Genomic DNA, 1,153,433 nt, shown 5'->3' on the forward strand with positions numbered 1-1,153,433 from the left:
AGAGAGCATCCTAGGGCTGTGAGGCAATACAAAGTAGTGTACTATATGAATAATTCATAATATGGAAAAAGGAGGGAAAGAATGAGCAGAAAAAATATTTAAAGAAGTAATAGAAAAAATTTCCAAAATTAATAGCAGATACCATATTATAGACCCAGAATGTAAGGACCACCAAGCTGGTTAAATAACAAAACAGAACAAAAAAATGAGCATATAAAAAATTCAAACTACTGAAACAAAAGTTTTGAAAACATTACCTAATAAAGATTTAGAAATGCATTAGGTATAGTAGAACACAAATAACAAACATAATTCTCTTCAGAAATCATGCACCCAAGAAAAGAAAACCACAAAGCAATGTCATATTTAAGGTACTTAAATGTTTTTTCAACCCCAAATTTAATACAAAATAAAAATAGCTTCAATGATAAAAAAGAATAAGGCTTTCCCAGAAACACAAAATCTTGGAAGATTGGAGGCTAAGAGATTCATTCCAAAAGAAATGTTTAAAGAAGTTTATTAGAAAGAAAAAAAAAAGAAGTTAAAACAAAGAACTTAAAATATCAGTAATAAAATTAATAAAGACAGTTAAATTCAGCTTTTTAAATTAACAGTTAATTAAAGTATAACTTACTATGCAAAGCAGAAAGAGTGTGTACTATAGTCACATATCATACGTGTCTCTCATATACAATAGCACCAAAAATATTCTACAAAATCTATGTAGAAAAAGATGAACAATGCAACATTTTCTTGAAATGGGAAACTCAATCATTAAAATTTCAATTCCCCAAATTTAATTGAGAGATTCAGAACTATTCTAAACCAAATTCCAGCAAGCATTTTTTGTAGATATCAACAATTTGTTTTTAAAATTATACAAAAGTCCATAGGAATTAAAACAGCCAAAGCAATTATGAAAATGAAAAATGTTGGAGGACCCACACTACCTGATTTCAACAGTTTGCTGTTGAGTAAAAGAGCAGAGTGTATTAATATAAAGATATGCACACACATAGATTGTTAGAACAGGAGAAGCCAGAAATATACCTATTCAAAATAGTTGACTGATTCTTTTATAAATATGCAACAAAAATATCATAGAGAAAGGATAGTCTTTTCAGTTCATGGTTCTAGAAAAATTCACTAACCATATGGAAAATTTTGAATCTGGACACATACCTCACATCTTTTAAAAAAATTAATTCCAAATAAATCAGTGATCTAAATGTAAAATACACAGCTACAAAGCCTAGAAGTAAGCATAAATGAAAATCTGTATAACCTTTCCTTTGAACATGTTTTTTAAAAAAATGCCAAATCATTCCTGATAAAGGATTTGTATCAAGAACATATACCCTTAAGTCTAAAAAATGAAAAAAGGAATAACAGCCTTATTAATAATAGCCTAATGATGTGAACAGAAACTTCTCTGAAAAAACATAAATATATAGCACATAAGTATATAAAAGGAGTCATTATGGAAATAGAAAATTAAAGCCACATGTGATACCCGAGAGACCTATTGGAATGGTATCTCCACATGCTATGTCAACCATGTCTATGGTTGCCAGCAATATGGTTGCCATCCCTTGGCTTATAAAAGGATCACTCCAATTCCTACCTCTGTCTTCCCATAGCCTTCACCCTTCTGTGTCAATATCTGTTTTCGAATTTCCCTCTTCTTAAAATAACAATAGTCATACTGGATTTAGAGCCCACAGTCATATAGGATTTAGGCTCATTCTCATACAATATAATTTCATCTTAGCATGATTAGATTTACAAAGACCCTATTTCCAAATAAGTCCATGTTTTCAAGTTATGAGTAAGAAGGAAGAATTATTCAATTCTACAAACATGTGGTCAAGATTAATACCAATGGTAAAAATTCACAAACATCTTGGGCTTGGGATCTGTGGATGGTTTTTCCTAAGTGTGTCATGATTTTCCTGGTTCTTCAGCAGCTAAGTAATTTCCAATTTTTTTAATTAATTAATTTATTTATTTGTTCTAATCTGTTATACATGACAGCAGAATGCATTTCAGTCCATATTACCCAAGTGGAACACAATTTTTCATTTCTCTGGTTGTACACAAAGTAGAGTCACACCATCTGTGTCTTCATACATGTACCTAGGGTAATGATGTCCATCTCATTCCACCATCACTAATTTGCAATTTTATCCTGCACAATTTGATATTATAACAGGAGACTCTCATCATGGTTAAACACTATAGATAATGTTGATGGTTTTGTTTCAAAAGATAATCAATTCCACTGGGTACAATCATCAAGGTCTAACTAGCATTTCATTGACTACGGTTTCAATGGCACTTCAATTTTCAAAGCTTTGCAATGCTGTTTGGATCCATCTATTTCATGTGTCACTTGTTATTCTGGAATTTGAGCCAAGATCTCTCTCTCATTTCAGTTATAAAAGTCATGATATGTTTCTAGGATCACACCCAAGTATGTACATTTCACAGTTGATCTCACAAGTTGATCTCACAAGCTGATCTCACAGGTTCATGACAAATGAAAGTGGATTGCTTTTTCAAGCTCCTTTATCAGATGTCTCTGATACTTCCTGTTCTTTGGGAGTCTTCCAGCCAGTAATCTGAGGTTCTATATTCTTCATTCTGTCATATGCTTCCTGTATCTACAGCACAGTCAAGACAGGATAGAGAGAAATCAAAAGCAATAAGAGTCTTCCTCACCTTCTTTGAACCACTGGTCAAAATAGCCATTTACCCTCTCTATGTTGTAAGCACCAGTGGCTGGAGCTATCCTCTCTGGTGCTACCAGAAGGTCTCTTTTCTGCTCACCCATCAGGGCTTCTTCTGGACTCTCAATGTTTTTGTTAACAACCACTTCAGATTGCCTGAACCCAAGCTAAAAAACAATGGGAAAAAAATGATAAACCAGTACCAGTCTGGAGGTAGCACAAAATCCGGTCATCTCTTTCTTTCCTTTCTCTCTCTCTTTCTGCTGTTGTGGCCATTCATTGTTATTTATTTCTCAGTGTCATCATATGGCTGCTCATGCATTTTGTCCAAGTGTGAGAACTCATTCAGTGTGAGACACAGAGTGGCATGTGCTTACTCCACTTACCTAAAACTGGAACCACCAGGATGAAAATAAAGTAGACATCAATGACAAAAATACATCAGGAACTCTACATACATTTAGCGGCTAAAGAGCACATTCTAAATAAACAGAGTGCCTCAAAGGACACTAAAGTGTATTTAGAACTAAATGAAAATGAAAATACAATATATCAAAATTTGAATAAAGCAGCTAAGTCAGTGGTGAGAGTAAAATTATGGGATAAAATACTCATTTTAGAAAAGAAGATATACACCTGTGAACTAAGTTTCTACTTTCAGAAATTGAATAAATCAAAGATAAATAAACCAAAGATAAATAAACCCAAAGTGCCAAAAGAGAAGGAAATAATAAATATAAGAGCAAAAATGAATAAACAGAAAAGGAAATATTGAGAAAGGCAATACAACCAAATCTTGTTCTTTGAAAGGATAAGTAAGTCAACCTATTTGTTGCTTCAATCAAGATGACAGTTGAGGGCTGGGATTGTAGCTCAGTGGTAGAGCACTTGCCTACCATGTGTGAGGCACTGGATTCGATTCTCAGCACCACTTATAAATAAAACAAAGATACATTGACAACTAAAATTTTTTTAAAAAAAGATTACATTAGAGTAGCCGAGTGTGGTGGCACACACCTATAATCCCAGTGGCTTGGAAGGCAGAGGCAGGAGCATCGTGAGTTCAAAGCCAGTCTCAGCAAAAGCAAGGCTCTAAGCAACTCAGTGAGACCCTGTCTCTAAATAAAATACAAAACAGAGTTAAGGATGTGTCTCAGTGGTCAAGTTCCCCTGAGTTCAATCCCTAGTACCCAAAACAAACAAACAAAAAAGTTTACAGTAGAGTAAACATGGTGAGAATTAGTCAGATTATGGATATATGGTATGGAGCCTCAAGGTTCATTGATATATTATCAAAATACTGTGAAAAGAAGAATCCAAATGTCCTTAAGCATTGGCCTAAAAACTAGAAAAAATATATTTGCCATATACTTATCAGAAGAAGACAGGTTATGCATGTATATCAGTCAGGATACATGTATTTCTTCACATAACAGACAACCATAATATAAGCAACTTTAAGATTTTATCAGCTTCTTTCTATCCCATGTAAAACAAGTTTGGTGAGAGATAATCAAAAATTTCATTGGCATTTCAAGTTCACATAATTCTCCACTCTCTTCATACACATTTCATTCACAGTGTCGCCTGTTGTCTACCTGAAACCTAATCCACAAATTACACTTACTCTCCAGCTAGAAGAAAGACAGTCAGGGGCTGCAAATATAGCTCAGTTGGTAGAGTGCTTGCCTTGCCTGCACAAGGCTCTGGGTTCAATCCCCAGCACCTGGGAGAAAAAAAAAAAAAAAGAAGAAGGAAAGTCAGAGTTGTGATGGGATCCCTTTCAGCTGTGTCAGGTCTCTTCCAACAGCTAAAGAAGAAGTCTTATGTAAGAGTTCCAGTTATATCCCATTGGTTATAATTAGTTGCATGATCACCCTTATTGCAAAGATTCCTGGAAAATGTGTTGCTTTATACTGGTCATTAAAGTATCCAAGTCAAGTCTGAGCTCCAGCTGGTACCTTTTAAAAACTGTTTGTGATGATGAAGAGAAAGAAATGGAGACTGGAGATGAACAAAATCACATAGGAATCAATGAGAAAATCACGGAAATTTTGTTATAGATGTACCCAGATTTAAAAATTCCTAGAGGTAAATGATAACACTGATACAACATATTGAAATATCTGGGACACTATGAAGGCAATACTAAGAGGAAAGTTCATTGCATGGAGTTCATTCCTTAAAAGAAGAAAAAGTCAACAAATAAATGATATCACATCTCAAAGCCCTAGAAAAAGAAAAACAAATTAGCACCAAAAGCAGTAGAATACAGGAAATAATTAAAATCAGAGCTGAAATCAATGGAATTGAAATAAAAGAAACATTTTTTTTTGAAAAAAATACATAAAGTTGATAAAACCTTAGCCATGTTAATGAAGAGGAGAGAGAAAACTCAAATTATTAACATCCATGATGAAAAAGGAAATATCACAAGAGACACTACAGAAATACAGAAGATAATTAGAAATTATTGTGAAAATTTGTACTCAAATAAAATAGAAAACATCGAAGGCATCAACAAATTTCTAGAGTCATATGATTTGCCCAAACTGAATCAGGATGACATACACAAGTTAAACAGATCAATTTCAAGCAATGAAATAGAAGATGCCATCACAAGCCTACCAACAAAGAAAAGCCCAGAACCAGATAGATACATAGCTGAGTTCTACAAGACCTTCAAAGAAGAACTAATACCAATACTCCTCAAATTATTTCATGAAATAGAAAAAGAGAAAACACTTCCAAACTCATTCTATGAGGCCAATATCACCCTGATTTCAAAACCAAAGACACATCAAAGAAAGAAAATTTCAAACCAATATCTCTAATGAGCATAGATTCAAAAATTCTCAATGAAATTCTGTCAAATGAATACAAAAACATATCAAAATATAGTGCACCACAATCAAGTGGGATTCATTCCAGGAATGAAAGGTTGGTTCAACATTAAGGAAATCAATAAATGTAATTCATCACATCAGTAGACTCAAAGATAAGAATCATACGATCATCTCAATAGATGCAGAAAAAACATTTGACAAAATACAACACCCTTTCATGTTCAAAACACTAGAAAAACTAGGGATAACAGGAACATATCTCACTATCATGAAAGCTATCTTTGCTAAATCCCAGGCCAACATCATTCTAAATAGAGAAAAATTGAAGGCATTCCCTCTTAAAACTAAAACAAGACACGGATGCCCTCTTTCACCACTTCTACTTAACTTAGTTCTTGGGATTCTAGCTACAGCAATTAGATGAAAGAAATTAAAAGAATATTAATGGGAAAAGAAGAACTCAAGTTATCTCTATTTGCTGACAATATGATTCTATACCTGGAATATCAAAAAAATTCCAACTAGTAAATTAATTCAGAAAAGTAGCAGAATATAAAATAAACACCCATACATCAAAGGCATTCCTGTACATCAGTGACAAATCCTCTAAAAGAGAAACTAGGAAAACTTCCCCATTTCAATAGCCTCAAAATAAATAAATAAATAAATAAATAAATAAATAAATAAATAAATAAATAAATAAAATACTTAGGAACAAACTTAATGAAAGAGGTGAAAGACCTTTATAATGAAAACTACAGAATACTAAATAAAGAAATTAAAGAAGACCTTTGAAGATGAAAAGATCTACTTTGCTTTGGATAGGCAGAATTAATATTGTCAAAATGACCATACTACCAAAATCACTATACAGATTCAATGCAATTCAAATCAAAACATCAGTGACATTCCTCATAGAAATAGAAAAAAGCAGTCGTGAAATTCATCTGGAAAAATAAGAGACCCAGAATAGCTAAAGCAATCCTTAGCAGGAAGAGTGAAGCAGGTGGTTTCACTATACCAGAGGTTAAACTATACTACAGAGCAATAGTAACAAAAACAGCATGATAATGGCACCAAAATAAACTCATTGACCAATGGTAAAGAATAGAGGACACAGAGAAAAACCCAGACCAATACAGTTATCTCATATTAGACAAAGGTGCCAAAAACAAATATTAGAGAAAGAATAGCTTCTTCAACAAATGATACTGGAAAAACTGGAAATCCATATGCAACAAAATGAAAATAAGCCCCTATCTCTTACCAATCACAAAACTCAACTCAAAATGGATCAGGGACCATTTTCCTAAAAAATGAAAAAGTAGGCTCAAATATTCATCATATCAGATTAGGCCCTGACTTCATTAATAAGACTCCTATAGCACAAGAAATAAAATCAAGAATCAATAAATTGAACAGATTCAAATTAAAAAGCTTTTTCTCAGCAAAAGAAACAATCAGAGAGATGAATAGAGAGCCTATACATGTTGGGAGCAAATTTTTACCACACACACATCAGATATATATATATATATATATATATATATATATATATATATATATATATATATATATATATATATATATATATCTCAGATATATTAAGAACTCAAAAATCTTAACACCAAAAACCAAAAAATCAATAAATGAGCCAAGGAACCCAACAGTCACTTCTCAGAAGATAATATATAATTAATCAACAAATATATAAAAAAAATATTCAACATCTCTAGCAATGAGAGAAATGCAAATCAAAACTCACTCCAGTCAGAATTGCAGTGATTAGGAATACAAACAACAATAAGCTTTGGTAAGGATGTGGGGAGAAAGGCACACTCATACATTGCTGGTGGGACTGCAAATTGGTACAACCAATATGGAAATCAGTATGGAGATTCCTTGGAAAACTTGGAATGGAACTACCATTTGACCCAGCTATTCCACTCATCCCAAAGGACTTAAAAACAGCATACTGCAGGGACACAGCCACATCAATGTTTATAGAAGCTCAATTCACAATAGCTAAATTGTGGAACCAACCTAGATGCCCTACAATAGATGAATGGGTAAAGAAACTGTGGTATATATACACAATGGAATATTACTCAGCATTAAAAGAAAATAAAAGCATGGCATATGTAAGTAAATGGGTGGTACTGGAGAATATAATGCTAACTGAAGTAAGCCAATCCCAAAAAACCAAAGGCCAAATGTTTGCTCTGATATGAGGATGCTGAACTATCATGGGGATTCGGGGTGGGGATCATGAGAGGAATTGAGGAACTTTAGATAGGGTAAAAAGATGGGAAGAGAAAAGAGAGAGTGAGGGGGATAGCAAAGACAGTAGTATGAGATGGACATCATTATTCCAAGTACATGTATGAAGTCATGAATATTGTGACTCTACTTTGTGTACAACCAGACACATGAAAAATTGTCCACTATATGTGTAGCAGGAATTGAAATGCATCCTGCTATCATATATAATAAATTAGAATAAATAATTTTTTTTAAAAAGATACCTAGGAAAAAAAAAACACAGAGATTGTCCCAAACATTTTGAAAGAAAATTCTGTTGGTAGTGAGCAAATATAAATAAGAAAAAGAGGCAAAAAAAATAAAAAAGATTTGAAGTGGTAGATGAGAAGCAGAACCTAGAAAAACTATATGAAGAAAATAGCAAGAAAAATTTGTACAGCATGATTACAGACTGAAGTGTGGTATAGAAGGGAGAGAATCATTTGTACCAAAAAGTTTGGTCATTACTATTGACATTTTGCTGCAAATCTACTTCAGATTATAGAGCAACTACTATCCATGGTTCATAATGTGGATTGGACAGTGTCAAATCAATATGTTGGACAATTGTTTTAGCACAAAAAAACATCAGTACAGTCACTTTCTTATGGGGCCTTGGGTTGGTTCATTTGTTTTGTTTTCAGTCATCAGTATAAAAATGAAAAAATAAACTTTTTTTGGATACTAATTGCTTACATGGAAACATCATTTATATATTAATTTTTGTTAAACAATAACAACTATCAAAAAGCTAAGCTTTTATTAATATATTATAACAAGAAAACATAGAAGAGAGATTGTACACATAAATGGTACTTAAGTGGTTCAATGTAGCTTTGTTTATCACATGTAACAGAAAAAGATTAGCATTTTATTATTTATATCAATAAAGAATAATCTTATTGAAAGCCATCTCATTTATTTCATAATTTACAGCACTGATGAGAAAATGTCTAAGAGGAAATTCACTTGGAAGTTGGGAAATACAGAAGAAAACTATACAATCTTCTTTATGATAACTTTCTTCTGTTTTTTAAATGTACTCATAAAATTGTCCTAAACTTCTCATTCCTTTCTCTTATTTTTTTAAAGACTCTTAACCTATATAAAAAAATTCAAAATATTTTAATTGGGACTGGATAGCTTAGCCAAACATAATAGAAATACCTATTTTCACTAATAGTTTCCTTTGCCTTTCAAACTAAGTAACTTGGGAAATTACTTCTGGTAGGTTTGAAAATGACTGCAAGTATCAACAATTAGCTCAGTAAATACTGCAATGATTGTTTGATTTAAGTCTAAATTATTTTATTGGTTCCAAATTAATTCAGTATGTTAACAGTTTTATAAAAACAGAAACTTCAAAAGATTAGTTTCTTACCTTCCTGGCCTAAAAACTCTCTTGAAGAACCTTCCAACAAAGGTTTTCGATCCCACGGTTATGGGCCCTTTTCTATAAATAAAGAAGTGAGTCTCTGTAATATAAACAAAAGCGAAACATGTAATAAAACTTGAGCAATGTATTAGAAAGGAAACTGCCCTTTAGAGATAATGGATCTATTCTCTACTCCATGCATGAATGCAACTCTCATTAACGCTAATGGAAGTTACGCATGAGCATCAAGAAAATATACCTGGTATAAAGGATTTCCAAAATGGGTAATGGCATCTAATCTATTCCTGGCATAGTTTCATCTTTATGCAGCCAAACAAAAGTACTCTTGAAATTTGGGGCTAAACATAAGCATTTTGATAAAGAATTTTTAAGTACTAAGGAACTCTCAGAACACAGCAATATTTTTGCATTTTTCTTCCCTGTTAAAACATTCCTTCTAGCCACTTGGATATAATTCTTTCTGGCCACTGCAGGGATTTTTAAGAGGCTGATTTCAAAGCAATGAGGTCAACTAATCAATTAAATAAGATAACCTATACTGTACTACCATAATGCCTGACAGAAATTTGGTGTTTAGAAAAGTTTAGCTGCTTTTGCAATCTAATTTGAATTTTCTACAGTGATCAATAAATATCTTTTATTTCCAGAAGTCTTTTTTACCCCTGAATTCAGTCTCTTGATTACATATTATCTATTTGAGGGTATTTTCGCTTAAGATAGTTGCCTAATACATTTTGACTACAATTTTTTTTAAGTGAGATGGTCACACATTCAAGCAATTATAGCTTTTTAATAAGCAAATTTCAGACATAGTTTACCTAATTTATTGAAAATATCCAAGTTATATTAATAGTAATATAAGATTCCAATAAACATTAAAACACATGTTGAAAAACAGGGCAGTGTCATTAACCTTTCAGCTCAATATCTTCAATGATTTCTCTCAGAAACCATGTCAGAGCTCAACACGGGTATTTACATTCAGAAACGATCTAGAACTCTGTCCAGCTTGTCTGTGCTCTACCACACAATTCAGGATAACTAGTTGTTTGAAATATACTACTTCATAGATAATAGTCTTGGTTTTTGGTTAAGTAATTAATTACTCAGTTTATCTAAATGAGTTCTTATCTATTTCTTGTAGTGATATTTTAGGAATTTCTGTGCTCTTTATAATTTCTTTCTTAGTAAAATGAGGTCTTAGAAGACTCCAGTTCATTCTCCTTTTCAATCAATCTCTCCCCTCCCCTCCCCTTCCTTTCTCTTCTCTTCTCTTCTCTTCTCTTCTCTTCTCTTCTCTTCTCTTCTCTTCTCTTCTCTCCTCTTCTCTTCTCTTCTCTTTTCTTCTCTCTCTCTCTCTCTCTCTCTCTCTCTCTCTCTCTCTCTCTCTCTCTCTCTCTCTCTGTAAGAATTTCCTGTTCCCTCTTCCCATCAAACAGAGTGGAACCAAGAATAGTGAAGAATAGTGTGCATAATAAAAACCTTTAAGTGGGCTGACTGTTAACATAAATATCTCCATATTTTCCATAATAATCACACACATGAATATACTGCTGAAATGTTTCTGAGAAAGCTTGAAAACATATCTTTTGAGATTTAAAATTGGATAGAGGGGAGAAAGTAGAGAGAAATTCTGACATAAAATCTGGAAACAACCTAAATCAAACAAGTTATGAAAGAAGTCAGCAAGAATAAAACTAATATGATAGAAAATGTCCTGTATTCTTCACATTTTAAATATTAAGTATTACTATAATTTTTTGAGCATCATTCAGAGACTGAAGTCCAAAAGGACTTAGTAAATTCTCTGAAGTTGTGCATCTAGTAAATTGTGTATAAATACATATTTCATTCCAAAGCTCCCAAAATTTCCACAACTAGACATTCCTACCTCACTAGTGTCATTTAGCCAACATGGTCTGTCCCCTATGTAAGTCACCAAAGCTGTCAAATTAGGAAACTTTTGTTCTTCTATAAAGCTCCAACTGCATGTACTCCAAACCATTGGATCTGCATACTGTAAAATAATCTTTCATTTTCAAGTCTATGGTGATCAAAATTCTTCATATATTGCATCTATTTTGCTCTTAATCCCCAAAGTAATATCTTTAAAGAGTTGTTTTCCTTTCATGTTCAAAATAAATCTACTTGAACTCCAGCATTCTATTATATTTGACTCCTTAGTTCCAACTATTACATCATATAAAATTCTATAAATGTCTATTATTATATTAAAATTAAAATAATTGATTTTATTATTCTTAAAGCAATATGCTTTAGGCAGGTTTTCTATTATTCTCTTTGTATTTTCCTCAATTGTATTTTTAATTTTGCTTTCAAGGAGACAATAAGGCATAGTAGCATAGTAAAACTGAACCCAAATTCCTAAAAATATTTAATAATATTTATAATTTTTATGAAATATTTAAAACTTGATTGTTCTCCAGTCTCCACAGCTGCAAAATTGGGTTTAATATTTACCTCATTGATTTGTTAAGTTGAAAAGGTATTGTACCTGTTACATATTGTGCACAAAATAAAATTTTAGACTTTATTATCATTACTATCAACCGTATTCAATTCAATACAGTTAGGCTAGAAAGAACTGCTTCATCACCCAGCATTTATATGAACAATTTTCTGAAATTTGCTTTTTAGATCGTGAACAATACCTGCTAATGGGTGGGCATTAAGTTAATTAGGGGACACAAAGCACTAATTATAGGCAATGAAATATTCTCCAACAAGTGCCTCACTAAAAACTAGAGAATGACCTTGATATCATCTATGTGGTATATGAGTTCTGTGGGTACAACACTACTCTTTTTTTTCTGCAATCTAAATTTGTATGATAAATTGCCCTTGGAAGCAGAGACTAAGAATTTTTTGTATCTTTTCTCTTTTTCTTTTGGTTTCTTTATTTCCAAAAGTTTAAAATTGATCTGTCATTCCAATAAAATACAACAAGTTACTGAGCTTTCTCCCAACTTATCATTCTTTTCTTCCCCTCCTTTCTTCAAACTCTATTGTTATAGTTCTTTACTTCCAAGAAAGTCTCAAAAACTCATTCACCCAAGAATATAAAAACATAAAGACCAGATTAAAATTACAATACGATTTGTGGGAAGAAGAAAAGTATAGTTTTGTTTAACTTAAAACTACAGTGCTAAGTCATCTAACAAACACTTTCAAGTATAAAAATCCAGGGAAGAGGCCACCTATGAATCAATCAAATCTTTGGGACCAGAGACTCTGTTTATCTCTATAAAGCACTCAAATATTCATTCAATACTTAAGGCAAGAAATACAACTTTTTCAGAATCAAAATATAAATGACAAGTATACAAGAAATCAGTTATACAACTTGTGAAACACACATCATGAGTTTATCCCAAATATCTTGTCAAGGCAGAACTTTGACTACAATAGATAAAAATACCCTAAACACTACCTTGTGGAAGGGTCCACCACAACTATAACCAAGTTACTTTATGCACCCTCTCCAACAAATTTTTGTTGTGGTGGTGGTTGTCACATTATATCTATATCACAAAAAAAACATAAGAACTAGCTAGCTACATATGTTTGGTATTGGAACAGGAAAACATTCATTCCTTCATCTTGGTTCATATAGCCAAAGGATTACACTTTCATCTTTTTTTTTTCCAAACAATATTCCAAACAATGCCTCCACCACATTCTCTCAGATCTTTGACTACTACAATGGAATTCCAAGTATGCCTTACATAAATGCCTTCTGGTCTATTCTAGACTCACCTTTCACTATGTCATGTTTCTTTTCAGGTCTTAATAGCTAAAACATAAATTTGATGGATTAAAGCAATGCTTTTTTCATTTAAAAACACATACTGAGAAAAATAAACCTAAAAAAGAATAAAGATTGACTCTATAAATTGAAACACATAAAGCTGAATATACAAAAAAAGAATAGTTACATTAAAATAAGTATAATTTAAAAGTCAAATTTAAGTATATGAGAAAAGCATATGAAATTGTGTATACTTTAGCCATCAGGAACCAACAATACTATTTGCCACAAAATTCTTAAGTTTCTTTAATGAAATAATATAATGTTTAAAATATGGAAGAAACCACTGTAAAAACTAGATAGTGTTACTATGGTAACAGAAAATCCTTCAACTACTCTTAAGTACTAAGAAAAGAGAAAATCAATTCTTGTTTCATGAGAAATAATACTACAAAAAGATACACAAAATACCTGTTACACTTTTGCGTTAAAAATATTCCAGTAAATATTTAAATTTTTCTGATAGAAAATTGTGTTCCAATTATTCAGAAATAAATTAAAATTTTAAGAAATAATAACTCTATAAGGATATTTAAAATCTGAAGATAGTGTGTGATATCTCCTGGGATAATGTTGATACATCAAAAGAACTGATTTTGTTTTTTGCTTCATTCAACATATATTTATGTTTCTAGCATGTACCAGCACTGTGTTAAAGGTACTCTGCATAAAATAGTGTCCAAAGCAAAACAATCCCTACTATCATGGAGAGAAAAATGAATAAGACCCTAATTATATATCTAATCATATATAACACTAAGATCTTTGCAGGTTATTTATTCCTGCTGTCAGAGGCAATGGGTGGGCAGGGCCATGGGGAAAGAATTTCTGATATAAGTAGAACATATGGTGAATATTAGAAACTGTTAAGAGAGAGAGAGCACACTTGTAAGCCATCAGGGTCCCAAATATACAGGATCCTGTAGAAAAGTTGACTTTTGACTTTAGTCTAAAGGCAATAAAATACTATCGAAATGCTAATCAGAGAAATGAAATGGGCATATTTGCATTTCAAAGAAAACTAAATTTCAGACTATATTGCTCTGTATTATTGTGAAAACAAACATCAAAAGCTTATAAAAGCACAAAAGGCTTACATGCCAATCATTAGTGGTTGGTCAGTTGCCACTCATTTATGCCTGCCAGAATGTAAGTCGCCCCAGGACGTTCCATTTTCAGATCAGGCTGAAAGAGCAGCTCCTATTTGGGACAGAGTCTTCTCATGACATATTAAAAAGAGCAAAAGCACCAAACAACTCAAAATGTTCAAAGGTTCTGGACGAAAGCCAAACAAGGTCTCTTCGTTTCAAATTCCATTGACTCCCAGTAGTCATATGGCCAAAATTGACCACGGAGTCAAAAAGTGTTCTCAACCTAATGGGAAATATGGTAAACCACATGGCAGAGGAATGGGATAAGTGGGAAGTGTATAATGTGTTCTATCAGAGAAACAAGACAATAGTCCAGAATGACAAAACAATCTATCACAGATAATTTTTTAACTTTAAATTCATTTTAGTCACTCTAATAAATAAAAATGCAACATCATATAGCAAGGATATATCATTCTTAAAATCACCTTTTTATTTAGCTCTGAGGCAGATTCATCATGAATGAAGCATTTAGAGAAGGTATTCAAGGATGACTTACCTCAAGCAATAATTGGAAGGTATATTACAACTTCATAAAATATGTACTCTCCAATAAAAAAGAAAAAATTAAAAACCATCTCAGCTGATAGATTTCAAAGCCTGTATTTGTGACTCATACATATTTATTATTTTAGTTTTACCTACATCAAATAATTTAATTTGGAGGATTTCATGATAGGACTATTAAGGTTTATCACTAGGCATTCATGCACATTCATATCAGAAATATATACAGCACTGTCATATACAGCATTAAAACCTAGCCAACCACTTCCCTATAAGATAAATGTAGTTAATTCATAAACATAGCAAGAATACTTTCTAGGCACTTAAAATATAAATCATGTTTCATTTGAAAATCAACCATTGAACATCATCACAGATAGATAACAAAAATTCTTTGTACTGATAAACATAATAACTGCATTTGTATTTTATAATGATGAGGGGATTTCTAAACTCATAAGAAATTACCCTTCACCACTGAAAAATATGCTTAATGATTTGGCCTTCTTGGAATTTCACCAGTCTGTCTAAATACTTGCATACCTCCTGCCTGATCAGTGTCCTCAAGCAAAGGAATTTTAATGTTTCTTTAGAAGCATCATATTTATGCTAATAATTACTAATTTTCATAAGTATGCTTCTACCAACATTTGTTACCATAGTATTCCCATTTAAAAATGACCCAGGCACAGTGTGTTAAGTGTGTTAAACTTTCTATTGCTCTGTAAAAAAAATTACTACAAATTTAGGTATGTTCCACATTTATTATCTCATACTTTCCCTAGGTCAAGAGTTCTAAGTTAGCTGAGTCCTCAGAGTTTCCACCAGGCCAACATGACAAAGGCAACCAGGAAAATGATCTCATCCTAGGTGCAGAATTCTCTTACAAACTTACTGTGATAGCAGATTTTAGTCACTTTTGGCAATAAGAACCAAAATCCCCATTTATTTATTGGCGTTTGTTAGAGTAAGACAGGACTGCTCTCAACTCCTAGAGAAAGCCCTCAGCACCAGACACAGTAGCTAGCTTCTTCAAGGACAGCAAAAAAAAATTATCCCTTTTGACTAATTCAAAATCAAATGATTAGAGATCTTAGTTATGCCCTTTGCCTATGAAGACATCATAATAAGAAGAATAATACCCCCTCATGTTCACAGGATCCTCACACTCTCAAGCAGAGGAGATAGAATCTTCAGGGTCATCTCAGAAGACTGTCCACCAATAGTCAGACACACTCCCACCCCCAACTATTTGTGCTGAGTTAACAATCCAAAACTGTATATCATATATATATATATTATATATATATATATAAATATATATATATATTTAAATTTAAATATATACAACTAATTATGAGTGTAATTTGATATCCCTAGAAGGTCTTTAGGAAAAAAATATAAATGTCACAATTTCATAATATATACCATACTGAGTAACCATCTATAGTTAAAAACTCATATAAATACTATATTGAAAATGTATATAAATACATATCTAATTATTGTTATAAATACTGAGTGAACCAGCAAGGTCCAAAGAAAACTAAGATGGCGTCTTTAATCATACAGATTGCACTAATTCCTCCAATTCAATTGATTCTTCTCACTTATTAGGAAAGAACATTGCCTTCCTCCTTGTGATGATCCTACATGAACACCAACATGACTAATCTCTACTAGCCAACTCAAAAGACATGGAACCAGTAAAACCCATCAGGGCAGCTACAATATACCATTGCACCCTTCAGACTAGCAAAAACATGAGAAATGGGTAGCAAAATACATTGAAATCTCACCATACTAATTTGTTTAATGGAAGAATTTGTCAAAAAGAAAATGTATCTTTCATCTTATTAGAGAAGTTTAGAAAGTAAATAAAATGAAAAGATCCCAACTCTAAATGATCTCTTGCTCTGATCCTTCAAGGAATATATTCTAGAAAGAGTTCAGAGTGTCTCTTCAGTCATCAATAAAATGAACAGCTATTTAAAGTTTCAAGAGTTAATAATTCTTAACTATAAATCATTTAAAATCATTGTACCACTTAAGAGCAAAAATTAGAGCTTAGTACTAAAAATCAAATAATTTTTTTTTCAACTTTGTTGTACTTTATATATTTACTTCAGTAAAGTTGACCTCTTTTGAGTTCAGTTCAAGGCATGGTTCAAGATTCGTGTAATCACCACAATGATCGGGTTCCAGAATAGTTCCATCATTTCCAAAAAACTCCCTAGGGTTACCCTTTACAGTCACAGCATGCCCCAACCTCTGGCAAGCACTGATTCCCACTATATCTTTGTCTTTCCCAGAATGTCACATAAATGGAATTACACACTCTGTAACCTTTCAATGTTGAATGTTATGTGTAAGAACAAACAAGAGTCATCCAAAAATTCTTAATATAATGCTGTAGAGCTCATTAAAGTAACTTTGTGGAAATATAACTTTGACATCTGCCCAGGGGCTTGAAACAGAAGACAAAACTAGTTCTATAATATATGAAGTCAATATGAAAGGACAGAAATGATGACTTCTGTCACCAGTCTAGGACAGAAAAAATGTAAAGCGGTCCCTAAATACACCTCTCAGAAGTATTTTTCTTGTTCACTCTTAGATATGTTCTACAACTTTTGAATTTATTTTAAGCTGGCTATACTTTTCCCCCTTTAGATATGGGGCTATGCTGCATCCCCGGAGCGAGGTCAATTAATTTGTGAAAGAGCTCTGACAGCATTGAGCAAATGCTCCTGTTCATTTATTAAAGCACCAGAGAGCTGCCATATGCTAATTGTGAATGCATTTCCCACTAAGAAAACTTAAACAACAAAAGGCCATTATTTACACAGGATATTAAATTATTGTTTCCTAAAATAAAAATGAAATTTCTATAACAGCGAGGGACGAAATTTTACCTTGATCCTTTATTTGTAATCTCATTTCTTCTTGGCCAGTTTTTGGAGGAAAGAAAGTCAGACAAAAGAATTAAAGGTCTTTCAAATGGTTTTTGATTCATCTTTATAAATGAATTGAAGATCATGTGTATAACAACTCCATAAATGTTAGTTTATGATGGGGAATGCTTAACTTTATATCAATTAAGAAATTGTCTTCTTAGGAAGGCCATTCAAATGACAAATTGATGGAGTAGACCACATGAAATACAATTATGGACCTATGGCTGTCATTATCCAGAAAGAGATAAAGAAAGTCTTTTATTTTCACTTGAATTTATGATAATTTATTGGTTGTTGCCTGGATTGAACTATCACTTTGAAGTCCTTAGTACAACAAGAAAGGTTTAAAAGATTACCAAAATGCATTTTAGAGATAAGAATCGTCATCCATCATGTATTAGTTTTTCAAAATAGAAGAACTGAAGAACAGCAATAAATATTTACTTCAACTTCTGCTTCTTACTTCCTGTCAGTTTGGCTTTCCTAATATAATAACACAGAACTCCAGCATTCATCAGTTCGCCATCCTTGTGTTCAGAACTGAAGATATACTGATTTTGCCTTGAAAAGTATCAAGGTAGTAGCTAGCAATAAAAATTACTTTCATGAATAATAAAACAGCTAATCTTTGTCCTGAAATATTGTGTTTTGATCATCACAGTGTAAAAAGCTTTCCCACAAATTACACAACACTAAAATCTAGGCTACAACCTGCAAGGTCCTGGGAACTATCTGCTTTCCAAACAAATCTCAAGATAATATTTTTTTTGTTTTGTTTTGTGCACCACATACTCATGTTACAACTGCTTCACTTCTCCACTATGAAACAATTAAACAATTCAATCATTTTCTTCTGTTGGCTATTTTATTCCATGAACTACTTAAAAAGTCATTGGCCTTAATAAACAATAAACATTTAGTGAGACTCAACTATGTTTCAGATGTTTTACTACTGATATTTTCAAAATAAGAGAGTCTCCCCAAAGCAAACACACCCAGTTAGACTCCCCACTTCAACCCGTATGTGGACTGTATCTATACAAACACCTGGAGCTTTCATTCACATGAAGCAGCATCTATCCATTCAGTTCAAACTCTTTATGCCTCTGAAAACATGATACAGAAGAGTCAGCATTTACCTGGGGAGCAGCTGAGGATTAGAAATCTGAGTGGGCCATCCAGTAAGAGCTGTGGCTGAGAGCTTTTATACATCAGCAAGTAACACTGGAATGAAATGAGGATACAACAAAGGGTGACTTGTTTTGATCTGGTGGAGAGAAAAGAAAAATCAATCCTATGCAAAAGCATGAAAATTGTGTATCTTCAGTGTCCGCCTCTCTACTTTGCATTCTCTTTGGCTCCATGGAAACAATAATTCCTCTTCACTTACCTCATGTAACTAGTGTTTCTTTATCCACCCACTGAAGAAAATTTGTTCTTGACAAAGGAAAGAGCTCTGTTCACTTTATGATAAGTATGAATCTTTGAATTCTACCCTATCTGTCCAGCACTTGAGAAGAGTCAGCTAAACAATAAAGATCAAAGTAATATGAACAAGCACACTGACCCTGCCACCAAAGCTCTGCCCTTTTCCTTCCTTTAAAGAATAAAAAGGTTGAGGGGCTAGGGTTGTGGCTCAGCCCTAGAGCACTTGCCTTGCACACACATGTGAGGCCCTGGGTTTGGTCCTCAGCACCACATATAAATAAATAAATAAATAAATAAATAAATAAACAAACAAGCAAACAAAATAAAGGTATTGTGTCCATCTAAAACTATATATATGTATATATATATATATATATATATATATATATATATATATATATTTTTTTTTTTTTTTTAAATAAAAGGTTTGAACCTGACTCTGCAGTCCATTCTCCCACATAAGATTTGGATCATAAGAAGATGAAATAAACAAGAACCAACAATTCCAAGAAAAAATAGAAAGGAGCAGAGATTTAGATATTTTATTACTTCTTTACTGATTATTTCAATTTCACCCCTGAAATTCTTGAGAAATGGGAGGACCCTCTTCATTTAACTTTGCATCTAGTCACTATAAGCTCCTACAAACAAACCACAAATGATAACTAAGCATTGATTTCAGATCTGCATGAATCCCTAAGTTCACCCTGGGACCTATCAAAAATCACATTTGCTCCTGGTTCTAAATATTTAATTTCATAGTGTAACTTTATACCCTCCTTCAAATTTCACCCATATTGTTCTTAAAAACTCTTTAACAGTTTGAACGATAAACTCTGATAAACTATAACATTTTGAACTTTGTGATACTTCACTGTTTTCAACTTTATCTATGGACAACAGAGAGCTGACTTAACAGACGAAGTACTATGATTTGGAGATGAGAAGTCCCTAGAAAGTTCATGTGTGAGACAGTGCAGGAATGATTAGATTACAAAATTCATAACCTAATCAGTTCATTAATCCATTTGATGGATTAACAATTTGTACTAATGGGTGGTAATGGTAGGCAGGTAGGTCATGACTGGAGGAAGTAGGTTACTGGGGGCATTCCTTTAGGGATCATATTATCCCCAGCTTCTTGCACTCATGCTCTCTCTGCTTCATTGTTGCTTTCCTCTGCCATGTTCTTCCACCATAATGTTTTGCCTCACCTTAGGCCAAGAGCAAAGGACTCAGCAAATCAAGGGTTCAAACTCTGCATCAGTGAGCCAAAACAAACTTTTCCTCTAATTTGCTCCTTTTTTTTTTTTTTTTTTTTTGGTACTGAGGATTGAATCCAGTGATTCAACTAGGGAGCCACATCCCCAGCCCTCTAAGTTGTTCTTTTGGAGTATATTGATCACAGTGATGCAAAATAGACTAATATGCCTAGCTAAATCAAATTGAATTCTAATGAAAAGACTGTCTTCCACATTGACCATAGGCCAGCTTCTGTTAAATTATATCTGAAACACCCCTAAAAGGGTATGTTGTCAAAAGAAGAACAATGTGAGGAGCAGATGAAAAACAAAAATTCATAACAGAGTCACATCTAAGGCTTTTACAAAAAAAACCCTGTACCTATTGTTTGCTCTTTCTTCTACTAATCTTTGATCTTCACTCAATTTGGTATAAATCTTTTGTCATAAAAGTTTACCCAGTGTGAGGAGGGGATGCTTGAAATCCCAGTGGTTTAGGAGGCTGAGGCAGGAGGATCACATGTTCAAAGTAAGCTTCAGCAATGCAGAGAGGCCTTAAGCAACTTACTGAGACCTTGTCTCAAAAATTAAAAAAAAAAAAAGGGTGGTGGGGGGTGGCACTGGGGATGTGACTCAGTGGTTGAGTTCTCCTGGGTTCAGTCTCCATACCACACACACACACAAAATTTACCTATTCTTCCTCAATGTTCATGCTATTGCTGTTTGGAAGATCTTTCTTCTTCCTCTCCACCTTCCTCTCCATTTTTCAAGATGAATACAACTTTTTCAGAATACTTGTTGTAATTTACCAGTAGAATAAATTGTTTCCTGAATGCTAATTTAGGCACTTAGTTTGCACTTTTAGGATGACATAACAGTCTTAGAGTTCTTTGTCTAGATTTGTGTTCATCAGCATTGGAGAACACATGCACAAATCAGTGTCTTAATTATTTTTATATTCTTTAATTGGAGTGCTGTCATGAATACCTGAGTTTGTTGCCCTCTCCATAATTTTTTCACTGATGCCCATTCCAATTCTATCAGTTTGTAATCTAAATAAAGGCCATGATTACTACACAAAAACAATGTTCTGCAAAAGCTAGTTCTCCAGCCTCACCAAATTATACCAATGTACACATGATTATTTCAAAGTCAATCCTAACATCAGTGCTTTGATCATAATAAACAATAAATATTGAATTGAACTTTATTGATGCAAAAAGCTATTCAGTCTTTCTTTAAACATTCTAATTGGCGAGCAACTAATCATTCCACTAGTTAGATAGCAAGTTGTTGAAATCAAGGCATTTAAGTAACAGCTATTATCACAAGACAAGAGAATGAGATTATGAATGAGTATTGAGGTAGACTTTACTTGTATATATAACATAAAATAGGGTGATTTTATATTGTGTATATAAGTAAATCACAAATCATCAAGTTTTACTCGTGAGTAAATGGATTACAAATCATACACAAAGGAATTACAGAATCCACTTTTTTTGAAACATCACTTTCTTAATCAATCAAATGGGTTCTGTGATGACACTCACTTTTTAGCTTTATAGAACTATGACTACAGGATCACAATCAGATTTGTCTCAGCTATCCAGCATCAGAGTTTATGTTTCTTTTAAATAAATGAAGGGAAGAAGGGGAAGAGACTCTTTTTTGTAGTCATAGGTTAAGACCACCGTGTCATCTGGAAAATTATGAACTTTAACTTTTAAAATAAGTTTGGTTTATGTGGAAATCATTCAGAAAGGATAAATATAAAACCAGTGATAGCATGTTTTCTGGAACATATCAGACTTCAGCCAAAGATCAAAATGTAACTGTAGGGTTACAGAAAAATAATTTATGCCTGCCAACAGATAGTATACAAAACTGTTTTAAAATAATCTCAGTAGATGGTATATATTATACACATACAGACTCCCATAGTATAAATATTCAGTATAAAGCAAAAACTTATCACATCAGAATTTTAAATTTAATGATTTAAATGATCTATTTTTGCTAGTACTTTCATGTGTTTTTTCCAAATGCTGAAATTTATCCTATGTCCTGGTAAGAGACAACATTTTCTGGAAAAGTTTCACTTGACATCTTATTTTTATTTTTTAACTTATAAGTATAATCCCAGAATTGAAAACTTTTTATTGTAACATGTTTGTTCATTTGTTCATTTTTTTAAGTTCACCCCTTTAAAATGAATCAATAAGAATGATGTTTAAGCACGTAGAACAGGGCATTTAAGACTTACTACATCTCCTTGGCTAAATCTTCAACTATTGAAAATAATAGCCAAGATGATTTAGCTCTATTGACCTCCTTACCTTCCTGAGTGTTCCAAGAACAGTATCTTTCCCTCTGTGATAGCATGTATTAGTCTCTGTACCAAGAATCTCATGTACTCTAAGGAAAATCAGCACAAGAGAATGTTTTAGACAGCAAACTTTTAAGTTCAAATAAAAAATCAACCACTTAGTAGTTATTTTACCTTGGCAAGATACTCAGACCTCTTTGTGCCTTCTTTTCCTCATCTATGATTTGGTGATAATAATAGTACTTAGCTGTTATGAGTAGAAAATTAGTTAATCTATGAAAAGTGCTAGACAAATTGTAAGTTCTCAATAACTGCTAATTGTTGTTTTAGTCCCAATTTTGTCACTAAATAATGTGGGATGTCAGAAGAAAAGTCATTTATCCTCATGTCACATGAAGATTATAGCACTTTCTTTAACTAATTACTAGGGTTGTTACAAATGCAAGTTAAAACTTTTGTTTAATTTATGCATTACCTTGAAAGGGTCAATTTTTGTATAAGTGATTTATCTTAAAATAGATAGAGCAAGTGGAATTAAAGATATGCTAAAGGCACATATAATGGTATATAGGGGACCTAGAAAGAGAAAAAAATAAAATGAAGAAAAATAAATAAATGAATACACTATCTAATCTTGACCTGGGAATTCTGTACACACTGAAAAGAATGTGTAATATATACACCCCCAAAATCAACAGTGTTATAAAACACAAATATCTGGAAAACATTATAAACATGATACAGCAACCATTTTAGAAAATGCAACATCAAAAGTACTCAATAAATATTAGGTGATATGAATACATACATCTTCAGAACATTCTTATAATGTATTTTTTATCTTCAATTTACTTATTGCAAAACAAAAGTTCAGAAAAGTAAAATAAATGACCCAAGGCCTATGATACAACTAGAACTATGTAAGAGCTGGAATTCAAACCCAAGTCCTTTGCTGGAAATGAGTGTGTTAAAGATAATTAACTGCCTCTTGGTCCCATGAAATCACATCATGTCAGTGTGCCTGAGGCAATGGCAGAAAACAGCCAGTTCATTTTGCCAAACACTTTAGAAAGATTAGGTTTTGTTTCCATTAAAGAAGTGGAACATATGGTTCAGGTGGCAGACAAGTAAGTGGTAATGGTTTCATCAATATCCTAAAGAAGCTGAATAATTAATGAACAATAGAAAAACATTAACAATGCAAGAGTGAGAAGAGTTGATATAATCATCTGCAGCCTGTATGTAGCCAACTATATACATTATGTTTTATATGTGTAGATTGAATTGTTACAGGGAGTTGCAAGCAGAGTTTTCTCATATGCAATTTTAACCTCTCTCATGGCTTTAGAACCTACATTGTACTTCTCTTCCACTGGTCAGAAGAAAATTTGTTCTATTCTCCTTACATGACATTCTGCTTCTTTTATTTCCTATATTCATGAAGAGAGGTTAAATGCCATACTCCACAAATGTCAAAATTCCAATAGCTTACCCCAGTAGGCATTTATTTCTCATTCAAAAATGCCTTGAATGAGTTTCCCTACTAGATAGTTGGCTCTCCTTTGAGCTGTGACAAGGAACTAGGACCACATCTGTGAATGTCAGCTATCATCTTCATCTAAGATTTATGAATCATGTTCAACAAGAGAAAAAGCAAAAAAAAATCATACATGGGAGGTTTTAAAGGACTGGACTGGAAATCTGCATGTATTATAGCATTCCTAAGGCATATGCATTATATATTATATATTACAATGTATTCACAATAAGATGCTCCCCATCCCAAGATATAATTACACTGTATTAATGCCATCATATATTAAAAATATTCTGAGTCAAAACTTCATTTAATATACCTAACCAACTAGTGTTGCTTATCGCATAACATACTGTAAAGTATCAGTTGTTTCTCCTCATGATCACTTGGTTGACTGGCAGTTGTATTTCACTGCCATTGCCCAGCATCATGAGAGAGTATGGTACCATAAATTGCTAGCCCAGAAAAATATTAAAGCTCAAAATTCAAAGAATGACTTTGCCTGAATGACTATCACTTTCATCCCAATATAAAGCTAAAAAAAAAAAAATCTGAAGTCACACATTTCTTTGAGTAGAAATTAGATGGTCTATCAACAAGTGAGTATAAGAAAGGTTGTCTAGCACACAGGAAGACGATGTGGGACCTAATATTTTTACCTGAACACAACCCCTCATTCTAGAATTCCACAAACACCTCAAGGACCTCCCAAATGGACCTTCTCAAGAAGTTTTCTGGGTTTCCCCAACACAGTTCTTATTTCTGCCATTTGTGATCTAATAAGTATATTTGTAGAGTTTTTTCTGTTTTGTTGCCAAATTGTTCTTAAGGAATGTACCCTAAGGTGAACTGGAGAGGTTAAGAGTATGATACAGAAACCAACATCACAAGTTCAACTGCAAACATGTTTACTTATTAAACTTCATAACCTTAGAAAGATTTAACTTTCCACAACTTAGTTTCCATATGTAGAAACCAATACTTATCTCAAATATGGTTGAAAGCTTAATCTGACATAATCTATATGAAGCTCTCAGAAGAGTGCCTGGAATAGGTAGGTGAGTACTCAATAAATGGTATCCATTATCTTAAATCTGCCATTAATTACCCATTTACTTATCTCATTCCTTTTACCAGGCCGTAAAACCCCTGAGGGCCAAATCATGCCTTATTCATTTTGAAGTCCTATATTTTTCCCTCCACAGTACCTTGAGAATGTTAGCTAACCCAATGATTAATGGATCAAATATTTTCTTATTTCTTTATAAAGAATTTATATACACAATCATTTTATATGATGAAAAAATAATACATATAAAAACAAAATTCAATGTAATGCTTCACACTCAGTTTCAAAATATTAAAATAAGTCATAATTTTCCCCATTACTTCACTCAGTTTAGTATATAAATGTCTTCCTAAATGTATAGGGTTGTATTTATGATTGAGTTTTACCCTGTGTGCCCTTTATATTAATGTAAACTCTTGAACAGTGACCAAAAATCATTACAGTTTGATGTCTGTGCAGTGGCCAGAATGAAATGAATTGGTCTCAGTCCAATTCCTGGTGGACAAGTGTCTAAATCAAAAAACGCCACCACAATTAACACTACTTTAGTTAATAGTTTTAACCACTGGGGTCAAGGATAAGATGAATAATAAAATTTGAACTAACCTTGTGATGCAAGTTTGTAACTCCTTCCAAAGTAGAGGTTGGATTAAGTTAAAAGAGATGTCTACTGACTAGTAAATTCACAGAATAAAAGAAAAAAAAGGACCTTCGTCAAAGCTAAAAAATTATATAATTTCATGAAACCAATTTGCATGTAAAACTCTTTCCTTTTCACAAATAACATCAAAAGTTTTCTTTATAAAAATATTTTTTTCAGGTACACTGATGTACACCTTTAATTCCAGGTACTTAGGAAGCTGAGGTAGAAGGACAGGAAATTCAAGGATAGCCTAGGCAACATAACAAGAGCCTGTCTCAAAATAAAGTTAAGGAAAAAAGGGGTACAGGGATGTAACTCAAAGGTAGAGCACCCCTGGGTTTAATCCCTAGAAATAAAAAAATAAATTTTTAAAAATGCTTACAAGAATTTTCAACCTGCTATTAATTTTGGCAAATCAAGTTGAGAATTTAAATATATATTTTATTTCCAAATCACAGGATTCACTGATGACTTTTGAAAAACCAGGATAAACACAAATATTCCCTAGGGTCTTTACAGAAAGGTAGAAGAAACAAAATCTCTGGGTCCACAGAACTTCATTGAAAGACTTAAACATACAAAAGCTAAAAGCCTTTCTAGTAGAAAATCCATAAAACTTGAATATTTATCCCTTTGCAGAATTATGAGATTGTTTATAGTTTGTATTTTAAAGGGGGCCAGACATTTATTTTTACGTATGAGATAATCAGAGCTTTTATAAATTAAGTTACCCAGAGTTACCTAGTGATCTCCACTCTGCATGGAGAAATTTGTTGTCCATCTTGAAACATCCTACATTAATAATAAATTCTTCTTTATGTATATGTATGAATTAATGTCACTCAAAGCCCTGAGAAACATCAATGAATAAAATAGGCAATACTTTCTGCCCTAACTCTTCCGTCATAAAAATTTACCAATTCCATATAAATTTACCCTGATCATCTCATCACTAATGTGAAAAGTTAGAACATAGGAAAAGGAGTCATAAAAATTAGGTGAAATCCTCAGTTTCCCATTATACAGTTTCATGATCTTGAGTGTGTTGTTTTGTGCCTCTTATCCAGAAAAGGCATGTACTCTGCAATTACTCTGCAATTACTCTATATGATTCTTTGCTTTTTTAAATACCTAATTACCTATTAAAATTCATCCAAAAATACATTTATTCATTTATTACTGTGGACTGGAAACTCTAATAAAATAGGGCACAAAATAGCAAAGGAAGAAATTTGGCAAGTTTTGTGCACTGAGGAATTATTATTATTTGTAATTTTAAAATCCCAATCTATCTTCTGATAACCCTTACTAATCCTAAATTTTGAAGAAAGTCCTCCCATAAAATAGAAGCAAAGAAAGTGAGGACAGAAACTGGAAGTTAGCAGAGAAAAAAGAACTTACTAAATATCATACTTTGATAACTTTTAGACTAAAGACTTGTAGAACATGTACCCTATTCTCATATATGTAAGCAACCTTTAATAAAATTTTACATTAGATGGATTGCAAGGGTAGTTCTAAGACTGGTGAGTAATAAACCAGAACTGTGAAAAAAAATGAAATAAATGTATTTTGTGTATCATAGACTAGTCACACAATAGAACCTTTTCAGTCTTGAAAGATATTTAATCTCCTTTATTTCTCTTTAGGTTTTGAAAATGTTTCACATACAATGATGATTTTATTTTATTTTACCTTTAATTTCAGTCTCCAACCTCAATATTCATACTTTTCAAATGTAAACAATCCGTGAATAGCTACACAATTTAGGGTTATTAATTAGAATAAAGTTGGCAATTTGACTGCAGAGTTCAGCCTGTTTTCTTGTGATTCTTTAATGCAGTTGACTGCCTGCAAACATTTAAATGATTCCCCTGCCACTTGTCTATGTATTTAAGCAAATAGTCTATTACAAGAACAAAGACCTACTTGGTTTTTCTAATTTGACAGAGGATAAAAGAAGGCTTTCACAGCTTTGTTTTATTTCTAAATTCATTTAGCACCAAGTGCATATCCTGTTCAACTTTTTTTTGGAACAGGTTCATTATGAAAATGGTCTAATAATGAATAGTTGGACCTAGAGTTTTTATCCATCCCCAAATGAGCCCAAGCTTGCTTCTCATCATTTCTTTGTTTCATAATTATGTTCTCTTTCAATCCATTCTGTGGTCTCCTCCTGAACATATTCCCTTTGTACTGAGTTTTCTTTCACTGTGAATACCTCATTATATGAAGTAATTTCAATTATAAAATTGTAATATAAATGTAACAACTGATATCTAGGTGTCTAATTTTCTTGAATAATCTGTTGACAATTTATGACACAGGTGCTTGCTAAGCATCTTATTACTTATATTAGGGAAATAGGAAATAAGTCATTACAAATAATATAAAGTTTAGGGCCACGGTTGTGACTCAGCAGTAGAGGGCTTGCCTAGCATGTGGGAGGCACTGGGTTCAATTCTCAGTACAACATAAAAAAAAATAAAATAAAGATATCATGTCCATCTACAGCTAAAAATGTTTAATTAAAAAATAACATAAAGTTCAAATATTTTATAACTCTTGAGAATGACCTACCCCTAAGCCAAAGTCTTGAATGCAGATAGTTTTTAGGACTGGGCAGGGGAACCTAGGAGGAGAGAAAGTAATATAAGATTGTGGAAATTTAAAAACTAAGGCATGCCAGGCATGGTGGCACACATTTGTATTCCCACCAAGTTGGGAGGCTGAGATAGGAGGATTGAGAGTTCAAAGGCAACTAACTGAGGGCCTGAGGAACTTAGGGAGAGCCTGTCTCAAAATAAAATATAAAAAGGGGCTGGAGATGTGGCTTAATAGTTAAGCAACCCAGGGTTCAATCCCTGGTACAAGACATAAACATCTCTACCTCTTTGTAGCTAGGGAATTTTCGGTGATGTCCTACAACCATCTCATATGTGTTCACAAATACTGTTTTGTTTTGTTTTTTCAATTTTCAGGAAGCTTATAAGTTGATTTTTAAATCATTATTGGTTTGAATTAGACACATTGCTAGTATTTACATAATGAAAATTGGCAAATAATACCTATTAGGGCATTTATTTCTTTCACCCTGGAACATCATTCATGAATGCTTTTAACTGCTGTACTTTATAGATCCACAGACTACAGCAATATTTTTGTAAATAAAATGTTTTAGGAACACAATATATCTATTCATTATATATTACCTGTGACTGTTGCTATACTACAAATCAGACTCAAGTAGTTACAAGATAAAGATCATATGACCTGCAAACCCTAAAATATTTACTACAGTGCCATGTGCATATTCCTGTGTTGAATAATGCTGACTGATTTTTCTGACTTGATAATGCAGAACCCTGTAGCAAGAATATTCTGTTTACATGTTTGCTTTTGCTTATCAGTACAATAACAAGGATTACCCTCACTTTTCCTTGAGTAAGGTTCATTCATATCTTTCCTAATTCATATACTTGTCTCCCTCTATAGGAGTACATTTCTTGGTTCGCTAAATTAATCAGCTAGTTTTATGGAGTTTCTGAATAGGAGAAGATTTTAAGTTCCCAGGCCCTTGTATAACCACATCCTGGAAAACTTTTAACATAATCATCCTATTAGTGATGGATTTTGTCCCCCTTTTATACTCTACATCTCTCTATCACTGTGAATCAGTTTCTTATCTACAAAGCCACTGACTTAGCCTATACCTAGATTATGGTCTTCAGTTTTTCAAGAGCCAAGGCCCCTCGACTCCATTTGTTGACTGTCGCAGGTCCATGAAGGGTCCAGGACTTTCCCAAAGAAACAAGTGGCAATTTTGAGTTCCATTCTACTGATCCTGAGCTTTTGATTTTTTACTTCTTTTCTAGTTAAAGAAGGTCTTTGTTGAATTCCATTTACCTCTCCTATTTCTTATGTCCATTATTCTACCAGTAAGATAAAATGTGCATTGTTAATATAGAACTAAAGTGATTATAAAACGTCTTGATTCACAGGTTTTTCCTATCATTATTCTCAAGGAATTTTTCAAAGTGTCCTTTCATTCAATGTTGCATGACTATACTTATTTTTAGGGCATATCTGTTTCATATTTGATTACTTCACTTATTATCTGCTAATCCCAATATGAATCATAATGGTCAATCAGAAGTTAATAAAATTTAAAAGCATGGGAAAAGTCTTAGAGACTTAGACATGATATGTAACACAGGCTCTGATTAAAGTCCTTCATATTTTCTTCAAATTTAATTTGAAATTATCTTGATCCAAAATACAGCCATAGAGACCCAAACTGAAAGTATACTATTTTCATTCTTTTTCTGAGATTCTAAATATCAGTAAAAATGCCACCTTTTTATAATTACCAGAAGAGAAACATAGGTGAGTTTGTTCTACTGCTTTCATTGTTAAATTAGATGTTAGGTGTTATATTTGGCAAGCATCTTGCAAAGAATTAAATACAGTGTAAACTAAATTAAACAAAATGGAAATACGCAAAGCAATGAAAACTGGATATACTTGGCTAGGAGTTTCTCTCTTCCTCTCTCCCTCCGATACTCACAGCTCTCTCTACCATCCCTGTCTCTGCTTCTACTTCTCCTCACTTTATGCTCAGGTAGACTCACTACATGTAGCAAAAAATGGCACCTTATAGCAGCTATAAACCTATATATTAAGTGTGAAGCACCAAAGAGAATAAGAACTTTTACTAATAGCTCAAGAAAATATGCAGCAGAGGGAATTTTGATTATCCCAAACAATAGAAACACATATGTAAATTTAGCAATTAATGAAGGGAAAAAAAAGCTTTAATTGGCCAGGGCTGGATCACATAATCTCTATGGTGGTATTTTGGGGAAGGTCTCACACAAGCATCCATTAATATTGGAATCTGTCAAAACAAAAACACAAACATCAAAAGAAGGGAAAACAGAGTTATTATATCTACCAATGTCTTATATATGGACTAGAAAAACTGCTTGCTTTTAATGTGAAATTTGCAATATAATGAACATATCCGGTGTGAAATACAACCAAAAATCGAGCACAATAGCTCTTCTCTAAAAGTTCTTGCTTCATTTCCGATGAAAGAATAATGAATAACTGGACAAGAGAAAGAGTGAGTGTTCAAGCATAGACACATCTTCTCTGTCCAGGGTAATGCTTACATTCCAATAACTTCAAGGTCAAATTGACCACTTGTCAATTCTTAAAAGAGTTATAATCAATTGGGGGTTGATGTAACCATCTGTCCAGTGTAGATTCACACTGCTGGAAGGCCAAAAGCCAGAAAAGCCAAAAGAGATAGCTTAGGCATATGGAAATGTCAAGGTTTATACTCCATAGCAAAGTTCTCAGGAATGTAAACTTTAAAGTTTTTTCTTCAAATATCCTCTAAAAGCATCTTCTGATGGCTTACCTTTGAATCCTTGGATTTTGTCTCACTTTTCATTTACCTAATACCTTAATCATAACAGACTTCTTAAATTCCAAATTATTAAATTCAATTCACAGAACGTGTAATCATTGATTAATTCATCCCATTTCTTGCAATATGGCTTTGAGCAAGTCACAAATCACCTCTTTTTGAAATACTCTCTATTTTTACTTCCCACACATATCCCTTTACCTTTTACCAATCCTCATAGCCCCTGAATTCCATACTACACATTCCTGACTGACTGAATCTCTGGTTACCACAGACTGAATCTAGTTGCTTGATTTTAGCATTTACTTCATGAACATTTATATCTGTGCATGTATTTTCTCCATTACATGGTAAATATGTTGAGAAGAAAGACTCATTAACAATTATATCTCTAGTCACAAATACAACAGAAGAATAACAAATTTTCAGCAAAATAATTCTGTTTATGTCAAAATTTTAAAATGAAAGTGCCTGTGAGTGACATCTGATATAAAATTATTTGTTTACTTTGGAGCTAATGGAAAGCTATCATAAGGATTCTGGGGGAGGTTTATTGATACTTTCCTGGGGTATAGAGATTATTGTTATGGAAATATCAAATGACAACATCAAATTCAAAATGTTATGTGGATATGGGAGAAAACACTTGTATGAGGAAGAACTCACTTTTTCTTTCTCTAAGACAAAGAGAAACAGTATACCCTGTGGATCAAATGCAGAAGTGTGAGAGTAGAAGAGAGGTAGAAGTGTTCAAATCACCATATGTATACATATTTTATATTTGATAGGTGTTTACACATTATATTTTAGAGTCAGATGCTCTGTGAAATGTTATTTTTACCTAAAAACCAGTAACTGGAAAATTAGAAAGCTAATAGACTTAGTCCATGAATCAAGTTCAGCCTTAGATAAAGAATAGGTTTATAATTACAGTGAAGTTTTCCATTTCCCTTCCTTTACTTATTATAATATTACATTTGACCAGAAACATCACTACTTTTACATTACTTTTTTTCATTCTGAAATATTGATAATACATTACAACCTAATAAAGTCATAGGAATGAGTAAATACACGGAAAGCAGAACTCAACAAAAAGTGGTTGTTTTGCAGCCCTATGGGCAGTTCTCTCTGACTTCTCCATACCTGCTGGCCTCCTTTAAGTAATAATTGTTTGCCTAGAAAATGAAGCACAATAGTGAAAACTAACCATGTTTTCTAGCTTACTGAGAGGTTATGAAGAAAGGCACTAGAAAAGCCCTTGACTATTCATTCTGTAGACCACAAGAAAGGTTACTGGTGGAGAATGGGTTGATTGTCCTGGAGGAAAGGGCTGTTTTCCCTCTCCCTGGTGAAGTAGCCTCAGGGTAGGATGGGGAGGAAGAGAATACAAGAATACTGAATACCCTTTTTCAAGATAGAGACAATTGCAGGGAAAGTGATCCAAAAACTAGCCCCTATACTGGCCAATGGAGAAAAAAAATTTTTTTGCAGCCTCCTAATGTTTTTTTTGTACTTAAATGCTAGTTTGGGGGTGCTAAAATGTTATATTAAAATCCAGGTTGGAAAAAAAATCCCAGTCGCCTCCAGTCTTAAGAATGTTTTAACTTATGATTTTTCTATTCTACAATGATGCAAAAGTTATATGCATTTAAGAGAAAGCATACTTTAAATTTTGAATTTTGATTTTATCCCAGACTAGGAATAATGCAGTACAAAATTTTTGACACAGCTAGGAGGTGGCAGCAAACTCACTGCCAGCCATGACGTCACAAAGTTAAACAACATAGTCAGTAGTGCACCATGTTCCTAAGCTATGCTGTTTGGCAGGCTAGGTGCATTAAATGTGTTTTCACTGTAGGATGTTTTCAACTTACTATGGGCTTATCAGGACATGACCTGCGAAACTGATGTGACTCCATTTTTGAGAAACCAGCCTCTACCTCAGAGCAAAGCCTGCCCAAGGAAGGGGGCATGACCTTTGTCCTTGGAAAGACCCACAGAGCACTCCTAGGCACATACCCACCCTGCAGAGTTATTTATCTACAAATAACAAGAGAGATCTACTACCCAGATGTCCCTGACTCAGTCAGGCTAGGTGGGGGCCCATAACAACCCCCTAGCAACTATCAATCAGCATGAGGCAGGGAAAATACCTGGGATGTCAGATGACCCTCCCAATAGTTTATGGTGGTTGATAACATGTTGGGAAAACCTGTAGTTCAGCATGTACTTCCTTCATGGCTTAAAACAATCAGTTCAAAGGAATCCCCCTCTTGTACTAACCAATCACCCCTACCCAACTTGTTCCCGCCAGTGAATGTGCTAATCATGTTTTAGAGTTGTTTTATGATTTTCCCGAGGTGTGTGATGATTTGCTAAGAGATGCAATGATGTATGTGAAGTCCCTGCCTTCCCCCAAAGAGTGTATAAAACTGCTGCAAACCCTGGGCTTGGGGCCTCTCAGCGTCACCAGTTGCTGTGTGCGTGGAGGACTAGCTCGCAATAAACGCCTCTTTGCTGCTTACATCAATCTTGGTCTCTGGTGGTCTTTTGGGGGTCCCGAATTCGAGCATAACAGTAGAAAGTAAAGGAAATAAGGGGAAGCTGCCTCCCCCAGCCTACAGTTGGAGAGGTGGGACTGTGATAAATCTAGCAAGCCTCTGCTTGGCAGTGTTGCTGGAGCTCTTCAAGATAAATTACACAGCATTTGCCAAGCCCTCCTCCTCTCTTGCCCCCAGTAAAAGTCTGAAAAGAAAAGGGGTCAGTATGTGATAGATTGTCAATAAAAGGATCATCTAAAAGTCCTATTTAAATATTGGATTTGCCTCTGAAGGTATCTATGATAACTGACCAGAGTAAATGTGTTAAAAGGGTGAGATTTTTATCTTATAAATTTCACCTCATTAAATAAGAGAAGGTCCTCTTTCCTTATTTAGTTCCTTCCTACCACTCACACTCTTAAGAAATTCTTTGTAAGAATTTCATGGCGCAAAATTATAGAACAGGCAGATACAGGAACTAAGAAGTGGAAAGATTTTCACAGGACACTAGGATTGACTGTATAATAAAACAGAGATTGGAAAATGAAGACATGGAAAAAATATTTATAGGATTGGGTAATAAGGATAAGGAGGAAATAATATTACTTATTTCCTTATTTTTAACTCAAATGCTTTTGAAGCATTAATCTTAGAGAAAACAGACTCCAAAGCATTATAAGTTAGAACAGAATTTTAAACAGAGAAAATGGGAAGTCTTTCAGGATTTAAAAATAAGAAATATCATACATGCCTAAATGAATTTGACCATAGGGTCTGGAGTTCTGAGATTCACAAAGTTTTACTTTTATCATAGATAGCACATGTTCAATAGATGACTGCTGTGGATCCTTTATTTGAAATTGTGCCTCATTCACAGAAGTGAATCAGATTGACAGCTAAGGCAACTATCTGTAGACATTCACTGCACCCTGGAGATTTTTTATTGGGCTGTTTTTGGCATGCGTCTTTTTTATCCCTTTGCTTTCTACATTAGCGATGACAAATCAGATTATTTCTCTATAACTTTTCCCTCTGATTTGTAAACATGTGACTATGAATTTTTCTTCTTTTGAGGTAACACAATGACCATTCACTTTTCTAGAAGAATAAGTGGTGGGGGGTAGTGCTCAGAAAAGGATGAAAAATACAACCAATACACAGTGAAATGTTTATGTGTACAATTCTGTTTCTAAAGCATTATCAAAATATCTGCTAGCTTCACTTAAATTAATTTTAAAACATTGTGTTTTCCTAATCAGACAAAGTATATAAAGAAAAAATTCTTTAAAATGTAAAGGACTAGGATTTTCAGTTGTCATTTTAATACATCAGTGCAGCCTGACAAAATTACCTCCAATTAGACCTCCCAAAGGTAAGGAAGCGATTAGTACTCAAAGGGTGAACACTATATATATTTTTTTCAACCTGGTAAATACTATTTTTTAAAATCTATTATAGAAATATTTTCATGAATAATGAAAGGTACTATAAGTGAAGAGAAAACATATCAAAGAGAATGACCATTGATAAGTAGCAATTACACCTCCATTGAAGAGAATTATTATTTCCAAGAAACAGTAAGCAGCAAAACTGGATCTATATATTGTAATTCAATGAAACAATTCTTGTTGAGTGTTTTCTATATGAAAAGTAATATACTAGACGTTAGATTGCAAAGATGAGAAAACCACAAATTAATGGAAATAAATGTCAATTTATTCACTATAATAAAAACGTGCTGCAGAGCTCTGTATGGTATTCCACTAGAAAGGGAGGGGAATTATGCTTCTGTCAACTGTGGGATTGAGAATAACTTCATGGCACAAGTGGATTTTAAGTTGAATTTCAAGGATTATAGGTAGATGTGGTTTGGGGAAAATATAGAAAAGTAATTGAGAAAAAGTAGAAAAGTTCACAGTGTACAATGTAGGGCGTGATGACATGAATAAAGCAGAGGAAGTAGTCAAAAGACACTGGAGAGACTGAATTGTTAGAACATAGTATCAATTATATCCCTACTTAAAGCAAGCATATTATGATACACTGTTTAATATTCCACCCTGAAGCAACTGTTTTCAGATTTTCCCTATTTTGGACATCTGCATTTAAAAAAATTCTTTCTTCTTTCTTTCTTTCTTTCTTTCTTTCTTTCTTTCTTTCTTTCTTTCTTTCTTTCTTTCTTTCTTTCTTTCTGTGTTGTGTGTGTGTGTGTGTGTGTTTACCTTACAACTATCTGCACAACTATAAAAGTTGTTCAAAATGTTAGCTTCCAGAAATGAAGGTGAGTCTGCCACCAAAAATGTACTGCTTCTGATCTCAGAGTTATTAAGACTTCAAAAATATCAGCATTCAATCTCAAAACAATATACTAAATTGACTAATTCAAGAAAAGTAGTTAAAACAGCAGTATATAAAATAACAATAGAGGATGCTATGAAAGTGGGACCATTTATAAACATCACCAGAAATTCAGAAACTCATTCTGGTTAACTATTATTTATTATTTCAATGAGATATCTAAAACAATTTGGAAAATAAATCAGTTTTTCTGAGTATTTGTGTTATAACAATATAAGGGTAACTTTCCAGTGAATGAAAAGTAATAAAATAAAATTTGAACTGAAATGTTATTTTCCTAAATTTTCAATTTATTAAAGCTTCCAGTTAAGTAATAATTGATTTGGTTTGCCTTAAGAAACACACCTTAGGCCAGCTGCTTTACTTAGGTGTATTTGAATTTCCAGCCCTTCAAGGTACATGTTACTTTCCTTTTTTTCACGGGTAAGCACAGATAAGAACATGGACTTAATGACCTCCAGCTCTGTCCATGCACTGTACTTCACTACACTGCTCTAAAGAGAGCAAGTGTAATAACCTCTTGACTCCCTGACTTATCAGTATTGTGGAATCCTTACAAGGTAAAAATAATAAAGAGCATAGCCTAAATATAATTATTGCAGTGAAAACACATATTAATTGTGGCTATGAGACCTTTTTTAAATTTTAAATTATTTCAGATTTTTATTATTTTTAATTTATATATGACAGAAGACTGTATTACAATTCTTATTACACATATAGAGCACAATTTTTCATATCTCTTGTTGTGTACACAGTATATCTACACCAATTCATGTCTTCATACCTGTACTTTGGATAATAATGATCATCACATTCCACCATCACTAATAACTCCATGCCCCCTCCTGTCCCCTTCAACCCCTCTGCCCTATCTATAGTTCATCTATTCCTCCCATGCTCCCGCTCTCTATCCCACTATGAATTAGCCTCCTTATATCAGAGAAAACATTCGGCATTTGTTTTTTTGGAATTGGCTAACTTCACTTAGCATTATCTTCTCTAACTCCATTCATTTACCTGCAAATTCCATGATTTTATTCCCTTTTATTGCTGAGTAATACTCCATTGTGTATATACGCCACTTTTTTTTTATCCATTCATCTATTGAAGGGCATCTAGGATTCCACAGTTTAGCTATTGTGAATTGTGCTGCTATTAAACATTGATGTGGCTGTGTTCCTGTAGTATGCTGTTTTTAAGTCCTTTGGGTATAGACCGAGGAGAGGGATAGCTGGATCAAATAGTGGTTCCATTCCAAGAAATCTCCATACTGCTTTCCATATTGGATGAACCAATTTGCAGTCCTACCAGCAGTGTATGAGTGTACCTTTTTCCCCACATCCTCGCCAACACTTATTGTTGTTTATATATATAATAGCTGGCATTCTGACTGGAATGAGATGAAATCTTAGAGTGGTTTTGATTTGCATTTCTCTAATTGTTAGTGATGATGAACATTTTTTTCATGTATTTGTTGATTAATTGTACATCATCTTTGAGAAGTATCTCTTCAGGTCCTTGGCCCATTTATTGATTGGGTTATTTGGTTTTTTGGTGTTTAGCTTTTTGAGTTCTTTATATACCCTAGAGACTAGAGCTGTATCTGATGCGTGAGGGATAAATATTTGTCGTAGATGTAGGCTTTCTATTCACCTCACACATTGTTTCTTTTGCTGAGAAGAAACTTTTTAGTTTGAGTCCATCACATTTATTGATTTTTTATTTTAATTCTTATGCCCAGGAGTCTTATTAAGGAAGTTGGGCCTAATCCCACATGATGGAGATTGGGGCCTAAGGGCCTACTTTTTCTTCTATTAGACTCTGGGTCTCTTGTTATATTCCTAAGTCCTTGATCCATTTTGAGTTGAGATTTGTGCATGGTAAGAGATAGGGGTTTTATGAGACTTTTTACTATTCTTCAAATTTGAATTTGTCTTTGGAATTGTGCGAATATATATATATATATATATATATTCAATATGTGTGTGTGTGTATATATATATGTGTATACATATATATATGCAATAAGCAAGTGAATGTTATGTTTTTCTTGTAACTACAGTCTGTCATTCTAAGCTTTCTTGCCTGTTCTTTTAAAACACATTTACAAATGTGTTATATTTACAAAACACAATATATATGCTTTTTTCTTGAATGCATTTAAAAAACATACTTTGTATTCAGGAGGATTGTTCTTATCACTAAAATTGTATCTTACTAAAAGCAAAGATGGCCTCTCATTAATTCTGTAGAGATTTTTTTTTGGGGGGGGTGCTAGGAATAGAAGATGAAAGATGACAAAATTTAAAGATTTTTATATTACAAAGGCCATTTGCAAAACAAAGATAAAGAACCCCTGTAAAACAAAATCCAAAAGGAATTTTTTTGAGATACAAAGCTCAGAGAATATTGTTTGTCTTAAGAATTCAGTGTCTAAAATACTTAGCAGAGTAATATATGCAGGTAATACTTAATAAATACTATATTAACACCATGATTTGTAATGCATTTAAATGAGACTTGCTGCAGACTATGGAAATTTTCTACATGTGTCTAGTTATAGTATCATCACTTGAATGTGTTACTTAAGGATTTACTAAAATATCTTTTTTAAAAAATAATTTTATACTGCATAAATGTTATTTCTATAGTGTGTTCAAGGGCTAAAAGGATTGAATAATTAATGTATTGATTTTTAAAACTGTCTACCTGCATGTAGGTATTTGGCATATATTTCTATGAATACATAAATGAAAAATAAAAATCAGATACTTAGGTATAATTCAGGTAATTCATATGAGCTAGAAAAGGATCTATTTTTAAAACATCTATCTTTAAAAAAATCTCTCAAATTAATCATATGTATTTTGGGGTAAAATTATGTGTCACCTTGATTAGAAATAACTAACTACATTGAATTTTTGTTGTTTGTTTTTTTGTTTTTACCAGGGATTGAACCCAGGGGCACTTAACCAGTGAGCCATATACTTAGCCCTTTTTGTTTTTTATTTTGAGACAGAGTCTTGCTAAGTTGCTTAGGGCCTCACCAATTGCTGAGACTGGCTATAAACTTCAGATCCTCTTGCCTCAGCCTCCTAAGTCACCAGGATTAGAGACATGAGCCACCGCATATGGCCGACAAATTTTAAAACAAGCCAAAAGGCTTCTAAATTTCTAGTCAGTATATGGTACAGTTGGAGTAAACACTGTTCCCACAAATCTAGAGAAATGAATAATTATTTCAGATTATTGTTTTCTTAGTGTACTATAATTACAAAATTTTGCTTTTTCCTAAAAGTAAATTAATTATCTACCCTTTGTTCAGTAAATTTGCTTTTCCCATTGTGAACTCATCTTTTTTAAAACAGTTGTCTGCTTTATAAATACAATAGATATTTTATTATTAGAAATTTTGATTTTAATTTTGTTGAAGCTGAAAAAATATTAAATCCTACAGTCTCAAGATCTCAAAATCATTTTATGCAAATGTATTTTTCATTAAAATATACATTTAAAAATGTTAGCCTACATAAAAATTAATGAAGTAAAGCCTAACACAACTATAACTAACAAAAACAACATTCTGGGATAATAAGTTTTAAAGAGTAAATTACCAAGCCAAGCAATCAAGAGGTGTTTGCAATATATTTTTCTTTAGTGAACTGTGAGGTTATATATAGAATTAAATCACTGTTTGCTAATACCATTGTAGAAGTGTTCAACTCAAGGATTTTTAAAACTTAATAAGGATGTCTGTATTCAAGTGAGTATTCTAGCATCTTGCAACAGACCAGTGGTCATCTAAAACAACTAGAAAAACTGGACAAAAGTAAAATCTCAGAGAGATGGTTAAGCAATACAAATCAGAATGTTAAGCCTTCAGAGAAATAAGAAGCTTGAAAAGGCAACTTTAGTTCTATAGGCATTTCTACCTTGAAGCATTTGCCAATAACAGGAGGGAGAATTCCAAGACGACTTTCAGTGACCATTCCCTTGTGTAATCTCTCTTTGCATGTGGGAGGGACTAAGAATTCATATTCACATTCAGGAACATTATTCCTGTGGTTAGGTTCTGTTGTACAGCACAGGTCACTTTAAGAAGGGGAAATTAATCTTGATGGGTCTATTCTAACCAGGTGAATCCTAAGAAAGTACTGGAATCTTCCTAGTGAAAGAGATGACAGGCATGAACAGGAATGGCGAAAAACTCTCCATTGCTGGGTTTGAAGATAGAAGGGGCCATGTGACAGGGAACAGCATAGGCTCCTGGCAGCTAAGAGTAACCACTAGCTAACATACAGCAAAAAGTTGAGGACCATTGTCCTAAAGCCACAAAGAACTGGACTCTGCTGACAACTTGAGGGAGCTTAAAAGCTAGTTCTTTCTTAGTCTGACCACAAAATAAGCATACACACAGGTGACTCCTTGATTTCACCTCCTGAAATCTCATTTCAGTCCTGTCAAAAAATCTGACCTACAGAAATATAAGCAAATAGGTGGGTTTTAAGCCACTAACTTTGTGGCATTTTGTTATGCAACTATTCCAAGCAAGGACAGAAGGCTACAGATAAGAGATTCATATTGATAGTCATTGCATGGAGAATCCAGTCTTCGGGAACCTCAAGAATGTGGCCATTTTCTATGCTAAGGAGGATAAAGACTTGAATGAAAAGCCTCCAAAGAGCAAGTTATATTTCTTCAGCAGATGCAAGACAGAGCTAGACTCACTAAGACTCTCACTAGAAAAATCTCAGGAGTGGATGAAAAATGGACTGAGTATTACCAAGGCTACAACTAGTCTCTATTCAGTAAAATCCTGGAAGGATTAAGGGGCCCCCCCCTCTTTGATTAATAGAAAGGGAGCCAGGCCAGTAGCACACACCTGTAATCCCAGCAGCTCTGGAGGCTGAGCCAGGAGGAGCACAAGTTCAAAGCTAGCCTCAGGAAAAGCAAGATCCTAAGCAACTCAGTGAGACCCTGTCTTTAATAAAATACAAACTAGAGCTGGGAATGTGCTCAATGGTTGAGTGTCCCTGAATTCAATCCCCAGGGGAGGAGAGGAACCAGAAAAAGTATGCATAGAATCATCTAGAGACTTTACAATGTGTTATATACAACATCCACGTTCAATTAAACATAACTAGTCATGCCAAAAGTTAGGACCATGTGGCTGAAAGCAACAGAACAACAAATAATAAAAACAGATCCACACATGAGCCAGGTATTCTTTTTTAAAAAGCTTTTTAAAAACTATGATAAAGCCAGGCCCAGTATGGCACACCTGGAATCCCAACAATTTGGGAGGCTGAAGCAGAAAGACTGTAAGTTTGAGGTCAACCTGGGCAACTTAGTGAGACCCTGTCTCAGAATAAAAATAAAAAGGGATGGGAATGCCATTCATTTGTACAGTGCCCCGGCTTCAATCCCCAGAACCAAAAAAAAAAAAAAAAAAAAGTGATCAATATTCTATGTTCTTGAAAATAGTGGAAACATAAGATAAATCAAAATTTTCCAGAGAATTGAACTATGAAAAATATAATTATATTGAAATTCTGAATTGAAAAATAATAAACCTTTTTAAAAGATCTTCTATAATCTATGCAAAGTTAGAGTTCACTTAAATTACTGGAATTCTGGATGCACAAGAATTCACAGATTGGTAAAATTTAGGAAATCTCTTAAAGCTAAGGTTAAATTTCCCTGAGGATATCAGAATGAAAAAAATACTCAAAAGTTATTTTGAAAGACACTCCTAATCACTGCCTTTCAAATTCATTAAGAATTGTCACAAGTCCTACTATGAAATTTCTTTGATCTAATTTGATTTCCCTAAGAAAAATGAGAAACTGAAAAGAAACCAGCCTAAAGATAAATCTTATTTCTTAATCCTTTGTCATAAAGTGGTCATAAAGAAAGTGGGAAAATGCTTACCAATAGATAACAAATCAGCTCCATGCAGACCATAATCTGCTTAATCCAAAGAAACACAGATATTCATTAGCTTATAAGGTATTGAGTCCACTTATATATTTGTTTTTACTTTTTTCTTAAATAGAACATTGAAGTTTCTAACATATTAACTAGTTTAAACATTTTGCACAAGAAATACAACAACTGGCACTTATTTATTAAACTTTTTCATTTCTTCTTCAGAAAATATTTATTATCCCCCAAAATGCTAACTTTCTTTAGAAATATTTATTACAGCAGTTTTATTTGTTTTGTTTTGTGGTGCTGGGATTGAACCCAGGCCTTGTGCATGCAAGGCAAACCACTCTACCAACTGAGCTATCCCTTATTGCAGTATTCTTATGATAGTACATTAATAATGGATATTAATTATTAACATTATTGCAGATATAAAATTATTAGCACTAATATAAAAAGAAAAACATTAATATAAATTTCCCATTCTGCTTAAGGGAAATTTATAGATTTTTAGTAATTACAGGCACATAATTTTATTTTTCTTTAACAACAAAATATTTTGTATGATCCTAATTAACTTTACAACAAAGTATTTTAAAACACTTTGGTATAAAGTGTTTCACATAAAATTAAATATTCAATAATATCACAATAATCAAGTTGAAATCAAATATAAAAATCATTTTGAATATCATAATAATATATTAGCAATATGTGAATTTATACAAAATTATTACTACAAAATATATGAAATAGCTTGATGCCAAATTTGTTCATATGTAAGAATTATAAACCTCTATCCTTAACACAAGCCTGTATTTTCTCATCTTAATCCCAGTATTAAATATTACAGACAAGTCTCCTGAAATTGGATGAAATGAACTCTTTCTGCCAAGCTTCCTTTTTTAGTAGTCATTAAAACGAAACAAACCTGTAAAACATTTAAGATCTGGACTTTAGACATCATTATGAATTACCTTTTTTAAATCTTGGAGCCTTTCAATAATTCAACACTTATATTTATTTCAAGGTTGGTCAGTATAAAATCTCACATTGGTACGTGAATGTTTTTTTATTTCTGGACTAGATCCTAAACTGTACCTTATAGGTATATGCAGAAAATGTCTTAGCAAAGCCAATAATATTAAGGTTTTTAACTTCCCAGGTTCCAATTGCTATATTGAAGAATGGATAACAAACACTAAATAAATTAGACAATACTCTGGAAATATATCGCCATATTAATCATGATTAAATATGGTTAATGGTTTTATTTAACTCTTATGTTTGAGGTGCCTGGGGCTTGCATCTATTTTACTTTACTGTATGTAGTAAAGGTGAAAAAAGAAATGACATTTTGGTTGGCCTAAACCCCTTTTCAACACTTAGGAAAAAAATTATCTTGGAGCCAGCCTTGTTTAAGAAAATGAGCTTTGGAAGCGACAGAACTATATTCTCCTTCTACTTCTGCCCCTTACTAGTTGTTGGACATTAAATAAGTTATTTAATTTGTCTTAACCTAGAATTCTTTATCTATAAAGAACATATACAGAAATAAATATAATTAAAGCTCTTAGCCACTCGTAGTCATTAAATAGATATGCATAGGTGGCCTGTTTTTGTACAGGCACATGTTCTATCCAGCAGTTTAAAATAGTTAATTAACAAAAAACAACATTAACCAGAGGTGAATCTGAGGTGTGTGAAGTGACTAAAAGTGAAACTTGTGGTGTGAACTTTCACCTCTTCGATTCAAATGCCACAATGATCATTTCTCAACTTGCTAATATATGAATGTTAGGGTGAATTTATTAACAGTTGTTTCCACGTTGAGTATCCCAGGTTTTGTCTTGAGTGGGTCTGGCTCAGACACTCAAGATGCTGCCTGGAGCACATCTCAGATTTAGATGAGGGTAGCCTCTCAATTCATTCATGGCATAGCTAGAAATCTTTGTTCTCTCCTCTTAAAGTACTCTTTCTTCATGAAAACCAGGAAATGTAATGATGAGTGTTAATAAGTTTTTTTCATTCCAGCACCTCCTGTCTCATCTTTATCCTCTTTTTTTTGAGGTAAATCATTATTTCCTTCAACATGTTTTTTTTAAGCATACTTTGAGGTGTACACACACACACACACATACACACACACACACACATATATCTTTAATTCTCCCTTGATTTTCACTTACTATTTAGAGTTATCTTCTAGATTAAGGGCCATGCGCCCCACCCCACCCCCACACGCAAATATACAATCCTTGAAATTCTAGGAAACACCATGGATGCACTTATTGGAATTTGTAAGAAAGTTGCTAAATTTCAGATATTGCTAAATCTGACTCAGTCTTAGAGATTCAGTTAAAAGGTCAACCCCTTTGTTAGAGTTTCCCTAATCAGTCCAACTCTCATCTGGATTGCAGTAGCCATTCATAACACTTTTAGTTCTTTTCACACTTGGCTTTATATTGTAGTTTTGTATGTACACGGTCTCATTTTCTTTTTGTAAGTGCTTGGATACATTGTGAAGAAGAAAAAAGAGCATGAACTTTGGATATCATACTGACCCTGGTTGAAATTCCAGCTTAACAGTAACTAACAGGGTTGCCTTGAAATAGGGACCTTAATCCTGGTCCAATCACTATTTTCTTTATAATACTTAATTTCTCTGCACCCCCAGGTCCTTATCTATAAAATGTAAATAATACTGTGTTGCTAATATGCAATTGTTATAATGAATGAATGAGATATTTCATTTAAGTATTTGGAACAATTAGTAAAGTGGGCAAGTTCACAAAAAATTTACTCTACAGGAAATAATTACATTATTAAATTATCATTATTAAATACTAATCCTCCCTTTCTACAACTTTACTGAGATTAAACTTTCTAAAGTTTAATGTCAGAATATGTGTAATCATATTTGATTTTTGATGGCAATGTATGCGTTAGATGTGGTATTTTATTAAAAAAACTAGTATATTTTCTGACATGTTGTATGCATTATAAATATTAGTTTTTATCCTACTCTAAACATTACTTAAAATTTAATTTTCTTCAAAACAAAGAGAATTTTTTATACATTTTTACAACTCCCAAATATTTTTGTACATAATTATATTTTGATAAGAATGTATTGAACTCAACTAAATCAAATGGAACTGTAATTCAAATTGGATTGAATAGCATTTCATCAAATAAATTATTTTCCATGAACCAGCCTTCAGTGGTTTATTTGAAAATTTTCAGATTCTGATAAAGAGTCCTAGCATTTGTTATCCATATATAAATAATTTGGAGATCTCCCCTTTTTCTGATTAGGCATAGCATTTCAATAACTTCTCATTATAGCTTTTGGACATCTGGAGAAAAATTATCTCATTCACAAATCTATAGACATAACCTGTTGAACTTCCAAAAGAATTAAATAAAAAGTATGTTTGAAGCTCAACAGATTCTTTTTGTATACTATACAACAAAATGAAGAGATATCCAAAGTAAAAATATAGTTTGTTTTGCTATCAAGTAAAGAAACTTTAATCTATTCAACAAATAATTGTGGAATGTATATTATGTTTATCTCTGGACTAGGCATTATAGGTAACTCAGACATATAAGAAATGATCAGTTTATATTTTTAATGTATAACAGTATTTTAAGTGAAATAAATCACATAACTGAATGAAAATAACCAGAGGGAACTGTGGATTCTTAAGTTAGAAGTAGAACAGAATGCTCCCTGAGTTCTGAAGGCAAGAATATTTCATGGTGAAAAAATGTGAAAAAACTAAGAGCAAGAAAATGTCTGAACTAATTCTTTTTAAAATTTTTTTTTTACTTGTAAATGGACATGTTACCTTCATTTATTGTTTATTTTTATGTGGTTCTGGAGATCGGACCCAGTAAACCTCACACATGCTAGGCATCACTGAGCCACAATCCCAGCCCCTGAACTAATTCTTAAAAGGAAATACAAATGCATTGATAAATCAACATGGAGAGAAGAATACACTTGGACTCTTTGCAGCAAAGATATTCTAAGGGGGATGAATTATATCTGAAAAAGATACGTTCAAGTCTTAACACCAGGTACCTCTGAATATGACTTTGTTTGGAATAAAAGATTTTGCAGATATAATTAAGTTAAAATGGAACTATACAGGATTAGTATGTGTCCTAACTCTAATGACTGGTATCCTGATAAAGAGATTTTATGCACACACACACACAGAGAGAGAGAGAGAGAGAGAGAGAGAGAGAGAGAGAGAGAGAGAAAGAGAGAGAGAGAGAGAGAGGATTATGTGACAACAAAGGCAAAATATCAGGGATGCAGACACAAGCCAAAGAACATAAAGAATTACCTGGAATCACTAAGCAAACACATAAGGGAAGAACCTTTCCAGGAACCTCCAGAGGAAGCATTCCTGCTGACGCTTTGATTCAGACTTTTAGATTTCAGAAATCTGATACAGCAAATTTATGTTGTTTTAAGTCTCCAAGGTTAGAGAAGTTTAGAGTAAATTGTTATGGCAACCCTAACAAACTAATACAATCATGGGGGGAAAAAAAGATGTTTTCCACAAGTTTGCCACTTTTCATGCAATGGGCTTAGGTGAAAAACTCTTACACTTTGATGTCTTAAGTGAAGACTGCTATTTTTACTAGCAGTGCAGCTTTGGGTAGATTAATTAAGTCTACTACCTTCAACTTCATTATAAAAAGTATTTGATGATATCCTATCTTACAAGTTTTCAATTTTTTTTTTGTGGAGCAATAGCAAATGTTTAATTAGCATTAACAGTGATCCTGTTATTAGTGATGACTTTTATACAGGGTCCAATTGTGATTGCAACTATGAAGAGCACTGATCATGGCATGATTATTAATAAAACCAATAACCTCAGACTTTGAATTATGTCTTTTTAGATTTATTTAAAATATGGAAGATCTGAGACATCATTTTTAAGAATCTTAAAAAGTCAAGATTTTATTCAAAATAAACAAGGTGCTAGATGTGTCTTTTTTTTTTTTTTGCAGAACAAGTGATACACCTGACTCTGAGATCATGTGTGATTGATATAGTAGCCATAATATGATTAAATAGAAAATATATTATTTTAAGACAGATAATCAATATGTTGGCTTTGTATTGAAAGTATTCCATATAGACAGATTTCTTTGTTCTGTTTATAGGAATACAACTCAAGAAATCACAGTCCCTCATTTGCTCATTTTCAATTACTAGAAAATAAAGAGTACCATATACTTTTATCAAGTTGTGTCATGCTTCTTAAAATGAGATTTAGGCACAGCTAGGTGTGCAGTCATTTACCAGTGATACTGGCAACTCAACAGGACAATTAATGTATATATTCCTACAGGCTCATTATTAGGGAGGTTTTTACAGATAAATTAAATGTTTAATATTAAACAAGCAAGCAATGAACAAATAGTTAATAGCACAAGTTCTAAAGCCAGAGAGCCTCAGTTTGTATGCTTGGTTGCCCAATCATTAACTTTGTGAACTTCTTAATCTTTGTGTGCCTCAATTTTCCTCATATATAAAGTGTAGATAATCACCAGTAATAATAACGTTATTAACCGAGCTACTTAAAATAAACCACTTAAAAGAATAGTGCCTGAAACCAGAGCTGAATTTACTATGAAGCTGAGAAACTTGGAAACCTTCCTTTTCATCTCTCATTCCAAGCTTTGAGAGGTGCCCTTGTAATCCTTGCACAGACCCTTATCTTATCACAAATATGCAAAAACAAGACATTTATCCAGAATCAATTAAGGCAGCTGTCTCTTTCCATTATGATTCCCTCCTCAGCAATTTTCATTCATGTCTGGTGAAATGGAGAAGAACAGTCACTTTTCAGATTTAGCTTAAGTTGAGATGGATAGGCATTGACTTAGGTTTAGTGGAATTTTCATGTACAGTGGAGAAATTACTATCCTGGTGAAGGAAAGTATTCCAGAGTTATGCACTGTGTTTATTCACCCAGTGTCATGAAAAGAATGTAAAAGGTAAAAGCTTGTTTTGTAAGACAGATGAACATGTCCTGCAGCACCTGGCACTGGACATGTGTGGATAATACAGGAGAAACAAGTTCTTAAATACATGCAGGCAGAATCTAGCCTCTAGGCAATTCTTCCAAATCTTGTAGCTTTCACATGAATAAAATTGATCAAAATTTTCCCAAATAGTAATGTCATCCATTTAGTTTGCATGATATTATAAACGTGATGCTAAAAAAAGATTTTTCTAATATCAATAATAGTAAAAATTAATTCAGTTAGGCTTAAAGACTAAATTATCTATTTCCTCTATAGAAAATGATAATATATAATACACCTCATTTGAGGAGACAATTAAAGAGCATGAAGATAAAAGGAAAATAGTTCAGAGCTATTATGCATCAACTGACTAAAGATGTTTTATTTTTTTTTTCCCTAGGCATTCTAAGATTTATTTTCTCATCTTAAATGAATATTCACTTATATGTTTAAATTTACATAGAAATTTTAATATTCATTTTGTTAATGAGCCAACAAAATTTTTATAACTTTAAGTATCTATAAAACCTGGGCCTACCTGCCTAATTCATATTAGGTATCAAGTAATAAAATCACAAAGCCAATAAAAATGATATGAATACATAGACATACACACACACACACACACACACACACAAGAGTATACAGGAATGTTATGATGACCAATTTTTTAAATATACCTGAGAGTCCAGAGAAATTTGTAGCTCACAGAGTTAAAGACCAGACTCTACCACCACCATGTATAATTTTGAGATTCTCAGTTTCATGAAACCATTTGGCAAACATTTACTGAGCTCCCTTTAAGTGTTGGCTGGAATGAAAGTTGATCATTTCACTGTCTACATCACAAGGAACAGAGTATCTAGAGAGAAAGAGAGTTGCCATAAAACAAATGAATGACAATGATAAAAAAGAAAATAAATCAGGAAGGCAGCAACATTGCTATTTTATTATGTTTGAGTCCTTTGATTTTTATCATGCCTTCCTATTACTTTCTGAATGATGGTCATTCTCATGGCTTCCCTAAGAGAAATTACTCAATAAAGAGCAAGTGAGAGACATAGAGGCCTACGTAATTACACTGCCAAATATTTCCAGATATTACTAAGTCAAAGAGTATTTTGATAATGATGTACAATGAGTAAAGGAATAAACCAGAAGAAGAAAGTGAATATGAACATTTTCTGATTTTATCTTAAAAATTCTTATCAATAAGCCAACATAATATAGATAAGACTTTTAAAAACAAAGATCTAAGTGATAGAGCATTCACTTAGCATGTACAAGGGCCTGGGTTTGATCCTTTGGCGGGGGTAGGGGCGTGGGAGCTGGAGGTGGAAAGGGTGAGGAAAGGAGAAGGAGAATTTTAATTCTCTTTGTGTGCTTACAGATACTGATGGGTTTTAAAGCACCACATACCGACAGAAAAAAATTATTCATAATAGAATATAGATGTACATTTTAAGAGAGACAAGAGTGTTATAAAGAAAACTCATTTATAAAAGTTGGTTTATGGCTGAAGTTTTCTCCCACTACTTAAAAAGACAAAATGATCTGACAATAAACTAACAATTTATTATCCCTTGCACTCAATAAATGTATGTGTCTGGTAATAATGACTTATGTAAACATGAAGAAAAAATAATCAAGTTATGGAATAAAGATGAGATTCACAAAAGATAAAGCAAATAATGAAAACTATATAAAATATTTGGATTTTACAAAGAATTCTCCAGCCTTTAATTATATGTTTTGAATGTTAGGACTAGGGGATTATTAGTATTGGAACAGAAGAAAATTAAGTAGTAAATTATTTTGTTGGAGTTTCATTTTATAAAGGGATCTAGAGTTAAAAGAAAAAAATATGATAATTTACATAATAAAGTATATTAATATAAATCATTTACCACTTTAAAAGTTTTATTATGTAAATTTTATTTTATATTTTATATCCTGTTATATTTTCAACGATTCTCAAAAGTATATATTTAATAAATCTAATATAGACAGTATATATGTACATACTTGTATATATGCCTAAATGGATAATCTAGAAAGAGCTGGAAAGGTTAAAAATTAATAATTTTTCTTTGATCCTAAGTCAAATCTACCACTGAGAACCAAATAAGCTAATGAATATGCCAAAGGGAATGGCTTAGATGAGTACTGTCACTTTTCATGAGAAGCCTTTGGAAAATAATGTCACTAAAAGAAAGAGAAATTCAAACAAAAAATGTAACCACATAGGTTACCAAAAATTAATCAGGGATGAATTGATCCAGAGCATTGGCCTCTGACCTATCCATTGAATGTGATCTCTTTTCAGCTCTGTAAAAGCTGGTTACAAAACACATGAGAGGAAAATGTAGGGTGAGAATTAACACAGCCTAAACACACCAAAAATTTATGTGACACATTGAGACACATTCCACACTACTAAGAACTAAAAATGAAAAGCATGAGCTGAGGGTATGTCTCAGTGGGATAACATGCATTTAGAATGCATAAGGCCCTGGGTTCAGTCTCTAGCATTAACAAATCATATCAAAAAATAAAAATGGAAAACACTGTACTGGGAAGATATTTAAGCATGTCATCATAGAATACTTGGTGATTTTGAAAAATGGAGAAATCCAGAGAACATGAATCCCACTTACCACTCAAGAAATCTTACCCAACTAAATGGAAGTGGCTCTGCAGCAGTGGTCATAGAACACAACAGTAGCAAATAGAGGTGACAAAATCCATTTAATGATGTGACAATATTTTGCAGAGATAGCAATGTTCTCCAGTTATAGGTGTATATCACAGATGGGGTGGCACACAGCAGTCTCTAGCTCAAGTGTTGGCACTAAACACCATAGTAAAGTGCATTTAGGTTGCTCGGAGAACAGTAGATTTTATTAGTTAATATTATTAAAAGCAAGTGGAGTCAGAGAAGAATATGATAAAAATATTGTTTATTATAATTAATTTGTATGGGATTCAAAATTCCATGAAAAGTTTTGGAAAAATATTTAAGAAAAGGATTTGAAAATATATTACAACAGAGAAATCTGAATTCATTTTTGAAACAAGGTAAAAAATATCTAAGTGAAAAAAGATGGAGCTCAGAATGAAAAAATGGAGGTAACAAAAAAGTAACAAATTGTATAAGTCAAAGAAAAAGCTTTAGTAAATTTACATAAAATGAAGATAAAAAAGATAAAGTTTTAGTGAATTAACTTTAAGTTGAGGTAAGAAAAAGAATAGGAATAAATTGCAGTATCATACTGGATTCCTCATGGATTAATGAGTAAACTAATCTTTGACAAAGACTATACTTTCAGGGATCATTTCTATAGTTTGTTATTAATCTTTGACATATGTTTACTTTCTATTTCCATGGAATTATTGTTTTCCCAGTTGAAAATTATCCTTTAACACTTTTGGAGATGATGTTTCAAGATGCCCATTGGATTCACCTGATGGTCACAAGTACAATGTATCATCAGACAGCTGGAACTAATGGATAGCTTATGCTCCACAACATCTTTTCTTGATCTCCCAGAATTGAGTCACAAATATTAATAGAAATTTTAACTTTTTTGACCTTGTCTAGTAGTTCTTCCTCTCTGCTAATTTTGTGTTTTGTTTTAGTTTTTGGTTTGCACACAACAAATTATTCCCCACTGAGGGCAGCAAAGATTGAGGATTTGGTTTTATGGTTTGACCATTTAGTGATTTCTGAAAATAGATTTATAGAAGAGACTTATTTTCTGTTGGGTTAAAGCTAAAAATCTGCTTAACTTGTCATCTTTGTTTATTTTGAGCTCAAATAATTAAGGATGTCATGTCCACCAGAAAAGCTGATGTTTCTTACATAGCTGGACTTACAATGTACTATGTTCCAGTGTATCCTGTATCTCTTCTCCTGTAAGTCAAACAGTAGATTTTAAGATGTAAACTCTATTATGTGTCTGCCTGCAGTTCAGAAAGTACTTTCTCTTTATATTAGTGTCAGATATTTTTCTAATTCCAGATAATATCAATAATTAGATTACAGGCTACTTAAAGCAGCTCTGTTCTGATTGACATATATAGGAAAATGTATAAATTATTCCTAAAATTTCCAGGAAATAAGGAAATTTTAACATTTTAATGTTCTAGAGTATTAAAATTCTTACAAAAACTAACTCAGGAATGGTTTAAGGATACAAGTTTCTAAACATAAGGTATTCATTCTTGTTAAACTTAGAGCAAATCTGGCAAAGATGATGAGTTTAATAATTTTGGTTTAACAACTATGCCTTCACTCTGATAGAGTTTTCAAGATTTCGCTGTTTTCAGCATAATACCAGCATAGATTTTCTATGTAGACTTGCTTTTCTTAATCAGTTTTTGCTTTCTAATGATCAAATAAGAGAACTTACTCCTACATAATGTTTAAGATTATAAAAATGTAAATTTGTGTTCAATTAATTGAATCATTATTTTGACACTTTTGATTTGAACACTAGTTATCTTTTGTATTATGTCAACTTGAAGATAATTCCAAAAATCTTTTCAGAACCTTGAAATCTTGAATTGATTTAAAGTTAATTTATGGATAATCACTGGATACCTAAATTTCTAAGTGAGATTAAATCTTCAGACAACCATAATTTAATATAAGTATTTTATTTATTTTTCTATGAGTAGAAATGTTACATCTTTGGATGATGTTAATTAATGCTAATTTGCCACTTTAAGAAGGCACAAAAGGAATGTGTGGTTATAAAAAATTATTATGCATTTATTTTCAGTAGCTTTGCTAATTGGTTAAAAAGCTTCCATAAGTTTATAGTTTACTCCCCCCCTTACTCACTTACTTTTGTTAAAACTTATAATTAACATGAATAATTGACAGCATATAATATAATGAGAATCCAGTGGTTTTATACCTCAAGGAAAATATTAATTTGTCTTAAAGCTGGTGATCTAAAACTTTTGATCTTTGGATACCTTCACAGAATCATGAACTAGTGATGACCCCCAAGAGCTTCTATTTAAGTGAGTTGGAGTTATGAATATAGAAATTAAAACCAATAATTTCTGAAAAGGTTTGTTTATTCAAGGATAGCAAGGGTGAATTCATCACACATGAAAATAAATAACATCTCTATATAATTATAAAACTTGTTTAAACCTGGTTGACTGTTTAAGAGCTATCCTAATGTAAAGTGTCAGTTTGTTGTAGAATATAAAATGCTAATAAAGGACAAAACTTTGAACTTTATTTGACTTGGATCCTAATAATTAAGTCTGAAAAGTGTTAGTATTTTAGCAGGATGCTCAATTTTAATTAGTTCATTTCCAGTTTATATTTCACCTACAATATGAAAAGTACTTCTTTACCTTCTATATAATCACCTAGATTATAAAATTATGCTTTTGCCAAAATAACTTTCTGTGCCTTAAGTTAACTCTATTATGTCCTCAATGATTTAAGTGGAGGGGGATTCCCACTTATCAAAAAGGTTCTTCCAAAAGGGTCTTTACAATCCTATTCTCAAAGATTTTTTTAAGGGTGTTATTGCCATTTTAAATCATTAACCAAGCTATTTCTCAGCTACCCACAATCCTACCATAACCAAATATCCAAATCTCTTTTTAAATTTTTTTTTATTTTTCCCTTCCAAAAATCAGATCCTAAACATAGAAATATAACTTTTCAGCATACTTAAATCTGAAGTTTCCCTGAGATTCTCTGAAAAAAATCACAGAGATCTGTTCTTTCACTTCTTAAACTGAGAGGCTACAATTGTCTGGTCAAGTTTGTTTGAGACTTGCTTGGAAAGTATTGTCAAATCAAAAAAGACAGTAAGCCTTTTGTATGTTAACCTTATATTTTTAAAATTTTATTAATATAAATATTTCAGAAATTGTATGCTTTATGCAAAGTATTTGAATATTTATTAATGTCCTTGCTTTCAGTACTATGTTTTAACCTCAGAGGAAAACATTAAAATTCTTATGAAGTAGTTTTCTCAGTTTTTCCTGTATTTATCAGAATTATGAAAAAGCTTTATTTTTTCGTAATTTGAAGTTATAAGTCATAGTTTCAGTTCACTTAAATAAGATAATATTCATTAATTTCTTTAAAAAAGAAAAAGATCAGTCTTCTTCTATAAGGAAGGATGGTCCTCAAAAACTTGAGGAAAAAATCTGCATTAGGTCTTTAAAACTATTAAAACTTTAAAGATTAGGATATTGGTTACACACTATGAGCCATTATATTGCCTAGATCACTTTAGACTATATCACCGACCTACATCAAGATCTCTAGAACTTTTTAGTGAAGAAGCAGATGGGTCCAGGAAATGCTAAGCCTGGATTCAACAGAACAAGAGTTAATTACACAGGATCCAATGAACTGATGAGAAAACTTAAGCTTTCTGAAAGCCAGAGCAATTGAGTAAACTTTTTTTGCAACTGAAATAAAATATATGACATAATATCTGACTCTCATTGATCACCAAATTCATAAACTTACTACTTCTCACTTTTTATGGCAATCCAGTTATCTGCATAGAGTCAATAAGAATGTTTTTCTTTTGATCGGAATATAATAGAACAAAAGGACTGTAAAACTGTGGCTTTATGTGGAGTGTAATACTTGAGAAGAATACTCTTTTACTCAGACAGGACAAGCTGCCTTTGAAAAATAAAATTCTGCTTTATAATGGAGCCAAAGCCTATAAGACTCTCCCAGGAAAACAGTCTTGTAGCTCCTTTGCAAGATCCTAGCCCAGCTGTCCAGACATACAGGAAGGTCACTACCCAGCTAGGTCAGGAGCCTTAGAAAATGTAGTAGTACTTTGAAAAGAGAGAAAACCATCCAAATTTAGAATTACCTGGGTGAATTGTGGAGAGAATAACTAGGGCAGTTTCCTAGCCCCAGAATGTAAACTACAAAAGTATTTCTAGGACAAATCTGAGATTACTCACAAAAATTTCCAGACAGAAGGTAATCTTGTGGTATTTGTAACTATTCAATACTATATGGCTCTTGATTTGCCAAAGAAAAAACAAAAACCTTGAAAAGGCCTATATGGTAAATTAATACTCTAACTGCACTTAATTAAATAATCAAACCAAACCTGGTAAAACCAGTCTTATTTGGTAATCAAAAAGTGAGATTATTATAGTTACAAAGTGGGGAGAGACTTTCCAGAAAAATTATGAAAGATTTTTGCCCTGTACCAAGATTACAAGAAGTCTTCAGGAGAAAATTGTCTAGAGCACACTTTTCGGTTTGTCTGACACTTTGGGTGTTCACACTTTTCCTAGTATTTGGCTATTTTATTACTCTGCAGATGACAGAAAACCAATAATAATATGAATGATTCTGATTATTGTGGAATGAAACTGATTATTGTGGTTATAGACAAGTTTTGCAAGTTTTAGAACTAAGCAATTTTTTAAAAAACATTCATGGTAGGCCCATATAGATGTCTCTGCTATTTGGATTCTCCTGCAAACCGGTTGCAAGGTCTTATATGTTAACCATTATTTAATAAATGTAATGAAATTGTTCACATGTGCCTGTTTAAAAAACAAGAAGTAGATTAGGATAAATAGAAATTATAGGTGCATAAGTGCAAAAAAAAAAAAGTAAATATACTGCTTGCCAGCCTCCAAAACTGAAAAATAAATTTCTTTTAGATGATGCTTTGTTATAGCAAACCAAAATATGACACATGTAATCCCATCCATTAGAGATACTTTTATTGCTTTGTGTAATTTTTATATGCATATGGTAAGTTTTTAATTTTTATTTTAAAATGCATTATACTATGTGTTCTTTAACAGTCATTTTTATTAGACATTTTACAAAAAAAATTCTAGCCTATTTACTATTCTTCTAAAAAACAATTTGGGATGGCTGCATGATACTATATTTAGAAATATACCATACTTTATTTAACCAATATTCTTGTTAATAGGCATTTAAATTGCTTATACTTTCTAAATTCTGTCATGGATATAATTATGGCTACATCTTGGGCATGATTATAATTATTTCTTTCAGATAAATTTCTAATCTAAATATAGTAAGTGAAAGTGAACAAAAAATTTTAGTGCTTTTCACCTGTAAAGTGTTAGGTCTCCAACCCCAATTGAGTCCACCAATCTGCATTATAATTAATATATATTCGTGTGTGTGTATGTGTGTGTGTGTGTGTGTGTGTGTGTGTGTGTGTGTGTGTGTGATTTTGTTACCAGTCCTCTGTTCAGTTTTTGGAAGTATTTAGAATCATAACCACTCTTTTCAAATATTTAACTATATTCAGTCTCAGTCACCTAGCTCTATATCCTTCTTGAGAGAGAAAATAGAACACATTAGAAAATTCTTTTGCTTCCCTTACCTGAAATTATTTTACATACTTACTTTTATTACCAACTATTCTTTTCACCTTCCCTCTGGTTAAAATGAAAATCCTCCTCCTAGGGCTGGGGATATAACTCAGTAGAGTGATTTCCTCTCAAGCACTAAGGCCCTGGGTTCAATCCCTGGCACCATAAAAAAAAAAAAAAAGAAAAGAAAAGAAAAGAAAATTCTCCTCCTAAATATGGGATCCCATCCTTCTATGATTCTCAGAATACCTGTATGTTTTCTCATTTATCTCTTCTTGTCTCAGCATCCTTTTCTACTAATTCTTTCACAACATCCCCTAAATAAAAACCGTTAACCCACAGTCCAACTACCACCTTATTCTTCTCCCTCAAGAGCCAAACTCCTCCCCAGTGTTGCCACTCCTCATTGTCTTCATTTTCTCATCTCGATTCATTGTGCTATCGATCTGACTCATCTTCTTCACATCTACTAGTCTTGTCAAGTCATGAGTTTACCAGTAATTCTGATGGGAACATATCACCTAGTCCTAATTTTATTTGCTTTCTTATTTTCTTTCTTTTTATTTATTACAATTCTTATTACACATATAAAGCACAATTTTTGTATCTCTCTATATAAAGTATGTTCACGTCAATTTATGCCGTTACACATGTACTTTTTTTGCATTACAATTCTTTTTTAATATTTTTTTAGTTGTTGATAGACCTTTATTTTATTCATTCATACATGGTGCTGAAAATCGAACCCAGTGTCTCACACATATCAGGCAAATGCTCTACCACTGAGCCACAATCCCATCCCCTGCATTACAATTCTTAATACACATATATTATTTGCTTTCTTTTGCAACGTTTTACACTTTTGATTACTTTTTCTTTGAAACAACCTTTTTTTTTCAAGTTGATAAAAATATACTATATTCCTCTTAGCTTTTTGACCCCCTGATTGTTCTCAATTAGATGGATTCTCTTATCCATGCTTTAAAATTAGCTGTTTTGCAAGTTCTGCAACTGGCTCTTTTCTCTTGCCTTCTCTTTATTTTATTTTGTTTTGTTTCCCTCTTCCTATACAACATACTCCCTCTAAAAATATCATCCATATGCATGAGCTCTATGATTATCAATCACATCTTTATCCCTGAGCTATAGTCCTACCTATCTAACCTTTTCCAGGTAACCACTATAACTTTCAATTATGTTCTCTCAGCCCTAGTTTTCTTATCTGTGAAATGGAAGTAAAGATCATATCTCTTCCATAAGTCACTGTAAAGTGTCAGTGAGATAATTCAAACATTTTAGTGCAGTTGCTAGCAGAAAAGAAGTACTTAAGTATTATTTATTTCTTATCTCTGGTGTATTTGAAATAATGTGTACAAGACACCACAAAAAAAATCAGATTAATTAGTTGGGAGAAAGCTCTTCATAAATATAAAAATTAATAACACCAAAAGTGGATTGATTTGTACACAGAAGACTGTATCATTTAAGGTGGTACTAGTTGCAATAAGAAAAGAACCTGAAATTTTTAATGGATTAACCCAACAGAATTTTGTTTTTTACACAGGCTTTGCCCCATTCATTTATTCAGGGATCCTGACAGACACAAATTTTGTACCATACAGTTTACCTTCCAGAGTTTTGCAGCTGCCATTTTTCACAAATATTTTGCCACTGCATATCTTCAGTCTCAACTTTCCAGTTTCTGACACAAATTTTCTTGCTACCTATTGACTTTGTAGTAAGCCAGAATATAACTCTTAGAATGTTGTTTTGTTTGTTATTATAGCTCTGCTAAGAACAATTATGTGCTACAGGAACATAGCTGCTTAAAGGATAAGTGCCAAAATTTCAGTTGCTCAAAACAGTGACCATATCAAATCAACTTCAATTTATGTAATATATTCCTTGATTTCTTAATACATTTTAAGTCAGAAGAGTGTATTTTTGTAAGTAAATAGTAACCAGCCACATGACTTCGGTGAAGTCCTTTAATTTTTCCTGTATCCAAAATTTAAATCTGCAAAACAAAGAGAGTCGCTGTGGACTCAGTTCTTTAGAAGATCTCTGTAATTTGATTAACTTAACACCATATCAGGATATTTAGTGCAACTGCACTAAAAGGTTTGAATTATCTCACTGACACTTTACTTTCACTGAAACCAAGAGGATATGAAGAATATGTGTATGTCTAGAAATAATCAATGTGAACACTAATATTTAAGCGTTCGTAAATGAAGAAAGGATGGGCAAGCTACAAAAAAACAAAGCTTAACAAACACCCTTCAGGACTTCTGTGAAAGGCAGTCTTAGGACAACACCACCGGTCTCCTCTGCAGGTACTAAGGGCCTGTGAGTATGAGGCTAGGCTAGTGCACTTCTCCTAACAAACAGAATGTGGTATAAAGGATGAGATGTCACTTCTGAGTTCTGTTACCTTAAAAGACAACAACCTCTCTCTCTCAAGCTGCCATGTTCTAAGTAGCTCCAAGAAGGAGTTCAAATGCCAAGGAACTGATCCCTCCAGTTAGCTTTCAATGAGGACCTGAGATCTGCCCATGGCAGCACAAGTCAGCTCAGAGACAGATCCCAACTCAATCAGGCCTTGAGATGACCTCTGACCTCACTAGGAACATTTCTGAACCCTGCCAGAGAGTCTAAGACTGAGAACTCAACCTACAGAAAGTGTGATACAATGAATATCTGATGCCTTAAGACTCTGTTTGCTGGTAATTTGTTATGCAGCAATAGATAAAGAACACAACAACACAATATCTAATTGGTAGACAACAAGGATATTTTCTTTCAAAAGATGATAGTCATTAAAGAGAGTACCTCACTTCTGGAAGGAAAAGATCAAAAAAGAGCTGCTTAATTATCTTCTCATATTTCCTTTCAGAAAAGAACTGGACTGCTAAATCAAGAATTTTCCTCTCTTGTTTTTGCCTTTTTAGCTTTTAGAATATTTAAATTGTGCCTAGTTGTCCCTTACCCCTTGTCATGATAATACACTAAATACTTCCTAACAGTATCTTTTCCATCAGTTTTTATTTATGTATTTATATATTTTTCTAAATTATTTGTTGTTGCATTACAGTTGTAATTAATGACAGGACTTGTTGTTACACATTTGTACATGCACACAATTATTATAATATAATTTGGCCAAAATCACTCTCCAGCACTTCCCCCTCTCTCCCTCCTTTAGTTTTTAAAAATATGTTTTAATGATATGCTATAAGTAAAATCCATATTGATCATAGAAAGTTTAGGAAATTCAGAAATGTTAGCAAGGAAATAAAACTCCATTAGACTATTAAACTGCTGCTGTATATCCTTCAAGGGGCTATTTTATTATATATTTCGTTAAATACTTCAGTTTTAAACAATTTAGCAATAATAGTACATATATAGTCTTTTCTATATGGTAAATATTTTTCTAAGTACTTCATATATATTAACCTATTAACCCAATCTTCACAAGGACCCTTTATTACTATCCCTGGGATACAGATAAGTAAACTGAGGCCCAGTATATCTACATTCACACACATACACACATTGTTTTTCTTATCAACCACTAGATTGTAACTTTCTAACATGTCACTAAGCATATCTCCTTTCTTCACATTCTAAAAAATGCTGTCAAGCTTTCCCATGTCCATAGGTTTGAATAAATGATGAAAGACCACTAGATGACATATCTTTAATAACTACTTTCAAACACACACATACATACACACACTCGCGCGTGCACACACACATACATCTCTTTCATCTCTACATAAGGCCAGTCCAGAGGTCAGCATTTATCAGAGGATCCCCTGGGGTTCAGTGCTGGAGAAGGGCATAGATCTCTGTTAATGTCCCATTCAGTATGATGAGGATGAAAGGGGCGATTCTGAGGTATCCACTGACTCATTCTTCTAGCACCTTAAGTTACGTCCTCTCACACTTTATGAGGTCTGGAAAACACATGGGCATAATGTCCTTATTAAGTTCAGCGAATAATAGAGGAGCCAGACGGTGATTTAAAGCCCAAGATGTAGAATATTCAGAGATCTGGTATTCATCTCAATCGCCAGACTCAAGAATCAGTGAAATGTCAAATCATGCTACATTTTAAAATAACTGCTACAACTCTGAATTGAATGAAATTTACCAAATACAATGATTATACTGTATTCTATACCTTGTGATAAAACATTAAATATATTTGATATACGCAACTGTTTGTGATTATAATATTTTTGCCATCTTGATTCATGGATAATACAAGAAAAATCCACATTCTTGTATTCTTATAAGCAAACATTGGATTTAATGATCTCTCAAATATTCTATAATAACTTCACAATATATTAATATATTATTCTACATATTTGTGTGGCACTCTGTTAATATAGTTTGACTAGTCTATCTATACATTAAATGTCCCTTCAAATTTAGTGTCTGTGAAATAGAAAATTGTCTGTCTTATAATTACTATATCTCCAATGCCTCAAATAATTTATGCCAGGTACTATATATATATAAAACACATGCATGTGACTACATACACTAAATAAGTAAATGATTTACAGAGAGGTTAAGTAACTTACTTGAATTCATACAACTAGCATCCAGGGGTTTGAATTCAAGATTATTCCTACAACAGTTCCCTACCACTACTGTTAGCAGCAAGTGAGAAGGAAAAGAGGAGAGTGAAACCTAGAGCTCTGGAACTCACAGAGTTGCTCAGGTCTGCATAACAGATGTGCCATCAGGAAACATGTTCAGTCACAGAATTTGGAAAGTGTACTGATGATCCATGTCTTTATCTGCTTATATTTCAGGTGTGTGCGAGTGTGTATATGTGTGTGTGTGTGTGTGTGTGTGTGTTATACCATGGTTGTGACTTTGTGACTTTGTGAAGAATGGATTTCACAGCTCATTCATACTCATTACTTAGGAGCTAAATATAGAGCCTTCAACACAACAGAGATTCACTGAAGCTCTAATTGAATTAGAGAATGGCCGTATGTTAGATGCACAACTAACTTTTAGAAATAATATACTTTTTATTGAACAAAGCAGAATATTAAGATATATCTACAAACATATGTATGTACACATGTACAGGTTGATTTGATCTACCGCTAACAGCACCCAACATCAAACAAACCTAAAAGACTACAAAATGATTATCCTTCCTATTTTTTAATATAGATGAAAGAATTAAAGTCAAACCAGATTATCCAAAATAAAATAAATACCTGAATTGAGGTAAAATTGAGAGTGATGGGCATGAATCTTGAAGTAGGTATAAAAGACAACTTGAAATACAAATAGTAGGGGAAAAGTGAACCAAATTAAATGACATACGGGCCAGGTCACAGGAATAGCTTGGATAAGAAGTTAACATCAGTATAAACCACAACTCATTCTACTGGACTTTCCAGATTCTTAATATGCATGTGAGTGTGTACATACATGCCGCAGTCCGGCTGCAGCAAAATAACGGGGGGGGGGGGGGGTGAGGAGCAACTTGTGTACATTGACACAGCAGGAGTGGGAGCCGTTTATTGTAGCACCGGAGGGGTATATATACATTCCACACAGCTTATCTTAATTAACATAAACTAGATACAGCAGTCAACCAATAAGGAATCTCCACACTTAATGGCTTGCTGACGTTACTTCACAAACCACTCCCTCTGGCAAAATGCCAGGCGCCATCCTGACTTGTTTAGAGACCCTAACACATACATGTTCAGATTCAGGAGTATGTAAGAGACAGGTGAAAAAAAAAAAGGCTTATATTTAGAACTGGGCAAGTTGGCTAGTTTAATAAGATTTCTTTATGTAGCTCTGGCATTCAGAAGGAAAGTTCCAGTCTGAGAAGCTAGAAAACAGTTTATCAAATGAAACTCTCCAGTGCTAAAGGATCAGAGATGTCCAGATATGTTGTCAATTACAAAAGAGCAAAGCAGCCCTCCCAGATACTCCAGGTGGGATGCAGAGAAAGGACTTGTTCCGTGGATCAAGACAGAAGTCATGAGCTTAAATAAGAAAACAGGGCAATGCCAAATTTGAAGCAAACTTGATGAAATCTTTAATTTCCCTACTTCTCTTTCATCCTTTTTTATTCTCTTTCTCATCTTTTTCTCTTTTTATTTCTTACCTTCAATAGGAAAGTGAGGTGTTATATAAATTAAGGTCATACATGACAAAAGTGCAACATCATTTATACAATGACAGCAGAAAAATAATGATGGGAACAATAATCATCCCAGACAACGAAGGCTCAGGAAGCTATTGCTTTGTGCACAAAAGCACATGCTTATCTTTCAGGCATTCAAAGCAAAAGGGAACATAATGGAATACACCACTCTCAATAGCTAATAAGGCAGAAAACCAAATCATCAGGAAATAGATATTTCCCCAGCTCTGAAAACTGAGGAGTAATGTTGCATTGGTCTACTTGGGAATTTTTTGAATCACAATATTGTGATAAGGTCTTTAAGAAAGAAAAGAACCCCAAAGATATAAAGAAACTTTGGATAAATAATGAATTCATAGAAATAAGATAGAAGAAAATCAGCAAATGCAAGACTTACAAAACTAAAGGAGACAGGCAGAAATAAATAATCACAAAAGGTAAGGAAGCACAAAAAATGATAAAAGAGCTAGAATCATTTTCACAATTGACCTGGACATACCAAATATGGATGTAACAATGACATAAAATTCAAAGAACCAATATTAAGATAAATGTCTATATTTTCTCCAGGAATGTATTTGTCATTTCATATAGGTCTCTCAAGCAGGAATAATTATGATTCAGAATTCTTTTTAATGTAGTGGCTTACTTAATTAAAAATGTAAATTATTTTATAGAAATCTATGTTATTCTCCCCCCCTCCAAACCCGCTCCCCATCTTTCTCTCTCAGTAATAAGTTTTGAACACAGCATTGCTATACCACTGAGATGAATCCTCACCCCCTTTTTAAAAAATTTTTTTTTAATTTTATTTTTTAGTTTTTTATTTTTATTGGTTGTTCACAACATTACAAAGCTCTTGACATATCATATTTCATACATTAGATTGAAGTGGGTTATGAACTCCCAATTTTACCCCAAATGCAGATTGCAGAATCACGTCGGTTACACATCCACAATTTTACATAATGCCCAATTAGTAATTGTTGTATTCTGCTAAAATTTTTTATTTTGACAGGGTCTTGCTAAATCTCCCAGTCTGGCCTTGAACCTGTGGTCTTCTTGCCTCAGACTACTGAGAATCTGCAATTGCAGGAATATGACATTGGGCCCTGTTCCTCATGTTATGTTTTAATATAATGTTTAAAAGACTTGCTCCATTATAATGCCATATTGTAATGTACAGTTGATCTTTTGCTTACATGAAGATGTAGAAAAAACATTTTTTTGAAATTAGATTAGATTTTGAAATTAGACTTAAGTTTGAATTGAGCTCTGAAACTTGTTTGCTGTTTGACCTTGAGTAATTTAGCCAGCCACTCGGCTCTTAGACTTTTCTTTACTTATAATGTTGAGTAGTCATAAGCAACATGATGCTTTGTTCAAGGACTGCACATACCGTGGTTGTTACTTAAGATTATATCATATAGTGACATCATAGTCATGATGTTCACACAAAGGTGAACTTGCGTAGTGACATTTCTCTTACAATATATCCCATTTTTATCATTAAGTGACCTATGACAGAAAAATAACTCCTTTTATCTCTGAGTAGTTGTCCACTATTTAGTGTATATAATTTCCCCAATGAGACAATTATTTGATAAATAATGTGATTCTACTCTATTCTGCTCTGATGGAGTTTGGGCACTATATCTTGAATAGATAAATAAAATGTACACATGCCAATTAGTAAAAAAAAGAAACCTTCAGAGTAAAGAAATTCCCAAACATTTGTACAATGAAAACAACATTAAGAACAGAACCCTATGTCTGTAGTTTTTAAATTGTTTCAAATTCAATAGTTCATTGAATAGCTAATCAATATGAAAGGCATTACTCTGCACTGAATTGTAACATACTTCCTCATCAATCTGGAATACAGACATATATATGTTAGTCAAGTTCTAAGGAAAACACAGACTGTTGAAGGTAGAAAATATGAAAAGTTTTATAGTTGTCCAGAAAAGTTAAGGAAATAACCAGAAAAGGCTTCTATTCACTTGTATATTTAAATATTCTGCATAATACTGAATGTATACATAGAACTGTATACATTATTGTATTTTTTTCCTTCCGTGAAACAATATTTCCTCTCAAAAGAAAGTTTCAGTGATCTTTCTATCCTAAGAAATTCATAAGTACCAAGATTCTTCAGTACAAATAAGCAATATTTATACCCTTGCAAGTTTAACTTCAGTTTTCCCAAATCAAATTGAAAATTTGATCTCTCCTTTTCTAATAAATACAAATCAAATTTAGTCATTCTCTTATCCTTGCTCTACCACCTGAGACCCACCAGTTTTCATAGAGTTCTCTTTTTTTTCATTTTCATTAAAACAAATCTCTGTAATATGGCAACCACACTAGTTTAGTTCTATAAAAATATTTTATGTTTTTTCCAGATTTATTTTGTTAAACAGAAGATATTTCAATATTATGGTTTAGCTGCAGCTATCAGCAAATTTTTTTCTTCTAGTTGTTTAAGGAGGTTTTTTTAAAAAAGAAGTTCAAAACACTATGTCTCTTGATATTTGTAATAACTTCCTGACAGACCATGGAACTCTCCAGTGGACCAAGGTGGGCTACAGAAAAATAGCTCCTCCTGTTCAATTGCCAAAAGCTTCTCACAGTTCTGAAAAATGGTGAAAGTTTGGAGTCAGGCAGCTAATTCAAAGATTGTGTGGCCTATTGAAGAAGTATTCTGGATTTGAAGAATCAAGCATTCAAGTGTAAAAAAATAACACATTCTAGGGATGTCACACAAGCCTATTTAACCAAAGCAATGAAAAACTAGTTCTAATGGAAAATAAAAATAATATTTTTAGCCATCCATATGTTCAACAAATCTCTATTGAATATTACTGTATACCAAGCCCTGTTTTACTTGGTAAAGAAACATAAATGACCAAATCAGACAAAAGTTGTCAACCTCAAGGAACTCAAATTCTGATGGGAAGAGACAGTTGTAATCCAGGGCTAACTTATCTATTATGAACAGTGGACACGGAAAGGCCTATGATACCCCAGGCACTCATAAAAAAAATTATTTTTATTTTATTTTGAAACTAGAAGAAAAAAACACAAATATTATGATGATACATCATCCTGGATTATATTTGTCTTTTACCACTGCATCCATAAAGTGTAATCTTAAATTCTATTTTTTATAGCACCAGGCCTATGGAGGTCATATTGTGGACCTGTAAAAAGCACAGTGAATGAGTAAATATATAGTACTTTAGAAAGTGAGAAGTTCTATGGAAGGAAAAAAAAAAACATGTGTGATAAGAGTGTGGGGTAAGGTTGTTTGCAATTTTAAATAGTGTTAGAGAAAGCCTCACTGTGAATGTTTGTTTATAAGGTAGTAAGAGCCAGGTAGATCTCTGGGTGATTGGCTTCCCAGGTACAGATGTGAGCATATGCATGGCCTTGCAATAGGGGTATAACTGGAAAGTGAAAGGAGTAACAAGGAGCCATTACAGCTGCAACCAAGTGGTCTCTGGGGAGAGAAGCTGAAGGTGAGGTCACACAGGTGACAGGAGTCAGATGATACAGGACTTCGGAGTCCACCTGAACTTTATTCTCAGTGAGATAGGGAGCAATTGGAACTTGGCACAGGGCCACTCTAGAGTCTGTAGCCTCCTAAAACTATGTTAATGTCCTAAGTACTGATACCTGTGAATGTGACTTATTTGGAAGTGGGTTCTTTGCAGAGATAATTAAGTTAGGAGGAGGTTAAAAGGATGGGCCCTAATCCAATAGGACTGGCATGTTATAAAGAAACACCATGTAAAGACAGTAGCAACCCCTTAAGGGCTGGTAGACACTACCACACGCCAGCAGCAGGCCAGGAAAAATTCCACCCACAGCACTGGGGGAACTGGGCCCTGATGACACTTTTTTAAATATATATATATGTTAGTGCATTTTAATTATACAGAATCACAGGTTTTATTGTGACATATTTGTACATGAACATTACATACATTGATCATATGCAACCCCCCATTGCCTTCTCTTACCTTCCTTTCCTCTTCTCTAATAATCTTCTTGCTACATTAATGAAATCTTTTTTTTTCACCCTAGTTTCCACACATGGGGAAAAACATGCAATAATGGTCTTCCTCAATCTGCCTTATTTCACTTCAGTTCTATCCATTTTCCTGAAAATGACATGATTTCATTCTTCTTTAGGGTGGAATAATAATCCACTGTGTCCATGTATATTTTCCTTATCCATTCATCTTTTGGTGGCACTTAGGCTGATTCCACAGCTTGGTTATTGTGAATTACGTGAATCACTGTGAATTATGTCAGGATAAACATGGGTCTGCAGGTATACTACAGTATGAAAACTTTAATTCCTTTGGGTGCATACACAGGAGTGGTACAACTTGATTGTATGTCATTTTATTTTTTTTTTGAGGACGTCGATTGCTGATTTCCATAGTGGCTCTACTAATATGCATTCTTTTCCACAGTTTATAAAAGTTCCTTTTCCCCAAAATCCTTGCCAGTATTCATTGTTTTTTTTTTTTTTAATCATAGCCATTCTGATTTGGATGAGATGAACTCTTAGTGTATTTTTGATTTGCAGTTCCCAGGATGGCTAAAGATGTTGAATAATTTTTCCATATACTTATTGGCCATTTGCACTACTTTTTTTTGTGTGTCTGTGTCACTTATTAACTGAGTAATTTTTTTCTCTCTTTCTTCTCCTTCTTCCTTCAACTCCTTCATCTCCTTCTCCTCCTTCTTCATGTTGTTTCCTGAGGCTTTTTTAAAAATACATTCTGGATATTAATCTTCTGCCAGAAAAGTAACTAGCAAAGATTTTCTACCATTCTCTAAGTTCTCTCTTCATTCTGTTGACTGTTTCTTCCCCTGTTCATAAGTGTTTAAATTTAATGTAGTCCCATTTTTTGACTCTTGCTATTATTTCCTGAGTTACTAGAATCCTATTCACAAAGTGATTGCCTGTGACTTACGTCTTGAAGTGTTTCTTCTGTCTTGTTTTTAGCACTTTCAAACTTTGGTTGACATCTTATTTTCAGACTCCTAGCCTCCAGAACTGTGAGAAACAAATTTCTGTCATTTAAATCATCTAGTTTGTGGTAATTGGTTACAGCAACCCTAGGAAACTGTACAGTGACTTTGTCCTAATAAGATCTCTCTGACTGAGTCTTGAGAATTAAGTATAGCAAAAGCCAGAGCAGGAACTGGTAGGCTGGCTTTGGTCAAATGTTGTGGGAAACAGATTCTCAGAAGAAAATCGCAACTAGGACTATTTACCAAGAAATGATCTCAGGAACAATATAGAGTGAGTGTTGGGGGCTGGGGAAAATCACAGACTCAAGATTGGCCAGAGGGAGACATTGAACTACAAAGCAGTTGCAAAAGAACTCTCAGGCACCCCAGTGGGGGAAAGGGACACTGAATCTGAGATAGTCCTTCGGAGTCATCTTGAAGTGAAGAAATGGGCCTACTCTAATTACTCTTGTGAAGAGATCTCTAGGGAAGAGATGAAACCTTGAGCAAGACAGCTCCCTGGAGCGGACAGAAGAAAATACTTGAGGAATTCATCTGTGAGCAACCTGCATTCCTTAAGCTGCAGAAATTAATACTTTTGGACTCAAGGAGAAGAAATATTCCTGCTATTAGCAACATCCTTAAAAAATAATCTTGTACTTATAGTGAAGAGATTTAAACAGCTTGAGAAAACATGGGAATTAGAGTATGTGAAATCTTTGTGCACACATGATGCAGTTGTATATGTGTACAGGGTTATGTGTCCTAGGAAGGATCTTCCATTTGTATGAATTCTAAGTTTACAATATTCTTGTTTGATGCCTAGAAAAAAAAAAGTGGCGATATGTGGAGATCTTTATTTTTCTCAAACATTTTTTATGGTAGGAGGTGACTGCAGTACCTGACTGCTGAGGTGGTTATAGAGTAAGACACAGATGCTGTGGAACGGGTTGAAAACTCATAATAACTAGCAAGAAACTCAGTTGTGTGTGTGTGTCAAAGGGATCTTTGTTGCTACTGAAGTCCTCCCTGAAGCTGTGGCAAGGTCAGTCAAATATTTTGTACTTAATATGGACTGGGCTCTGTCCTCAGTGCACCAGGCAGATTAATTTATCAAATTCTCACAATGCGGTGGAAGGGGTCCTTATTTTCATCTTCAGTTTCCAGTTTCCCAGGCAGCAGGGATCTCATTGCACAGATCCTGCCCTGAGGGCTTGTTCCGGGCTGACTTGGGGCCCAGAAACACAGACCCTGGGCTACTGTGTGATTTCTTCAAAATCTTGACATTGAAAGCATCATAAATATGTTCAAAATTGCACTTTGACTCCTTACCTGGTTTCTTTAGAAATTAGTATGGAATCACCAACACATAGAAGTAGCCATTATGATGGGGATGAGTATTAATAAAAAGAAAAACAAAAAAAATTCTTGTTTTAGTAGCCACAATAACCTTGTGATATAGGTAAGAGCAAATATGTTAATACAATAATTATACAGGTAAATAATATAAAGTTCAGAAATATGAAGTGCCTTAACCACTAAAACATACTTTTGGTAGGAAAGAGACTGAAAATATGGTCTTTTGAATCTCTGTCCTAAACTCTTTGTTCCATGTCATTTGGCCTAAGTGTTACTTCAATATTCTGGTAGTGGTTAAGATGCACATTCCTATGTATTATTCTACCCTTCTTTACTTTTTAATTACCAGGACAGTGTGTGGCAAGAACTGGATATCTGTCAAACTCACATCAATTTCTTCCTGGACTCAAAGGTAGAGGACATTTGCCAGCCTCTTTCACAGTTAGGTAGAGTCACATGACTAAGTTCTTGGAAAGGAATCTAAGCAGAGATGATAAGGATCACATAGGTCCATAAATAAAATGCTAAGAATATGATCCCTCCTTTGTTCCCTATGGGATTTCCAGGGCAGCTTTGATAGCCATGTGTTAAGTTGAAGGAATCTCCATCTATCTGGATCTCTGAATATAAATAAAAATAAAGATCTCTACATATTACCACGTTTTTTCAGTTTAAAATCCTGATTCATGATTATCGTAGACATTATAAAATCAGGAAAAAATGCATATTCCCTAGTGTGTACAGTGGAGATATAGAATTTTATTTTATGGCACTTCATGTAAGTATAAATGATAAATCTAATTAAACCTAATATTTAATGACTAAAGGTAAAATATACAAAGGTGTTGGCACGCATATGTTTAATTTTTTGACTATCCAGTGTGACAAATATTATTTTCCTATTTTGTGAATTGTTAAATTTTCAAGAGATGGCATGGAATAAAATGAATAAATAAATGCTTAATGTTTATAGAATTCTAATTTAAAACATGTCAGAGAAGGAGAGAACATTTCTCTGATATAGCGATGATACATTAAAAAAAAATAATAATCCCAGGAACGATTCCAAATAGCCTGGCTTAAGTCAAGGAATGTCTCTAAACGAATCACTGAGATGGAACTAGTTTACAGTATTTTAAGTGGACTGAATCTTTTGCCTTCCTTTTGTGGGCGGGTATCATCACAGATGTTATGAATACATTGAGTAAAGAGAAAGAGGACATCCAAAGAAAGAGACATGCTACTTTTAAGAAGTGGAGAAAGATGACTAGACAAAGCTCATTAATGACTACTGCAAATTTGTACTTGTTTCATCAAAAGGAAAATGTGCTTTTACTAGGTATGTTTCCTCAAAACCAAGTATAGCCATGTACCTGGGTCTCAGGAAAGAGAGTGATATGTTCCAAGAGTCATTCAACCTCTCCCTGCATATCATCTAGGCTCCTTTCAGTGCATGTTTCAGGCTTCCTTCTGAGGATTGATATTGTCTTCACTTCTGCTGGGTGACTAAAAGTAGATACAACTGATAATGTAATTGTCCACATCTCCAATCAAAAGCAAATCCCCAATATCATGCTGTTTTTGTTACTATATCTCTGTAGTGTAATTTAAGGTCTGGTATTGTGATGCCTCCTGCTTTGCTTTTCTTGCTAAGGATTGCTTTGACTATTCCAGACCTCTTATCTTTCCAAATGAATTCATGACTGGTTTTTTTATATTTCTATAAAGAACATCATTGGAATTTTAATAGAAATTGCATTAACTCTATGTAGTACTTTAGGTAGGATGGCCATTTTGACAATTTTAATTCTGCCTATTCAAGAACATGGAAGATCTCTCCATCTTCTAATGTCTTCTTCAATTTCTTTCTTTAGTGTTCTGTAGTTTTCATTGTAGAGGTCTTTAACCTCTTTTGTTTTTTTTTTTTTTTTGATTCCTAAATAAACCTTAAATTCTACTACAGAGCTAAAGTAACAAAAGCAGCTTGGTACTGGCACCAAAACAGATAGGAAGACCAATGATACAGAACAAAAGATGCAACAATAAACCCACAAAAATACAGTTATCTCCTACTAGACAAAGGCACCATAAACATACATTGGAGAAAATATTGCCTCTTTAACAACTGGTGCTGGGAAAATTAAAAATTCATTCCTGGTAAAATGAAATAAAACCCCTATTCTCACCCTTCACAAAAATCAACTCAAAGTGGATCAAAGACCTAGGCATTACACCAGAGACCCTAAATCCAGTAGGAAAAAAAAAAAAGTAGGCCCAACTCTCCATCATATTGGCTTAGGAACCAAATCCTCAACAATACTCCTAAATCGCAAGAAGTAAAATCAAGAATCAGTAACTGGAATGTTATCAAAAAAGCTTCAGAGCAAAGGAAACAATCAAGAATGTGAAGGGAGGTCTGAGGCTGTAACTCAGTGGTACAGCACTTGCCTTGCATATGTGAGGCACCGGGTTTGATCCTCACCTTGATCCTCAGCTGAATACAGATATTGTATTGATCTACTGTTGAGGGCCACAGACAAGTCAAGATGGCGCCTGGCACGTTGCCAGAGGGAGTTGTTTGTGAAGTAACGCCAGCGAGCCTTTAAGATGATGGAGATTCCTTAATGACTGATTGGTGTAACTGGATGATGCTAAATTGAGTCAAGCTGTGTATTCAGTTATGTATATATACCTCTGCTGTCCTACAATAAAGTGGCCCCCGCTGTTTCAACCTTCACAATTTGCTTGTCACCCCCCCCCCCCCCGGTTATTTTGCCCAGCCAGACTGCGGCAATGTACAATTTAAAAAATAATAAAAAATAATAATGTGAAGAGAGAGCCTACAGAATGGGAGAAAATCTTTGCCACCTCAGGTGCACCTCAGATAGAGCATTGATTTCCAGGATATACAAAGAACTCAAAAAACTTAGCACCAAATAAATGAATAATGATCCAATGTATAAATGGGCAAAGGAACTGAACAGGCACTTCAACAGAAGAAGAAATATGAAAGGTCAACAAATATATTTAAAAAGTTCAACATTTCCAGCAATTAGAGAAATACAAATTAAAACTACACTGAGATTTCATCTCACTTCAGTCAAAATGACAATTATCAAAAATATAAGTAAAAATTAATGTTGATGAGGATGTAGGGAAAAAATTCACTCATATGTTACTGGTGGGTGTGCAAATCGTGTAACCACTCTGGAAAGCAGTATGGAAATTCATCAGAAAACTTGGAATAGAACCACCATTTGACCTAATTATCCCACTCCTCAATTTATACCCAAAGGACTCAAAATTAGCATACTATAGTGAGTGATGTAGCCATGTCATATTTATAGTAGCTCAATTTACAATAGCCAAGCCAACTAGGAACCAACCTAGTTGCCCCTTAGTAGATAAATGGATAAAGAAAATGTGATATGTACACACAATAGACTATTACTCAGTCATAAAGAAGAATGAAATGATAGCATTTGCTGGTAAATGAATGGAGCTGGAGACTTATGCTAAGTGAAATAAGCCATTCTCAATAAACCAAGCGCTAAATGTTCTCTGTGATATGCAGATGCTAATACACAATGTGTGTGTTGGGGAGTAGTTCATTGGATTAGCAAAGAGAAATTAAGGGAAGGGAGGGGGATGTTAATAGAAAAGACAATAGAATGAATTAGATACAACTTTCCTATGTTCATATATGAAGACAGTGTATCTCCACATCATGAACAACCACAAGAACAGAAAGTTATTGTTGAGAGCCACAGCCGAAGGGGCCCCAACAAACTTCCAGGTGCCAGCAAACTTCCAGCTGCCAGCTGATGATTGGCTCACAGTGGCCCCAGCAAACTTCTAGCTGCCAACTGATTGGCTCCTCTGCGGTGATGCTCATTGGGCTGTTTCCCCGCCCTTTCAGACCATGGAACTGCTCACTGGGGGACTTTTTTGGCTCCACCCACGCAACCCAGCCAATCAGCCTCAAGAGCAGGAGGAGTGGGGGAGGTGCAGAGGCTTGTGGGAAGCCGGTGGTGGCAGTTGGGCTCTGAGGGTTTTTCCTAAGGAGCTGTGTGGTGTGGTGTGTGTGTTCTAAAAATAAAGTTTGTTTCTTTTGACAAGTAGCTCCTGAATTGTGCCCAGCCAGACTGTGGCAAATTATACTCCATGTATGTATAATATTTCAAAATACACCCTACTGCCATGTATATCTAAAAATAACAAATACAAATTTTAAAAAACAAAGTAAATCTCCTCTGATTTGTGAGTCAATATGAAAGGGAAAATAAGACCACACTGTAGGTTGGTAGCTCACCCGGCCTTTCAGAGAACTAAATAATGACCCTTTGAACTTCAATTACAATTCTCCTGAGAAGATTTGTTCAGCCTGCTTATTCAAAAGTCTACCTCTTTCCTTTACTCATCTAATAAGGTATAGACAGAAAGGAAGTTTTTCATTATAAAAAATTACTTTTGGGATATCCTGCAATGTGGGCAGAGGTTAGAAAGGCAAACATACCCGAATGGTACCTCTCTTTATTGTTATTAACAAGGTAGGAGTAATAACCTATGTTGGAAGTTTCTTGGGAGGATCAACCACAGCAACGTATGAGAAAAGGCCTAGCACTAGAAGATAAGGCTCCTTTCTTTAGAGAACTATGGTCCAAAAATCAAACTACAGGGTGAGAAATTAGTCATGCTTTATTTATTATGAACACAAAACATTAACCTTTAGCTTAATAACTAATTAAGTTATTACAAATTCTATTCCATTCTTTAACGTTAGTGTCTTTTTCCAGTGGATTCCAAACCATTTTCAACTGCACAATATCAAATTCACTTTAAAAGCATGAGATTTGCTAATACCTTAAGGCTATTCTAATGCATGCCCCCATACACTAAAATGATTTCAAAGGTTCAACTTGTTTAGAGAAATGGCAGCCTTCCTTAGTCAAGGTGACTAATTTGGATTCAATAGTTCTCATTTCGATGTATAAATTCTGTTAACCTATAGTCCTTATAGAATGATACATTAATATTAATCATAGTTTAATAGATATCTTATTAATATATTAAACATCATATAATATTAAACATATTATATAACATTTGTCTTGAATTATTTCACACTCCAAACATTTACTTATTATTATGGGCTTAAGCACTGTGTTTCCAAGAGGGAATAGTCATTATTATTATTATTATTTTACCAGTCTTAGTTTAGTTATTATAAGAAAAGAGGTGGGGTGTATGATTGAAGAAGATGCAAGAAATGAATAATCATCTAACTGGTGGCACTGCAAAAATGATGTGACCAACATTCTCAGAGGAGTAAGGCAATATGCTTTCCATGAGCACAGATTTTAAGGAATTTCAGTATGCAGCCTGAAGGGGAGCCTAATTTCCTAGATATCACCATATCACAGATTGCATGCTCGCAATATAATTACACATTCATACAGAATTTTCCCCTTGTGTATATCTGATTTGGAATTTAAATATAGATGCAAAAGAAGTAGGAATTTCTAGTGAAGGCTAGTAGTATTTATGTTATCCTATTATATCCATCAAAAAATATTGCACCGAGTCATGTTTAGATACCCTCATGTAGCAGACAACAAGGCTATGAATAGTGTCTTAGTCAGTCTGGGCTGCTTTAACAAAGTACCATATCCCAGGTAGCTTATCAATTACAAAAATTTATTGACCACAATTGTGCATACTAGAAGTCTGAGATCAGAGTGCCAGGATGGCCAAGTTCTAAAGAGGTCTCATTTGTGTGCTGCAAACTATTAGCTTCTTATAAACCATCATGGTGGAAAGGGAACAAGAGAGATTTCTGGAGTCCCTTCCATAACAGCATTAATTCCACTCATATCTAATAACCTCTCAAAGGCCCTATCTCCAAATATCATCACTTTGGAGGTTAGAATTAGAACACAGGTTTTTTGAGGGGACACAAATATTCAGTCCATTTCAAAGAGCTCCTGAACCTTCTCCACCATCAATGATACATTCAGGCTTTGTGCATAGTATAGCTGAAAAATTTCTGGGGACAGAGTCTTATTAGTCATGTTTGAGTTAGTTGTTCATGTGTAGACCAGTCATCTATGGCCAAAGGAGAGGCCAAATACTATGCCCAAGGCGACTTCATACAAACAACCCCTTAAGCCAAGTGTGGGAACAATTCTCAGGAAAGGAGGAATAATTTATGAGTCAGACATCTAATATTGGTAGCTGTAAGAGTCCTTAAGAAGTTAGATGGAAAATCAGAAGCCAGAAAAATGGCAGTGTTTTGTGCAGGAACAAAAATTCTACTGCCTTCCTTTCTAGGACATGATAGTTATTAGGACTATCACTGGTTGATTATATACTCCTTAGTAGAGTATATTTGCCCTTATAAGAGGGGAACCTGAAGAAAAGAATGTTGAAGAAATATTTTTATATTTCTAGATTTAGTATTTAGACCATATGATGATGCTTGTAATACTACTATGTTTATATGAGTTCTGACTGTTTCTACAAGGGCAGTATTCTATCACCAACATTGACAGTAAGTGGCTGTAAGCATTCTGGGTTGAACCTAATTTGGCGTTATGAAAGGTAATTTAATTGTGAGATCTAAAACAAGGTAGCTGGAAAAGTCATAGGATGAAAAACAAAAAGACAAAAAACAAAAAACTAAGTTCTTTGCTTTTATAGCCTTCCAGAACCAGAAGGGGCATGAATGTATGCAAACATTTGAGAAATTATGATAAAGAGTTTAAGGAGACTTTTCCATTGGGAAGAAAAAAGAGCATGTGGTAAAAGTTTGCATTTAATCAGGAGAACATGTTCTAAAAATATATAGACCTAGACCTATAGATAGGTTTCCAGGTATTAAGAATGTAGGATACACAGGTTCTCTTTTTGGTGAATTACTCAAAGTAAGGAGAGGATTGGAAGATACCAAATTAGTAGGGCAATATAATTGGGGTAAAATTTTACAGTCTTTTAAAATGGTCCTTTAAAAAATATCCCAGAGTACAGAGAGGGTTACTGCGTACATTTTGGGATCAAGCTATCCCATAGGGCAGTCAACTATTTTCTGATGATAGCATGTGTAATCTGCATTTGAGTCATCATTCTTGTGAACCCCCAAACCCTTTAGAATTCTAATCATGCCATGGCATACTAACAGTCTGAGTGCTATGCTTTGCTGTCTGCTTTGCAGATGTGATTTAACTCTGATTACCTTGATTTGTCAGTATATTTAGGCCTAGTAGCATTTAAGACTGTAACTGTCTGCTGATATTTGATTGGGTATTAGAGTATTGTCCCTGATGGCAAAGCTCACTAATTTGAAATCTTGTAAAATGGCACATTTAGTTGAAGCAGAAGGTCATTCATTTTATGTGAAGGTGGCCATCTCTAGAACCAGAAGGGGCATTCATGTGGCTACTGTAAGATTAATATATGTAAAGCCCCACTGGGGGGTGGTATACTATGATAAATCATAGGATTAGGAAGAGCTAAATGGTGAAAGAATTCTGACTTTCAGTTGGACTCATGACTGCTCATGTTTTATTTGGCCTTTTTGCTGCTATGACCATAAGATCTGACAAGATCAGTTTTAGAGGAGGAAAAGTTTATTTATTTGGGGATTCTGATTTCAGAGTTCTCAGTGCACAGACAGCAGACTCCAATTTTCAGGGCTAGAGGTAAAGCAGGACATCATTGCAGAAGAGTGTGGCAAAGGGAAGTCATGCAAGATAGGGCTCAGGAAGCAGAGAGAGAGAGAGAGACTCCATTTGCCAGATACAAAATATGTACCCAAAAGACATGCCCTCAATGCCCATTACCTCCTGCTACACCCTACTTTCCTTGGTGACCATTCAGTTAAACTCTATCAGGTGATTAATTCATTGATTAGGTTAAGGCTATTGCAACATAATCATTTCCTCTCTAAACCTTCTTGCATTGCTTTTTTACATATGAATTTTGGGGGAGCACCTAATATTTAAACCATAATGGTTTTGGATAGTCTACATTTCCTGGTGAAGAATGGAATGAAAGACTAAAGGATGTGTACAACTGTAGGAAAATGTATCTGGGTTTAAGTATGTTCTTCTCTTCCTCCTCCTTCCTTTTTTTCTTTGTTCCTGCAATTTGTGGACATGACTGGAAGAGATGAAATTGGGGAAAGAGGCCATACGTGGCTGAGCAATAAGACAGAAGATGTCTATTTTGGTCTAGGTTGCTTCTGGTAATTGTGGGGGTGGACTTGCTAGGATCAATTATTGCCAGATTTCCACTTGAAAAAGAAATGAATCTCTGTCTTCTTCAGTTCACTGTGTTTTTGTTTCTGTTGCTTGCATCCAAAATAAATAATACTTAATAAAATGTTTGTATCATTGATTTTTTTTAACTTTCACCTACTTTCACTGACTGAATAATTACTGATTCAATCAGAGGGCTTTTATTCAATACAGGGAGGGATAGGGAGACAAATTACTGTGAATATATATACATTACATAGTCTCCTTTATGTAACAATTATGACTGAGATGCACAACATTATATAAAATCTTTACTCATAATTTTGCTTACTTTTGTAGAAGAGAAATCTGTAAGTAAAAACACCAGATTAATGATACAGATAGCCTAAGAGGCAGTTGATACATATTATGCATTTTCCTTCCAGATTAATTTTGTCAGCACACATCATTAAGGTAGGAATATGCCTGTCTCCATACTTCTGTTAGAGTTTAGTAGTATGGCACCATTGTTATTTAAGCTATTTTCATAAGAAAAAATGTGAAATATGATGGGTTATTTAATTATAAAATTATATTTTTGTGTATTGAGTTTCTATAAGCAGAACATGGTTTCTTACTGGCTATTTATTCCTATTCTATGTAAAAAGTATTCATATTCTCTTCCAAACTTTCATGCTGTTGGCATCTTAGTATATTCTTTACTGATTTGAAAAAGGTCCTTTGGTCTGGTAATTTTAAGTTATGAAAATATTTTAATTTCACCCTGTTTGATTAGATATTCAGATATTTTTTTCATTTGGGGTTCTTTTCCATTTGGTAAAATATTATTTTTTCCATTTTAATTACACTGAAGTCAACAGTAAAATCTTTTTTCCCTAATCTACTTTAGTATATACAGAACTATTTTGAATAATAATATCTGTCTTGCCTCTTAAAAGAAGGTGTTAAATATAAATGTGTAGCAAAAAGGGCACAGGATTTATTTTATTTTTGTGGAAGTTTCACCTTAGAAAACTATTGGCAAGAGTCATGGATTTCCTGGCAATAGAGTGGGATGCTTTATATCCTAAATCAAATATAGAGGACTATGCCCATCAGATTAAGCATGCTTTGGAAGCATGAAGTTCAAGCTTTAAACATAGGTAGCTGCTGTGAAAAATTGCTACCTTGACATCTGATTAAATGGTATAAGCAACCTATTCTCTTCCTGTCATTGATTTTATTTAATGGTCAGTTTTTACTTACTTCTTCCCCCTATCTTTGCCTTTTTTCTTCATTATTATGGTTTTTGTAATTTTCCTTTTTTTGTGAACAAGTCCTCTTGTGAACATTTTCAATTATTCATATAACTGACTACCTCTAATTTTCAGTTAATATGTTCCATATTTGATAAATATATTACCTCTGTTTTTAAATATCATTCTTCCACAACCTTCTAGACAACTCAAACTGTGGGAAGGCTGAGTCTAAAAACTGATCTATAGCCAATAGTAATTTGTATTTCTAAAGCTACCAATAACAATATTTACTTTATATAGAGCACTTTTCATTCCATACATTTAAAAATATTTTATTACTTTTATGAGTATAAAGTATGAGTATAAACATTTGGGAGATGGATTGAGTAATTTCCATTTTGCCTCTTTTACAAATAAGAGCCTCTTGTCACAATTTGCCAGAGTCTATTCTCTCTAAAACTATTTGCTTAAGTTACAAGTGAGTCCAGATGTCAGTTTATATTTTCCTTAAGTACCCATGGGAATTCATGGATGTCCTGTTATTAGGCAAATTCAAGAAGCTAAACTTGAGCCTTTGAACATCTAGTTGGTCAGAATTCAGCAATATCATTGAATCTCTTTCCCACTTGCCATTTTTTTAAAAAAAGAATTACATGTTCAAAGTACTATGGATGCAGTAATCTCTCCTTTTGCAAGAAAATTAAAACTTGGAATTTGCATTCAAATTTTCTGATAATCTCAGAAGACATATGGACAAGCAACCAATTATTTAAAAGAATAAGAGAGACACCAAGGGTAGTGACTCACACCTGTAATCCCACCAATTCTGGAGGCTAAGGCAGGAGGATTGTGGGTTTGAGGCCAGTCTCAGCAATTTAGGAAGACCCTGTCTCAAAATAAAAATAAATAAAAGGACTGAGGATGTAACTCAGTGGTAAAAGTAACCTGAGTTCAATCCCCAGTACCTAAATAAATAATTTAAAAGGACAAGAAAAAGCAGAATGAAATAGGTGGTATTGTAGTGATACTATGAAGGTGCTATGAGAGTTATTTAGATTTACATAATATGACAAAATATCTGAAAAAGTCAACTAAAAACGAAGGCAGGCTCAATTTGTCTCAAAATTTCAGAGGTTTTCAGTCTATGGTTGGTTGGTTGGTTCATCATGGTGTGGATGGGACAAAGCTGCTTATCTCATGATGGCCAGGAAGCAAAGAGGGAGAAAGTGGACAGATTCCCAATATCCCCTTCAAGAGTATCTTGCTCAGTGACCTAACAGCCTTGCATTGGGCACAACCTTTTAAATTTTCCACCACCTCCTGATACTGCCACTGTCTGGGAACCAAATCTTTAGCACACAGCACTTTGGGGGACATTTAAGATTTGAACTCTAAAAGGCAGTATACTGGAAGGGCTGATTTTTTAAAAATTAGAGTTAATGATTAAAAGTTTCTTGAAGAACTTGACACCAGAGTTGTTTGAGCTTTGACGAATGATTGAGATTTTGATAGTTACCCATGTTGGGTATGGTCTATTAATTATGATGAGGTTTTAGGTTCTTCAGATATTCTGGGGTTGATGCTATCTCCTTAAGAACTCCCAGAGGGCATTAGATCTTTCTGACTGTATACAACAAATACAATTTGGAGAATCTGACCATGGCTGTTAATATGCTTATAGGACACATATAATATATCTGTACAACTCGAGTATACAGATACAGAAAAATAACACTTAGCCATTTGAAACTAAAAACATTTAGAGCAGAAAAAAGACTTTTAGAAATGATATACTTAACCCTTTCATTTACGAAGACCTCACCAAGAGGATCAGTTATCAACCAAGGTCACTTAGGTAACTTGAGTAAACTTTCCCTCTATCAGAAGGTATGGCTTTGAAATCTGCACTTTTCTACATCCACCAGTTAATTTATATAGATGTTCTGAAATAAAATCATCAAATCCTCACCCCCACTTATCAGACAAATATACTCTAAACTCTGCAATGAACTTGCATGCATGAGCTAAGTTGAAGGAACATAAAATGGACCAAAGGCAGGAAATGCTTTAGGACTCGGTACCCGCATAATGAAAATACGGAATAATCTGCACTGGAAAAAAGACACTGGTAGGACTCTACCAGATATCTAATTCACCTACAAAGGAGTGAGAAGAGTAAAGGAGGGAGAGAGGAAAGAAAGGGAGGTAGGGGGGAGAGGGAGAGAAAGAGCTGGGGACAGAGAAGGAGGGAGAGAGAGGGAAAGAAGGAGGGAGAGAGAGAGAGGGAGAGAGAGGGAGAGAGAGAGAGAGGGAGAGAGAGAGAGAGAGAGAGAGAGAGAGAGAGAGAGAGAGAGAGAGAGAGAGAGAGAGAGAGAGAGCCTCCCAGCCCTGAGAGAGGTACTCTTTGTCTGACAAACCCTGAAAAAGAAGCCTCTGGTAGCAGCCCTCTCCTTCCCACCTCCAAGCTTCTGCCGAGCTGCTAGGTGGAGCCCGCAGGCACTCCAGATCCGGGTTTTGTCGGCCACCCCCTTCCCCCGGCTCGAGCCCCCCTCCGGGGATCTGGGAGCTCTCGCCGCTCGCTCGCTCGCTCGCTCGCCCGCCTGCGGGTGGCTCATTCTGGCCTCGGCTCGGGCCCCGGCTGTTTTCGCCGCGCGCTAGCTGCACGGCTCCGGCGCTACCCGTTCTCCGACCGGCTTTCCGCACGTCGCCGCTTCGCCTGCCCGCCCAGCCCCTCTGGCTCCAGTTCCCAGGAGCGGGGATGCAGATGCTGCGGCTGGTCCGGGTGGGCGCCTGCACCGCCGCCGCCGCTGTAGGCATTTCCCGGGCTGCTTGTTGCCTCGGCTCCCGCAGCTGCTGCCGCTGCCGCCGCCAGTGACTCGCCCCCTCCCCTTTCTTTCTTCTCTTTTCGCCTCTGTCCTCTTTCTTCGGGTGTGCGCGCGCGCGGGTTGCACGGTTTGCTTTGGCAGAAGCTCGCTCGTGTGTGCGCGTGTGTGAGTGTGCTTGTCTGGAAAGCGCCAGAGCCTCGCTCGCTTTTGGGAGTCGTAGAAGAAAAAGAATCCAAGCAGCGGCGGCGGCGCGGAGCCTGGGCCGCGCGATGAAGCTCCCACATGCCCGCAGCTGCCTGGCCCGACCGGCGAGCTAATCAGCCACCTCCCGGGCTCGGGGCTCGCCAGCCCCCGGGACGCAGCCCTAGGCGGCAGGGCACACGCTCTGCCCGCGCGTCCCCGCCGTGCACCCGAGAAGGAGTTTGCGTGGCTCTCGCTCCGGTTCTCCGCACTGGTTGCGGGCGCGAGATCGGACCCTCGGCTGGGAGAGAACCTTGGGGGGAGGAGGAAGAAGAAGAAGAGGAGGGTTTGGCGGAGAAGCCACCCCTGGCCCTAGCGGCTCCCCCTACCTATTCCATCACTCCCGCTCCGAGGCGGAGAGGGGAGGACGAGGAAGAAGAAGAAAAAGAAAGAGAAGGGGGGTGGGGTGGGAGAACTGGATATAAAGATCGGCTGGGGGGATGGTGGAAGATTTTTGGTCTCCTCAGCAGCGTCTTTTCTTAAGCGGCGGCGGCGGCGGCGGCGGTGGTGGTGGCGGCGGCGGCAGCAGCAGCAGCAGCAGCAAGAAGAGAAGCAGCTCCAGCTATGACTGCCGCATGTTAATAGCTACCGCTTGGGTTCCTGGGCTGCCGCTGGAGACTGAGCCTGACTCCGAAGTTGTGCAACTGTGAACTGGGAGAGACATTTGAACCCTCCTTTCTCTTTGCTCCGCTTTTGCCCCCTTGGGGTGTGTGTGAAGAGAGGAAACGTAAAGGACGACAAGCATTTGGCTTTCCCTCTTTCTCTTTCTCCACGGCTGTGTTGCAGAAGAAAGGGAAGAGAGACTTTTGTTGTTGTTTTCTTGACTGGGGTCTCCACCCTCCTGCTGCCTTCTCTGTGCTTTATCATTTTTTTTTTTTTGGCCGCGTGTGGTGGGGGTGTCTTTGCTGGGGCCAGTCCATCTTTTGCCCCGGGCTCTATGGCTGGATTGTGGAAACTGCACCCCGCTGCAGGTTGTTGAGCGACTGATGGGACGATCTCAGGGACCCGCGGTTGCAGAAGGTAATTTATTCTTCTCACTCTTCATCATAGTGGTCGTCCTGGTCTGGCCCAGGCGGCGGCATCTGCCGGGCGGGCAACTGAGGGGGTGCGGGGTTCACGCACACTCACCCTTCCACTCACACACTCGCCTTCACACACTCGCCCTCTCACACACTCATCCGATCGTGATGCGGGGCGGGAAGGGAGCCTCCTGGCTGGTGGGCGCTCAGGTCTGGCACGGGTTCGAGGTTTTATCAGCCATTGGGCGGTTTGGCGGTTGAGCAGGATGAACTCGAGAGGAGACCGGGCGCATTCGCTGTCGCACACGCTAGGGAATAGAAAAGGTTTCCACCCCGGGAATTTTCCCTCTCCTCTCACCCCAGTGCCTTCCCCTGGTAGGGGCTGAAAGCAACCGAGGGGGCGCCTTTTCTCCACTGGACTGGAGCTCTTGCCACTCGAAGCAGGAGCATGCAGGAGGACGGACAGGGACCGGGTGAGAGGCTGGGCTCTGAGGTGATGGAGAATGCGGGGTGGTGAGCCTTGCGCGGTCTTCTCTTGACGCCTGTCTTGGAGCATTCAAGGTGGCCTCGCTTGCCCAGGTCGCGCCCCTGAGTTGTGGAGCCGCTCTGCCTATCCGCACCCCGCCTGTTGTGTCCCCTTCACGGCAGTTTGGTTTAGACTTGCGTGCCCAGGCTTTGTTAGGCGATTGTGGCTGGAGAAAGCTGTCACTTTTACGGATGGCCGGGGACTGAGGTGTGCTGCTAGTGGGCACTAGGCAGGGGGTGTTGTTAAATGAATCAGGGTGGGCTCGGCTCGGGGGTAGGGTGAGTAGAACACTGGTGGACGCAGGTTACAGGTAGGAGGGCAGGCACCCTGGCGCTTCTCTCTCCGGAGAGGGGAAGTCTGGGCTGCAGCTGAGCTTTGATGCTGCCGAGACCCAGCCTGTGGTCCCACTTCGGAGCTTGCAGACTGAATGTTCCAGGGCCCCAGCAATTTTAGGTGTGTACGTTTGTAGGAGTGGGGAACGACCTCCTCTACCAGGGTTAGTTGGCAGTGGGGTCCGCGTGTGCCTGTCTGGGTGTGCGCGTTCCTGCGCCCGGAGGATGTCAGGGAGATGTGTGCTGGGATGTGCTGATGCTACTTGAGAAGAGCTTGCTTATCAAAATCGCCTGGGATCCGTTTAACTGGAAAATCTGGTTTGGGGAGGCCAAGGGGGCCCTGTAGGATTGCGAGGAAGCCTCACAGTGTGTTCGCTCTTCCCCGGAGAGGCGCAGTTCAGCGAGATGCGTGGGACGCGTGTGAGTCGCTGGTGCAGCGCTCGACGCACCCTAGATTGGCCCTGGTGAGGACCTCATAGAGTAGTCATCTCTCGAACAGATTGAAGTAATCAAGTCAAACCAGCATAACCTCTGGTCCTTAGAATTCTCTGGCTACTTTCCTCGCACGGATAGAAACATGCGCTGCCTTTATTTATGGCTAGCGATGTAGCAGTTGGGTGAACTCGGGCATACGAACCACCTCCAGGGTGTCTCCTCCCTGTGTTCCATGTGATCCTTGCCTGCAGTAGTTAGAGAACATTGTAAACAACAGTGTAAGCATCCACAGTCTCCTTTAGAGCTGAACCTATTGGTGTCTGTTTTGTTTACTTTCCTGGGTGGATTACTCATTAGGAAGTATAAGCCTTTTTGCACGCCTGATTTTACATCCTTTCAGCCAGCTGCTGGGGAAATGAGACGCATAGACTCTGGCAGGAGGAAAAACTACCTTCTGTGTTTGCTCCGAAGTAAATAGGCGGTCTGCTAATTTTAGTGTCACATGGGCTACCATCCTAGTTAAAGAATGTCATCGTAGAATTTGCTAAGAAACACTTCAGTGATTTTTCATTTGGAGATCGTCCTGTATCTCCCTGTGAGATACCAGAGATTAGATTTCCCTAATATATTTTTCAGTCTGTAATGGTACCAAATTCTTTGGAGTTCTGGCACGCAATTTATCTATGTGTGGATTGCTAATAAAATTGCCAGTTCTTTTATAGTATCACCAAAAGAGGATACCAGATAATTTGTGTAGGAGTTAGGAGGATATTTGTGTTCTGTCAGCTTTGTTTCATCTAATCTTTCTTTCTCCTCTTCCTTTTTTCTTTTTTTTTTTGTAACTAAAGAAATGGTAAAGAATGTACAAGGTAAACAATTTGTCAACAGTTGCTTTTGCAATGATAACTACTTTTAAATTTCAGTAATTAAATGACATTAAATTCCTTACTTCTGTATTAGCTCTGACTGCTTTGGTGTTTGTTGCAAATGGCTGTGTCCTATTTGGTTTTAAAAGTACAGCACTGTGTAATGGGTACTTTGATTTTAGGCACACCAATTTTTTGATTTTTTTTTTTAAGATCCTGACTTCTTGAAAAAACTTAGGTTGCCAAAGAAAAATACTGAATCATTAATACCTGATCTTGATTAAGTTGTATTTTTATAAGTGATATTGCTCGTGGTCATCACCCTAATAGAAAATTTAGAGAGTTATGTTTTAACCCATAAGAATCTAGGATCATATATGTGTTTCATTTCTAGGGGGTATGTGTTACAGTTTTTATACTTGTAAATATTTCTAAGGATTAAAGAATACTTTTTTCCTCCCAGTTTGGAAGATCTCATCACAATGATTCTCAGTCCTTCCATTAGAAGATTTGATCAGATCTGTTCTTTGTTTCCTAGCAGCATGTGTTTCCTAGCAGTCATACATTCCACAGGTCCTGATGTCATTAGAACAGTGTCTGTCAGTTTATTGTGCTGTCTTTAGCTGAAGGTGAATGTGTCAGTGTTTGAATGCCATTCCATAACACTTCTAAGTATTCAGTAACCTGCTGCACTGGAGTATATGGTTGACTGAACTATTTCTAAAACTCTGGGTAGGAGAAATGATTAGTACAACGGTTTATGTGAACTACTTAATTTTTCTTAGGTAGATATGTTAGGCTGCATCAGGCATCCCTAGCCAGAGGAGTGATAAGCCAGCATGTGATTTGTCTGATACTTTTGATGTCTCAGTTTAGGTTGCTAGGTGAGATTATCCTTCAGATTCAGGTCCAGCTCAAAAATATGAATGAAACATTTTTCAGAAATGATTTTCTTTATAATGTTCTTCTTATGTTTTACAGATTTAAATATTTCTTTCCACAGGGAAAAATAACAAGTATGGGACTTACTGGCTCCAGCTGCTGTGCCTGCTATTGTTTCTAGTGATTAGGATAGGCAATTTTTTCCTGTGGACTTGATTTACCTTTGATCCCTTTTTGTAAGTTGTAGCCAAGGAAATCATAAATAGTAGATTTAAAAAAGATTAGAAAATCACAAGATTGAAGTTAATTAAATAATATAACACATAATTGCATTGTTTTTTAGAATTTGATTTGGACCATTTTAGCTTTGTTTGAACTCTCTTTGAAAAGGGCTGCCAAGTAGAAGTGATGGTTACTGTTAAAAGTGGGCATTGTGGAACAGAAATTAGCAAAAAACTGAGTTTTTTTGTATTAAGATCAAAAACTGATTCTGAGAAATGCTGTGCTACTTTAATTTGGTATGGTGTGAACTGCGAGAGCAGTCAGAATTTAAAGAGAGAAGATCCTGATACTTCCTTAACTTTTGCAAATGGCTGTTTTGCCTTAAATTATCTTAGATTTGCATTGTATTCAAAATATACATTTGGTCATTTATGGAGGGCCCCTAAAGACTGAGATTATATTGTAACTCTGCATTTGTTTGCCCTCAAGTGTACGTGTATACTTAAACTACTGTTGCATTTATGTATGTTTCTTTCATGTATGTGTTTCTTTAAAATTACCATATTTTGCAATAAAATAAAAAGTAGAATAGTTGAATGTGTGTAGAGGCTTCCTAATGTTTCCTTTGTTTTCTATCTGACTTCACTGTGTGTGTGGGAGGGGTAGGGAGTTGTTTATCAATGCAGAGAAAAATCCAGATTCTTCATTCATTTTAATTTTGATATTGACATTAGATGACATTTGAGAAAGTAGTGTGATCATGCCCCTGGAAGGCATTTATGATTTCTGGAATGTGCAGGTTCCCCCCCCCCAAAAAAAACCATTTAATGTATTACCCTGGTCTGAATATGAATAAAATTAACTTTACGGATACATGAGTAACCAGGTATATGTTTTTTTCCTTTTGGAATTGTGAATGTGCTCATTGGTTTACAAACATAAAAAAGAAAACTAGGGCTCAGTGGTAGAGCACTTGCCCAGCAAGTATGAGGCACTGAGTTCGATCCTTAGCACCACATAAAAATCAATAAAATAAAGGCATTCTGACCATCTACAACTACAAAAGAAAAAAGAAAAAGAAAGCTAATTGTCTTATTCTGAAGTAATTAAATTCTCCATTTATTTTGGGGTGGGTGGGTGAAAAGGTTGAGTTCTTTTCCTACAGAATCTATATAACACACACACACACACATACATATACACACACAGACACACAGACACACACACACACACACACACAGACACTTTTTTTGGAAGAGTGTGGGTTGGTTTTTGTAGTACCAGGTATTGAACCAGTTGCCATTGGCATGCTAGCAAGCTCTCTACTACTGAGCCATACCCCTGGCCCCAAGATCTATAAATCTGATTAAAACCTGCCTTGCCTATGTCTTATGGACACTTTAAAACCTGCATTTAATTATGGAGATGAAGTTAAAATTTTGTCCATAATATTCAAGAATTTAAATGGAATACTGTTCATATTAATCTTGTTATTTGGAAAATTATCTTTGAAGTAGAAAAATAAATAATCCAATTGAGTATTCCTGTCTGGTAGAACTTTGTATGTAGTTATTTTGAGGGGCTGACAATGCTCTTACCTAGTATTTTAAGGAATCATGTGGGTCTCTGAGACCTTTTCACAGGGTATGCAAAAAGAAAAACATTTTCTTTACAATGCTTAGACATTATTTGCCTACCACACTCATTATTCTCCTTCTCCTTCTCCTTCTTGTTTTCTTCTTTTTTTTTTGGCACTGGGGATTGAATCCATGGACACTTAAGTACTGAGCCACATCCCCAGTCTCTTTTTATGTTTTGAGACAGGGTCTCATTAAGTTGCTTAGGATCTCACTTGGTGGCTAAGGCTGGCCTTAACTTATGATCCTCCTATCTCAGCTTCCTGAATCACTAGGATTACAGGACAGGGCCACCATACTTGGTTTACTCTATTGTTTAACAAGTGTACAATGGAATTTTCCAGAAGGCATATGATATGTGTTGACATCATTGCTCTGATAACATATGGCATAGGTGTAGTCTTGTGTTTTAAAATGTTCCCAGTTCATTAATGAATAAATACTATTATAGATAACATAATCAGAAGTCACTTTAGGTGTGGAAAAGAATCCTTATACCCAAACCATTGAGAACTGTACAAATTAACTTCCAAGGTCCTTTTGCTCACATGTGTTACCCATCTGACCATACAAGGAGCCATATAGGATGAGAAAACAAGTAGATGTTCAAGCTTTAAAAAGAACAGACACATTTGATATTTTACTCATTAATTCTTTGGCATTTTCATTATTCTGTTTCCTAAAATTCTAATGTTAAAAAAGTGCTTTTAGGGCTAGAGTCGTGGCTCAGTGGCTGAGCGTTAGCCTCACACATGGGAGGCAGTGGGTTCAATCCTCAGCACCACATAAAACTGAATAAAAATATACATGTGTCCATGTATAACTAAAAAATATTTTTTTAAAAAACCTTGCTTTTAGTTTTTTTGATTTGCCTTTAGTGAAAGATGTAGGTTTTCAGCATGATTTGCTGAGTGGTCCTGGGGTAGCTACAGAGAAGCCAAGGAAAAAATTTGAGATCTAGGCAGCAGTTGTATCCAAAAAGGTAGAATGGTGTATAGGTGAAGAGAAAGGAACTCAGTGTATTTGACTGGGTTTGAGAAGCTATTTGGTTTTGGGCAAGATACTGGATCTTATGTATGACTCAATTTTCTGATGTATTTTAATGGGTTTAACAATTACCAGATTCACAGATTATTGTGAAAGTTCAACGATTAAATATATGCAAAGTGCTTAAAACAGTTCCTGACATATAATAGTAAGATATAATCATTTCTACTGTCATCATTATCATTGTTAGGTCTCATGAGGGTCTTAGGAAACTTTAATCAATTCCCCGTGTGATTCAGATATGCAATTTTATTTCACATCATTGCTTTAGAGTATGCCTTAAAATGTTACTAAATTTAAAAGTTTTATATAAAAATAATCTTGGCTTTATTTTTCTCTTGCAATTTAAAATTTAGGGGAAGTTATTGACTTTTTTTGTAGGAAGAATTAATAAAACACCTTTGTTAGCTTGACCTAAGTTTGAGGTTGGGTACCGAGTATGAATGGCCAATTAAAAGTAGATTTCAAAGACCCTAATTGAATATTTATGTATCTTGGGAATTATTAGGGAGGAAATCACTTTTCTGAAGTGATATCAAGACGGCTCACTACATGCTTAATCTGTTAATCACTATCTAAGCACCACAACAGGCCATTTTCAGTGAAAAGGATCCTTGGGGTAATTATATACTGTAGTTGAGTCTGTTTGTGAATGGTGACATGCTTAACTTGTGAAAGAAGATCCACATACAGAGCACGTTTACTAGATGCTAAAGTTTAACTGGTGAATTGTAATACTACTCAGTCAAGCACTTTAACAGCCATTTGAGAACTTTACATTATAAGTCATCTGTGGTTTTTGCCTGTATCCCATGTCATCTTGTAATTTCTGAATTGTCACTAGAAATTGGTACTATAGAACCTATCACCTTCAGCACTTTGGTTAATGCAATCTGTCCTAGTATTGTAGAAGGTAAATGATACTCCATAGATAAGTGTAGCTGGCAACCGTTCTTAATTATTAATTTTTCAGAAATGACCTTTGGATTGGAGAGACTTGAATATAGTCTCCAATGCACAATTTTCTAGTTCCACCTTCTCTATTAAGAAATAGAGTTAATAACATCCAGATTGCTAGTTTCTAGAGAAGAATAAGTAAATAAAAAATTATCTGGTAGAGTGAGCATTTAATGCATGGTACCTGTTATTATTTATCATACTATTATTAGAAATGCCCTTGAGTACTATCCTTAAGAAAACTTAGCTAAATCAAATATCATTTTCTTAATTGAGGAGTTCTTGATGAGCTATGGAAATCAATAGCATTTTCTTAAGCTGTTTAAAAAGGTTTCTTGTCTCTTATTTGTCTTTCCCTCTCTGCTTCTTTAACCTTTTAGTAACTATTTCTGAGCTCTTCCTCTTAACATATTATGCTCTGCTATTGAATTCCCACCAGAACTCATAATCCTGATAAAAAAATATTTCTGACATCAATCAAACATTGTGCCTGAAGATCGACTTTAAATCAGGTGTAAGATGAAAGTAACAATTTAATTTAAAAAATTTTAAATTAAACAGCTGATGATCTTTTCACACAATGTCAACAGTTCTCTAAGCATTAACGACATCTGTAACCAAATGAAGTCATCATAAACTTCAAGATTTATATTACAGATTTCCATACTTTTAAAAGATTTATAATGCCAAAGTGCAAGTCCTCCTAAGATTGCTATAAATGCAAAGGAATCCTTAAAATTGAGATCCCCAGATTTTTTTAAAGACTAGAAGTTTTGAAAGTCTCATAATTAAGTCCAGATTTTAGAATTAACTCTGTATTTCAGTGACAGCTGCCAATAAGAGAAGTTTTTAAAACTGCGTGATTTTTACCTATATTTATACAGCACATTCATGTGAAAAAGGAAGGGAACAACACAGGTGGTGAAAACAAATGAGAAAATAAACTGTGCATTAGACAACTGACTTGCTAAATTGTACCAGACTTAAATGTTTGAAAGTATGACTCAAGAAAATGAAAAGCCAAGTAAGAAGTGACACCCACTTCTGTTTGATCAGCTTGTGTTGGTGTTTCTGTGTCCTGCAGAGGCAGAGTGTGTTACTATTCAGGACAGCCCCAGTGGCTAACAGTAGCCTGAGCCTGTGAGAATAGGGGAGAGACTCAAGCCCAGTTTTTGATGTTCTGCTTGGGTGGGTTACTTGAATACTAAAATGCATTCCATTGACAGCTGACCCTGTAAGAGGTTTCTCAACAGTCTCCTGTTTTGTTTTGTTTTGGTTTGTTACCCCCTCCCCTCCCCTTCCTTTCCTCAAAGCTCTTCCAAATAAATACTTTTGGATAAGAGGAAATGGTCTTGACTGATGGTCATCTTTTTGTATGAGATTTTCTTTTTGGCAAGAATGGAAGAGCTCCACTGGTTTATATTAGCATTTTTTTTTTTTTTAATTTTCAGTGTCTTGATTTGTCAGTGGCTGATGGTTTTTTGAACCTTGACTCAGAATACTGATCATGAATTCAAGGAGTGGACAAAGAACCTATTGAGAAATAGTTTTGTGTTAACACAAGGCATGTGTATATCTATTGCATTTCTTCTTTATCTCAGCTTTAAATATTCAGTTGAAGTTGTCTAGTGAGTTTTAATCATATTATCAACTGTAGTTGACGTTTGAGGATGTATTGAGGCAGTCATTTTCTTTCTTTTTTTAACCTTTATTTTATTTATTCATTTTTATGTAGTGCTGAGGATTGAACTCAGTATCTCACATGTGCTGGGCAAGAGCTCTACCGCTGAGCTACCACCTCAGCCCAGGCAGTCATTTCTTTTAAAATAACATAGAGTCTTTTTTAAAAGATAATTTTAGTTAAATTTCACTTTCATCTAAGTGATTTTTATGCATTACAGATAAGTATTTTATAGTCATTTTGAAGTGACACATTTTATGATAGTATCTTAGTTGTCATATGTACTAAAATTCAACTTACAAGATTTAGTAGAATGACATATTCATTAGTTTTCTTATTCTCTATATTTATTTATTTACTTTTCTTTATTAAATTATTTATTAATTCTAATTTGTTATACATGATGGCAGAATGCAGTTCATTTCATATTACACATATAGAGCCAATTTTTCAAGTCACTGGTTGTACACAAAGTATTTTCACACCATTTGTGTTTTCATACATGTACTTAGTGTAATGATGTCTAATTCATTCCATAGTCATTCCTACTCCCTTGCCCCCTCCTTTCCCCTCTCTCCCCTTTGCCTTATCTAAAGTTCCTCCATTCCTCCCTTGCTCCCCACCCCCACCGCCATCATTATTATGAGTCAGCATCCTCATATCACAACATTTGGCCTTTGGTTTTCTGGGATTGGCTTACTCCACTTAGCATTATATTCTTCAACTCCATCCATTTTCATGCAAATGCCATGATTTTATTCTCTTTTAATGCTGAGTAGTGTTCCATTTTGTGTGTGTGTGTGGGTGTGTGTGTGTGTGCATCAAAATTTCCCTATCCATTCTTCTACCAAAAGGCATCTGGGTTGGTTCCACAATTGAACTATTTTGAATTGTTCTGCTATAAACATTGATATGGCTGTGTCCCTATAGTATGTTGTTTTTAAGTCCTTTGGGTATAAACCAAGTAGCAGGATAGCTGGGTCAAAAGGTGGTTCCATTCCAAGTTTTCCAAGGAATCTCCATACTACTTTCCTGATTAGCGGCATCAATTTGCAGTCCCACCAGCAATGTATGAGTGTGCCTTTTCAGTGTCTCTTTCTTTCTCTATGGACAATATCCTTCACTTCACTGAGCCATTCCTTTTTTAATGACTGTAGTATTATGATAATACATTTTGAGTATTCCTTACCCAAAATGCTTAGGATCAGAAGTGTTTTGGATTTCAGGATTTTTGGATTTTGGAATATCTGCATATATATATAATGAAACATTTTGGGGATGGGACTCAAGTCCATCTGAGTACTCATTATAGTGATTCTTTGTTAATCAAGACAAATATGGCCTCTGTTGATTTGGCTAGAAAACTTTCAAAATGAGTTTACTTGTTTCCTGTCGGTAGCTAAAATGGTCTTGGAAAATAATTCCCTACTTACCATACCCAGAATAGTCAACAAAAATACAAATAAAGGAATTCATATCATTAGGTTTATTTTAAAAAATAGCTAAGTCACTCATTAAACCTACGAGATCATATAGATTTTGCATATGTGGGAAGTCACCAAGTATCAGAAAGATGTCACTTTACAGAAGCAGTGTGTTTCTTTCTGTCCTGTAATGGTGGAATTGTCCTCATACAATACTGAATAGGGGATCAGGACTCAGGTTTGCTGGCACTAAGAGTGCTGGATTTTTCCAGTATATGCTTAAAAATGCAGAAAATAATGTTGGTCTTCCAAGTTTAAATTTTATCTAGGCATTGAATACATCCAGGTGAATAGAACTTCCGCATCTGATAGTGGGCATGGATGAATAATTAATTACATATGAACTCTGTTAGCACCATTAACATAGTCCTTACTGAAAAAGAACACATTGTGTCTAAACCAGAAGTACAAATTGCACAGAGAAAAAAGTCATCCTAGAAAAAACTGAAGGGAAAAAATTAGAACAATAACAACAAAAATACCTGTGGCATGGGAATAAATGCAACATAAAACAAGTGTAAATACAAGTAAATCAAGGAAAAAAAAACAGGTTTACAGATATGTACTCATCCATCTGTTTGAGACATTATTTTACGTTTTCTAGTGTGTCCATAGTATAATGCTTCTGATGAAAATATATTTTTATTCAAGTAAACTCTTTGTTTAGAGGCAGAATATTCAAGAGTTCGTCAAGTTGGATGTTTCAAATAACGGAGTATGGATAATTTTATAGTTGCCTAATAAATCCCAAGAAACTATATACTTCAGCATGCCAATAGTAATGTTTTTCAATGACAGCCATCTAATGTGGATCCATTATTATAAAATCCAGAGTCTGGGTAGCGGTTAATGCTGAGATTTGACCAGATGAGGTAAAGTGGCGCTTCAGAGGCATTATCTGTAAGTGTAGAATCCTCCTAAATTTATTGCTTTTTACTTTTTCTTTATTCAAATTGGAAAGTTCTGTTGAATTTTCATTTTCTTTTTAAGTACAATTCAATATAAGTAGTAACATATGAAGATAATTTGGGGAATTTTTTAAAGGTTGGAAGAAACCTTAATTAGAAGAGCTTCCATGTACAGTGACCTTCTTTATAGTTGCAGATCCTCAAAGAAGAAAGAGCACTAAAAATTAGTATGCTGTCAACATTGTATTTTTATGATTTGATGTTATTAAGCAAACTTTTCGATTCTTCCTTTCTTTTCTCTCTCTTTCTTTCTTTCTTTTTGGTGCATTTGATTAAATATGTGATCTTATCTTGCTGAAGTAGCCTGCTGGGCTGCAGACAGTAGTGTTCAGAAATGAAATTTGCTTAAAGCCTCTGAGCAGACATTCATTCAATGAGATCTTTCTTGAATAATAGATTATAGTGAGAAAGCAGTGGTGTGCATGTGTGTTTTCTTCCTTGAATTTAGGGAATATTGAGATAGGGCAGCAATAACAACAACAAAAGTCATAGGGTATGAAAGAAAACATTAGGTTTATAAGTGAGAAATTAACCTACTTTATTACAAATGAATGAACAATCTGTATGAGGGACTCAGTGTCAGTGTTGGAGGACAGTGTGCTAGTCCATATGCTTTGTTTTAGTAATCCTGCTGTGTTATTTTTCCCCCTGCTAGTCTCTCTTAGCTTGATAGATGTTATTCTGGAATGAATTCTTTCTACTATCTTAATGTGTATTGTTTATATTCTTTTGATGCTGCTTGATTCCCAGTAATGTCTGGATTCTTATTCCTGTTCATTCTTCCCAGTGTAGCTGATTGTACATTCTGAAGACAATATTTACATTGTATTTCCTGATTATAGTACAGGGTGACATTGAAGCACTGGTGACATGTAGAGATATATAAAGTTAAAACAGATATCATTCAATGTATAGTATTATCTGTATAATGCTCATAGATCATTTTCATAGTTCTATTTTTACCTTGATTGTCCACATGTGTATTGTTTGTGTTTTAATGGAATTGAGACTAAGCTGTCTATATAGTTTATAGAATTCCAATTTCTCAGTGCCATTTAATTTTTTGAAAGCATCATTTTTAATGCTGTAAATATAGTATAGACACATAGGATTTATTTACACATTGACTTATTCATGTGGATCATCTTTTTTTTTTTTTTTTTTTGGTGGTGCTGGGGATCAAATCAGCACCACAGGTGCAAGGCAAGCACTTTACCAATTGAGCCATATACCCTAGGCCCGGGTTATCGTTTTTTACTAGGATAAATGATGTCACAATGAGTATACAAGTGTTGAAAGCCGCAACTTTCTAGCTATTTCTGTAGCACAGATTCCTTGAAATAGGATCACTTAGTCAAAGAATAATACTTCGAATTTTACTTCTTGGTTAAAGTGATCCAGATGCATCATTGCTCTCTGCCTAACTGGTCCTTTGAACTTTTTGAAGATTTTTTGGGATTGCTAATTCTCAATTAAATATAGTTAGTAGTTATTAATTTTTTGTCACGTAAAGTGCTATGCTTATGGTTTTTTTTTTGTAATTTTTAGCTGTGGCTGAGTTATATATGTACCAATGTGTAGATGCTGAGGTCAGTATAATAATCAATAATAAAAAAGGGAAACTTACTGGATGTTAATATTTATACTTTTGAATTTAATATACTAATAAAACAAAACTATATAGTAAAACTGAATTATGAAGAATTAAGTCAGCCTTCCACTTTTTGTCCCCATAAAATCTCTTGTTTTTTTTTTTTTCTCTGTTCTGAATGAACCTCTTTATCTCTTCAGTTCTTCTGAAAGTGTCAAGTTAACAATGCTCTCTTTTACCAAACCCTATGGAACAAGATAATTGATGGTTTGGTTAGTCTTTTAAAATTTAAATATGAGAAGTAGGAGTAAATGATCAATAAACATATTTCAAGAAGTTTATAAAAGAAGAAAGAAGTAAAAAAAGGTAATGAAACAGAACCTTGTGGCTTCATTTAGTAAGTATGAACACAAATTTTGCTAGGTGTAGACTGAATTAGAGAATGAAAACTATAAAATATGAGGGTTTTTTAAATTAGTGCTTGAGTAAAACTGAAGAGAAAAGCAGCAGGTGTATGATGAAAAATTTATTTTTTCAGCAATGCATTATCTTCAGAATTTAATTTTATTAATTCATTCTTTAGTCAGGGGGGACTAAAAGTTCTAGTTTAGATGACATTGTTGTGACTTCTGCTTCCAACTGTAAAGACATATTTTTGGTATACTTCTAGCAGTCACAGTGGCAATTTATTGTACTTTAACTATGTATGTATTTTTTAAATCTGCACCAGAATACATTTTTGTGACCAAGTTTAATGCTTGATAAATAAATGATTGTAAAACTTCTTGAATGTGCTTTATAGACTTACAAGAAACATGAAAGCAGTTTTGAAGTTACTGTTGCAAGATAAATTGAAGTGCCCTTGAAAATTGCCCTGTACATGCATGTGGGATAATAAAAAGCTAGAAAGGATATTAAAAGATATAGTTTTCCACACTCTAATTTCCTTAAAAAGAGAAAATTTAGTTATGAAGGGTTGAAGTGATTTGCCCAAAGTCACATGGCAGGTTTGTAGGTACCTTTTATTAAGGTATTTCTCTACTTGCAGTTAGGAATTATCATTTATGATATCAGGCATGATGTTAGCACTACAGAGCTGTATTACATTACACATACAGCTTCTCAAGGTGTATTTCATGTGTTAATAGGAGGAAGTATGGGGGTGTTCCTTTCTCCCTAAAATATCCAGAATAAAAAAATAAAGTAATTGCAAGTTCCATTTTCAGAAAGCTTTAACTCAATAGGTAGTTGATTTTATAAGAATTTTCACATTTCAACCTTCTTGAACAGCTAAAGCCCAGCATTGCATATGCTAATAGCACATTCTAAAAAGGTAAAATAGGTGAGACATTCTTTTTGTGATGATTTAAAGAGCAACTGACATAATGAAGATATTTTTCATTCTGTGAAGTGTTAAGGACTCTGATAAGATTCTCTCAAATATTTCTCTACACTCTATTATTAAGATAGTTATACTCTTTTCACAGTAAGTCATTTAGCATTTGACATAGTTTCTGATATTCACTTTCTTTCCCTTCTATTTACATGTTAAATGAATTTTGGGCCCACAGAACATTTATATTATATCAAGGAAATTTTAGCATTTCTTCACTTTTAAAAGTATACACATTGAATACTCAGTATTCAGAATACTCAGTGTTTTCCATGTATTCCTTTTGTCCCTCACATGGCTGAATTTATTCACATAAAGATATTATAAAGTATAATCATTAAATTGTATTTAGTTATAGATAAGTCAAATGATCTTTACTGAAAATAAAAATTGTGTAGAGAAATGTAAACTATAATAATAATATCTCTGCGTGAGAATGCAACAGAAAAATTAGAAGGAGCAGAATTTTAGGAGTTGGAAAAGCACAATTTCAAACTTTCCTCTGTTAACACTGAAAAAATTAGTTAACTTCTCCAATCTTTTGTTTCCTCATGTGTTAAAAAAGGGATAAAAATAATACTTATCCTTCTGAGTTATAGTGAGGATTAAATGAGATGATATACACACAACATATAACACACTGTCTACATTTATGGTGTGCCCCCAAAGTGATAATTTTTATTATTTGTGTTAATTTTTTTTTCTTTCTTGTGTTGTTAAAGTTGATACCTTCTCCTAAGTGGGCTTCTAAATTGTTCTGTTGTTTTCTGTAGCTCCCCAAAGACTAGCCTCATTAACTCATTAATTTTACCATTTATTATATATTCGTTCACCAGATGTCTGCAGCATGCTGGGAATGTGGAACATAACATGGCAGAAAGAACCTCTGACTTTAGCAATTGCAAAATCACAGAAATAAAGAGGTATTGAGCAATGTGCCTGACATTCACCGTGGTTAAGGGCTGTGAAGGACAAGTTCAGGGTATTTTGAGAGTTTATTAGCAGAGTCAGATCTCAACTGAGTTGGGGGATTAAGACTGAATTGGGGAAGTTGAAAGAGTCTACAGTTTGTAATGTTTAGGAGCAGTTGGAAATCATTAAAGGTTTTATGCATAGCAATGAGAAAATCTGATTTTTATTTTTAAAAGATCATGTTGGCTGTTCTGTGTAGACAAAATTGGAGGGAAGGCAAAGGGGGGGGGGTGTCATATGGAGAGACCAGTTAGGTGACAGTTCCAGCCTCTGCTCTGTAGCTTTTCAGCTGGGCAGTGTAGGTAGAGCTTACCTCTTTCTGACCTCCACTCATTGTAATAAGAAAGGAGTCTGCAGTAAATAATATCCCTTCTACCTCTAATGTGTTGTAAGTAATAAAGACATAGGGGACCAAGTGAGATGGTGATCATTGGTTAAATGACCTCATCTGAACTTCTTGCTGTCTGTGCAGATCGACCTGTACAATGTAAGGCTGTGACTATACTGCTGTATCCAGTTGTTTCATCAGATTTATTTTTTACCTCAAAAGTTATATCTATTCTCTGGACTCCTGTAATATGACAAAAATTTTAAAATATGAATTTCTTTTAAATGCTGCATAAAATTCACAAAATCAGATGTTGGACATTTAATTTAGTTGAGAGGGTTCAAACCACAAAGATATTTTATTCCAGTCAAAGTGGTTTATTTGCAAATCCTCATTATTGATGTCATTTGAAGAAATTCCTATTCTAATGATACCTGAAAAGACAGTAGTACATTTGTCTCTTGATACCACTGTGGTCTGATATTCTGAGTGACAAATGAAAAAACATGAGTATTGTTTAAGACCTTATATATATATATTAGTTTTTATGCTTTTCATTAATAATTTATATAATTCATTTTTGCCTTGTGTTCTGTTCCCTAATTCTTTGTTGTTCTTTGTTATGTCTTTTTCATGGTGTTTATGAGATTGTCATGGCTTTTGATTAGATGTCTTAAGCTTCTATGGAAATACAAGTCCATTGATGTCTGAGACTGCTTTTAATCTTTTCATAACCTGAAGTACCTGATTATTTAAATGAGCTTTGATTTTTCTTAAAGCTGGAGATGCATAATATGCTAGATAAAACATTGCATGAGAAATATCATGTATAAGTTTAAAATTAATATAGCAGGAACTCTAATAACTTGATGAGGTCACATGACAGAGATTTGAAACATAGGCTTTATGGTCAGATAGGCCTGAGCCTAAGCCTTCAGACAGCCAGGTAACATCTGTATGGCTTTGGGTCATTTCCTAAGCCACAGTTGGCTCCTTAAATGCTAGGGCTGATTATATCTATTACAAAGGACAGTGAGAATTAAATGAGTTGATGTAATACATTGCACTGCTGTGAGATTTGGTCATAATAAATGAATTTAACAGGAAAAATAGTTGCTGTGGAACATAGTGGTTCAAGCCAGCACCTGTTTTTTTTTTTTTCCTTCCAGACTTCTTGCAAGATTGGCATTACATTTCATATCTGTTGCCTTCAGTCTTCATGGCCTTCCATTTGGAATCATTCTGTCAGGTTACTTGATGTACATCATACTATCTTTTTTATCTCTGACTTATTCTGAAAGGAATGATTATCTAGCAATTTCTGAGATATAAATGGAAGCCTGAGTACTTTACTGGCACTGTCAGATAAGAATGCTAGAAATTCCTGTATTACTTATTTCTAATACCTGCATTCTGAAGGAATATATACATAACATATTTGGGCTGTAAAACACAGTTTGTATGCTTAATATTTCAAGGTAGACATAGTCTTCCTCCGTCCCCAAAGCACATTTTCCTGTAAGACAACTATTATCAGGATTTAAAGAAAATTGCTTATTTTAAAAGTGACAGTTTTTCTTTTTTTTTTTTTTTTTTTTTTTTTAAAGAGAGAGTGAGAGAGGAGAGAGAGAGAGAGAGAGAGAGAGAGAGGATTTTTAATATTTATTTTTTAGTTCTCGGCGGACACAACATCTTTGTTGGTATGTGGTGCTGAGGATCGAACCCGGGCCGCACGCACGCCAGGCGAGCGCGCTACCGCTTGAGCCACATCCCCAGCCCAAAAGTGACAGTTTTTAAGAAAATGTATCACTGTTGGAAAGAAATACCATGACAGAGGATGGGGAATGAGCTCAGAGACCTTTATCCTGAATAAGCTTCTCTTCTGTTAAAATATAGTATTATGAATATATAAGAACTTTAGGAGTTATAATGAAGTACTATTTAGTAAATTTTTGGGTATAGTAAGGAAAAAATTACACAATTGACATGCATGATAAAACTATAGTTTTGAAGAACAATTTGGAGCCAGGTATTCTGAAATAAAGTGCAGATGTGTATGAACTGCTGGGAGTCATGCCCCTTTCTTCTTTGCCTGTGAGAACCTGCCCTTCAAAGGTAGATTTGTAATATGATGTCAATATTTGTTTCCTCTTGGAGGACTGCTATTTCAATATAGGATATTCTCTGTTCTCTAATTATAGTGTGTAAAGGAGATACAATTTAAAATCTCTCTTGACAGCTGAAAGGACTTGTTGAAAGATCGTAAAAACCCTCAGGTTCTTGCTCTGAGGAACCAAATACCTGATTTATTTATAATCCTAACTGTTCTAAAAGCAAGTTAGTGATTTTTCTGTTTTCTAGTCTCATTAAAATTTAATACTTCTATAATTAAATTGTTTTATAATTTATTTTTTGAATGCTGTATTAAAAAGAACTGTTAAATGGAGTGACATATTTAAACATATTTAAAAAAACTTATTTTGAATAATTTTGGGTAATTGTTGTAGCAAACCAGATGTTGCTGAGTTCTTATTTAATCAGAGAGAAAAAATATTCACAATATAGTTTTGTCTAGCTGTCAGCTTAGATAAATGAATCCATTTCAATCAGCGTGCTCCTAGTTTAAAAAAAAGGAGGGGATATAATAACATTGTTCTAGCTACATTTGTTGAAAATAAATATTAATCTTATATGTGGTTAAAACCATGCTGTGCTAACTCCATCATAACCGTAATTGCAGTGAAAGCCTTTTAGAATTTTTATTTTTATGACTTTTTACTCTTTTTTTAATCCTTCTGGAGTCATGGAATTAATTCTACTTTTCATTTAGTTTATATGCCCTGGAAGTGTTTCGCTAATCTTATGTAATCTGGAGGCTACTTGTTAGGATGCTGTTGAGTATCACAAGTATGTGATTTGATCAAGGTGTTTTTTTTTTTTTTTTTCCCCAAATGTGAACCTCTATTGTTGTGGTTTGGATGTGTGATGTCTCCCAAAAGCTCATGTGTGAGACAATGCAAGAAGGTCCAGAGGAGAAATGATTGGGTTGTGAGAGTCTTAACCCAATCAGTGAATTAATCCCTGATTGGATTAACTGAGCCGCAACCAAACGCAGGTGGAATGTGGTTGGAGGAAGTGGTTAACTGGGGGTGTGGCTAAGGGGTATACATTTTTGTATCTGGAGCTGGAGTCTTTCTCTCTCTGCTTCCTGATGTGAGCTGCTTCTTTCCGTCACCCTCTCCTACCATGAGGGTCAGCCTCACCTGGAGCCCTGAGGAATGGAGCCAGCCTTCTATGGACTAAGACCTCTGGAACTGTGAGCCCTCAAGTAAATTTTTCCTCCTTACAGTTGTTCTGGTCAGATTCTTTAGTCACAGCAGTGAAGATGCTAGCTTTAAAAAACCTATCTTTCCCTTTTAAAAGACCTTTTGGAATTCATAGGAGAAGTACTATTTTGTTTATTGCTTATTCTTTTTGGTTCTATAGTTTTGGATAATTCAACTCCTTTTTCATCTGAGCTGGTGTGGTCAGGAAATGTAGTCTAATGCAAAACAATGAGGTAAAACAAGTCTAGATTAACAAACTAAGCAAAATAAGGTGTAAGGCAAAAAAAAAAAAAAAAAAAGAAAAAATAGTTAATTTCAAGCTCCATTGGAAATGCCTGTGAGAAGAATGGCAAAGAACTTAGGGACTTATAAGAGCCACAACCAAATTGTTAAGGAATGAAGTCCATTTTCTGATCTTCCTACTGCGTAGTCAAGAAAGGTCTGAGGAAACCCACACAACAGATGAATAGTTTCCTCTGAAGACAATAATGACATTTCTTTCTCAATATAAAGCTTGAAATTTAAATTAACATTGTGTCTTGGGAGTCTCCATTTTTGTCTTTGTTTTGTTTTTGCGGTGCTGGGGATTGAACCCAGGGCCTAAGTGCATGCAAGGCAAGCACTAAACCAACTGAGCTATATCACCAGCCCTCCATGGTTTTATATACATGGAGTTGTGATGAAGAGTTTGATAGTAAGCTTGTAATTGTTGATTTTTGTCAATGTATAGAAAGTTTATAGGGAAAATTGTTAAAATAGTAGAAAACTGTTATGAGCTATAATAATTGAACAAACTGATGTTTCCAGTTCATGTGAATATTCATCTGGACTACTTATCAAGGAAATTAAGAAAATGAAGATTGAAGGTAGAATTTTGTTTGCACTTCCAAGAAAGGATTAATTTTGTGTGTGTGTGTGTGTGTGTGTGTGTGTGTGTGTGTGTGTACCAATGATTGAACCCAGCAGTGCTTAACCACTGAGCCACATCCCCAGCCCTTTTTTTATATTTTGTTTAAAGACAGGGTCTCACTAAGTTGATTAGGGTTTTGCTAAGTTGCTGAATCTGGCTTTGAATTGTCTAGCCTCCTTCCTCAGCCTCCAGAGCCACCGGGATTAAGGCACGTGCAACCATGCCCAGCTAAGAAAGGCTTAGTTGTTAAGGATGAGTCTCAGATATTTTTAAAAGTCAGATTACTTTTCTCATCTTAGCTTTCCTCAAATCTTCCTTACAAAGCACATTTTGAAAGGATTCTTAATTGGTGAATAGAAAATTGGTTGGAAGCACTTCACAACATTCTCTTTGAAGAGACTCGAGAATGCCAAGGGTGGCATGGTCGATGCAGTTGTATTGTGTCCTCTTGCTTTTATTATGGTATTTCGAGGACAGAGTAGAAAGTACATTTAATGGGCTCTCTGCGATGCAGAATAGTCGTTTTATGGATTACTCATTGGCCTTCTTGTTTCGGAGACTTGATGAATGAGAAATACAACAATACTCTTAGCTTCTCCTGTAACACAGTGATTTCGAATGTAGGTGTAGAACCAGATTGGTGAGTGGTGGGGCTGGTCAGATGCCTCCACTTGTGTTTAAGACTTATGTGTCAGCATCGTGGGTGTTGGGCCCACACACTGTGGGGTAACCACCCCTATTGATCTTTATTTTTTTTTTCCTATGGTGTTGATAGTGTGTCTGGGGGTGTGTGATGTTTGTAACTTGTTGATTGTTGGGTGTCTTGACTTGCCTTGTCGTTTGTGCATTGGTTAGTTTCTGCCTGCCTCATGGGGCCTTGTGAAACATAGTGGAAACAGCAATATGGAAAGCAGATGATCTGCTTCCAAGAGCAAGATTCTTACAGATTCCAGACTGTAAACGAATGCAATGATCTGTGGAAGTTTCCAAGCATAATATTCAAACCTAGGAGTTCATAAGTACTAGGTAAGTGTCTTGACATTTAGCCTCTTAAATTTTTGATGCATTGCCTGAGTTAGTATTTTTTTCACTCATAAAAGTTCTGTATTGGTATGTAGGAGTTATTTTAAACTAAATTTTTAAAAAATCACACTTGAATTTTTATTTTCCAAACAAACTTTATGCATACCTGAGTGGCACCTCAAAATCATAGTTGATGAAAATTTCATTTGATAATTACCTTTATCATTACTTCCTTTCAGCTTTCAGGAAACTTTAAATGTGTTCATTTTCCATGGCTATAATTTGTTAAGAGAATTCTTATCTAAAGTATGTTGAAGTATCTTGACTTGGATCTTTGTTACCATTAACTATAAAATACATGTTACCTGAATATGGGAACAACCCTTTAAATCTCTAATATTTATTACAATTTTGGTATATTTGTGGGAAAAACTTTAAATGCATGAGTTAATTTTGATCCTAAAAACAATTTCCAAATCACACATTAACTGCTTTTTATTAAAGCACTTAAGTGCTTGCACTTTTTTATAACTGGAAAGGTCTTCCAGATTCTTTGTGGATAAAGAAAAGTTGCATTGCATTTTTAAAAAAATTATTATTTCTTTACTTTTAAAATCGTAAATATTTATGGGATATAGTGTGATAATTTGATGCAGAAACACATGTGTAATTATCAAACTACATTAAGTACCATTTCCATCTCCTTCAACATTTATCATTTCTATGTGTTAGGAGCCCTTGAGCCCCCATCTTCTAGTTCCTTATAATATAGACAATTAATTGCTGTAAACTGTTGTTACTCTACTGTGTTACAGAACACTAAAATTATTTATTTTAATTATTTATTCCTCTTTATTTAGCTGTATTTTGGTACTCATTATCCAAACTCCCTGTACAACCCTGCATCCCACCATCCCTAGCTTCTCATGACCAGTGTTCTATCTCTGTTTCTGTGAAATCAACTTCTTTAGCTTCCACACATGAGTAAAGGTATGCAGTAATTTCTTTTTATGCCTGGCTTATTTTACTGAACAGAAATTCTTCTACTTCTGTTTATTTTGTGACAAATGACAAGATTTCATTTTCTTCACGGCTGAATAATATTCCACTGCATATACCACATTCTCTTTATTCATTTAGTTGTCAATGGATACCTTGGTTCATTCTACATCTTGGCTATTGAATAGTGCTGTAATAATCGTGGCCGTGCTGATATCTCTTTGTAATACTGATTTCATTTTTTTTGATACATACCCCCAAATGGGATAACTAGATCAAATAATAATTGTTTTTTTTTTTTTTTAGGAACCTTCATAATGGCTGTACTAATTTAAATCTGTAGAAATACTGTGTAAACAAGTTCCCTTTTTCTGTAGCCTATCATTTGTAATTTTTTTTTTTTGTCTTTTATTAGCCATTCTAACTGGGGTGAGATGATATCTCATTGTGTTTTTTTTCTTTTTAATATTTATTTTTTTTAGATATAGGTGGACACAATATTTTTATTTTATTTTTTAATTTTTTTTTAGTTGTAGATGGACACAATACCTTTATTTTATTTATTTATTTTTTTGGTGTGGTGATGAGTATCTAACCCAGTGCCTCACACATGCTAGGCACGCTCTACCACTGAGCCACAATCCCAGCCTTCGTCTTTATTTTATGTGGTGCTAAGGATTGAAATCGTAATTAGCATTTTCCTGATAATCAGTGATATGGAGCACATTGGTTTATACTTGTTAACCATTTGTTTATTTTCTTTTGAGAAATATCTGTTTAAATCATATGTCCATTTTATCACATTTTTTATGTTTCTTACATATTCTAGGTATCAGTCCCTTGTTGGATAAATAATTTGCAGATATTTTCTCTCACTGTGCAAGATGGCTCTTTGATCAGTTGATGGTGTTCTTTGCAGCACAGAAACTTCTTGGTTTCATGTAATCCCGTTTGTCTGTTTTTGCTTTTGTTACTTGTGCTTTGGGGTTCTTATCCAAAACAGTCATTGTCTTTACTGATGTCTTGAAGTGTTTCCCCTGTGTTTTCTTCTAGTAGTTTTATACTTTTAGTCCTTACATTTAGGTTTTGATCTATGTTAAGTTGATTTTTATATACAATAAGAGATGGGAATCTGGTTTCATTATTCTGCATATGAATGTCCCGTTTTCCCACTGACATTTATTGAGACATCTGTCCTTTCTCTAGTGTATGCTTTTGATGCTTTTGTCAAACATCCATTGAGCATAAATGTGTGGATTTATTTCTGGATAGTCTATTCTGTTCCATTGGTTTGTGCATTGGTTTTTATGTCAATATCATGCTCTTTTGGTTACTATAGATTTATATTATGCTTTTAAATCAGGTATTGTGATACCTCCAGCTTTGTTATTTTTACTCAAAAGTGCTTTGACTGTTTTGAGTCTTTTATGGTTATAGATTTTAAGATAAGTTTTTCTCTTTCTCTGAAGAGCACCATTGGTATTTTGAAGGGATTGCTTTGGATAGTTGGATAGTATATACATTTTAACAATATTAATTCTTTCCACTTAGGAAAATTTTTGGTATCTTCAGTTGTTTTTGTCAGTATCTTGTAATTTTTATTATAGTGAACTTTCACTTGCTTGGTTAAACTTATTCCTAGATATATATGTTGTTGTTGTGGTGGTGGTGGTGAATGGGATTCGCTTTCTTGATTCATTTTTCAGCAAGTTTGTTATTGGTGTAGAAAAATGTTACTGATTTATGTAATCTAGGTTCACAGTCATTCAGTTATCCTTGGCAAGGCCTCTGCGTGGGCAACGGTCTCAATTCCACAAGCACCATTGTATAGCTTTCTCTCGCTAGATAGACACATAGTCATTTCTGATGCTGTATGCTAAAGAAGAGGGATCTCTTTTTTATTGAACTTCATTTTCTGACTGTAACTGCAGCCACCCCTGCCTACAAGAACCTGCAGACAGGATGGACAATAGAAGGACAAAGTACCCCCCTAACTCTTGTTTTCCTGTCCCCTCACTTCTAGTCCAGGATCTGCTTTTTATTTTATCTCTTTGAAAAAGAAGGGGAGGCAGGGGAAAGTCAGTAGTGTTATTTCACTCTGAGATTACTACTCATCACTGGAATTTATTAAGTTTTACTCTTGGAGTTTTGGGTATAGCTCCCTGGTACAGTGTAAAGGCAATTCATTGGTGCCAGAGAATTGGAACAGGCACATTCCTTTAGTTATTGTTATGCTGTTTCCTGGATGGTACAGTGACTCTGGTTCTCAACCAACCTTGCCTTCTTAGAGTTGATGGCTTCACATGGCTAAAGGACCACGTGAGACTAGAAATGTTAGAAACACGTTCAGCTTTATGTAGCTCCTACGTTATATGGCCTTCCCATTTCTCCCCCTCCTTGTCTCTATTCTCGTAGGGCCATTATCCTCTTGACTTCTTCAACCTCAGTGTCAGCCTGGGGTATAAACACCATATCATTTAACCTTCAAGTAATCTGATGCATTCTGAAAGGTAATTGAAAATCAGTCCCAATAACCATAGTCAAGATTTTCCTGTGGGGCTGGGGTTGTGGCTCAGTGCTAGATTGCTCATCTAGCACATGTAAGGCTCTTGCTTTGATCCTCAGCACCACATACAACTAAACAAATAAAATAAAGGTATTGTGCCCACCTACGACTAAAACAAATAAATATTAAAAGTAAAAAAAAAAGATTTGGCCTGGGATTGTGGCTCAGTGGTAAAGCACTCACCTAGCACGTGTGAGGTACTGGGTTCGATCTTCAGCACCACATATAAATAAAGGTATTAGGTCTATCTACAACTAAAAAAAAAATATTAGGGGAAAAAAAAGATTTACCTGTGCCGGTAATTACAAATACTACCTTGTTATTCACTTTGGCAATAGTATAGATTAATACATTTTAACAGGAAGCTGTTGAATAGACATCTCTATTTTTACATCCTTCTACGCATTCATTGATATCTTGTTTCATTCCAGAGCTCAGCTTGCCTCAGTCTTAGAGAACCAAGGTCCTTACTTCTGATCCCCCAGACAAAAAACAGTTGTCCTTTCATTGGCATATCCAGGCTCATCAAGTTCTTTGGATTCTGTTTCATATTTGTTTTCTTTCCTGGCCCACAGTCAGAGTAAAAAGATAATGAATGTTTCCTTGTTCTCCCTTAACATCGTTCCCATCACTGCCTGTACCTTCTGGCCTTCTGACCCTTATTACTAAGAGCTTTCAAGGTCTCATTTTTGTGGTGCAGTTCTCCTGTGCTCCTTGTCACTAAGTCCTTGCCTCTTCACAAATTACCATCTAGAACTGTGACTCACCTGAGTTACATGTGAATCACTTTGGCCAAGCATAGATTTAGTTCCATTGTTCATTTCAACTCAAATTCTAGCACAAACCTTAACGTTTCTGATCCCAGAAAAATGATCTTGCTCCCTATCAGACAGCAGCACTACCCTCCCCTGCAGCATCTGGAGGGGTATCTCAGAATGGATAGTTACCAACCTGCCCCAGAGTAATGACTACTTTTTAACGGAAACACTATGGGTTTATTTGAGTTATAAGTAAATGGTGGTTAGGATTTGTAACAGCAAATAGATCATTTCATTTCTAAGTGTGGGAGGTAAGAACAATCTTTTTTAATTATTTGTGAGATGTCCCCACTTTTCCCAGGGTCAGAAATGCCTTTTTTTGTGTGTATGTGTGATTATTTTAATATTAGGTTGTTGGCAGCAGAACTGAGATTTCAATGTGTAGTGAATTGAAGAGAGAGTTCATTTTATGACCTTTTTCAGGCTCTCAGGTGAAATACAAATACCACTACTAAGGCAAATAAGTTCTGAATTATAAAGTAGAATGTATGTGACCTTTTTTATTTGCCTTATTTTATGGGGTGATGTAAGCCATGAAAACCTTAAGAAGTTTCTACTTCTACTTCAGGTGCCCAGCAGACTCTGGAGGGTAGCTCAGCTGGGGATATGGCACAGTGTTATTATTGCATCCTACCTGGAGATGGAAAGGGGCTAATAGGGGTAAAAACCCCATGGACAACAGAAAGTAGAGGCTTTACAAAGTCTCTTTGCTAATATCTTCAGAATAAAGGTATCTGAAAATGAAATCTCATTGTTATAACAAATTGAGATATTTGAACTCTATCTATATTATAAAAACATTCATTTATATTTGTAGGCTATGTATGTAAATGATCACAAAATCCTTTTGTTTGACTGAGTTGAGCCTTGGAATTTCATAATCAGTAAAATACAATGTTTTTCTTCCCAAGTTCAAATGTAGCACTTAGATGCATCCACGAACAAAAAATGAAAAATCTATGTAAAATGATTTTTGCAAAAATCAAAAGTTCATCAGCCCTAATTGTTAAACACAGTCAAGCAGACACTCTAATATGTTTATATTCCAAAGGAGGATCTCAAGTTCAAAGCCAGCCTTAGCAACCTAGTGAGACTATTTCAAAATAATAATAAAAAAAAGGCTAGGGAATGTGACTCAGTGGTTAAGCTCCCCTGGGCTCAATCCCTGCTCCTCCCCCCCACACCTCCCCCCAAAAAGAAAAGATTTGAATATTTGAAATGACCATTTTTGATGTTCTGTAAATCTGGTCTATGAAGCCAGCCACTCTGACAGTTTATATTATGTTCAAAGAACTAGGGGCAGGGCTGGGGTTGTGGCTCAGTGATAGAGCACTTGCCTAGCATGCGCGAGGCCCTGGGTTCGATCCTTAGCACCACATAAAAATAGATAAATAAACTAAAGGTCTTAAAAAAAAGAACTAGGGGTTGTTTTAAATTTCTCACTTTGAATCAGTTGTCAAATTAGAAACATTGCAAAACAGCATAAAGAGTTCTCATATACCCCTTTGATATGCCATAATTAACCATAGTCTAATTTTCAAAGTCTGGATGTTTGGTATTAAACTTGGTAGGTTACTGTTAACCGAATTTCAGATCTTGTTAAAATGTTAGCAGCATTTCCAGTAATGTAATAGGAGTCTTTTAAAAAGTGAAATGTAATAACATACTTAGAATTTAAGGTTGATAATTTTTGCTATTTTTTACTTTTTTCAAAAAGTAATGGTAGGGGCTGGAGTAGATAGATAGACTCAGTGGTAGAGCACTTGCCTAGCACTTGTGAGGCCCTGGGTTCGATTGTTAGCACCACATATAAATAAATAAAATAAAGGCCTATTAACAACTAAAAAAAAAAAGTAATGATACAATTTAAAAAAAATTAGTTGTAGATGGATACAATACCTTTATTTTACTTATTTATTTTTATGTGGTGCTGAGGATCAAACCCAGTGCCTTATATGTGTGAGGCAAGTGCTCTGCCACTGAGCCACAATCCCAGCCCTAATGATACAATTTTGACAAGTCTCTTAATGTCCTAATACTATGAAAATTAAGTTACTTTTTTTTTACTTTAAAGTTCATTTTTAATTGCTTGCATTTGAGAAAAGGAATATCATTTGTTTTAGGAATCATTAAATGTTATTGATGCTAATGTTTTATTTGTATTCCTATTTCATAATCTTTTCTGTACCATTTTCAGTTCCATATTTTCAAAAAGTTGTGAATACAGAATCAAGTTAAATATTTGAATGTTGATGCTTATGTCTGTAATCCTTTGACCATTATATAACTCACCAATGTCATCAGTCATAATAACCAATATTCATATAGTAGAGGATAAGAAATTGTTTAATGTAAATCTTCCAGGTTAAATTATCAAGGATTGAGAGGAATTTAAAGAATACCAAACGATGATAGATGGATATTTGGGTTATTTGTGAAAGTCCTTCCTTAATCCTTAACATGTTTAACAACCCATTATGTAGAGAAATTTGTCTTTACATTTGATTTTGTGCAGTTGCATAAATTAAATCCCTTTTATTTTGTCAACAGCAGTTAATAGATGGTCTGCTCACTGAGGGCAGGTTCACTTCTTATTTATCTTTGCTTCTGTTGAGCATTGCGTCTGGCACATGTACAAATGCAATAAATGTCTGTTTACTTGAGGGAAGGCTATGACATGGAGGAAAGCAAGGGCCGTGGAGGTGAGTGTTGTGATCTGGCATGTAGGCTGGGCTCTGATCATTTTAAGGTGACTTCTATATTCTTCACTTTCAGTCAGTGAAGTTTGCCCAATAAACCAAGCATTTCATATGTTCGTGTTTTTGCTTGAATGCCTAAGCCTTCTATTTCTCTTTGTGAAAAATGAGTTTATAGAACAGCCCATGCCATGTGATTTGTATAAAAAGAAAAGTTTTGAAATAAATGTTTACTTGTTATTAGTAAGTCAGTGAAAATCATTACTCCGGTTGCCCTATCTAGACATAATTAGCTTCATTATATTGTTTTGAGAGAAGTTTCGTTTTGAAGTAACAAAGATGTTTTTAGGTTTAAATTTTAATGTATTACACTTCTTGATCTTCAGATATCACTGGAAGTGTTACACTTTTTACCTAACTCTTTTCAACCCTATGTGTGGTAATTTTAATTCAGCAAATATGTGAAAAGAAGCAGGCTAACATCAAATGACTTTATGAATCAAAAGTCTGCACTGTACTTTTGAAAAAAAAATTTCAGTATCTTATTTTTAAGAGCTTTTAACCATGAAGGCTTAAAAAAATGTATGAGAGACAGAATGACTAAGTTTGTGACTTGACCCTACCAATTCCTAACTAACCTCTTAACATTGGCATGATCCAGAGTTTCTTCAAAATCCAGAATACTTACAGTATTTCTATCAGTGATGTTAAGATTAATGAGATTATATAACTAAAGCACATAGCACAGTGTTCAGTGCATAATAAGGATGCCATCTTATTATTCTTCACAGATGTAGTATTTTAGGATTTTTACATCACTATATAGCACAAGATAATATTTTGAGAGAGTAATAAGGATAAATTAATGGAAATATTCCTGAAAATAAGAATTTACATTATTAAGGTTAATATCACTTAATTTTCATATTTGTTATTTTTGTTTTAGATGAAAAAAATATCTGATTAACTTTTGCATTAATTTAAGGGTTATCATAACATGTGTGCTTTCTGAAAAATATGGGCAAACAGGGCCCTAGGTTGGATACATAGAAAAAATAAATTGCAATCAATGTATAAATCATTTGGGCCTAGGATGTAGCTCAATGTTGAGAGATTACCTAGCAGGAGTAGGCCCTGGGTTCAATCCCTAGCATTGCCAAAGGACAACAGTATGGATGAGATTGTCAGACAATCAGGCAACCATTAATAATGCTAGAAGTCACTAAGGAGAACTGGAGTGAGGGAGTGAATTAGCTATGACACAATAATCAGAAAAGAAGAAATCTCTAAAACAATGTTGAATTTAATAAATTTATTCCTTGCTACTTTAATAGTAAAAATACTACTGTAGGGGCATTTTAATTTTATTAGGTTCCTAGATTAAGAGTATTGCTAATTCCAACAAAGTACAAGTTCAGATAAGGTAATGTATGTAAATGTGTTTAAAGAGACTTAACCACCTACAACTTACTTGCACTTTTTTTCATGTAACAATAAATCTAGAGACGAGTAGTTCAAAATTAGAACATTAAGACCCAAAGCTCCGTTTTCTCTCTGTTCTGTTAACCTTATATCACTCTTGTATCACATATATCCTTATGGTCACACCAAAAAGGCTTAATTTTTAGACCTTCATGTTCCAGATGTTCATATGAGCCATATGAAGGAGGAGGAAAAATTGTTGAAAGAAGATGAAATCAGTTTTGTGAGAGGAAAACTTTCCTAGGAAATACTCAGCTTATGTATCTTTCATTAGCGGTCTGTGACAGGGCTACCTGTAGTCATTAGGGTATCTAGGTAAGAAATGATTTTTAGTTAATGCTTTCCTAAGCAAAATTCATGTTCTGGCACTCAGAAAATGGGGTTCTAGTATGGAGGGATGATTAGTGATCACAGCTCTGCCAGAAACTGGGAGCATAGTTTTTCCAAAAACCATGCCTCATTGCCATTGTTACTGTTGTTGTTACTTTATTACATTTGAGCTCTTTTAGATTATGAAGGTTAGTCCTAGTTTGATTAAAATTAAAAAGTTCTCAGTGGAACTCTCAAGAATTATAAATACTCCAAAAAATAATGCAATGGTCTCTTCTTGTCCACAGTAGGTGTTTCAGGACTCTCCATGGATACCTGAAAATGCAGATAATACTGAACTCTGTCTATGCTGTCTTCTCCTGTACATACATACCAATGGCAAAGCTTAATATATAAATCTGGCACAATAAGAGATTTAAACAACAATAGCTAGCATTAAAATGGATTAGTTATAAACTATAATAAGAGTCACACTAATGTGGTCTCTTTTTCTTAAAACATGGTATTGTGCCGTGCACACCCTTCTTGTGATGATGTAAGATAATACAGCTATTGACCCTGAGCAATTGACACAGATAGCTCCAATGTGGATAAAGGGGGCCTACTGTATTTGGTGCATTTATAATGTGTGGGGTAGTTTCATATATTACCAAGAAATTATAATGAGAGAGATTTTTCTAGTTTACTTAAACTTTTTCATTCCTACTGTGCTTCTTTAATTTTCAGGTTACATTTACAAAAATTGCAAATTACTGTTCATCCCAACTACCCATCGCATATGAGTTTTATTAGTAATGTTAAGTTTACTTAGCCATTCACAAAGTATTTACTGTGCAGTAGTTAGGAGTTGAATCCTGATATGCTAAATAATATCTTGAAGCTGTCAACCCTGCCAATCATTCTCTGAAATTTAAATCTTAGAAGAAAACAACTTCTTGGGGGGAGGTATTGTTACACTAGGCAGCATGGCTAAGGCCCAGGCAGGCCGTTTCTGTCCATTGTGGATATCTAGTCCAGCAGGTGTTCACTGTGTTGGACAAGTAAACTGAGGCAAAAGTCTATTTGCTGGGAGTGAATCAACAAAGGAGGTTGGTAGAAGTCCGGGAGATGGTCACGGCAGTATGCAGGGCTAGCCCCAGGGCGTGCCAAATTACCAGTTTGTGGCAAATAAAACTGAATCTACATGACCTCAGTGAGTGGACTTGGACCTCTGTTCCTCTAGTCTTCACTGGCAATTGGATGGAGTCCAGGCTGAAGTTTGAAAGGCATCCTGTGACGTCGGTTGAGAGGGTGTGCTGAAGGCAGAGACCAACTGCTGACTAGTGATTCACACAGGGAAATAATTTATGAAAGTTGTGGGAGGTGGGGTGAGGGGACAAAAAGAAACAACTTCACAGAGTTAGGCCTTTGTTCTGTTCCTTCTTTGCAATGTCTCTTCCCTCTTCACCTGGCTATTTCAGCCTCACTGTTCAGGGCTCAGATTAGATACTGACTCCCTCAAAACTGGGAAGGTTTTCCTGTGCATTTCTGTAGTGACTTGCCTTCCTTTGCTGCAGTATTTTGGTCAAGATATTTGTAACTGTCTACTTCACTGCATTTCCCCTGAAGAAATAAGACCTGCAGTGACAGTATCAACCTTCATTTTATACTCTGGATCTAACCTATGGCCTGGCACATGACAAACACTAAATATAAATTAATAAAACATACCCATAGCCTCAGCTATACCTGCATTGTAATTTACAGTACCTTGGGAGGAATGTAATTGAACTTGTAATGCTGAGGAAGTAATTATGATCCCACACTATTACAATGCCAAAATGAGACCACTATCTCTGAATACAGACAGAAAGGAAGTACTGTGTGGGGAAAGACTTACTAGACAGATAAATTGGGAAAATTGTAGAGATATAGCCTTCTGCAAGAAATTAACCTTCCAGATCCCATTTCCTAATCTAGAAACAGGGGATGCCTTTCTTCTAAGACTGGTGTCAGGGTCAAATGTGCTGATGTGTATGAAAGACTCAGATTCATGCTTATAACACAATAAGCCGTCATTTCTCAATACATATTGTATTACACTAGATTATATATTCTTATCTGGATTTAAGCAAACTATCAAAATGCTCTTAAGAAATAGAATATCAATTCTCTAGACTATTTGCTTATGTTTGAATTCTAGCTTTACCAGCTACCAGCAACATCACTTTGGAAAAGCAAGTTTATTTGTCTTTAAAGCGGGTTATTAATAGCACCTGGTATTGTTTTTATTACCATAGGACTGTTGCAAGGATTAAATCACATTAGACATGCAGAGTATTTAGAATAGTACCTGTTCTATAGGAAAAGTGCTTTAAGGTAATTATTATGTAGGTAAGGACACTCAAAATAGGTGCTAGAGATAGATCATTAGCTTTTATTAGCACATTTGCCATAGTCCAGCCAAAGGAGAAGGCCATGCAGTACTGTGAAACTGTCAAGGATACTGTACCTAGCATTGTAATCAGACTCATGGTGGTTTCTTGCTCTGTATGAGCTTGAATTTGGATAGGGATGATGTCTTTATGACTCTGTGATATAAGTCTATTGCAGAATTATGCACTTGGGTATTTATACCTAATTTAAAAACAGACTTACTTGTTTTATGATGATTGCTAAAATTCATCTTGGAAAATTCATTATATATTTTATATGATTACATTAATGAAAATATAAAATTTCCCCAATACTAATGCTAATACTCTTTTATATTTAAGGAATTAAAGTTAGATTATATAAGCACACATATACTTTCACTTACATCTATGCCATCTACTTAGGCATTTGAATGATTAAAGTGTGGTGGCTAAATTCCTGCAGTTTTTCTTTTTGTTTAAATTTCATTTTTCTTTATTTTCCTGTGCTTCTGCCTTCTTTCTTTTTAAGATTGTCAATCACACTACTTTTCTACAATTTATAAACTCTTGAATTTTTTCTTCTTTGTGCATTAACAGACTAATATAGAGGTAATAAATGCTGTGGAAAACAGAAGCAGTGGGATAAGACGATTGGGAATGATAAATTGGGGGAATGGAAGGCAGGTTGTCATATTAGATAGAAGATCAGGTTAAACTTCTTTAGAAGGTGAAATGTGAGCAAAATCTCTAAATGTTAGATCTTTCAGCTTCCCAGTTCTCACTTCAAAAATGTGCCTTGTTCATCTTAAATTTGAGCTTTGTAGGTAAGTACTAAATGAAAGTACTGAACTGTATTTTTTAAAAAAAATATTTGGGGCAATTATAAAAGAGTTGAACTAGTTGATTTATAGAGATAATTCCATAAACAGTGAGATGAGCACAGAATGCATAAAGAAGACATGGCAAATTCATATCAAAGGGAATTATCCCTGGGCCAGGAGCTTCTTCCAAGGACTGGCTGCAGTACCACCATATCTGATAAAATAATGTGTCACTTGGAATTAATTGTCTTACATTAACTGCTAACTGTCTTATACTAACTGGTTAATCCTGCACCTATTGGGTTAGAACAGCACTACTGTGAGATAACTTGCCTATCTATGGAAGTCATTAAATATTTGAGTTGGCATGGCTCACTAGATTTCACTCTTATTCTGGTTTCATGTTTGTTTGACTTTGCTGAAGTCAACCATTAGGGGGAAAATGGATTGGTAGATTCTGTCTGGTATCCTGGTCTAAGTTTACATTTCATTTGTGTATGTCAGTCTTTGTGAATTTGGACATAGTGAGTTTGCTCCTGAGAAATCAGTCATCTGATTTCTAAATGTGCTTCCTGTGTGATCAGTTGTGAGGCACCTGCAGTTTTTTTTTTTTTTTTTTTTTTTTTTTTTTTTTTTTTTTTTTTATGGTGCGCACCCGGGCTGCTGTTCTACTGAACTTGTCATGGAGATAATATTGATACCATTCAAGATTCTTCTTTTTTGTTCCTTGGTATTATATGGAAACAATTTTTACTACATATGAATGTTATTCAATAAGACTTTTCAAGGGTTTTTATGTATGAAATAAAATTTTTATGAGCATGTGTCAATATTATGGTAGTGAGTGATCTTTAATGATTTTTTAGTCTTCAGAAGTGGAGGTCACTGTAAGATATATGTCAGCTCATGTTGTCTGCTTTATTAAGTTTAAGGAAAACATGATAAATTCCAGTAATAATTCTTTTGAAATACAATTGTCACATGAAGTTGTTATTCATTTCTTAATGTAATAAAGTGAATTAGAGCTAAGTTTCCCCAGCATGTTATATATCAAAACTGTTTGTCTGCCTGATGAAATCATTATTGTAAATCTGTCTAGGTCTTCCTACCTTTTTAGATAAACAAGTCTATGAATCTGATTTCCTGTTTTGGATATTATTACATTACTATCTTTTGCTCCATTTGTGAATTTATGCATAGTGTTTACGTATTTATTTTTCAAAATGAAAGGAAACTTTATTTACTCATTCACAGTTGTACTTCTAATTTGTATTTTCACATTTTATGTTATTGTTGTTGCAGAAAGAATTCATTTAAGTTTGTTTTCTATATAGTGTTTTCTTTTAATGGATAGATAGTTAGCATTAAGATTCTGACAGGAATTGGTGTGAATATACTTTGTGTACAACCAGAGGTATGAAAAATTGTGCCCTATATGTGTAATAAGAATTGTAATGCATTCTGCTGTCATATATAAATAAAAAAATAATTAAAAAAAGAAGAAGGCAGTAATGGAAAACATAAGAACAGTAAAGATATAACACTTTTTGAAAATAAAACAAAAAAAGAGGCTGAAATGTTGAGACTCTTCGAATTACCCAAATATATATTTATTATGGTTGTAGGAAATTTTATGTAAATAAAATCCTTCAATTTAAGTAATTGAAAGCATTAAGTGAAATGTTTGTTTTTCCATTTCTCAATCCATATTTAGAATTTTTAGGTTTTTGGACAAGAGTTTCTATTGGATGTTTGAGTATTCTTTCAGTTGGAAGCTAGGTTACCCATGTTTTGCTACACAGAGAGAAAATGCCTCTTAAATGTGACAGGAGAGATCGCCACTAAGAAAATGTGAGTTTTTGGTCTGTGACTATAACATGAACAAATCTGGAACAGGCCTGTTTTTCTTTGACTCCGAAGTACAACCCCAGTTTGCATTTTGAATGTTCTGAATATTGATAAGGACCGTAGAACACATAACTATCAGTTAACTTAAAAAAAAGCCAAAACAGCTGTAAAGTATTTTATATAACTGAGCTTTTCTGTAATTATTAGTATTCTGGAAATGACTCACCAAGTTGCATTAGCTATTTGAAAACTCTGCACTATCTATTTTTAAAATCTGGTCCATAATCACATCTCCAGTGCATTAAATGTAGAATGAACCCTCTTTAGGAGCCAGATGATGTTGTGATGTAGTGAAATGGTTAGGGCGAACTACTGAAACACAATAAAATACGTTTTTGAGTAATTTTGGTAATACTGTGAATCTGTGTTGCTGAGAAATGTAAGTTGACATGGTCTTTTGCAGTCCTGGGTTTCTGCTGTTATCAATTCATTGAAGGCTTACAACTTTTTCTTTTCAGCTGATTGATTTTTGAATTTTTCAAACTGATTAATGTTTTCATTTGAATGGTAATGCTGACTTTGCAGAAGATGTGATCTTTTAATTAGCAGATGCTGAGATTAGCATTTGGTCTGAAGAGTAATTAGCATTTGTTCTTATAGTACAAGAGTACAAACTAAGTACTGTAGCAAATACACCTACTGTGTCTTCTCTACATTGTTTCTTTAGATCTTTATGAAAAGATAAAAAATTATTGAAACCTTTAATCACTGTGGTACTTAAAAAATTTTTAACAAGTTGAGGATATTCTCAAGAGAAAAATATTTTCAACTGTTATAGGAACTGTATGTATGTAGGGTTTATGTTCTCAAGTTTTACCTATGTATGGAACTTAAACATTATTTTTGTCAAAGTAAAAGTCCCAGTTTATATTTATGTGTGTGAATGAGCATGTATGTGTACATTTGATAAAAATCAAGTCTTGGTTTTCCAAATTTTGCCTCTGTCACACTATTTCAAGGCTATTTTGGGATCATCCTTAAAATCGATAATCACCAATTTAGAACTGTCAAGTAAAAGTTAAGAATTGCAGTTTATTTTTAGGTAAACTGAGATTCAAATGTTACTATCATACTCTTAAGATGACTTACTTAATGGGTCAATTTTCAGTCCCTTCTGTAAAAGAAAGAGGCGATTAAAATTTTGTGAAGTTTAAAACAGATATCTTATTTATTTTTATTTTAAAGCTGACATTTTATATAAAGCACATAGTCTACACTAAATAATTAGCTTTGTTTTAAAAAAAACCAGCATGTATATTAAGACTCACTTTCATAAGTGGCTTATGTTAAAAATATATGGAAAACTTATTTTGACTTATTTATCAAATACAATAATTATTAAGCACCTGCAGAATGATAAAAACCTCCTCAAAAACAAATACATGATCTTATTTTGGACAGGCAGGCTTTTTTTCTTTTTCTTTTTTTTTGGTGGGGGGTGTGGTGGGGGGTACTAGGGATTGAACTTGGAGGCACTCAACCACTGAGCCACATTCCCAGCCCTATTTTGTATTTTATTTAGGGACAAAGTTTCACTGAGTTGCTTAGTGCCTCACTTTCGCTGAGGCTGGCTTTGAACTCCAGATCCTCTTGCCTCAGCCTCCAGAGCTGCTGAGATCAGGGAGACTTTTTATACCATCTGTATCATACCCACTTTAGTCTTCTCTCCAGAAAGTCATTTGTGTCTGTTTTTCCTAGAATTTTCTTCTTCAAGGAACTTGATGATTAGTTTGTCTTCTCTAAAACTAATAAGAGCAGTCCCTGTATGTTTTGTTTTAAATGGTTTCTATAACAAATTGCAGCAGCTGGGGTGGGATGGGGTGTGTGTTCCAAAGCTGAAGTGATGACATATTCATGTAGAGTCCAGATGTAGCTATATTTGTAGGGCTCTGATGGTAGAGAGAGGGGTGTTTTGTAGATGCTAAACATGTGATTGACTGCTTAATATGTATCAAAGTCAACACAATGAAACTTTAACAATTAGTATTTAAAGAGGAAATTATTGCTGATCCCTTGTGCCTAGGCAGACTTGATCCTATATAGAAATCCCCTCCTTCCACTGATGACCATTAAAATAGCCCTAAAGTAAATGCATTTGCGTTTGTTACTATGGATGCTACTCTCCCAGGAGACAACAAACAGAACACTTAAAACTCTGAGCAGAATGATTGACCATCTAAATCTCTCAATCTCCTAAGCTTGCTGGGCTGCCTACTTAAATGCAAACACAGAAAAAGAATGACAAAAGGAGTCTAAGTAGATATCTAGAAAAAAGTGAGTGGGGGGGGATGTTTAAGGAGCAACAAGAAATATGTTTTATTTCTATGAGACAGTTTAATGCTGTTTGAAAGTAATGAAATTTGAACATGAAAATAGGAATTTCAGGTTATTACTTCCATTCAAAATTGGTAAAACTAAATATGGCATTGGGGTAAGATAACTGTTGCTTTAGAATTAGAGAATAATTAAGAAATGGATTCTTGAGGCAGAGCTGCCTGTTGGGTTCATCAATCAAATTATCTGTTTACTTGAGTGTGCATTATTGGTGACCATTTCAGTTTTCAGACCTACCTAATTGGGGTTGTTTTAGTCCATTTGTGCTGCTATCACAAAATATCTGAGGCTGAGTAATTTATAATTAACATTTATTTCTTACAGTTCTGTAGGCTGGGTGATCCAAGACCAAGGTGCCAGAAGACTTAGTGTCTGGTGAGAGCTGCTCTCTGCTTCACTGACAGAAGACAGAGAACAATGGGCCTCTTACCTTAGACTCCTTTAATAAGGATGCTAATCCGTTCACCAGGGCTTGGCCTTCATGATTTAATTACTTCCTTAAAAAACCCACACTTCATCTTATTACTTTTGTTCTTAGGTTCCAAGGATCAAATTTTCAGAAAACACATACCTTCAAACTATAGCAGGGATGTTTTCCAAATCAATTGAGCATGTTTTCCTTATCTGCCCATCTCTAAGCAGGACTTACTTTTCCAAAACACCTCCTCCCCCGAAAATAAAGTAGAGCTTCATTGAATATATGTCATACAGACATAGGCTTCTATAATCTATAATTCTTTTCTTATTCTTTCAGTGCAAAAAAGAATATAAAATAAATAAAATTTTGTTGAATAGATGTTGGTTTTCTACATTTGCTAATTTCATATTTTGTAAGCAAAATTTTAAGAAAATGCAGTGAATATATATGGCTATATACATACAGCTATTTTAATAAGGGTATATATTTTCATGGTTTACCAGCAGGATCTCCATAAATGCTCATTTCTTTTTTAATACTTTCCACAAAATATAAGTTTTTGCCATTCATTTACTTCAGTTTTATCTCTTCACTAATTTATCTTTTCACTACAATTTGATGTGTAGTGCTAGGGAAATAGTACATGCTTAATAAATATTTGTTAAATGAAATAATTAAAACTAATATGTGGTATGATTTTAGTGGATATTATGTTTAGGTACAGTATTTAACACTGAGAATTTATTGTTTGGTTTTTGTATGCAGCATTTTTTTAACAATAGAAATTCAGCTGTTATCCTCATTTTTAGATGAAATTTATGTATATTTTATATATATATACAGATTATATTGTGTAGATTTATAGTGAGTATAAATCTTCATAATTTGCAGGAAACATGAGAACAATCTGTTAAATGATCTAATGGAGTAGATATATAGCTTATGATGGATCTTAAAGGATTGAAATAACTTACAGATGAGGTAAATAAAGAAATAGGATGGTTCAGTAAGGATGACAGAGATGTTTATGATAGTTTTCATGAATATATAGGGTACAAGTTTTGGAAAAGAATATGTGATTCAACAGAGATTCCAGAAGGTCTTAAATGATAGCTATAGGAATTTTTGACTTAATCAAGAAATTGGACACTTTGTAGATTCTTGATTTAGCATCAATATATTGAAGCTACTTTCATCAATATCCTACTTAGATTAATCTACAAGTGGCTTAGAAATGCTTTTAAAGATTAAACTGATATTGTAAAGAAAATATTTTTTAAATTGTGCTTTTCATACTTGGTTTTTATTAAGTTTGTAAATTACTTAGAAATTCAAAATCCGAAGTCTGAATTGGCAGTGGCCCCCGTTCACTCACATCCCTTTACACCTGAATCTTTCTGAAGTTTCAGTAAACATCACCTTATTTATCACTTGTTGATGGTGTAATGTGAGCGCAAACTTTACCTGTGAGCACAAAAATACATTTAGATACACTACCTTTGCTTAAGATCTGAATTTTATCCTATGTTAACATTATTTTACTCTTTTTGGTAGAGATTTGTTTTAAATTTCAGTTATCTAAGCATTAGCAATTGTAACAGTAATTATGGTACATGTCATGATTTGTCTATTAGAGTATATCTGATAATTCAACTCCTGCTCTATTGCTTTCTTTCCATTGTTCTTAGGATACAATTCTAGAGGGTCCTTGGTCCCATGGCCAGTATCCCTCCTGCGTCCACAGGCATCATTCCTTTCGTGGGCAGCTCTCCTCCAGCCCTCTTGGCCAGTTTCTTTAGTTGTGATTTGTTTCTAACTCAGTCTTCACACAAACTATTATCTTTATCTAGACTAGTCTCTCTCACCCCAACTGCTTTTGCTGGGCAGTTCTTATTCATGATTTTATTTGCTTGATTATCTGTTTAATATCTGACTGCCTGTGCCAAATTGTAACCTCAAGAAGATTGGGGATTGTGTCTATTATGTTGCACTGTTGTACATCCATTGCCCCGCAGAGGACCAGGAATGTAGTTGGTGTTCAGTAAATATGTGTTAAATGAGGTGAATGAATGTCTTTAGACCGATTAAGTTGTGCTCCAGTGTTTTTTAAACACATAAGAGAGTTAATTGCCACAAGGAAGCTTGTTAGCTATTTGAGAGTTTCTATATTTTTTCTTATTCTATTATCTTATATAATGATTTATATTTAAAACAAAGGCCGCTTATGATATTTTAAACATTGAATATCCTGTCCTTAAGTTTAAATTTAGGATTAATGTCTGAACCTCTATTTCCCAGCGAAGGTCTGGTTATATCACAGAGGAGTTTTCCAGTGAAATAGTTTGTATGCATTTTTCATGAACATTAGAACTAGCGGTGCAGAAAATACATAGAAATTCCCAGTGCACGAGTTATCATTGCCTGAAGGCTGTTGGCTAACAGTTTACCCTGAACTGCTTAGGAATGTACTTTATTTGTTGGGTAAATAGAATGTACGTGGAGATTTTATTTTTGTAGACTATCATTCTCTTAATACTTCACAAACACATTCTTTACTGTTAATATTAAAGAATATATAAAATTGAGAATTTAATTTAAAACAATCATTGAAAAGTTCTTCCATGTGAAACAGTATTCATTGGGCATACCAATGATGCACAATTCCTGGCTTTAAGGAAGGAAATAGGACAAGTTCTGTAAATAATCTACGAAGTGGTGGGAACATGGAACAGAAATAGTGTCATCAAGAGATCACAGGAAGTATGAGACATGAATATTCAAAGATGAGTAAGAGTTTAGTAAGTTACTAGTCAGAATGCCTTAACCCCTCTGTGTATTGATGTAAGGGGTTTGAATTTTAAACCAAATGCTAAATAAATATAAGTATTTTGTAGAGAAAGAACTCTCTGTCTTATTACTGCGAGATTTCAGTGACAAACCACCATCTATATTTGCAGTCAAATGGTTTACCAAATACTTCTCCCTTTGAGTCAAATCATCCATATTGGTGGGGCCGGGGGGTGGGGAATCAAGGTCCTGCGCAAAATATGTCATTTTACACTTTTCTCATGCTATGTTGAAAAATCTTGATATCAGGGACAGGCTCTCAAGGAAATACTCTCCCTATAACCTCTACTTCTCCCCTGGGTAGAAGTGACAGAAAGAATGGAGATTGTCTTTTTATTTTCTCTTGGGAGAAGTTTCTACATGAGAGAGGAACTTGGTTCCTCTAACTATAAATTAAAATAAACTAACTTAAGTTTTATATGATATATACTTGTAATAGTTATTAAGACTGTCTTAGTTATAATCTTGGCTTTTCTTTAAAGCCCTCACTTTGTTTTGAAGAAAAACTACTTAATAACCATTTTAGTCTCTTTTGCTTCAAAGCCATTTAAAGGGAAGTCATGTTTGTGTTAGTGAAATCTTTGGCAAATAGTATTAAAAGGCTATTATGTCTTATTTGTGAATGAAACTCAAGGTGGATTTCAATACTGTCATCATAAAATAAGTTAAAGGACATTATTTCACTGTGCAATCTAATAAGTCTAACCACATTGTTAAGATTGTTTTAAATTCAATTTCACTTTACTACTAAAAATATTTTAATGCATAGATTAGAATCGTTTGTTGCTATTAGATCTGCCTAACTTTTCCAAGCTGTCATATATTAATTTTTTCAATTATTATTATTTTTTTATCGTACTGAAGATTAAAGCTGGGGCTTCCTGCATGCTAGGCAAGCATTTTACCATGGAGCTATAGCCCCAGCTCCACCTGTCATATTTTATATCACAAAAATTTGTAGGTATATACTTCATTATGAGGCTTTTAGCTGTGAAAGTTTATTAGGTGACTACAGTTACACAGATTTATGTAGTAGTAAATAGGATGAAAGGGTTGGACTTGTTTTCCACTGGTCAGGGACATGGTAGAATAGGGATCTTTGAATTTGTATTTCAGGTCATGTGCTCTCTGGCCATATTTTCCTTACAAAAATTTTTCAAGAGTATAAATGCCCATTTCATAGAAAACAAATAAATGTCATTTAAACAGTGTTTTAGTAGAATTGCAGAACTTGTTTTTCTTTCTCTATGAGGCTTAAATTACTTTACAAGTAATAAACATAAAACTGTTGTTTCTCTTTCTCGTCTCAAATAGATGTATGTATTAATAAATATATATAATGTATGTTCTCTTATATTATGTGAGTCTAAAAGCATAAGACTGAGAAAATTAAACCAGTATTTAATGTTTTAGGGCTATTGTGCAATGACAAAATAAACTCATAAAATATAGTCAATTAAAACCCATTTTGGGAGGAATGGAGGGGGCACGGGGCTAGAAATCATGGCGGAATGTGATGATCATTATTATCCAAAGTACACGTATGAAGACACAAATTGGTGTGAATATATTTTGTATACAACCAGAGATATGAAAAATTGTGGTCTATGTGTGTAATAAGAATTGTAATGCATTCTGCTGTCATATATAAATAAAAGCAAAGCAAAACAAAACAAAACAAAACAAAAAACATTCTTGGGTTTCTTGCTATAGAGTGACTACATCCTAAATTGGCAATTGGGAACATGCAGATGGAATCAACCCGTATAAAAACAGTGTCTATCTCCGGAGAACTTATGGACTCTGGCAGAGGTGGAGTGGTATTGGAGATATTGAACAGTGGACAAAACAGTAGGCAAACTGATAATCTTCACTTAAACTTTTATACTTAGCAAAGGGATAAGACTTCACTGGATGACTTTTGTCTTTCTGCTTTTCCACTCTTGTTTCTACCACTCATCTTTGCTTGTTACTTAGTGTTTTGTTTTTAATGAATCAGTTTAGAGTGAAGAGTTTATTAAATAGGAAACTCTACACAGTAATTCTCTCTTTTCCCTTATCCTACTATAGATGCTGGTCTGAAGAACCCATCTGAAATCTGGTGAGTGAGTTGTGCTATGGTAAATGAAGAGAAAGCATCTTGTGCATTGTGTCTTTCTTTCCTTTTTGTCTTCTCATTTCTGAAGCACATTCAATTTTGCTGTCTTTACTTGTGCTCTCTTTAGTCAGACTGTCAGGACACCTGAAGAAAAATCAAATAGATTTGTGGATCAGTGCTATTATACATGTAAGGTTTGAGCTTCTGCTGAACCTTGAGTACTGCTCAGCAAATCCTTTTCCATCTTCCAGTTAACTGCTGTTCTTATCTGTCCTGGTCTTTGCATTTGCATGTGTTGTTCTTTTCCTGAAATACCCCTTTAAAAAGTTCTTCAGACAAAGCCTAGTCATCCTTCAAGACAAGGCTGGATGTTACCTCGATTTATGAAGCTTTTTAGTCTGCTCTTTTCTCCAGCATATCTTCCCATGTCTTGACTCCAGCAGAGAAAGTTTCCTTCTCTTGTGCACTTTTAGCAGATCGTAAGTAGCATTGCTGCTATTGTTTATGCCTTTCTTTTCAACATGCAGTTACAAAGTCATGCTCATGCCTATTAATTGTTGTCTGGTCCAGTGCTTGGCATAAGATGACATGAGGTTCGGTGTGCTAAGTAAATCAGTGCCTGTGAATATTTTGTTACTCTCAAACTGCAGTCTGCTGGAGGAGTAAGAGCCATCGTCTTCACATTTGTCACAGATACTTTCCTGTTTATAATTTTCATACTATGTTACTTTATTTTAAGCACACACACTACATAGTAATAGTATTGAGTGGTAAGCGGATGGGAGGGTGAGGAAATAGTTCAAATGATAATCTAGCTTTCTTACTTTCAGATAGGGCAATAAAATGTCTTCAGGCAGATATTTATCTAATGTTTTTTAACAAGATATTCCAGATTATAGGATTCCATACTGCCTATCAGTTGTTCTTGCCACAGTTTGTCAGCAGCAGCTCTGGATGCCAATTACTTCTATTAGCTTTCTTTGTACTTCTTTCTTACCCTTATCACATCTCTTTGCTTCTCTCTGTTGCCTCCTGACTATGCTGTTTTCTATATACAATCTACAACTATTTTCAGATCTCATTTTCACCAGCCACTTGCCAGCTGTTGAGGCAACAGCTGATTTTTGTTATGTAGTGAAAGAAGGGTGGAGCCCTTGAGCTTGGTTCACAGCTGCGAAGCTTCTGATTCTTTTCCCTACTGCCTTGAAACCCAAGTTCCTTATTACATGAAATAGCCCAGCTGCTATCTGTCTTATAACAGGTGATCAGGGAAGAATTTTCTGTAGAATGATTAATAATAGGACTAGTTATGGGTAAACTAGGCGGTCGCCTGGCAATTTATATCAAATACCAGGAGCGAGTTTAATCACTCCTATGTTGCTGCATAGTAAGGACTGTGAAAGGGCTATTTTATGACCAAAAAAAAAATCACAGACCTCTAGGAGCTGATGATTTGTGCTCAAATTTGTTTAGTTTCACCATACTCTCATATATGAATTTAGGTTCAAAGAGAGCAATATTGACTTCGAAGAAATACGAGTCTCATGGCTGTGTGTTTTTTAAAGGGAGAGAAATAAATACTTAATTTTTTTCTATATATTTTAGTTTCAGATATCTTTGCAATGAGTACATTTTCTTTTCAAAAGATAATGAAGAACAGTTTTAAAAGCTAAGTCTTCTAGCCATAAATTTAGCATTTATGTGTTGAGTTCTCATCATATTAGAGACACTGAGTTACATCCTGAAGATAGAGTGGTTGGTACAATACCTAAAGACATTTCATTGTAATCTATTATAGTTCAAGATGCTTTCATTAAAAGAAATATTGCTCATGTACTTTTTCCTGTTGTTTGTGTAAGGTTGATTCTATAAACATATTTAGCAGTTTTCTGAAAGTTCAGGAGCCATTCAGCTTTTTGATAACACAACTTGTAAATCTTTGCTTATGTGCATAAGTTGTAAGTCAGAAATCATTCAAATAGCTTATTTATCACTATACTTCCCATCTATTCCCATAATTTAAAATTTTCCTCTCTCCCATAATGATATTTATATATTGACTCTTTTCAGATCAAATCACAGGAGGGCTGGGTTATATTCTCTCATCCCCTCTGTAATTTGGGAGTACCAGAAATCATGATTTCTTTTTCTTTTTTATTTTCTTTTTAATTTTTTTTTAGTTGTAGATGGACCTTTATTTTATGTATTTATATGTGGTGCTGAGGATCAAACTCAGGGCCTCATACATACTAGGTAAGCACTCCACCACCCAGCCACAACCCCTGTCCACGATTTCTTTTTTTGATATAATAAAATGATACTCAAAGGTATCAGAAATAATGAAGAGCAATCATCAGGAACAATGCCAGGAACTGTACATTATAGCAGTCATGCAAACAGTGCACTATTGACTTCTTTTTACAGTGAAGAAGATTGAATGTTCACACATGGTAAATACCTTCCCTGTTGTCTGAACTACATCAGGATGTCAAGCCAGGTCTGTCTAGAACTTTCTTGGAGTTTCTTTCCAACATACCATTAGGTGTCTCTTAACTTGAATTAAATCAGTCACTTAGCTAGTTATTGTCAGAGATCTATATCATCATTCATTCACTCAAAACATGTATGTGCGATGCCAACTCTTTTCCTGTGCTTATGATTCCTTGCTCATGGTGTCAATAGTTTAAAAAAAATGACAGGAATCTTCAAGTTTTCAGTAATGTTTTCAAGAAATGTAAAACTATTTATAGCAAAATTAGTTTGGTTTGTTTTGGAGCTATTCTGTGTACTCTAGACACCCCTGAACAGGGAGGGTGTAATAACTCAATTTGAAGTCATTTAAAAGTTTCAGGGGCAAAACTGCTAATAAGTTTGAAATGCAATGGTGATGCACTGAAATTGAAACATTTTTATTTACTTGTCTTTGTTTCTTTAGCAGTTATATCAAGTGCTACTGTAGAGTAAATTTTTTTATAGTCCTTCTTATAGATTTTCAGATTATCTGCTAAAGCAGACCCGTGGGGAGTTTTTGTGTGTTTCAATTTAGAGTTACATGTGACTAGGCATGCCCTGAATAAAAAGTTAAATTAAATTACTGCTTATGTAACTATTCTTTCCAAGTATTGAGCTTGATTTCTATTACCAAGCAACTCATCAGTGATTTTATTTCCACTATTTTGGTCAATTTATTGCTTGTCTAAGGTCCTGTAAAAAACAAATTCTACTGCAGTGAGGTAATCAGCTTTACTCAATAGCAAATACTGGGTTAATATTAAAAGAATGATTGCTTTTGATATAATTTGGTCTGCAATAAGACCTCATCTGACATAATTGGTTATAGGTTGATGATAAAAGGGATGAAATGGTTAACAGGTAGAGCATCTAGGCAAAAATCTCAAGTGGTCTTAAAATTAGCTGTCTTACATTTGTCTAAAATACTCTTTATTCTTTGAGACACCAACCAATTTTTCTTTTAAAAGCACATCTAATCAATTTCAAAGTGAAGAAAAATAAAGCCTGAGCCAGTTTTGAACATTATTCCTCCTTGAAATGTTCTGAGGGCTGGAATTTATTTTATAGTTCCAGCTAAGCAGGCTTTGGAACTGAGAAGAAGGGGATGAATAGTGTCTAAATCTGCTTTAGGAGAGAGCTTGTTTATCGAGCTACACCTCATTTTCCTTTATCTGTCACTGTGTAAATAATAGGTAGAATTTCTTGGTTGGTTGTGTTCTACGTGCATAGCATACAGCTTAGAGTCACCTAACTGTAGCAAAATTTTGATTCTACCTTAAGCTTTGCTATTCTTGCTAAGCTTCCTTCCCCATCTCACCTTGTCTGCAGTATGATCCAAAGAGCATTATGTAGTTTAGACAATTAGAGTCCTTATGTCTTTCTTTAATTTTATACATTTTGTCTGGAAATGAAGTATGGCTTTCATGCAGGAGTAAATAGAATTTAAAGTTTGAAGTTGACTATTATGTGTAAATTGTTTTTTTTTTTTGAGCTTTGAATTTTTTGTTTGGCTATGTTTTTCTGTAATGTTAATACATTTATAAGGATTAACTCTGTCTAAAAGCATTTATCAGAAAGTTCAAGATATTAAGGGCTTAACCAGTTGAGAAATTTATTTCTCTCTCTTGGAAAAGGAAGTTTAGTAGTAGGCAGTAGGCTTTTGTGTGTCTTTATAATCCTGAGAGACCAAAGCTCCTGCACCACCTCTTCTTGGACTTTTTGTCTCTGGCTTTCATTCTAAGGCTCATCTCACAAATTGGCCTCTGGAGCAGTAGGTATCTCATCTTCCTTCCCTGTTGCATGTAGGAAGGAAGAAAAGCAGAGATACCAAAAAGGAATGTGGTTTCTACTGGAATCAACATCTTTCCACACATAAATATTTATCTCCACACATAAATATTTATCTCTAACTTAACGTGGCCTCACCCAGCTCAAAACATGGTTGGGAAACATCATCTGAGTAAACTGAGTGCATTGCTCTGTTATGTAATATGAAAAGGGATAAATGGGTATTTTGTGGACTTAGCAGTCATTATTCATAGATGGTATGAGTACTAAGCTGATTTTTAGTTTCCTCATCTTTAAAACAGACAAAGGACTGTCTTCCTCATGGTAGCTTTATGTGGATTGAGCTGGGTACTGAGGTTGATACTGGGCCTAAGAAGCCAGAACATGGTTGCTTTTCAAATTTTTCTTTCCTTTGTCCTTATTATAACATTAGAGCAGTGGGAGGTCTCAAGTCATTATGGACTCATGATGTCCTACATTATCATGTGAATATTTCACATTAGGGAAAAATATGTGCTTTTTAAAATTTTTATTTTAATTGATGTCTTCTTGCCTTGTTTCTCTTTAGTGTTTTACAAGGCAGTATAAGTAATTTCTATCTTATACCCTATATATAACTGAGAACTGGAGATTAGTCAGCTTTTGAAGGGGAAAAGGATTTGACACAGGGGTAATTAATTGATCCTCAAACTTTAGGATCTACAAACCCAGGACCTTGTGCATGCAAGGCAAGCACTCTACCAACTGAGCCATATCCCCAACTTGGAACTACAGATTTAACTGAAACCATCCGTCCACCTGAGGGAGCAGCAGGCTTTCTAGGAAAAATCTAGTGGGAGTCAGAAAAGTGGGGGGTGTTAGGAAAGTCACAGGGCTGTGTTCATGTTAAAGGAGAAGTTGGACTGGCTGCTCTGGGAGGCCTTTCATCTTTGAACATAATGTGGTTGATCTTTTCAGCACTTAGAGCTCTTTGAGCTGTTTCTGCACCTTATGTATGTAGACTGATGGTGAGGGACTGATATGATGGCCTTGAAGGAGCTCTCCTAATTTATGCTTGGAATTTGCTGCCTGAGCTACTGTCTTGTTTTTCTTCTTGAGTACTCAGAATGGCAACTGAGGTTCAAACTGCCTCTAGTAAATACTCTTGAGAGTGAAATAGTTCAGTGAAATTTACATTAATGGTTTTGACATGGACATTTATGAAAGGAATTGCATATTTTTTTTCTCTCAAATAATCAGTGCATTTTGTTAATAATCTGAGAATCCTCAAATAATTCTAAGTAAATCCTAGTTTTAATATTTGCTAGTTTTATATTGTGGGTAGGTCACTTATACTCTCAAAGACTTAATATTCTCATCTCATGAATGGAAATATTTATAATACCTGTTTTATATAAAGGTTATGTGGAGAGACAAAAATTATAAATGTGAAGTGTTAACAGTATATTTGGAACAAAGGATCATTAAAATGGTTATTTTATTACTACTGCAATTACTATTCTGGAAATGAACTTAGGTAATTAACTAAATTAGCTGGAGGAATAGTCCACTTATTTACTGCTGTATAACAAAGTATCCCAAGTCTAAAGACATAAAACAATCCCCATTTTATGATGCTTGTGCATTATGTAGGTAGAATACTAAAGGACATAAAGGTGAGGGTTTGTCTCTGCTCTGCAAGGTCGAAGACCTCAGTGGGGACTATTTCAGAGGCCCAGATGTCAGCGCTCTGGGGCCTGAACTCATCTGGAAGCTCCTCACTCACATTCTGGTTTCTGGGCTGTGGCAACTTGGAGGCTGTTCCACCTGGATTTTTGACTAAAGAACTTACACATGGTCTGCCCCTGTGGCTTGGACTTCTCCCAGTGTGACTGCTGTATTTGGAAGGGGCAGATGTGCAAGGTGACCAAGAGAACACTGTATGGCATTTGAGGAACTCATTTAGAAGTCACATAGTATTGCTTCTGTCACATTCTAAAGTTGAAGATTCAAGGGCCCTCCTAGATTTATGGGGTGAAGACATAGACCTTATCTCTCACTGAGAGGACTGTTAAACAGCTTGAGGACATCTCTAGTGCCTTACTGGTCATTATGGAATCATGAATGGTGATAAGGAATGAACATGATTTAGTTTTGAAAATAATTTTTCTGTAAACTATTCTCAAAAACATAGTGTAACTATAACTTGTCACTATCTAGGTTTTAACTACTTGCCTGTATTTGAAATATACTAGAAATCACTGTAAATTTAATCTAAGTTTTTAAAGTTGTTAACCTTGGACTTTAACACTCTCAGTTCTTGTGTCAATTTTTTTTTTTAAGTTTAAAATTCATTGAGATTCTTAAGCAGGAATACTTTATCTTTATTATCAAAGTTTCTTTCCCTAGTTTTTTTTTTAATGAAGATTAAATGCCTATAGATATTTCTAATTTTCAGTCAAAAGTAGTTAGTTACATGAGAGTCTCTGAAGCTTAACTTCGTAAATCATTCAGGAATCTTGACTGCTTTCTCAAAACATACCTGGGTCTTTAGGCAGGAATCTACAGTCATTTAAGATTAAATTTTTAAAATGCTTGAATAGTTCCAGGTGCTCATTAAATTTTTAAAAAAGCCATATACCTTTATTAAATGATAAGGCATAATAAGAAATAAATAATTCCTTTGCCAATATGGTATTTACTGGTATTGTATCACTAATACCATCCTTACAATATTTGTCAAAAGATTTGAAAAACAAACTTTGACAATTTATTTTACGGTCAAGATTTATTATGAACAAATAAATAAGTGATTCAAATTTTTGAATGACAGTGAACAAATATTCTTAACTTCTTTCTAAGGGCTGTAGTTATAATTCTATTCAGATGTGAATGTCTCATTAAATTTTCAAATTGATCCCTGTTATTTATTTGGAAATGACAGCATATCATCAAACTCTGTTAATAGCTCACTTGTTCAGATCACTGTATTCTGGATCATTTCTGATTTGTATTTCAGTTGTCTCAAATTAAAATTAACTTTTTATTTTTTGGTCCTGTTAGCCTGTTTAAAAATCTGACATAGTACCTGGTAGTTAATGGAACTATTTTAACCTTATTAAAAGAAAAATGGAACTATATTTACATTTAAATGACCATACTTCCTTCTCATCATCAAGACTGCTATTTCATTTTTACTTTTAGTGATCTCATACTAGAAGCACCTTGGAGTCTAAAATTATTTTAATAGCTGGGGTAAATTTGCCTTTTCCTGATGTATTTCCCCTTTGAGTGAAGTAAGGAATTTGAGGGTAAAGTATGTCATACATACTTTTTTAGTTACTAATTTTCAGTCAAAAGTAGTTAAGTTACATGGGAGTCTCTGATGCTTAACTTCGTAAATCATTCAGGAATCTGACTGCTTTTTCAAAACGTACCTGGGTCTTTAGGCAGGAATCTACAGGTGATTGCCCCTGGATGTTTGCCTAAAGATGATTTAGAAAATTGGTTGGAAGCTTTGCTCTTCCTCAGCTATCAAAAATTAACCTGCCAGAAATGTGCAGACACAGCAAAGTTATGTTAATGATTCTGACTCATGCAGAAGACTTTCTTTTTCATAAAACTGGCCATTCCAAATTCCAAAGATTCAGCATTTATTATTTGGTAATTTACTTTTGTATTTGTGCTATGAATAGTACATTCATTATCAGCCTCCTTGACTGTCTCAAACCTCTGGGGTGTTTACTCAGTGTACTCATTGGAGACAGCCAGCCAGTCTTCTCTTACTATAGTGATGATCGTGGTTCTCATTTGCTGGGAAAAAAAGGAAAATCTTTGCACCAAAGACAACTCCAAGAGGGATTGTTGTCTCATTTCCAAACAGGCCAGGGAATATTTTGTGCTGCAGGATCCCCTTGGGTATTCATTAGAGCATCCTGACTGGGTTGCATGGGTAAGAGCCAAGAGAACCAAGAAGGGCCAAGTTTGTGACATGTGCACAACTGTGTTTATATGTTCAGTTCTGCTCCTATGTGCATGTACTTATGATTATATTCACAATCCTTCCAATCAATACCACTTGGCTTTGAAATTATAATGTATTTCTAGAATTATTTTGTAATTTATAATTAAACTGAGCTTCAAATGCTTTAGAATTTTACCTATAAGTTAATACATTCTAACATATGTGAGCATAGAACCAAATGATCTCTAAAGACTTTTGTAGCTGTAAATCCTCTGATTCTTTGATTTGGATTAGTTTTTCAAAATTAATCCTCCGATTCTGCTTTTTTTTTTTAAAAAAAATTTTTTACCTTTGCTTAATTCTAAATATAAACATTGTCAAAATGCAGTACAATTAATTAACATCATTAATGTTAGTGGTTGAGAAAAGAAAAGCTTTCTACTTTTAGCTCTTCCTCTTTCAGCCATTGCTCAATCTCATTATGCATTTCTTCCTTCTAGTTAGGGGTTTATTTGCATTCAGAATCTTTGGGTCCCATCAAAAAGAAGTGTTCACTTGCCATCCCTCATTCACCCCTATCCATAGAAGTGTAGGTTGGTTGTTTGGAAGTTTTGAAACTAGAATCATAAACTCAGAAGCCTCAAGTATGGGTTTTTAATGTGTAAGGCATATATTGTATATGTGGTACCAAATCTTCAGATTAGTTATAAAATATTCTACTGTTTGAAATTATCTTATAATCTTGTATGAGATGGGGAGGAAGGGAGAAAGATATGACTCTATCTTCAGGTCTACTGGCTACTTAATATCCATTCAATACCAGGCATAGTCTTTGCCTCCATGATGATAGATTTTTTGTTGTGACTCATTCCCCCATATGAATGCTACCCCTTGGGGATTTCCACTTACTTCTCACTTTAGTGTTGTACAAGTGTGAACATGCCTGGCAACTATAATTATCCAAGGATTTTGACAAAGTCCCTCAGTAGTTGTTATCATGCTTATTAAGTTTGTGAACAAATTTCTGTCTCCTGAATTAATTTCAGTTTGAGTTGATATCTATCCAGAACCAGTTCCTCTTCCGTTATCTGCCGACTTAGAACTCTTCCTTTTTACCAGTCAGTCATTTTTCTTCCTTGTGAGTCAGCTCAGAAACCCATATATTTTTTTTTCTGATTTATTCTTCATCCTTCAGCATTATCCCTGCTCTTGACCCAGTACAGCCTTCAGCACTGATGGTTTCCTTCATTGTCATCTTTTAATTTCTATCCCTTCTTACTGCACTCTTGTGTTTTGTACATGGTGAAAGAATGGGATGGATAATGTATACAAAGTAACTGAAATTGTAGCATGTAGTTAAAACACATTTGATTAAAAGATGATGCTGTGGACTGTAAGAATGGTATTACCTGACTGCGAAGTCCGTTTGCTGCCGGAAACCACAGTTGATATCCCATTGTACTTGAACATGGACTTGCTTACATCTGTGAAGTTTCTAAAGTGGAAGGTTCTCAAGCAAAGAGCCTCTATTTTGAACCAGCTCTTAAGGTACAGAAGTTATAGTATGCACAGAATAGTGCACTAGAGTTCCTGGAAAGATTTGGCTAGTTCTTTTATAAATTGGTTTTTGTGTTCTTCTTATTAAGCATCTTGTGTTAGCTTTTGGACACTATAATAAAATCTTAAAAATAAAAACTTAAAAAGAGAAAAGGTTTATTTTGGTTCACAATTTTGAAGGTCTCAGCCCATGATTCATTGACCCTGTTTCTTGGGGCTTGTGGCAAGGTAGCACATCTGGCAGTAATTTATGGAGGAACAAACTGTTTACATTATTGCCAAAAAGAACAAAGGAAAGAGAAAAGGGCTTAGGCCACATGATCTTTTTTGAAGCCATACTCCCCAAACTAAACACTATCCATGAGGCCCTGCCTCTTAAAGGTTCCACTATCTCCCCATAGCACCACATGGGGCATGAAGCATTTAACAGGTGGGCCTTTGGGGGACACTTCAGATTCAAAAAAGATTGATAAAGTGCTTGCCTAGCATGTGGGTGGCCCTGGATTCAATCCTCAGTACCCACATCCCCCAAAATTTGAATTAGGGCACATCTGTTGATTTTATCTCCCATTGTATGAGCAAGAGTGTCATAAATGAACTTGCCAATTGCCTTGTTGAAACCAGTTGGACTTTATCTTTCTCAGTTTCCTACTATACATGTCTAATATGCTCAGAAAGTATAGAATTATAGTCAGTGATAACATTTTTTATTATTTTCTCTGAAGGGGATATGAATTATTGTGTTATATTGTCAGGAAGATCTATTAAGCTCATTTATTTTTCACAAAGGTGTTATGAAGAAGGACTGTTGTTACTATTTTACAGATGGAATCTAAGATCCTAGTAGTGGAAATTATATGACTAGATCATATGGATGGGAGATGAGCCCTGGAAGTTTAACTTGGAATTCTCTTAACTATTGCACTTTACTCTTTCTCTTATTACTTCATTTGAGTTAACTTGTAGTTAGTGTATCGAGGACAACACCTAGTAAACAATGAGTCCTTTTTTAGCATCCTACCAATCAATCCCTAATAAGTTGTTATTAAAGCTTTTTAAAGAATTATTTAAGCATCTCTGTTGGTATTTGGAAGAATTCATTGTTCTGTTCTTTTGCAAGCCGAAATGTCTGTGACTTGAGTCAGCCTACAGTCTTATGGTCCTTCCTCAATCTTTTCAGTTCCTTCAAAGATTACTGCAGTTTGGGGATCTACTTTGTTAGTCCTCTAAAAAGAATTTTGTCCTTACTCCAATTGTCCAAGGGATTGAAATACTTTTTCAACAATTGTTTCAAAATACATTTTTAGAATATCTTCAGTTTTTTTCTGATCAGTTTTTCTCCTGTTTTTCCCAGTCTGGTGGTCATTCTCTGTGATAGAGAATTCTGAGACAATGCGATTTCTAATTGTTTGACTGCCTTTTATATTCCTATTCATCCCCTATTGCCTGTCAGTCTCAAAAGACATGCCTCCTATTTCTTTGTTATGTGCTTATTTAAGTATTGTTTTAAACTATAGGTACATTTGTCTTTAAGCTGTTAGAGAATTCAATGGTGAATTACAAGTTACCTTTCCTTGAAGCAGACTAGATTTCCCGAAAACCACAAAAGAATTTTCTTTGGACTGGAATCAATAATTACCAGCATTTTTTTTCCTTTTATATGAGCTAGTAAAAGGACTTGCATTTTCTAGAGCATCTTTTAAATCTTTCAAGACAAATTCCCAAAGGTTAACTTCCTTTATTTATTTGTTTTGTGGCTAGTGTACTGTAAGTTAATGAATACCAAATAAACAGAGAAAGCATAGTTTTACTTGCTTTGCCAATGATTCACTTTATGTTAATCTTTACCTTCCATTAAGCACAGTTTGGAAACAAACTGAGTTTATAAACTCTAAAGATGATTGAGGACACCAGGATAAAAATCACATTTTTAAAATGCAAAGCCAGTTAAATTTGCAGTGCATTTGACTATCTATAGTCTCACATCCTGTCATTTGTATTTATGGAAAAAGAATCTGTGCATTTGAAAAACTAAATTTAATATTTTTTCTATAAAAGTCCTAACACTTTTGTGATTCCATTTTTATTTATTATGTTTAACATTGTCTGTGCATATACTTAACACACATGCATGTCAAATTTTAGCATGAATTGAAACATGGAAATTATAACAGTATTTTTCAGTTGAACACAAAACTATACTGAAAAATCTTAATGTACATTCCATAAAGCTAATGACAAATCTTGCCTACAGTTCCTAAAGGCAGTTTCATTGTAAAATATATTCAGTGCTTTTTTTTCCACCTTCCAATATCTTGAATTCCTTAGAATCGAAATACAGTATTTCTATTAAACCCAAATTCCCAAGTCTATCACTGATAAATTTGCCCTCTTATGAATAATATCATTGTAGTCCATGATAGATCACAATGTCAAGAAACTGATCTTGTTTCAATTTTTAACTCTGTTGGAAGAAATAAAAAATTCCATCTGCTTCTAAGTTTTAGAAGAGAAGACAAATATTTTGACCAATAGCTTTAATATTTATTTATAGTTTATAACTTGTGCTGTTTACCATTGTTATTTTTTAGGCCATCTTTTGGTACCAAGTGTATATCATGTGGGAAATGAACCTATTTAAATTCACAGACCCGGTGTATATTTAAAAATATCAAGATTCTTTGAATTTGGTATTAGACACATTTAATAAGGCAGTTCAGAAACGCTTTAAATGTATGCTGTGATTGACATTTTTAAAGATGAAGAAGCCAGGTGCGGTGGCACATGCCTGTAATCCCAGCGGCTCAGAAGGTGAGATAGGAGGATCATGAGTTCAAAGCCAGCCTCAGCAATGGTGAGGCGCTAAGCAACTCAGTGAGACCCTGTCTCCAAATAAAATACAAAATAGGGTTGGGGATGTGGCTCAGTGGTTGAGTGCCCCTGAGTTAAATCCCCAGTACCCTCCCGCAAATTAAAGTTCATTTCCCCCCAAAAAACCTACCATTGATTAATTTTAGTTAACAGGATTATTAGTGGTCTTGAAGTAAAGATTAAATGAAAGATGATAATGTTAGTATGTTATCATTGGTATTCTATAGTCATTTTATATGAGTTAAAGATTATTTTGTATCAGTTTTGCATCTATTTTGCTTAATCAAAGTACAGGAGTGTATGTATGTGTGTACTCACACTCAGGCACGTGAGCGCCCACTCCCTTTAGATAGGAGGCACAGCATTTTGTGTGGGAAATGTGCATGTGGTTCCAGCTGCCCTTTTTTTCTATGTATATGTGCATAATATAAAGCTCTGTGTCGCCTATTCTGTGCCTTCCTACCAGCCCTACTTTCTCTGAGAACTAAATTCTTTCTTTTTGAACCTTAGCCTGGGTGTTTAGCATTTCTATCCCTCTAAGACTGACTGTAGTTATTACAAGGGATCTTGATTATTAGCACTAAATGGACTCCTGGACCTGGTCCCTTGATAAGGTTTGGTCTAGGTTTTAGTAGCATGGGCCTCCTTTTATTATCACAGTAGCCCAGAGTGAGGATGTGCATTGCTTTACAAGTCACCGTGGGCGAGTGCTAAGGATTGCCTTTCCATCTGCAACATAAGGATCCTGCTAGGAGCTTGTGGGTTGCATATCATGTGGCATATGCTGCATTATCATCATGAGGTGAATCATATGGGTTCTTAGGGTCAGCAGTTCTGATTAAAGTTTTTGTTCTGCCCTTCTGGGATATGTGACCTTAGGGATGTTACCTCCTTGACCTATTTCCTCCTTTGTATAGTAGCCATAAAAATAGTGCCTACCTCCTGATTGCTGTGAGGACTAAAGAGCATAATGCACACAAAGTGCTTGGATCTATCAGGCACATACTAAGTGCTCAGATGTGATGTTGAAAGTGAATATTGAAATCAGTTTATTATCCTTGACACTCCCATGGTTGTCTAGGAAGTGGAAGAGTAAGCCTAGTGTACTGTTCACATTCATTTTTGATAACCACTAGAAATAGAACATCACTCTCTCTGTAAATACTATGTAACTACTTCAGCAATAATCATACTACTCACATGTCATACAAATTAATCAAATTACATTGTCTTAGTAAGTATAATTGCATAATATTAAATATTGCAAGAACCATAAAAATAGTCCTCATTTACTTATTTCCTTAAACCCCATATTCAAGATAAGAAGGTACTAATTAGGCCTTTCCTCTCTGTCTTTCCAAAACTTAAAAGCATTGGAAATTTGCCTCGTTAGGTTTTAATATTACTCTATGCACATTTCCTCATCAGCTGAACTTGTCTGAGTACTAATTCATGCTGTATTCCTCTGACATTTATCACCAGAATCCTCCCATTGTCACCTTATCTAACATTTTTTTAAAAACCAAGTCAGATGAAATGAAATGAAATGAAATGAAAGTTTAATAGAAAGTCATGACAACTGAGAATTGGTCAGGCTTCTTCCTTGTTCTGAGCAACATAAACCTTATGGAACTTATAGATGGCCTTTGTTCTCATCATTGAGATCCTTTGGAAATGTACTCCTTGCTTACATGGTCAGAGTATGGAGAAAAGTGAGAGTGTTCAGGTTTTGTGTCTTTCTCTTTTATCTGTTGTTTTTTCTTCTTTCTGAGCTTGATTGTATTTTAAAATTCTATCTTTCATTTAAAATGTTTGAAGTTCTATTATAAAATGATGCAAATCACTGTGGACTCGAATAGGTTATGAAGGTATAGGCCTGTGGCATATTAGGTTTCCTCTTTGCTACAGTTTCAAAAATCATTACTCTATGATTCAATTTAAGAGACATTTGAATAAATACTTGATATCTAACACCGCAGTAGGAGCTTCAGAGACTCCCAGTGAAGTATAAAAATGGTTTGCACTACGAAGGAACTTCAAATTTTATTGGTGTTTATGAGACACGTATGATTAAATGTCAAAATATATGATAAACATACTAGTTAGAACACCATACATGGTAAGAGTTAGGAGAGAGTAGGATGATTTAGATATTTAAAAATGGTTTTATTGAATAATAAAACTGTAAAGATACAAAATACTTGAGGAGTATCTGGAACCTAATGATGGTTAGAGAATACAGGCTAAAATGAACTGTATACAGTTACCTGTCTCCTATTAAAGCAGTTAACAAAAAGCTGTTTAAATAATCAAAAGTATGTGTTCCTGTCCTTTTTTTCCTTGGGCTTTGCTTGACTCATGTGATGATAAATAATGGAGTTAACAGAGACTCCAGTGTAGTGGAGTTTATGTCAGAGTGTAGTATTAGCTTAAATCAAGGCTTTCTTAATACAGTGTGGTTTTTGAATCTTCTTTTTGGACAATATCATGCCTTTCTGATTTTGGAAAAGTTATTTAATATCATTTAGTCTCATTTTCTCATCCATAATATATATTAGAGTGGTGATATTAATTAAATAAGATATATGAAAAGTGCTTAGCAGAGTGTATGGTATAGAATATCACAGAATATACCCTAACACATAGCAATTTAACTGTGACTTGCACTCAGAGACTGGTTTAGGAGCTTTGTAATTTTATGCAAATGAATACTTTTTCATTTGTATTTAAGACAAAAATATACAAATATATCAATTTGCCAGAGTGTTTTTAAATATCTTATCTATTGGTATTTTGGAACTGTCTGTGGTGTGTCTGGTAGTGGTGGAAGGGGATTTTTGCCATGGAAAATTGGCAAATACTACAAATCAGGAATTTTTGCTTTTTCTAGAGCTGGTTTGCAAACACAGTGCCAAATAAAGAGACCGATGTTTAAACAAAGAATTACAATAAAGTATGATACAATGCACGATATAGCGTTACAGTGTAGTATTTGCAAGGACATCTAAACTTGGAAGGGAGGTGAAGGATAGCATATCCTTTCAAAATATTTAATACCCAGAAGGAGTTATGAAAGACTAGGATTTGCCATGCAAAGAGTGAAGATAAAAATATTTTTGGCAGAAAGGAACATGTGTGAAAGTCCAAAGCTCAAAGATTGTTCTTTCAAATAGCTGAGTTCAGTGAGGTTATAGCTTAGACTTCAAGGGGAGCTGCAGATTTAAGGCAAGGATGAAATTGCATTGGTAAAACAGAGGTCAGAGAATGGCTTACTAAACCATGTTTAGAAGGTCTGACTTTCAACATCATTCCTTCTTAAAGGTGCCTATCATAGAATCAATACCTATGAGGATCATCTTAATATGCAACAGTGATAATGATTATTTTAGTGTCATGGCATGTAGTATGATCATTTAACATTTATGACTGCACAAGTATAATATATTTATCTTATGTGTCACGTACATGTTAATATATATATATATGTGTATATATATATATTTATATTATGTATTACGTACATTGTATGTGTTATGTGAAATTCATTATGTGTCTGAATTCTCCCAGATAATAATGTCCCTTTTGAAATTAGTAAATGGAGTCAGTTTGGGATGATTTTATTAAAAATCACTCTATTTCTGTGTAAATGCTAATCTTATTTTATATCTTTTTTTTAAAGTCCCAAACTCACTATTGCATTATTTCTAGACTTTACTCTTTTTAGGCAAAATTTACTTTTACATTCTCTAAACAGTGTATTAGTGATCACCATTCTCATAGCTTTTACTTAGTTGGACTGCTTCTTTCCTGGGTCAACACCTGAACTTTTCTAGTTATTACCATCATCTTCTTTACTTTGGGCCCTCCTTTTCTAATCATATTTATTTCATCATAGTGTTAAGAGCATTTATCTTTAATAGATGGAATTTGAGGACTTATGTTCCTTCTCAGTATTTTGTAATATTTCCACCTACTCTCCAGAGAATCACAAACCTCTTATCTTTTTTTTTGTTTTATTTTGTGAGTTCATTATTTTTGTCCTTTGAAAAACTACAGCTATGCTTAAAAAACTGCTATAACTCAATCAGAGAAAATTATGCCTTTTAGAATATTTAGAACCATCTACCAATGTCTTGGCTCTCAAGTGGTCCAGCAGGGGGAGTTTTCTAAAATAATGCCCAGATACTTTAGGAACTGTGAGTGTTTAAATAAGTTTAGATTCCAAGACAAACATGAAAATTTCACATTTGTAATTTCTGAAATGTGTTGAATGCATTTTTGATATATTCACTCATTAGGTAGATAATGAGTAATTAAATTAAAAAGTTATGCAAATGTAAAATCATATCAGAAACAAATTCATTCTCAATTTCTTTTCTGCTCTATTATTTCCTAAATATAATACATAATGTTTTGTTAGTATTATTAAATGAAAAACTGAGTTTATGATATGTAAACTATTTAATAGAAATGGAGCATTGTAGTGAAGATAACCCTGATTTTCACAGAGATAAAACTTAAAATAGTGTTTAAATTCACTTTGGTATTAAAAAAAAATTCTACTCCTCCTAATGGAAAGAAGCCTAGAGTTTGGGGATTAATCCTTTTAACATTATTTATAATTGAATATAAATTTTAATAGAGTACATTTGGGGAAAAATATGGAAAAGCATGACTTTGTTGACTTCTTAACATGTAATTCTTGTGCATTTTTCTATAAAATATATAAACACTTCTAAATCTTACCCATCAGGATCGAGTTCTGTCTACCATGAGGTGGCAGAAAAAACCTTGTGATGTACCAGTAGTCATCAGGGTTAGTCAGCTTTTCATGGCTATGCCCAAGTTATCTGAGAAATACAACTTAGAGGAAAAAATTTTATTTTGGCTCACAGTTTCAGAGGTTTCAGTTCATTCATGGTCAGCCTACTCCACTGTTCTGGGCCTGAAGTGAAGCAGAAAATCATGGCAGAAGGGTGAGGTGGGGGGAAGCATCTTAGCTCATGGCAGCTGAGATAGAGAAGGGGGCCAGCTACAAGATATATTCCTCACGCACACAGCCCCTGTGACCTACTTCATATAATCATGCTCCACCTGTCTACATTTTCTCCTGTGTTCCAATAGTCCATTCAGCTATGTAGTAATCCATTGATGAGTTCAGAGCCTTCATGATCCAATTGCTTCCCATAGTCCACTTCTGGAAATTGGCGAGTTGATGAACAAGACTTCAATAAGTTCATCTTTCGGAGGTACTTCTATAATTTCATCTAATAAGGCATTCTGTGCAATGTGGTTGTGACTCGTGTTACTTGGTCAGTTCAGTTTCTGTCTATTAAAAATGTTGACACTTTCTTCTCAAATGAATGGAGGAGGTTTCCAGGACCAAGAAGACATCATTCTGTTGAAATAGTGAGCAACACATTTGTCATAAAGCAGAAGTGCCTGGATAACAGCAAATACAACTTCATTGCTGTACATAAAATAGGCTGCTTACCCATTTATTGGAGATTTTTTTTCCATTTGTTCCAGATTAATTTGGTTAATATATATATATATATATTTAATAGATAGAAACCATTCTGAGATAGGCTGGTTGGTAACCTTGAATATCTGTGTGGTGTCTACATGACAAAAGAAACAAGTAGATTTTTAGGAACTTTTCACAGTAGTAACAGATGCAGTCAGACTGGCCAATATTGAGAATTACTTACTGCTCCATAAATAATTGTGGTTGGTTTCTAACTTTGGTTTTATTCAGTCTAATAACAAGTATTGCGCTATAGATAATTGTTGACGGTTGCAGACTCTGGTTTCATTCAATTAAGCTGGTAACCTTTTAAAGAAACTGCTTGGGTGAAAGCCAAGAAATCCAGTCAACTGATTTTTAGGGGAACTGAATTGAAATTGTCTTAGCCTAGAAAATGTTCCATGTAGGCCACAGCTGTGTTAATTAACCTTTTTCTTAAACTATCCTCTCTACAGTTAGAATCCCAAATGGGCAAACATAGCAAAGAACCATGTTATCTAGATTTAGATTTTGCTCAGAGTGATTATAATCTTGGAAAAACATTACAAAACAGGTTTAAGATACCTAATTAGATTATAAAGGATGCTCTTTCTGAAATACATCAAAATTCAGATTCTCTCTCCTTTTCTTCCTTCTAAAAATTATCCACAAGTGAATCCAATAAAAACAACAACAACAACAAAATGCATTACACAAAGCTTTGTTTTCTTTATGTCAAGTTATAAACCTATAATGACAGCTATTGTGCTTGGAAGACACATTAGGAAACTTGGTCAGACATATTTTTTTCCAAATGAAATGGGGAATCATCACTTAGAGCAGTGTACTTTACTTATGACAAACAGTGCAAGGACTGGGATTTTGTTTATCTTCTATGTTCTCTAGAATGTGGGTGGAAAAAAAGATAAATTGTGTTGAAAGTATACATTGTGTGGTGGTGATCATAGGCAGTTCCTTAAATAAAGCCTTATGGAGTAAGTACAAGAATAAGCTGGAAAGGTCAAGGTCATAGGTCCCAGTGACCATGTGTGTTGATAAAAAGCATCTTAGGTTTCTTGGCTACAGTGTCATCTTTAAAATTGTACTATTGGTCACTCCAGTAAGAGACAAGGGAATATTGGTGAAATTTCAAAACCATCTACATATATCTGGGAAAGAAAGGAAGAGAAAATTATAAACTTTTTAAAACTTGCTTCTTTGCATGTTGGGGATATAGCTCAGTGGCAGAGCATTTGGCTACCTTCTAAAGCTAGGATTAACCCACAGCAACACAACACACAACAAAATGTGCTTGAATAAGGATATAGCTCAGTTGGTAGAGTGGCTACCTTGAATGTATAAGGCCTTGAGTTCAATCCCCAGTACCATAAACAAAACAAAAAACCCAAAACTTGCTGATTTAATGATCAGCAGAAGTAGGTGTTATCTATGTAAAAAGTATTTGAGCTATTTTTTAATTAATTGCATCAACTAATAATTCTATATTTCTGGGCAATTAAGTTCTACCAAAGAACAACTGGCTAAAAATTATTAATGAATATTTGGTTTTATTAAGTGCTGCTTTGTTATCTGTTGATGATTTTTATTGATCACATTTCACAATTGAAGGATTACTTTTAGTGTGGTTTTGACTTACTGACTTTTCTCCATGCTTCATGATGGGGTTGGCGCATGCCTTATGATTCTAGGCTGTATCTTCTACATTTTGTCTCCATACATTGATAGCACCAGTTATTGTCTTTTATTGGACCAAACTAAAAGGAGAAGAATAATTGAATACAGTGGCTTTGAAATGCTCCAGAAAAATGTAGTGGGTATATTTCATGTTGTAAAAACCCCTCTAATCTCTGTGGACAAAAGTTTATTATGTAATAAAAGTATAACATTGTGAATTTGGGTAGGTGAGAAAACAGTGAGATAATTGAATTAAACATTCAAGATTTGAAATTTTCTAATTTTGAAAAAGTAAAAGTGAATAACAAAAAGGGCCGAGTCAAACTGGCATTTGAATAAGAGCAATATAACATACTGTGGAGGTCAGTCATTTCTAGCAAGTGGGAGATCATGGTAAATACAGTAAGATGATGTACCAAATTAGCTCCAATCTATGGTTGTTAACTTTTAGTGCAATTTAAATAAATAAAAAAAAGATCTTCAAAATTTGCATTTTGGAATTTATCTTTTTATTAATCCATGCAAAATCACCTATCAATAGATGTTGATATTCTGGGAAAATTACCAATGGTGGCGTAAATTTAACATGCAATCCTGATATATTAAAATCTGAATTTTTCTTAAGTCTTTATGTATTTTCAGAACTTTTATTCAGACAGTTTTGATAACAAACTCAACTGTAATTTCCATTTCAGGTAGTCTACTTTATTTTGCCTTGCAGTGATTTTGTCTGTGACTCCATTTCCACACACTCTAGCCATCCTGCTCAGTTAAATCCTGTACTTATCTTTAGGGTCTTTCTGACCTTGGACTTGGTTCTTTGTATCATCATTGCTTTGGCTTTGGGATTAATTCCGATAGAGAGCTTTGTTTTCCAGGCTTTTTCTATTTGCTGTACTAATATATTCTTACAGATCAAACTTTTTTTTATATATATGTAAGGGAAATCTGATCCTTCTCCAAATTTTTTATGCTTGACCCAAAGTGTTATTGTTCTAAGTCAGTAATTAAAGTTAAGTGATTAAAGTAACCATGGAAAAAATATTTTTATTACATTCTTTAACAGTAAGATAGCAGGAACACCACTTCAATAAAGCAGTGGAGAGTTAAGTGTTCAAAATGGTGACACTGATGACACGTATTTAGTAACAAAAATATGCTGGAGTATTGCTAATGGATAAATTTTAATTTTGTTTTGAACATTATTTTTTGACTATTCTTAATTTTGATCTACATATTAGACTTTGTCTAAGTATTATAATATTGAGTATAAAAATAGCTTTGATGTACTGAATGACATATTTTAAAAAACTTTTAAAAAACATTTAAAAGATGTAGGCTTACTCAAACAGTTTGTATAAATGAAGGAAGTTATAGTCTTAACTGGAAAATTAAACTTGCAACTGTATTTGAGTATATTTATAATAACCTTTTTAAACAAAATAAACATCTAATATAATAAATTGCTTGTATGTGACATATATATGAGTTGCCAATCAGCATTTTCTTATTTTTTAGGAAGATCACTGCTGTAGCTTAACTGAATAAAAGTCTCTTGACCTTCCTTTCCCCATAATTTATATGGGTTGGATAAGTTATACGGCGAGTACTTATAGTACCACTGTACCATCATTGATTTCAGAGGCTGGCCAACTTGCAGGCATTCTCCCATTTTCCACTAGTGTATGATCCTTGGAGATTGAGGAGGCTCTTATTTCATCCATTTGCATCTAGTCAGTTTTCTCATCTGTCTTTTGATTTTAGCTTACTTAAAAGCTACCTTCAACACTTTAGTACAGGCTTGAAAACACATTTAAAATGAATTGATATTGCATGCTTAATCAGTAAAAATGCTTTACCTCTCCTAGTACCATGATCCAGTAATAAGAAAACAATAGTGCCCCCTGCCCCCCAACAAAGGTAACTCCTTCTCCTCCTTCTCCTCCCCTTTCTCTTCCTCCTCCCTCTGATGTCTTGGCTTACAAAACCTGTGAGCCTATTAAAAGGCAAGCTATGCATGGACTGAAGGTCTATTTGTTTCAGAGATTCCGAGACAGCCTCATCTCTCTCATACTGAAGTAAGTTATGGAATATATTAGTTATCTTTACTTTTTACACACATACACACACACCAAATCAAATAAGTTTTATGGAGTAGATAAGGATGCTCCTAGTATAAAATCGTGGCAGGGAAAAATTTGATAACTGCCCTTAAAATTACCAATATGCATTGTTGTGAGACTGGTCATAGTGTAATTTTTTATGATTCCATATAAATATGTGACTGGTTTTTTTTTTTGCAATTATTTTTTTATTGTTGGTTGTTCAAAACATTACATAGTTCTTGATATATCATATTTCACATTTTGATTCAAGTGGGTTATGAACTCCCATTTTACCCCGTATACAGCTTGCAGAATCACATCAGTTACACTTCCATTGATTTACATATTGATATACTCATGTCTGTTGTATTCTGCTGCCTTTCCTATCCTCTACTATCCCCCCTCCCCTCCCCTTCCTTCCCCTCTTCTCTCTCTACCCCCACTACTGTAATTCATTCCTCCCCCTTGTATTATTTTTCCCTTTCCCCTCACTTCCTCTTGTATGTAATTTTGTATAACCCTGAAGGGAAATTGCATGGAAATGAAAGGAGACCCTCAGGGTTATGTGACTGTTTTTCTAAAACATGGATTCACATTTTATAGAGTTTATAAGATTTATTTTCCTTTGGTATTAATTTATTCATTAAACAAAATGAACAGTAGTATAGGTAATTTTTTGGGGGGGATGTCTCAGTTAATTCTGCTTCAGTTCTTTTGAAAGTGTTTTATATTTGAGTGGGCAAGGTTAAATTTTTGAAATATAAGTCACAGGCTAAATATTCCAACTTAAAATAATTGCAGCTTTCCTCCCTTGATTTATTTTTCCCTCTGTGTTGATGCAAAATACAAAACTTTATTTCCAGAGGAATTTTTATCTCTTTTATTTGCTGATTAATGTAGCCAAATATACATTATCTTATTATGTTTTGTTTTAGCCTAGGGCCTAATAAAGTGTAAGAATTTCTTCATACTCTGCTGTTTATTTGAAGTAAATACAATGGTTTGAGGAAGATAATGTATCTTAATTTCCTCTGGAAATGCTGTATGAAATATTGAACATCTAGTTGCTAGCATAACCATTTTACTGCTAATAACCAAATCTGAAGAGAAAAAAAATGGCCTCCATCTTTTTCATTGTATTTCAGTTGTGTGTGACATATTAAAATACGACAGATATTTGGAAAAAGGCATTATAGAAAATTAAATGTTAAACCTGCAATACATCATTTTATTAATTGAGCAAGATTATTTCTTGAGAAATAGTGCTACTAGACTATGGAAAATATATAGTTGGGCTTTTCAAAAGATAACAACTATATTCTTGAAGACTAAGAACATGTATTTTCAGAGTACTGTTGTGAAAATTGGAAATTTCATTAACTTTCTCATTATTTACCCTTACAGTTTTAAGAAGAGGATGGGAAGTGATAGTGTGTCCACTTTTTCTCGAGCCTTCAGACAGTAACTTGTTCAATTAAAAATTCTTGTTAGGTCAGACATAATGGATTCTTGTTGTTACTTTAGTATTTATTCAATGAAAGAGATCAATATTTGGGGCCCCAAGGGAGCTGCACTGATAAGAGACTCAGCAGTAAGTCTCTCTGTTCATTATAAACTTTTGGCTGGCAGGTGAAGTATCTGCTGTATGACTAATTTTAATTTGAATATTGAGGTAGGATGAAAATTCAGGCATTCTCCCTTTATTATTTTCTCCCTCTATTATGGTACAAACTCCTTGTCTATAGCATTCGACACTCCCTTTCCTGTCTTTGTATGTGCTCTTTTTAGAAGGAATTTTTAAAAGAGAATTTGAGAAAAATGTCTGATTTCGAGAAATTTAGCCATCATGTACTTGAACCCATTTGTTTCAAGTTTGAATAGATTAAATTTTATCAGAGTAGTATGCAGACTGGTTATACCAGATAGGTAGAGAAATAATCATTCTTTATTATCATAGTCATCTTGCCAAGTTTTAAATGTGTCTGTGTTTAAATTTAATGAAACTGATTTGAAATTTTTCTAAAGCATGGCACTAAATGAAGCCATAATAAAATCTACTGTGCTTTGCTACTTCAGATACTTTCCAAATATGGCCTAATGCTCTATTCAAGTAATAATGTCATTTGCAGAACAAGCTGTCAGATTCAACTAGCTCTAGATTTGGCTGGAGCTATTATTTTGAAATTAAACCAAGATGAAGGTTTCTGCCTTCCCTTCAACAGAACCTTCCTCAGACCATCATGTTTAATCTCATAGATGATTTATTAACTCATGATTTTAATTCATCCGAACACAAGATTTAAATCAGATCATAGATTTGAAAGCTGGCAGAAACCTTCACAAATCATTTTATTTTGCTGCCTTATTTTACAGATGAAAAAACAGACCCAGAGAAATTAAATAGCTTGCTCAAAGTTTGATATATATAAAATTGCTTTGAAAATTAGATCTTTTTTCTGTTTTCTTTTCAAAATATTATGAAAAGAGATTTTAAAATGCATACAAGAAACAATAACTGTTTTAAGTTAATTTGTATAAGCTTATTTATTTTCAGATCACAATTTATTTAAAGGTATTATAATACAAATAATTTAGACCACTGGAGTTTGCAGAAATAATAATACTTAAAGATCAGAAAATGTAAAGGTTAAGTATTAGAGGTTCAGAAATAAGAGTTGTAGCTTTTAACCCCAAATTTAAAATTGTAGGCTCTTATATGCTGGGAATTTGTCAAGTTATCATAAAAGAAAAATTTAAAGCTTCAAGTACTCACAGAATGTTCTTGCTGTACTGATTAAATTAAATAGAAGATGAAAATTTTGGATATTTACATGTGGTTAACACCAATGTTTCCTACATTGGAATGGCTTTATTTTTAATTTTTAAAAGTAATACTTTTTTGTTAATAATCTTATATGAAATATATCTCAATTTGAAATTAGAAATTATTAAAAGCATACATCCGTGTAATCATAAAGGGTCTAAATATATCAGAAGAGTGGCAACTATTCTCTGGAGGACAATAGTGTATTAAAGAGATATAAGATGCACAGTAGTTGGAGGGGTTGTCAGGAAATTGGCACTATCAGAAGCATGTTTATATTATTGCTGCCAGTAGGCAGACTGAATGTAAGAATGATCAAGAAATGTAAAATATCCTGATAGCTGCCATCCACAGAACCCAATGAAGTAAGCAAGCCAGCACTTAAAAATTTTTTTTTGTAGTTGTAGAGAGACAGTATACCTTTATTTTATTTATTTATTTTTATGTGGTGCTGAGGTTCAAACCCAGTGCCTCACATATGCAAGGCAAGCTCTCTGCCACTGAGGTATAGCCCCAGCCCAGCAAGCCAGCATTTTCATAAACATGGAGTTCAGTGCTTGCAAAAAAAAATACCTGATTTTCTTTTAATGACTTTGCTGGTCAGTTCCTCTGTTGCCCATTTTCACGTCAAGACTCAGTTTTGGAAAACCTGATCCTGTGGTTTTCAGGTTTTTTTCAAATCATGCATATAGAAAATGAAATTCATATGACATGCATTTCTTAGTGCATCGACTCATTATTATAAAACAAAAAGACTTGTGGTTATAGGAAAGAATAGTAAGCAATAGCAATTACTGAGTCCTTTTATGTGAAAAAGAAATATATGACAGCTTTTCTTAAAATAAAAAACCAAACACTTAAAAATAGATACTTTTTTTCATATATATATATATATATATATATATATATATATATATATATTTCCATTTAATACTTAGAGAAATCCAGCTTCAGAGTCCAAGTCAGGACACTGCAAACTCAAATAACTTTAGGGACTAAAAAGGTAAAATGAAGTTGTGAAATTTCTACATGCTGTAAATCTTTGCTCCTCACTGTTGTATGGCATTGAATGTCTAAGGCCTTGCTCTTCACGATTTGACAGAAAGGAATGTTACCTTGTTTTTCAAATATACCGTCTCATAAGAGGCTTTCGTGTGGCATTAAGAACTATAATTACTCTAAAGATTTCTGTAGCTCAGAATAAGACAATAGTTAAAATTTCTTAGTATTTTAGACCTTAAGATAAATGGAAAAAATTGGCAGAATACAATCTAATGATTCATAGTACTTTATATACATATCAATGTGAAGTTCTTCGTTATGAGACTGATTTTGTGGCATTTAATAAAGTAAATTACTAAAGGAAACAGAAAAACCTGCCTCCTTTTTGGAACTCTATGCTGAAGGCAGCTCGTCCCAGAGCCAATTAATTAATGGCAGCATACTCACTGCTTTTGAGCTGTTAAACAGTATTCATGACCAGCCCAGAATTATTGTGTAAGGGGACCTTTCTCAACTTGGATGGAAGAAGATATCCCTTATCACTGGAAAAGGTGGATTTTTAGATATCAGAAACCCCTCTAGACTTCTCTTTGAGCTAAATGGTGAAAGGGTGTCTTTTTTCCTAAATGCATTCTCATCAGAGAATGAATAGATGATATGTAGTTTCATCTAATTCCAGATGCTTGCTGTGCATTTGTATAATGTTTAAGGCAAAGCAAGAAGACTGAAAATAATGTATCCTGTTTAAAAAAGAACCCCTCTGTGTACATTAAATTTATTAATACAGGTGAAAATACATTTTAAGTGTTTGATATTTGTGAGGTGTTCATGTAATGGGATGAATTCACAGTCAGTTCTATATAATTTGATTATTTGGGAATCATTTAGAACACTTGATTTCTTTAAGTTATATTGTCCTGCAGAACACTTAAAACATTTTACTTTCCCATACACATTAATTGCTATGTTAAAGCAGTGCTTCTACAGAGATTTTTTTTAAAGATATGGTTTTATGATTCTGAGTTTAAAATTTTTGTGTATCCATGTTTTAGATTTTAATGAAAAACCAAAAATTTTAATGACTTAAATCAGTATGTTCAGAAGTTATAAGTCCTATGTTTTAAAAATAAAAGAAAGTGAATCTAAAAAAGGGGGAGATCGACTAATATCTTAAACTTCTCAAATGGCATAAAGATAGTTTATTGGTAAGATTAATATTGCATTCAATTCTTACATAAAAGTAATCTCTGTGTTTGCCCTGAATTCCATATAATGAGGCTTTAGGATAGATTTCACTTTTTAAGCACCTTCTTAAGAAAAAAAAAAAAAGCAGTTGTGAGTTTCATTATGATAAATACCGTGTTCTAACATTTCTACTTACATCATGGGATATACTGTTATGTCCTCTTCAAGGACACTACAGTTTGATGCTAAGCCAAGCTCACACTAATTTTGCTTTTTTGTTGATATACATGTATTTGGAATTGAAAACTAGGTTTTGAATGACCTTACTTATCAATATTATTGACTTTATTTTGAAATTTTTGAGAAAAGAATCTTCATTGAAAATAAAATTTCCTTAGTGTGTAACCAAATTTCTGCTAAGTGTTCAGATTGCTGTACAAAGCATAATCTACTTAGATGATAGTTGAAGATAAGTGAGATCTGCTTTACCATTAGGTGATGTTCCAGAGTACTATAGTGTGTAATAATGTAGATTTCAGACCCAGGGCCTGACTTCCTTCTGCCTTGCTAGCTCTGTGACTCTGGGGAACTTATTTACACTCTGTACATCTCAGTATCCACATTGGTAAATGGGATGATGTTAAAGCTTACTTAAGATTATTTAGTGGATGGAATGAGAAGTTTTATGTAAACACTAAAATAATTTCTGGCTTAAATGTTAGTCCTTACTATTTTCACCATTACTTGTTTTTCACAGAGAATAAAGACACATGTTGACCCACTCAAGACCAGATTTTAGTTTACTGTTGTTGAATTTAAGTGTTTTGCAATGGAAAATAAATATTTAAGTAAGGCCACCGTCATTACTCAGAAGCTCTCTTTTCCCAAGAACGGTTTAAAGGAAACTGTGCAATATAGTTTCCTTCCCCATCTGGCAGAGGCGAGTCCCTGCTAAGACATGCTGTCCTGAATATTGACAAAACTGGACGTAGTCTAAGTGACAGCGTCATGCTCCACTCTGGTCTAAATATGCCAATGCGCCCAGTCTTTTCTGCAGGGATTTCCCACTTGCTGAAAAATATATTTTCATGTAGAGGCCATGTGGAATGTTTTGTGGCATTGAATTGCTACCATCTGTTTCTTAGCCAGTGTTAAAGACAAAGGACAAAAAGCGACAATAGAAAAATATAAGTGTAGTTTTACAAAAGCTGTTGTTTACCCCGCTTCCCCCATCCTCTAACTTGGGGTGGATAAGGCGAAAATGGCTTTGGACACCAGTTCAGATTCACCATAGCTATGTACAATAAAAACATTTAGAGTTCGTAACTGATGCTTTTACTGTGAACTAATATTTTCCCTCCTCACATGGAATTTGTGGAACAATCTTTAATTGAACTTCACAATATTTACCTAATGTATATTTTAATGTGTATTTCAAGGATATTTCTTCCCATAAAAATTTCTATTCTTAGGGAAAAAACAGTGCCATTTTTTAAAGAGAAATGTGCATAAAGGTTTGAAGACTGTAGAAATTCTCTTTCAATGAATAATCTATTTCCAGCTTTCTAGTTATAATAAAGGGTGCTAAGGTGACCTGTATCTTTTTATTAAAAGGCAAAGCTATATGCAGTATAAAAAAATGAGCAAAGAATTAAGAAACCTTAAAGTGCATCTGTAACCATATTAGAGAAAGAAGGTACAGCAATTTGAATGGCTTTGGCAAGAAAAAGTTAGCTAAAGTGTGGAAGTCTGAGAAAAATTTGATGACAGAGTCCTGGCATGAATAATTTTTCCTACCTTTCATCATGAGGAATCTCTAACAGTTTAATGAGCACATATAAAAATGATAAATGTTAACATTATTACATAAACCATGGGGAGACTGCCATCTGCATATGAAGTCCTGAAGTTAGTTCCAAATGGTATCCCATTAGTGGAAGACAAAAGAAAAGAATATATTATGAGCTTTAAATGGTGTTGGCACCATGTTGAAAACTTAAGATTGCCTGGGACACTGAATTTCCATGCAGCCTGAGCTATTTATTCTGTGTACAGTAACTCAGACCCTCAGTAGTAAGCCTAAAACGCCTCAGTAAATGTATTGGGTGATTATTGAGAATGGACAATTTAAAAATAAATTGTATAGGTTTCATAATGTATCTTCTCTATATGTTTCTTTGATTTTTTTTTCTTTCTTTCTTTCTTTTTTTTTTTGGTACCAGGGATTCAACTCAGGGACACTTAACCACTGAACTACATCCCCAACCCATTTTTTTTTTGTATTTTATTTAGAGACAGGATCTCACTGAGTTGCTTAGTGCCTAGCTTTTGCTGAGGCAGGCTTTGAACTCAGGATCTTCCTGCCTCAGCCTACCAAGCTGCTGGGATTAGAGGAGTCACCCACCTTTGCCCAGCTATGTTCCTTTGGTTTTCAGTGATACTTAGAAATTTGCTTCCAGCTTTGCCACTCAATAGTTTGTAACCTTGAACAAGTTACTTTGTTTTCTGGAGTTTACTATTCTTTCTGGAAAATAGTGGTCTAGAATTGCAACTGAGGGCAGCTTTAGGTCTCAGGACTACCCGTTGCCCATATAACTGGAGCGAGGTGATTTTTCTTTGCCAAGGATGTTACCTGTTGTACTGTTCAAGTGTGCATTTCACTCCCTTGCATTATCAGAGTCACTATCTGCAATGTGAGTTTGTCTAAGGGTGGGAATCTTGCTTTATGAACTTGAATGGTGATATCAAAGTACTTTTAAAATACCTAACAAATGCTTTCTTCAATAACAACAAAAAGCTACTCTCAGTAATAATTAAGTTTCCAAAAACATTCTACAAGTGTGGTGGCTTAAACAGTATATGCTTTTATTTTAATAAGATGAGCATATCTGGGTTCATGTTGATAAGGTGTATACTATCTTGTCAACATGGAATTCACAGATAAGCATTGGGCCTCTGGTTTTTCTGTTTGCTCCACAAATATACGATCTATCTGGTTTGCAAGATTTCTATCACAACGTTCTTTAAAATTCAAAGTGGATTGCTTTAGCAGGAGCATGCATTTTTAGTTTACCATAGACATCACTACTTCCCATTACTTCTTCCCTGCCCACTTGACTCATTTATATAACCTGCCTGATCTCTGTAGGCTCCTGAGTGTGAACCATGTCTAGACAGATCAGGACTGGGCATTTGGTTACTTACTTATCTGAAACAAAAATGATGTCTTTTGGCCTTAGGGGAGACCCTGTTGAATCTATTTATTTTCTTAAAAAATAAAAGTAGAAAATGAAATAAGGATTAAAGAAGTAGACATTTGTGACTCGAGTTTAATTAATTTTTTTCCCAAGCATTAGATCTAAGACTGTGTACCACAGGCCAAAGACAGATGGTAGGGAAAAGACAGTAAATGGGCATCAGCATTCATGAGACAATTGTGCAGATCAAAGAAATATGGCAGGGTTGCTCTGGTGAAATGAGGACTAGAGCCCTGTGGCAAAGACTGTTACACAGAGGAAGTTGATTATCCTATTCTGAAAATCAGTTCATTTAAATAAAGGTCAAGCTGCTAGGGAGGAAGGAATATATTTTGCTTTCAACATTATCTGCAATAGGTTGCCATCCTAAACAAAAAAGGCTTTTCCTGCATCATCTCTAGAGCTTCCTTGACAAACTCCATTACAGGTATGTCATCCATAAGTCTAGACATTGTTAATCCTGTTAGATTTCACTCTGTCTAACTTCTTGTGTTGGTACATGTAATTCTTGTGATATAGAGAATCTATCTTTTCATTTGTTATACATTTATTTTCTTTATACTTTAAAAGAATAGCACTTGGTTCTGCTGTATATGGATTTATTGGATTCTCAATAGTCAAGATTTTATAGATTTTGATAATATTTATACTTTTTTTTTTACTCTCTGGGCTATAAGTTACTTTGGTCTTTAGTGGGATTGCCACAGATATGTTTAAGAAATCATTTTGTATTATGGATTTTAAAATCCCTGCTGTTCATGTCTACTTCATTTGGTAATATATAACTGAGCTTCATTTTATTTTTCTCACACAGTTTCTTCAGGTTTTGCAAGCTGAAACATAGGGAGAAAACAACTAAAATTTAGAAAAAGCCTTCATTTTAATTATTTCTTCCATAAAAAGTTAATTTTTAACTTTGAAAATTTTTAATCATTGAAAGTTAACCATAAAATTGTAGACATATGGTTTTTCTCTTTTGCATTCTAGTGTATTTTCTATAAAGTAATATAAAACACAAAATAAATAATAGATACCAGTGTGAGAATTAAACACTTCATGATGGTGAAAGAAATTAGAAACTTTGAAGTTCTACACAAATTTAACTTTTTATTTTCTTCTATAGCTATTAAAAATAATAGCTATAGAAGTATAGCTTCTATAATAATAATCTATAAAAAATAATAAAAAAATCTCCCTGACTTGAGATTTAAAAAAATAATATTTATTTAAAAATAATATTTGGACTTTTAACAAGTACATTTGGATAGTTTCTGGCCATGTATGTTGGAGTTGATAATATGTACACAACATTTGTCAAAACTACTAGTGACCTGATACCTGAGTTCATTTTCTGACTTTGCCACAGAGTGGAAGTATAATTTTTGGCAAATAAGTCATTTAACTTCTTGATCCTTAGGTTCTACACTTTGTGAATGATAATATAAGCCTGACTGAGTTCTAAAGGCTAGTCTTGCCTGTGAACTTCAGGCTCATGCATGGATTAAAGCACATTAGAGAGTGTTTAACAATGGTCTGACTTATTGAATGACATGTAAAGTTCCTAGCATTGGTTGTCATTCAGTCAGATACACAAATACTAGTTCTATTTTTTCTTTCTCATTAAATTTATTCAGTTATTTTATTCATGGTACATTTCTTTACTTTAAACACTGATTTTCTGGTCAAAGTTTAAATAATTTCAGTTACTAGAGTTAACATCTTGGCATAGAATGGATTAGAATCCAGAATCTAAAATCACAGAAATATAGTGCTGTGAGTACTTGAATAGAGGTCTCACAATTCTAATTCCAGTCATAGAGCCACACCCTGCCTGCTGTTCTGTTTAGAGCAATCTAGCTAATCTTCTTTGAAATCCATTATCCTCATTTGTAAAGATGGGATACTGGTATCTATCCTTGTACCAAAAATACTATGGTGAGGATCAAATAAATTGTTACTTGTCAAAATGTATTCTAAGCTATTGAGCTTACAATAAATTACCAAAATAAATGATGCTATTATTTATGTTAGGTTAAGCAGTGTAAATATTAGGAGTAGACACTTCAGGAGAATATAGGTAGATCCTTAGACCTGTAGAACAAATAGTCATGGCCTAAATCCCCAGGGTGAAGCCAGCCAAGAACTTTTACCAGCTGGGTGAGTTCTCAAGTTGTAAGTCTTTGGAACTCTGAGTACACAACAATTTCCAAAGGACTGGTGAGGAAATTAAGACAATAGATTAAAGTAAAATCGGGTAAAGTTTTTCCTTGATCTTTATTCAGTATTTGAAATTTTTTGCCTGAGACACAGCTGATCATTTTTAAAGACTATTATAGCTGGGTTTGGCTGCCTATAGTTACAGCATGAATCATGTTTATATTCTGAAAAGAGGATTTCTTTCATCTACCCTTTTTCTTACTCCCTGACATGCAGCTGAGATCCAAAAGTATTTTTTTTTTCCCCTCAAGGGGAATGATCCCCTCAGATCAAAACCCTGGAATTGTGAGGAAAGGTAATTAGTGAGCTAGTAACAAACTGAATTTTAGCTTTTCCAAGATTATTAGAACATTTCTTATAGTGTTTCTTGTAGTCTTCAGGATTGCAAATAAGGAACATGACATTTAATTGAAAAATATCTTGGGAAGCATTGGAGTGGTTTCTCAAAGGGAAAATGAAACACTTCAGTAGCAAAAAGTGGTTTTGAGTACATATGCCAAAAGGGACAGATAGGAGCACAGTACAGTATCAAATCCTAATTTATAGCATAGGTATTACATGTTTTGCATATGAGCATGCCAACTCTTAATTCATACTGAATGAATTTAGTAGAAAAATCCTTGTGTGACTATAATTTAGAGCTTTTGTTCATGATCATACAAGGAAAACATTTCAGACTCCAGCAGATTGTGTCTGTCTAGACTAGATTCAAAAAGAAAGTTGTATTGTATGATAATATAAGTAGTAATATTTCAGCTTTGGGGAAGATACTTTAAAAATATACATCTGTTTGGACCAAGTTTTGAAGCCAAAAAGATATCTCAACCAACATTTGGTTTTCTTGTATGTCACTAAATTGCCATATTGAAACTAGGTATCCATTAACCTTTCTGAGTGATATTTTGTTTTATGTCCATTAGGTGAAAATGCTAGAGTAACTGTACCCTTCCTGTCATCCAGTGTTCTTTCCACTTACCTATTCAAAATACGTTCATTATTGAATAATATAAAGGAAAGATTCATTTTTGAGAGTGTGGTCAAGGAAAGCATCTTTAAATAGATGACATTTAAGCTCATGCCTAAAACATTAGAGCCAGTCCTTCATCTATAAAATAAGGTTGGACTTTATGATATCTAAGGCCTTGTCTAGGATTCTGTATATATATGAATAATATAATCTGCTTTGGCTTGCATATTTGTCATGGATTTAATTTTTAGTTTGAGGACTTACTATGTTTCTGTGGCATATTTTTGTCCTCCTTGTCCATCTATTATTTGCTGTATTTAAAATTTTTCTCCAATCTCCCATATTCCTATCCCTGGTCTGTAGTCCATGAAAAAAGCACTTGGATTTAGGAGATTGGTGTGAAGTGTGTGGTTTTTATACTAATTCTTTCAGTAAATACGTGTTTATGACCAAATGACCTCACTTCCTTGGGCCAAAGTTTTCTCATCTGTAAGATGGGAATAAATATGTATTGTAGCTCATAGTTGCAGGAGGTGATTAATGTTTCAGTAGCAGATGTACTAGGCCATATTAATGGATTATGAGAAGTACAAAATATGTTGGGAACACAATGTGTAGGACACTAGTAAAGACATATAAACTTAGTTGGTTTATTTCTCACTCCAGTCATTTTAAAGCATTTTAGATTTAAGAAAAAAGGAGAAGTGAATGGAAATAAAAGAGGTTTCTGTAAGATATATTGTTTCCCATTCATAATACTATAAATGTAATAGATTGCTTTAGGGAGACATTAATAGGGACTAAACCTTAGATAGTGTTGATTTAAAAATCTCCCTCCCCAAGTAATAGCTTTTTGTTATTGGAGATTATTTTTCCTGAGAAATTATTTCAGAGTAGATTGGCTTTCTAAATTGTAAGGTGGTGGTTGTTCAGTGATTCATAAAGTATCCTATACCAGTTTTTTTAAAGGAAATAAACAATTAACCCCAGAAATACACATAAAGGTATATATTTTAGTAGAATGATATTATAATCAACCTATATATCTAATAAAAAGAGATAAATATAATATATTGTTATAGATTGACTTTGTGGAATGCTTTGTAGTGTTTAGAACTATTGATGCAAAATTTTACTTATGTTGATGTAGAAAATAGCTGTAATATTTTATGGAATAAAAAAGCTGTGTTACCTAATATGACCTAATTTTTTTCAAAGGAAACATACTGGTAGATATGTGTAATAATACATCAAAATGCTACTTGCAATTAAGGCTTCTGGTAATTTCTCCATATATATATATATATATATATGTATAGATATATAGATATTTATATATCTATATATAGAGATAGATATACACATATATATGATATATATATGATCTGCATATACAAATTACAGTATATTAAAAGTTAATAATTATTGCCTTATTATAAGGCAAAATAACAAAATTATTTTCTCCTTCTTTAAAAGGTAGTGTTTTTTGAATTATATTACCTCAAAGGGGTGCCACATTAAAGAACAATACCATAATGAAAAGTTTTAAAATTTTTAAATCAACGATTTTTAGCAATATCCATTGATTCTATTTTTTAAAGCTCTTTACTTTTTTAAGCTTTCATTTGTTATGAGTCTGTCAATATATCTGTGATCTCTTGCACAAAAAACCTCTTGCACATAAAATTTCCTTCTCTAATGAGGAACTAAGTATTTTAAGAGGACTTCCCTAGTCCTGGTAGTTCTGTGTTTTTTGTGGTAGCAATTGTTGACCATTAAGAATGGCTATGGATGGCTACAGAGACTCAGTTCCTGGATGAAACATAAAGTTATTATCAGGTGTGGAAAAGAAGGCAGGATTTAGATTTCTGAATCTTCAAACTTAAGTGTCCCATTCCTTTGATTTCTTCTAGGTGCCTTAGGCCACTGAAGCAGATGTAGGAGAGAATAGGATGAAGTCAATGTGTAGAATTTTATTTATAAATCCAGGGATGTTAGTTGACCTTGACTGCACATTGGTTGCTTGTCTTGTCATGGTGTTGTACAATATTCTGTTTCTTTTATTAGAGCCATAATGTTGACTCATGAAAAAATATCTTTTAAAATTGGAAGTATTAGAAAAGTTGGCTTCTTCTTCTTTTTTTTAAGTCTTTTCAGTTTATATAGTCAACTTCATCTTTCCTGATTCATCATTGTGAGTGTATCCTCCAAACGATCCACTTTATTTCTCTGTAGTGATCAGGAACTTGCCTCTCAGTCTCTAGTTCTGTAAACTATATTCAAATTATTTTTCATTTTGCCATCAAGACTCTAAATAGAATGATGATTGCTTTTGCATACCTGCCTTATGAAGAGAATTATAATAAAATAGAAAACCTAAGTCTCCTCTAAACATGCATTGAAGTTGGAGAATACTAATAAGCATATATTGAAGGTTTAAGGAGAAGTTTGTGAAGAATACCATTTACTTTCTTTTTCTGAAGTGCTAGCAGGGATAATAGAATTTTCAGTTCAAAAAGATTTAAAAAGCAAGACTCATAATTTTAAAGACCATGTTTAATAGCTACTTTCACAAGATCAAATTCAGGACTCTATAATGAGGTTTTATTGTTTGTTTGTTTATTTATGCATTGAAGATGCTGGGGCCTGAACCCAGAGCACATTTGCTTATTAAATTGATTTATAATCATTTTAACATTCATATGAGATAATTTTGCACTATGCAGTATAATTAAAATTGGTTTCTATAGTCAGTACGTTAGGTTCATAGTTCTGTGAATAGCTCCTTGACAGATTATATCATTTTGTAAATTTTAAGTCCCTTTTTTTGGTGATCTGTAGCTTTGTTAAAGAGATACCAATAGTTTTTGTACTTAACAGAATAAGTTTTTTTTTTACTTCTTATACTTCTGTATATTTTCATCTTACATTGACTAGAACTGTCTATTGAGGGTGGATATTGGTAAAAAAAAAAATAAAATGAATAGCATTGATACAAATCAAAATCTAAAATTTCACAATAATTGAGATTTAATATTGACCTTTAAAGTCACAGTTTAAATAAAATACATTTGAAGAGTTGAAACCTATTCCTGGAGTTGTATTTTACTAACTATTACTTGATAGACCCAGAGTTTGGCTAAGGGAAAATTTCCAACATGAGGAACTTCCTCTTAATGTGAAACATAAAATTCTTAAACTGATGATGACATATCTTTAGTTTAACGATGGCCAAGTATTTATTTCTAATTTCCATAGTCTTTCCTTTGAAATATGTTCTTAAGGCAAACAAAACATCCAGGGTCGGTCTGATTTAGTAAGTAGTAGACCACATTTTGTAAGTGACATCTATAGGACCATGAATTTTATGTCACATAGTGCCTATTATAAGTTGGAAAAATAGAAGTACTCCTATATTTTTCCTTTGTATTCATTTTTTTCTAAACTAAGCAACAAATGTTTCCCTTGAATATATCTGAATTTATTATAGTCTTCTAGCTTATGATACCTGTAATAACCAATGACTTGATGGGTTACCTCATATGCTGATTATTGTAACAAGATTTGCCCTCAGCTCCTCTGATTACAAGTATTGTCATCTCTGTAGCCTTAGGAAATGAAGGACACTTCTTTCCCCTTTTGCAACTAAGTTTCAGAAATGGTTCAAATTGTTTTCCTCAATTCTCCGGAGTTCAACAGAGATCAGATTGTAATGGCTCAGACTTACTGAAAGTTCAAGGATAAATGAAAGAAAAATATAGTAATTTACAAATTACTGTGTTATTAAAGAAATCTTATATCTCAGAGCATTAATTGGTCCTCAGGGTCTTCTAGCTTGTTACTTGTTTCCACATAGCTGGATTGGTTTATTCTCTACCAAGTGGCATACTTGGATCATCTCATTGCCTCTGCATTTTTGGCCCAAATTTGAAAGGGCTATGCCCAGAGTTCTTAATCTCTTTATATTATAATGATTCATAGTATTAGATCCAGAGCATTCCCCTCCATCTAATCTTGTAACTGTTTAAACTTACTTGCTTGCATATACAATCACAAGATTTTGGCCCCGTCCTGTGACCTTAGTATGTAACTGAACCCTGTACATTCTGGATTGTTTATCCTTGACAAAATAACTTGCCAGTCCAATTTCTTTCAGTAACCTTAATGGATGGGAAGTTATGCTTACGGTCTTAACTCCAGGTCTGTTGTGCACATCTCTCAAACATGCAACAACTTGCAGTCATAGTAACAACTTCCCATCACAGTACAATACATTTATAGGATGTTAGCTCAATTAAAACACAGAACCAACTTCATTAGCAATTGAAAGTACTAACTTTCCTTCTGATATATCTGTATCATATTGCTTCACCACTTTTAGGTTTTTGACAAAAGAACTATGGACAGTTACTTGTTTTATATTTACCTAATTTAACTAGTGATGACCGCATCCCAGGTACAGAACATTATGAGACTAATTTAAATAAAAGCATAACATTTACTTTTTCTTAAGGCTTCTCCCTACATTTCTTAGTAAGCTACACGAGAATGATGAATCCAGAAATATATTTTTCTGTGTAAAAGTCTGCAGTGATTTTTTAATTAGTGTTTTTGACTTCTAAATAAATTTTGGACTAATAATTTAAAAAATATATTTTGATTTAGTAGTTTTTAAAATTTTTAAATTTGTTTTAATTAGTTATACATGACAGTAGAATGTATTTATGCACTTTGATATACATAATGGGATATAATTTCTCATTTTTCTGATTGTACATGTTGCAGAATTATATTGGTCATGTAGTAATAGTCACATATGTACATATCGTAATAATGTCTGTTTCATTCTACTATCTTTGCCATCCCCACAGCCCCTCCTCTCCCATCACTTCCCTCTACCTAATCTAAGATAATTCTATTCTTCCCTAGTACCCACTCCCATGCCTTATTGTGAATTAGCATCCATATATTAGAGAAAACATTCAGCCTTTGGTTTTATGGAATTGGCTTATTTTGCTTAGCATGGTATTCTCCAACTCCAACCATTTACTGGCAAATGCCATAGTTTTGTTCTTCTTTAAAGCTAATATTCCTTTGAGTATATATATATTACATTTTCTTTATCCATTCATCTATTTCAGGGACACTTTTATGGAAATTAGAAGCTGTATTGATGTTTACTACTTTTATGTATCTAGGTATAAAAGTAGTCATGGGAACTTATGCAAAATTTTAGCATTGCTGCATTCATTTATCATTATTGAGGAATTGTGTACTCTCCTTGAAATACTAAAAAAGGGGTATACTTGCAATTGAAAAAATATCAGTTTATGTGACTTGTGAAAGTCATGCTTGTTTCCCTTACTTTTTCCCCTCCTTTTCTTTCTTCTCTCATTTAAGTTATTTCACCTCTTAATTCCCTTTATCTATTTTTTTTTCTCCCTAATGTGCTGGGGATCAAACCTAGGCTTTACACATGGTAGACAAGTGCTGTACCACTCAACCACACCCCAACATTGTCTTTATATTTTCATGTGTTTTACCAATGGCTTTGTTTAATCTTTCTGTAATAATTTACTTAATAATATTAATATCTAATATATTTGTAAGATGTTTGGCCATGGATTGTTGGATATATTTACAGGAAGTGAAATCCAAGGTACTTAATTATTAAGGACAGAATGAAATATAACCCTGGCTTTATTTAGTATAATGATTTAACCAACTGCTGTTTCACACATAAAAAGACTGAATCTCCAGGTGCTAATTACAACAGAAGTTTTTGCCACATGGACAAATTAAATCAACCTTTTTTACCAAAAAAAAAAAAAAAAATTCAGGTTTATCTGAACTGAGTAAATATACAAAATCTTTATTGACCAAATGGCAGAACAGATGTACAGGGTTTTGGTTTTCATCTCTGGGAATCTGCTTTAGAGTTTTAAGTTATACACTTACAAGGGGATAGATTTGTATATTTGTAATAATTTGTGGGTGACTAGAAACACTGCAGTAATTTTCTTGATCTTAAACCTAAGGAAATATGATTTGTAAAATGTTTCAGTACCTTTCTTTCAATTTCTTGCCTATAGACTCAGATTAAGGAAGAATATGTTGAATTGACCTGCTTGTATTTAAATTTTCATTGAGGAGTATTGTCCTATAGTTGCACTTTGCAAATTCCAATGCCACTGGGTTGTTCAGCACAATTGTGTGGTGCTTGGTAAACTCTGTGTCCCAGGGGTGGTGAATCAGGACAGTCAGAACAAAGGGAAACTTGAATTTTCTAAATTCACTGTTATTCTATTCTTGCTTCAGTTAAGAGGTTTAAATGAACCCAGTTTTGAGACAATCTTTATATTAGAAATTGTCAGTTCTGTGAAATGCTTTGTCCTTTGGGGGCTCTCCTTACGTCACTGTGAATTGGAATTTATTTAATAAAGCACCAAGTAGTAATGGAGAGGAGGCTAGTGTGTCCAAGGAAATTAGGAAAAATGTTAGCTTGATGACTTTTACTTAGGCTTCTGCTTTATCTTCTCTGTCTTTCCTTTTTTCCCCCTCCATCAACTTATACATAGAACAACTACAGAACAATGTTAAATTCACTCAGAATGTTTTAAAAATAAAACTAGAAGTTAAAGATTTTGATTTATTCTGCTGTAAAATTAATCCTTTTTGTGGTGAACTGTTTCACAGTATCTTGGCATGAGAATACAGTGTATTTCAAAAATATAAAAAAAATTAAAACTTGATTTATTTTTTGGCTCAATTATTTGAGTCCATGAAATATTTCATATGGGTTACAATGCCAAATTCATGTCATACTCAGAAAACAATGGCATTTGTTTTTTGATTTTTATGAGTATAGAGCTACCTGTTTAGTATATTTTCTTCAGCAATTAGGATTTTTACCCTGTCATGAAAGCTTGCTGCCATTAACAATGAAAATTTTAAAATAACTTTTTTACAGTCATTTATATTTCTTTTTGAGTAAATTTTATTATTTTTCTAAATATTTTAGAGCATTTTGAGATAGTGACAGAAATCATTACATGACAAGATAAATTCAGTCTGACTTTAATGGTATTTATGTAATTAATGGAAATTGGTGAATTCTATATAATTATCCTATGATTAGGATACTATGTTAACATAATAATTCAGTTTGATTTTATTTCTTTCCTCATTTGTATATGCAGATGTGGATGTGGATGATTGTAAATTCACATACAAATTCACTACATTTATTTTAGTTTTAAAGCAATAATTCTCTTTAGAAGCCATAAGTTGATGACATAAGGGGGAAAAAAAACCAGTACACTCTCCATACATGTAATTTCTAGACAGCACTTCTATGTATTTTGATAATTATAAAGGTCAAAGATCTTTCTTATTTCATAAAAAATGTGTCCATCTTTTACTGATTTTATGCTTAATGATGTAACATCACTAACTAATAAGGGATTCCCTATTGTAGGAATTTTCAGTATATAGAAGAGATGATAGTCTCTGTTTTTGAGTAGACAGCACAGAATATTGAGTTATTGTAGTCACATCATAATGTGCACTATAGTTTAGAAGTTGCACTTTAAATACCACTTGATCTCTTGAACACATTAGTATTTCAGTAGTAAACAGCTACTAATGTAAACTCTTTCATTCTTGCCTCCAAGAGCATAGATACATTTGATGTTGTGGGTGACAAACTCTGATTAATCAAATGGACATTTCCATGTTAATGTACTATTTCTGTCTGATGAGGATTACCTTAACACAGTGTGAAAATATCTTCCCTTTAAAGGATGAGAGGCAATTGAACTGTCTTTCTGTATCATTGAAAACTATCTAAATAAATATTACTATTTTATATACATTAACTAAACTGTACTTGAATACTTTTAAGTATCTTCCTGTGTGGCAATCAGAGGCACAGAAATTTAAAATCTTTAAAATTCTGGTAAGAGTTGGGGTAAAACTTGGTTGGCAGAGTGACCCTCTCGCATGTGTGAGGCCTGGGTTTTATCCTCAGCGCAACACACACACACACACACACACACACACACAATCTTAAAGCAAGGAGAAAAGTTGGCTTCTACCTTTTAAAAAAAAAAAAAAATTCCCAGGATCAGTGCCAATGGCTATTGGCTTGATTTTTGAGTGGAGGGGGTGTACCTATCCTAAAACATCTGTACTAACAGGACATATAGTAAATGGAGTAAGTTGGACATAACTGTCTCATGAATGTGTATGAGACATTTTCCCTTGCGAGTAAATTTAGGGTAATTTAGGAAAATATAATGAATGCAGGGGCAGAGAGTTATGAACATTCAGGGAGTTCATGGACACCAAGACCATTCATGGGTTGAGAAGGCCTTAGGATAAATTTCTCTGCTTTTGGAAAAGGATATTCACACTCTTCCGTTTACTATGGTAATATTGTGGTAATATTCATAGTGCTCCACTCATCCACTCTATGGGAAAAAGTGGAGTAGAACACTGTAACTAGAGCAGAATTGATTCTTTAGGGCTACCCTCTGACCTAGTGCCCTTTGCAGAAGGGCGTTCTGTCGTTCTGTACTATCCATAGCATGAAAAGGGTCTGCTGGGAGAAACCTTGCTCTTTGCTTTCTACTTGTAATATCCCTCCACTCAACAAATAAGATCTATTACTCTCTTCTTTGTTTATTTCACCAGATGAATACTCTGATTGAATTATGTAGAACACTGTTGACTGAGTACAACAGAAGACCAACCTAGCAGTGGTTTCGATTAAAAGACACTTGTTTACATAATGGGTCTTCCAGAAGAGTTTGTTTCTTGTTCTGGTTTGACCTGGCAACTGAGTTATTAGGTCTCATTCTTGAGCCTGGCATGGTGATGCATGCCTTTAATCCCAGTGATTTAGGAGGTTGAGGCATGAGGATCACAAGTTTGAGAGTGGTCTCAGCAATTTTGTGAAAACTTGAATAACTTAGCAAGATCCTCTTTCAAAATGAAACTGAGGATGTAGCTCAATGGTAATAACAACCCCCCCCCCCGCACCCATTCAATCCTTTTTTTTTAAAAATTTTTCTTTTTAATATTTTTGGCAAGTAGATTTTAAAAATCCATAAGTAGCAAGATGGCTTTCAGATACCTTTGCATCAAGTCCTGATATAATACAATTGAAAAGCTGGACTGTAGTGAATTGAACTTTATGTTTTTGAAGTTATCCAGCAAACTCCCCTTAGGTATCATTAGCTAGAACTAGATCACACCAAAACATCTAACCAAAACATCTAACTATATGTATATGTATTTCTAGGCTGGTAAATACATAGCAGGTCTATTCAGTCCCTAGGGTAGAGAGAAGATGCATCAGCTACAATATTTTGAGAATAGTAGTGTGGCCAAAGTCTTCCACAACATAAGAAATAACCCCTATTGTTTTGTATAAAGGTCTAAGGAAGAAGTTTGTCTCATATTGAAAACTTGCCCTGAGATTTGCTTTTCCTAGTGTAATTTTTTAAATACTTTTTTAGTTGTTGATGGGCCTTTTATTTATTTATTTATATTTGGTGCTGAGGATCAAACCCAGTGCCTCATACATGCTAGGTAAGTGTTCTACTGTTGAGCCAAAACCCCACCCCTGATGCAATTCTTGTGTTTTTCTAGCAGCTTTATTTATTTATTTATTTATTTATTTTTTAGCGCGGTGCTGTTTTTTTTAAATACCTTTTTAGTTGTAGATGAACACAATAACTTCTATTTATTTATTTATTTATTTATTTATTTATTTATTTATTTATTTATATGTTGTGCTGAGGATCGAACCCAGTGCCTCATATGTGCGAGGCAAGCACTCTGCCACTGAGCCACAATCCCAGCCCTGCATAGTGCTGCTTTAATCAGATATTTCATAAAACAGAACTGGTTGCTAAACTTATCCTGGCTGCTTCTTCAGCCAGGCCACTGGTAAAACCAGGAAAGGTGAAAAGATAATGCCAAAAATTAAAGCCAAATTATATACATACACATGTACACATTCATACATAGGACATTAGACATCTAGATCTATGTACATTAGACACCTAGGTCTAATGCAATGTGGAGATGTACATTTTTATAATGTAGAACAACTTAGGGATTCTAGGAATTTACAACAGTTATATCCTGTTTTTCTTGTATTTAACGGTTTGAATAGGTACCACTGATTATCTTTCTGTTTAAATTATATTTCTATTCTGTGTAGTAGGCTATTCATAAGAAATACCTCAGATATATTTTCACATATAACATCTCCTCTGAGAAAACTTAGCTTATGATGTTTTGCACCATCTTTCTCTTTTTCTTGCTTTATTTCTGATTAATAAGTACTTATAATTGTACCAGACTTAAATAATAATGACATAAATAATTTTATTTCATTGATCACTTCCAACAAAAGAAGACTTACACACTGGCTAGTAGATTATAGGAATATACATTATGGTAATAATTATCTTTAGGGCATAGTCATAATATGTAGTATAGTCAAGCAACCATTTAGATTTAAGTTCTGACAGTGTTTTTTTTTTTTTTCCTCATGCTATCGGAATTAGAAATTCTGAATCAGTGTTTTTCAGACTCTTAACTAGGTAAATCTTGGAATATTAACATGCTAGTGATTTTGTACATGATTGTGTTAACTTTTTGTGTTGGGCTAAGCAAATTGTCCATGTGATAGTGAGATTATCCAGGCAAACACTTAGTACAGGGCTTAAAATGTGGTAAGCACTTAAAAGCTGTTATCACTTGTTGTCATTTGGTTTGTAATCCTTGTGAAAGAGATACTTAAAAATACGTTTTAAAAATAAGAAACAGAACAATACCTCCCCTCTGAAAGAAGTACTATGGATCTTAATATATCTATTAAATATTACATCATATTATAAAAGAGTTTGAGCACCTTTTTGGCTCCATAATTACATTTAGATCATTAAATTTCATTGATTAGTATCACATTTCTTGAATGTGTGTCAGTGAGCCACAAGTTCTGTAATCTTTCTGAAATTTAGCTGAGATAGTTTGATTGGTGACAGACCTAGCTAGCATTCATATATTATCAAAACATCCTCTTTAATGGATTAGTAAAAATTAAAATTGTTAATTGTAAAATTTAGCTGTCTAGGCATATGACATAATATAATTAAAAATTTTAATATGTTGACTTATATTTTTCGTCTTTTTTCCTATTTATATTTGAACATACCCATGCACTGGTAAGGCAATTAAGAAATTAGATGAGGATATTTTAGTTCGCCTTTATGGTTTTGTTTATATAAAGAGTCAGGCCTTGATCAAGTTGACTATTAACTAACTTCATGTTTCTCCATCCTTAAATCTGTGGCACATTAATATTTTTTAGTTCCTCATGTTTTATTTCAAAATACAATGATAGAATATATAATAAAATGCACAATGTTGTTTTCTGCCTGTGTCCCTTCAGGCTGTGGAAATGGGTTCTCCTTGGTTCTCTTATTGCTGGTTGAGAAATAAAAGCTAAGAAAAATAGAATGGCAAAAACCCCCACAGAACACAAAAAGTAGTTTCAAAAGCCGAGGCAAGACAGGAAAGTGGATCAGACAGTCCAGCTTCTATACTAGTGGCAAAATGGAGCCCGGGCCTGCTTTATTTATGTTGAGGAACATAAATAAAGCATAGAATGTTCTTCACCAAAATTTTAAAGGTGGGTTGTCCAGTTTCCACAGGGTTACACCCATCTCCAGAGCTACTATGAAGGATCTTCCTAGCAGAGCCTAGATAATAACCTGTATTGAGCAATATGTTGCTGAGGGAGAGTCATGGATAGTTCCTAATGCCAAACCTAAATCTCCCTACCATATGGAGAGAAGATCCTCATGTAATTCACGAAGGGCTTCCCACAGTTGTAAATGAGTGAACTTAACAAAATGTGATTGCTTGATTTTTAAGAAGTGGGTTGTTATCTTTAAAGTAACTGTAGTCAAATACTGATCTTAGCTGAAAGAAGTTAGAAATTGGTGAAAGAAGCATTATTATCCACACCATTATATGTCCTTATGCTATATTCATTTTAAATTTCAAGAACCTATGATTTTATCTGAGACAGTATACATCTGGACACACACACACACACACACACTCTTGAATGAATGAATGGTTTAATTGTAGAGGCTATTCAGTATTTAGTTATTCAATAACTTCTCATGGAAAGATGTTTCTTTGCTCTTATGTCATTTTTGGTTTATAAAGAAATGCTCTTGAGACAGGAATATTAAATGTAGATGTTCTATATAATAAGAATGGTATAATAACCATCTTCAAATTTAGGATGTTTTGTTTCTGTTACATATCATCTGCATTGTTAGGCAAGATGTTTACATTTGAGATTATAATTTTTGTTGGTGTATTCTTTGTCCAAGGTTATCATTTTAAAGCAATTATTTAAAAAGGTCAAAGTATATTGAATCACATTGAAAGGAAGGAGCAAATATTGCACATGTTGGAGAAGAACAAAAAAAATAGAAATGGTAATTTCCAGTGTTCATTGGCTGGTATAAAGTTTGTAGGTCATGAACACCAAAGTCAGTAGAAACCTCAGCAAATAAAGCAGGTGCAACTTACAGAGGGCCTAAAATCACTACACAATTAAAACTACCTTAAGCTTTATTGAAACATAGTCATTTTTCATTAAGACTGAAGTATAAAATACCCTGGGAAAGAAAGTAAATTTAATCTTGTTTGTTTACTTCAATGAGAAAGTATTCTAAATTTGATGACAAAAAGAAATATAATAACACAAAACAAACTCTGGGAGTTTTGAGGCTATAGTTGTGAGGCTAGTAACATTAATTACAGCTTATATGAAAGATTCTGATAGTGTCTGGGAATCAGAGTCTATTATTCATCTAGACAGCTTGCTTGTACATGTATGTCATTATCTTTTGTTTACCTAGAAACGTGTGTGTGTGTGTGTGTGTGTGTGTGTGTGTGTGTGTGTGTGTGTGTGTATAACTGTACCCATCATTTGGACCTTTCTTCTTTAACTGCCAGATTTGTGACTGCCTGCAGCATTGTCCATTCATGACTCTGCTATGCAACCAGTGCATGGTTTTATTGGAGTGAATAATGCAAATGGCAGAGAGAATGCCTGGGGCCTTTTCTTTGTCAATATAAAAGTTAGAGACCTGGAGTCAAAGAGAGAAACTCTTGAAAGCTATGAGGCAGCTGGAAGGCAGAAGATAATCTAGTTTACCAAGGTGGAGATCTGAGATACTTTGTGTGTTCTCTTTCATGCCTATTTTCAAAATGCTCCCTTTTCTTCGGATTGCCCCATTGAGAAGGCAAATAGATCCTTCTTGACCAACAAACCAAGAATCATTTTGACAAAATGTGTACTTGAGTGGCTTGACTTTACCTTCTGACCTGTAATTTCCTCAGCTCGCCTGTCCAATTTGAGTCCCCCAAGCAGCAGTAAAGATGGATTTCACAGATTGTACAGGTTAATCGTCATCTCTGCTTTCTCTGTTTCAGTCCCACCTACACATAGTTATCAAACACTGAACACTTGCCTCGGCAGAGCAGGGCTGAGCAGAAAACAGTGTTGGTGAATTGCTGAGACACATTGTGTAGCAGCTGGAGGTTTTGTGAAGTGGAAGAAACCAAAGTCAAGCTCAAGTACTGGTTATATTGAGAGGAAAAAAGCCATGAAGCTGATGCACCAGAAAGAAGAGTGTAGGTACCAGAGAGTGGCCAATATAATTGCATTCTCCTTTGTCCTTTTTACTTTAAATTGTTATTCCATAGCATGTTGATAAGGATCTGTATAAAACATTATTTGTAGTAGGTTTGCATTAAATATGATTGATAGATAAAGCTTTTTATGTTTCATCTGCATACCCTCATATTTCAGAGAAGTTCCTCAGATAATTCTAAAATGGATTTATTTTTATGCCCTCACAATGACATTAAAACTGGGCCTTTTCCCAGAAATGAAAATACATGTATAAAAAGCAGAGGTACTCAGAATTCAGGGTTTTTGATTCATTTCAGTTATTACGATATATACAGTTGTGCTGAATATAGCATTAGCAAATGCCTTACCTGTGTGTTCCACATTACAATTGTGTTAATCATAAATTAATAGATTCAGATGGGAATGTTCCGATTTAATGATGCATTTCTTGATAACACAGAAGAAAGTGAAGAGAGGAGCATATGTCCAAATATTTATGAATACACTTTTTAATAAATTCAGCTAATACCAAATTTGTTAATAAGAATTTAGATTTAAAACAAATATAAGATTGAAGAAGGACCAGCCAATGTAGAACTAATTCCAAATCCTAACTCTGACCTTCCCAATTATGTTACCCAGAACAAGTAACTAAATGTCTCTCTTCCACTTTTTTCATTTTGTAGATGTGAATAGCTGTCTTGTAGTTTTCAAGGATAAAATACCCAATGAATCTAAGAGCTCTTGCACTGTCAATGGCACACACTGTAATTTATCCATTTGAAGACCTGTGCTATTTTCATTTTATCATGTCTGAAAATGGGTGGTGCATCATGATAATCTATTGTGTATTCTTTTAATTGTCAATGTGTTATTTTCCCTAATGGTACATAAAATAATATACTGTGTTCTAATCAGAGGCATCATATATTCGTTGAAATATAATTCATAAAATGGCACATAAAATAATTCTGTCCTTTAATTAGAAGTTTCTTAATTTTTGCTCACTACAGGAGTATGTGCTGTCTGTTCATTCTTTTTCCTTTTCTGTGGAACTATTATATGGCTTTGTTGGCTTTTTTAATACTAATGGCTGAATAGTTGTAAGCACTGGACCTAGCAAATGCAAAACAAATATAAAAGTAAGGAATGTTTTGTAAATTTTAAAAATTGCAATGGTTTAGTTAATGCTATTTTTTAACCTCTCTAAACTTCCTATAATGGATTTCTGTATAATTCAAAGGGATTTTTAAAAAGTAAGTCTACTAGTATAGCATTCATAACTCAGTCTTTTTGTTTATATTTTTAAGAATTTAAATTCCTGCAGCATCTCATCTCAAGTGGGTGGATTTTGGTGACTTTATATTATGGAAATGTGTAACTTATACGTACAATTAAAAAAAGATTGTGAAATAGATGTTTTAAATTTTTCTAATAAGAAACAAAAGCAAAGCTAGCTTAATGGTACTATTTTTTTTTCTTGTTGCTGTGGTAAATTATATGATGAGGGAGAAACTCATGTCAGAGTGCAGTGATGAAAATCAGAACCAGAACATGACAGGTTGAGAGTCACAGGAAATGAAACAGAAGGTGGAGTGACTCTTTACTCAGAACAAATCTCCTAGGTTAACTGAAAGTCTGGGGCTCAGAACAAAGACAAATTCATTGGCCTCTCATGGTGAGTGCCTGTAAACCCAGGCATGAGGTAGCCTTTGATACTCTGTTGTGTCTGCCTTTCAGCAGATTTGTAAATTTGGTAGATGTGTGAAATATAAATCAGCAGTTGGGAGTTGATGCCTTGCCTTATTATTTTGATAGATAAATTGCTTAAGGATTTAAGATGCATCCGTAGTAAGGAAGATAGATACTGGATTAGAATTAAGGGATTTATTTGGTTTTCTTTTCCCAGAAAACCAAGATTACTTCACACCTAAGGCAATATCTTAAGAAAATGTAAATAGCAAAAGGCTTTACAAGAACCTTCATTTGGAAATAAACACTCATATTTCCAAAGTATATTCTTATTGTAAGACATGTTTTTGTGTACCTTTGTTTTTGAAATTAAGCAGCTTTATATAGGGCCAAGCATGTTAAATTATGTTTATAAAATATTGCTTTATGAAAATAGCAAATATATAAATTTTGTTTCTATTTTTACCCATTGTTTTATAAAGTTACATTAGTTATATCCACATAATTAAAATTTATATTACTATGATATATATACTTGACATATATGACATACTGTTTAAAAACTCTTTCACTGTGGTATCGCCAAAGGATAAGATCATTTTTATATTAATCTGCATTTCCCCTACTTTCCATAAGACACAATAAACAGCATTAAAACGAGTCAATGCACAGCACATTAATTTATAAATAAACATTACTCAAATTATCATTTTTTCCTAATAAGCAATGAACGTATTTTTAAGTTGGATATTATCTGTTGTACTTTTGATGGTATAGTTCATTCTGTTTCCTGGGATGTGTAATTCTTGTCTCTCTCTTTCTACATTGAAAGTCATCATTGAATAGATTTAAAAAATGTTCTGGGGAAGAAATTCCTTAATTCCTTAATTTTTTTTTTTTTTGTGTGTGTTCAATCAATTGCATTGAATAGATAGCCACCCAATCAGCTTATAAGCTGGCCATATGCCTCATATAATGTATGCAAAATTGCAGATTTCAATCTTTATCAGTGGAGTAGAGATGTATACAATAATATCTCCTAAACCCTAGTTTCACTTTTGCTTTAATTACTGGTAGTCAACCATGGTCTGAAAATATTAAATGGAAAATTCTAGAAATGATTAATACATTTTAAAACACACAATATTCTGAGTTGCATGTAGAAATCTCATTCTGTCCTGCTTCATCTCACTCAGGACATGATCATTTCTTTGTCCAGCGTGTTCAAACTGTATATGCTATCTGCCAGTTAGTTACCTAGTAGCCATTTAGGTTATCACACTGGTATCACAGTGCTTGTGTTGGAGTTCATTTTACTTAACAACGGTCTGAAAATGCAGGAGTGGTGATGCTGATGGTTTTGTGAAAGTGAAGCCATAAATCATTTTCTTCAAGGGAAATGGTGGAAATTAGAAAAGAAAAAATAATTTTATATTAAGGTTTACAAGATTTATGGTAAGAGTGAATTTTCTCTACATGAAATTGTGAAGAAAGAAAAACAAATTTATGCTAGTTTTCTTCTCTTACCTCTAACTTCAGAAGCTTATTTAAGTGGAAAAGGCATTAAATTTGTGGGTGTAGACTTGAACAGAAGATGTGTTCTTATTGATGGCAATGAATTGTGCCAGAGAACACTGAGCTTGTGTGAGGACTTTAGCAAGGGATCCCCTGAAATGAGAGACACCACTCCAGTCACTGTAAGAAAAGATTGGTTGCACAGATTAAGGAACAGGTTTGGATTGGAAAATATAAAAATTACTGTTGAGATTGAGCCTATTGATGAAGAACCTGATAATGTCTTTTGGATAGAAATGAAGAATTATATTGAGGAAGAAACATACCATCTAAAGCAAGTACCAGCTGCAATGAAACAGCTTTTCTGAAAGAAGATGCCCAATAATGTATATCATGAAAAGGCAAAGGAGGCACTAGGGCATAAAACAGAAGTAATGTTTAGGTCAGGTGGAACATGGCAGCAATGATTCAGGCAGGTGGAGTGTATCTACTAACTCTCAAGCACATAAATAATTATTTACTCATGTTCTGGACACAGAATCATAGAGCGTGATAGCAGCAGTCAACTCGTTTACATAATGGTTCTGCTAATGCTTCACCCAAAAAGTTGAAAATATTTGGAAAAGAAAGAGTTGGAATTTAAATTTCTCTTAAAAATAGAAAAGTTATCCCAAGTTTTTGCTATGAAAATGAAAAAATGGAGGGTATATTTCTACCTTCAAATACAATCACTTTGTTTCAGCCCCTTGATCAGGGAGGGCATTCTTAAGTTTGTCACTGCCACCTATACTCACCTGGTATTTGACCACATTTAACTAGCAATTGATATAGACCCCATCTGGACATAACGTAGCACTGGAAAACATTCACTATTGCTGACACAATAATATTCAACAAAACAGCAGTGGATAAATTAAAACCAGAAACTGTACATTCCTGGTGGAAGAACTTATGAAATTATGAATGATTTTAAAGGCCTCCTGGGGATCCATGGAGAAGTTAGGACAATCATTCATGCAGCAAGACAAGTGGATGGCAAAAGATTTTTTTTTTTTTTTTTTTGGTGAAGAAGGAGAATGGTATATTAAAGGGTATTAAGAAGGGTTAAATGAGAAATAGGAAGGATTTACTTGAGCAATCTATAAAGGAAGAAGAACATGAAGAAGTAGAAGCTGAAGTGAAGCCATTTTGAACATTACTGAAATGAGCTGAAGTGTTTTGAATTGTAGAGACATTAAAGGACACAGTTGTGGGAGTGCAGCATTAAAGTTACCTGTAGGATCATGGAAAGATTGTTGCAGATAAGGCTCACCTGGAGAACCTAAGTGATTGTGTGGAGGAGTGGTGTGTGTGTTTGTGTGTGTGTGTGTGTGTGTGTGTGTGTGTGTCTGCAATATGTCCTGTTCTTGTCATTTTGCAGGAAGGATTTCAAGTAGAAGTCAGAGAGTAACACACAGGTGTTTATTAGACAAAGTGATTTATTTGCAAGATAAGCACAAGTACAGACACTGTATGGTCCCTCTGTGGAGAGAATGGTGGAGCTCTTATAAAACAGGTTTTTGAAGGGCTTTGAGTACTCTTGTTCTTGTATTAGTTTCTCTTACCCTTTAAGTGGTTTATTATCCTTTGAATAGCCCTCAACACATTATGTTCATGAGGGTCTGGTCACAAGGGATGGCTATGACTTGGCTTCCTTGATGACCAGGTCATAGGAAAGGGCTATGATGATTGTGCATAAGATATAGGCATGACATGGTCTTGAAACAATAGTTCCCTCAGGGGTTTATGGCTGGGACAGTTTGAAAATAATAATTCCTATTTTACTAATGCTTGTCTCCTTTAATAAAGTTCATTCATTGTTTATTTTGTTATCCCTAGTCCATGTGACTTATGGACTGTCTTTCATGTTTAGTTACTTCACTTTATTGCTCTCTCCCTGCCCACCTGCTCATGGCTGTCTATCTACCTAACAGAATGACAGCCTCTTTATCTACATTTGGAGGAAGCAAAAGGGCACTTCTGATTATAGTCCTCTTCCAAAAGCTTTTGGCAAAAATCTTTGAGAATCCCCAACATTGATGGTTTCCAACCATTGACGTTCTGTGCATCTTATATTAGTCTTCTACATCTTCATGCATTTCTGACCCAGGTGGCTCAGCATCCTATCTTTTCTTGTGGTTGTGTCAATAGTAGCCCAACTGCTCACAATGCCCATGTGTTCCCCCGACTTCCTATCACCACATAGGCATTCTCTCTTCCCACATTATCACAGAAAGAAAGAGATGAGACTGCTTTTTCATAACTTTTATTATAACAGATTATTATAATTATTCTATTTTATTCTTAGTTGTTAATCTCTTACTATGCCAATTTGATAAAACTTTTTCATGAATGTATGGGAAAAATCATAGTGCATATGGAGTGTTTGGTATTATCTGCAGTTTCAGGAGGCGTTCATTCAGAAGTTTGGAATGTATCTCCCTCAAATAAGGGTGCACTACTGGACATACTTTGAAAATCTGTAGGGAAAATAAAAATGCTAAAAAATTATTTTCTAATTTACTAATGGTGATGTTATGGTTTGGATGTGAGGTGTCCTCCAAAGCTCATGTGTGAGACAATCCAAGAAGGGTCAGAGGTGAAGTGATTGGGTTGTAAGAGTCTTAAGGCAACCAGTGATTTAATCCCCTAATAGGGATTAACTGAGTGATGACTGAAGTGGTAGGGTGTGGCTGGCGGAGGTGGGAATTGGGGCGTGGCTTTAAGTATATATTTGTATTTGGGAGGGGAGTCTCTCTGTCTCCTGGTCACTGTAATGCCAGCTTCTTTCCTCTGACACTCTCTTCTGCCATGATGTGCAACCTAGCCTCCAGCCCTGAGGAATGGAGCCAGAGGTCTAAGACCTCTGAAACCTTGAGCCCTCAAATAAACTTTTCCTCCTCTACAATTGTTCTGGTGAGATCTTTTAGTCACAGCAAAAAAAAAAAAAAAAAAAAAAAATTACTGATGAAAACAGGTAATGATACATTTTGCCTCATTTTAAGTTTTTATCTTGAATTTCTGTTGTTCTTATCCTATACAGAGGGTCCCCGCCTACTTCTCTCCCTCCCCCATCAAACTCAGGGGCACTCAACCACTGAGCTACGTCCCCAGCCCTACATTGTATTTTATTTATAGACAGGGTCTCACAAGTTGCTTGGCGCCTTGCTTTTGCTGAGGCTGGCTTTGAACTCTGGATCCTCTTGCCTCAGCCTCCTGAGCTGCTGGTATTAAGGCATGCTTCACACTGCACCTGGCTGAGTTTTGTTTTTTAATTGAGTGTGGCCCTTTAATTGAAGGTATAATGTGTGTGTGTGTGTGTGTGTGTGGTGGGGGGGAGTGGGTGTTGGGGACAGGAGGCTTTTTTTTTTTTTAGACAGAACTCCTTAAATTCCCACTTTTTGTTTACCATAGTCATATTCTCTCTCTCTCATTCCTAATGTGAAATTTGATTAAGGTTTCCTTTGGAAGGGTTATTAGTACTTCTACTACTGTTATTACCACTGACCTGTGTTAGAGAAACTTGTATTTCCCTGCCTTCTGTGGTGTGTTTCACATGCAGATTCTTATGAAATCCTCTAAATAGCCCTCTCATGCATAAGGAAACTGGGGTATCAGAAGAACCACTTCCTCAACATTACACAAGTAGTTTATGTTACAGCCAGGTAGTTTAGTTACTTTCATTTTTTAAAATGCTTTGTGATAAGGTTTTTTTTTTTTTTTTTGCAAATTTGAGTATATGCTTTAATTATTGAATATTTAAAAAGTAACCACTAACCTGCCCTTGCAGGAGTTATTTAAAATGTTCTTTTGATATGCATGTTTTATGAAAGTGAATGAAGATATTACTGTCATGAGAATATCATTGTAATATTAAGGGGAATAGAATCAGATTAATTCCATTTATACCATGTTAACCAGCCTGCATTTGTGATCCTCCTACTTGGGCACACAAGCTGCTTGCTCAATTGTGCTTGTAGAGATAACCCTTAATTCCTCTGTATCCTGTTTTTGAATCATTTCATTAAACAAAAGCCTTTGAGTCTTCTTTTGTTGCTGAGAACAAATGGTTAGATTTTAGAAACTGTAGCTACTTTTGTTATTCACAAATTCCAGAGCCTTTCAAAATTTATCATTCACATTCTCTGCTCTGCACACAATCAGTCATTATGTCAGCAGCTGCCCAGGGAGCCTCACTTCAATTCATTCAGCCAAATAATAACCATCAGGACAACCATTTCTACATTAAAAATAATAATAAAAATTAGATCCTTAAATAGCTCTGTTTTTTACTTCTGTAGTTAAAAATTAATTACTTATATTCAGTTGAAGTCCCATTGTACATTTTGACAGGTAGGGAAAAGCAGTATCTTTGTTGAAAATTAAATTGATTAGATTGATATGTTTTAATAACAGTGAAGGTCATAAAGGGTTCCACTTCAAATAAACAACTTTCAAGTGATTTATTAGAGGTTCCCACAAACTTAATCAAATATTGGCTTTTAGTTTTTCAGTTTAGGACTGAGAAATCAAAACCTGTAACCATTTGAATAATTAGAAATTTTGATACAATTTTAGTACACACAGGTATCACAATTCTACTGTTATACATTCAAGGTAATAAGCACAGAATCAAATATTTAACTAGCTTTTAAACTGTGAAATATATGTGATTAAATTAGAGAATAATTATCTTAATTTTTTACTTGTCTTCTCCATTTTTTTGCCCAAGGCTGTTCTCCCTGTCTTTCCCATTTTGCTGTGATGTATCAATTTTGTCAGACAATCGAATGTCACTCTTCAGAACATTGAAGTAGTGTTTCATATATTATAGTAAAAGCATAGACATAGATATAATATATACAGCATTTTAGTGAGGCTGTACCAGATCTGCTTTTATAAAATTCTTATGTATAATCCCAGGTTCTCATTTTACATTCTTGATCATGTTATTCTTTACTAATATCTTAATTGAAGGCCCCTGTTTTTTTGTCAGTGTCCTCACTTAATTTCCTTCTTATTCTAAAAGAGAAGGAAATGAAATGTGCTGACTCAGATGATCAGTTTGTTGGCAATTTGCTTTTAAGTCACATATGGAATTAGCCACATCTGTCTATGCACAACACTGTTGCCACCTTCTGAGCACTACATCTTTGAAAAGATCTGTTTTACTTTTAGAGTCAGTATCAACTTGAGTCAATAAGGAATTTTATATGAATTAAAATTCAGTTCTCATTATTTAAAAAACAAAAAAAATACTTATGTCAGATGAGATGACAACTTAAAAAAATGCATTAGAGGGCTGGTGGTAAGGATCTAAGTAACTCTTCTTAAAGACCAATGCTGTAAGGTTTTTCAACTATTGGAAAAAGCTTAATAACAGTTCACAGTTAATTGGCAAACTCAAAAAGTGGAGATGCATTCTTAAAAGATTACCAAGAAGGGGCTGGGGATGTGGCTCAAGTGGTAGCACGATCTCCTGGCCATGGGCGAGGCAATGGGTTCGATCCTCAGCACCACATAAAAATAAAAATAAAGATATTGTGTCCACCTAAAACTAAGAAAATAAATATTTTTTAAAAAAAGATTACCAAGAGGGCTGAGGTTGTGGCTCAGCAGTTGAGCGCTTACCTAGCATGTGCGAGGCCCTGTATTCAATCTTCAGCACCACATAAAAAATAAATAAAGGTATTGTGTCCAACTACAACTGAAAATTACATATATATATATATATATATATATATATATAAATTTGGTAATCATTGATTACCAAGAAAACTTTTTATAGTAGAATGACTATTCTTCTATAATAGAAGTCACTGTATGACTTCTTTTTTAGAACTACTAAAATGTTTTTATAGAAGAATGTGGGTGAATCAACCATTATTATTATTGGTGTTATTACCTTTCAAGTTTTCCCTTATGATCTTACTTATCATCAAGTATAAGAGTCCAGTTTAGTTTTTTTGTTTGTTTGTTTTTTTTTGGACAGGCAATAGTAGCATACTGAAGAGAGGATATTTTATAGTTTTATGAATATATTCAACTTAGAATTATTGTCAATGGATTATTACCAGTTTTCTGATATTTTATTAAAATAAAGAACTTCATTGAAATTTAAACAACTTCCTAACATTCACATCCATTGAGTTACCTACATGTTGCCAGTGTTCTCTCTTCACATAATCCCAGGTTACTGGTGTCATGGCCTTTATCCAGTATTTCAATACAAATGTATTTAAAGGGTTACTTGGATTTTGCAAATACTTTAAAATCCTCTGAACAACTATACATACTCCAAATGCATAAATCTTCCAAACAAATCTGATACAGGATTAATATGAAATTGGAATGGGCCAGCCTAATGAATGCCAGGCTTAATGTACAATCTATTTTTTTGAATAAATCATATGGGAAAATTGCAGACTTTGTAAATTACATAGCCATCATAAATCAATGTCCTTTAGGTAGCTCTGCCTTAGATACAGGGTAGCATTGCCGAGGCCAGGACATACTTGAAAGTGAATGAGAGGAAAGCCGTTAAAGTAGGAGAGGAACACCCATCAAAGAAATGAAATGCTCAGAAAATTATTATAAAAGTTGAGTACACAAATTGCATCTCCCTGGGCCATGGTTATTTTACAGAGTGCATGGATGGAAGAGAAATCTCATGCTGGTATTTGAGCTACTCCTACAGATTTGCCCTAATGCTTGTGAATGAGTTCTCATAATTAAAGTGATTTCTTAAAAAAGATTTTGAACTCATTGATAAAGCTCCAGATCACTGTCTGCATCCTAATCTCAGTTTTGTGTGAAGTGAAAAAAAAATTAGCTTTCTGATCATTTACTGGTCACCTCTTAAAAATATTTCACTTCATGAACCACCATTTATTTTTTCATTAAAATTATATAAAATGACTTTGTAACACATTTTCCATTTGTTTTGGCTAACTGAAGAAAAACTATTAGCCAGCAATAAGAAGATTATGAGTTTAAAATATTGCCTTTGAAAACATTGTCTACACTGGCAAAACAAGTTTTTCGAAGGGAGATGAGCACTTTTTAAAAAGCTTTTTCACAGGATCATATTAACTGCCAGGAAGTTTTGCCAAACAGATTTTAAGGGGAAAATCAGGCTATCCTAACTGTCCAAATGTTTTCTCACGTTTCAAACAAGCAGCTGCTGGGAGTTCCTGCCAGTAGTAAACCTTTCAGGCAGAATGTGAGCAGCTGCCAATCTTGTGTCAATATTTTAAATACACTTATAACCATCTTAACTGGTGTAAAAAAATTTATCTTCCCCCCCAAAAGGGCCAGCAGATATCTCTTTTTGGCGCTTTGGCTCTTTTTATTCCCCTAGTGGTGAAGTACCCAAATAAGCAATTTTGATAACAAAGATTTCTTTGAATATTAGGAGGCAGAACAACTCTCCACTTGTCTGGTGATGAGAACAAATCTGAAAAAAAAAAGTTAACAGTAAAAGCAATTTAAATTTCAAAAACAATTAAAATGTAAAATTAAAAAATTTAAAATATATGAATATATTAGTACATATTTGTGTGATCAATTTATTTAGTGCTTGTTGCTAAAAGCATTTTTTCTTCAAAAATGAATCAACACCCAAAATTTGACCTTCAGAAATTTACAGATTAGAATTGACAAAGGCAATAAATAAATCCCTAGAAGTTAGCTTGAAGGTATCTATTAAACTTAAATACTGCGAATAATTGGCTACTTGACTCCTAGGTTATAGTGTCAAGATAATATCATAATCCCCGGTCTTAAGTTTTTCCTAAGATAGATGAGAATCAGAAGTACATGTTATTAAATGTGAAATGAGAGGGAAAAGTTGGTTTAAGATTGTGCTTGAGGCCTGATTGGATCAATCTTTATTTCTCAGAGCAGATGAGCTGGGATTTTATTAACAGAGGGATGGAGGACATGATAGAGAGTGTGATGAACAGGGACAGACTAGGGATGGGTACAATAAAGAATACGTCATTGACCATAAATTTGGAGAGGGAAAATTTGAACAAAGCCAGTGGTGGAGAAGTAAAGGCTTCTGGTGGTGACTTGAAATGAATGTTTGAAAATCCATCAAGTCTTCATATTTGAATCTGAAAACTAGGTATTGGGAATTTTTTACTAAAGTTGATCCATTTGTGGAACTGAGCATCTTCTCCTTTAAAACCTTTCAGTTTTCTCTTTCCATTTCTTTAGATTTTCTCCTTAGACTGGGTTTTTGTATAGTTTTGACTAATTCAGGTTCTACAATTGCCAACATATATTATTTTACATATTAATAATGTTTAAAAACACCCACAAATCAAAATTCTGACTGGTTATTCATTTTAGATTGAGATATACCTATAGAACAATGGGATCTTACAAACCAAACTACAAAGTTATTGCAGTTAATCCAAATAAGAACATCTTTTAAAAGTCCTCATAGTGGAAAACTTTACACTTGTTCCAATGATGAGGATGTTACTGAAACATTCCAAAACTTCTCACTGGAATTGTCTTTATAATCAGTAATGGGTAAGCAATTAAGTCTTAATTATTTTTCCAAAAACTGTATGGACTGTGCCATTTCAGAAATCAAAGTTGGTTGAAAAATGTATATTGACTCTTCAAGAAATGAAACCTAATCCTACAAGATAATAGTATACTATTAAATAAACAACTCATTGGCATCCCCAAAACATTAGTGAATTGATTCATATGTCAACCAGTGTGGCTATCCCTACTTTGAGCTCTTGTTCATGGAATTAATATAGCACATTTATTCCTTGTAAGAGCAACTTGAGTTCTAAATGAATAGTGTTTACACTTTCAAAGCATAGGAGATATTGCCCACTTTGAAAGCCTAGTGTCTGTGTGTTCTTGGCAGAGGGGAAGATTGCTTTATCTTCTGACACAGTTTTCTCATCTGTAAATTGGAATAGTAATAGTATTTTCCTTCTACTGTTGTAAATATCAATAATGGTTCATGTCAAGTGTTTAGAATGGTGCCCTATGCAATGAAAATGTTATGTGTTGACAAGTTTTAAATTGATACTGATAAACATGGTTTACTCAATCTGTTTTTCCTTTTTATTAGCAAATTTAATGTTAAATAGTCTTTCTGTGATTTCTATCTCAAAGTAGAGGAGACAGAAACTATTAATGGAAAATATATATTATATTATTATAATCATTTTCTTTGAGTAATTGTTCAGAGTCTTACAATTCTATACTAAACATTAATTTGTAGATATTTATACATTTTACATTTGGGGTGGCATCATTATGTATTTGAAAGGTAGGCTTTTTTTGATTTAAGTACAACTTTTTCCAGGTTTTAAAGAGATTGTGCTCTTAAAAACTTTAGGAATTATTCTGCAGACATATATAGTTGGATTCTTTCATTTTAATAGAACATGGATTTGATAGGAAAATGAAGATATACTAAATCTTGCACAAATCACAATTTAAAGACATCCATTTGCATACAACCCCACATTTCTGCACCTTTTACAAAGCACCGTGTTTGATATTGGGAGACTTAATATACACCTTAAATTTTCGAGAGTGTGAACATGTTCATTGTCTGATTTGGGTAGCAGCTGTAACTGCTGTGCACAGATGTGATAGACTCCCCAGGTAAACGAGTGATACAATGTTGTTTGTGTAGCTGCTGCTGATAATTGTAAAATGTTTGTGCAGCAGCCCTCCTACTTTGCTCTTCTGCTCCATTCATATAGGTAAAGACTTCACTGTGTTGATTGGATTTCCCTTCAGGTAATTGATTGAATCTTTGTTTCACATTTTATAGTGAAATAGTATTTGATTTTAATCCAATAGTTGTGCAGTTCTCATGGGAATACCCACTGTACTGTTTCAGACGAAATTCTCTCCATGTGCTTCAGATCATGAGGCTTCCAGCTTGTTTGTTTATATTATTGAGTAAATGGTTCTATACTCTATTTTCCCAGGACCCCACCTTTGGGTTATGCTATTGACAAACAAGCTCTTGAATTGCAACCAGTAATGAGGAAACCCTTAAAAATGAGGGTTTTGTACTTTGTGCATTGTCACACTTCAACAGTGGGTGCGTGGTTTTCAGATTTTGCATGCTGATCATTTTTTTTTCTGTACTTATGTTTGCTATAATTTTCATTTTAGGAGAAACTGTGAGTGTGTGTGTGCACACGTGTGCACGTTGTATGTGTTTGTGCATACCAACATACAGTTGTGGTTTCCTTGTAATAACATATATCCTTGGTTCTGATTTCATCTGTTTTAACAAGCTCCTAAGGGCTTTGATGGGTAAAACTTCTGCCGGATGTCCTCTCATTGATTTAAATCTCATAAATGAGTGTGACTAATATAGTGAATGCTTACTAAAGTCCCAGAGCATCATGGACCTTTGATAAGAAAGTTCATTCCATCTTAAGATAAGAATCACTTGAAGTGATTCTGACAGTCCTGAAAGTGAATCAATTTAGACAGTGCAGTGCTGGTGCTGCTTTAAAATTCTTTGTCTTTAGATACTACTCTTTGAGACAGGCAGAAAGGGTGGAGTCCTAGGTCATGTTTATGACTTCAAATTGGCAGACAAGATTGCATTACTCTTAAAAAAAAGGGATAGTATTACTCAAAATCAAACAACTAATATTTTGTTGTCCATCACAAGCTTCCTGATTTGTGTAAATCTTTTTTTTTTTTTCTGGAATAATTTGAAGCACTTAATTCTATGAAACAGCAGATTTGGCTGATATTTTAAAAAAATATGTTTTGATAATAATTAAATTGTGAATGTCTATCCTGAAAAAGAAACTTTTAGACGAGATCTAGGTTTCAAAGTAGTAGGACACAAATATTAGAATACGGTATTGTATCTTTGCAGAACAAATGTGACTTCTTGTGCTCTTCCAAAAGGAGTTCATATTTAAAGTATGAAACCTATTGTATCACATATGGTGTTGCAGAATGGATTGTAAAATCAGTGAGGCTTGTGTTTTACATAAAGTAGGCATAGTTGATGTGAGAAACCCTAGAGTTGGTCAGATGTGGGGTAATCTCTCTTTTTTCTCTCTCTATTTTGCTACCAGAGATTGAATCAAGAGGTGCTTTACTCTTGAGCTAGATCCCCATTCCTTTATTTTAAAAATTTAGATATGTTCTCACTATGTTACTGAAATTCTCACTAAGTTGCTGAGACTGACCTCCAACTTGGGATCTTCCTGCCTCAACCTCCTTAGCCTCCAGAGTCTCTTGAATTGAGGACATGAGCCAGTGCACTTAGCTTTTGGGGCAATCTCTTTTTAAAGGGCTTGCTTTCATTCAGCTTCAGTGATTGTTGCCTCAAGAAAATGTAGGTTTACGGTTTCTAGATATTTTGAGTTTTAAAATGAACTAGGGCATCTGTATTTCCATGTGAACTCTCTGAGTTTTATAAAATTGGTAATTAATTCAAATTATTATTTTTTTCTATAATTAATAAAAATGGTTCATAGAAAAAGATGTGTGATTTCTTTCTGGAAAGCCTTTGATTTTGTAAGTCTAGTATTAGGACTCATTTTTTTAAAAAATTGAGATACTATTAATAAAAACTAATATTCACCAATAATAAAGTGTTCTCTTAATTAGTTCTTGACAATTACAACTGTGTAACCAATACACAAATCAGATGTAAAACATTTTCTCATCGTCAAAAATTCAGATTCCCCCTTTCAGTCATTTTCTCTGCTCATCACTTGTACAACTACTTTCTAGAACTTTGTTTTATAAGGCAAATAAATTTTGTCTTTATAGCATTTGAATCCCAAGGGCTATCACTACCATTGGCAATATCTTGCTCTAAGGCCAAATATAATGTACTTATTCCTTTGCTCAGGGGAGGGAATGGAGGGGAAAAATGTTTGTTGACTGCTTACTCTGTGCATATCACTTTGTATCTATTATTGAATCCCTGTGTGCAAAAATTCTGTGGGATTTTAGTGTAATATTTTCTAGATGCTAGAACTGATGTCCATAATCAATAGGTGATTTGCCCAATATAAAATAATTAATGGCCACTATGAGAATTAAAGACCATTTAAAGACCACAATTTTACAGATTATTTTTCTACTAGTATAAGCCCTGTGATATACCTTTGAAAGTCACTATAAAAATTAAAATGGTTACTGCCTGATTATAACATCTAAAATATCTTTATTCATTTGTTAGTTGCCTTGACCATTGTAAAACACTATTCCACACTGAAATTTTAATGTACTTTTATCATTATTGTACAGAATGGAAAAGTAGGGATTAGTGATTCTATGTACTCTGACAAAGTCACATATCAAATGAATCATACAGATAGAATTTAAACCAAAGGTCTTTAAAGATTGCTTTTCATAAAATTATTTGTTATTTATGATCTTTTGTTATTGTAAAGTTATTTGTTTTTATTTTAAAAGAAAATTATTCTTACTATGTTATTCCATGACAAGTATGTTCATGAATTGCAAATATCAATTAATGAACATGAACTAGGTAGGAAAGTATGCAAATAGTATGGATGTTTCTAAAAGTATGAAAACCATATGGATAAAAAGAGACATATGCTGTGTACAAATGCAGTGTATTTGTAAGAGGGGAAAAAAATAAAACAATTTAAAGTGTGATAAAAGTATGTAGCACACTGCACAAATAGTGATTCCCATAGTCTAACAATTTTAGTTTTTGTCCCATTGGTTGGAGATTCTATAGTGTATAATAAACCTACCTTTTTTCCCTTCTCATTTCTGAACCAACTGGGAAATTAAGATCAAACTGTCATTTTTAGAATTGTCAGGACTCATTTAGAAAATGTAGGTTAGCCAAAAAAGTGGAATTTTCAACCACATAGCCCAGAAATATTTTATCTCACCCACAGAAGAAGAAACTGGAGAATCAGATCTGCCAGAGAACAAGAGAAAAAGTTGTTCTAGTGATTTGATTCTTAGGAAGAAAAAGTTGTGTATGGGCAACTGAGACCCTGAGAAGGTCCCAGAGGAGAGTTCCCCACTGGAACAGTGACTTTCACAAATGAATTGCACCCAGTTTTGCCATGACTCAATGAAAGCTCACTTCTTAGTAATTTGTCCTCTCTTTCGGGGGGAACAGTTACCTGGGAAGATGAGAAGAGTTTCTTACCCGAAAACTGCTCTTAAAGCAGACATATTAATGAAATTATGTCAGAACTTTCCTGGAAGGGTGGCAGTGAGAAAAGAGGGAGCTACTAAAGTGCTCCCCAGGTTAACTGTAGGTTATTGTTTTTATACCCCATTAGATTTCAGTTGAAATGACAGGAAAGTTTTGTATCCATATTTTAGTGTGCTGAAGATCTCCTAGGGAACATTTAACTGTGCTTATCTATTTGTTCACTCCAGTCTGCTGCTAGTGTGTTGATTCAACCTGGCACTATGGCTGCATCAGAAATTCATAATAAAATAAAAAAAATTAGTGAGGCATAAATCAATTATAAAAATAAATTTGCAAAGCTAGTATTTTAATTAAAAGTGGGGGCTATTAAAATGAGAAATTAAATGAGTCATAAAGTAGAAGAATTAAAATGCACATATAAAACCAAGTAGAATAATAGTTCTGAAGATGTACCTCGTCTTACATGGATCTCTGAAATCTTCTGCTTATCATTAGGTTGCCATTCAGAAGGCTCTGAAGTCAGAAAAAAAGAGCAACATGCACAATCAACTTGATTGTATTTGTTTTAGGGTATGCATTTCACAGTCTTTTTAAAAAGTTAATACCACATAATATATAGCATTTTGCTATTTAATTTTATTCTTTTATTTATACTTTGGTGTAATATACACTTATTTGCCAAATTCACCAATTACAATTTTACTGAAAGAGTAGTAATTCAAAGTATATGACTCCAAAGTAAATTTCAAAAGGTAACCATTCAAACATTTTTCCCCAAATAATCAATTTTTATTGAAAATATTTTATAATCTTGCAGTGCTATCTATTTATTTTTATTTTTTTATTAGTTGCTCAAAACTTTACAATGATCTTGACATACATTTGATTCAAATGGGGTATGAATTCTTATTTTTCCATGTGTACAGATTGCAGGATCACATTGGTTATACAGCCACGTTTATACATACAACCATACTAGTGTCTGTTCAAACATATTTTTTTAACTTTTAAAAAATTTATTCTCTTTAATTAAACGTGACAGTAGAATGTATTTTGACATCACACATACATGGAGTATAACTTCCCATTCTTGTGGTTATACATGATGTGGAGTAACACTGGTCATGTATTCATATACGAACGTAAGAAAGTTATGTCCGATTTATTCTATTGTCTTTCCCCTTCCCATCTCCCCTCTCTTCCCCCTATTTCTCCCTGTCCAGTTTGGTCAGGAGAATATAAAGTTTTAAAGGTTGCTAGTTTCTAATTGATATTTTTTTTTCCCCAAAGGGAGAGAATGGTAGGGAAGAATGAAAGTCACATCTGCCAGTTACTTTTTTAGTGAATCTGTTTGAATTCAGTAAATTAAGAGATGGCTTAGTCTACTATATGGTTCAATATCTGGCGTCAGGACATCTGGTGCCCTGATTTGGCTCTGCCACTGTTGTACAACAGGGATTTGGGTCAAGTCCTTTAAACACCTTTTCTTTCTGCTACTCCCACCCCAGTCTTCCATTAAGCCTTTATAAATTAAAATGCAACAGAGTAACCTTTGGCGTGTTACTGGCATCCCATCTACTCAATGTGTTTGTGTAAAAATCAGCAAGGCAATTACTGCTGCCATTATACTTCCCAGTTGCTATTTAGCAATAATCATTTGATCATACTAAGGAAAAATCTCTTCCTTACATCAGCAATTTTCTTGATAAATCATGTATAGTCATCTTTTCAGATAAGAACCTCATGCTTTAAAGAGGTTGAATATAAAGGGAAGGTAAATTGCTGATAATTGTTTAGAGTATTGGTTTTCACATATTTTTACCAATGGGCTTAGAGTAGATAGATGTCCTCTACAAAAATCTGACTACCACTGCCTTTCATCCCAAAAAATGAAAGATAGGATTTCGTTGTCCCATAAATCATCTTTCCAAGAAAACGAACTGTTCTTGTAATAGGATGGCAGATGGAGCAGCTTTTTACCAGTGGGGGGTTTTGTGCTTTGCTGCCAAGGATATTGAGGAAAGAAAGAATTATGCTAATTTATCTGTTTTCCCCCATGCAAGCAATTTTATATATATAATATATGTATAATTTTATATATATATTATATATGTATAACTATATATATATGAAAGTTACATATATATTATATAGGTATATATTGCTCATTTTTATATAAATATGTTGATGGAAAACACCTACAAATATAAATAATAACATCCCATTTTGGGATATAAGTTATTATTTTTTGACACTTGGCACATAGCACAAATGTTGTGCAGAATGTACATGCACTGTTTAACCTTCCAACATTATATGTAAATGCAGTAAACTATAAAAGGCTCTTCTGCTAGTTGAATTTCAAAAAAATCAAGGGATTATTAAAGCCTAGAAAACATTCCAGATAGTCTTTCTTGCTACTCACTTTTGGAGATCATGTGCAGAAAGTGAGTTTGTAGAAAAGTAGACACTTTATTTCTCCTGGCTAAAAGTTAATAAATAAAAAATATATAAAATAAACTAACTCATGATTAATGATGAAAAATTATTTGTTTAATGATGACATTTACAGATGAATACAGTGATTAGGCTGTTGGAAGATCATACCCACAGATTTAACTTAACTTCTGACTATACAGATAGTTTTGCATAAGGGGTGCTTAAAAGCAGAGCCTGTTTTCTCTGTGTGAAGAATAATACTGATTTTCCATGTTTTGCCAAGGGCATGGGCTATTCCAGGGTATAGTCAAGTGATCAATCCTTTGGGACACACAATTATATCCTGCTCTTCAAAGAGAATATTTTATGAGAATTATTAGTTTTCTCAGGCAGTCACACGTGTAATGAAATTGAAGATCAAATCCAAAATCCTTTGAGATTTTTTGAAATAAAGAGAGCATCTGAAAATGATGAGCATCTTTATTACCATTACTACTTTCTAAGAATCCCTTTCCATGTCCTCTAAGTTGGTGTTTCATTTTTTAAAGTTTATTTTTTATTTTATTTTCATCTATTCCTGATGAGTTGGCCCACTTTGGGATAAAAGGATTGAATTACCTCACTGCCAATGCTGTGGACCCCATAAATGTATTGCCTCTAAAGTATGGATGCTTAAAAGAAGTGAGAAAGTGTGGAATAGGTATATTTTGTCCAGGTTCTGATTTCAGATGAGTAGTTAATATCTGAGGTATGTAGTATTCCTTTGATAAGGAATTAAAAAAAAAAAACATATGCAGATCTTAGGCCAGGATACTTCACTTTGTGCCACATTTCCATTTTAGGAAAACAAAGTCTTCAGTTTTCCAAGTTTCCCTTCCTGGCTTCTGAATGTTTCTGACCAAAACTAGATCCACATTCATATTTGTAGTGTATTCAAGACAATTCATACTGTGTTGCAGTGACAAAAAAGGTTTTAACACTATAAAGTTTTGCATCTTTTTTATGTCTAGTCTTGGGCATTTCTTTTCCAAATTGTGATTTGTAGAACTAGGATGTTTCCATTTTGTTGTTATTCTTCATGGTATATATGACTTGTAAACTTACTGCAGAGAGTTGGAAGACCAGGAGCTATATTTGGAGAGCCAGGTCTTCTCATTTTTTTATAATCTAGAGCTTAGTTGCTTGACTGGAACCTCATTCTTTGCAAGAGACCTGGGGGAAAGTAATCTTTCTGTATTTGCAGGAAGAAATGATATGGTGAACATGCTGCATTGTTTCTGCCATGGTTAGTGCATCTGTAAATTCACATAATGCATTATGGGTTTTTACCCTTATTGGCACTTCCAAATCATGTTACTCACACTGAGAAACCTTACATAACTTAGTGTTCATAAAACATTAGAAGAGTTGCTCATGATGGTACATGCCTGTAATTGCAGCTTCTTGGGAAAATGAGGCAGAAGAATGGCAAGTTCAAGGTTAGCCTGGGGAAATTAGTAGAAGACCCTGTCTCAAAATAGAAAGTAGAGCTGGGGCTATAGCTAAGGGGTAGAGTGCTTACCTTGTATGCGCAAGGATCTGGGTTCAATCCCTCAAAAATACCAAAGTAAAAATTTAAAAGAAGAATGAATTCGGAAGATCATCATTACCTGACTTCAGTATAACTATAAATCTATGGTAGTCAAGATGATGTGGTAGGTGAAAGTTTGAATTCTTTTTGTTAAAAGATCAGTGGCTAGGGCAGTGAAAATATTCTGGATGATACTATAATGGCAGATACATTCTTATACATTATTTCAAACCCACAGAATGTACACTACCAAGAGTGAAGCCTAATGTAAACTACAGAGTTTGGGTGATAACCATGTGTCTGTCAATGTAGTTTCATCAGCTGTGGCAAATGCACCACTCGGGCAGAAGGTGTTGATGATGGGGGAAGCTATACATGTGTAGGGTCAGTTGGTATGTAAAATATCTCTGTATCTGTCTTTAAGTTTTTCAGTGAACCTAAATTTGCTGTAAAAAAACTTAAAAAAAATTCCCCCCCCTCCAAAAAAAATAGACAGCCAGAAAAAGCCCAGCAAAGACAGTTTAATGGAGAAAAGAGAGTCCTTCAAATGAATGGTGATACAACTGGATATCTACATGGGGGAAAAATATAGAATCTAGACACTGACCTAACAGCTTATACAAAAATTAACTCAAACATGGATCAAGACCTTCATATAAAATACAAAACAGCACAGATCCTATAAGATAAAAGAAGAGAAAGTCTAGGTGACCTTGGGTTTTGTGAAGACTTTTATACACACAATTAAAACATAGTACAGAAAAAAAATGATAAGCTGGATTTCATTAAAATGGAAAACTGATATGAAAAGAAAGGTCACATCTAGGGTGAACATCTTTACAAAACATATCTGATGAAAGGCTTGTATCTAAAACATACAGTCAGGCATGGTGCCATAAGCCTGTAATCCCAGTGGCTTGAGAGACTTCGAGTTCAAAGCTAGCCTCAACAATTTCATGAGGCCACAAGCAACTCAATGAGTCCCTGTCTCTAAATTATATATAAAAAATATATTATTATTATTATTATTATTACTATTATTTTAAGGACTCGGATGTGGCTCAGTTTTTGAGTGTCCCTGAGTTTAATTCCCAGTATCAAGTAACGGAAACAATTCCAGATCCTATTAATTACAATTAGAATACTCTGCACTTTGAATATATACAATGACTTGGGATGAGGCTAAGAAAGTCTGCATTAAGAAATAAAAATTAGTAATGAAACTCCAATGATAAGAGAGAGGAAAACTCTTCCACTAGGATGATCTAGAGGAACAAGTTCAAGGGGCCTGAAACAAAAACCAACCAACCAACCAACCAACAAAAGACCATTTGGCTTATTTCAGGATTGGCCAGATGGGGTGGCCTTTAGTATGGCAGGCCATGTAGAGTAAAAGATAATGGTAGAAAGATAGGCAGAGTCTAAATTATATAGGTTCCTAAAATGCCAGGGTAAGAAATTTGGATTTTCTACTTGTAAATCCTTTTAGAGATTTAGAAGAAGTAAGAATGATATATGTGGTTTATACTGTAAAAATCTTATTCTGGTTGCTAGATAATTGAATAATGAACTGGAGATGAGTTGGGGAAAGAATAGAAGGAAGAAGATGGATTATGAGGTCATGTCCCTTTCTAGGTGAGAGAAAATAAGTTGCTAGAATTGGAGCAGAGAAGTATAAAATGAACTGGATTCATTCAGGAAATAATTTTGAATTTTTCTACCCAATCCTATGTCACTTTCATGCTTTTAAAATGTTTACCTTGGGATCCTTTTAAAATTTTGAGCACAGTTTTTTTGGGGTCAACATACTAAAAATTATATGTACTTATATGTTCTCTTCCCATTTTCCTTTTATATTCCTGGGAACTATGTGAAAGGAACTATAGAATTTTAAGTCATTTTCCTTCAATGCAATAGAAAATTGGACAGCTTTTGTAAATTGATTTCTTTTAAGGATTTTTTTTTTAGGCTTTCAAAGTTTTAAGTTTCTACCCATTCTTCCCTTTGGAGGATATTTATCTTATTGTCTAGAAAAATAAAACAGAGAAGTAAACCCTGAAACATGTAGAAATGAAAGCACTGTGGATTCCAAAATTCCCTGTCTCTCTGAAGACTTTGGTTATTCTGTTTGTTCTGTTCTGATATGTGAGAGTGGATCACTTGTTCCTCTAACAGGAGGAGCTAAGTCCTAGAGGCAACAGAGTAGCCAGATATCCTTGTTACATGTTCTAATAAAGAAGTAGCAAATATTTTAACATTTAAACGATAAAGCAGATTTTCTTTTTGGTGATATCATCTGTAAATATCCCAGTAGATTATAGGGTATATTGACCTAAAGATTCATAGGATTCCTACATTTCCTACATAGCTTTTTACCATGTCATGATTCAAAGAGTGGTTGGAGTACATTCAGAATATGTTGCCAGAATCCTTGAGAGGCTTATAGGAGGGCTGGAAAGGGATTTCTTTACATCAAACACTATTAACTTGTTTATTTTCTTCTCGAGTAAGGTGTATATTAGTTGGTTTTTGAGTATTGATTTTTGTACAATTTTGAAGGGCACAGGAAGAATGAATTATGAAATGTGAAAGCAAATTAGTGAGAAGAATCTTGTTTCCTAGTTATAGCCTTTGATTACGGAATGAAAGACAAAGGTTAAAAATTGTAGCTTCTCTATTGGGTAGAATAGCCAGGGTCTATATCAGCCTTCCAATCTGCCAGAGTAGCAATTTTAATACTGAACTCATGGACCAAAGGTATAAAGTTTGGCTCTGGTTTTGCCAGTGGGCCAAACATTTACCTTCTCAAGACTCTGGTTACTTCATCAACAAAAGGGCCACAATATTTGCCTTGCCTGTATCTTCATAGTATTTTGAAGACTGAATGAAGCAATGGTTGGAAAAGCTTGTGAATCATGAAGCAGTGTGATGTTATAGCTCTCAGAGTTTGAGTCATCACTGCTTTTCAGTAGAATGAACTATGCACACATTCAGCTAAAGTCTTGTCAATCTGTGCTGTGGAATTAGCCCAGGTTCATATACAGCATGACAAAGGCCCTGTAAACATGGTCTTTAGATAGTGTCATCAAAGTCCTTCATCAGAAAAAAGGGTCTGCTTTACTCAGTGCACTATAACTTTAATTATATTGCACACCACAACTTTGCCCAGTTACAAACTGTATGATATTGTACAAATGAAAACTCCTTTAGTTAAATTTTCTGTTAATTTTTTGTTTGGCATATTTAAATATTCCAGGGAATTTGAATATTTTAAGTAATAGAATCTATAAATTGACAGTTGTAATGCTAACTAAATTGCATATTTATGTAGCAATTATGTGTCATATTTGGCAAGTTATATAAATTCATTCTTCAGTCCTTATCGCAGTCCTGTAATATGCCCATTTTAGTGAGAAAGGAAGCAAGTAGTTTACCCAGGATAATGACTGGTGAATGGTATAATTAGGAACAGGCCAACCAACTTATACTTCTCTTATTCTGGGGGAAGAAAATTCCAATCTTCCCAAAAACCAGTTGGAATAAATTAATAAGTAGTTTTATAAATATCTTTACATTAGTGTTACATTTCTGCCCCATATGCCCAAGATCTTTAAAGCTTTTTTTTTTTTATCTCTTGTTAAGAATCCTGAGCATATTTACATGATTATGGTTACATCAAAGATAAGGATGGGAACGTCTGGCTAATTCCTAAAAATTGACTTTAACATATTGTGTTAGTCTTGAGTCCTTCCTTCTTCCCCCATGTGTTCCATTTGATGAGCAGATCTGAATATGCAAGGTCTGTACCGTTTATAATTAATGTATGTAGGTCCGAGTCTCAGCTCACTACTTGCAGACTAATGAACTGAGATTCAGTATATCTCACTAAATTGGAATTTGATCATACCCAAAATGAGAATGATTGTGTTATGTAACCTGTTTGCTATACAAATAATTTAGTCAATTATGTAATAAATGACCAATTCATTGTAATTGAGTAAGGTAAGGTGTTTGTGTCTTTCTTGTAAATTTTAAATATAAAAGTTTAAATTTAAAAGCTACTAAAATTTGTGCCTTGAAGAGTGTTACCCCTCTGCTAGGAATGACAGTGCATGTCCCATTCAGTTTGTCAAGAATTCATTAGAGATTCAGTCCTAATCCCTGATGAAGCATATTTGGAGACAGGAACTGTGAGAAGGTGTTAAAGGATACATGAGATCACTGATGTAAGGCCCTAATCCAGTATGATTAGTGCTCTGATAAGAAGAGGAAATGCAGTGTTCTCTCTTGTCCATATGAAGATAATAGGGAGAAGATCACAAACTACAAGCTAGGAATAGGACTTTCACCTGGAATTGACTGGCACCTTGATCTTGGACTTCCTAGCCTGCAGAACTGTTTGTCACCTAGCTTTTCTTTAGTTTGTATGAAACCCAGGATAACCCACTGTTTTAAGTTACCGTGCAATCTGGAAACAACAGGGACATTTTGTATGTATACCTAGGTGCCTATTACATCAGAGATACTTCAGATTTTGGAAATGTATTACTGAAAATGGAAACTAAGCATCACCAGAAAGGTTAGTGAGCATAGTAATATAAGAGTGAATGAACAACAATTGAATTGAACTGACTTCCTCCTTATTTGAAAGAAAAGGCAGGACTTTGAAAGATTGGCTTGGTTATTTCTAAGAATATATTGCTCTATAATTAATATAAAATTTTTAGACTTGAAAATCAAAAGGAAAAGCAGATTATATTACAATATGAGTGCTAACATAGATTCACGTTTGTAATTTTTATTGTTGGAAATGAGAAATAATTTGCCCAAAATATAATAATATAAATAATTTACCCTTAGAAGGAATTATCTTCTCAACAAGCTAATGTGAAAGTAGCAAAGATGAAATTTTTTATGATATTATTTTTGAAAATATTTGCAGAACATTTTGTGCATTTTAAATTTGTTTTTATATTAAATTTATTTTAACTGATATATGAAAATTTAATTGTATATCTGTATAGGGTGCCATATGATATTCCATACATTTGTGTAATGTTTAAGCAAGATTAAACATATCTCCCGAAACATTCATCATTTCTGTATGTGAAAACATGAAAAATCCTTTCTTCTAACTTTTGAAATACATCCTACATTATCCTTATATATAGTCACCCTGCTGTTCAGTAGCATACTAGAACTTCTTACTCCTAACTATAACCTGGTACTCAGCGATCAACTTCTTCTCACCACTCCTTACTCATTTCTCTCCCTAGTCTCTGTTAAACACCATTTCCCTCTCAACTTCTACAAAATCAATAGTTTTAGATTGCACATATGTGTGAGATCATGTGGTACATGTCTTCTGGTGCCTGGCCTATTTAACTTATAATGGTATCTTGTTTTATTCATATTGCTACAACTCAGAGAATTTCACCCTTTTCTGGATCCATTTTTTAGATTTAAGATTTTTAATAGCAGTGGCTGTATATTAAACTTTGAATTTATCTGTCTTGGCTCTCACTATTCCTGTTTATGACAATAATGAATTTAGTATTTATATTGGCATACCTAGGGAGGAACTAAATTTTAATAAATCGACTTGGAAGTATAATCCTTCAAAATATATTTTAAATAAAAATTTTAAATTCTGAAAATCCCAAGTGTTTTTATTGCCTTAGTTATTATACAGTTCTGTTAAAATGTGCAGAGCTCTCACTTCATAGATCGTATTGCTTAAATATAGCATATAGACAATTTGTAACAGATTTTGTACTGTTATTTTATTTGTGTTGTACTGTAATATTGGAATACTAACCTTATGTTTATATAATAAGGCAGTAGTGCTTTTGAAATGTGAGCAGATAGAACTTTCTCAGCAGTCAATTAAAAACTATCACATGAAAATTGGGTGTGACTTTTCATTGGTTCAACAGGCTTTTTCTTTCTTTCTTTCTTTTTCTCCCTCATTCCTTCCTTCTCTCTCTCTTTTTTCATTTAACAAATATTTGTTGAGCATGTTCTATTAATAATTCTAGATGTTGAGTGACAGATAAACACAATAGAAGAACTGATGCTCTTTTACAGTTAGCAGCCTGGTCCTTGAAATATAGCTAATTTACTAATCCTTTATTTTCTTTTTTGCCAGTTTTGTGGTAGTATTCTTTTGTTACTGAATATATACCATAAATTAGAGGAGAAAAGTATATTTAATATAATAAACGTTTGTGAAAGGTGAATTTTGAAGTAATAGAATTAAATTTTTTTCCTATGAATAAACAAAAAGTTATTGATTACTTTATATTGTAGATAATATGACCCTTAAGAATATTAGAAAGTAACATGGGAAGCTAAAACTTTGAGATAGAAAATTATGAGATACAGTGACAGAGAATCTGGCACCTGGAGAGTTGTTATTTTCTCATATTGAACAGGTGGGAAATCAGGGCTCTTGGCTGAGCCTGCAAACCAGGTGTGTTTGATTTTAACATCCAGACTTTTAATGCAAAAATCAGACATCTTGGATTTTATGTTAATCATTCCCGTGGGTGGGATGTTTTCAGTATCTATGTGCTGTTAATATAATGAGTGTTAGGATGCATTTGAAGTCTCTTTTGGCCACATTGTAGTATGTATTATCACAGAGAAACAGTCCTTTGACTTCAGAATCTTTATAATTATTGGAATCCTCATACAGGAGGCAAAATAGACTCATTTTTGTGTATCTTAGTTGGAATTCCAAGAACTATGATCTGTAAATAGGTTTTATATAATCACTTATATATTTTAAAATGTTGGGGTATAAGCATTTTTATTAAATTGTTGAAAAAATATTCTCCATAAATTTTTTTGAGTCAAGAATTTAATATTTTAATTTCTGTAATGATAACATCCCATCTGTAGTTAAAGTTTACTTGTACCCTTTTCCTTAATTTCCACATACTTTGAAAAAAATTATCATTATTAGAAAAAGTTTATTTTTAAATTATTTTATTTTATTTTTGTAGGACTGGGGATTGAACCCAGGGCCTATTGTTTACTAGGTAAGTATCCTGCCATTGAGCCACATCTCTAGCTGTTTTATAAATATTTTTTAAATTTTGAGACAGGGTCTCATTATGTTGCCCAGGCTGGCCTTAAACTTGTGTTCCTCTTGTCTCAGGCTCCTGAATAGCTGGGATTACAAATGTATACCACCATACCTAGCTAAAAGTTTATTTTTTAAATCTAAAGTATTTCATAGCAAACAATATATTTCAGGTCCCATTTCTTGAATAATTACTATTTGAGAGGTACTGGATGAAAGAGGGTGAATTATTCACTTTCTTTCTTCGAGGAACTAAATACTTAACCATATGTTCACATAATTTAAATGTTGTATGAGACACAGAAGGAGATTCCTGATAATTTTCTATGTTTTAGTAAATTTTTTCAATATAGAAGTATTTAGTCATGACAAATGTTCATTTAATTTATTTTTTTCAACCATGCAACATATGAAAATAAAGAAAAATTTAGAAGCAATCTAATATTGCCTCTTGTGGAAGCTACGATTACTTGTCTAATATGGTAAAATTCGTGATCTTTTATTTGATAGATTGCATTTAGAGTAATTTAATTTTAATAATGAATTGTTTTGTAGTATTTCTTATCTTCAGCTGAGTAATTATGCCAAGTTAAAAAATTAGAAAAGAATTCTAAGTTTGAGAACTTGAATATATTAATCAAAAATTATCTAAGGCTTAATATTGTCTAAGAATATTTTTCCATACTATTTTTCTATTTTATAAAAGAATCTCTAATATCCAAACTTTAATTTAAATTTACATATGCCAAAACTTTGAAAAAATATATGAAAAATAAAGATATACAATGCAAAAACATGTTATATATATATTTAACTGAAGGTCATTTGCAGTCAAGAGAAAGCAATATGGTTATATAATGGCATAATGAATCCAATTTGGGTAAGCACAATGCTATTAAACCATACAACAGAAAATTTTTTCAGTTGATTGTCCATTAAAAATATTTGGAAGATTTTTGTCTATGAAGTTAATGTTAATGATGATCAGAGTCATCATTATTAAAACTAAAATTTTCAGCTAAAATAAATAAATTTTGCTTTCAAGTTGAAACAACTGATGATAAGGAATAAAGGATATCAATTTATGTTATGAGCTTAAGAATGGTGGACAGATAATTATCTCCAAAGAGCTAGATTTATGTTGGAAAACTTAAATTTTGGGGGAAGCTATATCTCAGAGGCATTGGGGTAATTTTTTATTTTGGGGAGCTATTGCTCAGATGCTTTGGGATAATTTTTCAATGCAGTGTGTGTTAAGATTGAACCATGCAAATCTTATTGACATTAATAGGAATCTCTGAGCTAAATCTGCTCATGCTGTGCTGAAAATGTACCTCCTAATGTTTGAGTAGTTTTCAGCCATCATAGATGCTAAAGTAGAATTATTATGGTCTACAGTATAAATATATATTTAGACAGTTTAAAAATATCTGATATAGGGTTATGTGAACTGTTATATAGAGCTCAAACCTAACACTCTACCCCTTAATGCTGAAAATGGTGAAGTTCATTAAATAAAAAAGTATGCATTTTACTTCAAGCAACACAAAGATACCATATTTCACTTTGAGTTCATTTTCCTCCTTGTTGTGATTCTGAAAAGAAGCCATGATGGCTCAGAGTGAGAGTACCCACTAGATTCTCTAGTACAAAGCCATATGTTAGAAGTATTTTTAGAGCTTCCTTTTTTCTCTCCATTGTCTTAGTTTTATTCTACATATAAGTTCTACAAGCATCTTATGTAATATAAGCCACACATGGAGTTTTCCTTTTTGTTTTGCTGGTTGGGTGCATAAATACTTCCTTTGAAATGTGCTTCAGTTTCCTCTTTCCATTTTAGTCTTGGTAGATATTTTGTCATTAAAATGCTTTGAAATTATATCTTTTGCTCACTGAGGAGAAATTAATACACTCTGTTCAGAGAAATTATCACTTATTTGTCAGGCATTGACCATATTGTACATTAATTTTACATACTATTATTTAGTTATATGGAACCTTGTGACTTAGTAGCAAAAAATTAGATTTTCAGCTGGGCGCCTTGTTACATGCCAACTACTCAGGATGCTGAGGCAGGAAGCTCTTAAATTAGACGCCAGCCTGGGAAGATTAGAAAGACTCTGTCTCAAAATGAAATAGAAAAAGGGTTGGGATATATGCAGCTCATTGGTAGAGTGCTTACTGCACAAGGCACTGGATTCAATCCTCAATATTTCAAATAAATAAATAAATACTAGATTAACGTATCTCAATCACTGAAGAATAATGATAGAGCATTTCTTATCTATTATTTGCCTATTAGAAAGTTGCAGGTAAGAAGAATTATAATTTTTGCTTTTTGATTATTGTTCTGTATTTGCTTTTAATAAACTGTGATAGAGGAAATTTCTGAAGAAATACAAGAAAGATAATATACTCTGAAAATAAACTATTAAATGAAATAGAATATATTAGCTGTATAGGATCTCTAAATTAACGGAAAGGAAATAAATACTATTGGAGGTACTTTTGACTGCCGTAGAATGACAGAGTGATTCTACAATAGGCCTAATTTACAAAGTTTAGGTTTCTCCATTTCAAGGTCACTTTCATTCACATCACCTGTGTCATAGGATTTTACTTTACAGGGCTAAAACACCAATAGATGATGTCCCTAAATTCCCAAAATAGAAAGATGAATAAAATACTTGGAGAGATATTAAGAATAATGAAGGCAAGTCTAGATTTTTTGTTTTTATTTTCATTTTTTTTTTTTTTTTTGGAAATAGCACTTGTCGTATTGCCCAAGGATGTAAAATTTGTAAACTCCAGAAGTGAGTTTACTGTCTCAGCCTTCCCATTAGCTGGGACATAAGGTGTGCAACACCAGACATGATGAAGGTGGTCTAGTAGGGAATGCCCCTAGCTGCCATAAAGAATAAAATGAGAAGTCTTCCACTTGGGAGAGTAGTCAGTTCAAGGGAATGATTTTGGAATTATAAGCAGAAGTTGATAGTTTGAACTCTATGTTTAATGTCGATTATTAAAGAAAAGCAAGTAGAGTAAGAGGTGTAAAGTTTGGAGAAATAATATGAATAAAGTGAAGAACAAAGAATTTGAAGAGTTAGGAAGAGATTGAGGAAATTATAGACAATGAAGAAACAATTTAAGAAAGATTGCTTGATCAAATATCCATTATGCCATTGTATTACAGGCTTATAGACTGAGAAGCAGCAATTTAATTATTGCTTAATTATTGCAGGAATGTTCAAAGTTTTAAAGAGAGAACTTCAACTATAAAATGCTGAATTGTGAATGGGAAATAAAGAAGTACAAGTAATGGTAGTTTGAGATGAACCATTAGAGGGAGGAGTTTTTGTTTTTGTTTATTTTGGATTAGCAAAATTTGCATATAGGTATATTTAGAAAGATCTTCCAACCTGTAGTCCAAATTGGATTACTTCTGCCAGTGAAAGAGGACTATTGGCATGCACTTTACACTGGGTCTGGTAAACTAGGTCATATCGATACCTAATTCACCATTTAGAGGCTAAGGGCATTATGTTTAGTATATTTAAATTCTGATTTGTTGGGTGGACAAGCTGAGGTAGCATAAAAAGTTTTTAGGGTTCTGGATAATGCAGAGAGCAGAAACACTGTGACATTTGTTCCTGAGATAACTGAATGCAGTGACCTTTCTTGATGTTTGGTCATATGTACAGGTAAACTTTGGAAAGTCTATACCAATAGTTTCATTATATATGAAAGGTATCTTTACTGGAATGAAAGGAAAAGGCAGAAGCATAGAATTTGACCTAAATAATTTCTGCAGGGCATCTACCTCTGGCATATAAAAGAATATGAAAAAGAGGCCATTGCCCATTATGAGAGAAAATAGCCAGCACCACAGGCTTTCAAAAGTAGTTTTTTGTTTGTTTCTTTGTTCAGTCTAACATTTGTTTGCAGTGTTTTAATAGGGCCATATAAGATTTAAATGAAGCTCTATGTGCATATATTAAGCTAGTTCCCTTTTAACACAGTATATTTTCTTGATAATACATCATTAATATTAGGTGATATGATTGGCCTCTTTGAACTATGAGGGTCACAATTGGTTCTGTTGCTTAAACTATTGAATTTTCCTACTCCTGTTCCTGCCTTATGTAGTCCCTCAGGCTGAAAATTGATCTAAGTCAATAGTGTGCAGTGATTGGACCAGCTCTGTAACTAGTCCTGCTCTGTGAATGGAATTCATCATGGAAGATTTGATTACTATCTCTGTTAGGACTGACCTGCTTGAAAGGGATGTCAAGCTGCCTGAAATTTGGATGCTTCAGAAAGTTGCCACAAGAAATTCTTTGTTGACCAAAAGGGCTAAACTGAGCAGAAATGAAGAACTGGTTTTTATTGATTTTTTTTCCTCCCTACCTTGTGCATGGCCACAGTAAAAGACACATATTTAAAAAGTGTGCCATTAGTATTAGAGCTAAATACTCCTCTAATTTTGCAAAGCTCCCTGATATAATTTCAAATAACTTCAGAAAGTAAAGAAAGTTTTATAATTGAAAGAAGAGAGACATCTTTCAATGGCTAATAGAAACTCAAAGAAATCTTCAGCTGTATTTCATCATTACTGTACTTGCTCTTGAAACCTGATAGTAGTGTCAAATAGTTTTCTTCCTGTAGAGATCAAACCATCCTTTGTTTGAAATAAAAAGTCAGTGTTTTCATGGTTCACCGAAACTTTTTTCTTTTTTTTAAGTTTCTATTCAGGTTTATTTTAAAACAAATTTGATAATGTCCTGAATTATAAAAAGTGATAGATGTGCAATTAAAAATGACAGTATGGAAAATTATAAAATGAAGAATAAATTACCTCGCATCCACATAAAAATAAATTTTAAAAATTTTGGTCTATATACTCCCAAGAATTTCTCTTTGCCCCTATATTGAATTGATAAAAAAGAAAACAAAAAGGAGTTTTCAATGTAACTCAGCAGGATGTCATGAACATTTTCAAAGATGATAAAGATAGTTATGGGTTCTCTTTTTCTTATTATATAGGATGAAGATATTTAACTAATTTTATAATGGTGGACATGTGGAATATTCAAATATCATAAACAGGGCAGAGGATAAATGTCTAATTCCGAAGATTTATGACTTATCCTATATTTATATCTTATCCTATTGATGATAGGAGAGAGCTATTCAAGATATATGAGCAAATACGAATGTGTTATCAGGCATAAGTATGCACAGGAATACTTCAGATTCTCCGGAAGGCCCACTTCCTTAAGTAAATACACTTGGGTCTGTGTTAGTCATCTTTCCTCTTTGCTCATACATCTTGAAATAAACATTTCCTCCTAAGTTGATCTTGTCAGATATTTTGGTCTCAGTGACAAAAAGCTAACACACCATCCAATTTGTTGAGGCCCCAAATGGAACAAAAAGATGAAGGAAGGGTGAATTCTCTTTCCATCAGTCGAGACAATGTCTTCTAACTTGGCCACTGGAGCTGATGGTTCTTGGACTTTTATATTAGGCCAGGATTTATACCATCTGCTTTTCTTATTCTCATATATTTGGTTTTGGACTAGAAGTATATCATCAGATTTCCTGGTTCTTCAGCTTGCAAATGGAAAATTGTGGAATATTTCAGCCTCCACAATCATGTCAGTTTTGTATGGTTTAGTGAAATTTATTTGAAAATGTAGCTAAAAATACTTTACATATTTTCCCCAGAGTTTCCTCCTTTTACTTTTTCCTTACAACAAATATTATTTTTTCAATTTTTAGGGTGATTTTCTTGACACTATGATTATTAATGTTTTATTATTGATTATGAATTACTTTTTCACTCAGACCTTCAACTTTGTTTATGATAATTTTGCCATACATACATTCAGTGTTTTTATTTAGTCAATTCTTAAATATTGTTGAATTTTGCATGTGAGGAATATACATTTTAAATAAAACTGAATTTATAAATAATAATCCTCTCTTGTTACTAGATATAAATTTCTACTACATATATAAGGGATTATATGATTTCTTGCAGAGCTTACTAATTTTTATAGTGTGAATGCATGCATTCAATTCAAATAAATCTTTTCTTTGTTGATTTGGGTAATAGCACCATGACTTTTAGAGTTTTTTCCTGGTTGTGATGAAAAAGGTGAGTACATGTTCTGTACTCTAGAGGTACCGTGGCTTAATAGGGCTTTTGTTAAAATTTACTGTCTTCAAAGGCTTCATTCCAAAGCATTTTAAGTCACTTGCTTAAAGTAATAAATTTAATCAAACATAGAAGGTAATCATCAGACTTTGCAAGAAAAGTAGGAACAAGAATTAATACCCATAATAAGAGAGAATATTTGAAGATACTTAGTGACTTCTATTTCTATTTTGCATCACCATTATAAATTGACTTGGAAAGGAACTCTATCCTGATGAAAACCTAAAAAGAAAGCTTTTAGTAGGACTGACCACTATTATGCAAACTGCCGCAGTGGAGGGTGACGAACAACTTGTGTACATTGATGCAGCAGGAGTCGAAGCCGTTTATTGTAGGACAGGAGGGGTATTTATACATTCCACACAGCTTATCTTAATTAGCATAAACTAGATACATCAGTCAGCCAATAAGGAATCTCCACACTTAATGGCTCGCTGGCATTACTTCACAAACCACTCCCTCTGGAATTTTTCCAGGCGCCATCCTGACTTGTTTACAGACTCTAACACAAACTTTTTATTTAAATGTGTAAGAAGTTACTGATAAAGTGGATTCTTGGAGAGTCAGATATTCTGATTGAAAGGAAATAGAAGTATTAATTAGTTGCCTCAGTTTTTTTTTTTACAAATACTTTAAAAATGTTTCAGCACATTAATTTGTAATTAGGGTGTAATAAAAATGACATAATCTCTCCAGGCACAGTAGCTTGTGCTTGTAATCCTAGTGGTTGGTGAGGCTGATGCAGGAGGTTCAGCAATGATTAATGCCAGATGAAGCAAATGCAAGGCACTAAGCAACTCAGTGAGACCCTATCTCTAAATAAAATACAAAATAGGGTTGGGGATTGTGGCTTGGTGGTCAAGTGCCCCTGAGTTCAATTCCAGATACCCTCCTCCCACCAAAAAACAAAAACAAAACCAAAAACAACTAGATACCATAAAGATAGTTATTTGGAATTTTGTTGATAATTAAAGTTTTAATATGTTTCTGAAATATAAGCACATTGACTGCTTGATGCCAATGACCAGAGTAAACTAGGGAAACGTTAGTTCAAATAAGTGATTATAGGTTGACAGAAAAAATAAAAATATTAGTTAAATTAGGGAAGTACCCTTTCCTATTAATGTATGTGTTTGATTTTGCTTTTAAATATAAATAATTATGCATACTTATATATAGTAGTGAGGAAAATTAACCTAATGCACAATTCCATTAAAATAGCATGTTTTATATTCTTTTTAGGTAACATATTAGTTGAAAAAATATGTATAGACTTAAGCTGAATGAAAATAAAGCTGTCACCTCTAGCTCTCTAGCTTTGCAAATTCTGTCTTGAAAAAGCACACTTATATGTTAGATCAAGGTTAAAGAATTTACTGTCTTTGAAGGCTCTGATGATTGGGTTGCTGGCATGGGGAAAGAATCTGTATTCCATTAATGGGTGAACTTCTCACCCATGTGATAAATAGTATACTTTACAGAGAAGTAGAATGATAAGATTTATTTCCTCTGCTTCGGGGAAATGAGGCAAGGTGCATATGGCTGTCTTGAGTTGAAAAGCTGCCTTCTTACCAGTACACCACACATAAAAATGACTTTTTTGAGTCCAAGATTAAGGACATAAAAATTCTTACTAAAACAATTTTCTGTGGACTCTTGTGAATGTAAAAGAATATATTGCAGTATTTCAACTGTACCTACAACATTAGTATTGGTGATATGACTGATATTTTCAGTATCAACTAGGTGTTATGTAAGTCTTTATCACAGAGTCATAATGACAGACATAATTTGTGCTCTGAACCCTTTTCATCATAAACTAATGGGATTTTGCTTTATTTGGTGTTCTATTGTTCGGGATACAGGTGAACCTTCACAATATATGGAATATCCTATCCCAGGAATGTATTAAATGAGAAGCCAGTATAATTTTATTGAGGACTATCATTTACATGGTGGTGTGTTTATTCTGGACAGGTTCTATTCTTAGTTAATTTTTAGTTTTGTTGAGCTTTCTGATCATAGTACCAAAGATCTTTCATAATATAACTTTATTTGCTAAAATACATTAAAAATACTTTTCTTAATATAATTTATTAGTCTGTCTCCGAATTTGCATAGCTATTTTCCACGTCATTTGGTGAGAAGAAGAGGGTCTATGTTTCTAAACTTTTATAAATTCTTCCCCTCCCTTTGGTGTTAACAGGGAGAAAACTCCAAAACAGATATTGGGTGGTAAAGAGATATTAATGTATTCCTTTCAGTGAGGCTTAAGAGGTATATTTAGCATCAAATGAAAATGAAAGGAAGAATTTTAAATTAGAAGGAGTGAGCTAGAGTAATCAGGATCAAAAGAGCCCATCACTGAAATGGTCTGGGGCAACCTTCCTTTTCCTATTTGCACTGTGAACTCTTCTACAGGCTCAGAAAATGTGCCTTCAAAGTAAGGTTCTTTGTAGACATATTTCAGGTTGCAAGGGAGAAGTTTGGCAGATATATCTCCAGTTGGCTTTTATTCTGTTTAATTTTTTTTTTTAGAAACAATACGAGTGAAAAAAGTTATAAAAAAATCTTCAAAATTTTTTTTCTTAGGCAAGGTTATAAATGTATCTTTTTTCAAAGTTAGTTGAGTTATATGTTAGAAACCTTTGGTAGAATTTTTCTTCTGATCAAATTGGATTTAGAAAGAAATATGTCATCTTAATTGATTATATGGGAACAAAATCTACTCTTAGGTTGTAACCTACCTAATACCACGGTATTGAGTAAAATTTTCCTAAATTCATATCAGAGTAGAATATTTGTTTACTTATTAAAGAAAATTATGTCTTTGAATATCCAAATGAATTGAATTTACAACTTCCTTTTAAAAATACATTCATGAACAAATTTTAAATTGAAAAAAAAGAGTAAAATGATTTCTGCTACTCCTTGGAAGAGGTTGGTTAAAGTAACAGAATTGTTCTAGTAGAAATAAAACTGGCTTATTAAAACGTTGGGTTAATAGCAAGTTATCAATTTTGTGGTTGTTTGTTTGAAGCAAAGGCATTTAAACACAACTTATGTTTTTGTGGAGAATTTTCCCCTGAAGTTATGAGTGCAGACTTGTCTCACTTGGGAGAGGGATGACTAGAAAAGCAGGGTTTAATGCATAGATTCCTTTTCATTTCTGTTTTACTCTTAGGATTGTTCAGTTTTTAAAAGAAATATCATTAGTGTTTAAGATTATCCCTGTAATGAGAAAACGCAGCATGCATCTTGAAAAATGGTTCCACTTCATCTTTTCTCATTCATCTGCTCATGCAATTATAAATGCATGAGTGAGGTGCATGGCTATTCAGGTCAAATTCTCTTTCAGGACTGATGTTCCTGTTATACAGCTTATCCATCTATTAACATCCTGAAATGTCAAAAGCTTCATTTTTTAGAAGTAGAATGTCAGCGTCTTTTTTACTTAGAGCAATTTATCCAGTACAAAAAGGAAGAGATTTGACAGTTGTAGCTGTCAGGGCAAAGACTGGCTGTTGATTTGGAAAATAAGAGTAAATCTTCAAATATATATCAGGTGCCCATAGTTTATATGTTTCTAGAACAATGCAGTAGGTAAAATAGAAAGATCAGAAATGTTGGTGCGTGTATATGAAAACAGTTGTGTCTAATTTCTAAATTTCAGGTTTTGAGAAGTATTTCTTCATTCTCATAGTCTTACCTTGACACCTTCGGATGACTTTTGCATTGCAACACAGTGTACTATTATTTTTTAAATGGACCCACACTTATCAAGTGTTGTATTTTTTTTTTTAATTTTACATTTGTTTTTTAAAATTATACAAGATAGAATGTATTTTGCAGATCATATATACATGGAATATAACTTTCCATTTTGGTGGTTGTATGATTGTGTGAGTCAAGTTTTCACTTTATTTTTGTTTACACTTGCATATTTGAAACTTTGATCTCATAATTAAAAAAAGATTTTAACTGCTGATTAGAATTTCATTTATTATAAACATATTCACAATGAGGAAACCAAGGATATTACATATATGTGGAAAAGATGCTGACAGAGAACAAAAATGTATATTACTTAGTTATATTTCAAATGCACAATATAAAATCTTGAAGTTTTTTTTTTAAGTACTGTAATCATCAGATCAGTGAGAGAATATAGAAACTGCAGGTATCCTAGTTTTCAAGCTGGCAGTCAAATCTAAACAGCTTCCCCTGGAATCTCTCCTTTTGTAGGAGAATGAATTGGGGTGGCTGTTTTCCTTTTCCATTTCAAATGTGAGTTTGGCCTGAGGAATGATTTGGTTGTTTTGCATGCTCCATATGGATTCAAAGTACCCCCCACAAGCAGTGTTGTGGGCGTCCAGGCAGCTCTGGAAGGTCTGTGAGGCTGAGCTTCTGCTACCTTTTAAAACTCTTCCTTCTCTGAGTCTTACTGTGCATCTTGAGAAGTCTTTCTGTTTAAGTTTTCCTCCCTAATAAGCAGAGCTCAGAGCATGGAAAGCACAGGTTATTTTGGTGGCTTGTTTTCCTCAGTGTAAAAGGGTGGGAGGGGTGAGGGTGAAAGTCTTGCTCATTATGTCTTTCAGTTTATTCGTTTGTTGGTCCCCCTGTCAACCTGCCAGCCCTCTCTGTGGGACAACTGCCCTTTGTAAAATAATCTGCCAACATTCATGGTGGTTGCATTCACTGTACCCATTCTACTGTGGAACTCCATTACAACTGGGTTTTGAATGCAAAGCTTCATGATATCGGGGTATAAACAGTGTGCCCAGCAACAAAGACATCCTTTGTATTTCTTAATCTTCTTATACTCCCATTTTTTTTCAATGGCTTTGAAGAGGGGATTTTCTGAAAATAGGAAGGAATATACATGTAGTCCCCACTCTGTTCTATACTTCCATAAAGTGGTGTTTGGGTGGAGCTATGGTTCTTCTCATTTTAAAACCCGATTTGTCCCTTAGACGAAATTGGGATAAATTTGAGTCTCATTTTCTACCTGTGGAGGTGTGGGTGAATTGGTCTTTGTTGTTTTGGGTTACCTTGCCTGGCAGGGGGCCACGTTGATTTCTCTTGGCATGTGCTTTAGCATTGCCTCTGGATCCTTGTAAGCTCTTGCTTTGTCCTCAGCAGTCTTGTTGAAATCTTAACCCTGCACTTTCTTCTCCAGGAAGAGGAGTCTCTGGCCTCTTCATAGTCACCTCTCTTGAGTCTGTGTTTTTTTTTTTTTTTTTAATTCTCCGTTGGCAGTGGGGGTTTGAGGTGGTTTTGAATATAAAGTTCAATGACAGAATGTTCAGAGGCAGACAGGTGACAATTACCAATTAAGCAGAGAAGGCTTGTTTTCCTTCCCTTCACACCCTTCCCAGTACTTAGAGGGGGAATTAAAGCTCTGTGTGAAGAAGAAAAGTAACACCCATAGCACATTTAGAGAAATGCCAGGCCTGTGGTTTTCTGTCATCCCCTCCCCTTCTCAAGTCTGCAGAGGTTGTGAAGGTCAAGGTTCATACTCTTTTTCTTTTCCTGTTTTATTTTTGTTGAAATATTTTACTCAGGCAGAGATGATATATATGTGTGTGTATTCTTTTTGTAAAAATTCAGTGTAAACTGATATTGAGATGATCACATTACAATTTATTGAGCTCTTGTTGTGTACTATGACCCATGTGGATTTTCTCATTTAACTGATGAACTTACATATAGCTGTGTAAGTCAGTGCTCCCTTTGAAGAGTCTTGGATTTGTCAGGCATGTAAGTCTATTCACATTCATGTATCCTGATTGTTTGAATAGATCATTGACCTGTATACATTCTTATGTATACTCAGACATGTGAATAGACTCACATACATTCTAAGCATTACAATGTCTGCTAATAAGTGCAGGTGAATGAATACAAGGCAAATCTTAGATCTTTTAGCTACCATAACTAAAGGAGGAACATTCTTGTTGTATCAGCATAGAACTAAGGATGCATCTGTCCTGCATAGTTTTAGTTGAGTCTCAAAATTTATATACATACTGGTTGTGTTATGTGTGTGTGTGTGTGTGTGTGTGTGTGTGTGTGTGTGTGAGAGAGAGAGAGAGAGAGAGAGAGAGAGAGAGAGAGAGAGAGAGAGAGAGAAAGGGAGGGAAATAGATATTAACTTGATTTGGCAGGCATTGTGGTGTCACGTGATCTCACTGACAAAATTGATATAACTATGCATTACTTTTTCTCAATTGAATGGTCAGGAAAACTTTATAATCTCTATATACCTTCATCATTTTTTAAAATTTATAAGTATAGATGCTCCTTGACCTATGATTGTGTCTCAATACACTCTTAATAATTTAGGAATATCATAAATCAAAAAATGCACTCAATATATCTAACCTCCTGACTGTCAGAGCTTAGCCTAGCCTACCTTAATAACATGCTCAGAACACTTACTCCACCCAACAGTTGAGCAAAATCATCTAGCACAAAGCATATTTTCTAAGAAGGTGTTGAATATCTTGCATAATTTATTGAATACTATACTGAAGTGAAAACATAGTGTTTGTATGGTATGTTTTCTTGCCATAGGAGTAAAAAAAATCCCAAGTCGAACCATATTAAAGTTCTATATTTAAGTATTGTGCAGGTAGCAGCACACGTTTTTCCATTCGCCACCAAAACACTATTGAATAAATAAATATTAAGTGAAAGTGAGCATGTTAATCAGAATGAACAGTGTAAATGAATGTTCATCATTGTGGTCTCCTGGCAAATTTTAGGTAAACTAAGAACATATAACAGAATTATGAATATATATTACATTAGATGGAGCTCCTAAGGTAATGACATACCATGTGTCAGCAAACTTAACCCATGATCATTCCATGTTTCACATATGGAAAGTAATTCCTAGTCTATGCCACAGCTATTATTTATGAGGACTGATGATAGTTTGAGTAAGATTTATAAAATTCTCCTTGTATTTGCAGGCCCACTGATAGAGTAATTAAGTGCTTTAGAGATAGGTTGGTCTGTGAGTGATGGATCCAAGCCAGTGTTTTCTCGGCTTTGATCAGGATACTTATGTTCCCAGCATTTCCAATTATAAGAATTGCCTAACTCATAGGTTTATTAAGAATTGCTGATAGGTTTCTCTTCAGTCTGATAAAAGCATAGATATCCAAGTCCTTAGCACAATGCTTCATACACACAAACTCTTCCATATATGATTAATTGGGTTGTCAGGCAAATACATATAGTCTAGCTTGGTTTTCTTTTATTTAGATGTTGGTTGGTTGAATTAAAAAATGCAGTTAGATTGATTTTTTTGCTAAAAGAGATTTAGAAATTTTTTTTTCAAAAATCTATGCTTGCCACCTTCATTTTAAGAAACTTAGGTAAATATGTATAGAACAATGTATGAACTAGCATTGGATTGGTTTGCTTTATCTGAGAGTAGAAAAGACATCTAGCATCGTTGAACTTTTGGATACTAAATTATGAGTGTATTAACTCACAGAGGTTGAGTTCATTGCTATCAAATACTACCATTTAATATATTGTTCACACTATGTAAGAGATTTGCTATGTATTTTCAGTATTAGTAGGAATTTAAACTATTTTTTATACTTGATTTTTAAAATACTTTTTCTTTTGAATTTGTTCTTGTAACAGCATATAGCTACATAGATATTTCAACAGCCTTGTAACTAAAATTGTTCTGCCTTTTGTATATTAATATAAATTGGCAAGGATAGTTCTATAGTTTGGCAGCAGTTCTGCATGATGATGTAGCCCAAGGGGACAATCTTAGGTCTCTTGGTCCTTGGGTTTGTGAAGCTCAGGTGTTCTGGAGCTAGTCTGCTGCCAACTGACTCATTCTCAGAGGAGAAACTTTGGCACTAACTCTTCAGGCATAGAGAAGCAGTCAGTTTGGTCAAAATCACTGACAAACAGCACTGTTGGAATCTGTGTTTAGGGTAAATCCTTTTTAACTGGCTCTGGCTGCCAAAGGAGTGCAGAGCTGGGTAGGGTCTCTAAAGGATGCTTATTCTGCACTTCTTCATAAGTACTCCATCTGAGGATGCAGTGCTTTATTTTGGCAGATGTGATGTGGTGATTAGGTTTGTATTTTTGACAGGATGTGTATCAGAATCATCATCCCTCAGATTCAAACTAAATTGGATATTCTATGTTGGGATAATTGTGAATTAACCTCATCTGCTTGCTGTGTACCAGAGGGTGGCTCTAATTCCTCTGATACCCTTATGTTCAAGTCCAGTCTAAAATATCACCTCCTTGGTGATTCCTTTCTCTCTTTCCTTCCCGCCACCATATCTGTCATGTTTTTCTCTATTACAGCAATTAGAAGCCTATGATTTATCTCACCTTTGGAGGTCAGGGACAGTGAAATAGACATTCTCATACTCCTTTTTTCTGTACCTCCTAACTTTTTCAAGTGCTCCCACCCCAAATGCTAAGCACACATAAATGCATAAAAAAGTAGAAAAAAATATGAATGTGCCATTTGGTTACCTCTTTATAAGGTAAATGGTAATTTCTTCCCACTGGTCCTGAATGAACAATGTTGCTATTGCTCTGCTTAACCAAATGTGACTTACACCAGTTCTCTTAAGCAATTTTTCCTGCTTTTGAATACTACTGCTCATCTGGGAGATTTCTGCTCAATTTATTCTTTGAAGATCTATTTCTTAAGCTGTTTTTCACTAGTATTTAGCAACAACAATTATGATGATATGGATAACACCAAGAGCTGATGGATTTTTCAAGGTTTGTGTTTGCTTTATTGTAGTCCTCTTTCTTTGAATAGTGTGTGTTTGGACGACAGTGATACTAGTTATGTCAGTTTGTGAAACGTTGTGACCCATGTGAAGGAGAGATTGAATAACAATTCTTTTAAGATAGTCCACTTTAAATGCATTCCCATAGATGGAAGCAATTATGAGAATATAACATTGAGGTTTTAAAATATTTTTAGAAAGTTTTCCTTTTGTGTGTGTGTTCACAATGAGTTTGTTGGTTTGTTTTTTTAATTATAAAACCATTTAATTAAATGTACTTATCAAAATCAATATAGTTTTGAGAAAATTTTATATTTAATATTTTCAAAACTTAGTTGTTGGCGTAGTTGACAAAATTTGAATATAGGTTGATGTTTTCCTTTGGTTAAATTTTGTTTGAATTCATTATTACAAAATTAATTTATGAATTCTTATAAAAATATTAGAGTACAGAAGTATATCAAGTAAAAATATAAACCCCAAACGCTAATCCCAGTGCATATAAGCAAATGCTTATAAATCATTTAGTAATTTCTTAATATATACATAGCCATACATAGCCTAATGTATTTATGTATGCATATGTGCATATGAATATATATGCTGTGTACATATAATGCATAAAAGCTATGCATCCATTTAAAAATAGAAATATAGTTATTATATAAAATGTTGTCTCAGGTGGTTCTGTCACTTCAAAGCTTATCTTGGAAATCCTTTTATGTTAATATATAGAGATTTATTTACATCAGTTCAAGAGAAGTCTTTTATGTACAGGGTCTACAATTTAGTTATTCAAACACTTTTCCTTTGACATTTGCATTGTTTTCAAGTTTTTATTTTGGATATAGCTGCAGCAGTCATCATAGGCATACTTATTGCTGCCTTGGTACATGTGTTTGGGTTAATATATTTATAAAAGTGAAATTAAAGGGGAAATTATGAAATATATAATGTTTTGTTTAAATTGTGAAAATACTTTTGGAAATGTATGCATTTAAAATCTAGAATCTTGATATTTTAGGGTGAGCTTTTTATTCCCAATTTGATAAAATAATGCATATTCACTGCAGAAATTTTAGAATTATAGAAATATGAAGTAATAAAAAAGAAACACCTTATATGACTCCTACCAGTCTGAAGTAAGCTGTCTTGGTATTTCGATCCTCTAACATTTTTCTGCACTAAATTGTTGTATTGTTCACATCTCATATTTTTTATGTTCTGAATTTCTTATTTAGTAATACAGCATAAGCATTTAAACCTGCATTATTGGAGACCTTGAAACACCAATATACTGATCACCTGATAGTCTATTTTACTAACACAGTTATTTTATTTATTTTATTTCAATATTTAATGTGCTTCGATTTTGACAAATAAGGTAATAAATATCTTTTACGTATTTTTTTCTCTCTTTCATAGTAAGTTGTATAAATACTGGGTTAAATAGTAGTAATATTGTTGTGGATTTTTATGTCCTTTGCTTAATTAATTCCCAGAAAGTTTGTATCAATTATAGTTCTGCCTGTAGACTGAAGTATGCCTGCTTTAGCATGCCCTTGTTGCTACCAAAGAGGTTTTATGATAATGTGGAGCACTAAAATCCATTTAACTTCTTCAAATTCCAGAGTATTATTCCTTTTTGTAACATGTACTTCTTTATAGTTTTGGTTAAAGTTACAACGTTGGATAAACCTCTTGAGTGTGCCAGTTGGCTAAGATTATATTAGACAGTTAATGAACAGGTATTTGTTGTGCAGTTTTACTGGCATTGTGGGGGGCAATTAATAATAAGCTATCAATATAAATATTTAATAATGATAATGAACACTCCAAGCACTCTCTCTGGAGAGATGTCATATACATAACATTTCCTTTATTGTAACAGGTGATCCCCAAGGAGGCCCTATCTTCTACACTCATTCTTCATACCTATGTCTTTAATATTTATCCTCTTTTTGTGATTAGCTATGTTCTTTGAGCCTCTTTCCACCTGGATTTACTGGCTTCCAGCCCTTTTATTGCTAACATGACTGATGTCATCATTTTCTTGATTTGGACATGTTCTACTACCAATCTTACGGCTTTCTCCTAAGCACAACCCTAACCTTGTTTTCAGTGACTTCAGATATCTGTGGTTTTCATACATCTCAATCTTTGGCTTAATCATCTCTAGTCTTCCATTATTATCCTAAGTCTTATCATCTCGAGATATTTCAATTTTCAAATCACAGAACTCAGACCTACCTCTGACTGCAGTCTCTTCTGACTTAGTTTTTCTGATAACCTGTTAAGATTAATATGTGAATTTTCCTCATTTTTGTTAAGTTCGTGGACCATTTTTTTTTTAAATAATCTTGCAAGAACATAGTCTCCAGTGTTTGTGCAGACACATTTCAGGAAACCCAATGAATGTCTGAAAACACAGATTCTAATGATCCCTGTGCATAAATTAGGTATACTTGGAGATTAACAACAATAACTAACAATAAAATAGAACAATGATAATAATATACTATAATAAAAGTCGTGGGAATATGATCTCTCTCTCAAAATATTTTTCACTGTGGTTACCCTTCTTTAAGTGACAATATAAAATGATGCAATAACAGCATTTGATGAGATGAAGTAAAGTGAATGGTGTAGGTGGTGTGATTTAGTGTTAAGCTACTGTGTAAAGGTTTCTTGAAGACATCTGGTCACAAGCATTGCTATATAGCAGTGGTTGGTCTGATTGCTAAGATGGCTACTAAGGAAAGAGTAGCAGATACAGAGTAAATATCACGCACAAAGAATTGATTCATATCTTGGCAGAACTGAACTGGGAAACTTGAGATTTCATCATGCTACTCAGAAAATACAATTTTTTTCTTAGTTGTAGATGTACACAATATTTTGATTTTATTTATTTTTATGTGGTACTGAGGATTGAACCCAGTGCCTCACACGTACTAAGCAAGTGCTCTACCACTGAGCCACAATCCCAGCCCATAAAACGCAATTTAAGACTTACAAATTATTTCTGGAATTTTCCATTTATTGTTTCTAAACTATGAATGACTGTAGGTAAGCGAAACCATAGAAAGTCAATCTGTGGAGAAGGGAGGGTTACTGTGTTGTGAAAAGCCTTGTTCCTTTTCCTTAAATCACATCAGCCTGGCAAGATGCCTTACCCAGAGTCCAAAGTGTAGTGTTGGAAAGACGATGGCTCTAGTCTTTGTTTTTGTGCTGACTAGCAATAATTGTGGCAATTGACTCCACTAATCTAAGCTGTATAAATGATGATATTCGAACTAGGTCATCATTTTCTAAAATATAATAGATGCTAGACCCAGATGTTACATGAAAATGGGGGAAAAAAAGAGTTTCACAGTTGAATGAGTTTCCCAAACACAGCATATTATTTCCTTTACAAATTCACAGTGCATAATAATATCTTAAAGGCTCTGAGAATTCCTACTGGGGAAAATTGATTTAACATAGTTTCTATCCTTGCATTTTTCACCTATTCGGCTATGGAGTCTTGCACACAATTCATTTCTGCAGAACTTCAGGTAAATATACTTAGCGTAATGCTGGGCCAACTTATTTTCAGCATTACTTATTTTTGAGTCTGCCAGTTTTGATTCTATAACTTCACTTTATGTATTTGTTTAGTCACTCATAACAACTAGGATAGGTACGTTTCAGCATCCTCATAATTCAGTGAGATGGATTTATGCTGCATATCATCTACAATTAAAATAATAAAATACTACAGTGACAGTGGTCCTTCTTCAAGAAGTATTCTTTTGAGATCAGGAGTGTTTTATATGCTACATGAGAGAGGTAGGCATAAAAGTCCCCATATGCACATAGTAGTTGTGATTTGTATATTATATTGTGGCAAGTAATTCCTTATTCCATAGTTATTACTTAGTGAAAATGAAGGTTTCTTTAAGACAAAAAAGTCACTTGAGTGAAAAGAAGATACTTTTTTTTTTTCAAATGCATATATATGTAAGAATTGCCAACAGTTGCTTTGCATAATTTAGTGATTCTGATAGGTTGCCTGAGTAAGTACAAGTTAAACAGATGCATGCAAGTACAGGATTGTAAAGTTCAAAGGAAATGCAAACTTGATTAACAAAAGTCACTGTCAGAGACTAATTGTAATTCTAGAGCATATGAATCCTTGAATAATGTCCCCTGAAAGGTCAGCCAAAAGTCCTGCTTCTGTCTACTATTCCCCTGAAGAGGGTTTTTAAATTTAGGTATTTCCTGGCATCATGAAAGTCAGAAAAGTGATAAGGTTTTCTTTTCTTTTCAAGTTTCTTACACAAGTTAAAACACTGCAATATTGTTGAAAATAATAGTGGAGCTTATAATAACCCTAATGAAGGGATTTAACACTGAATGAAGTTCACTGAATGTAGTACATGTGAATCAGTGCTATATAGTTTTATAATTTTTGGTTGTTTCTTTGCTTGTTTCATTGTCTCAAATTTATGTTTTGAGGACAGATTTTTTAAATTTTATTTTTCCCACATACTGTTAGCATATTAAAGATTCATACCAATGTTATTAGTTATGCATTTTTAAATAATGGTGTTGATTTAATCATAAATATGGGATGTAATTTCCCAAGACCATAGCAGAAATAATGAATTAGTACTTAGACATTTTTCTAGCTCTAATGATTAAATGATTTCTTCAGTAGTGTAATTTTTCAACTCTACATAATTAATGACTCTGAATAAGCAATTAAATTATGTTTAATTTTGATAACTGTTATGATTAAATAATTACATATTTTGTTATTTCTAAAAATTAATTGTTTTATTGGCTGTGATGTTGACTGAGTTCTCATTTTATTGACTTTTTTTGTCATATGAAATGCTTTCTAATTCAACCCTAAAGTCCCTACTTACTTACTAGAAAAAACTCTGTGATTATTATATGAGACAAAATAACACTTATGGTCCAAGTAGAAGAAGAGTTGTCTGTCTAAAATATGGTCATCAGAGAAAGTTTCTAAAGGTAGTTTTCTGTGCCTTACTACAGTTCTCTATTTTATTTGTTTTCTGGTAAAATGTTCAACATTTTATTAATGACTTGAAGAAACACATCAAAGGGATTTTCTCCATATTTGCAAAGGAAACTTTTTTTTTTTTTTAAGGAAAGTGTTACATTTCAGAAATAAATCCAAAAATTGGTCTCTACAGTCTATAAAATTTATATGAGTTGTGGACCAAGAGGTTTATGGCATCTTTTTTTTTTATAGTTCAAGAAACCATCTGAGGGATTAGTCTGTTGGGGCAAAGTGGTTGAGGAGCAACTCATGGATACAACTGAGGGATTTTTATCCATTAGTGGAAGCTGGTTGAGGACTTACTGCATCCAAGGCCCACTACTCCTGTATTCAAGCAATGTATAGACACTGTAGAAAGAGATACAAATATATTAGTGCAATACAACATAGACTCTGTCAGACTTAGAGTTTCTGTGGAACAAAATTAATTTAACCTTGAACATCAAATTTGGAGTTTGTGGTTTTAGTAATCTTAAACAACAAAAACAAGATTAAGATCATTCTTTTGAGGCCTTAATTATGAAAAATTTTAATTATGAAGAAGTTTGAAACTATGTCATATAAAGAAATATTAACCTGAAGGAGAGAGCACTTAGGAGGCATGATAGTATTGTGTAGCTGTGACAGATGCCATAGCCCATTCCCTTAACCCATCTGTGGCTTCCTGTTCAATATTTTTAGTGCCCTAAAATTATACACAGTGAGCTTATTAAGAACTTTAAGCATTTACATTGGTATGTGAAACTTCCCCTGGATCGTGCCTTTCATTATACAAAAATAAAAATTTCCAGCTTTAGAAATTAAAAAAAAAAGAGAAATACAAGGCTGGGGTTATAGCTCAGCCATAGAGTGCTTGCCTAGCATGTGTGAGGCACTGGGTTTGATTCTCAGCAGCACATAAAAATAAATAAATAAAAAATGAAATTTTTATGTCCAACTATTTTTTCCCTAGTCCAAGTATGGAGGTATAATACGTTTTGATTCCCTCCTCCAGTGACAAAGTCACTTCTAGAGGCAAAGGAAGATGCTTTGGATCTTTCAGGGCAGCAGGTATCATTTAATGTGTTGTTGAAACAAAGTCCATTATATTATGAACCCACCATTCTGATTTTCATAATATAATTCACAACTACTTGGAAGAATGTTTCAGCTTACAGTTCTACAGCATGATGCCTAAATTTACTGAACTGATAATGGAATATGATGTATACCCATGCTTTATACCTTAGATTCACATTTAAAGTCTCAGAGAAAGAAGTGACTCAATTATTACAATCCTTTGCATATTAAGTTGAATACTAGCAAATCTTGCATATTGAATTAGGAAAAAATTTGAAATTTTCTACTGTTCCCAAAGCCAAAATCAAAAGAGATAGATTAACCACTTTGATCCAAGGTATCTTTATTGTCTTTTTATCTATTTATCTAAATAGGCTATATTCAGATTTTTCTTTCTTCTCATTCATCAACACAGCCTCTGTTAGTAACTTATTGTACCTCTACTGAGTGATTTTTTTATCTATCATTTATTAAAGTCAGGTAAGTTTATTTGTTCATCTTTCTTCATCCTCTAAAAGTGGAGAGCAGTCTTGGATAATTTTAGCATTTTTCATAAACTTGTAATATAATCAAATAGTACTGAAAACATTATAAAAACATATAACAAAAAAAGAAGAAACCACATAAAATCAAAAACACAAGGACAGACACCTTTTATTTCTGTGTGTACATATGAATGTTGTAATCAAAATGATCACAATATTATTTTTTCATATGTAGTTGGTGCTTTATTTTGCATATGAATGTGTATTGAAACGTTTTTATTTTTTTTTTAATTTAAGGAAAAGTTATTGTGCTTTTCTAACATTCTGAAATCATTATTCCCAGAGTACTTTAATAAGATCATGTAATGATATTCTTTATTATTTCAAAGCAGAGTTGTGGAAAAAACATGGCAGATTCAAATGAGTATCCTGATAGTATTGCCAGAATAAATGTATATTCTTAAAATACATTAATAAAACTCACATTCTTTGAGACATGGAAGTGTAATCCTCAAATTACATTTTACAAGACAAAATTAAGGTTATTTAATGGGTGAAAATAAATTTTTATAATAGAGAAATCCAGAATATGAGAAAAGGACTAGTCAAAGGTGTAAATTATGGTAGATATATGGTAGATATAACAATGAATATAAAAACGTAAGTAAATCATGAAAATAATGTTTGAGACATTGTTTCATAAACTGGAAGACTTGGAAATCTGATAAATCTGCCTTTTAATATTTAGTAGTTAATTTTTAAAATAAATTATTTCTGTGTCTTTTACTGCACTAGTTAGCTAAATCCATCTTAGGGAATGGAGCACTCTGCAGCTAATGCTAAAGTTATAATACAAATGTAAGTTAAGAAAAATTCTGGACATAAAATGTTAGCACTATTATTTTATCCCTGTTCTTTGCACCTTTTCAGAAGAGAATTTGAGTTTGGAGGTTAAGGTGTTGGAAAGATAGTTAAAGTTAAGATATACACATTTATTATGGTTGATAAGTATTATGATAAGTTACTAGTTACAGTGTGTAAAATTAGCAACACTAAATTAAATATAACATTTTGAATATATCACAATTTGGTAATAAATAGACTTCTATTTGGTTAGAAATGTGTATCAATATGCACTATGTAGATTCCTCCCTTTTTTCCATGGAGTTTCATACTTAAAGTGTGTGTGTGTGTGTGTGTGTGTGTGTTTTGGAATAGCAGACAATTTTAAAATATTTTTATTGTACTGTAAACCATTATGTTGGACATCTTTTTTTTAAAAAAAAACTTTAATGGTAATTAGGCATTGGGATTATTTTTATTATAGAAAATATTACACAGCAATAGAAACCCATGATTATTTTATCAATGATTTTTTTCCTCCCAGAGTACTATACTATGGAATCCCTATTTGAGGTTCACCCATAGTGTTCATCATAGTGGCCCTTTACAATCTTCAATCACTTAGACTCCTGGTGGCTGTATCACTTATATACCTATGGCAGCTTAGTTGTTTGCCTTTTGCCAAATGGCACAATATTAATCCTTATCTTTTAGAGTATAGTGAGGACTGAATGACATATGGCTAACCTTTGTATAAAGCACTTTAAAAAATGTGATTTCATTATTGTGTTCTATATGGTGATATCCATAGGGTTTTGTTCTCTGTAATATCCCTAAAAATGTGACTTGTCCAGAGTATTTGTTAAATGAATCAGTAAATGAATGATGTTCACAGATAACATTTTCATTCTATGCCTTGCTCCTATTCATTTTTGAGTTAACCATGAAAGCAATATCTTGTCTTAATTCTTTGATTTATTCTACAAATCTTTATTGGGTAATCACACAGGACTAGGACAGTGGCTAAGGTTTTTCAGCCAGCCAGTGATGTATTGACTTATTTTAAAAGCTCATGGACTGGAGATATAGCTTAGTCTATAGAGTACTTGCCTTGCATGTACAAGGCCCTGGGGTTCAATCCCCAGCACCACAAAAAACAAACTAAACCTCATTAAGTTCACAAATATATATTAAATACTAACTATGGGCTAGGTGATAGACAGTGTTACAGACTGGAAGCTAGGAAACAAGTTTAAACATGTTGCTAATATCAGTTGGATAAAATAATTGGAGATCTTAACATCCTTGGAGCATGAACCCTTATGTGTAACATTTTAAGTTAAGTTTATTCAGCCATTATTATCCATTTTGGAATTTGAATCTGTACAGAAGAGTAATTATGAAGTAGGGAGAGTAATTTTTTGAAAAGGTGTGTGTCTCCCAGAATATTCTGATGGAATATTTTCTTTCTGTCTAGGCAAATCTATACCTTCATAATAGCTGTCTTGGCAGAAGTCTAAAATGAAGAGCAGTGAAGCGGTGCTTTCTCTGTTACTCCTAATTACTACTTTAGTACACTCAGGCATCTAATGATTTAAGTGAAAAGTTATGAATTGAAATATCCAAAGCCTTTTAGTATCCAGACTTGTCTAGCTCAACATGCCTAAAAAGGAACTTACTCTTTCCATCTGTTTGGCCCCAGGTAAAAAATCTCAAGAGAGGATCTTTGATGGCTTAGCTATTCCACTTTAGGGAGTCTGGCCACAGCATTTTCCAGGAGGTACTTGTTGTTCCTCTGGAGAGTCTACCAGGTGGTCTGAGTTGGTATTTGTTTATGTGCCATTTTGAATAAGTAAATAAATAAAAGTCTGCATATATATATATATACACACACTCACATAAATATGTGTATGCACATGCATACATGTGAGGTCTCTCATATATATGTGCTTTGTGTATATGTATGTAATCAATGTTCCATTTTACACAGCATTTCTATTTTTAAGGCATTTTAAATTCATGTTATGAGTTGTTTCAATGAAAAACAAATTGTGCAAAATGCCCATTTAGTTACTTAGACTTGTATGATGCAGATATTTTTAAAAAATATGCAAAAGGACCATTAGTATCTGTTTCCTCTCAAGAACTTGTCTTAATAGATAGGTTTGTTTTCCAAACCATTTTTACACAATGCCTATGTTATTTACCTATGCATTTTTTTTAAAAGAGAGAGGGAGAGAGGAGGGGGGGGGAGAGAGAGAGAGAGAGAGAGAGAGAGAGAGAGAGAGAGAGAGAGAGAGAGAGAGAATTTTTTAATATTTTTCAATTTTCAGTGGACATAACTTCTTTATTTTATTTTTATGTGGTGCTGAGGATCGAACCCAGCACCTTGTGCATGCCAGGCAGCAGGCTACTTCTTGAGCCATATCCCCAGCCCCACCTATGCATTTTTCAATCAACTATTTTCCATGTTAAGTACTTAGCAACTTTCGGATAGTAGGGAATCACCTCTTAATTTTCCCCCATGCATTCCTTGTCAAATTTAAATTTTGATTTCAAATCTGTTAAAGACCATAGCAAGCATAAAAGGAATTACATATGAACATTACTGAGTACAGTTTAGTGTGAAATTGGAAAAATTTTAATTGTAGTTAGAACTGTCAGATTTTGTGATACTAATTTATAGAGTTTGTGATTTTTTTTCTGTAGTCTTATTGAAGAAATAGAGCCTCTTGGAAATTTTTGAAAAGTGTGATTAAATCTAGAGGAAAGTTTGCACAGAAATTGTGTATAGTTGAGAAATGCTAATAGGAAGCTGTGATATATTAATCAAATAGTTGCCATTATGTATCATTATGGCAAAATAGATTGTTACATATTTGTACAAATTTAAATATATAAAAGCCGTATTTCAGTATTGTATGTGAACTTCACTTTGGTCCTTTTTGAAAAAAATCAGAAGTTATACACAATGTAAAGGCCTTTTGGTAAATATAAAAATAAATTGGATGCTGAGTGATAGTAAATAATGCTAATTAAATCATGTATAAAATAAATTAATAATTAAATAGAAAATATTTTAGTTAAACTATTTACAAAGAAAATTAATTCTAAGTGTAACTTGTTTTAAAATATTTATTTCTCACTTTCACCTCAAAAGAGAAGCAAACAGCAAAAATTTTAGCAATTTTTGTAGGCAGATGATGGATACATATGTGAGCTTTATATTTTTCTATTTTTAAATTTGAATTTAAATTTTAAAGTAATGATATTTAATAGCATAGTTACCACTTTTCTAAGACCACAAATTGGTTTAGTATTTCCATTTTAATTTTTCTCTGTATAACCTATACCTATGCATACTTTCTGCATAGTTTTTTCTTTTATCTCAAAAACTGTAATAGAAAAATAAAATTCTAACACTAAATATCTACTAATTTTTTAAGTGCCAGTTATAATCTAAGTGATTATCTTGTATCAATATTTTTCTGGGGGGGTGTACCAGGGATTGAACTTGGGGGCACTTGATCACTGAGGCACATTTGCAGCCCTATTTTGTATTTTATTTAGAGACAGAGTCTCACAGTGTTGTTTAGCACCTTGCTTTTACTGAGGCTGGCTCTGAATTCATGATCCTCCTGAGTAAGCCTCCTGAGTTACTAGGATTACAGGCAGGTGCCACCTCGCCTGGCAACTCTTTTAATCTTTACAACTACCCAATTATATAGGTACTGGTATAATTCTATTTTAGAGAGGAATAGTCTCAGGTACAGAGAAATTGACAGGCTTGTCCTCATTCTCATCACTGATCAGGGTTGGGATTCTTTGTGGTCTAGCTCTTCTCTAAAGTCCTTTACTTTGAATATGTTGAAGTTTTGTATATGCAACAGTACATTTCAAAGTGGATTACAGCATACATAATTGTTTAAAATTATTAAAATTATTTTAAGGGAAATACAATATTTTCAGAAATGAAGTAAGGATTAATTTGAGGAGAGACGTTAATGCTAAGGTTATTTATTTTGGACATCTAGTGTGAGAGCAAAACAGCATATATTTTATACTTCACATAAGTCCTTTTTTTTGTCCTTCATCATATTAAGATTGTGTGTGTGCTCACATACTGTGTGCTTTAGTGACCCAACTAGAATACAGACTTTGAACTCTGACTCAATAAGCAATTGTAGGATATATAAAATTTTCAAAATTATTAATCAGGTATGTGAATAATCTCCCTATTACCTTTGGGTTCAGCAAGGCCAGGACAGTGGGTTCTGAAGAAATTAGCATGATTTATTAGTAGTTCCAAGTCATATCCTTTTCAATTTATCAGCATGACCTTGTTGAGACTCTTCAAAAGCTCACAGAGTTCACCTTGACACTGTCCTGCATTGGTTTAAACAGTTGTGTAGTTTTGTGCCTCTTTTTTTCTCTCTTCAGTTTATACTTGATAGAGAGCTTGTTGGTCTCTGGTTTCAACTTTTTCTTCAGTCACAGCCTGGCTGATCAGAATATTGTAGGATAATAAAGCAGAATAATTTGTACTTGGTTCTTTATTGTTGTCCCTAAAGGTGATAATATAAAGACTAGTTCCATTTCTTGAAAATAGGAGTGTGGAAACCTCTTTTTTCACACCAGTTCTTTAACTAGCTGATAACGTTCCACAAGATATTTAACTTAAAAGTTCAATGTTGTCATCTTAAAATTTGGCAAAATGAAATCTATTTGCCATGTAGAATTGTGGGTCAAGTAATATAAAATATTTTTATCAACTATAAACAGATCCCTCACACGTGTGCATTGCATTATTTATGGTTTAAATTTGTTAACATTTTTATAAATTTTAATACTCTTCTATAACAATTTCTTCATGGAGACATGCATTTTACTCTCAGAATATATGCATGTGTTTGTAGTTCATCTTTTATAATTTCTCATTCCTTAATAGTAATCCACAGTAATACACAATATATAATCCAATTATATAATGTGTATAAGCATATTATTGTATTATGTAGGAAAGCATTTTTTAAGTTATTTTTTTATGGTAAATATCAGAATATGGAAGACTGTACTTTGTCTTTCTAGGAGTGGCCATTCAAAAATTAAATTAAATAGTTCTAATCTGTTGAAGACATGCAAGTGACTTCTTTGTGTCCATAGTATTAGAACAAAATATGCCTTGGCAGTCAAAGTAAGTATTGACCCACTCTCTTTTAAAAACGTGTAGACAGTGTTTAATTGTGGGACATTTCACCTCTCAGCACAGCTATGCTAATCTTCCTAAGGAAATTGTGCATCTATCAGAGAATTTAAAAAATGGCAGTTTTTCAATAGATATTGGTTGAATGTTTTAATGATTATCTTTTAACTTCACAGAATAATTCCCAAGTTTAAAAGTGTAATCCTGAAGATTCTAATTATTATGTTAATTTCATTCCATTTATTAATTTATATTTGTTAATAATAATTTAGTATTTTAAATTACTTGACCTGCAAAAATGCATATGGGGAAGCTATTTGTATAGAAATTGGACATTAGGTGCTTAGATATAGAATACAGTGTTTATGACTAGTGGAAGAGATCAGACAAATTAGTCCATAAATTTGTGTTATCTGTAATAAATTCCTTTTTACTCATTCTCTTTCTTCCAAAAATGGAAGAACATAAAAATCTTTTACTACTATTTACTCAAAGTACTCATCAATTAATATTCTCATTGTCTAGGTAAGGTTTATAGATTTCAACATTAAAAAGCAATGCTTTTGGAAAAGAATACAGTTAAGCCCCAAAAGATATGTTACATGGAGTTGATTTATTCTTTTCTTCAATACACTTAAAGCCTGCTGTGTACTGTGTACTGGTATTGTTTCAGTAAAATTGAACACTGTTAATGCAGTGAAAATGATTTCACATATTAAGAAGAAAATCCAAGATTATTTTGCCTCAAATAGGAAAAAAAAATCAGTTATATAACTAATGGTCCGATACCACAGCTTTTTTCATTTCCATAATACTAATTGAAGTTTTTATTTCATTTTTGTAAGCATTTTGTAATACTGAAGTGAAGCTAACACAAGTCATTCCTTAGACTATTTGACAAGGTCTTTGCGTTAAATAGCTTCCTTAGTTTTTGTTTCTTAATTTTCTTTGCTTGGTTTCATTTTAAATTAAAAACAAACATTGAAGTTTTCCTTGTGGTTTCTTTTCATAAACAAAATGGCTTACAAATGCATTTTATCATTCATCATCAGCAGGAAAAAAGTTAAGGGTAAATAAAACAATAGCAACAACAAAAACAAAGAAAAACATGACTGAAAAGTTCTTTCCTTAAAGGTTCTAAGTTTCTTACTCTTTGACACAGCTTGTCAAAATATCAGGTACTTTTTCTTCCCTAATTTTTTTCTGGCTGTATCTCAACTTACTCATGGTGTTGGGCAACTTGCCACTGTAATTTACTGACAAAATATAGTGCTTTATATTTTTTTCAACAAAATGTTGGTCAGATTCTATGTGTAAAAATGACTGATCTAGTCAATTAAAGTAGCATTAATTTTAAATCCTGTCACATATTTCAGTTCATTATGCATTAGGGAATTTTGAGGTTTATTTTTTTTTATTGGTCTGCAAAGAGTAATGACCCATTGTCTTGCTTTTGTCAAATAAATTGCATTTTCTGATTTTACATCAAGGTTCTCCTAAACTAATTGCTTATTAATGATTAATACATTTTTACTTTATATAAATTACTAGTTAAAAAGGAATGAGAAATATTTTCCCCATAAGGGCTTTAAGTCTAATAATATTCTAATTAAATAGTAGATTTGTTTTAGTTATATTGAATGATTATCATACACATGTGGTTATTTTTCCATTGTCATTTTAATGCATGTCTAATAAGGAACACATATGGAAAGAAGAAAATAACAATTTTTATTCAGGTTTGCCAAACATTTCACATATTTATAATACATTATTTTCTCTACTACATAGGTATTTTAAACCACATTTATACTATTATATATATCTACCTTTGCATCTTGCTTTCTTACTACACATTTTATTTAAAGTATTTTTATGGACCTGGGGAGTGTAGGTCAGTGTTAGAGTGCTTTGTCTATCATCTATGAAGCCCTGGGTTAAATCTTGCAGTACTGTAGAGAGGGAAAAATATTTTCTAAAACCATTTTAAATTTCTTATATTGAGAGGAATTTTATTTAGTTACAAAGAGCCACAATTTGGGAGTTGCAATTTGGCATTAATAATGCGAACATTCGATCTCTTGATAAAAAGTCACATATACCTCTTTTGGAAACAAATGAAAGTTGTCTAAAACTAATTAATGCTTTGATCTGTTTGAGAAGAAAATGCAAATAAGACTAAGATAATTTTTAGTATATAAAAACTGGAGCATTTCTGTGAGAAAAAAAAAACATGCTAAATCAGCAGCCATTCACTTATATATGAAAGGTGATGGAAATTCCAAGGTGTAAAGAAATCATGAAGTCCGGTGGCTAAGGTATAGACTGAGCTAGAACAATTAATTTGGGGCTGTTTACCTTGCCTGTTCTTGTATGGAGTTATGAATGGTTATGAAGGTAAAAGGTAGGAATAGTCTTTTGTTTGTCATCTTTAAACCCATCCATTCCTATTAGACTTTAATCCTCACCATTATAACAAAATTTTTCATTTCAATGTTCAAGTTGTTAAATCTGGTATTTAATGCCCAGATCCTATTTCACTTGATCTCTCAGCAACATGTGATGCAGATAATCTTCTTGGAAAATGTTTTCAGGTGTCTTGCCACGCCATCCTATTTTCTTAGTTTTTCTTCTATATTTTGACATTTTTCTTAATTTGCACTGGTGTCCCATAATCCTTTTAATCTATAAATTTTGGAGATTCCCAAAGCTCAGTCTTTGATATTATTCTTTTTCCTTTCTATAATTCACCTCCTTGTTGACATTTATAATTTTACATTAATATGGTCTAAGTGCTTGTTATATACCAATTTTTATCCATATCCTGAACATTCATGTATGTAACTACTTTCTCAAACATTTCCATCAGAATTTTTAACATATAACCCCGACTAACATGTCCCAAATTAAACTTTACCTCTCCACGCCCCTAGAATAACGTTTTCTAAAGCTTTTACAGTTTCAGAAATGGCAAATGCTTTCTTTCATTTGCAGAGGTCAAAAACATTGACTTCTTTTTCTCTTACCCCACATAGGTAATTCAGGAGGAAATCCTATTGGTTGTACCTTATATGCAGTTGGGAAATCCAACTGCTTCTCCCTGCTTATGGTACAAGCATCTTGCACCAAGCCATCATCATCAGTCCTCCAGATTATTGTAAATTCTTTGTGACTAGTTCATCTGGCCCCTCTATGATCTCTTCTCAATAAAGCAGCTTGAAGGATCATTTAAAAATATAAGTCATGTCATGTCACTCTGCTCAGTCTTCCAGTGGCTTTCTACTCAAGTAATAAAAGTTAAAACATGAATAATGGCTTACACACTTCTGCATAATTAGGATTTAGCCCCTTGTTAGCTGTTTGATCCCTCCTGCAATACTTTGCTCCCTGTCTCTGCTGCAGTCCATTAGCCTCCTTGCTGCTTGCTGTTCAAGCAGCCTTTTCAGCTCTTGCCTTAGGGTCTTTGCACTTGATCCCTCTGCCCTGGAACACTCTTTCTGTAGATACCTCCTAGCTTGTTTCCCCTTCCTTCAGGTTTTTACTCAAATATTACTTTCTTAGTGCAGGATTCTTTGGTCATATTATTCAAAACTGTAAAGTCCCTCTGGCCTTATATCACTGTGCACTAGGAAACAAACTTAATGCATTTTACTTATTTATCATGTTTCTACTATCTGTCTACACTCTACAAAATTATGGGTGCTTGTTTTGTTCATTGCTTTACCCCCAGTACCTAGGAAAAAAATGCCAAGCACATAAAAGAAGCTCAATACATTTGTTGAATTAATTAATTAAATATTCATTGAATGAATGAATTTTAAATCACTCAGTACATATTCAGTTCATTGTAAGCACCATTATTATTGTGTTGCTGTTTTCAGTATTATGTATAGTTCTCACTAGTCTTTATTTGTAGTATTGGATTTTCAGCAGATGAAATATCTCAATGGCTTTTCTATGGTAGAAAATGTTTCCTAAATCACCTACTTTCACCACCCTGTCAGTGGAGAGAGGCATGGCAGTAAGATTATTTTTTTCTCTCAACAACATATGCAAGAAGTAGGACATAACAGAGATAACTGAGAGTGAACTCATAAGAATGTAGTCTATGTTTGACATAAACATGGGAGCTAGATAATTTCATGTTGTGTTTATAATTTCAAACCAATGTGAAAGGAACAGCTTGTTATAGATAGGAATCTAAAAGTGATCAAAATCATTGCTGAATATGATATATAAAAAATGTCTATAGAAATGGAGATTATTTGGCTTTAAGAAGAGAAAAGGCAAAATGACAAGATAAATGGCTTTAAGCATTTGATAGAGAGTGTTGGCTAAATAGTTTTTATAGCTACTAAAAATATTTCCAGAAAGATTATGTTATTGTCAGTTTGTCCCAAACTGAAAATTTCTTACAAGTTAGATTTGCCACAACTAAGGATAAGTTAGTAATAAAATCTTTATTTTTATCTCTCATGGTAGTGTTATTTTATTTTAGTTTAATTGTACACAATGCCTTTATTTTTATTTATTTATTTTTATGTGGTGCTAAGGTTAGAACCCAGGGCCTTGCATGTGCCAGGCAAACGCTCTACCACTCTACCACTGAGCCACAAACTCAGCCCCTCTCATGGTAGGGTTTTAAAGAAGACTTCTTTCAGAACTTCTAGGAAGGATTTGGGTCTTAGATGTATAAACATAGCTGCAGGATGCAACAGATTTAGTGAACTTTTCCATAATAATTGGTAAGGGCTAACATGCTTCAGATATTTATTGATCATTTATTTGTCCTATACTAAATACAAGAGATACAAGATCTTTTTAAAAATATTTATTTAGTTGTAGACGGACACAACATCTTTATTAATTCATTTTTATGTGATGCTGAGGATCAAACCCAGTACCTCACATGTGCAAGGCAGGTGCTCTACCACTGAGCTACAGCCCCAGCCAGAGAAACAAGAGTTTTGAGAACAGAGTGTACTATCAAGTTGCTCTCCACAAAAGGCTGACAGTTTCCTATAAATGGCAATAATAGCAACTAAAATTTTATGTATCAGATACTTTAAGTAAGCATATGTCTATATTATTTCATTTAGTTTTCAAAATAATACTGAGAAGTGGACACTTTATTTGTTTATTTATTTATTTATTTATTTCTGGGGATTGAACCAGGGGATCTTAACCACTGAGCCACATCCCCAGTCGTTTTTATTTTTTATTTTCAAATAGGACCTTGCTAAATTGCTGAGGCTGGCTTTGAACTTGTGACCCTTCTGCTTCAGCCTTGTGAGTCTCTGGGATTACAGGTATGAGCCATCATGTCCTGTAGGTAGACACTTTTTATATTCACAATGCTAGTAAAGATATTGAGTCTAGGAGGTAATGAATCCACCAAAGGATTTGAATCTAGTAGATGAGGAGACCTGTTTGGGAGTATTGCTGGCTCACTCCAAATCCTATCTTCCTAACCTCTGTACACAGTTCTTTGATGGCCCATCTTGGTGGCACACACCTACAATCCCAGTGACTCCAAAGACTGGGGCAGGATGATTGCAGAATGGAGGTCAGCCTGTGCAATTTAGTGGGACCTTGCCTCAAAATTGGAAATGAAAAGTACCAGGGTTGGGCTCCATAGTTTAATCCTCCATACCAGAAAACAAACCAAAACAAACAAAAAACCCCCAAACCCAAAACAAAACACTTTGTGATATGCATGCCAAGAGGAGCACAGCTGTGTGTATTTGAATCTTTGACCAGCCCCAAGGCTCCCAAAATATTCATCATCTTCATTTCTCAAGTGGGTGTAATAATAATGATTCTGTCACATGTGTGGTGATTCATGCGTAGCATCAATGCCTAACATGTAGCTGATATTTATTAAATGTAAACTATCAGAGAGGAATAGCAATATTTTATGAGATGAGAGGGAAGCTTCATTTTAAGATTACATGATTACAAAAAGCCTCATTAAAATATCTTCTTTGAATTAAAACTTACAGCACAAGTAATATTGGTCAACTAATGTCAAAAGTAAAAGGAAGTAGTTAAAAACATAGGCTTTGGGGTAGATGGTCTTGATTTCTACTCCAGGACCTATCCATTATTAATTAACTTTTAGGCCTACATTGCTGCATCTTAAATCAGGAAGGATATGAATCCTCATAATGGTCTGAAAAATATGTGAGTCACTGGATCAGAAAGACTTGGAGTAGTTTTTAGCACACAATAAAGTTTGCATTTTTATTATGGATTGACCTGTATTTTTTTAATTGGTGTGTATTTCAGAGCAATTACTTTGGGAACAATAATTTGAAGTAGTAGAGAGTAAACATGAGATACTGAAGATAGCAATATACTTTTGCCAATTAAAATAGAGAAAAGTATTTAAAATGCTAAGAATACCACAGAGCTTAGTGTTTTTTTAATAAGCATAAGTTATGATATACATGTTCAATCATAAAACTGAAGAAGAATGTCTAGACACAAAGGCGTTAGGAAATTAACTGTGAGCTACAGGATAAAGTCTCTCTGAGGATGAATTTTTTCTGATACAAGCATATATTTGAAAATTATATTTGTAAGAAAATTATTACTCTTCATCATTTGGCTCATATATCTCCACCTTTGTGCTTACTGCATCTTTTCCCAAGCTTTGTTCAGCAATTTACCAATGAAAAGCTTCCCTCTTTGTATTTAACTCTGAGAATAGTATACTGACATCAATGTCACATGTCTGCCCTTACCTACCTGATGTCTGGGTTTAAATTCTGCATTATTGACACAAGTGTCAAGCTTGAAGAATTTGAAATATTTCTTTCGGTAGTATATACTGAGTGACTTGTGATACTAATTTGGCAGCTTCTGTAGGCAATTTATTGGTCCGTGTAGCATTTGTCTCATCATTAGTTCTAGGGAAGGTAATTGAAATATCAGCATGTAAGCTCAGTCGTGCTTTGAGAGATGTACCTTCCTCCACCTATGAGTAGAATAACTTGGTTTTCACTTTAATTTTTTAATTTTTTAAATTTTTTTAAATGGGTTAGAACCCATTGATTTAAAATTCAGTAATATTTGGCTTTTTAATGTTTGAAAACTTTTCCTCTATGTCTTCTCTTTCATATTTTTTATCTGGAAGTGATGCTCACTTGACTTTTTTGAAATGACTAGAATTGTAAATATGTAAGTTATGATGCCCAAGATAGCTTAAGCACATCATTTATATCTGTCTTTTTTGGAATATTATAGTTACACATTGACCTGTGGCTCTGCTATTTAGTAATTTTTACATGTTTAGAAAGTCTCAACTTCCTTCTACTATGGATTCAACATATTTAAATAGGGATAATGTTACTCACTGTGTAAGATTGTATTTTTAAAAAACAATGCATATAAAAATCAGTTGTGGCATTTAGCACCTTACTAGCTAAGAGTATTTTGTGTCTATCATGTGATAGGGGTAGTCCTGGATGTTTTACACATTTTACCTCTCTTAATCTCCTTAATAACCTTTAAAATACTTCCTAGTCCCAATTTTACAAATGAGTAAACCGAGGCCTAAAGATTTTTTAAAAATTATTATCAGGATGCTGTATAAGACTTAAAATTTGAAATGAAGCATCTTGACTCCGGAGTGCACACTTTAAGTGTTGTTTACTATTATTACATATTCGTTGACGTGTTATATGTATAATCTATGATAAATAATTAGAGAGTGTGATCAACACAATAAATCATATATCCTGTCCTCTGGGTTTGTTGTCTAGTAGATGATATATGAAACATGAAATATTAATGTACAAATCATGTCATGATTTATAAAAATTATGGGCATTATAATAGGATTTTGACTTGTCTTGCTTAAAAATACACAGTACTTCATTACTGCTTTTGGTTCTTCTTTGGTTTTAAACACAGCATTTATCGTATGCTTTTTGAAATTTTTTTATATAACTGTTTCATCCACTGGGCATTAAACTTCTTAGAACACAAAGTTCTGGTGTTATATATGTTTGTATAACATAAGCAAAAATTGTATTTGTGTATGCAGTTTTATAGCATTATATATATATATATATATATATATATATATATATATATATATATATATATATATACTATTGTAGAGTGAATGGCTTGATAAGTAAAAGAAGCCATTAACACAAGTGAGGAATCAGAAGTACATTCACAATGTAGATCACTGTTTATGTACAAATAAGCTGGGTTCAGGGAGGAGGATAGAGCTTTTGAAAGACAATACTATCACCCCAGTTTAGTATTATAGCAATGGTTATTACTAAGTGGCTTTTCTTGGTACTTTTTCTTCAATAGTAGCAACATCTTAATGTTATCATTCTCTTGAGTGGCTGTGTTGTCTATGGTATTGTCACAGGTGTAATACAGAATAATCTTGCACTCATGTTCCCATGTGATATTTGTCATACTTATTGAATTTTTAGAGGGAAAATTATACACTTAGGATACTTCTTAAATGACAGAAAAAAATTATCTGTCAAAGGGAAAGAAAGATGAGATGGGTATTATAAGCTGCTCTCACTATACCCATGACATAAAGCAATGTTTATGACATTATGATTGTCATGCAGATGTATATGGCCTACACATCCTCCTAGTCAGAGTTGATTCTCTAAATTACAAAGGAGAAAATTGTGAAATTTTCAAATTTTCATGACTTGAAATGACAGTGGTTAAAACAGTTTCAATATGGTGAATCACTCAGCAATTTAACTGTTCTAAACTGTACATCTTGTTGATTTTTGCTCAACTGAGACTGCTGAAGGGATCGATACTTTACGAAATGGGAAAAGTTTAGAAGACACCTCACAAACACAGGTAACATGATGTTCAAGATCATTTGGTGCAACGTGTTTCAGAGAGAATGTCATCATCCATGTATTGGAGGCAAGGAAAATGTGTTCTCTATGCTGCATTTACTTTACTCTTCAAGTGGTCCAGGCATAGTTTGCATGGTGCTTCTGGATATCAGTAAGCCTCTGCTTTGGATCTGCTGAGGCTTTGGGGGGATGCACCATTGTGGCAATCTAAAGTTGTTGGTGCTTCAGAATTAAAAGCAATTCCTAGGACTCCTGAAACTCTGAAGGAGAATATTTTCCAGTCTTAAATGTATAGCAGTGTAGAACACCACTAATATCCTTAAAGACTGCAAATCTTAACAAAAAAAAAATGAATTTTCCTTATCTTATCTCAAATAGCAGAAAAAATATGAGCATTTGTTTGTAATGTTAAAATCTTGTACAATGGGGCTGGGGCTGTGGCTCAGCTGTAGAGTGCTCACCTAGCATGTGCGAGGCCCTGGGTTCCATCCTCAGCACCACATAAAAATAAATAAATAAAGTAAAGGTATTGTGTCCAACTAAAACTTAAGAAAAAAAACCCACAAAACTTGTACAATATCTATAATATTTTTAACAGAATAATAAATAAATTGATAAGAATAATAATGAAAAGAGGAAAGATGATAGAGTTGAGAAAAATTATAATCTTAATTCTGTTGTAAAACTCATTCACTATTTTCAATAAATTGATTACCTATTAAATAACTGATCTGAACTAAGAATTTATATTTTATCCAAAATTCAGCTTAGCAAACATAGATGTTTAGGTATTTGATGATATGCTTCCCTGAAAAAAGTTTAGTAGCAATCATTAAAATAGTCAAAGACTTTTTTTTTTTTTTAAGAGATTATGGTACTCAGTTGCCATATTTTAAAAGAACTTTTTTTTAACAATATGTATGTGGTCAATAGAAATGCTGAAGTGGTTCTAGATTTCTTTATAGACATGATTTAGTGAGATGTTTAAGTGGTACTCCTTTGGTTAACTTCGCCCTCAGCCACATGAACATCAGTGTCTATTGATACATTATAAAGACACAAGTGGAATGCAGCCTGGCACGCTGGTGCCTGTGCGGAGGTTTAATAGTGCATCTGTATCATTTTTTTCCCAGTGGGAAATAACAGGATGTTGCCTTGTAATTTTTTACTACTATGTAATAAAATACATCCATAATAAAAAACATCTAAGCAAATAAAGCTGGTTTGGACTGAATCCTTTTTGCCTTCATCACTTAGTATATGGCTCAGGGTTTTAAATTTGTGTATCCTAAAGGCTTAGGATTGGCTTAATCGAATCAACTTTCTTGTGACTGTCTTTGTCTACAATGAAGTAGAAACGTATTTTATTTGCTGTTTAATATTTAGGTGATGTTTTCAGTAAATTTGCTTTTGTTCTCCATTGTACTTGTTAACAGATTCTTCAGATAGGGTGTACATTTTTCTATGATTAAGTTAGATAGACTCCTTCAACTTATTACTGTTATTTTGTTATTTTTAATATTATTCATATCAGCAGGGCTGATCACGGAAGAGTTCAAAACTAAGACTCTTCTGCATTGTTAAGAACTTGCACAATTGAAAGGAAGCTTCCCAAGAGTAGGAATAATTGCAGCATTGCTTCCAATAGCTAGCCCAACTTCAAGAGTATTGTGGCTCTATGTTTATTGAATTGATTATTGAATAAAAATGACTATAAACACTTTTATATGGCAGCCAACATATAAATAGGTTAATTTTTTTATATTTAAATTTTTCATTCATTTTAATAAAATACAGGTTAAAGTGGAGTTGAAATGCTGTCGAATTTAAAAAGCTTTTGCCTATTAGTGGAAATTTTGCTAGTTATTGAAAGGAAAAAAAACAGATTTCTGGATTGAAAAATGATTTCAACCAAAATTTTGACAGTTCTTTGTTGCTGTCCTAGAAATATGTAGTTCATCTTTGATCTTGACTTTTTACTATAATAGCCATGACATGCTATTTTTACAGTTGTTATAAGCATGTAATGATCATGTAAGAAAAGATAAATTCATGACTGTTTTCTATAAAGCATGACTATTTAATTTCAAACACTATTTTGTAGGAATAGGAGACATGCAACACTTTATCATTTATAGGTAAAATTGTATGTTCCCATATTTAATCTCATTTAAATTTGAGAGGTCAACTGTTAAGGGAAGAAAATAGAAGAAACAATTAAAAAAATTAGGTCTTATTTTTTTTTATATTTCCTGAATACAGTTCTAAAATAAATTGATTTTATTTAGTGACATGGTAAACTAGGTTCACTACCAAGTAAAAAACCAACATTTTAATTCAGACAAGTCATTTCCCTGATTCATTATTCTTTTTTTTTTTTTTGGTCATTCTGAAAAATACAGTTTCAGTCTCACAGACATTTTTTAGTTTAAACTTAAAGAGTTGTGTGGATATCTGATAGGTACTTTAATTATTCTTACCAAAGTTTTGTGGATACATATGTTTTTACCTCCAAAGCCAACTCATTAAAAAATTCTATTAGATATTGTTTAGAAGTACTGATATGAATATTCCCTCTCCTGGATATACAATGTTCTCAGATATAGACTTAGTATATAGAAGTAAAACAGAAATACTTAAATATATAGTATTTTTAAAATATATAATATTTTTAGAGTAGTCTTTCTTTTCTACAACTTTAGTTACCCATGGTCAACTGTGGTCTCAAAATATTAGATAGGAAATTCCAGAAATAAATATTTTGTTAGTTTTAAATTGTATGCCACCAAATAGTGTAGTGAAATATTGCATTGTTCTACTCTTTCCCACATGAGGTGTGATTTATTCCTTTGTTCAGTCTATCAACACTATATGTATTACCTGCCCATTAGTCACTTGGAAGCCATTTTGGTTGTTAGATCCACTGTCATGGTATGGCAGGCAGTGCATGTGTTCCAGTAGCACTTAATCATGGCCTCAAAGAAGAAGAGTTTATGTGCTGGCAATTCAAACATTTGAAGAGAAGACATGAAGTACTTCCTTTAAGGGAAAATGCAAAGTAAAAAGGTATTTTGATGGAGAGAAAGAGACCATTCATGTAACTTTTATTATAGTATATTTTTATAATTGTTTTGTTTTATTCTTGGTTACTATTGTAAATATCTTAATGTGCCTAATCTGTATTCTAAACTTTATCATATGTGTGTATGAATAGGAAAAAAACAGTATCAGTATGGTTTGCTGCTATTCATGGTTTCAGGCATTCACTGGGATCCTGGAACATAATAAGTGTAGGGCTACCTATAATGCAGTCAAAAGGAAAGACTAAAACACACACACACACATACACACTCACACTCACACACACACACACACCCTTTAAAACTTAGCAAGCATGTTAAAAAAAGTGAAGGCAAATATCACGCCCAAACTCCAGAAGTTTTCCAGTTTTCCAGTTTGAATAATTAAACTATTTCCAGTGTTGTTTTAGGTTGTTTTTGTTTTCCTTAGTTCTTCATATGTTTGTGGTGGTGGTTAGCCTGTCAGTAAGCTGCTTCTTGATCTCTTGAGGTCTACTTGTTAGAACTATGTATAGGAAATAAAGCATAACTAAGTCTTGATTTGAGGGCCTCTCCAATGCTTTAGCTCATTGAATTTTGGCTCAGTGTGACCTTTTAAAAATAGCATGTCTTATAATTCAGGATTTGAAATCACATTGGTCTGATTGCCAGATGTTGCTGTCTCTATTGACTATGGAGCATAAAGCACACCATTTTAAAGAATTGGTATTGAAGATTTTCTGCTTGAAATCTTAGTCTGAGTGAGAAACAAAGCTTTATGCGATGAACTGTAGGCAGTGTGGGAATAGAACAAAAAGAAAAATGGAAAGCCCAGTAGCAATGCAAGGACGTCTGGTATTTGACATGTAAGCTAATCACTTTTAGACCTCCAGCCAGATTTTTTTTTTTCTCTTGTGCAGAAGCATTTCTTTATTTCATTCTTTCTGCTTTTTGATCCCACATCCAACCCCCTACACAGTTGGAACATTCCCAAGATTCCCAAGGAGCCTGATGGAGGTCACTTCTCAGAAGACATTTAAACTTCAGTTAGAATTTATTTATTGATTTTTTTTTTTTTTTTAATGACCAGAGGACAGGATTTTTGGAAAAAGTACATTTGAGATTCAGTGTCTGGTCTGGTAATCCAACTGTTTTAAACACCAAAAAATACTTCATTAGATGCCAGATTTTCATCTATAGTAAAATAACCAAGATTCTACCATACTCTCTTGGGGTTGATATTACCTGGCAATTTAACCTCTTAGGAGAAATAAAATAATTTTCTGGAAGTGAAAATCAGAAGCTATATAAATACAAAAAATTCAATGACTTTTTAAAAATTCAATCATGAGTCTATAGAAAATGTTTGATAGTATGCATTATAACACAATAACTTTTTCTTAGGTTATTTTTCCTTATAAAGTATGTAATAGTGGGAGAATAACCTAATTATCTAAATTTACCATGAAGGGCAAATACACTTTTCTGAATTAAAGGCTGATAATTAAAGACAGGGTAATAAATATTTGAAGAAAATGATCTTTTCGTATTATAGCCTTTTTGCTTTAATGTACTTTTAAATTTCTTATTCAAATTTTAGACATAAAACAGGAATGAACTTTTTACATCCATAACTTTGAGATAGCTCTGATATGAATCAAAAAGCATACTCCCTAAATTACTCTTGATTTATGGTGTTCTAGCACCGTGTTTCAGGGTAAGTCCTATATGCCTGTTGGATTGGTGTTAAAGGAAAGGGGATGGAATGACTAAAGACACTTCAAGCAACATGAATGGAAAACTGGTTATTATTCACTGCATTTTAAAATGATTTAGTATAGAGATTATTTAAATAGTGAATATCTCCAATCCACTTAATGTGAATTAATTCATATGCAACCTTTCAAAAACCTATCTGTAATCAAGAACAAGGTGATTGCATATTTTTTCTTCATATAGTCATCGTATAAAAAAGAAAACTGACATGAACTTTAACATATATATTTAAATAAAAAGAAGCAATCACTATTACTAGGTGGCTGGTATATTCTGAAAATTCATTCTATATACTTTATGATTTATAGTCCCCTATTTTTTTTGAGAGAGAGAGAGAGAGAAGTTTTAAATATTTTTTAGTTTTCGGCGGACACAACATCTTTATTTTATTTGTATGTGGTGTTGAGGATTGAACCCAGTGCCCCGCGCATGCCAGGCGAGCGTGCTATGGCTTGAGCTACATCCCCAGCCCTATAGTCCTCTATTTTGACAGGAATTCTGAGAATAACTTTTTCCTTTCTTGACTTGACTCTTGTATTTTGAAAAAAACATTTATTTTTAAAATTAATTTTATTTTTCTGAATTTGAAACAAATGAACATTGATGTCTATTATTTCCTTCTTACTAAAACTTCTTAAGTACTAAATTATTGTTATAATTTTATTACTTACAAAGCAAATTGTTACAATTGTTTGGAACTTATTTGCCATAGAATTTTAAATGTATGCTTTGTTGCATAATTATTATTTCATGATGTAAATAATAGGATAGATTACAGTTTGTCCTAGTAGAAAATGATCACTTAAAAGTATAGAGGGCAGGCACACTTTATTATACAGAAGCTTGATAATTCCCATTATTAAAGAAGTTGGAAACCATGATTAGCTGGCAAATATGTCATGTGTAATTATAGTCATAAATAGCCATCTTGAGGGGCAAAAACACAGGGCAAGTTAAGTGACTGTTTTCAGATTGATAATTTGAAAACTATTTTTCAAATAGTAAAAGGAAGAACAGACATGCCTGAGGAAATAGTCTTCTTGGATGTTCACCAAGTTCTCTTAAGGTTAGACACATGGCTGCTGACTCCTTGTAACATGGAATGTTAGAAGGAGAAGGGGTGGCTCTTCTGCCCCACCCCTCAATTCATGATGCCAGTAGGGAGTTTCCACTGTGAACTGATTCCTTTTCTAGGTGTTTGTTTTCACCTTCATCATTACTTTTGCTGCATATTTTACCATCTTTTCTTGCGTTACAGGAAGCATTTCAGCTCCTGTGTGGAATAGAATGCTTGAACTCCTTCTGAGGCTGTAATATTCACAGCAGGTTTTCTCCCTTATTATACCAAAGGACAATTGAAGTGAAAGCATCTGTGAGTCAGTCCTTTGCCAAACTCAAAGAAGGAGGTGCTTGAGGCTGTGAGGGCTTGGGGAGGCTTTGAGTACTCCTCGCTTTTTAGTATCTTCCTCATGGCTGCAAGAATATAACCAAAATAGACCCATGAAGGTACAAAGCCAGAGCCAGGTACCTGGCAGAATTAGTTTTGCTCTCTTATTCAGCATTCTCTAACTTATAATGGTTCAATTTAGATTTTTTGACATGACAGTGGTGCAAAAACAATAAACATTCAGTAAAAATTACTTTAAGTTTGAATTTCGACCTTTTTTCAGGCTAGTTTTATGAGAATACATGGATAGCTGCAGTGGGCCACAGCCATGAGATACTGAGTAATCAACTGATAGTCTACAGGGGACTGTGTTATTATAGATTAGGTATAATAAGTGCATTTTCAACATCATATTTTAAATTTATGGTGGATTTACTGGTACCCAGCCCCATCGTAAGTGGAGCAGTTTATGTGTATTTGGGGACTTCTGATTCATTCGTCATTTCTATGAGTGCAGAAAAATTCTCAGTGTAATTGGTTGCAAGCTAAAGGAAATAAAGTAAAAGGCTAGTCCTTTTGATTTTAATAGAATCTATACTCTATGGGAGAAGGAAGTGTGTCTGTCTGCACTACCCTTTTCCTAGCTATTACTGCAATGGCTGAGTGTGTAGCACACACCTGAGATACGTTCTTCCTTCCCTTCCCCTTGCCTTCTTTATCCTATCTGATGCTATCCTAGCAATGTATATACATGGCAAACTATTACCACAATAAACATATTCCCTTTCTTGTATTAATTATAACTTGTTTTGCATCATTTTTAAGTAAAATGTAAGAATTGTAGCCATGTACAATTAAAATGTTAGGGAATAAATTGATTAAACTTTGAAGATCATTTCTATATTTTGCATTTGATGTCCTTTTTCTCTAATAATAATCTATGAGTTGTCTGTGCATTTTAAATATATGCTATAAAAATTGTTTGGGCTATTAAAGAAAATTAATAATGGTATTTTTTTTCTAGTGTGGAATAAGTTTCTAAATAATTTTATCGAATTGTCACATTACAATAAATAAGGCATTTTTAAACATTAATCATTGGTGAGATTTTAAAAACAATTAATGGGATTTTTAAATAATTAGTAATTTTTTAAACATTTTCTTCTGATAAACTTGATATCTTTTTTTCCTTTAGTGTTTCCTCCACCCCCCCACCTCTCCACCTCTCTCTCTCTTAACTCTCTATTTATTTTTCTCTTCTATTTGCTTAAGGCAAGAAGCTCTGGGTACTGATCTGAAATCATTCTTTTTTTCTATTGTAGGTTTTTATAGTTATAAATTTGCCTAAAAATACAGCTTTCACTGAATCATAGCAATTTTGATATGTTATGCTTTAGTTTTTATTCAGTTTGAAATACTTTCTAATTCCTTATTATTTCCCAATATTTTCAAATATATGGGGTTTCCCAAATACTTAGAAGTTTCCAATTAGGGGAAGATGTTAAATTTCCACTTAATTATGTTTTGGTTACACAGTATGCTTTCTATGATTTCAATCATTTTAAATTTATTGAGATTTGTTTTATGTTCTGACACTGATTCTTAAATGGGCATGAAGGATTGATGGAGAAAATTTCAAGCATAGAGCTATAAAAACCCATGTTCTTGCCAAAAATTCAGTAGTTTCTTTTTTTAATAAATAGTTCCTAATTTGTTATATGACTGGTTAATTTGCATTGCTCTGAAAGAGATATTTTTGGCAACGTGGTCCATTTTTTTTTTCATTGCTATTGGGGAAAAGATTTCTAAGCTACTCAACTATTTTCAAAGTTCCACTCCTTTGTACTTTCCTTCATACAATGGATTATTGTTTCATGGGCTCTATGAGCTAGCTCATGTGGAAAATATGGGTGCATTTAGTACTAAACTTTGTCCTATCCATTTAAAAATACACCAAAAGTTTTAAGATCAGTTTGTGGAAAGCTACTTAATTAAGGCTTGTGGGGATGAGACTTAGCATAGTAGCAAAGATTGGAATGAGTGTATAGAGTGCACCAAGCATTCTTGGCACAGGGGATTTCATTCACAACTACTCTGTACAGAAGAGTCTTGCCTGAGGAGCTGATCAGAACCCAAGCTAAATGATGTATAAATTCTATTTGGTAGAGTGCTTTACAAAAGGAGTTTCTAATATAAAAGAATATATTCATCCTTTAGAAGGTTTTTACATATTTCTATGGAAAGCAATATGGTGCTTTTATAGGTTACTGAGAGGAAAGCCATCATGAAATAAACCATCATTAGTTTGTAGATAATTCTGGTAATTGTTTTCAGGGTAGATTTGAGAGGGCTTAGAATGATCCTCTAGGAATTCTAAAGTGCTTTGAGGTGTTTAGATTAGTGGTGACACTATATAGTGGCTAGTAGTTGAATTAAGCATAAATTATCTTGAATTCTTGCCTTAACAGTATTATTTAGTAACCATGATAATCTTTATTAATTACAGTTTTATATTCTATTAAAATATTTTCTGTGCACACTTCACATAGTAGTGAGGATTATGATAATGGAAATAGAGAAAAATCTGATCAGTACAGAGAAAATAATTTGGTGTCATGTGATAATGGTTAACAATAAGGAATAAAAGTAGAAAGTATTTGAAGATAATCCACAGATTGGTAGATTGAAAACTGAAGGGGGAGTTGGAATAAAGATTTGAACACTGAGTCTAATAGACATAATATTTGAAGGCCTACCTAAAGATGGAATGTGATAAATGCAGTTAATATGTCTATTATGAGATTATTGTCTCACATTTTCCTATATAACTTACAAACAATGTGAAATGATATATATGAAGAATATATATTTCTTCTTACATATAATAAAAGTATAGCATCTAATATTTAACTATTTGCCTAGTTTTTTGAAAATGATTTAAAGATTAACTCTTATGGACAAAAAGTATTGCCATTTTTTTTTTTTTTTTAAAGCTCAATTGTGGCACTGTCGTGGTTGGGAATGTAGCTCAGTGGTACAGCATGTGCTTAGCATGCACAAGGCCCTATCTCTCTTTTAACTGACAATAGAATGATCTTTTTTAAAAAAATCTTTGTTTATGTCTCTTCTTCATTGCTTCATGAACCTTTACTGAAAGTTCAGTAGGTGATTCTGACATGACTCCCAGGGTGCTGAGCACATAGCCAGTCTACTAGTCCCAGTTGAGTAGCAGCAATGGAGCGGTGGATTGGTGGCCTGGCTGGGCTGGAGTGTGTTCTTTGAGCATAGACCATGGCCCAGTGGAGCTCACCCGACTATTACAGGCCTCAGGCCCAGAAAGCCAATGCCTAGGCAAACTAGGGAGGCTTATCTGTTACTCTGCAGTGGGCCCACACTGCCTGGTGTGAAAGCCTGCTTCACATTAGCAGCACAGCCTGAACCCCCAAACATCCACTATCTGCTGACTTTAACCTCCTGGGATGCTGGGATTGCAGGCCCTTGGGAGGAAATAGAAGTGGGGCAGACATAAAGGCAAGTTCCAACTGAAGGGTTGACCAATAGCCTTAATACTTTTCCAAACATCCATTAGCATAATTTTGGACTAATAGCATTATTATTTTTCCAGATCCAGATAAACATAAATTTGGACCAGTAGAATTGACCCATGTGCTATATGGACCCCTAGACTAACACACTCAAGTGGCAACCCCTATGGAGTCTGCTCTTGTTTTGTGAGAGCTCCCTTTTCTTCCCACGTGAATAAATCCTACTCTATTGCACTCACTCCTCTTTGTCTGTGGATTTCATTCTTCAAATTCATGAGACAAGTGCTCAGAAAGAAGAAATTGGTGGTGAGTGTCTGCTGTCTGCTGCAACACTGGAGGGCACAGCCAACCATTAAGAGCTGCAGCACATTTCTTGGCGGCAGAGGCTTGCAGTATAAACAGATCCAACCTGCCTGCAGAAGCAGAGATTCTCTGCTTTCAGTGCTACATACTTCTGTATTTAATACCACTTGAAATAAGAGAAAAATGAATTTTATTTTCTTATTTCCAGACTAATTTTTATTGGGTTTTCCTGAAACCTTATTTAAGTATCAGAAGGTGATGGTATCCTCTAACAGTGATTAACATTATAAAATTCTGAGGTGAATGTTTTCTAAAACATTGATTTAAGGAAGCTAATTTTCTATTAGATTATATATATATCCCTTGAAACCATGAGTAGTAAAAATCAGTATACTATTGGAGAGGCTTGAGAGTATAAACACTGATTTTGAACTTCTTACAGTCAAATCTGTCTTGGCCACTCAGTGCCTTAGTATATTTACATGTACAGATGATAATAATATCCATACAAACCTCAAAAGATTTTTTAAAAATATGTTAAGTGAAAACAAAAATAAATAATTTAAAACAATATGTGCTGCATGTTAAGAATTTAGTACATAAATGAAAAATCTATCTACATCACATATTGCATATAATTCAAAATATGCAAAATGTTTATATGTGTATTCAGATGCATATTGTCTCTCTCGTTTCCCTTTCTCCCTCTGTCTGCTCTCCAATGGAAATGTACTTGCAAGTTCCGTGAGTGCTGTTTTTATTTCTTTACTCTTAAATCCATACCACTTAGAGTAGTGCCTGGCAGATTAAATATTTTCTTAGTAAGATTTTTCTACTTTTAGAATTTGCTATCGTAGAATTGTAAAATTTTCCTTGGACATTCATGCTTATCATTTCTTATTTAAATTGGTGAATTGAACCTTATTTATATTTTATTTTACACTTTTGATTTCTTTTAATGTGTGATTGCTTTATAAAGTTTGATGCAAAGCATAGGATAATCTAACTTTTAAATTTTAATTAAAGCAATTTAGTACTTAGACCCATTTCACAAGCCCTCTAGTGAATAGCAATAATTTCTAGTACATTGCTTTTATGTTGCTTTTGAACTATGTATAAATATAAATTAAAGAATATATAGATTTTTGAATACATTAACTAAAACACACCAAATTTTTAGGTCCTCCTTAAGTGCTTTCCCTCTAGTCACATGCTCAAACATATTTATTTATTTATTCATTTATTTATTTTTTGTTATTGCTTTTTTTTTTTAAAAAAATATTTGATATACATGACAGCAGAATCCATTTCAATTCATAGTAGACATATAAATCACAATTTTTCATGTTTCTTGTTGTACACAAAGTAGAGTCACACCATTCATGTCTTAATACATATACTTAGGATAATGATGTCCATCTCTTTCCACCATCTTTCCTACCCCGATACCCCTTCCCTTCCCCTTCCTCTCCTTTGCCCTATCTAAAGTTCCTCCATTCCTCTCATACTACCTCCCCAGACACTCATTATGGATGAGCATCCACATATCAGAGAAAACATTTGGCCTTTGTGTTTTTGGGATTGGTTACTTCACTGAGCATGATATTCTCCAACTCCATTCATTTACCTGCAAATGCCATGATTTTATTCTCTTTTAATGCTGAGTAATATTCCATTGTGTAAATATATCACAGTTTCTTTATCCATTTGTCTATTGAAGGGCATCTTGGTTGGTTCCACAATTTAGCTATTGTGAATTGAGTTGCTATAAACATTGATGTGACTGTATTACTATAGTATGCTGTTTTTAAGTCCTTTGGGTATAAACCGAGGTGTGAGATAGCTGGGTCAAATGGTGGTCCCATTCCAGCTTTTCCAAGGTATCTCCATACAACTTTCCAGATTATTTGCACCAATTTGCAGTCCCACCAGCAATGTATGAGTGTGCTTTTCTCCCTACATTCTCGCCAACACTTATTATTATATGTATTCTTAATAGCTGCCATTCTGACTGGAGTGAGATGAAATCTTAGTTTCTTATCATGTTGGATTAGGCCACAACTTCCTTAACAAGACTCCTATAGCACAAGTAATAAAATCATGAGTCAATAAATGGGATGGATGCAAACTGAAAAGCTTCTTCTCAGCAAAAGAAATGATCAGTGAAGTGAAGAGAGAGCCCACAGAATAGGAGCAAATTTTTACCAGATGCACATCAGGTAGAGCACTAATCTCCAGGACATATAAAGAACTCAAAAATCTTAACACCAAAAACATCCAAATACCCAATCAATATAGGAAATGAACAGACACTTCTCAGACGATAATATATAACCAATCAAGAAATATATGAAAAAATGTTCAACATCTCTAGCATTTAGAGAAATGCAAATCAAACATTTATAATACTTAGTTTTTAAAAATCTCTTTTAGTTCAAGTTATGAAGTATAGGCAAAATTTAGCCCTATTACTTTATACTGATAGAACAGTATCATCTGTTAAGATGCTATTATCTTTTCTTAGTTTTTTTTTTTTCCATTCCCTTCATCTTTCCTTTCCTCTGCTGGGCCTCATACCTGCCAGTCTCATCAGGGGGCTAAGTGGCTCTATGTAAGCTTGTCCTTGGTCTGAGATGTATGCCCACTCTTAAGTGCCCAAAGTGGCTATAATGGAGTGAAGTCATGCAACGTTGAAAACCATATTGTAAATTAAAGAATCTCTGTTCTTATGTATAAAAAGACAAAGAAAGAAACCTATAGAGATAGCTGTGAAAACTAAAGACACATATAATGCTACAGTTTTGATTTTGTATTACTGTATTACAGTTTCCAAGAAACATTTTTAAAAAAAATATTTATAAAAAATGCAACTATTTTGTTTATTTTGTAAGCATTTTTGAGGCCCTTATTATGTGCCTGTCGGGAGAGGTGATACAGAAGAAGGCAGAGTTCCTTTTCTTTAGCAGTTCTTAAAACAGTGTACAGTTCAGCAAAAATAAAGAACAAAACAAAGAGGTATGGGAGCATTAGAAGACATGCATAGATCTACCTGTGGTGACGTGGGTGTGGTGTGTCAAAGAGCACTTGGGAAGTATTGGTCCTGCTTGGATGTCAGAAAGTATTTCCTGCATGGGAGGAAAAAGCCCTAAAGACTGATGATATTTGTAGGTAAGCCTGTGCTGTTAGTACCCATGCTTGTTCAGGATATGTAAAACATTTTCAAAATGGGATATGACCATTCTTCAAAAACTAAGGGGGTGTATGTGTAACCCATGTAGATAGTCAGTAGTTCTTGAAAAAACATTCTTCATTTTTTGAGAGAGTGGGTGTTAAAAATTAAATCCAAGCAGTTGGTTTGAAAATTGCTTTTATTTGCCTGTCCACGTAACCAAATATGCCATTCACTGTGGGTTTTGGTTACAGTTTTGGTATAAAACCTTACTAATTGGCCAAATATGAGTAGACACTCACTAGAAAAAATACAGTGGGTTCCATTGTTTAATATTTTTAAATCTGCAAACAAAATAAAATACTTTCATTAGCAAATAATTTCAACAAATTTGTTTTTATATTAGGTTATAGTATTCCTAATTTCAAATAAAGTGATTTTACTAAGAACTCAATTTTAATTTTATCCTATTGACTTTTTGCTCTATCTCTAATTTCTTATCCATTTGGTGACACAATGCTTGAATAGATGATGGCTTTTGTCACTGTTTTGACATATGTGTAGCTCCTTGAATTTCTACTAAGAGCAAAGTGCTACTATGAAAATACTGTAATACATTTAAATATCAGAATAAATAATGAAATGGATGACTGTTTAAAGCTCTTAAATAGATTCACTAGAAATTTTAAAATTTAGTGTGACCATTGTCTTATTACTAGTGAACATTAAAATGTAAGGAAGATGCTTTGTAGGAAAATACTCTTTTTTTTTTTTTGGAAAAGAATCTGGCATATTAAATTTTAATTTAATAACACAATAAATGGAAAAAATCATGATATCTTAAAGAAAATGAAGACAAATAAAATCCTAAATATCAAAGATTGAAGTAAATTTGTTTTGTGTATTTTTCTAATTTTTTTAAAAAAACTTTGAATCTATCTTGATTTTTATATTCATAGTCTGTATGAATATTTAAGTGTATGGAGAATGTTGCATTCATGTTTGGGGGCACATATGATTATGTACTAAAATATATTAAGGTGTTTCTCAATTATTTTCCACAGCAGTTTTCTAAAGGTACAAGTGATAAGATATATATCAACATTTTAGTGCTTCTTGTTAAGAAACTAGGCTAGTTCTTGGAAATCTTAGAATTTGTTTTAAAACTTGTATGTTCTTTTAATTAGGAAAATATTTAAATGTTGTACCTACCAGATTCATTCACATGTCCAGTGAACATGTTTCAGATGTATCCTGAATTGCCTCTTTTTATCATAGTCTGTTGCTATGAAACACTAAGCATTGTGAATAAAAAATAGACTTGTCAAGTAACAGGAATTACTCAAACAGTTCTATATAACCAAAAAATAAAATATTTTTTCCAGGTGTTTAATTGAATCTTTTCTTTCTTTTTTTACAGGAATGTTTAATTTGTTAAGTTGGAGGAAAAAACATGGATTTTTAGTAATTGAAGAACAAACTAAGGTAATTGATAGATTATTGTTTCCAGTCATATTTATTAGTAATTTAAAAACTATGTTTACTGTATTTATATTCAAGTTAGCATAATGCTTTTATGAGTTTTTGTCATATCAAAAATGCAGCACATGTTAAAATGGAATTTTGTGTATTTTGGGGAAATAAATTGACATTTATTAATATAGACTAGGAAAATAAATCGATATTTTCTGAAAAAATTACAACTAATAGAGTTAAGCATCCTTTATTTTGAGGAAATATGCTTTAGCTATCTGAAAAACAAATGGGCTAAAAAATGAATAGATTTATTTGCTCTGTTGAAAAGGTGCGTATGATGTGTTACTTATTTAACTAATGAGAAATAAAGATGCTGATTTGTTTTTCAGTTGGTACATGGACAACATATGAATGTCATTTTTAATTCATTTGATTTGCTCTCATTTTCATTTAATTGTGAATGAGTATTAGGAGATAAAATACATTCATTTGATAGCAGCAAGATGTTTAATATAAAGCAAGTTATTCTCAAAAGTGATGATTACGTTTATCACAAATTTATTTAAGATAATCCTAGTGACTTGAGAAGCTCAGACAGGAGAATCACAAGTTCCAGGTGAGCTTCAGCAACTTGGTGAGAGCCCATCTCAAAATAAAAATTTAAAAAAAGGGCTGGGAATGTAGCTTGATGGTAAAGTCTTTGGGTTCAATTCCTTGTATATAAACCAAATCAAACCAAATCAAATCAAACCAAGCAAACAAACAAACATTTACAGAGTACAACCTGAACAATTTCAGAGTATAACCTTAGGTCAGCGCATATATTTTTCCCAGCAAATCATAGAAGGCAGAAAGAATCTTTATATTAAGCAATCAACATTAATATTGGAATTTCCTTTGGACTTGAAGTTACTGAAATTAAATTCTGTAAAGAACTTTGTAAATGTCTAAAATATGAGTTGTTATTAATATATATCTGAAAGTTAGAAATATCAACTTTTTCATTGTTAATATTACAGTAATTTCTGTTCATTCAATTTTGGATTACTGATATAATTGGTATATATTAAAACTACTATCAATCTGTTTTCATAGATTCTCTATTTTCTTGTAGCCTTAAAAGTGCTGAGTGAGTTAGCACTATGAAAACAGTGCACTTGCCTTTGTAGGTGGTGAAATTTTTGGACTGATATTTCATCCTTTAAATATTTTTGCCTTGATTTCTCCATCACTGCATTAATTTCCCATGTATTATTTTCATTTTTTAGAATAGATATGATTGAATCTTTCATTTGTATTTATTGGCTTATTACATTTGCATCTAAATTTTGCAGACATTGTTCTTCTAAACTGAAAATGAAATGGTTTATTTGGTACTTAATGTCCGTGAAAAAAATTAATTCAGTTTACCAAAAAAACAGGTCCATTCATCCATTTCTTTTTGCTAAATAAATAAATAAATAAAAATTAATCCAAACAAGACTTAAATGCACTTCTTCAGGAGACATTAAAAGCTAAAGGTAAAGATGAAGCTTTAGATACTCTTGTACATATTTTCAATGAGTTATTGACAAACTCTTAGAAGAGAAAGGTGGAAGCAGTTCAGTTTTCTTGGTGGGTCTTGAAACCATCATAGAAGCTGTGAAGTTCACTGGAGTGAAGGCGAGGCATTCCCAGCTCGCAGACTGATTTGTGAAGGAGCAAGGAATGGCCACTAGAAGGACAACTATTTTCAGTGTTACTGGAAGAGTACAGATGTGGTGAGAAAATGTAGCAAGATGAACTGGGAGAAGATTTAGAACAACTCATGGATACTATGTCTGCCATAAAAAAAATGACTTTTTTAACTTGACTGTTCCTAGCATACTCAAGAATAATGGAAATAATGTTTCAGAACAATAATGGAAATCATATTTCAGAATTTTCCTCATATTTATTTTCATTAAAAAATATAAGAAGAAATTAAGACAATATTTACTGTAATGACTATGACAGCCTCCAAATATGAAGTATTTGAAGGAATCAGGGATTTTACAATGTTGAATGGTTGGCAGTGTATGTTTCCTTATTCTTTAGTTAAGATATTATTTATATATAATAAATTCACCCTTTTAAAATATATTAGTATTTGTTATATTCATAAGTCAGTCAGCTATCACATTACATACCATTTTAAGCATTCTAAAAGGAAACCTTGTATCTTTTAACAGTTTATATACATTCATCCCTCAGTTCCTCTCTTGGCAACCAGTAACATGGTTTCTCTCTTTGTGGAATTGCCTTATAAATGAAATCATATGTGAGAGCTTTTATATCTGTCCTTTCACTTAGCATATTTTCAAGTTTAACCCTATTGTAGGATGCTCATGACTATCTTTCTTTTCATGGGAGAATAATATTCCTTTATACAACACATTTTATTCATTCTTTCTTCAGTTAAGGGACATTGGAAGTATTTTTTTACACTTCTTTTTGGTATTTATCTCTTATATCCTAAGAATATTTGGTTTTGGAGTGTACATGGTAATGATAGTACACAGCAATGTGAATATCAGAATTTATAATAACTTTATACCTGGAATATAAAATTAAAATCTCTTTTTTATCAGTATTTAAAGTCATGCTTTATCTAGTAATTTACAGCTTTTTACTAAACTTCATGAAAAATCTATTGAAGTATTGTTTGAGATTTCCTGTAGGGAAGGAACAAATTCACTGGGGGAAACCCTCTCTCTTCCCACTGTGGAAAACTGGCTGTAATTACACATGAAAAATTGTATGGCAACAAATAAAATATATTACTTCATCATAAAATACTGTTGGAAGATGATGCAGAAAGTATTGCTTTAATTAGGGAAAAAACCCCAAGTATTAGACTAATACATGAACTATGAGAAAATGTAGAACTCTTATGTAGTACTCTTCATTTGGGATGTATGTGTAGGCATATTTTGTGTGTGTGTGTGTGTGTGTGTGTGTGTGAGTGTGTGTGTGTGTGGCATATTTCCAGCTTGTATCAATTAATAGTATTTGCTAGATTGTATTATTTAAAGTCTGGTTTATTAGTGTGTATTTCCAATAGAATGAGCTCATTCTTTAAAATGTACCATTCTGCTTTAACAAGCAGATAAAGTTACGTGTCACCAAAATCAAGGTATAGAACATATAAATCACCCTAGAAATTCCTTCATTTCTCTCACTAGTCTACCTCTTCCTGTACCCTCAACACTGAGAAACTCTAGATTCTACTCTGATAATAAAATACGAAGTGAGGGTGGAGAAAGAGGAAGCTCACACTTTGAAGATAGACTCAGTGTATGAATTTGTTGTGCTTCCTCTGGGCTTCACTTTCCTTGTGTGTAACATGGAGTGCTTAAAATATACTGCCATACAGTAGAGGTAGACATACCTTAAGCACAATGTAAAATAAAGTGCCATTTTGTTTTGAACTTCAATAATGGTGTGCTGTAGAAGGGGTATTTTCCATTGTAAATGACTCACCCTTTTTTTTTTTTTTTTTTTTGAGGTGCTGGGACTTGAAGCTAGGGACTCAGACATCCTAGGTTCTACCACTGAGCTACACTCCCAGCCCAGTAAATGATCTCTTTAAATATATTTAAGGAAACCTCAAATCAAATTTTTCCCCAAAAAAAGCCTATTTAGTAACACCATTCTCACCAGAGTTCTAGGCACAAATCCTTGAAGTAATGCTTACATTCCCTTTCTGACATGTTGCATATTTATCAGCATCTTCTGACTTCTCCTGAGTATCTCCTAGGTTACTACCCTGATCCACATCAGAGGTCCCTCCTGTCTGGATACCTAACACCCACCTGACTGTTTTCACTGTAAGCCTTCCATCTTCAGCCTCCTCTGACCTCTATCTGCCCTGGCTTCTTTGCCGGTGAAGAGTACACCAGGCTGCTCCATCTAAGATCTCTAGCCTTCTTGGTTTCTCTTCCAATTAGTTTCCCAGTTATTCATGTGGCTTATTTCCTAAACTGCAAACATCCCCCTCACGACAGCCTTCCCAACACATGCTATTTAATATTGAAACTGAGAGTATGCTCTGCCCCCATCTGCTTTATTCTTCTCCAGAATATGTATCGCCATAATATTACACAAAGTTTGATTTAATGCCTCTTTTCTTTAGTTCACACATTCTAACTATCTTATCTTTATAGCATGCTTTTAGTTTCTCTTTTTATGTGTCTATAAGTGTACCACCGGCCTTGCGCATGAATTTCTGTATTAGGCAATTCTGGAAGTTGTGTGGGTGACTACATGACTACAGGTATTTTGATTATCTGAAGATGTCTGCAGTAACTCAGTTGATATGATGATGATCCACGTTAAGTGAATAACAGTGGGGATTAAGGGATAGCAGCATATTTGATAATATTTACAAATCAAAATTGATAGATCTTATTGGCTGATTACACTGAGTGCTGAGAGAGAAGTTGAAATTAGGGATGAATCTCAGGTTTGAAACTGAAAACCATGTTGAAAATAGTGTATTTACTTGAGCTGAATATCCTGGATGAGTTCTCTTTTTCTTTAAATTTATGTGTGTGTGTGTGTGTGTGTGTGTGTATTTTACTTTACAGAAGTAATGATGTAATGTTTTACAGAAATAATATTGTTTTACAGAAGTAATGTTGTTTTATAGAAATAATGTTCAGAACTAGGTATTAATTTTCATCTTGATAGGAGTGACCTCTAAAAATATAAGACATTAAACAGAGGTCATGAGTTGTCTTACTGTTTTACACTTTTGTTTGTAGAATTTTTACTTAAAGTTTTGATTTGGTATGGAATTACATTTTCTAATTAATTTCAAAACCACAGTCATAAAGTGCAGGATGTAAAAACTGGCCATCGGCAGAGTAAAAGCACATTAATTATTCAGACAGTCATTCCTGCTTATTCCATTCTTGGAGATATAGTGGCTGTCACAATCTGTCAGCTGTATAGTTAGTGTCCTTCAGGATTTGCATGCATAAATGGTAATCTTTGGAAATCTGCATAAAGATAAGTCTGACATTCGAATGATAGCTGCCAGTCAGTTGAGTAGTGCAAAAATTGTTAGCTGCTACTGATACCATGAACAGGCCATGAAGCTGTGAGGAGGAAATAGAGTAAAAACAAAACAACAAAAATACTTTTCATTCACAAAACAAAAATAAAATCCATTTCCAATAGAAGTTTTTTTTTTTTTTTTTAACAAAGATTAGTGAAGTCAGAACCAATTACTGAGTGTGCTGGCATTTGTATTTTTGGCATGTACTGCTTTTTTTCAGTTAACTTTTCTTCTAAAACTAGATAGAAAATGACTGTACTTACTCATTTTAAAATAAATGCTTATATTAGATTTTCATGTTATAAGATCAGTACATACTATAAAATCATTACATACTCCATACTCATTATGATGTGCATTTTCCATTATTTATGGGTTTTGTGGGTAAACCTGAACTAGCAAAAGTCTTGTCAAAACCTCATATTCTGATTCTTGTTCTGGGCTAGACCTTCTTTATAAAACTTTTAAAAACTGTCCAATGTTGCCTGTAAGCCATGGGATAGAAGAAAACTATATGATGATTCCGAAAACTCCCTGTTTCTGCCTGAATGGGGCGTGGTATCTAAATAGAATTAGGTCTGTTGCAAGCTACAAATATTTATAGGTTTATCATTTGTGTTATAGCTAGAAATAGTGCATCATTGGCTAACTTTTTTGTTTACTTTTAAGAGGGAAGTTTGTTCAAGATTTTTGCATCAATACATTTAAATTTTATTAAGCACATACTGAATTTTGACAAATGTATATGCCCGAGAAACTACAACTATTTTTCAACTATACTTATAATTTTTATATGTTTTCTTTCCTTTATAAGTCTATGAAATCTGTTATTTTTATCTTATTTCACCAGTTAGGTTATTGGTTTTATCACCTAAAAATTCCTTCTTGCTGCTCCTTTGCTATGACTCCCTGTGCCTATTTCTATCTTATGACAGCGGCAGAACTATTCTCTATTCCTGTGCTTTAAATTTTTCAGTCTCATATAAAAACATCATAGAGTTGTAGCATTTTGAGACAGACGGCCTTTACTCAGCGTGATATCTTTAAAAGTTTCCCTTGTTGAATGTCTCAGTAACTCCTCCCTTCTTTATTGCTGAGTAGTATGCCACTGTTAATGAATGTATCATAGCTAATTTATGAAGCCACCTATTGAAGAACATTTAGTTTTTTTGTCTAATTTTTAGTAATATAAAATAAAGTTGTGAACAAACCATTTCTTGGGGGGGGGGAAGATTAAAAAGAAAATATTCACTTGTAGTATGGGTTTGTATGCAGGAGCCTGCATGTGCCTAAGTTCTCATCTTTGTAGGGTCAATACCTGAGAGTGACATTGCTGGAGCCTGTGGGAAGTGTACACATTGACTTTTTTATTATTTACCTGTTTTGTTGCTATGACATATTTTTGTTTCTGTTTTGTTTCTACTTATAGTTCCATTGTTATTATAAAATTCGGTGCTGTGAAGAAAAATTCATCTTGTTTAAAGGCTAGGTTTTGTTCATTTTTAATAGTATACTGACTATGGCAAGATTTGCTTTTATTGGTTTCTGAATCTAGGTAGAAAAATTACATCATCTGCTGGAAAAGTGCTACTTTTATGATTTTTTTTCTTCCACAGCATTTTTTTTCTTTTTCCTTTTGTAAGTATCTTATTTCCTGTAGTAAATTAGCCACAGGAACGGTACCTTCACTATTGTTTTGTGCTGGATGCCACATTGCATGTTTTATTTAAACTAATGCTTATGACTAAACTAATGCTCATTTCAAGTGATTTTAAAATAGAATCACCCTCATTGAGAAAAAAAAATTTACTGTATGTTCTAACAAATTTAGTCATAGAAAACTCCATAAATTGCCATGCTTGTTGGTACACATCTGTAACCCCAAGCGATTCTGATTCTGGAGGCTGATGCAGGAGAATACCAAATTTGAGGCCAGCCTTGGTAATTTAGCCAGAACCGTCTCAAAAGCCAGACAAAAAACCAAAAACAAGACAACACATATCTAAATCATTAATTTGGGAAAGAAAAATACCAAAAAATCAAAGATATTTTACATTGGATATTAAGAACAGGGAACAAATAAACACTAAGTTATAAAAATCTTAGTAAATATTATCATGTTCTGTCCATTGAATGTCACAGTAAAGTTTCTTTGTGGATCCAAGAGTCTGAGACATCTGCAATATGGGTCCTGTTGGGAAGAAGTGGAGATCACGCTGTCTTCACTCTAGGCCTGGTCTTCCTATTAACTTGCTGTGAGACCCAGGGCACGTTACATAATCTCTCTGGATTGTAGTATTCTCATTTGTCCAATTAGTGAGGGAAGCATTAGATTATCCATAAAGGACCTTCTTACTCTAAAAAAATATGATGGTGCAATTTTGTGATGATCTTGTGTCACTGAGAGGAAAAAGTTTGCATGTATGTGTGTGTGTGTGTGTGTGTGTGTGTGTGTTCTGTTAGGAGTAAAACATACATACATGTTATATGATTTTTAAAAATACTAATAATTTTTAAAAACAGTTTGGTGCTCAAATAGAATTTCAAAATATTTGAGAAAACTTAAACATTATGAAATCATTAATGTTTTTCAAAGTTCAGTATTAAGAAAAATTATAGATGTAAATTGATTAAATGCATGAGAAAATGAAAACTCCTATTTCCATTATTTATTATATTAGGCTTTATTGAAAATTGTGATTTAAACATTTTTTCAGAATTTTGAATATTATTTCTTTAATTAGTGCCTCCCTTTAATTATGAAACATAGACTTCATAATAAATTCTTTTTTTTCAGAATGAAAATACATTTTTATATGAACTTTATATACTTACAAGAGAAAGAGACTGATTAAAAATATCATTTGATTATACTCGAATAATACAGAAAAACTACTGCTTCATTAAGACAGTAAGAAATCTTATGTCTTCAAAGTAAAGAATAAAACATTAATTTTCATATATGGTAATTATTTGGTTCATATTATATTATTGTCTGATATGCATAATATATCCACTGTATTCTGGAATAACTATCTTGATTTGGAGGAAACTGAAAGACTCTCTAGAGGTACAGAAACATGTACAACTTGTTGTATTATAATTTGTTAGCTACTTAATAGAAGCTTGAGGAAAAGTGGGTAATTCTTCGTGAAAAGCCTCAGGTATTGTTTTCATGTGAAAAGGATTTTACTATCAGATAAAGAGAATAGACATTCTGAGAAAATGGTCATGGAAAGAGCAAACCATTCATTATTCAATATAGAATAATGACTGATCAGTTTGGGAGGGAATAGTATTTTCCTGAATGATAGAGTATTGGGTCTAGAAACTGAAGAGGACCTTAGGGACATATTAAGAGGACACTTTTTTATATTAAAGAAAGTACCTGGGGCTGGAGTTGTGGCTCAGTGGTACAGCGTTCACCTAGCCCATGTGAGGCCCTGGGTTCAATCCTCAGCACCACATAAAAATAAAATAAAGGCATTGTGTCCAACTAAAACAAAATATTAAAAAAAAGAAGGTACCTAATTAGACAAATATGATTGTGGTATTAATGAGAAGATATCTTAGAAGTATGAGAGATGTATTATAGATAGGATAAAATGGTCAGATTAAAAATAAAATACCTGAAATGGATGGCCAGACAGTTGGCTATAGTATTCCATGGGCTATTTGCAAATACCAGTGCCCTTAGCACTGATGGAAGTTCAAGTGGTGGACTCCTTTTACTACTCCTTCACATAAACCTTGAATATATATACCTGTAGAATTTATTTGTCCCAGGAGAAAGCCCAGTCTTTTTCTTCTTTTGAACATTATAGATTATTACCTGAATATTTTTTCACCTTTCTTATTTTTTCAATATCAAAAATATGCATTTTCTTGATTCCTAATGTGTTAGTGAAAGAGACTTTAATTGCTTAAAAGAAAGAAATAAAGAAATTGAATTTCTTGATTTGGCCTACTGCTGCCTTCAATGTTCTGACAACAATAATGCAATTTGCTAAAATGTTTATCTACAAAATTTAATTCCTAGGGAGTATCCTCTCAAATTGCCTCTTACTGGAATTTAATGGAAGCAAGCAGTTGTTTGTTGGCTTTGTTGCCAAAATTGCGAATGGCTAGATTTTCATAAAACTTGGTGGTAATGCATATATAATCATGTAAACTTACCATTGTAAAATTCAATGAAGAAATTACATTTTGTAAGCAAATACTTCTTGTTAAATTGTATCCCGGTGTTATTAGCCACAAGTGAAGAAAGCTTCTATGTTATTGACTGCACAAATGAAGTTTATAGGTTATTTTTTGTTTCAATTTAATGTTTTTAACACTGTAATACACTGAAGTAGCAATACTTTTAGATAATTCAATGGTAGGTAGTTGAAAATGAGAGTTTGATATTTACTCTCTATATAGTATAAAGCTCTAAAGAAAATGAATGCTTTTGATCATTCTGCCAGTATCAGAAAATATATTATTCCTAATTTCTAAAAAATTACCTTTGAAAAAATTTCTTGTAGATTCAGAATACAGAAAATATAAAATCTTTGTGGTATATATATCTTCTGAAAAGTATCTCTGAACAAAGTTTATACAGATCATTTCTAATAACTTTGCTTTACTCGGTTAAATATGTTATTTGAGGGGCTTTCTCTTCTTAAATCTTTCCTACATGCACTCAAAACCCTGTTATGTTGTTAATCCTAGATTATAAATATAATAAAATATTGAAGGACCTAGTAGGTTATTAGATCCATTTGGCAAAATATCATAATAAATTAAAGCTTTCATTAAAACAACAGCCAATTCCTTAGGAACTTAGGCTATAAGCAACTTAGTGAGATCTTTTCTCAAAATGAACAAAAGGGCTGGGGATATGGCTCAGTGATAAAGTGTACCTGGGTTCAATTCCCAATATAAAAGAAAAGAAAAAAAAAAGACCAATTGTACCACATTTGAAATTGATCAGAGAAGATATCTGTAAACATTGTAACTGGAATGACATTCAATAGTCTCTTGAGGAACAAATTTAATACACAACAATTTGGAAAACATTGATATGGAAGGGAATAGCTCAACTGTTACAGTAGAAAATATGATACTGATATATTTATTATCCTGTCTTCTGAGAGAGTACATTGTGATAATGCTGCTAGACAAACAAGAAATAATGAACTAATGGATTCTTGACCAAACTAACCAGGACATATTACAGTTATGAAACTTTGTGAAAAACTACATCTGAATTGAAATCATTTTCAAATTGCATTTACTATAGTGTCCTTTAACCAAGAATGGAAAGAATTGATTTGTGAAGTGCTGTCTGCAGTGTGCCTTGAACTCAAGTGCTTGACATATTTCTTTTTTTAAAAAAAAATATTTATTTTTTGTTGGACACAATACTAACTTTATTTTATTTTATTAAATTTATTTTCATGTGGTGAGAGTATCGAACTCAGGGCCTTGCTTGTGCTAGGCGAGTGCTCTACTGCTGAGCCATAAACCCAGCTGGACATATTTCTTATATATGCATACCATCCAGTCACAGAATTCTTTTAGCTTTAGCTAAAGCACAAATTAAACTTTTGACAAGGTTTAAAATTAATGAAAAAAGTTAGATTTTTCCCTTTAGTATATTCAGTTTAATTATATGTAGAATGCAGACTAGTTATAATCTTGGCCCTGTTCTGCCATTAGGGAGGATAAAGATTTTCTTTTAAGGAAAAAAAGAATTACTGATAGATATTGATAGAACCTTAAATTATGGAAAAATGAAGAATTTACCAAACAAAAACAAACAAACAAACAAAACCTTTTATGGGAATATGTGTGCTGGGTTACATAATAACACATTTTTTTTATTTTCTGTTAATCTGAAAGTGGATATTCTTGTTATGATTTACATTGGATGAAATATAGCAGTGCTTTGATCTCCTACTTTTTGTGGACTGTAGGTAAAAATGAGAGGACATGTCTTCCTGAGGTCCTGCATTGTTTCAGATTCTTTCAGAGCCTACCTTCTTAACCAGAGAATGATGAATTGAAGATCTCTTTCTAGCTCTAGTTTCTAAGGAGCCCTGTTGTTTCCTCACCCTCATGTATCTCTAGCTGCACACCCAGCTTCTGAAGGTGCAGGTTGAGATCAATTGTGTTTAGTTCCTCTTTTTCTACCTTCTACATGTGAATATCTCCTTTGGGAAAAAAAAAATGTGAATGAGCCCCAGAAGTCCCTAATCTCCCCTCAAACATTTGAGAACATAAACTTTTTGAGGCTCCTCAGGGCTATGTTGAGTCTCTTATCACTAAGAATCATTTCTTCAAATAAAGGTTTTAAAGTTTAAATAAAAATTGCTACTTCTCTATAGTTTACTCCCAAGATCCTTTTGTCAAAAATATAATGGATGAGTAGAAAAATGGTCACTGGAGAACCATGCCATGCTATATTTTGTTCAGGTAAGTAAATCTGGACTTTGTAAGCAAGCGCTCTGTTGACATTTCTGGAAGGACCATTCTTCATATTATTTTAGAAGTCATTATCATACCCAGCAGGCTAGACTTCAAATGTTGAAATAATAAAATGATGTTGATTTTGACACATTTTACTTTACCTGGAGAACAAGAACATTGAACAATATTTTACTGAAACTGCAGTACTGAAATTTTGTCAGTGTTCTTTCTTATATGTCCAAGCATTAAGAATAAGAAATAGTTCGGGGCTGGGGATGTGGCTCAAGCGGTAGCGCGCTCGTCTGGCATGCATGCAGCCTGGGTTCGATCCTCAGCACCACATACAAACAATTTTTTCCACCGAAAACTAAAAAATAAATATTAAAATTCTCTCTCTTTCTCTCTCTCTCTCAAAAAAAAAAAAATAGTTCGAATGAGTGTGATAATTAGCAGTTTAGTAGGCAGCAGACTTTGAAATTCTAAAAAAAAAAAGATATTCTATTTGAATTTTAATTTATTAATAAATTAATTTTAGTAAACTTGTCATTAAGTGGCACGGAGTGAGTCTTTGTAGATATATTGGCAATAAATTGTACCACAGTCTAACCTGAAGAATATGTTACTCTTTTATTCACTGAGATGAATACTTTTATCTTTTTTTTCTGCCTTTGTCTCGTAACTTTTAAAACATGGCAAAGTTTTTCACATTTCGAGTCTTCAGCCAGACTTAGTGACTTTAATCCATGATGACCATACATAGCAAACATCGGAAGATGCAGTGTTAGTTTGCGTTTCTTGACTTCTCTAGGTTTTGCTGACTTTTCTACCTTCATGACTCCTTCTGTTCTTTTCTCCTCTGTGTTAGGGAGTCTCTGTTATAGGACGTCTTTCTTTCTGTTATTCTTACCTTTTAAACAACATATTTAGCTCTGTTGGTATAATCCTGAAATAGGAAGTACTATAAGCCAGAGATCTTTCAAAGTATACTACTTATTTTAGCAACCATATTAGATCTGATACAGAGAATGTATAAATAAAGAAATCTTCCTGTTTTATTCTCCTCTTCCCCTTCTCTTTTGCAGATGTTTTATCTCTTTCCACACCTGTGTCTCCCTTCTGTCCCCACCCTGTCCCCATCCTACACTTAACCCCAGTGCCTTTCCGTCTTTCCTTCTTTCTAACTGCAAAGGAAACAATAACTTACTCTAAGGTTACTTGAATTTATTCACATATTCTAATTAGAAATAAAGAAGTCCTGAATGGACCATTTATACAGGACAATCCTGTACTTGTATGTAGAATGTATACAGAAATGGGAATTGTCCATGTATTTGGCGATCACTAAAATTTTTATTTATTTAAATGTCAAATGGTATGTAAAGTAAATTTTCAGTAAGAGTTTTAGTTAAAGATGTGGACCAGTTAAATGAACAGTGTAAAGCTCTCAGGAATATAGAAAATTTAGAAAACAATTTTACAGTAGGAATTAACATTAATTAATAAAGGGCACTGTTGACTAGTTTAGCTCTGACTCTAAAATTTGTATTATTGCTAAAGATATCATCTTTAAGAGAAAATATTTTAAGTGTAAAATTTTTAAATGATAGAAATCATACATCAGATAATGACCTATAATTATATAAATTAATCTCTTTTATATTTTAACTTGATTCCATTAATTTTCAAGACTAGTTGTGCAAGTGCTATATATTTTATATATTCAAATTATTTAGGTTTGTAAATAAAAGTAGAAAAAAATGCCAGTAAATAGTAAGAGAAATATTACTCTTTTGTAGTAAATTATTAAAAAATACTAAGTGAACATCTGAAACTACTATTAGTGGTTCTAATACTCAAGTATTGAAGATATCATGTGAGGTCCATGGGCCTCAGTTTCTCCCTCAAAAATAGAGAATGTTAAACTTAATTATCTGACTCTAAATGTTTAATATTTTACATCTTCGCTCCTGCTTGATGAACTTAAAATAATTTTTGAGGGATAGTTCTCCAAAGGTGGGAAGGACTTTCATTTCTGTTTACTCATATATGATAAGTCAAATAAGAAGCTATTGGCATGACAGTATAATTTCTAAATTTAAGATATTGTGTTGAATAATGCAATGAATTTATACTGAGTTATAAGTAAAGGTAGTGAGCACCCAAGCACAAGATCAGGGAAAGAATGCCCCTGAGTTAATAAATTCTTGACAAATCAAAATAATTAGCAAGCAAGCAGATATTTCTTTAATGTAGTACTGAGAATCTATCGGCTCCTACTAGAGTGTTTAAAAAAAAAAAGTAGATGAAAGGAAAAAGATACAGTTGAATTTTTAAACTTAAATTAAAAAGGTTTGGCATATGTCATATCTTCATGATTAATAAATACAGAAGAGTTAATTCCACATTGAAAAGATCATTTTAATAATTATAGAAATGAATATAATTATTATAACTGGATTTGAAAAATTAAAATGTTGTTATGTACATTTATTACCTTAGTATGTCAGACCATTGTGAAAAGCTTTTGCTCCAAACACAGACATGTGACAAAAATACAGAAAAAGAAAAAAAAGAAAAAAGTCCTGTAGTATATTTTAAAAAAAGAAAATGTATGCTTTATTTTCTGGAGGTTAGGAGAAAGTCAACTAGAAATAATCCCTCTGTTTAAACTAGGCATTTTGTAAAAGAGAACCATCACTATATATTGTTCTTTAGATTCCCTGTGAATAACTGGCAATGTGAAGCTATGGTAGTCACAGCTCTTTATTCCTTCCAAACCAGTTATTGTGCTGCTAATTAGAATTGGATATTGGTAGTAGTGGAAATGGGAGAGACTATCAATGTTACTTTGTGTTAAATTTTAATCACACAAGTTAGGACATTCAGAATTATGGTTTCCATGGGAACCACAACACTAAGCCCTGTGTGAAGGCATACAGTGGGGGTCTTTGATTAAAGGAAAGTAAACCAGAAGTGAAACAAAATGCTCCATATGTGCAGCTAAAGTTACCCCCCCCAAAGAAAGAAAGAAAGAAAAAAGTACAGCTCCCTTGTCCTTAATTATATTTGCCCAGTGGTATGTCACGTGGTAGTGCAATACACTGAATGGTCTGTTGTAATTCTCTTGTGGATGTTCTGTTTTATTGGGGTTTTAAATGATTTTTTTCTAGCACTCTGCATTTTTTGAATTTATCCAAATTATTAGTATTATTATTTTATTTTATTAATAGCTGCTGACCCTGGCTTTTGGGGCTTTGTGACAATTGAGTGGGAGGAAGATTTTTTCCCCACTGAATTAATTTGTTTTTAATGTGCTACATAGAATTATAATAGTAGGATTTTTTTTGTTTATGGTCTTTCATTGTGATAGCTTTCATTTTAATTAAGTGAGTTTTTATCATCAACATGGAAATAATCCTAAGAAAGAAATGAGAATGCTTAAATCAGGGTGTGTAGAATGTTAAATCTATAAAAAGGTTGTTTTAGTAAAAATAGTTGGAGTGTCCAATTACTGTAGACAAAATGTGTTTAGAGAATATTTACTTCTGAAGAATCTATTTTAGTCAAGAGGGGGGATAATAATCATTAAACAATTATGTTATATTTCTGTCTCATTTGAGATAAAACTGAAATATTTAGCATATACTGGAAAACATTAATGTGTCATATAATTAAATACATATGCCAGCATGACTGAGAAAGGTTTGTGCTACAAAATAGAAGAGGGCTGCTCAGTAAGGAATTTTTCCTGTGTTGCAATAGTGCTTTATTGAGGAACTAGTATGATTTTATATTGCTGTATGTCACCAGCTTTACTTTCTAAAGAGATCTAGTGATATTTCCGTTGAAAAAAAATACATATAATATATTCCTTTATTTTCTATATAAATTGCACCTTTAGCTCTAAATATAGAAAATGCTAATCAGACAAATATTTCTCATAAGATAGTTAAAAACTTGATAACATATATTCATATCAGGCAATCCTCATTGTGTCCAGATTTTTTTCAGTGCTAATATATGAATACTTGGGCATGGATGAGTGCAAGTGTTGTCAGAGTGTCCCGCTGCCCAGAGATTGGATAAGAATAGGAATGGCAGGGTATGTCATGTTCCCTAAACTTAAATCACTTTCCTTCCTTCCAGCAGAGTAAATGAAGTTTGTCAATGCCATGAAGTTAAATGTCTGTTCTTTCTCATTAAAAAAAAATGAATTCAGAGCAAAGGGAGTCCTTTCCATCCTTTGCATTAATCTTTTTGGCTTCCATAACAAAATGTAATTGTTTAGGTGGCTTAAGCAACAGAAATTTTCTTTCTCATAGTTCTGGAGCGTAGGAGTCCCATAACAAGATATGAGCCCATTCAGTTTCTAGTGAGGACATTCCTCCTGCCTTGTATGTGGCTGCCTTCTTATACTGTCCTGACCTGGTTTTTTTCTTGGTGTGTGTACAGAGGTTGAGAGAGCTTTCTGGTGTCTCTTATGAGAACACTAATCCTATAAGTGCTTCACCCTTGTGACACAATAAGATGTGGTCTCTGCCCCAGTTTCCTGACATACAGCTCCTAAAACCCTTGGAATCGCTGAAGTAATAACCAGCTTTCTCCTGACAAACAGCTTCTACAACTCCTGGAATCTCTGAAATGATTGATATGTGTGCAACTTTCTGTTTGAGATTACTGGTGGCTGGGGGCTTCTGGATAGCCTCAGGATCTGCGCTGCTTGCCATGTGATTACAGGGTAGAAATATTCACTCTCACCTCCTAGCCTTCAAGGATGGGAGAGAGCCTGGAGATTTACTTAATCACCAATGGTCAATGATTTACTCAATTATGCCTATATAATAAAGGCTCCATAAATATCAAAACGACAGTGTTTAGAGAGCTTCTGGTTTGATGGACATATGGAGGTACTGTGAGGACATTCTGCCTGGAGAGGACATTAATGTTCTTTGCTTCTTGTCCCATATGTGGTATAATATATCTCTTTTATCTGGTTGTTTATAAATTGTCTTCTCTTATAGCATTGTTTTTTTCTAGTAAGTAAAGTATTTTTTTAAGTTTTGTCCACCAGTTTAACAAATTTTTGAACTCAAGGAAGAGGTCGTGAGAACCTCTGATTTATGTAGCTGGTTAGTCAGAAGCACTGGTAACAACCTGGGCTTGCCACTGGTGTCTGTAGTTGGGGATAGGGCAATCTTGTGGGAGTGAGTCCTTAACCTGTGGGGTCTGTGCTCACCTCCCACCCCACCCCCAACCCTGTAGATTGGGTCAGAATTGATATGAACTATGGGATACTTGTTTGGTATCTGGAGCATTGGAGAATCCCATGGTTTGAAAAAGATCCTCACATGTTTGGTGATTAGAAGTATTGAAATCAGTAGTATGGATAGGAAATCAGTAGTATGGATAGAAATGAGGGAGAATTTTCTTTGCAAACTTTATGACTTCATTGATTCTTAAATTATTCCTTAGAGGCTTCTTCTGAAAATGCAGTTAGGTTGGGGATAGGGTTTCAACATAAGAATTTTGAGGGGATTCAATTCAGTCTAGGATCTGTGCTAGTACTGGATATATAATAGTTACCAAGTTTTTGATACTGAGGAGTTTATAGTCCATTGAGAGACAGACATTACCCAAATAATGTGTAATTTGCCAACCAAAATATATCCTTTGAAGGAAAGGAATAATAATTTGGGGAACATTATGATAATAATGATTCTGTATATAATATGTAATAAATAATCTAACAGCCTCATGGGCTTAGTTAGATAAGACCTCCATGGGAACTAGTGAGGTGTGTTCTAGACAAAGAAGTCAGCTTGTGGAAAAAAAAAACCTTGTCACTGTAGGGGGTCTGTTTCTGTAACTTTTCCTATTTATTTACTACAAAGAAAAATGTTTCTTTGCCTTTTTTTCTTATTGCAGCTTACCTTTTGGTCTGCCAAAATACAAGAATAAATCCATGGTCTGTAGAAAGTTATTGAATTGATCTTAAAGCAGTTTACCTGAAAAATTATATGATCAAATCATTTGACACTTTTATTTACCGACTTTAAAAAAAATATTTATTTTTTTTTAGTTGTAGTTGGACACAGTACCATTATTGAATTGATCCCAGGGCCTTCCAAGTGCTAGGCAAGCACTTTACTGCTGAGCCCCAACCCCAGCTCCTATTTACTGACTTTAATTATTTATCATAAAGGTTGTCGCAGCTAAATATTACTGCTAAGAACTGAGAACAGTTTTTTTTAATACTTCATTTTTTTAAATCACAACTCTGAATAACAAGTAGTTTATGTAGTAAGTAGTATAGTCTAAATCAATACCATGTTTATTTATGTCCTTTGCAAAAGGTGTCTGGTTCTATCAATCAAAAGGGAAAATTTCATTCATGTTTTCCGTAATCAAGTCAGAACGTACCACAGTAATGATTAAATAATGGCTTAAATAGAAAACTTTTATCCTTTTAGAATTCTAGTATGCTATTATTGTCCTCATATTACGAAAGAATTTACACTTTTATATATGTACACTTGAGGATATCATTAAAAATGAATTGACTGTGTAGGGAATTGCGATGTAGATAAACGTGAAGAATATCCTTGTGTTGGATGCCACTTGATAAGAATGTGCTTTGCTAACTATTTTCATAGACTTGATCTTGGAAGGTTTTATAGCATCTACTTGCTTCTATGTAGAATTGGGATTCATTGAGGAGGGGATTTTATGTGAGTTCTTGATGTCAAGAACCTTTAGAAATCACTGTTGCTACCTCATTATGAAGAATAAAAACAATCATGACTTTGCAGGGAATAACTGTTTCCAGTAAGAAAGGAAACATGAAATTTTATAGGCACTGTTATAATTTTCTATATGTGTCAGGAACTCAGTAATTGTAATTTGGATTATAGAAACTAAGGATATTTCGACTATATTGAAGGAGCATGGTTCTGTAAGAAATATTATTTGTAAACTCAGCACTGAATCTTGATAAATTAGTTATGATCTATCTAGTTCAGACATATATCTATAAAAATACCCAAAGGCATTCTTAAATTGAAGATTTATGATAACAGTAAAAATTTTTGTGAAGAGTTAGTGAAGCTTTTCTATGTCATGAAAACAGTCCATTAAGCCAAATGGAATACCAAGTTGTATTCAAGAACACATTATTTATTTTTGGTTGATTGGAATTCTGCATAAGCCTAAGATAAAAATGTAAAATTATATGCTAAATGTGAATAATATGAGATACATATTTTTTAAAAAAAATAGCAACATGATGTGCAAATTAGAATCACAAATTCTAACTTTGTTAAATTCTTATGTTGAGACACTTCTTTGTATTAAATGCAAAACATGTTTTTCACATTGCCAAATGCTAAGCTTTGTAAGTAATTAACATTACTCAGTCTATTGGTCAACCACAAGCAGAAAAAGAATGTACATCTGGTTATCACTAGAATACTAAGCCCACCATATATATATTTTTTTATTTTTGCCAGATGTGACTTATGGTTACATTACATTTTATTTATTTCAACCAAAAGTATTTGAAAAGAAGTCAAAGCTATTTCCAGGGATAAGCAAATCTATATTAAGCAGTTTATACTGTTATTCATGGGAATGGTAAAAGCATTCATACTGAGAATTGTGAGCACCTCTGAAAAAGCTCTGAACACCTGCTATTTGCATATATATTATCTTAATTTTTATAGACATCAACTTTGTAAGAACATATTCTCTTTGTTCCTTTCTTTGCAATAAATTTGGGGAAAAAATGAGGATACAAAATTGTGAAAAGTCAGAAAATTCTGGAAAGCCAAGAGACCCAGCATGAGATTAAAGCACTATCCAATATACCCTCCATCTGTTGGCTGTAATTATCAGTGAAACTTCTGATGCTGCCTGTGAGGATAACTGGTACATTTAAATTGCATAGGTCAAATATCTAATTTTTTAATATGGACTACAAGTTCGTCTTACTACTAACATACATAATTTGAAGATTTTTTTAAGAGAGCTAAGTAAGATTATTTCATCAGTATTTCTTTCCTTTGTAAACTTGCACATTTTTTTTAAATGCTGTTTCCAAGGGCTTTTTTTTCTTCACGCCGTGTTGATAGGTAATGCACTTTTATTAAAAATTAAGTGGTGTTATGTCATTTGTAAAGTTAAATTCTTTTAAATTGAATGTTTTTCCTTTTCTCATTTGTTAAAATACAATGGGGTAGATAATGTAGTTAATAAAACATTGGTGTTATTAAATGTTTGATATATCATGCATTTATATTTGGAGAGGAAAAAAGTGGTTCAAATATTTTAAATATAGTTTTTTTTTCAAAAAAAATATCCTGCACAACTTACAACATGCCAGGCTAGTAAAAATTAAAATAAAATAAAACAGTGTAAGTATTGTTCTTTACTAGGTGAGCTTATCTCCTATAATGGCTAAATGATGTCATTGGTATTTCCTTTTGTTAATAACAGTGTGCTGTGTGCCACAAATCATTCCATGAACCTGACTGTCATTAAACAGAACATAAGGTTTTAGATTTCAACTCGGGTTAAAAATAACAAACTAAAGTATTATGGTTATGATTACCTTAGTCTGATTTGTATGGACATTATTGCATTCTTCTAGTATTCTAAGTCTGGCAAATAATTATACAAATAACTCAGGAGGACTTCTGTTACTTTGGTTTCAGTGATATAGTTTATATTTAATACCTAATTCTCATACAATGAAACCTTATGAGAGTTTATTATAATTTTGTAGGTTTAGAAATAGACAATATTTAAGGTGCTTTTTTCCCAAACTGAAAGGCAAGCTTAGAGCCACATGAAAAAAGAAGCATTAAAGAATTATATGAAAGTAGCGTACTTTAGAAAATAACTTGTTTTGAAGCTGCAGAAGTAAATATGTCTTAGTCTTCATATTCATTTTCTCTTTTCTTGATATCTATAATGAGAAAATCGTGTCTATATGTAATATTTGAACAGTCTCAAAATACAGTATATTAAATATAATATGTAATTCCTTAATTTGTTTTCTTTTAAATTTTATGAAACTTGAAGCTTCAAGGTCTGAAGTTTTCACAATTTTTCTTTATGCATGACCTTTTGGTGGTGACCACAAGAAACAGAAAAAAACAACTGTTTAAACCAATTTTTAATTTATGTTGCATCTTGTTTTACTTTCCAAAGCTTTATAACAATAGTTTGTCTGTCATCATTATAGAGCAACTTGAAGGATTAGAAAAAGGAAGTAGAAATACAAATCCCAAGAGATGGTGAATGCTGGATTAGCTCATACGTAATGCAAATACTTAACCATTAATTTTATAAAGGCAAGCATTTAAAACCATAAAAATGCATTTGGCTTGCATTCTCAAGTATAAATACATGTACTCCATAAATGAGTGAATGAATTCACTAGAGAATGAATGAATAAATGACTGAAGAAGTATCTGAAAGGATACTTTGTAAATCACGAACACAAAATTATAAATTAGTTTTCTACAACAAACATTCTGTAGACTGTATTTATGAGAAATGTATCTTGAGAATAACCATCTAAATACATACTGTGGTGGTCTTACATTACATCATTTCTGGAATAGGAACATGAGGCTAGTGGTGATAGAAGGAAAAGGAAAAGAAGATAGAAAAACATGCTATAATGAAAGAACCTATTTTTACTTATAAGATAAATCTAAGGATCTCAGAGAAATTTCAACAAAATGTAACATCTTGCAATTTAAAAAAATAATTAAATTAGCCATTATACTTTTCTGTAGGCTTTTTTTTTGTAGAACTTTTTCCTCTTGTGTTTCTCCAATGAACTCCACATTCAGTGAGCTTATTAGCTTGAAACTCATTTCTCTTGCTGGACCCCAGTTGGCCAAAGGGGAGGCTGTTTTTAACTGCTAATCCTGCACCTGGATGTTTGCAGCCCATGGTGGCATTAGTTGCTGTCCAGTTTTTCTCTTGTTCATATGCATAAAAAGACTTTCCTTATTTCTGACTGCACAGAGATTTATTTGATCATTTCCTGCATGAGAATAGGTTACCAGAAACTCTATCTTTTACTGTTATAGAGGACTGACTTTGTACTGCAACTTTGTTTTCTGTCTTAAGCCTTATGAAAATGTTCCTTATTTTCCATTATTTAAATTGGAAATGGGATTTTTAGCCTAGATTATTTATTTAAATAAAGCACAGATGAATCAGTAATGATGCATTTTGAAATTCTTGAAACTAACATGTATGGTTTTAGACTGAGATTCAAATCTACATTGAGTGATAGCTTGATTACCCCCATACCCATTGGAAGTTCAATGAGAAAACATTGGTTTTGTATGATGTCTAAGTATCTTTATTGCCTCCCCTAAGTTAACATGCTATTAAGCTAATTTATAAGAGTGTTAGAATTATTCTTATAGATTGATTTCAAATAAACATTAGTAATGCAGAAAGTTGTTGATTCTTCATCCTAAAGATATTAGCTTAAAAGTCAACATAATAAAATTTCCTTATTAATTTTCTCATCTTGACTCTTAACATGTCATTAAAAATAATCATTATGGCTGAGGAATTATGATATTGGAATATTCTGCCTCAAGACTTTGTCTGCCTGGTTCATTAGTTTGCTTTTCAGTTACATTCTAAATTAAAGTGAAGATATGTTTTGAGAGAAGAGAGGTCACTAAAAACAAATCCTGTCTTGGTGGACAATTTTTGATCTACATCCATTCATCTTATTCTAAGTTTCTGCTTTTTGTATTTACCTAGTAGGATATATATCATTCATTTTCTTTCCTGATTTGTTAAAATTAGCTTTGTGATAACTTTAATTAATTCCCAGTCCAAAAATGCTATCTCACCTGCATTCAACAAAGAATATTCATCTAGAAAAGCTACCTGTGTAGAGTTCAAAACATTTTAAGCCAGGTACAGTGGAGCACGCCTGTAATCCCAGCTGCTTTGGAGGCTGAGACAGGAGAGTTACGAGTTCAAAGACAGCCTCAGCAACTGTGAGGCACTAAGCAACTCAGTGAGACCCTGTCTCTAAATAAACTACAAAATAGGGCTGGGGATGTAGCTCAGGGGTGTAGTGCCCTGTAGTTCAATTCCTGGTACCAAAAAACAAACAACAAAAAAATATTTTATTTACAGGCTAAGTTATCTCATTTCATTTTCCACTCTTTTTAGCAAAATAATAATAATAATAATAATATTAATAACAACAATAATAATACATAAACCTAGTTAAAATAAACAAAAAATTCATCATTTTTATTAAAATAAAATTGACAATGATATGATCTATAGTTGTTTTTTTTAGAGAGAATTTTTAATATTTATTTTTTTAGTTTTCAGTGGACACAACATTTTTATTTTTTATTTTGTGTGGTGCTGAGGATTGAAACTAGCGCCCTGCACATGCCAGGCGAGCACATTACCACTTGAGCCACTCCCCCAGCCTATATCTATAAGTTTAATCTAAGCAAAGAATGTGTTTTGCTATGATTTTCTTACTTTTAAAGAAGTACGTTACATCTTTTTTTAACATATGTTTACATTTTTGTAAAACTAAAAGTTAGTCTGGTAGTTAATTAAGGGATAATAATATGGAAGTTAAGATTTAGAACATTTTATAGTTACATTTATCTCTATGAAGGTGGATATACTCGATTTTCACAATAAATAGTCTGACTTCTTGCATGTGTGTTTTTTTAATGGTCTTTAAATTAAAAATGAAACAAAAATTGCTTAAATCAGCATTTTGGCAAATATGAGGGCAAAAGAAAAATTCTCGAAATGTTGTTTGTATTTCCAGTTATTCATTAGTTTAAGAGAATTGATTTGGGGAATTTTAAATAACTTATATTTTTTAATGATAAAATGGTGGACGATTTTTGATCCATGTAGGCAAAACTGTGATCAAAATTAGGATATAATAGGGATATAATGCTATTATCGAATACAAAATCAGGACTAGCTACTTAAAAACAGACCTAGTGCCAATTGAAATGTGAGCCTTGACTTGGGGAGTCAGTCTTCTTTTCTTATGGAACCACCATCCATCCTTACCCAAGGAAGGGCAGATAACCTCAAAGTATTGCAGCTTTTCATTTAATTATGTTCCTAGGTTTCTGGATTGGAGTTGGGTTAGAAACTCTTGCTGAGTGTCTACAGAATATAATATGGTACCATTAGGGAGTCACATTCTTGCCATGCTCTGAAACACCAAAAAGTTTCTTTCCAGCCTTGATCCTCTTTGCCTCTACATCCAGGTGTTACTCTGGGAACAATTGCTTATGCAATTGTAGGGCAGAGTGAGATGTCAGGTGGGAGCATAAATTCCAAAGAGCCAGAATCAAGCCAGTAAGACCCTGATGCATAGGTAGTAGGATGTTGGCCATCCGTGAATCAGAGCCCCTACACTTGCTTTGCCATTCCATTACGTTTTACTAGCAGTATACAAATTCATGTACAGTTGTTAAAACTTTTAAATTGATTACTGAGAGCATTTAATCTCCATACCTTGATCTTTTTGAATATAAAGCTGACTATGACTGTACTTGTTGCATGCCCACAAAGCCAGCCTTGTGTATAAACTTTATTCAGATTTTTTGTCTGTTGTCCAATAATATCAATTACTGTGAAAAAAAAAAAAGGTTCACTATCATGCATTACATTCAACGATTCTGCCTCTTTAGTCTCTTTTGTCCTGGAATAGTTTGTTAGTCTTTGTGTTTCATGATATTGCTAATTACAAAGATTATGGGATATTTGTTTTATAGAATATCCCTAAATTTGTCTTGTTTTTCCCTAAGTTTTTTTTTAATAATAAGGTTCATGTTACATATTTTGGGGGGACAGAAATACCATAGAAATGATGTGGTGTTCTTCTCAGCACATCATATCAGGAGACTAGTGAAGTTAGTAGAAATAATTTGCCAGTCTATAGAAATTCTTTTAACAGAGCAAGCTGGGGTTTTTCCTAAATATCTTGTGAAATGTTCGCCTAACATGTGGAATATTGGTTATTTCCAGTATAAAAATACCTGTGTTTGTACTTAAGAGCGATATTAAACTTCTAGGTTTGAATCATTAATGACACTTTTGTGACTTTTCAAATACCTGTTCGGCTAAAAGCTTTTTTTCTTTTTTTTCTTTTACCCAGAAAAATATCAGTTCTCTTTATTTTACCATTAAATTCTATTTTCTCCACATTCATGTCCTGTCAGAAATTTTATGCACATCTTAAGCTGAGCTATGGGAAGGACCTTTTCTACTTTATTTATTTCATGTCAGGAAGTACTTTGGATATTTCAGAGATTTCCCAAACACTTTCAGAAGTGATATTACCGAGAAAATCACTTAAAATTTCAGGCAATAAAGTCACAAGCCCATTTAAAGATGAGAATCCATTAAGTCTTTAGGACTTTCCTTATTTAGGTTACAAATTAAGAATGTGTTAACTCTTATTCATTCTTGTTAATAAATATGAATCAAGTTCTGAGTATTGCATCACTTCCCAATCCTCCACATCAGTAGACTAGGTGCTTTCTCTGTGTCAGAAAACTTCCAGTTTGGACAGGGATATTGTAAGCCTCCAGTTTCAGGTTAGTGGCATAGGTGCCATCAAAGTGGCAGGCCCTGGGAGTGTGGGAGGGCTGGTGGATTATCGGGTGGATGAAGTATCATTGTTCTGCCTACCATAGCAGAGATAATAGTAGATCTTTTGTTTATATTTCTGAGGTTCTCTCCTTCTCCTTCTTCCCCTTACTCTCCCACCCTCCTCCCTACTCCTAATTCTCCTCCTCCTCCTCCTCCTCCTCTTCCCACTTCTTCCTACTCTTTGTTACCTGGCTGCTTACCCCATTCCTGTTCCTTCTTGTCTTATTTTCCCTTCATGTTCAGGTTGGGCAATTCTAAAATAGACTGATTATTTTGTCTGTTCTTTCTATTTGACTATAAAGCTCATGCATTTCATTGAATATAGGCTATTGTACTTTGCATACTCTGATTTTTCCACTGAGATCTTCTTCAGTTGTGTTTTTCTGATGAGGCTCTCTAGGCTTTGCTAAGACTATGTTTCATGTATTTTAAATTGCTCTTCAGAATGCTTTTAAGATGGTTACATTAAAGTCTCTATCAGGTAGTTTTTATGTCTCTGTCATCTTGATATTGACATTTATTGATTTGTCTTTTTACCCTAAATTTTTTTCAATATAAGCACAGTGTAACACAGAAGCCAAACAGGAGCCAAATGTTGACTTGGTAATTTTTGAATCTGATTGGTTTGTGATCAGTTTTGTAGTAAAAACATGCTTTTTTCAAGAAATTTCTGCATATTTGGCAGATGTTTGTACTATTCTATGGTCATTATGAATGCTTAATAGTTCTATTTCTGTTAGTAAGTTAAATCACACAGTACTGACTTGAATTCCTCCATTCTGTGGAGAATGAGACTGGTCAGAGAATTATCTCAGAAGTAACTGATGGTCTGCCAGAATTAATAACACTGTTATTCAAAGAGAAAAATTTTATTTATCTGCAACTTTTATTCTCATCTTGCAAAGAGGTAAGAGTTGCTTCATGATCCAAATAAGTATTTTCAACACTTGGATGATTATTCCGGTTATTTTGCATAACTCTGCATGATTATTGATCAGTGAGTGCTTTTGCAGTTAGTTTAAGGGAAAAAGGAGGAGAAGAGAAAGAAAAAAAATAGAAGAATTGGTTTATTTGATTTTCAATAATATTAAATCAAAGAGTTATATATACTTCTTATTTTTCTTCTACAGTATCCTTAGTTGCTATAGGAATTGATGTTTGGCATATATTATAAAAACTTTCTTATTTAAAGTGGTTCTTCATTTAGTTTTTTCATAAAATATACAATTTGGTTTTCTAGTCTTAGTCATCAGAATAATCATAGTGGTAATTTAATTTTTTTGCAGTGTAAAGGTGGAGCCTAGTAATTTTGATGTTTATATTATTATCTCAGCTTAAAATTTCCTACTTTTTATGAAGAGCATAAGTAAGAACATTATTTTACTTCATTTTTATAATGACTTTCTGGTTGCTCAAAAAATAATTGGAAATTTGCAAACTGAATTGTCTCAATGAAGAGCTTTTATTTACAATTCTCTTATTTTTCCTTTCACATTAGAAAATATTTTTAAGTATTCTTTAACAGAAAATCTTGATAAAAAGACAAGAACCGGGCTGGGGATGTGGCTTAAGCGGTAGCGTGCTTGCCTGGCATGCACAGGGCGCTGTGTTCGATCCTCAGCACCACATAAAAATAAAATAAAGATATTGTGTCCACCGAAAACTGAAAAAAATAAATATTAAAAATTCTCCCTCTCTCTCTCTCAAAAAAAAGACAACAACCTTTAGAAATAGGAATATTTAAATATTTTAGTTCATAAATAATAAGTTTTAAAATATTTTAGTTCATGAATAATAAGTTTTAGCATATTGCTATTGTAGTGCAAAAGCCTTACTTATGATACTAGCATTTTTTACAATTTTTTTAAATTGTTGATAGACCTTTATTTTATTTATGTATTTTAATATGTGATGCTGAGAATCAAACCCTGTGCTTCACACATGCCAGGCAAGTGCACTACTGCTGAGCCCCAGCCCCAGCCCTAAGATACTAGCATTTTAAAAACAACAGATCTATTTATTAAAAGCCACATGCCAATAAATTCACAGTGCTATTAGTTTGCTTTAATAAATTGGTAATTATTAAAAAATATTATGGAAATTATTGCCTTATCTCCTTGAAACATTTTTTTATTGTAGAATTTTTTAAATGAAGGAATAAAGTGAAAATGAGAAAAGATGAAATTTTGCCCATATACTGTAATCAAAACTATTTCTGCAGAATATTAACTTTGAATGTCTTGGGAATTCCTGAGGTAAAAAATTATATTCTGAATGCAAAACAATATTAAGTTTAATCTACTACACCATTGTTTGTCAAGGTTGAAATGCTATTTATTTTTTTAAAAAAATCATCCATTAAGTTATGTCAACTAATACATATAATATCATTATAACATTTATGCCATTTTTTAATTCTTTGTTTACACTTTCCTCTTAACCATATCTTCTGCCTCTCCTTGTTTTTTGATATATCATACATCTTCCCCTCTTCAGATAATCACCAAATAGAGGCAGGAACACACATTTCAATAAACTACCAATAACTTTTCTCAAAGAAGGACTCTATATGAAAATATTTATTCTAATGCTAAGATACTATTTTTGCCTTTGAGCTTTTCGTCTAATAAAGCATTACAGAGCTTACTAGTTGTTTGTGCTCGCTCGCTCTCTCTCTCTCTCTCTCTCTCTCTCTCTCTCTCTCTCTCTCTCTCTCCCCTCTCTCTCTGTGTATGAGTGTGTGTGGTTTATTTATTTTGAGATAGGATCTTGTTAAATTGCTGAGGTTGGCCTTGAACTTGTAATCCTCCTGCCATAGCTCATGAGTCTCTGCTATTATGACATGGACCACTGCACCCAGCTTTTAACTATCCCCAATGATGTCTTCTATGGCTTAATGAAGGTAATTTACCTTGGTTCCTCAATTTCCAAAGTTAAGCGGCTCAAATTATTTTGGAACACAATGTTCAGAATACTTAACAAAAATCATTCTCAGTTCTATTCATTTTCATATTTCTAGATTTGGTAAAAATTTACTAAATGACATCGTTAATTTCAAATTATGATGTCTGTCTCATTTTTTTTCTAAAAGCATATATTGAAAATCACAGAAAATAGTAGGTTTTTAAAATATATTTTTTTATTTTCTAATATTTGTTATATATGACAACAGAAATATATTGCATAGTTTTTTTAAGACAAAACTGTCTTTATATTAAAAATCTTAACCTTTAAACTTTTCTTGGAAAGCAACTAAATATTTCCCTTAAAAAATTAAGAGATTATGATATAAAATTCCTTGTCCAAAATTATCTTTTATTTATTCCAGTTTCAGTTTGTGGCAAATAAAGAAAAAAGGATGATTGAGCACTAAATCATGTCAGCATATGTACGAATAATATTTGCAAAAATGTTTTTGCTTTAATATTTGAATTCCAGTATAAATGGGCTTAATCCAGGACCTTGAGCATGTTAGGCAAGCATTCTGGCACTGAACTACATTCCCAGCCGCCCTTCATGCTAATTATTTAGAAAAGTGATAACAGAGTATGGGCTATGGATCAATACCAATGTGCTAACTGGTCGTTTCCAGTTTACCACAAGACAAGTTAAAGTGGAAAATTAGCTTTTGCGAATTTTTATAGCAATTTGAAATTGGTTGTAACACCTAGGCATCTGATCATTGGGCTCTCTTTGTTAAGGAGATTATATTTTCTGAAAGGCTTGGAGTTTGAGAGGCTCATTAAAAAATAAACAAAGCAAAACACCACCTTACTCCCAAAGTCCTTGAACTGCTGATAGTCTGCGAAATATACACTTAGAAAAAATTAAATACTCTGATGATATAATTGTTTTGAGTAAGGTTATCTTTGAATTAATTTAGATAAAACTTCCTTAATGTTAAATAAAGCAGTTCCAGATATTTTAAATTACTTTAAGCCAAATTGCATTTTTTTCACTTTGGTGAAGGTATGCATGAGTATGATAGGGAATCCCATCTTATACTTAAATTGGGCTTGTTCCTTACATGTGACATATAGAATATGGAATTTGGTGAGGGAGATAATTTTGGTTAAAAAAATAAATAAAACAAGAACACCAAAAACAAACAAATACCCTCTCTAAGAAAATAACAGATTACAGGGTATCAGATGGATTATGTATTAGTAGAATAGTGAGTACTTTCTGTAAACATTCATTGAATTTTGTTTTAAAGAATGTAAGATTAAAAAAAGGGAGAGAATTGAACAACAGCAGAGGAGGTAGAGAGGGAAGATGGGAAGGGAGGGAAGGGGAGGGGGGGATAGTAGGGGATAGGAAAGGTAGCAGAATACAACAGTCACCAGTATGCCATTATGTAAAAATGTGAGTATGTAACAGATGTGATTCTGCAATCTGTATTTGGGGTAGAAATGGGAGTTCAAAACCCAATTGAGTCAAATGTATGAAAGATGATATATCATGAGCTCTGTAATGTTTTGAACAATCAATAAAAAAAAAAGTCAATGTTTTCATCAACTCAAAATAAAATAAAGGCCACAGGTGCTGAATCCTGATGAGATCTACCATCAAAAAAAAAAAATTAGGCATATATTTTAGTTGGGAATAGATGTTGTTCCAGTTTGCTTAAACATGGGATTTTTTAAAAAATTATCCTATGATAGACAAAGGGAGTAGATCCTCCTCATTTCTGCAAAGGACTTGGCTTTCCTTCTGTCCTTCCATGTGAACTTTATTTTCATGCTTGTAAATGGAGGTTGGTGTTCCTTGCAGTCACTCTGTTCTGCTTGGAAGCAGAGAAAAGCAAGAAGCAAAAGGAATATTTCATCTAAGACTGCCACTCACTTTGGAGATTTTCCAAATATTGTGCTCAAAAACTTTCTTTTGTGCTTCGTTTGACAAAATGTCATGTGTTCTCCCATATCTGAAAGAGGGGAAATGCAATTTCTTTTTAGTTTAAGAACAGGGTTGCTGCCAAGAGAATTGGAGTTCTATTAGTAAGGGGGAAGTAGAAAGCGGATATTGGATAATCATCTACCTGTCTCTGCCATATCAATTGTCTGATATTCCACAATGGAGCATATTTTCAGCACTGCACATCTGACATGCTTTTGTCTTCAAAATGTCAGCAAATTTAGCAAAAATTCTGTTTGGAGTTATCATGTATGCATTTCTTCTAATGTGTCTTGAGCTTGGTCTGTTTCTTTGTCTTCTTGCAGTACTTTATTCTTCCTAGATTTTTTTTTTTTTTTTGGATCTCAGAACCAGTTCTTTGACAAGATAATATAGATTGATAAATTCTGCAAACACACACACACACACACACACACACACACACACACACACACTTCTTTTAATTAAAACAGACTATTAGAATAGAGAAAAAGCATTCTGTTTAAACATTTTTCAGTAGGGCCAAATATTTATTTTGTCCACTTTCTAGTACAATGTTCTGTTTATTCACATTAATATGTGTTAATGAAATTAACAAAGTTTACTACTTCACTTAATTTACTGTGTTTTGAAAACTGATCCTTCTTTGAGGAAGATTAAGAAGAGGTTCTTAATTGGATATACAGGTAGCACATTGCAAAATTTACAACCTATAATATATAAAGAGAAAAGAAGTAAAAATTTATTTCAGATATTTATTTATACTTCAGTGGCTATAAATAGAAATCATTTTTATGCCATGCATTTCAATAGTTTCCTTGATTTACAATGTTGTAATGCAGTTGCAGTGGTGCTATATTACTATTGTTCTTGAAAATCAAAATTTAGATGGTAATTAATTGTATTAAGAATGTAAATAGGGCTGGGGATGTGGCTCAAGCGGTAGCGCGCTCGCCTGGCATGCGTACGGCCCGGGTTCGATCCTCAGCACCACATACCAACAAAGATGTTGTGTCCACCAAAAACTAAAAAATAACTATTAAAAAATTCTCTCTATAAAAAAAAGAATGTAAATATATTGCATGTATTGTATATTCAGTAGATTTTCCCCAGCATTATGATTGTACTTATTTTGGTTGTTATTTCTGGGTTTTTATTTGTATGTGTTTAGATGATCTATGTTTTTATAACCTTACATCTAATTCAGTATGACTGACTACATTGTAACTCATTTTAAGGCACACTTGTTTTACCATATCTTATGTCAGAGAGCATTGTTAATTGGACCAAAAAGATTGATCATATAATTGTGCAATCAGTGATTTTAAAACATTTTGTTTATCATAAAATATCCACTAGTTAGTGTTTCTCTATATATTTTTATGATATTGCGCCCTGGAGTAATAAAACATTTGCATAGTACAGAAGTTTAGTGATTAGTTCAGAGTCTCACTTGTATAGAAGAAACTAATAGTGTATTAAGAAGTGTAATGCAAAAATAAATAAATATTTTTTTTTAAAAAAAGAACTGATCAATGGGGAAAATGTGTGAGTTCTAATGAGTGGGCTTGTGTGAGCCATGCTCCCTGTTATTTACCCATTTAATGCTAATCAATGTATGTCTTTAAACAATATAAATGGAACCAATAGAAAGCAAATGTGTACAATGTAAGAATAAAATAATGAATAATTTCATTTTAAAAAAAGAAACTAACACATAAAAGAAGTAAGGCCATGCCCAAGTTTTTGAAAAATCTACTTACTTGCAGAGGTGAATAAGAACATCATTATCCAATGGAAATAGGAAAGACAGTAGAATGAATCAAATATAACTTTCCTATGTTCATATATGAATATATGACCAGTGTAACTCCATATTATATACAATCTCAAGAATGGGAGCTTATACTCCATATGTCAAAATACACTCTACGGTCATGTATATCTAAAAAGAACAAATAAAAAATTTAAAAAGAGCATCATAATTCAAATCTTTCTTTTCTGTCACCCATTTAAATATAGATATGCACACCAGATGAAAAAATCCCACTCTAGATATTTTAGAGCAGTAGTGGAAGAACTACATTCCAATTTTAGCTCTGGTTTTCTTTAATATCTGTGTTACTTGGGGTAAAATGCTTGTCTGTTATCAGTTTTCTTAAAACTGGCAAATGCCATCTTACTAACAAATTCACACAGTTGCTGTGAGGATCAAATGATATGCATGTGAAAAGCACTATCACTCTAATTAATAGTATCATCACAAAATAATTTGTATGTTTATGGCACTTTTAGAAAGTACTGTTTATTATTGCTCCAGTGCCTTATTTATTTGAATTGATTCTTTTTCTTTTTCTTTTCTTTTTTTTTACAGAGAAAACAAGAAAAGTATTTCTAAATGTTGCAATGTGATGATATAAAAGTAGGAAATTATCTCATGATTTCAACATGGTTAGGTTAATTAATGTATTCATTTTACAAAGTAATTAAAGTTAATTAATCTCTATAAATATTGTGGTTGTTATTATCAAACAAAATTATAAGGGACATTACTAAAGTCATGTAATGATGGATAGGTCCATGAGTATGATTGGTGCTCATGAAAAAAAATGCCTTAATAATGCAGATTTTAATAATTGTCTTCAACAAAATAATGTTCAGTGTTTATAACTAAACATGGATTTTTCATTCATCACTACTTTATTCCATCACCCTTTTTTGGTTTTGGAAGTATCTATTTCTGCTTCAGGGTTCCCACTAAATACTATCACGTTTATGAATCTTTTTCTGATGTGTTTTTACTTATATAACACTGTATAAAGGATGTGCTAAAAAAAATTGTCCCATTAAAAAACACCCAACAAAGTGAGTTATTGTTTTGTATTTTCATGTCTTTCTGTGTCTGAAAGAGATCAATCATCAGAATTCAATGTCTGTAATGAGGAGTGGGGAGTCTTGAGAATTTAAAGTTAACTATAGAGCCATAGAAATCAAATGGTCATGTAATGTTTTTAATACAAGTATTAACTTTGTATATAGAAATATGTACAAATATTTTCATGTAGAAATATAACTAACTAGAATATCTTATTTAAAACATTCTTATTTGTTTTTTTTCTTTTCCTTTCTTTCCTTTTATTAGGCAATCACCCTACCACTGTGCTTTATCCCTAGTGTTTTTATTTATTTTTCTCTTAGAAATAAGCAGTTTCTTTTTTAAGAAATAAGTACAGTTTTAAGGTTTCATCACATATTTTCAGCGAAAATTTTGACAAACATGTATTGCTATTATGGTTCTGAATACACATTAACATATTCATAGACATTTTATGGTTATGTAAGCATATAGATACCAAAAAGAAATATAATAGAGTATTTTATTCTTCCTTATTTTCTGAACTTGATAAAGCCGAACTTCTCTGTACACTTGATTAAAATAAATTGGTCCAATATATTTTTCTCTATAAAATATTAAAATACTAGCTGTTAATATGGATGTTTGCTAGTTTATAGATATAAAATACCTAGTTTATAGATATGAAAGTACCTAGTTCATAGATATGAAAAAGGTTAATAAGCCCAGGTTAAGAGAATAACTATCCTATTAATTAACAGGAATATGCCTACCAGTTTCAATTATGTATAATATTTATGTATGTGATTTTATTTTCTTGAATAGTTTTCAGAATTTATATATTTTTAATAAGTGTGTACATAATGTACATGAAAAAGAACATATATACTTAAGAATATTTTTAGTTAAGAATATGTATGTATGTTAAGAATATATATAAATCATTAGTTGTTGGCTTGGCAAGAAAAAAAAAGTAGATTACAGGAAAAAAATAGAATTTCATAGTGAAATTTTGGTGGACATAAAGAAAAATATTAATTACTAGCCTTAGAATTATAAAGAGATTGAGTTGAGTGATCTAAGGGTGCCTGTACTTAGTTTTTTGGGGGTTTTGACTAAGATTTTAAATTAAGATTCTTGATAGGTAGAGAAGAATGGTTAGGAATAGCACTCAGGGAAGTCATGGACAAAACAAAGGACCATGAATGTCCATATTTCATTGAGCATTGGATTCATTGTGGATGGGATTAGGAGACGATAAGCTGGGAAGTTGTATTGCAGTTGAATTTCAGAATTTAGACTTTGTCTTGTATCAATGTGGCATTACCTGAGATTTCAGAGTATATTTTTTCAGATAGAGCTGTCTGGCAGAGAGCAATATGGGATGAATAGTAGGAATTGTCTAGGTAGAGGCCAATGAATTAGGCCAGTAATACCATTTGAATAGATTGTACATCTTAGTCATCCTAATATTTCAATCAGTAGGAGAGGGGAAAGATTGTAGGGCATTTGGGACTTGTAAGGCCTTTACATATTCTGGTTGTATTCTTCATTATGCAGTTGGGAATGTATTATTTTGGAATTTAGAATCTAGACCAGGGTTGACAAAAGAAGAGTTGGATGTGATGTGTATGGAATAGCCATATATCATGGAAGATTATAGAGTAAGAGTATGTTTAATGATGAGCCTGTGAAGAACACCTCCATTTGAAGAAGTCCAGAATTAGGAGTTGCTACAGGAGGCTGACAAGGGCTAATGTCAATGCAATTTATAAGGAAATAGGAGAGGAGGGAAATATCACAGTAAATAGTATGCAAGAGAATTTTAAGGAAAACAACCCACAGTTTCAAAGTTTACTTTGAAAAATGTATCTGAGAAAATTCTAGTGTCAGAAAATATAGTTCATGTTTGGATACTGAAAAGATAATCTATGTATAATGTATTGTGCTCCATGCCTCTGTCATAAGCAGCTGCATGAGTTGGTAGTAGTGCCATGTCTAGTCTTAATTTTCTCACTTGTAAACTGGAATAATAATAATGGTCACCTCCTGAGTACATTATGGTAATTAAATGAACTAAGATTGTGAAATGCTTATCCAGTACCTGCAATGTAAGTTTATTGAATCTGTCTATCTAGTTTTTAGGTATACATATCATATATGATATGTATATATAGTATGTTCTTTATCTTTCTCTTCCTGTGTTATGTTCTAGTGTTATGTTACATATATGCATATTTATGAGCATGTGTGACTATGGGCTAATGACTGTTATATGTATGTATATATATACATATATATGAAACTATGTGTTAATGAAAGGAAGCATTTTTCAGTGAAATAATCTATTTTATAAAGGTATTTTTGACCTGGTTTCAGTTCTAGGTTTTACTGAACCCCAAAGGTTGTATTTTTTTTCCTCCAGGAAGACATAGTCCAATGGTTGCTTATAGTTTCTTCACCACAGGTAGCAATTGTACTACTGTTAGAGACATAAACCAGTTCAGATTGAGAAATCGAAGACATCGGTAGATAATTGAAAGTTGACAGTTGTAAACTGTGGCTTGGTAAAGGAAACAGTTTTGCCTGTATTGACAATAAATGACTAAGTAAATATTTTCATCTGTATCTAAAGAAACACCATCCAAGATTTTTTTCCATTGAGCCATATTGTCTTTATAGAAAAGAAGGAGTAGGTAGAAAGCAAAATGTTGAACTTTTCCAAAAAGTTGAAGATGAAAAATCGAGCATGTCTGAAATGAAAGGAAACACTTTAGACTTCATTCTTCACCAGTATTTGGCTTCCTGTGTCATGTATCTTTTATATTTCAGGGTACTCCATTTTGCAGTAGATGTAATTGAGTTGGATTTTACCCCTGCAGCTATAGCTTAGAGTTGAAGAAAATCGATTCTGAGTTTTGTCAGAGTATTCCTTTTCTCTTTGAACATAAGGAAGTGCTATTTATTTTCACGTACATATTTGCAAAAGACCAGTATATGGTTATGTTTTTCTATTTTTTAGGCCTTTTGACTTAAGAAATTAGGGCAATAGCTTGCCTAAGCTTGGATATTCAGAGGTTTTCAAGTTATTATAAATTGCAGTTCAGAAATATGGATGGGAAATAGTCATTTTAATTAGGAAGATACACTTGGAAATGAAGTAATTTTTTAAGGTAATTTCCTTGGTGAGTGTTTAACTGATAGCTTGAATTTATTTACCACACAGTTGTCATAATAAAATAGGTATTTATGGGATAGTTTTTAATTAGAAATAATGACTTGTAGAGTTGAAGTGATGAATTATTTTTTCCCTATATTGGCTTAAGTGGCCCTAATGAAAGATGATCCCATCGACAGCTTTGCACTATCCTAACTACATGTTTGTCTTCTAAAACAACAAAATTTGTCCAGTAGTGCAGTTTATATTCAAAAGCACTACATCAACAATGAGATATAAAGATAATCAAAATATTAACCTGTGCTTTGGAAACAAACAGGTTATTTGCCTTTCATCATAACTGAAGCATTTTATAAATTAATAGAAAAATATCGTGTGTGGCTACATATTTCTAAATGTAAATGGGATTGGAAGGGAATCAACCAACCTTGTCAAATTTATGAGCCTGAGTGCAGTCATCTAGCTGATGAGATGGCTTTGCAGGTATGAAGGATATGTCATTCAGAAGGACACATTGATTCGAGTTAGTTCTTTTCTGTTTGTTTGCATTTAATTATGTCCTAAAAGGATTGGTATAGAGAATAAAATATACATGAACTAGCACTTCTGATTTATAAAAGTACATCAATGACATTTCAATTTAGAGTACAACCTCTATAGGAAAAATAAGACTGTGTACATGCAACTTGCATTAACAATATTGAATTCAAATGAAAATTTATTTTTATATTTCATTCTTCTTTTAGCCAAGGTATTTTATTCCTACTGAAATGTACATTTTAGTATTGCTTGTACTTAAAACTCACAATCAATAAAACAGATACAAATATCAATAAATAAGACTTGTTCAAATATAAGGTACCTAATTTCTCTCTCTGTTCATCTTCACATGGGGTGGGCATATTTCTTAATGCCCCTTAGATAACATGGAGTTAAGAAATTGAATCTACCACTAACCAAGTAAATTTACAGATTTTCCTTTGAGTGTACCACATAACTGATATGCTGATATAACAATATAGGCTGCTGAGTAAAACCTCAAGGTGGTACTTAAAAGAGTAATCCGTCCTAAATAATAGTCTCATGTCAGTGTCTTTGATATTCAAATAGGCATTGATTGCTACTAATATCTATTTTCCTTCCCTATGCCTTGGCCTTTTCCCTAAAGTGTGAGCCTGAGCCATAGACAGTTTAAGGTCATAGTTGCTCTCTTTTCCGTGTTCTTGTAACCATTCTCATTATTTGTGACCAAAGAAGAGTTGGATTATGGAAACCATCTCTGTATAGATTTTATCATTTTAGTTGAAGCAATCTGCCTTGTGAGGAATCTGAGGTAAATGGCATTGGTCAGGAATAGAATCTTTAAGGTGCTTCAACAATCCCTGTATAAAACACCACCCCTAGAGGTGAGGGCCATCTGGCAGCAGCAGCTGCCACCCCCAGGAAGGTTCTCCTTGGATGGCAGGTGTCTGTCTTGTCCTTTGTCAGGGGAAGCTAGGTCTCCTAGAGGATGAAGGCGCCACACAGGATGAGCTGCTGAGAGAGAGGGCAGCTCTTCTTGGAGGAGTGCTGTCTCAAATAACCAAACCTGCTTGCTTCCTCCTCCAGCCAGTTCTGTTGAGATTAAACTGTTCTAAATTTTGTTGTTGATAGAATTTAGTCATTTATGGTAAAAAGTGCTGCAGAGAGGAAAGTAAATATCAGTGAAATGAACTGGAATATAACAAGTTTGATTTTGAAACCATTGTATCAGAAATGATGGGATTGAATGAAAATAAAACCTTTTCAAAAAGCATATTAATATTAACTTCTTTGGAAATAAAGATATGTTGTCATTTTTTGATGTCAATAACAGTTCATGAAGTATTTGTCTAATAAAGTCTTATAACACATTTCAAAAATAATTTAAGCTGTTAAATACCACATAGTAGTAATAGCAGTACTACTTTTTGTTTAAAGACTATGGATAAGTTAATGAATTTATTTCTGCTTTAGTTTCCTTTTCAATAAAATAGGAATAATTATAGTTACTTTCATAGTTTACTGAGGGTTATGGAATGAGTATATATTCTGTTCATAAGGGTCTAGCACAGAATCAGTTACTATTATTTTATTATTAATAATAAACTGGACTCACTGGGCTTTCCTTTAACTATTACAGAATTACTTGCTTCATTTGGTATATGTAAAACAATTGACTTTTATCCTGAACTAAGCTCAGTTTCTTAATACTGACTTATTTCAAGATAAGCTGAAATGATACTGCCACTTTTGTGATTCTGTGAATGTCATAAGTTTTTGTTGGTAATAATTATGAAGACAAAATGTTGGCTCTTTAAATCAAATTATTATATCATTTTAGCTAGTTATGAGTGTGCTTTCATGACTTACATATTCCATAGTCAATAATTATTAGTTCATTCCACATCTACCCATCTACAGGTATTAAGATTAAAATAAAAGGAAGGCTTTCACTGTGTGTGTGTGTGTTGTGTTATGACATCATTCCACTATTATATAGGCTTATAATGTACTTATTCTGGGTTGAGTTATCAGCCCTTAATAGGTTGCATGTTACTTAACACAAATTTAATAAAAAAAATATTAACTTTCATTTACCATTAAATATTTAGTGTATAATAGTTTGGCTATTGTATTGAGTGGTGAAATGTTTACAAAAGAATGGCTTCTGATGTCAGATAATTTTTAGTTTTAGGAATGTAAAGTTGTTTGTGTGTTTCTTTCTTTCTTTTTTTAAAATCTATTAGTCTATGTTGCCATCTTTGAGATAATATCCAATTTTGTCTTACATAATCAGTAGTATTCAACGAATTCAATAACCTTTTTTTTTCTGTGAAGCCTTTTTAATTTATTAGGTATATGAGAATTTTCTTTTTACTTTTAGGAAATATATTTGCTTTTCTTCCCTTACCTGTTCTGTAAGTGTTGAAGTTGTACATGGCTTATTGTGTCAATTTTGGATTTTAGTTGATCTCTCATTTTTGTATTTTGTAAATACAGAATCTCTGTCATTGACTTCCAAATTTATGTGTTGATAGACTTTTCTTCTGTACTCTATACCAAGATAGTAGGTTGCTTACTTGTCATTTCAATTCGATATCTCATAGGCTTCTTAAATACACTATTAAAAATCAGCTTTCTGTTTTTCCAAACTATTTTCTGTGTACACGTCTTCCTCATATCAGTAACAATTCCTTTATGCCAAACATGTTAGAAACATTTTGTTGCCTCTGTATTGCTCACTCTAGAAGCTTGTCCTTCATTAGATGATATTAATTGGACCCTCTAAAATATCTCATAAGAATCTAATTTTTATTATATTCCTGTCATCTATTTCATGCAAGCCCTCTGATTTTCTGATGTAGCCTCCTTCTTAGAATATAATCTTCCCAAGGGTAGGAATTAGATCTGTTTCCCATATTGATATTTTTCAAGTGTTTATATGAAGGCTGGCTCACACTGAGTATTAAAAGACATTTGTGGAATGAATGGCTTGATTGGAGCTACTGAAGGATCCTCTTTTATAATCTCTGAAACATGATAGTATATAATGAGGTTTGCAGTTGTCACTGTGGGAAGACTGCTGGCAAATCCTTCATGGATTGACCCTGTTATTATTTGAGGTGAATTCAGTTGACCTCTTTGATTAACTCTTTCTGGAACTTTGACTCTGTAATAGGTTTGACATAGTGGCTCATGGTATAGATTGAAGCAGTATTGCAAATGCTATGTGCCATTCAACCCCTCTCCCTCTTTACTGGCAATGGAACTCAGTGCCTTACCACTGAACTACACTCCCAGCACTTTTAATTTTCAATTTTGAGACAGGTCTTACTAAGTTGCTGAGGTTGGCCTCAAATTTGTGATCCAACTGCCTCAGTCTCCTGAATAGCTAGGATTACAGGCATCTACTACTATGTCCATTTGTACATGCATCTTTAACTGAAATTATAAGGCATCTGACTATGAAATTCTATGTGATATAATAGTGATGAAAATGAAATTATATCCTGTTGTTAATCCTCTGATTTTGTAGCCCGATAATAGACACAGAATGGTTTTCTTCTTTATTATCAATGTGTGTTTAATAATGACTGTGAATAATGCTATTTTAAAACTGTTCTCAAATTTGAAGTATAATAATTTTGAATCAAGCAGAGTTCTTTGTACAACTATATTTAGTAGAGTTTTAGCTTTTTATTCATTGAATGATTTTAACATCAACTGAGGTTCTTCAGATGTGTAATATTTTTGAGTCTTTGATTAGAGCTGATTTTAAAGCATTCTCACAGTTTCGTTTAACTTGATATAACTTATCAAAATTAAGACTTGTAAAATTGAAGATATGCATGTCATTACTCTCATTTTGAAACAAAAATGGACTTTGAAATGTTTTAATTTACATTTATAAAACAAAACTGATTGATATGCCAGCATGGCCACTGAGAAGTAAACATATCAAGTTTTTTGAGAGGAAATTTTCACACATTAAATTGAGAACACAGAATTCATAATTCCATTTTTGGTAGATAATATTGAAGTAAAAATAAAATAATCCACATTTTAAAATTTTGCTATGTTAAATATTTTTGCTATATTAAATACATTGAAAATAATTTATTAATAGTATATAATATCTATCATACACAATTATGATATTTTGATGAGTTTTTATGTGATATCACCATTTAAATTTGATATCCTTTATGCAGATAGAACTGTTTTATTTTGTAGAAGATATAGTTCCTAAAATTAATAATGAATCATTGACATTGACATTAATTTTGATGTTTTTTAAACATTATAGAGACATCACTTTCCAAATGAGTTAATGATCATTAGTATAAATGAATTAAGAATAAAAAACAGAATAGCAAATTTACGAAATAAAAAGTTTTAAAGAATTGTTTTCTAATTCTCTGCTTTAATTTCAAAACCCACCAGATACTTATGGATTCATTATAAATGTGTTAAACTGCCTACATTAGTGCATTTCTTGATGAACTTATATCTTTATTATCAATATGTAAATAGGTTGGTTTAGTTCAAACTTGTATAGGCTTAGCAAGACTGTTTGCATTATATTTTCTATATTTTATCCAATTTCCTAAAATATGTCTTAAATGTGATTACTTCTTACTATCTTCTAAATGCATGGTTTAGTGTGTTATACTTCACCTGGACAATTGCATCAGCTTCCTGCTTGGTCCATTGCTTCCTTTCCTGTCCCCTGGAAATCCATTCTCCATAAAACTGCCAATGAAATCATCCCAGAGGCCAAACCAAATCTCATTATCTCTTTGCATAAAAATTCCCAGACAGACTTATTTAGTTATTGTGTAAAGTTTGAATTGAAATTATCAATGGGAAGTTGATCTTTATTGTGTCAGTTTTACTTTTAGTCAGTAGTTCCACTGAAAATATATTAGTGACCACTTTTGTAATGGTCGTAGTATAAAATTCTTAAAATATCAATATATTCATTTTAATACTAGGCTACGTTAAATACTTTTAAATATATTTCGGATTCCAAATTAAACACCCTTTAACACTGGGCCATTTAATACTCCTTTCCATGTTTACACAACAAATGATAAAAGTTCAGTGTGCTTCCATACCACTGCAGACATCTGTCAGCCGGCCTTCTTATGGCTAAATTGTAGTCATGTGCATATATGTTAGCAGTATGTGTATTATAAAGTGTTAACAGTTTATTATGGCTGGGTGCAGTGGCACACACATGTATTCCCAGTGGCTTGGGAGCCTGAGGCAGGAGGATAACAAGTTCGAAACCAGCCTCAGCAAAGGCGAGGCGCTAAGCAACTCAATTTACACCATCTATAAATAAAATACAAAATAGGTTTTATGCCCTTGGGTTCAATCCTGGTACCAAAACCAAACCAAACCAAAACCAAACCAAACCAAACCAAAACAAAACAAAACAAGTCTATTACTAGGCAGTTTATATCTAAAGAGGTTATAAAACATTGATGTTCATATAGACTTAAGGAGTATCTTTGCTGGATCAGAAAAATTCAGTGTTAGGCAAATACTACAGAGTAAACTGCTGAAGATTTATTTCACAGCCTTCTTACTTATTTAAGTTGATTATGGTACTGGGGATTGAACCTGGGAACTTCTACATGCTACACTAGGTAAGCACTTGAACACTGAACTATACCCTTAGACCTTACTTACATTTTTCACACTCACACTTACACATTAAAAAATGTACACTATGTCAGCTAAAAGGGATATGAAATTAAAACAGCTTAATAGTAATTATTCTTTGTGAATGCCTTGGTTTTAATGTGAGCATAAGGACACTGTATATAGCTTGCATATGTGTGCATGTGTAATTTTGTTCTTGTGCATCTCTTCGTAATAAATGTACAAATTTATATTTTTGGATTTTTCATGTGTGATGATGTCTGTACATAATATTTTTTATTGGATATTGACGGTAAGTGAGTTAAGGGAGAGTTACTTATTTTTTAAGAGATAAATGATAAGTATTACATGTCAAATGGAGACAAAATAAGGAAATGTGTTTCATTTTATTATTTTTATGTTTTCTGATTATAATGTTTCTTATTCCCTACATCATCATCTTTCTTTACTTCTTTCTCCTCGTGAAAGTTAAATTTATTCTTTATTTAAGACAAGAAACAAAAAAGCAACATCTCAATTTCATATAGTCCACCATATTTAAAACTGTGTATAAAATTAAAAGTAATTCCTAATATAAAATATACAAATATAAAATATATATAATTGAAGGAATGAGGGAGAGAGAGGAGGGATTAAAAAAGGGAGGAATGGTGGAATGAATCCAACCAATCTTTCCTATGTACATCTATGAATATCTCAGAAAATTTCATCTTTATGTACACTTGCAATGTATTTATTAAAAAATACATAAATAGAAAAAATATTACTACAGTAGAGGAAAGGGAATGGGAGAGAGAGGAGAGGAGAAAAAGGGGAAATACTGGGTACTGAATTGGATCAAATTATATTCCTTGCTTATATAATTATGTCAAAATGAATCCCAGTATTATGTGTAACTACAATGAAATTAAGAAAGACTAACAGCATGTATAAACCAATATGCTTTTTTAAAAAGAAGTTTATCCTTCATTTCTGATTTTTTAAACAAATATTTTCTCAGCCCTATATGGGAGGATTCAGAACCGTATTTTTTTGCCTTAATTCTTTATTTTGAATTTGTCCTCCATCCTGCCTCACAGTATCAAAGGATTATCACATTTCAAAGTGCTGTGTTAACAAGCATGACAAAGTAATATCTAGTCCATGTTGAGGCAATTTCATTTCATGATAAATATGTAAAAACATGATGTTTAAGTATAAACATACTTTTAAACCTAAAACAAATGCTGATTAACGTAATTTAAGTGTTCTTGCCATTAAAAAGATCCACATCTACAGCACACATAAATCAGAGATTTTTTTTAAGATTCAGTCACATTACTTTTGAAAATGAAAATGTTAGTTCCTTTAATAAAGTGAATGTCATAGCAAAACATTCCTAATGTGAAATATTAACATTTCCTCCATATTTAAATGAAGATTTGCTCATAAAATTTATTTAGCACACAAGTTTAAGGAAATGCCTGTTTTTAAAAAGAAAGTAATTTGTGGCCCAAATGTCATTAAATAAAAATATTTATTAGCACCAAAAAAAAAAGAAAGAAAAAAGAGAAAAGAAATAACAACAACAAAAACCCCCCAATTTCTTAATTTCACATGATCCATCATATTTAAAATGTGTATGAAAGTTAAAAGTAGTTTCTAATACAAAATATACCTAATTTAAAACTTGCATATTTTAGATTCTTCTTATAAATTCAAGATTCTGTAAGTTAAAAGTGATAGTAAATGCTTGCAGAATAAGATAAAAAACCTGTATATTTTATATTTAATCAAAAACAAAAGATGATGAGTATAGAAAATGCTTATGAATCAAAATGTAAGCAGCTCTTTTACTAGGAGTACTTTTCCTGAACTTATTAGTCTATCATGTGATTAGCATATATGCCTATTTAAACATTTTTTAAGAAAATATAAATGATAACTGTAATTCATTTTAGCTTCTCTTTGTATTTTAAAATATTTTAAATATTCTGATTCTATTTTTGTAAAAATGTTCATTGATATGTAATTTGATCCATACTGTATCTTCAAAGGCCATGGTCAGCAGTTTATGGCTTCTGTGGACAACCTCATTTGCTTCTTACGTACCCATTCTCTGATTCAGTCCCTGGGCCGTTACTGTCAATTTGTTTCCTATATTAGCACTGGTGATACAAATCTGACTGTACAGATTTCTGCTTTCAAGGAGCTCTAATACAGTAGGGAGAGTTCATATTAGACTCTTATAAACAAGTAGTTGCAGTTCTTCAAGTTATATGTGTACAAAGAACATTGTTAAAATTTAGGAGAGCAATGAAATCTACAAGAATTCACAGAGGAAAGAAGTTTTTGATACATAGCATCAGAGACTCCTCTTTCCAGGGATAAGTTCAGAGGCACAGAGGGGAGAAAGATCACAGGGACCTGTAAAGTGAAGTAAATGTAGCAGTAAGAACAGTCTCCTCTAACTGTTGAAGCCAGTTTCCTGAAAGCCATAATAGTAAGTTATATAGGGTAGAAGACCTTTAGAACAATGCTGTATTTACTTGACCTAGAAGAGGGAAATCTAGTATGCAGATAAACATTTGTGAGTGATTAGCACATAAAAATACAGAAAATGTGGAATTTCTTAAAATTTACAGGAACCCCAGAAATAATAGACCTTTAGCATATAGTAGCTTCTGTTCAGTGCATATATATCTGAACTTTAAAATGAATACTGAGTGAAATAGTGTTGATAGGAAACAAAAAATTGAAAATAGAAAATTGTAGGAAAAAATGTTACATTTGAATTTAGAAAAATCAAGTTTGAAATTAAAATAATAATCAGTATACCACTGATCCAAAACCAAAAACACAGTGTTATAATTAAATTTAATTCAGAGATTTGAAAAGTTGAGTAAACTTTCACTTAAAACACACCTAACATAAAATATTTTCAAATCTTTAGGCTAGCTGAATGCCTTGGGGCATGCCTGTAATCCTAGTGACTTGAGAGACTGAGACAGGAAGATTGCAATTTTGAGGCCAGCCTCAAAAACTTGGCAAGACCCTTTCTCATAATAAAAAATGAAAAGGACAGGAGATGTAACTCAATTTTAAATAGTTTCTGGATTCAATCCCTAATACCAAAAAAAAAACCAACAAAAACAAAAACAAAACAAAACAAAAAAAAACATTAGGCTGTTAAAAATTTGAAAAAATACTAAAATTATGCTTTGTATTTTTGTGATTCCTAAGTATATTCAACAGGAGTCTTTTATTTACCATAATGTCACTGAGAATAAGGCAGACACTACATTGTTTTCTTGGCAACCATAATAAATTTGGTACTTCCCTTTTTTCTTTTCTTCTGACACAAATCACTCACATTATCTTGCCTATTTGATCTTTTTCTCTGTGTGTTTTCTAACTGCTACTGCTTTTTAAGTTTATTTTAAAGTTGTAACCTTTTAACTTACATAAATTTTCTCTTTCTTCCACTTTCAAATGAAATACTGGACTCAGGATCTTCTTTTGTAAAATATCACCTTTATCATGCCATGCTCCTTCAAAATATTAAACTATTTCCATCTCCGTAATGTATGCAGATCAAAATCCCTGGGCAGGGTTCTGCTCAAGCATACTATCAGTTCAAGCTTCTCCCTTATGGGCTCCACCTTGGACAAGCTTGCTCCCCACTCAGCTCCTGCCTGGACTTCTCATTGTCCTTCTCACCTCCTACCTCCCTCCTGACATTTTCAAGTTACTGCCCAGAGCCAAGTCCTCTACTGGATATCAATGATGTGTTTTCCCGATTTATTACGACATACATCCATCTTTGGAACTTAATCCAAAGCTAATTGTGAGCTTCCTTAATAGGGTTTTATTATGGCCGTCCTCAGACTTACCTGCCTTGTTTTCACTGACTATTTGGAAAAACTTGTCAGGGTTTGGTAACTAATTCTGTACTTCTCAGGATCCCTTATACCCAACATTGTATTACTTATCATCTGGTCTGTATGTAAACATTTTTCTGATGAAGTGGTAAGGTAAATGTACATTCAGTGAGGTGATAAATGAGAATGGGGTGGGAAGGAAGAAGGTGTGAGTATTAAGTTTGATTTTTAGTAATTTGCATGCCACAATGCATATGTGTAAAATTAGGTAGTTGAATCACTCTGACTTTAACATTTCCTTCATAACACTATGTATAATGGGAAATAAACTGCTTTTTTAAAAAAATCAATTTAATTTCCATAATCTAGGCTCTACAAGAGACTTGCCCATCTTTGCCTCTGTGTCCCCAGTATCAGGATTGTGCCTGGAACCTAATAAAAATTAAATATTAATTGAATGCGTGAATAAATGAATGCAGTTAGCAAAATAATGCTTGTGCAGACCATAAGATGGGACCTAAAAATGATATGTTACTCTTATCCAATAAGTATTAAATTGAAAGAAATTGCAACCTGGAGAAAATATTGAGCTAAATAAATTATACAGCAAAATCAAGACATATGAAAACAGCATTCATTACATTGTAGTATTCTTTTTAAACTAAATCTTAATTTGGGCTACGTCTAATAAAGGAAATTTCTCTGTGAATCTAGCTGAGTGAAATGTATTAACTCTGAGGTCACTGTACTTACAAATTATTAAAAATAAAATAGACCACAGGGGTTTGAATGACAGCATTTGATAGAAGCAGCTAACTCTCAGCTTATTCTGTCAGGATCTGGTCTCAAGTAATGTTTGAGAGTGATCCTTTTATAAATCAGAGGTGACATTTTTCTTGCTAAGGAAACAGATATAAATATCATGTTGGCTGAATTTTAAAACAGCTTTCCTGTTTATTTTAAGAAGATGACCCTTGGATGTATAAATTTCAGGAAAATATATTTTTTCACTCTCCTCCTACATTCACCCCATATCACCATTCTTTTTCCTCCCATTTTATTCTTTTACACATGCACACAGGGATACACCTACATATTCAACTAAATTTCATTTGTGTACACAAGTCATATGCAGTAAACTTATTGCAGTTTCAGTTATTCTCATCAGTAATGCATCTGTCCTATATTTCTCATAATATACACTTTATGACTTGCATTTAGAATATTTTTGCTCCACAACTCATTTTGGAAACTGACAAAGTTTATGAGAAGGACTCAGTAATTGGGCAGCTCAAGCCTTGTAACAGGTGATTCACAGCCTATTTTTAAAACACCATCTGTTGCCTCAAGAAACTTCTCAGACTTATCAGCCATGCCAATAGATTCCTTATAGCTTTCCCCTAAGAGGCTAGCATCTGCAGATAATCATAGTTGAGTTGCTATTTGAAAAATTTAAAATCAGAATAGATCTTATGTATCAAAGTTTGATGACCATGATTTTCTACTCAAATTTCCCTTATTATTATTTGTATTGGGATACAATTTCCCAACTTTTCATATCTCTGAACTTTTTCTCTTCTTATTCTAGTACTGGGCTAAAAAACAATGAAAATTATAATGGCCAGTACCAACACTACAGTAATGATTCAGTTTCAATTAATTAACACATAGTTAAGTCATGTGCTTTTTCTTTCTTTTTTTTTTTTTTAAATCTTCTTAGTTTTTATTTAATTCAATTTTGGTGAACTATAATGGATGAATAGATCCTACATAGAGGATTACATTTTTTCTTTTTTTTAATTTTTTTATTTTTTTATTTTTTTTATTGATTGTTCAAAACATTACAGAGCTCAAGACATATCATCTTTCATACATTCGACTCAATTGGGTTTTGAACTCCCCAAATACATAATACAGACTCACTTCTGTTACATACTCACATTTTTACATAATGGCATATTAGTGACTGTTGTATTCTGCTACCTTTCCTATCCCCTACTATCCCCCCTCCCCTCCCCTCCCCTCCCATCTTCCCTCTCTACCTCCTCTGCTGTTGTTCAATTCTCTCCCCTTTTTTTCCCCGTCATGTGCTTTTTCATTTAAACATTATGCCATTTGATGTCCACATTATTCAAGGACTTATGTTAAATTACTTGTCCAACATTGTGTAAATAGTGGCAGAACTAATAGCTAAATTCATTTCTTTTTGAGAACATATAAACCAATTTCCTAAAATTCTTTTTTACTCTTCATACTTTTTTCCCTTCTCTAACTAATCAGTTATTTCTCTTTTGATTTTAATATCTTTCAAGGTAATTCTTAAATTTGTGTCTATAATCCTTTGCCTTCTGACCTCGAATCCATGTCTCTAAATGCTTGACCAGGCTTCTGGCTGGAAATAGTGTAAGAAGTTCACTGGCTAAATAGCAATATTTTCTACATATTTTTTTCCTTGGTTAATGTTAGAAATATCCTCTTTCTTATTCAGATACATAGCATACTCTTTGTCTATACTCTCTTTAAATTGCTATCCATAAATGAGAGGCACATGTTGATTTTTATCTGTATCCTTGATGTACTTCATTGTTCTCTATCTACAGTATTCTTCATATGCTCAAAGTTCTTCTAACTATCATTGCTATCCAGCATGTTCTACATCCCCAAAATAGCTCTGTAAGTTTCTTTTAAGTGTGGCTGTTCAATAACCTTTCCACAACTATTGTAAAGATTCTCTTTATATTCCAACAAGCAGTCTTTATTATCTTCACATTTTATAAGAATTATAGAAACTACTTCTGTCTTGTTGACATTCACTATCCCCCATGTTGCATGCCAACAGACATTAGCTAAATCCAAAAATTTCCTCCACAAGTTATAAACGTCAGTCAAGATAAACAGCCTTTCATTTCTTATTTCCGTATCATTTCTTCATTTTTGTAGATGGCTCTTAACACTTTCCTGGAACTCTACCTCACACCTCTTGTTAAGTTCTTTTCTAAATTCTACTTGTCCTTCATGTAAGTTAGGTAACTCTTATGAGTGGGAAGTGATCTTTTCCTGGGGTACATGGGGCATGCCTGAGTCTGTATTCTCCTTTCCAAAATTGTGGAAGTTTTGTTTGTTGAATAGAATCAATCATTGACCATATTCTAAAATATGTCTATTCTAAAAATTGGCTATTCAAATATAGGTAACTTTAGAGCCCTTAGTTTATATAAAGTACCATCTTTCTACCTGGAATAATCTTGAATCTGATTATAAGCTTTATTGTTGAATATGCTTACTTACCTTTGGGAATCACCACATTGATTAGATAGTATGATTCAAGATGATGTTCATAATATTCTTGTCTAAAAATCAGTGTATTTAAATGCTACCCAGTGAAAATGATGAATAATAGTTTAAGCTAATGGAATATTTGGAATTCCAGGGAATCATTTTCTTCAACAAAATTAGTAAATTTTTATTTTATTTCTTGTAACATATTACTCAACTCATTACAACATATTAATTCACATATTTTAAGTTTGGGAAATGTTTATTGAACCTAGTATGCACATTGTTGTGAAAGGTGAATGCTACTCTATCTCTTTGCTGAGAATAGAATGCCAGATTTCAGCAAACACTTTGTTGACAACAATAATGTTAATTCAAATAAAGCATTTGGAAAGTATATAGGGAAATTTGTTATGCAGTTGGGAGGGTTATATCTGCATTGACCATTGAGGGAGAAATCTGAATATAGGAAAGACATGACCAGTTAAGAGGGTAGTGATAGTAGATTTTAGAAGAATAATTATATATGATATTATAAGAAAAGTGAGTAGAGCTAATGTGTCTAGATTTTCTAAATGTATGGGAGAGAATGGCTATAGGTATGTCTTAATAGTAGGCTAGGACATGTGAAGGAAAGCCATTGGATCATTTTAAGTAGCATGCTTACATGATTGTACTGTGACACAGTGTAAATACTAGATTGGAAAGGGTAACAACCATGTCACTGAGGTCATTTAGGAATTCTGATTTTCTAGGAGAGAAGATCATTCTTGGACAGGAATGAGAATAAGTATGAAGGGAGGCACTTGTGAAAAGTAGAGAAAGAAACAGTATTTGTTGGGTGTGGGTTTCAAGGTGACTTTGATGCCACTAAGAGAGGTAACTTATACTTTAAAAACCTATGCAACAACACATGCACGCGCGCGCACACACACACACACACATTAATTAGTGCCCCCCCCAAAAAAAGACAAGAAATGTAAAAATCTCTTGTTCAAAAAACTCACTGCTTTGGAGCATTTTTCAATTTGACTTCATTATTATTCTAAATTATGTTTAATAGAATGTATCTTGGAAACAGTGCATATTGAATAATGTTTTGAAGAGAAGTTAAAAGTCTTAGACGCAAAACCATTTGGTTCTAAATCTAGTGCACTGTTTCTGACTCTTTTCTTGCAAGGTTCAGTCAGTTTTAGATCAATGACATCATGTAGTTTTCTCTACTAACAGCCGCTTAGTCTTTGTTTTATGAAATATAGTGTGTTTACCAGAAACTGAAGGAATTTTCTGAATCTCATTGTACATACACAGCTACATTCTTTGCAAACACAGTACTCTATTTATTTAAAAATGTTAAATGATAATTACAGGAACTTATGCTCTAAAGAATATTTCAGTGCTTGTTATTTAATCAAAATTTATGTCATTTTTATATTTTAAACAAATTAGAACATGTTGTTTTATCATTTATAGAGATAATATTTGATAATAAATAATATCACTGTGTGCTAAGGTCTTTATGGTTATTATCTAAGGAGACCTTTAAAATGTTCAAATACGTGAACACATACAACAGCCAGCATTAAGTTCTGCTTTCCAATGTTTATTTAAAATTGTGTATGATATTACTAATTATATGTTACGTGTGTTTCATACTTAGATGCTAGTATGACGGAAATCTATAGCATTTTCTCTCTCAATACTTACTTTATTCATCATTTAAAAAACACCTGTCATTTTTTTGCAAAAACAAACAAAAAGCAGAGTGTAAATAAACTATAACTAATTTGAAATCCCAAATTCTTTTAATTGTTATTCAATGACAGTGTTGGTGGGTATAAGGAAAAATTTCATTATAAATTATGTGATATTTCTATAAAAATCTCATTAATTCACTAAGAGTGGATTTAGATGTCTCATTTTCAATGGTAGTCATTTTAAATGCATTGTAAATATGTTTGATTCTGATGTGGGAATCAGTACATGCTATTAGAGGAAAATCAATGACATAGATTTGGTTTATATTTTATGGTACAAAAAAGGAATATATTTGCTGGAATAAAAAGTGCTCCTTGTTCACAACATTCCAATCCATTCTAGGCATTTAATATTATAATATATAGGCATGTAATGCCATTCCATTTAGGAAGACATGTTTGTATGGCTCCTCACTTGATATGTTTGTTAGTATAATTTTATTAATTCCTTTGATGAACAACTTTTAGGAATACTGAAGTTTTTGTCTGTTTCTAGAGGAGTTTGATGCTGTTTTTCCCAGCCTGTCAATTTGTTAATCCTAAGTCTTGTCACTGTGCCAAACTTTGGATTTGCTTGTGGACACTGACTGTACCTTTATCCACACCACTGGATTCAATGAATAGCTTTTGTCTTGTATTGGGAACCAGCCTCTGACCTGAGCTCACTTTCCCTTTTTTTTTTTTTTTGGTGTAGGGGTACTGGGGATAGAATCCAGTGCACCTAACCACTGAGCTTCATCCTCATCCTTTTTTTAAATATATAATTTTGAGACAGGGGCTTGCTAAGTTGCTGAGGCTGGCTTTGAACTTGTGATTCTCCTGCCTCAGCCTCCCAAGCAACTGGGATTACAGGTGTGCACCTTGAGCTCACTTTGTGTCAACCCTAATTTTTGTTCTTGGTTTAGACTTCCCTTTTCAGAATTAGATCCTGGACTACCTTCCTAAGTATCTTTTCCAAACTCATTTTTGATGAACCCAAATAGTTTTTGGTCGACTTGGTAATTTCTAACCAACTTTTTTTAGGATACCATTTTCTTCCACAAGCTCTCATACTCTCTAATTCTGACACTCTGTTCTGTCTTTGGATTTTTTTTTTTATTTTTAGAGAGCTGAAATGTTGGTGGAATTATTTTTTGTTGTAAGGTATTTTTGTCAGTAGGAACACTATTTTATGTTAAATATAATTACATTTTTTTCCATTGAAAATGCTTATGCTACAGAAGTTAATTTGATAATTAATTGAATCCCTAGAATACTCTAAGTACTACTCCAGACACTCTCTGTATGTTATCTAATACAATTCTAAGAAAGATCATATGAGATTGGATTTCTCAACTTCATTTACAGATGAAGAAATTTACAGAGGATGAAAGATCTGCAAAAAATTATAGAAGTTAATATAATTCCATATTTGATATCAGGTTTTCTGATCCCAAAGGAAGCTCAAGATCTTTCTGCTATCTCAACCTAAGAACAGGCTAAGATTTTGGGGTGGTAAAGGTCAACAGAGCATTATATGTACAAAATGCGAACTTAGATTAATTCATAGTCAGAAAAAAGTACATAATTTAAAAAATAGGACCTGTACACTTGGAAAATGAGAAATTATACCCCATTTGATTCAGATGTATGATGTCAAGATCATTGTATTGTCATGAGCAACTAATTAAAAAAAAAGAAAGAAAATAGGAAGATATAGGGAAGCTTTGTTACTATTTAATCTAGGTTCCAAAGTACAAAGGGAAATAAAAAGAATTTGTAGTAGGATTGTCATGAGCTTTGAGAGAGAGAGTCTTGGAGATAACTGAGTAGTGTTAATGGGCTCATGGAGAAGGTTGTTGAGCAAGGCCCTAAACAACTCAGTAAGATCCTGTCTCTAAATAAACTACATGAAAATGGTAGGAGACCTTCAGTGATACACAAAATTATAAGAGGTTATGAGGGGCAAGGGGGAGGGGGAAAAAGGGAGAGAATTGAACAACAGCAGAGGAGGTAGAGAGGGAAGATGGGAGGGGAGGGGAGGGGAGGGGGGATAGTAGGGGATAGGAAAGGTAGCAGAATACAACAGTCACTAATATGCCATTATGTAAAAATGTGAGTATGTAACAGAAGTGAGTCTGCAATATGTATTTGGAGAGTTCAAAACCCAATTGAGTCAAATGTATGAAAGATGATATATCATGAGCTCTGTGATTTATTTATTTATTTTCATTTTTTTAATCAATTAAAAAAATGAAAATAAATAAATAAATAAATAAATAAATAAATAAATAAATAAATAAATAAACTATATGAAAGGGCTGGGGATGTGGCTCAGTGGTTAAGTGCCCCCAGGTTCAATCTCTGAAAAATAAATGTGATACCAGTCTTTTGAAGGCGGCATCTTTGTTAGAGAGGGAAGACACTCCCTTAATTTTCACATAGTAAACTTTTATCCCATCTACCTAATTCCTAAAATAGCACCTAAAGTGGTGGACTATCTCTCTGGTGCCATACTGCCTTGATCATCCACTTTTAATTGAATAAATGATTATTTGTTTGTTGATCATCATCTTAAGAGAAAAGTCCTCACAGTGTATAAATATGGAGCTCCGAGTCCAATTTAGCGGTGTGAACACATAATGTGAAAAAGGAGAGGCAGGTCCACTAGATACTAATGAATATTCACATATCAGCCTCATACCTAGTACTGTTCAAAAATGTTTGTTTTTGAAATCTTTCCCATTTTGGCTGCTTTTCCTACTTACTATAGAAGAGTGAGAATTAGATAGTAATAAAAGGCATATGTCAAGTTAGTGTAGTTGTCTTCTTGGGCAGTTTCCCTAGGATTCCTAAGTAGTTATCTAACCCCCTACTTGTAGGTATATCCCAAGACCCCCAAAATTCTATTATCAGAAATCAAATAGAATTTGTTCATGTCATGTGGGTTCTAGAGGAAAATCTTTCTCAGTATCCTCTTCCAGTTTCTTCATGACTGGGTCTCTAATGCTTTCAGCTGCTTGGACCCATGATAATTACCTGTTTCCTAATCTATATTAGGGGCCTTGGTGTTGGCAGTGATTCTTTTTAGTGGTTCCTGCAGTTTGTATATCATTTACTTTTGTAATTTGATTTTTAACATACACATTTGTTATTCAGTCATTGTTTCTCAGTTTTCTTATTCTACACTCCAGTGTTGCTTTCAGTGGGCTGTATCCTATATTGCCACCAGTATAAGTATTGTAATATTTTCTGCCCCTTAGTAATCCCTAGATCCTCAGAACAAACATTTTAGATTAGGTTTCTTGAGCCTGGAAGATTGAATTGGCGGCTGACAATTATTAAGCTATTTATGAATTTTCTTGAATGATTTTGGTTTGAGAACTGAAGTATGATACTCGGGCCTAGGTCAATGCTGGCATGCTGTCCATAGAAAAAGATAAATTCTGTATAGCCTGTCTGGCACATTTGAGGAAATATTGATGAGTATACTGAAAGAGAAGATTTACAGAAAGGCAAGGATGTTGTTTTTGTTAAATCCACAGAATTTAGCTCAGTGGTGTGCACAGAACAATAATGCATACTGATTAATATGACTAATAGTACACTGATTAAATCTTCCCCAGCTTCTCTCTGTTGTAAACAGTCAGCTGTGTATTTATTTAACTTCTTATAGGCCTAGACTTGAACAGAAATATGTTTGCTAGCAAAATACCTGCTGTAACAAATCAGAGAAGGTAACCAGAAGTGGACACAGGGTCAATAATAAGAGATAAAGGAGTTGGGGAATAATTATAAATAGCCCTGTGGTGAAGAACAAGCCTGTCTTGCCTTGCAGCCTTGTTTTTGGCTTAGAATCTGTATGACTTTTGGACAAGTTACATGACCACTCTTTGTCCCAGTTTTCATCTTTATATCTAGAATGAGGATGATAAAAGTTCTTACTTGTGACATTTAAATAACAAAATCTGTATAAATTGCCTACAACACTTCCCAGCATATGTACCATTTGATTAGTGTTATTCTTCTGGGCTTCAATTGATTAAGTTGAAATTTGATTCAAATGTATATCATTAGGAACCCTCTAGGGCAAAAACAGTAATGGAGAGTATGTGTAGGGAAGTTGAAATGGGCAGTGTAGTCCTTTTGCCAACCACTGAGGGTAGCAGAGGTTTATGGTTAATTGACCATAGAATAGATTGAAGTGTTCACTTGACTTATGTTTTTTGATTAGAACTAGATCCTTAGCTCATCTTGATAATTATTTAATAAGAATCCTTGATATAATCACTTTCAGAAATTGGAGCAATTTATAAAAATGTGTCAAACAAGAGATTCATGTAGAGAGAAAACAGAATACTATTTCCCCAGACTTTTGGAGTCTGTTACAATATTTTATAGTCTGAATAGTGTAGATATTTCATAGTACATAGAGTGTATACTTGACTAAGAATAATGAAATATGGATTGATAAACTTTCCTTAAAATTAAACAGAAGGGTTTGCAAGCATACAGAATAATACTTTTAGTTTGTTTTTTCTTTCTGGTTGATGTTCTATTTGGTTTTTCTTTTATTCATACAATATGAACACCTGTAAACAAAACATTTCATCACATAGTGTTTTTGAGCAACTTTTCCATGTTCATTGCTAATAGTTGAGGAGTTGTTGAATATGGATGTGCAACTTGTGTACCATATGCTCAAGGAAATTGAAAGAAACCTAAAACCCAGACTTGCTTTCACTCCTGAAGCCCCATGCTCTAGAATCACTGAGTGTGCCCAGAATGAGCACTATTTCTTCACAAATGTGTGAATACTATTTTCTTAAAAACAAATCACTCACTGCTTCATATCAGACTTCCCTTAACACTCTACTAGAACTCTCACCTATTTGTTTGAATACCTTAGCAATTTAAATCCATAAGAGAAACATGCTGCTCTTAACTTCCAATTCCAGGTTTGTATTGCATTATTGAATTCTATTCAGGATTAAACATTGCACAGTCCACTTGCATTCATTTGTGATAATAAAAGGAGAATGAAGAGTGAAATATTTAGGAGAAATTTTTCCTGATGAATTTAAATTTGATTGTTAGGGTATGCTGTATTCTCTTTTAACTATCTCTGTGGTATAATACCAACTACTATTGAATAATTCTAAGGCAACAGTAAATCTATGATAGAAAATCAAATTATATTATCTAATGATTAGTGTCCCCTGTATAGAGATAAATGTCAGAACCAAACATTCAGAGCTGCTGTTAACCCACAGGTCTTCCTTTGTCTTTAAATTCTGAGTGCTCTAAATAAATCATATAATTTCTTCAGTGTCTTATTTAAAAAGGCAGCAAGCATATTTTCACATGAACGTAATTTCCTCCTAAAACACCCAATAAGCCACTGTATTGGTTTTTTCTACTAGTCTTCCTTCTTTTTCTTCTTCCCCACCTTCTTCCCTCCCTCCCTTTATCCTTCACCATTTTTCCTTTTTAACCCCAGGCTCCTTCTCCCCTCTCTTTCTTCTTTCAAAAATGCATATAAATGCACATTGGAAAGTTCATACCTTATATTTTACAATATATATATTTTTTATTCTTTTATATTAAATTCCTCATGTCCTTTATATGAATGTGTTTCTTATTATACACCAGACCTTTAAGGAACTATATGGTTTGGTCTTAAGCTTTTTTCAGGCTTGACATATTGAGTTCTTCTAAATTAATTATTGACATATTTTGGTTTAAAACCTTTACAGATTCCATACAATTTACCATGTTTGCTTTGATTTTTTTCTGCTTGTTTGTTTTAGTGTACTTGAACTCTATCTTTGATAATGCAGTGTGAAGAAAAAGATACCAGAGATGACAGTTTTCTTGTCGATAGCCAAAAGAACTTAGAAATTTTGCTCTAAAATATTTGTAATAATAGCCATAAACATTTCAAATACCTGCAAATAACTCTCATAAGATCCATTTAAGAAACACATGAGGTCCATGATAAAAATATCAAATGATACCAAAGATAAGTCTTTACCAAATGAAGAGACATACCATATTGCCATTGAAGAGTGGATATGAAAACATACTTTGGTCATTAATCAATTTATAAATACAAAGTTATACATTATTATTATTAGAAATTGACAAGATTATTCTAGCTATAATTTCTGTGGGTTTAGATTAAAAACAAGTTTGTAACCATATAGTGATTGTTTATCATTTTCTAACCATTACATTCCCTAATTTAATGAAGTATATGTGTATACATACACATTTTTCCTCCAGTACTGGAGCACTTAACCACTGAGCCACACCCCTGGCCTTATATTTTATCTAGAGAAAGGAACTCACTAAATTGCTTAGGGCCTCACATTAAATTGCTTGAGGTTGTTTTGAACTTGTGGTACTCCTGCCTCAGGCTCCTGAGTCACTGGGATTACATGTGTGCTCCATTGCACCCAGCCAATAATATATTTTTAAAATAGGAAATTTGGTATAAGAGTCAGACGAATCATTGGATTAGAAGACATATTCTAGAAACAGACTCTAATTTAAATAAAAGGCCCAATAAAAAGTGATAAAATAGATGACTCAATCATGTAGAAAAGATGCTGGAATGTTTAAGAGCTGTTCTTGTGATAATTTGTTGGATATTTCTATAAAGATCTGTGACCCTCATTAAATTATAGATGGTTTAAAGCCCTAAGTGTAAAATATGTAGCATTTTAAAGGAAAAATATAACTTATCCTGGAATGGTAAAGGATTTTATAAGTTTGAGTAATAAACAGTATCACTGAGCCTGTAAAATGGAATGTTGAATATTAATAGATTCAATAATTTCCAGGTTGATGAATAGGATGGCCCAGATATCAGCAAGGTAAATAAAAGAGTTTACCTAATTAATAATATGTACAAAAAAATCTCAGCTCAGTCAGGATACATGGCACAGAGATGAGCAATAATTTTTTAGTATAAGTGGAGGTGCAAACTTTGAGATCAAGCGTCTTGCCAAAGGACCCAGAGCTGCAGAAAATCTTTTCTGACTGAGGATTTCATTGTGCCTTGTGCAAGTCCAACTATAATCCAGACTCGGCTCTCTTTCCACATAAATATGGTTATGTGTTTGGAGTACTACAACACATCACCTGGTCTAGATACATTCTGAACACCAGTGTGACTGAAAAGCAGTCCTCCTTAATCATTTGTGATTTTAGTGGCATAAAAACAGAGGGCAATTTCCTAGAATTAATACAGGCCAGCTGAAGGGCTTTTGCTTATATAGACTAAGGCTATTGGTCACTGAATTTTGATTTTACATCATTTTATTTTCAAACCCTTGTCTTCTATTGAAATAAAGTAAATAGATAGTTGTAATGAATGTTGTATGTTTTGTTCGGATTACCCTCTTTAGACTTTTCCTCAATTTCCTGGAATGTAGCTGCCTTGGACTCACAGCTGAATTTCTCTGCAGGGATTTCCCTGAGCCTAGGAGTTGCCTAGCCAGAGGTTATGCCGCTGCCCCAGGGTAGTCTTCTTCCAATGAGTGACCAGTTCTGGTGTCCTTTCTCCTCTTTGGATATTGTTTCCAGTGACCTTCTTGCAAAAAATATCTGCAGCTCAGAGGCTGATTTTCAGAGAATTTGACCTATGAAGCTAGTCACACTCAAGATAACATTCCAGATCTTGCAGATATTATCTCAGTTTCTGTTGAATTCTCAAAAAGGAAGGCAAACTGTTGTTCTTTGTTGAACTGGTGGTGGTAAAGTGTGAGAATGTTTTAAATCTTTCTTGTGTAGTGTTTAAAATCATTCTTAGCATCTTGTCAACCATTAATAGGATTTCAAGGCATAAAACATGAAGTCTAATCCTGTTTTCTCTTCATTCTCCCTAAAGTTGTTGGCATAGCTATGATGAATATGATATGTCCACAATCTGTTATGAAGTTGGGAGCATTTGTGACATGTGAAATCTCTTGATATACTTTCTTTAGATACTGGAATAGGCAAGTGAGCAGGCTCTTATTTCACAAAAATGCTTGAAACAAAAAACATTAGCATATCAAATGGCTTGGTAATTTATGGAAAATATTATTTTCATGAGTTTTTTTTTCTTTTATACAGACTATTTAAGAAATACCCACCATCACTTCCATGCTAATTTTCCAGTTACTGAGGGAGATACATTGTCAATATCATTAGAAATCATATCTCACATTAAGATTAAGTGATAAAGAAGAAAAGTGGTACAATAGTTCTGAGGTACCATACTGTAATTGGAAAGGATTCATATATAAGCAGAAGAGATCAGCCATGAAGGGTTTGGAAACAATCGTGGTAAGGGAAAGGAGATCTCAAATGTCTAAAGGACAATGAACTTTATTTTAGGGAGTGTAAAGTGTTAAGGGATTGATGGCATAGGTAACATAAAGAATTATAGATATAACACTGATACATGAGTTGAACCTAGTAAAGGATGAGAACAATGGAATGATTCCATTTAGGCACTAATCTCAATAATATATAAACGGGTATTGTTTATGATATTACCAATTCTGTTACTCAAAACATCAAGTACATTTTTATATTTAATATCTCTTCATTCCTGGATATAACTCTTGATGGACATTATCTCAAATTATTATATTATTAGCAAATCCCCTTTAGAAAATAGAAGTTGACATATTTAGTTCTCCAATTATCACCTTTTTTTAATGCATCTTATATGACTCAAAACCAAAACAGTCATTGAAGTTGACAAATTAAGTATATTGCTTTCTCTCAAATCTACATTGCCTCTTAACTTTATCATAGTACAGAATTGAATTGGTTTGGAAGTATTTATACTTTACAAAGCCACATTTATTTCTTCTTAATATGACTGCTTATGCAAGTAAATGAAAATTGATTAGAACTCACAACTCTACATCAATCTCTAATTGTAATTGTTGTCTCTTTTTTTATACAAAACACACAGTTTAACCTCTCTATTGAGAGACTTGCTAGCTTCCAACAACTTCCTTTTTCATTTTACAATATCAGTAGGTAGTGGAAATATAATAATATTATATAAGAGTTGCACATATATCTCTATATAACCATTTACATGAATATAAATTAATATTTTTGAAAGAAACCCTGAAATTTCTTGAGATATTAGAAGTTATATTTTTATCCATAATACATGTGATATAAAATCCTAATAAATGATTTTGAATCATCTGCTGGCCAAATATATCACATGTATTTTACTGTGAATCATAAATTTTTATGTTTAGTTTTTCTTCTTTTCTTCTCTATTTGTGAGGCAGAAGCGTTCAACATAAAGAAAATGTTCATGATTAAAATATTATTGTTATTTGTTTTGGAATTTTTCTCTACTCTTAGTAAGGTTTATTGTGTAAGGTGATACAAGGGAAATGGTAAGAGAAAAATTCTAAAATATCTTAAATTTAATTACAGATCCAGAGAATGGAATGGTAGGATGAATAGGAGAGATTAATCAGTTAACAAATTACATGCTGAAAAAAACTACACTTTTTACCTTCCTAAATATATGTTAAACCCTTAACTCAAATGCCATCAAAATGCCCAGCACCATCCATCAGTGTGCCACCTCAACCAGCAGTAATTACTTCTTAACCTCTTGTCCTAAAGCTTCCCTACCTTCACATAGTCCCTACTGCTCTTGCCCATAGCCAATGTAATATAGGCTTAATATAAACAGTTTATGCCTTCCTTCTCCATATTTTCAATGTAGAGAAATGCCCTTAGCTTTGGTCCATCACACATTTCCCAATGGCTCCCTAGCCTTTCTGCTTTTTTGGACCTGGTCCTTTTTATGGCTAGCATTTGTAACAGCTCAAAAAACCCTTTTATTTCAGGGATCCCTCATTCTCTAGAGTCTTGAAAAAGGCTAGATTTAGGCATAGGCTCTTTTCTTTCTCTGAATGACTCCTTTTAAAATGTATACAATTTTTTAAAAATTATTGGTATATTATAATTCTACATAATATTTGGATTCATTATGCCATCTTCTTAATGCACATAATTGATCATTTTAATACAATAGTAAACATAGATGGCATTTAGGTGTTTTAAAAGTGATGATCTAAAACAGATAAACTGACCAGGTTTCATGTTGTCATAGGTGAGAATCATGTATATGTGTTTTTTTCCTACCCAGGCCCTCCATACCTCCCATCTGGTCCTGAGTGCAGAGCCTCCATAGTGTTGTGGGGATAGCGACCACTCTCAGGCTTGCCATGACTTTCTGATGGCTTGATATGTTCAGTACATTCACTTAAAATTTAGCATACAAGTTTATGGTTTATTTTTTTTCTGAAATGACACTTATCTTTGGCTTTATGTGTACAACACCATGCTAGCTGTTATTTTGATTAGGAATCCAAAGTTATTAATTCTCAGAATTTTAATAGAGTATTTTAATCAACAGTTCTATGATTTGACATTAGTATAGAGTTCTTGGGAAAATTACTTCCAGTATTTAAAATTGCTCTTAAAGACAGCAGTATCTTTCTACTTGTAATTTATAGATTATTTTAAAATGGCAGTTGATATGTAGACCTTAAAATGTTTTGAAGACATATAGTCGTGAAAATACATTTTTGCACAGAAGAAATTAATTGGCTTTAGAAAGACCTAAAATTCTTTGCCTAGATATATCAATTTCAATTGCCAATTTACTGTGAAGACAGGATAAATGTGACATTTTTGTAAAGGAGATGAAGATGCTAGACAATGTAATGTTTAAACAAATGTATAATTTTAAAAACTATAAATAATAGGGAACTAAAAGCTGGTGGTGAAGAAAATGGATTTGGATCAGGTCAGTTTCAAATCCTGGCTCTGGCAGCTGTGTGGTGAGTGGCCTTGCATTGCCACTGCCACTAACTGTAACTCAGCCTCTTTAACTCACAGGTTAGGAATAGGGAGTCTTCTCTTGTAAGCTTGTTTTCAATAAAGTAACATTTACAAAGTGCCTAGAACAAAGTAAAGCCTCACCTATCATAATTGTTCACCCGTGAACTGTAGCTTCTCCTATAATCAGAATAGCATGAGTTTAAAACATGTATGATTGGGGTTCGCCTTAACTTAGTGGACTTGGAAAATAAGAAAATCTGTTCTACTTTCTGCATGAAGATTTCAATGAGAGAAAAAATATGTCTTTAAGGAAATAGAGTGCTTTTGACATTCATTCACTGTTTTTCTTTCTTTCTTTTTCTTTTTTTGCCTGAGTTATTTTTCTTTTCTCCCTTTCTTTTAAAATAATATTCACATAATTTATAACATGCCATAAATATTTTGCATTTCAAATTTGCTTCAAAATAAAGACTTATTTTAAAACAAACAATGGGAATATATGCTAATAAGACTTTTTTTGGTGTGAACTATGATGTATTATTAGAGTGTACCAGAGTGTGAAGCGCTTGATTTATAACCGTATGTAGTTAATATGAATAAATCATAAATTACAATAGTGAGCTTCTTCTGAGTTTTAAAATATCAGATTTTGCACATAGTCTGTATGAATTTGGCTGAAAAAATGGTAGCTTTTTGTTTATGTGTGGGTATGTATATAAATATACATGTGCTCTCTGTCCTCTACACATACACACATCCATATACACACACACACACACACTTTTATATATTAGCATATGTCTAGTCACGAATCATATTCAAACACTTTCTTATTGCACAAACTAGAAGCTAAAAATATGTGACTCCACGGAGTAGAATGTCCTTTTATTCCTTCATTACAAAAGAAAGGAATGTATGTTTTTGGAATGCAATACTAGGGATTGAATTTAGGTGAGCTTTACCACTGTCCCTAGTCCTTTTTCTTTTTCTTTTTCTTTCTTTCTTTCTTTCTTTCTTTCTTTCTTTCTTTCTTTCTTTCTTTCTTTCTTTCTTTCTTTCTTTCTTTCTTTCTTTCTTTCTTTCTTTCTCTCTCTCTCTCTCTCTCTCTCTCTCTCTCTCTCTCTCTCTCTCTCTCTTTCTTTCTTTCTTTCTTTCATTTGAGACAAAATCTTGCTAAATTGTTCACGCTAGCCTCAGACTTGCAATCCTTCTGCTTCTGCCTCCTAAGTTTCAGGGACTACAGGCTTGAGCCACCAAGCCAAGTATGTCTTTGGAATTCTTTTGCTCAGAGATTATTTTATCAGGTAGTTATGAATGATACATTGAACTTTCATTTTTAAAATCCTCCTCAGTGACAATGGTATTAGAGATTAAGGCTGTGGAATTTGCTACGTAGCCTGTAGTATATTTTCACTATAAGTTAAACCAACAACAACAAGAAAAAGCCCAGATAATTTTATAATCTTGAACAAAATTCATAGTACTTTTTTTCTTTTTGTGTACCTAAATTTAATCACCCAAAAAAGATGGTGATGAGATAGGATGGGGAAGATGTTTTCTATAGTTGAAACACTTCAGAGAGGTGATTTTTTTAACTAATCATGACTTTGGAAGCAGAAAGAATATCACATAGAGGATGTCGGAGTGAACCAGTTAGTGGGAATAGCATCAAAGTGGTATTATGAAAAATGAAAAAAGGAGAGTTATTCATACTTTGGAATATTTGCAAAGTTGAAATGTTTTTCTATGACAAGGGTTGTAGATGAGGACATTTGCAACTATAAAAAGTAAAACTATGATGAAAGCTTAGCCATGTCTTGAGACTAGATTCAGAGACACGAGATTCTGAATAATTCATCCATATATTCAACATATTTACTGATAACTAATTGTATGCTAGGCCCTGAGATGGTAGGAAAGAACAAAACAGACAGAAAGCACCATATTCATGGAATTTATATTCTTATTGGAGAATATAGAAAAATGAATATTTATAATAAATACTATCAATATATTTATTCTACTGCTGCTCAGTTTTGCCATTCTGTTGTATTTTTTACTTGATTATGAATTAAGAAGAAATATTTACACAGAATAGTCCTACATTGCCTAAAGAAATACATTATGTTTAAATTATTGAATTACAGTTTGAATTTAATAAGGATTGTGTCTTAATATAAATCACCTATGATCAATAAAAAAGTGAGATATATGTTTAATTATTTATTTTTTTAATATTTATTTTTTAGTTGTAGTTGTACTCAATATCTTTCTTTATTTTTATGTGGTGCTGAGGATTGAACCCAGGGCCTCATATGTGCTAAGTGAGCACTCTACCTCTGAGCCAAAACGTCAGCCCAATTATGTATTTAAATAGAAGTTTTCCCATAAGCATTATCACTAATAATAATAACTTCATCTCCTTTAAATTCTCACTAATTCTACTACATTTAATAAATACAATGCATACATCAAATATAGATATAATGAGTGCCAAGTTAGTGACTTATTATCATAAGTCATAGGAAAAAATAAGCCTTTATATGATACCTAATGTTTTGCTATGTCATTTACATAGATCAAATATGAATTAAACATAACCAATGGAGTTTGGTAAATAAATAACTAGAAATATAATGATAGGTGGCTCAAATAAAATTATATATGAACACATTTGGGTGAATAAAAGATACACAATGAAATGTTTTGAGTTTGGTTTCAAACTGAGTAAAAAGTGATCATAAAGGAGAAGATGAGAAAGATTTTTCATTTATCAGTTAAAGTTTAGTCATAATTTTGTACGATGTGGTGAAAATTATATAATTCGATTTCTCTTCTAAATTCCTTTTTGGTTTTTGAAAATAGCACTTCCTTACTTCTGTACAATCAAGCTGTTTATTCTACTGGTGGATATCATTTTCTGGTTTGCTATAATTTTTTTGAGCTTTTAAAAATTGTATACCTACTTTTTTTCTGAAGTATACATAATAATACATATGTAGTGTGTGCCTTTTCTTTGATTTACTATAAAGTCTGTTTGCTTTTAAATGTTTTCCAGAATGATTCACTACCTGTTTCCATGGTGTTTTTAAAAAATGGTCTCTCTTTATTGAACAGTGATTTGAAATTTATAATTCCCCAACTTAACAATTTTTTCCAGATGTAAAATAGTTATTTACTATTTATAAAAGTTATTTCATAAGGCTTTATTGTAGTCATTCTCAAATATTTAGGGCAGACACCTGGGAGTCATAGTGTGTAACGTAGAAAATTATGGGAGATTGATTATTAAGAAAAGTAATAAAAACAATGTTTTTATTAAATCACTTATATTATTATGAATTAAGAAAAATGGAGAGAAATTTAAAATTGAAAAATGTGTACCCATTAGCTTGTTTTTTTCCTATGACTGCAGTTTCACTAGCAGAACTCTCAGCTTAAATCATGTAACAGTTATGTTCTGCCATGGTTTAGTTTGAAAACCTCTGTTAAAATGCAAATTACATACTGTTGAATAATGGGAATTTAATCAAATTAATGGGCCTTTAATTTACATTTTTAATCCCATTTGACTTGTTTCTTGTTCTTGGTGACTGATTAGATTCAGAATATTCTTCTAGAATGAAACCTGAACAGGCAATTAAGATTTCTGCTTTCTCTTTTCAGGTCGGGCCACATATGCTTGAAATTTAGGAAAGTTATTTTACATCTCCTATTTTACTACTTGTAAAATGATTAGTTTGGATCAAGTTGGAGTTTTGTCTTCAGTTATTCCTGATTGGCTTCAATGTCTGTAACATTTGAGTGTGTGTGTGTGTGTGTGTGTGTGTGTGTGTGTGTGTACCCATGTGTATGTGCACGCCTGTGTGCATTTGTGTGGGTTGGGGGGTGGATGTGCATACTGCTTTTCAGTCAGGGGTCTAACCTTTGATTTTTAAAATCTTTTCTAAATCCAGAACTCAGTGTTTTTGGAATTCTCCTATACAGTGAAATGCCTTTTTGCCACCGAATCACCTGAATACTTCGTCAGTGAGTTACAGTTTGTAGATAAGCAATGACTATGTAAAAGTAGTTTGCATTTGATAAAACCCATTTTTTTGTCCTAATAGGGTATTGTACAATGCAATTTTAGACCACTTTTATTTGATTTATATCTATTGCTTAGGAAGTTGGAATAATATGACACATCTGTATGTATAAATGATTTGTAGATATAAAACAACATTTTATTAATTTACAAATAAATATGATTTAAAATTTTTTAAAAAATTATTTTGCCAAATATTCAAATTTTCCATTTAAAAAAAATCTGAGCTTAATAAGTTTTCTTTCATGTTGATTCTTAGTTTTTCAAAATTTCTAATGAAATAATAGTATCTAATAAAACCTAACAAACTAATAAAAGATTTATTTATAATTAAAATATAAATTTATAATTATTTATAAATTATAAAAACAAATACCACCTCTAATGATGGTTCTTTATATACTCAACACATACTAATAAGATGTGTTACTTTAAAATCAATTTTAACTAAAAGTTTTTTATTGGATTTGAAATAATGATTAGAAAATAATAGGAGTTTAATAATAATCATTATAATAATGATAATAATAAAATAATAAGATTTTTAAATTTTGGAAAATAATCAGAATAGAATGGCAAATTCTTTACATTTGGGTCTCAGATTACTATTTATTCTAGTTTTTAAATAAAAAATATAATAATTTTTGATCAACAAACTGAACTTACTTCCTCAAATTAATTCCCACAAATTTTTAAGTTTGACTAATATTTCTGACTGAGATTAATTTTAAATTTTATTGGAAATTACTTTATATCAGGAGGTATCTCTTTTTTGGAAACTTGCTTACTCTAAATATATATATTTTTTTCAGATATTGAAATTACAATATCGTCAGCATTAACTCCACAATATCAGAATTTCAATTCCATTTATTTTTCTAACTTGTTTTTACTATATTCTCTGTTAAAGGATTTAATACTCTCAATACACTTAAAATATCATCAATAAGCCATTTATTAAAAAATATGTTAATATTTTCTTACACATAAGTGGTGATATTTACTAAGGAGTTCTATTAAATGTTCAACAGGACACCAAAATTTAAAGACTAGATTCTTTTCTTCACACTCTGGTAAATAGAAAAAAAACAAACATATACTCAAGTTTTTAAAAGTGTGGTTGTAGTGAAAAATATTTTTAATGCAAAGATTGTTTTTTTAAATTATTCTTGTATTCCCACTAATTTAGTATTTTGTTGACAAATGAGAAATCCTATTCAGTAAAATAAGATGAAGAGTCTTGTTTTAAGGTTATTAATAAAATGTGCATCTACTAACTGAATAGAAGAGTTCTTATCGTAGTCAAAATAAATTTTAGTTTTTCTTATTGCTTTATATTATATGTGAACTGATACCAGTTTATGTTATGAATATGAACTCAGTTGCATATTCATTAGCTTTATAAATTTGTCACATTAAATATTAGTGACAATTTTAACTTTTAATGTTTTCAATCACATGTTAAATTTTTTGACAACTGTCTTAAGAATCAGAATGTTTTTTAAAAATCATTAAAAATTGAACTTTTCCATCTTTGTATGTCAAGAGCACAAAAATTAATAGCCACCATATTGAGTTGATCTATATAAACATTGCCATATACCAATAAAACCTAGTCTGGATCATTCAGTTACTCCTGCATTATATGCAGTTTCAATCCCTTGCCTCCTAGCTGGAGTGAGTCACCTCAGAAGTGTGTCCTTCTTTTTTGTAATTTATTCACTCAGAGAGGTTGCCTTTTTCTAATTAAATCAGGGTAATTAAAAAAATGAAGATTCAAAGCATAGCAATGCTAGTACCTTTTATTATTAGCCATACAAGAGATATAATAAAATATAGTATTTACATAGTAATTAAATAACTTCTTGTTATAAAATTTAAACTTGGCGTTTTATTAAATAGCCCTTTTTGAAAGCTGGTTATTTCTGTTGAATGCTTAAATGGAGATAGGAAGCCCTTAAATCTACAAATCTCTTTGCTGGAGTGTGCAACCAAATTGGCAATAAAATCAATTCTTGGTATTTATTTGTTTGTTTGTTTGTTTGTTTGTTTATAATAAATCAAAGGCTTTTCTGTATATCAGTGACAAATCCTCTGAAAGGGAAATGAGGAAAACTACCCCATTTACAATAGCCTCAAAAAACAAACAAACAACAACAAAAAAACTTGGTAATCAACCTAACAAAGGAGATGAAAGACCTCTATAATGAAAACTACAGAATGCTAAAGAAAGAAATTAAAGAAGCCTTAGAAGATGGAAAGATATCCCTTGTTCTTGGATAGGCAGAATGGTGCTGGGAAAACTAGAAATCCATATGCAACAAAATGAAATTAAGCCCCTATCTCTCCCCATGCACAAAACTCAACTCAAAGTTGGTGCAAGAACCTAGAAATTAAACCAGAGACCCTATTTCTAATAGAAGAAAAGTAGGACCAAATCTCCATTATATAGGATTAGATCCCTACTTCCTTAATAAGGCTCCTCTAGCATAAGAATTAAAATCAAGAATTAATAAATTGGATGGATTCAAATTAAAAAGCTTCGTTCGTCTTAGCAAAAGTTCTTGGCTTTGATTGTTCCTGGCAAGGATAACAACTTGAACCACAGTGAACTTTATTCTTTAGTGAATGAATTTATCTGGTTGTGTCCTAAGTATGGCAGGTAAAGAGTAAGAACTTGAGAAAAAGGGACTTGGGAAGGGAAAAGGAAGTACTTGATTAGATCCATAATAGGGGACAATGATTGGTGGATCCTATTCACAGGAATCAGTAGAAAAATATGTTCTCTACTAAAGCATAACAAGAAGAGTGTATGATGATCTGTTAGTGTTATTGTCCCTTAAATCACTATTCCTCAAGTGTTATTTAACAGTAAGAGGTTATAAAATATTTTAGGGAAATCAAAATGCTACAACGTTACATTGAGTCTTCCTCTTTAAACTTGGCAGAGCATCTTAGGTCATTCATCCTGGCTAGGTGTTGAAGTGTTACTCAGGATAAATAGCTACTGTTTTATGAATATAATGGTTGTACAGTGCCTGATTCTTGGCAAAAGGTAGAGAGTCACAGCTAAATAGCACAATCCCTGCACCAAAGAGATTAAAGATTAGTCTTGTTTGGACATAGAGCTGTTTTAGCAGTTCACCTGCTTAGATCTTTGCTTTTTTTCCAATTCCGGGTCTTTGCAGGAGAAACAAAAGCCCTATTACAAAGCTGATAGTCTTCTAAAAGTAAAATAGGAGAAAAGTCAATTCAATATAGAAAGGAAGTGATAAAAGGAGCAGACATAGCCTCTCATTTTCTAAATTCCTGGGTATGGGGAGAGGAATATGGTTAAAGGAGTGTGTGGTGACCTCCAATACATGGACATACTTATCCTAAGAATATGTTTTTTGTTAATCTGAAATTCTTATTTCATGGTGTAGCCTGTAATTTGTACTTGCTAAATTTGGCAATCCTATTTTTGTGAAACAACACTTACAAATTTTGTCCAGTGATGCATTAAAAAGAAAAAGAAGATAGCAAATTCAATAAATACACTGCTTTTCCTTATAAAGGACCTGAAATGTGTGTCAGCTTGTGAATTACTGGGATGAAGAGGTAGGTTTGAGGGGTATGTGAAATTAGATGGGTTGTAACACCAGATATAGATGAGCATGGCTCATAACAAACAAAGTGATCTGGAATAGGTAATAGACATTTGAAAGCGTGTTTGTGTATTTTCTGTGTTCCTCTGCAACTTGGTTCAATTGGGTGCAGGTTTTTTTGTTCACGTAGAAGAAGGTTAGCAAGCATTTTTTTTTTTTTTAAGAACCAGAGATGATCTTGTTATAACTATTCAGCTTTGTCTTTGAGTCATGAAAATAGCCAGATGATGTATACAAGAACAAGCATGACTATCTTCCTGTAAAGACACATTCATAAGAACAGGCCACCAGACAGTTATGCTTAGGTTTGTAGACCTGTACTTCATTTCATGCCATAAGCAAATGCAAAAGTAGCATTATGCTTATACAGTTCCTTAATGCATCAGTAGCATTGGAATAGATTGGCTTTTTCAAGCCAAGTGTTATGTCTGAACTGATTGTAGCTCATTCTGAAATTTGACATGTCAGGATAAGATATACACAGGCATATTACAGGAGGGTAAGACTTCAACAAATAAGATCATTAATGCCTGTCCTCAGAATATAAATGTTCAAAGTTGTTAGCTGGGGCATGGTAAAGCAGGTTCACTCCGTTTTTGTGTGTGTGGTGCTGGAGATTGACCCCAGTGCTTTCTGTGCATGAGATAAACTTTCTACCAACTGAGCTATATCTCCAGCTCAAATTCACTCTTTTGGCCAGGATTTTGTTTTGTTTTATTTCTTAAATTTAACCTTTGGTTTGTGCTATTTTTGCATATTGTGTTTGAAAGTATTAATTTACTACATAAAACTCTGACATTTAACCTATACTTATGGAAAACATTTTAGTTAAAATTCTGAAATCAGAGCACTTAAAACATATACGTATTAGTTTCAAATAACACGTAATTAAAAAAGAAAAAGAAGATAACAAATTCAATAAGTACACTGCTTTTCCTTATAAAGGACCTGAAATGTGTGTCAGCTTTTGAGTATAATTCAAGTAGTCTATGTAACATAATACACATTTTAATAATAGGCCTAGGAATGTGTATTACATGTAATTGATAGGGATGATTCTCATTTTTGACCACTTCACTTAATTGCTTAATATTTTAGATAGAGTATTTGTCAAGTGTATGTTCCCCATAAAATTTATCAAAGAGGAAGCACTTAAGTTTATTCTTCACTATACTACCCTCTCTAATTCAGGCAACAGGTTGCATTTACAGAATTATGAAATTGGTGAATGTTTCAGGCAGTTCAATAGGTATGATATTCAATAGAGTATTGCACCTGTTTCCTCTGATACCCATGTCTTCAGAATCTGAAACTGCACCAAAAGGCTTTTGGGTCTTCATAAATGGTCATTATAAATTGTTTTGTTTAACTGATGCTCATCACTGGGATACTGATATCAGAATAGGTTTTAGGAAAATAAATTATGTATATTTAAAATATTGTCATTAATTTAGAATACTCATACAGACTACAAAAACCCAATGCTATAGTTTATTTTATATAGTGGAAAATTCTGTAAATATATTTATTTTATAAAGATATATACATGCTAATATTAAAAAATAGGAAACTGCCAAGACTTTAAATAGATGTTCTTTAATGTTAAATATTTGGGAACTCTTAATTAATTAATTAATTAATTATTGATACCAGGGATTGAACCCAGGGGTACTTAACCAGTGAGCCACATCCTCAGTGTTTTTAAAATATTTTATTTAGATACAGGGTCTGCCTGAGTTGCTTATGGCCTTGCTAAGTTGCTGAGGCTGGTTTTGAACTTGTGATCCTCCTGCCTCAGTTGGCTGAATCTCTAGAATTACAGGCATGTGGCAGTGCATCCGGGTCTCTTTGCCCTTCTAAGTTGCTGAGCCTGACCTTGAATTTGAGATCTGATTTCAGGTATATGCCACCATATCTGGCTATATTTTGCCATTGTGAAGTTAGTGTAGCATGTCCAGAGGAAGACAGGGAAAAGATTTTAATGAAATATGTGTGAGAGAATTTTAAATAGTCTGTGTGCTGTCTACAGGTAACCACATTCTTATTATAAACTGGTTATTGAACTCCAACATAATACATAAAGCTATGGTTAATTCTATGGAGCACAACTGCAATGGTATAAACCCTGATTCTATAAATAATCTTGATGAGTTTGTATATTTTGTCTTAGATTTTTTTCCACTGGCTCATGGATTGTAAAATAAAAAACATGAATCATACATGGTGTGTGTATTATTGGTATGTAATCACAGTAAAAATAAGTTAACTTATTTTTTACTATGAAAATTTCAGAGAATTTTAAAGCTGATAGTAACATTTAAAATAATTTCCACTACCTGTCCCCTTTCAGTCTTATTTCTTCTCACACATTAAACATTATCAGAAAACAAAGCTTTGGATAATTTATCATTTCTAAAATAACTATAACATGGATTTCAACTTATATTATTTTATTATTTGAAAAAAAATAGTATTTATAAAGTCCTACATACTTTATTTAATTAATTTTGTATATGGATACTAAGACTAAAATGTGCATTTTATAATTCCATTATAGATGTTAGATTTGTCTGATTTAGTGAAGGAGGGGAGTTTAGAGAATCTAATTATGCAGAAGAGTTTTACATTACCTTATTCATGACTTTAAATTGTCAAAGAGTGAATCCAGTACTCTTCAGAAAATTGAACATCCCCAGGAGATTGCAAGTTGTAGGAGGTCAGAGCTGTTTTCTGTTTTGTTGTTGCTCTGTCTCCAGACTTAGAAATGTCTGTGCAAAGTAGACACTAAATAAATATTTATTGAATGAATGAATAGTGTCTTTCTGTGCATATTGAAATAATAATAGGTTGGGAAATTTTACTGTATACCAATTAAGCAAATGATTTTAAAATCAAATAGATTCCAGTTTAATATCATCTTTGGTGATTTTAAACCAGCTCCTTGATGTTTTCTAATCCCTAGTGGACATGTTAATAAAATGTGAATGATGATACTTAAATTGTAAAACTATTATACTGATTGAGTGAAAAAAATGTGTTTAAGGTAATTAACAAAATGCACAAAACATAGCAACTACACATTTAAAGATTAACTATTAAAATAACTTACTATGAATTCATGTATTTTTCAACATTCTGTGATTACTTGCTGCACTGAGCTCTGTTGAATATCCAGGGGAATTCAGAAATGAACAAAAACATAACCTTGAGGAGCTCAGAGTCTAGAAGGAGGAGCAATTATATAAACAACCAATTACAACACCTATTTTAAATGCCTTAATAAATGTATGCGCATTAAAGTGTTGCATTGGGCATGCATTTTATTTTAGATATGTTTTGTTCCAACCTCTGTGAACATCAGTGTCAAAACTTGATGAGCTGCATTATAGTACTTGAGAATATTACTACTGGTATTCTTTCTACTGTTAATAGGCTTCCTATTCTATTCTTTACATTATTTTATGTTAAAGGTCATATATTTAAAACATTCTCATGATTAATATAATATCTGTTGTGCTTTATCTATTTAATGGTGAATGAACAAATGAACAAATTAATGAGAACTTTGATTGTATATCAGGTGGAAGATAAATAAGAAATAAATGAAAATTAGATAAATATATTTGGAGAATAATGTTTTCTAAAAATGTGTCAATTTAAAGTACTATCATTTAATGTAGAAATAGTGTGGAGTAGATATAATCTTTTCCTTGCCACAGTTTATGTGAATGTATCTATATCACCTACTAATCAGTAGACATCTTATTATCTTTGTTGTAAAATTTGCAGATATTTCTTTTCTTCAATATTTTTTCCTTCGTTCCAATTTTCAGTATCTGTGCTACTGAAGCAAGCATGATAATTTCTTTTACTTGAAAAAATCTTTGATTCATTTTCATATATTCTTCTATCTAAAGAGTTTTCTCCTCCTCCTCCTCCTCTTCCTCCTCCTCCTCCTCCTCCTCCTCCTCCTCCTCCTCCTCCTCCTCCTCCTCCTCCTCCTCCTTCTCCTTCTCCTTCTTCTTCATGCATGCTGAGGATTGAACCCAGGGTCATTAACCACTTAGCCATAGCCTTAGTCCTTTCTTTTAAGACAAGATCTTCCTAGGTTGCTAAGGGTGTTCTTGAACTTGTATTCCTCTTGCCTCATTCTCCATACTAGCTGGGATCATAGGAATGAATGAGCACTCATGCTGGACTACAAATCTTTTTTTTTTTAATTAGTACCAAAGTTGAAATAATTACCCTTAAAATTTTCAGGATGAAAATGTTTAATATTTATTGTTATGCATTTATTTATTTATTGGATGCAACATTTAATCAAATTTATTTCTAAAGCTACTTTTATTTTGTGGCATGAAAGGCAATTCTACCTATCAACTTCCTTTTTTGTTTTTGAAATACCAAAAATATTTGTAAATACCCACATATATTCTCACATGTATGGCTGCATGTCTGTATCATCTCATTCACTGAATTGATAAGAACACCGGGGAAATAGTATAATGATTGAGAAATTAGTGTTCTTATTATTGAATTATATTTGTCACATAGTTGGTATCTATTTAAGAATGTACAGAATAATTCTTGATTGAGGCAAATATGCCTTGTGGTCAGGTAATAGGTAGAAGATGTGGAGAACACCAGTGTCTCTTCTTTATGTGTGTCAGAAGAGTTGCACTGGTGAAAGGAGACTTTGCTACCTTGGATATGATTTACCAAGGATGAATTTGTGAGTCTCTGTGAAGGAGAAGAAAAGTTTAAATTTCAAACTCAAAAAATCAATATTCCACTTTAATAAACTTGCTAAATGTAGTGTAGAAACTAAAGGGAAAGCTGACTCATCTGATAGAGCAAACTGTAAGTTTTGTAATAATCATTATAAGTACAATGTCAAGAAGAATATGTGTGATATGACCTAGAATATTCATTGTTAATCTTGCAAATCTCTTGTTTCGTCAAACAAATATTCTCTGAGTATCTTTGAATCTGGGGAAAATTACATTTCTCTGAACGGGTCATTTTCCTAAGTAAAACTTAATGAACTACATTTTCCTACATTCCCAGAAATCTCTTCTATTTATTTTCTTTTTATAGGGTAGTTGGCATGTGTATTCAGAAGATAAAATTTCACATAATTCTTAACAAAGAGTTTTTGGTTGGGGATTAAGCAATAGACCTTCCTAGGGAATAAGATTACTCAAAATAGGAACTTGGCATCAAACTTTGAAAACTTGCATTTAAAAGCAGTCTGTCTTATTCATCTATTTACCTATCCTTTCATTTTTTGAAATATCTAACATCAATAGCCATGAAAATATTTATGTAAGGGTGATTGATATGTTTAGTTGTATCTCAAAAATTGTGACTCTGCGGGGAAAGTTGTTTATAAGGTGAATATATTATGACTTAAATACAGTTATATGATCTTATGTAAATGTTTATTTGCTTGAGAATATTTGCTCAACTTCTTAGCTGAAGTGATACCACAGGAGCTATTTCTTCATTAATTTTTTCTGGCACTTTATTACTATGTGTTATTGAACACTTGATCTGTAATTCTTTTGACTAGTTTCCAATCCTTGGTGCAACTGTGTTTATATAAATAAATCAGTCTCTTCTCTGTATTTCTGAGAATTTGCTGTAGTCTCTCATGGAAATATCTCTTTATAAGACATTTGACTTCCTATTTAAGAAATCTGTATAACCAACAAAGAAAATAAAATAGCATTAAAATCTTATTGTTGAAGAACTTAACCATTTTCAATTTGATACATTATTAAATATTAAGTGAGATGGAAACGTTTTCTAAGTATAGCTAGTTATTCTTTGACTAGAGCCCAGATAGGGGTTCTAGTTGAATCTAAGTTTTTTCTTGGTAAATTAATTTAATGATAATCACATAGATTTTTCTCCTCACTAATGATGTTTTCTATTATATTTCCTATTTGTCTTCTAAATATTTTGACAGGTTCATTATAATTGAGAATATTTCCAGATTTTAAAATGACAGAATATTCACATAAAAGGCCTTCTATATCAAATCATTTGTCTTTTTTTCTTTGAACATCTATTTCCATCCTGAAGAAAGTTTGCTTTTTAAGAGTCGTCATATTAATGGTCTTATGCTACATACAATATATAGTAATTTAGCATTAAGTGACTTAACATATGTGAACTTATGTTATAGAACATTTATAAACATACTGCTTTCTTTCACTGTCTGCTAGGGTAGCAATAAATAGTGATCCTGTAATTGGCATTAGTTAAGAGGTATAAAAATCTCTGTAGACTAATAACTCTTTAAATTGTTGCAGCATATATTGCAACAGGTGCTGCAAAGCAATTAGACATCAAAGGACATAAAGCAAAACCCCATTGCTGAAAAACAGTTAACACTGGCATAATTTCTTTCATTCCTTCTCCTTAATCCATTCCCATATACTTGCCACAGTCTCTTAACCAACATCTTGGCAAATTTTTATGAAACCATATCTGCCTTTTAGTGCCTATCATATAAATACCAGTTAGCTCAGCATCAGCTGTTGTTTCCTGACTTTGTGGTTTGGAGGAATCATTTTCAGATGCAGCTGAAAATCAGGTACTCGAAGGTTTGACACTTTCCAAATGGTCTACTTTATAAAATGTCCTCGAAGTGGATCATTTTTCTCTAAAAAATCTTTTTCAGAGTATCCTAAATAATTTTTAATATACAGGATGATTAGAGTTTAGATAATGTTGAGATTTCTGAGTTAAAAATTTGTCTCTTTGACCAAAATAATTATGTCTCACAGATCTGCATGTTGAAAAGGGTAGAGAGAGAACATTACCTCTTCAGGTAGAGGCTGTACATAAGATAGGGTAATGGTTAACAATTGTTAGACACTGTTTCTTCTATAATAGACTATACAGAAGACTCTCTTGCAGTAACCAGTGTACAATAAATGTTATTTATCAGAGTCTGCCCTGGAGACTCAACCAGGGAGAAAAAGATAATTTTTCTTTAGTCATGCCAATACAACCACCCCCTTTTTAAATGAGAAAGCTAATTGTTTTCAAGTAATATGTAAAATGACAGATAAAATAGGTTAATAAAAATATATAAAAAAAACTATAGTTAAACTCTTTCTTTTGTGTCTCCTGAACTAGACACTCAGGTTTTTGGGCTTTGTGTTTTACTTGTCTTTTCCTTAGTCTCATAACTGTGTCCTAAATCAGGAATCTTTACAGTACTGCGATTTACTGTGACCTTAATGGAAGGCTCAGCTACTAAACACTGAATAGACTCCTACTTAGCCCTCAGGTCTAAGGAGGGCAGTATTGGCTTGTTTAGAATACAGGCTCTGGAACCTGCCTTCCTAGTTTGAATCATTTTTTGCCACTCTGATGAGTTTGTGACAGTGAGGCCTACTTGGGAAATTCCTTATTGCTCCATGCCTCAGTTCTGTCATTTGTAATACAGATGATGATCATACTGTGTAATGTGAAAAAGTTAGTGTGAGTACTAAATGAATTCACCTTTGCTAAGGAATGAGAACAGGAATGAGTACACAGTAGTTGTTCGGTAACTGTAAGCCTTTCCTGGCAAGAAAAGACATGTTTATAAAGTCTCAAGACTCATGACTTTCTGCTTGCACACTTCAGTCAGGGTTACAGTACTTTGTGTGTGTGTGTGTGTGTGTGTGTGTGTGTATGTGTGTGTGTGTGTGTGTGTGTGTGTGTGAGAGAGAGAGAGAGAGAGAGAGAGAGAGAGAGAGAGAGAGAGAGGTTGGTTGCCTATGTTCTCTCGTACATTTCAAATCTTATAAGAAAACTTGGTTTTACACCATTCTATTAACATTTTTTTATTCATTGTTGTAAATATTTTTAATTACTCTTTTAAGATTGACTTGGGTATAAAAAGAGATAAGTAGATTTCATCATGTGAATCTTTCACGTTTTTAGTGTTCCCCATATTCAAGGCCATTTAGAGTTTACGGCATAAGAATATTGCACAAAATGCATATGCCAAGGGAATATGTAATATAGGAATTTATTTAGTGTATAAGTTGTGGTTGATTTATTTCAGAACTAAAGATAGTTAAGTCCCTAACTCTATGCACCACGAATGGCAAAGAAGACAGTACATTTGCATCAATGAATGAACCTCAAAGAGAATCAATTTCATGTGTCTTATTTGTCTTGAAAATAAAAAGAAACCCTCTAAAATGTTAGGTATGCTTTCTACCAGCTGGATGTTTTATTTTTCATTACTGATTTTTATACACTGAATTGGATAAGCTAAATTGAAATCAGTTTTCAGCCTCTTAATTTTTTTTTAGATTAGCTGGGTATTATAAATCATATTCAAAAAGAAATATGTTAAACATTGATGTAATTATAACATAAAGATTTTATTTTTAAGTTTTAATGCCATCCAGAACATTCCAAATCTTCATGAAAGATTCTGAAGTCCAATGAAGCACTTCCATAAATCAGTCAGAAAACTGATTTTAAGATAAAAAGCATTGAGGGAAGGATGTTTACTCTTTTGTGCTTCTCACCCACTTGAGGTAATGTTTTGTGTTTAAGTGCTGCAGGATCTAGAAGTAGCCTAATGGTCTGAAGGAAGTCAGCTTTTTCTCTATGTGTTATCACACTGAGTATAGAGCAGCTTTTGTTGTTGTTTTTAGTGGAATTGTGTAACACAATTAAGTCCTTATATCATTTGAAATAATACCTGAAATTTTCTAAAAATCTGAGTTCCTGTAATGATTTTTAGTTCTTTTGCTTCTTTGTTTATGGATAAGCATTCTTCATTCTTAATTTTTTAATTATGATTTAAAGTATAAATATATGCTGAATGAATTAATCAAACCTTTGATTTGAAAGGTAATGTTCCTCTTTGGGGGAAATTACCAATATAAACTAAGCAAATATTGATTTAGCAACTATAAACAAAGTTCCAGCACAATTAATAACAACTTTATAGACACAGTTCCTTTTCATGAAGTTTAAAATGAAGTTGAGAAGAGGAATACATGACAAGTTTTTCAAAAAATAATAAGACAGTGGTTTTGAAGGATGTTTTTCATGTACAATCTGAGAAAAAATGGAAATTTGATGTATTCATTTAATATTTTAAGGAAATATTTAGTTTAAAATTTTTAAGTTACGTAGAGTATATTTTTGGAACATGCAAAATGATGTTCACTTTCACTCTTTTAAGGTGTTTCAATTAATGAGGCATAATTATACTATATATTTGATATTCATCATTTTTAATTTAAAAACATCCCCTAACAAGGTTGCTTTGAACAAATAGCTATTCAACTTTATTCCTTTCACTCATTGACAGAATTCTTTTTCTTTTAATATTTTTTAGTTGTTGATGATAGACCTTTTTTTAAAATTTATTTATATGTGGTGCTGAGAATCTAACCCAGTGTCTCACACATGCTAGGGAAGTGCTCTACCACAGAGCTACAACTCCAGCCCCCCTCTTTTTATTTTCTTTTAAAACAAAGATTTTACTAAGTTTCCAGTGTTTTTTTTTCCACCTTTAGGTTTTCTTTCTTTTTTATAATTTTTTTTATTTGTTCTTTTTAATTATACATGACAGTAGATATATTTTGGCATATATTCATACATGGAGGATAATTTCCCATTCATGTGGTTGTATATGATGTGGAATTACATTGGTCATATACTGATATATGGACATAGGAAAGTAATGTCCATTCACTCTCACCAGTATTTACCTGGTTACCCCATTAAACTTCTCTTTGCATGTGCTTGTACTCAAAAATATATGCTTTCCATGAAATGATAAGGCTTCCAGTGTTTTTAAAAATATCTCCTCTGTATAGAATTATCTTTATAGTTGCTACTAGTGTGTAGTTGTTAAAGCAACCTATAACTTATATGTTTTGATAAGTAATTAGTAATCACAAAAGTAACATTGTACTCATACTACATTTTCTAGTAATATAAATGAAAGTGGTATTTATATCATCCAGATGAAAGAAACTCTTTAATTGTTAGTTTCTTTGGTTTTCATGCTTTTGGGAAGTATATTGTAATAAGAGTCTAGAAAGCTGTGAGAAATATTTTTCATATATTGGGAAACACTGAGTTTGGAAGGGGCTGTAGAGCGAAATTTTGATTTTAAAGTGTCATCTGATGACAATTCATTTATAAAAGAAACTTATGTCTTAAGATCTGGAGTTTAATTGTCTTACAATTATCTGAGGATCCATATACTTTATGGGGCATTTCTGTTATGAGAGACTGATAACTTGAGTTTAAAGACCATGGTATTAAAACACTTACTCCTTGACTTGTATTTCCTTATAGAGTTCTTCACAGAATCCTTTCTTTTTTAAAATATTTTTTTAAGTTGTCAATGAATCTTTATTTTATAGTTGACCTATATAATAGGGTAGTGCTTTACTGATTGGCAAACAACATTATAGTTACATGGATTTCTTGGAATTGCAGAAGTAGTCACTGAAAGTATTCGTGGACTTTTTTTTTTTTTTTTTTTTTTGGCTAATCGTGAATATTGTCAGGCCTGTGCCAAGAGCTCCAAATGTCCTGGTTGGAAATAGTAGAGGGAAACTGCTACATGAACTTGGGAAACCCCAAGCAGTTACAACAATGTGGAAGATTGTCTACTTTAAGTACTAGATAGAGTACTTTTTAACATACTATTGCTCTTCCTTGTGCTAAAGACTTCTCTTATAAAATAATAAGAGAAAAAGAAGGTTGATGTTATGATATGGAAACAAAGAATTCTTTGGGGCAGAGAGACAAACTATTATACTATTTTCAGGATACAAAATTGTTTTTCATACTGCATTTAAAATTACTTGATAAACTAGCGCTTTATATATGCTATCATATTTTCTGTAGGTCATGAATATCAGGGTTACTTAGTTGAGTGCCTATGGCTCAATATCTTTTATGAGGCTACAGTTAAACTGTTGGCTGGGCTGCAGCCTCATCAAAAGGCACAACTAGTGGAGAATCCACTTCAAACATTCCTTTGTGCTTCTTCACAGGACTGCATCAAGACAGCTGGCTTTCCTAAGGGCAGACTAGACAAAATAAGAGTGTCTAAGAGAGATGCCACAATCTTTATATTATCTAAATATTATTTATATTATCTATATTATCTTGAAAGCAACCTGTCATCACTTCTGCCATATACTCTTTGTTAGAAATGACTCAAAGTCCTGCCCAGCCTCAACAGCAATGTATTATTTAAGGGTGTGGAAATCCCCCAGGCAAGAATTACTGGGGTTCATCTTGAAATTAGCCATACATGTTAATACTTGAGATTTGAAAGAAGTATTAAAAAAATATATTTATTTTGAGGAAAGTCTTGATAGATGGACCTGACTTTTAACCATGAATCTGTGACTAATGCAAGAGATTTTTCTCTTTAGTACATCAGAATTATTCTTTTTAGAACACAGTTTTCTCATTTGTGAAGTGTCTTTGCTGTTTGGTGTCATTTTCTTCTATTTCTCGTGACTGAATTTTGGGAGATAAGGAATCTGATTGGGTGTAAGAGACAGTAGTAATACAAATCAGTTAAATATATTGAAAACTAGAAATAATACATTGGATTTATAATTATAAGGCTACTGACGATCACTTTGAATGAATTCTCAGTTAACAAAAGAGTCAACCTGGACTAGAAGAAATTAGAGATTGAAGTGGCTATAAAGTAATGTAGCCAACGTTTATTGGTTACTAACATAAAAATTTTGAAGAGAAGGAGCATCTATTTGTACATGTATAAGTGTATATGTAAGTGTCCATGTGTGCTTTAAAAGAAGGTGAAATTACAAAAAAGTTTTCAGGGAGAAAGACATCATTGTGCCCTGTGTACCTTGCACAGTGACTGGATCACAGGAAGCACAGGCAAGGGTCTGGTAACGGAAGGATGCAATTTTTTCTTCTATTATTTGAATTATGCACATGTGATTAAGAGTAGGTATTGGGGACTGCATGGAGAGAATCATTTCTTAGTTTAACAAGAGCACTTCTTAGTTTAACAAGTTGTGTTTGAACAAGTTCCTTTAAGTTTTTGTGACTCACATTTTTCTTAAGTAAAATGAGTGTAGTTTCAGTCTGTACAATAAATAAATGAGGAAGGAAAACAACCCTCAAACATGTATAGTGTTTATAACAGGACTTAAGCCCAAAGACTAATAATTATTAACCATTATTATTGTCTATTTTGTCTACAAAATAAAAGATTTTCACCTTTAAATTAGATAGCTCTTTCTGTCAGATTCTTAATCATTGGTATGTTTTATTGACATTTAGTGATTGCAGACATTTACTGTCCATCTATTAAATGCCAACCCTTGTGTTAGTTGATGACCTCACAGAGATGAATAAAACAAGAACTTGTCTTTGGGCCTTATTAACCAGAGAGGGTTATAACACAAAGGATGGTAATAAAGTATACTGAGCTCTGTGATACAACTGTTAATAGATATTGTCAGGTAACATCAGAGAAACCTTGCAGATAAAAATAGCCACAATCATTACAGAAGTAGGGATTATTTGGTGATGAAAAGAAAGATGGTAAGGATACGTTCTTGAGCTCTATTTTCAGAATACAGCCAGAAGACAGAACACTTTAGAAGAGTGTGTTTAAAGTGCAATATGAATGTAAGGTGGCTAAAGGAAAATTCTATTGGAAGATTCAGTATATAGTCTTGATATTAACATGAAAGTGTCTTTTTATTGAATAATTTGTAAATAGGGAAAAGAAAAGAATGTGGGATCCCATCCAAGTTTGTGAATGAAAGTGAAATAAACAAATTTGAGTATTTTCTGCCAAAGGCTTTCTTTTACCTCCCTATCAGGTGAGGCTCTAGAAATGACAAACAAGCAATAGCAGAGTTTCCCTGTGTTTTATAGTCAAAGACAATTTTAGGACACTGCAATATTTTTTGATTTACTCATGGGTTTGATGAGTAACAGGTAGTTGGATGCTAAGTTTATAGAACCAAAGTAGGATTATTCAGTAAGTTATACAGTAGTTGGATGCTAAGTTTATAGAACCAAAGTAGGATTATTCTTGCCATAAAAATGTTTTTAATGTTAAAAATTTAAGGTTAAAATTTTCTTTTGTCTATCACTTTAATAACAAAAAGAAAAAATCTGACAAGCGTTCTCATTTTCTTCTTATAATTTGTTTTCCTTAAACAGAAATGAATATACCAACTTAATCAGCATCGCGATTGATTTCACTAATTGTAGTAGACATACATATCTCAAAACTTTAAGGAGTTAGTAGTTCTTTAGTATATAAAGCATACACTTGACTTGAGAACTATTTTATTTCACCTATTTATCCAAAGGTAGTGTATGTCCTCCAAAGATAAATCAGTTTTACCCACCAAGATTTTGAAGTTGCTAGTTTTAAATTAGTACAAATTACTATCCTGCTCTCATTAAATCACTACAGCCCAACTGCAGAGTTACATTTCTAATTTAAAATGATTAATCTCTCACCAACGAAGGTATGCACCTCATAACAATCAATTAAATTATTTTAGGCTAATCTAACAAACTATTATAGAACACTCAGGGAGAAGGTGAAGTAAGTGCCTTCTATAGGGCTTGAATTGAACATTGTGAACAGTTTTCACGAGCTAGAAAAATTGTCTAATGCTTCTTTGCTTATCATCAATTTGCTCTGTAGTAAAATTTATTGATTGTCACATTTCATAAGGGCTCTTAATTCCCTGTGTAAAAATGATAGTATTTGTTTGAATCATGAAATTAAAAAAATATTTTACTAAAACCAGCAGGTGATAAAAACAAGTTAGGATATCATTAACAAAATTACTCTGTTAAACCAGCCTAGAGAGAAGGGAATTATTTCATTCTGTTTCGATTTAGGGCTCATCCTTGAAAGTCTGGCAAAGATTTGTGGTTTCTTTTCTGTGAGTCCCACACTGTCCCCATGGAACTACACCTGTCTCAGAGTATGTAGAAACTGTGTTAATGGTGAGATACTTTCTATAAAGGCACATTTTTAAAAAATTTATTATTTTTAGGTATACATGACAGTTACGTGTATTTTGACATATAACACATATATGGGATATAACTTACTCTGATTAGGATTACATTCTTGTGGTTGTATGTACTGTGGAGTTTCACTGTGGTGTATTCATATATAAACATAGGAAAGTTATGTCCAATTCATTCAAGTGTCTTTCCTGTTGCCATCCCCTCTCCATCACTTCATTCCCCTTTATGTAATCCACTGACCTGCTATTCTTCCCACCACTCCTTTATTGTTAGCATTCACATATCACAGAAAATATTCAGTCTTTGGTTTTGGGGAGTGAAAAATTTCACTTAGCATGATATTCTCTAGTTCCATTCATTTACTGGCAAATGTCATAATTTCATTCTTCTTTATGGCTCAGTAATATTCTACTGTGTGTATGTATGTATTTATGTATCTATTTATATATCTACGCAGACATATATATCCACATATATAACACACACACACACACACACACACACACACACACACACACACACACACACATATATATATGATATTGATTAATACAAACCACATTTTGTCTACTCATCTCTTGAAGGGTACCTAGGTTGGTTCCTTAGCTTAGCTATTGTGAATGGAGCTTCTATAAACATTGATTTGGCTGTGTCACTGAAGTATGCTGATTTTAAGTCATTTGGGTATCGATTGAAGAGTGAGATACTGGGTCAAATGGTGGTTCCATTCCAGGTTTTCTGAGGAATCTGCATATTGCTTTCCAGAGTGGTTGCATCAATTTGCAGTCCTGCTAGCAATGCTCTTGTATACCCTTTTCCCACAATTTTGCCAATTTTTACTGTTACTTATATTCTTGATAATTGTCATTCTGACCAGAGTGACATGGGATCTCACTGTAGTTGTAATTTCCATTTTTTTTTCTAATTACTAGAGAGATTCAACATTTTTTCATTTATTTGTTGACCATTTGTATTTCTTCTTCTGTGAAATAGCTTTGCTCATTTATTGATTGAGTTATTTGTTTTTTTGGTGTTAAGTTTTATGACTTCTTTATATACCCTAAAGATTAATACTCTGATGCACTGGTGGCAAAGATTTTATTACACTCTGTAGATTGTTTCCTTTGCTGTGAAGATCTCTAGTGTCACACGATCCCTTTTACTGATTTTTTATTTTACTTGTTGCACTGTAGGACTTTTGTTGAGAAAGTCATTTCCTAAGCTGACATGATGGAAGGTTGAGTGAACATTTTCTTCTAGTAGGTGCAAGGTTTCTGGTGTAAATGCCTAGGTCCTTGATCCACTTTACTTGAGTTTTGTGCAGGGTGAGAAGTAGGGTTAAATTTCAGTCTGCTACATATAGATTTCTAATTTTCACAGCACCATTTGTTGAAGAAGCTATCTTTTCCCCAATGTATGTTTATGTTTAGACTTTTTCTAGGTTGAGATAACTGTATTTATGTGGGTTTGTCTCTGTGTTTTTTATTTTGTTTCATTGGTCTTTGTGTCTGTTTTGTTGTCAATACTGTTTTTGTTACGATAGCTGTCAACTATAAATTTATGGTCTGGTATTGTAGTGCCTCCTGCATCACTTTTCTCACTAAGGATTGCTTTGGCTATTCTGGACTTCTTATTTTTTCCAAATGAATTTCATGACTGCTTTTTCTATTTCTATGAAGAAAATCATTGGAATTTTAATAGGAATTGCATTAAGTGTGTATAGTGCTTTTAGTAGTATGGCCATTTTGACAATATTAATTCTGCCTGTCTAAGAACATGGGTAAACTTTATATCTTTTAAGGTCTTCTTTAATTTCTTTCTTTAGTATTCTGTAGATTTCATTGTAGAGGTCTTATACCTGTTTTGTTAGATCTATTCCAAGTATTTTATTTTTTGAGGCTTCTGTGAATGGGACAGTTTCCTGATTTCTGTTTTAGCTGATTCAGCATTTGTGTATAGGAACACAATTTAATTATGAGTATTTATTTTACATCCTGCTACTTTGCTGAACTAACTTATGAGTTCTAGAAAGTTTCTAGAGGAATTTTACAGTTCTTTTAAATACAGAATCATATCCTTGGCAAACTGGGATAGTTTGAGCTATTCTTTTCCTATTAGTATCCCTTTAATTTTGTTTTTTTTCCTAATTTCTCTGCCTAGAGTTTCAGTGACTGTGTTGACTAGGAAAGGATTGTGAAAGAGGGGTTCTTACCTTGCTCCAGAGGGAAGGCATTCAGTTTTTCTCTGTTTAGAATGATGTTGATCTAGGGTTTAACATATATAGCATGTTCTTACTATCTCTAGTTTTTATAGTGTTTTTGAATATGACTTGATGATGTATTTTGTCATTTTTTTTCTGAATCTATTGAGATAATCATGTGGTTCTTGTCTTTAAGTCTGTTGTTGTGGTGAATTACATTTACTGATTTCTGTATGTCAAACCACTTTGCATTCCTCGGATGAATCCCACTTGCTCGTAGTGCACTATCTTTTTAATATGTTTTTGTATGTGATTTGTTAGTATTTTATTAAGAATTTTTTTGCAACTAGTATCATCATGGATATTGGTTTGAAGTTTTTTTTCCTTGATGTGTCTTTGTCTGTTTTTAGTATCAGGGTGATACTAGCTTCATAGAATGAACTTAGAAGCGTTCCCTCTTTCTCTATTTCATGGAATAATTTGAAGAGGATTGGTGTTAGTTTTTGTTTGAAGGTTTGATAGAGCTGTGCTGAGAATCTATAAGCTTCTGGGCTTTTCTTTCTTGATAGGGCTTTGTTGTATCTTCAATTTCATTGCTTGAAATAGATCTATAATTTTAAAATTTCAAATAAATCTTGTATGTCCTCCTGTTTCAACTTGGGTAGGTCCTATATCTCTAGAAATTTGTTGATGCCTTCAAGATTTCTATTTTATTGGAATTTAAATATTCACATAGTTTCTTATTATTATATTTTAGTAGTGTTTGTGGTGATACTTCATTTATTCATCACAAATTTTCTAGTTTATGAAATCCAATGTGAATGACATCTTTTTTCATATCCTTTTACATTTAATTTAGATGTAATTGCCTCTGAGATGAGTCTCTTTGAGAGAATATATTAGTGGGTCTTGTTTTTTTAATTCAATCTGCCAGTCTGTGTCTTTTGATTGATGAATTTAGGCCATTTATAGTCAATGTTATTATTGAGAAATCATTTTATTTGCTATCATATTGATTTAGTTTTGGTTTTTAATTGGAATTAGTTTTTGCTTTGATTGATTACACTTGTAGTGTAATTTCTCCCTTTTCTCATTATCAGTTCTATTTTTCAATTTTTCTTAATGAAATATTTATTAAGTACATATTGTAGTGCAGACTTTTGAGATGTGAATTCTCTTAACTTTTGTTTATCATTGAATATTTTATTTCATCATCAATTCTAAGGCTTAATTTTTCTGGGTATAGTATTCTTGGCTTGCATTCATTTTCTTTCAGAGCTTGATATATTTTATTCCAAGACCTCTTAGCACTGTAGGTCTGCATTGAGAAATCAGCTGTGATCCAAACTGGTTTCTCTCAAAATGTGACCTGTAGTTTTCTTTGGCAGGCTTATGAATGTAAATTTCTAAGGTAGATTTGGGGGAATGTTAGCAAAACTCACTGAATTTTTGAAGCAATGATGAATTATTACTACCAAGTATTAGGTATTGATTAATATTCATAAAATATCTTTCATTTTCTTTGTTTTGTCAAAATACCTGCCAAAACTTTTTGTTAACTATTGTAACTATTGAGATTCCTTAGAAGCGATAATAATATTTTAAGGATTTAAGTTCAAGTCAATTATATTAAATCAGTGATAAATGAAACTTATAAATTCTATTACCTTGATGGATTTATAGACTATGCATTTTTAATGTTGAATTCTGTAAGGATTATCTTATTCATCATGAACAAAATCTGTACTTCATGTACTAATGAAAAAATAACAATAGCCTTTAATTTTGAGAAGTCCTTATTCTTAGTAAGCATTTGAGTTAAGAATTTATACTTTACTCTGAAAAGATAAGTCAGCTTCTCAACAAATATGGGTAGATTACCAACATTGTTATCTGTCTTGTGAAACTTTTGGTCTGTGCTGGGTTTTGGTCATGTGATTCATCATTGTTACCATAGTATTTATGAGTCAGATTTTCTGTTGCACAATAATCATACTCTTGATTTGTAACTTATTCATTTCTAAATTATGTGCTTTTTGGACTGTCTAGTACTGTGATTAATTACTCGATGAACATTCCTGTGTAGAAATAATTTATAAGAAGGTGGTTTTTGTTAGGGCTTTTCTCTCCCTTTTTTCCTTTCCTTTCCTCCCACTCTCAAAGGGTTGAATTTGGTTTATGTGAAATAGCTGAAAAATTACAGAGAAATGAATGAAAAGATTTTATATCAAATTGTCTTTTGTCAAATTTGAAAAAAAACCATCATTTGGAAATACACTTAATACATATTTTTAGGACTATATTCACAACTTTTCATTAGTTTTTAGCTTATTACATATCATCTTAATTTCAACAGAGTTTGGTACACCATACAAATAGTATAAATTCAAAAAATCACCAGAAGAAATTAAATTTTTTCATTATTTTGTCAGAATCTTCATAGCTTAATTTTCATCTGATTATATGGACAAACTTTGGTCTGGTAGCTTTTTCTCTATCTCATTATTATTAAGCTATTTTAGCATTGCTTTTTAAACATAGTGTCATTTTACATAAATAGCGTGATACAAAAGCTTTACCCTCAATTTGAAGAGATAAAAACTCAGGCTTTCTTTTGTAAAGACATGAATATACCAAAACTGAGTAAATTCTCAGGAATTTACTTGAGAACTTGGTACAAAAAATGTTATAGGACCAAGAATTTGAACTGTAAACCTTTTCAATTATTATTACCAGAAGTTTCTTTCCAATTGTGTTTTACAGTTTGTGCTGTCTATGATTAAGAGTGTATCTTGCAGTGTATGTTGGTGTTAGAGTAAGTACATCTACCATAATATTTTGATGCTTCTTTATATTTTTTATTTTCTAAATCTTTAAATATGCACACATGCACACACATATATATTTCTACTAGATAATTCATTTATAAAAAAGCCAATTTTTAATGTTTTATGTATTTCATTTCTTCACTTCAAATAAGGCTTTAAGTAGATGATTTCAAGAATTTTCATTAGTTCTGACACACCATCATTATCCAAATATGGATTTTGTACTTTTTACATATATTAAGCTATTTTAGTTAATTTCTCCATAAAATGTCTTAAGAGTCACATGTTTCATTTTTATTTCCTTATAAATTTGCTTTGAGAATAGAACATAAAATAATAATTACTTTCATTTGGAACAGAATCTCGCAGAGCCAATAAAAAGTTGATGAATGTCAGAGTAATTTTTATGGGCATCTAGAATTAACTCTATACTAAAAGGATTAGAGCTACATTTCTTTTCCTGGTAAATTTGGATCTTTGATTATATTTTAAGATTCATAAACTTAGACTGAGATATGTGCTTATGTAAAAGTATATCCAGTGACTTCAGGGTGATTCTTGTAATAATGTTAGTGAGCCTTTACTTTTTTGGGCTGGATGACTATGAATCAACAAAGGAAAAAAAAAAAAGAAAGGGAAAAAGAGAGACCATGGAGGGGTCATGTCTGAGAGTAGTTAATGGATACTTTGCCTTTAATGACCTCTGAAATGCATTTTTTAATGCTCCTTAGAATTCAAAGAAACTTCTTCATTAGGTTGTCTGGAAATACTGATGTTCTCCAGACTGCCAGTCACATTTCTTTTTGGCCTCTGCTTATATATTCTTACATATAAATCTGTCAAAAATAGTTCCATACTGGGAAATCCAGTGTGGAACTATTTGACTCTATTTGGATAATGAGTAGAAAAATTTATCTGGATAATGAAAATATTTTGCAGTTTGTTGTTTAATGAAAGGATTCAGTAAATTTGCCTTTAATTATTGATTTGTAATAATATACTCCTTTCTGTATGAAATTTTTACAGGTATATGTTTGTGTACACATGTGTATGTTTTGTATATATTCATATGTATGTAGAGTATAAAATTTTATTTCATATGATGTCATGTTTCTATGATAAAGAAAAATATATAAGTATACCCTAGAAAGCTTATAAGAGATTTTCTTTTCATCATTTGAATTAGATGGGAAATACTCAAAACAGATTATTTTTGTTCTAATGGTAGGCATTTGAATATGCATTTCAGCTAAACTGACCAGTGAACTGTCAAAATATTCCTTTTTCTTTTTCCTCTATTTCCCTCTTATATATTAGTTATTAGAAGGTCTGCTTTGTAAAGGAGATATCTTTTTGAAATCTTGACTCAAATATTTTTTTTAATGCCTGGCTTATACCAGATGAGAAATTTTCCTTTTGATTAGAAATAAATTCACATTAATAAACTACTAGTCCCTCTCAGTATAGATCAACTCTCTGAGCTAGAGAATATTTTTAAAAATAACTTTTAAGGAGATATTTAAACATAAACTTTATACATGTGAAACACACATACTCCTAAAGCAAGGACATATTCTTGGAATAAAAACGAACAAAGAAACAACAAATGATTAAACTACCTTGGTGATGTTACCTAGCTACTTTCCTACAGAGTACTTTGGTGCAAAACATAGTCAGGCCATAAGCATTCCTGGTATCTGTGAAACTATGCAGTATGATTTCCCTGTGCACCAATAGAAATGATGCTTCCTCCATGAAATGGAGCTATTATTTAGAAACCTTTAAAAATAATATTTTAAAGAAGTTTAGGAGTCTAAAGAAGATTTAAATCAGAAAGTGTTTACTGAGCCCAGCAAGAGAGAAAATACCATGGTGCTTTGTCTAGATTAAGGTAACTAGGTAATATGAGGGGTAAAAATACAGGACTTAGGAAATTCCAGGGTTGAATTCACTGGAAACATGTACCTTAGAAACAAAATGATAATAACAGTCTTCACATGATATTGAAAACATTCATGTTCATATTAATATTGTTCCTAAAAATAATTTCCCCTTTCATTACAAAATGAACATACTTGTCATATCCAAATATGGAGAATTATTTTTTATTTTATTTAAAAATGTTTTTCTACTTTATTGAGGTATGTTTTAGTATGTTTTGATTCATCAGATCAAAAGACCTGACAAGAACAATTTGCAAAGAGGACAAATTTATTAGGGATACATGGTTGGTTCTTTTCATGATCAGCTGACTCCATAACTCTGGGCTCAAAGAGAGACAGAATATCATAGTAGGAGGACATGCCATAGGAAAGCAGTTTCGAACCAGGAAAAAATAAGGAGGAGAGAGCTCTGCTCACCAAGGACAAAATGTAAACCCCCAAAACACATCCCAAGTTACTTACCTCCTCCAGCTACCACCTACTTGCCTACAGTTACCACTCAGTTAATCCATATAAGTAAATTAATACACTGATAAGTAAAGGTTCTCATATAATCATTTCACCTCTAAATGTTTTTGCCTTGTCTCACACATGAGCTTTTTGAGAATACTTCATACTAAAACCATATCAAGGGTGTAATTTATAAAGAGGGTGACATGTATTTAAGGTGTATAACTTGATATTTTGATGAATGTGTGAATCATGAAATGATTACCATAAGCATCCTAAGTAGCATATCCATCACTCCACAAAATTACCATATTCTATTCTTTTGTTCCTTCTCCTCCTTCTTGTCTTAATACTTAAAAAATTTCAAGGGTACAATAGCATTATATCCCACATTATATATCAGATCTCCAGCTTTCATTTATCTTGTATAACTGAAACTTAGTACCTTCAGCCAACATTTCCCCATCTCCTGCTTCACCGTTGCTGCCAGCAACCACTCTGTTCTATGAAGTTCACCTGTTTAGATTTCACATGTAATTGAGGTAAATGAGAACATTCAATATTTGCCATTCTGTGTCCAGCTGAGTTCACTTAGCAGTGTACTCCAAGTTCATCAGTGTTGTTTTAGGTAGTAAGATTTCCTTCTTTCTTAAGGTGAAATAACATGCTTTGCCTATATATGTCATATTTTCCTAATCAGGTCATTCATATTCAAAATATATAAGGAGTTCAAGCAACTCAGTTGTAAAACAAACAGAAACAACCCAATTTAAAAACTGAGTAAAAGACTTGCATATACATTTCTCAAAAGATAACAGAGATAGCCAAAAGGGATTTGAAAATGTGCTCAATGTTAGAGAAATGCAAGTGGATTTCAAAATTCTTAAAAATACACACACACACACACACACACTCACACACACAAGCACATACACACACACACACACACACACACACACACACACACACCAGGGATTGGAATAGGGATTCTTAACCACTGAACCACATTCCCAGCCTTTTTATTTTTTATTTGAGACAGGGGTCTCACTTAGTTGCTTAGGGACTTGCTAAGTTGCTGAAACTGGCTTTGAACTTTACGTCCTCCTGCCTTAGCCTCTCAATCCTCTGGAATTACCAGAATTCTTAATATTAAATTACAGGGAATCATTCTGAGACATTGATTTATTTGCTAAGCAATTTATATTGATCAATATTGATGCCTCAGGTATAATTATTAAATTAAAATGTATCTAACAACACCTCTAGTAATACTCTGGCTCTAGTCATGAACATTCATTTATTTCAGGCACCTAGAGTCTGAGACTGTAAAACTGTCAATGACCTAATTAAATACAATGACCTAATTAAGCTCACTGATAGGATTTATTTAAATTAAAGCATTCCATGCATTTTCTTCATTCTGACTAGAATTAATGTAGTAATTGCAAAATCTTATTCATACACTAAACATAGAGAAGAATAAGGAGTTACAAATCATAGAAGTGCTTTGCACTTCCTGAGTGATGACTAAGGATGTCAGTATTGTTGTCTTAGTTATTTTACCTCCTCACATGCAAATGACAGAGCTGGAGGAAAATTAACCTCAAAATTATCTAACACTGAAAAGCCAACAAGAGCCACTAGAAAGGTACATGTTCTTCATGTGGGCAAAATCCTGAAGTTTGTTGCAATAAAAGAACTTTCCTAATAAGATGATTAAAGGCTATTAAAGTTAGTCTGTATACACATTTATGTTAATAAGAGGTTTGAGATATTTTCTTTGATTTATTTTCTTAAAACTATGTATTGGAATATGCATTTTCAATAATGGTAAAAGATATTATAAAGGGATTCTTTTTCAAAGGCCACTTTTATATTTAGTTCAATTTACTTAGTTAACAGTCTCCTTATTCTTCCACCGGAGAAAAGTAATTATCTTTCATTTATCTTACTATTTTTAGGCCAAAAAAAAAAAAGAAGTAAAGTGTCTAACTTTTGTGATTAGACTCTCATGCTGCTTGCATGTCATTTAAAAAAATCATTGGTAAATTTTCATAAAAATATGTTTTCTTTCTGCATCTCATTGTCTTGAGGTATTTTAGTAAATATCTTATTGTAAAATATCACTGAAAATAAATTGGTGTTATAAATTAGAAAGAGAAATTAATCTTTGAATCATCTTCAAACATAAGTCATGCTCATTAATTTCAGTCATGCTGGAAAAACCAAACCTTGAAAATCATTTATTCTAAAATTGATAAGTGTTAGATTTTCAATTGTTTTAACTCACCATATTTTTAACTATCAAAACATTAGCATAGATTTTGTTATTGAATTTAAAATATTGTAACCTAAAAATCTTTCAACATTTTCTGTGGTAAGAAATTGTTTACTTTGGTCTTCATCCATTATCCCTGTGAGAAAAACTTCAAGAATATTATATTTCATAATAATATTGGGCTAAAATTACCCAGATTTTCATATTTCTAAAAATATGCCAGCTTGGTTATAACTGATGGATTTTCCATCATAGTCCATGTGTGTTCCTTTACTTTATTTTTAGCTGGAGGCAAGCAAGGGTTAAACTATGACACTATACATCTTTCTGTACAATATCCCAATTGGTGTTACTTTGGAAGCTGGGTGCTTCTGTATTGTCCTTGTGAATAACCACTGCTGAGAAGACTGAACATAGAAATTATTTATTTACTTAAAGATCACTTTTTTTTAACTCCAGAACTCAAACATATTTTTACTAAAGGGGGGGGGGGCTTTTTCGGGCATGGAAACACTGATGTCTTTCGATACATAAGAGCCATTAACTCATTTATAGAATGGATCTCAATTATTGAGACCACAACATTGCATGAAAAAATTTCTTGTGAACCTGTCTTAAAAAATAGTCTGTCATAATATTTTGGACAGCCACTTTTATGCATTTTGGAAGTGTTCTTTCTTCATTTCAGTTTCATGATCTCCGTTTAGATTAGGTTGGCCTAAATTAAATAAAATTTAACTTGAAGATAATTACATAGTATATCTTGTAACCTAATGGGGAATTTAAAAAAATGTCACCTTACAGAATACCATCTGTCTCATATCAGTGAAAAGAGTTCATGAAAATTTCTAGTTTTTGTGTATTTTGAGTAGTATAGATACTCAAAGTATGTGTTGCAAAGTTCTCTAGATAAGGTCCTGTGTTATGTTTAGGTTTCATGTACTTCCTCTTTTCTTAATGAGGCTGTCTTTTTGTTTTCATATTTTGTTTTTGCCACTAACCAAAATCTCTTTTGGGTCTTACTTATTGTCTTAAGTAAAGGTACTATTTTGGGATGATTACCTTATCTCTCAATATCAGAAAATTTGTAGTATTAATTTTTTGACTTTTTTTAGGAGTAAGTCAGTGTACCTTTGTAAATGTCATGATTGGCACCATATGAATTGAGATGTTATTTATTTATTATTATAAATATATCAACATATACATAGTAATTGAATAGACATGGCATTAGATTATGAACTCATATTCTTTTGTTGTTGTATTTCCCCAAATTTTGCCAACTTATTACTAAACTGTGCTGCTCTGTTGTTCTCCTGATGCTGGTCTAGGTCAGTTTTTACCCTAATAGAACCAACTGAAGCAGGATGAATTAAAAAAAAAAAAAAGGATGGTTTCATTCTGAAAATTTTTTTAACCTCCCAAGTAACCTCTTTAATGCTGAGGAGATATTTTTGATAACAAAATGGAATTCCTTATTTGGGAAACTGGAATATTAGTATTTCGAACTTAGACATTCTTTGTATTGTGATGGTTGAATGAAATAAAATAAAGCATGGGGAATTCTTTATTGATCATATTTCTACTAAGTTGTATGTATTTGCTAAATGTTTCTACAAATGCATGCCCAGTAATTATTTGCAATATTTGAAGAACTTAAAAAAGATTACATTTACTTTCCATACTAATTTCTTTTTCATGAAGATTGTACTTGTGATTTAATCAGCTATCTTAAAAGTTATCTTTTGTAAAATGACCCATTCATAATGGACTAGTCATTTATAAATGCTAATTATCAATTACAATAAAATGTGTTGATGGGCTCCTGTTTTCAAACTGTGTCTTAGTAACCTTACTGAGTTAACTATTGATTTTAAAACCATAAATACATATTTAAATGAATTTCTAGTCAGGCTAAAGTTATAGCAGAAATATTGCATCATATGCCACAGCCTTAGAAACTTTCCCTTGGTAGTAATGGTCCCTGACTCCCTGTGGGTATTTTAAGCACTGATACTCCATAATGGGCCCCATTACGGAAGGTGTTTAATTTGAGACCTATCCAGGTACACCCTACTGAGATGAGATAATTTCAAAACACATGTGTTTTCTCTCCTGCCTGGTTGTCCTACTGATACACTAACTGTAGGGAATTAAATATAGGAAAGCAATATTATAATATTTTGGGAATCATAAAAGATATGATTCCTTCATAATCTGAAAAAATATTTCAAGCTCGGTGTACACATATTCTTTTTATAGAAGGAGATGCTAAAGCATTGGCTTAAGTTCACTTTGCATTTTAAAAATTTGTAACATTTTAAAGTAATATCTTACTAATACCAAAATTCCTTTTGAAAAATCACATTGATTTTTTTTTTACATTGTAAATGTACATGATTTAAAACCAAATAATATGAAAGAGGTGTTTGGCTTGACCACACATGGTAATTAAACCAAAAGGAAACTATGATATACTACTCTAACTTGTGAGCTATATATTCTCCTACAGCCTTCTTTGTTTTGAGAAGTCTTCAAACAAAGTATAAGTACGTATGTATTTTTTTCCTTACCATGTAGAAAAAGCTGGAATACAATGAATTTAACATTAATTACTGCCTTATATACTTTAACCTGCACTATTCTAACTTTATTGTTAGGTCAATTATTTAGGGCCTATCATTGTTTGCAGAGGAAACTAGTGTTAAAAAATGGCACATTGTTCCTACTTTAGTCCCCCAAATCCACACTGTAGTTTTATGTGATTCTGGTGATCTAATTTGACACTTCAAAATCATTGACCCAGCAATGGGAATAACTCATTGCCAATCTTGAGTATAGTATCAGTTACATTGATAATATTATTTAGAACTTCTCAGGAGAAAATATTATTATATTGGTTTTAAATTAAATCCTGGAATTGCACTTATAAAACACATGGTCTCTAGATATAATGCCACAGTTGTCAATCGTGAACTACTCAAGTAATTTTTACAAAATTGCCTAAAATATAATTTAACATAAGACAACGCTAGGCTATCCTACTCATAAGGGCTCCCTAGATAGTAAGAATCTAATAAGTATTAGAAACATTTAAAGTTATCTTGGCCTGTCATTTAAAATAAGAATGGGAAAGTCAAGAATAATTCTATTTTGAAATATCTTTCCATATTCTCAGTAATATTCAAAATGATCTCGGTTCCCTTATCAGGAAAATCATATTACTAACAGAATAACTTTCTCATGATCATTGAAAATAATAGTGCTAGATTTTGAAACCATTTTAAATATTTATTCCGTAAGTGCCTTCGTATTCTTTTTCAGATTTTAAAAAACATGTTCTGTTATTTAAGATAAAACACTTTCTTGGCTCTGGAGAACCTCCAAGATCATTGTTACTATGTTGTTTTCCAAATGAAACTAGTGGTCTTTCCCCTCACTTGCCAAGATTATGCCTGGATAAATACTGGTCTTCAGTATTTATTTAAATATGCCAAAGACATATATGATGCACATGGGACTCATTCAGAAGTGAAAAAACATTGTGTGCATTCTGTTTATGACACAGTCTTCATAAGGTGAAGTTTGAATATTTCAGTGTATAGCTGTATCCTAGCACTTTATCATACTTTATTCAATATGCAAGTTAAACTAATCATAACTAACTAAAAATCCTTACTTTTTCAAAGGTGTGTTGCATAATCAGTATTCAAGAGCAAGATGAGAGACAGTGGAATCTAATGATTGTAAGCAAAAACCTTAGGTCTAGACTCAAGTGCAAATCTAACTCAGTCTAAATAAATCTTGGCTCAGTTATTTTTAGCTATGTGACCTCAGCAATATTTTAACCTGTATCCCTCAGTTTCCTCACTTGCTAATTAGGAATAAAATAGCCCCTTCTTCATGGGGTTGTTATATTAATATAACATTATTAATATAACACAATCAATTAATTGTGTTATATTAATATTCACAATCAATTAAGTGAGTTAGTACATGAGAAGCTTTAAGAATAGTGCCTGTCAGGCTTGGTGGTGGTGCAACCTGTCATCCAAGCAAACTCAGGAGGCTGAAGTAGGAGGATCAAAAGTTTGAGGTTATCCTGGGATGCTAATAGAAACCCTGTCTCAAAAGAAAAAAAAAAAAAGAGTGGTGATAGAGCACCTATAGCACCTATTGTGGGCATGAATCAGCGACAGACATATTAAAGATATTAAATACTTAATAAAGTTAACTGTTGCTATAGGAGAACTATCATTTTGTTTGGTTTCATGTAGATTTTGGAATAGAGTCCATGTTCCTCTTCAAATGGATTTATGTGGTTTTTAGTAGATACCTGATATATTTTGAATGTTTTAACTATAGCTTGCTTGTCCTTCTTAACTTTTATCTCTCTTTAAAACACGAAATAATTAATCTTTAATTATTATCATAAATGACATTTTAAAGGAATCAGCACCTTTTGAATATGCATTGAAATAATAGCTGTTCTCATTTAGAATGATTTTTTTTCACAAAATTTTTGATAAAACCTTGAAATTTTATAAGTACTTAAATTAATTATTTGTGGTGTGTTGGTGGAAACCAGGGCTATGTGGCTTTTCATGTGCAAAGCAGGTGAGCTAACACTGAACTGTATCCCCAGCTCAGTATTTTCCTTTTAAAGAGCAAGGTATATGATTTATTTACAAATTGTACGTATGGAAAGAACATGAGATCCACTTTTTTAGTTCTAATTATGTAATTGTCAAGCAATTGCAATGTCTCCCATACTAGTTGCACTAACAGTTATTTATACTTACCTTTTGTTAACACTTATTGATTTCGTCTTCAGTTAAGCATATCAAATGGAGGTAAATATTACTTTACTCAAAGCCTATTGGAAATAAGCTCCAATCAGATGCTTTTTAAGATCTAAGGAAAGAGGTTAAGTCAAGGGTACTTCACAAGAAAATGATCCAGTGTAAAACATCAATCTGTTTCTTGGATAAAAGATGTACTGCTCTAAAGCCAAAAATAGCATTGTTCATTAAATCCAAATATGTTCCTAAACATTAAGACACTCATTAGATCATAATATTATCTGAAAGATAATTAAATGAGTCTTTCATTCTAAAAGGGTTTATTAAAATTACCTTCCTAAATGGCTTGTTTTCTAATTTATCCTCAAATTATAATTATTTACAATACAGTTACAAGGGGATGTGTATTTTATTTATGGAACAACAAAAACTGTTAGTGTTCTTAAAACATATTTAAGTAACTTTAAAATTAATGCTAACTTAAAATTAATTGAATAGAAATAAAATTCAAATTAACCTTATGATTAATTGAATAGAAACCTGTCTTTCTTGCGGTAATCTTCTGGAGCCCATGGAGGAGACAGTGGGATGGGACTGAGGGAAGGATGGAATCAAAGTTCTTAGATGATGGGTTGCTTTATTCCTGAGCTTGTCTCCTCACTCCCAGTGCGAATCTTCTTACTGTATCCTCTATATCCATTCTATATTTTTCGATGCTGATTTGTTTTTCCTTTCACACAAATCATAGAACAGAAATATTTCTAAAATTCATTGTCTTGACTTTCTCCAAATTATCTGTATTTTAAATCAAAACACTGTGTACTCCCACCAAACTAACTCTGGCAAATATTGTTGATGACACTGCTTACCTAAGGTATTTTTCTTCTCTCCCCATTTTCCTTCTATATGCTATGACCAATTTAATCTTCTAAAAGCATGGTGTTTACAATGTAGCTTCTGATTCTATCCACTTTTCCACTCAACCTCTCACAAACTCCTATCAAATGTTTTTCTACCCAACTTACTACCAAATGTAATCTCATTTACCATTTATAACCCCACTTTTGAAAATAAATCCCATCATTAAATGGGAACAAGAACTTTTCTCATTTATTGAATTTATACTCTTGCCAGGAATCTTTATAGGTTCTTTATATGTATTACCTTTCTTTAAGCCTTAAAACACCTGGTAAAAAAAATGTGTGAAATTCAGATTTACACATTAGGATACAACAATTTTTGATAATTTACTGTGGTCAGACAGCTAACAATGCAAATAGGATTTAAAACTAGGTACTTCTCACTCTGTTTATGCTGTTGCTCCTGCCTCAGAGGTGTGTATGTGTGTGTGTGTGTGTGTGTGTGTGTGTGTGTGTGTGAGAGAGAGAGAGAGAGAGAGAGAGAGAGAGAGAGAGAGAGAGATATGGTGCTGAGAATTGAACCCCACCCAGGCCTTGTGTTTTCAAGGCACTCTACCAACTAAGCTACATCCCCAGCTCCTGGCTTAGACTTTATGATGGTAGCCTAGATTTTTATTTTTTATGGAAGTAAGGACATTTTGCAGACATAAAGAACTAAGAAATTATTATCACATTCAGATATAGGTTAAGGCCAACACATATTTACTGTATTTGTAAATTTCTTCCAGTTTGTATTTAACTTGTGTACATTATAAAATATACATCTGTGCAGATAAATGGTCACTGCCAAATGTATAACAAATATCTAAAAGTGTTGGTAATTCTCTGAAATCAATATTTGATCTGAAATAGCATAATGGCTGCTAAGCAGTGTTATGCAAATTTGGAACTCTGACTATGGTGTCTTATTATGTAAATGCAAAGCCTGCATTATTTTTCATGTAGTGACATATTAGATATAATAAATAATAGTTGGTTTATTAATTTAATGACTCATTTAGTAATCCAATTTCTGGTATTTATTCAATTTAATCAAGCTCCTTATCTCAAACCAACTATCAGGTATACTAAAGAATTTTTTAAAAATAGTGTTTGCATGTTTAGTATCAATATAGAAGAACTACAAAATTCCTTGGAATATATTCAATGTAAATATTTTTCCTTCTTAAGACAGAGGTTATGCTGATCTATATGTATGGATGTTTCATGCAATTTTATGTTTCAAATCGCCCGATTTGTACTCAAATCAAGTTGAATTCACATTTCTTTGTACTGTATTCGATTCATTTCTGTTCTATCTGAATGAATCCTTAGTATTACATTCTGTGGTTCTTACTTAATCCTGACAAACTAGATAACTTTTTGCCTTTACTATAACAATCCTTAATCCAGAGTGTTCTTTGTCCATCTACAGTTCAGGGGAGTCTCATCCATTATTCAAATTCTAGCACAATTTCTCCTCTCTTCTTGCAAGTTTTCTGGATCAACCACACAGTGTTATCATGTGTATTGTTTATAACACTTTGTTTCTTTTTTAAAAATTCGATTTACAGATCATAAATTATGATTTATATTTTAATCTTTGCCTATCCTGCATTATCTCTTGTCCTTTTCTTCCTCCCTGTCCTCATTGTTTCCTCTTTCTCCTCCTCCTTTTTCCCCCATTTCAATTCGAGAATCATGCCTTTTATATATCACAAACCCCAGTAACCAAATGCAGCAAACACTTGAATCAAATTGACAAAAATATACGTGAGTGAATTTGTTGAATTCAATGAATCTGTCCTTTATGAATGTTCAAAATGAGATAGAACTGTTCAAGATTGCATTCATTATTAGAACACTCAACTCATTATTACAACTAACCAGTCTCAATGGTTAAGTGTTTTATTAGTAATTATTTCATATAATGTTCTTTGGTCTCATAAATATTAGAATATAGGAAAGATCCTTGAACCTTACTGTGATTCTTTAGTTTTCAGGGTCAAATTGTTAGAAGAACCTGTTTAATGTATAAAAACTTCTATGAGAAATAGTAGGACCCAAACTCATCATGCTTTACAATTCCATCATATAGCTTCACACACTCTCCCAATTGAGAACTAATAAATATACTTATTTAACAAATAAGAAAACTTTAAAGGAAAAACATATTTATACGTTCTCAGAATTGAAAACTTTAACTAGCATTTTGAGCTCATTATATATTTTACTCAGTCTAAACTCCTTTGTGTTTCTGCCTCATTCTTTTTTTTTTAAAATGAAAAATGATATGGTATTTCTTATTAACTTCTCATATTTGTTCAGACAATTTCAGGTGTGATGTGTCTTATCTCATATGAAACATATTAACACTTTGATAGTGATGGGAGAAGACGAGTTATAGTCATTTAACTTTTCATCTTGCTGCCCTGCTCCTTTTCTTGATGAATTAATGTATCATAGAGATTTTATTTCATATTGGAAGGAATGTTCCATGTAAAATGGCTTTTTAGGAAGGAAGTTTTTTAACGTAATTTTGTTTTTAGACTTTATTTTTTTATTGATTTTAAAAAATGACAACAGAATACAGTACAATTCTTATTACACATATATACTACAATTTTTCATATCTCTGTATATAAAGTATGTGGACACCCAATTCGTGTCTTCATACATATACTTTGGATAATGATGTCTATCATATTCTACCATCTTTGCTAATCCCCTGCCCCCTCCATTTCCCTCCCACCCCTTTTCCCTAACTAGAATTCATCTATTCCTCCCATGCTCCCCCTCCTTCCTTCACTATGAGTCAGCCTCCTTATATCAGAGAAAACATTCAGCATTTGTTTTTTTGGGATTGGCTAACTTCGATTAGCATTATCTTCTCCAACGCCATCCATTTACCTGCAAATGCCATGATTTTATTATCTTTTATTGCTGAGTAAAATTAGGAAGGCATTTTTGGGATCAATGTCCAACATCACCTTGTAGGGCAAGATTATGAAGCATTAATATATGTTTATGACTATGCAATATTTATTAATAAATCATGGATACATTGGATGCTGTCTTATGTGACTTAGTGCAGCCCTAATATCTTTGCTTGTTTTTTTTGTATATTAAGAACTTTGCTTTAGAAATGACTTAATTAAATTGTCCCTGTTATATAAAAATTGATTGGTTTAGTAAAGTTATTGACAAGATATAAATTGGAAGAAGTCATCCTAAAAAGTTTACTTTTCTAAAAAAAAGTATTTATGAATAGTGGTATACTTTCTTGTAGGTTATGAGAAATCTGTTCATTCTCATAATTTATATAATATAATTATCACAGTTAAATATTAAATTAAATTAATCATATAATATTTAGTCCATGACAACATTGCTCTGGATAAAACACATTTTAATGTATAATATATAATATAAAATTACCAGTTTCAACTCACTTAATGTTTGTATAACCCTATAAATTACATAACATTACTTCCACCTTTATACAAACAGGGAAACTGAGGCACCAAGTCATTAAGTGATTACTGGAGGTCACAGTTCTAGAACAGTAATTGAGATCAGGTAGTTAAGAATTTGTGTTCTTACTACTGGGATTTAAGTGAACAAAAAAAAATAGTTTGATAAACTTGTAATTTTGATATGATAAAGGTTAAGTTGCTGAGGCTGGCTTTGAAATTGAGATCCTCTTGCCTCAGTCTCCTGAGACGTTTGGGATTACAGGTATGCACCACTGCACCTGGCTAGAAGCACATTTTAATAAAATTTTTAAAATTGTAATTTAGGTTATATCATGCATTAAATTTCAGTATTGAGATTTTAGACAATCAAACATAAAAGTAGCATCTTTTATAAACCTGTAATCACAATTGTTATAAAATGCTTAGAAAAGTAATGTAGTTAACATGTAGGAAAATTTCTGAAAGAATATAAGCGCCTAAAATGAAAGTAACTTAACTTTCCCTTTCAAACTTATAGTAATAGTGAAGAATGAAAATATTTTACTATTTTAACGTTAGTAAAAATTATATTTGGTGAATGATGATATTTTACTATTCTGTAAGTAAAATTATATATGTATGGAAAATACTTACGAAAAGCAGTCCTCAAGTCTCCTTATACATATTAAAATTAGTATATTTAAATTAATTTGTCCAGTAGAGATGGTTTGAGTTTGAGGTATAAAAACTATGGTAATACATGCATAAAAATTTTTTTAGATTATTTACCCATTTTAGGTTGATGTTTAGGCTCTTCAGTTGAAAAAATGTTGAATGCAGTGGTACATGCTTGTAATCCCAGAGACTAGGCAGGCTGAAGCAGGAGAATCTCAAGTTTGTGGCCAGCCTTGGCAATTTAGCAAGATCCTGTCTCAAAATCAAAATAAAAAGTAAAAAGGTCCTGGGATGCAGTTCTGTGGTAGAGTGCCCTGGGTTCAATCCCCAGTACACAGAAAAGATGGGAACAGAAAACAGGTGTTTAAAGAGGAAATAAAGCAATTCTTCAGGGAATTAAAATAAGAATACCTTCTAATTGATAACCACCACACCCCCTTTTTTCTTCTTTTTTTGCAGGTTTCATATTTGGAATATTGGTGTTTCAATTTTTGAGGAATTTTTCTTTTACTTTTTGATTTTGTTTTAATTTTTAATTATCAATCTTGGAGTACAGAAGAGGAACCACAAACACAGTGACTTTGTTTCACGTTTGAAACATACATTCTTGAGGAATTCTCACGCCCAAGCCCACAGCCATGTGGCCATCACAGCTACTAACCTTCATGATGCTCTTAGCACCAATAGTTCATGGTAAGATCTTTAACTAGATTTTTATGTAATGCTTAATGTTATTTCACTTATTCATGTTAGACCTTTTCTCCAGAAACCTTGCTCTGATAATTTCTAGTTTTTTAAAAATCATATATTAAAATGAGTAAGTACCATATGTGTAATTTTAGCTATGGTAAATACAACTTTTCAATTAAATTTCTTAAAGTGCCCATGAAATCTTTGCAAAACCAAACAGTTTTACTATTTTTATTTTTAATTTTTAAAAACTGCATTTTTTTGTTGTTTTATCACACTTATGGAAAATCAGCTGTATTATATCATTGTGAATTTTGGGGCTTACATGTTTTTGTGCTTAAAAAATTTGAATGTAAAAGGTATAAACATTTAGAAAAATGATGAAAGAAACTCTGCTTTCCCAGACTAAGTAATAATTTTTTAGAGTTACTATTTCATACAATCTTTAATACCCAAAGTATAAACTCTAACCTCTCATTAGAGTGAAATTGTTTTTGTCATATACTTTTCATTGCAAAAACAAAATGCAAAACAAAACAAAAACCCTACAAGAGAATAGTATGAATATATCCCTTTAAAAGAGAAAGGTAATTTTGCAGAAACATGCTAATATGCTCCATAATGAACTTATAAACTCATTTTATTCAATAAACTTGATATTTCTTACACAAATATGATAGTATAGAAGTCATGTGCCTTTGCAAATTTTATAAAATTCATAATCATTCAGTATGGAAGGATGACTGACATATTTTGTACATCTTAATGTATTCGCTGAATCTTTCCAAAACAGGTAAATTTAAGTCTATATATATGTTCATATATAATTTAAATTTTTTTATAATTTAAAGTTTTGTGCTAATTATCATTGGGTTTGCACTAAGATGAAAATGATTTAGTACGATCTCATACATTGATAATACTTATAGGAAAGAAAAAGAGGCACAGCTGTATTTGCCAGTTTTTAGGATGTTTCAGAATTTTACATTTGTAGCAAGCAGCTGAAATGCATTTTTAGCCTCTTTAGTTCACTTTTAGTTTTTAACAGTCTTCAGAAACCCATTGTTCACCAATGATGCAATTGCTTATTTCCATTTGAATTGCATTCTACTGTCATGATGAAAAATAAAAACTGGATAAAATAACTTCTTTCCTTTTTGAAGTTTTCCTCTAAATTTCCTCAGATTTAATATATCTAGTTCTAACATGTTATAAGGTACGTAGATTTTTAAACATGAGAACAAATCCTATTTATACCTTGTTTTAAATAAAGTAAATTGTCAAAAATTTCAAAATGTTTTCTTAATTCATATACTGATGGTTCACTTACCTTCACATACATGAGTACACCAAACATTTTGTTATATGGAGCAATAAGAATCATATCACTCAAATGAATGCATTTCTAATTATATATACATCTAAAGGTGATTAAAATTAATTTTTAATTTAAAAAAAGCAAAATAAAACTAGCTACTTGAGATTACTTTGAGGATTAAATAAATATCCTATGTAAAAAATCAGGCTCAGTGAATGAAAATTTTGTCTGCAAACATGTTAATTTTCTTTATCATAATACTGTGTCCATCCAGATTATTTTTATTTTAGTGAATTAAAACAACCAGGAATTAGCAGGCCAGAGAACTATTTCATTTGATATTCACACTAAGAATTACACACATACATGATTTTTGTTCAAATGGTCACTTTAAAATTACCCTTGTTTGAGGAAAGTATTTAAAAATAGCAAAAGTAGACATTGTGGGAAAGATTATCTTTTTCCAGAGCTGAATTTCTTGGTTGTAAAAATTGACATCTTGGATTGTGAGCATGGTGTGTGTATTAAACACACAGAAACATACACAAACACACCCAGAATATCTCTAGATAAGTCTGAGAAGTATGTAAATTCATTTAAAACTTCTGATATATTCATAGAACACATAGAATATTTCCCTGGTAAACTACTTGAGGGTTAACAACCAAAGTAATCCTTTCTGTTTTATTTGGACTACTTAAAATTATCTTGAATTTTAACCAAAGTAGACTAAATAATATTCAGGATTTTTATTTATAAACTTTATTCTTATTACCTTCTATGGTATTTTAAAAGTTAGCACCAGAGAAATGCATATTGTTTTTTTCCCTTTTATTGAATGTCTTCTCCTTATTCTTTGTGCTGCCACTTTTGACTTTTGACTGAAGTACTCTATGAACAACCCTTTGGAATCCTGCTTGCTTAAAAGTAGAAGAACATACCTTTAATGAAGTGGTAAATTGTAACAGGCAGGCTAGGGCGTTTTAGAGTATCCATTAAAGAAATACTGTATGATTGAAAATACTCAGATGAATGAATTAAAATGTCTGATAGTTTTCAAAGTACTTTTGTTTCTAAAACATTCTCTGATGGCATCTACATGTATACTATTGAGATGTCCAGCTTTGTTTGCCCTCCTGAACCCTGGATATTAGCTTTTCTGAATAATAACTTTTATGACTATCCCTTCTTCCAAAGTAAATAATAATCTTGACTCTTTATTTTATGGCCATAAACTACAGTTATTGGTTTAATTAATCCTTAATACAATCACATGGGTTTATTATTATTTGTGATTACCGTTACTGTTATCTTTACACAGAAAAATATATTGAGATATTGAATGGTAAAGCAACTTGCCTGAGGTAGTGTAGCTGCTAAATGACATTGAGAGAAATTAAATTCAAGGACCTTCTGTTAATTTGGAGTACGTGAGGCAGAAACACTGGTTACCTGCCTCTTTCATGTTCTTTTGACACACAGACTGGGTTTTGAAACCTGAAAGACTCGAGATAAAATTCTAACTGTTCCACCAACTAGCTCAGAAACCCTATTTCTTTGTAAGCTAGTTAATTTATGTCATTTATCACTAGTAAACTTAGCCAGAACACTGTGCTTGATACTAAAGATATAACACTGAACAAAAGACTTGCATTTCTTTCCTCAAGGAGCTTATAGTACATTAAAAAGTTTAAGCCTGTTTGTTATCTGTAAGGTACAAATTCTTGTAGGGTATTTTAAGTAATGGATGGAATAATATATATATAAAACTTCTAACATAGTAGTTGGTATTTGATAAGTCTTCCATTTTTTTCCTACACCTTATTTACTTTGAAGTGGTTAAACATTAGATAAGCAAAAAATGCAACTATCCTTAGTCTCAACCTGAGACTTGAAGACAATCTTCTCTTTACTTCAACCTTAGTATTCAAGTTTTACAAGAAGTTTCTAAATACTAGTATCTAAACAAAAAAATTATTATTAACATTATTATTGTTTAATCTAAATTATTTCCAAAATGTAGGAATACTTAAATCACTCTTTAGTTGGCAATCTATAATTGTCGAGGGTTAGCTTTGCCAGGTCTCTCTATATTGATAAAATTAGAAACTAAGCTAAAAAAACTAATTCTAATATGTTTATGTTAATTGAATAATCATATTGCTCCAGAATAATCAGAATAATATCAGAATAATCAGAATAAAATAATCAGAACATCAACATTAAATACATATATAACTTTTAAAATTAAGAAATGTCTCTGGTTCTATGTTTATCTGTTCATATTTTATGTCTCTGTGTACCTCTGTATTTCGTTTTCCATGGCTGTATCCCCTTCCTGTAGAGCACAGAACCCCTACTATAATGCAGTGAGAACTGGCAGAAAAGAAAGAGAAGGAAGTAAAGCAGTGGCCAATCTTTGCTAGTGCTATCATAGTGTTGCATGAAGATAAAGTGTACTTTTTTTTTTTGTCATTTTACTGATGTGGTTAAGAGCAAGGAAAAACAGCAAAATTTCAGAACAATAACCATAATAATGTAGGTCCCTGGAGCTCATTCCCATTGGCAGTAAAGGAATATCTGGGTCCATTGTGGGTCACTGGGCTAGGAGATCTCATCCTAGGATGTAACTTCACCCAAGCACCAAAGTTTTGGGAGTCCTGAAGGTGACTTGTCTTGTGCTCATATATTTTAACTACATCTCAGCTTAAATAAAGTTTCTTTTTAAACAGAGTCACAACTGAAGAGGTGGAAAACAAAATCAATGGCACTTAAAATGAGAAACAGAAAAAAAAATTGTATAGCATTTTCACAGAAAAACATAGGAATTAATTATTCTTCTAGAAAGATGTTATGCATGCTTTTTTCTGAAAGTCTATTTATTGTTAAAGTCACATATGTATTTTTATATTCATGGACTTTACAAGCTAATCTGCTTTATGTTATGTTCACGTTATTATACTAAATAGTTCTTAGGTCCAGACAAAGATCAGATGCATATTTATTTAGTACTTACCTGTTTTTACATAATTTTCTTTTTATTATTAATGTATTTTATAGTTGTAAATTATTTTATGTCAGTGATTTTTAAAAAATTCTATATGCTTTTTATAATTGCTAACAAGATATAAGACTTAGAAAGTCCAAAATACAAAATGACATTTTACTACCTAATATTTTCCCATACAATTCTTTCTCTGAAGACATGTTTTTCTTTTAGTTGTGGAAATCTCAAGTTCGACTTCTAAGCTCTGCTTAACTTTGTTATTTTTAGAAATTAATCATTCTTGAAATGTTTATAATGTTTGCCAGCCCAGGTAATTTGTAATATCTGCAGTAATATAACTATTTTTATAGTAAAATACCTTATACAACTGTGTTTTATCTGTGTCATGATAATGATATATGAGGTTATTGCCAACATATCCAGCATCATCCACATTAGCCAGTTTATACTGTGTTTTAAAAATATATATTTTGTAAGTTACTGCACCTCTAACATCATGGTATAACTACAGACATGAGGGCTAATAGCAAATACTTTGTAAGAATTTGTTTAAAAGCCTTCAAAGCAACCAGCATGCATGTTAGCAAATGGAAAAGAGTTTTCTTTTGTCTTTGTATTTGCAAACATGTTATATGTGGATTTTGTTAGAGGTAGTCTATGAGAACATGTCTAACTATTGTAAGTAAAATATATCTTTCTTATATTCAGATTTCATTAAGTATTTGAGGTGTTAGAATATATCTTAAATTTTACATTTCTTGATTTGGGGTGGTCTGTGACTAGAATAGTTTGGTTGTACTTATAATGTCTATTTATTTTAAAAATATTTGAATATTTAGGATACACTCATCCTGTCGCTTTTCTCAAGATTACTACTTCCTTTCATTACAATGTAAGAATGAGGATTTCACACTTATATTTTTATACTGGTAGCCATAGTATATTTTTAATGCATTTGTTTTCATTCTGATTAGCAAATGATTCCTGAATAGCCTCCAAATCAACATGTAGTAGCAAACAGTGTCACTAGTTTGCCATGTAGATAACTTGTAGTTTATCGTTTATTACCATTGATTGAAGATATTTGTTTTCTTATAATATAGTTCTTTTAATTTCTCCAGTTTTATCTAGGGATAATGGCAAAATTCATATATTATTGTCTGTTTTAATTTGATAGTTTATACTGTCACTACTGAAAAATAGCATTAATTTGTTCTTTTTTTCAGGTTTAAATTGATACATTGAGAGGAAACTTTTAATCTAATTAATAATTATACTTTTGGGTTTTTCTGAATACACAATTTCTATAAATTTTGTCATGGTAGCAAAAGTATAGATGATTCTCTTCACATCAAAGAAAACATCATATAAGAATTTGATCAAGCAAGCTAGTCTCTTTACGGATTTGCAAGAGAAATACACTGGTTGTGTTTCAAAATAAATCTTTTGAAAGATTCAAATTTTTGCATAAAATAGGTACTCACCATGGCATTTGATAAACTCTCTGTGTTTATTTCACACACGCACACACACACACACATTATACTTTGTGTTGTTCTGAAGTCAAAGTTTTAAATTGCTGGTAAAGCATAAGAACAATTTTATTTGTTTGTTAGTCATTACTAGAATACCTTACCTTTATTGTCAAAGTTATTCTCATGCAAATTTAAATCAGAAAGCATAAACCTTGTAGTTACATGAACCATTGATAACATTGCTTAGATTTTTTTTTAAGAGAGAGAGAGGAGAAAGAGAGAATTTTTTAATATTTATTTTTCAGTTTTCGGTGGACACAACATCTTTTATTTTATTTTTATGTGGTGCTGAGGATCGAACCCAGCGCCCCCCACATGCTTGAGCCACATCCACAGCCCTCGCTTAGATTTTTATTGCAATCATGTATAATTTGATATATTTTTACAAAATTAGAATAATATTAGATATAATATTTCTCTTATATTTTAAATTAACATTAAATTTTACACTTGTTCTCATAAAAATTTTTTTCAAATTATTTTATTATGTATCTCTTCCAATTACCTATTAGCACTATGAAGAACACAATTGTATAAAATTTTGCCATATTGCTAGATAAAATAAGAGAAATTAAAAGAAATATTCTTTTATAAGTTAGTGAATATTTTAAATGAATGGTAGTTAATGATAACATACGACTTTGCTTTTTTCTATCACTACAATTTGTCTAAAACAATTCCCCAAGTTTGACTACAATAATAATGAACACAACACGAACAAGAATATGTATTTAAATATTAAGATATTCTTTGCACTGCTGTAATAATTTATTCAAAATATTAGGAATTATTTTTTCTCATTTATCACTGAGAGCCCTTTTTGTTCAGATATATGATTTGCACATATGCACATATGCATCTTTAGTCAAAACAGTTAAGAAATGCATTTGTTCCTTAAAAAATATCATGACTAAAAACATGGAACCAATGGAAAGAAAACTCTTTAAGGTCACTGGGGGTTATAAAAGTTGCTATGTAGTGTATCATATTGTTGCAGGAAAAGACTGATTATTGTAAAATTATAAAATATTTCCAAATTTATCTTTGTGGATTTTGTACAGTTGCATTCAAAATTTCAGTTTTGAATTGGAGGATTTCTGTGTTGAAACTCAACAAAATTATTCTAAAATATATATTGTATATTAAAAAGGGAAAAATTAATAAAAATGAAACTAATAAGAAGGTATATGCCCAATTGAATATAAAGATCTATATTATTAAATGCAGAAATTAAAAATAAAATCCCAAAATTTGGCAAATTTATCAGATATGAAAGTGAGGTACCTAAAACTGCATTGTAGATTATTTTTGATTTGTAAAGAGATAGAAATGACTTCTTAGAAAATCAAATGTCTAGCAAAGAAGTAGTCAAGAAGTCATTTGTGTGTGCATGAATGTTTTTTAAAATATAAATCATAAAATTTGTAAAAGAAGATTTGAGTTATCTAGATCTCCATTTTTAACAATTTGTTAGCTAGGTAAACTAGGCCATTGTCATATAGTTTCCAAATTTAATAGTGCTTTTTAAGAGAATAATTTCTCCAAGATATCATGTATTTTCCTTTGTGTGTGTATGGTATAGACCAGGTTAACTGCTCACAGCAATTCAAGAGACCCCAGGCTACAGCACAGATCTTCCAAAGTCATCTCATGGGTTGTTGCCATTGTAGTTCCTAGGAAGTGGGGGGGAATGTCATGGAAATCTCAATGGAAAGTTTTTTTGGGTAACCCATGTCATAGTTACAAGTGGGACTGAAAAGATGTAGTTCTTTCATTATATATTATGAAAGATAATGTAGTTTTAAAAAGCTAGATAGATCTAAATTAATATCTATTTTTTAAATGGAAGGGTTTTTTTGGTTTTTTTTTTTTTTAAGAGAGAGTGAGAGAGAGAGAGAGGGAGAGAGAGAGAGAGAGAGAGAGAGAGAGAGAGAGAGAATTTTAATATTTATTTTTTAGTTTTTGGTGGACACAACATCTTTGTTGGTATGTGATGCTGAGGATCGAACCCGGGCCCCACGCATGTCAGGCGAGCGCGCTACCGCTTGAGCCACATCCCCAGCCCATGGAAGGGTTTTTTTGTACAGCTTGCTTAAGATGTATATATTTACATACTGTAAAACATACCCCTTTAGAGTATAGAGTTCAGTGCATTTAAATATATGCACAATAATGCAAACATTACCACAATCAACTTTAGAATATTATCAGTAGCCCAAAAAGAAACCTCGTGTTCCATACCTTTAGTAGTCACATCCTATCCTCATACCCTCCAGCCACAGGTAGCCAGTAGTCTACTTTCTATGTCTATGGATTTGTCTATTCTGGACATTACACGGAAGTGGAATTATATGATCCATGATTTTTATGACTAGTTTCTTTCTGTTAGGATAATAATTGTAAAAGCTATTGATGTCCTTGAATGCTTCTCTACTTACTTATTTGTTATTACAGAATTGCTCCATTGTATGCATATCTTCTGTTATATTTATCAGTTGATGAACATTTAGATTATTCTCACTCTGGCTATTATGAATAAGGCTGCCATGAAAATTCACACACAGGTTTTGGTGTGAATATGTTTACACTTTCTTGGCTATACACCTAGGAATACAAAAGCTAATTCATGTGATGGCTATCTGTATGCAGCATTGGGGAACTGATAAACTGTTTTCAAAAGTGGCTGATGAGTTTTACATTACAGACTATGTGAGGGTTTCCCTATCTCCACATCCTCCCCAACGTTTGTTACTTGTCTTACTTTATGTTATTCACCTTATTGGAGATAAAATAATAACTTACTGGGGTTTTGATTTGCATGTCTCTGATGTTTGTGATATTGAGCTTCTTTTCATGTGCTGATTATCCATTTGCATATTTTACTTGGAGCAGTACTATTGAATGCTTTCTTCATTTTTAATTGGGTTATTTTTTTATTATTATTATTGTTTTAGAGAGATCTTTAAAGGAAAGCCAGAAGATATTATCGTTAAAGGACATTTCAATTTTAGGGTTCCTTAAACTGCATTTCTTATGTGAGACTTTTTGCCAGGATTCACCCACTTTTTTCACCTATTTTATTGTAAATCCTATATCATTTGTCTACCCTCATCACCTCACCTGCCCATTTACTTACATATTTAACTCCTGAAAGTTCTGTATTAATTCAATCTTTATTATGAAGATAAAAAATAGTAATTGCCAATTAATGAAATTTTTTTCTTATTGAAGAACTTATCTAGGTGAAGAATATACCAAACAATAAGATAATTTATTGGATTTTATTTTAGTTTTCATTTACTCTTCCTTAAGAAAATGATGAAAAACACTGAACATTAATTATGGTGGTCAAAAAGTTTCTAATTTTGGTACAGAACTAAACTCTTACAGATTTTGTGTTTTAGTCATTAATGTAATTATTAATTTGTTCAAATTGCATCTTACAGGTGTTTAGTGGTTTATTTTCTTTCCATAGGCTATTTTTCTCTGTGTTCTGTAAACTGCTGAATGCCTCTTTTTATTCACGTTAAGAAAGTTTCGTAATTCTATAGCTTTAGGTCTTTATCAGATTCACATATTGTATAATAATGTCTCTGGATTTACTCACGTCATTTCTTTTTACATTACAAACAAATAAATAAAGATGGAAATTGGCAGAAAACCCGAGGTTTTTTTTGTGTGTGTGTCAAAGATTTTAGCAGACATACTATTCTTATCGATTAGGTTCAGCTGGTATGAAAATATTACTACTTTGGAAGAAAGAATTAGAAGAAAGCTAAAGATAATGAATGAGTTTTAACTATGGACACTGAATAGCTTCTGCAGTTGTAAGGAACTGTAGAGGGTGATATTAACATATCTAGAATTTAATGCTTACATGAAGCCCAGAAACTGAAGTTTATAATATTATCTAATCTAATTTGGTTTAGAATACTAACTTGTAAAGCCCTATTGAATGGAATAGAAAGATCTCTAGCCTTAGAGTCTAATTCCATTTCCATTACCTCCAAAATGCATTACCTTAAACCATTTAAATCACAGTGTGCTTATTCATAAAAGGGATAATTAATTCAACTTTGTTATAATTAAAGATTAAGTAAAATGACGTATAGAAAATCCCTAATGCAAAACTTTATGTGTTTACTTCTACAAGAATGAAGTCATTAAAACATACCTTTAGGAATTAGAACTGAAAAACAAATAATTTGGATAGTAAGCAAAATTTAAAGTAAAACACCATGTAAGGGTCACTTACTTTTCACAGAGTTTTTCAAAGACTGCATTGTATTATCCTTAATCCCCAAATGTGACAGTTTCTCTAATTATGAGGCTACACATTTATACTCACATTGATTCCATCATTATATTCAGGACTCACCCACTGGACTGTAACTAAGTCTTTAATGAGTTACTAATGAACATCTTAAGCTTAGATCAGCATTCAAAAAAATGCTAAAGGGTGTTGAAAAGCTATTCTGATTGCAAGTCTGTCACTTTTAATTAGATTGTAAGCCCAGTAACATTTTCTGTCCTCACCATTCCTTCTAAGTTGGTAGAAACTGAATAATGAATGACAGATATACTCTCACTTTGATATTAGTCACTCCTGAAGTTAAAAGAGGTAATTCATTGAGCTAAATTAGACAAATTATTGTTCTGATTAAATACAAAGATAGAAATAATATTAAAAATTAAAATAGCATTTTACAACATTTAATTCTTTTTCTTGGACTCAGATGACTTTAAAACAGATTGATTTTCTTTTTGCATTAGAGAATAACAGATGACATGAGTAGAATAGATCCAGATACGATTAGATCCTGTAGGTGGAAAAAAAAACTTCCTTATTTATAAAAAGAACAAACAGTCTGCTTTCACATGTTACTAACTCTCTCCAGGCCATTAGAATCCCTCAAAACTAGTTATCTTAAACATTACCTGAATTAGATTAGGCCTATTCTTTACTATAGCTCCCCATACAAATCAACAATGACTGTGATTATTTATGAGTGGTCCTTTTTTCTTGTTTTCCTCTCTTTTGATAGTGGAATTGGTGAAAGCATGTGAACCTTAAGGGTACATGATTTAATAATGAAGGCAGATAATACATACATTTTAAATCAACAGGCTGGTATGATGCACTGCCTCCAGGGAACAGGACTCAACAATGACTTATAAGGAAGACTTTTAGATTAGTCACCAAGCTGAATAGTTGGAATAGCTGTAATAGCCCAGATGTATTTTAGGTTACAGACCTTTGGCAGGTTTATGTTACAGCTCTGCAGACAGAGCAAAACCACCATGTGGATCTTTAAAGGTAGGTAGGTGTCCAATAATAATCACACTATGTGTATAGAACCAACATAACATAATTGATCATTTTGACATTTCATCCTGTTAACATTTCTGCTGTTGTTAACAAGCATTTAAGCAATTCCTTTTGTGTCTATGTTGAGAAAGGGGGTGGGAGGCAGGTGGTAAGTATCTCTTACTACTATAAAAAAATAGGAAAAAAAAGTTCTCATTCTTCTTAACTAGAGATGCCAATTATGTTTAACTCAGGATAGGAAGACAGAACTCACTAATGTGAGAGATCTCTGTCAAAATGTGTATCATTTTCTTCTAATTTTGCCCACACATGAAGTATAATTGGCAATGTGATTAAGGAAGAATGCCCCATGACTGTAAAGATTTCTAAAGAAGGAATTTACAGTATTATGAAAGCACAGTTTTCATAACATGAAAACCTTAATATCCCTAAAAAGTGGAGCAGAGGAAAGAAAAGCCAGTGTTATGTGAATAATAAATTCCAAAGTTGTATTTTGTTACCATGAATTTGAATCTGTTTTTATTGTTTTGAGGTAGGTGTTTTTAGTTGGAAAAGAAAAATTTACAATTAGTTGTCATTCCTCTGATGAGTAAGCTATGAAATATTTTGTTTAATTTGAATGAAAATAAATCAGTTTTTTGGTCATAAGCCAAGTTTCTAAAAAATTATTTCATTAACAGAAATTCTCTGCTTACTCACTTTCACAAGTGTTTGAAATATTTACATTGCAGCGTTACAATTTAGGCAACCATCACAATGAATAGATCACAATGTTTTTCTTTAATTTATAGTATGCATAAAATGCCAGAGTTGAAAACCAATTAAAATGTGATTCTTTGATATTTTAATACTACAAACCCTTCAGCTTCACTCACAATTGAGCATTTTGCCTCTTTTACTAGTCTCAGTGTGTCTTTTAAAGGTTTTGTAACTTGTTTGAACAGTCTTTTGGCAAAAAATTTTATATTATTTTGTTTTTTCATTATTTTGCTATAACAAGCTATGTAGTATAGAAAAAGTGAGGAACCAATTTTGAAGGGGAAACTGCTCAACCACATAGGGCATACCAACACTGCATGAAATAGTTCAGATTAGAGAAGAAATCTATTGAGTTCAATGAAACAATATCCAAGTATTCCATGAAAGTTGCTTCACCATGCACAGGAGGGCAATTTATCACTACTGAGCTATTTTATTGTAAGACTAAGAATTGAAACAGATTTTTCTGCTAGAATTTCCATGTTGTAATTGCTACCCAGTAGCATCCACACTCAGGTGCTTGAATTGGAACTTTTGTGACTTTTGTTGGAGATTACTACTCAACCTCTAAAAAAATTATGCAGCCATCTCACATGCCTCAGGGACAAATCAGGAATAGTCTTTTATATGTTCAATTTGAAGGTCACAGGGAGGACATGTTCCTTTATTTTTAAAGGATAATTGGGAATATTTCTTTATTTATGAGGAAATGAAAGGAATAGTTCCTCCTTTCCTCTATATATGTTCCAATGAATTTGAGCTGGACGTTCAACTATCAATCATTTGCTGTTATAATTGTTTCAATGTAATATCCAGTATTTAAATTGCACTTTCCAGTTTGCTGAACAGTTGTACTCAAATAGTTTAGTGAATATTCCTAATAATCCAGTAAATCATAGATATGTGTATCAGCAATTTTAATATGAAAAATTGGACTCAAAGCCATCAATCTAATGATGCCCTAACTCTTTTCAAATATAAATTTAAATCAAAATCTCCCAATCATCCCGTAGGGATTTCTTCCATAAGCATTTTTATAATCCACCAAGCACTTGCCTTATTTTGTGTACCTATAATTTAAACTAAAAAGGAACCAATCAAAACAGCATACTCAGATTAAACTAGAATATAATAAAATCAAGGAAAGAAATTTTAAAATTTGAAAAAAATCATCCTTTAAGGAAGAAAGGAATATTGTTTTTGCTTAAATCCTGGAAATCAAAACATGAGAAGATAAGTAAATTTTAGTTGAAAGTGGAAGGGAAATATTGTGAAATTGGGGGTGGGGTTGTATATATATATATATTTATGTAGGTGTTGAGGGGAGAGAGAAAGAGAACATTTTGGTAACATTATGGGCAAGAATGTTACTGGAAAGAAGTGAGAATTGGAAAGCCTGAGCAGTAGGGAAAAGAATTTTCTATTAAGAAGGATAATCTGAATATAGTGTTAGTTAGGTATGTAATAGAAGGATAAGCATTTTGTATCCAAGAAGTAATATTGAAGGCAAAGTTGAATACATATACTAGAATCGTAGCTATATTAGCATATATTTAAAACTCTGTCAGGCTTGCGATTAGCTAACTAATAGACATAGTAGCTGAGCAGGATGGCATATGCCTGCAATCCCAACTACAAAAGTTTAAGGCCATCCTTGGCAACAAAGGGAGACCCTGTCTCAAAATTTAAAAAAAGAGCTGGGAATGTTGTTCAGTGGTAGAGTAACCATCATTTCATTCCCTAGTGCTGGACAGGGGAGGAGGGGGACATGATAAAATATTACCTAGAAACACAAAAATAAGTGATTTATAGGAAAAATTCTTGGTTTATGAAATTTAAATCACTTGTAACTCTGAGAAACATGATATGGTGTTGTCTTGTTTGCATTTCTTGTAAGTATTTTAGTATTGCACCCCAGTATTTTACAGATACTTCATGTTCACTGTTATGATCAGTATCTGTTTGAAGGAAGATGTTGAATAATTGGATTATATGAGTCCTCATCTAAGGAGAATAACAAAACAGAAACAGCAGAAATTGTTTAGAAACAGTGCTTATTTAAAATTATTATTACTTATAAATCAATGTATGTCTCTGAAAGCATATACCACTGAGTTGTGATATTTTTGTTATTTGTTTTGATTATATGTTTTACAGATAATATGATCACTATGGTACTACCATGAAAAATACTTTTATGTCTTAAAACACTTATTGTTTTTCCTTTTTGCTTCTTGTTCACATATAATCAACATTCTGAAACTGATACTCTGATGGCTTTTGATGTTTGCAAAACTATACATAAACACAGGTATTTTGTTTATTTAGATCATTTCAGTTATTAAATAATTATTAAATAATACTTTTCATATTTCATGCACTTGCCCATTAGGAAAGCAAAATGAAGTTGTTTTAACTATAAAAATTTCTCAGTACGAATTGATTGTGTGGAAGATATGGATATAACAATAATTCATATTACCTATAATGAGAACTGAACATTCTCTGTGATTAAGGCAATTCCAATTTTAAAAAGCACATTCCCCAATCTATTCAAATGAAATCTTTATTAGATATTCAATTCTTATAACAGGAATGAAGTTTCTCTATGAAGAAGGGCACAAAGAAACAACCAGACACATTGGCCTTATTATCACTTCCTGTTCCAGAACCAAAATTACCTTGAACACATTTAAAAAACTCTGTACAAAGGGTTTGAAACTGGTCTCACATGGAGATGGGAGCGAGAAAATGACAGGAAGCATTGCTTCCAAATTACAGTAAATGCCACATGCTGGGTATGTTTTTCATTGTTTGAAAAAAAAAAAAAAACTTTTCTTTCAAGGTCTGGAGAAGAAAGATACCTAGTATGTAAAGTCTTTCTTCAGATACCTGAAGAAAAGTACCCTCCAGGAGAAGTGTGATTTGTTTTTGTAGGCCATATACAGAATTTAGACAAGTGGGTGGGGAATGCTAGAAAATAGATATCACTTTTCTTTTCTTTTTTTTTTCCTTCATAACCTCGTGGCTTTATTTTTTTGTTAGGGTTGACACAAACTTCACTTTGATTTTGACATTTTTCACAACACACACATAAGATTCATTTATAGAATGAAACAGAAAATTAAAACAGATCCTATTCCTGAGTCTTTTTTTTTTTTGGTAATAGAATTATCAGAGAATCTGAAGATTGGGGTCTTCCCCCTAGAAGACCTCTGTACCAACAAAACAGTTTTGCATATAATATTAAAAGCTGTTACTGATCCTCAGGAATTAAACCATAATCCCAGTAATTGTCAGTAACTTTCACAGGTAAATTCTGACTTAGGCAAAGGGGAAAAGCATGCATGAGTGGAACTCTAGGGCCCCCTAAAATTTAGAATTAATAGGAACCTTGGTCAGCAGGTGGTTGTCAGGTACCTGAGAACCCAGGAAGCAACAAGCATATGTAAATTAGGTGACAAGTGACATTCAGTGGGGCAAATATATTAACAATCACCACCGTAATGGTGACAAAGAACTTGGCACACATGGATATCACCTTTCTTGAACTGAGGAAATATGCTGCTTCAAATGAAGTCATAGCCAAAGGATCTATCATTCTGCTCACAGCCTCTTCACAAGAAGTTCGGGTATCTTTTTTAACAGGAATTTTTAGGGGTTATCGTCTAGTATGGGAGCCAGGAGAATCTTTCCAGCTCTGAAATTACATATTTCTCATGGAATACCATATTTTTAAATGTGATATTTATCTTGAAGAGTTTTGTTGAAGCTATTTTTATAATAGTTCCAGAAAAGACAAAATAAATGTTTCCCCAGGAGTCACACAATATCTTAACAGAAGCATATGCAAGAATTTTTTAAATGGAAGTTAAGATTTGAGGCTCTAACAGCCCTAGTCCCTGTAGACAGTCCTTCCTGTTCTGGCAGTCACAAACCAGTGCCTCTGGGTTTCTTTCATATTATTGGTGAATTTAAGTGCATAAAATCTGTAGACACAAACAATGTTTTAGAGCACTTTTCATAGAACTTGTCAGAGTCCAATTTATAAGTTTACTCAACTTCCTGGTATTTTGTGTGCTTCCGTCTCCCTCCATGAAATTATTTTACTCCATGATATAAACATTCTTCCTGGAGCTTGCTTTCTAGTTCTGTTTAGAGCATGCTCTTATTTCTTCTGGATGCTAAGTTTCCTTCATTTAAATACAGACATGGTTGTATTTGCCAGCTGATGCTTAATTCTATTGTAGATGCATTTTAACTCTATTGTCATTGTCTGCTTATTCTAAAAATTGACCTTTCCTGGAAATAGTTTATCTCTAGTTCAATGGAAATTATTATTCCTTTTTATGTCTTTCCCTATCATGTACTCCCTACGCTTTCTTCCTTAGAATTTATTAAGTGTCAAAACAAATGTTTTAAACACTAAATTCTTGAGTCTGCCTTATAGATCAAATAATCTGGTGTTGCTTGCTCCAACCTTATTTCAGACTATTCTCTTTAACCACTATGCCTCTCCACATTGTTCTTTGTACTATTTCTTGAACAGACCTGTATATTTCCATCTTGGAGACCTTTGCATAGCCTGCAGTGCTCTTTTGATTTTTGTTTGGCTAGAAATTTTGAATTTCACTGAAATCTCAGCTTTAATTTTATTTATTTATTTTTTTAAAGAGAGAGTGAGAGAGGAGAGAGAGAGAGAGAGAGAGAGAGAGAGAGAGAGAGAGAGAGAGAGAGAGAATTTTTAATGTTTTATTTTTTTGTTCTCGGCAGACACAACATCTTTGTTGGTATGTGGTGCTGAGGATTGAACCCGGGCCGCACGCATGCCAGGCGAGCGCGCTACTGCTTGAGCCACATCCCCAGCCCCTCAGCTTTAATTTTAACCCCATAGATTAAGTCTTCCTTAAAAACTCAACTATAGTAGCCTTTTTTCCTGATGTTTTCTGAAGATTACCATCGTATCTATATGGTATTTTTATTATTTATCTGTATTTATTCATTCTCTATCTCCCCCACCAGATGTGTAATTCATTAAGGTAGGTATGTTGTTTATTTTGTTTACCAAACTCTTCAGCAGCTAGAAGAGGACCTATCACAATGGAATTTAGTAAATATTTATTGAATGAATAAACACATAAGCACATGCTCCATCACTCCAAATGTGCATGTAAGGTAACTTGGCTGAGAGTTAATTCTTTCAACGAAATTGTAACTGAAACTTGTGCAGTAATATTCTAATTCACTTTCACTTATCACTTTCTATAAAGAACTTAAAATTTTAGGGGAAACCTTCCTGTAAGTATTCATGTAAAAATAGTTTTAAAATGCTGCAGGGTCTTTTTGGGCAGTTAGGAAAGGGATACTCTAGAAGTTAAAAAAAATTTAGAAAAGATACCATTGAAGGAAACATGAAAGAAAATACTAGAATGAAATGTCAAAGATAGGTATTACTTAGAGATTTCAATTTTCATAACTTTTTTGGTCTTGAAACTTGGTTTTCTTTGATTCCTTTTCTTTCACATAGGCTGTCAAACTGTCATTCAGATTGCCAATGCAATGGATATATTAGTAACCGTACCATGAATTTAAATTTATAAAGTTGTTTCAGGGCAGTATCTCAGACTTACATTATAAAATTTTCCATCATAAATATGTTGTGTAACAAAATTCTTAATACTTTTTTTCTATAAAGCTGTGTCATTTCATGTGATTTGAAGGGATATGTTTTTATTCTTAATTTGTAAATATAAATATCAAGACATTATAGAATCACTGCATGAACTTGTGTTAGAACAATGATCTTACATTATTGATTTTCTTAGTTTCTCTTCTGACTGTTAAATGTTAGTGATGTAGCTTTATTAATGTGTTTTTAAATATACATGTTAAAATATCTTAGAAATATTTGCATAGAATAAAATAATTTTCTTTGTAAAATTCTTTATCTTCCATTGGTAGGTACATTTTAATTATCATTACTACTTACTAAATTAATTACAAATAGTGTAGAGAAATGTATATTTTGTATATCAATTTGCCAGAAAGAAACCCTGTACTTAAATAGTTTCAGTTTTCATAGCATTAAATATATGACTGCTTGTGAATTATTTATAAAAATCATGTGTAAAATTTTATTTTCTCATTATTGTCATGGTCTTCCATATTTATTCATTTATGTAATATGTACCATTTGTCAGTAAAAATCATTGTGTATATAACTGGTAAATATGTATGTATATCTTTTTTTACTTTAATGTCCTTCATACCTCTTAAAATAATATATTTCAAAAATTTTAGTTAAGTGACCTGAAAAACATAATAAATAAATATAAAACAATCCATTTAAGTGTAACCATACACAAACAAAACCAAATAAACAAAAAAGCACATTTTGAAACATTTTTGCCCCTTATCAAGCTTTCCTCTGAGTGTGTAAAAATTGAGTTCAGTTACTAATAATTTTACTTACACATACATAGATATTAGTGCTCATAATTTATATCAAAATGCTTTGAATCTATAAAAATATAAATAACATTTATATTTCAGGTAGTGTATTCTGCTTTTAATCTTTATGTTCAATTTTCTATCTTTGTTAGAGATTAATATGAGAATTTTTGTCTTAATTAAAATAGTGTTTAACTAGAAGAGTATTACCCTAGAGGCCATGATGTGATTGCCTTAGCTCCAGGGCTGTCAGAGAGGGGCCTTGGGTGGCTGGAGTCCTGGCAGGAGCCTGCAGCTGAGAGCTGCCTTGGGGATAGCCACTACCAGGGCTCCTCTAAGGCTGGCCTGAGCTGAGCCAGGTCTGATGGTGCGCCCTGCGGTCCCCGCAGGTGGCAAGCACAGTGAGAGACATCCAGCCCTTGCTGCTGCACTTCGACATGCTGAGCGCAGCCCAGGAGGCGCTCTACCACCCAGACATCTCCTTCAGCAGCCTTCTGCGGAGCGTGCTACTGCTCATCGTGGACAAGGGCCTCGTGGAGCTGCCAGAGGAGTTCGTGGTCCAGGTGCCCAAGGAGCACAGATTGCAGCCCAAGGTGCGGCCAGCGGTGGGGAGAGAGGGCTGGGGGTGGCTGGGCAGTGGCTCCTGGAAGGCTTAGTTCGCCCCAGGCTGTGACCTAAATGTGTGGTCTTATGTATTTACCATCTGCATTCATTCATGGCTGATGTTGCCCATTCTTGGTATCCTAGCCAGCTATTTTAACAGTGCATGCCTGTTGTACATTAGAGCCTCATTCTTATTTTGAAATATTGCCATTTTTATTGGATTTAAAATATTTTTTCATTATCACAAGAAGTTTAGTGACAATTTCAACTATTGTAAAATTTGAAAGGCTGTAAAAGATAAGCTCTAACATTTCTGATCATGGGCTTGTTTGAAAAAAATCTCATCAAAGGAAACTAACAAGACATTGAAAGGATTATGATGAAAACATCTTGGTTAGAAATTATGTATAATAATTTAAAGCATAGCTAACTTAATAGAAAAGTGGTTATTATAGAAGCAACCTAAAATTCTTATTAAAATGTAGGAAAGTATTTAATATTGCTTCTGCAGCTGTTGAGTACATTGAATGACATCCAGACTTTGAAATTCTAATGAGGAGTGTTTTGCACATAATACTTACTCTTTCCCCCCAATAATTTACATTTCATTTTACATAATATTTAGAAATTACAATTTTTCTTTTTTCTTCCACAAAACTACTTGCAGGCACTCATATCCATGTAATTTCTCACAGGGAATATAAACTTTATCATTTTATTTGTGTGCCACAGCATGAAAAACACTGGGAAGCATTTGTCTGGGAACAGTGAATATCAAGTCTTATCACCAAACACAATCACCTTTTCTATCCAGTGATTTGCTGAAGGGGATGGCATACAAGAAATAATGGCAGGGACTGGGGATGTGGCTCAAGCAGTAGTGTGCTCGATTGGCACGCGTACGGCCTGGGTTCAATCCTCAGCACCACATACAAAGATGTTGTGTCTGCTGATAACTAAAAAATAAAATATTAAAAAAATTTAAAAAAAAAAGAAATAATGGCAAAGGAACATGAAGTATCACTGTGATGCCTGAGTTCATCTTCTAAACTTCCTTATGGAATTAGAATACTTTGTTTCAGTTCAGGGACTGTGGGAGGTGGACCATGAAACCACTTCAGATTTTAGTGACCTGTGAGAAGGAAACACAACTCTTCAATTACAACAGCACATTGAAAGGAGTAAGTAGGCTGGTAAATTGGCACTCAACAGTTTCATGCCTTCACTTACTGTTCTATCCATGATCTAGACTCTTTTTAGATTAGAAATTCTTCCTTGGTGGTGATGGTTGAGGAGTGGTAGGGTGACATGCAACCAAGTACAACACAATTGCATTAACTTGCATAGAAACACATGGAAGGACCCAACACATTTTGAAAATTCAAAGACTTTGTGTAATAAATATTTCTTAAAAATTCCACTTCTGCTTTCTGCTTTGCTTTATATTGCCTTTTCAAACCTGACAATTTCTAAATTGAAAACAGCTATATTTTTTTTTCTCAGAATGTGGTTCAATAGTCACCAAGTTTTCATCATAATCTTGTATTTTGATTTATATTATAAAATATTAATATTAGTAATTATATTTAACTGACTCCAATGAATATATATTAACAAGAAATTCTTTTTTCACAAATGAAGAAGAAACCCAGAAGTGATGTTTACTTTTTATAAATAGATCTTATATATGTTTAAATCGGCTACTAGTGTGTGTATATGCATGCGTGCGCACATATATATACACACACACACAACTGCTAGCAATTCTATTTCTAAAAAAAATTAGAATATCAGTCAGTTAGAATACCAGTTAGAACTCTTATTGAGAAGTTGACTGAATTTAAATATTCTCTAATTTTTAAATTTCAATATTAATTATTTTTAAAGCTCCAGGAATTTAAATGAGGGCCTTATTCATGCTGGGCAAGCATTCTACCACTGACTTAAGCTCCAGTCTCCCATTCCCCAATTTAGTAAGATTTTTCTACACACCTAATCTTTGGTCTTGGCCGTGATTATATGTGGCCAGTTACATATAATGGGGAGATTAAATCATGTTTTTTAAATTTACTATCAAATAGGCAACTTGAATTATATTCTGCTTAAGATGTATGAAAGTGAGGGTGCAAGGCAGATTTCATGGGATATCATAAATGAAGACTAAGCTAAATGTTATGTGCTATATAAAAGGAGCTTACGGAATCATGTCTGTTATGATGAGGTGATGCTTTCAGAAAGTTGCTGTTGTGCAAAAGTAATTTTATCAGTGAAAGAAATTGACTGAAGGTCAGTTGAGAGGGCTCCCCATAGAAAGAATAAAGAAGAATAAGTATATATAACTGGGGCATGATATTTTCAGACTTGGAGGATGGTACACAGAGCTAGAGTGCTTGGACAAGTATTCAAAATGTAATAGAAGTATGAGATTCACATTATCTTGAGCTATTTAAGTTGAGAAGACACAGAAGAATTCAAATGAAAAATGTCATCTCAAATTTCCTCCCTTCCTTCCTTACCTTCTCAACATTTATTACAACAAAAACAACAGTCTGCTCTTAGAACAAAGATACTGTAAGAATTGAAACATAAAATAAGTACAAATAGCAAAGGGTGATATTAATGTAATCAATCTGTGATTTAAAAGTGACTTTGCCTTCGAATATTAACCTGGGTTTTTGTATAGATGGCCAAACAATCACATTATAGATCCAACAAAAATAGCCATAAGAATAAAAGAAAACCTCTTTTATTGCTTTGGAATTACACTATGAATTTTTTAAAAATTCATTTGACCCTTGAGAGCTAACATTACTTGAGAGTAAATGAGTGTTTGGATTCATAGGAATTAGAACTTCATGGTACAGCAGCCAAGCATAAAGAATTAAAAAAAAAAAAATGATTCTCCAAGGTTGGGTTTCTCTGGAGTATATTAAAGTAGAAGGAAGTCTGAGGGCAGATTGCCCAGATAAAGACTAGATATGGAGCTTCCCAACAAGTTAAAGAATGTTAATGTACTTTTATTCATTGTATTCTTTGCTGTGTTTGTGATTTTCATGTAGGTGCTTAGAAAGTTCATTGAGAGGATCTACAAACAATCCTCCTGCAAGCCACACATGCAATATGCCATATTCCTTCATGTTTTCTCCTAAAAAGCAGACAAAGCATTTCTGGCCTGACAGGATGTCTTAGTAACTCTGCCTGGGCTCATTTTAAAGTTCACTTTTTGCTGGAACCAAAATGTTTTTATAGGAGGCTTGTGTATTCTATCAGTCGTTTTGAAGAATTACATCAACTCTACCTTACTGACCCTGTCCCCCACACTCTTAGGTTTTCATCTTAATAGGTGGGACAGCTTCTATTATGATGGTAAAGAAGGAGTAAGTGCTATTTAATTTTTAAGTTGACTTTGAACAAAATCATCCTTTAAAAGTAGAACATATTACTGAATATTGGAGGTTACTCATTCACTTTTCTACTCATTTATTTTTCCAACACTTGTTTGAGTACAAATGCATGCTGGGTATTACAGTAAGTCCCAGGGAGACAAAGATGAAGAACTACCCAACTTTGATCTCTCAGTGAGTCTCCTGGAACAGACAAAAGGAGAGTGCAAGTGTGTTGAATGCATGCGAGAGGATACCTCCTATCTGCACCAGACAAGAGCAGTTCTTCATCACAGAAAAGAAATTAAGACAGACTTTGTGTGTGTGTGTGTGTGTGTGTGTGTGTGTGTGTATGTTTGAAAGGGTGCCAAATATAAGAATAATGTTTTGAGGATACATATTCTTACAGAAATGTCAGGACTCAAGTACTTAGACTTTAGTGATCAAGAAATAACTTAAGGGGAGTTTTCCTCCCCTCCTAAGGTACTAGTTCTTCTGTTCTTTCCAAAAGCTTTTTTTGCTCACTGTAATTATAAGTGATTTTAACCTCCAATTGTACACCATTTCTCTAAGTCACAAAACCAACCATCAAATGGCACTTGCATTCTTGCGTCTTAGCTCAGATTTCCAAGGAAGAGAATTTAATTCCCATTGGGCGAAAGTCAATTTTCCTTATCTAATTACTGTGCTCCAGACATTCTGTGGCCAAGGGCCCACACAATTCTCCTTGTGCATAAAACAGTGTACTGTGGAGCACATGGAGGTATTATCTACCTAAACTGATTGGATCAGAGAAGTTGATCTGAAGATAAAGTGGCGTCTGTGCTGCAACCCCACAGATGAGTATTAATTAGCCAAACAGATAGATGGAAGAAGAAAGGTACTACTATAAGGAGAGGAAGCAGTAACACAAAGGCTTAGTTCAGTATGCAATTGGAGCATAACAGTCCTAAGGATAATTTTTAGTCATCAGTCTAGAACTAATCTATCTGCAGAGGTGGTGAAGGATCTAATCAGAAATATGAGAAGTTCAGCATTTTCCTGATGTCACTGAAGAAGAAACTAAAGTTAATTTTAGAGAAATTAAGCAAGGAGTGGCACATTTGAAAAACAAACTAGAAGATTCGAGATGAGATGGAGATTTTGTTATATCAATTCAGATAAGAAATCTGAGTTGGTTGCATTGGTGGTTTTGACTCAATGAGTGGATTGTCAATAGTGATGTTGAGGGGGCTGTTAGGGAAGATCAGTACTAGAGCGTATGCTTACGCATGAGGTCCTATATCAATCCCTAGCACTAATCCTCCCCCTAGTAGTGGTGATGAGTGACAATTGGCATTTAGATTTATTGTGTTTCTGAGTAAGACAGAGAATAACATAAAGGGAAAGCTACCAAGCCTCATGCTTGAGAGATTGTATGATGAATGACTGTCCCATTCACTGAGATAAGAGTGACAGTGGAGATGAGAATGCTGGTAAGGAGTGGTATGTTGTCAACTGAACATTTATCCATTGAATAAAAACACAATATCCCAACTGCGTGGGGTTGCACATGCCTGTACTCCCACCCACTTGAAAGGCTGAAACAGGAGGATCACAATTTCAATGCAAGCCTGGGAAACTTAGTGAGACCCTGTCTCAAAATAAAATAAAGGGCTGTGGTGTAGCCCAATAATAGAGCACTTGCTTAGTATGTACAAGGCCCTGGGTTCAGTCCTCAGTAATTAACACACACATATGCACACAAACACACACACGAAAACAACAACAACAAACACAGTTTGATGCAGTGGCAAGTGCCTATAATCCCAACTACTTGGGAAAGTGAGACAAATTTAAGGCCAACTTGGGCAACTTAGTGAGACACTGCATCAAAACAAAACAAAAGGTGGTGAAGCATCCCTGGGTTCAATCCCCTACATATATATATATCCCCTACATATGTATATGTATATATATCTCATATATATGTATATCTATACACACAAAAACATGTATATAACTGTATTATTTGCATAATCCAATATAAAAATCTGAAAAAAATAGTTAAAAGTGCTATTTTTTAGCATAACTTATTTTCATTACAAACAAAAGTTCGTGCTATTCTTTATATTAGCAATTCTATTTTGACCTAGATATAAGATATCCTGAAAAATGAGAACATTTGCCAGGATTTTCATTCAATCCTTCCTTACCCTCCAGTAATACCTAACAAGGATATAGTGGAGCCAAGATTAGGTCTAAATTTTGAACTTGTCTGTCTTCTCAGACCCAGATATATTTAGTCGTTGTTCAGTTCCTGTACAGGGTTTCATGTCAGAATCTGGAAAGAAGCAGGAAACTACTAAGGTCACATTTGTACTCATTAACAATGTAACATAGAATATACTTCAATAAAACAATAACAAAAGTAATCCATGTGTCTTTTGAGAATGCCTCAGAAATGAACCTGGATTAATCCCTTGCCTAATTAAAACTAATTATTAAAACAGCATATCCCTTGATGACAGCCTAAAGTGATGTTTTATCTTGAGAAAATGGCTAACATTCTTATTGGCTAAAGATTTAGTCTCTAAAATAAAAGCTGCAATCAAAAAAGTTCTTTCCAAGTTGTAGGTTCAAGGCCACAGTTGCAAACCTCACATAATTTTACATATGATGGTGGTATAGAAAACTGGTATAGGCAGGATAAGGGTGCAGAAGCACATTTGTTGGGTTATATATTACAGCGTGATTTGGGAATTGAGTCAGTTCTTTTGTATACTATAAGGTCCAAGTTATAGACTTTGGAATAAATGAAGGTTAGGGAGGCTACTACAGATTGCTTTAAAACCTATAAGACAGAATACCTCCATCTGGTAATTAAGGTTGTAGGGAGCACATTTTCTCTTGCCTCATATGATATCCTCATACATGTCTTATCCTTCAGCCACAGGAATGACTAGTCTTGGGTCAGAGAAGGTGCTTGTGCAGGCGAAGTGGCATTTGTGCTGCAACCAGACACAGACAATGGTAATTAGTGGAGCATAGACACAGAGAGATTTTATAGATTTACTGGACAAATGTTTCCCTCCATACCTTCGGCACATATTACCTTTGCTGGTAGGAACGTTCTATACTACTTAACTCCTCTAAGGTCAGCAAAGAATGTTATTTATGGTTGAAACTGAGATGATTTTCCTCCTCTTTCATCTTTAGTTCTGTTTCTCCCCCCCCCCAATACTCACCATACTTGAGATTGAATATAGTGGTGCTTTACCACTGAGCTAAATTCCTAGCTACTTTTATTGTTTTATTTTGACACAGAACTTTGCTAAATTGCCCAGGCTGGTCCTGAACTTGTGTCCTCTATCTTCAGCCTCTTGAATAGCTGGGATTACAGGCACCCGTGCCTGGTTTTGGCTTTATTATTGGCAAAACATTTCCTATTCTTCTGGTTTTAAATTAGAAGGGTCTGAAAGTTGTGCATGTGTGCATACACATCTGTGGAGTTTTGTTTCTCTTTATTTCCTTCTGGCTTTTATCTTTTTATTTGGTATAACTTATAATCACTGGAAAATCTGAGCATTTGTTACTCTTAATATGTTTTATTAGTGTTATGTATATTGACAGTGATGAGTTATCCTTCTGGCATGTTCTCATATTCTTATTGCTCATACTCCTCTAAGTTTTTGGAAAAGCTGGTTCTAATTTTATTATTATATTACTGTCTGAAGTGTGTAGGTGAAATCTAGGAATTCATGAGAGGTAAAGAGATGAAAGAAATTGTAAGAGAAGAACAGAAATTAATGTTGCTACAGCAACAGAAAACCTTCTATTTTACAAGCTCAGCCTTTTGGATGTAACTCTTACTGCAGGAGAATAATATAATGTGGCCTTCAAACTGCTGTGTTAGCTTTCTTGTTTTATATGACACTATAATATTATTTCAGATAAAAGCCCCTGCTCACATTTATTTGCCTCTTTCAGTGAAGTTTGCTAGTTTAGACAAGACTTCTGGTCTAATTGGTATGCAAAATACATCCTTTGCACATCACTCTCTAGAATTCTTATGTGCATCTAGGGTCATATTATGTTTTTATGTGGGAAGAAAATTAAAAGGCCTCTAGGGAAACAGGTCAGGTATTAAAGTCTTAAAATATGCGTTGTTGCCCTAAACATAATTTCAAAGAATTTCTTTAAGGACCACGTTTCCTTTAAAAGTGGTATAAATTCTTGAATGATATATCTAATTGAAAATAAAGGTATTAGTGAATTTGGCCTTCAAGTATTTCCAGGAAAATATGATAAACCATCTTTCATTTCTGTTGCATAAATTATACTTTATTTTTCCTCTCCAACTAAAAAGTGTGAGAGTAACTCTTCTAAATTCTCACAGAAATGATATTTTGACCATTAAAATTGCATGTCAGAAAAACTATGAATAATGGGAAATGGATGCTAAATTTTGACATTTAGGCCCCCAAATATTTTTTTCTGGAATATTATTAGGACAACATTTTATATTATTCCATTAATTCATTGAGTATCTGCCATGTTTTGAGAATTTTATGTATGTTCCAAAGAAGCAAATCTTATACTACTATGAGAGATACTTTTCAGAATAAGTAAGTTACTTAAAAGTCTCTTCTTTTTTGCTCAGTTTCCTCCGATGGAACCTATGTGTGGTAATAAATGACATATGAAATGTATCTCAGATACAGAGAGGAAACTGCCTGGTATTTATAGAAGCATTGACTCAAAATTGAAATGGAAAAGAAGGGCAAGGCAGGCAATGTTGTGCATGTAATATTTTCATGGATTGCTTTACGTTTTTAGATTCTACAGTTTCTACTTATACAGGTCTTTAGTACACAAATGTAGAAATTTGACCAGGTGTTCTAGTTTATTTATTCATATATACAGTAAATTAAATTTGCTGTTTTTCCAGCTCTTAGTTCTCAAGAGAACTAAGAGCTGTTTCTTTTTCTTGGTTATTTTTTTTTATTTATTTAATTCTTCAATCTTTTGGTTTTACTGTATGAAATTGCAAATAATACTTGGGTTTTTGGTTCAGAGAGATCTGTGCTCAGATTCATCTTTACAGTGAATTAGCCATATTAAAATTGGTGTTATTATGTCTGTATAGTTGATGTTCTAGTTCTGTGAATGGCACCACCCAGTCACCTAGGTATCATACATTGTTGCTGTTAAATTAAGTATAATACATAAATATATTCAATATGATAAAACATAGAATTCTTAAAACCTAGTGTTTTCTACCACTTTTTGCCCTCCTTTCAGCTTTCTGTTTTATAGTAATTATACCAGATCTCTCTCTCTCTCTCTCTCTCTCATATATGTGTGTGTGTGTGTGTGTGTGTGTGTGTGTGTGTGTACGTATATAGATCATTCATACATACATGCATACATACATATATATGAAAATTCATGAATAATTTCAATGAATTCATTTATTTATTTGTTAATATTTCCTTTTAGATTGGGGAAGAGACAAAATAGTGTTCTAAAATACCAGTTTTACATTTTGGGCACATTCATGGATGTGATCATCACTTGAGTTCATTGAGTATAAATGTTTGGAAGAGAATAATTTAACTATTTGTTGTCTATTTAATATTTAGAGTAACCTCCTTGAGGCTATTTATTTTCTCATTGATTTCATAGTTGTTGGTGAGGGAGAATAAGCAAACCAGATGTGCAACTGAATCTGTGCTTTGGTGGAATATTGTGTCAATGAAATGAAGAGGAAAAAATGGCATACCTTGTATGAGATGGGGATATGGGAGAAAAGGGATAGACGGACCATTCTTATATGAAGTGCAGTTTTAACTAACTCTAGAAAAATCCCCAGGGTAATTTGCAAGCATAGATGGAGATGGGAAAGGAAGGTATTCCAGAGAATTGAATTACATGAACAAAGCTGCAGTTGGAAAAAAATTACAGTTGGCTAAATTTAGGACAGTTTCATGAAACAGAGGATAGTGAGTATAACTGACAACAAGCACATGAGGAAAGAAGGGATAGGTAGTTGAAAAATAAGTTATAGTCATCTTGTAGGGGGTCTTAAATGCCAGGGTGAGACTTTGTATATAATTTTTTCTGTAGTGGGTATTCTTTTGGAGCTTCTAATTAAATTTGCAGGTTAGAACCTGCTAGATTATGTGGAGAAAGTTAGGATACAGAGGGACTTAAAAGTATAGAGATTAGTTAGGTTGTTGCAGTAGGGCAGAAAGTAATGAGTGTTTGAGCTGGGGAGATAGCAGTGGTCATGGAAAGAAGGGAGTGATGTGAGAGATGCACAGAGTTTGAATCTGCAGTCCTTAGCTACTAATTGGGTGTAGGAGGTAAGGTTGAGGAAAGAATCAAAGATACCTAGGTGACTGGGTGGTGCCATTCACAGAACTAGAACATCAAGAGGATGCTTTGGCTTTTTAGAAATAAATGGTGAATATGGCCTTAGAAATATTGAGTTAGAGGAGCAAATATGAAGCAGACTCTAAATATATGACTCTTGATCCGAAGAGAAAGTTATTGCTAGTGATAAAATTTGAGAATTTTTGATGTAGATGTGATAAAGCCATTGGAGTTGATGAGATTTCCAAAGCAGAGAATAGTCAAGGAGAGATCCTTGGGACACACATTTAGAGAGAGGGGAAATAGCCATTGAAGGCAGTCAAATCGTGGTTAATATTACTGATTAATTGAAGTGACATCCCAAACTTTTCTTATGCTCTCCACCTCTGAGAGTACCTGCTAATGTCAATCCAGAAGATGTTCATACATATGTAATAGGATGATGACAGAGCAGGAGCTAAATGGATGAGGAGAGCGGTTTTGATTCTCACCAATAAATTACTGACTCAATGACCTTTCACAAATGTCCTACATATAAGAAGAGCAAATAATAGAGGATTAGATTTGTGAATATATGTGATAGAAGTGAGGATATTTGACTAAGTTTAGGTATTTTCTTCCATTTTGGAATTATAATTCTTTCTTCCTTTTTTAGTTTTGATCACTAATTAGTTGTAAATCATCCGTCAAAATGTAATACTTGAGTGAACACATATTAAAGAATATAATTAAATTTCAAAATTGTTATTCTGGGAAAATTTAATGCTGAAATAATAAAATAGACACTGGGACATTTTTAATCAAACGTGGAAGTTAACAATTAAATCACATGTTATATAATGTAATAATTTGTGACTAATGAATTTAAAAATATTTAATATATACTATAGCCCAAAAAAGGAAGAATTTATTTATTTAAAAATTTTAAGATTTAAGAATTATACTATAGCAAAAGTATTTGAAATTAATGATCCATTTATCGAAACTGAATTAGAAATATGAAAAGGTGAATTATCATTATTTGTAACATCTTCTGAAACACATAATTATACATAACTACCATTATATCTATGTTAATAAGTAAACACAACAATACTTTTATTCTTTTAAAAAATCTCAGGAATATAGTAGTGCTAGGGTTGTAGCTCAGTAGTAGGGTGCTTGCCTACTATGTATGAGACCCTGGATTCTACCTCAGGTAGATAAATAAATAACTAAATAAGTAAATAAATTTCAGGAATTAAAAAATAAGTTGATTACTCAATGTTACTGTAAACTGTGGTCTTATAAATGTAATTTATTCCCACAGTTTCACTTCAAAAAGAAAAACATTGTATCATTTGGCTCTTCTAATATTTAAAATTTTAACTTTATTTTTATTAAATAATATGATTACTTTAATGATGATATGTTCCAGCATAATAACTTGAGTGGCTTATGAAGATACATATTTTGTTGGTTTACTTTTTAACCTGTTTTTTCTAATGTTTTACAAAACAGTTTATCATCTTAAAAAAAATAACTATGACAACATAGTAATGCTGAGTAGGTACTTGTGTAATAACTACTATTTCATCTTTAATTGATATGCACAGACATATAAGTACAAGTCTATAGGTTTACATATAATTATTGCATGCCTGAAATTTAAACAAGTTGGAAATGGATAGAACATAAAGATAGATTTCATTTAAATTTCTATGGTAGTTAGTTCAGAGAATCCTCTGTATGGAAGTTTTTATAAGATTTTTAATTGATTTTTTTAAAAAAAATGAAAGCAAAATTCATTACAATTCTTATTACATGTATACAGCACAATTTTTCATATCTCTGGTTGTATATATAAAGTATGTTGACACCAATTTGTGTCTTCATACATGTACTTTGGATAATAATGTCTATCACATTCCACCATCATTTCTAACCCGATGCCCCCTCCCTTCCTATCTGCCCAATCTAGAGTTCATCTATTCCTCCCATACTCCCCATCCCTGTCCTACTGAGTCAGCCTCCTTACATCAGAGAAAACATTCAGCATTTGTTTTTTTTAGAGATTGGTTAAATTCACTTAGCATTATCTTCTTCAATGCCATTTATTTACCTGTAAATGCCATGATTTTGTTCTCTTTTATTGCTGAGTAAAATTCCATTGTTTATATATGCCACATTTTTTTTATCCATTCATCCTCTGAAAGGCATCTTGGTTGACTCCACAGTTTAGTTATTGTGAATTGTGCTCCTATGAACATTGATGTGGCTATGTCCCTGTAGTATGCTGTTTTTAAGTCTTTTGGGTATAAACCGGAACAATAAGTGTTGGTGAGGATGTGGGGGAAAAGGTACACTTATACATTGCTGATGGGACTGCAAACTGGTGCAGCCAATATGGAAAGGAGTATGGAGATTCTTTGGAAGACTGTGAATGCAATCACCAGTTTTGTAAGATTTTGATGTAAACTAAAAGAATATTATAAACTGAATGTTTCAAGGTTCTTTTCTTTTCTCTCCTTCTCCTTCTCCTTCTCCTTCTCCTTCTCCTTCTTTTGCATGCTACAAAATGTATTCTCCTCCTGAGAAGATTATGGTACAAACTGAGTTAGGGCCTATATAACAAGGTTTGCAGTTAGGGTCAGAGCTTTGTAAACTAAGCAGAACTTGAAACACTCTCATTGTCAGAGCCTTCCTATATAAGCATCTTTATCTGTCAAAAGTCTTCATCATCACAAATCCTGCACAGTATTAGAACTCCATTTGCCATAGTTTTTATTCTCTCATCACCAGGCCCTTCTTTCTTATATTTGCCTTTCTAACTCTCAGTCATCTTTTAGTTTTTGGAAGTTGGGGTCTGGAGCAGTTTAATTTAGAGATTAAGTGGATAGTTTTTTGGTCCAAAATGTCTGGTGTATCCAATTGTGACTCAATTAGGTTCTCTTATTTTTCACATAAGAATAACAGCAGTAAAAACTCAGAGGGTTGTTGTATTAAATGAGTTAAACCACATCAGTTCCTTAGAATATCCTGTAGCATGCAGTAAGCAATAAGTGTTAACCATTAAATTCTTCTGTGCTTCTCTGTATGTTTTTTTCTCTATTGTTACTTCCTCTGGGAAGCCTTACTTGATCCCTGGAGGTTAGGCTATGACAACACTATCATATCTTATCTGTTTACTCATTTTCTTTCTTCTTTGCACTGTATTTAAGAGCAAAGGCTATATCTTTCAGCTTTCTATCCCAAGCATCCAGAATTGAGCATGCTATGTAGAAACAACACATTTTTTTTTTAAGAGAGAGTGAGAGAGGAGAGAGGGAGAGAGAGAGAGAGAGATTTTTTTAATATTTATTTTTTAGTTCTCGGCGGACACAACATCTTTGTTGGTATGTGGTGCTGAGGATCGAACCCGGGCTGCACGCATGCCAGACGAGCGCGCTACCGCTTGAGCCACATCCCCAGCCCACAACACATTTTTTAATGAATATTGAATTAATGGAATTTTAGAGAAATATGCCACCATGTGCAAATTTATATCAACAGAATAATAGCTTACAAAACTGATTAAGCTTTAACAAAGTTTATAGAACTAAAAGGTTCACAGCCCCAAGTGCCATGATTTTGGAATCATGTGGTCTATTTCTTCTCTAATGGGAAGCAAGAACAAAGCTAGAGTTAGGTTTACATAATTATTATAGAATTCCATGAAGTGGAAGGACCACACTTTCTTAATTTTATTCTGAGTGCAATGTTGCAATATTCTGACTAGCTTTCTGCCTCATCAGCTATTTCTGCTGATGATATATGTACAAAGACCAGATGATCAGGGGCTCAGTGCCTAGAGGTAATGCAGTTTTACTCTGTTGGAGAGATTTAGAGACTCAAACCCCTGACCAGCTGTGGCTCACTTATTAATCTGTGAAGCTACTAAGGCAACCTATATTTGAAACAGAGAATACATTATGTTTGGCAAAGGAATGTGTGCCACTAAGGGAGGCAGATTTAGGTTTGATGAATTACTGTCAGTCTGGGGGTGATATGATCTAGGCATTTATGAATATTTAATGTATATGATTTTCCTATCCTTTTCAAAGTAACACACTTATTTGTTCCATTCTTGCTGCTGATGTTCAGCAGACCTGTTTCTTTATTATATAAAATGAACAGGTTGCTAACTTTTTCTTTCTTTTTCATGGTGCTAGAGATCAAACCCAGTGCCTTATTAATGCTCAGAAAGTTTTCTACCACTGAGCCAATCTATTACTTTCTATTCTTAGTACATCTTATGATCTTATGAATTTTGCCTGTATCTCTACCTACTTGCCTATGCAGCTTGTACTTTAGTGCATAAGTTTTATCATTTCCTTTTGTTTCTTCTATAGAACATGAGATATCCTCAATTAAAAGAGCAAACACACATTGTATATATTACAGTTAGGCTAATCGTAGGTTCTAATGTGGTCAGAGAGACAGTTTATACCTGTTCTGTGGTAATCTTTAATAGTGCCCTGTTTCACAGCCAAGAGTATTCTGATTTGTATGATTTATGTGGTTGCCTTAGTCATAATCCATTGTCTGCTACTTATAAAACTACATAAATTGAGGTAAATTATATGCTATCTCATCTATAACATTACTGGATTGGCTAGACTGTGAAGCCCTTGACCAATCTATAATTATGGGGAAAAAATAAAGCTTTTTCCTTCCTTGGTGCTGTTCATAAGACTTCTACCCTGAAGACAAGTGAGATTTTTAATAAAAATGGATCTAAATATAAGTTTTATATAAATGTATGCATTAACTACATTGAAATGTAGAAAATTACAGTTTTAATTTATATTTGGGGCAAAATATGTGATACATTATAACCATAGACTTTAAATTTGAAATACTAAAAGCACTTTTATTAATATCTTTGAAAGCTGAAGTATATTAAATAAAAAGCTTTGAATTCATTATAAGTAGTTTTAAAAATATTTTATGGCTTAGAATCCAACCTATGCTTATATTTCTTACCTGTACATTGAACTCAACAGTTGACAAAGAATACTAATTTCTGAGAAAATTATAACATTAGTTTTTAGTGTGATACATTTCCAGGTGTTTATGAGCCAGTGCTATAGGAATTTTGAAGATAATGAAAATTAAGTCAGATTTTTAGCCACAAATTTGCATGCATGTAATTTAAGCAAGTAAACAATTTAAACATGCATGCAATTCAAATAAGTTTGGATATGATCTGCACAAGAAAAAATGCACAAAAGCATGAATTGTTCTCAAATTGTCAGTACAGGTGTAGAAAGATAGCAAAGAAAATGTGGATAGCATTTTTTACTATCTCTGTTATTCATTTGTTCCCTGCATCTTTCAAGATTTATAACTAAAAATCTTACTATAGGTCTGCAGTCATATTTCAATGATGGGGCATATGCTTGGAATGCACAGGGCCATGAGTTTGATCTCCAGTTATTTTATCATATAGTAATATGTTTTCTCTCCCCTCAAAAATATTGTCCTAGAATATGTGGATATTTGAACTGCCTCTTTAATTTAAAAAATTGTTTATTTTCAGCTGGTATCATGTGTACAAATTTCCATGGCTCAGACTGAGTTTGGTGATCATAGATTTCAGGAGACATAGTTTTGCCTTTTGTTGTTATTGTAGTTCTAAAGGGTTAGAGATAATATATTAATTCATCATTCAAGTCTACCTGTACTACTGATTAGATGAATTCTACTGAAAATGTGGTACTGTTAGCTTTCTGTGGTGCCAAATTAATTTTGAAAATATAAAGAGATTTGATTGGTGATTACATAAGAGACTTTAATTTTTTTTTCATTTTTTTTAGGTGTATGGAAAAGCAAGAGTGGTGCAAACATCTATGTTTTATTGACAGTGAATGGGAGTTAGTATAAATATAAATGACAGAATTTGGCATTTAAATGTATGAACCATTTTTTCTTAGTTGATCATAAAATCCTTGTTGTATAAAACTATGCTTTTTCCCCCCTCATATGTTTGCTAGAGTTCACAATATTATTCATAGCTTATGGTACTAAGTCAATAATAATTTCTTTATTAATTAAAATACAAGTAAAACAATGTTTGTGTTCTAGAGACCACCACCTATGAAAGCATGACTTTACTGATAAAATGTTGGCATGATTATACTGGCATATTACATATAAGTGCAGTTAGAGAGCAGAGGATAGAAGTTGTGTGTGTGTGTGTGTGTGTGTGTGTGTGTGTGTGTGTATGTATGTATTCTTTCATAGACTGGAATATTGGTAAAAATGATTAGATGCCTGGCTCCTACCTGCTCCTCACTGGCACTGGCAACAAGTTTTCCTCTCAGTGTCACTTACGTTAGACTAACAGGCTGCAGTTGTGATTTCAGTTGTTTGCTTCTGGGCTTTGTGAAACCTGTGCACTAACTCTCCTGGGGTTGGTGGGCAGGGGAGTGCCTTGCATCATTCTGTAGCAGCCTTGGGGTTTCATAGTAGAGCCTTAGTGGCTTGCTGCCGTGAGCACTGTGAACAGCCTTCCAGTTGGAACACCATTATAATCAAAACATTTCATATTTTTCCTCCAGCAAGCATTTATTATGAAATCTATATGATGTGTAAGTAAATGACAAGGTTTCGATCCATGATAGGAATCTAACAATTTAACTCCTACTTGGAAAGAAATTGCAAACAGATAAAATCAAAAGAAACAGAAGAGCAGAACTGGCTTATGTGATCATTGAGGGCATAAGGGTACTTGCTGTAAGAGACCTCAAGGTGTGATATGTGCTCTAATTTTCTAATAGTATTCCTTGCTTTTCCTCACATCTGCATTATTTTGCCTTTAGTAATTCTTGAGAAAAGCATGGATTTCTTTTTATCATTCTCTGTAATTTTAGTTAGCCTGTGGAAATATTGTTTTTAACCTCCCATAACCCAACTTTAGAATATGTAATGTTAGTATCTGTGTTTCAAATGAAGGTATTGTGTTCTCACACATGCGTATAAAATAAAGGATCCTTTGGCTCTGAGTAAATGATTTATTCGATTTCATTCAATCTGTTTTATAATAATAAGCAGTTAATAAGCTAAAACAAAATATTTGGCAGAGATGATGATCTCTTCCCTTAGGAGTAATCTTGGAATCAGAAGGCATACCTCAATTTATATGAAGGTCACCAGTTTATAACTGTGTGTGTGAGGAAGGGAGGCAGTTGGCTATGCCTGACTGCATCTAGACAGGAAAAGTCTTGCATTTATAGGCAAAGAAGCTCTGTACTTTATCTTCAAAGTTAGAATAAAACTTTGTATGGCTTGGTTGGAGTTGGGGGGGGTTACTTTATCAGCAAGATCATTAATAACTTGGGACTCAGCTTTTCAAGTTACAATTAGCTGCTCAACAGCTGTGACCTTCAACAGCTACTCATTATTGTTGGTTCTGATTGTTCATTCCCACTGTAGAGCTCTTTTCAGAAATAGTTTCTCTGACATCATTGACCCCAGGGGTCAGAGTGAGAAATGCGTCTTCAAGCACTCATTTGTAAGTCTTGTTTCTGCAGGATGTCCTGTGTGTGTGTGTGTGTGTGTGTGTGTGTGTGTGTGTGTGTGTGTGTGTGTATTTCAGCCAATAGTTAATGCCTCCTTGTAAATCCAGCTGTGTGGTCAGATCCCAATTAAGATGATGCCTGCTAGATGAAGGGGCACCCTGGGAGCAGCAAGACCATTTAGTGGCCTCACATACAGAGTACTGAGGATAACACAGGCTGTTTTATTTCCTTTTTTTTTTTTTTTTTAAGGTCTCAATGCACATGCTTACCATACTCTGTCATGCACTGTGTAGCATCTCAATGGATCAGCAGGGATTTTAAACCTGCTGTGTGTTTGGCATACACTGCAACCCAAAGAGAAAGTGGGGATTAGAGAAACTGTAGTGAAGTATGAAATGAAAGCTCAGCTGGAAAAGGAGGACTGGATTATTTTCAACTTCTTTGCTTGAGTTCTTTCAGATATTAAGAACACAGGACTCTTAAGAAAAAAAGGATTTACCCTCTCAAGACAAGGTGTAGTGGATGATCTCTATATTTTGAACAGAGACTTAATTAGGGGAAGAGCTAGCTATCATAGAACAAAAGAATAAGCACTTCAGCAGGAAGGCTTAGCGAATTTGTTTGCTATTGATAAGAACTTTGCTGGCCAATTAAGACCTAGAGTTAAATTTGTATTCTTGGGGAGACTTGTCAGTGAAATGTGTATGTGATGAATGTTTTGAATATACACTCTTGGCAATTTCAACCTAAGATCTCAAATATATGAAATCGTGACATTGCAAATGGAATTTGTGGAAAGGAAGAGGTAGACTCTCTGTTCTTGCTGAGATTCTCCTCCAAATCACTAGAACCAGGATAGTGATTCTGGCCTCTGTGTCTCTGAGTTCGAATTTAGAAAAATAAGGAACTAAGTTAGACTTGATGGTATGTAAAGTTCCTGGAAAACTGCCTCAAATTCTCTCTCTTCTCTCTTTACTACTTTTACTATTACTAAGCTAAATGACTAGAAGTTGGAACCGCTGTATAAAACCTAAACAACTTATGGGGGTCCTGTCCTTTGCTGTCTGACCTTAGCTTCTCTACCATAGCAATAATATTTGTTTCCAATAACTAATGTCAAATGGTTATCCATTTTCCATTTTTTGAAGTGTCCATATTCATGAATTTTCTAATATTACTATTTCAAAGCATAGCTGCGCATTCAAATATCTGATAAGGTTCCCCTACAAAAATAACTCTTTCCAGAGAAAATAAACACCATCATTGATAATAGAAAGAAATATAAATTATCTATGATGTAGATACCATTATATCCCCTTTGCAAAAAAAAAATGAAATTGAGGTATAAAGAAATTAAATTGCTTGTTCACAATCATAACAAAATTAGGATTTGGACCCAAGTAACTGCTTCTTAAAGTTTGAAATCTTTGCTACTATTCCACATATTAAAGCAAAAATAAATGCAATGAATTTTCTTTAGGGGATCTAGGATTCCATTGTTGTAGACTTTAGAATTATTAAGCATTTTTATAAAACTGGATTAAATATAGAAAAATTTTCAGGAAGGTGATTTGGGGATAGAGCACAATTTTAATTTCAATTCATTGTGCATAAAGATTAACCTATACTTAATGCCTAGGTTGATGTCTTAAAGGAACACTTTTAAAAATATGAAATCATTGCACATTGAAGATTTACTGTTTATTAAAACTGATTAGGAACAGAAAGAGGCATCTGTATGTTTAAAAAAGAAGTTACAATATACAACATTAATCTCACTAGAAGTTTGGTGCAGGAAATCTTCCCCAAAAGAAAAATAGCTATCCAGTTTTAGTCCCAATGTAATTATGAGCAGCTGTACTGAGCTGGGATGGCGATGACCCAGAGGCTTGGTAATCAGGAACCACCAGGAGATTATTATCATAGGAGGTAGAGTAAGATGGCATTCCTAAGTTCACAGAAACTCTAGCATTTAGGAGAGTTGCAGGAAATGAAAGATCTAGGGCAAGATGGGTAGAAGGAGTTCGTGGCCCTAGCAGCCGAAAAGTACTGAAGCAGCTTGATTTCTCAGTCTTGGCTGTCTTTATTTGTTTCACCCCTGCTGAGAGTTCATCCTGAGAGGACCTGGCTAGCAGGTGAGAATAACTGAAAACAGCTGGCTGTTAGTAAGGACAGGGATGAGCAGATGCTGTTTTCCAGTGGAGTGTTTTTGCTGACAGCTGGGCAGGTCCCATCTAGTTGAATCTTCTACCCAGACATTGTTAAGGGTCCTTCCTATAATCCTATGCCTACAAGGGTGCCATTTTTATGTAACTGAAGACTGATAATGTCTAAGACATTTAATAATAGAAAGGGTTAGAAATGAAGTATTGAAATAACTTCAGTAAAGGTGATTTGCTCCCATCTCAGCTGAACTCCAGAGTTCTCCCAAGAAAGCCAGCTGAAAATAAATCTGAGTTGCATTCAGATGGATTACTGGAGCAGTTCCTCTCTATATTTCCAGAGGGAGCTCTCTGCTAAAGGAGAACTAGCCGATTATCCTAAATGTGACCTTCCTTTTTCCCTTATCAGAGCAAACACTCTCCTAAGGAAGGCAACCAACTAGGCAAGGGAATATATTGGGTCCTAGACATAAAGAGAATTCTGTACTAGTATTTTAGTAGCAGAGCCAGCTGAGTTTTTCAAACCACTTTAAATTGTTTTACTGTGTATGTGCCTGTGACCATATTTAGTGAAATTATGATGTGGAGTTGTGACAGATTCATTTGAACATTTATAAACTGCAAATACTCTAAGTAGTTTCAAACATTTTATTTTTTTCTGATAATTTTTAATCTAAGATAATCATTTAGATTTTTATTAAGTAAAGATATCTATGTGGAAGAACATAACTTGAATATGAATATCCTCTGAAGGTGATTAAACTTGCAGGAATATTTGTGATTATATCTCACACCCAGCAGAAATTGTGGCCAGAAGATTTAAGTAACTTCTCCACAGTTAATATACTAAACTCCAATTAATGGATCCAGTTTCATTTCCATTAAAATATTACAGTTTCTTTATGAACACATATACATTTTACATGAACTACTTAACATTTTGATTTTAGTTGTAAAAAACATGGTTGAGGCATCCCCCATGTCTAAATAACTTACTAAAAATTAAAAACTAATTTGTTATCATAATTTAAAAATTGGGAAAATATAGAAAATATAAAAGACCAAATTATCACATATATCTGCCAAAGACAGGCACTATGAAGATTTTCATTTTTTATTTTTATCTATTTATATATTTCTTTTAGTGCAGTTGTAATAGTATTATATAAGTCATTTTTATCCGGCTGATTTTTTCAACTAAGAATTTGAAAAAATAGGCTCCGAAAGTGTTTACAACAGTTGCATTTGCGTGATATTCCATTAAGGATTTGCAATGCTTTAATATGGTTTTTATGTTGAAGCATTTCATTTTGGTTAGTAGGAGATTTTTGCATATCATGGATACATATTGTGGGAGTGATTTTATGCTTTCTCATTCCCTCACTTCATATCCTCTCCTCAATCCACTTCAATACTATATTACAACTGCTTTTATTAAGGTCACCAAGTACTCCTGTTTTGCCAAATCTAATCTTTGTTTCCTCTGTCCTTATCTTAATTAACTTCTGAGCATTATTTGATACTGTTGACAACAACCCAATCCCATCATTTCTTTTTCTCTATTTGTACCATTTTTGGCCTCAGCACACAGAACTGTGTTCATTTTGTTTTTCCTTTGGTGGCACAGTATTTTCACGCTAAGTGATTTGGTCTTTATTTCATTTACTGATTTTTGCCTTGCCTTCTGGTAACCAACCTAATTCTCCCATCTCTCCTCGAATATTGATATTTGAACCTCTAAAACCTGAGAATATGTTATTTACATGGCAAAAAGGAAATGATAGGTGTGATTAAGCCAAGAACCTTGAGGTAGAAATATCATCTTGGATTATCTGGATAAATCCAATGTAATCCCAAGGGTCCTTCAAAGAGGAAACAGGAGGCAAGGAAACTCAGTTTGTGAGATGCAATATTTGCTGTATATCAGGTCTTAGAAGCTAAAATTCACTGCTAGCAGCACAGAAAGGAACACTAACTTGCTGGCTGGTTGATTTTAGCCCAGTGAGAACCATGCCAGATTTTTGACATATATAACTGAGGTAATAAAATTTGTAGGAAAGTAAGCCACTTAGTTCGTGATAAGTTGTAACTGCAGCAGTACAAAACCAATGCACTCTTCATTCTCTTTTCCCAGTCTCATTCCCTTCCCCTAGTCTAATGTGTTTATTCTATATTCTTCCTGGCATACTTTCAGATTTACTTTAATAAACCTATATCCTTAAGAACATAGAAGATGCTTTGGTTTTTGCTCTGCATGAAGACATAGATGGTATTGTGATATTCATCTTAATCATTACTCTTCACAAATGCTATTTTTGAACTCTATCCATGTTGCTAAAAAGTCTGTTCAGTAATTCTAACTACATCATAGTCTATTATTTGCATATTCCATTGCTGTATCATACTTCACCCTGTGCGTATAACTAACACATTTTACATCCAGTCTCTAGTGATTCTATCTGCGCATCTTGGTCAATCATACATATTGTTCCCCTTTTACTTGTTCATTTAGAACCGTTCCAGCTGGTCATGATCTAAAACAGTGTGCCAGGCATTTTCCTGGATGTCTTTTTGTGGATCAGTTTGAGGGTTTCCTTGGAAATATATTTAGAAGTTGACGACTCACATAGGAAGCTTCACCAAGTATCAACAGATTGCTCTTCAGGATGGCTGCATCAGTACGCACTTGCACCCACAGTTCAGAAGAGCTCCCCTTTCAACATAGGTTCCCCAAAGCTCCATGTGTTCAGCTTTCTGGTCTTTGTATAGAGAACAATATTAAGTTGTATCTTATTGTTTTATTTTTCATTTCTGACTGAGTCAGATTGAACATTTTTTCGATACCAGTTAGCCATCTGGACAGCTTCTGTAAAATGACTCCTTATACTTTTTACCTGTTTTACATTTTGCTTATTTTTCTCCCTAGCTTGTAAGAACTTTTGATAGCAAGGCTTTGCCATTTTCACTATGCAGATAACTTCTACTTTGTCTCCTTCTAGGGGAGTTCAGGTAGAAATCTTTCAGTGAGATAGTTTCTACATTCTATGTTCTGCCCTTTGGTTTGTACTTTGCAAGTATTATTTCAGAAACCATTCTCACCCAATATCACAAATATTTTACCTTTAATATTTATAAGCATATTGAATTAATAAGTTAACTTGAAGTTTTTTAAAAATATATTTTAGTTGTCAATGGGTTTTTTCTGTCTGTCAATCAATCAATCTATTTTTTTAAATGTGGAGCTGATCAAACCCAGTTCCTCATACATGGTAGGCAATTGCTCTACCACTGCACTACAACACCAGCCCAACTTGAAGTTTTTATGAATTAAAGATAAAGCATTTTCCCATGTAGTTAGTCATTTTAACATACTTTACCAAAAATGCAAGCTGTCTCCAGCAATTTATATGTTACTTGTTTATAGTAAGTTCCCATTTGTTTAGAGACTGTTTATTCTCTTTCACTGGTTTATTAACCTGTATCTATTCAAGAACTACTATGACTTTGTGATAGTGCTTAATAGCTATGGAAATTTTTTTCCTGTTTATTATTATTTTTAAAAATAAACTCAAAACTTTACACTAGATTGTCAAGTTTCTCCTAGAAATTATTACTGGATATCTATTGGGTTTAGACTGATTTACAAGAACTTGAAAAGTAAATCATACTAATACCCAGGCAAAAATCAAGAAGTTGTGCTGGATTTTTCTCTTTTATCATTTCATATTACCCTTAATATTTGTGTGGCTTAGAACAGGAGTTTAAATGGAAACTAATATTTTAAGCCATAGTTAAAAATCATTACCTAACCCTGCAACTGTGGGTTTCCTCATCTGCTTGTCAGGAAAAGAGGACCCAGATCAGTTCCCTGCAACCTTGTCTCTTTCCTTCCATTTTCTTGATTTTTGAGCTTTCAGAAAACTTTCTTATGACCTAAAAAAGATAGGGAAAAAAGTTTGCTGTTGTAACTGTGATACAGGGACCTCTTGGTCTGAGCTGAGGGCTGGCTGCCCCCACTTCAGTGCATCAGTGAGCCCTGTCAGTCCTCCTGCATCATCGTCCCTACCAGCAGATGGTTTCTAAGCCTTCATTATCTTTCACCTATACTATTTACAGTAGCTTCTGGCTGGTCTCACTGCCTGTGTTTTTACCTTCTTGAAATCAATTCTCTGAAGCACTGAGAGGGAACATTTTTAAGCACAAATTGAGTCATATCTCTCTCTGGATTTCAACCCTCTAGTGGTTTTTCTTTATTCTTTGAATGAACTAAAAACTCTCTGCATTGGTTTTCAAAGCCCTGACTAGATATGTCCCTGTTTACATCTGAAGCTTCATTTATATCACTTTATGTCCACATTAAGCCTGAGTGCTAGAACTGGCTTCCATTCTCCTGTGTGAACCAATCATTAAGTTTTCAGAAGTTTTGCAAGCCAGTTGATAAAACCAACTATTACAAATATAATTAATCTTACAATTAAATAAATTGTATTACAAGTAAATGCAATAACTACTCAAAGCTCATTCTTTTCCTAATTATTTCCCTACATTTTACTATTATCTATTCTTTTATGGGTTTTTAAAAACGTATGTTGTATGTGCACTGTGGGAATATTATATAATTATGTGCCACTAGATATCTCTTCCCAACTTCATGTTCAATGAAGTCATGTTGATAATTTTAATTCAACCCGGGAAAGGGAGTTTACATTATCAAAACTGGCCTATATTACAAAACAGGGTTTGATTTAATGTTTTATTGCTTGTCTAGACATAAGAAAGTGTTGCAGAAAATTTTAATAATTTAGACTAAACTTTAAGCTGTGTTGTGTCTGTAGCTGTTAGATTATGAATGGTATGAATTTCAGTACATATTCCAATATTTGAAAATTCTTATGCAACACAGGAAAGAAGTCTCTCACATTACTGGTGAATGAGGGAAAATCCAGCCTGTGTCTTTGTTGTTTTATTTTCATTCTGTTCATTAAAATAAAAAAATAAAAGGCCTACAGCAGTCAATATTTATTTCAGAACTCTACTCTTTATTAATTACAGCCATAGTTTGGATACCAATCCAAGGATTTAGCAAAAGTCAGTGGAAGCATTCTAAGAGAATCAATCAACTACATAGAGTTTACAGTACAGAATATTGAGTATTTCATCAGTATTTCAAGTTGTGTGCTACACACCTTTTTCTTATCAGTGCATTTGTAATAAGCCTATTGTGTATTTCTGTAGATGTACATGCATTTTTCTAGAGAGCTAGTTGTGCACTTTTCTCCAGCATGCCACCATTCTCCACTTCACTTTTAGACTTCAGCAGCACAGGTTTTCTTTCTGTTTTCAGCAAACCTTGATTTCACTTGGTGCAATTTTGAGTGTTATTCCTTGTGCCTAGATTGTTTGTCCTCTTCATTTTTGTATGGGTATTTCCTTTTTCATCTTCTGCTTAATTACCACCTTTATAAAGACACCATCTCTTACAAAAATATTTGCTGTCACTTTATAACATCATTCTATTCCTATATTTAGTGGAAGACTAGCTGCTATTTTTCATGTTTGTTTAAGTTATTTTTTACTTGCTTCCCAAAATACAGCAAAATCAAGTGTCAAAACTAATATCAGGGGCTGGGGATGTGGCTCAAGCGGTAGCGCGCTCGCCTGGCATGCGTGCGGCCTGGGTTCGATCCTCAGCACCACATACCAACAAAGATGTTGTGTCCACCAAAAACTAAAAAATAAATATTAAAATTCTCTCTCTCTCTCTCTCTCTCTCTCTCTCTCTCTCTCTCTCTCTCTCTCTCTTTCTCCCTCTCTCTCTCTCACTCTATCTTTAAAAAAAAACTAATATCATTTTTAGAGTAATTACTTATAGAATACAATTTTGAATAAGATTATTATTTTCTATTTATTTATATAGAACCATTACAAAATATACCATTTAAGGTTTAGTCAGCCTTGATTTTCAGAAAATATATGGTATATTTTTTCTGACAGAAATCCATTGTAAATACATAAAATTTCTTTATTCTTTTTATTCATACAGTATATTCATCTTTGCATAAATATTTTGTGACCCATTTAATTTTTCTTTAAGATTCAGTTGCAGTTAAGATGATAAATGGATTCATGGAGCTTTTCATTAAATTTTTTTTCTTTCTATTTGTTTATGTGTTTACTCTTTTTTTTTTGGGGGGGGGTTCTAGGATGACTTGGCTACCCTGGAGGGTATTTTAAAAGGTGGTACTCTTAATAATGAAAGAGTCAACATGGATAATGTAATTCATTTCATTTTGGAAAGAAAAATTTGAACTTGTGTGCTAACTCAAAAAGTTCACTGTTTTCTTTTGCAGTAGTTTAGATGTGTATGCAAGCATATATATGTTTTAATTGGACATGACAATAAAATATTATGCATATACAGATTGTTTCAGTGTCTTATGATGGTTGTTTATTCATTTTGAGGAGCAACAGAGAATGCGTTTTGATATTTTGGAATGTGGTAACTCAGTGATGTTGACAGACAGTACAGGGGTAACAAAGGAAAGAATATAAATACCATTCCCGAAATTTTCTTCCTTGTGAGGCCAATTGATTTTGAGTGGTTAGATAAAGCCTCATTGTAAACCTGTGATACATTTATTAATTTATGGATCATTAATCAAGGGAGCTGGCCAACTAAGTAGTTACCCTGGTAAATAATTGCTCTATAAATTCAAGTAATTCCTAAATATCTCACAGTTTTCAATATAACTTGATTTAGTCACACAGCCTTCCTGATATACTGTCAGAGTGTGTTCCTCTGTGTGTGTGAGAGTGTGTGTGTGTGTGTGTATGTGTATGGGTGATTAAACATTTGTATATTTTTCTACTGAAGATACTAATCACATTATCACTACATTATTTTGTCGAATATCAGCTTATAGTTTAATAGACTGTTGGTAAACTCCTGATCTAAGGGTGACTATTCCTGTTCCTGTTAGATTAAATTAAGGATTCTGAGGCATTTCACCAGCATCAGGCAATAAGACAAGTGTAACTATTTGTAATTATGCAGTAATTCCTTAGACTTCTAAAACTTAATTATTTATAAGCTTGCCTATCAAGCATTACCAAATACATAGTGATTTTTATGTAATTATAAAATCAGTTATGTGATCAGTGAAAAATAACATCACAAAGGTCATAATCAGAATTCATCATTTTCTCTAGAGTTGAAACTATTTATTTTTTTAAAAAAATCATGAATAACTGAGGAATACTACATTTTATTCACATAGGTTACGGTTGGCATTTATATAAGCTTTGATTATATTTATGCAAAACTCATCAAGAATTGGATGTGATTCTTTTGCTTAGATAAACAAGATCTTCTCTCACCCCTTATATTGATAAATCTCAGAGTTTGGTGTAATATATATAGAATATATATATATAGAGAGAGAGAATATATATTACTTTTAATTAGCTTCTTGCTATGTCCAAAATACCTGATGAGAGGATTTAGAAGCTGAATGGGGTGGGGGTGTTACACATCTGTAATTCCAAAGACTTTGGAGGCCAAGACAAGAGGGTCACAAGTCCAGTGTCAGCATGGGCAACTTAAAAAAACCTAACACAAAATAAGAAATAGGAAGAACTGGGGATTTAAGTCAGTGGTAAAGTGCCAGTGGATTTCATCTCCCCAGGATCCCCCCTTCTCTCAACAACAGCAACAACAAGAACAACAACAACAACAGAGCAACTTAGAGGAATGAAAATTTATTTCTTCATTTTGTGCTCAGGATTTCAAAGGCTTAATCCATGGTTGGCCTGATCTGGCTTGAAGTTGAGGTGGAACGTGATGTTTGAAAGAGAGGGAGAAAAGAGCCAAAATAAAATCCACTAGAATACCTAGTGATATACTCTTTCCAGTCAAGCCTCATATACCTACAGTTAACACCCACCCAACAGTCAATTCAAATGTTTAATCCATCAGATGAATTAATCAAGTGATTCATTTGCAGTTCTAATGATCTTATCATTTTTAACTCTGGACATTCTGAACATCCTTCTATTTTCCAACATGAGCTTTGTGTGAGACATCTTATATCCAAACCATATATTCTGCCCCAGCACATAAAAGCTCATTCCCATCTCATAGTACAAAATGCATTTAGTCCATCTCCAAGCATTTCCAGTCTTATCAGTTTCAGCATTGCCCCAAATTTCGAATCCAGTGTCTCTTCTGAGTCTTAAGGCACACTCTTGGCTGTGAGCCCCTTAAAAGCCAAAAGCAAGTTACACAATATACAATGGCAAAGAGTAAACATTCCTATTTCAAAAAGGAGGAATTGGGGCCTAAAAGGATGGAATTGGACCAAAGCAAGACTGAATCCTAGCTGGGCAAAAACGTCCTGTAGTTCCATGTCCAGTATATGGGGCACAGGACATTGTGGTGTTAGCTCCAAAGGGCTTATGCATTCCCACCCCTTTGACCTTGCTGGTTGCAGCCCACGTGGCCTTTCTCTTAGGTTGGCTCTGTCAGTAGCCTGAAGCTTTTCTAGGCAAAAGTACTGCCATCTCTTAATCTTGGGGGTATTTATTCCACTTGTGGTTTTACCCTCTCACTTTCACACATTGCCCTTTCAGGTGTTGTCAGCAGGAATTGTGATCCTGCTACACTTTTCCTGACCTCTCAGAATTTCCTTCGAATTCTGAGTGGAAGCCAGCCTGAACCCTTAACTCCAGCATCCTGTAGTACTTCAGAACCAGCACAATGTGGATGATGCCAAGATCTGCTGGAAGCTTAAGCAGTATATGAACTCCCTGTATTATGGCTTCTGTGGCTTGTGAGCATCTGGTTGGCTGAGCACAGTGAGATAAATCCTGTGGAAACAATTTCCTCTTCAGCCCTGTACAACCAGGTGCCCCCAAGGTCTCTGAAATGAGTTTTCACTTTTTTACTCATGAGTCTGCCATATGTATAGTCTTGGAGATTATTGAAATGCCTTCAAGGCTTCTTTCCTGTTGTCTCTGTGCAAGGTACATAGAGGTTGTTTTTTAGTTGTGGTAATCTCTTCAAGAGTCACATGGTCTTTGGCTCCAGTTTCACATCGTCTTTGGTTCCAGTTTTACATGTACTTTTCTGACCAAACTACAATTCTTTTTTTTTTTTACCATTTAATAATCAAAATAATATTGTAGAAATTCTCTCGGTAACACAGACTCTGTGGCTTCTTTTGAGTTGCAGAACTACTTTTTTAATTTTATTTTTTATTCTAATTGTTATATAAGACAGCAGAATGCATTACAATTCATATTATACATACAGAGCACAATTTTTCGTATATCTAGTTTTATACAAACTATGTTCACTCCATTTGTGTCTTCAAACATGTACTTAAGGTAGTGATGTCCATCTCATTTTTTTTTAAAGAGAGAGTGAGAGAGAGAGAGGGAGAGAGAGAGAGAGAATTTTAATATTTATTTTTTAGTGTTCGGCAGACACAACATCTTTGTTTGTATGTGATGCTGAGGATTGAACCCGGGCCGCACGCGCGCTACTGCTTGAGACACATCCCCAGCCCTGTCCATCTCATTTTAAAAATCCTTTTGCTCTACTTTTTGCTCCTGATTATCATAGTAAATTTGGTTGAAAATCTTACAGCAATACCCATGCTACTGCCTGAATGCTGTGCTGTCTTGAAACTTTTGCCAGATTAAGTAGTTGATCACTTTTAAATTCAGCTTTACAGAAATAAACTCTGGACATGGGGAAAATATAGATAAATTCTTTGCCAGGATATAACCAAATGGCCTGTAATGCATTTCTCAATAGAGTACTTATTCCCATCTAAAAATCTCATGAGCTAATTTTTACTGTCTACATTCTTATCTGCATTCTGGTCTTCTGAGTTCCCACTAGAATCATCTTTAAGCTCTACTTATCATATTCTCTATCACTTCTCTGGCCTACAATCACTAAATTTTCCAACTTCCTTCCACAATTCCAGAGGCTTCTGAACCACATGCTCAGGCATGGTAACAGCAAGCACCCAAAATCTCAGTACTCACTTTTGTGTTAGCTTTTCATCACTGTGACCAAAATATACAAGAAGAACAACTTAGGAGGAAATGTTTATTTCCTCGTGGTTTCAGGGATTCAGTCCCTGGGTAGACTGTTCCATTGCTCTAAAATGAAAGTAAGGAAAAGCATCATGTTGTGGAGCATGGTGGAGGAAAGTTGATCAGCTCATAGCAGCCAGTAAGTGAAGAGAAAGGGAGGAACCAGGAACAAACTATATCCCCAAGTACATGCCACAAGTGACCTACTTTCTCCAGCCAAGCCCCATGGGTCTATAGTTTTCACCTAATAAGTCATTCAAATTTTTAATTCATCTAATGGGTTAGTCTACTGATTAAGTTACAATTTTCTTAAACTAATTGTTTCACCTCTGAACATTCTGAAACTCCCTACATTGTCTAACATCAGCCTTTTAGGAACACTACAAAACCAAAATCATGGGGCTGGGGTTGTGGCTCAGTATTACATGTGTGAGGCACTGGGTTTGATTCTCAGTACCGCATATAAAAAATAAGTAAGTAAATAAATAAATATCCACCAATAACTCATAAAAATATTTTTTAAAACCCCATAACAATTGCATTCATTTATCTCCAAAAAATGTAGTCATGCCTGAGTTACTGCAAGAAATCACAGGGACAGTACTGAGAAATAAATACACCTTCAGTACATACATTTTAAAAAATTTTTCTGGCTGTCAATATTTAGTAATACTTTGAAAAATCTGAATTCACAGGATTTTTAAATGTAATCACATATTATATGTATAAACATGTATGTATATCCACATGTGTACATATATGCATGCATACAGGATCCTAACTTATGATGATTTGGCTTATGATTCTTCACCTCGACTCTCATTCGAAAATGATATGCATTGAGTAAAAATCATTCTTTCAATTTTGATATTTCCAACTGTCCACTGATATGCAGGTCTATGCCCTCTTTCTGTGCTGGTTAAAGATAATAAGTATAAACAAATTATCAAGGAACTGCAGCTCCCAGTCAGCCCATCAGTCATGTATAATAAGTAACTTATATATTGTGTTGCCTAGTTAAGCTATGTTTGGTAGGGTCAGATGTATTAGATGAATCTTTGACTTATAATATTTTCAAATCAGAATATTTTGTGGAGAAGTAACCCTAATGTAAATTGGGAAGCATCTGAGTATTTATTATTGATATGTACATATATGACTCTAAAATTAATATTAATTAGATTATTATAAATTTCCTCAAAATGTAGATATTTCTGCTGTTCTGAAGGAGAAATAATACTACAATGTTTTGGTAAATTAATTACATTATTTTAACAATACTGATTGGGGGACTAATGGTTATACATATTTAAATATATATCAAGGGAGGCTAAAGATATACCCCAGTGGTAGAGTATGATCCCCAGCAATGTAAAAAAAATGAATGAATGAATGAATGAATAAATAAATAAATGAATAAATAACTAAACATGTATATGGATTTCTTGTATGGAATAAGTGATTGTCTAGGAAATAGGTCCAATAAATAAAAAAGCAATAGCTTCATGATAGTAAATGGCTCATATATGTCACTAATTTATTCAATTAACTTTTTGGGTATTTACTATAGCAACAAGAGCTGTTTCATGAGAAAATCTGCTTCCTAAAGGTTTTTGTAATTGATTTCTTTACTTTATATTCATAGTTCAACTATTTACCTTTTTTTTTCTTTTGCAGTGCTGGGATTAAACCCAGGGCCTTCTGCTTTCTAGGAAAACTCTACACCACTGAGCTATATCCCCAGCCATGGTTATAGATTTTTTATTCAGAAATTTCAATTGAAAATTTGTCCTTATTATAGTTAGTTTACACAGATTACCAAACTTTGTCACTGGGCTAAAAACACCTAACTTAATAATAATAATTTTTTTTTTATGTATGGAAGACGTTATAAAACTTGTCTTTTTTACATTAAGGCCAAGACATTAGTATTAGAACTTATTATCTAAAGGTATAAAAAATTATCTCTTTAATTTCTTTACCTATTTTCTTCTTTGGGTTTCATAATCTGCCATACATTCAACTCTTTATCCTTTACTAATCTATTTCCATTAATGTTTATGAAAACTCAACAATATTTCAGATCAAAATAAGGCCTGATAAACAAAGATATATACTATGAATTCTTATATTGTAGGATGAAGCAGCACATGTAAAGGGCTGAGTTTTTTTTGTGCATGTTAAACATCTTTGATTTAGTGTGCTTGAGCCATTTAACATATAAGCTGTCTTTAGTAATTTTTAGAAATGAGTATAGGTCATATATGCATGTTTCACATTTAGATAAGGTACTAAATTGTCTAGCTATATCTCTCTTAATCAAATTTTATGTATGTTGTATGACAGGTGAAATGGGTGTTTTTCTTATATTTTTGCTCTCCTTTCCAAAGCTAAAAAAATCTGATTTTTAACACAAGCATCTCTATATCTAATACATAAAAATGAGGTAAAGATAATAAGTATAAACAAAATTTCAAAGTTCTAAACAAAAAGGAAAAATAAAATTTTATGTCCAGGAGCAAGGGAAAGATATTCTTGAACTGGATTAAATAGGACAACTATTAATTTTTCTCCCACAAGTATACAATACTTTCCAGAATATACTAAATAAACAAAGCTGTTAGTTTAAGTGATTTTTGCATTAAAATGGAGCCAGCCTCCCACATTGATTGCACAACTGGCTAGATATGTAGTTATGAATTATTCTTTAACTTTCCTTTTCCTATATGGACTTATTGATTCTTGGCTAACCTTGAAGCAATAATGGGGATAATTATTGTTTATGTGTTAACAAAAAAAAATGTAGGCATAAAAGAAAATTTCAATAATTCTAATTCACTGTGCATTTTTGTTTCAAGTGTTTATCCTGTTTTTCTAAATTTCTTGCCCAGTGGAAGTGTTTGGTTAATCAGTGGCTAGGCAACAGGATGTTTTGTAGACTTGGCCCAAATTCTCTAAACTTCTCAATTAACTTCTACAATTGACATCTTTGGGTTTTCACATTCTTAAACACAGAACAGAGTTAACAGCCCATTTTTAAATTAGCTTATGCAAATGAAGAGTATTTGAGCTGAAGCAATCAAAATTTACATATCAATGTTATGTGGAATTCTCTTTAAATTAGTCCTTAAGCAATGTCTCTACAAAGTGGAGGTGAAAGGAGAAAGTTTTTGAGTGAAAGCTAAGGGGAAAACTTCATTGTCTATTCTGTCTATCTTTGTTTTACAAATACACTCTAATTCACATTAATTCATAAGATATTAAATACTTTTAGCTTTATTCAGTTTGAAATGGAAAGTCTTTAATAAGAATCTTAAAGTTAAATCAGCTATAGATTTTACTATAAATTACATTAGAATATTTTTCTTTCTATACATATTAAATATTTGTTTTCATTTACTTATATGAATTTTCTCTCCTAATTTAGGTATTTTCTTCTTGGTTTTATTTATACTTTCTTCCACCTGTTTCCTCACCACCGTCTGGTTGTTTTCTTTTGTGTGAGAGAGAAAGAAGAGAGAGAGAGAGAGGGAGAAAATTTGCTGAGGGTAAATTGACTATGAAATGTATAATAAATAAGGAATGCTTAGTAAGATTTGCTTCTTATGTGATCAAGAATTGTTTCCCTTCTGGTAGAGGAAAGGAGGTAACATTAAATAATAACATAAATTTACTGCACAAAAGGGAATCTTATACACTATTAGGCAGAAAGGGAGGAGTTAATAAGCTCGAGTTCAGGACCCCCAAAAGACCACCAGAGACCAAGATTGATGTAAGCAGCAAAGAGGTGTTTATTGCGAGCTAGCTGGGTCCTCTGTGCACACAGCAACTGGTGAAGCTGAGAGGTCCCAAGCCCAGGGTTTGCAGCAGTTTTATACACTCTTTGGGGGAAGGCAAGGTCTTTACATACATCATAGCATCTCTTAGCAAATCATCACACACCACACACCACATCAAACAACAACTCTTAACATTGATTAGCACATTCACTGGTGGGAACAAGTTGGGTAAGGGTGATTGGTTAGTACAAGAGGGGGATTCATTTGAACTGATTGGTTTAAGCCATGAGGAGTGTAGGAACTAAACTACATGGTTTCCCAACATGTTATCAACCACCATAAACTAATGGGGGGTCATCTTGCATCCAGGGTATTTTCACTGTTTCATTCTGATTGTTAGTTGCTAGGGAGTTGCTGTGGGTCCTCACCTAGCCTAACTGAATCAGGGACACCTGGCCCTTCAGATCTCTGCTGTTATTTACAGACAAACAACTCAGCAGGGTGGCTATCTGCCTAGAAGTGCTCTGTGGATTTTTCCAGGGACAAGGGTCATGCCCCCTTCCTTGGACAGGCTTTGTTCTGAGGTAGAAGCTGGTTTCTCAAAAATGGTGTTACATCAGTTTATGAAGGTCTGTTCTTTCTTAAGTGCCTTCTGCTCAAAATAATACTCTTGCCAAAGTGGCATGTTTTGAGGTATCATATTCTGATCTCTTTCATCTACTTTAGAATACCATTTTAAATGTCCATTAAGAGACATTTGCATAGACTTTTTAATGTATCATGTATTTAAGCTGTTTCCCACCTAAATGTTGAAGAAATCTGTCCTTGTGAATGCAAATGACACATGAAGCTACTCACAAAATAAATTGAGTGCCTTCTATGTTTTAGATATTGAAAACACAACAGTGTGATGAAGATGAGCAGCAGACGAAATACACTGTCCTTAACACCTTCTATTAGGAGCAGAGAGAGAAAAGAAGTATGAAAATTTGGTTTAAAATATATCTGCAATGGAGAAAAATAAAGCAGGGAAGGGGGAGTGGGATTGACAGTATATTTAAAATTTGCAAACACAAAAACTATAGCCAGAGAAGATATTAATGACAGGTTACTCCTGAGCAATTGTATATCTGAGAAAAACCGCATTGCAGGCAGAAGGAATAAGGACAAAAGTCTGTGAGGCAGCAGTGTATTTGAGGAACAATAAGGAGAACCATTGTGACCAAAGCAGAATGAGCAAGGAGAAGAGTAATGGGAAATGAGCAGAGTTATAAAGCTGGGAGATATGGGGAGTGGGTTTTTGGTGGGTAGAGTAAGAACTTTGAGTCCCAGGAAAATTAGAGAATTTTGAACAAAGCAATATTATGATCTGACTCACTGTTTCAAAGGATAACTTTTGATACTGGAATTAAAAGGTCCTGGCTGCTAGTTGCTTGAAGGTCAGTATTCAGGAGATAAGAATTGGTAGGAAGGAATTAAGGGCCAGTAATCTTGAGAAGATAGGGGCTATTGCCTCAAAACTTCATCTTAGGGCTCATGGGTGTAAAGGGTTTATATAGGAAGGAAAAGAGAAGCAGGAAGGATATGTTGAGTGGGGTCTTCATCACCCAAAGTGAATGTCTCCTAGTATTTTTACTTTGGAACCTCAGTGGACCTTGACCTCCTGCAGTTAGCCCTAGTATTTCTTTTTAGACATATCTAAAGACGCTCTAGAGGAAGTCTATTACAAAAGTCCTGGGTTCTGTGAAAACATTTTAACCATATAGTTGGGACTTTTCTCTTCAGCAAAAGGGCCTGGGAATTTGAGAAGGGCAGAGGAGCAAGATGTAAGGACAGCCCCCAAAGGAGCGGTATATTCTTCCTGTGATACTGACATCACTTGCAGGGGCGGAGTCCTCTTTACTTTGAAATTGAAGGTATTACTAAGCAACTAAAATTGGGTGTAGCACTCTCATGTATTTACTGGGCTAGCAGATAATGTGAAAGACTAAAGCTAAATGATCAAGGCATTAACTAGCTGTAAGATAACAAAACACAATGGTGATGAGGATTCTGAGAGTGGCTGACTGACTGACTATAAGACAAATCAAGTTATGAGTGTCCAATTTGGAGAGGCAGGCATTACTCACCTTCTGTTTTTACAGTATGGTAACATGGGCTCAAGTGTTTCTAGGTCTTCAAATGTTTTGAGAGGAACCAAAAGTGGGAATTTCTATGTTGTCTCCAGATTCTTAGAAATATGGATAGTAATTCATACATAAAACATATCTTCAGTCCAAGGATATCTGAGTCTACATTACAGCATGTCTAAGGATGGGATTTACCAGAAAACCTTTTTCTGTTTGCATTCTCTGGTCTTCCTTATGATAAAGCAGATGATTTCAATGCTGGTAAATAAATACCAGGTTAGATTAAAAATGATGGCAGAGAGATCAGTCTCTAAGTCTAGGTCTTTTCAAGTGAACGACTTTTCAAAATTTTCCTCTAAAAATATCCAGTGATCCAATTATGATTATGAATTAAAGTATTGTTTGCCTTAAAGATGTTTAGTCTTCTATCAGTTTAAAATTATTTTTAACACAGGCACACATTAGAATACTTCATCCTTAAATGGCAGAAACACTCATATACACATAATCCAAAACAAATTTCCATTATGAATTTTTAATGGATTCATGGTTCAGTTATTTTTATTACAAATAAGTCATTGATGCACAGACCTCAGGCACCAGGAGAAGCTAGAGTCCATAGATTCACTATGTAGTTTCAGTAAAAATAAGGCCATGAAAGTCGATAACCCATTTATTATCAATGTGTACACCCTCTATGGCATTGGGCATTGTGATGATGGCATTGGCTGATCCAGTGGATAAAGCTGCCTTCCAGTGGCATTTATAAGTCATTACTAATGTAAAATTATCCAGCAAGCTGACTGCCTGTCTTTCACTTTTTAATGCTAAAGTGCTTTAATTCTCCAGAGTTGCAATTAATAAGAGCACTCAAACACTAACCTTAGGAATCTCTCACAGTGTATGGTTTCTTTAGGATGAAAATATATACTTTTGCTGGTGTTTTTAAAAATGTTTTTTAGATAGTAATGGATCTTTATTTTATTCACTTATTTATATGTGGTGCTGAGAATCAAACCCAGTGCCTCATATATGCTTGGCAAGCACACTACCACTGAGCTACAATCCCAACCCCTACTTTTGCTGTAAATCATCTCCTGGGTTTTAGTGTTCTGTGTTTGTTTGTTTGTTCTACAGAGCATATCAGAGGCTTATGATGAGTCTAGCAATTTTTGTTAAAAGGGAATATAGGTTGCTTCAATAAGATTATTTACAAAACAATTGAGGGAATGTGGATTTTAACTTTAAAACCCAGTGTGGAATTTACAGATTGAAAACAGCCACTTTGAACTTGTTAATTATGGTTTCAAAAGTGTCTCAAGTTTCGAGAATGTCAGGATGTCTAACTTTCATTTAAGTAACTTCAAGGAATTAGTTCAAACTTGAGATTATATTTGTCTTTGAAATCCTTGTGTGCATATATTGACTTATACTTTATCATATCACAATATCTAGAATTTCCTAGCCACAAAATCTGATAATATTCTACTTGAGGGGAAGTTTGTACACAATTATAATTTTAAATGTTTTTTTTTTTTTCCTTATGTGTCCTTGTTCCATCTCCTCCATGTACTTTTCTAATTTGTACCTAATCTAGATAGCACTTTGAAATTTGTTGAGAGCCACAATTTAGTGCAATGACGCCTGGCATTTTTGCCAGAGGGAATGATTGAAAGGTGACCCACCCAGGAATAGGGCGCTCCAGGATTAGGGCGAATCCTGCTGCCTCAGGCGCCCGCTACTTTGGAGTTCCCATTGAGTTCTAGCGTGTTCTAGGAGAATTGGCACACGGAGCCCAGTGGAGGGAGTGTATTCCTGGGAAGTGTGTGTAAAGTGCCGGTGAGAGTTCCCGAATAAAGAGTTGCTGTTTGGATCTACAAGGCTGTGTGGCGGCTTGGTTATTTTGTGCCCAGCCAGACTGTGGCAGAAATTGATAGTTAACTATTAGTAAACCTCTAATCCATTTCAGTTGTTTTTTTTTTTTTTTTTTTTTTACCAAACAGAGATAAGATATACTTATTATTATTATTTTAGATATCTATCAATCTACCCCTTTCTCTATCTCTCTCAATCATCTATCTAGATTCATTGCCTATAAAATGCTGGAAGAACATCATAGCTATTATTCAGTTGTTTTTCTCAAAATCTCTTAATATTCCTACAATGGGCCTATTTTATTTTAAAGAGGAATCTTATTAAGCTTCTGGCAGAAATGAGCACCCTTTTCTAGGCCACCAAGAACATATCTGACATAGTCAAGTTCCTTCTAAAGTTTCTCAGTGCCATTGAACATTGGCCAGATGGCTTGAACTTTCCAAGTTTTTTTTTTTTTTTTCTCATTGGTAAATGGGGGATTATACTTCTTCAATTATGATAAGAACTAAAGGAGAACATTGTGTGTGAAGTTATTTTAATGAGGATTAATGAGAATAATGCTTAGCTGAGGTACTGGTGCAGAATGAGAGCTTAGTCATATTTCAGGATTATGATTTTCACCACATGTTGTTCTATGTGAGGAATAAATGAGACATTTTATGTAGTACACCAAGCACTGTGTTTGGCCTTGATTAAGCACTCTGCAGTGTTACTTGATGATTATCACCATCATCATCACCTCCATGCCTAACCATTGACACCCTCTTACCACATACCATTGTAACCTTCATTCTCTGAATAATAAGTGAAATAACTCATTTGTGGAGAAATGACTAAGTAGTTATGAATTGTATTTCCATTCAAGTTAATTTTTGCATGGTGACTTAAATATCTTCTGTCGGTTGCCCTTCCTTTGCCAGTATAAGCTGCTTTTGTTTATGGCCTTGTTGGATACTTAAATAAAAATTAGAAAATGAAAAAAAGTCTAAAAATAAAAGCTTGAATTGTACCCACTGTGGCATTTAGTATGATTAGGCTACATTTGGCTCCTTCTTGTGCGCTAATAAGCGCTGAGTCTGACACATTGGCAATAGGCTTTTCCAGCACAAATGTTCATGCTTTGTAATGTTTTGTACTTAATGTGTGGACATATTTGTTATGTGTTATTTTTTTAATTTTTTTTTGTCAGTGCCATAAGGGGATGAATGTGTGATTCAAAATATAGGAAACAAGAAAAGCATGAGTGAAATAGTTCTATCTTTGTTCCCTATTGGTTTCATCCAGTTAGTGTGTATATCTTACTAACCTGAGGAAATATTAGTGCATTTACATATAATTATGTTTTTTTAGCCTAGTGTTCTATATGCTTTATCAAACAAAGTGTTAATATTATAGAATTGGACACTCTGTGTATTGTCGCTCACGGAACCTGCCTTTCTCCTATATGAGGCATTTTTTTTCCTTTGATCCTTTACTGTCTTCTAGGGATTCACATGATAAACTTTGCTAATTATCCTTCAAGATTCAACTCAAGACTCTTTCCTTCATAAGGCAGCCCACCCTGCCCTATAACTCCTTGCTTGGCTAGACAGCCTTAGAGATAGCACCCTCTGTGGCCCATGGCCCTCCTAGTTCTATTATGGAACTAGTCTACTGAATTAATTGTTTGACTGGAAGCCTAGTTGAAATCAACTGAGGGGGACGGCTGGATGTGTCTTTGGCTGTTTTTGTAAACCCATATTGACTGTCTTGTGATTAGCAGTAAGTTTTTGTTGCATGACTACAATAGGTTATAAACTATGCTTCATGTACTCAGAAGTCACCTAGAGTACATCCATTATTACCTCCAAAGGTCAAAGTCGAAATTATAAAAATTAATAGTGATCTAACTGTATTTTATTCCAAATCTCAGAAGTATGCATTGATATGTCCTGATTTTTCTTGCCATGGTTGGGGAAATGGTGGGATAATCTGAGCACTTGTAGTAATCCTGTCTTCAATAGTCGGTAAGTATGTAGGGACAATCTACTATCTCTGTCCAATAGTCTAGATCCCACAGAGTTTGCTAGTTTTGGTTTTTGTTGTTATTATTTTTGATTATTTGTTTTACCTTAGCTTAAAGAAATAGAGGATAATCTAACCCCCTTTGTAACAACTTAAAGTGGTCATTTCCATCCTATAGGCCTCACCATATGCCCTCCCGTACTGTGTAGGGTCTCCGCTATATACATCTTCCTTTCTGGCAATAAGTCAGTGGGAAGAGATAAGCCTATTTGTTCTCCAGGCCTGTTTGTTTTCATTATATAACTTATTTAAAATTATAGCTTTTTTTTTTAGCTAGACTGTGGAGCCAACCTAGATGCCCTTCAATGGATGAATGGATAAAAAAAAAAAAATGTGGCATTTATACACCATGGAATATTACTCAGCAATAAAAAATAATAAGATCATGGCATTTGAGGGAAATGGATGGCATTAGAGCAGATTATGCTAAGTGAAGTTAGCCAATCCCAAAAAAACAAATGCAGAATGTGTTCTCTGATATAAGGGGGGTGACTCAAAATGGGGTAGGAGGGAAGAGCATGAGAAGAAGATTACCACTAGATAGGGAAGAGAGGTGGGAGGGAAAGGAAGGGAGAAAGGGAATTGCATGGAACATGAAAGGAGACCCTCATGGTTATACAAAATACATGTATGAAGATGTGAGAAACAAACAAATAAAAAAAGAATTGCATCACCTTATTAGATTGGGTAGAAAGAAGTGATGGGAGGGGAAGGGAGGAGAGGGGGGAAGGAAGGACAGTAGAATAAAATAGACATTATTATTTCTGTGTGTATATATGTGACTGCATGACCAACGTGATTCTGCAACCTGTACACTCAGAATAATGAAAAATTTTATCCCATCTGATTCAAATATATGACATGTCAAGGTCATTGTATTGTCATGTGTAAATAATTAAAACAAATTTTAAAAAATAAAAAAATAAAATTATAGCTATTTTCTTTTAGTTTAGGGTCATGGAACTAGGAATGCTGATAATCTGAAAAAAAAATATATAGACATTGAATAAAGATATCATACAGGAAAATAAACATAATTTTTATTTTAACTTTTTCTCAAGTACTTAAGGAATATGGCTATACTTTTTTGAAAAAAATATTTCTTTTAGTTCTAGATGGGCACAATATCTTTATTTTTATTTGTTTATTTTTATGTGGTGCTGAGAATCGAACCCAGGGCCTCACACATGCTTGGAAAGCAGTCTACTACTGAGCTACAACCCCAGCCCTATGGCTAAACTATATTAGTAATTTTGATGAGTAATTATACTGCAAATTCTTTTTTTTTAAGAGAGAGAGAAAGGAGGAGGGAGAGAGAATTTTTTTAATATTTATTTTTTAGTTTTTGGTAGACACAACATCTTTCTTTTCTTTGTATGTGGTGCTGAGGATCGAACCCAGCACCCCGCACATGCCAGGCCAGCGCGATACCGCTTGAGCCACATCCCCAGCCCACTGCAAATTCTCATATCAAATTTGTTTACCATCCAAGAAAAATAAATTCTTCTTTTCAAGACTCATTGCTTACAGATTGTGATCCTTCTCGTTGAATCCCTTATTTGGTACTACATAGAAAAGGATATAATTCTACCTATATTATTATAAAACATTATTTTAAAATACTTTTTGAAGAATGGATTTCATCCCTATAATCTCTGCTGTAGGGAAAAAAATAAGTAATTTACTGCTTTTTAAAACCAAATGATTAAGGGGACTAGGAAGGAAGGAGATAAAAAAAGTCTTTTTAGGATACTTGACCTATTTTAAGTGAAATTTTAGAATGCATGACATTCTATAGCCTTATGCTAAGTAAATATTGGTCAAGTCCTTGTAGACAAATATTCTCTGCATGTGCTGCTCTCTTTTATGAATTACACTAACAGTTGTTCCATTTTTACCTCTCATGGTTTACATATGAGGTGTTCCATGTTAATATAAGAATATTCAGAGGTGAAATTTCTGGATTGTGAGAGCCATAACCTAATCATCCCATCCTAGTTTATTTATTTATTTATGTATTTTTTAGAGAGAGAGAATTTTAATATTTTATTTTTCTAATTTTCAGCAGACACAACATCTTTGTTGGTATGTGGTGCTGAGGATTGAACCCGGGCCTCACGCATGCCAGGCGTGCATGCTACCGCTTGAGCCACATACCCAGCCCCCATCCTAGTTTAAATACACTGTCTGGGTGGTAACTATAGGCAGGTGGAGCATGCCTGGAGGAGGGAGGCCAGTGGGGAGTGCCCAGGAAGGGTGCATCTGCCCTCTAGAACCTTCTGCACTTCCTCTTTGCTTTCTGGCTGTCTTCATGTGAGTAACTTTCCTTTACCACTGCCCTTCTGCCCTGATGTTCTGGCTCATCTTAGGCTCATAATAATAGTCAGCCAACCATGGACTGAATCTTTGAAACCCTGAGCTCAAAACAAATTTTCCTCCTCTAAGCTGTTCTTGGCAGGTATTTGGTCACCGTGATGAGAAGCTAACACCCCATCTTGTGGAATCTTGTAAATTACAACCAATAAATCTCATTTATATCATATATGTGAATTTTTATTATTTTTTTAATACTCTCTGAGGTTAACTTTGGAAATTATTTTCAGCTGGAGGACAAAGTTTAGGATTGATAACACACATATACTTTCACTTTGTATTTCTTCTTACTTTGCTGTACCATCTACTTGATAGTTTGCTAATTCTAAAAAAACTCAGGTTTGCCATTTAAGAATTTATATATAATTAACAGGATGGCTCCAAGTCTTTATTATTATTTTAAAGTAGGTTTAATTTTTTTTTTTTACTGACATATTATTTTGGCACTATAGATGATGATAGAGGATAATAAATTTTGTTGAACTGTCAAAAATTGTAACTTAGATTGTCCAAATTAATGTACTTGATGTATCAGTTTATGCATATAATATCAATCAATTAATATAGATTAGCCATGTTACTACTAAACTAATTATTTTCTTCTGAATTTGCTTGAGTTCCCATGGTTGTCTAAAGTATATTTCTTGGACTTGTGATTTCCATTTCAAAATTGTAAAAGTCTAAAAATATTTTGATTCTAGGAAAGGGATATGAAGGGATTTTTTTCAGGAACATTGAACTAGTTTTCTTGGGCTGCTGTCGCAAAGAACCACAATCTGGGCAGCTTAGACATAGGAATTTACTTTTTCTCAGTTCTGGCACCTGGAAGTTTGAGATGAAGGTTTTTGTAAAGTTGCTTCCTGCTCAGGAATTTGAGGAAAGGTCCTGTCACAGGGTTTTCTCCTTGGCTTGTGGATGCCTTTCTTCCATGTATTTGTGTCTCTGCGTTCAAATTCTCCCTTCCTATAATATCAGTCATATTAGATTAGGGCTCACCCTACTGACTTCATTTTAACTTGATTACCTCTGCAAAGACCTGATTATCAATAAGGTTTCATTCTGAGGTAATGGGGATTAGGGATCAAAGTAGAAATTTGTGTAGTAGCGCAATTCAACACATAACGGTAAAGAAAGGTTGAATTTTAAATAAAGATGAGCAATATTCTGAGTATTCATTTCCTCTTTCCATAGCAGGAGTGTACTTGTTTATGTTTCTTTTCTTTTATTTTTAATGAACCATTTTATTTTATTTTTTAATTCCTCTTTTTCTTTCCATCCTGGGGATAGAACCTGGTGCCTTTTACAAGTTAAACTGTGTTCTACCACTGAACTATATCCCTAGTTTATGTTTTTATGTTTTTTAGCATAAAACTGTTTTGGTATCTGTGGTATATATTATAGGAATCTATAAAGATAAGTTTTAGCATAGACTCAATAGTTTAACTGTATATGATGAAGATAAAACAAATATAATTAAAATTGTGAAGTTAAATATAACACCATTTTGACAGTAAATGCAAAGGAAGTTTGTCGTTACTTAAAGAATTTTTCTGAATAATAGATGTAGTATAGAATTTCTGCCACATTTCTTATTATTAGCAATATATGTGTGCCCATTTTATTGTTCTCTTTGTTATCATTTAGAAAAGGGAGAATTCCCTTTTTTAAAAAAAAATAAATCTGATCTATTTGCTCAACAAAATTATAACATCTTAACTTATGTAACATGTAATTGCCCATATTGTATCATCAATCACCCATTCAGCTTGGACTCTGAGCTTTAAGAACATTATTAATCATTTAGTTCACTTCCCATGTTTTACTATAAGGAAATAGATGTCTAAAGTAGGGAGAGACTTGCCAAATGCTATGTAATTAGCAGCAAATGCAGGGCAAGAACCCAAACGTTCTAGAATAAAAATTCCCCAAAGTTTACAACTCTAAAAGACCTTTGAGTTCATCAGCTTTGTAATTTTCCAGATGAAGGAACAAAGACTCTGAGAGGTCAGATAATTTGTCAATGTCGTACAGTTATTTCAGCGGTAGAGTGGTACAAGTGTAACTGGAGAAAGCACTTCTAAAACAAGTCCATCAAGGCCAATGCCAATGGATGTTTTAGAGGATGCTGTGGACCCAGCATGTACCTCCAAATTTAACCTGTTGAAACTTAATCATTAATCCTGTGATGTTAGGATGTGGGGCCTTTATAGGTGATTAGGTCATGAAGGTAGACCCCGCATGCTTGGCAGTCACAGAAAAATCCTGGGAAAGCTTCTGGGCCCTTCCAACAAACAAGGAGACAGCAAGAAGGCACAGTCAATGAGAGAGGGATTCCCAGTAGGCACCAAGTCTGCCAGTGCTTTGATCTTGAACTCCCCCACCTCCAGAACTGTGAGTAATACCTATTGGTTGTTTCTGAGTATTTTGCAATAGCAGGGCAGATGGAATAAGGAAGGGTCCTTAAGAAACCTGTGTTGATCTCCACCTTCCCTTCCTCCACACAATTCTAGATTTAATTACTAAAATAGTTAGCAAGTATAGACATAAATACTAAAGTAGAGTATGTTATCTGGAATCTTCAGACTGTTAAAGCCACACCTCAGTTTGCACTACTTTCCAAATAGTTGACCAACCATCAGGAAGAAAAAGACAGTGAGTTTAAATGAACCCTTCTGTCTTCCCCACAATCTAAATATCCTGTCACATTGCTATTTCTTAGCCTTTCTGGAGCCTGCAACATATTCAGTGGTCATTTCTTTACATCATTCTTGTCAAGGTAGGAAGTAATTGAAGCTAATTTTTAATTTGTTTTTGATGTTGTCTTTCCATTTTTTATAATGCCTTATATTTTCTCATTCAATTTTCATTTATCTTTTAACCTAACAATTGTGTGATTATTGTATTATCTGACTTTGTTTAAAATCTTCTGTCTCCCTAATCATATCTCTTTTCATTTTTAATCTTTTTTGCATGACCTTAGGCCAGATATCTATGAACATTTTTAAGGCTTTTTCAGCAAAACATGCTTGTGAACAAACAAGCAAACAAAACAAAATAATAATGATGGTGATTTCTAAATGTCATTATTCCATGTTACCCTTTAACCTGCTCTCTTCTGACTGTTTTACTTCATACAATGCAAATACTTTGAAACTAAGTTTAAACTTTATAATTAGTGGATCCAAACTCCTGTTATTCCTTTTTTTCTTATGCGAATTCAAAGTCTCCCTGCCCCTACTATATTACAGAAACAACCATTCATAAATGGAAGCACAAAGCAAGGCTTTGTGAGGTGATTGTTTATATTTATATATGAGATGTTGAAAGTTTTAGAAATTTTGAATGCTTATGCAGTTAAAAAGTGGTGAAGTTGCAATTACATAACAGAGTTTCTTCGTAGTCTCTGTTAGCCTCACTCTAATAAACTAAAGCAAAGGCATTAACTAAAAGCAATGGTCCTGTTCAATCTTCATCCTTATTGAAATTTTCATTGAAAATATCTAATGTAGTTATTTTCTTTGCTATCCTTTTTTCCTCCATTTGCCTCTATAAAGTATAGTCAGGAGTCTTCTCTTTCTTCTTTAATTAATTTTTCCTTCATGATTTCTTCTTCTTTTTTGTCCTTTACTCAGATTCAACCTAATCTTTGGGATAATTCTTTACTTTGCTAGAGCAGTGGTTGTTTTTGTGCTATAGATCATGACTAACAAATGAAGTATGACATCATTTAATAGATTAAGACCAGAATTACTCTAATAAACTGGACTAAAACATATAGTCATATAGTCAAACACTGTATTATTTGGAGGGACTTTTTTCATTATATATTTATGGATTTTGAAATGTGTTCAGATAAAAATGTATGTCTTAACTGTAGTGTCATGGTGAAGAGTGTCAGAAGAAACTATTTGTCTAGATTGTCTTGCTTGGAAACCTTCCTTAGTGTTTTTCTTTCTTTCTTTCTTTCTTTTTAACCTTATAGTTATATTTAGAAATAACTCACATGCTGTAATAGTCATCCTCTTAAAGTAAAAATTCAGTGGTTGTCATTATACTTCAAGAACCAAGAATTGCACAACCCTAATTATGGAACCCTAATCTAGTTTTTGTCTCTATGTGTATCTCCTCTGGATATTTTACATAAATATAATACTACAGTATGTTGCATTTTATGACTCACTTGGGTGCAATATTTTCACGTTTCTTATAAATTGTGGGATATATTCACACTTCAATCCCTGTTTTAATTTTACTTTTTCTATTGACGCCAAAATCACAAAGAATAAAATCAGCCAACACACGCTTATATTCCACAATATTCTTGTCATCCACTTCATTCTATTTTATTTCTGAATGATATTTCCTTGTATAAATATCACATATTATTTATTCATTCATCAGTGGTAGACATTTGGGTTGTTTCTATTTTTTGGCTGCTATGACTAATTCTTCTGTGAACATTTTTTTTTACAAGATTTTGTTGCCAATCTTTTTTTACTCCTGGACTTTAAGTATCATTTTGAACTCAGGTAATCATTATTCTTTTGCACATAACAAATTGTATATATGAGCTCTAGATTTAGGAGGTAAATAGTTCTTGAGCTTTGATGGTGGTGGTAGTTGTTGTGGTAAGAATTGAACCCAGAGCCAAATGCATACTTAGCATGTACTCAACCACTGAGCTACACCTCCAGCCCTATCGAAAATTGGTGAATGTGAAAGTTAGCCTCAAAAGGACCTCACATTTGACTCTCTCCCCACAAAATCGGTCAACCCAGAGTTTCCTTTTCTGCTAGTAATTCAGGTGTTTCTGTCAAATTTGATTCCATTCTAATCATTTTCACACATCCTAAAAGCAAAATCTGGACTGATTTCCTCAAGGCTTTTAATATTGTACTGTCTAGTTTTACTAACATTGTGTAACCCCAGCACTAATTTCCTCTTATCAGGATGATTACAATTAAAGTCTTGTTATTCTTTATAACATTGTCTCTTCCTAAATTCTCTTCAATCCCTATTGCTCATCTCAGGCATATTATTCTTCCTAATGTGCAGTTATAACCAAATCAAGACTATACTCAAAGATATCAGTTCCTCATCTCTGAAACACCTCCCTAACCTTTGTAGTGTATTATATCAGTTCACCATAACACTTAACCACTAATGGATACAATATGAATTTAGGACTTACTTTCTGTCTCCCCCAATCAAAAATTAAACTCCATGAGGGAAGTTTTTTTTTTTTTCTTTTATTTAATTTCTGCTGTGCCCAGTGTTTTGGACTGTGTCTAGGAACTCAATGATTATTTGGTGAATGAAATAAGAACCAAACCCAGATCACCAGCACAGAATACATTGGCAGATATCAAGTTTACCAGCAGGCATAGACCTGAGGCACGTGAGAATGTGGGCAGCAGCACAAGGACAGGTAGTTGTTTTATAGGCTGCCTTCGTGTACTGAGGGCCCTCTGATGGCTCTGTGTGCCTTTGTTGTAGCATTCATTCCCCCATGGATGATTTTCTACATATCATTTATATTCTCTTACTGTAGGGACAAGCAGTACGAAAACTTAACCAGACAAGTAGTGTTGATTAGCCATTTACTATGTGCAAGGCACTATGCTCGATGATTGATTTAACACAGAGAAGGAAGGTTTGAATTATTATCCTAATTTAATATGAAAGAAAACTTCTTAAAAAAAATGGAGGGATGGGAAGTGCTAAGTGGTATATTGCTTGCCTTGCATGCACAAGGCCCTGAGTTTGATTCTAAGCACTGCAAAATAAATAAATAAATAGATAAATAGATTATAAATAAATAAATAAATAAATAAATAAATAAATAAATGAAATAAGTGAAGAAAGTTGCTTGTGAATTAATAGATTTTGGACAGGAACCATAGCATTCATATTCATTACATTCATATTCATCTCCCGGAAAATAAAGCTCATTTCTTGGCATATAATAAAACTCAACAGCTGTTTGTTGAATGAATGGTTGACTAGATAGATAAATAAATTGTATTAACTTATAAATAATAAGAGGCTCACATCAGACAATTTTCCCCAAATGAACTGTTTGTGTTTATGAAGATTTTTAATAATATTTGTTAGAGAGTTTTTGAAAATTCTGTTGGCTTCTTTCAAATCCTTTTTCTTGGCAAAACTTGTCTTAATAGATTTAGTGTTGTGGTAAACAAGCCTATAAACCATATCAAACACTATAATCATGTAATTTTGTCACTTCTTTAAAATTGCAAATATTATTCCCTTAGGTTTATAGTTCTTTTACAGAAACTTATCAGGGTATCCTAAGTGCCGAAGAAACTAATTTTCAGTAAATTCTGCTGTGCAGTTATTCTTCCTTACACTATTCTCTGCTTTAGGGGAAACCACAATTCACTCAGTTTCTCATAGTCTTCTGTTTTCTTCTGTGAACCACTTTTATAGTACAGTATATTATTAGACTTAGAATCAAAGACTCTTAGGGTACCCAGATGTTGTAGTGTGAGAAATGAAACATAATATTATAAGCATATAAATTTTAAAAGAGTAATTTATGAGGCCATATGAATTATCTAAGAGACTGTAGTTGAGTGTGTATTGAAAAATACATTTTCCAAGCTTTAATAAATTTAAACCATGTCTTCTGTGATTAGTGGTGTGTATGGCAATAGAGTATCTCAAAATACTATAAATTATATACCAGCAAATTATGATTAATATAAGCCTCACTTAGTTATGTTGCAATTTGGTTGCCTCAAAAATAATGCTGCATTAATTTGTGTGATGTGAAATTAAAATCTGCAGAAAGTTAGAATTATTTCAGTGTAAAAATTCCATGTGTTTTCAAGGCTTTATTGTGTCTTATGACCTCGTCTTTGAGACCACCCAAATAAAGAACTGCTCTACACACTTTGAATTCCCAAAGATTTGTATGTAAATGATGATATTTTGCCAAAAATTCTCATTTTTTATAACTGATTTTTAGAGCACTTCTGAAATAGGATTTATGGGTCACATCCGCTAAATCTTAGGATCAAAATAGCAGTTACTTATGCAGAAACCCAGAGATACAAAGACATTTATTCAATCAAAATTCAGCACAAATAGTGTGCTAAGCATAGGGTGAGTTAAGAAACCACATAACCTTTTTTGTCCTATTTGAAAGAATAACCCCACAAAATATGTATGATGTATTTATTACTTGCATTGGCTCTGATATTTGAAATCTGGAATATTCCGGAAAGGTTTATATTTTCTCTCAGGACATTTTTTTTCAAATAAAATCTATGGAGTTGTCAAATTGGAAATCATAGGCACAGATTTATTAACATAGCTGATTTTTGTCTTTGCCATAGGTCCTGGAGAGAAAAGTATTTTTTAATTTCCAATTCTCCAAGTGCTGAAACATATTTTATATGTGGTGAAAAGACACAATGTATATAGAATGAGTGGCTGACTGAGTGAACATATAGTTGGTTTCCAGTTCTTCATATTTCTCCATTCTTCCCTTCAGGAGATTTCCATAGTTTGATGCAATAGTTTCTTTCTAAATTTGATTGTCCTGTAGCATTACCTTAATTTTCTGTGAAATAGAAATCTATTAATTTGTATTTTCAATCTATCTGTGAACTACAAACTCCTATTTGGAGAGTTTTTTAACAAGTAGTCTGTTCAATTAAAATTGATGTAGTTAAGGAGTAAAACAAAAGTACTTTTATGTCCTACTTTTCAACCAGTATCTATTTAAAAAAAAAAAAGTCCACTAGTTGTATTCACAGCCCTATAGATTTGAATGGGTATAAAAGATAACCAGAGAAAATACGTTAACTGTGAAATACTGGATATAATTCCCATTCTGTTGTAGAATGTTACTTGTTAACAACCACATATCTCTCATTCCTAAAAGCTCAAAACAATGCAAAAATTTGGCTGAAAAAATGTGTGCAAAAAGAAAATTGAAAAACATTGAAAAATATATTCATATTTGTTTTTAAAATTTGTTTAAATGAAATACTTGGGCTGGGATGTAGCTTAATGGTAGTGCACCAGCATAGCATGTGGGACACCCTTAGTTGGAATCTTTAGCATCCCCCCACAAAAATAATGATAAATAAATAAAATAAAATATTTTCTTAAACAAACTAAGTGGACTCTGTCACTCATCCTGTTTACTACCAGCGCATTTATACCTACTCAGCCACTGAGTATGTTTGAAGTCAAATCAATAAAGTGTGGTGCCACTAAAGTAAACCATCAGCAATATCACAAAATAACTATAAAAGGACATTTTATCATAAAACTGCCATGTGTGCATCTCTGTGTACATGTGTGTATGTATATATGACTTTTGACATTAAATGTTTTAATAGTTAGCATAAGTAAAAGGAATTATTACAGTAACATATAACCATTACTCATAAATTCTTGTCAGTTTGTTCCTACAGAATTCAATAACTAAAATGAAATATTCATTTTTAAATAATAAAATGTTGGCAAAATGCTTTCTGAGCTTATTGTTTCAATTCGTTGAACAAGTAATTTTTTTAAAAAAATTTCCATTCAAATAATAAGAACTGAATCCTATTTAAAGTATAGGGAAATATATCAACAATAATCAACATCAGATGCGGATCCTTGAAATACATATGGTTAGTAAATGTGGAAATAGATGATCAGAGGGATATAAGTAAAGTTAAGTTTAATGAATTCAATGTGGTTTGGAAGGAAGATCCATCAACAGGAAATAATTTTGAACTAATGAATTTCTAATGATGAATCTATCTCCAAGATTTGGGATTCATTTCTAGACATTAATATGTATCATTCATTTAAAACAACTTTCATTTCACTCTGTACTCCTGAAATTATGATTTGGAGACTTGATTAAAAATTCAAGATGTCTTTGCTCACATAAACTCTTTTACTAGTAAAGATCTGAAAATTTGTATTAGAATATCTCAGTATCTTATTATAATATTACTGTTATTATTAGAAGCTCCATTATATTATTATTAAAAGGCAAGGTATCTTTTAACAGCTGCTTTCTCAGGAATATTTATCACATTTTGCACCACACTTAAATCAAAGATCTGACACTGTTCTCTACAGATGTGAGTTGATTTTTTTTTTAACAGATCTGTTTGCATATTCTTGTAACATGATCTGTTAGGATTGAAGTGTGAGAAGGAATGCTGTTTATCCCTCCTTTGTCCTTTTTTGGAATGCATCACAGAAAGCCATTGTAAATTTAATCATCCTTTTGCTCTCCCCTTCAACAACTTATTGATTCAGGTAAATGCCTGGTTTATAACTATGTGTTCCCAGCTTCCTATGCCACAAGTTTTAGCAAGGCTTAGAGAGATATTTCATATTGGGTAACAGAGAAAAGAAGCTGTATGAAATTTTCAAATTGTTTTTTAGTAATTGTCTAAATATCTTGTTTAAAATCATTTTGAACATTCCTACTTTCTTGGGTAAAACTGAAGCAGATATGGAGTTTAAGTTAACTGTTGGTGAAACTGTGATATTTTTTCTCACAGTCTCATATTTTGATTAGGTTTCATAATTCTCACAAAAGGTTTTAGTTGATTTTTATACTCATGTATTTTTAATCTTTATTCTCTGTTGCATCCATATTGTAATTCCACAAGGTGCTGATATTCCCCATGAAATACCTACAACTTCAAACCCTGTCTGCCACTTAACTAGTATTCAATTTTTATTTGTTCACTGAATAGATTAATCACTGAGGTGAAGGGTTGATATTGATCATTCAGGAATGTTTGAATTTGCATTTCTTAGCCACTGCTTTAAAACTTTCTTTCATAATTCATTTTATATTCAGTTATTTATTTAATGAATTGAGGAAATATTGGAGGACATATTTGAAACTTTTTTTGTTTTTGTTTTTGTTTTGGTGTTGGAGATTGAACCCCAGACCTCATGCAGGATAAGTCGGTGCTTTAGTACTGAACTACATGCCTAGTCCATGGAAATTTATTTAAATTTTTTACAAAAACTTACTCTTTGGCCCTGAAAATGTATTACGTAAAGAGTTTTTGCTATTTTTTGTATAGATGGCAAATTTGCCTTTTATTCCATGGCATATTTTGTTTTTGAGCTGAACAAATGCTGGGTACCAATTCATAGCTTTATCCCACATATACAAATAATCCCTGATATAGCTTTTATCATTTGTTTTCTATGATTTTTAATGTGGTTTTTAATAGTCAGTTCATAAGACCTTAGAAAATGAGAGCTGTTTCTGTGCTTTTCAGAAGATTTTTGTTGTTTTTACTGCTGTTAGAATAAAAATATCTATTCATTCAGAATCATTCTGACAGCTTTGCTGCAAAGCTTTGGAAAGACAAGAGTTCCTTTCTGAAATAGCCAATCATATTTTATTTTCACTGAAAAGCTTTTCACTAGTGTCCAGAATCAGCCACTGTGTGTTGTGGGGTTTTGTTGTTTTATGTTTCTTTTAAGTTATTATTTCATTTTTGTTGGAATTGATGGTTGAGTTTTAAAAGAGTTTCTCTTCTCCCATTCTGATTTTTTTTTTCTTTCCCTGCTTTAGAGAGAATTGTCATCACTATTAACAAAAAGCTATCTGGACGTATTTCTAGAAATGGAATAATTTAGGTTTTCATGGTTTGAACGATTTGGTTGGTTAATATATTACTCATTTACCAATTTCAGTAAGTGGAGATTCACTGTCCTTAAAGCCAGGCTTTGTGTGAAATATGAAATGCCTGGTGAACTACTTGATAGTATTTATTTGAAAATATTGACAATTAAGTTTCACTGGGGATAAAATAATGAATAAGCACTTGATTTCACAAGTAACTTAGTACATTTACAATCTTCTTCCTAACAGATATGTTCTAGTAGAATGGATGTCAATGGTGTAATTCCCATTCCTGTCTTCCCAGGCCACAGGAAACTTCAATTAGAAAACAATGTGTGAAAATATAATACAGATTTAGTCAGGGTCTTTATGGCTGGGCTTACTGTGAGTCATACTGACAGGAAGAGTTCAGCACTGATTGACTGATTAAAGAGGCCTGATCTCCACGATAAAGCCATGGTAAAACTATGGATAAAGGATTTATAAACCCCATTGTATGTGTTTTTCAATGTTGAAAGAATCACCAAAGAGGTTAGGATAAGGCCTCTATTGCTGAATGTGTGTGTTGCTGAACTATAAAGAAAGGCCTTATCATTACCTTCATGAAGGATACAACTAGCCAGTGAAAACTCTTTATCCAATGGATAGCGTGTATGTGCATGTGTGCACACGAGTTAAGGAAGAAAAAGAGGGAGGGAGGGAAAAGAAGAAAAGGATGGAGGGGAAGAATGTGACTAGATGCTACTTGTGATTTTCTGAATAGCATGTGCAGTGCAGTAATACTGCATTTTCTATCTTAATTCCTTTCCTGCAGAACTAAAAATTTGTTTAATTTTATCTGTGACCATTATTTATTTACAATTATGTTTATCCTTCAGTACATTTTCTATATGTCTTTTTTTTGTTGAATATTCACGATTACCGATTTCATTGATTCCAGCATAGGAATAAGATCAACTCTAAATTCGTTGGTCTGCTGTAAAGATAATTATATATTTAGATGTTGTTTAATGACTGCATTTGAGAATAAATGTTACATTTAAAAATTAAATGCAGTGCTTTTTATCTTACTGAAATAGATATTATTTTATTTTAAAAAATAAGCATTTGCTTATTTTCTTTATTTTTCTGTTTTATTGGAGAGTGAACCCAGGGGCCTATTGTGTTTGATCTACAACCATAGCCATTGTATTTTGAAAGAGGCTGTTAAAAAGTTTCTGAGGCCAGTTTGTGATCCCCCTATCTCAGCCTCCAGGATAGCTGCAATGATAAGCCCAAGCCACTGCATCCAGCTGCTGCTGTACATTTTTAAACAAAGAAAAGCTTCAAATTAATTGTATAACATAAAGTGTTAGGAAAAATTATTGTAATTCTGAAAGTTGTATTAGTACTCTGTTTTCAGAAGCCCCTGCCAGACATAGTAAATGGAATGGTTAATTTGCATTTCATATTCAGCAGTTAAACTTGACTTTACTAAAGGAATCAAAGTCCATAACCTGTTTAAAGCACTGATCATTCACATGATGTCTTTGTGTGGCCTAATGCGTTTTATGAAAGTTCCCTTCCACTGTTTCTGTCCATGGCACTGGAGGGGCATCATGGCACCTTTACTCCATGCTTAACCATAACACTAACATTCCTAGCCACCTTCCTCTAAGAATTTCCTAGTGTGAGAAACAGAGATGATAATATCATCCAACTTTCATTGTTGTGTATTTGAAATAAGTGTTGCTTTTAAATCACCAGCACATGAAGACCACTTAATAAATGTTAGCAATTGTTTTAGTCAACTTTGTTCGCTACTGTGACAAAAGGACCCAACCAGCATAATTACAGAGGAGGAAAGTTTATCTGAGTGCTCATGGTTTCCAAGGTCTTTGTCCATTGACAGCTGGCTCCATTTCTCCTGGCATGAAATGAGGCTGAATATCATGGTGGACTGTGTGGCAGAGGGAAGCAGTTCACATCATGGTGATCAAGAAACAAGGAGAGACTTCACTCTCCAGATTCAAAATATATACCTCATAGCCATGTCCCTAATTAACCACTTTCTCCCGTCACACCCTGCCTGCCTCCAGTTACCACTTAGTTAATCGTATCAGGGATTAATTCACTGATTGGGTTAAGACTCTCACAGTTCAATTGTTTCTCCTCTGAACTTCTTGCATTGTCTCACACATGAGCTTTTGGTGGATACCTCACATCCAAACCTTAATAGCAATGATCATTGTCATCCCACCTTACATCACCTCTTCCAATATCTTCCTCATTTCCCAGACTCTCTTATTTTTCATTCTATTATTTTTAAAGAATCAAATAGCAAATGATTTTAAGACTGATATTATTAACATTCTTACTATAATGTTGTAAATACCAAATCTTAAATAAAATTTGGACTATATTCTGAATCTGATTTTAAGAGTATCTCCATTTGACTATTGTCTTTTCTCCTTCTGGTTGGAACATGTCCTATATCCATACATGTTGATTTGTCTTTATGGGCCAATGAAAGTTAGCTTTATTCAAGAAATCTTATTTCAAAGCCCTAATATATGTTGATTATTTCATTTCCTTGAAATTCTTCAGCTACTTTTATCCTGTTCATGATTCATTGTGATTTATGATGTCTTAATCCTGCATAGTCATATGTGCATTCTTTTTCCAACCATAAGCTTCTTGAGTCCCACAGGACCAGGGAGAGCCTCAGGACCTTCCTTGCAGGACATCTGCCCAGCTCCTCACCTCTGTTTTGAACTTTGTCTCATGTGGTCTTGTTGTTATCCTATAACTTTTAGATTTTAATAATCAGGAATACTATCTCCTCTCTTTTGAGACTCTACCACACTCAGATGAATTTTTGACACTTCCTTGATTTCAACAGATACTGAGCTTTTTTGGCAGACCCTTGGAACTCCATCCAGTACAGGACCGCCCAAGCCTGAAATAATAACTGACACTGAGGGGGACTTTAGACAACACCCACATACTATGTTTAGTAACTTTCAGCAGCCACATTTGTAGATGCTAAGTATGTATTAGGAAATAAATCAGCACCTTTTTAACAGTGTCTTTTGAATTGCTTTTTACTAGATTCTTGTTTATTATGAATTTGTAATGCTTATTTTTAAGAACATGTTGAACAGCCAGTTTGAAGTTTCTGACATTTAAAAGACTGGGAAAATTATAATATGTGAAATTTGACACAGTTTTGAAATTTTTTCCTCATGAATATAATTGGATGACAATGTGAAATATAATTTTATTAAATGTTGAAAAGTTATGGCAACTAGTTATGAATTCATTTATTGAAATATTTGCCACATTTTTAGCAGTCTTTGGGGGAGGTCACAGTTTTGTGTGTATGTAGTCTCAAGAAATGAGATTAATGTTACCCTTATGTTGTGCTCCATAAGTCAAAGAATAGCTGAACATTAATTATTTTATGATGCTCCACTCATTAGAATGTTTTTATATTAAACCACCTAAATTTCATGCTTTGCTTTTTGACCTTAGCACATAATTGCCTTTGGTTACTCTTTCAAGTTGTCAGTTTTAATTGTTGCTGTGTTACACTTAACTACAAACTGAAATATCATTTAAATTACATGTCTTCTTTTTTAAAAAATACCCTTGTTAGAATTCAGTGTATTAAAAGCCTACTGGTAGCAGATGTACTTTTTAAGAAAGTGGATGATGGGTTGATATTTCATTGGGTTTTCAATGCTACTTTCATTGCCAAGTATTTGGAATAGATTTTTTAGAGCACATTTTTAAAACTGAAATGAATGTGTTGGCATGTAAAATGGCACAGAGAAAATACACATACTTAAGAAAATTATGTCAAAGGCTCTGCTGAAAGTGAATTGGTAATATTTGCTTTATGGCAGAAATTTAATAATGAAGATTTTCCTAAAGTCATTGCCAATAGAGTGCAAACCTGTCCAGTTTCAGATATAAAAGTGCTCCCATCTATAATTAAGAAACTTCTTTAAAATCATTACCCTTAACTTATTAATAGTTGAATTAACTTTTTCTTTGGAAAGCCAGTCTATTTCATTGTCGTTGTTTAGTTTTCAAAAGAGATTTTTCTTTCTTTTCATAATCCCTGGGATGTAGGGAAGAAAGGCCATTTGTCCACACCTATTCATAATTCAGTACTTCTTCTGTATATATTATCCTAGTACTCCAAATGTTGTTTAAACAAATGGATGATAATGTTGTACTATCAGCATGGGTCATTCATGACATCTTTCTTTCAGATTTAATAATTCTTCAGTATCTGTTCAACAGTTTCAAATCTACTTTTTAAATCCCTTCAGGTTAGTTTCTGGGTTTTGCTGTATAGCCCAATAAAGCAATAAATATTTATTGTCTTATGCACTTCTGTAGTTTAGGAATCCAGGGGTAGTTCAATTAGTTCATTATGGTTCCAGGTCTCTCATGCATTTGCAGTTATCCAAAGACAGCTTTTCTGGTGACTGAGGAGCAGCTTCCAAGATACCTCCCTCATTTGTACTGCAAGTTCCTGCAGCCTGTCAGCAGGATACCTAAGGTTCTTGCCCCCTAACCCCCCCATGGGGCTGCTTGAGTGCTCTCAAGATATGATGGCCAGCTTTGCACAATGTTAAGTGATCCAAAAGAGAGGCTGAACACACCATGTCGTTTTAATGAACTGCCCTGGGAAATTGCACTGTCATTTCTACCATATTGTGTCCATCAGAAGTGAGTCCCTGAGTACAGCTCATATTCAGAGTCAAGAGAAGAGGGAAGAAGAATGGAAGTGTCAAAGAATCATAAGTAGACTAAAACTGTCACATATTCCTCTTTTAAAACCCCCATTCCTTTCCTAGGTTACCTGATCTATTAGATTTTAAATGCTACTCTAGAACTCTGAACTTCATATAGATCTCTCTTATACAGTCATAGACCTGTATTTTCAAGTTCCTATCAGGTGTTTTGCTTTTCTTTTTGTTTTTACTTTTTGTCTATTGCAGTACAAGCTAAATATTTGTTGATGCCAGAAACCTGGTAGCCATCCTTGTCACATGATATTTTGCCCCTCCCATTCAATTATCAAATCAGGTAATTTCTTGATCCTAAATATAGATTAAATATGTTCTCTCTCACTACCCAAGTAAAGTGACTCTTCTCTCATCTTTCCTGCTACACATAGCCTAATTTGCATTTCATCTCCATTCTTTTCTTTTTTAAATTCTCTAACAGAATTATTGTTTTTCAAATATATAGGATTTGGACTAAAGTGTGAAGTGCAGGAATTGGAAAATAAATATAAATGTAGGCTGTTTTGTTGATATTTTTATAAGCACAACAAACAAATAGGACAGGATGCAGATTTTAGTTCTGCTATATGTAGATTAGTCTGCAGCTGTTATTTTTTTTTGACTGAATCACTGAGTATATTTAAGAGAATAAAGTGTTTCCTTCGTCTGTCCCATAACTAACTTACTTATCCTTAACTTGGTGATAGTACACTCAAATCTTTGTTTTGGTTATATTTCTCTAGTGATGATGTAGCATGTTCCTCCCAGCCTTCAGTGACCACTGATATTCTCACTTCTGTGTTTATTCTTCTTCTGTTACTTTATGGTTTACTACCTGAACTACTTACATGTTCCTATGACTTTAGCCTGAGTACTCTTGCTGAGTTCTAGATTCATGAATCTAGCCGACTTTTGCACATATCCAGGTACTATTCTGACACCTAAAGTTCAATGTGTATAAAACTGAATTACTTGTGCTTTGCCTTCAACCAATTAATTTTCCCTTTGCACCTTAGTCTTTGATCTTTTACTTATTCTTATTGATAGTATCTTTCCTATAATCCTATATTTTATATAGAAATCCCTCCTTTGTAAGGCTCTCTCTAGTATGCTAGAATTATTTTGGAAAATTTCTGAACTCTGTCTTTGGGGTCTAGGAAAAACCATCTGACTTTTGTTTGGACACCAGGTTTTACCTCCCTGATTCCATATCTGCAAAAGTCCTTCAAGGATTTACAGCATATAGAGTCAGACATCATGGAGCAGGAGAGAGAACCCAAGAAGGGGGATCCAGGAAAAGAAGAGGTTTTAACAACAGAATGACTGAAGGTTCAAAAAAGGGGAAAATAATGGGAGTGATTTCTGACAAAAGAAGTGAGCAAGAGCAGGGAGCTATTTCTCATATTATTTAATATTTCTTTTTACTTAGTTTCCTTATGGTTATTCCCTTGTCAGAAGCACATTTTTTAGGAATATGATTGATATGGAGTTTGGGGACTTCCACAGGTTCTGACCATATTCAGCAGAGATGTTTAGTTAGTTCACATGCTCCTAATCAGGTTCATGGTCAGGGAGTAGTGTAATGCAAAACACCCTAAAGGATCATTACCAGATTTCATATCTAACACTTTTCCAACTTATTCAGCAATTATCTATTACATGTCTAACAGAGGGCATTGTGTTTCTTGTTATAACCAATTTATCTCATGGCTAAATGTAGGAAGGAGCTCAAGAAGTTATGTTTATTCCTTCTTGGCTCCAAATTAATTTGCCATGATCCACTTCGCCTAATAAGTGCTACCATGACACAACATGCAACAGACTATGTGAAAATAAAACAATAAAGGATATGATATGGAGAACAAGAGACTGATTTGCCACACCACATTTGGATTGTTGGCATATTCAGTCTTGGCCATTTCTTGTGTAAACAAAACCTTTCCGTTGGTAGCATGACAACTGAATGATAGAAAACCTTATTTTTAACTTAAACCTTCCCACCCCCCCCTTTGGACTTGGGTTGCTGATGAAAATATTCAGCAAACTAATTAAAGGTAATTTAAATAGCTAATTAGATAATGTTAGAAAGTAGTTTCCTGTAATACATTCCTTGAAACAAAGCATCCATCATCTGCAGAGTACAGTTTGTCACTAACTGAAACAAAAGCAATTACATGTTAAATGGAAGAAAGTTTTGACAAATTAACTCTGATCTTTGTAAAAATTGCCATATACATAACACTTGTATTACTCTTACATAAAAAAATACATGGGAAATTTGGATTTCCACATTTCAGTTGACTTTGCATCTGTCTAGTGTCTGGTTCTAAATGATATTTTTGACAGTGAAGACCCAGATTAAAGCTATGTCAGTGTTTTGACAAAATTGACTGATGAGTTTAATCATCTGAATTGTCCACTTAGTCAAACAAATGCTTTGACAGTGTGATTTACTTATATGTTGTTTCTTTGTTCAATTAGCTTGTGTTTTTAATTTAATGGACTGGTTAAATCAACATAATAAGTCTATATGAATGCAATGTTTGGAAGCTATTTCAAAGTGATTTTATTTAAATAGTCATATCAAAGTTAAGAAATAATCTTCTTCAACAAATGTACAGAACACAGTATAAAGCATCTGAAAACTGTGATTTTAAGGACTTTGAGGGGAAAACAAAAACACCTCTATGACTCTGAACTAAATAAATCATGGAAACTGGATTCCTTAACTGAAATATTTTTATTATTCAAAGATTCCACTATGTAAGAACTTTAAATGAAAATGTCTTCATCCATGAAAATAGAATCTTTGTATTAAAAAAGATTTTAATCTCTAATTTTTGAATGAAAAAATATTGATTTGTTTTTTCTAAATATTATTTTAAAATTGAGAATGATTTGAATATATATCACAAAACAAATCAATATTTTCTGTTTCAAATGAAAACATTTACAGTTATAAAATATCTTTCTCATCCGTCCCTTTTTTGCCTCTCTTCTTTTTCCTCTCTTGTCCTTCTTTTGCATCTCATACTTAGTAAAAAACAAAACAAACAAAAAAGAACAACACATGAAAACTTGCATATATTTATTTAAATGCGTATTTTATGTATGTGTGCATTACTGAGTTAATTTACAACTATCAATGCAAATTTAATCTATCACACATGTTTCTCCATAATTGATTCTCTTATATGGAGATCAACTTTTGACAGTTGGTAAATTCTTCACTTAGTTTCAGTTATATGCTTTGAAAGAAGTCTTCTTGAATTTTTACAACATTTAAATATTTTGTTTTGTTCCATTAATGTGATGGCATTGTTCAGTCTTAGAATGGGAGTCTTCAACTGACATGAAAAGATAGAATTTTCTTTATAAAAATTAGCTATATATGTTTATTAAACATTCTAAAATGAAGCAACAAGCTAGGAAAAAAAAAAAAAAAGAAGAAGTTGCCACAAATGGAGAGGACAGATGTTTAGCTTCCTTGTTATACAAAGAAGTTTTGCAAAGCAAATCTTAAATGTAAGTCAGCAATTCAGATGAAAGAAAAATAAAGGTTAAAAACATGAAAATATACTCTGTTGTACAATAAAGCTGTAAGTTTAAAATAGATATTACACTTTTGTTCTTTATCCAAAAGACAAAATTCAAAGGCATTGATAATGTTTAATACAAAATGAAAACTATTACTGGTGAAAGTAGACATTTTTATTTTTATTTTTTCAAATTAGTTGATAATTTCCAAATTTGAAATGTGTTTTACTCTGACATATTGATTTTTTTTCAGAAATATGCCACAAATACTTAAATCATTATATTTTTTCCAAAATATTTCAGCTAAGATACATTAATCCTTATTTATAATATTAAAAAACAAATTACTGAGTTCTTCATAAATGCTGATAAGTATAGGATAGGCTAATGTGTAGATATTCTAAGGTACCATTAAAATGGAGAAAATAACATCCAGAAGTCAAAATATTCCACCCTATATAATTAGCCTTACAAATAAAATAATACATTACAAATAATAATCAAATAATATGTTTATAATGTCTAAATTTACCTGAGTAAAACACAATATCAAAAGAGGTGGGAAGAAACATACAATTTCAGTTTTTGTTTGGACAATTAATTTTATCTTCACCACAACTAATTTCTGCCAAGGGCCAATGTCTCGGCTTGGCACCAGAATCACGAGCCATCACACACCTTTGTAGGTTCAAACAGCAATTCTTTATTCCAGCTCTCACACCGCCTCCACACAGGTCCAGGGACAATCACGTTCTGCCGTCTCCCGCACAATTCACCTACTCCACGAGGCTCTCTCCAAATCCCATTTTAATCTCACGAGAACTCAACGGGAACAAGCAGCAGGAACACCCTAATCCCAGCAATAATCTTCAACTTCCAACTTCCCTAAAACCCATTATCTTAAACTGGCAACGCCTTAAACTCAAGGAGCCGGTTACTTCCTCAAACCTGATCAGCTCTAAACCCGGATCCGCCTTGGTCCTAGAGCAAGGTCACCTTATTAAAGCATGCATGCAATGTCCCATCGAATGTCCTCTAAGCAGCATGGGGTACGCTTGGCAAGGAAATTTCGATGCATCATTCCTACTTGGTAATGGCCCTCAGCAAATTTCCTCTTGACAGATGGAGAAAGAGTGTGGAGAGCGAGATATAGGAAAACATAACTTTTCTCAACAAAAATTTCTACTTTCTTAATGGAAGAGCATGTATTATTTATAAATTAATTCATAAAATTTATCAATTATGTGAATTATCAAGCAATGGAATTTTTTTAAAAAAACATGTTTTAATTGTAAATGATCCTTTATTTTATTTTATATATGGTGCTAAGAATCAAACCCAGTGCCTCACACATGCTAGGCAGGTGTTCAATACGTGAGCCACAACCCCATTCTCAAACAATGGAACTTTAAAAAATTGATATATAGAGTACTTAAATATCTATTTTTAAAGTCAGGAGCAGTGCAATTTTGGGTTGATTTTTTTTTTTTTAAGAAAGGAACACCATAAGAGTGAAAGAGAAAAAGAAAATAAAGACCTCTTAATTTTATCTGAATATCTTACTCTTCAAACTGTATTAATATTTCTACATAGTCCACTTCGCACACAAGCAAAGTTTTAGTAGGAAATTCAGAATGACTTTTTTCTCACTTATTAAAAAGAAATGCAATAAACTTTTAAGAAATAAATGTAAGATTTTTCAAAATCTTTCTTTCAGTTAATGAAAGGGGAAATATTCTATTTTTACTAAAATTATGAATCCTCTCTGTGGTGTTTCTTGTGTTAGTTGACCCCAAGTCTTGGGAAGGCAGCAGGTGCTTGGCGCCCTTCACTACTAACCGTGTGCTTTCTTCCTCCTCCACTATAGCTTTCAGCAGAGCCCCAATCCCAATGGCAGTGGTCCGCAGAGAGCTCTCCTGTGAGAGCTACCCCATCGAGCTCCGCTGTCCAGGAACAGATGTCATCATGATCGAAAGTGCCAACTATGGGAGGACTGACGACAAAATCTGTGACTCCGACCCTGCTCAGATGGAGAATATCCGATGTTATCTGCCAGATGCCTATAAGATTATGTCTCAAAGGTATGGTATCTTTAATATTCTGTTCTTGGCACGTGTAACATAAACCTTTAAGGGGCACCAGTGTGACTGTGAAACCTGGGTAAAGACATCAGCAGTGTTGTATGTTTCATGATAATCTGAGACAGTATGTAAGTAAAATTTATTACCTTGTTCATTACGTTTCTTGCTCTAATCTGCATATTATTTTGATAGAGTTCTCTACAACTTGGTTATTATACCAGTGATGAAAGATTTTTTTTTACAATTTCAACCACAGTTTTCTCCAAAGAGTGCAGAAATATTCTTTGTTAATAATTATTTTCTAATCATGTAAAAAAGCGGAATAAAAATTAAATTAATACGTCATTTTTGTAATTAGTGAATATATAAAAAATATTGATGAATGATTTTTCACCCTAAGTAAATTGTTTTTATTTGTTTCAATCAGATAATCAAATATAGAAATCTGTAGAATCCCTTGGGGTGGGGTTTAAGGAGGAGGTTCTACATTTCTGTGATTAGGTTTTCATTTAAATGTAGCAGAATTTTAACTTCATTAGCTATTTGATCTCTATAAGATTCTCACGGAAATTGTGTTAATTATTTTGCTGATACTGTTAAGGCCATCCAAAATAAGTCCTTAATCTTAATCTTGTAATTATTGGGGGGTGGGGAGAGAAGACAGACTCAGTTTTGGTGGATCCTCTGGACTTGCTGAACTGTACAGGATACATACCTGAAATGATGAATCTGGAGAGTAAAAATACTTTCAATACCCTCAGTAAATCCCTTGAGTAAGCCCTCCCAGTGTTTTTAAAGTTAGAGTTAGTAGCTAACTTAAAAACTATTTAATTCTACATCAAAGCAAGTTCCTTGCTTGTTCTTGATCTATTCATGTTCTACATTTTCACTTTTTTAAAATATGTGTTTTTGACTCTCGGGAAAAAGAAATTGGCTCCACATTGTGGAATGGCCAAAGTTACCTAAGTTGCTTTATAATGAACTTAGTTTTAAATATTTATGTCAACCACAGCATGTTAGATAATGTTAATTATTACTATGATACATATAAGCCATAATAATAGTAGTTTGGACAGTTTAATTAGATTAATGCTTTAAAATTGAAACCATAGAAAGCAAATTTTCTAAACAATATTTTTGATTAATGTGATTATTTTAATTTAAAATTCTAGAAAGAGACTATCAGGATCTACATATATTTAAGCATGAAGGATTATAACTAAATACAAAAAGTGATTAATATTAATATACTCTGATATAATCTTGATAAAAATGTTTTATAACTTTAGTCTCATACATTAGATAGTGACAGGTAATGCAGATGTTTTAATATACATTGAAAATGTACTTAGACTGCATACTAATGTGTAAACTAAGAATGAAAAATTTGGAATTGGGATTAATAGGTTATAGCACTGGATGCCAATACTTGCCTGCAATAGAACTATCCAATCTGATATCTGTTCAAGATGATCCATGTCACCACTGAATTTAAGATTGCATTATTGTGGGGCTTCAAGTGTAACTTAGTAGTAGAGCATGTGCTTAGCATGCACAAGGACCTGGATTCAATCCTCAGCATAAACACTCTCCTTATTACATTGAAACATAATGAAACCTACATTATCAACCAGTTATCCTTTGTTTAAAGTAGATTGTAGGCTTCTACAAAACAGATCTTCTGTTAGAGTTACCTAAAACCATCTTTGAATGTATAAATGAAAAACTATGCTCTTATTCATTTTCATATCTATAAAAAGCTTTCTTGATTCTGCTGAAGGTTTCTGTTTATTTTTTATGTTTTACTTTAATATATTTCTGAGATAATTTTTAAAAATATTACATATAGCTTTATAACCTAAATGTGAAACTGACTTAGCAACTCAATAACTTTAGAAACTTTACATTTGGAATTCATCTTAGGTTTCATATTATGTTCAGCCTATTCATGGAAGTATTTCGATTATTAACTCAGCTGACACCAGAAAGTGCCCGGCATGCAGTTCATTATGACACTTTACTTGGGTTTGATAGATAAATAAGACACACATGGTTTCTGCCTACAACTACTCTTTGATGGATTAAAAGCAACCAATTGTATCATTTTCAGAACAATTTATTTTGATCTCATTTATATTATTGAGGCAATCAAAGGAAGAATTTCTTTCAGCAATATTATATTAGGGAATATTTTGTTGGACAGGAAATATTAGAGTTGGTCCTTGAAGGACACAGCATTAGTAGAACAAGAAGAGAACAAATGATCCTACATATGTAAGTTAAGAAACACTAATGAGGAACACAAGGGAACAGTTTCCTTCCTGTATCCTTTGACCTATGTTTTCCTGACACAGCTCCACAGGTTCACTGATGTCTTCTGTGAATGTACTACCACTTAATCTCCCGAAATTCTCTTCCAAATTTGCCACAGGTTGGGCTCAAGACCCTTTTCCCCCCAAAACCCTCTCTTTAGGTCAGAAAACTTGGTATTGCTGGATGATACACTAGTTTGATGAATTTCCTTGTTCAAACAAAAAAAATCTTCCATTGGCATCTGTATTATAAATTAAACTTAAGTAATGTCTAAATATAGGAAATTTGAATATTCTATATGGTGACCTTCTCATATTTTTTATGACACATGTAAAATACATGGCCCATTTAACTTACATATAATTGATTATATGTTTCAAATTGATAAAACATTTGTACACACACTTGTGTGTTATGTCTATATATAATTTTGTATTAAGACATATATACATAACACTATCAGGTATCATATGTGTACTCCTCAATGAATTTTCACAAATAAGGTTCATCATGTAACTAGCAACCAGATGAAGACAGAACATTAATGGGCTCTCAGAAGTGCTTTGATCAGTCATACCCCTACCCCAAGATTGCCAGGTTCTAATTTTGTACAACCTAAATTAGTTCTGCCCATTTTTATTTTAATTGAGTGGTTTCATATAGCATATGTTTTTGTGTCTGGCTTCTCTCACTCAATTCATTCATGAGGCATTGACATAAATATGTCCCTTACCTTTTAAATTCTCTTAGAATCAAAGATCATGAATTTAAACATTTATAAAATTCTTCCTTTATTTTTATTTTTAATTTTTAAGTAGAGATGTAAATTTATAAAGTAGAATTTATTTTCTATTGTTTTCTATGTGGATGCTAGAACTAATAGTTTTCTTTTGGTTTTAGCAATATTTTAGTAATATTATATTTCATATATGGTAGTCACATCAGGAATAGGCAATGAAAGAGAGATATTTGTTTCTTACCCTTTTGAAAAGTTGTATTTCAATTTGTATCAGTAGCATTGCAGGGGATTTTACAACTTGCTTACAAAAGATTTGGGTTTCTATTGTATTTATTCCTGATAAAAATAGGTACTCTTCAAACAATAGTAGAAGTAGTGCCCATAGTAGTTTTGTGGCAGAACTAAGTGTTCTGCAACATCTGCATGAGTTTTTCCATTCAAGTATTCTCCTTTGCTCTTTGACAGATCCATTGCATTATGTGTTGTGTTTCTCTTAAAGATTATAACACATTGTAAAATCCTCATGTTAATAATTTGTCTTCTGAGTCCATATAGCCATTAATAAGTGGCTATATGGACTCAGAATAAATAAAATAAATTTAACAAATAAATTTAACAAAATAAAACTAAAAAGAACTACTTTGATAGATTCACCTTGAAGTTAGTCATATTTCATATTTGATTTTGAAAACATGAAATTAAAGTTTATTCATTTATAGTAAATGCTCACTGCTATTGTTTTCTACCTTCAGCTTTTTAGATAATTTTATACCCTCCAGTCAGTATCTAGAAAGTTGAGATGCAGAAAATATTTATAAGAAATCAACTAGAAAGAAAAAGAAGTTTCTCAATGTTAGAGGATATAAGATGAAAACACTAAATTAATTCCTTGAGAATATAATGTGATTTTAATTTGGTTTATCCCTCAAGGGTCTGTAAATTGGGAGCTTGGTCCCCACTGTGGCAGTATAGATGCAAGGTCTTCAGGTCTTTGAGGCCTTGTCCACTGAAGAGGTTAAGGATGCTCTCCAAAGGTGGTTATAAAAGCCCAAGCTTGAGTCTGGTCTGTTTGTGCATGCCCATAATCCCAGCAGCTCTGAGGCAGGAGGATCACAAGTTCAAAGCCAGCCTGGGCAAAAAGTGAGGCACTATGCAATTTGGTGAGGTCCTGTCTCTAAACAAAATACAAAATAGAGCTGAGGAGGATGTGGCTCTGTGGTTGAGTGCCCCTGAGTTCAAACCCTGGTGAACTTCTACCAAAAGAAAGCCCAAGTTTGATCCTTCAGCTTACCGTCTTCCTGTGTTTTTTGAAATTGAAATCTGATTATCTATTTCTGCATGTGTTCCCACCTTTGCCATCCACAAAGAGATGATAGAGCTGAAAGGGCCCTTGCTGGATAAACAAATCTATTTTTTTTAATAAATAGGCTTCTACAGGTATTTTGTTGTAGTAAAAAAACAAAAACAAAAACAAAAACTGACACATACAAGTTAACTTATCCAAATGAAACAAATCTAAGCATATTATGAACATGAAATCCATTACTTATTAATTGGGTAGCATTGGACTTTGGTGAAAAAGAAGTTATAGTGAGATTTAGCAGACTTGGTAAGTAAATAGCTGGCCTTTTGCCTGAGTTTCTCTCTAATTAAAATAATTTTAAAGATAGCTTGGGGGTATGGGGAGGATTGGATATCAAAGAATTCTGACTCCTTTTCATTTTTTAGGCCTAATGTTTATTGTTTATATTAAATTATTTAATCCACACAGACAAATATTATTGTATGCAATTCATTGATGAGGAGATGGAGTTGTATAGTGTTTAAGAAATTTTCTTGAAATTATTATTTCGACTGAATCTTTTTTTTTTATTGTTGGTCATTCAAAACATTACATCTTTCTTGATATATCATATTTCACAGTTTGATTCAAAAGGGTTATGAACTCCCATTTTTACCCCGTATACAGATTGCTGAATCACATCAGTTACATCAATTACATTTCCATTGATTTACATATTGCCATTCTAGTGTCTGATGAATTCTGCTCTCTATCCTATCCTCTACTATCCCCCCTCCCCTCCCCTCCCCTCTTCTCTCTCAACCCCTCTATTGTAAAACATTTCTTCCACTTGTATTATTCTTCCCTTACTCCTCACTTCCTCTTGTATGTAATTTCGTATAACCCTGAGTATCACCTTCCCTTTCCATGCAATTTCCCTTCTCTCTCCCTTTCCCTCCCGCCTCTCTTCCCTATTTAATGTTAATCTTCTTCTCCTGCTCTTCATCCCTACTCTGTTCTTAGTTACTCCCCTTATATCAAAGAAGTCATTTGGCATTTGTTTTTTAAGGATTGGCTAGCTTCACTTAGCATAATCTGCTCTAATGCCATCCATTTCCCTCCAAATTCTATGATTTTTCGACTGAGTCTTTACTTATTGTGGCAATGATGTCAAACTAACAGTTTTAAAATGCCGAAAAAAAAACTTTTCTTCTGATTATGACCTTGATGGTAAGAAATTTATTTACTCTTATTAAAAAAACCAAATAAGTATTCAGATTTTATTATATTTAAATACCGTCATACACGTATTTTTGTTATTGAATTTTTTGATAGAAGTATTTTTTATTATTGTGAATTTGAAAGTGGCCTCAGAACTATTTTTGTTTGAATTAATTAATAAGTGTTTTGTATAATGTAATACTTCTTAGAAACATAGGCATTGATAGAACAGAGCTAATTTTATTACCAAATATTTCCAGCTATAACTATATGTAATCAGTATTTAATGAGAATTTTGAGTTTGTATGAATTCAACTCGTTTTATTCTTCCCTCACTCCTGTGAAATAGTTAACATTGTTATTTTTTCTATAGGAATGAGGGAACTAAAGCAGAGAGTTTTTAACATCCTAAAGTTACATAATACATAGTAAATCTGCACTTTTAACCCTGGTAGCAAGCTAAAAAATCCATGCTATTAAAATATGTTACCTTATAAACTTTGTCTGAAATGTGTACTGTTTTAATAAAAGTGACTAAATCAAGAAGTAAATATGAACCAGTCACTAACACTGAAAAATTACACATGTGCACACTATTAGAAGTGGATCATATTTTTCACATATGATGGTGGGAACATGTCAGGAAGCTTCTTAAATTATGTGCATTTATTTTTTTGCATTAGAATTCCAGTAGGTGAAAAAAAACACACAAGAACTTTTGTGATTAATCTTTTACTTTAAATAATAACTGATGAAATGAGATTTTCTTATTGTTTTAACAGTTGGCATTTGATGTGGACATAATTATCTACATGAACATTTCAGTAAAAGTAAATTTACTGGTGATAATGAGCAGTAATTTAATTGTATGGCACATATAAATTAAGAAAACAGATGTAATTTAGTGTGCAAACTTAGGAACAGAGAGGGTTCATGAGTTAGAAACTATGTTTTATAACTAGTTTCAACTGCTTGCAAATAAGATGATCATACTGACTTTCTTCATAAAACTTGAATATAAGTAACTGAGATCTATGTAATTACTAATGTTTCATATAAAGAGATTTTAGATGGAACAGTTCTTCATCATTAAAACTTATGCTAATAAATTATAAAAATGAAAGTGCATTTTAGGTGTATCACACTGTATTCAATTTATTATTCAGTTAAGTTTGTTCTTGTTTGGTATTCTATTTCTGTTATTTTGCCCTATCAGAGCTCAGAGTATGCTGAAAACCTATTAAATTTGTCTCCATGGTCATTGTATCTCTCTACCATCCACAACTTTGAATTGATTCATTGTTCTTCATTATTAAGAATATTACTAAAAAAGTATGTCTAATAATTCATTACATATAATATTATTATAATATATAATATACTATTTAAATATTCCCAAGTTATATTAATGTGATTAGTTTAAGAGCAATGCTATTTCCCACTGTATTAGAGAAACAATTACCCTAATGTTTGCTAATATGTAAAAAAAGCATAAATTGCGAATGGTGTCTGTTAAGTTAGATATTTATCATTTGTGTAGCAGGAATTTAAGAGAATCATACTCCTATGTAATTAAGATTAGCAAATAGTAAAGCAAAACATGTTCTATGCATATGTGCTTATTTCAATATATAAATATATAAATGTATTTTTGTTTTAGTTCAATAGATGTGTGGTCTATCCAAAAATTTCAATTGCTCTAATCATTAATACTACCAATTTCTGAAAATAAAACTTTAGGGCTGTTTCTTGGACTTGTTAGTGTATTGAGGAAGTAATGCTTGACGAAGGATACAAGTCTACAGGAATATTGCATTACAAAAGAAGGAAATATATTTCAAAAGTAATAAAAGGACAACAAGAAGAGATAGTTATTTTATAAATAGAGACTGATAGCTGTTGGTTCAAAGGTGAATAGCCGGCAATTGTACTGAAGAGAACCTTTTTGCCTAATATTATTGATGTCTTTGAATTATTTAGCAGCATTTTTGATCCTAAGCTTTTAGCACTGATCATCTAAACAACTCTGTATATTTCACTATTATATATTAATGTACTCCTGGATGTTTGAATTCATTTACTGCGTATCAATATTGTAAGAAAGATTTATGATATTCTTTTACCAATACAAACATGTTATTAAAGATGCTATTCTAATATTAATTGTTGATTTGATAATATTGAAGTTTCTATTTGTTTCTTGGTAATAAAATTATTAATTTTAAAATTATAGGCCGTTAGGCCCCAAAACCTGGGTACCTGCTACATTCTTGGGAGTTTCTCCCATTATCTGATATATGTTGAATTTGTATTTCTGATATATGGACACATTTATGGCTTTTGGAAGATAATTGTTTCTTGCCTTCTTTCTCCAAATCACAAATATTTATCTTTTTATTATGATGTAGTATTAAAAATACTTATGACTAAATTTATGGGTTAAAACATGCTGCACAATTGTAGCAAGAATTATTTTTCTGTGGGTGCTTTAGAAATTAAGGTCACATACATGCACTCCTTTGCACAAATTAGTCTCTGAAAAATTTGTCATAATAAAAGGCCTTTCACCTTTCCAATGAATTCAAGTAGATCATCCTTGCCTGAGGAGATCAGATTCTAAATTACTTTTCATGTTAGGTTCTGAGGAAAATGGAGAGTCCTTCAAATGACTTTACACTCAACTGTTCCTCCACTAGCATTCTCCTGCTATGACATTAAATAAAGTGGTTGCTATGATGACCAAAGATAAATTAGTTATAACTAAAACAAGAAACATTGTATGCAGTGTGATTTTTCAATGAATGTCATAAGAGTGGAAAAGCATAAATTAACATAAGCAGCCCAAACCCACATGATTATTGGGGAGGAATATGAGCCTCCTTTCAACTAAGAAACATTTCTGCCTTCATGTAATTTTTGAAGTATGTAGCATATATTAAGATGTTATACATTAGTGCATTTAAAAGCACATTCTCATGGGGTGTTGTCATATATATTATGCGTAGTAATATGCATATTAATTCATTAGCACAAATAACAAAAGAAAATGGCAACATCAATCCTGTCTCTTAGATTCTTTTAGTCTGTTATACCATGATTATTTTTGAGAAAGAACTGAAGAACATTTTGTTTTTCTGTCTGTAACGTGATCTCAAACTATTCTTAGAATGGCAGCTGAAAATAGTATGCCAGTAATGTTGGCATATATGCGAACACACACACATTTATATGCATATAAATAAGTGAGAACATAGCTGCTGCTATTGCTGCAGCTTCTTTTTTAAAGAACATAACTTCAGAGACATAGGTATACAGAGTATTTATGATATATGTTCTTGGATGCAGATTAATTTTATGAAAGAATAATGTTATCTAATGATTCAGGATCACAGAAAGCTTTTTATTTATTAAGAAGCAGATGAACATACTTTATCTACTTAGATTTAAAAGAATTTTTATTTTATCAGAATAATAGACGTAGTCATAATTGTTTTACTTTACAAATGCTGTAACTGATGCGTGGACAGTTAAAATGATTAACCCAAGGGTAATGATGATCCTCGATCTTTATTCCAAGTTTAACTACATATGTATATATCTTAACTATGTTAGTTAGGAACCAGAATGGCTGCTAGTTTTTATTATAAAAGAAAAGTATATCATCTATTTATTGGTAAGTTAAAAAAAAACTTTATTGAAACATTTTTCCAACTAAAGGAAGAACAAATTGAAAATGGGATTTTCAAGAGCTATATGAATGTTTTATCTCTTGGAGCTCAAAAAATATATTAATTTTAGGAAGGTATTAATTTTAGGAAGGTACCTCCATTATCTAATGCTTAGATATTTATTTTTTATTTTGTTCATTCAGAGAATGTGTTTTGAAATTTTCACAACAGGTTTAGGTTTGAGGTCCAAGCCACTTGTCCTGGTACACATTGCCTCTTTGTGCACTTTGGAGGTAATTTATTTGCGTTCAGGGTTCTTTCTACAGAAGAAAAATATCTATGTTTTTCTTCAACTATTTAGCATCACTGTGCTAAAGTGGTTGCTAAGATGACCAGAGATAAATGTTTTTACATCATTGTCTATTGTTGAATAATATGTCATTTAATAGTGTTGGTTTTCCCATATAGGTCAGAACAGAAGATTTTAAAGACCTCCTGCTCCAGAAATGATCTCTGTCTGTTATAAGTTTAGCAATATATCTATAGGCTTTGTATTCTAAAAAAGTGTTTTATTTTATCTGCAAATGTTTTCCTGTTATACTTTAACAATTATTTTATTTTAAGCCTTTTGGGTGATGAGTTCAGGATCTGGGAAATTCTTAAAACAAATGAGGTTTAACTTTGAAACCCAGAAGCCTTTTTTGGGGGCTTTCACTTCTTTAAGTTCTGGGACCTCTGAACCAATGTTGATAGTATATATAATCTCAGTTTCATAGTGCATTCCTTGCTTTATGTTTCTATGTAGCAAAGCTACCACTTTCTTACTTTAAAACTATGTCTGTGATTTCTAATTTTTAGAGTTATCTTTCATCAAGTGTGTCCAAATATAGGAGTGCATTGCCAAGAATGATACTTTCTGCTTCTCTTCAAATTATACAAAGCAAACCTTTTGCCTTGCTTATCTACTTTAATAAGTCCTGACAAAACTGTACTCTTTAATTTTGTTCTACCATTCTATCATTTTTGAAGCCTATAGAACGTGATATTATTTCTATTAATCACAAAAAATACAAGATATTTCTTGCCCTAATCAATTTATGAATACTAAATGCATTTTGAAAAATATAAATGAGTACTGTGTCTATGAACTCAAACTGTTAATTTCAAAATAGTAATACACTTCAACCCTAATTTGGGGAATAAGACTTGCATATATTTGATATTAATAATCATGATTAGAAACAAATTTTCATTCTTCCTGCACTTTTCAGAACCTAAATGATATTAACACTTACTTATATGTTAAGATATATAAATATTTCAAAATTAATTTTCTGTACTACAGTTCATGATAGTACGAACTAGTTTGCCATTGTTCCATTATAGCCATTCATCTGTGGAAAGCAAAAGAATTATTCTTGGAAAATTGTTTAGCAATGCATGTAGATATAAAAGCAAATTTGTATCATTCTTAGCAGATGTGTAGAAACAATATAATTTTCAAATCCTAGGATTTTTTTTTTACCTAGGGATTTCCATCAGCTTTTTGTCTTACCATGATTTAAGTTTTTGAAATATAAATTGTTTAGTTTTCTTTCCTCAGTATAATGGACAATATACGCTGTTAGATCATAAAATTCAACTAATTCAAAATAAGTAAGTAAAAAAATAAATGGGAGTATATTGCTTTGTTAACTGCATAATCCTTGGGAAAATAGGCCATATGAATTATTAGATCAATTCTAAAGTGACTTTCTTATCTCATTGTCTGCTAATTCTGAGGTTGGTTGCTTCCTTATATTTCCAAAGAATAGTATCCTCCAACCCCCAATAACCTAGGCTGTCTCTTCTAGTCTAGAGCAATTGAGTGACCTGATCAGCTAAATAAAAAATACCTTTATCCATGTATTTCCAACAGAACTGTTTATCCTCAGTGGATCAGCTTGTCAGCAAATCTCTGTAGTAATCACTTTGTCAGAAGATGGGATGCCTAGATGGCCTTAAACCAGTAGTCCTTATCAGGAGATGATTTTGCCTTCAATGGGACATTTTGCAATTTTTGAAAGTACCTTTGATTGTTACAACTAGAAGGGTGATAATTACGTCTAGTGTGAAGAGGCCAAGCTTCAAAAAATCCTACCATGACAGCACCCGAGGACATAAAAGTTATCAAGCCCAGGATGTCTGTAGTAACCATTTTAAGAAGCCTCACCTTGAGCCACTTAGGACGTACCTCTGGAGCTGAGAATGTTTCTATATTTAGGTGAAACCCACAATAGAAAATGAGGAAAAAGTGACTACTCCAGGTTAAAAAAAAAAAAAAATCTGTACATTCTTGACAGAAAGTGAGAGAAGTAGATGCTGGAGGGGGGGGAAAAAAAACAACTATATATTTCTACTCCAAAGGCAAAGGCAATATAGTATTCCATGTGGAATAATTACAAAATGGTTTACTTTTTGTCATTAGAAATGGTGTCAGGTGATATACTGTATAATATATTACAAATATAACTAAGAATAATAATGTTACTTCAAAGTTTCCCATGTAGGACCTCATATACTTACTTAAAACAGATTTAATTTTGAGCTATGAAAATGTCACTGTTTTGATAAGAAATATGGCTTGTTATATCTCCCCAAATTGTTCCTTAGGCTTGACATTAAATAATCAGTTTTGTAGATTTTCTCTGTACTGTTGAAGTAAAATATTTCAAACAAATCTTTGTCGGTTTTTAGAGAAGGAGGTTTTAGCCTTGGGAATTTTGTTCCCTACCATTTCAGTCTATCAGTATTGCTGAAAACTTCTTGATAGACCACATAAGGAACAGTCACTCACACACTGCCTTCTTTCGTAATTAGCAGAGATAGAATTTTAGGAGGGGATATAGGTAATATCATCATTCCAATACTTTTCATCTACATGAAATAATCAGGAAGTGTTGCGGCGAGGTCTGTTTTTAAATTTAAGGCTAAATTGTGAGATAGAAATGATCAAAGTCCAAGGTAAGGATTTAAATATGAACTTTGCTACTAGTGAAAATAATGAGAGGTACTCTTTTAAGGAAACAACACCTCTTGGACAATCTAAGCTAAGAGTTTAGAAAGCTTTAGAGCTCTTTCCAAATGTATATTGCTGTAAGTTTTTTATACAGCTAGTCTTTCGTAGGCAAAAAGACCACAGTGTAAATGGGATTAGAATTCATCATTATTTATGAACACCCTCTTCTATCAGATTGGAACCACAATTATTAAAGTAAGCTCTTTCAGATACACTGAAAAGTTTAGGAATAAAATACTCTTGGCATTCAAAAAGAAAAATTAAACAAGGAATAAAATACTCTTGGCATTCAAAAAGAAAAACTAAACTTACCAACTACCATTCCCCTTAGGTTTTGCTTTGTTTTGTTGGCTTCTGGAATTCAGTTTAATGGGACCATTCACCCCATAACAGTGATTTTGAAACTCAGAATCTCTGGCATCTCTGCAACAGCACCACCTCATGCATAAAAATAAAACAAACAAACAAACAGAAACAGGAATCAAGGAAGATTAAACATCATTCCCTCGTGGTGCTTCTTCAATTTTGAATAAACAAACAGACAAACAAACAAATAAACTAATTCCTTAGTATTAATCTTGAAGCATTCAAGCATTGGCTGTCCTATGATCTGATGGGAAATATTGCACAAAAGAGACACTTGCACTAATTAAGTTTGAATTCACATTTTAGTTTTGTCACAAATTTTGCATCTGAGGCCTTTGTGAACTTTCCCTCTCTTATCATCATTAGTTTGGAGAATTACACTAAAGCCTAAGGCAGTATAAATTCCCTCCTGTGAGCTTATACTGGTGCTTCTGACCTGTGACTTGGACTTTTCCTTCATGTAAATGCCTGCGCTTCCCTCCAGGTTGCTGAGGTCAGTGTCATTAAAGGAATTGGTTGAAGGAACATGGACCAAGCTTAGTACTAAACACAAGTTAATTTTTTTAAATTGGTGGTATTTTTTTAATGTCCATGAATGGAAAAAAGAGAAACACCACCACATTCTTTCTTGGAATGAAATAATTAGTGCATTGCATTTTGAAATTTTTATAATGTTTAAATTTCTATCATATAACTTGGCCAAAATAAAAGTCCTAATAAAAACTCAAATGATACATTCTTTTCACTTATTTAGATTACACTATAAAATACACTTAAGACAATTCTATACTTTCCAGTATAAAAGTATTTGCTGTAATACTTACAGAGTTCTAACATCTCTTGCCTGTTCACACATATATTAAATGAGGCATTTTTAGATACCATATAGTGTGTGAGATTTGTTTGTAACAGTAAAAAACAAGAACAACAAAAAAGTCCCAAAATACTGTTTTTAGCACTAATCAACTATTTCAAAATTATTTTCTAGTTCATTGAATAAAAGGTAAATAATAAGTACATTATAAATACATGAAATCCATTAATCTACAAAAAATAGAAAAAAAATGATTATAAGAAGAAACTACCTTGAATCAAAACAGAAATCAAAAGTAAATTATTCTCATTTCTTGGAATCCTTTAAATTTATCTAACAGTGATTTTTATTTTCACAGAAAATATGGAGTAATTTTAACAGAATTTCAATCTTCAAAACATATACTTTTTTTTACTTCTTCTGTATTTGCATGGAATAGATAAGATTTTCAATTTTGTCTTCTGAGAAATTGATATTGTCAAAGAAATGCCAATGCAAATGTGTGTCCACAACAGTACGAAATAGATAATTTGGTGGTCCTTCTTGAAATCATCTGGCAACTCAAGTCCATCAAAATAAACACAAGAGCAAACAGTCTCATTAATGATTTCAGATTCTTCGTAAACATGGGCATGTCCAAATAGATCTACTCATAGTGTAGAGGTAGGAATGAATTATAAATCATAATTTAAAATTGTTGATTTCAAACTAAAGGCATAAAAAGCAACAAGCTGTTTTGTTTTGGCAATAAAATTACTTTGATAAAAAATGTGCAAGTTTTTACTTTTCAAGCATTCAACACATATTCAAGGTTTCTCTATTACAGGAGACCTTTACTAAAAGTGATATGCATGAAATGAATATTGAAGGCTGATGTGCTGAGCAAGTTCAGTCCCTTGTATCATGAACAGACTCAACCATAGAAATAAGCTCCTCGGATGTTCTTCCACACATTAGTCTGCCAGAATCCTAATAAGAGCTGAGAAGTTAAACATGACTAAAATAGATCCTAACTTAAAGGAGATTTAATTGAGGACATGTCAGTTATATTGCAGTAAATCTTAGAAGATGCATTGAAAGCCACATAGGACTTAACCTAGCAGAGGTAGCTGGGAAACATCCTAGAAAAGGTAAAACCTTAGCTGAATCTTCAAGGGGAGACTGAGAAAGGCGTCAGAAGTGCACTTTAGGCTAAATGTTGAACATGGAGTACAGGATATGCACGGCCTCACATATGTGTAAAGGGAGCTAATAACCTTGGTGACACTGGATGTTAGAGTGTACACCAGAGAGAGGTAAACGATGAGGTATATAAAGGTAAGGTAATAGCTTCTATAATGAATTTATTGTATTGCCAGGAGTGCCAGAACAAAATTCTGGAGAAATGATGGTTTAAACAATATATATATATATATATTTTTTTTTTTCTGGAGTGTAGAAATCCCAAATCAAGTTATTGACAAGGTTGGTTTCTTCCGAGTGAGGTTTCTCTCCATGGTTTGCCAATGTCCACTCCCTCGAAGTGTCTTCTTGTGACCTTTCCTCTGTTCTTTATATCCTGTGTCTCTCTTTTTATCAGGACGCAAGCCATGTGGATTAGGGTCCCATCTTTATGGCTTCACTTAATATTAATGACCTCTTTACAGACCTTGACTTCAATACAGTCACATTGGAGTTTATAGTTTAATATGTGAATTTGGGGGTAAAATGTAGTCCATATCATTGGCCCCTGAGCAGTTTTATGTCAAGAAGCAAATTTTTTTTTTTTTGCTATAGAAAAAAAAATTCATGCATAATGAGGGTAGATTAGAAAGGAGAAGGAGTGGAGGTCTGAGGAACAGGCTGAAGGATGGCAAGTTCAGATGTGACAGGCTTACTCTATGGTCTCTTTGTTATGAATGGAGAAGACACACCTGGCCAGAGAGAAAACTTTCAGAAACGTGCTAATGGGACCCAAAGGATTAGAGAAAGAAAAAGTAGAAGATAACTCCTCAGGGTCTGTATTAGGTGATGGCCCTGCCTTTAGAGGAGAGGTATACCTGATCTGGGAATAAATATTTGCAAAGCCTGCAAAACTGGAGAGTCTGCCTTTGTTGTGTGCTGCCAACCACCCACGTTTGCCCACACAGCTTTGCCTCTTTGATCTTATTTCTTTATGCTCTCAATCTTGCTTCTTCTGATCCACCAGGATGGTAATCCTGAGCATGATGGATGCAAAGTACCTAACAATGCTATTAGTTCTTCCCCTTGATCAAGTTAAAAGCACGACATTGTCCCAATTAACTTTCTGTGAAATACTGAAGACTCTTTCCAAAGGACATGCAAAAAATAGAAGAATCTCTAAGAAATACAGTTGGCATTATAAATACATGCAGGGTGGGGGAAGTGACGCCCAGAGCAAAATTACAGAACAAAAACTGAGGCAGATATTAGGAATGCAAAAGGAAAATTAGTATTCTTTCAAACTCACTCATTTGTGTTTTTCAACTTCTCTGTTTATGGAGATGTAAAGCTAAACCCTCATGGCTTCAGGTGATAATATGTGTTCTTTCTGGAGGGTTGTGCTGTTTGGGGGGCTAAACATATGCAGTTAGTTCTTTTTATTAAAGAGAAGCCATAAAGTGGATTTTAATGAAAATCTCCCAAATTCTAAAATTTGAGTCACTTAAAAATATATTGTGTGAGTCAGATTTTATCTGGGGAGATTTAGTTTATTTTTGTTGATGTCCACTAGAACCTGGGGATATAAATGAGAATACCATGAGTGTCAATTATGTCAAGAAGTCAATAAATAGGGTTCTGTTTCATCTTTTACTTAAACTGTGTTTTATGAATTTATCTATTTCAGTCACTGGTGGATCTCCATAAACACTCTTTCAAGTTCACAAAATAGATGACAAGATCAAAGTGGTTCAGTTTGCTTTCAAAATCGTATTGCACGTACTATGTTCCAGTGAGGAGTGAGGAATTAAAAACCAGTAGGTTTGAACTTTTCAGCTCTTACTAGAGGTAAACTAAAGCCAGATCTCCATAATTCCATTTGATTAACCAGACAGTAAAATATTTTTACTATAAGATTATTAGATATTGTCTCAGTTAGATATGTCATTATAAGTTGTATACCTGACTCTTATTTGAAATTCGAGCTGATATGGCATAAGTTAATCAGATGAAGCAGGGCAAGTTACCCTTGATTTTCACAGTGGAGAAATATGAAAAATAAGAGTTTGTTAATTTATGAATACAGCTCAGTCCTGGGTCAAACACCTTAGATTTGTTACTTAGCTATTCTGGTATTTATTTGGCTCTTTTTTTTTTTTTTTGGTCTTTTTTGCATATTTACTATCTGTGTACAATCAGATAATAAGACTGAGGAAGTAAAAATTTTATCCATGACTTTATGGTTTGAAGTCTTGAATGAGGGGCACTATAATATCATAATTACATGGGATTTACTATTATTTATTTCCACTATTAACAGAATAATTGAAGTCATTAATATATATTGCAGCATAAAGATATGACTTATATCAGACAGATAGTTGGCAGTGTTGCTAGAGGCAAACAATCAGCTAGCTCAACCATGTGTCTGTGTTCTTAGAACAAAGTTATTATCTTTTTTGGAAAATTAATATTTCACTGACTACGTATGAACCTATATGAAATTGTTTGCTTAAGGTGAAATAAATAAGTAGTTTTTTCATCTTATAATTTTTTTTATAGTTTAGCATTCTGTTAGAAATGGAGATAATTTGTTAGTGTTTATGTAGATAAGCCTTATCAACTGTGAAGCTATTAACTATAAAAAAGAAAGTCACAGCAGGGATAAGTAAGGGAAATTGTTGCTAACAATATTCTTATTGCCTTGTCTTTTTGCCAATATTACATGGAAAAAAAACCCCAATATTATATATATATATATATATATATATATATATATATACACACACACACACACACACACACACACACACACACACACATATGTATATGAACTTCAAATTGATTAATGTTGATATCAATTAAAATTTACTCATCAGTGTTCTCAGAGAAATCTACACTCGTGTGTAATTTTCCACCTTCAGAAATAATAAATTATAATGGTACACATATAAAAATACATAATCAATAAGCAAGTATGCTGTATATAGTATTTTGAACCACATCTTAAGGACTATTTGAAAATACTTAAGAAATATTATAAAGTCATTTATGAGTAAGAATGTGCCTCACAATTTTCATGGCTATTAATATTTAATATTTAATAGTTTAGCTCTTACAATTAAAGAAGTAAACATGTTACAATGGGAAAACACCCCGAATATTTAGAATTCACTTTTAAATTGCTTCATACTTTAAATTATATTATTTAGCTCACTTTTTTGGAGTATTTGAGTGTTTTAGTATTTATATTTATATTATATTCTCAATATTTATATTGAGTATTTGAGTTTTTGAGAATTCTTTCTTCTGAATTTCCTTTCCTGTATTTATGTGTGCAAACCTGATTATGCAACCCAGCTTCACCTAATATTGTTATGTCTTAATCCTTCTTTCCCTTGGGCATGCCCTGTGTTATTTTCAAATGTGTAATATTGTGATAACAAATATATTAAATTAGGACCCTCCAGCTTCTGATCTGAATTTTAAAAATGTCCTGTGAGCAGTCGTTTTTTAATATACCAAATAAAATGGGCATAAATTATCCATGCCTACTTTAGCTACCTTTAATAAACTTTCTCCACCCATAGAAATTGAAGTTAAATAAGTTAATAATATGTTAAAATGTTTTTTTGTATGTGTGTGTGTATATATATATATATTTTTTTCATTTAAATAGAAGCACATTTAAAAGTAAAATTGGGCAGAGTTAATAGTTATTTCAAGTTTGTGTGGGTATACCTAGAGAGTCATATACTATATACTAACTGGGATATTTATATTCAGTCTAGTTATAAGAGCTAATTATATTTTATGATAATTTTATATTAAAATAAGCAATGTGATACATACACTGCTTACAAGAGGACCTTCTTTCATTTTCTAATGCAAGGGAATATATCATACAAATATTTACTAGGTATTTTTTAAATCTCTACTATTTTTTTGAGTTAGTGTCACATTCTTGGAATTCATTCTGAATTTTTAATTTATGTGAGTAATGCATTGTTTCTTCATTGCTATTGAGACCTACTTCCAAACACTGCCTGGAATAGGTCAGCCAATGACAGTTTATGAGTGAGTAATTTTAACTTTAGACCTGATAAGCATCTTCTTTTATCAGGACTGATCTGCCAAGGGTATGGTGGACAGAGGAAAATTATTTCCAACATGAGAAATAGAACTTAATGTTTCAGTAATATAAATTATGTGGCAGATTGAAAGAATAACCTTAGTCTGAGAATTTGTTGAAAAGAGTTCCTCAAGAAATAATTTCATAGAGATGGCGAGATGGTCAATGACTGGGGAATAGCATTTTCAAGTGAATTTTTAATAAGAATATAAACAAATATTTAAATGTTCAGTCAATTCTTCTAACACGTTATCTGCTTCTCAGTGGAAAGATTAAAGAAGGGTGGCTTAACCATGCAGAATAGAAAGTTACATTAATGCGTTCAAAGAGGAAGTATTTTATTTCTGTTAAATTAGAATTCATTTCCTAGAGGTCAAAAAATAAATCCTAAAAACATAGGTGAAAAAGGTTTGTATATAATCAGCATAATAGTAATTAAAAAGTGGCAACTACTTACCAAAATCTTTTAATCTTAGTCTATAGAGAGAATATTTTTTCTTATTCCCCGACAAGTCCATTTGACAAAATGTCAGCCTATACAGTATGATTCTGTAGTAAGCAGATATTAGATACTCTAATAAATAGACGCTAAATTTCAGTGGCTTTACACACAAAGCTGTATTTGACATAAGTGTTCAAAAATAATGTTGATCATGTGGGGCTTATTATTCCCATAGAGGTAGGAGATGGACAGGATATAAACTGACCCTAAAACATGTGGCCTAGAAAGGTTATGATCACCTCCAATTACAACCACTGGCAAGTACTAGTCACGTGGTCACATGAGGGTATTTTTTTGCTTGTTCTATGTAGTTTACAGTGGGCAACCATTTCTCATATTCAAGAACAATGAACATGAGTCTTCTTTATTTTTTTACATATTTTGCTAAAAATCTATTGGTTTCTAATATAATATCTATGTAAATGTAATGTGATAGTACAAGTTCATTCAAAATATGAGTATTTATAAGGTATTAGATGGCAGCTCAAGAGAGGAAAGCAGGGTCTCTGAGACAGCAAATGTTAGTGAAAAACACCTTTGGTGAGCATCACATTTCCATCCTGCAGTACTATCATGTGTACGAATTAACTATTTAAACATAAATTATAATTTATGTAAAAATTCAATTGAAAGGAATCTTAATCATTAGTAATTCATTTGCCCTAATGTTTAGATTAAAAAATATGGACTTCCTGTCAGCTTTGTAAAAATGGGAAATTTAGTCATTTAAAAACAATAAAGTTCCAAATGTAAAATAGCGTTTGTATAATTTTCCTATAATTAACATTCCCATTAATTCCCATGGTTTAAACAAAAAGAACCTTTATTCTAGTCAGTCTGGAATGTAGCCAATTTAAACTTAGTAATAAATTCTTTAGAAAGGAAAATAGCTGGACTCAATGGCATGTACTATAATCCCAGCTTCTCAGGAGGCTGAGACAAGAGGATCTGAAGTTTGAGACCCACCTATCTCAAAATAAAAATTTAAAAAAATGAAAATGATAAAAAAAGACTGAGAGTGGAACTTGTGGTAGAGCACCTCTGGGTTCAATCTCTAGTTCTGCAAAACAAACAAAATGAATGAAGATATAATACAGTCCCTGGCATGATGTGGATGCCATTCTGTCTTTCTGTCATGAGAATACTGTGGATTTTATCAAATGAACTGGTGATAAGGCTGCTCTCTCCACCTTTGGTAGATTTCCAGGTGATATAGAATGCTAAAAGACTCATTAAAAACCAAAATTATAGTCAAAGGCTATAATTTTCAAAGACTAGATTGTGGAAAGAATGATAGGTGTTTCTGTGCTTTGTCTTAAAAGTATGCATATTTTATGTATTCATTGAATCAATCAATAATATAAAAAATCTTTAATTTCTAAAGATTTCACATTTTAGCAATGACAATTTCTTTACTTTTATAGTTTTTTTTTTCTTTTTTTTTTTTTACCTTTAGGAGATAAAAAAAAAAAATGAACCTTGATAGAGGATTAAAATGAGGTAGGAACTTAATAAAAATCCTTAAGGGATAAAATTTGTCTCCTAATGACAATAGTCATTATTAAAATTGATTTTATCGCTGTGCATGGTGGCACATGCCTGAAATCCCAGCAGCTCAGGAGGCTGAGGCAGGAGGATCTCAAGTTTGAGGCTAACCTTAACAACATAATGAGGCCCTAAGCAACTTAGTGAGATCCTATCTCAAAATAAAATATAAAAGGGATGGGGATGTGGCTCAGTGGTAAGCCCTTTAGGTTCAATCCTGCCCACTCCTTCCCTTGCAAAAATAAAAAATAAATAAAGAGAGAGAAAAAGAGAAAGATATGGATTTTGTTGCTAAAACTTAACTGGATTTCGGCGTTTACAACCTAGTATATGGAAAAAATAAAGGGCCCTTTGTAGATTTCACTATTCTGGAAGCTGCAAAACTATTTATTGTTATACATAGAACATCTGAAATGTTGTGTTCTTTAGTTTATTCTAGCTGATTTGAACATAAGATTGGTAGTCTCTTATTAGATTTTAATATGTGTAACCTGTGCTCTCCAGGACACTTCTGGGAACTATTGTCTATATAAAGGGAGGCAGGAAAAGAATTCCAATGCTTCTTTAAATCCCAACCAGTTGTATAGTCCCCCCTCCCCCATCACTCTTACTCACCAAAGCTGTTAAGTAGATTAGCTCTGAAAATCATATCTTGTGCCTTACCATGGCTCTCCAGGCTCAGAATGATGTGAATTCTCCAATTCCTGTCCTCTCCAACTCTCTTCCCCTTTGTTTCCCAATTACATCTGTGTTTTGCTTGTTATTTTGGACATGTTCTTGTTATGTTTTCTTTAGATTGGTTTGCTGAAACTTTCAAGTAGACTTAAATAAGAGTGCAATTTTAAATTTTCTCTTCAAATTCTCTTGTTTTGATTTTTATATTACAAAGAGTGATCAGCTCCAAAGTTTTGCATGATATATATAAGACCTTGTTATAAAATTCTGTATTCTTTCAAAATTTTTCACTGACATCTTCAAAGGTTATCATGTATTTTGGAAATTGGTCAAGAGTGAGTCCTGTTGACATGTTGCAATAGTAGATTAAATAGTAATAAAATTAGTAGTGTTGAATAAAGTAAATAAGCAGAGATGCAAATGTGGGAATGTATCATCTCCAAAAATGAGTAAATGCAGTAGTAATGTTGCACCTTGATAGAACTGAGTGTGAGACTCTCAACTGTAAAGAAGCAGACAGGTATAAAATTCCCAAATGTTATGCATCAAAATCATTATTGTGAATTTATCCAGGATATATTGACAGGGATGCTCAATGAATAATGTATTTCCCACATCTTTTGTCTTGTCTTTTCTTCTATTTTCTTAGGTCCTGGAGATTGAACCCAGTGGTGCTTTACCACTGAGCTACATCCCCAGCCTTTTTTTTTTTTTTTTTTTTTTTTTTTTTGAGACAGAGTCTTGCTAAATTGCTTAGGGCCTTGTTAAATTGCTGAGGCTGGCCTTGAATTTGCCATGCTACTACTGCCTTAGCCTCCCTAGTCTCAGACATTACAGGCATGAGTCACCACACCCATCCCATATATTTAATTTTTAAAAAGATTAGAAAAATAGCACTTTTATGAAGGATATAAAATATCTAGATCTCAAGAAAATATAACAAAGTAAAAAGGTATTTCTGCTAACTATACTTGCAGTAGTCACGGTCATCAGCTAGCTTGGAAGTGAAAATTCTCTATATATTACAATATTCAAAGGCTTCCAGGCCACCACTCAATACAGTATTCTCACTGATAGCATTATGCATCTGTGCAATGAGAATCATTTGAAATAAATTTTTGAATTCATCCCAAGTGGCAAACTTCAGAAGGATCTCTTTCCAAACTTTGTAGCATGCAGTTCAGAGAGTAATTGATCTTATTAAGCAATTGCTGTTGTCTGCTATGAGGCAGCTAATGTTTAATGTTATTCTGTGTGCCGTTCATCCCTCCTGCAAATACTTTCACTGCAGGATGTGAGCAATCAATTGGGAACCTGATGACTAAAATATAAAGACTCAGTTTTGATCGTTTCCAGGAGCCACACTAGATTTAAAGCAACTTTTAGCTAAGTAATCTCCCTATTGCTCAAGGAATAAAGGTAAATTTACTGAGTCTAGTGGGGAAAGAAAATCCAGGGTGTCAAGGAAGGACATCCTGCCATGTGTAATTAAACTTCCTTTAATTCAGTCTCTTCTTAAAAGTTATCTCAGGGGAGGCTTTCCTGACCTCCCTGGCCAAAGCCCTTCCCTGATGTCCATAACACACCTTATTCTGTGCCCTTCCTTTGCTTTATTTTATTAGGTAAAAGTACCAGTCATTAAAATCTGTTTTAAATTGTATGTTTGTTTGTTTTTTTTTTTGGTCTGATTCAGCTAGACTACCAGCTTTAAAAGGTAGAGACTTTTGTCTATATGGTGAATCTAAAATAGTGCCTGGGACACAAAAAGACATTTAAAAACAACCAATGTGTAAATTGTTGCAAGAAAGAAATATATTGTTCTTGTTTCTCACTAGAATTTTGTTTCTCTTTCTCACTAGAACTAAGGAATTTTATGTAAGCAATCTCAGAATATAGACAGAACTTTACAAAGAACCTTTTAAAGAAGGTTATATATTTATAGCAGAGTGGCAAGGAAATATCAGTAAGATTTTAAAGTAAATATAATGTAACATTAGTTTGAAGTATGCCTAAGGATGAAGATTTTAAGACATCTATCCTTGTATTTAAATATGACTCATAGGTTTCATAATTATTATATTATCTTTCATGGACCTGATGTTTTGCTAGGCATTAGACATGGAAGGACTAATAGACCATCTATACGGTTCTTCAGCATCAGAAAGAGAGAAGAGCTACTAAAAATATTGAAATTATTAATGTTCTTCCTAAAACAGAAGCCAGTACAAAGATCTGTGGGGACAAGGAGGGAAAGCCTTCAAAAAGGGGTGCCATTTAAATGGAATTTTCCAAGATGAATATGGATTTGTTGGCTGGTTAGACAAAAGGAGAAAATGAAACAGAGATGTGCACATCTATAGACTGTTTAGAGGGGTGTGTGTGTCTTGTGTCACAGAATATAGCAGGAGACTAATGGAGAAAGAAAGAACAGATTGTGCTTCTGAAGACTAGGGAATATGCTTTTATCTTATTCTATAAGTGATATGAAACTGCCAAGGAATTTAAATCAAAGAAATGTAACTTCAACAGGATTGTGTGAATGTGTGTTTGTGTGTGTGTGTGATGATGATGTCTATAGCTAGAAGGTAGTTAATACATTGGAGGGAGATTACATAGCAAGGAAGATGACTGACATCACACTTGTCCTAATTCCCCAAATCTGTTTCATGGACAGGCTTTTGACGACATCCATTAAAAGTGTATAAGATAGGATTACAAGATCAATTACCTTTTGAAAATATAAACAAAGAAAAAATGGTTTATTACTTGTAGTTGTTGTCAATAATATCTCATTAGTGTTGTTATAAAACAGTGCACATCCAATATATTTATGTATATCATGAATCTCTAAGGGAGGGTCATTTTATATCATATTTTCCAATCTTTTTCTTTTTTCCCTCCTTCCTACAACTGTCATGTACCATATATTAATATATATATATATATATATATATATATATATATATATATATATATATATAAAATTTTTGAGGTTCTGGGGACTGAACCTAGGGCCTTCTCCATGCTAGGCAAACACTCTGCCTCTGATCTTCATCCCCATACCCACTTTGATCATACGTAACAATCTTTTGAATATTCTCTAGACCTAATATCTAAGCAGACTCTCAGCTTGGGTTCTGTTGGAGAATTAAGCCCTACAGAAAACTTCTTGAGTCTTTTTTGGCAAATGTCCCAATCATGGTCCATAGTGAATACCATTCCAGATATATAAGAGAGAAGTTTAATTCATTACATGAAATGAATGCCCTTCACTATATGGACATTAGGGAATAATTCTTTAATTGCTCTCCAATTGAGAGGAACATACTTTGGGAAATGCTAGTAGAGAAATTATGAAGCCTTGAGCTGAGGCATTAGCAATGTTAGTGAAGAGAGTTCCTGGTATAATTTAGTGAGTCATTTTGTTGCTTTTTGGGAATGTGTGACTTACATTGAAAATGATTATAACTTTTCTTGATTTAAGATGCATAAACATTAGACTAAAAAGAATTCTGAATGTGTGTACATTTGAATTTATCAGTCATGATACATGAAATCATGATTACACAAAATCAAAGTAGAGTTCTATTCAAACTCCTCCAGAAATATCTTGGCATATGGAACAAACGTGTTCTATTAAAAATGGGTAGGGGAAATTTGCATGTTACTAAATCTGGAAACATATATTTCAATAGGAACATCTTGTTACATAGAAGGAAAGTCAGTGAAAATACATTAAAGATTAGATTGAAAATTATGAGGAAATTAAACACTGAGAAAAGTGGCCCAAAAGATATTTATCTTTAAAGGTTAAGAACAAATAATAGGAAAAGAAAACATTGATAAATTATTTGATTAAAATTATTAGTATTTACATAATTTCTATTACTTAGGGGTATGTTTTACACTAAAATATCATTAGAATTAAAAGTTTCAAAAAACATTGTCTTACTGAAAATATAAATATATGCAGGATGGATGCCTGAACTCACATAATTAACATTTTAATGTGTAATTTAAGGCCATTTGTATTTTTATTTTGAGATTGAAAGCTATTGAGTAGCTCAGTGGGCAAAACAATTTCATCACTGCTGGAGATTAATTTTCATTTCAATAATCAGAGAAAGGAATTTGAATTTTGCTGTTCTTAACATACCCTGTAGAATTTTAAGCAACACAAGGGCCACAAGGGGAAACTTGTCTTTCACAAACAGCTAGATTTGTGGATTGTTTTTCTTTTCTTTTCTTTTTTCTTGAACAGTGCTATCCTGCCAGTTGGATAGTTAGTTTCTGTCCCACTTTAAGTTATAACCACCCAAGTTGACCGAAATGTTATTTTTAATTTTAATTAATACTTATAATAAAAAGGCAGAATTTCTAATACAAATGATTAACTTTCAGTTGTTTTCCATACTGTACAAATATCATCAATATGATTTTTTAAAAAGCTTTCATTTTGTAAGTATGCTATGTAATTTCTTATTTTAATATCTAAATCAGAGATATTATTAATTTGAGTGAATTCTTTATTTCTACATGATCCTGTAATTTCATATTTCTTCTTAGAATAGAATTTTATATTTATATGGGTAACCTTGCTTTTATTTACACATTTTATGAAAACCTGGACTAAAAGTACAGTGGTACTTTCATAAATATGGAATTGATTAATTTTAATTCCTAAGGGAACTGATGACACAATACATGGTCTACATTTTTCAGTAATATAATATTTTATCCATGTTAAATATATGAATGTGTAATCGTACATATAAACAGCTCAGCACATCATGTGTTTAACATCTTTTTTTAAAAGTCAATTTTGATGTATATGCTATTCAAAATAAATGTTAGTTTTTAGAATTTGGGGTGATTGATGCAGTATGTTCATATTTTCCTTCTTTTCTTCTCTCTCCTTTTAAACTATTCTCTCCATTACACATTTTTTGCACCTTTTCTTAGGCTGAGAAACCCAAAAGCACTTGCTTTCTCTAAACCATCTCATGAACTCATTCTTACTAATTCTCTCATTTGTCACCTTATTCTGGATTCTCACTTTTTTCCCTAAAATGACAGTAACAACTTTGGTCAGGCCATCTGCTCAGTCAGGAAAAACTATTTCCTTCAAAGTGGCTACACATGTGCAGAACAGGATCCAATAGAGGCAGCAAAAATGTAAGCAAGGCACTTTTATGTTTTCCTGTGCAGTGACTCTATCTGTTGCTTCTTAAACTCTTATTAGCATAACTCAAATTCTGAAGACATGCTCATTCTTCCTTTCTTAAGCAAAAAAAAAAAAACTCTACCTCTTCTCTTAACATTTGTTGTACATCCTACTTGAATGTACCTGCTTTGAGCATCTATCTAGTATCTCACTGAATGCTCTGTATGGATGACAAAGCATTGGGTCTGTCATGACAGGACTGTATCTTAGGCTTCTATGGCATTCAGACATCTCCTTCACTTTGAGTAACTTAAGGTCTAGTGGGGAATAAATTCAAAACAATAGCTAATTTCAGCCTAATAGTGTGAGCTCTGGAATTGAGCTGTGATCAAGTTTTTATTGGAATTCAGGAGAGATTCTTGACCTGATTTGAAATGAAGAAATAGTTTTCTGAAAATCATGTTGTCTCAAAAAATAAGCACAGTAAGTAGTAGGTGATACCAAAAGTCCAGAGATAATATAATGAATGTGAAAAAAAACTATTTATTTTATATTTTCATGTAATAAAACCTATTGTATTTTAAATATTATTTTCAAAATTTTATCATCCTTGTGAATTTTAATCAGATAAAGTAAGGTAATACATAATTACTGTATCCCAGGTAAGCTATTTCTATTTAGCAAATCAGCCCCAAACTTGGAGTCCTTTAGTGATAAGCGTTTATCATATTCACAGTTAAGTTGGTCATCTGTGTGGTTCTTTTATCTGACCTGGGCCCAGTAGGTTGGGGCTAGGTGGACCAAGTGATGACAACCACAGTTGCAGAGGTGGGCAAGGATTCCTTTCCTTGGGGAAGGAGGTAAGCTCTGATGGGACTGTTAGCTGAGCTTTTCTTGATCTCATATTCTCCAAAATGACAGTCTGGATAGTTTTAAGGTTTCAAGGAATAGCAAGAAAGAACAAGGCCCAATGTGTAGTTTGAGTCACGTTTTTAAAGACCATTAGCCAAAGTGAGTCCCACTTAAAGCTTATGCAAAAACCAAGTGACAGAGATAATTCACAGACAAAGAAACTTCCTCTTTGTGGCTTGAGTGAAGTGGGTACTGGGGATTGAACCCAGGAGTGCTCTGTCACTAAGCTACATCCCTAGCCCTTTTTATTTTTTATTTTGAGATGGAAGTCACTAAATTGCAGAGGTTGTCCTCCTACTTGCCATCCTGGCTCATCCTTTCCAGTTGCCAGGGAAACACTACCTTTTGAAAGAAGTAATTCAATGTAGTTCTAAACAATATGCAAGAGTAAGAATAATCTGTGGCTGTTCTTACAATGTACAAGTTAGTCATTCTGTAGATTCTTTAAAGTTTTATCGTTATTTCATTCCTCTTTTTTTTTCCTTTCTACATTGTATTGTTTTCATGTTGTAAAGCACATTCTAATTTACCAGGTGCCCAATATTAGTTGCTTTTTACAGCAAGAAGAGCCAATCTATTTCTTATTTGCGCACTCTTTTTACTACTAATTGTTTACATTAGCATCTTACTGATTTCCTTTTGTCTTTCTACTTCATCTTTTTATTGTAATCTCCCATGAACAACTTCTTTCCAATATTTTTTTCTCCTAGTTTTAACTGTTAACTGTTTGGAAGTCAAAGGAAAGAAAATATTTTCTTTGGAAAGAAATATTGATATTATCTTTAAAAGAAATTTCCCATGTTCTGCAACATCCCCAATTGAAATAGTCTTTTTGTTGTTGTTATTGGTGTTGTTAGTTTTTTTGCTAGACCTTTGCAGAATATGTTATAGAGACAACAGATGCTCCTTAACTTACAATGAGGTTATGTCCCCATAAACCCATTGTAAATTAAAAATATCCCATGTCCATAATGCATTTAATTTCCCTAACTTATCGAACATCATAACTGAGCAACACAGTGTAGAAAGTCCAGGTGTTTAACATTGTGATCATGTGGCTGACTGGGAACTTCAACTTATGGCTTGCTGCCCAGAATCACACGAAAGTACATACTACATATCACTAGCCTAAGAAAATTCAAAATTAAGAGTATGACTTCTACTAAAACATATCACTATCACATAGTTATAAATCTTAAAATCATTATTGAACCATCATTAATCAGAGACCGTGTGTGTGTGTGTGTGTGTGTGTGTGTATTTATGCAATGTTTATGATAGCCAGTTTTTCGTTGCTGTTTGAAATACTTCTAGGTAGGACTTAAAAATTACCTGGTGAGTCATTGATGCTTTCTGGCAACCAGGGTACATTCTGAGCAGAGCCACTGGAGCCATTGGGGCTCACTGTACAATGTTCTAGGGACTGAATCTTTTTTTTTTTTCTTACTTCAAACTACACCAGCTGTTAAAAATGAAGCATATTCTAGCAAAGGACTTTACATTCTGGAGAAAGCACTTCTAATTTTTGTAGGTTCCTATTGACCAAGCAAAAATGTGCAACTATTCATCATTGTAAGAGCAAAAAGGCATCTGGTAGGATTTGTACCATTAGAGAGAAAGAGAAAAGAAAAGTATTCACAAACAAAATATCTAAAGTTAGTCTTTTTCCATGTTTTTATAAATAGATATGTATATATTATAGGCTGGCTTTGTTCTTCTTTGTTTTAAAATGAAAGGGGAAGAGGGGAAGGGTTGCCTTAATAATACAGAAAAGTAGAAACAAGAATGTTTCCCAGCAAATATAATAGATTTAACTCATAAAACTAATTTATGAACCTTCTAAAATCCTTACTGAAATGACAATAAAGAGATTTTTAAGTCATACATTCTAGATCTTTGAGAAGAATAAGAAAGGAGATAATAGCAAGACAACTTTGGAAACTAGAAAGTGGCTGGTTGAGTGATAAATAATTAAGCATAAGAAATTTCAATACTGAACTGACATTCAGGAAAGCCTAAAATTGACCCCTTCTAAAGACATAAAGAAATCATGGTAACAGCTTCTTCTGGAAGTGGAAGGACTTAGAGCTATTAAATAATCAGACTCCAGAGAAATCCAGACATCTGAATCTGCATCAGTATCGTTGATTGCCTGTTTTTCTCTTTTCTTCTCTTAGTGCAGAAATAGATAAAGAAACAGTGTATAGCTCTCTATACTTGTAAGTAGTGTATATGTATGTGTACATATATATGTATGTATACACATATGATATATATGCATATATAAACGTGTGTATATACTTTTGTGTGTGTGTGTGTGCTGCTGGAACTTGAACGTGGGGTCTTGCGTATGCTCTGCAAGCACTCTATCACTAACCAAATCCCCAGCCCCATATGTAGTGTATTTGTATAAATAATAACTTCCTTTAGGATAGTTCATTTTTGTATTATGAACTGATATTATGATTACAACTTTGTTGGATTTTGTCTCCTCCTCCCCCTCCTCCTCCTCCTCCTTCTTCTTTTGTTTTCTTTTAGTTAATAAAATCTCCTTAAGACTCTTTAGAGGACTTAACCACATTCAAGAATGTGCCTATAATGAACAGTCTTGTGGGATCATTTAATTTTCATTTGTGCTTTTTTATCTTTTAAAAAACTTTTCTTCTTGCTTCCTTTTTTCCCTGCTTCTTGGCCTGTACCCCTTCTCAGATATACTGCAAACAGATGGTTGTTAAGGGCATGAAGCATACAATGAAATTATCACAGACAAAATTCTTGTTTAGCGATTTAAATAGTAACCATGATGACAAACACATATTAGCAACTGCTAATTTGTAATAAAGACATTGCTTCATTTCTTCTTCCCACCCCCAACCTCAAGATAAAGAAACCTTACTGGAAGTTTCTGAAGTGTTTGTATTTGTTAGAGTACTTTTCTTATAAATTGGTATCGTTTGAATGGAAAAGGAAACTTTTTTTTTCATTAAAAAACAAAATTTAGCATTGGAATCATCATATGTCAACATTTTAATACTCTTGCTCACCTTTCTTTAATATTTTCTTTTTTTAGTTTTAGTTGGACACAATAACTTTGTTTCATTTATTTATTTTTATGTGGTGCTGAGGATTGAACCCAGGGCCTCTCATGCACTAGGCAAACGCTCTACCACTGAGCCACAACCCCAGCCCCTCTTTGCTCACCTTTTTACGAATATGCTCTTAATATTAATAAAAATATTTATATTAATTGTTCTCAGTCCAGCCAGCATAACTTTTTTACCCTCAATGGTAATTAGTTAATTCTTTTAAACAACTAATTTTCCTTTTACTTAATTGTCATTAGGATAGCAGAACTAATTAATCTGAGTAAAATGAGGCAAGTTTTATTTTTTTCTTCCCTATGTGATTTTAATTTTTACTGTGAAATTTTAAATTAAAGAAGAAAAAATAGCTATACCTCTCCTTTCCTAACTTAAAGGGAGAAAAAAGCCAATTAATCTCTACCTCCAGATTTTGCTTCTGGAAAGACTAAGGGTAAAAGAAATTGCTATTTTCATTTAAGTCTGCACTTTTAAGCAAATTTTTCTCAGACAATTAGACCATGGTAATTATTCATCAAGAGGCTGTGCATGTCTGTGGCTATGTTGGTAAACTAATGTCAAACCGGTACTACTTTCAGTGTTTTCTGAGAATTATAAAACCAAATTTGGGGCATATGTATAAGACAAAAGAAAAAAAAAAGAGAAAACTTTGCCTTTATTGTTGTTGTTTTAGTACTGGGGATAAAATTCAGGGCTTTTTCATTTGAGACAGATGCTCTACCACTGAGTGATATCCCCAAATCCCCAGGATCTCATTAAATTGCTCTGTTGCCTTGAACTTGCAGTCAGTCCTCCTACCTCAGCTTCCTGAGTACATGGGATTGCAGGAATGCAGTACCACACCTGGCTGGGATTGAATTTCTTCCAAACATTTTTTTGAGTTACACAACATCTTTTGTTTGTATGTGGTGCTGAGGATCGAACCTGGGCTGCATGCATGCCAGGCAAGCGTGCTACCACTTGAGCCACATAAATTTTTTTTAGATGTTGATGGATTTTATTTTATTTATTCATATTTTTTGCTAAGAATCAAACCCAGTGTTTTTCACACATGCTAGACAAGTGCTCTGCCACTGAGTCACAACCCCTTTCATTTTTTAAACTATTTTATAAACCTTCTTTACTTAGAGTAAAATCCTCTAAATTAGATTATTGTTTTAATATAAGAGAATGTTAGTTCAAATGAAAATGGATACTATCCCTGTTGGATTGAACAAAATGTCCTCATAGTCTCACTGTTAACAAAGGACACATAACCACCAATCAGAGGATGACTCAGAAAAAAGTTATCTAACATTTTCATGATTGTCTTCCACTTCTCCAGAGCTTTTCCTGCTAATTCAATAAGATCCATTAAGATATCATTTTATACATGTGATACGATAAAAATAATGAACATAACATTAATAACAAGAAGTAGAAGAAAATGACAACAGATGAAAAAGAAAAAGAATGTTTACCATTAACTACTTTTATTCTGGAGTGTGCTTTATGTGGTCTATTTCACATATTTAATATTCACAGCAACTGAGTAGATAAAAATTTTGTTCCCATTTAAAAAATAATGAGACTCAATCTGAGAGAATTTAAGTGTTTTTCTGAATTCACATAGAGAGTGTGGGACTCAGATTGAAGTCTAAGCTGTCATCCTCCAGAACTTTCTCTAATGTCTGCTTCCTTCTCCTTGTTAACAAGTTTAGTCATATCATAAAGTAACTACTGCAATGCCATTCTTTCCAGGAATAATGAAATAAAAAGTGAAAAAACCACTGGTCCATCCTTCAGTCTTTGTATCTCAGAATGAAAACAGATTGGAGAAACACACAAACCAGGGGTCATATTAGTAGGCTGCTAAACAGAAATGATTTTGAAAGCTATCTGGTTTGAAATCATCTACATAGATTATTAATTTTTCCCATGGTGGACTTCAAGAACATGTCTGCAGTTTGAGAAAGTCCCACCCAGTCCATTTACTTCAAACCTTATTCTGTGCCTTAGTCCCTCTTCTATTTCATCTTCGCTGTATTGCTTTGCCCTTTTCTTGAAGTGGCCTCCTGCTCTTTTCTGCCTCACTTTTTACTTCACAGCTTTTGATAAAACCAATTATTTTTCAATAATATCTTGATTTTCTAAGAGGTTATCTTAACCAAAGGCAAACAAAAGGTGATTTCAAAAGCAAACAAAACAAAACTTTTTAAAGAGCATTCTATTCCAGTAGAGTTTATAACCACACCCCTATGCTGTAATTTTAAGAAGATTTTGAAATTCATGAGTTGGCAAAGCAAAATAATACCACCATTACTCATGAAGTTTGGATTACAGTGTAAGATTTTTTCACAAATACTTGGATTTCTCCAAAGTTAAAACACATTGACTTTTCAGGAACTGGTTCATTTTCTTCCATCATTGTCTGTACTTGACAGTAACTTAATTCAGTTTGTTCCTGATCTTAATTCTTTTCCATGAATATCTACTATGTTGCTAATATGTGTTTGGCATTATTCTAGGTGATAGGGAGTATATGATCTTTGTTATGAAGACAGACATATGCTATTAAATGAAAATTGGTTTCAAAAGATACAAGGAGGAGATTAAAAATTCTTAGAGGTAAATGAGAACATTGATACAACATATCGAAATCTTTGGGACACTAGAAGGCAGTTCTATGAAGAAAGCTCATTGCGTGAAGTTCATTCCTTCAAAGAAGAAAAAGTCAACAAATAAATGACCTAGCATTACATTTCAAAGCCCTAGAAAAAGAACAGATCAACCCCCAAAGCAGTAGAAGACAGGAAATAATGGAAATCAGAGCTGAAATCAATGAAATTGAAAAAATGACAAAACAAAAAGATGGTTCTTTGAAAAAAATAAATAAAATTGATAAACCATTAGCCATGCTAACAAAGAGGAGGAGAGAGAAAACTCAATTTACTAACATCCATGATGAAAAAAGAAATATCATGACAGACACTACAGAAATACAGAAGATAATTAGAAATGATTTTGAAAATTTGTACTCCAATAAAATAGAAAATATCGAAGCCACCGACAAATTACTAGAGGCATATGATATGCCCAATCTAAATTAGGATGATATATACATTTAAGCAGATCAATTTCAATCAAGGAATTAGAAGATGCCATCAGAAGTTCAAGACTGAGGAGTTCTACAAGACCTTTAAAGAAGAACTAACTTCAATACTCCTCAAACTATTTCATGAAATAGAAAAAAAGGGAATACTTCTAAACACATTCTGTGAGGCCTGAGAAGAATATTATTAGTCTTTTCCAAGTTCTCTGAAGTATAGGAAAGTTGTTATTTAAGTGTGTTGATTTATTCCCAGAGGAGTATGGCAGTATTATATCCTGGAGAAGTACCCTAAAACTGACACAGGAGAAGGATCAGGAGGTGCATGGAGGTTTGATGTTCCTAGTGTTCCCTGAAGAAGAAACAGTATGACCGATGGTGCCATACTTAACTCCATTTCTAGTGTGTGACTGCTACTTACAGTGCAATATCATCAGTGAGTACATAGTGAAGCCAGAGGAACAGGAATATCCCAGATCATACAAAGCCTCACTGGATGAATTACAGCATTTTGGCTTAAACCTAAAAATATCTATTGATCTAATGTAATGGCACAAAGTAATCTTTTAGAATTGCATTTTGAAAAGATATGACTTCAAAGTGGAGTCTGATGGTACAAAATGGAGATCTATATTAGAGTTAGCAAGCAGCTCTAGTAGTACAAAATGAAACAAAATGGAAATCTATATTGGAGTTAGCTAGTAGCTCTAGTAGGAATTGAAATGTTAATTCCTTCAGAGAGCCCTTCTTCCAGCCCTACTTCCACCCAAGTAGCTCTAGTAGGTTGTGAAGCCAGAATTAGACAAGCAGATAGGCAAGGGCCAGAGAATGGAGGAACTGAAATGTTAATTCCTTCAGAGCCCTTCTTCCACCCTATCAAGATAATCTGCCAGTGCTCAACCTATTGCTAAGGTAACCTGTCCCAGGAATAGTCATTCCCTACATTGAGTTGTAAAGGTTGTTAGTTAATGTGTCCAGGCCTGCTCCTTCCTGCCCTTCCCCCTTCAGCTCACCTGTTTTCCACCTTTTTGGTCATCCTACCAAGCATTTCCAGGGCATAGTCAAGTAGGCAGGAAGGAGAAAGGTAAGGGGAAGAGAGCAGGAGAACAAAGGAAGCCTAAAACACATTAAAAAGGCAGAACCTAGCCTAGCTTCTTGGGATATCAGGATACCAGCTATTGCTGCCTTCTCCCTCCTGGAAGAAATGTATGTTACCCCTTTTTAAATAAACCCTGCTTCATATGCTTTCTTCAGCATGCTTCTCTAATATTATACTTCAAAATGTGAGGGAGCAGAACTCATCACTGATAACTGGCAATGTCAGTTGTTAAAGGCTAAAATACTTCTGACTGCTTTTAGACAGTAGTAATGAATGGGATATAGGACCTGGAGTCATGAGATAGATCCAGAATTTCTTGGTTTTCTGGGGGGAGGGGGCAGGGGATGGGCGAGGGCAGCAGCAGCACTTGTATTTCTAGATAGATAATATTGAGGAAGGAAAAATTACAAGTTGATCATTTTTGGGCAGAAGATTCATTCAACAAAACTTACTAATTATTTACTGAAGCTCTTCCCGGCCTTGGTTCCTTGAAAGAATTCAGGCCAAAGTGCCTTTTCAGGCATTCTGTGTATGTTAAAAATTACTTCTTTAGTGTGTAGTCTTATAATCCTTGGAAGAATTGAGAAAATAATCAAGTCATTGTATGTGGGTTTTATCTTGCAAAACTCTGACTGAAAAAGTTTGGCTTACTTCATGTTCCATATTGCTTCACTTATGCCTTGAATCTAGTGAATATGAAATGTCTGAAGCAATTTGAAATGAAGAAAGGTCATTGTCACAAGATTTACCATAGTAACATGATTTTATTTCATGAAACACAATAAGAAGCTTATTGTCATGTATAAAGAAATACATTTTTAAGTTTATAAAACATATCTTTAGAAGTTATTCTATCAGAGTAGGTGTGTGCAATTAATGTAACATTTCTCAGAAACTTAACAGATAATATTTTACCTTATTTAAAAATGGCAAATACTGCATATTTGCAATTATTTTTGAAGTATACTTCAAATTTCTTCCAAACAAGAAATTATTCTGAAAACTTGCCTGGATGGTGATATTAGCCCAAATAGTGCAATAAGCATACAAAATGAAATACATAAAATAAAACATGCCATATGCTTTGAACCTTAGATGCACTTATATTAAGATAGGGTGTTGTTTTTCACCCAGTTATGTCATTCAGCAGTTATTTATTTAGTGCTTGATAACATGGCACACAGTGTTCTTGGTTCTGGGATAAAACAATGAACAAATCAGATAAAGTTTATATGTCTGGGAATTGGGGAAGTCAGGTAAAGCCAGTCATGAACCCAATTGATACTATTTGCTGCAAAAGTATTTGGATTTAGTTTATAAACAATGCATAATTTATTCTAAATTTTTACTCTTATTGGACAATAATTTTAAGTCTTAGAATAAAGCATATGTGTGTATCTATGTATATACCTACATGCACACACATGTTCCAACATTCATGGTGTTTGTATATGAGTATTTGTATAAAAGCTCATATATTCATCACAACATTTATTTCATATTAATATTGGAAGAGAGAGATGGTAACCCTAATTACATATTCTCTACTTATTAGTTTGATTTTTTGAATATAATTGTAGACTATTTGTCCTTTTACAAACCTTGTGATCCTAAAGAGAGGTTGCAAAAATAAATGCATAATACAAAGCCATGAGCTTGGATGGATTGACTCAGGGTGACCTTTACAATGGTAAAGCTCCTGTAGAGAGGACGACATCTCAGCTTCCTGAAGTAGGGGTAAATCCTAAAGGAGGTTTGGGTATGGGAATTCTAGGCATATCATTAAAACTGATATTAAACAATTTTAATAAGGGGAAACTCATTCATTGACAGTTCTTTTCTCTAATTGTAAGTTTCTGTATATTATAAAACAAAGATCAAGTATAAAATTCTAAGTAGAAGTCTAAGTACATAAAAAATAGATTACATTTTATCAAAGTATGTTCTCAGACTTTTGCAGTTTAGAAGGCATTTACATAGTTTTCTATTTGACTTTTACATCAAATGAGAAAACTATGGATAAAAATATTAAGAATTTGCAACTTTAAAATCTATAGGAATCAAAAACTGACTTTTTTTTTCATGACTTAGTGATTTTGTTTTAAAAGTACCACTGTGGTAGTGATTAAATGAATGTTCTATGCAGAATGACTTTTGTCAGTGTGTGTCTTCAGCTCCATTTCTCTTTCTCTAAAGCTCCATTTATTTGGATTAAACTACTTATCATCAAGGAGTCATATTTTCATACAACTCAGAGCTCAACCTGTTTCTTAAAACACAAAAGCTAAGTGAGAGCCAAGTTGGAGTCATTGATTGTATACTTATATTCTCCTCAAACATTTTAAAATCTGATATTTATTTATTTATTTTTTTGATTTCTGATTTATTATTCTGTTGGTAATATCTCCTCTCTGCAAAGTTTGAAGTAGTGAAATTCCTTCTTTAAAAAAAGATCAAGAACTGGAGCTGGGGTTGTGGCTCAGTGGTAGAGCTCTTTCCCAGCAAGTGTAAGGCTCTGGAATCAAGGCTGAGGAGCACCAAATAAAAATAAATAAATACAGATATTGTGTCCATCTACAACTAAAAATATTTTTTAGGAAAAAGATTAATAACTACAACAAAATAATTCTTAATTAAAATTTTAATTTCAAAGCCAAGGATGTATTTCCTAATTCATGGTCATAAATTCTTTACTTTCTAATATTCTTTGTTCCTATACCTTTATGAATGAAAACTCTGCAAGTAGCTTGATGCTGATAAAAGGACATAGACTATGAAGTGATTAAGACCTAAATTGAATAAAAATTTTTTATTTATCACTGAAATTAGCTTTACAAAATCTTCCTGATTTTCACTGTTGTAATCTCTTTAAGGAAATCATATCAAAATATAGCTTTTAAGTGAAAACCAAATAACATGTCAATGTTAATGTCAATACTATTCAGTTACTATAATGTGTCTGACATAAAAGTAATAAACAATTGTAATTTCTTTTCAGTTTTCATCATTTTAAATTAGACATCCTTATATTTGATCACCTAAAACAATAGTGTTTCATCAGTCCATGATTTCAATCTGGATTTGTTCTTTTTCAAAGAAAGTAAAATTACTCTCTACCTTTGTTGCTTCTGGTTAACTTTATTCATTATGAGTTATCAATTTCTCGTGTGTCCAGGGACATTGTGTTTCTACTCTTATGTAGAAATTTGAATTTACTTGACCTCATATTCATTTTTCCTTATTTAATTTAATCTTGCCTTCTTTTCTACTTTTGGCTTATAATGCATCCAGAATATTCAGATTTTTCCCCCAGAATGGATACAGTGATAATTATTGATAGCAAATGCTGCCTTTCTATATGTTGCAATTACAATAATAAACTGCATTAACAAGAGTAGAATTAGTGGCATCAAAGGGGATAATACCCTTCTCAGCCCACCCTGATTGTTTAAATTGCCTTAATTTTCCAATAATTTAAATTTGTTTCATCTAAAATCTGAACATATTGCTTTGTGTAGGATAGAGGATTGAGGAGAGGAAATGAGACACAGAAACAAGGCTTTATAGGTAGGGAGCACACCTGTGTGACAAGGATTCTGACCAGATTGGTATATGTTACTGGGTAGATCTTTTTCAAGTTAATCTGATCACATTGTAGGAAGAGGTATATAATATAATGATAATTACTATACTAATGGTAACAGCTAATGAGTACATAGTATGGCTATGTGCAAGGCTTGCTCTCAATTTACTTCATTCTATAACGATCCTTAATTTAAGCCCAGTTATTATATTATATTATGAGCAAACTGGCACAGAGAGGTTAAATAACTTGGCCAATAATCACACAGCTACTATTTGATAAAACCTGGGGATAAATCTAAGTACCCGATCTCACCTCAGGGTCTCTCTGCTCTTAATTCTTACTCTGCACTGCCAATTTGATAAAAAATGCTGACTCTACCTGTTACTGACTACTGCAGTGACTAAGTGATCGGTGTGACAAATAGCCCATATTTTAGATTCTTTGAGAAAGTATTCACTTTAAAACAAAGAAGTTCTGGGAGAATAATGAGTATTTATAATGTGGTTTACCCATGACTGAGTTCATTAAGCAATTTCATTTAGCATTATTCATCTTACTGATAAGTTTAATTTAATTTAAAAAATGAAGGGTACAAGTCTAAATCACAGTTTGACATCTTAACCTCCCTACTGAGAAAGTTCTGGTATGGTTTGCGGGCATGAAAATAGTTGGTTCTTTTCTCCCACTGATTATTCTTTCCATGTTTTGTACTTGTTCAAGTTTGGAGTGCATATTCATTTCTCAAAGAGATGACTGTGAAGACATGAGGAACTGCTTTGCCAAAAGTCAACTTTTTGTATTTCAAAATATAGTTGAAGCAAATTCCTGTTTGAGAATCTTAGCATTAAAAACAATAGCGTGTACTTTGTAATTTTTGATAGCGTATAAACCTCCAGAGAGTAAGTGCAACCACAGCATGGTAGTGATACTTTTTGTTTACATAGCACTTATTTCTACAAAGCAAATACAGCTTTGCTTGCCTGAGAGCCTGGAAGTCTCCAAATGTGAGATCTTGTTACAGCACCAGGCTCACAAATCAATGCTGAGAAGAAGTGAGACTTTGGTGAGAATGATATGCTTTGCAGATCAGCCAGGTGAGAATTAGTGAAATTTACCATACACACTTGGAGATTCTTTGGGAAACTCTTTGGTTTGACAGTGCTATGCAGATAGAACAGGTTCATTTCTATTTCTGAAGGAATAATTTGTTAACATGAGCAAATAATTGATGCTGACAATATTAAAAATTACTAGGGAAAATGTTTATGTTCATGAAGATATACTGGGATTAGTTATTCATATTCCATTAGTACTTATTTTGTGGACCAGTATTTGTAGTTTGGTGACATAAACCTTTAATGTTGCTTGTTCAGAACAATCAACTTGTTGGTACATGAAGTTAAACTATCCACCCCCCCACAATTTTTAAAGAGGAGTCCATATAAATTAGATTCATCCAAAAAATCATAATGCAGATTGCCAGAATCAGAGTCATTTGCATTGAACATGTGTGCTAATTGTATCCATGTGCTGGCATGATATTCTGTAGAAACTAATTCCAATCAATTCTGTCTAAACATTCTGGATTTCTCATCAATTACCATAGTAAGTCACTACAGAATTCCTGCCAATCTTAGGGAACATGCTTCCGAATACTGCCATTTTTAACACCCCAGAGTAAGAGCAGTATGACAGATGCCTTCATCTGTGTATTTTGCATAGCCACCTTGTCTAAATGTAAAAAGACTACTATGAAATCAGAACTTGAAGGTTATTACATTTTACATGGATTTTAATGTTCTGTCTAGAGTGAAATAGTATATTATACCAGTTTTCTAAACTGAACTGGCCATTAAATCCTTATAGTGTTTATACACATGTAATAGAAAGGCATACTTGAGCCTTTCTAACTAATGTAATGTTTCTTAAAAGGTGAATTGATTTTTCAAGTTCAACATTATATGATTTTTATATATGTATTTATTCATGATATTTCTGTTTTAATCATATCTTTACTGCAAGTGATAAGGACTCAGTAAAGAATATCTTAATTAAAAAAGAAAAATTTTGGAATAACGTTGTGTTATCATTTAACTTCAATTTGCATTGGTACAAAGAACTGAAGACATATCAGGTCCTCAGAAAGCGACTTGTTTGCCTCTATTTCCTCTCTTTTTCCCCCCTTACCCTTTTTACAATTCTCCCTCCCTCTCTTTCTCTCTCTCTCTCACTTTTTCCTTTGTGTTTTTTCAATATTAATTATTTCTCATTGCTCAAGTATGCAGATGTCCAAAAAAGTCTCCTAGAATTCATACTTGCAGGTCTGCAGTTTAAGGAAGCAGCCATCAGTAGCTGGTCAAAACCCCAGGAAAGAATATTTGAGTGAGGTTGGAGATCTAGTTGCAAAGTAGACACATGAATGTGTGCAAAGTGCCTATAGAGCTGCTTTAGATCAGGGAGAGTTCTCAAAAGAAGTGAACAGATGCTTGAAAAACGTTTACTTATATTGTCCCTTAGAGGGTATTGTAGTTTGGTCCTTAAGCTATTTCGTTGAAACAGGGTCATTGTTTTTTCCCTTCCTAGCCACCTTTCTAATCTAAATAATTCTGAATACTTGATACTTATTGCATGATTAAATGAATGAAGTAATGGAAAGCAGGGTTACCTTGCCAGTATTTCAACGTGTGTTAGTAATTTCAGTATTTTCTTGTCTCACAGGCTAAATGCTATGAAAACAGTCATTGGGTCTTCTCTTTCATACTCTTTTACTGTATTTTCAGAATTCTCTTTTTGTTATTGTTCTTCATCATGCTTTATGAATTTGCACCTTTCTCTTTACTTCCTCATGGATAGCCTCATGATCCTGATTTCATCAAGATCAGAACTTTCTAAATTCAGTTTTGAGGAATAGTCAAATCCAATGAGATATTATTGGATATTCTAGAAAAATATAATAAAATATTTCTAAGGTCAAATAAATTTTGGAAGGCATCATCCTCTGTCACCCTTTGGGGAATCACAGTGCACATTACTGCTTTCAAATGTTCCACAGTAAAGAAACCTACTTAATGTTGATTAACTCAGCATTTCTTTAAAACATTGACTGATGAGTCTTTTTATCATGGAATACTTTTTGAATCTCATATAACTGAGGTTGTATAGATAAGTGATTGGGAAATGTTAAAGTAAAATAGTAGAAGAGCCTTCTAATATTTCTCTTTGCTTATTATTTCATGATTCTTTCCATCCTATATATTGTTGTTGAAATTATTATGAAATAGCACCATGAATGGTCATATAGAAGGTAGCTACTAGGTTGCCAGACATGGTGTCACATGTCTATAATCCCAGTGGCTAAGAAGGCTGAGGCAAGAGGATTGCAAGTTCAATACCAGCATCAACACTTCAGCAAGACCCCACACAGCATTGTGAGACCCTATCTCTAAATAAAAGATCAAATGGACTGGGGAAGTGATTCAGTGGTTAAGCACTCCTGGGTTCAACCCTCAGTAAAAAAAGTAATTATGAGTAGACTTTTGTTAATTAAATTAACTACCCAAATGAGGAAGAAAGGGAGTATAATTGAAATTTTAAATTAATAAATATTACTAAAATGTAACATTTCTCAGTTACCCAAAGGACACCTTAATCAAAGGCTCCTTGCTGCTTGTTCAAAGACTCCTTGCTGCTTGTTCAAAGACTCCTTGTTGCTTGTTGTGGCACACACCTGTAATTCCAGCAACTAGGGAAGCAGAGGGAGAAAGATTGCTAGTTTGAGGCTAACCTCAGCAATTTAGGGAGACTGGAGATGTAGCTCAGTGGTAAAGAGTTCCTGGGTTCAATCCCCATAAAAACAAATACAGTTAAAAAAACAACCACTAACTCTTATTTATATACTTAGATACATAGAAGAGAATGAAAAAACAGACTGTTTAAATAGCTTCTTACACACACTCACTTAAAGGTAATTATTGCTAATATGACAAATCAAATTAATTTTGATTGTAACATTCTTCATTTTTATTTCCTTTTTCTAGATTATTATTTTATTTTAAATGATGTATGCTGGAAAATATATTTTGCATTTTTTAATTCCTGTCTCAAAAATTTATTTTGCATACTAGAAAATATAATTTTTCTGTTAAATAAAATGCCTACATAAATTGTGAAAGTCACATTCAAAAATGGAAAAAAATAACTTCTTTAAATCTCCATGAGTATTAGCTTATTTTTTTATTATTCTTTAAAGTTAATGAAAGGAAGCAATAGTCATTATCAAAGCATATACTGTTTAAAAATCAATGAGGGAATCACCCTCTGTGTTGCTCTTTCCACTTTATTTTTTTTTATCCTACCTAAAAGCTTAGGGAGAGACATTGTTCAGTCTTTAGATGTATAGTCTGGTGTCATGCCTGTTAAATCCACGATAAAATTGAACTAGTGTCATAATCTAACCTAGATACTAGTCCTTGATGCTTTATACCAGGAAGCTAATTATTGTCTCCCTTTCAGAGCCTCATTATGCCCAAACAACTTTTCTACTTACTTAGTTTATTCCTTTTGCTAAAGATAATTACACATAATTCTTGTTGCTTTTCTTATAAGGTATAAATATAAATTATCAGTCTGTTATAATTATCAGCTGACATAAATGACCTTCCTTGGTTTCTGGAGTATTTTTTTACCTTATTTGATCTATCATATGTGGATAGCATTAATGTATTTTATAATAGTCTAAATTTTTGACATTAAAAAGTTCACTTTTTTCTTTTTTTAGAAAATGATATCGATAAATTTTAAAGCTTAGAGATTCTCATTAATAATGGTGATGATCATATCTTATATTTGAAAAGTATTTTGTAGGTTTTCAAATGTGCCTTCATATATTATCTTATTTTTCTTCACAGCAACTCTGTGAATACTGTAGATATTATTCTATTTAATGAAGGATTAAACTGCATATTAAAGTGAGTGATTGAATTATGTCCTCAATCACATAGTAAGTGTTGGGGATAGGACTCTAGTACCAGTTTGTCTTACTACATTGATTCTAAAGATATACCTTGATAAAACTGGGCCCATACTGCAGTTCTTTTTATTTTTAAATGTTTTGGCAAACACACTTAAGCGTAACATAAATTTCATGTATAGTCCTAAGTCTATCTGATCTTTTTGTGTGCCCGGTTTATAAAGGAGAAATAAAGTTGACAGAATCCCAGGATTAATGCTCATTGCAAATCATCTCTGAATTTTAGCACACTATAGGCAAATTATATCACATTTTTGGTGGGACCAGAAAATAAACAAAGGATTGTTTTTAATGGGAAATAAAAATTATATACCAGCTAAGAGCTTTTTCAAGAAAAGTCAGACCACTTGGGTTATGTTCACCAGTTACAAGCTGAATAACCTTGCCCAAGTTACTTGAGACAGATTTTTCTTACATGTAAAGCAAGCTGTGTTCATCCTGTAGAGATGTTTAAAAATGAAATGGCATAAGATGTGTAATGTCCTTAACATAGTATGTTTATTGTTAACACTTGATACTTGTTAGCTATGAAAGAAATGGAATGAAAAATTCAAACTAAGCAGAGGACCCTAGAATGTGAAAACAGAGAATGAAGAAAAGAGCACAGAAGCAAGAGAAACTTGGACTTAAGACAAGGTAGCTAATAAAATAAAATAAAATAAAATTTGCTGAGCTGCTGCTTCTATTTAGGATTTTGAAAGTTTGAGGGAATGTCCTTCCCAGCCTGATTAAAATTAAGAGGAATAACCTACAATGTCTGTTATTGTAGCCTATCAAAGAGGAAGGCTCAAAGAGTATGTAGCTGAATAAATTAAAATACAAACGTGACTCCTCTTAGCATATGCAGGGTCCATAATTTCTATCATTTTGAAATAAAACTTTTATATAGACTCTTTAAGAGGATCACATACAAGGGACACCTTTTCTCATTTCCCTGTCTCTTTTCCTTTGATCTTCAGGGAGAGTTTATGAGAAAGACTGTGCTGAGTACAAGGAAATTAAGAGATGCACCCAATGAAGAGCAGGCACAGCATGTTACTCTGGGAAAAAAATAAAATTAGGAAAGAGAAACGTTTACTTACTGTGGCATAAAAGTCTTTTTTGAAATATTGGAGTATATCTATCCTTAGTGATCTGTGTGTGCCATGTTTTAATCTATTATTCTACTACAACTACAAATACTTAGTGTTAATGTCTGTACTTTGAGTATCAGTTTACAAAATACTCTGCACACGAACAGTATTATTTAGGCTTCAAAATTATTTTTAAGTGAAACACAGCAGGCATGATTATCTCTACTTTATAGAGAGGATAATGTGGCTCATGAGTTCATCCAGAATTGATGAAGTGATCAATGGCCAAAGCAATCCGTGTGTGTGTGTGTGTGTGTGTGTGTGTGTGTGTGTGTGTGTGTGTGTGATCCAACCAGGCCTCACTGTACTAGGCAAGTGCTCCACCCCTGTGCTACCCCTTTCCCCAAAGCAAATTTGAAATGACAATATTTTTACTCTGACTCACTTCTGTTATTTATTTTTCCACTCAAGGTTCAATTATACATAAATTTATAGTTTCTTCCACTTTTCTCTTACATTGCTTGCTTTTGTGTCTTATTTATATGATCAAGTTGGTGGTTTGTTGAATTGATCACATGTCCTAAGCCAATCATATTATACTCCCAATCATATTGTACACTCCAAGTAAATCTGGTTACTTAAAACAGCTGGAATATCAGTGACAATATTGAGATTATTTCATATATATATAGTCTTTTTAAGAGCATCACATATAAGGGGCACCTTTTCTCACTTCCCTGTCTCTTTTTCTTTGATCATCATATGAGTACAAAAGACTTAGAAGTAGAAGAAATGACAGTTTGAAGTGTTGGTACTCTCAAGTTGAACCCCCCCCCCCTTTTTTTCAATCCTATTTATCTGCAAGTACTCTCTGTCCCAGCTATTCCAAGGATACTAGGAGTATGGCCATGATTATTAAAAGATCTTAGTTGGTTAGGCCTTTAGTTTTCACAACATTCTTAGGCGAATGATATGACTTCAAAGTGAAGTTTAACATAGTATAATTGTAGTAAATAATGTAATAGATTAATAAACAAAATGATCATATACAAAGTTTGAAAAATATTGGAAAATATCTAAAAATAGAATTGAACATTGCTACTGTTTTCTGAAATTATTAAAGCTTGTATACATATAAGCTCTCAAACACATTTCAAGTATTATGTAGCACACAGAGATAGGAAAGTCATAATGGGAAAGAATGAATACAAATTAAAACGTTCTCTGGAAAACACGATTATCATCCAAAATGATATGGATTCATTAGGGCGATTTTATTTTACTCCATTAATAAAATATACTCCTCTGCTGAAGACTTTACAGAAGCAACTATAAACTGAAACAGCAGAGAGGTTGTAAAATCTCGCAATAAAGGAATTTAAAATTTTAGTCTGAGTAATGGGTTAAATTAAATAGAATGAATCCACATTTTTCTCATTTAGTATTATGTGTTTATAATCATAATTTAAAATTTTATTCATGTATTCCATACTGAATTCTAATTAATAATGACCATCTTTTCTAATGATTCTGGTGTCTATTTCTACTTAGTTTTCATGTTAGTAGTTACATAGTAAAACAATCGAGACTGTTTCCACTTCAGAGGCTATCTGGTATTTACCCTCATTAAAGGAGAATGGAATTGCCTGAATAATTACTTCTGACTTTTCTGCTGACAGCTGGAACCTGGGGAGCAGTTCAGAGTATAATATCCTTACCTCCCTAAGCAAGAAATGAGCAAAATAGTTAACACCCATTTGTCCTTCTGCAGTCTAACTCCTTGGAGTACTTTAAACTGCTGTGATCAGATGATCAGATTAGATCATGCTGCTTCCACCAACCTGAGCTCTTCACATGTAGAATATGACAAGAGGAGATACTTGATATTTTCATTTTGAATAGGAAAAAAGGCAAGCAGGAGTAATTAGATAAAGTACTGGATTTTAACAGGTATTTGTCTTATGGAAATAAATTCCATATCAGATTTTTTCACTTCTGTCCAGATTCTTTGAAGACTGTGTCACTTCTGTGATGTTAAGTAAATCGGATCAGGATACCTCACAGAAAGTCTCTGTTTACATATCCAGTTTCAATTGACTTTTCTTAGGACCTCAGTTCCATCTTTGTTTTTTTTTAATTTGGTTAGCAATACTTTGATTACTTTATTCTCCTACTGTATTATCTTGGAATTATGATACATTATCATAGCCTTTAGGTTTTGAATGTCCACATCCATCTCTTCTCTGAATAATAACTCTGTGAGGGTGAAAATTATATTTTATTAGCTTATTTATTTATTAATATTGTATGTATTTACGTAATTTATTATCCCAGAGTCAGTATTTGACACATATTAGATATATCTTGGGGCTTTTGATTTGTTTCTAGTTGCTATTTGGTTTTGCAGTATATGTATTGAACCCAGGGGCGCTCTACCGCTGAGTTACATCCCTAGCCCTTCTTGTTTTTTTATTTGGAATATGGTCTTATTAAGTGGCCTAGTCTGTCTGGAATTGGGATTCTCCTGCCTCAGATTACCAAGTAGCTGGAGTTGCAGGCATGCTTCACTGACCATGGCTGGTATTTTAAGTTTGTATGAAACAATTTTATTAAGGAAATTGAGATGATTTTCTACCTTTATTCTTCTCTTGCTTAGAGAATAAGATGGTTTATATTTCTTTGTTTAATATTTAATTGATTTTATTTTTAAATACATGACAGTGGAATGCATTACAATTCTTATTACATATATAGAGCACAATATTTCATATCTCTGTTTGTATATAAAGTATGTTCACACCAATTCATGTCCACTATCATTGCTAATCCCCTGCCCTCTCCCTTTCCCTCCCACCCCTCTGCCCTATCTAGAGTTTGTCTATTTCTCCCCCTCCCTACCCCATTATAGGTCAGTCACCTTATATCAGAGAAAACATTTGGCTTTTGTTTTTTTGGAATTGGCTAACTTCACTTAGCATTATCTTCTCCAAAGCCATCCATTTACCTGCAAGTGCCATGATTGTATTCTCTTTTATTGTTGAGTAAAATTCCATTGTGTATATATGCCACATTTTTTTAAATCCATTCATCCACTGAAGGGCATCTAGGTTGATTCCACAGTTTAGCTATTGTCAATTGTGCTGCTATAAACATTGATGTGGCTGTAGTATGCTGTTTTTAAGACCTTTGGGTATAAACTGAGGAGGGGGATAGCTGTGTCAAATGGTGGTTCCATTCCCAGTTTTCCAAGGAATCTCCATACTGCTTTCCATATTGGCTGTACCAACTTGCAATCCCACCAGCAATGTTGAGTATGCCTTTTCCCCCACATCCTTGCCAACACTTATTGTTGTTTGTCTTCATAATAGCTGCCATTCTGAATAGAGTGAGATGATAGATTAGCTTTGATTTGTATTTCTCTAATTGTGAGAGATGCTGAACACTTTTTCATATATTTGATCTTGTATTAGACATTGGCACCAAAAACATGCATTGGAGAAAAGATAGCCTCTTCAACAATTGGTGCTGGGAAAACGGGAAATCCATATGCAACATAATGTAATTAAACCCATATCTCTCACCATGCACAAAACTCAACTCAAAGTGGATCAAGGACTTAGGAATTAAACCAGAGACTCTCCTTCTAATAAAAGAAAAAGTAGGCTCTAATCTTCATCATGTGGGATTAGGTCACAACTTCCTAAATAAGACTCCTATAGCACAAGAATTAAAACCAAGAATCAATAAATGGGATGGAATCAAACTAAAAAGTTTCTTCTCAGCAAAAGAAACAATTTGTGAGATGAATGGAGAGCGTACATTTTGGGAGAAAATTTTTACCCCTCACACATCAGATAGAGCACTAATCTCTAGGATACGTATAAAAGGAGCCCCAAAAGCTAAGCACCAAAAACCCAAATAACCCAATCAATAAATGGGCCAAGGACATGAGCAGACACTTCTCAGAAGAGGATATACAATCGATTCACAAATATATATTTCTTTTAAAATATTAGTGAGGGGTCTGGGGATGTGGCTCAGTGGTAGACTGCTTACCTAGCATTTGTAAGGCCCTGGGTTCTATCCCCCAGCACTGCAAATTAAAGACAGAGGAAAAGGAGAGAGAGAGAGAGAGAGAGAGAGAGAGAGAGAGAGAGAGAGAGAGAGAGAGAGAGAGAGAGAGAGAAGAGAAAGAGAGAGAGAGAGAGAGAGAGAGAGAGAGAGAGAAGAAAAAGGAAAAAATATTAGATGGCAGTTCTTATTGTTATAACAATGTTATTCTCGAGTTCTTCTTGGAGAGATTTTGTTTGTCTTTTTAATCAAAATAATTAATATATTTTTCTAGGAGAAGTAAAATTTTCTTTTGTGAATTAATTAGAGCTTGAGAGAAAAGAGTTCTTTTTAACTTACTTCTTGTATACAGTGTTTTAGGTTGTTTTCAAATGGGTTCCCTATGTTGTCCAGGTGCCAATCAAACTGCTAGATTCTAGTGATCCTCCCTGCTCAGCTTTCAGAGTAGCTGGGACTACAGAGGCACATGCCTGCACCTAGTTCTTTAAACATTTTTTTATTGCTATACATTATTTATATTTAAACTTTCTAATTTTTGCAAATAATATCAAGAGTAAGTATTGAGTCATTCCCAATTTCAAAGTCAGATAAACTTGGCTTTTTAAATCCCTGGTAATGTTAATTCACCCATTTCCTTATTTTGAAAATGGGGATAAGAGTCATGGCTGTTTTTATACCATTTTATGTATTTTTTTATTTAATTGATTTTATTTTTTTAAATACATGACAGTGGAATGCATTACCATTCTTATTACACATATAGAGCACCATTTTTCATATTTTTATATATAAAGTATGTTCATGCCAATTCATGTCTTTATACATGTACTTTTTTGCATTACAATTCTTATTACACATATATACCACAATTTTTATATCTCTGTTTCTATATAAAGTAGACTGACACCCAATTCATGTCTTCATATGTGTACTTTGGATAATGTTGTCCATCACATTCCATCATCCTTGCAAATCCCCTGCCTCCTCCTTTTCTCTCCCACCCCCTTCCTTATCTAGAATTAATCTATTTCTCCCATGCTCCCTCTCCTTACCCTACTATGAGTCAGCTTCCTTATATCAAAGAAAACATTAGGCATTTTTTGGGGGGGGAGGGATTGACTAATTTCACTTAACACTATCTTCTCCAACGCCATCCATTTACCTGTGAATGCCATGATTTTATGCTCTTTTTTTGCTGAGTAAAATTTCATTGTGTATATATGCCACATTTTTTTTTTATCCATTCATCTACTGAAGAGCATATAAGTTGATTCCACAGTTTAGTTATTGTGAATTGTGCTGCTGTAAACATTGATGTGGCTGTGTCCCTGTAGTATGTTGTTTTTAAGACCTTTGGGTATAGACTGAGGAGAGGAATAGCTGTATCAAATGGTGGTTCCATTCCCAGTTTTCCAAGGAATCTCCATACTGCTTTCCATATTGGCTGTACCAATTTGCAGTCCCCCACCAGCAATGTTGAGTGTGCCTTTTCCCCCACATCCTTGCCAACACTTATTGTTGTTTGTCTTCATAATAGCTACCATTCTGACTGAAGTGAGATGATACCTTAGAGTAGTTTTGATTTGCATTTCTCTGATTGCTAGAGATGATGAGCATTTTTTCATATATCTGTTTATTGATTGTATATCCTCTTCTGAGAAGTCTCTGTTCAGGTCCTTGGCCCATTTGTTGATTGAGTTATTTGTTTTTTCAGTGCTTAGTTTTTTGAGTTCTTTATATACCCTAGAGATTAATGCTGTATCTGATATGTGAGGGGTAAAACTTTGCTTCCAAGATGTGGGCTCTCTGTTTACCTCACAAATTGTTTCTTTTGCTGATAAGAAAATTTTAGTTTGATTCCATCCCATTTATTGATTCTTGGTTTTAATTTTTGTGCTATAGCATTCTTATTAAGGAAGTTGGGCCTAATCCCACCTGATGAAGATTAGAGCCTACTTTTTCTTTTATTAGACGGAGAGTCTATGGTTTAATTCCTAGGTCTTTGATCCACGTTGAGTTGAGTTTTTTGCATGGTGAGAGATACGGATTTAATTTCATTTTGTTGCATATGGATTTCCAGTTTTTCCAGCACTATTTTTATACCTTTTTAATGACTAGATTTTAATGATTATATATTGTGATGCCTAAAAAATATTTGGCATAAAGCTTGTTACACAGTAGAATAAAAATGAGTTGTATTCTTTATTAAAATTATATTAATTTTCTTTAAATACTAAAGTGAGTATTATTTGACAAAAGCTATTTGTATTGCTACAGTATGTCCCTTAATGGATTCCCTGTTATTATTAAATATTTCAATTTATGATATATTTACCTTGTTTTTTTACAGTGTTTTCTTGATGAACTGATAAGGGGTGTTTCTATTATCAAATCTCATTTTATTAAAATTATTTATTGCTTTTCACACATATATGGATGTGTACATACACAATTTATAACACCTCTCTTATGATTTCTTGGAATAAGAAATTACCTCTTATTCAAAGTTTCCTTATTCTATATAATCACTGTGCAAGCTATCATTTAATTTTTAAAATTGCTTTAAGTTTGGTTTTATTACTATCAATTTTCAAAACAAAAACCAAAATTGATATATGTTTCTTATCTTGAAATGATGTAGAACCAGAATTTGTGCCTATTTATCTTTCTTTTAACACACCAATGGACTATAGACAGTGAAATAAAATAAAAAGTGTATTTTACATTGAAGTATAATTAATGTATTTATAAGGAAAAAAGTATTTCATTTTGACACTTGTCTTCTATATGGCAGGTGTGTCATTAGGATCTTTTGAAGATTATTAAAACATTAGAATAAAGTAAAATTCTGTAAAGAGCTGGTATAAATTTCTTTATTCACATTAAGATGTTCTGTTGGTACAGTAATTTTACTGTGTTGAATTTATCAATAAGAATGCAAAAGAGTCACAGAATTTTCATGCTGGAATTAAATTTTTTTACATTAGCAAAAATTATATAAAAAGTTTTATTATAATGTATGATATGCTTATCATGTATTCATAGGTAGCATTTCACTTTTTTCTACCAGTTCTTCACTGTATGTTCTTGTTCTTCTGGCCTCACAAATATTGGAAATTACTATATATATATTTTTAAAAAAGGTACTAAACTTTCTCCAAAGAAAAATGTCTTTCCTATGCATCTTTTTTTTTTTTTTTTTTTTTTTTTTTTTTTTTGCGTGGAAGCAGAGGTGGGGATTTAACTCATGATCTCAGGACATGCTAGGTAGGAGCTCTATCACTGAACTTCTTCCCATTTCTGCAAAATCTTCCTCTTCATTTCACTTTTTATGATCTACAACTGTCCTATACTGTGTAAAGGCAGTTTATCCATAATTTCACGCACACACATACACACACACACACACATACACACACACACATACACACACACACACACACACACACACCACATCCTTATACAATATATGTGTATCATTTCCTTTATTTCTCACAATCATTCTTTTGGGGAGATCCTATTGAAATAACATACGATTAAATAACAGTTCATATTATTCAGAGTTTATATGAGGTCATCAGGTGTGATGAGGCCAGTTGAGAGAGTGGGAGACACTGTCCAAACCTGTGTCCTCTTTTAACATTCTATTTGACCTGAATATTCCAGATATTGTACTACATTTAAAATAGAATAGAAGTAAAATATATAAAGGAAGACATCTTTTGTATTTAATCCAGGCCCCTAGTGACTAGCTTTTCAGAGTTATGGAATCAAATCTACATTTATATTTCTTTTTTTAAGTTGAAGAAAAGCCTTAATGAGTGCTTTTCTTTTCCAGTAAATTGGAATGAGACACATTCCTTTTTAGGTCACTAAGTTAATCAAGTCAGGGATTCATCTCCATTGTCATTCTTATCAGTCCCTGATATAATTTGCATTAAGAAGTTTGTTTTGTTTTGTTTTAAATGTTCTTTTCTGTGCTGACTAATCCTCTTTCAAGTCTGTGAAGCTAAATGTTTAATAAGCTGTATTTTTACTCTCTAACTAGGAAAAAAGAACAGTCTACAGTCTGAACCATCATTGTCTTTCACAGTGAACAAGGGAGGAAAATGAGGAAACTGGCATTCATTTAATAGCTGCTCCATTCCCGACTCTATTGAGCACCGTACATATATCACTTCAATTACTTCTCTAAGCTAGTCATCCAGACATTGTTCCGCTTTTATTGATGAGAGAAGTAAGGCCTAGTGGATGTGGTAACTTTTTTGTATAGTTTTATACCTTGAAAAATGATAAGAACAGTTTCTGTGACTTCAAAGTTATCCCTTTCCATTATTCTTTACATTGACTTTTTCCATTTGTCTTTAAATATGTTCTGCAATATATTTAAACATCCCCAAACCCTAATTATTAGAGGTAACCCAGTTTTAACAGTTTTAGAGCAATTTAATGAGCTTCTATTTACTAAATATAAGAAAATAGATCTTATACTATCTACTGCTTGCAATTAAATACTTGCAGTTACATATATTTTAGAAATGCATGCTAGGAGGCTGGAGTTGTAGCTCAGTGGTAGAGCGCATGCCTAGTACATGTGAGGCACTCTATTCCACTCCCAGCACCATATATAAATAAGCAAATAAAATAAAGATCCATCAACAACTAAAATAATATTTTTAAAAAAGAAATGTATGCTACTAAATATAGTGTATCTCATTTTTTTTCACTGTTATTTGTTAATGACAAGTCAAGTTCATACATTTTTAAGGTAATTTCATAGCCACATATGTATAACTGTAGAATTTAGTATTGTATTAATAAGATGTAGCTGTATAATTAATTCATCCTTAACACAAACAACATCTAAATTTGCCAAATTAAAAGTTTAAGTCTGAATCTTTTTTAAATTCCCAGATCTTGCTTTTCTTTTTCTGGAAAGCCATCAGTCCCCAGGATTTTATTCTGAAGGTTCATTATTTCTCTTGCTAGATTTTGTATTTATCTATGTACTTTGTAAAAAGATTTAGCCTTTTGTTATTCCCTCCATTTTAATGATCTGTACTTTTGACTTTTTTCTGTACTTAAGGATTGATTATCTTATCATTTTGCATTTTTTGTGTGTTTTAAAAAAATTTAGAGAGTTCAATCTCTTTTTCATTTGTGAGAAATTAAATGTGTCTATCCTAAAATTCTTCAGCTAGTCAGGATCAAAATGAAGATCAGTACCAAGCCCCAATGGTCTGTATCCTATACTTCTACAGGAATATTGATTGGTATGCTGGTGCGGTGTGTGTTGTGGATGTGAGTCCACACCTTACTTTGCTTTCTTGTAAAGGATACAAAGTGATACTTTACATTTTATGAGAGAACTGCATTTCTTGTTCCAGCGGAGGTGAGAAAGATTTACGGACCAAGTCTTGTCTGGGCTTCACTGTGACCTTTTCCAACATGAGCAGTTGGAGTTAGAACTGCAGTCCATTTTCTGATATCTTTCTTGCCCTTTTAGAAGAATATTACAACTAGCTCACAGTGTGAAAGTGGAAGAAGGCTACCTAGTCTACCAGGAGAAATATGGCATTTAATCTTGAATAATAGCAAGTGTTTTCGTATATAAGGGTATGTAATGCAGATTCATTAAATTCAGTTTAATTATTAAATCTCTTTTTATTTTTTATTCATTTGTTTTTTTTACTGTCCTGGGGATTAAACCTAGGGCCTCATTCATGATAGGCAAGTACTCTACCTCTGTGTTACAAGCACTAGCTACTACATTTCTTTTTTAAATAGTGTATTGTAAAAGTAATGTATACTCAGAAACATTTTTTTAAAAGTGTAGTTAGTGAAAGTGTTATGCTCGAATTTGGGACCCCCAAAAGACCACCAGAGACCAAGATCAATGTAAGCAGCAAAGATGTGTTTATTGTGAGCTAGCTCAGTCCTCTGCGCACACAACAGCAACTGGTGACACTGAGAGGTTTTGCAGCAATTTTATACACTCTTTGGGGGAAGGCAGAGACTTCACATACATCATAGCATCTCTTAGCAAATCATCACACACCGCGGGAAAATCATAAAACAACTCTAAAACATGATTAGCATATTCACTGGCGGGAACAAGTTGGGTAATGGTGATTGATTAGTACAATAGGGGGATTCAGTTTGAACTGATTGGTTTAAACCACAAGCAATGTACGTGCTGAACCACATATTTTCCCAACATGTTATCAACCACCATAAACTACCAAGAGGGTCATCTGGAATCCCAGGTATTTTCCCTGTCTCATGCTGATTGATGGTTGCTAGGGGGTTGATATGGGTCCTCACCTAGCCTGAGTCAGGGACACCTGGCACCCCAGATCTCTCCTGTTATTTGTAGACAAACAACTCAGCAGGGTGGGTATGTGCCTAGGAGTGCTCTGTGGGTTTTTCCAAGTCAAGGGTCACACCCTCTTCCTTGGACAGGCTTTGCTCTGAGGTAGAGGCTGGTTTCTCAAAAATGGAGTCACATCAGTTTCTCAAAAGTAAAGATTTTATATGTTTTAATATATAAATATATTATCTTGACTGATTTTTCCATTGTAAATTTTGTAATGATATATTATTAAAATTTAAATGGTAAATGTCACTTTTACTCACAGTATTAACCAGAGATTAATGCTAGTTTTTGTTTTATATGTTTTTTTTTTCTTTTCCTCATATTTTCTGGTTATGCTTTTCTTTTATTGACGGGGGTGTTTTGATGGAAATCTGTCATAAAAATGACTACAGAGTAAACCAAATAAGTACTAGTAATGTAACCTGAATCCTTGTAAATTGAAGAGGACAGGCTGAAAATGAAGTGAGAATATGTGTATCTTGGGCAATGACTTTTTAGTAATTTTAGAAAGGATATCTTTTGAATATCTTTTTTGTTAAATTAAACAGCAATAATGGAAAAACATAATGAATCAATGAAAAGACAAAGAGTTTTAAATAAATTTGTTAAACTTCAATAACAAAAAATCTTGAGAAAATGAATTTTTTTCCCTGGTAGTTTGAAAATGTGAGATGAGAGGTTCAAGCTTATGGAGGAACTTTGCATAGAAAAAAAGACAGAAATCTTAGCAAATCATTAATTGTCCATTAGAATGCAGAAATGACTTTTTTAGATCATATTACAAGGATAAGTGCAATTCCCAAACAGCACAAATGGACCAATAAAAGCTGATAAATGTGCATTACGAGTATAAATCCTTTGTATTTCTTCTGTTTCCTGAATCACTAAAATAACTCTATTTTTATACTAGCTTCTAAGCAAAAACAATACAAAACAAAAATGAAACTAAATCCCTAAAATTTCTGTGCCATTAATTGCTATGGGACTATTTTCAATTCTAACCAGCAGCTTTAGGTTTGAAAATATATTCCAAGTGATAATGCTTTTCATATTTGAAGTAAAAAATCTACTCATAGGAAAACCAAAGGTGGGGGGGGGGGCTTGAACTACTTATTGAATAATATTTTTATAATGTTATATTTTAAGGCCACTTCAATAATGTTTAAAGCTAAAAACTTTATTAGATAATCTTTTATTAAGCCAAAGACAAAGAAGTAGCTGGATTAAGTATTATTCTTAAGTAATTTTTTTATAGAATTTACATTTCATATTGAAGAATTTCTGTAATTCCTCTAACTGAACTGGAAAACATGTGAGAAAACATTACTTACCCTCTGTTTTGTCAGAACTGTAAGATATAGCCCATAGTGTAGATTGTTTCATCAGAATATTGGACTTTTTTTAAGGTATCAAAATAACTCACAAAACAAAACTATATAATTAAAATAAGGAGAAAATTTTGCATCAATTTAGAATGTGGAATTTTAATAATTATTTTTTATTTTATTTTCTACCCAGCCTGAAAGTTAAAGATATCATGGCTGAAGTTAGATATTATTACTGAAATCAAATAGAATGATATTTGGCTTAATTTATGAAATAAATCAGAGGTCACCAAGTAATGGCTATCATTGCAGATTCTGTTTGAGCACACCTTTACTTGTTTACTTACTACCAACGACTGCTTTCTTATTCCAGTGGCTCAGCTAAGTGATTATGGCAGGGCCCATTTGTTCCACAGTGCCTAAAATATTATTTTCAACCTTTTAAAGACAACTCATGCTGGCCTCTGAAATAAATACACACAAAAAAAATATAATTACAACAAATATAAATGTTGTAATCCAGGGAAACATAATGGACTCAACATTAGAACAAATTATCAGTTCGGTGTCCAAACATTTTTCAGGAAAACAATTTTTTAAATGTGCATTATAATATGGCTGATGATGTGTATTTTTTTTTCTGGCAAGAACTGGTTTCATATAACTATCAGTAGAATGAAGAATTAATGCATTAATCAATTACAGAGCACTTGCTTTGGGCAGAAAATTGTATTAAGTACTAATGATATAAAAATGAATGATGTTGTTCACTATCCAGTGGGAGGGTTGTGGATAATGCCAATCAATCTATGCTGCTATGTGTTGAATAGTGTATGCTTCAGCACCTGGTTTCTTACTGTGAAACACTAAGCCCTCATGTAACTGAAGACAGAACTTTAAGGAGGCAATTAAGTCATAAGGGTGCAGTCATAAGTAGGGAAAATGGCTTTGTAAAATGAGAGATAGAATTATCTCTTTCTCTCCCTTCACACAAAGAAAAGGTTACCAGAGGACACACCTCCACCTGAGACTTTTAATCTGTAGAACTGTGAGAAATAACAATGTGAACTGGCTGGTGTATAGTATTATTTTGTGATAGCCAGAACTAACTAAATCACTTTGTGTATGCCCAAGACAAAATGGAGACAGGCTGACAGAAAACTCAGCTTCTCAGAACTCTCAACTGCAAGGATCTCAACCCTGACTTAAATTGCTTAAGAGGGCAAGAAGTCACTCTTTGAACTGAAAATTCCCAGGTTTAATTGACTTTGTTATCTTTTTATTCAGGTGCTCAAGTGATGCAGTCAGGAATCTGTCTTTCTGCACTTTTCTTGTCTTTTTTTGTTGGGCTTCATTTTTAAGTAATATAGTGTCCCTGGGCACCACCAGATTTATTGATCACTAAGCAGATTATTACCAGCAAAATTTTTCACAGGGTTTTCAGCAAAAATTCCAGAGGTGGGTATTGTGTTGCATGCCCATTGCTAAACCACTCAGGGTCCCTAGGGAGAAGAAAGAGGCAAGTGTGGCTCCCGTGCCCATTGCAGACTGAGAATATGAACAAATGATTCTCCAAAGCAAAGTCCAGGTGTTTTGGGAAGGGTGGGTGTTAGTTGGGACTATAGATGGCAGCTACATGCAGTTCAGTTAAAAAGTTCTTCTAAAGGACCTTTCGGAAATACACAAATTATGAATACTTGGTATTTTCTGCACTATTTCTTTGAAATGTTTGGTGCTATAAAGAATTTCACTTTTGTTTTTGATAATACACATCAAAAAGTATATTTTGGTAAAATTTTGGTAATATTTTGGTAAAATGTTGAAGTGCTTATATTATGTACCTTCTGATAATAAGATAGTTTAGAAATTTGAAACAAAATTTTTAGGTTTATATATTCCTCATAAAGAAAATGCTGTTTATTTTATTGACTGTGTTTTTTTTTTCACTTAAAAGAATTGTGTTTGAATTTTTTTGTCACCAAAAATTTTGGAGAAATCTTTGTAAAAGTTAGGTATGAATATAAATATAACACGATTTTTATATTATTTGATTCTCTCCTTTATCTATGGGATTAATTTCATTTATTTCCATATAATTATATGAAATTTTTGATATGTTGTAAGATATGTACTGTATTGAATATTAAATATTATAAAGATATTAGTATTTTTGTTTCTTAGAATTCTATTCCATCTTATTTTATTATTTTCTGAAATAAAAATAACTGCAAATTTTCATCATATAGTTATATGACCTCAGTCTACTATAAAGAAAAATAAAATTCTTTAATGTTTTGTGTCTAAGTATTTAAGAGAGATAGGAAGGAAGTAGTTATTTGGGAAATTAATTCTGTAAGCAATTTCTAAATGAGTCAAATGAGTTGTCTCCTCCTCATCATCCTCCTCCTCCTCCTCCTCTTCTTTATGGTGTGGCTATTAATATCAGTAAGCAGTTTTAATTTAGAAGAGCTTGGTGCCTTCTCAGTGACAGGAATATACTCATGAATATCATATGATGTCTCTCTTTTAATTCATACAACATCTATAAAATATGGAAATAATTATTATCTCTAGTATGTAGATGATCTCTGTCAATCTTAGGTCTAAGTAACTTGTGTAAGCCATAATAGGTGGTACTTACGGAATAGAGATTTATCCTTAAGTTTGCCTAATTTCTTAGCTACTTTTTAACTTATTCTTATTCTCTGAAACTATATACTTTGTATTGTTCAGCTTTACATAACTACAAAATGACCTGAGACAACAGGTTTAATTATTAAGAATTATTTATTTAGCTCATAATTTAAAGATTCAAGTTCATGTCTGGGCAGCCCTTTTGGTTAGGGCTCTGGTGAAGAAGCCAGGTGGTAATGATGGGAACACAGGTCAGTGAGAGGACATATATTAATCCAGGAAGCTAGGAGAGACTGAGAGACTGGTGTCCCACAATCCCCTTTGAAGGGCGCCTCCCATGACTGAGGACTTCCCAGTAGTCCTCATATCATAAAGATACATGGCACTTCACAATACTGCCACGACTCTGAGGACCAGGTCTTTATAAATGGACCTTTGAGGGGCACTCAAATCAAACCCAAACCATAGCACAGTGAAATTTAATTCAAATTAAACCAATATGCTTTCATAGTTTTGAGTAAAAATATTTTTTTTCTTTGGATTACTGAAATTCTAGATAGTTTTGGAATATGTTTTACTCACTGATAAGAAAAAGAAAAAGACCTTCTTCATTGTCAGTGTGGAATTCTGGATTGGTGGTTGGCTAAGCCTCATCTGTTTGTTTTTCTCTAATCACTTTTGATACATGTTTGGTTTTGTTTTTATTTTTGTACTAGGGATTTAACCCAGGGTAACTTTACTCTTGAGCTACATCCTAAGCCCTTTTTATTTTTTTATTTTGAGATAAGGTGTTACTAAGTTACTTAGCTCCTTGCTAAATTGCTCAGGCTGGCTTTGAACTTGGATCCTCCTGCCTCAGTCTCCTGAGTTTCTGGGATTACCTGTGTTTTTGTCACCATGCCCAGCTTGATATATGTCTTTGATGTTGGAAATAAAGCATTTCATGTTTATTGCCACAAGGACATTAATTGTTCTAGTGTTGCATACTTTTTCATTGTATCTGTAGACAGTGATACAAATTTTGTAAATGTTTCTTAATGCTCCCTTTTGCTGTTCTTATGTATATAATTGTAACATAGCCTCTTAAATGTCCTTAAAATATTAGTATGGCTCATTGGTTTATTATTCCCATATGAAGTTAAATATATGTGAATACTTTCTGAGTGAATAGAAAATTTTTAATAAAGGAATATCCTTTGACTGAAATATACTAAAGTAACATTCCCTGACACCTTTTTCATTGTTCCATGAAGTAGGTATAAGAAGTTTTTGAATATTAGGGTAAATATTTATTAGAACACATATCTTTTAGTTTTGGAGAATAAATTTTATAAAACCACATGTTAAAAGTGACTATAGAAATTAGTTATTTGGTTGTTAGGTAAGATGGACGTCCAAAAGAAGGCTTTTTATATTTGTCTCTTACCATTTTATAAATTCTGGCTAGTTGAGATAGTTTTGTTTGTTTGTTTTTTTAATGTCATATTCCTAAACTAGGTCTGCGTTACATCAAGAAAAGTCATTGCATGATTTAGAGAGTTGAAATAATGAATTTCCTAACGTCATCTAGGAGGTTGACTACTTACTTGTGTCCATTTAAATGTTTCAGATGCTCCTTCCAACATTTCAACTGGCTAATTTTTATCCCCTGCTATTTTCTCTTTGTTAAACTTCTGCATTTCTAGTTGGCATGCTATTAATGGCAGTCTCCCAGTATTCTTTCCCCTCTGTAAAAACAGCAAACACATCTCTCAGTTTGCACACACTTGCCAAATGTCTATCCGTTTTAGACTTTTTATTTGTAATGTGTTTATTTATCAAACGGATTATGATAACAATGAAAAGCATATGTGTTTTTCCCCTCTGCCCTTGTCCATTTTTGTACTTCCCTTTTAGAGTTCTCCAGTTTTTCCATCATTTTTATGTAACTTGCTTCCAGCTAAAAACTCATGATAGTGGCTTTCCCTCAAGCTGACGCAGATATCGCTCTATAATTAGACTATAGGAAATGTTGCAGAAGGAAGCAGTAGACTTCTTTCCTGCTTCAAGGGACTGTCTGTATTCTTTGCAACACACTCAGATTTAATATCCCTCAAAAGCTATAATCTACAGATTATATGAGTGTGTGTGTGCATACACATACATGCTATATATAAACATGCCACATACATGCATTAGATAAATACATATTTATTTATAATTGCATATATTTGAAATATATTAGCCATCAATGATAACTCAAAACGATATCTAGCAGTATAGGTGTTTCGTTCACGTATGTATGGTTCTGTCTGGAGATTAAATCCTTTAAAATGTGGTGGAAAATTTTTAGTTTGATTCCATCCCATTTATTGATTCTTGGTTTTAATATGTTGATGTGTACATAATGGGAAAAAGTAGGCTCTAATCTTCATCATGTGGGATTAGGCCACAACTTCCTTAATAAGAATCCTATAGCACAAGAATTAAAACCAAGAATCAATATTGTTAATAACCACCTATCTTAGCTTTGTTTAATATATGCATTTCTGAGAAATTTGAATCTTTCTTATTAATTTTGAAAATTCATTCTTTGGAACAAAAACAAACTACAACAAATTCTAATTATCTAAATGTGTATGGATTTAAAAAGACACATTGGAGAGAGCTAAATATTGCAAACATATCTATTACAGAACCAAAGGATGACTATCCAAGTTATTTCTTTTAACATCTGAGATTCTCTTTGGGGATAACGGTGAATATTCAAGAGAAGAGACAATAATCAGCAGAGTGCTGCTGTCTGCCACCAAGGTCCATTACAGCACAGTATTGGGCCCACTGAAGAATCCTGGAGGTTTGCTAGCAACCATTCAGAATTCCCGTTATGTACACATCAACATATTTTTCATCTTCCTTATATGGCGCCACTATAACTTATGCCGCCTTTTGATTATCTGTTGTGGTAGATTGTAGCACCAGCCATTCATTTTCCAAAGCAAGAGTGCACCTTGATTTCTTTGTTCTTTTAATTCCTGACACTTTCAACTAATTATAAAGACCTAACATTCTCCACTTTAAATATTTATTGATTTCACTTATTTTCTGAATCTCCATTATGCCAGCCCCATGCCTGTAAGCCTGTGCTTCATAGATGTATTTCCTTTAAAGATGATAAATTCACCTGTTTTAAGCAATGAGATTATATTGTTCTTTGTATCTTATGATTCTACTTGATCAACCCTATCAGTTCAGACTAATATAATGTTAACCTGGTAAATTATATATAAATAATGTAATTTCTTAAAACAGTGGTTTCCTTCATTTGTACATCATATTGGATTAAGGTCCCACCCTAATATGAACTCATCTTAAAGGTTAACAACTACAACAAGTCTTTTTCTAAGTATTAAGGTTGCATTTTGAGGTTCTGGGTTAGGGGTGTTGGCACTTAAATATACCTTTTTGAGGAATGAAATTCAACCCAAACAGTGACCATTCTATGTGTTTTCATGTCACCCATGCATATACACACATCTCATTATACTTAATCCATTTTTGTTTTGTTTTGTTTTGTCTGTGATGCTGGGGTTCAAAACCAGGGCCTTACACAGGCGAGGCAAGCACTATACCACAGGCCTTTCATTATAATCAACACTCTATTCATGTGTCTCTTTTCTCTAAGAGATTCTGAACTCTTTATAGCATGTGGAGTATCTAATCTATCTTTGTCTTCCTAGTGTTGGACACGTTGTAGGCTTTTAATGCATGTTGATTAAAGGCATAAATCTTTGTTCACTGGTTATAAAAATAGGTCTTATGATAACAAAGATTACAAGGATTGATAATGTCATATAATATCTAATAATCTGCTTTTTATTTTCTCATTACTACAGAGAAAAGATGTAGGAATACCTTCAATCAGGAACAAAGGGAATATAGTTCTTTCCCAGAGTCCTCATTGTTTCACAGCCTTGGGGAAATTTTACTTAATTTCTGTGTGCTTATCTATAAAATATAAATGAAAGAAATTATGGCTTACAGATTCACTTTCAGGTATTTCTATTTTGCATTTCCCATTCTAGAACCACCAGAGACTCAATGTAATCATAAAATCGAGGCTCTGTAGAGAAAACCTGGTATGTCATGCTAAGGAATTATTCACTCTGGAGAAAATGGACAGGAAACTCAAGAAAGGATAATAAATAAAAGCTGTAGTGAGGCTGGTTAAGAAGGGGTACACTACAGATGCAGAGGAGTACACACTGAATATACAATTGATTGGATTTTGCCAAGAAGAAGGGAGAAAGAGATTCAACTCTTCAATTAGTCAGTTGAGTTCCTTAAAAGATGCCAGATGTGATCCTATAGATGCTGGAATCTGAAATTTCAGGCCTCAGTAGAATGTAATTTATGATAAATTCCTGAATGTCTATATCATTCTCTGTGTATATATGTACTTCATTGAGACCACTATTGAAGTTATGATATCTTGTAATTATAAATTATGTACATTTCTGCCAAAATATATTTCATACTATCTTGATATAGGTAGGCAATGTTCTATTACAATATGCATTATTTTACATATGAATATAATAAAATTCAAAAAGATAGTTTGTTTGCATAATTATTACTTCAAAAATATATTTTGATTCAGAATCTTCTTAATATAAAGTATGTATTTAATTTTAGTTTAATTAAAATTACACCCACATATATTCCATTCCTTCAATTCCTAAAAATGTACAGATGTATCTTAATCTGTAGTGAGGTCTCCTATAAAGCCCAAAATGTGGCCTATGTTTGTAGAGGGAGATGGTTTTGAAATGTAGCACCATTCTCCACAACTAAATAGTTTCTAGTCTTTATTTCTGTTACAAAAATTATTTTAATTAACCTGTTCATAAATGAAATCTAATGTTATGCTCATATAAAGACTATGATATATTCATAATTTTAGTAGGTTGATCCAGTGATAAGAAAAAATAAGTTTTATAATACTAAGTGACTGCATTCTGCTGAGGAACATTTTTACATTGAACCCAAGTGACCAAAACTTCTTTATATTTTGTGAGGTTTAGTTGTAGAATGCTTTACTTTTTGCCTGTGAAGTTGATTCATTTTAGAATTTCAAATTAAAGACTTAAAGAGACCTGTTGATTTGTAAATCATTCATTTTTCTTCCACCTTTTCAAATTTTTCTTACTGCTTAAAAGTAATTATCAAGGCTGGGGATGTGGCTCAAGCGGTAGCACGCTCATCTGGCATGCCTGCGGCTTGGGTTCGATCCTCAGCACCACATACAAACAAAGATGTTGTGTCCGCCGAAAACTAAAAAAGAAATATTAAAATTCTCTCTTTCTCTCTCTCTAAAAAAAAGTAATTATCATACATCTTAGAGTCAGTAAGCCATCATTTGTAGAGTACCTGTATCCTTCTGGGTTGCATGTTGTGTAGTCCCATGTTATTGTTTTTTAATCATCAAAAATCACATTTTAGGGCTGGGGATGTGGCTCAAGTGGTAGCCCGCTCGCCTGGCATGTGTGCGGCCCAGGTTCGATCCTCAGCACCACATACCAACAAAGATGTTGTGTCCGCCAAGAACTTAAAAAATATATATATTAAAATTCTCTCTCTCTCTCTCTCTCTCTCTCTCACACACACACACACACACACACACACACACACACTCACACACTCACTCTCTCTCTCTCTCTCTCTTTAAAAAAATCACATTTTAATTACAAATCAACAAAAAGAAGGTCTTGAGGGGCTTCATGTATTATTCTGTTTCTCATAAAACAGGGGTCCAAATATAAACTTCTGATTTCAACTCTAGATCATTTCTTTATCAATAATGAAATCCAAGTTCTTAGCCATGAATTTTTTTTTGTCTCAGAGAATTATTTTACATTTTAAGAATTATCAGTAATTAAGTACTTGTATATTTTATATATTGTGCATATTTTTCAAATATATATGTATATATATGATTTTTTGTACATAATATAGTGTAAATCCATTAAAGACAGTAAAAATAAAAAACCCTAAAAATCTGGGAAATACAAAAAAAATCTTTTTCAGACTTAGAGTCATTTATCTTACTTTTAAAATACATAGTATAGGGCATTATAGTATAGAGTCTGATCAAATATATTTAAAAATAATCCCTATTGTATGATGCTAGACATCCATTAAAAAATGAAGTAATTCTTCCTTTATCAGGCTGAAAAATCCCATATTGAAATGAAAAAAAAAAGATTAAAAAACATTTGTGAAGCTCTACAGATACATAAATATAGAGATCAGCATTGCAAGATTCACAGTAACTGTAATTATCACTCAGCTATATAATAATTTGGAGTTTTCAGTTTCTTAACACTTTATATTTTTAAAACAAAGTGAACAGTTATTACTACATGATCAGTCCAAATTATATTTAAATTTAAGGAGGACAATATTTTTTCAGTATCATCTAATAACTACTTTATAATCTGATAACATTTAAAGCTTTTAAAAATTTTATGTAATAGAATTTATACAAGGCAAATTTTATTGGAATTATTTTTCTGTAATCCTCCCCAAATTCTATCCTGTATTTATTGTATATCTCTTTGTCTACTAAACATTATATTTATATTCAGTATTGAGTCCCTTTCTAAAGATAATGTACAGGTCACCCAGGACGTGTGACAAAACGGGAATCTAACTTTCTACATGTCCAGACAGTCCATATATATCACTTATAGATTGATAACATCTCCTATACAGTGTGTCATGTGGGTCTTTATTGGAGATGTGGTCCTTATTCCACCCCTGAGAGCTGTGGATCTAGAATATTTCACCCAAGATAATGCATAACTGGGGACATGTGCTCTATAATTTGGTGTCATTTAGCATATAATCAACATTCTAATATTTAGGTGAGAGAGAAATGAAATATGGTATTGAAAACTGCTTTTTAATAATACTTGGAAAAGTGAACACAAGTTATTTCTTTCTTATTTCCATTTTCAGTAATAGGCAATTGGTGACTCTGCATTGAAAGCAGATAAATAAATCAATACTTCATGAATATTCTATACAATTCATGAAGGAACTTTCTATTATTGAACCTAAATAAGATTAACTATTTTTTTAGAGTTTGCTTTATAATTATGAAGTTATAAACACTTATATCAAATATACTCTTCTAGAGAAATTTTTAAAGAAAGAATCATGTACAATCATTATTTGAGAGAGAAAACATCACTATCCATATTAATTATTATTGCACTATTATTTTTAAGGATGGAGATTTCATACATTTTACTGATAACTAATTTTTTCATCATATAAAAATCTAAATATCTGTACACTTACCTACTGTGTAGTACCTTCATTATTCATATTCCTTTCATCATTTAAATACAATTCTATAGAACAATAGCTACAGGTTTATTATTTTCTGATTGAAAAAAGTAATAACGGCGATAGCTGGGTCAAATGGTGGATCCATTCCCAGCTTTCCCAGGAATCTCCATACTGCTTTCCAAATTGGCCACACCAATTTGCAGTCCCACCAGCAGTGTACAAATGTACCCTTTTCCCCACATCCTCGCCAATACTTATTGTTGTTTGACTTTATAATGGCTGCCAATCTTACTGGAGTGAGATGGTATCTTAGGGTGGTTTTGATTTGCATTTCTCTGACTTCTAGAGATGGTGAGCATTTTTTCATGTACTTGTTGATTGATTGTATGTCCTCATCTGTGAAGTGTCTGTTCAGGTCCTTGGCCCATTTGTTGATTGGGTTATTTGTTATCTTATTGTTTAATTTTTTGAGTTCTTTGTATATTCTGGATATTAGCAATTGAGTCAAAAGTATGAAAGATGATATATCATGAGCTTTGTAATGTTTTGAACAACCAATAAAAAACAAAAAAAGAAAAAAGTAATAATGGAAAGTGGCTCACTTCCCCTTATGAGTTTCATTTCTAATCTCTTTTTTATTTTTATTTTTTGTAACTGTGATACAAACTTTCTATGTTAAATATGAAGTTCTTAGGGCTGGGGATATAGCTCAGTTGTTAGAGTGCTTGCCTCGCATGCACAAGGCCTCGCATGTTCAATCCCCAGCACCGCAAAAAAAAAAAAAAAAAGTTCTTTATTAGTTTGTTTTGCATTACTGCAATGAAATATCTGAAGCAGGTAGTTTGTAAAAATAAAAGGTTAAGTTAGCTTACAGTTTTGGAGGTTCAAAGTTCAGAATTGGTTGACTACATTGGTTTGTCCTCTGTACAGGGTGACAAATCATGGTAGGAACATGTGTAAAAGCAGTCATGTTTCAAACTAGAGCAGAGAGAAAAACTGAGACTGGGGTTCTACAATCCCCTTTGAGGGCATGATCTCAGAATTCCCTCCAGACCCCTCCTCTTAAAGACCCACAGCTCATCCCAGTTCTACCACCTTAGGAAGCAAGTGTTTTCTTATGGAACCTTGGGGGATGTAACTAAATCACATAAAAGCTGAACTGGAAACTTGAGAGAATGATATATCAGATGGTGTTTTATGCCTTCCATTAATGCATCCACCCCACTTCCTCCTGATCTGTTCACTCCCCTGTAAGGGTCAGATCTTTTAAGAGGAGGTGAGGTACCTCTCTGACCCAAAGGTGATGAACCTTCAGTTGGCAACACCAGTTTGTGGATGTCAATCATTGGTGTGATTATTTTACAAAGAGTTATGTTGGTATGGCCTAGGAATTGGCTCATTTGGGCCTCTCTTTTTCCAAGTGTAGTCTGCTGAGTGAGTTATGTATGAAACATTCTTATTGTCAAAAAAAAAAAAAAAGACTCAGAACCCCCTGCTTTGGTTCCTGTGTATTATCATTTCAAGTAATCTTGAACATATAGTAATCTTCCAAGGACCATAAGAGAAAATCAAAGAGATTTTCATGAATTTAAGCCACAGGAATGACTTTTTGTTAAATCACTGAATTATTCAACTTGGAACCAACCCACTTTCTAATTTTTAACATATGATTTGAAACCCTTATTTTAGCATATGATACCATTATTTTAAACCAATTTTATTTTATTGTTATTTTTGCTGCCCTAAGCATTCAAATACAAACAGGAATGACATCAGATTTCTGTTAAAATTGTTGCTTCATGGTGATACCATAAATTGAGGCAGTTGGGATATAGGATTGAGATGTAACTCTACATGAGGTCATCATTGGAATTCATAGAGTAGTCAGCCTAACTAGTCCCAGTACCAGAGATTAGAAATGAAACCCATAAGGGGAAGTGAGCCTTTGAGAAGAAGTGGTCTCAGTCACTGGCATTTCTGAGCTTTATTTCGTGTTTTATTATGCTGAGCCATGCCTGTTACATTATACTTATAAAGTCTGAAGACAACTGAAATAATTTTTATGTAATATAAATAACTCCCTACTGCACTCAAAAACCCATGCCTGAGTGCATCAGTGAGTTTTTTTTAATCTCACATAAACATAACTTATTCTATCTTCATATTTTATAAAGTAACAGATATATCTGACTCAGGAGGCTTAGGCAGGAGGAGACCAGTGTTGCTAACACAGTAAGACATATCTCAAAATAAAATTTAAAATTGTGTGTGTGTGGGGGGGTGTGCTTGATATGTACCTCAGAGGTAGAATATTTCTTGGTTCAGTTCTCAGTACTGAAAAAACAAAAATATACGTTTGAGGATAGAGTTAGAGACTATAGAATATAATGCAATATTCATTTGTGTCTGCATTATACTCCTGCTTTGTAAATATTTTCTACTTTATTTTATTTTTATTTTTTGAGAAGGAGTCTTGCTGGGTTGTTCAGTCTGCTCTTGAACTTCTGGGCTTAAATGATTCTCAGCCTCCTGTGTAGCTGGGACTATATGTGTGCCAAGGCACCTGGCTTGGAAATAAAGACCAAGTGTATGCAAATGCATTTCATGCACTCATTTAGAATTACTTGTTTGCCTCTTTTTTAGCACTTTATTAAAAGTGATAAAAATCAAAGGCATTTTTTAGTTCATCTTGTGACTTAGCTTTTATAAGCTTTAATGTCAACTGATTTCAACATAGAATTTTGTAAAATTCCCTTTTCTTTACAGTCCTCTTTCTCAATGCTTCATTCTGTTTCTTCTTGTTTTTCTCTTGTATAGTTTAGTTTGGAAATATAACGTATTGACTTTAAAAAAAAGTCTTAGCTAAATGATTCAGTATGACATCCTTTCAATTCATTTGTTTGACCATATATACAGGTAAAAAATATAAAGCTCTCAAATGTTGCCACAGGTAGATGGTAAGGAACTAATACAGATGCAATTCCATTTATTGTTCAATGAATTTTTTCAAAATTGTATCTAGCTATTGTTATAGAATTCAACTTGTGAAAGATTTATTTTCAAAATCACTGTTACAGAACCAGTACTGAAATATTTTTCCTAGCAATACATATGAGTTTGTTAATATTAAAACACATTTTCATTTATTTTGGAAACCTACTTCTATGACTGATGCGCATGTATCTAAAACAATTAATCATTTTATTTTTTGGAATAGGCCTCAAAAAATTATATGAATGTTGACTGATGATTATGATAATTTGCTTTATCAAACATTGCCAGGAATGTGTGGAATATTTGGAAATTGGATTTTCTTGTGAGATCACTATTGTAAGGTCAGGCACTGGTGACAAAAGGAGGCAGATTAAAAGCTGCTGTACAAGGCTTTATTGAGATTCACTCCAGGGCCAGATCCTCCCCCAGTCCAAAAGAGTGGGTCCAGAGGAGACATGCCCAGGCTCAGCTGGACTGGAATTTTATTGGGGTTTAGGGCAGGAAGGGAGAGCGTGGGACAGGAAGGGAGAGTTTTAGGGTTCCTTGTCCTCCTGGGGTTGGTTGGGGGATCTTGCTGAGCTCCAGGTCCTTCTAGGGTCAGGAAATCCCACTGATTGAGGGGTGTTTATCACTGTTTGTCTGTTGGTATCTGATTGGTTATTGCTCGGTGCTTTGTTCCCTTAGCCACCTCAAACCGACCTGACAACTGTACTTTCAGAGTTTGGTTATAACTCCTGAGCTCAAGGCACTTTCACTGCTGTGACTAAAAGACCTGACCAGAATAACTGTAGAGGAGAAAAATTATATTGGGGGCTTATGGTTTCATAGGTCTCAAATAAAAACACCAGATTACATTCCTTGGGGATCAAGTGAGGCAGAACATCTTGACAGAAAAGTATGGTAGAGGGAAGTGGCTCACATTATCATCAGGCAGTTGAGAGAGAGAGACTGAACTCAGCTTACCAATTATATACCCCAGACGCATGCCCCCAGTGACCCACTTCTTCCAGTCATACCTACCCACCTTCAGTTATCATTCAGTTAATCCCATCATGGAATTAATTTACTGATTGTGTAAGGCTTTCATAACCCACACACTTTCATAACCCACTTTCATAACCCACATTTTACCTCTGAATACTCTTGCATTGTTTCACACATGAGCTTTTGGGGATACCTCAGATCCAAACCATAACACACTGGGTTTGATCATCAGCACTGAAAAAAAAAAAATTCAATCTCTATTTTCAAATTTTTTTCTTTATTTACAGAATATTATTGATTCAGTTTCATAAGTCCTTAAAGTTGACACACAGAAACATTTGTGTATGTATGTATATGTGTATACATATGCGTGAAGAGATTTATGGTTTTTAATTTTCCACCAAAATATTTTAGAATATAGAGAAATAGTATCATGCACTGTAGTAAAATTTTGTCTTTAAATTGTGTTTTGTCAAAATAAAACTATTTTAGTTCATAAATATCAAATAGCCATTAACAATAAAATATACATTTGATTTAATATGAATCAACAAATTTTTATTAATTTTTCAATGTATATCACATTTTGAGATTTTATGTGAGATTAAATTGAAAATACATCAAGTTTCAAAACACATCAGTACACTGATTTTTATAAGGTACTTTATAAGTTTGCCTTTATTGGTCTGCTAAATCTTGCACATTTTTCCATATCTATAAGAATAAATTTTGTGCATTTGGGGATTCTATTGCAATCATAGCAAATTAAACTCAAAACCTTTATTCTGGAACACACACACACACACACACACACACACACACACACACACACAGGGAACTGACAGAAGCAGAGAGTGGAGTGGAGGTTACCAAGATATGAGGGAGTGGAGTAGGAGAAATGGTGAGATGTTGATCAGAGTGTAAAGTTTCAGTAATGCTTGAAGAACATACTCTGGAGACTTAACTTATAGAATGGTAGCCACAGTTAATAATGACTAGTGCATACCTGAAGTTTATTAAGAGAATAAATCTTAAATTTTCTCATCACAATAAATGATAACTGTGAAATGATGGTTATGTCAGTTATTATGTCAGTGTGACTATGGTTATCATTCACAATGTATACTTATACCAAAATATCAAATTCTATACCTTAATTATGTAAGATTTTATTAGTCAATAAAGATGTAAAAATAAAATAAATTTCAAATAGAATGTAAGTGAACATGCCAAGTTTAAAGTATTATCAGATATGGGTTATTTTTCTAATAAAACTTGGGTTATTCAAACTAAGTTTTCATAAAGAACTTGTGTTGTAGTTGGGTTTTTTAAATTTGCTTTTTGTTTTAAAGTGGATTGTTTTCTGTTTCTGTTCTCAATTCACAGAATTTGTGTTTTTTTTCCTCTATCACTACTCCTTTGTTTTACATTTATCTCAAATGAACTCATACTATCTGTAATGAATTGTTATTAACCCAACTTGAAACAAATGACAAATGATGATAATGGTTAACAGTAGCAAAAACTGTACCCTATGAGGAAATTAAACAACAACAACAACAGCAGCAAAAACTGGCCTAATGTTTTTGTGAAACCTGAATTTCCAAGAGTTTTTTTTTTTTTTAAAGAATTCTCTATGATATTTACTACTGTCATCTTCTGGTGACACAAATGTTGGTTTGAAGATTGTTTTCACAGAAAGTTTCCAATGAAAATAATTCTGAATTTTTATCACTGTAAATAATGATTCAATTACTTTTATACATTTTTGATGTTTTCTCTGTATTGCTGGATTAGGATGTATTTGAACATATTATTGCATTCTTTTATCATCCTTTATTGTGGTTCTAAAAATACATTTAATATTAGGTATGAAGAATATTTGTCTTAAGAAAAATTTGTCTTAAGAAAAATAATATTATAGGGATTGAATATGCCCTTTCCCTTAATTTTAAGAGCATTTGATACAGAAATAGTAATAAAATTCTAGATTATTTTTGCAAATGAATTTTGTAAAGCAGTGTTGTTTTGTATACAACAATGATGAAGACTATAAATATATTGCTGTCATAGTAATTTTTGGTTTATTTGCCTCTTCACATATTCTCATTGATTGAAGGCTTCCTTGATGTATCTTTAATTAACATTAAGATTCTTGCAGCTCACAATGGTGACTAATATTTACAACAAATGAGTGCTTATCAAATTTTCTTACGTATAGATAAGTTATCTGTATGTAAGTTATCTATATGTAATTTATAATGTAATGTGAAAATTGTTTTGGTATAATTGCAAAAACTACATCACTTAATTTGAGATACCTTTTTCAAATGAATCATCTTTGTAATAAGAATGTACCACTCTTTTTAAGAAGCATGAGTACACCAAAATATCAAGTTGTAAGTTTGGCATACATGTAAGAGGATGGTCACATTTACACTAATGTCATCACACAGTTGCTTAATCATCTGCTCAGACACTGCATCCACACAGGGGAACTTTAGAACTCATTCACCCTCAGAATCCACTGTTAGTCTGAACTGCCCAATGAGTATATCGGCTTTTATTTATCTTTCACTGATAGCATAGAATATATTTTCAGCTTAAGATATCACTGATGAATCAATTTTAATTTAGGGACTAAGTAAAATTCTCATTAAGCCTGACAAATGGTAACCTTGAGTAAACATTTTAAATCAAGATACCTCATGTGTTATGAAATATGGACTGCATCAGGGATGAAGTGTTTCTTTGAGAAAGTAATGGAAAACATTTAGCCCTGAGGTTATATTACACTTCTGAATAAACACTTCTGAAGTGAATAAACACAAACATACACCAGGAATAACTAATGGGTTCATCCTATACATTCTGTGCCAGTATTACGGGTAGGATAAACCATTGTTTTTCTACAGAAAAATTTACTTATGGAAAGAAGAATTGAATACAGAAAGATTTTTAAGTAAAAATTGTAGCAGTGAGGTCCCTGTGAACTTGAGTGTCTTTTTCAGTATTTTTTCCACATTATTTTATTACATGTATTTTTTTCTGAAAAATAAATTAAGTCCAGGTCTATTAGTCTAATTATCATAGAAGTGCCCAAGTTATATCTCTCTTTACAATAATCATATTTATTATCTTCTTTATAATAAGAGAATATACTAATTATATAATAAGATATAATTTTAAATTATATAGATAGGATATTGACGTTTGGCATCTATAATCTGTGAACTTAGTGTCATTATTTGAACAGAAGGGAAAATGGGAATGAATCATTTTTATTATTTTTTTATATTATATATATCATTAGGATACATTTTGATATAAGCATAAAAGTATGGAATAGAATTTACTATAATTTAGTCCCCAGCACTTCCCATCCCTTACGCTGTTCCTGTACTCTACTGATCTTTGGGCAATTTATTCATTTATTCAATTTATTCATAATCTTTGGGCAATTCATTCATTTTTTCATGTGGATAGACTTGATATTGGAATTCACTGTGCCATATGCCTGTGTGTACATACTAATTCTTAAAATGGTTTTATTTATGTAGTAAGGAGTATATGTAAAATAAATTAAAATATAAATTTTTAATATATGAATATTAACTTTTTACTGATTTTTTTAAAGGCTTGGGTAATATTTGTCACTTTTCACTGTCTTTAAAATGTATATCATCACAATCAGTGAATTTATTTTATAACTGATGAAACTCTGATTATGTTTTCTTCAGGACATTTTTTTTGAAATGGGGGTGGATCTTTCCTGTTGAACAATGTTCCTTACCCATCTTCACATTGGCAATATTCTATCGACCAGTTTGTGTTGCTTCAGCAGAACTTAACTTTTGCCTCAAAATTATGATGTATTCAACCAAACATTAGTTAATATAAGAAAACTGAATATATTGATTTTTATGTCTAGTTTTTAAAAGAATACTATAGATAATGATTCCCTTAATCACTCTACAGCCCTAAGTCCATCAAAATCTTACTTAAATAGGTAACTAGAACTAAATTAAAGTTAGTGTTGATGTTGATAATGATTTAACTTAACACAAACTTACTGTTTCTTCTTTTTTTATTATTTCAGATGCAATAACAGAACCCAATGTGCAGTGGTGGCAGGCCCTGATGTTTTTCCGGACCCATGTCCAGGAACCTATAAATACCTTGAAGTGCAGTATGAATGTGTCCCTTACAGTATGTATATTCCTGTCTTTTCTTGTAAGAAAAAATATTTATCTTTGTTTTACATGAATTTATAAAACATTATCTGTGAAAAAATTTAAGTAATCATACAAATGAAAAAAAGGGGCTGATTTTAGCTTTTGAGGATCATAGACCTTCCCCCACCACTGGAAGAATTAAATATTTCCTGCATATTTCTGCAGTGTTTATTTTTAATATTTCCATACAACAAATCTATTTTGACACTCTTTTCTTGATACAATAATATAAAGTATTTAAGAAAAGGTTGAAGAAGAACCATGCCAATCCTGCATTGTCCAGGTCTGAGCAAATGGGAAAATAGCTAAATAATGTACATATAGTGGTACAGAAATTGATTACTTTTGAATTTCATAGAAGCAATTATAACTAGACTTCACATGCTGTCAATACTTGGTGACTTAGAAATATATTCCAGGGGAAATAGACTATAACAGGTACAAGGATTTTATGAGTTAAGGCATTCTTCACAGTATACTTTTTTAAAGCTTCAGAAGGATATCTTTGCAACCTTTATGTCAGATATATGATATGGGCCAGGAATATATATATTTTTTTCTTTAGGAATAATGAAGTATCAAACAATCTGAAGTGGAACATTTTCTGAATTTTTTACCCAAAGGAAGACTTACCATTGCAAAACCTTTTTTGAAGTGACTAGTTAATTATTCATGGGATTTTTTTTTTTTTTTTAGTGAAAATCACTCAGGAAATCCTGTAGTCTCATTTTAGATATTCAGCTCATCCCAAAGATAGAAAACACCTGGGATCATAAACAAATCCCAGGTTCCAGCTTCCTTTGATGTCTCAGAAGGAGCAAAATATCTGGGGATCAGCTGGTTTACTGAGCCAAGAGATAGTTCTAAACTTGCCTGTTTTGCACTTATTTAAAGTAGCAACACTTTACTCAGGAGTTAGAAATGAACATGCTTCAAAAATAGAAATTTGACCACCAAGAAATAAATTGAAAATTAAAAATCGTAATGAAAGAGATCAAGAGACAGTTTCAACTTTTGTTATTTGTAGTGTGGTTGATTAGAGAAAGTTAAACCTAGTAAAGTTTGATATATTGATCTTTCTTGTTATGAAAAAGCATTAAGCATTTTGTTGAAATCTCAATTATACTATGTTTCTTAAATTATTATGTCTATAGGCCCTTCTATGAAAAATATAAAACTCCTACTGAACATTTATTGTTCAAGAGTGAATTTTTAAAGAAATGAAATTCAAAGGCCATCTTGGAAGTGGGATAGTTATACCTGGGTTGCATAATAAGATCCTATTAAATACATAGAAATAAGGTAGAATCTTATTCTAGGAAGGCATTTTATTATAATATACAATAAGGTGAACCTCTTTTTTTTAAAAAAAACTTACATTTATATTTTTCATTTTCATACTTTGAAACATGAAAGCAGAAGTAAAATGTCAGTTTGTAGATTTCATCTTCATTTTTTAATAGTAACAAACTTCACAGCTGTCTCTTTGGTTTCTTGTATTTCAATAGAATTTCTTTGAGATCTCTACTCCAATATTCTATGCCAACTCTTGGTAAAATATCATCTACTTTATCACTTCAATATAAATAAGAACTTCTCATGCACTTTAAAAGGATCATGGTTTACCACAAGGTTTCTTTTCTCTCATAAATATTTAGGAATGGGCAATTCAATTCCTTACCTTAATATTCCTGTATTGGAGAGTTCTGATAATCCTGAAACTTTAGTGACTGCTTTATGAATATGTTGCTTATTAAAATATTTATCTGATTCTTCCACTAAATAAGAATTATAAACTTAGGTGTTCCTACTAGCTACTATATATGTTGGTTTAATTTATACCATATAGCATGGTCATGTTTGTTTAAATTATTTTCATTATGTTTCAGTTAAAAATGTAATGCAGGATTGGAATTCATTTACTAAATTCAACATGATTTTAAAAGAAAATAATGTAAAGGAATGTATAAACTCTAAAGTAAACTGTTGTGGCTCATTGGAGAGGTGGATTGATTCAATACAAAAATCAGGCACTCTGGGTTTAGAAAATGGTCTGACTTTTTAACAAAAAGGCTGGGTTCTTTTGCATGAGTAAGCCATTAAATGTTCAGTATCTTACCCTTAGACCTTCCCTGGTTGATTAATCCTAATATAGATCAACATGCAACTGTTTTCTTTTCTTAAGCATAAAGTGCATTTTTTCAATGCTGAAAAAATTCATTACTTTAAAATTCTTGCCATTTATTGATACTTGCTACATGTCATTTACTACATAGATTAAATGGTTACATACATTATTTTATTGAATCCCCACAAGACCCTCCCTGGCAGATATGAGTGTTGTCATTTTACTGAAGAGTAATCAGGCTACATATGTGTTCATGTAAAATGTAGACTTTTGAGAGAATGGCAGAACCAGGACAAGCTATATTTCTTCTCCCCTTAGATATTTCCCTTTATACTTTTTTGAGTTATTTAATCTTCTTTAATATTTAGTTCTTATAATTTTTAGCAATATGGTAATGGCCTATGTTGAACACAGATGCTTCAAGGGCTTAGATCCTTTTTCTTAGTCTCTCAGCTATTTATTATTAAGAAGCTTCTGCTCCATTATTTAGAGCAATTGAATTTCCCTATGCCTTTTCCCAAAACATTTCATGGAGTTTTGGGGCATTAACTACTTTGTGCCATTAAAAATACTACCTAGAATTTAGAATGTGCCTCTTTTCTAAAGAGTAATTGAGGAAGATGTTTTAAATGATTTTTATTATTGAGGAAATGCTATACTTAATATCTTCATGATTCTTTTTTTAGTTTTATTGATTTTATTTTTTTAAATACATGACAACGGAATGCATTACAGATCTTATTACACATATAGAATATGTTCACCCCAATTCATGCTTTTATACATGTACTTTGTTTTGTTTTTTGGCATTACAATTCTTATTATACATATATACCACAACTTTTCATATCTGTTTATATATAAAGTATGTTAACACCCCATTCAAGTCTTCATACATGTACTTTGGAAAATGATGTCCAACACATTCTAAAGACCTTTATTGCATTAGTATAAGGCAAACTTCAGATTTAGGATTTAATATTTGACAGTTTTCTTATTAAATACCTAATAAACAAACCCAGTAAAGTTCTATTCTGTTATATGATTCAGTAATATCTATTTCCATTTTTGGATTTAGGACCACAAACTGTTAAACATGTCAGAACATTCGTGTGACACAGAACATTGTAGTGATTGGCAGAACACTTATAATGGCAATCCCATGAAATTATAATGGAACTGAAGGATTCCTGTAACCTGGGACTTTTACTGCACCTTTTCTATTTTAGATATGCTTAGATGCACAAATATGTTTGGTTTGTTTTAGTTGCCGGCAGCATTCAGTACAGTAATGTGTTACAGGTTTGTAGCAATCAGCTGCACAGCCCAGGTGTAAGATAGGTCATATCAGATACTTCTGTGTAAATATACTCTAAGTTGTTTACACAATGGCAAAAATCACCTAATGATTCATTTCTAAGAATGCATCACTATTGAGTGACACACACTAAAATACATTTAGTATTTATGAATGTTTTCTTAATATTGCTATGTGAAAAATATTATTATTATCAATATTGTCTTTCTTTATATACATTGTATGTGTTTCTACAGCAACTTTGATTTTTTTAGGTGAGATTATTATCATGAGAAATTTAGGAAAACAAGTTTTTAGGAAAATTTGTCAATACTAATGAAGCATATTAGAGTTAATGCAGACAAAAATTCAACAAAGATGAGTGTATTACATAAGAAAAGCAAATCTCCCAAGAAGCTTAGAACAATTTGTGTGTGTGCATGTGTGTATATAATGGGATATTGAACCCAGGGCCTCACCCATGTGAAGGCAATATTACTCTACCATCAAACTACATCCCCAGCCCAACTTACAATAATTCTTGCACGGAATTTTAGAAGTCAATAAATAGGTACATAATGGAATACTGATGACTTTAGGGGAATATTCTGAGTGAATCAAATGATGTGGCTTATATCAATCTTTTTCAGAATTCCTGATGGTTTATTTAGTCTTTATTAAGTCTTAACTACTTTCTTCTGTTGTGTATTTTCTTATCTGTGTTTACAGATACCCTGTTTCTAACAAAATCTGTAACAGATGAATCAATACTTTTCTCTGTTCCTGTCACACCTTAGTTCCAGTGTCTTTTGTAGCCTCTGTATTTTCTTTTGAGGTTTGATTTTCCTTCTTAGTGGATGTTTTTCTCCCAGGAAATGACCCAAGTATTTAAGATATTAAACCTCACTATTTCCTAAGCCCCCTTTTTGTTCTTCCTTCTACTTCTCACCCCATCCCCATCCCTTTTGACCTGATTTGAGATTGAAAATGTGGTATTTTCAAGTAGAGCTGCCTTCATTGAGGCAGGTTCCAAGAATGATTTGTGTTAGAGAGAATGCAGTTAAACAACTAACCACCTATTTAGAATATTCTCAGCACAGAATCTTTACTTTATAGCCTGCTGACAAATGGTGTTTTTTCCAACAATACAATTTTATGCATATTATACTCCAAAAGAGCTCCTCTTCCCTGACAATCCAGCTTGTCTCTGTTTCTCTTTTTCAGAATAATAAAGCACATAGTTCTTATTCCTTTTATGGTTGATTTTCTTAAATTGAAGGGAAAGTACACAATTTGGAGAGTTACTAGAAATGTGTTTGATTAAACTAATCTTATAGCTCCTAAGGCTTTCTTAGTGTTAGAAGGCTTAGTTAGAAGGCTTTCTTAGAGTTAGAAGCTATCTGAATAGTCATGTGTGTGATTGTCTTTATTAAAAGTCATAAAAAATTAGTATTATTGGAAAATTAAAATTTATAAGTAAACAAGCTTTGACTAAACCCAGATATTTAAATAGTTAATCATAATTAATTAAGTACATTTTTGCAATTCATTTTCAAATCTGTGCTTATTTTAATACACACATATTTTGGTTACTAGTATGTAAATAAGCAATTACATTTTTAACTCACTTTACTACAATTTACTGACATTTTTACGTTTAGAAAGAGAAAATAAGTGTTAAGGTACATTTTAATTTTCAATACCTCATTTTCTATTCCCATTTTTAGACATACAGGAGCCATTCAATGAATGGGTAATGATTAAAATAAAAAGGAAATGACTCCTCCAAAATTACTATGTCCATTTCAAGAATGATAAACAGAAGAATGTCTTATATGCAAACAAGACCTTATTAATTCAAAGATCAATTATAAAAATAAAAATGTAAATTTTAGTTGCTTCAATTTGTTTAATTATACTTGTTTTCTGCAGGAATGTTACTAGCAACCAAAAGTTTTTTTCGTATTATTCTTCTGTATATCTCCTTAAAATTTAACAAAAATTATCTCTTATTTAAACATTACTCCCTCTGCAAGTGTCAGTTATATAAATTCTATCTTTTTAGAATGGTATTTCTGAGAGTCATAAAATTCATCCTTTCTCTTCTCCTGTTCTTTTTCTTCTTCACAAGAGCTTCTTTCTCCCCCATATACTTTCTTTCTCCTTCACACTATCTTGTACCTAACAAATAAAAGATTTTGCAAATGAATTAATTATTCATACTTAATCAAAACCTTTGTGTTCCAAAAAAAGTAAATATTCATAGAAATTGTTGTAATCTGTTTAAAAAACAGAAGTATAGATGGAGATGTTCTGATCTCAAACTCTTACTTTTGTCCAGCTGCTTCTTATGTGCATGGAAATTATTGTCAATTCGATTTTGCCATTTGATTGGGTTACCACCCTTTTTTACCTTCTTTCCATCAATCAACTACTCTTGAGTACCTACTGCATACCAGGCATTAAGAAAAACACTTGGAATAGAAAATTAGTAAAGATTTTAGCCTCAAGTTCAGCAAGGTCCCCAAAGTTACGATTGTTAGTCCAGCAACACAATTAAGCCTTTCATATTAGCAATGTACTGAGAAGACACTGATCCAAAGTGACTGATGACTGACTGGGGTGGGGTGAATATCTTCAGGATAGTTTTTGAAGAGAAAATGACCCTATGAGTTACATCAGAATGGATGAATGGACTTTTGAGGGAAAAGGGCACTAATTTTGAGTAGAGGGTCAAAGTAAGGTAATAATTATATGGTAAATGTAAAACCAGAACATTTTGCTATTTGCAACCTATCCAAATGCCCCAGAGATGGACACAGTAGGAATTCTGGACTTCCCTGTTTACTGTGATTTCTCTGGAATATAATACTCTTTACAATGCCAAACATGAAAAAGACAATGAAGTGTTTCCAAATGTAAATATCTAAAGACTATGGTTGCAGCTTAGTGGTAGAGCATTTGCCTAGCATGCTCATGGCTCTAGATTCAATCCTCAGAATTCGAAAAAAGAATAATTATCTGATACATGAATAAGAAATATATATATTTATTTGCACTTCTGCCAAGAACAACTTTGGCTAACTTAAACTTTAAAAAGGGAAGCAGTTAATGGGGAAATTATGAAGTATTACTTCCACAATGAAATGAAAAACCAGGCCTCCAAAAATATAAGATCCATTAATCTAGAGAGCAAGACCTAGTGGACCTATACCAAGTTATGAGGACTTTGTTCAGATAAATCAGTTCTAAAAATGTTCTGTCTGACCTAATTCCTATAATAATTGAGGCTGAGACATCAAGACAGCATGAAATCCACTACTGGAGTATCTTTTACAGGGAGGGCAGCAGGGTTGGCAAATCACCAACATGTGAGCAGGTAGGATCATATCCCTGTGTGAACTTTAAAGCAAAAAGTTCAGGTTTGTGGCTATGGACCAGGTTCAGGCTATATTTGGCCTCCTCAGGCTCCAGAACACCTTCAAGTCAGATTCAGCCTGTCTGGAGCAAACCTGGGTCTGCACTCCTTATGGGGACAGTGGTCTTGAAATGAGTGATCTGGCCCTTACATGGGATCCATGCCTTTCTACTTTCTGTCTTCCAGCACTCATAATCATTTTCAATGTTTCCTGGCTCCTGAAGATATTTAAATTAGCAACTATTGTTCTAGAGTTTGGTGCTCATAGATGTAAAGGGACGATAATTCTACCAGTTGATTCATGCCAACTGTCAGTCACTGTGCTAATTGCCTTTGAATAGTGAACATATGAACCAGTGTATGAAATAAAGCTCATGATAAACTGCAAATGGAAAGCAAGCATGATTCAAGGATAGAAAAGAATGAAAAACCAGGATTAATCAAGGGCTTCTCTAAAGGGAGAATTCATTAGATCTGAAGAACAAGAAAAAAATGGGCAAAGGCCAAAGGAATGAGGTTCAAAGCAGAGGGCATATAGCTCCCCAGGCCTTGAGCAGGGGAAGAATTCTACTTTTTTTGGTACAAGGGTAAGGTGACTGTGTTCCTGCCAAAGAATAAGAGAACCTCTTGGAGCTGCTAACCACCTCTCGATAACTTCCACCATCAATAATGAGCAGTAATGTCTTTTAAATTTCTGTGATTTATTGAGAATCAAAATATATTTGCAAAAATAAATTTTTCTTTAAAATATACATTGCAGGCCTGGGGTGTGGCTCAGTAGTAAAATGCTTGCCTAGCATATGTGAGGCACTGGATTCGATTCTCAGCACCACATATAAACAAATAAAATAAAAGTCCATCAACACCACAGAAAAAATTAAAAATATATATACATTGTAGAAAATACTGTATTATATTAGTGTAACACAAAGCAAACTTAATCCAATAAACCAACTCTCGCACGATGTCAACACTTAGATAGTATATCATATACCTATAGAAGATTAGTCATATGTAAATGTACACTTATGTGCTAATTATTGAGGAAGCAAGATAATTTGAGAATATTAAAAAATGAATTTGATTTGCCAGAGGTAGGAAAATATTTGTTTTAGGAAGTAAATCTTCATTATAGAATAACTAAAAGTTTGAAGAGTTAGCTTAACTGTGCTCATTTTGCTCTATTTGAAATAGTAAAATTATAGTGTTTCCATACATAAATTTAATTCAAAGAAAATTTTATAGGACAATCAAATTGTCTAATGTAAACATGCAAACACATGAGGTTAAATTGTCTTGTTTATAAATTATAGAACATTGGGGAAGAAAAGTATTGAAAACATGTAAAGGTGAGCTTTTCCCCAAAAGTACTTTGTGTTGAAAATCTTATAAAGATGTAATATTTCTAACATAAAAATCTGAAATTTTAAATGCTTTAAAAACTGAAATGTTTTGGATACTGATAAAATTGGAAAATCTTGTCCAAACACAGTTGCAGCCTGGTGTGATGGGCATACCCATAATCCCAGTGGCTCAGGATTGTGATTTCAAAGCCAGCTTCAACAACTTAGTGAGGCCCTAAGCAATTCAATGAGAACCTGTCTCTAAATAAAATATATGAAATGTCTGGGAATGTGCTGGGATGTGGTTCAGTGATTAAGTGCCCCTGGGTTAAATCCCTGGTACCAAAAAACAAAAACCCAAAAACAACATAGTTGCTCTAAAATTATTAAAAACTATTACTATTAGACCATCTGTATATGGTGCATATGAAACATAATCAGTTTTGCATTTAGACTTGAGTCCTGTCCCCAAGACATCTGATTATGTATATATAATTTCAAAAATCTGAAATACTTCCACTCCCAAGTATTTTAGATAAGGTATACCCAGTCTGTAGTAGACTTTATTTTGTGTGAGATTTATGGAGTTAACTATTCTGATAAAATATATCTAAATAAGTATGAAATCAATTAAAACAGTGAATTAGCATTGTTAATTTTCTTCTGTTCCAATTATTACTTTTATAAAATTAGAAAAAATTAACTTAGAATTTACTTTGTTCATCTATTTAAATTTAACATGCTACCTTATTAAAATGAGAAGTTAGGAAGGTGGGAAATCACATTTTTTTTCTATGTGGAGGAATTTTTCTGATGGTAAATGACCATAATTTCTGTGAATATTGTAAACATTTTACATTGCCTAAAATTTCTTTAATACCCTTCCATAAATTCCAAAGTTCTAAAGTTAAATAATTAAATATCTATATGTTAGGCTCAATCATGGTCCCATAAAGCCTGTGTCCTAATCTTCAAAACCTGTGATATGTTACCAGAAGGCAAAGAAGCCTTTGAAGTGTGATTAAATTAATAATGCTGAGATGAGATTTTCCTGGTTATCCAAGTGGGCCTGATTTGATAACCATTGGGTCAGTGTTGGAGAGAGAAGATATGACAATATAAACAGAAGTTGTAACAATGCAAATTGAAAAATGGAGGAATGAATATAGGCACCCTTTATTATTTGGAAATTATAAGGAAATCAGTTTCCCCTAGAGAACCCAGAGTAAACAACTGTGATGAAATCTTTTGATTTGATCCCTTAAGACCCATTTTGGAGCTGGGCATAGTGGCACATGCCTGTAATCCCAGCAGCTCAGGAGGCTGATGCAGCAGGATCACAAGTTCAAAGCCAACCAATTCCATGACACACTTCTCTAAATTAAATACAAACTAGGGCTGGGGATGTGACTCAAGTACCCCTGAATTCAATCCTTGGTAAGACCCACACACACACACCCACACAAAAAAAAAACCCAAACAATTCACATTTTGGATTCTGACAATGTGTGCTGTTTGGAGCCACTAAGTGTGTGATAGTATATTAGAACATCAATAAGAAACTAATGCAGCCTATTATAGTATTGTATTTTCATCAAAAATGATGAGTACAAAGGAAAAAATAATATTTTTAATTAGTATATGGACTAATAAACACAGCATTGCTTTCTAAATAAAGATTATCATCTACTTCTGACATACTGTTTTTAAAATATGAAAAATATATATATATACACATACATATACCTTCTCTCATGGAGTAACTACATGTAAGATGTAAAATAGGTCATTGTGGATAAGTCATTTTATTTTCTTTATGAATATGTTTAACCCAAGTTAAATTAGTATTTATTAAAGTCAATTTCACTACTTTGCACTTATATTCTCTACATAAGGCAGCAAAATTGATGAATAGGTCAAAGGAGTTTGCTGTGCATATATTAGCTACATTAATGAAGGGAATAAATGTAGGGAGTTTTCATTTAAATTTTCTTTTACGTTTCAACAGACAGGAATTTATCCTAATATTATGGTACTTGAATTAAATTCATATTTATGGACTTCCAATCCTGTTCTGTGTGCGTTAATTTAGCTAGACCAATCCTTGAAACTCAGTCACTTGAAAACATTGTCCAAAGTCCAACTACTCCCAATTATGTAAACATCACTGGTTCCTAACTTCCAAGAACCCTTAATCTACTCATCATAATCTCATCCACTAAACAGTCATACCAATATAGAACCAAAAGATGGGAAGAAAATCCAATGCCATCTAGTTCTTAACACAGTATATCATGAATATATTATATTCTGTATGAATTGCTTTCCTGAATCAACTAGTACAGAAACATAATAGAAGAATAAGTTATATCGGAAAAAAGAAGTAGCTGTTCTAAGTAAATCTCTAAGGCAAATGTGTATTTCTAATTTTAACATTGACTGTGCCAGAGTCTACTGAATTTTCTCCATCTTTACCTTACTAAATTTTCTTAAGCATAAGAGGTTCTACCTTAGTGATTAAGTCTGAGAGCCTTAAAATCAAATAGAGTTGAATTTACGTTCTGGCTTTGCAAGATACTATCTATGCTCTAGTGCTCTGTGAATCATTCTCTTCACATAGGAAATAGGAATGTAATCAATTTAAAGAATTTCTGTCAAAATGAAGTATATGAAAATTCCTTTTATAAAGGCAGCCACATTGGAAATACTCCATACATCACATTGTAACCAGTCAACTTAATATGCCTGTCGCATCCCACTCATTTTCCTTGTCTCTGACAATCAGGGCCATAATGCCCTGAGGCTTGGAATTATGTAGTGCTGTCAATTTATCCCAAGGATTTGGGAAACTCCAGTCATTGTCAGGTTATGTTATTCTCTAGTTCCCTGGACGTCCAGTATAGTTTCACAGACCTTCTGCCTTAATTCCCCTATTTTTTTTTTTTAACTTTCAGATCACCTCTAGACTTTGAGGTATGCTCTGAACCACACAGAACTAGTTACAAGAACATCTTCCATATGCCGTTGCCCTTAGCCCAGTTCTTTGTTATGGGGTTGCTCTTTAACCTCAAATTTCAATTTGAATCCTTAATTAGATATTAAATACCTATATGTTAGGCTCAATCAAAATTTTCATAATCAAATTTTTCAAATCCACAGTCAGGCCTCCAGGTTTCTGTGGTTTCTTTTATCACCTAAATTTCCTTCTTTGCTTTTGCCTTGGACTAGACCTAGTGGTACTAGCAATTGCATGAATCAAACCCAAGGTAACTAGTAACATTAGTGATGTCGGCCATTTCCCATACTTTCCTCCACTGGTGTTAACAATTGATACTAAGATATTTACTTTTGGCCCCATTTCTTCCCACACATAATAAAGGAAGTGCCAGTGTCCCAAAAACATCTCCAGGTGAAACTCAGCCTGTTCCTTTAGTCCATTCAAATACTAACTGAGCACCTATTATATGGGGCTAGACAGACATTGTTTAATTTTTAACCATAGAATTTAATTATAAAAAATTTAAGCCCATCTTTTATTTTTTTTCTTTTGTAGATGAAAAATCCAAGACTGATAGGGAGATAGCTGGTGATTATACATTTAGAACTCATTGACTCTTAATTGCTAGTTGAGTTCTCGTTTCCTTCAAGCTACTCTGGTTCTTTAAATTTCCAAAATAGTTTCTGTACAGACTAAAGATGAAAGAGTGCCTAAGACTTACTCTCAAATAAAAATATTAAAATATATTATTTTAATTGAAATTTGGCATTGTATCTAGTATCTCACTTTAATTCATATTCTTCTAGAGAAATTTCAAAATTCAAAGTGGTCTTAATATGACAACATAGACTTCTGTCCTTTGTTTGCCTTCAGTGTAGCCAATAATTAAGATGATTAATGATAAATTGTGATACCAAAAATCCAACTTTCTCAATATTACAAAGGAACAATCTTTATACAAGTGATTAGATCTCAAACATTATAGCCTTTCTCATAAATTTATTTCAAAATTGCCTGGAAAAGTCAGTAAATGAACATTTTTAAGGAAGGTGTTTGTGTATTTTTCTTTTCTATGCTTTATACAGTAAATCACTGCATACTATTCAATTTTCTTTTTGCACCCAAATTATGCATCCAAATTTCTGAAGCAGCTTTTTTCTGGTCTCAGTTTTTAGAGCAGCTTCAGATGGATTCAGTGCTCTATTACATAGATAATTAAAAGTTGCCAAAGTTGTCTGTAGTTTAAAAATAAGCACACAAAATTATGGAATTGTGGTCAGAAGGGAAGAGTGAATCTCTCCAAAAGCAGAACTTAACTGTTTTCCTCAATTTTATATGACCTTCCTTGACGGCTCTCTTTTCTATTCTCCTTACATTTAGACAACACATTTGATGCTGTTTTTCAAGATAAGAGGAAATTTTCAGAAGTGAGAGCATATTCAAATTGTTGAAAATGAAATACATTTGTTGCTTACTTTTTTCCTCTAGGTTTCATTCTGATTGCTAAAAACCAATACACTTACTAGCTGGTTAATCATTTGTATCAGAATCTAATAGTAAATTGTTATGGCAGAATTTCATCTTGTCCAGATCTATTGCTTTCCAACAGTTATGCACCCAAACTCATCAAGCTGAGTATCAAGAAATGTCTCTTCCTAGCAGAAGATTATTGTTCGAGGTATATTATCATGACAACCTCTTAAAACCATTACATTTTAAAAGGCACTGACTAATGCCCATATTAAGTGGGCTCAAATACCAATGGTGAAACTCACTAATTATGTATTATTGCTAGACAACAGATGGTGTGTACTGCCCTTTTTTAAAGAATCAATGATAAGTGTAGGGAAATATATGTTATTATATGTCTTTAGTTTTCTTACCCCTTCAGCCATTTATCAGTATTGGTCTACATTTTTTATTTGTATTGATTATAATACACAATTCAAGTTTGTGGTGTATTATGTTACTTGGTCTGATCTTGCCAGTTGCTACTCCTTGGGGATATCAGATGATATTTTCCAAAGTTGAAATGCCTTATCTCTATCTTCAGGCAGTAGCTTGAACACCAGTGGGAGTGCTTCAGTAAAAATTCCATTTATCATTAGTTCAAAAAGTTTTGAAGATCCACAGCAAATAGGGTCCAACTATAAGAGCTATGGTGACCTTTTCCTTTCCTTTTTTCTTCCTTTTTTCTTTCACCTAACTTGTGGGAATCAAGATCTTTTTTTCCTCTTTGATGAATATTAGGGATGAAGAGTCTCATTGTTAACTAGATATATAAAAGTGAATTTGATGATTTAGAGAAATAATTTATTTCTTCAGTGATAGCACCTTCCTCAAAGTTATATTGAGGATTCAAATAAGTAATATGTGTAATATAATTAAAATGGCTTCCGTTACATAATTTGTGTTACTGAAAATCTATTTGGGGGTTTGTGGAAATGATCATAATATGTTATATTACAAATGAAACCCACTATTCTGTTTAATTACCATGCACTAATAAAATCTTTAATTATTTTAAGATCTTCCATACATTGTAGGTACTCACTCACACTTGAAAAAAATCTGAATTATTAAATTCTGAATACCACGTTTCTGAATAACTAAAGACTATTGTGCAGTCCTGATTTAAGATCTTGACATATTCTATCTGGGGGTGTTTTTAAGAGTTAAAATTCTGAAAATAACTATTCTTCATCTATCTTCAAACCTTTTAAGTAGATTGTAGACTTTCACAAAAACTCAGATCTAATTTTATATTAGTAGTGGTTGCTAGGTAACTATTTGATGCAAATTAATCATTAAATAGTGAACCGTTCATTCTCTGATTGGAGTGGAAGCTGGAATGACTTAGAAGCTGACAGCTCAGCAAACAACTGATTGAGAAATAGTATTCAGAGTGTTTAATAAAAATAGATATGACTCCTCTACTTGATTTTCAAAATCAAAAAAGGAAGATGAGAAATGGCTAGGGAAAATTAAAACCTTTTTTCCTGACAGCAGATCTTATTTACTGAGCAAGTATCATAAACCAGAAGTGCATTGAAATACTTATTTCTGGTATCATTGTGTTCTTATGGCAATCTGTTTAGTTATGTCATATGACTTCTGTTTTATAATTAAAGAAAATAGGAATATAAGTCAAGTAGTTCATCCAAGTGCCTTTGACTCTTGTTTTTCTCTTGGCTAACCAGCTATTTATTGCAAAATAGTCAACTGCTATGTAGCTTGTTGCTTAAAAGAAATGGGACCAGGTCAAAGTTAGATTAATTTGAAAAGCATTTTTATCAGGATGTAGGTAGGAATCATTGTTAGGAACCTATTGTTATAACAAGAATGGAGACAAAGTACAGTTGGCAGTGGGGTGATCACTGCTGATTGTTCCTTAACTTTTGCCCTGAACTGCATCTTATTGTGAGGTCTTGTTGCCATTAATAATTGTTAAGCTTTTGCATTAGTTTCCTGTTGCTATGATGTTAGATTGCCAACCACTAACTTGGTGACTTAAATCAACACAGGTTTCATCTGTCGGAATTAGAAAAGTCAGAAGTCTAAATTAGAGTGTTGGCAGGGCAACAATCCTTTTGTAGTCTTTAGGGAGTAAAAAATCTGCTTCCTGATTGGTTGTTTGTTTGCATCTCCTAGAAGCCACCTGCCACCTCTTCTTCCTCTTTCAAAGTACATCACTCTCATAGTCTATTCTTCCACTTTCACATCTTTTCTCTGCCATTGATCTTCTTCCCCTCCACCCCTACCCCCTTAATAAAAACCCTTATGATTAAACTGAGGCACCTGTATAATTCTGGATCATCTCCTCATTTCAAAATCCTTAATTCAGTCTTACTGGAAAATTCCTTTTCCCTGAATGGTAAAATATTAATTAGTCCTAAAGATTAGGGTGTAGGCATCTTTGTGAGAGTTGGGGGGCATTATTCAGCCTACCACGGGTTTGTTTTAACTAACTACAAATTTGTATTTATATAAGAGTACATTCAGTACCAAATGCATTAAAACTTCCTTGGTAAAGACCAAGAATACCTGATTATCAAGTATGGATTGCAATATTTTTGTGTAGTGCCTAATAGGAATAGGTTGCATGACATGTTTCAGGCTGATGGATTAAATTGAATCCAAGACACTTATTTAAAAAAATATTTTTTAGTTGTACATAGACTCAATGCCATTATTTGTTTTATGTAATGCTAGAATCGAACCCAGTGCCTCACACTTGCAAAGTAAGTGCTCTACCACTGAGCTGCAACTCCATCCCTCACTTTTTCTTCTTTAAAATAAACTTTTTTTTCTGTTTACATAAAGAATAAACAAATAATGAAAATACTACTAAAATACATATGAAAATGAAAGTTTGCTTGAGTTTCTATTACTGATATAAATCCCACTGCCAATAAAGTGAACATCATTTTATATATTACTTTACAAATATAATACATAATGATTTTACAAGGATAAAATTATATTTTACACACATATGCATAACAGTATATATTCCTCACAGTTTCCTCTGTGTTCATGTTTCCTTTGGAGAATTGTGCATATATTTAATTTTTACATAAAAACTGGAATCATATTATATAGACTTTTTTTCACTGAAAAAACTATTGTTAAAATTCCCCCCTGAGTCAGCCAGTATAAATTTATTTGATTGTTTATAAGGGCTTTATAATACATCATAGTTTGATGTGTGATGTTTTCAGTCATTCTGTATTGGTGAAAATTAGTTTTATTTTGCTTCCTATTTGATAAGTTGAATTTTATTTAAATCTTCATTGGTAAGATTATATCTCTTGATTTATTAAGAGTTACTTTCTTTGCTTTATTTTTCAAATAGCAGGGAGGCACTCATCCACTTGACACAAGATAATCTGTTTGCTGAAGGCAGAAAATGGGTCCTGCTGTAGGGTAAAGCCAAATAGGATTGAACCTGTGACCTTTCGTTCTCTAGCGAAGTGAAGGGGACCCCATAGCATTGCTGACATTAGCCTTAGCTGACATTTGAGGCATGAGTTTCACATATTGTGCAGTGATTTGATTTGGAGTTCTCCTGAAATAAACTTTGGAGTATCTCATAACATACATCAGTAGTAGGGAGCTTACTCAATCAAAATACAATCGAAGAAGAAAGGTGGCTTTGCACTGACTAAAAAATGAGGCATTCCTATATATACGAATTCATGTCTATAATGGCAACAAGGCTGGAAGATATGTATTTATGAATTACTTTAATGATATACTAGTTTAAGCATTTAGTAGCTATCTTTCTTCAGTATTGGACCTTCTATCAATTTGCTAATTATATTTATCAGAAATCACCAAAAAATTATTTTGAGTCAAATTCTATTTTCTCCAAATTCATTCTTCAATTTCTGAAGCGGTTGTGTCATCTCTTCTTTTATTAAGCTCTTCCTTCAACTTACGTGAAACTTTTCTTTTCTAAAGAATACCTTATTACTTCTCACAGACCTCTTTTTTAAAAATCTATTTGGCAATCTTTCCTCCCCTTTCCTCTGCACTTCTTTTCATTACATTTTTCTCAAACTCTATGTAAAGTATTGTACCATCAAAATATTGGTTATTTGAGTTTTTTCCTGCCTCTTAACTGACAATAAGTCATTTTATCTTTCTTTCTCCTTGATTGTGTCAATACTTCTCTATATTTTGAAGATACTCTCCCAAATTAAATCTGATGTTATAATCTTTATTTTGCTTTATAGAATTTCTTATCCATTGAGGAATTCAATTATCATAATTCTTCAAAAAATGTATGAAACTTCTGTGTTCTTGACAGGTTATGGAAAAATATGAATGCTTATCTTGAAAATCATTATAGATCAATAATTTTACTCTTTACAAACTCCCTCAATGGCCATAAATAATTGTTATTTCTTTCATTATGATGCTTTCCGAAGTGAAGATAATTTAAAATTTGGGGAAAATGCCAAAATCAATGAAAGTACTTAAAGTTAATGACAGCTTTTTTTCTCTTTTATTCTAGTTTTGTAAGCTTTAATGCTCTTCAATTTTGTGAAAAGAAGAAACAATAATTGCAATAAAAACAAAGTATCTCCTTTATTTTATGTTGTTCTCTTATTATGCTTTAACTTAGTATGACTCATTTTTTTATAAAAACTAATAAAATTAACCTTTTAACTGTTTTGTTCACATTTCTGTAGCTTGAGAAGAAATGGTGAGCTCTATATGCACCAAAAATAATTATTTATTTTATTTGTGTGTGTGTGCGTGTGTGTGTGTGTATGTGTGTGTGTGTTAGGAAACCAACATATGACAAGCCAGAATTCTAACTGTCATGCCTAAATCTTATAATGTTAGATTCCATTAAATCACCAAGAAGTTTCAAAGTGAAATCTTTTAGAATAAAGATTATGTTAAGTCTAAGATTAAGCTGTCACATCAGAGTAATTTGATTTTAAGTCTGGCTCTGCCACCTCCATTAGTAATCACATCCTTGACAGAGACAAAGTTCATCCAATTTGAGTTCTCTTTGCAGAGAGGTATTGATGTTTTCATGTTACTTTGGTCAGTCAATAAGGTTAAAAGGATAAAGTTTATTTAGTTTTCAACATTGCCTTCTTGAAGTCAAATGTCTATTTAATTAAATTTTCCAATATTTGGAAAGAAAGGAATGGTAGTGTCAGCTTTCTTCTGATATTAAATAGCATCTTGCAAAGTTTGGTAAAGGCCGTCTTCAGTAATATGAAACATATATACTGTGATTCCACTTATGAGAGGAGTAGGAAGTCCAAATTCTTTGTTGAGACAGTTAATAATTTCTAAGAGCTCCCTAATGCTTACAGTATGAATTATTTCTTCAAGTCTTAACATCGAATATTCATCATATCACTATTGTATGATGATCTTTAAAATACTGCTCCTTTATATATTGAGCAACACACACACACACACACACACACACACACACACACACACACACACACACCCCTACTGGACAATTCTCAAAAGTACTTCTGAATCAAAGCAGGTGCTAATGGCTTCAAACAATATATATGCCTCAACATCTGGTGGCTGAAGCAAGTGGATTCCAAGTTTAAGGACAATCTCAGCATCTTACTGAGACCCTCAGCAACCTTGTGAGACACTGTCTCAAAATAAAAATATAAAAAGGACACAAGATGTAGCTCAGTGGTATAGCATCTCTGGGTTCAGTCCTATATGTGAATCCTCACACAACAACCACGACAACAAAATAACAGTATATATCTTGTAAATGTATCATTAATCTTGTTCTAGACTTCTATAATATAGTCATCATTTTTCTGCTCTGCATATTTAAAAATTTAGTCATTTTTAAAATGTATCAAATATATGTATAATGAAAAGAGGAGTATCATTTTACTTTATGGATAACTTGGCCACACCAAAGATTAAGAACTTTTAATTTACTTAACAGTATCTATTAGTTGATTTTTTCATGCAATTAATATAGGTACCCTGTAAAGTACTTGGCATGGAACAATGAACATGATACGTAAGAATAAATTGAATAAGAAATAACATTCTCCTCCTCATACTGTTCTCTTTCTAGTATAGCAAATAGACATTAAATACAAATAGTTCCTAAAGAAACTTATGATTTCTACCAATACATATGAGTCTGGGAGTAAATTTTTAGAACAGGATTTCATGACCAAATATGTCATTCCTGAATCTACATCTGGCTTAAAATCACAAAATTATAGAATATTCTGTTTCTATAAGTAGTATTCCCAGGATAGGGATTTTCTTTCCCAGGTATTTTAGCAGTTTTCTGAGGTGATGTTAAATCATTTAATTATAATTGCTACAGATATTGTATTTTTAAAATACACCTACCACAAAAAAGTTCCCTTATTGTCATTGTAAGTATTTACTGAATGCCTTTCATATGAATGATAGTTGATATAGTCCCCACGTTCTATGTGATCAGAAACTATACCTTTCTTATGTTCATTTCCCCTCATCCATCACCATTATTCAATACAGTAGATATTTAGTAGTGTTGATAAATGATCAGGTGAAGACCGAGTACAAAGATAACCTTAATATCCCTTAAAAGCTTATCATTCCACCAGTAGCTATTTAGAATGATGAATGGGTAAAAAATGAGAATATCATGTAGCCATGATCTATAGAAGTATTATTCAGAAAGGGAAATTAGTGAAGATTCCAAGGAAGATGTAATATTCATGATGAAATAGATTTAAAAATAGGCTTCACTAAAGTTTTCACTAAACATATTTTGTGGTATAGGGACACTAATAAAATTGGTGGAAACAGAAAATATTCCCTGAAACATTGGAGGGCTCCTTCAAGAGGTGTTAATGGCTGAGATTTCCACAACTATCACTTGGATTTCTGTTCTAAATTTTGAAGGAACTGATCTGATAGTTATAGCATAATTTTTTTTAGAGAGAGAGAATTTTAATATTCATTTTTTAGTTATCGGCAGACACAACATCTTTGTATGCTGAGGATCGAACCTGGGCCGCACGCATGCCAGGCGAGCGCGCTACCACTTGAGCCACATCCCCAGCCCCTAATTGGATCATGTTTAGTTAGGGTCATTGCTCTCTTTGAACTTGAGCCAGTACCCTCCTTGGGCATATTCACAGGGTTCAAATTTACAAGGTAGGTCCAAAATCTTATCTACCTGTTATTTTTCAGGTAGTCTACATTATTAGCATAGAACCTCACTTAATGTGAAATGGCATATTATGTAAATATAACATTATTTTACCATTTAACCACTTTGTTACTCAGCTTTCCATATTTATAAAAATACCTGAGATAATTAACTTATAAGAGAGAAAGTTCATTTTGGCTCATAGTTTGGAGATTTCAATTGAGTTTTCAACCCATGTTCAGTCAACCTCATTGCTTTGGGGACTCTGGTGGGGGCAGCAAATCATTGTGGGAGAACAAATGTTCACCTCATGGTGGGAACAAAATGTCTAGAGGAACAAAATGTCTAGAGGAAGAAACTGGGTCCCACAATAGCTTGTACCCAATGACCTAAAGACCTCCCACTAAGTCACCTCTTCAGGTTTCCACCATCTCCCAAAAGTCCCACTCTAAGGAGCAAGTCTTTACCATATGGATCTTTAGTGGCATTTAAGATCCAAATTATTCTGCTCCTGTCCACCAAAGGCTACGTTGCAAAACATATTCTGTTCATCTTCCGGACTCCCCAAAGTCAATAGTTACACCATTGTTCAAAAGTCTATAAGTCCAAAGTCTCCTAGAAGACTCAAGGCAAACTCAACTCTGAGCCCCTGTTTAAAAAAAAAAAAAAGTAGTTACATATTTCCAAGTTACAGTGGTGTGACAGTGTGACAGGCACTGGTATATATTCTCATCCCCAAAGGGAAGAAGAAAAAGAAAGGATTGGACCAAAACAAGACTGAAACCCAGCGAGGCTAGCATGAAATTATGCAGCTGCTTGTCTAGCACACAGGGCACAGTCCAGAAGGACCTAGGATCCCAAGGCTTGGGGGCAGCCCCACCCCTCTGGCTTTACTGCTTGCAGTCCACATGATTACTCTCTTGAGATGACTTTGCATGCTTTCTGCAGTGCTCCATTGTTACTTCTTGTATCATGAATTCTATTCTTCCCGCCTGGGGTCTCCAATACAGCTTCAGCTTCACTCTCACAGCTCCACAAACTCCTGGTCAGGGGATGCTTATAGATAATCTGACCCTACAACACATGGCTTTGCCTCCCAAACTTTCCTTTCAAACTTCTTTGGAAGTCTTTATGATCCTTTCACTTGTGTATTTTGTATACATACAAAAAACCAGAATCACATGAAAGATACCAAGGTCTGCAGCCAGCATGAGCTGTACCCAGGTCCACTTGAAGCATGGCTGAAATGGCTTAGTAGTTTGTGGGGAAGGAGTCCATGGGACATCCCCTGTGGGATAGCATCTGTCTTTTTGATTTTTACAGGGGCTCAGAGTTTGCCTTGAGTCCTAGAGGAGACTTTGAATTTGGTCTTTTGAACAATGCTGAAACAGTTGACTTCAGCAACATTTTATGGTTTGAAGATGAGATGTTCCCCCAAAGTTCAAGTGTGATATAATGCAGGAATGTTCAGAAGTGAAATGATTAGATTATGAGAGCTATAACCTGATCAGTGGGTTAATCCATTGAATAGATTCATAATTTGAATGGATTAATGGGAGGTAACTACAGACAGGTAAGGTGTGGCTGGAGGAAGCAGATCATTGGGGGTATGCATTTGGGGAGTACATGATCCCTGGCTCCTTGCACTTAATCTCTGCCTCTGCTACCTGACTATCATGAACCGCGTAGTTTTCATTCACCACTCCCTTCCATCTCAGGTCTAGTCTATGGAGTTCGCTGTTCACAGACTGAACCTTTGACTGAACCTCTGAAACCATAAGCTTAAAATAAAGTTTTTCTTCCTCTTAATTGTTTTGGTTGGATGTATTGGTCACAGTGACACAAAGCTATCTGGCACAGGACTCCTAAAGATGGAATGAGTGCATTTTGCCTTGTGAGGTACAGTGGGGTATAGCGCTCTTCTCCCTGGAAAGTCTCTGAAGCAAATTTGCATTTCTACATCTTGGAACCTTTTGATGGCTGTACCTTTGGATTCCTGAAAAACATCTTTCTTATTGCCCTGTTGCAATAAAAATCTTATTTTTATGCTCCTTTTCTGGCCAAATGCAAGTGTTTTAGGTCTTTCTACTCTATCCTTTTTTTGTTCTCAACTCTCACTGTAAATTTTGCTAAAAGCAGCCAGTAATGCCCCTACAACTACCTGACTGTTTTGCTTCCTTAAGTTTTTATTGTTGGATAAACTAGTCCATCACCTTTAAACTTATCCTTCTGCAGTCTCAGGGTGTGGACAAAATATGTCCAGATTCTTTGCTACAGTGTAATAATTGTAACCTGTAGTTCAATTTCTGCAATCCTTGTTTCCATCTGAAACCTCATCACAATCTCCCTTACTGTCTACATTTCTGTTAGTAGTCTGGTCTTCTCAGCCTTCACCAGAATCACTGAGTAAGCTCTGCTTAAAGTATTCTAGGCTTTCTTCACCTAACTTTTGAAATTTTTCTGAATCCCTCCAATAAGCTATTTCCAAAGGTTTTTCCATAACTTCACATGACTCTACTTTTTAGTATCACTCTTCTGTTAGCTTTCTGTTACTATAACAAATACCTAAGAAAAATCAGCTTATAAAAGGAAAAAAAGGTCTATTTTGGTCCACAGTTTTAGAGGTTTCTGTCTACATTTGGTTGTCTCTTTTGCTTTTAGGCCTGTGGAGAGATAGCACAAGAAAGTGGAAGTACAAAAAGGCTCACTCACCTCATTGCTAGGACACACATTTAAAAAACAAAAAATCAAAACAACAACAACAACAAAAAGGAAGAACAAAGGACTTTGGTTTTAGTGTCCCCTTTGAGAGCATGTGTCCAGTAACCTAAACCTTTTATTAGACCCCACCTTTTAAAGTTTCTACCACTTGCCTAAGCATGACCCTGGGAATTAAGCCTTTAACCCAGGACTTTAGAAACATTCACAGCCCAACTGCAGCAAACATAAAGAAATTTCTACCACATTGAAACCCAGAAATGATTATTAACCATAGCAGATCATCCAGATCCATACCCTTATCTCTTATGTAGGGAACATGTGCAGAATCAGGAAATACTGTTTAAGGAATTTCCCACTAGTAAGAATTGGGTGTCATACAAAAGAATATGACTAATTCTTTCAAGAGCTTTTTTTTTTTTTTTGCTTTCTTGGAGGCACTAAGACCAAAACTTACTTAGCCATATGAAATTATACATTATTAAAGATTGTGAACTTTTTGATTCATTCAGAAACATTACTGGTCTATGCTAGGCATTAAGTAAAAAACCAAAAGGCCAAATGTGACCTTGCAAAGTAGAAGTAGTGGGGATGTAGCTCACTGGTGGAGCATTTGCCTACCATGAAAAGGGACCTGGGTTCAATCAAAAAAAAAGAAAAGAAGGAAGGAAGAAAGAAAGAAAGAAAAAGAGGTTATACTCATTTCAATTCTTGTGATATTCTGAACTAATTATTTTATATATCCTATTAATGATATATTAAGTAAATTACAGAAATGTTAGTAGTTTGTGAATATTTCTTTAAAAAAGTGTGTGATAAGTATTACAGAGAGTAATTTTGGTGAGCAGGTTCTTCATCATTCATGATGTGTCGCAGTGTTTGATTCCAGCCCCTGCTTATGAGCTGAGATAATTACATATTATATAGACTTCCTGAAAATCCACTTTAAAATCACATCTTATGTAAATGGAAGACTGTTCTTACGCAATGGGTGGCGTTATTCAATCCAGTTAAAATTATTTTCTTTTTAACTCTAGAGCTTTGACTCAAATTAGTTTATCTTGAGGCCTTAGCATCTCACTTAAACCATTAGTGTGCTTCTTCCTCTAGGGACTTTCATTTATGCTTTCCCATTCAAAATTTAATCCTATCAGAAATGGTAATAATACTTTGTGCTTGGTAACATCTATCATCCAAAGAATTCTTGAGCATTTTAAAATATGAACTTGATAATGCTCATATCCCTGAGACATAGCAAGGCAGCTGAAAAGAATTCCTTTAGGTCGACAGCAGGAGAAATGAGGTATAGCAGAAAAGCAGTGTTCTCCAAGAGTGATTTTAAGAGGCCACTTGAGCTGCATGTAATGAATATTTGTAAGTGATTTAAAAACTGACAGATGGGGTAAACTAAATATCCGAAGCGTTCCAAGGCAATGTAAGATTTAAATGAAATAAAAATTTCCCACCAATTATAATATGTAATTTTCTTCTTTTTTTTTCCTTCAGGAATTAGGTATTAATTGCTATCTTGTGTCCTCTGTATTAAGCATTGAACACATCAGTGAAAAAAAGTAGTTGAGGTTAGAGAGGAAAACATGGAACTCTGCTATAATGGCCTTGTAGGTCATGTAGAATATTATGGACTTTGTCCAAGTTTGTTGAAGCACTTAAGCAGGTTTTTTTTTTTTAAAGGAGGTTTCTTGAGGTCAACAGACCTGTGAGTGTTTTTATTGATAATATTGTATGTCAGTCATTTTTTAGTCTTGTCTCTTAACCACATATATATTAAGTGATTTGTAAACACATACTAACTTCCAAAAACATATGCAGTTATATAGGAATAGTGTTGAAGCCTTCTAATTTTGTAATAAAATGTGGTTTTTCATTTATTCAAAAACTACTTGAAAATTGCTTAACCTGAAGGAAAGTACATGGGTAAACCACTTAAAAGAGTTACATTCTGGTAGGAAAATTCAGATCTATGGTAAAATGATACGGATATTTATAAAAAGAGAGAGACAAATTTGAATATGTGTGAGAGGGAGAAGAGAGAGAGAGAAAGAGAGAGAGAGAGAGAGAGAGAGAGAGAGAGAGAGAGAGAGAGAGAGAGAGAAAGAAAAGAAGCCATTTCTTGAGGAAGAGTGACCAAAGAGGGGGAAAGAGGTTGTATATGAGGCAATTCATGAAAACATATACAAATAAATTCAATAAATAGATTTGTTTCTAAAGTTTATGCAATGTGATGGAGAGGTTATAAATGTGAGTATGATGTTATCTCTCTCAGAGTTCTTGTAACCCACTCAAAAATACAAATATTCGTGTTAAAAATTCCAATAGGGTATCATAAAGAACCAATCAAATATGAATTACTAGATGAGTAAAAGGAATTTTCATAGAGAAGAGAGAGGAGAATAATGGAGATAGGAAGGAGGACTGAAGAGAAAAGGAGGGGATCTGAACTGAAACTGATTTCCATGCATGTATGAGTTTTGTCGGGATAAACCCAACTACTATGTGTAGCTATAAACCTTTAATAAATAAAAATTTTAGTGCAATGTACATTGTGTGAGTACCACAAAGTGGAAGTACGGAAGAAGAAATTTAATACAACTAAGAACCCAAGTAGGTTTTGCATTATTCAATAGTAGAAATAAAATAGTAAGTTTTGATTAAAGAGAGAACAGAGTTTCCCTTACATTTCAGTCTAAAGACAAACATATTACCCAAACATTTTAGCAAATATTATGGCAGTTGCATTCAAAGAGTCTGTGTTTCAGGATAGAACATGTGGGTAAATGAATTAGCTATGTGAATACCATAGTCTGGGGCCTCACAATTCTAAATGAATTAAGATGCTACTGATGGCAAGAGAATGAAATTGGATTGGTGTGAAGTGATGAAGAAAATTTGAAAGAAATTCTTAAATTTGTGAATACTGTATAAGGCAATTAGTGAATTTGGAGCCACAGTGATTGTATATGCCCGATGCCATTGGAATTCCTAACATCATTTATCATTTGAGACGTCAAGAATTGTTGATGTATAGGTTCTAGTCATTTGGGGATAGAAATAAATCTTAAATATGTTGACTTTAAGGTGCTCATGAAATATACAGTGCTCAAAAGTAAAGATAGCATGGAAGTCAGAAAGAACTTGGGGTAGGAAAGAATAATAATGGCTAATAGTAAATGTTTGAAGTATTTTACCTGAAGACCTAATTTAATTCTCAGAACATGCTGAGAAAATGCTACTAAAACCCAAGTTCATAAGTCTAGACAGGTTTGGTGTCCTTCAGTGTCACTGCAGAGTAGCATACCATGAAGGAACCAAACATTTCAGCTTAATTTGTGTAGAGATACAGTTGAAATTTGGAGAGTGTCAGGAAAATCTGAAAATAACTAGAGGAGGTAGAGAATAAAAATTTGGAAAATTTAGGGGACTAGTGTTAGAGGACATATTAAAGATAATTTTGGAGAAAGTGTGTCGAAGTTGAAAGCATCTAATTCAGAATCTAACAAAAACCTAATGTCATAAAAACAGGAGAGAGAAATGTTAGAAAGGGAGGGGAGAGCATACAGAATTCTGTAAAGCGGTGTATCTCAGAGTTTGTTCTGTGTAATATCAGTCACATGACAAATTTGATTGGGGTGGGTTCTAATTAAGTCTGTAAGGCACAAATAACAACCTATCATTACCTACCTTTCCCTAATCTTCTGGAAACACATTGATAACACATGGACTTAATTAAAGGATGGTGATAACTCAGTGACAGTTTAGAAGGCAATCTCTTTGCATAATGTTTCCCTTAGAAAATACAAATTCAGGTACTTTTTTTTGTTGTTAGTGGTGGTGGGGTGTCTACCAGGGATTGAACTAAGGAGCACTTGACCACTGAGCAACAACCCCATCCCTATTTCTGTATTTTATTTAGAAGACAGGGTCTCACTGAGTTGGTAGAGCCTTGCTTTTGCTGAGACTGGCTTTGAACTTATGATCCTCCTGCCTCAGCCTCCCAAGCCACTGGGATCACAGGCTTATGCCACCATGCCCCGCCTCAGGTATAACTTTCACCAAATAATCATATTAGAGGAAATGATGAATATAGAAGAGGAGCATCTTGAGTTACAGGGGTGGTGCTGACATAAAAGCACAGTTAAGTCTGGACATGGGCACTGTGGATAAAAAAATGATGAAAAATCATAAAACAATCATGAAATTGTAGAGTTAGAATGAAAGATTGGGTCACTAGGTTAGGACCATCTGTCATGATTGCTCTGGAGCCTGCTCAGATATAGTGCTGATCTCAGACTTACTAAAGGGTGATAAAAATACTGGGTCCTTCGAGCTAAGTTCTGTTCTTGCTAAATGCTCTAGTTATTTTTTTTTTCTTGCTTTGTAGATCACACTCTTTTCCACTCAGATCTCTAGACTAGTTGATGACATTGGACTCAAAATAAACTGCTTAGAACTGAAAATACTTCATTTGCCTTTCCCAGGCAATGTGCATTTTCACCTTTTGATGACATGATCAGAGGGATTATCCTTTTATATTTTAGTCAATTTTATTCAACCTTCATGAGTTTTTAAAAAATTTTATCAGTAACTGTACAACCTTTGTACATGAATAAAACAGCTTTTCTAGGATATTTGATAACATAATTTGCATTTACATTCTATTTATATCAGCCCTTTATTTCTACTTGGAACTTAAAGAATTTTCTCAAATATTCAATCTGACATACATTTTATTAGAGCCCCTAGTTTTTTTGTGAATTGCAAATTTTAATTCTATTTTTCTGCCTCTGATTTTGCCAACAGAATAATTAAGGTCAAAGTGATCAAGTTTGTTGAAAGCCACTAAAAATTATTGTCCGCCATTTACCAACATACCATTATTCCTGTGACTGGCCATTGGATACAAATCAGAGGACTTTTAAAAGAATGATCTCTATTGCTTTTATTCTTTGTCATTTTTAGGTTCCCTGTTTCATTTTTCTGTCTCCTTTTTAGGTTTTCAAGAACCATCCATCTCTTTAGTCATTCTAGAATCTTGTTTGAACTTTAAATCTGTATCTTTAATATGCTTTTCAACATGTATTTCCCTCTTTGACAAAAGGCATTTTTGCTCCTCTTTTTTCTCTATAATTTTACCTTGTATTTTATGATCTTGGAAAGCAATTTTATCATTATGAATTTAGATGCTTGGTAGGCATATTTCATAATAAAGACTTTGTTCATCCATCTAACATTAAAATAAATTTCTGAATTTTCAGTTATTATACCAAGTATCAGCTGATGGAATCTGATTTTGGGGAAAATGGATCAGTCTATAAAAGAAACAGACATCAAGACTGTTATTTCTATTGTTAGGGATAGCAAATTAGGACGGTCTTGCTGGGCAGTGACTCAGGTAGGTGAAAGAGAAAATGTGTACTAAAAAAAGACCAGACGCTGTCATCACAACACCTAGGTTCCCTTCCTGCACCAGGATATATGATATGTTTCTTCTATTGTTTAATATTTTAAAAATTATTATTTTCTCTTACATTGAATAAAGAGTTGTTCCAAGCCCAGATAAGAATAATAACTGCATCTGAGATAGTGGTTAGTTGTCCTCAAAGAATTGGAGCCATTTTCTTAGAGAACTGTGTAGTAGAGCATCACTGGCTTCAATACCCAGTACCACCAAAAAGGAAAAAAAAGAAAGAAGGAAAAAATGTTGTCATGGTGACACTTTCTTTGGTTGAAGTGCCTATATTCTTTGGTAGGCCTAATGGGTAACATTTTTAAAATCTAGCTGGCACAGTGGCACACACCTCTATGCCCAGGGGCTCAGGAGGCTGAGGGAGGTAGAGCTCAAGTTAGCCAGCCTTAGCAACTTAGTGAGGCCCTAAGGAGACCCTCTCTCAAAATAAGAAATAAAAAGTGCTGAGGACCTGGCATGGTGATTAAACATCCTTGGGTTCAATCCCTGGTACCAAAATTAAAATATATATATATATATATATATATATATATATATATATATATATATATATTTACACAGACACACACACACACACACACACACACACACACACACACACCCCACACACATATACACATTAACAGTGCTTCATAGAAAACCACTCTTACTTACTGAAGGATTTTAATGGAAACGTAAAACTTATAATTGCTAAAGAAAAAAGTTTGCCCAGTCTTTGTTATTTGATATCACAGAAAGTCGAAGATTGGCTGGAAAAAAAAAAAGTATGTTTTCCCAATTACCAGTAAGCAAACATTTCCATCTAAAGTGCCCCTTTGTGAGTATCCGTACTACCAAAGAAGTTAAAATACAATGAGAGCATTGAATAAAACAAGAAACCCTAATTTGTTGATTTTCTTTTTCATCTCCCTAATGAGTTAATATTATCCTCTCAACTGAATGAAAAGATATTTATTTGACCTTGATTTTCATAAAGGTATGTTAACCTAACTTTGTTCAGGCACATGATCATTTTTATCTAATTAAGTCCTAGAAATATTTTCAGCACTTACAAGTGTACTGAGACTTCTATTAAGTGAATGAAGAATTAATGAAAATGAATGGAATGAATTTCTTGTGCTTATCCCTCTTTATATATATATCCCAGCCTGTACTCTGTTGCATGTAGGTCAACCCCTTCTGACACCCCTGGTGATGGACCCATATGTGCTCTCATACCTGCTTTGAGTTTAACAGTTCCTATTATGGACATTGTGGAGGGCTTACCTCACCATGTCACTGCTTATATTAATTTAATTCAAACTCAGTGTGGGTCACCTCTCTTGCTTTTATTCATTCTGCTCTTGTGTGGGTATAATGTATAATTTAACTAAATTTTCTTTGGAATGCTACATTCACCTTACCCAGATTTCAGATGTCCTCTTCTGAAATTCAGGTTTCATGGGTCATTTGGCACAGCTTTGTTGGCTCATTTCCAGACTGGCTTTCTCCCTTTTGTTTAGTATTGCTGACATTTTCATGTTTATTCATGAAAAATATCATGTGAATTTACACTGGCGCTGGGAGAAATTGGCTCTCGTGCCAAAAATACGTGTCATTTGGAATGTGGAGGAACTTAAGGCCATTAGAAACTGTCTCATTCTAAACACCATGCTAGAGTCATAAATCTGACCTTTCCAATGCCCTTTTTGATTATAGTTGCTGGATTTTTTTTATATTTACTAGGTTACCAGAAAAAAAAAACATTGATTATTCTTATTAAATATTTTTACACTTTACAACACTTTTAATGGTGCTTTATTGCTTAGTTACTCATTAAAGCCTTAAGGTCTCTGATTATTTTTACTCAAAAATTTGAAGTTGAAAATTCAAAATTCCTTATATGGACATTTCCCTTAAAAGTAGGGATATGTAAACAACTTTAAAAATACCAACATGGTGTTATCTAAGAGTTTGTTTTCAAAAATTGGTCAAAATGAAAGATTTCCTATCCTATTCTTTTCCATTCTCAAGTTTAAGTTTAAGCACCTCTTATACATTGAACATTTCCTACTTAATCATAATGCTTTTATTACACTCTGCTGAACATTTACACCACACTCTATTTGCTTGTTAAACTACCCATTATTTTATCCCATTTTGTTTAAGCTCAATTTCTATATAATTTGGTGTTTTGTTGAATATTTTATTGCTACCCTAACTGGCCCATGCACTTAATTTTCTAATTATTAAGTGAGTGTATAAGTAATATCCTTTACAAAATTATAAAATCCACAACAGCAAAAGATGTTTTTTCTTGTTTTGTATTTACCATGGATCCTTCAGCATTGTCAGTCATTTTGTAAATAATAATAATTATACCTAGTAGTTGCCAAACATTTAGTCTGTGCCTCTTCATATTTAAGATTCATAAATAAGCCAAAGAAGCAGAGAATCTTATTATGCTTTTTTAACAAGAAGGAAACTGAAGCAAAGAAAGACTGTGTAATTCACTCAATGTTACATAACTAAGCAGTGACAGAACCAGGATTGAACCTATTTGAAAAATATGTGATTCAAAAAAACCCTCCTCTCAACCACTACAATGTTCTGTTCAATTTTTTAAAAATCCAATATATTTGTTGAATCAATTATTTTTAAATACACAAATATGAATTCTGCCAGTAGTGGTTAGTATGAACGTTATTAATGGCTGAAGAACTTCTGGTGTATCCAGGGGAGCTAATATTTCAGCATAGAGAATTACTCAGCATGGTAATATGAAATGTTAGTAGAAAAAGTGTATTTTACTTCCTTGAGTGGCTTGTGAGGTCCATTGACCTTTATCATGGTATGGACACATTATCGCCTAAACAACTTTAAGGAAGCACACTGTTTTATTATAGTCAACTTGATTTTTCTGTGGCTAAAGCTTTGAAATATTTGACCTAGAAAACATACTTATTATTTATAAAGGTGAATGCTTTAATGGAAGCTCCCTTTATTGATGTTTAAAAGTTAGGGATCATTCAAATCCCTAAACCATGGCATTAAAGGCAGTTCTAGGGGCTTGGGGCAAATATCAGTGGTAGAGTATGACCTTAGCTCCTTAGTATGCATGAAGTCCTGTGGTCACCTGCCTCTTGCCCTCATTAAAAAACAAAATCTGAAGTCAATGGTAGATTCCTCCCTGGTTTTGGAATCATGGCCTTTGAGAAACCCTGTCTATATTGTACAATAAAGGTTTTTCATGATAACGTTTTCAGAAACAATAGGCGATGTTTACAGAAATAAATGAGTCTTACTTAGGGAATGACTGTGGATTCAGTCTTGAATTTTAAATTATCATTAAATTGTCACAAGGGGAAGTGCTAGCCTTCTAGGCCTTACTTCACCATATCCCTTTGCTCTTTGGAGATCCCTACCATCAGGATTCCGTGTGCCTGCCCCAGGACACATTGCCTTTAACCTGGATGGTGATTCTGCTGCCTAGTTGGCAGGCCACCCAGCTATGGAAATTTCTCCAATTTCTGAATTTTCAAGGAACCTTTTGAATATTGTTTATGGAGTAAATATATTGTAGATTGCACAAAAGAGTATAGATAAGTGATGCTAAATTTGGGTCTGTCTGTATTTAGACATTTGGACATGTATGTATTTAAAACATATCTAAATACCTGAATCTTACTACCTCTCTTGAATATATTAAATTTCTTTCACTTATATGGTACTACATATTTAGTTAAAACTGTTGCCTCTCAATACAACTGGTTTGACTACATTCTTATATGCTCATGAAGCTAAGCTCATATATCTCAAATAAGAATTACTAATTTTGTTTTTTGTTGTTATTGTTTATTTTTGCATTGGCTATGCTCTCAGAAGCTGTTTCATACAAGCTACCCACCATAAGCCTACACTCAACAGTTTTAACATTTCATTCAGTAGACTTTAAGCTTTCCAATTTTATTACTAATTTTAAATGTTGATGTAAATTTGACAGTTCACCTCTGAAGGATTTGTGGTGCACTGTAAATAATACAGATTTATTTTTTGGCTTTCTGAAATTATTCAGATTTATTGGTTAGCTGCCAAAGTGTTGCTTTCACAGGGGAAGAGAAAAATTAAGAGTTATTGGATACATTTTTAAAATTTATTTATTTATTTATTTATTTATTTATTGCATTACAATTCTTAATACACTATTATACAATAATTTATCATATCTCTGAATATAATACAGATTTTTGAGATATAGCTTTGCAGATGCCATCAGGTAGACATGATGTCCAGGGGATGACCAATCCCCAAATCTCCTTGACCTAATTAGAAACATAATTTTGGAACACAACTTCTTAAGTCAGGAATTTCTTTTCTCATCAAAACTTTACTGTAGCATCACTGTCAACGTTCACAAACAATGTGACCAAATGTTATTAGGCTGTTATTATTTTAGTACAAGAAGTATTTCACTGTACTAATTATAAATGATACTTAGTGTGCAATGAGGAGTTCCACCACAAAGGGTATGCTGAAATGGCTAGGGTTACTTTTTGTTCTGTTACCAAAGTTAGGATCCAAGTGGCAATAGGGAGTTCTACAAACCCACGGTGCTTCCTTGAAACAAATGCTTCAGAGCTTTTGCTATAACAGTGTGATTATAGATCCAATAAAATCCACTACTACAGTAAAAATTACATAGAATATCTGTGGTGCTAGATACTATCAGAAAAAAAAACAGTTTTAAAAGTTTTAAGAATCATTGCAAAAGAAAATTATATTTCACATTTGCAATTCATTCTGTAATTTCTTTTTAAAAAATATTTTTAGTTGTAGATGGACACAATACCTTTATTTATTTATTTATTTATTTATTTATTTATTTATTTATTTATTTTATGTGGTGCTAAGGATTGAACCCAGTGTCTCAGATGTGCCAGGCAAGCACTCTGTCACTGCGCTACAGCCCCAGCCCCTCATTCTGTACTTTGCAGTTCACAAATAGCAGTATAGCACTTGGGATAGAAATTAGTTTTAGAATCTTACACATCTTACTTGAACCTTTCACTTGTGACCTGTGTCCTCAGATCATTAAGTTCACTGAGTATCAGGCCCCTTATCTAAAGCAGGAAGATGATTATAAGATGAGAACTTATTTGTTAAGAGCATAATGCTAAATGCACAGTAATCACTCAATGAAATATAATTTAAAAAATGAATTATGTAATTTGCTTTCTACTTGGAGTCTGTTATGGTTTGAATATGAGGTATCCCCACAGTAGCTTTCATTAACTTAGGAATGTGGGGAGTGTAATGATTGGATTGTGAGAACTTGACCTAATCAGTCCATCTTAATTTAAATGAACTGACTGGTTGGTAACTATAGGCAGATGGGGATGGCTGGAGGAGTTGGGTCCCTGGTGCATGACCTGGGAGGGTTCACTTCTCCTGTAGCCCCTTCCCACCATTGCTTCCTGCTTGCCATGAGGAGTGTAACTTCCTTCCTACACACCCTTTTTCCATGATGTTCTGCATCACCTTGGTCCCAGAGCAGTGGAATTCACCCACCATGGACTAAACCTCTGAAACCATCAGTCAATTTTTTTTTCTCTTTTTAGTTGTTCTTGTCATGTATATTGGTCACAATGATGGAAAACTAACACAGGGTCTATACAGTTGAATAGCTGATACCACTATGGGAACTTTTTTTTTAACTTATTTAAATTCAAGAGATGGCTGCCAATTGCATGAAAGCAAGTGGTGTCCTATTCATCCCTGTGGGTTTTGTTGCTTGTTTGTTTTTGTTTCTAGATGTAGTTCTCTGTATGTACATTTAGGTTGTTTCTGAATCAAGCATTATTGTTTTTAAATTTAAAATTTCCTTCTAGTCAGAAATTGCTGTCATAGGCTTTTCAGATAGTATGTCAATTAAACCTCAGTATCTGAGTTGTGTATTATGCAAATACCAGGAAAATAATGAATGATATAATAGATGCTGTGACATGACATATCCTATGCATTAGAAAAATAATTACATAGACATATAATGATAAAATTAGTAACGACCATTTTTAAGTATGTAAGTATGAATACGTATTACTTTATCACTAATTTGACTCTGCAGTCTACTTGTGCAGTATGTTAATAAACATACTGCTTTTTATATTAATTAAACGAGTAGCTAATGATCTCTTGTGCTCATTTCCTCCAATGGGAAAACATTTTGGGGCCAATTATCCTCTGCATAATTGAGCACTCAGTGCACCCACTTTTTTCTATGTATTCTTCTTCCATCTAGAAATTAGTCCTTATTAACTCATCATTATGTTCACTAAATCAATCAATCAGCAAGTATTTATTGTATGCACTGCGTTCATCAAAGTGTACATTCTGTTGCCTTTAAATTGCTTATAAATATTTCAACTTACTTGCTAATTTAGTGGGATAGATTAATTTACCTTGATCAAGTTTATGCCTAAAGTAGATTCTCTTGAATCTTAAAAGTTACTCATTTTTCTAGATAGTGAAAATACTTAAATTGAAAATCACAGTACTCCCAAGTAATAATTCATACTCCTAATTCAGGAATTCTGGACTCTTTTACATTCAACTTAACTGAAAGAGATTTCTCACAGTAGTGTGAGAAATATTTTAAAAACCCAAACCAGGTTTGTTTGCCTGTGCCAACAGCTCGGGAGGTTGAGGCAGGAAGATCATGAATTCAAAGCCAGCCTCAGCAATTTAGTGAGGTACTTAGCAACTCAGTGAGACCCTGTCTTCAAATAAAATATTTTAAAAGAGCTGAGGATGTGGCTCAGTGGTTAAGTGTCCTTGGGTTCAATCACTGGTAGCAAAAACAAAAACAAACCGAAAAACCTAAGGAATAAGTGTCAATAAAATGAGCAATGGTTTTTACAACACAGTGTTTTATGAACTTGTTTCTAATGATAAGCCTATCAAAATACATTTTCTTCTATCAAAATAGGAAGGGCTATCCAAGGGCTAAATTTAAATAAATATTATCATATAAAGTGAACCAGTGGAGAAGAATTATGACTTATGCAAAGCCCCAGTCATCAGCTGTATCTTAGCTATTTGTGAACTCAGGACAGAGGATCTAGGTGATTTATCTTTTTCTTTTTCCATTCCCAGGATTGACAAGAAGATAGATAGGATCAGCCACAACAAGTCTTATTTTTCTTCTTTCTTTGCCTGCAGCAGTAGCTCTGTGGAATGTGTAAATGTTAGTTACTTTTCCAAATATTCTACTCTCAAATGTATAACTAGAAAGGATGTTATAAAAATAAGCTAGTAATATTGCAGCAGAGTTAAATATTTTCTGTTTGTTTATTTGTGGAGAATGAGTGAAGAAAAGCTGCCAGATTTTTTTTAAAATAAAGATTAACAATATCCAAAGATTAAGGTCATATTACTGTTGCATTCATGTGTATACATGTGTGCGCAAGTACACACACATAGATGTAGCAGATGCCTCTACACACATATTATATCCTCCTGGCCCAACTGAGAAGAACTATTTTGTGAGCTGTCATGCCAACCTTAGTTACCCCAGTCCCACCTCAAATTTCTTTTGAGTTGTCTTTTAACATTTTTTCCTAAGAACCTCCCTAAGGTCAGTAGCCTGCCTGGCCATTCCTCCAGCCATCTGCTAGTGTATAGGGGAGTTCATATTGTAAAGGATCCTTAACCTTTAGGGAGAAGGAATCCATGTACAGTTGTTCCAGCTTCCGTCATTTTCATTAAAATTCTGGGAAATAGTCGCTACATGTCTTAGATACATGAGTAGAAATTGTTCCTCAGTGCTAACAGCAGCAACTTTACTTGTGTCCCATAGTTTGGATTTTCATCTTTTTCTGCATCTTTCTCCTTGTTTTTTCATACCTGTTTCCTGGGATCACCCCCACCCAATATTAGCTACCTGCATCAAAGTCCTTGTGTTGGGCTATACTCCAAACCAGGACACTGTCTGCCTCACATGCATGGGCTCTTTCTCATCCAGTGATGAGGTCCACAGAGCAGGGTAGAGAAGAGTGTGGCTGCGGAGTTGCTATTCAAGACCTCCGGAGACCAAGCAGAAAGCAGGTCTGATTTTATCACACAGTCACCATGTAAATATACTCAGGCAGTAGCTAAGCAGATTATAGGCAGCCACCAATGTAATGTCTGCTAACTGTCCTTGCAGGGACCAATCGAGGAGTGGGACATGGAACAAACATAGGGACTGCAACACATGGCCTCTCTCCCAGGGTGAACGGCCTGCTGCTTACAAGCCTTGCACGAGGGGAGTGGTCTGTCACTCAGATGCCCTTAATGTATGCCATGTATGCAGTACTCCATGCACTTGTCCCCACACATATAAAAATATTTGGCTATATTATATTTTAGGAGCCCGAAACATGTAGATATCATCAGTCAGTAGCTACAACTATTATTTATTGTCATTAAAATGTTATGGGCATTTATAAATCTAATTTGATAAAACATTTATCATCTTAACCACTTCTTTGAACATTAAGCATATTCCTGACCTTGTAAGAGAATAACTAAAATCTTGTTGTTCAAGTAAGATTGACAGTTTGAACCAGTTTTCTAATATCACAGAATATCTACTAATTATTAAACCTCTTATTAAGATAGTAACTGAAATGATATCTTACTCTGGATCTCCAAAGTGATAAATTTCTAATAAAACTTTTTCCTATGATTGATCCTTCAAAAGCAGGCTTTCCTGAAAGCTGTGTTCCACATAGGAAACTACTGAGGACTTCATGCAAGAGGTGATATTTCATGCAATGTGAGATGAATGAATAGGGTATTGATAAAGACAGCATTAATTGATAGATTATATATGCAAGGACACATAGGAAAATCGTATGCTTCATTCCAAGAATTGATTATTCAAAGAGTAGCCATGTAACCAACTTGCTTTTTCTTGTATGAAAGTATAACTTTATGTGTAAGAAAATAGTATATAAATTTGAAAACAAGGCTTTCATTCACATACAACTTTTCAGAAATAAAATGAAATATGTCATAATAAAAATTCTGGTATATATCCAATAAGAAATATTTTGCACTTGTGTTGGGTGTATAAAACATGTACTATCACTATTTTATAACTATGAGCATGATCTTATTTGATAAACATTATTTTTCTCCTTAAACATTATTTTGGTTGTATTATCTATGAGCATCTATTCTAACTTGGATGCTTGGCCAATTGGTCAGAATAGCTGTACAAGGACAGTTATATAAGCTATATCCATAATCATCTTCAGTGCGAGAAAAGGAGCTAGAATAGGAAGGGTTGAAGGAAGTTTTCCTTCAAAGTAAAAAAGCTTTTCCTCTGCAATAGGACTGTCAAGAGGTTGATTAACTATTCCTCCCATTTTGTTTATCCCTCAACTATCAGATTAAAAATATAGGACTATGGTTTTATGTCTCAAGGGTATTGTTCTTGCTTAGCATGCACAAGGCCATGGGTAAAATCCCCAGTACCATAAAAGTTAGATAAAATAAAAAATAAAAAAGTTTTTTATAAAGTAGAACTAAACTAAACTTACTTCTATTTTATTTAATTTTTTTCCAAATCGAAGTAAACGAGGTTTTCTGATCATTTATGTTTTCAATGGTAAATTTAAGTACCATGTCAAGCTAACATCACAAAATCCCATCAATTAACTTTAGCTATCTAGCCCTCTTTTATATTGAAAGGATTGTATGGCTTTTCTACAAAAAGTCTTAATATACCCCTCATTGACCCTTTTCTAAATATTCTCAAGTACATATATCAGAAATATATTTCTGGTCCTATTAAGCTGCTGTTTATTAAAACATTAACAAGGTAGTATTGCTGCCAGGGGGAGAAATTTATAAAAAAATTAACCTCTCTTATCTACGTTCTTGAGGTTTGCAAGATAAATATGCACTGATTTTAAATGAAAGTAAACATCAGTAAACTGGACAGATTTATTGAGTTAGCTTTGTAGCAAAATGAGTTTGCTCCATTTTCACATACTTTTTCTAGTGGTAAATGTTTTAATCTATTGATGTCATGGAGAAATGCTACATTAGCTATAAAACAGAAAGAGGGCACTGTTCAGAGACAGGACCAATAATCTGTACAGTGTAATAAACACTTTGTAAGAGTTTAATAGCCCTGAATTCAAATAGATAATATATAATTTACTAAGCTGAGAGAGAAGATTCATAAAAGAATGCCAATTCTTCCAAATGCATAAACATAATTTACAGATGATATTGAGACATCAATTTTACAAGGTTAGATAAAACTGTGCTTGAGTTAAAGAAGACAAAGCCATTCTCAATACACTCAGTACACACTCAATACACAGCAAGCCAACATTTTATATTCTGTTCTGTCTTCCATTATGTATGAGTTTGATTTTAATTTTAATTTCTGAGGAGTTAATATTTTCTGTCACAAACCTCTCTTCTCCAAAATTGATAGACTCTGTCAAATATGGACTCAACCATGATCCTAAGAATCTATGCTATATGCCTAGTGGGAGAATTGATATTAAGGAAGGACTCATGGGTTCAGATGCCATTGTTGGTGGTTAACAAATACCACCCTGATAGATCTAAGAAGCCTAAAATCTCCCTCCATACTCTGTTTCAAAACATATGAAACATATGTCATTTATTTAGTTAGAAGTAGATGCCAGATTCTGCAGTCACATAATTTTAATATAAGTGGCAAATCAGCCAAAATTTACAAGTCGAGATTTCATTCAAAATATCATATATTTGATATATTTTTAATCCATTGACTTTTGAAAAGGAGCAGTATATACAAAGGCAAGTTGCATTTTAAATCTTTTTGTTCTTTAAATTTCTTTTACATGATCATTTTATGTAGTAGGTACAACATTTGTAAAGTACTTATAGTTACATATATAAACATGAAATTAAAATTTTAGTATCAACTGTAGTCAGTTCACTAGATATCAAAATACTTTTTATTATAAGGAAGTGTATTTCATTTCATTAAAAAGTGAGAACAATTACACCTAATGATGTTATATTGTTGCTAGTTCCTTCCTGCATGCTCCCACTAGTAAATTTGTTTTTATGACCCTTCTACAGATGGCTTTTAAGGAAAAAAAAAATCGGGGCTAGTTAGTTTAAATAGACTATAAAGTATGTTGCCAGTGGTCCAGTAGATCAAAGAATAATGTGGTCATTGGTTTCATTATCTAAAACTTGCTTTCTCTAACTTGACACATTTCACTAAAACATTCAAAAAGTGAATTTGGTGAATTGCCTAGCAGATGTGGGCAGTGTATTATAGAGGGAAAACATACTTCATGTTGTTTTTCTGTTGGTTTTAATTTTTAATTTCAACTTGTCACTTTGGTTACTGAATCACATTATATATGTTTGGATGGACGCTTGCTTATTTTCTTTCTTAAATTTGACCTAGCTAATTTATGACCAAATTTTAAGGAATATTTGTTCATTCTACCAGTCTCTCTCACAGGGAGAACATAAGTTCATATGAAATGCAGGGAAGACTATGCTACCATTCTTAGAAGCATGTGATACTTGTGTCACATATTACAATATTGTAGAACTAAACCTCTTTAAGAATGCTTTGAGCTAAGAAAGTATTTTCAATCTTTGAGCTAAGAAGCAGAAACTATTCACTATCCAATTATCCATATTTGGCTAGGCCAATGGAATCAGGCCACTGAATTTTCACCAACACATTGTGATAATCACTGAAGGATAAAGAAGAAATGGAGAAACTGTAAGTAAATAGAAAGATCAGTAGAGTAGAGAGAAGGGAAGCAACAGGGGGAGGGAAGAGGGAAGGATATGGGGAAGTGCTGGAGACTGATTTAGAGCAAATTATATTTCATGCTTTTATAATCATGTCAAAATGAATCCTAATGTTACATATAACTAAAAATAACCAATAAAAATAAATTTTCCGGATTTTTGCAAACTGATTATTAAACATTTACCACAAAAGTTTAATTATATAAACTTAGAGTTAAAGAAATTATATTTAAAAAACAAAGTATAAATGGAATTATATATAAAAAATGAAAACAAATACAATAAATATATAAGGAAAATTGGGAGGATCCACCTGACATAACTGCTACTTCTACAAGTTTATCCTAAGACATGCATTTTTCTTTTGAATCAGAAAAAAAAATGTACCAAGTATCAAGTTCATGGGTGTCACTTTTTTTGGCATATTTAATTCTAGTCCTGCCTGCCTTGCACTTCTGTCAGACATAATTGATTTACATCAAATGCTGGCTTCTTGCTTTATAAATGATAAGCATGTGCCTCAAGAGAATATGGAACATGATACTGTTCTAAATGTTTCCTATCTGAAAAAAAATCTTGTGTAGATGACTATTAACAGAGATTATTTAACAAAACTGAGTATGATTCTTTAAGAATAAGCTATCGATATTTATTAATATTAACCTTAAAAAGTGTCTGTGTGTGTGTGTGTGTGTGTGTGTGTGTGTGTGTGTGTGTGTGTAAATCACAATCACATATTTGCAGTGAGACCAGAGCATCAAATAATTTTCTTGACCTGGTGAATATAATTTAGCCAATAAAACCCTAGTAGCAATCGAAAAATAATAGGAATAACTGCAACATATTTCATCCCTCAATTAATGGGTTTTTTCAACAATCCTTGCTTGCATCTGAAAGATAGTGGTTTAGAACTTGGGCTTTTGTGTCAGAAGCCTGGCACTTTATCTTGGGTCTAGCACTCATGTTTGTTTAACTTTTCTGTACCATAGTATTCTCCTTTGTAATATTGAAGGTAAAATCCTGTATACTTTAGTGCAGCAATGTGACTATTAAGTGGATAATACATGAAAGGCATTTAAACCCTTAAATTAAATGATAAGTAGCGGGATTACTTACTCAGTCCCCCAATCTATATAATAGTGACAAGAATTGCAGCAGAGTTAATGTGACTTCTCCTGGGAAAACTACATTGAACGTATTTAGTTATTAAATACGGACTATGATAAGTGAAAAAGTGTTTCTGAAGGAATGGAAATATGAGGTAGGACCTAACAATAGAGTGTGGCTTCATCAGGAGGTAAGAGGTGATGCATTCTGAACAAAGGTGGCAAAATGAGCAAATATTAGGAAATACATATTCTTATAGATTACACAAAATAAAAATATTCCATTGTGAAGAATAGGGTTAATGTTCAGAATTAATTAGATGTAAGATATGAAAAACATATAAAAATCATATTTTGGAAAACTAGAGTAATGAATCTAAAGACTTGGTGTTATTTCTATATGAATTGGCTTCCTGACCTCATCAAATACCAAAAAAATCAAATGAGTAAAGATCTTAAATCTACCTCCCAAGAGATTTGGTTGACATATATAGAATACGTTTTACATATATTTTCTTCTAAAATTTCTAAAATAAATTTTGTTCACTTTTGTTTTAGTTCTAGAAATTACATTTGTATTCTTAATATTTTCATCTTTAAATATGTTACTAATTAATACAAAATATTTTCTGTTCTTTAACTAACTATCCAATCCCAAATTGGCTGAGATATTTGGAAGGCTCTTCAAAATTCCAGAGTGTGTTGTAGCTTCTGTTTTGTTTGTTCTTTACTGAGGATTTCTCTGGGTTTTGTTGTTTCATATTTTTGCATGAAGTGAAGATAGAAACTTTAAATTCCAAGATTAATTCACAATGCTCATGTAAAGCCAGAAAGACAATATTTAATTCAATTCAATCCAATCAGAAATACAGTAACTTTGCTTCTTAACAACTTTTGTTTTTTCTCATCAATAAAATTAGGATAGCAATTTCTGTTTTCATAATACCCTGGGTTTGACTCTAGCACTGGGAAAAAAATAAAAATAAAAAACCTATTAAGTGAATCAAAAATTATTATATTACTTGTTAATTTGTTTTGATACTATGGATTGAAAAATAAATTGTAATTTGGGGTTAATATCTTAATATTCTCATTTTATTTTCTTCATTTCAAAATATTAACTGATGGGCTGGGGATGTGGCTCAAGTGGTAGCGCGCTCGCCTGGTATGCGCGGGGGCGCTGGATTCGATCCTCAGCAACACATAAAAATAAAGATATTGTGTCCACCGAAAAACTAAAAAAATAAATATTTAAAAATTCTCATTCTCTCTCTCTCTCTCAAAAAAATAAATAAATAAAAAATAAAAATTTTTTAAAAATATTAACTGAGACTAAATTATATCTAGCAAAATTTCAGCCCCAGATCCTAGAAATACTAATATAAAGTATTTACCAAATTTCTGAGATTTAGATCTAGATTCATTTTAATACCATAATTGTTATACATGAAGTAGGACACATAGAACCTTAGTAGTAAGAATTGGTCAAAAATATGTCTTACGAATAAACTGGTGACATCTTACAAATAAACTAGTGATTTTAATAAAACTATTTTGCCTCTTCTTACTTCAGCTTCTTTTGATAAGATCCCTTTCTCTGCTGTTTACTTCTATTCCTGTTTTTAATATCAGTAGACAGGTTTCCTTGAATACATTCAATAATAGCTTGTTATCGGTAAATAAATTTCCTGAAAATCCCCAGTCATTAGACTGTGTTTCCCTAAAGTAGAGATCAATTTATCCTCCATAACCTGTTTATTCTACCAAATTCACAAGTTTCTGTAGGGATAGTACCATGTGATGGCTACCCATGTGAAATCTGTTTAGTAACTCTTAGGTATTATGGTTACTTTTCTCTGTATTTGTAGCTCTAAAGGCCTTACACAAAACAGGAACTCAGTAGATATATTCAGTGGTTCTTATATATCACTATACATATGTGGTCTTATGTATAATGCAAGGTGATTCTGTGTTTGGTTTTTGTTGTGGTAGTTTAGCAACTGAAAATGCCATATACTTATTACATAGTAGTGACAAATCATTATAACAAGGGTGCATCCTTGATGAACCAAATGTAGTATTGATTTTAAGTGTCGTCCATAATAACTTTGAAAAATTATTATTTTTATTAGAGCTATTACAAATAGATTCTAAAAAGAGTCTACTAATAGCACCATTTTCTTTTAAAAGGCTAAATTAACAGTTTGAAAGGTTTAACAGATCCATCAATGGAATATAACGTTAACACAAAATAAAAGGCTTTCTCAGTTTCTGCAGCATCTATAGATATTGTATTTAAGTGTTTAAATTAGAATGTGCCTAGTGAAAGTATTTTATGAATTATTGACATTTTCAATCTACACACTCCAGGAGGAAATTCATTAGGAGGTGTTCATTTTTGAAACACATTATATGAAGCCATTGTAATACAAGGTGCTTGAGCAGCACTCTTATTCAATGATGCATGGGTGTTATTTGAAAAGCATAATTTAGAAGCTGAGCTGCAGAGATTACTCCTGTCTCTCATTAAATAAAGGCTTAGCACTTTATTTACTGAAAAAGACAGACATCTGTCAGAATTTTTGATGTGCAGTATACCAAAAAATTTAATGCACTTACAAATCTTACTGCTATTTACTGAGGAACTTCTATTTGTTTCTTGGTGAATGTAAAATGGAAGAAGAGAAAGTGTTTTCAGTTTCAGAATAATAAAAATTAGTAAGACATGAGGTGTTGAACCACAGGTTTGCTTTCACTGATAACAGAAATCATGTTTTCTTTGACCAAATATGGAACCCATTTTTTCCTTCTATTATTTTAATCCTGTGAGAGATGATTTGCATTTCTAGACTCAAGGGATGATAGTGCTAACAAGTATGTGATCTAATTCCTTTCTTTGAAAATACTGTATTTCTATTTTTTGCAAAGAAGAAACAAATATTAATTGAGATCTATGTGTTGGGTGTAGAGATAAATAAGATTATCCTTCATTTCACTGAAGATCATTAATGAGTAAGATCAAAACTTGGATTTGAATCCCAGTTCTAATACATATTATCCATATAGCCATGGTTTTTTGTGTCTCAGTTTCCTCCATTGAAAATTGAAGATAATGATAATGTCCACTTCATAAGAGTTTTGTGATGTTTAAATAGCATCAGTCTTGTATACAACACTTCAGTTCTTAATTAGTGCATATGATGACAGATATTGTGCCTACCCTCAGGGAGATTCTGCTTATATTGTGTGGTCTCCTCTTAAGTATGCTCCTTCATGGATTTAGTGATAGAATGGAAATGAAGAGCAAGAGTACAAAAATAAAAATGTGTTCTTTGAATTTACTTGTTGGTAGAATCAGCATGGAACCTTTACACACATGACAGGTCTGTGATACCTCTTAGTATTGACCTTGATCAAATCTTTTAAGCTTTTTTGAGTTGTTGTCAATTTTTATCAGATGGAAAAAATAAATGCCACATTAAATTTTTGTATGAAAAATTAAATCTGGTGAAATTTTTATGCAAGACTCATTTTTTTATAACTTATGTAGTTTGCCTTTCTACACTTCCTTAATTCGTCAGCAAGTTTCTGATAAGGGTACCCAAATGTATTTTAATAATCTAAGCCAAAAGTAACCCCAAGAATAATTCTTTTTAAAATATCATTTCAATGAAAAATCTTTTTTCTTATAAATTATTTAATATTTTATAACTATATTATGTTCTTCATAGGTGTATGTTTATATATTGCAGAAATAGAGAAGCATTATTGGATTATAAATTTCTACCTATTAGGAGCATGGATGTTGTAGATAGAAAATGTGATCTATGATTTACTGTATAGAAAAGGAAATTAAAAAGACATTTAGATGCCATTTCATGGTTCTTAGTTATGGCACTAACAATTTTCAGCATGCAAAAAGTTTATTTCTTTGCAGTTTGCAATGCAGCTTGAAAAAACTTGGCAATGAATATACATGCTCTCTGTTCCATACCTTTTTTAATTAAAGGATGCAATTCTAAAGTTTTACATGTGGTACCAAAAAAACTGGTTAGAACTGATAACATTTTAGTTTACTGAGCAATAACATAATTGGATGTTATATCTATTTTATGAACACTGAAGATTGAAGGGAAACTTTACTAGACTCTTTTTTTCTACTTTCCTCCTTTTATACAGAATAAAATTATCTTTAGTGTGAATTTGCCATTCCCTCTAACCACAGGATATAGCATATGACATTAAGTTTGACAAAGGATAACAAGGAAATCACTTTAAGGAAATATATAAACGTATTTATAGAGACTGAATGGACAACAAAAGTAGTTGCAGCAAAGAGAGAAAAGAAAACAGACTTGTTCCAAAGAGGTTTGGAAATGAACAATGACACTTATAATGTTCAGAATTCAGAATATCAGTCAAGCTATGGGATAGGAGATCCTGAAGAAGGCCCTGCCCCAGTTGTCATCATATAATTCATTAATTTGTGATCTCATTTCAGAAAGGAGAACAACAAGTATGTTAGGCCTGTATTTTTAGATCTTTGCAGGCTGTTTTATGGCAACAAATTGTTCTTGCCAGTATAATTCGCAGGACTATCTATATAATTTTTCTCCAGTTTTATGTTTAATGAGTTAGATAAATTTCTTATAAATTTCACTTTCCTTTCCATCTATTACAATATTGAAAGGCATTATGCAGATAATTCATTGCATTTTGATTTCACATGGTACAACCAGATAGTTTCACCATGTTTTACAACATTTTTCAAACATCAAGAAGCAATAATATTCACCATTATTTGTGTTATATATTTAATTCAGCCGTTATTGATTAGGGATATATTATTTGTTCGGCAGTTTTAGTTAGCTTTTTTGTCACTGTGACCAAAGACCTGATAAGAAAAACATAGAAAAGGAAGAGTCTATTTTGTCTCATGGTATCTGAAGTTCAGCTTCTTCGGGGGTGACTCCACAGTTTTAGGCACAAGTAAGACAGAACATTGTGGTGGAAGAGCACTGCAGAGAAAAGCAACTCAGGACACTGCAGTTAAGAAGCTGAAGAACTGGGCTCACCAGTGACAAATATGAACCAAAAGGCACACTTCTAATGACCTACTTCCTCCAGCCATATCCTACCTGTCTACAGTTACTTCTCAGTGAATCCAAATCAGTGAATTAATCTACTGATTAGGTTATACTTCTCATATTCACATTGTTTTACCTTGAACCTTCTTTTTCTCACACATAAACTTTTGGGGGATACCTCATATCTAAATCACAATAGGCATTACAAAGGAAATGGTGATATGCTGTTTCAAAAATCACTTTAATTTGTTGTCTCAGGGATAAGGAACATTCTAGAATCAGAATTGGATGATAGGCAATGACTGGCCAATTCTAAATGTTACTAAGCTTTTCAACGACAAATTATGTTGTCTTGCCAGTTTTTGTTATGGGAATATGATTTGTGTGCACTTGTTTCAACTTAAATTATAGGTCTGTTTTACTTCAGTCTTGAAAATAGCAAATAAAAGATAAATGAGCTACAGCCAGTCATGACATGGGCAAGACCATAATAATTTTCTCCAAAGCAGAACTGCCTAATAAATCTTAATTTTGAGTAACCAGCAAGTAACAGAGGCAAGCTCTATTTACAATAGAGCTTATGCCAATTTCTTGGAAATTAGAGTAAGGACTGAGTATTAAAAGCAAAATTCTTCCAAAAGACTGCTGAAATGATAGATGAAAGTTCTTTGAATCAAAATTTCTATTAAAATGTAAGATAATCTTTACAAAATATAATAGAAACATTATCACTACTTTTTTGTTACAAATCCTATCTTCCTCATTTTGAAGGGACAAATGTCACTCAAGAAAGTAGGATATTTGTAAATAAAAATGTCTTTAAGTTTAATGTGAAAGTAGACTAACATTCTTTGAGGGAGGGTACATTTCATGTTTTAGAGTATAAATAGCTCCGTATTTAATTTTAAAAAACATGTATCTGGAGCTACTTGAAGGAAACAAATTAATCAAACATTTTTTGTAGGTTAGTGATTGAAAAATGTGAACTGTAGGATGACTTCCCATTTCTAATCTCCACCCTCACTGTAATAGATTTGAAGTCCAAATTTTTGAGACTGTTGATTAAGTAATTTTTAAATGTGCAGGATCTTCTAGTTGTAAGTTTGAACACAGGTTAGTATTCTAGTGAAAGCATGGCATACATCTCTTAGATAACGTCTTTAACTGGTCTCTATTTAGTCAGTACAGTCACGTTTACCATGTAGTTAGTTATTCAATAAAGTATAACTGAGAATAGACTATGGCAATATAATATTTAAGTAATTTTAGAAATAGTGTTAAAAATAAGGCTTGTAAATTAGTGCGCTACAACTTTCTAGCCTAACTTTTTGTATATACAGTTTTTTTTTCTTAAAATGTGTGATATTGAGGTTTCAAAAGTCAATGACTAGAAATAAGTATGTATTGACAGTAATTGAAAACATGAGTTTAGGTCAAAGAACAAAAATCTCACCCAAATGTAATTAACCAAAACAGCATCTCTTGATTGTCTTTGAAATTTTCCTGGAGTTTTCAATATGTTTACTGTGCATAATTTATCAGTTCATCCCTTCCAGTAAAATTGCCTTAGTTTTACAATATTTATAATCTGTAATTTTCAAAGTTTTTAAAAAACCATTCTTCCTGACACTTGGACCATTTTCTTGTTGGTAACTTGTTTGTTTGTTTTTCCTCATTAGGATGCAGGCAAATTGTGTTTAAAGAGACAAATGTTTATAAGTTCAAAAAGGTGCCACTTAATGGACATTGATGAATATGTCATAATTTCTCAAAACTTTCACTGACTTATACTGATCAGTAACTTAAAAACAATAATGAAAATTAATTTTAGAAATTATAAACACTATGTGTTTGAGGACCTCACTACATTTTCATGACTTGTATATTGACTCAGTTAAGAATGTCAAAAAGGCAGAGGCAGATTTGTAAGAATTATAAGAAAAAGAATTATAAAATTGTAAGAATCTTCTGCTAATAGATATTTCTGAATGACAGTAGTTTTCCATGATAATATCAAATATTGATAAATGTGAGATAAATTTATTTAAGAAGGGTTATAAGTTCATTTATTCAGGGAAAGAGCTTCCCGGTTAATGTGTAACATTATAGAGGACATTTCACACAAGACAGATAAGCTATGAGGAGTCATAGGTTCTAGAAAACAATTGACAGAGTAGTTTCTTTTGAAGATGTCAGTTCTTCCAAAGAAACATTTTTTATTAAGATAAAAAAAGAAGACTATTATCTTAAATAATGGTACAGACTTAGTATTTATAAGTAAAAACAAACAAAATTATTTGAAAGCTTTTTGTATATATAATTGCTGACCTGCCCTTTAAAATAAAAAATATCGGTGTAATTATAAATATTGCATTTCATGTCTATCATTTGGAGTAGTATGCTTATTCAATCAGATTGATTAATTTTTGCCTATTTTTCCAAGTTTATACTGTATTTTAAAGTTTACATGATTTTTTTTAAAACTGCATTAGACAAATGGATTTTTAAACAATAAACATAATGTTTGATGAAGGAAGTATGAGTGAAATGAATTATTTACTTTCAGTTTGGAAGAGGTGAATAAAAACTGCTTGGCCAATACCGTACCATTAATCTATTCTCTTTTCTCCTTTCTCTCTTTACTTCTCTCTCTCCAATAGAAGTGGAACAAAAAGGTAATTAAATACCTTTCATAAATTATATGCTATTTATAGGCTAAGTTATTTAACAGTTTAACATTGAGCTAAAATAATTTTGTTATTAATTCTTATCTATTTTATGAAAGTTTATTTACTACTTCTGCTGCTCAACTTCACTTTAATCTGTTTTACTGACCAATGCTGGTTTGATCCTTTTATCCTAACACAGTTTAATATTATAAAATTTTCAACATTATATTATATTCCTCTTTATTTTTAAGTAAGTAGTTAGAAATCCAATAGATGTGATGAACAGTGATTGCTTTATATTTGTTTTTATTTATGTGCTAAATGATTTCTCTTAGCTCTGGTCTAGTAGGTTCCCCTGTTTCACTCATTTGTGTCTACTAGGGGGAAAGGGAGATAATTTTCTAAAATATTTTAAATTGCTTTAGCAACCAAGGGCTTATTATTAACTTTAGCATAAAGGTGATGGACAATTTTTACAGCAAAGAGTTACTTTTCCTTACAACTAAAGCAATCATTTAAACAACTGAGAAATTTTTATAATTATCAATATTATTATGGTTTCTAAATTGGCAATGCTCTTCTATTCTTGCTATGGAATATTTTGATAGCCAGTTCCCCTGACATCTTATTATTTCTTCAAAATTTAAACTTGGGAGATTTTGGTAATTTACTGTCCTTTTCAATAATCTCCAAAAATGTAGCTGAGTTTCATCTTGTTTTCCATTAAATCTGTGTTTATAATCGCTATTAGAAAGCTAATCACTAATGCCGAAAGAATAATAAATCATTAAAAGTGGGTCAGCATCTAAATTCCTTGTGATTTCCTAATTTTTCCACCCCGTATATTTCTAATCACTTCAAACATAACAGTGGACTGCATGATTATTTTTCAGTGTGTTTGCTTTGCAAATATATTAGAGCAGTGTTTCCCACAGCAGGTTCAGCAGAAGACTGCAATCCAAAGAGGCTCTGTGGAAAAATTCCAAGATCAAATTAGTTTGTGAAAATTCCTCACCCTTACAGCTTCTGCCGGGGAGATTCTCTAATTTACCTGTGCTATTAGAATCTCTACCACAATAGTATCTGATGTAACATTTCTTAGATAAATGTGGCTAAGGATCCTTTTTTTTTTCTTTTGTTGTAATACCTAGCTTTACTACTTGAAACCAGTGCTTCAAGGACCGCCCTATGGGAAACATTGCTTTATTGCCCCTTCATGTCAGATGAATCAGACAAGCTTTCTTATAACCACTGTCACAATATGTTACTGAATCATACTAAAATGAAGGTGAATCAGATGATTCTTGCCTGTTTTCATTCTGAAGTATGAGCAGCAAAATATAGCAAGTAATCTTGTTTTTTAATGCTTTTTTCATGTAACAGTAAAAGGTACATGTTTTAAGTTCCAATACTACTGTATTTAACAGGACATTTTTAACTGATTAAAATCTAGATCTTGGGTTCTTTTCTGTAACTTTTCACCCTTTCTTCTTTCCTTATTCCTTCTTTCCTTTCTTTTTCTTCCTTTCTCTTTTTCCTTCCAGTATCCATCCATCACTCATTTTTAATTGTGTGGACTGCATGCTCTGTGCGTGTTGTAGCAGTTTCAAGAGCTTTTTTTGCTAGAGGATTCACTGGCCTGTAACATACAAGATTTTTCATTTATTTAAACAAAAATTACTGTGGGATATTCCTATGTTTATTAATGACAACTGTTCAACAGCTAATTTTTTTGAGAGTGGAAACAGTATACTTTCATTTCCAAATAAGATATGTTCTTCAGTGAACTCATAAACACATTGTGTATAGACTTTTGTATTAGTTATATGTCTATAGAATACATAGACATATGTTGCATTTGATACATATCTTCAAAAATGTTATCATACACTTTAACAAAGGCAAAAACCAAGGAAAGCACAGCTACTGATTTAAAAAGTCTAAATTTTTAAGCAAATGAAATCAAAGTGATTTTTTTAAAAAGTCAAAATTAATATGAAAAAATACTTTGTGTTCTCAAAAAATGCACCAAAATAAGTGGTGGTGGGTATCTCTGGTTACAGTTGCATTCTTGCTGAAAAATAAGAATATATGAGAATATAATTAATTAATACAATTTTTGTCTTAACTCTTTCCCTTCCAACAGTTTTTCTTTGTCCTGGACTACTAAAAGGAGTATACCAGAGTGAACATTTGTTTGAGTCTGACCACCAGTCTGGGGCATGGTGCAAAGACCCTCTTCAGGCTTCTGACAAGATTTATTATATGCCCTGGACCCCCTACAGAACTGATACCTTGACTGAATATTCATCCAAAGATGACTTCATTGCTGGAAGGCCAACTACTACCTACAAGCTCCCTCATAGGGTGGATGGCACAGGATTTGTTGTGTATGATGGAGCTTTGTTCTTCAATAAAGAGCGCACCAGGAACATAGTAAAGTTTGATTTGCGGACTAGGATAAAGAGTGGAGAGGCTATCATAGCAAATGCCAATTACCATGATACCTCCCCTTACCGATGGGGAGGCAAATCTGACATAGACCTGGCAGTGGATGAAAATGGGCTCTGGGTCATCTATGCAACAGAACAAAACAATGGTAAAATCGTCATTAGTCAGTTGAACCCTTATACCCTGCGGATTGAAGGGACATGGGATACTGCATATGATAAAAGGTCAGCTTCCAATGCATTTATGATCTGTGGGATTCTGTATGTGGTCAAATCTGTATATGAGGATGATGACAATGAGGCCACCGGGAATAAGATTGACTACATTTACAATACCGACCAAAGCAAGGATAGTCTGGTGGATGTTCCTTTTCCCAATTCATATCAATACATAGCAGCTGTGGATTACAACCCCAGGGACAACCTACTCTATGTGTGGAATAACTATCATGTAGTGAAATATTCCTTGGACTTTGGACCTCTGGATAGTAGATCAGGTAAGTTTGAATTTTGATGGTATTCTGTGGGTGGATACTTCTCATGAGTTTGTTCTCATGATTTTAATTAGATTAACTGTGATGTCTCTCTCTTCTGGCCTGTGTACCTAAAACTATTCTTTTTCTTATCTTTTTAGAGAAATCAATGATACCACTTTCAGTCCTAACAATTTATAACTATGAAAACCTGATTATTTATCCTTTGTACAGCTTTTCTCCAGATTTTAGCTCTTCTTTTCTATGGGTATGTGTCATTAGCTGCTGGTAAGATCTTTGCATACTGAAATACACAAAACCTTTGCTAAGATAGGATGCTATCCTTTCTAATTAATTGTGAAATACCTACAAAAATGCTCTTTGCTTGGTTTAGGATGGGTTTAGGATGATACAATGCTGCAGGAACTGTTAACCAATATATTCACCTCACAGATCATTTTATGTGACCACTTCATGGGACATATTGTCAGTTTGAGTGTGCCTTTGTCTGAGTAAACTTATTTGATATAGAGAATAATGTACATAACTGGTAAGTACAAAAAATCAATTTTTATAAGAAATGACAATGGAGAACAGTTTTGAATATATTTGAGATCGAATCTTTCCTTTCAGTTCTTTAAAAGTATCCCTTATCTCTCTGGAACATACTATTTCCTTTTAATGTTGTTTAAAGATAACTATAAATAGCTTTAGTTTTTCTATTTCTTTTTTTACTTTTATTTACACAAGAGAACAGAATTATCTTAATTTAAAAGTTAAGTTTTGAAGCAAGCCATAATAATGTTCTCTAAGATTAAATGTAGTGGAAAATTAAAATAGAGGTGTCTGAATTTTGATAGTAGTATGCCCATTGAAGTATTTCTATCTTTTAGATTTTCCTGTTAATATCCTTATTTTCTGCACTTTTAAAAAAATATTTTTTAAGTACTGGAACTTCATCTAGTTGCATTCTACCATGGGATTATACACCAGCCCAGCTATACGTGTGTGTGTGTGTGTGTGTGTGTGTGTGTGTGTTGTGTGTATTCCTCCTGTCTCAGCCTCCTGAATAGTGGTATCACAGGCACATGTCTTCATGCGCATCCATTTTTGTTTTTACCATGCTTTCACTAGCATGCCATTCTTCTAAATGGTCCAGTATATACACATTTTCTTACAGAAACAGATTCTAAGTTTCCTATGACCAATTACCTTACCTTATACTGTTTTTTAAAAATATGTATTATTTTTTAGTTGTAGGTGGACACAATATTTTTATTTTATTTATTTGTATATGGTGCTATGGATCAAACCCAGGGCCTCACACATGCTAGGCAAGCACTCTACCTCTGAGCCACAACCTTAACACTATATATCCTCTTTTTAAAATATATCTATCTGATCATTATCTTTTAAAAATATATATATCGGACATTAGTGTAATATAATGCATTCTTTTAAGTCAGGTTCAATAGCTCTTTGTTGAATGAATGAATGAATGAATGACTTTCCACCACTTCTTTAGATAGAATGACAAATTAGGTGGCTTTTTTGTCTAACCTCTAAAAGGCTTCAGTAAAAGAGACAGTGCTTCTTTTCCTAATCATTAATGTTGATATTGTGTTGAATTGGCTTTTATGGAAGGGAAAGCCAAATTTGCAACAACAACAAAAGCACGTTATTATTAGGTCTTCAAAAAATCTTCTAAACCAACTGCATTATCTGTTTAAATGAGGTACAGGTAAGATTTTTAAATACAATATACTGTGCAATTGAGAACCTGAGCAAAAATCAATCATTGGGTTGTATCCTAGGATACAACCTGTTCTTCTATAGCTATGATATTCTTAAATCAAAATAAATAATTTGTTACTGAAAACTGTTTATTAATGGTTCTTAACCTTTTTTATTATTCATTTTGATCACAAAGTAATTTCAAATGGCCTCAAAAGAAATTATAATCATATTTTGTAATTAGAGCAAAAAGCAATAATAATATAGTTTCACTTTTGTTTATTAAAAGATTATATGTTATTTGATATCTCTATGTAGGTAGAAAGAGGAGAATTGTTATTAATTGTGGTCATGAAGAAGGTTGTACCAGTCAATTAATTTTATTTATCTGTTTGTTTATTTATGGGAGCAGGGTCATTTTAACCCACATCTATTAGTGCTCATGTTTGTGAAAAATATGTTTTTGAAGTGACAAACTTTAAGAAATGATAATTTTCAGCTTTTAATTGAATTCCTAAGCCAGGAGATTCAGTTTTCACTCCTTTTGAACAACCACAATTAAGACTTTGTTTTGCAAGTAGTGGGATTTCACCTGTATTAAATTTGTAGATATAATTGCCAGAAAAAGTATCAATTTGCACACACAGCTGCTCACATTAAAAAGCTAGTACTTTGGCATGGACTTACTGTAGTTTAGAGGTGGAAAGAATAAGTGTAGAAGTAAATTTTATGCATGCTATATGTGGATACGAGAATTTCAATTAGCATTAATAGAGGCTGTTCATCTTCATTCCACAGTTTTAGGTGGGTGCTTTTCTGTAGTAAATTACATTGACATTTTTCAAAGCAATTGCCTTCAAGGAATTCTTATTGTCAGTGTATTATGGGTCTTTTTATTCAACCATATATGAAAACTCTCAATTTACAAATATGTTATGGTCAAAAACTTACCTAAGTATGTAGACCAAAAATGTATTTGTTGTTGCCATTTGTTGGTAGCAGTCCAAGTCTTCTTGTTCTTATTTTAACTATGTTCTGTAACAAAAAGTAATTAATGATTTTTGTATACGGTTACCTATGTTTTACTTCTACTGTATATAACTGTTTGGTACACCAAAAAACCTAGCACTGGAGATAAACGCAAATGTGCTTCTCATAGATATAGAAAGCTCTCCAGTGATGCTTACACATGGGTAGCATCTGTTTCTAAATATGAACTAAGGGGTCTTGTAGGACCTGGGTTTAAATTCTACCACTGTCAGTTGCTCAGTTGTGGGAAGTTTGCTCAGCCTTTTGTTCTTGGTTTCCTCAAGTATGAAGTGGAAAAAATGATACCCACCTCAGAATATTTTTGTTGAATTTTAATGAGGTAATGCACAGAATAGGCATAGTAGAGTCACCAACTGCGTAAGTAAGCTACACACCAGGGAGCCTCAAGCACCATTATTATCCACATTTTCCCAATGAGGGCCCCCCAAAGCATTGTGGATTATGTAACTTACTCAGAACTTTCTGCTACTAGTGCTAAGCATTTTCTAGGTAAACTACAATTTGTAATTCATACTCTGAGAAAATTACCATGAATTCATACTCTAAAAATTGTTATCTACTTTTCAAGAAAGAAATCAGATGTTTTATTTTGTTTTGTTTTTACAAGGGTCATTTTTAAATTCTAGAATAGAAAACTTTGTGGAAGTATGTGAAGAAAAGTTTATCTCCTCAGAAACATTCTAAGCAGTGATCGTAAAAGTCATTTATTTCTAGTCCCTTACTTTACCCAACACCTACCTCCCTACTGCTAAATTGTCTTCTCTTAGTTTGGCTCATTACATGACATACATGTTTTCTTTCTTTTTCAAAGGAAAACATTGTAAGGGATGATACAATCTGTGAAATGGATTGTTTTCTACCATATCAAGAAATTAATTTTAATTAAATCCTTTAAATTTGTACTGCAAATATTTATTGTTATACTGTAGAATATAACTAAAGTTTCTCATTGAAAAGATCTTTAAGGTTCCATTCTTCTGTGTACAGTATATAAGAAGTTTAAAATTTCTAATTTATCTAAAAATATTTTCAGGACATTGTATTACCATCACTTATTCTGCATTATATCAATTACGAATTGCCAATATTCTTATGGTTTTCCAAAATAAATTGATGTAAAAATAAGAACTTATTTTTATACTACTGCTTCATATCCATGTAACTATATATATTTGCAAACAATTTCTTTTAAAAATGTTAATAAGTTACTTGTATTTCACTTATTTGAGAATACACAGTGCAGAGAGTCTCTAATTTATAAAATGCTTTTTTATTACTACTTAGACTTGAATTAACACTGGAATAATCTCATTGATATTGTTTTGGTCATTTTTGTCTACAGTCTTATTGAGTGCCTGATAAATGTAGGTGTTCTGTAAAGGTTTGTTAAATGATTTAAACAAACAAATGAAAGAAGATAACTTACAGTGTTCTGATTTTTTAGGATATTGAGAGTAGAAGTGTTATTTCTAAATTTGTTTTATAAACCATATAATTTTAGTATGCTCCTCTGCTAGTCATCTTCATTGTTTGCTTCGAACTTCTAAGTTCAGAAGTTTTAACTCATTCCAGCCATTGTCCCCAGGTTCCTTACCCTACAGTTAGGTCCAATTGCCCTTTCACCCAGCCTGTCCTGGGCCTTGGTAAAAGGGCAATTGATCAGAGAATTTTATAGTAAGAATACAGTCTCAAAATGTTCAGTTAGAAAATTACTGATTTCTTCATGGTAGAGAAAATGGAAAGTGTATTATATTCAGTAAGGCATAGTAACTGTGAGGTTTTGTTTATTTATTTATTTATTTGTTTGTTTGTTTGTTTGTTTATTTTTGTAGTACTATATATTGTACCATTGAGCCACATCCACATTCCTTTTCATTTTTTATTTCAATACATGGTCTCACTAAGTTGCACAAGGCCTCATTAAGTTGCCAAGGCTGGCCTTGAACTTGTGATCATCCTGTCTTTGGCCTCTTGAGGCACTTGGATTACAGGCATGTACTACTATTCCCAGATAATTGTGTTCTATTGAATCAACATTATGCTGGACCCAGTTATTCCTTAGCTGTTTCACAGGTTATATGAATGCCTCTGGTTTGCTTCATAATTCTCAAACTGTGTGTCCAGGCATATCTGGTGTGAGGTAATCATCTGTATCATTTGCCTACTCCCAGCAGCTTGGGAGGCTGAAGCAGGAGGATCACAAGTTCAAAGCCAGCCTCAGCAACTGAACCAGACCCTAAGCTATTTAGCAGGTAGACCCTGTCTCAGAATAAAAAATAAAAAGGTCTGGGTGTGTGGCTCAATAGAAACCCTGGGTTCAATCTCTGGTGGGTGGGTGGAAGGAAGGAAGGAAGGAAGGAAGGAAGGAAGGAAGGAAGGAAGGAAGGAAGGAAAGGGAAGGGAAGGGAAGGGAAGGAAAGAAAAGCATTGTGTTGGAAGAACTGATGATTCAACTTTGGACACTGTATCAAAAATGTTTATTAGCATTTAGCATTTTAGTGTAAAATGAAAGTGAAAGTGCTACTATTTTCTGAACAGAGCCCTACATCTAAAACTATTCAATCTAGAATGTTCTTCAAATGAACATTTAACTGAGTCAATTTCTTATCATATAAAATATGATATAAAGTATATATTCATCATTGCTTTCCATTGATCCTTTTTTGTGACTTGTAATGTCCAAATACTCATTAGCTATTTCACAGGTTATTTGAATGCCTCTGGTTTGCTTCATAATTCTCAAACTCTCTGTGTGTCCAGGCATATCTGGTGTGAGGTAATCAGTTGTATCACTTGCCTTTATCCATTAATAGTGATTGGTGTTGACTGGCCGTCAGTCTTAACTGTTCTTTCTCCCAAATCACCTTGTGCCTAATTCATTATTCATTAATGAAAAACGATGAGATGTGAGTCATTTTCTTTGACTCTTATAGTTAGTTTGTCTCCAAACTGTCTGTGGAAAAATCTAGATTTTCCTTTGCAAATATGCAAATACTTATCAGTATTTTCTTCTAAAGGAGGAAGAACTAGGCTCAAGTTGATAATTAGAACAAGCAGATAAACCTACTTCCAATATTTTCTGAAAGATACAGTGTCCACTGGTTGATATTTAATGCAGACCACATGAGGCAATGAATACTAACAACAGAAAGGATGGACATAACCACTGCCTTCTACCAGCTCTTCTGCTTCCCAAACAGTCCACATTTTCTTGAAAGCCATTTGAGATTATGTAAATGAACCATTCCTCTATGTGCTGAAGGTAGTAGAATCTAAACCAACAACAGAAAGCCTACACATAACAGTTTGACAATGCAGATAAGGTGAACCTTCTGTCCTTATAATATGCTAATTAAGCGAATTTGTGTCTCCAGTAAAAGCTGTGGCTATGTGGTGATGAATAAGAACTTTAAACACACATGACACCTCGTTAAAATGTAATTTTCACATCATATATCTGAGCCCTTTACTTTGACAGCTGAGTAATGTGAATGCTGGGCAGAGAATCCTGAACATTTTGAATCTGTCACGTGTTTAATAGGTAGTCGAATCTGCTTCCTGAACAGTTTAGTTAAATATGATGCACCCTCAACAGAAAATAGAGCCTGAAACTATGGAATCTTAAATCAGACTTGTCTACAGCCTATGGGATATGATTGCTCCATGGTTCCACTTGAGATGCCACATTGTCTCTAAAGTTTAATTTACCTCTGTCTTAGTAGCTGAGTGCACTTTACAAAGAGAAAAATTGTCAGCAACTTGTTGCTAATTTCAACCCTCACTTTATTTTTATGCATCAGCTGTTTCCCTGTGTGAAAAGGGGCCCCCTCTTTTTCTTCCCAATGCTTTTCCATGGCCTGTAAGTGACAGCTGTTACCTGAAGGACATTGCTTCCCAGCCAACTTGCAAAACTTGGAAGAACTGTCCAGTTGCCACTCAACATCAACTGAATACTTTCTCAAGTTTTTTTTTTTTTTTAAACCTTTGCTGTATTTTTTATTTCTTCATAATTGAGGGTTTAAATTTCCTTGAATGACACCTTCCACTTCTCAAGATTAGTGTAAAACACACAGTCCTGTACAAAAGAAAGCTGAACCTCACTTTATCCAACGGAACCCAGTATTAGCCATTAATCTGGCACGTAGGTGACTTGTTTTAGCCTTTTTGCTGCTATGACAAGACCTGACAAGAAAAATTAGTGGAGGAAAAGTTTAACTGCGGCTCACAGTTTTAGATTTCTCACTCCATACATAGCTGACTCTGTTGCTTTGGGCTGGAGGTAAGGCAGAGAATTGGGGTGGAAGTGTGTGCTGGAGGAAAGGCTCTGGGAACATGGCATAGAAAGCAGAGATCTCCAGGGACAAAAGACATTTACCCCAAAGCCACACCCTCAGAAACCCACCTCCTCTAGCCACACTGTCCCTGCCTACAGTTTCTTCGCAGTTGATCCTTATCAGGCAGTTAATGCACTGATTATGTTGGGGCTTTAATAACCCAGTCATTTCACCTCTAAACTGTCTTACATCGTCTCACACATGAGCTTTTGGATGACACCTAATATGTAAACCTTAACTTTGGCAGTCCCAATAATGGAGACTGGAGTCAAGGGGTCAAAGGATTCAAAAATGTTACAATGTAAATTTTTCCATGTAGGGTGTTGTCCCTGCTAAATGAACAATTATTAGAAAAGTGATCAGATTGTTTTTATGTGGAAGTCACAGTCATAAAAAGACAACTTATTTATGATTAAGCTTCTGATTCACACCAGCTGTCCTTTCTGGACCCATTTCACTTGCAGGTGGAACTGAAACAGTCCTGCAGCGGATTATCAGCACATCTTAAAAGGGTCAGTAGCAGTGACAAAAAATGAGATTTCTGGTTATCTAGGGGTTCCACCTTAGAAACCTGCCCTTAGATCCATATTAGTATAGGTAAATGAGAACTGGTTTCATTATCTTATTGCTGTTAAAATACCCAAGAATATGTTTCTCAATTGTTTAAATAATGTTCAAGTAGCTTGGATTAGGTTTGACAATTGACAGTTTGTGTTTTTAAGAATAATAGTATTTCTCCCTTAATGACTGCTTTTCCTCTAGAAAGCTAAATTCTCTGATAATATTAATTAATGACCAAATAATTCAAGACACATACATGACAGGTAAAAATTTATGGTACTCTGTAATTTTACAAAACAAGACATGTTGCCAGATTTCTTCACAAACAAATGGAGAATACTTATTTTTATCTGCATAAAGAAATTTGCCTATTGCTTGTCAGCAGTACAAATTTATGGCCAAACCTTTCGCATCTACTAACTCCACTGAAGGCATAAATCAGAATGATCTAGTGCTTTCTATGTAAAGTATTTTGTGATTAAAATATTTTAGCCTTAAAACTTGAATTTATTTTTAAATATTGTTAAAAAGAACGATTCTACCTATAATAGACAAATGTAAGTGAAAAGACAGGTATTTGTTGATATCAAGATTTTCTAAATTAGTATCTATAATATTAGGGTTTTTTTTAAATATGGAAATGACTTTAAAGAAATTTTTGCTTTTGAAAACAAGAAAACAGTTTTTCTACCAACAAACTATTCATTAAAATATAGACTATGGTTATTAAAACATAGCTTCCTTTTAAAATCTATGTTATATTTGCTATTAGCATGAGTATTAATGTACTAGAAAAAAGGTTAGACGTATATTTTATAGAGAAGCCCATCAAGAGATATGAATGGTAATGGTTTGTGGAGGGAAGCCTTGAAAGTGAAACTGCAAGAATTAAGAAAAGCCAAAAAGGAAAAATGGAATTCATGCACAAATTAATATTTGCAATGTGAAACAGAAGAAGGAAGTAAGGGCTAAGTTAAGTCAAAAGCCACGTGATTAAATGATGGATTTTTTTTTTCCTTTGAGTTGGGAAAACCATCTTCAAGTGTAGTAAAGGCTAAACAGCTCCCTACTATACAGTTACAATAGTGAGGGAGGCAGTAGTCTAGCAAAAACAAATTAGGAGAAAAAACAAAGAGAAATTATTTTTAAAAAAACTATTAGTATTATCTACTGTTTATTAGGTATTTTACATCCATTTATAGAGATTATCAAATTCAGTCCTAACAGTAATTATGCAATGGAAGCTTCATGTTTATTTCCAGATGAAGAAATTGATGATCAGAGTGATTAAGTAGCTCAAATGTCAAATATATCGTCCAGAGCTTCATTTAGAAGCCTGGTCTGACTTACTTTTTATTGTCATGTTACCACCACAGGTGATCAAAAAGAATACAGGTGCCATAACTTAGATGCATGGCTAGAGCGGGGAGAATAGTGTACATATGCTAGGACTGAAGTCAAAGAAAGGTATCAAGTTATATCCATCCTCAAGCAGAGGGAGGGCAAGCAAACAGAAATGTGTTGTAGAGCACTCATCTTCCCCTCCAAAGTCTATTAGTGTTCACATGCTGACTTTAACCCTTAAAGACAAACATGACTGGGCACCAAGGAGAAAGAGAAAGTAATCTGCCCAGAGAAACTCAATTCATAAATGTGAATTTGGACTTCAAAGGACCTCATCTGTGTAAGCTGTTATATTTTATATTTACAATAGAAAAGATATATAACACACATAAGCCTAGAAGAGAATGTGATATAGTGTTTTGTGGGTTGTAGGATGTGTTGTGTTTGTGTGCGTGTGTGGGTGTTAACTTCTCAGAAATACTTGAAGAAACAAAGATTTAATTATTGAAGGATTAGAAGGATTAGTTGGAAACTTTGCTGAGATTCTGAGCAATTTGAAGGACTTTAGAGATTTGAGGACTGGATCTTTATTAGATTTAAATCTACTTAGCATAAATTATTTCCATTTCTGAATACAGATGGATTGCTAACGATATTCTCATGCTTATTAACTATGAGCAAAACTGGCAAAATGATGAAAAGTAGAAGAAGAAAGAAAAGAAAGGAAGAGAGACACAAAAATGAAATATATTTTTCTTTAAAAATAAATGAACAAGAGTGATGAGTTCCCTTTTTTCAAAAAGAAAATGATTAAAGTACACTTATTTTTCATTTGTAAAGAGCTATTTTCCAAAGATTTAATTAACCTCAAGTAGCTAAAATATGGTTAAGGACAAATTGAGAAATGCATGTACTGGCAGATTGGGGTGTTAATTGTTAAAACATTATTAGAGAGCAAGTAGACAATACATAGGTAAGAGAAGAAAAAAAATATACACACACACATATATGACAGGTGTATTATATATTATATATAATATGCATGTATAATATATTATATATATATATATATATTTTTTCCCCTACTTGTCTAGTTTCTCAGCTAGGGCTCTGTAACTAAAAACAGATTAACAAGAGAAAAGAGCACAAACTTTTGCTTTTAACTTATTAATTGTAGATTGTTCATGACACAATTGTCATGCACAATTGTCAGCCTTCAAAAGGAAATGACCCCTCCCATCTCCAAAAAAAAGTTAAACCTGAGTGTTTTTATACTAAGCTTGATGAAGAATAGAAAGTCGTGGAAAAAAAATGATGTGACAAAGGAGTAAGAGTTAAGAGTAGTAAACTAAGGAAATTTGGCAAATCTACTCTTTTTGGTTCCTCTGGGTCTCCCTCCATCTTTGGGTTTTTGGAGGGCAAAAGGTGACTGTCCTGTGACCTGCTTCAGTAGATGGAAAAGGATAAGGTGAGGTTTTCAAGAAAAAGCTCAAAAGAAAAAGCACAGTTTGCCTGCATTGTCCAGGTGGAAAATATGGAGAGGAAAAGAAGGCCTGAGTCTGACCTTCTTTAGGTGTTGCCAAATATTTTAAAAGACCTGGTCGTCATGGACTGTGTGAAAAGTATTATGTGACATCCCTTAGAAACAAAAGCACTGTGTTAAGTGTTGTTAACTATAAAATAATTAACAAAAATAGGTGTTATGCTAGAATTTCCCCTTTTTCTAGCACAAGTCAAGTATTCTTTATTCAAAGTGCTTAGGGGTCATAATTACTTTGAATTTTGGAATTTTGGGCATGGGGATTTTGGAATACTCGCATATATAGAATGGTTATCTTGGGAATAGGATCCAAGCATAGATGTCAAATTCATTTATGTTTCATATATACCTTATACACAAAGCCTAGAGGTGATTTAATACATTATTTATAAATACTTTTATGCCTTTTTACTGTGACCCTTCACATGAGATTAGCTGTGGGATTTTCCACGTTTCTTGTCATATTGGCTCTCAGAAAGTTTTGGATTTTGGAGCAGTTTGAATTTTCAGATTAGGGATGCTCAATATAATATAGTCCCATTTAGCTTTGTCTCTACCTCTTCTCCATTGTTTTCAGTTCAAAATCATCAGTGTGCTAAAGTGGCATATTTGGGGATGCCATATTCTGTCAACTACCATTACTTTCACCAAACTTCCCATGAATATGAATATCTTAATCTGTCAGATAGTCCAGATTTCTCTGACAGCTTTTGGCGTAACTATGATTTTCAAGGTTTGGAACATGGCAGAGTACTACTTCTGTGTATAAACAGGACTACTCACTTAATTGACCAAAGAATTAAAAGTAACCATGGCAAAGGTTCAAAGGCCCAGTTTTGCATGCAAGGAAACATTTAAATGTTCTAAATCTGTCAGGCTATTAGATGTAAATGAGGGTGGGGACTTTTAGATATCTGATTTTCTACTAAAATAAGATTACCTAGTCAGAAGAAATTAGTGTCATAAAAGTATAAAACTTTTGGATAGGATTCACAATAGGAATTGAACATCAAAAGTAATTATTTAATGGAATTAAATTATATGTCAGCACTGTGCGAGGTGGCACATGCCTATAGTCCCAGTGGCTCAAGAGGCTGAGACAGAAGAATGACGAATTCAAAGCCAGCTTCAGTCAATTCAGTGAGACCCTGTCTCTAAATAAAATACAAAATACAGCTAGGGATGTGGCTCAGTGGCTGAGTACCCCTGAGTTCAATTCCCAGTACCCCTTCCCCCAAATTATATATGTCAGGTTATGGTTTGAAGTCAAGTGGTAAAAATAAAAGTTAGGTATAAGAAAAATTATTTTTGAAACTCCTTTAATAGTTTGTAAAAACTTCGTTTTTAGAAATCATTTCCCTCTGGAGTATAAAGATAATAATGTATTATCGAAAAATACAAAGAGTACAAAATCAGATTTTTTGTACCTTTACACTTTTTACCTTTACAAAGTATAATTTATAGTATTCTAATTACATTAAAAACTCCTTGAATTCAGGTAAATTAAATGTATCTAGATTAAAACTCCTCTGTATTAAGAAAGAGAAAAATTTGGTTGTTATAATTGTGTAGGTAAATCCTTTTTATGAGAATTTTTTTCTAAAATAATATATCAACAGAAGTATCTTCTTGAAAATTTTGAGGCATGCTTTTCCCATTAACTTTGTATGCAATTATTAGATCACATACTAAATGTCTCAGCAGTAAAACTATTAAAGTTATACATAGAAGAATATTTAATAATGAGATCTGTTCATTACGTGTTGCTAAATTTTTAAAAGGTATGTTAAAATGATTTGTAATTTAGATCATTATACATTTTCTCTAGTTTTATTTGTACTAGAAAAGTCCTTTAAAATTTTTTCTTTGAATGTTTTTAAAAAATACTGTATGTTTCATAAGTCCATTTTTATTCTATGTCTTTGTTAGCAAGTAGAGGACTCAAAAGTCTAATGTTTATATTAGGTATAAATTTTAATATTTGTATACAGTATCTGAAGGATTCTGTTTTGAGTCTCTTCTGAGTTTTACCAGATTTCTTTAGTAAATACATTGTCTTTAAAATTTAGAAATAGATTTTTCCAAATTAACCTAATAATCTACAGTAATAAAGGACCAATGATGAATTTAGAATTCTATGAAACGATGTAAAAAGGCCTTATAATTGTTTTCAATTTGCATCAAAGATACAATTAGCACCCTCTTGTGATCTGAAGGAGCAAATGAAAAATACCTAATATTTCAAAAACAAAAGTGCAAGAAAAGTCTTTATTCTCTTTGTGTGTTTTATTTTGTTTGTCTAAGGATGAAAAAATCATACAGAACTTTATCCATGGGGATGCACTCCAAGACTCTGGGTGGATAATGAAACACAGCACAAATTCTTTATACCCTTTATATGTTTTTCTTTCTGTGCATTCACACCTATAGTGAAGTTTAATTTCTAACTTAGATACAATATAATATTAATAATACTAAAGATAAAATAGGATACACTGATATACTGTAATAAAAGGTTGTGCTTTGGTGCCATATTAATTAAAGTAATGTTACTTGAATGCAAGCACTGTGATACCATAACAGTTGATCTGATAACTGAGGGGGTTGATAGGTAACAAATAGATGGGTAGTATATGCAGCATAGAGATGCTGAAGAAAGGGAAGATGCAGGCAGGGCAGAGTGGGAAAGATATGATTTCATCATGATACTCAAAGTATAATTTAAAATGGATGAGTTGTTTACTTCTGGAATTTTTCATTTGATAATTTTAGACCTTAGTTAACCATAAGTAACTGAAACCATGAAAAGCCAACTATGGGTAATGGATCTATAGAAGTTCTTAAAAGTATTGGGCATTTCTAGAGACTGTTTCTAGCCCTTGGTTATAGACTACTGAAAGATACATATCATATTACGGAGTCTACTCTCTTATGGAAACTGAATAAGACAATGGATTGAGCTCTTTGCCTGAGACCTAAGAAATAATACTTATGCTCCATCCTAGTGTTTGGTTTAGTGATACACTAAAATCAACTTTGACATTGAAAGAGTTCAAATCATCAGCTTTTTGAAGTTGAAAGAGGGAAAAACATAAAAAGAAAATCACAAGTGTGTACTAACATTGCATCTGAATGAAAAGAGTCAACTATTGTAATCACAGTTGAAACTTTAAAAAATATACTTTCAGCTTTGACAGTGAAACAAATAAAATTGCCCACCTGAAGAATTCATCTTTAACAAAAAGTTATCCAACTATGACCTTTATATAATTATACTTACATTTCCTAAGAGTAGGTGTGCTAATTGAATATTGACTATTAGCTATTAAAACAAGGCAAGGAATGCATTTGATGAGAAAAGCAGTACTTGATGGTCATGATGATAGAGTAATCTTATTAAAGGCCATTTGTAAAGGAAGTATTCAAATATTTTTACTATGATATCATTTAATTATTTTTGGAGGTAAATAATTTTATTTTAGTGATCAGTGCTTTTACATGTTTTGATGATTCAAAACCTGTTTTCATATACCTTTGTATGGCATAAGGTAAGTAACTCTTACTCAATCATATAGAGTAAGAGTCAATGAAAGTGATTCCCAAGAGATAAAGGCATATGGGTCTCAAAGTGTGATCCAATAGGAATAAGAAGTTCAAATTGTCAGGTCTCACCTCAGATGAATCAACAAGCTGTTAAAATTTTAGAATTACTCTATAGGCTATAACCCCCACTAGGTCAGTAATAAAGGGTGTAATAAAATTATTACACTGTTTTTAAAAAATATTTCTGTGATTATTTTTGTTGCTGGATTTTAAATAGGTGTTTGTCAATCTCTTATCTAACCACTCACTGCAAAAAGACTATATAAATCACTACAGGAGCCTGTTAAAAATGTGAATTTTCTGCCTCTTTCCCATACTCCATCATATTAGAGCCCTAAGATGTTGATCCAGTATTTAAAGTGAAGCCCTGAAATAATATTTTTTTAAGGGCTTTAATTCTCGGTTTGAAAAAGAATTACTGCTTTAGATTCCTAAGATTTAAATAGATTTTATATCTTAGCATGAATAATTGTCTTAATACATTCAGAATCAGTTGAGCAATATATACTACCCCTTCTGTCTTCCTGGGCTGCTCTCGCAGGGAAGAGCATCACTTTGTTTCATTAAATGTCGTTGTTTTGTGTCCTCACAGAATTCCTGTCTGTATGGCTGTCAGGGAAGAACAGCAGCCTGATCCAGGATGGACGTGTCTCTTCATGAGCTTGTCCTGGCAGAGCAGGGTGCCATTTATCCTCACCTTGAATGGCTGGAATAAATTAGCACACTGGGAAGAGATATGAGACTCTGGGCAAGCCAGACATCCTTTGCAAATGCTCCTGGTCTGCTCACATGTTGAGGGGAAAAGGGTGAGAAGTGGGCATGAAGACAAATCAGTCCTGTAAAGGAATTTGGTAAGCAGTAGAGTTCCAACCACACCACAGGCAATATCCCAGATCTCTATATTTTAACTTAAGGCAAAGATATCTTTTATACTAAAAATGAGATTAGGCAAAACTTAAATTTTTCATTTATGTTCATAATTTCTCCAAGTGTACTAATGCAGAGTATATAACACATGATGGATGCCTTCTGTCATATCCATTCCCACTGTTTTCCCTAAACGTGGACAGATGAAGAGCTGTTTTGAAATGCTATGTGACTGCTTCAAGACTAATCACTCTTTCAACTGTATTAATTTTTCTGGTCATTCAAAGGCAGCATGAATTGGACTTAGCTATACCAGCTAAGGTCTAAGTCAATGTAGAGAATAAGAAAACCTGCCCACCCTGAATCAGGCTCACGTGTAAATTTTTTTTCCACCCCCCTACTACTTTTACTTTTCTCTCTGAAAATAGAAACTCTGCTGACTTCCCCAAGTGAGACTACACAATTCTATAGCATGCCTCAATGTGAATCTGTTGAATTACTATTCTGTTATTAAAAGGGACTCTAGCAACTTCTATCTTTTGCATTGTTAAAATTTGCCATAAAAGTCCTATCTTAATGAAGTTTACTTAGGAGAGCATTTCTATATGTCACTTTCTCCCTACATCTTTAAAAAAAAAAAAAAGTATGTATCAGAGTTTACCTCTAGAAATATTTGGCTTAGTCATTTGTTATTATTTGAATATGAGGTGTTCCTCAATAGCCCCTGTGATAATTCAGGAATATTCAGAGGTGAAATAATTATATTATGAGAGCTTTACCTTAACAGTTCATCCTAGTTTCAGTGCACTGACTGGGTGGTAACTATAAGCAGGTGAAGCATAGTTGGAGGAGGTTGGTAATCAGGAAGGTTCATCTTTCCTGTGGCTCCTTCCTCCTTTTCTGTCTATGCTTCCTGGCTACCGTGAATGGAGCAACACTTATCCACCATGTCCTTCCACCATGATGTTCTGCTTCACTATGGGCCTAGAGCAATGGACTTAGCCAACCACAGACTAAACCTCTGGAACCATGGGCCAAAATAAACTCGCCCTGCTCTAAGTTGTTCTTGTCAGGTATTTTGGTCACAGAGATACCAAGCTAATACAAGACTAGAGCAAGGAGTATTTGGTTGTTCTAATTTTTTTTCTTTCCATTTTATAGCAATTTGAATTATCACTGTAGGCATTGACTCTAGTTGCATGAAGTTTGATTTATTTTTTCATACTTTACCCTATTCTGTTTGGGATGTAAAATGATTCTGATGTTATGCCTATTTTAAGCATTATGAAATAGTAAAACCAATAAAATAATATAAAGGTTCATATGATCATTGAGAGTTTTAAGCATTTGTAAACTGTAGGAAAAAGGAAAGCCTACAAGATACATGAGTTTCATTAGTACTGTCGTGACTACCTATCTTTACATTCAAGGTATTTTCTCTTCACGATAATTGAGGGGCATTTAAGTGTTCCTTAATTATTTTACATAATTAGGTTTCATATTTTTTCATAATTCACTGAATATACAAATAATTATGGATTTTTAAAATTTGGACCAAGACCTTAAATGAATTAGATTGAATATGTGATAGAATTGATTTCTTTAAATTCCAAAGAATTTTTTTTTTTTGAGAATTAAAGTTGATCTATGACTCTATTACTTGAAATGGGATGAGGAGGACATAATTATCATTTAGCAGAGTATTCGTGAGTATTATGGGACGAGATACAGTACTGCCTGCATCCTAAATATATGAACTCCTTGTTATTTACATGTGCACAGTGTATACTAGATTTCTTTCTTTTCTCATTAATGAGAAGAAATAATATTCACTGATTCTGTCTGTAGCACTTGGCCATTATTTGTGTAGCTGTATAAACAATGAGCAGCTGTATCATTGTTTATATTACATGATTTTGTTTATTCATTTTAAAAATTTTGTGACAGTAGCGTGGCTTAGCAGCATGCTTATGGTAATGAAGAAGTTAATTAGCAATATTGAAAAAGAACTTCAAGACATGAGTTTTAATAAGTAGTGCTAAAAATATTACAGCAGTCATCCACAGATAAACATAATAAGCCTCAGACAAATGGGGAAAATGCTTAGATTATAAGAAAAATCATTTTAGAACTCTTTGGCTTTCCTGTTTAAAAAATATATATTATATATAAATACACACTCATGCACATACCAAGGACACTGACTGCAATTTCTCTGGGGCTTTTTCTTCCTCTGACATAAAACTCCTACATGGTAGAATATAGATGCTTACTTTAACAATAGCAACAAAAAAGCAAATATCTTTTTATAATAAATTCACTATAGTAGAAAAAAGAAGACTGCCAGTAAAGGAGTCAGACAGTTCACCAAGAATCCTGGAATCACATGAGCTTTCCAGCTCTCAAGTATTGATAGACATAGTCTGAGTGTGTTCGTCTGCTTCATTTTAGAGCCAAAGAAATCTTCATTCAAGCACTAGGAAATCCATAATTGGAAAGAATCCCATAGTCACTGCTGATATTTTCCTCTAATTATAAGTGAGTTTGTTGTGTCATAAGCCCACTTAGGAATGGAAGATTTTGGTAATGAAAGTATTCCCAGGCTGCTCTGACTTGACCTGGTGTTACCAGAAATTTGCTTATGTTGTCTAAGCGTGAGTGTGGCAAGTAGTATTTGATATAGTGATATGAAAACATGAATATCAGAGTTTTAAAGTATGGCTTCAGTTTTGCCTGAGGGCCAAAAATCTGAATGTGCAGTCTTTAATTTTTTTCTGTTTTGATGCCACTATCAGCAGTGTCCCTATATCTTCACCAACCAACTGGGTGGTTAAGTGTCTCTTCAATTCCAATGACGGAAAGTGGTTGTTTTTAATAAGGAAAATAGGTTCTTATCCTTTTTTTATAAATGTCAGAAATATGAATCTCATATGAATGGGATGTGCCAAAAGTTACTAAAGCCAAGAAAATTTAGATATGGGATATTTTGCAAAATTTGTTCCAGAATATTATATATAAAGATTTTCAATGAAAGTTTCTTGATGGATGAATTATGAACACACTTAGAATATTTAGTTTTATTTATTCAACATTGAGTGTTTATCATGGGCAAAACACTATTTAGTGCTGTGCAAAGCAGTATTTAGTGCTGTAGGAGGTAATTTAAGAACCTTAGCTCCATAGATAAGAAACATACTAAGTTTAGTTGTGGAAACAATACAACATGCTTGAAACTCAAGTCATGCCAAGTGACTAAATTTATTACTTTTATAAAAATTATGAAATTAATAATTTATCAAATTAATAAAGCTTAAATAATAAATTTTTTAAATGTCATGTTTGACATGCATTTATTTTTATTTAATTGCGATATTTACCAAAATCTCATCTGACACTCTTAGAAGATGAAGAAATGTGAACTGGATTCAGTTAGGTTGTAAGTACATGAAATTGCAGATATTTCTAAGTTTTAATGTAAAAAAGCATACAAATTTCATATGACTTGGCCCATGATCATGGAACATTGCAAGTGGCTAACTTAAAATAGTAAGTCAATATGTTAATTCACCAGAGTTGGCGTAGCGACGTCACCTGGGCACTTTCACAAGCTTTGTCCTTGGCCCCTTCATGCTCAGTGCTTTTCATCACTAACTTTAATGAAGATTTAGAAGACACCACAATTTGTATTGCTAGGTGACAAGTTATGGAGAAGGAATACTCTAATAGACCACATGACAAAATCAGGAATCAAACAAGTTTGAACAGACCCTATCAATGACCATAAATAAAAAGATGTAATCTAACACAAAAAATGTAAAGTCCTCTGTTTAGATTTGTTTATGTCTCTTTTTGCTATACAATTCAAAATGTCTAAGACTGATTGACAGTTATTCATGTACATACACAAAAAAAATTGATTCATTTTCATTCAGCAAATACACATTAAAAAATAACTTGCTTTTCACCTATTCTTGTGTAATATACTGGAAAATCAATGACCCAAACATAGGCCCTACCTTGAAAAGTTTATAAGATTTGGGGGACCACGAGCTCAATTTGTTGCAATGGTTTGGGATAGGGGGTGGGAATGCAGTCTTCAATTACAGTAACTTCAATTAATAGTAGGAATAATAAATAATATTTAATAATAAATAATGAAGGCAAACACTTTCATGTTGTCTCCATTAGTTTAGACTATTTTCTGAGAATTGGGATCAATACCTCTGATCAAGGACTGGGGTTGTACCTCAGAGTGCTTCCTAACCACATGAGAGTGAGGTACTGGGTTTGATCTCGAACACAACATAAAAATAAATACATAAACAAATAAAGATATTGTATCCATCTACAACTAAAAATAAAGATTTTTTTAAAAATCCTTCTGGGTACCAGCTTTTAGGAAGAATGTCAAAGTGTGAAAGTTCGTTCATAGGAAAATGCTTAATTAGGTGTGTTTTTTAAGAATTATGACCTATTTGATGAAATGTTGAAGGATATTTATCTAACAGGTAAAGCACTGATTCTCTGGATTCAGCAATGGCTCCAACACTGACCAGCTGACTTTGCACAACTTACTGGGCATCTCTGAGCCTCATTATCCTCACCCATAATATAGAAATTATATTAGATCCTGCATCTCAGGTTTGTCAAGTTAATATTTGTAAAGACCTTAGAACAATGCATGACACACACATGTCATGTAAGTTGCCAAATAAAAATGAATGGATGGATGGAAAAATATATAATAAATAATGGAGTTTAAGAAGAAGTTCAACAGGCAGACAAAGCAGCTGTCTTCAAATATGTGAAGAGATATCTGTGGAAGAGAAAGCATTCAGACTTCCTTCTTCCTAAAAGAAGCACAAGCATGTGGCTAGAAACCATATGTGAAGACAAATGTTCTGTGACAAATTATAATTTAAGTATTTTTTAAGCCATTTTTAATTCTACTGTCTTATTCTAATTCCTAAATTTTGGTCATTTTCAAAGTTATACAAAATTTGCAAAATTAGCTTTAACAACTTTACCTCTTGACAGTTTTCATGTGAAATAGATATTTTTAAGTTATAAATAAATTCCAGAAATATTGTTACCTTCTAACATGGAAATGAAGAGTATTTTGGTAACAGTGAGGAACCTAGCTGAATATATATCATGTTTGACTATGGCTGCCCACAGACTGACAATTGGACTTGCAGGGGCAAACAGAGATCTTGGAGCCTGTTTCAGGAATTCTCCTGCCAAAGATGGTCTGAATGAACTTGTATAATTTTCTTAGTCATTCTCTTCTTTAACGAAATAAAATATCATCAACACAGTGCTATTTCTAACAATATCAGAGATTCCTCATAGGAACTAGCAGTGACTCCAACCTTTATATAGTGCTTCATTATTCTAATGTTTATTGAAAAATTTTTTGCTACCTTTAATTTAATGTAACATTTTCAGATTAAACATTGCTTTGGAAGAAATAGTGGAGTTTTTGAAATAGTAATTTTAAAAATTATTTCCTTAAAAGGGAATTGCTTTTTTCTTTTATGCTCAACCTGCAATATTTTTAGCCTCCCTGAAAATAATCCAGAAAAATAACCATGTTAGCCTTTCTGTTTATATTGTGTCTCAGTGATATTAGCAGTGTTCTTTTACTCAGTTCCAGATAGAAATTACAGAGACAAGCAATGCCAACCTAACAAGGCATAATTGGGGTTCATGTTCAAGCACAAGGGAGAAAACACAGGGGGTGGGGTTCCTGACTCACTCAGGCTTTAGGCAAAACCACCATAGTCCTGATACTGCCTCACACAGGCACACATGAGGACTGTTTTACGTACTTTACGGTTTCTGCACATATTGTGTCTTTTGCTTTGGGTACCAAGGTTTGTACTTGGCACAACGATTTGCTCAAGCACATTGTTACGTCTGCTCTCAGCTCATAGGACACAGTGAGGTGCTCACTACCTGCCACCCCAGAAAGGTCATATAGAGCCAGGCTCAAGCATTCTGTGCACGCAGTAGGTGAGGGAAAAATCTTAGACAAGAAAAAGAGAGAACTCTGTAATTAGGATAAAAAGGTCCCTAGCTGTCAGTGGAGAAGAAGGGTGATATTTTTAGGTCTCTCCTCGATGATGTAGCCTCTTGTCCTGGGAGGTATTGTTACTGATACTGTGTCTCAAGGGTATTAGCAGAGTGGGGTTATATAATTGAAAAACAGGGTTTGTTTTTCCTTAAAAGCTTAAAAGGTACACACATAAGATAGATATGTTTAATAGCTGGATAACATAGCTGCAGTTCATCTGCAGAATATTTTTGTTTCTACTGATGTATACTTGTATTAATACTAATAGAAAACCATCTATTGTTGGTTTGTTGTTTGCAAACAGGCGAATTTCATATTAGAAATGTATAAGGTTTGGTATATGATTGGTGAGAAATTATTAGCATTTAGTCAGTACTTCTCTTTGTCTTCTTCCTTCAGTTTAAACTTCCAATCATTCATTCTGCTTAACTGAGATTATTTGCCAGACACTATATGTGGATTTAATATAAGTACACTGCCAAAAAATGAATACCACTCAGTTGGGAACACAGATGTTAAATAAATAAATCAGGTGGAGAAAGGATAAGAGAGCATACCTAAAACAATGAAATAGTACTCAAAAAAGCAATAGTATAGGAAACCATGGGAAAAAGCATTTCCAAGATATTTACTAAATCACCTTATCTTAGTTGCTAGTGCCATTATCCATCTAAGTATTATATTTTCTGTAGGTTTCTTTTTCTATTTTTATTTCCTAACTAATAATCTATATGTATAGAACATAATATTGAATAGCATAAACATTGAATTTCAATATTATAGCTCTAGTCCATCACTCAGATGAGATTATTATAGTTAATGAGATTTTACCCTAAACGAGTTTCTGGTCTAAAAATGATTCTACTTTTTGTCCATTATTCTTTTACATATTTATTGTAAAATAATTTATCAGTTGACATATAGATTTGATTCTGAAAACATCTTCATTTTCTAGAAAATTGAATGGAATTCACCATATAGTAGCCAAAATATCCTTTTATTATGTCTATAGGGAAAATAAACCAAGCATCTGAGATGTTGACAAATTAAATATTTTATATTTTATATTTTAGAGCTCTCATAAAAATAGGTTTTTATGAAATCTTACCCTGTTTATATAAAAGATTCTTCAGTATTATAAAAGAAAATAACTTGCTAATACTGATGGTATTCTTCAGTACTCAAAAGATAAAGAAACATGTGGAACATAAATTAATGAATTAAAATGTACTTGTTAAATATCTCTTAATTTCATGAATGAGGAATGCTTTGGGAAGTTGTTAGCAGGAAGGGGAAAGGTAGAGGGATTCCTCTTATATTCTATCATTGACAAAATTTGCAAATTACTCAATAACATCTCAACTTTAGGTACTGTTTCTCTTTAATTCAGACGTCACATTACATAAATTGCTCTTTTCCACTAGTTGCATATGCTCTTCAGGCATTACTGGAGCTCCAGAAATTCTGTAAAGATTTGCAGTTATCATTATGATGATGATGATGATGATGATGATGATGATGATGTTGATGGTGGTGCTAGGAATTGAACCCAGGGCTTTGTGCATGCATGGCAAGCACTCTATTAACTGAGCTACATCCTCAGCCCAAAGAATTAAATCTTTTTTTGTTGTTGTTATGCTGGGGCCTCGTGCATGCGAGGCAAGCACTTTACCAACTGAGCTATATTCTCAACCCCCTCATCATCTTTTAAATACACCAGTGTTTAGTAAATATGAAGAGTAAATTCATGGTTAAGAAAGCATAGTCAAATACAGTATTCTTTAATGCAAACTCATCATCTGTGATTTGATAATACTTTGCTGCATCAAGTACTTTGGAAATCTTATTGCATGTTCTTTATAGAATTATACAGTAACACCATAAAGAGTGTTCCATTAGTTTATACTGTGAAGGAAGGAAAAAAATTCAATGGGTGGTAATACCCCAAACAAACCCATTCCAAAGAATTTATTTTTCTTGTAATTTGGCAGTATTTGAAACCTTATTAAAATTACTTGAAATATACATTATTTCCTTTATTTGTTAATACACAATCTTATTTTAAAAGTGATTTTTCCATTGTTAAATATTGAAGTTATATTTATTTAGAGTTAAATGCACCTTTTCTACTTCAGGGTTCAGCAAATTTTGACAGATTCATACGGTCATAAAAGCACCAAAACAGTCAAGATAGAACAGTTCCATCACTTCAAAAAAACCCAGAACAGGTTTAAACTGGCTTACACTGATACATTAAAGTAAAACTGAGGAAGCCTAAGAAAAACAATGGAGCAAATAAATTGAAGAAAGTAATGAGCTTAAAAGTTCATCCACATAACTTGATATCCTACCATAATTTTAATAGCAATAATCTATTTATATAAACAATTATGTGATATATATTTGTGTATATATGCTATTATATATATGCTATAGAGTTACTAAATATTAAAGTTGATAGAATAAGTAAATGTTATTTATCCATCCCCTTTCCCTATGAAGAAATAAATGCCATAATATCTGTATAGATGGCTATCCTTCCTATTTGATTTGATACATGTTCCTTTTTGAGAAGTTGTTTCACTCTTGAGAATTGATTCGATTGTTTGTAAGTTCTTTTTTTACAACAAAATAATATATCTTACTGTGAATTTTGAGTGATTTAAAAAAATTTCCCTTACTTCACTTTGAAACAGGATCTAATAATTCTACTTTCCTTTAAATATAGTTGTCCATTACAAATTTAACTATGCCCTCTAGTCATCTTTTCTTCTCCATTCTGAACATCATTAATTTCCAGCCATGTATCTTGATGATACAGTTCTCAGATTCTTTATTTCCTTTTCTCTTTTCATTCTCAGAATTGGATCTAACAGAGACATACTTTGATCAGTGGAAAAGTGATTTGACTATCAACATCAGTCCCCAAAATTTGAGGGCCTTTCCCCAGTGAGCTACTAGGTTTTATTTTGCCCATTTTATAGATAAGGAAACTGGAAGCCTAAAAGGTTAAACTGTATCTCTCTTATCACATATTGGTAAACTTAAGTTTCAAGATTTTAACCTATATCTGATTTATTCAAAATACAAGGCTATTTTAATGTAGATGAAGAAAATATTAAAGTGTAAGCACGTATATTTTTTCATTGATTCATCAGCTTATCATTAAAAAAACTAACTAAAATTTTCTAAAATATGACTTATTTGTGTGAAACATCAATCCATGTTTCCTCTCCTATCTATATGTATACATATACATCTGTGTATAAACATATATATATTAAAATTAAATCCAATTATAGATCTTAATTCTCTATTCTTCAGTTTTAAAATTTAAGTAAAAAAATAAGTTCTTGTGTTCTGTACTAAATTAGGGTGATAAAATACTGTATATTTCAAAAAAGCTAAAAAAATAATTTTCAATGTTTTCATCAAAAATAAATCATAAATGTTTAAGGAGATAGATATGTTTACCCCGATTTAGACATTTTACAATGCTCTGTGAAACATCATATGGTACCCCATAAATATGTACAGTTTTTGTGTGCCAGTTAAAGAATTAAAAAAGAGATTAATACTTGAAAAATAAATAAATAGAAACAGTACAGAAAAGTAAAATCATTCTGGGAACTGAGGGAACAAAAGCTGATGATTAAGTTTGGATTGGGTTTGACTTTGAAATGTCAGTGTATTTCCAGGAGAATATGTCCACTGAGTAACTGAAATTGTGACCCCTGGGAGAACTCTGTGCTGTCAATCAAGTTCCAACAATTCTGTTTTCCCAGATGGTACTGATGCTCATTTTTTGTTTGGTTTATTAAGTATGTGGGCAGTTGTATTCGAGAGATTTATTCACTTTAAACTTTGTTTTGTTTTCTTCAGAACTGAAAATGTACTACCCTCTATTTAGATTTTCTAATAATGCATCAGAGATTATATGCAAAGTAATAGCATAGGAAACTTTCTTTTAATTGGCAAGTTTGAACTTTAAGTATTTAATTGGTGCTTTATAATAAAATGACTGATGGTCTCATGGTTGACTTTCAGAGAATTCTCTAAGGAAAGAAATAAATCTTCATTACTAGCAAAATGTAATTAATTTTTAATTATTTTCACTTTCACCAAAATACATTAATATACTAGAACATACATTATGTAACTCCAATATTAAAAGTTCCAAAGAAGACACTGGAAAAGTGTTGCATAATCAAAACTGGAATGTAAAATATAAAGTACAAATGCAGAAATGAACCTGCCCTTTTCTCAGCACCTGTTATTAAAAATAGAATAAAACTTTCCCTATTTGACTCGCTTAGATAATGAGTCATTCTGAATAGCTGAATTTCCTACCTAAATGAGAATGTTTAAGCACTTAAAACATTTAAAACACATTTTATTCTTTTCAGAGAAATCACTTCTATAACTTTCATACCTTACTTTTGAATATGGCAAAGTTAACTTTAACTTTTCCTTGGTAACTCCACATTATTCCCATGCCTGTGGTTTTTGACTCATCCCACATTTCATGTTTAAATTGCTGGTTTCAAAATATGTAGGTTATTTTTTCCTATGACTTTGTAAAATGGAATTATTTGTCAATAATTTAAAAACATATTTTCATTATGAACAAAGTTCCAAACTATATTTTGGAAATATCACTCAGCTCCTATCAAGTATTGGGCTGTACATGTTTTATGCAGTTCTAAACTATTTGGCTTACACTGGTATAAGCATTTGTCTTTTTCTTCAAAATAAGCAAGAAAAGAGGTTTGAGCAATGCCAATACTCTGAAATACTTCATTTAGTTCCATTCTCTTTAATCTCTTGGATATTAGATTGGTGATGAAAGGAAGGAAGAAGGGATGGGAAAAGAAATGTATGGAATTCTCCCTGTTCACCCTACTGTCATTGTTTTAGTTTAGTCCATTGATTTCTCTCTAGGTTCTAGGGAGGTGGGGAGTTAGGGTATTATTATGACGCCAACATATCTTCAGATTCTGAAATCTCCTCATCCTGAAGAGCATCACCTGTTGAGAATGACTGCTGTGTGACTCAGTGTTTCTGGTGGAAGTGTGTCTCTCCTTTACTCATTTGAAGACTGGAAACCAGGAGTAGTAGTCTGGTTGAACTACCAAGATTATTACCTGTCTGTTCTTTTGAAACAACTAATTGCCTCCAGCCTCAGCATACTACTCCTCTGCCGTTCTCATTCCTACTCTCCCTCCATGTAATCTCCACCAGATATTTCCAAAACTGAGACAGTGAATTCAATTCTACAATTTAATTTCTTAACTTCCTATTGCTTTTATGATTAGCTCCATGAAAACTATTATAAGAAATATGATCTCCACATATGGTCTGAATCGTAAACAAATGTGTAGTCATTATTTTATATCAGTCTGTACTATGAATTAGTATGCATTCTGCATAGTTAATTCCAGAAATGAAGAATGTTAAAGCCAAGAAAATAAATAAATTTTAAATACAAGTAATTTCTGAAGAAGATAGAATAAGTCTCTAGCATATAGTGAATAGCTCATTGAGTCATGGGAAACTTATGTTATGAAAAGGATTCTAGGTAACATCTCGATGATTTCAGGACTAACTTTATGTAGACATTATCCTATTTGATAAGGTTACATTGCCTTTTAGAGAACCAGGTATATCACATTTATTTTTATTGCTGAAAGAGGCTTAAACATGTCACCTAGTTTAGTTGACAATACTCAAATAAATGTATTTTGTCATTTCCTCTACTTATAAATTCATTTACCAGTGGGGAGAAAAAAAAATCATTGTCATCTGGACATTAGCCAGAGGGTCATTTTGTCCTTACAAGGTAAGGACATAAGTGGATGAATTATTACAGCACATTGTCTTCAGTATTTCTTCATCTGTAGGAGTTCATACTTTTGTGATGTCCTTACTAACATATCTAAAAGAGAAAGGAAATTTTTGCTTGTAATACTTTCTAAAAAGACCAAATTGGTTCATTTTTAACACAATTAATCTAAAAAAGAGAACATCTGTCTTTTCTTAAGTAATGAATGTGATGTTTTCCCATGAATTCATTTCTGTACAGCCATGATTCATTTCTATTTGTCGGTTTCTTCCAATTTGAAACAAATAAACGCTTCCTGTTATTGAGGCTCCTGGAAAGTCAAGGCAAGTGATTGTTCACTTGCCTGTGGTGATATTCTTACTGAAGAGGAACTCAAATGCACTTGGCGATGATTGACTTGCTTAAAGAATAGGGTAGCAGTGTTGTTAAGAGAGGCACTTGCTCATTTGTAACTCATGGAGTCTAAATGAGGTAAACCATTAGATGATGGCTTCTTCAGTCTTCTGTCATGTTTGCTTGTGAACTAATGACCATTTGGAGCATAGATATTAACTGCACATTATTCTAAAGAAAGTCACTTATTGCTCTTGCTTTCACAATTATTTTCACATGAATAACTTCTTATCTATTAACTTCTTTTCATGCCTAGCAACTCAGAAAATTCCTATGAAGTACATGTATTTTACATAAATTGTTTTATCTACAACTTCAGAGGAAAAATTGAGCTATGCCTAGGATCTTTTTGTATATCAAATAGAAAATGACATTTATTTTCTAAAAATTAAAAACATCAGTTTTGTGCTTAAAAGATTTAAAAAGAACATTTTGAGAATGACTAGAGACAAACTACCAATTAGAATTCTTGTTTTGTTCTTTCATTCAGACATGACCTTGAGTGAATCATTTGAACTCAACTCCATTTAAGTGTGGCTAAAGTGTATGTGTGTGTGCACGCATGTGTGTGCATGCACACGTGCTTCCATGTGCAAAATGCAAATGCAAAATGCAGATGACTATTTTACAGTTTTTCACTGCTTATTTGGTAGAAGTGTTCCTATTTCACTGAGAAGTCCAGTAGAACTATTACTCTTCTTAAAAGGGACATTTTGAATTTTACTCTTCCAAACAGATTATTCTGCAATCTGTTAGAAAATTCAAGAATAGTTAGATCCTGCTTATATCACTTGTTTTTAATCCAGCTCCTCAAACCTGGTTGTTTCAACACAATGAACCTCTTGTGTCCCCTTTACAATATGGGAGGACCCTCTGCATGTGCTACAAGCTCTGCTGCCTTGGTTGGAACAGAATCTTTTAGGGAAGATTCTGTATCATAATTTTGAATCCTCATATTCTTCCAAGTAAACTTTGTGTGTGTTTGTGTGTGTGTGTGTGTGTCTGTGTGTGTGTTTGTTTGTTTTACCTGTGCCTTATTATCATGGTGAGTCTTGATGGAAAGACTGTGTCTACCTGGAAGGAGATTAAGGGGTCAAATCAGAAACTAAGAGCAAGCTCTTACGGAATTAGTTCCCTGAAGGTTGACTCTGGGGTGATGGGGCTAGAAAATCACTAATTTATCATATTATGTGGATTCAGTATCTATTTGTTGATGTCAGATCTGTTAGGACTTGGAAAAGACTTAACCTGATTCCTCAGTTCTTTTCATGCTAATATGAAGATCCTCCCATAATCAATTTAATTTTTGATTTTTTTATCATAGTTTTTATACAGTGTTTTTAAATAGTATTGTAAATTACTTATCAACATTATTTAGAATTTTCTTTAGAATAGTTTAAGCATTGATGGATTTAATTTTATGAGAATAGACGCAGATACCACAAGGAGAAAAAAAAAACAGTAAAAGAAGAAAAGGAAGGAAAGAAGGTCAGGAACACAGAGGCAGGCTGCTTCCACTATGTCCCTTGTCTATTTGGATTTTTATAATCAAGCAAGGTGATCTTAGACACAGTGGATTTCCTCCTGCCTGTATGTTTACTGCCTTCTCTTATCTCTTTTCAGGTTGGCTCTGTCCTTGCCTCTCAAACACATTACCACTCTGCTTCCCCAAAGAACAAATGGGTTTCTTGCTCTTGGCTTTTTCCCCTTAGATGAGCAATTGAAAGAAGCCAGATGGTGCTTTCCTTCTTTCAGTTTTTCAAACATTTGCCCCTCCAGAAAATCTAGGCAAGGTCAATTTATTATATAAGATAATTCAAATTTTGGTTAGAAATCTGGTGCCCAAGAAAGATATCATAGATTTTTCTGGCCCTTGATGACTAATACTTTAAAATATTTAATTTAAAATAAATAAGGAAGTTAATTACTATATGAAAGTTTACTACTATATAAGGATATTTCTAAAAACTAGTTCTTGTTACTAACTTTGGGGTCAAATTTTCTCTATTATCACAACTTTGAAGCAGATTATAGGGAAAAAAATAACACAATTTATACTTAGACTTAGTTTCCTCATTGATAAAGTAGGAACAAGTATAGCAACTGCCTCATTGATTTTACACCATGAATTATTTTGAGGATTAAAATGAGATTATAAAATGCTAATAGAGTTTAGCACAGAGTTAAACATTCAAGAATTAATCAGCTTTTTTGTTATCCTCATTTTCATTTTGTTTTTTATAACAGTTTACTTTTACACAAAAAATGGAAAACAAAAAAAATCTATGTTTATTCGAAATATTTATGTTTGAGAAAAAAACCCACCAACATATATTCTTTTCTAGATTAAATGTGGCTTTCATGTATATACCAGCAGCCATATCATTATTAATATTAAATTATTAATGTGTTATTATTAGCTGATGGATTTTCAGTGAGCTTGCTTTGTGACTTTGGTAGAATCACTGGATCCCTTCCGTCTATTAATATGGGAAGGCATGGCCCTCTAGTGCATTTGGCAAGGGAGGATGAAGGTAACTAAATGATTTGTAGAAAATATGCCTTCCTCTTTATTCACTTTCTACTTCATTTCCACCTTTGGACAAAATCAGTAGCATGCTTTTTCTGAAGTACCTTTTACTAACCCCCAACATTCTCTTGTTGTTCTAATTAGTAATAAAATAGCAGGGGTTGACAACCTATGATTACTAGCTTTAATGATCCAGAGATAAAATCATACCAAATCACAATGGACATTCATTCTCTGAGTCTCATAGTCTATGACGACTGTTGCTCACGATAAAACTGAGCAAATGATAGGTACAAACACAGCAACACCAATAATACTCTTCTCCATGAGTGTGTGTATATTTCTGAAATGGACATCTTTGATGCATTACTGTCTCCAGCTACGTGAAACAAAATGATATAAACTATTTTTCCCAAATAATTTCTTCCAAAGATATTATTTATCTTCCTCCTCTGTCACATTTAGTCTATTTCTTTAAGTATAGAAAGGAAAACTCTTTGGAAGGTTCTTTCTCACAAATTTGGGAAATCATATACTTACACATCATCACTTAAAGACAGCACAAAAATTCTTCAATGGACTTTGGGTATTATAATCCTCACACAAAATTTTAGAAGGTGAGTAGACAGAAGTACCATTATGCCATGTCCTCTGCTTAATACAGTTTGTTTGCTCTTTCAATATTCAAAATACTTCTGTAGTTTTGTTTTTGAGGATTATATATGATCTCCAACACATCTACTCTATAATGTCAGTGCTTATCTTCCATTCCTCCACTACATCCTCCTCTTTTTCCTTTTTCTTTTTGTATTGCTGCTTTATTTTTCTTTTTCTTCTAAACCTTTGAAATAGAGAAACTATTCTGATATCTGTAACAGGCCATGTGAAATCAATCTGAGGTGATTTTGTCCATACACCATGATTTGCTGCTTCTGGCCCTATGGAATGTTCATCAATATCCCTGTTTTGAACAGGGACCCGGAAGCTGACAGAGGCTAACCATTTTGCTCCAGGTTCCTTAAACAAAGACAGTGCATTGATCCTCAGCCAAGAATATCTGCCATCTCCTAATCACCAAGCTAAAATATCATATGTCTCAGAGGGATTTAATTAACTTTGCTGGTATTGTCTCATTGTCTCAGAGGCAACCACAGTGAGATAGTGAAGCAATGATGATAGCAGTAATTCAACATTTGTATGCTTACATAAGGGGCCCTCTGGATATTAGATTATTTTAAAACCTCACCAAGTTCTATGAGAAGGGATTATTATTATTTACTGTAATAGATGAAGAAACTAAAGCTAATATATTAATGTATGCAAGCTACAGTGTCCTTAAGTTATATCATGGGAGTTAATATAGGGTCATGGGTCTCTTACACATTGTTATGTGTCGAAACCATGGCTCACAAGGCCTCCCAGTTAACTCATGTTTTCTGGGAAACATGACTTTTTTTTTTTTCGAGTTACTAAAACATATTTTGGCTTATCCTTGTAAAGTCTAGCAAAGACTGTCTTAGCAATGTAGTAATAGTGAACCAGGGAATAAAACAGAAACAGGAATACAAATATCTATGTGTATTGTTTATATATGAGATATACACATATCTGTCTAAAGATGTCTATAAATGTCTGGATATTTGCTTTTCTTAAAGTGTTCTCTGATGACTATAGTTGAGGTGGGACCTGAGCTATCAGCATAGGATTCAGTAGGAATGCCTGCTCTTGGAAACTTGAGTGACATTTTGAACACTAAAAAAAACCTGGCAAAACCTGTTAGATAATTATTTTAATAGCTGTGGCTTTCAGGTCCATTATTATCTGCTTCATCATTTTAACCCAATTTCTTGATAAAAAGAAGAGTGGCCTTTACATAGGTATACTTTCCATGAAGTCTCCAGCCACAACAGAGAAAAACGCGGGTGTTATGTGAAAAATGTCTGATAACTGGTGTATTGAAAATAACTGGTGTAGGTGGCAGAGGTTATAGATAGAATTAATTAGGAATCTTCAGAGTCATTTTGATAAGGAACCTTCTGAAATAAAAAAAATCCTCTTGATATTTTCCTAGGAAATAACTAACAATGCTTGGTTAGACATTTTTATCCTTTGCTAAAAATGAAGTTTCTCTTAATGGTTTGTCATAAAAGGTGAGATTTTATGATAATCTCCTGTAGAGATTCTCAGTATCAGATCTAATAGTAAGCCATCAAACATAAAATTAGGGAGATTTTTCACAAAACCTTCCCTCACTGTGTATAATGTCAAGACAGTGAACCTGTTCTCACAATTTATTATTTTTTTTCTTTTAAAAGTGCACTTAATGAAACATAGATCAAAATGCTGTTTTCATGACAGGCTATACTTCCTTGGACACTTTCAGTACTGATCTCCTTTATACTGGTTTATAAAGACACCTCTCCTGTGTCACTCAATGAACTGCGAAATGTGATCAGGTTGAAAAGAAGTTCCAATAGCCTTGAATCTCCCTTAGTGTTCCCTTAGTTTCACTGACAGGTGGTGCAAAGCCATAGTAGTATACATCACTTTTCTGGTTTTCACCTGTAGGTAAACTTCATGGTTATTTTGCACAATCTACTTGAGAAAACTTTTAGTTTCACAAATGAGGTTAGCAATTAGAATTTGATAAAGCCCTCTTGATAAAGCCATTGCTAAAATGGAAGCTATGGGTAATAGCTTATTTATTTATTAATTTATTTATTAGTTATAATATGATGGAAGACCTTTATTTTATTTATTCATTTTTTTATGTAGTGCTGAGGATCAAACCCAGTGCCTCACACATGCAAGGCAAGCGCCTACCACTGAACTACAACCCCAGCCCATAGGTAATAGCTTTTGGTAGGTTAATATAATTATTCTTCTTGAGATAACATTTATCTTGAGATAGCATTTAGAACATCAGGTCTATTTGAGGACAGTTTCAGTACCTGACATAAAATATTGATGATAGAGACAATTATTGATGTGCATCATAACATGAAACAGATTTTTAATTAAACTGAGTGACTTAACTCTTCATGTTCATCTTTTCTTTAAATAGAATTTTACATATCTCAAGGAAGTAAGATATCAAGCAGTAAAATAAAATGCAAAAAGCAGCATCCCTTCATTGAAACCATAGCTTCTCATGGGTGGAACTTTGAACCATGGTATTCTACGTCACTGTAGCAGTGAAATCCAAAAGTAGAGGTAGACATTTTATGAAACCTTGTTGTTTAAGGCATCATTGTTACTCTGTGCGGATGAAGGATGCAACAAGAAACCCAGCATTACTGTACATAACAGGATTCGTTAAAGGTCTTCACTGCCTGATGTCTCTAAAATGCTTTAGACTTAACAGTACTCAATATTTTTAACATAATTAATTTTCCAGAAATGGAATTAATTTCATGTTCTCTGAATATATGTAAAATAACATATGTAAGTATTTCTTTCACTTCATGTAAAGTGATATACCAAATTTCTTTATTCTTTATTTGCAGATATTTCTGTCAGGAATTTCTATGTAATCTCTCCCTTACTGCTGATTAATGACAATTTTAGAAACATTGATAATATATAATTTTAAAAGGATCATATGTTAGCCCACCAAATATTTACATAAAATGATATTAAGTGGGTATGGTAGCACACTCCATAATACCAGCAACTAAGGATATGGCGGCAGGAGGAGCACAAGTTCAAGGCCAGCCTGGGCAACTAGTGTGACCCTGTCTCAAAATAAAATAGAAAGGTCTGGGGATATATCTGAGAATTGGAGTACTGCTGGGTTCAATCCTCAGTACTGAAACAAATAAAGCAAACAAAAAAAACAATGTGTTAAAATGCATTATTTTAGTTATATGTAACTGAATTAGTTGAATTGAAACCATGTCAGTAAACTTTTGAATAGCTAAGGAAAAGCACTGAAATTATTTATTTCCTTTGATAGTGTGCAATTGTTAAAGGAAAAATATATACGTCCACTTCCCAGACACACATGCGTGTTTGCATACACATTATTAGTTGAGTTGCTTTTGTTTTAACATAAGAAAAGCTCGATTCAAATTATCAAGAGCTACCAGAAATGGTGGCAAAGGCCTGTAATGTTCGTAGCTAGGGAGGCTGAAAAAGAGGATGGTGAGTTCAAAGCCAGCCTCAGCAACTTAGAGAGGCCCTAAGCAATTCAGTTAGACCCTGTCTCTAAATAAAAGTAGAAAAAAGAGTATATTGGTACAACCAATCTGGAAAGCAGTATGGAGATTTTTTAGAAAATTTGGAATGGAACCACCATTTGACCCAGATATTCCACTCCTCCTCAGTCTATACCCAAAGGACTTAAATCAGCATACTGTAGTAATGCAGGACATCAATGTTCATAGTAGCTCAATTCACAATAGCTGAACTGTGGAAGCAACCTAGATGCCCTTCAATAGATGAATGAATGAAGAAACTATGGTATATATACACAATGGAATATTACTCAGCATTAAAAGAGAATAAAATTATGGCATTTGCAGGTAAATGAATGGAGTTGGAGAATATCATGCTAAGTAAAGTAAGGCAATCCCCAAAATCCTAACACCGAATGTTCTCTCTGATAAGTGAATGCTGATACATAATGGGGGTTGAGGAATGGAGGAATTTTATTGGGCAAAGGGGAGGAAGGGTTTGGGGAGGGTGCATGGGGCAGGAAAAATGGTAGAATGAAGTGGACATCATTACCCTCGGTATATGTAAGACTGCACATATGGTGCAACGCTACATTGTGTACAACCAGAGAAATGAAAAGTTGTGCTGCAATTGTGTACAATGTATCAAAATGCATTTTTTATGCATTTTTCTGTCATATATACCTAATTAAAATAAATTAATTAATTGACAAAGGGGGTGCTGGGAATGTGGCTCAGTGGTTAAGTGCCCTTGAGTTCAATCCCTGGTACCAAAAACAAAAACAAACAAAAAATTAGTTAAAATGAAGATTTTAGCTAATTGGGCTTCCAAAGAGTGGGAGTAGCTTCAGAACTAACATGTTCACATTCTGTTATTAAGGCTCTGTCTCAATCTATCCTTGAACTCTGCTTCTTCTCATTGACTTCTTTTTTCAGTTGGACATGTGAATGGCATTTTCAATTTTCTATTCTCATCAAACTCACATTCTGATAGAAGAGTGTTCCTTCTGTCTGTATACAGTGGCAAGTTCCAGAGAACAATGTGATATTTCTAATATGTGACAACTCTCAGAGTTGTGATGTGTGTGATGGAGTCTGCTTTCAGATTTTAGGAAATATTGGAGATTAAGCCCTCCCAAACTTTTTTTTTTCAGTGTTGGGATCAAACTCAGGACCTTAAGAATGGTGGGCAAGTGCTCTACTAATGACCTATGCCTTTGCCTCCTTTTAAATTTTTTAAATATTTATTTATGTTCATTTATATATTTGCTTATTGAGGTGGGGATCAAATCCAGACCTCATGTATGCTAAGCAAGTGCTCTACCACTGAGCTGCAAGATTCATAGTAATGAAGAGTATATGGATCTTGAAGCAAAGGAATGCTTTAGACTTATACTTCTTCTACACAATTTTTAAAAACCTAAACTTATATTTGTTAGAGATTTTTGTGTTTATATAAAGATATCCTTCAATTCATTTTTATTTCTTCTTTGCTTGAGTACCCACATATGAATCTTAAGAGATAAATCCCATTTTTAATAACACTGATGCAAGCTAAAATATCTATTGCATACGATTTACTTGAAGTCTGCAGCAAAGAATAAGATTATGATATGCAGAATATTCTCATTTACATTCCTATTTGTAACATTTTTTGTGTCAATGAGCATCTTTAAAACATTAAAATGAAACAAAAACAATGAAAATTCCTCAGTGATAATACTTGTCAAAACTTTTATCTCATAGATGAATTGTTAAAGCATGCAATAAATGATTTTAAATTAATTATATTTGATATTTCATGCAGAAGTCATTCGAAAAAATCATTCAAACTTAGAATAATGGAAAAAGAAAAGGCATTCTTTAAGATTCATCTTGAAATTCCAAACTATGAATTTCATTCTATTGTCTCAACTTCTACTTACTCCTATGTTAGATATTCACTAGAATTTTAATGAACATCATTTGGTCCATGTTATTAGATAGGTATTTCTCAATACTTATCTAAGCTCCATCGATCTGTTCTTTTACTGTAATATCTCATTCATCCACTCACTCTCCTTTTTTATTTTAGTAATTACTTTGAAATGTAGTGATGGGTATATGACTCAGTTATAGAGCACTGTCCTTTGTATGTGGGTTTGAAGCTGGTCTTGGAAAAAAAAAAAAGAACCAGAATAGAGATAAAGCCAAGTGATTAATTTAATTTTATGTTTAATTATAATAATTCAATATTATATCCTTTTGACAAATATGAAAATAGCTGTGTCTAAATAGAGCTATATTTCGATTAAAATATCATGTATAGTATCTTCAAATCAATGAAATTATATAGTATTATTTTATAAATATTTTCACTTCTATGACAATTTTCACTTTTATAGATAACTATAATATGAATACCTAGTACCTCCAAATTATGCGTACAGTGCTTCCTGTTCTTTGAGTGTAAAGCTAAGTTCATTTTCTGAAATCCTTTGATTAAGACCACAAACATAAAAGTAGGATAAATCTGTCAAAAAAGAGCAATTTGCACAAAAGAGTTCAGATTTTTCAGCTGACAGCATTTTAGCACGCAGAGGGGAGTTGTCAAAATTTCACTACAGGCAGTTTCATTCCATACAATGATATATTTTAAAGTATCGTGAAAAGAATAAGGTGGTAAAATTGACTACCATCATCCAGGGAACATATTCATATTCTTTTATAACTCTATGTACCTATTTGGTCTTATGCTTTGGTCATTCAAATCCCATTTCTGTAAGTTCCTGCAATATCTTTGCATGGAAATTTCTGTATACAAGTCATTGGGGGTATATATTGACTTCAGTCAACTAACATGCTGGCAAATTCTGTGGAACTTGCTTCCTGGCATTTCACAGACCACATTGATTTTGACCCAATTGTAGGTAAAATAAGCATCCCAAGTTACTTTGTTTTTTAAAACAACAGTTAATTTCACATACAAATCTTTATACACACACACACACACATATATATTATATATGTATTTTTTTCTTGTCAAAACCTCTTATTTTGACCCTACGACTATGTCATTATACATGTACATGTACAGAATTTTTTCCACATTTTTTATTAATGCATTATACATTTTTATATCATGGTGGGCATTATCACTTATTCATATATGCACACAATATAACAATATAATTTGTCCAATATAACTCCTCAGCACTCTCCCCTCCCTCCCCTCCTCGCATTCATTCCCTTGTCCCTTTCCTCTATTCTACTGATCTCCCTTTAAATTTTCATAGAATCACCACCACCACCACCTTTCTTTTCCTTTTCCTTCTGAAGCTTCCACATATGAGAGAAAACATGTGGCCCTTAATCTTTGGAATTTGGCTTATTTTGTTTAACACCATGTTTTCAAGTTCCATCTATTTTCCTGCAAATGACATAATTTTATTTCCTTTATGTTTTAATAAAATTCCATTGTGTAGATATACCACATTTTTTTTATCCATTCATCCACAGATGGTTCCACAGTTTGGCTATGCTGAATTGTGCCACTATAGACATGAGTATACATGTACCATTATAGTATGATGACTTTAATTCTTCAGGATAAATACCAAGGAATGGTATACCTAGGTCTTATGTTGGTTCCATGCCTAGGCTTTTGAGGAAATTTTATACTGATTTTCAGCATGGCTGTACTAATGTACAACCCTACCAACAGTGTAAAAGTATACCTTTTTCCCTGCGTCTACTGCAACATTTATAATCCTTCATATTCTTGATGAATGCTATTCTGAATGGTGCAAAATGAAATCTCATATATTTTTCCTTTGCATTTCCCTAATTGTTAATGATGTTGAACATTTCTTCATATATTTATTGTTCATTCTTATTCCTTCTTTTGAGAAGTATCTAATTCATTTTCTCATTTATTTGGGGGGTTATTTTGTTTTTATTTTTAGTGCTGACTTCTTTATATATTGTAGATATTAATCTTCTGGTATAAGAATATCTACCATAGATTTTTTTCTAATTCTGTATGTTCTGTCTTCACATTCCTAATTATTTCCTTTGTTGTGCAGAAGCTGTTAATTTGATGGCATCTCATTTACCAATTCTTGTCTTTATTTCCTGGGCTTTAAGAGGTCCTATTGAGAAAGTTGTTGCCTGTGCCTACATGCTAAAGTGTTGACCCTACATTTTCTTCTAAGAGTTGCATAGTTTCTGGTCTAATTCCTGGGACTTTCATCAATTCTGAGTTCATTTTTGTGCAGGGTGAAAGATAAGGGTCTAAGTCTCTTTCTTCCACATATAGATATACATTTTCCCCAGCACCATTTGTTGAAAAGGGTGTCTTTTCTCTAATGTGTTTTTTGGTACAGTTAAGGATTGGATGACTTAGGCTTGTCTCTGTGCCTTCCATTCTATACCATTTGCCTATGTATCTGGGTTTTTTTGCTAGTACCATGCAGTTTTTGTTACTAAAATCCTACGGTATAATTTGAAGTCAGGTATTGTGATGCCTTAAACATTGCTTGTTTTTGCTTAGAAATGCTTTGGCAACTCTGGGTCTTTTTTCCTTCCAAATTGATTTTAGTATTTTTTTTCCTAGTTCAGTGAAGAATGCCATTGGTATTTTGATGAATGCCATTGGTATTTTGAATCTATATACTACTTTTGGTAGTATGACCATTTTAACAATATTAATTTTGACTATCCATGAACATGGGTGGTCTTTTCAACTTCTGAGGTCTTTAGTTTCTTTCTTCAGTGTTCTGTAGATTTTACTGTTGAGTTAAAAAAAATACACAAGAGAAGTATGAGAGTGAATTTTACAAATAAATTTGACTTACAGATTGACAGTATTCACTCATGTTCATTACTCTTTCAGCATTTCCTGAGTAAACCAAGAGTCTTTACTTCTCAGTTATGACAGTTATTTTTTGCTTTTTTATAGACAAGTAATAACAATGATAAACATTTTTGAACACCTACTCTGAGTCACGCATGTATTTATTGTGCCCTCTTTACAAATGCATTTCCAAGTTAAAGTTCATAGTTTTATTTCTCTGATTATAAGTTCCTAAAGTTAAGAGTTCACTAATGTATCTCCAATACTTGGTATCAATCATACAGGAGCGTTCATTAAATATTGTCCAGATGAATGATTGAGAAAGCATAGGGACTAATGATAACTCATTCATGGTTTTTTTCTTTGCCATTTTTTGTGTTGAATTATTCTTCTGCTCAGTCTTTATAAGATACAGGATAAAATATGATGAGATGATTTACAAATAATTTACAATTTGTGAGTGGCTTATTCTTGAACAGACCTATATCATCAAGAAGATAAAAAATACTTCAATCTCACAGGCCTATGTTGAATGTTATGTCATTCTTAAAACACTATGAAATATCTGAATATCATCTAGAAACAAAAATGTTACATTTCAGAAAATTTGAATTATCAGCTAATCATGCCTAGATTTTAATATCTCATTATACAAATTCTGTATGTCAGAAGAACATAACAACATTCAAGATTCCACAGCATGATGACACATACCTGTAAATATTAGCTACTCAAGACCCTGAGGAAGGAGGGTCAGAAGATCAAGGCCAACCTAAGCAAATTAGTTGGCCCTAGTCTCAAAATAAAATTTAAAAATGGGTATGGGAATGGCTAGTGTTAGAATACTTGCCTAGCATGGGCAAGGCGCTGAGATCAATTCCTGGTACAAACAAGAAAGGAAGATTGATTAGAACTTAATCCAAAAATTTTTTTTCTCAATTGTGTTCCTCTATAAATTAATTATTAAAAAAACTTTAGGTGCGGGGGTTGTGGCTTAGTGGCAGAGCAGTTGCCTATCATGTATGAGGCATTGGGTTTTATTCTCAGGACCACATACAAATAAGTAAATAAGGTCCATTAACAACAACAAAAATTAAATTATTTAAATTTTTTAAACTTACATTGCTTATTTTTCCTTTTTGTTTGTTTACTGAAATTTTCACTAATGGTAAGTTGTCAAAATGCACAAAAACAGCATTGCAACAACCCAAAAGGAAATATTTGATAAAGGGACAGCAAGGGTAAAGAAACACACATTTATTTAATCTTCCGTGCTAGATGCTGGTACTCCTGTGTTCACTATTAGTTCCAATCTCGTAGTAAGTCTGTGAATAGATTATTTCAAAACAGGTACATTGACTCTAAATATTTCTTTCATAAAAAACCTTAATTCACATATTGTAACATTTTAAAAATTGATTAGTCAATCAATTTTCTAAACTTTATATAAATATTTGTTATCATAAAAAGAAAAAGAGGAATGTAGAAGAATGAGCACATAAACAAAAGTCATAAGACTAGTAACATAATTTTCTTCCTTTCACTAGAGGGTGAACTTAGGGTTTCTCATCACTTGCCTAGGCCTGTTTCCTTTTCTATAAACTAAAGTTGTTTGTACAAATGAATTCTCAAGAGACTATTCCATCTCTTTCATTTTTTTGCTTTGTCTAATTAAGCATCTCATTATATATCATTGTATTTTATATTTATAATTTTGTTGCAGTCATCATTATAAAATGTTCCCTAATTTTAATTAAAAGAGTGTCAAGTTAACTGGGCCACTGGTGACAATTTGGGTCATGATACATTCCTAATAATGTAATGCAGGGATCTGTATTATAGTGGTTAAATAGTTGAAGTTCTACAATTAACATTTAAAGCAGGCTTGACACAATGCAGAATATCAGTTAAGTTCTAATATGGCAACAATTGAAATAAGTGTGTGTGTGTGTGTGTGTGTGTGTGTGTGTGTGTGTGTGATGAGGGCATAAAATAACTCCAGAAAGATTTTAATGATACTAGTAAAAGAAATGGCCTGGTGGGAGGAGAAATATGATGTTGGTGAGATGCTTTCATTTTGTCCCAGTTCAATATGTCCCATATACCTGTTATAACTATTTAAATAATTTAATAATAGGCTTTTATAGATTCAAAACAATCAGTTATTAAGTTATATATTATTTTTTATCACTAATTACATATTACTCTTAGAGGCTTAAATAATACAAATTTATTATTATTATTATCTTACAATTCTCCAAGACATATGCTTGACAATGGTCTCATTAGGCTAAAAATCAAATTTTTCTGTAAATTCTGGGGTGTACGTATTTCCTTGTCTTTTTCAATTTCTAGAAGCAGCCACCTTTCCTTGGTTCTGGCTTCCTTTCTCCATCTTCAAAGCCAGCAGTGGCTTTCATGTCCCTGGCCTACTGTTCTGCCTCCCACTTCTACTGTAAAGGTCTCATGTGATTTCATAGCACAATCTCCTGCTCTTAATCTTACTCACATCAGCAAAAATGCCTTCTGTTATATAATGTAATAGATGTGTAAATTCCAGGGGTTATAAAAGACTTCTTTGGAAAACCGTTATTCTGCCTAGCATAAGGTATAAGCAAAATATGTAAGGTAGCTTTAATTCTTAAATCAGAATTACTCTATTTTTAAAACAAAATGTGGGAATGGCCTTTTGTATTTCTGTATTATTTGGAAAAAAAAAATGGAATCATTGACCCTCATCTCCATGCTCACAGCATAGTTCTATTGATTAATTTTTTCCTGTAACCTAAATTTTGGCATTTTTTTTTGTCACAGCTTCCTATACTAAACACTAGTGCCCACAATGCAAAAGGCCCGAATATTGACCTCTTCCATAGTAAAATGTTTTTTTTCTCACTCATCTGTATACAAATTATGAACTAAGTGACTTATTGATAAGAAATGGAATTGTTGTGGGAGTGTGGGTTATGGATGGAGTCATTTTAAAGGTCCTTTTTCCAGTTTTTAAAAATCACAGTGGTTCTTTATTAGCAAACCCTAAAGTTTAAGCCCTCCTTCAAAAATTTTAAAAACAATGCCAAGAGATGGCTAATATATCTGTCCTCTTGTAAGTAGAATATGATGTTCTGCTCATTGTCTGGGAAAAAGTTACATTTAGAATTCCATGGGTTCTATAATTTAGTCTTTTAAGTAATGTAAACCCTTAATTTTAGGCAGCCTGGAAATGAGAACTGAATTTTTTTTAATGTTTCAGAAATTATAGCATATTTGCCTCTTCTGGGTATTTTATTTTTTATTTTCTTTGATGCTGAGAATTGATCCCAGGTAAGTAATATGCCACTGAACCATATTCCCAGCCCCAAAAGTGAGTATTTGTATAAAATGTGGAGCAATGGGGTTGTAAAGTAAGCACATGGTCCCTGGATTTGCAATCTGATTTCCTTATACACTATTGTATAACTTTTGACAATGTTCTCAACCTTTAGGAGCTTTAGTTGTTTTGTTTTGTTGTTAATGGGAAATAATATTTATTTTATATAGTGCTTCTTAGTATTAGGCTTTTAGAAAAATAATCATTTTCATTAAATGACTCGCAGTTTTCTAATGTGTTCGTTCCTGTTTATAAGAATTACAAAGTGAAAACCAGATTTTCAGGGAAGTATTCTGATTTCTTTGCCAGTTTGCAATTCTATTTCCAGTTTTTTGTTGTAATATTTGCTACAATTGGTTTTTGAGACTTCATGAAATATTTTTTAAAGGGTGCTACTAAAATTCAACATTCAACCACTTAGTCCATTTTTCATGCTCATGAAAGAAAGAAAAGTGTTTGTGTGGTTTTATAAAATAGATTCTCCTCTATATCTTTGAGCACCTGAAATTCATCATAATTAAAAAAAAATATTCTTTATTCCACTGCAATTTCAACACGAGGACCAATGTGATGTTTTGCAAACTGGGCGACTTCTGTGTCTTTCAGATTTGTTGATTTTTTTTCCCCCAACAATTACTTCATTGAATTTCACATTGGATACAATTTTCATAATGTATCTTCTTAATTTTTAGATATCGTAAGGCTATTATGGTCATTCTTAAACCTTTATGTTATGTGATAGATACATACTTGAATAATTTTTAGATGACATTATATGATGTTTATTTGGTTCAAAATATTCTGGTGTGGGGGCATGGGAGGAAAGAAATGAAACCATATAGGCCCTTAATTAACCATTGCTGAAGCTGGATGAGAGGAACACATTCTTAATTTGGTCCTTTTTAGTACATGACTAAAATAGTTTGCAATTCTGTAATCATCTCCTTTCTAAGCTCCATTCACCCCTAATGTTCCTTCTGCCTCACCGCGCCCTGCCATGGTTTCCACTAGACCCCCACTTGCCCTTCCTGCAGACCTCCGCTTTGCTCTCATTCCCTCACATCATTTAGGTGCCCTCCTTGTGCTCTTCTCCCCCGCCTCTAATAAGGTACGCATATTGTACTATGCTATGATTGCTTGGTCCTGCATCTAGACCCAAGTCTGTCAGTGGACAAATGATGTTTATCTTGTTCTCATGGAATCCTTAATACTGGCCGCAGAGTAGGACTGTGCAGTGGAGAAATATTTGCTGAATGATATGCACACATACACACACTTATCACAAGTTATCATTTGTTTTCTGTGTGGAAAGAGATACAGAGATACCCAGCAAGGAGAAGTCCATCAGTGCCCTTTGCCCCTCCATCAATGACTTATTTCCTGGATAAGTCAAGCATGTAGTTGTTTCTGTGGTACCTTGTGTTTTTCTAGATTCACTAAAAATATGTGATTAATATGATGAAGTGGATGGGAAAAAAAATCAAACTGGCAACTTTACAAGTCTTTTCTTTGATGATTACTTTTGATATTGTCACCTGAAAAGCTGACTTTATAAATGCCAGATGGTTATAGTTAGAGTGGGATTTGATGACAAAAAAATAAGCAGTTATAATGCTAGGCATGCTTGATTTTCCACAAGCCCAAACAACACATTGACCTCTGGTATTTTGTTTTATCAGCAGCAGAGATGATCTTCAACAATAAAGTAAACTTTTTTTCAGGAGGTTTAGCTACTTTCAGGAAAATTCCATATGCCATTCTTAAATACACCTTAGAATAAATTCCCTTATTCCCACCTGGTATCATTATGGTAGTAGAACACAGAGAAATAATGTACTATCATCCTAAAGTTTGTAAAAACAAAATGATAACATTACTAAAAACCCCAGGAGCAAAAATGTGGCATTTCCTTTATTGTCTTTAAAGGGGGAAAGTGTCATATGTGTACAGCAAAATAATCAAGATCAGCAGTTGGAAAATTTAAAGCAAACAAACAACAACAACCAAAAAAAAAAAAAAAAAAGAGGCATGAATGTATCTGGAGGGCTGTAAACCATTAAACTTGTTTATAACACTATATTGAAATGAAGAAAAATTTAGTTGAAAATGGCGCAACTGAAGAAGCCAATGGAGATTTTATGATACTAAATGTATTTTTATTTTAATAAGGAAGTTATGTTCATTTTCCCAATTGTATATACTTGTATTTTATCGTGTCTTTTTAACCAATGGTCAGTGTTGATGTTATTAATATTCTGATGGATAGGAATAGAATTTGAAATAAATTAAATGGATAGGGAAAAAGTATATAAAACCAGTATATTTAACCCTTTGTCTTCATTATCAAGTTTAGATTTGAGGGCTGGAGGTATTATTCAATAGTAGAGCACGAGGCCAATATTATGGTTTGGATCTGAAACATCCCCCAAAGGCCCATATACTAAAGGCCTGGTCACTACTCTGTAGGGATATTAAGTGGCAGTGGAGCACATAGGAGGTAGGACTTAATGGAAGGCATTTATACCATTTGGGACATGCGTTTGAGGGGAGTCTTTGGATGCTGGCCCCTCTCTCTCTCCCTCACTTCCTGACTGTCCCTTGCTCCTAGTTATAATGTACTGCCTTGCCACAAGCCAAAAGCAAGAGGGCCATGTGACCGTAGAATGAAACCTCTGAAACTGTGAGCAAAAATAAACCTTTCCTCCTTATAAATTGATTTTTCACAGGTATCTATCCCAGTGATAAAAAGCTGAATTACCCACCTACCATACATAAGGTCCTGGGTTTGATCCCCAGCAGCACAAAATAAATAGAAAACTAAAACTAGGTGATTAAAATAAAATTAGATTTGAGCCCTTATTTTTCTTTTTATCTTTTTAGAGTTTCTTATCCAAGTCAGATACTATCTCTTGTCATCTGGTGAACTCTCCAAGTACTGTTCATGGAAATTAAACTAGGCCTTTCCTGAGCACACTGTGAAAAAATGGCAACCTGCCCATTCCACTCCAGGTCCCCTCTAATTCACTCTAAGTTCTTTCCATTGCCCTTAGTATCTCAAACACATAATGTAGTTGGTGTAATTTTGTGTATTGTTCTTTTTCTGTCTCCCTCTACAAAAGGATATGGTTTATCACTTTTATTTTGGTTTGTGGTGAGTGCAAACCACTGAGAAAGGCACCTGTGGCAGATTAAGTAATTAATGGAAGAATGAATCTGTAATTAAAACAGATAAAAATTACCAAGTACTATGCACCAAACACTGTTCTAATTACTCCATATGTACATATTAATCCACTTAATGCTTGTGCCAATCCTATGAAGTCAGTGCTTTTATAATTCCATGATACAAATGAGGAAATTGCGGCACATAGAAGTTGAAGAACTTGATACTTACTTTGCTGGGTTAAATGGCTAATGTCAGGATCTGCATACCAGCATAGGAAGTCCTGCTTCCAGCTCATGATCTTACCTGCAGGTTAAATTGCCTTTACTTTGTAGACATGGCTTTATAAAGAAAACAAATACTTATTTTCCCAAATAAATAGCTCCCAACATTTTTATTGTCTCAACACACCTGAAAGATCACAGCTTATATACCTAGAAAATAATGTCTTTTCCTGAGAGGCTTCAGAGGGAGGCGGCTGCAGGCTGGCTATAAAGCATCCTCTTTCTCACTGTCTCTGACATCACTCTTAACAACCACCACCTTGACTTGACTTTCAAAAAAAAGTCTTCAGCTTCTCAAAATGTCAGCCTCCTCTTTTTAAAATGTGGGTTTCGGACTACAAGCTATCAAATGTCTTTCTCCTTCCAAATTCTGTGGTTCTATAAATGTATTTCTGTGCTCAGATGTGCAGGTGAAGTATTGACAGTAGAAAGAGAGAAAAGCCTTTTCCTCTACCGAATGCTGGTCAAATCCTTTCTATATTTGAACTTTAGTAGAAATTGCACAGGGTTCTTCAATGAAATAGAAATTAAATGAAAGTTGAAAAAGAGATTGAAGATAGAAGAATAATGGCTTTTTTGGAATCCATAATAGCCTTTGGATTTTGCTACTAGGCTCTGTTGACCAGACCCTTGCAATTTCTACCTCTTTGGCATACCTGGCACTGAATAGTTCACATTTTCATTTCAGAACACGAGTTGCTCTTTTTTTTTTCCTTCTATTTGCTAGATTATTCTCTGCGTTTACCCTCTCACTATAGTTGAACTATACAACCCCAGGCCACATTATCTGCTTTATATTTCTATAGTTGGGGAGATAGTTTCTTTTCCAGATATCAGTCAACTTAATATTAATTATTTCAATATCTGATCAACCAAGACTTTAGTATTCTACCATCTTAGGTCAAAAAGAAAGAATCTGAAAAGCATCTCCATAATAATCAAGACTTTACCCATTGATGTGAAAAGTAAAATGGTACAGCTTCTTTTGAAATCAACCTGATAGATCCTCTAAAGTATACACATGTAGCCAGGGTCAATAGGTACTGCATGACTGTAATCCCAGTGATGCAAGAGGCTGAGGAGGAGGATCGCAAGTTCAAAGCTAGCCTCAGTAAATTAGCAAGGCCCTAAGAAACTTAGTGAGACCCTGTCTCAAAATAAAAAATAAAAAAGGGCTGTGGATGTGACTCAGTGATTAAGTGCCTCCAGTTCAAAACCCAGTACCAAAAAAAAAAAAAGTATACACATGCAATTACTATATGATGCAGTAATTCCATTTTGGGGTATACATCCAAGAGAAATGCATACTAAAACGTGAACGTGAAAGGTCTTAGTCGTGTTGCTATAATAGCCCAAAAGTGAAAATTATGCCAAATGCTCATCAGTTGTTAACTGGATGAATAAAACATGAGCTGTTTATATAATGGAATATCATTTGGCAACAAAAAGAAAGATTTATCCTTCAAAAATGGATAAGTTTTGAACAAATACATTGAATAAAAAGTCCTGATCATAAAAGATGACATACTATATAATTTCATATGAAATGTTCAGAATAGGCAAATCTATAGAGACAGGAAGTAGATGAGCAGTTGCCTAGAACATTGATAGAGTGAAAAGAAACAGGGAGTGACAGCTAATGGACTTGGTATTTCTTTTTGTAGTGATTAATATACTCTAAAATTAATTGTGCTATTTTATTTCACCACTATGAATATACTAAAAATCACTGAATTGTATACATTAATGACTGAATTTTAAGGTATATAAATTATATATTAATGTAGATACATGTAAATGTATGTGTATAAATATACATATATATGTATATTCATGCAAATGTGTCCTTTTTCCTAGAGTAAATATGAACAAAGTCTAACTCAGAAGTTAACTGATATTTTTTTTTCTATTGCCACTGATTTTGTGTTTTCTAGAGAAACCTCTTCCCCTACTCTCTCAGCGTAAGTGTTTGGAGGTTTGAGAATTAAACCAACAAAAAGACAGATTAACAAGATAAAAGTCACGCAATTTTTATCAACATTTATACACATGGAAGTTCACAGAAAGAAGTGAAATTCAAATAAGTGGTTACGTTCAGCAATTTATATGTTTTTTAACAAAGCAAAGAGAATTTTGGCTTTGAGGAACAATAAATCTTAAGGAATTGACTAGAACATAGATGGAACTAATGGAAGATAAGGATGATTTTTATATAAAATCATCTTGCTTCTGGCTCCCATCTTCAAAACGGGTCATTCTTCTTTTCAGGTACTAGGGTGTCTGGGGAGGGACACTTCCTCAAAGGGAAATTCATATCTTGATTTTAGACAGCTGAGCAGAGGGCAGAGAACTCTTCTGAAAAATGTTCATTCTCAGTTGCCTTCAGCTCAATGTAATCCTTATCCCAAAGTGGCACATAATATCCTGGTCCCCTTCATCTTCTAGGTTCCTCAACTATGAGAATGAAGCTTTTATTTCTTTTTCTTTTCCTTTTTAATTATTTGATGAAACTTGTCATTAATGATGTTTGTTTTTTTTATGTACTTCATAGGAACTAAAATTAAAATGGCAGCTGAATCAGCAGCACCAGGAAAACTCAGTCTTCTAAATTGCATAACCATTGAAGTTAACCTTTAAAATTGAAATTCTGCAGCACAAAAGATTTAAATGCTAAAAGATTCATAAGATGGATCTTAATTTGGAAGTATATCTGTGCAAGAAACAAAAAGACGATAGAAAACGATTAAAATATTATTTTCAGTGCATTCTCAGCTGGCTTCAGAAGAGCTAGGAAGGTCAGAGTGAATAACTAATAATTTTAGCAAAAACTATCAATAATTTTTAATGAATGGACCCACCCACTATGAACCAAAGAAATGACAAACTCCAGGACTTCTCACAAAGTATTTTTTTTTCATGAAAGTTATCAAGAAAGTTTTAAAATTTTATTCATAAAGAGGGACATTCAAATACTTAAAATTAATAAAAATATTTCTATATTCTACATATAGAAAGCTTCAAAACTAATTTCTGTTTGCTAAAAATAATTTACACAGTAATATTTTTTTTAAATATCAAGGTCATAAATTTTTAATGTTATTTTCCAAATTAATTTATAAAGTTAATGTGAGTTTTGTATTGTTTTTGTGGCGGTGGGGATTGAACTCATGATCTCATACATGCCACATAAGTATTCTACCACTGAGCTATATATTCCCAGCCCTAGAATCAATGTAATTCTAAGCAAAATCTCAATATGATTCATTGTTGTTTTTAAAAATCAGGAAAAAATGGAATAAATTCTAGAGGAAAATGGACAGAAAATGTACTTTTAATATTTGAACAGTAAGAGCAATAACAGATGTAGCATATCACATGTTTGAATATATAAAGCTACGAATACAAGTACTGGGCAAGCTACTATGACAACAGGGTCAGGAGGAGAAAATGATGAACAAGAGTAAATATGTCCTCTATGTGAGAGTATTCTAGTGAAATCTTTTAAAACAGTATGCTTGTCATTCTTTTTACCTCCTGAAGTTCCTTTTGCACTGATTGCTATTTTTTTTTTTTAACATTTCATTGCTGTGGGTTGAACCCAAGGCCTCATTCATGCTAGGCAATCATTCTGTCACTGAGCTGCATCCCCAGTCCTGATCACATTTTTAGTTTAAATTTTTCACCATTACATCCCCAGTCCTGATCACATTTTTAGTTTAAATTATTCACCATCACATCTAAGACAAATGCTTGTGGAATTTATTTATGATTTTGTCATAATTACTAGTTTGTTCACAGTAATTCTTAAGGAGTCAAATGGAGCTTGCAGAGGGAATGGAGACTTCTCACGATACACAGCCCTCTCCCCATGTTCTGATGTGTACCTCCTGATGAAGAGTGACTGCTTCTCTAGGAAGCATTTCCTTAGTTAGCCACAGATGAGAATAGGCTCTATTAATAATTAAGTATTTTTGTGGATAAAAAAACTGAGTGCCCCTGACATAAAGTAAAATGAAAATCTTTAATAGCTTTTATTCTGTGGATCAGAACTCTCTTATCCACAAATTTAAAACTATTGCCGTCTTTCTGGCCTTCCTCTAATCCTTAAGTCTCTGTCCATTCCAACCACTTTGGCTTTCCTTGACACACCGCATCTTGCGGTCAGCTGGATTTCTCCTTGAAAAGAGAATAAAGATTTTAGAAAACTGGCTTCAGGTCTTGACTATCCATAACCTCATTCCCTTGCCTGTTTGCTCTCCCTCTCGCCCATCTGGGAAATATATAAATATACGTATCTGTGTGATTGTGTGCTACCTGCAGTATCTGTGTTGAGCACCCTTGAAGCTCTTTGCTCATCCCCAGAAGAGAAGCAAATGTGGCATTTAACTGAACTGCTTACTTCAGCCTGAGTAAGGGAGATAGTTCAAAAAGCTCTTACTTGACAGAGTTTTATCACTAAATTCTGTATATATGATTTTCCCAAGGTTTAGTACGATGAGATTTCCTTTGAGAAAAGTATTATGATATGAATTAAAACACCAGATTTGTAGACAAAACATTGTGGACTTGCGTTTTATTGGTTGCATGTGCCTGAGCAAGACACTTAAATCTTCTCTGCTTTTTTTTAAAATTTAAAATTATGTATATATTAGCAAAGTACATGATCCTCATAGTGAAAGTGGTTGAATAAAAGAGATGTTTTGTAATTATTGTCATATTTTGAAGGCTCTATTCCTGTAGACATGAAATTAATATTATTTTGTATGTGAGGCTGTTTCAAGCCAATATAAAGTAAAAGATATATGTTATTTCTGTTTATAAGGAACCACAGAGTTTCAAATCAATTCATATGTAATGATTCAGGACCTTAAAAATAGCAATGTCTTTGCAGCCAAGTGTGTAGTCTAGCTAAACAGGTGGTTTTATAATAAAGATCATCTGAAGTTTTTAATAAGCGGTATTAAACATAGACTGCTAACAGTGCACAATTGGTAACTTGTTCCTTTTATAATAGTGCTTTAGTATTCCACTGAAACATGGTTAGTGGATGTGCAATATTCTTTGTTACCATTATGAGGGACTGTGTATATTACAGCTTCTCTACTGTCTCTGCTGTTAGCTGGGAAAATGTTGGGAGCAACAGCAGCTACTATCAACAGGGAGCCATATTAATTATTTGAAATGTGCCTCATAAGAGGAATCAGCAGAGTTTATTACAAGTCGAATATTACTTGAAACGGGAAGGTTACTCTAACTGTTATCATAATCTATGTATCATTAACTTTCCTTGTTTAGGAAAAGAGATTAACAACCCTGTAAATTGCTATAGTAAATGTGAGAAATATAACTGCATATTCCCATGTAGAAATGAAGTGGTGGATTCTTCACTTCTACCCAAACCTTTTTTTACATAAAGCAGCTTTAGAAAATGAACTGACTCTGTAATTATGCTTCCTTGCCTCAAAATCCTGTTTGCTGCATCATCAATATAAACTATAGTTACTATGAGTATTAGAAAAAAAATTGTATTTAAGCTAGCTTTTTTTTCCCTAAGACAGGGCCTCACTGTGTTGTCCAGAGTGGTCTTGAAAATGCTAACAGTTTTTTAAAATCACCATTTTGACTTCCAAATCAACTAGCACCTAAACTCATAAGACAAAAAGCATATTACACTTAAGTATGTGAGCAGATAGAATGCTTTATTAGAAATAGAGAATGAATCCAGCTATTTGCTGTTTAAATTATGACTCCTTTTTGTTTTTCCATCAAATACAATAAGCAGGTAGGAATGTTTTATCTATTCAAATAATGGAAGAAAATCCTCAAGGTAAAATATAAGTTAATCAGTGCTGTCAAGTGGTCTAAATAAATGTTACTCAAAGTGTCATCTGTATGTTGAGTGCCAGTTTGCAAATTGTTTATTACTTCTCTGCAATAAAATGAGTACAAATATTGAAAGCAGGTTGACAGAGCACTTAATATCTGTTTAATCTAGCAATAAAAAATGGGAACTTGAATTTTTTATGTCTTTGAAGTTTTTCCATTTCATTTTTCTTATAACTCGTTTTTAAAGTATCACTGCATAATACATTTATAATTTAAATAAAAGGAGAGGAAGACTTGTTGAAGCAACAATTTATTTGGGTGATGTTTGGATGATTTATTCTATATTTATGTTTGGGAATATTTGTCTAAACTCTGAAGTGAATATTAATTCAATGTAGAGCTAGAAAATATGCTGGTGGGACTGCAAATTGGTGCAGCCAATTTGGAAAGCAGTATGGAGATTCCTGGGAAAGCTGGGAATGGAACCACCATTTGACCCAGCTATTGCCCTTCTCGGACTATTCCCTGAAGACCTTAAAAGAGCGTACTACAGGGATACTGCCACATCGATGTTCATAGCAGCACAAGTCACAATAGCTAGACTGTGGAACCAACCCAGATGCCCTTCAATAGATAAATGGATAAAAAAAAATGTGGCATTTATACACAATGGAGTATTACGCAGCACTAAAAAAATGACAAAATCATGGAATTTGCAGGGAAATGGATGGCATTAGAGCAGATTATGCTAAGTGAAGCTAGCCAATCCCTAAAAAACAAATGCCAAATGTCTTCTTTGATATAATGAGAGCAACTAAGAACAGAGCAGGGAGGAAGAGCAAGAGGAAAAGATTAACATTAAACAGAGACATGAGGTGGGAGGGAAAGGGAGAGAAAAGGGAAATTGCATGGAAATGGAAGGAGACCCTCATTGTTATACAAAATTACATACAAGAGGTTGTGAGGGGAAGGGGGAAAAAAAACAAGGGAGAGAATTAAATTACAGCAGATGGGGTAGAGAGAGAAGATAGGAGGAGAGGGGAGGGGAGGGGGGATAGTAGAGGATAGGAAAGATATCAGAATACAATAGTTACTAATATGGCATTATGTAAAAATGTGGATGTGTAACCAATGTGATTCTGCAATCTGTATTTGGGGTAAAAATGGGAGTTCATAACCCACTTGAATCTAAAGTATGAAATATGATATGTCAAGAGCTATGTAATGTTTTGAACAACCAACAATAAAAAGAAAATATGACATCATAAGAACAAAAGGCGTAATAAGACAGAGCTTCTATGTCTTAACATTTCTTTTTGTGTCCACAGGACAAGCACATCATGGACAGGTTTCCTATATCTCTCCACCAATTCACCTTGACTCTGAGCTGGAAAGACCCCCTATTAGAGGTGAGTTCTTCCCTATTAAAAAAAAAAAGAAACAATAGTTTCATCAATGATCAACATTCTTTGATGAGGTTCAGTAATTAAAGACAGTTAGTTGTAAATATGTATTTTGTACTGCAGTGATTGTTTAAAAAGCAGGGATTAAAAAAATAAAGTGTGTGAGTAGTCTGGGAACAGAGAGTCTTTCTTATATTTGAAAGTGTGAGCTATTGTTCTGGGGAATACTTGTAAGTCAAAATATAACCAGAATACAGCAGCTTTATAAAACAGGGATCTATAGTTATTCAACTAATGGTGGACAAGTTGAGATCACTAGATAATATTACTTTTTTACAAGAATTTTTTCTTTTTTTCCATTATCCTATCTTTCACATTATAATATCTTGATCAAAAGCATAATGACACATTTATTTTTAGAAATTGTCATTTTATTGTGATTCCATTTAAAAGTTATTTTATTATTACTAAAATCACTTAGTTTTAAAATTAAATTATGTATTTTCAAATTGGTGCCACTTGATGTTTTAGTTAAAGCTTTGTTGAATAGTCATACAAAATGAAAGTCCAAAGGTTAAAATTAAATGATTCAAAATACAAGTAGAGATGCTTGGCATGGTGGTGCATGCCTGTAATCCCAGCAACCTGGAAGGGTGAGGAAAGAGAGCCACAAGTTCAAAGCCAGCTTCAGCAATTTAACAATGCCATGTCTCAAAAAATGAAAAGGTCTGGAGATGTGGCTCATTGGTTAAGTGCCCCTGGCTTCAATCCCCAGTACCAAAGAAAAGCACAATTCGAGAATTATTTTTTGTGCTTTTATATAAGCACTTATCCTGCTGGGCACAGCATCATATACTTGTAATCCCAGAGGCTCGGGAGGCTGAGGATGAGGGTCACAAATTCAAAGCTAGCCTCAGCAACTTAATAAGCCCTATTCACTTAGTGAGACTGTCTCAAAATAACAACTAAAAGTGGGCTGGAGATGTGGCTCAATGGTTAAGTGTCCTGGGTTCAATCCCTGATAAAATAAAGAAAGAAAGAAAAAAAGAAAGAATGAAGCACTTATCTATGGTTTTCAGAATGTTTCATAAAAAAAATGTTTCATAAAAAGAGATCAATGCAGATTTTGTTTGTTTGTTTTCAGCAGTACTGGTATGGAACCCAAGAACACTCTACCTCTGAGCTATGCTCTCAGCCCTTTTATTTTTTTGAGACAGGGTCTTACTAAACTGCCCAAGCTGGTCTCCATCTTGAAAATTCTCCTGCTCTGCCTTCAAAACAGCTGGGATTACAGGTGTGTGCCGCTGTGCCTGGCTCAAAAAAACTAATGTTTTTTAAACATGTCCTCAAATTTTATAAATACCAGTTATCCCAAGGTCACTTTTTGGTTTTAGCTAATGCAGCACTTTTTTTTTTTTAAGTATCACCTGATTTAAAAAAAGAAAATTAGATCTGATTATTTTTTAGCATGTTTTATGTCCAGGCTTTTTACCTCTTGTCTAATAAATTTCTGCCAGCTTGTCAAGGCACTACTGTATTATCAGTTCCTCAGAAGGGAGGAGCTCTATGCCTCTGTCTGTGCTTCCTTCCATTATAACTAAGGCATTGTATTTGATAGAGCAGCATGCATGTTTCCCTCTCTTATCTGTATGCTCCTGGAGGGCAGAGGGTACCATGATTATTATTTCTCTCCAGCCATTGGTCTATGCTTGACACATATTGGCAACTCATCCAGTGATTTCTGTCCAAATGACTAACAGTCTAGATTTTGAAAAATGCATTTATGTTTTTTAAGAGAAAAAGGAGGCAGGGATGAAAAAAGAATCCCACAGAAAGGAAACAGAATGAACCACAACATGGAACATGGGAGCAATTCTACAGAGAAAAAAAAATGGAATAATGTAATTAAGACTGTGAAGGTTTCTGTATTCTTTACTAAGGAGTTTGGAGAAAAGAACCATGAAGTACTTTTGGGTGTTTCCCCCCAAGTCAATGATGTGTTACATCATAACATTTCAGTTCTTCATATAAAGAAAACATCTCTGATGTTCCTATAGATAGTGATCTGATAAGTGAAGAAATTAGCAGAGGAAGCTTATCCAGCAGTTCAGACAGACGATGATGGGGCAATTAGGAATGTGTTTCTGACCATGAAGTAATTATTGGTAAACATGGAATTGTGTTTTAAAACTATTTTGAGTTTGGCACAGTGGTGCATCCTTTTAGTCTCAGCTACTCAGGAGGCTGAAGCAGGAGGATTGCAAGTTCAAGGAGAATCTCTGCAAATGAGGCAAGATTGTGTCTCAAAAATAAAAAGGTCTGGGGATGTAGCTCAGTGATAGAGTACCCCTGAGTTCAGTTCCCAGTACCACAAAATAAAGCAACAACAACAACTCTATTTTGAAAATGAATGATGTGTGTGTATATACATGCACACTAACACAACATTATCTTCTTTCTTTTCATGTTCTGTAATCCATGAATCATTTTGGGTTTATTCTGTATGTCACCATCCTACCTTTTCTCATTTTCACTGTAACTTTTTATGGAAATGTATTATATGATAGTGCTGCATTTATTTATCATAATGTATTTCTTTTTGACATATGTCCAGTAATGTCTTACTAACCATAAGGAAAACGTAGTAGCAACTTACACAATACCTTTAAATAAAATGTATTCTCTACAATTGCAAAGTAGCTGTTGTATATAAATTCAGTGGCACTTATCCACTAATGAGTAAATTTGAGAGATTCTGTTCTTTAAATCTAATGTGATCATACATGGTATTTGGTCACATAATTTATGCTTGTGATAACTTTATGTGCATTCTTCAATTTACAGATTTTATTACTGAATAGAGGTGTAAATTCCAATAGTTTACTAGTGCATTAATGTCACAATACATTACAAGGTAATTAACCAGAGCTGCCACTATAAATAGAAAAATAGTCACAGCCTTCACTATAAACTACTTAATAAAAATAAGGTCCTGAATCAGCATTCACCATTATAGTAATTTTTCTTGACATATGTCCCATTAATCAGGACTTTAAAAAAAACAGCTTCATCTGGAAGTAGTGTTATTTTTTAGCCATTCATTATTAAAACAGGTTTGTTACAATTTTGTACTTATTTTAATGGGATTGGTTGTATATTTCACTATGAAAATAAATTCTACATGTCTTTGAGACACATTTCCCACTTTATACAAGTGGAAATGAAAGAAATACTATTTTGGTTATTTTGTGGCATATTGGTAAATAATTGCATTGTAATTCTTAATAGGGCTCATTAAGTATTGGAGTTCTCCAAGTCATGTGTCCCTCCAATTTTTCTTTCTTGCATCCTTTATTTTGCCTCCTAACTATTCATATGCAAAATATCCTTCTCTAAAATTCTGTCTATATTACAGGCAGAACCACTCAAAAAAAGTGATTGTGTGGGACTTGGTGTAGAAGCTGAATTAGAGTCCCGAGCAGAGGCATACATTGTTGGGGATTCAGACATAAGCCATCATACTCCCTCCGGTTGAATGTGCCGTTTTTGCTTTTTCATTTGCTTGTGTCATTGTTTTCCTATACAACTTGGAGATGGCCTTGGCTGTCAATCATGGAACCCAACCTAGGAGTTCTTCACATCGCTAGCAAGTAAAGTTGGATAAATTCATGTGAATTACAAAAAAAAGATATTAACTTCTAAAATGTCCTCCATTTATATTACTAAAGATGATATTTTGAATGTTTCACTATATTGCATTTATTTTGTATAGTCTTTCTTTAGGTAGCATCTCAATAAGAAGTCTAATATTGAAATGTACTAGTTTGTACATTTGCTAATTTTGACAGTTACAATCTATACTCTGAGAAAAGAGCTCAAATATTGGCTCACATTTGAGAAAATTGCATCTATTTTTTTCCAGTTTTTTCTATAATAGACTGAGTAATATAAACATGGTTCAATTGGCACATAATCAATGAACTAGAATAATGCCAAGCATTAAGTTTCATGTGCGAATTGAATTACATTCAGCAAATCCACACACTGAAAATATTTTTTAAAGTTCAAAATAAGCAGATGGTCCTGCCTGGTGCATCTACATTAAAAATAGACTGTAGCCAAGATTTAGCATCACAAATTAGAGATGTTAACACACAGTATCAGCTAAGTGAAACGTAAAAACATTTCAAACTGATTAAAGTAAAATAGGAATGTGACATCTGGCATTGTTATTCCAGAGTTTCTAAGCCCATTCTCTAATATTCTACAACGGGTGCTTTTCTAACTAATCTGGTTAGTATACACTATCTGGCAGAACATAAATCTCCTAGCTTTACCTATGCTTATCCCAAGAAAATGAAAATGCTCTGGTCATGGTACTTCAACACGCTTATCCTACACTTGTGAATGCCTAACAATTATTTTTTGATAGGAGGGTATCATGTAAAGTATGCTGTGCATATCTCTGAGATACAGAGAGTACAGCTTGCTATTTTAATGACAAACACAGCTTTATTTATTATGTACCTTTTATCTAACCCTGTAAAAAACAAAAGTTACTGCATACTGTCTCATGTAGTCCCAGAAGGATCTTATTTATTTAAACTTAGTGATCAATCATGATCATATTTCTAGCATCCATCATAGTATCATAATACTATATAAACACTGATTGAATTTGGGTTGAATTTAATTGAAATTAAATTCTAAACATAATATTAAAATATACTCATCATTCAATATTGTCAGGCCTAACGTTGAAGGTTTTGTAAACCTATAACATACTTTCCGAATGTAAGTTGTTTAAAAATTAACATTAAGAATTTGAAACAAGTTATAGCACTCTTGTTGGCCCCTTGTGGAATATAATTTATATGCTGAGAATAATTATCCCAGAATGTAAAATGATCTGGTAGTTTTTCACGTTAGGATCAGATGACTTGTCCTTGTCAACTCTAAATGAGCCCCAGTAAGAAGAGGAGAAGAACTGGTTCAAAACCTCTTTCCACATTGGTTGATGCAATGGTATTTCTAGAACTCAGAGGACATTAAATAAAGACTTGATACTGTCATGAGAACATCTCTTTCAGGTTCCATATGACTCATGTTACCTCCAGGAATAATGGTCCTTGACTTAAATATGATTTTTCCCTGATGGAGTTATTGCTTATGGAAAGGGGAAGTCACCAGGATTAAGATGTCACTAGGTATCTATGATCTGATGCAGATTTCTGAGCTTAGCCTTTCCCCACATGGTACCCTCTGACTCCCTGTGCCTTTTCTCCTAAGTTTACTCTCTAGCTCAGCTCTTCTAAGACTGCTAGTAAGATTCCAGGACTTCTTTTCTTACTTTGCTTTTAGTTTCATTCAGAAAAGGAAGAGTATAGTTGCTTAATCTTGTTCTGAGATAAAATATTTAGCATTTTCTAAATATCATGAGTTTTTACAGAGAAGTATTGCTAATCAATAGAAATAATAACATTTATTATATAAATTAACTTTTTTTTTCTTTTATCATGGTACTGGGATCAAATCTAGGGCTTCATGCATGCTTAGATGTGCATTTGCTGTACCTCTGAGCTACATTTCTAGCCTCTATATAGACTAGGTGTAAATAGTATGTTCATAATAAAACAAGTTCAGTTATCCTTTCACTTAACACTTCCCAAAGACAGCCAGTCATATTATTCTCTAGGCTTTTTACAGACACCACCTTCTTGAAAAACCTTTTGGGAATACTGGTCAGTTGTTCCCAGCTCTAGTCCAAGAATTTCACATGAATTATTGTTTCATTGATTTCCCAAATTCCAAGAAGCAGGTCATGTTATGATTATTATCATTATTATTTGTGTGACTGAGAAAGTAGACAGGTTCTTTAAATTCATAAGGGTAAGAAACATTGGGCCAGGATTCAAACCTAGGCACCTGTAAGAATCTGTTATACAGTGTGTCATCTTTCCAAAGGAACTGCAACTTCACTTTCAGTATTATACACTGAAACAAGTAGTTCTTAATGAGATATATTACTAGCAGAGTTTGAGGAAGTCTCCAGTATAGTTTTGTTGTTGTTGTTGTTGTTGTTGTTTTATTGTTTGTTTTCTGAGAAATACCTTTCATATTCTCCATTATACCTTAAGATATTACACAAGTATCTTAACACTCATTTATTATTTACTACCCACAACAACTAACTTTTGTGTGCCTATTGTCTTCATGTACACAACAGAGTATCTTTTTTTCTACTGCTATCCTGTTAACCTTTTACTGTTTTCATAAAAAGTTGTATTGTTTCTCTGAAAATGGCATAAAATCATACTGCAAAAACAAGGTTAATCATTGATAATGTAAATTGTATGAGATAATACTAAATATTATTATCTTTTATTTGTGATAAAATATCCTATTTCAAAATATTCAAAGTTCTCTCCCCACAATGGCTAATGTTTATGTAATCACCCTAAATTAATTTCATACCTATGAAGTAAAAACAAATTACCTTCCTGCCTGAAGCAGACAGCTGGCTGGGAGTTGTGTTGGCTGCTACCTGCAAAGCCTGAGAGAATGAAGAAGGCCTGCTTTGACTCCCCAGATGTAACCGCCACTCTCATTTCCACCTGCTGAACACTCACAGCTGCAAAGTTCCAAATTAGTTGGCATATTCGTGCAATTCGTGCATGTATGAGTACACACACACCCCACCACCACCACCACCACCACCACCACCACCACTTGTGAAGAGAAGAATCTTTTTGACTATAACAATAACGTCTTGACAATAGAGCTAGAAGATAGGGATGGAAAAAATTTGTTCATTAAATTCTTAAATATGAAGTTCTTTTCACTCTCAGAGTCAATTATCTGATATTAAGCTTCATCTTTTATACCTAGTGAGTATGGGAGAGAATATTACAGGTCCAACGTCCACCTACATATCACATTTAGGAGAATGAGGATCTTTTCTTCACAGTTGCTAAAGAGTGGATGTCCTTGTTTGGAAGACACTGACATTAGATAATATTTTTTTTTTCACTTTCATGCCCCAGGCAGCATTTCCTATACACTTAGAGGCATTTGGTTTCTTTGCTAGTTCTGCCTCTGGGTCCATCAGTTATTTCAAATTCTTGAGAGTCCAACAAAAAGCAGTATCCCTTGCTGTTAATTTTAGCATTAGGGTTCCTTGGATGGAGTCAAATGGAAGTACACAGCATGAATACCCATGCTTACAATTAATCCTGATACTATAATTTGCTAACTGTGTGACCATGGACAAATCCCAAAGCCACAGTAGTTCATATTCTCTAAAAGCTCTCTTTCCCAAGCTTAAGTATTAATTATCAAATATAACAGTGCCTTGTGACTTGTAGAATGCTATATAAACATTAGTTAATATAATTTAGCAGCAATACTCTTGTTCTTCTCTGAAATTTGTTATATCTCATCAATAGAAAGATCAAGAACAGTACCCAACAGAGTTTTCAATGTTTTTATCTTCCTTAAATTCTAGCAGCTTAATTAGGATACAATTTCAATCCTATTTTTTAATTATTTTCCTTGTGAATGGTTGTAAACTAAAAGTCCCAACAATGTATCAGCTTATTATAGTCTAAAACAAAACTGTACATCAACTTTTCTCTGAGCTATCCTGAAAGATTTCAACTTATATTCATAATTCAACAAGCAATTTTTAAATACAGTTATGTATTACACACTGGTTAGAATCTTATATTAGTAGGTAAGGACTCCTATAAAAAGTCTCTTACGGGTTGGGACTATGGCTTACTGGTAGAATGCTTACCTCAAAGGTGTGAGGCCCTGGGTTTGACCCTCAGCAATCCATAAAATATGGTGGATATAACAGTGAGTTGTTACTGAATATTAGAAAATGTGAATATAAAAATATCTCAAATCTTTCTTGGTTATGGAGATAATTGTGTGATAGGACCTGGGGGAATACAGACAGAACTGAGGAACCATATTACTCTTTCTCCAGTCTATCTGAGCCATATGCTTATTAAATAATCAAATGGAATCTTCCAACAAACTCTTTTCAAAGGTGTGCAGTTTAATTAGATCAAATTAATTTTTGATAGGACTGCATTATAATAAATACCTACTATATGCAGTATATTCTTCTGAGCAGAGCCAGTAAAGTACAAGAAAAGAGAGATTTTGCCCTTGTTGACTTTACCTTGTAGCAGGGAAGTGAATAATAAATAAGTTGTTGATTAAAAAATCAAGATTTCAGATAGATTATCGTCATATTTATAAAAGAGATATAAGGTGGGTGGATGTTATGAATGAGCTATGCCATTAACTTAAACCAGATACCTTTGTGTCTTTCCACAGTCTCAGAATTTATTGGATGACAATAAATTCACAGGTATTATGTTTTCATCTTTTGGAACTCAGTACTTGTAGGTCACTGAGTAGTCATAACTGGCAATCATAGATTCTTTTATTCCAGTCTCAATTACTTATATCTCTGACACTCAAGTTAGACATAACACTTTACACAGTGATGTAGATAGGTTACAGAAAGGCTAAGAACAAGTTAAGGTGGCCAGAATTTTAGAAGGCTGCACTGAGAGCAAAGGCAGAAAGCAGATACAAATCCAAGAGTCATTGAGGTAGTCAGATCAGAAGAGGAACCAGTAGAAGAACTTGTTCAGGGTGCAGTACTCTTATAGCCATGAACTTATTTAGGCCTGGGTCTAAAAGGCAGGCAGTTTTGAAGTGGGCCAACTCAAGCAGGGAGATCCAGCTGATCTAAGGCTGGACAGAGACTGGGAGGTTTGTGGCCTGTTTACCCTGTTCATCCTCTCCCTTTTGATGGGTTCAGGAGAGAGGATTACAGGTGGTCTGTTTGTCAGTGAGCTTCTGATTTAATTCAGTAAGTTCATAGGTGGTCATTCTTTATTAGCACAATTATTTATTTATCATTTTATGTCTTAGAATTATGCTGTGCAGCTGGGAATTATTATTCCTTTCAATAATGCTATGTCTCCCAAATCTGGTGGTTATCTATGTGCCCAGACAAGTCACTAAGTCTTTCTGCCTTAAGCCCTGGAACGCAAAATGGAATAGCTCAGGGTAAACTGTGTTTTATAAAATGGAATAGCTCAAGGCTAGGCACAGCCTAAAAGCTGTTGTTTCATTCATCACAGAGTAACTCAGAGTTGGGCACAGTCTATTTCCCAAAACTGTCAAGTCACTGTGGAGAGATGACTACTGAACTGAAATAAGAAAGTGAATCGGCCATAATTAAACTTGAAGGATAGCATGTACAAGGGCCCTGAAGTACAAATCCATGCTGTGTTAATTCATTTGTTCACAAAGCAAATAGTAGTGAGGGCCTCATATTTTCCTGGATTGAGCAGTTTACAAGTCTATCAAGGCTTTATTATCATGGAGCATATACTCTAGACAGAGCAGGGAAAGTATAAATTTTTTTAAAAAAAGGCACCAAATAAATGGATAAAATAATGTCTAGAACATGGTAAGAATAGAGATCTGAATCGTTTGCTGATCCTGAAGAGCCTTCCAGGACAGGAAAGGAGTTGGGGTTTTATTTTAAGAGCTGTGAGTATCCCTGAAGGGTTTTTACACAGAGTACTACATAATCTGATTTCGATTTTTAAAAGATGACTCCAGCTACAGGGTGGAAAATGGCCTAGAGGGAAGCAAATCCAATCATATCGGCGTGGCCTTTCCTTAAAATTTCATTTACAGAATTCCCTCCTGCCACTTCAGTTCTCTGAAGATTCTCTTTCCTTCTTTCTCCTCCATTTTCCACATTAGTAACTGGCCTCTGGGTAATGTGTGACTTCTTTTCTCTGGTCCAGTTGTAGCAGAAGAGTTTGGAAACTGGCAAATTCAAATTCAAATTGCTGAGCTCTTTAGAAGCAGTGCCTGGGGAAACACATGGCTGGATTCCAGTAAATGTCCTAGGGTTACAGTTTCTGCAGAGAATAACAGCATTGTTTAACCAATAAAAACACTGCATTTTCTGACCCCACAAGGGTCAGGTTCTCATGCGAGGTAAGAATATGGAATATTGATCCTGTAAAAGCAAGAATGATGATAGATTCAAGGATGATGGATTTTGAGGCTCTGAGTACGTTTTGTTTGTTTGGTTTTGTTTTTTTGTTTTATTTTGTTTTGTTTTTTTGTGCAGGTTAGCCTGCATTGCCTCGAAACTAGGTGAGGAGACAGTTTGAACAATTAATGGAATGTGAACCAGAAAGAAACAGGAAAGAATTATAACCCCAGTTATTCTAGTTCCTTGTGTACTAAGCAATTCTAATATCCTGTACATATTAGGAAATCACAAAGAATCACACACACAGAAAGTCTTGATGCAACTATTTTGCATAGAAAATGTTGACTCCAATGCTAAGTGGGGGCAGATTGGGAGCCCAGAGAATTACTAGGTTGTTTCATGAAAGGCTATTGAGAGTACAAACTGAATCACAGAAGCAATGAAACAGAGAAGAGTTGGTAGATTCATAGACACTGTAACTTAGGCATAACAGGACTGGCGATTGATTAGATATGTTGACAGATAAATATAATTCCTTGACTTCTGACTTTAGATAATTTGGGTGGATATTGCCACTGTTCTGGAAGACTGGCAATTCGTGTGCAGATGATTCCGTCATTATGAATTCTTTAAAAGTACATGTAACATGTAACGTGACATATGACTGGAAATTATTTCCTATCAGTCTGTTGGAGATGTAAAAAATAATTTCAGGAGTGTCTGAGACCTTTAGCCTTTTCTAAGTAATTGAATTGGCCCTTTGGTCATCAGATGGTTAGTTATCCCAAGATGTAATTTATTTAGAAATGTATGACTACTGGATTTATGTGATACTGGATCTGATGAAGATCTTCCCTACAACCTGAAAGGCATGCCTGCCAGGCTTTATTTAGGTTTTAATGAATGAATAAATGAAAACAAAGCAATAGAGTAAGAACCACCTCTGGTCACCAAATGGTTCATGTCTTTTCTCTGTTTCAGTATTGTGAACAATTGTACTTCTTTATTTCAAATCTGTTTGTTCATTTGAGAGAAGCACCTCCGGGCATACTTGTTTGTTTGTTTGTTAGATAAAACTATTCTTGAAGAGAGAACACAGAGCACACAGACTGCACTACAAGCATATAAAAGCTCGGATACCAGATGGAAAATGTCTTAGCCTTGTACTTCTGATTTCCTAAACTTAAAAAAAAAAAAAAAATTGAGCAAACATTCAAGTTTTGCTTCTGTTGTATTCCTTTATTATATAACAACCTGATGTTAGTATCTTAGAGAAAATTAGTTTTTAAAATCGAATCCTCAGAGTTTTTAAATTACCCCACCCCAACAGAATCTGTGGTATTATTTTTCTTTATAAAATCTACCCCATTAAAATATTTTCCAATGAGTTTAAATGCATATGAACTACTGCTCTAGAGGATTTCTTAATTGAGTACCTCATTTTGCACTTTATTGAAATGTGTACTTTGAAAACATTGGTGAAATTTGCCATTTCCCACCTGGCACCCGCAGCAGCTGCACCCTGGGCCATTTACGATGGCCTACACTCAGGCAGCACTAATCTAAAGCAAATGCCATATTAAAAGCTACCTCGCTGCCCCTTTTTCTGGTAAACGTATCTAAGGTAAAAGTAAGGGCATAATATTTTATTTACACTCAGCTATTTTTCTTTATCCTTTCTTCCCTTACCATTCCTATCACTCTGAAAACCATTACTAGTGGTCATGCTCTTAACTGAAATATTTATAGGAAAAAGATTTGTTTTCAATGAGCAGATGGGCCAGTCCTAAGACAAGCTGCTATATTAATAAACATGTGTGGTGCTTTATCAGCACAGGAGCCTATTTTGACATTTCTTCTGGATGATTTGTACAGCCTATCACTATCACACCTGGTGCAGGGACAATAAATGGGCACTTAATAGTCAAGCAGTGTGTGAACACCTTCCATTATAACTTCATTATGTCAGATGTAATCATCTATTACTGAATGTCAGGCACTTAATTTATGATCAGTTGCCCTATGGAATTAGTGGCCATACAAATGAATAGTCCATTCATGTCAGTTTCACTGTAAATTTCCTTCTTCTAATACCAGCCCCCTTTTAAACACGTGGAATTAATTTGATATCCTTTGGGATATTAAAATATAAGATGTTTTGTTTTATATTTGTAAAATTTGAGAAAAGGGCAAAATGTGAATAACCTATGACATGAAAGTCCACACTCAATTATGCTGATATACATGTCTATATACATAAAAAGTAAAATTCTCTATTTTTCATTGCTAAAGAACTTCAGCTTGGGTTTGATAAAGTTGCAGGGTTTGGGGGTAAACCAAAACAAACCAAAACGTCTCCCTAGGGATACCATACACTTAAAACTTAGGGGTACATTTCATGTTGTGTTTTTAACACCTCTTTAAACAAAGGACTTCTCAATTGGACAACACAAACAAGTATAGTTAACAATGGCATTATCAAATGATATGTACAAAAAAGATACTGAGGAGCTGGGGCTGTAGCTCAGTGTTAGAGCACCTGCCTTGCACATGCGAGGCACTGGGTTCGGTCCTCCGCACCACATAAAAATAGATAAAGAAAGATATTGTGTCCACCTACAACTAAAAAAATAAAAATAAAAAGAAGATATTGAAAGGAGAAGCGTGGGTTTGTGAGAGAGGAACTGAGGGGAATCAGAAGAGAGCCAGAGGATGAGTACTTTGTAGGCTTTAAGAATTAGCACTCCTTGCTGGCATCTGCAAAACCTTCTGTCTCTTTTCTTTAAACTTAAGAACACACATTCAGAACCTCTCCATGTGTATTTTTAAGATCACATTTACAGTGATCTCTTCAGCCCTTATGAAGACTCCTGATCGAAGTCCCTGTCCATAAAAACGATCTTTTTAAAAATGTCTGAACTGCTCTCCAGTGAGACCTTAGTTCTGGGATAATAAAACCAATGACATGGGAGGAAAAAAAAAATCTCAAAGGCTACCTAGCAATCAATAAAATTATTGGACAATGCAGATGAGGAAGAAACTCATTACAAAACAGGGAAATAGTAACAAGCTGATGATGCAGATCAATGGTATGAGAGTGAATTTACATTAGATACCAGGACTACACTAAAGTTTTCTAATGCTATTCAAAAGGCAAGAGCTACCAAAAAGGGAATTCTATCTCATAATATTTCTGACCTGGCTATCTTTCACCCAGTTCTAGCTTTAATTGTAATAAATGGTGGCACTTGCACCAGAAGCAAGGTGGCAAAAGATCATGAAGTTTTATGTTATTGTTGTTGTTGTTTTTGTAGGAGCTTTAGAAAAGAACTCATTCCTTTTGTAGAGTGTATCTTTATTTAGCTAAATAATGACACCAAGCTGGTATAAGGAAAAGATGCTAAGTAGGAGATAAGTAAAACTCTAGTACTATAAAAGAAAGTAATTACATAGTCTAGCTATTCTGATACAATTGTAATTGGCATGGACATAGCTGTCTCTCAATCCATCTCTCTATAGACACTAATAGTCAAGAGATACACTTGTCTCCACAATACTCTAGTGACATGAATGCTCATTAAGGAATCCAGGGTATAGAAGATCTTTTCATAACCAATTCAAATAATAAGGTTTAGAAACTCATGCTGAGATGAGTTAGGGTGACTCTGGCTTAGGCTCCTTAGGAGTGCAAGGTTCCCAAAATAACTGATAAAGACAACTGTCACAGATCAGAATCCTTGCAAATATTACCAGAGGAAGGAGAACCTGGTAGCAGGGCTCTCAGCTAGCTGGCAAAAATATTTCTAAATCTTATAGAGCAAGCATCATATAGGCGAACTCTGAGCCAGTTCTAGCACTGGACAGCTGAGTACCTACTCTGTATCACCAGAGTTGTACTTGGCAGGGACCTCTGATAATTGATTCTATTTCCTTCATTGTTTTGAATGTGTTTTTTCTCACTGCTTCATTGGATCTTCCACATCAAAACTTGTACTTGATCAACTGGAACCTTGTTATATAACCTGTTATATAATCACTTGACTGGTCCAAAATAGTTTTTCTTGGCTTTTTGACCATCAGGTTCACATAGAATCATTTATAATCCCTAAAGTGTCTATAAGCAAAGAACTAAAGGGGTTTTGTGCGCAAAATAAAACCAACCATCTAGAAATTAAAAGGAAAAAATATGTTTTTATTTCTTTATACTCAAATATATTTTATTTTTTCTGGTCATACCAAAAGCAAATTACAAATAATGGCATATAACATGCTTTTTAAGTGGTAGGAAAAATACGGGCTACAGTAAAATTTTATATAAAAATAAATAGCTCAATTCTTATAAGGGCATTCAGTTCATTTTGCATTAAAAATAAATGTGAAAAAGTGAGAGCCTTTGCCTTTTTGTTTCCAACTACATTTATAGTCTTTAAAAGCCATATTAGAAAGTAGCCTCTAGTAATCGTACATGGAAATTGAATTTACCACTTCTTGAGGGACAAAGCAAATTCCAGAGTATATATTCAAAAGCATTTTTAATTTTAAAATAAAAGAATATATTAATAAAAGAAAAATTTAAAAATGTATTCTTAAAAAAATAACACATTAGAAAAAGCATAATAACGATTTGTAATAGAAACATGAAAGAAAGCTATGGTCTAATTATAATTTATTCAGAACTGTACTCTCACAATAAAAATACTACAAATAATGGTATTTACAAATCTTACCATGAATAGTAATTGTTCAATAAATGTTTGTTGAATTTAGAAGAAAACTGAAATGCATCATTGTTTTAGGCTATTTTTTATATAAAAATAAATAATATAAATTATGTATTAATAAATAATGTAAATTCTTTTCAGTTCTCCTAAGAAATAGAATAATTCCAAAATGAAAGCAGCTCTATTTTCATTGTAGGATATAACTATAGTCATTATCTAATCAGATCCTTTAAGCTAGTTGGAATTTGAGAGTAATAATTAGGATTATTTGTAGAAATTTGAGAAATATTTAAAGAAAAATGATATAACTTTTTAGAATTCACACTAATTTTAGTCTTATGTTTCAGATTAATTAATTGAATTAATCTCTTAATTTTCTCACTTAGGAAAACTATTCATTACATTGAGATTCCAAAATTCTATGATCTCAAAGAAAAACATCATATAACTAAATTCATTTAAAACTGTATAAACCTATCATTTTTACTGTCGAATATTTGCAATGAAAATCATCAAAGTCTTGGAATCATAAAAGTTTTAAAAAACAAGTGGAAATTTATTTTTTAAAATTTTTTAAAGAGAGAGAAGAGAGAGAAAGAGAGAATTTTTTAATATTTATTTTTCAGTTTTCAGTGGACCCAACATCTTTATTTTATGTGGTGCTGAGGATCAAACCCAGCGCCCTGCGCACGCCAGGCAAGCAAGTTACCGCTTGAGCCACATCCCCAGCCCCAAGTGGAAATTTAAACATAGTGTTTCCTTTATAAAATCCACTGGAGTTTGCTTTTGTTTTTTTCCCCCTGTGATTCAAGAGTACCATATTAAATTATTGGTATTAGATTTTATAGTCTCATTCAATTTTACCATTAAAATTTGAATGCATTATGTTTAGGACATTATTATGCATTTCTAAACTCTATGAATCTGAAGTACCTACAATTTTAAATCAAGAGACATGTAAAACCCAAATGTCTTCCTTAATGCTAATATTTTTTCTTAAATAACAATGGCATTCATGAATACTCCTTATACTGCTTATTAACATTTTATTCTTAAATGGCTGTATTTACCATGAAACAAATTTACTTACATGGAACTTTTTATATGTTCTTGATTAGGAAAAATTGATAAGTGATTTCTATTTATTTTGTTATGTAAAATCTTTGCCTTTGTAGACATATAATTTAAAATATGACTTTTACAGCTTTTACATAACTGTAAGAGTAATTCTGGATAATAGAAGAGAAATTGAAATCCAAGACTTAAAAAAAAAATGTTGTTTGACTCTATTAGAAATAGAATGGGAATGGTCACCACTGTCTTGCAATTCGAAGCCTGGTACACTATTTGGCATTTGTTATGGGCTATTTCTCATTCTTAGGAAAACTGCAAAGTAGATATTTTCATCCTCAATACAGAAATAAGATGCTGAGGTTTGGAGAGATGAAATAGTTATCAGTTGTTAAGTAGTAGAGCCAGGACTAGAGAAAATATTCTAAATAGTAACCATATTTTTTATACTTAGTAAAAGACATGAGAGAGGTATCAAAATACTAGTGTTGTGCGTTAGGGGTGCTTTTTCCAACACTTATGTGCAACTACTGGAGGCCTGCAAATGACACTGACAAAAGACAGATTAACAGGAGAAAAAGCTTATTTACAATCATAATGCATTCCAGGCATGCTTAGGGAAAAGTACTTTGAGGGGCTAGTTAGAATTCAGTGCCTAACTTGGTAGGGGAAAGGGAGAGTAGAGAAAGCTTCTGTGGTTTCTTTAGGAAAGACAAATAGGTTTTTAAGAGAACAAGTGGGAGATAAGAAAAGTTTGTGATGTTTGTCTATACAGGTATGATTGGTGTTTATGATTTCTTCAGGACCATAAAACTGTTCAGAGACAAAATTTGTGGTAGGTTTATTCTTTCTCCTTTCCTTGGAAGTGGTCCCACCTGAAAGGGGGAAGATTTATGGCAGCCTCATTTCCCAGAAGTTGCTGGTTTAAGGGAAGCTTCGAGAAGGCTTCTCTCTGCATCTACTGGATCTCAAAATATTCAGCTTCAAAGAGTCTTAACACCTACTCTGGGGTTCTGACTCCCCCACCCCTGCCAAACCGCAATCCTGTAGGAAACAACTCAAGGATAACAATCATGATATTCTTCTAAGAAGGAAAGATCTCATGCTGTGGTCAGTAAAGAGGCCTTCTTCTGGAAGAGGGTGTGGGGGTGCCATTGTGTTTTCATTGTAAAATCAAATGCAGTGAGAGATCTACTGACAGCAAGCTGGGGTGGAGAGTTCTACTGTGGTGATGTATTTTATGCCACCCAGGAGTAAGTTTTAGGAGTGTCTCCTACATTGTTGTTGACAAAAATCCTTTCTCATCAAATTCTTATTACCAAGAATCACATTACCCCAACTCCAAATGGTGACTGAATGAAAAGCACATCACAATGATGCTTAGTAATAATTATATTTTCTGGATCTATCACAGGGGACAAGAAAAAGAAATGTTCATGATCCACTCTGACCATCTCATTATATATAAAGATACTTTAAAATAAAGAAACCTCACAATTTCTGAAAACACAGAGCTATTTTGACCGTGCTTATTGTGGTTTAAAATTACTTATCATGCCCAATGTGAAACTAGCTTTATAAAAAGGAAACAGAAATAAACAGGAAATGTTTATAAAATTTCTCATGATAGTAGTTAATGAGTGGTCTTATTTACTATTTTCTTTAGCGTAACATTATCAAGCAATCAAACTCATGCTCATTCTTGTATTTGTTAGAGCTTCACATTTTGTTTATATGAAATAAATATATCTAATACATGAACACAATGTCTAGCATTTTCCAATAGAAAAATTTAGTCACCAACTCTGTTTTATCAATGAATTATATTTTATCTCACATACATACACACAGACACACACACACACAAAAAAAAACCCTGAAACTTCTTTTGTTTGAAAGCTATAATCCTATAATCCCAGCTACTTTGGAGGCTGGGGCAGGAAAATTGCAGTTTCATGCTAGCCTAGGCAATTTAGTGAGGTCCTGTCTTAAAAAATATATATTACTGGGGCTGGGGATACAGCTGAAAGATACAGTGCCCCTGGGTTCAATCCTAAGTACCCTTCCACAAGAAGGAGAAGGAGGAAGAAACTTAATCCAAGTATAATGCTTGAAGGGGAAGTTTTGGGGGAGAATAATTAGCATAGATAAGGTGATTGGAAGGAGCAGAGACCCCAGAATTGAATTTTATGGCTTTATAAGAAGAAGTAGAGACACCAGAAGTGACAGACAGACAAACATGTATGCAGACAGACATGTTTCCAGTCTCTTGCCATAAGGACTTTGTCAGCAGGAAGGTCAACCCCAAAAGTAGAAGAACCTCCAGAATCCTGAGCCTAAATAAACTCCTTTCCATTATAAAGTTGACTCTGACAGGTATTTTATTAGACTTATGGAAAAACTGATTAAAACACTCTCTTTTCTATTCCAAGTCTAACAAATTTCCTCTAATCTTTAAATTCCAGATGTGCTTTATCATTGTAAACTAAAAATTTATACTGGATAGGTTTTTAAAAGAACCCACTCCAGATTCCCACAAAGGGCAATCCAAACCCCCCCAAAATTTCTTTCTTCATTTCTTGCTTTTCTTTTTGTCCTCTCCTTTTCTTCTCTTCCATTTTGCTTCTATATAAGTAACCATAAGAACAATGAGAATCCTAGTTCAATCTTAAACACTGGAAAACTCAAAAGTATGACTATCCTTAGGAATAACTAAAAATTATGGATCTCTACCATGTCATTCCAATAAGCTTGAGGTTCAGTTGTGTTTTCCCATATATATTATATAGTTTTTAAAATCTGTACATATATCCTTACACAAATATTCACAAGTGATTTTCAGTCATAATCACAGTAACCTCTATCCTGAGGGAAGTTCTTTCTTTAATTTTCTATTCTCTACACTTTTCATCTTCTACTCATTTTAATTGACCCAAAATATGATAGAAGCACTATATTACTGATAAAACTTCTGAGAATGAAATATGAGCAAAAGTGATTAAAAAGGGAAAAAGATGCACACAGCTGTAATCGCAGTGATTTGGGAGGCTGAGGCAGGATAGTGAGGCCCTAATCAAGTTACTGAGACCTTGTCCCTAAATAAAACATAAAAGAGGCTGAGGATGTGGCTCAGTGGTTAAGTACCCCTGATTTCAATCCCTGGTACCAAAAAGAAAAACAAAAAGATATGTTTTAAAGAAAATATCACACTTAAGAACAAACTAAGAAAATGAAGGAATGAAATAATTTGTGAGATAATTTAAGCATGGAGATAATTTCAAATCTGTAGGATAGAAGAATGGAAAATGATATTTTCCTTTTTTCTTCCTCTTTTTTTCCCTGTTTCTTTGTGTGTGTGTGTGTGTGTGTGTGTGTGTGTGTGTTCATGAAGTGCCTCATGCATACTAAGCAAGTACTCCACCACTGAGCTGAATTACCACCCTCATTAAAAATATATTAATATTAGATAAAGTTATATAAAACCTATATGAACACTGAAATCCTTTGTACATGTGTACTGTTTTCTTGAAGGCTTTGTGTTTCTTGCTGCCTGGCTTTTACTCCTATATTGGCACACATCGTTATTGTAATGCATACCTGTCCTGGGGGTAGGATGGGGGCATGGGAAGAGGCCAACACTGATGGAGATAGATGACTAAAATTGGCTTTAGTCATCCTTAGTAGGAGCCAGAAGGGTTGACACTGAGGGTATTTTGCAATCATTTGTTTAATTAGCTGAAACTCCTCAGGGAAAATTTTATGAAATGGCAAACTCTCACAGCCTAGCTTCAATTGTTTTTCTATGTGTGACAGAATTTCATAATACAGAGACATTAAAAAGTCCAGTGAATAAATTCCCATATAGTCAAACCTTTTTAATACCAAAAGCAATAAATTACAGAAAAATGTGAAAATAAATTATATATCTTAAACTACTATCAATGAGAAAACTGAGATACATATTTGCATTTGTGTAAGAAAATCACATTTGGGGCAGGAAGATTTTTTTTTTCCATAATACACTCTCTATACACTCCCCTTTCTTTTTACCCGTGGAATTTTTCTTCATAGGTAAATGTAAAATCAAGATAACACTCGCTCTTGTCTAATACATTTTTTAATCTAAAAGATATTTAATTGCTTTTAGGGCAATTAAAGAGAATTCTCTAAGAGCTTTAAGTTCTTCATCATTCTGCTTTGGTGCTTTTAGAATTTAGATTCAGGGAGCTGGCTGATTAAAGACAGCTATGGACCTTGAGTCATCCTCTCCTGGGGAAAAACATCTGGCAAAAGAGCCATCCTTTTAGATGATTTTACTTTTTAAAACAAATCAGTGATTTTATTTATAAAATCAGAATCATATTAATGTATTGATTCCAGATGAATAAAGTCCACCAGGTTTGTGATAATCCTAAGTCTAGAAGATGAATTACTTGAAAGCAGTTTTTTTTTTTTTAAATGAAACTGCATCATTTGCTGTTTTTAGTTGTTGATGACTTTAGTATAATGCTATTGAGAAAATTAGCTAAATGGAGGCTTCTAGTCATGAATGCATATAGTATACACCAAAGATGGTAGTTTATATATTGGAAATTGAAAGCAGGCGTTCCAGCCCTGGTTCTTTAAGGGCTGTTACAAATGGCTTTCAATACCAGGCTATGAGGAAACAAACACAGTTCAGAGAAGAAAAAGAGCTACTTAAAGCTATTGCAATTATTTCCTCATCTTCATACTAGTGTAGAAAAACTCAAATGGAAAAGGAGAATAAAGAGCACCATGGGATTAAATCTTTCAAATATGGGTCTAGGTCAGAAAGGCATGATAAGACAGAGGCGCACAGACACAGACTCATTTTTAATGCTGTACAACTTGCTTAATTTCCTTTACTGTCAGAAATTGAGTGAGGTTGATGTCATTTCTAAGTTTAGACACAAACTTATATACATGTGTAGGAGAGAATGTTAGATGTCCTCTCTTCAGCCATATTTGCATCTCGTATATTGAACTGGACATTTAGCTACTGAGAATAAAGACATTTCCACATTTTTATTACAACTAGGTGTGTCTTGGCCAATAGTATTACAGGTAAAGTTTGCACGTACAACTTCTAGAAAGTGTTCAGGAGGCAAAGTGCCATCACTTTTCTCTTTTTTTAATCCTCCCTACTGGCTGGTACCATTGGCTATAAGAACCACCGTAGATCCCAAAGCAGATTCTGTGAAGGCAAAACAATATGATAAAAAAACACCTGCTTCCCTACCAGCTCTGGAAATCTGTTTTTCAATGAGAGAGAAATAAAATATTGCATTGAATAGCCATTTTTATTTTGGATTTTCTGCCACTAGCAGCCAAACCTAACCTTATTATAATCTACATAAGAGCCAAGAAAAATTGCTCTGGTAGACTAGTCCTTTATCACATTTACAAAGGCCTCTCCAGCTCAAAAATGCATAAACATTTTAGAAATTATATTTTTATGTGTTTTATGTTTTATCTTATATCTTCTTTGATTTTTTTTCTTGATAGTTTATTCAGACCACAGCACTTACTAACAATAATAGTAGCAGTTGGAAAAAAAACACTTCAGAAAATTTTTACTTATACAAAGTGTATTTATTTACTTTATTTTCCTATGAGAAGTGTGAAAAGACAGACTAAAAGTGAATGATAGCAAAGGGCTCATTTTTTCAAAGTTTAGACACCACTGATCCTCTTTAATAAGGGGTCAGTCCATCCCAGCAGTCCTTGCCCTCAGACCTTCATCTCTTGCCTGTGTTGTCCAGTAGGCTCAAATTATTATTATTATTGTTATTTTGCCTTGCTCTGCTTTTCTTTTTTCTCTTATGAGCTGTCTCACTCCCTTTTTGTATCATGTAGTTATGTTTCTTTAACACTTAACCACACACACTGCAATTACTCTTTACAAATTAGTCAGGTTTGTAATGCCTGAAGCAATTAACTTTATAAACAGAAAGGGTTTATTTTGAAGACTCAAAGTCCAAGATTGGATGGTGGGGTGGGGTTGGCATTTGTTTCACCTCTGCTAAGGGCAGTGAAATCTCTTTTATGGAAAAGTATTCAAGTCTCCTATCAAAATTTTTCTTTTCTTCTTAATTAATAACTGTTATTCTCTATTGTATTCTATTTAATAGTTCAGAATTTGATTAGTTTTATTATTAACACTTAGTAATAACAATAAATGTCTTTAGTGGGAGGCATGTAATTTAGGGAAAATCAGAAGAGAGTAGAAGTAGAGTAACACATTGAAACTGAGACAACGTAGATGTTTACATCACTTAATAAACCAGCTATTGTTAACACCAGTATTATTCTTACAGTGCATGGTGTTCATTATATTTTATAGCACTTATTGGAATAATATTCAATTATCAGAAATTCTTTCAATCATTGATTGCAAAATTCAATATTTACATAATTTAAAGTCTTTATATTAGAAAGTTGCACATGTTTTTGTAAAATATATGAATAATAAAGAAGAATGAAATTTTGAAAAGTACCCATTTACTTCTTCCCAGAGGTTTTGAATATTATCATCTTAGATTATAGCCATGTAACCTTCTATTCTGTTTGTACAGAAAATCCTATTGGTATGCAGTATTTTTATTAATTTCAAAAAAGTTCATGAAGAAAAGCTTTCCACATCAATAAATACATATTCTATAATATTATTAACGTTTATGTACTATTTCATTATTAAAAGTATCAGGTAATATATGCAGCTAATCTCATGAAATATTTAGCCCAATTCTAATTAGTTCATTGTATCAATAACATTTAAGTATATATAACCCCAACACCTTATAAATAATGTAATTTAAAAAATATTTTTCCACACTTCTAGGGCATTATAGTTGTTCATACTGATGGGATTTGTTATGTATTTGTACATACACACAACATAACACTATGATTTGGCCAATGTCTCTCCACAAAACAAACCCCTTTCCTTCCTGCCTATCCCTAGATCCCTTCCCTCTACTGATCTCCCTTTGATTTCCAGGAGATTCGCCTCCACCTTTCTTTTCCTTTTTCCTTTCTACCTTCCATATATAAGAAAAAACATATAACCTTTGACCTTCTAATTTTGGCTTATTTTTAACATAAGGTTCTCTTATTACATCCATTTTCCTGCAGATTACATAATTTTATTTTTATTTATGTCTCTAAAACTTCATTGTGCTATATACCATGTTTTCTTCATCTGTTCATCCATTGATGGACACCTAGGTTGGTTTCATATTCTGGTTATTGTGAATTGTGCTGCTATAAACAAGGGTATAAATGTATCACTGTAGCATGAAGAATTTAATTCTTTAGGGTAAATACTGAGGTGTGGTATAGTTGAGTCATATGGTGTTTATTTTTGTGCATATTCATAACTGTGTTTTTAAGACTAAATTCCTAGATAATGAAATTTCTAAAGTATAAATTCTAACGTAAAAAATATTCATTGACAGTTTATCTGCATAAGAAATATTATACCAAATTACAAATGAATTATCAGTGTATCAGGGAGGTGTTAGTCAGCTTTTCATTACTGTGAACAAATTACCCACAGGAAGAACTGAGAAGAGGAGATGTTCCTTTTGTGCTCACAGTTTCAGAGGCTCAGTTCATGGTTGGATGGCCCCATCACTCTGGGCCCATAGTCAGGCAGAGCATCATGGCAGAAGGGTATGTAGGAGGAAAGTTACATATCCTTCTGCTGCATTATGGCAACCAGAAGGAGACAGAGGAAGAGGAAGGGGCTAAAGGGAAGTGAAACTTCCCAGCACATACCTCCAATGAACTACCTCCTATAGACATGCCCCACTTGCCTATAGTTACCACTCAGCTACTTTATTCAAATTATTAATCCATCAAATGGATTAATCCACTGATTAAGTTACAACTCACATAATCTAATTGTTTCACCTCCTGCATTAACACAGGAGCTTTTTGGGGACACCTCATATCCAAACCATAATAGAAGGCTATCCTCAAAATCTCACCAATTCTCTAAGGCCATTTAAAAAGAAAAAATGCCCATTTAAGAGGAGGGAGGTTTATATGCACATAAAGGTACATAGACTTTTTCTATGAAGAAATGTATTTTTTACATTTGTTACAGAGCCTACTGCTTAGAAGTTCCAAATGGGAAATTATATTAAGTGAAATGTAGTATTAGGGGAACAGAATTTTAAAAATATTTTACATTTTTAAAAACTTGTATTTATTTATTTATTCATTTATTTTTGTAGTGCTAGAAATTGAACCCAGGGCCAGGCCCATGCTAGGCAAGTGCAGTACCACTGAATTACACCAAAATGTCTTTTAAATCATGTATCTAGCATTAAACCAGTTTTATTTTTGGTGTATAGACTTAATAGTTGTAATTCTATAGCCACCTATATTATTTTCCCTAGGCTACTATAACATATTACTATAAAATTATATGGCTTAAAACAACAAAAATTTATTCTATCACTATTGTGGAGGCTGAAAGTACAGAAACAAGGTGTTGGTTTGACCATGCTTTAAGCTGTCCAGTCAGTAAAAGCCTGTAGAAGAGGATCTTTTCCTTGCCTCTTCCAGAATCTGATAGCCAGAGGATTTCCCTTCTTGTGGAAGCTTAACTCTAGTCATTGTCTCTGTTTTCTCTTGTTACACCTTCCTCTTTGTGTCTGTTTTTCCATGTCTATTCTCTTCTTACAAGAATATCAATCACATTGGATTAAAGGTTTACCCTACTCCATTGTGACCTCAGGTTAATTTGGTTACATTTGAAAAGACCTTATTTTCAGATGCAGTCACACAGGTAACAGGGTCAGGACTTCAAACTGTTCTTTTGCGGGGACAAAATTCAACCCATATCACCATATTTTAAAAATTTTATCCAATAGACTATTATTTGGCTTTGGTAAGAGAGTAATTCTTAATAATAATTAATAAATTTATATTTTTATCAAATTAAGGAGAAATTGTCAACTTTCTACAGATTATTTGTAACATCTTACGACTACTATCTGTTCTAAAGATCCTACCATATACAACTAATATCATAATTAAAATACACTGAGACTGGGGCTGGGGTTGTGGCTCAGAGGTAGAGTGCTTGACTAGCATGTGCGAGACCCTGGGTTCGATCCTCAGCACCATATAAAAATAAATTAAAATAGAGGTATTGTGTCCAACTACAACTAAAAAATATTTTTAAAAAAACACTGAGTCTTCTCTGAGACATGCTACTGATGTCATGGGTGTCTAGGTCATTGCAAAGACTATGGAGAAAGCTTCCCCCATTTGGCACTCAGTCCATGCCACCATTCATTCAAGTACTTTATGAAACTGCCTAAATCATTCCTAACTGAACGAAATAAAGAAGTATATCCATTTTAACTAGTTAAAAGTTATATATAGTAGTATGATAGTAGTAACTAATTTTCTTTTAATGAAATTGTCTCAGCACCTGTTGTGAGAGAATTGTTCTCTTTAAACTGGTCTGAATATCTCTTTCTCTCTCCCCACTCCCCCCACCCTCTCTCTCTTTCTCTCTCCCTCCCTCCCTGCTTTGTCTAAGTTCTATTGATCTTTTTCTCTATTTGAAATTGTTCTTTTCTCATAATAGCTTCTCTGCAATGTCACTTTCTTTTATTAGGACTCTTATTACTATTTGTAAAGTCCCAGTCTGCAATAGAGATGCTCAAGTTTCACTTTAAATCCAGTGATTTTTAGCAGTGCATTACCAATGAAGTATTGTTCCCTTAGGGCACAAACTTCTAAATGCTGTCTGCTTTCCTTACCATCCAGCTTCATTTAGCACCAAAGCTCTCTATAAGGATGGACTACAATATGTGTTTTTTGCTTATCTTTGAAGAAAGTAATATTTTATATAGTTTTTTTTGTGTGTGTGGAAATTGGTTAAAAAATTGGATCTCATTTTTCCCAATGGCAGAAGCAGGCATACTTTGACTTTCCTAAGAAACACCATTAAACATTCCCTTGAAGCACTTTTGGAGGATATTTTTATTAATTTTATATAAAAGCAATGTGTATCATTTAGAAACAGTTCTACATCTTAGGTTTCTAGTGTCTGCTTTTAATTGTCTTAAGGTTAAACTCCCAGCTCTTTCTTATAAATATTATACTCATTTAATAACTAAATGCCAGCTGTGTCTTCATTTCTTACAAACAAAGAAAAAATACAATCAGCATAACCAAACACATGCAGTTTATTCCTAATTTGAGGACTTCTTAAAATATATTTATATTCTAGTAAACATAGTTGTAGGTATTTTAGGTATAAACACATTACATGTAAACAGAATGCTTTTGCAAAACAGATTGACATGAACAACGGCTCACTTGAATTATAACCTTAATATAGACTACTTGGTGAGTTTTTTTTTTTTTTTTTTTTTTTTTTTAGTACTGGAATTCAAACCCAGGGACTCACACATTCTGGGCAAGCACCTCAACTGGCAGCAGAGCTACACCCCCAGACCTTTTTATGTTATTTTAAGGCAGGTCTCATTTAAGTTGCTCAAATTGGCTTTGAAATTGGAATCTTCCTACCTCACCCTCCCAAATCATTGGGATTACAGGCCTTTGCAATCAAGCTAGGCTGAGTTTTGCATCATCAAGACAATAATTAAGACATTACTAAGACAATTTTGTTAAGAATGCTATGTTCGTAGTTCTGCACACTATGGACAGCACAATCTTCACTCCTATATAGATATGCAGTGTCCCTGATATAGACCTTGAGGTCAACAATTACCAGAGGGAATTCTTTCATTCAGAATGTTGTGATTTTTAATCTATATTCTTTCTGTGCTAAAAATCTTCTGCTTTTCACTTCACAATAGTTCTGGGTTATTCTTACTTTTCACTTTAAAGGTACAAATGCTGAATCTTAGAGAAATTAACCAATCAAGTTCCTTGTTCTATTTTAAAATGCTATTATTCAATTTACCAAATGCTATCAGTGAATTATAAAGAGTAGAATAGGTTCTGATATACTCCATCTCAAATTCTTAGTGAAATGATAAATTTAACTTCAATAGTTATGATCCATTTTAAATCCTTTGTCTAATTTTGTCCTAGGCCAAAGAGTTCAAAACTATGCAGGAAGATTTCATTGTTAATGACAGATAAAATGACAGCCTAAAGACATTAGTCCTCTGGGATCTATCTAGACAGCATTTTCTTGGCAACATTTAAACTTTAAATAGATTCTCTATTTGGGAACAGCAATTACTTCTTTACAACACCTTTAAATATCTCCCTTGTTATATAAGGATGGGAGTTAAGTGAAAATTTAAATATAAAGAGAAAACCTAAGATTTTGTCTTTAGACTCTTTGAGTAGGATAACTTGGCAGATCAGCAAAAAGAAAGAGATAAAAAAAATGTCTTTAGTAGAATTAATTATAAATCATTATCAATATAATATTGCTGTTGAAAATCCATATCCCAAATGGCATTAGCTTCCCAGTGGTATTACCTTATTGAAATAAAAAGCATACTACTTTTTAATGAAAATGAATGAAAAAGTGAAGCAAATGGCATTTTTAATCATTCAGCTGCTGGAATTGGAATTAAGTGCCTCATAGCTATTATTTTTAAACAGGGGTAATTTTTATCTCCTTCATCTACAATTTCTTATCACATACCTTCATATCCATGTCTTTTATCTATTTTTTAACATAGCAATTTATCTGAATAGTAGAGAAATTATGAAAATCGTTAGTAGTATCTTATTTGTACAAAAAAGTGCAGCTCAAAAAGAGAAATAATCATTTCAAGAGCATTTATTATGTACTTATTACATTAATAACAAATTAAAGTTCTTGATTCATATATCTGATTGTCATATTTAAGAACAATTACTATGGAGCAATTTCAGTAGATATTTTATGTGTCCTAAATTTGCATTTTTAAAAAAATTTTTAAATAGTAGGTAGAATAAACATCTCGATTGCCATGTGAAATTGTGGATCTGTTGTTGGCATTATGTAAGGAATGCTGAGGGTTTACTCTCTTAAATCTTGAAAGGAACTGCCAACAGGCAATAATAAAGACTTTTTTTGCCACACACCTAGAAAAAAATTGGCATGGTTTTTAGTTTGTCCGGAATTGATTATGTAGTTATGTTTGTGTTTATGGAGGAAAAAGTACCATAACTAAAAATGTATGTGGTTAGTGTTAGAGTTTTTCCAAAGCAATTTGAAATTATAGCTCAAAGTTTTTAGGTTGGGAGTCCTCCAGGATGGAAAACAACAAACAGTGTGTGGCTGTTATTGTTTTTGTTAAATAGTTAGAAATTAAATGTGTATGTGTATGTGTGTGTGTGTATGTGTGTGTATATATATACACACACATATATATATATATGTATATATACATATATATATATATGTAAAATTTGTGGATATATGTGTGTGTGTATATAAATTTGTTTTAGTTTCTCTAAACTCTGATTTGTTAACATTGATATCACATTAGTGCATTTATCTATTTAGTACTATTAAAAGGAATTTTTAGAGTATGGATGCCACTACCAATTTCTTTAGTCTGTCTAGTACATTTAGGTAGAATTGATAAAACTAAATATGAAAAAAATATTTATTAATCAAGTCTCAAATACCAAGTAAGTATTTTTGCCCATAAAATAATCCTGATATCAATGTTTTTCTTCCTCCTCCTCTTCTTCTTTTAATTCTTCTTCCTCTTCTCTTCTTCCTTTATTTTTTTAGCTTTGCTGAGGTTAAACCCAGGGCCTATAGCATGCTGGGCAAGTTTCTGTCACTGAGCTACATCCCTAGCCCTTTATACAAATTTTTATTTTGAGCCAGGCTCTCCCTGAGTTGCCCAGGCTGGCCTGATATTGGAGATCCTTCTGCTTCATAATCCTATGTGCGACAGTGATTACAAGCAAGCAACACCACACCTTCTTACTTTTTAAAAATACATTTAACTTCCCTCTTTTGATACCACCAATGAATGGCTAGAAAATTATGGACATTTTGTGTTACAGACATCCCATTCAGAAAACCATTTTTTCTTTGAATGTCTATCCATAAACAGCACAAAATCTGCAGTCCTGACTCCTACAGACAAGATTTAACAGTCTAACCTTCATGGTCTACCTTAAACAATCAAAAATTCTTTTAAAAAAGTAAATGTAGACATATATGTAAACCAGTATCTATTACAGACTGCCGAGTGGCTTTCCTTGTGGTTGTCATGTTTAAATATGTATAAGAATTAGCCATGATGTAGTATCCAGGCCCTCTCCGAGATGCTAGTACATTAGGTTTATGATGGTAAAACACTTTGCATTGTTAGCGAGCATTTTAGGAAATTTTGATAATCATGGCCCACTTATTTCTCTGAACCTGACCCTAACACTACTATTTTTACTGATATGACTATTATTAATATTTATTAAGCACTTAACATGCCAGACAGCATTGTGTACACTTTTTACTCTATTTTTACATCCTTGTAATTTTATTCCATAGACACTACTTCTCTCCATTTTACAAATGTGATAACCAAAGCCCAGAAAATGTGATAACTCTCCCCAGATTACAAAACTACCTAGTGAATTTGTGGAAATTTCTAGTGTTGAAGTTCATAAGGCTTACTTACCAATTTGTAATGCTCCAGGGGTTCCCACAAAATGAGCGATGTAAACAACAGCAATAAACCAGACTGGAGTAATACACATTATACCCATGTGGTCTAATATCTATTAAATAATGGACTAATTTCTCTCATGAAAATGATACTAGGCTTTAATACTATTAAAATGATTAATTGATGATATTTCCTTGTTCTTTTAACTTCAAAAAATGGGATGAAAGTATTACTTTCCAATGGTAGATAATGCCTGATATTTTTTTATCCTGCTTTAGGCTATAGGTCTTATTACCTAATGTGATAATATCCTTGGACACGGTCATGACAATTCAATTTGCATATCCCAAAGTACATTTTAGTACTAGTAAAACGTCACACACACACACAAAATCTTTACCACATACACACATCCATAAGGTGTGAGAATCACGGATTTGCAAGCTTTTTCTCTTTCCTTCTTTCTTTTCATTTTTCTATTCTATTTTTTGGCATATTTTTAAACTTCTTTTTTTTTTTTAATTTTCTTGTGCTGGGGATTGAACTCAGGACTTAGGCATGTTCAGTGTATGTTTTATTGTATTTTTGATTTACATGATTTTGTTTTTTGCTAAGATGTTAATTATGTATGTGTTTTTAAAATTATTGTTTAATAAAAAGAAGAATATTTTAAATTCTTCCAATGGGAATATTTTAGTTCTTCTTCTAGGTCATAATTTCAGAATAAAAGGCATTATCACTCTGAGAAACTAGAACTGATTGGTACATGTTCCTGGGCATGAATTTAGGAATCACGGTGTTAAGCAACTCTCTGTCCCTTTCTGTTTCTTTAGATCCTTAATGACCTTTCTCTGTTTTTATACTAATCATGTAATAACTCCTGTTGCGTTTTTGAAGAATTGGAGAGAATGAACTATTTTAACATTCTATTTAAATTTTAGAATTTCATGCATCATAGCCGTGTCATTTCCTTTCTAATTGTTGAGCAATCTGTAGCCTACACAGTGTTTTCTTTTTAATTTCTGTAAAAATGTCTTCCTTATGTTTCTTTCTCAGTTTGCTATTTCCTTTTGCAACTAAATATATTGAGAATGATATAGCTTAGTGCCTAATAGTTTCTTTTAAAAAGCAGAGTTTCTCAATTGCCATTTCAAAATAGGTGCAATCTCTTGTTGTTGTTATTATTGTTGCTATCATTTATTTGTTTTTCCTACTACATGGAAGATCATGCTTTAGTCAGCTTTAGTATTGCTGTGACCAAAATACTTGACAAGACCATCTTAGAGGAGGAAAAGCTTACTTGGGGCTCATGGTTTCTTAAGTCTCAGTCCATAGAAAGCCAACGCCATGATTCTGGACACAGTGTGAGGCAGAGCATCATGGTGGAAGGACCCAGCAAATGAAAGATGGGATCCAGAAGCAAAAAAAAGGACAAGGGGCTACAGGGCAGATACACCCTTCCAGGGCATGTTCCCAGTAACCCCCCTCCACTAGCCATGCCCCACTTGCCTACAGTTACCATCCAGTTAATTTATTCAAACTAGGATGGACTGACTGAATTATAGCTCTCAAAATCTTGTCATTTTACCTCTGAAAATTGCTGTATTAACGCAGGAGCTTTTGAGGGGAAACCTCAAATGCAAACCATAACAGATGCTAAGAAAAGAAAGTTTGGAATTTAGGACGATTTAGGAACTGAATATATGTCTTGGGTATGTATCACCCTTTCTTTTAGGTATGGTTCCATATTGTTTGTATGTGTGCCATTTTCTAATACGACTTAGGACACCAAATGCATTGTTTTTCCTGACATCAATTCTCAACCAGCAGAGTGTCCTATAAAATTTATTTAATACTGACTTTAAGTCCCAGACAATGCAAAAACCAGAAGTGAATCGCTTGGCCCTCCTTCAGAAACCCAGCACAAATGGAGTGTCCAGGCTTCTTGCACTTCTCTCAGTAGGCCATAAATTTAGGTGTTCTGTAACCCAACTTCTCAGTTCAGTCATTTGCTCAAATGACTAGCAGAACTCAGGAAAGTGCTTCTTTTACTATCACTGGTTTATGGTAAAGAATATAACTCAGGAAGGGTCAAATAGAAAAGATTTGTAGGGTAAGGCATTGGGGTAGGGAGTATAGAGAGCTTCGAGAACATTGTGAGCTTACCACTCTTGAGCACCCCCATGTATTTGCCAAATAAAGAACATTGCAAATGAAGAAATTTTGTCCCAGTCTTTAGTTCCCCTTAATCCCTTCCAGAAGATTGGTAGTTGAACTATAAATTTTTACCTTCTAATCCTGTTTTTGATCTTTCTGGTGACCCATCCCTATTCTGAAACTCTCTGGGGCCCTACCTTGAGTCACCTCATTAACATAAGCACCTGGTGGTTGAAAGGGAATTCTGATGCACAAAAGACACTCCTACCTCTCAGGAAATCCCAAGGACTTTACAAGTTCTGTGCCAGGAACCAGAGGTAAACCAACTGTGTTTTTTAGTATACTACAGATTGATTTCTGAGGAATGAATTATTTTTACTCAGATTTTCCTCCCCCAAACGCTTTTGCAGTGTGTTTGCTATCCCATTATTTGCAAGTTGTTTTGTGTTCTACTACTTAATTTAATTTTTGGCTGCAGAAGTTTAGTATAATGATTATGAAAACATTTTTAAAAAGTAAAGAAATACTTTTTGTCTAAAAAGCATTATTGTCACTTGAATTACAGTGGAGAGCCTTCTTTTCCCAGAGTCATTGCATATATATATGTCTTTATCCTCTTTCTCTTGCCTGAAAACCACTTGTAAAGCAATTTCTTTTTTGATTAAATACATTTGGGTTGATGCTTTCATATGTTTTTTGGTTTGTTTAGTTGGTTGGTTGGTTTTTTTTTTGTGTGTGTATGTGTGTGTGTGGTAAAGGGAATTGAACCCATGGGTGGTCTACCACTGAGCTATATCCCCAGGCTGACCTCAAACTTGGTGTCCTCCTGCCTCAGCCCCCCAAGTAGCCAGGATGAGAGTCATGCACCCCACACCTGCCTTTGCATATGACAGTCAGTATTAGGAGTCTTTTACTTGACATTGAAATAATATCTGTCTTTTGGAGTAGCTATGGTTGTTGATACTCTACCATTGTCATTTGCATATTGGGTATAGTTTATTTGCTGATAAATCTTCCTTTTTTGTGTATTTAAAAGCCCAAACTCTGGAAGTTTATCGCATCTTTATAAGAAGGAGGAAATTTATGTTAAAACATGCTTCAATTCATGTTCTTTGGAAGAAATGATGAAATTATAATGGGAGACATCCAGAGATTCTGCTGGACAATACTTTCTAGACAAGATTAAGCCAAAATAAAAGAAATCATTTAGCACCTGTGTTGGGTTCTAATGTAGCCAATAAATAAATATAACCAATAAAATTAACTAAGTTCCTTGGAGAAATGGCTGATTTTATGGCTTCAGCAAGGAATATACAAAATGAATTTGGAGAATCTTTTACCTATGGAAAGTAAAGAAAGTGCTGAAAAAATAAAATGATAAGGTTGTGTCAAAGGAAGAAAAAAACAGCCAGCCCAAAAGAGGTCTTATTGCCAATGCCAAAGCAATTTGTGACAAGATACCTAATGTAATAATGGATGATAACTAGAATAAAGAATATCCATGATCCTATAATAATACAAATAAATGATATATAAACAAATAAACAAGGACAGAACAAATCTATAGAAAAAGAATTTATTGTGTAGATACTCCCTTCTCAATGAGGTAGAGTATTTTTTCTACCCTTCAGTGTGCACTGCACTATTCAAAGAATACAGTATGGAGGGCAGGGTTAAGGTTTGGGTAAGTGGGTAACAAACCTTACCTCTTTGAGATAATTCATATTAACATCATCGTGTAATAGCATATATCATAAGATCAAAGAGGGCCTTCACTTCTGTGATCATGCTTCTGAAAGCCCGCAATCTTGTAATCATGAGAAAAGGAAAACAAACACAAATTTAGGAATATTCTACAAAATAGCCAGCACTTCTTAAAATTGTAGTAAAAGTTATTTTTAAAAAGTTAAGTATAAGAAAATGTCATAGACTAGAGGGATCTAAGGAGATCCAACTATTAAACATCATATAATACCTAGATGAGATCCTTGAATTTAAAAAAAATTAGGTAAAACTAATGAAATCCAAATAACTGTGGAGCTCAATCAATAATAATTTAATCCTGGTTTGTTGGTTGTGAAGCGTATACAATAGTAATGTAAGGTGTTAAAAGTAGGGACACTGGGTGTTGGGTTTATGGGAGCACTCTGTATTTCCTGGTTTTGACTGTTCCTAGAAAATATTCTTAAATACAAAACTAATTCAATTCTAAGAATATGAGAATTTTGGTTTTATTATTTTCTTTTTAATTAGTTTTTTATATTATAATTTAAAAATCATGTCCACTAGTTCATTACACAAAAGAACTAAGATGATGCAATTATTTTAATAGGTATATTTAAAGAATAATGAGATTGGCTTACCTATCAGAATATCTTAGGGTTTTTTAACTTCCTGCCAACCAACCATGCCAATTTCCTCTACTATGATGCCTCATGATCCAAAGATTATAGGTAGCAACATACCAGAGATGTGATGGGTAGGAATGTTGAGAAAAGCTTTGGAGGGGTGTAGGAAAGGTGTTGGACAGCTCTTTTAATAGTCCCTGTGACGAGTCTGCAGTGAGTTTTAGTAATAATAATAATAATAAGGACAAGGACAGATGTTAGAAACTTTGAGGAGGCAGAATTATTTGGATTTGTTAAGTGTTAAGTGGTAAGAATAATGAGGAGGTTAATGATAACTTTTCATAATTAAAAGGAAATGTTGTTGGTTTGGGAGAAAAGTTAATGAGTTAAGTTGGGGTACATTAGTTTGAGATACCTATGGGATGAAGAGGTAGCATGCCCAGAAGGGAGTGAATAAAATGATGTGGAGCGGAACATGGCAAACTTTTACTATGAAGGACCAGACAGTAAATATTTCAGTCTTTTCAGGCTAAGGTCTCTATCACTACTCAGTTCTGTGGTTTTGCAGCATGGAAACAACCATAGACATAATATAAACAAATAGGCATGACTATGTTCCAATAAAACTTTATGAACAATAAAATTTGAATTCCAAAGCATTTTCACATGCTATGAAGTGTTATTTTATTTTGTTTTATTTTTCCAACTATTACAAAATGGCAAAAAATGAGCCACACTTGTGGTTGTACAGGTACAGATGGTGAGTTGGATTTGGCCAATGGCCCCCAATCTGCTGACCTCTTGATTTAGAAAGAAGCCTGGCCTGCAGATAGGAATGTTTTTTATTATAATGCACATTGAGATGTCTAAAATTATAGCTATGAATACAATCACTCCTTTGGATTGACGAAGAAAAATGTATGTCTAAGATTTGACAAGGGAGATAATGGCTAGGCGTCAACAAGAATTTAAGGAACATGAGTCAATAAAAGAAATTTGGGAGGTAAAACAGATTCTATTTGGTGATAAATAACCCTTTATCATTATTTTATGCATTTATTAACTGTGAAATACATGTATATACTGCACTATGAACACTTCTGGGTTTCATATTACCTTATATAATTTTTAGTGTTTACTGCACCTCTTGAAATGGAGCCGAAATATGAAAAGTCTTTCTACAACATAAATGGTAGCAAAATTTTAAAATATTCTTACTTAGAGGTGTTTGATTTAGCATCTGAAGTTGTTGGCTATTGTGTGGTCTCTGTTTTAATTTAGATAAGCAGAAAAGAAACAAAATGAAATACGTAGAATCTTTGAAGTAATTTTCAAGTCAGATAAAAATAAAAATATTAGTAGTGTTAATATGTCAAATGGGTAGATGAGTCCAGTGTGCTGGCACATCACTCATGATGGTTTTGCTTGTTTTTGTTTTTCTAATTCCTGATGTTGTACAGTAATTAGTTGAGATACACATTCATTAATGACACTCCTAATCATTAGATAGGTTTTAGTGAAATAAACTCTACATTTCCCTAATATTACTTTTCTCTTACCAATTTCTAAATTATCAAAAAAACATGGCATAGAAATAATAATCTCATACTGTTCTGTAAGAAGAAAAAAATCAAGTATCAGTAAATTTGAAACATTATCAGAACATATTTGTAACTTAGTTCTGATTAAATGCTGGGAAATAACAGCTAATATGGATCTACAATAATGATCTCTTTCTCAGTAGATTGTATTAAAGTGTCATTATTCTTTCTAAAAAGGAAGCCACTAAACAGAGCCAGTTAACTCATCAGCGAAACCAGTTTTAAGGGAGCAAGTCAGTGGCTGATTATTATTTTTAAAAAAAGTAAACAACATTGTCTTTTTCTGATGCTTAACTGAGGTTAAACACACACACACACACACACACACACATGGTTTTAACTGCTTTTAGGTTAATAAAATAACACTATACTAAAGGCTAATGGATATTTTTCAAAATACAAATTCTGTGTATTTACCTGAAAAAAAAAATGAAAAGAAAAGAAATAAAGGAGTATATCTGTGTTCACTGTTTTGGGACAATGCTTCTAATTACATGGTACACTTCAAAATTATTTATGGAGGGTTTTTATTCAGCAGATTTGGGCTGGTTGGGGATTCTTAAAAGCTCCCAGGTGCTTTCTAGTATGCATTTTATAATTAAGAAACACAGTAGTGTTGTGTGTACATTTTTTTTGTTTTATCCTTCCTTGCAACTGGCTTAGGATCCTGAACTTGAAGAACATCATAACCTACCCACACACTTTTTACGTCTTTTTTTCTTAACAATATAGAAGTAAACATAGGCCCTTTAGTTACGTGCATTGTCTAAAGTTGAATTATCAGAGTTGGAGTGAAATGTGGAATTATTTTTATTTCTGATTGCAAAATGAACAAATGTGCCCACAAGCAGAGATAGGGTAGCAACACCTGCCAATAATCCTTTTATCTCTCTGGATCTGGGTGGAGTATCAGACTTTTATGATGCTGGCATCAATAAAGTATGCAAATGCCAATATCTGGGCCCCTTTGTCATTGCCAGCATCATACAGTTCTTCTCATTGACTCTACTCCATCTGTGGTACTTCCCCTGAGTGTTAGAGCTAGGAGTTGACACTGAGATGTTCCATTCCAGCATGCAGTCATCTCTTAGTGCTCCTTCATATTATGAATAGCTTCCAAGAGAGTGCCTGTCATGTAGCAGTTATTCTTCTGGGTATTTATATCTTCTTGTTTAATGAACAGCCTAAAAATATGAGATAGCGATTATTATTATTACCATCAACCTTCTGTAACAAATAAGAAAACTGAGTCTCAAGTAACTATGAAGTAACCTAGCCAGCAATAGAAAGGGATAGAACCAAGATAGTAATTTAGATCTAATCCTTGTCTTTGCTTTCCTTCCCACCCTGCCCCACCCAGACTGTCAGATAAAATTGTGTTAAGTTGCCCATCATTTTGAGTCAATCTAGAGAGTATTTCTAGGATATAAGGTGTGACTTTGTGTCAGAAGAAAAGATTTTGAAAGAGGATAATTGTAGCAGGGCCATTTTATTCTCCTCTTTTAAAAAACATAGTTCTAAGAAGATTCAAGATTAATCAGGTAAGGACCAGGGAAAGGTGTGAACAGGAGATAAGTATTGAATATGTACAAAATTTTTCTTGTCCTAATTCACTAACCAATAGAGAATAGCAAATATTGTCATAGCAATTTGCATTGTATTAGGTTTTATAAGTAATCTAGAAATGATTTAAAGTATAGAAAAGGCTATGTGTAGATATGTGTAAATACTAGGTTATCTGCAGGGGAAAGGGTTCATATAACCATTTTCCTATAGATACTGAGGGGGGATTTTGTATCATCATTATTAAAAGCAAGGACTTTGGAATCAAATATGTATTTGTATTTAGAATCAAATGCTTAAAAAGATGTAAACTTGAACATCTGGGAAATGGAGACAGTAGTTTCACGAGATGATGAGAAGATTAAATAAAATAATAGAGACTATAGATTTTGGCTAAGGTCTGATCATTGTTAGTGCTAATAAGTGTTTGATTAGAATTCTGAAAGACTGGAGAGTTTCATTAAATCAAGGAATCAAAGGCTTGGGAGATTAAAGTCAGCAGAGAAGCAGCTTGACTGAGTAATAGTCTTAACAGAGACAAGTCAAAATTGAAACAAAGGTATACCTGATGGATTAGATGGACAAGTGATTGTATATCTGTTGGTGTATAATTACCCCCCAACTTAATAAAACAAACTACCATTTTATTCTGCTTGTGAATTCTGGGTTCAGTAAACCATCCAGGGCATAGTGGGATGGATTTTATTTTTGCCTTACCATGTCTGTGGCTCCAGGAGAGGAGTATGAAAGCCAGGAGGTGACTTGAGTAAATGGGTGGAAGCATCTGGAAGCTCCTTCACATACATGTTTACAACTGGGACTTGATCACTTGAAGGGTAGCCCTACTGGAACTGACAACTGGCACACCTTAATGTGGCTTTCCCACATAGAACCGACTTTTCTCAGCATGGTTCCTATATTCTGAAAAGAGATATCCCAAGCAAAAGCCTCTGGGCAGCAGATGTTCCCAGGAGCAGTACAAGCAGAACAGCTGTTTCTGATTTAGTTGTGCAGGTCATGTAGCTTCACTTTGGCACATTGGACCTGGACAAGGCAATCACTAAGATCAGCCAGGATTAAAGGAGAGGGGAACTAGACTCTTCCTTGTGATGGGAAATAGCAAGGTAGCGTGACCAAACTACTTGGTTTCCCTAGGATTAGGGGATTACTGTGACATGGGTTTTTCAGCTTTGAAATGAGAAAAGTTACAGAACAACTAGATCAAGATGATTTAACAATGACAAGATTATGTTCTAAGCAGCACTGTGAAGAAGATAATATTGGCTCAAAATATAGTCTGCACCACAGATGGAAACTGTGGAGCAGAGGTGTAATCTTGACCAGCCAGAGTCTAGATCCGCTAAAGCACCAACTTTGGAAATGAGGTATCGGCTGGCCTGACCCACTTCTAAAAGTTTTTTGATGCTGGCGATGAAATTCAGGGACTTGAACATGCTAAACCTGTGTTGTATACCTCTCCCTAACCCCTTATGCACTATTTATAACTAGATTTGTTTGTTGGCATTGCCAAATGTGAATTAGGAGATAGGCCTGTAAGAGGATATAGAGTTGTCTGACATACACAGGTTACTTAGTATTGTGTGCACCACTAATAGGAATCAGGATTCCTCTGTGCCAAGTCTCTGCCTCTGCTGGTGACCTTGTTCTCCATGGCACTGTAGTTGAGAGTGTGGTCAATGGACCAGCAGCATTCACTCCCTCTGGGGCTCATCAGAAGTACATATTCTTCCCAGTCAGGACAATGTAGTGAGACCCTGTCTTAAAATAAAATTGAAAGGGCTAGTAACTTGACTCAGTTGTAAAGTGTCCCTGGGTTTCATCCCTCGGACTATCCCCCTCACCCCGTGCGCATCCCTGGGTTTGCACACACACACACAAAAAAACAAATCCACGGACCCTTGGATAACCAATTTCATTGTCTTTGGGAGCTGACCCAGGAATCTGTTGAAATAAGATCTCCAGGTGATTTTGAAGTTTGGGAAGCATTGTTCAACCCAACTACTCAGTGAATAATTTTCATCCTGACAGTACATCTAAATTAAAATGTTTTCAATTTAGAGTTTGGCTTGTTGGTGGTTTGGGTTTGGGTTTGGGTTTGGATGGTTTTGATTTAGTTTTCTTCCTAAACATTAAATTAGACTAAATTTAGCTTTTTAGGTATCATCATTAAAATGATTATGATTTCCTGGGTTGGAGCAACAGTGGTATGGATGAGAGAACAGGACCTGGATTTCAGAAATCAGGTTGGCAGTCCAGCTTCACTGCTTAAGTACTGTGTGGTTCCTCTGAGAGGTGATAGGTGAGCCCAATGAACACTATGGTCCTTTTCCATTCTGATATTCTTTCTGTAATGTACATGATACGCTGAGCTCACAAACATAAATCAAAACATTATTGACAGGGAAACATTCTTCTGCATATTGTGCTGGACATCATTCATTCTCAGTAACTACATTCCACATGTTTTAGAGAAGTGTGGATAAGAGGATATTTTTCTTGGTAGCCATAATGCACAAACACACATGCATACATGTGCAAATAGTTTTCTTCCTAAACATTATTTAACAAAAGTCTTACAAATGTATCATGTTAGTCCCAAGAGGAACTTAGGTATTTTGTAACTTCAGGGCAGTGATTTATTATTGGCAACAAAAGGCACAGAAGCTTACTGCCAGCATGAAGGCACAGTTTGAAGAGATTGGAATCATACAAGCATCGCTTCATAAACATCGATTTTTGTCTGGCATAGTTGTAGAAAAGACTGATATTTTTTTAAAAAAATATATTGTAATTATGCTACAACAGGTGTTTGGAATGAAATCCTGTATTGTAATTCTCCCCATGTTGTTTTTGTCAGCATTGATTATTCTGAACATCTAGTCTTACAAGAGAGTAAAAGGAAAAGGGTCTCAGACAAACATTTATAGACTTTATTTTATATGACCAGTAATTGGGTTGTCATCAAAACCTTGAAAATGAGGCTGGGGATACAGCTCAGTGGTAGTATGCTTGACAGCATGTGAGAGGCCTTGGATCCTAGTCTCAGCACTACAAAAAAAAAAAAAAAAAAAAAAAAAAAGAACCTAGACACAATTCACTGGAAGATGGTGTATATGTGGACACCCTGATGCTATAGGAGCAAACTGAATTAGGCAGCTCATCCTTAGAAATTCAATTACTTAGTGAAAGTCTTTACTTTTTAAAACTGGTAATAATCCATTATAGCTTTTAAAATATCAGTGTAATCATTAATGATTGCCCTATCTTACTTATTATTTTATCAGTGAATTGGCATGAAATATTTATAATTGATCTATAATGATAACGTCTCTAAGTCAGTAACAGTTTCCCCAGGAAATTCAAATTCCAGATGAGAACAAGGAGGTGAACCTGCTGGTTCTCCAGGCCAAAGGCCTTTCATGAGCCTCAGGAGGTATCTATGTCAAATGTAAACCCTGCCTCTTCCTGGTTTGTATGTGACTTGGAACATTTCAGTGCCCCTGAGTATCAGATACTTAGGTTAAATCGAGCCCACCAGAAATCTAAGCTTTTAGATGTCATTGTGACAGTCACTGCCAAAAACATGTGCAAAAGCAATAACAGTTCTGGCTTCAGAAGGCAGACTTTGATCTACGATTCCCTTTATTTGTGGTTAGAATAATTTCATACTACAGACGCAACAAATAAAACCGAGGTCACGAACAGAAATTGGAGCAAATAATGGAATTTTCAGTCAAGATTCTTTTGAATCTGGGGCTGAACCAAGTGAGGGGAATTAATGTCTCATTTGCTGAACTGAGAGAGTTCTCTGAATATAGCCCTGACAACATGTAGAAGGAAGTTTGGGAAAACTGTTAAAATTGTGGAGCTGTGGAACTAAAATGTAATCTGCAGCAACAGAGTATGTAGTATTTAATTTAATTTTATTTGTTATTGTTCTGTTTAGGGGACATAAACTATAACATGTTTGTTGATTTGACCCAAAATGGCCCAAATATTTAAATAGAACCTAGTGATTTTTAGCTCATTAGGATAAAATATAAATGTTATTATTTATGTTTGACTATTTATAATTTCCAAAGTGCTTTATTTGTCTCTTTTTTAATTAGACTGGTTTAAATTATAAAATAAAATTAATATTTTCATAGTTTTGTTTGGACAAATGAAATATCTGAGGTATGTTTGTTTTATTAATAAGTATCTTTAGCAGTTCACTATTGCCACCTCCAAATCTATATAAATCCACTTTAAAAAATTATTTAAATGTCAGTAGTTTTGAAAAAAAATTAGGATTTTATCTTTTAACCAGTGCAAAACCTGTGGGAAAGTAACCAGGACAGGATTTCTATTAAAAAAAAATCATAACTATCTGAAGCTGTGCTTCAACATTTCAGTCTAAATAATCAGCAATGTTGTAAATAAACATATTAAATAAGGAGGACTCTGAATGCCAATCATAAAACAGCTTTATTTCAGCCATACCACAGTCATTTCTTGTCCTGATACCTCTACCCTACCCCATCTGTCCTATGAACATCACTTTTAGTCCTAAAAATATTCCAATTTGAAATTCAATGTACAGTTCCATATGACAGTAAAAATTCTGAATTCTTGAAATTCTTTTAATGTAAAATTTCTTCAAAAGTTGTTCCTCCTTCTGATATTGTGGGTGACAGTCTTGCTGTGGAAAATAAGTTCTTATTGGGTTTCCTCACAACCCCACCCCCATGGGGTGGGAAGAGAAGACGCAGGACAGGAAAGGTCTTAGGATATGGGCTTTGGTGGAATCAAGTCTTAGTTTCCTCTTAAGAAGCTGCATACAGAGTTGGCTTGGGCAGATTTTTGAAAACTGATTGGTATTTAAATTAATTTCATGGATTTTTGTGTAATCCCATTGAAGAATATTTGTGCTTTCTGTGAAAAATGAATGATGCCTGTTCTTCCAGCTTTATGACCATTTTCATTTCCTCTTCAGACCCCTGGGAATCCAGTTGTCCATCTTACCTGTGGGTGTCATATAAACCTCCAAAAAGTTGCTTTGGGTTCCAGTCTAGTACCATCCCCTGGCCCTGGGAATGTTAGCAGCCCTTCCTTTCACTTTCAGAGTGGAATTGGGTTTTGGTCTATGTTTCTCTGCTTTGTCCCCAGACTCTCGGTTAAACATACTAAGCTCCCAAGAACTCCTTTTCACTAGGCTTAAATGAGAGGGAGACATCAATTCAACTTCCATTCCTCATTTTAGTCAAAGGCTCAATAACCATCTTTAGCAGTTCACTCTTGCCCCCCACCAACATCTATATAAAACAACTTTTAAAAAATCATTTAAATCTCAGTAGCTTTGAAAAAAAACTTAGGATTTTTGTCTTTACAACTGTTATTTCAGAAGCATCCCTGCCCTATGCCCACAGGAAATGAAGGCCACACAGGGATACCAAGATGAATCCGAACAAACAGGCCTTGCTGAATCCCTGGGGTTCATTACATTGGGCCATCCACCTTGGGTCCAGGCTTGCTTCTATATAAGTATCCACTTCTTCATCAGACTTAGCACAAAGTACATGTTTTCTGGCGAGAAGAAAAGAAACGCCACAGTCCTTCACTAATGTACACAGGCTTGCTGGTGGCAAGAGGTACTGCACCCATTGGAGAATGTTCCTCAGGGTCACTTCATTTGAACAAGTTTTCAGGACAGGAGAAGTACAGACAACTTCCTCAGGTTGATCTGCAGTATTTAATGGCATCGGATCTATCTGCTCTGTAAGCTGGTCAGCTTGTCCTCAGCACATGTATTCTCTGTATTGGGAAACTCTCATGCTGTTCTGAGGAGCCTCAAGCTACTTTATTCTCTTCTTCCTGTCTACTGCTAGGCTAGAAAACGCTCGATTTCAAAATGCCTCTAAGCTTTCCAACATGCCTTCTTGAAACCTCGTAATTGAGGAACTCCTCGTGCAGTTAGTGTTTTCTCTGAAGGCTCCTTTTACTTCCTACCATGAACTAAAATGCATCTCTCCCCTGAGTATACCCCCAAGCCCTCTTTGAGGAAAGGTTATTTTCTCATGTCTGTTGTAATTCTATTTTAGGGATTAAAGGTAGTGTCACATCGATCAACCTTCCACATTCTTGTTGAGTAACAAAATTAAACAAGACAAAAGAAAAGCCCTTCTGCACCTAGGAAGCTCATGGCATTCAACTGCACCTTTTGAGTACCAACTCTAAGCATAGTGCAGATATGCATAGGCTATAACAGGATTATACTAACTTCCTTGCAAATTTCCTTTCTTTGCATCATGGAAAATTCTTTTGTACTTGGCCTTCATATTGTGTTTCTTAGATTAAAAGAAAAACTGAAAAGGGACTATGAAATTACTCATATCTATTTTAAAAGTGGATATGCTAAGATATATTTGTATATTAAAGGTTAGACAACGAAACCAAACAGAAATTTACATCTAAATGTAAATGATTTTTTTTAAGATTATAGGGGAAAAAATTTTCTCTGCTGTCACAGGCTCATGACTAACATCCTTCTAATAAAAGGCAGATGAACAAGAGAAAAGCATACAAATTTATGTAATATAAGTTGTGACACAGTGGCTTTCAGAAATGAAGACACAGAGAGAGGGAAAAAAAATAGAGAAAACATGAACTTTGTGCTAAGTCTGATGAAGAAGTGGATACTTATATAGAAGCAAGCCTGGACCAAAGGTGGATGGCCCAATGTAATGAATCCCAGGGATTCAGCAAGGCCTGTAGGTTCAGATTCATCTTGGTGTTCCTGTGTGACCTTCGTTTCCTGTGGGCATAGGGCAGGGATGCTACTGAAATAACAGTTGTAAAACCTATTTTCCAGGGAAAGGTCAGCCAAGTTTTATGGACCACTTCAGGGGAAAAGAGGTAAGAAAAATTGTTTCCAGTTTCTATGCCCTGCTTCTGCTGTTTCCTCAAATGCTAATAAGCTATATTTGGCGGCAGTATGTCATGAACCCATCAGATTATCACATGAGCACTCAAAAGAGTGTTAAATAATTCAAATGAAAAGTTAAAGTTGAGGAAGACCACGTATGAGGGGAAGGAAAAGCCTATGAGAAAGTCCTCAGGCAGATGAAGTTAAGGGTAGGAATTTTAAAAGACAGTAAAGAATGAAGCAAAACTAAATTTCACCTAGTTAAGTAGGGAAGATCCAGCTCAGGAGCCAGATGATGTTTTGATTTCCTGTACTACCTCTAAGTGGTTATTTTTTAATAGTTACTAGCATTTTCCTTCTAAAATGTTGCAGTAAATATTTTTCTCAAAGCAATTACCAAGCAAATGGATTTATGTGAGGTTGATCTTAAGGAATTTCTAGTGAAGACTACGATTAAATTGTTTGCCCTTTAAAGTAGGAGTATACAATGCAGCTTGATTTTTATGCTAATGGTGTGCAGAGTCATTTAAGTAGAACATTAAACTGGTAAACTTATCCAGTGTTTATGATAGAATGTGAGCAAAGAGCTTTTGTTTAGCTCTTTGAAGCTGGTCCAGGGAGGAGGCAATAGTATAATTGTTTATTTTTTTAAAGCTCCTTGAATAGCCCTTATCTTACAGTTTACCAAATACATTTGGAGTACTTGATAAGAAATAATGGATTTTTGCTTTCATGATAAAGGTGAATTTATCTTTTTTTCCTTATGGATATGTCACTTAATCAAAATGTTGCTGTTGTATTTTTGATGACAGTACTTTTAGGAACATGTGTTGTGTTCCAACAAAGGAATATAATTGAACTTACTTTCTAAGATGTTGCATCTTTCACATACTAATAAGCCATAATATTTTTATTCAAATAAAAAATCAATACTTGAGACTGATTTTTAACAGTTTTTGACTTAATATATAGGATAATAAAGGTCACACATTGTATGATTCTGTTTATATTAAATGCCCAAAATAAGCAAATCTATAGGGACAGAAGATTAATTGTTTTCCAGAACTTGGTGGTTGGGTAACCGTACTCCAGAAAACAACTAGAATGACTTCTAGTAAGGGGGTTCTTCCTCAAGGGATAAATGTTCTAAAGTGTCTCATGGTTTTGGCCTGGGGTGAAGCTCAATGGTAGAGCGATTGCCTAGCATGCAGAAGGCCCTGAGTTTAATTCCAGCGGCTCAAAAATAAATAAATAAAATGTACTGTGTTTTGTTAGAGGCACAATTCTGTGAGTATACTAATAATGATTGAATTATACACTTTAAATAGGTGGATTATTTGGTGTGAAGATTATACTTAAATAAAGTTTTTATTTTGGGGGTACCAGAGATTGAACCCAGGGTCACTCAGTTACTGAGCCATATCAGCGGCCCTTTAAAAAAAAAAAAAAAGAATCATTTAGAACTAGGGTCTTGCTAAGTTGCTTAGGGCTTCAATAAGTTTCAGAGACTGGGTTTGAACTCAGAATCCTCCTTTCTCAGCTTCCAGAGCTGTTGGGATTATGGGCATGTGACGCCACACCCCACTTAAGTTGTTATTCATAAGAAACTAAGGAAAACAGGCAACAAAGAAGCATGTTCTTTTCTCTTGCTGCTATGTCTGCCCAGAATGATCTTCCCTACTCTGCATGGTTCACTGCCTTCAAATGTTACCTGCCTTGATCACCAATCTAAACTTCAAAAAATTCTCCTTTGCACTCACCACTACAGATATTTTGCTTATGCACTATCTGTCTCCCTTTAAAGGCAGGAGTTTATGCCTGTTTGATTCAATGCAGTCTTGCCAGCCTCTAGAAAATTCCTGGGATATTGGATAATCAGTAAATATTTGCTCAATGAATGAAAAGTATCATATAAAAGAGAAAAGGTCTCAGAGAGTCTGGATTGTTTGGACACTACAGATAATTATTAATGGGATCAAAAGATAGCCAGTGGGTTGTGATTGTAGTAAGTCTGGAGGAAGAGAGAAGTCCTATTATTGAAAGTCTGATACAGCCCCACACAGAGAATGAAAGAAAGGAGGCAAACAGACTGCTATAAACATTGTTAGTTGTATTACCTTTTTTAAAATATAGGTATTCCAGATTTTAAAAAAAAATTTTTTTTGATTGTCAATAGAATTTGTTTATTTATGTGCAGTGTTGAGAGTTGAACCCAGTGCCTCACATATGCTAGGCAAGCATTCTACCAATGAGCCACAACCCCACCCCTTGTATTACCTACCTCTTTAATGTAAAATGCCTGTCTTTCTTTCCTTCCTTCCTTCCAGAAAGGATCAATGCATTTCTTTTCTTTTGCTTTCTCATCCTTTCCACAGTAGTTTATACCATTAAGTACTTAGAAGGACTGATAGCACTAAGGATATATAATTTGTAGGATTGGTTTACATCTGTTTATTTCTTATTTTTTCCCCTGTGGTTTAAATCAGACATTCATTTACCCAGTCTCAAGTTCGTTTTTCGATCTCAGTGTTAACCTTGTTTTAAGAAATTAGTAGAAATGCAGAGGAGATAAAATATTTTGCTTTACAGGTGAAAATGTATATAATTTTTTCCATTTATCTTGGTAAAAGCAGCATTTAAATTTTCACACCAAAATCAGGATAAAAAGCAATACTTGTGGGCATGATGAGAAAAGTAGTAAATATTTTTGTTTAATTTTGAAATTACTTAAGCCAAAAAGAGTGAACATGAAGCACCTAGAGTTTATTTTGCCCTCTTAAGGGAAAATCTGTTTATCAACCAATAAGGAAATTACAAGCCCTGCTTTCAGTTCTTTGTTTAAAATGCACTGTAGTGCAGTATGATTTGCATGTTAATGATGTGAATCCAACTGTATAATAAATGGGAAGGAGAAAATGTAAACTTGTTTCAGAGAGCAGGTTTGTTTGTTTTCCCTGATTTCTTCCTTGAATGTCTAACTTGAGAACACATCTATGAGGTTTGCTTATGTGAAAGCTAATAATTTGTGATCATTGAATGGAGTGGCAATGAAGCAAGAAGTTTCATTCTCAGATTTCTCACTCAGAAAGCAACTGGACACTAGAGGCATGTGAACATCTTTAGAAGGCAGATATAATGTAGTAAACAAGAGGCTGGCAGAATTCATTCTGTGTAGTGTAATCTCTGAAATCAGAAAGCATGAAGCTGCCAAAATTTCTTTCTCTCATCAGCTCCCTCCCATCGACCCCAAACCAATTCAGCCATGCAATTGGGATTCTTTGTGTTTTGTGCTTTTCATTAATTTCCTGATATATTGTTATGCATGTTCTCCTTAAGTAATAGAGTGAAATAAAACAAAATTTAAATATTAATGTGTGATTAGTGTGTCTTAGAAGCATTGGATCACTAGATATTGAAAAACTATAATCTGTGTTTTTAAAACCCATCCAATTACTTCTTATTGACAACCTTTGAGGCATTTCACAAATTGAAAAGCAACAATCAGCTATTTCATGTTTTTATTTTTACATATTTAAAAGGTCCTAACACCATTAACAGCATTCAGGAACTTTTGGAATGAACAAATACAGACTAGAAGTAAATGAAGAAATCTTATCAATCAGTGTTTTTTGAACAGAAGTGATTTTAGCCCCCAAAAGATATTTGGCATTTTCTAGAGATATTTTTGGATGGTGAGTGCTTCTGGTATCTAGTAGGTAGAGTTTTAGGATGTTACTATCATTCTACAATCCCCAGGACAAGCCTTCACACCCATGCAACAAAGAATTATGTACCTATAATGTCAGTTGATATCAAGGTTGAGAATTACTGCTCAGAATAAGGGTATGAAGGCAAGTCATATCTTAAAATTTTAAGTTATGATTCTTAAATTTTCACTACTGAGACGAGTTATGGCTTGTCTTATTCATTGGTTTATAACAATGCTAACACATACTCAGTGGCTTAAAATGATGTAGATTTATTATCTCAGTCTGTGCTCAGGAGTCTAGGAGCAGCTTCTCTGGGTCCTCTAGAATGTTTTTATCATAATACACCCTAGGCACAGTTCTTATCTGATACCTTGACTGAAGACCCTTTTCCCAAGCGAATGTTGTTGGTAGCATCCATTTTTTGGCAGTCTGTCCAAGTGAGGGCTTCTGTATCTTGCTTGCTCTTGGTCCCAGCTCATTGTTCCATTGTAGTCTCTGTCAAGAAACTTGCTTCTTCAAAGCAATAATGGAAAGTCTTACTTCAAGATGGATTTCTAATCTTTTTTTAATGTATTTATTTATTCTAATTTGTTATATATGACAGCAGAATGCATTTTAATTCATAGTACACATATAGAACAAAATTTTTCATGTCTCTGGTTGTACACAAAGTAGAGTCTCACCTATTCGTGTCTTCATACATATACTTGGGGTAATGATGTCCATCTCATTCCACTGTCTTTCCTATCCCCCCACCCACTCCCTTCCCTTTAATCCCCTTTGCCCTATCTAAAGTTCCTCCATTTCTCCCATGCTCCCCACACCCTCCCCATTTTGGATCAGCATCCTCATATCAGAGAAAACATTTGGCATTTAGTTTTTTTGGGATTGGCTTACTTCACTTAGCATAATATTCAAGATGGATTTTTAATCTTTATGTAATGTAATCATATGTACATCCTACCACCTTTGCCATATCCTGTAAGGTATGAGTGAATATAGCTCTCACCCACAGTGCACAAAAGTTTAAATATCAGGAGGGAGGATTATGGGAGCCACCTAAGGGTCCGTTTCCCATAGGGAAAATGTCTTTCTTCTCTATAGTTTTTTTTTTTTTTTGCATTTAAAGAATGTTGCTATTCATTAAAAATTAAGAGACTAGATGTAAAAATTATGTTGGTAAAATATACATATTTCAGAAATTTAAGAGAAGGGCAGAATGCAGACCGTCACCACCCCTTTTTCATTATGTGGAATATTTACAGTGACATCAAACCACTCTTTCATAGTCAGCCTGCATAACTGTCTTGGGTTACTTGTGCCCTTTTTTCCTGCAGATTTGTACTTTGTAGTTGTTTGCTGGCCTAGTCTTTCTGTTTCATTTTTTTTCCTGTGTATTAAAGAATTTTCACATTATTTAAAGGATTGAGTAATGGAAAGTACATCTTGAATTCTTGTTTATTTCCAGTGATAAGTGCAGATTCTTCTTTATTTAGAATATACGAATTTACTTTTCTTTCTTTGTGGAAAAAGATGTTGGAAATGCAATGTTACCTAAGAAGAAAGAATTACTACTATAAATACATTATAGCCATGCAGCAAAAAGCAAATAGGAGGCTTTATATTTAAAGGCTTTATACTGTAAGTTACCAGGGATGCTTTTGAATGGTGTTACAATGGACAATTTTTATTTATTGCATGTTTCAATTATATAAACATAAGCCAAACTCAAGTAATCATAGGCAACAATTGTTATTAAAATGAATGTTAGAACATAAACAATAATAAAATAAAATGAAGTTATGAGTTTTTGTTTGAAAAAAAGAATACATAAATGCAGGCCTAGGGATATAGCTCAGTGGTAGTGCATTTGCACAGCATGTGCAAGGCCCTGGATTTAATTCCCAGCAACACACACACACACACACACACACATCACAAATAGGGAAAATTCCTACAGTCAAGCCAGTTTAATGTGTACAATGTGTTGGAAAGTAATTTCAAAGGTGAGAAGGTGATACTAAAAAAATAATACTAGGGAAATTCATTTTGATGCAAGATGCTGTAAATACTGCTGAATATGTTTTATGATTACATTGAATCTTTTATCCATTTGTGATCCTTTGAGAACTATGAATAATTGGATTTCTTTTCAGATATTATTTAATCTGTTAGGTTTGTTCTATAAAAGGTATTTTGTGTTATTTCATATATATATGATGCTTGATAATACTATATCATGTCAGATTTCTCTTCTGAATATTTCTTTGATTTAAGTTGCTCCCATAATTCATGATTTTGTGGGATAGGGAAATTATACAGTCAAATGGGTTTTCCCCTTTAAATAACTTCCCTGTATGTTTGCACTATTTTCATTTCTTATATGAATATTCAAAATGTGTAAAATAATTATTAAGGATCTATTGTGTATCAGCAACTGTGTTGTATGGAAAATACTACCCCATCATTTATAAGTCTATTTGTTCATTTTTAAGGGAACAATACAGACATTACTTGGGGTAATGATGTCCATCTCATTCCACTGTCTTTCCTCTCCCTCCACCCACTCCCTTCCCTTTAATCCCTATTTGGGATTGGCCTGTTTAAGGACTTGCCTAAATTTTCACAGCTAGAATGTATAGGACATAGTACTCACGCAGATGTGTTTTTTACCTTTTACCTGGCTATGCCTGGCTAGTAGTGCAATGTATGATCCTGTTCCAGCAAGAAGGAAATTTTGAATTTTTTTTCCTGAATCAATATCCTAAAAATAACCATATACTGTGTTCAAGTATGAGTGATTCAAAATGACAGTTTCATTCTTTTCTCCTCCATTTTCTGCTTATAATCACTACAAATCACAGATATCCATAGGATTTGTGACTTAGCTAAGCAAAGGAAAGTGGGTCTGGAGGGGAAGAACAGTTCAGAATGAACATTTGAGAAAGAAACATTTACATGGTGGAAGATGAGAAGGGACCTTTTGGGAATAGGAAATAAATCCATGGTGATTAGAAGGGAGAGAGCAAAGGTGAGGAGGCTCAAATGGAGGCTGAAGACATTGGCAAGACATGAGTTGGACTTTTTAAAAACATGTTTAAGGATTTTGAATTGATAAGATCATTTGGGAGCTTTTAAAGAGCAGTTTTCCAAGATCACTCCAGCTGCAAGATGAAAGATAGATTATAGGTATTCATGCAGTGATGCAAAGAGGTGGTTTAACTATTGATGTATGCAGCAGCTTGAGTGGACTTAAGAAATTAAGCTTAGAGGAAAAAGTCAGTCTCAAAAAGGTTTCATGCTGTATGGTTCCATTTATGTAACATTCCTGAGACAATGAATCTTCAGATGAAAAATAGATCAGCGGTTGCCTGGAAATAGAATGGAAGTGAGGGGGAATGAATACAAAGAGGTAGCACAAGGCAGTTTTTTAGAGTAGTGAAGGAACAATTCTGAGTCTTGAATGTGGGGGTGGTTGTGAAAATCTATACATGAGATAACATTGCAGAAAATTGTGTGTGTGCGCACACACGAAGATGAATGCAATTTTTTTAAAAAAAGTTGATGTATCACTTTATTAAGGCTGTCATAATGAAATACCAGAAACTGACTGGCTTAAACAACAGAAAATTTATTTTTTCACTGTTCTGGAGGCTAAAAGTCCAAGATAAAGGTCTGTAGGTTTGGTTTCTTCAGACATCTCACTCCTTAGCTTACAGATGTCCTCCTTCTTACTTTGTCCTCTCATGGTCATCCCTTAATCAGTGTTGTCTGTGTCCTAATGAACTCTGCTACTGTACTCATCTTTTCCATCTCCTCTCCTCCTTCTTCTTCTCCTTCACCTTCTCCTTCTACTCTTCCTTATTTTTTGCATTGTTGTGGACTTAACCCAGGTCTGTGCATATGCTAAGCAAGTGCTCACCATTAATCTATTATAGTGTGAGCCCCTAACCTACTCTTCATATAAGAACAAGAGTCATTTTGGATTAGGGCCTAATTTTACTTAGCCTTTCTTAAAAGTCCCATCTTCAAATAGAGTCATACTCTGAGGTACTGAGGTTAAGATTTCAACATGTAAAGGGGATGCGCTCATAACAGGTGATTCTGAATGACGCTTGTACTCCAGTTAAAAATTATCCACCAATATCTGTTTCCTGGCTTTGATGTCATCCTATTGCTATATAAGGCATCACCACTTGAGAAAAGCTGGATTAAGGGACTCTTTGTACTATTTTTGCAACTTCCTATAAGTCTATAATTCTTTCAAAATAAAAAAGGTTTTTAAATAGAACAGGGTTTTAAAATTTAAAAAAGGGTTTTAAATTTTCTGTTGTTGGAGTAGGAATAGTGGTGAAGAAGAAATAGGGTGGTGATCTTTGGATGCATCAGTGATCAAATTTTTGAGTCTCAGTATTAATATTTTGAAGTTAAAGTGCATTTATTCAACAACTAGTAACTGAGCTCTGGGTCTCATTCTGTTGAACACATTGAAGATTTGCTGCAAAGCAGTACAGCAGCCTCTCTCTACAGAGAATCTCATGCACACATTTGACATTTCTCTATGTGAAGATCAGGCTGTGCTTCTGGGAGGTTAAGTTGTGGGTAGATTTTCATTATCACTTGTTGACTCCTAAATTATGTGGGCCTTCTATAATTTTGATTCCACAATACATGATCTTTGTGTTATATATTTCAATATTGATTTAACATGTCCCCCTTCCCCACCTCACTTTTTCACTTTCAAAACTAATATTATTTTTAAAAGAAATTGTTATGTTTTTTATTCCCAAATATACTTCCATTCGAAATTCTGAAATATCATAAAGTATGCAAGTGATTTTGAGCAATTATGTTTCTGTTTCCCTCCTTCCCTCCCTCCCTCCCTCCCACCCTCCCTCTCTCCCTTTTTTCCTCCCTCCTTTCCTACTGAAGATCAAACCCAGGCCTCATATATGCTCTGCACATGCTCTTCCACTGATCTACTTTCCTAGCCCAATTCATCTTTCTTGAGGAAAAAAAAATCAATTCATACTGCAGTACAAATAACAGTAACATACCTTTTCTGCAGTTGGTTTGAATAAATTGGTGATCAAGTCCTCTTGGGATCTTCAGAGACTGAGATGAAAAAGACAAACTGGATGATTTTACTTTAGGTTGGCCTATCTTCAGTTCTTATACAAATGAAGCAGATCCTTCCCCTAAGTAAGATGATTACAAATCTTCTGAAACAGTTGACAATGTATTAGGATACTCTGAATGGATTAGTAATATTAGTATTACTAAATATTTATTGTGTATCAGAAGTACTGAAATAATATAAGAATTCTTATCGTTTCTAAGTAGAAATGTACCTGTGACCACACTAGTGCTACTTGTGGAATGCACATCTCCTTCCTCTTAAACAGAAAGCAGGCCAGAGAAAGCAAGAAGAGGAGAGTTTTCTTACTGTGAATGTGAAAGGTGGTAGATAGGCAAGGTTGGCTATCCTAGTAGGAAAAAAAGCAGCATTTAAGTGAGTGAGGGGAAGCTGCCTAGTTCTCAACTTGTGAACCATTTGAAAGCATTTGCCTTAGAGATAAACATCCAGAATTCTGTTCCCTGATCTCCATTAGAAAATACCTAGACTTGATCACTCAAAATTGGACTTTCTGTTTACTACCATAGAAGAAAGTAATTATGAATTATGAAAGTAATTATTTATATAAATATTTAAAGTTTCTTGAGCTTCTGGGTCTCTAATTTCTGGTATTACTTGTATGGCAATTTGCCTGACTAGCATAGCTGTTAATTCAGAAACCAGAGGAGGGGTGATGGGGGATAAAGAAAAGATAAACAGATACACAGAGGAAAAGGTGAAGCCAGGTAGGCAGGCAAACTCTGAATTTCACTGACCCAGAGCTAACTCAGCACGTTTTTGATAAAGGTTTCATTATCAAAAGATTATTTCGGAGACAGTTTCAGCAAAGCAGGCAATCTGAAGGATGCAGGACTGGGGAGACATTAGGCTCATCTTGTTATCCTTTTCTATCCCGGGGAGTTGGTGCTTGAATTCAAGTTTCCTACTGATAGCTGCTGCACACCTTTTCATGTAGCCCTTCCCCCTCCTCCCCCCTGACCCTGCATCACCTTAGTAACTGGGCCATCTTGACCTGCACTTTAGACAGTTCCTAGCACAAAAGCAGCCATGAGAGGGTCAGACTAAGCTTCAGATCACTGCTCTCAACAGTGATTAAATTGTATAAGTAAAATTTTAATATATATATATATATATATATATATATATATATATAAAATCTTATTACAAAATGTATACTAGAGTGGGTGATCAAATTTCTTAATCCAATTTTATGAAAATAACATCATAATTAAGATACTGTAGTATATACAAATCTACTGAAAATACTTTTTTAAATAAAAGACAGATATTTATCACTTAACCATCATGCGTTTATTGAGTACCTACTATACTCCAGATAGAATATTTGCCTAAGAAATAAAGTGGAATGTCAAGTTTTCTTGCACTCAGAGTCACATAGTTTGAATGTGATTGTGCAGAATGACTTTATTATCTTATCAAGTATTTACCCTGTGGAATAATTATCAAATATTTTAGAAATAATTTTAATATGTTAGTAGTTTTACTTGAATTTAAGTTATATAGCATTTATGCAGCTCTCTTCCTATATTAAAGAAGATTCAATGATTAAAGAAGATTCAGCAATTCTCCTCATGCATTAGGCACATGGAAGGACCAAGCTCTGACTTTAAAACCAATGTAAAATTAGCCTACCTAGCATATAAATCCTTGATGAAAGGGACTCTATTATTCATCCTTATATTCCCACTGTAACACCTAGCTGGATTTCCTGTTTGTTTCATCCTTTTGTCTATTTGATGAAAAATTAATGCTGAAGTTATTTTTTAAGGTTTTCATATACTTGAAAAGTAACATAATAATATTCTCCTTCTTTCCAGATTCTAAATATAACAAAAGCAAATAACCAAGAACAGTAGCCACCCTGAAATAGGGTCTTACATTTTATCATTTTCTTCGAAACTGGTGCATATATAACAAAGACAAGGGCATATATATTCTTCAAGCATCTGCAATCGATCAAAGTTACTAAAATTGCATTCTTAAAAATAAAAATCTTGGAGCTTAAATTATGGGCTCTTTGTCATTGTTCATTTTGAATTTTTCATTTCCAAACATGGAGGATAATTTTATTTCTCTTGAATTTATTTTAACTCCATACTACTTATAACTAAATCATATACAACACATATTCAAGTATCTTTAGAGGTAAATTATAATTCACAAGTTCATAATAAAACACATGTCATTGCAAATATGAGGCAATAATTTCAGTAACTAGACAACAATGATGTCAAAACTGGGGAAATAAAATGCAATCTTGAGGCTAGAAGTAAGAAATAATTCTAAATCCTACACCAGTTCAAAATACTCATGCTCTTGAATGGTTCTTCATTTTGTTGAGAAATTAGTAAGCTTGAATTTCATTTAACTGAATCTCATTTTGTTTATTTGCATATTTCTGTAACCACCAAATTTATTTGACATTTCCATTAAATAAAACTTTTAGAAATTTTGCAGCAATAGGAACATGAGCACAACTGTTTAAATACTCAGGGACATTTCTATTCTCATGGAATTAAAATACATTTTCGATGTTTCATCTATAAACAAGTAATAATTAAAATGCAGTTGATAGAAAAAAATTCTATAAGAATGGCTATTAAAAGAAAGAGGCAAACATCAGTTCAACCAGTTATCAAAGGCCTGCTATGAGCAGTGAGGATCTTGGTATCCATGCTCACAAGCATGGCCTTCTCAAACCCCCATGCTCCTGTGTATGTCTGTATGCCTCTCACAGTATTCTAACCATTATCATCGCCATCATCATGGACACTTGTTCCCTTACATCCACTCTTCAATTCAGTTACACTTCAGCAAACCCAAGTGAATTAAATGGAAGTTAGATCACATCATTTTCCTTCTGAAGACCTTACAGAGGTCCCCCGCACCAGCCAGAGTAAGTGACATACACTCAGTGTGGCCTGGGAAGTCCCATGTTCTGTAGCCTGCCATCACTCTTCTGATGTCATTTTAAAATGCTATTCCTTACATATGCTGATCCGTCTACATCAGCCACTACATTTGGGCCTTTGTGGATGCTGTTCCCTTTGCCCAGAAAACCCCTCAGTTGCTCCAATCCCTTCCCCCCTCTTACATGCAACCTATAGTGTCCTCTTATCTGGTAAACCATGGCTGACACCCTATGAAAAATTATAGCTCCCATCCCCTAATATTGCCTATGACTTTCCTCTGTTTTATTTTTTCTTCTTATCTTTAGCACTTCTTAATAGCTAATATCTTGTATATTTCTTATATCCTTTTTTATTGTCTATCTTTCCTATTAATATAAGCTATCTGAGGGCAAAATTTTTTATTTATTGTTTCCTTCTGTATCCCCAATATTTAGAATAATATTTAGTATATAATAATCATAAGTTAGGATGTGCCTAAAAATTAAAGAATTATATCTATTAAATAAATGGTGTGGGTATTTCTTCTCTTGCTACTATCCTTCTTCTTCAGTAGCTTTTTCCCTAAAGCTTTCTAGAGAAGGCTTCATAAGGACAAGGAACGTGATAATTATGCTCAACATTTTCTTTCCAATATACTGTCTTTCATATGACAGTTGGTTAATAAATTGTATGGAATGAATTAGTGTTGTAATTCCTAGTGGAGCTCTTTTATAGGCATCTGACATATGCCATATTTTGATTCTTAAAAAAAGGAATTTACTTCAAACCCTCATCAATTCATCCTTGCCCCCTCTATGAGGCCCTAAGGGATCTTTCTTTAGTAACTGACCTTGGATTCAGAAGAATACTTGCAGAGTGAGGAGAAGGAAGTGCTTCTGTAGTCAGCCAAAATTGTGCCTGTTGGAAAGAAATGGACACAAAGGAAGACTCATAATGGGAAACCTTGAAGAGAGGTACATATCTTAGGCAGGAAAGGAAACAGTGGAGAAAACATGAAGAAGATAATCCATGCACTTTATGAGTGGCAGTAAACATGTCTATGAAGTTTATGTTGAGACTGCAGTTTTTATATTGTGTCTTAAGTATTACATTAAAAAAGACATCCATCCCAAATAATAAATGTTGAGTAATCAAGTCTTCAGCCTCTTCTTAAAGGGTTATGGAAATTCATAATTGTGAGATGCACAAAGTAACTCAGAATGTTAGTTTTAATATCAGAGTATTAAAAACTTGGCATATGGAATGGTATACTAATTTACTTATTATTTGTATTCTTATGATTTACTTACTATTTAAGCATATGGTTTCTCATTTTAAAAATTAGGATTTCACAGTAATAATTACTCTATAAGGTTTTGGTCAGAATTAAATGAAATAATAGAAATAAGTAAAAATAATACAAAATGTTAAGCACTATACAACTCTTATTTTCTCTGTTTTCTGTTAGTTTATTTTGCAAACTATAGCCTATAATAATATTTAAAATAATATTTGCACTTTACAAGAGAGGCTGAGGAAAAAAATTAAACATTATAAATAAAATCATAAGAATGAAATAAACTAAAGGGACAGAAGAATTAAGGTTTTACAATTGTTTTTGTTGTTTGGAATAAGGTAGTGAGGTCCCCCACATCAGCCAGAGTAAGCGCCATATACTCAGTGTGACCTAGGAAGTCCTACATTCTGAGGAGAATTCTTAATATGGAGTTCTGTTTAACTGTTTTTATGGAATTATTAATTTTTTGAGTTCAGTAACAAAAGCAAGATAATAAGAAAATTACAGAAGTTTGATAAAATATTATGTGTAACTAGTCACTCAAAGTTATTTTCTTTCATACAGTACTTTTTCCCAGATACACTACCACATAAGCCACTTATCACATAGTTTTATTAAGCTACCTCTCTTTGTCTTCAGGTAAGATTCAGTAACAATATATACACTGAAAAAATGTCATATCACTTCCCTCTTGTTGGAAGATAAGAGACAAACTCTTACAACCTATGATATGGGTTGAAACTTTGCCAATCAATGACTCTTCTGTGAATCTAGACCATTTTTTTCTCAGAATCTAGCAATAAGACAAGTTATATCTTGGACTCTGGTGACAGCATGTAGATCACTAGTACTTATTCTGCCAAAACCTGGTATTGAGCAGAGCCCCTGGGAGTCCTACATAGCAATAAATGGGAGGGAGGAGAAGGGAGATCAAGGACAGCTTTTAAAATTGACTTTTATTCTACTTAAAGTCACACAGAATGGTATGACCCTGCTTGTAGACATCTCTCTGCGGCACAGTTCCAAGGAAATAAGTTCTATATTGATCCTTAGCATTAGTATGGCTGTATTAAACGGAGTCCCTCCAATGTATTTCATAACAAATTGAACTTAAAAAAAAGGTCTCATTTTATCTGTATTACTGCTTCATAAGAGCACATTCACTTTAATATGATTGTCTTGAGACAGGGTCATTTAGGAGGAAAGGGTGTTTTATACTCTTCCTGATTATTTCCTCTTTGATATGTCTAGTGGTTTTCTTAATGATAGCATAAGATACATTTATGATAAATTTTCTAGAATATTCATTCTCAGGACTCTTAGGTACAGTATTTTCTATTTTCTTCTACTTATTTTCTCCCTTCTTTTGTGATACTGTACATTCTACTGCTTCCTTTTTCTTTTTTTTTTTTTGTTGTTTGTTTTTGTTGTTGTTGTTGTTTTAGCAGTTTTGGGAATTGAACCCAGGGCCTTGTGCATGCTAGGCAAGCATCCCACCTCTGAGCTACATCAACAGCCCATCTCCTGCTTCTTTGACCTATTCCTGATATTCATTTCTCTTAGCTTAGAACTTACTCTTAGGCACCACACTAAAAGAAATGATCTTAAGTAATGCATGCTACTACATAACCCAGACTTAGTATATTTGGGTTAGTAGCTTTGGAAAGGCTCCTTGATGGTGTTGGCTTCTAAGCTAAGCCCAAAGTATAAATAGGAATTAACCCAGCGAAGGCAGGATAAGAATTCTGCAGCATGTACAAAGGTCTTGATGCAGGGAAAAGAAGCTACAGTTGGGGAACTACTGGCAATATTTTATGGTTTAAAAGTAGAGTGAAAAGATGAGGAAACATGGTAAATGAGCTGTAGAGATGAACTAAGGGCTCTGAACATGAAGAAAAAAAAAGTTCTTCTTTTGTTTGAAAGAAAGACAGAGACCAATTAAGGATTTTAATCAAGAGAATAACATATTTTAATTTATACACTAAGAAGTCTCTGGAAAAAAAAGGTACCAAATGGTTTGAATATGGTAATTTTAGAAATAAAAAGCACTAATTTCCATTTACATGTTGCCATTGTTAAATTTATTTTGGTGTGATACTGTAGTCTTCAAAAATCTGAAATGTGGGTCATTTAAGTAGAGTATAATGATACATGTATTAAAATCTATGCTAAAAGATGAATCTATTCAAAATTGGTATGTCTCGAGTCACTGCAAGCTAAAATCTTGTAGTAGTGAGCCATTTGTCCTTGTTAAGACAATAGGCTAGAGAAGCTCTTACCACATTTGCAACTATGTAGTTTTTTCATAGTAAAAATTATTGTTGAACAAATCCTTTTTCCTGTCAGTTATATTCTAATTAAAGTATCTAGTTGAAGAAAGGCACATTCATTTTGAAAGCATCTTTCAATACCTACATAATTCTCGAGAAAGAACACAGTTGATAAAAGTTTCTATTTTAAAAGTATTTTTCACAGTAGCTCACAGACTTTCCTGAACAAGTTAATTTGAGCATGAGATTATTGAGCTAATAGCAGATAACTGCTATGAATCTCCACTTTTATGGGATCAAACTAAAAAAGAGAAAGAAAAGGACTAGTAATGCTTTCTTTAAAACAAAAACTACAGCTCATTATCAATGAAAAGATTATAGTCCCTGTCAAAAAATTAAGTTACTCAAAATGGTCCCTTCAAAAATGATAACGAAAACTGGCATTACTTAAAGTAAAGGAGGCTGAGAAAAACACTTGGATTTCACTTTTAACTAGTGCATTACTCCTCCCGCAAATAGTATAAAATCAAAAAGAATTTTTCTGTCACCTTGAAAAATTGGCCTCAAATGTCCTTATATCTCAGTAGTGACACCATTCAGATTTATTTTTTAAAGCTAATTACTTGATAGTGTCAAATATTTCATTTTCAAATCATTAAATATTCATACTTTTACATCATGTCTTGGGAACATTTCATTGATTTTATATTCAAATAATATATTGCATGAATTTCATTGCTTATCACCTTAAGAATCAATTTCACTTAATATTTTACAAAAAATGTTAAATTTTCTATTTGAATTGTATCAAATGCTTGAATCATTTTATTTTATGAATCCTGAGCTTTTATTTTGCAAAAACATTGAAATAAGAGTATTATCACTTTTCTCCAGTATTGCTTTCATCAGCAAAATAGTTAATAGGCTCCTGCATTCCTTTAGTGATGGTGGTGGGCCATTGTAGACAATGGTGATGGAGAGAGAGGGAGAGAGAACATTCAAGCAGAGGAATGAGTCACAGACAACAAGCCTTGGCAATGTGGGGTATTTAGTATATGTGGAAGAAGAGGGAAAAAAGATACTCTGCCTTCTTTATGAACTTGGAGCAGATAAATAAGGTTGTGCACATTACCATTCACACACACACACAAAAAAAATGAATGTAGAGAAAAAGGAAAGTTGAGAGTGGAGGAAGAAAAGACAGAGCAGCAAGAAGACAAAAAAAAATCTTTAAGAAATGCTATAATTTAATAATTAAACGTCCAGAAATTGATATGTTCTCCCCCTGCTGTGTCTATCTTGCTTCTTAGAAATTTTAGATACCCCAAAGGCATTGAGATGATACTGTGACCTCCTCTGGGGCAGCAGAATATTGAAGACCTTTAACACATGTGCACTTGTCTTTTTCTAAGCAGACAATGAATGACAAACAGCTGGAGGCTCATCACAGGGCTCCCCACAGCTCCTTAAACCTAAGTTATCTAGAGTCTGGCTAGAGCCAGTGCCCCTGAAGTTTATTGCCAACATGTGATGTTAAGAGTAATTTTGAATCTAATAGTAAGGAATTCAGCGTATGTATATGGAAAGACTAATGTTCTCATACATTCTCAAAATTAGAATATGAATATATCTTTCCCAAATGATGATTCTTTAAAGTGAACATTCTCTTAGTATTGTTAGGAGATCCCTAAAATCTGAGCAGGGAACCTAACTACTTTTATCTGTAAATTGAAATATGCTTTCCCATTAAAAAGAAAAAGAAAATTTATTAAAAAGTAATTTAAGGACATAACTACCTGGGAGCTAGTTATACTTTACATTAGTAAATGTCAAGTTTTAAAACTTTGTTAAGGTGAGTCAGTGCTGAGAGTATCAAGGTAGATCACTAAGCTACTCTAATGTGTGTTAAGGAAATTGTACTGAAATTGCTCTGTATTTTTTAGCTTGTGACCATGTGTCTGTCCCCTCCTTTTTTTTTTTTTGCTTCTCTCTTATTTGCTGCATATTTAGAAATTCATGTTATACCTAATATGAATAGAGTATTTTATAGAACTATTTTTTTAATACCAAGTTTGAAAAACTTAACAAGAGGGCTTAAATTTTTAATCCCCTAATTGTCACTAAGGCTGAGAGCGTAAGAAGCTTAATACTGCAATTTTGTTTTCTGTGATTAGAACTGAGAAGACCCACAAAAAGGCCTTTTTGGCAGTGGTCAAATAGCTGTGTTGCCAGTCAAGTGACACTCTGATACTTTGGTATTCGCTTATTTTTTCCATGTTTATTTTTTTTTTCAATTCAGTTTTTGTGCTATGATAGAGTATGCATAACCATTTTAAGTGGACAGTTTAGTGGCGTTAAGTACATTCATATTAGTCTGCAACCATCAACACCATCTCTCTCCACTTTTTTATCTTTCACAACTGAAATTGTGTACACATTAAACACTCTATCTCCCACCCTCAAGCGCCCTAACTCCAGTTTGCAGCAACTACAGTCTACTCTCTGTATCTACGAATATGTGTCCTCTTATGGCTGGCTTATTTCACTTGGCGTGATGTTATGAAGTTTCATCTGTATAGAAGCATGTGCCAGCATTTCCATCCTTTCTTTTTAAACAATCCAGAATTTTAATTTATAAAAAATAACTGGTCAATTAATACTCATGGAAATTCAAATCAAGACCACATTGAGATACTGTTTGATACTATTCAATTGGGAATAATTAGAAATGCTGATGGAATTTGATCATTATATATTATATACATGTATTGAAATGCCATACTGTATGTTATAAATATATACAGTTCTTATATGATAAAAGTATGTACATATATAAGATTGAACCAAGTGCGGGAATGGATATAAATACAATCTTTATATACTTATAGGGGTAGGAGGTCGTGTAAAACGGTACAATCACTTGGGAATTTTTTTTTTTTGCCATGTTTAAAGTGAAAATAAAGTTGAGGGTTTCTAGAGCCTTTAAACTCTGTACTGTCAAATAAAAATGGTTTCTGAAGTATGAAGACTATTTGAGGTCCTACTATGAACAAGCAATATAGATGTTACCTTTCAAATTTATTTCAGGAATCTCTACTACAGGACCTCTGGGCATTGGAAGCACCACCACAAGTACCACCCTTCGGACTACAACTTGGAGCCCAGGAAAGAGTACCACCCCATCAGTGTCAGGAAGAAGGAACCGGAGCACCAGCACCCCATCTCCAGCTGTGGAGGTTCTTGATGACATAACCACACACATACCATCAGCATCCTCCCAGGTCCCAGCTTTGGAAGAGAGCTGTGAGGCTGTGGAAGCTCGAGAAATCATGTGGTTTAAGACCCGTCAAGGACAAATAGCAAAGCAGCCATGCCCTGCAGGAACTATAGGTAGGTCTATCCTAGAGAACCAAAAGTTAACAGTATTTTTGTACTTTAACTTGAATTCCTAGAGTTCTTTTATATTCTCACCCCCGCCCCTCTGTCTTTGGTTACTACATATTTTGTTACTTCATATTCGGTTGAATTCTGAACTCAGTTAAATTACAATTTAAAGCAATGTATTGTCAAGAGTTTGAAAATGCACTCTGCAAAATTCACAGGTGAGAATTGGGTAGGAATACTTGTTAGATCAGTAGTGTTCAGTGTGGGTCTTGGGGTCAAATTACAGTTAAGCTGCAGATGTTCCTGCTACTCCAGGGAGGTATCTTTTCTGTGCAGGGCTGAAGAGGGAATCCCTAATGGCTGGGTTTCCACATGGCATGCTTGTCTCCAGTGGTGAAATACTGGTTGCAGAAAATGAAGTCCAGGACATCTATATTAGAAGATCAGTGAACTGACATAGCATTTAACAAAAGAAATTTTCACCTGTTATTATAGTTGTCCCCTAGTGGTCAAAGGCTCTTAAGATTGTCAGGAACCATGCTGGCAGGAGCCACCTCCCACTAACCCACATTCCTGAGAGGGCAATCCCACACTGTGGTCTCTAGGCAACAGTGAAGAACTAAATAGCTCTTTACCTGTTTTATTCCTGACATATTTATCATATCTCCAAACTGTAATTCTGTTATTATTTACTATATTTAAGAAAGAAATATGCTGATTTTTTATTGTTAAATACGTTTTGGATCTTTATAAATTGCTACTTGACACATTTTTAAAAATTTGCATTATTTCCTAAAATATACAAATATTTACACAACAGATTTTGCAAACCTACCCTTCTTAGAGACTGTGTTTGGTATCGGATTTGGTTTCTTTAAGGAAGAAGCTTTTTCTTAGAAAGTTCCAACATGATATATCATTCCAAATTCCATGGTATATGAAGTGGTGGGAAAAACCAATGAGTATCTTGGTTTTTATAGAAGTGCACGTATATTTTTAACAAAGCACTTAATTATTCAATAATCTTTTTTTTCTTTTATGAAAAGGAGGGTGTATATTTATTTCTAAAGTTTCCTGTATATTAAAATCAGTAAGCCATTCAAACCCTCCTTCTTTCTCAGTTGTCAGCCTCAGTTCCTTCATCACTAAAAGAGAAATAACAACAGCCTCCATACTTGAGATATTTGTCCTGAAGATTAGTGAAACAACTTTATTTGGAAGCACTTTGCAGTACAGAAATATGCCATTATTGTTCTGTGAAAATTAGAGAAGAGGTTTAAAGAAAATCTTCTGAAGGCAGTGCAGAAATAAAGGTTACTGTCAGTGAACATCTAACTTAGTATATGCTCCTCCGTCCACTCTGTAATTCCTTGTTCTAGGCCCTCACAGCTTCTCACTTGAATTACACCAATAGTTTTCTCACAACATCCCCATCACTTCCTCAAATTCATCCTCCATTCTGATGCCAGATTTATCTCTGTAACACCGACATCTGTTCATTTCTCTCCTCTCCTTAGTGGTCTTCTTTGATTTTCAGCACCCACACATGATAGACAAGGGACTTTGCGATCTGACTTTGCCTCCCTTTCCAGCTCCATTTGTCCAGTAGACTCCAGTTCCAAAAACTTGGAGTCTCCAAAAGACAGCGTATATTTCCTCCACTTGGAATCTCCTTTCCCACCTGTTTTTCTGAAAGACCTGTGCACGGATTCCTTTGAGACTCTTCTATCCTGACTCAAGCAAGAAGGTCCACGTTACAGAAGTACCACATCGATTGAATTCAGGAAATTCTTCCCAAACCTTGCACAGTTGCAGCAAGTTTTTAAAAATAACAAAATGTTTTTGTTTGTTGTACAGTATTTTTCCAATGCCAACTCTTTGCCAGGCACCGTATCTGGAGTTTAATAGACATATCTCGATTTAATTATCTTACTTTTACCTTCATTTATGTTTAAGCATAGCAAGGATGTGGAGTCATTCTAAGAAAAATGGTTTAAGTATTCGAAACAGACATATTTCTCTCATTATTATAGGTGTGTCAACTTACCTATGCCTTGCTCCTGATGGAATTTGGGACCCCCAAGGACCAGATCTCAGCAACTGTTCTTCTCCTTGGGTCAATCATATAACACAGAAGGTAAATAGTGTGACTAATAAGGAAGGCTTTGCTAAATCTATATCCTCTGTTGCTGATTGTTAACTGTTGAAAACAAAACAGTCAGGAGTTTTGTTTTGTTTTGTTTTAAATCAATGTAGGAAAACTCTCTGTTTGCAAATGTAAAGCCAAAAGGTCAAAGACGACATATTGATTATAAAATAAATAAAAATAATAACAGAAATGAAAAAGAAACACTCTCTATTTTTTAATTTCAGATTTAAAGACAACCCCCATTATACTAATGGCTAAATTTTATAATTTGATGTTTTTAAAGTGCGAATCCATGGATTTCCTCTAAGCCTGATGGTATTGCTTATAATAATTTTATTATTAATAAAATTTCTATGGTATTGTGAACTACAGATGTAAAAGTCTAAGAGACATTAGGCCTCAAAGAAACAAAAGCTTCTAGCATATATGCATTTGGATTTTTCCTGTGGAAATCATAATTAAGATAAAAAAAGTTTACCTTTGGAATTTAAGCCATTTGATAAATGTTCTCTAACTAATCATTTATCAGTGCTAAAAGTATACACATGTGTGACAGAATCTTGCAGACTCAAATTTGCAGGGCCTATTTGGTTGCAATATGTTGAACATTTTTATTATTAATGCACTGTGGGGCTTTGAATTGATTTCATTACAAACAGAGACCAGATGTGCATTTATGCCAAAAGGGCTGTGAGATGGATCCTTATTATAGCAATTTATGTGGATTTATGCACTCCTAAAATGGAGAGTCCTTCTATAGCACATTAGCTATGCTGAGGAATTTCTGAAAGAGATTTTTCCTGAGAAATATTACAAATGATGGCCTTACTAAAAGCATGCCTGTGCCATTTGCTCTTTTCTCTATTTGTTTTTAACCAGGCTTATCCTCAATAATATACTGTATAATAATCCATAAATATCTACCCAGTAGATCATTTAGCAGATGAACCATAACTATCTATTTACCCTAAATCATGGAAGAACAGTGGCTATATTGACTCTAGTTACCCTCTTACATATGCATCTCCATACTTGTTGCTATTCATAATGATGCTTCTCCAATTTCAGCACTATTCCTGCCACAGTTTTTATGTCCTTTGATTTCATTACAATGTAGCTCAGACCTCAGGGCAAATAACTCTTGCTGGATATATCAGATTAAGAGATCAGTAGCATATCTTTTTACATTAGCAACTTTTAAAAAATACTCCCTAGCTCCTTAGCCCAGGGGTTAATATAAATTCAATAATAATTCACCTACAAAGCTAAGTGTTTTCATGATAATTTCTGAATGTGGTTGGACTATTTCATTGCAGAAATTACTGGATGACTTGAACTGATAATGATATTTAATTCCTTTCTTTCCTCTGCAGCCCTGCTAATCTTAGGACAAAAGAGATAATTCCTTTCAAAGACCAGACAGCTGTTGGCCATTTGATTTATGGATGAGATGTTTTTGTTTTGTTACATGGCCTGTACTTTCAGAGCATTTCTTTTTAATTCTAATGAATCTATAAGATTGTATTATATTGTATTGTAATTATATTAAAATCAAATAATGTAAGGAGCTGAAATTTATAATAATTCCTTAAATGTGTAAACTCTAAGAGGAGGCTTTTGAGTGCTCTGAATTAGCGTTTAACTCACCCAGGGTCCGCCCAAGTATATCTGAGGTTTTAGCTGGTTCTGCTTCCTCTTGACTTCACACCCTTCACCACAGTGGTTAAACTGTACAGAGATTACGATGGCCTTCACATCACCATGTTCACTTACCTAGGTAGTCTCACCTCACTCTGTCCACCCTTACCTAGTTGTGTCTCTCATGCCTCCAGATATTTCCGAGACTCACTGAACTTAAATGATGGTTGAACAGATTTCTTAACCACAAAACAACAGCACTTTTAAATATTCGCATTGTAAACCTCCAAGAAAGGATAATCCATGAATGTTGTCCATCGAGTTATTCATTAGCTTTTTCCTCCCAAAACATCCTCCACATAAATCATTCCGTTCCTCATCTCTTTGCACATCTCAACACCAAGGTCCCAACAATAAACAGATGGACCTTTCCATGAGGGTGTGTTTACAGTGGCACTTAGGCAGTGAAGACAGACTGCAAGGGACTGAGCTGGAACCCAGAGCTAGTAATAGAGCAAGAGCAGTTCCCAACCTTAGAGCCTTGTAGATAAATAGATTAGAAATTGGAAGCAGAATGCCTTTGAGAAGTTCACACTCTCTTTCCATTCAACCACCCCACTGGCCAGAACCACTGGAAGCCACAACTGAGGGGCTTGCTTAATGAATTCTGTTTAAGTCCACCTCCTAGGGTAGAGAGCAGGCTGGAAGAGGGTGGAACAGGACCCTGAACTGGCAGAGGAAAGTTGCTGCCCAACACAGTGCTGAGCTTTTCTCTACTCCCTTCTTTAACTTTCTTCCTATATTAGTCAGCTTTTTTGCTGCTGTGACTAAAAGAACCTGACAAGAACAATTTTGGAGGAGGAAAAGTTTATTTACGGGCATATGATTTCAGAGGTCTCAGTCCATAGATGGTTAACTCCATTGCTTGGGGCTTGAGCTGAAGCTGTACATCAGAAGAATATGGTGGAGGGAGCAGCTCACATGATGTCCAGAAGGCAGAGAAAGACTCTACTCTTCAGACAAAATACATACTCCAAAGGCATGCATCCAGGGACCCACCTCCTCCAACCACACCTTACCCGCCTTCAGCCATTACTGAGTTAATCCCATCAAGGAGATAATTCACTGATTGGGTTAAAGCTTTCATAACTTAATCATTTCTCCTCTAAACCTTCTTGCATTGTCTCACACATGAGCTTTTGAGGGACACCTGACATCCAGACCTTAACACTTCCTTTCTTACTCTTTCTTCTCTCTCCTTCCTTTCTGTTTTTCTAACTCCTCTCCTCTGCTCTGAATTCCTACTTCTCTTTTTATGATTTTTTTCTGCCATATTTGAAAATTATAATTTTCTCACCAGTAAATATAATTTTCTCCCCAGCATCTAGAATACTTTCTTGATGAGAACTAATAAAAGACAGAATTTTTACAGAAAGGGAAATTTCTCCCAATGATGATATGTGAGGGAGGTCTTTAAATAGAAGAGTGGAAGGCTGGATGGATCTAGGTGAGTGAATGGATGGATAGATGGAAAAGTAGATCAAAAGGCAAATGGATAGATAGATAGTGAATACATATACCCTCAAATGAATGTTTAAAAGTGTTTTCTGGTTTCTATTGAAGGCAACAATTAGCTCTGAGCCTTGGATCCTGAAATATATGTGACAAAATATCATATTTCCTTACCTTCTTCAAAATCATAATCTCTGATTCTGCTTGATCTCTAGCTTATATTCAATTCTTCAAAAAGGAGTTTGCATTTCTACCTTGTGTACTTTTAAAGAATTAATTTCATTTTTTAATTTTACCAGACTTTTTTTCATTTAAAATTCTATCTTGAGAGCTGGGGATGTGGTTCAGTGCTACAGTGCTCTCCTAGCATGCACCAGGCCATAGGTTTGATCTGCAGCACCTGAGACTAGATCTATGACATTACAGTTTTGAATTGCTTCCTTATTGTTTACATGCAAAATGAGGTGTGGCCTGGTTCAACTATTATGTGAAAAAGAATTATCTTGAGTTGTCACAGGCAATAGTCTCATTTTTTTATTTCTAAAAAATGGGTGTTCCTTTCTTTTATCTGTACACAAGTTATGGGCAGATTTTGAGAATGTGAGTTTCTTCCTACGTTTTCTAAACAGAAGTGTGAAGATCTAGGATTGATATTGCTATTTTATGATTTAAAAAAAAGCCAACTTTTTGTCCTAGGGGATTAGATTATAATCTGTCTTCTATATCTTAATTATCCCATTTTAACTTCCTAAGAATGAAATGTAATTAAATTGTTTACTAATTCTACCAGAGGTAGGTGGGTGTTCTTAGTCGGCTTTGTCACCTCTGTGACCAAAAGACCTGAAAGGAAGGAATCATTTTACAGGAGGAAAATTTGACTTGACGTGCAGGGTTTCAGAGAACTCAGTCCACAGACAGAAGGCTCCATTCCTTGGGGCCTGAGGTGAGGCAGAACATCATGGTGGAAGAGTGTAGTAGAGGAAGGCAGCTCAGGTCATGGTACCAGGAAGCAGAAAGACAGACACTGCAGAAGAGGACAAAAATATCTATTCTGAAGGCACACCCCTAACAAAGTACCTCCTTCAGCCACAACCTACCTGTCTACAGTTACCACCCAGTTAGTTCACGGATGAGATTAAGGCTATCCTAAGCCAATCATTTCACCTCTACACTGTTGCATTGTCTCACATATGAGCTTAGGGAAGACACCCAACATCTAAACCATAGTAGGGATTCCAAGACGTTAGACTTTTTAAACCTATCTTTACTTATAAGATAGAAACATTTTGTTTATATATTCAACTCTGATTTATATTCAAATAGGTAGATCTTTCAAATAAGTGGTAGTTACATAGCCATGTACTTAATATTATGAGTAATATTTTCAGAAATCATTTTTGCTTCTGATGAATGATTATTATAAGTTTCATAAAATCTCAAAGCTAATTTTAAAAGAAATTGTTTTTATTTATAGCAAAATTTAAAATGTGCTTAGTATCTGTTTCTGTCATTATTTATTGTCCTTAACTAAAGCTGCAGGGTTTCCCTTTCTGTTCAACTCCTAGATATAATAGCATAGCAGTAGAGGTTATTAACTTACTAATCCACAGAAAATTCGTAAGTTTCTCAGTAGGTGTTCTTATTCTGAATAAATCATTTTAGTAAAATTTAATGGATGATAATATTGAAGATAGATATTTTAATGAAGTCTGTAAGTTAGAAATGACGATATTTTAATCCTGCCCCTGGACATAGAAGACTTGAGGCAGATTGAAGATACATGGATATATTTTTGTTAGGAAATAAGATCATTGTAGTAGATGATAACTAGAAGGAGAGAAATAAATAGGGTGATCAGAAAGAGAGGCTTCAGATGTCACTGGAGACAGTGTGGGTGGTGAGGGGTATTTAGGAGAGATAGTCATGAACTGTCCTCGAACTATAGCAGCTGAGGGAGAACTCCATAAAGGCGGCCATCAAGTATACAGACTCTGAGGACAGTGCTGAGTGTCTCCTTTTGCTTTCTCTTCTCCCGCAACATCCAACAGACGGGAGGCCTATCATGTGTCTCTTTCCTGAGTCAGGCCCCTTCCAGGTTTTTGTTTGTTTGTTTGTTTGTTTTTGGTACTGGGTATTGAATGAAGGACTCATCTACATTGCTGAGGCTGGCCTTGGACTGGCAATCCTCCTATCTCAGCCTGGAGTAAATGGAGTGACAGGGGCATGCCACCCCACCCGACTGGCCACTGCTTTTCACTATGCTAATAGCAACTTCTACTCACTTCAGATTTCCTTTCATTCACTCCTGAGTGCTTGAATTCAAACTAAATAGACAATTTCGTTTTAAACTCTTTAGTACCTTCTGGTTGTTCTTAGCACAATTCCTGATGTCTTCACATGACTTCCAAATGGTGTCTACTTACAGATAATCTACTCCCTAAAAGTGCCTCTCTCTACCTGGAAAATTCTACCAACTTGCCAACCCACTGCCTTCTTTTCTATTCTCTTTCAAATTGAAAATTCTTCCTCAGATAAGCCTTTCCTAACTAATTGTCTAACTTTATATGTCAGGTTAAAGTGCCTGTAAAATGTTCTATCACACTGGGATTCTGTATTGGACTCAACAAATTAACATTAAATAATTGTACAGTTAAATTTTTGTATAGTAATTCCATTACTGGCATGAAAGGTCTGTTTTCTTTTGTGTGTGTGTTTTTTGGGGGTACTGGGGATTGAACCTAAGAGAACTCTACCATTGAGGTACATCTCCAGCCCTTCTCTTATTATTTTAAGACAGGGTCTCACTGAGTTGGTGATGCTGGCCTTGAACTTGCAATTCTCCTACCTAAGCCGCCAGGGTCTCTAGGATTGTCTGCATGCACCATTGCTCCTGGAAGGTCCTTTTATTAAAAACTGTTATATTCACCTCACCAAGGTGCCCTCAGACTTTAGCGCAGACCTATGGAAATTAGAATGTTGGTTATATAACAAGTGAACATATAGACTAAATGAGCAGTTGTTGAAATTATAGAAAGACATAAACACAGATATATATATATATATATATATATATACATATATATATATATGCTATTTTTTTAGAAAACTAGTTGTAACAAGTATTTAGTACATAACACACAAGTTTATGCTATGCAGGTATCAATGTTGGAGTCTGATAATAGAAAAAATGCTTCTTTTTTTCTTTGTGTATTTGCGCTGACTTCCCAGTCCATGGCTATTTCTAGGCTTGACTTTGCTCACCATCTTCTTGGCTTAGAATGCCCTGTCTCCCCAAGAGCCACACCAGTGCCCCATGTCACTTAGTGACCCTCAATTATCATTTAAGGCTTCACTTAATTGTCTCTTGTGGTCCTCCCTCTGCTTTCCAAGGATGTCTTTCCCCTGTACTGTGTTCTTATAATACCTCATAATGTTTATGTCATTGCTGCTGCACTGTTGAATTAATATTATTTTCTTCTATGTAACCACCTTTCCTATCCCAGTTGGTGGAATGTAAGCTTCCTGAGGGCCAGGGAAGTATACTCATCTTCACTTCCTCAGGAAATAATAAGTGTTCAAGTAATTATTAAAAGAATGAAAACATTTTATTATCATTTCTCTAATTTTAAAGTGAAGAAAAAGTAAAAAAAGAATTTCTATTTTACTTTAAAAATTTACTTTTCATGGTTTTTTATACATATTTTTGTAATGTATTTATACTTCAGTTTTCTTCTCACAACTTTCTTGGTGTTGAACATTGAGTTTCAGACTATTTAAAAGCTAAATTGTTATTGACACATAGACAAGGAGACAAACAAATAAAATTGTTTTGTTGGGAGCAATTATATTTTGACTTAGTCATTCATCTACATTTTCAATTTTTCAATATTGTAGGTAGAAAAAGTTTAAGTTTTATGTAAGAGAATACCATAGGCCTTCTTTCCAACTTATTATTTCCCACACCTTTATTATAATAATGTTGAAGAGTATGCTTGTAAAACTATTAGGAAAAAAAGCAATGGAATTATGAAAATATCAATGCTCTTTATCTCTTATTTATCCTTTGATAAATCATCGCGCTTTTCATAATGATCACTGATAGATGTAATGAAAGTCAATACAAGCATCCTTAGATCTGAAGATATTATGTTAATAAATAAAATACCTTGTCTAGTTTACTAGATTTCAAACTTTTTTCATTATTATACAATTATTTGAATCAAAAGATCTCATAGTTCGTCTCTCCTGATGTTTCCCTGATATAAAAGGTTTCATTGATAACAAAGAAATGGAGGGGAAAATGTAAAATAACAAAAACATAAGTATACAATGACAAAATAAAAGAGTAGTAATTCTGTAAATATACTCCTTATTATAAGAGTAGAATCTGTAGTAAACTACACCAAATGTAAGACTGTGAATGGTGCATTAATTACAAGAATGTCTCTTTGGAAAATTATAATAATTTCAACTATCTTGATAAAAAAAAAACAGTAGTAGTTTTGCAAAGTTACCCACTGGTTGAATCAAGTATTCACACTATTGACAGAATACTGAATTTAAATATTTAGAATGTACCAGTTTATCAAGCATGAGCTCTACCACTGAGCTGCATCCCCAACATATTGAACTTTAGAATTTGTTTATGGACTCTTCAGATTACCAGTAATCCTAAATTTTATGTAAAAATTTAAATACATGTATAATAATCACATTTATGTCCCTTCGTGAGCCCCTAAAATACTTTCATGAGGGTGTCATCAAGTGCTACTTTGATCTACACTAAATTTGTGTCATACTTATGCTTGAACCCTATAATGTTGTCTATTTGGTCTTAGTAGGTACTTTAGCTAAGAAGATTCTAAAGAATCTTACAAATTGCTTTAACTCAGTGAAGTCATTTTTAAAGATTTCTACAACATACTGATTAAGTATATAATAACACTTTAATATATTCTTACATCATATATTTTGATGACATTTAAATAGTCATATAGAATTTCTCGTTTCTCACATTTTAGGTACCATTCTATACATGTTAAATTATTTTATATATTTCTTATTGGGCATAAGTAGCACGTTGCAATAAAACTTCTTAAATAATGAAGATTGATATTAACAGTATCGATGATTTCCTTCATACTTTTAAACTATTGCATGAGGTATATACACCTGAGCAGATTTATATAATCACAAGCCATTCACACAAACTAACATTTTTTTTGTACAATTATAGGATTCTTTTTGCTTTAATTGCTCTATCCTTTTTTTTCTCATATTTTTTATTGGTGCATTACAGCTGGTCATAATGATGGGATTTGTTGATACATTTTTGTACATGCACACAATATAATAATGTAACATGGCCAATATCACTCCCCAGTGCTGTGCCCTTCTTTTCTCACCTCGTACCCCTTGAACCCTTTCCTCTACTTTTCTATGATTTATTATGAGATCTGTCCTGTCTGGTTTTTAAGGAATATTGAAGATTGGATGCAGAGCCTTATACAGCTAAGCACACACTTTTCCCCTGAACTATATCCCCAGTCCTCTCTGGGATCATTTCTTATGTCTGATAAGAAAGAGAAATTTGAGAGTTATAGAGTGTTCACATGTCAAAATTTCAGACACTGGTATTCAATATATAATCTCAGTGGTAGTAGTTTATAGGGTGATAATCATTTTTATAGCCTTGCTATTAAACATCACTTTTCCATTAGGTATTTTCAATATGTTCAAGATGTGATTGTACATAATTTATATAACTAATTTATCTACTTATTCATTTGTAACATGCACTCCTGATATAAATACTAACTAACCTGGAGGTTTTCACTTAGCGAAGGGAAAACATACTTGGCTAAGAGTTTTAGTTGTGCTTTGAGCTCTCCATTCCATTGACTCTTTTTTTTTTTTTTCTGAGGGGGTGGGTACCAGGGATTGAACTAAGGGGCACTCATTGAGCCACATCCCCAGCCTTATTTTGTATTTCATTCAGAGACAAGGTCTCACTGAGTTACTTAGTGCCTCACTTTTGCTGAGGCTGGCTTTGAACTCATAATCCTCCTGCCTCGGACTCCAGAACCACTGGGATAGGTGTGCACCACCATGCTGGGCTCCATGTACTCTTAAGAGGGAGTTTACAAAGTGAAGATATTCCTATTTGTGATCATATGCTTTATACTGATTTACCTTACAAAAAAAAAGAAAAAAGAAAAAAGAAAACCAATTCTTAAATAATAATACTATTATTTATTTGAAAATAATGAGGCAGGTTAAAGTTTGGGTGGACATCTATAGAACGTCTCTGAAAAGTGAGCCTGTATACAAACAGTCATTATTTTTACATTGAGCACTTGCATATCTAATGTGCAAATAAGTTACAATCCTGTTTTAGCTTGTTAATTTTAAAAGTTAAAGATTGAGCTAGGTTTGTGGCTCAGTGGTAGAGTGGTTGCCTAGCATGCTTGAGGCACTGGGTTCTATCCTCAGCTCCACATAAAAATTTAGAAAAATAAAGGTGTTATGTCCACCTACAACTAATAAATATATATTAAAAAATTATAAAGATTATAACCTGGGGACTGGGGATATAGCTCAGTTGGTAGAGTGCTTGGCATACATACACAAGGTCCTGGGTTCAATCCCTAGCTCCAGAAAAGAAAAAAGAAAAAAAAAAGATTAAAACCTGGAAAGTTATGCCTATTTGTCTTTTAAAAATATTTCCCAAACCTTTCTTACAAATTGGTGTATATTCCTATCTTCTTATTACCTGGGGCTATCAAATTTGTCCAAATGATCATGGGGCATTAGTCTTTATACCTTTTAACATCTTCAAAGTATTAACAATTTGATACATTCTTATACAATATATTTGGAAAATCAGCATGTACTTTCAGAAAAGGAAAACACTAGAAACTAAAGAGTAATTTGCTATTCTGTGAATGGAGAGGAAAAATTTTTATCTTATATTTAGTGGGAAGATGAAGATAACTTTGAGGGCTGGGGTTTTGACTCAGTGGTAGAGTGCTCCCCTAGCACAGGCAAGGCCCTGGGTTCTATCCTCAACACCACATAAAAACAAACAAACAAACAAACAAATAAATAAAAAATATTGTGTCCAACTGCAACTAAAAAGTAAATATTTTTTAAAAATCACTTTGAAAGAAGGAGTTGTATTTGGGATAAAATTTTTATAAAGCTTTAGCAACTTTAAATATTCACTTAGTTCACTTTGAATTCACTAATATTTAGTAAATTTATTTACTAGTCGCTTAGTTTACTAAGTGCTAAACTAGGCACTTGCCTATGAGAACTTAGAGTATGATTTCAGACTCATAATAAACACTCTTCAAATTTCTATTTAGAAACTTACAGAAAAAAATAATAGGGCAAATCTTAGACTTAACCAGTCAAATGAATCAGTAGATCAGAAGGGTGACAATTTTTACACGTATATTTCCTTAGAGATACTTCTTAGGGTCATGATTAAACTTAAGTGAAGTTCTGAAGAAAAGGATGAATTAGTAGGAAAAATTGGGGAGTTGCAATCAGGTGCAGATGGAGTATATTAATTGCTTCTTGCCTCAGTGATTCAAACTTACAAGCAAATACATCTGTCAGAAGAGACCACTATAAATGTTTATGTAAGACCTCTTTCCTTTTTACTGTGTTTCAAAATTACAGTTGAAATCTGGAGAGACAGCTGCCAATATAGCTAGAGAGCTAGCTGAACAGACCAGGAATCACCTGAATGCTGGGGACATCACCTACTCAGTCCGGGCCATGGACCAGCTGGTAGGCCTCCTTGATGTCCAGCTCAGGAACTTGACGCCAGGTGGAAAGGACAGTGCTGCCCGCAGTTTGAACAAGGTAAGGATATCAGCTATTCAACTTTTTAAATTGTAGTAAAATCAGTAAGACTTCCTTTCTTAACTTTTCTTTCTTCTGTAGAGCCAGATAATGCTAAAGAGAATCAATAACTATATTCAAATGACTTCACTATTTTAATAATGACACTTTTTGGGTTTTAATTTAAAGAAACAATAAATGATAATCCCTCTGCATATATTTTGAATTTACTTTTTCCATAGTAATTGCTCTGCTTTGCACACTAAATTCTGGCAAGATTACTATGGATAAATGCAATTTATTTCTTCTCTTTTTGTCTTCAAACTTTCATATTAAAAATTGACAATAAAATAAGTGTCTAATCAATAAGTAGAAATTTAGAAAATAACAATGAGAGCATACTGATAATCCATATAGCTGTTTTAAAATGAGGTAATTTTACCTAGTTAATATTAATTTTAAAAATAGGTGACAAATAATTACGTGGTAATTTTTACTTTATTTTGATTTTCATATTACTTGGATTGTGCATCACTGTCATTAAAAATTTTAAAGTACATTTCAGCAAATTTGTTTGAATTGTAATTAATGAAAAATAATTACATCTTAAATTTAAGGAAAATATACTTTATAAATTTTATTAGTATTTATATAAACCATTTTGTTTATGATATCAAGAATATTATTGATTTACATAACAAAATATCACATGGTAAAATAACTTCCTAATGAAAAAAATATTAGAATTGCCACCATCAGATGACAATGTTTCTTGAATGGCATTTGTGTAGTAGAGATTCTTAATGATTGAATTTAGGGCCTTGAGTATTAAGATATTTTCTTTCTACTTAAAGGTAAGAATTGGACTGTAAGAGACTAATTTTTCTCTGTGATATTCACTACAAGGACATTCCCCTTTAGATTGAAAAATGATTTTGTAGAGTTGTATTTTAATGCATTTTAGTTCTTTTCATTATTTTAGTCTTACTGGGTTAAGACTGTTACTCAAGAAGATGGAAGAACTTTTTAGAATAATGATTGTTCAACATAGAAAAGCCAGACATTTTACCTGGGAAATGGTTTGTCCTGCATTTTTATCTTCAGAAAACGGTGCAATTTTATCTATTAGATATAAATTATTTAAGTTTTTTTTCACAAAGGAGTCATTTTTTTCTCACATATATCCTGATGGAATCACAACCAGATCCCTGATAGAATAATCCACAGCTGCCTATATAATCTGAGCATGCTGTGTTTTAACGTGTTATTACCCAGGCTGACTGATGCTATTAATGAATATTGCTGCCAGCTATTGTTATCATAATGCACTGGAAGTAGTGATTTCTATTAATGTTACTGGTCCATAACATGACTTGTTATAGTGATACTTTGTATCTTTATTTAAAAATGGTGTTGGTGTCTGAGGATATCACCTACAGCTGGCAATTAATGTCACATTCTAACTGGCTACAGCTAATCAGCTTGCCTCTTCTGAATATCAAATAACTACATAATGGGCAAATTTCCATTTGTGAGGCTTTTTAATGCTCTCTTTGTTTCCCATTTGGCTCTTTTCAATTGTTTATATAATGTGGTTTGTCATATGTTAATTTGCATGAAGGGGTAAGGAGATGGGAGGGCAAAGGTTATTCACGTGCTTGCTGGCTTGCTCTCATTTCCTGTGGTTCCCACTTTCCCTGAAGCAGTTATAACCCATCAGTTTTGCAAAGTCAACTTGGTACAAATCAATTGTGCTCCACATTGAAATTCTGGAGGGTCCAGAGTCCTGCAAAACCGTGATTCGAGTCAGTGATCCAGATGACAGCATTGGCAATTTACTTGCACTTATTCCTCATTAAATCTTTAGAGGAGCAAGTTCCATGCTCCTTGAAGAATGCATGAATTAGAGTGGGGAAAGTATTAGCTACACAAAAAGCCATCACAGTAACTGCTTCTTAAACCTGGGTCATTTCCTTTTTCAATAATCAAGGATACTGAAGAGGGAAGAGAAACAGTAGGAAAGATGGGGAAAACCCACAGTCTAATTTAATAAAATTCTGGGTCAATTATAAACAGGGTGAATAAATCATTATTGATTATTCATTTTAGCACCAGGAAAAAAAATGCTTGGGACTGATACAAGTTACTGTCAACTTTTGCCCGGAAAAACATAATTTTGTATTCAAACCAACAAAAGCAAACAACAGGGTTCTTTTCCCACCAAAGTTTCTAAAGTGTATAACTTTTTGGTCAAAATTGTCAAAAGACATTCTTCAAGAAATAAAAGAAGTGACTAGTCAAAAGATTAATTATATTCTTTTTATCAAAAGTTATTTATCTCTTGGTATTTGTCCCTTAGAATTGAATAGTCATAATGAATAGGCATTTATATTTTGCCAGTAAACAGAATTTTTTGTATGTATAAATGAACATCTAATAAGTTGTACATATTAACCATCTATTTTCTGAAAACCACAAATAATCTGCTATCTTTTTAAAAAAAAGGGGGGGATTCCAAACTTTTGACATAATTTACTTCACTTCTTATGTCTTAATTTGTGGCCCATGAACTAATAACTAACCCGATGTGAAATGGATCATTTCAAATAAATAAAGTATGTTATATTGGTTTTACTAATTTCTACTAAACATATTCAGAAGTTTTCTTTCTATCATTAACAGCTTTATACCATCCACTTCTCACTGGGGTTATTCTGAAAGGGTATTGGCTACTGTATTTCAAGCCGCTGGTTACATTTTGTTACTGCTTAGCTTTCATTGTCTTCTAGAAAGTAGTGGGGGAAAAAAATAAGGTGTTTTGTGTAGATGTGTTCTTTTATTTTTCTTGTTTTCTTCTGTCACTAACTTGTTTTTTCTATTCTGTGTTTAATCTGCTGTCTTAATGGATTCAGCTTCAGAAAAGAGAGCGCTCTTGCAGAGCCTATGTCCAGGTACTTTCTGCGTTTTTATAAATGTGTTAAGTTGTTGAATTGTCTCTGTTGGTGATGGCATGTATTGACATCTAATAGAAAAATAATAGCCTACCATATTGAACTAAAGGAATTTCAGGGAGGGTGTGAAGGGTGGGAATGGAAAGACATAAGAAAGCATATGTGTTAAAAAAGAAATCAGCAGTGCCAATGTTCTGTCAAACAAGAGGAACACAGACTAAGAAGGAGGTTGCAACTTGAGGTGTGAACATACTGATCATCACTAAGAGGTGAGTTGGGTGCAATATACAGATCTCTAGTTTTGCATAGAGGTAGGTATGAAAACATTTCATTCATACATTGAGTACCAAGTCACTCAAAAATGATGCTGAAAGGCATATAAGACAAAAAAGAGTCCTACTTGAAATATTATACTTCTGTTCCAAAATGGAACTATTTATTGACTCAAGGCATGCTTGTGACTGTCTTACCCTATCATTACAAACATGTGAATTCCAATGAAAATGTAATTTTTATCCAGCTAATGTGTTTTAATTTGCTTCCGAGAAAACATTCCAATTATTTGTAGGTTTTATGTAAAAGAGAACAATTCCAAGAGCAAGCTTCCAGGTTTTTTGTTTTTGTTTTTGTTTTTTTAAATAAGGAAATAGGATAGGAAGTACTGAAGTATGGAACTGTGCAACTGTTAACTTGATTCTCTATGTACTTATCAACAATGTGCTTATATAAAGAATAGCCCTGAATGGTTAATAGTTGTAAGATTGACAGATTAAAGCTAAACCTTATCAAGTTTATTGACAACTGAATATAATATAGGGGTATTGACTTTGTTAAAGCAAAACTCTGAAGAGATTAGGTTGATGTAGATACTAAATTTCAATTTTTTTCATTTGTATATTTCCAATGATCTAAATAGATCTATATACTATCTTTTGGGGTAGTATAGAACTAATAATTGAATTTGTATTTAGGAAGTCAATTATTGATCATAAAACCATAGCAAAAAGAACTGGATGGCATTGGGGGAAATTTTAGTTTGTAAAAAGCATAGTACCATAAACACTTTAATGAATGGAGCTATCTCTGTGTACTATCATTATTTACTTAATTCCGGTTGGCAAATTCTTTTTTTTTTTTTTTTAAGAGAGAGGAGAGAGAGAGAGAGAGAGAGAGAGAGAATTTTTTTTTTTTTACTATTTATTTCTTTTAGTTATTGGCGGACACAACATCTTTGTTTGTATGTGGTGCTGAGGATCGAACCCTGGCCGCACGCATGCCAGGCGAGCACGCTACCGCTTGAGCCACATCCCCAGCCCGCAAATTCTTTTCCTTACAGCTGTACCAGTTTTAAATTTAATACATGAAATCCATCATTTCTTCAAAAGTATTAGTGAACAAGACCAAAACAGTCCCTTTCCTAGGCTGTAACTCTCCAGTAGAACATACTGGTTGATCAATGTTAGTGCATTAGCACTTCAGATTGCATGAAGTATTGTTGAGTAGATTAGACTTTCTTTAGTTATATTTTAGTACTGATCACTTGGATTGGATTTGTTTTCCATGTCTCCTCAGCAACACAAGAACCCATGACAAATGCACCCTATAAGTCATTTAATTTGTAGAGGTGCAAACTCTTACAGCATCATTTGATTATATAGGGGAGGAAAGTTGATTTTTTTAAAAAAAATATTTTATAGTTGTACTTGGACTCAATACCTTTATTTTATTTATTTATTTTTATGTGGTGCTGAGGATGGAACCCAGGGCCTCACATGTGCTAGGCAAGCACTCTACCACTGAGGCACAATCCCAGCCCAGATTTTTTGTTGTTGTTGTTTTTCTTTACCCATTCATTCCTAGTCTCATTGCTAGGGCCTCTCTAACAAAAGATAGATTAACAAGGAAACATACAAATTTATAATTTTTACCTGACACAGGGGCCTTTGGTAGTGAAGACCTAAATAAGCAGGGAAACCTGTGGGGCTTTATTTTGTTATTTGTTGTTGTTTTTTGTTTGTTTGTTTTGAAGTGCTGGGAATCCAGCACCCAGGGCCTCACATATTCTAGGCAAATAAGTGCTCTAGTGCCCTGCTGTTTCACCCAGCCCTCCTGTGCATTTTTGTTTTGTTTTGTTTTGGTTTTGGTTTTGGTTTTAATGCTATGTTTGCTGGAGAGTAGACAGTCCTGGAGATGTCTGATTGGACTAAGGGAGTGTGAGCTAATGTCATTAAATTGAAGGGAACTCAGGCAAAGACCCTTTCTGCAGATTCTTCTGGCATCTCTGTTTTGAGCTCTTTTCTTGGGATATAGTGAGGGCAGCTCCCAAATGAAGATATTATGACCTGCTTCAGAGAAAGGTCAGAAAATTCTTTCTTAGTTTTATGAGGTGCTTCAGGGAAGAAGGACAGGGGGAAGGTGAAAGTAACCTTTCTACCTCTGCTCTCTTCTCAAATGCCAGGGTGCATTTGGGGGTAGCATATTCCTGAACCTCAATCAATTCTTACTACTTTTACTCTCAGGATTTTTTTTTTTTTCTTTTTAAGCAGAATGAGCAATTAAAAAACAAACAAAACAACAACAACAACAAAATACACAGATTAAAAAAATAATAGTACTTTGTGTCTGTGGGTGAGTTTTACTCTGAATTTAAAGTCATTTAGAACAACAAGGACATTTTGTAAAAGTCCTTTACAAAATAATTTGAACATCAAAGAGACTGAGAAGATGAAATTTTAAAATTGTGATTTATATTTTACTTTATAAAATAATGAATCTTTGTTTATAAGAAGTTGTTAAGATTTGTTTTTCTAAGGATTTAGAAAAGAAAATGCTTTAGGAGATGTGTAAGTGTGTGCGCATGCAAGTATGTGTATGTGTGTGTGTGTGTGTGCTCAGTGTGAACAATAGGTAAAGAAATTATTCTTCGGAACTAGAAGCTGAATATCATTTTCGAACAATATTAGGATTGTTTTTTATTGCAATCCATGCTATCCATTTAATGGGGCCTCTGGGATAATTAGCCTTTCGGTATTTAAATCTATGAAATGCATGGTCATTCAAACATGAATCTCTGATGGAAAATTAATAGCACAGTTTATTCAGTGGCTGATTTCCTGGAGTTATAATTGACTGGCTGTGAATAAATGTTTCAGCGATTGACTAAATATCTGATAAGACCAAATACAAACACAATATTGGTGAACGGGAAACGCTGTGCTCAGTAACACACCAAACTATTTCTGATCTTTTTTATGTAGTTATCACTCCATGAAAATTTCACAGTGAAAAATACTTTAAACACTAATCTATCTGAATGGTAAAGACTAGTTTTATGTTTCCTGTTTTTATTTTCAGAGCGCATTTAGAGCTCTCTGTGAAACAAGTATTGGATACATCTGAAGGGCTTCAGGCATTAAATTTAAAATTATTAATCATCATGTGTTTCTTTAAAAAAAGTGGCCTTTCCAGTGCATAATCAGTGATTCATCTGGGATCAACTTTAACCATCTGTATCCATTTGGTTTTCAAGGATATAGTGGTTCAGTGTCTATTTTTATGAATCATCTACATTCATGTTTAGATCTTTTTTTTTTTTTTGCTTTCTACTTTTTGTTTGTTTCATATTCAAATAAAACCATAGTAAATTCTGAACTATCTACTACCAATTATGATAACTGATCTGTAGGTGAACAACTAAAAAGTGGTTGGTACGATTTTTAAAATTATATGGAATCAGTTAAGACTATCAAATTTCCATTCCCAGAGTTTCAATTTAAAAAAAAAAAAAAACTTTTCTTCATTTATTTGTAATTTATATCACATTGGATTCCTTGTTGAGTACTGAAACTTGGAAATCATTGTATCATAGTAAAGCATACCATCACTGGATCTTGGTCAAAATGCATGTATTTTAGAAGTTGTAAGTTTTATGCCAGAGACAAAGAGGGCTGTGTCAGCCATGAATATTGAACAACTACTATGATGGAGTGTTGCCAGAAAGGACCTTTTTAGGGATGAAGATGAGTTGGCTGAGACTTGGAGAGGAGGAAATAACTGGCCCAAGAACCCATGACTGGCTCTGATGACATTGTCAATGCTGCCCTGAATGCATTCCCAACTTCCTCAACACCAGGATTAAGAATAAATATGATTTGTTATTACAAATAAGTGTATTTACTGAGCACTAATTATTTGGCCATCACTGTGCAGATCCATTGGAGAATGTTCTTATTTAATACTTATAACAACATTCTGGTATACATATTGCAATTCTTAACTTACAGAAGTGAAAATGGTGGCCCAGGGAGAACTGAATAACTTTCATAAGATCGTACAATAATAGTTGAGGTGCCCTGCATTCAAAATAGTCCTGATTCCATAGCTGATGCTCTCAACCACTGTGATACTTCTACAGCAGGGCTGGCCTCATTATTTGATAATAGGAGGCAAGATATATCATTTGTTTTATAAATTGATAGGGTTTTTTTTGGTGCTATATTTTAGAGATGACACAAAGAAAAACAATTATTTTTGTCTGCTTGAGACTAAGTGCCAATGGCTGTGTATAATTACTCTGTTCTGTTAAATTAAGGTCATATGCAAACATGATTTGCTTTCAGATTCTTTTAGAGGAGACTCTGATGAAAAAGTTATCATCTTGAGAATGAGAAGCAAATAGAAGGTATAATAACTCAGTGTCAAAGAAGGAATTATCAAATTGTTTCCTAAAGTGGCTGTAACATTTTACATTTCCACTAACAATGATATGCCTGTTCCAGTTTCTCTACATCCTCACCAACACCTATGTTTTCTGTCTTTTTTAATACAACCATGCTAGTACATGGGAACTGTAAAAGTTCTTAATTATGCTAATGGGTTGGTCATGGGTTGCAGGCTGGGGAAGATTTGAGAGTGTAAATGAACCAGTATAAAACCATAGGGTTCCAAAGAGACATCTGTGGTTTCAGTGAGAATCCAGGAGTAGAGTTAAACCTCAAACAGCTTAAGAACAACTGCTATCATGTTGTATAAATGTACAGGACTTTACCGTTTTTTCTTCCCAACTTTAAATAGAATTGCCATCCTTTAATTAGCGATGTTTTATTAATAATGTTCACAAAGAACTATTAAAAATTACTGGTATTCATGTTTTATTGTTTCAAAATCAGGATTTTTTTTTTTTTTAGTTAAGAAACATAGTTTTATTTTTTTCAGTAGTTTTGTTTTTCTTATGTCTTGTAAGTCTCAGAGGCAGAGTGTATCCCCTAGAGAGTCATGCTTGCTTAATGGGAAATAAAAATAATCTTGGTATTGATGTGAATCCTTTGAATAATTTTTTGGAATTTGCTAGGAACTGATGGGAAAAAAATAGTACACAGTTGGGAATTAAAATAAATATTTGGTTTTCTTTCATTCTTCTTTATTTTTGATAGACAAATGATATTTGTGCCTTTTAGAGCTTATAAAGTACTATAAACAGCCCTGTTATTTTTTTTTATTGATTGTTCAAAACATTACAGAGCTCATGATAAATCATCTTTCATACATTACTGTTACTTCAATTTAAAACTATAATTTGATTTTGTTATTTTACTCATTTATTTTATTTGTTTAACCTTAATAATCTACTAGAAATTTCTATACCAGGTACTAGCAGTGCAAAACCAATCTCCATTTTGGAACATAAAACCACCACACAGTAATCACCAACAAAAACATTCAGAATTATTAGTTGAACATTGTACCTAACAGGCAATAATCCCAGCTTTCTCATTTATGGTGAAATTCTGGTGATGGAATATAACAGTGTGCTAACTATGTGAAATATATGGTATGTCACATGATGATAAACACTAAGGTGAAAAAGAAAGCAAGAAAACAAAAAATTAATTACTGAGGCAGTATTTAACCAAAACTATGGGAAGTAAAGGAATTAACCATGCAGATAACCATAGAGAGCATAGTAGAGAGAAAAGAAAGTTCCTGGAGTGGAAAGATGCCTCTTGGAGATTAAGGAGGTCTTTCAGAGTGAAAGAAAGGAGGGTAATAGGAAATAATGCTGCTGTGTAGCAAGGCCCAGATTCTGAGAGCTATTGTAAGGACTTCAGCTTTTATCCCAGGAGACCCAGTAAATCATTGCTGGTTACTGAGCATAGGGATGGCATGACCTGATGTGTTTGAAAAAGTACAATATATTCTATAGCAGCACAGATAAGACTGAAGCTGGGTGACCAATAGGGCAATGAGGCCACTATTTAGCATATTTGTGTTTCATGCTGAGATAACAATTCAGATTCAAGATTTTTTTTTTAAGTGAAACAAAGAGGATTTGGTAAGAGATTATATGTGAGATATCAGAGAAAAAGAGCTAAAATAAAATAAAACTTTTAGTCCTTCCAGTTGGAAGGATGATGTTATTATTTATTGAGATGACTATTCATGACCAATGTGAGAGGGATGAGAAAAGAACTTCAGTTGGGGACGGTGGCACATGCCTGTAATCTTTTCTACTGCAGAGATTGAGGCAGGAGGCTTGCCAATTGGAGGCAGCCTGGGCAATTTAGCAAGACCCTGTCTCACTTGAAAAAACAAACAAACAAACAAACAAAAAACTATGGCTCTAGGTCAGTGGTAGAGTGCCCCTAGGTTCATACACACAGAAAGAAAGAGAGAGAGAGAGAGAGAGAGAGAGAGAGGGAGGGAGGGAGGGAGGGAGGGAAGAACTTCACTATGGGAATTGTTAAGTTTGGGATGCATATAGATGTTCATTTAGATATTACAGTTAAATACACAAGCTTGAAGTTCAGTTGATATGTCAGCCTATAAATAATCCTTTGGTACTGTTGAGCTTAGAGTGACATTTAAAGCCACTGTGCTAGGGAATGAGTGTAGAAAGAGAAAATGATTGAGTTCTGAGCACCAGCATAATGTACTATTAAGAGGTCTGGGAGAGAAGAAAAGAAGCCAGCAAGAGAGACTGAAGAGCATTCTTCAAGGAAGGGAAGGAGCAGCAGGTTATGGGATCCTGGTGTCTCCTGAAGTTCCTATTTTAAGAAGGAAGTGCTGCTAAGTGCTGCTAAATTTACTCTGAAATGCTGATGTAGCTTTTCAAAGATGAAGGAAATGTCAACTTTTTGTTAATATTTAAAAATCTACTATATTATCATACATAATATCTAAACATTTTTGCTCATACCTTTCATTTTTTGTGTGTCATTGGTGCAGACTTTCTGTGAACTAACTTTGCTACTTACACCTTTGACAAAGTGCAAATTGAATTATGCCAGTTTTACTTGTGTGCCTTTGGTGCCCAAGACAAGAAGGATTCTAAGCTCCGTTTATACTGCTAGGAAGAAATTAATGAGTATTTTCAAGTTCCTTGTTTGGTCACTTAATTGGCTGTGTGACAAAGCACTCCATGGTGCATGTCAAACAACTTTGGTAGTCCTCTAATGATTTGTGCTTTGCTTGACTTGTGATACAATTCTGTGTGGCCTGTCAGGCTGGAGATCCTTGTTAAAGTGGCTAGAATAAATTGGCTAGCAGTGTGCATACAATGTAGTATATTAACTACAGCAACAGGGAGTACTTTTAGCAGCTCTTTCAAGAGATTTCGATGTTTGCCCATAAGCATCAAAGCCAACCAAAACTTTCATTTAATATAATTAAAAGGACATCTGAAAGTAGTTTGAATCACAGTGGGTTCTTGTGGTTTGGTAACCCTTTGTTAAAACCCTGTGAACTTAATATATTTCACAGCTTGATAAATCTGTACTTGATTTGTGTCAGTAAGAGAGAAAATGTAAATCTGCACCCTGCATGTTTCTGGGGACCTTAACCTATTGTTAAAAGACACTGAGATCAAAGAAAGTAACTTCCATCTACAAAACTAGAGTAGATTTCTTTATATAAAGAGTGGTTATAAGTATCTCTTCCTATAAGTTGTGGTCATTAACTTCTGCTAAAAAGCAATTGTTGAATCAAAAGACAGTAAAATTATATGTAATGAGAGAAGAATAAAGCATTACAGTTACTATTTAAAAGCTTGAAGAGGTCAATTCATAAATCCAAAAGACCTCCAAAGGACAATGACAGGTGACAGGTGATGGAAACCCTGCTCTGACGTAGAAAGAACATCATCCTGGGAATCTCTGAAAATTCCCCTGGTGAATGTGTCAGGTCAGGCAGAGATGGCTACTTTACTCATTTCTGCCTCTTCCATTTCACATATTTTTCTATAAATAAGCAAAAGATCCAGCTGCTTTTTGTATAGACATGGTTTATGAATGCCTCATAAAGTAATTCTGATCGTGATGAGGGGAGCACTATTTTGTTTCTAAATAAAATATTTCCATCTAAAACAAAAACATGTTCGCTCTTTTCAACAACTCATGTTCTCTTTCCTCATTTATATTTCCAGATCACAACTCAAGTCCTTACTTAAATGTAAGGCCGTTTATTTAAAGTCCATTCTATGCATCATTGCTTTCTGAACATATAGTTTACCTTCAGAAGAACTTAAATGCATAAAATATAACTAGATATGATTTCTGTGCAAATGTAAGAGAATATGCATCAATTTACTTTACCATTTCTTTAATAGCTTTATGATCACACAGCTAACCAGAAGGAAAAAGATTAAAAGATAGCATTACAGATTTAAGATCCTACTTTCTGAAACTATCATTAGCTTTTCTGGTGCAGGTCAGAAAAGAAATGGAAGTTTTAAATTGTAATTTGCAAGAAAATAGTTGCACGATGGCTTGGAACCAAACAAATGATTTTTTAGAATTGCTCTCAATAGTTAGAATTTTTATATTTCCCTTTATCTAATGTGTAAATTTTGTTCAGAAAGGAGCAACAGAAATTTAACGATGGTTTTCAAACAAACTGGAGACAGTTTTCACAAATTTTTAAAAAAATGCAGATGAAGCAATCCAGTATTTGCTTGAAAACTATGAAATTATTAGAGTCAAGGCTTCCACTGTGTTATGCTCCATTATCGTTAGCACATGGGCTTCAGGTCTCTGGTGAGAAGATGGCTACTTAGGTTCCAGTCATCATATCAGGTTAATCCTTCAATTGGAAGATGGAAAAAGACAAGTAACTAAAGGATTTGGTCACAGTTTTTGTTTGTTTGTTTGTTTGTTTTTGTTTTGTTTCGTTTTGTTGTTTTTTAGTACTGGGAAAATTGAACCCAGGGATGCATTGCCACCAAGCTACATCTGAAGCCTTTTTTATTTTTCATTTTGAGATAGATTCTTGCTAACTTGCTGAGATTGGCCTTGAACTTTAAAATCTCCTGCCTCAGGCTCCCAAATTCCTGAGATTACAGGCATGTGTCACTGCATCTGGCTTTTAAGTAATTTTCAAATAGCTGATATTTTAAGCACATGATTTAAAATTCAAAAGATAGAATAATAAATATGTCTTCCTCCCAAAAGAACCTCTGCATTGTCAACTCCAAGGCACACCACCAGCATTGTTGTGAAAGTGCTGATCCCTTGGAGTTGTTTAGTTCAACCCTGTCTCTCTCCTTCAGTCATTCAACTCCTCAGTTAATCAACTCTCTTTTGACAAAGCAAAAAAAGTGTCAGCCTTTTAAATATCCTACCAGAGAAGAATATTTTCCTTACCTCAATGGTTTATATGGGTTTCTTATATATCTTCTTGTACAATTAGAAAACAGAGTGGTTTGCTTTGCCTGGATTAAAAACTTTGGGGGGTAACTGTGAAAGACCCAAAGATCTGGGTAGCAGTCCTCCATGGAAAACAATAGGTGCATTGAAATGATCACAAGGTAGATTTAGGTTGTGGTTTATACTGCAAGACAAATTAATGCTGATGAAACTGATAAATAAACTACCGAAACAAATAATATGGTACTCTTGAGCCACATAAAGTGTCAGGTAGATCTTGTATTAACTTAGAAATATGGCTAGAATATATATACTTTCAACTAAAAGTAAAAAAGCAAACAAATCAGATAAAAGCATTATTATAGCTGTCACATTTACTAGTGTATATGTATACATATTTAAAAGTCTGGAGGGATTCATTAAGTAGTCAAAACTGATTCTTTTTGTTTGGGGTTGTGGTGTTCTGTAGATAGATTTTTTAAAGTTTTAATTTATATACTTTTGTGTTTTTAAGTGTTTGCAAGCATGTCCTTTGTTGAAAAGTAATATACATTAAAAAAAAAAAAAAACAGTTTAAGCTTTGTAGAAAGATTGAGAGTGTGAATGATGTTGCTCAGTGGTAGAGTGCTTGTCTGGAATGCAGGAGGCTCTGGTTTCAACCCCCAAAAAGACAAAGGGAACAAAATAAGAAAAATTGATCAGGTAGTACAGAGACTTCCATATAACTCCCCACACATATGCACATATAGTTTCTTCTGTTCTTAACATCCAGCATTAGTATAGTACATTGTTTATAGTTAGTGAACCAACATTGCTATATTAACATATAAATCTCATAGTTCTATCAAATTTTCATAATTTTTACCTATGTCTAAATCTGGCTATTATATTACATTTAGGGCTGTAACAATCAGACTTTTCTATCATGAGTTCTTTTAAACCTGGAGAAAAATCCATTTTCTTTAAAAGATAATAAGCAAATAAAGTTTAAGAAAAACTTAGATTTCTTCCTGCACTTTATCAGGCAATATCTTCTGAGCTCCTATCTTTTAGGTAATGATTCAGTGGAGGGATCCAGGAGTAAAAATAAGATTTCTGCTATTAGGGCAATTCCTTTCCTTATTCAGCAGGCTCATTCATGATTGGAAAAGAAAATAATCAACCAGGCAATGGAAGTAATAAAAATAAAATGGCAGAGATACCGTGCAAAGAATTTTTTTTTAAGTCGTGATTAGAAGTAACTCTTAATTTACATAGTGTGGATCAGAGAAGACAGTGAAACTAAGTCCTAGCCCTCTGGGCTCAGCCTTGCTCTACCTAGACAAAGAGTATTCCAGATCACCCTGGGAAAAGGTGTTTGAGGGAACAGTTGTTGGAGAGTCTGGGAATAAAAGAAGATCAACATGTCTAAAGCAACGGGTTGAAGGAGAACATAGTAGTAGGAAGGCTAAGGAAAAGACATAAGATTCTGAATGCCATTGAAATACTTTAAACAGGTCATACAGCAGTGTTTTTGTAAGATGAGTTCGGATGTTAACTTAATTTTCTTCTGACATCCATTCTTACAGTTTCAGCTAGTACCTTTAGTCAATTCTCAAAAAAAATAGTTAATCAATTATTTTATACACTTGCAGATTATTTCATTAATCCATTCCATCCATATTTTAAAAAGGCAAATCTGACCATTACTGTTCACTACTCAAAGACTATCTGTTTTGCCTTTTCAGAAAAAAAAAAAAAAGTCCATGTTTTGCACTATAGTGTTGAGTGCCTGACTTCTCTGGCTAATCCCTCACACCTTTAACAGTAAATCCTGTCCTTCATCCTTGGATCCTACACTATCAAACCACAGGGGCACTTGCAGATCAGGCCTCTGTGTCTTTGTAGTCACAGTACTTTTTTGCTTGGGTTAATTCTACATTCCCTTTTCTTTCTCCTTCCCTTCATTGCAGTAACCTTGTCTTATCTGTCAACACCCACTTCACATGTCAATTACTCTAAGGAAGCATTCTTTGTCCCACTCTGTCTGGTTGAATGCCCTCTTATGTGAACTTATAACACTCTCAGTTTCCTTCTGTGGCAGCAATTATCGAGCTGCATTTTAATGTCTCTTTCTTCTTCTATCACTGAGCTCCTTGGAAGGAAATATTGCCACTTTTATTTGTGTGTCCTCAGGACCTTTTAAATTGTACTTAGCGTACATGAAATGATCTTACCAGGTCAGTTGAAGCTCTTTCCCATTTTTGCAGTCCACACTGCAGCAGAAATCTTGACACCCGACATTATCTCTCCTTTCATTCTCCCTTAAATTCACCTTATTGGGCCTTTACCCTCACCACTGAAAGGATACTTGTTGAGATTATTAATGATTTGAAACTGCTAAACCAATAGTCAGTGTTCAAATTATGTTACTGGACCAATCAGAAACACTGAACACAGCTGATCACTTCTTCTTCCTTGGTAGACTCTCCTGAACATAACTCACTTGATTTTTCCTCTCAGGGAATCAGCACTTATTTCAAGTCTCCCGTGCAGGTTACTCCTTTTCTCTCCAAACCATTAAGCTTGCAGGGTCGCCTAGCACAAAGTTTAGTCCACTACTCTGTACTATCATTACTTGGGTGATCTCCTTGATTTAAATAAGTACCTCCTGTATGCCTGTGGTTCACAAATGTTGTCTCCTGCAAGACCACTCTCTTGAAGCCTAAAATTAATTTTTCAGCCAACTTCTCGACATTTTGTCATTTAACAGACACCTCAAATTTTCCGTGTCTGTACTGAATTCTTGATCTTCACCGTCTCAGTGGATGTGGCTAAGCCCTACTTCTACTTTTTTTCTTTTACCTTATTCCCAAAACATATGCCTTTTGAAGGTTTGTGTGTTCCCCCTTGAGGACTTTCATTCACCTTATTCCTTCTGTTTGGAATGGTTTTCCTCCAGATATCTACAAGGATAATTCACTCAACTCCTTTGTCTGTTGAATTGTTACCTTTTCAGTGAGGTAGATCATACTGTTGAAAATCACTAACCACCCTCTACCCCAATATGCCCCTGATTCTAGATCCCCTCATCCAGTCTGTTTTCATTTTAATTTACATGACATTTTGCATCTTCTAACCTTATGTACCTTATTTGTTTCCCTTGCCAATTCTGTTCTAGGATGCTTTTTTCCCCTTCTCTGGATTACTTAGGATATATCCCAAGCATATAGAAGAATGTGATCACCTATTAAATGCTCCAGAAATGTTTGTTGAATGGATAAATGTCCTGCTTTTAGTAAATGATACATGAAATGGAATGGTTTGTTCCTCTGAACAGTCTTTCTTTGGTTTTTCTTTTTATTTTACATTATTCTACCTTTAGGAAGGGTTGAGGTGAGGAGGGAAACTTAAGGTATTATGAGTTCAAGAAGTAGAACTTTGTGGATGCTTTTATGATTGTTATTATTTTATTATTGTTATTATTATTTGTTCTGTATGCTGAACCCAGGGCCTGGCATATGCTGAGCACATACTCTTTTAGTGAGCTGTACTCCAATCCCTAATTTTAAAACAGATGGAAAACTTTTCTTTGTCTTCTATTTTACCATGTTAACTAGTGAAACCCTTTCATCGCATTGTTCAATGTTCTTTCTTCACTTTTATCTCAGTTCTTAGTGGTTCTATGCCGTCAATTATTTTCCACCTATTAAATTTTTATGGATAATGTTAGATATACCAAGGATTTCTATAAGCCTATTTTAATTTATGATGCCTACACCATGTCAAGAACAGACCTCTTGTGCAAGCTTCTGGCCTATCTCTACCTTTCTAATTGATGTCATTGAGATTCTTTGCATTCAAAATAAAGTGAACGTGAGTTCCACATGTTCTGTCGGTCTTCTCCTAATACATACACATACACTAGCATTTTAAGAATAAAAAATTGTTCCTTTTCCTTTATGCCCATTTTAAATGAGTACTTCATCTTTGCCCACCAAACTTTCTGTACATTGCAACAATCTTTATTTTTCTCACCAACTTTAATTAATCAGCAAATCATTTAAAATGTATTTGAAATTTTTGTTTTTCTTTATTGCTAGAGCCAGAATGCATGGATTTGAAACCTGATTCTACACCATGTTAACTAATTAGCTTTTTGCAACTTTTATAATGTATATTACTTCTCACTTTAAATTTTTCAGGGACATCTTGTTGCCTTTTTTAATTCCTTCAGATTCCCTATTCCCTTTTACCTCTATGATTATAAGTACATACTATACCTCTTGACTCTGATCAGAATTGAATTTCAACTTGAACTTTGTATATTTAGGGATTCTTTCTCATACAGAACTTGTCCCTGGCTTTATTATTATAACCATGGTCATGTTGGGTTTACTTAATTACTTAATTATCTGGCCTCACTATATTACCACATTGAGGGAAGGGAGAACATCTCTGTCTACCTGCATTGAACCTGACTAGCACATTGAAGGTGTTCAATTAATATTTGTTGAATGAATATTAAGTTATCAAGAAGGTAGAGTTAAGTTTATAGCTCTATGTAGTTCCTGTGATACGGTACAGATTTCAATGACAGCTTTCAAACTACATTTTAAAAGCAATAGTTTGATAAAAGCAATACTTTTTAAATAATAAGGGATCTCAGAGGTTGAGTCTTTTCTAAGGAATTTTAGTTTCATCTTGTTCTTCTGTTAAAGGTCCTTATTACTATATTAAGGTCAGTTGTGTTATATGATCTAATTTTAATTAAGACTTGAAAATGCCAATACTTCACTGTAATATAAAAGGGAGTTCAGAGATTAGTAGTTTTTATATGCTTAATAATATTAAATGACAGTGCTTATAAAATGAACCTTAGGTTTATTGATCAGATGTGTAAATATCAGTCACTCAACCTGACTTCTAATAAAACACCTACAAGTTATAAACTGTTTTGAAGACTTTTTGAACATTCGACCTTTAAGTTTTTGATTTGAATCAATATCTAAATCCAGATTGGAGTACAAAATGCCCTATTTGATAATGATTTAAAGCTTTTGCTCTGTTTTATTTTATTCTCAACTAATAAACTTTATAGCAAAGAATACTTGAAGAAAACTTCTGTTATTCTTTTTAAATTATTAATTAATGTAAGCCATATTTATGCATTTGTGTTTGTGTGTATGTGTGTGTTTTGAAAACTGCATCCTTAGCTGATTTCCTCCCTGTGTGAACATTGTAGAGTGTACTTATACAAACTAGGAGGACTCAGATACTACTTGGTGATATAATCTTAAGGAACCACATGGTATATGTGATCTGTTGTTGACCCAAATGCTGCTGTGTGGCACATGACCACATATATGGTCAGAAAGCAGGAGGTAAAAGCAAAGAAGACCTGAAGATATATTCCTCTTCCTCAACATATCCTGAGACATGAAGAAAAATTTTAAAACATAACTATAAACTTACTAGAGCAAAACCTGTTGTCCAGTATGATTATGTGTATTGATAAAAATGTTACATTTATCTGGGCATGGTGGTGCATACCTGTAATCAGCGGCTCAGGAGGCTGAGGCAGAAGAATTACAAATTCATGACCAGCCTTAGCAACATAGGGAAGCCCTAAGCACTCATTGAGATCTTGTGTCAAAATGTTAAAAAATAAAATAAAGGGCTGGCTCAGTGGTAAAGCCCCTGGGTTAAATCTCTAATACCAAAATGGGTGAGGGGGGTGAGATGTTGCATTCAGGAGGACATATGGAAAAACAAGGATGTTGAAGTAAAGAGTAAAATATAATTTATATTACTAGGCAGTTTTTCAAAAGTATGCCAGCAATTTATTAGTTTGATCTTTTTATACATATGATATAATTGCTCCTAACTTGCCTATTATGTCTCTTAGCTTCCAATTTCCTCTTCAGGTTTAGGGAAAGTATATTCACCCTTTAGTGCTCAACTCAAAAGCAAATGCCATTCATTGACCTCCCTAGGAAGAATCCATTCCCTTAGGTACCACATGATGTGGGTTTGTACTTCTACTTTGGGTTTACCTCCTTCCTTGGAGCACAGGAAAATTAAAGATAAAAACTCCATTTTTGTTTTCTTTTCATTTCTAACCTCATCTTACAGTGCCTTCCTTAGTCCTTCTCACACCATACGCATTTAGTAAAATTTTATTGAATTATGGTGAAAATTAACTGTTATATTCTGGTACATACAGTTTTTTTTTTAATATGTTGTTAGGCATAGTGGTTTATGTTCCTTGCAGTAACTGGTTCAAATTTTCCTCATTGCAGCTCCTATTCTCTTCATTCCTTCTATTCCAGTCTTCCTACTTTCCCTCCATGGTGACATCTGAACATTTTATTCTCCCACTTTTGGGAGACATGGCAAAATGTTATAGAAATCAAAGAGATGTTTTCTGTTTTCTTATTGTATATAAGGTCATTAAGAATTTTATAATAAAAGTAAGTTGTGCTTTGATAGTGAGAATTAATGAGTTCTGCAAATGTACCGAGACATTTACTGTGGGAAAACACAAATGAACACTCTCTCTCCCCAAGCACATCAAGTCTAGTGAAAACACCCAGACACAAAATATGGATCATTCTATTAAAGATAAATAATCACTAAAATGGGAGCCTACTATGGTCTGGGTGTCTCCCTATTATTCATATGTTCAAGTTTACTACCAAGTGTGGTGGTGTTGGGAGGTGGAACATCGGGCACTGACCTGGTCACAAGGGCAGAATCTTCATGAATGGGACTTACGAAGATGCCTGAGACAGCGTGTTTCTCTTACATCTTGTGAGGCAACAAAGAGTGAGATCTCCCTAAACTCTGAATCTGCTGGTGCCTTGACCTTGTACTTCATAGTCCCAAGAATTATGAAAAATCAACATACATTGTTTGTGAATTAGCCAGGCTGAGGTATTTTTTTATTGCAGCCCAAACAAACTGACACAGAGACTTTTGTGTTCTTAAATCTCCAAACTGAGAACAAGTCAGGAAATATGGCTAGTTAATAGGTTTTATTTTTTGTAGTTCCTTTCTGCTCTTATAAAACCAACCTCTTCAGATATTTATTTTTCCTGCTGGTATGAAATTGGAAAAATTTGAACTTAACTATGAATTTTCATTGAATGGCAAATTATTCAACAAAAAGTCATTAACAATGTTTTTGGTCCTTGTAAATGAGGCAGAATCCCCACCCTCATAAAGATTGCCTTCAATCCAGAGAGGGTTATAAAAAGGTCAAAAACATATGAGATACCTTTAGAGAGTAATATATGTTGCAAAGAAAATAAAACAGGTAAGAGATTTCAGGGTAGGGAGGTTTCTCTAATAATGGATGCTGTCTCATCCATTTAGGTCTAAAACCTGAATGAAGTCATGATTAAAAAGCTTATCTTCAGAAAAATGCTGTGGTGCTTGTATTATTTCACAGCTCATTACTTGTATTGAGTTATTTATTGTTGTGGCTTTCAAGTGAGGAAGAAGGGCAACTAAATTCCTCAGGCGATTCTTCTGCCTTTCCTCCAGTTGGAGATTTACTGCTCACTTGGGTAAGAAGTGTCATTGATGTGCTTCTCAGCAATGATTCTTTGTGGTACTCTTTCTAAGGAATTTTAGTCTGTTGCACAAACTTATCCTCTTGGAATAATTACAAAAGTTGCCATTGCAAGAATATGTAGCCATTTTCCTCCCAAAGCTTTTCATAGTAATTACAACAAATGAGTGAATTTTCCCTTCTAAAATAAACAAAACCTGATCCAGACTTGGTGGCGCATAGCTATAATCCTATGGACTTGGGAGGCAGAGGCAGTAGGATTGCAAATTCCAGGTCAATCTCCACAACGTGAGACCTTTTACAAAAAAATATAAAATGGTCATGGATGTGTCTCAGCAGGGGACCACCCTTGGGTTAAATGCCCAGTACCTCAAAATAAATACAATTCATAAAGTGTGATTATAAAATGTTCTTAACAAACACACCACAGTTATACCAAATGAATTAAACAATTCAAATGACTTTGCCTAAGGTCTGCATTTAATGATAAGCATTCTAACACTGTTGTATAATGTTAATACGTGTTTAGAAGGATATGCTTCGTCCATGATCCCCATGTGCCCTCTAAATGATTTCTGAATCTTTCTGATTTATACGTGATTTTTTTTTTTTTGAGATAGCTTAATGTACTTAAAGGCTAGAAGGCAAACTATGTAATGAGCTGGGGAATATCTATCACTATCCACTCTGAATTTAAAATATGATAAGCCTTTATTTCTCGAATGGTTCACATATTGTTGAAAACATAATTTATCATAAAGCACATAAATTTATCATAAATTTACTGGCAGAAGTAGAATGTAAATTTCCAGTGTTCATATCTTATTTAGTTTCAAGTGCTCTAAAAAGGATAAACAACTTAGTTAATATTTAGTTTCTGATAAGGATAGTGCTGATTAAATTTACTTCAAAAAATTTTAGATTATTTTAATATGTACAAGTTAAAATCATCAGGTGATTTTTTTTTCCCTCCTGGATTGAGGCATTGTGATGGCAATATAAAGTTCCATAAGATAAATACAGGACCAGCCTTATTTTCTTCCATCTTATAACAAAATTTTAGATCAGAAAAAAATTTAAGGCAGAAAACAGAAATGAGTTAAAACTGTTGGGCCTTAAAGTGATCTTCTCATATCTGCTCTAAATTTAATAAAATTAATTGCACCTTTATCATTTAACTTAAGGTTGCAATACATTTAAGCTTTTATTTGTATAACCAAATAAAATGGAAATCAACCTCGTTTTAAAGACAAAAAAAAAAATGTGACCAGATGTCATCATTTATAATAAAATAACAAATACATAAATGTTCAAGAAAATCAAATCTGGTTATTATTTATCATTGAGGAGCTGTGAGTATTAATTAAAGTCAATTAGACTTTCATTTAGTGGGCAACAGAGACACACGAGCCACTTTTAGAAAGCTTAAGGTATTTGCATTCATTAGAGAATTAAGATGGACCCTAAGTTAGTTCAAGCCTCTATTCTTCTGTTCTCAAAACTTCAGCTATGTAATCGCTTTGGTAATTAAGTTGTGTCAGGGGTCAAATTTGAAGACTGCTTTGTACAAGAGTAGTTCTTTACAAATATCATTGTTCGATTATCAGATATGATTTGTGCTTATTTAGTGATGACACCTGTGAAGATGCCGCACACTGGACTATGATGTCAAGTGAAAGTAAAGACTGCATCTTGAGCACTTATATAAGCCAGGCACCCTTTTACATTGATTGTATTATCACTGTATTATAGATGAAGTACAGAGAAATTAAGTAACTTGTCCAATATCACATAGCTGGACAAGAAGCAGAGTCCAGGTACAACTTCCATGGATGCATTTCTAAATCCCACACTCTGATTGTAGCTATTGATCTTTGTGCTAACACATCCTTGCAATTATATTTAAACAATCATGGCTAGGTGTTTTTTAAGAAGGCTAAATGAATTTTCAAGTTATCTCAAAACCCATTAAATCTTAGATGTTAGACCACATTTTAATGTTGTGTCTTTAACAAATTTGGAAATTATTTAACCTTTAATATAAATTTCATTGAAAGCTTTTTTACAATCAGTGCTCTATTGGGGAGGACATAATAGTTGAGAATGTATTCAGATTTTTTTTTTAACTATGAACCTTATACTTTTTCAGCTGCAAACCTAAGATAAGTAATAGCTTTGTGAAACTTAGATACCTTAATAAGTTGGTGCATTTGATTCATTGGTATCAGTTGACAGGCACAATTTTTTTGTTTTTGTTTTTTCAAGATAAAGCAGCTTGTTGTTAACAGGTTCCTGAGTTTGCTTATCAGTTCTTACAGGTTGTACTTTATTTTTGTTGTTTGTCTTTTTTTTTTTTTTTTTAATGGAAGCTTTTGGGTTTCTCATATAGAGATCATGTCATCTACAAACAGAGATGATTTCACTTCCTCACTTCCAATTTGGAGAGCTCTTATTTCCTATTTGTTGACCGACCCAATACCTCAAGTACCATGTTACCTGGAAGTGGTAAAAGTGGGCATGCCATGCTTACCTGGTTCCTGATCTTAAAGGAAAAGCTCTCACATTTTCATGGTTGACAATGATGTTCGCTAAGGGCTTTTCATATATGGCTTTTACTATATTTAAGTAGGTTTCTTTTATTCCTTGTTTGTTGTTTTCCTCATGAAAAAGTGCCAAATTTTGTCAGAATTTTTTTACTCATCTTTTGAAACAATTGTGTGATATATTCTATTCTGCTAACACAGCATATCACATTTATTGATTTTAAATATTGAATTATATCATTTTATGTTAACTATATCATTTTAAATGTTAAACTCTATCATTTAATCCCAGAGATAATCATGTGTGCTAATAATTGTATGATCCTTTCAATACACTGTTAGGTTTGATTTGCTGGTATTTCATTGAGGAATTATGCATCTGTATTTTTCATATGGCCTGTAGTTTTCTTTTTGGAGGTGTCTTTGTATCAAGGTAGTAATGCTATCCTCATAAAATGTATTTAGAAGTGTTTCCTCGTCTTCAAGTTTTCAGGCGAGTTTGAGAAGAATTGGTGATAATTCTCCTTTAAATGTTTTCTGTAATTCGCCAGTGAAGCCATCAGTTCCTGGGCTTTTTGAGAAGTTTTTGATTTCTGGTTCAGTCTCCATTCTAGTCCATTAAGACTTTCTTTGTTTCATCATTTCATCTTGGAACAAATTATTTAGAACATTGTTGGAGAACACTGTTGAAGTTGACCATATTTTTTATTTTCCTCTTTTATCATTTCACCATTTATAAACTAAATAAAAACAAGAAAGGGCAGAACAGAAATGCTTATCCTCAATGAAATTCCCTGATTTAAAATTTCAATTAATAAATGGAAGAATATTTAATAATCACAAAGATTATTAGCCGGGCGCAGTGGCACATGCCTGTAATCCCAGTGACTCTGGAGGCTGAGGCAAGAGGATCAGGAGTTCAAAGCCACCCTCAGCAAAAAGCAAGGCACTAAGCAACTCAGTGAGACCCTGTCTCTAAATAAAAACAAAATAGCGCTGGGGATGTGGCTCAGTTGTCGAGTGCCCCTGAGTTCAATCCTCAGTTTTTTAAAAAAAAGATTATTAGCAGCTAAAATAGCTTTCCATTTTAAAAAAAAAAGAGAGATAATTCTTGTTGCATGGAGCCCCGGGGCGGGGGGGGGGGGGTTCAGAGCATTGCTAATGAATTCAGAGAATCATTTGATGACATAAGAAAATACTTCTTTGCACTCAAGAGGGTGATGGCTTTAGAAAGCATCTAAATTGTGTGTGTGTGTGTGTGTGTGTGTGTGTGTGTGTGTGTGTGTGTGTGTGTGTGTGTAGAGAGATTTTTCTATCTGGCATCTCTTTTTTGACATAGCCTGTTTGGCCCTACCCCTACGAGAACTTCCTGGAAAGCAGATAGTTTTGCTTTGATTCAGAAATACTTTTGTTTGATTACTAGGTCATGCTTTAAACCCAGAACAAATGACAGAGCTAAGCACACTATGTGAAAGTGTTCAGTCTTTGAATAAATGGCGGATGTTTTTGGTTTGTTAGTGTGATGCAAAGTCTTCAAGTTGTGATTCAGACTCTTTGACTCAAAAGTCCAATAATGTTGATTTTGGGCCAGAACTTGGAGTAGCTGGGAAAATATCAAGAAAAACAACTTTTATCAAAAGGCAAATTAGTTTTTAAAGCGGGTGTTAATTGGCAGCCTAGGTGTTTCATTATGAAGCTGAATTTTTAACAGTTGTTACTTGGTTACTATGAAAACAGCAGCCAGAGGAAAACTCTGCAGTGTAAAGGATATGTCTCCATCTCGCCCAATCCCTCTGCCAAGGTGTCAATAACGTGAGTCCCGTTTTAAAACACTTACATGCAGCCTAGAAACTATGTCTGTGTTGGCTGTTTATTTAACTTTATTTCTGGATTAGAGGCATATTTTATAGTGAATAGGTTCAGAGATGATCACTTTCAAACTGCAGGTGTTATATTTTTCTATTTTGCAAATCTCTGGGTTTGAATGAGATTCAAGACCTTATTGGGAGAACTGTGTTTTCTTTTTAACCTACAGCATAAAGCAAACCACAGGAGATATGTAAGTTTTAACTATAGAGATGATTCTTTGGGATGAAGCAAGGAGAAATGTGGTGCTTCTCTTTCCATATGGATGAACCCACTGCTGATTAGAACAAAAAACAAAAAACACTTGAGATCCATTGGTATAGTGAAATCAGACTGTTTATTCCCCTCCCTAATAGTAAACAGCCTGAAGAAGATTTCTCTCCATACATCCATAACCCTGGTATTATGTATGTTTTGATATTTACTCCATTCTGACATTTTACTAGCTGACTAATAAAAAAGAAAGAAAGAAAGAAAGAAAGAAAGAAAGAAAGAAAGAAAGAAAGAAAGAAAGAAAGAAAGAAAGAAAGAAAGAAAGAAGAAAAGAAAGGTGTTTGTTCTGTGAGTCTTTAACCTCTAGGAAGGAATTCCTATACTGTCATGTCTATAGTCATCCTTTCCATCTTGGTTGTGGTCAGTCTCCACTTTTACGGTGATCTTTAGGGGAAAAAAAAACCTATCTGTTTGAATTACTTGTAAACAGTTCCCCCAGCCAGATCATTTAATTATGTGATCACAGTGTTATTGAAACCTGTGATGTTGATTTTGTGGAGCAAGTATGACTCTATTTGTTGTCCTTCAAAGCAAGAAACAGGTTTTTCTCTTGTCTTGCAAAGTCTCAGAGAGGGTTTTACAGAAAAAAAAAAATAATGAATGCTTCTGCTGCAGCATGTCACAGGGGAGGCTGGGACAATAGTGAGCTCATTCGCACCGCTGATCCTTGCTTGCTGGGCAGCATGTTCACCTGGATTTCTGACAGCTATGTGGGTTCACTAGAGACCTCTGTCATTCTGTCCCTCCTCTCATAGGCAATGGTCGAGACAGTTAACAACCTCCTTCAGCCACAAGCTTTGAATGCTTGGAGAGACCTGACTACAAGTGATCAACTACGTGCAGCCACCATGCTGCTTGACACCGTGGAGGAGAGTGCCTTTGTGCTGGCTGATAACCTTTTGAAGACTGACATTGTCAGGGAGAACACAGACAATATTCGTAAGTGGCCTTTGTTATACAGAATGTCCAGAGACCCTTGTATAACAGGAAAGGGAAGAGAAAAAATTATACCAGGCACCCCAGATATAAATGACACTTTATTTCAATAGAGATAAGTTGTTCTTTCACTCAGATGAAAAGAGTGTCAACCTTTCAGGTTAATCAGGTTGAAAGTCCTGTATGTTAAACTCTTAGGACATTCTGATATGGGATATATGGGATATATCATTCTAGGATGGCTTACAGTGAGGTCTGTTCATTTTCAGAATTTTTACATATGTATTTATCTATGCATGCTTTGTAATATTTAGTATTTTTTCTCCTAATGCACAAGTATAGGTCATTTCTACATGTGAATTAGATGCTCTAAAAAGTCATGTGATTAAAGATGATAAACTGATAATTATATTATCTGGCTTATAAAGAGTATACATCTGTTTTTATTGTGGTTTAAAACATAACTGATGATTTTATATCAGGACATTTAATAAATCTGTTTTATATTTATTAATTTTAAAGAGAGATCAATAATGATTTGACATGACAGTTCCAATATGAGGATTTTTATTTAATTCATAAAACAAAGATAGTATTTTGAAAATTAATCAAAGGCCAATGACAAAGTAATAAGATTTAGGTTTGAATTTTAAAATTTAGACTAATATATTATGGATACATTTGTAGTATTTACATGATTTTTCAAGTTTTTATTTGCTTTATGTTGAAAAAAATGAAATCACTGATAATATATTTTCTTAAAGATTGAACTTCTTTAACATGAAAAATAGAACAAGAACTCAGTGTTCTGATTATAGAAATATTCTTGTAACTTTGTCATGTTTCTCAATGTATGTGTTGGATATCTCTTTGTTATTAATAGAACTAGAAGTTGCAAGGCTGAGCACAGAAGGAAACTTAGAAGACCTAAAATTTCCAGAAAATATGGCCCATGGAAGCACTATCCAGCTTTCTGCAAATACTTTAAAGCAGAATGGCCGCAATGGTAAATTAGAGGTTTTTTTTTTTTTTTTTTATGCTTAATAGTATTGAACTTGCATCAATTCATTGCTTCTTGGCTTGGAATATAAGATCCACTAACTGAGACATCTCTCTCTCTCTCTCCTTATATCTTTTTCATTCTCCTGCTTTTCTTCTCCTTCTTATCTACTGTACCATCAATATGACAATACTATTTATTCTGCAGAATTCTATTGTCAGATTTGGAAATTCTTCCATTGCTTTTCAGTTGTGAGAAACTTGGATATGAGGAAAATTATGAACCCCCAAACCCAGATGATCTGATTATTCTTCCACAGATTTATCTTTGTAATATTTTCCATTTAATTTTACTTGTAATTTTTAAAGTACATATATTTTTTTTCATTCAATATCTTTTTGAGAATTTCTGTACTTTTTCTTTGCAAAGCATCAGAAAATTTAAATGTAAAGAGATACTTAGGAGCAATGGAACTGGTATATATAGGTCAGCCTAGCTTACTGCTAGATTGAATTCAGTGAAAAAAAACTAAAATTCAATAAATAAGTAATTTTATAGAGAAAGTACATCCCAATTTTTACCAATCTTAAAATTTTAAAATCATGTTTTTGCTAAGACAGGGAGATCTTTTAACCTGTGATATAACAGGGGGTGGGGAGAAGGGTGACTTCAGGCCATAGCAACATATTGCGGGTGAATGGTTTTTAAAAAATAGATCATGTTAAACATTATCAAGAAAAATTATATTTGTTGTCATCAGAATCAAATGCTTTATTAGTGCTAGAAGTCTTAGAAGACCGAACTAATATATTACTATTATGTTGCTCATTGGACTAAAGAGATTTTTTGAAGCGACAATAAGATTGTATACAATCAAGTTTAATTCCTGAGTAATTCCTGAGTTATCCTGTAACTGTTTTCTCTGCTTTTGCTCCTGTCCTCAATAATCATTTTCTGTTGAGAAGGGGTCCTTCCAGAAACAGAAATCTGACCAGTTCGTCTTGGGTAACACTTAGAATGAAATCACATGACTTTACTGGACCCACCACAAGCTTCTTGGTCCACTTCTTCCCTACCTCATTTGTCCCAGTTCATGCCTATCTTAGCATACCCTCTGTGATCCAAGTAAACCCAGTCTTATTTCTGTTTCTCACACATACTGCTCAGGATCCTACATCAGGTTTTTGTGCGGGTTCTTTTCTTTCTTCTTAAAATGTAATTTTTTGTGTGATAGCAGCCTCTCCATCATTCACTTCTTAAAAAAATCTTACCTCTTTAGGGAAAATCCTCCTCATGTCCTCTAAGGTAGATCACTCTTTCTCAATCACTCTTTTCCCATTAGCCATGTTTATGCCAATGCTTCTCCATAGCATTTGTTCTTTTGCCATTATAAGAAATGATGTTAGTATTAATATTATTTTTTTACTGCCTGCTTAATGTCTGACTCTCCCTCTAGGCAGTAAACTCCATGAGAACAGGGACTTCATTTATTCTTATTACTGATATAATCCTACTACTTTAAACCATGCCTGGCACTTCAGTGTGCTCACCAAGGACACATTGAGTAAATGTGTGAACCTTCAGACACAAAGCAAATGAGGACTGAAATATGTCGCAGTAGTCATAATTAGATGCGATGGTAACTGGACATCAAACCATAAGTGAAAATTGGGATGAATTATCAATTGATCATAAGACAATTAAAATAAAAATTTATAATATTAAGCTTTTGCCTTTCAAAAATCGGCACTTATAAAATCTAAAGGGAAAGAGCTAAAATTATTCTGTTGTAAGAGACAGCAAATTCTTAGTGAATTACTAGTATTTATATAGTACTATGTTGACATATAAAGATTAAATAAGATCTCCTTCCTTGTGTAGCTCTCATTATAATCTCTTTGCTGGGTTATTGAAAGGAAAAAGAGTCCCATGATATATGTCTCAGAAAACAGGCTGACAACAGCCTGTACCACAGCACAGAATCTACTATGAGATGTCTCTGCTGCCACATTTGGGGAACAGTAACAGAACTGCTGCTGCTGCTGTTGCTGCTATTTCTGCTCTTCCTCCTGCTTTTTGTATCACTAGCTCTTCATCTACAGAATGAGAATACAGCATCTGTTTAGATGCAGCTAGCTGAGAGGTGCCCAGAACAACCTCTTTGCAAGGCAAGACAGGAAGGCAAATATATGTAAATTTTGCATCTATAAATCCCTAAGCATAACACATTTCTCAAACATGGGAGTACAGATTGGATGTTAGACAGCCACCCCTCTTTATATTATAGAGGTTTTTTTTTTTTTTTTTTTTTTTGGTCTGTCATTCCATTCAACTGAATTCTCTCTTTCTCTACTTAACTGGAAGATTCAGAAATGGGGACTGTGATTTCCTCATCTCTGTAGCCACAGTGGTTGGACAGTGCCTGTCTCTTGGTGAACTGATATGCCTGTATACTGGATTAAGTAACACACAGGACTTGAGTCCCTGCCCCTTTTCCCCACCCAAGGAAATGATACCTAAAAGTATAGGTAAAGTTTTGGTATCCTTAAAAAAAATTGCAATTGAGATGTAGATAGCAAATTAGCATGTAATAAAATACACAAACTTTTAGTGTTTAGCTTAAGGAATTTGACCATCGTATATAACTCTGTAAAGTCACATAAAATAAAAAATAAATTTCTTTCTATTACCCAAAATATTCCCTGGTGTTTCTTACCACTCTTTTTATTTTCTGTGCCTACCTAATGAACCTTTCTTCTCATTATTATTTTACAGACACAATTGTCCTATTCTTAGATTTCATATAATCACATATTTTATACATATGTACTTTTTTCTCTCTGGATTCTGTAACTCAATAAGATATTTTTGACATTTTTGTCATTATGTCCTATAGTTTGTTCTTTTTGTCGGGGGTAGTACTGGGGATTGAACTCAGGAGCACTCAACCACTGAGCCACATCCCCAGCCCGGTTGTGTATTTTATTTAGAGGCAGGGTCTCACTGAATTGCTTAGCGCCTTGCTTTTTGCTGAGACTGGCTTTGAACCCAAGATCCTTTGCCTCTGCCTCCCAAGCTGCTAGGATTACAGGCAATGTGCTACCGCGTTCATTATTGATGCATAGTAGATTCTATTATCATATGGGGCTTTTATGAATAAGAATTCTGTATTAAAGTTTCCTTATACAAATTTTCTTCTTTATGAATATATGCTTTCACTTACTAGGAAGAGAATATATATGTTGACCTTTAAAAGAAATTGCCATTTTTCTTTGTAATCAAACATTTTAACACACCCAGCAGCAATGTACAAGATTTCCAATTGCTCCACATCCTTACTAACATTATTGTGGTGAATCTCTATTAAAAATTCTAGTTGGAAAGAAATGCTACCTCAAAATTTTAATTTCTATTTCCCTAATTACCAATGACACAGATCATTTTTCATATGTATCCTGGTCTTTCACTTATTTTTAAGAATTTATTTATGACTTTTTTCCATTTTAAAATGTTCTTTATTATTTAATTGTTGACTAGCAGAAATGCTTTATATTTACATGAGTCCTATCTTTTTCCTTCATTTGTGCTTTGCTTTTCATTTTCTTGATATGTTTTGATAGATTCAAATTTTAAAATTTGATACAGTTCTGTTTACCATTTTGTGATTTTTGTCATTTTTAATCTAATCTAAGTCATTTTCCCTTTCTCAAAGTTAAAATGTATCATCCTATATTTTGTTTTAGAGGCTTTATGGTCATGCTTTTATGCTTAGGTCTATAATCCATCTAAAATTCAGTTTTGAATATGGAGTAAAATAGAATTGAGTTCATTTTTTAAAAATACTGATATGTAGTTATTTGTGTAGAATTTGACTTTCCTTTTCTCGTGAATGATTTGAAATTTTGGTGCCAAGCAAATAAATGCTTGATTTTTTAAATTGTTTGTAAAGATTTGATTGGTGTCTAATTAGAATTAATTTAACTACAATGTACAAACTCATCAGTGTTTTTTTCCCAACATGTACACATTTCCATTTACTTCAGGAGAGATCAGAGTGGCCTTTGTCCTTTATAACAACTTGGGTCCTTATTTGTCCACGGAGAATGCCAGTATGAAGTTGGGCACAGAAGCTATGTCTACAAATCATTCCGTTATTGTCAATTCACCTGTTATTACAGCAGCAATAAACAAAGAGTTCAGTAATAAGGTTTATTTGGCTGATCCTGTGGTGTTTACTGTTAAACATATCAAGGTAAGAACGTTAAGATTAATTATCCACATTTTCCATGTTCAATATAACTTGAATATTAAATTCATTTTCTATTAATATCTTTCTATTATATAACATAATACAATTCATTATCAGCAAGATATGGTAGTGCTGTTTTTTTGTTGGAGGAGAATAAGTAGATCATAGCTACTCTTTCGAGAAAAACAGAAAATAATGTTTGTGTAAGATGATGGATATGTTTTGTCTTCTCTACAATAGTAATCTTTTTACTATTATATGAATTCAATAACATCATATTGTATACCTTAAATGTACAACATAAGATTTTTTTAAAATGAGCTAGCCATACATTAAAAGAAACCGTAGAGCCATATGATGTTGTAAGTAATTATGTCTTTGTGTGAAGATAGTTTTGCGTATATAAAAAAAATTGTAAAAAAAAAGTTGTAAATTCAACAAATATTTCTAAAGAGCATCCTTTTAGAAGTTTATTGTTCCTAGCAATTTACTTCTTTACTATGAAATTGACATTAATTGATATGATTCAGAAATATTGATATTAATATTATTAATAATAATCATTTAAAGAACATTTAACCTCTAATAAGATAGAATAAATCACAGACATTCAATTTTTCTTAGAACTGATGAGTCCCACTTCATATGAAAACATTGGTTGATATCACTACAAGAATTGGAACGGAGTATGAGACTGTGTAATATATGAATAAAATGCTTACCTAATTTATATGATCATCAAGTAGTTATTAACTTTTTTGACTTTTTTTTTTTTTTTGCCATAGCAGTCGGAGGAAAATTTCAACCCTAACTGTTCATTTTGGAGCTACTCCAAGCGCACAATGACAGGTTATTGGTCAACTCAAGGCTGTCGGCTTCTGACAACAAACAAGACACATACTACTTGCTCTTGTAACCACCTAACCAATTTTGCAGTACTTATGGCACATGTGGAAGTTAAGGTAAGATATATGTCTTGCAACACAAATCCTTTAGCATGCAATAAGTTTTCTAACTATAAAAAAATCCTAAGTATATGAGCCAGTCTCACTTCAGTATCTCTCCACTTTTATCGTAATTCTGTCCATAAACTCTTTTTCTTTTTAATTTTTTTAAATTCAATTGTGAGAATTGAACCCAGGGCTCCCACATGCTAGGCAAACACTCTGCTTACTGAGCTACATTCTCAATTTATCCAGAAACTCTGGCATTCAGGTCATATCCTATTAGATGTTTCAAAGAACTGGTTCTCTTTTCCTATTACTAATATAATTCATAAAATTGAAATGTGCTTAATAAATGTTCTCTAGTCTCCTGATTTTCATTTTGTGTAATAAAACAAAGAAGCATAGGTTCACAAACAGGTCAAGATAAGACCCGAGGTCCAGAGATTAACAGAGTTGTTTTAGGAAGCTGGGATTGGATAGGTTGTAGAGTAAAAGGCTATGCATAGGATTTAGTTCTGTTAAAGTGCCTCCTGGGAAAGCAACTAATGAGCATAATATATACAGAGCATGGTAATACAGAAGGATTGACAAATTCTAACAGTGAAATGGGTTATGCTTATTCAAGATGATGCTAACCTTAGGAAAAATCTAGATGACAAGGTAGTTTCCACAGTCAGACACGTGGTTAAGGGCTATATCAATTTCTTCCTCATATGAGTGGTTTTCATATATGGAGACCGATCAGAGATGGAGACTGTAAGCTTGTAAGGAAAAGAATGGCTAAAAGGGTTTGAGGGTATCAAACCAAACAGGAGAACTGTAAAGGGAAGAGATGTAGTACAAAAAGCACAAAACAGTTCAATGACTCAGTGGTAGGTAAAATTACTTTTGAAACATTCAGCTTACGGAAATTTACATTGTTGGAAACTTCTGTTTTTGTTCTAAGCAAGATACTTCAAGAGTAATCGAGAATGCTAATACCTTGCTTCCGTCATTAGAATAGTTTAGGAACTAGGGTTGACTTGGATCCCAGTATAAGTGCAACCAATAATTAGAGCTGAAAAAAAGCTAGATTATATAAATTGTGTGACATAATAAATGGATGATTTTCTAGGGTTTCAAATAAGATGGCCATTGAGAAGCATACTTTTTTTTTTCTGAAACATTTAAAGAATCATAGACTAAACAATTACACTTAAAATCTGAAAATGTAGCTTACTTTATTTTCTAAAAAAAATTTTAATGAATTAAATACAGTTTAAAATATATCAGTTATGATTTTTTAAAATTATTAGTCTTATGTAAATTATAAAAGGTGGCCATTAGAACTGCCATTGATATTTTTTGGGGGGTAGGGTAAAATAAAGCATGAGAATTTTATGCAAAATTTAAAGCTTCAATTTTTATAGCATCTTACAGTATACTATCATTGTCCTAATTATTTGATATACATTGCATTATAGAAGGAAAATGACTTCTTAAAACCTTGGATTGGCTTTGGCAAAGATGACAGTCTTTTATGCAATTAACAAAATTTTCATTATATAAGTTAAGGTTACTTAGCTGTTCAACTGTAGTAAATGATATTTTCAAGGCATTTGTCAATATAGATTGAATGAAATATGAAATAACATGCATTTTTAATCATACTTGTCGGGTTAGCATGTATTTGTTTAGAATGTATTTCTTAGAGTATAATAATTTGGAAAACAAGATAAATGTTGCCTTCAAGAGGTTGACAGGGTTGTTTTTGTTTTGTTTTGTTATGAGACATAAGCAAATAGCTACATCATAATAAGGTAACCATAAGAATGAAGTTTGTACAATCTACTGTGAGGAAATTGAGTATGTAAAGTCAGGAATTTTTTTTAGATTGTGGGTGATGATTTACAAAATGTGTAATAAGAGATTAATGAATTAGCCAGAAAAGTTGTGAAGGCTATTTCAATCAGAGACAACAGTATGAATGGAAACTGAAGATGTTACATGTCATGGTGTGGAGAGCATGGTACAAAGACTTTAGGGTTAATGTACCATAGGTACAGTGTGGATGGCTAGCAGTTGGTGATGAACTGAAGAGTTGGGCAGGACTATGGCATGAAAGGCCTCAAATAGAAACCCAAATGGGCCCGACATCTGTAAATTCAGAGTAGGAGTCTGAATTGATGCTCACATATCACATGTATGGTATGTCTAAACATTATAAGTAATAAATAAAGCTCTAAAAGACGAAATATATCCTGACCTAACACAACATAACTTTATATTGACTGAAGACACAATCTGAATTTAGAATTCTCAGAATCTCCCAAGTTCTGCTTCTGAGCATGGCCATGTATGGCAAGCCTCTGGCTCCCACTCAATGGTTCTCCCTGCCTCCTCAAAAGTATGATGCCCCAGCAAGGGCTGTCTTTCCAGGGTCTCAGAGTGTACTGGTGGTGTGAGTCTTTGCTGTTACTTTATAGGCAATTAAGAAACAATATTTAGCTAGATGTGGTGGCACAGAGCTGGCAAACAGTAAGAGGCTGAGGCAGGAGAAATGCAAATTTGAGGCCAACCTCCATAATTTAATGAGACTGTTTCAAAATAAAAATGATTGGTGATGTGCTCAGTGGCAGTGCACCATGGGGTTCAATCTTTGTTGTCACAAAGGCAAAAAATAAGGAAGGAAGGAAGGAAGGAAGGAAGGAAGGAAGGAAGGAAGGAAGGAAAGGAGGGAGGAAGACAGAGAGGGAGGGAGGGAACAATTAGTAGATTTCTAAACAAAAATAGCACTGACTTACTTTGTACTTTCCATAGATTATACCCAATACTCTGTGGATGATGGATGTGAAAACTATTAGATTGCCTCTGTTGTGACAGTTATTTCACTAGTCTTGGTAAAGGAAGTCCTAAACTAAGGTTGTCATGGTAGCCATGAAGAGGATTTATATTTAAAAGATAGGTAGGACATAAAAATACAAAATCTATATAATCCTTGATTTATAGAGTGTGATAGATGAGCTAGCAACAAGAAGCTACATACTTGTGAATTCCCATCACCCTGATATCAATGAAAAGAGAGGAAATATTAATGTTCAACATACTTTAAAAATTGAAAACTGTGACAAAGTTGTTATTTACCTTATGTCACTGACACAAATCAGTTCATCCAAAAATTTTTTTTTGTTGTTGTCTAGAATTTAGAAAGAGAGGGTGTGGGCACCCCAGAGGGAAACCACATACACATCCAGTTAGCAACATAAAAGCAAAATGATCTCAGCTGTGTCAGCAGAGTTCAAATGATATTCTTCAAAGGGGTATAAACCTCCTTTTGTCAAAACATCACAAATTGATCTAGTTTAGCAAGATTGACTATACTGACAAATGATGGACTTAAATTTGGAATGTGTTCATCTGGTTCTAGAATTCTATATTTCAACTTACAGAATAAACTCAGAAAAAAAAATGGATCAAATTTGAGGCAACTAATACCTTTTTTCTTTTTTTTGGTAAAGCTCATTGCATATTAACTGCTCCCCCAACCCATTATAGAAGAATCATGACCTTGACCACTATTGTGTGTCAACAAGACATAAAACAAATGGAAATCAATATTTTCCTATATCGGTCAATCGCACAGTATAAAATGAGTCTTAAATTTCTTATATCACAATCTCTTTTGATTGCCTGAGTCAGTCCCATTTTGTTGTCCCCATAACTTAGTTTTTTCACTTTAATGATCAAAAACAGAAAACAGGAAATAAGGAGACTGATCATCACTAGAAATCTAAAATGAAACACACCAACCAAATTTACATTAGACTAATGTCTACAATAGACATTTAATTTATTCACACATAATGAGAAATACAGCAGCCAGTTGGAACAGATACTTATATCTACTAGTTGTCACTTTCTAAATCCACAGGAGAATCTGTAAAGGAAACAAAATGATATTGGAGAATTTTGCTTGATGAATTTAGAAAGAAGTAGCTGAATAATTTTGACAATGATTGACATGAAACTGTGGTGCCCTATTGCATTCATCTTCCTACAGGGCTTTACCTGTGTCTGAATTGCCCTTATCCATCTATCTATCATGTGTGCTATTGCTACTCTTCAATCAGCCCTTCCTTCATTCTTTTAGCCACATTTTTGAGCACTAAGATAACCATCATAAAGAATATTGACTTATTGCCTAATATGCAGCAGGATCTCAATAAATCTAACTTCCTCCTTCCTGTTTGTGTGATATATTATTAGATTCCAGCAATTCTGTTGGAAACTTCTGGCCCTCAAGGACTCACATTTTTGAGCAGGAGTAGGGCTGGGAAGAAGAGCAGAGAAACGAAGATGCAGCTGCAGACATAATTTTGATAATTATTGAGGCCTACGCTGTGATTTAGGGATGTAATAGAGGATGATCTTTCTGAGGCAGGAGTGCTTAGAAAGGGTTTATCACAAAAGTGTCCTGTTCTGAAGGATGAGTGGGATAGACTGAGTAAGGCAATGTGTGGAGAATGTGAGTGGGCCACATTTTTGCAGCACTTTCTTCCCTTGTCTTGGTACACTACTTTTTCTTGTTTCTTTCCTTCCTTGTTAATGAGTCTTCCATAGTTTCCTTTGCTGGTCTCCTGTTCCATGACATCTTGTGTCTCTCTAGCCTAAGGTATAATTCTAAATATCTCTTTTTTCTCCCTAGGTGATCTTCTTTAGTCGTATGGCTCTAAATATACTTTTATGGTTCACAGATTTCTATCTCCATTTCTTAACTCTAGACTCACAGATTTAACTATAATTGGATATGACTACAGGTGTTCTAGACTTAGGTTGTAATTATATACCAATAAAGCCATCATAAATTAATATATCATAAGTCAAAAGTGCATTTAGTGCACCTAACCAACCCATCAGCATAACTCCTCCTTGCCTACCTCAGATATGATCAGAATATTTATGTTATCCTATATCTGGGCAAAATTGCACAACACAAAGCCCATTTTGTAATAAAATATCAACTATCTTATGCAATTTATTGAATACTATTGTGAAAGTGAAAAGCAGATTGGATGTATGTATTCAGGAGACAGAGATGGGTGTTTTGTAGATATGATGACAGAAGAAAGCAAAGCACAATATCCAAAAGACACTGGTAATACAATAAATTGGTACGATATTGGTTTTTTACTCTCATGATCACATGACTGAAAGCTGCAGCTCCATGCAATCCCTGGCATAGAGAGTTGATATCATACCACAGGTTGCTACATATGATTCAAAATTTGCAGTACAGTTTCTACCAATTATATCTTGCTTTTGCTCCATCATCATAAAACTGTTGTAAGCTGCACCATGGTACACTGGGGACCAGCTGTACTTAGACGTCTGTAATAAGTTTTAGCACTTTAGGACCACACCTTGGTATTTTCCCATTGGAGTCTTCTTCATCTTAGTGAATGGCTGCTTTGTCCTTCCAGTGCTCCAGTCCTGTACCATAGAGTACCTTTGATTCGTCTCTTCTCACTAATATTGCACACTCAGTCCCATTTGCATATACTGTCAGATCCAGAATCTGACCTCTTCTCAGCATCTTCATCTCTGTCAGCTACTTTCCAGACCCTATCATCTCCCCTTTACTTTGTTGCTTTAGCCTCTTAATGGGTTCTCTGCTTCCCTCCATCTCCCTCTTAAGTCTATTCTCGGAATGGTTGCCAAAGAGATACTTTTAAAAATGTGAGTTGGATCTCATTAGTTCTCTGACTTATTCTCAAAAATCACATTGTGTAAATGCTTTAAGATGCAAGACTGATATTTTATATCTTTGAATCAGTCTCCTTTGACTTCTTATCTCAGCAGGAGCAAAATCTCAAACCCTGGCCCAGATCCCTTGACCTCCTCTCCTACTACTGTTCCCCTTGATCACCCAGCCCCAGCCTGTGCATGGACACACCAGGTGTGCTCTGAGTAAACCTGGAGTCTCCCTTCTCCCAACCCCTACAGATACTCACATGGCAAACTTCCTGGCCTCCTTCAAGTTTAGCACAGTCACCTTCCTGATGAGAATATCCCTGCCCTCCTGTTTTAAATTTCAGATTATCCTGTCTGCACAAAAATAGGGAGTGAAGCAAACCAGGTCCTTTGCTTTAGTGAGTTTGTATTTTATCAAGGGAGAGATGTGTTAAGACATACTGTTGAATGGGATGCTGAGAGATTTTAGTTAGGTTAGTTCAGGAATGTAAGAAAAGGAAGGGGATACTTCCACCCATTGATTCAAGTTTGTTATGAGAATTACGTATTAATACTGAAGTGTTCTTAGTTTTCTATTTTTTTTTCTACAAGGAGGGGAGTAGATTTTTATGGATTTTGTTTTATTTTCTAAATTTGAAAGTTTTGTCATTATTTGTTCAAAATCTTTGATTTAGCATCAGACATCTAAATAAGATAATATTAACATTTTTTTTCAGTGAATTAGAACTCTCAAACTATATGGTAGACCAATGTAAATGTTTTAAATTAAATACATTGTTTACCTGTTCCTAAATATGTGCTTCAAACTAAATTAAAATGTAAACAGATTAAAACACATATAGAATGAATGCTTAATTTCTTAAAATGCATGTATTTTAATTTATTATGGATATTCCATATCAAAGATCAAGTATATTTTGAAGATTTTTTTTAAAAAGTGCATGACAATTAACTGCCAAAAATTAGATTTGAACTATTTAATGATGTTTTTCATTGGCAATATTTTTTCAATAAACCACCTAATTATTAGAATTGGATATGTGAAAGCTGTTACATAAAATATCAGTTGGTCATTTCATGGTACTTAAATAAGCATTGAAGGTTTTTCATATTCTATCAATAATGAGTAATCTTCCTATATAAAAGAGGATTAATTATTGTTTTAATTTTTTTCTATCTCTTGGTTATGTTTACATAGCAGTTTATAATTTGGAATTAGGAAAGAACTTAGGAAAAACTGAATTTTTTTTGGATAATGGACATTTCTGTTGATATAAGGAAAAACTAATCAAAGCTTCATTTCAATTATGTCTAAAATATTAAAATTTATGAAACTATAGCTAATTTCCATTTGAAAAACAGTGAAGCTTTTTATCAAAGTCAAGTATAAAATCATCTTATAATCTTCTATTATTTCATTTGTTTTCTTTTATCCATTCATACATTCCATAGATTAACCATACTTTCTGCCTCTTGCTTTATATGTGGGAAATATTATTCTTAATATTTCTAAATGTTATCATTTTCCAGTCTATATTTTCAGAAATCTCTACAATTGTTCAAAGTTAAACATTTGGGAATGTTCTTGACACATAATCAGTAAACAGTTAAAGGCAGTTTTCTTTTCATTTGCTTTTAAATCACTTGGTATGCTTCTCTTATAAGTTACATTATATAATCATATACTGCAACAAATTTACCTTCTCCATACCATGAGTTCTCTTCTTAAGGACAGTCTTTTATTCTAATTTGCATCTCCAATGCTTTACACATGTAAAAAATAAGAAGTCTTGAGTGAGTGAAAAGAATCTATTATGAAAAAAAACAGGGTAGATGGTTTGTGACCTTTTAAATGTCTAAGAGTTATCTTGTCTTGCTTTTTCTTCATTCTTGTTTTTAAATGTTTGTAAGATTAATAAGGTTGATGTTATAAGTATTTTTTTGTTTGATCAGAAACTACAAAACGAACTGCTGTGAGTAGTTCTCTCTAAATATTCAATTATGCTAGAATCCAAAGGATTTGTCTTTATCTATTTGTAACTTTTGAAAATTTCTCCATAAACCCCAAGGTTGGGAAGCAGCTGGTTGAGTGCTTTTGAGTTCTCTTCACTTTTGTGTGAGGAAACAGTTTATTGTCTTCTCTTTTAGACACAAACGTAAATATTACAAAAACTTAGGTAATGTGACTTTATAATAAAAACTATTATAGTATTTGTGGTATTTAAAACATCCATTAAACTAAAAAAAAAGTTGGTAAGAATATAGAATAGTGATTATTAGAGGTTGGAAGGGTTTAAACTAAATCCAGTTTCAAACTAATTGAATTAACATTTGAACTGTGGTTTCGTAGAGCACTGTAAAAATACTTAAGAAAGGGTCTTGTAGTTTGCGTTACTAGCTCTTCCCTACACTAAAATTTTAGTTCTTTAGGAAATTAAAAAAAAAAAAAAGTATGCCTACTGTCTCCTGTCAGTTCAACTTGACATTGATTTTAATTTTCTTTAAAAGATTTTACTTAGTTTGGTGACTTTTTTTTCTTCTTCTTTTTTAAAGTTTAGTATATCCTCTCATGCCATATCCAGACTTCTCCCTAGTCCAAATAGAGGCATTGATTTAAACCAGTGCATTTTTAAAAATATAGTATTTATTTTAAGCAGTCAAAGTTTGGAAATTTTAGATTTATACCATAGATTTTCTGTGTTGATTACTTTAAGGTTAGAGTTCTCCTTGGCTAAAAGAATACACAGTTTGTTTTATGTTGTATGCCCCTAGAATTGTATATTAAATACTTGATTTTTAAAAGGATATTTTTATGTTTTAAAATCTAAAAAGGAGTTTCTTTAGTAGTTTAGCAAATGGGTTGCATTAGTGAAAAAGAAAGTATTTAATATACGATGCTAAAGGTTACTTACTTCTACTCTCATATTTTTGTGCTCATATTGCATTTTATTATTTATAATATGGTAGGATTAAGGTAGAGTTAGAGATTAAGAATTATAATTTAGGGGCTGGGTTGTGCCTCAGTGGTAGAGTGCTCACCTGGTGCATTCAGGGTGCTGGGTTCAATCCTCAGCACCACATAAAAAATAAAATAAGGATATCATGTCCAACTACAACTAAAAAAAATTTGAAAAAAATTATAATTTATATGGAACACTTCACTGGTATATTTACTAAATAATTTGCAGCTTAAATACTTACCAAATATGAAAAATTTTATGAAAAAAAGTGGTTTCAAAACTACAATTTTGGATTATATCTTTAATATTAACTTTATTAAAAAATCAATAGTCTTCTAGAACCAAGAATTACTTTTAGATTTTCCATTGAACAATGTATTAAATGTTTCCTTCACACAATTGGGCCTTACCAATTTATGAATTTCCAGCACTGGTTAAATTTTTGTACAGGTTACCAAGAAATGACACACCCCTTGTATTTTATAAGAAGAGTAACAACTACCACTTTCACCTTCCTAGCCTACCCACTCCCCCTCCCCCATACAAAATGCTCACATTTCCCAGGTCATAGAGAGTACTTAGAATTTAATTCACTTGCAAGCAATGGGTTTTTCAAAATACAAATAAGTGTAATGGGAGAATTGTCTTCCTACCACCAGGGCTCCTGGAAAGTGAGCCTCAACTCAAAGGTTCCTTTGAGCATTTTGTGTTACTTAACAGGAAATGAAGAATTCTGCTTCATATTATCTCTTCTCATCTACAGTGGACCACTAATTGTCTAGATCCTCTTGTGTTTCATTTCTAAAGAAGTTACTATGAGCAGGAGACATTATTGAGGGGAGAAAAAGAAAATTCTATAGATTCTCTCTTCTTATTTCTAGGTGGGGCAGGAAGAAAGAGAGAATTGGTAACCTACTCAGAGAACTAGTACTCATATGACTTTCCAATACTTCAAAATGTGGTCACACAGACATTGCGAGCCCTCCCAATACACAACTTCTGAATTTCAGTACAATCATAAATTAATGTTAATACTAAATATCTTTCCATCGATTTAGTTTATTCCTTATTAGTGAGATTATTTTACCATTGTACAACTGAAGACTTTTTTTAAAAAAAATTAAACAATGGTTCTACTCACCTGATTTACCTATGCTTATGAAGGTATAACCAACCAACCTAACAAAAGAAACAAACAAAAACCTTTGTACCTCATGTCTAAACACATTCTCAATTGCTTGTACTGTTCTTTTTGAGAATCAGTTGAGGTGTATTCTGTTTGTTCCAGATCACATTTTACTTTATTTAACATGGAGACAGTTCAGTGATTCTTTTCCTTTTCTCCTGGTCTATTTCATTTCATTGTGTCTAATAAAGTGATAAAGCGAGAGAACTCCCGGACTCTAGAGAAATTAGGCTAGAGTTTCCAGAATAGTTACTTATATAACGTTTTAAGTTAGGCAGTTTGGAAAACTTGTATAAATAAGAGTTTAAAACCATTTGAACAAAAAATGCTGCACTAAACCACTTTGAATGCCTTGTTACATACAATTAAAGGGGACTGCTGGTTTACTCTGTGTATCATTATGAGGTGAACATTATTATTCAAGGATCTATAGTGGGTTACTGGTTGATGGAAAAAACCAATTCATGGAATTTTTAAGATGTAATTTTTTTAAAATTTACTATTATCTCAAGTAATTATCTCTAAGCCTATGGGATAATTATCCTCAGGATTAATATCTGGAAGACCTCTATTCTGCATAAAATTTAATGAATTTATACATGAGACTGGAAAAAAAGAAAGCCTAATGAAGATTCCTTTTATTTTTCCCTGAAGTTGCTTAGAGCTATGAAAATGGAATAAAGGAAGGAAAAAAGAACTTGTGTGTGCATGTGCAAGTGTATGTGTTCATAATTTCATTCATATTGCTTTATTTAGTAGCTGACCCTCACAAATGTTCTGATAATGAATCTACCAATATTTACTGAATAGTTTTTAACTGAGTGTATTCTCCGTTGTGTGGCTTTTATAGTCGATGTATGAACAATTACTTTTAACTTAATTCAATGTGTCTCTAATTTAAAATTAGTCTTTCTCACTATGATAAATTTATCTTTCTTATGTGCCAAAGGGAATGACTGTGAGAATCCTGATAAAATGGTAAAGAAAAAGATCTAGTTTACTCAAGTCTAGTATTTCAGTGCTGTCCTTTCCCTAAACTTCATATTTTCTCCCCCATCCCTACCACCCAAACCCTTTAAAAAGTATATTCTAAACCAGTGTGCCTATGCTTAAAGCAAGTAAACTTAGAAGTTAGCCATTTTCTCTGAGAAAATTGGGAAGTTTGCTAAGAAAACATTGTTTTAATAAAACCTCTGGGTTTAATAATTACAACAAAAAGATAGGACATTTGCATTCACAAAATCCAGCTTCTTTTAATTCTAAGGGACTTTGTAAAATTGATTCACAAAAGGAAATATAGGCAATCACTTGTGATTTGGCTACTACTTAGGGTGACTAACTTTAGAGAGCCAGTGGGAAATAGCCCTGCAAAACCAAAATTATTCTTGATACAAAATAAATAATTTGTGTCCTTACTATTTAACAGTGGCAATTAATAATATTTAGTGGTAGTTAAGAGTAGGACTATTAGCATGAAAATATTTTTATTATGTTTCTGTCATAAACAGCAATTTATTTTAATGTTTTTGTCTTCTTTTGATATTAAAACTCAGAATATATTGGGTATTTTTAAGATACATAAATATAAGACTTTTTTCAAAGTCTTTACTAAACAAGATAGTAATTAAATAGATATTATCTATTTTTAAATAAAATAATTGACATGTTTCTTTTTGTCTTTTCCCTTCTTTTCTTTTTTATAGAGATAAAACACAGTATAATAAAAAGTAAGATTCACTTTGACTTGCAATTCTGCTTATAGAACTCATATTCATTCCTTATGTCATTTCAGTATGATAATATCAAACTAATTGTCTTCTCCGCTAAAATCTTTGAACATGGAATACTTATGGTTACTTAATAGCTTTACTTAGTCACTTTTTAGACTTGCAGAAATTAGTTGCCAGCTCTCAAACAATGCCCATCTACTATGTATCTGCAAGCTTGTTTTGGTACACCACCAATATGTTCTTGAGATCCTTTGCATCTGTGAAATCACATATTAGATTGACCATGTCTAAAATGTCCACCGTTTTTGAATGCTTTCAAGCACATTAAATGTCAACATGTTAAAATACATCAAGAATAATAGTTTAAAAGCACATGATTTTACCTTCTGAAATTGAGATCACATTCTAAATATGTTAGTAAAGACACAAGAAAGTTTTGTTTAACTAGGCTGTCCTTTTCTGGTGACATTTTTGGGAAAAGGTCTTAAATTCCCAAAATGAATCACATTTCTTACTGCATGAGTTATTATACTAACCAACACATAACCTCAAACAACATCATATAAATGTCTTTTGTAGTGTATAATCTTTTTCTCCATTCTCATCTGTTATGTATTTTAAAATTAGAGATATGATTTTTCCTTACACTTTGAAAATATAATTTTATAGAAAGCCGGTATTTTAACTTCTTGTCTATGGCCAGTCATCTTGATGGCCATCTTGTAAAAAAAAAAAAAAAAAAAAAAATGCCAGGAGACTACCCCCTTCCATTTCTAGAATGTCAAAAAGCTCATTAAGTGCTTCTTCACATTCTGAGAAAATAGAAGTGACCAAAAAATTTTCATTGTGAAGCTTCAATATCACATGTATGCAAATCACATCACTTTGTATGATTATTGTGTAAAGTTGTGCAGGATATTCAGTGAATAAGAACTATTTATTTTCTTCTGTAAAAAAAAAATCATAGGCTGAATAATATTTTCCAAATTTACATTTTACATGGTTAGATATGGAGATAGAGTAGTAAAATCTTTAGATTAGTAAAAGCTTCATATTTGTAGAAGATGCTAATTCTTTTGTAGCTTCAAAAGTGCCTAAGAACTAGAGGAAACACATTTTTTTTTCCATGATTCAAAACATCATTTGATATACTGTAGAAAGGATAAGAGCTGACACAATCAGCTCTATACATTGGTTATCATATTCCCCACTTTTTTTTAAGCCTCAGGGCATTTTGGTTGCAACCAAATCAGGAAAAGCAGCTATATTCAGGGGCATAGAACAATCAAGGGACCTAGACAATAATGCATGCTATTCTTATGGTAAATCCAGCTATTTCAAAGACCACTATTTTCAACAGAGAATTGGTGTCTTCTGCAGGGAGGTAATTTTTTAAAAACAAACATACAAAAACTTACCTGTCATACCAGACTTGAGAGATTCAGTTTCCATATGTACGTTCATATCATCTATCCCAAACCTCCTCCAAAATTCATTGTGCATATTTTCCAGTATGCTCAGATTTCTTCTGTGTTTCAGATTTGGGTTTCTGTCTTTTCTAGTTTCTTGTGTCTATATCTTTTTATCAGTGTGTTTTAATTTTACATAATGGTGGCACTGCAGTTGTTTAGTACTTCTTTTTTTAGTATTGTCCTGTGAGCTTTAATAACATCATCACTCATTTTCATCATTGAATTATTAGGAAACACAGTCACAATAGTCATAATATAAAACTAAAATAATCCAATTTTGATACAAAATCCAACAGTTTATTCACAGGAAAAGTCAAAGAGGAGCTCCTTATCACAATACATTTAATTTGCATATTTATTTCACCAAAAATAATGTAACAATGCATGATCCAGTACATTATGAACCACAAATCATGCAAACCAACACAGCATCCATTCACTAAAAATGGTGTTCAGATGATTTTTTAGACTGTTGTATGGATTTTGTATTTTTCATCCTTCTGTACTTCTCTTTGATATCAAGGGCATTTCTTGATTTGAAGAAGGTTTTATCAGAATGCAAAAATTTAGTGTTGCAAGTAGGACTGTTACTGAGCAAACCCAGTTGGTTGGCTATTCCACATTAATCATAACTCCACTGCATAATAAGTGAATGATGTTGGTAAATTATTTATTCTCTGTGATTCAGTTTTAATAGCTTCTGATAAAATCTGACATTTTAAAAGTTATATGTTAACTATTATTAATAATTTTATTCAACTCAGAAATGCGAAGAATGAAATTTTCCATCTTCCTACCTTTATTTAATGTTTTTATCATACCCTAGATATTTCTAAAATCTTTTCCACTATTGCTTGATAGTTTTATTTTCTTTAAAAATTTCCACTTGATCTCCAATTATTCATATATAATCATATTTAATCCTTTTTTTACTTGTACCTGAATTTAATTTTGAGCTACTGTGAAATACTTAATTCTCATGTTTTTATTATTTCCTTTTCTGTTTCTATTGTTTTAAAAGTTGTGGATACAGTTCACCAATGTGGTGAAAAGCATTTTCTTTCTAATTCACAGAAAAAAAAATCACAAATACATTAGAGTGGGCTATATTATACCTCTGTAACTAAAGAGATTTTGCTGAGTAAGTTCTATTGAATCCAAAGGACAGTTGGGGAGTAGGAAACTTTTGAGTTCTTACTTGCTACTATTCTTTTTTTTAGTAATGATTAATTGTTTTAATTAATTAACTATTTAAAAAATGAAAAACAGAATTGTATTGTCCTTCTTAATGTGTTTCTCAACTGAGACTTTTCGTCTTGTTCTGCAAAGGAAATTTTAATTTCTTCACACCATTGATACCTTTACTTTCCCAGGAGCTTGTGAGATGACCTTTTTGTCTGGCAATCTCCTTCCCAATATTTAGAAAAATGGCAGGAATTTATTTCACAGAGTTCATGCCACATTTATTAGAAAATAGGCTTTACGGAATCCTCCTGGCTTCAGTGAAACAGTTCAAATCAATGTTTTATGCTTATGTGATACATTAGTAATAAAGCAAATGTTCACGTTTGCATAAAAATCCTCATATTGGCTGTACTAAAAATAATCAGTTCACGATACACTTAAAGAGGTGGTTTAAAAGTCATATTTTTTGTGCTTTAACAAACAATATTCAAGTAATGCATTATCATACAGAAAGTTATGCAGAAAGTAAAACAGCTTCTTAATAATTAATTACTGGCCTATAGTTCATAATTATTATGATTGCCTAAGCAGTATTTGGAAAATGCAATTCTCTTAAAATTGTTTTTTATAAAAGAAAAACAATTATCTTAGAGGGATTCAAAGTTAATGAGTAGAGTTCATGTCTTATGTAGAAACACTTAACGTGAAAAGGAAAAGAAAAAGCTATTTCTCTATCCTATTTGCCAACTCATTTTTTTTGATGAAGTTAGAAATTTCATAATTCCCTCATGCAGTCTTTCTGTACTTAGATTGAGTTATATAAATCATGAAAAGTCACAATTACCTATTTTATGAACTTGGCCTTAGTTTCCTTAAATATGTGTATGTACTGGCGTATTTGAATTTTGCACGGATGGAGTGGCTTTTATGAGGGATGATTATTTAAACCATCTTTCCCCATCTCTCTTCTTTTTGTGGTATTTGAGTACCCCATGAGCAATCCTCAGTGACAAGACAAAACAGATTGGTTGAGATAAAAATAAAAGAAAAATCAAAAACTTCCTGTAGATCTTACAAAACATTTGGCATTTCAAATAGGAACAGAAACTTCATAAAAATCTGAAAAGTAAATATCATTTCATGCAAGTTTCATTTTGAGAGGGTAGAAGCATTGAAATTCTAAAACCCTTTGGATGAATTATTCTACCATTTTCCTCCAAGGTTTTCTGTCAAAACTCCCCATCTTCTCTTAGGAAGCTTATTTTTCATGACTTTATTTTTTTGTTGTTGTTGTTTACTTATTTTTATTTATTGTGTTTCCTAAGCATTTTTTGCAATAAGTTGTACTGGTTTAAGGTAAAATCCTAGAAAATAAATTTTAAATGAAAGTCTTTGTTACTTATCTTTTTTTATTTATAAGTTAAGGATGCATGTATATTAGCTGTACTAAAGTGTGTCCCTTCCTACATTATTATTTAAAAGTCATAAACAGTAATGAAAGGGAAATTCAAATTCTAAACTTAAAATATGTCATCTGCAGATTCTGTGGGCATTTTGTGGCCTTAATATATCAGATGCACAAATATTAATAATATAAACTACTTTTGAATGATGTTTGGTGTCCTTAGTTAAAATATTACTAACATTATGATTATAGAATTTTGATTATGTAAATGAAATTTGGTTTTGAATATAAAAATACAGACTGTATTCTAATTAGAAATAGAAATACTAGCTTTCTTACTTTAACACAACAAGCTGAAGTTAACCTGAAGTTAACACAACAACCTAAGTGGTTGAGGCTTCTGATACTCAAAAAGTAAATGATAGACAGTGCAGAATTTATGATTATGGCTCTATTTAATGATTTTTTTCAACTTTAAGATGGTGCAAAAGCAGTGCTTATTCACTGGAAATTGTCCTATGAATTTTGAATTTTGATCACTTCCCAGGCTAGTAATATGTGGTATGATTAATTTTCATAATGTTGGGTGGTGGCAGGAAGCCACAGTTCCCAGGGAGCCACATCACCACTAGGGTGAACAACCCACACTCTACAGAGTACTGTGTCACTAAACTATGATGTTCTGTAAATGCATTTCAGTTTACGATGTTTTCCATTGAAGATAGGCCTCTGGGATGTAATCCTACCATAAGTTGAGGAGCTTCTCTATAGTATGTTCAAGGTAGTAATTACTCAATGCGGGGGACAAGGTAAAATCCCCCAAGAGTTACTCTGATATTCTCTTATTTACAATTATACTTTTACCTCTATTTTTATAATGATTTGATGGCTTCACATTTCAGTATATCTTATGACATTAAAATGCAACCAACGTATCATTCTCCAGCTCTAATTTTCTTCATCTTTTATTCAAACATTTATTTTATTTTATTTTACATACATATACGTGTGTGTGTGTGTGTGTGTGTGTTTCCCCCTTTGAGACTGAGTCTTGCTGTGTTGCTCAGGCTGGCCTTGAACAACTGTGCTAAAGTAATCCTCCTGCCTCAGCCTCCCAAGTAGGTGCCACAAGACACTCAAAATTTTAGTACAAGTGATTGGGGAACCAAAGAGTTCCAAAGTTTGTACAATGGGCAGTACGATACAACTTACAATTTGTAATCTAAATCCATTGTAGAATAGAAAAATAATTATCCTGGGCACAGTGGTACATGCCTGTAATCCCAGCAACTTGGGAGGATCACAAGTTCAAGGCCAGCCTCAGCAATTTAGCAAAGCCCTAAGCAACTTAATGAAATCTTGTTTCACAACAAGAGATAAAAAGGACTCAGGATGTAGATCAGTGGTAAAGTGCCTCTGGCTTTGCCTAGTTCAAAGGGGGCAGGGGGAAGAGAAGAAGGAGGAGGAGGAGGAAGAGGAAGGAGGAGAATTAAAGAAAGACTCAAGATTCACATCCTCAATCAACCCATTAATTGTGAATCTAGCATCTGGTTTTCTAACAGCTGGTTGATCGGTGATAAAAAAAAAATTATTTGGAGCTTACTTCCTAGCAGGGGAGCAGGAAACAGAAAGTTAAAAAAGAAAAATTAATAAAATATAGAGTTCAGGTAGGTGCTGAGCAGAAAATATTGCAAGGAAAGCAATAAAGAGAGAATGGGGGAAAGGTGTTTATAATTTTAGATAGAGCAACTCAAAGCCCTCTGTGACAAGGTGGCATTTGTGAAGGAAAGGAGAGCAAATATGGCTTACTGGGAGACTACTCCAGCCAAGGCCACATCAAATGCAAAGATTCTGGGCTGCAATGTCTATGAAGGATAGAGCAAGACAACAATGCTAGAAGGGTAGAAATCTCATAGGACTGCCTGGGTCTTTGTAAAGACTTCCAGTGGTTGGTTGGTTGGTTGGTTGGTTGGTTGGTTGGTATTCTCATTGAGGTGGGAGACACTGAAGGCTTTGTGATGTTGTTGAACATTTATTTGAAAAGAATGTCTCTGCTCTGCTGAATGTACTGGATAACAATGACAATAGAAATTAATTAATTAGGAAGCTATAAAAATATCAGGTGGTTTCAATGAAGTTGGTACAGTTTATGTTATGAGCAACTGTCAGATTTAGAAGGTAGAATCTAATCTATAAGATCTCTCAACCAATTAAAAGGTTTTTCTGTGTGTGAAAGAAATACAGAAATCAATAAGACTCCTAAGTTTTTGTCCAGAATACTTCAAACAATGAAGTTTCTGTTTCCTGACATGGGGGGATCAGAGGGAAAAGCAGATTAGAGGGTTGTAGGAGAAAAGAGGACAGGATAAGGTCAGTTTTTGACATACAATATTTAATAACATTAAATATCTAAGTGGAGATTCGATGGATGTTGAAGCTATACCAAGAGTTCAACCCTCAGGAATTTGTTCTGAAAGGAGTAGGGTATATAATTAGTTAAAAGAAAATATTTACAAAGCATATGTCTGTGTCATGCATATTTCTAGAAGATGAATATGATCCTTGTTCTGTAGGTGCATGAGAGTGTGTATAAACCATTTTACAGGAATTGAATTACATAGTTCTCACAAGCAGGGAACTTCAGAAATAGGAATACTCGTTCCATTAACACATTGTTACAACTTTTCCTAAGAGTTTTACTTAATTGGGCAATCTCTTGAAGGGAGTTTTGTTGTTGTTGTTTTTGTTTGTTTGCTTGCTTTCAAGCACTAGCCTCCTGGAAGTTAATGATTATAAATAGACGGCTACTATAAACAAGGCTCTTTAAACTTTCATCTCTTATTAACAGTTAATGTCCATTGTTCTTTTCCTTTCATCTTACTGATAAAATTTACATTTTGAGTTATATCAGATCCCATTATTCATCACCTTTCTTCTGTGTTTGAATGTTTTTTTACTTTTGTTTGTGACATTTTGAGATCTGGTATTCTTCTCTCAATAACTTTGCATGGGGTTTCTGAAGGACCTACTAAGACACCAAGTAACACATTTTAGTACTGCAACTGCTGAAAGCTTTTGAGAGCTTTTATTTATTTTATTTTTTTCTGTTTCATCCTCTCTCTTACACTACACCTGCCCCCCTTCCTTTTCCCTTTCCTTTGGTATTTAAAGTCTTTAGGATACATTTGAGAAGGTATTAAACCTGCTATATATATTTTTTCCATTATTGGAGACTGCTGTGCTGCATATTGGTGCTTGATCCTCAATTGCAGCGTCTTTTCTTTGAATCAAACAAGAAAGCAAATAGCTGTCTGTTCAGAGAACCCAGTAGCAATAACCACTCTCCGTTCTCAAATAGTAAAAGTAATTTTAAGCTGTCAGAGACCCAGCCCTACTCTAGAAGTATCTCCTGGAGAACAAAGCAGTTAACACAGTTTCATGTGGTTTTCTTTCATGATTTGTGTTTCTTTGGAGATTTACACTCTAGAGTTATACAGAAATATTTCAGAACTGTTTCACTGACAGTTCTAGAAGTTTTCATCCAATAACTACTGTTAAGTCATATCCAGCAGCATAAGAAGTATTAAGATTCAGATTGCAGCCTGAATTTCACTTCTGATAATTTCTACATTCCAAATAATCTTTGACGTTTGAAGTGAAAGACAATAAACAGAAGGCTTAGATATTTATGTAATTTTAACAGGAGTACTCACCTCGGTTGGTGTGGACAATAATTAATTGGTCACTTCCATCCTAAATCAATGTGTATCTACACAGTTGAAAAAATGTATCCATTAGGAACATATCTATTGTTATCCACTCAGAGTTTTTTCTAAGTACATGTTTATACTTTTGCATATGTTCATAAAAAATTAATGTCATCGATTTGTATCTTTTTAAGTTTTTTAAATAAATGATCTCATCCTGTTTAGATTCTTTTGCTGGTTGCTATTTTTTAAAAGTAAACCTTATATTAGTTTTTTGAGAAGTATCCATGTTTGTAACAATAAGTCTAATATACTAATTTTCTACTTAAGAATTACACATTTTAACTTTATTTACTTATCTAGTACTCTACTGATAGAAGTTAGGTATTTAGGGCTTTGCAGGAAACCTAGGAAGATAAAAGTAATGGACTGTAATAGAGAGTTTCTCAACTCTGCTCTACCACCTTGGCACATGGCTATGGTGGGAGACCCTGAATTCTAAAACCTTGAGGAATGGGTTTTTAGTTTGCATGGGGGCAAAATAAAACAGAATGGACAGAGACTTTTGAATCTTAAGATAAATAAAAAAATGTAATAATGGACAGACCAAGGAATGAGGCAGTCCATGACCTTCTTATCATAGCCCAAAATGGCAGTGTCATGAAGCACAGAAGTGTATTTGTGAACTTTTTCTTGTTTCTTAGCTCTATTATCTGCTTTATTCTGTTATTAGGCATAGTGATTCAGAATACTTACTTTCCATCTACATATAACAGGTTTCATTCATTTAAACCCCTTCAAGGATCAAATTTCCTGATCTCCTTAAGCCATTCAATATGAATATAAATCCAATGAATATCCTCCTTCTTTTAGATCTTCCCACTAAATAAATGGTACACATATGTGACTATTCATGAGAATTAACTGGGGATTTTTATAAAAATGCATACTTTTATGAACTCAACTTGTAAATTCTGATAAAGAATTTATAGAACATAAGAATTATATATTTCACATACAAAAACAATCCTGAAGTGATTCAAAATTGAATTGAGACACCATTTCCTTAAGTGTGTAGCTTGTTTTTTTTAAATAGAGTATTCCCCAGAGGGAGCTGTATGAAAATTAATTTTAAAAGTAATATAAGTTAGAAAACCAAAGTTTTTCCTTGAAATATTTGGCCAAATTAAACGGATATGAGTCAGCTATTACTATCCTGAAATGCATTTGCTAAGAAAGCAGCAAATGCTATTGACATTGGTGAAGATGCAAGTGATTCACACTTCAGAGGAAAGATGAAATGCTCTATTTGTGAAAGAGAAATTTTTATTTATTGATAAAGGATATTTTGTGGGTTATTAAGATCATGTTTCCTGAATCCAGGCACATATGAAACTTTATAATTGGTTATGATGATTACAACTTTTTTTTTTCCTATTGTGTTTTCAGCACAGTGATGCAGTCCATGACCTTCTTTTGGATGTGATTACATGGGTTGGAATTTTGCTGTCTCTTGTTTGTCTCCTGATCTGCATCTTCACATTTTGCTTTTTCCGCGGGCTCCAGAGTGACCGTAACACAATCCACAAGAACCTCTGCATCAGCCTTTTTGTAGCAGAGCTGCTCTTCCTCATTGGAATCAACCGAACTGACCAACCAGTAAGCCACCTCCATTGACATTAGTAAAGAATTATTTGACTTCCAGTTTTCCATATTGCCAATACTGAAAATAATTAAGATTGAAAGTATATTTTCTTTCATTTAATAGATAGTACTTTTCAGATGTTACTCAAGTTTTTCACTTTTCATGTTCCACTGTCATAAAATACTAGTAAATATTGTGAATGAGATGCACATCTTTTATTTTTTATTTTTTTGCTTATTTTTTATTAGAGCAGGTTTTGATTTTTCAGTAAAACAGAGATTTTCCAATGATCATTTGCTTTCACATATGCATAGTCTCCTCCTTTATCAATATCCTCCACCCAAATGATACATTTGTGACAGTTCACCAACCCATATTGACATATTATTATTATTATTATTGAAAGTCCATAGTTCATAATTTGTTAGAAGTCACTGTAGGTGTTTATATATTTTATGAGTTTGGACAAACGCATAGATCTGTTTATTTACCCTTAAAATATCATACTAAATATTTCCATTGACTTGAAAATTCTCTGTACTTTCTGTGGTTATTCCTCCCTCCCTTTGAAGCCATGGCAACCACTAATTATTTGTATTGTCTCCATAGTTTTGCCTTTGCTGAAATATTATCCAGTTGGAATCATGTAGTTTGTAGCTTTTTCAGATTTTTTTTTTTCACTTAGTAATATACATTGAAGTTTTCTCCATGTCTTTTGGAGACAAGATAGCTCATTTCTTCATAGTACTAAATAGCAGTCCAAAATATCTAATGTACCACTTTATTTATCCATTTACCTATTGACAGACATCTTGGTTGCTTCCATGTTTGGATAATTATGAATAAAGATACTATAAACATCTCATATGCAGGTTTTTGAACAACCATATTTCCAACTACTTTAGGTAAATATCGAGGAGTGTAATTACTGGATCATATCATAAGAATATGTTTAGTTCTGGGAGAAATTAATAAACTATCTTCAGAAATGGCCATACTATTCTGAATAAGATTTACATTACTTCCAAATTTTTCTTTCCTTTCTCATTAACATCTTTCTGAAGAACTACATATCTTCATTATCTTTTTCTTAATTTTTAAAATTGTAGTGCTGAATCTTGGAGAATGTTTAATAAGGTCATTTGGAGAATGGAGAAATATCTTTTCAAACAGAATTGTTATTTTTTCAGCTTTATAATCTTGAAAAGATAGCTAATATTATCTTACATTTTGCATCTCAAAAATAGTTTTTCTAATTGACACATTTTGGCAAAGAGTACAAACTATAGGTTATTTTTAGAATATATATGCTTTTCCCAAATTTTGTTTGGTACTTTTTATTTCGATGGATACAGTTCACCTCTTTAAATGCCAGCTTCATTCTTGAATATTTCCTACATTTAGTCATTACTAAGGAAAGAAGGAAGAAACAAAGAAAGAAAAAAACAAATGGAACTAGCCAACTGTTTTTGGTAAAACCAAACAAAATGTATAAACAATAGACAACATCTTACATTACATAGATTTTGTGCCCACTTAAAATTTTTTGAGGCCTTTTCTGTTTAAGATTGATAATTATGGTACTAGTTTGTTTTCATGATTAAAACTGCAATGGAAAAGAAAGACTTTTGAGTATAATAAATAATTCATTCACTTAATACTGTTCTTTAGTATGTGCCTTATGCATGGTGTACTTTATAGGACAAATGCAGCTGGATCCATATCTGTGATTACACATTCATGATTAATGACTGAAAAGGTACAATTATGGTGAATATATTTGTAATTGGTTATCATATACTTATGTGGCAATTTTGTCCCTAAATGTATATATATGAATAAGCAATCAAAGTATACATTCCTTTCCCCAAAAAGTAAAGCCCTACAATAACAAAAATTAATAGCTGAAGTTCTAACTCTAAAAGGCAATAAATGAAAAATTGTGTTATTTTTCAAGAAGAGATTATGTTATTCTTTTGTTAACCTGCAATTTAAATACTATTTGATTTCTTTTCATTTAGAAATATTATTTTTATTTTTGCTTCCTGACATTACATATGGTATGATGAGCTTCACTAAATATTGTCTACTGCACAAATGTGGTTTTTCATGAGTCACATAAAGAATAGTGATTGAGGGGCTGGGATTGTGTCTCAGAGGTAGAGTGCATGCCTAGCACGTGTGAGGCCCTGGGTTGGATCCTCAGCACCATATAAAAAATGAAATAAAATAAAGATATGTGTCCACCTATAAGTAAAAAATAAGCATTAAAAAATAATGATTGATATGAAAAAACCTGGATATAGTGAAGCTCAACCAAACTTATCTTTCCTTTTATTGCTGATTAGGTATCCTCTTCTACATCTATCTAAAGCTTGAGACCTGATTTCTCTCTCTTTCACATGTCCTTCATGTCATCTTTCTATCCCAGTGACAGTGACCTACCCTTTGTCACATTTTTCTATCCCCATCCCTGGTTTTTTTGTTTGTTTGTTTGTTTTGGTACTGGGGATTAACCAAGGGGCACAAAACCACTGATCATATCTCCAGTCCTTTTTATGTTTTATTTTGAAATGGAGTCTCTCTAATTGCCCAGGCTGGCCTTGATCATGTGATCCTCCTACTTCAGCCTCTAAGTCACTGGGATTAATTAAAGGTGTATACCACCATGCCTGCTTGTCACATTTCTTTAGGACCAGACTTATCAATAAATTAATCTTATTCTTAAAAATTTCTATAAGGTGCTGATGTTTGCTAATAGGAGTTATAGAATTTAGTCAACACTTTATGTAAAAAGCAAGAACTCAAAGCAGTGAGAATTTCAGGAGCTGAAATGAGAACAGAAAATTAATAGATGGTCAGCAGAAATTTACAGTACCTTATATATAAATGCCAGATGAAGTAACACATGGCTCTAATCCCAGCTACTCAAGAGGCTAAAGCAGGAAGATCACAAGTTCAAAGTCAACCCAGGCAACTTACTGAGACCCTGTCTCAAGAATTAAAAAAATAAGAAAAAGACTGATGATGTAGCTTAATAGTAGAACAACCCTTGCTTCAATCCCTGGTACCAATAAATAAATAAATATTTTAAAAATAGCTTCCAGGATTATTTTTTTTCTCCTGGTCCTAGTCATGTGTGTGCTAATATAAATAAATAAATAGAAAGATAAACAAACAAATAAATAAATAAATAAATAAGAACTGTTGCTTCATTTGACTAATCTTGTTTAGAGTGATACATAGTACATTGACAAAATTAAATACCAGGAAAGAAACAAGGCAGGGAATCAATAAAGAAGCAATTACTAATAATTAGTAATCTCATCATAAAAGATTATCATTAATTATATTGTTTAATTTTAATAAAATTTATTCCCCTTGGTTTTAATGTTTCTCCCTTCTTTACAATTAAATAACGTAGAGCTGGGGATCTAGCTCAATGGTAGAGCTCTTGCCTTGCACACGTGAGGCCCTGGGTTAAATTGCTAGCCTCAAAGGACAACAACAAAGAAACAATTTACTATATTAGTTCACACATGACTAACCAGGAAAAAAAAAACTCCTGAAATCTATTTAAAATCTTTAGACTAAGCTTAGTGGTAATTATCCAGAGGCTCTTACTAGAATTTTTTCCTAAATGTTGTAATTTGTCCTTATTCTGATGCTATGTTGCCATCCCTAAGCCATAATTGGTATTAAGTACAGATTTCAAAGATTAAACCATATTTAATTCGGGTTTTACACTTGTATTTTAAAGATCTTCTCTGGATGACTTCTGCAGGTCTACCTTACTATGGCAATGTTGATAAACACTCACCTCAGTTTTTCGCCATTGACCCACACTCACGTGGCAGATATTTGACTGACTCTGCTCATCTTCCCAGATCGCCTGTGCCGTTTTCGCTGCCCTCTTACATTTCTTCTTCCTGGCTGCCTTCACCTGGATGTTCTTGGAGGGCGTGCAGCTCTACATCATGCTGGTGGAGGTTTTCGAGAGTGAGCATTCACGGAGGAAGTACTTCTACTTGGTGGGCTACGGGATGCCCGCGCTCATTGTGGCTGTGTCTGCGGCTGTGGATTACAGGAGTTATGGGACAGACAAAGTGTGAGTGGATGGCTTTCTCTCTCTCTTTTCTCCTTCTCTTTAAATCTACTTGAAATGAGCTTTCATTGTATTCTCTCGGTCTTTGTATTAACTCACAGAATTAAAGGAAGGATCTGGAAAAGCGAACAGATATAATTCAATGTATGATTACATTTTTGTTGTGAGGTGGGAAAAATGGCTTGAGACTAATTTTGATGCTGTTTTAAAACAGCATCTGTTTTCTAGATCATAACCTCAGGTAAGAATGATAATTTTGTTGTTTTTCAGAGACTTGAGATATTTGTACAATAAAGAGCTAAGTATATGAAAAGCTGTGGGTTTTCAGAGGACAGAGCAGTTCCTGACACAAGTGACATTTTTTTCCCTGTCATGTGACTCCTGATCACTAGAAAACTTTTTATATCATTAATGGAAGAATTCTAAGAGATAGAACAGGTTGCGTTCCCCCTCCCCCTCTTTTTTTCTTCCTCTTATGTGGGTTTTGGAGTGTAGTGATGAATTTTAATTTCAATATAACTTTAGGTTAGTGAGACCAACAAATAGAGATGTCCAGCTACTGAAAGAGTTCAGTTAAAAAGTTTTTGTATTCCACATAAACTATTAAGATCCAAGGATGAGTGAGGCTTTAAGTAGAAGAAAAATAAAGATCAAAAGAGATCACTGATGGATATCCATGTTTGGGACATAGACCAGGAAAGGAACAGAAAAGTAAAGAAAGAGAGGAGAAAAGCAGCACCCCAGAAATAGAACCGGACTTTGAGGGTCAAGGAAAGTGAAAACAAAGTTTCAAGATGGTGGTTCAAAACCAGTGATGATTTATGTCAGGGATAGTTCGAGTAGGATGAGCATCAAAAAAAAAAAAATCATTTGACCTTTGCAACAGCTGTTTTGAGAAAGTGCCAGAAACAGAAGCCAAATTGAAGGTATAAAAAGATACGTTAGTCATAAGAAAGCAAAGTCTTCAAGTATTATCCATATCCTGCAGTAATTTGATTGAAAAGTAGTGAAACCGTTAGCTTGTGCAATTACAATAATGAAGAAGGATTTTAGAAGATGAAGTCTTAAGCATGTTTAAGGTGAGAAGAATCAAATTGATAGGAGATTAACAGAGAAAAAAATGCCTTGTGCCTTATTTGTATTCAGTATGTATAGGCTGAATGAAAGGGAAAGGTCTTGGGGGAAGTACAAAATACTAAGCACAAGATTAGAAAGACTTTTATTTAATATTGAACGTGGCTTTAAAATTCACCAAGTAGGAGGGTTTGGTGCTGCATGTCTATAGTCCCAGCACCTGGAAGGCTGAGGCAGGAGGGTCACTCTTTCAAGGTCAGTCTCAGCAATTTAACAAGACCCTTTCTTAACAAAGGGCTGGGATGTAGTTCAGTGATAAGAGTGCTTGCCTAGCATGTGCAATGCCTTGAGTCAAATCTCCAGCACTGCCAAAAAAAATTCAAAAACAAATGAATAAAACTCACCAAGTACATGGTATTAATTTTACAGATTAGAAAATCAAGGACCTCATAAATTAATTGCCTTGCCATGGTTACACAGCTAAGATAGTTTCAGACAAGTGATAATGAAAGACAGGTTTATTTCAAATGAAGTACTCCCTACAAATGATAAGGTGAATTTTGAAGCAGAGAAAAGTTTCCATCAAGTAGACAGTGAGGATTTTTATTGAGTGAATAGGTGAGGTCACATTGAAAAGACAGATTTGAAAAGCTGTAAAGTGAGCACTATGGAAAAATGTGTTCAGGAGTCAATTAGACTTTAATAAAAAGATTTCCAAGCAGCATTGAAGGCTCAGATGAGGTTAGATAACATCAATTTGTACAGAAGTTAAGCCAAATTTCATGTCTTTCTACCAATATTCAGCAGCCTGAACATGATGGCAATAAAGCAGCTTACTTCCCAGAAATGAGGATCCATAAAGAGGAAGCACCAAGGAGAGGATGCCAGAATTTGGGGGAACATAATAAAAATACCATATGTGTTGGTGTATAGACACTGATACAATTAAAAGAAGACCATCTAAATTTTGTTGAGGTCTTTTTTTCCCCCCTGAGTACAGCAACAGGCTATATAACACCATTTGTCTGAATGCAATTAATAACAAGTATTTTTTAATCTGGCTTTGTGAATTTTAGTTAAAACTCAGTTTATTCTGTGGATCTCAGAAATAGTTGTGAAAATAAACTAAGATATGAAAAAATCTGAGGTTGTCTCTAAAGATATCATAGGTGACAGCCATTAGACTCATCATAGATTAAAACAAAGAATTTGTTTATTGACATAATTCACATACTGTAAAACTTCTTTAATGCATATACTTTGATTGTTTTTGTTATGTACCTATTGTTGTGTATTCATCACCATTAATTTTATATTTCTATTAACCTGATAACAAACCCACATAAGCAGTTATTCTTCCTGGACCTCAGGATTTTACATTTTGATTAATGAATTCTCCCTCTAAGAAATTCACATTATATTATTTCAAATATTTGTTTTAAACAGTTCAATTTCGTTCTCTTGAAGGTCCTGATTTGCTTTTGTTTTTGTTTAGTATTGATTTTATTTTCTTTTTAGTTATTTGCATATATTCCTGTTACTGAGCTGATTCAACTTGTTTGCCTGGGTGTTTTTAATCATTCATTTTGAGACAGATGTCATATTTCTGGATAGTAGAAATCTGTCTTTCTTGGAATCAATAATATACAGTCTCTTGTGACTTTGTTAAAGCTTTAGCCATCATGGCTTTAATTTCCTGCACCATAACTGGAAGGTCTCACTTACTGGATATTATTATTTTGTGGGAATAGAAGCTAATTTATTTCCCAGTCACTGATTTAAGCAAGCCCTAATAGTTCAGTTTTACAATTATCATTATTTCCAACCCCTCCACAAAGCAAAACAGATATTGAGAAAAGGGAAAAATAGATGAAAGCAAGAAGAGAATAGGGGAATTTTCATTAAAATTCTATCACAGGCAGACATGAAGTGTTTTAATACCTCAGTTGTACATTTTAAATAAATTGTCTACGGAAAGGCATTTAAAATACATGGAAAAATGTTTACCTCTAGTTTTTGTAGTTTATGCAACCCAACATCTACACAGTGATATTTTGCTCATTGAAGAAGCAGGGATTCAGAGAACCGTTATTTAGTCCATGGTGTTTACCTGAGAAGTTGAAATGAATTTAACCTATTCCCCTCATGGCTTAATCACATATTCTTAAAAAAGTAAATAAATAAGCAATGAATTTTTACACAACATGCAGCATTTTTGCATATCAAAATATATATCTTGCTTTTTATTATCATATCTGTCTTTGATATTCTACTTTCTGTTACTGCTATTTATTGCTATCATTTTAACATGTATGGTCTCTCCCAGGTCCTACTCACCACATGACTCCTCATTCACATTAACTGCTGTTTCAAGTTTGTTTGAGTTTATTTGCTAGTGCTACCTTTCTCATGCTTTATTGAATTTTTAAAAAAATCTAGTATAAACTGACATGAGCCAGACATTAGAGAAATATTATTAGCTATTTTCCATAAATTTTTATAAAGTTCAATATAGTAAATTTTTTGTCTTGGAAGTCTTTTACACTAATTTTTGAGATTAGCATGATTCTTAAATTTTTACTGCTTGATCTCACCCACTTAGAGTACTTCTATAATAAAACCATTTAATAAATATTATAATCATCCACATAATAGACATTTCTCCTTTTTCTCCCCTGTGTTTAATTCTTTTATTATACTGACACTGAAGTTTCATGTGTCTGAAATCTTTAACAAGGATAATAATTGCTTGCATTTCTAAAAAGTAGATAATAATATCAATGGAAGGAGATACAGTTAGAGATAAAATGTTTTTTGGAGGTTAAATAAATGCTATTTTGATAAAGATAGAGGTAACTTATATTTTGTTCATGATGAGTTTTTCTATGAAATGTTATTAGGGCTATTGAATTTATTATTATATACAAAACACATACTCACACACAAAGTATTTGAGATTTTGTTTATTTGGCCATCAATTTGCAATGCTTGTAAAGAATCATTATTTTCTGATGTTTGTTTAATGAAATCTTTTTATCTGACTGACATATATTCACAAAGATCTACTTAGAATAATATTTGGACACAATAATCTAACATTTTAAAAAATCCATTTGAAGAACTAAATATTTTTTTTAAAATAGTACTCTGCTAAATCTAAATTGCACTGTTAATAATGGGCATTTATTTTCATTTTTCTCTGTTTCCATTTATTCTCTTGATCTCTCATACTTTTATTCATTGGAATATTCAGTGAAGCCATTCAATAGGATACTATCAGAAGATAATTATAGCAAAGATTGGCATTGACATAACAATATTTCAAACTGGATTGTTTTAGAAATTTGGTGCTAAATACTTTGGTATTATCATCTTAAACTAATCAGTTCATTTAAATTTTAGTTATTTCAATATTACCAAAAATGCAAATACTTTGAACAGTAATTTTTTACTTAAAGAGTAAAATCATATCAAGATTTTATAGCACCTTCCTCCCAATCTCGTGTATGCAATTGAAAAAGCAGTAGATGAGTGGTTTGGAAGAAAGGATAAGGAATTAATATAAGCAAGAAGAGTATTGAAATAATATGAGCAAGGAGAGTATTTTCTCTCTCAGCCCCAGAAAATTGGCTGAAAGAGAAAATCTGAAGTAGAAAATTGGTGAGATGGTTCTAAAAGTGTAGAATAAGTTAAAAAATTATAATCAACCAAAAAATTTTTAGTAGTAAAAGAATAGCCAAACTCTTAAAAAGAACTTAAATCAGATTGTATGATCTGAAATTGTTGTAAATCATCTACTATATCTTGCATGTGGCTCCCAACTTATTAGCTAAGAGAAGTTCTAAAAGAGGTAGTTTTTATTAGTTATAAGTCTCAGATATCTTTATTTTCACTTCTTCATCTTACCACTGTAAGTATTTGAGTAGAAAAATTATTTTTGATTTAAAAAATACTTATTCAAGATAGGGAGTAGACAAGAAACATTAAACTTAATAGTATCTACAAGATATATGCACAGATTTATTTTATACACTTGTTCACAATATATAGCCACTTAACCCTACTCAAAAGTAATACTTTGGAGTATTTTTCTAAGCAACTATTGTTTAATATTGTAAAACATTCGTATATATTTGACATGAACCTTTCTGTATGATATTTACTTACTGGATATATTATCACTATGTGTGTTTGATTATAGTTTGGCCAGTAAGAAATAATACAGATAATGAAAATGAATTTTTCAAAGACATAATAAGTTAATCATCTAATATGTATATGGACAGCACATATGTGTAATTATAAATTATTTTATTAAAACCCAAGAGCATGTTTTCTGTTTATGTATACTATAAAGTGGATTTATTTAGGTCATCATTTTATCACCCAGGAATCCTATCAATGGTCATAAAATTATCACCATATGTAAGAATTCTGGGAGTTGAATATAAGTTTTTCTATAAAGGAATTATCCATACTAGAATTGTATTAGACATCAACAGGACTACTTTTCTGTTATTTTTAAAGTACAACGAAATGTTGTATCTAAAGTCAAATGTTGGTCGTCAGTTCTTATTAGAACCAAAGAAGTATCAAAACTTCCACAGCTTACATTACATACCCAACGATAACTTTATAATATATAATGACTTTATCCTCTAGTATGGCTATATTAAAAAATATTAACAAATAATGAGGATGTGAAGGAATCATAACTGTCACATTGTTTGTGGCAATATTAAATGGTCACCTTGCTACTGGAGAATGAATGTAGTTTTATAGATTTTCAGAATGTTATGTTTAACAGCAGCCATTTAGCCCAGCAATTCCACTCCATAAATATTTACCCAATAAAAATTAATATATATGTCCACATTTCAATACCTACCAGTGCTCAAAGCGATTTTATTTATGTTAGCCCAAAAGTAGAAACACCCAATATCCATCAATTGATGACAAGATAAATGAAAAGGGACATATCTATACAATGGAATATTATTTGACAATAAAAGTAAAGTAGTAATACATGGTAAAAATGGATAAACTTTAAAAATATTATGTTAAATGAAAAAAGTCAATCACAACAGACAACATATTGAGGGTTCCCATTTATATTAAATGTTCAGAATAAGCAAATCTTTAAATACAGGGAATGCACTCTTAGCTATATAGTGGGAAAAGGATTGGGATGCTGTGCCTGGCAAGAGCTATGTAGACGAAGGGAATGACTTGATATTTTCAGAGTTTCACAGGTGCAATAAAAATGTAAAATAAGTTTATTCTGATAGCTTTCCAACTCAAATATATTAAAAATAATTACATTGTATACTTCAAATGAGTGATTTATGTATATAAATTATATTACAGTAAAGATGTTTAATAATATTAAATTTTCACTACCAAAATGGGAAATGTTTTTATTAATCTATATTTACATTTAGAAAAATTTTTGGATATTTTTGTTAAGACATATTTCAATAACCTGTGCATTATGCAAAGCACATTAATTTCTCATGAATTCATTGGGAATTTATTTTTATCATTAAAACTATAGCTTTGGGCTAGGGTCATAGCTCAGTTGGTAGAGAGATTGTCTCACATATACAAGATTGTGGGTTCAATCCCCAGCATCACATAAAAAAACAAAACAACCACAACAAAAAAACTACAGCTTTATTTGGCTTTTTATTTTCTTAGAGAAACATCCAGTTGCCATTAGGATTTTGGAATCAGATAGGCTAAAATAAAATTCAGGCTCAAGTACATATATCTCCATTTAAGTCACCTTAGTTTCCCCGAGTTTAAGTTTCCTAATCTGTAAATAGGGGGTTATTATAATTACCTTACAAGAAAATTGTAATGTTTAACAGTGTAGGTGTGAGTATATAAATCTTTGTATCCACATATACTTATGTATTTGTATGTGCATGTGTGTGTGTGTGTGTGTGTGTGTGTGTATGGAAGTATGTATGTAAGTAAAGTATCTAGCTTATAAAACCATATATTAAATTGCAGTTATTATTATCACTGATTCTATTATTTTTAAAAAATGAAGAAGTATAAATTTATGATTGGCAACATTATTTTTAATTATAAAATAAGTTATATTTAAAAGCATCCACTTTTTGAACAATAATTGCAATTTTTATAACACTTTCTATTAACTTATGCAAGAGGGTTCATTGGAAATACACTAACATTTAATATTAACAGAGTATATCAAATAGTAGTGTTGTTCTTACCTTTGCAGTCCCTCATAAGAATGTAAGATGTGTTTTGTTGGAGAAATACAGAAACTCCCTTTAAAAATATAATATGTTGAGAATATAAAGAAAATACAACCTATATTTGATATGTGAGAGCTAGTTTTTAGTTTGAAGATCTAAAAGTTATGGCTGAATTTAAATCCTAGCCTTGACTAACACTGACCAAATTTCATTTCTGTATGTCCTCAACATTTTTTTTAAATTCATGCAATGTGTATGGTCACAAATTATTTTGCAATTAAATGCATAAGAGTACTGTGATAAAAATTATATTAAAAAATTCTTAAGGCACTATTCACTAAGGTTAGAAATAGATTCATTATTCTTGAAGTATGTATATATCAATCTGTTTTCCCCTTCTTTCTTTCTCACCTTGTTTCTCTTTCCTCCTTCCTTTACTCTCCCAAACTTGTCAGGTAGACAGATAGAGATAAAGCACAAATATCTGCACATGTTACAGGGAAAAGGAGATTATATAGCTTACAAACTCTCATAAACAGCTTGATATAATTAGGCCTTGTAAATTTCATGGTCTAATAGCAGCCAAAGATTGTTTATTAGTTATATTTAAGACTCACCATGGATAGTTTAATCTGTGGTTTATCATCATGTAGAAAGTAAAGCAAACACCACTGTTAATTTACATTATTTCAGAAAACTTTGGTTGATAGTCAGACATCTGCTTTGACCAGAATGAATTAAACTAACAACAAAACACAGTGTCCCAAAGCATCTTAATGGCACTACATTTCTGACTTTGAATAAGAACCTACACTCTGGTAGTATTATTGGTATCCAAAAAACATTGTAAAACATATGTTTTAGGTGACACTTGTATATGTCAGGTAGTTGGCCTTATAATTTTTTAAATACAGAATCATGCCTTTTAAAATGACTAATGCAAATAAAATGATGACTGGGTTAGGAGATAGAAGAGAATAAACTTTAGAAGTATTTTTTTCTGTTGTCCTATTCTAAGAAGATAGTTTATCCTGTTTTGAGAAATTATCTTAATTTGTTTGTCTCTTTCTGAGTAATCAATGAAGAGGTATTTATTGGATATGTAATTGACTTTTTAAATGGGAGAATGATATTGGTAACACATTTATGATTAACTTATTGATGCTTCTTACATTTGGGAATAGAACAATTGCAGAAAAGAATAGCAATCTGCCCTTATGGCTTAGCACTACTTCTTTAGGCTGTTGAGATCAAGAAACTTATTGATTCAGTAAGTCTGCATTTTACAAATAACATTATGTTGCTTTTAGTATTTGAAAAAAAATACTGTAGAAATAATTTAAATGACATATATGTGAATTGTATGAATGAAACAAAAGACAAGTCAAGGTCTGTGTTATATGACAAGTTCTCCTTTGAATTCTAATATATACTTGACATTGAAAAGATTTTAGTATTCAAATAAAGATGTTGTGTGGTCAGAATGCATTTAGTTTTTCAACCCTAGGGCATATCTTTTGTTATAACACTTTTAAAAAAAATAAGATGTATAGATCCCATGTATTCTGATTAGATTTTATGTTTAAAAGAGAAATTGAGGTATATTTTAAAAATCAAACAAGAGTGACCTATCAAAATTACTAACTTCACAAGTTCAATGTTATTTGGAAGATGTTTCAGATAAACCACATTATTTTTCAATAACAGGAATACTTGGTCATTTGTAAGCTGATTTACTTTTTTTTTAGTGTGATAAAATGTTTCTCTAGTTTTGTCTAATAATCTGACATGGTCTTCTCTTAACCAGTAACCACATGTTGAATTGTGTTCAAATGATACTTAGTGGCCAGATTGATAGAATATTATGAGATGGAATTGTTTCAATATTGCACAATGAACTGGGGCAGGAATCATGCAAATTATTAAGGTAGGTAAATGGGAAAGAGAGAAAATAGACAAAGCTTTGAGGAAGCTAGCATGGAGCCAAAAACAACAGCAGGTGTGGCCATATGGCAATCAAATTAGAAAATGCATTCTTGCCACACAGTCTTCCAGGAGATAGTAAAGCCCAGACAGCCCTCATGGAGGGCTGATTTACTTAGTATATTTTAAGTATTTCATATTGCCTCTCTCACTATTCAATTCTGAAGGGAATTTAAATGTATTATACCAAATAGATATTGAAGAATTTTCTTAAAGAATAAAATAATTTCTAATTTCACTTTCACATTTAGGGGATATCATTATGCTGAAAACACATTTTCAAATAGAGCATTTGCTAAGCTGAGGTTGTTTTCAAACAAAGATTTGTATGGCCACAATTTAATGATATTATTTTATATAAACATAATTTGGATAATTTTGAAATTTTTGAATTCTGAAGTCACTAATATTTTAATTAAAGTTATTTGTATAAGTCCTTAACCTGTGAAATAACACTTTTCAGATCTTGAAACATATTTTTCTATAGAAAGAATTTACTAAAAATATGCTTCATTTCTCATGTTTCCTTTCCAAAACTTGTTTGACTAACAGACAAGGGCTAGCCTATTAGCATTTATTCTTAAGTGTATTATTAGTATTGTATCATGTTGCTATAATTTCAGCAACATTGTTGTGCTGTGTGTGTATGTGTGGGTATGTGTATGTAGTCTAATTTGAGAAAATGTCCCTACTTTTTTTTTTGAGAACCCAGAGACATCCATGAAGTTCTGCCTATTCTCCATTAGAGATATTATATCACTCAAACACATACACATACCCTTTTGATAGAGTGGTATAATGTAATATATCCTTAGTAGTATATGGTAGAATGAAGATAATGATCATATTTCCACTTTAAGTCATCCAATTTGTTTCTGCCTGTAGGCAGCACCACACTTCTGTTTTCTATGACCAACTTTTTTGGACGCTACCACAATAAAAGGATACTGATTCTTTAAACAAATGAATGCTTAATAACTCATGTATTTATTGCTTCACTAAATGCATTTTCTTAAGCACAATTATTATGTTTATTTAGAATGAAACAAATTATTCATGTAAAACCTATGAATTGGTAGTCTCTTATTGGAATGCCAATTTTACATCTCTTGAAATTAGTTTACATGTATTTAACTTAATAGAGGAAGGCAAGATGTTGTTTTGAAATTGACTTTTCATGAGTCCCCTCCCCTTCCTTATTTTGGCTTAAAACCTGGCTTTTAATTTTTTCTATAAAAATTTAAGAGTTATAGAAAAGTGAAAAACATATAACTGGAATAAAGACCACTGACCCCATAATTCAGATTTTAAAATGTTTGTTTGGCATATATACTTACAATTAGCAGTAGAGTAATCCCTATGATAATGCCAATTTGATCTACTTCTAATCCTTTCTACTCTCATTAAGCAATGACAACTAACATGACTTTGATTTTTTTTCTTTCCAATAAACTATTGCAACGTATGTATCTATCAAAATTATAAAATATTAGTGGGTAGTATTCATATGTATAGTGTGTATGTATGATATGGTCTATATATGCACATATATACGTGTGTGTTTATCTGTGTATTTAATATGTATATGGTATAGATTCTTCACCTTACCTTTTTTTTTCACTCAACTTTTTTTTTTCTTTTTTTGATGTTGTTAAGGATTGAACCCAGATCCTAGCACATGCTAAACAAGCATTCTACCACTGAGCTACATCCTCAACTGCTTACTCAACTTTTAAAATTCACTGTGTTGACATGTAGATCACTTCTTTTTTAAAACTGTTTTATAACATTTCATCATAAATAGATAACAGCTTATCAATTAATTTATGAATAGGTATTTATAGATTCCTCTCTTAATACCTTTTCTGGTATTCTATTATTGCTTAGGTTTGAGTAACATTTATATAATCACAGGAATATTGAAGTCCTTAGGATTTGAAGGTTTAGACCACATAGCAAAACACTCTTGAATATGTATTACTGGAGATGTTTTCTTTTTAATTATTCCTCAATATAGCAAAATGGCAAATAATTTAAGATATTATTTTTAACATCAAATGTAATTTGTTCAAATTTTACATTAATCTTTCTTATAACTAGTCACTTCCACTTTGTCTTCCTGTCATCCTGAAGAATGAAATGTAATTTCCCAGAGGCTTTAAGAATTGGAGGAGTATTAAATGTGGCTGAAATTAAGTGATTAATAATTTACTTTTAGACCATGAATCAACTTCATGGGATGCTAAGGATCATTTGCAACCCCAGAAGTATGGGCAGTAACAATGCGCTTTTTAAGACTAGAGAACTTTCAAAGGTTGACTGCCCAACCTAATTAAACTTCAATCTTCTGAAACCAAATTTATTTCTTTTTTGTACTGAATTTCCTCAGATCTTCTTGACAGGAAAATGTCACTTTGCCTGACAGCTGATAGACAGGTTATGTAGCTCCGTAATTGGAGAGAAAAGGATAGTTTAAAGCTACTTGTCTTAATGGCTATATGTATGGCTTTTTCTTTCCTTTTTTTCTTTTCTTTTTTTCTTCCTTTTTTTTTTTTTTTTTGAGGTTTCTATGACAGACACAAAAGGCCTTAGCAAAAAGGCCCACTGCCATTTTTTTCTGCTTCCTCCAGGAGTAATTATCTTACTCCATCAATAGTGCTGTCAGAAATTGGGCACATAATTCAGCATTTAAATGAACAAGCAATGTAATATTTCCTGTCTCCCAGTGGAATGCTTTGCAGCTCACATTCTTCTCTGTCACTTATTCTCTCTTGATGTATGTCCCATGCCCAGTCCTTGAATGCCTCTCTCCCTTGTGTTTCATTGCAGATGTTGGCTCCGACTTGACACCTACTTCATTTGGAGTTTTATAGGACCAGCGACCTTGATAATTATGGTGAGAACTCCTAATTAACTATGTGTTTCCCAGGTCAAGAAATAAAACTTTCACTATCCCTATACTAACTATGTTTAATTTACATAGGTTAATTTGGGGGAAAGCATGTACTTATTTGACCCTATATAACTCAAGCAATTAGACAGTCATTATAGTCTGCTTGTATATTATAAAATAGTTCATCAGAATCAGTAGGAAAAGAAAACAAGCATTTGCAAGAGTTTATATCATGTATTGCTACTCAGAAGTCCAATTCATCATAATCCCTTCGATTTTTATAGATAAAGAGTGATGGCTACAAAGGTGACCACAGATTTTTTTGTATTCTTTTTCTTTAAGATAATTTGATAATTTGAATTAAGAATGGGCAAGAATTGGAAAAGTAGGATAATACCAGACAATTCCTTCCAGTTTTGTTTTTATATAAACTTTTAAATCTTTAAAATTCAGAAGGATTTTATTTAAAAATGGTACAACTTAATTAGAAATGCATCCTAGAATAATTCTTTCTTTTTATTTTTAGTTTCATGATATCATGATATCTTGATTTCTAATATTTATATTACTTTAGATAAAATTATCGGTATCATTGTTTACAAAAATACAAAGTTACTCAATTTTGGAAGTAAAATATTAGCCCTACAACTGAATAAAATATAGTTCTACAATTTTTTTTATCTGAAACCTTTAAGTCCAGATGTATTTTGGAATTTAAAATGTTTCAGACTTTGGAAAGGCAATATGGTACATATAGTGCATATTACATGACATCTCCAGTGGACATTATGCAGTTGCCCCAAATTAAACACATTGACCATTACTCATAGTTCTGGCTAGGTAGTACTCTGTAATCAAAGAGCAAAATTTTAACAGGAAAAAAAAATAAAATGCAAGAAAAGTAAGAGCAAGTAGAGTAATGACTATGGACAACCTTATGTCAATACAGATCAGGTTTTTCTACCAGGTGGAGTCAGTTCAAACTTTTCATCATCTAATGAATTTTTTTTTAACTTTCACTTTTGATAGTTTTTTTAATTTAGGGATGATTGGTTTAAAAAATATGATGCTGTATTATAGAATTTCAGTGGGATTTTTAATTGGACTTTCCTAGTCCCTACCAGTCCCAAGTTGTGGAAAATATAAACCAATCAAGCAGTAAAGGACAATTCAATACGTGATTTTCTGTAGAGTATTCATGTAGGTAATATAGGTAATTTATACTGGGGTGTTTTGTTCTAACTCATATATTTTCTCTAGTTTCAGTTATATAACAATATCTTGAGGATTCCCTCTATTTAATATTTGTTTGTTACAGCATCAGCAATTAATCAGTATTTTCTAATTTTTTGGCATAATCTATTCAAATATGATCCCTGTTGATCTTAGTATTTGTATTTTTATAATATTACATTTGAAAATGTATCCCTAAATAATAAATTTGGAGATATGCTTCAAGTACAGAAATAGTGTTCTTAGAATAATTATTGCTTTTTGTTTGTTTAGTTGGTTGGTTTTTTAAAAAACGTACACTAGACTTTGAGTTATTTCAGAATTTCCACAGCTTCTTCCTAATGGCTACTGATTTTATATTTATGTGTATTTGGCATAGTAGTGCTGTGTAACTCCGTGGTATCCCAATTCCCCAAACTGGCTTCTTGCCTTTGCTAAAATACTAAGCAGTCATCTGTGATCCAATTCCTTTAAAAGTGTACTGAGAGCAAATTTCCCAGAACAATTCATTTGTTACAGAGAATAGACTTGCTTTTTTTTTCTACCATGGTTATGCTGCATAACATTACCTTTTGCATTCCAGCTTAATGTAATCTTCCTTGGGATTGCTTTATATAAAATGTTTCATCATACTGCTATACTGAAACCAGAATCAGGCTGTCTTGATAACATCAAGTAAGTGATTTAATTTTTGTTTTCTACAGATGACCTTACATTTGTACTATTATACTATCCTGCTTTTTCTTGCATTGAAATAATATGGCAAAATGATACTGAAGATCAATGTACTGTCTTTCCAGTATTTGACCATTTGTTTATTATTGGAGTGAACTGATATACCTGAAAATAAGTATAATGAAGTTATCTCTTCAAAAAGACACTTCTTCCCTCTAAACCCTAATTTAAAGTAGTATACATTTTTAATACCTATATTCACTTTGTCCTGAAAACAAGCAGAAAGCTTCTAGAACAGGGCAGACTGTGATTTTGTAGAGCAATAGTGCATTGTTTACCCTGGACTCCACATTCCCCATTAGGGCAAAGTGTCCAAGTCTAGATGGTGGTTCCTACAGGTATCAGAAGGGGAAACTTTACACCACGGGAGAAAACCCCTGAAATTATGAATCTGCTGTTTAAATAGGAGCGGTTATTTAGTTGTACCCCACTGAGGGAGGGAGAGAAGCCTCCCAAATGTAAACAAGTGAGATTGAGGACCCTATCTGAAATGTTTGGGAACAGATATGTTTCTTTCAGATTTTGAAGTTTCTCAAATTTTGGAATATTTTCATAGACTTCACTAGTTGAAAGTCCCTCATCTGAGTCAAAAACCTAAAGTACTCCAAAATCTGAAAATTTTTGAGCATCATGTTTGAATTTTGTAGCATTCAGATTTTGGATTTTCAAATAGGGATGCCCAACCTTTTCTTTGAAATATAAAGATCTGGCTTAGTGCTTTATCCTCTTTGAAATATTAATGCAACCTCCTAGAAGGTAACTCTCTCCAGAAGTTTCGTTCTGTTCAATCATCTTTTCATTTTCAAACTTTGTCCTTTACACTGAATTCCATTTTCTATGCTCAGAAAGTCCTAACCATGTAGAGATATGAAAATGTTTACCTTACTTTTTAACACTACTGAGAATTTGATTTACACAAAAAGTAGCTGGTTTACATTTTCTAAGAAAAAATAGTCGAATTCCTAGTATAGCAAAAAAATTCATCTTTGCTTAGAGTTCCCAACATTTGAGAAAGATAGTAATTTTGAGATGTGCATTAGCCATTTATCCTTGATATCATAAGTTCAAATTGCATTTCATATAATTTGCCTATATTGTGTATTAATTTAGATAAACATTTTCATTAAATGAATATCCTTTGAGAAGTTTTGTGAGATCAACTGTGACTTTTGTATACTATTGACATTATCCTTAAACAACTTCAGACAGCAGATATGTCACCCATTTTCCATCTTTCTACATTCACTTTCTGACATAGTTTCTGATCCGTAAAGCAGTTCCTCAATGAGTGTTTATAGAAAAGCATAATACACTAAATGTGTCAGTGACAAATTTATTGATATTAAGTGGAAAAATAAAAAATCATGGCATAAACTAGTATTTATCTACTATGATTAGTAACCTTTGTAATTCCTAATTTTGGTTTGTTGAGATAATCATCATAATATTATTGAATTATGTGCAATTAAACTTTCTTTCTAAAATACAGTGTTAGTACCATACACTCACTGTTTCTACTGAATTTAGATAAGTTAAATAGCCACATAAAATATATTTTCTTTATTATGTCATACTTTTCTCAAATTGGTATAAATTACATTTTAAAAACAATAATTATCATTTGTTATTTTTTAAAGTACCATCAGAAAGAGGTTAATGAACTTTGATATTTATGTAACATATTCTGTCAGGTTAAAAATTAGAAAATTGGCTCATTTTTGACCTATTCTTCAAGTATTCTTTTTAGGAATTTCTTAACTTTTTGTCCAGTTTTGGAAAGGTAAAGACCTTAACTTACCCTGAACTTTAGAACTTGTGCTCTGTACGGACAAACATTTTAAAGGATTAATTTGTTCATCATTTATATGCATTTATTTGGGTAATGTGGGTTGATATTAATGTTTAAAAGAGCAGTCAAATACACAAAAGTCAATAATTACATTTAATGGTATTGGTGGCATCAAGCTTTATATTATACAGCAAAATAAAACCTTAAATGAGAATATCTTGATTTGAATTCTAAATTATTTGCTTTTTTATAGCATCTGGAAAGTGTTTAACTTTGCTGAGTCTTCTTTTCATCTTCACAGTGGTACAATAATGAAAGTGAACTGATTATCAAATGAACAGAGGACTATAAAGAGGTTCTAATGATGCTTCTCAAAAATTTGACAAGGAGAGAAATCGGATAGTTGTTGGAGTATAGAGAATGGTTTTAGATGGAAGAAACATGAATAAGGGTATACTGATGAGAAAGAACCATTGAGGAAGGTTAAGAATATAAGCAAGGAAGTAATGGAATCACTGTAGTTATGACTTGAATTAATGTAGGGTATGCATCTAGAACCATGAAAGAGCATTTCTACTATAGCTGTGTTCTAGGAAGAACACTTCCACCAAACTAGGAGAGACTTCTTCCACTGAGAATGGACGAAATAAATAAAAATAGAAGTGGTACTGTGATAGAAAAGTGTAGGACTGTGAGTAACTTAAGGGATTTCTACCTACTTTCATCAAAAAAGTAAGAAAGATGGTCTTCTGCAGGTTAAGGGAAATTACTGAAGAGAGATTTGAAAGGCATGTCAAGAAAATATTCCTTAATATTTTCCAAACTCTGAAGGATAATTCATTTTCTTAAATACTTTTAATTAACGATTTAAGAATTGGTTGGAAAGAAATCAAAAGGATACAACCAAGAAGAAAATTAGTATTTAAGAATAAAAATAATTTTAAATATTAGCCAAAACATAAAATCTATACTTTTTTTAACAAGAAAAATTATCTATATAAAATGTGTTTGGACATGATATGAGTGCTGTGTGAGTGTTTTAAAGATAAAGTTTTATTTTATCTGTAAATCTTTACTTTTTTATCATTTAGTAAACATGAAAGGGCATAAAAGTTTGTTTTCGTTATTTTTGGTTTTTATTTTTAGTTTTTTAAATGTATTTTTGTAAAGTGATGAACAACATGGACCACATGTTCAGTATATTGAAGAAAAATCTTCAAATATAAGGCCTTTGGGAAGTCTTTCTAAAATAATTCATTCATCAAATCTTTATTGCTCTTGATAGTTTCTATCTCTCTCTCCTCTCTCTCTCTCTCTCTCTCTCTCTCTCTCTCTCTCTCTCTCTCTCTCTCTCCCTCTCTCTCTCTCTTTCTCACACACACACACACACACACACACACACACACACACCTCCTTTATCTAAAATATTCTTGTTTCTCCTTATTTTTCTTGTTAGCATTTGCTTTAAGCTACTCTCTTCTTTGGCAACATCATGGCAATGGTCTAATTTCTCTACTCAGATTCTTGCTCCTGTTCTCACTAGCTAGAGAGATCTCTTGAAAACATTAAATCTAATCATGCAAGTATTTGGGGTAAATCTCCTCAAAGAGTCCCATTACTCTTAAAGTCCACAGTCCCAACGCAGCTTATTGAGCCTTCCTGATCTGGTACCCCTTTCTTCTCTACCTTCATTTTGTGCCATGGACCTTTGGCTGCTCTAGGTGTGCTCTCTTTTGCCCAAGTCTGATCTCTGCTGTTTCTCTATTGATGTTTTCTTCCCTGACACTGTGCATGACTGACTCCTGTTTAGCCAAAGTAATTTAAATATTATTTCATTATTTTCAAAAATAACATAATTATTCTTTTATTCTAAACTAACTTCAGGGACATCATAATAAATCCCTTTCATGTTAACAGAGAACATTTGTTTTGCTGACTCATTGCTATATTAATGATATACTCTCAAATAAAATAAACAATAGAGTGAAGTATGATAGTAACATGATTACAAAGGAAATAAAGTATACCAAATCTCAGGTTTATCTAAAAAAGTAATTAAATTGAATAACACATGTCCATTTGCTGACTGCTTACTTGTCATTTGTCTCTCTTCATCAGAATAAGTAATTATACTTAGGGGAAAGAGGTAATTCATTTGAATTTTTTAGTTGAGTTTCTCAAAGATTGAAATTGGAACTTTCAGTGGTTATAGCTGAAATCTAACCTAATTAAAAATAATGTATGTAAATATGAACAAAACAATTAATGAATTGTTGCCAGATGGAATTATAGTATGATGACATGTAAACCTTGAATTTATAAGAAGCTTCTAGAATACTTGATATTTACTTTTAAAAGTAGTTACTGTAATTACCCACATTTATTGTTAAAAATATTTAAAACATTTTTTCTTAACGGTACTGGGGTTTAATTCCACATCCTTATGCATGCCAGGGATGTGCACTACCACTGAGCTATATCCCTAGCCCTTTTATTTTATTTTGAAATAGGATCTTAAGCATCTGACTCACCTGGGTTTGAATTTCTTTTCCATCCTATGATGGTTGTATGACCTTGGCAAATTCTATCACACCCTCAGTCAGTTTCTACTCTGAATTGGGAATAAGTATATCCATTTTGTAGAGTTTTGTGACATTAAATGTCACACATAGGTAAAGCATTAATTTGGTACACATATAGGATGGTTTGCTTATTTTTAACCATTCCATTTGGAAATACTCTGCTCCCTTTATTTCTTTGTATTTTTCACAGTGAAGCTTTACTCACGCTCCCTTCAAAATCCCATTAGAATATGACTAGCTTTGTTTACCATATGGTGTCATTAAAAATTATGCATGATATGATGCCTTATCTTTTTAAGACAAACTTATCCTATTATGAAAGAATTGGCTCCAGGGGTGAAATGCTCATTTGATTAATAAATAGCAGGTTCTGTAGGCAGTTCTGAAAGGAAGCGGGGAAAAGCTTCCTCTGTGAGCTTGGACACCTGCCACACGTAAATAAATCTAAGAGGGCTTTTGAATAGCTTCAGGGACAAATAGAGAAATTTTAAGCCTTAACAATACCCATAACTTACTCTATTTATTAAGAAGGTAACCTTTACTTTGAGGACTGTGTTTCTAAATGTTGGTAGAAACAATTAAGTAGAAATAATTCAGCTCGATATATATTTTATTAATATATTACGGAGTTAAGGTGTTTTGGATCTAAAGAAATGAAGGCAAAAAAGCAAATAAACATAATCTTGAAAAATACAACATTCTTATGAGAGTATTTTAATGCTTATATTTTTCATTCATATTAATATATCAAGATTTCCTTCATTAGATTAATGGATAAAAAACTGTGATATATATATATATATATATATATATATATATATATATATACACACACACACACACACAATGGAATATTACTCAGCTTTAAAAGAGAATGAAATTATGGCATTTGCAGGTAAATGGATGAAGTTGGAGAATATCATGCTAAGTGAAGTAAGCCAATTCCAAAAAACCAAAAGCTGAATGTTCTCTCTAATAAGTGGATACTGATCCATAATGGGGGAGAGGGGAGGCATGGGAAAAATGGAAGAACTTTGATTGGGCAAAAGGGAGGCGGGTAGGGAGGGTGCATGGGGGCAAGAAAGATGGTGGAATGAGATGGACATCATTACCCTAGGTATGTTTATGATTGCTCATATGATGTGATGCTACATCGTGTAGAAACATAGAAATGTAAAGTTGTGCTGCAATTGTGAACAATGAATCAAAATGCATTCTGCTGTTATACATACCTAATTAAAATAAACAATCTTTTTAAAAAGATATAGGTAGCCTTTGTGTAAATATATAAGTAGGCTACATTCAAATTTGTCTTTAAACTGTACTGAGAGTAATAACTTAAAAAAAAAGTTTCAACTCTTTTGAAAACAGTAAATCTAGTTTGGAGTTGGAATTAATAAAAAAGTTTATCTTCACAGTTTTCCAGATGAATTTTGAGAAAAAAAATACGGCATTCTTATTAAACTATTAGCTACTGAAAAAAAACTTTGAAATATTGATTTTTTTTTAAATGGAGCTCAAAATAGTCCATGCAAACTTTTAAAAAATTTTTAACTTCTCTATATAATTGATTTTATTTATAGGTCATTTCACCCTCACAAGTACAAATTAAAATTAAAATTTCACAGACTTCTAATTATTTTAAATATTTAGAAATGCTGTTTAAAAATTGTTATGGCTCCTAAAAAAATTAGGTGAACATGATACACCAAAAATGTGTTTACCTGATTTTAATCAAATATTCTTCTCAATACTGATATATTCTATGAATTCCTTAGTGCTCAGAGCCAAAAGTCAAACCAATTGTAGTTTACCTTATTCATTATTATAAGATAAAATAGACTTTAAGAGGATTCTGAAAGGGAATACAATGTTTGTTACCACATTTTTCCTGATGTTCTTTCATTTTCTTGCTGGGTGGCTGCACATAACTGGAAATGTGCCTTAATATTATCAAAAATATCAGGCATATTTGAAGAGTGATACAATCCAAACAACACTGTAATTCTTTGGATTGTTATAACATCACTAAGTTGCTTCAAACAAGTTGAGACCTTTCTAAGATAGCTAGTTCTTTGGTGATTACCTTAAATTCAGCCTTTACAAGCATTTAACCATCACTACTTTGGGGTGGGGGATACAATTTCAACCACTGATTCACAAGAATGTGTATTCAGCAGGTATTTTGCCAGTCTCTCATTGCAGTGTGCACTTTTTGGTGTTTTTGTTGTGTTTTCAGTATCCTAAAGTATAAAAAAAATACTGGTCTGGTTTTTTTAGGGTTTTTGTTAAGATGCATTAAAATTCCTATATTATCTTTTTAGGAATCAGTATTTTATGCATCGCTCTATTCATAAACTGAAAGCTGACATTTGAGAAAAATAGTTTGAAGGATAACTGCCATAGGTACACTGGAACTGTTATGCACCACAACTTGATACTCAACTATTGTTTAAGTTTTCTCAAAAATAATTAGGTTGATATCAGATATAGGAGAATAATTGCTGTCTAAGGATGAGAAAAACTGAAAGAATACCTAAAGGGAAAATGTCTTGTAAATAATACTACTATAAAAATGAGCAGCCCCTTTGTTCTTTTAATAGGGCTTGTACTCAGATTACTTTTATATTCCACCAGGAATATACAAACTAAGAAAACTTGAAAATCAGAATTAGTCTGAATTACCAATTCATAAGACTGTAGTTTTTCTCCTGAAAATAGTTAAGCATGAGTTTTCAGAAGAGTGGAAGAAGTCTGAGAATAGTTGTAATTAAGTAATATTTGTGTTCCTTATTATTCATATATTTTACTTAATTTTTAATGTAGGAATGTGGGTTTGAATTTTATATTTAATTGTTCATTCATTTATTTCATAAGTCAGAAGTGTTCCTTTTGGGGGGATAGTGGTGTCCTGGTCAAATTGAACCCAGGTCCCCTCACATGCTGAGCATGTCATCTGCCACTGAGCTAAACTCTTAGCTCCTAAAAGTACTAAAATTATGAAGATAGAACTTATAAATTTCATTCATTGATTTTATATAATCCCTAAGAGAAAAAAAAATTGAGTGGACTTCAATGGTTTTAGCCTGGGAAACTAATTAAGTTATTGCTGATATGAAGAAAATCATGATGGAAATGCATTTACAGATGGAACAGATTTTTTTTTTAAATCAAGCAACTTACTAGATATCTTAGTGCAAATGTTGAGTAGGCAGTAGAAGTGATGAAAGCTGGAGATACAACTTGGAGTCCTCAGTGTATAAATTTTAACTTTTTGCACTTAGAGTTGCTATGTTTTACTTATTTTCAACAATGACTTCATTTTATACATCTTTATTACTTTCTAAATTGGAAAATTATTCTGTATTTTTATTTATGGCAGTTATATATTTACTTTTAAAACATTAAAATAAGAAAAGAGAGATGGTTTCAAAAACATAAAATAGTGAAAATGATATACATATATGGTAAAAAGTTTGCAATGATTTTCCAGCTCAATGAGTTCCTCTTACTAGTCACTAGAAAGTATGTATCTGTTGAGATGGTTATTTCTGAAAATATAAATACCTAAATCATAAGGATGGTCATGATTTATGGAACATGAAATCCAAGAAGAGGTTGTTCTAAAGTTGACTCCAAAGCTCAATAATGGCAGCAAGAACCTATGCCCTTACAGGCTTTGATCATCTTCAGCATGTTGGCTTTGCCGTTTATTGTGTCATCCTGTGGTCCAAAGATGACTCTTTGAGCTCCAAGTAACATATCATTCAGCAGCTGTTTTCAAAGACAGAAAAAAAAGAAAACAAGTTCTTATGTTCTTTTCTCACTGATGTATGGTCAAGGTAGAATCTTCTTCCAAACACCCTTACCTGCATCACAAGTCTGAATCACATGACTCCCTACTGTAAGGGAGTCTAGGAAGACAAAGATCTGGCAAAGGAGACTAGTTCAGTGCCTCTGGGTGGGATAGGGACATCATCGTTAATTATGGAGCTTAGGAAACTAAATAACAAAATAATAATTAAAACAAGTATTAACCTCCCTTTTTGACAGACCTTTAAAAACTATTAAGACAGTTAGGAGTGAATTTAGAATCCTTCAACTTTTTGGGCTTCAATGCCAAGATGTAACTCCTGGCCCATTGCTTATTTTCCTTCTCTCCCTACTCTCAGCTGGATTCTATACTGTGGGGGGCCTCACATAAAGACATGTGTATGCTCTAGTCCACACATCCAAATTCTCCCTAATTCTCCAAATCCTCTCTTTGTCCATTCCTCAAATCCATGAAGAATCTGCTACTGCCTACAACCTTGGAAGAATGGGATAGAGTAGACTTTATTTTAAAATGCCGAGGCTAGTTAAGGTAATGGGATTGAGAGTAGACTCAGAATATAAGAGGACCATAGAGCGTAACACTTTGGCACTTCAATTTATGGAGATCTTAGAGATGCCAAACCTGCATAGTGGATTCAGAAGTAGCAGCAGTTGATATAGAGGAAGAAAACAAGAAATCCTGGAAGGTAAGTGAATCAAGTTTTCAAATTAGATGAGAATTTAGTCTTGACCACTGAATTTGGTAACATGGAGGTCTTTGGTGAACTTGACGAAGGCTGTTTTGGTAAAGCTTGTGAAGCCTTATATGAGTGAATTCAAGGGGAAAAGGGAGGAGAAGAGTTAAAAAACACATATAAAGGCAACTTTTTTTCAAGCCTTTATAAATAAGAGCTCAGAAATGTAATAGCTGGAGAAAATGTCAGGTGCAGGAAGGTGTTTTGTTTGTTTATTGGTTAGGTTTTAAGCATGAGATGTATTATAGCTTATTCCTTTATTTGATAAGAATAGAATATTTGTTGATCATGAAGAGTGAAGAAAAGTTGCATGATATCTAAATTTAATTAATTTTAAATTTAAGTAGGCAAGGGAATATGGGATAAAGTGTATAGTGGAGGCTGTTCTTCAATAATGAGCACAGGCAGAACACTTCATCTATTTTGTGATGATATTATGACTGAGTACTGCTAACTTATTAACTAGCAGGTGTTTCATTTTACAATAATGCAATAAATTATCATGACTCATAAATAATAAGTTCTCAGTATGTTCATAAACATTTATCTGCCTAGAAAACAAAGTTAGGTAGGCTTGAAAATATAATTATTACAATATTGTTTTTATTTCTTTATCTTTTGCTTTCAATTTCTATGTTAATATATATGTAAAGATTATAAAATTAATGTTCTGATTATAAAATCTACTTATATCAGTATTATATATGTATGAATACATGTACATATTTACATGTGTATATTTATATTATATATTCTATATGGAAGATGCAAAAGTCCAAAGACATTGTTAGCAAATACAAATCTGTTACACGCAAGCATGTTTAGTAACTTTTTTGTATAATTTTATGAATTTAAGAAATAAAATTAATAAATTATTAGTTTGCAAAAAATCACCAAAAAAAATTACTAAGCTGGGGCTGAGGCTCAGCAGCAGATCACTCACTTGGCATGTGCGAGGCTATAGGTTCTATCCTCAGCACCACAAAAAAATAAATAAATAAAATAAAGGTATTGTGTCCAACTACAACTGGAAAAAAATATTTAAAAATTTTAAAAAAATTCTAAGCCACAAAATTCCTTTTCCTTCAAGTAATGATCAGATAAATATTGATACCTTAAAATAATTTAGCTCTCTTCCAAAATATAAAATAAAAAGCAATATTTTATAAAATTGTATTAAGCATAATTTATAAGATGGATGTGAGCTAATATAATTTTTAGATATAAGTGAATGTTTTTGTTTCAAAGAAATAGTTATATATGTGGAAAATAGACTAAATATAATTGTACTAAAAAGTTGGTAATAACTTAGTGTCATCATAATATGCCATTTCATATGCTCATTTTTATGTATTTGCATGATATTTCCCATCACCACTTAAGGTACCAAATACATGTCATTTTTCCACACAGCAACCCATGCACCAGTACCAACTAGATGTCCAAGGGTTCAGTTCAGTTCTGACACTAACTCTCACAGAGTTAGCACAGAATCCACAGTTAAGGGCTCAGCTTCACAGACTGCCCTCACTTCCGACACCTATTGCAAATGAGGTGCCCAGTATACCCACACTTTTGGTTATAATTTATAAATTAGGAGTCCCCATCAACACTCTTCATGTTCAATAATTCACTAGAACAACTCACAGAACATGCTGTCCTTAAGAGTACAGTTTTATTATTTAAAAAAAAATGAAACTCAGGAACTGTCAAATGGAAAAAGTGTATACAGCACTGTATGGCAGAAGAGGGCCAACTTGCATGCCCTCTCTTTCCCAGGCTTATGGATATGTTTATCAATCCAGAAGCTCCTCAAATCCCATCCTTTGGCATTTTTTTTTTTTAAAGAGAGATTGAGAGAGAGGAGAGAGGAGAGAGAGAGAGAGAGAGAGAAAGAGAGAATTTTTAATATTTATTTTTTAGTTCTCGGCGGACACAACATCTTTGTTTGAATGTGGTACTGAGGATCGAACCTGGGCCTCACGCATGCCAGGCGAGCGCGCTACCGCTTGAGCCACATGCCCAGCCCCCCTTTGGCATTTTTATAGGAATTTTTTTTTAATTTTAGTCATGAGAGATTAAACTATTGGCCATAGATTATTGTATACTATCTCCAGCTCCCCTCTCTTGCCTGGTGATGGAGTGGGAATTTAAGGGAGACATGGGGGACTGGATATAGGCAGCAAGTTCTAACCCTTCAATGGTGGCTTGGACTGAGACTAGTACTTAGCAGTCCACCTCACCCACAAACACACCTTGAGTTATCTCATTAGCATTCAAAAGACACTTGAGATTCCCAAGGTTTTAGGAGCTCTTTACCAGGCAACAGAGACAAAGACTAAATGTTCATTTTTATGAGCGCATTGCCCTTTTTTAGTTTTCAGAATTTAGTATAATGAGCATATACTACTTGTATGTTTCATTAAAAATAAGTAGCCCTACATTATGTTAATAAAAAATTAGTTGAGCCAGGCATGGTGGTGCAAACCTGTAATCCCAGCAGCCCAGGAGGCTGAGACAAGAGGATGGAGAATTCAAAGCCATTCATAAACTCAGCAGTTTAGAGAGGCCCTAAGCAACTCAACAAGACCCTTTACTGGGTTCAATCCCTGGAACAAAAAAAAAAAAAAAAAATGAGTATTGTTTTTCTGAAAGAATTATCATTCTAATTTCTAATCTCTGAAAAAGTTTTTTTAAAAATTGAGTCTAATTTTCTATTGTTAATACACTACTGTGGATATATCTACAAAATGAAAATTTAATGAAGTCTTATGAAAATTGAAACATTTAATTATTATAATTCATCTGTCCCCAAATTATTTGTGAGGTAAAATTCTGTTTGTAATTGCTCTTATTGACATCATTTAAATAATTAGTTTTAAAAAAATCTAATTATGATTTGGAGATAATGTCTTAAAAACTTGTGCTTTTATCTTTTTGCTGCTATTAATTTTTAAGGTAATTGCTATTTATTTTCCTTGTATTTTAAGCTTTTCAAAATAAAGGTTCAAATGGATACATATACTTAGGAGCATACTGCTTAGTTTCAACTTATAAAATTGAATCTCATGCACTCTACATGAAGCAAAAAGTTACTGTCCCCAAAAAATTTCATAAACTTTTAACATGTTTATTTTTATATAGATCCACCTTATGAGAAGTTATATGGAATAATATTTGTTACCGTAAACTCCAAATTCTAAATGTAAATGAAAATCTGAATTTGTAGGGGAAAAAGATTTCTTACCTACTGCTAGATTCATGGTGAGACCCTCATAACAAAATACAGGTTAGGCAGAGAGAAGCATACAGGTTTATATAATACAAATTTTACATGACATGGAAACCTTCAGAAATAGAGAACCAACAAAACAGGAAAACTTGTGCATTTTTTAAAAAACAAAGTTTCATGAAGTGAATTATTTTCGTCAGTTACTTGTTGCTGTGACCAAATACCCCACAAGAATAACTTATAAAAAGCATGTTGATTTGGGGCCCTTGGCCTCAGAAGTCTCAGTCCATATGTTACGGGACTGGAGTCTTCTTGGAAACTGAGGAAGTATAAATGTCCCCCTTCAGACTCCAATTTTTGCAATCAAGTCAGAAAGATTTCAGAGCTCTCTCAGAGTAACAGGCATGAATTTATTAGAAGGGTTAGGAAAGGGAGAAAGGGATAAGTGAGTCAGTGGATCCTCTCAGAAGGACAGTGAACCTCTGCCGCAGTCTTGGCTGGGCACAAGAATCAGGAGCCACCACACACCTTGTAGATTCAAACAGCAATTCTTTATTCCCGAACTCACACCGGCCTCTACACACGTTCTGGGGAAATTCAAGTTCTGCTGCTCAATTCACATCCCAAATGCTTTCTCCATTCCAAGAGAACTCAACAGGAACTCAGGCAGCAGGAACGCCCTATTCCCAGCAGCAATCACCTTAAACCTGGAACTTCCCTAAACCCAGATTGTCTTAAACTGGGAATGCCTTAAACTTGTCTTAAACCAGGAATGCCCTAAACCCAAGGCGTGGGATACTTCCTCACACCTGCAGGATACACCTTAAACCTGGATCCACCCTGGTCTTTGAGCAGGGTCACCTTTCTCAAAGACACATGCAATGTCATAGCAAATTTCCAAGGCAAGTCCATTTAACATGGGGTACACTGGCAAGGAAATTTCGATGTGTCATTCCTACTTGGCAATGGCCCTCAGCAAACCTCTCCTGCCCTCCACTTTTATTGGGGGTTCCCAGGCAAGTTTCCAAAGAGTTCCACACAGGTCCACCTTTTGACTTTTGAATGACAGCTGAATGATATCAGACTTTTGAGTTCCTACTACCATGACAACTCTAAGTGGCTTTGGCTGATTAGCTCTAATTGGAACCTGCTCTTACAGATTTATTCCCTTAATCTCATGTTCCCACCTCTCACATCTATCTGTCCCTGATCACATAAATGATTGATACCGTCACTCTGGGCCAAGGGGAAGTGTCACATCATGGGAGAAGAGAATGATGGAGGAAGACTGCTCAGTTCATGATGGGTCATGAGAGGGGGCCAAAGGATGGGAGAAGAGGCCACAGGGAAGATGTATCCTTCTAAAGCACACCCCCAGTGACCCATCTCCTCCAGCCATGACCCACCTGTCTACAGTAACCACCCTGTCCATTCAAATTAGGATGGGCTGAATAGATCTCATAATCCAATTATTTTATCTCTAAATATTTCTGCATTAACAGGAGCTTTTAGGGGATACCTCATATCCAAACCATAGCATAACAGATGTAGAAAAATATGATTGGAGGACAAAAGAGCATTTCATAGTGGTAATAAGCCAAGAGGAATTTATCAAGCCTGTTTGTTCAAATTTTTCTTGGCATCCTTGTGTCTTTGAGGATTAGGATGTTCTATTCCTAATGTGTTACTCTGTGTACAGGGAGTATATGTCAGGAATAAGGGTCTTATTATGCAGTTAAGAGAGGAAGGCCAGATAATTTATGGTGTGCTTCAGGAGAAAAGGGTCAGAAGGTCAGAAAGACCTTCCTATTCTGCTGATTTCCCAAATGCCAAGCTTGGTACCAAATTTGGGGGGTTGTCTGCCCTGAACCACATTAAATCACTTTCTAATTATTTCTGAGCCATATTTTTAATGCAGAAGTCAATTTTTGTTTAGTATATTACTTATTACTACAGTTCTTCAAATTCTTATGTGGAAAATTTTATTTCTTCCTAAGGCTGAATTAAGTAAACAAGAAATCTCATTGAGATTTAATCATAATATCCTAGGCTTTCAAGAGTTTTCCCTGGTTACTATAACCAGAATCAACTAGGAGAAAGTTTGTTTATCCTAATATATATTTCTTTAAAATAACATTAAATTGAAATTTTTATTTACTACAATGATTTTAGGTATACAAATTTGACAGTTGAGATTTATTGATTTTTTTGAGAGAGAGAGAGAGAGATAATTTTTTAATATTTATTTTTTAGTTTTCGGTGGACACAACATCTTTATTTTATTTGTATGTGGTGCTGAGGATTGAACCCAGCGCCCTGTGTATGCGCTACCATTTGAGCCACATCCCCAGCCCCTACAAAAATAAAGGACAAGTATTCTATGGTTCTACCCTCAAATCAGGTATAATTGCTATATTTGATAAAACATCAATTAAAGTTTTTAAATATCTATTTGAAATAATGTATTTAATAAGAATACTTAAAGTATTGAAGTTTTACTATGTAGTAGGCTCTAGTCTAAGTTCTTTACATATGTTAATTTATTTAATCTGCAATAATCCTTTGAGATTTTTGAGAGGCTAACTCACCTCAAGACCACAGTTTGGTAGCATCTGTGAATATTTTAAATATTTATATTTATGAATATAAAATCTGATTAGCACAATGTAGTTATCAGGAGTCTTAATGTCTCAGCATTATTGTCAGTATTAGAGACAGAGATTTTAGAGTTACTAGTATTTACTGTGAATTACTGGCTGAAATCACCTAAGAATTATGTCGTTCTGCTAAAGACATCTCAGAAAAGAGGCAGGTAATATAAAAACATGATGTCATAGGAGCAAAGTGTGGAAGGCAGCAGTAGCCAGGGGATAAATTCAGGAACTGTACAAGGACTTGATATGTCTGGCACCAAAGTGTCTGCAACTGTTAGATTATTTCTGTTTTTTCTTTTCTTTACTTTTTTAAGGAAATAGGATGCAATATTCAGCTGTAGGAGTTGGAATGAAAAAGAGGTTTAGGTGGAAGGAAGATGAGAAATATTCTTTATGAAGAATGGGAAAGCATTTGTACTGGGGAAGTATAATTGGTTGGTTAGACATTGTTAAGTGCCATTAGACTTTTGTATTTATGTATTTAGTTTATCTTTAGTAATTGTGGTTGTGTGCAATATTCAGCTATATCCAGCAATATTCAGCTACTCAAGTGTGATTTTATTTGTGTGTGTGTGTGTGTGTGTGTGTGTGTGTGTGTGTGTGTGTGTTTTAAATCATTAAGGAGGAGAGAGAAAGTAAGAGATCATAAGATCTAGGTTTGTTAAAGCATGGACATGAAACAGGTGACATGTAGTGAAAAGATAGACAAAAGAGATCTGCGGAAATTAGTAAGAAGGAATACAGGTTGTATATTAGTCTGTTTTCTGTTGCTATAGTCCAATACCTGAGGCTGAGTAGTTGAAAAGAAAAAACGATTTATTTAGCTCATTGTTGGAGATAGAAAGTTCAACAGAGATGGCAATGGTTCTTTCAGTGGCTTCCTTTTCACATCATTTCACAGCAATTGGCAGCATGGCAGGAATGCATACAGAAGGGATCAAATGGCAAGTCAGGAATCCAAATCAAGGGAAGAGATTAGGCTTGCTCTTTTTTTTTAACAACCTTCTTTTTTTTTTTTAGTAAGAACTTCCTTTAAAAAAAAAACCCTCTTTTTAAAACAACCTTGAGAAGTAACTCAAGTTTGAGTTAAGTACAAGAACTACTACTTGAATCCCTTCCAAGGTGAAGCTTTCTATAGCCTAATTCCCTCCCACTAGTTTTTACTTCTGAAAGATCCGCAACCTGTTTACATTGCCATATTGAAAACCAAGCTTCCTTGAAACTTTTAAGGACACACTGAAATCATATACAAACCTAACAAGGTGGTAGTAAGTATCTGAATGCAACAACCTCAAGGGAGCTGAGGTTTTTAGAGAAAATGTTTTTTGGTGGTTTCACTTCCCTACCTTTGGGATGTAAGACAATCAATACCTTGAGTCTTTGTAGATGTTTAATTTTACCCAATTCACAGAAGAAGACTGTAAAATGACCTGTGACTGAAGGTGACAAAGATAATCACTGATTGTCAAATCAATCAACAAAATGGATTTCTGAACTAAGCACATTCCCTGGGTACAGATCAGATTCTTTTAATTCCAAGTGAATATCTCCCTTTAACAAACACAACAATATGGCTTTCAGCCCTCTCACTGTTCTACTTTTCAGTAGTGGTTTGCAATTAGGAGTGTTATTTGTTTTAAAATCATATTTTTTTCTTTACCTCATTTAGAAGTGCTGAAAGTATAAGTCTTAGTTACCTAAAACAAAAGACTGTGTATTAAATCATTGGATTTGTAATTAAAATGTGCAGACAGTATATAGTAGTGTTAAGCATCTTGAGCTGCTCAGTCTACACTAGAAAATTTCCTAATCTGTATTTCTCTTGGCTAAGTCCCAATTGCTGGGATTTTACTACATATAATTATATATTTTTAAAAGGTCTGTCATCCGAGCCCCTGGCACCTTTGTAAATGTGCTATATGAATTTGCGTCCTGGAATACTGAGGACTGTTGGGTGTGGAGGAAGTTGATTTAATGCCAGATACTTCAAAGTGCTGACAAAAGTCCTCTCTGTTCCAGAATTGAGAATGATGGTCTAAGATTAAAATTAAAACCTTTTAATTATTGGCTTGGAAAGAAAAACCCTGAGCATAAAAGGTAATAAGTGATTAGCTGATATATTGACATTATTGGATATTAACATGTTACACATACCAGGATGTGGCTCAGAAGCTGACCCATTTAATGAGCTATTGCATTTCTCTGGTTTTTCTGCCTTCCTTGAATTTGCTGCATTTTGCTTGATTAGATGTAGGAAGGATTCCCAAAAATATGATACATCTTGCTTAGTACTCAAAGGAACTGCATTAGAATTATCATGCTTCTTTGTTTCTACTAGATTTCCTCTCTCCTTTAAGAGGTATTCTATTTTTCATTTTTCCTGTCAGCTTTATGCTTCTGACAGGGTAAGTATTTTCTTCCAGTTTGTCACTTCTCTGTTAATGTTTCCTTTGCTACAATATACACAGAGAGACATAAATTATAATATATGAATTTAAACCATAAGCTTTTTCCTATATCGTATATACTTTCAATGTCTTTCAACAGAAATTCTCTTAAGCGAGGAATCAATTTTTTTCCTTTATTTCTATTTATTTTTCTACATTCTCTTTTATTTGTCTTTGAGTTTCCCAATACACATTAAATTTTTAATCTCTTTGAGTAACATTTTGTGTTCTTTATATAATGAACCCAACTTCCCCACAACATTTACTAAACATTCCATCCTTTACATAAAGCTTTGTGCTGTCCTTAAATTCTCAAGTTCTTTCAAAATAATTCTTTTTATTTTAGTCATAATTTCATTAATTGTATGGCAAGTCAGGACAGCCACTGTATTTATGAAGTTAAGTCATATTAGCTAGCTAGATAGATAGATAGATAGACAGACAGACAGACAGACAGACAGATAGATAGATAGATAGATAGATAGATAGATATAGATATGTCTTCATTTATGGAGGTCTTACATTAGATCCTTATATAGGTTTTTTTAGAGTTCTTCCATTAAGGCCCAATCATTCTTTGCAAGATAAATTTCTAAAGAACTTTTGTTTTGTTGCTGTAATGCATGATTTCTAGTTTCTCTTTGATTATCCACTTTAATAGAATAATATTGATCTTTGCATCTTTATTTCTATATAACATGAAATTTTATTGATAGTTTTAACAATTTCATATACTTCTTCACATTTTTGATGGAAATTATCATGATATCTTCAAAAAATAATTAAATATTAGATTCACAATTCTAATAATACCAGTTAATTTTTTCTTCTTCTCTTATATTATGTGTCAAGACAACAAGTATTATATTGAGCAGTTCCAAGGATAGCCTGCATCCTTGTTTTTGTGTGGAAATTAAAATGTGCATGCCTATGTTTCTCTCTCTCTCTCTCTCTCTCTTTCTTTCTCTCTCTCTCTCTCTCTCTCTCTCTCTCTCTCTCTCTCTCACTCTCTCTCTCTCTCTCTCTCATATCTTGGAAGTAATGGAGAAACTACAAAGTGTGTGTAGGTGCATATATATATGTACATATATGGAATGGAGAAACTGTAAAGTAGGTGGAGAAACATTACATTAGATGTTAGCTGTGGATTTTTTTAAATAGATAATTTTATTAAGTTAAGGGAAATACTATATAATCTTAGCATTTTAAGTTATTTTGTATTTCCATGAAAAATATTAACCTCACCAAATAGTTTCTTCATTTACATGGAAGCTTTCTCTCTTTCTTTCTTTCTTTTTCTTTAGGCTATTCATGTAATAAGTGGCATGATTAATAGAACTTTTCTATTTGGGAATGAATTTTAACTGATTATGTTGTGTATGCACCACTAGATTTTGTTATTTAATAACTTATTTTGGACTTTTAACTAAATTCTTACATAAAATGTTCTCAAATTTTTTATCTCTTAAAATATCCTTATCTGGAAAGCTATGGTTAAATCATAAAAGTTTTTCTTCTGTTCTATTTAGACTTAACATACATAAGAAAAGGATTATTTGTTAATTGCGTATTAAGTAGAACTTATTTGTAAAAAGTGGAACTTGGAGGCTCTTCTGGAAGTAAATGCATTATTATTGATAGTCATATATTTATATTTATAGGCATGTACACATTTTATTAGTTTATATCTAATTTAATTACATTGTCATTAGAGAATATGCTCTCATTGGTACTGGTTCTTAACACTTTACTGAAGCTGTTCTTTCCAATAAAATGTACTCTATTAAAATTTGTTATTTTGACCAGGCACAGTGGTGCCTGCTGGTACTCTCAGTTGCTCAGGATGCTAAGGCACAAGGCTTGCAAGTTCAAAGCCATCCTTAGCAACATAGCAAGGACCTATACAACTTGGCAAGACCCAAAATACAAACTAAAAGAAGCTGAAGATGTAGCTTAGTGGTTAAGCACACTGGGTTTAATTACCAGTACCAAAATACAAAACAGAACAAAACAAAATTTTTTATTTTGTACTTTAGAGCTTTTTCTGTATTTACAAAATTGGATTTATTCATTATATTACTTATTTTTGTAGTATTACTTATTTTCTTTTCTCATTTAATATCGGTTTAGAAAGCCTGTGTCAAAATTCCTAGTAACAATTTTAACTAGTAACAACTACATCTCACTGGGCTTCTATATTAAATATAAAATTGAAAGAGACTGTGAATAATTAATTAGGGCTGTTCACTGACCAAGTAATGGCAGCTACTATTGCTACACTAGCTGTTCAGTATGATTTTTTTTCCAAAAGTTTTACCAGAAAAACCATAATGGATTTTCATTTTTCCATTTGAGGGACATATTCAAAAATTCAATGTGGGCTTCAGAAGTTCTAATTGATATTCTTCAAAGGGCCATAGACTACTCTATCCTTGGGTCCCTTCAACTTTACAGTTCCCAGTTACATTATTTTATTAACTTAACTTGAGGCTTGTAAAACTTCACGTTTTATAACCTGTCATTTTCAACACAGAGGTCACAATATACTTATGAATTAAGCTTAGCTTTCTCATGTACACTGCAGTACTCCGGGTTTCTATTTCACATTCATGGGAAATCTGCATGTATATACCCATTTTTAGTTAAAAATATGAAAGTTCGTAGCATTTATCAACAGTCTTATAAAGAATAAGTTACTTATCCAACTTTAAATAAAACTTCTCTGATTCCTACTGTGCTGCAGTGCCCCCCTGGATGCCATTTAAGGAATCTTTAGTAAGAACAGAGGTATTTTAAATACTTGCTTGTGCTTTTTTTGTGTTTTAGCTGTACTTACAAGCAATTTGTAATAAGTTGTTTATTCACAGAAGAGGTATGATGCATGTTTCTCTTGCAGTTAGTGAAGAAAGAGGTGATGATGCCATATGGCCTGAGAGAGAGTATAGCAGAATTTCAACTTGTCAAAACACATTTGGCAACACAACAAAACATTATTAATTTCCTGAGTTTATTTAAAAAGTTTTTGTACATCCTCTAGGTTGAAAAAAGAACTCCAGAAGATACGGCCTCTAATATATTCCTTAAACTACTGCTTCTCTTTACATTCCAGTGACCATATTCAATCAACCCTTGGTCTAATGTTCCCAGGATTAGTGAAGTTTGAGGCATAATTTAGATCTAAAAGCCTTTGGGCCTCTGGTAGTGAACAAGGAAGCATTGTAAATTTGAGTGAAGAATATCAATAAATGAAAACTAATCAACTTGCTGACAATATTTTGTGGTTGTTAAAATGTTACTGACTAAAGCAACAGTTTTTTAATGAGTATAACGCAAAGCTATCAGAAAGAAATATAATCTTCTTCCTATATAGATATCTGATCATTTAAAAATTATCTTTTCTATTCAAAGTTTCAAATTTTCACAGTCATAAGAAAAAAATAATGAGTCCAATTCCAGAACTTATTTTTCTTAACAAATTTTTCATGAACATTTCACATGTGATTTCATCACCTTTATTCCTTACTTTATGGTCAAATGATTACTTTAGTGAATAATACAGTTACTAGTGGATTTTTCAATGCTGAGGATATAACATATTTATGAACTTCACTATTTCTGTGACTATCACAATCTTAAAATGGCCTTGTCATGACCCTTTGTGGTTTCAAACATGGGGAACAGGGGTTGCCAGTGGGTTAACACAGTGTCTCTTGGATCATTGTAGATAAGCCCACAGGAAGTGCAGCAGCTGAGGTTGCTCTGGCCACTTTTTGAGCCTGAGTACCTGACTCCCCTTAGTTCTCACAGTGGGAGTGTTGTTGACTGAGTGGAAAAGGGAATAACCCTTTACTATACAAGTGCATTTGAATTACCTTTTCTCACTTATATGAAGAATGAAGAATAATTTTATCTTGAGAAACCCACCAAATTACCTTTCTAATTATTGTAATAACTCCAACCAAATTTAAGGGGGGAGTCTATATATCTTTCATAAAATTAGTTTTATATCAAGGAAAGTGAATCAAGTTGCATATTGAAACTGGAAATGTTGGAAGACAAATCAGAATAGCTATCTATGTACATCACGATACTGCTCCTGTTAGCTGTTAAACAGACACTTCACTCACCAATCCAAATTAGCTAATCCTCCAACAATTCCAGAGTAACCCAGACAGTATTAATCTTGAAGCTGATGGGATTAACAGTTCTGCCAAAATCATTCCTTTTCTATTATTTACTGTGAATTATCAGTGACTAGATCTTTTGCTTAGGACTAAACTCTCAGACATACTTTCCATCACACAGAGGTTTACCCATCCTATTATTAAAAAATATTCTGGACTATCTAAGTAAATAAAAATCCACAAAAAGGAGAATGAATTTTTTTAAAACTAATTAAAATTTTTATCTCTTTTATATTTTCAATTTTAGATATTTCCTTCAAAACTATGCCTAAGATAAGTTTTGTGTGTGTGTGTGTTTAATGATTCCTGAAGTCAGAGAAAGAAGTTTGTGTAACTAACTTGATTCATTTATGTAATTTCAGGGTAGAGATATTGGGATTGAACCCAGTGCTTCTCTATCACTAAGCTCCATCCCCAGACCTTTTCCTTTTTATTTTTATTTATTTTTTAAATTTTGCGGCAAGGTCTTTATACCTTGTCCAATCTGACGTCAAACTTGAGGTCCTCTTGCCTCAGCCTCGCTAACTGCTGGGATTGTAGGTGTGTGCCTTCACACCCAGCTTTGTTCATGTTATTTCTGCCAATTTATCATCTGTCTAGATTGATATTATATCTTTACATCATAGCATGAATAGGTTAATATTTTGGTTAAGAAATCTATCCTTTTAAAAATTAGATTGAGCTAAGCTTCTGTGGAACTAGACATTAATAGATTTTTTTTGTGTGTAAGCTTTGGAATTTTCTATAAAATTAATGTTAATGTGTGCCTAATTATCATCAGTCTATGCAGAGGCTCCTGAAAATTCTGATCTTTATTCTAATATTGAATTTTAAGGTCAATTGTATGACAGTATCTAAATAAAACTTTAGATGTTAGTTAGAATAATATATTTTACCAAAGAAAATATGATTTTGAAATAAAAAGTCTTATTGTCTTGAAAGTTACATATACATGATATTTTGTTTGATCTTCAATAAATCAACATTCATAAATTATAAGATCACCTGTAAATTCCTGTTAGTATCTACCAAGAATATTTTAAGACTTTTGTTTCTGTATTTTGATAAAAACTTAAAATATTGCAGTGAAACATTTCAGTTATTCAACCAAGAAGGATATTTGTTTGACTGGATATTCATTGGTAAACCAAAGTGAAAATTATTCAGCTTTACAACCTAGTTCTGTAGATCTGCTATGTAAAATATAAATAAATTGATCAAAGGTACATGGCTTTGCCATTCCCAATGTTAGCATCAGTTTAACTTGGATTTGATGGAGATAAATTGTAAAACCAAATTCTTTAAGCTAATAAAATATCTGACAAAAAATGATAGAACTCTCTGACCTAGGTAATTTCTATTGATATTCTCTTTTAAACCACTTTCTGTTATCTTATTTTTACCGGAGGTAAAAGTAATGAATACATATTTTTGTCCAGTAGCATGAATTTCTATACAAATATGTAATTGAAATCCTTACAGCTAATAAAACAAATTAAATACTTTATTAATTAGTGCACAGATTAAATCATTGGGAAAATGTTTTTAAACTTAAATTCTAATATAGTATATTAAACTCTGGTATACCAGAATCTTACAAGTAAGTGGTCTAAATCTAAAACACTCATTTCATATCAATAAGCAGCTTCCATTTCAGTATATGAGGCTATACTACCACTTTTTTCTAATGAAAAGGAAGGCAAAAATGGTAAGGGGGAGCCCAATTCCAGTCCTATAATCGACAAAACCTAGAAATGTCACAATTCACTTTTGCTCCCATTCCAGTGAAGATTATTTCTACTACAACACACGGCTGCAGCTTATTCTAAGGGAATCTCAAATTAGCAGTATTTGTAATTGGGTGGAGCAACTGACTGCACCCCACAATTGTCTACAGAAATTACTGAGATGCACCCTGATCTCTCTTATTTTCATATATCCCATTAAAGGTAAAACATGACACATCAGCAGTGAGTGTTCAGCTTTTGAAATCTTTTAAAACATCTATACCTAATTGTATTCCAATGTTAACCTCTGTACTTGTCTTTACTTAACACTGTACTATGTGATTTGATGTTGAAAGAATTATTCCATAACAGATGGACTATATTGATGCAGTTGGAACACATATACTAAAATAAATATTGTGTTGTTTTATAACTTTTAGCTATTGAAATGTAGATATTTACTACAAGCATTTCTACATTGGTACTTTTTGTAAGTGTTAATTATAATCACTTCTCAGAAATTCTTCTCTGTCTTTTGCATATCCGTGGCATTCTTTAAATGCCTGTTTTGAGTACATTTCTTGAATTAAAACTCTCTTTTGAGTGTTGTAGTTCAGCATTATCCAATAGAACTTCCTGTGATGATGGAAACGTTCTAGAACTGAACCATCCAGTATCGTACCTACTAGCTATGTGAAGGTTTTGAGCACCTATTATGTGACTGATGTGGGAGAAGAACTAAATTTTAAACTTTATTACTTTTAAATGAATTTGAAGTTTAAATAGCCATTTGTTGGCTAGTAATTACCATATTGGATCTACAGTTCTAGTTACTCCCTGCTCCATCTACAAATTTATTTCAGCCACATCTCTTTACCACATCATATTACTCCTGAAACATCCTCAAATGAACTTAAGAACTCAATTTGTATAGCCCTGATGTTTTATTCTTTGGGTGAATAATTTTATATTTTCAGTCTGTCTACTAGCTTTAACAGCCTAGTAATAATAACTATATAATATTTATTTTTTGGATGCATTATGTATTAGGCACTGTTCTGAGCACTTAATAAATCATTTCTTTGTCCCGAGAAATTTACATTGTAATAAAAATAACTTAGATTATGCTTAGAGTATAATTACTACCATTCTATAGATATATACTCAGGCACAAACACAGGTTAATTATTATTATTTTTTTTAAGATCTAAATAGCTAGTAAGTGACTGAACAAGGATGTAAAGCCCAGGCAAACTGACTTCAAATTCCAAATTCTCACTTCATTCTTTACTGTTTCATCAGGAGAGTGAGTTTTTATCAGTGGTTCTCTTTATTCAAAATACATCACAGACAGGGCCCCTGTGAGAGCATTTTTTTTCTTTACGCATAATACAGGAAAATACATTGCCTCTGGCAAGAGGGAAGAAAAAAGTACAGATGGTTTCTCTTCCTTTTTTGTTCTATCAATTTTCTGAGAGAAATTTTGTTTGTGAAAAGATGATCCAAAATGTTCCCTAATTTATCTTAACTCATTGAGCACTAGGGTTTTATTTTATCAGAATGAGATTAAAAAATTAGTAAGTATAAGTGACAAAAAACAGGTGCTGCACGTTTGCCTCTATTACTATAAAAGACTATTCAGTTTCTTTTCTCAGTAAACTCTAAGAATTTTAAAGTAATCAAGATTGATTATTTTCAAAGAGCTATAACATTCAGTTTTAACTCAGGTTAATCATCTGTAAGTTAAAATTACTTAGAAGCATAGTGTCCATAATTAAGTAATCTTACCTTCTAATATTGCAGAATAAGGATACCTCTAGGTGACATGAAATCTGTCATTTTAAGCATGCCCCCCAGCCTTTTCCAGATTGCTCATAAAATTTCTCATTCTCTAGAGAAATGTGATCTCTAAGAAATAAATGTCTCTGTCAAGTCACAAGTAATATGAGCACATGATGAAAAAAATGAAATTTTTGAGTCTCATAAGGGATATTGCAGTATTGTAAAATTGATTTTATTCCTTGTTATTTAAGTTCTCATGGTCATTTTAGGATTTACCTCTGGATATAAAGGGAAGGTTATAATACCTGCTAGGGAGGTGGGGAACAGAGGCCTTTGGGGAGAAGGAGAATATTTTTTTCATATGAAATTCTTTGTCATAAAATGCTAATGTTGGTGTTCTTGTCTTTATGTCTATGCATTCTTTAGCTATGAGGATAACAGACCCTTCATCAAGTAAGAATGACCTGAATGGCTGATAAATTCCATTTATCAGTGTGGTCCCATGAACCAGCTGTCAGATCAGTACTGAAAAATCACTAGAGCTTCTGTCATTCACATTGAGGCAGAAGAGCAAACTGTGCAGGAAAATACTCTGGCATACAACTTATGTGCAGAATAAGTACCCTGCAGGTGTATTGCCAAAAAAATAAATAAATAATTGCTCCACCTCTGTTAATTGGATATCACTTGAATTCAGTACCACAGTAATAGCATTTCCTGTGGGACAGACTTGTTTCACTTTGAATAGCTTTCTCTTACATTATGATATGTTCCTCTGTGCTGCATATGTCTGCATTTCCGTTGTCTGTTTGGGCATCGTTCACATGAAATTACTTTTTTATAGTATATCTTCAAAATGATCTTATGGGTATGAAATTACCCATTGACTATTGCTTTTAATGATTTGCTATATTAAATTTTCAAAAAGGAAAAAAAAATGTCTCCCACAAAAGTTAAATTTTACATATCCAAAATTATCCCTTTCAAATTTGACACCTGTCACTTGATTATTAATCTCATTGTTTATGAATATATTTAAGTTTCTGAAACACAGCTACAAGTCTGTAGTGGTCTATTAAATATAGGTATATATGTTAATTTGGGGACATTTTTCATATATGTTTTAAAATGACATGTCCTGCAAGAATAAACTACGATTTGGCAATCTATGGGCAACCTTGCTATAGACTTTCAGTTTGTTCTTCTGGTGAAGAGTCCTTTGTTTTCATTTTTCCCAATGCCATTTCACTTAATTCTTCATGCTTTTGCTTATTTTTTGCTTTTGAAGTTGGAGATCATTGCAGTTTTATATCATATAACCCTTGGCCCCATCACACTTTTTCTAGTGGATAATAGCTGACTTGAGTATTTTTTCCTATCATCTTATTTCTAAATCTGAATAGCAACTTTGCCTTGATTTAATGGCAGTTCTTTCCATTTTTCCTTTTTCCCATGTCTGTAGAAAGCTGACAGCTTTTCCTTCAATGTTCCCGTATTTGTGAAGTCAGTTGTAGAGTAAAATATTAACATCTAAGATGTTTCCTATTTAATGTAAGAAAATAGACCACATGTAATAAAAAACTTCCTATAGGGATTCTTAATTAAAAAGTGTTAATGTCTAACATTAAATATGTTCAGTTTAAAGGGCTCTTAAATCTGAAATAGAGTGACTGATTGATGTGGGAGAAAAATAGTAAATACTTACTATCCTTTTTTAATATGACTTTGGGACCATGTAACTCTCACTAAAAACAAAACTTGGAACTCAAAATTATGGTAAAAGATATGCAGATTTTCCACTTCTCTTTGCAAAGTTCCCATCCTCATAAATATTTCTTCCTTAGACAATGTCAATGGAGGATTATAATCTGCTGAAAAGAAACTTTAGTTTGCTCTGTTTAAGGAAGGCATGCTGGGAAAGAAAATGATGGGTTTATAAGTGCATAGCAATCTTGATTCCTTTGGTCCTGTTCTCCCATATGCTTAGAAGTTGAGAAGGATTCCATTTCCAGTTACTGGAGTCCCATCTATTAGAATAATTCATTTTATGTTAATAATAAATATATAGCCTACCACAAGTACATGAACTTATTCACCCACTTATTACTATTATAAATGGCAGCTTGGAAGAAACTAAGAGAATGGAATGAGAGTGAGAATTTGTCTTCCATGATCTACGACTCTTTTCATGCCACTCCATCCCCATTCTCAGCTTCATCCTCTCCCTTGAGTTTAAAGACACTTCCAAAAATGAAGATTCCCTGAGCCTTTAAGCTTCTTTTCAACAAAACTGCAAAATATCTTACTGAAAAAAATTTAGTCCAATATAACCTAGAAGATAGTAATCCAAAGACTCAATGAAAGTAAAGCTAGGGTGATTCCAGTAGAGTGGAACTGTTTTATTCCCATCCACTATATTGCACACTTATTCTGCAAAGGTATAGAATTAAAAAAAGAAAGAAAAGGTCTTTTTCAGTTCATATGTGTACTCTGAAAACTGGCTCCTTCTAATATGAGTTATGTTTTTGTCAGTCAACATAAAGTTTTTATGGAAAAAGAGGAAATTTGGAAAAATAGGGTAAAATTATTTCAGATGAAGCAATAACAGAGGGAGTTCAATCAAACAAATGTTATGCCAATGAGACCAGTGGAGACTAATATAACTTTACAGAATTCTCCCCCTTGCCATTCACCATAATTACATCTCCATACCATTTGCATATGTGCTGCAAATACATGAATAATTTATGGAACAAATCTGCTTTTGCTTAAATGAATTTCTGTGTTCATAACATTTTCATTCACATATATTTCCTCAATCTTGATAACTTGTAGCCCCATTAAAATCTCAAAGTACTTATACCACCTGTCTTACATTTTCTGTCAATAAAACTTACCATAACATTTTTTTCAGTGTCAGTATTTTTGATATGATGTGGTTGTGTTAAAGATCAATTATTTGTTAATTCTAAATTTTCCTTTCTCTTTGCAGGTCATGGGTTATAGGTGCAATAGCTCTTCTCTGCCTGTTAGGATTGACCTGGGCCTTTGGACTCATGTATATTAATGAAAGCACAGTCATCATGGCGTATCTCTTCACCATTTTCAATTCTCTACAGGGAATGTTTATATTCATTTTCCATTGTGTCCTACAGAAGAAGGTAAGCTAGAATTCTTTTTTAATTTAAACAATAAATGACATACATTAAATGATAGCAAAGCAACCCTAACATAATCTAATATATTATTCTTGATATGTCTGTCTGTAGTAAGTAAACATATTGCTTCATCTTTTATATTAGTAAAAAATAAAACAAATACAACATAAAACCATGATAGAGTTGGTGAGAGTGTTCAAGTAAAAAAAAAAAATTGTTGGGCTGGGGATGTGGCTCAAGCAGTAGCGCGCTCGCCTGGCATGCGTGCGGCCCGAGTTCGATCCTCAGCACCACATACCAACAAAGATGTTGTGTCTGCCGAGAACTAAAAAATAAATATTAAAAAATTAAAAAAAAATTGTGATTTGACCAATGCCCAAAGTTATTTTCTTATAGACTTACTTTTAGTCTTTAATCCATTGGCAATCAGATAGAATTTATACATTAGGAAGTAAATGTTTTCTAAAATGAGGGTAGGGTATCATAGGAAAAAAAGTGTACATATGTGTATAATTCCATATTTTTAAAATCTAGTTTACACTCAAAAATAAGATGTCTAGACATTTTATGTAAAATACTATATTTTTATATCTTTTGAATAAATAGTGGTATACTTAGTAATATTTCATACTTTTCTTTAAATGTGCCTTTTATAAAAATAAGGAGTCAAATGACTAAAATTCAATTTTAAATTTTTATATTGATCTAATTTGTAATTTTTCATATTGTCAGGGGCATAAAATATTCACTTTCAAATCTTATTTAAGCAACTAAATATATTTGTTGAATATTTTAAATTGCAAGGTTGATTTTTGATTCTTTATTAAAAAATTGTGATTCTATATCTGAAAATGTAAACCCCTCAGCCAGATTGCCTGGGTTTTAATTTTACTTCCTCCAATTAAAAGGATATATGATTTGGATCAAGTTAATTAACCTCCCCATATCCAGGTTTCCTTATGGGAGTCATGGAGGTGATAAAAATAATTATGTAATATTGAAAGAGTTGGCTCTGAAAATAAAGTGGCAAAATGTTAACAAAAATTACCAGAAAGAAATAACAAGGCCCATAGTTTTGCTTTGGGAAATAAAAAGTAAAATAAAGATACCTATCTCTAGAATTCTTGACTTGGGACCAAAATCCAAAATGGGACCCAAAGCAAGTTGTAAAGGGTGTACACTAATCAAGATGGAAAAAAAATAAAACAAAATGTTATTATATTTCAATGTTAGGTGAAGATTTGGATGTAAAATTAGTTGACCTGGTCACTAATACATGATAGAAAAATACTAATATATCAGGTCCCAAGTAGAGACTACAAAAAGAAAAGAATATTGTATTAGAAGGCATAAATTTTAACGTTATGAATTTGAATTCACCCTAGAAAGCAGGTTATATTACATTGGGTGACCTCCACCAAATGATGATTTACCACCACCACTACCGCTTTCCCCCTGCGCCAAATTACAGTATCTCAACTCATTGAATTTTTATTTTTTATTTATTGCCCAATTAACGGAGTACCAGCCTCAATATATGATTTTGTAGTCTTCATGGTTGTTGACATCCAGAAGGCAATCTCTGAAAGAGAGAGCATCTTACAGAGACCATCTGGTAGTGGCTCATACTACTTCTACTTCCTTTGCATCAGATAGGATTCCACCAATGGCACCCACTAAGTTGCAAGGCAGATGGGAAACACAGTTTAGCTTTTTTACCCAAAAAGAAGAGAGGTTGGGTGTGGTCAAAAGCTAACAATCTTCTATAGTTGGTGAGTTTAAAGAGCAGGAGGCATATAGATGGTGAGTAAGAATACAGATGGAAAGAAAGAGGTTTCAGAGGAGAATAATAAGTAGCAAGATACCACAGTGATTTAAAGACAGGAGAAAAAGTAAAGAAATAGTGGTTAGCATTGTAAAAGTTATTAGGGAAGTCAGAGACTAAGTATTTGGGAAAGTTACCTAGATTCAGATTGTAGAACCCTTAACTGAAAATGGAAAGTGAAATCAGGGAATTAAGGGGAAAGTTGACTTTTGTGCATAAAAATATGGGAATGATGAAACATGGTAACTGGTCATGCCATGTAGAAGTATAGTGAATTATATTTACTGTCATCTTTATTTTATAGATTAGCAGGAAATTTGACCTAACAAATTTTAAATTTTAAAGTTAACATAGAAATTGCTATGAAACAGAAAAATCTTTTTATATGTATATCTAAATTAATTTTATTTGTATTAGTTAATACTTATTGTAGTTTTTTCTAATTATTGCTTCTCTCTTTCTTATCTAAAGTCCTCACTAGTTATTAATTAGAATTGCACTTGACATTCAGGTAGAATTTTGTATCTAAGGATCAGAAACAAACCTAGAGTTTTTAGTATATTTAAAGTATTTTACACAAGTCTAATTTTAAATATATATGTATATAATCATCAAGTTCAATTCTTTTATTCATTAGAGCAGAATTCAGGGAATTATGCTCCATGGGCCAAATTCATGCAACTTCCTTTTATATTTTTAGTTAGTAAACCAAGAACTGTCATTGCATTTTTAAATATTTTTATTTACATTTTAAAATAGGTACATTCAAAATATCATTAGTTTTATCTCTTGCCTCACAAAACCTGAAATAGACCATCTTAGTCCATTTTCTGTTGCTATAACTGAGTACCACAGAACAAGCACTTCTTTTACCATATGATTCTAGAGTCTGGGAACTAGTTTTCAACAAATTAATTTGGTGGAGGAGTTGGGGACAGTAAACCATAGTATTGACTACCTGTTCTTTCATGAATTTGCTGGGCTCTGCTTAAGAAATTTTATTATCTATAATAACAAGTAAGAAATATATTGTTTTATCTATCCTATATTTTGAATTTTTACATTTTCTGTTATTTTTATTGGTTTCAAAAAGATGGCCCAATATCAGAAAAGAAAAAAAAAACATGAAATTATTGTTTGCTTCATACCCTACTAAAAAAAAAAAAAATCAAGTACTGTTCTTTGTAGATACAGAAATAGTCTTAGGGGGTTTTCTTTCTTTCTTTCTTTTTTTTTATTAGTTACACATGACAGTACAATGGTCTTGACATATCATACATTTGAATCAAATGGGATATAATTTCTCATCACTCTGAGTGTAAAGGTTGCAGAATCACATTGGTCATACAGTCACTTATATACATACAGCAATACTAGTGTCTATTTTATTCTGCTGCCTTTCCCTTTCCCCCTTCTTCTCGCCTCTCCTCCCATCACTTCTCTCTACCCAATTTAATGTGACACACTTCTTTTTTTTTTAAATCATCTGATTGAATTTCACTAATATGCCCTTGTTAATATAGTTGCTCATATATTTGGAGTTGGGAAAAAAAAGGAAATATTCTATTTTTGAGCTTTTTGGTATTATGGAGTTATTTGTCAGTCTTTTCCTCAGCATGCCTGGTTGTGTCACCTTGATTTCCATGTATTCCATTAAAAGTAGTCACTTTTGCTTTTGTGATGGTCTCAGATATTTGATATTCTCTCAGAGCTTCCAAGATTATTTTGTTTCTGATTTGAGTATGGAAGAAATATTCCAATCATAAAGTACATTTTCCTTTCCTGTCTTCTGTATTCTAGAACAACATCACATTGAAAGAAGATATCATTATCTGATTGGAGTAATTAAGATGCAGTATCATGTGATATAGATTAGAGTATGCAAATGATTGCACAATCAAAGAGGGTTTTTTTATTATAATCTAAAGAAAAACGTTTCATGGACACAGTCCATGTTATGTTTCTTTCTTTTTTTTTTTCAAGACATATGCTTCCCATTTCAAATCACAGCACAGCAAAATGAAGTCAGTATAATGATTCAGTTAGTAATGTAGCCAATATGGGACTTGGCATCACCAGATCTCCTGATTTGCTGATTGTTTATAAAATCAGTTGAGAACATTCAGCCTTTGTTGGAAAATGCAAGTAGACCATGATGAATTTCATGGCTTATCCATTATTACTTTTTTTAGAGGAAAAGGAATGGTTAGTTCTCCTGTCTTTCCCCCCACAGCCCCCTTTTGTTTCTTTGTAGTATCTGTTTAGGTTTAAATCACTTCGCTAAAAAACATTCATCTAGAAAGAAAAATAACATTTTCTGAATACATTAGGAAAAACAAGTTGGAATGAGAGGCAAAAAAATTTGATCGGTGGTCAGATTCTTCGAGATGCTTCATAACTTCAGTACAAAATCACCCGACTGTAGTCAATAATGCTTAAGTTTGTTGAGAGATTACACTAAGCCTTCCCAAGTTCTAATTGAGAAAGTTATCTTTATCATTCTTTTCTGATAGAGAGAAAGAGGTAATTTAGTAGATTTATGATAATAATATGTAATGCCCATTTTGGTCATATACTAATGTTAGAAATGTGGCATCTTAGAACTTTCTGATCATGAGCACCTAAGATTCGGACCTTTTCACAGGTAGAATATCACTTAAGCTTTGCAATTTCATTGCTTAACCATTCCAGTGTCTTTCTCTGTAAAATGGGAGTAGTAATTATTTCCAGAGTCATTTTTGAGGAAAATATTTTGCATTATTGCATGCAAAAAAATATTAAAAATCAGAAGTTTCTTCATTCCATCCTTCCAACATACATGTCTTATAAACACACATGAATAGGTTCACACTCACTTATTTTTTTAATAAAATATGGATTAACTTGTAAATCCTAAGTAAAATTATCTGTATTTCTAATTATTGATAACTGTAACATCAAAGAAGTTTGGTTGCAAAACAGATCATTAGAATATTAAATATGTTATGAAATGTAATTTTAAAATTCCAGAGTGGAGAAAAGCTGGGACCTCATAACTCTGTTTCATTTGCAGTGTTCTCTCCATCCAGAGTACTGTTTTCTCCCCTCTCTTACCCCTTTTTTTTTTATCAACTTCACCATCTAAATAGGCTAATCCCAACCTATCTGAAGATTTTCTCATTAATCTTCTCTACTAAGAAGCCATCCTTTGCTTCTGCCCCCAGCAGCCAACAGCCAATCCACATGATGCATGCTTTGATTCACCTCTCATGTCTCCATTCTTCTTCTTTTTTTTTTTTTGTTTTTGGCACCAAGGATTCAACTCAGGGGCACTCGAACACAGTGGCACATCCTCAGCCCTATTTTGTATTTTATTTAGAGACAGGATCTCACTGAATTGCTTAGCGCCTCACTGTTGCTGAGGCTGGCTTTGAACTTGCCATTCTCCTTTCTCAGCATCCTGAGCCACTGGGATTACAGGAGTGCACAATCTGCCCGGCTCCATCATTATTCTTAAAAGTAATAACATTTGGTAAATGTGAATTTTTGAGACAAATCTGAATGATCTGTCTTTGGTTCTGCTATATCTTTGACAGAGTGAACTTTGCAAACATTCAATAAGAATCATTTGAATGGAGGTGTTAACATACCATTCACACCCTATTTTTGCTTTGTGAAGTATGAATGTGTATAACCAACAGGATAAGATGTCCCTTTTTTGTTGTTATTGATAACAGAGGTATGATTTAGGAAAATTCCTGTTTATTTTTGTATATTTTGTCCAATTAAATAAGAACTAATACAAATTTTAAACATGACAATGAAAGTTTCCCCCAAATTATTGATTTATTCTCTGCTTGAAAATGTTAGTTAAAAATATTCATCTCTTATTTTCTTATTTTATATCACAACGTATATTAAGAATTTAATCTGCAGTACTATAAAGAAAAACAGCTGTATTTCTCAGTAATTTTCAAGTATAACTATTTTGTGGACATAAATTTAAAATATTTGCCATTTTTTATTCTGACTTTGAAAATTTGACCTGTTTTAAGATTTTAAAAAGTCAAAGAATATAGATTTAAAACAAATGCTTAGCCTGACGCATTCCCTTTTTCTGTCTTTAAATAATCTCTCTTATCTTTCTCTCTCTCTCTGATTCTCCTCATTCCTTCATCCCACTCTTTCTCAGTCGATTTCTGCCTAAAGAACACTAGCTGCAATACTTCTTCACAATAGGCTACCTTACATCAAATTTATAAGCTCAAAATAATGTCTTTGAACTAAGATATACTACCACTAAGGTATGATTGGAAATGATTGTGTATTTGCAAAGTCACCGGTTATGCCAAATTCCAAGTTCAACAGTGTGAACATAATTATTTTATGTTACAAAATATGTGCTGGACAGTTTATCCTGTATTTGTAGGAAAAGGAAATAATTGTTATCAAAAACCAAAACTCACATATGTTTTATATCCTACTTCCCATTTGCAATCAATAACTTGCTAATAGAAGTTGATATTTAATTGGCTAGGTACGAAAAGAGTATGGGAAATGCCTGCGAACACACTGCTGTAGTGGCAAAAGTACAGAGAGTTCCATTGGCTCAGGGAAAACTTCTGGTTCTAGAACTCCTGGACGCTACTCTACAGGCTCACAGGTAAATGATGTTTGTCCTCTGAAATTTAATATTCCTTATGTGTAGTCTGTTATCGCCGTTCTTTTCTATCCCAAGCCTTGATCGCATGAAAATGAAATTGACAGAAACTGAAGGAAGCAAAATTGTAATAAAATTGAAATTCAAGGTCTAAGGTTATGTAATAAATAATTTCCTCAGATTTTTTTCTAGTTGAATGAGTGTCATAGGTGAAGAAAGGAATTTCCTATTTGATCCATAACTCAAAATATTCTCTATGTGTGTGTGCATATGAGTATAGATGTCATTTGTGAACTTATTATTAGTTCTCTAGCAGGTAAAATAATTCTTTATCACATACTGAAAAAATTTACATATAAAATTATATGTTTAAGCAAAAAAAAACCTATTATAATCATCATCAAAATAACTGGTCTGCTTCCATCAGCTCAGCCCTGAATATAACTACATAGAGTCCCTTATCAGGGAAATTGTAAACCCTTAGGTAAACTGTTGACCATTTTTACCAGGCTACAATGTCATCCCAAAGATAGTTACATAGAAATTTCAGCATCTTGGATGCTAAAATGAGCCAGTTATAAAAGACAGGATTGTGTGGATATGAGCAAGTTTGAATTCAGATAATCAGACTAATCGTTTTGTGACTGCTTGTCTCAGTAGGGAAAAAACCTACTGTTTTTTCAGTGTCATCAGTTGAACTCTGAGTAAGGCTTGATTAAGTTGATAAAGTTATAAATCTCAGATTGATTTTTCTTGACTCTTACCTCAACCTATAAATCTAATTATTTTTCAAAGTGATTAGCCCTGGAACAACTCTCATAATTCAATGATAGTAAACATTGTTTCCATAAACACTTTTCTGAAATTTAATGAAGTTCTCCTTTATCTATAAATAAAGTCACGTGTCTAATGTCAATATAATACACTTCCAACTAAAGTTTTAGTAACTCATATTTAACTGTCAAACATATAAGATTATTTTAAATAACTTATCAACCACCAATAATGAAAATTATTCCTAAATATAACAAATAGGTATTAAAAATCTGTCTCTGGTTTATCACTTCTATATTTTACTGAGGTTGCACAGTTACATATTAGGGGAATCAGATATACTCTTCAGGTGGGCAGAGTTTTCTAAGCCTAAAACTTCTTAATTTGCCTAAGAATGGTGGTAACTCCAAAGGATGCTTCCAGCAAAAGCTCCTTTGTATAATCAAGGCCTTTATTTCAAACTTGTCATCCCTCTCCCCACCTCTCCTTTTTGTGATAATATTTTGACAACTTTTAAATTGAAATTACTGAGATTTTGCATATTGTCCACCTGATTAGATGAACAGGCAAAAGCATTCGTTGAACTCACTTGCTGTAGTCATTTTGTAGACAAAAGTCATTACTGAAAGAATATTTTGCAGTTTCAGTTATTAAGTTACAACAGAGTTATACAATATTTAGTAATAGTTCTAGTTTAGGAGATAAAGCAGTGAAGCTTAATAAAATATTGATAAACTTTACAGGTGGGTTCACCTTTGTTTGAATCCTAGCCTTCCCATGTGCCAGCTATGACAGAAGAAGTTTTAATCTCATTGACTGAAAGTTTTTCATTTGTAAAGTAATGATAACAATACTAATTTCTTCAGTTAAAATGATTCAGTTAATGTATACAGAATGCTTAGTTGTAGGTGCTCAATATATGGTAGCTGCTACCATTCATTAGTGCAATTACAGAATATAACATCATATATATTAATATATTATATATATATTTATATTCATAAACTATATACATTTTAAAATTATATCATTTACTTCTTCACCATTATAGTTTGTAACATCATAATTATATTCCTGGGGGAAAAACTCACATTATTTTCTTATACTTAGGATACAGATTCTGGTCAATATGCCACTATAGGCCTCTATAAAATGATAGTCACTTAGATTCTGTCATTGAGTGAGATAAAACTAATAAAATATGTTTCACATTAATTGTGATTTTCCATAAGCAAAGGCTAATGTATTCACTGACATTAAGGCAAAAATTTGGGGAGCATGGATGCTTTTTTTATATCACAGAACTTCTAAAACAAAAATCTATATGCATTTCACATTTTTATTTAGAAATATTGAGAACTTCCTATATAATACCAGCTAGTCTTTTGGGGGGATAACCTCCCTATAATCACAAGCTTTGATTGTAGTAGTAGGAGAATTTATCAGATTGTGAAAACTGGTATAGAAGCAACATACTGTGATGGAAAGTATTCAGGGGACTACTTGGGTTTTCAAATACTGTCTTTGGATGTAATAATTATGAAAGTGCTGAATGACAATATTCTAAATGAGAGGAAGAAAGGAAGTTCAGGTGAAAGCAGTTTCAGGTGAGAAAACAGCTATTGCAAAGCCTTTAAGACAGGGGAAACTTAAAAATTCAGGAACAGAAGGAATCCTATTAGGCAAAGTAAAGACATTCTTTAAGAGAAGAATATAGTCACATTAGAGACAATTGCAGAAGTCAGAGGAAAAGGCAGGAGATAGATCCCTATGGTATTTCTAGGTGTAAATGGATTTAGATTTTGTTTGGATTGCTTTGGAAAGTCAATGGGATGATTTAGAGAAGGAAGAAACAGGATACTATGCACAGGTAATCAAGATCATGTGATAGCTATCTAGATACTAGAATGACATGATTGGCAAAACTAAGGAGTTGAAAATTGTCTCCATATGTTGGTGCTCTATCCTTCCTTCCTTCCTGGTACTAATCACTTATAAATGATGATCATTTCCAAAAGAATGCAAATGTAAGTGCACAGAAATAAGTACAGATTTTTTTTAAACTGTGGACTGAAAGATATTTTTCTTCCCTCTTTTGTATACCTCTAATTGTTCTGTCATTTATCCTTCATTTATTTTATTGACTTTTTAGGTGTATTTACTTTTACATAATATTTTTTTAAAAAAAATAATGTATTTAACGTGTGAAATTGTGAAGCATATTAAGATAATGAAGAACTGTGAACTCAATATCAAATTTAAGGAACAGAATTTTTTTTCTTTATTTAACCTCTTCATAACTGATCTGTATTATATCCCTACAGAAGCTTCCTAAATTTTGTTCTATAGTTTTCTTGACTTATAGTAGTAGTTTTTCCCCCGCCAAAAAATATTTTTTTAGTATTCCTTTGTTAATATTTCTGGTAAAATGATATTGTCCATATCTTTAGGGATTTCTTTCACTGAAGAAATCTTTTAAGATTTGTCATTTTTTAATGAGTTTTGGTATATTTTGTTTTGTGTGTCTGTGTGTATGTGTGTGTCATCAATGACACAGTGGAAATGTGATTAGATATTCAATGGTATTTCTAAATACTTCTGAATACATTTCAAGATTTATAAAAACAACTGTATAATATTCTAAGATTAACTACTGTTACTGTTTATGAAGTTAAAACATGGAACATAACCCATTTCTGAGTTGATTTCAACTTTATTTGTAGCAATGTTTCTTACAAACTATTTCATTCTTGGAAAAACCTTCTGAAATATTTTGTTTCTTCCTCCAAATTTTTTGACCCCTAATTCAATAAGATGACAAAACAGAAAAAAAATTTTCTTCAAAATGTAATATTACAATACTTTCAGAAATTATCTGACATGTAAATTTGAATTTGAGATAATAATGATGGAAATAATTAAATAATGATGGAAAAAAATTAGTTATCTATAAAACTTCCTACTCTGAAGCATTGAATAGGGATGAATTGATACCTATTATCTCCTTCAAAAGCAAAGGCAGGATAGTATGTAATCTCTAAAATTGCATAGGTTTTCTTGTAGTAGTTATGGAAAATGTAAACTCAATAGAATTTTAATAATATTTTGTTCTTACCAGTGTCATTCTTGCCAGACTGAATTTTTAAACTAAACTTTTGTTAATAATCTGACAACTTAATACATATTTAAACATTCATATCCCAGTGAAAGTTATATTGAGCCCAATGTGGTAGCACATACCTGTAATTCCAGTGAATTGGGAGGTTGAGGCAGGAGGAAAGTTCAAGGCCTGTTTCAATTTAGCAAGGCCCTAAATAACTTAGTGAGACCCTGTCTCAAAATAAAAAAAATCGAAAGTGCTGGGAATGTGGCTCAGTGGGTAAGTTCTTCTGGGTTCAATCCCTGATTTAAAAAAAAAAAAAAAAAAGGTTGAGATGAAAATAATTTGTTCTACTTTGGAAACTAAAATTTTAAATTTTCTAATTCTGTGTACAGTATTCTGTATAACCTAAAATATATGAATTGGTATAGTGCTTTACATTTATTCCTTTTTCACAGCCGGGTAGTGTCATTAATTTTATTTGTGATATTCTCATGTGACTATGCTATAAGCAGGTAGACATCATTTATTTTCTAGATGCTAGAAACAAAGGTCTCATATAACTGTGAGAGAATGATTTATGTGAAAACTCACAGCCTCATGAGTTTGTTTCTTTTCTTCCTTTTCTCCATTCAGAGCCGAATTCGTAGAATGTGGAATGATACGGTCCGAAAACAGTCAGAGTCCTCATTTATTACTGGAGATATAAACAGTTCGGCATCACTCAACAGAGGTAATTAGAAATGATTTTTTATATTTATTACTCCTCGGATTACTTTAAAAAGTTTTCAAATGCATTGCTTTATTTGCAAGTTCTAAACCTCATTCCCTTTGATAGGAATAGTGTAAACCTGGTTGATTGTAGCAGTGTGTTCCATTATTCATATGCCTGTTTTTTAAATCCTGAATTTTCAGGAAATTTTTTTCCAAATGGAAGTTAGATAACGAGAAACTGCTTTTTCCAGTCATCTGCCACTGTTATAAACTGGTGAGCTGTCAGGCCTCATTGAAAGCAGTTGAAATGGGCAATTATGTGGTATATAGTCTGCTAAGCATCATAGAATTCCACATTGTCCCAGGTATAAAGCAATTTCATAGTCTTTGTGGAAGTAAAAATATACTGTCTAATACATACTTAAGGAAACCTGTGTACTTGTGAGGAGAAAATCACATGTAATCCTAATACCTAAAAGACTTATTCAGATAATATTGAACATTTTAAGGTCTAGAAAAGCTACTTTTATGTAAATCATGATTTTTTTATGTGTGTTTATGTACTTCTGGTTAAAATGCTCTCTGGATATCAACATCATTTATATTTTTGAAATGAAGTTCTCTTGATGTACTATTTTATTTGTGGTGGGTTCTCTTTCTTTCTCTTTTTCACACTGAGTGACAGAAATATTAGAAATAATTTCACTGAAATAAGAATGGCCAGATACAACATTTGTGCAATCAGTGCTGGAAACTATTAAGAATATAGTTTTTTGGTAGAATGTGGTATTTGTATGAACTTATTATTTTTAAGATCAACATTGTTATTTTTTCTTACCCCTAAACTAGAATTATTAATCTGTTTTTAACCTGTTTCTGCCTGCTTTTTGTTACACAAATAATGAAATAATTATTGCTTATGATTAAGAAAGATTTAGATGCCAGTACTCTTGATTTCTTTTACTCAAGTAATTTGCATCTTATTTATAGACAGACATTAGAACAAGTAGTGTGCAAACTGAATTTGATATAGGGATTCACACTTTAATATATCTCATTGAGTTTCATATGCTATTGAGCGCAAGGTTGTAGTAACTATAATCTAGTTGTGATTTTAAATTGTCTACATTAAGTTAAGTAAGAATAGTGAGAGGGAAAATTCCTTCAAATATGAGAAAAATATATTAAAACAGCTACCTTTTTTTTCAAAACAACTATCTTCTTTTCTTTGTTGGAATTTACTGGATGATATACATTTAGACAATCTCGCTCAAGTTTTTTTATATAGATAATCTTCTCTTTTTGATTTAGTTTTATTCTATAGTTTGTGAAATTTATCAAAATGTGAGTACTCTATTTTTTTTTTACTTTACTTTTCAAATCACAGTTAGTTTTCCTAGAAAGAAAATTATCCTTATCAATAGTATTTGTCATAAGGTATATTTTGAATCTGTTAATCACAGCATCCATGGAATAGTTGCTATTGTTTAAAGAAGGGATGAGATGACTGTAACAATATACTGTTTCTTATTGTGAGGATGGATATAATATGTAAAATTATTATTTTGTCCAGTATTATTACTAAAATGTATATAAAGTTAGTTAAAACCTTTTTTAAGTGGACCATTTTTATGAACTTCAAACTCAAACACATTTTGTAATGTTATTGATTAACTCCTTACTTCAATTTCTTCTTAATAATGTCACCTACTGGGAATATAACAATATGTGTATGACTGAGTCAATTTGAAATGAATTGAAAGAAAATAATAACACTTCTTATTGACTGATAATATGTCTAGTTCTGTAAACTAAGGTCAGTAATTTTAAAAGATAGTTCTTAAAGCTACTGAATGCAGGATGTAAAATTTCTGTGACTTTGAAGAAGTTATGTTAATGAAGACTTTGGGGAGGAGGTTAAATTGAATGCATGATTTGAAGTGTGTCCAAGCAGTGATCTTTTTCATCATGATATGTACTCTTCCTTTCACTTAGTGACTTTATTGGTGCCAGAGATCACAGTGATCTTCCTTCCCTGAATTAATTTCCTAGCCCCCCTCCAGGTCAGAAACTCCTGGTTATATTCTCATCTCAATTTTTATCTTAGTTGATTAAAGTACTTTAAAATTTTATTTCTTCATATTATGTCTCTGAAGATAGCCTTTAACCTCCTTCTTTAATCTTGTCTTATTCCCCAGGGTCCTATCTTCCCTGCATTCAGGCGTGTGTATCATATTTAGGTACGTGGCATCCAAGATTCATCTTTCCAGATAAACACTTCAGTCACCTCAGCAACATAATTATTCACTTGTGTTTATTCAAAAGATTATATTCTCTATTATTTAAAAAAGATCTTAGATACCTCATCTTTGCATCCTCATATATTCTAACTTCCCATTCATTCTTAGTTACAGTTAGCAATTTTTTAAAAAAATAAAACTCCATTTTTGTTCTTTCTAAGTTAGAAATATAAAATCTCTTATTTTTTTTCTTTAAAATAGTGCTGACTCTTGAAAATTACAGCTGTTGCCTAACATTGTTTTCCTTATTTTTAATTTAGGTTTTCTTACTTATTTATACCATTGGCCAATACGTTAAAAGAGTATTATTTTAAATTTTGTATGTCTTCTCATCTGTTCTTCCAAGTAAGAATCAGCAGCTACCATCTTTAGGATCCATTAAGAGCAAAGAATCTACCATTCAATGTAGAACAACTTCTGTTTTTTTAATTTTTAAACTATCCTTTATACTCTGTTCTTGAAATGCATCATTCCATCATATATATCAGATTACCTTTCTAGATTCCCAATATAATAAAAATGATTACTATTGGGGTTTTATTTATTAGAATCACGTGAAACCTTGGAGGATTTATTGATAATTTTCAATGAGTGTACTAATTCTTTTATATTCTTTTGAGAATTCATTGTTTGGTCACACTCATCTTTTTAAAACCTTCTACTCAATCTGTACTGAATATCTGTTATTATGAGGATGTTTCCCCAACTGTTTCCTAAACCTTTTAAAATATTTTGTCTCTGCAATTGTTTGGTATGATGTTATACACTCAGGCAAATGCAGAATTCCTTGAAGCCAGTGCTATAACAATTAAACATCACTCACGTTACTTATGCAGTAGAAAGGACTTTAGAAGAGCTATAAGGTCATGGTTGAATACAGAGTCTCAGGGTTAATTTTAAGCTATACCAAGTTTTTACAAGCTTGTAGGTGTAAAGGAGGTTTTATTCATTCATTTATTTAAGTATTTATTATGTTATACATGCCTTGAAGATTTAGTCAATATTTAACCCCCAACTCCTCCAGGGCTATTAAAAATCTAATTAAAATCTCTACTAGCTCCAACATCCTGGTAGTGGTGAGAAGGACTTATAGTACTCTTTCTACCCGCCTCTCCTGATCATAATCTCTGCTACACAAACCTCATCTTAAACAGTTTAGATTCACAATGCCTCTTCTAAAAAGTTGAGTTTGATCCAAAAATTAAGCTTTGCTGAGAAATTTCTCTAGCAGTACAACAAACATCTTCATTTCTGCCTCCCTTAGATCTATATAAATATCAGAATATCTTCTGAAATTAGATGTTATTGGACATCACAAATATTATAATGGCATTTACCATTTTCTTTTTATTTAATTATTGAGATTGAGAGCAGAAATTTTTTCCAATCAAGTTTAAGAAACTCCTGCCAATGGGGTATCTTTATGTGAGTTATCAAAAGTTACTTTAACGCTCATCCCAGTTATGAGTTACTGCAAAGTTGTGTTCCTTCTAAGTGATATAATTAGTGAAAAAGTCACTTCTTCTGGAATAAAGGTTTGCCTAGAATCATGGGGTTTTATTTTCCTCTAAACTTCCAACCTCTATTTTGTCAACCTTCCACATGAATTAATGTGATATAAATTTTTAGGAATGGAGAGTTGGACCAGTAAGACGATATTTATTTAAGCCATATTTAAGTGTTATGGTTCAGAAGACTGATCTATAGATATTTAGCACTTATTTATAAATGTAGATGATTTTCTTTTAAGTGTTCAGATTTGTATTAATCTGCACAACATTTTCACTGAATTTGTAGTCAGTAAAATTATGATGACCTCTGATGATGCATATATTTTCATAGATTTTTTTTAAAGGGTAAATTTTGGCTCTCATTTAGTTTGTATCAGAACTACCAATTGAAAGGTGACCTTATTGGCTTGGGGCATTGTTTTAACAAAGCGGGAAATCTCTGCCATCAAATATACATTTGCAAGTAGCTGACTTACTCATTATAGTTTCACCTAGTAGTTTTATAAACAAACATTGAGTTCTAATCCAGTGACAGTTTCCAAATTGCTTAACTTCTCAGGGCTTATGCAATAGCGATATAAATGGTTCCCACTTCAGAAGGTCCTTGAGAGGAATATATAAGTTAATATATGTAAATTGTTTACAATGGCATCAAGAACATAATAAGCACTATTATTATTACTACTTTATTCAGAGATTACAATGGCATCAAGAACATAATAAGCACTATTATTATTACTACTTTATTCAGAGATATCATATTATTATATTTTCTAATAAATGAAAACTTTTCCTTGCCAGGGCTCTCAAATAATCAGATATTAAAATTCATCATTCACTACTAAAAGTTTCCTTTCCTTTTTATTTTCTAGCAATAGGTAGGAGGAATGAGGAGGTTACCTTAGTGCCAAGTAAAACAAATAATAATTCACCTAAGATGGTGCTACCCTTGAGGCTAACAAAGAAGAAAGCTAATAAAACTGAATTGTCTCTTTTCAATTAGAAATTAAATGCAAATTACATCTGCCTATTTGTACTTTCCTCTTTTGATTTGCAACCCTACTCTAGTGTCAAAGAAATCAAGATAAAATATTTCTTTTTTTATTCCTTAGATGATGACTTAACAAACCCCGTCTTCTCTTTTATTTCAAACACTATCCTACCCTTCTAAAACTTAGATAACACCAGTTCAATTCAGACAGTCCTGCTAAATAACAAGTTATGTAGCAGAACTGGGATATGACTAGACCTGTTTTTAACTCATGCCTTCTCTGAGCCTGTATTGTCTTTTCTTGGTCACTGAAGCAGAAGATATTTCACAATAAATCACCTGCTACTCATTAATATTCAAGCTTCTAAACCTAATTTGCTTTTATATTTTTAAAGAGAAATGAAAATGAAAAACTGTAAGTGGTGTTTGAGAACTTAACAGTTTATATAAATTAAAGCTACTAGGGCAAAACACTGATAATCATTCACTATACTTTATTTATGTCAATAAATATAATTGGCTTAAAAGCATAAACATACTATACTGCCCCAGAACCTTGCTGTTTTAAAGGATTATAAAATCACTAGTTGTAAATATTAACCAGCTATCAAATAATCTGACATCTATTTGTGAAATTTGAAAAACTAGTCAATAATGTATCAATAGTACTTGCAGAGTCTAACAAATCAAAGGATCTCATATGACAAACTACTTTTTCTTATCAACAAACATTATAATGTTAACACAATATAGGTAACCTATAGCATAAATAAATTTTTCTTTTGAGACTCACCATTATATCTATGTCTGAAATTTTTTGTTCTTTGCATTTCTGGATATGTACAGGAATGCTATGTTAATTTCTTTGAACAAACATGTCATCAATAAAAATATAGTCAGAAAAGGTTCAATATGATAAACAATTTGTGTTAGGAAAACCAGGTTAATAACCAAATGCAACATAGGTACCGATTTTAAAAGTGAGATGCTGAATTAAATAGATAATTAAATAATACTATTAAATTCTGATTCCTAACCCAATGAGACCAAATAATGTTCAGAATGAACTCTCCATTTAAGTGGCAAAATAATCATATCAGATATTGATTGCTAGTGAATCAGAAACAAAGGTCCTTGCTATTAATTGTTGTCAGTCACTTACAAAGTAAAAAACCTTTAAACACTTAACTTACCAGGTTCTTCTTATGCTTTGCTTTCTACTTTGTCTCTTTGAAATGACTCCTTCAAATAATCTTGTTTCTACATAGTAATTAGGCTGGTTTGTATTTGTTATAGTTGTTATAGTATTTATTAAAGCTTTCTTAGATCCCTTCACAAAGAGAGTTCTTTATCTATGTAGAATCCTCATTTTAAAATATTCATTTGCTTGTTGTCTTATATGTATATTTTTAGCTCTATTTTATGTATTTTTAAAATGTTTTTCTTTAGGGTTAGATGGACACAATGACTTTATTTATTTAGTTATTTTTATGTGGTGCTGAGGATTGAACCCAGTGCCTCACACACATGCTAGGTGAGCACTCTACCATTGAGCTACAATCCCTGCCCTCTTAGCTCTATTTTAAATCAAACAAGCTTTGATAAATTCTAAATATATGTGCTGTAAAACATTTCCAATTAGCTTTGAAATAGTACTATTTATAATATAATTAGTGAGAAATTGTTTTTCAAATAATTATTTTTCTTAAGAGTTAAATGTGAAGACTGCAACATAGAAATTGCTTTGTGCTTTTCCGTAAAGAACACAATATGCCTCTTGGTAGTTCCAAATAAATTCAGAATTCCTCATTTATTCCATATAACTAGAATTTATATATTAAGCATGGTTCTGTATTCATTATCTTTTATCTTGCATCCATGAAATAACTGGATTTATTGGTAGGTAAATTAACTAACTTGCTCAAGATCAAGTTAGCTCGTAAGGCAGAAATCTAGATTAGAAGCAAGGTCTTTCTGACCACAAAGTCATAATCACAATAACAATATATCATTCTTTTCATATGATGGCAGTTTTTCATGAAGTTGCTAAATATCATACTAAAGACTTTTTTCAAGGTTGTGTTTCAACCTTGAAAATTTTGTCAGCTACTTTGGAAAATAGGTATACTTAACAGTGAGATTGTCATATTTTTATTTTTAAAGTTTTTTCATGTATTATTCATTGATATTATATTTTGTTACAATACCATTCTTTATATAGTAGATTCTCCCTACCCGTGCAGTAAAAGAAAAGCTTGTAACATTATGTTACACTATGAAGTATTGGATATTGAATATGTTGAATTACTCTTATTAGACCCAATTTTAGGACTTAGGTCATAAAAATAATTTTATAATTACTCTTTTTTTCTGGAAGCTTTAAAAATATTTTATTGGTAGAATTCTTTTTTTCTTAAATATTTAATTATTTTTGTTTTAGTAGAAGAGTCTACATTTTGGTCAGGTCAAAATATTGTGCTAAAATTCAGGAAAATAGTTTCTGCCTATAAACTACTTAGTAACAGAAACAAAGATAAAACTTTTCCTAAATCCTTGGGTTTTGTTTGTTTTGTAGTTGTAGATGGACAGCATGCCTTTATTTTATTTGTTTATTTTTATGTGATGCTGAGGATCAAACCCACTGTGTCACTCATGCTAAGCAAGTGCTCTGCCACTGAGCTACAGTCCCAGCCCTAGATCTTTATATTTTTGAATTTAACAGTTTTTGAAGATATGTCATTCTCTATCAGCACAATACAGTAATGTCTAAAATAAGTAGAAAATTTGAGTAGTAATGTTAGTGATCATGTTATCAATTAAAACTTATTTCTTTCATTTTCATTCTGGTTTTAACAAAATCTATGATATATAATTCAAATTTAAAAACAAAACCTGAAATATTTCTCTCATCTGGAAAAATGTTCCTACTAGAAGATAAACATAACGCTTGTGATGGCATAAACGTACTATAATTATATTCAACAACGAACAGTCATTGTTTATTTTTCATAAGAAATGTCATATTAAATTTATCAACTATTTTTCAATTACATAGGACTTAATTCAATTACATGAAAATTTTAAAATGTGAAAAGAGGAGGCATATGTTTGGCCAAATACATATAAAGGATACCTTAATTGTCATTATCAATATTTCTCCTATATTCAATTAAAATGGCTCTTGTTAAATTGTGTAAGAAGGCTTAACTTTATGTAACTTGGCCGTGTGTGTGTGTGTGTGTGTGTGTGTGTGTGTGTGTGTAAAATGCTATTTAACAGAAAGCATTTATGTGATAGAGTCTCTTCTGAGCTTCAAAATAAGCTTCCATAATTTATCATTATAAGGAATGTGGATGCTTCACAACAAGTTACACATACATTTGGAGAAGGTAGTTCACAGCCCCAGGAAAGTATTGGCAGATTAAGAAATGTTTGAAGGGATACAGAGATTGAAAAAAGAGAGTCAGTCTTGATTTAGAAAAATAGAAACAATATGCTTCCTGAATCAGCTTGAGTCTAAGCAGAACAGAGCTGATAATTATCATATGATAAAAGAAGCCTTCTCTGAATAACATTTAAAAATCTCTTTTTCATGGATACCTTGTTTTAATTCATGTCTGTTTCTTCAGACATGCTTTTTTATTTATAGATTCCATTTTATAGTTCTGATTTTAGTCAGGACAGGCCTTCTGAATGCAAGCTTATATAATTTGCATAATAAAAAAGCATACCTATATTGGACAGTGAGTATTACTAAAAAACAGATTTTTTTTTTACTTTGGTAATAGATCTTATATTATTATACAGTTACACTTGTAATTTTTTTCTGAAGTTAGTTTTATTTGGCAAAAGTGCAGGAGCAATGTATGATCTGCAAACAAATATAACTGGAATTGACTGCATACCATTAGCAGATTATCAAGAATCTGATTTTGGAGAAAATGAATTGAGTAGCGACTGTGAGAATTACAAAGATAAATATTTTTTGCTATATATCTTTTATTACTAAAAAGAACTGTGGTTAACCACTACTCTGTCTAGAGCTATAAGAAATTAGACTGTTATCTTCAGACTCAGTGTTCTTTGTATTGAGTATTATGCTAAAAAGTTTTTAATATATAAGTTATTAGAACACAGAAATTCATGCTTTGACCACAAAGGATGAGATTTAGAAATGAATTACTAATTAATTCAGGATTATCATTTCTGTAGAGCAACCACTTCCTCTGTTGTAAAGCAGTTTCACCAGGATTTCTGAGTTATAATACTACCACTCTGGCTTAACGAGTCAGAAAATCTACCATATCTAAGCAACATTTTTTTCTGCTGATGATAAGAAAAACATCTCTGAATATCCTGGAACCAGTTGCTTTGTTTGCAAAATGGATTGTGTTGCATGTCATGGGGTGGGAGGTATCTAATGCAAAAAAGAGAAAAACACTTAAAAATCTTTAGAAGCAAATATAGTTTAGAGAAGAAGTTTTTTTAACAAAATAATTAATATCACAAACTATGAGGAAAAGACAAATAGGATTGTCTCAAACCATATATCCATAACAGATAACACAAAGGAAGAAGATATAAACAATGTATTTAACAAACAAGATGTTAGTCCCTGGATAATATAAAGAATGTCTAAAAATTGAATCATAAAATTCAAAATCCCAGCATAAATGTGGGTAAAAGAACAGGCAACTCACAAAAAAAGAAACCCTACGGGACAATGAACACATGAAAAATTACCCCATTGCTCTAGTAATGGGAAATGCAACTTATAGCAGTGATGAGAGATACCATTTTATACTCTATCTGATTGGCAAAAAATGTCAGTTTGACAAAACTAACTCCCAGAAAGAATTTGAGAAATATATGCCGCTTGAGGGAATGTGAATTGATGTGAATGTACAAACACATTTGACAGCATTTTAGTAAAATGTTTTAAATTGAAAATGTGCACAATGTATGACCCAGCAGTTCAATTTCTAAGTATTAATTGTAGAAAAAGTTATGTGTCCTAATGTGAAGATATATGTAAAACTATTTAGTACAAAATAGGAGGAATGGGATAGGTAGTTTCTAGGGCTCCCATCTCAAAAGGTCTGAATTTATATATTACAATAGATGCAAGTTCTCTGCATTCAGAATATTTCATTTTGTACTGAACTAACAATAACTCAGTCTGTACTTTGGAGAAAATTTGTCATTGAAATCTATATTAATAAATTCCCAGTGAATGAATTAGCTATTAAAAGAAACTGAAGTATCTCCAAACCATTTCAATGAAATTTAATAGGCAGGTTGATTAAAATTTAATAGCAAACTTGTTGGCTATTAAAAGAGTACAGTGAGATAAATCAAGATGTCAGCTCTTCAATTTATGATTTGAGAAAAAATGATGAAAGGGATCTTGACTTTCAACAAACTGTTTCTTCTTGGGCACTTTGTAATTTCATTAACTGTTTGAATTAAAATGTGAAATTATATTTTGAAAGTTATTTTATACAACTTTTAAGGATATCATGCAGATTCCCTTTGTGTTAGTATTTTTAAAAAGTAAATGACTTACTCTTGATTTCTATGGCTCTATTTCATAAAATAGCCCCTACAAAGTGGAATCAATCATTGCTCAAACTGTGTTTGTGGCAGGAAAGTGGGTCTTATTTGATTACATAGAAAAACAAAAAAAATAGGAAACAAAATATTAGTTTCTTTTTTATCTACCTACTTTTACTTTTATTTGTTTGCTTATTTATGTAAATTAATCTATGATCAAAGTAAAATAATTATTACTGAAAAGTACATGGGGAAATTTCATGCACTTCTACAAGAAATAATTAAATAATAAAATAAATAATATTAAATAAAGCTACCAGAGTCATGTGTGACTTTGCATAAATTAAAAGTATTTCTGGGCTTTGTTCCTTTATGTATAAGATGATAAGTACAGGTAAGATGATGTTAAAATCTTTATTCAGTTCTGAGTTATAACCTTTTTGCATAATGCTTTATTGTAGCTGATGAGGTGTCATGCATATACATAATATAAACTTGGGGTACTTCTAATTAACTCTTTCCAGTTTTCTTGTTTATATTACATTTCACTAGTTAAGGGACGAGACTAACCTCATTATTTTCTTTAAAACCATTTTCTTAACTCATTGAAAAAGAAAAAAAGAAAACATGGGACCCTTACACCAGAAAGAAATATAAGCCAGGTGTGTGTGTGCATAATCAGCATGCAAACATACACCTAAAGCTTTTTACAGGCAAATTTGAGAATTTCACAACTTCATAGATACCATATCTATGTAAAAGGTCTCTTGACTTGTACTTAAGTTAGTATTCTAATTCTGTAGAAAATACTATCATCAGAGATACTATTTTTCACATGCACAAATTAAAGTCTCCTTGATGGACCAAATTTAAGGACTGATGATAAAAACATAAAGGTATCACTTAGTAGTGATACTCTACTTTGTATGTAACTTTGATTTATATGTATTTATCAGAAATGGCTTCATTAAAAAATGTTATATCAAACATAAGGGAGAGAGAGCCTTGGGGGAATGGATGCAGGATCCTGTATGTTAAAGAAGAAAGAACCATCACAGTAAATCTATTTTATATGGAAAAACAACCAGACATTTGCTATTCTATATATTATAAATAACCAGAAGTTGAAAATTAAGGCATATTGCTTTGTGACTATAGAAAAATACTGGTTCTTAATTAGATCATTAATATCTTAAAAGACAAAACTTTGGTCATCCAGTATGATCAAATAAGAACTTAGTCTGAGGGGCAGTGTCGAGTAGCAATTCAAGTTATTTTAAGAGCTTTTCACTGTAGTTTTGTTAGCCTCCTTTCAAGAAACAACATTGTTTGAATTATGTTTCTGAATGATCTAGATTCAAGTGAGATCCAGCTTTCATCCTTGTTCAGATCTGTTTTTCACTTCACAATTTCAAAGCACACTGATCTGCCTTAGATTTCCAGTCCCCAGTTACAAGCATCACACTGAACTAGCCCAGACAATGCTGTCATTCAAGGCCTCCCAATGTCAAAACACCCACTCTATTGTCACAAAGAAAGGAATGTCACAGTTTTGTGGTAAGAGTGTGCTCATTATTATTCCATTCAAAATTCACTCATTCAAAAACTATTGTACTACTCTCAATCTTCAGGTATAAATAAAGAAAAAAAGAACCCTTCTTAAAATGACTAGTCTTTTTCAGGGGCTTTAGGCTCTGACTTTATGAATAATTGTCAGAAAAGCTTCCCTGAGTTTTCCAATATGGAATAATAACCATCCTATTTGCCTTGTATCACTCTTTCACCAGAAATAAAAAAGATGTTGTGCCTGACCCTCTGTTGAGAGCCATGTTGACGATTCATATATTTTGAAATTCAATCTTAATTCCCTTTCTATATTAGAGAGCTCTCCTTTGTTTCTGATAGTAAATAAGCAGGGATGACTACACTATAGCTAGGATTCAGCTTGTTTGATGATTGGATGAGATAGCTACTTTTACATAGATACTTTACTTTTTGTTTATTTGGTTAGTTTTTAGTTTTGTTTTGTTTTAGCCATTATTGTTACTATCTGCAGTTAGTATTTAGGTAACATTATATAATTCCAAGTAATTATATAATTGCTTATTTCTGCTTTAAAAATTTCAATTAGTATAGTACCTGGTATTGTGTTAGAAGCAAATAAGGAAATCTCATCAGGAATTAGACAACTGGCACTATTAAAAGTTTTTCCTCAAGATTATTATTACTACTCAGAAATGATAAAAATGATTTGGTTTTACATTTTCAAGATGGTGTCAAGTTCACATAAACTTTTCATTAAGTAAGCAGTTTTTTTTTTATTAAGCTCTAGAAACTGCTCTAGACACTTTGTAGAGCAGTAAAAAAAAAAAAAACTCCTATGTATTTAGTCTTTCTAGAGCTTACATCCCAGTGTTAAATAATTAGCATGTAAACATTTGTGTGTGTGTGTGTGTGTATGTGTGTGTGTGTGTGTGTGTTGCTGTAACTGTCTCCTTCCCCCACCAAACACCAACTTATTTGTGTCTTGCAACTGACTAACCAGTACACTTAACTTTCCAGCTAAAAAACAGTGACAGATGGTCTATAAACACTGAACTTCTTGGAAGTCTTGAGCAATTTCACAGCTGTTAGAAGGGAAGTTTACAAATCAGAAGTTAGTTGTAGGAAGAGGAAGAGACAGGGTAGACAGAATCCTGGAAGCTAGTATCGGAATTCAAAGTGACCTAAGTCAATTGAGGAAACAGCCAGAAGCAAACAGAATAGACTTCTGCAAAAATGAGTGAAATGCAGTGCAGCAACAGCAAAAAGACAAAAGCACCTTCACATGTGGAAGATGGAGGAAGACAGCTTCTGTCCAAGTTTTTAGTTAAAGGATCCAAGCACTGGCAGCAAGCTGTTGTTTATGTTTGTTTTTTTTCTGCACAGTCAGTGCCACCATTCAGATGTATTATGGAATTGCTTAGTGAGTGTTGACTGTAGGAGCCATATGAAAATAACTCCTCAGAAAATCAAACTTATTTGCCATGATAGGAAGAAGGACCTCTTGAGGTCAGTGTCCTTTGAAAAAATTCACCTTATTTTAGGTGAATCAAATGAGGGATAATAATTTGATTCTCAAAATATATTTCTTATTCTTTTGTACTAGCAAATCTCTAGAGTTTATCTGTATCTTTATATACTTTTTGTAACACATTATCATCACATTGAACTTCCTACTGCCATCCTTATTGATGAAGCCTTTCCTTTAATTATAAACTCTGTAAAATTAAAGCTGGTTTCAAATGGTACAGGAGGTATAAAAATGAGGGACAGACAATAAAAACAGCCACTGATTTTTAACTAGTGATTCTTCATTGTTTTTGTTTTTTGTTTTTTTGTTTATTTTTCTTTTGTCAGAAGAAAAGTTCGTAATACCAGAGATGAAGAGGAACGTGCATTTTGTTTAAAAGTTTTGAATTATTTCTGTGTCTGTATGGCTTTAGAAAGAACAGTAGGTGAATAGCTGATGAAGGCTACATGTCTTTCATTAAGGCTACAGATCCATAACTGATTCTGCATTTCATTGAGATTTGAGGAAGGGACCAAGCCTAGAACCCAAGTGTCAGAGACTGAAGATTGGCCTGTATTGTCTATGTTGTATGGTAATGCCTACCTGCTAACCAGTAGCACTTCTGATGTGTGGTCAGACTTTAAAGCTTAGCAAGCATTGAATAAAAATAAAATCAGCTTTCACCCAATTTCTTTCAAATAAAATAAAATCCTTTCATCTTAAATTATTAGTTTCACTAATCGAAGCACTTTAAACTACATTCAAAAATTAGAAAAATGCTTAGGACTGAAAAGAACTTTATACTGGGAAAGATATAATCAAATGGATTATCTATAAAAAACTTAAATACCTTCATTAGAATTCGGCTATGAGGGCTGCGGTTTTGGTAGAGTGCTCACCCAGCACGCGTGAGGTTCTGGGTTCCATCTTCAGAACCACATAAAAATAAATAAATAAATAAGGCATTTAAAAAAAAGAATTCCGTTATGAAACAATTCCTTTTTTGGTTATTAACCATTTTTTCCTTATATACTTGGCTTTTTATAAACTGAATGATAAAGTTATCAAGTTATCTGCTTCTTGCTTATACTTCTTTACACCTAAAGTGTTTATTTTTAAGCACAAATAGCTTCTTTTACATCAGTACAGAAATGCTATTCATTTTTCTACATAAATAAGAAAAAGAAATATGTTGAATTTTAAGCTGTATGTAGCAAAGCAAAAAAAATGGTATGAGATCTTTTTATTGTATTGTTCAATTTCTAATTATTTCAAATTAAATAGTGTATAAATATAGAGAAATGCAGACACAAGCTTTAGCCATGAAGATCTTCATTTTTGATCTTTGAGGGTGTATATTTGAGTGATTTTCTATTTTCAAGTTTTCATGTGAGTTTATTTTGAATTATACTTTTTGTTTTCTACTTAAATACTTATTTAAAATAATTTCAGAAAGGAATTATTTGTATTACAAAACTAACTTTTCTTTTGTTTGAAAAGAGCTAGAAATGTAAATATTAGGTAGCAAATACAATTTATTTTGTGCAAACCAAATGCTGCCTCAAACAATTAAATTTGTATAACAATCACAATATAAATCTTGAAGATCTACAATTTTCCATTTTTTTATCGGAAAGGCATTGTAATAAACTTTAAAATTTTTTTCTTATTAATATCCCATATTTGTAATTTATCAAGGGAAAGTAATACCCTGAAAGACCTATTACATGACAGATAGAAGATCTGCCATTGCACTACATAAGAACACTTAACTAAGTGTATTTTACAACTTCAGCAAACAACTATTAAACATTTAGTAAGTGAAATATTTTGTGCTACTTCCATGCTAATTCTTTGCAGGATATACAGGATATGAACACATGCATGGCTTATTTCTTGAAAAACAAAACTGATATTTTACGACTAACAATTTGACAAGATGTATTGTCCTTTTAATCAGGAGGTATTCACTTTCCCAGTTTTTGAGATTAAAATAATTTTTAGTTGACCGGTAATGTACCATGACAAAGAATTACAATTTAGGAATGATAAACATTACTGTTGCCAAATAGTCCCTTCTCATTTTTTGACATTTTCTATGAATGAATAAATTTTGTATTTTACTCACACAATACCAGCCACTTTTTATTTTGAGATATTTGTATTTGGATACAGCTGTACAGAATAATATTGAGAGATTATTTGCCCTTTACTTTGTTCCTTCAATATCTTATGAAACTCTACTATAATATCACAACCAAGATGCTGATCTTGATATAATCCACCAATCTCATCCAGGTTTATTCAGCTTTATTTGTAGTTAGTTGTGATAGTATTGAGTCTTATGAAATTTTATTCATGAAATAGGTTGCCATGGGCACCATCATAAGATACAGAATAATTTCATATTTCTGTCACTACAAGGATGTCACACATTACCATTTTATGAAGACTTACTTCCCTTCTCCATCTTTAACCTTTGTGAACCACTAATCTCTCTTGTTTCTGTAACTCTGTCATTTCAAGATTATATATCTATAAAAGGAATTATATAGTATGTTATCACTTGGGATTAGCTCTTTCTTCTTAGTATAAATCTTTGGAGATTCATCTAGCTTTTTAAGTATATAGTAATGTACACCTTTTGATTGCTAAGTAGTTTTTCATTATATGCACCTGCTACATATTGTTCAGCCATTCATCAGTGGAAAGAAATTTGGGCTCTTTCCATTTGTGGGCTATTTCAAGTAGAGCTGCCATGAACATTCATGTGCAAGGTTTTCTGTAAAGATAAATTTCTATTTCTCTGGGATAAATGTCCAAGAGTACAGTTATAAGGTAATATGATAATTACATGTTTAGTTTTACGAGCAACTCCCCAAACTGTTTTCCTCAATGCTGTATTGTTATATTACCATCAGCAAAGTAGGAGTGATCCGGTTTCTCTGCATCCTTGTCAACATTTAATATTGTCACTATTTTTATCTTAGATGTGTTGTTAGTTATTGTAGTTTCATCTTCATTTCCCTCATGGCTAATAGCAGTTCTTTTCATGAGCTTACTTGCCATCCATATATCCTTTTTTACTTGAAGTGTCTCTTTATACCTTTGGACCAGTTTTGAATTGAATTTTATTAGTTCTTAGTGGTGACTTTTGAGAGTTCTTTCTATAGTCCAAATAATAGTTCTTTGTTAGATCACAAAGATTTGTAAGTTTGTTGTCAAGATAGCTTATATTTTCATTCTCTCACATAAGTATAACAAAGATCAACATTTTTGTACCTGCTTATGTTAACTGGTTATCCCCACAGAATTTTCTTTTCCTTTCTTCAGTCACATTTTATTTATTCATCACCTAACATAAATATGCCGTTCTACCTATCGTATTTATAAATGCATGGTTATATGTAATAAAACTCTTCCTCAGATCTTTTGATCTTTTGTCTCTTGATTAAATGACTTTGAAGGATGGAGGGTTGTAACTCATACTGATGGTGTGCTGGAAACTAAGAATATCTGTTCACAAAAGGATTAAAGAGTTTAATTTTGTTACTTTCCTATGCCAAAGTTTGAACAACAGTTGGAAAATGGAAAATGGAATTATATATGTGTGTGTATATATATTGCTTGATAGAATAATCTTTTATCTGAAATAGTTTAAAATAAAGTCTATATGACTTTTTACCAGGCTAATTACATCACTCAATTAGTATGTTTACTGTGGTGTACTAATAAGAGTGATTATATTTTATTTCAATTTCAGTTATTCTGTATAGAATTTCTAAGAAATGTAAAATTTTTCTGTTGTGTCAACAACTGCTCTCCAAATGAGTGTTTGATCTTAAATGTTTCCTTTTATTGTTTTTTACTTTCATTGAAAACAACTCAGTGGTGGCTGAGAATAAGGAAATGTGTTGTTTCTTTTTGCATTTTAGCTTTTATACTTTTTTTTTTGCTTTTGTGTTTTGTTCGTATGAATGACTGGATTTGCTTTTTTATTTTTATTTATTTATAGCAAGCATGGGAATATATTCTTGCATACACCTGGGGAAAGAGAGTACCATAAATGTGGCCTAAGCAACACTGTAAATCATTTTTTTTCTTTCCCATTGACTCAAATATGTGTACATTGTTGGAAATGTGTGCTGCTCTAGTGACATATTTTTTCAGTTTAATTAGCTGCCTGCCTGTAATCAGGGCTATATCAACTGTTGTCATTCTAAATGTTTCCTTTCTTTTTTTCAAACACATTTGCCTGATTGACCTTTTTTTTTTTTTTCTCTGTCTTTCTATGGGGCTGCTCCAGGAGCCATGGCTAATCATCTTATAAGCAATGCTCTGCTTCGTCCGCATGGTACTAACAATCCCTATAATACATTGCTTGGGGAACCGGCGGTCTGTAACAACCCTTCTGTCAGCATGTACAACGCACAAGGTGTGCTGGAGTTTATCTTAATTTTTTCAAGTGAGAGTCCCATTTTATGTAGCTTTTATGAGCACTTTCTAGTTTCCTTTCTCCTGCCTTTTCTTTGTTTTGGAAGCTGACACACAGACTCCTTTACATTCCACCCCTCTTGGTGCTTTTATTTTCCATTTTCCTTAGGCTTTCCTTAGTAAGAAATGGATGCCTTCTGATAAACACATGCCTTATTCATTCATATGTGTTTGTTTCTCTGTACTGTTACAAAATGTATTGTGGTTTGTCAGTACTTTTCTTGTTGTTCATTTATTTCTATATTAAATACCTATGTATTTATTTTGAGAAATGAGATACGTGTCTAAGGTAAGTAAGATAAAAGAAGACTTGATTCAGTAGTCTTACTGTTATAAGATGGAGAAAATAAATCTTACTTTGTTAAATCATGAAGTACACTCTGGGCACAAAGCATTAGTATTGATGAAAGCATTAGATTAACTCCAGGGAAAATTACATTGAACTAAGCAGTGGAGGAAAGAGCAGTGAACTTGACAGTAGCAGCTCAGGTTCTGTCTTAGCTTTGTCATCGCCTACACGAGCTGGAGCAAGCAAGTCACAAAATTATTTCTACTGTAGGCTACAACTCACTTGAAACAAGGATTTTGAAGATGGCTCCTCTGTATGCCCCATCTTGAAAACAATACAGAAACTTCATTGTGTTTCAAACTAATAAGCATAGGTCTTTTAAAACACAGCTTACACTCTAATTATGTGGACATGGTTTTACTTTTTCTAAGTATACACACACACACACACACACATACAACATACATATGTAAACTCTTATGAACTCCATTGTTGATTATTGCTATTAAGATTATTAATTTGTTATATTAAGATTATCAAGATTATAAAGATGTATTGTCTATATATAAATTATCATATATGTATATATGTGTATATGTATACATGTAAATAGACCATAAATCATTGAAATAGAAGTTTCATTAAAGAAACGTCTTACTTAAAATTATATTTGAAAGAAAATTCACTGTAATAGGTATGTCCATGGTTCTTCCAGTTGAAGGCAGTAATTGAGCAATATTAAATTACCCAGGAAATTTGGAATAAAATTTCTATTATCCTTTGTAAGCATCTCTGTTTTTTTTTTTTTTTTCTCCTCTTTCTTTCTTGGTCAGAGGTAAAAGATTAGTGGTGTGACTGTAAAACTTGGTGTGAATGGGCCATTTCAGAAAAACATGTTTGTTGCAGCCTGCCACTGGGCATCTCACATCACCTGAGCTGTCCTATAGGGTTCCTTGTCAGATACAAAGGATGATTTTAAATTATTTCAAAAATACTAGAGTAATTTATTAACAAATGACTTCAGGAGTATGTTCAAGATATTTGTTTATATGATGAAATAATTCAGTAAACTTTCAATTTCATCGTTTCTTAAGACTCCATGTTTAAGAAGCATAGACTTTGAGAACCAGAGATAGAGTTCATGAAATGCTGTTTATATGATTAATGACACCCTGTAAGCCCCAGCTTGAAGTATCTATTCTAACAGGGCTTTTCCCACCTCAAGATCTCATATATTCTATCATTGAAATGCTCTGCTTATTTTTTACCCATTTATATATATAGAGATATCTAGATATATTCCTCTTACTATAATGCTTATGTTTGCCTTCTTCTGTTGCTTCTTGAAAATCCTTGAAATACTTGAAAGCAGCAAACCTATTTTCCTTTGGTTTTCCATATCCCTACTACAATAGAATCATCAATATGAGAGTTTCTGGGTGCATCTTCATGGTTACTCTCTCTATATTCTCTCATTTGTCAAGGTCCGTATTCCACTGTAATACTCTACGGATGGTACAATACACAGTGCACCAGATGTGGTTAGGCAGAACAATTTAGTAGACCTTCTAAGGGTTTATCTTGTCTTTATTATCCTTAGGTTAAGTGAGAGGTAAATGGGTCACTATAAATATTTCGAAGTATCCTGTTAAGTAGTAATTTTGAATGATGTTAAATGAAGATTTAAAATATTTGCAAGTTAAATGTACTCTACCTTATTCGCCTTACACAGAAAAGTTGTTGGTAATTACTTTAAAATAATTAACAAATGTGGATTGCATTTTATTTTGCTTTTTTTTGGTTTTCAGAGATAATGTGTCATTTCTTATATAATGAAAAAGTAACAATTATTAATTTTTCTGTTTCCCTTATTTCGCTATCTGCCTTCACATCTTTATTTTTACTGGTATAACCAAAACAAGGGAAGGATATTTTTAAGGGTGAACACATACCTATCTAAATTATTGAATTAAAATTTTAACAGACAAAAAAAATTAAAATACCATATAAATACAAAGCTTTATTCCTATGGAATCCTTTATTGGTTATTACTCACAATGAATTTGTCTGAATGGATTTTTCCTAAATTCCAGTTTAAAAAATTCTATTGACTCCTTAAAAATAAAAAGTAAATAATTTTATTAATGTTTTTCAGAGCCAGAAGTGGAACTGTTCAACTATTATGTTTTAATAATTATCAAAATGTTAAGAAACCATGATAGTGCTTAAAATAATTCTATTACCACTGACCAAAAAATAAATCTTGATGATTGTCATATTGCTGCTAATCTTATGCTTTCAGATGAGTGCACTTATATTCTTACTGGCAAGGTGAAATCTTACATGAAATATAGTTGACCTGGTATGTACTGGAGAGGTTTCTGGAGTGGTTTATGTTAAATTACCACTTGCTTCTGTTCTGTGGGTTCTCTACTTCAGTTGTACCAGTGCTATCCAGGCATAGAAATGTTCAAATTTAAAGCATCCAATCTTGTTTGTAATGCCTTTATTTATGTAAAGATGTGTATATAGTGTTACTACTGAAACATATAAAAATAAAAGTGAATAATATACTTTTATTATGTTGAATTCAGCTTCCAACTGTGGAAATGTTTAAAACTTTTTGCATAGAATTTCTGGACCATTGTGTATTTGTCAGTATTAGAAATTCAATTTTTGTAGAGATAAATCTCATTATAGAAAAACCTGTCAACACAATGTAAGAGAGGAAGTCGTGATTTTACTAAAATAAATTTACATCTTAAGGTAATTTAATTTAGTTCTAAAACTTTAAAGAAAGACATATCTCTAGAATGGGATATAGTGAAGAATAAAAGTAAGAATGCAAGGTATTCCTTCATGGTTTTCAAAGCCTACAGCAGATTTGAAGAGAAAATTGCAGCAGAGTTGGAAGAAGTCTAGAGACCCCTTTCATAAGGCCCGGCCTCTGTGCACTGTGGTTTCTTCATCTCTGAAAAATGGAAATTGAACCTCAGCGATCTCTTTTTTTTGCTTCTAGTTCTAGGATCCCTGTATTTTAGGAGTGAACCATAATGAGCCTACAGGTATTTACCTCTGTTGATAAACAGCTTGTCTTTCAAATTGTTTTACTAAAGCTGTTTTGAAATTTGAAAAAAATATTTCTTCTGCTTTTTAAAATGCTGTAGGTCTTGTTTTGCCAAGGGGAAAAAAAAAAAAAAACTGTCTCCTTTAACCAATGGTTAAATTATAACAAGTTAGAATCCCTCAAAATGATCTAGCCCAGAGAATTCACTGGTCTTTGTTTTGTGATATTTTAACCATCGTGTAAACAAAATCAGTAAGAGTAATTCTTCTGACTTGCTTAAAATGTGAGTTTTTTTCTAAAAAGTAATTTCACCAGGATTGTTTTCAAAGGATCCACTCCCAAAATATTTGATTGCATATGATTGTGCAGCAATCCAGAAGAAAACCTGATATAAGTGGTGATTTATTCCCCACACATTTTCTTGATACAGAATAAATGGATTTAGCCTTTTTTTTCTTTACTTACTCCACTTCTGGTTAGGGGCTCCAGCAATGACAGTACTGATCAGTTTTTGATTACAAATGATAAGCAAAATTTTTGTAGACACAATGAGGAAAAATAATGTTTGTGCAGAGAAAGAGAAGATATATAGGGGGAAAAAAGAACAAGATTATGAAAATCTTCAACTAGTATTTTTCTGTATCCAAAATTTCCTTAATAATTTCATTTAATAAATTATAAAATTATATGGCATTCCTTATGAGCAGGTGCATTCTAACATCATACATGTGACAGTATTGAAATCTAGAGGTGGAAATAGTTCCTGGCTCACCTTCTTTTTATTCTCTGGTTTGTGTGATAATCTTAATTGTAATATAAGTGTGTATTTTGTTGGAAAATTACAAACTGTATAATGCTTATTAAAGACTCATTATATTGGCATGTGTTAAGGGGGACTGCTTATTTTCTGACTAACATATCAGTATTTTTTATTATGATAAACCATGTAACACAGACCCATGAATTTTGGGGCAGTGGAAATTATTTCCTTTGACTCTTTTTTCTGCATATCATCAATTTGCTTTTTACTCATGTTTCCTCTACTGTCGCTGTAAGCTTACTTGTTGTTTTTTCTTTCCTTTTCTTCATGCTGTCGTTTAGAGCCCTACAGAGAGACAAGTATGGGAGTAAAGCTAAACATTGCATATCAAATGTAATTTTTTTTAGTTCACTTTTATTGCATCACATATAGATGATGTAGTTATTAAAAACAGTTCATCTCACAATTTAAAAACTAAAGAGCCTATAAATCAACTTATATAAATATATGCTAATAGAGATTAGACGCTTTTGTTGTCTGATTCTTTTATTCTGTCACATAATCAACATGGTTGTTAAGTCTCATGTAATGTTCGTGTGAGTTAAATTGTTTTTAAATTAAGCATTTATTTTTGCTAAGTAATCCATAAACTTTTAATTTTTATTAGTACATTCCATCATAAAAGTGTGTCATATGCAGCATCCTCACTTTATTTTACAATGGCTGTTTTTAGTCTCTGCCTAATGCATTGACAACAGAAATACAAAAGCACATGTTTCAATGCATCAGCCACGCAACCCTAACCATCTAGCATCCCATTGCAGCCTCTGCAGCCGCAGTCACCCATCACATACAGCCCTTTAAAAGGCGTTTACTTTTTTTTCTTAACATTGTGGATTTGTGTACAAGATATAACATGAAAATAAATCGCTTCAACCTATGTCTGTGATAGCTGCTTTTTAATGCATTTTATGCATTGCTATTTTTTAAAAATGGTGTTTCTTGAATACAGAGCATGCATCAGAAGTTCGTATAAAAATTGACATATTCGACTGTTCATTTAAACTAGTATTGAACTAGTCAAGTTTTGATAAATGTAACTGCATCACAGATATAGAATGACTGCTATATTTTCACAAGTTAGCAGCATATTGAGAAGTTTAATAGAATTCTTTGACTAATTTTTCATAAAAGGAAATACCCTTCCTAATTTACCAGAATTGGTTAAGTGTTTGTGTGTGTTTTTTCTTTTGTGGTTGCATTTGAATTGATTTAAGAAACTATTATAGATTATTGAATTTTCTGTTCATTCAAGGGAATGCTAAAACCTTGAAGAAGTATGTGGTCAAATTTAATTCACTGCAGCTGTTTCTACCAGAATAAAATGTTTATCCTCTTTCAAACCCAAAATTTAATATGCCCCAAAGTCTTCACTCATTATAAAATAGTAAAAGTAGTATTGACGACATAATTTTGGGAATCAAATCCCTATTTTTACACTTTCTCATACAGTATTAAGTAATGACCCTGGATAATCACTAACGGCCTAATATGAAATAATAACCAAAGTGCTTAGAGCAGAAAAAAATAGAAAATAAATCCAAATACTTTTGAAAGTTCCTAGTGTGTAAATTATTTTGGTGTGCCATTTATTTGACTCAGCATTATTTAATGACTATATCGTTCTGACAAATTTAACATAATCCTTTTGTGGTTTTATGTATAGGGATTATTTAATTAATATATTTATTTATCACATTCATTTATTTATTTGATAGTAAGGATTGAACCCAGGGGCGCTTTATCAGAGAGCAAAATTCCCAGCCTTTTTTAAAGTTTTTTTTTGAGACAGGGTTTCGCTGAATTGCTGAGGCTAGCTTCTCTTGCGATACTCTGGAGTTACTGGGATTACAGGCATGCGCCACCACACCTGGTTTGGGATTATTTTTAATTTCACAAAATTATATATTAAATTATGAAAAACTATTTCTTTTACTTTTTACTAGCATATTGAATGGACCACACATGAATTATGTTAATATTGTAGCTACTTCAGTAATAAGAGAGCATGTAAAATTAAAGGTAACAAATTATTTAATTGACCTTGATGGCTATAAATTGAAAGCTATGAATGACTACACCAAAATTTTGTGTTATTTTGCCCATGTTATAACCAAACATGCTTCAAATAATGTCAGACAGTGTGTGAAAATTGCCAATTTATAATTCATAGGTTTTTTTTTTTTAAAAAATTCTTTTGAGATTTATTTTAAATACTTCTTTTCCAAGATTTTGATCAATTGTCCAATTATACACATATATTTGGTTATATACAGCTAAATTTAATGTTTTTGTTCCTGGACATTTTAGATTCAGTTAAATGCTAGCGCTTTATACATATTTCATAGTCGATAAATGTTTTGCTTTTGTGTTTGTGTGTGTGTTCTATGGCCTATTGGATATGAATGTCATAGTGTCTTGTAATCTTTTTCAGAGGGGCTTCTGAACAATGCCAGGGATACAAGTGTCATGGATACTCTACCACTGAATGGTAACCATGGCAATAGTTACAGCATTGCCAGCGGCGAGTACCTGAGCAACTGTGTGCAAATTATAGACCGCGGCTATAACCATAATGAGACCGCCCTAGAGAAAAAGATTCTGAAGGAACTCACTTCCAATTACATCCCTTCTTACCTGAACAACCACGAGCGTTCCAGCGAGCAGAACAGGAATCTGATGAACAAGCTGGTGAATAACCTCGGCAGTGCAAGTGAAGATGATGCCATTGTCCTCGATGATGCCACATCCTTCAATCATGAGGAGAGTCTGGGCCTGGAACTCATTCATGAAGAATCGGATGCTCCTTTGCTGCCCCCAAGGGTTTACTCCACCGAGAACCACCAGCCACACCACTACAGCAGAAGGCGGATCCCCCAAGACCACAGTGAGAGCTTTTTCCCTTTGCTAACCAACGAGCACACAGAAGATCTCCAGTCACCCCACAGGGACTCCCTCTATACCAGTATGCCAGCACTGGCTGGTGTGCCCGCCGCAGAGAGCGTTACCACCAGCACCCAGACCGAACCCCCAGCAGCCAAATGTGGTGATGCCGAAGATGTTTACTACAAAAGCATGCCAAACCTAGGCTCCAGAAACCACGTCCATCAGCTGCACACTTACTACCAGCTAGGGCGCGGCAGCAGTGATGGATTCATAGTTCCTCCAAACAAAGATGGGACCTCTCCGGAGGGAAGTTCAAAAGGACCTGCTCATTTGGTCACTAGTCTATAGAAGATGACACAGAAATTTAAACCAACAAAACTGCTAACACCTTGTTGACTGTTCTGAGTTGAAATAAGCAGTGGTAATAATGTGTGTACTCCTAAATCTTTATGCTGTTCTCAAAAGACAAACAAAAACTCTTGACTTTTTCTTTTTCTTTCTTTTTTTTTTTTTTTTAAGTGGGATTTTTAGGTCAGCCCAGGGGAGAAAGATAACTGCTGAAATCCCCCTGTGCCCTTTCCTTTCTTGTCCTTCCCCCCCCTCAGATGGAGACTTCATTATGTTAATGAACGAGATATGAAGAAAATGGCGCTCATTGTGGCCTTGTTGAATTATGTTGTGTTTGTTTTAACATCTCTGATGCTCTGTTACTATACTTACAAGGACCTGATTTTTGAAAGGCCAGAACAATTGTTTGCAATTAGTAACAATGCTGCATCTAGATTGGAGTGCTGCACAAACAAACATAAAAGAGAAGCAAAACTGTTATCACATAGTGGTTTATGGTCACTCACCACCTGTTCACCACAGCAGGAATAGCTGTGGAAAACAAAACAACAAAATTAATAATGAAATGGAGGGGAATTCTAGAATTATATGCTAAATGCATATTTTATGATTTGCTGTATTAACTGATGATAAAACTAATGGCAGAAAAAAATTGAACAATTTCTATGTAATGTACAGATACTAGCATTGCACATATAGTCTGCTTTCTGTTCCTCCAGAATTTGAGTCCTGTTAATGTAGTGGGAAAAAAAAAAAAAGAAATTTTCTTTTTCTTTTGTGCTAGTCTTGCAAGTTTGTCTACCAGTAAAAAAAAAGAAAAAAAGAAAAAAAAAAGAAAAAAAAGCAAAGTTTCCTCCTTTTTTTTTCTTCCTTTCTTCATTTTCTTTTTCTTTGCCTCCCCGCCCCCCACTTGTTTACTTTAAAACTTCACCTGGGAAATAAATAAATAAATAAATAAATAAAACTATCACTTTATAAGAATCATTTTCTAGTAATGCAAACAAATTATTTTTTACAAAAAAGAAAAGAAAAGAAAGAAACTTAGATTTCCTTCCCTGACTATATATCTTTATCCAGCTAGAAGATTTCCAACAGCATTTTTGCAAATTAGAGCAGGACGAACTTTCATGTTTACAGGGCACATCTGTTGTAATGCAAAGCATATTTGGCAAGCAGTTCATCACCAAGACAGTAGCTATGATTCTAGAAGTCAAGAGGTGTCTATAGGACTAGTGGGGCTTCTGCATGTGAAAAAAACGGTATTTCATAGACGATAAAGTGCTGAATGCTCAGTCTGGCCCCCAAGCGGGCACCTGCACTACCAAGTTTTAGAGGAAATTCATTCCCTGGTAGTAAGAATTAAAAGGTCAAATAATTTTGAAGTGATTTTTTTTAAGTCTTCTGTTTATTAACAGGAAAATTTATTTATTTGACAGGATTTTAAGTAATGTAGGATACAAGAGGTAAATTAGCAGCACATATAATTTTTTTTTTAAATTTCTGATCCATTTTGTATGGTCTCAAAGTTGGATGACCTCATTACTAATATTTGTTGTAAAAGTGAAACTTGTTTGCCAACCAATAAACAACTGATTGAGATTTAGAAGATATTGTATTGATGTATGTACTATATTATTAATTTTCCTTTGCATTTTTTCTCGCCTTTCTTTCCCTCTATTTTCAGTATATAAACTTTGCTAACCCTCTGTGACCTACGTAAGCCATGAAAAAGAAATCAATCTGACTCAACAAATAACCTAAGCACAAAATGATAATCAGTTTTGCAGACAAAGTCAACCAGAAAATGGGATGGACATCTTTATGTTGTCTAAAACAAGATGCATTACTTACACTCAAGCAGGTTAACATATAGGTTACTGTATGCCTATTTATAAACCCACTGTAGTTACTATGCTTATTTTAATAAACAGATGCAATCAGAGATTCAAATATCAAATTACAATGGAATCATTTTTCCTCTTTCATAAGCTCCATTTTGATATAGAAATTTAAATTTATTCCATTGGCTAAAAGCTGCAAGAATCATGGCAAAGAAAACATTTTTAAAGGGCACTATAAACCATTTTTTTGTGCCATTTTTTCTTGTTATAAAGGAGGAAAGAGGAGGGGAAATATAAATTCTTTCAAAGAAACTTTCTTGATTTTCGATTACTCCAGATCCTTTTCCAGCAGTATTCAACCATGGAGTTCTTTCTAAGCAAAACTACAATGAACTTGCCAATTCATAATTTCTCTTGTTCTATGCCTTGGGATTTTATTTTTCAAAAATCTACATGATTGTCTTAAAATGATAAAAAATAGTGTAGACAATGGCCAGTAATCCATACATAGTTATAAAATATATGACAAAAAAAAGTTGTACTGGTCAGAGTACATCTTAACTGTTTCATCACCTTAAAATATCTTATGTCTCATTTCTTTTTAGTCAATTGATATAAATGTTTCCTTAAATTGGAGGAGTACCACAGGCTTCAGCAGTAATGAGGTTTCCCTAACACCACCCAGTGGCCGTATTAGCACCTGAAAGGTGTTTAACTCACTTGATGCCTAGATTATATGTGGCCAGAAAAGAACCCTTCTTTAACATGTAAAACATAACTCCAGAAACACACATGTTGACTGTGGATTGCCAGTGCTTAAGCTTGGTGTGACAAACAGTAATCTGTATGGAAGCATTTCTAAGTAAGAAGCTAGATTCACAGAACAATGGGGAAACTACCTCAATTCAGCTTGCTGATTTTCTGATATTGCTACCTCCTTGCTTGTGATCTTTTTGTGTTTTATTATATGGAAATTTGAAGCAGGTAACCTGCCCAGCTCTGCATAGACCAAGTGGAAGAAAGATCACTTGGAACACCTTAACTGGTACAGAAGTCTATGCAATATAATAGGTTAATACCAAGCTCTTGCATCAAGATGAAAGTGTGAGATTTTTTTTTTTAACCTCTCCTCCATCATAATTGGTGTGCTTTCAGAGAGAATTAAGTTCCCAAAGATTTTGACAGGAAGAGATTGTTCCTCCGAATTTGATGTGACTATTAATGAAAACAGTGGATAAAGTAGTTAATTGCACATGTATTTCAATAGAAATTTGCATAAAATATGTATTCATTTAGTCCTATGTACACTAGCAAGGGTTGAATTCCTGAACTTCAATTTTCCCCTCAAATGCCTTTTTCAAGCAAAGTTACTGATGAACTAATAATTTTTTAAATTTTTTTCTATCACCTTTATTGACTCCGTTTTTCCAATATTTTATGAAATTCATGATTTACTTATCTGAATATTTTCAATGTACTTGGTTTTCCATTAAGAAGTAAATTTCCATTCAACATACATAATGTATGTGCATAGCACATTATTTAGCCAGATGAAAGTAAAAGCTAAGTATTGCTTCCTAGTAAAATAATATTTTGTAATGTTTTATTTGAATTTTATTTTTTCTTTGAAATCTAAGTCATATGATGGTTTTATCAGGACACTAGCTAATGGTCCTCATGTTTAATTGATTTTGAAACTAATGGACTGTTCTACAGCATATTCCTAACTGATAATATTTATGATGAAACCCAAATTTTGGGAAGAAGAAATAGATTAAAATTTCAGTTAAAGTTTATGAGCATCCCTCCTTGTTTCCATTCTATTAAAATTTAACTACTAGATTTGAATGATAAAAAAATATGCTAAAATTATCATAATGACAAAACAAATGGCATGAGAACAATTTTCATAAAAGGAAAATTAATAAGGAAACTATATTAACCAAAAGCAAATAATAGAAATTCCCTTAACTTCCTGTAAAAAATTCACAATGACTCTAAATTGAAAGTTTATGATCTGTATTTTTAAGATTCCCAATATGAAAATATTGACATTGAAATGATCTTTAAATTTAGATATTTAAATTTTAATATTAGCTTAGTTGATGTGATAAAATTTTTCATAATAATGCAGCATATAAAGGAATTGGTAACATTTATAAAGATCCATATAATTAATTTTAGGCAATATCTTCAGCTATATGTGTTCAATTCACTGACTAGTTTCAAGATCAATATTAAAAACTTTTATGACTGACTTTCTGCATTACTGTATAGACCAAAAGAAAAGAGGAAAAACAATGTCTTGAGTTGTCTAAAGATCAATTCTGAACTAAACTATTGTCATCATCTATTAATGAAAGAATATTTTTTAAGTTGTTCATTAGTACTGTATCAAAGTGCTACTATTTAGAATGTTTTTGAAAACAAAATAAAACACTGTTGAACTACAAATGCATGTCAATTCAACCTCAGCGAATGAAAAACTAAAACAAAATTTTAATCTGGTTTTGAGCAAATACAAGGATACTGGTATGAATGGCCTTTCTTTAACAAACATACTGAGATAAAGTAGCCCAAGGTATTAAGATATAATTAGTTTATTTTTAGCAATTCATAAAACTCATCATGTCATTGTTAGGCATTCCTAAATAATACTTTACATCTCATATTAGATTTCTGCGCATTGAAATGTTTGAAAGGTGGCGGCCCAGATGCAAAGCAGCATAAGAATAGCTTATGGAAGTGTTTCTGTGCAAATTAATTCCACATAAGACTCTTCTTTGAGCTCATAAAATAGATTCAAGAGAATACAAGAGTATGTTCAATTTTGTAATAAGAAAATAGGTCTATATCAAACCATCTGAAAAATATTATTAGACATTTAACCATATATATCCTAGAAATGAAAATGTTGATAGTTGTTTCTTTCTTGTTCAGCCATAAGACAAAATTCTATTTACTACTTTACTACTTTATTTACTCCTCTTTGCTTTAAAAGGAAAACCAGTCTTTAACGTTCACCTGTACACATACTTACAAATCATAATTCCTTTTATTTAACTTTCAGAGAAAATGAATCACAATTATTGCAAACTTTGTGATTTTATAAGACAGGTGGTTAATATAGTTTTACATATTCTCATTTGATATATTTATTTTTATTCTTTTAAAAAAATTGTTTAAAGTCAGCACTTCTTTAACATCTAGCATCTTTAAGTTAAATGTCTTGATATCAACTATTTGGATATTTCTTTCTCTTAATAGTGTCATCTGCAATTTTTTCATTGATAACTTGTGCCTCTTTAGAGTATGTCAAAAGTAAACCGCAAACCATTATTCATGTAAAGAAGCAGGAGACTGCATATAAAAATGACCTCTGTTGTGATAAACAACACTTTTCAACTACAATATGACAGATGAATAGAACCAAGTTGCCAAGACCTAATTTAGATGATAAGACCTAAATGAGAATTATACAGGAAATGCTTTAGAAAAAATAACAAAATCATATATCTTGATAAAAATGTTATATACTATACCAAATGCTGATTTGTTCAGAAAACATTAAATTGGAGTTTACCATATTATAATTTCATCCTGCTAATTCCACAGAAAACACTACATACTTCTAGCACTATTTAGATAGTTTGTGTCTAGCTAAACCTAAAAAAATATATAAATGTTTAAAAAATATAAGTATTTTGCCTCAATTCACATTCATTTTCTAATCTGCTGACTCAATCGTACAGAAACACAGTTAGTGCTACTAGTAGCTTTGTACCTTTTAGAGCTTTATTATGAATCTAATAAGCATTAAATTAATATTGAAATTATGTATGTTGTACAAAGTAACTCATAATCAAGCAATATTCATATTAAAGGATAATTCATTATACATATGAATATTACATTAAGGCTGAAAAAATAAATATACTACTAAAAATTTTACTCTCAAATCCTCTCTTCAATTACTGCAGTCAATTGACACAATTCTGCAGGCAGTTGTGCACATGGTGGATTATTAAAATACCACATAATCCAAATGCATCTAAGTGTATTCAATGTTCCTTTCATTCTAAATGCTAAAGGAAAAACTTGAAAGAAGAGGAAAATAGACTTCTAAGGATCTAATTTAAACATTGTTATTCAGATTGAATAATTTTAAAATGAGAATGCTACACTATTTGATCTGAGGCAGAGGTTACAAAAAATTTACTTAGGCAAAAATCAGGATTTTACATTTAGAGGAATTCAGATGGTCTCAATTGCCTAAGATTGCTAAAATTCACACTCCATTGGAAAGGAACTATCTTTAAAATCTAAGCCTAAATATCACTTTTTAAAATGTAAAAATTCCTCTGATTCTTCTGACAGAGGAAAATGATCCTGAACCCAAAACGAAATACATTGATTGATTAACCTCAAAAGGTATTTGGCAAAATTAGTGTATCAACTATAATAGCAGGTAGAGATTTTTGGAATTGAAACTCAGTATGCAGTGAGGAAGATGGTGTCCTCATGTGCTAACAACTGCCTGATCCTCTAGAGTGTATATTTAATGCCTTGCATTTCAAGTTGTCCCAATGGCTTAAGCTTTGACATTTTGAATCATTTAAAAGTTATTTGATAATAAAAATTTCCTCTATCATTCTAGTAATAAAAAGTGGTATGTTTTGAAACAGCTGTAGATAATCAGATGTGTGCATTTATAAATAAATCTCATTTGTTTGTATATTCTAACACTGACCTTTGCCTGTGAACTACAAAATCAAGATCTGTAGAGTCAGGTTGATTTCCCTTCATTTGGCTTCTGTGAATGCATTGGAAGTGGACAGATAATTTGGAAGATTTTTCATACTGTTTTCCCTCTCACCAAACATTTAATCTAATTCAAGATATATCTTTTAAAAAACAATAGTATACTTAAAAAAAACTAACAACTAATTGAGCTATTCTTCACTGATAAGAAAAAAATCACTTTTCAAAACAAAAATCTAGCTAATACAGCTTTGGTCTTTTAGGATTCTCATATATTTCCACACGGAATTATTCTTATCATATACACCTACCAGATTTCAAGCTACTGGATTTTTTTCTCTTGTACAACCTTTTCATCCTTAAAAAAAAAAATGCTCTGTACAATCACATGTAAAACCATGAGCTACAAACCTCAATAAAAAAAATATCAGTAAACAATAAGTGATGTAGTTACTGTTATTGTATGGGATCACCAAAACTTTGGTTTTTGGATAATGTTCAAACAACAGGATAATTAATACCTGAAATATGGACTCTGAATATCTTTCCTGTATCCATAATCTTCATGCCCTGCCACCTACCCCTTCATACAATGAAAATAAAATGTAAGGACTTTTTTTTTTAACCTTTTCTTTTCTGTTACACCTGAAAAGTTTATAAGGGTATTTGTCCTTTATGAGAACATAGGAAATGAAATTAAGAATTTACTGTTTGACCTTTAAATTTGCAATTAATAAGACATAATCAAATTTAATCTTGTATCTCCTGACTCATCTTATTATCCTTATCTCACATTGGGGAGTAGTACAGACATCCTCTGGTCCAAAAGAGAATTTGGAGCTCTATGCTGTGAGATGACATTTTTCTCTTGAATAAAGGTTACGAAAAATTCTAGAAAATATTTTTAATCAGAAGATAGATATTACATACAAGCAACACTCTGTGGTGTTAGGGATTCTGATTATTTTATTTATTAACTTTGTGCATTGGCACAATGAGTACAATATAAGCTGGGTAAATTTAACTCAGATACTTCCTCCATAATATTGAAAATACACTTTCTACAAAGGAAGTAGAAGGGAATCAGCAACTCCTGAGAGCCAAGTATGTGTCTGGCATTTTACATGGCCCCATTTATTCTTTGGTAATATAGCAAAAATAGATTTATTATACTGTTTGGGAGGAAAAAAAACTCAGAACCCACAGTCACAGAGCTAGTGAGTTTTGAAACAAAAAACCTCTCAGTTTAACGTTCATTTTGTTTATTATTAATCATACTGCATCAATAAAATGATTAGCTAAAAAGAAATTAACCCATTGCTTTTCATTTAAGTATGAGATTGAAAATAGACATTTCAAACCAATGCTGAAAACCATGAATCTCAAAAGTTTATGCAGACCTATTTTACTAGGTAGTAAGATGTAAACATAAAGCTGGGTTCCTGGGAAAAATCCCCACAGATATGAAAGGATAAAGGGGGATAGACATAGAGAAATATCTTTTAATCTGTTATTTATCATCTATCATTTATCTATCGTCTATATCTACCAATTAAAAAATTCAGAGAACTGATTTTGGAATTCTGCTTCTGTCATCAGTTATATATCTTCCAAAAAGTTATTTAAGTTTTCTAAGAATAGGGTTCCACATATCTAAATATTGAAATACAGTTTATTAAATGTGATATATAATGTATTAGGCACACATAAATATTTATACCTAAAATTCTAGAAGTTTAGAATCTAGAATTCTAGAATCTGTATTCTGAGTTTACACTAAATAGTCTCTGTTTGTGTCTTGTTGATTCTATTAGTTCCTCACTCCCAATAATGGTTAAATCATAGTAATATTATTCTAAATTAAAATTTTAAAAGTTCTACTCATATATATGTATATACATATATATTATATGCATATACATAAATATTTATGCATATCTCCAGCTCATTTTATTGTCAGAGTGCTTATAATAATGTAATACTGTTTCTGTAATATATATGTATAATATTGTAATACTGTTTCTTAGTCCTTATGAACCCAGTTCTTCACAATTCAATAGTTTTACAAACTGTACTTCCAGTGCTCTGATGCAACATTCTATAATCTTTATTCAGCAGGTAGTATCTGATGGTAAAAGACGGGTTTAAGCTTAAATATATTTGGGAGATATAAGACAAACACATTTTTTAACTGTAATATTTCAGAGAATGCATCACAAAACTTTAAGAGCAGTATATATTGTACTGCCTCCTAAAACTATTTGTCCCTGAAATCCTTGAGGAACCGGAACAGTAATACATTGAAAATTTAACGATTCATGAAACTCAGTTGGTGAATTCTTACACAAAACATTTTTGCTACCACTGAGATTTTTTTATTTTTATTTACTTATTTACAGTATAATGCTGGGCATGTGATTCTTTCAATATTAATTGTCTTTGTAAGCATGACAAAATGTTATAAAAGTACTTCCACTAAATGTCTGCTCCAAACTTTAGGTGAAGAAAGAAAAATTCAGATGAATGCTTCTATAATTTAGATGAATTCTGCCCTAACCATAAAACCTCTTTATTTTAATATAGCTTTCTGTCTTCTAGTATCAAATATCTCTTTGTTTGTAGCAACTTTTATGAACACAGGTCTTTTACACAACACCTGTGGTTCTCATGTATAAAGTGCATAGGAATTACATGGGAATTTTATTAAAATGCAAAGTTTGATGTGTGTTCATCTGGGGTGGGTTTGAGGTTCTGTATTGCAATCAAATGACATGAATGTATCTGTTCTAGCTACTTTTAAATCAGCTTTTTCCCCCGGCTTTTAGATTCCAGGCAATATGTTACAGGAAAGAGAAGCAGAATATCTAGATGCTGTTCAATTTTATCAAAAGGCAGATCTATTACTATTTTTGAAAATAAATAGAGTAGATTCTCAAAGTTGGTAATGATAACAATTGTATGGAAGCTAAAGCCATTGCTCTTTTACTGTTTATTTTTTTAAATATATGATTTAGTTGTAGATGGGAATGATACCTTTATTTTATTTTTTATGTGGTGCAGAGGATCAAACCCAGTGCCTCACACATGTTAGGCAAGCATTCTACCACTGAGCTACAACCCCAGCCCCTCTTTTACTCTTCATTTTAGGTAAAAAATGACATGGGAAATGGGGAATATATATATATATATATATGTGATCTATATTGTATATATACATACAATACATATATTGTTCATAAACATACAATGTGCTAAAGTATATGCCCTTTGATTTTGCTTTTTATTTCTTAAACTTAACATCTCAACTCACATTCTCAGGGAGTGTTTAGCATAATGTTAATTTCCATTATTCTATTGTAACTAATTAAAACAGGTTTCATTTATTTCTGTTGATGCAGAAAAGATGAGAAGGAAAAGACTAGAATTAAAGATTTAAACACAAACTGTTTTTAAGCTTAGTGTTTGGTTTAAATTTTAAAGTAGTTTTTATGCTGTTTCTCTTTCCATTTGATAAACTTTACAGTATTTTACAGCTGTATATAATAATATTTATCATTATAAACAACAATAACCAATGACATTATTTGGTTTTAAAAATTCAAACTGGAATAATATTCAAGAATGAGGAATCAAGATTAATTCTTGATCCTATGAAAAACACAATAATATGGTGCTATATTTTACTCACTTGTTTTGAAAAGAGGATGATTAAATTTATCTCCCTATTTTTAGGTGTTATTGTGATGGTCAGTAATTCTTAGCCCTTGCTTTATCCCCTCTGGCATATCAGAAAGAAGTCAAGGCTTTACCCTAAAGGGGGTAGCATCTAGATACAAGTAAAATTTAAAGGCTCACAAGTGATTTAACATGCAGTTTGAGTTAAGAACTACAGACTTAACAACTTAATAAATATTGGTTAAGTATTTGCATCAATTAGTTTAAATAGTCTCAAAATAGTTTAAAACTTTACTTTAGGAAATACATGTAAAAAAATCAAAATGCAGAATTTCTTTTCTCAGATGAGGTTGCTTGATTTTCTAAATATGGTTCACTTTCTAATTTTAAAAATGATTAGTTTAATTTTCAAACAAAAATTAATTTACTAGCTCATCTTTTTCCATTATTTAACTCATAGAATAAAAATTCTTGTTCAAATTATGTTTCTATTACCATGGGGGGAATCAATGAATATTAACATAGTAGAAATGATTGTTATTAATTTTAAATCAAGTAGAATTCACAAATACCTATCAGGAATTATTTTCATGGAACAAAAGCATCTTTAAGCTTTCCCTGGAAGTCTGACTTATCAGACAGTATATATCTTCGCAGTATTCAGCCAAAAATTCACTCTTTGTAAAAGTGAATCACCTATAATTCCAAACAGTGAAACTATAAATCAAATGGTCTTCATTTCGTATTATTCCAGATGCATAATATATAATGATAATTCTAGGGTTTTTTAATTCATTTGTTTTGGTAGTCCCAAGGACTAATCTCTTTCTCTGAGATACATCCTCAGTCCTTTTCATATTTTATTTGAAGTCAAATTCTCACTAAACTGGGCAGACTGGCCTGTAAACTCATGATCTTCCTGCCTCAGCCATCAGAGTCACTGGGATTAGACATAAGCCAACATGCTTTAACATGACTAGTTTCTTTAACATGACTCTCAGTTTCGTATTTAGCTTCTGTAGGCCGATCAATTACATTCTTCTTTTTAAGTGTTAATAAGCTCAAAATTTTAAAAAGAATTGGTTTCTAAGAGTTGCTTTAAAGAAAAATGTTTATGGAGGACTCATGGAAAGTTAGAGTAAAATCAACAAAAATCATTTGATAGAATAACCACTTCTGTTGGAGTCTCATACCTGCTAGCCTTCTTCAATTTTTAGCAATGACACACAGAAGTAATGCATCTGAATTCCTTAAGCTACTTAACACATAACTTTGAAGGATAATGCAGTTGAATGGAAAATAGTTTTTCACTCCAGTGATGACTCCTGATCAAACAGCAGTGTCTGCTTAGAGCATTGGCTTCAGAAGATTTCATTCAGAATTAGTAAAAAAATAATGTCTAGAAGGGTTATATATGTTTGCCATGGTAGAGGAAAACAACCACATTGGGAAATAATCAATAAATATGCAATTTATATGCTATCCTAAATATGAAAGTTATTAATGCAAATATCCATCACCCATAGTTTAGAAAAACATAGAGTCCCACCCCTGTCTTTTTAGCCATCATCATCATCAAATTTTCTATCAGTTGTGCAATGGTAGCAAGTATTTTTAAATGGAAACAAAAACTTATTTACATAATTCATCCTATTTTTTTCCATATAATTGCTTTATATTACTTTCTGAGTTATTAGAGCTATTTTATACATCTAAGCTCTTCTCTTTGATCTCCTCATCACCTCTATCTGAACACATCCCTGACCAGTCTTTCAGGTTCAGTCTAAACTCTATCCAACTGCATCAGAACATAGGATCTGGTTTCTCTTTCCCTGTCTGTAGATCTCATTCTCTATCTTCATTCTATATTAATCTTAGCCTAACTCCTTTTCCCTGCTTAAACGTAAGCTAAACAAATTTTAAAAACAACAACAATAAGTACTTTGAAATTAGCAGAATTTATTTATCACTTAAACTAGGAGGGAAAGGGTGAGTCTCCAGCTAACTGGGAACCAGGACAATGCACACAGTAAAGGTGACCTCTGTGTCTTACTCTGTGTAATACCTTGACTTTTTTGTACCGAGATGCGATATTTTACAGCAATGAGTATCCAGATTTTGAATCTACACTACATGACTTAAAAGCCAGATTTTCCCCATCTTCCAGTCTCATGAATTTGAGCAAATTCCTGTCAACATCTTAGTTTCTGAATCTGTAAATGGGGAGGATAATAAAATTTACTGAATAGTTACTGGAGTAATAGAGTTATATTATTATATATTATATTATATTATATTATATTCTAATCAGTTGCCAAAGTGATTAGAACAGTGCCTGATAAATAATAAATGCTCAAGAATTAACAATCTATTCTTATTGTTGAAACAGTACATTCTCTTTTTTTGTGGACAGAGTAATAGTGGATATAGATTTGGACTTCCAAATAGCTCCACAAGAATATGAAAGAATTCTTTCCTACAACCTTTGGTTAGACAAATTTTAAGGACGCATTCAGTTTTACCATGCTTGATTCCTTTAAACCTTCCCTAGTTCAGTTTTGCCCAGGGGATAGTGTACCATAATTGACTCATCCCAAGTCACTGATAATCTCTCCAACTGGATCAGCAAAGTCTTATCAGAAGCTGGCATGAGGGGAAAACTGTACAAACACACCTGTAGTAGTATCAGTTCCTATGATGCTACAGCTTGCTAGTCTCCCTGAGCCACAAGTCTTACAAACTTCACCCTTTCAGATCTACAACACACTTCACATTTGAGTTCAACTCTGTTCGTGTTACTCCATTTCTGTTTCACCTGTGTGATGTTAAGCAAAAGCAGCAAATAAGTCACATTTCAGTTAGTATTACAAAGCTATACATTTCTATAGGTTATAATTAACTTCTATCTCTTTTTAATAGGACTTAATTGTAAACAGTATAAAATCAGGATTAGTGTTTGATTCTTCTGGTCATTCTTCTCTCATTCTGAAGTACTGAAATTTCACTCTGTAATGTTGAAATTTTCAAATGCAGAACATCTACTCTTATGAGTCCTTGAAAAGATAATTAAATTGGCTTTGACGAAAACTCTTGTTCTCAAAAAAAAAAAAAAAGTAGAAATGAAAATACTGTTAGGTTTAATCCAGGATTAGCAAGAGTTATCCAGAAAAGCTCTTATTCTCACCAGGCCTGAAGGCTTGTAGCTAAGGGATGCACACTACCACAATATATACATCCAAAGAGCAGAGCAGTGACAGAAGCTTCCAGCTAGAAATAATCCTTCACATGAAATTGGGGAGACTTTCCCAAAGGCATACTTTACTTTGCACTTAAGTATTGTATTATTTTATTTGAACGTGGATTACTGATCTAATCTTCCAACACACAGACACACACACACACACACACACACACACACACACACACATACCACACATACATACACACCCACCCACACACACATACATACACAAACAAAGCCATTACTATCATAAACAATTGGAATGAAAATATGAAAAAAAATATATTTTTTCAGGATTCTCCACAGTCTTGGGTCAAGGGAACCATTATATTATAATATCACAGGATTCCAACTACCAAAGAATGCCAGAAAAGGGAACAAAGACAAGCCTACCTCTTCACTGCACAAAGATCCATATGTACTACAGCTGTGCTTGGTTTATGAGAATCTTCAATTTTATTCTGACTGGGAGTAGTTATCGAGATTTTATGAATAAACAATCTAGAGAGAGTGACTAAATTTTGATTTTTCTTTTGAAGCATTTCCAAAAGTACTAAATTCTAGACAGAAATAAAAACTTCTTGAGTGGTCTTATTTGAAAAATTTTATTTAAAGAGCCCAAATCTGAGACTCAGAGATTCAGACATATATTAGAAGAAATTGCTTAATTCCCAGTTGAGTTAATTTAAAACAAGCTACAGGGGAGACCATCATAAGGAAATGATATCAATCTTTAATTAGAATAATTAAAAGCTAATTGCGATTTAATTACAGATAAGATTAAAGTTTGCCAAGTTGAAAAAATTCAATTGAACGATAGTGCTTTATTGAATTTTTGCTAGATTTAAAAGTATAATTTCAGAACTGTGGAACTTGATATTAAAGAGAGAACCATATCTTTATCTATGCATATAGGCTGTGCTTTAAAACACTTGCACAATTTTGGTACACTCAAGCTTTGAAGGTAATAGAATGAGCAGCCATTTTCATCACCCTTCATATCAGACAAATGCTAACAGTGTACAAAATCAATGTATACTTAAACTTTTCTCAGAAGAATCTCAGCTTTGAGAACCCCAAATACTGAGGATTAAATCACACTTGGGGCTTATATAGTCGCATGCCCAGAGTGTTTGAAAATGCTTTCAAGTTAAGGGAGTGCTTAAAGGGATTATAACTCTCAAGACTATTGTAACAAAGCACATTGTGCTACAAATAAATTCTGATGTGTCTGTTACAGAAAATAGGTGCTGTAAAATCTATCCTTTAGAGGGAAAATGTAGACCATCTATGCATATAATAAAACCTTTTTGGTTACATGAACAGCAGCTCTGAAGTCTCCAGAGTTTTAGAATGCTAGTCAGCAACTATGTCCCTGTTGAGATTTAATTATCTCATTAGATATTTATTTACTACTACCTATTAAGTTGCAGTACTCCATTAGAGTGGGTATACTAATAAATATATAACTATTGCTAGATAAAACTGGCTTAGCCAAATAATTATTTACAATTATTTTGCCAACATTTAATTATTTTGCCCAATACAATGCTTTTCTTATTGCAGGTATCCAACAAATAGTTTTTGAAATGACAAGAGGGATAATCTGGCCTGCATTTTACTTGGTAGCTATTGTCAGAGGTCCTTTGTAATAAACCTTGTGGGGAGTCCACTTAGAAATTCAACTCAATCCTCAAACTACAGTATGTTTGGGAAAGGAAAGTAACAGAGAAAAAAAGAAGATGCAGAGAGTCACTTCCAAGTGCCACACATCCTGAAATGGTGATTCTCTCTGCCAAAAGCTATCATAGCTTAGCAAGAAAAGGTTTATTACATTAGAATTTGAGTTACAAAGAACTATAGATAAAGCCTTTGGATTACTGTTTCCATTTTGTAGTTCTTCCCTGACAAAAAAACAAACAAACAAAAAACAATGTACGAATTTTAAAGTAAGCTTAATGGTTCCCCAGTAAAGTGGAGTTTATACATTTTCATCGTGTTTCTTACTCAGGGTTTAGAAAAAGTTATTATACCTTCAAAATCATCTCTATCATGATAGCATTTCTACAGCAATACAACATAAAGAAGCTACATTAAGAGTCAGGTCAATATTTCCTAAACTATTCCAATAATCTTTTGTTGTTTCAAATTGTGTATGTGTGTGCGCCTGTGTGGTGGGAGTGATTTCTGTGGGTCAAGTAAATTTGGGAGATGATTAAATAAGTTTAAAAACATTTCTTAATAATGGGATTACCAGTACCGTTTACATGCTAAAATGTATTATATGTTTCCTCCAACAAAGTATAAACCAAATGTTTATTAGATAAGATATAAAAAAAAGAAAATCAAACTCAAAACCAACTTAGAGATCCATTTCTAAGGACATGATCCACTGATTTCTAAACCTTGTCTGAGTCAGCACATTCTGTTTGTTCTCTTTTATAGCCAAGATGCTGAGGAGGAGTAACTGAGTAGACTCACTCTTCAGTGAATGAACAGCATGTTACCTCCCTGGCCATCGGTTTTCCTTTTACAGAGGTTGATGGTATTTGCTGAGGTCAGCAAAACTCAGCCTGCAGGCTGTTACTGGAACCCAGCCATGACCATGCATTTAGTGTCGTCTTTGGATGCTTTTGAGTTTCAATGGTAGAATAATTGTACAGAGACCTTATGACCCAAAAATGTGAAATATTTATTATCTGGCGCTTTCCAAAAAAAAAAAAAAAATCTTGCTAGCTTTTGGGTTAATGATTAGGAGTACACACTGTGAAACCTGAAGGGAAAGTTTCAAAGTTTGGCTTATTTTTGAACCTATACAACTTATACCTAAGTTTCCTCATCTACATACCAAGAATAAGAATTGTACCTGCCTTATAGAGTTACGAGAGTAATTAGTCTATCAAAAGCACTTAAGAACTTATTATATACATGTGCCTGATACACATAAGGAATATACGTATAAGTAAACTCTGATTATTCTTACTAAATAAAGAGTGATATCTACTCAAACTGCAATTTTCCCAAGTAAAGTCTTTGTTACCATCTTTTCTTGCAAATGTAGTGGCAAATGAAATGTAAGCAGAAATTATTTTGATAGTAGTTCCCGCTTATCTGTGGATATATACATATTCCAACACCCTTCCCAACTAAGCCTGAAGACCCTATACATATACTATTTTTTGTTATATATACATATCTATTGAAAAGGTTAATGGACAAATTAGACATAGTAAGAGATTAACAACAATAACAATATACTGTAATTAAAGTTATGTGAATGTGACACCTCTTTTTCTTAAAATGTAGAATTGAACTTACTCTTCTTGTGATGCTGTGAATAATATACTGTCTGTGTAATGAGATAAAGTGAAGTGCCCGATGTAGGCATTGTAATGTTAATGATAGGGTTCTACTGACCTTCTGATAAAAAATCAAACGAAGCACCATCTGATATGGGTGCTCTTTGACCATCATACCATGACTGTCAGTGGCTGGATGTCAGGAGCAGACAGAGATGATATTTAGCAATCTGCTGTCATTAAAAGTTTTTTACTGAACCCATTTGGAATAATGCAGTTATTGGAAGATATTATTTCCTCTTTTTCACTTTTATATATACCTTGTATTGATCATTTTCTTCTGGAAGTGTCAGGTTTCATCAAATTCAAATATTTACCTTGGATGTTATGCTATCTCTTTAATCAATTTTTTCAATTTTGACATAAATATAGCAGTAACATCTTCATCAGTACATATAGGCTAACTAGTAATATTTATATTTTTCATCTAAACCAATTCCTGAATCTGTGTAATCATCCCTTACTTTCAATAAATATCATTATCATTTGTTCCCAGGGATCCCTTGCTGAAATCTTTACATAGACCCAAAGCAACAAGGTACCTTCAGTCAGTACACATTTTATGTGCATGGTTCCACCCACAAATCTCATGCTTTTTCCATCTTATTTAAGTACTTGAGTACTGTGGCCTTAACTTTTGCAATTTGAGATAAGACAGCAAAACAAGCAAGAGTTTCATATTTCCTTCTTCACAAATTCATATATAGAAGATTCATTTTACCACATTTCCCATCTGAACATATGTATTTTTTCTCTCCTTATTTAATTGAGCTTTTACCTTTTCATTTAAAAGAAGCAGTTCAAGGGTTCTCTTTGGCATATCTGAATGCCAATGTTATTACTCTAGTGCTATAGGGCCATTAATAAGTGAAATAAGGGATAATTGAACACAAGTACTGAAATACTGGGACACCCAAGATGGTTAATAAGTAACTAATGGCAGAAACCATATACAGCGTGGATATGCTGGACAAAGTCATTATGCGTATCTGTGCTGTAGGAGCAGAATGTCATGAGATTCCATTACGTTAATCAGAACAACGCAAAATTAAAATTTTATAAATTCTTTACTTCTAGATTTTTCATTTAATAATATTTTTTTCTGGAGTTGAATGTGCATATTTGAAATTGCAAGAAAGTAAAATAGCAAATGGCAGGGGTAGAGGAGTAACCTCCTGTATTGCTTCTGAAAGCCTCCTTCAAAGGGGCTGCCTCAGCTAGTAGTGAGTCTTTTACACTCCGTCCATTCCTTTTTAATCTTGTTGGAATGGGACTATGATAGCTAGAACACTAGCAGCCATCTTGGACCAACCTTGTGAAGAAAGCCAGATGCTAAAGAGGGACTAGAGAAGCAGAAGCCCTTGGTGACTGCACAGCTTTTGTACAACACTCACTGGACCAGCTTCTTTAACCTGAGAGCAAATAAACCTCAGTGTTGTTTTAGTCATTGTTATTTATATATTTTTGTTATGATAACTAAGCATAAATCTTAATGGACCAAGCAGGGAATCAGTCAGAAAATTGTTTTCTTGTTTAGGCCAGAATGAGAAATGGTAATAACAATTAATTTCTTCAAACTTAAGGAGAGAATGACAGGGCTTTACCTGACAACATTAAACTAAAGATTTGCAACAAGTTCTCCATATAAAGTGCATAGTACAGGACAATTCTATTTAATTCTAATCTCTTCTGGATTACATTTCATTGTGGAGGAAATCTCAGCTGTCCTTTAGCTTCAACACAGCATGATTTCTCATTACCATCCTGCAGTTATGAGAAGCGCTTCCTCTCAAGTTTGTAATCATTATGAAAATGGGGATGAAGTACTTAGTCAAAAGATAGTAAAGTATGCTTCAATTAAAACCTAATGGCAATGCAAATATTTCTTTTCTTTTTTGAGTCATGTATAAAAGCTATCTATACCAACACTTCACTTCACAGTTTGAAACCAAATACTATAATATATATATGCACTTATTTATCAATTAAAAATGAATAATATCAAAAGAAATAGAATAGAAACTATTCAGATCAAGAAGGAGGAGGAAGAGGAGGAGAAGAGAGAAAGGAATGTAATGTTGAAATGTACAGAAAGCAATAAAAGAAAAAGAAAGCAAAGAAAAAAAAAACATCACTAGATAAGGTTTAGCAAGGACCATAATGGCAAACATACCATGAGGTGCCACTTAATACATGCTGTACTATGTATTAGGGTGGGGAAGTGGTCACATATATGATGTTATTTTTGAAGATTCAGTATTCTCGGTGAAATCATGCCATTCCATGAAAAATTTTCAATATAGATATAAATCCCTGCTCAGATAACATACAAGGCACATGACTAGCATGATCCAATCATTTATAGGTTTCAAGTAACTAATTGGTAAAAACACTTGTTGGTAAAATGCTGCTTAGGTGAACATTCCTAGATGTATCTCTGTATCTTCATCTTTTGCTTACCCACAGGAATCATGAGGAGCAATCAGAAAGAGTACAATTTGTTGCAGAGACACATGAAGGGATGTGTTTTAGTCAATGGTTACACATGAGTATTCAAAATTGATTCAAAGTTTGGCTTCATGGGTTAACAAACAGATTATTTACAAGGAGCAGTTAATGTTTTAATTTTTTCAAAATGGCAAGACTTTAAAATTAAATGTAGATAAATACAGATGTCTTTTCATATGAAAAGCAGCAAACTTTTTATAAATTACAACAAAACGACTACAGAAGAACAGTCTCCAAAATCAATATAGCATCAGATAGAGATATCTGATGGTCTCTCCCTTCACAGAAGGTGTAATATATGAAGTCATACAGGAGCCCAACTGATTGAGCACCCAGTTTCCTGTCTGAATTCATCCTGTCCTATTCTTCTTATTCTCTCTCTCAGCCACACCATTCTCCAAGCTATTTCTCAGATTTAGAAGGTGTTTTCCTGCTAAAAGAATTTGTGCTTCTGAACTCCTCCCTAGGAATCCTGACTATTATTTCTTGCACTTACTTCATTTCTTCACTAAAAAATCACCATCTCAATATGAATTCCTGGTTATCTGATCTCAAATTACAGCAATCTTCCTTCCTTCTAATTTTCTTCATTGTTTTTTATTTTTCATGACATATCATAATTCGTATTTATCAGTCATATTACTTGTCTCTCAAGATGGTATTTCCACAAATAAAGTAATTTATCTTAATAGTATTAATTAGTATAGTTCCTGTACCTAGTTCAGGGCACATAGTAGGCACTAAATTAAAAAAAAAAGTGTCAAATGATTGGATAAGAGATAATGAAAACAGGGGCTGGGGATGTGGCTCAAGCGGTAGCGCGCTCGCCTGTCATGCGTGCGGCCCGGGTTCGATCCTCAGCACCACATACCAACAAAGATGTTGTGTCCACCGAGAACTAAAAAAAATAAATATTAAAATTCTCTCTCTCTATCTCTCTCTCTCCTCTCTCACTCTCTCTTTTAAAAAAAAGAGATAATGAAAACAACAAGAGCATCTCATAAAATTTGTCACATAAACCAGTTTGGTGCATATTATTTCAAAAACTTTCTAGGGAGATGCCAGTATATATGGGTGCCCATTTGGGAATGCCCACACATGTATATGTATATGCATATGTTTACATACTTATATAATTACATAGTTTTCACTGATCTGAATTTCTATATAGAGATTTAATACATTGCTTAGGAGAAATAACTTTCAGCAACCTGCTTTTTCTTTTTTTACATTGTAAATAGTCTCAGAGAGCTTACTATGTAATGTATATGTGTATTTTTATCATTTTTGAATCTATGATTATTGGCACATATTAATTTTACAAAATAAAGGGTTTCTGTGTGACATTTTTATACACACATATAAATGCACTTTGATTGTATACACCCTCCCTTTTATCCTCTCTTATCCCCCTGCAGCACATAATAGTCATATGTCTTTAATTAGGTCCAACCTCCCATTTATTTAGTTCTAAATCTTTCTGTGTTCTTTTTTAGAATTCTTATGTTGCTGTATTTGTAGATTAACTCTTAAAAATAAAATTACCAGGTTACCAGGTAAAAGGTATGTACATTTTTTATTTAATATGAAAATGTTTAAACATATATCAAAATAGAATACCACACATACTTATGTGCTTATCATCCTCCTTCAACCATTATCAACAGATGGCAAGGGTTGTTTAATCTATATTCCTAGCCATTTTTACCCTTCCCATTTTGTTTTGATGGATATCATTTTTATATAGCATTGCTTCTTATGAAAGAATATAAATATTTTAGCCATATATATTTTAATATATCTCTTCAAAGTATAACAACAGTTTAAATTTATATGTAACTTTTATTCTGCTTATACACAAATAATGAAAATTAAAATAATTTTAAGATACTCAAACATCTATTCAGTGTTCATATTTTCAGCTCTTAATTATTTCATATTTGCTTGAATTAGGAGTCATATGTAATGTTTCCTACTCATCTGGCTATCTCCTTACTCCCCCTTAATTTGTTGTTGCTGAAGAAACCATGTTACTTGCTGTGTGTAGTTTACAACAGTCTGGATTTTGCCTGATGTATCACTTTGGTGATTTTTGTTTAGTTTTACAAGGTTTCAATTTCAGCAACAGTATTCTGGTGCAAATTCTGAGAGAATTTTAGGGTTCTCCTCATTTCCTTTCATTCAAATGCTCAATTACTTCATTCTGATCCCTCTTATAATTCTTTATAACAGTATTATTGATATTGATGGTTTGTTCCCATTTACTTGTATTTTGGAGGGCATAGAGATACTTTGCTATTCATTTTTTGTTGTAGTTGCTAACTGTAAAGTTTTGGTTTTGTTATCCTAGTTTATCTATTTTTATGATGTTATTTTTGAAGATCCAAAATGTTGGTACTACAACCATCTTCTCAGAATTCTCTAGAAGAGTAGGTGTGTGCATTATTAATTTTGGTAGTGGTAAATTTCCATCAATAAAGGCCTATTCATGTACCATCTCAGTTCATAAGAATTTGTTTCCCCATGCCATATGCTAATATTAGATACTATTATTACTTTTCATCCTTGATAGCCTAACAAATAAGCAATTATATATCACTTATGTTGACTTTTATGAACATAACATATAAAGGAAGAGGTAATTGGAAGATATTTTCATGGCTATAATGAGCATTCTTGTAAGTTTTTCTATGAAGTAATACATTTTATCTTTTGAATGTATTTTTTTATTGGTTCTGTTTGGTTACACATTATAGCAGAATCCACTTAGACTTAATTATAAAACCATGAAATATATCTTGTTCTAATTCAATCCTTAGTACCTTTCCTTCCCCATCTTTCTCCTTACCTCTATTGATCTTTCTGCTATTCACTCATGGTTATTTTTTTAAATTAATTTTGTGTGGATGTACACAATGATGAGATTCACTGTGGTATACTCATATATATACACATAGGAAAGGTATGTCAGATTTTTCCACTGTTTTTTTTTCTTTTTTGGAACATATTTATAACAGGTCTGTGGTTTGTTTATTGATTTATGATTTTAATATATTTAGAAATTATTCAGATTACTTAGAGAATATGAATGTAGTAATTCATATGTGTCATATATATTCTACATCTTTTGTTTTTGTAAACATCCTTTTATTGAAATATTTTGTTATCCTAATATTCTGTTTTCATAGATGAATTAAAATCTCACTTTTAGCCAGTTGCAGGGGTGCAAGCCTGTAATTCCAGTGGCTTGGGAGGCTGATGGAGGAGAATCATAAATTCAAAGCCAGCCTCAGCAAAAGCAAGGTGCTAAGCAACTATATAACATACTATTTATAAATAAAATACAAAAAAATAAGCTGTAGATGTACCTTAGTGGTTGACTGTCCCTGAGTTCAATTCTTGAAATTTAAAAAAAAAAAAAAACTCACTTTTACCATTTAGATTACCAAACTATGCTTGCATTGACAAACAGACATTTGATTTTGATTAACTAATCTGCCTATGCTTCGTCACTAAAATTCATTTAAAATTGCTATCTTTATGATATTATGTTTCATATATATATGAATATATAAAACAAACACATTCTCACATATGTACACACTATGTTCCTTTCAGCCTATTTTTTGATAAGTGTTTTCTTTCTTCAAAATGAAATCTAGCTGTAATTTTCATTTTCTAAGGAAATAAGTAGCTTGCCTGGGGTGACAGTGGTGGGGCAGAAACTATGTTAAAAATAAAATCTGCCTGGCTCCAAAATTTGTGTTGTATTTACATAGATTTTTTTAAAAAGTTTACTTATTTTCATTTGGCAAGAAAAATGAATCCTTGGTGTGTTCCATGTGCCGGATTCTGTGCTAAGTTGATAAGACTACAAAGATAAATTGCTTTGATTCTGGACTTGAGAACTTATTGCCTATTATCCTATTGTTATCCCCTTTATTGCCTATTTCCTTCCAAAAAAATCATATATAAATCTTTATAAAGCCTTTTAAACCCATAAAATAGTCATTTTTTATATCATAAATCCATCATTTGGTACAAAGGCAATTTCTAAAATAATTACTGTTTGGATTCATTTTCATGGGAGAAGAATGTTTAAGAGATAGAAACAAGTCCTATATTTTTAAAAATAACAAAATATGATCTCTTCTATGAAATTTTTGCATTTGGAATTTGCTCATAAATGTCTTACAAACTGATGTACCCTAATTCCTCTTTAAAGATTATTCAGTTCATAGGAAAATATGTCCCAGGTTTTAAGTCTTTGCTTTTTATGTTATTTATTGCTACTTAACAAATAACACGAAAATTCAGTGGCTTAAAACAATAGCATTTAGTGTACAGTTTCAGTAGGTCAAGAGTCCAAGTGAGGCTAGGCTGAGTGTTCAGGTGTCATCGGTAATGGCCCTCAGCAATCAAGAACTGTAGTCACAGAAAGACTCCATTGGGTTTCCTTTCCAAACTCACTCACATCATTGTAGACAAGATTTAGTTGCTCATGGTTACTGGGGCCAAAGATGTAAGTTTCTCTGAGCATCTCAGTTCTTCACTTACTGCTGATCAAAAGTTGCCCTCAATTTCCTGCCTCTCTCTGTAGCAACTTGCAATGTGACAGCTTGCTTTATCAGAGAAACAAGCCAGAGGACAAGACAGGAGGTACTGCTAACAAGATGGTGTTCAGATGGTCATCTAGACTTGGTTTTGCTAACCCATTACATTCATTAGGGACATCCCACGTGCATGTGGAAGGGATCAGGAAAGGAAGGTGAAAAACATGAAGCAATAGGAAAAATAGGAAGTAAGAGTATATGCCATCTTTTAAGTCTGCCTATCTACAACTTTCCTTTCCATACTGATTCTGCATCCCTGATTTATCTGTATAACAGAGGTTATAAAAGAAAACATGTTTATAAATTACAATCATAAAATTAAATCTAGATATGCATTGAATCAAATTCTTTCAACATTTTCTTGATTTTTGCAATTACTGATGATAGCTAACATTATGATAGACTTTCTATATGCCTAATGTTAAGCTAAGTGATCTTTAAGTATGATTGCTGTTAGTTTTCACATACATTGCTAGTATAATTTTATAGTTAGGTAAGAAAATTTCCCTTTGGTATATTTGAGGAATCTGGGGCACAGAGAATATCTCTAATCCCATGATTGACCTCACTATAGTGTCTGAAAAAAGTAATGTTAAAAAAACACACGAGTTTATGTCCACACAAATATCATGGTGTTAAGTTTAGAAATTTTAGAAGCCTGCACAGTTATTACTGTGAACTATAAGAAACAAACTTTTGCAGGTGATTATACTGACATTCCTACTTCATGACTTCTAAGAAAATTGAATTTGTGGTGTTCATGCCAGGGTACATGAGTACTACCTTCACCAGGAAGACAAGTCAGGTGTCTTTATTCTCCGTTGAATAGAAAGCTTTTGGCTGGAGGTCATTTTGTGAAGGTCACATTCACTTAACTAAGGGTCTAGCTCAGATTAAAATAAAAGTTTTAAAAATGGTTTCAGATGGTCTTTTCCATATAACATTGCTACAAGTGAAAAAGAGTAAATGACATAAAGTGGTTATATAATGCAACTCTGTGTGCAAATTTGGTATTAATTTCAATATATACCAAGCTTCTATTAGATACTAATTCTTATAAACTCAGAGGAGGAATAAAACATAAGGAAATTAGATGAAAGGTGATATATATATTCACTTTCTTTTTCTAATTTATTATTTAATGTCTTTGGGATCTGAAACCTTTTGTGTCAAAAATATCTTCTCTCATCTTGCAGCTGTGTTTTATTTAACTAATAATGGCATGATATTCAGAATTTTTGTATTTTAATATACTCACAGCAACTCATGTTGGTGCAGGAATGCCTTCCAGAAGTCCTGCCGTGCATTGTGCTGACCCGCCTGGCATCATGACACAGAACCTGTGGAACTAAGACTTAACTGCCATATGGACTTGTCCTTCAATATCTGGCACCACAATATGCATGAATGGAAAATAAGTGAGTTTTGAAATGTATGAAATGTATCTGTTGGAAATGCTTTCAATTAAAGAAGTTTAAAATTGTAAACAGATGATTTTGTTCTTTTCCGCTTAGTCGAAAGAGAAGTATATACTCTTGTCATATACTCAGTGATTCACAAATATAAGTATAAATACATGACTTTTAAAAGTATCTCACTTTTAAATAGAATAGAATCTATCAAAATACCTTCGTGCTGTAGGGCATAAACCTGTGGATATTCTACAAAAAAGTACATCAGTGTCTTCAAGGTTCCTGCTTTAAAATGCATCTCAGCATATGGGACTACATCTTAGTATATTTGATGTATCTTCTAAAGTCATTGCTCATTCAGAACATATATTTGTGTACATATATATATATATATATACATGAAGTATATATATTTTTTCTTGCTAATGTGACTTCACATACTAACGTTTATGAATATAACATATGATACATTACACAATGAGGCAATCAATAATAATCTACTTAATAATTGCATAATTCTTTAATAGTACTCCTGCAGAAAAAAAATTTAAATTTTCTTAAAATTTTAAAGCAGTTTTCTGAAATTTGACAAAAATATTTTTTAAAACTGCATAATACTAATAATACTAAGTCACAAAACTGATGCTTTTCTATACTACCGCTTATTGAAAACAAATTTGAATCATGCTGAAACAAATTTGGAATTATCTTTCTATTCCATTTTCCTACAATTTTTATTCTATGAAAAGCAATAAAAAGTATGCAGCCAATCTATTTAGAGAAATATTGTGCTAGCATGTGTTAAAAATAAATTATTAATTTTTTCTTTTTTGCCTTATAGAAATTGTGATGGTATCAGCTTTTTAAACCATATAATTTTTGTGATTTTTCTCATTCTAAATAAAAATTAAATTTTGCAACTTTTTTTGTTATTTTTTTTCCTAAAGAAAGTTTCTCAAACCAACATCTGGTCCCTTATAAAACTGAAATTTATACCTATCTCTGCTCCTTGGAATGGTCATTCATTTTAATTTTTGTTATTAAGTGCATATAAAATAACATTTCACTGTGTTAACATTTTACAGTTTGGGGATCTCTACTCCTATTTTTATTGGCTATATGGTTTTTCTCTTCAGTGAAAAGTGTCTTTACGTCTTTTAACCTTGTTTTTGTTTATTTGTTTATTTTCATCTTTTAAGACTTTCATATTGATTTGAGGAAATTTTGTTAAAATAACATCTCAATATTGTGTTGGTTATGTGTATTTTAATTATTTTCTCACGTTTCATAATTTTTTTCACTCACTTTAAGATATGTTTTAATTAATAACAATTCTTAATTTTTTGCAGTAAAATCTGTAAGTCTAATTTAGAGTTAACTCTTTTTAAAATGTATTTTTAAAAGTTTTCAAAATATAGAATCAATCTGATTATTAAATGTTATTTTTTTAGGTGTGTTTTTTCCATGCTTCTAAACCCAAACATTTTTCAAATATGCTTTTCAATTGGTCTCTAAAACAATTCTTTTCTGACATTTGTCTTTCATTTCTCTGCAGTTTACCTTTTCTATAGTGTCAAGTGGTTTCAGTTTTATCTTCTCTCCATGTAGATAGATAGACATCTTTTCCCTTAACAATCATTCCTTTCCATACTGATGTGGAATGTCACTTCTCTTGCATGTCAACCTGGGTGAATATGCTTTTCAGTTTTCTATTTTATTTCAGATATCACTTTGTTTATTTCTGTAGTGTTTTTTTATTTTAGTTCTATGGTGTCTTATTTACTATAACTTTATAATCATTTTCTACATCTGGTTGAGCAATTTCTTTGCCCCTCTTCTTTCTTACTATTATTTTTTATTATGATAAATTTTAAGTAAGCTCATCACAAATTATGAGTAATCTTATTTTACAAAAAAAAATTGTACTCGATATGATCATTATCAGGAAATATGCTATTTTCAAATTCTAAGTCATCATAGCCACATATGTAGTATACCACTCTATATATTTAAATAATCTTTAAAATAATTTACTAAAGCTTCCAAAACTTTCCCTATAGTAGCCTTGAATACTTTATATTCTCTGTTAAAATTCCAAATTATGATACCTTTGTAATTGTGTTTTCAGGGTTTTGTTATTGATAAGTAGAGATGCAACTGATAAATTTTGTATTACTATTTAATTAAATAATAATTATACATACAACTAACTTACTGAATTATTTATCCAGTAAATTAAATTTAGTATATCATTTTTTTTCATCTTATTGCACTTACTGAGGCTTTTATTATGATGTTACAAAAAAGTGCTTGTATTGTGTGTTTTTGCCTACGTCTTGGTTTTAAAAGGCCATCTTCTAATCTTTCTCCTTTCAGGATGACATTTGCCCTAATTAGATCTTCTTTATGAAGTTTAATGTTGTATCCTATTCTTTATTTACTAATAATATTCATCACAAATGAATGTTAGATTTTATTAAACACTTCAAAAAATTAAATGATCATATGTTTTCTTTTTTTAAAATTTTGTTAATGTGTTAAATTAAATGTATGGGCAAACTTTTCAACTACTCTAACTGGGATATCATTTGGGCCAAGGTCTATTATTTGAAAAACACATTTGGATTCAATTTGCAAATATTTTCTCTAAGATATTGCATCTGCACTCATGAGTGAAATGTATCTGCATTTTTCCTTTCTTATAATGTATTTTTCTGGCTTTAATAAAAGATATATCCCAAACTGGTAAAATGAATTTGGAGGACTTCCTCTTTTTTCTTGTCTATAAGACTTAGCATGTTTTCTCTAGGAATTGGCTTACATATTCATTGCACAGAAGTTAGCTGTCCATCTTTCAATATTTTGAACATAATCTGTCATTTTATTTTTCATTTTAGTATTTCATCTTTTCATTTGATGTTGGGCAGTTTCATTCAGATGTCTCCATATGTTGATTTATTTTGTTTTATTCTAAAATTGATACCTTGGAATTCCCAAATCTTTCATTTGACATATTTCATTACTCATAAAATATTAGCAGCCATTATCCTTTTACTAATTCATTCCCTTCTTTCCATCTGGGCCTCTAATTAGAACTATTTAATTTTATTGTTTGTTAAAATGCTTTGCATAGTTTTTTCATCATTTCAAAGTTTTAAAATGTTTTTCTCCATGGCTATATTCTGTATAATTTATTTTTTATCTTTTTTGGTAATTCTAAATTTCTATTGTATTTAATTTGGTATTATATCTATACACTCATTTCACTTTTTAAAATTGTAGTTTTTGTAAGTTGTTTCTTTTTAAAAATGGCTTCATTTTTAACTTTTAAAAATTTATATATGACAGCAGAATGCATTACGATTCTTATTACATATATAGAGCACAATTTTTCACATCTCTGGTTGTATACATAGTATATTCATACCAATTCATGTCATCATACATGTCCTTTGGATAGTAATGACCATCACATTCCACCATCATTAATAACCCTATGTCCCTTCCCTTCCCCTCCAACTCCTCTGCCCTTTTTAGAGTTTGTCTATTTCTCTCATTCTCCTTCTCCCTATCCCACTATGAATCAGCCTCCTTATATCAAAGAAAACATTTGGCATTTGTTTTTTGGGGGGGATTGGCTAACTTCACTTAGCATTATCTTCTCTAACTCCATCAATTTACCTGCAAATGCCATGATTTTATTCTCTTTTATTGCTGAGTAAAATTCCATTGGGTATATATGCCACAATTTTTAAAAAATTCATTCATCCACTGAAGGGCATCTAGGTTGGCTCCACCCTTTAGCTATTGTGAATTGTACGGCTATGAACATTGATGTGGGCTATGTATGTAGTATGCTGTTTTCAAGTCCTTTGGATATAGTCTGAGGAGAGGGACAGCTGGGTCAAATGGTGGTTCCATTCCCAATTTTCCAAGAAATCTCCAGATTGCTTTCCATATTGACTGCACCATTTTGCAGTCCCACCAGCAGTTTATGAGTGAACCTTTTCCCTCCACATCCTCACCAGCGCTTGTTATTGTTTGTATGCATAATAACTGCCATTTTGACTGGAGTAAGATGAAATCTTAGAGTGGTTTTAGTTTGCATTTCTCTAATTGCTGGTGATGATGAACATTTTTTCAGGTATTTGTTGATTGAGTGTCCATCATCTTCTAAGAAGTGTCTCTTCAGGTCCTTGGCCCATTTATTGATTGGATTATTTGTTTTTTTGGTGTCTGTTTTTTTGAGTTTTTTATATACCCTAGAGATTAGTGCTCTATCTGATGTGTGAGGAGTAAAAATTTGCTCCCAAGATGTAGGTTCTCTGTTTACCTCACAAATTATTTCTTTTGCTGACAAGAAGCTTTTTAGTTTGAGTCCATCCCATTTATTGATTCTTGATTTTAATTATTGTGCTACAGAAGTCTTATTAAGTACTTTGGGGCCCTATCCCACATGATGGAGATTAGGGCCTACTGAAGACAGGTTCAACCTCGTGTTGTCTCTTTGATTCCTTATGCATGCTTACTTCTTATTTAAAAATATGAATACATATACATGTGTTTATATATGTATATATACACACTTTATATATGTGTATATATATATATATAATATATAAATATATATTTACTTATATTTATGGTCTTTTTCTGAGGTCCATTTTTTCTTGCTTTGTCATCCACACTACCTCCCCACCCTGGTTTGTTCTAACACATAATACCTTATTTCCCTTATTTTCTCTAGTAGTATTATTTTAAAAAACATTTTTTAAGAGCTAATAGTGTTCGGAGAGGAAATTGTTCCTGGGCATTTTTTGTATTCTAGGATGAACGTTTACTTTTCAAAAAAATATTTTCATTTGCTTTCCCCAGATCCATGGAAGTACTAATAATCTCCAACAATATACTGGAAAGTTATGGCTATATTTTTCTGTGTTAATGGTCTAAGTTCACCAGAACCAGCCTAGAGTTATTACTTCTTAAAACAAATTGCCATTTATACACTTGAATCTGAAATTTAATATTGAGATTCTATTTAAATAATGCAATTGGTTGTATTTTAAGATAAACAAATACATTTTCTACTTTTGTTGTAGTCTAAATACTTAAGGTAGATGAAGTTTGATATTTTCTTAAAATTGTAGTTTCTATGACAGGTGTATAACACCTTTGTTGACGAAATTATCTGATTGCTCCAAACAAATGGATTCAGGATTTAAGGTTAGATGGACTTTTTAACTATGTAATTATAGAATTTATCATTAAACATTTGCAGGAAGCTGATTTGGCTAGACCCCAAGAGAAGAAGATGTTTTTGAGGCACTGTTTATATGTAAACATGATGCTTAATCAGGCTAAACTTCTAAGTAGTTAAAAATGAATAGATACTGTGAATAATAATTTAGGTATCAAAGTAATTTTTAAAGGAGAATGCCATTCTGGTGCCTTTCTTAATAATCAACATGTATTTAATGTAAGTTTTTCATCCTTATTATCTACTGAGCTTCTGAAAGATAAAATGACAGTCTAAAATACAATATTCTTCTATCATGTCACTGAAAATCGATTTTCTGTCATTAAATATCTGTAAATTTAATGCTGTCTTTATTTAGAATGAATTATAAATTTCCAGATTACTGAAATGATACATTTGATGCAAAAAATTCCTTAAAACAATGTGAACATATATATATTATTGCATAAATGCTTGTGCCCACTTAATACCTATTCTTAGCACTTCACATAAATAAGACTGTGATTATGGATCCCAATCTCATGTGCTTTTAGCTGCACAGAGATAAAGTACATTACACTTTAGAATATAAAGTTAGTACATCTTAGGTTATGTGAAATAGAAATCCACTCAGCTTGAGCAAAAGGGTAATTTATTAGGGCAGCAGTATTCTTAGGCCTTGGGAATAGAATTAGAATGGCAACACATCAAAGAATCCATTAAGTCCCTCTCTTGGTGCCTCTTATGCCTACGTCTCTCTATATGTCATCCTTTATTTTTCTCCTGCTCTACAGAATGGTTTTTCTTTTTCTCAGTCTCATAGGTGGAAAATTACCAACACTTGCTCTCGTGTTGATGTGAAGTCACTAGGTAATTGAGAAATACTAAATTGGCTCTGTAGGTCTCAGTTCTCAATATTTGACAAAGGAACTTATTGGTAGAGTTCAGGGCTCTATTATTTAAAAATGTGAATACATATACTTGTATATATATATGTATATGTACATATATGTATACACATGTATACATATACATATATATATATATATACACACACAAGTATATGTGTATATATATATGGGAGTATAAATGATAATGAACTGTGAACATGTGGCATGGTTGCTACATCGCCAGTGTTCGTGGAGGAAGGAGAACAATTTCAAAAAAGAAATGCTGGAAGCCAATTTAGTCAGTGTGAACTATATATGGCCAGAGGCTGAATGCTCTAACACCTTGCTAGTCAAAGCATGTGTCATGGAACAAGACTGGTATTACCAAAAAGTAGTTTAGAAATTTAGAATCTCAAACTCACTCTATTCCTTATAAACCAGAACTTGCATCCATCCAGATTCTCAGGTTATTTGAATGTACATTAAAAATTAAAACATGGTTCCAGTCTGTTAAAAAGTCAAGTGCTGAGAGCCATTACCAAGTAGGAATGATGCATCGTAATCCTTGCCAGCGTACCCCATGTTAAATGGACTTGTCTTGGAAATTTGCTGTGACTTTGCTTGTGTGTTTGAGAAAGGTGACCCTGCTCAATGACCAGGGTGGATCCAGGATTAGGGTGTACCCTGCAGGAAGTATCCCCATCCTTGGGTTTACGGCGTGACAATAGGAGTTTTAGGGAAGTTGGAGGTTGAAGATTATTTCTGCTGGGAGTAGGGCAGTAGGGCGTGCCTGCTGCCTGAGTTCCCGCTGAGTTCTCATGGAGAGAAAGTATTTAGGACGTGAATTGTGCAGGAGTGGGGGGGATTGCCCCTGTACCTGCGGTGTTAAAGAATTGCTGTTTGAACCTACAAAGCTGTGTGGTGGCTCGTGATCTTGTGCCAAGCCGGGACATTGGCATTTGGCAGTCAAGATCATGTATACATGAAAAATTGATAATAACATTTTACTCTTATTCCATAATTAACTTCTTAACTTCCCAACTTAATCCTTTATATCCTGACAAAATCTTATCAATTGACTTATAAATATATTTTAAAAATTGTAAAGGGAATCTTGAAAAGTGAGTGTGTAGATCATAGAAAATTCATTCTCTGTAATGGAAAATTGAAAAAATTAAGACATAGGATCAAAGAGAAGGAAAAGGGCAGGGAAAGTAGAGGTAATGATCAATGAAACTGATCATATGTATGAATACATAACAATGTATTACATTAATATGTATACTCATAATGCACCAATAAAAATTTTTTAAAGAAGTAACTGTAATAATAGCAAAATAAAACAAAAACAAAAATTTTAAGGCGTAAGTCCTAATAACTTGGGTTAACAGTTTCAATTTTATGAGCATGTTTACATTAATTACCAAAAATAATATAGCTAATTGGATAACTCAGATGTGATCTTGGTAAACTTGGTGAAAATATTTAAAATAGTGGAAGTTCTTAGCTCTTAGGCAAGTGTACTTTATGGAGTAAAATATTATTAGCTAAGTTTTATTAATAATTATTACATCCCAAACACTTTTCCAAATAATTTATACAGATTTTCTGATTTATGTTTGGTCTTATTCAGATTGTGACTCACCATAACTGGACTTCTGAAAATATAAAGGTTTTCAGCTAGGTTTGCTTTTTTTATTTGCTTGCTTTTATCATTGTATCACACATTTCATCTAAGGGCTTGGGATGTGAAGTGGGATCAATCTGGATTTGAATTCTGGTAAAACCTCTTCCTAGTTGCATAAACTTGGGCTATTTATTCCCTAAGACTCAGTTCCCTGTCTGTAATAGGGAAATATAATTATACTTCCTATATACAGTTGGGAAGATTAAGAAAGCCTGCTTTTAACTAAGGCAGATGTGGTTGTTTGGGCTAGATACTTATCGCCGTTATGTTTCCTTTTCAAATAATATCTTGCAAAGAGTACATGTTGCCTGCATTTGAGTATAAAAGCCATTTGGAATTTTTTACTTGATCTTTTGTTTGGATTGACTTCATGCAATTGTACACCATTGTATATATGCAATGTCAGAAATAAGTAAGCAGAGAGAAAAATCAAAATGGAAAGCATTGTTTGGTAACATTTGTATATATTTTTCCTGAGCTTCCTTCCATAAATAGAGTTCTAGCTTCCAGAATTCCTGATTTAATATGAGATTTGCCACAGATAATCCATGCAACAATTTAGAGGTAAGATACTCCAGCTTAGAAAGTTTTGTGGTAAATGTATGACTTCCTATAACCACAAAGACAATTCCTGATCTCATAAACATTGATTTTAAAGAACTTTGCAAATGTTTTTTAATATCTCTGTATGACATAAGGTTAGGCAGAATATTATTCTGATTTAATATTTTGTTTTTATTATCTATATCATGTATTTCTTAAAATGAAAAATTCAGATAGAATATATCTCATATAAAAATGCATTGGATTCCTTACTTTAAAGTTTTGTCATCATACATAATATTACTCTTCTTTTCTGAAAAAAAGAAAAGTTTGGAATCAATTGAAAACTGAATTAGAGATTAAAGAGCAAAATGGTGTGATTACTTCATTCATGATTAACTGGAAAAGGCAAATTTAGATGTAAAACTAGGTTGGCTCGTTAATAGCTTATTTCTACGCTAGACCAACTCAGTCCATTAGTGGGAAAATTGCATCATTTCTGAGGACACGGCAAGCAGACCAGGCCTCTTCTCCAGCCTTTTACCAGCCACATGGAGACAGCCCAGAGTCTTGCTGCTACAGAAAATAGAAGCACAGCGGTTGCCAAGAGACTTACCATCAGTTTTTTCTCTCAGCAGCACCTTCAGGACAATTCTTCTTTTCCAAAGTAATTTGAACTTCCTCCTATCTCCACCCACTCAAGGTAATTTGGTGAGATAACACCTGATTTTGATATTACTATGAAATTGAAGACATTTAAAGACACATAGTATGCAAATGATCTGGAGGATAATTTTTAGAATCTAAAGATAGATTGTTCAGCTAAATATACCAAATAACATTTAATATTTTATATAAGAATAAGGATTCACAGCATCTCCCAGCCAGCCTAATATTTTGAAATATGAATTAAACTTATTTTAACTTTGAATGTGTAATTAAAATACTATTTGATTCTTCTTTACCATTGACAATTTTAAAAATACACTTTCGTTACTAAATCTCTTCTAACTTCTCGTACTTTTTTTAACATTCCACATTCCTTTTAGTATTTTAATAATTTTAGGGTGACAGGAAGCTCATTGGGAAGGTTGTAGGGCAAACCATTAACTGTAATGCAATTACATAGATAAAAATCTCAAGTATCAAGTTTAGAATGTATTTTTACTTTTCTTCTTCATTGGATCAACTGAATTTTCTTTGATTCCTCCAGCTCCAACTTCAATTAGACTCATTACATCATCCTAAGAAACTAATCTCTTCCCAGGACCTGGTGTATGCGGAGTGTATAAGAAAGCCATGGAGACAAGATTTATTTGTTCAAATGTTAAGCTCTTTGTTCATGAGTGGACAAAGAAGATTACATTCTACTTTTCTTTTTGTTGCTCTGTTTTCGACTTTTTATTTTATTATTCTTCAAACTTTTTCAGCAGTTTTTTTTTATTTATAGACATAATAAAAGTATTATAAACCGATCTGTAGTATAGTAACAAAATATAATTAATTTTTACAATGGCACAAATTTTAATTGTCAGACTTTGTAGTATGGAGACCAAATCACTAGCTAGGATAAATAATATCTTACGTCTTATTTTGTAGTTTTTAAGATTGTTATTTGTTTGGTTTTTTTTTTTTCTTTGTTTTAATTCAACTTTTACCACTTACTTTGAATAAAACATGTCAGAAACAGAATTTGGGATATCAGCTTCTAGAATATAATTGCCCATTTAAAAATACACATGTTGGATATTAGTGACATTCTTAAAGATGATTAAACTATTCTCTCTGGACAGTTTAACAGCATTCTTCCTGCATACATGCTCAACCATCTGGTTTACCTAAAGAGAGTTTAAAGAATGATGTCACCAGCATTCCTCATCTACATTGAAAATACTGCACTGCGTACACAAGTGTTATTAGAAACATATGTTTAGTTTGAAATGCCTGCCATTTTATTCATTGTGAGCCAGATTCTATTAGTGACAGAAATACCTCAGGAAGTTAGTTGGCACTTTTGAATTTATTAAATTACTGCTGAAAGGCACAAAATCTTAAAAGTAGCCTCATATATATCTGTTACACCCATCATAATGCTTAATTTACTTTTAAGGAGAAAGTTTCCACATGAGAAAATCTGTGTATTATTGTTGAGACATACCGCAAAAATTGCAACAATCAGCTAGCATTTATATTCTTTGGTTTAAAGAACAAAAAGTCAACATTTAATCTCATAGCAAAAATATGGACACTTTAACACAGAGTTAAAATATTAAATTTGTTGTTTTTAGATAAATATGACAGTAGAATATATTTGACATATAATATATGCATGGATTATAACCCATTCCAATTAGAATGCCATTCTTGTGGTTGTATATAATGTGGAGCTACTGGCTGTGTATTCATTTATGAGCAAAGGAAATTTAAGTAGATACATTCTACTGTCATTCCCATATTCCATGCCCCCTCATTTTCCCTTCATTCTCCTTTCTGTAATCCATTGAACTTCTATTCTTTCCCTCCCTAGTTAGCATCCATATATCAAAAAGAATATTTGGCCTTTGTTTTTTGGGGACTGGCTTATTTCACTTAGCATGATATTCTCCAGTTCTATCCATTTACCGGCAAATGTCATAGTTTAATTCTTCTTTATGGCTGACTAATAGTCCATTGTATATATATATACAACATTTTTTTTTATCCATTCATCTGTTGAAGGACACCTAGATTGGCTATTGTGAATTGAGCTGCTATAAACATGGATGTGGCTGTGTCACTATAATATGTTGATTTTAAGTCCTTTGGGTATATGCTGAGGAGTGGGATAATTGAGTCAAAAGGTGGTTCCAGTCCCAGTTTTCTTAGGAATTTTCCACACTGCTTTCCAGAGTGGTTGCACCAGTATGCAGTCCTACCAGCATTGTACTAGTGAGCATTTTTCCCCACATCCTCGCTAACATTTATTGTTACTTGTATTCTTGATAATTGCCATTCTGACTGGAGTGAAATGAATTTCAATGTGGTTTTAATTTGCATTTTTCTAATTGCTAGAGATATTGAACATTTTTTAAAGTACTTGTTGACCATTCATATATTTTTTTTTTCTGTGAAGTGCCTGTTCAGCTTCTTAACTCAATTATTGATTTTGTGTGTGTGTGTGTTTTTCAGTTAAGTTTTTTGAGTTATTTCTATATCCTGAAGATTAATGCTCTATCTGCTGTGTAGGTGTCAAAGATATTTCTCCCGTTCTGTAGGCCTTCTCTTCATGTTTTTGATTGTTTCCTTTGTAGTGAAGAAGCTTTTTAGTTTGATACCATCCCATTTATTGATTCTTGATTTTACTAATGTGCTTTGGAGTCTTATTGAAGAAGTCATTTCCTAAGCTGAGATGATGGATAGTTGGGTCTAATTTTTCCTTTAGTGGGCACGGGATCTCTGGTCTAACGCCTATGTCCTTGATCCATTGTGAATTGAATTTTGTGCATGGTAAGAGATAGGGGTTCAATTTCAATCTACTATATATGGATTTCCATTTTTCCCAGCACCATTTGTTAAAAAGGCTATCTTTCCTCTGATGTATGTTTATGGCACCTTTGTCTAGTAGGAGATGACTGTATTTATGTGGATATGGCTCTATGTCTTCTATTCTGTTCCATTGGTCCATGTCTGTTTTGGTGGGAAAACCATGTCATTTTTGTTACTATAGCTCTGTAGTAAATCTAAGTTCTGGTATTGTGATGTGTCAGGCATCACTTTTCTTGTTAAGGATTGCTTTTGCTACTCTGGGCCTTTTACTTTTCCAAATGAGTTCCATGACTGTTTTCTCTATTTCTATGAAGAATGTCATTGGAATTTTAATAGGAATTGTATGAGATCTCTATAATGCTTTTAGTATTTTGGGCAATTTTGACAATGTTAATTTTGCTTATTGAAGAACATGACAGCTCTTTCCAAATTGAAGTCTTCTTCAATTTCTTTATTTAGTGTGCTGTAGTTTTCATTGTAGAGATCTTTCACTTCTTTTACAGAAGAAATTAGGTTGATTCTCAAGGTTTTTTTTTTTTTTATTGTTGGTGGTGTTGTTTGTTTGTTTTGTTTCTTGAGGTTATTGTGAATGGTTAATGTGAATTTTTCTGATTTCTCTTTCAGCAGATTCACCATGAATGTATAAGATTACAATTGATTTATGGTATTAATTTTATATCCTGTTTCTTGCTGAATTCATTTATGCATTCAAGAAGCGTTCTAGTGAAGTTTCTTGTGCCTTTTCAATATACAATCATGTCCTTGGCAAATAGAAATAGATTGAGCTCTTTTTTCCTATTTATATTCCTTTAATTTCTTTCTTTTGTCTATTTGCTCTGGTTAGGGTTTCAAGAGTGGTAAAAGAGGGCATCTCTGTTTTGTTCCAGTTGTTAGAATGCTTTTGATTTTTTTCTCCATTTAGAATGATGTTTGCCTTAGGTCTTTGGGTTACACATATATAGCTTTTACAATGTTGAAGTATGTTCCTACTATCCCTAGTTATTCTAATTTTTTGAGCATAAATGGATAATGAATTTTGTCAAATGTTTTTTCTGCATCTATTGAGATAATCATGAGATAAAACAAAATAATCTTGTCTTTAAGTCTGTTGATGTGATGAACTACATTTATTAATTTCTGTATGTTGAAACAGCCTTGCACTCCTGGAATGAACCTTGCTTGATCATGGTGCATTATTTTTTTGATATGTTGTTGTGTGCAATTTGCCAGTATTTTATTAAGAATTTTTGATTAAGGGATATTGGTCTGGAGTTTTCTTTCTTGATATGTCTTTGGTTTTGGCATCAGGGTAATTCTAGCTTTGTAGAATGAGTTTGTAAGCGTTCCATTCTCTTCTCTATTCTTTTTAAGAAAGTGTTCAGTGCCATGAACTTTCCTATTATCACTGCCTTCATAGTGTCTCAGAGATTTTGATCTGTTGTGTGGCTATTTGCATTTACCTCTATGTATTTTTTTTTTATATTCTACTATCTATTGGTGATTTAGTAGTCTATAATTTAGTCTCCAGGTGTTACAGTAGCTTCTATTTTTAATTTTATCATTGATTTCTAATTTCATTCCATTTTGATCTGATAGAATGAAAGATATTATTTCTACTTTTTTGTATTTGCTAAGAGTGGTTTTGTGGCTTACAATATGTTCTAATTCAGAGAAGGATATGTGGGCTGCTAAGAAAAAAATGTTTTTAGTCTTTGATGGGTGAAATATTATGTATATGTTTGTTAAGTTTATATTATTAAATGTATTTTTTAGTTCTGTCACTTCTTTATTTAGTTTTTGTTTGGAGGATCTATTCAGTGATGAGAGAAACATGTTAAAGTTACCCAGTATTATTGTGTTGTGGTCTATTTGAGTTAAAAATTCTTGAAAAATTGTCTGATGTTAGACAGAAAATGCAAATTATATATGAGAATTTAAAAGATGTAATCAGAAAAAAAAAGTATTCTTTTAGGTTTATTTAGTGTTTCAGTGACTTTAATTTTAAAAGAATGAGGTTTACAATAAGTTGCCCTAAGGTATGGGGAAAATGATAACAGGTCTGAACAATGAAAGAATTGAAAGATTGAATTGGGGAAGTATCTTAGTGATAGAGCACTTGCCTAGCCTATGCAAGATACTGAGTTTGATCCCAGCAATACCAAAAAAAAAAAAAAAAAAAAAAAGACAGAAAGAAAGAAAGAAAGAAAAGGATATGAAATAAAATTTAAGTACTTTTTGTAGCAATAATTGAGATTAGAATGTGACTATTATAGGATATAAATTTTTCTACACAGTAAATTTTAAGTTTTTCTTTTTTTTTTTGGTGCTGGGGATTGAACTCAGGGCCTTCTGCATGCGAAGCAAGCACTCTACCAACTTTAAGTTTTTCTTTAAAATATTACTCAAAAAGTTCCTCTTCTCAATTTTCATATAATCTTCCTCAGTCTCTATAGGGTAGTTGTCAGGACTTTACCCAACTAGTACCTACTAAAATGGTGTCAGCTTTGCATATGTGCATATCTTCCTGTCATATCTAGATTACTTATATTATGTAATACAACATAATCGTTATATAAATGCTTGCTACACTGTATTGTTTAAAGAACAGAGACAAGGAAAATCATCTGGATGTGCTGAATGTGTTCAATATACAGGCAATTTTTAAACATTCAACTTATAGTTGTTTAAATCCATAGATGCAGAACCCATCTATATGGAGGTTTGGCTATAATTTCTCTTAAAAATTTCTTTTCCTGAAGGACAAAACTTTTAAATTAGCAAAATTAATTTTCATTGTTTCTAGAAGTAGTCTGTCCTGAGCATGAAAAGGGGATGGCAAATTTTAAACAGAATCAATTTTATGTAAGAAAGTGTAAATATAGAATGTTTTGGGAAAAGCGTTCTTTCAAATGTGCTTCAAAGAACTAATTTGAAATCAAGTTTGATGTAATCAAATAATTTAAAGTACTTGAAGTATAATGTTATTCTATTGCTAGATTAATTTATATTTTGTACTTTTGTGAAAGTTCAAGTCTCCCAAATTAAAAACAAAAGCAGATATGCTGATGTAACATGGTAACCTCCCAAATGTCGATGTAAACTGATAGAGTAACATTTAAAAATTACTACAAGATATAAATTATGTAGAAATAATGTGGTGTATCAAAAGCATAATAAATTCTTTGTGTTTTATTGTATCTACTATATATAGAAAGCAGTCTTAGATTAATCAGACATCTAAAATAGATTTTCTCATTTTTTTCAATAGACAGGTCTGCATCAATGCAGTTAAAAATTCAACAGTTTCCAAATTGAGATTCTTCAAGGAAACAATGCAGTCAGTGTATACTTAAAATGTGGCATAGGTTTTGGAAATAAAAACCGAACTTGTATTTTAATTCAAATCCCATTATATACTAATTATGTGGTCCATGTTAAGTTACATAATCTCTTTGAGCCTGTTCTGCAAAATAAGATGATTTTAAGGGACCATGTCCATGATGCATATTGACTGAAGTTATTTAGACCACCCAACAAATTATCCCAAAACCTATAGGTATAAACAACCATGCTCATTAATTCTATGAATTCAGAATTCAGACAGGACACAGTGGGTACTATATGAATCTACTCTGCACTGCACTTGACCTCAGTTGGAAGACTTGAAGATGAAGCTGGAATTATCTTAAGAAAACATGAACTCTGTCTAGAGTTGATGACAGCAGTCATGTGTGGGCCTAAGTCTCACTTCACACGAGCACTACATATGAAGGCTGGTTTAGGTTATCTAGCAGCAAGCTCAGTTGCTGGAGCAAGTGTCCTCAGAGAACATCTGGTGGAAACAAAAGCTAAAGCAACTCTTTAGCATACCAGGGTGTATGTGACCAAGACTTGGAAGTCACATGTCATCATACTGCTGTGCTCAGTTGGCTAAGGCAAACATGTCTAAGCCCAAAGGAGGGAGAAGAAACACAGAACCCCACCTCTTGATAGGAAAATGTTTAGTCACATTGCAAAAATACATGGAATGGGGCCATATATATTGTGTGACAAACTTTAGAAAATAAAGTAATCAATAGACAGAAGCTATTCTTACTTTTATATGATATAGTATTGAATTGTAGAAAAAGCAAGGATTTAGGAGTTGAGACATATTAACCTTTTTACTTCAAATTTTCTATAAAACAATAGTTAGTGTCTCTTACATAATTTAATCTATTAAATTAGAAGGGTGCACTTATTTTGGAGTGTTACTGTGAGGACTAAAGAAATCATAAACCAATGAACCTGACAGACACTGAAAGCTCAATAAATGTTCCTGTATGCCTTCACCATGTTTTAGCTCTACTGGTAATAACACTAGAAATGCCTTCCTACTAATAAATCAGAGTTACCAATAGGCCAAAGCAGATGTTATGGGTCAAAGGGATAGATATCTGTTTGGAAACAAAATGAGCAACAGGCAAAAGGTAAGACAGGCAAAATTTAACTTTTTATATGAAAAAGTTTAACGTGTTCACAAATTAGAGGAACAAATTTATTAAAAACAAAACAAACAAACAAAAACATAGGATCCTGGAAAAGGGAGAAAATCCCTAGTTACTAGATAATGGAATCAAAAGAAGTCAAATTGCTTGTTTGGAGTTATCTCAAAGGAGCAAATCTGTGGCTAAAATTCATGTCTGATAGCTTGTTAAGTTCAAATCTCTTAAAACCTAACTAAGCACATTAAGAATTTGCCTTAAAGCTTTTTAAAATTTCCTTAAACAGAAGCATGCATTAATTATAATTGAGTATATTATTTGTGTGAATACAGTAATATTGTGATTATAACTAAAGAATTAATGTCTTATAATAGTTTTTCAAAATCTTTAATATGATAAAAGCTATTATTCCTCATTATAGAAAATAATCAGGAAATTGAAGTAAAAATAAATGAAATCATTTTCAAACAAATTTCTCAAAAATGTACATTTCAGTTATGGAATTCTAACCAAACATGCAACCATAAGTGGTTGGATGGAACATTTAAGTATATACTTCACAAGTCAATCAATTTTCTTATCTCTGAATAGTTTGGTGGTTAAGGATGGGATGATGCATGTAAGTACTTTACACCTTTGTTGGTTCAAAGTAAATGCTCAATTAAGTGCTAAATTTAATTTTATTGTGATATTAGTCAACTTATACTTATTCACATAGCCTTTGCTAACTGCCTTCAAAACCACATATTTATTTACTTACTTATTATTTTTTTATTTATATATGAGAGAGAAATGCATTCCAATTCTTGTTACATATACAGAGCACAAATTTTCATCTCTGATTGTATACAAAGTATTTCACACCAATTCGTGTCTTTGTGTTTTTATATTTAAGGTTATTTATTTATTTTTTAAAATTATATATGACAGCAGAATGCATTACAATTCTTATTACACATATAGAGCACAATTGTTCATATCTTTGGTTGTATATACAATATATCCATACCAATTCGTGTCTTCATACCTATATGGATAATAATGATCATCACATTCCACTATCATTAATAACCCCATGCCCCCTCCTTTACCCTCCAACCCTTCTGCCCTATCTAGAGTTTGTCTATTCCTCCTATGCTCCTGCTTCCTATCCCACTATGAATCAGCCCCCTTATATCAAATAAAACATTTGGCATTTGTTTTGGGGGGATTGGCTAACTTGACTTAGCATTATCTTCTCTAACTCCATCCATTTACCTGCAAATGCCATGGTTTTATTCTCTTTTATTACTGAGTAATATTCCATTTTGTATATATGCCACATTTTTTTTTATCCATTCAACTCTTGAAGGGCATCTAGTTTGGTTCAACAGTTTAACTATTGTAAACTGTGCTACTATAAACATTGATGTAGCTATGTCCCTATAGTATGCTGTTTTTAAGTCCTTTGGATATAGACCGAGGAGAGGGACAGCTGGGTCAAATGGTGGTTCCATTCCCAATTGTCCAAGAAATCTCCATATTGCTTTCCATATTGGCTGCACCACTTTGCAGTCCCACCAGCAGTTTATGAGTGAACCTTTTCCCTCACATTCTCCCCAATGCTTATTGTTGTTTGTCTTCATAATAGCTGCCATTCTGACTCAAGTGAGATAAAATCTTAGAGTGGTTTTGATTTGCATTTCTCTAATTGCTAGTGATGATGAATATTTTTTCATGTATTTGTTGATTGATTGTACATCATCTTCTGGGAAGTGTCTCTTCAGGTCCTTGGCCTCTTTATTGATTGGGTTATTTGTTTTTTTGGTGTTTAGCTTTTTGAGTTCTTTATATACTCTAGAGATTAGTGCATTTATCTGATGTGTGAGGGGTAAAAATTTGCACCCAAGCTGTAAGCTCTCTATGCATCTTACAGATTATTTCTTTTGCTGAGAAGAAACTTTTTAGTTTGAGTCCATCCCATTTATTAATTCTTGATTTTAATTCTTGTGCCACAGGAGTCTTATTAAAGACATTGGGGCCTAATCCCACATGATGAAGATTAAGGCCTACTTTTTCTTCTATTAGACTCAGGGTCTCTGGTTGTAGTCCTAAGCCCTTGAGTTGAGTTTTGTGCATGGTGAGAGGTAGGGGTTTAATTTCATTTTGTTGCATATGGATTTCCAGTTTTCCCAGCACCATTTGTTGAAGAGACTCTTTTCTCCAATGCATGTTTTTGGCAACTTTGTCTAATATAAGATAATTGTAATTTTGGGGGTTAGTCTCTATGTCCTCGATTCTGTACCATTGATCTATCAGTCTGCTTTGGTGCTAATACCATGCTGTTTTTGTTACTATTGCTCTGTAGTATAGTTTAAGGTCTAATATAGTGATGCCACTTGATTCACTCTTCTTGCTAAGGATTGCTTTAGCTATTTTGGGTCTCTTATTTTTCCATATAAATTTTATGATTGTCTTTTCTATTTTTATGAGGAATGTCATTGGAATTTTGATTGTAATTGCATTAAATCAGTATAGTTCTTTTGGAAGTATGGTCATTTTGATAATATTAATTATGCCTATCCAAGAGCAAGGTAGATCTTTCCATCTTCTAAGGTCTTCTTTGATTTTTTTCTTTAAGGTTCTGTGATTTTCATTATATAGATCTTTCACCTCTTTCATTGATTATCAAGTATTTTATTTTATTTTATTTTTTGAGGCTACTGAAAATGGGGTAGTTTTCCTCATTTCCCTTTCTGAGGATTTGTCACTGATATAAAGAAATGCCTTTAATTTATGGGTGTTGATTTTATATCCTGATACTTTACTGAATTCATTTACTGGTTCTAGAAGTTTTCTGGTGGGACTTTTAGGATCTTCCAGGTATAGAATCATATCATCAGCAAATAGTGCCAATTTGAGTTCTTCCTATGTGTATCCCTTTAATTTCTTTTGTCTGTCTAATTGCTCTGGACAGTGATTCAGAACTATGTTAAATAGACGTTGTGAAAGAGGGCATCCCTGTCTTCTTCCAGTTTTCAAGGGGAATGCTTCAATTTTTCTCCATTTAGAATGATGTTGGCATAGGGCTTAGCATAGATAGCCTTTATGATGTTGAGATATGTTCCTGATATCCCTAGTTTTTCAGTGTTTTGAACCTAAAGGGGTGCTGGATTCTATTAAATGCTCTTTTTGTGTCTTTTGAGATGATCATATGATTTTTATCTTTAAGTCTACTGATGTGATGAATTACATTTATTGATTTCCATATGTTGAACCAACCTTGCAACCCTGGGATGAATTCCACTTGATTAAGGTGCAAGATCTTTTTGATGTGTTTTTGTATTCAATTTTATTGAACTTTTGCATTTATGTTCATTAGAGATATTGGTCTAAAGTTTTCTTTTTTTGATGTGTCTTTGCCTGATTTTGAAATCAAAGTGATATTGGCCTCATAAAATGAGTTTGGAAGTGCTGCCTCTTTTTCTATTTCCTGAAATAAATTGGAGAGTATTGGTAAAAAACACATATTCGTATGATATGTTATTGAAAGAATGTGCGTTACAAAAGCAATTCTCACCAGTCGAATCACTGTGATTTTAAATGAGCCCCAAATCCCTTTCTTTCATATGATTTTTTTGAAGGCATTTCTGTATTTATTGTTGCTTTTGAGTCTTTCTTCCCACCTCCTTCCCGATTTATAGTCTTCATTCCTTGATTCCAAAACAAAGCCCACTATGCCATTATTGAAATACTGTGGCTCTTCTGTTGATGTATCCAGCTCTGTCTTTGATTACTGGGTTTGTTCTCTTACCATGAAGACTCAACCATGTTTGCTAAAATGCCCCATTTCTTTCTTCTTTCCTGACTCTGATGATTTGTTCCAGATTTTAAGCCCTCCTCCTGGCCAAGATTGCTATTTTTTTATAAGCTCTATTACTGTACACTCAATTATTAATTGACATTTTTCATTGCTTATAGTCTTCTCTCACTACCCACTTAAAACAGATTTCCTTAGGGCTAAATTGGAGAACATTACCTTCAATTGCCTCATTGACAGAAGATGTTCAAGATGAAAATCTTTTAACAAACACAAGGTGAGTTCTCCATTGAGGTAGGACATGAAAAATGATGAGAAGGGTCACGTTATCTATTATACATCAGGCCCGTGCTGATGAACATGAAAACCACAGTCTCTGTCTAAGGAATTTATAATTAAGTGTGAGAGATTTTTGTTTTAAAAGATAACTATCATCTAGGGTGTTAGGCTAAAGATCCAGGGTACTATGGAGAATGCACAAGAAAGTCAACTAACTGGTTTGGCAAGTCAGAGAAGGCTTCCTAGAGAAAGTGATCTGTAGATGAATGAAATACAAGAGAAGACAGGATTTATGGCTTCAGGGAGAATATAGTTTTCAAAGAGGAGTGTTACATGTATACATTCTCTTGTTAATTTTAGGATGGCCCATGTAATGTTGATCAGAAGTGCATGGAGAAAGAGGAGCTTGGAGAGGTTAACCAGATCCTGAGGAGTTTGAGAGTCATTTTAAAAAATTTAGATTTTATGTAAAGAGCATCCCATGAAGTGAAATGTTATCATTTAGGAAGATTGTTATTTTACTCAGATTACAAAGAAAAAAAGTGAAAGGTGAAAAATTAGAGATTGATTGGATGGGACAGCTTGGAGACTACTGTCCTATTATAGTTGAGACATAATGGTGGCTTCATCCTGAAAATGATGAAGAAAAAATAGACAAATTTAAGGACTATTAGGAGGTAGATTCCACTTATTTGATTCTTATTTAAATGTGGTTGCTGTGGTGAAATGTGAGACAAAGAAAGGTGTGTCTAGTGTACTCCATATATAGATTCTTGATTGATTCTGGGGTTAACTCTCAGACATTGGCACAGTTTTCCTAAGGAGACACTTTATTTTTGCATTATAAGAACTAATAATCTAAATTCACAGTGTATTTATATATTTGGCCTTTTATCAGTTTTTTGTTTTTGTTGTTGTTGCACATTTCTCACAACCATTTTTATGGTTTAATCACTGTATGGATTTAGTTCTACAAGTCTGCCGTGGAATTAGATGGTACTGATTTTCACCAATCCCCTAAGGAAAATATGGCTACACACTAGGCAAAACTATTATTATTTAGGAGACAGGCATTTTAGTGAAGCCCCTGGGAATCTTTTAGTTGAGAGGTGTTTGGCTGCTTCCTTCAGCTGTTTAAGAAGAGTCAGAGGCAGTTGTCTTTTTAGAGACATCGAGACATAATTTTCCTACTCAGTTTCTCCTTATCTGATTTCAGGTTGTTTCCTTGTGTAATACTGTAATGTTATATGTAATGATGAGTACGTTTAAGTAACAAAAAGGTAAATGCTCTTATAACAAGAAAATAAAATCATTATCCAATGATTCAACTGTCAAATCATATCAAACATGAGCACAATACACACTACACAGTCATTAGGAATGCATTCTCTATTATTAAAGGAATTGGTTAAGTCCGAGATTGCAAATCTCCATGGATGCGTACAGTCTTTGTAAACAATGGAAGGTAGGATAACTTTTGGGTGTCTAGAATATGTCAAAATTCCTTAATTTTTTTACTAAGTAATATGAAAGTATATGTAGTTGTCTGCAATTTTCAAACAATTAGGAAAAACAGAAACTTTAAATTTTGCAAAGATGTGAAATTGAAAGCCATTGTGTTTTTACAGTACCAATGCGTCTATATTTTATGTAAGGACCATAAAGAGGTGTGAAATTACTGTTTAAAAACAACAGTAAAGCAAAAAAAAAAAAAGGATAAGTGAAACCATCAAATAAAAATAGAGTAATAAAATGAGTGATTAATTTTTCTTGTATTATTTGATGTATTTTTCAAAGTATAAAACAAATGAGAGAAATCATAAGAGATGGATCATGTATGTCCTTTAGAAAAACTTCCACACATTAAAAAGAATGTAGTTAAATAAGCATGAAAAACTGGGATGAAATTATATCATTAAGAAATATGACAACTAGGCACAGTTGTACACACCTGGAATCCCAGTGACTGAGGCAGGAACATTGCATATTTGAGGCTAGCCTCATCAACTTTTCAAGACCCTGTCTCAAATAAAAATATAAAAAGATGAAAAGAACAAGGTAGATTAGCTCAGTTGTGGAGCACCCTGGGTTTAATCTCCAGTACTGAAAAAAAAAAGAAAGAAATATGATAAATATCTTTTTAATAAAATTAATATCTTCATTTCTTTATAAAATAAGTCTTCAAAATATACTTCAATACTTTGGGGGCAAAGTTTGGAAATAAATGACTCAGAGAAATACCAATAGCTTACGGGTACTTTGTGATGAATATTTATTTTTGCTTTGGCTCTCCAGCAGTTATTTCTCCATCTTCTGACACTAAAGTCATATTGGCCTTCATTCTGACACTAAAGTCATATGGACTTCATTCCATACCCCAGCAGTGAAGTATATAATCTAGACTCAACCCTCAACCCAATCAGGGATGGGCATGTGCCCAGGAAAATATATTCAGCTCTTCCAAGATCTTTCTGGGATCTACTGGTAAAGAGGTTTACCCACTAGACTTCAACATGAAAATACATGATGGTGGAGCTACTGCAACCATCTTGTCACCATGCAGAGTCTGAAAATAAAGCTTATAAATCTAAAAAAGAACTGCAAATGTGAACAAACAAAAAAAGTCTAGGAACTGATGACTTTGTTTGGATCTAGAATTCCATCTGTTCCTGGAAAGTGTTTATAACCTTTTGGTAAACAATATGTTAGTAGTAATTTTATTCCATGAAACCCAGAATACACAAATTAATCAACTAAAATATTCACATATTTATCTTGTGTGTGTCTAGTGATATGATTGTTTGTAATTTTATTTTTATATTCTATTTTATCCTCAAATAAAATTGAATCTAAGTGGCATGCATTGCTGTTATTTTTAAGTTTCTGTCTTGCTTTATTAGTTTCAAAAATCATGAAAAATACATTAATGTGTTAATGAGCTCAATCATATGAAAAACATGACTTGATGTGAATCAACTGAACTTAAAAAATATTAATTCTTACAGATACAATGAAATGTTTCCCAGAATTAGACAAATTGTGAGGTTTGTGAAAGCAATTTTCTAAAACTTTCCAAAGGAAATTTAAGTTCAGGGGATTGTCCCACCAAAGCCTCATCACTAAATACCATTGCATTGGGAGTTAGAGTTTCAATATATTCATGTTTTAGAAGGGGCACAAATATTCAGCCTGCAACACCAGGAAAACCAATATATGTTGACTCAAAACCCCCACCAAGATCATGAGGTAGGTCCTTCTGGCATGGCAGCTTCAGTGTGGCAAGCTACCAACTTAAGCAAAAACATTACTCTCAGGTATGACACATTAACACCCTGATAGGGATTAACTGATGGTAACTATAGGTAGGTAGGAGGTAGGTCATTGGGGTGTGACTTTGGGGTATATATTTTGTCCCTGGTGAGCTACAATTTTTTCTCTTCTTGGTGTCTACGACCTGACCTGCCTTCCTTTATCTCACTCTTATGCCATGATGTCCTGCCTCACCTTGAGCCCAGAGCAATGAACCAGCTATCTATGGACTGAGACCTTTGAAACCATGAACCCCTGAAACTTTTCCTCCTCTAATATTGTTCTTATCAGGTCCTTTGGTCACAACAGTAAAAATGCTGACTAATACAACTCCTAAAGTCGAATAATGATACAACAGAAAAATGGAGCAAATATTTTATTAATAATCTGACTACCAATACACTCTACAAGAGTGACAGCAACTAGATGGTAGAATAGGAGGTTCCAGCCCTTGTAATCTCATGGAAACACTGATTTACACATTCATGGTTGAAGATATCTTCACGTGAGCTGTGGAAGCCAGAGAAGAACTGGATTGAGTACAGAGATGTAAAAAATATATATATATAAAAACTACAGCAAATAAAAAGAAAAGGTAGAACACAACCAAAACCAATCACTATTTGTACACTGAAGAGGACACAAAGAACAATTTCACACGACTCATGTTATCCTCCCCCGAAAGTCAGGGAGACTTTGGGGAGCAGCATGAAAAAAGTAGCTTGTTATATAAGACTATTAGTGAATTTCTCAGAAGAAACATTGCAGGGTTAGAAGAATGGGAGGATACATTTAAAGTAAAGAAATAAAAAGAGAAAGAATGATCAAGTGTGTCACAAATGGCAGAACTTCCTTTTAAAAATAAACTTCTCAATAAAATTTTCTATTTCTCTAGAAACAATTTAAGACCCCTAAACTGACAAGAGTTTGTCTCCACGAACCCATCATACAAGAAGCGCCAAACAGATTTTCAGTTGAAATAAAGTCTGTTAAATGGCAATGCAAAAGCATATGAAAGTACAAATCTCACTGAGAAACGTAAATTTACAGAAAAGTACAGATCAATATACTATGATAAAGTTTCATAAATTCCTTTTAGCCCACGATATAAAAGTTAAAATATTTTTTAAATGAAGAAACATGATAACAAGATAATTGATTATTAGATATATAATATAATTGGTTGTAAAATAGGAAACTGGTTAAGGGATGTATTATATAAAATATTTAAATTCTGACATCAATAAAAATAGGTGTGTGTAAGAGTAAAAATGTAGAATCTTTTTTTAGTAATTGAATTTTAATTGTTATCAGCTCAAAATAGACTATTAAAACTATAGAAATTTTATGCAAACGTCATGTTAATTCAATGAATGAATACACCACCAGTGAAACTCTACATCATGTACAATTACAAGAATGGAATCCTAATTAGAATAAGTTATGTTCCATGTATGTATAATATGTCAAAACACACTGTCATGTATATTTAAAAAGAACAAAGAAAAAAGGAAAACAAGAGGAACAAAAGAACTACAACAGAGACAGTACAATTAACAGAATTCAGTAACTAGTCCTTACTTATCAAAAATTATCTTAAATGGACACTAAATAAGCTCACTAATTGAAAGATATAGAGTTAGTATGTGGATTAAGGGAAAAAATGATATAATTATGTACTATCTATGAGATATTTTAAATTTATGAACATAGGCTGAGAGTGAAGGGATGGACAATATATTCTAAGCAAGTTGAAACTAAAAGAGAGCAGACAGAAGATCAATAAGGAATTTTCAGATTTGAACAACATTTTAGAACAAATAGTCTAAATAAACATATACAAAACAGTACACCCAAAAATAGCAGAATGCATGTTCTTTTCAAAAGCACACAGAACAAATTCTCTATGACAGATTACATGCTAGAACACAAAACAAGTCTTCAAAAATTTAAGAGAATTTAAGTTATTGCTATTTGGGGGTAGAATGTTTTGTATATGTTTACTAAAACTATTTGTCTAAAATGTGGTTCAAATCTTCAAGTTCCTTATTGATGTTGATAATAAAATGAAAATAATAAAGTGGAAAAAGTGAAAAAATATATGGACATTAAAAAGCATACTCTTGAGCAACCATTGAGTCAGTGAAGATTTTAAAAGGGGAATGAATGATAGAATAGAATGAATAATATCCAAAGGCAAAGAAAATTAATATACAACATACTAAAACATGTGGCATATATACACAGTGGAATTTTACTCAGCAATAAAAGAAAATAAAATCATGAATTTGCAAGTAAATGGATGGTGTTGGAGAAGATAATGCTAAGTGAAGTCAGCCAATCCCCAAAAAAACAAATGCCAAATGTTTTCTCTGATATAAGGAGGCTGACTCAAAGTTGGGTAGGGATGGGGAGCATGGGAGGAATAGATGAATTCTAGATAGGGCAGAGGGATGGGAAGGAAAGGGATGGGGAAGGGGATTAACAAGGATGGTGGGATGTGATAGACATCATTATCCAAAGTACATGTATTAAGACACGAATTGGTGTCAACATACTTATATACAACCAGAGATATGAAAAATTGTGCTGTATATGTGTAATAAGCATTGTATTGCATTCTTCTGTCATTTATTTTTTTAAAAAATCAATAAAAAAATCTTAATGTATGGAGTAAAAATGATACTAGTTGGGAAGTTTGTAACAAAACACTGAAGAAACTAGGGATAGAAGGAACTTACATCAACATCATAAATGCTATATATGACAAGCCCAAAGTCAATATCATAGTGAATATGTAAGACCCAAAACTATTTCCTCCAATATCTGGAATAAGACAAGAATGTCCACTCTTACCACCCTCATTTAAAAGAGTACTTGTAATTTTAGCCAGAGTAATTAGGTAAGAGAAGAGAATAAAAGGAATTAGGAAATAATAAATAGAAAATAAGTCAACATATCACTGCTTGCTGATATATGATCTTATACTTAGAAGACTCTAGCTCTATCAGAAGACTACTAGAGCTAATTAACAAATTTAGTGAAATATCAGGATATAATATCAACACACTAAAATCAATATTTGTAAAGTATTATTTGTAAAGTCTCTTCTTTCATTTATGTTTTTACTTGAGCTCTCATTTTTTTTTTACTTTGTCTAGCTAAAAGTTAATATTGCTTAGATTTTCAAAAATCAACACTTGCGCTGGGGCTGTAGCTCAGTGGTACAGTGCTTGTCTTGCATGTGTGAGGCATTACATTCAATCCTCAGCACCACATAAAAATAAATAAATAAATAAAGATATGTGTCCATGTACAATTAAAAAATATTTTTAAAAAACCCAACACACATTCTTTAAACTTCTTTTCCATTTTAAACTATCTTCTATTTCATTGATATCTTCTTGAATTTATTATTTTCTCCCTTCTTTTAGATTTAGTTGTATATATTTAAAAATGTATTCATGTGACCAAGAAATGGATACATTTCTAGTAACATATAATTTTATCAAGACTGAATAAAAAAGAAATAGAAAGCTTGAATAGAACAACAGCAAATAAGGAGATTGAATCAGTAATCAAAAACCTTTCAACATAGAAAATCCTAGTACTGGAAGCTTCACAGCAGAATTCTGTCATATGTTTAAAGAAAAAATAAGACAAATCCATATTAAATACTTTTGAAAAATAGACGAAGAGAGAATACTTTCAAATTCATCTTTTGAGGCCAGAAAATGACACTACAATGAAACAAATTCACATGTCAATATACCTGATGAACATGGATGCTAAAATTTTCAATGATTAACAAACTAAAATCAACAGCTCATTAAATGTATTGTTGTTCACGACCAAGTGGGATTTATTTCTGTGATGTAAGAAGGATTCAACATACACAGATCAATTAACACGAAATACCACATTAACATAATGAACGATAAAAAACATTTAATATTATCAAAAGAAGCAGAAAAAAGTGTTTGACAATATTTAACTCTCATGACAAAATACTTTGAAAAAATTTGGTATTGAAAGAATCTATGTCAATACAATAAAGTCCAAAGTGTAAAATTATCCTAATATCACATTCAATGTTGAAATAAAAATGACAGCTTCCCCCCCCTAAGGTCTGCAATAAAGCAAGGATGACTATTCTCACCATTTCTATTCAACATGATACTCAAAGTCCAAAACAGTATGAGTAGGTAAGAAAAATAAATAAAAGATATCCATATTTGAAGAGAAGAAGCAAAATTATCCTCATGTGTCATTTATATGATCTTAGTTTTAGATAACCCTATAAAGACTCCATAAAAACGGTGTTAGAACAAATAAATAAATTTGGCAACATTGCAGGATACAAATCGACACTCAAAACTCAGTTGTCAGTCTACACACTAACAAAGAATTAACTGAAAATAGAATGAAGGAAACAATTTCATTCATAATAATATCAAGAAGAATAAAATACTGAGAAACAGACCTAACCAAGAAAGTAAAAGTTAGTTACGTTGGAAACTACATAACCCTGATGAAATAAATTAAAACAGACAAGAATAAATAGAAACACATTTTGTGTTCATAGGCTACAAAAATTAATATTGTTCAATGTCCATACCACACAAAGTGATTTGCAGATTCAACACAATCTCTACCCAAATCCCAATGGCATTTTTTCAAGAAATTTAAAAAGATATGTTATTAAAATTCACGTGAAACCACAGAAGACCTCAAAATAGCCAAAATAATTTTGAACAGAAGGACAAAGCTAGAGGCATCACACTTCTTAGCTTAGATATATTTTACAAAGCTATAGTAATCAGAATATGTGGTATTGGCATACAAACAGACATACAGTCCAGTGGAACAGAACAGAAATACAGAAACAAATCAACACATAATGTTGTCAACTAATCTTGCACAGGGTGCCAAGAATTCACAATGAGGAAAGGATAGTCTCTTGAATAGATAGTATTGAGAAAATTGGATATCCATTTGCAAAAATATAAAACTGGATTCCTATCTTACACGATACACAAAAATCAACTAAAAATGAACTGAGGACTTAAAAGACCTGAAACTATAATAATTGCTGAAGAGAAAATTAGTGAAAAACTTTTTGACAGTGGCCTCATCGATGATTATTGCATATACCATAAAAACATAAATAACAAAAGCAAAAATAACTACATGAGTTCAAACTACAAAACTTTCCCACAGCTAAGTAAATAATCAATGAAATGGGAGGGCTACCTAAGGAATGGGAGAAATATATTTGAAAACCATATATTTAATAATGATTTAATATAAAAACATGTAAGAATGTCTATAACTCAGTAGCCAAAAAAAACCCCACAAATAATCTCATTATAAATTAGAAAAAAATATCTAAACAAAATTTTATCTAAGAAAACACACAGATGGACAGCAGATACACGAGAAGGTTCTCAACATCAGAAAGCATCAGGAAAATGTAAATTAAAACTATAATGACATATCACCTCAATCCTTTTAGGATAACTATCATCAAAACGACACAAAACATAAGTATTAGCAAGGATGGGCAGGAAAGGGTAACTTTTTATATTGTTGATGGGAATATATATTGATGTAACTACTACAGAAAATGGTTTCCTCAAAAAAAAGTTTTTTAAAGCACTATCATGTAAACTAGCTATCCATTTTGGATATTTAGCAAAAGGAAATCAAGATCTTGAAGTAGTACCTGTATTTCCAAGTTTATGTAGCACTATTCAACATAGTCAAAAAGTGGAAGCAACCTAAACATGTTTGTCTCAGATGAATGGACAAAGAAAATCCATGTATACGTAATGGAATACAATTTATCCATTATAAAGGAGGAAAGCTTGCCATTTTTGAGAACATGGATGAACCCAAAGGGCATGCTAAGTGAAATAAACTAGGCGTAAAGACAAAAATTTACTGCATGAAATCACCTACATGATGCATCTAAAATAGTCAAACTCTACAAACAAAAAATGGATTGATGGTTCCTAGGACATGGGGAGAAAGAAATGGGAAGATATTAGTCAAAAGAAATAATATATAGTTATACAGGATGGATAATTCCTAGTGTTCTACTTTATAGCACAATCTTATGGTTAAACATATTATATTGTAGTTTTGAAAAACTTGTGAAAAGAGTAGATCTTATACATTCTTGTCACAAAACAATATTAAAAAGAAGGCAGAGAAAAATTGTAAAGGTGATAGGATTATGTTCTAAATTACTGATGATCATTACATGTGTTTATAAATATCCAATCTATCCAATTGTATACATTAAATATGTACAATTTTTTTGTATGCCAGTCATACTTCAATAAAATTGTGCTCTTCCTTAATCTCATCATTTAATGTTACCAAGGCTCAAATTCTATCCTCTGAATTCTAGCTTTTCTCTTTACATATACTCTCAAATCCTGGAAACTAATCTCAGTTTTTCCCAAGAATTTCCCCATGGCTTATAGTTTTAAAAGATTTTAATTTTATCTAGCATCACACTCCAATAAAGGAGATGCTAGATAAAATTCCTCTTTTAGATAATCCTCCTCACTGTGGATGATTCCTTTGGGAACCTCTCCTGAGTTGGTAGTGATGGGGACAATAGAGAGACAAACCGTCTCCATGGAAGCAGGAAGGTAACAGTGATGGATTCTCTACCCTGGTGTATTTCCTTTAAGTAATTCACTCAATGCATTCATCTTTTAACATACTGGATGTGGGTGATGGTAGATGATATTGAAAGATCAATCTTAACACGTTCGTAAGCTGCGGAAATATGTTTTTAGTTTTCGTTGAATGTGGGAGTGATATATCACCTACTATCTGTAGCTTTGGGGATTTATCCAACATGTTCAAGTGAATAGGAAATGTCCTATTCAACATCTTATAACATATGGCATATATATAAAAAAATGGGCATATTGAACTAAGACTAAGAGAAAGATGTTATTTGTGATTCATACACCATAATTTAATCTGATGCTGATTTACAGATGTGTTACTCCAAGCAGGATCCTCAGACTACTAGTGTTATGGTTTAGAGGTGAAATATTCCCCAAAAGCTCATGGGTGAGACAATACAAGGAAGTTTAGAGGTGAAATGATTAGGTTATAAAAGCCTTAACCCAATGAGTGCAGTAACCCCCAGATAGGGATTAACTGAGTGGTGACTATGGGCAGTAGGATGGAGCTTGAGGAAGTGAGTCCCTGGGCAAATGCCTTTGGGGTATATTTCTTGTCCTGGTTGAGCAGAGCTCTTTCTCTGCTTCCTGGGGCAGTGTTCTGAGCCACTTCTTCCACCACACTCGGATGTCCTGCCTCCTTCCCCTTCTTCCCCAAGTAACGCGACCTCTAAAGTCATGAGCTCCCAAATAAACTTTTCCTCCTCTAATAATTCTTGTCAGGATTTTTGATCACAGTAATGAAAAAGCTGACAAAAACACCTAGCGTATTAAATATTCTGAGAAATCTCAGCAACAGTCTAGGTCAAAACCCCTCAAATTTTTGTGTATTAAAACAATACTAATTTATTCTTGTATATCAACAGGGTTTTGGCTGATTTCATTTAGACTTATGCTACTTGGTAGCCAGCGGTGGCTGGGGTCCTTCTTCTATGGTAAGGATTGAAGGCAGGGTGGATGGCCCTGCTTCAGCATGTCATCTTTCTGGTGTCACACTGCCAGAGATGTTTCTCCCTATTATGTTGTCAAGATAATAGGCACAAGCATGTGCATCCTCTAAAGTTCAGGATTGGTGCTGGCATACTCTCACTCCTAGCTATAGAACTTTGGTCACATAAAGTCATTTTAAAAAGCCAAAAGTCAAGGATTAGAGAAATGCACCGGCGATGAGGCCATGGCAATGATGTGATTGTTGGAAAGAGACACGATTTACAGCAATAGTTAAATCTAAAGCATTGTTGTCCAATAAAGTTTTTACTAACTTTCTTTAAACGATATATGAACTTAATATAATAGCTAATACACTCCTAGACACTTTTGGAAATGTTATTCTAACCATTCTTAAAAAAAAAAAAAAAAAGAGGACAATGGCTATCAGAGGATGTCAATAGAAAATCCCAGTCATCCTCTCCTGCCAAAGAAAAACACCTGGACAGCTATCCACAAACAAAAATAACTCCAGATAAGCTCAGAAGTTCATTTAAGAAGCTATAATTATATGTGGGGAGGGAGGAATCCAAGAAAAACTGCACAAAATATGTAGGAAGAATGGAAGAACAGTTTCTTTAGTGTGCAGTATTCCACCACACCTGAGAAAACTGCTTAGCATGGTGAGGAAACACCTGGGTTCATAAGTTCCTCTTGAAAAATAGAGTGGATAAATAACCAGATTCCGCAGTCTTTTGATATATGACCCAAATAGCTTTATATGAACCCATACAGATCAGTTCGAAGAACAAAATAGCTGAGATGTAAGGAGATGATTGAGAACAAAGAAGAAGAATTTGTTCTATCATTGTAGGCCATATAGAAGGAAGCAGTCAGGTCCCAGTGTCCTGCTATACACAAGACCCCAGCAATTCTCTCCACTGAGAATCTCAACAGCCCTTATGGCTATTGCACATCTTTGCAGATTTTACTGAAGACTGAAACTCCAGCAGCTTTCATTTCTCAGGATATCAATAAGCCAGCACAGCCTCACTGGAGACCCTTTTGCCTCTGAAAGTTCCAATGTTTTGCATTTACAGTCAGCCTCCAGATACTTTCCTCTCCCCATTCTTGGAACTGCTGTTGCCACAGGTTCTTCAGCCCAGCTACTGCACATTTGCTTAAATGAGGCTGGGATCCCATCACAGACCCTGACCCTGGTCACACTACACCATCCCCACCAATGGCTGATCCCTACAGTCATGCTTTTACAAACCACTAGCCCTCATCACCACAATTGCATGTGCATAGGCAGCTGGTCTCAATTCTTATTTCTGACCCCTACCACCATTCTCGAAAACATAGCAACTGAGCCCACATAAGCAGCCACCTAACACACCAACATGTGACCCCTGGAATTGCAGATGTGCTCCTCGTAAGCCCTCATGTCATTGAGGTAGCTGCACATATGAAGTTGGCCTGATCCCTGTCATCAGCTAACAGGTGAACCATGCAACCACTAAAGTACATGCTGACAATGCTGACTCCTCCAGCCATGTTTGAACATGCCCCTGGTTCCTACCACCATACATGCAACTACAGTCAACCATGGCCTCTTCCCTTGTCACTGTGTTTGCCTGCAACCACCCTTTGCAGCTAAGCAAACAGACATCATTGGTCCCAGTCCACACTGCTGCCTGCCCTGATCTCTTCCCATTAGATACAGCTGAGGACCAACAACCCTCATAACCATGTGGAACTCTGCAGCTCTTGCTACCAAGAACCATGCATTTGCTGGTGTCATACAGTCCAGTTGCCTGAACTAAGACCTTCTGCCAACACCACCAGCTGGAGCTTAGGCATAGGTACCACTAGACCTGGTGGTGACACAGTGAACTCCAGAATGTCTACTGATTCTTCATGTAAATGTCTTTTCTTAATGAAAGAATATCAAAATGTTTGAAATAGGAGACTACTTCTTTATACTTTCAGAGATTGTGCAAGGCTATGAGGATCCTGAAAACAAGAGAAACAGGATACCACCTGTGGAGTAGTAATTGACCCCAAGGAATTAGTGATATACTAATAATCTGATAAAGAATTCAAATAATTTTTCTAGAGAAAACTAGTAAGTTAATAACAGAAAGATAAATATTTTAATAGAACAAGGAAAACAATATAAGAACAAAATGAAAAATTCAACAAAGAGAAAATGCAAAAATGAACTGAAATTCTGGAGCTAAGAATCACAATGACTGAGTGAAAAACATAATAGAGAATTTCATAGCAGACTAGATAAAGCTAAAAACTAAACAAGTAAATGCAAAAACACAATTAGAAACAGTCAAATCAATGGAAAAAATGATGAAAAGTGATGAGAAAATCTTTTAGGATCTAATATTCAGAGCACTCTTGAGCAAAAAGAACAAATCTGGAGGTATCATACTACCTGATCTCAAAATATACTATGAAAGGTTAATATAAGAACAGTATGAACACTCACATAAAGATCAATGGAACAGATTAGACAGCCAAGAAATAAACCAATACATTATGGTCATGTATTATGGAATATTACATCAGAATATCATTTATCTTGTAACAGAAGGATAAGCTACCATTTGCAGTAACATGGAGGAAACTGGAGGATATTATGCTAAATGAAATAAGACAGTTGGGGAAAGAAAAATACTATATTATCTCTCTTTTATGTGAAATCTGAAAAAGTCCAACTCAGAGAGCACAGATGATTTGATCATTGACAAAATTGTCAAGGATACAATGAAAAAAGGACAATCTTTTTAATAAATGTTTTAGAAGAAAAACTGGATAGCCACATGAAGAGAATAAAATTAGATACTAGTTTCAAATCACATATAAGATTCAACCAAAAAAGGGATTAAAGATTTAAACATAATGCCTGAAACTATAAAACTTCTAGAATAAAACATTGGGGAAAACTTTGGCATTGCTATTAATGATGATTTTTGGATATGACATCAAAATACAGATAATGAAAGAAAAAAAACCAGACAAATGGAATTTTTAAAAACTTTCTGCATAACAAAGGGAACAATCAACAGAGTGAAAAGACAACCCACAAAATAGAAGAAAATATTTGCAAACCATATAATATGGCATTGATATCTAAAAAATAAAGAACTAAAACAACTCAACAGGAAGAAAACAAATAATCTAACTAACAAATGAGCAAAGAACCTGAATGATAATTCTCATAAGAAGCCATACAAATGGCCAACAGGTCTATGAAAAAAAAAGTAATCAACATTGCAAATCAGGGATATGCAAATTAAAACTGTAATAAGATATAACCTTACAGCAGCTAGCATAGCTGTTATCAGAAAGACAAAAAGAAATTGTTAATAACAATGTGGATAAAAGGAAAGATTTGTAGAAAATTGGTGAGAATGGTAATTAGTGTACTTATTATGGAAATGGTATGGGAGTTTTAAAAAAAATAAAAATAAAAATATTACATGATTTATCAATCCTTTTTCTGGGTATATTTCCAAAGTAAATGTAATCAGTATGTGAAAAAGATATCTACATCCTCATGATTATTGAAGCATTATGTAAAGCAGTTAAGATATGGAATTAACCTGTGTCCATAAATGGACAGACAGATAAAGAATATCACATCAGAATGTCATTTATCTTGTAACAGAAGGATATCCTGCCAGTAGGGGAAAGAAAAATACTATATAATCTCACTTTTATGTGAAATCTGAAAAAGTCCAACTCAGAGAACACAGATGGTGGTCATCAGGGAATTTGGAGGGGATGAAACATGGAGATATATTTGTCCAAAGGTACAATTTTTTCATCAGACTAAATGTGTAATTTCTCTATATCTATTGCACAGGATGAGGACTAGAGTTAAAAACAACATTGTGAACTTGAGATTGTTAAGAGAGCAGATCTTAAATGTTATCACCACATTAAAAAAAGTAAATGAGTTAATAGACATATGGGATTTTTAAAAACTTTCTGCACAACAAAGGGAAGAATCAACAGAGTGAAAAGACAACCCACAAAATAGAAGAAAATATTTTCAAACCATTTAATATGGGGTTTATATCTAAAAAAATAAAGAACGAAAACAACTCAACAGGAAGAAAACAAATAATCTGACTAAATTGATTAAAACATTTCACAACATATACATCTATCAAAATATCATATTCATTATAAATATATATGTAATTTTTGTTGGTTGATTACATCTTAATGAAGCTGGAAAAGTATTTAAAAAGAGGACAATAACCTACCATTGTGTGCACTATTATTTGGATAAGTGTTGCACAAAGGCCCATGTGTTAAAGCTTAGTTCCCAGCCTGCAGTGCTATAGGGAGTTAGTGGAATCTTGAAAACGTGGAGCCCTGTGAGTGGTGTTTCATCATTAGAGATGTGTCTTTGATGGGTTATTGGGACCCTGAATTCCTTCTCTGTCTTTTGTATCCCAGCCATGACATGTTTATTACTTCCATGCATTGGTACTATATAATGTCCTTCCTCAACAAAGCCAAAAGTCATATTACTATTTAAAGTTTATTATTTCAGGTATTTTGTTGCAGCAATGGAAAAATATCTACAATAAGTTGGAGGTAAATGCTAAAATCTTCCAATTTGCAATCTTTCCTGACTTGGATACCATCAATACTCATCTAACTTGCATCCTCTCGTCTCCTTTACCTTACTATCAAGTGAAGTATTTTCCTCAATGTGCTAATGTTGTACTTTAAGTAGAAATCTAATTGTGATTATTAACATGCACACATGCACACACACACATGTATTATTCTTATAAAGGGCAAACTGTTTAACAAGGGATGCAAGATGCATACTCTTGCCTATAATTTGTTTCCTATCTTTATACTTCTTCTGCAAAAATCTTACCTTCAGTCTTTCTATAACCAAATAGATCTTTCATTTTCTCAATACTTCCATGGTCTCTCCTGTCCATGTCTTTTCAAACCATTCTCCTTTTTCTAGGAGTACACTCTCCCTTTCACCAATTAACTTTCCTCTACTTCAAGTCTCAGCCAATCACAGCTTCTATGGCTAAACCTTCCTGCACTTCCCACCTTGGTCAGTTTGCCACTGGGTGGGTAACAGGAGAAGAACTTTATTTAAACCTTCCAGGGTCTTGACCACATAGTACAAAAGAATTTAAGAATACCTCAGGTATGAGTAACAGAGAGGAGAGTTTATAACAAATTGAAAATACACATTCTTTGAGCAGAATGTGGGCAATCTCAAGAGCTGGATACACTGACAAGACTTGAGGCCAAGCAATATAGGGTACACAATTGGGTGGAACATGAATGATCCAAACGGACTATATTTCCCATGGGATTAGGAAATATTGAGGAAGATCATTTTTTTCTCATTAGGGGAACTGGACTGGTATGTAGTAGGTTTCAGTTTGCATCAACTTCTCTGGCAGTTGGGTTTTCGAATGGGTGATCAGGCCAGAGGGATCACAGTCCAGCCAAAAGTTAGCCCCTAGCTCCACAAGGTTAATGGTCTCTTTCTATTGAGATTTTCTTGTTGTTTTGCTATATTCCAGAAAACTTAGAAATAATTGGAATGTTACAAAGTAATTCATGCGCTATTCAATGTATCCTTAAATTTTGGCCTTTTTCTGACCCTTGGGCTCCTTTGGCTCACAAGTTGTTTATAAGTTTTTATTTGTTTGTTTGTTTGTTTTATACAGGGATATGTTTCCTTTAGAGACTCAGTATCCTTAAATTATGTATCCCTGTTTCTTTGTCCAGTTAGTACATTATAAATTGTTAAAATCATTGGGTGCCTTTTAGACATTACTTAATGCCATGGCAACCCTGTATTTCCTTGGATGATCATTTGATGAATACCTCTCTTACTAAATGATCTATGGGTTCCAAGAAGAAGGGAAACATACTATATACAGTCACCATGATATTATTAGCACATTGCAAAGGGGCTCCTGTGTTCAAGAAACACACTTACTGGATTAATTTGAAAAATATTTTCTATAGTATAAAGACATAAATAGTTTAAATATCTAAGATTATATTATGGCAATGCAAGCAAAAAGGTGCCGCAACCCGGCTGGGCACAGAATCACAAGCCGCTCGAGCAGAAACAAAGTTTTATTTTAAAAAGGCCGCCAGTGATCCATGTGCGCCCCGCTAGCAAGCCGGTCCACACACATGTCTCCGTCCACCGGAACCGGACATACCTCCCCCACCCCCCCCACCCCCCCCACCCCACCCCACCTCCGCCAGAAATTCCCTCCTACTATCCTTCCCCAACCAATGGGAACTCTCCGGGAGTCCCGTAACATGAGTCCCGTAACATGAGTCCCGTGGCCGAGGTGAACAGCAGGAATCCAATTTCCATATGAATGTAAATCTTAACATAATCATATCATCTCAATGGCTAGCTGGCAGTCACCTAAAACAAAGGTGCCATGTATAATAATACTTTTGCTGTGGCTCCTAGCAAAAAGGAAACATTTTGTATAGATACTTATTTCTTATACAATAATTCCAATTTTATTCTTAGAGTATGATTGTATTTTTATATCATGTTTTCCCTTAAATTATGCTTTTCAATAAGGCCTACTTTTGCTTATAACCTCTTTTTCTACTTCTTTCCCATCACCGCTGTTCTATTATCTTCAAAAGATCTTTTTTAATACTGAACCCTAAACTGATGTAAATCCATACCAAGAAAGCCTGAATTTTGGCAATTCCCAATGGCTTCTCCATCAAGTTAAAGGAAACACCAATGTACATGAATAGATAAAGGCTTTACTATCTCAAATTCCTGTTATAATTTGTTTCAGAAGAACAGATTCATGTTTTGTCTATTTTTATTCCTTTCCTCATCTGTGACAGGGGAATGAGTCATTAGAATTTTAATGTCTGCATTAAATGCCAGCAGTGGTCTGTTGTTATGCTTTAACTACTTAAATATTCTGAATTCAGAATGGCTAATCCATTCTACGTTTTATTGTAAGAGACTAGGAATGGGCTGCTAATCAAACAAGAGAGCATTGAAAAGGTCAAATGAGTGCAAAATCTTCTATCATTAAATGGTGACAGAATTAGAAGGCCCGTTTTTTGAGACTGAGATTGAAATTGGAACACAGAATGTCACCACATGAGTCTTCTAGGTTGACAGTTAATATGGTTGGAGCAGGAATGGTGAAGCATTTACTATTTTTAAACAATTTTTTTGCATATAAAAATTCTATAAAAGCATGTTCTTTAGCCACAGGGAAGGGCTCTAATAATAATAGTGTCAAAGGAGAAGGAGTGTCTCCAAAGAAGGGTCTAAGGAGTACTCGTAGACAAAGGAGAACTCAGCTTAGGGCTAGTGGGATTCTTGGTATATGTGACAGAAAATAATTTCAGCATATGCCTGCCAAAGGCATAGGCAGAGGTTTATTTAGTATAGTAATTATATATTCATGGGAGAATGGATGGGAGCAATTTCAAGAGCAAGAGACACACTTTTGGGGTTCCTGGCTCTTTTTTTTTTTTCAAAGGAAACTCGGTGAAGGAAGAATATGGGAATTTATGTAGAAATGATACCAGCCCAGTGGTTTAAAAATGGATTCTGATTGTCTGATTAATGTCTGATCCTTAGACTGATATGGTCGTCATTATCTGATCATTAGGTAGCACTGGAATGTCCCCTAAATGATAGATTCTTCACAATATCATATCTCTCTTTGCTTAATCTATTTATTGGGGTTAATTAACAGTGCACAAGTAGAATTGTAGATTTCCTAGGAATTTGGGAGCAAGAAGTTTGAAAGAGAGATAGGCTTAGAGGGTAATAGACGTGAAAAAATATGTAGAATTTCTGAATTAAAATATCTTTTCCTTGTATCCCATCTACCTATTTCTTATTTCTACTATCTGACCTCAACAGTTGTTCAAATAATATGGGTTACAGATAGGTCACTGTTAAAACTCTTCTGAAAGCAAAGCTTTTGGGCGAAACAATTAAAAAAAGAAGTCAAGTTCTTTTCTTGAAGTAATTCATAAATGTTATTACTAAATTTATCCTTTCAATTTAATCTTGCCTTTATATAATTTAATTCAAAATATATTTTTTGTTTATAAATTATAAGGTACTCTTATTAAAAGAGAATTTATCTCTACTTTATTTATTGTTTGGCTATGTGTTAATCTCCATGCTAAATTCTTTTTATCCCCAGAAAGTTTGTCAAATTAAACTACTTTAGATTTCTAAATTATCATTAGAAACTTTAAAATAAATCATTCCTTTGTTATGGATCAGGTCAAATTTTTCTTTTAATTATTTTCTTGTTGTTTTAAAAAAATTCAGAATGGATCTATGCTATTTTGTCAGGAATGAACAGTATATCCTAGCTATCAACTGAGATATTTACAAAGACACTCGCTCTTCTTATTCCTAGATTGTTTGGAATGATTGTTTTGTCTTCTGCAATCTCCAGATTTTCTCCATCTAATGCACTATTTTTCAAAAAAAGAAGAGATGAAACTCTAAGTATGAGGTTCAAGGCAATGACTAAATGAAATTTATGGTATTATCTGTATGGCTCAGTTGCCTTTCCCCCTTTTGTCTTCCCAAGTATGGATCTTTGGCAATTAAATTTATGTATTCTTTACCAGGTGTTGAAGCTGTCACAAGGTCATATAAAAAGTTCTTGGTTTTCTATAGGTAATAACCCTAAAGTACTTAACCATTTTTTGTAAGTTAGGTTATTTGAACTAGCAATTGCTTTGTTAGCTAGCAGGCTGAGAGAAAAATTTTAGGAATCACTGGTGAAGTATAGTCATTTATTACAGTAATATAAATCTTGGAAGTTCAGAAACAACAGTATACAGAAGCATAAAATTATTGTTCCTTTCATTACAAAAGACAAAAGGTAAATCAGCTGATCCAGAAGAATGTTGTAATATCATGCTTAAGGATATAATTTTGTGTCTCGTGGAAGTAGAAAAGTAGAAAACTATCTTATATGCAAGCTAACAGAAAAATAGAGAAGGCCCAGAAAATAGAAGTCACTATTAAAGCACAGGATTTATAGGTCTGCCAGAGGGAACTCTAAAAGTCCCGACTTCAGTGAAATTATTTGAAAAATCTATTTAGAGATGTGCAATATAGAGGGCAAAGGAAAAGGGGAATAAAATGGACAAGAATCCTTTACCTTCACATGTTCAACACATAACTTAAAGGTTTGGTAAAAGTACAGTTGGCATAATTTAGTTTCATTATATATGAGGAAGCTGTGTCATTGTCCTGCACTGTCATTAAAACAGACCAAAACAGCTAGATTAGGCAAGTTCAGTTTGTTCAGTATTTATGTATATTGATTATAACATTTTTTTTTGTCATTGCAAGAGGGAAACACAGCCAAATATATAAAAGGACTGAGACATAGAATTTTATGTTTATAAAATCAATTATCTTCTCTTGTCCTTTATACATTATTTTGAACTTGAACTAAAAGATAAATGGCTCAAATGAGGGAATGTATTGTGGGTATGTGGATAAAAAAGTTAGCAAGCCAGAAAGAAAACAGGATCACAAAAATATAATGAACCATGAATAATATATGCGATGTGGAGTGAGAATGAGAACTTAATATACAGGTCCTATAGATGACATCATACATATCTGCTTTGTATGTGTGCCGCAGTCTGGCTGGGCACAAATCACGAGCCACTGAAGCAGGAACAAACTTTATTTCTGAACTCCACCAGCACACTCCACAAACGCTACCCGGGTTTTCTCTCTCGCAAAACATGCACGCAGCGTTCTCTGGGGACACACTATACCAACAGGAAATCCCTCCTCCGGAATTCCCTCCTACCACACTTCCCCAACTAATGGAAACTCTCCCGGGAGTCCAGTGAGAGCTGCAAAGTAGCAGGCCCAGGCAGACAGCAGGGGTCTAATCTCCAATTGAATGCACATCTTAACATAATCATTCTTATCTCAATGGCTTGCTGGGGTCACCTTTCAACCAAAAATGCTATGCATCATTCCTACTTGGCTATGGCTCTCAGCATATGTGGTCTTTGTTTATTTCTACTTTGAAGTATGTGGTCTAAGTTTATTTCTACTGTTTGGATATTAAATGTCCCAAATGTCCATGTGAGTTTGCTTTTCAAATTGGTGCAGTTGGGAAGTGATGGAGACTTTAAAAGCAGTTCATCTCAAGATCATTGGTAGCTTGCTCTTGAAGGGAATTATGAGGCCACAGTGTCCTTCTCCCTCTCTCTTTTGCTTCTTAGCCATGGGTGAGTGGTTTTGCTCTATCATGTGCTCCTGCCATGATATACTGCCTCAGTATAACCCTAAACAAAATCCAACCAATCATGCATTGAGACGTCTGTGAACCAAATAAACCTTTTCTCTTTATAAGTTGATTTTTATCAGATATTTATTACAGTGACAGAAAGCTAATACACATATCTTCAATAGTTTTAGCTCTTCAAAAATAAATTCATTAGTTCACTAAGAGTGATGAAAAATAATAAGTAATCACAAAAATATAAGGTTTCTATCATCTTTGAACATTTAAAGGGCTCTTAGGGATTGCGGAAGAAACAATCTGCTTAAAGAATTGAGAACTATTTTCAAAGCACTATGCCAGTTGTGACAGATCATCTGGCTTGAGCAATAAAATCTGAAGCAATAAAAAGGAGTAATTCAATACTATAAGATGCAGCCTAAGTCTAACAGTTCCTAGAGTATATTTGATCATCATTAAATACTGAGTAGAATTTTTGTTCATTAATCTACTATAAAAGTGATGATAGCCACTGAAATAGTTCCATTTATACAGGCCTCCTTTCTTCAGCTTTCTTTAAAACCACTACACCTTCCTAAATTTTGGCATGTGGGAAATAATAATTGGAGGAAGGTTGGTGAACACGACCTTTTGATAATTTTTCTTTGACTCAATTGCACTTAATATATTGTGTATATTAATGAAGAATAAAAATAATAAAAAGGAAGTAAAGGAAAGCATGACAGACAGAAAATTTAAAGTGAGAATGTAAAATGAATATAGGACATTGGCTAATAAATTAGCTTATCCATACATTGTATTGTAAGGGTCCCGCGAAACGTGGGAGGAAGAGACCACAAAAGACCAGCTTCATGCAATGAGCAGGAGGGAGTTTATTGAAGAGGATCCTAATTCAGCGCGCTGAGGCCCAAGGCTCACTCAGGAAGGGAGAGTGGCCCAGAGCCCAGAGCTGAGGTCAAGCAGAGCTTAAGTACACTTTTTGGGAGGGGGGGGGCTTTGCATACATCAGAACAAATCATCATGAGGCACGGGGAAAATTGAACAACAACTCTGAGACATGATTAGCACATTCATTGGCGGGAACAGGTCGGGTGGGGGTGATTGGTCACTCCTAAGCGGGGTACACATTCAAACTGATTGGTTTGGGCCCTGTGACAAACTGCACAGGGCCGTAGGCTAAATGGCCTGTAGGGCATTGTCTTAACTATCTCAGGAATTTCAGGTTCTGGGTGTAGCAGAGGAACTTTGTGATGCCCCGTCTTTTACATTTTAATTCAGGCTTTGTAGCTTAGAAACTTTACCCTTTCATTATTATCACATTAATTCATTTTATTTTGTGTTTCCTTTTATATTTGTTGTGAAAACCATGGGGAAATCAACAGTATTCATTACTAGTATGTCCAAGAAAAGTGCATAGAGAACTTCTATACTTCTATACCCTGTTTTGCCAGAGAATCAGATTTATCGTGAAATCAATAGAAGTCTAATTTCTAAGTATTTTTCGTACATTTACACCTTCTCAGTCTTTCAAAGGAATTCTAATTCAATGTTTACAAAGTCATGTGTTTTGTAAAATTTGTAAATCTAAGACATTTTAACTGTTTGATTTAGTTAGTTGTATCTCTTGTGCTCATTTCCCCTATTACACTTCCCCAAATATTTGGTGGCATTGGAAAGCTTAGGGAATTTGGGGGATCCAGGTTGTTAAATGTTAGAGTCTGTAAACAAGTCAAGATGGTGCCTGGCATTTTGCAGAGGGAGTGATTTGTGAAGTAACGCCAGCGAGCCATTAAGTGTGGAGATTCCTTATTGGTTGACTGCTGTATCTAGTTTATGTTAATTAAGATAAGCTGTGTGGAATGTATATATACCCCTCCCGTCCTACAATAACCGGCTCCCACTCCTTCTGTATCAATGGACACAAGTTGTTCGTCACCCCCCTCACCCCCCACTCCTTCCCTGGTTAGTTTGCTACAGTTGGACTGCGGCACCAGGTGACATGAAGTTGAGTTTTATTCTAATGAAATATGTCTATATGAGTGACATCACTTGTAGGTTTAGTGTGTCTATTGCTAGTTCTTCATGTATATGAATGACTTCTATGAATCTTCCTAGGGGCCCCTGTGCTGTCTTATTTTCGTTGGAGGCCCTAAGTGTAGGGTCAGAGTTTGGATCTTATATGTACATATCCTGTATCCTAAGACGGCCTGCACCAGAATTATATGCTGTTGGAGGAGAAGCAAAGTTTGAAATGCAGAGTCAAATGCTGATCTTGTAATTGTTTCCCAATCCTCCTATTCATCAGTAGAAGTTTTAGTTCATATCAAGCCTGGTCAGTATGGAACTTCTCTCTTGTTTATGATTTTCCCCTTACTACACATTCACTTGTACAAATGTATAAACTCACCATTGTTTTTCTCTTGGTGATTCAGATTGTGTTTATAGGTCACTAATCCTGAGTAGTAATACAAATAGAATAGCTGGATGTGAGGTTACATATTTTATACGTATCAACATATAAATCTATGTTGTAGCATTAACTGGTGTATCCTGCCTTGAGGAAACATGTCAGTTCCTATTAAAACATCTTGAAAAATTGTCACCAATGCTGCAAAATACCCCCAGAGAAACAAGTGGTTCAGTGCAAATTTTCTATTCATATTTGTTATGTCTGTATATGCAATGTAAGAATAATTTCACTATACATTCATGTAGGTCAGTAGAAATTAGAAGAATAAAATGTAAGTTTTACTAGTCCCCCAAGTTATATGAGTTTCAGACCCCTGACTAAACTTCTCATTTGTCTCTGATAAATATTCAGCAAAAATATTATTAAAAATCCAGTTGGTTAAATAAGCATCAACTTCCACTAATTTAGGTAGGAACAGGTTATAATTATATTTTTGGTATAGTTTTCTGTAAAGCTTCTAATAATGAGCCTATAAGGATTAACTGGCTTTCAAATGACAAAAGAGATCACAATGTAACAGAAAAGTTGGTTCCCAGGACTCTAGATGAATAGAAAAAAAATCCATAAAAATGACAGTGTTATGAATATTATATGGGTAATAAGAATTCATATAAAACTTGTCACAAATTGAATGAAAAATCTTAGTATAGGAAAAATATGTTGAGATCTATAATGATATAATTATTTGAACTCTTTTACTCATTATGTTATTTGAAAAAATTGACTTTCGTATTTTTTCTTTATGATGGTTCATCAATATTCAAAGGTCAGTGCTTTTGAAATAGCTCCAGAGATTTGCTAATGAAATCTTTCACATACTCATAACACTTTTCCAATAAAATGTTTCAGAAATGAAAAATTCCTGGAGGATTAGTCAATAATCATTTTTCTGTAGGTAGTGCATAGTAGCTTTATGTTTATTTTAATATATTAATATACATGCAAGATTTTAAAATGAAGATAATATAAAGTCAATACATTTATCTTAATCATTTACATTTAAAATACTGAAATATTTGCTTTATGTAATGTTTGGAACAATGAATCTACATGTACAAATGTGTTTCTCTTACCTGATAAATGCTTTGCTCTGATATTCCTTCTGATGTTTAAATTCTGTTTCTTTAAAGAAAACCTCTTAGCTGATCCTCTTTAATGCTGTGTCCACTGAAGTTTTAGATTACTTATTGCTTTACAAATATTCTTCACAAATAATTCCACTGGAATGTAAATTCTTTACTTTTCCAACTCTTTTCTCTCTAGTTAGCATTTAATCTCTATCAGAACAGGATCTTGAATCTTTTGACTTTTTAGTAGTGCTCATAGTAATACATGAGTAATTAAGATTTAATGAAATAGAATTGAGTTTAATTTGATGTAGATTTCAATGTTTTTTCAATTATATGTATGAGATTTTTACCCATTAAAATATCTAATTATACTAATAATTTTTACTTATCTAAAAGAGTAAGTTTTGTTACATTTTACAATCTTGAGAAACATTTTATATGTTCTTTAGGTAATCACTTTTCTATTTATTTTCAATTTTAAGCTACAAAATGTAACCTGTAATTGTTTGAGCTCAGATTTATTTTAAAAACACTTTTCTATAAGATATCAAGCATTCATATATTTTTTTTAAAAAAAGGAGTTTAGAAGAAAGGACACACATAAACTTTTAAAGCAGTCATTCAAGAAATTTTAATGTATAAGGCCAAATTTCAGTGAGAAGCATAAGTTGTTTTGTATCAATTAATATTAGTTTTTGATGATATACTATATATGACTATACTTGGAGAAACAAGATTCTAATAAATTCCAATAATATGTCACACCTGCATTAAACTTTGCAGTTAATGAGGCACTTTTCATTCTCACTTTATTCTCTTTTTTTTTTCTGAAACTACATCAATTACAAAGCTGAACAGACATTACCATCATGTTGCAAGTGGAAATTGAATTCAAAAGAATTAAAGCTCTTTTTCATGATTTTAAAGCTAATAATTATTAATAATTGCTAGAGTTAGGATTAGCATGCCAGAATTTTACTCCTATCTATATAACCTTGAGAAAAATCTCTTAAATAAATTAACAACAGCTTCCCTGACTTGTTGCATGATACTACTATAGACTAGGTGGCTTAAAAGCAACAAATATTTATTTAACAGAGTTGGAGAGGTTGGAAGACCAAGATCAGGATTCCAGCATTGTTGAATTCTGGTGAAAGCCTTCTTGAAAGTAGTAGACTACTGACATTTTGCTATATACTCACAAATTAGAAAAGAAAGTGAGATAGCTCTCCATCTGTGGTAGCTAGCTTTTTCTCATGGTGATCAAAACACTTGACAAGAACAACTTAGAGGAGGAAAGATTTATTTTGGCTCATGGTTTCAGAGGTTCAATTTATGTTCATTCTATGACTGAAACATTGCAGAGCATAGGAAGGGTGGGGGTTGGGGAGAGAGAGAGAAAGGAAGATAAAACCTTCCATGCATATCCCCAGTGACCTACTTCTCCAACTAGGTCCCACCTTCCAGTAATTCATTTAGCTATCATTGGATTAATTCACTTATGATATCAGAGCCTCATGATCCAATTACCACCTAAAAACCCTACCCCTGAACCTTGAAGAATTGAGGACTGTGCTTTCAGACATAAGTTTTGGAGGGAATATTCCAGTTCCAAACTATAATACAATCCTTCTATAAAGGCACTAACCCTACTCATGAGGGTTCCCCTTTTATGATTAAATTATCCACCCAGAAATTCTATCTCCAAATACCAGCATATGGGGGATTAGATTTTAACATATTAAATCTGAGAGGAGCAATGTGGACTCAAACTTAGTTTGCTTAATACATAATAAGATTGTCTAAATAAATAATCTAGCACGTTCACATGAACATTATATCTATGTACTTTTCCTGAACCTTTTCTACTACAATGGCAATATAGTTTGTAAATGGAATCGTTCCACGTTATGAGAAGAAAATATGTCTCTTCAAACAAATGTAGCCATCAACAGTGGTGGGGAAGCACAACACACAAAAAGCAAAATAGCAAAAATTTATAAGACTGTAGGAGTCTTTGAATATTTCTAGGCCAAAAGGACCTTTTAAAAGACTTCTGGCTTTATTTTTGGATGTTCATGAGACTACACAGCATGTACCATGGCAAAGGTTCTACTAATTTTCTCTTTATATCAAAAAAAGCAATAAGAACAAGGTAAAATTATCAAAGGATTTTTTAAAATTAAAGCCAACTCTGGAAAGAGACTTCATATATTTCACCCATACAAGTGACTTTGTTAACTGTTTTTCACTGTGACAAAATGTTTGAGAAATCAACTTAAAGGAAGAAAGATTTATTTTGTCTCCTGGTTTCACAGGTTTCAGCCCAAGCACTTGGCCCCGTCACTTTAGACTTTGAAAATACAGAAGGACATGGTGGAGCACAAATGGTACAGTAGAGCTGTTCTCCTCATGGCAACTGGGAAGGAAACAGATAGATATGGAAGGACATAATCCCAATGATCTACTTCTTCCAACTGGGCTCAACTACTTCCAATAGTGCATTTGATTACTAACCTATCAGTGGATTAATCCATTGATGAGATCAGAGCTCTCATGATACAATCACTTCCCCAAAGTCCTACCATTGAATATTGTTGCATTGGGGACCACATCTTCAACCCATGAGACTTTGGGGGAGATTCCAGATCCAAACTATAACAAACATGTTTCAATCAGCTTTTACATTGCTGTGACCAAATAACCTCACAAGAACAATTTTAGAGGAGGAAAAGTTTTATTTGGAGCTCATGGTTTTAGAGGTCTCCCTCCATAGATGGACTTATTCCATAACTTTAGGCCTGAGGTGAGGCAGAAAACCATGGTGGAAGGATGTGGAGGAGGGAGGCAGCTCAGGGTATGGCAATTGGGAAGCTGACAGTGCTCTGCTTACCAGGAACAAAAGGCAGGTCCCTAGTGACCTATCTCCTTCAGCCACACCCTACCTGCCTGCAGTTACTGCCAGTTAATCCTTATCACTGGATTAGGTTAAGGCTTTCATAACCCAATCATTTTACCTCTGAACTTTCTGCATTGTCTCACACATGAGCTCTGAAGGACACTTAATATCTAATCCATAACAAAACACTATCATAAAAGTACCCACCTCTGGCTTCTTATCATTTTTTTTAATGAGCTACAGAGCTGAATGTCTTTGTAAACAAATTAGAAAATGCTAATGCCAAGAGACTTGAAAGCCATGCAAATTCAGTATCTCATGTACGTTTGCAAAAATATGAAGACAAAAGTGAGTAGTGAGTAAATCAATTCTACAAATGGAAACTTGAGTGTATGTACATGCACAAAAGTGCTTTCACCCAGGGATAAATCCTATTTGTAGTTTTAGCACTTTTTAAATTTAAATTACATAATATATAAGGTTTGTTTTGTGTAAAGCATCTTGTTTAACTGTCTAAATTCAATTGCCTGAAAGTATAAAGGAGTTTTATTTTTCTTTCATTGCCTTCTGCTATGCTATAATGAATCTCTATTTCTGGTCCTTTAAACAATATTGAGAGTGATTCCTTTTTGCCACCCACTGTCATTAACACCAGTCCAGTAAGAAAGTTGGACCCCAGGTTACTTTTAAATCTCATCACCTTTATTCTACTCAGAGCAAGTTAGAATGCTGTCTTTGAAGACCAGAGGGAACACTAAGGGGTATAATCTGGAATACATCCTCTACTTCCCTCTCCATCTAAGGATTTTCTCTCTCAGGAATAGGGGCATAGCTCAGAGAGCAAGACAAGTGAATTCATTTAATTGGAAAGTGGTGAAATCTTTCTTACTGACCATAGAACAACTCAGGACAGATGGTGACTCATGACCTCCAAAATACACATGCAGAGCTTAAAGCCTGGTATCCGTGAATGTGATCCTATTTAGAAATAGTGTTATGGGCCAGTGTTATACAGGCAATGACTAAACAGACTCCATTGTACCCTAAGACTCCATATCATGTAAGAAATGCTTCTCCCGTGGAAAAGCCCCACCTCTGTACCCACAAATAATTACCTAGCATAACATACTTCGCAACACAAAATAGCAATTCTTATACAATGTAAAACTGTTCTCTTTGCTTTCCATTTTTCTTGGGCAGTGTACCTTGTCAGAGATTGATTGCCTAGACATCAGTAAACATTCTCTAAGGTGTACTCAACTAGGGTAATTTTGACCCACTTCCCTTCTGCTTGCTTGCTGCTATGCCCATCTGGAAAGTCCTGTGGGAAATACCAATGTACCCATTGCATTGTCTTCCTAACTACCCAGTCCAGCTTCTGTACCAGCTTTCTTACAGTTACATCAACCCAGATGTAGTTTTTGCCTTTAAATATCCTAAAATGCTCAGACTTGGGGCTGTTCCTTGCAGAGACAGTTATGGGTCCTGCAGAGGGCAGTCACCAGCTGGCCAGCTAAATAAAGACTCTTTAATTTGGAGAAAACTGGCACTTGGTGTGTTTTATGAGCAACCTGCCCCACAACAATAGGGTCATTACAGATGTAAAGTTAGAAATCTTGATGCAACTCATTCTGCACTTAGGATGAGCTAAAAAAATCCAATGATGAGTGTACTTAGAAATGATAAAAAAAAAAAAAGGAGAATACTCAAACGTACACAGAAAGGAAGTGCAGGTAAAGATGGAGATACATTGGAGATTTTCATCTATGAGCAAGGAAAAAGCAAGAATTACTGGCAAAGACAGAGCAACATGGAGAGAGACATAGAATAAATTCTCATCAGAGCTTCCAAAGCATATAAAGTAATATTTTGGAGACCTTTATGTTGAACTTCTGGACTCCAAAACTGTGAAGAAATAAAAATTTCTGTTGGTTTGCACCATTTAATTTGTTATGGCAGACGCCACATTAGGAAACTAGTACCTCCCCCCACACTTGATGACTCTGTGTGAAAGAGACCCAAATATTTGCTCTGTGGGTTGAATGTGTGAGCTATTAATAGAATCACAGAGGGCCTCCACACTGCATTTCCCCAACCTAGAAGGTGAGTTTTAAGTTTAGATTTACCTCCTTAGCAGGCAGCTATCCAAAAGCTGCTTCTGTCATCTTCTTACCTTGAGGCCAGTCCTTACATACAGTGTCCTAGAAAGAAAGCATAGGCCTTTTGTGGTATTCCTTTGATTGCTGAGGAACCCGTATGTTCTTAACCTGACAGATAAGGAGGACATGGTACTTTATTCCTTTTATTTCCACATTTCTCTCCAATTATTTAGACTCGCTCTGAGTAGCCTACTGCCTAACAGATAACTAACTAGGAAAATGGTATGCCAGGCTGCTTTTCTTGGAAGAAATCCATTTCTAAGAGTGTCATATAGTATCAGATGTTTGGAGTAGCAGCATTCCCTTTCCTGTGGGAAAAGGAATTAATTTTTCTTCAAGAGCTTACAATTTCCACAAGTAGAACAAACTGACGTCATCTTCTTATATTCCACATTGACTTTTTCCCTTAGATGGCAAAGGAAAAGAAAATAGTGACTGGTTTTCCAATCCTGAAATAAGCATGGCTTTGTTTAGAATGAGGAGTAGCTAACTCTCCTTTGTCTTCAACTTTTGGGCCATGGTTACTGATGGTAACAATGGGCATTGGATTCCATTTCACTTATAACTCTGGTTTATATAGAGATTAAGTAGGTATGTAAATAGATAAACCTACAAGATATTTTTTCATACTTTCAGTAAATATAATTGTGGTGTATATGGAGCATTATTGCATTTTATTTTGTTCAGTGTTATACCCAGCATTATCTAGTGTCACCTGAAATGAAAAACCATTTTAGCAACAGCAAGTTTCCCATCAGATTTGTGTCACGAGTGATTCACACCTGAGCCAGGAAGCATTTGTAGTTTTGCTTTCATGTATAAACACAGAGACCAGCATCTGCCTATATCCTGCAAACTTCTTTTCATGTGTTTGTGCCTGCTTATGTGTTCAATATATACTGAAATTCAGATATTTTTTTCCTGACTCACTTCTTATTTATATGTTCATTGAAGACAAAGCATTATATAAACTTAAATAAAGTGATAGATCTACATATCTATTATCTTTATTTTTTATCATAAAACATGCATTATAAAGTATTTGCTATAAAAAAAGAAAGTGGGTTTCAGAGCACTACACTGGGTTCACTGTTAGCATTCTGTAACATCCCAAAGACTACTTGGTGTGGTCGTGCACATCTGTAATCCCAGGTGCTCCAGAGGTTGAGGAAGGAGGATTGCAATGTGAGGCCAGACTAGGAAATTTAGTGAAACTCTGCCTCAAAAATGAATAAATAAATAAGAAGGTCTGAGAACGTAGCTCACTGGTAGAGCACTTGTTTCGCATGTGCTAGACCCTCTGTTCAACAATTCCCAGCCCTGTCTGCTTCCTACAAATTCTAAAGTTCAATACTATTCTAAAGAACATATATATTTACATATATGGATTTTTGCCTATCTTCTGACCTTTAACACATCTCTGTCTCCGAGTTATGACATTCTTTTCTGAGTTACCAGTGTTGTTAGTAATCTGGTTTTACTTGTAGCATAGTAAAAACTCCAACCTGAGACCAACTGTCAGAGAACTTACACACATTTTATGATTGCCTGAATAGGTACAGTTTTCAATTCTAAATTTCATCTGAGATGAGAATAGCCCCTTGAATATTGCCTTTAAGTATTTCTACATCTATACACAAAATCATTGTTTTTACTTATAAGACTGAGGAGATTAAAATTCAACTAAAAAATTCAATAAACTCAATGTTAATTAACAAAACATTTTCAACATTTTAAAGAGAATAGCATCATTTAATTTTTCAGATGTTTTATTTTTCTAATCAAATTTCTATTTAGTGAGTATATGCTGATAAAAATATGAATGCGATATTCACAAATGTTTCACAGAATGATGTAAAAAAACATAACACATGCATAAGTGTGTGTTTGATATAGCCTTGTGTCTATATGTATTTGTGTATATATGGGCATATATTTTTATAAATACAAAAATACATATTTTTGTGCATATGTTATAGAGAAAATTCTCATTATATAAGATAATTACATGTCACTTCTCATAAAAATTTCCCAAAGAAGTTACAAGTGGCATGAAATCATAAAATTGCAGGAAGACAATTTTCTGACCTCTCCCTTTTCAATAGACAATACTCCCTTTTGTCTATAAATACAGCTTCTTATTTGTTCATTTTAAAAATTCATTTAATTCCAACTGAAAAGCAAGAGAGTGAGACAGTAATATCTGCTAAAATTTCCATGTTCAATCTGCAACCATATGGCAAGCAGTAGATGTATTCAAATATGATATATGATATATGATAGTAGATGTTGTGTGGGATAGGGAATGTAAGACAGGATTTAAACCCATTATTTCCCCCTATTATTCTGCATTTTATAAACAGTTTAATTATATATAGATATAGATATAGATATAGATATAGATATATAGATATATATAATTTACATAGTTTTTTACTTTGCTACATTTATTGAGATGAGCAACAAAAAATGTTAGAGCAGGCATTTCTGTATCTTCTTTCTCTTTATATTTTACATTCATTATTTTTATATTGGTTTTATTTTTATAAAGTTTTACATATCTATGATATAATGTCTAGATTTGGAGATTAAAATTAAGACAAGGTGGGCACCATATATGAACAGTATTACAATTCAGAGAGAATATCTTTATAGTGCTAGTCACAAACACTACCCTTTTGGACTATAATTATTAAAGGACTCCACTAGAAAAGATTGTCAGAGGATATAACCACAAATTGAACAACACATGAATTGCTTCTCATGGTAGCAGTCACCCTGAAAGAACTTATGGAAATGGAAGGTGATCCTCAGGGTTATACAAAATTACATATAAGAGGAAAGGAGGTATAAGACAAGATAATACAAGTGGAAGAAATGATTTACAGTAGAGGGGATAGAGAGAGAAAAGGGGAGGGGAGGGGGGATAGTAGAGAATAGGATAGACAGCAGAATACATCAGTCACTAGAACGGCAATATGTAAATCAATGGAAGGGTAACTGATGTGATACAGCAATCTGTATACGGGGTAAAATTGGGAGTTCATAACCCACTTGAATCAAACTGTGAAATATGATATATTAAGAACTATGTAATGTTTTGAAAGACCAACAATAAAAAAAAAAAAAGAACTTATGACTTTTATGTCCTTAAGCAGTGACTGGAATTTGAAGCTTCAGGGTACCTTTAAAATATTAAAATAACATGCAATAATTTAAGTGAGTGAGTGTGTGTGTGTGTGTGTGTGTGTGTGTGTGTGTGTGTCTGTGTGTGTGCATGCATGCTCATGTGCATACACATGTGTGCAAATGTTCTGGGGAATTGGCCTATTGGTATTATCACATTTGAAAGTCTAATGGTCCATGACTGTCTTATTCAGCTTTTTGGCTGCTGTGACTAAAGGACATGACCAGAATAACGTAAAGGAGGAAAGGTTTATTTGAGGGCTCACAGTTTCAGAGGTCTTAGTCCATAGAAGGCTGGCTCCATTGGCTTGGACTTGAGGTGAGGCTGAAAATCATGGTGGGAAAAGGTGGTAGAGGGAAGCAGCTCACATCATAGTGATCATGAAGAAGAGAGAGAATCCACTCACCAGACACAAATATATACTCCAAAGCTATGCTCCAATTCCTACCTCTTCCAATCATAGCTTACCACTTCAGTTACCACTCAATTAATCCCTATTAGGGAATTAAATCCCTGATTGGTTTAAGACTCTCATAACCCAATCATTTCTCCTCCAAACCTTCTTGCATTGTCACACACGTGAGCTTTTGGGAGATAACAATAACCATCAAAAGTTTAAGATTTCTAGAAATTTTGCTTTTATCCTCTACATAATTGTACAGAAAAAAAATAATTTATCTTATTTTAAGTGTTTCATGGCATATATTAACCTGCCCTTTAATTTAACTCATAGAAGCTACATATTATTTTGATCATTAAAATCCAGAAAAACTACAGACTTTAGCAGACTCTGTTCAAATAAAGACTAGTTTTACTTTATTTACAAGTCATTCTACTCTATCTAAATTCCATTCCTGAAAGCTATACATTTAATTTGTGTATTCTGATGATTTAATTTAGAAATCTTACTAAGTTTATCTCTAATACAAGATAACATGACATTAATAACTCTAGGGTATGTAAAATGATGGGTCCCCAGGAATTCTTCCTGTTTCTGTTTCAAACTAGACTCCATGTTGTTGCTCTCAGTTACCCAGTTGAGCTTGAGACTTTATCTTCCATGCCCAATCTTCAACAAGATAGGTGTTGAGAGCCACAGTTTAGTCGGAATGTCGCCTGGCATTTTGCTAGAGGGAATGGTTAAAAGGTGACCCTGCTCTGGGATTAGGGCGGATCCTGCTGCCTCAGGCGCCCTGCTACTTTGGAGTTCCCATTGAGTTCTCTCAGGGTTCTGAGAGAATTGGCCCATGGAGCCCGGTGGAGGGAGTGGGTTCCCTGGAAGTGTGTGTAGAGTGCCAGTAAGAGTTTGGGAATAAAGCTTGCTGTTTGAACCTACAAGGCTTTGTGGCAGCTTGGTTGTTTTGTGCCCAGCCAGACTGCGGCAGTAGGCTTCTGGGCTCCTGTATTAATCAAGGTTCTCTAGAGGAACAGAATCAATAGGAAGTAGAATTATAAAAAGGGGACTTATTAGGTTGGCTTAGGTGACCAGAAACTAAATAGTACACAATGGCCCTCTGCAGGCTGGAGAGCTGGAAGAACCAGTAGCTGTGCAGTCCATGAGGCTGAGAGATCAACAACCCTACCCTAGTCCAAGACCAAAGGCTTCTAGAGAATCACTGACAGTTGGCTACCCAACTTATGGGGTTAGCCACAAGAATGACAGCTACAATTGTTCTCCATTTACATTATATCCAGCCCAGTAAAGGCCACCATCTTCTTTCTTGAATAACTATATAGCCTAAAGCTGGTTGGAGACCAGCTTGAGCAACATAGTAAGATCCCGTCTCAAACAAAACAAAACAAACAAACAAAAACAACAACAAAAAAGTCCTTGGGACCTACTTGAGTTTCCATGGAGGGCTGATCTAGGGCTTTAAGGTAGAAAGACAATCTCTTTTTTCCTTTCTGGTGGAAGAGGAAAAGAAGGTTGTGTTTCATTTGTCTCTCAAGTCCTGCTTATTTGTCAGATCAGTCATACTCCTTAAACCCAATTCAGGTAATTAGTTATACTTATTGATAATTGATTCTTTTTTATGCAACATACTTTTTTTCTTACATTGTCATGGATGAATAGATGAATGGACTCAATAGTACTTAGCTTTCAGCAGAAACATTTTAGTCTCCATCACTTCCACCATTAAGAAGGCTAAATCATGCATGTTTCCTGCTTCCTGTGTGTGCCACACTATTTCAGGTTATAAAATTTCAGTTACATTTTGAAACAGTGGTTTCTAGAAGGATTTGGGTACCAAGAGTTGGTAATCCAGGGTCAATACTTACCACTCCAGAGTGCCAGGTCTTCACATCTCTCATTGGAGATGAAGAAACTGACTTTTAAAGACAGACAGTTTGGAAGTCACAATGTGAAATTGCCTTCTAAATCAATTCAGCTAAATCACATTTAATATCAAATGTTAGTGATTTCTTCATGACTGTTTATCAGCCCTCTCAACTCCCAAATGACTCTTTAATTAATTGTTCCTCCTTCAGTGGCTCATTTTCTGTCAGGTCACTTTCCTTAGAGTATTGTTTTACCTCTGTATGGCAGAAAGGCTGTCTGAGATTTTGCTATTATTAAATGTAGTCTGGTATAATTTAAGCATGTTACCTTGATGATGGTAACGTCACTCAGGTACTTGGCCTACAAGGAACTAGCACAATTTCACTTATTTCATTTTAATGGGTCCCCTTGGCTTTGGGGTTATAAACTAAAATACCACTGCAGTCTCCTCTAGCAATCTCAAACTTAATTATTCCACTCCAGGAAGCTGTCTGATGGCCCTGCAGAGACCTGCTTTTGCACTAAAATGCAATTCCTTATTGTGTGACAAAATTACCTTTGTTTCATTTTTTAAATTATTTACAAACAGCATGGAAAAGCACTTCTCAGTACAACTTGATAGGTGATTACTATGTATTTGATTGCAAAATATAGGATGGATATTTTTAGGGTTTTTTTTATTCTTTCTTGTGTAATCTTGATAACTTCTTAAATACTATTCCAAGTATTGGGCATTGTGGGTAATGTGGTATAAATTGGCAGGATAGCTGACTCAAATCCTTTCCCCTACTGAGTTTTGATATTATTTATTAAGTTTCACAGCTTGGATGACACATCCTATATGCCCATCTCTACCAATATCTTTTTTACTGCATTGAGAAAACTTAGTTTTCTAAACTAAATTTTGCAGAAAGCAAAAGAGAAAGACATATTGCAAGAGAAAGAGACAGAGAGATAAGAGATACAGTCGTCTATGGAAATGATCAGAAGCATATTTGATGAGTGGTTAAAATTTGTCTTTTGCAATCTCAGAATATTTTCACAATTTAAAAATTACCAAAATTATTCAGTTCTGTTCCTAGTTTAAAAAAAAAGTTAGAACTGAAAGCCAGAACCTTTAAAATTTTACAAGGGACTTTATTGGGGTTCTATTCATTACTGGGCATTACAGGGACTAATAGTATAACTAACTTCTTGCTTCTGTGTCACATTCTTTGAAAATGCAAGGGCAGTTCATACATGTGCTATGTTTCCTATTCATTCACATTTTCTTTCTGTTCCTACTATCTTAGTAAAAAATGGTAGTGTGAGAGAGAAAAGAGTGTGAGGTACTGGCATTATTAGACTTTATTTGTGCAGGATATTATTAATTTCGTTCTTTTCAGCCTAATGCTTTCATTTATGCAAGAAATTAAATGCAGGAGAATTAATATGCTCAAGTCAATAGGTGAAGCAATAAAATATAACAGAAAAGAAAGAGCTACCAACATGCAGAAGCTTTATAGACATTTAATTCCCTGTATGGATGAAATGTTTGCTTATTTGGACTAGAGCTTCACACAAAACAAGAATTAGATTTTCTTCATTTTGAGCTTGCAAGTCATTTAACAACTATGGAATGGCAAAAGAAAACAGATATGGGGACAGACAATATTTGGAAAAAGCGCTAGAATAAAGCTGAATTCTGCTTGTTTATTTTGGGTTTGGGAGAATTTGGAGAGAAAGAGATTGAATTTACACACAGAAAAACCACAAACATTTTTTTTTCTAAAACTCATTTTAGTTTATCCTCCCTGAACAAACTAAACAATATTTAGTGAAGCTCTGTCTTGGTCCCAGTGACCACTTTTAAATTACAGAATGGTCAGGGGAGGACTGGTGAGTACCTAAGTGATTGACAAGTCACTGCATACAGAGCAGACCAATGCAGGTTTCACATAATCTTTTGTCTCAAAATGAAAACAGCTCAATAAAATGAGTAACTATATTTTTGCGGGGACATTAACAAACATACAGGTTTTCATAAGTTACTTTTAGAGATTATGAAAAAGCTAATATTAAAATTACATAAAGAAATGTCAATTTAAACATTCTTTTGGAGATCCAATGTCAACGATTTTATATTGAAGTCTAATATACCAAAACATAAAGCCTATATATTATTACCACATGACTGAAACATATTGTTTCTTATTCAATAGAAGGTAACATTCTAAAATGAGATAACAGACCTGTAAGAAATTTGAAAATGTTTAGGGAGTTAAATGAATGAACAGTATTGATTTTCACTTTGATCATGATTAATTTTATTCTTTTACCATCTAAAGGTAGTACTTTCAATACCCATCAAAATAACATTTATATATTTAAAAATGTTTCTATTATTGGAGCTGATTTATTCAACAAATACTAATTAATGGTACTCTATATCAACAACATGGAGGACTTTTAGGCAGCATACACAGATTTTGTGATGCTAAAGTTTAGAAAACTTTGAAAGTTCTTTTTAAGAAGTACAATATAAAATTACAACCATTATTGGGATCCTTCCCAGAACCTTGAAAGGGACTTAGGTTAGTTCAGGCCTGAAATTTAACCTTTGTTAGCATAATAGATAATCTTTTCCTGGTCTCATGTAATCTCATGAAAAGCATTACTCTATCTTCTGAGTTAGACACAAACAGCACTAGTCTTAAAAACAAGGAGAAGAGAATGCCCTCTACTTTGCTTTTCAATGCAATATTGAATAAGATGTTCATCAAGTTCTGAGAATTAAATGGTAATCAATATGCCTGCCTCCACCTCCTTAGTAGTTTTATTACAGGGATAGTATTTGAGGACCAATTGATCTATATGACAGGCAACAGAAAATTAATCTGATCACATCAGGAAGTGTATTATGGAGATGTGGCTGAATGAGTTAAGATCTTGTAACTAGAAATACTAAGAAATAATTTGGAGGGGCTGGGGTTGTGTTCAGTGGTAGAGGGCTTGCCTTGCATTCATGAGTCACTGGGTTTGATCCTCAGCACCACATAAAAATAAATAAGATAAAAATGGATATCAAAAAAGAAAGAATCTGGAGCCTCGCTGTATAAAAACCAGGTGTGAACCAAAAATTTCAGACAGGGATTTAGGACAAGACAACTGAGACCCTCGGCAACTATCCATATTCTAAATAAGGGTTTGTTGTAGGACCTTTATGTACATTTATTAAGGAACTTACTGGGCATGCACTGCACTGGACCCTAAAGATAGATTGATCCATCCATTAATCTATCGATCTATCTAAAATATTGTTGCAAGAGATGTGGCCTCTTTAACAGATGGCAATGAAATGGCTGTTTTTGAATTCAAAGTAGCCTATATAAATTATGAAAAGTAACTTGAGTGATTATGATTATAATCCAGAAATCACTCTATGCCTCTACTCTATCATCATCTCTTGCTCAGACTTTTGCAACACCCTCATAATTGGTATTTCTAGCATATTCCTTGTCTCACTTCAGTTTGGTTTCATAGTAGCCAGGGAATTCTTTTTGACATACTAGATCATGTCAGTCCCCTACCAACTCTCTGGTGGCTACCCATCTGCACAAGACTTACATCCAAGTATTTCTCCAAGCCTAATGACCTGGTTTCCTTGGTATTTTATGATCCTGTCTTTTATATTGTCCCTTGTTCAATTGGTACCAGATAGGCTGGCCACTCCCCAGTTTTTTTTTGAAAATGCAAAACATGTTCTTATCTCAGGACATTTTTTGCTCTTGATGTTTGCTTTATGCCCTTCAGCAAGGTATTTATGTAGTTTGTTTCTCAATGAATTCTCAACTGTCACAACCTCAGAGAGGAGAAAATATCTACTACCTGAAACTCTATGTTCATTTGGCTGTGCTTAGTTTCATTCATATAAACTATTATCATTTAACATGACATTTTAACATGTCTTCATTGTCAATCTTTCCTTGTTGTATTGTAAACTTTATTTAGAGATTTTGCTTTTTTTTTTTTTAGTGTTCTCTTATATACACTGGGGCTTCACATAAAATTTATACTTAGTGATATTTATTGAATAGATAATATCATCCACTGAGAAGATTTGACTAATTCTTTGCTACTACCCAACTGATACCAACAGGAAAGAAGAGTTGCTCATGGTTCCACACAACAGAGATTAATTCCCACTAAACATCAGGAGTAAATTCTTGAACCCTGCTCATGCTGGGTACCATCAGAACCAAAGTCCTCTAGATTATCAACCTTGGCCTTCCTCCACTCACTTCACTGCATTCCCACTAACCTTGCCCAGTTTCTTTCTCATCAATTCTTATTTGTCATGCTTCTCTGTGGGAACTTAAATCTATCATCAGCAAACACCCCTGTATTCTGAACCTCTGTCATTAATCTGGCTGTCATACTTTCATCCTAACCCAAATTTTCTGGCTGTCATTAATATGGCTTCCCTGCTTGCTTGAGGGAAATTATTATTATTTTCTCTGACATTTCCATATAGCACAGTACTGGAGGTGGGAGAGGTATGTTTCTTGCTCCCTACTTGATGGTTTCCAAGGTATTTCATCTCTATGCATACAACTTTCCTAGTCTCTTTAAAGTCATCATTAGGCTTTATGTCTACAATAACTCTTTGCAACCATTATCTAAAAACCTCCATTCACATCATTGCCTTTTTCAGAATGGCTTTGTTATGCTCGAATTCGGGACCCCTAAAAGACCACCAGAGACCAAGATCAATGTAAACAGCTAAGAGGTGTTTATTGCGAGCTAGCTCTGTCCTCCGCGCGCCCACACAGCAACTGGCCCCGAGCCCAGGGTTTGCAGCAGTTTTATACACTCTTTGGAGAAGGCAGGGACCCCCACATACATCATAGCATCTCTTAGCAAATCATCACACACCCCGGGAAAATCAAATAACAACTCTAAAACATGATTAGCACATTCACTGGTGGGAACAAGTTGGGTAGGGGTGATTGGTTACTACAAGAGGGGGAGTCATTTGAACTGATTGGTTTAAGCCAAGAGGGGTGTCCGTTCTGAACTCCGTGGTTTCCCAACACCATAAACTACTGGGAGGGTCATCTGGCATCCCAGGTTTTTCCCTGTCTCATGCTGATTGGTGGCTGCTAGGGGATTGGTATGGGTTCCCACCTAGCCTGACTGAGTCAGGGTCACCTGGCGCAGCAGATCTCTCCTGTTATTTGTAGATAAACCACTTAGCAGGGTGGGAATGTGCCTAGGAGTGCTCTGTGGGTCTTTCCAAGGACATAGGTCATGCCCCTTCCTTGGACAGGCTTTGCTCTGAGGTAGAGGCTGGTTTTTCATAAGCAGTTGCTGAAGGTGGCTATGGTGTGCCTGGAGGAGGTGGGTTATTGGGGTCGTACCTTTGGGGTATATATTTTATCTGGTCAATGAAATCTCTCTCTACTTTCTGATCATCATATGAGCTGCTTCCCTGCACTATACCCTACCACCACTATATTCCTCCTCAGCTGGAGCCCAGCTATCTATGGACTGAGACCATGAAACTGTGAGGCCCCAGATTAAACTTTCTTCCTCTACAGTTGTTCTGGTCAGGTCTTTTAGTCATACCAGCGAAAAGTTGACTAAAACATTCACTAAATTTGGGAAGAAAGAGTATGTTCACTTCATCAGAAACTACAAGTTTCTCTAAAAACCACCAGAATCCTTCTTTTTCCCCATTGACTAGAATTGTGGGACACAGCTACTCCTGGTCATAAGACTATCAGGGAAATGGTGTTCAGTTTTTCTAGAATTCATTTGGAATGATGATAAGAGAAAGGGGATTAAGGTTACTTATGTGGTTAACCACAAGAATGTAGCTACAATTGTTCTCCATTTACATTACATTCATCCCAGTAAAGGCCACCATCTTCTCTTTTTTGAATATAGCCTGAAGCTAGTCTCTATTCTTGATCCATTATAATTCATATTCCAAAAGCCATGGTGACCTTTGTTATTCTTAAATAAAATTTACAGAAAGATCCTACTTGCAGTCATCAATACTAGAGTTTCATATAACCAAACTAAAGCTAAAGCTGTTTCTCTGACCTTCAGAGAAATCAGGATTAGGGGGATAACAGCCACATTTCCCCCAAGAGCCAGTTTAATTGGCATGATAATGAAGATCCTGCTGCTCTGATCCTTACACAAGAAAGGTAATTTGAAATAACCTCATATAAACTAATCAGCTATTTTTCTCTTGTTTGGTTTATCTATGTTCCTTTTATAAGCAAAGTAATTTGGAAATGAACAATCTTTTTTTGTTGTTGTTATTTTTGCCTTTTTAAGATCTTTTCCATTTATAAAGCTAACCTCTTCTTGTGTTTAGCCCATTGGAATACTTGTTATGTTTCATGGAATCAAATGTTGCCTGGTTTTAAAGTAAAAAAATAAAGCCAACTGAGATTGTTAAACTAAATTTTAATTTTGCCCTTTTACATAATACATATATCCAATTTGTCTGTCTCTTGCTACCTCTAATGGTACCAATTACGTGTTGGATAAAGACCTTATTCTGTATCCTGGCTTACAAAGTGCTTGTCTGTTTTCTGACTTTTGTTTATCTTTTCCATCTGAGGTAAGATAGAAGATTTAAGAAGCAGGAAATGAAAGGATAAAGGAATTGAAATTGAAATATAAAGGACCAGGTTTTGTAAAGTTTCTAAGCTGCACTCAGAACCTGAAATTCCTGTGGCAGTTAAGACAATTCCCGGAACTGCCCATTATATGTGTGGAAATCTCCCCTGACCACCTAGTTGCTTAACAACGCAGACACCGCAGACACCGTGGAGTCCAGCACATATACACCTCAGGGCTTAAACCAATCAGTTTGAATTTATACCCCTTCTTAGTACTGACCAATCACCCTCACCCGACCTGTTCCCACCAGTGAATGTGCTAATCATGTTTTAGAGTTGTTATTTGATTTTCCTGCGGTATGTGATGATTTGCTAAGGGATGCTATGATGTATGTAAAGTCCCTGCCCTCTCCAAAGAATGTATATAAACTCTGCTTAAGTTGTTCTTGGGGCTCTTTGTTCTCTGCTCCTCTGAAGTGAGCTCTGAGCCCCAGCATGCTGGACCCCCAATAAACCCTTTGCTGTTGCATGAGACAGTCTCTTGGTGGTCTTTTCTTCAGACGTTCGCCCGACCTTTTCAGAAAAAAAAAAAATAAAAGAAGGACAAGGAGATGAAATTTCAATTCAGAAATTCCACATACTTTTTCAAGCCTGTCACTCCCTGAGCTAATCTTTTTCCCAGACCCATTACTCCAAAATTCCAGGGAAATCTACAAAGCTACCTGTGCACTAGAGATTCACCAGACCACCAGGAACTGTCTTGAGGTCACCACACTGGTATCATTCCAGCACATTTTCCCATATCCACCCCTTACTAAGTTTCCTTTAAAAGAGGAGCCAGGAACCCCTAATGTGCTTCTCTCACTCTTGAGATGACCTGCATATTCTTTTGAAAATATATTTACTTTTCTAAATAAATCTCTATCTATGCCTCTTAATAAAATTTGCTGATATTCTTTACTATCATGGAAGCCAATGATTCCACTTGTTCTGAGTGAGTTCCCCAGTAGCTCAGTGGTAAAACACTTGCCCAGCATGTATGAGGCCCTGGACTTTATCTCTAATATCATAAAGTAATAAAAAAAACCACAACCTTATAGAATATGTATTTTTTAATTTTCCAGATAAGAACATTGAAGAGTGAAGATAAACTAGGAATGTCCAAAGTTATACTACCATGGTTCTCTAGGATTCATAATTAGATCATTTGATTTAAACAATAAATAATTTTTCCCTACAGAATTTCCTGGATACTTATATAAAAAAAAAAACAGAATTTACATGTTTTCATCTGTTTTGGGGGCCTACTTCTTCTTCTTCTTTTTTCTTTCTATTTTTATGCCCATAACATGCTATTTTCGTAAGTTTTGAAATCAGGCACTTATAAAATACTCTAATTAGTTCTTCTTTAGGGTAGTTTTAGCTATTCTGTGTCCTTTTCCTACTGTTTAAATTTTAGCTTGCCAATTTCTTTGAAAACAACAAGAAGTCTGTTCAACATTACGCATATTATCAATATAGTTCATTCATCAATTACAAAGGTGATGGAAATAAGTGGCCTATAAGAGGAAGAAAAAACTCTATTCCACACTTACACTTTAATAACTCAGTTATCTACATCTGGTCCAGAAGGAAACTTGAGATGTCTTAAGAAACTAAAAGCAAAACACCAGCATTGTAGTCATTTCTCCATCTTCTCAATTCCTAATTTATAATAGTGAAAAGATATTTTGAAACCAGGTATTTTGAAACCAAGAAGCATAGGGCCATGGATAAAATGTCGTATACCAACATTACAGGTAACAGTAGAAAAATGAGGGCAGAGATATCTCTGAATTAGTCCAGAATAGAGTTTAGGAAACCAAAGCCCTATTAGTGTTAGTAAAAAATATGTCATTCATTCTCCAAGTGTAAAATATCTGAAGTAATCTCATGATAAAGGTAAGACACAGTTAAAAACTATTAAGAGGAAGGGAAAAAGCAATAAGTATAAATTTCTATAATGGCATTTTCTTTCTCTAAATTTTATTTTCACTATTGCATAGGCATAAGTTTTGATGGTAATTTAGTAGTTAACACTATTACTTTCAGGAATTGATTTTTTATTTTTAAAGAAAAAAAATACTACTATTTCTATGAAAATAGAGATACTATACTCACCAACCTAATGTCAGTTTTCCCTATGTAGAAGTTAATAGTGCCAAAGTGCCTTTGAGATTCAATGCTGTGTTTGAGATCATAACTACACAATAAAAAATTATTGCTGTTTTGAGATCTCTAAATGTACTTGTATCAAAGAATTTTATTCCACTTCACACTGACGGCATACTTTGCTATTATGCATCATATCTTACAGAAAATTTGCCACATTTGTGAGAAAAGAACCAAGAACTTTAATTAAATGGTAGCTAGAATATAAATGCATATAAAGTAGTAGGTGATAACACAGGGAATATATGCTATTACTTATCTCTCTTTTCAACAAAATTGCTCATTAACAGATGATTGAAAAGATTTAGGAAAAGTTAATCAAGTATCCCACCACATAAATTGTGTAAGTTGGCTTTCTGTCACTGTGACCAAAACACCCGACAAGAACACCTTGAAGGAAAATTATGGCTCCTGGTTTCAGAAGTTCAGTCCATAGTCAGCTGACTCCTTGCTTTGGGCCTGTAGTAAGGCAGAACATTATGCTGGAAAGGTATGGTTGAGAAAGGCTGCCCAGCTCATGGCAATTGTGAAGCAGAGGGAGAGAGAGGGAAAGAAGAACAAAATATAGTCCAAGGACACAACTTCCAGTGACTTTTTTCCTCCAGCCATATCCCAAACTGCCTGTAGTTACCTCCCAGTAGTATATTCAAATAATAATCCATCAAATGGATTAATCCACGGTTGGGTTGTAGCTATCATAATCTAATCATTTCACATCTGAACATTCCTACATTGTCTAACATGTGAGCTTTTAAAAGATCTAAATAATATAGGTGTTAGAATTTGAACATGCTTCTAGGAAAAGTCTTCTTTAAAGTTCTCAAAGGAAAAAGGACTGATATGGATAGTATAGATGACAAGATGCAGAATATCTTCTTGGTCAACTTATTTTTCTGTTTTCTACTGTGTGTATGGAAGAGGAACAACGCTGATTTGGTTGGTCACTGTGTTATTGTTAATATATTTCCTTTTTAACTTTAACAGTTTTCATTTGAATAAATCACATCCTTTCATATTTCTGTGATGCCCTGGTGTGCTCATTGGGCTTAAAAATACCCAGGGATGTGGTGGTAATAAGCTGCCAAGACACTTGGTACCCATGAGGTTCTTTTTGGTCTGTACTGGCTATGCTTCTCAGGTAGAGCCAGTTACTGCTCTTCCTAAAATTTGACAGTTGCATTTCCAGTAAGTGAGGAGTGTATCTTATTTCTTTCAAGGATGGGCTTAATCTGGTAGTAACAAAAGTCTTATTTTCTTCCCTTGGGCCTTCAACAACACTTAAACATGGGGGACAAAGTTCTTTTTTAAGAAGTGAGAGAAATTGCAAGTATCTAAACAAATTTGGGATAATACAATCTGTGAAAACAGTTTTATTCTTCAACACTTCTTCAATGTGAAAATGAAATAAACAAAACAGAACCAAATTTCCATGGGACTAAATAGTTTGTAAAAGGATGTAAGAATTAACCAGAAACCTGCATTTTTGGGTGGCTTGGGATACTTAACAGGGAGACAATAGGGAAAAGGGAATAAGCAAAAGTCTTCATGTCTATATGCCAGGAAAATAAGCCTACAAAGAGTGGATGGTATGTGATTATGCTTTATGAGCATAAAATATTTCTGCAGAAAAAATGGCAACTCTAAAGTCCAGAAATATTGTAGAAAAGTAAAAATTCTTAAAAGGTCTTTCTAAATTAATGGGAAACAAGGGAAAAACCAGCATCAAGATTCCCAATTCTTGTCATGTTGTAAATTTCTCTGGCCTGGTCTCCATGACCAAATATAATACAGCTAAAAGCTGCCACTAAGTTCACAACCATGCCTTTGTACTCACATCCTAAGATCATCCTTCATTATTCCAGACAGCAGAGTTCAGTTGACTGAAACTACGTCAGGTTTCTATATCCTTACTTCCAGGAGTACTAAAAGATAGTATCTGATGCCCTTCTGCTCACACTGCAACCAATACTTGAATAATTCCATCAAGAAGAAGATACTTTGCATAAAAAGAAATTAAAAACAGATACCCTACAAAATTGGTATTCCATTGTGTGTGTGTGTGTGTTTGTGTGTGTGTGTGTGTGTGAGTGGTAAGTTGCCATTATTTGCTGTAGTTATATTCTATAGTCACAGAAACACTAAATTAGCAAATTATAAACAATTGTCCTTAAGGAAAATATAGTGTCATGTTTCTGTGATGATTTTGCCACAATATTTTCATCAACCAACATATAACCTTGTTTAATGTAGACTTCTGCTTAATGGTGCCTTATTAAACACATATTATTGATTCACTAACATTGAATTCATGGCCAACAGCACTGTCATTCATGCCTGAACAAAGCTGATTTAAAACATGTCTTTGCTCTTTGAAGTACATCACATCCTTGCTCTTAGGAAAACCAGACACAGTACTTCAACACCATAGTTGGGGGTAATTTAGATAGTGAAATCTCCAACAAAGCATACCAAACTGCAAAAATCGTGGCGATAAATAGACCACAAAATGGCACTGTTCCCTGTATTAGAGCTGAATCAATATAGTAGAACATTATCTGCTCAAACTTTGATGGGAATATGGGCATTGGGCAGCTCAAATTGTTGCCACTCTGTCCATACACATGTCTGTGAATGGTAGCAAAAGTGCCACTAGTATTAATTTGGTGTTAAAATAAATTTTAGTGAGAATGAAAACTCAAACAAAATCTGTGAACAATAAGAACATACAGTGCATGCATATATGTATAGATACATAAAATTAACAAATTCTACTGTGATTTTTTTCACCCTGAAATATGTACACATGCATATAAAAGCTGGGATCAGCATTAAGTAAGTCAGTGATCCAGTATGTCCTCCAAAAATTTTATATTGGCATTGACATCATGGAATCTTGAAAATTCTTAGTATCTTTCTATTCTGTATAAGTGTGGTAATATGGGAAATTATGTATTTGTCTTCTATTTGATTGTCCAAGTTAATTGCTAATATTTTGAAAAGCTTCTTGTATCTGTGAATTGGCTAATAATTTGTGGGTTTTACTTGAATACGTCAAAATCTTTCAGCCATTATTCAAATATCCCTTACAAAAATCTAATGGCCAAGACCTGTAGGGTATGTTCAGTTTCCAAACACATTCAAAGGTAATTAGGTAACTAATTAATCATTTTCCTTTTTTTTTTTCAAGGAGACAAATCTTTATTCAAAGATTAAAGTAATTTTTCTTTTATTTATACATTTGATGAGTTGGAAAGACATCATCAGTCAAATAACTTCTCAGGGTATTTGGCACCATAAAGACATTATAACACAAATATGCCTAACTCCTATCAACATTTCCATCTGTGGTTTCTTTCTGGACAATAGCGGAAAGTTGGTGTGGTTTAGTGTTTTCAGTACTTCAATGTTTGCAATCTTGTACAGCTCTCTCTCTTGGCTCACTGACTTTTGGACATTTGGTTTCTGTCAACAGAGATGATAATATGAAATATATCTTATGAGGAAATGAGGAGGAAGAACTATCAAATCCAAAATGATGTCCCTGATGGAAAATCTTGCCAGCCCTGTAGTAATATGTTGGCTTTGTTGATACCTCTGGCAAAGGTGGATCAGAAGAGGAGTCTTAGGCCAGGTTTGAGTCAAAGATTTGGATAAAAAATACAATAGGCTTTTTCATCAACATAAAGTTGATTAGGGGAGACAGAACCAAAATTACCCCAATGTGTAGGAGTAGTTGGTCAGACACCTCAGTTGTAGACTCTGAGAGGAGTCAACTGCAATATATAAAAGGAACGATTCAATATATTAGAAGTCAGGGAATGAGTATGATTGATTCTAGAAACTTCAGGCTGCTTGGCCTATGTTCCATTTTATGGTATTTGCTAACGTGGGTAAAATCTCAGGTTTTGAGATTTCATATTAAGCCAAAAGGAGGTCAGAAGTTTTGAAGGATAAGGTCAGACATGTTAAAATAATCTTTGGAAATAATATGTCTATGATAAAATTAGGTATGAGAGTATGAATTTCTTAAGAAAAGTGAATTCAGTTCTTAGAAAGTAATAGAGAGAAATAGCAGAGACTCTAAGACCTATTATTTTATATATTCATTTATTTGAAGTAAAGCAATTTCTCATGTCTAAAATAAAAAGGAATACCACAATTCATTGATTCTAAGATGCACTTTTTCCTTTTTAATATCTACGAAACCTGGAGGCATTTCACTATCAATGGCATCCCAAATTAATATTAGGTGATATTTTTTATTTATGAAACATAAACAAAAATAATGGAGCATCTTACAATTGAGGGTGGTTTATATTTTATAAAATTAGAAATATATCTTAAAACTTGAAGTATTCATTAATCTTAAAATAAAAAAAAATTCTTGGGAGGCCTTAGGCTGAGATAGTGTCTGTGCTTTGGGTCCCTGTGTCAGATAGCTGCAGTGCAACTCAATCTATACAGAAAAGTGAAACCTAACCTCAGCCAAACAGAAACCATCAACTTAATCGGTGACTAGGGAATTTCCACCTTAACTGATCAAAATATGTAATTTTTATCTTGCTTCCATGAATATTTTTTTAAAAATCTCTGGGGCTGCAGATGTGGCTCAGTGGTAGAGTGCTTACCTAGAATGCATGAGGCCCTGAGTTCAATCCCCAGCACCTCAAATAAATAACCAGATAGTTAGGACTGGAGAAGTAGCTCAGTGGCAAAACCCCTGGTTTCAATTCCTAGGGGGAAAAAAATATATATATATATATATATATATATATCCGTGTATGCATGTGCGCGCACACACACACACACACACACACACACACACACACACAAATCTCTATATTTATATATCTATATATAGATACAGATCTCCCTTGCCCTAGGTCAGTGGAGCCCAACTGCTCATGGTCTGGCATTTCCAAATTAATAAGTTGCAATTTGCTCAAGTAAACTTTACATTTTTATATGTATAAATTTGTTTTAATATTATCAAATATATAATTAGTAAACTATACAAAATATACATTTAATAATGATTTTTATATAACATTTTGCTATCTTAATCTAGAGATCCTTAAAACCCCCTTTAGGGATCAACTTCTTATTATTTTATATAAAATTTTTCTTGTATATATATTTTTCTCCATAAAGAGTCTATAGTTTCCTTCATAAAAAACCTGTAATTTTGGGATAAAAGGACAAAGAAGCAGAGCAACCTGTGGCAGCAATTGGTTTAACAAGTAATCAAAAAACTGAACCAGGAACAGGGATTTAAGGAAAAGCTGTAGAAAGTGTAAATATCTCTTTGCACATCCTCATTATTTCGCATGTCAGGAAGGCTCAGAAATAGGAATGAAATCTGTTTAAGTTTCATAGAATGGAGTCTTGAGTTGACTTTATTAAGAGATTTACAAAGGTAACTTTATAATTGGAAACCTGGAAAGCTGTATGTGTTTGGGAGATTCTGATTCTATATGTAACACAGAAGGTGAAACTTCCCAGTAATCTCACTCCTTGGAAATACATTGTAATTTGATACACAAACCATACTTTAAAAAAATATTTTAACGATATTACTTTACTTTCAAATGACAAAAAAAGATGTCCAATAATCCTCTTTATTTTCATGCATTCACCAGCATGAAAAAACCCTTAGTTTTCATTGCTATCAAGCAAACATGTTACCTTGAAAATCAAGAGAAAGAGGATCCAGTCTCCTGGCCTTCCCTTGTGTTATATACTCTGAAAATTGTTTTATATTTCAAGGAATTGGTTTCAATGTATTTGAAATGAAAGTATTTAGCTAAATCATTCTTAAAATTATTTTATAACTAAAATTTGTAATTTAAAGTGTTCAACAGCAACTTTGGTTTTTGAATTATAATGAAAGTGCTTTTAATAATTCAAATTAAGTATTTTTTATTTTTTTAATAAATTATTTTATAGGCTACAATAAACTATATCTAGGTTTCTCTAAACAAGGTACACATCTAAACATTTCTGGGTCACTGAGAAGGTGATTCTTAATATTTTTTTCCCTTTATGTTTCACAGTTTTACATTTAGAGTATATTTATTTGCAAGCTTTTTTATTTGTTTAATTGTAAAATATTTGATGAGAATATGAGTTATTAATTCAATAACTATATTTTATTCGAAGGTGTTCAAGGCAACCTTAGTAGGCAGAGGACCATTTGATAGAGGTAGACTGACTGTTCTACCTATAAAGGGACCTTGAATCAGAACAATCAATCCATAGGATCTGGAGTCATAATCAGTGTTGACATGGACAAAGAAACAGAAAGATCTATAACATGACCTAAAGAAAAAAAAAGGGAAAGATAATGTTCGCTAGAAATATAATAATAATAATAATCTGAGACTCTGCATTGAGAAATAATACACTAAATAAGGCATTCATTACTAAACCTTGTTTTTCTGACCTCTTGAGGACCTTGTCCTAAGAGATTGTATGACTACCCAATCGGTAGTTGTTAAATCACCTGATGTAAATACATAGATGTTCTTTAAAATGAGAAGCATAAACATACATTATTTGTTTAACTATTGGGATTTTTCAGAATTGCTTCTGGCAAAAGACTAGGAAACTGAGTCAATCTGGAGGAATATTGTGAGGAAATAGAGTTGGGAAGGCCCATGGTAAATAGATAACTGAGGGGGAGTTAAAGACACTGTAGCAGGATTGGTATGAAGAGGACAGTGCATGAATAGGAAACTAATAGACAAGTCCTCTGCAAAGTTCCTTTGAGTTTTCTATTTCTCCAAATGCTGGCCCCCAATCAAAGGGCCTAAGGAAACTTTGTTAATTAAAAATGTAGATGCTCTAGCTTGAGATGCTTTGAATTTATTTGTTCAGCTCTAGGCATTTGCTCTCTCTATATGTTATTTTAGGATTATGATGCCAGATGTTTCTTGTGCAGGATGCTGGCAGTGGAATTCTTCACATATTTACCTTTTGATTCCTATCTGGGAGGCTTTGACTGAATGCCACATGACTAGAATTAAAATAAATACGCAATACATCTCTCAAGTTAAGATTTGTTCACTTTTCCCACATAGATATACTTAAAAAGTTAATATCATACATATTAGGCAGTTTCTTCAATTTTTGTTGATTTTATCTTATCTACAATTGTACTGTGAAATAAAATTTAAAAATATATATAATTGCAGTCCTATTGGTAGAATGTTGACTATTTTGAATTAAAAAGCACTCTGCTGGCAGCAGAAGCACAGTGGCAGCAGTCTAATTTCCTCTAATCCACTAGGTGCCTGCTTAATTACAACCTTCCATTTACTAGCTCCCTGGCTGTATTCCATCTTTGCTTGTATATTTTTTCATTCATTTTATTGTCCATTTCTATTTCATTGAGCAACATATAATACAGACTGTGCCTATTTTTCTCCTTGGCTTGCACACACTTTCAGCTGAGCCATTCTATATTTTGTCATAGAAATGATTAGAATTTTTTTTAATCATAGAAGAAAGACATGCATAATAATTGAGATTTTAAAAGGGTTTTGGAAATTTTTTTACATGTCAGAATATTATGAGAAATAGCAGAATAGTACAAAAATCATTTCAACTGTCAAATTGATGAGAAAGGTGGCAGATACAGAAAAGAAAATGAAGAGATTTTGGAGGAAGAGTTTTGCTTCCATACAATGTATTCATTGTTTTTAGTGAAAGAGAAAAACCTCTTAGAGCTAATTTTCAAAACTGTTTTTGTATGTAACCATGAAATATTGAATGAGATCAATGAATAGAAAATAAAAAATTATTCATTTAATTATACAATTATGCTATACATTTAATTGTATTCATGTAAAATATATGAGGTCACTGTATAGTTGAAAGTTTTGTCATTTTTTTTTTTTTGGTGTTAAAAATTACACAAGACACATTAGGTTTCTTTTCCCCAATGCTGGGGATTGAATCCAGGGCCTCTCCTAATGGTACACTTCAGCCCCTAACATTAACAGAATCAATTATACTAGTTATGATTTATCTTAAATTTACTCAACTCAGATTCTAATCCTCATGAGGGCAGAGAAATTGTCTAATTTTTTTAGCACTGTATTCTGAGACTATTACAAGTTCTACATAATATTAGATATATAAGGATATGAACATTTAAGTGAACTTTTCCTATGACAGGCATGAAGAGACACACACAGATTAACAATAATACACAGATATTTTATATATATATATATCTTAATATATGAAATTTGGCCAAATGTGGAATAAATTTAACCTTGTAAAGGTTGTCAGCTATTATGAGAGTATTATTCCGGAAGTTTATAAGGAAGTTGAGAAAAAAGATTCAATCTAGAACTTTAGAATATTGATGTTGGCATTTTTCATGTTTAAAATAAAAAGCTACAAACACAAATATCTATTCTAAATATTTATAGAATAGAGAAAAATGTCTCAAAGTCAGGGGAGTAATCAAATGGAAAATCGAACAAATGATTGTTTTAAAGCAATGAAAATGATGCATATCTATAGTATGTCTATGTATGTTTGCCAAAACTCAGAACTATACAATGAAAGTGAGTACTTTTTACTATTTGTAATATGTTTGATTTTAAAAAATTTCTCAAGCAACCAAAATAAATAAATAAAAATAAAGGTGAGGGTTGATATTGTACTTTTTGATAAGCTTTAGGCAGAAAAATGTTTTATAACATGACTAGAAGCCTGACCTGGAATCAATTTGTCAACTTTCAATTTGTTGACTAGAAAATCAATGACTACTTTTCTTATTTTATTTTATTATCTTTTTCTAGTTATTAAACACTACAATAGCCAAGCATAGAATATATTAGAAGGCAGAATGAATTGGGAATCTTAAGCCCTTTGGCTGCTCTAGAAGGAACAGAAATTAAGGTTGTTCAATATAACTCTTTGCAATTATATAAGACAGCAAAATTCTGGTTTTTTTACATACTGATGCTCCTCAACTTACAAAGTTTATGTCCTGAAAAATCCATCATAAAGTAAGAATAATGTAATTTGACATGCCTTTAATACACTTCACCCCCCAAATCCCAGCTTAGTAATATAGTTAGTCCACTTTATCCCTTGTGGTTGCAATACTGACTGGGAGCTGTGGCCACCTTGCATTGTGAGAGAATTATAGCATATACAGATAGCCCAAGAAAAAAACAAAGTTCAAGACTTCAAGTATGGCTTTTACTTAATATTGATCATGTTTGTAACACAGTAAATGCAAATCACCATAAGTTGTGAACCATATGTATAGGTTTTTCTTCCTAAGTTTTTTGTTTTTCCTCACTTTTATTCATTCTGCAACAGTCCTGTCTTCATTTGCTCAAAGTAAATGAAGTGTTTGATTTGCTTTGAGAGTTCTTGTCAGAAAGCCCTGTCTTGACTTAAAATTATATAATTCTTTAAGTTCCCCCACTAGAATACGAACTCAATGTTATGACCTTAGTGCTTAGTAATGAAGTCACCATGTAATATGCTGTAAAAACAAAAAACAAAACAAACAAAAAACCTTAAGGATAAATGAATTATTCTGTTCTTTGGATTTTCAGAACTTCCTTTGAGAGGGTAATCCAGATTAGATTATTTTGGTTTTGTTTTGATTTGTTTATCACTATCTTATACCAAAAAAAAAGTTTGTAATATGTTCTCACTTGATTCATAGCCTCCAATATATTAAATTAGAATGCCAGTTCCGTTTGCATCAGAGAAGTATGAATAGATTCCAATGATCATTTTTCATACCTAGTGGCTGTCTACTAAGTTTTGAATGCTCCTGCCAATGTTTGGGGGACTTTTTTCCTTGTCTTGAAAGATGGCAGGAAATTGCTTTCCTAGCTTTTTTTCTTTTTAACAACTTACTCTATAAATATATAAGCTAGGCCCTGTCACATAGAAGCACTAGTTCAAGAGTATGATTTCAAAGAAGAGATACCATCATGGAATCGTTAGTACTTGATGTGTCAAGCTATACTTTTGAATGTGTCAGTAACTTTGCCATCACATGAGTTTATCCATCCATTAATTCATACCTATACTTTCAGATAAAGTACTCATTTGACTAACAGAGGAAAAACAAAGAAAAGAGCTTTGTTTTGTTTTATACACAATTTTGTATGGTGTACCAAATACATGAACCTATGCAATGTTGCAGTGGTACTTAGAAAACTTCCTAAAAGATTGTGTGAAACAATAATTACCCTAATGGGAAGCATTGCTCAAATGCTTCTCATTATTCATTTGTCTTGGAAGGTAAAAAGACTTGAGATAATGTTTTGCACTCATTCATGGATGTTAATTACTAGTTTGGATGAATGGCATGAATTAATTTGGAAAAAAGAATGGAGCATTTCTTCTGGGTTTCATGTAATCCCAGTAGCTAGGGAGGCTGGGGCAGGAGGTTCAAGAGTTCAAAGCTAGCCTAGGCAAAAGCGAGGCGCTAAGCAAGTCAGTGAGACCCACTAGAATACAAATTAAATAAAATTAAATAAAAAATAGGACTGGGGATGTGGCTCAGTGGTTGAGTGCCCCTTACTTCAATCCCCAGTACTCCCTCCACTCTGCCCCCCAGAAAAAAAAAAAATAAAAGAATGGAGCATTTCTGACAAGGCACTTTGGGGAAGAGGTATTTAGGTAGATGAAAAAATGCAACTAGAGTGTGAGACTGCCTTGTGAATTATCAACAGAATTCTCTCACCATAAATGAGATTGATTATCAATAGTCTGATAGTGTAATCCAGCTAATAAATGACAGTAACATTCCAATACTGAAGGGGCTCTTTCAAATCATAACTGGATTAGCATATCCTTTCTTTAATATGATCTGACCAGTTACTAGACTATATTAGATATCCAGTTTACTAGTAATAGGAGCTTTGAAAGGCAAAACACTTAACCGTTGATATTGAAACCATGTGTGGGAAGTGTTGGATGGGGACTATGGCAGTGGGTATGAGCTGGCCAAGAAACAATAGATAGTTTACGTGGTGGTAGGATGATTACACTTAACCAATTTTGCCATAAATTACACAGTGATTTGGCATCACTGGAATAAATTACTATTTTAGATTTGGATATTTGGATTTGCTTTCTGTCTTTTCTAGGAATAGTATCCATGAACTTATTAAATGTCTTATCTATTATTATGGTATTCCATGTACTCATGCTTCCAGTCATGGAACTGAATTTACAGGGAGAGAAGACAGGCCTAGACACACATTCATTGGATTTAGATGTTTAGCTATGTACTCTGCCACTCCAAGACCCCTGGTCTTGATAAATGTGATGAGGTTTTTGAAAATGTATTATGACAAATCTTGTAGATTATAGCATATTTTTCTTCCAAATAAAAGAGAAATGAGAGATTAAAAGTCAGGATATCACATCCCATTTTTGCATCTTATGATCCAATAATAAAACCTATAGTTCAAGTTCTATGCCCCTTGGATTTGTTGATTTGGAAGTTTTAATATCCAACTGAAGGATGCTTTCATCATGACACTCAGCTATGTTTTCATAGAGCCTGGAGCTTTGACTGCTACATGACCATTTAAATTTTATTGTATCACTAGATGTTTAGAGTAAAAATGTTACTAAGATGATTGACTCTGAGTTTCAAGAGAATAAGGGTCTACACAATGGTACAGGAATAAATCATGGAAATACAGGGTATAATCTATGCTGTGTGTGTGTGTGTGTGTGTGTGTGTGTGTGTAAAGTGAATGAAAGACAACTGTAGATGGGTGAAAACAAAAGAGACCAAAAAGGCTTCTGAATCTATGGCACGAAGTCTGGATTGGGAATAGTGGTACATGCTTGTCATCCCAGCTATTCAGGAGGCTGAGGCAGGAGTATTGCAAATTTGAGGCCAGTCTGGGCAATTCAGGAAAACCATATCTCAAAATAAAGATAAAAATGTCTATGAATATAGCTCAGTGGCAGGTTTCTTGCCTAAGCATCTGTGATGTTCTGAAGTTTGATTCCCAGTATCATAAAACAAAAACAGAAACAAAAATCTTTTTCAGTTTACAATGTCAGGTAAGAACCCTGAACATTTGAGAAAGTAATTGAAGAAAAAAGAACGCTGAAATACATATTAGATAAAGTATTTCATAATGTGAAATACTGAGTAGTTTTAGAAATGAGGAATGTGTTATGTACTCATATCCCAAACAATATCTTATACATATTTATACATTTAGAGATATTTTTCTCTCTCCCTTTCCCTATTAATTTATATGTCTATATTCTTATTTCACAATTCAGCCCATAGACTATGAGTATAAAGTTGACAATATGGTGTACTTAGAAGAGTCATGCTTATCACCTTGTTATCTTAGATATAGAACAGGATGCAGAAGCCTGTGAGGTTTTACATTTGACACTTTTTTAGAAGAAGAGCACACGTGTTTTTATATTTATGAAGAATAGTTACATTGTGTTAGGTTGGGACATTTTCTTGTTTTTTGAAGTTTAAATATGGAAGAAAAATACCTGGGGATGTTGAAAGGTCAGTAAGTAGAGAGTAGTAAATATTTGTCATCTGTTGTGGCCATCACCATGTTTTAAACTCTTATATATATTTGTGAATTTTTAATATTATGAACCCCATTTCCCCAAGGCAAAAGTTTCTCATTTACGCTTTCCCTACAACTGTTCCCTTATATATTTATATTATATATGTTTATAATATGTGTGTGTGTGTGTGTGTGTGTGTGTGTGATCTAAGCTGTGCTTACCAAGCACATTGTTCAAAAACTCTGGGAGGGAGTGCCATGCAGAGGGGGGCATTCATAGGTCCCTTCTGCCAATTGAGGCATAGCCTGGTAGAGATGTTTCAGCTCTGTGGAGCATACATAGCATAAACCTTAGTGGAGCATAAGTAGCATAAACCTAAGTGGCTGTGTCCAGAATCAGCCTCTAGTCTCAGCCTGAGAACTGTCCCTTTCTCTTTTGCCTTTGAACATGTTATTGAACCAAGTAATAATTTTTAATAGTTTGAAACTACTATTTAGTTTTTGCTCAGTAACCTGAAAAATTCTAGTTACACTTACTATTTTTGTCTTTCAGTCTTATGTATATACTTTATGAAAGTATTTTTATGCTTTAAAAAGTTATCTAAATATTTCTTATGAGTTGTTCTCATTGCCAGTCAAGCTCAAGTTATTCAACAACTGAATCAAAAGTTAAGGAGAGGGCTGGGGATGTGGCTTAAGCGGTAGTGCGCTCGCCTGGTATGCATGCGGCCCGGGTTCGATCCTCAGCACCACATACCAACAAAGATGTTGTGTCCGCCGAGAACTAAAAAAAAAAAAAAAAAAAAAAAAAAGTTAAGGAGAAGCACCTAAAACATTTTTTAAAACTATTTAAGTACCTTATGTTACAGATGACCTTTTTAATGTGGTCAGTCTACTCAAATTAATAAATTTACCATTTTTCAGCAAGGTACTTATCTCTGAATAGTCAAGGTCTCATTCAGGATGGATATTTAAGCTTTATTTGCTTCTCACACCTGAGTTAGGAATCTGAGAGACATAAAGTTTGTGCAGGTAGATAAGCTTAAGTTACTATTGTATTTCTCTTGCCATTTAGGGGGAATCCACTAATAGTTAAAGGAATAGAAAAATAGAGAAGATTTCTAAAAAGTACACCCTTCAGTTCTCTTGCCATTCAAAAATTTCTTCTGGGCTTTCTGCCTTGATTTCCTCTAGTTTCTAGTGTTTCTTTTCACTTAAGCATTTGAAGGGGGAATACTTAAAAAAGACTAAAGGAAGCATGCTCTGTGTGGTATAGATCCAAGAGTTCAGTTCCTTTGTCTTCAGGGCACACAGAACCAAACAACTGAGTCTTCAAGGGAGTGAGCAGGTGTAAGGAGTCTGGAAACAATGCAGTTATTCTCACCAGAGTTTATGTAGACTCATGTCATCTGCAGAGATTACAGAGGGAAGAAAGAAATTCCCACTGCTCACTGGCTGCTCAGAAGGCCAAGTACTAAATCTCCTAGTCCCTTCTTCTTTTGGATTTTAATTGATGGGGCTGGTACACAAAATAAAGCCATTTGGGCACAAATGATCCATGTTGGCATGTAAACAAGAATGGCAATTTAAATTTTATCTTCATTTAAAATTAATAAGGAAAAATGGGAAAAAACTTTGTTGTTAAACAACAACAACAAAAATCTTTTAAAAACTGGTTACAGAAATAAAAGAAAAAATAATTAAAACAAAACTTGTCCTGTTAAAGTGGTTAGTTAAAAAGCTTTGGCTCACTGTCCAATCTGAAATTTCCCTAGACTACCATAGTTATGACAGAGGCTGGATTTTATAGTGGCATTTTATGGGCCTGGTCTACATTTTTCAGCCCAGTTCTGTTGTTTAGGACTAGGAATGGACACAATTTAATTTTGTTTATTATAGAAATCAAGTGCATTTGGAAAGAGATTGTGAGCAGCTGTTTAATATTGTCTTTCTGTTAATATAGAGGTTTATTTCTCAGGCCCTCTGAGGAAAAAGCAGTTCATGAGATTTCTAGAGGGTCTCCTTTACAAAACTACAGATCTGCTGCCAGATTTAGCAGAAAAAAAAAAAAGATTTGTTGTTAATTGGTGGGGTTGGCTGTATCTGACAGGTGTCAATTTAAGACCTGTACTCCAGTCGAATTTCTAGGGATTCTAAAAAAAACAACAACTCCTAAACATCAGTAATCAAAATAGAAAGGGAAGCATCCTTTTTGTTACCTGATTTTTCCCAGCTATTTTTTTAATCTTGCAGAGCTAGATTCAATGCGAAAGAAGTCTTTGAAATAAGAATGGGCAAGGACTCTTTTTGCCTTCCTCAAAGGACTGTGTTTAATAGTTAAAGAAATTAGAGTTTTCTTTTGAACACAAATTAGTTAAAACAATAAGCAAAACTTAAGGTGAGATGATGGTTTGAATAACTGTGTTTACAATGGTAAGCAAACAAAATTCCCAGTCCCTTGAAGTAGGGTCTTGAATATGTCATTCAATGCTTCCCACAGTGGTATAAAAGAAAGTGTTCTTTTGTGGAAAAGCAAAAGGTTATTTCTTTATGTTTGACATGTTGACATGAGTAAAAATGCACCTCAAGGACCAGACATTCTATGCTTTCTTTAGGGCCAGTTCTGAGAGTATAGCCACTGACGCCAGTCCTTTTGTTAATGCTAAAAAAGCAACCGTCAGAATTACAGTAATACTATTATAGGATCATAATTCCCAGAAAATTTTCTTAATCTCAAATGAAATTCATGAGAATAAACTATAGAGAACTCATGGAACAGATGAAATAACATGGAGAAATTATTAAGTAGAGTAGAATTTTTGTTTCAATTAAAATTTGGGCCAAATATTTACTTAAAATATGCCTTAAGGCACATACACCAGTGGATTTCCAAAAGCATTTGGTGGTCTTGCAGGCAGGGTGTGCTTTCTGCAATATGATTATATAGTTATTATACCAGTTTGTTGGTGTTGGTGATAGTGCTGTTGTCATGATTTTTGGAGAAAATATTTTGGATATCTTCATTCATTGATTTATCTTGCTGTTTAAAAAAAGCACAAATTTTAAAATTTCTCGCAGAAAATCCACATTTTTAACTAAGTTATATAAAATGATGTAGAATCAAAATATTCAGAATAGGACCATATTTTCCACTAGTCTGCCTATGAAACTAAAGTATGAGTCCAGATTATGTTTCTTACTTTTGGTAGTACTTTGTGAATTTGCATTTGGGAGTGACCTTTTAGTTTCCATCTCAAATAAATTATTCTGAAAGTAGATGGTAGTCAAAATGCGTGGACGGCACAATGGAAACTTCATGTGCCAAGAAAGGTGTTTGAAATAAAAGATAATATTTAGATATGTGCTCACATTCTTGCATAGAAAAGAAAATCATTAATTTGAAATTTTAGTTTCTGAAACTTTTTTGATACCAAGTAAGCATGCAGACTCAAGATGGCAGAAGAAAGGATGTTGAGCAATTAGCAGAGGAAACTAGGGGACTATGATGGCTACAGTGCTGCTATCTCCACCTTGGATGTCAGAATTATAGTTCTTTTGTTTAAACCTGACAAGCCTATTTGTTTTGCTAAATACAGTTAAATTTAACATTAACTCATACATTTTTCCAAGCCATGAATTCCTCCCTCTCATTCTCTTTTCCTGACACATAAATAAGTCAGAAGTATGCATACAACAGAATATACTTTGAATAAAAGTTTGACTTGAAGTTCAGATTCTTTATTCACATTTGTTTTCTCTACTGCACAGATATTTTAATAGTATTTATCATTTATGTGCACGGTTCTCCAGTCCTTGTTTTATCAAAGACTAAACTGATGCTGAATGAAATAATATGGGAAAATAAAACTTGACATAGAGTGACAGTCCAAAAATGGTATTTGCTTCATTTTATTTCCTCTGGGGAATGAGGTAATGGTGTAGTTCATATTGGGGTTGGGAGTACTTTCAGAGTTTGAAGGTTCTGTTGTATATGCTTTAAAATAATTATGCTTTTGGAAAGGAAAGGAATTAAATTTATATCCTACAGCTACAAGTATGTAGTCCTCACTTGAATGGAGATAAAAATCAAATTAGCTGATGTCTTTTTAAATGCAATGCAATTTGTGTCCTCAGGAATTTTACAATCTTTGTCCAAGAAGATCTTTAGATCTTTATCAGATTTCAAAAAGACTAGTCTTCCTGTATTTTTCATGTAGAATGACAATTCTTATTTTACTATATATGAAGGAATTGGTGGCCTAATTGCTTAGCTGTATTTATCTGCTTTCATAATTTAGTGTAGGAGAAAGCCATCACCTGACTCATTTACTTTTTTACCCCCTGAACTGGCATGTGGGTATGCATTTTAAAACAGATGGAATGTTATACATGCATATGATCCAAACTTAGTCCTGTTCTCTTATTTTTTAAAAATGTAATTTTCATAAATTACTTTTACACATGCCTCTGACCCTCTGCTATAGCTATCATAAGAGGTAAAATGCAAGGAAACAGCCCCAGACAGTGATCCTGTTTTAATAAACTTTTCAGTCTAATTATATGTGCTTTAACGTTTCAAATAACATTTGGGTCAAAAGCCACATTTTTTGGATGCTTAGTTGAACTGAACTTCTGAACTTCCAAGTTTGCTTTTCAGTGGTTTAAAGACTGTTCTAAAGAAAGTGATTCCCTTGGCCTGGTCAAGAATTATTTAAAATTTTTATTTTATAGTCTAACCTGCTATATTTGACCCTTTTGTCCCTTTCCTAACAACTCCCTGTGAAATTTCTTATTAATCTCATTTTACAGGAAATGAAAAGTCTTAGAGGTTTAAGAACTGGATGAGCATTTAAGTTAGTTCTTGAACTAAGATCTTTTGATTTTGACTTTATTATTTATTATGTGCCATAACCTTATGATTAGCCTTTTTCAAGAGTCAGGAAAATACAATGAGTAATATGAAAGCAGATTTTAATCTGTGTGGTATCAATGGCAAGTTTAATGAAAGGTGGGGCCTGAAGTAGCTGAATCACATATAAACTGGAATTAGGTGTAGAAAATTCATAGGAGAGAGCTGAGCATGTTGGCATAGGCCTGTATGCCAGTATGAAGGAAAAAAGCAACTTTGTGGCCAGCTGGCAAGACCCTGTCTCAGAATAAATAAAAACTGGGGATGTAACTCAGTGGTAGAGTACTTGCTAGCCTGTGAAAGGCCTGAGGTTCAATCCCTCCAGTAAGGGTCGGAGTCTGGCGGGTGGATCTGTAAGAGAGGAAGAATCTCCTGATACTCTGTGTTTCTGTTTCAAGCCCTAGCTCATCTGAACCATCAGGTTCCTCCCTCCATTTTTTTTTTTTAATAAAAAGAACAAAAATGTATAAACTGGGGACAGAGCTCAGTGGTGGAGTGATTGCCTAGCATGCACAAGGCCCTGGATTTGACCCTCAGCACTACAATAAAGAAAAACAACATAAAAGCCATAAGAGACAGATTAAAAAGCCATTTTAAATATTGCTCTAATTCTTAAAAGATGGAAAAGTTGTCTATTTTGCTCTGATATTTTTGCTCAAAAATTTTTAAAAATTAAATAATTTTAAATATTTTTAAAAATCTTAAGTATTAAAACATTTAAATTATTTAAGCTGATTCTAAAAAAATAACCATTATCATTTTGTAACAGATCCAGTTAATACATTATTATTAATTACTATTTATTGTTATTTGAAAAAAGATCTGTCCAGTTGAATTTAACCACGTAAGAGTCTCTGAATATTAAGCTCACAGATTTACTTCCTCTCCTCTGAGAATTCTCCTGAAATTACAGATGAATTTTAATGAGAACAACAAAGAAGCAACATTGTCATTAGAAAATAAAGATTTCTCCAGAACAAAAAGTTAAAGAAATTCCTAGAGTAGGGAAATCTAAGGCTAAAGGAGAAAGAAAAGTGAAAACTGTGGCCCTGGGCATTAGACACAAGAAGGCATAGATCTTCTCTAGAAATCCAAGGTCAGTTTCAACACCTAGGAGAAATGAGAGTGGGCTGGGGAGTAATCAGTACAGTGATTCATAGAACAACTCTCTTGCAACAGCCACTTTCTTTTGTAAATGAATAGGCTGACGCAACATTCACCTCTAGGCTCAAGTCTTTGTAGTAGTCTAAAAAGAGTTCCCTTTTGACCTCAGCGGTGAGGGAGGGCATTTGTTTCTGAAAGAGAAGCACTTGGAGGGAATTTAAGATAAACGGATTTGCATAGTGGATGTAAGGAGAAAAAAAAAAAACTGCCCCCAGGTCCCCTCACATCTGAATCCATCTGTGTCTATGTACTTGCCTTAATTTGTCGTTGGCTGTTTTGAGTATGGAGGTCTCCAGTTGGCAGCCCAGTACTTCTTTATCTATATATCCTATTCACAAAACTGACCAATTATCTGAAATCACCACTCAGAGATGTGGTCTGTTAGGAGGAACAATCTGTATCTATATGTAATTATATCTTTATCTGCACCTGCATCTGTATCTTTATCAGATGAAACCCATGAAGCAAAATTAATACTAATTAACCTAATATTCCCTTCAAATTAGTAATTTACTCCGTGTGTAGTAAACAAGGGAATATCATGAGCATAATAAGAAAATCATTTTTGTCTTCTTCATCTCCTTTATATCCCACTGCTTAGGTGAAATTGACCTTTTTTTTTAAGTATTTATTTTTTAGTTATAGGTGGACACAATGTCTTTATTTTACTTCATGTGGTTCTGAGGATCCAACCCAGTGCCTCATGCATGCCAGGAGCATGCTCTACCTCTGAGCCATAACCCCAGCCCAAATTGACCTTCTTTAATGAAAACATAAGCAAGACTTCTAACTTTTTAATTCTGTTTTTGGTCATTGTAAATAGCAAAACATATTTTAATTGATGTCATTAAAGTCTCTGGTTCATTCTATTAATGAACACTTTGATATTCATTCAAAGATGAGACTTCTCTTGGTTTCCCTGGCTTCCTTGGGTGTGCTGCCTTCTCTTAGGAAAGGGTATGTAAATTGGATTCTTTTCTCTTTCTCACCTCTTTCCCTACTGACACACTTCTCTTTCTGATCTTGAAAGGTTTGAGAGGAAAAATAATGGGAAAATATTACTTATTTCATAAGGTTTTTGTGAGAGCTAAATTACTATACTACATTTTATGGAATTTATGAAAATGATTGCATATCACTGATATTAAGTACCAAGAAAGATTAAAAAAAAAACTGTAAGCAAAGTAAATGCATTAATAGAATCCTAAATCTTCTTCACACTCAGCCTAATATATCCACATCCCTTTTTGACTTAGTGTTATTGATGTCTGTGTTTTTCCAGGTAATGTCTATGTTTTTCCATGTAACTTTCTGTTCCGTGCCATGAAGAATACTTGTGATATGACATTTCTTTAAAAGGAATATTTCATTTGGGTATTTTCTTCCAAGTAGCTGACACCCTTCCTGGAAGTTTCCATGTAGGTAATTTCTTGATCTTTTCAGAAGGAAGACAACAATCAGAACTCACAGTCCTTCCTCAAAAGACCTTTAAATGGTTTATTTGTTGAACTGTTTAGAGGGGGAGTTGCATAGTCATGCTATAAGAGCAATAATCAAATAAAGGAATGCACAGAACAACTGTGCCATCAATGGCCAATGGTGAACTATAAAACTCCACTGATTGCAAGATGCATCATATTTCAGAGGAATTATAATGTAAGAATGTGGACACATTAATACTGATGAACCCCAATATATGCATGTATGTATGAATATGTGGATGTGAACAGTGTCTGCCAAATATTAAGCCTCTTATATTTGTCTTAGCTATAGTTACTATGACTAATATTCTAATGTTAGTGATATTCTAGATAGATGATTCTGTGTTCTCTGTAACTGGCATGTTTTCTAAAATGGGAAATCTTGAAAGTATTTTAAAGTTTCCTTTCCAATGAAAATTTGATTGTATATCAATGATATTGTTGGGTTTTGTTGTTTTGTTTTTTTTTTTAGTTGCCAACTATCTGTTTTTATTTATTTTCTCTTTATTTCTTTTTTGATACTGTGGATTGGACACATGGGGCACCTTACCACTAAATTGCATTTCTAGCCCTTTATATTTTAAATTTTGAGACAAGGTCTCCCTAAGTTGCTGAGGCTGGCTTCAAAGTTAAAATCTTCCTGCCTTAACCTCGCCAGTCAATGAGATTGCAGGCACCTGGCTCTACCTTTTTCTTCAATCTATTTTACATTAATTCTTTTTGCAGGTTTATTGACTCTCTCTAGTAGTCCTCTTGGGTGGGATTTAAAAGATTTCTATTCTGCATAGCACTATTTGGTCCCTGAAAATGCTCAGAAATCTTGTGTTCAATCTGGTTTAGAGGCAGACCAATCCTAAGAAAGAATCTGAAGTCTTCTCTTTTTTCCTCATTCTGAAGCAGCTAATCATCTTGATGCTTCTCTCCATATTTTCAGGTTAGAACTCATACCTAGTCCACATTTTCCCAAACTCGTCTCTCCTCCCTTCAGTCCCAGCCTTAGAAACATCCTGTCACAAAGCTTGAAAGGCTCCATTGGAATTATAGTAATGTAATTTTTATGAAATTTGACAGAAAATTTGCTGACAATGATAGTTTGTGGATGGGGACCCAAGATACATACAGAGAATGCAGGCAGACTTTGATATAGTATTTTAAACTTTTTCTGTACAAGTAGGAAAAATAATGCCTGATGGAAAAACTGACTTAAAAAAGTAAAATTTTATATATGAACATATTTCTGTGTTTCGTTTCATTTCTTGTTACTATCTTGGTAAAGGATACAATTGCTTAGTTTCTTTCAGATGTGTTCTGATCTGTGCTGTGCAAGATGCAACCTCCCCTTGTTCATTCTTACCATAACCCTTGTTCTCCCCCATTTCATGGCTTCACATATGTTGTCCATTCTGGAAAAGACATATTGTCTCCACTTCATGTCCCAGTAGATGTCTATTCCTTCATCATCAATAAATTACTGCACTGGGAATCAGGTGCGGTGGCAAATGCCTGTAATTCCAGCCACTCATAAGGCTGAGGCAGGAGGATTGCAAGTTTGAGGCAAGGCCCTAAGCAACTTAGCAAGATTTTATCTTGAAATTAAAAATAAAAAGAGCTGGGAATGTAGCTTGGTGGTAAAGTACCCCTGGATTCAATCCCCATTACACCCCCCCATCCCCACCCCACCCCCAGAAAAAGCACTACTTGCTCTAGAAATTTCTTCTTTCATCTTGTGTTTTCCCTTTGTCTACCTTATTATGGCTTTAAACCAAGAGATACCAATTCCATGTAAAAGAATTGTAATAATAATTATACCTAGTTTTCAGGTAGTTTAGTTATCTTAAGTTTAGGAGCCAGAACTGTTATTATTCATTTTTCCAATTTCAACTCCAAATCTCAGCCTTGACGAAAATTAAGTGTACAATATATATTAAGAATACTTAAGTGGATATAATCTTGTTAAAAATCACTTCATAATTCATAATTTTTCAGTAGGTGAATGCTGAGGACCATTGCCAAGTAGGAATGAATGGGCTTGCCTTTGGACCCAGGTCATTTGCAGTGACATTGCATGTATGCTTGAGTAAGGTGACCTTGCTCAAGGACCATGGCGGATCCAGGTTTAGGGTGTAACCTGCTGGGATTAGAGAGTATCGTGAGATTCAGAAAATATTTTGGGATTCAGAGCCTGGTGGAATACGTGGATTTGGCCCAGAACATGGATTTCCCCAGAACGTGTGTAGAGTGCTGGTGTGAGTTCGGGAATAAAGAATTGCTGTTTGAATCTACAAGGCTGTGAGTGGCTCGTGATTTTGTGCCCAGCCAGACTGCGGCAGGTGAAAAAGCATACAAAGGTATCTCTTTATTATTCATTTGATTAGGCCTGCCTTATAAATTAAGCCTAAATTTATAGAACTCTATGATCTAACCACCAAAAACCTGGAAGCCAATTTTAACTCTAATATACTCGCAGTGAAAGTTCAACTATTCTGCAGATAGTTCTACGTATCTGCTATGATATGACTTTGCATACCATTAGGATTTTGAATCAGAATGTGTCTCTTTTTTTTCCTGTAGTTTTTTTCTGAAACAACTTTTAACATCAGACCTGTAAGACAAAGTCCAGTTAGGTCCATTTACATTAACAATAATTTTCCGAATAGAATGCAGAATAGATCCTACATATTTAAGTAATTCTCTTTAGAGTATCATGTGTGTTTAGCTATCCCATGGGGACTGAAGTTTTTCTGGGGGAGTGGAAACAGGGGGACAGAGGGAAGGGTTGCTGGTGATGGAACCAAGAACCTTCCTCATGTTAGGCAAGTGTTGTACAGCTGAGCTACTAGCAGGCCTAAGTTATTATTTTATTTTTGTATTATATAGTCATTTTTTAAGGAATTATTTATATAAACATATTTTGAGATTTTGAAGCTCTTTCAGAATTGTTTAAGCTGCAATCAACTGGACAATTCTCATCTTTATACTAAATTGATAAATTTAGTAAAAAACGAAAAAATGGATAGCATTGATGTTAGGATAAGAATTTACCTGTGCAAAAATAATAAATTCTGTATTATTGATCTGGTTTAAGCCCCCTTCAAATTGCTTCTACTCTTTCTGAAATGTTCTTCCCTTACTTCTTCAATTGAATAAATACTATGTGGGTTTTTATTCCTTTTTGTTTCTTCTGCCAAGAAGCCTTTGTCACCTGCAGATAATAAGGCTTCCCATTATGTAAATTCTATTTTTGCTCTCCCTGTATTTTTTCTCTTTATCTTTTCTTCATAGTTTACATCAAAATTGGCATGTATGCTTTTACTCAACTCATCAGAAAAATTATTTGATATTTCTCGAGGAATGTCCCAAGCCTATTTTCATTTAAAAACACATCTTATTATCTTTTCATTTTCACGTTAAGAAGACACGTAGAAACTTTTTTGACACATTAGCTGTTTCAAGCAAATGAGCAAGGAAGTGCAGTGTGTTACATGAGAGTGTTTACAAGCATGACTAATGACTTGAACCTTTCCATATTCAAATACATCCTGACCCTGACAAGTCATTCCCCAAATGCCATAACCTTTTTTAAAAAGACTGGAAGTTATTTGTTAACTCCTGTGGTCTTTTTTTTTTTTTTTACTTATAATTTAAAAAATTATTTTAACAGATATGAATGATTAATCAAAGGTGAGTAATTCTTAGACATGGAAATGTTGTAAATACTTTATAAATTTGGAAAACTTTCTGTTTCTTTCTACTTTGCTGGTATAAAGAACAAGAATTCTCCTGCAATAAAAACCTGCAGCTTCTGTGAGTCAAGTAGTAGGAGGCTATATCCAGAACAAACCAAATCCCAACAATCAAAAAATCTTCCGTTTGTTTTGAAAAATGAAATCTCCCAACTTCCAAATTTCAGTCATGTAAGGCACTGTCAATCTAGACAAGGAACAGAGCAGCAGATAAAACAGATGAGTCCCTGCTCTCATGGACCTTAGGATCTTGAGGGACTTGAACTTCAGGTAATTAGTGGTATGTATTGTATGCCTTTCTGTAAGATTTTTTTCCTTGGTGTTGACCCAGGGTTTATGTGAGTCCAAGGTGGAGAAAGGTGATATCACCCTGTCCTTCAGCCAACAGATACATAGTAAATAAGTTGGTTTTCAAATTGGGGTCACATCAGGTCACTCTTGGAAACAAGAATGTTGAATGAGCTCAGAACCTAGTAGCTACCACTAATACCACATTTGGGAGATTTTGCTGCGGCAGCTGAATCAACAGCTGGGATTCTAAAATCCCTAACTTGCACATAGGATTTAGCTTTCTCACCCACAAAATTATGGTCCTATATTTACCATCTGTGTGTCACTTTTTATTTATGAAATTATAAAAAAAACGTTTATTGGGAGAGTAAAGAAATGTTTTTGAAAATAATTTTAAAGCACAAATTGGTGGCACAGAAATGCAGTTCTTCATAAGATATGATCCATTACGCAGTACTCTAGTTCATAAACAAAGAATGGATATTAGCTAATAACTTTTGAAAGGGGTAATTATTAATTTAAAAAATACATTAGCTTTTAGAAACACTATGCTCTTTATCAATGATAGCAGAAAGCCTTCTAAATTGCTACAGAGTTCATGCAATTTTTTATTTTCCCTAACCATATCAATTTTCTTATGCAATGGAAAGAAAAATGAAAGTTAACCTTGTGGCACCTTTGAATGTCTTTTATTTTTTGCCTTGTATTCAAAGGGCACTGACTTTTGCTGGAGGGTTTCTATTGAAGGAAAGTCTGCCAAAATCTAGGTCACTTTGTCAGGTATAGGACAGTTTGAGGAACATGGAAACCTGATTCTACTATGCAAATATACACAGGTGAGATGCAAATCTCCAGCTAACTGTTCCCCTTGGTGTCATTAGCCCTTCTCTCCATAAATAAATGCCTTTCTGGAAAAGTGCTTCTTTGTATTATGCTGCTACTTCTGAACCATATCAGGCTGCAAAAGAGAAAAGAGTAATCAAAGACAAAGTGTTCTCCAAATGGCTTGTAGCTACAGACTGAGGAATTGCACTTATCTGGGTAAAAAAGACTTGACCTTCATGTACATCTGTAGTGTAGCATGTTGGCTTTTGTATATACTCCTCCCATGGTAAGGAATCACAGATTATTTTTATGACTCTGCTGTATGGTCCCTAACTTCACTGTTTGTAGTATTTTATAGTGAGAAGTGGCTTTGAAATGAAGCTCTTACAGATGAGAAACATTTTCACATTTGTCTTTTTTTTTTTCTGGAATCACATACTTATTTTTCTTATTGCAGATGATCAAGTTCAAGTGTGAGTAGAGGATTTCTTTTCTTTTTTCTTTTTTTTTTTTTTTTAAATTTGACTGTGGCAACCACAGATTCCAGTGTGCCACTTAGGTTGGGGAAGAGAGAAATCATGTAGAATCCTGCTCAAAATGGTTAGTTATTCTTTTCTCCAGATTTTGAAAATGTCTTAACAGTGACTTTTATAAAGGCATATTTTCTTTCAAAATAACTTTAGGTTATTAATCTGATATTATCTCAAGTTTGATAATAAGAGTTGATTTTTGTTTGTTTTTCATAAAAAGATTTCCAGTGTCAGTAATCCCATAAATGTATGGTCTTAATTTAAAATAATTGTTCTGAAATAAAAATAAGCAATTCTGTCACCACAGGGTTTTAAAAGGAAGGGCAGTCTTCCAAGCCAATTATAAACAAATTGACCCTCTTAAGATTTTCCTCCTTAGTGAAAACTCTCTTTGCTAGTAAGCCTTATGACGTTTTTGTGGCTAAGAAAGCCTAGTTCTTAATGGATCATTATCCTTAGCCTTCCTGATCAGAACAAGTAAATGCAAGTCCATGCCTCATGAAGAATGATTGATTTAGTTACTTGGGCATAATTATTCTATTAGGAAAAGTCAGTTCGTTAAAGTTTAGGGAAATGAGTAAGTTAGAGGTGAGACTGCTTAGACCTGAAGACAATCAACTGCAGAGAAATCAATTGGCATCTATTTAATACTCTATGGTGTGTAAAAGCTATTCCAAGAAATTTAGCTACTTTCTCCTTTTTTCTTTCAAATACGAGAAATCAAGTACTTTTAGTTAAAGTCTACTTTTCACTTATGAATAAAGATAAATGTGATTTCAAGGTATATGAAGCTTTTTTAGAAACAGAATTTCACTTTCATACGTATTTAATAAATACTGGCAACATGGATTCTTTTTTGTAGGTAAGACTGATAAATTCATGTGTTCTAAAGGACCGAGGAACGTCTATTTATTTTATTCTGTAGGCAATATGATATGCCACTGATAATGCCATAGGGTCTTAGGAATTTAATAATAATAAATAACAACAACAACAATAATAATACGACATTGAATTGTTTTGACTCTTCTGCAGTTTGTACAGGAATTTGATTTTTTTTTCATATAGACACTGTGAATCAGCCACTTCTGTTTAATCCTCATTACTCATGTGAAAACAGCCTCAAAGTCATCCTGTGGGGACCAAACCTGGACTTGATTCTATACCCTGATAAAAGAAAAATTCTGAGATGTCCTAAATTTAATTACAAATGTGGGAGAGTAGAGGAGGAAGAGATAAGAGAAGTTAATTACTTAACAGCTGTGGGCCAAACCAAGGAAAGGCTGTTCCACATTCCTGAATATAGTTAATAATTTGACTTAAAAGCCCTGGCAGCTGTTCTCCAGACCCCAGCACCTCCTGAACCTTCTGAAACACTAACTCCAATCAGTCCAGCCACAAACACTCTTTATGGATGGTCTCCCATCCTGAAACTTTGAGTACTTTGTATTACCCTGCCCCACAATCTGTAATCCATGCAAGTGAGATGTAAACAGTTAATGTTTTTCTTCCCCATATTTTCATTATGAATATACTCATAGTTCTTAAGTGTGAAACAGTTTTTTCAATTGCTCTTACAGGCTGGCTGCTGGCAGCTGCAGAGCTCGTCACAGTACCAGGTCCTTCTCTCACTAGCATCTGGAATGATTCAATAAATCCTTTTAATTCAGAGAAACTTTGCTCTCAAGAGTTTTGAGTTAGCATTCTTTTGGATTTTGAGAATATTCTAGATAATCTCACTGACTTTGTATATAATGAAATTAAAAGTTTGAGTAACTTATTTTCTCAAGATTATAACTTCAATCTATTCACTAGAAGAAGCTGTTATTGAATTATATATAAGAATTCAAAAATTGGTACTGACAAAGGCTTGACCCTGAAGTATCTCACAAACCCATTCTAGCCAGGGCCCAGTGGTGCATGCCTGTAATCGCAGCAGCTCAGGATTCTGAGAAAAGAATTGCTAAAGCCAGCTTCAGCAACAACGAGGAGCAAAGCAACTAAGTGAGACCCTGTCTCTAAATAAAATACAAAATAGGACTGGGAGTATGGCTCAGTGGTTTAGTGCCCCTGAGTTCAATCCCTGGTACTATCAATCAATCAATCAATCAATCAATCAATAACTGGCTAATTCTAGCTACTTGCCCCCAAAAGGCCAAAAGGAAAAATGCATGGTGGAGTAGGAAAGTAATTTATTCAGTATGGCTATACAGGAAAGGAACAAAGCAACGTGTGATCTCTATCCTATCTTCTAGGTGTTGAAATAGTTACAAGATTATATAGAGGAAGAACAAAAGTGGGAAGAGGTGGAAGGAGGCATGCATATTGTCAAGCAGTCTTGGTCAAATTGTGGTCTGTTGATCATTATCTCAGGTGTGTTCATTTTGTGAAAGTTACTGTTGCCTAATGACTGTGAAAAGATGTCTACCAATCAGGCCTGTTTGGCTTGGAATCCAAGTGACTGCAGAAAGAAGGGCTCAGAGAAGAACAAGTAAGAAAGGTAAGATGGAGTCAGGGCAATGATTGTCTGTGCCTTCAGGTTCTTGCAATGACTGGAGATTTTTAGTCATCATTCTGGTGTTATGGAATAGGATATTGTAAAAGCCTGTGGTTAAAAAGTGAAAAATGTGCTGATTGTGATGTCAGACTTGAAAGGGAAGGATTACTTGTTAGGCAAATAATCCTTAAATTGTTAACATTGAAAAATACAAAGAAATATGTATTGCAGATTTGAGCAGGAATCTGACTTAAAGTTTAAGGTACAAAGGAGATGGATGCAAAGCATTTATTTTGCTTTTACTTATACAGTGGACATTTGCAAGCCCAAGAGGCAGTGCTTTTTAACAAGAGCAGCCTGTTATGTCCCTGTTACAAGTTCATTTTATTATAATGACCTAAACCCAGGTAGAGCCAAAGGTAAAGCCTTCTCTTTTCCTTACTCACCGTGGCCTTTTTGTCTGATTATTTATATAAGAAGAATGATAAAATAAAGGGGAATTTTCAACTTTTTGGGTAATTTTTCAACTGTAACTTTTTCGAACAATAACATATGCAGAGACTCATATGTATAATAGCTATCATATTCTTTTAAATTACCATATTCCTTTAAATAAGTTTGTGCTCAATAGAGAAAACTCGTAATTAATATAAGCATTTATATATTTTTATAGGCATTTATATTGTCACTAATTTATCTGTAAAGAAATGTATAGCTTGAACATAATATTTTTGTAAATATATGAGAATATTTTTAAAGAGTGAACACCTAAAGGGCATAACCATTTGAAAATTGCCTTTCACTAAAGTTCTGCAAATGTTTTCTCAACAAATCGAACAACTTATTTTATTAAATATATATTTTAAAGTTTTCTGTGCAATGCAACAAGAATATCTATTTTTTTAATATCAATGTGTGCCTGAGCAAATTTTCTCTTTTTAGTGGTGATTTTATTCTTTTCTCTGTGAAATATGTATATATAAACTAGTCCATTTTTTCTATTCGATTATTTGTATTTTCTTTTAATTTTAGGAATAGTTCATATATTATCAATCAAGCATTTTTATTTATATCAAAAATATTTTTCTTTTGACTTTTTATTGGACTTTTAACTTTATAATGATGCTATTTATATTTCAGAAATTTTACATTTTTATGTAACTCAGTAAGTCAATCTTTTCCTTTGTGGTTTTTGAGGTTTGTGTCATGCTTAAAAAGAATTGATTACCTTCAAACTAATAATGCATCATATCAACAAATTTTTCATTTTTCAACCATATTTAGCTTTTTAACATACTAGAATTTTTGTTAGGTGTAATACAGATTTCTTTGTACTTTTCAAATATTCTAAATAATTATATCTAATCTACTTGTTAACTATACTGTGCATTCCTTCTAATTTTGTAGCCCAACCTAACTACTAAGTTCTTATTTATCCATAATACCAATCTTTTTCTGGAATCTCTCTTCTGTTCCATGGCTCTCCTTTGTCTACATCTGTTCCAAATGCTTCATTTTTTAACTCTACTTTCTAGAGGCTTTTACTAGATTACACTGCTGCACAGTGTTCCCCCCTCCACCCAATAGGCTATTTTTGTGCATTTTTTCCATTTCTGTAAAGATCTTTGAAAGCTTTGAAAATCCATAAGAAGTTGGAATTTCAATAGGAATTTTTTTTCATTTATAAATTAAGTTGGAAATAATTGATATTTTTATGCTATTGTCTCTTTGCATCTGGGAACACATTATGTATGTATATATGTTTTGTCATTGCTTTGAGAGAGAAAGACAGAGAGTGTTTGTGTGTCTTTCTACATATCACTGTAGTATATATCCCATTAGATAGAAATAATCAATTTAGTTCTTTAATAAGCTCTTGAAAATAAATTATTTTTCCCAATATAGTTATTTTGACAAGCTTCTTACAATTTATGTCCATTTATAACTTACATTCTTTTAAAATTTCATGATTTCTTGTAAAAATTAAAAACTACACTATTCTATCAATTCTTTTTTCTTTGTTATGTTTCTTTGTATTGGATTTATTTCTCTATTTTAAATAATACAAACATATATGTATTTTCCACTTTCCAAGATTTATGGTAGTCTTGTACACGTATTTTTTTTCATTTTAGAGCAAAAATTATTTTGACTATTTTGTGAATTTTCAACTCAGTATCTTTCTTTATTCTATGCAATTAAACCAAACAAATATTGAACACTTAAACTGCAAAGCATAATACTTTAGTTTGTGTTTGAAGAAAAAATGAAATAATTTTGCCCTTACGATATTTTTACAGATGTTTTTTGATATTAAGATTTTTTTTACAGATTATTTTGATATTTTCAAATACTTCTTGTGATTTTCAGATAAGATTGGTTATTGACTATAGATTAGGTGAAATTAAAGTCAAGAATAATATTCTAACATGTTAATATTATTGAAAAATAAAGCAGATATATCTCTCAGAAATTTTGTTTTTTATAATTTTGTTATCAATCATATATACAATGCTTCATCAATAAAGCATTTTTAAAGATGGATAATATCTGTGTGTGTGTGTGTGTGTGTGTATGTGTGAAAGAAAGAAAAGAGAACATAGATGCAAGAATATGTCTCACCTTTGCTTATTAAGTTAATTAATTTTTCCCATTATTTTGGTATATAGCAAAGTGAAATTTCTTATTAATATATTATATAATTTAATTGTTGCCATTGGATTTATGGAAACATTCCAAGATAACCTCAATGTAAAGATTTATAATTATAACTAGAAGTCTAATTTGACTATTAATATGCTAAGGTTTAAAATTAACATAACTTTTTTCATACATGTTCTGTAGCATAGTTTGCTTTTCAAAGTCTACATGGACTTTACCAAATATGCATAAATAATTGTGAATAAGGTCTTGGTTCACATTCTCAAATGTACATATATTTTTGACAAACATGAGAACATTTGGAAATGTTTTTATTAAAATATTGAAATTTAGCAACAGGTTCAATGTAACTTAATATCCACTTTTAACTGTGAATAAAAAGGTTATTAATTATATATAATAACAACCCTATATTTATTTTTCAGTATCAACTTAACAAAGCCCTAATTTTTGAGTAACAGTTTCTTAATTTCACCAGCTTTGGTAACTACCGATTATCCTTACTACCTGGAATTTAATCTCTTGTGTTGTTTATTCCCACATTGGATCCAGCTGGATTCACTAAACTTTTCTTTTTCCATGGATTATATCACTTTTATAGTATTTACATAAACTGTAAAATCTATGATACATTTTTTTTTTAAAAAAAGACTTTAAGTTTGAGGATTCTAGGCAAACAGTTCATTTCAAGAAATGCAATAGTGGACGATGGATGACACTTGACCAGTGACTAGTCCTGGTTGGAAATGTGATGTAGTTACAGATGAACAGTGTAGTTATGTAGTAGTGCTGGACAAAGTGGAAATAAACAGATTCATAATATCTCTGAAGATACATGATGATCTAAAGAGAGTTTTATTAAATTCTTACCAGTTTGTCTGCACAGCCGTGTGATATCCATGTGTCACATTTTTCTGAAAGCCTATAGTCAAAATCTTTTCACTTGTATGAAGAATTGAACTCATATTCTTTGTGGTGAATCTTGGGTGTTACAGCTGCAGCATGCCTGTGCTATTTTACACTGATAGGACCTGGTGTTTCATTGCTCTTCTTCCTGGAATTCATCGGCCTCTTCTTAGCCATAGTCCAAATCTGCTATTATGACTAAATGTATCAATGTATGGCATATCCCTCAATTTATGGCTCAGGACAGAATCAAGAAAGTCATCCTTAACATTTGTGATTCCCTTAATTTTCATAGTAATTCACTGGATTACCAAGATTATTCCTGATACATCTTTCAAATTTTCCTTCTCTGATCACAACTTCTCTGATATTGCTGTAAATTAGAAACACGACATCTGTGCTCTGAAATACTAAAATAGCTTTTTGACTCTTATTTTTTCCAGAATCTGCCTGGCTCTTCTCTATTCTCTCCACTTCCATTAATTTTCTTGACAAAACACAGATATGATACTACCAGATTTTATATAGAATGCCTCAAATGACACTGACTTATCTACTGTTAAATGTCCACATACTTCAGAATAGTATGCAAGATTCACCACTTTGACCTAAGTTGCCTTTGAACAATATGTTACCACACAAAAGTACACCTAAAAAGTACCTATGTTTGAAGCTCTTAGCATTGTTTGGTTGGATCAAGGGTGGGACAATGGACAACAGTAAGAGCAATCCAAAACACCACTCCTGTATTTTGCAGGGGAGTAGATTTGGAGTTGAGATAGAGAAACTGAGCCAGAGAAAACTGGAGGTTGAAATTTTATCTGTGTGTGTGGCTGGAATTCTTCTCAAGAGAATTTAAGGGGGCATTGGTATTCATTTTTCTCTTCATGTGTGAACAAAGTGGCAGAAATAGCAGGTATGTTGAATAAAGCTATTTAATCCTATGATCAGAAGAAATAGATATGAAAGATGGAAGAATATACTCCTCAGGTCCCCTGGTTTTCCAATTGCTGATTTCCTGATATGTCAGCATACGCTTGTCTAAGAAAAAAAAAAATCCAAAGCTAATGAATATAATTATACTGGTGAAAAACCAAAGTTGTAATAATTTTACTAAGGAGGATTTTGAGTTCAAAGCCAGACCCAGCAATTTAGTGAGACCCTAAGCAATTCAGTGAGACCCTTTCACTAAAAAAAAAAAAAAAAAAAAAAAAAGAGGCTGGGATGAAGCTCAGTGGTTAAACCCCCTGGGTTCAATCCCCAGTACCCACCCCATCCCCGCCAAAAAGAAGAATTGACATAGTTTTTGAAGTTTGATCTACACAAAAAGGTAGTTAGATATTTTTGCAGTACTGAATATTAAAATTAGGTAAGTAAATGATGATAAGGATAGTAACAAAATAATTTATTATTTGTATAAATTCTTTTGAACTTTAAATCTTGGCCATCAGTTTAGGAAAGAAAAAATCACTACAAATGATACTTAAGTATAATTGGAATGTGATGTCTTTTTGAAGCCAGATGTGAAGTAAGGAAAATGACACCCTGTATCCCACTCTTATCACTCCTACTTGTGATTGCAGATTAGTTTTTTATCAAAGAAACTAAAGAAAGGCTAGAGTTCTTGCCTAGCATGTGTGATGGCCTGGGATTGATCCCTAGTGCTACAAAAAAAAAAAAAAAAAAAAAAGGAAGAAAGAAAAGTAATTTGTAAAAGTAATAAGGGCTCTGAAGAAAATAAAAACTGTGGTGAAGTAGAATGTCACATGGAGCAGGGACTTTCTTGGATAAGGTGGTCAGCAAAGTACTCTTTGAAAAGGTGGCAGGCTGAGATCTGAACGATAAGGATTCAGCTACCCGAATGTTCATAGGAGGTGCATAACATCTAAAGAAAAGATAAATATGAAGACTGGGAAGTACAAATGTGTCTGAGATGTAGACAAAGAGAAAGAAGGTCAATGGGCATTGAGAGGCATGGAACAGAACAGTATGATTTATGGCTTTGAATGAATTTGTAAGGATAAGCCTAGGGCTGGGGCTGTAGCTCAGGGGCAGAGTGTTTGCCTAGCATGCAATGAACCACTGGGTTTGATCCTCATCACTACATTAAAAATAAATAAATAATAAATAAAATAAAGGAATTCTGTCCATCTACAACTACAAAAATAAATAAATAAACCTAAATATAGCAATACAAATTGTTTTTACCATTTTAGTTTTTCAATATTCAATAATAAAAATATCTTAATTTTATATATAGAATTTACTATATTTAAATTATTATAATGAATTTTAAAAACTATGAATGATCCTTAGATAATCATTGCAAGATGAAATCAAACATCCTAAATATAGAACAAGGCAATGTTTTCATGAGAAATATTTTCAGTTACAAGGATGAATACCCAGAAATGTTATATATATAAAGTTCTATCAGCACCACTGGGCAAGGAATTCTAGTTACTACCATTCACATAGTTTTATTTAAATACAAGAGAAAATATCTTTGTGTGTGGATGTGTGTGAAACTGTTGATTGAGCCCAGATGTGCTCTACCACTTAACTCCATCCTCATACCCTTCTTTTTCTTATTTTGGGGCAGAATCTCACTAACTTGCTGGGATTAGTCTCAAACTTGCAATCTTTCTGCCTCAGCCTCCCAAGTTTCTGGCATAACAGGTGGGTATTGTGGCACCCCATGGAGGGGGAAAAAATCTACTCTTCTTGTCAACTTTCTTAGGCTGAGCAGATTGAACTTGCTCACCTAATGTGACTTTATCAGTCAGGATATTTTGGAGGTCAGATCATGAGCCTTTTGGTTTCTTTACCTACAGAAACTGGCAAGCACATACCATTAGACTTATTGTAAAACTTTCAATGTCATCACTATTAGCAGATCTTAACTTTGAAATGTGAAGAAGACTATCAGTAACTAATGGAGTGCCATGGTGATTTAATCAATCAGTGACTTTCAGGACATTATTGTAAGTCAATATATGAGGTTCATCAGTGCAGGGTGTAAAGCAGCAGAAATTGACTTTCAGGCATAGGTGTGCTTCAGTGTTGTAGGTATTCACTCCATTTGTCAATATGGAGAAATGAAAGCTAAGAAAGATTAATTGGGTTTGCCAAGGTTACAGAACACTGGGTGACAGAACCAGAAAAAAGGCCTACATTGCCTGACACCCAAATCCCATCACGGAGTCCTATATAGTATTGCCTCCAGCTAAATGCTACCCGTTTGGTGAATAGCAGGCTCAATTCAATGCTTTTTATTGTGACATATCGATAATTAATGACTGGGAATGCCTTCTCTGTTCTTTCTAAGATGTTAAACTGTTTCTCAGTGAGTTCACAGTCATGAATCTCTGTTCTCTACTTGCCTATATTTCTCACCCCATTGACTTCACAGAGAGATGGAATACCAGGAAGATGTAAAGCCTCTGCCCTTTTTTCCATTAGTGACAATATTTTTCCAGTTCAGTTACAGGTTTAAGCATAGGCTCTTTGTTAGCCAATTCATCTAACAGCACTCATGCAGCGCCCAAAACATACAAATGCCTCCTAAATCTTTATGTTCCTGTTCTATTAATTTCAGAGACAAAATAATATGATATTTCCCCCTGCTTTTACTGTACATCTTTTTATCATGAAATACATAGAAGTTTTCAGTAACTTACTGATATGATGGGTTACCAAGGATTATGGATTGAATCCTATTCATTTGTAAGCAACTTTTAAACCCCATTTCTCATGGGGATTATCTATCATAAATCAACTTGTTTTATGATATGTAGCAATATTTTGAAAAATGCAAATAATGACAATGAAGTTTTCCAGTCAATACTATGAAATAATAAATTTAATTAATTTTCCTGTCTTGTCCCAAAGGCAATTGGAAATTGAAAATGTGTATATTGATTAAAAAAGAAGTATAACACCGTGACAAGGTACAAAGGGAAGAAAATGAAGTCAAAGGTCTTGTTACTCTGAAAACAAGTGTTCTTAGATAATACTTGCCAAACCACTGAGATTTCACCACAGATAACTGAGTAAGACAGCAATAACACTAAAATTGGGGAGAACCTGTCCAAAACTGTATTCCTAGTGTGTGTTTAATCTTTAAAATATTTGTGTAATTCACTTATCATACTAGTTCCTTCTTTTAAATACATGCATTGTGAATCAAATCACATTCTAAAAATTAAACCAGTCAAGACATATTAATTTTCAAATGTTTCCTACTGTTTCTCACAGCACTTAAACAATATGTTTAAGTGCATATTGTTTAAGTGCATCATTGTTAAGATGCATCTTTTCTATAGTTTCATTGTATATATATATATATATATATATATATATATATATATATATATATATATATATAATTTAGTAGAATTTCGACAAAATGAATGAAACTAATTATGAAATTATGCCCTGATGGTTATTAATATTCCTGGTCTTTTCTTGTATGGAGGATACTTGGCATAACAATATGCATCTGTTAAAAGAAGTGCATGTAATCTCAGGACTTTTCCCTCTGATTGAGGGACAATTTTTGAAGAATGCAGTTTGTCAAGAAGCTTTTCCCTTTTCCTTGCTGAAACCCTTGTTTCAAACCAGTGCAAGCAATTTCCTGTCTGTGATGGCATTCAGGACATGAGATATCCTTGTCTTTGACAGCAAAGGACATTTGTTTTGTTTGAACTGCACTCTTATCATTGGCAACAATGAAATTGTCAAGTGTGTTATTTGAGACATCAGATTCAATAAGAATCTTTTTTGTAAGTAAGTGACATTGGATATAAAAATATTTCCGTTCTTAACCAATGGAGCCAACAGCTGGAATTTTAGATATTTGAGTATTGAATGGTAAAATATGATATCTTCACAAAATAAAGTAATTTATTATAAGGAATCAGGAGGATATTTTTATTGAGTGAGGTAGTAGAATGTAAACTATTTGGGAAATTATACATTAGGAATCAATGAGACTATAATAATAAGTAGTAGAAAAACAAAAATAAACTGTAGTTCTCAATGAAGGTTTAAGGTTAAGTACCTGAGTTAGAAATAAAAAGAAAGAAAAAAAAATAATATCAAAAATTAGGTTTCTATATCTGTTTATTTAGAAAAATGCACTGTCAGTTGGAAAGAACATTTATTTATTCAATTATTCATTCATTTGCCATATTGGTTGAATTCAATTTCTTCTGACCCCATTTTAGAATTATATTTCTAAAGGATATAATCTTTGTGAGTGAAAGGAAATCTGCCTCACCACCTAGAAAATAAATTTAAAGATTAAATTCACAACTTTAAAGCTGTACAAGTAATGCTAATGCTGACAAAAAAAAATTACAATTACATTGAATGTTAGAACAAAGCTCAGAATAAAATTCCGAATTCTAGGAAGATGTAGCTATAGTCTATTATTTTAAAACAGTGGTGAATCTGTTACAATATAATAGCATAGATATAGCAAAATAGCTATGGGATTATTAAAACAGTCACCAGCATTTTTACTTTTCAGCAACTCTCATATCAATAATTATAATTAGATCATATTTTATAAGCATAAAATATATCTTATGATATATTGATTTCTTTCTTTGCAAGATTCCTGAAATGTAAATTCAGAAGATGTGCCTTGAAACATAAAATTAATAACTATGCATATGATAGGGATAAAGCTATATTACAACATTTTCTTATCTTAAATATACTGCATTTTTTTGAACACACTATATAGCCAAAGGAATAAAAAATATTGAGGCCCTTACCAATAAAATATAGGTGAGAAATTTCATATTGTTTTCTCTCAAGTATACAAAAAGAATAATTTCTGTCCAGTTCCTTTTGGTGTAACTTGTAGGGTACATGGGTAAAAGAAGACATTATTTCCTTTTTTTTTTAACCCTTATTTTATCTATAATTACATGGTGTTGAGGATTGAACCCAGGGCCTCATACATGCTAGGTGAGTGCTCTACAGCTGAGCCACAACCCCAGCCCCAAGACATGATTTCCTCTTAAGAGATGGCAGCTATAATGATAAGTGGTTTCCTGTATGCTTGTACACATGTAGGATAGTCTATTAATGCCGAAAATCACTCAGAGCAGCACTGGTGTTAAAAATGAATGAAGAGGGCTGGGGATGTGCCTCAAATGGTAGTGCGCCTGTCTGGCATGTGTGAGGCACTGGGTTCGATCCTCAACACCATATAAAAATAAAATAAAGATATCATGTCCACCTAAAACTAAAAAATAAATATTAAAAAAATGAATGAAGAGGAGAGGAAGCCTATTCTACCAGCACTACATTGTTTCCTCCTCTTCATTTTGTTTTCTCTTTTCTGCTTGTCTCCTCTACCTCACTCAGTAACAGTGAACAGTGTTGGTTCACTCATAGTCCAAGAGTGGTGATCAGATTCACTTTCAGATTTGCTATTGAATTGAATCCGTTTCCTTGCCATTGAGTAGGCAAAATACCAGAGACTATTTGGGAAATAAGGGTTAACCTTTTTAAAGATTTTCCCGAGAAAAAGTGTTAGCTGAAAATTAGAGGACCCTAGACGTTAAGTAGGTGAATAGATAAAAATACTTAATTTCAGAGATTTTTATAAACCAGGAAATGTTAAATTGGTAAAATGCATCAAATTGAAGATATTTTGGACCTATTTTTTACTTTCTGAAAAAAATATGCATATTCCCAGTATGTATAGTTATAGATATGGTTAGCAATCTAATGATAACATTAGCCAAATATCCCAGCACTCAATACACATGTTATGTGACCGACCATTTCTTTTAATGCATAGTACAGAGCTAAATTCTACCTGACTACATTATGCTCATTCAGGCTTTTACCTGATTACCCTACTTTAAGGCTTATGGCAGTCTCCTAGGCAATACGTATGCATCTGTTCTTGTCACTGTCTACCATAGCCAACAAGCCCCTGGCTCTAGAATCCTGCTGTCCACTGGGCTCATGGTTTACCATGTGGTCTGTGCCTTTTCATATCATCTTCTTCCTTAAATCTAACTTCTTTCTGGTTGTGGGTCTGAACTGCCTCATTCTAACTTTGGGCAGACAGCTGGCTTTTTAGTTCCCCACAGGAATCACTGAGAACAGGTTGTAATGGTGAACAAGATTTTACTGAGGCTTGGGAACAACAGAAGAGAAATATAACATGAAGACATTGGAAAAGGCTGTTCCACAGAGCCACTCTCAGACTTGAGCCAGCACCAACATAGTTCTTCGTGCACCTAGTGCAGAGTCTAGTATGGAGAAGTGCTAAGTAAGTATTTGTGGAATTAACTAATGGAAATAAACTTTTGTAGAATCGACCCACTCGGGTGTATTCACAGAGTTTTTGACTGGAAGCCAATATGCATAGGGTTTTGGTTCATCTACCCTGAGAACGAGTGCTTTTGAGAATGCCCCATGAAGTCCTAAGACTTGTCTCTAAATTTAATAGAAACTAAGACATTTTCTCCTCTTTGTCCAAATCTGAGGACTTAGTTCTAGCACGATGACGGTTTTCACACTTTCATTATTCTAGTATCTGCTATAATACTACAAAGAAAAATTTGGGAAATAAGGGTTTAACTTTTAAAGATTGTCCTGAGAAAAAGTGTTATTTTCGTCATTGTGTTATCACTCAGAAACTCCATACTCTTCTTGATTTTCTTTCTGTCCTCTTTTCTTTTGACTTCTCCCACTTTGAATTAGTGCTCTTCCTGTAAGCCCATCAGTCTCACATTTCCTCTCAGGTCCTGCAAATCTCTTTTCATCAATTTCATTTCTCCATGACCCCCTCCTATCTGCCAATCCCTCAATTTTTCAGGTTCCTTTCATCTGAGGAAAGGGAAAAGTTAATTCTAAAGAATGGACATTCTGGAGTCAACTCATGTAAAAACTGTTCTCAAGAAATTTCTTTGAGCTGGGCGTGGAGGCACATGCCTGTAATTCCAGTGGCTGGGGAAGCTGAGGCAGGAGGATCACCAGTTCAAAGTCAGCCTCAGCAAAAAGTGAGATGGTAAGCAATTTAGTGAGACCCTGTCTCTAAATAAAATACAAAACAGGACTGGGAATGTGACTAAGTGGTTGAGTGCTCCTGAGTTCAATTCCCCATTATCCCCCACAGAAAAGAAATTTCTTGGGAACTTCTTTCTGGGTGATTAAGTAAGTCAAGAAATTCTGGAAACGAATGAGTCCAGCACCTGCAGAGTTCGGCGCTCCCATTCAAAGTCTGCCTTGGGTGTACTGCACTAAAGTCAAAGATCAGCTGAGCCTGGAGCAGCAAGTAACTTAAATGGGCATGATAGTAATCAAGACACAAGTACATAGATGCATTTGTACTTTACCTGATGTTCTGCTTTAATGCTAAATTGTTTTTCCATTATTTCTTGCACAGTATTCATATACAGTAAAGTTTTAGCAATTTTTTTAGTTAACTATTTCTTTTAGAAGCTTAGACTTACACACAAGATTTTATTCATTAAAGTTTTATCTTTCATATAATTATGTAACATAAAGAAGATTAGCTAATTTCAACATATATCCTTAATAATATATCTTGATTTGTTGGATTGTGAAGTCATTGAAATAGCATATCACTTACATATGTGGATTAACAAAGGAGTGATGTTTAGGTACCCCAAAGGGAGTAGCACACTGATCATGGTTAGAGGTAGAAGAGAATTTTAGGGACAGCAAGGTAAAATACCCTGACCAAGGCAGTGTTGGATATTAGAGAGTAATGGGAAGTGTCTGGATTGATGAGGAAAATTTCCATTTTCAAGTCAATCAAAGAAATTTTGCATTGAAGGAAGAAGGGAGAAGTGAATTCAAAGTATTTTTACTTTGCTAAAGAAAACAAAAACATTATGGCTTTTTGATTTAGTGTATTAATCCTATAGCTGACTGTATTAATAAGACATAGTTTTATTTTCTGATATCATAAAAAAGGAATAAAATATATGCTTTTATCCATTCCAGAATTGCAACTGTAGTGGCACATCCAATTACTTATAGAAAATTCAGTGATTCTAACTTGAAAAAAAAAAAGCAACTTTAGAAGAAAATATTCAAATCTCTAAATTTAAATCAAAGTGGCAACTGTTTAGGAATTAAATTCCAAATAAAGAAACGTTTCTATGAAAATGATGTTCCTCATTATTTTGAAACATTTGATAGAAGCTGTGAATCTTTGATAAAAATCAAATTAAATGGTGAAAGCAATTGAAATTTAGCCTCTATTTAGGAAAACAAACCGTTTCCTTCATATGTATGGTGTGAGTGTGTGTGTGTGTGTGTGTGTGTGGAGAGAGAGAGAGAGAGAGAGAGAGTGTAACTATGTCATGTATTTATATTATTATTAATGTAGGAAGCATCTTAAACAGAAGCATTCTAGTGCAAGCTAGAGACACACACTGGGAGCATATTGCTGTTTAAACTTGGTGACAAATAATATTGCAGGTGCCAGGAAAGGTGCAAAATTTTCAAATTATCACCTGGTTTGTTTGCAAGGAGGAAAAAGTCATGCTGCTTAGAGGAAATGTTGTGGCATTGTGATCCTAACACCTACTCTCTGTGTAAGACAACCCTTAAACTCTTGCATCTGTGATGTTGTGACATTTCATTGAGAAAAATATATACCAATCATACAGCTATGTGATTGTAGACAAATTTAAAGGTAATCTGTAGATCAAGAATTAAAATCTATTTAAAAAAAAAATCTTAAAGAACTATGCATATATTTAAGCTTCTTTAAGGTTATTTTGGTGAATTTCTAACTACCAAAAAGTGAATTACTGAAGAACTCATAGTCATACCCCCAGTCCTAAATTGAACACACATACAAGAGTAAAACAAGGAAATTACCATGTCAGTTTTGTAAAACAAATGCATTCTGCTTATTTATCCTAAATAATAAAGTAATGGATAATCAGTTATTCCAAGTAGTATTTTACAGTGCTATCTGTTCATGTTTAAATTATTTGTTGCATTTACTTGTTGGCATTATTCCTGTGAGCAAGGAAAGAAAGAAAGAAAGAAAGAAAGAAGAAAAGAAATAAAGTCAGTGTATGTCATTAGAAAATCCTATGCATTATATAATATTCAATTATATCAGTTCAAGTGGATATTGCCAAGGGGGCTAGGCATACTGGTTGTTCCAATAGCATGTTATATTATTAGAAACAAAACTGCAAATTAATTTCACATCTAGTAAAAGTCTTCTGTGACTTGCTACATGAAATAGTCTCTGGGTTAAAATGATATCATATTTACTACAGAAAATATCTGTCCAAATTGCTGGGAGCAGGAGGATGTGGTATTTGAAAATCCATATAATCTGTATGGGAGTTGGCCTACAATCATGCAGTCTCTTGAGACCTCTAACCTTGATTTTACTTTCTATCTCCTGACCCCAAGTAATACTTCCTCACACATCCCTCAATAGTGACTAGCTCAAAGGTCAATAGAGTTTCCTTTCTCTCTCACAAAAACTCCTTCATATTTTATGAGACTTAATTCTTAAAACATCAGGTAGAGTACTAATCACCAAGATATATAAAGACCTCAAAAAACTTAATACCAAACAAACAAACAAACAACAATGTAATCAATAAATGCACTGAAGAACTGAACAGGTACTTCTAAAAAGAAGAGATATAAGCGATCAATAAATATATGAAAAAGTATTCAACATCTTTGGTAATTAAAGGAATGCAAATCAAAACTAGTCTAAGATTTCATCTAACTCCAGTCAGAATGGCAGTTATCAAGAATACAAGCAACAATAAATGCTGTCGAGGATGTGGGGGATGGGGGTGGGAAGGTACACTCATACATTTCTGGTGGAACTGCAAATTTGGAAAGCAGTGTGGAGATTCCTCAGAAAACTTGGAATGGAACCATCATTTGATGGAGCTATTCCACTCCTAAGTTTATACTCAAAGGACTTAAAATCAGCATACTATAGTAACATAGACACACCAATGTTTATAGCGGCTGAATTCACAATAGCTAAACTGTGGAACCAACCTAGATGCCCATCAATAAATGAATGGACAAAGTTAAAGTTTTATTGGCATGTTGCTTATATTATGGTTTGCATATTAAATAACTATAAATTCTATTTTTGAAGATATTGTCCATATACCTGCACATTAGCAGCAAAATACTTTTTTGTGTCTTTATCTTTTCTTTCTTTATTTATCTTTTGTGGTGCTCTGGATTGAAACTAGAGCTTAGCACATGTCAGAAAGTGCTCTACCAATGATCTATATCATAAGCCCACTAGTGCTCTGAGTTACACCTCTAGCCCCCTTTATATTCTTTCAGTCTTTTGACAATTTCCATTTCCAGTATCATTGTGCATGTGCCCACACACAGGAACAAACCCTACATTATTCAATGGATTAGAAATGGAAAAGGATCCTGTACAATTCAGTGTAGAAGAGAACAGAAATTCTAACCATTACTCCAAACAGTAATTTAGAGCTCTGAATTTATCTTCTATGAGCCTCTTGAACCAATACTTTGGAAAAAGACAATACTATGTTATTCCAGCAGTTCTCAACTATTTTTGCTGTAGACTTGTTGCATATTATTACATTTTTAGTTGCATTGGTTTTATAAATTGATCCCTATGGCAATGTGCCATTTTTTTCCTAGCCTGGACTGATGCCACTGAATTTGATCTTTGATATTAATAATTAAAAAAGAATAAAAGCTCTTTATGGATTCTTACTTCAATGTAATTTCAGCTTAGTTTCTTTGTCAGTAATAGCCATCTGATGAGATTTACATCGGTGATGAAGGCCATGGGGGTGTGTGTTTCATTTTTGAACTGATGAATAATGCTGAGTATGTTTCCATAGTCTTTCTGGAATCATCAGGGCTTACTATAGAAAATGTTTTGATTTTCAGTGATTATTTATGTGCTAGTATATTTGGCTGCATTCAGTCTTAAAATATATTGTGCATGAACCATTTTGAATGACACCATTTAGTAATCAAAACAAATAACATAAGGGTGTGTGTGTGTGTGTGTGTGTGTGTGTGTGTGTGTGCATGCACACTAGGGGTTGAACCCAGTGCCTTGCACATACTAATCTTTTGCTCTGCCATTGAGCTACCCAATAAGGCAATTTTTTAAAAAGTTTCTATAGTATATTCAGAAATACAGGATAAGTGAAATAACTATTTAAATTAAATGCAGAAAATATTCTAAGAATGGTAAGATATAGTTTACAATTATAGAAAGGTTAGGTTTTTTTTCATTGTTTGGTATTTAATTTTCACATAATAATGATAGACAACCCTAAAATAATTGATAATTTATTTGAGAGGCATGCTTTTCAAATTTTGCTCAGTAAAAACATGCTTATTTTCAAAAACTGTTAAGAAATAAATTCAATACTTCTGATTTGAGAGAGTATGATTGTTACTTTTGCTTTGTTTTGGCAAATAATGAAAAAATGTAGAAAATTCTACAGTGTATAGATCTTTAAAAGAGAATATTCTACTACATGAACTTTAATGTAATATATTATTATGAATTTGTGACAGAATTCACTGATGTAAATTATTTTAGTCCACTGAAAAATTCTGTGATGAATATTGATAAAATATTGAGCCATTTAATTAGTTTCAGAAACTTAAGAGTATAAAACTGCTACAGCTAGCAATAAACTATGAAAAGTTAAAAAAACTTGCAGGAGACACATAATGGTATGAGAAGTTTTATAAAACAGGATTTTTAGGTAAAGTAGTATGGCTGAATGTTGAGTCAATGGACTTGTGACTGAGTTTATTTAGGACCTCCATTATTTTTTCCTAGAATATAGGTGTATTGGTGTAGTGGTAGTTAACAGAAATGATGGTACACTCTCCTTAATCCAACTCATGCCTTTACCACTGCATGAGATCATTGCATTGAACTAGTTTATTTTGTAAATAACCTAATTTCTTTTGTGTTTTTTAAAAATATTTATTTTTTTGTTGTAGTTGGACTCAATATATTTATTTATTTATTTTTATGTGGTGCAGAGGCTTAAACCCAGGGCCTTGCATGTGCTAGGCGAGCACTCTACCACCGAGCCACAACCCAGCCCTAAATAACCTAATTTCTTATAATTCATTTCTTGGGACATTTCCCATTAAATTAAAAAATGCTGAAATTACATAACAATGGCATTAACTGAGAAATATTATGTTATAAAATAGTATAGCTATCCCTTGGTATCCATGTGCAATTGATTCCAGGACCCCAGTGTAGTTACTAAAATCTATAAATGCTCAAGTATCTTTTATAAAATGGCATAGAATTGCATGTACCTTCTGTATATTCTCCTGTTTACTTTAGGTCATCTCTAGATTACTTATCTTCCTCAATGCAATATAAATTCTATGTAAATAGTTGTCATATTACATAGTTTAGGGAGTAATATGAAGAAATATATCTGTACATGTTTAGTACAGATGCAATTAAAAAATTATTTTCTATCAACACTTGATTGAACTCATAGATGCATAATCCATGGATATATAGTAGGGATCTCAGCAGAACTCAACAGAACATCTGTATTTTCTATTCATATTAAAAAATGTTTTTTTTATTATTTATTTAGTCACCCAGAACTTAACATTATCTCTGATTAATATGATTTATTTCCTATATGCTTATGGTAAATTTACTGTTTAGATAAATTCAAGTTTGGGGACTCTATTACTTTGCTAGAACTACCATGACAAAATGCCAGAGACTGTGTGGTTTAAATAACAGATTCATTTCCTCATAGTTCTGGAGGCTAGAAGTTCAAGATCAAGGTGCCAGCAGGATTGGTTTTGGCTGAGGCTTTTCTTCTTGGCCTGCAGATGACTATCACTTTGATATATTCTCACATGGCCTTTTGTCTCTGTTCTTGTACACACAGGACATCTCTGTATGTTCTAATCTTCAGGACACCAGTCATATTCAATTGGAACAAAAATTTATTAACTCGTAAACCTTAATGACCTTTCTAAAGGCCTTGTCTCTAAATATAAACACATTGAAAGTTAGACATATGGGGTTCTTAGGAAAAATTCAGCTCCAAATGAGGAAATATGGGGGATTTAGATTTGCCAAACAATTAGAAACTCTAAAAAAATATCCTAAATAACCAGGGGAATAGCACACATTATTAAAAGAGTCTCAATCTGATAGTCCTGTCTGCTTATGTTACCATAGTAGGGCTCTCAGCAGCTTCTTGAGTTGAAAATCTGGGAGTCATCTTAACTCTTCACTCTTCTAATATATCATACTTGAGTTATCTGGAAGAATAAGATTTGTCCTCTCTCCTAAACACCTCAAATCCATCAACTTCCTCCAGCTTTGGTATGAATATTTTAGCTTTTCACTTGGTTAGATTATTATGGAAACTTCAATTAGTATTTCTGCTCTTCTCCTGATTTTAACTCCTTCCAATTTATCAAAATTCAATATTCATAGTGATTTTGCATAAATGGTTCAGCATCTTCCTACTGACTATGGGGTTGAGTCAAATTTCCTACATGACTTCATGAGACTTTTCAATTTCTGTACTGTGTCTTCTCTACTCTCTGCCCTTGCCTTTTCTCACTCACCCCTAACTCTCTCTGCTTTAGACAGGTTAAGCTTGCATTTTCTGAGTTAGGTCTTGTTTTTTCTCAGCCCTGGTAGATTGCATGTGGTGAGATTTTAGCCTCGATTCCTTTCTGCAAAGAATCTCATTCTTATTTAAGGTCTTAGCTTAACTATAACTTTCGTCAGGAAGCCTTTATTGACCCCAAAGCTGAGGAGCTGCTCTTTTAAAGACACCACAGAAAACCATTTTTTTTGTAGTTAGTTAATCCATATTTCTCCCATGATAACATTTCTCTCATTACATTGGAATTAGGTTTTTGCTAGTATATGTCTACTGCTAAAATGTAAGCTCCTTAAGAAACAGGAATCTGTCTTGCTCCAAGTTTAATCTCAGTACACTAATGTTAAGCTTGGCACAGGGTAGACATTCAACAGAAATGAGTGAGTGAGTGAATAACTAGATTACACAATCTCTTCTCATATACATCAATTTTTATTAGGTCAGAGATAAATGGCGAGGTAATTATTTCCAAATTACAAGTTTTTCTTTCTGATATTTCTTTTGCTGGCTTCCAGTATTTTCACATTCTGCTTCTGCACTTTTTCTGTACTTGAGAGTTTCTGTGTTTTGATCCCAAGAATCAGGTCACCACTTGTATATTTTTTTTTTCACCTTGCTTGACACAAAGAGAAGTTGAAAGATGCTGATGTGTTGTATAAACTGACTACTGGGATGAATTGAAAACTGAAGCACAGTGACCAAATTAACAGAGAGGAAGAGAGGAAAGGGCAGAGCCTGGACACAGTGCATGCTTTAGGGCAGCCGAGGCTGTGGCCGTCACATTTCTGACAGGTAACAGAGCTGGTAGCTATCATCGCTAGGTTGTTTTTCAAAGATGTTTGGCTCCACAGTGGTGTGTTTATATGTGCACTTTAAAAGAAGAAATGCTCACCAAAACATCAATGCTGTAAATTATATGTGCCAATGAATTAGAGTTTTATTCTACAAACAATGATACTGAAATGTGATTGAAAATGAGTGAAGCATGAAAAAAGGAACTCACATAAAATATACTCCCAGAAGAATACCCGTGTAAGAGCTACACTAAAAAATGTATTATTTCTAAATATATGCTATCAGTTTCACTATGGATTAGGTCCAAGTTTGAAAAAATTAAGTCAAGTAATAAATTTCAAGATAACATTACCCTTTTATTTAGATGGGGGTTTTGACTATGATTAGTGTGAGAAATTTTCATAGTCTTTGTTGTGTTTTGCATGTGCTCAGTTCTTTAGAAATCTTTAAATATTCCACTATTGCATACTTTTAAATAAAGGACATATTGTATGCATAAACTTTTCAGGACTCAGAAAATCACATTTATAAATCATGCTGTGTCAGTAAAGATAAGGAAAATACCTTGGGCCCCACTGAGGAAACTTCACCTGTATAATTATAGGTAGAGGTAATGCCTGAATTCGAATTTTACTCTTAGAAATGGAAGTTGTTGGTAAACACAAAACAGATAACTGCAGAATATTTTTGCTTAGTTAGAAGTATTAGACCAATAATCTACATATTTTCAGAAAGAACTAGAATATTACCAGAAATAGATTTAAAGTTTCTTTCTACTGTTTTCGTTAATCAGTAAGTATGCCCACTTTTACTGAGCAGTTATCATGATTTCTAGGGGTGTGTTGGGTAATGGAGATAAAAAAACAAAGGTTCTAGATTTTATTTTTGCCTCAAACAAGTTTATAGCTGCTTGGAGTGATCCTATTTTTTTATAGTGTCATTTTTATTTATTTTTTCTTTTTTGGTATGGGGCATTGAACCCAGGGCACTCTATCACTGAGCTATATCCCCAGACCTTTTATTTTTTATTTTGAGGCAGGGTTTTATTAAATTTCCCAGGCTTGCCTTGAACTTGTGATCCTCCTGCATTAATCTCCTAGTCACTAGGATTATAAGCATATGCAACCGAACCTGGCTCTAATGTCATCTTTTGAAAGCTTAAATGTTAGTATGGCACTTCTTTGCTTAGAAGCTTCAATGTTTTCCCTTTATTCCTGGAATAAACCAAAACTAGAAAACATGTTTCACACTATTCCAACTGACCTGTTCTAAGTTTCTGGTCTCTTCCATTATTGTCCTCTTCCTCACCTGTCCTAAAGATCTTTCAGGTCTTTGCATGATTTGTTCTGTGTTCACATGTCCTCAGCAGTGCTCTCCTTGACCATAGTATTTAAAATCTCTCTCCACCCACAACCCTTGAGTCAGTCTCCATTCCTCGCTCAGCTTAATATCTTCTATGTATTCAACATTTTGAGACATTGTTCATTTTAGGAATATCCAAATACATATATTTTCATGGGGAAAAGGCTGTTTTTATTGACTGCTATATTTATATCACTTCAAAAAAATGTCTGGACTATAGTGGCATGGGTGAGTATGTTATGTGAGTGAATGAAGCTCTTAAAAGGCCTTAACCATTCAGCTTATGAGGTCACTGACTCCATGAAGTAGTACTTTCTGCACAACTCAAATGATGTCAAAGGTTTGGGTCAACAAAATGTGTTTGTAAAATGTTTATTTGTCTTCCGTTAAACTTATAATATATGATGTGACACTTACATACAATAAAGGATGCAAAATTTTTCCTCATCTGAGACCTCAAAACTGAAAGACCTGTGTAACATGGTAGCTTTTCCATGCACATACAGGTTAAAGGTAATTCTTAATATTCTTTTTTTGAAAATGAATATATGCTTAAAATATTGGTTATAAAATTAATTTTTCTTTAAAAAATCATTAACATGAAAAAGTAGAAAACTTTGGTAAATATATCTTACACTAAATATTGTTTTAAATAAAAATATATGGACATTTAGAAAGCTGTGCTTTTATGAAAAGATTTCTTAAAATAGTATGTGTCTGTAATAGGTATATGTGTGGTGAGATAAAAATAGCACTTCTGATTATCTTAAAACATGGCTGGGTTTCAAACTTCAGAAAGCTTGACTACAGTGTGCCAAGAAAGCCAATTTCAAAAACTAGTTTGAACTAAATGTATACACATGTTAGGCACTGTATCATACACTGTTTAAACTGCATCTGCTTTATTTTAAGCAATGCACTTGCAAATACTAAGGGTGCATCAAGAATGTTTATTATCTACAATTTCCTTTTTAGTTTGAGAGACAGTGCTCAATATGATAAATTACCTTCCTGGTAGAAAATCCATTTTAGAAAACCCAGCTGAAGTGAATACTTGTTAAACTAGAAGATCTTTAAAATGAATACATTTTATAATGAGAAAAAGAAATTGAAAGGTGAAGCACCCAAACAAAATGTCTAATGCTTGTAGAAAAAAACTAAATCTGGCAATATGTAAAATGGTAAAATTTATCTATTTAGCCATATGGTCTCATTAGAAGAAAATATAGAGTTAACATGAAATAGCAAAAGTCATGCTCAGCATATATTTTTGCTGTAGGTAATTACCTGATTAAACTCTAGTGTTGTAGATCATTTTTGTGATAGCTTTAAAAATCTGATTTCATAAACTGAGATTAGGGAAGGACTTGATTCCTTGGTGAGATGTGTTAAATTGTGCCACTGAGTAATGTTTTAGATTGAACAGTTCTATTTCCTATCTGCCCTTGGAGTTCCTTGGAGACAGTGTGCTGAAGAACAAGCCTCAGTGACATTTCCTCATAATATGAACTCTTCTGAGTGAAAAGATGCATTTGACCTGTAACATGTAAACTTCTCCACTTCCCTCCTTCCCCCATCCCCATCCCCATCCCCGTCTTTCTTCTCCGAGGGAAACTTTCTCTTGACCAGTCATCTTTGCAGTGACTCAAAGTCTATTTTCTCTTTCATCTCAAGTCCTATGCAATGGAGTTTGTCAGGAGGAGGGTGCTCCTGAGCTGCTATAATAAGAGATCCTCCCCTAAGTCGAAGTTGGCAACATAAAAGCTCTCTAGGAAGGACAAGATGGTATCTGGAGCAGCACTTCAGGCACTGGAAGCAATAGAGCAGCTGTTGGTGGACAGCATTCCTCTTATAGATGTCCATGTGAATTTCTTACCTAGGGATACATCTGCGAGGCATTATGGTTCTGCCAGAAGATTAAAAATTTCATTTACGCTTATCAAAATGTCTGAGAGAACTGTTTGAAGTGTGATAGTCCTTTGTAGCTTTTAGGAGAGGCCTTTTGGAAGCAAGAAAAGTCATGTATTGGAATGAACAGCTTGAAATTTAAACTAAAAAAAATGTTCTGTTTTTAGAACCAGAATAGCAGAATTAATTTTTACAAGTTGGAAAAATTAGGAATGATTTATGAGCTGATAAAATGGTAATAGAAAATTATTAGTAAGTAATTTATTTTCATATTTCAACTCATATTTATATATTTCCTCTATCTATCTATATGCATGCACATATATGCACAGACATATATTCTAAAATACACCCCTGAGATATTCTATACAAAAGAACATAATTATATCAATGATGGTTACATAGGAATTTTATGTGTTCCAAAAATTATATTTAAAGTAATATATGGCAAATATTTCTGCTTTTACAGATTGGGAAAACTGAGGTTTAGACAATTTGTCTATTTTTCTCCAATTTGCCATAGCAGTTGAACACAATGCTTCTAGTTCTAAGCCAACAAACACAATACCTAGTACAATGCCTAACACATAGTTGTTCTTTTTTACACCAAAGAGAATTATTTCAAATGTTAAAATTTTCAAATAGCATTTTGAATCAAAAATTGTAACATGAAGAGTATAATTTAGTAACATTATGTTGCATTAGTGAAACATAAAATCACTTGCAAAATATTTCAGATGGCATATGGCTTTTGATTAGATGTAAAGTTATCTGTCAAGTTGGGGCAAAAGAGATAAGCAACCATAGATTATTGCTTAAAAGCAGAAGTGGTGGTACCATTCCTCAGTGGAAACTCATGGTCTTCTATTGAAGTTTTCTACAAGAGCCAATTATTAGACCTCATTCTCAGAATTCAGGGACTAAAGAGTAGTGGTCTCCTGACCTCATTTTCAATATGACCAGTGGCCATCTACTTGGTAACTATACCTGGGGAAAAGGGATATTAGAGGTCTAGAGAACTCTTGGATTCTGAATTTGAGTTCACGTTAATATTTGGGGTCATAAAGCATAGTTATGGTCTCCTTGTTAGAGTAGGGATCTATATGATCAAACAATACACAGAGCTGCTCAGGTCCATCTAAAAGTGGGTCCACTGAATCCACTTTGCAGTTGGAGTAATTCTCACTCTTTTTTTCTTAACTTGTAGTATAAGAGCTAGAAAGAGAGTGAGATGTAAGTTATTGGAATTATACTTTTTCAAAATAGTAAATCCAAAAACTCTGGCCAGTCACTAGCTGGCAGAGATATGGGGTCAAGTTTATGGCAATTTATACCCCTCATTTTCCATGGGTTTAGATTGAAGCTAGTCTCAGGTGAGATCACATTCTTATTTTACTTTTTTTCCCCCCTCTGCTCTATTTACTTTCACTTCTCCCTTTTGCCTGAGACTATTTCCCGATATATCACTGGAACAGACAGGCTTGGTGCTGAGGAACCCAGACCTACGGCATTTGAATCTGTACCCTCCACTCTACCTTTTTTTCATTCTCTATCTTCATACCCATTTTATTTCTTTTCCTTAGCTTGAAACTATTTTCCATTGTATTTTTAAACAGATCACCTAACCCAAAATAGATTGTAAATTATGCTAAATTTAGGTACTTTGTATTTTCACCATGCTAACCCCCCAAAATAGTATGTAAGTAATAATCAACTTTAAAAAGAAAAGTCTAACAAGTGAACATACAAGTGAATAAATAAAGGAATTTAATATGGTAAATATCCATTTATCTTTTAGTTTAATTTTGTTGTTCCTTACTAGTTTGCTGTTTTTCTAATCAATTGCTCATTTTAGCAACATATATATACACACAATTTATACTATATATATTGTATATAGAGTATAGATAGAAATATTATATAGTATATATAATATATATATAGTATACTATATCTATTTATCTATATATAGTATAAATTGTACTGTTGTATAAATTGATTCAAATAGAATCAAGCAAATATTTTGAATTAAACTCAAAAGTGAGAATTTGAGGGTTTATGTGAATGCAAATTTAGACAGTTTTATATCTTATATTTACAATATAAGTTCTTTTTTGTTTATATAGATAACCTATGTCTTGAGCCTTCTGTTTTTATGTGCTACAATTTACCTCTTCTTTAAATGTTCTGAATTACTCCCTACAGGTTAGCAGTCATTTTATAAATGGAACTATATAATCTTTAACTATCCCAAGATGCAATCAATCTAAAGAATTTTAGTCTTTTTCACATGTAAGCTTTTTAAACTCAGTATAAGGAGGTGGGCATATTTTATAATGCTCAGTAAATCATAAAACCCTTATAATTTTTGAAATTGAATAGATTTTTAAATTATTATGGTTTTTATAGCAATACCATTTAAAAATCTCCCTTTTTTACTTAAACTAATTGATTGAATTATTTCACCACATATTTTATGGTAGCTTTAAAATATAGTGAGATTACTTTAAAATATAGTACATTAAATCAAGCAGTTGACATATACTGAAAGAAAGCAGGCATTGAGTTTATCTCAAGCTGTCATGCATATTGTGAAGCTTAAAGATTTAAAAACTTAAAGAAAGACAATTTAGTGGTGAGGGTTCTGGGCATACCCTCCCACCCTGCTTGCTACAATGAGTTTGTCTCTATTCCTATATATTCCAAGCATTTTAATTGATTAAAAAAAATAAAAACCAGTATTATTGGATAGGAGTTTGAAGACAAGACTAAGAAAAGAGCAATACAATTTAGTGTTTGTAAAGATACCATTAAACAATGAATCCAATAGAGGAGGCATTAGGAGAACTGATTAGTCACCCCAACCTTACTGTTTTTCTTGCTATTCAGTCTTGGCTGTAAATAATGTCATCTATAAAAGGATTTGTTTTGGTCATGTTATATGAATGACAGTATAAATTACTAGTGTGTTTTAATCACCTTCCTTTTTCCTATAATGTGCATCGATATGTGCTCATTTGAGCAACAGTCATGGTTACCAAACCAGTGGATGGAAGCTGTATGTACCTGACTGTTGAATACCACATGAAAAGGCAAAATTAAGAGTTCTTCCCACATGAATTGCTTCCATAACTAGAAGAGATTTAATCTTCAGGCTGAAGAAATTCCATGCTCTGACTCTTCAACTCCTAAGTGTTAGTATCTGGATTTAAGGTAATAAAACCTAGAGTAAATTTGAGTCTCTGAGAGTACAATGGAGCCCATCCTCTCCAAAAATGCCTGTCAAACCTGAACAACTACAATCTGTAGATGCTTCCTGTGCTGCTCTGGTGTAGAAGCAAGAGAAGAAAGATGGTATCAGAGCTGGATATAGGACAATAACTTAGTCTACTTTGCCTAGGACTGTCTTAATTTATATATATACTTTTTTGGTATTTTTAACTTTTTACATGCTCCAGCTTTGTAGGATAGATTAGATGATTGCCTGAATGTGGTTTGTCCCTGCCAAAACTTATGTTGAGGATTAATGCCTGATGTAATGTTATTGAGGTGGCGTGGCATTTATGGGAGATTATTAAGCCATGGGGGCAACCATTCTTACAAGGGAAGGGAATTTTGTTAATCCCAATGGTGGAATTAGTTCCCACTAGAGCAGGTTGCTATAAAAGAGAAAGACTGTCCCATCTTACTCCATTACTCCCTCTTTTGCCATGTGAACTTCTCTACATACACTATTTATTACTCTTAAAAAAATACTTTTTTAGTTGTTGATGCACCTTTAATTTTTTTATTGTAGATGGAGACAACACCTTTATTTCATTTTATTATTTATATGTGGTGCTAAGAATTAAACTCAATGCCTCACAATGTTAGGCAAGTGCTCTATCACTGAGCTACAACCCCAGCCCTATTTATAACTCTTGGACATGCTTCTTCCATACTGCAATCAGTCCTGCCCAGTATCATGATGTTTGGAAGTTTCAGCCACCAGAATCATGAGCCAAATAAACTTCTTTTCTTTACACATTACTTAGCATCAGGTATTCTGTTACAGCACCACAAAACAGACTCAGACATAGCGTTTGAAGTAGCCTCATGTCCAAAATCATTATCATTTCTTAGTTGTATGGTTGCAAATAGCCTTCCAAGTGGTCCTTTTGTCCATTCTTGTTACCTTATAATTTATTCTCAACGAGGAAACCTGATTAATGCTTTCAATAAGACAAGTGAAACAGGCTACTTCTGTTCTCATGACTCTTAATTGCCTCCCATCACTTGGGCCTACACCACTTGATTTGATACCTCACATCAAGGCCCTGTATGAGCCGTCACCCTCTGCCTACTCTCTCTGGTATCAAGCCTTTCCAGTCTTCTTTTGTTCTCTCTGCTTTGTCTGTCCTCTGGGCATCTTTGCTGTTTGTATAAACTTTCTAATTATACTTTCATTTCAGGCTCTGCCATTTCCTAATCCCTATGATAAGCCCACCCCTTTCCTAGTTTCGTACTCAAAAACAGGTTTAAAAGCCATAAAACAGCCACAAAACCAAATGATTTTAAGATCATTGTTAAAATTTAACTTCTGTAAGAAATTATTTAATTAAAATAACTTCAATTGAATGAGATTCTTTCTTTTTTAATATTTATTTTTTAGTTGTAGTTGGACATAATACCTTTATTTTACTTATTTTTATGCGGACCTCGGGATTGAACTCAGGGCTGTGCATGGGATAGGTGAGCACTCTACCTCTGATCCATAATTGGATCAAAGAAGGTGCTTTCTTAAAACACTATCAAGCTAACGGACTCTGTTGTGGTACTATAGAGTCATCCTCCAAAATGTCAGTTTTGTCTTTTGAGAGGGAAAATTTTGATCTTTTGATGTCAATTACCAAAAAGGTTACAAATAGCACACACTCAGCTTCCAGTATTTACAGGACAAAGATATTATTGTTATACCATGTAGCAAAGATTTTTAAAATGTCATTGTTAAAATTTATAAACTTATAATTTGCTCCATAATAACTTCAAAAAATCCTATTTGTGTTTATTATGCCAAATCATTCTCCATGCTCTACTTATTTAGGTGCTGCTTATAACAATTTTTAAACTATATCAAAAGATTACTGTCCAAAAAAAAATTAGTAAGGTGTAAGTTATTCTTAGAAATAGATGTCTGAATATAAACTTGTCAAGAGACCTGTGTTCTCATGATCAAATCAGTTTTCTGACTGAATTGATTCACTTTCTCCATGTGGTAGGCAGTCACTAAGAAGGCCCCAATGACCCTCATTCCCTGACATTGTGTAATCCTGTCCCCTTGAGAGAAGGAATTAAATTGACTTATTTCTGATGAATAGAATGTAAGGAGGTGTGCTGTATAATCAGTACTGACATTGGTCATAGTCATTTTTAAACTCTATGTCTTCTGCCTTGAGTGTTCTCCCTCACTCTTTATAATATTGCTTCTTTTGTTAGAAGTTAGATTTTGTATCCTGAAGGCAGCCCATGGAGTGTCCTATTTGACTGAGCTCTGAAGCAGATCTAAACCTTGCTCACTTGTGTTGTGATTTGGAATACAAATCTGAGAACCAAAAGACATATGTGTGGATGTATAAATGGTACTCTTTCAGTTAACTCTTGAAATGACAGCAACTGTCTTAGTCTCTTTGCAATAATAAAATACCATAAACTTAATAGTAATCAAACAATGGAAATTTATTTCTCAGTGTTCTAGAGGCTGGAAGTTCAACACAAAACAGCACGGAGGCATACTGGTAGGGATCCTCTTCCAGGTTGCAGACTGCCTACTTCTTAATGAATGTATCCTCACAGGGAGGAGAGTAGAGAAGAGAAGCAGGCTCTCTCTGACTCTTCTGTCTATTATAAGAGCACTAATCCCAGACATGAGGGCTATATCTAACAATCTCATGAAATCCTCATTACCTCCCAAATGCCTTACTTCCTTAAGTCATCACACTGGGAATAGGGTTTCAAAACAAAAATATTTGGGGCATATAAACTTTCAGCTCAGAACAACACTCCTGGAGGCCATGTTGATTGCAGCCTCATGAGAGACACTGAGGCATAAACACCCAGCTAAGACATATTTGGATCTCTAACTCTCAGACACTATGAGATAGTAAACATTCATTGTTGTATCTGTGGATAGCTTCCAGGTGTATGTTACCCAAAGCTAACACTATTGATTACAATAAAGTTCTTTCCTCTGTCCCTTAAATCTCTCCTTGCTTTTTAAACTATAATCAGACTTGACTAAAGGAATTGCTATTTTTTCCAGTCAGAGAGAAAAATAATAGCGAAATTGAAAAGAAATGTGACTTTACACTGTGATAAATCTGCTAAATAGCCAATTTAACATATAAAATATGTTTAATATATGCTAATTTTGTCCTAAAATGTCTAGTCTTTTAAAAAGTTAGTTTCCTAAATCATATGCTCAACTTTAGACTGAAGTGATAAAATTAAGATGGCCAACCCAGAGTGACCACTTTAGCCTTCTTACATAAAGGTCATTTAGAGGATACTTAGTAAACTCAGATGGAGGCTGTCTCAAAAGGACAGCAGTAGACTGGCTGGTCAGAGGCAGCTAGTTTGATCTTTGTGACTGCTGTTCTTACATTCCCAGCTTATACTCATGTCCTTTGAAATAGCATATTTTGATCTGTCTGGTCCATCCATAAAGCTCCAGTTTTAATTGGTCAAAGTCCATTGATATTAATCCTCACTCATGGACCTTGCTATATTATAGCTCTGCTACCAGGAAGCTCTAGCATCACTGATCTTTGTGTTTGTATAAAAGGAGAAATCTTTCAACATTATTTATATAACTAGCACCTCCATGACTCAAAGCAGCAGCCTGCAGCCTCAGCCTTCCTCCAATCTTTTACAGCCTTTATGTGAGCACAGGAGTTTCACTATTTTCATCTCTACCACTTTCTCATGATAAACTTCAAGGTGAATTTTTATATAGATCTATGCAGAAATATATATATATTCACATATATTTATGCTCATATACACATATATACAAATATAAGAATTTTCTTCTGTTTTCTAGCTGTAAACTATGTAACAGTTAATATAATAACAAAATAGAAATTCTAATAGTTTTATCCATGTTAGTGAGTATATAGGAAAGACCTTAATAGTAGACTAAATTTAATTCTAATTTTTATTTCTCTGAACATCAGTATTGAAAGCATATATATGTACACACTTTTCTCCTTAGAGAACATTTAGCAACAACATTTTTCTATTTGTTCAGATATTTTTATGAGCAAATCACTTTTAGATTTCTTTAGTACCAATCACCAAAATGTGCTTCTTGGATTATTGTTTTGTTAGGAGTTAATGTATCATATATTAGTAATTTTCAGGTCATGAATATTTGCTAAATGCTAGGTTAAATGAAGTGAGATAAATTTTGTCATCTCAGGAAACATTACATTTTACTATGTGTATATTAAATGAATGTGTGTCTGTTGAAATAAAAGCAATTATATTAAAATTAAAGTATGAATATGCAATAGGAACTATAGGACACAGAATTACCCTCTCAAAACCAATAAAGAAACTCTTTTATTTCAGATAATGACTCATTTGACAAAAGAGAAAGAAGGAAGGAAGAAATTTAAAAAATTGAGAGGTCATTTATTATTTTTCCAGTAGTTTGAAAATAAAAGTTTGATTCCTTGATTGGATTCACATAGCTTTTGTGCTTTTACAAGTCTTATACCTATCATATTATATAAACACAGCTATTAATGGGAGGGAGATAGATGCTGATTGGGTGAAGTCTACAGGAGAACTAGACAGCCAATTTATAAGAGAAATTTAGGGTCACAGTAGATAGTTGGTGATTTATATCATTTAAGTATTAAACAGGAAGAGGTCATATTTGAGTGAAGTACTTTAATGAGCTATTCTTTATCAGTAGCCTTAAGATAGAGCAGGTTTTACTAAGATTGATTGATTGACTGATTTTTTTTTTGTAGTGTTGGGAATTGAATCTAGGACAGTTTTACCATTTTATCCCCAAGTCCTTTTAACATTTTTAGTTTGAAACAGTCTTGCTACTTTCCCATGCTGTTCTTGAACTTGCGATCTTCCTGCCTTAGCTTCCAGAGTCACAGGGATTACAGTTGTGTGTCATTCCTCCAGGCTGCTAAGACACATTTAAACAGCAAGATGACATCTACATGTTACAGAAATGAGATATTGGACTACTAGAATACTTCTTTCATAACAAAATGTCTAAGATTACTCGATGTAACTTTTTTTGAAGAATTGGTTCTTGCAGGTGAATATTTTATACAAGGTGATGAGCAAATAGTAGCTTAATAAAAATGACCAGAATCCTGAGAATGTTCTTGTAATTCTTTCTCTGTTGGTACTCTCTCTTTAATATTTATTTAGTCTTTGCATCATCTCCATCGACCAAGTTTATATCTTTACTTATTTCCCTCCTTCTTCGTGTCTTTTTATTTCTAACCTAGGCTATGATCTCTAACTCAGTTTCTTCTAATGTAGCTTTATCCTCTATATTCCATTTTGGAATTTATCACCAACTTTTTATTTTTTTTCTAACATTAAAGCCTGATTGTGTTGTTTCAATCTTATTTGCAGTGAATGTGTTCACACAGGGTAAGGTGTAAGTGTTTATGATAAGTGTACATATTTTTATACTTCAGCTACCTCACAACTTTATGCTGTTACACTGGCTCTTCCCTTACCTAAAACACTCTGCCCTTCTGTCCTCTCGACTGTGTCCTAAAGCCACTTAAAAAATAAGTTTCCTAGAAACATATGGAGGAAAAACTCTTTTAAGTTTTATATTTAATCTTTTTTAATACACTTGTTTTTAATGCAAACTCATTTAAATTCTTAGGGATATTTTCATGTTCTTTCATGTTCATTGAAAAAATGTTTTAAATATTCTCAATAAATTTAGATTATAAATAGTCCTCTTATTTCTAGGAAATAAAATGAAAATATTATTAACGATTTCTCCCTCCTAAAAGACACGGGAGAATTAGAAAACAGCAAGTACTTGAAGTGCTTAATGAAGATTATGAAATGTGAAAGACCAAGTTAAGTGGTTCTTAATAATAATTATGACTAACACAGTACGTTTGCAATTGATATTTTATTGTGCTATAAATCTTGCAACCACTTGCCTGCATAAATATTTAAGCATGCCTTTAAACCCTTTCCTGAAAGGGCTTACATTTGAACTATTTTCTGAGAAAGGTTTACATGTTTGAGGTTACACAAGGCAGTAACCTAATCAATTGGTGGGGGGAGACAAAAAGCAAAAACCAATCAAATGGGAAACAATGATTTCTACAGTGACAGCAACTCCTCCTGACACTTCATTTTCCCATTCAGTTACCAGAGCAAAGATCTATTTTTTTTTTCCTGAATTGATTAAAATATGTGTACACAGTTTTCTTGAGTGAACTAATCAGGAGTGGTAGTGGCACAGAAAGAGACATTATTTGGGACTGTAAGAATGACAGTTACCTGTAGGCACTGCAGAGACTCCATGCTGAATAAATGGATGATAATCCTTACTTCCATCCAACATGATAACCCCAGCAATGGCCACTGTCATGATTTCCTTGTGAAGGCAAGGTTTGGGAGCTCTGTCTTTAGTTCAGATGTTTGTTGGGCCCTTCTTCTCTAAAACAAAGCATCCTTCAGAGCTATATTTTCCATACACTGCCCCCTGAAAACTACAATGAAAGAGTGGGTGCTGTTCTATTTTGTATTACAAAATTTGAGCTCCTTCTGATGGAACTGACATCTTCTAGTAATTCAGCAAAATGATTAGCACAAAGGAAACAAGGAAAGGTACCTACCATACATACTCTAGGTGTTCTGGAAAACCCAGAATTGTTCCTTTGGCTACATATGTGTGACTCTGAAAGAAAATTAGCATTATAGATATCAAGAGAATGGCATGGCTCAAACAGAAATTCCCCACAAAATGTACCATAACAAAACTGGCTGTCCACAGTGTCACCTAGCATGCTATTAGCAATGCTGTAAAACACCTAAAACATGAGTTTCTTGCCATGAGAATTAATATAGGTATTGAACATATTAAGCACTCAGAGAGAAGATAGTTTCCTAAATATGTATAAAGGAAAATATCAGAGAAAGAAGGAAGCCCAAGAGTAAAACACCTAGGTTTGCTGCTGAGAGCCATTGCCAAGTAGGAATGACGCATTGAAAATTTCTTGTCAGCCTACCCCATGTTGCTTAGAGGAAAGACTCTCCATTGTGGAAATGGGCTTGTCTTAGACTCAGGTCATTTGCAGTGACATTGCATGTAAGGTGACCTTGCTCAAGGACCAGGGTGGATCCAGGTTTAGTGTGTATCCTGCTGGGATTAGGGAGTATCCCACTCCTTAGGTTTAGGGCGGTTCCAGGTTTAAGGTGTACCCTGCTGGGAATAGGGCGTATCCTGCTGCCTCAGGCGCCTTGAGTTCCCTTTGAGTTCTGGATTCAGAGACTATTTGGAATTCAGAGCCTGGTGGAGTACGTGGATTTTGCCCAGAACGTGGATTTCTCCAGAACGTGTGTAGAGTGCCGGTGTGAGTTCGGGAATAAAGAATTGCTGTTTGAATCTACAAGGCTGTGAGTGGCTCGTGATTTTGTGCCCAGCCAGACTGCGGCAGTTTGCCTGAAGCCTCAGCCTGCTCCATCCAGAGAAGCACACTTTGTGAGACCAACAAAAAGAAGCCTGAGCTGCTGGATCCTATTCTCTATTAATTCATGGCATAAGAGGCATATAAAAATATAAAAACTTCTGGATTATAAAAATGAATCTTTTGATTTTTCCCTGAATTGAAATGTGGTGGCCAGTTCCTCAAAAGAGTGTTTAAAGTAAACTTTATGTGTGTCTTAATTCATTGGGAGACTTTAGCATTAAAATTTAGTGTTTTTCTTGCTGGAAAAAATAGTATTGGCAAATCCCTGGGCCGCATGGAACAGTACAATCCAAATGTTCAGCTCCATTTCTGTTCAACAGACCAGGATGAAAAAAAAAAAAAAAAGTGTGTCGAATGAGGCAGATAAAATTTTCTTCAAATCATTTTGCTCTTTCATATTCATAGGTAACTTTCTTTGATCTGTTTATTTCTCTTTCTCATTTTTTCATTAATTTTAAATTAATGTCTGTTTTCTTTACTAATCGCCATTATTTTTAAGAGCAACTTAACTCTTATATTATTTACCTAGTCTTGGAGTTAAGGAGAAGGGAGCGATACAGGAGCATAATTACAGAGATTAAAAAGATCAACCGGAGAGCAAGGGACAGGGCCAAAAAGGCAAAAGGTATAATGGAGACAAAATTGTAGAGATAAAGCTAAATGGTTTTTTCCCTGAAGGAAACAAAATCCAATTCACCATTTAATAACTTATTGTCCTATCTGCTTGACACACACTTCTGGATGGATGCCTGGTTAGCTCTTTCTCATAAATTAGGCCTCAGCCCATATGTTACTCCCTTCCAGAGATTTTTTTCTTAGTCTGCTCTCCTCATCGTCACTGAAACCACTTCAACATATCATTTCTGCAGGCAACCTATGATGATCAGAATGCATTTTATCTCATTACTGCTTGGTTTTCTGTCTCCTTCCAGTGAAAAGTAACCTCCACGTGGACAAGGGTTGTGTTTTCCTTTGATCTATGATCTCTGTATATTCCTAGCACCTGACACAAAGACTCATTAAAAATAGTTCTATAAAGGTACTTCTTTCTCTACAGAGAAAGTTATAATTTGGTCAGTGAGTGGAATAACTAGAAAATGACTGAAGAGTAAAACGTATCCTGTGGACCATAATCATAAACTAGTACCTAATCAATGTGCTAGTTCAGGAAAGAGGAATATCAAGATGGCTAAAAACACTTAGAGGAAGACTCTATAGAGAATGTGAGCTTATTAAAATTGTCTCTAAAGAACAGGGAAAGAGGAGAAAAGTTATTTGCGTGGACAGAAATGGACAAAAGGAGCATGGATGAGTACGCAGATATAAGAATTAGCCTCAAGTGCTTTAGTTTACATCACCCACCTCTAATTTCTTTCATACAACAATGTCATTTGAAATTACCCTTTGAATTTTTGTTTGTTTGTTTGTTTTGTGTTTTGTTTGATAAACATGGATCCAGACATTAACTCCACTGCTTCCTGCAGGAGCTGGACTTGAAGGCATCACTGGTCTTTGTGCTGAACTGTAGCACTCAATAAGCCTGTGTTCAATGAAGGGCTGTCCTTCTAACATGACAGATGAAGGAGCTACACTATGAGCAGCACTTGCAGCCTCTGCAGGCTGAGGTTTTCTCAGCAGGGATTGGCAGGCTGGGCTGAATTTCATTTTAGAAACCTTAAGCACACTTTCCAGAGGATGTCTACATGGCCTGGCATAAATGTTCCTTAGTATTGCTGTAGGCCAGCATATGTGCATTGCCTTGTCTCACCTTTGATTTAGAGGCTAACTGTCAATTCATCACTGTCTCCATCTGATAAAAATTCTGCCTAAAAATCATTTTACTCCACCGAGTAGATAGTGACAGGGAAGCAGCTAGGCATTAAATTTTAATCTTGGGAAAGGGGAAGTGGCACAACATTTTTCCTGTTAACTACTTTGACATTGTCTTGAGTGTTTGAGACTGTGTGTGCATTTGTGTGTGTGATCTTTCTCTTCCTTTCTTTTTTTATCTCCATATTGACAGGAACCTGTGCCCTTCTAGACTGCAAAATGTTGGAATAGAGAGCAATCCATCTGGAATGGCTGATGTGAAGGATAATTGACTGACAGATCCAGAAACAATTAGAAGAAAGATAAAAGGAATACAGGTGGTAAGTGAATAGTGATCTGAGTGTTATTAACATAAAAAATCAATACATACTGATGATAAAAAGACTTATTTACTAAAAACAAGAAAAACCTAAGTTGGAGGTACCACTTTCTTGATTCCCTGTAAGGCTAGATCTACAACCAGAGACTCTAAATCTGCCTTATAGAAGCTGAAGGCACCACTTATTACTTTATAAGCAAGATCACATATTTAGAATATATAATTTTACTTTTAGAAGTTAAGAATGACACTTTTTATGACTTCCTAAGAAATTCTATAACATTTTAAAAATGATAAATATCCTACAAAATTCTAAGTAAGATGTAATGCAAATTTTGGATTGTTTCATTAAACTTTTTTCCTAATACATATATAAACTTGTATATGTTTAGTACATGCAATTGTTGCATATTTCCATAAATGAACTAGGGAAATTTCAAATACAGTTGTCATCTAACATTAAAGTTTAGCCTCTATAATTGATGGACTAAAATATTTTTTAAAATAACAATTTTTAGTAATTTTAAGACTTACTGAATGTATTTTCTTTTAAATAGCATTGTAAAAAAAGGTAACATAACAAATGTTTTGAGCTTGTAAATGATAAATGTAAATGATAAAGTAAGGTAAAGTAAGCCAATGCTTTTAATTTATAAGTTCATAAGTTGGAAAGATGTGAACTTTACATAAAAAGCATATCCAGTTTTGGGTATGATCCACAGTTACGGAATGATCAATTATAAAGTTCAACCATAAATGATCTATATGTACTCTGAAAAGTTATATAATTATTTCAAAACTTCTGAAGCTAATAAAATATAGAGAATACTAGAAATGTTTCTAACATCCAGATGGAAACACAACTTGTCTTCCAAATTGTGAAAAAAGATTTATAGGGTAAATTGCACAGTTGTACTTGCCTATTTGTTTATTCATTAATTAAATTCTTTATTCATTTACCATTTCATTGTGCTTTTTAACAGACCATTTGGTTAGCTGATTTAATTAGTTTATTTAGTCTGTTAGGAATATTGTGATTGCTTCAGTTTGGATTTGGTCCAAAAATTTCCATGTATTACTTTATAAGCAAGATCACAAAAAAGAAAATGTGTTGTACTGAAGGGCTTTGAAGAAAGTCACTAGTCTGTATATTTATCTAAATTATAAAATAAACTGACTCAATTTTCACTTTTTGAGTATTTTTCTTCTTTTATCCATATTCCCTCATTTACTGAGAGATATATATCATCAAACCTATCTATTCTGCTGTTATTTTGTTACCTTATATAATGGCAATTAAACAACTGTAATTTTAGATTGCTATGTCTTTCCCTTTCTAAGAGAAAGTCAACTTTTAAGCATCTAGTGAGTGCAAATTTTGGGGAACTCTTATGTGATAATTTGTAGAGTATCTATTTCATAGATGAAAACATAAAAGAGAAAATAACACTTTTGAATAGTTTTCATTTCCAGTTACTCTATATACATTTTATCTTATTTAGTGCTCAAATTTTAATCTCATGAATTTGAAATTATTGTCATAAGTTTTATCATTTTTAAAATTTTGGGTAATGAAATCTAAATATTTTCTACTTGAGATGGGCTGTAAATTATCTGACTACCCATTATAATAGATCTAAGTTCCATTAAGTCAGTTTTTCCACTGTAATGCTATCCACTATGTGCATGGCTGTCATATGATCCTCTTCACTTTACTGTGTGGGAATACGTATTTAGGAAATTGGTACAATAATAATAATATGCTGTTATGTCAGGTAAAAACACTGTCCTTCATCTCTGACCCAAAAGACTCATGTCTTCTACGAGCATCATGAAACCAAAGAAAGCAAACATAGTAAATTACAAGTAAACTCTTAGATACTTTATAGTTCTTGACAATGATTTAATTGGTGGTACATGGAATAATGCTATTTTTAAAATTGTCAACTTCTTAAAGTTAATGATATATGACATCTGATCTAAATTTTTGCATTTATAAAGTATAGAATCAATGGCATCCATACTTTCTAAAGATCTTTTCAAAGCTTAAGATTCCTGTAGAGTGGAGCTGAACAGAACATGCTATTATTTCACTATTTTCACTTAAAATTAGAGAAGCTTCATTTTAGCTTCAATCATAATTTCCATTAATTTTTATAGGAGGTCTGTTTTGACTATATTTGCCAATATAGTCAATTCATAATTTTCCCTTTTTTGTCACTTTGTTAAATATCTTGAGAAAACCTCTTGAAGAAGGGTTATTTAGTAAGACTGGATTCATAAATTTTAAGTTATAATATAATCTTTTTTCTTTCTTTAGTAAAACCAGCAAGTTTCTTACACTTTTTTCCCCAGACAATTCCCATTTTATTTTCCCAGAATCAACTATGGATTCTACTATATCTGCAAAATTTCATTTTTGTCACATAATTTAGCCTGATCACAGTTATGAAATTCATCATACATGCAAACTGAAATACATTCAAGAGTAGGAATTGATATAATGTTTGTATTCCACAGGACAAGAAATTTTTGGATTCATTTTAGAATTGTGCACATCCTAGTTTGGTAGTAGATTATAAAATTGGTAAATCCTGGAAAAGGGCCAAAATATTCCAGTGCATGCAAAAATTAGTTACTGTTGATTACATAAGAGAATTTTTGTAAGCACAGATGAATTCCAATGGTTATATTCTTATTATTACTAAAATATTTCATTGTATTTTTATATTATTCTCAATTAATACTATTAATTCATTATAATTTAATAGTATATTCCATGCAAATGGTGGAACATAGAAACAAAGTTTACCAACAATTATAATTATAAAGTAAATTTCCTACCTTATAGAAGAGAAAAACTCTGAAATGCCCAAGACATTTCTGTCTTATAATTATGTATTATCTCCCTGTAGAAAAGCAACATGGAAAAACAAATCAAAAATTTACGATTTTGTAATATAATAGAATTGTATAGTGGTAAAGCTATTTTGTTGATTACTAGCATCTAACTGAAAACCAAAGAAACAAAAACACTTATCCCTGACATGACCCACTTAAACCAATTTTCCCTGTTGACTTAAGCTTATCATGATGGTTTCATTGTTTAAGAAAATTACTTTAGTTTTGGACATAATAAAAAAAACTACTACCTTTTGGAATATGAGAATAGTTGAGAATTTCTGAACAAGGGCACATTTCCTGTGGGCATTACTTTGAATGGGCATTTGAAGATGGCTAGACATATTGTAGTTAAGTGCAGGCTTCTACAGAACTAGCCTGCAGACAAGGCCAAAATACTGAGACATAGCCATGGGGAAAGATTAAATCTCCAGAATCACCAGACTCAAATTCTATCACTCTGTGCTTAGCCCATAACTTTCTTAAGCTCATATTTTATAGATTTCATTTCCCTTTTTCCCCTGGTAGGAGTTGAACATGCTGATGGGATGGGGTTGGGTTGAGCACAAGACATGCAGCGTAACATGGACACTTATTTAATTTTTTCAGCCTAGTTTAATTTTTCCCCAGCAGAGAGGAAAGAATGTATTGTATTCATTAATGTATAATCAGCAATCTTTATTTTCCTTCTGACACCAGGTAGAGAATTCTTCTAATATTATGGATTGCAATGTAGTGTTCTTTTTCTCAGAGGTCCCTGTTGAGGTACAGGGAAAGAGCATTCAATGAAAGTGAATGGGAACCAGTCTGTGATATTGCAAAACTGTAACTGCCACTAAAGAATGCTCCATGTATCATATTTCTATATATGTAATTTGTGACTATACTTTCTTATTATTTGTAGTCACTTAACCACTATTTATCTAAACAAGCTATGGTTTCATGCATTACTGTTTTATGTAATTTCTGATAGTTTTTATAGATTTTATCATGCTTTTTTACTTTTGATAAAATTACATTTATTTTATAGTAATCAGTTGGATATTGAGTCTTGTATTTTTCAAACTCTCACTATTAATAAACATATAATCTTGGAGTTCTTACTTTTGCATCTTAATATTTGCATTTATTGATACCCTAGAAGTACTTACATGTAAAAAATAATTTCCCCATTTGTTCCATACCATGTGTATTGTTCTGTAGGAAATAATTCTCTTTCATAATCATAAAAGTGCCTCCAAAGATAGTTTTGTACTGTACCTTTGACAGGGTCTTTTGAAACATACTATTTTCATGACCACATATAATTTCCTGAAGCCAATTCACAAAAAGCTAAATGCTAGTTTTTATCTCACTTATTTGATAGTTTTTCACATTTATATCACAGATATTAATTTTCTTTCAGCAATTTTATTTTTCAACTTCAAATAGTCATGGAATACAATGTAACTTCCACATCATGAATGGAACTATTGTAAGTAAAAATGTATTCCCCACCATGATCTCTTGTGTTACTTTCTAAGATCATTTCAATAACTCCGAATAAGAAACATGAACAGCCTCTGCAATACAGAGCCAAAGCCCAGGATTTGGGTATATCAAGGAATTTAGTGGTCTGTTAATTCTAAGGATACACACTAGAATATGAAATAGAACATGTTAAATATTGGAACTATTGGAAATCTATTTGAAAGGCAGGTAAGATTCCAGCAGACTTAGAAAAAAAATGTTCAAATTTAGCTCTAGATCCAATAAGCAGACACCATTATTATTAACATAATAATACTGTCAATGTAATAAGACTATATACACAAGAATTAAAATTGGGTGGGGACAAAAAAAATGGAAACAACTGTTATTATTCACAAGAATAAAGCTATCAGGGCTGGGGATGTGGCTCAAGTGGTATCGTGCTTGCCTGGCATGTGTATGGCCCGGGTTCGATCCTCAGCACCACATACAAACAAAGATGTTGTGTCCGCCGAAAACTAAAAAATAAATATTAAAATTCTCTCTCTCTCTCAATCTCTCTCTCTCTCTCTCTCTTTTTAAAAATAAAAGAATAAAGCTATTATTTTTGTTGAAATTATATCCTAGCTAAGAGTCTTGAAATCAATGGCTTACATAAAATTGGAGACAATTATTATTATGAACATAAAAGAGTATTGAAGGTGGAAAGTTCAGTGCTGCTATGAATTTCCATGATATTTTTAGGCAGGGTGGTCTTTTCTAGATTTTGTTCCATCTTACTTCTAGTCTAATTGTTTGTTACTGTTTTCAAGATAGCCACTGCACCCTGATTGTTATTGCCTAGCCTGGGCAATAAGAGGCAGAACAAGGGTAGCAATAATGACAAAATGAAAGATTGTGATTCTGTCTTACAGTTTAAAGATTTTTTTTTTCCTGGAAAGCCCACCTAAGAACTTTAAGAACTTCCACTTATACAATCCATGACCTTTGATCATCACCACTGCAAGTAAGGCTAAGAGACAGTTTTAAAGTTGCATCAAATAAAATCAGGTATCTGTCAGTAAAGGAAACGTGAAGGACTATTAAGTAGGTCAAAGTAGTCTTTGCCACAACTATATCTTAGAAAACCTAGTACAAGTTCTTGAGAAGTAATGAGAATGGTTGATGTTTATGTTAAAAAAACTTATACAAAATTTAAATGTATGCTTATAGACCAATTATACTCAGAACTTATAATGTGAAAATAGAATGAACTGACAAAGAAAAAACTTAGATACTTAATAATTACTCTAAAAAAATGTGTGGTACTTATTTGAATTTCCTCACACACTTTGTTGAGCAATGTAATTTAAGATAATAATAACTAGAGATACATATAGTATTCTTGGACAAAATTACAATATTTTTAAAAAGTTATTCCAAAATTATTTTATTGATTTAATTAAAATCCAAAGAAATGCCAATATTTCCCCCTTTTCAACTTACTTCTTGAAATTACCTGAACAAATAATAAAGACAGAATATTAAGATGTTTTAAAGTTTGAAACAAGAATAAATTTCTTCTACCAGATAAAATTTGATAATAACAAAATATACAATTATGAAATATCATAGCACTGACTAAGGAGTGGAAGCCTGATCAATAGACAACAAATAGTCACAAAACAGAGAAAGATACATATGTACATTGTATATTCATTAGTCAGGGTATTCCAGAAAAACAGACTCAATGACTACACCTTGAATAAGATTTATTATATAGTAATTTACTGTCACAGTGGCACATGTCTTTAACTACAGTTGCTTAGGAGGTTGATGCAGGAAAGTTCAAATTTAAAAACACATAAACACAGACTATACATGACACTATTTGCAGTCAACAGAAAAGTAAATAAATGTAAAGATGCAGTATTAAATTAAAATATTAATTTTACCACAGTGTAACTGTTCTTCTATAATAACTTCATAGCCACTGATAATTGCTCTTATGATGAGCTTGTGTTAGGAGAATCTGCTTAAAATGCTATGTGGCACTAATACATCTCTTGGGCTGGGATTGTGGCTCAGTGGTAGAGTGCTCTCTTCACATGTGTGAAGTACTGGGTTTGATCCTCAGCACCAAATATAAATAGATAGATAGATAGATAAAGCTATTGTGTCCATGTACAACTACAAACTTTTTTTTTTTTAAAAAAGAGCAATTTATCATGGTTCCTATGTAATTTTCATGATATATAATACATATCATGCAAAACCTATTCATTAATCAATAGTATATGTTATCCTTAAGGTTTCTAGTCAATAGTAGGCTACTGGTAGTTAAAATTTTGAGTGAATCAAAAGTTATATATGAGAACGTCTAGCCAGCGTGGGGGAGGGGCAAGCAGAAAAAAATCAAAACGATAGAGTGCCAGGGATCCCAATAGCCAATTGTGCGACCCCGGAGATCCAGGCTGACTCATTTGCCTGGCCTTCCCCGAGGCTACAGAAGGCGGGGCGCCTCAGAGAAGTGATTAATTAGCAAGCAGGGAGAAAAGTGGCTGCAATTCTGTGGAATCCTGCTGGATGAGCCCACACTGCCCGCTGAGCAGAGTACGGAATTTCAGAGGGGGAAGGAAGTGGTACAGTTCTATCCCCCACAACAGAAACAAAACAATAGAGTGCCAGGGTCCCCAATAGACACCCTCCACACCCAACAAACGGCAGGCTCAGAGTACAGTTTGAACTGCCGAGAGCCATCACTCAGGGGAAATCTGGTCTACCAGGAGAAACCAAGACTAGCAGGAGAAACCAGGGGACTAGAGGCCAGGCCCTCACGACTGGGCGGCTAGAAACTGCAGGCTCACCAGCGACAGTTCACCAATGCCCGCGTAACTGAGCGGTAGGAGAATGCCCGCCCGCCAGCTACCGACTGCAGGATTGGGTGCCTAGAGATTGCCCGCCCACTGGCGACAGCCGACCTGCTGCCCGTGCAACTAGGCGGCTGGAGTCCACCCCCCCGCCGGAGACCAATCACTCGCCCGCTGCCTATGATACTGGGCGGCTGGAGACTGCCCACCTGCCTCAACCGGGAGCTGAAACCAAACAGAGACAGTCCAGTCACACCCCTCCATTAGGACACCCCAGCAAGGAGCCTGGGGCCCCTCATAGCAGAGTAGTGACGTCACTGGAGCTCCGCCGTCGGAATTCCTTCCCAGCGGAATTCACGTTAGCAGGCACAGTTTAACAACACAAAGAAGAGACAGCAGAGTAATACAGAACCAAAACAAATCTATAGTAGAGAGCAGAAACACGGCAATCAAATAGAGCTGGAAAGTAACGTGGACAACATGAGAAAACAAGGGAAAAAAGGAGTACAAACAATGCAAGACAACTTAATTCTACAGGAGGACATAGAAACAACAGAACCAGGGATAGGGAAAGAACTCAAGGCATACTTAACTCGAATGGAAAGGAATATTATAGGAGACATGAGACAGCAAGTCCAAGCAATAAAAGTATATTTTGAAAATGAATTAAACAAACAAATTCAAATGGCAAAGAATGAGCTCTACCAGGAGATAGAGATCTTAAAAAAATCAAACAATAATCCTAGAATTGCAGGAAACTATAAGCCAAATTAAAAACTCAAATGAGAATATTACAAATAGACTTGATCAAGTAGAAGTCAGAACATCAGATAATGAAGACAAGGTTCATCAACTTGAAAAGAATATAGTCAACACAGAAAAGATGCTTAAATCCCACGAGCAATCCATATCCATTCAAGAGATATGGGATGTCATAAAAAAAACAAATTTGAGGGTCATCGGGATAGAAGAAGGCACAGAGACTCAAACCAAAGGAATGGACAGCGTATTAAATGAAATAATTCTAGAAAACTTCCCAGAGATGAAAGATGAAATGGATTGCCAAATCCTGGAAGCCTACAGGACCCCAAACATTCAAAACCATAATAGACCAACTCCAAGACATATAATTATGAAGATAGCCGAAGTACAGAATAAGGAGAGAATATTAAAAGCTATGAGAGAAAGAAGGCAGATTACATTCAGGGGTAAACCAATTAGGTTAACGACTGATTTCTTATCACAGACTTTGAAAGCGAGAAGATCCTGGAACAATGTAATTCAAACGCTGAAAAATAATGGATTCCAACGAAGAATACTGTATCCAGCAAAATTAAGCTTCAGATTTGACAATGAAATTAAAATCTTTCACAATAAATAAAAGCTAAAAGAATTCGCAGCAAGAAAACCAGCACTGCAAAGCATTTTGAACAAAATACTACAAGAAGAGGAATTGAAAAATAGTGCCCAAAACTAACAGCAGGAGGTATCTCAGTAAAGGGGGAGGAAAATAACCAAAAAGTAAAACTAGCCAAACTAAAATAAATAAATAAAGAAGCATGACTGGAAGTACAAATCATATCTCAATTGTAACCTTAAATGTTAATGGCCTAAACATACCAATCAAGAGACATAGGCTAGTAACCTGGATCAAAAAAACAAATCCAACAATATGCTGCCTTCAGGAGACTCATATGATAGGAAAAGACATACACAGGCTGAAGGTAAAAGGTTGGGAAAAATCATACCACTCACATGGCCCTTGGAAGCAAGCAGGAGTGGCCATACTCATATCAAATAAAATCAACTTTAAACCTAAGTTAATCAAGAAGGATAAAGAAGGACACTATATATGTTAAAAGGATCCATCCACCAATAAGACATAACAATTATCAATTTGTATGCACCAAACAATGGAGCTGCAACGTTCATAAAACAAACTCTCCTCAAGTTCAAGAGTCAAATAGACCACAACACAATAATTATGGGTGACTTCAACACACCGCTCTCGCCATTAGTCAGATCCTCTAGACAAAAACTGAATAAATAAACTATAGAACTCAACAGTTCAATCAATAACCTAGACCTAACCAACATATATAGAATATATCAACCATCATCAAGTGGATACATGTTCTTCTCAGCAGCACATGGATCCTATGCAAAGATAGACCATATATTATGCCATAAGGCAACTCGTAGTAAGTATAAAGGGGTGGAGATAATACCATGCACCATATCTGATCACAATGAAATGAAATTGGAAATCAATGATAAAAGAAGGAAGGAAAAATCCTACATCACATGGAAAATGAACAATATGTTACTGAATGATCAATGGGTTACAGAAGACATAAAGGAGGAGATGAAAAAATTCTTAGAGACAAATGATAATACAGACACAACATACCGGAATCTATGGGACACAATGAAAGCAGTTTTAAGAGGGAAATTCATTTCTTGGAGTTCTTTCCTCAAAAAAAGAAAAAAACCAACAAATAAATGAACTCACACTACACCTCAAAAACCTAGAAAAGGAAGAGCAAAACAACAGCAAATGTATTAGAAGACAAGAAATAATTAAAATTGGAGCAGAAATCAATGAAATTCAAACAAAAAAAAAGCATTGAAAAATTGATAAAACTAAAAGTTGGTTCTTTGAAAAAATAAATAAAATAGACAGGCCCTTAGCCATGCTAATGAAGAGAAGAAGAGAGAGAACTCAAATTACCAACATATGGGATGAAAAAGGCAATATCACAACAAATACTACAGAAATACAGAAGATAATTAGAAAGTATTTTGAAACCCTATATTCCAATAAAATAGAAGATAGTGAAGATATCGATAAATTTCTTAAGGCATATGATCTGCCCAGATTGAGACAGGAAGACACACAATACTTAAACAGACCAATAACAAAGGAAGAAATAGAAGAAGCCATCAAAAGATTACCAACCAAGAAAAGCCCTGGACCAGATGGGTATACAGCGGAGTTCTACAAAACCTTCAAAGAAGAATTAATACCAATACTTTTCAAGCGTTTTCAAGAAATAGAAAAAGAAGGAGCTCTTCCATATTCATTCTATGAGGCCAACATCACTCTGATCCCAAAACCAGACAAAGACACTTCAAAGAAAGAAAACTACAGACTAATATCTCTAATGAACTTGGATGCAAAAATTCTCAATAAAATTCTGGTGAATCGAATACAAAAACATATCAAAAAACTTGTGCACTATGATCAAGTAGGATTCATCCCTGGGATGCAAGGCTGGTTCAATATACGGAAATCAATAAATGCTATTCACCACATCAATAGACTTAAAGATAAGAACCATATGATCATCTCGATAGATGCAGAAAAAGCATTTGACAAAGTACAGCATCCCTTTATGTTCAAAACACTAGAAAAACTAGGGATAACAGGAACTTACCTCAACATTGTAAAAGCTATATATGCTAAACCTCAGGCTAGCATCATCCTAAACGGAGAAAAACTGAAGGCATTCCCTCTAAAATCTGGAACAAGACAGGGATGCCCTCTATCACCACTTCTATTCAATTTAGTTCTCGAAGTACTAGCCAGAGCAATTAGACAGACAAAAGAAATTAAAGGTATAAAAATAGGAAAACAAGAAATTAAATTATCGCTATTTGCGGATGACATGATAATATACTTAATAGACCCAAAAGGGTCTACAAAGAAGCTGCTAGAGTTAATAAATGAATTCAGCAAAGTGTCAGGTTATAAAATCAACACGCATAAATCAAAGGCATTCCTGTATATCAGCAACAAAACCTCTGAAATGGAAATAAGGAAAACCACTCCCTTCACAATATCCTCAAAGAAAATAAGATACTTGGGAATCAACCTAACAAAAGAGGTGAAAGATTTATACAATGAAAACTACAGAACCCTAAAGAGAGAAATAGAAGAAGATCTTAGAAGATGGAAAAATGTACCCTGTTCATGGATAGGCAGAACTAACATCATCAAAATGGCGATATTACCCAAAGTTCTCTACAGGTTTAATGCGATGCCAATCAAAATCCCAATGGCATTTCTTGTAGAAATAGATAAAGCAATCATGAAATTCATATGGAAAAACAAAAGACTCAGAATAGCAAAAGCACTTCTAAGCAGGAAGTGTGAATCTGGAGGTATAGCGATACCAGAGCTCAAACTGTACTACAGAGCAATAGTAACAAAAACAGCATGGTACTGGTATCAAAACAGGTGGGTGGACCAATGGTACAGAATAGAGGACACAGAGACTAATCCACAAAGTTACAACTATCTTATATTTGATAAAGGGGCTAAAAACAGGCAGTGGAGGAAGGATAGCATCTTCAACAAATGGTGCTGGGAAAACTGGAAATCCATATGCAACAAAATGAAATTGAATCCCTTTCTTTCGCCATCCACAAAAGTTAACTCAAAATGGATCAAGGAGCTAGATATCAAATCAGAGACACTGCGTCTGATAGAAGAAAAAGTTGGCTCCGATCTACATATAGTGGGGTCGGGCTCCAAATTCCTTAATAGGACGCCCATAGCCCAAGAGATAATAACCAGAATAAACAAATGGGACTTACTTAAACTAAAAAGTTTTTTCTCAGCAAGAGAAACAATAAAAGAGGTAAATAGAGAGCCTATATCCTGGGAACAAATTTTTACCCCTCACACCTCAGATAGAGCCCTAATATCCAGAATGTACAAAGAACTCAAAAAATTAAACAATAAGATAACAAATAACCCAATCAACAAATGGGCCAAAGACCTGAACAGACACTTCTCAGAGGAGGACATACAATTAATCAACAAGTACATGAAAAAATGCTCACCATCTCTAGCAATCAGAGAAATGCAAATCAAAACCACCCTAAGATACCATCTCACTCCAGTAAGATTGGCAGCCATTATGAAGTCAAACAACAATAAGTGTTGGCGGGGATGTGGGGAAAAGGGTACACTTGTACACTGCTGGTGGGACTGCAAAATGGTGAGGCCAATTTGGAAAGCAGTATGGAGATTCCTGAGAATGCTGGGAATGGATCCACCATTTGACCCAGCTATCACCCTTCTCGGACTATTCCCTGAGGACCTTAAAAGAGCATACTATGGGGCTGGAGATGTGGCTCAAGCGGTAGCGCGCTCGCCTGGCATGCGTGCGGCCCGGGTTCCATCCTCAGCACCACATACCAACAAAGATGTTGTGTCCGCCGAGAACTAAAAAATAAATATTAAAAATTCTCTCTCTCTCTCTCTCTCTCTCTCTCTCTCCTCTCTCACTCTCAAAAAAAAAAAAAAAAGAGCATACTATAGGGATACGGCCACATCAATGATTATAGCGGCACAATTCACAATAGCTAGACTGTGGAACCAACCTAGATGCCCTTCAATAGATGAATGGATAAAAAAAATGTGGCATCTATACACAATGGAGTATTATGCAGCACTAAGAAATGACAAAATCATAGAATTTGCAGGGAAATGGATGGAATTAGAGCAGATTATGCTAAGTGAAGCTAGCCAAGCCCTAAAAAACAAATGCCAAATGTCTTCTTTGATATAAAGAGAGCAACTAAGAACAGAACAGGAAGGAAGAGCATGAGGAAAAGACTAACAGTAAACAAAGACGAATGGGGGGAGAGAAAGGGAGAGAGAAGGGAAAGCATATGGAAATGGTAGGAGACTTTCAATGATACACAAAATTATAAGAGGTTATGTGGGGCAAGGAGGAGGGGAAAAAATAAAAAGGGGAGAGAATTGAACAACAGCAGAGGAGGTAGAGAGGGAAGATGGGAGGGGAGGGGAGGGGAGGGGGGATAGTCGGGGATAGGAAAGGTAGCAGAATACAACAGTCACTGATATGCCATTATGTAAAGATCTGAGTATGTAACAGATGTGATTCTGCAATCTGAATTTGGGGTAAAAATGGGAGTTCAAAACCTAATTGAGTCAAATGTATGAAAGATGATATATCATGAGCTCTGTAATGTTTTGAACAATCAATAAAAATAAAAGTTATATATGAATTTTCAACTACTCAGGTGTCTGTGCCCCAACCCACCTGCATTGCTCAGGGGTCAAATGTATAACATATAAGACTATATCACCTTCCTGCCTACCAATGTTATAGATGTTATAGGTATCTTTGTTTAAGTAAGTACATTCTATAATATCTGAACAACAATGAAATTGCCTAAGGTCATTCCTTTGAAAGTATAGAACTTATTTAAGTAATGCATAACTATATTAACACTGGACTTTGTAAAAAATAGCCTTATTCTTAATTTACTTTGGACTTAGAATTGTCAGGTTTTATATTATCTTGATAGATTTTTCCAAGATGAATACAACAATAATATATAAAATGTCATCATTGTAAGTTATATTAAATTATGACTTAAATCTTAATATCTGGTAGATAATCCCAGTAGCATTTGTCCTGATGCACCTATAAAACATAAGTCATATAGACTTCTCATTTACTTTATAACTTCTTAAGTTTTGTTATTGTTTTCTTCCTAAGGGTATTTCAGCTTAATACATTTTATTGTTTTACTGCCATGTAAGAGATTTCTACAGTTTTCTTGTACCTGTTAATCTTAAATTGCCATATATATATATATATATATATATATATATATATATATATATGGCATTTCAACAACTATAAAATTTCTGCTAGCTATTGAGAAATCATTACATTTTGAAAAAGAAAACCATCTTTAAATCAAATTGAATATGCATGGAGCTTTAAAAATTCTGATCTAACTTAAACAAATGTTACCTTAACAGAGCAATTGATCTCAAGGAGAATCAATCATGATAAAAATCACTATTAAGTCTGGAAGAGAAGTTTGTTTTTGGACGTGAACATGAAATAAGTCCTTTGAATTCTAATAATACATATGCCATTAAAGAAATGAAATATCTGTCGGTTAGCAAAGATCAGATACAGAAATGTGTATGAGAGAATTGATTCGGTGATGATTAGTTTCTTGCTCCTTAACTTCATTATTATTATTCATGGGATAAATAGACCTTATATCACAAAGATTGTTCTTTTTCTAAATTCCATGAACCATTTTAATGTAATAATTGCCTTTATTTTTGGGGAGAAAATTCAATAAGATTTTTCTTGGCTCAAACAAATAAATGTTTTCTTTTAATTAAGGTTAATGTTAGATTTCATTTGTTCACTTTGGTAGACATATCATCTTTGACCATATTAAGGAAAAAAATACTTCTTTCAGATAAGGAAATTACTTGCTAATATGCATTAATTATCTAAGATTTGTTTTGTCAAAATAGTGGCAAAAATTCTGATTTTCCCTGTAATCTTACCTGTTAAACTGAGAAATGACCATATAAGCTGGTATATTTAAAAAGAAATTATATGATGAGAACTTCATTTTCTTGTTCCATATCTCTCTCTTAAGACATTTTTTTGTACAGATATTTTAAATTTAATATACATCTTATTATGTACTTTTTTCCTCATTTTGAAAATAATTCCTGTTGATGAGGAAAATACCTGGCTCCTTCTGTAAAAGGATGATATACAAAATCATAATTGTGATTCACAGACTGTCAGAGTTTTATAATAAAGAATTTGAAATAGTTAAATAGGAGCCCTTTCTGAGTTTATTGTGGAGTAAAGACTGAGACTGTGATCTTAATAGAGTTGCTCAAGAAATGTCATTTCCTGTTTTTAGCCAGCAAGGATGTATTTTCTGCTAACTCTCATCTTGTTTTTGTTTGCCAAGGCTGCCAAGACAAAGTACCAAAGATTACATGGTTTACACAACAGAAATTTTCTTCCTCACAGCTCTGGATATAAGAAGTCTGGTCAACATGCTAGATATCTTCTGAAGATTCTCTCCTTGGCTTGTAGATAAGGAGTTTTTCTATGTTGTTACATAGTTTTTCCGCTATGTCTGTCTATGTTATAATCTTCTCATGTGACAACAGTCAAAATGGATTAGGGCTCCCCTAATAACCCCATTTAAACTAAATCACCTCTTTAAAGGCTCTATCACAATAGTCATTTTTTTGAAGTGCTGTAGTTTAGAACTTCAATATATGAACTTTGGGGATATACAATTCATGCCATTAAGGCCTTCATGCAAGAAATGACTCTACCAAAGGAATTTAAAACATCTCTGTTGTCATCATACTTAGCAAAACTGTAGTGATGATACAGATGCTGACCAGCTTAGACAGAATATAGTTGATAATCAACACAAACATAGAATACGAAAGTTGGAATTAAGGAGCTGCAATAATACCCTGTCATTCTTTTCAAATAGTGAAGCTGGAAGCCATCATTTTGGATAACATATGGACGTAAAGAAACTGATCTGAATAGCTTAGAAAATGAAGGCATGGCTGCTGTTATATTTATTTATTTTTCTATGTACTGGGATGCCAAAATTATCCCACAAGACCAAAAAATGAAATATCAGTTGGTAAATGTTCTGGTACTCCAAAGTGAGTATGATAAGTATGCAAATAAAGAAGCCAAAACCCAATCATGCAATTCTTATTCACTATCCATCTCAATCTCCAAGGCTGAATTTGTGAACTATACTTCTTAGGAAAGGCTTGAACTTGTTTAAAAAGAGTTAGGGTAGATTGTATAGATTGTACTTCACATCCTGTCTAATCAAGTGAGATTGTCTTGACTTATGGTACCTGCAGTTTGGATACATGGTAGATTGGTATTGGATGCATATCTGAGCACCTTCCCAGGGCAGAATGTACCTTGACACTAAGGACAGCACCAGTTAAGCAAGACTTTCTAACATCATGTCAAAGTTAAGAAAGGAGAAAAACAAACTTGTAAAATGTAACTTAAAGTTCTGACTCTTTCATATAATGAGCATTTTAATCATGAAAATGAGATGAGGTTCAGAGCTAAAAATGAACAGAGTTCGTTTTTTGAGAGGTTTTTCTGAGAGTTAAAGATAAGTTTTAAAGTCTGTCTTAAATCTTAAGTCAAAGATAAGTTTCAAAGGCCAGGAAAGAATCAGACTTACATGATGTATTTGAATGGACATTTAGAAGGCAAGAATAAGATTGTTTTCAGAACAATCCAGTAAGTCTCATTTGTTTAATCAAGCTTAAGTCAAATTAAATGCCTCTCAATTCTTCTTTGGAATTGAAGTAGTATTGTCCAATTGTCCAAGAAACCCAAAGGATACAGTATTTCAAAAGAGTGGTAAGTAAGCCCAAATTTCATGTTCCTGTGAATTTATCTTGTTGTATTTCTGAGTTCTGTGTATATCGGTTATGAATCTCATATCTTGTTATAGTTGAGTATAGGGCTTGCTGTGTAAGAAGCTGACTGAGATTTTGTTCCCAGGAAAAGCTACCACAGTCCTTTAATGATGAAAGACTGCATCACATTTACGCTAAGCTCCCATAGGAGAACTCTTCACTTAGATTGCCACCTGTATTCTGTAAATTTTAACAACATATGTTGTTATGGTTTGGATGTGAGGTGTCCCCCAAAAACTCATGTGTGAAACAATGCAAGAAGATTTAGAGGAGAAATGATTGGATCATGACGATCTTAATCCAATCAGTGAATTAATCCCCTAAGAAGGACTGAGTGGCAACTGAAGGCAGGTAGGGTGTGGCTGGAGGAAGTGGGTCATTAGAGACATTCCTTCTGGGTATTTTTCGAGTCAAGTGGGCGGAGTCTTTGCTTCCTGATCATCATGTGAGCTGCTTTTCCCCAACACTCTTCGGCCATGAAGTTCTACCTTGTCTCAAGCCCCGAGGAATGGAGCTGGCTTCTATGGACTGAGACCTCTGAAATCAAGAACACTTAGATAAAATTTTCCTCCTCTAAAATTGTTCTTGTCAGGTCTTTTAGTCCTAGGAATGAAAAAACTGAGTAAAACATATGTAGACATTTTCTTTGTACACCTTATCGTTTCTTAGGTACTATTCTAGAGAGCCCACCAAAATACATGTACTGCTGCCATTCATACAAAAGATCAGACAGTTTCTACTTGTCTCCTTTCACTTCTCCTTTCTGGCTTCAGAGGCAGAGTCATGCCTGCCTTGCCTCCCTACTCTCATTCCGTTCCACTTGTAGACATGGAGGGATGCAAAAGGAATGGCCTGCTTTCTCAGTTCTTAATCATATCAATATTTAAAGAATTAACACTTGATTTCTATTCTTTCAAATATTTTTAAACTGCAAATATTTGTCAGATTCTTAAAATAATAAATATTCACCTTTAGTGCAAGTAACTGGGGACAAAGTATAATCTACTTGTATAGAAACTGATGCCTTCAGAAATCAATACTAGATAATAATAAAGTAATTTTACCAATACCAGTTAAGGATGATTATGTTTCCTTATTGGTAAACGGCAATGGATTTGAGAATTTTCTAAATATCACCCACACACACAAAAATATGTGCACAAACACATCACCATACATGCATATTATTTAAGTATATGCATATAATTTTATCCTTTTAAATAGTTTTTCTCATTATAAGATTTGAATTCATTCAGTTTAAGTGAACCTTTTTGTCATCCTGATAAAATAATAAGTTAAAAAAAATCCCTGATCTAGGAGAAATTTCTGTTAGAATGAACATTTTATACCCCAAGTGGACAGAGCCAGGTGATAACAATATGCATTACAGGGCAACCTCTTTAAGAGGTTTTATTTCACCTGATGTCAACAATAAAGGAGTATATTCCATGGAAATAATTGTAGATTTTAAGGAAGACAGCTTAACTATGATTGGCATAGGAGATTTTTCCCTGAAGCAAGTATATTTATAAAAAATATTAAAAGAGCTAGAGAAGGTAGAGAGCTTTCTCAATCTGCATCTCATTTGATGAACAAAAATACTTTGAAAGGTGAGAGGAATCTGCACTAAGTCCTAATTGATCTGGATTGAACAGAAAAATATTTGCCATTTATGGAATTGACATGAAGAGTTAAGATCAGCACCACACACAGAATATTGTGGTAAGTCACATCTTGAAGCAATCATTACTTCCTTTGATATTTGCATTTTACAAACTCAACATGAAAACCACAAGAAAACAGGAACTAATTAAGCAAAGACAAGTGTAAGCAATTTAGAAAGTAACTATTGGGATTGAAGTACCTGAATTTCATCTTGAATACTATGTGTACAATAGGATTTTCTTTATTTGTGTTTTTATGGCTTTTAAAAAGGAAACAAAATGTTAAAGTTTAGAAAGGGATAAACATTGAAAGTGTTCTGTTCTCGACATTACCAGATATTTTCCAGAAGTAAAATAACAAGCAGGACAATAAAACACATTTAGCAAATCACAACATTTCTTGAATTTTGACATTGACTTAAGAGAAAATGATAAGTAGGGAAAGTAGAAATATATTAGAAGACTATATCAAAGAAAGGAAGTAGGCAATGAGAACAGTATTCTTGAAACATTGCATACCACCATCACATTTATTTTCTTTATTGAAAAATTTTTGTGCCCTGAGAAGCCCTTAGCAAATTCATCACATTGTTTTCGTAACGGTGGCAGCAGAACAGCGGTGGTGTGATCACATTTTGACAGACTTCAGTATCACACAAGTAGCATTAGCACAAGACCCTTGGTCTATGATGGCAGACTATGGTGTAGCAGACAACACCAATCAATCAGAATTTGAGTTCCCTTTATTCTGACAAGGCTTCTTAATATAAGCCATCAAAAGTAGTTTAAAACTTGTTAGTCCTCCTGTCCTGTTTTTAATAGAACAGGTACATGCCTTGGCTGCTGTCTTTTCCTTTATTGAAAAACTGACAAAGCAATCACCAAATTGCATCTGTCTTAAGTATCTGAGGCCAGCTATAATACAGTGAAAAGTGTGGTAAGGAATATGTCAGCGACAGTGTGCCATGAAAAGAAGTGTGCATAAAACTACCAAATACAAATCCAGCTGGCTGGACCAAAGTGGAAAAAAGAATTGTTAAAAATGCAAGAAACTTGGTGGAAGGAAGATTGGATTTAGGAATCAGCAAACCTGATTTCTAGTCCTTTCTTAGGAGATATGCGTAGGCAAGATGGACAAGTTCTTAAGTCTTGCCAGGCTTTGTTTTGTGTGTTTAGAAAATAAGAATGTTGATTCTGAATGATTTCCAAGATTCTTTAAAAAACAAACAAACAAAAAAAACTCATGACTTCCAGTCTTGGTGGGGGGCATGCCTATAATCCCATCTATTTGGGAGGCTGAGGCAGAAGGATGACAAGTTTGAGGCCCGCATGTCTCAAAAAAAATTAAAAAGACTGGGGATGGCACCCTGAAGTCAGTCCCCAATGCAAACAAAGAAACTGATAATTTATTGGTGACTCACAAATATTAGAATTCAAATTCACGTTTTGCAATCTTCAGATGAAAATAAAATTATCTTCTCTTTAAACGTGTGGAAGGTATAATTGAAATACAAATGGCCAGAGCTTATTTATATGTTTCCAGCTTATTTTTCTAACTCCTAGATTGATATTTATTTCTTTACATCAACTTCTAAAATAGAATATTAAATATCATTAAAATAATCATCAAATATTTACCAAGTAGTCCCTTGGCTATGAAACAAATGAGCATGGAGTTAACAACAAATTCTTTGCATAGACTAGTGGCTTTACAAGAGACTTTGTAAATATTTATTGAACTTCTACTCTGTGCAACGAGCTGTTCTAGATTTTAATTATACTGTGATAAACAAGGCAAGATATTTGTTCTAACTGATCTTACATCCTAGGGAGGATGATAAAAATAGATTCGTTTTTAGGAAACAGATAAAGGAATAAGATGATTTCACATGGAGATAAGTTTTATGAAGGAGGCAAAATAAGCTATATACAGAAGGGTAGTTATATCTATAAGTTTCTAATTTTATTATTGTACTGAAATTGACTTCTTTACTATGTGATTAATAGTTTCCTGTTGTTTTTTTTTAAACGTTTAATCCTGGATAAACAGATTCCTATTATCACATATTTTCCAAAGTGCATTTAAACCCAAAGGATATGACCTCTGCCGGTTGTTTCTTCCTGTCCTCCACTATTTCCACTTATACTTAAAGCAATAATTTAAAATATCAAAATTGATCTCTAAGGCAAAATCTAGGTATAAATTGTATCATAGTACTATGTGGGTAAAATTCACCACTGTATACTAGGTTATGAAATAGTTAACGTGTTTTCAAGAGAACTGATTAATATTAAGTTAATGTGGCTCTTTCCTATCCCTAAAGACCTGTGTTACTGACAGGAGGCCAGTTTTGAGGTAATACTGTTACTCTAATTTTTAATTTTTTGTTATCTTTAGTAGTACTTCTCCATTTGGAGATTATATTATGGGAGCGGCAGAGAGAGAAAGATTTTATGTATGAGAAAACAGTGAAATTTATTGAAGTGTTAGAAAATAAAACATAGTTAAATAAGGGGGAAGACTGCATTGTAAGTACCATGCTAAATGTAGTCCCTTCATGGCTTTTCTGTGTTACAATTGCTGAAACAAATAGCCTAGGCTGTCTGCTGTTCCCTATGTCATTTTCTGTGTAGGAATAAACTTTTCTAGGCTTTGTATTCTATCCTGTAAGTTCCATGTGCTTTGTTAGAATCCAAAATTTCTAGCTGCACTGGAAAATGTGGGCTCAACCATTTACAAGAGCCAGCGAAAAGCTGAGCCCTCAGCCATATAGCTGGAAGGAAATAAGAACTAGCTACAACTTTAAAGAGATTGGAAGCAGATTTTTCCTAGCCAAGCCACCAGATGAGAACACAGTCTGGTCAAGACTTTGACAATAGACATGTGAGACCCTGCATGAAGGATCCAGCTAAACTCTGCCCCAATTCCTGATCAACATTATGTCAGAGGGCAATAATTCCATGTTGTTTTCAGCTGCTACTTGTATATAGTAGTGTAACCCAAAGTTAGGCAGTTGGGTTCTTTTGGTTGTCTCCTAGAATCCCTACTTTCAAGAAAATTAACTTGCAATAGCAGGATCACATTGGGATTCTTGTGCCCTTTATCTTTGTTTGAGAGATCCTTGGTTAAACTAACCTTGACAGTCAGGTAGCAGCTGTCATTTACTGAATTCTGACATGGACTGATTTAGAAATTTACTTTGAACAAGAACTGTAGAGGATATTTGCTTATATTTTGTTAACCTCAAAATAAATAGCTCCTATAGAACATATCTCATGCTTTTGGTCCTTTCTGAAATCCAGGTATGACCTAGACACTATTAAGCATTAATATGCTCAAATTATTACAAACTCTGTATACTAATGTCAAAAGTAGAAAAAAGGCAAATTACCTTGATAAAGTACCAAGAAGAGGTAAAAATTCTAAAGTGAAATTATACAGTTATGGAAATATTAGATGCAGTATCTTAAAATAACTGAGTCTGAGATGAATTAAACAGGATAATGAATATACTTTTTTCCCTTTAAATTTTTATTTTTCTGTCAACTTCTACCTTGTATATTTTTAACAACAGACAAAAACAAAACAATTTTTGAAAAAAGCTTTCCCAGTGTATTTCACCTTAATGAAAAATAAATATGCTTTCTTTAATCTTAACTTCTCAGAGGAAACTTTCCCTCAACTTCCTCACCTAATTTGCATTAAATATTGATGGGGGAAAAAAAGAGAGAAAGAAAGAAAAGTTTTTGTCTCTAGAAAGGTCTGAAATAATATGTAATTTTGTTTGTTCTACCTAGAAAAACTTAAAGCAAAAAAAATATATTCTTTGATAGGAACACAAACTATCCTCCTCCACCCCAGTCTTTCACTTCTACTAGAAGTATTTTCTCTGTCAATGGGATCTGTTCAACAAGAGTGTAATTTCCCCAATAACACTCTCAGAGAGCCTTTTGAATCAACAACTGCAAGCTAAAAAAATCTCAGGATTGCAGTCCATGGGTACAAACATGCACCATTCAAGGATTTTGTTTATAATCCTCTCTCTCCTACTAGGGCTGTCTGTAATTCCTGTTAAGGTGCCACACATCATGAAGTAATGGTAAAGAGGGAGGAACTGACAGCCTTTCCCTTTCAGTTTATCTGCATTTGGAAGACCCTTCTTTGTACATCTGAGTACAAAAAACCAAGATAGTTTGGAAGTTTCCTACATTTCATCATGTTATGGAATTTTTATTATTTGCTTCTTTACCTTCTATTATCATTATGGAAGTTTCTCTCTGGGTCCCTGAGTTACTGTGCTTTGCTACTTTAATCAATAAGGTGCTTTATTTGAAAAAAGAATAGCTTTACAGTGTTGTCAATAATGAATGGTTATTGCAAGTAAAGGCTCAGGGAAAATAATTAAGAAATGGAAATCTCTTAAGAAACTTTTACAAACCAATTGTAGATGTAATCTATTTATGCAAATGATGGGCTTACGTTGTATAGCACCTTTCAACCAAATAGATTACTAGACACTTTAAAAAATGTGACTATTATACTCAGGAATGCACAGTGTATTCTTTCCTTTCTCTGAAGTTGTTTTCATGATGAAATGTTACATCTGCTTAATAACCCTTGGTATAGATTATTTGAGCAAGAAATATAAAAGAATGAATGATCCATTTGAGACAATTAAATTACATGAGAGTGGTTCATTAGAGAGCACATCTCCAAAATGTTGGGATCTGTGGAAGCTGTAACTAGGTTTAGTGCACAAAAAATAGCTGTTTTCCTTTGGGTTTTGTCTCCTCTTTTATAACCATTAGCTGACAAAATTTACCCGCTATAATAACTTCACCTTTTTTTTTTGTCTCATGCAAAATCCTCTTTATTCATTCTCCATCAAAATATGAGAATTTCTATTTAATATGGTTATTATAATTTTAATTTCAATAGACAGTTGTTTCTAGTTTTAAATTTGAACTCTAGTTCTTATATTTTATAAAATTCATCATTTCTAAAGTCCCACAATAGTCCTCCATCCTCCCTAATAGCTACCTCTCCTTTTTATTCATTTCTATTAAGAAATTCATCATGGATTTTTTTATTAGTGCCAAATATAGAAATAAACATAGATTCTGTATGGCCAACTAAGATGAGTTTATAATTGAAAATAACTTTACAGTGTCTTGTGGCTGTGTGGACATGGATTGATTGCAAGTGGGACTGACAGAATAAACAAAAGAAAATATGTGAAAGATGTGTGATATTCGGAAGAGTCTGATCTGTATTGATAGTAGATGAAAATATTTTAAAAAGTGCTACCTATATGAAAAGAATGTTAATGAAATGTGCTCTAGAATACCAGTTGATGAATTGGGGTAGCTAACTAGACTCTTGAAAATTGACCCTAGGATTACTCCTGTTTGAGTATTGTCAGGGAGAGGCTGTGGAGTCATGCAGAGACTCAGTCACTAAAGACTGACCATGTTCCAGGGCCTGTCATTACAAAAGGAAAGAGGCCCAATAATTGATGCACTGGAGTTAGTTCTCTGAACAAGCTGTGTCTATATTAAAGATTTTGCAGACTGCTTGACCTTGGCTAACAGGAACATCATGATTGTGGAGAAATGGAATATTGTAGGTCAAGAGCAAAAATTGGGCTATCTCAGGCTTTTTAACAGCCATTTACCTTGAATGGCTAAATCTGGTCTGACACTCTTGGACTATTATGTAAATTTCTTGGAATGTATCACTAAGCTGGCAGGCCTCTAGCCTTTATCAACTTTCAAGTTAAGGATTCTGTAACATTTGAAACCTATAAAACAAACTTCCTCACAAGGTGGTAATCCATCTACTTCATGTTCCAATTCAATTATAAATTTATTGGTTTATGACTATTTTGGTATTTATTTGTTTGTTTATTTATTTATTGGGGTATTAGGCATTGATTGCAGGGCTTCAGGCATGCTAGGCCTGGATTCTGCAACCAAGTTATATCCCCAGTCCTGACTTTTTTTTTCTTTAAATTCTGATTATAAAAGTTCATGTAACCTCTTCCACAATGGAACATGTCATTCATGGTAACTTGAATCTGTGTTGCTAGGTTATGGTCACATATTTGTCTTAGAATAATATATATTTTCATTTTCTTAGGAGAAGAGTCGCTATTTTACATTGACACATGACACTTGTTAAAGTTGGTGAGCCTGACTTTAATCAAGGGTGAGGGAAACATAGTTATAGCCACAGGGATCAGTACAATGGCGTCTTTCAGTAGGGGAATGATATTGAACTCAATTCAGAATTTAACAAGGACAAATGGGGATTTATAATCAAGAATCAGGATGGGGGAGGAGGTGGATAGAAATTTTCAAGGATAAGGACTTTCTGCCTAAAGGATCTGATTTGATTATGTGAAGTCAAGCCAGAATGGAGAGTCAAAAGTGGTCTGACACAAAGGACTTAACAAGATTCTTGCTTAAACTGGATTCTACCAAGACAGAGGGGGAAGTCCAGGGTTGGATCCAGTTCAGCAGAGAACTCTGAGCAGCCTTACTAATGTTTGGGTCAAAGAAGAGAGTCTCTGTCAGAGTTTAAATAGCTAATTGCAATGATAAAGAAAAGGAAGAAAAGTTCTTTACGGTTTGCGGTCACACAGAATAAAAACCTATTACCGAGGATTAGACAAGGAAAGGAAAAGAGGTTTATCATTTTTCAAGCTAATTTGTAGTTTGTGACTTTAAATACATTTTGATAGTAAGGCAGACATACCTTTACTTTTGATCTTGGGACCTTTTATTATAAGTCAGAGCAATAAACAAAATTTTCCCTGGGCAGGTACATACCTATTTTATATCTTTCTGACTTTAAAAATTAATTGGCTCTTAAAACATGGCATTGGATACTTCTCCTTACCAGAGTAGTTGAAAAGGATGATTTAAAGATAGCTTGAAATTACAAAGGCTTTCACAAATTAAGTTAATTCTCCCTTGCAATAGCTTTTCTAGGCAGAAAAATATTGCCCTCCTATAAATGGCAGTTAAAACTGAGATGTAGTTAAAATAAATAAGTTAACATAGAAAAAAATCAGGATTATTAATTTTGTATTAGGTTTGTGACCTAATGTTAAAGTTTCTTCCCTGTCAATACTCATGTCCTTCAGAGTTTTGGCTTCCTTATTTTACATATCTTTTGTATCATCACCCTCATCATCTTCAACAGCATTAGGATTTCATACTGAAATATGCCTAAGCACACTCTCCAGATTCTATCAGCTTATGATAAATAGACCACGTCTAAATAGTTGCAGTTGAGGCTTTTCTTTTCCTTGTGGTCCATCTGTGAAAACATATTAAAGAGTGAAGTAGAAGGCAAAAAGAACAATAGTCACTTTAAGATTACTTTTAGAATTTTAACCTGAGATGTAGTAAATAAAAGAGTTTCTTGCTGAACTTTGCACTTCATTTTTTTAGAACATTCTGAGCCAGGCACTGTGGCACCCACCTGTAATCCCAGTGGCTCCTAAAGCTGAGACAGGATGATCACAAGTTCAAAGCCAGCCTCAGCAAAAAATCGAGGTGCTTAGCAACTCAGTGAGACCCTGCCTCTCAATAAAATAAAAAATATGTCTTCGAATGTGGCTCAGTGGTCAAGTTCCCTTGAGTTTAATCTCCACTCCCCTATTCCCCCACCAATTCCCTTAGCTTCAATTATGGATTTATTTTCCCGTATTGTTTTGCATAGGCTACATCAGGATTTGTCCTGAGTGTTGAACACCATGAAATGCTTCTAGTTTTTCATCCTTTTAGTTAACTCCATTAAAAAGGGAAATTTTTATATGAAAGCTTTATTGTATAATCTCATTGTTTTAGCTTTTTCCTTCTTCATTGTTTTCTTTGAACACTGAAATTCAAGTAATTTTAAAGGACCCTGTTTTTGTATTTTAACTTTAAGAATCTTGTATGTGCTTATTGGGAATAATTGGGAAGACAAATTATTTGCTTCAGCTGGTTATTACAGAAACAATACTGAAAAGGACAATATTTATTTTCCAAACAGATCAGAAATAACAATGTTGAACTTAACCTATGGCCCTGGAAGAGCAGAGGTTAAGGAGATTCCCCAATCATTGTAAATTTTACAAAAGGTTTCCAGCAAAGAACCATTTCTTTACATGTGGCTCAGACAAAACTTAAGGATGCCTCACTTTTTTAAACCTATGATAAGGCCAAAAAACCCTTCAAATTGCCTACCCCGCCCCACCACCACCTTATAAATGATTAGTTGAACTGCTTGTCTCCACAAATCAATGGAACAAAATGCTTGTTAACCAAACTTTGGTGAACATTTTTTTTTCCTTTCCCCAGGCACTTAAAATTGACATAACTTCAGCCTGAATCAGCAATCACTCCTTAAGACCCTCTCTCAAGAACAGACTGGCCTCAGGATAAAACATTTTCTCATCAACTATCTTCCCTTCATCCAACTTGCTCACCCGTATTAGCCTTATTTACCCCATTTTATGAAACAAAAGCCCTTTCTCTCTACCTTTAGAGAGGTTTGCAGACCTCCTGGTCAGAACTTTCTCTCTGGTATGTAGTTCCTGTACATTCCCATTATACCAGTCTCTTTCCCACTCTTGCAATCATTTTTTTTTTCTAATAAACTCTTTCCTTACCAATATACAGAGCAGTTTTTCTTTGACATCTGTAGGATTTTGTTAATGATGGTGTAACATTCAGCTAATGCCCTTAATATGGTAGATTAAATTAAGGTAACTAAAATATCTGCAGAAAATTATTATCAAAAGAAATGATAAAGGCTGCACCAATTATAAATTTATCATCTTAAAACTTCCAAATCAATCCTTGTTTACCTTATTTTGTGATATTGGAGACGTGCTCTGTAAACTCCTTTGCCAGCTGGACAAATGTTAATCAATAGAAGGCACTGGGAGTCTTGCAAAATGATAGTAAAGTCATTCCTCACTTAATGACTTTTTGGTATGTGACAGTCTTTATGTGGTGGTCCCCTAAGATTAAAATGGAGCTTAAAAATTCCTGGAGAGTCATAGCTTTCACAACATTGGAGCACAATGCATTACCACGTTTGTGGTGATGCTGGGTAAACAAATTTGCATTGTGGTCACATATAAGTGCAGCATGTAAAACTATGCTTAGTACATAATATTTGATAATGTTAATAAATGTTACTGATTTATGTATTTGCTATATTTTTATCATATTTTGGAGTGTGCTTCTAATATAAAAATGTTTGCTGTAAAATAGCATGTATGCTAACAGCTTCATACATTTAGTCTATCTCTTCTGTTGCCTGCATCATTTTCTCTTGTGCCTAATTGAACCTCATGTGGTGTAGGAGAAATAGGTCGTACCATACATACATAGACTATGCAGCCCAGGTGTAGAGTGGGCTATGCTGTCTGAGTTTGTGGTGGTACTCTCTCTGATGTTCACCCAATGAGGAAGTTGTATGTCTCACTAAGGGATATATAATTGGTAGGAAGACTTTACCCTTTTAGGTTCAAGTTCTCCATATTTATTATTCCGTCTGAGGCGCCAAGGGCCTGGACTAGACAACTCCAGCTGTGCTCTCAGGCTGCAACTTCTCTCCAGCAGCCCTTCTGAAGGCTGCAGCTAGCCCGCATCCAAACAGCTGGTTGTTTCTATAAACTGTTGTCAGTCTAAGACCTATGACAGGTCTTCACTGGCAGGCTGTGTATCCCTCTGGCAGCCAAGCACGTTTTGCAGAAGACTGAATCTTGCCTTTGCTGGGTGGTAGTCTCTCCTTCATCTTCTTTCCTTATTATTTCCTCTTCCTCATTCCAGAAGAGGTAGTTGACAATTTGTCCCTGGTGCTTGCAGGTTTCTTAAAGTATACTTTTAAGTAGTTAACTAGTTTTTTATGGAATTATAATTATTTATATTGAAACTCCTATTTGCAAATAACCAGGGTTATTTCTATCTCCTAACTTTTTGGGTTGTGGGTATTGAAGCTTGATCTAGAGGTACTTTGCCACTGAATAACATTCCCAGTCCTTTTTTTAATTTTTATTTTGAATATATATATATTTGGTAATAGGGATTGAATCCAGAGGTGCTACCACTAAGCCACATTCTCAGCCCTTTTTATCTTTTTTTTTTTTCTTTTTAAAATTTCAGGAAAGTTCTCACTAAGTTGCTTGGGGCCTTGCTAAATTGCTGAGGCTGGCCTTGAACTTGTGATTCTCTTGCCTCAGCCTCTTGAGTTGCTGGGATTGCAGGCATGGACTATCACACCTGGTGAACTTTCTTGATTGACATAATAAATGAAGAATAAAAAATTTCCACAAGAGTTCTTGTTTTTAATTTCAATATTAGTGGAGTCCAGTCTTAACATTTCCTTAGAAAAACACACACTTATTAAATCACATGCCCAACTTATCAGTCTAGAAACCTGGGAGTCATTTTTGACCATTTTTATCTTTTCTGCATGCAATTTATCAGTAAGTTCTGTAAATTTCACCCAAAAATGTAATCCAAATCTCTATATTTTCCCCAATATCTACTCTAGTTCATTTGGTTACCCATAGGCTTATAAGTTTTTCCCTTTCTGGTATTATTTTACAGTCAGCATATACCATAGGTACATTGACCTTTTAGAAGACAAATTGAATCATATTACTTACCCAAATAAAATACTTGTAATGGCAAAGTACAGTGAAGTGTGAAAAAATCATGTTTCAAAACTGAAAAAATATATATATAAGTATGTGCTTGTGTTAACAGTTATTTAAATATCTGCCTCCTGACTAGACTGATGGCCATCTAGCTTTGTGGACCCTTTGAATCCTAACACCTAAGAACCTTTAGGATTTGTTCAATAAATATCAGTTAAATAAATAAAAATGTTCAGTGTTTCTTAGTACTTTGTGTTAAGATTCAAGATCGTGATTTTCAAAGGGAGGGAAAACGGTGGCTGTTTTTAAGTAGTGTCACTATGATGCCCCTGTGGCTGACCTTGAATAACAGAGCTAACCTAACCAAATACATACTGCTGAGCCAGGGATTAGAGAACCAAGAAAAGAGAGTCCTTTAGTCTCAAAAGAAAGTATTTCTTTCTTAACGTGATCAGTATCCAGGCTTTGTACACACTGATCCTTAGGAGACCCTTTTTCCCCTGTGTTTTCTCAACAAAGCCTACAGGCTGTGACTGTAAACCTCAGAGACAACTCATGTGTCACATGGGGTACAAGCATTGGAACATGCAGTTTTGCTTTATAACTTTAGTTTTGAACATTCATTTTCACATTAAATCAACAGTCAAAATCATTGTACTGCTTTATCTTTTTATCAGTTGTATTCAGCATTGAAGGGAAATCATCGTGGATAATTTGCTATACTTTGTGTGTTTGGCCCAATAATTTCAAAGGCAACTTCCACATCTCCTCTAATACATGGCTTCAATGAATGTCTAATTTGTTAATTTTAAAAGCCCTGAATGTGGATGTTGACTTCAAGACATAGCATATTTAATTAAAGGGAAGTAGTGAATATTTACTGATGACTAAGTAGGAAGGGGTGAGATGTTATTTTCGTGTAAAAATTGCTTTTATTTGGCTGAGGTAGAAGAAATTTTCAATGAGGTTGTCACACACATCAAGTTGGTACAGAAAGCTTGTACCTGAATGCTTTGTTGTAGGATATTTGTTGTCACTAAAAGAGTGTAGAAACTTATGACATCAGAGAAATTTCAGATGTTGATGAAAGAAGCTCAGGAAGTGACTTCAGCTTTGGAAATAACAGCAAGCAAATTGTGGGAAAGATCAAGGAATACAGGAGAAACATACTTAAAACTATGTTTTTAAACTCATCTTAAAACTGAGCATTTAAAAACAACATCAAAAAAACTTAAAACTAGGCAAGCTAAAGGAGATTTATGACACCCTAAGAAGGAATATATATATACACACACACACACACACACACACACATACATATATAGACCCACATACCAGGGATTGAACTTAGGGGTACTCGACCACTGAGCCACATCCCAAGCCCTATTTTGTATTCTATTTAGAGACAGGGTCTCACTGAGTTGCTTAGCACCTTACTTTTGCTGATGCTGGCTTTCAATTTGTGATCCTCCTGCCTTAGCCTCTGTAGCTGCTGGGATTACAGTTGTGCACCATGGTGTCTGACATATTTATTTATTCATTAAAAATTACTTTTTTAGACCCTTTCAATATGTCACAGTAAAAACAAAACAACAACCCAAAGATGAGAGAGAAATTGCTGCTCTTTGTAATCCTTTAAATGGTTTTAATAAGGGCAATGATATATGACTTATTACTAGGTTGACTTGGGTCAGAGAAAGCCATCAGAAAAAAAGATGCATGACCTCATGGAAGATGCCCAGAGAAAGGCTGGAACCAAGAAAGTATTGAGAGGTACCTTAAAAAACCACAGATATAAAATCAATAATAAAAATACTTAAGATAATCATTGGGCCCATTTAAGTGGTTAAAAATCAAATAGGAAAGGAGCCTAAGAAGATAATGCTGTCACATCTTATCATTTTTAAAGATTATTTCAGTGTGACATATATCCTTAGATATCATAATATGTAAATGTGTAACTAGGACTCTAAGAGGAGGTTCAGGGAAAGTGACATACCTGAAAGAGAAACCAGGCAGGGCATTAACAGGAGAATCCTGGGCCAACTGAGCATCTAAAAACAAAAACATCAAAAAACCAGCATTTAATATCTTGACCCAAAATCAAGAAGGATAGGCAGACAGGCAAGCAGGTCAGCATTCTTGGGAGAAGAAAAAAGACGACTTAATTAAAATGATAAAAACTACAAAACCTGACTGAAAAAGCAGGAAAACAAAAGAAAAATAGAACACTAAGGGAGTATCATGTTAGAGCTAAAAGAGAATTGTCTTTTAGCAGAACTTGTTTCTGCTGCTGTTGAAGTAATAGAAGTTACTTCAAGTATGGAAAGAGGCAATGTTGTTAAAAACATAGTTTGGGGGCATGGTGGCCTGTGATGAGAGAACAAACTAAGGCAACCTAACAAAACTTTCTGTCTTTCCGGCTGTCTCTCTCTTTTATATCTTTTAATTAATTTTTTTTTGTTGTTTTTAATTTTTCAGACCAGAGTCTTATAAAATTTCCTAGATCCTCCTGCTTCAGCCTTCTGAGCAGATAGGATTACAAGCATTTCCTGCACAAGCCTGGCAAAAAGGGTGATTTTAAAGGGACCTTTATAATCCTCATCCTTTCTAGAATTTCAGGATACATATATCAGAAGGATTAAATATAATTTTGATTTACGATTCTGTATAGGTCAATGTTCTAGTTAAAGAAAGAAGTACATGATTGAGAAGAAATTTTTCTTTAGTAGGAACTGATTTAAGACTAAGGATTGTGGGCACTTTCCGTACAAATTTGGATCTCTTACATGAAAATGTGTCATCACAGATGTCACTTCCTAGCAAAGAAGTCACATTCCCATTTCAGTTCTGAGATATGATAAACACGGTGACATAATGAACCACTTGTTCTATCAACTGATCTTCATGACACAGGTTCTGAGCTCCAGCAGTCTACAAGCATAACTGGCACCCTGCTGAGGTGTGACCAGAAAGATTGTTTTGTCATACTATTATAGTATCTTGCTGGTCTAAACTTTCCTTCAGATAATAGGAAGTTTTGGCAACATGAAAATGAACAACACTAAAAGTATATTATTTGCAAACACTTGGGAATGACATGTTTTCTAAATTTTGCGGGTAGAGGACTGATATTACAATAACAGAGCATGTTCTAGCAAGTGTTTAATGTTCTCTAAGTCCAATAATACATCCAATAATAATGATGATAATAATAATAATGTTATTGATCTTTCTTAATATGTATCAGGTACTGTTATTCTAAGGTTTTATTTATAATTTAAAATATAATAGATGTAGGTTTCAATCAACTCAATTTTAAAATAATTTTGTTCATTCCAAGGAAAACCAGTGTAGGAAATAATGACCTGAGATTCCATGAGATATTTTTGGCTGGGAATGAGTACAGTAAGAAATTGAGCAAAAGGAAATTGAGGAACCGGAGGCCTGTGAGCTAGAAATGAAAGACGGAGACCAGGTAGAGAAACACCTGAGAGTTTATTTTTCAGAGCTGACAAATAAAAGTAAATCTCTCCATAGACAGAGAGAGGCAACACAGGCTTGAGTTCTGGGGCTTTTAAGGGGCAGTCTCAGGGATTAGGTCCTAATTCGGGCTGTTAAGGGTGGGGTTGGTATGAGAAAGTGGTGAGCCTTTTTCAGAAAGGCCTTTGGGTGGGAAAGCAAAACTTTTTCTTAAAAATGGCAGCTGTCACTTAAGATGGCCGCCCAGATGTTAAGCAAGGACCTTACATTGAAGGTGATAATTGTGGGCTTTTCTTTTTTTAGATTTTAGTTATTTTGGAATAAATTAAACTTTGTACTTTAATTCATTCCTGAATTTTTAAAAAGGAAAGAAAGTTAACATCTAAATATTGGATATTCAAATATTTTCTCTTTGTGGTATCTTTATTCCATCACTGAATTGATTTCTAAATTCCTAATAAGCTACATCTGTCCTATGACAGGATATGATAGTCAGGATGAAAATTATTCTATGGAGTAATTTTATTTTATTTTACTTTGTTTGCCTGTGAGGCAGTATGAACTTAGAATTAATTTTAAGTAACATTTTGACTAATGTAATATATTCTTGAGGCAAAAGTTAAATCCACATCCAGTGGTCCCAGAATGATACAAAAAAATAAAATGCTATATTTGGTAGGAGGCAATTATATTAAGAAGTGGAAGTAGGACTTCTCTGAAAAAATAGTAGTCTTCTCTACCCAGAGGTGCAGCTTTTAATTATTAAGCATAAATTGTTAAGACCCAGAGAGTCTGAGAATAAAATCTGGAAAATGATAGAGTGCAACTTATTTCCTTGCATATCTATTTCTCTGAGAAATCATTTATCCTAGTTCCTGGGAGAGAAGAGTATTAGTAAATTAACTTTAGTTTGTCTCCCAGCCCTCCAGCACTTTCCCTTGCTAATTGCCTAAAGTGATTTAAGAGCAAACAAATTGATCAGCGTGATAATTGTTGAAATTAAGTCTAGGTTACTGATGTTTCAACCATTGACAAGTTTAGCAAACCATGTTATATTCTTTTGTAAATTTTAATAGCTCTCTACTCTTTTAAAGTTTATATTTAGATTTCCCTTTATTTTTGTATTTTTCTAATCAATATTAAGTTAATTACACATACACATTACTATTTTTAATATTAAAAACCTGGGCTAATTTTAACATCAAATAGTACAACATTAGTTGGAAAATCTAAAAAAACTAACTCTAATATACTGTTAGAAATGACTACATTTTCAGAATTACTGTATAGGTTGGAACATTTTAATTGTTTTTTACCTGATGGAATGCTTAAGTAAAATATGATGGTTTACCAAAATGATTAAGTTTTACTCAATATAAGATATGAAATGACAAATATTAAGATTTTACCAGTGGTGTGCATGTGCTTGTACTTATTTATATCATTATTATTTTGAATTAAGTATTATGGTTGTGATAAGAAAAACAAATTAATTTTAAAATACATACTACAAAAAGGTATGAGTTTGGTAATCTGGTGATTTACACATAAAAATGGTACTTTGTCATCAACTAATTATTCCTGTGGTGCTGGGTTGGCTGTATTTTAATATGATGCTTAGGTGTGAAAAACATTTGGTTTGTTTCATTATATTCTCTCTTGTTGGACATTTTGTTAACCAATTAAACCCATATCATCAGATATTAAACTTGTCCCAAATTATTTTCAGCTAACTTGCTCAGCAATTGCTAGGATGCTCACTCTATAATTGAAGCAAAAATTTTAAATTAATTAGAATATAAATTATACACAGTTTTAAAAAAATCTATATATGCTTATTTATTATTTCTGAAGAATGTGATTTTATTATTTTGTTATTCAGAGTACACTTTAGGAATTTATGCCTCAGGGTTACCTACAATGAATATTGATTGTAGTAATAATTATTATAATATTTGTGACCAAATCAATTGACCTTTCCTAAAAGTATCTGTTTTCTCCAGCATTTAGTACTATTGATATCTTCTTATAATTCATATTCCTCTAATATGGTACTAAAATATCATACTTATTCTCAATACTTTTAGTATATTTTACTCAATTTTTCCCACTCTAACACTTTAATTTTCCGGTTTCCTTTTCTTTCCCACCTGCTGTTTCCTTCTATCATTTTTACTCTTCACTTTTTTCTTTTCTTTTTTTTTTTAATCTCTCTCCTTTATTCTCTTTTTAATTTCCTTTTTCTCTTTCTTCTTCTCATACTGCCTTTGCTCTTTCTCTGTGAAATGTCAGCTATTCCTTAATTCCTCATCTCAATCCTTTTCAGTTTTCTCCTTATAAGTGAACCTCAACACAGTATGAAGATATCTGGGGAATCTCCCTTCCCAAACTGCTATACGTTTTTGTGTGCTTTTTTTGCATATACTTCAACCAAAACAGGAAGTGACAAGTTTAATGCCCTCTAGGTATATATCTCTTAATTCCCCAAACCTAGGTATGTGTTCCCTATATGGATAAAAGATTTACAAATATGATTAAGTCAAGGGTTCTGAGATGGGGAGATTATGCTGGTGTCACCAATGTAATCATCAGTTTTCTTGTAAGAAGGAGGCAGGAAGATCAGAGTCAGAGAAGGTGTCAAGATGAATCGTAGACCAGAGTTATTTGGCTACAGGTTAAGGAATGCGAGTAACCTCTAGAAGCTGAAAAAGGCATAGAATTTGTTCTTCAAGAAGACTTTAGGAAAATTGCAGGCTTTAATTTCTTCCTGAAACCAGCAGGTCTCTAATCACTATGTGACCTGACTTCTGATGATGAAAACTCTAAGATAATATATGTTTTTAGCTACTGAGTTTATGGTAATTTGTTGCATTAACAATAGGAAACTAACTCACGATCTGTGTCAGGTGGCTGTGTCAGGCTGAAGTTTGAGGAGCTTTAAAGATTATAGGCCCAGTTCCCATCCTCAGAGAGTAAGATTTGATACATCTGGTAGGGGCATTGGCAATTGTTTTTTTTTTTTTAAGTTCTTCTGTCAACTCTAGAATTCAAAAATGTTTGAGAAGTGCTGGCAGGAAGACAATGAAAATGTTAACTATTCTGTTCTCCTTGTGTCCTGCTGTGACTAATTAGAGAAAGGTAGCCTGGATTTGGGTATTTGCTAATTGCAAATATCAGCAAATAATTATTTGTAATCCACATGATAATATTTTTTTCTACATTCTACTCTAGGATGATTACTTGAGGAAATTTTAAGATCTTAATTATCTACACTGAGATTGAGGGGCAATCATTGTAGTACTCGTTGAGCTTGACATGGGGGAAGATATCAAAGTGAATCACTTCATTTTGCTAAGCCTGGTGGCACATTCCTATAATCCCAGACACTTGGGGATCTGAGGCAGAAGGATAGAAAGTTCAAGGTCTGCCTGGGTGACAGAGGGGGACTTTATCTCAAATTAAAAAATAAAAAGTGTGAGGGAGAAAGACGAAATTGAGGAAGGGTGCAATTTCCAGTTGCTCCTTGGTTTAGGATTCAAGCAATGGCAATATTCCTGGAGTGACATAAGTCATTCCTGGAATAACACCCAACAAAATTCAAAATCAGAATCATAGAAACACAGAAAAATTAGGTGCTTTAAACACAGGACAGGAAAGAATACCCTGAAAATGCAGTCTAGAACATCACCAGCGTGGTTCACCATCAAGGGGAGAGATGACCCAGGTAGAAAGAGAGAATATGCAAAGAAAATTTGGCTCAGGAGAAGCCCATGGAACAGAAGAGTGGTCTGAACTTGAGTGATCCAAAAGCAGTAGAGTGTGCTGGTGTGTGAGGTGCACTCTAGGCTTCATTTTGAAGAGATGGCATAGTGGGTTTTTGCTCCAACAGCTCAGGTGTTCATAGCAAGCATTAGCCCTCTTGCCCTGCATGCTCCTGCTATGAGATCCACCAAGCCTGGCACAGAGGGGATTGTATCCAGGGGACACATTCTGGGAATATGGAGCAGACTAAAGGATGTCATCAAAATTAAAACCTTCTGCACAACAAAGGAAACAATTAAGAGCACAAAGACAGAGCCCACAAATGGGAGAAAATATTTGCCAGCTACTTTTCCAATGGTGAATTGACAATAGAATATATAAAACTCAAAAAACTTAACACCAAAATTATTAATAACTCAATAAATAGGCAAAAGATCTTAATAGACACTTCTCAAAAGAAGAAATATCAATGGTCAATGACTATATGAAAAAAATGTCAAAATCCTTATTTTAGTGGGACTTGGGTGGGCACTAGTGAAGAGGCAGTGAGAATAACTCACTATAGTTAAGAGAACTAAAGATTTTTTTGATGGAGACAATACAAGAAAGCAGCAGGGCCAGACCCAAGAGTGGGTACTCACTGCTGGATTCTGGGTAGGTCTGTGTTTACATATGTACCTGAGTTCATTGTTCAGCTTTTCTTGGATTTTTGGTAAGATATGGTTTATGTTAAGTGAGGGATGATTGAAAGATTCCTGTGTTTTGCTCATAAGGGCTAGTGTGCATGCACTAAATGCTTGTTCCCAAGTTTTTAATAAAAAATCGTGAGAAGGAGGCAATATGTATGTTGTCTTAAGTAGGGGATTTCCCCTTACAGGTAATTATAGGTCAAACTTAAAAGCCTCTGCATATACTCCTCAGGATGACTGGACAATGCATTCCAATATGACTTTAATTTGTGCCAATTAAAAATAAATAGAAGGAAGACTAATAGAGTAGAGGAAGAGGAACCAAAGAGGGAGGAAAGAAAGGGAAAAGGAAGTATTGGGTATTGAAATGGAGCAAACTATGTTATATGCATTTACAAATATATCAAAATGAACCCCACTACTATGTATTACTACAATGCACTCATTAAAAAAAATGCTGAGGATGTCAGTGGAGAGAGCCCCTGGGCACAATTCCCAGTACTGCAAAAAGCAACAGATGAATAAAAAAAAAAACAAAAACAAACAACAAACAAAACAAAACAACAATATTAATCACTTATTTTTAAATTATTTATCCAGTGTATTTTTTCCACAATTAAACTTATTTTCCTTTCTCATATATTAAAAAAGTATTGATTCATTGTATTAACTGAAAACCACTGGTTTACTTTGCATGCTACGGGGAGAAAACTACAGAAAATATGAAGAAATATTTTTAAAACATAATTTCTCGTTTTGAAAGTAATGTACATCATTTAAAGTAATCCTCAAGCTCAAATTTTCCAATGGTTTCTCAACATGTTTGGAGCGAAATAAAAATTTCTGAATTCTACATAAATCTAGATTCCATCTATCACCATGAAAGCATCTGCCACTATCCTCCCACCTTACTCCTCAGAAACTACAAAGGCCTCCATGATATCCTGAGAAAACCAGTCATAAGATGGCTTCAGGTCTCTAACATATGCTTTTATATTGCCTATTGTCAACTTACTTCACTTTTCTTTTCCTTTATATCTCTGCTCAAATGGTAATTCCTCAGAAAAGCTGTCACTATTTTGGGTGCTGTGTAGCTACTGGGTGATGAAAGGATAGTATTGAGGGAGACTGATTATGAGACTATTAAAAGTAGTTTAAGCAGAGGATTGTGATTAATATAAACCTGTATATACATTACAGTGAGTATAAATCAACACAACAATTTTGGATGATTTGCATGACCACCTGGAAACTAAGTTGAATTTGTGTGTGTCTTATGACAGAGTCACTTTACATCTAGATACCTCCCCAAGAGGAATGGATTCATTTGACTTTTGGAAGATATCTCTGTGAATAATGTTAGCAGCTTAAATCATTAACAGCTTCCAAAGTGAGAACATCATATAAACCAATAGGAAGACAAAATAAATTGTATTATGCTTACTTACTGGAGTTCTCCACAATAATGGTGAATGAAAGAAATACAATTGTATAAAACAATGTGGATGAATTTAAGATACATAATATTAAATAAAAGGAGCTAGTTATAAGACATCATGTTGTATGATTCCAGTTCTGGAAAGCTCAAGAATAAGCAATATAGTATCTCTGATTGAAGAAATAGACAGCTATATGTCTGTGGTAGGATATGGGACATGAGAAAGGAGGCTGTGATACCAGAAGTGTCCCATATTTTAATTTTTTTGTGAACAAGTTACACAGATGTAGAAATCATCATGCTATAAACCTAACATGGGTGAACTTTATGGCAAATGAGAACTCATTCAAAAAAGTAAATTAAGAGATTTTGACTTGAATCTGAGATTTTGGTGGAAGATGATGTAATTCAATAGATAGTTTGGAGATAGATTGACAGTATTTTAATGAAGGAGCAGTCTGCAAGAGAAAGGAGGCTATTGAAGATGACTCCATTGATTTTGGAATGAACAAATTCATGACTCCATTGATTTTTAGAATCAGCTGAGAGGAAAAAGACTTAGCAGTGTAGAGGATTCAAGGATTTCATCATCTTTTGTTTTTAAGAAATACGTGTAAATGTTAAACACACATGCAAAAGCAGAACATAAAATATGTTTAAAAGTTATATATAAAATATTATAAATGTTAAAAATAGCAACTTCTCAATTAGCCATTCATCTCTCACTGATATTCGTCAAAACAGAGTAAAATAGAAGTCAAGTAAGACAAATAATAAAATTACCTCATAGTCTTAAGAATGAAAGGAGTTCAGAAGCCCTATTGTATTTTGCACTATTAAAGGTAACACAGGAAAAACATGAATTATGTTACTCTGTTTTAGTCAGCCATTTATTACTGTAACCAAAAGACCTGATGAGAAAAATTTAAAGGAGGAAAATTATGTTTTGGCTAATGATTTCAGAAATTTCAGTCCATGGAAGGCCAATTCCATTGTTTTGAGCCCAAGTAAGGCAGACTAGCATGGTGGAAGCTATAGTGCAAGGCTGTGGAGAGAGAAGCAGTTGAAAACATGGTACCAGGAAGGAGAGAGAGAGAGAGAGAGAGAGAGAGAGAGAGAGAGAGAGAGAGAGAGAGAGAACTCCACTCACCAGGGATAAAATAGGTATACCTCAAAGGCATACCCCCAGGACCTACCTTTCTCTAACTCCCCACTACCTGCCTATACTGCCTATAGTTACTGATCATTTAAGCCCTATTGGTGAATAAATCCATTGATTAAATTAAAGTTCTCATAACCCAATCATTTTACCTCAGAACGTTCTTGCATTGTCTTACACATGAGATTTTTGAGGATGCTATATATTCAAACCATAGAACACTCAGTTTCAACCTTGATTATGACACATTTGATCTTGTTTCATTTACAGTCTCACTCATTATGTCCCACATGATTAATTTTAGTTTAATCCCCAAAATTATATCAACTAATATGTAAATATCTCAGTTATTTAAAATAACAAGTCTTTTAAAATTAACCACAATTAAGTATCACATCTAAATAACTGGCAATAATTTTAAATTTCTAATATTCTATTAATAGTCAGAAATCCTCATTACCAGGATTTTGATAAGCTGCACAAATATAAATGATTGAGATGACTTTTCAATAATAGCATCTACAATTTTCTATTTTATTTAGAGTTTTTCTGATGATGAATCCAGGATATTTATTTTATATAATTACTCACAGTCTCAATTTTGCTGAGAGAGAGAGAGAGAGAGAGAGAGAGAGAGAGAGAGAGAGAGAGAGATATTTCTGATTTCAGAACATTTTAAATGACACTTACACAGGGCCACATTGTACTTAACAAATTTGTTATAGGTACAACTTTGAGTTGATTTACAGCCCTTCCTATTATTATAGTGCTGCCTTTAAGTGCCTTGTGAATCCTTGTATTTATATATTCACCAGTGTGTGTTTTAGGTACATCCATAGACAAGTGATTAAACTATGTGATTTCTATTAGGGTTGCATTTTGCATTCCCACTAGCAAAGGTTTTGCATGCGTTTCCCAATAGATTTAAAAACCAGAGTTGATTGTCAAACTTTCGGAATTTTGCCTAATAATTAAGAAATGCTACTTCAATATAGTTTTTATCTGAATTTATTTTTACAAGCTATATTGAGCATGAAATAGCAACATTAAGCAATGATTTTTTTATTTAAATTTTTTATAGATGTAAATAAGCAGTAGCTAGCATGAAAAAGCTATTTTATAGCTGATATTTTATTGGGATATTAAATGTTGAAAGGATTCTAATAAAATTTTGAATTTATCTTATTCAATGTGTTTAATCTGATAATTTTAGTATATCTAAAATATTTTGTAGAATTATGTATATTTAATAATTGTAAATGGAGAAATTATTAAAAGGTGCTCTTATTAACTCTATTAAATGTTTTCATATTTTGGAAATGATAGAGTTTAAAATGTGTTTTATTCCTGGTTGTTTAATATGGCCTAAGGTCTCTTTAATATTGATTAGAAAACATGTTAATTATCTAGTGATAGTGCATCAGGTTAAAATCTAGAATGTGAGAAAGTAAGGAAATTGCTTCTCTTTTTCCAGTCTCAGGGATGAAATGCTTAGGGCTCAATGGGATCCTTATTGTACACAATGGGTAAGAGTAGAAGGGTAATGATATGAGGGTAAAGCTCACTCTTCCCAAAGGGATGCCTTCTGTCTATTTTTTTTTGTATGTCTGAAAGTATTCTTATTTTTTCATGTTAGTTTTTTTCTTCCTTCTTTTTTATATTTGCAAAACTAAGCTAGAATTTTGTGAAGTTCTGTGAAGGCTAGAGGAGTCAGGGTTAGGTCAAATGGAAACAGGGAACAGATTGAATATATGTATAGAAAAATTTTGTTTCTTTAACAACAAATATTCATTCTTTTAATACTTTCAGCATAGTAGACAGTAGACTCTAGAGCCTTAGTCTAAGCACAAGACAATGGACTATGGCTCCATGACTTTAATTTAGACAAGTCAGCGGAATGAAAAAGCATCCTTAAGAATCACAAGGCTAGGAGATGCCATTCTGGTGCCAAAGGACTACTTGGGCTCCCCTAAGAACTTGAAAATGTATCAGATGGCTGCCCCAGGCTTCCAGTTTCCTAATCACGGTTTTTCAGTGGAAAGAAAATGAGTTTCCTTCATGTGCTTATCACATGCTGGATTATGAGCTTTTGAGAAGATAAAAAGTCAAGGCCATTGTTCTGAAGAAGGTTGTAAACTACTCAAGGAAGCACTAGACTAGTGAACTCACTAAAGCATGAGAATTAATTCTGGAGCCAGACCTTAAGTCCAGATGATTTTGGAAAGTTATTTAAAGTCACTGTAACACAATTATTCCATTTAAAATTGTTAATATTGACCAACAATAATTGTAAGATAATTGTAAAATAGCAGTTAGTATATAATAAATTATCACAGGGTGGTCTGCACCCCTGCTCAGAAGGTGATGAGCCACTTGATAAAATGAAAGTCTGAAATGTTTAGTAAGGAAATAAAAGAGCCAGAAATTAGGTTCAAAAAAGGGGAGCTCTGATAGGCTCTCCAGTCCACATAGGAGCTAGAATCCAATGACTAGAAATAGCTCCAGTTCTTTATTTAAGGGAGACTACATCAAAGGCAGGGATAAGGTTTCAGCAGGTGGAGTCTTGTTTCATGGTGTCTAACAGTCAACAGGTGGATTGGCATCTTGGCAAGCCACACTCATCTTTGAGAGGCTGTGTGACTATGTGGCTCCAGCAGGTCACCCCAAATCCAGTGCAGTGCTGACCCTGACAGAACTATGTAGGATATCACATGTACTGGGCAGTCTCAATTCAGTATGAGTGCCGCTGTTAGTTCCCAGATACCAGACTTTCCTACCCAATGGCTTCCATGCTGATTTGGTTCATGCACATGCACATTTCATGCGTGGCTTCCGGCGGTAAATACTTGACATTTGTTATGATAATAGTTATTTGAAACAGATTCCATCTTTAATTTGCCTTCTAGTAAATGTCTGTTTTTCATTTTTTCTAAAATACCTCATTTGTTCCTGTGGCCAGTGCAGAAAATCTTCCCTGATCATTCTACTAAGGGTCCAGGGCTGTCTATACTTTTGTTTTTCTTATTGGATGAAGAAACTACTAAATACTTTTCTAGTTATGTGATCTTTTCTTTCCAACTAATTAATTTGGCATTCAAAATAAATAAATGATTTTTTTAAAAATTTTAAAGTCTTAGTTTATTCATTTGTGTAGTGTGTAAGTTTATCTTTCAAGTCCATCGTACCAATAAAAAATTAGTTTTAATAAACGGTCTTGGCACAAAGTAAACTTTACTATTAAGCCTCCATCTAAGAACTTAGAAATATTTTCAAGTACAACAACTATGCTTTTCCTACTGAAAATCTTGCATTCTGTTACAGCTAATTCTTGGCTTTGGAGAAAATTTTAGATCTAGAGTTTGTAGTCCATTGAGCTTAAAGTTAATCATAGGGTATTGAAGATTAAGTGCTGTTTTTACAGCAGTAGCACTTTACTTTAGAAAACATACATCAGTTGGGTTTGCTACATCTGCCAATCACTTCTAATCAATCAGGAAACTGTTTAGGATGAAAGAGGGTAAATTGTTCAAATATATTGAAATTTTTTAATGTTATAATGAATATACAGCGAGACAAAATAATTTGAGCATTATTATCAAAAAGAAAAAAGAGGTGCTGGTATATTGTACTTTTATCAACATATTAGGAAAATACCCTGTCATCGCGGTACTTTTCTATGGGTATATACATATACATACACATGTTACATACATGGTGTACAAGGAAGATTTTAGAATCTAGATATGATGTGTCCCCACAAAGTTCATGTATTAGAAAATGCAAGAGTTTACAGAGGTGAGGTGATTGGGTTATGGAAACCTTAACCTAATCAGTGGATTAATCTATTGCTATGGATTGATTGGGTCATAACTGTAGGCAGGTAAGGTGTGGCTGAAATATGTAGGTCACTGGGGCCTTGCCTTTGGAGTTTATATTTTGTCCCTACTGAGTGAAGCTCTCTCTATGTATCTTGGTGGCCATGTCCAGAGCTGCTTTCTTCCTTCACGCCCCTCTGCTGTGATGTTTGGCCTCAACTAGGGCCTAGAACAATGTAGTCAGCCATCTCTGAACTGAGACCTGTGAAACTGTGAGCCAAAATAAACTTTTCCTCCTCTAATTGTTCTTGTAAGGTCTTTTGTAACAGCGATGAAAAACTGATTAAAAGAGAGGGACAGATATAATGATGGCAAAGGTGTGTGCATACATCCAGTTCATACTTCACTTAGAACACTGAAATTTACTTAGATCATTGCAGATTTCTGATTTATAGTTATTTGTAAACTAAAAGTTGTCATTCTATTTTAAGTGGTATCTAAGACATAAAATGAACATATAAACTCATAATACTTTATAGTTATTTATAAGACAACTCCAAATTATGTTAAGTAGTTTCTATCATGCTAAGTTTAAAACACAAAAGGCATTTGACATTGAAACTAGTGAACTCTGCTACAAAAAAAATAAAAGCTCAAAATGAATATTGAAGTTCATGTCTGCAAAATGAGAAGTTTCCACTGGAGATTGTATGCCAAATAGTTCTTGATATGGTCTTCCTGAGACAAAGTGTCTTTGCTATTTATTAACTTTGTGACTTTTATCACTTTGTTTCCTCATCTGTCAAATGAATCTAAGAAATATGGAAGAATGCCTGGCACAGCTAATAAAACCATGATTATTTTAGTATATGCAAGATCCATTTGAGCCTCAGAAGTGTATGAAATAATAATCATATCTGTCCAAGAGAAGATAGTGAAAGCTCTCTTAGTTATATAATACTGAAGAACTGAGAAAAAAACAGACTTTTTTTTGGACATTGTGATTGAACTCAGGCAGTGTAGTACTAAGCACATGCTCTCTACCTCTGAGCTATACCTCTAGCCCACTTTAATTTTTTGATTATACATATTTATACTATAAAATAATAGCTTAAAGAAATTATTTGGAACTTTCAATCATTCAAATTGATTTGTGAAAACTACAAATATAGTAGTAATTGATGAAATTCCACTAATTTATATTTTTAATTTTTATATAAAAGATGAGAAACTCATGTAAAAGTCACTCATGTTTTATATACTGTTAACATAGCTTTTAACTAACTGAAGCTCAAGGAGAATTAGCTGCTTTTCATTTCCTGAGTTTCACAAGTATTTGTTTAGTCTGAACCGTTCATAAGGGCAATAAAATGAAGAAAGCTGAAAAGGACCAGCCCTAAATCTGAGCATCAGTTAAATTATAGGTTATGAGGCTATACATGGAGAAGAGAAGGCTTTGCTTATACATGTGGTTTCTGTCTTTCTTTCCATCTCTAGAGAGTTAGACAGTACACTTTATAAATTACTGGAGCATGGAGATAAGACTTGATGATTTTAGTGGAACTGGCTCATGTTTCCCTAGAGTAATTCAGTTAAACTTGGCCTATGTTGAACATCAATGAAATAATTTCTCTTTCCTCTAAGGTTCATTCTGCATAGAGTATTAAGTGGGAAAAAAATATATTTCAGATCTTTTTTCCATATGTCCAAGCTTTTCTGACCAATATTTGAACATTGCAAAGAATTGTGTAAGTAAAGATTACTCATTTAGACAGTGTTCTCATTTCAACAATAGCTCATTTCTAGTATTTAATTATATGATGTTCCAAATGATATTATATCATTCCAGTAGAATAGGAAAGGTTTCCCAATCATTGTTTTGAATATTTCATCTAATTAAAGAACATTACTTTTATGTTGTGAATTGTAATCTAATGTTGCAGAATAATTTCAGTTTTATTATTTGGATGAAGGAGATTGGAGAATGATTAGGAAATGAATATTTGAATAAACACTTGAAATCAGTTCAAATGTACTTTTTATCACCATGAAGGAGGTTATATCAGAACATCCTTGTATATTTTGTAATTTTATGAGTCTCTAAGGGCTACATGAATAAAATACAGGCATTGAAAACTAATATCAGGTAGCAAAAGTAGTGGGGAAATTACTATAATCAATTCTAGTCATTTATTTTAAAGCACTTAAGATGCAAATACAACCATCTGATTTTTCAGAGATAAAAGGCTTTCAATGAAAAAAGGGTATTCACTTCAACAAATATTGCTAACACCTATGGAAATAAAGTAATGAGGCTTGCTATACATCTCACACTTTATACAAAAACTGACTCAAAAAGGATAACTCAAACTGTATCACTTCTACTATAAGATAATATATGAGAAGGCCTTTGGGACATAGTAGGAAGTTGTATCTTAGGATACTAAAATCATATCAATAAAAGAAAAAATTCAATAATTTGAACTTTATAAAATTAAAACCCATAGGCTCTGAAAAAGATCTTTAAGAAGATTGAAACACAGCTCCAGAACTAGAGAAACTAATAATTAATGATATATATGACAAAGACTCATGTTAATTATAAAAAGACCTCTCAAAACTCAAAAGTTAAACAATCTACCAACAAAATCTAAACAACCAATTCAATTAGGAAATGAGAAAAGTACACAAAAGAAGATTTGAATGAAAAGAATATAAGGATGGAAATTATGCACATTAAAAAAAGTTTAGTATCACTAGTCATTTAGACAAATATACATATTTTAAACAAAATTAAATATTTCTACATATGTATTAGAAGAGCTAAAGTAAAAAATGGTGACAATATCACATGCTAAGCCAAACTAGGTAAACACTGGCTTCCCATGGTACTGGCCCTGTTTGTTGTATCTTTGCAATTTCCTTTATCCATAATTATTTCAAAATAAAAAGTTAAAAAACCAAACATAGCCAGTGGTAAACAACCTTTCCTGATTTGTATTTTGTTGTATCTTGATGTAATATGTAAAACTAAAACAGTGAATTTACCTCAGGAGACAAGAAGGAGAAAGCCCTTGCAAAAGTTGGAAGAATTTAACAGGGAAGATATGTGGTTTCTTGAGAACATCCTTGGATTATTTAGTTAACTATAGAGTGTTTTGTATCTGGTAAATACACTGAATTAGCTAATTTGTGACCATGCTTTTTAAGACTGAAAAAAAAAAGCACTAAGAGTTTCTTCTAAGCTATAAATGCTACAGAATTTCAATAGAAAATTGAAAATGAATTTTAAAAATTGTGGTATCTATGTACTGAATATGCATAAGCTTTGGAAATATTCAAAGAAGATAGATAGCCTGACATGTTTCTCCATGAAAAATATGTACACCATATTATATAAAATTACTGAACATACATAAGAAAAGCAAAGACATTTTACACAAAATAAATGCAGAAATAAATTCTCATTAAGTGTAATGACAGTAATGTCCTCACTGACAAAATCTAGAAAACCAGAAATTTTGTCAGTATTAGAAGAGTTTTTAAAATTTGGTAAAAATTTTAAAGTTTATGAAAAATATTTTTAAAATTCCATATCATGTCCCAGAACTAGAAATAACTCTTATGAGCAAATGATGTATTTTAATTTCAGTTTAAATAACAACTGTGTTTTGTCCCTAAGTTTACCATCATGTGAAGTTGTAAGCATTAGGGTGGTTTTCAAGATGGTGGAATAGAGGAGGTTGCTTTCCTGGCTGCTCCATGTCATGATCCAAGAAAGCAGACAGATGGCTTCTCAGCAAGGGAGGTGAAAAAAAAAAGTGGGGGGGGGCGCGCAGATTTTACTGGAATTTAATACTGGACACTCAAAGCAGATTGGGGACATAGGATGTTAGATATAATAAAATAAAAAATAAATCTCTAGCACTATAGCTGCTTGTATGATGGAGACACCAGCTAGAATGATCCTTCCACAAGTATAGTTGAGGGATAAGGGAATTAAAGGAATCTGCATTTTTAGGAAGACTGAGGTGTGCCTGGGTATACAGTTTAGAGATCAAAGACTCTGCCCATCTAAATTGAAAGGCCTGTTTCTCAATTATCTTGTATGGGAAAGAAACTGCATCTCTCCTGGCTGCATGTGGAGGAGAGGGGAGGGAACCATTTTGCAGCTGTGGCCCAGGGACTGGCAGCTGAGGGAGCTGAGCCAGGTCAAACCTGAGTCTGGCCTGAAATACAGGCCTGGCAAACCCACGTTGCATGACATAGAGTGTTTCTAAGTGACCAGGAGAAAATTAAACTTGGAGAAAGGTTTACATAGGGGACAACGGGTCTTGGAAAATCTCTGGAACACTATGAAGGTAGTGCTAAGAGGAAAGTTCATTGCATTGAGCTCATTCATTAAAAGAATAAAAACACAACAAATAAATAACAACATTATATCTCAAAGCCCTAGAAATAAAAGAACAAATCAACAGTGAAAGCAGTAAAAGATAGATCATAATTAAAATCAGAGTTAAAGTCAAAATTAAAAAATCTCAACAATTGACAACACAAAAAGTTGATTTTGGCAAAAGTAAATAAAATTGATAAACACTAAGCCAAGCTAATGAAGAGAGAGAGAAAACTCATATTAATAAAATTTTTGATGCAAAAGGAAATATCACAATGAACACTACTGAAATACAGATGATAATAAAAAACAATTTTGAAAATTTATACTCTAATAAGATAGAAAATATTAAAGACATCAACAAATTTTTACCTACTCAAATTGAATCAGGAGGACATAGAGAATCTAAAAAGATAGTTTTCAAGCAATGAAATTAAAGATGTCATCAAAAGTCTATCAGGAAAGAAAAGCCCAGCACCAGATGGATTCTTAGCCGAGTTCTACCAGACTTTCAAAGAAAAAACTTGACCAGTCCTCCTCAAATTGTTCCGTGAAATAGAAAAGGAAGGAACCCTTCCAAAAATGATTCTGTGAGGCTAGTATCACCCTGATACCAAAACCAGACAAAGACACATAAAGGAAAGAAAATTTCAGACCAATATACCTGATGAACATAGATGCAAAAATTCTCAATAAAATACTGGAAAATTGCATACAAAAAACATATTTAAAACACAGTGCACCATAATCAAGAGTTGTTCATCCCAGGGATGCAAGCTAAGTTCAACACATGAAAATCAATAAATGCGATTCATTACATCAATAGACTTAAAAGACACAAACCACATGATTATCTTAATAAATGCAGAAAAAACATTTGACCATTCATGTTCCAAACCCCAGAAAAACTAGGGATAGTAGGAACATACCTCAACATAGTAAAAAGTATACATGCTAAACCCAAGGCCAAAATAATTTTAAATGGAGAAAAATTGAAAGTATTCTCTCTAAAAAAATGAACAGAACAGGGATACCCTGTTTCACCACTTCTATTAAACATATTCCTGGAAACTCTAGACAGAACAATTAAAAGAAAAAGATTAAAGGGATATGAATAGAAAAAGAAGAACTCAAGCTATCCCTATTTGCCAATGACATAATTCTATATTTAGAAGGCCAAAAATCTCCACTAGAAAACTTCTAGAACTCATAAATGACTTCTAGAACTCATAAGTGATACAAAATTAACACCCATAAATTGATTGCATTCCTATACTCCAGTGATCAATCAATTGAAAAATAAATTTAAAAAATTCTCCCATTCACAATAGCCTCAAACAAATATATGGGGGTCAACCTAACAAGAGAGGTGAAAGATCTCAACAACAAAAACTACAGAACTCCTAAAGAAAAAAATTGAAGAAGACTATAGAAAATCAAATTATCTCCCATGTCCTCAGATAGGCAGAATTAATATTGTCAAAATGGCCATATTACCAAAAGTGCTACACAGATTTAATGAAATTCCTATTAAGGTTCTTATGATGTTCTTCATAGAAATTTAAAAAAAAGTAGTCATGAAATTCATTTGAAAAATAAGAGGCCCAGAATGGACATTTCTCAGGGAGAAATGTAAAGCAGGAGGCATCACAATACCAGACTTTATACTCTAGAGCTATAGTAACAAAAATGGCATAGTATTGGCACATAAACAGATAGGAAGTCCAATGGTACAGAATAGAAGGCAAAGAGATAAACCCACATTAATGTAGTTCTCTTATACTAGACAAAGCCATCATAAACATACATTAGAGAAAAAAGCCTCTTCAACAAATGGTGCTGGGAAACCTGGAATCCATGTGTAATAAAATGAGATTAGATCCTTATCTCTCACACTGCACAAAACTCAGTTCACAATAGAACAAGGATTTAGGCATTAGACCTGAGACCTGGTACCTACTAGAAGAAAAGTAGGCCCAATTCTCCATCATGTCAGCCTAGGAACTGAATTCCTCACCAACACTCCTAAACTTCAAGAAGTAAATTCAAGAATCAATACATGGGATGATATCAATTAGAAATCTTCTTTATTTCAAAGGAAACAATAACCTGAAGGGAGCCTACAGAATGAAAGAAGATCCTTGCCACTCAAACCTTAGATAGAGCATTAATTTCTAGGATATATAACGAACTCAAAAAATTAACACCAAGAAAACAAATAACCAAATCAACAAATGAGCTAAGGAACTAAACAGACACTTCACAGAAGAAGAAATATAATTGATCAACAAATATATGAAAAAATGTCCAATCTCTAGCAATTAGTGAAATGCAAATCAGAATTACTTTATGAATGAATTAACTTTGGATTGTGCACAGGGGAGTGAGGGGACATGTGGGGCTGTGGGGATGAGAAGGATGGTAATATGAGACAAACATCAGTACCCTATATACATGTATGATTTCACTACTGGTATGACTCTGCACCATATGTAGCTTGAGGAATGAGAAGTTGTGCTCCATTTATGTACAATGTTAAAATGCATTCTATTGTCATGCATAACCAATTATAACATATTTTAAAATCAAAATAAATTTAAAAATTCTATAAAAAATAAAGCAGAATGTTTTTTCAGTGTTTCTAGGAGGTAAAAAAAAAAAATCATTTTATTGTGCCCTGCATATGTACTCTCTCAAATAATAATAAGATTGTGTATTTTCTCATATGATTATTGGCCATTCTCTTTCCTTTTTTTGTGATATATCGTTCATGTCTTTTGCCTGCTTTTCTGTGAGATTGTTTGCATTTTCTGACTGACTCTGGGAATTCTTTACCTATTCCATATACTTAATTTTTTTTTTCAGTTTCATTTGTTGCAAACATTTTTCTACTTTGTAACTTCTCTTCTCACTCTTTAATACATCTTTTGATAAAAACACACATTTATGGCAAACTAAACAGATTTTTTTTGTAAGAAAAATCTATTCCCTTGAATTTACAAATTATGCTAGTCAGCTCTCTGTTGCCAAGGAAGACAACTTAAAGGAGAAAGATATATTTCATGGTTTCAGAGGTTTTAGTCCATGGTCAGCTGGCTCCACATATTCTGGTTCTGTGATGAGGCTGAACATCATGGCAGAAGTGTGTGGTGGAGCAAAACTGCTCATATCATCTGGGCAGAAAGAGAGAGATAAAAGAAGGGTGAGGCACATGATATATCCATCCAGGACATGCCCCAGTGATTTTCTTCCTCCAATTAGGCTCCACTTCCTGTAGATTCCACTACCTTCCAATAGTCCAATAGTTCATTCAACAATGGACTGATCCATTGATGCATTTGGAACCCTCATGATACAATCATTTTCCCAAAGTTTCACCCATGAACACTGATGCATTAGAGACCAAGCCTTCAACACATCAGCCTTTGGGAGACATTCCAAACCATAGGACAAATATATTCTTATATATTTTCTTCTAAAGGTTTTAATATTTTGTCTTTAATATTTAAATAAAAGTTTTTTTTCTTTTTTGCAACCTCAAAAAAAAAAAAGATTTCCTCTTACTTCACTTAGAATGGCAATTATCAAGAATACAAGTAAATATAAATGCTGGCGAGGATGCGGAGAAAAGGTAGATTCATATATTGCTGGTGGGACTGCAAATTGATGAAACCCCTCTGGAAAGCAGTATAGAGATTTCTCAGAAAACTTGGAATTGAACCTCCATTTGACCCAGTTATCCCATTCCTTGGCATATACCTAAAGGACTTAAAATCAGCATACTATAGTGATGCAGCCACATCAAAGTTTATAACAGTTCCATTCACAATAGCTAAGCTATGGAACCAGCCTATGGGCCCTTCAACAAATGAACTGATAAAGAAATGTGGTACATATACCCAGCGAACTATTACTCAGCCATACAGAAGAATGAAATTATGGCATTTGCTGGTAAATGATGTAATTGGAGACTATCATCATGAGTAAAATAAGCCAATCCCCAAAAATCAAAGGCTAAATGTTCTCTCTCATATGCAAATGCTGACTCCCAATGAAGGGCTGAAAAGGGGAGGCTCACCAGATTGATCAGCTAGAGTGGGGGAATGGAGGAGGAATGGGAGTGGGAAAGATAGCAGAATGAATCAGACATAACTTTCTTGTAAGGATTTTGGCTGTGGAAATGTACAGGACAGCGTTCCTCTGATGAGCAAATTCTCAGGAGGTAACAGTCACCCTGTTTTCCACACTTTGAATATGCTGCAATTTCCCCCAAGAACTAGTAAGGTAACTAATACATGTGCAATGCCTAGTTGCTGTGGCAATGTTCTATATGAGAAGGCTCTGTGCTAGAGTCTTATCAGCCTGGACCTTGATCTCAGGCACTCAGCTCCTGGGAATAAAGGAACTCTTTTGTTAGACAACCACATTCTTTCACCAAGCTACACTGAGCTTGAACCTCTACACATGACAGTAACTTTAAACAATGGACTTTCCTGAGAGGTACACAAAACTCTTAACTTTGCACACTACAACTACAGTATGTAACAGAAACTACATAATATTGCTAACTGTAATCTGCCTAATGACACATGAACAATAATGTACTACTGATGCCAGTGATCTAATGTAACCCACTGATATAAATAAAGCTGGCAGCTTGGACAAGGGGTTTCTGCCTTTCTGCCATTTTGCCATCTTGCTATTCTGCCACTTTACCTCTGCATCTTGCTTCTGTCTCCTTTTGATTTTCTTATACTTTCCTTTGTTTGTATATGAATACACCATTAGTACATCATGTGTAATCACAAGAATGGGAAGTTATACCCCATGTATATAAAGTCAAAAATATATCCTACTGTCATGTATAAATAACAGAAAGAACAAATTAAAAAAAGAAGAAAGATATAAGCACAGTATTTTAATCAGTATATATCTTGAGTTTAATTTCATATGAGTTATTCTTTTTAAAATATCAATATTAGGATTGAGTCATCAATATTCCTACAGATCTTTATAAGATTATAAATCTACATGTTGTATTATACTAAAATATACTCAAAAATGAATATTTGAAAATGCTTAAGACAGTTATGTAATTTAATCTCTTCACTTAATTTTTAGATCTATCCTTAAGATCTTAGGATAATATTTTATTGAATTAATAATTTAATATTTGGATACCTGGACACTTTCCATGAAAAAAAAAGTTGCACAAATTATATAAATTATATGAAATTACTTTTAAATGATCCACCTCAAAAGTTATTATTCTTATACATTTGTGCCCTCTGCATTCTTTCTTGAGTTTAGAGAAATGAAATGTGATTTTTTGGCTAAAGATAGTGGTATGGTCTAAATATCTACCTCATGTTTGATGAGGTAGAACCTTAATTCCTAATGCAGCTTTGTAGAGAGGTCTAATGATAGGTGTTCAGGCTATGAAGGCTCCAATTCATGAATGGATTAATTCTGCTATAAAAAGAATGTGTGGGGGTCAGTTCACTCTCTTATGTTCTTTTGCCATGTGAAGATTTAGTTCCTCTTTACCCTTGCACTTTCCAACATGTGAGGGTGTAGCAAGACAGATTTCATTCAACACCAGATGAAAGTGTTTTTATCTTGGACTTCTCAGCCTCCATAATGTGAGAAATAAATTTGGTTTTTATAAGTTACCCTGTCTCAGGTATTCTGTTATAATAGTATAAAATGGACTAAGGTAGATAGTAATCTAAACTGTTTGATAATACTTGGTTTAAGAGTTAAAGAAAAACATAAATGTGTGTTGTATTAGATTTTCTAGGGCTGCTATAACAAAGTACCCCAAACTGGGTGGATTAAATAACAATTTTTTTTCCTCATAATTCTGGAGGCTAGAAGTTCAAGGCTGTGGTGTTGACAGGGTTGCTTTCTTCTGAGTTCTCTGTTCTTGACTTATAGATGTCTATCTTTCCGCTGTGTCTTCTTGTGGTGTTGGATTGGGATCCACCCTGATAATATCTTTTTAACATATTTAACTCTTCAAAAGCTCCATCTTCAAATGTAACCACATTGAGGATAAGAATTTCATCATATTAATATTAAGGATGCCTAATTCAGCCCATAACATATATACATTTGTATATGATGGTAAATATGGTTTTGTTAATGTCATTTTATAGGCTTTTCTGATTGGTAAAGGGATACATTCATTGGTTTAGTTTAGGTACTCTTAGCTCCTGACTTAAGGGAAAAAAATAAAACATAAAAACTTCTACTATTAAGAAACTTGTTTTAGCGTTTGCTATGTTGTAATACTCAAATGGATGATCTTCTGCCTTAAATACTGTTCTTCAATCTCTGTTCCCCAAATAATCATACACCAAAAATAGAAGAAAAACTTAAACTTTATATAAGTTAAATTGACCTTAAGCTGAAACTTTTATGTGATCACAACTTTGCAAAAATGGTCCAGAATTGGTTAGATCATGTCCCTGTTAGATACTGATTTGTTGTTCAGCACAGGCATACAAATTGCTCAGCTGAGGCAGAAGAACAAGAGAGGACAGAAAACTATGATCATTCATGACAACATGACACCATTTTCTGTTTGTCCCAGGAAATTCTTTACCAGGAAGTTAAAGTGTAAACCAAAAAATAACTTTACTGTTTTCTTCAGGAAATTGCTATAAACCAATTTATCTGGGCAAACAGTTTGCTCCTCTGGGCAAACAGCTCTCCTGTAAGGAATACAGAACATTGCTTGGCAGTGCACACAGCTCACATATCATATATGATTTTACTCATCAAAACCCTCATGTCACTATGTCCATCAATTGTCAACAATTATTTCGATTGTGTATGCTTCCAGGATCTCCCTCTTTGAGATAAAACTAGTACTCTGTTAAAATGGAGTTATTTCTTATGGTAAAAATGCTGACAAACTTATCTTTGTTTACCAGATTTATATGCTCTCTTTGGCATTATGACAGTTGATATGTTTTATACTTAAACTATAAGTACCATGTTAATAATACTGAGAATATTTTGATATATTTACATGTGATTATGAGAATTTTACTAGTTTTCATTTCCTTGGTATTAAATTTTCTCATTCAAATAAGTAAATGCTAATTGAGAAACCCACATAATAACAATATTAATGACTAATAATAATAATAAAAATAAAATATAACACAATTAATTATAAAGATGGAGATTAGTGGTTGCCAGAAGAAAGGGAGTAGGGGTGGGGAGGGTGAAGCAGTTACAAGAGGGAGACTTGGAGGGATGGTGTTTTGTGAATTTTGACTCTGATAGTTATAAAATGCTATGTATATAATGATGTTGAATAGAGCTACATATGCATATACATAAATATCCTAGTACAATCATACTGATGAACTTCAAACAAACCTTGTGAATTTTACTGATGTGTATTTCTGAGTTGATATCATAGTCTATCTATAGATGATAGTATTACTGAAGCAAACTTAGAGGCACCTAACTTTAGACTTATCTGTAATAAACATTTTAAAATTATTTAATTAATTGTTGATAGATTATTTCATTACTTGTAGTCAATAGCTTCTATGACCAAACATTCAACATATTAATTTTGGAGGGTTAACACCCCATTTTCTAGAAAAAAGTTCTGTTTAATTGTCTTAAGGGAATTTTCTTATGCCTTCATAAAGCTATCAAAAAGAGCATTTTTTAAACCAATTTATTACAATCATTCAAGGCAGAAGATTTTCATGATTAGATAAATTCAGAGCACTGCACTCTAAATAAAAATATTTTGTCAGGCACCTGTGTAAACATTTATACTTCAATTAAAACTTAGCAATAGTTGAGAAACAGTAAATAATAATGTCACTCTTGCTGAATACTTACCATTTTTTATAAGAAATACTCCAAAATAATTTTAAAATTTTAAATTACCTTGTAAGATTTTTAAATTAGCATATTTAATTTCTTTTGTCTTATTAGGTATATAAAAGACCAATAAAATGTAAGAATAAAGAATAACCTACAACAACACTAAAAACTAATGAATCCATTAATGAGCCAGATATTTCAAAGTATGATTTTTAATATTATGGTTATGAGGTAATGAACATAACTTTATGTAGTGTAGTATGAGAAGATATTTCTTCACTATCCAAAATAGGGGTGAAAAGTGCTTAAACATTACCACATTTGTTTCAGTCCTCTGTGAACACTTTTCATTTTCCTTTCCTCCCTCTTTTATGTATTTGAGCAGATCTGGAGCTCTCACCTTTATGAAAGGTAGACAAAAGGATTTTTGTTTATAATTTTGTCCTTCAAATTGAGTAATGTTTTCTGACACATTTTTGAAATTGACAACAGTGATAACATTTAGTAATAACTTCATCTATACAGGTTTAATAGGCAGGTCTATCTCTATTCATTATTAGCAGCATCATAAAAACTTGTATTATGAAAAAATGAACATATACAAAATATTAGTAATAACATTCCAGATAATATACATAGAAACTAATTTCTTCATAATTCCCAGGGAATTAGGATACTCTTTCATTTCGATGTTGATGATATAAAAACTATAGGTCTTAATAAAAGTTAATAACATAACCTATATTATTACAAAAGAAAAAATAGCATGTGTGTTTTATAAATTACAAGAATAAAAAAAATCGAAGAAAATGTATACAGAGAAAATTATATATATTGAAAAAGTAACCAATAGACCAAAAATACAGCAAGTAAAATACAACATAAAAGAAGAAATGTATCACCTTTGACAACAAACATAAATAAATTTGCTCGTGTGACATGTAGTTTCTCAGAATGGGTTCTAGATAAAATCCATCCAAATGATGCATGCAGAGCTACATTAAAAATGACACATCAAACTCAAATGCAAAAAATGCATAAAGGTAATACAAAATGAAAAATAAATAAAAATCCTTAAAAAGCAGGTATCAGTATATTCTTAGGAGACAGCGTTGAAAACATTAACTTGAAAATAGTTGACCATTCATATTTATAAACAATGTAGTCCAGAAATAAGTTGTATTTCTCCAGAAACTATGAAATACTGTACAACATATAGGAATATCAAAATATATAAAGGGAAACAGAAATATTAGCAAAAGAGATAGGAATATTATCATAGAAAGAGATGTCACTCTGTTTTCTAGACCATGAAGGTAAAATTAAAATGAAAATCAGTTTTTATATAAATGTCCTATGGGCCATGAACTGCTTTCAGTGTTTTACATGTATTTATATGATCCTGACTTCCCTGCCAGGAAGTTCATATTATTATTACAATTTTTCATATAACACAACTATGAAAGAGCTTAAATAACTTGCTTCAAATCTCATAGTTATGAAGCCTGAATTTGAATGTAGACAATTGAACTCTATAATTCACTTTGCTATCTACTACATGATAATAATTGTAGGGAAAATAGTCAAGTTTTCATTGATGATTGTTTTAAAATACATTCTTTTGACATTTAAATTTGTTTTTCCAAGTATCAAGAGAAATAGTTAAAGAATCATTTTGTAAAGGAATTTCATTAAGTAAAAAAACCCAATAAACCAACAGGTATTGCCAAAATTTTCTGGGAAAGGTAAAAAAAATACTAAAAGAAGTTTAAAAAATTTCAGAACAATGAGAAATATTCCTGTTGTGGTATGTGTGCAGGACACATGGGATTAGAAGACTAGAAAGCACAGCTCATAGTTAAAAGGACTGGCATCCTGGCAAGCAGTTAGACAAGGCAGAAGGCTCATGAGAGGAGACAAGTCCAGGAATCCAAAAGCTAAAGACACAAGAGAATAGAGGGCAGGTTTTGAGAAACTACTTATAATCTAGAATTGATAGGGCAAGATGAGAATTCTAAAGACATAGACTGAAAATGATTATCAAAGACAATGTTTTTTTCTAATTGATTGAATTCTGAAGAATGTTAAAATCCTAAATATAGTTTCTAACAAAATAATATATCAAATTTTAAAGTAAAATTCAAATAGGGGTTATAAAATTAAAATAGCTTACTCCTATTTCTTCTTAGAAGGTTCTACTTATGCTGTTTCTTTTGATATTTATCTCTATATTTCTAAATAACATGCATATACTTTATCTTTTCTTTCCTCCCTCCCTCTCTCCCTTTCTTTTTTCTTTCTTTATCTGGCTTAGTATTTTAAAAAGCCAATTGACACATGATATTTGTATATATTTATGGAATACAGTGTGATAATTTGATACATGTATACAATGTATAATGATCAAATCAGGGTTGTTAGCATCTCCATCTCAACAAACATTTATTATTTCTATGTGTTGGAAACCTTTGGGTTCTTTTCTGTCTGTTTTTAAATGTATTATAAATGATTACAGACTATATTTATTCTACAGAGCTTTAGAACACTAGAACTAGTTCTTCTGTTTTCTTATTTTTCACATCTATGCATGTATTTTTTTGTCATCTCACCAAAAATATTTTCCCAAGTTTGAGATGCATATTCCCCAACTATCTTATAGACATAAACAAAGAAAGAGTTAAAGTCCTTTGGCCGAAGTCTTAATATTTATTTATGTATTTATTTATTTATGGTAATGGGGATTAAATGTATGGGCCCTCTCCTGCTGAGCTACATTCCCCAGACCTTTTTATTTTTTATTTTGAGAGAAGATGTCACTATGTTGCCCAGGCTGGCCTGGAACTTGCAATCCTTTGCCTCAGTCTCAGCCTTTTAAGCATATGCCACTGTGTCCTTCTTCATAATACATTTTTAAAGTTTAGCATTTATTTTACACAAATTAAGTGGAATCCGGTAAGATAAGAACTAGGAGATATTTATCATTATTTTTATTTTTTCCAATGCCATTTGCATTTCTTGTTAAACTATCACATAAATTTTGCAAGTACAGTATATTGTATCTAATTATAAATTTCTCAAGTGAGGAAAAAAGTATCTCAAAATACTTATTCTGTGTTGGGACTTATCTGAAATTAACTTTGCTCTTTTGAACTTACATTGAATATTCAGTCATTGAGATTAGGTTTCCTAATGGATTTCAGGAGGGTTTGAACAATGTGTTTCTGCAGGTCCCAACATTTGTTAAAATTTTATTTAGGACTAAAAAACATTTTAGACATTGATATCCTGTAATGCAAGATGAATATTCATCCTTCTCCTCCTTTATGAATATTCATATATGTATATGTAGTCACATACACACAAATACAATCTTTTCCTCTCTCTATCGTTCCAATAAACTTGTTTAAATATTCATTTAAGAAAACCCGTAGATTTTTTTTTACTACCTTGACATGTATACTACCATTATATTCTTTTTGTTTTATGTTTCACATTTTAAATATACTCAATAAACTTTTTTCATTTGATTAGTTTTTTGTTCACCCTATCAATTATTTATCCCTAAGGTCTATGGCAACATTAAAAATAACTCCTGGAAATAGCAAACATATTAGGTATTGTTTACATTTCTTCACACAGATGATATTCTTAGAACATTCTGTCCTTGAGTGGACTATTGAGCTCCTCTAAACTGCTTGTTCTTTACCTAGCGTTATACTCTGTCATACTGAAAACCCCTTACTTTGACCTGTGTTGTCTGCTGCTTTTGAAACTCCTGTTTCCTCTTTTTGTTTTATTCCCTTATCTTGAAGTGCATTCATCATTAGCTTTGGGAAGAAAAATTCTGGCTAATGAATGGGCTAGTTCTGTTTGGTTTATCCCTTTAGAGTTTAGGGTTTGGGTTTCTCTGAGTTGGTAAATCATATACTCTTCGTCCATTTACTTGCTCAATTTCTTGTCTTCTGCTCTTGGTTTTTCATGTATTTTGTCTCATAGGTTAATACCTGTGTTATCCTTTTATTATAAACTAAAAGGGTTTTGTAGGAAATGTCTGAGAAGATCCCCAATGACTCCTGATGCCTGGCATTCATGCCCCTTTATAACACTCTTCCCCACCTCATTGAGTGTAGGTTGTACCTAGTGATTCACTTCTAGTGAACAGCTTATGACAAATGTAAAGACATTTTACTTCTATGATTAAGTTTTTAAAAGGCTGTGATTTTGGTCTTACTCTTTGGCTGTTTTAGTTAGCTTTTTCACTGATGGTACTAAAAGACCTGACCAAAACAATTTTAGAGGAGGAAGAGTTCATTTGAAAGTGCATGGTTTCAGAGGTCTCAGTCATGGACAGCTGGCTCCAATCTTCTGGGCTGGAGGTGAGGCCAACATCATGGTGGAAGAGAGTAGTAAAGGGAATCTTATCACATGGTGATAAAAAAGCAGAGAGAGATATATTTGATTGCCGGGATACCAAAGATATACCCTAAATGCAAGTGGCCAATTACCCACCTCCTCCAGTCATACCATACCTACCTTCAGTTACCAGACAATACCATCAGGAGATTACTTCACTGATTGATTGATACTTTCATAACCCAATCATTTCTTCTCTGAATTTTCTTGCGTTGTCTCACATGTGAGCTTTTGGGGGACACCTCACATCCAAACTATAACACTTGCATTCACTCTTATACTTGCTCTGCTTCTAGCTCTGAGGGAAGCACACTTTCATATTGCAAACTGCCCTGTAGAGAGATCCATGTGGCAAGGAGTCAAGGGAGGGCTCTGGCAGGCCCTGTGCAGGAACATGGGCACACAGTCTAACAGACTAGAGGAACTGAATTTTGCCTCATGATTAAGATTGGAACCACATCCTCCTCAATTCAAATCTTCAGATCAGACTATAGTCTTGGCTAACACCTTGTCTTATGAGAACATTCTGAAACAGTCACCAATATAATCCACACTTAGGTTTGTTGTGTTAAACTACGCAACTGGAATTTTTTATTTCATAGCTATAGAAAATAATATAGAGAGGGATTTTTAGGAAGGAATAGAGATGATTACTTGTATTTAATTTGCTCGATTTGAGCAGAAATCTGAAAGCTATTCATAAGAAATCACTATATAGTTTTTAAAAGGAAAGTAAAATGATAATTATTTTAAAGAGTACTATTCAAAAACCTTGTGGGGAACATACTAGAAAACCCAAGATTAGAAGAAAGGAGCTATTGCAATAATCAGATGAGAAGTATGAGGACCTGAGTCAAGGCAGGCAAACTGGAGAGCTGTTAAGCAGGGATCGCTGATACAATGTAATTGCTGAGTAGATGTTAAGATTAAATTATAAGTAGATTGTTCTTATATTCAAATTTTGGAGGAATGAGTGGATCATGGTCTTGCTAGAATCAAGACTAGAGGAAAAGGAGCAAATAGGGAGAGGAATTTTGTACATTCTGATTTTGAGATGACCTGTTTGGCATGAAAATAATAAGAATTACAATAATAATAAGTAGCATGTATTAGGTGCTTAGTTATCAACAAGTCCCAATTGTTACTCAGAATTTTAGAAAATTGTATCCTCACAGTAATATTATCTAATTGTTACTGTCATTATTCCCACTTAGCAGTGAACAATTTGAGGGTTAGAGGTCAAAGAAATTGTTCATATGGCATAGAACAATTTTAAGATAATATTTGAACATAATCTATTTTTGAAGCTCAAACTTTTAAGTTAACTCTGTACTTCTCTTAGGAGACCAGCTCACAAAAGAAAATAATTGGTTATTGTCTTCAGAAATTCTGAATTTCTTTCGGTTGTTCTAAACACTTTTGTAACCAGACAATTCTGGTTCTAATTATATGACTGGGCCTACAGCCTAGAGGATAATTACAGGCATTTAAAATTTTCTGGTGAATTATTATATTTTGTGAATCAATTACATCTAGATATGTTGTTGATAGATATGGAAAAAGACAGGCCTGGTTTTCAGTGTTAAATTTAATCATTATGGAACAAGCCTTCTGGGTGATGTTTCTCACATTCATTTAAGTAGATTATAATATTGACTATTTAAATCCAGGATCTTCAGGAACCAGCGGTTGCATAGCATAAGGGTATTCTGTGATTTTTCAAATGTACTTTAACTTGATTAAACTACTAAAAACTTATGACATAAGTATTATTATGTAGATATTATTTAATTTTATTTTAACTTTGTTTTACTTTTTAGAAGTAATATTCTGTAAGTTGCTGCTAGGATTGATGAGAAAGTTTGTTATATTTTCTGAAACAAACATCAATTTGCCAGATCATAAAACTTTCAAGAGAGAGAGAGAGAGAGAGAGAGAGGTGTCTCTGGGAATTGTTTTATGAGCAGTAGCAGATTTTTATTATTTAAAAGAGTAAGTGAAATTTCATGATGATTGAAGCTACCTAAAGAGTATGTAAAAAGATATTTAGACAAAGTTATAGAGACATGGAAGCTAATGGTCAAAGTTAGGGTGTTAAGAAAAGGTTTCACACAGACATTGATTCAGAGAATTTCAATTTAGTTAGCTCTTCTTTGAAATGTTTTTTACCTTCTGGCTTCTGTGCCTTTTACATCCATATTCTGAGCTTACCTCAGTGTTAACTTCTTGTGAACTTTGATGAGTGCTTCTTTTTCCTTCAACTTTTGATTATGAAAAATTTTAAACACTCAGAAAAAAATATGGCAAGGAATACTCTTCATCTTGATGCAGCAGCTGTTAAGATTTGCCATATATATGTGTGTGTGTGTGTGTGTGTGTGTGTGTGTGTGTGTGTGTGTGTGTTTGTTGGGGGGTGGGTATCAGGAATTGAGTTCAGGGGCACTCAACCACTGAGCCACATCCCCAACCCTATTTTGTATTTTATTTAGAAACAGGGTCTCCCTGATTAGCTTAGCACTTTGCTTTTTGCTGAGGATGGCTTGTGATCCTCCTGCCTCAGCCTCTCAACCTGCTCAGATTACAGGCGTAGGTCACTATACTTGGCAATTTGCCAACGTTGCATGTGTGTTTATATTTCAATTCATCCTTAAATATTCTAGTATCCATCTTTAGGTAGTTAGGAATTTTAAAAGTGTTCTTTCTTAGTTTCAAGCAGAGAGAGAGAGAGAGAGAGAGAAGGAAACAGGGAGTGGGTGGAGACAGAGAGGAAAGCAGGGAGTGGGGGTGGGGGGAGAGCCCTGACACTTACTAGTTATGGGAATTTGCTTTACCTCTTTAATTCTTAAAACTTAAATTCCTTCATCATATAAAAAATAGGAATGAAGTACTTTTCTACATGAGAATATTGTTTCAAGATCCAGTGTGTAAGTGCTTCCATCTAACATCTTGTACAGAGTGATTGCTCGTAAGAAAGTGAGCTTTTCTTAGGTCTTCTGTTCTACTCTTGCTTCACTGCTCCCTGTTCCTTTTGTTTGAGTACTACATACATATAGCCAATATGAAATCAAATTTTAATTGAGAATGGAAACTTGGAAATCTGAAGAAAAGTTTTGAGAAGATACAATTTCTGTTGGTTAACACATATTTACTTGATTTGATCTAAAACTGTTCCCTAAAGGGAAAACAAAACAAAACAAAACAAACTAGCAAAAATACTTGCCTACATTATCTTCTGCTCAGTATGAACTGCTCTGGGTTTCCTTCTGCCCAAACTGTTTTACGGTACTTAGGGACAACTTTCAAAGATAGGAGACTTAAAAAACAAAATAACAAAACAACAACAGCAACAACAAAAACCTACCTTCAAGTGATTTTACAGTCGGTGATCAGTGTTTGTCATTTGGAAAAATTGTGTCCTTTTGTTTTCACAGGAAACTTCGTGAAACTTATTGGGAGGCAACTAGGGCCCATTTGTCATGAGCCGTCCATGAGCTGTGTGTGGACAATGTTGCACATAGTATAGCTGAATGAGGGGATAAGTCTGGCATTGGGAACCTCCTGTGGCACCCCTATAGGGACTGATCGCCTGATGCAGGTGAACTTCTCCCTCAAGCTCCACCAGAGATTCCACACAACACCTGAGATGGATGTGATTTGCCAAGATGTCAATCAACTGATTGGAAGACATCATGAAGCAAGACTTTGCCCGTGAAACCTTATCCCTTCCTTTGATGACATCTGATATAAATAGAGCAAACAAGGACTCCAATTTTGCCGGAGTTTAGAAGCTCTATAACTATGATTGGCTTGCCCATCCTGACCCCACTTTTGAAAATGTTTTCTTTGTCCTGTGATTCTTTCACTGTTCTATTTTTCTTAGCTTTTATTTCTCAGCCAGCCCATTCCACAAAAGGGAACCCCATTTTCATCGCCTGCTCGGGATGCAGGCAAGACCCATTGACAACTGTTAGAGAAAAAAGCAGTGTTTATTTGGAGTAGAACTATAATACTATGTTTAAGACAAAGGGTGACTATCTTGGAGTATGGGAAGATGCTGTTTCTTTGTGAAGTTATCAGTTTTCTGGCTTCAGAATGAATACTTTATCATCACAAAAAAGCAGAAGAAAGAGAATGAGCATTTTAAATACACTTTCTTTAGTCAAATACTGAGCTAATGCCCTGTGTGAGTGCAGGGTGTGAGTGTGTGTTTCCACTTTAATTGAATCCCCATGTTAACCCTTAGTGGTTTTGCTTGTCATCTTTAATACATAGTACCGAAGATGCTGATGATTTAAGGTGTTAGGTCTTTCACTCAATGTCATAGTGAGCAGTTGCAGTGCCTACTTCTAAAATTAGTACTACTACCATAACAGTGGATCTTCAAGTTCAGCCCTTGACCCAGCAGCAACAGTATCACCTTTAAGAAATGTGAAATCTCAGGTCCCAACACAGACCTACCAAGAATGGGTTCTGACAATCTGTGTGTGAACACACATTTCTGGTGACTTTTGTCTACACAACAGTGAGACCCCTTGCATGTATTCTCTCTCCCCAGGCCATTTGAAACTTAAGAGAAATGAGAGACGAAAACGAGTGTTTAGAATAGGCAGTTCCTGGTTTGGTGATGCTTCTGTGATCCAGAAGAAAAGTAGGGTCTTTCCTTGACAATACCTATGAAACTTTCTAGAACAGAGTCAAAGAGAATTCATCCAGTTAGAACTCCAGAAGTAGAGTCTACTTGTGGATGAAAAAGTGAGTCATGCCATGTGGAAACACTATGGGATGGTTCGGTGAGAAGAATTCTTAGCAGAAGGACATAATGGCTGAATTTTTCAAATTATTGATTCCAGTGCTCATTAGGAAAGGGGCTTTCAGTGCATACTCTGGAAAATATTAGATATAGGGACACTGGTAGTTGTAATTTGCCTGATGCACACTCTATTGTACTTGTTTTTTTTTTCCTTTGATTCATTTTTATTGATTTATTTTTTATTTGTTCTACTTAGTTGTACATGAAAGCAGAATGCATTTCAATTGTACACAAATGGAGTGCAGCATTTTAATTCTCTGGTTGTCCATGGTATAGAGATGCACCATTTGTGCAATTGTACATGTACCTAGGGTAATGATGTCCATCTCATTCCACCATCTTTCTTACCTTCATAAACTCTCCCCACCCTCCCCTTTGATTACTTTTTAATAGAATTTTCTTCTAATCCATTAGAACCTGCATCTTGCATCTTGTGGTATAGATGTCAGTCTTAAACACCATCAATACTAATTTAAAATTGCATATTGAAGAACTATACTGGGCTAGGTAGTGGATAAATAAAATAAATTTACCAGTTGAGCATCTAAGCCAAAAATAAGAAAAATAAACACAATTTAAAAAATCTAAGTTTTTGGCGGCTTAAGCATCTTTTACAAAGCAGGAGGATAAAATTTTTTTCTTTTCATTATGCAAACTAAATTATAAGCTAAATGGTTAGGCACAGAATTGCCATTTATCACAAATCAATTAAAAATAAATATGGTAAGCAGATGTGATGTTATAACTAGAGGAAATGGAAGCAAAAATTAAATGATTTTACTTAAACAAGTGAACAGATGCATGGAAGAAAACAAAACCAGAAAAACAAACAAACATTTGGAATATGAATTTTTAAATTAAAAAATGAAGTTAAAAGGATCTATGGTCCCAAATTGATATGTTTGGTATGGTGAAGTGTTGTACATTAATTTCCTTGGTGCATATCATTTTTTTATGCATCTGTGATCCACATGAAGACTATTAGGTTTCCAGCTCTGAGTTTCTCCCAAATTTAGATCTCATTCAAGCCTGCACGTAGGAGGAGCGTTGACGCCCAACTAATAGTTCTGGGCATTTGGAATTCAAGATGTCCAGTCAATGAAGCAAAGCCTGGAATGTGGCCACCATGGTCATGTTTGTGGCTCCCACATTCCCAGAGACTTTGGACTGCCAGAATAAATTTGGCAGTAATGAGACAGGTTCCTGCCAGTAGTAGGTTTGAGTCTTATTTGGCCCTATTTTTTGAGTGTCTAGTTAATTCAGAATTTCTTTTCTTTTCTTTCTTTCTTCCTTTCTTTTTTTTTTTTTTCCTTTTTTACTAGTGTGCTGTATAGGGAAAATAGAGAAGTAAATTTAATTTTTTTTTAAAGATTGAAATGAAAAGTTATAGTTTTCCATAAATAAAGTTATAGAATTACAGAATTGTATAAGCTCATCTTCAGCCTCCTTTACCATCTTTAGGCCATCTGTGTATTAACAAATCTCCTAGGTAATTTTGATCTACACTAAAGTATGAGAACCACCTGGAGAGACATATTCCCTTCAAATGCTCACTTTCATGTAATAGCATCTCTGCAGTGCTGAATTTTCACATCTAGAGAACAGCCTTTTAGCAAAATCACATTTTTGTAGAGAAATGCTATACTGTACTGTATACAAATGCTATATACCACAGAAATATAGCAATATACAAAATATAGCAGAGAAAATACTGGGTTTGTAATAGAAGGGTTCAATTTTGAATCCTTGCCTGGGTCAATGACTATTTCAGTCACATTGGAAAAAAAATAAATTCAATATTTCTTATTCTCAATTTTCCTGGTCATACAAATGGCATAATAACATCTACTAACATAGTGTGGTTGAATGACTAATGAGAAAATTATTAATGTGTTCAATAATATTATTGAGTAACTATTATGTGTTTTATATGTTACTGGAAACTTAAGATGTAGGAGTAAAAGAGTTATGATTTTTTCCTTAATAAATAATGAGTTCTGGTATTGTATAAGCACTTCTAATAGAAATGCTAACAAATTAACCCATAGCATATAGAATAGTGAGAAAGAGGTAATCTTCTTCCCATGCTCTTCTTCTCTTCCCCATTTTGAGTCACCCCTTATATCAGAGAAGACATTTGGCATTTGTGTTTTTGGGATTGGCTACTTCACTTAGCATAATCTGCTCTAATGCCATCCATTTCCCTGCAAATGCCATGATCTTATTATTTTTTAGTTCTGAGTAATATTCTATTGTGTATAGGAAGAAGATTACTTCTACAGAGGGAAGAGGGGGTGGGAGGGAAAGGGAGGGAGAAAGGGAATTGCATGGGTGGTGGAAGGAGATCCTCATTGTTATACAAAATATATGTATGAGGATGTGAAAAAAATAGCGTTACCCTAGATTAGGTAGAGAGAAGTGATGGGAGGGGCGGGGAAGGGTTGGGGAGATAGGAAGGATAGTAGAATGAAACAGATATTATTATTACTGTGTGTATATATGTGAATGCATGACCAATGTGATTCTGCAACCTGTATACTCAGAAAAATGAAATATTGTATCCCACGTGATTCAAATGTATGATATGTCAAGGTCATTGTACTGTTATGTGTAACTAATTAAAACAAATTTTAAAAAAAGAATAGTGAGAAAGAAACATAGATAAGTTTCATGAAAGGTGTTCTGTTGAGAGATATATAAAGTTGAAAAAAAATTCTAAGATGGAAGTGAGTTTTTTGGGGAATGTCCTGCATAGAGGGAACAACATAGGTAAAAACTTGGAAGCACCAAAGAGCACTGAGTATTAATTGTATTGCAAGTACCTTGATGTGTTAACAGGCAAAGATGGACTCCTTAGATATGTAGATATGTAAGCAGCATGCTCAGCAGTTAGGGTTTTATGCAACCAAATTGTGAAATATAGACTCAGCAGGGAGAAATTTTAAAAAAACACTGGCCTAATGAGATTTACATTTTGTAAAGAATATTTGGCTATGTTACATAAGATGGTATAGATTTCATTTAGGCAGTGATTGTGTTCATTTAGAAAAGAGATAATAATTACTTATTTTAAAGGCTAAAAGAAATGCTATAGGCATCACAATATTGAACCTCAAATTATACTACAGAGCTATAGTAACAAAAACTGCATGGCATTGGCACCAAAACAGACATGAAGAATAATGAAATTGTATAGCTGACACAGAGAAAAATTCACATGAGTACAGTTGTCTGATACTAAACAAAGATGCCAAAAAAAAAAAAAAAAACCACTGGAGAAAAGAGAGACTTTTTAACAAATGGTGCTGGGAAAACTGAATATCTATATGTTAGAGAATGAAACACTAGATCCCTATCTTATATCCTGAATAAAAGTCAAGTGAAATTGGATCAAAGACTGAGAAATTAGACTAGAAACATTAAAGCTTCTAGAAGAAAGTATGATTCAACACTACAACTTGTTGGCACAGGCACTGACTTCTTTAGCAAAACTCTGAAAGCTCAAGAAATAAGATCAAGAATCAATAAGTGTGATGATGTCAAATTAAAACTTTTTGGCACAGCAAAGAAAACAACTTAAAGCACAAAGAGACAGCCCAGAGAATGGGAGAAGACTTTTGCCACCTGCTCCCCAGATAAGAGATTAATATCTAGAATATAGAAAAAAAATCAAAAAAACTTAATCCTCCCCAAACCCCCAAATAACCCAGTTAATAACTTGACAAAAGAACTAAGCAGACACTTCTCAAAAGAAGAAATGAAAATGACAGCAAGTATGTGAAAAAATGTTCAACATCCCTCACAATCAGGGGAATGCAAATCGGAACTCCATTGAGATTTCATTTCACTCCATTCAGAATGACAACTATCAAGGACACATAGTTATAAACGCTGACAAGGGTGTGCAGAAAAAGGTACACTGATATTTTTTGGTGGGACTGCAAATTAGTATAACCACTCTGGAAAGCAGTATGGAGATTTTTTAAAACACTAGGAATGGAACCACTATATGTCCCAGCTATTCCACTCCTTGATATTTCTCCAATAGAATTAAAATCAGCATAAGATAGTGATGCAGGAACATCAGTATTTATAGCAGCAAAATTCACAATATCCAAGTTATGGAACCAGCCAAAGTGTCCATTAACAGATGAATGAATAAAGAGAATCTGGTATATATAGACGATGGAATTTTATGGAGTCACAAAGAAGAATGAAATTATGGCATTTTCTGGTAAATGGGTGGGACTGGTGAACATTATGTTGAGTGAAATAAGGCAGACTCAGAAAGTCAAGGGTCAAATGTTTTCTCTCATATGCAGAATCTAGAACAAAATAAGGAAGAAAAGCAAGGAGGCTGTGGGTTATCCCATGAAAATATAATGGAGATCAGGGAGTGGATGAAGAGGGTAGAGGGAGAGGGAGGAGAGACAGGAAAAGGGAGGAAGGGTGGAATGAAATTATGGAATGAAACTATGCTAAATATATACACCACGTGAATTTTGTCTGCCCCCAAAGTCCTCAGCTTTACCACTCAGACCTCTGCAGCTGTGTCACATGCATTGGTCAACACCTGGTTTGAAGATACTAAAATTTTAAAGCACAGTTGAGGCTAGGCCATAATTTTTTAAGAATACCTTTTGACAGGCTCTGAGAACTAACAAGTTTTCAGAAAATAACAACAAAGAAATTGACTTCCAAAAATGTGGGGGCCACATCTCATTCTAGTATTCTTTACTCTGCTTCAGTGCCTACTCTCATGTCATAGAAGTTCTGAACCCACACACTGAAATTCTCCAGGATCTCCACACTTAGAAAGCAGGCTAAATTTCTCTTTTAACCATAGAAAGAAAAAAAAATTTCTCTCACCTCAAGCTAAATCTTGTATCTTTAATGTTTATTTCACCCTTGAGTCTAAATCATGGTGAGCATTTTCCTTTAGAAAAAATAGCCTCATCTCCTTTCAGTTTTAAGATCTCTTCTTATTTCAACAAGTATTTGAATATCTTAGAATGAAAACCCACTTACAGTAACCTTGTTCATACATAGAAGTACTGTTTAAAACTGTAGAACACAATGCAATTATAAATGCTATAATTTTTCGTGCAAAAAAAAAAACTTCAAGTATTTAATAGTGTTCAGTAAATCCTAAAGGAAAAGGATGCTCCTTATCCAGAGGATGATGATGTAAAACCGTATGCTCTACTATTTTATTTTCAGAAATAATATCTGAAACAATCTGTTTATGACAGCTGGCATCGCAGGTTGACAAAATCCTAACACAGGATTTACACTAAGATTTATCTAACAATAAATTTCATTAAGGTGAAATGAAAGTAAATTTTTATTTTATAATACTTTCATCAGACCCACTCTTGTTCTTTTGCCCTTCTTTTAGAGACTGAGCACTATTCTTCTCTGAAATTTAAAAAAAATTATTACATTTTATGCATTACTATTTATCAAAATTATCAATAGGAGTATTTATTAAATGTTTACATATATCTTGGTCCTAGAATCTGTACGATGTAAGTCATATAGAAAACATTTTTAGCTTCCCGAAACTATTTATTAAGCTAAATAATATTGATATAGGCAAAAGGGATCATTTATTAAAAGCACCTAAAAGAAAGGATAATACATTATTTGTTAGATAAGCAGAATCAAAAATTAAAAATAAATCTTAGGGAATTTTGGAGTGTGCAATGAAAAAAGAAATCCTTTATTTTTAGTTTCAAGTGTGAAAGTACTCTCCATGAAGTCCACAGGGTGCTAGAGGTTTATAGTGCTTTCCTGTACTATAAAATAGTCCCAGGCTTCCAGTTCCACCAGACCACTCTCTTCTTCCAGAGAAGTTAAGACATTAAATCTCTGCCATCAAGTTTTACTCAGTCACCCTTTCCAAAAAAGCAATTGCCATTTTCTTTGTAGAACCCTTTCTAAATTCTGTCCCTCTTAGCTTTCAATCCACTTGAATTATTTTTATTTATTTATTTGTTTGTTTGTTTACTTATTTATTTATCTTGTGTGTGTGTGTGTGTGTGTGTGTGTGTGTGTGTGTGTGTGTAGAGTATCACTTCTGGTAACCTATACTCTGATCTGTTATCAGTCACTTGGAGTCCTCTACTTCCACTGTTGATTGCAGGTGGCAGGTGGACGAAAGGCCAGGAATGGCTCTGACTATGGTCTAGACTCAGAACAGAGTGAACAAAAGATAATCTAACTTTTCTCATTTCTCAGAAAATTCCAACTTCTTTGTTGCCTCTGTGATGTGTTAAAATGGTGTCTTTTGCCTTTGTTGTTCTAAGTTTAGGGTCCCAGGAAGAGAGCAGAGAGGGAGCTTGAAAACTACTCTCCATTTTCTGCACTTTAGTCTTTACTACACCCCCTCTTGAAAGCACACAAAAAGGACCCACTGGAACAATGGAATTCCACACAGCAGGGAGTTTCTAGTTCCCTGCCTACCTGCTTACTGGTTTTATGTCAGGTGTCTGGTGGAAAGCTGTCTTTTCTTGCCTTGCTTTATAAATTGGCCATTTCCTTCTTCAAATAGGCTTATCCTTCTACAATGATCTATTTTTTTTAATTCCTTCTTTGTGAGACACATTTACTTAAAGTTGCCTATCTGCTTTTTTGAATATATCCTACCAAAGAGAGCTTGCCCTTGAAATATGTTGAGAGAAAATATTCCACCTCAAGCCATGTTTCAGATAATCTGGACCCTCTCATGGGATTTTCTAGTCTCTCATTATCTTATGTTTTAATAACCACCTTTCATTTTGTTTACTGTATACCATAGTTATTGCCAAATTGTGAGATGGCATAAATTCCCCTCTGGGTCAACTTGTGAATGGGGGACTCTGTTCCCTTACTGTTTATTCCTGGTTCTGGCTCCAGATTTTTCATTTTCTACTGGAAGAATTCTAACTGGTAGAATATCAACTATAGATCTTCTCAAAGTTGTCAGCTGAAATTCTGTTGTGAGATTCCATGTTTTTCTTGCAGCTTATGGTCCTACATCTGAATGTCATAGAATTTTTTTCTGTTGCACATATAATCCAAAACAGATGTATTTGTTGGCACATTCCCCTCCATTTTCAGGTTAAAAGAGTATCTTTCTTTGTTTTAGTCAAGAATCTTAATGTTGTACATGACAGAATCCCAATCAAAATTGGCTTAAGTAAAAATTAGATTTATTGGGTTCCAAAATGAGAAAGTCCCATGGTAGGTCTAACTTCAGGATTCAAATAATGTCATTAGAACTCATTTTATCTTTCGTCATTTCTTGGCTTTCTTTCATGCTTTTGGTTCCAAATTGTAACAAGATGATTGCATGATCTTCAATTTTTACATAATCTCAGGTCTCACAGGAGAGGGCAGGAATATCTTTCCCAGAAATTAGAGCAAAATCTCCTTCCATCTCACAAACTTAGTTTGCCATATGTGTTCATTGCTTAACCATCAATGTGGACATATAAGCACAACTCTAAATGTTGAGGTTTAAATCACAGAGAATTGGGAGATGAACTCAACTCTAACAGAAGCAAGATGAAATATGAAGAAAACCAGGACATTGTTATCTAAAGATGCTGAGCAGCAAAACCAGTGGATATTCACTGACATTCCCCTAACTTTTGTATGTAGTGTGATCTAGAGGAAAAAAAGTGGGTGGGGAAAAATGCATGGATCTAAATAGAAAAAGATAGCACCATGGGAAATATTAAGTGAGTATGTGAAAAAGAGGTATCTTGGCATAGTTTTATCTTTTTGATATGAAGTTTGAGAAAGATAAAAGATTGCACAAGTTATTAGGTGTGCAACATGTGATACAACTTATTTTTTCAAAATTCAGTTATTGGTTTAAGTATATTATATTTCTAATAGCAAGAAGAAAATATAATATGAAATAACAGGTATAATTACTTTACTCATTATTTATTTTTATATATGTTCCACATGTCCTTCTTCATATAGATATAGGTAACATTTTAAAATACCATTGTCCACTAAGATATATATAAATTTTAAAATGCCATTAACATTTACTTTGAACCCAGTTACAAATGGTAGCTGAAAAGAACTTATTGTTTACTTCACATTTTATTTAAAACAAAATTACAATTCCAGAGGAAGCAAGTAAAATTTCAATAGCAAACAAAACATATTTTACCAACTAATAAATCCTGGATTATATGAATCTATTTCAATATATAAAAATCTCCCAAAGTTCACTAACTTTGACAAACAAGACCTCAGCATTTTCCTTCCACAAACATAGTTTTAATACTTATTTTCTAGCATGTAGGCAAAATTTTCTGTATTTATAACCATGAATATATAAATTGAGAAGGAAATTACCCATAGGAAAAGCAGTAAAATACTAGGTTTTTGGTGGGCAGAGGCCAAATCTTCATAATCAATTGTACAAAGTTTGAATACTGTAAAGCATTGTGGAAGTTTTTATTATGTGCTGGTCAAAATTCAGACTTTGAAATCCTCAACTTCAGGACCTCAGAATATAATCATTTTGAAGATAAGATATGTAAAGAGGTGATTAGGTTACGTTGAGCTGTTAGGTTTGGGTCCTAATTTAATATGACTGGTGCCTTTTTAACAAGAGGGAATTTGTACACAGGGGTAGATTAGAGACATGTCCACACAGAGAACACAATGTGAAGACACTGGAAGAAGACAGTCACCAACTATCCAAGGAAAGATTACTCAGAAGAGCCAAACTTGATATCTTGATCTGAAGTCTTCAGAATCTGTTACTTAAATCTTCAAGTTTGTGTATTTTTTGGGGGGTAGGAGCCTCCAGAAAATTAATATAAAGTTTGAGTTTATAATTTAAAATTAACATTGTTTTGTTATTATACTCCTTGGTATAATAACAAAACAATAAACTGCTAGGCATTTCCCAGTTCTAGATAGCTCATCACCATTCACTGTACAAGCATGACTAGAGCATAAAGAACAAAAGAAAAGTTGTATGAAATGAGAGCAGAGTCAGTAAGATCTATATCATGGAGGGCATTGTAGGCTTCTGATCCACAATATAATAAAAAGAGAAATGAAGGGAATCAAAATCAGACATATCTTCCAAGAAAGTCAGTTAGACTATAGTAATGAAGGCTTGGCCACATTTTATGTCATGAGACAGATTAGACTCACCAGGGGTTAATTTTATCCCTCAAAAGGAACTATCTGTTTATGAGTTTGGGTCTTAGGTGGTAAGGTAAGTCGATTTATTTATGCATTGTTTCATTTTTCTTTTTTCCCAGATGAAATGCTTTACAAATGTTATTGTACTTACTAATTAGATGAGAAATTATCAATTAGAATTAAATTTCAAAGTATCAATTAAATTTTTCATCTTACTTTGTTACATTATCACTCATTAGAATAGCAGTTTTTACTTAATAGATAATTGGCAGATTATGACAATTCAATCCAATTCTTAAAGCCTATGTGTAAATTTTATTAATTGGAATAGTAATCTTTAGCTTATATTTAAATTCCATAATTCAAGTTAGTGAAATCATGTGACATCAAATCTGTGGGTAATAAAGGAGAATTCTTTACAATAAACTAAAATTAATTCATGTTAAAATTGTCCAGTTTCATTCAAGTTGGAGTTAGCTAAATGGCATATTATTTAATCATGCTATAGAAGATAAATAGACTGTCTTCTGAGTAAAAATAAGTAGGACAAGACCAGAATCATTCTAAATGGAGAAAAATTGAAAGCATTCCCTCTAAAAACTAGAACAAGACAAGGATGTCCTCTTTAACCAGTTCTATTCAACATCATCCTTGAGACTCTAGCCAGAGCAATTAGACAGAAGAAAAAAATTAAAGGGATGAAAATAGGTAAAGAAGAATCAAATTATCATTATTTGCTGATGACATGATACGATATGTAGTAGATCCAAAAAATTCCAACAGAAAACTTCTAGAACTAATAAATGAATTCAGCAAAGTAACAGGATATAAAATCAATACCTATAAATCAAACTCATTTCTATATGTCAATGATAAATCCACTGAAAGAGAAATCAGGAAAACTACCCCATTCACTATAGACTCAAAAAAATAAATAAATAAAATAAAATACCTGGGAATCAATCTGACAAAAGAGGTGGAAGACCTTTACAATGAAAACTACAGAAGACTAAAGAAAGAAATTGAAGAAAACCTTAGAAGATGGAAAGATCTCCCATGCTCCTGGATAGGCAGAAATAATATTTTCAAAATAGCCATACTACCAAAAGTGTTATACAGATTTAATGGAATTCCTATTAAAATCCCAATGACATTCTTCATAGAAATAGAAAAAGCAACCATAAAATTTATTTGGAAAAATGAGAGACCCAGAATAGACAAAACAATTCTTAGCAAGAAAAGTGAAGCAAGAGGCATCATAATACCAGACCTTAAACTACGCTACAGAGTTAAAGTAACAAAAACAGCATGGTATTGGCACCAAAATAGACTTGTAGATCAATAGAACAGAATAGAGGACACAGAGACAAACCACATAAATATGGTTATGTCATACTAGACAAAGGTGCAGAAACATTCACTGGAGAAAAGATGACCTCTTAAACAAATGGTTCTGGCTAAACTGGAAATCCATACATAGCAAAATGAAATTAAACCTCTGTCTCTAACCCTGCACAAAATCAACTCAAGGTGAACTAAAGACTTAAGCACTAGAACAGAGACTCTGAGCTTAATAGAAGAAAAAGTAGGCCCAAATCTTTTTAGGCCTAGGATCTGACTTCCTTAACAAAACTCCTGAAGTGCAAGAAGTAAAATCAAGAATTGATTAATAAATGAGATGGATTCAAATTTAAAAGCTTCTTCTCAGCAAAGGAAAAAAATCAATAATGTGAGGAGAGAGCCTAGAAATTGACAGAAAATCTTTACCACAAGCACCTCTGATAAAGTACTAATCTCTAGGATATATATAAAGAACCCAAAAATCTTAACATCAAAACAAACAAACAAACAACAAACAAACAAACAAACAAACAAACAAAACAAAACCCCAATCAATAAATCAGCCACAGGACTGAACAAACAATCCACAGAAGAAGAAATACAGTGGGTCAACAAATATATTAAAAAGTGTTCAACATCTCTAGTAATTAGAGAAAAGCAAATCAAAACTACTCTAAGATTTCATCTCACTCCTGTCAGAATGGCAATTATCAAGAATATGGGCAACAATAAATGATGTCAAGGATTTGGGGGGAAAGGTACACTCATACATTGCTGGTGGGACTGCAGTTTGATACAATCACTATGGAAAGCAGTGTGGAGATTCCTCAGAAAACTTGGAATGGAACTACCATCTGACATAGCTATCCCAGACCTTGGCTTATATCCAAAGACTTAAAATCAGCATAATATAGTAATGTAGCCACATCAATGTTTATAGCGGCTCAAGTCACAATAGCTAAACTATGGAACCAACTTAGGTGTCCTTCAATAAATGAATGGATAAAGAAAATGTGATATATATATATATATATATATATATATTTGATGGAATATTGCCTTTAAAAAAGAATGAAATTATGCCATTTGCCAATAAATGGATAGTTAGAAAATATAATGCTAAGTGAAATAAACCAATTCCAAAAAAAACAAAGGCCAAATATTTTCTCTAATATGCAGATGCTAATTCACAATAAGGAGGAGAATAGAGTTACCTTAGATTAAGTAGAGCAGATATGAAGGGAGGAGAGGGGAGGTGATGTGGGGATAGGAAGGATAGTAGAACAAAATAGACATTACTTTACATATGTAGTGACTGCATGACCTATGTGATTCTACAACATGTACACTCAGAAAAATGAGAAATTATATCCCATCTATGTATGATATATCAAAGTGCATTCTACTATCATGTATAACTAATTAAAACAAATAAAAGAGTTAAAATAAAAAAGAAATTACAAAAAAACCCAAGTAGGACATAAAATGTAATACATAAAAAAAAAATCCAGTGTACACTTTTTGTGAATGAATCTTTCATCTGGCAGTAACGGATTGGCACATGTTTCTGTGGGGCAATACAAGAGATACCTGTTAGAGACAAAAAATTGAAATTTCAATTTTGAAAGTTATATTTAAGTTTTGATATGTGGACTTTGTAATAACCTTTTATTGACAACAAATGTTGTGTGAACAATCTGCACAGTGTTATTTTCTTACTATCATATTAGAGATACATGAAAGACAATATAGAAGCCAAATTTGGTGTAGCCTGTATTCCTAGTAACTGAGGAGGCTGAGACAGGTGGATCACAGTTTGGAGGCCAGCCTTGGCCACTCAGTAATACCCTGAATCAAAATAAAAAAACGAAAAAGGCTGGGGATTGACTCAGTCATAGAGTGCTCTGGATTCAATCCCTAGTACTACCAAAATGAAACAAAACAAAACAAACAAAAATGAAAGAAAGAAAAACAAAAACCACTAGTTTTCTCTTTGTGTATCATAGTTCTTTAGTTTCGGGCTAAACAGGAATATTAGTAGATAGAAATATAGCCTTAAATTATAAACTTGTATAAATTTTGAAATTTCAATCTGCTTCATATGATAATTACTACATAACTCACTTTAGTCTTCAATCTTAATTATAAAACAAGAATGGAAAAAGGCTGACATAAATGTGCACATTAGTAAATACATATATTTTTAGGTACTGATAATTAAAAAGGAAGCCTACCATTCAATTGGGATATTGAATGCTTTTCTATTCTCTAAATCTCAAATTAGTTATTTGTGTATACCAGCTATTGAGTGGTTGGTATTTGTTATGTCTGTCTTTTTGCAAAGGGGTCTTTTAAAAAATCCACCTAAAAATTGGTATATAAACCTGTAAGCAGGTTTGCAACCTATTGTTCAAAAGTGACTCAGTCTAATCTCCTTGTATGTATGTTAATGATAGTACTTGGTGAACTAATTATACTTGCTTAGTGGAGAGTCATATTTATGAAATATTTTTAGTAAATTATATCAGGTTGTCTACAGTGGGTTCTTGGTAAATAAATGAAAAGCCTGAAATTTATGGGGCAGCTTTCCCTAAGCTATGTAACTGACTAAATACAAGATTGAGGTGTTTCATGACCCAGTCATCTCTCTTTTATGTGATGTAGTTTCATGTGTCCAACTCTTGTTGTTTTCCTGAACCTTGTAATTATTTGTAACATCAGAATTATTAGTAAAGCTATTATTGGATTAGAGCTGATTCATTGTGGTGAGATTTTACAACATAATCTTTTGTATTATCTGAATATGCATCTTATATTTTAGTTCAAATTCATGGCTATTTCTTTTATTAATAACATGTTTGGATGAGAAATACAAATCATAACCACTTAACATGGCTATTATTTAATCACATGTGAGAAAGATGAGATCTTGGTCTTAAGCAAAAATATTCCTAAAGTTTCACCCCTTATTTAAGAATCCAATGGTTAATGCAATGTAAAGATTCTTCATTTATTAAATATAAGTATAGATCAATTCTTTTTATTAGGATTTGCAAAAAATAGAATATAACAAACAAAAAACCATTAGCTTATCCTGAAAAGATGGTAAAGTAGTAGAAAAGGAAAAAAATATCAAATTGAGTTATTAATTTTAATTTATTTATTTCAATACTATAATACTATTATATCTTAAATTTTCATTATTTTGATCATTTTTCTTTTGGTTTTATTATTTTATTTCTTTCTAGTTTTTCTCTCACCTTTAGACAAATGACTGTTTTCTAACTGTTTTTCCTGCATTGTTCTCTTTAAAAATAACTGCTGTTAAACTTTTTGTATATATTTCATGGTTATTTTTATGCCTACACAAATATAAATGTATCTCATGGACATGATATTACATCTCTTTCTCTATTTCTTTTTATATATCCAAAATGTGTCATTCCATTAATAAATTGGCTTTTTAAACAAATTGTTTATTATAATTTATTACGAGCTCTTATAAAAAAAAGAAAATCTTATATTCAAAGAGATGCCTCTTACCCAGTTTTGATTTTGATGAGAGAATTTCCCTAAAATCACGGGATTACTGTCTATCTCCTTATTTTTACTCAATTCTTGCCTATAGAACAACCAGATACTTAAAATTGGGAAAAAAACTTCCCAGTTTCCCAGAGAATAAGAGTTAGTTATCTTCCTTCTACTTCATAGGTTAAGTCTTCCATGTCATATGTAGTTCCCAAAATGGAAAGTTTGCCTGAGACCAGGTATCTAATGGTTTACTACATGTCTAGTGCTGGAGCTAACTGTAGAATTGAACATTTCACTCCCAAAGTAGGCTACCTTCCCTAACTCACCTTTTATTGATTTTAACAATAACATATTTGGACTCAATTACCAATCTGTTCAGGAATAAGGTGAGGAAAAGGGTGACGGACTCTAAAAATTACTAGGTTTCTTTAAAGATCTCACTGAACTACAATTTAATTAACCTACCAATGGACAAGTAGGTTGTTTTTAGACTTCTGTATATATAATAAATTGGTAAGGGACATAGCTGTAGCTATGTTTTATGTATTTGTGATTTTTATCTCTTGGCCAAATTTCTAAAATTGAAGTTCCTTGTACAAGAAATTTTACACATTTAGAATTTTGAAACATATTTCAATAGTATTGTACAGAGTTTTGAGTAATTTATATTCACAGTATTAATGTAGAAAATGATTTGATTTTACTATGAAATTGAAAATATGTTTACATTTGTATTCATTTTATTTTCATGAGGTTGACCAAATCACACAGTTATGATTATGTGCCTATATTTGTGTAGATACACTCAATGTTGAGATCCTCCTGCCTCACCCTCCCTAATAGTTTGAATAACAGATGTATACTACCACACTTAGCAAGAGTTTCTTTTATATTAATGATCTGTTTTCATCATGTGTATTGCAAATAATATTCGGTCACTTGTGATTTTTTATCCTTTCTATGTGTTTTTAACATGCATATATTCTTAATATTAATTTAGTCTAATTTCTTATTATTATTCTTTATTGTTTCTGAATATTTGATTTAAATAATCTATTTTATTTCATTTCAAAATTATAAAATGATATTGTTTTCTTCACTTCCACAATTTTTTTCTGCATTGTACATGAAAGTGGGTAATATAATGAGCCTTTCTGTTTTCATATTTTTCCTTCCTCTAAAAGTTGAATGATATTTAAGTTTGAGTCAGAGAGAGAAGTAAGATAAGCCACCGTGAGCTCCTAAAAAAAAGCCAAAAACAAATGCAGAAAAATGAATGCCAACTAAGAACTCATGGAGATACAGGAGTCAGAATTATCTGTTATAGGAATGAGTTGATAAGCTTTTATAAAAGAGGAAGATTCAGAAGATTGAGTGTTTCTTGCTATGTAGCACAGCTACAGAAGTGAAAGGCTGGTAATAGGTGGTATTTTCCTTACACTGAATGATGGGAAGATTGTAACTATTTTCATTTCATTTTGCTATGAGTTCTAAAACAACTTTAAATAGAATGTTCTACTTTATTTGCAGCTCACCAATAATTCAGACTTATATAAGCACAGGGAATAACTTAGCAGCACAAAAGCTTTTACTTTATGCTAGCAAAATCATACAATAAATGTAATTTTCAAATATGGAGCATTAAAGTTAAAGTCACAATAACATTAAGTTGGGAGTTAAAATAAATTAGAATTATAAAATAATTTAAATTAATTTAATACCTTGTATTTAATACCTTGTATTTAGCATCTTGTATTTAATAACTTGTATTTAACCAATTTAGGACCTTGTTTAATGTTGATTAATAATAAAATAACATTAAAATTATAATTTTTAGGATTAATGGATTTGCATTTTGGAGTTACATATTTGCAATCATGCACTACATATTGATGTTTTGTTTAACAGCATAGCGCATATATGGCAGTGAATATACTATATAGCCTAGGTGTATAGGAGGCTATACCATGTAGGTTCATGTAAGTGTAGCCCACATGCTTATACAATAATTAAATTGCTTTACAGAGGATTTTTCAGATTGTATCTCTGTCTTTTAGTGATATATGACTATAAATATAAAATATTAAGAACTGAAAGAAAAATGATATCGATTTGGAGAGTGATTGACAGTAATGAAAAAGCAGAAGCCATTTAGGAAACAAATGGATTAATTTAATTGTAGAGAACTAATTTTGTTATTTTATTTTGTTCTATTTTGGTTTGGAAAATAACTCCAATAGAATAGTACATAGCAAATTATAGAAGAATAAATATTTTAAAAGTATATAATACGAATATTTCTAGTAAAGATAATACCTCAAAGTGTTAAAAAAAGATAATTGGCTCCTAAATTAACAAAAGAGTACAGTAATTTAAATTAGAGGGAAATCTAGTAGCCCAAAAGTAGATGACGATAATCTAAATCATTTTTTAACAATTTCTGCATCAGTGAAGTGTTCTCTATTTTACCCATGATTGTGAAAAACAAAATAGAAATATAAGTTCTGATTCTGGTAACAACATGAGGACATGAATAGTCCCATATATTGATGAGGCAAATTATTGCTGTGGCTTTCATGTGATGTATCTTTAACATAAAAAGATAAAAATTAGCCTATTACCTAGCATTCTTCCCAGAAAATCTACTTTTGGGAATTTAGCATATAGAAGTAAGTAAGAAAATATATGAAAATAGACTGATAGAAAGAAATGTGTACATGTGTATATACATTATATGTGTATGTATCAAGAGATAAATAGATACATATTACAACATTAGTTTGCTGAAGAGATACTGGTGAAACTTTTAATGAATAGCAATGTTTATTACTAAAAAATCATTAGGGTGGTTTAAATATTACATAATACAATATTACGAGAATATTACAAGAAGAAGTAATTGAATCTGATATATCATTTTTTTAAATCAACCAACCAATAGCTCAAGAATAATTTGAGATGTATGATTTTGATAAAAGCAGTAATGTGCTCTCCATGTATGTGTGTGTGTGCATTAATGGTATGGAAGGGACCATACCATATTGGTCACATTTGTTAAAGAATGTGTGAATAGGGAATTCAGTGTTAGAAACTCTAGACTAAACTATATATTATGTGTATTGTTTAAATGTTTACAGAGAATATATTTCTATAGCTATAGATATTGAAATAAATTAATATATGAAATATAGGAATAAAAGAAATAAAATCAGAAGAAAAGTAAACAGGAAAGCAAAAAGGCTTTAAAATTTTTAAAATTATTATAATGATAAACAAATAAGTTTGGTTCTGAATTCTGCACCATTTAAAAAAAAATCACTTTGAAAGTCATAGGAAGTTCTTTTAAAAATAATAATTCCATCATAAAGTGGTCATTTCCTCTCAACTATTTGAGTAAAAATTTAAGCATGTATACTGCTCTTTTAAAATATATACCAGGGCTGGGGATGTGGCTCAAGCGGTAGCGCGCTCGCCTGGCATGCGTGCGGCCCAGTTTCGATCCCCAGCACCACATACCAGCAAAGATGTTGTGTCCACCGAGAACTAAAAAATAAATATTAAAAAATTCTCCCTCTCTCCTCTCTCTTTTTTTTTTTTAATATTTATTTTTTAGTTCTCGGCGGACACAACATCTTTGTTGGTATGTGCTGAGGATTGAACCCGGGCCGCACGCATGCCAGGCGAGTGCGCTACCGCTTGAGCCACATCCCCAGCCCTCTCACTCTCTCTTTAAAAAAAAAAAAAATAAAATAAAATAAATAAAATATATACCAAAAAATGTCTTTAACCTACACAGAATTTTCCTCAAAATATATGTTAGAATGCATTCATACTTATATTGATTTCAAATTGAATTAAAATGTAGGGATAATTAAAAGTTAACAATGTACTGGTTGCTAAGTTCGATTCATACAAATCGGGTAATAATAGAGCATTTGAAATACATCATCATCTTAAGTTATGTTTCTTCCAGTTAATGACTTAAATATTATAATGTGTTAAAACTACATATATATAATATATATTATATATATATATAATATATTATACTACCTATTTGCTCTTTATATTTAAAACATTTTAAAGCTAAATGAAATTCTTCCTTTCAAGAAACACGAGTAGCTATGTTCTTAACTGATTCAGTTCATAACCCCATCTAGAGATACTGGGGCTTCCACATTGCTTTCTCCCCATATATCCTCCCTAGGTACTAAGATTGTAGACAGTAGAAAGCTAAAGGGGAAATGTAGAACCACATAGATTCATATGATACAAATTTATTCTACTCACATCTAGTCTCAATGACAGATAAAAGGAGAACTGAGTTGCTGTTCTCTTGTACACCTTTCCCCAAAGTGCTGCATATCAACATTTTTAAAGGCAATATGTTGACAGGATGTTTTTTTAAGGTAACATGTTGATAGGATAATTATTAAAAGTATAAAAGTAGAGCAAGTATCTAAAAGTAAATCCTGGAGGCTGTCAGAACACTGTTCTCCTTCCTAGTCATTTTATTTCACAGACCTTGCTGATATGAATTCCTGGGCCTGGCTATTCTGATCAGGAGACATGACTTTCCCCAATGTACCTCCTCACCACCTACACTCCACAAAGAAATCCAAGTATCCACAGATCTCAGTAAAAATAAAACACAGAAATCACTGTGTTGGTTCATTTTAGATATGAGAAAATATGAACTCAAATAGGTGAAATATCTTCCTAAAAGTTACATCTTTAGTCCATTCGGGCTGGTATCACAAGCTTTTATACACTAGGTGATTGAAAAAGAACAATAATTTATTCATCATTGTTCTGGAGGGTAAGAAGTCCAAGACCAAGTCTTTGTGGAGGGTATCTTCTTATGTTCATGCATGACATGAACATGATCAATATCAATGATCAACCACTCTGGAGTCCCTTTTTAGAATACCAGGGTTTCTAAGCACCAGGAACTCAAACTTACGAAATCTCCATTTCCACATAGCATCCAACTGAGGATTAGCTTTCAACTTATGAGAGTTTTTATAAAGTAACATAATAGGACACTTAAAAAATTTGACATTCTTTTTATAATTTGAGGTAGAGATACACACAGAGACAGGGATTTTAAGAGAATTGGCTAATATGATTTACAAGTGTAAAGTTGTTGCAGCCTGGTAGCAAGCTGAACTTTAAGTCTGAAAGCTGTCTAGCGGGACTGAATTTATTCATTTGGGGGATCTCAGTCTCTCTCCTGAAGCCTTCAACTCATTAGGTGAGACTGACTGCCATTGTGGAGAGTAATCTGTTTTACCCAATGTCTACTGATTTAAATGTTAATAGAATATAAAAAGCATCTTCACAGCACCATCTGGTATTTGAACAATCTTCTAGGTACCATAGCCTGCCCATGTTGATCCACAAAATTAACAGTTACACTAAGTTGCAAATGTAAGAAGCATGACTGGGAACTGAAAACTGTTGAGCACAGAACCCACTGGTAGAAACTGAAAGAGGAGGGAAAGGGAGAAGAGGGACATACACAGGCCAACTAATTAGATTGCAATAGGAAAGCAAAGTAACAGATCCATATAAAATGCCATGGGAGCTGAGAATAGGAAGTGAATAATTTTACCTGAGGGGGAAAAAAAAAAACAAAAAACAAAGGAGGGATGCATCTATGCTCAGGATAACTTTCACTCATCTAGATATTTGGCCCAGAAGAGCAATAGCTAAAGTCAGGAAGAAATTTAAAGAGATGTGTGAAGCTCCACTTTGGGGCTCATGTGGAACTTGTTCTAGGCTCAGGTCCAAAATATTTGCAAACTTAAACTCAAATTCAATTTTATAGTGAAACCTAATATGCACTGGGATGTGTCTTAGTTTGAGACACTGCCTTAAAAAAATCTCTTTCTCCCAGAAAGATTTTTATTTTATAAGCATTATATATGCCTATTTGTTTGATTAAATGTGTGGAGCTTTTGGAAGGCTGGTTTTAACTGCTTTAGACCATGAGTTATTCAGTTTTTCCATCTGCAATTTTCATAGTAGAATCTTTGCTTCAGCATATCACAACATTTTGTTGTTGTTGTTGCAGGATTTTGGCAGCTAGATTCACTCTGAGCACAGTGGGCTGTCTTTCTTCAGCATACTGCATTAGAGAAATGGTTCTACACCCTGAGGGTTTTTTGGAGTTTCTTTGTTCAGAAAAGAATCGAATCACATTCCTGAAAGTAGATCTATTTCTTTCAAGACTTAGTTTAAATGATCATTGACAAATCAAGCTAGACACTAATTAGCTCTCCTATTGAAATTAATGTATTTTATAGGTATTAAAGTGAATAGCACAGGAGACCCAGTGTCAATCTAGATTTCATGAAGGAATGTTACATATTATATAACCACTGAATATTGGCAAAAGTTTCTAAGGTTCTATCTCATCCTGATCTATTCTCCTCCTTGCCGGTTACGGTTGGGCCACACTGGCCACCTACTTTCTAGATCTCTTTTCCCATCTGTAGGCCTTTTTACATCTTGTTCCATTGGATCTGGAAAACTTGGTCTGTTTCTGCCAGGACTGGGATCTCCCCATCTGAAGTCTTAACATCTATTTTGTTGCTTCTATCTTTGGCCATCTCATCTACTGCAGCTCTCTGATCAATCATTTCTCATCTCTGGTCCACTACCTTCTATCAAACAGGCTCTTTATTTCCTTCAATGTCTATATCATAATCTTAAGCTATTTTTCTTATTTGATTACCCAAAGAGGGGCTATTTTCCACAGTAGGAACTTAACTTCATTGGTATAAGAAACTCGTCTGTCTTAACAGCTGTACCCTTAGCCCAAAATATAACCCAAATTCATGCTTGGAGACGAAATGCTGGAAAGAAAACAATGTGTTCCTGAAAGCTGAACAAAATGCAATTAAAAGTAAAGTTCTTAGAAAACAGGTGAATAATAAGATTATTGTTCCTGATTTATTTCACATAAAGTACCAATGATAAACATCAAATTACAAAGTAAATGTGAGGTAAATGACCATGCTCAAACTTAAAAAAAAGAAATAGTCCATGTCTTTACACCCTTGGGCCATATCAAGAATATACATGAATAAATAATTTTAGGGGAGACAAAACTTAGAGAAGATATTTCTTTAAAGAAAGCTGTTGATTCCCTGCTGCACACTTCCTTCATCTCAATCCCGAGAGGGCTTCATAGTCACTTCGAAATGTGGAATACACATGGGAGTCATGGGAGCTGACTTGGTTCAAGACATCCAAATTCTGCAGGGCAAAAAGGGTGAAAATAATAACTTTGAAAGTGATTTGCATTCTCAGAGACTTTCATTGCTAGAGGTGAAGGCATACTTCCAGAGACTTAGAAAGGAATCAAACCAACCATTCAGAATCAGAGTAGAATTCCTGAATCCTGGCAAAGGAATTGCCAAGAGAGACGTCTCTAAAGATGGACCTCTTTAAAAGACCTAAGAAATTCCAGAAGAGGAACTGTAGGCTTCAAATATCCAGCAAGCCATTAATGCAAGAAAAATTACGGGGATGAGGTAAAATTGCTTTTTACACACTTTACCTATCTTGCTATCCTCCTCTACCATCCACAGCCCTCACCAACTACCTGTCTTATTTTCTTCAACTTTAGCCAAGGTCTATAATATTGGCTAGCAAGATGTAGGGGAGTGGAGCAGAGGGGAGCTTTAATCTCCTAAGGTTCCCAAGGCAGGCAGTACTTTTTATAAATCATAGCTTGGAGGGTGTTGGAAATTCTAATTTTGAGTGGAAATAAAAACACTTGAGTAATAGCCAAGGTACATTTACAACTGGAGAAATGCCTACTAAGAAGGAGCAAAAGTTCATGGGATCTGGCTAAATTCATATTAATGGATAGAGAAGATTATCTTCACTGAACAAGTTTCAAACATCAGTTAAAGACAGATATAAGTTGTTTTGTTGATCTCATCAAAATAAGCAGGTATTTGAACATGCTAGTAATAAGTAATTTTGCTATCTCTATTATTCTTTTGGAATTTATAGCATTTTTCTCCCTTTCAATCCATTTTCCAGGAAGCTGCTATATTTTTTAAAGCTAAAATCAGATTATGACAATCCTCTGCTTAAAAACCTCCAATTACCTTTTAATACCTTTATAGTAAAATTTAATCTCCTGAACATAGCTTATAGGAGCCATGCTTTGAGTCCATTCCAATTCAGTTACCACATTTCCTCCTGTTCATCTTCCTAACCCTTATTCTTCAACCATATTGCTTTACTTTTTCTTCTTGGAACATATCATGCTAATTCTTACTCTGGAGTTCTGTTGCTACAACCTGATGTTCTGGACATGAACATTCTTACGGCTTTTTCCTTAGACACTCAGGTCTTAGCACAGATCTTCCCTCTACAGTGAAGTCTTCCCTGACCTCATAATTTAAATCAGACTATTTACACCTGCTCTACTGTGGCCTATTCTGTCATTTTCTATTTCACAAACTAGTTTTATTTTCTTCATGATTTATTTTATGTGAGATTATTTATTGATTTGTTTAATTATTTTGATCTCGGGCTTATAATAAGATCACAAACTGCATGATAGTAGTGAATAGGTTAATTTTGTTTAACAATGATTCCACCAGGACATAGTATATACATTATAAATTTGTGGAATAAAGAAGTGAAAACAAAATTACAATTCTTTGAACACTAAATTATCATAGTGAATATGTTGAATTTTGTTTTAAAATAGTTTGAGTGTAATTTTAAGAAAAAATTATACAGGAAACTTATAATTTTTCCTGATACCATAGATTTATGGCATATATATATATATATATATATATATATATATATATCTTGACAAAATGCAAAAAATAAAATATTACTTTATTTTTACATAGTGTTATACATTTAACTCTTTTCCAATAAAGTAAACTTTTGTTTATTCAAAGTGGTTTGACAATAAAAAAACTCTACCTGGAATACTTTGATTCTCCAATATGAAATATTACAATTAAGTGTCATCGTGTAGAATAGACCTTAATAAATACTGCCTCTAAAATTAGATTTTTAAAAAATCAATTTAGCACTGTGTGTGGGCTATTCAGTTGTTTTGATGGTGCTGAACGTGAATGTGCTCCAGAATTTTCCTGAACAGCATCCGTCATACTGTAGATTCCCAGGTCCTAGTCTTAAGATCCTCTATGTCTGTCAGGAATAACTAATTCCTACTTTGTACCTTACAATGAGTAAATAGTTATTATAGGATTCGAAGGGTGAGGGAGTATGAGGGGAATAAGTCTTGATAGTGATAGAGGAGCAAGGAGGGGAGAACTGACTTCCACGGTTCCAGTCTTCACAATCAAAATGCTGCCTGACACTGATACTAACAAAATATTCTAGAAATAAAGATAAATAACTCTTGTGGCAGCCTGAGTGGCAATTGAACAGTTCTCCGAATGCAGGCGATGGGATGGATTAGGAAAATTAGAAATTATAAGAAATAATAAGAAATAAAGACTAAAACTCAAATATAGGTGAAAAGGGGTGGGGGAAGATTGTTGGGCATATCAGCCTTGGTGTTGATCTGATCTCTAATAAAGAGTGAGAGTCTGCATGTTTATTTTATAGGCAAACATCAAAAGGATTTATTGTGAGAAAAGCCTTCTTCAAGATAAACAAAACTGATGCTGTGGGGGAAATAGCCTAATTGGTGGCTTGAACCAATGAATTCTGGGAGACACAGAATTCTCTTTGAGCAGGGCATCACCAGGCGACTGAGCTCAGAAAGTCATAGCTTCTGCCTTGAGTTGGTTCAGACAAATCTATAATTCATTTGCCACTTCCAACAAGTGATTTATCATAGAAAAATCTCTGGATAGGTTGATAGAAATTATTTACTTTCAGTGTTCCACCCCTCCCCCAAGCCTGCAAACTTTCAAACTTTTGGTAATCTACAGTGTAACTGGAAGCATAAGATCTCCCTATGCCTAGCAAGCAATCAAGTGGATTTGTTTTTTACTTTAGTTAAATGCTAATCTCATATGTCACCACATGTTTACAAATGTATTATTTATTTCACTCAAATAATGTGCAGGAAATATTATAAAACATGATACAGTGCTCTTTATCACTTCATCTTTCTTATTATTTATTTAAGGCGTGATCTCATTTCATCTTATATAAAAATGGGAGAAAGATAAGCACCAACTTCCAATGTGATTTTGAGTGAGTATCAAATGGGATAATGTGAGCCAAAGCGTTTTATTTCTACAGGATATTGTACTTATATTTAATATATTTCTTATTTCTACAGCATTCCCATTTTTTAAAAAATTTCCACTAAAAATGAGATTGTTAGGTGAAAAAATAATTCTTATTTATCTTCGGAGATTGGAGTTTTAGGCTCTGTCAGGGCTACACAATTCTTTCTAGGCTACCTTGAAGCACCTTAAGCATACTGCACACCTGCTAATGGACCCATTGCAATGGCTTAACCCAACCTTGACCCTGGAATCTTTTCAAATGTCTAGATTCTCCCAAACATTTAGTATCCTTGCAAGTCTGCTCAGAAATATTAATAAAAGACTTTGGTAACTTGAATCTCAATTCTAGTTCAAAGTTCCCTTCTCCTCTACCAGGAAGTCCACCCCAACAATGAGACAGAAACAAGATAATCTCAGGGGAGATCAGAGTTTGTCTTCCCTATAGGAAGATACGATTCAGGACATTTTTCTGTACAGAATAAATGGCTGGCAAAACTGAGATATCTAATAATCAGGAATTCCTCAGCTTGAAAGAGAATAACTAAGAGTCTTAAGGAAGTTCAGAGTAAATCAGAAGTGTACCATTCAAATGGACCATGAATACGATTTTTCTGCAAATGCCTGAATAGGGAATGATTATAACACTAAATCCATTTTGGCATAAATCTTATTTTTGTAGTATTCTTTCTTGTGTTAGTTTTATGCATTAAGTTGAGAAAACTCCTCTATGCCAGGATATAATGTATAGCAATAATTTTGAATAACCTATGTAAGGCATGAATTACATGATAACCTCTATTTTAGCATGACTTCCTATTTTTTTTTCTTTTTCGTGGTATAGTGGCTCACTATCTTGATATCAGTTATTGATAAGGAATCTATGTAATTTGGATATATTTAAATGACTTCACTATACTTTGGTTCCACTTTTTTTTATTTGAAGCAAAGATACACAAATAGGTCTCAAATACTCTTATGTTTTAAAGTGTGTGAGATGAAGCTCAAGGACTTGAAGGAAAGTAAAAGAGAATATGGGGTTATTTGGTTAGGGTATAATAATAAAAGTAGGAAGGTTTTCTGATTTTCAACATTTGAGTTGCAGTAAAAAGAATTTTGATGTGCTATTTCAGTTTTCAGTAGCAAATACATGCATACATGATGGCGCTTTTAAAGTACATGTATGCATTTTCTTTCCATAGAAAGTTAGTTGAAAACAATTCTACCTATAAAAGGCCATAATGTCTCACAGAAGCATAGTATATGCCATCACCAGAGTAGGACACAGAAGAAATCTTTCCCAGAAGTAAGTCAAAGCAGAAGACCTGTGCTGTTTGGTCACTTAAAATTATGAGGAAAAGAATTTGGTGGAAAAAAAAGGTAAGTACTCAGTGAGATATTTGTCACATAATGTTTCTGTTTTTTTGTCAAATGTTATTTCACATTTTGGGATCTGTTGAAGATGAGCTCTCAGTATCCTTTGACAAAATCTGGGGCACTCTGTCAGATACAGCACAATTGCAGTGCCCCCAAATATTTATTGGAGTCTACATAGAATTAAAACCCTCATAAATTCCTCTGTGTATTATTTAGTGCCTTAAGTCCACTTGCCACTATTATCAAGAAACAGAGGCTGGGCACGGTGGTGCACGCCTGTAATCCTAGTGGGCCTGGAGACTGAGGCAGGAGGATTGTTCAAAGCCAGCCTCAGCAAAAATGAGGCACAAAGCAACTCAGTGAGACCCGGTCTCTAAATAAAATACAAAATGGGCTGGGGATGTGGCTCAGTGGTCGAGTGCCCCTGAGCTCAATCCCCAGTACTAAAAAAAAAAACAAAAAAAACAAGAGGAAGAAACAGAGTTGTTTATTAAAAGATGCATTCACCTATTGAAGGGCATCTAGGTTGGTTCCACAGTCTAGCTATTGTGAATTGTGCTGCTATGAACATTGATGAAGCTGTACCTCTACAGTATGCTCTTTTTAGGTCTTTGGGGAATGAGAGAGAAGATGGGAGGGGAGGGAGGGGAGGGGGGATAGGAAGGGGATAGGAAAGGCAGCAGAATACAACAGACGCTTATATGGCAGTATGTATAAAAATTGATGTGTAACCAATGTGATCCTGTAACCTGTACATGTGGTAAAAATGGGAGTTCATAATTCACTTGATTCAAATGTATGAAATATGATATGTCAAGAGCATTGTAATGTTTTGAGCAACCAATAAAAGAAAAGTACATGCATGAAGACACGAATTGCTGTCAACATATTTTATATACAACCAGAGATATGAAAAATGGTGCTGTATATGTGTAATAAGAATTGTAATACATTCTGCTGTCATTTTTTTAAATCAATTAGAAGAGAAAAAAAGAAATGTATAGATCAAAGAAGAAATAAAGATGTAATTTTAAAAAGGAAAAAAAAAAGAATTAAAAAAAAAAAAGATGCATTCACTCAACTTTTTGTCCCTGTGAGCAAAAACCTGAATGACTTAGTAAAAGTTTATTTAGGTTCAGAGGTTCAGTCCAACAGCTGACTCAGTTGCTCTGGATGTGAGGTGAGGCAGAACATTATGGTGAAAAGGCATGGCAGAGTAGAGGTGCTCAGCTCATGGCATTCAGGAAACAGAGAAAAAGAGAAGGAGTGTGAGTGAACACACGAGAGGAGCAAGGGATAAGAGCATGTTTGCAAGGGCCTGTCCCCAGTGACTACCTACTCCAGCCAGCAGTAGTTCTTTCAAATTATCAGTCCATCAAATGGGTCGATCTACTGATTATATTCCAGCTCTCATAATAATCTATTATTTCAACTTTGAGCATTTCTGGATTATCTTAGATGAGTTTGCGGGACACCTTTTCTCCAAACCATAACAAAAGTTGCTCATAAGAATTGTACTCTTTCTGGATGTGTGAATGTGCTTAAGTAAACTGGAATGCTGACTGGTAAAATCAGGAATTTAACACCATTTCATTTTCATTTTTCTCTCCTTTCCTTGCTCAGGTGATGATTTCCTGCACAACACGCTGCAGTATTCGTGATTCTCCTCTGAGCACTGGAACAAAGTCTTGTTCTCATGTTAATATGAACATCCTGCTCACCTTATAATGCAAATCATTCATCTGTTCAACTTGCCAGGAGAACTGAGATGGTAATGTACAGGTTTGAAAACCACAAGTGAATGAATTAATGTTTTTTCAAAACTTCAGTTTCTTCCTTGATCAAGTCCTTTGCTATAGATGTTAATAGATCAACTTTTAAATTTGTCAGTAAGCACCTTGTATAGATGCTAAAATGTAAATAAGCAAAAAAGTAGTTCCCAAAGGACAGCAATAGCCACAGGTGACAAGAGGATACATCTATGTATGATGAAGAGCTGGATGCACCCTGTTTTCATGGTAGGGCTGCTCACTGTGTTTGTGAAGAGAAGTCAAAGGACATTAATCCTCTGTGGTTCATCTTTCTCCACATTAACTGATTAGTTTATGAGTATGTGAAATTTAAATCTTGTATCACTCCTATGTTGTAGTCTGAGAATAAAAGCGTATATAATACGGGGATTTTATTCTCCACAAAGGTACCTAGAATATTAAGGTTCTATTTGTTGTTGTTGTTGTTGTTGGGGGAAGGGGATTTTACTAGGAATCAAACCCAGAGCCTGGTGCATGCCAGTCAGTTGCTCTATCACTGAGCCACACACCAAAAATATTAATCTAAATTGAGTCATCTCTATCTATTAATCTTTATCAAATATAGATCTTTTTAATTCACAAAAGTAGAGAAAAACGTAGGAAGAGAACAATGGAGAAGAAGAAGGAGAAAGAATGAGAGTCTAGAGGAAATGATACTTACATGTTTGTGACACTGAATTCTTCATGATAGCCATCAAGGAAATCATCAGTATAAGCTGAAATTGATATGAGTTTACATTGTGTGTAGATATTAGATATTGATAAAGTAGACTACATGTCAAAAATCTTTCAAAAGTGTTCAAAATAAAAGCTGAGTGAGACAAGGATATCAACTCTAAGGAACTATATATACTAGAGTGGGGGTGAGGCAAAGACCCAAAATACTGCTTATTGAGCATCAGGATGTTCTTAGAGGTTTATGTAAATTAACTTATTTGACTCTCACTCTATGTACCTATGAGATGAGATGAAAAAACTGTGATAGTAAGCACTGAAATTAACTTTTCCAAGGTTATACAGTTAATTCTGTTAGCCAGGAGAGTTGAGGTCATGCTGCTTATCAAAGAAATACCAGAATCAAAGGAATTTTACAGAATAAAGTTCTATCAGATCTATTTCTTGTTCATGTTTTAGGCTTACATGGTTCGGGGACCCTGCCTTTTAAGTGGTGGCTCAGAGTTCCAAGTTTCTTCCATTGTAGCCTCAGTACTATGGCTCCAATGTTAGGTATATCTGTCAAGGTCATATTTAAAGGGTTAGGGAAATAAAGAGGATTGAGGAGCAGGGGCTATGATCAGTCCTAGAAATGGTGAACACTTCTTCCTTCATATCTTGTATCCATATTTATTGCATGATTCCAACTTAGTATAAAGGCCTTGGGAAATGTAGTCATCCTGTGTGTTCACAAGAGAAAAAAAAAAAAGTGAACATCTGAAAAACTTCTGCCACAGTTAATGAATGACTCAAACAAGATTTGAACCTAGACAGTTTTACAAGGCTCACACATTTAAATACTAAGTGCTTCTTATGAAGAAATATTTATAATGCAATGTGGTAAATGAAACTAAGCAGAGCAATGAACATTAAAGAGCAAAAGAAGGGCATTTGCAGTCACAAGTCCTCATCAATCACTTGTAACACAATGCAGTTTGGCATTTGTCCTTATGAACGAACAAGATGACATGTCAAAATTGCACTCTTTTCTAACACAGTGTTTCTTTGTAAAGAAAAAAATATATTCCTGTGGTTAACCAGTTCAGTTTTAACTATACTGCTATGTATTGAACCTAAAAGTGGGGATAAAATTTTCACTTGTATTCAACATTAAAACTCACATAAAATTTAGATATGTGATATAAACATATCTTTAAAATCAATAAAATTCAAATTAACATTAATTTAGTATGACAGATAAGATTATTTTGATGAAACTAAATTGCTATTCCCATGAAGATTCTGAGTTTGTCTGCCATATTCCAGTGCGTTTGACTTTGGCATTACTTAACTACTGGTTGCCCTCTGTGACTTCAAGTTTCCTACCATTTTTTTCCTATTTGAATAAGTGGAAAACATTTGTTCACATAGCACATTCCAGTCATTTGACCTTCACTTAGCTTTAGTGTAAAACATAGTATTTACATTTTCAGTTGACCTCTGTCTTGTATTTATTTTCCTGTGACCCTTAACGTGGAACAGCCTGGAGGAAACTCAATTGTAAACAGAAGTGCTAACTTCGGCACTAAAATTGTCTAAGAGAACTCACAAATGTAGTGACAATGTTTTTAGTAAGGAACTTGTGTGTTTATAATAGCACTTGAGGAAACATAGGGACTTTCAAACAAATGGACAAGCAATGCTTTGAGGGTGAAATCTTTAAATCCAGGGAAATAGTCTCATGTCTTTGTTTCAAAGAAACAATGGGTAAGTGTCTCCATAGAAGAGTAGGAGCAAGGCACTATTATTTCATTTGTGGAAGCTATGTGTAATCTCAACCAGCCTAGATTCAATTATTCTTTTCCATTTCCTGTCATTTTATTGAAACGGATTTGTAATCTTTATGCTTATTTGACATATAATATTTTCTGAAATTCCTATGAAAATGTGAAAATAGATTTGTTGTGTAGGCATTGTTAAATGTGTCAGTTATAGGCAATGTTAAAAATTCGAGGTTTTGATGAACATGTGAAATAACAGAAATATTTATTTATTTATTTATTTTTAAAGATTTTTTAAAAATTATTAGTTGTTTAAAACATTACAAAGCTCTTGACATATCATATTTTATACATTTGATTTAAGAGGATTATAAACTCCCATTTTTACCCCGTATTCAGATTGCAGAATCACATTTAATCTAATAAAATTTCTTTATTTTTAGAGAATAGAAATGTATAAAGATAAGTTGTGCTAGTTAGCTTTGTGTTGTTGTGACCAATATACCTATGAAGAACAACTTAGAGGAAAGTTAGTTTATTTTGAAATCATGATTTTCAGAGTTTCAGTTTCATGGTCAGCAGACTCTATAAGAAGCTCTCAGTCCCAAGGGAGGCAGAACATCTTGGCAGAAGGGCATGGCAGAGAAAAGCTGCTCAGTTCATGAGAAGCGGAGAAAACTTGAGAACATGGAGATAGGGATGATATCATCCTGAAGGGCATACGCTCAGAGTCTTGTTTCCTCCAGTCATACCTTACCTGCCTGTAGTTACCACCCATTATTCCATTCAAATTATTAATCCTTCAAATGAGTTAATCCACTGATGAGGTTACAGCTCTCATAATCTAACCATTTCTACCTGGAACATTTCTGCACTGTTAATACATGAACTTTCTGAGGACACCTCATCTTCAAACAATAAAAATCTGTCATATATTCTCAATGGAACAAAAATTCAAACAGAAGCGAACATGAAAAACAAACACTTGCATTTTATTGTTTTCTTATTTACTCTTCTACTTTCCTATTTTTTGATATCTTTCCCAACAGTCCATTCTCTCTTATTCCTTTCTTTATTTGCTTCATCAATAAGCAAAGGATATGGAAAGCATACCTTTTATTCAGGCATCATGTCAAATACAGAGACTTACACAGGCATAAGAAGCAGACTTAGTGACAAGGAGATTGCAATCTAGTAGGTGGAGTGGATGAAAATACAATGAATAAAGTACTAAGGTGATGGCTTGAGTACTATAAAAACATAAGGGAGGACACAATTGAAATGGAGAAGCTAAAAGAAGTTAAGAGGAAGTTGTGACACAAGGTGAAGGTCAAGAAAGGCTTCTAAGAGTGGTCTTTTATCTTGAGTCTTTGAGTCTTTGTAGAATTTGTACTCAGGGGATCATGGAGACCTAGGGGAGAACACATTATAGCACACAGAACAGATTAAAAAACTGTATGCATAAATGGTTCTTATCTCATATTCTCTCTCTCTCTCTCTCTCTCTCTCTCTCTCTCTCTCTCTCTCTCTCTCTCTCTTGCTTATGCTGTCTGTTTTTTTTTTTTAAATCATTTTTACCTATATAGCACCAGGATACCCGTGACATTATCACAAAGATATAGAACTCAATCCTCTCCAATTGAATACCCGGCACTTCCTCCCTATTTGCTTCTCCCTTCCTTCCTCCCTCCATACCATCTCTCTTCAATCCATTTAGACTTTTTTTTTTAAAAAAAAATTAGTGTTTTGTGGATAGATCTGATTACTTTTGGTATCAATAGCATTTTTGGCAGTATGGCATTTTACAATATTAATTATGCCATCAAAGAAAATGGGAGGCCTCTCCATCATCTAAGGTCTTCCTCAGTTCTTTCTTTGGTGTTCTGTAGTTTTTATTGTAGAGGTCCTTCATCTCATTTGTTAGATAAATTCACAAGGGTTTTTATTTTTTCTTTGCTTTTCTCTCTTTCTTTTTCTTTCTTTTCTTTTCTTTTTTTTTTTTAGGTTATTGTGAATGGAATAGTTTTCCTAATTTCTTTTACAGTAGATTGATCATTGGAGTATAGGAACATGATGGATCTGTGTGTTGATCTTATATCCTGCTACTTTGCTGAATTCATTTATGAGATCTAGAAGTTTTCTGGTTGAGATTTTTTTTTTTAAAGAGAGAGTGAGAGAGAGAGGGAGAGAGAGAGAGAGAATTTTAATATTTATTTTTTTTAGTTCTCGGTGGACACAACATCTTTGTTTGTATGTGGTGCTGAGGATCGAACCCGGGCTGCACGCATGCCAGGCAAGCACACTACTGCTTGAGCCATATCCCCAGCCCTCTGGTTGAGATTTTAAGGGTCTTTTGGCTCTAATTTTATTTCCTTCTTCTGCTGATTTTGGTGTTGTTTTCCACTTTTTTCTAGGTTATTGAGATTTGTATCTCAAGATATATCTAGAATAATGTTAGATTATTTATTTGGTGTCTTTCTATTCTTTTGATATATGAACTCAATGATATAAACTTCCTCTTAAAACTGTCTTCACACTGTCCCAGATTTGGATATGTTCTATCAGTATTTGCATTGACTTCAAGAATTTTTAAAATATTTCCTCTGTTTTTTTCTGCTATCCATTCATCATTCAAAAGTATATTACTTACTCTCCAGGTGTCAGAGTGGTTTCTGGTTTTTATCTTATCATTGATTGCTAATTTCTTTCCAATATGATCTGAGAAAATGCAAGGTATAATCTCCATTTTTTTTTTTTTTGGTATTTGCTAAGATTTGCCTATTGACCTAAAATATGACCTATTTTAGAAAATGTTCCATTGCTGCTGAGAAAAAAGTAACTTTGAATGTTGATGGATGAAATATTTTATAGATACCTATTAGGTTCATATTATTAATTATATTTTTTAATTCTCACAAATTGTTACTTAGTTTATTTCTGGATGATCCATCCAATGATCAGAGGGGTATGTTAAAGTCATCCAGTGTTATATTGTGGTCCTTTTGATTCTTAATATTGAGAAATATTTATTTTATGTATGTAGACGCACCATCTTTGGGGGCATAAATATTTAAAATCATTAGATCTTGTTATTATACAATTCCCTTAAGCAGTATGAAGTGACCTTCTGTCTTTTCTGATTAATTATGGCTTGGTATCCACTATTACAATATGAGAATATCTACCCCGGCTTGTTTATGAGATCCATGTGAATGGTATATCTTTCACCCATTCTTTCACCTTCAATCTGTGGATGTTTTTGCCTGTGGTATGAGTCTCTGGCAGACAATATATTGATGGATTTTGTTTTTTAATCCAGTCTGTTAATCTACGTCTTTTTATTGAAGAGTTTAGGCCATTGACATTCAACATTATCATAGATAGATGATTTTTATTTACTGCCATTTCAATTTATCTCTAATATTTGAATCTGATTTGATTCACCTTTCATTGACTATTCTTCTAGTATAATATATCATTGTGCTGGTTTTCCTTTTCCTTTTTCATTTTTTCTGCATGAATATTTCATTGAGCATGTAATACAGGCTTTTTGCTTATGAATCATTTTAGCTTCTGTTTATCATGGAAGTTTTTATTTCATTTTTAATTCTGAAGCTTAATTTTGCTAGGCATAGTGTTCTTAGTCAGCATCCATTTTCTTTCAGAGCTTGGTATATATTATTCTAAATTCACCTGGGTTAGATCTGGTTTGAGAAATCAACTGAAATCCAGATTGGTTTACCATTTAATGTGACCAGCCATTTTTCTCTTTCAAGTTTTAAAATTCTATTCTTATTCTATAAGCTAGGCATTTTCATTAAAATGTGTCTTCCAGTGAATCTATTTTGATTTTGCATATTTGAAATATTATGCCTCTAGTATATGAATTTCTACCTCAGGCTTAAAATTTGGAAAATTTTCTAATAATATTTCATTAAAAATATTGTGCATCTCTGGGCTGAGATTGTGGCTTAGTGGAAGAGTGCTTGCATAGCATGTGTGAGGCTCTGAGTTCTATCCTTATCACCACATAAAAAATAAATAAAATAAAATGAAGATATTGTGTCTCTCTACAACTAAAAATATTTTTTAAAAAATTATGCATCTCTTTAACTTGTGCTTCAGAGCCTTCATCTACCCAGTAATTCTTAACTTTTGCCTCTTTATATTATCCAAGATTTCTTGAATATTCTGATTATAGTCTCTTAATATTTTTTCTTTATATCAGCTTTATCTTCAATATTATATACTTTATATTTAAGATCTGAAAATCTATCTTGAAAATGGTGTAATCTATTGCTTTCCATTGATTTTTTTTTTTTTTTTTTTTTTACTGGAGATTGAACTGAGTAACACTGGGCTGCTGAGCCACATCCCCAACCCTATTTTATACTTTATTTAGAAATAGGATTTCACTGAGTTGCTTAGCAGCCTTAATTTTGCTCAGGCTGGCTTTGAACTCTAGATCCTCATGTCTCAGGCTCCAGGACTGCTGGGATTACAGGAATGTACAACCATACCTGGCTCCATTGAATTTTTTATTTGGCTTATTAAGTCTTTCATTTCCAAGATTTCCATTTTCAACCAATATCTCTATCTCTTCACTGAAGTGGTCTTTCACTTCCTGAATCTTCTCTCTAATTTTACTTCTTATATCATTTTTTAGTTCATAGAACATTTTAATCATGAACTTTCTAAATTCTTTCTCTGACATTTCCTTCACTGTCATGTTGATGGAATCAGGCGTTAAAGCATTATGCGCTTTTGGGGATGGTTTGTTTTCCTGCTTTTTCATTGTGTTTATGTATCTACCCGTCTATTTGGATAGTATCACTTCTTTCTCTTAGAAGTCCTGGGTTGGACGAATATCCAGATATTGATATTTTAAGTCATTGTGTGACTTTTGCTGATCCCAGTATCATTATCATCACTTTGAGAGATGCCACTGAGCACTATTATCATAATCACTTCAGAAAAAAGCTTCTACTAGTTAACCTTATGATAAACAAACACTTGTTGATATTGTTCTCCAGAGTTCTTTGAATCCAAGTGTTACCTGTAGTGAGTTTCTGGGCTAAATGAAAAATTAGTTATTAGATTTAGTAAAATTGTTATACCTTTAAATGAGTGATAAATGGGGAGAAGAAGAATGGACGAAAGAAAGAGGGAGAAAAAAAAGAGAGAGAGAGAGAAAGAGAAGCTTTCAACGTGAGCTTCTGTAAAAATCAAAGTTACATGTATTCAATATATAAAGGCTTATAGTAAACATTTCTACATGAAGAAATTGGGGCATAGAAAGAAGGGACCAGACCAAAGCAAGAACCAAATCCAGCTATAGCTCCATGTCCAGCATCTGGAGCACAAGGCATCATGATGTTCTCTTGGAAGGGTTTGTGTGGCTCAGCCCCCATGACTTTGCTGGTCACAGCGTACGTGCCCTTTTTGTTGGCTTGTCTTTACTCAATTCCTCTAGCTTTCCTCAGCAGGGGGGTCTCCATTGCAATGTCAACTTCCTTCTCATGTCTCCATGCATAACCCTGTCAGGGCAGCCTGCAAGAACTCCAACCCTGCTGCACTTTGACTGGCCTCTGAGGTTGTTTTCCTCTGAAATTATGGTAGGATCTTCCATGACTCCCAACTCTAGCATCCTGCAGTCCTGCACAACCAGCACCATGTGGTTTATGTCAAGGTCTGCTATTATCTTGAACAGGAGCCAAGACTTCAGGGCCAAGGCTGCAGCAGCCTTAGTTTGCCCGGGTGGCTGAGAATGGTAACACAACTTCCTATGTATTCTTGTGTAAGCAGGGTACCTCACTGGTCTGTGCTCAAAAGAACTTTTACTTTTACACCCTTGAGTCTGAGATAGATTCCTGCAATTCCAGAGATGCCTTCAAGCCATCTTTTCTCTTGTTTTCAGGTATAGTACTGACTTCCTTAAAGTCAGTTTTACTTGCAGTTTTCCAACCAAACTGCATTATTTTTTCAAATCCTTCTTTGCTTCTTCTTCCAATTATTACAATCAATTTGGCTAAAAGTCGATAACAATACTCATACTACCACCTGAATAGTATGCTGCCTAGAAATTTCTTCTACCAGATTAAATTCAGCCTCAAAGAAAGTCTCCAGAAATGGGCAAAGTGCTGACAATTTCTTATCCAGAATATAACATGAAAGGCTTTCAATCCAGTTTCTAATAGAGTCTTCCTCCTGCTCTGAATCCTTAAGGTCCTCGTCTTTACTGTCCACAGTCCTATCAGCATGCTTGTCTTTTGAGCTCCCATCAGAATTGCCCATTAACCTCTGCTTATAACAATCTAAAGCTTTCCCAGCTTGCATCTCTACAAGTTTCAAAATTTCTTCCACAAATTCCAAAATGTCCCAAATGTTTCTGAACCAACAACCCCACTTCACAGTACCAATTTCTTTTTTAGTCAGCTTTTTATATGATTAAAATCCTGACAAGAATAATTTTAGGTAGAAAATTTTATTTGGGGGCTCAGAGTTTCAAAGGTCTTATTCCATAGAAGGCCAACTCTATTCTTTAGCACAAGGTGAGGCAAAACATCTTGGTAGAAGAGTGCAGTGGAGGAAAGCAGGTCAGGACATGGACGCCAAGAAGCACAAGAGAGAATCTCTACTCACTACATACAAAATATATACTCCAAAGTCATACCCCACAATGACTTATGTCCTCTAGCCACATCCTACCTGCCTACTGTTATCATCCAGTTAATGAATAATGCTATGAGAGCATTAATTCATTGACCAGGTTAAGTCTCATAACTCAATCATCCCACTTTCAAACTTTGTTGAACTGTCTCACACATGAGCTTTGGGGAGACACCACATATCTAAACTATAACAGATTAAAACATTTAAATATGTTGAAGGTACAGTGTTGGCTATTAGGGCAACCTCTATTATTCAAGTTATCAGAGTTGATATTGAGTCAGGAGAAAGGGTTAAAATGAACACATAGGAAACTTGGGCTTCTTCAAGGTCAGTTTTCTATTCAGCGGGGATGAGAAACTATGGACACACGTCATGCCTCTTACAGTTCAGGCTGACTCCTATGTAAGTAGTAAAAAAATGATAGCGAGAAATACGACATCAGTTACCCTGGATTCTGATCAAAAAAAGGGGGCACAGTAACATGATTGGACAAAAAAGCATGTGAAGAGTTTGTGGACACTGAATGCCTCACCCAGGATTGAGTAGAGGCTAGCTCTAAGAACTCTTAAATTCATACAAACTTCAGAGAGAATAGCCACTTTTCAGTTTCCCCCTGTTGGGAAGCCTCTCCCTTTGGGAGCTTAACTTTTTATTACTGTAATAAATCCAGTTACTTTGCTTTCACCCTTGTTTCTGTGGATTTCATTCTTTGAATTCATGAGACAATCCAACCTACACTCTATGCTACATTAGAGTTATTTATAGTAAACCACACTAAGGTGAATAAAATTCTTATTGAATCTTGGTTTGGATTTCATTGGGGTTTGGACATTTAGCAGATGCCCATTATTCTTTGGTTGTGAATCCAGTGTTGCTGGGGCCCACTACCCTATTTGCTATGGACCTCCCACCAGTCAGCTCTGGTTTGTCAGCTCAGAGGCCTGCAGCTGACTGCTCAGAGGGTTCAGTGTTGTGGATTAGTTGTTTCTATTGTTTGTGCAGAAGTTCAGGATGCAGGAGGATTGTTTGAAGTATTTTAGTGGCTGAGGAGAAAAGATGGCTTGAGGATGAAGCCAACATTGAAAAGGCACTAGGAAAAGAAGAAAGCTTAGTGGGCCCTGATCACATCACTTGGGCTGTAGATAAAGATACACCTGGACTATTAAGTTTCATGAATCATTAAATTGTCTTCTTTTTTTTTTTTTTCATTGACTATATTTGAGAGGACTTTCTCTTATTGTTTACATAAAGCCTTCTAAGTGAAATATATTTCACGGTATGTATCTTGGGTAAAACAGTACAAAACAGAGACTGTTCCTATATACTGGTGAGATAATCTGTAAACTCGGAGAGCAAGAGTCAAGACAGAATGTGTCGAGAGAATAAGGACACACATGGAGATATGAGGAACTGAACCTCAAACTTGGCAACTGGTGATGACTATATTATTAAGTTACTATGTGTAACTTTACTATTCATTAGTACTGAAACTTTTAGGAACAATTACATTTCATTCTATTCTTATATAGTAATTAAATCTATATTTCTCTGTGTTATGTATTTATCATAGAATGAGTTAAAATAAATATTTCTTGAGTTCAAAAACCATACATATATCTTTTTTTATTAAAGAGAGAGAGAGAGAGAGAGAATTTTAATATTTATTTTTTAGTTTTTGGCGGACACAACATCTTTGTTTGTATTTGGTGCTGAGGATTGAACCTGGGCCACACGCATGCCAGGTGAGCGCGCTACCACTTGAGCCACATCCCCAGCCCACATATATCTTTTTTAAACATCACATTACCAGAAATATTTAACATTCAATAAATGTTGTTGACTAACTACATTTTATTTTATCTTATGGAGAGACATGTTTATTTCTTAATTTTCTCATATTTCTATTATTTATATTATTTTTTGAAAATTATATATAAACCTAAAGTGCTTCAGTAAAAACAATGAAAAAAAATGGTAAATTAAATCAATAACCTCTATCTGGGATAATTTCTAAAGAAGGAGACTAGGAAAAACATGATAAAAATAATTTTTTCTGTTCAAAAGTTAATGCATTAAGTAGGACTTAAAATCGATAAATTTTAGGCTGATGATATTTTCTAGTTTCCTTCTTATGCTGATGAAAGTATGAGCAACATTCTTTAATTCTTAACAATGTTCCATTGTGAGTGATAACTTACATTTCCCAGTAGTTATTCAAGTATTTCCCAGTTCTTGATGGTGATCTCAATTACCTGAAAACAATAGTTTTTTAAATTATAAAATGTTTCAAACATATTATAAACAATAGAAAAAAAACATCAAAATCTGCATTTCACAATCAAAATTTGAGAAATTTAAGTTGAATACTTAACATTTGCCATGTTTTCTTTTTTTTAATTTTTATTGCTGGTTGTTCAAAACATTACATAGTTCTTGATATATCATATTTCACACTTTGATTCAAGTGGGTTATGAACTCCCATTTTTACCCGGTATACAGATTGCAGAATCACATCGGTTACACATCCACTGATTTACATATTGCCATACTAGTGTCTGTTGTATTCTGCTGCCTTTCCTATCCTCTACTATCCCCCCTCCCCTCCCCACCCCTCCCCTCTTCTCTCTCTACCCCCTCTACTGTAATTCATTTCTCCCCCTTGTATTTTTTTTCCCCTTTCCCCTCACTTCCTCTTGTATGTAATTTTGTATATCCCTGAGGGTCTCCTTCCATTTCCATGAAATTTCCCTTCTCTCTTCTTTCCCTCCCACCTCTCATCCCTGTTTAATGCTAATCTTCTTCTCATGCTCTTTGTCCGTACTCTGTTCTTAGTTACTCTCTTTATATCAAAGAAGACATTTGGCATTTGTTTTTTAGGGATTGGCTAGCTTCACTTAGCATAATCTGCTCTATTGCCATCCATTTCCCTGCAAATTCTATGATTCTGTCATTTTTTAATGCAGAGTAATACTCCATTGTGTATAAATGCCACATTTCTTTTATCCATTCGTCTATTGAAGGGCATCTAGGTTGGTTCCACAGTCTTGCTATTGTGAATTGTGCTGCTATGAACATCGATGTAACAGTGTCCCTGTAGTATGCTCTTTTTAGGTCTTTAGGGAATAGACCGAGAAGGGGAATAGCTGGGTCAAATGGTGGTTCCATTCCCAGCTTTCCAAGAAATCTCCATACTGCTTTCCAAATTGGCCGCACCAATTTGCAGTCCCACCAGCAATGACAAGTGTACCCTTTCCCCCACATCCTCGCCAGCACTTGTTGTGGTTTGACTTCCTAATGGCTGCCAATCTTACTGGAGTGAGATGGTATCTTAGGGTGGTTTTGATTTGCATTTCTCTGACTGCTAGAGATGGTGAGCATTTTTTCATGTACTTGTTGATTGATTGTATGTCCTCCTCTGAGAAGTGTCTGTTCAGGTCCTTGGCTCTGTCTGTAGTGTGAGGAGTAAAGATTTGTTCCCAGGATGTAGGCTCCCTGCCATGTCTTCTTAAACTTGTTCTTTATAAGAAAAAATGATATCACAACTAGAATTAGTGAAATCCTTACCCTAATCCCATCGTTTTCCCTTCATATTCAGAGCTAACATTAAAATATTGGCAAATGTCCTGACTATGCATGCATTCATATTTTGATTGCATGTATATTAAAGATTTGGGCAGTGGTAATTTGTACAGCTTAATACCATTTATGTAAGATTTACTAAAGCATAAAACAACTATATATATTTTATGGGAGCATTTAAAACTATGGAGTTCTTAACATTTCTTACTGCATTAACTCAGAATATTTTGGGGTTGGGCCAGGAATATGTGTTATGCCCCCAAATAATTCTGATATTTGAATAGCATTGGGAAATTGAATTATTACAAGATCTCAAACTAATTTACAATGTTTATATAGATTTAAAATATCTGATTTGAAGGGTTAGTGATTCAATATTCAATATGAGCATCAAACACTACAGGATGAAGTCTGACAAGCTAAACAGGTCATTTTTTTACTGATCTTTTAAAAGATAGCATAGTATGTTTTCTCTTTATGATATCAGTGTAATTGTTTTACATTAGTTTTTCTGGATGAAAGAACTATAGAATTTGTATGTGTATTTCAATTCACAAATGAAATTGGGCCAATTAAATTGTATGGTAATTAACATAAAACAATGTATTAAAAATTAAACTTAGAAAACAATTATGTGAGTAAAAATAATAGTGATATATTATTATGTTTTAAGAAGAACCAAAAACATTTTGCAAACATTAATGCCTTCAGAGGGAAGGTGTAGAAAAAATATGCTCATAATGTACTAAATGGCAGAAGGATAATATGAGAAATAACAATGGGCTTAAGAGTAGAATACAAAGGTATAAACCCAAATAAATTGTTTATTCCTGATATGCACAGAGAAGTATCTAGTTTCAAAAAGTTTACTACACTTCTTGAAATCTTTACTGAATTATATATTTGAGTTCCTTAATTATCCAGTGTTTTGTCTTTCTTTAACCAAAACCAACTGACCTAGTATACTCTGATCACATGAATGTTTATCCATTTGTCCTTGAGCCCTAAAATCAAATTGTGGATTTATTTCATACAATGATACTTATGATAGAAAACAACTTAAAAATCACAAATACTTTCAGAAATTTTCAAGTGTCATATCTTTAATGTTTATGTGAATATTTGTATAAGACTTCATTGAAAAATATGTATCACCATGCTTTGTAAGCATCAGTTGGAGTTAACAGGAAAAACATGAACAGAGTTTCATCAAAAGATCCAAGGATGTCACTCCCTGTTTCTGAAAGTTACCATGAATTTGGTACTTCATTTTTTTTTTTGCCCGTCTTTTAGAGTCTCATGATAATAAAATGGGAATAACGAAATGGATACTATAATTTGAGGAGAAATTGTGTTAGCAAAAAGCTATCAAATAAATCACCTGCTAAGGGAGACAACCGAGAAGATTTTGGCTGTCCTGGTTGGATACAGACAGATAAGCATTCAAAAGAAGACAATCAAGGCTAGAGTACATAACAGCTTGTCCATTAGGGGCAATGACACCAATTAATTATAACAGATGTATATGGAATTTCACAATGTTGCTGCTATCCATGCTTAGAAATTAGTAACATTAGTAGGGTTATTTTTTGTGTGTGTGTGTGTGGTGCTGGGGATTGAACCCAGGACCTTTTGCATGTGAAGCCATGCAAGCACTCTACCAACTGAGCTATATCCAAAGCTCAGTATGTGATTCTCTATTAAATGTCTAGAATTAAAAAGTGAAGAGAAGGCGCTGGGATTGTGGCTCAGTGGTAGAGCACTTGCCTAGCATGTGTGAGGCGCAGGGTTTGAGTCTTAGCACCTCATATAAATAAATAAAATAAAGATCCACTGACAACTAAAAAATATTTTTTAAAAAAGTGATAAATGGAATTAAAGCTTCTTTATTAAAGTTAAGTTAGATTATAATTTTGAATCATCTTTTAAGAAATGTTTTAGTAGAAAAATATGGTAGTTTCACATTTGTCTTTATCATACAGATGGTTTTCATTTGTGGATTTGTGAAAGTTTTAACCTGTATCTAGAGGAAGCCCTGGAAACTTAAAATTGAGTAAGACAGATGAGACTGCTGCAGCTATAGTACTCCACAGTAAATTCAATGCAGGAGAATTGCAGAATACTATGGGAACCTCTACATGTATGGAAGTTACTTAACCCAGGATGAGGATTAAGAAATGCTTTCCCATGAGAGAGGTCTAATTAAGGATTGAAGGAAAGGTGAAAGTTAACCCTAAATAAAGATGAGAATTAAAGTTTTTGAAAAAATTAATAGCATGTGCAGATACCTCCAATAAGGAGAATGTGTTTAAATACCTAAATGAGGTTTGCTTTGATGGAATCCTAAGGACAGGGAATGAGAGTGGTGAGAAACATAGCTGGCAAATCATGTATTGAAACTTGGATTTTATTATGAGAACTGGGAGTAATTTCTGAAGGCTAGGCATGCTCCGTCTAGGGTTCTAGAGAGATTTCTTGGATTAATTGTGAAGAGTGGATTTGAGGAAGGAACAAAGTGAGTCGAGCTTTCAGTGGGTAGTAAATGAAAGAACAAAGAAGTTGGCAGATTAAAGAAGTAGGCAGCCTTGACAAATTTCAGGGAATCACATTGGTGAGTAAGTTAGTAATGTTAATGATAAAAGAATAACACAATTAATAGCTGCATTGACTATTGTGTAGGTAAGTGGAAACATAGCATTATGGTATTGTTGAATGAAGTGGGAATCACAGATTCAGTGATTATGGGAGAAAATAAAAAGTGAGTATAGGATCCAGGGTTACAACAGCATTTAGGTAATTGCATGTAAGGATAGGAGGTTCATGTAATTTCCTTGGGCCATGGTTTTATTTTTGAGAGTCACTCTAAGGGTTCTGAATGTGGAAATGTATAAGACAGTGAGTTTCTCTGGTGAGTCAACTCCCAGAGAATAATAGGCATCTTGTTTTCTGCAGATAAAACATTCTGCAGTTTTTCCCAGAAACTATTAAGATAACTAATGCCTGTTTGGCTGGAACACCTATCTGATTATTAACAAGAACACCTTACATTATAACCTAATGTACCCTACTTAGTGATACAATAAATGATAATGTACTAATGGTGCCAGTGACCTAAAGTAATCTAATGGCATAGATAAAGGATGGCAGCTTAGACAAGCAGCCATGTTTGCCTCTGCATCTTGCTTCTGTTTTCCATTTTGGTCTCCTACTAGTCACCAAAGTTTATATATTAACTGTAATTGTAAGAGTTTATGAGATTGCTTAATGAATAAAAAAAAGAGATGAAGGGGCATTGTGTTTTAATAATTTAGAGAAGGAGGGGTTAGTTAGTTATGGCAAAAAGCAAAGTAGCATCAACTATATCAACCCAGTCTGTGATGGTAAGAACAAGAAGCATGTTGAGATTACCCAATCTTCTGTTTAAGAAAGGAATAATTCCAGTGGTTCTGGGCATAAGAGTCTGAGTGCTGGGGATGTGGCTCAAGCAGTAGCATGCCCGTCTGGCATGCGTTCGGCCTGGGTTCGATCCTCAGCACCACATACAAACAAAGATGTTGTGTCTGCCGAAAACTAAGAAATAAAATATTAAAATTCTCTCTCTCTCTCTCCTCACTCTCTCTTAAAAAAAAAAAAAGAGTCTGAGGTCCTGGTTTCCTATAAGGCAGCATATTTTTAGAAACTATGAAAAATTTTGATAAATACTCAATCAGAAATTCTGATATGATAGTCAATTCGTATCTCCATTGACATGATTCCAATGTTTCTATAGTCAAAGTTTAAAGAGTTTCTTTATTTTTCTTAAAAATGGAATATGATATCAAAGTCATTAGGTATCATATTTCAAAGATTTGGTCCATACCCTCAATTTTTAAATATAAAAATTTAAAATTTTGAATTTTTGATAAAAATTGAATGTTTTAATAAAAAATTATGACCACTGAGAATTTTATATTTTTTTCTTATAAATCCATAAGAATGTAAGACAATAATTGGGATTTTTGTTATTTATTCTTAGCAGTTTTGCTGAAATTTTATAAAATATGTGAATTTTAAGTCATCATTCTTTAGTGATATGTTTTAGAAATTTTGTAATAATAAGTGCCCAAGAGTATTTTGTTGTGATTTTTTTTTCTTCTAAATCTAAATAATAATCACTCAGTCAGGAAATACATTGGGTCTTTGAATGAAAGTCCCAGTTCCTGAAGTACATTGTTCCTGAAGATAAAATCACCTTGAGTATTACAAAAAAGAAGAAAATTTCTAGAGTTTTAAAATTATAGTTCATGGTATAGTCTTACATTTTTCACTTTTTCTTTTGAAATATTCAGTGTGGCTGATAACAAACCACAAATGCTATACTGCATAGCCTAAATTAAAGGACTTATTATTTCTATTAGCTAGGAATTTTCTTTTCTATTAACATGGAGTTTTCATTTCTTATAAATGTATAATAGGAAAAAAACACTTGTATTTTCATATGTTCATGACAACAAGTATGAGAACTGGTCTGTGAAACTAATGAGATTCTGACAAATATTTTCACTGAAAATTAATGATTTGATTTGCTCTTTAGAATAGACCATATTTTATTATTTTCAATATATTCAGATAAAAATATTCTGTACTATTCCTTGCTGTAAGCCATAGTATAGTTGATAAGAGATCATATAATCATGTTTATACCCAATAAAGTTATTATACTTCTTTTCTTGGCATAAAAATTAGGGCAGACATTCATTCTAGCTTACAAAAGTAAAAGTGAACTGCAAAATCCTAATGGCTAATTTTTCCTTATGTAAAGTCTGATCAAGTGAGCAGCATTTCTTCATTGACTATACCACCTAGAACACATGACGCCTAGGGGTGCTGTAATAAGAAAGAGGATCTTCAGTGGTGAGCTAACTTAGCCAGGAAAGATCATTACCTCAGCTTATGGTCCAGGTTAAATAGCTGCAGTCCCATTACAGAATAGACTAGGGAAAGCAGAAGAGCACAAAATATACTTACTAAGCACTAACTGCTTCTGCCACACTAAGTGGTTCATATAACTAGAGGATTACCTGAAGCAATGAGATGCTAGAAAGCATGGAATCAGAAAGATTTGAGGAAATAGAGATTTCAGGAAAAGAAACTAAGTCTTTGAAGGGAGCATAACATTTGTATTTTTCCTTCTGCTTTTGTTTATTTGGATCATATGCTCGTGTGGTTTGTTATTGTTTATTTACAATTGTGTAGAGTTTTAAAAAATTGGTTTGTAGGGACTGTTTATATATTCTAGGTCTGAGTCTTTAAAATTGTGTTGCTTTACAAATATTTTGTTCTATAAGTTGACTCTTCACTCTGTTTCCTTTGTTGTGCAGATGTTTGATGCAATCCCATTTATCTATTTTTGCTTTTGTTTAATGCTTGTACCTTTACAGTCATATATTAAAAATCATCACCAAGACCAATGCCAAGGAGCTTTATTCTTATATTTTCTTCTAGGAGTTAGGCAATGCCAGGTCTTATATTTAAGTCTTTCACCCATTTTGAGGTTTTGTTTTATGTGTATATATATATATATATATATATATATATATACACACACACACACACAAACACACACATACTTTCTCTCTCTCTCTCTCTCTCTCTCTATATATATATATATATATATATATATATATTATAAGTGTCCAAATTTATTATTCTTCACATGGTTATACAAATTTACCAATTCTATTTCATGAAGAGATTGTTTTTTTTCTCTTTGTGTGTGTGCATATATGTATGTGTGGGTGTGTCTGTGTAAGAGGATAATGTCCAAAATATATAAGGAACACAAACAATTTAATAGCAAGAATACAATAATAAAAAGTAGGCAAAACCCTAAAGAGACATTTCTCAAAAGATGATATAAAAATACCTAACAGGTATATGAAAAATGCTGAGCATCTAATAATCACAGAAATGCAAATCAAAGCCATAATAAAATATCATCTCATGTTTGTTGGGATGACTATTTTTAGAAAAACAAGAGATGAATAAAATTGGTGAGTATGTGCAAAAAAGGGAACTCTTGAACACTGTTGGTAGGAACATAAATTACTGAAGTCATTATGGAGAATAGTACAGAGATTATTTTTAAAAAATTTAAAATATGATCCAGCAATTCCACTTTTGGATATATGTCCAAGTAAAAAAAAATCATTGTATCAAAGAGATATTGGCACTCCTGTGTTCATTGTAGCATTTTTCACACTAATACAGATGTGGAGTCCAACTATTAGTGTCCATTGATGGATGGATAGGTTAAAAACATCTGGTTCATGCACATGTACAAACACACTCATACATAATCTGTTGTGATTATTAAGAATGAATGAATCTGTAGAATTTAACTAGGATTTTTAACTTTAAAAATTTAAATGTCCTAATATATGACATAGCATATTCACTATTCTAGGATCTTCTTTTCTGTCAATAATGTATAATTTTATAAGTTAGATATGTAGCTCAGTGGTAGCACATTTGCCTAGCATGCACAAGACTCCAACAACACTAAAAAATAAACAAATATAAATAAAACATTTTACAGTTTTTTGAGAGGTCATATATATTTTATGCTATATATATATTTATTCATGAATGTTCAGCTTTTTATGTTACTTATTTTCCAAATAATTTTCTAACTACTTTTTGCTAGTACACAGAAATAAAATTGATTTTTATATTGTGTCTTAATATTGTTAAAGCTTATTTTTTCAGCTTTGTTTTAGTCTCTTTTGTTCTTATTTTTATAATTTCATAAGATGGATGTGTTTCACTATTAGTCTTTCCTCCTTCCTAAAATATGTTTTTAAAGTTATGAGTTTTCTTTTATATTCTGCTTTAATGCATCCTATAAGTTTCAATATGCAGTATTTTTATCTTTGATAGCTTCAAATTATGATTTAAATTTCAATTAAAACTTCTAAACATTTGGGGAATATTTTAGTTACTTTTTGGTTATTGATTTCTATTGCAGATATCATTATCATTATGGTCAGAAAATAAACTATGTACTTGAATCCTCTGAAATTTTTGAGAGTTGTTTTATAATTCAATATATTGACAATTTTATAAAAAGCTTTCCTGTGTGCTTTCAAAGCAAATATATTCTGTGATTGTTCCATTATCACATTTTTCAACTGTTCTGCTTTTTTGTAGTTCTGTTACTTATCCAGACAGGAATAGTAAAATTTCTGTTATGATCATGGATTTTTTTTTTTTAAAGAGAGAGGAAGAGGGAGAGGGAGAGAGAGAGAGAGAGAGAGAGAGAGAGTTTTTAAATATTTATTTTTTTGTTTTCGGCGGACACACATCTTTGTTTGTATGTGGTGCTGAGGGTCGAACCGAGGCCGCACGCATGCCAGGCGAGCACGATACCGCTTGAGCCACATCCCCAGCCCCTGGATTTTTTTAATCTATCATGTTCTGTCAATATTTTTGTAGATGCTGGCTTCTTATAATAACCTCACATGATGTAAGGGGTGAACTAACTCTCTTGGACTTCTTTTATAAGTGTCCTTATTACCTCCCAAAGGTCCATCAGATTGGAGATTACGTCTGGTAGCCTAAGCTGCCAGGTTGACAAAATCAGAAGTGTCATTTAGAAACTCAATGGTGTCAAAAATAAAACTCAGTCTACTTAAAAAAAATCAGTGTTTTACATAAATGTATATATGTACATTATATGTATATATAAATGTAATATATACAATTATTTATGTTTGATTTTTTCAATTTCTGTATATTTTTAGAATTTACATGCATTTTTCAAATGTTTCGTTATGGATGTGATATTAAGAGATAAATTAGTATGAGCAGTTTGTTTTCTCCATCAAAATTATCAATAGAGAAACTATAGAAATGTAAAAGATACAAGGATTCTGGGAATAAAATCCTATAACAGAAATAGCAATTATGATAAACATTCAGAGAGATTAAATGCTAACATGAAGTTTATAGAAAGAAGCTGATAGTGGCCTTGGTGGGAGAAATGAGTGGAGGGGAGCCTCTTGGAGCCATGAGATTTCTGTTCTTTTCTTCCTTGTTCCTGCAACTTCTTTGAGGTGGTATGCCTGTGCTGTACTAACAGATTCTATCACTGGTTCAGGTGACTAAATACAATATCAGAACTCCTCAAAAGTCCTGAAGTTGTACATTGCTGATGAGAATAGTACAGACACAAAGGTATTCCTGGGGCATTGAGTTCTCCACCCTTCACCCTCCAGATCCATATTATGGTCTATTAAAAATCTAAGGAGACTACTTCTTCCTGAGACTGCTTTTACTAAGAACTAAATGATAAATGTTTGAATGTAGGAATTGCCTCTGGTGTGCCAGAGAATGATCAATAATATTGGCCTGAGGCTCTCAGCTCTGAACTCACCTCTATTTCTAAATTTCTCGGTACTGATACACACTGGGTCTGACCTTTTAGGCATCCCTAATGCATATTATGAGACAAAACAATTCATACCCTGGGAAAGTATGTCTTCACAAGTCAAAATAACCAGATACCCAAGTTGTATAACATGTTCAGGAAAAAGATGGAAAACCATTGGATGCTTACATTACTTTAAAAAGATTTTTTTGAATAATACATGCATGATACTATTTAGTTACAGGATTAATCATTCTTTTTGTTTCTGTTTTGTTTTGTGTTTGTTTTGCAGTAGAACTTCCTTCCGTATTTATTCTACAGTCAAGTGCTACATAATGATATTTCAGTCAACAATGGACTGCATATAGAAAATTGCAATAGAGTGAAAGACTTCTGTCACGTAGTGGCCTTCCGGCCCTGCTGGCACAATACATTACTCACATATTTTTGGTGATGCTGGTATAAACAAACCTCCTTCACAGTCCATCATAGAAAAGTATAGTAATACAATTATGTACAATCATCATAACTGGTAATGAAAGACCATGTGAATAGTTTATGTATGTACTGAGCTAAATGGTTATTTTATTTTGAAGTGTATTCCTTTTCTTATATAAAAAAGTTCACCATAAAACACTATGCTGTGTTTTGCTGGCTGTTACTTCTTATAGCTCATGTTTATCACATCATGATTTTATCAAGAGGCCATGTGGAAGGCTTGACCTTGACCTGTACCATCTAGATTTGTACAATTACATTACGATGTCCACACAATGATGAAATTGCCTAACACTTCATGTCTCAAAAAATATTCTTTGTCGTTATGCAACATATGACTAAATTTGTTATAGGATGGAACGCTAGAAAGCAGAATGTGTAGAAGTCAAACCAATTTGATTAAACTGAAACATTGCTGAAAGTATGCTTTGATACCACTTTTTACACAGAACTTTGTTGTGTAGATGACATAAAAGCAGATGCCATGTATGGAATGTATTATATCAGGCACTGTACTAAGCAGAAGGTACACATTATTTTAATTTTTCGCTAAGTGTTATCTGTTCAAATGAAGAACTCGAGTCTCAGAAAGTTAAGTGGCTTATCTAAATCCACATTAAGAAGAGGAAAATTTCTTCCTTCTGACTCTTGCCAAAGATATCCTTGGGGGAAAAAATGCTATTATCTTAAGCTCAAAGCATAGTTTTTGTATGGTGAGGAAAGTCCTGTTTTATTGATCTTTGGCCGTGATGGGAAATGGATTCAGTCAATTGGTACTTATTACACAAAACACCTGAAGTGCACAAACTTTACTATAGCATATATTCTTCATTGCTAAACATAACCTTCAACCTCATCTGTGACTGTATGGTTCTCTCCTGTGAATGTTCTCACTCTTCATCCTTCCCTTTCATTCTTGTTTTAACCTGTGTCCATTGCAGAATTGAATTTTTCTGAGTCCTGTACCCCTCTGAAGACAAGTCATTTATAGTTTGTTCATAGAAGTTCAAAATTGCTGTTACTCAGCCTACTGCTTGGGGCTCAACATTGGTGATGAGGATGAGGGGAAAGTACCAACAAACGATATAAAAATTGGAATAGACCTGAGTAATAACTTTATGCTTCATCCCTCTGGCTACTTTAAGTGATAAAGGTGGACCTTAGGAACCAGGATGAGTTCTCATCTATCTTAATTCTCTTTGACAGCATAATATGTGCTTCTCTAGGCTATATACTCCCTATATTACCAAAAGTTGATTTCATGCCCAAGGTAAGCAGAGTGAACAAAAGCAAAATTACTATGTTGCTGGTTTCATATATTTTATTTAAACAAATGTAATTGAAATTCTTAGCACCAGCAAAATAAATTTGGGAAGTTTAATCTGGCTTTTATAAACTTAGATTGTTTTTTCAGACTTCTATATACAATTGTGGTAGCTGTCTCAAGGTGGAAGTCGACGGTAATAATATGCTGCAGTCCACTCCCAGCTGTTCGTAATTACTATATGAGTTTCGTCAAAATTCTCATCATTTGGCCTCTCTGAAATTAAACTTTGTCAAAAGGTAACATCTCAATCATGTTAGCATCTGTTAGGAAACTTATGGGAAAAGAAAAAAACTGAGAAGTACTGGAATATTAATCTTAGACATCCAAAAGTTTTGCAGAGAAATCTCAGAAGACTGCCTCCTATAACACTTTTATTCTGTCATCTTGGAGGTTTATTTGTTCAAGTTCAGAATTCAATGGACAACTTTTTGGTAAACATCCTCTAGCAGTTAATGTTTGTTAAACAAAAAAACCTAATCATTCTGATTGTTTAATTTTAGTGCCAGAAAGATACTAAATGTTATTATAACAATCTGTCTTTGCTTTGGAATCAAGTCTTTACTCACATGTTATCATATGAGTTGTGTTAGTAATAGCTAAAAATTTGATTATATTTAACTGTATCCAATTGTGGATTACCTTATAGTTTTACTGTTGTTCTAATTTTTATGTGTACATGATAGAACATTCTCAAGCACTTCATAAGCAGATGTTCCTAATTTCATTAATGTGATTGTGTTAATAAAAGTTACAAGGAAAATATTAAATGTGATTTCTCTATCTCAGTAGCTCAAGTTGTGGAGCCAGCTAATTAGTTTCTATTAGCTATAAAGTGGTTTTGGTGCAAAAATATTACATAGAAATAAAGGTAAAAATATATAACTGAGAGTGGAAGCTCTCTATCCATATAACAGAGGGTCTCCCAGTGGTAGAAAAAAGACTTGAGTAGAGTTCTTGTTCATCCTACCTCCAATTTGGCCTATTGAGAATTATAAGGAAGTACTTTGCTTTGGAGCTAAGACTTCTAATTTAAATGGATAATATAACTGGGGGGAAAATGTATGAAAATTCCATTATTATAATCCTATTTTGTTAATCTAGTAACTTCTGGACTAAAATATAACATTCACTACTATAGGCAGAAAAGAAGAAAAGGAGAGAAAAAGTATAGGTTTATTCTATATATTACTGGAATTTGTACTGACTATAATGCTTATAATTGTTATTAAGATATATGTATATAAGTATGTATGTGTGTATGTATGAATATGTGTTTGATTGAGCTAAAAGATAAATTAACTTCTTTACTAAAGAGACTAAATTTGGAACAGCAACTTTGAGGCCTCTCCTTCCTTCCCTTATGCCAGAGTTACATAAGGGGCAAAATAGGATTTTCTACCTATGCATCTTTCATATCTTTTGTGGTGGCCTAAATCATTGCATTTCTGCTAAAAATGAGGTATCACTTTTGCTTTCATACTTTGGCAAAAAGATGTAATTTCCCAATAATTTGCCTTTTCTTTTAAAATAAACCTTTATTTTATGGCTAGTGAACCAATATGATAACATTGCCAATCAGTAAAGAACATCACAGACCAAACTATTATATGACCCTTAAAAATTCCTACTATCCCACTACTGGATCACAGATCCTGAAATTATAAGGCCAGAAATTAAGTATTTGTTTAAAGACTGGTAGATAGAGTGCCTTCCCATCAAAGGACCAGTATCTTACTCTCTAGAACCTGTTAAAGAATGAAGGCTGCAGATAGGATAAGGTTGCTAATCACTTGACTTTAAACGGGGAAGATAATCCTGAATTACCTGGGGGACACAATGTAATTACAAGGGTCCTTAAACATGGAAAAAGGAGGCAATGATTGCATCAGAGTGTTACAATGTGGAAAAGATATTAACCAGTCATTGCTGGCATTGAAGAAGGAAACAGTTCCAGAATGAGTAAGTGTCAGCAGCTAATAGAAACTAGACAAGGCAAAATGCAGATTCTGCCCTAGTGCCTTCAGACAGAAATACAGTCTTGCCAACATCTTCATTTTAGTGCAGGAAGATTCATTTTGGACTCCTGACTCAGAGAATCATGTTTGTATAATTTGTTAACAATAGTAATATGGAACTAAGAGAGTTGTCAATCAAATACTGAAAAGTCTGAATATTTCCCTATCCACAGTGCACAGTTATATTTAGTTAATTGCAGCTAGTTCTTTTGTGAAATAAAGCTTACATTAAGAACTTATAATATTATTCATTTCTTTCTTAGGAGTATCCATTATTCTCTTCATTCAAGGAGTCCTGGCTCTATAAACTGATTTGGATACTCCAGTTTTGTATTCTAATGGCTAAAGTCAGGCTTTGTTCATTTGTTCATATATATATATATATATATATATATATATATATATATATATATATATTTGTTTATATATATATATATATATAAAGACTGTAGGCTTCCTATCTAGGTGCATTTCAGGAATGACCAAATATGCCTACAGTGTCAATAAATTCTAATCAAGACTTTGTCCTTGCTGTCTATTATAGTGCTCGCACCAATATAACTTTAACAGTGAATTGCTCTTATTTGTTATCATATCTGGATTCCATGGTCTACTTGAAAGCCATTGCAATGACAATATCTTCAACCATCAGACATGGTTTACACAGTGCAGCCACCATGGTGCTTTTTAAGAATGCCAGAGTAAACTCACTTTGTGAAGCAAAATCTCATATACCTTCTGTGAAGACAGGATTGGGGACTATTTGTAGGAACCATTCATAATAAATCTACTCTAATTGTTCCATATCACAAATTTTAGGCACCAGAGTTCCATTAATAACAGACCTCCTCCAAAGGATATGTCAACCATCCAAATGAGATAGAATCCTACCTCTTGAGTTTATAAATTGAATCTACTCTATTTAAAAACAGCCTGCATCTCCAAAATTTTTACCTTTTTTTTTGTTTCTCTTAGTAAATTACAACAAAATCCCCTTAGTTTTCCAAAGTGTTTATTTAAGTCATTTAATTCTATGTGTCAACAGGATTAATAAAATTAAATATTTTTTGCTTACTATTGCTAAATAGTCCCATCCTCTAATGATAACTTGATGTCAGTTTGTCTTAAAACTTCACTGGATCAGAAAAATAACCCCAGTTTTTTTAGAGTCTGTAAACAAGTCTGAATGGCGCCTGGCAAAATGCCAGAGGGAGTGGTTTGTGAAGTAACACCAGGGAGCTATTAAATGTGGAGATTCCTTATTGGTTGACTGCTGTATCTAGTTTATGTTAATTAGATAAGCTGTGTGGAATGTATAAATACCTCTGTTGTCCTACAATAAACGGCTCCTACTCCTGCTGTATCAATGTACACAAGTTGTTCGTCACCCCCCCCCCCGCCCCCCGTTATTTTGCTGCAGCTGGACTGCGGCACAGTTTCTTCTCTGCTTGATGATTTGTGGTTAACCACTTTTGTTCTAAATTGCCTTGAAGTTGTCACTCACAGACAACTTCATCAAACTCTACCAACTGTTGGTAGAGTTTTTTTTTTTTTTTTAACTCAGGGGCACTCAAATATGGAACCACATCCCCAGCCCTATTTTGTATTTTATTTAGAGACAGGATCTCACTAAGTTGCTCAGCGCCTTTCCTTTGCTAAGACTGGCTTTGAATTCATTATCCTCCTGTCTCAACCTCTCTAGCCACCGTGCCACTGTGCCCGGCTTGTTGCTGGTTTTGTAGGTAGAAATTTATTGGAAATCCTGAGTTACCTGAAAGAATTTCTGGATCAGTAAACCAAATTTTCACACTACACAAGCAGGAGCAATATGGGCACAAGAAAGCATACAAACATCATGTATTATTTCAATATAATGAACTATAGTGAAATAGATGCAGTGTCTTGCATTCATTCTTTAAACAATTGGGTAACTTTATCCTTTTATGATAAATTTGCTACTATTGGAAAGAAACTTCCTGGAGATAACAATATAAGTTCAGGACAAAATACAAAACAACAACAATGATAAAATAAGAACAAAACATAAATTAATAAACAACGGTAACATCTAAAGACACTAAGGAGTAAAAAATGCAGACAGATTTAAATGGGGTTTGTGTTGAGGAAAAGTTAGCACAGGGTAAATTTCTCATTTTAATTCTGTAACCTTGGAAAGTCTCAGTCAGTTTCATGTGGGATAGCTAAATCTCTCATAAAAAAACATGGTTTTGCAAGGCTGAAAAACAAGCATTTGTGGCAAACTCAGGCAATGGAAACAAAAAAAGAGAAGAATTTGCAGGGAAAAAAGAAAAATCTGGAGTGGAAGCACAAATTCCATATCCAGACTATAAATATCTGCATGAGCCCAGCTGAACATAAGTGAAATAAACTGAGTTCTGAGCTGCTTCTCAATAGTCAGTGTGTAGTTGGAGTTCAACCAGTTGCCTGTTAAAACAAAACATGCTAGTGTTCTTTACAGGAATATTACAAAAATCAAAGTCTTCACAATAGAACTTTAATAACCAGTACAACATGAAATTATTCATCCTATGAATCACCAGAAAAATATGACTCAATCTCAAAAAATAATTAATAAAACCAACTCTGATATGAGTTTGATATTAGAATCAACAAAGATTTTTAAAGAAGTATTTCATATGATCAGTAGTGTAAAGGAAATCATGATGAAAATGAATAAAAAATCATACATTTTAGTGGATATATAGGAATCCAGAAAAGTGAAATTTGAAAATTGAAAATACATTATGTAGATAGCAAAATTCAATAGACAGGCACAAAAGGAAAATTGAAATTATAAAGAATCCTCAAATGTAAGCACGTATCAGCACCACTTGCCTAATCTTAAAAAGAGAGGAAAAGATTTTTTTTTTAATGAAGAGTCTTAAGGAGCTGTTGAAAATCAAAAGATGTACTATATGTGGAATTCAAAGATATAATGTGTGTACATTTCCCACCTATATTGAAAGACACAATTATATGATTCAAGAAGCTGAGCAAAGCCCAAATAGGGTAAACAGGAGAAAAATAATAATTCAGAAAGCTAAAACAAAAGAGAAAAGATAATTTTGAAAGCAGTCAATGAAAAAGGCATTACAGAGAAACAGCAATTCAAATTTTAGATGAATAGAAACTTATCAGAATCAATGGTAGCATATGAATTAGAACAACATCTTTAAAGAGAAAACAAACCTGTCAGCTGAGACTTTTATATACAATGAAAACATCATTACAAATGAAGGCAAAGTAAAGACTCCCAATACCAAGCTTTAAAATGTTGAAATGTTTATATTAATATTAGATAAAGTACATTTCAAGAGAAAAAGTGTTACCAGAGATGTAGAAGGACATTCAGAATGATTAAATGCTCAATTAATTAAGAAGGGATTACAAAAACAACTGTAGTATATCTAACATAGCTTCAGAATACATGAAGCAAAAAATAGCAGAATTAAATAGACAAATGGGGAATTCATTCATCGTAACCCACAATCAGTAAATGCTGAATAAAATAGAGAGAAGCATAAGTAACATGATCTGAATAATACTTTCATTGAGTTTTACCTAATGAGAATTTATAGAACATTACATAAATAACTGAAAATATACATTTTTAAATGTAGGCGGTCTTTAAGCCAGAAAATGTATGTGTATGCTGGGCCATAAATCTAAGCTTAGTAGATGTAAAAGATTTGGAATCTTATATGGTATTTCTTTGATTATAGGGGAATTAAAATCAATGATACCTAGAAAAGCTCAAAGCATTCAGAAATTAATATAATTCTATACAAGCTATAAGTCAAGAAAGGGGCCATAAAGGTTTGTTAAGTATTTCACCTTCAGAAAAATGAAAACACAGCAAATGAAATCTGTTTTGCTGCCTACTTTTTAGAATAATGCCATATCAGTTTGTTTACCTGTTGACTGACTAATTGTGTGTTACTGTTGCAGAGTTGAGGAATTGAGGTTAAGACCATTTGAAATGGCCAAAAGGTTCCCAGTATTTATAATCTGGCCTTTCACAGAAATGCTTTGCCAAATCTTGTGTTAGGCTATCATTTGCAATGTTTTACCTCTTCTCCTGGGTGAGGGATGGGGGCCAGGTGGAGATGTTAGCAATATTGTTTATCTAATTTCCATGCCTATGCTAATTAAATCTCACCAACTTTTAAGGAGTGGGGGAAAAGTCATCTAAATCAATCCTACACATAAATCCCTAGGAACGGCTTAGATAAAAAGATGAAACAGGGAAAGAAAAAGGAAGGTACAGATGATCAAAAACACTCTCAGTTGAGAGAACCTTGCAGGTTTCAAGTTATAAGATATGAAAGAGCCCTTTAATATGTGCCAAAAACAATGACAATATTAATTGGGTGCTGAGTGCAGATGGCATTGCTGAACAGAGCAATAATTGTGTTCAAGGGCACAACCCTTCCTGGTATGATTTTTTTTTTTTCCTTGATACTGGAGATTGAAGTCAGGGACGCTTAACCACTGAGCCTCATCCTCAGATCTCACTGAGTTGCTTGGGGCCTTGTTAAGTTGCTGAGATTGTCTTTGAAATTGTGATCCTCCTGCCTCAGCCTCCTGAGCTACTGTAATTACAGGTGTGTGCTACTGTGCCTGGCCTGATATGAATTTTTCTATACTATAGATATAATTCTAATATATTTTTTGAAAAATACGATATATATGTCATAAAGAAGGTAATAAGTTAGAAAGGAAACTCTAAAGCATGCTAACAAAATAATTCCAGAATGGCTCTTACTAAAGTGTCACCTGAAGAATCAACATCAAAAGAATCAACATGCAGATTTTTAGAGCATGATGGACTACATTTCCCAAAGAGGTTAACTTTAATTTTTTGCCAGTATTCCTCAATAAATAAGTTTTTGAAGAATTAGAAAAAAATTAAAGAAGTTTTTGGAAACAGAAAATGAGATTTTCTATCAGATAACCAATTCACAACAGTGGCATTTGCATTTTAAAAATGGTAACTTTATAAATCACTTTAAAAAGGAATTTCTTTTTGTGTTAAATGTTATTCTTTAATTTCAAAAAGTTTACTTTGTCTATTAGCTTTTATTAATATTCAACAAATAAAATTCAAATTACTTGGACCAATTTTATCAAGATAAAACTTCCATCATGATATTCCACTTTTTCTGGATGTCTACTTTGTTGTAATTATGCATTAGAAATTGAAGAGAAATGGTGATTTCTTTTTTGTTTGAATTTAATTTCTTACCATTTTGTAAGACAATTGAGAATGAAGTAGTAAAGCCAAAGCAAAATTTGGTTTAAGCATGTATGAAGCAACTGGCTAAGAGTATATAACAGAATGTAATCTAGGCAAATTTAGATAAAATCTATTCTTGTATTATTTTTGTAAAGCTTTAAATGATAGCATATTTGTAGAATACCTGAGCCTGGCACAAGGTAGCCATTCAATAATCATAGTAGTATTTTTTTCTTGTAATTATTTTTATTTACTCCCAACCTTGTAAAGACCATCTCTACTATTGCTACTATCAAAATCTCACTTGTAGATAATAAAGAGTAAAATTAAATGTTCTTTCTCCCTCTCCTTTTTTTTTGTTCCTTTTTATTTTCACTTCTGGAAATGATAATGTATTTGTGGAGCCATATTATAAATGCTTGATATTAACCCAATGATCAACTCTAATAGAATTACACAAGTTCACATGTGTAGCAATAGACAGAGTGTTCTTCAATATTAGAAGTACTCTTAGGGGAAAGATAGTAAACACTGAGTTTGAAAATTACACTCTTTTTAGAAGACAGATGGAGTTTTTTATTCACCATGAGGGCAAATAATGTGTCAGTGACATTTTGCAAACAAATGAACAATGTTTCTTTTGAGGATACTAAATTGAAAATCAGAAAAGAGATGATAGGTAGCACTCATCATGTAGTTAATTTATGCTGACTACCTACTGAATGTTAAGGTGTGAGTTAGGCAATCAATCAATTTGGTAGTACATTTTTAATTTCTTCAGATATTTTTGAGAATTGATTGCTATTGTTTTATTAAGTAACACCATTGCATTATTTTAAAGTTGATATCATTAGCTACAGACACATGCAAAATATAAAAACTAGATGTCTAAAGAAAAGGTGACCTTTCATTTTAGAGCACATATAGTAAATGAGCTCCATAACCTCCAACACTGATGTTTCAAGGTAATTTAATAACAAAACCCTTAACTAAAACACAGCAGTGTGACACTATATATCACACTTAAAGGTACTCCCAGCCTGTAAGGGCAATTAGTTACAGTGATTTTTCTAATCCCACCATATTAAATTCAATTAATCTATCACTTGATTGAAAAATAGCTGGTTTTAATAGACATTTTTTATATACTTGCAAGGCATTAGTAACACTTGTATATTCATAGTTGTAGCCTGGACAGACAGGTGTTTATTCATTTCCAAGACAATAGTTCAAACATTGTATGTAGTTTTTATGAAGGTTAGACAAAGTAAGCTCTGTGTGTGTGTGTGTGTGTGTGTGTGTGTGTGTGAGTGTGTGTGTGTGTGTGTGTGTGTGTGTGTGTGTGTGAGAGAGAGAGAGAGAGAGAGAGAGAGAGAGAGAGAGAGAGAGAGAGAGAGAAAATTTTATTGCTAAGATCCTTTTGACTTTGGAAATAAAAACCTTCACCCTCCAACCACCCTGATGATTTTTCACATTAGCCTATTATCTCCAAGGCAGAAACTAGATATTTTGTTGTTTATATTACATGAGATCCTTTGCACAGCATTATATTCTACAGATACTAATTTTGATTCCAAAGGACAACAGTTGATATTAAAACTGTTACAAAGCAAAGAAAAAAATACATGGAAAAGAAATTAATCTCAATTATTCTAAATAGCAGCCCTCAGTGACATTCAGGTCATGTATCTTAGTCCATAAGAACTCCAGTTCTGGAGTCATAGATATGTGAGCTTGAATTGCAGCTGCTCTCAGCTTCATTTCTGAGATTTGTTGATAATGGGCTAGGTAGTTATATTCTCTGAATCTTATTTTCCTTAGTGATAAATGGGAAAAAGCAAACAAACAAACAAAAACACCTATTGCCTAGGCTTATAAAAATTATTATTATTGTTATGCATTTGCTTCATGATGTCCAAACAAGCAATTCCATTATTGAAAATGTCTTTTGTCTCCAAAATGTTTGAAGAATTTACAGCACTCTTCCTAGAGTGTAACAGAATGAATATCAAGGAAATAGCCCCTGCCATCATTTTTTTTTTTTTTTTTTTTTGTAAACTTCACTCTGACTTTATTCAGAGTTTGGGGAAGCAATGTGCTGTCTGCACAATTAGTGCTTGATCTAGTCAGTTATATTAATCCCATATCTTTTAACCGGTTTAGAGTAACTATTTTACCTGCTCTGGTTAAAAAATAGAGAGAGAAGAAAAAGAAAACTGTAAGAATGATTCTGCTGAATGACTTGGGGAAATTTTTTTTTTCTATTTAAAAAGGAGAAGACTTAGGAGGACTCATTGTTTTCTGCTTACCTTGACTTGAGAACAAAGTTACTTGGGACTCTGAGGTTTCAAGTGTCAACAGTCATTGTGAAGAAAGAGCCAAGAGAATTATAAATGATGAAAAGTCTGATCAATCTGAGCAGCTGAATTAGCCTCTGAACTTCCTGTTATTCAAGATTCATTAATAACCATATGTTTAAGCCCCTGATAGTAGAGATACTATTATTTGAAGACAAAAGCATTTTGAGGTTGCTACTCTTATTAAAATGCAAAGATTGTGCTAACTTCTTTCTTTGCATGTTCCCAAAATAAAGAAAAAATTGAATAATATCTCAAAATGCTAAGGTTTAATTTAGTTTAGTTTATGCATTTCATTTGTTCTTTGATTCAATCCATGTTTATCAAACTGTAAAACAATACATATTTTCTAAGGATTGGGTGTAATACTAAACAAATTTGGCCAGACAGAGAGTGAGCACCAGCAACTCACAATGAAATCCCAGGGGCTTGAAAGTATGAGAGAGAGAACTTTTACCTGGGCATTGTGTAAAGAAAGGCTGTTGGCTTTTAGGACACTAATTTCTCAGAGTCTCTGTTGCTTCAAAGATTGGTGATTAATGTTACCATTTATTTTTTAGGTGCTATGTCTAACCTTGAAAAATAACATTTGAATGACTGAGGAAATGATATATTTTCAAATTGGTACTAACAATGATAGATTTTACCTGAAGTTTAGTTCTCTAAACAAGAGTGAGCAAAATTTATTTGAAAAGACCAATAATTAGGAATATACATAGTTGTTGAAATGTTCACAGATGTAGTAAGGCCATTGAAAAAATAGCATCTATATGCTGTTTATTTTCTTACTTGAGTTACCTTAAAGCTAATTCTTTCTAGAGCCTCCAGGAAGCAACTCAGTCCTTGGTTTTAATCCAATGGAACTCTGCTTAGCTTTCTGATCAAGATAAACTGTGGAATATCAAATGTGGGTTGCTTGAAACCACCAAATTTGTGGTAATTTGTTACAGCAGTAATAGGAAACTAATACACATGCAGTATAGACTATATATGGATTAAGAGAGAAGCAAATCCAATAGTGGTAAAATTTCTATCATTTTTCCTTACTCCCAACTTCAAATTCTGAAAATAATGGACATAATAAATAAATTTTCAAAAAGTCTTTTTCTCATATTGCTCAGAAATTTGTTATTAAAAATTGTACATTTCTACTTTCATCTGTCTAGATTTTAAGTAGAAGTGTTATTTCTTAAAATGTTTTTAAACTGCTAAATGGAGTAGATAGTCTGTTCAATTTCCCCTCTTGATGGCAGGCATTTTCATTCAATTGGAATATTTTTTTTTCCCTTAGAACAATTGAAAAACAATTTTAGTTACTCTGAGAATTATATGAAATTAGGTCCTTTATGGATTCATAAATGGAAGAAAGAAAACACTTTGTTGGTATGCTGTAGCATAAAAAGAAAGCATTTAAGGCAGCTCTCCACTCATTAGTCTAGAGAGAGACACTGGCAACTGAAGTTGGTGTGGTTTCTAAAATAAGAAGTTTAAGGAAAGATTTTAGAACCAAGCATGTGTTTCTTCTTGGTTTATCTTTGTGTTACTTTCCTTATTCTGGGCTTCATCATGGTCTACTGCCCTCATGTGGATTTGTTAGTGAGGATTAAGAATCTACTGCCTAATTAAAACTTGTTAATAGCCTTACCTTTTCTCTTTTTACTATTAATCTGTTGAGTGTGGTGTTTATAAATACAGTATATTTAATTTTGGAATAGTTAGTTTTCAACACCGAAAATGTGAAATCTATCTGAAAGGAATACTTTTAGACCAATTTTCATCAAGAATTTAGGAAAATAATCAGAAAACATGAGCAGCAGAGGTTTTATTTTCTTTCACTGTGTGACTGTGAATTATATACTTGTTGAATAGCTGGTTTTTATTGTTTTTGCATTTAAATAACTAAATCTATGATGAATAGCAAGGTCTTTTTTTGTGACAAAAGTTCTGCAGTAGCACTCAAAGACTTAGAATCTACACTGCTACATGCCTAATGATAAGTGAAAAAAAAATAGTAAGGATTATTAGATGGAGCTAAATTTTAATGATTTAGATTATATTTACCTCATTTATTTTCAGAATTGTTTTCATATTTTAATATAATGGCTTAGTTTATGTCATTTCCAGAACTTAGACAATTGATTATCTCATATTTAAGGGGAAACAAATGTTTAAGTGAACAATTCATTATTTTTTAATTGTTTAATTGTTAGAAAATTTTGCTTTCAATCTTTCCACCTTAACTTCAGATTTTATTTAACTTTGACTCTGTGTTTCAGTCTAACAAAAATCAAGCACTTTGCCTCACACAGGTAAATAGTTTATTTATATTTTCAAGTTTCCTAAAATTTTTATTTTCTTAAAAGTCTGGCAATAAGAAAAATACATTGTTATTCTATAAAGTTTAAACAAATTTTAATGATGAAGGTAATAAAAATTGTCTCTGAAGCTGGACTTGGTGGCTCATGCCTATAATTCCAGCAGCTCAGGAGACTGAGGCAGGAGGATCATGAGTTCAAAACCAGCCTCAGCAAACGTGAGGCACTAAGCAATTCAGTGAGACCCTGTCTCTAAATAAAATACAAAATAAGGCTGGGGAGGTGGCTCCGTGGTCTACTGCCCCTGGGTTCAGGCCCTGGTACCAAAAATAATATATATATATATATATATATATATATATATATATATATATATATATATCTGTGTAAATAACAAAATATCACTCAATATTTTCTGGGATTTTTATTTTTAAAACTTTCATTACAAATATATAATGGGCTAATACTTCAAAGAAAATTATTTTTTTATGACTTTCTTATCACAAGATCTTTTTCTTTTGGTTGGCACAAGGCATTCTTTGACCTGGGAGAAATATATGGATTGTTAGAGAAGATATGTAGAAAAAGAAAAAGGATAATAAATATCTGACATTCAAAATAAGATTATCTAAATTTCTTCAAAGCCAGTATTCACTATATATATATATATATATATATATATATATATATATATATATATATACATATATATATTTTAACTTAGAGAAGATAACTTGTATTTCATTAATGCTAATAAAACTAGAGTTTAGAAGTTAAGAATGGGACCAAGAAATCATGGAAGAATTTGAATGACAAAGGAGGAAATGAAGATAAAAATAAAAATTTTTAAAAAGTAGGTCAGAATCTAGGGCTAGTTGTTCCTTTTTACTTCCCTTCTCCAATCCATTCCAAAGGGCTAAATTTCAAAATGGAGGGTTGAGAAGGTTGATTTTAAAACATACTGAGAAGTTGAAGAAGTACTGAGAAAGAATAGAAGTGAACTAAAATAGGGTGGCCATTTCAGCAGATAGCTGTGTGCTTAGGCAGAGTGACACAGAGGAAGATCAGTTTACAAGAAAGACTCTTGGGCTTCCAATAGGTGGAGGGCTGAACTCAGTATCAGCATGCCAACAGGAAATGCCAACAGAGCAGGCACTTTTAAAGATGGACTGAACTTAGAGAATGGGCTATCAATGAATCAGGAGGTCTTATGAATACTATAGCAAAGCTTCAGAATGCTTTTGAACAGGGCAAGTTATAAGGCAGCCATGTCAAGAGGAAGGGCTACTAAGAATAGACTGAGGGGATGATAGGTTATAGTATATCATCTGCTGATACCAACATTCAATATTAACAAGGAAAGCCAGACAGACAACAGATATTGCTATGAAGCACAGAGTAGCCAAAGGCCACACTACTGATTCTTGGACTTTCTTCTCCTCAATAAAGTTAGATGAGCTTTTTTGCCCACATTTCTCTGGACATTATCTCAGAATGGAACAGGTTTAGTGAGGAACTAAAAGTTGAATCATTATCCAAAAATACTGATTTGTTACATTTTACAAATGTTTGGTTTAACTAAGGATTAAGTCTGATTTTAGTATATATAGTTTTCCCTGTTACCCAGGGGTTTGAGAAGACTATCATACTAGTTATTAAAAAATTATATTATTTGTGTTTGTATAAATTTTAGTATAAGTAAATATCAAGCTTATTACTTGGTAAAGCTTAAAATGTACATACTATATATACAAGTAGTGAAATAGAATCACAACTATATATATGTGAATACACTAACAGACACAAATGCAAAGGAAATCCTACTATTCTAATATTATAGCATAGTTATTTCTTCTTTTAGGAAATAAGTTTGAGGGCTGGGGCTACAGCCCAGTTGGTAGAGTGCTTGCCTTCCAGGTAGAGGCCCTGGGTTTGATCTCCAGCACCAAAAAAAAGAAAAAAAGAAGTAAAAAATAAGTTTGAGCCAGGCACAGCACTGCACGACTATAATTCTAGCAGCTTGGGAGACTGAGGCAAGAGAATCACAAGTTCGAAGCCAGTCTGGGCAATAAGGAGAAGCTATGCAACCGAGACTTCATCTCTAAATAAAATACAAAGTAGGGCTGGGAATGTAGTTCAGTGGTAGAGTGCCCCTGAATTTAATTCCCAGAACCCTGCCCTTCACCAAAGAAAGAAAGAAGTTTGAAATTCTGCATTTAAAAACATTAGTGTTGTGAAATGAAACATACATTTATGGAATAAATTCATACTTTAGGACCCTACTGCGTATTCCTTCTTAGTCATAACCCTCTCCATATTCCAAGAAACATTGTGGAACGTCAATATTTATTAATTTTTAACTTTATAAAATTATTCCCTTATTATGTATGCTTTACCCACTGTATATCCTTCCTAAAATTATGATACAATTTTACTTTTTTAAAATTTGCACATAGCAAAGTTGTAATGTATATATTTTATTGTATTCTAATCTTTTAACTCAACATTTTAAAAAAGTTTAATTCATTGTATTTCATGAAGCTATAGTTAGCCATTTTTATAGGTATATAATATAATATTATAGGACTATATCACAAATTTTTCATTTGTTCCAATATTGATAACAGGTGTGTTTTCTTCAATACATTGCTATTATAAACCATACTGGTCTGATCAATTTTGTACATATGTATCTTATGATTAAGAATTTCTTCAGAGCATATAGTATATCTGAAAAGTAAAGGTGCCCTTATTTTCTACTTTCTTAGCAATGAAAAACTATTTTCCAAATAGATTAGACCAACAAAACCATAATTAGTATTCCTGAAAAAATATTTCTTTATGTAGAATACCTTTATGTAGAAAACCCTGAGGTTTGCTTACTCATTTCTTTAACTGAAATTTAGGATGTTTCCCTTCTTTATGATTACATATAATGCTACAATTAATTTATTTGTAAATTTTACATCAAATTCAGTCTTTTATTACAATCAGTGCTGAGATTCAAAATAATTTTTATCAAGTATTTTATAATTTAATATATGATATGAAATTATATCATGGTGTTTGACATAATTTTACATTTAAGCCGTTTTTGTGGTAGTTTGCATAATTTCTATGCATTTGATACCTTGTTAAACATAGTGCTGTTACCATAAGTCTATTTATAATAACAATAAAGAAGATAATGGCATAATTAAGTAGACTGTATTTTTCTGACACATGTCAGTTATTTATTACAAGCAGGTGCTTCCCAGTTTCTCAAATAGTAGAAATGATTTTTCTATTTAAATTCTTTTCAATACTGAAAAGTATTGAAATTATACTAGTCTGAAAATCCTTTTCTTTTAAAATCTATGGTATTTCTGGGATTTTTCTTTTTCTTTTCTCTCTCTCTTTTTTTTTTCAATAAAAATGGCACATGATAAAACATCTGAAACTCCTGTTCTGATACACAAGAGTCAACATCTCTGTTTCTATAATTACAGTTAAGCAAAGTAATAGAGGAAAATATATTTTTCTAAGCTAGCACAGTATTTCTGGGTGAAGTTTTAGGGCCAACAATATTCAAGTACACCTAGAAAAAATGAAAACCCAAATTATTCTAAAATGATTCTGTAACATGTAAAATTTGTAATTGCTTACATTGATTTAAAATGGCATTGGCTATTCTTAAATATATTTTTAAACTATTTTGTACTTACATATTTTCTCTGAAATTCCATAAGATTTTATTTCAAAATAAATTTCCTTTTGGCTGCCCAGTTATTTTTAAAGGGTTAATCAAGCAGAAAAGTAAGCTGTGAATTAAAAATAAGCATGCTGGGAAGTAACCTCTAAAGGAAAGGTAAATCTGAGACTATACAAGACGTAAGGACACTAATGCCAGTCAACTTTATTTGGACTGAATTTGCCTACAAGTAAAGCTGAGTTACCCAGTGCCCTCAATTTCTTTTTCTTTTTCTCTCCCCCACCCTATTTCCCCTTTAGTAGTGGCCTGAGTGGTTTTATTTCAAGTCCCCTGGGGTTTTAAGAAAGAAAATCCTTCCCCATTAAAACTGCATGGTGTTTATGACCACCACAGGGATGGTTTAAAAAACAATGAAAAAAGTTGACTTATGAAAAATAAAGCTGGCTAATTACGGCAAATGGGCTTAATTTAAAAACCACAGGTGCCTCTTTTATAAGCTTTTGTTGAGCTCTTGCCCATAGCATGTTTATATGTCCTGGGATAAAGCTGAAATCTTTGCCATGGCCAGTTTTAAATGGGAAACATTTGGTTTAGCTCTATTTACAGTTCAGACTGCATATGAGGTCATAGAAATTATAAAAAACTGTGAAAGCCTTGAGGAATATTGCATCCAATTCATTACTTATGGAATTTAAATAAAATAATATCAACTAATGCCCTGCGCCAAATCCCTCTGGCTATATATTTTGTAGAAGTATAAAAGGATTTCCTTTATAGTTCATATTATTTTACTTTTAGAAATCTGTGACTTAAAATACATTAAGATATATTTAATGAAAATATTTTGTTGCTAAAATAATTTTGGTTATAGTGGATTTCTGTAAGTTTAAAAATGTATTGATATTTTTTTTCATTCTAGGGCCTGAAGTCCATATGCATGGATTTTATACAAAAAAAAAAAAATATATATATATATATATATATATGCACATATTTTTATATATACATATAAATTTATATTCATATATAAATATATGTACATATGATACATATATACTATATGTATAAAGTTCATGTATATATAAATGTAAATGTATGCATATATGCACATACTTTTTTCACACATATTTTATTTGTAATTTCACTTAATTTATTTTGTTTGATTTAGTGATGTTCATTGCTACAAATATATCACATTCTATACAAAAGACCATGTAATCTCCAGTAATGACAATACCTGTTTTTCTCTTTGCCTAACTCTTGGCACTTGTATCTTCAGGATGTATTGCTTAGGGATGTGGTAGGCTTTCAAATCTCCTTACTTCATGCTTACAGTTTAGGTTAGTTTCTTGAGATCCTTGGTTTTTAAATCAGGAATGATCTAATCTTTTTGTTTTTGAGTACTTAGAAGTTCTAGGCTATAATCAGAGATTTAGAATAGACTTACTTAGAGAGGATCAGGGAAGAAGTCAATGAAGACTGGAGAATACTATCTTAAAATTAATCCAAGGCAGTAAAGAAAACAGAAAATAAAATATATTCAATGTTTCTAGGTGTGTTTTTTATTTTTTGTACCAAGAATTGAACCCAGAGGTGCTCAACTGCTGAACCACATCCCCAGTCCCCCTCTTTTTTTTTTTATTATATAACAGGGTCTCCCTAAGTGGCTTAGGACTTTGCTAAGTTACTGAGACTGGCTTTGAACTTTTGATCCTCGTATCTCAGCCTCCCTAGTCACTGGGATTACAGGCATGTGCCACTATACCCAACTCTATTTGCTTTTTAATATGAATTTGTATTATAAATAAAAGCATCTTGTTAAATATGTACATAGATTAGAATGAGCTTTAAAAGCCTATATATAGTTATAAGTATGTAGAGCTTCACTTTGTGTATGTAACAGGAGAAAATTCCATTAGAACTATTTTGGATTGATTATTTATATGAATATCAGGGTTATGTTTGGAAAGCCTATGTAGTGTATTAGAATGAGACCTCATGGTCTTCATATGTAAAATCAAGCTGATAAATCTTTACCTATAGAGTACTGTGGCTTAAGTAATAGTGTCCTGTCCAAAACTCATGTTGAAACTGAGTCCCTATTGAAGAATTATGAAGAGGTGAGGTCTTTTTTGGAATTGATTAAGCCATGATGGCTCTGACTTCATAAATAGTAAGTGTCCTTCTGAGGGCTGGAGAGAACTAACTTAAACCTTTTTTTTCCCTTGTGCCTTCTGACTTGGTAAGACACAGAAAGAAAGCCTAGATATTAAATGCTGAACCTTTTATATTGGATTTCCAGCTTTTAAACAGTGAAAAAAATGAATTTCTATTCTTATAAATTTTCCAGTGTCAGGTATTTTGTACTAGCAGCACAAATGGACTAAGACATACAGTTCCTAGTGGAAATGAAGAACCCTGTAACAGTACAATTAAATTCTTGTTTTTGTATTAATATATCTGTTAATGATAATTTTTGTATGTAAAAATAACTGTTTTTCAGAGAAATATACTTGCAAAACAATTACTAACCACATAAACTCTAGAGCTTTCTTATTACACAAAGAATATTTTAAAAGTAAGGAAGTAGTTTGTATGTGTTGTGAGATTTTCTATGCTGAAGCTGAATCAGGTCTATGTTTCATCCTTGTGTACAAAGTATCAAGTTTAGTTTGCTCAAAATAAAGGAAATCACTTTTGCATAGGTGCTGTGAGAGAGGAAAAAAAGATAGGGAAAAAACTGCTAGAGAATAATTAAATGGCATAGAGATAGTTGGAGAAGGAAGAAAAGCTTATATATGCAAGTTAAAGGAGAAGATGTTATTTATGGAAAAGATTAGAAATGACACTGAGTCCAAGAAAAGTCATCAAAAGAAAAGATCCAGTGCACTTGGCCACTAAGAAATAATTACTGGGTAAGTATTCTAGGATAATGTATTTAAATAAATTTCTGAAGATCAAAATGAAAATATAAGGCAAGGAAGTGGAGATGTTGAACTTGTGCTAATATTTATTAAATATTAGGAGGATACCAAAGTTATCTATTTTCTTCAACTCTGAAGAGACTTGAGCATTTTGAATGGCAAATGTTGGGAGGTGTCACTATTTATAAAAGGGAGAAAGTTATTTAAGAAATTATACCCATTTGAACAATGTCCTAAGAAGAACACATAGATTTAATGTGGGAAAATTGGAGCCAAATAAAGAAGAAGAGGATGATTCATCTCTTAAAATGGAAGTAGCAAAAATATTTATGAAAATATATTCAGTGATTATTTCTCCACTTTAACTGGCAAAATCAGTTTTATATCTTTCAATTTATCTAAGTATTTTGCTTTTTGTTTGATATGCATAAATTTGTACTGATGAACTAAGCACTTATATAAATTTTGTGATAAAAACCCATAATCAGAAAGAGAAGAAACAAATAAGTATTGACTAGATATATTATTCTGTCTCATAACAGTACAGCAAAATAATTACTTTAGGGAGTTACACTATGACCTTGGAAAGTATAACATAATTGTCATATTTAGCTTATGGTCCTGTAATCTGTGTACGTTGTCAAATGGATTTCCTTGAGGGCACAAATTTTCATGTGTGATTTAGGAAAAGTAATAATTTGATTTGTTTTTCCGAACTCATCTTTGAGAATGGAGTACACAGTGACATTTGAGTGTGAAATAGAAAGTTTATTTTTGCCATAAGTTAATTTATTCAGCTCATAGGCTGTCATTTGATTTTTTAAATGGTTACTCTTTTTTTGTGGTGCTAGGGATTGAACCAAGGGCTCTGTGCATGTGAGGCAAGCACTTTACCAATTGAGCTATATCCCAAGCTCTTAAATAGTTATTCTTAAAAATAGCTTTGTTTAGCAGATTAGAATGCAATCATGTTACTATTATTAGGAACAGTGTATGCTACAATATTATTTTTTTCATTATATCGATCAGAAACAATTATAAATAGACAACACAAATATAAAATATTAGGAAAGTGTCACAATATTTTAAAAAATATTATCAGATGGGTCAAAAATAATCTATAGGTTTATGCTTTTTAATACCAAACTTACATGGCTATGTTAAGAGGAAGTGTCGGTGAAAAATGGGGAGGGATGGGGAAGACGCCAAGGCTCTGCAACTTAGATTCTACATTCAGTAGTGAGGTTTTCTGCCATCTTTTTACACTTCTTGAGACTAGGACTCTAGACAGTGTATCTGAGTCACTCTTCCTTTAATCCTCTCAGGAGTCCAGGAGCCGTTCCCTTTCTATAGTCATACCTACTAGTCTGTTTCTAAACGGCTAACTGCATAAATTACATATTTTATTTCCTTGTAAAGTCAAAAGCCCATTATCAGAAGAAAAGTTAAAAGCCTTGTGTTGAAAATAAGAATTCACCGACTTAAAATGCAAGTATGTCCAGGATCTTTTTTTTTGGAATGACATGAAACAGCAGCTTGTGTACAATTTGCTTTTGATTGAAGCTTAAGGTTTTTGGAAATAGGAGAGAGACATAATTGGGTATATGAAATTAGGAATGAAGGCATTGAGCAAGAGGGTGGGATTCACCTGACATAAGATTCACACTAAATCGTATCTGGATTCTTAATGAAATTTAGTAAGTTGATACAGTGCGATATTTAAAAGTATTTTGACTTGTAGAAGCAAAATGGACAGGTTTTCATTATATTTAACATTCCTTTTCTGCTTGATATTAACTAACCTCACTTCATGTTAAAGACCTTTGATACCACGGATTTTTCAATGTATGAAAGAATTTGTTATAAGAATTTCATCCTAAAATCATCTTTTATTTTATACATCTAATAAAATGAAAGTAGTCATAAATACCTTGACACATTTGTCCCTCTGTCAATGAAATAGGCCTTTTTGTATTTTCTAATCCCTTACACATTGAATTTAATAATAGTTATTTGCAAGGGAAGGATATACCATCCCAATTGACCACAATTGAAATGCAAATATAATTCCCTAATATGTAAAATCATATATTCCAGTGTTAGAAAGGGCTGTCTGAATCATGTTTCTATCTTTTATTACTTGTGAGACTTTGGGTAACTAACTTAAGTTCTAAATCTCAGTTCTATACACATAAAATAGTCATTTCATGTATTGTTTAATGAATATTAAATAAAATAATACATTGTAGTACACAGTAAATTCTTAGAGAATGTTAACTTTTTTTTTGAGAATCCTGTCAATGATAAAGCAGCGAGTTGCTTGCCTTTGAATAATATAATAGTGATAGTTACATATTAGAGTCAAAGATTTAAAAGAGTAAAGACAGCATATTTTACTACATATGTGCATAATATGTACATGGGTTTATGTATCACAGATCAGCAGCAGTAGAAAATTCTTTCTTACTAGATTTAAGATCTTGCTTAACTAAAACAATGATTTTTCCATAAAAATCTACTTTCTGCATGCTATTTTATTTTCTAATAAGTAGTGGTAAATAATTGGGAAGAGTCCCCAAAGCTAGGCTTCTGAAAGTGGTTAAGTTTAGTGACAAGAGTTCATGAGAATTTAAATAGGCACTGTTTAGATCAACAAATTGAGACAAGGATGGACACATATGACAATCACATGAGCCCTCTCTTATGTCCCATAAACTGACACTGATTTGTAGGTAGCAAGTGATAAGACTTCAAACACTTATTGATGTCTGCTTTCACAGAATCTACCTCTTTAGACAGGAAAACTGAACCTATACCATCTCAGAGGAAAATACTTTGGTTTTATAATACTACTAGAAAATGAAAATTATTTCAAGGAAACTAGTTTTTCAATATAACCAGTGTATTTCATAACTGTTTATTTTAAATGTGGGAATCTCACTATGTTTCCCAGTCTAGTCTTAAATTCTTGGACTCAAGTGATCCTCCTATCTCAGCTTCCCAAGAGCTGGGGCTATATGCACATGCTGTCATGCCTGGCTTTTTAATATGTATCTCTAGTTTCAATGCATTTTGTATCACACTATTCTATTAAATCCTAACAGAATCTCTGTGAGGGGAAATTTTTTGGTTTTATTTTGATCGGGTAAACTTTGATGTTTAGATAGTTTAACAGTTTGGCTAAGGAAGCACATTTAGCAGATGGCAAAGAAGAGTTACACTGTTGTTGAGTTGCCATAATTTTATGTTCTTTTAAAATTCTCAGTGCCAGTAAGTAACTGGTTGAATAAAAACATTTAAGAAACTTTCTTCTAATAGCCAAGCTCCCAGTTATTTTCCCTCCTGATCAAAGGAGGGGCTTGCAATGCAAATAAATAAAGATGTGTTTTTAAAAGCTAAAGAATGTTCTGTGGACTCATTCTTAGTGGGGCAGGCAGTCAGTTTGAATTTAAACCACTCACTTATGATAATGTTTGTTGATGAGACACTTCATTGTTCAGGACAAAAAAGCATGACAGTTAAAATAGCTAAGAATATAGCTTCAGGTGGTGATATCCACAAACTAATTAAATATGCCTAATACTCATTTCTCTCCATACAAAATGACCAAAATAATGACTTAAAAAAATTACTGTTAAAGCAAAGTACTGGAGTAAAGCAAGAGAATGATGAAAACCATGTTGAGCACAGAAACTTCTGATGTCCCATAGAGAAGGGAAAAAAAAAATACCTTATCTCAGCCACCCTCTATCTCATTTGGGATCAGCTTAGACCTAGGAAGGACTTCTCACAGTTCAAAGATGAGGCCCCCAGCAGACTCATTGTTTCCTCAGAAACCTGTACTCTTTGCTAGTGTAGAACCCTGCTGATTTAAAAGGCCCTAACCCCATAATAGTGAGTCACCTGAAGTTCACAAAACCATGACACTCAGGTAATGAACAGTGTGAATTCTTCTCAGTCTACTCAAAAGTCGGTTAATAGATTAAGAAGTACTTTCTGAAAGAGATAATAATCAAACTGTCAAATGTCAGAAACAATTCTAAAAGCATCTAACAAAAACCATCAACTCACATAGGAGGGAATCTCCATTACTTTATTCTGAATTCTTGTGAAAACTTTTCAGTCCAGTAGAGAATATGATCATGTATTCCAAGTGCTATAAGAATAAAAACAGCCAGCCAAGAATATTATACACAGCAAAGCTAGCCTTCGCAAATAAAGAAGAAGTAAATAATAAATTTCCCAGATAAGCAAAAGCTTAAGGAATTCATTATAACTAGGCTGTACTTTGATGCAATCACATCAATGTTTATAGCAGCTCAATCCACAATAGCTAAACTAGACAACCAATATAGGTGCCTTCAACAGATGAATGGTTAAAGAAAATTTGGCATGTATACACAATGGAATATTTCTCAGCCATAAAGAAGAATGGAATTATGGGATTTACCAGTAAATGGACAGAACTTGAGACTATAATACTAAGTGAAATAAGTCAATCCCCAAAAAATAAAGATCAAATGTTCTCTATGATATGTAGATGTTAACACACAAAAAGAGAAGGGAAGGGAAGTTCAATGGATTAGACAAAGGGGAATGAAGGGAAGGAAGAGGGCATGGGAATAGCAAAGACTCAAATGAATCAGGCATAACTTTCCTACGTTTATGTATGAATACATGACCAGTGAAAGTCCACATCATATACAACTGCACGAATGGGAAGTTATATTCCATGTATGTATAGTATGTCAAAATACACTCTACTGTCATGTATATCTAAAAAGAACACATAAAAAAGAAGATGTAAATTAAGGCAAAATATAAGCTTTGTGTTGGAGGAGCTAAAATATCTAGAATATTGGTATGAGACAAAAGTTGCTATTAGTTTAAATTAGTCTATTAGATCTATGAGATTATTACTATTACTGTCACTGTTACTATTTTGCAGTGCTAGGGATTGAATCCAGGTCCTTGCACATAATAATTAAGAATGCTACCACTTAGCTATTCCATTAGCCCAAAACTATGAGAATTTTTAAATTTTTATACAAAAAATTGTAGCAGTACATATATAAGAAAGGTAAATGAATCAAAGCTTAGCACTACACAAAACCACCAAACTCCAAGACAAACAGTAAAAGAAGAAGAAGGGAACAAAATTTCTATAAATGTCCTAGAAACAATTAACAAAGTAAAAAGTAAAGCCTTACTTATCAATAATAATTGGAAATTGCCTAACTTGTGTAATTAATAGAAATAGAATGTCTGCATAAATATTTTTAAACCTATGCAACTATATTTTTCCTACAAAAGACTCCCTTCACCTATAAGGACACATAGAATCTGAAAATGCAGGGATCAAAAAAGATATCCTATGGAAATAGAAACCAAAAGAGAGTAGCAGAAGTAGCTCTGAATACACACACACACACACACACACACACACACACACACATATATAAAGATTTTTAAGTCAACAACAGTAAAAAGGGGAAAAGAAACCATTACACAATGATAAAGGTAATTATTTCAGTAAGAGGCTATAAAAACTGTAAATATATGTACGCCTGACTTTGGAATACTCAAATACATAAAGAATGTATTAGAGGTAAAGAAGGAGATAGATAGCAATTAGATAATGTTAGGGCACTCAACACTCCATTTTTATCAATGGACAAATCTTATAGGCAGAAAATCAACAAAAAAGCATGAAATTTAAGCTGTTTTCTAGAACAAATGGATCCAACTGACATTTACAGAAATTTCTATTCAACATCTACAGAATATATATTCTCAATTATACTTGGAACATTAGGAGAGAGTGTATATTGGGACACACAATAATTCTTAACAAATATAAGAAGATTGAACTCATATCAAGTATATTTTCTGACCACAGTGGTATAAAATTAGAAATCTATAGCAAGAGAAACATAAGAATCATTATTAATACAAGGGAATTAAAGCATGGCACAATCAACATGCCAATGAAGAAATTATAAGGGAAATTGAAAAATGTCTTTAGACAAGTGGAAATGGAAATAAAGAAGTTTACTGTGATACATGACTATGTCTAAAAAGAATAAAGTTTTCAAATAAAAAGCCTATGTTGTACCACAATGAATTAAAAAATCAAGAACAAACTCAGTGAAAAAAATTAGTAGAAGGAAATAAATAATAAGTGTCAGAGCAGAAATAAATGAGAGACCAGGAAAAATAAAACAAAGGATCAATGAAACCATGAGCCAGTTTTTGAAAAGAAAAATCAAAACTAAATAAGAAACAAGGGAAAAGGCTCAAATATATACAATTAGACATGAAGAAGGGGGCATTATAACTGGTGTCACAGAATTACAAAGGAGACCATTATAAAAAATTGTATGTCAACAAATTAGATAACCTAAAGGAAATGGATAAATTCCTGGATATAACCTACAAAGATTGAATTATAAATAAAAAGAAAATATGTAAGGACCAATATTGAATGAGGAAATTAAATTAGAAATAAAAACTCTTTGAGGATCTGGTGGCTTCGCTGTTGAATTCAACCAAATATTTTAAGAAAAAATTATACCAATTTTTCTCAAACCATTTTAAAAAATGAAGAGTATTATATACTTTCAAACCCATTCTGTGAGGCCAGCATTGCCTTTATACCCAGATATATTCCTGATAAAAATACATGCAAAATTATAAATAAAAATTACAAACATAATTCCATATGATGTAAAAAAAAATCTTTCACCAATAAATAAGATTCATACCAGAAATGCAAGCATGATTCAACCAATGAAAATCAATAAATGTACTATATCACATTAAGAAATTAAAAGATAAAATTTAGAAAGATAAATTCTAACAAGTGTTGAGTTACATATTTTAAGTGTGTGCATTGTCTTATGTGTCAAATTATATCTTGATAGACCAATTTTTAAAAAGGAATAGAGCTTTGGAATATAGCAAGCCTGCATCCACCTATGCATCCATTCATCCATCTCTCCTTCCCTTTGTCCCTCTCTTCCTTCTTTCCCTCCCTTCCTTCTCTCTCTTCTTTTTTTACTATCAACTTTTCCGAAACTTCTGAGAATAACTTGTTGTCATTACTACACTATCACTGAGTAGTTTATTGTATATTTCCTATAAGAACCACAGTCTCATACAAAATCATAATTATCAAAATAAAAAAATTGATACCATTTAGTCAAAAGACCCATTTTTTTCTCAGACAAATGTCAGCAATTGTTCAATTATGCTCTCTCTTTCTCCCCTCTACCTCCCTCTCTTTTTTTTTTACTGCATGAAGTACTTTATTCTTCTGATCAAAATCATTTAATGACTTAATTTTTTTGGTTCTAATCAGTTATTCATGACAGCAGAATGCTCTTTGATTCATTTTGGAGAATATCATGCTAAGTCGAGTAAGCCAATCCCCAAAAAACAAAGACCAAATGTACTCTCTGATAAGTGAATGCTAATCCATAATTGGGGTGGGGTTGGGGGGCTGTCATGGGATGAATAGAGGAACTTTGAATTACTTATGTATTTTTGAATTGGGCAAGGGGAAGGGAGGAGAGGAGGGGATATGGTGGTAGGAAAAATGGTAGAATGAGACAGACATTATTATTTTAGGTACATGTGTGACTCTACTTTGTATACAACAAGAGAAGTGAAAAATTGTGCTCCATTTGTGTACAATAATGCTCCTTCTTGCAAAAGGTTCTAGTCCAGAATTTACTGTTGTTTGTAGGTAGCATGTCTCTTTATACTCCTTCTTTTCTAAGGATTCCTCAGTCCCTCCTTGACTTTCACAGCCTTGACACATTGGAAGAATAAAAGCCAGGAATACAAATCAGTGGTTTTAGAGAATAAAATATAACTTGAGATTATCCTTATGGTTATATTCAGTTATGCATGAGGAAACTAAGTTATTTAATGCTAAATGATTAACAGCTGGGACTTGCTAATTAGTATAATTATCTAAATAAATGCATTATTTTTTATTATGGTACATTTTCCAATAATAGTGTTATTACAGGAATGTTTATACCATAATAAACTATTTTTCTATATTTATATTGAAAAATACTGCATTTATCCTGTTATGTTTTGGTTAGATTTCTAAAACTATATATGTTATGTAAAATTTAGGAGCACTTAAATTTTTTAAAATATTTTCTGTAGTATATGGACACAATATCTTTATTTTTATATGGTACTGAGGATCAAACCCAGAGCCTCACATGTGCTAGGCAAGTGCTCTACCAACTGAGCTAAAACCTCAGCCTAGGAACACTTAAATTTTAATAAATTTTGCTGATATACTTATTTAATAATGATTTTAAACTTTATTTTGTAATCTAGTTTGTGAATCTGTGGGAAATAATGGATTTTCCAAGTAGTTGAACAGTAAATTTTCATTGTATATTTTGCATTATGGGAAGTACTATGTAAATTACAAGAATGTAAAGCTGAATTGATATATTTAATATTTTTTGTAAAACTTTATTTGATAACTCTCCAAATAATAAGAAAATTACAAAATGAAAATGAATTTCAATCAAGGCTTTTTTTTTTTTTCCTGTTCTGGAAATTGAACTCAGGGGCCTGTGCATACCAAACAAGTGCTCTGCCACTGAGCTATTCCCCCATCCCTAACTAAGATGATCAGTTTTCAGAAAGAGAGGAGGGAAAAAAATTACTGTTGGAGGTCAATAGTGTAAAAATATCATCTGATCTTCAAACAAAGGCAGGACACAGAGTTATGCCAACTATTACATTCCTTATACACAGTTCTTATGTATTTTTAATAAGTCAAATTTTCAAAAGTTATTTCTCATGGAATCATTTTCTATGGTATTTTTTAGCAATGTTTTCATGGATAAATTTAGTACAGTAACCCTTTATCTTAGGCTGTATTTGGAGCTTCTACTTATTTGGTGTATAAGATTTTCAAATAAAAGGTGATCCTATGAATAGATTCTTGGTATAAGCAAATCTTAATAATGAAAATATTACCTCTGTCTTAGTACCTGTTTGAAATACCAACAGTATTTCACAAAGACAAGAAAGAATGTTAGTGTTTATTTCTACAGATGTTATGTCTCTTATTATATTTATTATTTGTAATAAATCTTCACAAATCTTCTTATTTTTTTTATAAAATAAGTTGATAAAATATCCAGAAACATCTTCTTCTGGGGAGAATATAGATTTTTTTTTCTCGTAACCACATAAAGATATTCTGAATTTTAATTTCTGTCCATTTATGAATAACAAGTAACAACAACAATAACAATAAACAATAATAATAATTGTCCTCTGAACCAAGCTAAAAAAATATGAGGTTTAAATTCAGGCTTTGAGATCACTGTCATTTGTAGTTATAACTCCAACAAACTCTGCAAAAGAACTTTGAGGAACTCCACAGCTCTTCTCCAGAGGAAGAGGTCAGCTTGACCTTCAGATCTAACCTCCTCTTTGGCAATGCTTTCTATGTAAGCTTTGGGAATATATTTCCTTCTTTTTAGAATGCTTGGAATTTTCCACTGAATAGAAGAAACAAACATTATCTTCAATAGGAGCTTTGTTTATGGGTGGAATAAGATAGGAATTGGTCTTCTATGTGTTTTTTATTTCAAGGATTTTTTTACCTGACTCCTGTTTCTGTTTTTTGAAGTAGGCTGTGAAAGTTTAATAAGCAGTTTGTGGAATCCTTAAGGAATTCAAGACTTTTCGTGTTCTACTGTTGAAATAAGAACTGATTCTCACTTGATGTCAGAAGTGCTACCTCTATTAATAAGTTGACAACTGTTCCAAAATACATGTTTTTGGAGAACATTTTTTGAGTTGGAGAAATAAACCAGAATAGAAGTATAAACAAAACAAAAACTAGAACATTAGCCAGTTTTGATTCTTCTAGTTTTTGTCTAGTGGCAGAACAGTATGCAGCAAGTTTGTTTCTTTTAAGCAAACTTCACTCAAACTTTCTTTTCTTAATTCATAACATTGATTTCTTGGAGTAGTTTTGAGTTTGAAGAAAAACTGATCAGAAAGTATAGAGTTCTGATATATTCTCTTTCAGACTCCAGGCTCTCTCCCTTCAACAGTTTTCTCTTATTATTAACATCTTACAATGGTGTGGTATACTTTTAATTTAATATTTACATTAGAGTTATTTGCATTGGAGTTTACTATGTGCTTTACAGTTTGATAGCTTTTGATAAGTGCAAACAACATGTGCCCACCTGTACCATAGAATACAAAATAGTTCACTATGCTAAAAATGTCCTGTGATTCATCTATGAATCCCTTTTAATCTTTTTCCCAAGTCTGAAAACTATTGATCTTTCTACTCTATAGTTTTAGCTTTTCCATTTTGTCATAAAGTTAGACTCATACCTCATGCATCTCATGCAACCCTTTTAGACTGGTTCCTTTCACTGAGCAATATGTCTTTTTGTGGATTTACTTTTACTGCAGAATTGTATCTTATATATTGCAGTTCATTCATTCATCTATTGAAAGACATCTTGATTGCATTCAATGTTTTACAATTATGAATGAAACTAATATGAAAATTTATTAGCAGATTTTGTGTGAATAGATTTTCAAGTCATTTGAAAAATACCTAGGAATTGATTTGGAGATTATATAGTAAAACAATTTTTAGTTTTGAAAAAAAAAAAAAAAAAAACTTCCCAAACAATTTCCAAAGTGACTAAAAAAAAGGAAGTTTGTAGGTTAGTGAGCTATTTTGTATTCTATGGTACAGGTGAGTATATGATGTTATGCATTTATCGAAAGCAATCGAAATGTATAACACAAAGTGAACCACAATGCAAATAATCCTAATGTAAATATTAAATTAAAAGATAGCAATATCGGTTCATCAATTGTAACAAGTACCACACCAATTTAAGATGTTAATAATAGGGAAAAATGTTGAAGGAAAAGAGCCTGGGGTCTGAAAGAGAGTATAACATAATATAATAAGAATATATTATATTATGTAAATATAAGTATAATTAAGTATAATAAGAACTCTGTACTTGCTGATGAGTTTTTCTTTAAACTCAAAAATACTCCAAGAAATCAATGTTATGAATTAAGAAATGAAAGTTTGAGTGAAGGTTGCTTAAAGGAAACAAACTTGCTGCATAGTTTTGCATTTCTACTGGCAATGATCAAGAGTTCGTATATCTTGCCAACCTTTTAAGTCACTAGAGTTCTGGATTTTAGCCATTCCAAGCATGGCACCTCACTGTTTTAATTTGTACTTCCTAATGACATCTGATGTTGAACATCTTTTCATAGGCTTACTTGTCATCTTCTTAGCTGAGGTGACTGGATTTTTCTTCCCACTTTTTAATTTGCTTGTTTTGTTATTATTGAGTTTGAAAAAGTCTTGCATATTTTGAATACAAGTCCTTTATTTAAAATGTGTTTTGTGAATATCTTCTCCCAATGTGTGACTTGTCTTTTTTATTTTTGTAAAATCTTTATTTTTACAGTACAAGCTTTAAGTTTTTGTGAAATAGAGCTAATTGGTTATTTCTTCATGAATTGTGCTTTGGTGCTATATCTAAAATCTCTGTCAAACTTAAGATCACCTAAATTTTCTCCTGTTATCTTATAGAACTTCTTTTTTCTAAATAGTCAGTTGTGTCAGGAGAAAATGAAGGCAGTTTTATTTCTTCCTTTCCAATCTGAAAGTTTTGTATTCCCTTTTCTTACCTAAGACTCCCAGAGTTAGGTTCAATAGGAAATATGATATCTATATCCTTATCTGGGTATTAGTCTTAGGAAGGGAAAACTTTTATCTCTTTTTCCTTCCTTTCTTTTTCTTTTTTTTTTCTTTCTTTCTTTCTTTTTTTTTTTTTTTTTTTGGTAGACTTTCTCTATGCAGTTGAGGAAGTTACTTTCTATTCCTTCGGATGAAGGGGGAAAATACATTTTCTTCTTTTCAGCTTTGAAAATTTGTGAATTTTGATTGTTTCTGGTCAGAATCTCTAACCTTAAAGTGCATCCCTCTAAACTCTACTTCTTTTTTACATCTCCTCTTTATGATCTATTGTTTTCTTCTTAATAAGTTGCTCCCTTATTAATATTTGCTAATCATTACATTAGGCCCACTCATATAATCCAAAGACTATTATGTGAAATTCCATGGTGGACTTGAGCTGGTCCACCAAGGACAAGAATGTTGATAGTGGTAGTCTTTGTAGAGGTTCAGAGGAGCTGAGGTCTTCACAACAATTTTAAAGTGACATCTAGAGCTTGGAAGACGTTTCAAGAAGAGAGAATAGTATATACAGAAGCTAATTTAAGGCAGGAAAAGTGCTTGAGGAGTTGAAATAAGATCAGAGGCAAGAGTATGGAGAAAGGGAGAATGACATGGATGGACCTCAGAGGTAGACAAAGGCTCCATGTTAAGGGCTTTTGATCTACCTTGCCAGTTTTCACTGGTAACCATGAATGACCATGGTTATATGTAGGTTTTAAAGGGATCACCATGATAATAATATTTCTTGTTTTAAAATATTTGATATTCCCTTATAGCCTGATTATATCCCACAATAATTTTTGTACTACTATGCTCTCCTTCTGACTAAAAATATTCTGTCAAGATTTTCTTCCTATAGGCTTTATGCTTTTGGAAAATAGCACATGATATTAAATGTGCTTTTTTCATACTTTGGAAGGCATCTAAGTCAGGAAAATGCCTATTCCCTGTCCTTTATGTTGGTCTCAACCCTCCACTCTTCATGCATGAACACACTGCTTCAATCCCTCCTCCTCCCTCTCTGTCCCAGGCACACATACAGTTAAGAATCACCATATTACAGGGTAAAGACTAAATTATTAGTATTTAATGGCATACTTTCATGTTCTTTCCTCTGGTCTCTACTTGCTTTATGGCTAATACTTCACTGTGGGCTTCCTTTTATTATTATTAAACCTCCCTACACTATTTGGCATTTCCCTAATACATCATAAACCTTAATATAACTTCTCAAAAAGATTTCAACTGTGTTATACTATCAGCCCACATTAAAGGTTGAATACCTACAGTAAATTCACAAGTATGTGAATACTTTATCCCATGCCTTTATCCCTTTGTCTAAATATTTAGAGCACATGAGAAGTACTTGTCTTACCATCTTACCTGTTTTTACTAGCTACCAGTTGTTCTGTATCTGACAGCACTGTGCACAGAGTTACAGTTTGTGTTTCCCATTTAGGCTTAGGAAACTTAAATGGGAATGTATTTGAAATGCAAGTCTAGGAATTATATCAATCTACTAGGGAAAATTCTTATATAATTATTATTATTACCAGAATTATTTTCTTATATTTTAATTTTGCTAAGAGTACATGACTTATTATTTTAATTATCTTACACATGATGGGTTTGTTATATGTGTGTGTGTGTGTGTGTGTGTGTGTGTGTGAGAGAGAGAGAGAGAGAGAGAGAGAGAGAGAGAGAGAGAGAGAGAGAGAAGAGAATGCATAAGGAAAAGTACATGGGACAGTTGTGATTAATAAATTAATATTAAATGAATACCATAATAACCATCTACAGAGTTAAAAAATAGCAGCATTATCATTCCACCAGCAACTCTGCATGACCCTTTATACTGATAACTGCTCCCTTCCCCCTAAAACTACCAAATATCATTGAACAAATATTCTGATTTTTATAATAAACATGTGTTTCCTTTAATTATGTTTTCACTAATATGATTGGAATTTTTGGATGTGTATTCTTTTATGTCCCTTCTGGGATTTTTTTTTTTTTTTTTTTTTTTTTTTGGTCCCAGTCAGAATCCTGAAAGGCACAATCCTGGATGCCATAATACCAAATATTGAAACCCTGAAAGATTAACATTTCTTAAGTCAAAAAGCACAATCTTGACACATTCACCTCTTAAATGTTGTAATAATGAAAGGCAAATCCTGAGAAACACAAGTTCCATTGAGGAGAAGTAACAGAGGGGTAGAAAACCGAACTTTGGGGAAGGGTTGTTGAAAGGGTTGTTGTAGGAGCAAATACTCAGCAATCTGGAAGAGTACTATTTAGACTTGTGGATGAGGATGTTTCCAGAGGAGATTAGCTAAGAGCTGAGCCTCCTTTTACTGACATCCAAGTGTCTGGTTGCAGATGGCCTGCAGCTGGACTTCTCAGCCACTATAGTCAATTCCCCTAATAAATCTCATCTTATGTAGCTATTTTCATCTTATGGTTTCTGTCTCTTTGTTATATGGAGCATTACCTATTATCTAGGGGAAATCATGTTTTGATCATTGGTTAGCCTTCATGTTCATCTTTTGAGTTTAAGAAGTTGAAAATTTTCTCTAGTCTCTTGGTCATATCTCTTGGATCATTTAAATGTCCCCTGGGTAGAAGTGATCTCTTGTGACGGCCTCACATTTCTAGGATTTCAGCATCTTTTGAATGTTAGACTTAGTTTGCCTTTAATACCTATAGTTCTTTGAAGTCTTATAAAGATACATTTCTCTGTTTTTGAAAGTTGGCTTTGGTAAGAACATAGGTCTAAATTATCTAATCTGTCATTACTCAAATTGCATTTACTTTTATTCTACATATTAACAATCTCAAAATCTTTATGGGTGATTTAAGATACATGTATGTTCCTCAATCTAACAAATATTTGATATTGCATGCTAGCATTCTGATAAGCACCCTGGGGTATATGAAGATAATTAAGAGATACAATCACTGAGGAGTTGGTGAATATACCTACTATACTAAATACTGGTGAGCTATACAATAAAATGTAACATGAAGCTCACATTCTTCTGAAGGAAATAGAAACTTTTCAAAATAACACGATTGTCAAACATTCCAGTTTGATTGTTAAGCTAGTATTTTCAAAGATCTAAAGGCTTCCTTTGCCAAAAATATCATTGTACCCCACTTTAAGCATATTCCACAAGCATAACAAAAAAGTAGCTTGTGTTACTGTTAAGAGTAGGAATCTGGAAACAAATAGACTATTCAAATACTGCCCTCACCCTCCACAGGTTGCTTGACCTTAGATAAATTACTTAAATTCTGTACGATTCAGTGTGCTTATGAATAAAATAAGACTAGAAATAAATGCATCTATTTCACAAGACATCAAGACTTAATATTTATAAGCAACTTTAGCACTTAGAAATTAGAAGCATTATGCAAAATATGTTGAAGATCATATTTGTTAAGCGTGTTGTGATGGCTAATTCCATGCATTGACTTGGCCAAGCCATAGTACCCAGATATTTGTTCAAATTTTATTCTGATTGTTTCTGACATTAAATCCAATTTACATTTAAATGAGTGGATTTGGGGTAAAACAGATTTCCCTCCAAAATATAGATGGGTCTAATCCAATTAGTTGAGGGCCTGACTAGAAAAAAAAGATGGACCTCAGAGGAAAAGCAAGGGGGACTAGTGCCAACTGCCTTTGGACTTGAGTTGCAATGTTGGTTCTCCTGTAGGTCTCCAGGCTGCTGCCCCTTTCTAACCATTTGAGACTCACCAAATGCCACAATCATTTGAGCCAATTTCTTAAGTATGTCTCTGTATGCGGAATATATATAAATGTGTGTATGTATCTATAATATGCATGTGTATCTATTATAGAATAGAATATATACATGTTCTAGTAGAAATCTTCTAGTTTCTATATTCTGCTAATTTTATTTCTCTAGAGAGCACTGACAAATACTTGAACATAATTTTTCATTATGTTCCTAATGCAGATAATGTAACTGATGATATGAGAGTTCATACTATGAAAGATACTACAACACCTTAATTTTCACTAGTTTGGACCATGGTCCCAAGCTTATCAGGGCTTACCTTATACTTTTTTTATTGGTAATAACTATAACAGGCCAACACTTATGGTAGAGCTCCATGATCCCGGACTTGTGATGGTGTTCTTTTTATGAGATAGCATCCTCTTGAATAAAGATGAAACTCAGAGCTTGCTTCTAACCAATTTAATTAAAAAAAATGTAGTAGGATGTGTGTGTTTATATGTATTTAATTACACTCCTTGGAATCATCACATATTCACTTCATCTTATGTAATTTGTTATCTCTATTTCTCTATGTCCTAGGTTATATTCCAGGGAGGCTTAAGTCTTGAATTCCTTCCTTGGCCTCTTTGTCTAATGTATGCCCCCAACTCTCTCTTAAAAATCAAATAAGAAGGAAAAAGAAGAGGATGGAAGTGGCCAGATGCTTTATTTTATGCAAATCCTGATTGAATTATTTGCTACTTTGTGTTGAACTTATGAGTTTACCCATTATCTCAAATAGGTTGCAATATTGTGGGGGTCAGAAAAGGTATGTTAGTCATGTTAGTGTCTAGAATTACCAGAAACTGGTAATTTTTTTACCTTTGTTTAATATGTACATATTAACTACAAATATTTAATTCGATTGGAATTTCACATGAAGTATTCATTTACACTTAATGCAGGAAACTAAAAAAATTCACACAGAGAAACAGAATTTAACCATAAAGAGTTTGGACATTTGCTCTCCTTTTTATTGCCATAGTAACAATGTATTTTTCAGTGTCTGTATACTATTCACCAGTTTTCCCCTTTGCTGTCTTTAAAAATAAGAAGAAAACAGTGTCCATCTGGAAAGAAAAATAAATAAATAAGAACAGTATTACATATAATTCAAGATTTAAAAAATGCAGTTATTTTACCAGGTTTTACCATGTTCACAAATAGCAAAAGATGTGTAATAAAGTCTAGCAGCATTAATATCTAAACACAACTGGAAATTTCTTAAGTTTCACATGAATGATGACCACTCACCATGATGAGTTTAAAGGTTGGTGACTCTCTTTCTACAGGAAACCATGGTAACACGGATACTTAAGTTCTTTCCTGACAATGTCACAAACCTGAGGTTACTGTACATTTTAAGTCCTGCCTCCATCACTGTGCCAGACACCAGAGATGTTGCCCTCTCCATGAGAATGCTGCACAAAAATGATGTTCCTTAATGATGATGTCTTTGTGCAATCTAATTTGCAATGTCTCTAACTCAAAAAGACTATTTCTCATTTTAACAATATACGTAAGATTAGGAATATTTTCATTTCATATATAATATATATACTTTATTACAAAAGGAGAAAAACTAAAACTTGCTACGTGGGTAGTAAAGGAGGGAATGAATATTATGTGTATGTATGGATAAGTATATGTACATGTATATGCATAAATGTTTTATATACATACATAAATAAATTTTACTCTACGTGTATGTATATGTGTATACACAAAATATTAAGCAAACATATTAATAGTATGAAATTAATGAATTAAGCATAACCCACATAAACACTGTCCATGTGCATAGAGCAAAGTATTATTCTACCTTTGTAAAGGCAAAAAAAAAATGTTCTTATTTATATTACTACAAAGAATAATTTGTGTCCCTGATCTATTAACTAAGCAAAGTCAGGGAGAGAGGTGTCAATTTATGCGAGATAGCTCAAATACCCAGATATTTGTTCAAATGTTATGAACCAGGCACAATGAATTTGACATTATTTAGATTTCCTATGTAAATCACAGATATATCAATGAGTACTGCCTTGTGGCCTTAGTTATGTATAAATGGAAATGATGGTCAAAGTCTGCTATTGCCTCTAGATTTGAGATTAAGGAGCAAATATATTCATTCATATGAAAAGTAAATTATAATCTTCTATATCCCTATGGTTTTATTTTAATGTTAGTTGTTTTCTAGATGAAGAAGGGCGTTACCTACAGGATGTCATTTGAAGGTTGCTAAAAATGTTTATCCATCCCACTCCAAAATGCTTTTCTCATAGTTACAATGGTAACATTTGAAATTTTCATGTTACTTAATGTCTTGGCTTCAAGACCTTCTATGCCCTGATAAATTGAATGATCAATTTATGTTTTTGCCGTGTCTTAAAATTTGCAAAACTTTATTTGCATTTATTATTGAAATTAACTTTTACTGAAACCTGTGATTTTGGCATTATAATCTTGATTATTTCAAGGTTGTAAGACTGATCCCAGTCAGATCTGAGGTGTGAATCCAATGCTTGTTAATCCGATGTGCACGAGCAGCACCAGTCATTTCATGATGCATGGCCGACTAAAAATGATAACTAGAAAGGTTTCCCCCATTAAAAAAAAAAACCATAGGCAAATTAAATTAGCTCCTATTATTAAAGGTATATCTCAGCATAAATGAATACAGGGAAATAAAGATGGGAAATTTCAAAAAGAAAATTACATATTATAAGAACAAGTCTAGAGGAAAGTATAAATAATTGTGTTGACTATTGAGAGAGGTCACTATGTCATCACCAGATTTCTCAGAGTTAGTAAAGGACTAAAGGAGGAAAAGTAGCATAAAAAATGACACAAGGAACTATTAAGGATTTTTTGTGTTACAGCCCCATTCCACACTCATGTTTCCCTGTTCTCTAACTTATATTTTACAGTTTAATCATAAATTTACTCATTCCCTCAACCAATAGACAGTTACTATGGATCAGATATTGTTCCAGGTACTAGAAATGTATCAGTAAACAAAGAGATGAAAAGTCCTGCCACCCAGAAAAATAAATTTCAATCAGAGACATTAAAATGTGTATGCATCTTCCATAATATATGTTCTCCATCATCTATGACCTCTCTGTCTACAATCCCTGCTTTTCCTCTTCATCTAGGTAATGTTTATAATTTTTTACTATTTTGCTTAGTTCTCACAATTTCCAGGAAGTCTTCCTGAATCTTTCAGTCTGGATGATGTCTCCTTATCTTCTGTGCCTGCATATGTGCTCTAATAGAATATGACATATTTCTTCTCCTTTGTCAGATTTCTACATAAAGGCAGGGAATAGGTCTCCTCTGAATGTGTATCATAACAAATATAATGCCTTATACACTTGCACAATAATTCTGTTGACTGAAACAATAAGCTTTCTTTTCAAATATATCTAACAGACATCCTACTTTTTTTCAATATATATTTCTGTCTTACTGATTAAATTTCAGAAAATGTTTAGCTAACTTTTCCAGTCATTTGGTCTTCATTGATCTAATGCCTAGATAATCTGTCAAATTTCTACATCCACTCAGAACCATGTGGACATTTCTTCTTTCCCATAAAGATCCTTGAACCAGAAAAAGAAATGTATGAATCAATTACTTTAACAGAAATACAAGATAACATGTCACTGACAATTAACTATCTATGGTTTTACATTGAAATTATTGTTACTATTGCATAGTAACAATAAGACAATTTCTGGTGAAACAAATATTTACACATGTAAATATGAATTTGGTTATACATACATACACATATACACAGGTAATGGTTGACATTCTTATTACCCTTTTCAAAAGCTTTGAGCAGCACATTAACCCAAAGATAATGTTTAAAAAGAACAAATCCCAAGCTCATTAGAAAGAAAAATTACCTATGGAGCTGGAGTGGATCTCATATAGCCAGAAAAATTGGGGATAGCAACTTGAATAATGATCCGGAAGACTGACAGAGTAATTGATAGGCTTCTGTAAACCCATGGGGCTCGTAGAGGATTTCTCCGTTCTCTTTCTTGAGTCACAGCAACTGGCATTGTTCTTTCAATCTGCTGCTGAAGTGTATTAGGCTATGTGATGAATTATCATGGATTTTTCTTGTACTAATTTAAATAAAGTAGAAAAATACTATTAGACATATACAATAGTGTCATTGTATTTAATAATTATCACTTCTAATTGAGATTTATTTACTTATTATCTATTGTTATCAGTAGAGCATGATTTGATTATTCTAAAAAGCCCCTGAAACAGTTGCTGACGGCATCTATTATTCTATCTTTACCCTTCTCTTCTTAACTCTTGCTTTAACATCAAATGGTCCTTAACTCGAGTAACAACCTCAGTACTACGAGAAGTCATGGTGTGTAGCAAGTAGGTTAAGTACTAACTTTGCTTCTCTGTGACTTAACAGTTAGGTGACCTTAGCTGAGGTATTTACCTGCTTTGTGCTTTCTCACTTGTGAAAAACCTGCCTTCTTGTATTGTTATAAAGATTGAATGAAACTGCATGCAAAGCAGCTGGAACACTAAGTACCTTTAAGTGTAGCTCTTGATAGACTGTGTTCTCACATTATTTATTCATCTTTATGGTAACAACAAGCAGAGAGGAAAACAGAGTCTATTTTGGAACCCTAATGTTCCACATGAAGAAACAGTTACTAGCCCAAATTCACTTAGCTAGAAAGGCCTAGAGACAATGATCTTTACACTATAACCAAAGTAATCTGGTCCCAATAATTTATAGATTAATACAAAGGAATATGTAGGAAGGAAATAATAAATGTTGGTTTTTATTACATGCCAAGTTCTGTGCCAAGCATTTAATTTCCATTATTTTATATAATCTTCACCATGATCCTGAAAGATGGACACTTATTATTTTAAGAGCTATTTTAGGTGCGTGGAAGTTAAGCAATTCGCCATTGTTCAACCAGCCAGTAAAGTGATGAATTTTAGAATAAAATCTAGACAATAATAACTTTAAAATCTCTAATCCTTTTCCCTGATTATGCTGCTTCCTTACTTAGAGGAGTTTTTCTTTGAATAAATTATGCCAAATCTTTTATTTGGTCTGAGGAAATCAAGCAATCTATTCAAGGCAAAGACAAAACTCAAACTGCTAGTATCCTGGGTGCTCATGAGGTTTGCCTTCAACTTTTATTTCCTTCTTATATGGTATTTATGTGTTTCAATAATCTTTCTTAGTCTCTAAAATCCCCCAATTTTTCTGGGCTTACATGACCTTGGGTCAGACTTTCTATTAAGAAGAGATCACCAGGTTCTAGCCCTTGGCTCTCAGCTCTTTTCAGTTAGATATTTGGCAAGGTGCAACTCAATGTCTTCATCACTTTCTTATATTGGCTTACAACGTGAAAAATGCTAGTGAATGATTTCAAATTACTTTGTCATGTATTAAGTGACAACAGGAATTGTAGCTACTTATGTCTAATAATGGTCTTAACGGAAACATTTAAAGCTAAGTATATCATACAAAGACAGGTGATGATTATTTTAAAAACATATAAATAAATAAAATCCATCTTTTTCTCAAAGTCTGTATTTGTTAGAGTCTACATATCTTTAGTTGCCCAAGTAAAAGCACCCCTTTGTTTTCCTTTTTTTAAATTAAAAATAAAAGAGATATCCACCTTTTCAGATCATCTATTCTTGGAACTGGTTGCCTTAGAAATCCTCTAGTTCTTCAAATTAATAGCCAGGGAGTTTTAATTATGGCCCTTTCCTCAGGTATGTAAAATGTAGTTGTCATAATAGCTGAATTTTAACAGAGATGATGACATCGTAGCATCATAATAGAATTGAGAATTCTCAGTTCTGTTAATATGTAAGAGCTGTTAGCAGTTTCAAAAATTACAGCAGGCTTTAATAGATAAATGCAAACATGTTAAGAAATATAACTGATTTTAGGATGTCTGGAAATAATATATATATATATATATATTTTACAATCTCTCCCTTTATAAGAATGCCCTGTAGAGGTATATCTGGTCAAGAGTGGAAAGCAAATGTTGGTTAGGGATTGTCTGCTGTTGAAAGTTGAGGCTCTCAGCATTGCTAGTTTTACATGCAGCAACCCAAGGCTCTCCTCACCATTGTTGCTGGAAAGGAAACTCCTGTGACATCTTTACTCCCTTTTTCCACAAAATGATCCACCCATAAATTCCATGAGATAAAGTAAGGGGATCTTATTCAACATTACGTTTAGAATCAATGATAAAACATAAACCAAAATGGTGAGGACTCAGTAAATGCTTCTATAAATTTTAGTACAATGGATTTTTCAGTAGTATGTATATCAATGCCCACGATGAAGATAGAGAGTCAGAACTAAGTATTGTTTTGTGCAAAGGAGTCTTGGTCATGGTATGTGTTCAATACATGTTCACTACATAAATCTGTGCATCATTGTGTCACTTTATTCATACATGTGTAATTGAAAAAATATATATAATTATATGACAATGCTTGTGAAAGTGCTGCCTATAATGCCTTCAATATATATTAAGCTTATTTTAAGAAAAAAATAGATTACAGAGTAATTTTGGTAATCATTTTTATTTTAAACTATGAGCTTTTATCCATTTTTTGGAGCAGAGTTCTATTTATGTTAAAGTTTTTAAAATCAGGCAAATACTTACTAATTATAAATTAATTTCACATATTTTCCCATTTGATCTATAATATGGCTTTAGACAAGAGAGGTAAGTATAAGCACTCTCATTTTTATAACAAAGGAGGAAGACATTGAAGTTAATATCAACAAATATGTTTATTGTTACTAAGTTAGACAAGAGTTATTTTTGCGACAAAATTTTCCAAATATTTGTTTGGAAAATACAACAAAATATTTTTTATATATAAACATATGCTTATTCACTCTAGCAATGAGTGTGTGCCAGAGAGGTGAATTTTGGATTTTTCCAGAAGGCTCTTTTCTAAATGAATATGCAATATCATTATTGTTGTAATGAGAAAAAAAAATAATGTAGCATCAGTCTCTTTCTTTCAATTTCTTTGTGCTCTTAAGATAACACAGCATCCCTCCTGACTAGGGATGCAGTCATTGTACATTCTATGGAGAAGATGTCAGCAGTGGACAAATGAAAGCCAGTGCTGTGTTTTATCTGGCTTCTTGGAGATAAGCACACTAAGGTCAAGATAAGTTTTTATGCTCCTGTGCTCTTTATTAATTGCATATAAATTATGATAATAGGTCAAAACACAGTGGTTTTTCTAATTTATTTCCTAATTATTGTGTGTGTGCGAGTGTGTGAGTGTGTGTATATTTAATGTCTCAGAGGAAAAAGACAAAAAGAAAATGTAATAATGGATTTGGAGACAAGAAATGGGAGAGGAAACATGATACTTTGACAGCCAGAACAGTATTAAAGGTTGATTTGTGGCCATGTCAAAGGCAGTCTGTGAATCTGAATAGAAAAAAGAAATCCATGAAACTATTTTGTTTACAGCATTAAATCTGAAATGTAAGATGAATTTTTGTTTGCATAGAAATGCCATTAGTCAAACGACTAATGATTATTATGTCCTCTAAAGTCCTACAAGTCCTTTTAAGGATTGCTTTGGTTTGTTTTTCTGCAAATATTTAGATAATAGAGTGCAGTTTGTCTCACTTAATATATTTTCATGCTACTATTAACATTATTAAATTTATAATTTTGTTTTTATGCTTGTGCTGCATTATATCCCCAATTCTCAAAAATAAATCCATGATTAAAATGTAGCTTGCTGAAGCATAAAAAGTAATGAAAAGAGTAGCATAAATAGTACAACCCAAAATAACATCATAAACAAAGAGTAAACTGGTCTCTGGTGGTAAATATGGAATGCAAATCTGTATATTCTGGGACAAATAAATCTGCAAGTATCATGATTTCACATATGCAGAAGGAAAGAAAAGTGAAAATAAGAAGTATCTTTATGAATATAGAAATTGAATTATATTTGACTGAAGATTCATTTACTATTATTCCCCAGTTCATTTTCACTTATAAAATCTTGCCAAACAGGGGGTATAAATGACTGGCAGGACTAATTCTTCAAGGAGTAATCAGCATGTTCCCTCTGCTTTCTTGGAAAATCTCTAGCTTGCTCTCTGTGTTTTTTTTTTTTTTTTCCTTCCCTGGACCACATGAGTAAGGGAAATCACTCACTTCAAAATCATGTACAAAAAGTCTAAGATGGTACAAAAGGGAAAAAGATGGAAGAGGGAAAAAAATGGTGAGGAGATGAAAAAAAAGAGAGGACAGAGAAGGGAGAGAGAAAGGAAGCAGGAAAGGAAAAGCTTTAATAGCCCCTGATTTTATCTAAGGGATAAGCAGAAGATACTCTCAGGTTTAGGCATTGGGAGGAGGCTGCATGGATCTGATTCTGATGACTGTTAAGTTTGAGGGTCTCCTTATCCTTACTGTAAGGTCTACCAATAGGTGCACTACAACCCTTTGATTTGAACACCCAGTTACAGTGAAAGTGTTCCATAACCTAGGGATTCTGCCTTAGTTTTGCCCACTCCCACATGACCCATTATTTGTGTCTGAGTCATCACCCTGTTGTCTGAAGCCCTCATGAGCCCCACAGAAGGGACCTCAGATTTCATGTTGTTCTGGTGGGGTAATGGCAATAGTTGTGGTGGTTCTTTTTGCTGCTAAAGGTAGGGAAATGATCAAAACTAGGAGAACCCTTTCAAGTTTCATTCTTTCATCAGCAAAAACAGCTGATGAAACCATAAAGCTAACTGCAGGATTAATAATAAATATTATGCTCGAAGAGAAAGAAGAACAAGCTATTGTCAAAAATCTTTCATTGAATGGTACTTTCAGATGATGCACAATACTAATTATGTATTGAAATAATAATAATAATTAGTATCTTGTAGGTGCCTGAAGATATTTTGCTTGACAGTTGAATGAAATCAATGATGTGCAAACTATGATTAAACTCATGGCTGTGCACAGTGTAGATATGAGGGAATCACACTGGATGATTTTTAAAATTCTGTTTATCAATGATCTCATACTAAAGATATGAGATTTTCTCTTGTTGATTTTACCATTAATTTTGTGCTGTGGCCTTGAATGCAAGGTAAGTAGGAAGCTGTGAATAAGTCTGAGTGTACTTTAATACTAATCTATATTCTACTTTATTCATGGTGATGGTCATTATTTGGGGAGTATCAATATGCTATCTATATATCAAGAAAAAAAATTTAAAAAGACAATTCAGTCCCATTGTGATCATTAAATTTGTCATTTCATGAAAAAAGCGTGAATGAAGTTCAAGAATTTGCTTTGCCATGTTAAGGTATGCTTTCTTTCCTTGGTAAGGTACCTACATGACTTTTTGAGATTCTTATTGATATTAATACACTATGTCCACACCAATATTGTTCCTAAAGAATATTCACATATTTTAAGTAATTTTCTTAGTAACATATCAGCCAATATATATCCAGTTTGTTATATTACTTCAGCCTAACCATCTGAAATGAAATAGAAAAATGTTTAATATTGAGGATTAGATATTAAGATTTCTTAAATTCTGTAGCAAGTTCTTTACCTTTGATATTCTGATTGATTTCCTATCATATTTTTATATACTCAATGAAGTAATGCGGGGGGGGGAGGGGAGAGGGAAACATTAAAACCCTGTAAGAAAACATGAAAAAGTTATTGAACTTAATCTGACAGAGTGGATTAGAAATTCACTCATTGCTCTTCAAAGATACAAGGTTTATACCCATTTCTCTCTTATCTCTGAAATTAATTTAGAAAATTAATAAAACTTAATATACTTAATACTGGATAAATTGCTTGGTTAATTTAATTTGGCCATAATTTAAGATGGGAGCACTTTTAACATCTAACCTCAAAGTTTATGTGTATCCACTTACTTCTGTCTTATCAAAAACTCCACACATCTTCTGGGGAAATAGCAGGGTAGAAGAGCAATTGGGTAATAGAGAACACTTAGGCCCAAATCCAGCCCTTGTTGCAATAGATAACAAATTGTATCTGGGACCAAGAATAGCCTTAGAATTCAAACCAAGGCTTCTCAATTCATAGGGAGGGCCTGTTGAAATTCAGAGTATTTGTTTCTGCTAGGAACAAACAAACAAACAAAAATATAGAGATTGAGAAAGAGTTTAATTTTTTGTGAAAAATTGATAACTTTTTGCATACAAGCATGTGATCAGTGAACTCATCTCATTAAATGATATAGAACAGTTTTGGTAAGCCTAGGACATATAAAAAAGGCAGAATATCTTGATTCTTGGGATACCAGGATACCAGCTATGGCCTCATTCTCCCTCCTGGGAGAAGTCTATGTTTCCCCTTTTTTAAATAAACTTTGCTTTATATGCTTAAAAAAAAAAAAAAGAACAGTTTTGGAGTTCATCTTGTGGGATAAGGCACTTATATACAGTGTGATCACATTACAATATGTAGTATTTTAAAGTTAGTCTTTAAAGCATAACTCAAAAGGATATAAAAATCAGAAAGAAATTATCATTTGTAATTTTTATTACTTTACTATTTATACATAGTTTCATATTTTAATTAAATCTGATTTTAAATTTATAATAATGGTATTAGGTAAAAATAAAAAAGTGATTCTGATGGGTTTTTTTTTTTTTGTACCGGGATTGAATTCAAGGGCACTCAACTACTGAGTCACATTCCTAGCCCTATTTTGTATTTTATTTAGAGACAGGGTCTCACTGAGTTGAATAGTGCCTCACTGTTGCTGAGGCTGACTTTGAACTCAGGATCCTCCTGACTCAGCCTCCTTGCCACTGGGATTACAGGTGTGCACCACTGCACCCAGCAAAGGAAGTAATATTTGTGTTACTTATTTTCAGTCTTAATTCAAGGATTATGAAACACTTTTTTCCTGAATTACTTTTCAAGCAAAGATAAAACTTTCTAAATACATCAGAATAGCAGTGGACCAGAGAAAAGGCCTGAGTTTGGGTAAACAGAACTTTACTCAGAAGGACAATTGCAACAGAAGGATGGGAACTTCTGAACACAATGTAGGAGACTAGGAGGACTCTCAGCACAAGATATGCAAGTGCCCCAAAAGTCAGGCAGAAGACATTATTTATTTAATTGAGAGGAGAAATGAGGCCAGAAGGAAGTAGGTGGTGATTGAACAGCTGATCATGGGAACATCTTTCTTTGCAGTCACCTGGTTTTTGGATGGCTGTTTCACATTTTGATGATGGCTCAGGTTGTCTGTGGGTGGGAGTTTAGGGTCCTGAGGAAAGGAGAGACACTTACCTGAAGTTTGACTTTATCAAGTTAGCGGGAATGTTGTTCAGATGTTCAGAGGGTATTAGAGAAAGCATCACAGAAAAAAAAAATAAAAAATAATATAATAAAATTAAAAATACAGAAGTGCCAAGGTCTCCGCTTGGCACCAGAATCACGAGCCACCACACAGCTTCGTAGGTTCAAACAGCAATTCTTTATTCCCGCTCTCACACTGCCTCCACACAGGTCCAGGGGCAATCTTGTTCTCCTGTCTGCCCGCACAATTCACCTACCTACGAGGCTATCTCCAAATCTCATTTTAATCTCACGAGAACTCAATGGGAACAAGCAGCAGGAACACCCTAATCCCAGCAATAATCTTCAACCTCCAACTTCCCTAAAACCCATTATCTTAAACTGGCAACGCCTTAAACTCAAGGAGCCGGTTACTTCCTCAAACCTGACCAGCTCTAAACCCGGATCCGCCTTGGTCCTTGAGCAAGGTCACCTTATTAAAGCATGCATGCAATGTCCCATCGAATGTCCTCTAAGCAGCATGGGGTACGCTTGGCAAGGAAATTTCGATGTGTCATTCCTACTTGGTAATGGCCCTCAGCAGAGAAGAAAGAAAAATATGAGGTATCCATGCCTAGACTTGTCTTAAATAAACAAGGGGGGGCATTCAGGATTCTTACCTAAGTCATATGGAGAAAGGTGGTTCTTTGCAGTATGCCAGTTTCTAGAACACAAAAACTGAAGGGACTCTTTTAGCTTTGCTATCATCCAGTCATAATCTAGAAGAGGCTAATGATAAGGAGGACCATCTCATAAGACAAAGCAATTAAAGTATTTTTCATTGTAACTTGCAAATGCCTAATGTAGCTAAAATGACAATTATTTAAATACATATATGATTTGAACATAGTAGTAGCAAAAGGAGGTTTTTTGTTTTTTTTGTTTTTTTTTTTGCTTCAAAGATAGGAATACAAGTCTGAAGCTTTTAAAATATAAAAATTACATAGTTTTAAAATGTGGTTTGGAGCTTCAGGCTCTGTATGAGTGTTCTGAGGACCCAGCTGTGATATCCAGAGAGTTTCTGAAGTGAATTTGTACCACAGTCTATACAAACACACTAATTTTTTCATGAAGGAGGCTTGCTATTGCTTTGCAGAATGCAAAGGCACACACCTGTAATTCCAACTACTCAGGAGTTTGAGGCAGGACTGCAAGTTTGAAGCCAGCCTCACCAATTTAGCAAAGTCCTAAGCAATTTAGTAAGAACCTATCTGAAAATAAAAAGAACTGAGGATGTCCTTTAGTGAAAATGCACCCCTGGGTTCAATCCTCAGTATTCCACCACAAAAAATGTTTCTACAACGTTAGTAATATTTATTAACCACAACAAAAGAAAATCATTTTTCCCTATGACTGTAGAATGTGGGCTTTTCAATTATACATATATTTTAATGTCATATTTTTTATTAATTTATTGTTATGTTTTACCAGGTTCCTCTTACTTGACGTTGTAAATTTAAAAATATAAAACTTGTCCTTCATTCAATATAGTTTGAAAAGCATTCTTCTGGAGCATTCACTTATATTTTTTCCTAATTCCAGACTCTTCTTCTTACTCCTGCTTTCATGAAATTCTGTGAATTAAAGCCCACATCTAATGTTGCAGACTAGGCCAATTTATCTTCCTCCAAGAACTAAAATTAATCTCTAGCTTAAACTCATTTCTGAAAATCTGCACATATGACATGACTTTACCCTCTTTTTTTTCTCTCAGAGACTAGCATCAAAAGTTACACATCTGCGAGTCTAAAAAAGATAAGGGTTGTCTTGGAACACGGTTTTCATAAAATATACTGAAGACTTGTATTTTTTGTGTTTTTGAAAACATACTTAAGTCTTTAAAATAAAGAAGGCACAGTTGTCAAAAATATTTGTCCTCTATTAAGCACCAGGTATGTATTTTTTTCAAAGCAATTATAAAAAATAGAAGGAAAAGTAAATACTAAACAATATATTGCAAATAAATAATTTTGTTTATTCAAAAGCTTACAAGAAGTTTTTAGTTTTGAAGTATAGAAAAGAAAACTATAATAGACTGAATAAAGTCCCCCTAGAAGTCCATGTTCTGATCACCCAAACCTATGAATGTTCCCTTTACTTGATTTTGTAGGTATGATTAAGCTAGTAAACTTGACAGATGTGCCCATAGCAGAAGATTAGAACAATGTGAGCAAGGAGACCTGAGCCAATGAATACGGGTGGCATCTAAAAGCTGGAGAAAGCATGTGGACAGCTCCTTCCCCCAGGAAACAGCTCTGCTGGTAACTTTGACTTTAATCCATTTAAATGGATTTTGGACTTCTGACATGAAGACCTGTGAGATAATAAATTTGTACTGTTGTAAGCTACTAAGTGCATGATTAATAGGAAACTAACCCAGGGACAAATATATATATATATATAATATATATATATAATATTATATATATTAAAAAATATAATATATATATGTATATATATATTTTTTTTTTTGCAAAAAGACATTGCATGTCACAAGTCAATAGGGCTACCACTTCAATTGAGAAGTGTTTCATAGGAAAGGATATTTCCTATGAAATATCCTTTCCTATGAAAGGATAACCTTAGGTATACTGGAAAAAAACAGAAGTTAGCCAGGTTACAAAGGAGCAAAAAATTCCAGGTAGAATGTAAAAGCATATATAAAGATTTGAGGCAAGGAAAAGCATGCTGGGTATATTAGTTTAGTATTGCTCTGTAACAAATTCCCACACTCAGAGACTTAACACAAATTTATTATGAAAGAGTTCTAGTGGCAAAAGTACAAAATCAGTCACATTAGGCTAAAATCAAGGTGTTTACAGGGTTGTTTCTTCTGGAGACTCCAAAGGAGAATCCAATTCTTCGTCTTTTTTAGTATCTATAAGTTGCTACATTTCTTGGTTGATGGTATTTTTTTTCAGTCAGCAACCACATAATCTCACCCTTTCCTTCTCTGACTTTCCTGCCTCCCACTTTTGCTCTTAGGATTTTGTGATTACATTAAGCAGACCAGGATAATCCAGGGCTACCTTTCCATCTCAAAATCTTTAATTTAATTACATCTTTGAAGTCCTGTTGTCCATGTAAGACAGCACGCTATTTTAAAGATGGGGATGTAGACATCTTATGGGAATGGTTTTCCTAAAAAAGTGAGTGTAAAAAATAGAAATGGCTACCATGTTGGGAAGACAATGGAAGGGAACTGGCATCAAGTGATAGTCTAAAAAGATAAACAACTAATAAAGAGCATCAAAAACCATGTAAAATATGTAATATTTTTATCCCAAATGAAGTTATTGTATTCTAACTTAGAATGCCTGGAAATCATTCTAGTAATTCATTTATTTTTTTTTAAAGCAGAAAGGTGATTTTGATTTTCATGTGAGGGACTGATTAGACACAATTCAAGAGGAGATAAATTAAAAGGATAAGAGAGATGGTGGGACTCAAATAATAGAGGTGGAAAGAAGTAGACAAATTAAAATTTTCAGAGGAAAAATGAACACAACTGGAACCATAGGTGATCAAGGATGGGTGTTATGGTTTGGATATGAGGTGTCCCCCAAAAGCTTATGTGTAAGACAATGCAAGGTTTAGAAGAGGAATGATTGGGCTATGAGAGCCTCAACCCAATCAGTGAATTAATCTCCTGATGGGATTAACTGAGTGGTAACTGAAGGCAGAGGTTGTGGAGGTGGGCATTGGGGTTGTATACATTTAGTATCTAGTGAATCTCTGTCTGCTTCCTGATCATCACGTGAGCCACTTCCCTCTACCACACTCTTCTGCCATGATGTTTAGCCTCACCTCAAGCCCCAAGGAATAGAGCTGGCTGCATATGGACTGAGACTTTTGAAACTCCCCAAATCAACTTTTCCTCCTCTAAAATGGTTCTTTTTATGTCTTTTGGTCACAGCAGCAAAAAAATACAACTCAAAAAATGGGTGAGCATATAATACCTATAAAATCTTAGCATGCACTTATGGAGGCCATAAATTTCAAGAGGAAAAATCAAAGGAGAGTTTCAAATCAAGAGTAGGGGGCATCTTGGGTTAATACCATGTTCTGGTACTATAGATAAGCTTGACTTGAAGATGGTTGTTTTCATAGTTCAGGAACACAGATATGAGAATTTTGTTGAAGATGATATTTTCTGATTCATAAACATAAACACTTCATAATTCAAACCAGTGGAAGATACTGCTCAGCAAAAAAAAAAAAGTGTAGATAAAGAAAAAAGGGTGAGGAATGAGGGGATTGAACAATCCTAAAATTAAATGGAGAAAGAGAAGGTATAACAAATGTGAAAAAGTGTTTTAATGAGGAGAAATACAAAGAAGCTTTGAGGTTGATGTCATGTGAACCAAGAGGTGAAAGAATTTTAAAAATTAGATTTTTACCTTTGATGAAAGTTGTAAACCTCTTATAATGAATGAAACTTTTATAATGTTCCCATGTGCTTCTCATTTTAATTTTTTCTTAGATTCAAATTTTTATCTATTGTGTGATTAACTTATTAGAATTTTAAATTTATTTTAATTTTTATTCTATTCATTTTTCTTTCAATGTATTGCCACTTGTGCTTGTTTTCTTTTGGTCTTGATTTTAAATTAAAATGGCACCCACTTTTAATTACGTTAAAAAAGTTAACTTTTCCTTTTCAATTTTACCTTTAATACTAAATATATAAATTTTTAATGATTTTTAAGAAATATGATCCCAAAGCTTTTAGTATGTAAAACTCTTTTCATATATATAGGAGACTTTCTTGGCTTCTTTTCCATTTCCTGAAACTAAAATAGACCATGTTTTGTATTTTTTCCAGTGAATCTCTCTACCCTTTTAATTCTGACCATCCCCCCTCCATCAGGAAACTAAGAATAATGGGTTAGTCCCTAGCTGAGCTAAAATTCATTCTTGACAGATTAAATATTTGATAACTGAAATGATTTTTTTAAGCAAAGTGACATTGTACATCACAAGTCAGTAGGGATTGCAAGCAGGAGTAGTGATCATTCTGACAGATACTGATACTGTTGGTAAAGACTCAGTGTTGCTATATAAATAATATTCTGTTCCAGTCCTTTAAACATAAGGGACAAAAGGCTAGGATAGCCTTAAAAATATTCATATACCTAGACCATGTATGGTATTTAGTTTGCTTCTTGCTTTTCTCATTTAATATTTTGTTGTTGAGTGGGTTTTTTTTACCATTTAAAATGTCTTTAAATGAGCAATAGTTTATCATATAGAGTCTGTAAATATTTCCATTTGTAAGACTCTTGCAGTGCTTCAACGTCTCACTTATAATTTACTCTTTCTGATTATTATCTTAAGATACCAAGAAATGAAACGTCGAGGTATGAGATTACTGAATAAAAATGAATAACCTTTTTTAAAGCTCTTGTTACTGCCCAAATGTATGGCAGTGCCACATAATGAGTGCATGATATCCCTTTGTTTTAACAAGTTACTTTGCCTCTGATTCTGCTCCCTGGGATTGACTCTCCCATCTATTGTGTTCTATTTCTCTTGGTTACATACTCTGATACATTCTGAATGCTTCTTGTTTGTTTTCTTTTTCTTTTTTTCTTTTGGATTGATCCCAGGGGAACATCCCCAGCCATATATATATATTCTATTTAGACATAGGGTCTTTCTGAGTTGATTAGGGCCTCACTAAATTGTTGAGGCTCTCTTTGAACTTGTGATTCTCTTGCCTCAGTCTCCCCAAGCCACTAGGATTACAGTTGTGCACCACTGCACCCAGGTCCCCCTTTCTTTTTCCATCATCCTCCTTGGCTACCTTTGAAGTAATAGCACTCTCAGGCATTTGAGTAGATTCTTAAGCTTGCTTCCTACCCTTAGAATTTTGGAGTCCCAGGGTAATTTTATGTTTTTAAGAGCCTCAATCCCTTTCAGTCTAAGCTACTGATGAGTTTGCTCTTTTTTATAGGTGGGATCTTATTTACCTTGGCCCATTCCATTCCATGATCCAAACAGGCATGTCGGGAGATGCCCTGTATGCAGACATCTTTAAGTCCCAAAGCACCAGGGTTCTGGACAATTATTGTGCCCCGCAATAACTTGGGCTTTACCTCCACTGGGAAACTGAGTATACTAGGAGTAGGCATCATCCAGTGGGGCTGCGCTACACTTACCTGTTCCTTTGTAATTCCTTTTTGTTTTCTATTTTATTATTATTATTATTATTATTATTATCATCATCATCATCATCATCATCATTTTATTTTTTAGATTCTTTTTCTGATATTTTATTTACTTTTTATTTAAAAGTAGAAGCCTCTATAGTTGATTTGAGATCTCATTTTCCAATATAAATATATAATGGATAAAATTTTCTCAAAGCAACAGTTTACTATACTTTTCATATTTTGATAGGCTGTCATTGAGTGAAATGTAGTTCAAAATGTTTTCAAAATTATCTTGGTATTTTTTTTTTGTTGCCTCATGGATTATTTGGAAGTGTATTTCATTAATGTACAACTATTTAGGCATATTTCAGTTATCATTATTATACTGAACACAGAATTTCCTGCTTTTATCACAGTGTCCACATTTTTTTATTTGTTTCATATCAGTGTAGTACTCCAAGACCTGAGTAGATTTTTTGCCTTTGCCACAGGGTCAGATGGTTTTGTTCTGTTGTTAATTCATAGTAGAGTCAGTGGGAAGTCCTAGATTTATCATTTTTCCCTCAGAGATACCCAACCCTTGCCTGAATCCAGGTTTAAAAAGGTGGCTCATGCTCCATCTACCAGCAGAGAACCATAACTTCTACCCTCAGCCAATGGCAGCTACTACTTACCTTGGATATGGGGAAGGAAATACTTCCTTTCCCTCCCCATGAGACAGAAAGTCATGTTTTGGCATAAAAAGCAGGTTTAGGAGCTAGGAAGAGTGGATATTTTGCCTCTGCTCTAGAAGCAGCTGTTTTAGTTTTGCTATAGAAGGGGTCTAACTGGGTTTACCCTCTCCCCAGCAGCAACTGTCATCATCTTGCATTCATGCACAGACTGACCCATTAATGTGCTTCCCTAGGTATGAGTGTACCACTTTTAAACCTTGCATTCCTGCAAGGCTGTGCCACCAAGTGTTCATTCAGTTCATACCCTGCCACCAGCTTCCTCATGAATCCCTGATGGAAACCTCCAGAAAATAGCTGCAGAATAGATACAAACACTTTGGGTATGAAGCTTTCCCTGTTCTACACAGACACTCTAGCTCATGGTATGGTTTGCTATCCTTTGAAATTAAGTGTATTTGCTCAAAAAACTCAAACTCAACAATACAGATTATCCAGACATTTCTAATTATTAGATTTAGAATGACATTCTCTTTGAGATTTATACATCTTCAGTGTGAATGAAACACTTTATAATTATAGCTTGAATTATTCTTCCACCTAATATTTCTGGTACATTCGTAAGAAATTCTTTTATATTAGATTTCCATATGTTTTTCACAGTTCTCATATTTTCTAAGTTGTTCTCCTTGTCCATTTCCTCTGTTTCCTGCTTTAGATCTTTGATGATTATTTCCTGTCAATAATTTCTTATTGCCTCAATGGGGATTTAAGATTTACTTTCCATCCTACATCAAGAGAGCTGTCTTTTTAGTCTTGAGTATTGTTTTTGAATGTCCCACGTTGGCTTTCCGTTGTTTATGATTCTTCCTGTTTCCTGCTCCTATTTCACCACTGTCACATCTCCTTAAAACTTACTGAGTTTTAAGCTTGCTAATATTTCTTAAGGTTACACTATAGAATTTCTTCCTAACATAAATACTTTTGAATTCTAGGATGATGAAGATAAAGATCGTGTTTTGCAAGTTTTTTTTTCCTGTGTCTCCCAATTTTTTAAATTTGTATTATTATTTGCTTAAGAGTTGCATATTTACACATTTGCACACATATGATCTCTAGTTCTGCTTAGTGCTCCTTGTATTTTGATAAATCTATCATTCCATTGCTACCACTAGCAGCTGAATTACATTACATAAATTCTAAGACAGTTTCTAGCAAGCATAGCATGTGGAAAATACATTTGTTAAAGGATGAAAGATATATTTTTCCAGATATATATATTTTTAATTTAGTTAATTTAAACCAACTGAATACATCCAAAACAAAAATCCCCAGAATGAAAGTCCTTTCTTTTCTCTTCTTTCTTTTTCTCTTCTCTCAGATACAGAGCTTTACTTTTCAGGAACTATGCTGCCAAGAATCACTGTGTCTTATAATCTTGTAATTTCTGGTATGATGTTGACTGAGAATGACAGCTTTTAAATGAAAACAGAAAATAATATTCTGATAATACTTAGGAAATGGTCATGAGATATTCTGAACAACACCCAAAGCAGCTACACTAATGAATACAGGTCTGCTGTCTTTTTTGATCAAGTAATTGATTGTGACCTGCAGCCATTTCCTGCTTAACTAATTCTAAGCAAGTTTGTTTGTTTCACATGATGGAGAAAGAAATTTGTTTTAATTGAATTTGTCAATGAAGCTCCATGACTTTGTTTACTTTAAGTTCCTCTTGAATCTTGGCAGTAAGTTTATGACTTGGTTTTTATATTATTATATAATATTATTTCCTCCTCTCCATTTATGGGCATCCAGAAAGAAGAGACTACTAGACAGACTCCATTTGACACAAAAACCCTAGAATCTACTTTTCAGAAAATGACAAATGTTCTTGGTCATCATACTGATGCTAAATTTGCTGATTTTTGATAAAGTAACTAAAAAGCTGTTTGTTACAGATATGGCATAAGAGGTGTGTGGTACTTAATCATTAAACTACATCTGTGGTTTAATCAATTGTCATATATTTGTTGACTGTTAGCAAGCAGTCTGAGCTATCAAACTTCCATTGTGGCATCACACCATGAATTTCAGAGTTACCAAATTTTACAGAGAATTCTTAAAGCAGCCATACTTAAATTTGGTTTTCAGGCTGTTACCTAGTAAGATAAAATGTAACTTTTATCATTTTAATCTGTGCTCGGAAAGAACATCTAAATTAAAATCAAACATAAAATAGTGTGCTCATTTTCCTTTCAGTTTCTCTCCAAATTCAGCACATATTTCAATCCTCTAAATCTGGAAGATATATAGCATTCAGTGCTGTGATGCTAGATTGTCGATTCTATACTTCCAGGGACATCCAGTGGAGTCTGAATTGTTTGATTTTTGTTTGCGTTTCCTGGGGTAGCAATGGGAGAACAGAAATGGGAGACAAGCAGTCCTGGGAACTGGGCAACCTAGTAGATCTGAAACCTAAAACACAATGCTTTGGTAATATGAGGGCTCTCAGAATGAGCAGCGAGACCTCTCATGAGAAAACACTGAGACATTTAAAAGTTAAAGTTGATTGGTAACTAAGAGCTGCTACACGAATACTACTTCTGAATTTGGTAGTGTTAGAACCTGTACAGCAACTTCCCCATTTTTTCATTCTTTCAAATAATATTAAACTAGTGTGGAGAGTTTAATAACTTGCACTACCATAACTAACAGTTGGCAGAGTCACACTTTTCTCTTAGGTCTTCATGGTACAAATCCCATATTCTTTCTCCTGTACTATTCTGTCAACAACATGTAGGATACAATTTAGCTTTTGGAGTTACAAAGACTAGTTTAACTCTTCAAGAGTTAATGTATTATTTGGGTATATCAATATATAAAGTAAATTAGTTTAAAGGATAACATAAAAAGTCATTCCAATGTGTGGGGGAGTAGATTTCATAAGAAATTATATTTGTGCCTGGGGCAGTTAGTTAAGACTTTGTGATTTGGGAGAAAACAATTCTCATATCTAGAAAGTGTTAGGTAAACCGAGAGACTCAAGAGTGGACACAAACAGCAAGAAACAACAAGAAGAAAACTATTTAGAATTGTGTCAAAACAACAAATATCTTACTAATTTATCTTCTTAGATTAAATATCAGGTCTTTGACTTCTATTTTGTGTTTTCTCTTGAGACACAGAGCAAGGCTACTGGTTTTCATACATGAAGGTAACTTGAAAACCACAATTAAGACACTGTTATCTAACTGGATCATTCTCAACATGCAGTGTATGTTGAAACTATTTAAACCATATTAGAAGCCTCATCAGCATATATAGCCTAAAATGCTTCAGGGGTGAAGGGGAAAAAATAGTATCTTATTTTGATCTTTATATAGATTTTTTAACAACCTAATCCTAAAACTCAAAATATTGTTGTTTTGCACAACAGGCAGCTTTTATAAATATTTTTAAAGTCCAAAATATCAGTTTAGAGAGAAACAAAAGGGCACTTTAAACAGATAAGTAGTGAGTATAAACCAGAAGTAGATAATAAATGCTTTTTAATAGTAAATAAATTAGTGAACTTGAAAGAATAGATTCATTTTTAGGTGTATTTGAACATTGTCAGGAAAGGTAAGTAAAAGTGTGATTGTGAATGATCAGGTTAAAATGTTTGGATTTTTCATTAGATAATTGGGAACAATAAAGCATTTAGGCAGTAAAAGAGAAAGTTCTAGCAGTATTATAGGAGGTTAAAACTGGCAAAGGTGCATTTTGTCAAAGGAAAGAGAGCCTAAAGGCAGAGTTTTAGTCACTTTTGTTATATAAGAAAGAGCCACAAAATATCAGTGGCTTTCAACAATAAACATTTATAGCTTCTCTTTCACAGTTTTTTAGGTTAGCCAAGGTAGCTTGTTTTAGACTGCAGATATTCTGGGCTTGCTATTGACTGCAGATTGTGTTCAGGTCTGCCCTACAAGCACCTCATCCTGGGAACAGAGACCACTAGAAACATTTTTCTCACAGCAGTGACAGAAGTACAAAAAGAAACAGTGCCTATTGTCACTTCCTCTCATAGTTCATTGAGCAAACTTAACATGGATGGGGATGGGTACTCTTTGCTGTTATGATGCTACTACAGGGTTACATGGCAAAGGACATGGTGGTATAAAGGTGATTCAGAGAAGGAATAAGGACCTGGGAAGAAGAACCACAATCTGCCACATAAAAAGAGATTCTCTTGGGACCTGTAAATCTAGACATTTGATGACAAGAACCTTGACAAGTGTAGTGACTGAAGAAATTTACATGTATAGAAAGTAAAAAAATTCAAGAGACAATCCTAATGCAGAAGGAAGAGGATTTGGGATTGACCTGATGTTAGGAATCCAGGAGAATGATTCTAAATCAATACAAAGTTATAAAGGGTAGGTGACTGAGCAGGTGGCTGAGGATAAATAATTTGCCTTGAAAAAATGAAATCAGAGGGTTGAGGAAATGACTCTGAAAACCAAAGCTGACCAATTCCAAAATCTATAATCTCAACAATCATGTTATATTGCTCTGTTGCTTATTATTGCCAGAAATACAGCAGCACGTGGGGCACATAAGTGAGAACTGGCTAAGTCATTATTGCTCTTAATTGGATCTATTTGTTCAATTCCTTCCTGCACCTATTGGGCTTTGAACAACCCAAACTAAAATTTTATGAATTCAATTCACACATTCTCTTTAAGATGTGAATGAAAGACAGATGGAGTTACAAACTTTCCCCAAGAAAATTTTAGCCTAGTCTGTTTTTTTCCAAATCTCTGGAAATCATTCAAAATTAGAAAACTCATTTACTTGCTGTATGAATTTTGTTTTCTTTACATCTCCCTTATATTATGATCTTTGGATGTATCTTTTTTTCATGACTTCAAGTTATTTTTTTCATGTATATATGAAAAAAACAAAGAAGATGATAATAGGTGATATAAAAATTTATTCAAAACATGAATGCATCATGATAATATTAATTTTATGTAAGTGGAACATAGCAATATTATATATTAATATATGTACTATACAATATCCCATGGAAATCTTTTTAAAATGTTAAGTTTATCTTTCAGTTTTATAAAATGTTTCACAAATTTTTCAAGAAAAATCAAATGGATTGGATTGAATGAATTTTGGTTATATTT

The 1,153,433-nt window shown here is 33.3% G+C and overlaps 1 protein-coding gene and 1 pseudogene across 28 annotated transcripts; both read left to right on the top strand.

The window, feature by feature from the left end:
• Positions 1–51,599: 51,599 nt before the first annotated feature.
• On the top strand, positions 51,600–51,675 carry LOC120892446 (small nucleolar RNA U3; annotated as a pseudogene).
• Positions 51,676–82,090: 30,415 nt separating this feature from the next.
• Positions 82,091–855,798, top strand: Adgrl3 (adhesion G protein-coupled receptor L3). Of its 28 annotated transcripts, none has more exons than XM_078021326.1 (29): positions 82,091–82,832; positions 125,097–125,127; positions 250,994–251,058; positions 354,908–355,141; positions 373,926–374,129; positions 436,725–436,938; positions 511,285–511,394; positions 560,131–560,145; positions 562,286–563,086; positions 615,917–615,997; positions 678,473–678,775; positions 680,803–680,906; positions 691,755–691,940; positions 694,832–694,870; positions 717,501–717,684; positions 718,565–718,687; positions 722,725–722,933; positions 723,716–723,892; positions 744,702–744,911; positions 748,785–749,005; positions 761,116–761,182; positions 762,996–763,087; positions 788,539–788,565; positions 791,105–791,273; positions 797,612–797,737; positions 802,245–802,341; positions 820,036–820,164; positions 824,681–824,698; positions 826,834–833,779. In XM_078021326.1, exons 4-29 carry the CDS (start codon positions 355,087–355,089, stop codon positions 827,631–827,633), a joined length of 4,761 nt encoding a protein of 1,586 aa, XP_077877452.1. In that variant the 5' UTR covers positions 82,091–82,832; positions 125,097–125,127; positions 250,994–251,058; positions 354,908–355,086; the 3' UTR covers positions 827,634–833,779. The 28 variants fall into 28 exon arrangements, with proteins under 28 accessions (XP_077877452.1, XP_077877453.1, XP_021586337.1 ...); XM_078021327.1 differs by lacking the exon at positions 125,097–125,127 and adding an exon at positions 232,712–232,788; XM_021730662.3 differs by lacking the exon at positions 125,097–125,127.
• Positions 855,799–1,153,433: the final 297,635 nt, after the last annotated feature.

Source organism: Ictidomys tridecemlineatus, chromosome 9 (assembly GCF_052094955.1).
Source record: "Ictidomys tridecemlineatus isolate mIctTri1 chromosome 9, mIctTri1.hap1, whole genome shotgun sequence".
NCBI classification, from domain to species: domain Eukaryota; kingdom Metazoa; phylum Chordata; class Mammalia; order Rodentia; family Sciuridae; genus Ictidomys; species Ictidomys tridecemlineatus.

Excerpts from the sequence above, each read along its gene's own strand:
- Adgrl3 (XM_078021326.1), top strand. The coding sequence starts at position 355,087 with ATGTGGCCATCACAGCTACTAACCTTCATGATGCTCTTAGCACCAATA. Across the intron at positions 761,183-762,995 it reads CAGCGACCTTGATAATTATG|CTTAATGTAATCTTCCTTGG; the intron begins GTGAGAACTCCT and ends TTTGCATTCCAG. Across the intron at positions 763,088-788,538 it reads GGCTGTCTTGATAACATCAA|CTATGAGGATAACAGACCCT; the intron begins GTAAGTGATTTA and ends TGCATTCTTTAG.